This window comes from Crocodylus siamensis, chromosome 1 (genome assembly GCF_052110815.1).
Source record: "Crocodylus siamensis isolate JL-2025a chromosome 1, ASM5211081v1, whole genome shotgun sequence".
Classification (NCBI taxonomy): Eukaryota; Metazoa; Chordata; order Crocodylia; family Crocodylidae; genus Crocodylus; species Crocodylus siamensis.
In genome coordinates, this window is record NC_143395.1 from 374,139,943 (window position 1) to 375,293,375 (window position 1,153,433).

At 42.7% G+C, this 1,153,433-nt stretch overlaps 2 protein-coding genes and 2 long non-coding RNA genes across 15 annotated transcripts; 3 read left to right on the forward strand and 1 right to left on the reverse strand.

Annotated features, from left to right (window-relative positions):
- Positions 1-83,129: 83,129 nt before the first annotated feature.
- Positions 83,130-918,739, reverse strand: NBEA (neurobeachin). Of its 12 annotated transcripts, none has more exons than XM_090027509.1 (60): positions 917,942-918,739; positions 777,865-778,096; positions 769,292-769,392; positions 768,944-769,039; positions 764,803-764,924; positions 749,975-750,101; positions 728,091-728,210; positions 719,943-720,089; positions 696,564-696,761; positions 692,051-692,184; positions 676,015-676,123; positions 671,279-671,431; positions 669,264-669,432; positions 658,212-658,291; positions 657,275-657,337; positions 657,073-657,170; positions 652,033-652,125; positions 645,546-645,654; positions 633,179-633,260; positions 632,842-632,965; positions 632,254-632,446; positions 630,974-631,990; positions 625,186-625,403; positions 620,458-620,611; positions 599,422-599,445; positions 595,292-595,472; positions 590,755-590,885; positions 589,483-589,590; positions 586,920-587,088; positions 585,453-585,548; positions 560,566-561,004; positions 540,453-540,607; positions 535,761-535,887; positions 530,903-530,944; positions 526,825-526,952; positions 496,602-496,663; positions 475,942-476,006; positions 459,610-459,718; positions 452,269-452,435; positions 358,171-358,295; positions 334,042-334,185; positions 317,372-317,508; positions 244,386-244,503; positions 240,341-240,443; positions 228,843-228,958; positions 209,205-209,317; positions 193,723-193,863; positions 181,513-181,632; positions 167,965-168,117; positions 150,364-150,531; positions 119,425-119,487; positions 119,012-119,101; positions 117,344-117,521; positions 112,697-112,768; positions 109,820-109,975; positions 108,701-108,871; positions 92,439-92,540; positions 88,009-88,205; positions 87,175-87,326; positions 83,130-84,947 (listed from the first exon to the last, which is right to left on the reverse strand). In XM_090027509.1, the coding sequence occupies exons 1-60, from the start codon at positions 918,239-918,241 to the stop codon at positions 84,857-84,859; spliced, it is 8,952 nt and encodes a 2,983-aa protein (XP_089883635.1). In that variant the 5' UTR covers positions 918,242-918,739; the 3' UTR covers positions 83,130-84,856. The 12 variants fall into 12 exon arrangements, with proteins under 12 accessions (XP_089883635.1, XP_089883644.1, XP_089883626.1 ...); XM_090027518.1 differs by having other exon boundaries at positions 117,344-117,536; positions 540,471-540,607; positions 917,942-918,737; XM_090027500.1 differs by having other exon boundaries at positions 117,344-117,536; positions 917,942-918,737.
- On the forward strand, positions 313,380-315,754 carry MAB21L1 (mab-21 like 1). The gene has a single exon (XM_090027610.1). It carries the CDS (start codon positions 313,837-313,839, stop codon positions 314,914-314,916), a length of 1,080 nt encoding a protein of 359 aa, XP_089883736.1. The 5' UTR covers positions 313,380-313,836; the 3' UTR covers positions 314,917-315,754.
- Positions 319,751-328,357, forward strand: LOC149875093 (uncharacterized). The gene is made up of 3 exons (XR_016440008.1): positions 319,751-321,605; positions 322,254-322,412; positions 327,865-328,357. It is a non-coding gene; the product is annotated as an uncharacterized LOC149875093 (long non-coding RNA).
- LOC149875094 (uncharacterized) lies at positions 495,203-576,611 on the forward strand. Its single transcript, XR_016439172.1, has 3 exons — positions 495,203-495,531; positions 502,665-502,742; positions 576,432-576,611. It is a non-coding gene; the product is annotated as an uncharacterized LOC149875094 (long non-coding RNA).
- Positions 918,740-1,153,433: the final 234,694 nt, after the last annotated feature.

Here is a 1,153,433-nt window from a genome sequence, read left to right on the forward strand (position 1 = left end):
TTCTCAGCAAGCATTGCAAGAAACAAAATCCAAGATCAAATTAAATTTGAAAGAGAAGGGAGACAGCAAAGAGGAGCATAGAGTTGCAAAGCACCTGAATCCTCTGTAAAGAAGTGGGTGCTCTTTTGCTTTCTCAGTTTTTAAAATTCCAGTTTTAGGAATGGGCTGGAGGAGTAACTTCCATACAGGCCACGCACAGTTATTCAAAAACAAAAACAAAAACAGGAGAGTAATCAATCTAAGTTACATGGTTTTCTCTAAATGACCTAGTTTAGGTCTGCAGCAAAAAGTATACATGCTTTCTTGTGGAGGGGAGGAGGGTGGGGTGTGCAGGCAGCCTTCTGCACAACTCCCAGCATTCCCTGTGGTCTCCCCATGCTGCTGGAGACCGACGAGTATAGCCAAACACTGGGCCATCCCTGCTTAGCTGCCAGGGACAGGCTATCATGCCCCCAACTTACCGTGGACCATCCCCCATGCTGCACCCAGAGGCTTCCAGTACAGTCCTAGAGTGAGTGCTCTCCCTTGTTAAATGCATGTGCCTCCATGTCCCTTGTCCCACGCACTGCCAAGCTACTTTCATGGACATCATCATCCAGGTGGTGACCCACATCACATGCCAGGACATCAGCATGGAGCCACCCCTCACTCCAAAGAAGTGGGTAGCCATCACCATCATGAAGCTGGCCACCCACAGCAGTCTCCACTACATCTCTAGTTTGGTGTGGGCAAGTCCACAGCCAGAGAGTCTATCCAGGTGGTGTGTCTGGTTATTCAGCACATCTTGGCCAACTATTTCCTCTGCCTTGCCAACCCATAGGCTTCCCTGACATGAGATTCCCCTACTGCATGGGGGCCATGGATGGCACCCATATCCCCATCCTCTGCCTGTCCCATGGTGCCCAAGCAATCATCAACCACAAGGACTACTACTCTGTCATCCTGCAGGGTGTCTTCAACCACCAGGACTGTTATACCCACATCTTTGCCAGTTGGGTGGGCAATGCTTACAATGTCTGCATCTTCCACAACTCTCCCCTCCCTCAGATGACGAAGAATAGGTGCTACATTCCAAGAGCGCCCAGTTTTGTCATCAGTACCATCCTCCTTCCTCCTGTCATAATCAGTTTATCCCCCTCCCGTTTTGGCTCATGAAACCCTACCTGAGGCACCTGGACTGCCAAAAGGAACACTTCAACTACTGCCAGAGCAGGTGCCACATGACTCTGGAGTGCACTTGCAGCCACCTCAAGGTGCACTGGTGGGTCTCCACACACAACTCAAGATGGAGGAGTATAACCTGCCACACCTCATCGTGGCTGCATGCCACTCACAACATCTGCAAGACCTTGGGGAGGTCTTCCATGAAGTCTAAAAAGAAGAGGTATGGCACAGAAACCAGGCACAGCATAATGAGCATACATGGAGCAGGGAGGCTGGGGAGAGAGAGCCCCCCACTGATGTTGGGAGCCTTGCATAACAGCATGGAGTCTAGGTCTGTGAAGTCCTAGCTAACTACCTCCTGGTTCATGGGGACCAGAGCACTCCTTAGATGAGTAAAGTCAGTGGAATTCCTGCTCCAAATTCCTCTGGCTCTGTATCCCAGGAGATTCCACCCATAATCCTAGCTGCCTGGCCATGGGCACCTTCCCCACCCCCTTGAGGGGCACACACTGGGATGTAGGGGAATGAGGCATGAGGAAGAGACAGTTGCAGTTGCCAAACATTTCATGTTTTAATTAAAAAAACCTGTTGCCATTGCCCATGATCCCTCTTCCCACTGATGTGAGCCAGCAAACCTTTGGAGATAGTGGGGGTGAGGGCAAGGGCAGGTAAGATTTGTGAAAGAGGCAAAATAACCTGGGGGTGTGGATTATGTTGGGGAACAAGGAGAGGGTTGTGGTCAGAGGGAATGCCACAGGGGCAGAACTGAATACAGGAAGGAGACATGGGTAAGGGGGCTTAAGATACACAGGGGAGACAAGGGGAAGGGGGCTAAGACGTGGCACACTAATGCCTAGAATCAGGAGGGAAGATTAAAGACTTTTTTCATGTAGGAGTTGGACACAACTGTCCACCTGAGAGGGCTGCGGGGTGGAGGCAGGAGGTGGCTGTGGGACAGGAGGCAACACCACAGCAGGACCTGGGCCAGAAGAGGGGTCAAAGGAAACAGAAAATCTCCCTCTGTCGGCCCTTCACCTGGTGGGTAGATGAGCTAAGGGAGGCAGGTTCCAAAGTCAACCACTTTCCCAGCAACAGCCTGGTACAGTAGGCTGGTGGGCTGCACTTTCCAAGTTCTCCTATGCTTTGCTAGGACTGTCCTGGAACTGCTGGGGGAGAAGGGGGTGCATACATGGGGAAACTGCCAGGGCTAGTGGGTCACAGATTGGCACATTGGGAGGAGGGCGGTATCACAGATGGCCCTGGCTTCTGGCCCCAGACACCCTAGTGTCACTTCCACTCTCTATAGCTGTGAAGCCCCCGTCCTTGAGCCAGTGGTATGTCCTCTGTGCACTGTCCTCCATCTCACAGGTGGTGTTTCTGCTGTTTGACAGGGGAGACACAGAGTCTTTTTGTGAAGTTTTAACTTTTGCTGATGAAATGAAGTATAAGGGCAGGTGTTTTTAACCCTCACGACACTCACCTCAGCAATCACACAGACACAGCAAGGCAGTTACGGTAAATCTGCTGTCTTGGCCCTTCCCCCAGCACCACTGCTGCTCTTCCCCACAGGACAACAAAGACCAGAGTCCTGGCTGTACTGTGGGTGGAAAGCAGGCCCTACAGCGGTGCTGGAACAAGTTGCTGGGCATGGGAAGGGCAGGGTCCCTCACCAGGAATTGCAGTGGGCACTTGCTCCTCTCCCACAAAGGGCCCAAGGACCCTGAGTCCCACTGGGGCTTGGACCATCCATGGAATAGGTAGTGACTCCCACTCCCCTTCCCTACACATTTCCCCAAGTGCCTGGGACCCCATTACAGCCGTTGCAAATAGGGTACAGAAATACTGCCCCAGGCAGCAGGGCATCACCATTTGGTGCCAGATCTTCACTAGAACAGGGGGAAGAGCTGTGCCTGGGTGCTGTGGCAGCAGCCTCTGTGCTGGTAGTTGAGGGGCTGTGGTGAGCAATGCATATCTGGAAGGGGGAGCAGCAGGGACATGCTGGAGGGGTGGGAGCAGAACACCCATGGCAGCTGTGTCAGAAAAGGTATTTTGGGGGCTGCATGTTCAGCTGCATTTCATGGAGTCAAGGACCCAGGGCCATGCAATAGAAGGCACAACATGAGAGTCTAGGTCCTGGGTCATGACAAACTTGGAATGGCAGCTTATCCCCTGGTCCTGCACACCATGGTTCATGTGCTTGACCCTTACTAAATGGGGGGAAACTGATAACAGATAATGCTAAGACTATAGTGTTTGTATTCTTTAGATTCATAGACATTAGGGCTGGACAGGACCTCGGAAGATCATCAAGTCCAGCCCCCCCCGCCCAAAGGGCAGGAAGTCATATATGTGTTAAGCAGGAGAACAAGTTTCTCCTGTTTATTCCCCAAGCTCCTGGCATTCATGTACAGGCAGGCACCTTTGGTGGCCCTGGCTTGCCTCCAGAGCATTCCAGGGCTGGGGCAGGGGTGGGTTCCCTTAAGTGCCTTGGCCTGCTGGGTTTGCAAGAGTTGCTCAGTGGGCAGACAGTGGTGGTAGTCCCCCCATCCCCCAGGCTCAGTTTAAAGCCTGATGGAGCAGGTCAGCCTGTCTGGCTAAAAAGAGCCTTCTCCCCAGCAGAGAGAGGTGGAGGCCTTTCCTTACCAGCAGCTTGCTGCCTCTCTCACCAAAGAGCAGACTGTGGTCATGGAAGCCGAAGCCTTCCTCATGACACCAGCATCGCAATCTTTGGTTCACTACCTTGATCCTCATCTCTCTCCACAGCCTGTAGCCTGAGACTGGGAGGATCAAAGAGAACACCTCCTGCAACCCCAACCCCTTAAGCCCTGTTCCCAAATCCCTGTAGTGCTTCATCAGCCAGCTGGAATTGCTGTGAGCCATGTCATTGGTGCCCACATGGATAAGGAGTATAGGGCCGTGGTCAGTGGGCTGGAGGAGCCCAGGGATCTTCTCTGCAAAGTCTCAGACACAGGCTTCTGGGAAGCAGCAGACTTCCCGGGGTAAGGGGTTGGGGCAGAAGATTGCCCCCTCAGTCCCCCTCAGGATGGAGTCTCCCATGACAAGGACTTCGCATTTTGTCTTGGGGAGAGTGGAGGCAGTAGCTACAGTTGAGCCTGTGTTGCCTGCGTGAGCTGGCAGCTTGGCAGGCTTTTCTGGGGCTGCAAGAAGTTCACACGTGTTGCTCCAGTGGGGTGGGGACCCTGGTGCAGTGGGCCTTGGGGCCCATGGCTGGACAGAAGGGGAGGTCCCTGAGTCCTCCCTCGTCCTGGGAGGTGACCTTGGTCGACCCTCTGCCTCCAGGGGCTGAAGGGCCTGGCAGTAGGAGTCTATCTCCTGCTCACAGTCCCTGATGGCACGCAGTCTCTCAACTACATCCTGGAGCTCCTCCAGCTGGCATGCCAGAGACCCCAAAAGGGAGCAGAGCTCACAAGGGGAGGTGGCCATGCTCCTGGACCCCAAAGTCTGAAAAAGTGTCAGGCAGCCCCTGCAACCGAGAGCCAGATGGTCCATCTGTGTGGAGCCCGGAACCATGAGGTCTATCTGGGTGGAGGTCTCTGAGGCACCAGAGGGGGTGGCTGCAGGCCCCAGGGGGACCCTCAGGGTGTGACATGTGACCATCTGTGTCATGTCACTGGAGGGCTGGCTATGGCTGGGACTGGCTTCCCTAGTGGGGTTCACTGGCAGGGCCTCAGGCCCTCCTGCTCACCCTCCTACATGAACTCCTGCACTAACTCGTGCACTGGGCAGACAAGCATGCCTGTCTGAGCAGCCTGTTCACATGGCTCCAGTCATGTGGCTCCCTGCGGGGCTGGGTGAAGTAGGGGCTGAGGCAGGGTGAGACCCTCCTCAGCTCTGGCTTAGCCACCTCCCCACAGCTGAGCTGGGCTAGTCCCTCCCACCATGGGCCCCGTTTACCTCCAGCTGCTGCTGGGGGTTGTTGGGGTGCTCTGCAGCAGTTGGGGGTGTCTGGGGGGCTTTGGGGTGTGGGGGTGCAGTGGGCTTTCACCCACATGTCTTGCACCACTTCCCAAGCTTAACTGATGCCACTCCCCAAGTCTAACTTTATTTCAGTCATCATAAAAAAGTGTTGAAGCTGTGAAGGTGCAGGGAATGAGAGAGAAGCAAGATTTGTGAGATGAGGCAATGTCTTTTATCAGATCAATTTATAATTTAGGGCAAGGGTTAAGAGAGATTTTAGACAAGCTTTTCCATACAGAATGTCCCTGTGTGGTCTAAGGAAAAAGCAGATTCAGGCTAAGCTAAATACCAGCCAGACCTTGAGTCTGTTGGTGGAAGTAATCACTTAAAACTTCCTATTAACTGGAAAACAAAGACTACAGCATGGGAAAAGCAAATAGGGGCTGAATTATGTTTGTCAATACAATTCCTAGTTTTTGAGCATTTGATTTTGAAACCTCAAGAAAATTATCTTTAATATGGCTTCTATGTATGTTTTATATATATAATTCTTGTTTTTATATATATAATTCTCCTTAAAGGGTTGTAAAACTTGTATTACAATGCACAGGACATCTCTTGCTTCTGTTTCTACACCCAAGTTAAACATCAGTTCCTGTCTCTTCTGAGACTTCTATTTCATATCAAAAAAGGCATTAATGATGTAGGAAACTCAGAAAGCAGATGAAGGATCCCTTTTACCAACACACCTGGCTCTGATGGAGTCCCAGCAGGTTTATTTAAGGCTTTTTCATAGTTGCTTTCCCATCTGATATTGGATAAATTCAGGAAAAACTAGAGAGAGGATGGCTGCTTGCCATGGTTTTCAATGCAAGAATTTAGAATTTGGTTAAATCTAATAAATGCTCAGAACTATGTGGTGCTTATTTCCTGATTTCACTAAGCAATGATGTAGATGTAAAGATTTTTATCTGGGATACTGGCAACTAGACTTCAAGACACGATCACAAAATCAATCCACAAAGACTAGATTAGTTATATTCACCCCAGACATGTGTTCTACAATGTCAGACACTTAATTAATATACTCCAGGTCTCTTGTAGATTTAATCTCCTCTCTGTCTGTGTTGAGGTTGATGCTGAAGAACTATTTGACAGTGAACTTCTGTTTATAACTTTATATTCCTTTAATTTGTAAGCTTCGTTTTGCTACCTGTAGGATTTGTTCTCTTCTACAAAATCCAGGAATAATCACAATCATCAATTTGGCTTTGGAAGGGAATATGAAATATAGTTATCCTAGTGTGTGTGTGTTTTCCACTCCTTAAAGTTTGCTTTGATCATTAAAGCAATTGCCAACTTTTCCCCCATAGCAAGAGCTGTGGCCTCTTCATTAACTACTAATGTGATTTTTTTTTAATCTCCTGGATGCTGAGACTTCTTGCACATCTTTAAGTTATTCAAGATGCATAATGAAAGTAGGTAGTCAGAGTTTTTTTTATTCATTATTACAAAGTAGAGGCTTGGAGCATTTTGCTGTCTCTCTATAGAATAGTTGTGGAGGTTGCATGGTAGAAATGGCATTCAATATACATATACAGCTCTTGACTACATCTGTTTCTTAAACATATTTTAATTCCTCATAAATGTTCGTGAGTTCTAACTTAACCATTACAACTTGGGAGAACTACTTGGGTAGCATCATGGAGAACAAAATTAAGACCACCACCCAATATGCAGCAGCATATAAAAGAAGCAAGCAGTATGTTGGGAAAGGGATTAAGAATAATATTGAAAATGTTATGGCACTTAAATGATCCCAAAAGATTTTTTTATTATTATTAAGCAATGGGGGCCAGGGCAATGCTGGGACTAGGAGGACAGTACACACATCCACAAGAGGTCTCAAATGCCTCTACACAAATGCTCGTAGCATGGGAAACAAGCAGGAGGAACTCACTCTCCTGATGGCTGACACTAGCCCGGACATAGTGGGGATCACAGAAACGTGGTGGGATTCTATGCATGACTGGGCAGTGAATGTCAAGGGCTATAGGTTGTACAGGAGGGACAGGATAGGAAGGAGAGGTGGGGGAGTGGCACTCTATATCAAGGAGGAATACACACCCTCGTCAATTAGCAAGCAGTCAGAGGAGGGGCACTCTGAGGTGCTTTGGGTTAGAGTACAAGGCAGTTGAGGGGAGAGAGACTTAACGGTGGGGGTCTACTACAGACCTCCCAACCAAGGGGAAGAGCTTGACCAGGAATTCTTAGGTCATCTCACAGAGGTAGTGAAGGCTAAATATGTGGTAGTGATGGGGGACCTGAACTTCCCGGACATCTGCTGGGAAGAGCAGTCAGCCAGGTCTGAACGCTCACGTAGGTTCTTAGACAGAATGCAGGACCTCCATCTAACCCAGGAGGTGCACAGCTCCACCAGGGGGGACGCCTTGTTGGAACTAGTGCTGGCCACGGGTGATGACCTGGTGAGGGGGCTGCGGGTGCTCGACCACCTGGGTGACAGCAATCATCGCCTGCTGGAATTTACCATCCAGCACAAGGTAGCAAAGGCATGCAGTAACGCAGCAGCCCTAGACTTTAGGAGGGCAAACTTCAATGAGCTAAGAAGGGTAGTTGGGGATACACTGAGGTCCCAGAGGGGAGGGGAGTCAGATGTCCAAGGAGAGTGGTTGCTCCTTAAGGAGGCGATCCTCCAAGCCCAAAGGAAGGTAATCCCAACGAGGATCAAAGGGAGCAGGAGAGCACACAAGCCTCCGTGGCTCACCAAAAGCATCTGGGAATGTCTCCTTGCTAAAAAAGGAGGCATATACCCAATGGAAAGAAGGGGTCATCACCAGGGAGGACTATTCTGCAGTCGCTCGGGGATGTAGGGGGGCAGTTAGGAAGGCCAAGGCAGAGATGGAATTAGGACTAGCTTCTCAGATTAAGGACAATAAGAAGTCCTTTTTTAAATACATAGGGGGCAAAAAGAAGGTCCCGGGTAACATGGGACCTTTGCAGGACGCATTGGGAAATTTAGTCGTCACACCAGACGACAAAGCTAACATGTTTAACGATTTCTTTGCCTCTGTCTTCCTAAGTAGGGACCAGAACAGCCACCTCCCTGCTGGGCCCCCCTCGGGCCTCATGGGAGACACACCTGGGCCAAAGGTTAGCGAGGAACTAGTTAGGGAGCTTCTGGAGGGGCTGGACGTATTCAAGTCTGCCAGCCCGGACGATCTCCACCCTAGAGTCCTAAAGGAATTGGCTGAGGTCATTGCAGGACACCTGGCACAGCTTTATGAGCACTCGTGGTGCTCTGGTGTGGTGCCAGAGGACTGGAAGAGGGCCAACGTGGTTCCCATCTTCAAAAAGGGGAAGAAGGAGGACCCAGGAAACTATAGGCCAGTTAGTCTTACCTCGATCCTAGGCAAGCTGTTCGAGAAAATTATGCTGGCACACATCCAGGAGGGGCCAGCAGGGGACTGCATGCTTAGGGGCAACCAACACAGGTTCATCAGTGGCAGGTCCTGTCAGACCAACCTGGTGGCCTTCTACGTTCAGATTACCAGATCATTAGATGCAGGGGTAGCAGTGGATATAGTCTTCCTGGACTTCCGGAAGGCTGTTGACACCGTCTCTCACCCCGTTCTCATTAAGAAACTGGGGGGCTGTGGTGTCAATGCCCACGCAGTCAATTGGGTCACCAACTGGCTGGAGGGCAGCACCCAGAGGGTGGTAGTGGATGGGTCCTTCTCAACCTGGAAGGACGTGGGCACTGGGGTTCCGCAGGGCTCGGTCCTCGGGCCCGCACTGTTCAACATCTTCATCAGGATTTGGATGAGGGGGTAAAAAGCACCCTGTTCAAGTTTGCTGATGACACTAAGATGTGGGGGGATGTGGGCACACTAGAAGGAAGCATCAGGCTACAATCAGACCTAGACAGGCTACAAGGGTGGGCGGATGTGAATAGGATGGGATTCAACACAGACAAGTACAAGGTGATGCACCTGGGGAGAAACAACCGGCACCATACCTACAGGTTGGGGAACTCCCCTCTTGTCAGCACGGAGGCGGAAAAGGATCTTGGAGTCATCATTGACTCCAAGATGAACGTGGGCCAGCAGTGTGGGAAGACAGTCAGGAAGGCCAACCGTACCTTGTCATGCATCCACAGATGCATCTCGAGCAAGTCCAAAGAGGTGATCCTCCCCCTCTATGTGGCACTGGTCAGGCCGCAGCTGGAGTACTGTGTCCAGTTCTGGGCGCCGCAGTTCAAGAGGGATGTCAACAGCACCGAGAGGGTCCAGAGGAGGGCCACTCGCATGATCAGGGGACAGCAGGGCAGGCCCTATGAGGAGAAGCTACAGGACCTGAACCTGTTCAGCCTCCAAAAGAGAAGGCTGAGCAGGGATGTAGTGGCCTGTTATAAACTAGTCGGGGGGATCAGCACGCATTGGGGGAGTCACTATTCCCCTGCCAGGAGTGACCAGGAATAACGGTCACAAGCTGGCAGAGGGCAGGTTTAGGCTGGATATCAGGAAGCGCTACTTCACAGTCAGGGCGGCTAGGATCTGGAACCAGCTTCCAAGAGAAGTGGTGCTGGCTCCTACCCTGGGGGTTTTTAAGAGGAGGTTGGATGAACATCTTGCTGGGATCAGGGGGTCGAACTAGATGATCTACTCAGGTCCCTTCCGACCCTAGGAACTATGAAACTATTTCTCCCATAGAAATATGGGATGTTCAATTCAGGTCATCTTATCTTTAAAGGGTATAACAGAAGTAAGACTGGGGTTACAGATTGTCAATAAAACGTGGTTAGAGGCTTCCTTGTAAAGGGAGATTGTTATGATCAGGACTTTTTCTTTAGAGGGGAAATGAAGGAGGAGAGACATTGTGAATACAAGACAGTGAATGGTACAGACAAAATAGATCAGGTGTTTTTACTATGCTTTCCAATAGTCCAAGAATGAAAGTATTTTTGGTGGGTTTGAAAGGCTTTTCAGTGTTTTAGTTTGAAAGTTGCTGCATTTCCTTTTATTACATAATTAATTGGCAGATTAATTGCCACAAGATATTACTAAGGCTAAGAACCTGGCAAGATCCAAAAAAGTCTCAGACAACTATATAAACATGGGAACTTCTAAGGTTCCAACAGAAACAAACAGACTTAATAATGTAGTGAACATCTTTAAAAAATGAGTTACAGAAGAAAAATGACCCTTTCCATTTTAGAGTATAAGGCAGCCTATCAGCTGAGTCAGCCTTAAGGAAAATGGCACCCTGGTCAAATTTGCATTTTGGTGACCCCCATCCCCCAGCACCTCCCCCCAACACCCCCCAGAGCCCCTCAAGTCACTGATGCAGTGTGTTTGGGGCAAGGCGTGGGGATATACATGGGGGTGGGGTATTCGGGAGGGTGTGCAGGGCAGTGTTCCTTCTAAGCTGCTTGTTGTGTGCACCCACATGGCCGCACACACCATGCTGCTTAGAGGGAACACTGGTGCAGGCTGTGTATGTGGCAGAGGTTGTAGTGGAGCACGGGGGTGGTTATGTGTGTGGGGGAGGTATGGGGTGTGTGTGTATGTGGGAGGAGGGGGCATACTCTGACCACTGCCTTGGACAGTTGCCAAAGCCACCTCCCCTAAGGCCAGCTCTGCCTATCAATGACTTGAAAAGAAGTTTAATAGATTTCATAGACATTAGGGCTGGAAGGGACTTTGTAAGATCATTGGGTCCAGCTCCCTGCCCAAAAGGCAGGAAGTCAGCTAGGGTCAAAGGATCCCAGCAAGATAGGCATCCAAATGTTTCTTGAAAGTGTCCAGAGTAGGTGCTTGCACCACCTCCGGAGGGAATCTATTCCAGGCCTTGGGCGTTCGGATAGTAAAGAAGTTTTTTCCCTAAAGTTCCTCTTAATGCAACTGCTACAGTTAGATTATCCTATAACTACCCATTGTATGGCTTCTTGTAAATTTCTTTGAACCACATAATCCTGGCCAGTGCCAAATACAGGATACTGAATAAGTATTACTGTTGTGATCTGTGGGATAATTTCCATATAAGCCTATTATCAGGTGCCTGGAATTATAGGAAAGGTATATCATTTGGTATATAAATGATTTACAATGTTTGTTTCAGAGTGTTTATTATTATGTCTTGATTGTCCTTAATACTAGTTGGTGTTTCTAAATACAACAAAAATCTGGGATTGGACTCCTTCATTCTGTTGATGATAAAGCAGTTATTTTAATGCTCCATTATCTTTTATTTTCCCTTGTTCTTCTAGGGGTGGCTGTGTGCATTTGATTCAATCCTGCTCTCAATTAGCTAAAAAAGTAGAGAACGTAAATTGATTAAACCATTTTGTATATAATAACTAGTGGGCAGGGCTGACCGCTATAGTTTAATCTCCTGTAGCTATAAAGCAGAAGTAGTTGCTATAAAACCTTAAGTGTTTTGGATTCTGGTTATCCTACAGACTGCTTTTCTCTCCTATCTGATACTGATACAGTTGTGGTCAACTGAAACATTACAATTAATTCTTCCATCTCTAACTCTTCATCTCTAATTCTTCCATCTCTAACTCTTCAGCTCAGATGAGAGATTTTGATGAGGGTGCTTTGATTTTAGAATTTTCTCATGGCCTCTTGATCTGACAAAGCGCTAATCTCTTGACAGTAAAGCTATGTTGCAAAACCTGTGTAGTATCCTATGCTTTTCTTGAATGAGTTGTGTATGGCTGACTTGTGGTACATTGGGATATTTGTTTGGGTAAGGATTCCACCCATATTTCTGTGGGTTCAAAATATTGTCAGAACTGATGCCATCTCTTTGTCAGACACCGAACATAATGCCATCTGGTAGGGTTAGTTGGTTGGTAGAAGAAATGTACTACCTCTGTGACTTGTATCACTTCATAAGACCATAATAAGAAGTGCTGAGCACGTAAAACTCATGTTGACTTGCATGTGTAAAAAAAGGTGCAAGGGTCCAAAAGGTTAGGCTCCATGTTTTTGGCAGGGATACTATAAAGAAGAGGCGCAGTGTGCTTCAGCCCCTAACTAAACATTCATTTATCCAGCTGTCAGGACTATCCTAGATGTCAGGTTACCAAAGGTTTCTCTAGAAAAACAATTGTTTCTAAATCCAGGTGTTTTAAGATGTGGTTCATTACATTTTCATCAGGGACCAAAGCCAGCAAAGGGTTGGGAAATAGCCAAAAGGTGCTTTGCTTTAACAGGGTAAGATTGCACATAATATAAAGACATGGAATAATCAAAACCAGGAACTCAGCTAAATGGGATTGCAAGTAATGATGATATTATTAAGAATAAAATGTGTTTAAGTAATGTTAGAAACTATAAACCAGGTGGGAACATTTGGCTCGGGTGGAGGAGGAGGAACAGTCAGGATTCTTATTTCTGTGGAGGACATGTTCTCCCTGTCTATACATTATACAAGGACTAGGGAGAGGAAGAGAAGGAAGTAAAGTTACACATATAAGGCATACTATCTCTTAGCCTATTTGTTTTAATCTTTTTCTCTCAATTTAAAATAAAAAATGAAACTGCAAAAATTTCTGGCACAGTTATAAAAGTAAGGGATTTTAATAAACCAATATTAACTAGCTGGAATAGAAACCCTTTACTAACATGATAACCTTATTATCAGTAACTTCTTTTAGAGGCTGTGGGAGAGAAGGAAGTATTGAGGTGTAGAGTATAGAAAGTTAGACTTGCCCTTAAATGGTACCAGTTCTTCTTAACACCAGGTGTGTCCATACATGACACTATGTAACTGTAGCTATGTGCTATGGTGACATAGCTCATCACAATGATGACATAGCATTGGCAGGCACAAACAATGATGCTAATACTATGTCGCCATAGAAATGAGCTACCTCACTATAGCACGTAACTGTGGCAATGTAGCTGCTAAATATAACCATGCACCACTGGGACAGCACAGTAACAGCTGTTACTGTGCCATCATTTAGTACTTCGTAAAGCAAGTACTAAATGATGGTACAGTAACAACTGCACCATGGGAGGCATGTGTAGACATTCCCACAGTGGTATTGAACATAAATACCTTACTCATTTTTTATCCAGTTAATCAGTAGACTGAAGGACAAAGGAGGGGGAAACAAAGATTGACAACTACACGGTTGGCTTGTATAGAGAGAGTTAGTGAACGTTGTATCAAAGGCGCAGAATGAAAGTCAAAAAGTATGAGAGGAAAAGTAAAATGGCATGGCTGAATGAAAAAAGGTTCACAAATGTAGGGGAGAAAAAAGTGATCTTAACAAGATTACTTTGCATCAGTCTTCCAACTGGCCAAGGGGGTCACCCTGTCAAACAGGACACAAAGCATCCAGGGGGAAGGAGACAGGACCACAATTGATGTAGATCAAGTGAGGGAGTACCTTGAGAGGCTCAATGTCCATAAAGTCTGCACGCCCAGACAGAACACACCCGAGAGTCCTGTAGGAGCTGGCAGACATCAAAGCATGCCCTATGGCAAAGATATGTTAGAATTCGTGGCACTTGGGAAAGGTACTGGAAGACTGGAAAAAAGCCAACATGGTCCCAATCTTTAAGAAAGAAAGGAAGGAAGATCCAGGGAATTACAGGCCAATCAATCCAACATCCATCCCTGGAAAGATCCTGGAGAAAATCATCAAAGTTTCCATCAGCACCAGGTTAACCAACTTTCTGAGTGCGAGACAATATGGCTTTGTTACTGGAAGGGCTTGCCTGACCAACCCCATCTTCTTCTATGACCAGGTGACGCATTGCCTGGACAACAGAGATGAGGTAGATGTCATGTATCTGTATTTTAAGAAAGCCTTCAAATTGGTCTCCCATGATGTTCTCATAGTTAAGCTGGGCCCCTGCATCCTCAATCATCCCATGGTTCAATGGCTGGGGAACTGGCTCTGGGGTCAGACCCAAAGAGCTTTTTACCTCTCAGCTCCATGTTCTTGGGGAACCCTGACACAGGATGCAGATTGTCTGACTCACAAAGAATCGCCCCCCCTCACCTAAACAAAAACTGATTAAGATGCAGTGAGAGACACACCTAAAACTCTCCAGATAAGGGTGACAAGAGTGAAGCAACTGCCCTAGGTCTCATTTGCATCCAGATGGAACCAGATGACCATTGATTTCCATGACAGATGGAGAACAGAAAGCCCAAAGCAGAGACTGCAGTGAATTCTGGGATCAGCGAAGCAGGGGAGCACTGCATGATGGGGAATCTGTGCTCCAAATGCTAATCAACCCACACACCCAGGTCAGCATTTATCAGACCAGTTCTAATCTGGATTTACAAAGGACTTCCCCCCCACCCACACACACACACACCCACACACACACACCTGTAAGCAAAAGTAAGTTTAATAGGCATCTCGGGCCGTACATTCCCCAGTCCCACTATGGGAGGCCTATTTAAACTTGATTGGCTAAAACTTGGTTGCCAGGTTAGGGAATGCTGAGGCAAGACACAGAGTCAGGGGGGATGGGCAACATTTGAACAATGGTAAAGGGGTCATTACAGCGTCCAGCCCATTGGAGCCCTGACCACAAGCGTTGTCATACTTTTCCTGAGACGACTGGTGAAAATCCTCTCCACAAAAGGTTATGAACACTTCAGTAATTGCCTTAAGTTTGTTAAAAGACTATAGTAAGATCTGAAAAAGTCATGCTCAGCTGAGGCTTGTTCACAACAAGTAAAAATCCAAAACTTTGATGCTGCAAGCTATCTATTGTTTCTGAAGACACCAGGAGACACCCCATCAGTATATCTGCTATCCATAGGAATTTCAACCTGGCTCCTAAGTATGTGTTTCCTGAGTATCAATCAGTTTCCTGAGATGTTCCACCCACATAACCCCTTGTCAGTAGAAAAGACAATTTGATTTACACTGTTGAGAATGCTTGAAAGAAGCTGAACTGGGGGTATAAATATCTGTAAAAGAAGCAGCAGTGTGTGTGCTGACACCACCCGCTTTCTTCTCAAGAGGCTGAATCATAGAATCATAGAAGTAGGGTTAGAAGGGACCTTATAGATCTTCAAGTCTAACCCCCTGCCAGGGCAGGAGAAAAAAAACTGGGCTCAAATGATCCCAGCTAGGTAGGCACCAAGCCTCCTCTTAAAGACCCCCAGGGTAGGAGCCAGCACCACTTCCCTTGGAAGTTGGTTCCAGATCCTAGGCCCTAACTGTGAAGTAGGCAAATCGTCTCCCTTGATCGTGCTGAGAACTTTAACCTGTCAGCTTTGCAACCCTAGTGCCTTGGACTGGTGAGAGCCCAGCTCTTTCGCTCTTCTCTTCCAAAGCATAGATTTCTGAACCTGAACTGTATTAGTTAAGCTTGAGCTAAGTTTCCCCAAATACTTAGTGAAACCAGGGTAATACTGTAACTGCTTGTGTTTGTTTTTCCTTTGCATGACTGTTACTACTAGTATCATTATATATTTCATATACTTAGCAATAAATAACTTTTTAGTCAAACTGGTGGTAACAGGGTATATTTTTCCTTCTTTACTTCTCCTTCCCCACTTGCTCTGCAGCAACACTTCTTTTACCTAAGCTAAAGATCCCTGTGTAGCCCAAGAATACTGTGGGGTCTGCTCATCAAGAGGCTAAAGATTGGGACATGCTGACTTCGAAACACATAAGGGGATCAGCTTGTACAGGCTGATTGACCCAGTTTGGCTCAGACGTGCCCTAATGAACTGAATGCTGGCCCGTGAGGGTGTCATCTGGACACCCAGCCGGATTCAGAGGTATTCTGTGTGCTTGTGTCTGACTGTAGTTATTGTTGCTCTGATGAACTGATTCTTGGCATATGAGAGTGTCAGCCTGTCCATGCTGATCAACCCGGCCAGGTCAGGCATGTCACCTTAATCTGTGTGTGTTTGTGTGTATGACTGATTTGGGGACTGGAGGAACTCAGCCCCACCGAAACTGAATCCTGCAAGATAGCTCCACTGGGGGTGAGGGCTTGCAGGGGGAGAGATACAGGTCCGTATAGAAACACAAGTAACACAAGCAGCACGTTAATAGAATTGCCAAGACCCTAGATTACCAAGATCCCAAATAAATGAGCACACCCCAAAGTAATGAGCAAATCTGGTAACAAGTATTAGTTAACAGAAGCAAATCAGCATGGCGCAAGGTGACCAGTGGTGTCCCTCAGGGCCCAGTACTCAGACCAGTACTCTTCAATATCTTCATAAATGATCAGGATTCAGGAGTCAGATGCAAACTTGTAAAGTTCACAGACAACACTAAACTATGGGGAAATGCAGTCACACTAGAGGATAGGCTGGGGATACAGGCCAACCTCGACAGGCTCGCAAGGTGGGCAGACCAAAACCTGATGGTATTCAACTCAGAGAAATGTAGGGTGCTCCACCTTCAGAGGAAAAAACAACATTATATTTACAAGCTTGATAGTACTACACTTGCTAGAACCATGACTGAAGGAGGTTTGGTAGTCCGGACTGACCACATAATGAATATTAGCCACCAATGTGAGGCCATAGCTAGCATAGCAAACCAAAGCCTGGCATGCATCGATGCACCAATGCATTTCAAACAAAAGCAGGGATGTCATCCTCTGGCTTTACTTGGCCTTAGTGAGGCCGCAGCTGGAGTACCATGTCCAGTTTTTGGCCCCCCCACTTCAGGAGGGATGTGGATAAGCTTGAGAGTTCAAAGGAGAGTGACCCATATGATCAAAGGCCAAGAGAGCAAGCCTTACGAAGAGAAGCTGAAGGACATGGGACTCTTTAGCCTGGAGAAGAGAAGGCTCAGGGGGGACATGGTGGCAGCCTATAAGTATATAAGAGGGGTGCACCAGGATATGGGAGAATCAGGGCTCCCTAAGGGAAAGCAAGGTCTAACAGTCACAAACTTCTGAAAGGTTGATTTAGACTGGACATAAGGAAAAACTTCTTTACAGTCAAGTGTCCAGGGTCTGGAACACACTCCTCACAGAGGTGGTGCAAACACCTACTCTGGACTCTTTCAAAAAGCATTTGGATGCTTATCTTGCAGGGGCCATTTGACCCCAGCAGACTTCATGCCTAAGGAGTGGGGTTTAGACTCAGTGATCTCGCGAAGTCCCTTCCAGCCCCTAATGTCTATGAATCTATAAGTGGAAATTCTAGATAGCTGCTAAAGTGGAAAAAACATGATCAAGAATAAATAGCCAACTGCTTTAAGATAAATATTTCAAAATTATTTGATTAAAAATAAGAAAACTTTCAAAATGATTGTGAGCCATCAGGCAATCAGCAACTGATTGAAAAGGGAGGTCAGATAGGAAAGAAGGCAAACAAACTTTCTGTATCCATCTTCCTTGTAGAAGGTATGAATGAGTTTCTGCTACAAAGGCATTTTCCCTGGGAAATCAGACAACAGCCTTGAGAGACTGAAGTCTCCAAGGAGGAAGTAATGAAGCAACATGAGAGAGTCAAATGTAGTAAATTACCAGGAACAGATGGTATTAATCTGAGGAGTCTGAAAGAAATAAACTGTGAAATACTGGAGATACTGATGAGGCTGTCCGCAGTACAGAAACTGTTGCTGAAGATAGGCATTGCATTACTGATTCTCAATCTTCAAAAAAGCAGGGCTGATCCCTGGATTTAGAGGCTGAGGTATCTCCTTTCAGCTTCTGGAATGGAATAGTAAGAACAAAATAGTGGTACACTTGGGTAAGCCTAACCTGATTTGGTTTAAGCTTAGAAAAGCTTCTGTAGATCAAAATCTATGACCCTTTAAACTGTGGAGAGATGAAACAAATAGGATAGGACTGATTACTAAGTTGTATCATGGAGAAAGAATTGTAGTGAATGACTATTTTAGTGTCAAAAAGTCAATTGTGAACAGGGAGTTGGACAAATCTGCTGAAGAGATATAATTTGTAAGGAATTTAAAAACTATAGAGAAATATTGAGACATTCTAAACCTACTGCAGGACTGGGAAGCAGAATGGCAGATTAAATGTAGTGTGAGTATGAGGTAACTAATATATCCAACAAAAACAAAAAATGTCTCAAATTCTCCCCACACTTTTGGATAAGAGACTTTGGGGGAGGAGGAGAAATTGTGAGTTGTTAAAAACAATAGCTGGAAAAAATGTATTCATATGTCTGTGTAAAAAGAAACACAGCCATCTCTGGTGTGGAACATAACAGCTGTGAACAGGGCACAGCAATACTATGCAGACTTTGAGTTGAAAAAGGATACCTCATCTGACTGTAACCACTGACAACAGAAAAGGGGGAAAAAACGATTACTTTGATTCTTCACATTTTTTGTACAAATCAAGCCAAAGTCAAAATTGAACCCTAGTGGATTCAATTCAGCTGTGAGCAACATGGAACACACCTATACAAGTAGCTTTGCGATATTTTTAAATGGCTGTTCCTTGTATGAGCAGTTTTTTTGCAGCAGTTCTTTTAAGTAAGCATGTATAACTGGCTCGTAAACAGAACAAAAGGGAGACTTTTCAAGAAACTGAGGTTTTGTATTCCTGAAGGCTATGTGCTAGGGAAAGAAACTGATATGACTAAAAAAGCATTACTAGAGGTTACCTCATGAGGAAAGAAGTAAAAAAGATGACTGAAAGCAGAAGCTGTTAGATATATGGATTTTGAAAAGAGGGGTGCAGATGGTGTGGTGCATCAACACATATAACACAACACATTTTTTCCAGGTGCTTAAGGCTTTGCTAGAAGCTTTACTAATATGTGACGGACTAGGACTATATTATTCAGTTTCAGAGAAGCAAAAAAAACCCATGACATTATTGGAATGTGCATTGAATTTGCTGTGCTATGCACTATGTATTAAAACCACAACAAATTGAGCAAAAAAAATCAACAGCTGTTGTGTCTTTAGTCCTGTAGTCATTAGAATAAAAAGTACATCTCTCTCAGATTGATAAAATCAAGCCTTCCTGAGTATCTTGATATCTAGTGCTTCACTGAAAGTTATTTCCACACCCAAGTTAATGTTTTTAGCTAGAGTTAAAGAGTGTTCAGGCTGTGAAGTAAGAGCTACATTACTACAAGCAGCTAACAGACAGCAGAACTGCAGAAAAATAGATTGATTAGTGGAACATTAAGACCATTAAAAAAGGAGAAAGGGTGGTTAACATCTGTGAAATGAAGGCTTTAGAAGAAATCAGGTATAACGAGCCATGAAGTCAAGTGCTGCTTGAATAGAAATGCTGTTGCCACTGCCAGGCAGTTTGTTTTAAACTTTGGGTGTACCAGGAATCAAAGCTGTGGGAGGAGAGGGTGCAACTTTACCACTGCACTCCTTCCACCCCATCTGACCCTCTATGTACAGTATCCTTAAGAAACAACCTTATGTGAGCTTTTTTGTTGCCTGATTGACCTTATGGCAGAGGTCTTAGGACTACTGACTGTCGAAAATAAGAGCTGAGTTCAAAGATCAGAAAAAATTACAGTGGAGAGATGAAAGGAAGCTGTACAGATAGCTCAAAATGGCATACATCAGCCAGAAACCCACCTGGCAGACAAGTTGAAGAGATTTGTTATGTAAGACAGAAAGAAGACCAGCAAAGTTTGCTAGAAAGACTGACACATAGCTGCTTGTGTGGGCTGCTAATGTACTGTTAAAACTAGCTAAAATTATAAGAAATGAATGTTATATATTACATTACATTATTCTGTGTTCATATTTCTGTGTATATGTTGTTCATGCCAAACATGTGGGGTAGGCACAAATGACCTAGTATAAAGTTAACTTTTGAGACCAGCTGATGTGATCATGAAATGCCTCAGGCTGGGGAACTGAGAAAACAGAATTGTGACCGGATGTGAAAGGACAACAGAAACATGGTGGAATACCATTTGTAGCCAAGTCCAGCTATTTAAGCTGGAAATAAGGATAAAGCTTTTGGGATAGCATTGTACATTAATGATGTGACAGACTGCAACAAAAAATAATAAAAAACCATTGATAAAAACTTAATCTGTTTAGGCTAAAGTCACTTTGGGGAATTGTTAGAAAAGAGGTTCTACTAGCATAGGGATAAGGGTCTACCATAAATTCTCAGGGTCAGTTTGGTTAAGGATAACTATCTCCCCTAATGTTGTTTACAGAAATAAATACAACAAGGACTTGGATCATTATAGGAAACTCTAACTTCCCAATATAAATAGGAGAACAATACTACTAATAATGATAGGGCCCAGTTATTCCTAGATGCGGCAACTAAGACTTACCCAATAAATAGTTGCTATGCCACTAAGACAGTATGCTATTTTAGACTTGTTTTTGGTAATCACTTGGTATGTCTATATGTTCATTAATACATTGTAGTTACTGTGCATTAAGTTTAGTCCTTGTATAACCAAGTACTAAATCAATTTGCAGTAGCTGGAACTACTGCATAGTAGTGCTGGCGCAGTTTTTTAATGATGTTAACTGTGCAGTAGCCTACTTCTACAGTGCAGTAGCATATAAGCATGGTTTTTCCCGGAATACTACTATGCAGTGATATTAGGCTACTGCGCAGTTAGTGTCTTGTGTAGACGCACCCACTGGGTTTGCCTACACATGCATTAGATCCAGGAGATCACGAGTAAATGGTCCCAGGAAGGGGTCCACACATACAGGGAAGCAGGAGCAGATTTGCTGGTAATGGCAGAAAACTGCTCCCACTTCCTGTAGGTCCTGAAATGGGCCCCTGCCACCACCAGGGGAAGTTCTAGGCTCCCACTGGGTGCTAACCCACTGGCTGGAAGGGAGCGCTGGACCAGGAGACAGCTGTGTCTTAGCTGGGCCTGGGACATTGCTCCCTGCTCCTCGGGGGCTACCTGCTGCTGGGGCAGGGACAATGTCCCCCTGCCCTGGTATCAGGGAGCTCCTGGTCCATCAGGACAGGGGACTTGGAAAGAGCTTCAGGGGAGGGGCAGGTCCCAATCCCCTGGCCCACCCCTGCAGCTCTTTCCAAGCCCTGTGCCTTTGTCACCCAATTGGGGCACAGGGCTGGGACTTGGTCATGACCAGGACAGTTCCTAGTTTCCACTCCATCATCATGGGGTGGGGGCTGGAGAGCCTGTTCCCTGCCCAGCTCCATGATTGCAGAGCTGGGTTGGGAATAGGCTAGGGAACTGCCTGGGCAGCTCCCTGCTGCCAGGATCCATGATCATGGAGCTGGGCAGGGAATAGGCTCCCCAGCCCTCACCATCAGGGAGATCCCAGTGCCAGCTCTGTGACTGACTGCAGGACTGGTTCTAAGAGATCCTTACCTCCCAGCCCATTCTCCATGGTCATTGGCTCTGGCTGGGAGATCAGGATCTTTCAGCATTGACCCTGTGGTTATGGAACTTGTGTTAGGAGACAAGGATTTCCCAGCCCCCGACTTCCCAATTGTGATGGCAAAGTCAGGGCTGGGAGATAAGGAACTCCTAGTCCCCACACCCTGATCACAATTTCGGAGTGGGGGGCTTGGAGCTCCCTTCTGCCAGGGCAGGGGAAATAGTCTGGTAGTGGAACCTGCCCTGGCAGCAGGCAGCTCCTAGGGGCAAGGAGCAATCTCCCACCCCCTGTAGATTTGCTCCCAGTTAGGCATCTACATGAGCACTACTGATCAGTAACTAATCACAACTACATTTGCTACTTGCATTTGCAGGTAGCAGATTTTCTCATGATTAGCAAAGTTTACTGTGTAGTAACTGTGTGCACATGTAGACGTGCATGCTTACTGTGCAGTAAACTATGTAACTGTGCAGTAAAGTGTCTTGTGTAGACACACCCTGTGAAGAGCTGATTACGGAAAATAAGGTTGTATCATATGAGTTTACCTTAACTGAAAAGCTAAGCAAAAATGGGTGAATAAGCAAGAATTTTGATCTAAAAAATTAATACATTGAATAATTAATGGAACTAGTTAGTAATGACAATTAGACTGGACAGCTTAGAGATCTCAATAGCTGTGGTACCTTCTGACTGAAAGAAACTGTCATCCCAAGAGGGAGGTGAATTAATTGTAAAGCAGAACTCCAAACCTTAGTGGGGGGGGGGGTTCAAAAAGGATACCATTTTCAAACAGAGAACCTGAAAGAAATGCAAATAAAAGGATTCAATAGCAAAGAAAGTCTCTTCTTGAATATCAGAAAATCCAGGAGCAAAGTGAGATAACAAAGACTAATCAGAATTAGCCTCTGGAAGGCAAGTTGAAACATAGTAAAAGGGTATTTACCTATATAAATGAGAAGGGTATCAAGGATTCAAATTAAAGATATCAGTATGTTGCCCAAGAAATAAATTACTTTTCCTCAGTTTCCGTTAATAATAATGATATCAAGCAGGTGGCCCTCAAATCAGTGTCATCCAACTCATGGGGACCCCGAAGGATCCAGAAATTTGGTTGGGGGGGTGTTAGTGTTAACTGCTGCTCTCCTCTTGTCAAATTTCGAGACCCCTGGGAGCCCCAGAGGCTGTATATGCTGACCTTGTGCACCAGATTGCATCAGTGAGCAGCTGGATCTCAGTGTGTAGGATGTTGGTTGGCACACAGCCAGATCTGGGTGTATGGCATTGGGCCAGCATACTGGATTACTCCCATGGACTCACCCCATTCATCAGTGTTGCATGAAACACAACCTATGGACTGACCCCACTATACTCATTCAGCTTGCATGGCCAAAAGATTGGGTACCACTAATGTAGACTAGTGGCCAGCAACCTTTTCAAGTTGTGGGCTGATACATCCTGGCTCCAGTTCAACATGGGCTGGATAGCTACTGTGGCGCATTAGTAGTGGGGAGGTTCTGTCTGCATTTATGCTGAAGACAGGCAGCTGGGAGCTGCACCCTTTCTACCACCATTTCTCCCAGTCCCCAACTCCCCAGGTAGGGCTTGAGCATCCTCACCACTGCCAATTCTACACCAGAGCTGAGAGGCAGAGTGGGGGAAGATGGACAAGGAGAAGTGGCAGAAATGTGAACTCAGCTTTGAGCCACTTGACTCTAGTGCAGCTTCTCGCCAATGGGAAGCTGCTTCCACATCACAGCTGAAGGGAGGTTAGCTAAGGATGCAGGGAGGAGGCAAGAACAATGGTGGCAAGGGCACAGCTGGAAGTTATCTGGCCCCAGTGAAACTCCTTTCCGCTTAGCCCCAACATGGGTGCAAGTTTTGGGCACAGCCAAACCTTGGGGCTCCATGAGCCAGATCAACCTGTGAACCGTATATTGCCAACCTCTGCTGCAGGATGTGGGTGTGAAGTAGGATGGCCAATTGAAGCATTCAGAGAAATGGAAACTATCACAGTTGAAGTGGAAGCAAATCTCAGAAAGGTCAATATGCTGAGGGTAGAAGAGACTTCTTCATCTCAGAATAAACATCTTGCTACCAGACCATTTCTCTTTACAAGCCTGTCAAATCAGGGATTCTGCTATATGATTGGAGAGCTAAAGTGATCTGAGAAACTAGACAGGAGTTAGTTAATACCAAGGGAATGTATGCCAGATTCTGATGGAAAAATAAAGATGTGGAGTAAAGGGAGAAATAGGCAGAATGATTGATCTTACCAAAGGAAGACTTGTAAGACTGCCTAACTAGTGGGATATCTATCATTCATAAATGAGGTGCAGTGTGGGGCTATTATTAGAAAAGGGAGATCCTTTTATTGTATTAGGATATGGAAGATCCACTACATACAGGCTTCAACAAAGAATTTGGCATGTTGCCATGTCACTTTTATTTCCCCATCTCAAAGGAGAACTGAACTAAGTTGTGCTGAAAGGAGAACTTCAGTAGTGAAGAAAGATTCACAGTAGTTTCCCAAGTTATTTTGTCCCCTGGGATTGATATGAACAGTAATTTACTGGTTTTGTGAAGCAGGGAGGCATTGCTTTTTCTATTATAGCAGTCCCTGAGATCATCCAGTTCTTCCTCTGTCACATTCTGCTCCTCCTCTGTATCATCAATGAAATTTAGTAATTCAAAGTGCCAGGTAGGGGACGTAGGAGCTAGGAAGAGTTTTGTCTATAAACAGTGGACTTATTTAGAGAAGACACACATGGTTATATTAGTTACACAGAGCCATTTTCTGCTGTGTGGTGGCCTTGATCTTGGGAGCATGCTCAGAAAATGCCTATTGGATAAGTTGCTACAGGCAAAATAAGCAGGGAAACACATAGACCAGATTCTATTCCATTTATTGAGTATGAAAGAGAACTTAGTACCTGAGTGCAATTCTGTTTCATCCTATTTAAGTCCCTGAAAATCCATTAAAGCATCTACTTTTGTAACACTCCATCATCTTATCCATAAGATCGAGGCCCCAAAAAAGCAGTGAGGAGGAGGAGTCACTGACTTTTTTCATTAACTCTTTTTCCAGTAGGCGAAAACTGACTTGCACGTATGTCCCTAAGGTCACTTATACACTCTATATGTGGTCACTAATTCATAGTGTTGTGGAAGAGAAAGATATTGGTCCATTAGCTGATTACAGGATGAGTATGAAAAAGACACTACAAAAGAAAACTGTAATCCTAGGATGTATCAAGCTATCATTTCCAAAAGAAAAGTGGGGAAGTAGTGATAACATGTACAAGACTCTGATAAGACCTCATGCAGTATACTGCACCTGATTGTAGTTACTCATGTTCAAGAACAATTAATTCAAACTGTATCTGGTGCAGAAAAGGGCTACTAGCATGACTGGGGCAATAAAGAGGGGTATTATGAGAAGAGTTTGGTTTGTTTGGCTTTGCATAATGAAGGGTGAGAAGGGAAGGGAACATGGTTGTTTGTTTTGAAGTTAAGTACTGAGAAAAGGAGGGGGAGAGAGGAAAACAAGAATTAATTTAATGGTAGAAATTAGATCTTTTGTGTTAGGGTAATCATATCCTGGAATAGACTTGTATTGGAGGCAGCTGGTTTTAATATGTAGCTGCCACTTCTCTTGGCTGGTGCTGACCCAGCCAGGCTCCTCCCATCCCCAGTAGCACGTGGGAAGCCAGCTTCAGCTGCATGCTGCTCCGGATGGGACAGACCTGCCCAGCAGAGGTGGCGGTGGAGCCATGTACCGCTCAGGACTGATCAGTGCAGGTAAGGGGAAAGTGCAGCTGAGCCCCTGCTGCTCCAGCTGGGCTCATCCTGAGGTTCATCTCATGTTTGTAAAATGCTTGGAGAGCCCCACATAGATGCACTGCACAGAAATGCAAAATAGATTTTGACTTATTTGGTTGGCACCTTGGGCTGAGATTTTCAAGCTGAGTCGAAAGGCCAACTTCCATTAAAATGAATGGGATTTGGAGGGCTCCAAATCTTTTATGACAACTTTGTAATGTGCCTATCTACCCCTTTTTGCAAATCTCAGCCATAGTTTGGAAGCTCAGCCAAAGAACATAAGAGCTTCTGAACGTAAGAGCATAGAAAGTGCAATGCTTGGTCAGCCCCATGGTCCATCTAGCTCAGTATCCTGTCCCGAACAGTGGCACAGGTGAATGCTATAGAGGGAGAGTTTTGAACTGGTTAGACCCATTTCATTGTCACTTCCTGCAACTTCATTGGTGTCAAAGGTCACGTGACATCACTTCCTGATGTGATACCACTTCCTGTGAGGTCTTTGAATATGGCTCACTGGCCCACTGGGTGATGAAAAGTTTGTGATCCGGCCCCACACTCAAAAAGGTTGGACACCCCTGCTCTAGGAGGTCTTTTCAGACCCGTGTAACTTCTTTTTTTGAAGGGACTGCCTTTTTGTTTGTGTCTGCACAGTGAGGTTCTGGACCAGGACTAGAATTACTGCAGTAACACAAATATCACCATATTTACTAGCAGATCCCATGCATCCTCCCCTAAATCAGCCATCCAAAATTGGGTTGCATGTCTTAAGTAAGGAAACTGATTTCCATGCCAGAAGGTACTCATGGGGATGCTGGGATAGTGGCAGAGGGCTGTGCTTGGCTCAGCCAAGGCTGAAGCCTCCAGGCAAATGGAGCAGAAGGCAGAGCCCCATCGTCAGTCACTCCCAATCCCCTTGCTATATGGCCAACAGAGCTACAGGTTTAACCTTCTCACAGCTGTTGCCAGATCAGCAATAGCTGTTGACTGAATAGCACAGGGGGACAGGGGGAGCAGTGATGCTGATGATGAGACTCTGCCCTTGAAGGATTCAGTCCTGGCTCAGCCAGTGCTGTGTCAGGGAAGACTCTGGAAAACACTTTTTTCTTCATTCTGCCCGGACAAAACATGATGGTTTTTTTGTGGGAGTGCTGGTATGCAAATAAATGTGGTAATATATATTCATGACTCATGTGTGCAAACTTTTAATGTGCAGCTACAGACTGTACACTCCTGCTGAAATGTGGGCCTTGCTGACTCCTCTGTGGTTGCATAGCAAACCAGTGACAAAGCTGGGTTTTAAACGTGGGAGTTTGCATCTCATCACATTCAATCCAATAGCAAACCATGGAGTTGGGAGAGAAAGTCAAAATACAAAAATGTTCCACTGATGACAGATACGTCCTTATGGCTTCCAAACTGCCCTTTAGCCAGTGGTATTAATATTTCTCTTTTGTGAATTCCAGAACCATAAATGGTGAAACATTTGAAAGGTTGTTTCCTGGTCTTTTCTAATAAGGCTTTCCAAAGCTTTCTGAGTTATATTTACACTGTGAGCAAACTGCCTTGTCAAGATCATTGATACTGTTCAAGTGCTTTTTAATGACTATTTGCTAAACAACAAGTTGCTTTCCCCAAAAGAAAATGTGTCATTCTCCAGTGAAGCAATGTGACCACACTTTCTACTAAAATAATCTGATAGAGTTTTTAGGTGAGGCTTGTAGGAAACGGGTCTGCAAAGATTCAAATCCTTGACTATGGCTGAGACCTGGGGAACACAAAGGATCCCTTTTAGGATTCTGAGTTACTCTCATGATTTTTCTGGTTCCCAAGCTGATCTGCTTTACAATGTAGAGACACATTGGCCACTCGGGCTTACTGTAGCCATGCTCTATCCGTCGGATGGGGTGGCATCGTAGCTGCTATGACAGCTCTGTGAAACCAGAGTATTCCCCTGTGCCAACCACAGCTGCTCTTATATTCTGTGCTAGCACTATATTTTTGATGTAACTTTCACAGTAGAATGTCAACTTCCTTAGGGCATGGATCATTTCTTTTCTTCTGGTATAGTGCCCTGCATTCTGATGGTGCTCAGTAAACAATAAGCTATCTTCAGGGTGTGTAAGTCAATATTTTAAGAGTAGTTTTTTTGCAAAAAAAACCGTGGATCTCTCCAAGATGAGAAGTCTTGAACCCACTCTCTTTTATCTGGACTTTGCAGAGTGTGGAATAGTCTGTGCATGCATGCTATCTTGCCCAGAAACTTCTGATACACATCTTAAACATATGTTAGTGTGCATTGGCCTCTTCTGCAATTAGCCTGGATTTCAAGAAGTTAATTGAAAAAATGAGGTTCTGTTAGTGAGGGAAATATATATATGTCTGCACTCCAATAGTGATGTTTTTAGAAGGAACATTTTTATGTAGTTCAAGTGCCTGGTCTACACCCAGCTCAGACAGAAATAATCAGTTTAATGTGAGTATATACCGTCATGTAGTCAAGCTTTAGGTGAGAGCAGATTTATACAGAGAAATCAAAAGGAAATGGCAAACACCGTCTCATTGCTGGGTTTTGTGACAATGAATGGTCACACAGTGGAGAGCTGCCAACTCTAATCTCTAGCCTTTCTGGCTCTTCAAAAACCTTTTTTTATTTTAAAGAAAATCAGCGTCTAGTGTGCCCTTCTGCATCTGCTAAATATTGATTTTTAACAGGGGACACATGTAAACAAAGAACACACACTCAGGGGAGCTTGAAAACTCTAGGAGAATTTAGCATTAAGAGATTAAGAGCCTAATATATATAGTTTGGCTAAAATGTGACTAAGGTGACGGGAGGGAGCGTATGTGTATGGAAAGGCATTCTATTGTACAGTTTGTTAAAAAGTGTGTTAAATAATTCCTCTCTGTGTTTTTGTAGGTGTCTGCATGTAACTAGTAGTAGCCTATTTTTCTGTCCTATTTTATCAGGAAAAATACCAGGCCATGGAATGGTCTCTCAAGGGAAGGGAGCATAAGGCCTTAAAATGAGGCTGGGCAAAGCAGCAGGAAAAAAAGCAGTCAGGAACTCCAACACTGCAGCTGTGTCAGTGATTGATGTCCATATTTTTGAGAAGGTTCTTCCAGGAGGTATAAGACAGCGCAGTGTGTGGTTCGGGTGAATGAGACACTGAATGCTGGGGCTTCCCCTTTCTGCCTCTGTGATACTGGTGAAGGAGTTTAGCAGGTGAAGATGTCAGATAAAATGAGAAAAAGGGAGTTATGGGGCTGCCAACCTCGGCTCCATGAAGGGTTCCCAGTCAGGGACCTTTTAAGCTGCTTAGCTGGCACTTCTTCGTGTTTCATCAAATACAGAACACTCACCATTCTGCTTTGATAGCAATGGGGGAGGGTCCCTAGACATCCATGGGTTCTTCTGGTAAGTGGCTGGAGAAGAGATATCCCATCATTTCTGACAATAGTCCTGGCTTGGTTGAGACAGAGCTGGGTTTTGAAACTTATCCCAGGGAACTGCTCTCCAGCCAGCATCCCTGAACAGCATGGCTAGCATCTGCTTAGCAGCAAACTCCTAATTCACTGCCAGCTGTTTTTCTCAGATTCAGGCAGCTGGCTTTTAGCTCCAGCCTGCCCCACCCCTTCCAGAGCCAGATGCATGCAAAGAGGGTAGGTAGCCAGCAAGACAAGGGGTCACACAGCAGAAAAGAGGAGGCTTCACCCTTTGTGCAGAAAGGGGTCTATAGCTAAGGACAGGTGGAAGAAGCAATGAGAGTGAGGAAATCCACATTTTGAAAAGAAAAAAACAATGAGGAGGAGACTGATACAGTAAGGAAGCCATTTAACTTTTAATTTCTGGGCTTTTTCAAATAGGTTTGATGGTTAGGTAGAATCAAGTGAAGAGCTATCATAAATACATTTTTTGTGGCTGCGTGTTTGTAAAATAGCTAATAATAATATGCTGGGCAGTGTCTGGTGATCACATTGGAAAAGGCAATAAATTAGCTCTTATGAGAATAACTATAGAGAACCCAATCTCTTGGTTCTCAGACTCTTAGAGAACTCAAACTCTTGGTTGTCATATTGCACTCTTTGCCACAGTGTTTGAGTGTCATTCAAAGACATATAGACTCTATATCAGTGATCCCCAAATAGTGTGCCACAGCATGAGTGGACCGCAAGAGTGATGGAAGTGTATGAGAATCCCTGTGTGAGGAGGTAAATGCTTTTCTCCACTATCTGGCACCCTGGGCCCAACCCAGCTATTCCAGCGGTGCCTGCAGATGCTTCTCTGGGGACTGCTGCCACTGGTCTCGCCCTTCTTGTTCCCATGCAGCACCTATGACGGCTTTTCCCACCCTCCCAGCAGTGTTCTCTGCTGCAAAAGGGCTGGTGGATGCAGACAGAATTGCTCTTTGCAGCCCAGCTTGTCCTGTCCACTCCTCCCACAACCACCAGGCCAGCAGGAGGAGCTGTGGGGGTGGATGCTGGCATGTGAGACTCTGTAAGAACAGGGTTAGCAGTAGGGGAACCCTTTGCCCCCTGAAATACAAACCAAGGGCAGTGGAAATAGGAGGGCACAGACAGTGGACATAGGAGGTCACAGGTCTCTTGCTTTGGTGTCATTTTTTTAACTGTACATTGCAACACTGGTATGATTTCCTCCAGCAATGGAATGAAATATGTTATATGTTTTGAAAGATACGCACACACGTGCACGCACACACCTTTTTGAGTGTAAGAGTGATCAGTGCTGCCGATTTTAATCCAGAAAACAGTGTGCATCAGGAATCCAAAGTTTGGGAAACACTGCTCTAGATCAATAGTTCTCAACCCTTTGCTAATGATTACAGTTACCCAGGAGAGCTCCTGACATTCCTGCCAGCTTTAGAAGACTAAAAATTTTAAAAGGAGATTGAATGGAGCAAAACATGATGTGACCTGAAGCATATTATATCCTCAACAATGTTTTCCCCTGGGCTAGTGCCAGTTTTGGCCACTCTTTTAGAATTCAGAAACCTATAAACAAGGTGGAACAAGTGGAATTTGACATTTTTTGTAAGAAAAAAACAATTATTGTGCTTCTTACTTTCACCCTCTGGTGAGTTTTTGCAGGTTTTCACTCTGAATCCAAACATGCATCACAGAATAGGAGGAATGAGATCTCAGGGTCAAAGGGTGAACTCTGCTTGTTGCAACATCTGTTCTTGCTTACAGAAGGAAGTTACATGGGTGTAAGGAGGAGAAATCAAAAGAAGCACTTAAAAAAATGATGAAACATAGGAAAATATAGTTCCTTTTGTCTATCAACTCCCCTAGCCTCCCCCAACCTTTTTTTTTTTTAATCCTTAGTTTTGTTTTAGACTAAGAAGGAATAAGGAATAGATTCAGAGACTGAGCAAATGGCAACTGGCAAAAGAAGAAATGACAATGTTAGAAGACAAGTTTCCATCTCAGCAATAAAGCTTCCCCCCTGCAGAAGTTTTCCTAAGACAAAGCCATAAGCTACATATAGATGTTCAAAAAGCCCAAGGCAGAATCGCTCTAAGTGATGCAGTACTCTGTAAGCGGCCTAGGTTAGATCGGTAGCCAACAGAACACACGTTTGTCCTTTGGTGGGTGAGGGGGCACACAGGCTGCCAGCATTGGCTCAGGTCAGCAGGTTGGAGGCACTCCAACATACCTCCCAGCAGGCTCTGCGGGTTCCCAGGGCTGCTGGAGCCGGCTGAGCATAGCTGAGTGCCCAGGCCAGCATTGATTGGCTGCTTGCCCTGGCTTGGATGCTCAGTGCTCCCCTCCCCCCCACCATATACACAGTTCTCCCTGGAACCCTGTAGCTGTGAGCCAAAAAAGCCTTGCAGCATCCCAGGTGCCCATGGCTTAGGTACCTGCCAGCAGTCACTGAGCTGCAGAGGTCAGTTGCCTCCATGAAGGCCCAGTCCCAACGTTCTGCCCTCTGCCATGCCAACCTGCTTAGACATCAGCCACCTGCAGTGGCTCCTGCTTGGTAAAGAGGGACCATGCTGGAGTCTAGGTGACAGAGTACCTGTCTCTGGATTCTGAGATGTGTTGTGCAGCAGCCAAAGATGGGTCCATAGGACTGTATCTGAACATGGGGACATGGGAGTCCCTAGCTGGGTATGTGGCAGCCAGGGCCAGGGCCAGGGTCCTTGGGGTTGTGCCCAAGCATGGGGATTCTCCGGGGGTCCTAGGAGGAGTTTCATAGTTTCATAGTTGGTAGGGTCGGGAGGGACCTGAGCAGATTTCATAGATTTCATGGATTTCATAGACATTTGGGCTGGAAGGGACCCTGGGGGGATCATTGAGTCCAGCCCCCTACCCCAGGGAAAGGAAATCAGCAGGGATCATAAGATCCCAGCAAGATAAGCATCCAAATGTGTCTCAAAGGTGTTCAAATTGGGTGCTTGAACCACCTCCGGTGGCAGTCTATTCCAAAACTTGGGGGCTCAGACAGTGAAGAAGTTCTTTCTTATGTCCAGCCTGAATCGGTTGCGGTGGAGTTTGTGACCATTCAATTTGTCATCCCTTAGGGCACTCTGGTGAACAGACATTCCCCCAGATCCTAATGAGCATCCCTGATAAATTTATAGGTGGCCATCAGATCATCCGAGCCTATGCTTTTCCAGGCTGAAAAGCCCCATGGCTCTCAGCCTTTCATCATAAGGTCTGTTTTCATGACCTCTGATTGTGCGCGTGGCTCGTCTCTGCACTCTCTCAAGCTTCTCCACATCCTTTTTGAATTGTGGAGCCCAAAACTGAATGCAGTACTCGAGCTGTGGCCTCACCAAGGCCAAGTACAAGGGGAGAATGACGTCCCGGGATTTGCTTGAGAAGCATCTATGGATGCAAGCCAGCATTTTGGTTGCTTTACTAGCCGCAGCATCGCATTGAAGGCTCATGTTCATCTTGTGGTCAGTCATGACCCCCAAGTCCCTTTCATCTGTAGTGCTAACCAGCGTAGCACTGCTGAGCCTATAAGCATGCTGCAGGTTTTTCCTCCCAAGGTGGAGAACCTTGCATTTTTCAGTGTTAAACACCATCAGGTTCTCGTCCGCCCATTTCGTAAGCCTGTCAAGATCTGCCTGGATCACATTCCTGTCCTCAGGTGTGGATGCTTTACCCCAGAGTTTGGTGTCGTCGGCAAACTTGGCCAGTCCACTTCAGACACCAATGTCCACATAATTGATGAAGATGTTAAATAGTACAGGCCCTAGGACAGAGCCTTGAGGGACCCCACTGGTCACAGCACACCAAGATGATTGGCTCCCATCAACCACCATCCTCTGTGTCCTACTGCAGAGCCAATTCTCCAGCCAGCAGATCATGGTGAGGTCAACACCACAGTTAGCCAGTTTAGCCAAGAGGTGATCGTGGGATGCCAGATCGAAGGCTTTTTTAAAGTCAAGATATACAATGTCGATCTCTTCCCCCTTGTCCAGGTGATAAGTCACCTCGCCATAAAAGGAAATGAGATTGGTCAGGCAAGACCTACCCGCAACAAACCTATGCTGGGTATCCCTCAGGATATTGCCTTTAGCTAGTCTGTTAAGGATGGCCTCTTTGATAATTTTTTCCGAGACCTTCCCCAGGATAGAGGTCAGGCTGACGGGCCTGTAGCTTGCTGGATCTACTTTCTTCCCTTTCTTGAAGATAGGCATGACATTGGCCCTCTTCCAATCATTGGGCACTTCACCAGAGCATCAAGAGCTCTCAAAGATCCATGCCAGGGGCTGAGCTATGATGCTTGCCAGCTCCCTGAGTACCCTTGGGTTTAACCCATCAGGGCCAGCTGACATGAAAGTATCCAGCCTGTCAAGGTATTCCTTCACGAGGTCAGCTTCGATGGAGGACAAGGAATCTCCCTCACCTGGGCCTCCCTGACCAGATCATCAAGTCCGACCCCCTGCCATGGCAGGAAAGAGTACTGGGGTCAAACGACCCCAGCAAGGTGTTCATCTAGCCTCCTCTTAAAGACCCCCAGGGTAGGAGCCAGCACCACTTCTCTTGGAAGTGTCAGATCTGTGTGTATATTGTGGGGTGCTTCATGGCAGGGTGCTGTGGCAAGGCCTGGGGACTCAGGTGCCCAGGTCCAGAGGCTCATGCAGGAGACACATATGCCTCTCTTCTGCCCCACCCCACTGCCTGCCTGTGGCTGACAGATTGCAGGAGGCAGCAGTTGGGGTTGGGGCTGGAAAAAAGAGTTCTGAATGCTTGGATCTGGGAGATCTTGGGGATGGGGGGGGTCCACTGAGTGCTCATGTGGAGCAGCTGAGCATAGGCCAAGTGCTAATGGACCTTCCTGTGAGGGGGTGGCAGGGGAGTTGCAAAGGAAGCTGGGATACTGGAGGACAGTGACCTAACTTGAATTGATAAGGTATAGAAGTTCAAATTACTAGTATAACCCAAATTGATTAGATTTGAATGCACATTGATCCAAGTCCATCTTATTGAGTTCTGCCGTTTTTAGACCAGTCTACGTGCACTGAACTTCTGTACGGTTAGAGGTTTAGATCAATTTCTGATCACTTAGACCAGTATAAGTGCAATGTTTGTACCTGGCCATAGTGAAAACAGCACATGGGTTTCATGAGGACTCACTTTATTGAAGATAGTGTGTTCTTCTTCCTTAACATTCTCCTTCTGCTTTACCTTTTCAGTTCTGAATGGAAATAGACCTCTAAGTCCATCCTTGGATCTGCTTGACCAGCTGATGCTAACTATCTATACCCTGTGCTGAGTAATTGGATCATCCTGGCAATAAAGACCCAATATTACCAGATAGTTGAGTTTTATCCATTGTTCACTGGAGAAAGGGGGAATCTTTACCTGCCTAGTATTAGAAGTTGAGTGTCTATGAGCCATCCTCTGTCTCCCTAAATGGTCCATCAACAAAACTCTATTGTAAAGCATGTGTTTAAGAAACTATACTAATAACCTGTGATTTTGTTTTGAAGGAATGGAAGGGTTAGCACATGGAAAAAGGTTGGCATGGTGAGCAGTGCAGAAGCTGAATCAAATATCACACTTCAAATCTGTGTGGTGGTCTGAGTATCAGCTGCCAAGACTAAAACCAGCACTAGCCATATATCTGTCAGGCAGTGCTGCAGTCACAGTTGGGGGATTTGGTTTAGAGAAGCAGTCAGGGAATCAGCAGACAGCTCAAGTGTTAGATATTCCCAGGCTGGATCCCAGAAGAGGTTCACTCAGGTCTAGTTCAGAAGTTCATTTAATCCAAGTGAGCACTAATATTTTTTTTTCTATATCTAGGGCCAGGATAAACTTTTAAAGGATGCTGCTATGGCTGTGCCTCAGTTGGGACCAGAAAAGCCAAGGCTTGCAAAGCTGTTTTGAAAGTAAATGACCACATCATTTTTTTTTTGATGACACACAAAATGGGGAACCGGCTGCTTATGGTTGTTAGAGAAAAAACAGGAGTGTAGCAGCATTAAAAATGGACCCACCTGAAGGAATAGGAAGGGCTGCTCTGCACCGCTACCAGAAATGATACCCCCAGAGCCAGCCCCTATTCGCCCATGTTTGGATGGGAACCTTCACTACTGATAGACCTCTGCTTTGGGGTTGCTAAAGACCAGGATGAGTTCTGGCAGTGTATCATATGGGCAGTATGCCCAAAAGCTGAGAGAGAGACTGCGGTGGGCATACCAGCTGGCAATGGAAGCCTCCCATCAAAACTCAAAAGCCCAGCACAAGCAGAGGTATGACCTTTGCGTGTATCTGCAAGGTCTACAAGTCAGAGATAGAGTGCTACTCAGGAGCCTTGGTTGATAGGAAAATACAAAATTGCCGATAGGTGGTGACCCATTCCTTATGTTATTGAAAGACAACTTGGGGACCTAGTAGTCTATAAAATACATCCTGAAAGTAGAAGTGGCCCAGAAAAGACCACTGTAACTTGCTTCTTCTGGTAGGGGAGTTGGTGGGATCTCCGTTGACAAGAGAAGGGGTTCACGAGTCTCCATGGAGAAGTACCACATGGCAGTAGATCCATTGTGAAAAGCAGGTCCATGAGATTGCTGGACACTGGCACAAGCCCAATAGTGAGTCTGAGGAGGACTATTTCAAAGGGCTAGACCTAGGTACTGGGGTTGTTTGGAGTCAGTTGGAGCCCGAGGACCCCCTGGATCCCAGTGTGGGGGAATTAATTCATGTTACAACTTGACTGTGGCCTCTAACTGGAGTCCCAACCATGCTTATAAACCTGCAATTGAAGAGTGACAGAGCTTTTTAACGCCAGCTTGTTGGCCCATCGGGGGCTGCCTGTGATAGCCTGAGTTAGCACAACTTGTCAGCTGCAAATGCAATTGCTTTGTGCAGTAATCCAGTATTTCCTGGCAGTTCAAATGATGGCAGACACACTGTGAAATACTATGTGAGCTTAACTAATTTGAAAGGGACTAACTGTACAGTGAAGATATTACCTCAGGGTAAGGAACTTCTACTAAGGTCTGCCTCGTTTTACCATTTGAAAGAATTCCTTTCTTTGAGCCATTTCCTTGTTTGGTTAGTAATTTTATGGCCTGTCTAGAGTGTCTCATTCCGTGTCAATGAATTAAGTTGTGCTGTAGCATGGTAGCATCCTGACTTTATCACATGCCTTTTCTTCTCTCCATGTAGTAAACCTGACATCTTACATGACACTCAAATATCTGCCAGTACTGTCATGTGTGCCAGTGTAAGAATCTTCTTGCCATTCCCAGGAAGAAGAAAAATAAAATATCTTAAAGGAAGTTGCATTAGACTGGGATCCAAGAGTTTATGAAATGATGCCATCTTCTCCACTGACTGGTATCAATATTTCCATGCTGTTCTTGACTCCTATTACTGAATAGAATAAAGTCTCCTTTCCCCTACCTTGGAATGCTGAGTACCTTACTATTTTACAAATCAGATAGCTGACTGTGCCTCTGGATGTGCCAAGAGGCTACTCTGACATGTTGTGATTACAGCATGTTGAAGCAGACTCGATTAATCGAGTCAGCTGGAGCATGCTAATTAGTGCACTCCAGCCAGCCTCCACTTCTTGTGTTTCAGAATCCCTGTACTTCAAAAACTGCAGCAAGGGCACTCAACTAAAGCTTATCAAACAAGCTTTAGTTACAGTACCCCCACTGCCATTTTGAAGCCCGGGGACGCTGATACATGATACTCTGCAGGCGCTTTAATTACAGCGGCTTCAAAAGCCTTTAATTAAAGCACCTCTCACACACCCCTAGAGCACATGCAAAAACTCCCTGATAGGTTATGCAATGTTTTCAGGTCTGTAACATGTGATGCCCAGTTTTCTTTAGCCATCCTGTATTGTTCTTCTGAAAACATGTTAAACCTGAGTGCTTGGCTTTGTGGTCTGAAAGCATTACTCTGACCCTGATGCCATTGCCAGAAATAGCAATACGATGATTCCTTAGGTGTGTGACACATAGCTCTGAAGCCCACTAACAAAGTGTGCAGTGTATCTTGCCTTTGTTGACAGGTAGCCTATTTCAAATACCAGAGGTTATTTTAGCTCACATGGAAAGATAAAAATGTAGATCTAGTAAGGATGGGTTCCAATCCTACCAGTAATCCATGTGGAGGCATTTGAGGGAAAAGGTTCTAGTACATTACTATATAAATAACTTATGCTTATACAAATACCTACTTTTACATTTTTGTTCATTTGTACTTCTCAAAGATCTATACATCTCATGATGTACATTTACAAGGAAGAAGAATTTGGGTTACATGTATACCCTGTAAAAAAAAGTGTGCCATCCATAAAAACACAAAGCAAAAACACTTCTACAAAATCAGCTCTGTAACATCACAGAGCTGATTGAAACTCCGTGGCCAGAAAAGAAGCTGAAAGTACCGTTGATGTACAGTCAGAGCACAGCAGCACCACCAGCTGTCTGAGCAGGAGCCAGCACCCCGAAGGGAATGCTTCTTGGTGGCTTCTTCTGCAGCCCCCAGCCACTTGCTGCTGGTGGTGCTTATGCTGGTGCTGCTCTTGTTACTGTCTCCCACTTGCCTGTAACATTGCTTGGTGGCAGGTAGGCAGACAGTAAACCTTCTTTGGGGATTTGTGCTGAGACAGGGGAAGTGGGACTGACAGGGGTAAGGCTAAAGAGCGGACTGGGATGACAGCATGGTCCAGTTGGGAGTTTCGGGCTGTGGGGACCCATGGTTTGGGGACAACTTGGTGCAAAACAATTATTTCAGCTAAGTAGGTTTGCCAACTAGGACAAGGGTTGTTTTTTTTTAATGACAATCTATAAACTTTTTACTGACCACCAATCTTTTTACATGGTTTGAACCTAGTCTTTGTCCAGGGTCTGGCAGAAAGGTTACATTTACATTACATAAAGCAAAAATATGTCAGTAAAAATACATGATCTATAGGGACTAAAAGTAGCTCCTTTCTAATAGATGCTTGCTGTATGGAATGAGGTAAATGTGGGAGAGTCTACATCCATGGTTCTATATAAAATATATTATCTTCTGTGTCTGCCAGACTCTGCAACTGTTTTCAAGGATGGGTGTAAGTCGTGTTGTTGAGGTTTTTTAACATCATATCCTTTTTATTGCCAGCTTGTTCTTCATGCATTAAAGAGAGAGTTACGTGTGCATGGTGTTATGGTGTTTTCATTTTTTAAACATCCAGGAGTGGCTTCCTCTCTGGACTGATACTCTTGGCAATACATTGGTCCAGAGAGGCAGCCACTCTTCCTCCTAGATGTTTAAAAGAAGAAAATAGCACAATACCATGCACATACAAACTCCCTTCAATGCATGAAGAACAAACTGGGAATAAGAAGGATATGATGTGACAAAAAATTAATTACTATCTAAAAAAATTAATTACTGTATAATTCATGAGTACATGTGAATGCAGTGAAGTGCAGCCTGTGGAGCACATGCTTGTTTGCTGACTCCTTGGTGAGACATGTACAAGGGACCTCAGGAGGCCATCTAGTCCAACCCCCTGCTCAAAGCAGAACCATTCCCAGCTAGATCATCTCAGCCAAAGCTTTGTCTACCTGGGTCTTAAAAACCTCCAAGGATAGAAATTCCACAACCTCTCAGGGTAACCTGTTTCAGTGCTTTACTACCCTCCTCATGAGAGAGTTTTTCCTAATATCTATCCTTTAAAGAGGTTACTTTCCTCTTTGCTGCTGTGTGCCTCAACTTCTGTTGCTTTTATTTCAGACAAACCAAGGATCAGAAAGATGGTCAGGGATTACCTGGTTCCCTTTGTGACTCTTTAAAATTGTTTATGTGCCTTACATAGAAAATGCTGCTGTCCTCTTCCCTGCACCACTGCTTAGGTAAACATGAATGCAGGCCCTTTGGTGCATGTTGTCATCCACAAATCTGCATAGGGATTGAAATTCCAACACCTTCAATGCAAACTGTTTCAGCAAAGAGCAAACTAATGCAGTTTTGGATAGAGAAAGGGGTTTCACATTTGAAACTTGTCTCAGTTAATGCATTGCTTTAATGTAAGACAGAATCAGACCATTTTAATTTTATTGCAATGTCTTGACTAGTCTGTCTTGGTCCATAAAACAGATTTACTAGCTAAGTAAATGTCAGCTCTGATGAGACTAAGTGGTGCCAGTTCCAGTGTTTGCTTTCTTGGAGCTGCACAGTAGGGAACTTCCAAGGGCCCCCAACAGGTTTTCTCTCTATTATTCATTCTAAATTGAATAATAATTCCTCTCTTTGCTTTTTCAGTAACTTCAGGGTTTCTTCTTTTTTATTTTTGCAATTAGGAAAAGTAGTCTGAGGCCCATGTCTTTGAATAAGCTCTGATCAGTACTCAAAAATGTTCATAAGCAGAGAGGACATTTTACTTACGCACTCTCCATACAACTGAACATACCAATAGCTGGGAAATTAAGTATCCTTATATGCATCTGTTTATCCAGTGTGAGTGTTCAGTCACAGATTGTATGTACTAATTTAAACACAAAGATGCATATATTTTGCATATCAGCCTCCTATTCTTTATTTAGCCAAACAAGCCCAGTGTATCATTGAAGAGATGCCAACCTGACTCAGCTGAGCAACATTTTGTCCTATGAATTCATATGACATTTTCTTGTGCTGAAGCAAAGGTTTAGTAAGGCCAGAATTGAAAACTTTTTCTAGCTAAAGTAAAGGTCTGCAGTATTTTCCAATCATTTTTTTTAAATCATTGTGTCCGCTGCCATATAAACTTATAGGGCATTTTCACATATGCTCCAGGGGTGGGGAAGCAGTGCTTTAATCAGAGCGACTTCAAGAGCTGTGCTAATTAAACTCCCACCACGTATCATGTATCAACATTCTCACACTAAAAATGGGAGCAGGGGTGCTTGAATTAAAGCTCATTCAACAAGCTTTAGCTCAAGCACCCCTGCCACCATTTTTAAGTGTGGGGATGCTGATACACAAGATGCAGGAGGCTGCTGGAGCGCAGTAATTGCCACGCTGCAGCAAACTCGATGACTTGAGTATGTTCCAACATGCTGTAATTACAGCATGTCAGAGTAGCCTCTGCATTTGTGTACAGACACCCACAGAAACTACCATCACTTTATAAAACATTAATATAAAATTAAAATACCAAAAAGGTACCTGATAGGCATTGGACTGATCAAGAACAAGATAAGATGGTTAGTTGATGTCTTTGCACAAAAATGAGTCTCAAACCCTAGGTCATAGACAGCAGAGGAAATGCAGACAAGTAAAATTATACCATGAACTCTAAATGGTTGTCATCTAAACTTTCAGAGTCAGAGCGAACCGGAGGCTGAATACTGTCATTGCTTCAGCACTGGTTGAATAAGCTCCCATCTGACCCTCGAGTGACAATTCCACAGGGAAGAACACTGAGAAATGCATGAAGACAACCATTTTAATATACTCCTCTTGGACACAGACAGACCTAATGCATGGGTGTCAAAAGAAATAAAAGCTGGATGCATTTTCTTAAAAGCCTGTTTTCTCTAGACAAAAGTCAAGGACCAGCTTAGAGATAGTTTGAGAATAAAAGACCATGAGGACTGCACATAAATTGCTGTGAGAAAATTTGTTGACTAAATTTGCATGGCACTTTCATCTCTATTGCAGTGTCACTATTCATATAAGCACATGCACAGATTTCAGATGCAGTGTCCCTTAAAGCTGTAATTATGCTATTGGTTCTCTCTCCTCTTTCCCACAACTTGAGACACTGAAATGTCACCAGTCATTCTGCTGGACACAAGTTTAGCTGCACTGCATTTACCTCACTTCCCTAGAGCTGCTGCTGCAAATACTACTGCCCTTATAGGAATCTCCCTCTGTTTGGGAAAGTGGAATTCTCTAAAGATAACTCTGTTGTTTTATTTTCATGCCTCATCATCATCTTAGGCCTTGGGGAGTACATGTCCTGAGGTTGCTACCAAACTTTGCTCTCCAACCCTGTTAACGCAGCATGCTAAAACTGCATCATAGAGAGTTCTGCACTGAAACTGATAATCCTGCAGGTGAGTAGACTGATCTAATAGGGATGGTTGATTTATTTGAGCAAAGCCTACTGCCATTAGAAACACATCTATTTTTGTAATTGGGGAGAAAGGGGTTCTGGATGGGTCCCTGCTCATGTCACCAAAACTACTTTAGTAAGGTATTACTCAAGCTAATGAGCAAGGCCAGTAGAATCTCTCCTTTTTAATGTACTATTTTTTTGAGAATTTAATAAGTGTGAACTGCAAGGCTTTGTTCTGGAGGTATTCTCTCCTCCCTGCACATCAGACAGTCTGATAAACAGCATCACAGTCACCTCCTGTTGTAGTGTTGGGGATGTAGTGCGTTATGACCCATAGAACCATAGGAAAGTAAGGCTTGAAGGGACTTCACATAGTCATCTAATACAGGCCCCTGTTCAAATCAAGATCATCTTTGACTAAACCAAGTGTCTGTCCAGCCTAGTCATGAAAATTTCCAGGGATGGAGATTCTACAACTTCTCTGGGTAGCCTGTTCCAGTGCTTGACCACTTATATAGTCAGAACCCTGCACCTACCCTGTCTCTAGCCAATTAGGACTCTTGTGGGAAGAGCTCCATATAACTTGTGACTTAGGGAAAAGGGGGGCGTTCTGGTTCAGCTTCATGACCTACTGATCCCAGGCTGTTTCAGGGCCTCTGCATGAGCCTCTGACATAAGCATCTATGGGAATCTGTCCAAATAATGGCAGTTCCCCAAGCAATCTCATTAGCTGTAGAGCTGCTCAGGAATTTTGCAATATTCTCTGCTGCTGCTCTGCCCTATAATACACCCATCTACCTTCCACCCCATGCAGAACATGACTTCTACACCACTTCTTGTAAGTGAGTTTTTGAAAGAGTAACCTGCATTTCTTTTATACTGTGCCCGTGCTGGGGAATTTTCTCTTGGAGGGATAAATGTTTTTGTAGTGTCCAGTCACCTTACACAATGTATATTGCTAATGTTCATAGATTTCATAGACATAAAGGCTGGAAGGGATCTTGCAAGATCATCAGGTCCAACCCCCTGCCCAAGGGGCAGGAAGTCAGCTATGGCCAAAGGATCCCACCAAGATAAGGCATCCACATGTTTCTTGAAAGTGTCCAGAGTAGGTGCTTGCACCACCTCTGCAGGGAGTCTATTCCGGGCCCTGAGGACTTGGACAATAAAGAAGTTTTTCCTAAAATGGTCTTCCAGGAGTTTGTGACCATTGGACCTGGTCTTTCCTTGGGCTGCCGTGGCAAACAGACATTCTCCCAGTTCCTGATGCACACCCCTTATGTATTTATAGGCTGCCACCAAGTCACCCCTGAGCCTATGCTTCTCCAGACTGAAGAGTCCCATGACTCTCAGCCTCTCTTCATAAGGTCTGCTCTCTTGCCCTCTGATCATGAGCATGACTCTCCTCTGGACTATTTCAAGCTTCTCCACATCCTTTCTGAATTGCGGGGCCCAGAATTGGATGCAGTACTCTAGCTGCAGCCTCATCAAGGCTGGGTACAGTGGGAGGATGACTTCCTGGGTCTTGCTTGAGATACACCAGTAGTTGCAAGCCAGAGTTTTGCTTGTTTTGCTGGCTGTGATATCATATTAGTGGCTTATGTTCACCTTGTGGTCAATCATGACCCCCAAGTCTCTTTCAGTCGTGGTGCTGGCAAGGGTAGGACTGCCAAGCCTATAACTGAGATACAGGTTTTTTTCTCTCAAGGTGGAGCACCTTGCATTTCTTTGTATTTAATGCCATCAGGTTTTTCATCCACCCACCTTGCGAGCCTGTCAAGGTGGTCCTGGATCACCAGCCTATCCTGAAGTCTGACTACACTTCCCCATAGTTTGGTGTCATTAGCAAACTAAGCCAGTCTGCTTCTGACACCAGAGTCCAGAGCATTTATAAATACATTAAAGAGTAAGGGTCTAAGAACGGAGCCCTTGGGGGACACCACTGGTCACTATGTGCCACGTTGATTCAGTTCCATCAAATACCGCTCTCTGGGTCTGACCTTAGAACCAGTTCCCCAGATATTGGACCATAAGGTTGTCGAGGCTGCAGTTCCCCAGTTTTGTCATGAGGGCATCATGGGACACCAGGTCAAAAGGTTTTTTGAAGTCCAAATATATGATATCAACCTCTTCTCCTTTGTCCAGGTGAGGTGTCACCTCCTCATAGAAGGTAATGGGATTGGTCAGGCAGGAGCTACCCACAACAAAGCCATGTTGGCTATCCCTCAGAACGGTGCCTTCCATTTGCCTGTCGCTAATGGTTTCTTTGATGATTTTTTCCAAGATCTTTCCAGGGATTGAAGTTAAACTGATCGGGCTGTAGTTTCCTGGATCTTCCTTCCTCCCTTTCTTGAAGATAGGCACAACATTGACCCTCTTCCAATCTTCAGGTAACTCACCTGAGCACCCCAAGTTCTTGAATATCCTCGCCAGTGGCCACACTATCATGTCAGCCAGTTCCTTTAGCATTCTTGGGTGCAATCTATCTGGGCCAGCTGATTTGTGGATGTCCAGCCTCTCAAGGTGTTCCCTCATGACATCTATGTCAATGATGGGTATATACTCACCCTTACCCTGGTGACCCTGCATCTTGTCAGGCAGGGTGGTGGTCTCTTTAGGCTGGTGAAAGGCCAATGCAAAGTAATCATTAAGGGGTTTGTTTTTTTCCTGGGTGTCAGTTATCAGCTGCCCCATTTGGTTTAGCAGGGGTCCAATGTTGCCCTTGTTTTTTTTTCTGATTTTCCACATATCTGAAGAAGGACTTTTTATTGTCCTTGATTTGTATAGCCAGTTGGAGCTCGGTTACAGCCTTGGCAATCCTAGTTCACTCCCTACAGGTGTGGACCAGTGCTGAATACTGTTTCTTAGTGATATTTCCTGTCTTCCTTCCTTTATAAGCTTCTCTTTATAAAAGTCACAGGAGGTCCCTGAGTTCCCTATTGAGCCAAGGGTTCCCAAGTCTTTTTACTACTTTTCCTATGGGCTGGAATGCACTTCTCTTGTGCTTCAAAGATCACTTCCTTAAGGAGCGACCACTCATTGTGGACTCCCCTCCTTGTCAGATCATGGCCTGTCAGGGCCTTAACAACTAGCCTCCTGAGCTTATGAAAGTTGGCTTTCCTAAAGTCAAGGACTTCTGCATTGCTGGCTGACTTGCCAGCTTTGCAATGGATAGTGAAAATGATCAGCTCATGGTCACTGTCTCCCTTAGACTTTAAGAGGGCCAACTTCAATGAGCTGAGGTGATTAGTGAGGGAGGCACTAGGGTCCTGGAGAGTAGGGGAACTGGGTGCCCAAGAGGAGTGGTCGTTCCTTAAGGAGATGATACTAAGAGTCCAAGGGGTGACAATCCCAACAAGAAGCAAAGAGGGCAAGAGTCCCTAAAAGCCCCCCTGGTTCACCAAGGGCATTCGTGAATGCCTGATTGCCAAAAAGGAGGTGTACACCCAGTGGAAGGGAGGGGCTATCACCACAGAAGAGTATACCTCCACCGCTCAGGTATGTAGAGGGGCTGTTAGGAAAGCTAAGGCACATACAAAACTTGGGCTAGCATCAAGGATCAAGGATAAAAAAAGTCCTTTTTTTAAATACATAGGGAGAATGAAGAAGGCCCTGGGTAACATGGGGCCCCTGCAGGATATGCTTGGCAATCTGGTGGTTGCACCAGAGAAGAAAGCAGACCTCTTTAACAATTTATTCACCTCCATTTTCTTGTGCAGGAACTGGGACTCCCCTACCAACATTCAGGATGGACTTGGGAGAAACTCCACCAAGCCTAGGGTCAGGGAGGACCGGGTTAGAGAGCTTCCGGAGGGGCTGGACATGTTCAAATCAGCAGGTCCAGATGCTCTCCACCCCAGGGTGTTGAGGGAATTGGCAGGGGTTATTGTGGGGCCCTAGGCATGGTTTTACGAGCACTTGTGGTGCTCTGGCCCAGGTGCCGGATGACTGGAAGAGGGCCAATGTGGTCTCCATCTTTAAAAAAGGGAAGAGGGAGGACCCGGGCAACTATAGGCCCATTAGTCTTACCTTCAATCCTGGGGAAGCTCTTTGAGAAGATTATCAAGGAGCACATCTGTGATGGGCCAGCAGCAGGGATGATGCTCAAAGGCAACCAGCATGGGTTCATTAGGGGCAGGTCCTGTAAGACCAACCTGACTGCCTTCTATGATCAGGTCACAAAATTATTGGATGCAGGTGTCATGGTGGATGTAATCTTTCTGGACTTCAGGAAGGACTTTGACACTGTCTCCCACCCCATTCTCATTAAAAAGCTAGGACTGTGGCATTGATGCCTACACAGTCAGATGGATTGCAAATTGGCTGAGGGGTCATACTCAGAGAGTAGTGGTGGTCGAGTCATTTTCAACCTGGAAGTGGGCCATGGAGTCCCCCAGGGCTCAGTCCTTGGGCCCGCACTGTTCAATTCTTCATTAGCGATTTGGACAACAGGGTAAAGAGCAGCCTGTTTAAATTCGCAGACGACACCAATATTTGGGGTGAGGTGGGCAAGCTAGAAGGGAAGGACAGATTACAGCAGGACCTGGATAGGTTACAGGGGTGGGCAAATGAAAATAGGATGGGGTTCAATACTGACAAGTGCAGGGTGCTGCACTTGGGAAGTAGGAACCAACAGCATACCTATAGGCTGGGGAACTCCCTTCTCAAAAGCATGGTGGCAGAAAGAGATCTTGGAGTCATTACTGACTCCAAGATGAACATGGGCTGACAATGCAAGAACATGGTCAGTAGGGCTAACTGTACCTTGTCCTGCATCCACAGATGCATCACAAGCAGGGCCAAGGAGATCCTCCCACTCTATGCAACACTGGTCAGGCCACAACTGGAATACTGCGTCCAGTTCTGGGTGCCATCCTACAGGAGGGATGTGGACAACATTGAGAGGGCCCAAAGGAGGGCCACTCGCATGATCCGGGGACAGCAGGGAAGACCCTATGAGAAGAGGCTATGGGACCTTAACCTGTTCAGCCTTCGCAAGAGAAGGCTGAGGGGGGACCTGGTGGCCATCTATAAACTTACTAGGGGGGACCAGTGGGGTTTGGGAGAGACTTTGTTTAGCCGAGCGCCTCCCGGAGTAACAAGGAATAATGGCCATAAGTTGCTAGACAGTAGGTTTAAACTAGACATTAGAAGGCACTACTTCACAGTCAGGGCAGCTAGGATCTGGAACCAACTTCCAAGGGAAGTGGTGATGGCTCCTACCCTGGGGATCTTTAAGAGGAGGCTTGACGTTTACCTGGCTGGGGTGATTTGAGCCCAGTTTTCTCTACTGCTGAGGGCAGGGGGCTGGACTAAAAGATCTACAAGGTCCCTTCTGACCCTACATCTATGAATCTATCACACACACAGCGTCACCCACCCATGTCATGAGTTTTGCATGTCAGCAGCCAGAGGTGCAGGCCCCAGAACCCAGAAGCCCCGGCACCTATCTCCTTGACAGCTGGCAGGCTTCATGGCCTCAGCAGGGGCTAGCATGCCTGCAGTTTTCACTTTGCTGCACCTTAACACACACAGTGTTACCCATGTCATGACTTTTGCTTGTCTGCAGCTTGAGGTGTAGTTTCTCCAAACCTCTGCGCCTATCTCCTTGAAACTTGGCAGGCTTTGTGGCCTCAGCAGAGGCTAGCATGCCTGCAGTGTTGATCCTTAACACTTACACATGGCATGAGTTTTTTGCTTTCAAGACTTTGAGGTGCAGTGTCCCAGAAACCCCTGCATCTATCTCCTTAAAACTTGGCAGACTTCATGCCCTCAGAAGGGACTACCATTCCTGCAAGTTTCATCCAAATAAGGCCAGAAATGACAAAGTCAAGGGCTGTTTTGAGCTTCCCCATTATAGCGTATGGGCCAAACATCGAAATAGAGTCGAAACAGCGAAACTGTTTCGACGAAACAAAACAGAGCAGATGTTTCAAATTGAAATGAAATTCAAAATGAAATGCTGCTCTGTTGAAATGTTGAAACACAAGTTGAAATGGAACGGTGCCATTTTGCACAGCCCTATCGGCCACCCTTATAGTCAGAAAGCTCCTCCTAATCTGCAATCTTAATGTCCTCTGCTGCAGTGATTATACTCCAGCTGGGGTGGCAGAAAGAGAGAGGGAGTAGGGAGAAGTAGTGGCAACATGGATGTAGTTTGCAAATACCTGGTCCTGGTTCAGCTCCCCACCAACCCAAAGTTGCACCCATGCCTCAGCCCGGGAGCAGAGGGCTGAAGGATGTGGTTGTAGTGTAGGCGCAGCTCCTAGATGCTTCGCTCTCAGTGAGAGCACAGCTCCCAGATGCCTGGCCCTGGCAGAGGTATAGGGAAAGCTCTGTGCCACTGATGCACCACCAAAACCACTCAGTGTGTGTTGCACCAAAGATGGTAGGTGGGAAGAAGGGGCAGTAGCCCCAGGATAGCTACTTGCTACCTGGCCTCAGCATGGGCACTGGCACAGGCACAGCAGGCCAGATCCAGTGACTCCATAGGCCAAATGCTGTCAATCTTTTGTCTACTATACCCCCAGGTGCTTCTCATCAGTACTATAGCCTATCAAGTATATACCAAGACATTTGTGGAAGCTGGTTTGTTTTCCAAGATGTGCAGTTCTCTGAAAGAGCTTCTACTTGTTTGTTCCTTGCCCCTTACTAAAGGACATTTAATTCCCACAATGGAGCTGAAGAAAATTGAAAATTGGATATCCAGTATCAAAAAGTACATTTCCCCAATGAAAAAGAATATGGGACCTCGGAGGCCATTCACTCAGATCCATAACCCCTTCTTGGGAATAATCATGTTTCTAAAATCAGTGAAGAAGGAAGTAATGCCTGAGATTTGGTAGAGGTCATAGAGTTGGAGAACTCTAATTGATCATGTCTGCTATTTTCCACTGTCCTCACAGGTCACTAGTCTCAAATACTAATGGAAAATAGCTAAATCAAACTAAAACAACCAAAACAAAACAAACTAGGGGAACCAGGATTTCTTTAAAGACTAAGAAACAGCTTTGCTGTAACAAGCTCCATTGCTCCATGATATGCTTGAATGTTTGATATCTTATATGGACAGTGAAGAAAAATGATGGTGATGACAGCAACTCATTTTTTGATGAAATCAAGAAAATGCCTTAGGCTGAAACTTAGCATGTGAAAGCAGCCCTACTATGTCCTGATAGGCAGTGCATGGAGAATCAATTAACAGTGCTTGTAACTCACTAATTCAACTGATCTAAAAGAGAGCTTTCAGAAAAGCAGGCTAACTTGAAAGACAACCAATTGAGGACAGTCATGCAAAGCTAAAGAAAGTGCACGTTTTATGATGGAAACCTAGTTTCCTTGCTTGAAGTTGAACGTCAAAGTTGGAGACTTCCCTGGGTAAGAGAACCCTATGGAAAAATAGCATTCAAAGGGCAGTCCAGATCACCATGCATATGCGGTGTGCAGTGCTGCAGACCCATCTGCAGTGCCACACATCACACATGCTGCACATGCAGGTATTCACCGTGCTAATTTGTAGCACAGAGGAGTTTTTTTGACACTTTGAGATCCTAGTGTCAAAAAACCCTCACCTGAAAAAAGCAGGGTGGCACACATGGTGGCAGCATATGCCACTCGAAACTGGAGCCTAGATGGCCAGAATCACATTCAAGCTGCCAGCAGGCTCCACATGGTGGATCACCATCCCTGGAGCCCCAGGAAGCCCCCAGAACCCCAGATGAGGCTGCTAGGGCCTGCCCAGGTGCTGGCCCCAGGCCCCCCTACCCCACCTGGTCCACTTGCCATGTGCCAGAGCACACATGCATGAGCATTTCTCAGGGACAAGTAGTAGCAGTACAACTATGTGCCACTGTTCTTTCTCCCCAGGGAAACGCATGTGCACTCATCTGGATGTGCCCAAAATAGTGCATTAATCCATTCTCTCATGAATGCCCATATTCATAATTGAATGTCAGCATCTATATATAAATAAGTAACTTGCCATTCATTTTCTTAATTTAAACATAAGAATTCCTATACTGGATCAGACCAAAGGTCCATCTAGCCTAGTAAACTGTCCCCAACAATGGCAAATACTAGATGCTTTAGAGCAATGGTTCCCAAACTCTGGCCCACAAGCCCCTTTATGAGGCCCACAACCGAGGACTGCCCCCTTGATATAGCCCTCCAGGGGCAAAACTTGGAGAACCCCTGCTTTAGAGAAACAATGTAAGAAATAGGGCATGCGTAAAGTCATCCATCCATCATCATGATCTCCTTGTCCCTAGTAGCCATACATTTAGGGATGTTATGACAGATTACATCCTTAACTGATGTGTCTAATAGTTCCTGATGGATGTCTAATGTTCAGTATTTCTTTGTTTTTAAGACTTTTTAATCATTCGTTTGGGCAACAGAAGTAATACCCTGCAACTCTGGTGGCCAATTTCATACCAAGAGAACTCAAATAGCAAGTGGAACTGTCAAAAGTGAACAATTTACAAATACCTCCTGAGCTAAAATTTTATGTAAATGATTCAACGAATAATTACAAGTAATGGATACATTCACAAAAGTCAGGAGTGGTTCACAAATGACATGTGAATTGAAGAAAAATCTTTACATTTACCTGAAAACATTTTCACCATAAATAATTCATGCACTTCCCACGTAAACCTTATCCTAATGAATTTTCTTCAACACCTTAAATATCTAGAGTAACAGCAAAAATAATATTGACAGGACAATTCTCCAGGGTAGAGCTGTAGTCCTTCACAAAAGACAAAGTATTCCCCTCTGTTTTCATCTGAGACAGAAACTTCACTTGTAAAGCAGTGCCAAGATACTGTGAACCTGTTTGCTTTGGCAACTGTACTGTTGAACAACTATATGGGTATAAAAGGAGACTCCCTGAGCAACCAGGGAGCAAGCAAACAGGAGCAGCAAACAGGGCAGTTTGCAAGCAGTTCATTTGGACAAGAGGAAGAAGGGGAAGAGGAAGAGAAGCCAGGCACCAGATCCTGCTCGAGGAAGGTAACTGAGCCAGGGCTGCCTGTGTTTGTTTGGTGGGCTGTGCTTTTGGGTATGTGCTCTGAGCAGTTGGGAGTGCGTCTAGCTGGGTGATTGCTAGGTGACTACTGTCTTACAAAAGCCCTAACAAGGGGTTGGAGCCAGTCTAGGCCCATCAGGGTATAAAAGGAGACTTTCCTGAGTGACTAGAGGCAGCAAGAAGGACAGTTTGCAAACAGTTCACAAGTCAGAGAAACTGGCATCCCTGAATGCTCCTGAACATTGACTACAAACTAATGGCCAAACTCTATTTTAGGTGGCAGTGATCCACAGGGACCAGGCGTGAATGGTGCCAGTGCAACCGACCCACAAAGCCCTGATGTAGCTGCAAGATAAGCTACAATACCAATGGGAGAGGGGCAAGAACACCACTGCTGAATCTCTACTTGGAGAAGGTGCATGACTGAGCATGCCATCACTTCCTACTGGAGATGCTGGAAAAGATGGGAGTCCCTGCAACCTTTGTTGCCTGGATAAAGGCACTGTACATGAATGTGAGCAACAGGGTACTGGTGAACAGGTCCCTGACAGCTCCAGTTGTGGTGCAGTTGAGCATCAGGCAGGGCTGCCCACTCTCCCCAATCCTATTTATCTGTGCAATGGAACCACTAGCACAGTGGCTCAAGCAAGGCCCCAGCATCAGTGGCATGAAGATCCCCAGGAGCAACAAAAGTTCTTGCTTACATGGATGACCTAAGCATCATATGCAGGGATAAGGTTTCAGTAGGAAGAGCACCCAGGTACATGAGCAGCAGCAGTGGCCAAGCTCAACATGAGCAAAAGCACCTGCCTACTCCTGGAGGAACTCAAGGGCCTGTGGGCCCTGGGGGTCTCTGTCCCTCATGAGTGGGTAAAAATCCTTGGGTGGAGTTTGACCCAGAGCTGACAGGACAGACAGTATGGGAAAAGATGGAGGCCAAGACCAAACAGAGACTGGGAGTATGGCAATTGCGCTGCCTGTCAATGTGGGGGTGGGGAGGGAGGGAGGGAGGGAGGGAGGAGGATTCATGGCATTGATGAGGATGGTGCTACTGCCAATGCTTCTATATATCACACTAGTCTTCCCTCCCTTGGAGCAAGTAATCCAGAGAGCCATGTGTGTTTTCTTTTGGAAGTCCACATCGAAGAAAGTGACAAGGAGCAAACTGTACAAAGCACAATGGTCCAGAGGCAGAGGAATGCCAGACGCCCTACTGTTCTTCTGGGCCAGTTACATGAGCCAGTTTTGCAAACTGGCAATGGGGGCAGAATCTAAAACAGCTCACTTGATAAAATATTTTGCAGAGCAGCTGCTGTGACAGTGGCACATATACATGATGACCAACGGGAGCCCCTGGGCCATGATGTCCCCATGGTTCTACAAGGTCCTGAAACACTTCTGGGACAAATATAAACTGCATCATGTGGCCTTTGCAACCCTGATGAACCACCGCAAAATATAGGAGATGGTAAGAGCAAGAGACATCATTTCTCCCATGGACTTACTACCTCATAACAGCTGCCAGGCTAAGTGGGAAAAAATCTTTCACAAGAACCTGCAGGAGCACAGAGACTTGACGTGGCAGGCAGCCCACCAGGCACTCCCTGTGCAGACATGGTGAAACAACACAAGGCACAGAGGTCCAGCCAACTGCCTGAGGGAAGCCTGCTGCTGGCAGGCGGAAACAATTGATCTCCTCTTCTGGGACTGCCTCTACACAGAAAGAAAGTACATCCATTCCTCCTGGTGGTGACAGGTTTCCGAACCTTGACCAAAGAGGCAGTCCTCTACAGGCACTTGACCAAACAGCGAAGGGCTCCAACAGCCTGCTTCAGCCAATTCATCTCCTGCTTCAGGTATGCCCTGTGGAAGGCCTGGAAGCTGCTCATAAATAGGCACTCAGACTCCACAGTCGCGGACCGTATTACAATAGGGCTGAGTGAAATGTACTGGTACTACAGGAAGACAGAAGAAGGCAATGGGAAAGAAAAGGTAGGCTTCACCTGGAAGATAGGCAACTGGCATAGACTTTTCAGAGGCGAGCCCTCCAAAGAGAACAACGAGGAGAACAATGATAAGGACAGTGATGACTATGATGACACATACAGCAAAGAGTGAAAGTACTAGATAAACATGAGGATGATTAAGGAAGGCATGGGGGGAGGGAACTGAGGGAATCTTTATGAAACTGTGACGTTTTCAAGGGAATGGTGATGGGTGCACAGGTATGAGGGTGCACAGTGCAAACTTTGTAACAGGATTAAAATAGTTGAACTGTTAAAGTGTGTCTTTTGTCTGTCAAGTGAACCACAGTGGTCACATGACAAGTTGTTAGCGGTACAGTTATATATATATATAGTTGTTTGTATATGTAACCCGAGTGGTGGCCCAATAGTTGCCACCCCTGCCCAATATCAAGGATGGTGTAGTGAGAGTGGGGCAGGACTTCCGGCCAGCACCAATTTACTTTCCAGCTGGCCCCTGCTCCCCACAGAGCGGCCTGTGGTCCCAAGAAGATCTAACACTTAACCGATTTAACTATTTACACTTTATTTACAAAACAAGAATAATAGGAAAGGTTATTTACAAGTGAACTTAAACGGCAAAACAAACCAGAGTGCATTAGTCAACCCTTGACTCAAGAACCAGAGGTAGGGTAACTGGCAGCTTTCAGCCACTGCTGAGATGCTACCACAAAGAAGCAAGGTGGTCACCCCCAGCAGCTCCCACAGGCTTCCCAATAAACGACAGACTGCAACAGTGTGAGCTCTTCTGGTCTGCAGCAATCAAATTGTATCAAACCCCAACCCCCCAAAGAGGCTGAAGGGTGACCCTCGGTGGCAACCAAAAAGGCAAGCGACAAGCAACAGAGTAGGCTCCTGCGGCAATTGGCATGACCCAAACACAAAGCTCAGGGACTCCATCCAATGACAATCAGCTGCAGAATAAGGGACAGGACTGAGTTCCCCCTGGGGCAGTCAGTGGCACAGGGTCAGCAGCACAGGCAGCTCCCAGGGGTCACTGCTCTAAACCCCTGCTCCAGATGACTGGGCAGGCACCCCACACACGGCTCACCAATCCCACTCTGAGCACTGGCCTGAACCCCAAGCTCCCACAGACCCTTGCCCTGGTGCTCTGCTGCTCCTCAGGATCCCAGTGCCTTGCCTGCTGCTGTCCCACTTCCCCAGGAAAGGTAAGGGGTATCCTCAACTCACCAGCCCAGCTCCCTGCCCCAGATAAGGATGCCGCCTGTGCTCCTGGCTGCTGCCTCTTCTCGGCAGTGGAGCAGGGGGCCGACTCCCACCCCTAGCCTCTGGGACGCCCGGCACATCCAGCACACTGCGATGGGACCTTGGGGCACCATCTCTGTCCCAAACCCTGGCCATGGCTCCATTTCTGCTGCAGGGCTGGAGGCACAGCCGACTGCTGCTGCCTTCTTCTCCCAGGGCCTTCGAGGCTCTTCAGAGGGGTCTCTCTGCTCCCTCAGGTGGGTCAGCTCTCCCAGCTCTTCTTGGGCCTCCTGCGTCATTCCCCAGAGTCACTGCCAGCAGCCCCCACACACCAGTTCAGCTGCCACTTTTATCTCCTCCGGCAGTCCCTCCCTGGCTTGCAAACCGGCCAACCAGGGCTCAGGGTGGCTGGCCTCCAGCTCCAGCCATCCCTCTTCCATGGGAATGAGGGGATTGAAAACCCCTTCTTTAGGTTGGCTTCTCCTTTTCCACTGGGCAGGGCTCCCCTGCTCCACCCTTGGGGTCGCTCAGCGTTCACCAGCATTGTTTTTAGCCCAGGGTAAGTATCTCAAGCCAATCTGGTGAGCCCACATTGGCAGTCTGTTGATTAACTAGAGTCCTGAGCAAGGGGAGAGTTCACTAGGGACTGTGCTTGGAAACTCTCTCTCTCACCTTCCTTCACTGTAAGTCTGGTGAAAGGAAGCTGGTTAGCAGGGAAAAGGGAACTTTTGGGGACCAAGAAGCAATGATCAGGCCAGTTTTCTAGGGAAGGTCTGCTTGGAGAGGGGAACTGGATTAAGAGACCAAGAGAAATGGCTGGAGGACATCACAATGTCAGACCCATGCCACTGCCTGCTCTTCCTCTGTTTGCACTTGTCCAGGCAGGACCACTCATCGGTGAGGCTTCCATCCAGGTCCTGGTTTGGCTCTGTTGAGACTCCAGCTTGCAGGTTCCTTTCAGTGACAGCCAGATGGGGGAATGCCTGTGATATGAACAGTGCCTCTGGCAGTGTCCCTCAGGGAGCAGGCAAAAGAGGTACAGGAAGCAAGAGGCTCTGAAGCATCTTCCACCATGAGGACTTCATCAATTCAGTGCTGGAGGAGATCTCTCGGACTGTGGAGGAAGGCCTGTCAGAGGCAGTGCTAGAGAAGGAAGAGGACATGGATTCCCAGGAAGCTGGAAACTTATGATCTCTGGTAGCAAGCAGAAGTCTTTATCTCAACCTGTAGAAGTTTGCCTGGAGAACAGATACGGAGCCTTACCAAGAGAGAAGGAGAAGCACATTCCATTGGTGGAGGAAGCCATTCCGGGCATCCCCGAAGTTGGTTGGATCAAGGCCACTGCCACCAAGAGGAAGTGATGGGTGGTGATGGTTGGAGACTCTCTTCAGCAGGGGATGGAAGCATCCATCTGCCTGCCAGTCTTGGGATGTCTGCTGCTTACCCAGTGTCCAGATCTGAGATGTCACAGAAAGCTTACCAAGACTCATACAGCCCTCTGCTTCTCATTCATTTGGGTATCACTGATACTGCCAGGGGAGACCCTGAGCAGATCAAAAGTGACTACAGGGCTCTGGGTGCAAGAGGAGACAGAGAATCAGGTGGTATTCTCCTCGATCCTTGCAGTTAAAGGAAAGGGCCTGAGCAGGAGCGGATGCATCATGAAGATCAATGCATGGCTGCATAGATCATGCCACCAGCAGGGCTTTGGCTTCTTCAACCATAGGATATTATTCCAAGAAGAAGGATTGCTAGGAAGAGACAGGATCTACCTGACAAAGAAAGGAAAGAGCATCTTCACAGACATGCTTGCAAACCTAGTAAGGAGGGCTTTAAATTATGTTCACTGGGAGATGTAGACCAAAGCCCTGAAATGAGTGTAGAAATGGGTGACCTGGACAAAGCACAAACAGGAGGGGGCAACAGTGGAGGCTTTCTCATTCTTCCTGAGAAAGTAGGGCAATCGATTGGTTACTTCAGGTGTCTATACATGAATGCATGGAGCCTGGAAAACAAGCAGAAAGAACTGAAAATACTTGTACAGTTACAGAACTGTGACATGATTGGAATAACACAGCCTTGGTGGGATAGCTCTCATGACTGGAGTATTGTTGTGGACAGGTGTAAACTGTTCAGGAAGGAGAGGAAGAGGAGTTGTGCTTTATGTAAACAGGCTGTATGATTGCTCAGAGTTCCAGTATGAAACTGGAGATAGGGCTGTTGAAAGTCTCCATGTTAGGTTCAGGGGGGAGAGCAATGAGGGTTGGGAGAGCAATATAGCACTACACAGGCAATCCAGGAAGTTTTTGCAGAGTGCTGGGGACAACTTCCTGGTGCAAATGCTGGTGTGGCCAACTAGGACCAGTGGTCTTCTTGACCTGTTGCTCACAAACAGGGAAGTATTGGTAGGGAATGTAGTAGTGGATGGCAACCTAGACAGCAGTGACCACACAATGGTAGTTGTGGAATTGTTTTCTGTTCCTTTGTTCATTCATGTCTCTGGGCAGAGTTCCACTGGGCAGCATCCACAGGTCCTTGATTTTGTCTAAGGGCATTGGATGCTAACCACTGTTCTCCACTCATGAAATTATATATATATATATATAATTATAATTCTTCCTATAGTCCTTTTCATTCCTTTCACTTTTAACAAAAAATATATAAAGACCATTTTGATTACACACTAAATCTGCCTTAATTCTCATTTTTGTGGAAGTAATTTAGCTTGCTGCAGTACCTTAATTACTTCATGTACACAAAGGAATTGGCTTGCAGTCTAATATGTGCTCTTGATAGGGGAACGACAGAATTAGACAGCAGTACTGGATTCCATATTTGAAGACTTACAGATGCTGTATACAACATGGAGCTAGAAAAAAAGAACTGAATACTTCAGAGGAATCCTTCATTAGGAAAATACAGTAGATACACTGAACTGGTGGTTTTGATGCATCATTCCCGGTTATGGCCATCATGCTATGAAAATCTTTCCCTATTTGATGGAGGCAATAGCATGGTATACAGAACACTATACCCCTGGGGGTATAGAAATGCAGCTGAGCTGGATGCACGGTCTACATCCTCAAGCACTAATAGGACTATCTAAACCAGCAGCAGCTGACTTTTGCATTTGTCATGTGAAAACAATGTGCAATGGACATTATCATTTCTTTGCATTATGATAGTTGTATCTATCCTTGCATTCTTCTCTTTTGGTCTTATTTTTGCTTTCTTATCCTGTGTTCCTCTTCATGTAATTTTAAAGTGAAAACACATGACTATAGCCCAGCCCCTGTCCATTTATTCAGCTGCACCTACTTATTCAATTTAAATTGGAAGGAGAGTTTACCAACTTTTGAAAATAAATCCTGGACCATTGCAGAGTATTGTATAAACAAAGGTCTAATTTCATTTCTATCTGGTTTTTAAAGTTGTTGGGTTTTTTTTTGGTGTGGGGGAGAAATTTACAAATGACCTTTCTGCTAGGAAAAAAAACAGAGCAGAACAAAATTAACAGGGCCCACAACAAAATCGAGAGCTTAAATTAATGGCTTCTGGCAAACTGTCAGCTAATATTAACTCTATCATTCAACGCAATGTCAGTTTGAAGCGCTTCAGGATAGGGCATTTGAATGTTAGAATCCTGATTAACACTTAACATGGAATTCATTTAATCTTTCAGTTCACTTTTGTAACCCGGGACACTTGACTAGTCCTCCTTAACATTTTGGTGACTCTCCCTGGCTTTATCTTGGATGGAGAGTACCATAACAAAGACTGTACAACAGATTGCTACTAGAAAACAGGATCTTGTCTTACCTTGTATTCTGTTAGTAGAGAGCGTATTGGTGCTGAGATTGGAGAAGGCTCAAATTGAAGAGTCATGGTCTGACTGCCTTACAGCCTAGAGGTGTCCATATGATGTTGGTGTATAAAGCTAAGCAAAATCAGAGCCGCCTTATTTTGGTAGGTTCTGTACACACCCTGTACACATAGCTCAGGCTGTTCTGACCCTGAAAAGTTTTACAGTCTAAACTGATCAAACAAAGGAAGCAGATGCAGGAAGGTGAATATCAGTTATTGGAATAGCCAAAAGGATGGTCCTATAATGTATGTACTGGAGCTCACTGACTTTCACTACTGCCTCTGCAAATCTTAACTCCTGAAAATTGCACTACCTTTTTGTGCCCAGTATTCTTCCGTAGCTCAGGTTGTGTTGAGGGTTGCAGTCCTACTGGGGATTACTTTTATTAATTAATATTGATCACTTGGAAATTTCAAATCTTGACTTGGATTTTGAGCACACCTAAAGTTTAGTGTGTGATTAGGTCAGGGTTTTAGTTCAGGTCTATGTCTAATTCTTTGTGAAATGTTTTTTTTACGTGAGGATTATATATATATATACACACATACATACATTCATACATATATATATATATATTGCCTGTGTGTGTTGACTGGGAAATTCTCAAAAAAACTGTTTTGGTGTGAAGCAATTATGTTTGGGGGAAGGCGCCACATAGTAGAAGGATAACTACAGATCTTCCTCTGCCTGGGAAACAGATACTTGCTGTCTGATTACATTTATTCCCAAATGTACTACAACCAACCTACTTCTTCCCTTCATCCCCTCTTGCTAGCTTGATCAATTGCATGAGCCCACAGACATATGCTTACAATTTTTTTTTAAATAATGTTTTCATCTCTTCAGATTGCCTCATAGCTGGTGAGTAGGTTTCCATCAGGCACAGTAACAAAAAATGTGCCTTGTCGTGTTGGCTTTAGTTTCTACCAAGTTTCAATACCCCATTTCTGAAATGTCATTTCTTTCATATCCCCCCGCCATTCCCCGACACGCACACACCTAAATTGAACACAGTAAAGGATCCAGTAGAGCAACTTACCAAAGGTGTCACGGTAACTCTGTGATACGATACAGCATTTAATCTGATATTAGTATTCTGTCATCTACTGTTGCCTTTTTAACTGCGGAGCCACATACAGGGACATTCCTCTGTACTTGCCATAATTGGGTTGATCCCAGAAAGGTGGATTGTTTATTTAACTTCATGCTGTAAATCCTCCTGCCCTGATGGCTACTGGATGTCTGGCATTACAGTGAATTCTTGATCACTTAACTTTGTGGAAAACTTATACACTGTTACCGTGAGAATACGCCTCCTCAGAAGTCTCTCTCTTGACATAAAAATGTAATGCCATTGTGCTAGGATTCACTCACTAATCTGTGCTGAAGAATGGTTTCACAGCCCTTTGGATCTTTTGGCTTAATTATTATTGAATTTCAGCTTCTATATGAAAGTGTCAATGCTTTCTCACTTAAAAAACGCTGGGTAACCAAGAGATATCTATAAATTTGTTTTAGCAAACACCACATGGCCAACTCACAGTAGCATGCTACTAAGGCAGAAGATACATGCTTTCAAAGCAGAAAGAACTATGCTTGTATTACGCTGCCTTCATGAATCTACAGTGGTTGCACCTAAGGAGGAAAGCTCTGTTTCTCTTAGGGTGAAGTTACACATTACACTTGGACCATAATAAGGGAACTTAAAAATGCACCTGAACGTCAATACATGCAACTTCACCTTTAGATGTCTATCGTAGATACTGCATATACCAAAGAATATTATCCCATAGGTACTCCGTATACTGTTGAGCTGCCCAGTAACTAGGGCTTAAGCTATGTGCAACTTAGTATTTTAGTGCTGTCAGATGTTTAGACTAAAAGCACAACTGGAATGCAAAGTGTCCACAGTATAGAAAATGCCACAAAAACACTATAAATATTAAGGTCATATTTAATTATGTATTGAAAGCAATTAGGAAACTAAAAGCCACTGGCTCAGTGAAGGGTAGTCCATGACTATGTTTCCATTCTATGACTCTTGTAGGGCCCCTAGCTCTTCACAGGTTATCTTAGGTACAGTATGTCTCTACAGCAGTCAAAGGTGTGACTGCAATTCATGAGCTATGCTTTATCTAGTTTTAAACTAAGTATCTTGGGTATTGATTGCATTGTAACAGAAATAGTACACAGCTCAATGTGGGCTGTAAATTGTGCCTGGGACACAAGGTGAATGACTGGATAACTCGTCTGGGCTGAACTCAGTAGTGCCACAGGTATGCTGTACCTCAGCTAGCTAGTTTAAAGCCACCTTGGACACGACAACCTGAGTTTCAATTAGAAACCTGAAGTGGAGTCTGTGGAATCTGAGCTCTGAATAATAAACCCCACTGCCCAGGATGGCTAGGTGGATGGATATATCCTTATTTTTCCTCAGAGCAATGGCACTGTCCCATAGTACTGTGCCAACAGTACTGAGAAGCATTTGGGTGGCAAAATGGGTTGTTGTGCAAGGTCATTTCTTTCTATCTAAGACCTGGGGTATTTGGGTCTTACTCTGAAACTGTTCCATTTGCTGTCATCCTAACAGGGTGGTGAGTATATCCTTTTTTTCCATTTATCATTCTTGGCAGGGTCTATCTATAGGTTCAGTCTCCCTCAACCTCATGGCATATTATGTAGCTGTTGCAGCAGTTATGGAGACAACCAGCACCTCCTCACCTTTACATCAAATGCAAGGGGGACTGTTTCCAGTTTGCTTCATTCTTAGCTGAAATAAGTATGTGCATGGAAATCAGCTGGATAAAAAACAGAACCCCTGCAAAACTGAGGTGGTGGTTGGCATAATGAGGAAAGACAGCTCTCTTTAGTACTTCACCTATCAAGGGCATCTGCTGTAAAAGTGAAAGTAAATTTCTTATGGATGCTCAAAGACTCATGGTCTTAATCTCCCTGTCCTTTGCTGGTCAGAATGTATGCCTGGTCTTATCAAATGCAGATGTAACCATAGTGATTTACAGCACCCCAACCTGATCACTGCAATTTACATGTGCACAGTTCAGATGTCAACACATTTGCTTCAGTGGCCACATGTCATATCCCAGGTCAGACTTCTTTTGGCTGGCGATGTTTACTGGGCAGCTGTATGTGGACCAATACACTGGGGCTTGTGTGCCTTCGGGTTCCACTTGATTGCAAAGTTGTTTACAGACATCATTTCTGTCTCTGGGCTCCTACTTTCTAACTGGTGTCTTCTGGAAGTGGTACCTGGCAGTCCATGAGATTCATACCACTCTTAAACTCTTTTCCAAGTTCCACCTTTGCAGACACTCTGGCCTGTAGTTTACCTTTTCAGAGACAAATACAAACTGGAGAGAAGGATATTTAAAACAATTTGTGTTGTTGAAATTAAATACATATATGCCTTTCTACCTTTATCCTCTTTCCTTCTCTTCTGAGTTTGGGTCCCTAGTCTCCTCTCTGGTACCCCATTTTTCTATGTAAGGATTCCCTTCAAAATTATAGGGTCTTCTTTCAAACCCAGATTCCTTTTAGTTTTTGCTGGTCCCTCCAATCATCAGGTCCTCTTTTGCTCAAAAAACTTGTTGTTTCAAGTTTCTCTACAAGTCCCTCTTCAGTTTCTTGGCTTTTTTGAAGGACTATACCAGCATCCACCACTTTGTTCCTTCTGTGTTATTTTTCTTAGTACTAGAAAAGCCCTCTTGGATCAACCAAGTTATACAACCCCTTTCACCAACAGATCAAGCTGCTTCTTAAATCTAACTAGGCTTTTCTTCTCCTATTTGGAAGGCTGCTCCAGAACCTCATTCCTCTAACTGTTAGCAACCCTCCTTCATGAGAAATGTATACACAGTTGTTCTTTAGCTTCAATAGTTCTGTTCCCTCCATGGTGCATTTACGCAGAACAGCAATATACCCTTTCAACCTTCGCTTTGTTAGACTAAAGAAGCTATGCATGCCTAACACATTGCCTGCCCCATCCCCACCCCTCAAAATGGAAAACAATGTTAGTTCCAATCCCCGCTCCAGTGAATACTTAGTGGAACTCAGTTCTTCCTCACTTGAAAGTGAATGGCCTGATCCCTAAAGACTGCAAGTGTCTTGCTCCCTCTGGCTCAGTGAATATTTTTGCTCTCTTATATAGAATGTAATCACTTCAACAGGAAGAGGAGAAAGTGAGTCCGACCTGGCTGTGCACCCTCCTAGAGCATGAGTGGTGAATATTCAAATCCTCTTAGGGGCAGGAGGGATCTGATCCTGGGTTTCTCATGTTCTGAATTTTTTTCTAGTGATTGATAAATTGGGTAAAAGGTAGTTCCTCTTCAGGCCCTGCTTTGCACGAGGTCAGGCATGGTTTGAGCATGACTGCCAGGTTGGGTCCCATTCTGCCACCTCATTTGTGATTTCTGACAGGGTTTAAGTGTAACATACAGAGTTGCTTGGCTCCTACTATCAGGGCTTTGCTGGCTGTGTATATGTGCAGCAGAACAACTAGGGCACCTACAGTAGGGAGGCTCAACCCTTAGCCTGCAGGTCACATCTGGCCCATAGTTCTGTGTGATCCAGCCTGCAGGGTTCCCTAAGAGTCCAGAAATTTGGCAGTGTGGGGTAACAATTACCACTGCTACTCTTCCCCCACTGCCAAATTTCCATGGACTGGATGATGTGGGGGGGATCTAGCTGGCATACGAAGACAGGGCTGGGGCAGTGGGCTTGATTGGTCGTGTGCTGGGCCTGGGTTGGGGTGATAGGCCTAGTTTAGTGTGTGAGGTGCTGAGGGTGGGGCAGCAAGCAGGGTCAGAGCAGGGGAAGGGGCTTGAATCAGCATGTGCAGAACTGGGGGCTGGGGTGGTGGGTCCATTCTGGCATGCTCAGGGCCAAGGCTAGGGCAGCAGGCCCAAACTGGCATACATGGGGTCAGAGCTGGGGCCAGGATGGTGGGCATGATATGGCATATGGAACCATATTGGGCCCATGGACTGGATCTGGCTCACAGATCGACCTCATACCATTCATCTGGCCTAAGGGTCCAAGAGGTTGGGCCCCACTGATCTACAGTGTTTTTATCAGTGTAAAGTTTGGCACTGAGGCTAGGGACAGACATTACACATAAACTGGTTTAAGTGATCAGAAACTGGTTTAAACCTGTAACAGACCAGAAGCTCAGTGCACATAAACCAGTTTCAAAATGTCTGAAACTGGTTTAAGATAAACCTGGTTGAAAGTAGCATCAGACTTAACTGATTTGGGTCAAACTAGTTTATGCGATGCCTGTCCCAGACCCCTTCCTGGTTTAAGTTAACCAAAATCCCCCAGCATCCCAGATGCTTTGCAGCCCTGGGCTGTGCTGTGCCACCTGCCCCCCATCCCCCTTGCTGCTCGCTGCTCAAGCAGGGATCCCTCCCTCCCTCTCTCCCTTCCTCCCTCCCACAACATTGACCCCCAGCCCCACAGACCCTAGGCATGTGTTATGCTAGCTAATACTGAGAGGTGTCTGTGTGTGTGTCTCTCTAATATCACTGTGACAGGCAGACAGAACAGTGTCTGCTTAGGGCTATATGGAGCTAATCAGCAGGTCAGCTGGTAATGTCACTCCATTGCTTCCTTGGAAAAAGCTGTTTAAGAAGAGCTTGACTAATGAGTGAGGCTTTTGTTTTCTTGATGGGCTTATAAACACTGAAGAAGCAGGGAGAGGGAGATTAAAAAGCTCAGTATCATCAACATATGCACGCACTGCACACAACCCCTTTGCCTCAGGGTGCTAGCCAGGGCCTGGAGGCTGACAACACTCCTGCCTCTTGAGCAGCAAGTGGGGAAAAGCCTGGGATGGTGCAGGCAGGGTGAGGGTTTACACCCCGCCCTAATCAGAGCATCCTGCTGGGGCCTGGCCACACCCACCTCAGCTCAGCAGTATGGAAGGGAAGGGAAGGCTGCTTTAGTGCCTCTCAGCTTCTAGCCTGAGCTACCGTAGGCATGTGCTAACATTTCTTCAGTCCAGAGGGAATGTCTGTGCAGTTGCAAACTGGTTCAACCTAGCCAGGTTAGACTAACCTGCCAAGATTGCATCAGTTCAGGCTAAGGCTTTTTGAATGTCTGTCCCTAGCTCTGCAGTTTGCGGTGAAGGGAGGGAGTTATGAATGTCTGTGGTGCCCAAGGTATGGATATGCAAACTAGTTGCTATAATCACACTCTTTAAACAGTTTTTATCCTGCTAGAGCTGGTAGATAACCACCTTCTTCAGCACCAGTTCAAAGCAGGGGACAGAGCCTGCTGCTAACAGCTGTTCCTAAAAATATGTCTGCTTCGTTATTTCCAGAGCCTGTATGGGTTATGGGTAAAGTGAAGAGGATAGGGATCCAACTGTATTAATAGAGAATAGGGTTATCCTTTCCTTTTTAGCCTCATGCATGAGGAAGAATGCCATCTCTGCCTCTCCCCAAACTACTAACAGGAAGATGACCAATCTAACAATTTGGTTCAGGTAAACCTGAGTTGTAACCTGAGCTAGATACTTTCCTAAGGAAATGGGGAAACCTGCTCATTCTGCCTATGTGACTGGCCTCACACACCTGGGTGGGGGTTTAAACTCCCTATTGTTCTAAGCAATGTCATCATGACTGAGAGGGGACTAGAGATCCTGCCATTCTACCCAGCAACCAGTGATGCATGTCAAATTGGTTGGCTGGCAGCCAACAGCTGCTGACCTTCATTGGATCAGGTGAATGAGGTCATAAGGTCTATATAAGTTAAGGACTGCCCAGGAGGTGGGGCAGCAGCCATGATGAGAACTCTCAGAGAAGCTGGACCATTTGAAACTCACTCTCTCTCTTAAAACCCATGTTCAGTAAACTGCTTGCCTCCAGAGGGTATCTCCACCTGCCTCTGGATGATACATGTGAGTAAGCTACTTGAAATCTAATTAGATATATAGCTTGCAGTAACTCAGATGCATGATAAAAGGCTACCATGCCACTGCTTGCTCTGGGGTAGTTCTCTGATATTGCTCTACCCTGTACCCTATTCCAAACCTAGTCCTTGTAACCAATAAAGTTCTCCTCTGTACCTAGCATAGGAGACTTATTGGGACAGGGTCTACATTATACCTTGGGGTCCCTTTGGCTTGACTTACTAAGGGAGACCACTATTTGTGCTTCAAACTGAGGGAAGCACCCCAAGTTCTTGCAGTGGGTTGAGTACCCCTCAAAGACTACTAGTTCTGTATTTCTCAGGGGGCACAGGGCCAAGATCAGTGCAGACCATGGGTGGTGGTGGTATTACCCCCAGGCTTGCAGGTGAGCTCCAGGAAGGGAGTTGGCCAGACGTGAGGCACCCCTAGGGAGGCACTCAGAGCCTGGAAGGTAGTCAGGAGAAGTGAGGTGGGTGGCTCAATGCAGGAGCACCCCCTACTGGTCCACATCTAATATACCTAGGAAGTATTTTACCCTGTAGCTTTGGGAATTCTTAACTCCTGGGAATTTGAAAATAGTTGGAGAGGATGTTATATGTGTGTGTAAATGTCTGGTTATTAATCCTGATTTAGATGCTTTCAATATATGCAGTTTGACTAGACAGAGAAGTTCTGTTTGTGGGTATATCTGAAGAACTTCAATCCACCTGTAGCTGAAGCCTATCTTCAAGCATGACAATGCTCCCCCATAACTTGGAGTCATCCATGAACTTGACCAGTGAGCTCTTCACCTCCTCCATCCAAATTGTTAATAAAGATGTTGAAAAGTACTGGATGGAGCATTGACCCCATGGGACACCACTGCCCACTTCTTGCCAGGATGAGACAGATCCATCCACTACGACTCTCTGGGTTCTATCCTACAGCCAGTTTCTCACCCACCTGACTGTCTTGGAGTTAAGCCCACAATCTTCCCATTTTCTCATGAGGATATTGTGGGATACTACATCAAAGACCTTTTGGAAGCCAAGGTATACAATGTCAACCTGCTGTCTCGTGTCCAAGTGGCGAGTTACCTGGGCATAGGAGGACATGAGGTTGTTAAGTCAAGACCTGCCTGTGATGAAGCCATGCTGGCTGTCATTCATAATCTTACCGGGCTGTCATTCAGAATATTGTCAAAATGTTTTGGACAGTTATATCAGGCAACCTTTTGTCACAAGGTAAAACTTGCATTCAGAGTATTACTACTGTCTCTGATAAGGTTTCATATAAATACTTAGGAATATCACCAGAAATATTTTGGGTGCCACAGTCCTACAGACCTAAAGGGGAGGAATTTCAAATTTGGCTCCTAGTTAGACAATTGCTTTGTAAGTCCTGATACCACTCCATCCAAACATGAGTGTGGTTTTTGTTTTTTAGCCATATTTCCTCCTTAGTCAGACTCCTGCTAGAGAAATTTTATTATGCTGTATATCAAGAGGGTAAAACTTCTGAGGCAATCTGTCAGAACTCAATAACTATTGCTGCTCTTTTCTCATCCAGATCCTCTGTGGCCATCAACAGAATTCTGAAGCCAGAGGGAAATAAAGAGCCATTGCTTTCAGTGTACGCTCATGATTGGGGATATATTGATAGTTTGTTGTGCTAGGAAGGAGAGTTTATGAATGCCTCTGGCAACTAGTGGTGTAACCTGGGAACCTATAAATTCAAAGTTGGCATTATTGAACAAATAATTTTCTTTAGTTAGGTCCTGAGGTACAAGTAGGAAAAGCCACACTGCACTACTAATGTATAGTCACAAAAAATGACCTCCATTTCCCAAAGCAAGTAAAAACATTCAAAAGCTCACCAGCCCAATGTATTTAATACATTCTAGGAATAGAATTAGAAGTTATACTGATATTAAAAATTATAATGTGCTATTCTTTGTCAATGTATATACAATGTGCCAGCATCCATTGAAAACATTTGGTCTCCTGGCATTTCAATAAAAGTCAATTCTCTTATTTTGATAATACCTAATTATAGGCTAGCAGTTGCCACAGTAACACAAATAAATTAATTTTACAGGAATTGGATGTCATTTAAAAATAACAAAGAAATGTTGCAGAAATATTAGTGGATTTCAGTGGAGTTACTGTGGATTAACAATAGTATCTACAAGAGCTGAATCTGACATTAGCGATTCAGCAGCAGTCTTAACTGAAGAAATGATAAATCCCTCCAGAGACTTAGCACCTATCTGTTGGCAAAATATTGTACAACACAACTCAACATTTAGTATGTTTTTCTGGTTCTCCCTTCCCTCTTCTCCTAAATGGTAAGCTAGAATTGCTATAACAGGTAATATTAAATACACAGAGGTTTGTATAAAACAGATTTTTTCAGTTGCATGAAAACTTTTGAAACTTACGAGGTTTCTCCAGCTCGGTGGACCCCAGTCATTTTTAGGTTTGAGGCACCACACAATAAGCTTGAGGCACCCCTCGGAAAATGTCAGCTCTCAGTTTTCACTCAGTTTTCTGATGAGAGAAAAACAATAGGGCAAGTCATCTGTTGCAAAGAACGCAGAAAGACTACAACAGGTTAGAATGGTTTTAACCTTATGGAATCCTATTTGAAAACTCTGGTTTTATCTTGTGAATCCTGTTGCACCTTGTGAATCCTGTGATAACTTTCTGTGGCACCTTGGGGCATTCTTGAAAGGCTCTCAAAGCACCCCAGGGTGCCACAGCCCCCTGGTTGAGTATCATTGCTCCAGATACTTAGCCACACTTATCCTCTGATAAGTGTGAACTAGCTTACCCCACTTTCATTGTGGTGTAAGTTACCTGAGAAGTGAGGGGTAGTGGGGAGGAGGGGGGAGGGAAGACCATGGGCAGTTCCAGCAGAGTAGGCATCATACTGTGAATTCACATCCCCACCTCACCCAGCATATTTATTTCTTCACATGTCCAGACTCTTAGCTAAGTGTTTACAATGTCAAAAATTGAGCTCTGTGGGATGTTACCATTTTCAAGACATAATAGATAAGGCATTTTAATTCAGTATCGCATTATGTTTCTGTTAAAGGTTAAAATAAACTTTCATCTATGGTCTACTAGTCCACACAGGTGATTTTCATATCAGTATGGGATTTTTGGATCCTTTTTTCCTCCCCAGATAAATGTATTTATAACATGGGATAGCGAGACTATTCAAGACAGTTCAAACAAACAATTCTGTAGTAGCTTTTAGCCCTTTAGCCAGGCTACTTAATTATCCAAGAATGTCAATTCAGTTCAGAATTACCTTACATAGGTGATAGTCGTAGCTGAGCATTGCCACTCATACATACAACCATTACACATTAAACCCAGCACATAACATGCAGATGATTATTTTAAATCCATGGTTTTTCCTCTGGAATTTAACTAGAAGCTGTTATGCCACTTCAACCAGGGTTCAAATTATAATAAAATCTTTAGCTTATAGGTCAGTTCAGAGCTCCTTGCTTTTTTACTTAAGAAGCTATCACTTCTTGTGACCACCATTTTATTATACTTATTATTTTACAGCTGAATTCTTTGAAATCCAAATAACTTTTGATATACAAGTAGTTGTTCTGTTACAAGTAGTGTTAGGCTTATTTTGTATAATGAGTTTCTCCAGTTAGTGTCCTCATTTGACAAAAATAAAGTAAACCTCAGATACATAAAATAAACCTCAGGCAGTCTAATCATTTGCAGTGTTTTAACTCTGGTATGTATTTTCTGAGAAGCATTTAGCTTAACATAACCAAGTCATCACTTGCTGCTTATCAGTTTCAGCTGGCATGAAGTTGGGCTCCCCAGCTCAGCTTCACAGTTACAGTGACTGGTTTTCTGAGATAGAGAGTTCATTCAGGTGATCCACTCAGGCTGTTATGACAGCTGTATTCCTATTTTCTTTCCAGATTTCACAGCAGTCTCCCTAGATAAGACTTTGAAAGACAGAGCTAATAGGTGCTCGCTAGCAACAAGGCTTTATTCGATACCAGGCAGGGGGCACTCTCATCTGGCCAGGCAATGATGGGTCTGTCCAGAGTCTCTATTATCCAGATGTTTATACCTCAGGGACCGACGTGTGGAACAACAGCATTTTACGCATTTGCTGCTGGGCACTTTGGCCTGGTTCTGCCTGCTTACAAAGGTGATGCTTAGATGTGAAATGTTTTATCATGCTGAGTTGTCCCTTTTCGTTATCCATTGAGAAAAGCAGGAGTAACATTTACTGCAACTTTGTCTTGAAAATTCCAGTATCTTCCTGTACCACATCTAGGGCATTAAATAGTGTAAATTATGTAAGTCGTCGTCTGAGAACTTGCTAACAGAGAGTACAAACAGATGTAACATTTAAATCGTTTCCAAGTGTGACAGGTTTGGAAATGTTAAAAATGCACTGTTCCAGACAAGCCGACAGGCTCCTGTCACGCCCCTTGCTGAAGCACTCCAAAATCACAGTGGCTGACTGCAGCAGCGTGCTCTCCAACCAAGGTCTGCAACAGGGAAAAGGAGCTCTGCTCCCTGGTCCCCAGGGGACATAGGAAGTGGAGCGGACTGTGAGTGCAGCACTGCAGTCTCTGCCTCCCTGGGGCTGTAGTTTCACTCCCCACTGATGGCAGGGGGAGGAAGCAGGGACAATATTATGAGTGCTCTCCCACCACTCTGCCTCTGCTCTTCTGGAGCACTCCCCCCACCAGAGACCTTTCACTCCCCCTCCAAAACTGAGAGATTACTCCCATGGAGGTTTTCAGGAGTCTCCTGGCTTCAGAGAAAGTTGCGGGTGTTCAGGATCTCTTGGCTCTCACAGAGTCCTGGGATCTCCAGTCTCCCACCTCTGGTGGGATAGGAGGGAGCAGGGAGAGGGAGAAAGCCACCCTGAGAAAGCAGAAGCAGAATGGGAAAACATTGTTCATTGGCAGAAGGCTCCCTCTTGCCCCTGCCCGTCACCCCACAGAGCAGTGTGTAGGATACTGGACAGCGATGGGTCCCCTGTCATGCTCTGTAGACTGTGCACATTAAAAGAAGTGAAGCCCCGCCATTGCAACAACTACTTGTTTTAGAGCGTGTCTCTATGGCTCACCCTTTGAAGCACTTCAAAGGTGTTTGAAAAGCTTCAAATCTGACATCTGTCTGCAGCCTGAGCTCCAATCTGCAACATACGTCCACAAATCCCCTTCCTTGGGCCTCCCTGTGGTGAGGCATTTTGAATCCTCTGTGTTTTGCCCATGCTCACTTTCAGCCAGTGAAAGAAAAGTCTCTTTTGAACTTAGAATGGGATTTTGTATAAAGTCTTTACTTGCTTCTCCATGGTTGGGGGCCTGCTCAGTGCAATAATATGGAGTCATTTGATTCATTTGCTTAGTCATCACCAATAGGAGATAACATGTCTCACTGTCACCCAAAATTTCCATGTACACCTGTATGAGTGTTTGATTATTCCACATGCTTCAGTAATTAGCATGGATCCTGGTTGTCTCTGATTTTAAAAAATCCCCAATTTTCGGATTTAAAAAGTAACCCCAAATCCACATTATTCTATGATTAAAATCCACTATATATCTATATCTAGATATAGATAGATAGATAGATACATCTATGTGTGTGTGTGTATTGTGGTGTTTCACTTTAATCTAATATATAGCTATATATTATATCTCTATATTAGTGTGTTTCCTTTTAATCATAAAAAATATGGATTTTGTGTTACTATTCTAAATCTGAAAATTGGGGATTTTTTTTATCAGAAAAAGCCAAGATACCTGGTAATAAGGTTAGTAGGATCGGTTTCTATGCAAGTTGCATAACTGCCAGTCTAGAAGATAATTAGGCCTTGTGATCTTATAAGATTAAGTTCATCTCTTCCTAAAGATCCTACACTTCATTGAATGATAAGGTTGGGAGGGACTTATGGGGTCATCTAACCCAGCCCTCTTTACTAATACAGGGTCCTAAAGCAACCCATACAAGTGATTATAATGCCTCTTCTTGAATAATCTCACTGAAGGAGATTCTTCAACTTCCCTGGGCAGCTTGGTCCATTGTCCTACTGTTCTTACAGCTAGGAAGTTGTTTTCTGAAATGCAATTTAAGTCTGCCTTGCTGCAGTTTAAACCCAGTGCTTCATATCTTGGCTCTATGACAAGGGAGAGCACTTGTTCTTCATTTTCTTTATGGCAGGTTTCATAGTAAGAATATTAGAGAGGAAGGCTTTTCAGGCTGAAAACAGCACCAGCGTAAGATTGAATGGCAATGGAAATTAAATTGAAAATTAGACAATTTCTAGCTACTGGAGGAGTTAGACTTTTGTTTGCCTTCCTCTGAACCTTTTGGGTGCTGGGCAGAGTTAAGGGGCGGGGGGCGGGGGCTGACTGGAGTATGCTGCTTTCATCCAACAACAAATACTTATATATTTGATCACAATCCCATTCAAAATAGCTTGATCTGAACTGTTTGCAATCCCTTGTGGTCAGATTGCTTAGGCAACAAAGATTCCTTGAATTGAAGAGGCTCTTCATGGAATTTTTTAAAATGACTTTAATTTTCTGATATGGGTTCTTAAATTATGATTGACAGCAGTGAGGTTTATCTAGTGTGGTATAATACCATATATACTTTATCCAATATATATCGTTCATCTACTTTGTCTCTATTAGAAATTTTTATATGTAAAGCAAATAAATAGAAGAAAAAAAGTAAGATAATTATATTACATTTTAGAAAACATTTGATGTCTAGTCAGTTATGTGTTGAATTTACTTAACACATATCCTCTCTGACTGTTTGACGTGTTTTAAGGTCCTAGGTCTAAATTATACCAAGGATTCTGGCCTTCTTGCAAAGGGATGTAAGAACAGGCGACCAGAAGGGATCGGCTGGGGCACTGAGCCCAGTCTCCTGCAGTTGCCTGCAAGTGTGCCTCTAGTTTGATAACAAGTGTTTGAATTTTGTAGTACTCGCCGTTGGGTTTGTGGTCCTTGTTTTACAAATAAGCAATTGTTGTTTCAGAAGAAAAGCCACATTATCCTACCTTCTGACAATGACATCTGTTTGTTTTTTTTAACACTTTTTATAACTAGTTCTTATCCCTCACTTCTCCTGAGTGGATCTCAAAGCACTTTTCAAAGGAGTTGGAGATCATTCTCCTTTTGACAGATAAGAAAATTGAAATGTGAAGAAGGACAATGACTCTCTAGAGCTCTGCTAGGATGGCAGTGTCAGGGTTGAAAGGAAGACCGTTTCCTGAGTTCCAGTAGAGTGCTTTCTCCAAGAGGCATCACTGCCTCTCTATTTTATACATTTTATGCATACATACATTTGATTCATGCCCTGATCTCTAATGTCAATACCATGTTCAGTTTGGACACTTTCAGGGCATACTTGAAACCTCTCCACACCATATACATCATCTCTGGCACACAGAAGGCTCATTAGGCTACAAAATAGCTATTCTTTTTGGTATAATGTTTATTCTGTTCAAAATATTGCAGTATATTTATTTGCTTGACATTTATAAGATTGCTTTTTTATATCTTCATTGTTTTCTCTGTTATATTTTCAATCAACCTCAACGTATGTTTTCTATACTTCCTTTATTTTTGTTATATGGCTTAGCTAACAGCCTATAAATTCATGAAAGATGCTTTTTTATTATTTACAGCCAGAGGTTATTGAAAGGCCAGGGTTTTTCTTTTTTCATTGGCTGATCTCCTCCCCGCAACAAAAAAACCTCCTTGTAAAAAAGCATTTGTGTTCATTTACACAGATAAGGCTTATATTTTATGACTGAAGCTTACTTTTATCTTTGTTCAAAGACTTTACATTTATTTTCAATTAAACTGCTGAATAATAAAGGATTAGCATTTTTTTCTTTCTCTCTTGTGTTTTGAATACTATAGATTGAGGATCTAGGGCTATTTCTAGACTTAATGAAATTATTAACATCCTGATTAATACATCCTGAGAGGTTCAATAATATTTGACTTAGCTCAAGTGTTTGGGTCTATATGCCTATTTTTCAAGTACAGTAAACATATAATATCATTTAGAATCAAACACCTTTCTCATCTCTCCTATTTAAACATATTTGCATCAAGGCCAGTAAGAATCATAGAATATTAAATATTATTTTAATATTATTGGTGATGGATCTGACTGTAACTATTTCTTGCTTGGTCATGATAAGGTGTATTATCTGGATATTATTCGATCAATAATTGAAACAACAGTTTGAAGAGTCCTGTTTGAGCCTGATGGCATAATACGGCCCTTTTAAGCTTTTGCTCTTTTTCCTCATTCTGCAACTAAAAATGAAACAGCTGTTCCTTCTAGTCTTTCTTGTGCGCTATTAACATAATTGTTTATTAAGTTCAGTCAGGAACATCTGTACTACTTTCACAGCAAATACATTACACAGGTATTACTGAAGCATAAAGTGAAGACTGTGGGGTAACAGTGGTGGTATCTAAGCACCTAACTCAACCTGCAAAATTTGTATTACTGCTCGTGTGCAAGATAGCAAGAACCAAGAACCCCCAAAATACTGCAACTTAACTTGTAAATGAGCACAGTTTGGGACACAAGTATGGGCTGAGACAGTGGGGCCTGCCTTTTTGGTAAGTCTGCCAGAAATCAGCCCCATAGCTTGCATCACGTGCCCTGATCTCCCTCCCCTGCCTGAAAGGTTGCTGTGTTTTCTGTTTCCTGCCTGATCTGTTGTTTGTCTTTCTGCTTCCTGTCCTGCTCTCCCTGTCTAATCTGCTGCTGTTTTCTGCTCCCTGGGTGCATCTACTTGTGCAATTAAGTCAAAGCAATAAACTCTGTCACTTAGCGCACTGGAGTTTACTGTTCCTGGGCACACTGTTTGTATGTGCACCTGGGACTGTAGCACATTGAGCTGGGTCAGAGCAGAACTAGCTGGCAGGAACCCCAGGGGTAAGTTTGTGCCCCCAGCTCAACATGCTGCAGAGGGGCTCTCTGGGGCATGAGGGTGCTACAGTGCAGGGATAGCTGCTAGGCAGCTGCTTGTGCCCTAGCCAGCCATGTCAGCATCTACAAGTGCGGTACTATCGGGTAAAAAAATCCAGAGCAGGGTAGTACTTGTATTTGCAAGTACTACCCTGCTATGGAGTTTATTAGCTTACTCCAGCCTAATAGCCCTGCACATGTAGTTGCGAGACATTTACTGTGAAGCAAATTAGTCTATTCTGTAGTAAATATCTTGTGTAGATTTCATAGATTTCATAGACATCAGGGCTGGAAGGGACCTCGGGAGATCATCGAGTCCAGCCCCCGGCCCAAAGGGCAGGAAGTCAGCTGGGGTCATAGGATCCCAGAAAGATAAGCATCCAATTTACTCTTGAAGGTGTTCAATGTAGGTGCTTGAACCACCTCCGCTGGCAGACTGTCCCAGACCTTGGGGGCTCAGACAGTAAAGAAATTCTTCCTTATGTCCAGCCTGAAACGGTCTTGCAGGAGTTTCTGACCGTTCGACCTCGTCATCCCTTGGGGCGTTCTGGTGAACAAACGTTCCCCCAGATCCTGGTGGTCACCCCTGATAAATTTATAGGTGGCCATCAGATCACCCCTGAGCCTACGCTTTTCCAGGCTAAAGAGTCCCATGGCTCTCAGCCTGTCATCATAAGATCTGTTTTCCTGACCTCTGATCATGCGCATGGCTCTTCTCTGGACTCTCTCAAGCTTCTCCACATCCTTTTTGAATTGTGGGGCCCAAAACTGGACGCAGTACTCCAGCTGCGGCCTCACTAAGGCCGAGTACAAGGGGAGAATGACGTCCCGGGATTTGCTCGAGAAGCATCTATGGATGCAAGCCAGCGTTTTGGTTGCTTTATTAGCCGCAGCATCGCATTGCAGGCTCATGTTCATCTTGTGGTCAATGATGACCCCCAAGTCTCTTTCTTCTGTAGTGCTATCCAACGTAGCACTGCCGAGCCTATAAGGATGCTGCAGGTTTTTCCTCCCAAGGTGGAGAACCTTGCATTTTTCGGTGTTAAGCACCATCAGATTCTCGTCTGGCCATTTGCTGAGCTTGTCCAGGTCAGCCTGGATCACCCGCCTATCTTCTGGCGTGGATGCTTTGCCCCAAAGTTTGGTGTCATCGGCAAACTTGGCCAGTCCACTCCTGACTCCAATGTCCACATCATTAATGAAGATGTTGAACAGTATGGGACAGAGCCTTGAGGGACCCCACTGGTCACAGGGCACCGCGATGAGTGATTGCTGTCAATTACAACCCTCTGGGTCCGACCACGGAGCCAATTTCCCAGCCAGCGGAACGTGGGCTAGCCAAGGCCACAACTGGCCAGTTTGGCCAAAAGGTGATCATGGGATACCAGATCAAAGGCTTTTTTGAAGTCAAGATATATGACATCAATCTCTTCTCCCTCATCCGGGTGATAGGTCACCTGGTCGTAGAAGGAAATGAGATTGGTCAAACAAGACCTGCCCCCTATCTGCTACTGTGCTATCTACCCCTTCCTTGGTTTCTTGCATACCATACACAGAGGCTGCTCATGCCATTGTTGCTGAAGGTTAGCCAACCCTGGGCTAGGTAGTGGATTTTTTTTGTTTGTGGCCAAAACTGTGCCTCTAAGCTATTCTTTAACTTTCAGATCACTCCCACCAAGTGTGGCCATAAACATGTCTTATCTAAAATTTCAATTTTCTTCTCTTAATTTCAGGGGCTATAGTGTATACTTTGTCCTAAAAGTACTAAAACATGTACTGAAAACCATTTATCACACTGCCACAATCAGCATGTGTCCACACAGCATGGAATTACTTAGCTTCACTATAAAGGCTGAATGATGTGAGCACCTCTTAATTTGGAATCAATGCCTTTCAGCATTGTAAACATTCTCTGAGCATCAGACAGTTGATTCAGTTTGATGTTATTGGCGTGACAAGCACTGCAAGAGTGACCAGAGGTAGATAGAAAAAGAAGATCCGTAAGCATGTCAAAAGTAAGAGCCTTCCAGGATAGGTCTACAGAGTTTGGGCTGTAATTCCTTTGTGTCCCTTCATCAGTTTTATCTGCTCTAGATGCAGTGGCTGGTTGCTATGCAGTGTGATGCCATTGTTCCCATTCACCTGAGGGTCAGGTATGGTTTTTCTTTTGCATTGATTTTTTGGGATGCAGCAGAAGTGACAATTTTCACCTGATCTGGCCACAGCAGTCTATTGCTGTGACTAAACACAAGTGCATGGCTGTAAACAGCTTCAAAAATGGCCAATCCAGTGAAAATCTGACCCCTCATTGCATGAAGTATCAGATAAAGATGTTTCATAATGTAGAACTTCTGTAACTTGTATCAGCAGAGCTCCCAGCCTGTTGCTGTTTTCAGACTGGGAGGGAGGAAAGGGAGTGGAGGGAGTTCAGTCTGGGGGGTTTTCAGTCCCCCCTATAGGGTGGGGGACTCTAATTCACCCATCCCACCCTTCAGCACCAACTTGGGAGACCCAAGAACAAGCTCCCTCGGCTGCTTTCCCCCCTCCCATTCTGAAAACAGGGAGCACTAACAGAGAGTCCTGGCCATTGCTATGAAACCTGGCTGCAAGCTCCCAGCCCACAACTAGATTCCCCTCCCACCTGGAAGCACCAGTGAACATCTGTTTGGTCAGGGGCAACACTGTAACTCTGAATGCTTCGCAGAAAATGTTATGAGTTACAGCTGGGACCTGCACTTCTGTTTGCACCCTTAGTGCAGGAACTGTACACAGTGCTGAGTGAGACTTTTTTTCCTTGTAGAAAATGTTTTGCCCTAAGGTCTGAATAAGCCTATCTAGGTATCAGCTTCGTTTTTGTTTTCTTCTACACTTCTCTGCATTAATCGGGCAATGCAAATACCAATCACATACAGATAACCTAGACAGAGAGGGGGAAGCAGTCAGCCATTGCTCTGTAATGATCCTTTCACTCCCTTGACTTAAGAGTGGTAGGACAAGGAAGCAGTAGTGTGCCATGCTCTCCCCATGCAAACCCACATCTAACTGGTGTTTGTAGAGAAGAGGAAAGCACTGGTTGTGATATACCTTGACTTTAGCAAGACCTTTGACACTGCTTCCCATGACAGTCTCATAAATAGGCTAGGGAAATGCTGTCTACTACTGTAAGACAAGTGCTTAAGCCAGTTGCAGGTGACAGAGTTAGGTGAGGGAGCAAATGCTGTGGGGGATAAGACTAGGATTCAGAATGAATTTGTGAAACTGGAACAATGGTTTGACATGATCTGAATGAAATCCACTGAGGACAAGTTCAAAATCTCACACTGAGGATGAAACAATTAAATGCAAATCGGGGGTGATTGGCTAGGCTGCAAAAAGGACCTGGGAGTTTGAGTGGACTGCAAGTTGAACAGTTCAACAGCTTGCCAATGTTGAATAGCTGAACACTTGAAATGTTAAATAGTTCAACAGCTTGCCAATTTTGCAGAAGAAACCAACAACTTACTGGGTTTTATTAACAGGAGTGTCTGTGTGTCTTCTACTCTGTTCAACACTGGTGAAAATGCTCTTGAAGTATTTTGTACAGTTTGGGGCATCACACTTCAAGAAAGACAAAAACAAATTGGAAGAAGACCAGCGAAGAGCACCAAAAATTATTAGAGATCTAGAAGACATAACATTCAAGAAATATTGGAAGAACTGAGACATAATCTGAAGATAAGAAGAATCGTCAAGCAGATATGTTAATAGTGAGGTCCTGCAGGGACCAGCTCTTTATCCTTTTTTTTGAATCAATGACCTGGAAGCAACTTATCACTGATGCAGGTTTCAGATAAAACAAAGGCCATAGGAGAGGTAAAGGAGGACAGGTCATCGATGAAGAGTGATCTGGATTACTTGGTCAGGTGAGACGAAGTCACCAACAATGTATAGTCAAATGCAATGTTGTACATCCAGAACCGTAGGCTGTACTTTCAAGATGGGAGACTTCAACATGGGGAAACAATGACTCTGAAAAGGAACTCTGAGTCCTGGTGTGTGATCAGTTGACCATAAGCTTTCAGTGTGGTGATCAGCAGGACTGACGTGATCCTTGGATGTGTTAACATGGAACTCTAGCAGTAGTGAGGGTCATATGACCTCTTTATTTGTCACTGGTATGACTGCTACTGAAATACTGTCATTTTTGGTATCCACAGTTTGGGAAGGATGTTGATAATATTTAGGAAGGTCAAAGAGCTACATAATGATTTGGAAAATATGCCTTCTGGAGCAGGAAAGCCTTGAGTAGCTGAATCACCTGAGCCTTCTTATCAAACAGCAGGTTTAGGAGTGGCTCGATCATAGTCTAGCAGCGTGTACATGGAGAAGATGACCTGAATAATGGGCTCTTTAGTCTTTATCAGTCAAAGGCCCAATGGTTGGAAGCTGGAGCCAGAAAAGCTCAGACTAGAAGACACAAATTGTTAACAAAGAAGGTAATGAACTCTTGAAACAACTTTAAATCATTTATGATGGACTCACACTTTATTACTGTCCACCTTTAAATTAAAATGAAATGTCTTTCTAAAACAGTGAGGTTTTGGGGTAAAGAACTGTTAGTTTGGAAAACTTGCCTACATGATAGATGAGACTTGATCCACTCTATGGTTCCTTTCAGGCTTCATAAACTATGAATCCCCACTGAGCTACTTAAAGGAACTAGCAGCAGTGTCTCCTCCTCTGTCTTTTGTGTGGAATTAGACTTCATCTGAGTCTGCCTACCAGATTAGCCCCGGAAAGTGAGACAGTGTAGAGAGCAGCTATTTGTGAACTCCAATGGTGGTTAGGCTTGAAAGATGCAAAAAGCACCCCGGTGCTGGTGTGACTCGGGTGGCTGTGCATGTGAACAGAATGGAAATCGGATTTTGATGGAATTCAGGTGCTGAGAGATGTTTTGCAATTTGCCATTGCACTTGCATGTTCAGGTGTTTATATTCTTCTTCTGAATCTACATCTAAATTAGTTAAGTCTTGTTATGGATCTGGGTACAAGTGGCTTCTTGCTCAAGATTGCACTGGAAGTCTGTGGTGGAACAGGGAACTGAAACCAGGTTTCCCAAGTCCCTCACAAGTAAACCAGTTCATTTTCCAGTTTTTCTCTGCTCTCTGACCCTGAAAAATCCAATACAAATTTTTGCCCTGAAGCTGCTCTAGAACTGGAGAGATGCAGGGCATTATTCTAATATTTTCCCTGCCTCATATGGATGACTTAAAATTCATTGCAAGACTTGAACTTCATATATATTTATAAAGTTATATATTCATTTGAATTGTATGTAATTACTGGTTTTTGTGCACTTGAAAAGCTTGAAATCCCAAATCATTTACAACATGTCAATAGTAAAAAAAAAATCTCCATTATAAAAAATAGCAGAAAATAGTTTTGTCTTTATCTATCTTCCACAACTGATGTACTCATGGTTCTTAGTTTTCCCTGAAAGAATTTATGGTGTTATACAGAAAAAAAGAAGTGGGGAAGTATTATTAATTTTTATAGAACATACATAAACCTGTGAACCTGGAACACTTTCAATTCTAGTCAAAGTTTAGCGAGACATGGTTTTAAAATGCTTATTGTTATAAGTAAAGTACCTTAGAGTAATATAATGAAGTACAGAAAATACATATTCACTTGATTTCCTTTGTGAATTTGATTAGTATGTATATCGTTAAGTAACTGGTTGACTGATGGTGCACAGACATTTTCCCACTCTTGCAGGAGGTAGTTTACTTGGCAAAACTGAAAATGATCAATGAAGACTGGTTAGAGGGAAACAGTGTCCAGTGTGGCTCAAAGGACTGAGCAAGAACCTGAGTGCATTCGACCTTCTACATACAAAAAGAATCATACAAACTTCATCATCAAAGAGAATTAGACCATGCTACTTAGAAGCAGTTCTATTATGGCAAAGAGAAATGAGCAAATGAACAAATATTGGTGACCACATCCTTTTAAAAGCATTTGTTTTTGAGCCCATGCACTTGCTAATGATGAGATTGCAAATTAATTCTTTTGAATAAGTATGTTGATAAATTTCATGAACATCTGCCATTAGGCTCCTCTATGGCAAAGATTGTGCAAAGTGCCTTACTGTGTATTTGCCTGACATCTTAGGTTTTTACCTTTCTGAAACATGCCTGGTATTTATATCTGACGACCAGGGATCCGAGTTGTAGATTCCCTGAGACAAAAAGGTGGATTTTCTCCTTTAATGGAGAAACCCGCAGATTTTCTCTTTTAAAGGAGAAAATCATGGATTTTTTTCCCCTTAAGAGGAGAAAAAATGTGAGAAACCATTGGTTCTCTTTGCAGGCTGGCAGGGTTCCAGCCTGCAAGGGGTTGCTTAGGGCTGCAGGAATGGGATGCAGGGGGTCCAACATACATGTATGCATGAACATGCATGTGGCAGCCAGGCCGGTTGGTGGAGAGCAGCTCCCTCCAGGTAAGACTAACAGGGCAGGGAGAAAGAAGCACAGGTCACACATTGGGCATGGGGCGGGAACGGGCACAGGTGACAGGGGCTGGTGGGGCACAGACCACACATTGGGAGTATGGGGTTGACACAAGCCAGCCAAGATTTCCGTGCCCACAGTGGGGCATGAGGCTGCAGTGGTGCCAGACCAGGTCTGGAAGAGCTGCCTTCATGGCTCGGTGATGGGACCCATTGCAGGAGGGGGACACAACTCCATGCTGCTGCTGCTGCTGTTGCTGCTGCCAAGCCCCATCACGGCAGCGTGGAGTTCCCTCCAGATCCAGGTTCTGCCCGTGGGGCTGAGGACATGGCTCTTGCCCAGAGCTGGTCCAGGCCAGCTGCAGACCCACACTCCAAGCATATGTGCCTCCCCCCACAACTTTCCCCACACACCCACTCCCTGCCTCACACACTAGGGGGTGGAGGCAGAGGGCAGTGGGTCAGGAGTAAGGGGCACTGGCACGGTTGTGGGGGGCTGTGGGTTGGCAGTGAGGGGCACCAGCAAGGCCTGGGGGGCTGTGGCTTGGGAGTGAGGGGCAATGGCATGAGCAGGGTCAGGACACCAGCATATTAGGGCTGCTCGGCTCCACAAAGCTGCAATGGGGACAGCTGCAGCTGGACCTGCATGCTGGTGAGTGAAGGGAGCAGTGGGAGTGCTTATTTTCCATTATAAAAAAACCCAGTATCAAACACCAACATTTATAAGTATTTAGAATTTATTTTATTATAGTGATTGAGGCACTGGTAGGCTTCCAACTTGCTTTAAAATTGTAAATATATCAATAAAGCTTTGTATTCAACTGATACTTATATATATTTAGTGGCGTTTCATTTTAATCATGGAAAAATGCAGATTTTGGGTTTTTTATCAGACAATTTGCAATTTTTAAACAGCGACAACCAGGATCCCTGCTGATGACTAGTTTGAAGAGAATTGTGAGATGTTCTGTCGGCGAGATGGATGTGCATCCAAAAGCACCAGCCAGTACACTTGAGGGCTCTTGGTTCGTCAGCGAACAGAAAGTACAGGGAGAGAGTATGTGTAGCAGGAAATGGAGCATTCCCTTTCAGTTTTGCCCCATGCAGGCAAATAATAAGTGTTGCTGGGAACAGTTACTTGTATTGGAGACTGATGGTGATAAAGGCAGTGGAAATGTCTAGCTTGTGGAAACTTCCCTGGGCCTCTTTTTTGCTCTGGAAAGACAGAGTTGCTGTTCAGCATGGCTAGAAGGAGCCCTTCAGGACTGTGGGAACTACATTGCTGAAAACTGAGGCCTGTCAGTGTTTTAAGGCACCTAGAAGGTTAAGGCAGCAGTTAAGCTGGGGTACTGAGGTTTGACAGGTGCCCGAGCTGGATATCTAGGTGTGACTTGGTTATCTGGGTCCTGCTATGGAACTAATCCTTAACTTCTACAGTTTTAGGTGGCTACAGGATTAGGCAGCATCTGAGTAGCAAATTTAGATGATCAGCTCAGTGTTGCCTCGGACTTAAATGCCTAAAATGGCAGGTGGGTATCTGAACTTACTGTAGTCTGAGGGCTATAGGTAGTGCATTTTCAAAGATGTCCTCTAGAGTTCTTTCATTCTCAAACCTTGGGAAGTCATTGTAAATGTGGCAAAATTGGGCATACAAGCTTGACTTTGTATTGATGATCTCTCCATGACACATATCTAATATTTACTATGCCTTTTTCTTTTCCTGTGTGTAACCTTTAGTTTTACCTAGCAGGTTTTTTCAGTCTGTGTTAACAACAGAATACTATTCACCTGTTGTAAGCACTGGCAGCTGGATCCACATTGAATGTACTGGAGACTGTGCCTGTTAGCTGGATATTTGGGTCCACAAATGAAACTCATGTGCATTAATCTCCTTTACATTATTTATATCTACTAGTTCTCTTGTAACAGTAGGTGGCTCGCTTGATGTTATCAAAAGTCAGCCCTTATCTCCATGTGTCTGTTCCAGATGCTATTTCCCTGGCAGTATGAGGGCTTGCTTCAAACATCCTGCTTTCTTGTCAGCAGGGCTGATGCAGTATATTATAACAAGCATTCTCCATAACAACTGTTCACAGGCAGTGTTTTTAGCTTTACAAGCACAGCCTGAGAGATTCCCTGTCAACATAATCATTATTCATCCAAGGCTCTTCCAATAAATTGAGTCTAACTAGTCTTTCCTAAAGGTTAAAATGAAGTGGGCTGGAGTTTTTTCTTCCTTCACTGTCACAGGGGAAGTAGCATGCCCTCCTTATTACCAAGAATCCTAGGATTTAGATAAAGGGTCTAATCCCACTAGCTGTTGCCCATTATTTAGCTAAAGTTTTTTTTTTTCCAATGCAATTCTCAGTGTAGTGTCAGTAATGTCAGTAATGACCGATTAGCTACAATCAGTTTTTTCCCTCCTGGTTAGGATCCTGACTGTGTTAGTATATGCAACATCCCCTCAGGTGGGAGACTGCTCAGCCCAATCACACGGGCTCCCGACTCCCAGGAGTAGCTTTAGTTGGCATGCTGCATGAACTTGGAGCCTCGGTGGTGTCAAGAACTTTCCTTGTATATTGAAAGAAAAGTAAGACTTGCTCAACTGTGTGGAAGAGTTGGTGATGCCTGATCCCGTACAGACAGAGTTGCCATTGACTATTAAGTGGATGCGTTAAGGAACACTGTATACGCTACAAAATACAAAGGTTTATTTTAAAAATTGCAAAATATTCTGTTGGGTAGAAGGAAAAGCACCATGGCTAGAATAAGTTGTTTTAAAAAATGGAAATAAATGAGATATAGCTATTAAGAAAGAAAACAGCAATGTTTGCTGTTGAGTTAGCCTAGGGACTCTCTCTTTTTAAAAAAAATTACACTTCTTCCCTTGTCCCCCTGTTTGTGACACTCAACCTGTCTATCCTGGAATTTGAAATGCAAAACTTTTGGGATAGGTACCCTCTTTCATTTGCTGTTTTCACAGTGCTTGCTCCGTTTGGGATTTTTGTTCACTCTATGAAACAGAGTGAATATGCTGGATCTGAAAAATGTTTTATTATTATATGAACTAAAACTCACCTCATGTAATGCTGAGTCTACACATGGCAATATTCACCAAAACAGAATTTAATTGCAATGCTTCAGCGTTTAAAGTTTCAGCTCAGTAAACAAAACACAAATTTGCAGTTGTTTATTTACATGATGGCATCCTGAAGCTATGATTTCTGGACACTGTTTTATGGTTGTATAGCCAGAATATTACAACAAATTAAAAACATTTTTCCAGGCTTAGAAAGGTTTGAAGGTAGGTTTGAAACTTTCTGAAGGTAGTGGGAGACAACTGCTTCTACTAAATACATATTATATTTAAATAAGGTTTTGAAATGACCCTCTTCAGTTTACATAGATAATTGCTTGACAAATTATGCCACTACAGAGGGAGATATTCTGAATATGGATTACTAACTTAATATATAATATTATCCATCCTAGTAAAAAATGTGGACAATTTAAGTGTGAGGTACTATGAAAGAGAGATAAGGGTTCTAGCAGACCTTTTTACCTCTGAAGGACAGGATTCTTTATGGGATTCTGTAAGGACACAGGTCACAAAAAATGCAAGATTATTTTCAAAATCTGTTCTGATCAACAAAAGGGGAAAAAAACTACACTGTGTTCTCGTCATGCATTGGTAATCAGAAGAACTGCAAACCAAACTGTACTTAGCACAAGACCATGCGCTCCAAAACAGTCATACTTTTGTGATTAATGCAGATTTTTTGAAACTATTGTTTATTCATAGTGACAATGTAGATGGTTTTATGAAAAGTTCAATGAAATGAAAAACAATCACTGAATTCTTTGCATATTTTATTTTTCTTTTTTGATTTCCAACTCACACACATCTGGCATATTTTACATCTTTGCAATAAAACATGGTTACAATAGCTTGAGGAATTTATATATCCAAAATATTTCACCATGATCTCAAGATGAAATGAACTTGTCTTCCAGATGTTCAATATTCTCCCAATTCTAAGCTACAAACTCAAGATATTGCTTACAGACTGGTGATGAATAACTTAATCATTACGTTGATTCCCCATGATTTCAGAATCTTATAAATACAAACAACAATGAAGAAGGAATTCAGTGCTAAAACTTACTAATACAAGGTGAATAACAAATAAGTAATCACATCAATAAATAATGATATGTTTCTGGTGCAAAGTGCCAATACAAAGAATCCATTATCTTTTTAAATAAATGACTGCAAGTGAGTGTAAATTCTGAGAAAATTACATTCCTGTTACATGCCTCATAGCCCTACCGACACAATATGTACATCTATGACAATACAGTCACCAAATATACAAAGAAGAAACATGAAGTAAAGTGTATATACCCCTGGGTGTGTAATTTGATCAGTACAATGTGCGGAAAATTATTCTGATAGTCGTTATTACAGTATTGTAAAACATGAAGTGCCTTAGGCTGAGAATGTGGCTTCAGGTGAGATATTCATAAGAACCTAAAAGAATAACCTCAGTTACCTTTGCAATGAAGCTAAGGTGGTTAAACAAATCAAGCGATGGAGGGGAAAAATAAGAGAGAAATTTAATTGCAATGCTCTTCCCCCAGTGGGCTCTACGCCAAATGTCATGAATCCAGAAGTACGGTATTCATGGTGTGCTGGGAGTCATTAAGCACTATAGAGCATCACAAGACTCTTGAGAATATAATAAAAATCAGAACCTCTCCTCCCTGCTCCCTTTCTGACTTGGATTTAAATTTAAAAGGGAAGAATTTAATAATTTCATTGTACAAAGTAGAAGAATGGTGAAGGATGGCTTCTTATCCAAATGCTTCATGAGCAAAACTCCACTTAAATCGGGGTGAGTTTAGATTTAAAAAGTGAAAACCATGTTTCTGTGAGAATGTCAGAATTACTGACTGCACCCAAATTCAACCCTTTAATACAAGCTGTGCCCTTAGACAGATCTCCAGTTTAATTTGTGTGAATGCACCTGTTCCATCAAGACATCAGGTTTAAAGTACATGCAAGTTGTAACTCCACAATAAAATTAAGAAACAGTTTTGTTCTTTTTACAAGGTTTTACTTTTACAAAAGTATCCCTTTAAAGTTAAGATGTGCATCTGATGTACAAAGTATCAAACGTATTTTTTTTCTCAGCTTGAAAAGAGGCTGGAAATGGGATGCATGTTAGGTTCATAGCCTAAACATCGGAACAACTGCACACAGGGTTCCTCGGAATTTTCAAAAGTCTCTTATGGCGCATCCTACTACCTTTTTCTCAATAAACAAAGATATATGAAATAATTACCAAAACAGCTCCTAATTCATATCATTTACATGGTACAAGCTTGCTTTTCAGCAGCTGGTGTTCAGTTGTGAAAAAACACACAAAGTAAAATGGTTGCTGACTACAATGTACAGCTATTGCTGGGTGTAATGGAATGTACAACGGAGGTCAATGCAGACGTGTTTTTCCACCAGAGATTACAGCTTTCATTGTAGCACTTGTGCTCTCAGCTTTACCTTGGCTTTCTGTTCTTCAGTCACCTTCAGTATCTGTTCTGATGCTCATAATGCCACCGATTAAAATCTATATTAAAAGCTACAATGCTACCAGAAGCCATGCCAGTAATCAGAGTTCTGAAAAAGGAACAAAGATAGATTTTGGATACTTGCTACATTTTTTGACAATGTTAGACATCTTTACATTTAAACCCCCCCCCGAACAATATGCTAAACATTAAAAGTAGGTAAAAAGTAAAGCCTGGAGCATGTCTTGAAATAAATAAATATTGCATTATCTAAATACATGTTCATAAACAGATTTAAACTGAAATAGATCACTAATGTTTTTCTTGATAAGAAAAAAAAGTTGAATTTGCCCCTTCAGTTCTGGCATCTGAATTCCATTTAAACATCCTGCAACTGAACTTGCATCAGTAGTAGGCCGAAAGTTCATTCTTTGTCCTTACTTAAATAAGAATAGCCAGGTGCTTAAACTTAAGCACATACTGAAGTCCTGCTGAATTTGGGCCTGAAATCTCACTATTAGAAGACAGAGAAATTATTTTCCTATTTTTTTATTGTAAATGAGAATCCTCAGCACACTGCATAGCATTGTGTGTCCATAATGGCAGCATTCCAAGGGGAAATAATCCTCTTCCAGAAAGCTAGTTTTGATTTGGCAGAAATCTGCTTTCTAGTCATGAACTTGTGTATGACCATAGTGGGTGGGTTCTGACTTATGAGTACTTTTGCTGCTTTATCAAACACTAGCTGTGCAGAGATGCTTATTTCTACCAGAAGAAAATTCTTCTGGTAGAAAAATAGTTTGGGATATGTTTCTCCTGCCCTGGAAAGCTACACAAGTAAGCTCTTTAGCCCAGGGGCACTCGAGGGTACTCCCTGGATCACCCATGTCACTAGGCAATCACCTGGACAAGGGAGAAGAGATTGATGTCATATATCTTGACTTCAAAAAAGCTTTTGATCTGGTATCCCATGATCACCTCTTGGCCAAACTGCCCAGTTGTGGCCTTGGCTCCACCACGATCCGCTAGCTGGGAAATTGGCTTCGTGGTCAGACCCAGAGGGTTGTGATTGATGGCAGTCACTCATCGTGGTGCCCTGTAACCAGTGGGGTCCCTCAAGGCTCTGTCCTGGGACCCATCCTGTTCAACATCTTCATTAATGATGTGGACATTGGAGTCAGGAGTGGACTGGCCAAGTTCGCCGATGACACCAAATTTTGGGGCAAAGCATCCACGCCAGAAGATAGGCGCGTGATCCAGGCTGACCTGGACAAGCTCAGCAAATGGGCAGATGAGAACCTCATGGTGTTTAACACCGAAAAATACAAGGTTCTCCACCTTGGGAGGAAAAACCTGCAGCACCCTTATAGGCTCGGCAGTGCTACGTTGGTTAGCACTACAGAAGAAAGAGACTTGGGGGTCATCATTGACCACAAGATGAACATGAGCCTGCAATGCGATGCTGCGGCTAGTAAAGCGACCAAAATGCTGGTGTGCATCCATAGATGCTTCTCGAGCAAATCCCGGGACGTCGTTCTCCCCTCGTACTCGGCCTTGGTGAGGCCGCAGCTGGAGTACTGCGTCCAGTTTTGGGCTCCACAATTCAAAAAGGATGTGGAGAAGCTTGAGAGAGTCCAGAGGAGAGCCACGCGCATGATCAGAGGTCAGGAAAACAGATCTTACGATGACAGGCTGAGAGCCATGGGACTCTTTAGCCTGGAAAAGCGCAGGCTCAGGGGTGATCTGATGGCCACCTATAAGTTTATCAGGGTGACCACCAGGATCTGGGGGAACGTTTGTTCACCAGAGCGCCCCAAGGGATGATGAGGTCGAACGGTCACAAACTCCTGCAAGACCATTTCAGGCCGGACATAAGGAAGAATTTCTTTACTGTCCGAGCCCCCAAGGTCTGGAACAGTCTGCCAGCGGAGGTGGTTCAAGCACCTACATTGAACACCTTCAAGTAAATTGGATGCTTATCTTGCTGGGATCCTATGACCCCTTTGGGCAGGCGGCTGGACTCGATGATCTCCCGAGGTCCCTTCCAGCCCTAATGTCTATGAAATCTATGAAATTAATTGACAACCTCTTTCTTATGTAGGAAGAGGGGCAGGTTGTCAAGTAGCATTTGGCACTCGCTGAAAAGCAGCAGTTGCCACATGATCAGGCACAAAATGATCCAAGATAGATAAATCTACAAGAAAATAACAGAGTTTTCTATCATGGGCTTCAAATTAACTACAACAGGGGACTGCCACATTAATACTGCAGGAATATATTCAATATATTTGATTTAACATTTACAAGGTAATTTTAATTCCAATACTGCCACTCACCTCTGATCATGAGACAGGTCCATAGCTCTAATGCCAGCATCACAGCCAGGGTAAATATAGAGCTGCTTAAAGTCACAAGCCTGCCATACTTCCACCACTCCATTATCTCCTCCTGTCACCAGGTTCTGCCCATCACTGCTCAAGAGGATAGCCTGCAGGGGAGACAACCAGATCGTTTGATTCCTATTTGAGAAAACTGACAAATACCACTACAAGTCATTTAAGCAAAAAATGATTTTCATGTGCTTCTGCACATCTCGGAGGTGAAAAAAACTGCTCTTAATGTAGGAACCCCAGATCTTCAATAAAATATCTGTGTGGCTTTAAAAATGCAAAAATTCATTTTGCATGGGAGCTGAAAAATGGTGTAAGTATGCTTTCCAAGACTGGAGCTCAGCATATGAGATTTCTGTGCTTGTCCTGTAATATTTGATACCATCACTAACAGGTAAAGCTGAAGAAGGATCTGCATTCCTAATGCTGCTTCAGGTACTAGTGATGGAGCAGAACCCCGAAGCATAAATTTGTAACTGGGGAAGTAAATAAACATTACAAAAATTTTGTTTTAAAGACAAGTTTTTTCCCACTGAATTTTAAATCTAAACATAAATTCCAGGAATCATCTGGGTTCACAAACATTTTTTTTTTTTTACTTTTTTCTATAAAAAGTCAAAGTCTACTTCTGACTCGAGATGCACACAAGAGGATCTGTTTTTGGATGGGATTTTTCCAGGTGACAACAATTTTACAAGTGTAATTTCCTTTGAGCAACACTCCATTCAAGTAGGGGAAAAAGCAGTTCCATGTCAAAGGGTTGTTTACATTTAGATTTACCCTGGTTGAGTCGTTGATCTCCATCTGAGCTAAGAGTTTGCCATTAATGCTGAAATTGCTGAACCGTCCTCGTTCATAGTAGATGATGCAGTGACCTTCACTAGATACTGAAATTAAGCGAGGGTACAAGCAGTTTTCAGTTCCTTCCAAGGCTCTCAGCAAATCTCCAGTAATTGTGTGTACCAGACAAGGCCCTTCTGTGTATTAGAAAATGATAAAAGGTGTTATACAGAAACTCATATCATAAACTATATGCAGTTTGCATGCATCTACTGTATAATACATATGAGTGCTGTATAGACAGGAAGATGCAGTCCCCTGCCTAAAGAGTTGACAGTGTACACCAAGAAATGAAAGAAACAACATATAGGAGGCTAAAGCAAAAGGATACAATATACCAGTGAAGTGGTACTTTTTATTTACTTCAACTCTTACATAGTTTCAGTTGTTAGGATTTTTGATCCTTTTCTACTAATTGACTTTTGTGTATGTGAAATCATTCTTCTTCTCTTCCCAACCATTCAGGAACCCCTAACTGCCCCCCACCCCTACCCTAATCATGTGAACTCATTCTATCCTACCCATTCACATCAAACAGGCAAACAGATGGGGCCCTATCAGTGAAAAGTAGGAGAGGCTCCCCAGGGGCAGGTAATCACATCACCACATGTTTCTCCTGCAGTCAGTAGCAGTTACTCTAGGTCTTCCCCCTCTCCACCATGAATATATAGGCAGACTTTAATACTGAATCATTTCAGCAAGGGATATCACCAAGTCAGCATTTGTGATTTCCTAGTGACCCTGCTACTATCTGTGTGCTCTTCCAGGTATATTTTGTGTATTTTTTTGCCATTTTTATTGCTTTTGGTAAAATAAAAACTAGGACTGACATATTATTTAAAAAATTAATCACAATTAATTGCAAGATTTAAAAAAATAGTCATAATTAATCACAATTTTAAGTGCATAGTTAAACAACGGTCAGCACCTCCCCACCCAACAGCCTGGGCCTGTGTGCCCTGTGGCTCCTCCCCACCACCACCAAGAACACATAGCCCCAGCACTGACCCCAGCCCATCCTGCACTCACTCCTGCCTTGCCGTGGCTGGAGTGGACTAGCCAGATCCCATGCAAACAGCCCCAGACCTGGTCCACCCTGACCCTGCTCCAGATTCACCTGCTAACACTGGCATCAGCAGTGGGCAGGCAGAAGGTTCTGCTCAGCATAGAGGGAAAGCAGCCCCTCTCTCGCACTGCTGCTCGGCCCTTCTTGCTACAGTCACCCAAAGCCCATGCCCAAGATGCCCTGTGACGACTCTGCCACCACTATCCAGCTGAATGGCCCAGAGGCAGCGGTAAGAGCAGTGGAGAGGAGCTGCAGGGCAGCCCAGATGTGGGCTCTTGGCAGCTGCAGCATGAAGGTCCCAGCAGCAGCAAGGGGGAGGTGCTGTTTTTTCCCAGTGCCGAGTTGCAGCTTCTGCCTGGCTGCTGCCACTGCTGTCGCTGCTCAGCGTGAGCAGGTGAGTCAGGACCAGGTGCGGGGTGGACCAGGGTCAGGGCTGTGCATACAGGTTCTGGCTGGCCCAGAGCTGGTCCGCTACACTGGTAAAAATGATGTGCACGATTAATGCAATTTAAGAAATGAACTCATTAATTTGTTTTTGCATTAATTGCATAAATTAACTGAGATTAAGTGAAAGGCCTAATAAAACACAATAAAACCAACACTGTATTTTTGAAATGCTGGGCCAATAAATTTCTATTCAAGCATTTCTGTCAAGTGGTATAATGACAATCTCTTTGAGAATCAAGGCAAAGCTTCCACACTAAGAAAAATGGTTTCTTCTTCTCTGACAAATGTAATGAGTCCCACCAAATATTACATGTTTGATTTACATGAATGCAGTATGTTCTTCAGCAGCACAAGAATCTTTTGCTTACACATTGCAGGCCATGATCCTGCAACTAGTTCCATATGGGAAACACATGTACCTCCTCAAACCCCACTAACTCCACTGATATTCAAATGACATTAGGGTCTGCCTATCTGGAACTGGGATATCAGGGCATTTGACTATGATGTCTTTGGAACATGGACCATGTTTACATGGAAATAATGAAGGAAATGTAAGAAAGTGGTGTGAAGATGTTGCCAATTTCAAAATAATTAAAACACTACATTGTTCAAAAGAAAAGTGCAATATTGTAACATTTAAGCAGACTAACGTTCTGGGCATGATTATGGCATGAAAGAAAGATAAGAAAGAATCTGATTTGTAGTGGCATCCTAAAGAAATGCAGAATGTCCACTTGAATAAGAATGTAAAAGCATTGATCTTACTTGAAGCAGTGGATTTTGCTTACAGGACTCATATGAAATGCCTTCCACACTAGCCATGCCCTAATACAGTATTTTCTACAGCTGTGCATGTGTTATCACAGTGAAACAGAGTGCTACAGGTACCTATGAGGTGTAAAGGAAAATCAGGAAGAGTGCAAGTTGGGTTGCATGAGGTCTTGTAGAGAGGTGAGCCCCTGCTGGGTTGAAATGAAAAGAAAGCATAGAAACTGGGGGGAAACTGGCAAGGAGGGAAATGGAAGAGGCTGATTGGGAATGGGTATCTGGGAAGAAAAAAGAAGGTACAGCTTGAGTGTGGGCACAGTAAAATTAATGGCGTAAATAAGGGGAGAACAGGAGGGGATAGGTCGAGAACCAAGAATGGAATGGTATATGTGCACAACAAACAGCATAGTTCCTTAGTCAACTAGAAGTATATTCTGCATTCACCATGGAGGTCTTTAGTTGACCAGCAACAATTACTCCTGAGAAGAGGTGAATTATTAAAGCTATGCATATCTGATGAAGCAGGAGTTGGCATAACGCAAATCCTAGCTATTCTCATAGAATATAGTCTAAGATAATACAGTTGAATGAGTAGCAACATTATAGTATAATATGAAGTAATAGGAAGCTATGGTCTGTGAATTAATACCACTGCAACACACAACTTCAGCTTACATTCACAGTAACTATATGTTTCCTCACAAATTTATTGACTCGGCTTATTCTTCTACAGTACCTCATTACTACAGTTAATGATCCATTAGCACTTCCTGCTACAAACGCCTGTATTCTGAATACAGTGAAAATACAGTGCACATCCTACTGAATAGTGGGCTATGAAAATAAATGTCGAACTCAAAGCTGGTATAAAAGGGATCAAGCCAAAAAACTTCAATGTGATTAGCAGGGGGCAGAGCAATGAACCTATGTTCACCCTATATGAAGCAGAAACCCTTTTCATGAAGCAAGGGAAGGATAAATTCATATGCAGGGAGAAGAAACAGGATTTGATTGTATGGGGGAGGGATATACGATCTCCAGGGAGGAAATGGGGGAGAGAATGGGGCAGAGGGGCTAAAAAAAGCAAAGGATAATGTGGAGAAAAAGAAGTAGGGAAAAAGGAGGCAAGAACAAAAAGAGAATGTAACACAGGAGAGAGTAAGAGTTGTACAGCAAAGGAGGAAATAGAAAAGAGTGAGAGAAGAATGGCTGCTACTTTTCAAAGAAAAATGGAGATAATGAGAAGAATGGTAGGAAAAAAGAGTCAATGAAAGTGGGGAAAAAGGAGAAAACTGGAGTGAATGATAAAGAAAGGTCCAGAAAATATGCTTAAATAATTTAACCTCTAAATTATCATGCTTTATGTAATTTACTGTTATAATTCTTTGGCCAGCATTCCTGGATGGAAAGGATGGGGTCACTATTTTGAACACTTACAGGAGTGATTGTTGGGTCCTCTGGATTCTAAAGATAAATGACTGGAGAAATGGGCAAACAGATGGTTCAAAACTTTCTGGCAGAAGAGGGTGTATATCAAACCCACAGGCTTCTACTTATTTGGAGAACTGCCCATTGGAAAAAAAAATGTACACATTGGCATCTATGCCTGGACCTTGGAACAATCAAATAGGCTTTGCTTCTCTTGCCAAGGAGACTGGGACCAATCCAAAAATGTCTCATTTATATTTAAAACATGTCAGTTGAGTCAGATGGTAGGGCATCCCTCCTCTCAGTTCCAGGTTTCAGTCAGCAGATTTCTTTCAGGAACACCACTGTGCACAGTTACAAGTTACTACATGAACTTCTACCCACTAGTATGCAGAATCTGTGCACTGAAACAGAATTATGGGCTGATGGCTGGAGAGTAATGTTTTGTGATCTACTTAATTTGTGTCTAAGCCTCATATGTACAGATAGTATTCATGTTCACAGTAACCAGCTGTGGAGACCACTAGAATTAAATCATGACTTGGTAGAGGAAACTGAGGATAATTAATTTTAACCATGGCTTGAGGCAATGGTGAAAAATGCTTATTGAAGAAGAATTATAAATTTTTAAGATTCAAACTGTAAGATGACTTCTGACCTTTAGCACCACTGATAACAAGTCCCAGCTCTGCACAGACCGATACACAGACTACTTCATGGTCGTGACCAGTTAGAACAGCTCTAGGAGCAGGATAATCACCTGGAAAAGACCAACAATAGTGAGGATTTCAAAACAAAACATGCTTAGTAACAAAATAGGAGCTTTGCTGAAATTTGTTTAAAATCATTAAGCATCAAAAAAAAAAATCTGCTTAAATGTATCATTCCTGGGTTTCTGTACAAAACTATATTCAGTTTAAAAAAGCTATCATAAAGAACATTTTCAGGGATGACTTGTTCTCATAAATATACTTTTATTATGCAATGATAGGGGAAAATGGGTTGCACCTGATAATAGTCAGATATTTGGAATCTGCTGCGTTCCAGAACACATGTATTATGGCACTATTAGAAGGGACGGTAACACACTGTTACACAGCATAACAAGTTTTAATTGTCTGTATACTGATGTGAGTTGTCCAAGTTGGAGATTCTCAAGTATGAGAAGATATATGAAAAGGTTCATGCTACTGACACTTACGAGGATGAATCATATGACTACAAAGTCAAAATCAATGGCTGCAATTTTCTCTATAAGGATGGGACAGGAAAAAAGGTGGCGACTTTACATGAAACGCTCTATTATATAAGTACCAATGATTCAGAATTACAGGATCTTGAATGCCTACGGATTAAATTTCTAAGTTGTTAAATTTAAGATAGGATACTAATGGATATCCATTATGTCCACCTAAGCTCATTAGAGAACAACAAAAACTGCTCCTTAAATATCTGCCTGTAATTTGCAGGAGGAAAAACTGTTTCATTAAGAAGGAGATGTGACTTCATAACTTACTGGACATATAAATATAAAGTAAGAAGTGTTCATGAAAACTATTTATCCTTCAAGGTCAACCCGATGGATGCTCAAAAAGATTTCATGGACCTGAATCAAGGTACAGGATCATTGAAATAGATCATAGGAAAGTGGGTCTAGAAGGGACAAGGTCATCTAGTGCAGCCTCCTGCTCAAGAAAGAATCTTCTCTGACTAAACCATCCCAGCTAAAAAACACATTCGGTAAAAGATCTGAAAAATGTTAATAAAACATAAAGAATAGGAAAAGGGATAGTTTTGCAATACTTTTTGAAGTTTATTAGTTGCTGTCAACAAAAATCAGAAGCTAAAATATAATTAATGCCAGTCAGCATTATCTGAAAGGAAGGAAGTCTTGTCAAACAAACCTGTTATCTTTTTTGACAGGATTAGAGGCATGGTAGATAAAGGGAGTTGTGCTCATATAGAATACTTGTTTTTCTTTAAAGCATTTAATGTTAAGATATTTTGATTAAAAACATTCATTATATGGAATCAAATATGCACACATTAAATGGGTTAAGCACTGTCTGAAGGACAACTCTCACTATGTAAGTGGGGAGACATCCAGGAGTGGTGCTGTTTCTTGTGGTGTCCCCCAGGGATCCGTTCTGGGCCGAATGCTACTCAAAGTTTGTATTAACCATCTAGATGAGATTATAAAATGTTTGCTAGTAAAATTTCTAGATACAAAGATTGATAGGGTAGTAAATAATAAGCAGCATAATGGTACCACTATACAGTTATCTGAATTGATTGATTAAATCATTATAAGCCAACAAGCTGTATTTTAATATAGCTGAACACAAGAAAAGAAATAACTCTGAGAACATGAATTCAGGGTATATGGGGGGACTACTGCCACTGCTGGCCCAATGAGCTACCCTTGCAAAGCCAGCAGACCAAGGCACTTAAGGGAACCCACCCCTGCACCAGCCCTGGTGCAATCTGTGGGCAAGGCAAGAGCCCCCAAGGGCACACTTGCCTGCCTGTGCACTAATGCCAGGAGCCTGGGCAACAAGCAGGACGAGCTCGTCCTCCTGCTTAGTGCAAAGAATTATGACGTCACTGGGATAACGGAGACCTGGTGGGACTCCACCCATGACTGGACCACGGGTATAGAGGGCTATACCCTGTCCAGGAGGGATCGTGTTGACAAAAGGGGTGGGGGTGTAGCTCTCTATGTGAAGGAAAGCTACATGTCCCTGCAAGCTGATGTTGGCGACCGGCATGGACAGCTAGAGACCCTCTGGGTAAAAATTCGTGGGGAATTCGGCACAGGGGACACAACGGTGGGAGTCTACTACAGACCTCCCACTCAAAGTCCTGAGCTTGACCAGTTCACCTGGGAACTGACTGACTCCAGGACCTTGGTTGTCATGGGTGACTTCAACTACCTGGACATCTCGTAGGAAGATCACTCAGCAAAATCCAAGCGGTCGCAAAGCTTTCTCTCATGCGTGGATGACCTCTACCTGACCCAAGAAGTCTATGGGCCAATGAGAGGCAAAGCGCTGCTCGACCTGGTACTGGCTACGGGGGACGACCTAATCGGCGACCTAGTGATCGATGGGAAGGTGGGTGACAGCGACCACGAGCTGATCACCTTCACCATCCACCGTAAAGCTGGCAAGTCAGTCAGCAACACAGAAGTCCTTGACTTCAGAAAAGCTGACTTTGACAAGCTCAAGAGGCTTGTCGGTCAGGCCCTCAGGGACCATGACCCCAGGGAGAGGGGAGTTCAAGAAGAGTGGTTGCTTCTCAAGGAAGCGATCCTCAATGCACAAGCGAAATCTATTCCAACACGGAGGAAAGGCAGCAAGAAGGCACAGCAGCTCCCCTGGCTCTCCAGAGACCTAGCGGACCTCCTGCAGCTAAAAAGGAAAGCCTACAAAGGATGGAGGATGGGATTCACCTCCAAGGAGGATTATTCTGCGCTGGTCTGGTCCTGCAGGGAGCAAACCAGGAAAGCCAAGGCTGCAACTGAACTCCAACTAGCTTCAAGCATCAAGGACAACAAAAAGTTCTTTTTCAGATATGTGGGGAGCCGGAGGAAAAGCAAGGGCAACGTTGGACCCCTGCTAAACCAGATGGGGCAACTGGCAACTGACGCCCAGGAAAAAGCCAACCTATTAAATAGGTACTTTGCATCAGTCTTTCATCAGTCCCATGGGATGCCCATGCCGGCTGTGGGACAGGGAGATCCGGGTGATGGGGATCCCCTACCCTCCATCAATGCTGACCTCGTGAAGGAACATCTTGAGAAGCTGGATACCTTCAAGTCAGCCGGCCCTGACAATCTGCACCTCAGGGTACTCAAGGAGCTGGCGAGTGTCATAGCCCAGCCCCTGGCAGGGATCGTTGAAAACTCCTGCCACTCTGGTGTAGTGCCCGAAGACTGGAAGAAGGCCAATGTGGTGCCGATCTTCAAGAAAGGGAGGAGAGTGGATCCGGCTAACTACAGGCCCATTAGCCTGACTTCTATCCTGGGGAAGATCTTAGAAAAGTTTATTAAGGAGGCCATCCTTGAGGGACTGGCCCAGGCTAACATCCTAAGGGATAGCCAGCATGGGTTTGTTGCGGGTAGGTCTTGTTTGACCAATCTCATTTCCTTCTATGACCAGGTGACCTATCACCTGGACGAGGGAGAAGAGATTGATGTCATAGATATTGACTTCAAAAAAGCTTTTGATCTGGTATCCCACGATCACCTCTTGGCCAAACTGGCCAGTTGTGGCCTTGGCTCCACCACGATCCACTGGCTGGGAAACTGGCTCCGTGGTTGGACCCAGAGGGTTGTAATTGATGGCAGTCACTCATAGTGGTGCCCTGTGACCAGTGGGGTCCCTCAAGGCTCTGTCCTGGGACCCATCCTGTTCAACATCTTCATTAATGATGTGGACATTGGAGTGGACTGGCCAAGTTCGCCGATGACACCAAACTTTGGGGCAAAGCATCCACGCCAGAAGACAGGCGGGTGATCCAGGCTGACCTGGACAAGCTCAGCAAATGCGCAGACAAGAACCTCATGGTGTTTAACACCGAAAAATGCAAGGTTTTCCACCTTGGGAGGAAAAACCTGCAGCATCCTTATAGGCTCGGCAGTGCTACGCTGGCTAGCACTACAGAAGAAAGAGACTTGGGGGTCATCATTGACCACAAGATGAACATGAGCCTGCAATGCAATGCTGTGGCTAGTAAAGTGACCAAAACGAGCCCCCAAGATCTGGAACAGTCTGCCAGTGGAGGTGGTTCAAGCACCTACACTGAACACCTTCACAGACCTTGGGGGCTCAGACAGTAAAGAAATTCTTCCTTATGTCCAGCCTGAAGGATGCGGTCTTGCAGGAGTTTGTGACCGTTCGACCTCGTCATCCCTTGGGGCGCTCTGGTGAACAGATGTTCCCCCAGATCCTGGTGGTCACCCCGATAAACTTATAGGTGGCCATCAGATCACCCTTGAGCCTGCGCTTTTCCAGGCTAAAGAGTCCCATGGCTCTCAGCCTGTCATCATAAGATATGTTTTCCTGACCTCTGATCATGCGCGTGGCTCTCCTCTGGACTCTCTCAAGCTTCTCCACATCCTTTTTGAATTGTGGAGCCCAAAACTGGACGCAGTACTCCAGCTGCAGCCGCACCAAGGCCGAATACAAGGGGAGAATGACGTCCTGGGATTTGCTCGAGAAGCATCTATGGATGCACGCCAGCATTTTGTTCGCTTTACTAGCCGCAGCATCGCATTGCAGGCTCATGTTCATTTTGTGGTCAATGATGACCCCCAAGTCTCTTTCTTCTGTAGTGCTATCCAACGTAGCACTGCCGAGCCTATAAGGATGCTGCAGGTTTTTCCTCCCAAGGTGGAGAACCTTGCATTTTTCGGTGTTAAACACCATGAGGTTCTTGTCTGCCCATTTGCTGAGCCTGTCCAGGTCAGCCTGGATCACCCGCCTATCTTCTGGCATGGATGCTTTGCCCCAAAGTTTGGTGTCATCGGCGAACTTGGCCAGTCCACTCCTGACTCCAATGTCCACATCGTTAATGAAGATGTTGAACAGTATGGGTCCCAGGACAGAGCCTTGAGGGACCCCACTGGTCACAGGGCACCATGATGAGTGACTGCCATCAATCACAACCCTCTGGGTCCGACCACGAAGCCAATTTCCCAGCCAGTGGATCGTGGTGGAGCCAAAGCCACAATTGGGCAGTTTGACCAAGAGGTGATCATGGGATACCAGATCAAAAGCTTTTTTGAAGTCAAGATATATGACATCAATCTCTTCTCCCTTGTCCAGGTGATAGGTCACCTGGTCATAGAAGGAAATGAGATTGGTCAAACAAGACCTACCCGCAACAAACCCGTGCTGGCTATCCCTTAGAATGTTAGCCTGGGCCAGTCCCTCAAGGATGGCCTCCTTAATAAACTTTTCTAAGATCTTCCCCAGGATAGAAGTCAGGCTAATGGGCCTGTAGTTAGCCGGATCCACTCTCCTCCCTTTCTTGAAGATCGGCACCACATTGGCCTTCTTCCAGTCTTCAGGCACTACACCAGAGCGCCAGGAGTTTTCAAAGATACGTGCCAGGGGCTGAGCTATGACGCTCGCCAGCTCCTTGAGTACCCTGGGGGATTGTCAGGGCCGGCTGACTTGAAGGTATCCAGCTTCTCAAGGTGTTCCTTCATGAGGTCAGCATTGGTGGAGGGTAAGGGATCCCCCTCACCCAGATTTCCCTGTCCCATAGCAGGCATGGGCATCCCGTGTGACTGATGAAAGACTGACGCAAAGTACCTAATAGGTTGGCTTTTTCCTGGGCATCAGTTGTCAGTTGCCCCATTTGGTTTAGCAGGGGTCCAACATTGCCCTTGCTTTTCCTCCGGCTCCCCACATATCTGAAAAAGGACTTTTTGTTGTCCTTGATGCCTGAAGCTAGTTGGAGTTCAGATGCAGCCTTGGCTTTCCTGGTTTGCTCCCTGCAGGACCGGACCAGTGTGGAGTAATCCTCCTTGGAGGTGAATCCCGTCATCCATCCTTTGTAGGCTTTCCTTTTTAGCTGCAGGAGGTCCGCTAGGTCCCTGGAGAGCCAGGAGGGCTGCTGTGCCTTCTTGCTGCCTTTCCTCCATGTTGGAATAGATTTAGCTTGTGCACTGAGGATCGCTTCCTTGAGAAGCAACCACTCTTCTTGAACTCCCAACTCCCTGGGGTCATGGTCCCTGAGGGCCTGACTGACTAGCCTCTTGAGCTTGTCAAAGTCAGCTTTTCTGAAGTCAAGGACTTCTGTGTTGCTGACTGACTTGCCAGCTTTACGGCGGATGGTGAAGGTGATCAGCTCGTGGTCGCTGTCACCCAACTTCCCATCAATCACTAGGTCGCCGATTAGGTCGTCCCCCATAGCCAGTACCAGGACAAGCAGTGCTTTGCCTCTCGTTGGCCCATAGACTTCTTGAGTCAGATAGAGGTCATCCACGCACGAGAGAAAGCTTTGCACCCGCTCAGATTTAGCTGAGTGATCTTCCCACGAGATGTCCGGGTAATTGAAGTCACCCATGACAACCAAGGTCCTGGAGCAAGCGGCCTCAGTCAGTTCCCGGGCGAACTCCCCGTCAAGCTCGGGACTTTGAATGGGAGGTCTGTAGTAGATTCCCACTGTTGTGTCCCCTGTGCCATATTCCCCACGAATTTTTACCCAGAGGGTCTCTAGCTGTCCATGCTGGTCGCCAACATTGGCTTGCAGGGACGTGTAGCTTTCCTTCACATAGAGAGCTACACCCCCGCCCCTTTTGCCAACACGATCCCTCCTGTATAGGGTATAGCCCTCTATACCCGTGGTCCAGTCATGGGTGGAGTCCCAATGACATCATATTTCTTTGCACTGAGCAGGAGGACGAGCTCATCCTGCTTGTTGCCCAGGCTCCTGGCATTAGTGTACAGGTAGGCAAGTGTTGCCCTTGGGGGGTCTTGCCTTGCCCACAGATTGTGCCAGGGCTGGGGCAGGGGTGGGCTCCCTTAAGTGCCCCTTTAAGTGACTTGGTCCACTGGCTTTGCAAGGGCCATTCAGCGGGCCAGCAGTGGCAGTAGTCCCCCCATCCCCCAGCGGGCTTAGTTTAAAGCCCGGTGGAGCAGGTCAGCCAGCCTGGCTGAGAAGAGCCTGCTCCCCAGGGGAGAGAGGTGGAGGCCATCTCTTCCCAGCAGCTCGCTGCCTCTCTCTCCAAAGAGCGGGCTGTGGTCATGGAAGCCAAAGCCTTCCCAATAACACCAGCGCTGCAGTCTTTGGTTCACCGTGTGGATCCTCCTCTCCCTCCTCAGCCCATAGCCCGAGACTGGGAGGATCGACGAAAACACCACCTGAGCTCCCAGACCCCTAAGCCCCACTCCCAACTCCATGTAGCACCTCATGACCTGGCTAGGGGTGCTCCGAGCCGTGTCATTGGGTGCCCACATGAATAAGGAGCATGGGATAGTGGTCTGTGGGCCGGAGGAGCTGCGGGATCCTCTCCGCAATGTCTCGGATGCAGGCCCCCGGGAAGCAGCAGACTTCCCGGGCTAAGGGGTCGGGGCGGCAGATTGCCCCCTCAGTGCCCCGCAGGATGGAGTCTCCCACAACAAACACCTTACGCTTTGTCTTGGGGAGAGCGGGGCCAGTAGCTGCGGTCGAGCCTGGGTTGCCTGCGGGAGCTGGCAACTGCGTGGGCTCTGCTGGGGCTGCAAGAGGTGCGAACCTGTTGCTAAGCTCCAGCGGGGCAGGGGTCTTGGTGCGGCGGGCCTTGGGGCCCTTGACCACCTTGGTCCATGCCCCTGACTGGGCAGAGCGGAAGGTCCCAGAGTCCTCCTTAGTCGCGGAGGGAGACGGAGCTCTCCCCTGCGGCTCCCGGGGGAGAAGGGCCTGGCAGTAGGAGTCTATCTCCTGCTTACAGTCCCTGATGGCACGCAGTCTCTGGACTGTGGCATGGAGCTCCTCCAGCTGGCGCGCCAGAGACCCCAGTAGGGAGCAGACCCCGCAAGGGGAGGTGGCCATGCTCCCGGGCCCCAGAGCCTGAAAAAGGGACAGGCAGCCCCCGCAGCCAAGAGCCAGGGGCTCCGTCTGCGTGGAGCCCGGAACCATGGGCTCCGTCTGGGTGGCCGTCTCTGAGGTGTCCAGTGGAGGGGCCGTAGAGCCCAAGGGGACCTCGGGGTGCCTGGCATGCCTCTGGTAGGCTGGCTACGGCTGGGGCTGACTACTCTGAGGGGGTCACAGACAGGGTCCCGTGCCCTCCCACACCCTCTCCCGTGCAAACTCCGCACTAACTCAAGCGCCTGTTTACGCAGCCTGTTCGTGCGGCTCTGGTCGCGGGGCTCCCTGGCGGGGGCTGGGCCAAGTAGGGACCTGGGCAGGGGCTTGACCCGGCCCGGCACCAGGCAGCGGCCTCCTCCCAGCAAGCGAGGAGTTAACCTCTTCCCACCACAAGCCGGCTTACCTCTGGCTGTGCTGGGGGTCGGCAGGGGGCTCGGCGGCTGCTGAGGGGGTGTCTGGGGGGCTTCGGGGGACTGGGGGCGCAGCGGGCTTCACCCGCACGTCTCTAACCGCTCCAGAGCCTACCCTTATTTCCAGCTTAATTTTTTTCATGGCCAGTTTAGATCCATTTATTTTTGATCCAATAGCTCTTCCTCTCTAGTGCATACTCCTTTCCCCAATATATTTTTTACAGACAAATCATATCACCCTCAGCCTGTGTTTTGGTAGATTAAATGAACAAAGCTCCTTTAGCTTCCTTTCATATGATAAACTTTCCATAGATGAAGGCACGGTAAAGAGAACCTGACGCTGTATTTCATTGCAAAAGAAAGAAGTCATGAACCCCAGCATTTGTTCAAAAGCTAGCAAAATATTCTGTCACTGTCACATCAGCACTGATAGATGCAGCCAGAGGTCAAAGGCTATGGTACTGAGGGAGCTGCAGGTGAAACTACCCCACTATGAATTGAAACACCATCACTATATGCTCAAAGTAATTTTCCCAATGCGGCACCTCTGAACTGAATCATTATAGGAAAAAAAAGGTAATGCATATGTCTGAGGTCTTTCTCCAGCAACTCAGTTCTTTAGCCAAGTTTAAAATAAAAGATTTTTGGTGCTCTGTCATAAAAATACAATGCATAATGCATCTGTAAAGCTCTTCTTGGGGAGATGTTCTGTTTTTAAAGCTAAAAAGAAATATGAACAATGTAATGATTACTTTTAAAGTCCTGGGGTTCCTCCCCACCCCATCAATAACATGCCACTTGCAGGAATTAATTGTGTACATTTTGGAAAAGCCATATTTAGAAAGATGGTCAAATCCTATAGTTTCATTTGATCATTAACTTTGATCAAAGCAAGCACTGGCCTACAACTGACCTGTAGGTGGTAAACAATAAACATGTCTATGATATAGCAGCTTCTTATTGCTGGTGCCTTAAGAGCTAATCCACATAAACTAAAAGCTTTGAAGGTGCTGTGCTTTTTCTGCTGGTGAAATAAAATAATAATCTTAACCCTTCACAATCCTATAAAATATGCATGCATTCTAATGAAATTATCAGGCTAAAATGTTGCAGATCTCTACTTAGGGAAATTTGCTGGTCATAATGTTCATCTCATAATGGGTGGATGTTTTAAGAAGAAAGGCTTTTTATAACATTAAGTTCAAGACAAATATCACAGTATCTTGTCTCTGGCAAACTGGTCTGTTAGCAAAAGCTGTTGTTGCATACCCTTCACTGAAGATTTTGAAGAACATTTGTTGGGGAAGTCTAGGTATACCTGAGGCTACATTGGTGCAATCCAAAATAAAACAACAAACAATGAATTTTGCCTCAGTGAATCCAAAATAGAAAGCACAGGCAAAATATTGCAGGAGCTGGATAGCTGGAAGAAATCTAAGAGTAAAAATACCATGTGCTCCAGTACTAAGAACATGGGACACCTGGCTTTTTATCTTGGTTTCCCACTAAGTTACCTGGAGAAATTGAGAGAGTCATTTGACTTCTTTGTGATTTATTGATCCCATCTGTAAAAGTGTAGTGGTGCTTTGCTTTGAGATGTGTTGATGAAATTCTAAATGTCACTGCTACCTTACTTCAATGCACCTTTTCACACCTCTGAAATATCTCCACAGGAGAGATCCAAAAAAGTTCATTTACTATTGTGTATAGCACAAAAAAAATAATGGGTAGAGATAACACCAAATGCTTCATGTGAGCTTCCACTGGGTTGTTGCAGTGGGACTGTAAAGGGAGGGGCTTATTTACAATGAAGCTCTGCCACTCAGTATCTGCTATAGACATATTTTGGATGACTAGAAGCAAGAGGTCAAAATACAAAATTTGGGGTGTCAAGTACACAAGTGTGTAACTGCTCATACAAAACAGACATTTACACATGCAAAGCTGATACTACAGTGCAAACATAACTGTACAGACATTTGTCCATTTGCATCCCGAGAAAGAACCCACACCACACTTAAAGGTTTGGCAGTGCTACGCTAGCTAGCACCATGTCTGAAAGAGACCTAGGGGATCATGACTGACCACAAGATGAACATGAGCCACCAGTGCAACATTACAGCTGGTAAAGCAAACAAAACTCTGGCCAGCATCTTCCCACACATCTCAAACAAGACCCAGGAAGTCATCCTCCCACTTTACTCAGCCTTGGTGAGACCACAGCTGGAATACTGTGTCCAGTTCTGGGCTTTGCAATTCAGAAAGGACATGCAGAAGCTTGAGAAAGTCCATAGGAGAGCCATATGAATGATTACAGGACAAGAGAGTAGGCCTTATGAGGAGAGGCTGAGAGTCTTGGGACTCTTCAGCCTAGAAAAGCATAGGCTCAGGGTAGGCTTGGTGGCAGCCTATAAGTATATAAAGGGTGTGCACCAGGAACTGGGAGAACATCTGTTCAACAGGGCACCCCATGGGAAGACAAGGTCTAATGGTCACAAACTCTTGGAAGACCATTTTAGGCTGGACATAAAGAAAAACTTCTTTACTGTCCAAGTCCCCAGGGCCTGTAACAGACTCTCCCCAGAGGTGATGCAGGCACCTATGCTGGATTCCTTTAAAAAACACTTAGATGTCTATCTTGCTGGGATCATTTGACCCCTCCAGTCTGCCTGCCCATCAGGCCTTTGCCCGATGATCTTGTGAGGTCCCTTCCAGCCCTAATGTCTATGAAATCTATACAGTGCAAGACATTTTAGGGCTATATTTAAAAATGTTTTCCTCTTAACGTTTAAAGAAATCAAACTGTAAAGATACAGTGGGCATTCTGAGGCACAAAAAACTCCCCCTTAAAGTATATATTTACAGAATCTTTTAAATCTGGGATGTGCACCTAGAGTAATAGTTCCAGAAATAATAATTCTAAAGTAAAAATGGTACTTTGAAGAATTTTCTATAGCCCTAAATAAAAGAGTAGGATATGTTGCTAGGCTCCTTTACAGAAGTACCCAGCCTACCTTTCAAGTATATGTATACTATGTATATACTCACTGAGATACAATACGTAGCAGCTTTAAGGAGTATACAGCATAATGGTATCTAAAATTGAGCTCTGGGTGATAGGCACAGTATATTTATAATGGTCAATGGAACCACAGTTAGAAAAAGCAGGGTTAAATCACACCTCTTGCGACTATTCTGTTAGAAGCTACAGTATGTAATGAGAAATGTCAAGTCCCAAGATCAATGAAATTTCAGGCTCTGGGGACAAAACAGGAATAGCATTGATCCTTTTAAAGAACACCAGTCAGAGGCTGAATGTAATATATTGCACAGAGAGGCTCAAGAGGATAAGCGGCCAAGTCCAACATACCTACCTGACAAAAAATTCAATCAGCTTTTAGCACAAGCTGCCGACTCTGTTCTCCTTCCTTTCATGCAAGAGGCTGGTTCCAATTAAAGTGTGCAAATTAATTTTTATCACTTCCAAATTAGTTTCTGAATTTGTGTCTGTTTCAGATGAAAGCATCTGTCCCTCACATTTCTGCAATTCTATCATCTCTTTAGGTATCTGTTCAAAGACTCTGAGATACTTCTCTATTATCAAAGTCACTTGGTTGAAAGAGACATTCAAGAAAACAATCATAAAATATGCAAATAAAACAACTATAAAAATATGGATTGAACTATAGTGCATCTCACAGTTTTTGGTGCTCCTTTTATGAGGCCTAATACAGTTACTATGTGAAAAGAAATCTGTATACAAATTAGTACTAACCTAAAGCAAATTCCTGAAAATCATAAAATAAAAAACCTGAATTGGTAATAGAATTTAATGGTTTCCTACAATAACTTTTTTTATTTAATCTCTCAAATGCAGGAGTTCACATTGCCCAGCCATTTCTTTAAAAATGAAAATCTCTGCTGCTCCCCTTGAATCCACTGTCCCTTCACAAATTAAAACATATTTTTACAATGTTTTTCTTCCAAAAAAGATTCCTCAAACATAATATTAAACACTAAAGGGAAAGATTTACATAGTTAATTACTTTGGAGTGATGACATAACTCCTATCTGTACTTTGAAAATCTTCCCCTAAAATATCTGACATAGGGGGAATGCTTTTGCAAACACTTAGAATCAGAACCTATGGCACTTAAGTGTGCTCTTATTCCACTCTGCTTAAGTCCCTGAAAAAATGTTAACATTTCAGTTTTGTAAATCCCCACCAACTTAAACTTAAAACTAAGGAAACAAACTGGAGAAGGACAGGTTTTTCTTTCATTACTGTTTTACAGGGTTTTGGACTGTTACGGAACATGTGTTAAGTGATAAATTTAGTAAAACTCCACATGGCCCTCCTCAAATGAGCATATTTTTTAACTATGGAACTGGAGCAGCTTTTTGCCAGACTCATATCTAAACCATAATTATTTCTCATCCATCCTATTAAAACCAGAGTGGATACAATAGTTTCCACACAGGCAGTCATAAACTAAGGTCATCCACTGAGGACAATGTCTACATCGGTTCTTTAGTAGGGAGTTCCGCGTGAGTTTGACAGATTAGATTACTGACACGTGGTGTTTAGCAAGGACCCCAGCTAATTTCTAGATTCTCAAGAACTGTAACAAAGATGGTAAGGACCTCATTTGACAATCTTTTATTACAATGCATTCTGAGATAATCTATCCATTGTAATCACGATGTTTGGTTTTTTTTAATTAGAACAAGCTATATGTTTTTAACTAAATATATACAATGTTTAAAACTATGAAGTATTTTAGGAAAGATGTTTTTTATTTAACAGTTTTCTGAAACAACTAAAGTTCCTTTTGGTAATTGGATGCATTGAAGCTGAAATTGATAATTAACTGTCTTTCAGCTTAAAAGATCATTATAAAGTCAAGCACCTAACCTAGATAATTACTATAGCCTGACATTTTTCTTTGAATTCTTCACCTCCTCACAGTCTGCAATATAAAATACCTTATCTAAGTCTCCAGATGACAGTTTTTAAGCAACTAATCCTTTTCTGAAAATACCATCTACATCTTTCTAGAGATCCATTCTTAAGATGTTAACTAATTGGATTTAACCTACAGTGAACATCTCACTTTCATTTTTCCTACAAGATAAACCTTAATCTGGTAGCAGTAAAGCTAGAAGACCAGTAGATGCTACAAAGAAATATTTTTTACAAAACCACTGACTTAACAATATCAATGTAGTATAAAAGCCACAAAAAAATCTTTGTAAAGCGTGTAAGATACATATACAATGACATTTCATCCTTGTGAAGATTATTATAGTGCAAATCAGCCACTCATCCAACAACCTGAAAACATGGCCATGGGAGGGTAAACTCTTTCAGGCTAGGGATGCAAATTTAAGTTATCTTGATAATCTAAAAGAAAGATTTACAAACTATATAAAGAATTCTAAATGGCTGGGTGGGCATGCTTCTTGATGTGTTTTTGAAAAGTTAAAGTACAGTTTTATCAAGAAGAGTTTTAAGTAGGTCTACACAGCAAATAAAGGTGTAAATGTAGTAGTACTAGCAGGCACACACCTCCAATAGTTTTAATTTAGCTAGCCTGGGTAAAATTGTATAAAAGATACGGCAGCAGAGACTTCAGTATAGGCTAGCAACCTGCGCTTATACCCCAGAAGGCTCATACAGCCTAAGATGAAGTCTGTGAGGTTGTGGGTTCATGCCTATTGTTCCCTGTGTTTGCTAGATTAAAAACAGCCTGAGGACTGCCTGCCTGAATTACCAGCTCACATTCATTTGTCTCTGCAGATGCCTCTATAGAAAGCATTAGATTAATTTTTCAAACTGGGATTTCCAATAGCTGAATAATACCATATTTTAGACCTCATATACTTAAAATTATATACCTTTCAAGCAATTATGAGTTGACATTTGTAATCATAGACCCCAAACAGCAATGCTGAACTCTCTTAGGCAGAGGCAGAAAACCTTTTCTGGCTACAGATTGGAATGACCCATCCTAGGTCAGAAGTGAATGGGTAGCTGGGTTCTTGAACCCTGGTACTAACACTTTGTGCCTCTGTGGTGGCATGAGAAGAGTGCCCACAACCAAAGTCCTCCATCATCAAATGCTGCTGAAGCTCCACATCTGTGGCAATGGATCCAGAGGTTCCATGGGCTGGATTCAGCCTGTGGGCTGTAACTTGCTAATCCCTTCTCTTAGGAACTATCACATCCAGATACAAGGTTGTAGAAAAGTACAGCTGAAAGGGACCTCACAAGGTTATCTAATCCAGCCCCTGAAAAAACTGAATGTCTGAATGCTGAGATGCCAGAGGACTGTGTTGCAGCTTCTCTCAGAAGATATGTGTATAGAAGTTCATTTTCCCAAGATAAACTCTCCAAGAAGATATATTACACTGTTTTTCCTGGGGTTATTTTTCTCCTGGAGTAGCCATTTGTGCACTTGTGGTTCATACAAGCACCAATTCTCCCAGGAAAAACTGAATGTCTCTATATAGCTATGATAAAGTTCTTCAGGTCCCATGCTGTTACATGAAGATAAATGGAAAACAGAATCTTGCTTTTTCCTCTCAATGAACAGAGTTAGTTTTTCCTTCTTCTTGTTGTTTGCACAGAAGTTTTAGTATGGATTACCTATAAAACTCAAGCACTGGCTATAGAGAAAAATCCCGAAGTGAAATTTCTCTTTAGATCGATTCTCCTTCTGGGGACGTTGTTCAACCAGATATGTATCTATACATAGTTGTTGGAAGTCACTGGAACTTAACAATTGCCAATTTGGTCTTTTCCTCTAGTCTTTGGCATTCATCAGATAAAAAAAAGTCTTAATTCTATGATAAGAACACAAGGTGCATTTTCTTTCTGTCTCCAATTTGCTCCCATTGATAAAAGATAAGCAACAAAAAAAAGATAAGTATAATACACAAAACAAACTGCTGTTATTAAATCAAATGAATAAATATTTCTTCTTTTCTTGAGAGAAAGCACTTTTTCATGAGATATTCAGGTGTTGACTCCTTTTCACTCAGATGCATGTTGTTGACAGCTCTACAACTGCCTCCAGTCAGTACTCTGCACTGAAGGACCAAAATTGAGAGTGATGGATTTTCAGACATTTATTCAAGGCAATAATATTTGGTTGAAAATAATCCTGGTATGCAGGTTGGAAGCAATACTTGAAACAAAAATTTGCATTGAATTAGATATAAATCTGCTGTGATGCACTGTTTATTTTCTCCCCTTTACAAATGGTGGTATTCCATTTGCAGTTGAAGGGATCCCTATAATTTATGAGCCTGTAGAGCACTTCAGGTATTCTCCAATTCAAATGTAAGCTACTGCTATTATATGTCCATCATTTACAAAGTACTATTGCTAGCTCACTACTCACTCAAAAAAATTAAGGGATATCTATAACAACAAATCTAGCTTTCCTCTACTAATGCCACAGGAATTCTTCCTGATCTTTTATCTTCCTCTATTTTTATTCAATCGCATCAGCTGGAATATCAGGTTAGAATTAAACAAGAGGACATCCCCTGACACAATAGCAAAAGCTAATGAACTCAAATGAAATGAAAATACCTATGCAGAAGGAAAAATGCACAATATATATAGACATTTCCCATCACTTAAAGTCTTAATGTCATCTTTCTGTGTTATTTTGAAGTTAAGTTTTGGCCTTGAAATTATTTAGAAAAAAATGTTATTTTTATACCAACCATTTAAATATTTATAGTTGCTTAGTTCTGAACTAATAGCCTATGACAACAGATTCAATATTATATAATATCTGCAGTTTACCAGCATAATATATACATTTTATGTTTTTTTAAGTTAATGGAAAGAATTTTAAAAATCAGCATGCAAAATATAGCCCCCCTCTGGAAGCTGTTTCTCACAATATATACTTACTGCTATTTGGATTGTCACCTATAATATGGTGTCTGCCACTCCAGTACCACAGAAGCAGTGTAGCATCACGAGACCCAGAGACAATGTAACAATCACCACCAATATAGGACTCTGATCTGGCTAGGCAAGTGACTACGTCCCAATGGCCAAATACAATCTGAGTTAATTTTCCTGGAGGGGGAGGGGAAAAAAAAGATGAGTTCTGTTTCTGGGACTATTTGTAAACTTCTAAGTATATTCACATTTTAACAAGATAAAATTAAGGATATATAATTCAGCAATAATTTGGCCCTAGCAACCCTAATTAGAGTAACCTACAGGTGATAGTAGGCTCAGGGAATTACAAAGGTGAGATCTAAATTACTCCCCTTTGTGATCCTTGTACCAGGGTTCTGTGGAGAGCAGCCACACACCAAGCCTTGGTCATGAATATTAAAACAGTCACTCCTCCATCATTACTGAATTCATGGTTTTTTAAAAATGAATTCATAGTTTTACAAATGACAGTCATTATAGAAATAAAATGAACCATTCCATAATGATGTTACATTATTATACTGGAAGAGTCTGTATTTGTCCCACACTAATGTCAACTGCAGGTTTACAATGATCATCATGTCTTTCTAATGCTTCAGTCATTTTTGGAGTAACACACGCCTTGAATGTTTTGTAAGGGAAACTAGATTACGGCATAAAACAAAAGCAAATAAATAAATATTTTTTTTCACTGGCTACTCACAGTGTATCATTTTCCCTTCGATTGAGCAAATAATAACCATTTAGTATTACGTAAATTGAACAACTGGATACTTAGTCCATGTAAAACAAATTAATCAACACAATTAAAACATCTTGAAATAAATAGCTTGAGTTCACTTTTTAACATAAGTGATTGATTAACTGATGTCACCATAATCTGAAGAGTTTTCATTAGCAAAGTCTAAAGATTTTTGGTTATCTGTTACGTCTTTCATTTTCAGAATAGCATCCTACAGCTATCACAAGCAGATATTTTTAAAGGAAGAATTTTATAAACTGCCATTAGATATGATACTGTGATGAAAAGGCACTTGGAGACATAAAAGCACATAGGACATATGTTGTTGTGTTTAGGGTCACCTGTTTCTGTAGAATAAACCCGAAAGCTCTTGTCCCAGAAGCCACAGATAAGAATGTAGCGATTATCTGCTGTGACCACAAAACAATGTGCATTGATCTGAATACTCTGATCCACAAGGTCTGTGATCTGCCGTTTGTTCACACCAGAGTTATTGGCTGTAAAGAAATGCAAAACACATTTACAAGCAAGCCATTCCAACACCTTCCTGTCATGCACTTACAGGAGAAAATGAATACATTTAACTTTCAATGAACTGTGAATTTGTTGTTGAGTAAGCACTTTGAATATAAACATTTAGAGCTATCTATACTGGATGTCAGAAATATGAAATTATTGTGAGTTTTCAGGTTTCCCTTTGAATAAGACAATAGATTTTACAGGATGCGACAATTCCTTCTTTACTGCCTAACACATTGTATAATATGTGCTAATATTTTAAGTATCCTGCTGGAGTATTCTCCAATACAACTGCAGCAAAACATAGCAAGGGAAATGGAGGAGGTCCATTTATAATACCAAGGCAAAGAAAAATATACTGTATGAGGTAAATTTTCTGAATTGTATCCTCAATGGCGACGAATTCAGGTTTTGTTATGTGATCTGGATCTTAGGAAAGGCAGTCTCACTCAAATTAAACTATTTACACCCTGTGGGATCTCTCAGCACCCTACCTGTGCATGGAATTGGGGCACCGAAGATAATTTTAAGAAGAGTAATGTCACCTGAAAATCCTCTAGTTAGAGGAAAGTTTACTGAGTAATGAAATTTGGCTACAACCCTTCTAGCTGCCAACTCTAAAATGAAGCTTTGAGTCAATGAGGATTGGGAATAAGGATGAGATTACATGTTACAATCAGTTCTTGTTAAGGGCACTTAAAATTGAATGATCACATATTCAGGCTCATTAACAAGTGCTAAGTGCCTTCTAGGTGTCTTAAAGTTATGCCACTTGAGGCAAAGATTATCTTTGAGCTGTGCTGGCTAGCTTGATTTATCTTAATTTCTAAATGTTCCATGGAGTTATGACCAATGTCCTTCAGCATCCCAGGAAGGCACTACTCCTAGATGGCTTAGCTGTCCTCCTGGACTCCGATGCCCCTGCTATGACAGGCTGCACAGCAGAGCAATAGCTGGTGAGTGATGAAAGTGGGGAAGCAGCAGAGGGAGACAGGGAGCTGCCAGGATACAGGGGAGGCCACTGGGACAGACGGACAGACAGACAAACACACACACACACACACACACATACACAGCCCCAGCACATGTGCACATACATCCCTTATCCCCAGAGTTCCCTTTGGCTCCCAAGCAGAACAGTCAGCACATGGGGACAGCTGCAGCAGCAGGGGGTTCCACTTCTGACTGTGTTGGGCTGCAACATAGCCTGGGAAAATGCAGGGAGCACCCTCCATCACCAAATGACTGGTGGTGAAGGGATGTGTACACACCTCTGGCTGTTGCCACCAGCAGCAGTGACGGCAGGTTCCCTGCATGCTTCTGGGCTATGTGCAGCCCCGCACAGTCAGGGATAGCACCCCTGCTGCCCCATGCATTCTAGCTGTGCAGGTCAGTGGCAACTGCAGCCAAAAGCAAGTCTGAAGCTAGGAGTGGTTGTGTGTGTGTACACATACATGCACTGGGGCTGGGGGGGTACTGGGACTCTGTGTGTGTGTGTATTCACATGCATGCACTGGGGCTGGGACTGTGTGAGAGTGCTTGTGTTGGGGCTGGGCTGTGTGCATGCTGGGGCTGGTGTGTGTGTATGTGCTGGGGGGGGTGTATGTACTAGGGCTGGAGGTGTCTGGGTATATGTTGGTGCTATAGAGCTGGGCAAGCAGGACAGTCAGGGAGTAAACTTTAATTATGACCTAGCATTTTTTGAAGCTAGCATGTGCTGCATGTAGTGTGTAAGCACACCCCAAGAGACTAACGTGTTCCTTACTTCCGTGTAGCCAGAATTTGTCTAATTTCTCCAATCATTAGGAACAGAAACTGGTAATATTAAAATTCTTTTATCTTACTTTGGGTCATTGTGTTGAAATCCTTCACAGACCACTAAGAAAGCAATCTTTTTTCAACATGTTTATAAAAACAAATACACAAAATAAAAAGACAGCACCTTATTGTCAAGAACTTCAACCATGAATATTAGTAGGAAAGAAACTGAGCTACTCATCTCAAGCTATTTATTCTTCAAACAGGCCTCTTGATGTTTCCAAAAACTGCTGTAAGAAATCCTCCCTACAAGTTCTATCTAAAAATTCTGATTAAGAAAGCCAAACCAAGGGTTTACCAACAAACCAAAACAAAAATAAGCTCCGATAACCCATTCTTACATGTTTACAACATTAAGAGAAGAAACATATTCCAATTCATTTACAATGGTGTTAATTTAATTTTAATTAAATTAAAAATCCATATTCCACTAATTTAATTACACATAATTATCTAGAATAATCTGCAAATTTAGACTGTGATTCAAACAGCGCAGCTGACAAAACTACTGTAGCCATTCTCCACAAGACCAGTCTTACAAATGAAAATATTAACAACATGCAACCTCAAGCACAGCCCCAGATTTTACTGCATTACATGATTCTGGTAAAAGAACAGAATTATAGCCATAGGCTGTTAGTGTAACTAACTTAAATATTTGCTTTCTTAAATACCAATTGTTTGGAACCTTAATAACAAACAGCACATGTAACTGTTTATTTGACATAAAAATGTATTGCCTTTAATTCTCTGATATTGACAAGAATTAATATTTGCCTATTTTCTGTGTTAAATGAACCATGATATACAAATATAGCTTAATCAATAATTGTGGAAAAGAGTGTTTTCAAATATACAGCTACATTTTCATCCTGACATACCAATCAATGGATCCATTTCAATAGGAAGGTGATGGGCTTGATCCAAAGAATATCCTGGGGCTCCCCTGAGGCCTGGACATGAGAGGAGGAATAAAACACATATGAACCTTGCTAGCTGAAATGCCTGCACTGCTTTTCAGGGCTATAAAGCAGGAGTATTGTACTGTAGGAGTATTATACCTATAAAATACCTAATTTCTTTCTATTTCATTTTATATATTTTGAGTCCTTTTTCTATGCAACCAAAATATATATTAATTTTTCAATTAAATAAAATTAGTTATAAATGTATATACATGAAAACTTCATGCCAATTTCTACTGTTGCCATCTTCAATAAAACAACTCCTGATTTATAATCATGTAATAAAACATTATGTTATATACAAATACCAGGAGGGAAGTTCAGATTCATTATAGCTTGAACAGCCAGCCAGGGGTTCCTTTTGTGTAGGGGAATTCACAAGACATGCAAAATTAGCACAGTTTGCTCTACACTAACTGCTGCTGGCTCCCCTTTCCTTCTGCTTTAGCGGGTATTTCAAGGACCTAGTCAGAAAGTGCTGCAACTGATATTGCCCCCCACAGAAAGGCTACTGTTCATATGTGCTCTATGGCACTAGGGGATACCTATGCCCTGCATCATCTCCTCAAGTTCAATGAGTACTGCTGCAGCCTTTCTGAGAACTGTACAGTGTCCATTAAGAAGTCAGCATTTGCCAGGACTTCATATGCAAGATATTGCATCAAACAGGTCTGATGTTCCTACTGGGAGAATTGCTACTGTACTGGTAGAAACTAGGAGTATACAAGTATACAGTCAATTTCTCCCAGGGGAAACATCCCCGCTCTGGAGGATCTCTGTGAGAGAAGCTCTCTTGTGAGAAAGAACACTTGTAATCTTGTTAGAGAGATACTAGTCTGCTCCAGGAGGGAAGTGGAGCAGTGGGGCAAAGCACCCTGCCCATTCCCCAGACCAGGGATTCCTCCTTGGGGGTACAGGCATGATGCTTCAGGGAGAGGGGCATGGGAGGGCACTGGAGCAGCTGCTCCTTGCCTGGTCCCTGGTCTGGGGTGTGGCAAGGTAGTGCCTGCTTCTACATTCCCCTGTTCCTGTTGCCGGTACCGGAGAAGAGGAGCAACTACTTCTTGACTCCTGCCTGCTCACAAGATCAGGGACCTGGTCTGGGGAGTGGGCGGGGGGGGGGGGGCGTTGCCCACTGCTCCATCTGCTCTGCTCCCAGAGACCAGGAACAGAGCAGAGGGGGATGCTTCCCACCCATTCCTCAGACTTGGGTGATTTCCCTTCCCCAGCCCAGGAAAAAATGGTGGCTTCAGGCTGACACCTGTACTGCTCCCTCTCCCACAAAGAAAATTCAACTAATAGAAATGAGTCCCTATTCATAGCCAAGGTTAACTGTTATGCTTAGAAATGTAAACCTGAAATATCCCTATGTTGCTAAGTGTTGGCTTTTACTGTTGATGACCTCAGTGTATCTGGAAAACAATATTTACATAATTAAATAGTACATTTATTGGAACTGTTCAGTAGTAAATAAGGGAGCAAGTAAGAGATCCCATATCTAATCCTTGCATGAGAAGATGAAACAAATAAATTGCAGATTTTTTCAATCGCAGTACAAAATTTTCATTAGAGTAAAAATGCATAAACTGCACCAGTTAGAGAGAACTGCTGTAGGCATGCTTTGGGTGGATATATTCTGTACAACCACTTCATTTTTTTTCTATTTATTTAAAAGGAAAACTATAATTGAAAAGAAATGATTATCCAACTTGCTTCTGTGTTGCAATCTTAATTTCTGGGAGGGAAGAAGCACTCCTCATCATCAATAATCTGTGGCATTTTATTCAGAATTGACATTTTAGAATGTTCTGCTGTTTGCAGGCAACTTGCTAAAAAGGCATGCAAATCCTCTAACAAGCACATTGGGGTCATTTAAAAAAAGTTTCAGAGCACTAGTTTTGTTGCAGTCTCAAGCCCGGTATTCATGACTGAGGACTGAAAGTTTTAAATGGAGCATAGGACACAAGGAGAAGATCTTCTCCAAGCTGGACAACTAATTTTTTTCCCTGAGTGCAACCATAATTTAGCTCAGAACTAATTTGCCTTTCATTTCCTCATCATTCCTCATTATACTCAAACCTACATGCGCGCGCGCATACACCCCCCCCCCCCCCCCCCTTCTTTCCAGGTCCTCATCAGAGATGAAGATTACTGAACAATAAGAAGAATGCACACACTTTATTCCAGCCGTTATGTCCCCAGCTGCTCTGTTCTTGCGGAGATCAGTTGCTTTGGTAGACCCAAGCTGATGACAGGTTTAGAGATTATGTACTAGTAACAAAGTAGTGTGAGTTTTTTGAGGTTTTTTTGGGTGAAACATAGATATCACTTAGAAAGGGGATCAGTCTCTGGGCTTGATAAGGATATTGGAAAACAATCTTTGGTGCTTCTTTGATTTGTTTGTCTAGGACCAAGGTAAATTGGTGCCAAAAAAATCCTTCTTCCTTCTGATCAGGAACCTCTATTCCATATTGTAAATGTTCAATAGTTTCATAGATGTTAGGGTTGGAAGGGACTTATTAGATCATTGAGTTTGACCCCCTGCCCTGGGCAGGAATGAGTGCTGGGGTCAGATGATTTTAATGTTAATGATTTTTTCTCACCTTTATTAATGAGTCATAACTTTAGGCTCTATTTAGGACTGCAAATAATCCTCAAGAAGAGACCGGGCAGACCTCTGACCTCAAAATCAGCAGGCAGTTGTGAGCGAGCTAGTACATTTTGGGCACAGGTGTAGGTGATGAGAGGGAAAGCAAATGAGCCTGTAGAGTCATCATTCTAAATTTAGAAATGTTCATCTCCACCCTTATATTCAACAGTAATAGTCTCAATTTGTGGTAATGACATAAATGACTAGAAGGGCATGTGATAACAGAAAACAGGGCCCTCATTTAATTTGGATGACTTCTGAAAAATCAATCAGTAATTTAAGCACCCTGGGTAAGTCTACACATGACGCTACATCGTAGTGTCAGAAGGCAAAAAGGTGATGCCACAGCTGTCACCATAGCAACACGCTCCCCTGGTATAGCGCATCACTATGGCAACATAAGGCTAATAATAACTGTGTGCTACACGGACGGTACAGTGCAAGCTGTTACTGTGCCGTCATTTAGTACTCCCTTTTGGAAGTACCTTTTGGAGGTACTAAATGATGGCGCAGTAACAGCCTGTACTGCACTGTCCGTGCGGCACGTGGTTATTTTTGGAAGTAATAAATGATGATGCAGTAAAACGGCACTGCAGGGGCACATGTAGACATGCCCCCTGTCCTCGAAAACAAACTAACTGGATCCAGATCCTCAAAGATATTTATCTACCACTGAAAACAGAGGGAGTTACATGCCCAAATACCTTTTAGGACATGGGTCTTAGTTTTCTCAGTCTTATGTACAAAATAAAGCTGTGCATACACAGTATCATGCTAAGAGTGTCAACAGCTTTATTCTGACCTATACTAAATGTTGGATTTGTGGTCTATAAAATTACTGTTGTAACAATTAGGTAAAGAATCACTAAGAATAAAGAACAACTGTTTTATGCTAGACTATAAAACTTGAAAAGGTACTTAACATATTTAATATAAGTTGACAAAGAAGAGTCCCTTTGAAGCTGTAATTTAAAGCCGCCAGAATTAGAAAATTCAGCATTAAGTCTGCTACTTGGTCCTAACTTAGGCTGCTGGGAAGTGACAAAAAATGGCAAACATGGTGTAAAAGCTAACTGTCAAAATTAATTTTGAATTTCCTGATCTTTTTGTGTTTCCTCCACCCTAATTATGTATCCAGGAAGTATTCTGTTCTTTTAGCTCAGTACAAACAGTGCAAAGATTGTGAACAAATCCTTGCAGATTAGCAAGTCTATTTATATTTTACACAAATATAAAAAATAAAATGTTTTCACAAATGTTGAGGAAGAATCAAGGCCTATACAGCTATTCTTCCCTAAAGCTTGTTTCCTTTGGAACATTTGAAGCTTTCCAACCTATTGCATTAGCTATTACAGGGTGTATTTGCCTAATCTCAGTAAGAGCTGGCATCTCTGGTGGGAGAGGACACATTTCATTGCTTCAACTCTGGGGTACTAAACTCATCTGTCTTGTGGGCTGGATGAGGGGCACAGGCCCGGTCTGCAGGTCCACTGACTAGCCCTATGTGCCAGATCAAATGCTATTACATCTCATGACAAACACCTGAACAGTGAACACTTCCCCAGATAACACATAGTGATAATACACATACACGTTAGCTAGTACAACACTATGGGCCCCTGTAAACTGGGGCATGTTATATATGCAACGTCAAGAAAAGTCCTGTAAAATATTATATCAAAACCCAACACAGTGACATTCTGCCTTTAAGGAGGGTGCTTCTAGAAATGACACCATGGAAAATAGGAATCTTGAGTACACAACAGATACAGGGGCATAGTATAATTTTTCTGTGTATTTGTATCTCAGTAGATAAGTGGGATTAATCTATATTCAGGTAATCTCTGCTTGAAAGTAAAAGGATGAACTGCTAAGAGAATGCTTAAATCAGAGGTTTTTCTGTGAGCACATACCTACTGTGTTGTGCCATCTATTCACTGCAAAAAGTCTGCTGCAAGTCACAGTTACCACTGCAGGAATGGTAAGGTGGGGAAGTGTGTTGGCTGCCACATGTGTGACAGGAGAATTTGATGGAAATTTCAGCACCATTATGACATCCTGCTGCATCTGATCTTTAAACATGAGTGGACTCTGTGGAAGGAAACACTGTTGAGTAGAAAGGAGAAGAGAAAAGAAGAAAACAGAAGGGATAACACAATTAGTGAAGAGGCCTGAGGGAAAAACAAGGTTAAAAAAAGAGTAGGCAAGCAGATGCACATACAGGGAAAACAATGATACCTGCACATCTACACTAGCAATATAGGAGAGCACAATTAGAAGAAGCTATTATTGGATCATTACATGAGGACAGATAGAGAAAAGGTATGGTTAGGGTCCAGTAGGTTATCATTACAGGGTGCAAAATGGTAAGTCAGCAGTCATTCAGATACACTTATAATAAAACTTGATTAAAATAGTTAGCATTCATAATAAGGAGACATAAATCATATAGAAGAATCCATTAATTCATTATAAATGTAAAGTCTATGAAGTACAATGGTTAAAATGAGAATTTTGAAGAGGAAAAACTCAAAAATCCCACAGATGTTTAGTTATTCTTTGCAATGATTAATTATAATCCTTTCAAGAATATAGCATGAACCAATTATTATTCTTTGCAAATAATATACTTATTGCTTATAAACAAGGCTAATGATTTCACATATTTTTGTGCAAGAATAGCAGCATATTATTATTATGAATGAGATTACATTAAAGCTTATTCTCACGTTAGGTGTCTTTGTTAATTACTTATAAATTAGTCTGCATGATTTCTAGGTGTTTCTACAAATCCTATCACTTTTAATCTATCAGCTGCTATCTAAAATGTTCTTATATAATTTGAGCAAATACTCTCCACTTAATAAAGAGCAACAGTCACACTTCAACAGCAATAGCCATTTTGCACAATGTGATTTTTCTTATGGGCAATGAAAACCATTAAAAGTACTGAAAATATTGTTGTTTTTGTGCTTGAACTTCAAAGGAAATTTGGAGCCCTCATATTCTTAAAAGTAAAGACACCATTATGGACAGAAATCAGTATTTTTCAGTACAGCTGAATAAAATAATTCTTATTAATGAGCAAGCAAAAGAATGTGTTTGGAAATGAATTCTGAAGTTCGAATTGAAATTAGAAGTATGCATTGTGTTGTCCCAGGGGAATGGGCGGGAGGATTCTAGCACGATTTGAACTACAATTCTTCATTCCTGACAAGTCGCCAGTGTTCATAAATCACTTCCAAACATTTTCTCCTTTTCTTGAAACAAAATATTCAGTATAAGAAAAAGCCTGCAGTCAATCTTATTTCCTTCAGTTATTCTCAATAAATACGTATTTTATAAAGATAGCACTTTTCAAATACAATATGGGGCAAGAAATGTGACTGTAGGAAGTTACAGCAATGTCAACTCTGACCTTGCTTTGCAACAGCCAGCATGGGATTTCTGCATGGAGTAAAGTATATGGCATCATAAGCCACTGAGGGCATTTAAAGTGTTACTTAAATAGGTATTTCATGACCTATAAAGAATCCTCAGGTTCAAAGGAAATAAATTCCTAACCAGCAGTTATGTCTCACCAGGTGCATGGCAGAGCTCCGAGGAGGATGTGGCTCAATAAGCAACTGAGATGGCGTCTGTCCAAAGTTCTGTATCTGTGCCTCCATGGCCTGCAGGGAAAGGAGAGTGATTGTCATAATCAATATGCATCAAACAGATAGGTCAACACACTATTTGACAATGCAAGCATATCCCAAGTCAGCCATGAAAAAAGTCCAGAAAATTCACCGGGTGCTCTTCTCCCAGGCTGCAGACTCATCCAAGTGTTAGTATTTTGTAGACAAGCTTTGCTTCTCTTTTCAAGCATGCTTCAGTTAACCAGCTAACCCATTCTTATTTCCAGTAGCTGGGGTTACATGTGAAAATGTTAACCTGTGAGGACATGCAGTTAAGGTCTTGAAAGATGTCTTTGCACTAAACACAACACATATACCTTAATAAAGTCCTTTGTGAGAAGGAAAGTATGAGGATCTCTAATAAAATAAGCTTCTGGGATCTTAAACGAGGGGAAAAACAAAATGAGTAAAAATGTCATGGATAATATAAAACAAAAACAAAAGAAGTCACACTTTCACTGGTAACATTACGCTAAACATTCATACTGAATTTATATTCTGTTAAGGCACACTGGCTATGTTAAGAAATTTTAGATATTAACTTTGATAGCATCTCTTTTTAACAAGGTAAGGCAAAGTTAATTTTTGTGTTTATTTTTTAAAAGTTTTTCCCTTGACCTACTGACTGTTCTAAACCCAATAAAACAATTTAAACCATTTAAAATCCAATTCTGCTTTCCGAATAAATCCAGAGTACAGCAGCAGAATATGTACCATAAACTGAACGGTTTCAGCTACCTATATGACCCACTCCAACATAACTACATATAAACTACATTTGAATACAAGTGCTGGCGATGTTCCTGGTGTTGACTCCAACAGTAATATATTTAAGAACTCTGCTTGCCTTTCAACTATACAGGCAGCATTTCAGCGCACCTTAGAAAATTCAGAATTAAGCTTTGTGTAGAAGCTAAGGAGCTAAGTTTCAAAACCACTATTACAGCATCATATGTTTGAAACTACTATACCATAAAAACAACCCCCTAATAATTTCCTTTTTTTGCTTCAGTGAAATTCTCACACCTTACAAGGCAAGCAAAATGCTCCTTGAAATATTAACACCACCAATAAATTATGTTATTTTTTCCAGACATTAAACTGACAGGGGAAAAATAAATATTTTAAGAGTTAGAAAACCCCCTTCAATCTTTTCTCTGTTAAAATGTGCATTTTATAATCCACATAAAATGATTGGTGACCTCCTCCCTCTTCTCAGAAAAGATGCTTTAATAGATGCCATGGTAACACCTCCTAAAATGTCATTATTTTTTACAAAATATACTGCAATATATTTGCTAGTATATAATGGAATATCATAAACAATTGATGAAATAAGAGCCTAAAATAAATTCCACTGTAATCATGGAAGGAGTTTTCCCTGACTTTCATGGGTTTTCAATCAGGCCACAAGTAAATAAAGCACATTTTAGATGCATCATTCTTTTTACTAATTCACAATGACTCTCCCATGGCTTCATTTCACAAGATGCACTGCATTACCTAGGATTTGGTGTGCACATTCAGTTCCTATTAATTTCACCTCCCAGGAGACACTACATTTTGCAGGTCAGACATTGCTGTGTATTGCAAGTTTTTACTGTAGCTGTATTTTAAACATTATATTAAAAAGTCAGGAAATTGATTCAAGACAATATCATGCCTAATACTAACTAGTATTTTCTGTTCTTAAATTTTTGGGAAATGTGGTGTGCATGGAAATGAACAAAGAATAATACTAACAGTTAATGCCAGACAGTGTGATAGTCAGGTTTCAATGCAGCTCTGTCAGTAGCCAGTTAAGACAAATAACTCATATTTCCATTTGTAGTTCAAATAATTACCAAAGTTATTTCAATGGTTTTTAAGAATCACATAATGCAATAAAAATGTGAGTTAAGTTTCCAGTAATATTAAACACAAGACACAGAGTCATCTATTGCCATCTATTTTAGTTGTATACATGATTAGTGGAATTATTACATTTTGTATGTAAGTGCTGCCCACTTTTTATTTATACGTTTGCTTTTGTGTAGTCCAGTCTTGGGCAAAATCTGATTGTTTAACTATAAATTCTGCTTACATAAACTTTATTGACTTCAATTCAAGTGGACTTATGATATCAAAAAGAGATAGAGAAAAAAGAGTATCATAATAAACCAGGGTGACTTTTTAGTTGATAAAAAGAGACTTAAAAAGTACATGCTGAAATTAATCATTATTTTACAATTATAGATGTCCAAGGAAATGCTTACTTTATGAGTCTGATATTAAACCCATTCAAGTTGATGGCAATATTTCCATTGACATGTATGAGTGCAGGATTAAGACCTTCACTGATAACTAATCAATGCTTGATATAATTTTCCCTTGCATTTAACAAGGGTATTAAGTACAAAAGCCCAAAGCAATCCAAAATATCCCTGACAAGAGTTATCTTTTTCTTATAAAACTGTCATTTAAAAATGATCCTGTTTGGACGGTTTTTTCCACCGCATCCGGATGAGCACGGGCATGCGGTATGTGGTGCCACAGACCTGTCTGCAGCACCACACACTGCAAATGCAGGTGTGCCACATGCTGCTACTGTACAGCATGGAGGGGGGAGGGCTGACTCCAGAATATCCTGGAATCAAAAAAACCCCAAGCCAAAAATATGTGTAGTGATGCACATGGCAGCTGTGCACACCACCCAAAACTGGGCCTGGCTGGCTAGAGCCATACTCTGGCTGCTAGCCAGGCTCCCAGCTGCAGGAATGCCACAGCTGTAGGTCTCCGAGTCCCTTAGGACCCCAGATAAGGCTGCTGAGGCCAGCACAGTTGCTGGCCCCAGCCCTCCCTATCCCACCAAGGGTAACCTGCCGTGCACCAGAGCACGTATGGTATGGGCATTCCCCAGGGACAAGTAACAGCAGCGCAAGGTGCCACTACTACTTGTCCCCAGGGAAACAAATGGTCATGCTTGTCTGGATGTGGCCTTTAGGTTCCTTCCAGCCTTACGATCTATTGGGAATTAATTTCTTTAAGGAAACTGAACTATATAAAACCTCCATTGTCCCATGTTGTACACAAGGGAAAATTGAAGCTAAGTGACTCATCTGAGGGTGCACAGCAAGCCTCCAGCACATTTGGAAATGACCATAGTTTTGATCTACTAGCCCACAGGACAAACAAATCAAAAACAGATTCCTTAGAACTTCTCTAGTAACTGATGCAAGAGTCAAGCATAGGAAACAAAACAAATAGATAAAATATATTAAACTATTTTACAGTATAACAAATTAATTGCAGGAGCTATAAATGCATACTGTGGTGAGATTATTTAAAAGAAAAAGGAATCACACCCCAATCTGTTTAATGGTCCTGAAAATTCCATTCCAATTCATCATTTCCCTTTCTCCCATCCATCAAGTTCTCAGTACCAGTGTGTAAAGCACTACGTCACTCCTTGAAACATACAATCACTCTAGATAATTTAATTTTTTGTATAAAATTAAATTTGCTTTTATTCCACCTTCTAATGTCCTCTGTGTAGAAAGAGCATAAGCTTTGAAAGAACTAGCTTAGCAAATGCAATGTCTTTGAAACAGCAAAATGGTAATTATATTAGTGTTAGCCTTCTTAGTAAGGCCTTGCAAGAAAACTATTTGGTGAGCAAATTGAGGCTCCCTGATGCTTTATCACACATAAAACAAAATTTGCATTCTAAAAACTTCAAGGAGCATTTGGTAGTATATGATCATGGTTTTACACTGCAGAAAGATAAAACACGATATTAACTTGCTACTTATAAAACAAAGAGCAGAGTAAGAATACAAAATTTACCTGTGAAAATGTTGGCAATTCACAAGTTTAAAATAGCATCTGTCTCAAGCCTCTTCACTAAGTGACTATCAGGGATTCTGTTTTTTTCTGATAAAAAAAGCCCCAAACCTAATTTTTGAATTAAAAAAAAGTAACCCAAAATCTACATTTTTCCATGATTAAAATGAAACGCCACTAATACATACATACATGCACATACTTACATACATATATGTATATAAGTGGTGTTTCATTTTGATCATGGAAAAATGTGGATTTGAGGTTACTTTTTTAAATCTGAAAATTAGGGGGGAGGGGTTTAATCAGAAAAAATAGGATCTCTCGTGATCGTATCTTATTGTTTGGATTATAAATTTACCCTGCAACTAAGTCATCCCCACAATTTTAGAATTAATTTTTAGGAAAAATAACTTTTTCCTCTGCATGTAAATTGATAACTAGATAATGACCTTGAACTCCTTCTGCCCTTACAAAATTCCACAAGAGAATCCAATAATCTAGGAAACGACGCAAAGAGCTAAATGTACCAAAAATAAAATAAAAGCTGCACAGAAAATATCTGACTTGATATTTTGATTGCATGCAAAAAAAAAGCAGGGAGGAGGGAAAGAAAGAAAATACTACAAGTACAAAAGTCAGGATTGTAGGTCCCTAATTACGGGTCAAACCTGCACCAAAGTTGACCGCAATTTTTATGGTTCCTTTGAAGAAAAATAGTAAATGTATAATCAGAATAACACACTATAATGTTATAATGTTCAACATACAGATTTCACTCATTATAAAGTAGACAAGATAAACACAACATGCAAAGCTAAAGATATACATAATTATTTTAATTAGAATATACAGTCTTCTAAAATACCGATTTTTTTCACAAACAGTATAAGTCTGCATTCAGATTTTCAGTTGTAAAGACAGACTGAAAGAACAGAAGTATACTGAGAATTTGCAGGTGCTATACAAAATATAGGATCAATCCTTTGTATAAACTTTCTGAAGGATGGATATACAAATCTATTTCTCTCACTCTTGGGTGATCAGTGGCCTTATCAGTCTGGTTGACTATTTTGCCTAATGATTTTTATTATAGAATAAAAGAAGCAGAAATCAATTCTGCCATTAAATGAGTTAGAGAATCTTTAGATGTACAAAAGAAAAAGGAAACATTTATTAGATGTCAAAATTCTGAAACCTAAATTTGTCTTTGTCATTATTTTATTACAGAATTAAGGTGTAAACCAAATACATTACTCTTTCACTAGTTATTTTCCTCCTGTATATTTTCAAGATTGCTACATCAGGAACACAGAGGCTATAGCAGATGAAGAAGCCAGTAGTCCATCTAGTCTGGTATCTTGTTTTTAATAACAGAGACAAATGTTGAATACATAACACTTGAAGCAAAATACATTTGCATGCATCTCTATATCCTGGATGGAAAAAGGAAATTTCTTAAGGTTCTTTTATTGGCTGTAAGCAAAAATATAAACAATGATTATGGAGTACCTTAAATCTATTCTCCTTTGTTTCTTATGCTACTGTATGAAAAGGCTACTGTCATGTCCAAGTTAAGCTTTCTGAAGTATGTTGGTTTACAAAGGCTTCTTCTAATTTTTCTGCATTCCCATTTCTTTCACCATGAATTCCCATGGTAGTGCATAAACAGCAATTTTGCCCTTTATGAAGCACCTGCTCCTGTAGCATCATACATTCAGTTTTCCCAAAATCCAGAGACCCCTTTGCATGTCTGGAGAGTCCCAATCTGGCATGCTTAAGAGATATTCCCATCAACAACATCCTTACCACCATCTATTGGATTGAGGAGGGGAAGCAATTAGAAGACACCTGTCCCAAAGGCTTTTCTTGATACACTATTTGTTAGTTATATATATTCTAAAAGTTCTGTCCAATTGAAGGATCAGACCCTAAGTTAATGCACTTAAGTGAAATACTGATACTGCAGTGAAATTAATTTATATTGTTTTCATGCGAGTTTTATTTTTGTGTTCAGTGAATAGTGGCACAGTAATTCCTCATGTGTTCTCTCTCAGAGAGCCAGCATGATTAACAGCCCCCAAGCACTCTGTTCTTCAGGACAAACATGATTGACAGCGCTTTGGTGGGTAGCATACGCAGCTTGAAAATGTTATTGTTTTGTACTAATGGTGTGAGATATTGCTTTTTTATTTGCGTCTACAGCTGTTAAATGGCATCAATATCTTCAGGACTTTTGATAGGTTAGGTTAAGAATATTGATTTCCATTTCATTATTGCATGTTTGGAGGGAAGGAAGGGTTGCAGTTTACAGACAAGCAGTGACTCAACTAGTCTGGTGTCTTTGATACAGTTGGTTATTTCATCAGGATGTGAGCATGAAATGCATGCAGGGATGGATTTGCATTGAAGCTACATATTACAACTCTATTACTACAACAGGGGAAAGAACATTTTCTCTATTTCCCTTCCCCCACACAAGGCAACTAACTGGGTCCAGGGAGAGGTTAAGTACCTTTATACCAGAAAGTTGGTAGTTCAGACCTGACCCTCTTTAGCCTATTTCCTAGAACATAGCCCACCTCTAAATTCCTTTAAGAAGGGAAATAAGGGTAAAAAGACTGACCTCAGTCTGTGAAAACTTAGGTCTCCCATTCTCTTTATGGGCCAAAGGCCCCACTGTTCACATCTTTTATCTAATTTGCCTTTGGTACACTTTTAGCCTTTACCATCACTGGATGTTGGCTATTAGCTACGATGAACTAAATATCCTTATATCCTTTCCATTCTAGCTCCTTTTAACCTAGAGTGTGCCTCCAAACACCCTGCCAATTTGGTCCAATGTGAAATAGTCCTTCCTGATCTCCAACACAAGTGATTAGTACGACTGCAGTATCCTGGAAACAAGGCTCGGCACAGCACACAGGGAGAAAGAGGTCAGGCCAGCACTAGCAATAAGATCGCTCCTGACAGCCAGCCCCACCCTCTGACAACCACTCAGCTCCCAATCTCTACTCCATGGAGGCACAGCACAGTTTGCGCTTTGAGGTACTAGGAGGGGCTCGGCTCTAGGAAATCTAAGCAAAAATACTGTTTCCCCCCCTCTGTCCTCAGCCACCCCTCTGCTGAATCAACTAAACTTCCTTCCCAGTGAGATGTGGAGGGGCAATGCCAAAAACTGTAAATATGTGAATGAGGAAAAAAAATGAAGAAAATATTTGTGCTTAATAACACTTGCCTGAAAGTACCAAGAGAATGGAATTCTTTTTTCATTTTCCTCCATTTCCTAATTTAGAAGCTACCCTAAATTTCAGGACTTAAAATTATTTAAGTTGGGAATTATTTAGGAGCTACCGTATGATTTTAACTTAAAAATATGTAAATTAATTATTGAAGTTAGGCAAGTCTCTCTTTTAACATACACCATTTTATACTCATCCACTGATAATTAAAATAAAATTAAAATACAATATTTTTATTTTATATAAAAAATAATAATATATTTATCACATATAAAATAAAAATAAAATATTTTTATTTTAACTATCAGTGGATGAGTATAAAATGGTGTATATTAAAAGAAAGACTTGCCTAACTTCACGTGTTAAAAAAAGAGTTTATTCTCCAGTTTTGGAAATGTTTGCCTTCTTCCCTGGGCCCCCAACAAATCACAACCCCTAATTCTGAGTCCAGCTGTCAACACTCACTGGAATAAGGGGAATTACTATACATCTAGAATAAGGCCCTATCTTTAAAGTAAATAAATAACATCAGTATCAAACCAAAACTACACAGCATACCTTAGGAGAGGAAGGGCATCAAATGCACTTGGTTAGTGAAAGGGGAAACAATGACTCCCAGCTGGTGATGGAGGCTTCTCATCTTACATTGGCAAATCAGGCAGGGAGCAAAGGGGAGGAAGCAGAAAGCAAAGCAGCAGAGCAGACAGAAGGAGCTAACCTTTTTGGTAGGCATGCCACAAATCAACCCCAGGCCTTCCCTGAGTGCCACTCTAATCCCCATCCTCTGCCCAATATGCTGTTCTGCTTTCTGCTCCCTGTCCTGTATTCTATTCCCTGCCCAATCTGCTGCTCTTTCTTCTTCCTCACCTTTGCTCCCTGCCTGATCTGCTGCTTCTCAGTCTGCTTCCTGACCTGTCCACCACTGTGTAGCCTATACCTTCTCTAACCTGTGATGTGCCACACAAAGGGCTGCCTATGTCACTTATGCCATATGACATGGGTTGGTCACCCCTGGTTTAGTTAATGTGGAAGTTTTCTCCTCCTTTATCAATTGGGGATGGAAACCTTCAAACCGATGGTTTTTGAGCCTCTTTCTCCTAACTAAAACAGCTTTGTTACTCTGTGGACTCTTCACATTTTCTTCTCTGGCTGGTTGACTGCACAAAGGATGGGAGCAAAGGGACCAAATGCCAAACAGAGCGGTCATCCCACACTCCACCTGTGTAAAGGGGGCAGAGTTGGCTGGAATTGTTATTTTAAAATAAATATTATGTGTTTACTTCTGAGGGACCGATGTTTCTGAAAGTACAGTGCAGTCTAATCAGACAAATAACTGTGTAGACTAAACCAGTAAGCCATCTCAGAGATTTGTCAAATCTCTGCTGCTCAGTCACTGATGGAGGCAAACTTGAACTGGTGAAGTCACTCAGGTTTTCTTTTCTTTTAACAATTCAACTCAAAATTGTTTTATATTTTCCTCCCCCAAAATGGATTTCCTTATAACTTCAATTTTATATGCTATGATATTCGTCTGCAGAGCTGGCCAGCAGCTCTGCAGAAAAGGATCTGGGGTTTACAGTGGACAATAAGCTGAATATGAGCTAGCAGTGTGCCCTCATTGCCAAGAAGGCTAATGGCATACTGAGCTGGATTTGTAGGTTGCCATTAGGTCCAGGAAAGTGATTATTTCACACTATTCAGTACCAATGAAGCCACATCTGGAGTACTGTATTCAGTTTTGGGCCCCAACTACAGAGAGGATGTGGACAAATTGGTGAGAGTCCAGTGAAGAGCAACAAAAATGGTTCAGGGGCTTGGGGACATGACCTATGAGGAGAGACTGAGGGAACTGGACTTATTTAATCTACAGAAGAGAAGACTAAGGCCGTGTGTAGATAAAATGAGGGGCTTGTGTGCACAACACTTTAAAGAAGGCTAAGTGCTTTTGTACTGCTTTAATGGTGTTGGTGTTTGCATGCCTCAGCTGCATATTATGCATTAATTCCAGTCACTGTAGGAAATTTGGCTGCGTAATGAGCCTTAAATGACTTGGGGCACAGTTTACTGCCCCTACAACCGTGGAGCGAAGCACCAGGCTCTGTGCAGCTCAGGGGTTCTGCAGGAAGCTCTGCAGCCAGCCTGGCAGCAGCCTGGGAAGGCAGTCCCCACCCAAGAAAAGCAATGAGCCTGATTTCCTCCCCCACCTCCTTCCAGAGCCTGCCTGAGCTGTGCAGGGACCCGGTGCCTCCCTCCGTGGCTGCAGTGCCCCCCAGAACCTCCTGAGCGGGGTGTCTCTGGGTGGGTGCCACCTGGGGGGGGGGGCGCTACTGCCACAGAGAGAAGCAAACCCCCTCCTGCTCCCACAGCCCAGGGACCCCTCTACCGGCCGGCAGCTTGCCCTCCCCTCCCCATTGTCACTTCAATTTAGGGCCCCCATTTCATCTACACATGCACTGAGAGGTGACTTAATAGCAGCCACCTGAAAGGGGGTTCAAAAGAGGATGGAGATAGACTGTTCTCAGTGGTAGCGGATGACAGAACAAGAAGCAACGATCTCAAGTTGCAGTGAGGGAAGTTTACGTTAGATATTAGGAAGAATATTCTCACTAGGTGGGTAGTTAATACTGGAACTAGTTACCTAGTGAGGCTATGGAATATCCATCCTTGGAGGTTTTTAACACCCAGCTAGACAAAACTTTGGCTAGGATAATCTAGTTAGGGATAGATCCTGCTTTGAGCAGGCAGCTGGACTAGATGACCTTCTGAGGTCCCTTCCAACACTAATTTTCTATGATTTTATGAATTATATAAATATTCTACCATCAGTGGAGGCTATAAAAAAAAATCTTGTTACATAGTTCTGCTGGCAACATTTCCCGTCCTATCCGTATTGATAATGTTTGCTGAAGCGTAGGTATGTTCCCTGCTAGTGTGTCAAGGGAAATCACTGCTTTCTCAGCAACCTCCCAAAGAGGTGTGAAGTTTATAAAAGAAAATGCTACTTTCTTTGTTCATTCAGTTGCTGAGTGCAGTAACTATAGAACAATTTTACTCCTCAGTTAGTAGCAAGGTACAATAATTCATTAATTATGCACCCTACTGTCAAGAACAGGTAAGAGTGTGAAATAAATTATTTTCAGTCAATTAATAATTTTACTCTGATATCAACTTATTCTTATTACATGATATCCACCCTCCTTAGAAAGCAAAGATTACTCTTGAATTTCACGAACACTGGTCTGACTTTTTATTGTGTTTCAAGAGAATCCATTTAATTTTCTTTAAAACAAATGTGTAATTATTTTCATTTCCTGGGTGTTAATGCTTTTAGGTTACTGTGGGCACACCTAAATGAGACACTAAAAGCACAGTAGACTAACTCTACTGCGCATTAGTGCATCACAGTGAAAGCTGTGCTAATGCGCTAATGTGCAGTAGAATTAGTCTACTGTGCATTAGTGTCATGTGAAAGACGTCCACTGGCGCTGCTGAGCAGTAGTGGCAATTACAGAGCATTTAGCACCTGTTATTACAGGTAGTAAACTTAATGCACCATAATGCACATGGAGACATGACCTATGAGTCACAGCTTCTCAATACTTGAAGTGCAGTCTTCTCATGAGACTCACTTCAGTGTCCTCTCACCACTCAAACTTCCAAACTTCTATTCAATAGACTTAATCCAGGAAATACTAGGTAAACAGCTTTGTTTTGTGTTATGCAGGAGACCAGACAAGATGATCTTTCATTTCTGTGGTTCAGAACTATAAATTAACTTCCTCTTTAACATCTTGACCCTGTAACGCAAATCAACTAGCACAGATACCTATGCCATAGAATTCACTTGATGTGGTTTGGAACTGGGGTTTTAATACTTCATGTGACTGTAATGTATAGCTAGAACTATAAGTGAGCACAGTTTAGGTTTTTCAAAGGAAAATAAATGAAGCGAAAACATATTCTTTGAATGTGCTCCATGACACTGTACAATTCCTACAAGTTATTATCTAACTCCCTAATGTATTAAAAGACACTACTTTGAACAGCAACTTTGGCTGTACTCTGATAATGTCTTGCTTCCTAGATTTTGTAATTTCACAGCAAATTCAAGCTCCAGATCTTTCCCTTGAGAGGTGTCCATGATCCTAAAACACCTAGATATCATTCTTTCATTTGTCCTACGCTCCCTAGAGGTTTTAGTTTGTCACCTCTCACTCCTAGCTTCATCCTTTTTAACCTGTTCCTACTTCCTGACCTATTGCTTTCACATATTAGTTCCCCTCTGCTAGAAGCAGTTTCCATTTCATTTGTGTCAAATATACTCCCTGTTCCCCTCAAGCTGTCCTTTAAAATCTATTTCTTTCATGAATTCCTCTAATGCTGATCCCCATGAAGATGGCATCTTGTGTGTGATAGCATCTTGTATCACAATCTTCATTTGGGTTTTAAAATCTTTAGGGAAGGAAACCATTGGATTGTGTAAATGTAAATGTTTTTTGTAAATGTATATTGTTATGATATTTAAAAACCCTGTGAATAATAGTAACCAAGGGTCCTGGGAATATGAGTTCAATTTTCTGCAGCAAAGAAAGAATATTTCTATGGCTCTTCTGCAGCAAAAGGAAAATCTATCTACTTACTTGCTCATGAATAATTCGATGGATGAAAGGAAGAAAAGATATTTTCCCTTATTACATAAATGTAAAACTTAGTTTCTTTTCTGAACTGAACCATGAGAGACTTCCAGAGTCTACAAGGGAGCAAAGGAGAGGAAAATATTTGAAAACTGTCAGCTGCATCTCTCAGCTGGCACTGAAATTCACAAGAGCTCTAACAACTCTGCTGCTGGCTGTGATGCTAGAGCCATTTCCAGGGCAATGCGAGTAGCAGCCAGGAAGCCTGACATTTCAGTGGTAGTGGATGAGAGCTGCAAGTAGTATTTTTCAAAACAGAATTTATAGAACTGCGAACTAACAAGCTTAGGTCGGTGAGGTTTAAGTGGGTCAAAGAGTACTTAAAATAAAGCACTACCTTTCTTTAAATGGAGATTGTTTTAAGTGTAATAGAATTACATTGTTTGAAGTTTAATAGAATTATATTATTTAACGTCTACACAGTTCAAGAATTAAAAAAACCACTATTTTGAGATGCCTCTTGAAAAGGGCTGTCTCTGCTGAAGGAAAACAGCTCGGCAAGCTTGCTAACTCAGTAGGTACACACACACTTCGTTGCTGCTGTAGGTTGCCCCCACTACATACACCAGAGTCTCCTGCATTCCTGTGTGCCACCCTCCCATCTCTTCATTTTCAAGGACTCTCTGCAACCCATCATTCACACACTTAATGCCAGGATTCTGTGTGCTCCCACATTCTTTCTTCCATAAGCCAGGGGCTTTGTGTGTTCTCAGTTTACACTCAATGTTCTCAATGTATTCTCCAGCAACCAGCTCTGTGTGTTGCTCTTTCCACTCTGTAACTGCAGTTTTACTATTTCCCACCCTCCTCTCATACCAGAGAACCATTTACCCTTAAACCATAGGATTTAGGTGCTCCCTCATTTTCTTATAACCTACAACCTATCAAATTCACAATTTTGCAAATTTTGTGAAATCTGGCATTGCCGGTGAAATCCAGGCGAAGACCACAGAATCTGCAAAATCTGCAGAAAAAAAACTTATGGAAAAGGAAATGCTGGCTCCTCAGAGGGAGCCAGCAGTCCTCAGCACACAGTGGTGGCCTGGTAGGGCAGAGAAGTGGGGGGTACCCCCCTCAAAGGGCTGCAGGCTAGATGGCTGCCATTCCCTTTCTCTCACCACGGATTGCCTGCGAAGGCTGCCTGTCATGTGGCCCCATCCTTCTCCACCAATCAGCAGTGAGGGGTGGGACAGTATGACAGCCCTTGCAACCAATTAGCAGGGAGGAGCATGGCCACTAGGGCCCCTCAGCTAGAGGCACAGGGAACCTACCATGCTTCACCCATGAAATGGCTGCCTGAGCCTTCATTCTGCCCATGAAATTGGGGGGGGGGAGAGGGGGCCGCCCCTGTGAATTAGGTAGGTCCCAGCCATTCCCTGCTTCCACCAGTCCTTATTTTCTTTTTTGCCTGTGTATGTTTAGTACAAGACCTTTCATTGCTGGGCCAGTCAGATGCTAGAGTATGTCTAGAACATGGTTTTTAAAAAGAATCAAGATATTCCTGGTTTTATTTCCACCTTTCTTTACAAACAGACACATCTCACTAGTCAACATTCATAGTAGATGCACATTTGACAAAACACAAGAAAATGAAAAGCTGCTTATTCTGCACCAGTGAGGACAATGAGAACATGCTCCTTGTTGACACACAGGGAAGCAGCAGCATAACTTGCACACTTTGCCTGCTGTTACAACAGTTCAGGCCAAGACAGGGCAAGGAGGGAGCGACGCTAACTTCTCAAGGTGCTCATGGCCCTTCAAGAGCAGGAGAATTGAAGAGATGCATGGCCTTCAGTCAGGAATGGGGCAGACAGGTTTTTAAATTGTCAGCTGCTACATTTCCCTCAAAGCCACCTCTCTCTCCATGATTTCCCAGAAGTGGCCTTTTACATCTGTTTAGAGAAAAAAGGAAGCCACCTGTCTCAGCTAAAGCTGCTTCCAGTTTACCTACTCTCACTCATCTGCAAAGGGGAAAGAGGAAAACCAGGTTTTACTCTCACCCCACCCCGGCCATTCGATAAAGCAGAAACAGCTGCCTACTTACACTCGCTGCTTCCAAATGTTTCAGGAAGTAGAAACAAGAAGGGTGGCATCTCTGAAGGGAATGGGAGAGTTCAAGTCTTCCTATTACTCTGCAAGGTCTGGGAGGCTAAATGGCTTTTGACTCATTTTAGGCATGTGGAAAGCCACAGGGTCAATGCCTCAAAAACAAGGGTAAGGACTAAGCAAGATGAGAACCAAGTACCCATACCTTGTTTCAGAGCCCTTTTTTTTTGGAGCACAGCAGTGGTACTACCACCAGTGGTTTGCAAGGAATATGATGCCCTCAGTAAAGGAACTTTCTCCAATGCAGCTTAAGGCACTGTTACATCTTACACTCGGGGTGGGCAATTATTTGGACTGGAGGGCCACTTAAGGAGTTTTCATGAGCTGTTGTGGGAGGGGTGGTGCTGACCCAGCCTGGTGCAGCAGTGGTGGGGAGAGGAATTGATCCTATCTGGCCCAGGGGCGAGGGCCAGCCAAGGGGAGTGGAAGAGGTGCATAGTCCCAGGCCCATCTGCCCCAGACCCACTGCCAGGGGCACCAGACAGAGTGGGTGGGTGAGGTCTCAACAGAGACTTGCCAGGCATTCCTACAGACAGAGAGTGCTTGGCTGGGTGGTTGGGATGGGGCTACAGGTGGGTGGGGAGCAGCGTCTGGGAGTAAGATGGGCGGGTGGGGCCAGGATTGCGGGGTGGTGACAGCACAGGGTCAAGTTCCAGGGCAGGGCTCCCCACATGGCCCCATGCTGTCATGTTGATCCTGGCCCTGGCCCCGACCCCGGCTTGCCCATCTTGCTACTGGACACTGCTTTCTGCCCACCCACAACTCCATCTCATCCACCCCAATGAGCACTGCCTGCAGGGGTCCCAGGCAGTCTCCAGGGAGACTCCGCCCAGCACCCTTGGAGGTAGGTGCATGACAGGTGGACTGGGGTGCCTGAGCAGTGAGGTTAGGTCTGGCAGTGATGGTAACACTGGCAGCGGCAGCCAAAAGAGCTGCTGCCATTGCCAGTGCCGACAGGAAGCTGAGTCCAGCAGCTGCATCACCCCAGCCCTGCTCTGTTCCTAGGGGCAGTGGGATAGGTGAAGGGACTTGCTGTACACTGAATACAATCTCTTTACAGGATGGATCTGGCCCATGGGCCACATTTTGTCCACCCCTGCCTTATGCTGTGAGCTGTATAAATGTTGATCAGTGTTAGTATTAGTCTGAGCTTGGAGCAGTTGCATGTTCAAGCCAACAGGGGCCTGGAGCACTGAATGGTAAGAATGCTACCCTTTCCCATTCCAGCCCCTGGGGCTCCTTCAGTTCCCCCCAACCCCTCATGATTCCTCCCTGTCTCCTGCCTCCCCCTGCCCCTGGGACATTACTTACTTGTGGCTGACTGCATTGTCTGTCCCAGAGGAGCAAGCAGGGAAGGGTTAACCTGCCTGTCTGGCTGCCAATCTGCCCATCTAGGCCAGAAGGGTGTGGGTAGGTGGGGTGTTCACACTAAGGTATAGCTGAGAGTAGCTACATTTTAGTGTAACAGGAGCTGGGGAACATGGGTCAGAGATAATCCTGCCCTGGAGTGGTGTAGCTTTGAGCTGCATAAGAGTGCTTAAAAACAGTTTCAGGTGTTAATGTAAAGACAATCCAGGAGTTAAAAGCTCCATGAGCTGCCCAAAATTACCATATAACAAGGGCCCCAGTGAGGTAGTACTGTGTTATGCAAGAGTAGAGAGCTTTGTTTTTGTTCACTTCATCAGTTTTAATACCATTTATTAATCTATTGCCTATGGTTTTAAGATACCGTATATATGTTTAATTGTATTTTAGAAGCCCAGAAGCCACAGAGAATGTGCATCCTATCCATAAAAATGCAATAACAAAACCAGCAGGAGGCTTCAACGAGATTTTTAAATTTCATCCACTCTTTTCTAATTTAATTTATTTTTCGTGGCTAAGATTTAATAGTGATCATTTCCATCTGTCTTTAACTACGTTTTTGCTAATGTTGCAGCTTAACTGTGAGCTTAAAAAATTTGACTTAACCTTTTTTAAAACAGCAATAAAATATGAAGATTCTGCATAAAAAGTTTATTTGGGAAATCTGACTTCTTTTTAAATAAAAAATAAAAATTGTTTCTATGACTTTATAAATATCCTTTATTCTTCTCTTCATCAACTGTCATCTTCTTTCTCCCTTTTTTCATTCTCTGTCTCCAGTTCACTTTCCTCTACCTCATTTTAATCATTTTTTCTTGCAATCTTTTTTTCCACACTTCCATTTCTCTTAGTTGAAAACAGTCAAATGTTTGAGCTAAGACACACTGACTTGTATTTGCATAAAGAATAAAAGAAAGGCTAGGTACTGATGATGTCAGAAGAAGAAAGCAAGCAGCTGAATATTACTGCCAGTATCTGTTTATTCTCTATGGTGGGCTATAAATTCCATGCAACTTGCTGTGATAAAGAAACTACAATAAGCAAAGGCCCTAGACAATATATAAATAATGGCTGCTGAGTAGACATATTAACAAGATTTTCATCACATTTTTATAGAGTTTAGTCCATTCAAGTCAGAAGAGGAGTGTAAATATACGAGATTTTCTAGGCAAACTTCAATGCTAAAGAATCTATCTGATCACCAGGGATCCTAGTTTTCTCTGGTAAAAAAATCCCGAATTTTCAAATTAAAAAAATCCCCAATTTTCAGATTTAAAAAAACCTGATATTCACTTTTTTCTGTGATTAAAATAAAATGCCACTAACATATGTAGTGGTGCTTCATTTTAATCACAGAAAAATGTGTATTTTGGGTTACTTTTTTTAACCCAAAAATTGGATTTTTTTTTAATCAGAGAAAACCAGGATCCCCGCTGATCACTTTCATCAGATTTTAAATACAGTCCTATGTAAATCACTAGTTTAAGTTTGTATGCAAAGACCATGGAACTAGGGACAAAGTATAAAAAGCAAAAATTCTAAATCCAGACTGGAGTATGATGGAGGCTGATCTAATATCATGGTAAACATGCTACAAAGGTTGATAATGGGACTCAGTTACTGCCAATCCACTGGGAGTCACATTATAGCTGTGATAGTCTTAGAAATAAAACTCAGCAGAATAGACATTTTCAAAACAAAAGTCTTAAATCTAGACTAACTTTCTGGCAATGCAACACCATTAATTTTCTAGCATTTGTCCATTATAGTTTTAAAAGTCACAAACAATGGGATTGCCAAATTTCCTTCACAAGACTTTTATACATTAATTACATCTTTTGAAGTTTTTCTAGATGTACAGTCTAAGTTTTCCTTTTTTTGGAATTTGTTCCTTCAACTCCTAGTTATACTCTTCTGGCTTCATAGTAGGTAATTTATCTGTCTTATTTGGCATGAGCAAACCTTAGTATTTCTACTTTATGATTCCCCTTCCATTCAGTTATCACCTATCAAACTCTTTAAATTCTGCTCATAAATCAATCTTTTGTGTCCCCTCATCATTTTGATGCTCTTTCCTGAATTTCTTTTAGTCCTCTTAGTAATAGTAGACAACGGTCAAACCTTCTGGATCATGGTATATGCATGAGAGGCTACCAGGACCTTTGATGCATATGCCTAGGCAGAAGTATATAGGAGCGGAGGCTGCCCAGACCTTCCATCCCCACTTCAGACTGCTGAAACAGTATCCAAAGGACAGATTGAGACTGGACGTTTGGTGCCTTGATGGCTGTAGTTTTATTCACCTCTGGGAATCAAAAAGAACATAATCTTCCAGATGTAGTTGCATAACAGTAAGAGGGAGCTAGAAAGAGAGATTTAATTAATTGAGACCATTGTCCCTATTGTCTAGACAAACCAAAAATATTCTCTTCAGAATTACCTGTTGCCAGGGGTGACTGGTGCCTCCTGAGTCTGGGGGGGGCAAATTTGTGGGCGGGTCCAGGGGCGGGCCAAAGGCCTCATATCCACTCCTATACTTCTGTGTCATGGCTTAGTGTCCCCTTGCCCCCAACATGCTGCCAGCCCACATGACAATAAAACTGCCCCATCCAGAGCAGTGCAAAGTTGAGGGCCAATCTCAGGGGGGACACATGCCTCCCCTGTGCCCCTCCTACCAGTTGCCTGTGCCTGTTGCTGCAAAAAGGAAACTATAATGCCTTAATAATGAGTAAGCTGTGGGGGACTGATATTTCATGCTGAAGTCTTTAAGGTTACTTCTGCAGTGGATGAAATAATTTGCTCAAATATGATCATTAAGGAAATGTGATAAACTCTGGCTCAATTTGCACCGGAGTCAGCTGTTCCCAGGCACAGCATCTGCATGTGCATCTGGTACTGAAGCAGTCTGAGCCAGGGTGAAACAGCCCTGGGCTAGCAGGAGGCCCAGGGAGTCAGCCCTGGGGCCCAGGTGACAGTGTCAGGTGGTGGAGGGGCTGGCAGACACATGAGGGTGCTGAAGTGCAGGTCTAGGCAGCAAGCAGCCCACACACTTTAGCACCCTTGTGTCCCAGCCAGCCCATTACCATCTATATGTACATTTCAGCACACATAATTACTGTGCTGTAGGATAATACTGTCTCCAACAGTGAAGTAACTATGCACCGTCTCCAACAGTACTATCCTACAGCAGAATTAATTAATTTACTGCCCCCTAATATGGTGTATGTGTAGACAGCACGTGCACCCCTTGAGATTGGCTGTTCACCCCCTGGAAATGCCAGCCACAAAACCAGAAGTACCACCAGCAGTGAAGTTCTGGTTTTGCTGCTGGTGATTTCAGGCTCAGCGATTGGCTGCTGGGGACCTCCCCCAGTCAGTAATCTTCTGGTGCCCCTCCAGACTTGGGACGCACCAGTCACCCATGACACTGACACTTTACTGCAGAGCTAATTAGTCAACTCCACAGTAGATATACTCTAGAAGTAGTATTTTTTTATGTAAGAGCTTAATTCATATAAGCCAAGCCAAATATTTATTTGGATTTTAAATATAGCTATAAATAAATTAAGATATAATATCTTGTTAAGAAAATGCTGCTTATTGGATAAGAGATTTTAAGAGATAAATCTAATGTCTAACATAATCTCCTCTCATATTCTACTTTTACAATTATGAATATACTCTGTGGAAAAAGACAAGAGAAGCAAATAACAGAACAGGCCTTTTGAGAGCCTGCAGTAATAAAAAGGAATGGCTACTTAATCATAAAGGAATGTATTTTAACTGTGATTTTTTTTTTGCCTCCAGTTTATTATTGAAATAAAACTTGATCACTGAAGGCATTATTTTTTAATGCCTGGAATACAGAAACACACACAGTTAGTAAATCAAAGTACATAATATCTATATTTTATTATTTCCTGGGTTTATGGTCATAAAACTATATAAAAAATTAAAATGTGATTTCATGTTCAGCTTCTCTTTGCTTGTTGAAAAATATTAGTAAAATTCATGAGTAAAAACTTTCTCTTGCTAATGAAATCCAGTATATCAAGATGAAAAAATATGGCTTGCCCACCAATTGTTCTTTTCTGTTTTGATGACAGCAAACTATAATGAAGATAATCTAGAGCTACTTTTAGAGTATCCCTATTAGAGGTATTTTTTGTTTCCCAAATGGGAAGAAAATATTAGGTAATATTAGGTAATGATACTAGTGACCAACTTTTCTGTTTTGCCTTTCCTCCACAAGTCCATCACTGTCTGATACTTCAACACACGAAGAATACAAATCCTGTGAACAAAAACTGTTTCTTCATTTTCATATGACTTTGTTCATTGCATATTGTCACAGGGTACTAATTATTGATTTCTGAAATTAGCAACAAGCATTTTAATATACATTTGAAGTCAGATATTACTCAAGGGAGGAGGAGTGACAATTACTGCTGCATTTTGTAGCAGAAATAGCTGGAAGGGATTTCTTTTTTCTCTATTAGCACAGATTTCAGTTATAATAATACCCAGTCATTGCTTCAGCATAAATTAACTATTATTCAAAGCATTTTGCCTACATCAATTTGCTGGAGTAGCTATTACTCAATCTAAGGATCTAGCTATTTCAGTTGATAATATGCTTCTCTAGTGCTGTTTTGAAGCCTGAGTAGAGTACATCTACATTATTGTTTTCAGTTTACGTCAAAAACAAAGAGGAGAGTTTTGAAGAATATTTTGCTGGAAATAATCCAAACAATTATTTCTTTAAAATCAAAATTTCCTGAAGATAAGTATATATGTGTTTATTTTAACAATAATAGTGTAACCTGCTTTCATAAATGAAACTCTAATAAACTCTAAATTAACATAGCGTAGCCCAGGACTGAGCACAGCATAGCATAATAGAATTTCAATTCTGGTGTCAGAGGTACTTTACTGAAGACTGATCTTCCAGGATTTACACCTTTAAGTACTTCCCAATCACTCACTTTAGAAACCAGATTTCTAGCTGGCACTTGAGGCCTGTAACACATAAGTTGAAGGTTGGGACCGGATTAATTCATTAACTAATTTTACAAAATTCTTGGTGTTCCTGCCACTGCAACTTGAAACAACAGGCTTAAACACCGTCTGAGGCCTTTAGTGATGGAGGAAAAAGCAAGCAGAGTTTAGGGGACTAGTAGGACTTATGAAGACAGATTGAAAGACAATTTTCATGACTGCTCACAAATACTAAGGCCCCTGACAGTTGTTCATGTTAAGGTGTGATGGGACCTAATCTGTGATCCCCAAAAATACACTTCCTGCCATGCCACACATTCATGGATGCATGATTTTGGGATCAAGGATTAGATACCACTTATGCCTTACCTTCAAATGTAGAGGTAGCCTGGGATCATAATCCTGAGCTTCCCCAACACTAGGAAGATGAAACCTGAGTGCCCCAAATCAGCTGATTGTCAATGTGGGCCAGGGACCGAACTGGCTGTAGTGCAGGTCCCCAACTCCAGCTGACAATCAGCTGATTGTCAAACCTCAGCTGGGGAGCAAACATGATTTTACAGGTCCTGGTATATGGGGATTCTGGTAATGGATTCTGTGGCAGCCCAATCCTGTAGGTCCTGTGTCCTGGGATCTGCCATGTGCTGCCCAGCTTGGCTGCAAACAGGTTTTCACTTATCCCTGGTGCATGAGGATCCTGGGGCTGGGCTGCTGCAGCCTGCCAGAATCAGCAAGGCAGCACACAAGGGTTTTGTTTTGTTTTTTTACAGGAAATGGAGTTCAGGGACTGGTTCTTTCTCCAGCCTAACTGGGTGGGAGAAAGCTTTGTTCCAGACCCTGGACCTGCAACATGCTGGACCCTGACACTCAGATGAGTGTTGGGATCTGTCATGGACAAGCCCCAAATGGCCACGTGTTCAAAATTCTTCCACATATAGTGAAATACTATATGTGGAATAACTTTGTGGCCCATTTACTGCATTATCGTGCCTTAAACTGACTTTTAACATATGGCTAGGTTACTATTTATGGCATCATTAACTTGTTAATTGCATCTTAAATGTAATGTGTCAGAGACCTAAGCAACAACTAGTATGACCCAGGAGTTATAGGACACTGAACCAAAAAATTTTATTTATGAAAATATGCACAAATGAGTATTTTTTCACAAATATGATTGTTGCAGAGCACTGAAGTGCCCTGCTCTCGAGAAAAGTTACAGGTGCTGGTTGCCAGGGCAACCGCAGTTCAGTCAGCTGACGAGAAGGGGGCAGAGCCTGACCTATATAAACAGCCTAGGCTGAGGCCAAGCAGGCAGTTCCTCACTAACATCCAAGGGAGAAGGAGCTCTGCTAGAATAGGCAGCCTAGAGAAGCTTGATGGCCTGAACAGCTTTGGTTCAAGGATACTGGGAGGAGAAAGCCCTGGTAGGGATTTGATTGATGATTAGCCAGGTGGCTTAGAGGGTTTTGTTTGTTGTTATATCAGAGGACCAGGTGAGGCTAATAGGGGTTGGAGAAGGCCTCATAGGAGCTCCCCAGTAGCATGGGGGTTCCTGGCGCCGGAGAGGGTGACGTGTTTTGGGGTGTACTGACCCTGGCCCCAGTGGGGCAGTGTCGCGAGGGAAAAGCCCCAGTGTGGGCGCAGGCGAGAAGCCCCAGTGCGGCATAAGACCTGAGAAGGTGGGTCTGGGGGCCAGGCATGGCTACGGCCACCTGAGCCTTGGGGGGGTGGGTTGTAGACTCAAGGAGGGGGTGCACTGACCCCAGCCCTAAGAAGGGTCACAGTGCATTGGGGGCCAGGCATGGCTATGGCCACCTGAGCCCCAGGGAGGGCGCACAGGAATAGGAACCCCAGGGAGGGCACACAGGAATCGGAGCCCCAGGGAGGGGATTTGGGGGCCAGGCACAGCTACGGCCACCTAAGCCCTGTTCATGAGGCAGGGCCCCAGTGCGGGCGGGATCGTGAGAGGTGCCCCAGTGGGGCATGGCTGCAAGAGGCCAGAAAGCGTCCACGGGGAATGCGGGCATCGGTGAGAGGAGAGAGAGCAGGGAGCACTTGTGAGAGAGCACAGGCCAAACGTGCCAGGCCAGAGAGGCCAGGGGACCTGTGCTGGCAACTAAGATGAGCCCAGAGGATGTCCATGAGGATGTGGGCTATAGCGAGGCAAGCAAGGGGCCACCGTGAGGGCGCAGCAAGGGATTTGCCTAGACAACGGCTGGTACATCTGAGAGGCTTGAGGCGTGGTATCAGGGGTGGTAGGAGCCATGTGTAGCCCTTGAGACTTTAATTCACGGGGTCCGCTAAGATGGGACACAAACTGGGATACATCAGGGGTACCGTGTCCAAGGGGGCAAAAGGGAGCCTCCCTTAATACTTTTGTCATCAAAGACATGGCGGGTGAGAATGAGGGTGCACGGACACCCATTTGGCACGGTAGGGGGCGCTAGGAGAGATCACGGCCGCTTCTGGGTCTCCGCCCCGTGACAATGATCAACTCTAATGAGCCTAATAAAGGAAACATGAAGAATCACTAATTTAAGTAGAATTAACTACATTTAATATTTGATTTTAAGCATAGTCAATGTTCTGAAATTTTTGAACCAGATTCTGATCTCTGCTATGTCAAAGTAAATGGCTTGTGTATTATTTCCAAAACTCCACACCAAATCCTCTCTGATTTGAAGCATCTGTCTTCATAAATCTTAACAAGATTGTCCCTACTTCCCTGAGTAAATGCCTTCTACTAAGACCATGATTCTCTTAACCAAAGTTTCACCAGAACAAAGTAACTTTAGCAGAATGTGGCAAGGTTCACAAATGCAATATGGCAAATCTTTCCCAGAATATGTCCTTAAACTCTTGAACTTACTCCCCAAAGAGAAAGAAATTATTATAGACATAACCACTTTCAGAAGTAAATGCATAACTCATTTTTCTACTTGGTTATCCCAAACATACTCAGAAGGCAAGCAAAACCCCTATCAAACTATTCCTCCTACAATCTGGATTGTACATAAATTCTGTACTGACAGAAAAAAAGAAAGATTTCTATTTTGAATGTCTGGAAAACACAAAAATGTAACCATGAAGGAGATGCAGAGCTCCTGATATAGTCAATAGGATCCATGTATACATTCCCTAAAGCAGATCTGGGCCCCTTGCATATAACAAAATTATTAATATTTTCATCATGGCTTTTGCTTGCACAAAGGACTTTGCTGAAAAGATTTCTTAGTTAACTTGGGAAAAAAGTGGATATTGATCCTACTGACAGTCTCTCAATTATGTTACAGCTATCTATAATTGTTTCATACAGAGACTACTCCCAGAGAAGCAGCCAGGAGCATCCCTTGTATGGAGGTACACAGGCACCGCTGAACATGTAAGTGGCCAGTACTGAGGGTAATATTCAATCAAGTGGATTCAGAGGGGTGGTTTTGATATTCTTGTCAGATCAAAGAAAGACAACACAGAAGAAAAAGATCTAACTGGTTAAAAAGAAATAAAAATAAATAAGCCCATGAATGCAAAGGCTAGCTCTGTGTGTCGCTATGAAAGTCTTTTATTCCTGTATTAGAACAGTAAGCATGTTAATTTTGTCCTCATATATTTTCTATGTTCAGCCACAAGGGAAGGCTAGCATTCCAACCCCTTTTGTTAAAGATATATCTATCTTGTTGATTCTTGACAACCCTATCATGTCAGCCCTCTGTAGTAGCAAAAAGTGTTTCAGCAAGAAAAAAAAGTGAAAGCTGATGTGATCTACTCTTCTTCCTGTGGGCATATTTCACTATAGCAGATCCAGAGGGATGCTTTGTTATTCCTGTCAGATCAAAGAAAGAGATAAGAGAAGAAAATATAATCTAAAAAAGTAAAAACCTAGAAATGAAGACAACTGAGAAGCAATGCAAGATCCTTATAACATCATGACTCTTTAAATGATTTAAATATGCTAAATATCAAGTCCTCCATAAAGATATAAATATTGCATAGGCCATATGTTCTGCTAGCTGCCAGCAAAACCATCCTACAAGAATTAGTTTATGGGTATGGCAACTGACTGTCAAACACTAGTCATTTTAATCATTTTTCAATTTGGCTGCGTGGGCTGTAGGTGTTTTGACAGGTGGTGGCTGCTAAGAACAAATATCTGAACCCAGTAGCTTCTTCATATTTGTTTCTTTTCTTTTTTTTTTTTTCTGACTAAACACTCATGTTGGGATTGTGGGGATGCCATATTCTGCTGAATGTGAGGTGCACTCAAAAGACAGCAGTTGTACTGTACAGCCTAGCTACATTTGCAATGGAGTATGAAAACAAGGAAAAAACAAGACAGCCTAGAATGTAAAACAAACTAACAATTGTTCTATATAATTAGGGTAACCATAAGGAAATCCCGGACAACTGAGACATCTGGGACACAGCTCCTCTCCCCTCACCCCCATTCAGCAGCACTGTTGCAGGCAGTGACAGAGGCCAGCAGGCAGGAGCACATGTACAGTCTGGTAGGGAGGTGAAGTTGCCTAGTACACCATGCCACTCCACCTCCGCACCAGACTGCACCCCTCGCCCGGGACTGGCCTTCGAGATCCAGAATTGCCACAGCCAAACCAGGTCATATGGTCACCCTGAGTATAATGCTCCACTTGCTTTTTTTAAACATTACTAATTATGAACAAATTGCATTCAATAAAAATACATGGAAATCTGGCAATAATTTTACATCAAGAAATAAATAGAAGACCTGAAATATTAATTCTCTGTGAATCTATAAAAAATATGTGCTTTCAATGTTACATGTGACTAGTTCAGTTACATTTTTGTCAAACTGAGTCCCCCTGCTGAATCATTTTCAGTTTTCCAGACACTACAAAAAAACAGTTAACATAATCATATGAATAATTTAGACTTAAAAATATCAAATATGTGAGCATGCTGTTTATTCTGCAAGGATATAACAATTTATATTGTGCACACATAAGGTCCTAACATCTAAAAATGAGTAAGTAGTGTTTTACCTTCTGAGTACTTGGCACTTTTGAAATATCCAGTCATTTTAGAGTGTTCTAGACTGGGTACCCAGAATTTCAGAAAATGCAGATACCAAAAATGTTTAGTCACTTTTGAAGATTTACACAATGCAAAATAATAATTTACAAGAAAAATGAGCAAAAACATATAGGGGCAATTGAATATGGTAGGCTTTAGATAGCTTTCTCTAACGCATTAGCATTCTTAACATCAGTCCTCATGAAGTCAGCTAGACCTGTCCAGAAGAAATGGTTTGGATTATGATGTAAACTAACAGTAAAGACAATTTCAAATAGCATCTAATGTCCAATATAACTACTGTTTACATATTAAAAAGAGATACAGGCTTTGTACTAGGGACGTTCTGTCATGTTTCTCCACAGGAGAAGGCTGTCATGGTAAAGTTCATTATCAATTACTGCTTTACAAGTACAAAATGAGTTAAGCTGTCATAATTTTCTCAGCCAGAGATCTTGTGCTGTCAAAGAATATCAATTTTTAATCTGACAAAAGGAAGAAAATTATCTGTTATTCTGACCTCTAATTTCTTGACATTTTAATGCCATAATTGCTGTAGTTAGTGATTTCACCTGTCAAGCAAGAATGAATCAATATCCTTACGCTGTTCTTCAAGTTTTAGCGTTTGCTTTACTACTTATTTTATTTAAACATATAGGCCCACTTGTAAATGCCAAATACTAAAATTACAATACTGGAAAAATTACTTAATTTTGGATCCCTGTTAATTTTTACTATATGTTTTCCCTTCTCCATTTATTATAACATAAAAACAATATAGCAATGCACAGACTAAAATAAAAATAGCTCGAGTTGACAAAGAGTCTCTTCATTCAATTTTACATTTTAAAACTGGAAAATGTCACAATGTCCAGCCAGAGAGAGCTGAGCCAAGATTTACATTTGGATTTACCGTGGGGCACTCAGACTGAGAATTCAGATTTGGTCTCATCACTATATGAATTCTGGTAGGTTGATTTCAATATTTATATGCATTTATTTATTTTTTGATATATCATGAAATATTTTCAAAAGATAAAGTAGTAGTAAATATAACATGCTTATTATTTAATGGTATTTTTCTAATTCAAGAATATATTTAACCATAAGTTACAGGAGGTTCTCTTGCACTAAGTGGTGGCTAAGGTAAGGGGAAGGTATAGAGATATTGACTTTCTCCCAATGCAACATGAAGCACAGGTGCTAGACATTTCCCTTTGGAGCCAAGTATGTGTGTGTGGGTGAGTCTGTGTAGACATGTGTGCACATACAGAAAAGGAGACTGAAGGCAGAATTGAGCCAGTCTCCCAGGCTAGGGACAGACATTATGCATAAACCGGTTTAAGTGATCAGAAACTGGTTTAAACCTGTAACAGAACAGATGTTTAGTGCACTTAACCCAGTATGAAAATGGCTGAAACTGGTTTGAGATAAACCTCGTTGAATGTAGTATCAGACTTAACTGATTTGACTCAAACCAGTTTATGTAATGTCTGTCCCAAACCCCTTCCTGGTTTAAGTTAAATCAGAATCCCCAAGCATCCCAGCATGCTCTCTGGGCCGGGCAGGACTGGTCCCTCCCCTTCCCTTCCCTTCCCTCCCCTCCCCTCTGCTTGGCATAGACTTGCAGGCACAGCAGGGACTTCTGGCTTCCCAATGCTCCCCACTACCCCCCCCCACTCACTGATTAAGCAGAGATCCCTTCCGCCTCTCTGCCACAGCAGAGACTATAGCCACCATGTGGTATGCTAGCTAATGCTGAGACGTTTCTGTGTGTGTTTCTTTCTCCAGTTTCAATGGGATAGGCAGACAGAACAGTGACCACTTAGGGCTTTTGGAGCTAATCAACAGGTCAGCAGGTAAGCTGCTTCAGAAGTTTGAAGTAATGTTGAGGGTATTGTTTTGCTAACCAGGTAATAAAGACTGTTATCAGCCCCCCAGTTGGCTTGCTCACCCATCAGTTTGCTGCAGACAGTATGACGAAGCAGTGAGGGAGACTGAAAAGCTCTGTATCATCAACAGATGCATGCACTGCACATGCCTCCCTTGCTTCAGAGTGCTAGCCTGGGGCTAGGGGCTGACAACACTCCTGCCCCTTGAGCAGCCAGCAGTGAAAAGCCTGGGACCCTGCAGGCATAAATCCCTAATGAGAGAGTCCTGCTGGGGCCTGGCCACACCCCGCATCAGCTCAGCTCCCTGCAGAAGGGAAGGAAGGGCTGCTCTAGCACCCCCTGACTTCTAGCTTAAGCCACTGCAGGCATGTGTCTGAATTTCCTCAGTCCAGAGAGCACATCTGTCCTGAATTAGTTCAGGCTCAGGCTTTTTGAATGTCCATCCCTAGCCCTAATAATGAATGGATCCTCCCTTCTTCCCCTCAAGTCAGGGGAGCTAAAGATATGACTCAAATACAGTTTCTGTGAAATGCCCCCAGTGTTTAAATAAACTGCTCAGGCTGGGTGCTAAATACAGGGCTTCTGCAAAATAGCTAAAATTTCAAAAAGTATGCTTAGATTTGAACAGAAAATGGCAACTGTATGCATAGCCGGGATGCCAATGTACTGTCATAAACAGATGACAAGCATGCAAATTGTATTGCTTTTGTAAGTGGCAAACAAGGGTATGGGCTTGAATCTAGATATTGAATCTACCTTTATAATTTATAGGACTTTAAATGTAATGTATTGCAAAGACAAGGTTCTTTGGGTAGATGTGATATATTATATTAGACCAATTAGATAGTTGGAAAAATTGTTCTTTACAAGCTTTCAGGCACAAACAGCTGGTGAAAATGAACACAAAGTGTGTGTCCAGATGAGTGCAGTCATGTGGTAGGTGGCACTACAAACACGTTTGTTGCTCCATGTACCACACAGTCTGGAGTTTTTCAAGCTGCTAGGGCATGCTGCCTGAGGTAAGAGTGTGCGCTACTTTATTTTTTCCAGGGCTAGAACAACCCCACAGGAAATAAAAAAGATGGAGCAGCGCACACTTGGGTAGCATGTGCTGCTGAAAAGTGGAGCTGGGCTGCCCAGAGTCATGCTGTGGCTCTCAGCCACGTTCTGCCCAGTAAGATCACCATGGCTTCAGCCATGGGAGGTCCCCAGGAGAGGCTGCTGGGGCCAGCACAGTGCTGGCCCCAGCCTCCCCTACTGCCCCTGCGGTAACTTGCCACATGCCAAAGTACACGTGGCATGGGTGTTCCCCAGGGACAAGCAGATGCAGTGCAAGGTGCACCACAGGTACTTGTCCCTGGGCAACCAAATGTCCACATATGTCTGAATGCATCCCTAAGCAACAAGTACATGCATCTAACAGGTTGACAAGATGGGTTATGGTTTGTGCTTCTACATGGGTTTTGTAAAGATTCTAGATAGTTTCTTTTTTTTTCCTGATTCCTGTTCTTGGTGGTGCATTTTGGAGCTATCATTCATTCCAAAGTGCAATATGGAGTCAAAATATAACTGGAACATGGGATACAGAACCTGGTCTGATGGAGACCTTCCTTTTATGATCTACACCCAATTTTTTGCATCATTTGGGCCCTGGTTAATGTGTTTTTATTTAGAGACTCATTCTTTAGTAGGGTTCCTTTTCTACTAAGACCTTGGACCTTGTTCTTGGAAGAGGTGGCCACAGTCATCTAGTTTAATTATCTGCTAATGGCTGGTGGGATTTCCAGCTAAAAGTTATTTGCTTAAACTATAACCTATGAATGGATAGTATTCATCAACTCTCTGTTTCAGAAGAAAAATCCAGTATTTCCTTCTATTAGAAAATAAACAACACTTATCTCAGATTGTGATATGGGAACTGATGGTAAATCTTGGTGTACATCTTTTAAATCCCAAAGCTACTAAGTTCAAATATCTAACACTATAATTTGCTTGATAAAATACATAGGGGAAAATAAAGTTTTCTAATCTTCTGTATTTGTACTGACTTTTTGGGTCTTTTAGGATTTTTTAAATGACTTTCTTAGTTTGGGGAGTTGAAATATCTATGAAGTTCAGTTGTAAAAGGAAGGAAAATATCATAAAATTACAAAATAATATAAATAGCCAAAATATGTAGTTGCAACAGAAATGTATCAGTCACAATTCATTCACAAGTAAATATGTATCCATAAAGGAAGGGCCTTATTATTAGGCAGAGAATCCCCAAGTCATTTATAACTATATTTATTCCCATAGACATGTATGTATACATGAAATATGTAAGCATAATTTACATTCCATTATTATATATAACAGAATACTTCCTAAACTAATTCATATTTAATTATTTTTAGCTGTATGTATATTTCTATATAAAAGACATATCTAAACCAAACAGAGGAAGATTTAGAATCTTTTACTTTAAACCGAACATTATACTCTCAAGGTCGCTAACAATAAACTTTCATTTGTGCATTTCCTTCTTTGCTTGTGGCAATGAAATGCAAACGACACTGTTAGAAGTTGTTTATGTAGTGCAAATGAAAGCACAAGAAGAGTCACCTATGTTAATGACTACAGGGTATGGATTATACATGCAAGTGAAAAAACAAAATCATCTCCCTGATTTTTTTGAAATCCTTGCTGACAAGCTGTGCATATCAGTAAGGCTAGGAGAAAGCTGAAGATGCTCATCATGTCACAAGTTATTAAGTAAGGTGCTTAGACAGGCCTCGATCCTACAAGCTGCCTTGTGGAGGCAGACCCTTGAAGTCAAGATGCAGGAGCCTGCTCATGCAAATCAGGATGGTAAGCAGTGCAAATCCACTGTTTTCATTGCACTGGGCTCCTCAATTATACTTTAAAAAATATATTGCTCCTTTGTGCATGGGGTTATGCAACTTACTGCCTCTAATTGTACTCTAAATCTCCTGATCCTCAAACCATTATACAGGTGCTTAAATTTAAGCATTTTAGTAGTCCCACTGGAATCAATGAGGATTGTCACGTGTAATATTAAAGCATGTATATAAATGTTTGCAAGATCTGTGCACTACCTGAAAAATAGTCCTAAGAATCTGTCTGAAATGTTTAGTTTGTCTGTTATTTCAGTGAGAAAGCCAAACTATAAAAAAACACAATAATGTTTCATTCCAAAAAAATTACCTAGCTGATTACCACTGTTTCTTGTGGACCCAGAAACACCCTCTAAAATCTACAGGTTTTCTGTCTCTAAGCTAAAACACACACACACACACACACACACACTTCTACAGTCTGGCAGTATATAAATGATTACTGTTTTGCATACAGCAGATGGTAGATATCTGGGGGAATGGACTCATCTAGCAGCTGTTGCATCTTCACACTTTTCACCTAATTTTTAATCATTTTACCCAATACATGAAGGATATGAATAGTAATAATTTTTCAGATTAATGTTTTTTTCTAAAAACAAGTACAACAATTGGAAACAAAACACACACAAGGATAGCAACATGATTCCACAAAGACAACTAGTGGAAAGATATTTGACATTTAAAAACCCAACACATATGCAAAGAACAAAACACATACAGAAAATCTCCTTCTTTGGTAACATTTGACTGTATGTTACAGAAAGCAAAATCAAAGTAATCTAAACCAATTATTTTTATACACCCATAATTCTATTTGATATGTACAATTCCTATTGCATTATCTGATTGATAATATTGGACCTTTTCCTTTCATGCATGACCACAATGTCAAGGAATTTATTATTTAAACCTTCCAACTTTAGTAAGTGAATCTGTCAGAGACTAATCATGAAAGGCAATACATTATGAAGTATAATACATATAATATACCATAACTGACCATGTTGAATCTCAGTGACTCCTGGTAAAGAAAGCGTTGTTTTTTATGCTTAAGTATATTTGACTGTTTATCTTGGATTCCAAGGTTTGAATTGTGTCAACCAAAAAAAGATTTTTTTAACCTGGAAAAAAATAATTCCTGAGAGATTACAGTAGTTTTTAGGATGAATGGTAACAAGTACTTACCTCCCTGAGGACAGGGTCAGTGATACTGTCCAGATTCACAGATCCTTCATATGTTAGATAATGGAAAACATTGAGTGCACGCACTGCTTCTGGTCCTCTTTGCTTGTAGCCAAATATAAGGTCAATCCACTGATGAAGCTGACATGATACAAACTCACTTTCCAGGGCCTAGAGATGAAATTCAGAGTCAGATAAAAAATGTTTCATACAATTTCATTCTTAAAGTCTCTCCTATCTTTCCTTACTATCTGAAGAGGTTGTAATGGACAACATTCCATTTCTTGTTCAGGATAATACAATATATTTAGAGTCCTACAAACAAACATACAGGTACTCCTCACTTAATGTCATCCCAGTTAATGTTGTTTCCTTATTACTTCACTGATCTATTAGAGAACATACTTGTTTAAAGTTGTGCTATGGTCATTTAGCACAATGTTTGGCTGCTGTATGCTAGTAGGTAACTACTGTGATGAAATTGGATTCACTTAACATCGTTTCACTTTAAGTGGTATTTTTCAACTATGAAGTTAAGCAAGGAGTAGCTGTATGTTAACAAAGCCACAACTAATTGTACTGTGAAAAATAGTGAGACATGAGTCTTGTTTTATTCAGTCTTATAAGAAATTAATTTTTTAGCTATAGAATTTCTTCTAATGATTATTTAAATGATTAATTTTACACCTATCAGATAACTTTGCCAGATTTTTTTTAAGAATTATGAAAATGGAAAAAAGCTGCAAAAATATCCAATCCCTCACTCACTTTCCCACCAGCTCTAATAATTCTTAGACCTAAAACAAAAGGCAGGAATACAGTATTAGTTGTAATTATTTCTACAGGGAAAAATTTTTAACTCTGACTGGCAGCTGTGGCTGACTGTGCAAGGTGCTCTTTTCCTAAGTAGTCTCTCAAAACAGAGGAAAACTTCCCACTCTCCAACAGAAGAAAGAAGAGCTGTGACTGCCTAGTTTAAGAAGGGTTCAGAGTTCATTATCATTTTTCCAGTAGAGAAGGTCAAGCAAAGCTATAGGGCTTATTATAGGTCAAATCACAGCCATAGGGCTTATTATTATGATTGAGTTTAGACTCCCTGCTCAGTAGCATAACCTTTATTAGAACTGTCTGCACTGAAAGACTCAAATCTCAGATCAGATACAGGCATCCCTTCACCTCCTTTTACTAGCTGACCATGTCTCGTGCTTGCTCATGAGCTTGGAGTTGGAAAAGTACATTGCTCCCTTCTGCAGCTTTTCAGCATGCATGTAATAAATACGGTTACATTAATGGATGTCCTGTACTTGATGCTGTACCAACTACTAGGACGAGTCAAAACCAGAAGAATAGTAGAGCAGCTCCATAACTAGGGCAGCTGCATGGTACCCATGATGGCACTGGCTCTTGCTGTGCCAACTGCAATAGCATGTTCATCTGCTGCTTCAGCAACAACTGCTTTTGTGCCCCCCCCACTAAAGTAACCCTCTCAGTTATGATACTGATTTAGACAGAAAATTCTGAGTTTGAACTTTTTTTTTAATAAATTTTTTTTTATTAGGTCAGACTTACAGAACATATACCAAGAAACTATTGTTTAAGCAGTGAAACAGCAATGTACGGATGTGCTTGGGACAAAGTGAAAGTGGTGACTTCTGACTGCTACTGTGATCATAAATGTGAATGTACGGTGGCCAGCAACAGCCATATTCTCACACCCCCACAAATCAGTGCCTGGGGCAGTGCCCCTATCACCCCTTCCCCACAATTACATCCTTGAAGTGAATTATTTCAATTTGCATGTCCCACCATTGTGTCTCATAGAAGTTATAGTACAATTTGCTCAGGTTCCTATTGCTTTCTAAGGATCACCCCTTACAAACTGGACTACCTCCCCCATGACACATGCTAGCTGAAGAGTTCCATGATACAACCTCAGCTTAAGGGAAGAAAACTGTGGTACATCATGGGAGATGTCATCCAGGCAAGACTGACAATGAGAGAATGAGGCACCTGAATTAGAATTTCTCTTAGGCATCACAACACCATTTCTGAATGGAAATACTTCTGTTTGTATTTTGTATTGTGACAAAGGCACCTTCCAGGCCTGATACTATTATTATGGCCCTGCCCTTGTTTCTGGGCAAACTGCCCACCTTGCTCACCTGCCATGCCTTGTTGATAATTGGTTATGATGTAAAACAGGTGAAAGGCTGCCCTTCATGTGCCCAAATGACTGTGGGCAATACATACACGCTCCTACCAACCCTACACGTCCCATGCCTCACTGATGTCTCACTGTGTGATGATACTCTGGCTCAAGGCCAGGCCAAACTGGGCACACAGCTTTATCTTTAGCACACACTGCCCACTTTGGGGCCACACACACACTACACCCCTGTCATCAGGGTCTCTTGCATACTGCCTATCCAGGCCATACTCATTCCACCCTACTCTGTAGAAATCTTCAGGCTTTTTTCTTCACCCCTCACTCAGCTCTAGAGCGGTCTTTTGGGCCTCTCCTGTGACCTTCACCCAGATGGGACTGAGTGATTATGCACTATGGGCCTACTTCGCTCCTGGCCTCTCACCGGACTACTAAGCCCCCCTCTTGGGCCACAACTCTGCCCTTTCCACTAGGGCCTGGGGTCTTCCATCCCTTAGGGCTCAGTTGCTACTCCCTGAGCTTACCTGATGCCACAACACCCTGCAACTCTCAGGACCTGGGGTCTTACACCCCCTTGGGCTCAGGTTCTGCTCACTCAGACAGCCTGACCCCCACTCCAGGGTTCAACACCCCATAGGTCTCAGGTGCTTCTCAATAAGCTTACCTGATGGGGGCAGGGGTTTAGGTGCCTTGACCCACCTTACACTGAGTGGGCTCTTGGTCCTGGTATTTGAGTGCCAGCAGGGTGCAATTTGTGGTCATGACCAGGACCAATGAGGCCTCCTCCTTCCCCTCACCCTTACCTCCTAGATATTCCTGGAGTGGTGATCTCAAAAATGCTCCGCTTTTAAACAAAGCTTTCCCAAAATGGCTGCTCTCAGTAGCTACCTGGCAGCTCCTGGCTCCAACCCTTAAAGTGACAGACAACCTAAAAGATGTTCTGTCACATATACCAAAAAAAATATCTGACCAGTTCCCGCAGTTATCCATGTTACTACGTGATATCTACACCTTGCCAGCATACGACTTCATCAGAAATGATATGGATCCAAATTTGTATAAAATTCAAGAGAATTGAGAAAGTCTTCTGTTTCAGGCCCACCACATAAGGAGGTGGTGGTGTTCATAATGTTCATAGCTTAAAAGAATTGTTATTCATTACTAAAAGTGTCAAAACAGGCCATCTATAAACTGGCCAAGGGAGACAAGCAGGCAATGGGAGAGTCCCTGTTCCCCCTGAGCACTACTGGGAGTAACAAGGAATAACAGCCATAAATTGACAGAGGGTAGATTCCGGCTAGATATCAGGAGGCACTACTTCACTGTCAGGGTGGCTAGGATCTGGAACCAACTTCCAAGGGAAGTGGTGCTCACTCCTATCCTGGGGGTCTTTAAAAGGAGGCTAGACACCTTGCTGGGGTTGTTGACCCCAGCACTCTTTCCTGCCCATAGAAGGGGGTCGAACTTGATGATCTGCTCAGGTCCCTTCTGACCCTACCTACTATGAAACTTTGAAAACAAATTAAAAAGTCACAGGAAAGTGAAAGCAATCCTAAAAAATTCAAGTCTGTACCTAACATAGAATCATAGAATTCATAGTAATAGAGTTGGAAGGATCGTAGGCCATCATCTAGTCAGACCCCCTGTACAAAGCAGGACCATCTCAAACTATATTATCCCAGTCAAGGCGTTGTCTACCTAGGTCTTAAAAACTTATAGGGGTGGAGATTCTGCAACCTCTTTGGGTAGCCTGTTTCAGTGCTTTACTACCTACCTCATAAGAAAGTTTTTTCCTAAGATCTAACCTAAACTTCCCTTGCTGCAACTTGAGACAATTACTCATTGTTCGGTCATCTACCACCACTGAGAACAGTGTAGCTCCAGCCACTTTGGAACCACCCTTTAGGTAGCTGAAGGCTGCTATTAAATCCTGCTCTCACACTTCTCATTTCCAAACTAAATAAGCCCAGTCCCCGCAACCTCTCCTCAGGAGTCCTGTTCCCTAGCCCTCTAACCACTATTGTTGGTCTCTTCTGTACTTCCTTCAATTTGTCCACATCCTTTCTGTACTGGGGGGTCCAAAACTGGAGACAGTACTCCAGATGTAGCTGCACCAGTGCCACATAGAGGGGAAGAATCACTTCTTTCTATCTGCTGGCAACACTCCGAATAATACAGCCAAGTATGCTGTTAGCCTTCTTCACAACAAGGGCATACTATTGGCTCATATTCAGCTTCTTGTCCACTGTAAACCCCAAGTCCTTTTTTGCAGAGCTGCTGCTTAGCCAGTCAGACCTAGCTTGTACTGGTGTATGGGATTATTCCATCCTAAGTGCAGGATTTGTCACTTGTCCTTATTGAACTTCAGAAGATTTATTTTGGTCCAATCCTCCAATTTGTTTAGAACACCCTGAATTCTGGCCCTACACTCCAGTATATCTACTACTCCCCTCCTCCTGCCCTGCCCCTGCCCTGTGTAGTATCATCTGCAAACTTGCTGAGAATGTACTCCATGCCATCTTCCAGGTTGTTGATGAAGATACTGAACAAAACAGGATGGCAGATGATAAGAATAGGCCCTAGTTTGAACAAATATAGCTGTTAAATGATCATGTAGTCCTTGTGCAATGTCATAACCCAGGTCCAGGTCAAGCATTCCCAAGATTCCATGCTGGGTGATGGAAACTCACTCAAAATGAAGCAATCTCTATTTACGCCTTTAGTTCTGCAGGACATGGGGAATAAAACAATTAGTGTTTTGTCAAATATTGTAGGTCTCTTATTCATGCAAAAAAGTCCACTTTTTCATTACTATCTGTGCTATATGTTGGCAGTACATTATGTCTCTTTGTGCCAAACCTAAAAACAGAGCATTAGAACAGTTAAAATACAAACTATTGTGGTAAGACTGTTGCCTACATTAAAATGTTGCACTGATATATGCTGATTTAGTCTTTAAACTTTTATACAGAATTTGAAATAGCACTGATATTATCCAGTTATGAACATCAAAGGACAAAGATTTAGGTGGCTTGGGGATGGAGTGCCTTGCACTCTATGTATTATTATTCCTGCCTCAGCCTTTTTGTTGAATATTTTGAATACTTTATTAATTATTCCATACATAGAATATGAATCTGAAGAAAATAATTTAGAGAGCAGCAACACAATATTTTTAGGTCCAGTTTCTCAAATGGCAACATTTTAGTATTAAAATAATGCTCTAAATATACCCACAATTCAAATAAATGTGTCATTATCTGGCTGAATGGGTCTGGATAGCCTTAAAACTGATTATATTTACTGAGACAGAGTTTAGTAAAGGAATCAGGCTCCTAAATTAACACTTTTAAAACCTATAATCATCTTTAATTTCTCCCAAATAAAACCAGCATCACCATGATTTGTTATATAAACACATATAGTAGGTTTTCAGTTAATCACTAATTATAAGGGAAGCTGGTGACAAATTCCTATGTTTTAGATTACTTAACACTTTCTCTTAGCCAAGATTCTTGCCACTTTTTCTTGGGAGCTAACTACTCCCAGCATTTCCAAAAGATTGTTAATACTCAGCAGAGGGAGTGCTCTCCAGTAGCAAAGAGAATTATGTTTGTCCCACAGGTTTGGGATGAGAAAAACTTACAAAAATGGTCTTTTACCCTTTCTTGCTTGCATTCCTCAGGGTTAAGGACACACATTCAAAAAGCTGGAGACTGAATTGATTCAAACTTGAGGCTAGGGGCAGACGTTACACATTAACTGGTTTAAGTGATCAGAAACTGGTTTAAACCTGTAACAGAACAGATGTTCAGTGCCTATAAACCAGTTTGAAAATGGCCGAAACTGGTCTGAGAGAAACCTGGTTGAATCAGACTTAACTGATTTGGGTCAAACTGGTTTATGCAATGTTTGTTCCACGCCCCTTGTTGGTTTAAGTTAAATTAAAGTCCCCCAACATCCTGGCATGCCCTCTGGGCTGGATGGAGCTCTCTGCTCCACAGCAGAGCTGCTCCCTCCCCTCTGCTCCCTGGCCAGAGCTCTGGCAGAGACTCGGAGCCCCTCTCTCCCCACCCCCTCACCACTTGCAGGTTAAGCAGGGATCCCTTCCTTCTCTCTGCCACAGCCAGCATACGTTATGCTAGGAAATTCTATGCAAGGCTCTGGCAGAGACTGCAGACACAGCAGGGTCTGCCAGCTTCCCCCTGCCCTCCCCTGCCCTCCCCACCCCTATCCTTGCTGCTCAGGCAGGAAATCCCTCCTTTCCCTCCCTCCCTCCCATTTTCCACAGCATGGACACCAGCCCCATGGACCCTAAGTGTGTGGTATGCTAGCTAATGCTGAGACATATCTGTGTGTGTCTCCAATTTCACTGAGGCAGGCAGACAGAACAATGACTGCTTAGGGCTGTTTGGAGCTAATCAACGGGTCAGCTGGTAAGCTATTTAAGAAATCTGAAGTAATGAAGAGAGGCCATTGTTTTTCTAATTGGGTGATAAAGACTGCTATCAGCCCCCTCAGCTGGCTTGCTCACCTGTCAGTTTGCTGCAGACAGTATGACAAAGCAGGGAGGGAGATTGAAAAGCTCTGCATCATCAACAGATGCATGCATTGCACATACCCCCTTGCCTCAGAGTGCTAGCCCAGGGCTGAGGGCCAGCAACACTCCTGCCCCTTGACCAGCCAGTGGGGAAAAGCCTGGGACCCGCCCTGCAGCACCCTTGCCAAGAAGGGGCTCCTGCTCTGTGACATTATGACAGGGATTGTTGCCCCCAAAAGAGCCCTGCCCCCTCCCACTGCAGTGTCAGGGCAGGGACACAGCCAGGCAGGGATCCTTGCTGGTCCAGGGACAGGGTTATTCCTTCTCCGTCCCATGGAGTTGACAGCAGGGGCCTATTCCCCTGCAGGGAGTGAGCGCAGCGTTGATGGCAGGCAGACCCTGCTGCCAGTGGGAGTAGCGGGGAGACTAACTGTCCTCCCTGCCCCACTCTGCCTCAGGGGCCATGGTGCTCCGCTGCTGCAGCACCAAGGTGGGGAGTGCCTGGCAGACCCAGCTCAGGTCCCTGCTGGTGGGAAAGAGAGGGGGAATTGTTCATGCAAAAATAATTATTCATGACCTCACTGGCCAGGACCCCACCCCTGCTGTCCCTGCTCCGGCTGCAGAGCAGAAGGGCAGGGCCAGCCTGGCTGGGTGGGAGCAGAGAGCATGCTGGGATACTGGTGAAGTCTGGTTTAACTTAAACCAGGAAGGGGTCTGGGACAGACATTGCATAAACCAGTTTGATCCAAATCAGTTAAACCTGATACTACATTCAACCAGGTTTATCTCAAATAGGTTTCAACCATTTTCAAACTGGTCTATGTGCATGGAATATCTGTTCTGTTACAGATTTAAACCAGTTTCTGATCACTTAAACTGGTTTATGTGTAATGTTTCTCCCTAGCCCGGGACACTGTTGGCAGCCTAAAGGAAAAATAATTGAACACAAGCTTTCTGAAGAGCTGCAGCCATTCCACTGTCAAAACAGGAGGACAAGCCATATCATAATTGCTACACACTATACTAACAAAGTCTTGGAGCTGCCAGGGCAGTTTCGGCAGACAGGAGAGGATGCTACCTGGGGTCAAGCTCTCCTCAACCACCCCGCTGAAACAGCACGTGGCCTTGGAGGCACTATTTCCTTTGTTCTAACTATGAAGCAAGAATTCCCCTGCTTTCCAGGAAAGAAGAAAAAAAGAATTGGAACCCTTTCCTACCAATCCAGCACTTAGTCCTAAACCCTTCCCACAAAAGGAATTGTCATCTACTGGTACCTAATGTTAATTCCATATTTTAAGGTTCAGGCATCTGTGCTACAATGTTCTAAGTTCAAAACACGTTAATAATACAAGGTGGGGATGATGTTGCAGTTACACATAAGAATTTGCTTTTATCTTTCTTTTTCTCTTTAAAAAAACAGGAAATTGCATGAAAAATACATTAAAACAGTGCTATTTAGTCTGCAATGCCCAAAACACCCAAATCAGGAAATACCGGATCTTTCTTTGCTTGTGCAACCTTTACTCTTAAATGCATGCAGTATCATATAGGCTGTAGCTACATGACCACAATCAATTTTTCCCACAGGACATATGCATAGTTCAGTGCATGGGATGGAGGCAGAAAAAGACTAAATGAAGCTTGCATAGGTAATCATAAATCCGGCATCACCTAACTTGTGAGTGTTTTACTTTGCAACATTTACATTCTGCTGTATATGACTATACTTAAATTACATATTTCCTTCAATACAACTGTTTTCTTCCCTCTTTGCTAGTTCTACTTATTTTTATTTATTATTTTTAAAATCTATTGTGTCCAGAACTGTACCTTCCTTACTTATTGATAAAGTGATTTGCACAATAAAGTGATACTAGGAGTGAATTTAGTTCAAAGTAAGAAAGAGTTTTCTTATATTATGACTATAATGAACAATGAATGGGAACCCAGGCAGATCTGACACAGTGGCAGTGGTGTATAGTGTGTTCCAGGTAATAACTAGGACAAATAATCACATTTTACAAATTTTCTTCTTTACCATACCCCACCCCAATGCTATAAAAGTTGGATGTATACATTAAAGCTGCCTTGAGGCAGTTCTAACTTGCGTGACCAGCACTTACACAGTAGCTCATCATTTTAGTGAATGTTTTACAGGCTGTGGCAGTTTTGCAGAGGTCATATTTTGACATGGATACATTTTTCTTTAATAACTTTTTTCCTGCATTTAGTAGAAATAAGCTTCTTTTCAACAGCAGACCTTTTGTCTTCTGCTTCCACTTTTTAAAACAAATTCAACAATCATATTTATTGTACCAACTAGGTGTGTCTAGACGTGCATTTACATCAGCTTAAATTTACTTCACAGCAATTTACTGTGCAGTAAGCAGGAATAGGCCAGTGTCTACATGTGCAAGTGATCTGGGACTAAATTTGGAGCAGCCTGCCATGTGCCCCTGTGGCCACTGGGGGAAGTTCCAGCCTCTGGTGACATGGCTGTCAGCCCTTGGGACTAACTTTGTGGAATAACTTTAGTCATAAATTGAAGCCAGGAGAGATGGCCAGCCACAAGCCCTGGGGCTGGGCTTAGGCTGGCTCCCCAGTGGCTAGGTGGACCCCCTGGGTTACTGTGTAATAATGCATCTACATGTGTCTTACTGCACAGTAATTAATTGAGTGTAAATTTGATACCTGCATCATGCAGGTATCATATTTATGCTCAAGTCAACATAAGTCGCCATATTTACTATGCAGTACAAACAGTTTTGGTTACTGCACAGTAAATGCATGCGTGTACACATGCCCAGTGTGTGGAAAATCCCATTTTCCATTACTGTTTTTTATTCTCCCTTATAGTGATGTATGCTGAAATGTAATAAGAATTTATGGAAGATTTGTAAGAACTTGAGTTTTTCATTATTTTGAATTTAGGAACTTTAGAAACCTCAAAAAACTGTAAGCTTCAAATCCTCAGGCTCTTCTCTTTGGATACCATTGTGCTCTTTCAGAACTTTATATGTATCTATTATAGAATAATAAAATACTTCTGCTAATAACTAAGGTAAAAATATAAGAAAAATTGCTAGTTAAACACATAAGGCACTTGAAATTTCTAGTGCCTCAAGGCAATAGCTAATGTTCTTTTCCTTCAATTACTTTGTATTTTAAAAGATTGATTACTATTATCTTATTATGAAAAGATTGCATGTTTGTAGTTGTTTCAGATCTTAAGAAAAGCACAATGGTTCAGCAACATCATACTTTAAATAGGAGGTAGTGGTGGTAGTGTCTGAAGTGACAGCACTTGCATACATAAATTGCTCAGGTATTGTGATGGCAGATTAATAATATGTGGATTGGAAAATGGAAGAATTCTTCACAGTTTTCCTAAGTTAGATTTTAGAGAAGCTGTGGGAACTTCCACTCACATCCTGGATCTCTGTCTAATATAATCACATTAGGTGGTATTGGGTCCCTTGGTGATTTGCATCGAGTAATGTCAGCCTATAGGAGGACATGATCTCTCAACTTCCCTAAATGATGAACAAGTGTTAGAACCTTGGTCAGGGAAGACTATCAGTCCAGTTGCCTTCACCAATTTTTTCTGTGCCACATATTTCCTGTTTGTAAAAGTTTGTGACAAGAGAGCTGAGTTACCATTTGAAAACGTCAGTTTCCCTTTGTTACTTCACAGATAGATCTGGCCTAGGCACAATATACTTTCTCCCACCAATGTCAATTTTGATGCCATGTTTGTCTATATCTCTCAAAACTTCAGTCATGCTATTCACTGCCTGTGAAATTCTCTCCCTAATTCAGTCTACCAAACCCTCTAGTAAGGCTTATAAAGATATTCAGTTTCTCCTAGGAAAGTTGCTGTTGATGTTCAGGCTTTTTCTTCCAGAGGAAAAATGACAGCTCCAGAAGAAAAATAACCTGAGAAAAAACAGGGTTAAATCACTCCCAGGAGAGTTTCTTCTGGGAAAGTGAATGTCTGTCCATGCTGTGGCTTCTCTCAGGAGAGAATACAGTCCTCCAGTGCTTCCCCTTTACCCCTGCCCTCCACCTGGGAGACAGCATGGCTATGGCTGAACTCTGCTGCTTTAGCAGGGACCAGAACATGCCCCTTTCACAATCTCCACATTTGTGCTGCAGGGAAACACAGGCTAACCATGGGCAGTCTGAATCAGCCAATCAGAGTTGCCCTGTACACTTCTGCCATCTCTTGCCAGGCAGACTAAGGGAACCTAAAGAGAACATTGCTATGACTGGCATGCCTAAAGAGCACACTTACTGCCACTGCACTCTCGCTGCTGCTGCCACGCTCCTGCCACCACCATGCCCCTCCAGCTGCCAGGGGCATGTGTAATTCATGGGGGTCACAATAGAGACTGGGATGGCTGGTGAAGTGGCAGTGAGTGGGCCACTAGACAAGCAATTCTACCAGCACTAGGTTTGAGAGTGCGTGTTGGAATGCTATACCTTGTGCTAAACTAAACGCTGTCAATGTCAATCAAACAGTAGGTAGGCTGCACAAATGACTAACAGTTCAGAGACTTAGGAGTATGTTAAGCTCCACTCAGTATTGGTGTAGTTTGCAACAGTGTTTAGGTGAGAGTTAGGTACATAAGTGTTTTATCTGGATTACATATAGGCATTTACACAAACCTAAGCCAAAATGCATAGAGATCTATTGAGGACAAAATGGAAATGCTTAAGTATTCTAATTTTATAGCTACTGAACTGAGGTCAGATTAGATATTTTGTGGTGAATTAGACACCTAAATTCTGTTTATGAGAACCATCTGGATCTGCTAAGTGACTGCATTGTCTATGAAGTTCCTTTTTTAATACATGTTAGGCATGTCTACATGTGAATTGATGCCCTTTTACTAATTCACATTAAACTGAGTACCTCCAATATGAGGTACTAAATAAATGCACGTTAGGTTGTACCAATGTGCAGCAGCACAAGTGCACTCTTTTTAGGTGATACTTAGAAGTGACCTATTCTACTGCACATTAGCGTATTAGCATGGTTTTTGATGCACTCCTCTTATGTGCAGTAGAATAGGCTACTGCACATTAAAACACATGTGTAGACATGCCCAATATTTCATAAAATTCATATATGTCCCCTTCTCTTCACTCTCTACTTTTCCTTGGTTCACCTTATCTGCTTACATTGCCTTCAGTGATATTTCTGTTCTGAAGTCTCACTACATTACCTTGACAGTATGGTATTGTTTCCATCCTTCCATACCCATATCCCAGCCCACACTATCAACAAGCCCTCCTGGAATATCTTGTTGTTAACTTCAACTCAAATCTGTCTTCTGATGCACCCTGAGATTATTCCCTTTTGGAATTCTGCTGGATATATAGCTTCCTTATCAATCAAGTCCACTGTCTGTGTTGTCTTCAAATCCTTTTTTTCAACCCACGTATACACAAGGTATACAGATTGTGTTGATTCTTCCTAAGTAAAATTGTAAGATCCAACTCAACTCTACTTGCCCTCACTATCTCTTGTATTGAATACTATAGTAACTATCCCATGCAAGTAAATCATGAAATGCTGAAATTTAATGAAAATTTGTTGTCTAAAGACGATGACCATCTAATTAAGGTGAAGTATAATTATACTTAATACATTTGGGACATTTTGTTAGAGTCTCTTTATACTGTGTCCCTTTAACACATCTCTCTATATATTTAGCATAAAGATGTCTGTAACTATATTTCTTTTGCTATGTTACTGGTGTTCTGTCAGTTGTCCATTACCTAGTGCAATCTTATATTCACTTTATGCCACTTTTAGTTAGATGTGTTTATTTTGTGATAAGAATGAACCCTTGCAATAAAAAAAATAAAAATTTCACCAACTAAACAATAAAATCTTTTCAAGTTTTACTTGCTTGATTCGAAATTATTAGTCAATATTATCTATAGATCAAAACTTCATGTTGAATCACTCCTGTTTTCTAAAAACAAGATTTTAAATTGTTTATTTAATGACTGTTTAAGAAACTTTTTACCTATGAAACAGTACAGATTGTTCTGAATAGCCATGGAATTGTGGGAAACTATAACTATTAGCCAGTAATCCGTATATAAATCATTCCATAGAAAGGAAAACAATTTATACCAAGTAGCAAAATATGAATTACAGAAACAGTAAAAATAGTAAATGCATTTTACTCAGCACCCTAATCTATAATATTATATGTGCATGTTCAGTAATTTAAATAGCATTATAGCTAATTTTGGATTGAAGCAGATCTCATCTTTTGTTTTTAAATTACTGTGCTTATTTAAAAAAAAGATCTCCTTCAATGTTTCACAGTAAAATTCCTTGCCTCAATTTAACATGCATGACTTACTGCCTGTATATGTTTTGTTTCTGGCTCTCAGGACTACCATAAGTCTGCTGGGACTGAGAGGCTGAGTAAGACTACAGATGTACATCTGTGGAAGGATTTAGAGTGTGTGCACACATGCTTTCCCCCTCCTGCTCTCCCCCTCTCTTTTTTTTTTGTAAACTGGTAGATTATGATTGATGAACCCAGCATTAGGGTAATGTTATCAGGGACACTTACTGCTTCTGTCCTCTGTGACATCACTGAGGTCATACCATAATCATGTTAGCATCGAACACAATGCTTTATTAATGTTTCATGAGTAAGTCAGTAGTAATCAGTCTAGCTTTGTATGGATAAATTAAACTGGTACTACAATCTCTGATGTATAAATTGAATGCTTTCAAAATCTATTGAAATAGCTCTTAAAAGTAACCAGACTTAATAACTTGATAACAATTTTCACAAGTTTCAGTTTCGTTCAATAGAAAGTCATTTCTAACAAGTTATTTTTTTTATAAAGCTTAATGCAAGCAAACAAACAAAAAAGCCAAAAAAATACTCCAGTCATTTAGCAGGCAGAATGAAAAAAGGTCTGCTAACTAATGAATTACTTGTGAGTCATCTCTCTCTGTAAAATTCTGTGTGAAATGCTGAAACATTTGATTTTTTTTTTAAAATAACATCTATGAATGCATAAGCAGGTTTATACATAAAGGTTTCTGTGTTCACACATTTAATTTGTGTGTGGCTTTAGTGAGCAAAATGTACATGAATAGCCACAATGTTGTCAACTAAAAAATACCAGATACTACATTTTGTGGTATTACCTATGGCCCAATCTAATTCAATGGAAAGACTCCCTTTGATTTCAGGGGACATTAGAGCAGAATCATGGTTCTTTAAAATACTCTCTGATTTCCTGTGGCTTCCCTGTAAATATGTACTGAATCCACTTTGCTAAGCCTGTTGTAGAAATTCCAGCTCTTGGCACAAATGCATTGCATTTTATAGACATCAGCACCACACCCCTGCTTATATTTTTCTTGAAATAGATTTTTGTACAACAAGCCAAACTGGGGATAAGTAAACTGAATATATCTGCTGAACAGTACAAAACTGTACTTAGACTTTAAAGGTGGGTAAGATTTTTTAGGCCATATTGTCCCACTTCTCTTATAGTTCAGAATTGCTCCCTACCATATATTTTTCATACTTTATCCAGTTTGGTTTTAAAAAACCCAAATAATAGTCAGTGGAAATCTATTTCACTATCTACCATAGACATCTATGCTAGAAAGTTTTTTGGATAAATCTATCTACATTTTCCCCTTTTAAAATGTAATCCTGTTACTCTAAGTTTCTTGCTATTTTTATAAATGGTTTTCTCTATCTTACCTTTTAGCTAGCCAGATATATACAGGTATGTCAACCTTTTTTAAACATAGGTTTTCATAGATCATTCTCTTTGAACAGCCCACCCTCATTCATTTTGTTTCTCTCTGAATTCCATCTAATTTGTCCTTTTGTCATTTAGGTGCCCAAAAATGAAAGCAATATTCCAGGTGCAGTCTCACCAGTGTCATAACATCTACATGCTCTGTGATGCAATGATTTTACATACACTGTTCAACACTGCACTTGTCTTTTCTGATGTCATATAGAATTGCAAGCTTGTATCTAATTTGCTATTCATTATTGTCCCCAGACACCCTTTTTGCATTACATTTCCTCCCATTTCAATATATGTTCTATCCATAATTCAAATCTCTTTATGGTCCTTTCTATTGTTTTCTTACATTTTCCAACTTAGTACAATGTGTAAATTTCATTAACCCGATGGCCTGCTACCTCTGGCTGATTGAAGCTCATATCTTTATTTGAGATGGCCCATGCTGCACGAGTATAATTTTTCCATGAATACTGACTACCCCTATCCATTACGCTGGCTATTTTGAGTCCCGCTATTATCAAAAAGGGAGGAAGAAGGGAAAGTGACCTGTTTTGTCGAAGATTATATAGATCTGTTGAGGACTGGACTTTACCTTTAGCAATGACTTAGGTCCTCACTGGGGAGTAGATGTTAAAATGGAAAAAAATTCCAGAAAACCAGCAAGAGATGGATAAAAATTGCAGGTTTCTCAGGCTATAGTTTGGGGAAGGGAAGCATGATATGTAAATTAGATTATACTTAGATGTATGTGTGAGACAAGTATTTTTGTAAGTTGAAGCATTTCAATATTACCCTAATCATAAAAATTCCTCTTCTGTTCTTTGGAAAGATGAGCATACTTATGGATGTACAGACTTAGGTATTTGTACTGTGCAACCCTAACATTTGGAAAGTGTTTGCAACTTTTAGTTCCAATCCTTTATTGAATGTATAATGCTGTAAATGATATATATGCAGTACTTTAAATTCAAGCAAACAGCTGTTTTCTCTAACAATCATAAATAACCCTGCAGAAAACCTTTACAGAGAACCCCTTCAGGTATTTTTCCAAAAGCAGAAACAAAATGGCAGCAATCACAGATTTGCATATATTCAAATTATCACTTATTGTCTTTCTTCCTTCCCATAAAATTTTACACCTTTAAAAATACAAAAGAAAAAGAGGAGAGTTTAGTACAGAAGAACGAAACTATTTATAAAATTTCATGGAGAGCTTGAATAAGAAGTCTGTCTAAATATTCTTCTCCATGTCTTTGCTCCCCATGACTGGCTGCACTGGGTTTAAGACTGGGACCTTTACGTTACTATTAACTGTGGTGATCATCGATTCTTATAAAGAATGTTATAATATGTAAACGTCTATCAAAATCCACTGAGCCAGACATTTAAGAAGGAATATATTACCCTGAAGTGAAGTAATGTATTTCTAGTGTTTTGTTTGTTTATTTATTAACAAAGTACTTCAGGAAATGATGTCCACGTAGGACAACTCTATATATGTTCATGGGCACAGCTGATAGGTACTGACAGATAATGTGTTTTTTGATTTCAGGAATACAGCTAGAAATAACCCTGGAGATTTAAAAATATGTCTTACTACTGATGTTATCATAATAAACAAAAAATATAGACAGCTCAGAAATATTCTTATTTAACACAGCATTGTATTTTTGGAGAGATTTTTGTGATGTTGTCATAATGTATCTTTGTCTGCTATATTTACTGCAAACAACCTTGCAAAATGAACAAAGTATTAATCACTCATGCATATGAAAAACCAAATCTGAGTCTCATAATATGGTATTGAATAAACACCTCCAAACAGTCATATTAGATTGGAATGGCATAAATCAGTGGTACTCAACACTTCCATCTTGTGAACTGGAGCTTGTCTATCTGCAGGCTGGATCTGGTAGTTCTGAGGCAGGTGTGATGGTCCACATCTGGCCACAAGAAGAGGAGTGAGGGATAGCTCGGCTGGGAGGGGAAGGGGGCCTGACTCACCTCAACCCAACCCTGGTTGGGGAAAGGTGGCATGGGGGAAGAAGGAAAGGTAGAGAGGGTGTAGCTTAGCCCTGCAGTGGAAGGGGATGGACAACCACAACCTGGTGTTGGTTGTGGGGGAGGGGGAGGGAGGGGGGGTTGGGCTGCATGGGTCTTTGGGTTTGGGAATCTGACAGGGGGGTCGTCTTAATAATGGCCACTGCCGCCCCACTGCCAAATTTCCTGACCTATGGGGAGATCGGGGGACCAGATGTGATGGCTCCGCAGGCCACAATTGGCCCGTGGGTTGGAGGTTGAGCACCCCCGGCACATATTACTACTTCAGAAAAAATGGCTAAATACAGAGATCAAAACTATAAATCAAGCCATTTTGTCATGACATACCACTGCTGCAAACAGGGAAGAATAAATAGTCTCCTCTTAAATTCTCTTCAGTTGATATTTTCCATTGCAAGTTTGTTAACTTATTGAAAATTACTTTCTTAAAGCAAAATATACACGACAGATTAAAGTGTTTGCACAAAATGGAATTGAACTACATGATGCTGGAAGTCCCTTTCAACTCTTTGAATACCAAGTTCTGCAAACTTTGTGATGACTGGTCAGAAAAAAAGCCCATTCAGAGACTACAGTTGGTGACATACTAGTCCAATACTCCAGCACAAACACTTCCTTTTGAATGTTCAAGGAGGAAGGATCAAATCATGCAAGGAATATTTTTTGCAAGATCTCTGTCCTTTGGACCTTAAATTTTCTTTGTGCTCACTTGCAGGGCATGCTCTGTCTTTTACAGGATTGGGCTCTTAATTTTTCAGGATATTTTGCATAGTCCAAATGATGCTTGTCAGACTGCCTTCTCCCAAGGGAGCAAATAAGTGAATTTACAATTCCATTATTGGTCCTCATTAAAGGAAAATCCATTGTACAATAAAGAGTTCTGTCAAATAAGAGCTGAATGGAAACCCTCCCCCACTCTTTCTTCATACAGTTTTAAACCTAGCTCTGCAGAGGTGAAAAGCGAGCTGTATATAAGCCTGTTAAAATACTGGATTTGTTACTAACGCTTAACAAAAATCTCTCTTACCATCCTGTTGATACGGACAAAGTCTTCAGGCTTCTTTGCCCAAGGGGGAAGCTCAACATCATTCACAACAACTTCATCTTCTCTGACTCCTAGATTATATCCATTACTGTTGACAAACATCTCTGGTAGATAGTAAAACTCTGGAATTAATTCCTAGTAGGGAAAAGCACAGCAGGTTACACTGCATAAGTAACAAGGCAGCTGAATGATACATTCTGTTTTCAGCATTTCTCTTTCTGTCACAATAACTTTATAAGATAACTGTTCCCATTTGAGCAAAATAATTTCTGCATTATTTATAATTTTGTGGACAAGAATAGTTTTGTAATCCTTTTCTTGTATTTAATTTTGAAAAGACATTGCATAATAATATATTGAACAGATCTTGATTTAAATATCAATCCATTTCCATAAATTATGAGTTATAAGAGCACCGCAAGTTAGTAAACTAGGAAATTATACCAGGATTGCACACAGAAGAAATTTTCTCTGATCATTCTTAACATATTATGCTATACCTTTTACCGCTATTTAACAAAACATTTCAAAGGATGAACCTGTCAAGCTTTTACGGAAAGGAATGTTGGTAATGTAAGTTTAATCTTAATATTACTTTACCAATATACTATTAATATTATCTACTGTATTAATAAATATATCACTTAATTTTATGGGCAAAGAGGTGGTGGTTTGATTACATGAAGCAGAAAAAACAAATTAAACTTAGCAGACTTTTCTGCAGTCAGAGCAATAAAAAGATGTAAACAGAAAGCTGCCAGCACATCAAAATTCCTTTAAAATTGAAATATGTGCAACTTGAATTGAGAATTCCTGTAAAGGGGAAACAAAGCATATCTGTGCCTGTATTAATATTTAGTTAGTGCCTAGTGTGAAGTTTATAACACTTTGAAGAAGTTGAAGTAGAAATACTATGATTTTTAGACCATAAATTTCTGCATTCATAGAAGTCTGTTATTTAAGCGGCTTGTACTGAATTACTATAATAGAAAAAAGCTGTAGATTTAAAGCCCCCCATCTTTTCCTCTAATATCTAGATAGGGATTAAGTTCACCAAATGACATTGTTAAAAGCATTAGGGCATTCAGTTGTGTAACGTGATCAAAACTGATGACACAGCACCTGAAACCTGAATCTCTTTGTGGTCCGTTCAAAGACTGCAGATACACAGAGCATAAAAAATCACCACAGACACTAAAGTATCTAATTAAATCTGATCTGCAACTCTATAGAGAATAGAGCAGTTAAAGCAGATGAGGTCTTTTCAAGTTTTACCATTAAAAAAATACATGAATGTTACAGTTTTTAGTATTTTACTAGTGCAACTTATCTTGTTTTTTATACCATTTGTACTGTATTACAAAATACATAAATTCAGTTAGACTAACATATACCACTAATTAATATCTAGCCAATGTAAAACAGTAATCAAATGAGACATGTCTGATTTTGCATTAACAGGTTTTTACATAATTTATTAGCTACATAAATCTATACATTTAAAAAATATTTCACACAGTAAAAGGTAAAACAGTGCTGTATCCAAAAACATGAGTATCTTTTTGAGAGTAAAATAAAGTTGACTACTGACTGGCAAGCCTAACTTGGCTATATTATTACCTCTAATTAGTTTACCTCTAAAGAATCCTAAAAAAGGGTTTTTCATTCTGATATGGTTGAAAGCATATTCTTTCCTCTCCCCGTGACCCTCCATCCATGCCTTCTAAGACTGTTGAGGGACTCTATGGCCACATCCAGACCAGCACGGATGTTTGGTTCCCTAGGGACAAGTAGCAGTGGCACACCTTGTGCTGCAGCTACTTGTCCCCAGGGAACACCCATGCTATATGCATTTTGGCACACAGTAAGTTACCCCAAGGGCGGTAGGGGAGGCTGAGGGGCCAGCACTATGCAGTCCTGCAGATCTCCCAGGGCTGAAGCAGTGGTGATTCTGCTGTGTGGAGCCTGGCTGGCAGCCACAGCGTGGCTCTGGGTGGCACTGGCTCCACTTTTCAGCAGCGCATGTTGCCCGTGTGTGCACTGCTCCAGGTTTTTTTTCCGCAGGCTTTTTTGACCCCTGGATATCTGGAGCAGCATGTGCATGGGCAGTACATCCTTGCAGCATGGAGAACACCCAACTTTGTGGTATGTAGCAAGGAAGATGTGTGCCCTGTGAACTCCCAGCCCAGTGCCTTCCTCCTACCACTGCCAAGGTCTCCAGGCTCTCCCTTCCTATTCTGGCCACCTCATTCTGTTGTATTGCTGTTTTCTATATATGTATTAAATATCAGTCCTGGCACTGAATCTTGTGGCATCCCACTGAAAACTGGTCACTTTGAAAACTGGTCATTGTTTCCTGCTCTATTTTCTGCCTCTTATTGGGCATGTCTACACATGCATTAATGTGCCATAATGTGCCTGTAATAACAGGTACTAAATGTAATACACCATAATTGGTGCTACTGCACAGTAGCACCAGCACATATTCTTTATGTGACCCTAATGCACAGTTGACTAATTCTACTGAGCATTAGCACAGCTTTTGCCATGATGCGCTAATGTACAGCAGAATTAGTCAACTGAGCTTCTAATGTCTTGTGTAGATGTGCCCACTGAGTCTCTAATGTATAATAACGTTTAACTTCTTACTTCAGAATATCTAGTTTTTCTTACTCCCCCTCTACACATGCAGGTAAATGTGTTGTGGGATCTAATGCGTGTTTCACACAATTGTGCATTAGTTTCCATCATGCCTTATTGCCACTACAGGGGGAGCCTGACCCCAGACTCCCCCTGCACCAGCAGTAAACAAGCTCCTGCAGCTAGAAGCCTCCCTCACTTGAGGGGCTCCCAGGTGTAGGGGTGCCCAGTGTACCCCTGGGACTGGAGAATCACTGCAGGGGTGATCCCACCACTCTGAGGGTGCAGGGAAACCCCCAGGGCCCAAGGATTGCTGCAGGGGCAATCCTCCTACCACGGAGGTATGGAAAAACACCCAGGGCTGGATAATCACCACAGGGTGATTCCACTGGAACTTCAGAGACTGGGGAAACCCATGGGGGCATAGGATCACCACAGGGTGATTCCCCTACTCTGGGGGTGCATGAAAACCCTGGACCTGGGAATCACAGCTATTGCAAAGCCTAGGGCTTGGGGTATATGAAACCCTTGGACCTTGGGGATCCCACCTGCCACAATCTCTAGGGGCCAGGTGTTTTTCACTGGGCATCGTGCACCCTGATACATGTAGAAATTAAAGCTCACTAGCACTCAGCTATAAAGTTAGTACACATTTTTAAGGTATAATTTTATAGCTGGTTAGAGTTTTTTATTGTGTAATAGATACTTTGCACATGTAGTTGGTCTCCCAGGCTAGGGACAGACATTCAAAAAGCCTGAGTCTGAATTGATTCAGTCTTTGCAGGTTAGTCTAAGCTGGCTAGGTTAAATCAATTTTGTAACTGGACAGACATCCCAGAAATGCAGACACATGTCTGAAGTGGCTCAGGCTAGAAGCCAGGGGATGCTAGAGCAGCCCTCCCTTCCTTCCACAGCATGGAGCTGAGAGTGGCCAGGCTCCAGCAGGATGCTGTGATTAGCCCAGCAGGGAATTGATAACAGTGTTTATCAGCCAGTTAAGAAAACAATAAAGGGACATTACCAGCTACTTGTTGATTCTGCTTATTGATTCTACCTGTTGATTCAGCATGGAAAGTAGACAGCATGTGGTCTGCTAGCTAATACACAGATACCTCATCAGCAAGGCAGAGGGGAAGTGGGAATTCCTGCTTAGCAAGGAGTGGTGGTGGTATGGGGAGAAGCAGCCCACAGTCTCTGGAGCTCCAGCCAGGAAGCAGAGGAGAGGGACCAGCCCTGCTGTGGAGCAGAAAGCCCTGCTGTGGAACAGAAAGCCATGCCCAGCCCAGAGAGTATGCCAGGATGCTGGGGGAGTCTGGTTTATCTTAAACCAGCAAAGGGTCTGGGACAGACATTGCATTAACCGGTTTGAGCCAAATCAGTTAAGCCCGATACTACATTCAACCAGGTTTATCTCAAACCAGTTTCAGTCATTCTTAAACTGGTTTATGTGCACTGAACGTCTGTTCTGTTACAGGTTTAAACCAGTTTCTGATCACTTAAACCAGTTTGTGTGTAATGTCCATCCCTAGTCCAAGTATTTATGCAATTAACCAGTTCATTGCACAATACCTGTAATGTATAGGGGGGCCCTAAAAGCTGTTCTGAAGAATTTTATCAAAGGTTTCTTAAAAGTCCAAATGAACATCTGTTGGTTTTCCTTAACCCACAGATTTGTGAACATGGCTAAGGTATTAAAGTAGATTGGACAATTATGATTTTCCTTCACAAATGTTATGACGGTTTGTTTTATCACGTTTATCTAGATGTTCTAGAATTGTTTTCAAATGGTGCTTCAATGTACTGTTCTGACATAGATGTCTGGTCCTTAGTTCCCAGTGACACCCCTAACATCTTTTTAAATATATATGTACCATATATTAATTTCCAGTCCTTTGTTATTTGGTCACTAGGCATATACTAAAGCTTCCTAGGGACAGATTCTGTTCTAAATGGATTTAAGAGCCTAATTGTGATTCTATTCCACATGCTTGAATCCATGAAAAACAGCTAATGGAAAAGGAGTGTTACTCCTCCTTGGTGCTTTTTTGTGACTCAGACTTAAGTGCAAGATGTTACAAAAGTTCATGACTAAAGAATTTTCGGGACCTGAACAGGGTGGGACAGAATTACATTGTGGTGCCTAAATCTACTTAGACATCTAATAGATGGAATGGAATTTGGCCCCTAGTCTAACAAGCTAAATTTATGCTTAAATCTAACCTTTTAAATACTTCATATTCATAAATAATGCTAAATTCATTAGAAGTGAGGATAATTTGGAACCCAGAGAAGTTCAGTCCTACTGATATATTTAGTTTAAGCCAAAGTTTGTCCATGTTTGACTATATCCCTTCAACTTCAGCTTTTAATTAACACATGTTAAGAAAAGCTTTAACAGCCACTCCACTGCCTGATAGGGACTAGACAAAACTCTCATTTAAATTTGTCAAAATTAAATGTCATCACAGCCAGAAAGCAATAGGAAGTTAATCTTTAAGGTGAACACAACCCCAAACCACCTCCAAAATTTGCTAGCTTGGAGATCAGCAGGGTATATGAATGCAAGTCTAGCATGAAGTAGTGTAAAACTATCTGTCTGAACTGTGCAATGACTCCCTGTAGAATATACCATTTTGGCTTATTATCCATAAATATTGGAAGCCATGGTAGATTACTTCCAAGCTGTGCATACCAAATATTATAGTTACAAAATCTGAATGCAGTGAACTCTGTTTCATTTAATTAAATATTTGCAACCTAGGCTAAAGTACAGACAGTGAAAAAGCCCAAAGCTTTTTGAATTGATTCAATCTTCACAGGTTAATCTAAACTGTGTAAATTGAACTGATTAGCAAGTGAACAGACAGTCACTTTTGATTCCAGAAATGCAGCCACATGCCTGCAGTGGCTCAGACCAGAAGCAGGGGGAACTAAAGCATACCTCCCTGTTCAGCTGGAGTAGATAGTTTGGGCCAAGCCTAACCTGCCCACCCTGTAATAGGGGAGGTTTGTGGGGGAGGTGCAAAGCGTCTGGGAGTAAGTGTGAGTCAGCTTGAATCTGGTGGGGATCAGGGACAGAAGTTCAATAAAGGGACTTAACCTAAAGCAGTTAAGTGTGATACTATATCCATCCAGGTTTATCTTAAACCAGTTTCAGCCATTTTGAAAGTAGATTATATACCACATGGCCCGGATGGATGAAAATCACCTACCAAAGACAATGCTGTAGGGGGAACTAATAATGGGGAAACGTGACGGGGGCCCCACACAAGCGCTTCCAAGACACTCTGAAGATGTCCTTTTCTGCCTATGGTATTGACCACAAATTGCAGGAAACACAGGTTGCAGACTGGGGTACTTGGCAGCTCCAAATCAAAAAGGCAACAGCCTTCTTTGAATGTCAATGCAGAGCCTTCACTGAGGAGAAGAGGAGTAGGAGGAAAGATACACCCTCATTTAGTGATCAGCCATACATGTGTAACCACTACAGCAGGATTTGCCTCTCTGCAATTGGACTGATTAGTCACCAGCAGGCCTGCCCACCAATGTGGGCAGTTATCTTTCTAACATTTTCATCTGCATGAACCGCCAAGAAGATGTGCACTGAACTTTTGTTGTATTACAGATCTGAATTGGTTTCTGATCACCAGGGATCCAGGTTCTCTGCTTAAAACCCCACATTTTCTGATCAAACAACACAAAATCCACATTTGTCTGTGATTAAAATTAAATGCTACCTGTACTGGGTCCTGCCCACCGGGCTGCAGAGGCTCCAGGGGAAGAGCAGCAGGACAGGGAACACTGAGCCTGCAGTGCGCAGCACATATCTGTCCCCACCCCATGCACAGATCTAGGAGGGCATTTGCCTCTCCCCCATTTCCTCCCCCCAGAAGTGCGCACAGTGGTAGGGAGCTAGCCTCCTCACCATCTCCTGGATGAGCTCCCCGTGGTTCTTTCCTACACCCTGGCTAGGCCCTAGGGTTGCACATTCCCTTCCTAGCCCCAGGCCCCCACACAATGCCCTGCCCTATTCCTTCCCTACCTTACTGTGGGGGCCTCAATCCAGCACACATGTATGTGGTGCCCCCTGTAGGCTGGAACTCTATCTACCTGCAAAGGGAAAGCTGCCATTTTCCACATTTTTTCTCCTTTAAAGGAGAAAAGCCAACAACTAGGACCCACTTTTCTGCCTAGGTCTGCCCTCTTGCAGCAGGTCCTGCCTGCTGGGCTGTGGAGGCCCCAAGGAGAAGGCAGCAGGGCGGGAAGCCCTGAGCCCACAGGCAGGCTGTGTGTGGGGAGTGAGGGGCACTGGTAGGGCCCAGGAAGCTGTGGGTTGGGAATGACAGGCACCAGCAGAGCTGTGGGTCAGAAGTGAGGGGCACCAGGCACAAGGGCACTGTGATTTTCTCTTTTAAAGGAAAAAAAATCTGGGCTTTTCTCCTTAAAAGGGGAAAATCCATGTTTTTCTCTTTAAATGGAAAACATCCACATTTTCCTGTGGCAAACAGAAAATGCAGATCCTCACTGATCACTTGTACCAGTTTATGTGTAATTCCCTAGCCCTGCAGAAATACTAAAATGACCATCTTCCACTGACTTCATAGGTTGTATTACAGAAACTAATACCTTAGCTATTCCAGCCAGTGTCTCTAATTTCTTGTTCATGTATATGTGTTCTACAACTCGCCACAAAACATGGACTACCACAAATTCCAGTTTCTGCACATTGGAAGAGAACCGCTGCTGAAAAAGCTCATCATTAACATAGTAACAGCAAGAAAATCTCAGAATACCAGTAACAGGATCTGAAGTATCAGTATAGTATGCATACCAGAAGCTGGGACCTACTAGTCTAGTTACCCCAGGAACTTGTGTCTGTCAATACTTTCTCTAAGCAAGCTGCTTGTTCAAGCTATGAAGTATTTAACTGTTTAAAACAGATGTGGTTGAGAAACTGTTTTCAGAAAAAACATCATTTTCAGCATGAAAAAAATTAGAGAAAGCCAAATCTCAAAGAATTATCTGATTAAGTTCCAGCCACTTTGAACAGCACAAGAGTCTACACATCTCAACAGAAAATGGGATACCTTCTATATTGTAACACAAAAAGCATCCTTAAAACCTGTGCCAGCCTGTAGGTATAAAATGGGCAAATGCAGAGAAAAGTGACATAAATAATAAATATTAAACAAAAAAGGCAGCTATTAAAGGTTTTTTTACTTTAAATATATGTTATTGTATTGTGTTCAACCTAAGTATAATTTTGTATAGTGATATTTACTGGCTTCTTTGCTATTGCCAAAATGTATCAAAGAGTCCAAATAAGTCTTTCAGACTGTATAACATGTCATGTGTAATTTCATACAACAATAAAGTTCAAAGAGTTAATAAAACTGGGGATTCTAGTGATCTAAATCCATTTGCAGTAATTTCTGTCTAGTTCTCCTTGACATTTCACAAGCTGGTAACCTCCTCTGCTCCCCTTTCAGTCACACTTCTAATAAGACAGGTTAGCTTTCTATCATTTAATAGTCAGCTACCTTTCAAGCAGCCCTTGCAGCTTGGCTCATCTCAAATGAAGAATGATTCAGTAAAACTACCAAGGGGTGTAAAAAAATGGTTAAATGAATATTATAATAGACATTTCATGTCTGTAAATGTGATCTCTAGTTTATTTTAATAGCTATTCTAAAACCCCAAGGTATAGTTAATAGTATTATATGTATGGTGTCTCTGTATGAGGAAACATCCCAAAACACATTTTCTAATTTATAAGCTTGTGACAAATCCAAGCTGCTGAGAAATTAAACTTTAAAAATATGTCTTGGGGTGATAGAAGACCACTATTAACACTATCATAATTGTATACCACTTGCATCAAATCTGACATTTCAGTTTAATATGTTTTCCTAAGAATATACCATTTTATGGTCTCCCAGTGAAATCAAATCCAACACAGACGTTTTCACTTTTCTAATATAATTCACTGCAAGGTTTTAAAGCTGCCATTTCTTGTTTTTTCTTTCTTTCTTTTTTCCCCCAAAAGGTTGATCCCCTGGTATCCATTAATTCCATAAAAGCCTCATATTGGACCATTGAGTCAGTCATGAGTACCTCCATTAACTATATTAATTTACACTATGTCACCTTAATGACACTATGTCATAGCTACCTTTTCTGACATCTACATGCTTTATTCAAAAAGTAACATAACAAGTTTGAGAGGCATTAGGAAAGATTAGTGCCTGAACAGCAGATTCTTTAGATGTCAATGTTACCAAAAACTGGAGGGGGGAGTGGAAGGAGGGGGGAAAAAAAGATGTGAAAGCTGACTGGCCAAGTTATGGTCATTTCCGGGTGACTTGTTTCCTGAAAGGTCACCCTACTAACAGTCATTCTTCTTCCAGCTTGTACTGATTACCACAGGAGAAGGTCGACATTAATAAAGGGAGACACAATAAAATAAACTATTTTATCTAGGTTCTCCCTTGTGTGCTACCATGCTAATATAGCCATACTGTATTAATTCTGTTCTATTCAATACAGGTGAATGAGTCTTTTTGAAAATGAACCCAAACAGCATAAAAATACTGAACAAAAACATGTAAGTAAAACTTTAATCATCTATTGCACATAATTCTCTGATTATGTTTTTCAAAGGTGTTGTACTCTATGCCATGCTCTGTGAGGTAGCATTAAATGGAAATTACTGCATGCTTTTCTGGATGGCTCAGATTACCACAACCTTATTTTCATTATCTAAATGTGAAAAAATTAAGCTTGTGAAGACACTGAATGCACATGTATGCGCATACACACAGATGGAAAGAGGGGAGGGTGGGCAGAGATTGAGAAGGAGAGGAAGACAACTGCAGTTTTTCAAAATAATACATGCAAATGCCAGCTGCCTGTTTATCATTATTTTAACAGTGTACTAAAAAAACTGGGTTTTTTTAGAAGACACATATTAAGGTTGGAGGTGAAACGATTGAGCAGAGTAATGCTGTGGAGTTTGTTTCTGCTGCTTAGGAATTTAATATTACAAACCAAAATTCACAAATAAAAAGATTAGCTCATTCATTTTCTCTCTCCAAATAAACCTCAAAATACTATCAAAACAGTTTTAATTCAAAGTTTGCTTTTCTATCATAACTTATTTCAAGATCCAGGTCTTTCATTAGACCAACAAAAAAACTTAAGAACATTCAGGTATTTTACTGACTATATGTACAATGTATACCGCACATAATTCTATTCAATTTTAAGGATGTTACACTTTATTTTTAAGGACTCTGTGATCTTTACCATTGTAATTATTCATTAGGTAGTCTCTCTCATATCCATAAGGTAACCGCTCTATATCTAGTCGCTCTCACTTTCGTTTCAATTACTTTCAGATTTATCATATATGGATTAGAATTTATCAGGTAGCTAAAAATGGATCTCCAATTTGTATTCAATTTAGTTTTCTTTCAAAATAGGCTCTTCAACTGTAACCCTATCCAATGTTTAAAGACTAAAATCAGCATTGTCAGAATGTTACAACAGCGCTAACAATCTATATTAGAGATTAAGAATCTTGCAAGAGTATGTGATTCAAATGGGCAAAAATATATTAAGTATTCTAAGCAGCAGCACATTAGATCTCAAGAAATGGGACAGTTCTAGCATTAAGAATAGTTTCTTTTCCTTTCATCTTGTAGAATGAACTTTAAGGCCTCAGGGAGAAGTTGGCCCTGAGTCATGGCACTGAGAAATGTAGTTCATTAGTATCTTAAGCTACAAACAACAGCAACAATTAGCTGCTATACCCATTCTTGATTTATTACTAAGAAACACAAGACTTTAGCGATGAAAAGGGCCTAGAGGGTCAACTAGTTCATCCTCTTGCCAATTCATGATTGTCTCTACTATATACTTTCTAGTTCTTTGCAGTCTAACTATAAGAATCCTAAGTAAGAAGTTTTTCTGCTTTCCTTGAGAAACTGATCTACAACCAAACAAATGTCCCTGCTCAGTAAGTTTTCATTTTACATTGTCTAAATTATCCTTTTAAAAATTTCATCTGATTATTCTTAGCTGTATCTCTTTGTTCTGTGATAAACAATTCCTCCCTCTCTAAGAGTGTTGGTATACCATATCACATCCTCCTTTTGGATAGCACTTAGCCAGAGCATGCACATTTATTTTTATCTTCTCCTGTAATCAACCTATCCAGCTCCTTTTTTTTGCTGTTCTTCCTAGAACGCCCTCATTTGTGTACATATTTCTAGTAATGAATACCCCAGCAATGTAAACACTGAAGAATTATATTAACCAGTATGTATATAAAATATAAAAACACCTCTTCTTTATCAACATGAGGTATATGTCACAGAACTGGAAGAAAAACAGAGAACATCAGATGGAACTCTGATACTCTGATATGTTGGCCTATTATACTGCTAGGCTTGTAACCACCCTGTTGATCTGGACAGTCTTCAGGCTTCCTCCTCCAGAAGTGAATGTTGAACATTATTTAACAAGGAATGAGATAGATAGATAGATATATATAAAATTTAATAATACATAAATATGTTTTCCAAAATGTAGCAAAAGTACACAAGAACTATTTGGCATAAGCATTAATACTGCTTTTTCATAAAGCTGGTATAATAACTGGCTTAATTGTAAAAGTTACTGGAAACAAAATAAAGAATTAATAGTAGGATGAAAATGGAATGCAAAACATTATATTTTCAAAACATTAATGAGGTTTTATTCATATAATTTCCATTTGTCTTTCATTTGAAAATTGCACAGATACATTTCTGTGTGAATCCATGACATTTTAGGTGGTAAACAAACAAACAAACACTCTTTTGCAGCTGCATTATGTTTTCTATATGTTAGAAAATTAGAATTCTTGCTATTCATGTAAAAACTGTTAGGGCTTCACATGCCAGATGTAATGTACAACTGCAGAAATGTATTTTGGAGCAGTCAGGCAACTCTTGCCACATGCCAAAGTCCTAGACATAGCCTCATGTGCATTACGTGCAATGCAAACCCATTATATGGTGCTGACATTATGGAAATCATTTGTTCTATGATAGTCTGATGGAAGGATATCTTCCATAGCTGGGTGATAGCCAGACTGGAAAAGACTGAATAACTTGAGTGGCTCTCCACCACAGTAGTCTCTGAAACACTGTGAAGTAATCTTCACCTCAAAGCAGAACAAAGGTTTTGCTTGAACTTTGTGAACAGATAACTAAATGGAAAGTGGGTAGGTGAGGTATCAAATTAAATTACATACACTGCTCCTGCTGTCAACAGGATACCAACATCTATTTAATTATGGTAGTCATCAAATTAATAGGCAGGTACTAATGAATATTTCAGAACACCACTTTTTTCTGTATTTCTAACTCCAACATGTTTCAGGTCTCCAAGTCATTGTAGGTACCACAATCACTGGAAGGGAAACTGAAGCAAAGAAACTAAATCACTTGCCCAAGATTATTGACAGAAGATAAGGAATGTGACTGCAAAGTGACATATTTAAAGACTCAGTAAAAGTAGACTAGGATTAGGTAAAAAGTAAAAATCAAAACTTGTAGACATTTCAGATGTGTAGAAAACCTATATTACATACATCAGAAGCTGATGTGTGTACCTCCCCCTATCCAATCAGCACTTCACTCCATTCTTTGTCACTATAAGTGTAACTGGGAGAAGATGTACAATTTCACTGAGTTCCAATGGAACCCACATAATTACAGTGTAGTAGAAGGAACTAATTAGTTTAGTATTTCTTCCTTTAAAAAAAGTATTTCCTGCCACAGGTTAGGGTGGAAATCCAGTCCATAAAGAATGCTGTTTTATCAAGATGCTACAGAACAAAGAGCAGGTAGAGACTGTACAAACTCCTCTAACATTAAGGCAGAAAGAGAGTCCTGACTAAAAACAGAAGAGCAACTTTATTGGTTCTTTTTTTGGTCAGATTAAATCAGATGCTTACGGTAAGGTTCCCTTCCTTCTGACATTTAATAATATGTGTGACAGGAATTAAACAATATACACTTATTTTAAAACTATCTTTTTAAACAAGAGAAGAATGCACAGTTCTTATTGGACACTCCAGACTTTGAAGGCAACCTTATTACTACAGAAATGAGAATCAGGAAAAAATCATATTGTTCAAAATATGACAAGATATTGTTTTATTTTTCATAACATCCCATGTATATGTACAATAACCCTTTGTATTTAACAATAGGTAAGTAATAACAACAGCAAAATTACTCTGCTCTCCGGCTGTTTCTGTATATTGTGTAGATGTTGGCTTAATCTAATGTGTATTGTTGCATAATATCCTGAGGCACAGTCAAGTAAAAGCTAAAGCTCTACAGAAAAGCCTACATTTTAAATGGGTCTTGTCATTAATGCTTTATTAATTGCCCCAGGCAATGCAAACCCAGAGCTAGGCAAGCTATAACAATATGACACTTTAAGGTCAAATCCAATTCCTGCTGTGTTTTATGGAATGGGCCAAATATTGAGTTAACAGCAGGAAAGAACAATTTATTGGGCTTTTCTCCATCTCCTGATTATCTGAACTAAATTAGATTAGATTTTTTTTGGTAGAAAGAAAACACCTTTTAACTATTCAACTTCAAAGAATCTTTTATTGTTTTCTATGATGGCAATGATGGTTGCTAACAACCACTTTCTGCCTAATGTATTATATATACTACTTTTAAATGTAATAGTACTAAACACAAAAACTTTTTGTGCTCCTAAACAACAAAGCACACCAGAAATGAACATCCCTGAACAACATTTCTATGTTATATAAGCATAAGACATCCACTTACTGTTATTTAATGTACATAGTAGTAAACCTACCTTCACATCTGAAGTGTCTCTTTGGCTATTTCTCCAAGATCTTGCTACTGAAGAAAATGTTCGATCTGGATGGTCAAATTTTCCATCATTTGCATTAAGAAAAAATGTGGTGAAAGGCTCCTATGGTCAAAAAAACAAGTCCAGATTAAGAACACACCACAACAGATCACACAGCATTTTTCTGAATAGACTTTAAGTTTACATTTTAAACTTACTATTTAAGAGTGGAATGAAAAAAGACTCATATTGACATATCATATTAACATATATTTTTATGCTTAATATCTTACTTTTGATGTTTATTTATTGTTGATAATGAATTTTGCACAATATAAACCTGAATCCTTGTAGGGAAGTATATTATATTGCATGCTCACCCTGCTATAAGACTGCTGTAACCATGATAATTGGCTGGCAGGTGTACTCTGGTTCCAGTTCTGTTGAAATCACCATAGACACTCCCTTTGTTATATATATTACTATGCTTGGACTAGTCTGCACAAGACTGTGCATGTGAATTAGATCATATTAAACCACCTACAAAGTTTCAGGTTTTTTCTTTTTTTTAATTTAACGTGCTAGTCCACTCCAGTTTTCTTCTCAGCTGGTGGGATTAAATGGGGAATATCATATTTCTTTTGATAGGCTATTATGCGATAGGATAAAGCTTTATTATTTTTTGGAGAGGAAATTCACTGTATTACAGATTTTATTTTTTTTTCTATGAAATGCTGATTATTTGTTTGGATACCATGGTGAGGTGCTAGGTGAAAAGATAGATCATGAAGAGCCAAAGATACAAACTAATAATCCAAATAAATAAATAAAAGTCATCATTTTATTTATGAATTACAAACAGGTATTAGATACTCTTTAACAAACCAAGGTTCTTATTTTCCAAAAAAACCCCCCAAAACTAAAAAAACCAAACAATTACTGACGATTTAGCTCTACTATCTATGCTGTCTACATTGTACATTTATCAAACTAAAAATTGCATTTAACTACTAAATAACTTGCATAAATATATACCAGGATAAGACTTGTGTAGAACTAAATAATCAGAGAATATTTTGTTTATAACCTTCATACACATTCTTCTAATTCCTCACTTATTCTTTTATTTAAATAGCAATCACCATTAGGTTAAATGTTAAAATGTTTAATTAGAGTTAAATGCTATAGAAAGTTATTAAAATTAAACGTTTTAAAAACTGGAGGACTAGATACTGTGTGCCCAAGAGTATTCGAAAATAGACAAGGAATTCTCAGGGCCATTAATGTTCACTTTTAACTAATCTTGGCACCTTTGGGAACTTTTGAAGGACTGAAAAGGCCAATGTTGTGCAATTATTAAAAAGAACAAATGGAATAAATGATCTTCCATGCAAAATATTAGTGGATTAGGTATCAGTCCTGTGCAAAATTATGGATTGGCTGATTTAAGACATAATCAATGATAATTTAAAAGGTGAGTATAATTAATGACAATTTAACAGGATTTTATAAGAATTTAGGTTTGTCATCCAAATTCATTACTGTTTTTTGAAGATATAAGATTTCATGAAAAAAGACATAATATAGTTAGCTTTCTGATAGGTAATTTGACACTCCTGTACAACTTTCTGATAAAAAACACCATTATGCAAAAATTATTTAGTTCATTTAAATAGATTTTTAAAATGGTAACTGATAAGATAGCAGAAAGTTACTGTAAACAGGGAAGTTTTGGTGGGGAAGGAGGAGTAGAATTATACTGGGATCTATTTGCAGCAAAATGTTATTCAATAGTTTATGAATGACGTGGAAAAAAATATAAAATAATTGCTGATAAAATTTGCAGATGACAAAAAGGGGAAGACAAATTAATTCTAGAGACTGGCCTAGATAAGGTGAACAATATATATTTTAACACAGGGTAATGAAAGGAATATAGATTTATACTTGTATATCTAGGAATAAAGAAATACAAAAGACTAATAAGGCTGTCCCTGTCTATGAAAAGAGGTCACACAGACAACTGTTAAAAACCACAGTAAATAACCAATTTTACATGCGCTCCAAATATGATCCTGTGGATAAAAGAGAGAAAGCGGACCTTAGACATATAAGCAGAGGAATATTAAGTAAGAGTAAAGAGGGCATATTACCTCTGTACAGTGAAACCATTACCAGACTACTCTCTGTTACAAGTAACAGAAGGCAGGGCATGGTAGCACATTAGTGTATGTGTAGTTGTTACATTTAGATTGACCTAACTATGGTCAAGTCAATCTGTACAGATATTCAGAGGACAGGGGGGCAGGTGTAAATCAGGCCAAAAATGGTGGGCTTAATCTAAAAGTTAGTTCATCTACTGTGTACTTAGATTGGGAATAGATCAACTTGACCCAGAAAATGTCTGCGCACATCAGGAGTGCAGCTGTGGGGCTGGGAAATCCCAGCTGCTCATTCTAGCCCCAAGGCTGCACTTTTCCTACCATTCTGACCCTGACTGGGCTATTTTTAGCCACCTGAGTCCCCCCTTGCCCATCTGGACAACCCCCTGCCTCCTCCCTGGCCCCCCCAGACCCACCATCTCTCCCCTGCAGACCTGCCACATGCCCCTAGACCTGCCATTCCTCTCCCCGGTCCTGTCCTCCAGTCCAAGTTACTTACTTCCCTGTCTGGCTCCTGGCACTGGCAAACACCTGTCCATGATGCTCCTGGGCTACAATCACACAGCTAAAACTAAGCTGCATGATCGTAGACCAGATATGGAGAAGACTTATACTCATGCTTAAAGAGTAACTGGGTCATAGAGAAATAAGTTTTCATAGGCAACAACCTACTTCATCGGGTGCTTTAAGCTTCTACCCTGACTTACCTTCTACCTGGCTTCAAACTAACATGGCTAACTTCCTCTCTTATAGCAAGGTATCTAAAAGGAGCTACAAATATAATTCAAAGTGTGGAAATAATGTATTATAGTGAGTGAATAAAACAATTCATATCTATTTAGCTTATCCAAAAATAAAAGAGCTGATTTAATTGCAGTCTACAATGTCTACCTGAAGAGGTCACTTCTGAAACCAAATTGGTTTTCACTCTAGAGGAAGTAATGAGTAGAGATCCTGGTTTTCTCTAATTTAAAAAAAAATCCCCAATTTTTGGATTAAAAAATTATCCCCAAATCCACATTTTCCCATGATTAAAATGAAATACCACTATATATATATATACGCACACATATAGTGGTGTTTCATGTGGAATCTGAAGTACGGATAAATGTGGTTTTGGGGTTACAATTTTAATCCATAAATTGAGGATTTTTTAAAAATCAGATAAAACCAGGATCTCTGGTCATGAGATCCAATATGGGGAAGCTAATAGTTGGACAAATTTATATAATAATAAGATACGTTTTTTTAACAGTGAGAGTAATTAACAATCAGAATCAAGACCTTTCTGAACCAGTTAGTCTCTAATGTGCACCATGTTCTGCCTTTTTTCTGTGAATGTTTAAGTTAATAAAGTTACAGCCTGAGCCTTTAAATCCATTCCCATTTTCACTGGTTCATTCTCTTGCATGTCCTGATCTTTCTGTTGTTGTTGTTTCAATTTGCACACAGCTCCAGCTCAATCAGTTCATAATGAATTTTACCAGGGTCAGATCCTGCCCCTTTAACTGGTTCATGCATACATGCATGCTAGTTAGTGCAGGCTCTTACTGGAGCCACTGCTTCCACACAGCTCTAGAGCCCAGGGCATGAGTACAACAACTGTTCACTCCCTACTTTTCTGCTGCCTCCAAATTTGACATGGGGAAGAGGGTGCCAAATATGGAGGCAGCAGAAAAGTGGAGTGAACAGCAGCAGTACTAGCCCCCTGGACTCTGTAGCAGTGGCTACCGCAAAAGCCTGAGACAACCAGCTGCAAGTTCAAAGAGCTCAATACACTTGCATGGAACACTCCTCTCTCAGATCCGCCCATGAACATCACCTAAATAGTAGTTTGACTTTTGTTCCTTTTTTCCTTCTCCATTGCTTCCTGAGATGTGCTTCAACAACGTATGGAATTGCATATCCTGTTAAGACACTACAAAAATTTTCAAAGAGAGATGCCAATCTTAACACTGATTCTGTAGGACTGAACAGGAAAAGTCACTGCAGGATATTTCAATTTGGGAAGTATTTGGTGGCTTTTAGAAATAATTAAAATTATATAGAAAAACATACGTGGAGCTAAGAAGGGAAAAAGAAGAAAAGGATGAAAGTGGAGAATACTCCCTTTTCTCCCCTATTCCCTCATCCCATTGTTCCCCTAATATCTTTGCAATTTTTCCTTTTTATTAGATGCAATAGACAACTTCAGTCACTCTTTGTAAAACAAAAGGAAACTTCTAGAGCTCTCTATTTTTCCCCATACCAAGCAAATAAAGAAGAATCAAGATGACACCCCCATTACTTTCATAATATGCTAGCAATCTTAAAATGGTTTGGAGTTAAGAGATAAAATCCCTAGATCATAAGACAAATTCTGCAATCACATAAAAGTTGGAAGTCCTGTTTATTCTTATAAAAGGATAATTTTTCAGTTACACTTCTAGCCTGAAAATTTCCCACATCTGCCTCACTTCAGGATATTCTGCTGTTGTCCAGCAACTACTTCTAAATAACGGATTTTTGTTTATCCTTTTCACATTTAAAAAGTCAGGAAATTGTTCACAAAAATAGAAAAAACAGAGACTGAAAAGGAGCAGCGCTTACATTTTAACAATAGCAATCATCTTCACCCACACAATTGTAAAGCACCCAAAAAGTGTGAATTAAAATGCTAACTCAGTGTTTGTTGATGTTATAGTTATGAGGTTAGGGTGAATACATGTTGCAGAATAATTCTTCCCATTCTGCCAAATGTGGGATGTAGTGGGCAGTGAACAACGCAGAGAAACAGATACTGAAGTGAAAGATATAAAATATTCAACAATGGCATGTTTGCTGAGCACTGTCCAAAGAATGGGATGTATCATAATGCAGAAAGAAGCAGAGTAAGTTTGACAAGACCAGATTTGCTTCACTTGGTGACCTTCACATATGAAATATGCATACAATGTTTACAAAACATGTTTTAATTATGGAAAACTTTAAAATTCAGGGTTTTTTAATGAAAAAGATATTCTCTATATGCTTACAAGGGCAATATTTATGAACTAGGCCACTTTCCTTCTTACTGATAAAGAAAAAACTTAAATCTTATTAACCTGACTGAAGAAAAGTTGGCTTTCTAAAAGCCCTTGCCTATCATAACTTTTCCAAAGTATTTAAAGGTGGAGTGATGCTTCAATTTCACAATCATTGTATAACAGTTTATGGGTCATTTTGCTGAGATTCTGAAACTGGAGGCAGTTGGTGGATTAAGAAAAAAAAAGCCAGAAAAATGATGTAATTACAGTAAATTATGTAAAAACATTAATCCAAAATTCCATGACAACATTATTTTAAGCGTCTGAGACAAATATACAAAAGCAAGAAAATTCATAATGAAGGATTAAACCTTTAATAGTTGAGCACTACAGGGTGCCCCATTATGTTATCCTACTAGGACCTGTTGTGTCTATCTTTTAGATTTTTAATCCTTAACAGAAATTCAGAGCTTTTACTAGGTTTATCTCAGACCCCTCACATCATTTCACAATAATTTTAAATATTACAATATATGTAGTAACTACAGTGATCTGTATTTATGCATATACAATGCATTTATTTTAATACTGTTACTCTATACTGCACATTACTGTCACTTCACTTAAAAATGTTGTTACTGTGAACGCTATAAAGCTGCACCATTGGTTTTATAACTCATTTCATTGTTCCCCAATATAAGGAATAAAATTCATACTTCATTCACTGCCGGTGATAAAAATGACTTGGGGGCCACTTGTCTTCCACCAGTGTGGATTAGAGCTGTGGTAATACTGGTAATTAAATTTTCAATTAGGCAGATGGACTGAACAACAACAACAACAATTGGATTGGGCTGAGTCATTTAAAATTGTTCATTTTTTCTTACTGAACTAGAAAGCATTTTTTCTATGTCAAATGAAACATTTTGTTTCAATTTTTTAAATGAATGGTTGGTGAAGTGGGGGAAAGCAGCTTACAATTCTCACTCTTCATCCGGAAGATCAGTGCTTAGAGTGCCCAGGTTCAGTTCCCTTCTCTGCCTGAGTGGAATTGAACCACTTTACCAATCTCCACAAGGCTGTCCAATCCACCAGCCTAATATTCCAGGACAAAATTAACTGAAAGGTGTTTTTTTTAGCTCCATCAGTTGGAATAATTCTTTATCCCTGCCCTTTCTTGTTCAACACTGTAAATTTACACTATAAGTTTAACTTTTAACCCAAACACCAATAAAAATGAATTATTATAAAACAGAAACTTGGTTTTAAAAATTTTACTTATGATCATATGATATGCAGGGTGTATAATTTTTGGGTACTCCTTTTCCACAAGAGGAATCATAGGCAGAGCAGCTAAAGCCAACTTTCCACCATTACAGCCACAGAATTAGGGGAGTATTGTGGTCCGAACGTATACTTACAATGTCTTTTTGTACTATGGAGTAACAGTTTTGAATGTGACAAGAAATGGCACAGGTTGAAGGTGATTACTAATGTACTACAGATCGACCTGGCTGTTTCTTCTCTGACTAATATATTTAAAGAGATTTTTAAAATTCCTATTCAACAGAAAATAGCTATAACATGCTTGTATTTTAATGAAAATAAGAACAAACAAAAAGCATCTTGAGACCTCAGAAAAATGGTTGAAGGACCAGACAGGAAGATTTAGCATCTTGGAATGGAAGGCTGAAAACAAGTCCTGCAGTTCCTTTGCTTTGATAGTACTACATCTTACCAGAACAGATACCTGTTACGGAAAAACCCCTAAGCAAGTAATGGATCACAGTCTAAGGAAAACAGAGTTAGGCTCTAAGGGCATCTACATACCTGCTCCAGGGCTGTGGGGGCTGGGGGGCACTTTAACTGGAGTGGCTCTAATTAAAGCACACACAGCATCACATGTATTCAACATCCCATGCTTCAAAATGCTGGTGGGGGTGCTTTAACTAAAGTTCATTCAACGAGTTTTAGTTAAGGCACCCCCACCACCATTTTGAGATGCAGGGATGCTGAATACACGTCACGTGGAGGCTGCTGGAGCACGCTAATTAGCACGCTCCAGCAGACTCTCAGCAGACTCAATTTATCATGCTAATTAGCACATGTCAGAGCAGAGGTCCAACACATGTTTAGGTGTCCTAAGAGAATCTTCCTTCACATACAGCATTGAAAACCATCAGGTCCAACATGAAGTGGTACTGAGTATACCCTAAGTATCATAGCTTCTGTGATGGATTTGTGGTAGCAGGCTTAGGAAAAACAGTTAATGCTAAATTGTCTACCTAAGACCATAAGTTAGACAGTTATTTCACTATTTTCAAATGATGGCTAGAAAAGCTTTCATAAAGCCAAAGCTATTTCTTTCTAATGATCATGTGGCATAGCCTACTGTTTGTGCATTTACCACAAATGTTTATGTATATACCAACTGTCTGTGGATATGGATGGTATGAATAAGTGCACCGATAAATACATATTTTATTATATGTGTACTTTGCTGAAGTTTCACATTAAGATTTATACTTTAGCTTATAAATACTCTTTCTACTTAAATCAACAAACTATGGGGTATTTTATTTGTATTTCTTTAAAATACATAGTTCTATATAGTATTAATTCAACCCATTAGTCACACCTCTGGGTAAAGTCACATAAAAATCAATGAAGTGTGAGAATGGTTTCCTTTTGCATATTTGCACAGTGAAGATTCTCTGACTAATAATGAATTTACTATCACTTCCTTCACTTCACTTTTCCTTGCTCCCTTATATTCAAAATTATACTTTTTTGACATGATCCCAGAGCAGAGCCCAGGATTTCGCTGCTACCAAGGCAGGGAGATATTGTCCATGCCCAGGTTCCAGTGGCAGAGCCCGCCCCAACAGCAAGCAGCTGCCGGAGGCAAGGAGTAATTTCCCTTTCCCCTGCTGCCCGGCTGTCTATATGCATCTTACTGCTCTGCAATCGTGACAGGTTTGAGTGGCAATAAATCATGATAGGTTCAGAACGGGACAGTCTCAAGCCAATGCCAGGCTACTTGTGCAGACTTCCCTGTGTAACCTGGAGCTAGTTGTTATATTCCACTTTATCTATAACAATTACTCAAATATAAGAGGACCTCTCCCAATAACTAAATTCTGTATGTGGAAAATTTATAATCCTTGTATACAAATGTAAGACGAGGCACTTTTACCCCATGATGATTAAGGAAAAAAACCCTCATCTTATATTCAAATAAATATGGCATATCTTCCCCCAAACTTCCATCAAATCTTACTGTTTCCAAGTCTAGGGGCAGAAATGACACCAAAACCAGTATAAGTGATCGGAAACCAGTTCAGATCTGTAACGCAACAGAAGCTCGCTGGACATAAACTGCTTTGAAAATGTCCAATACTGGTTTAAAGTACATCTGGACAGATGTGGTATCAGATTTAACTGATGTAAGTTAAACTGGTATACTGAAATATCCCAGATCCCCTCTAGATTCAAGTTAACTCGCAGTCCCCCAGCATCCTAGGATGCTTTGCACCTCCTCTGCAAACCCCCCCCCGCCCTTGCAGAGTAGGTGGGCTAGCCTTGGCCCAAGCTCTCTGCTTCAGCCAAGCCAGGAGGTGTGGTTTAGCACCCCCCCTGCTTCTGGCCTGCGCCACTGCATGCATGTGGCTGCATTTCCAGAATCAAAAGTTCTGTTCACTTGCTTATCAGTTCAAGCTACGCAGTTTAGACTAACTTGCCCAAAAGTACAATGCTATGAGCTTGTCCTAATTTTCTGAAGCCTGGTTTATAGCTTATTAACTTCTTCACTATAACTGCTTTCTTGGCTTGACTTTTTTTTTTTTAGCTTTCCATTTTACATGAAATTATCTTCAAGTACCATCCTACCTGTTAACCCCAAGAGCCCCAGGATTTTTCCTGAATCTTTGCATATCTATTCTGTTCTTATCCTTGCTTTCAGTATTGTACAAAGCTCTTCTCAATCATCTTGTGTTTCTTCCTTCTCCTCTCCTGCTACTGAACATTTAACTTTGTGCACTCCTCCCTCCCTTTCATGATTTCTTCTCATTGCAATACTAGCCTCGTGATGACACTATAAACATTTACTTACATGCTCTTTTTCCCCTCAATGCTCCCTCAAATCTTACCAACTTTGCCAACATATCATTAATCTCTTCTCTGTAATTATTTGTCTCCTCTGTAACATGTAAATACATTTGAAAAATTAAATTAATAAAAATCATGAAACAATAAAATGCAGAATCCTTGAAAACAGTATTCTTTATAAGCAAGCTTTCCTTTCCCTTTGTTTTCTGCTTGCTTTCTCTTTGATCTGTTGCCATTTTTCACTATGCTGTTTGTCAGATTTATACTGTAAGACAGTCAAGGCAGGGACCTTATATTTTTACTGTCAGTAGACTGTAAGAACATATAGTGTTAAATAAACAAACAACAACATGGAAGCGTAAGTCTAATATCAGAATGAATAGTACCTTATCAATACCCTATTTTACATTCAGACAATGAGCAGACTCATCAGACTACAAGCTTTCAAACAAAATAGTTCTTTTCTTGAATATGGGCCCAAATTAACAAACATTTAATTAAAATCACTGTTTATTAAACACAAAAATGGAACAATTCAAGAACAACATGTTATAATTTAGAAATAGCTAAGAAGAATATAATGAACACTTAGTATACTAATTTAATAATCAACATTTTCTTTTCTTTGGGTTAGGAAGAACTATACATGGTTTTTAGACCTAGGGATCTCCTTAATATGTCAGAACTTCAACATTTATAAAATATTTTAAAGGTATTTAAAATATTTAAATATTTAGTAATATAACACTAAAGGGTTATTAGTAATATAACACTAAAGACAATTTTCTGCCATAAAATTTCATCTTATACATGGGAAAAATGTCTTCCTTATTAATTCCTCCTCTCCCATGTTGTCTTACCAGTTGCCTGGTAAGTCTCTTATCAGAAGCTTCTCTGTCATTTCCTTCTCAGAATGTGTCAGCTTCTTCTCAGCCACATATAACAGGTACTGTTAAAGTTACTAAATTCACAATGCTATGCAGTGGGTATCACAGCACTACAAAAGATTCTTGAGTATATGATACCCAAAGACATACCATTGCTCATGACTGAGAGAAGACAGAGAAAATATTCATTTAGTTGGCAGCCAGTGGAGCAGAATCTCTAAAGTAGCTTGGGGCTGGCTAATTTGCAAATGGTCAAGGTGGCCCTATTCTGCTCATTCTTGCATAGATGTGTTTGCTTAAACAGATGATTATTTAGCCTTTGCCTAGGGCTACTCCAGATGATGACAGTAATAGAAGTATGAAAAATCTTCTGGGAGCCCTCTTCTAAAAAGTAAGTGAAGAAAATATAAAACTAAAATATTATTCTTTCCTGATCATCACATTTAATGACAACTTTCTCTCCCCTTTTAACTCCATCCTGCAGAATACTGACAATATTTAGAAAAAGAGAAATTAAAAGATTTTTTTCTCAATTACTGTATGATCTGCAAATAACAATAGACAAAATCTTGAAAAAGCTTAGATTTTAGGGTTATTTTAACTGAGATACTGTGACAATATCATGTATGACAGTACAAATTCTAAAATGAATTAATAATTTTTTGGTACAAAGGCAATTTTTAAATAAAGCTGTGAGTGAACTATGTGCAAATGACTGAATGTGGCTAATAAAATGGTTTAAAACAAAACAAAGAGAAAGAAAAACCACCAGCCCATTGCAAGTTTTCCACATAATTCTAAATATGGACCTCACCCTCATCATACATCAATCCTACTATCACTGGAAGACCTGTATCCTGAGGGGCAAATGTTTCAACCCAAAGTTTCAAAGGAAGTTTTAACCTTCCCAAATTGCATCAAGTCATTTGTTCTGTACTCCACACAGGAAGAGTTTTAGGCAGGGAAAATATTTTCTGATCCTTTCAAGAAATCATATCATGTTATGAGATTCTCTAACCAAGTCTTTAATTGACACTACACCCAAAGTTCATTTGACAAAGCCTGAGCTGTTCGCCCCTCCCACCTTCACACTTCTCTTCCACTTGATGGGAGATAAAAGGACATGGGGGGTACAGTAGGCCATAAGCTGAATATGGCCAACAGTGTGTTCTTGCTGCAAAAAAACCCCAACATCACAGTGGGTTCTTTCTACATGAGAGTCAATTGCAAATCAAGGGAAGTGATTCTTCCATTCTATTTGACACTTGTGAGGCCTCACCTGGAGTACTGTGTCCAGTTTTGGGCCCCACACTATAAGCAAGATGTGGATAGTTAATGATTAGGGGCCTGGGAGGCATGACTTACTAGGAAAGCCTGAGAAAACTAGAATTATTTAGTCTTGAGAAGAGAAGACTGATGGGGGATTCAATAACAATCTTCACATACCCGAAGAGCAATTACAGAAAGGATGAAGATGGGCTTTCCTCTGTGGCTGTAGGGGACAGGACTAGGAGAAAAGGCCTCAAGCTGCAGCAGCGGAAATTTAGGTTGGCAATTAGGAGGATCTTTCTGACTATGAGAGTGGTGAAGAACTGGAAGAGGCTACTTGGAGAAATTATGGAAACTCCATTATCGGATGCTTTCAAGAGAATTAGACAGCCACTTGCTTAGGATGGCTTAGTCAAGGATGTCCCTGCCTTGGGCAGGGGGCTGGATTAGATGACCTTGTGAAGTCTCTTCCAGCCTGACTTTCCTATTATCTTATGGCATAATGCAAGGCCCATCAGTATCTCAGTTTTTAGAGATGCTCCATCTTTTCCAATAAAGGTTGGACAATTAGTGATTGTTTTTAGTTACTGCATGCAAACTGACAGAATTTTGGATAGAAGTGTATTTTTTTCTAAATTTAAATATATATTAATATTAGAGCAAACATTAGAAGTAAATATACTAAATGAAAGTCAGGATCCCTCCCCCTCCAACCCCACTCCCGTGTGTGTGTGTGTGTGTGTGTGTGTGTGTGTGTGTGTGTGTGTGTACAAATATACTTACAATACGAACAAGCCAGGACAACGTAGAAGTAGATGTTGAATAGTGGGTGTTGTAATGATAAGGTGGAGTCTGCTCATCTTCCCATGTTTCATAACGCTCTGCATAGAAAACTGCTCTCTTTGGGTTCAAAGCACCAATGGGCTGTAAAAAGATTGAAAGATGCATATTTATAAAGCAGCTGAGGGGTAGTATGCTTTGGATCTGTGTGCCACAATTTCATTCTGCATACATTTGTTAAGATTCCCTATATATGAAATGCAGCAGTCAAGTACAGATAACTCATTCCACATTGTGCTAATCCATTTAGATTGCTGAGATGGATTTGGAATTTTATTTCAAAGCCTGGTATACTAAAAAGCTCATGATTTTTTTTTAAAATTGACAAATATATATGATTCACATCTGCAAAGTTTCAAGGCCTTCTTGAAGAAAGAGTAGTTCCCCAATTAATTCAGTAATATTGTTTGGGAACAAACTTCTAAAACTGCATTTAAAATGCATTAAGGGCAAACTAATATTTCTGTTGTTGTCATTCACCATAATCACACAGCTAATGAAAAGTGACTTTTGCTCACACAGGATACTTTGTAATGCGCGTTTCATGATGAAAAGATTTCACATGGAACTGCTGGCGGTGTTTGGTGATCTTAAGCAGAAATATTTGAAAACCATTCCTGGTCCTGCAAGACAGCATCTACCCTCTGACTGAACAAAACCAGGTTTCACAGAAACAAACAATCTTCTTTCTTAAAGAAAAACAAAACCAAAACCCCCCAAAACAACAGGAATGGAAATTACAACAATGCAAAACCCATCCAGGGCTCCCCAACACACACAGCTATACAACACAGATAAAAACCTCTGATGTTATATATCATATGATTAGTTCTTGAATTTTAATGTTACGCCTAATCCTTTGTAAAATGTTCTTACTATGGCTGCCTATTGACATTATGTGGATATTGTTGGAACACAGTCCCTGGAATTAAGAAAACACAACAGGAGGGAATGTAAATTAAACTATTAGATAATACATGTAAAGTGATCTTAAATATGTATTTTTCATATAAGATGTGACTGCATTATTTAGTAGTCTAATAATAATAAGTATAACAAGAATGACAGTAATAATTTGCCAAAAAAACCCTTCAAGGATTAATTTTTAACATTATACTTAGTAAAAGGTAGCATTACCAGACCCAAATATGAATAGTTCAGAAATGTATTGACTTTTTCTCAGAATACCTAAATTGTTTGATTTGTAATAGGAGGGTACAAATAGTTGAAAGTGTTAGTATTTCTAAAATATATTTTTACAAGGGAATTTATAACTTCAATATAATTTTTAAGTTTATTTATTAGCTCTAAATCCCACCCTATCTAAAAGGCTCAGAGAAGCTATAAGGTATTTTTTTACTATAATAACACAAGCTATTCAGCATTTGTATAAACCACTGTATTTGAATATCCAATATTTGATAACAAAACTACAAACTCAAGCATCATCATAACTGCAAATACATACTTCAAATTTCATTTTGGAAGGCATTTTTCATGCTGAGTCTATACTTATTTTAAGTTTGTATTGGATATACTAGAATAATATCCAACCAGTAAGTATGCTTTCATGTATATAATTAAAAGATGTATCTAGCGATGTTTTAATTATTTCTTGTTTCAGCATTTTTATGCTTTGTTTTTGGGGTTATAAACAAGTGACTGTTTTACATGGTTCTACATTATGAACAATTAAAGCTTAAAACAATGCATTTTGTTTCCCTAGATATTTTGGATGCCTAATACTTTGCTGTGTCATGGGTATGTTAATAGCTTTCTCTTATGTATAAAATGCCTACGTAATCTCAAAGGATCACTTTTATCTGATGCAGATTGCCCTGCAAGACCTCAACAAAACATTCTTGAAAAAGAAGCATAACCCGTTCCCTTAATTTTTTCCAGGCAACATTCCAACTACTGGAAAAAGAATAAAATAAATATTTCCTTCTTTATTTTACTCAGGTTTCATCACGTATGCAGCTTAGTTTTTTTTTACAGTTTAGACTGTGCATCTCCAGGACAGGCTTAGACACTGTTACATTCTGCAATTCACAAAAAATGTTTGCACAAACAGTTAATTTCTAGAAAGAGTCATTTGTTGAATGACAGTTTTCCTTTCCTATTGATTTGACAAGCCATGCAAATACAAACACCACAGTACTTTACTAATTTGCCCTAATGTTTGGTGTCACTTTGCAGATAACTGAATAGCGCAAAAAAGGTAAATTCAATAAAAAGGTGCTGGCTTGGGGCTATCATGCAGTCTTAGTGATGCTAGTTTGAATTGATGAATAAGACCCAATGACCATCTGAAAATTTTCAAAGTCTACAAAATAATAACTAATAATACACATTATCAGGCTTCTTAACAGGCAATTTTTATTCCTTCTGGGTGCATCTATAAGAGATGCTGACTACACAGTAGCCAAAAAATATTGTGCAGTAGCGAATCACAGCACGGATACTACTAATACGCTACTGCACGGTATTGTTAAGCTACTGCACAATACTGTCACCTAAAAGATGTTCACTGGTGCTACTGTGCAGTAACTCCATTTACTGCACATTCACTTAGTGCTTGCTAATACAAGTACTAATAAATGTGCAGTAATAACTGCTCAGTTGCATCTCATGTCGACACGCCCTCTATAAAGCAAATACAAAATGAAAGACATGGGTTTGTGTGACACCATTTGCAGCTGCCAGTGAGAGGTGTTAGTCTATGAAAATATATGCATCTAATACCATAGTACTTTTTACAGCTGCAAGTGATAAGGATGTGACTTAACATTTCATTAAATGTGTGTATGATGCTATAATAGTGAAGGAGTATGGTCACTCTCAGATCAAGTCTATAAATGCCCATTGTGCTTCAGCGATCTCTAAGGCCAAAGAAGTGTTATTTCAGAATATCAATCTTGTGTTAGTTATAGTATGTTTTGTTTAATTAAATATTTTGCAGATTCCTCTAAAAATATTTAATCTCTTTGTAAAAATCAAAAGAGTTTTTTTCCAACATATCTATAATCATTTAAGTAAATACATAAAATGGCAGATTTCAAGCAAATGCTGAAGTTTTTCTAAAAATCTTCTGTTTGGCAGAGTGTGGAAAGACCATCTAGGACAGTTAGTGATACTCAGCAGTTTGCTTCTACACTTGTTCACACACTTAGCATGCACAAGCACTGTATAAGTGTATGGCAACTTCCCCAAGACAGCAGTAATGGGAAAACAAAGAGCAGAAGTAAGGACTTTGTTCTTCACCATTGGTTAGCAAAGATAGTTCTGTAAGTGGGAAGCTTATTTATAAGACTCTTTAAAACATATATTACTGGCTGGTCACAATTCTCAGAGCTCTGGAGCAGAGTCAACCCACAAAATCAGCTATTAAAGTTTTAACATAGCTCCATCATTGCAAGATTGTAACATCTTCCAAGTATATCTGGATTTATCCTCATGCAGCCATGTCAGATACGGATACAAACTGTATCTCCAGCCACTTACACACAGGCGGGAGGACTTGACTAATCAAGACTGCTGGAGCACAGAAATTGACCCACTGTGGCATCCTTCCATGACATGCATATCAGTGGTGCAGAGAAAATGGCGGTGGTGCACTTCGAAATAAAATACTTTCAATGTGCTTTAATTCAAAGTGCTCTGCTTCCATTTTCTCAGCACCACTGACACACATGTTATGCGGGTGCATTTAATTAGCATGGCTTGCTAATTAAAGTGCTCAGTTCTGTGTCCTGCAGCACATGTAAAAATGCCCTCCATTTCATTCACAAGCCCGAGGCACAAAGAGGTTACATGACTAGCACAAAGTTACATGGGCAACACATTATTTCCTGTAATGTTTTTCCTTTAAAAGTTACAAGTATAAAAGTTACAAAGTAACTGTTTATTTTGATTTAATATAAAACATGCTGTTATTTAATGAATGACATTTTTTCTGGCTAATCTCCTTAGGCCTTGGGCTTTTGATAAATCTAGTGTTTATATCCACTGGGCATGTTTTGTAAGTCATGTACCATTTACCACTTTGCTGGCAATACTCAGGAAGTACCTTCCTCACAGTAGTAACAATAAATGTTGCCTTCTATTTGCCAAGGAACTAAAATAATGTATTTTGTAAGGTACTAGCCCATATTGTATCTATCCTGTGTACTTATCTACATTCCAATTGCAACAAACAATATGGAATCTGGGAGTACATGTTTTATTTAAAAAACAACTCTTTAAACCAATACTAGAGTTAGAAGGCTTTGAAACAATAGAAGTTTTCCGAGGTTAAATATATATATTTAAATATATTCAAATTTTAACTATTTTATGACCAGTATATTCATCTGTCCATTTCTTCATAACATAAGCATCTCAAAGATTCTGGAGTACTGAAGTGTTGTTCATGCTATTAACTTTTCATTTACGCAAACAAAATGTTTAATGTTGTGGCTGGCACCAGACTGAAATCTAATTCAGTTTTATCTTGGTGGAAGATTTTCATGTGGTAAAGGGAAAATTTTAAAATAAACTGTAGAAACTTGGTCTGGTTAGAGAAGATTCTGCCAACCACAAACTCCATTACACAGTATAGAGACATTTGGAAGTATTAAGAGTGGTTTGCTTTGAAATATTCACATTACGGTACGTTCATTTGCATTATTACATTTAGAAGCCCTGAGGCATTATCACTTCCTTTTCTTAAAATGGCACAGTAATTTGGGAAAGTGGTTATGCTTATCATCATCTATCAGTCAAACACCTTCCATATTAACAAAATAAATGTTTTTCCATTCAATGAATGGGCATGTATGATGTCTCATACACACGTCAATGTTAGTAAGATTTTGCTTTGTGAAGAAATCATGTTATTTAACAGGATGCATAGCTGGCAGTAAATGAGGAAAATTCCCATTTACACTTTAATGAGCAGGGACAATGCAGCATGTCAAACTCATGCACTCACTGTAATTTAGGAATAAAAGTCATACAATTTTACACAAACAAACCATATTACATTTTAAGTGCTACCCTTAAAGAAATTCAATGTGCAATATGACTTGCGCACATACTTCTTATGTGAACACCCACTACCACTTGTATTTCAGTACAGGAAATCCCAAGAAAGGAGAAAATAAGCAGATCACCTGATGGTTTGGTAGTGAAAAGATAATCTATGTATCTATGACAGCCTCTTTCATTAGCTTTTCATCCTGTCAAACAATAAATATAACCTTTAACCTTGTATGTGTAATGAATAAAACTTGAGCCCACACTGTCTAATCAAATGAGTGGTCCAATATATCTTACTGCTGCAGCACCCTGATTGCTCCATGTGCATTTTTTAAATCTCCAATTAAGCACAAAAATGGAAAAAACCTCAGGAGGAAATCTGACAAAATACTCCAGAGAAAGAGAATATGCCTATTTTAAAGCCAATACCTAATTTTTATCTTATTTGAACAGGCAGTTCTTTAAATGTATGAATAAACCATAATGATAAATGCACTATATGAACATGAATAAAATGGAATGGAAACAAAGTCACATATGCTGTATGGAACTGTAAATATTTAACTATGGTACTAAAGAAATTTTAAAGGAATATAACTTACTATAATGCTCTTCATGTTCTTTTACTTACATGGTAAGGAAATTGCTCACAACTAAACATGATTTTCCACAAAATATTAAGAACACTAATATTATATGACACTACAGTACTTACAGTATATCAACATGTATATATAATATTTTATAGTATCGGTCTCCCATGAGCTTGGTGGCGGACACAGAAGTGGACCAGAAATACTTCTAGTCCACTTCCAGTCTGCTGCTGAGTGCGGGGGGGAGGGGGGCTGCACTCTTGTGAGAGGCTCCATCCACCCCACCATCTCAGTGTTCATGAGCCATGCCTGGTACCTCAAGATATGTAGAAAAAACATTTAAAGCTATGTCTATGGCTGAATTGCTGATTGTCTGAATCAGCATCGAATCTTCAGATTTGGATTCAGCTGAATCGAATTGGAACAGTGATCTGAATCAATTAATTGAATCACTGTTCCCTGCTTTGGCCCGAACCTGAATTGAATACACCCCTACTGCTCATGTGTCACTTCCCTATCAATCTGACCTGTGTGCAAAGTGCCTTTATAGCAAGACAAATAATGACTAATAATTACTTATTCCAATTTTTAAAATACAATCAGTTGCTTAAGAGCTACTCAGAATCCTTCTCTCTTTTTCAGAGAGCATTTTAAAAGATATTGGTAACAAAGACAATAGGCTTGCCAAGAAAACACTTAATTCAAAATCCATTTATAAAATTTCCTATTGGAGATGCAAGAGGAGAAATCTGACAAAACTATATGTAATATGCACAGGGCACAAAAAATAACCATATATGAAATCTCATACTGACTACCAACTTTCAGAGAAAAATAGAAATCTGTGCTTCATTTTAAGCTCATTTGAAAATTCAGCCTCTAGAGATGCTACCTGTGCCATTATAACATGTTAGTGGATATTTTCACTTGCATTCTTTCTATCCAGAAGAATCATAAAATGATCTGTAGATTATATATAAAGATTCACCACTGAAATATAGCTCACATCTTAGCTGCAACACAGCAGAATATAAGGCAGGCAGTAGTGCTGAACTTCCTGAACTTCTCCATTTGGAACAACTAGACAACTTTAGACTTACAGGATGTAATTACCAAAATTGGACAGGAAAGGAAACTATTATTGTGAACAGTAACAATGACTCTTTAATGAACACAAACAATCAGGGATTTAATTTTGCATTTCCTTTAAAAGAATAGTACTACCAGTAGCTCAGTGTTTCTTAACACCATGCCTAAACCTTAATTCATTAGTGAGTCACTACTGACTCAGAAGGAAAAATTAACCTACTAAACCAGCAAGCTGCTTCCTGTAGTATGTCCCCTGATGAGCTCCCATTCAAATACGGGACCTAATTAGATTATGAAATCTCATGAGAGCATACTCTGAGTAATCTTAGTGTGAACTATGCTATACAAACTGCTGGACGCCTATTGCAAACATAATAAAAGAAAATCTAAGAATTTTTAAAGAGAAAAAGGAACATATTGTTATGTTCTATGATTATCATAGTCAATGGTGAAGAGTGAATAATTATTTTTACTTGCTTAAGAATAACCTGTTGCACTAACTATTCCTATCAATTTAGGTGTATCCTTATTTTTGTGTATGCTTATGTCACTTACAGTACAAATTCCAGGATCAATATAAACTTAAAGAAATCCTTTGGAAAATTTTAGATATTATTTTGACGGGCAGGGGGGAGCTCCCACAAACTTAGCCAAGAATTCATTCAGTTTGTTTTTAGGGTACATCCTTACTTTAATTTTGTTTTTATGTTTCTTAAGAAGTGGGGTGAAAATGAATTAGTTCCATGGATATATTATCCATCCATGCAGAATGCAAAATTAGCTTAAAGTCCTATGAGATCAAAATACCCAATGAAGTAATAATGCTTATAATTTCTACTGCAAGGAATTCAAAAGGAACTGGATTCATTGGAGAATGCGGCTACAGATAAAAAACATATAGAAAGAAAGAAAAAAGAAATTCAACGAAGGCAAGTGTAAGGTGCTACATTACAGGGAAGAAATGCAAATGCACATGCCATAAGCTGCAGTAAGTTATAGTGTGGGGAAATGTGGCTATGCTGGTGGGATTCAACCTGTTTTGGAATGTGTACCACAAAATAAGTCCCATGCCCTCTCTAATTGCCACTCCAATCCTGTTTCCTTGCTCTGCTGCTTTGTGCTCCCTGCCCTATTCTGTTTGCTTTCTGCTCCCTGACCTATCTATTGTTGTGCTGTCTGCCCCCTCTACCATGTGCCACATGCCTTGCACACAGGCTACAGGTTGGCCAACACTATTCATTCAGTAGTGGTGCTAAGAAGGATCTGGTGGATCTGGATCATAAACTTAGCGTATGGCAGGAACATGACGCTGTGGCAAAAAAAGCAAATGAATTTTGGGCTCTGTGACTTGGGAGTAGGGAAAGGGGAAGAATGAGAACTGTGGCAGTGATCCAGAAGGCTCTTGTCCCTTTGAGAAGATGCAGCAGGCTTAGCAGGGATACAGCTGCAGGAGGGCAGGCTGGTCCTTGATTGACAGGGGAAACCCTGGGCAGGGCTGGGAAAGAGGGTGACCAAAAAGAGTGCATGGCTTCCAGAAATATAAACCCATGGCCCAAGCCAGAGCAGGTAGTCTGGCCTTGCATGCTGAAGGGTGAGAAGCTCTTGAGGGAAATGTCCACACCAGATTGACTAGCAAGCACCTGAGTTGCCTGGAACTACCCAGGGGGAACTAAGGCAGATGATGGCCTGAATGACGCAATAATCCAGCACTGGTTAGGCTTTTAGTTGGGAACAGTGTCTTGTATTTATGTTGTAATTTAAGCCTTATACCAGAGGACTAGCTGTGGCTATGGAGGAGGCAACATAGGGGTGCCTGGTAGGGCACTTGGCATTAGGCAGTCTAGCTGGTGTCAAGGACCAGAGGGATAAGCGTTGGAGAGGCAAGCAGCCTGCCTCAGGGTCAAGAACTAGAGGCCTGAGGACTGGAGAAGCAAGTAGCTTAGCTCAGTGTAAGGGACCAGAGGACTGAGGGAAGAGACAATGAGGGTAGCTCAACCAGGGTCAGACACCTTGAGGACTAAGAGCTGGCCCACAGTGAGGGACATGGGGACCAGTCATCACACAGGGGCAAGGGATCCAGAGGCCCAAAGAAAAAGAGAGCCAACAGGGCTAAGACTGAGAGAGCTAGGCTCGAATCAGCGGGCCAGGGCTGAAGGCCTGGAGCCAAAGGAAACAGACACTCAGCCTAGAGATGGAAGGCAGCCATGAATTTAGCCCTTAAGGTGAGTAAGACATAAACAGGTATGGAGACAGAAAGATATAGCACCTTATGCTTACCAGCCTCTCAAGACAGCCTCCCCTCATCAAGTGTTACAGCAAAATGTGGCAGGTAAGGAACCAGTGTGTTACCTTGGGAGGTGAGGGCAAGAGCCAGGCACGGTGAAGGTGACCATTAGGGGACATTACAGCAACCCCAGGTGCCTCACCTGTTACAGGCTCTCTTAATAAAAGTATTGGCTCAACATGGAACTCATGGACTTCCTACGTCAAAAAAGAGAGGCTTATAAAGGATGGAAGACAGGACACACCACTAAGGAAGAGTGTTCTGCACTGGTCCGCACCTGCAGGGTGTGAACTAGGAAAGCCAAAGCTGCAACTCAACTCCAGCTGGCTACGTGAATCAAGGACAGTAAAGAGTTCTTCTTCAGATATGTGCAGAGTCAAATGAAAAACAAGGGCAACATTGGACCCCTGCTAAACCTGCTGTGGCAGCTGTCTACTAAAACCCAGGAAAAAAGTCAATGTATTTAATGATTACTTTGCACCAGTTTTTCACCAGCCCAAAGGACCACCTGGCCTAACCTGATGCAGGATGACCAGGGGAGGGTGCATATATGCTCACCATTGGCGTGGATCTTGTGAGGGAGTATCCTGAGAGGCTGAAACCCCACAAATCAGCTGGTCTGGATAGATTGCACCCAAGAGTGCTAAAGGAACTGGCAGACATCATAGCGTAGCCACTCGCAAAGATATTTGAGAACTCATGGCACTTGGGCAAAGTACCAGAAGATTGGAAGAGGGCCAATGTGGTGACCATTTTCAAGAAAGGGAGGAAAGAAGACCAGGGAAACTACAAGCCAATCAGTTTGACCTCAATCCCTGGGAAGATTTTGGAAAAAATTATCAAAGAAAACATTCTTGACAGACTAACAGAAGGTAATATCCTGAGGGATAACCAGCATGGCTTTGTTGCGGGTATGTCTTGCCTCGTCAACCTCATTTATTTCCAGGGCCAGGTGACATAGTCCAATTTATTTGGACTTCAAAAAAGCCTTTGACCTGGTGTCCCATGATGTCCTCATGGGAAAATTGGAGAACTGCGGCCTCAACACCCTTACGGTCCGATGGCTGGGGAACTGGCTCTGAGGTGGTAGTTGATGGAACTGAATCAACATGGCACTCAGTAACTAGTGATGTCCCCCAAGGCTCCATTCTCAGACATATACTCTTTAATGTCTTCATAAACGATTTGGACAATGGTGTCAGAAGCAGACTGGCTAAATTCATTGATGACACCAAACTTTGGGGAATAGTGTCCACACTTGAGGATAGGCTGGGGATCCAGGCTGACCTTGATAGGCTTTCAAGGTGAGTGGATGAAAATCTGATGGCATTCAATACAGAGAAATGCAAGGTGCTCCACCTCGGGAAAAGAAACCCGCATTACACTTACAGGCTCAGCAGTGCTACATTTGCTAGCACTGTGGCCAAAAGAGACTTGGCGTCACAACTGACCACAACATGATCATAAGCCACCAACGCGATACCACAGCTGGGAGGTGAACAAAATTCTGGCTTGCATCTACCTATGCACCTCGAGCAAGACCCAGGATGTCTTCCTCCCACTGTACTTGGCATTGGTGAGGCTGCAGCTGGAGTACTGAATCCAATTCTGGGCTCCACAATTTAAGAAGGACATGGAGAAGCTTGAAAGAGTCTAAAGGAGAGCCATGCGCATGATTAGAGGGCAAGAGAACAGGCCTTATGAAGAAAGGCTGTGAGCTATGGGACTCTTCGGCCTGGAGAAGCTCAGGCTAAGGGGTGACTTGGTGGCAGCCTGTAAGTACATAAGGGGTGTGCATCAGGATCTGGGAGAACACCTGTATACCAGAGCACCCCAAGGGATGACAAGGTCCAATGGTCACAAACTCCTGCAATACCGTTTTAAGCTGGACATAAGGAAAAACTTATTTACTGTCTGAGCCCTCAACGCTTGGAACAGACTCCTCACCTACTCTGAACACTTTTGAAAAGCATTTGGATGCTTATCTTGGTGGGATCCTTTGACCCTAGCTGACTTCCTGCCCCTTGGACAGGGGGTTGCACTCGATGATCTTATGAGGTCTCTTCTAACCTTAATGTCTATGAAATCTATGAAACAAATAGAGATTGACAGAAGCACAGCAAAACTTTAAGGCTGCATGAAATAGTGTTAAAGGTGGAGTCGTTTTGCTACATTTGTATCATTCTCACACCTAAAAAATAGAATGTAAGAGCTGCTGCCCTTTGGAACCCTTTGCCTTTTGAAACAGCTCCAAATATATGTGTTTGATACTTGTACCTGTTGCTATCCTACAACAAACTGTTCTATTTTAGGTTTTACTCTGTCTGTAATGTTAATGTCTATGCTGTTAAACTTGGTATGGCTTTAGATTATGTGCTATGTGTTTGCATGTATAATTTCTGATAAGATACTACAGTTCTACTACTCTGAATAGCTTTTTAGTGGGTGCTTTCCAAAGGGGCTCAGATAACCAAAAATATGTTGTAGGAAGGATTTTTAACAAATTTACTAGTTGGAGGTTCTACTGTATGCCTGGAGAATAGTAAATTTAGTGCCTGTATTTAAGAAAAGAAAAAGATTATTTAAGCAATTATAGGAACAGTACCTTAGAACAAATTCAGAAGGAAATAAATAATTAAAGATACAGAGGTACATGAAAACCAGGATAATCTGCAACATGGGTTTACCACAGTAAATTAATCCTGGAGTTATTTGCTGGCTTTTTTTGTCTTTTGATAATATAACAGAAATTTCTACACAAAACATTATACGGCAGTGGTTATTTATCTAAATTTCAGTAAAGCATCTGCTATGGTGCCTCTTGGATAAAATGGGATAAGCAGAAGTATCACAACTTGGAAGCAGAAGTAGAAGAACTGAATATAGTGAGACACAAATGGATTGTGCTGAAAAAGGAAGTATCAGGCTGGACAGAGGTTACTAGCTGAGTTCCTGATGGATAAGTCTTGGTACTAACCTTGTTTATATTATCATTAATGTCTTTGGAAGAAAAAGTGCAAAGGTGATCACTGATAATGAAAGAACTGTAGGAAGCATCATAACTAAGGAGGAGGATTGGGGTATCACATACAGGGGAAAAGAAGATGACCTTCAAGACTGCAGTAAAATAAGTCAAATTAAATAGTACAAAGTAGAATGTTATGTACTTAGGTAATCATAACTAGAACTGCTTTTAAAACCCAGGAGCTCATCAGTTGGAAGAAGGAAATGAATGAGAAGAAGAATCTGTTACAGAATGACCCTGAACCACCAGTGTGATTAAGCTATGGAAAAGTAAAATACTATCCTAGGATGTATAAAGGGAGACACTTCCAGAAAACATGGGAGAATTAATGCAGTTGTACACTGGCACTGTAGAAACTCATTGGGAAAACAGTATATAGTTCTAGTTTCCCACATTCAAGAAAGATTCACTCAAACTGGAACAGGTGCTCAGAAAGGTTACTAGGATAATCTAGGGAATATCATGAAAGGAGCTTGATTGTTTACAGCATGGGTTGTCAATCGGGGGTACTTGGAAAGGCCCTAGGTGGTACACACAGGTAGGTGGGGATGGAGCGCTGCCACCCACCACCTGTGATGCCACCTCCCAGAAGCAGAGCCAGAGGGGGGTGAAGGCAGCAGTGCCTGTCTGTGGGCCACACAGGCACCACCCAGCCAGGCAGCCGTGGGGGGTGCTCACACCACCCCATGCTGCCACCACTCCATATCTGGCCATGCACCACCCCCTCCCTACCCCGCCGGCATCTGAAAGCCCCTGGTTTATAGTAAAATGAAGGCTAACGGGATATGACTGGCTGTCTATACATAAAGCAGGGGTCTAAAATATTGGAAGGGAGAAACCTTATTTAAACTATGAAATAGTAATGGCATATGAACAAATAGGAAGAGACTAGTAAATGGTCAGCTCAGTCCTGCTGGCTGGATGAGTGACATGGGGCTGATCTGTGATCCAGATGCAGCATGCAGTGCCACATTAAGAGGTCCAGGGGGATCCATATGGATCTGGAAATTTGGCTTGTCCTGTTGACAAATTTCTGGGGCTATGGCGAGCCTTGAGGGCTGAATGACACACCTGCAGGCCATGTCTTGGTTGCTCCTACGTATATATTGTCAGTCAGTCTATACAGGGTAGAAATTAGATGTTTTCTAACCATCAGTGCAGCAAGCTTCTATAAAAGCCCCACTGTAGGAGCAGCAGAATCAAAAACCTAATGACCTACACAATGGAGTCGCATTAGTTCATTAAAGGGATTATATGATGCACTTTTCTGTGACTGCAAGAAATGAGGTTCAGTAACTCAGGTGGGCCCTTTCAGTCTTATATGAAACAGAGCTTAGTGTCCATCAATATACAGAATCATGGGCAGACCTAGGATTTTGAAAAGGGCAGCTGCAGATGGTTTGGTGCATCATCAGCAGGGATCCTGGTTTTCTCTGTTTAAAAATCACAAATTATCTGAGAAAAACAGCAAATTCTTTAATGATAAACCCCCATAACTGCATTTTTTCCATTATTAAAATGAAACACCAATATAGGTGTGAGTTGATATATATGTTACTGATATATTTACAATTTTAAAGCAATTGGGAAGTTTACCAGTGCCTCAATCACCATAATAAAATAAACTCTAAATACCTATGAATTTTTGCATTTGACTTTGGGCTTCCAATCAAAATCAGAAAATCAGAGCTCTCCTGCCCACTTTGCTTACCAGGACACAGGTCCAGCTACGATGGTCCTCCACCACAGCTTTGTAGTGCTGAGCAGCTCTGATATGCAAATGCCCTGCCCATGCCATTGCCCCTCACTCCCAAGCCACAGCCTCCAAGCCCTGCTGGTGCCTCTCACTCCCCAACCACAGCCCCCTGGCACAGCCTCTGCCCCTCACTCCCTACCCACAGGCCCCCACATCCTTGCCTAAGAGGGCCCCCAGGTGCCAGGGATATGGGGCCAGGGACCTGGGTCTGCAGCCCCCTGCAGCAGCACCCAATCCCTGGCTACCACTTGAGGGAGGCAACAGCTGCTGTGGGGAAGCAGAGCATGGAGCTTGCCCCACCATGGGTGGCACAGCAAGAATGGAGCCCGTCTGGGTGGGGTGTATGCGGGCTGCCTGCTGTGGGCTCAAGTGCTCCCTTCCCTGCCTCCAGGGCCTCCATGGCCCAGTGGGAGGTACCCAGTGGAGCAGGGCAAAGCTGGGCCAGGTGAGTAAGCTAGGTGCCACTGCTGGGAGCTCCATGCTGGCATGGCAAGGCACCCCCTGCCTGCCTGACAGCAGCGATACCACCCCTGCTGCTGTTAGTCAGGCAGGGGGCACCTCAACATGGCGGCATGAAGCTCTCAGCAGTGACATCAAGCATCCCCACACTGCCAACCAGGCCATGGAGGCCCCAGAGGGAGGGGGGCAGGGCAGGGAGCCCTAAGCCTGCAGCGGGCAGCCCGCACCTGCCCCCACCATGCATACAAATCTGGGTATAGAGCAGTGGAGAGCCTCCCCTCCCCACCCCCCGGCAAACAGCCCGCAGCCACATACCGCTTCCCATCACAAGCAGATCCGGGGAGGAGATCCTTCCCCTGTATGTGGCACTGGTCAGGCCACAGTTGGAGTACTGCGTCCAGTTCTGGGCGCTGCACTTCAAGAGGGATGTGGCTAACTTTGAGAGGGTTCAGAGGAGGACCACTTTCATGATTAGGGGGCAGCAGGCCAGGCCCTACAAAGATAGACTAAATGGCCTGAATCTATTGAGCCTCTGCAAGAGAAGGCTGAGAGGAGATCTCGTGGCTGTGTACAAACTCGCTGTGTGTGTGTGTGTGGTGGGGGGGAGAACAGCAGAAAATAGGTGAGGCTCTGTTCCCCCAGGCACCACCTGGGATAACAAGGAATAATGGCCACAAATTGAGAGCAGGTTCAGGCTCGATATCAGAAGGCATTACTTTATGGTTAGGGCTGCCAGGCTCTGGAATGGGCTCCCAAGAGAGGTGGTCCTCTCCCCTACCTTAGGGTTTTCAAGAGGAGGTTGGACAGATATCTGGCTGGGATATTATGATCCCAGGACTTGTTCCTGCCCAGGGTAAGGGGTCAGACTTGATGACCTGTTCAGGTCCCTTCCAACCCTAGAAACTATGAAACTATATTTTGGCAACCCTCACTGTAAATAATTTTTGTTAAGAGCATTAATTCTAGCTTTCTTAATCTCCATGCATATTTTTACTCAATTCCAGCCAACGCTTCTGTTTATATCAACAGACAACATATCCCATTTTTACAATAACATTTTTAATTATATCACAATTTTATAAAATTATATTATTTTCCTGAAAATCTTAATTTAATTTAATCTTTTCAGTACTGATAAAAGTAATATACTGTCTAATTAAGAAAACTGACTAAATTTCTTAAACATAATGGTTGATATACCTTTGAAAGATCCCTGAAGTTGCCTGGAAGGGTCAGGTCCAACTCCTCTGATTCATAGTTTGTTAACACCCACGGGAATACAGGGTACTGATTTAGATCATTGTATGTTCGTCCTAATGTAGAGAAAAAAATGTAAAAGTTAAACCATGTAGTGTATACAGGAAAGGAAAAATAATCTAGTATTAAATTATCTTTACATTTTCCTAATCCTAGCCACTGTGTTAAAACAGTTACTACCTGTAAACTAAAGCATGCTTTTGATTTCATGCATCTGACTTTGTTGGTCCAATGAAATATAGCATCAAAACCATTGTTTCTGAATTACAAGTCAGAAGTCTGCATTCACAGACAGTATGTGGAATATGAAGGGGACAACAAAGTTCAGAAAAAATTTTGGTTAAAAGCAAATCCTAATGCAAAACTCTCCATTTATGACACTGCAATTTTCAAAACATTTGGTGTACTTTAAAGCTGGAAGAATATTTTTGCTTCCATGTAAAGGATAACTTTCACCTTTCCATTTCTCTCCTTCACTGAATATTTATCAGTTGTAACCAGCATATTATGGCTGTATCAGTTGTAGCCAACATATTACGGCTGGTACAGTAATGAAGTCAAATAGCAAACTTTAGGAATCTATATCTGAATTTTTGGAATTTGGGCCTATCTCTAAGAATAATATTTTTTACATTATCTGCTGAAAGATACAGAGCAACAGAAGTATAACATATAGCATTGGCAATATAGAACCCTGCTCTGCACAAGTTGCTTACATAAAAGCACAATGTAGTAAGGCAGGGGTAGGCAAAATGCAGCCTGTGGGCCAGATGTGGCCCACCAGGCCATTCTATCTGGCCTGCGGGGCCCGTAGAAAATTTAGAAAATTAATATTTATCTGCCCCTGGCTGCCTGTCCTGCAGCCATTGATGGCCTGCCAAAACTCAGTAAGTAGCCCTCTGCCCAAAATAATTGCTCACCCCTGGAGTAAGTGGAAGGAAGAGAAGGGGAGAACTTTAAAGAGCCTGGAGGATCTATTATCACACAGATCCTCCCATCTCCTGAATCATTACGTATGCAACTATGGCTACATGGAAGCTCCTCCAGCATTAGTTAGCAGTAGCATCTACTAGGCAGCCCTGCAATTGCTTCAGAAACTGAGGTTAAATATGTTCCACTACTAGCTCCTTACACACATCTACTAGCTCCTTACACACATATCCAGCATCCAGGTAATCTACTGAGGATGGACACTGGGCTCGTGTAAATATATTTACATGTCAAAAAAAGTATATTTTAGTATAGTTCCAATGGACTTATAAATTAAAAGACATTAATAGAAAACTATCTGTACTGTGTATATACAAGTGATTATCAATACCGTAAGTTATGACTCTTTCTAAAGGTTTGTGTATAAATGTGCAAGTTTGAGTGGATCCAGATACATCATCACATATGAAACAACACATATTTTTCTCCAGTTAAAAATAAACCAGAAGTTTTACTAATATGCTAGGGGCCTAGCACTGTATTATTCAGTTTAAGATTAAAGTAAAAACTAATAACTTCATTGGAATGAATTTAAAACAATCTGCAGGGCTCTGAAATAGGAGCTTTATTACCAGGAGTCATTAAGCCAGCAGAATGACAGAACAAAGGATAGTTTGCTTGGTGGGACATCAAGATGATTAAGAGAGGGTTGTTAACACTTGTGGAATGAAGACTTTAGAAGAAATCAGGTAGATTACAATGAAGTCAATTGACTCTCTCGCTAGAAATGATGACTATAAAATGCTGCTGCCACTGTCAGGCAGTTGGTTTTAAACTTTGGGTAAAGTAGGAATCAAAGTCAGTTACAAATGCAGCAGTGCACCCATCCTGGATCTGCCTCATGTTCAAATTCAGGTATGTAGGCACAACTGGTTCAAATTGTCTCTTGACCTGAAAGAGTAATTGGGGCATCAGAAGAAGAAAACAGAAATCATGATGGCTGCTGATTTTCATGTTTTTGGACAACTGCTATCACAGGGGCCAGGGACAGAAGTTGCACAAAAACTGGTTTGAGTCATCACAAACTGGTTTAAACCTGTAACAGAACAGAAGTTCAGTGCACATAAACCAGTTTCAAAATGGCTGAAAAGATTTTAAGATAAACCTCATTGAATGTATCAGGCCCAATTGACTTGCTTCAAATTGGTTTATGAAACTTCTGTCTGAGACCTCTTCCTGGTTTAAGTTAAATCAGAGTCCTTCAGTATCCCAGCATGCTTTCCAGCCCTGGGCTGGGCTGTGCTGCCTGCTCCACCACTGAGAACAGTCTAGCTCCATCCTTTTTTGAACCCCACTTCAGGTAGTTGAAGGCTGCTATTAAGTCCCCTCTCAGTCCCCTCTTCTCTAGACTAAATAAGCCCAGTTCCCTTCACCCTTTCCTCATAAGTCATGTTCCCCAGCCCCCTCATCATTTTTGTCACCCTCCTGCTGGATTCTCTCCAATTTGTTCACATCCTTTCTGTAGTGGGGGGCCCAAAACTGAACACAGTACTCCAGATGTGGCCTCACCAGTGCTGAATAGAGGGGAATAATCACTCCCTTGACCAATTGGCAACACAGCTACCAATGCAGCCAGTATGCTGTTAACCTTCTTGGCAACAAGGGCACACTGCTGGCTCATATTCAGCTTATTGCCCACTGTAACCCCACAGTCCTTTTCTGAGAGCTGCTGCCCAGCCAGTCAGCCCCCAGCCTGTACTGGTGCATGGGATTGTTCCATCCTAAGTGCAGGACTTTGCACTTGTCCTTGTTGATCCTCATGAGATTCCTTTTGGCCCAATCCTCCAATTTGTCTAGGTCACTCTGAATCCTAGCCCTACCCTCCAGCATATCTACTACTCCCCCAGCTTGGTGTCATCTGCAAACTTGATGGATTAGGGGGCACTCTATGCCATCTTCCAGGTTGTTGATGAAGACATTGAACAAAACCAGCCCCAGGACCAACCCCTGGGGCACTCCACTTGATACTGGCTGCCAACTAGACACCATGCCATTGATTAATACTCTCTGAGCCTAATGTTCCACCCAGTTTTCTATCCACCTTACAGTCCATTCATCCAGCCTGTACTTCCTTAGCTTGCCTGAGAGAATGTTGTGGGAGACTCGTATCAAAAGCCTTGCTAAAATCAAGGTACACCACATCTACCACTGGTCTCCCCACATCCACAGAGCCAGTCATCGTATCATAGAAGACAATCAGGTTCCCACAGTCAAGCATGACTTGCCCCTGGTGAATCCATGCTGACTGTTCCTAATCACTTTTTCTCCTCCAAGTGCTTAGAAATGGATTTTTTGAGGATCTGCTCCATGATTTTTTCCAGGGACTGAGGTAAGGCTGACTGGTCTGTAGTTCCCTGGATCCTCCTTTTTCCCTTTCTTAAATATGGGCACTATGTTTGCCCTTTTCCAATCATCTGGAACCTTCTCCTGATCACCATGAGTTTTCAAAGATGATGGCCAATGGCTCTGCAATCACATCAGCCAACTCCCTCAGCACCTTCGGGTGCATCCCATCCAGCCCCATGGACTTGTACATGTCTAGCTTTTCTAAATAGTCCTAACCTGTTCTTTCACCACTGAGGGCTGCTCACTCCTTCCCAAACTGTGCTGCCCAGTGCAGTAGTCTGGGAGCTGACCTTGCCTGTGAAGACTGAGGCAAAAAAGGCATTGAGTACTTCAGCCTTTTCTGCATCCTCTGTCACAAGGTTGCCTCCCCCATTCAGTAAGGGACCCACACTTTCCCATGATCCTCCTCTTGCTACCTGACATACTTGTAGAAACCCTTCTTGTTACCTTTCACATCCCTTGCTAGCTGCAACTCCAATTGTGCTTTGGCCTTCCTGACTTCATCCCTGCATGCCCAAGCAACGTTCTTATATTCTTCCTAGTTATTTGTCCAAGTTTCTACTTCTTATAAGCTTCCTTTTTGTGATTTAGTTTACTGAAGAGTTCCCTGCTAAGCCAAGCTGGTCTTCTGCCATACTTGCTAGTCTTCCTGTACATTGGGATGGTTTGTTCCTGCACTCTCAGTAAGGCTTCTTTAAAGTACAGCCAGCTGTCCTGGACTCCTCTCCCCCTCAGACTGGCTTCCCAGGGGATCTTGCCCTGAGTTCCCTGAGCCAAAGTCTGCTTTTCTGAAGTCCAGGGCCCTTACTCTGCTGCTCTCCTTCCTTCCTTTCCTCAGGATCCTGAACTCCATCATCTTGTGGTCACTGCTGCCCAAGTTGCCATACTACTACATTCCTCACCAATTCTTCCCTGTTTGTGAGCAGTAAGGTCAAGAAGAGCATGGTCCCTAGTAGTCCAACATACTTGCACCAGGAAGTTGTCCTCAACATTCTCCAAAAACTTCCTGTATTGCCTGTGCACTGCTGTATTGCCCTCCCAGCAGATGTCAGGGTGACTGAAGTCCCCTGTGAACCAGGGCCTGTGATCATGAAACTTCTGCTAGCTGACTGAAGAAAGCCTCATCCACCACTTCCTCCTGGTCTGGTGGTCTATGGCAGATCCCCACAACATCACCTTTGTGACTCTCCCCTCTGACCCTAACCCAGAGACTCTCAACAGGCCTATCTCCAGCTTCATACTGGAGCTCTGAGCAATCATATAGCTCTTTTACATAAAGTGCAACTCCTCCTCCTCTTCTCCCCTGCCTGTCCTTCCTAAACAGTTTGTACCCATCCATGACAGTGCTCCAGTCATGCGAGCTATCCCACCAAGTCTCTGTTATTCCAATCATGTCATAGTTCTGTGACTGTGCAAGGACTTCCAATTCTTCCTGCTTGTTTCCCAGGCTCCATGCATTTGTGTACAGGCACCTAAGGTAACTAGTGATTGCCCTGATTTCTCAGGAAGTATGAGAGCACCTCCCCTGCTGCCCCCTCCTGCTTGCTCTTCCTCCAGGTCTTCCACTTCCCCACTTACCTGTAGGGCTTTGGTCTCCATCCCCAGGCAAACCTAGTTTAAAGCCCTCCTCACTAGGTTAGTGAACCAGTCTGCAGAAGATGCTCTTCCCTCTCTTGGTCAGGTGATCCCATCTCTTCCCAGCAATCCTTCTTCTTGGAAGAACATCCCATGGTTAAAGAAGCCAAAGCCCTGCTGGACACCACCTGCACAGCCAGATGTTGAATCTACAGGATGCACCTGCTCCTGCCCAGGCCCTTTCCCTTGACTGGAAGGATTGATGAGAACACAATCTGAGCCCCAGACCCCTCACCCTTGCATCCAGAGCCCTGTAGTCACTTTTGATATGCTCAGGGTCTCCTCTGGCAGTATCATTGGTGCCCACATGGATGAGCAGCATGGGGTAGTAGTCAAAGGGCTGGATGAGCCTCAGTAGTCCCTCCATGACATCTTGGATCTGGGCTCCAGGCAAGCAGCAGACCTCCTGAGACAACAGGTCAGGTCAGCAGATGGCTCCCTCTGTCCCCTGCAGAAGGGAGTCTCCAACCACCACCACCTATCACTTCTTCTTGGTGGCAGTCATCTTGATCCTTCCCACCTTGGTGAGGCCTGGCCTGTGTTCCTCCACCAATGGAACATGCTCTTCCCTCTCTGCTGCTAGGCTGCATATCTGTTCTCCAGACAAACCACTGCAGGTGGAGGTGAAGATCTCTGCTTGCTGCCAGAAGTCACAAGCCTCCAGCTTCCACCCTCTTGGGTGTCCATGTCCTCTCTCTTTCTCTAGCACTGCCTCTGGCATTTCTTCCTCCACAGTCCTGGAGGTCTCCTCCAGCATCAAATCAAACTCCTCATGGCAGAGGATGCTTGGAGCCTCACCACTCCTCCTGTAGTTCTCTTGCCTGTTCCCTGAGAGACACCACCAGGGAGGCCCCACTCAGACTGCAGGCACTCCCTGACCTGGCCATCACTGGAAGGAACCTGCAAGCCACAGTCCCCACAGTGCCAAACCTAGACCTGGGTGAAAGCCTAGATAGTGAGCAGTGGGTGCCTGGACAGAAACCTCACAGGTGCAAGCAAAGGCAGTGGCAGTGGCTCTGGCATTCGATGCCCTCCAGCCATTTCCCTGGGTCTCTTAATCTGCCTTCTCTCTCTTACTGCTCTTCTTCCAAGCTAGACCTTCCCAGCAAAGCTGCCTGGATGCTGGCCTGTTTATTGCTCATTGGCCCCAAAGGGTTCCTTTTTTTACCTGTTTCCTCACACCAAGCTGAAAGGCAAATGGGGGGGGGGGGCTAAGAGTCACAAACTGGCTGAATACAGAGCTGCCCTGCCTTGCTGAACTTACTGAAAGTTGCTACTGGCTATGACTGTGGCCCCTCAAATTTGCTTTAATGTTCCTTCCTAAATAATTTTAAGATTAAAACCTTCCCAAACAGCAAAGCTAAATTCTAGCTCCAAAGCCTGTCCCCTCAAATCTAAGGGAAAAAATCCCATTACTACATGCCAGCAATTGAAATGAGTGGAACTAATGTGTAGATACAATTTATAAAGAATAATTTGCATCTAAAATGAATAACTAAAATAAAAAATTCATGGCCAACCATGAGAAGGAAAATATAAGGAAGAAATCTTCTACTGTTATCAATTTGTATACAGCAGTAGTTAAAAAAAAATCAAAGATGTGAAATGTTGAAAAAAATGAGTCAATACCGAATCCACCAACATATTGACTGAGAATCATAATATGCAACAAGATTCTTGGAAAACAAAATCAAGTAATAAATATGCTTGCGTGTGTGTGTTTAATATATATAATTAACGTACTGAAATAACCTGGATTAACAATTCCCAGTCGTGCTACAGATTTACAGCCCTGTCTCACTAACTGCTTCCTTTTAGATTCCAGATAGATTCCTGGGGTACACAACCTGGCCCAAGAAAACATAGCCTTCCTTGTTCTGGGATTTATTTGAGTTCTACACAAAAATCATGCCTGCTTTAGTGAAATAAGACTTTCATTGCTCTGCAAACATGCTATTTTTTTCAACTAATGTTGACAAACAACAAGCATTTCTCTATTTTTACACGCAGTCTCACTGATACCAGTAAAAGTAGGCATTAATAACAGTTATTGTGTTCTTAATTTGGTACTTTTAGTAAATGTATATAATTAATTTAGCTGCAAAAAGAACTTGGTAAAATGAATCTAGAACCAATTGTTTGTTTTTAATATATAACTAATGAAATGCAGATGAATGATGCTATAATTTTATATAACTTCCACAATTACTAAAATCCTTGATTATGTGTTATATGATTCTTGTTTATTAAATCTATGATTCAAGCAGAAGACCAGAGTTTGTCAATGTAAAAGGGGGAGGAGAAAGGTGATCTGAAAGCTAATAGTTTTAGGGTTTTTTCCCCTTGACTCTGCCAAAGTCTTGAAACAACAAATGGGAACAGAAACCTAAGTTTTCTGTGCCTCATTTTCCCTATTTGTAAAATGGGGTTATTACTTCCCCAAAAGGTTTCAATTAATTGACATATGTAAAGTTGCTAGAGATTCTAAAATGAAAGATGATATTATAATATTAAGAAATTTCTTATTATAAAATAAACATTCTTATGTGTGTTTTCCCAAATGATAATCTTCACTGAAGCCAATGCGACTACTTGCATAAAAAAGCAGTTTCTAAGCCTGATCTTGGGGTCTCAAATCAATTTACCTTGTTTTTTTTTTAACTCTCTATGTACCAGTAGAACTGTATGCTGTTCTTTCAAAAACAAAGTAAAGTAAATCAATGCCATAAAGTAATTCAAAGCAAAAATATGAAATAATCAAATACAATAAGTTTATACTACTAAATACATATTTATATAATACATTTTTAATGACCAAATATATTTTTAACTATTCTAATTTACTCTAACACTTACTTAGGTTGAAAGGTAGCAGGACATAGCACATTAAACAAACACGTTTGAGTCAGGAGTAGAACTACAGAGATTTTGACAAAATATTTTTCAGTGAAAAAAATACTGATTCTTCAAAGTCAGAACAGCTAACAATAAAGGGTGAACCTCAACATATCTCTTGGTTTGAGAAGTCTTAAAATCTTAAAATTATCAAACCTTCTCATTTGAACATTTTGAAAACAGTAACATCACTTTTAGGCTTGCAATGACTTTATATTTAGAAATCCTAGTTAATTAACTGTAGACAGGAGAGAAAAGGTTGCAATCAAAATAAATGTTTCAAGTGACCTGATTTTTTTTGCATATTGTTATTAGCTCAAAGAAAACTTATTGAGACTTCGACTTTTTGTCCCTCTTTCAGAGAGATTTTTTTTTAAATTTCAAAAATTGTCATGGGGTGGAAAACCACTAACTACCCAGCTCTAACTAGCCTCCAGTCAAGGTTCTGATTTGTTGTTTAGTTTTGGACACACAGTTTAATTTCTTTTTAGGTTTTCCATTTCTCTCCTTCACTAAATTTTTTTTAAAACCAAGTATAGTAATTATACTATTTATTTTTCAAAAAAAGGTCTTGCTGCCGCTTCTTAATTCAAATATTTACATTATGACATCAATAAATAAAAACAAACTGTATCAAATCTTAGTTTAAATTGGAAATGTAGAGAAACTATGAGTTAGATGTTATAGGGATTCTACATTTATGGATATCTGGATGCACAGAAGTGACTCAAGTATTATGGCATTATAAACCCATAATTCTAAAGATGCATAAAAATAACTGTTTTAATTTTACAAGAGGCATTCTTTTGATCAGTTTTAATATTACTGTGATCTTTTACAGACTATAAAGCAAGCAGAGAAATGAATTTTACCACAATGCCACTTGTTAGGTGATTGCACAGAAGAATTGTCACTGTTTTGTCTCTTGTTGAATAATTATAAAGCATAAACCTGTACTGCTACTGGGAGACATCGTACCTTTCTAGAGGCTGCAGATTTTTCACCAACTAGGCTTATAGAGATTAATGTTAAAAGTTGAATATTAAATATTACAAGCCTATGACACTAATCTACTTGAACAATAAAAACTCAGGCACAGTAAATGAGATCTCAGAAATACCGGATATGTTTCTTCATTAAAAGAAACTTTTTAATTAAACCATCCAATTTAATGTTTTTATATGGCACTTTAGTTTTGAAGGTAAAGTGATCTAGAGACAGCTGACAAAGAAATTATAACTGCAATTCCTTGGTGAAAATGTTAATGACAGCAAAATATTGTTTAATTAGATGATTGCAGCATCTGGATTAACACTCTTTAAGAGCGATGTTCCTGTGCTTGTCTGCTTCTTCACACTTTACAGACATTTTGTCATCTCTAGGTCATTAGGAAAGAATTTTTAATGATTTTTCTAGAAGCAAGCAGTTCGAGTTACATCTAATTAGATGACAATAATAAGCCCAACACATGCAGTAGCTAAATATATACATAATTAACCAGTGAGCGCTTGTACATCACAGGGTAAAAAAGTGGAAAATGCTAAACAGGAGAAAAAAGAGGGAGGAGGAAGAAGTCGGTCTGAATTCATTACCTGAATGTGTCATTTTTTTCCCCACAAACCTTTAAAAAAATAATCCTTTCCCCTTTACAAGAAATCATTTACAAGTAATTATTCCCCACTTCTGTTAAAAGCCAAGGCATTTGGGATTTTTAATTTTTTATATTTAAATATACATATAAATGTAAATGTACATTTACTCTGCCAGCAAAATGCTGGGAATCAAATTTCAAAACTAGATTCTAAGTAAAAACCTGGAAGCCACACAGATTCCTGAACACAGGCTTATGTTTATTATAACCCTTCACCCTCTTTATTCTTGCATCTTGTTGATTTGAAGTAATTTTCAACTAATTTTTTTCATTATATTTCCTGAATAACACTAGTAAAGATGACTTCTTCCTTTTTTTTTTCTATTGCTCAAAGTGTTCAGCTGCTATATATTCTGTTCATATGCCATAAGGCCTTTTTCTATGAGGCTGGAGAAAGGGCAATTAGTATAGTCACAGTTCCTTCCAGTTCTTCAAAGGTAAGGAATCCCTGAAAAGGGAGTGGGGGGAAGGGGGCAGGAAGGCTTATGTCTACAAAATCAGGACAAAAGCCAGGGGCACAAAAAGTATAAAATTGAGACTGATTGATAAGTAGCAGAGTTCAGTGTTTACCTTTGGGAAAAAAATCCAGAGCTGTAAACACGATGAAATATGCTTGAGTCAGAAAAGAGGGCAGGGAAGAGGTGAAGACCTTAGAAACAGAATAAGGAGGCGAGAAAATTGTTGACTCTAAGGCCAAAAAGACAGGTTGAAACAAGACTTTAGAGAGTCTGGGGGGGAAAAAAGGGTAATTTTGAAAAGAAAATAACAGCAGAATAGGAAGCCAGCAAGAGTTATGGAAATCATATGTTCTTGCATTAGAGTGTTCTGGATCACTTATGGTTAAAGAAGAGAGATTTAGGAATAAGGAACTGCATTTGTTGAAATGGGCAGTGGTCAAAGTATGAGTGAAAAGTGAGCAGCCACATGTTTATAACATTTGGTGTGCTATAACAATGGCAGATCGGCCCCAGAAATGGCAAATCCATGACAAAGAAGTTGCTGTTTGAAGCAACTTCTTTGTCTTGCCTGGGCAAATTTTATATGTGGCTAGGTCTTAAACCACCCACTATCACACACTGCTCTGCTCTCTTCCCCACCCTCCAAAGGGGAGAGAAGAAGGGAGAGGAGCTGGCTCCCAGTGGGAAGTTGTCAGGGAGGCTTGCAGGCTGCCCAATCTCCATTGCCATATGACAGCTATGGGAACACAGGGCTGCAATGGCAACAGCAGTCTACCAGGTGGAAAACTGCCTAGTCAGCCCCTGATGTCCAGGGTAGCATGCAGCAGGGAAAAAACCCAGTCAGCCCTCACTGACTCAGGGCAACCCCAGCAGTCCTGTCCCCAGCACTCCTGGGCTTGTAGGCAGCAGCACCAGCAGCTTTAAAGGGCTCCTGGTGCTCAAACACCACAAGCCCTTAAAGTTCCAAGATGGTAGGCAGCCTCAGACTGGAGACCAGTGGATTTATCTGGGGAAATTGGTGAAGCTAAGGAGTAACCCCCCTCACTAGAGAACAGGCCTTTGTGTCAACTTTGTCACACTCCAGCCAGGAGGCTGTGCCTGCCCACAGCATTAGTATAGTTGGCAGCCCTACAAACTTTGTAGCTAGGGACAAAAGTTACACATAAACTAGTTTAAGTGATAAGAAACTGATTTAAACCTGTAACCAGTTTCAAAATGGCTGAAACTAGTTTAAGATAAACTTGGTCGAATGTAGTATCAGACTTAACTGATTTGGGTCAAACCGGTTTCTGAAACTTCTGTCCCACACCCCTTCCTGATTCAAGTGAAATCACAGTTGCCCAGCATGCTTTCCAGCCCTGGGCTGGGCTGGGCTGTAATGAGCAACCGGGCCGAGTCCTGCTGCTGCAATTCTGGACTGCAAATCCTAGAGACTTCAGGAACAGTAAGGAGAGGAAGTGAACACACAACCAGAGAACCAAGCTCTAGTGCCCCCTGGCCTCTGGCCTGATCCATTGCAGGCATGTGGCTGCATTTCCTGAATAAAAGGTAAATGTCTGTTTACTTTTGTTTCAATTTAATCTGTGCAGTTTAGACTAACCTGCAAAGACTGAATCAATTCAGCCTCAGGTTTTTTGACGTCTGTACCTAGCTTGTAGCACTACAAAAAAACCCATGTCTGCCAGGCTCCACAGAGAAGTCATACAGAGTCAGATTTTATGCCAGTACTTCACTTCACTGTTTCAAGGTCTGATTTGGAAGTTATGGAGAATTCCAAAATAGGTGTCTAGATCAAAAAAGTAGATTTATGTTTGAGTCAGTGATTCTGTTGCAGAGAGTGCAACCAGCTATCCAGAGATCTTGCAGAAAGGACAGTCACATCAGTCACAAGGAAAGGAAATGGGCTGGTTTCAGAAGTTGCTTTGGTGAAAATGTCTAGTAATTTCCAAGGCTATCTATGATTGAGTGAGTATAACAATGGATGATTTCTCAGTGTTTAATAAAGGGCTATACACCAAAATCATCAGAATGGCACAGAGGAGTTACAGAAGAAAAGGCAATAGAAATAACAAAAATATCTGCCAGGTGAAATCTACTTTTTACAAAAGGGAGGATGACAATCAAGAGAGCTATGCGCTAAATAATCCAGCATGCTACTCAAGTGCCGAACATGTGACTCAGATGTGCTAAACAAATCAGCAAATGCCTGGTGATAGTGATAAGGAATTAACAGGGTATATATCTCTCAATGCTTAAAAATGAGGAAGTTAAACAGGATGGGGCCATCTAAACGAACAGCTAATGGTCTACACCAGACCATCACTATCTGCAGGAACATTTTTGGTTAAGAGGTTTATACCTTAAAAATACATATTACGTATTAGATTCCACTGTGAAGTAGTATAAATATAAAAGTGATGAAAATTGGTTTTCCACAATGGGTTCAAATAAAAATATAGTAAGTCTGTATGTAGCATTATTTTATAAATATATTATATGCTTCAAAAATGCACATGAAATCAAACATTTTAAGTTTATTGATTCTCACAGAGGATCTTTTGATGATCTTGTCCTGCTAATGGCAGATATAGATGGCTCCTTTCTATTTGATACTGGTACATTTGAACGGTTATTAGCTTTAATGCTTTCAGTACAAGCAACATATTTTGTAGGCAAGCATTTTCATCAGTAGAAAGGGTCAGGAATTATTCTTTTTTAAGAAAACAAATTTTTGTTACTGAAACTGAAATATGTTGCAGACACATAAGGTTTCATAGACATTAGGGCCGGAAGGGATGTCAGAAGATCACTGAGTCCAGCCCACTGCCCAAAGGGCAGGAAGTCAGCTGGGGTCAAAGGATCCCAGCAAGATAAGCATCCAATTTGCTCTTGAAGGTGTTCAATGTAGGTGCTTGAACCACCTCCGCTGGCAGACTGTTCCAGACCTTGGGGGCTCGGACAGTAAAGAAATTCTTCCTTATGTCCAGCCTGAAACGGTCTTGCAGGAGTTTATAACCATTCGATCTCATCATCTCTTGGGTCGCTCTGGTGAACAAACGTTCCCCCAGATACTGGTGGTCACCCCGATAAACTTATAGGTGGCCATCAGATCACCCCTGAGCCTGAGCTTTTCCAGGCTAAGGAGATCAGATACATCTTTGTTTTAATTAATATTTGCAAGCCTGAAAGTTGAGGTTGTGCAGGACAGAGTCTGGGAAGACCTAAAAATCTGGCCATAAACTGCAGCTTTCAGAGCTTGCCACAAAGCTAGAGCTAGCGCTCACAGGACTCCTAGGTTTCCCATTCCATAAGGAGAGACTCCGGAGCCTACCACTTACTCCATACTTTCCAGATGGGCCACAATTCCCTGCAAGCAACCTGGGAAGCCTTCTCATTACTGGAGTCAGCTGGCTCACCTTTGGAATTTTGTAGAAAAGTCTGATTTTTCAAAAAGATTTATTTTTTAAATTTTCCACAGAAAATTTAGAGAATAACAACAAACCCTTTTTTGAAATGTTCAGGCAAAGTTATTTGGGTAGATGTGATATGTTTTACTAGACCAAATGAGTAGTTAGAAAGAAGTTCTTTGCAAGCTTTTGGGTTGGAATTTCCCAAGGAGGTTCAAACAACTCCACTTTTCATGCGCTTTAAACTGTTTAGTTTCTTTTTGTATTTGGCAGTTAGGCTGTCTAGGATAAATTGTATTTGCTCTTTTAAAACAAGAATTTGTGAACATTTTGAGAGACAGCAGAAGAGAAGGCAGGGAGTATAGCATCATTAGGGACTGAAAGGGATTCTTTATGTCAACAGGCTTGCCTATTGCTAAAGAAAGCACAAAGATCAAGAAGCAGAGTTAACTATGATTTCACAGTACAGTACATGCATTTTTGTTTCTTATTAGCAGTTTGCATGGAAAGCTATTTCTATTTCAGAATAATTTGGGACCATCTGGCAGCAGCTATAGTAGAAGTTAATAGATCTATTATGTCACTAGAATTACAGAACTTTCAGAAGAGGAGATAGGGCTGCAGTGAATGAGGTCAGGATAACAGACTTTTTAACAAGAAAGCATTAGTATTTGCTTTCAGTCCTGTGTAGGGATCTGGCCATTTCTCAGGTATCTTTGCAAGGGTTTTTTAAAGATATATTTTCAGATCATGAAGGCTAACATTATCCAGCTTGGGAAAAAGAAAAGGGATTAGGGAACGTACAGATCTTTCATGAAAGGTGATTCTGACAGTGGTTCCAAGCCATGGAGACAGGTTTCAAACAAGCAACAGCATTAATGGATATTCTGCATAAGGGAAGCCTCTTCAAACAGTAGTTGCTTAACACCCTGTTCACATCCTATTTTGGGAGGTGTGTCTACAACCTAATGAAGGGATCTCGTTCTACATAATATGCATTATGGGCTTCTTTGAAGCCTTTACAAATCAGCATGTTCGTTTCCCTCCCCGAAAACACAATTATGTTAGTACATGTGGCTTCAAGTCATCATCACAAGGAGTATTGACATTAAAAAACATATTAACCAATCTAAGATTTAAATTAGGAGAAGGAAATATGTCTTTTCTTCTGAATACCAAAATCTGTACCTAATATGACAATATTACCTACAGATAAAATATCTGCTATCTGAATTTTATTTTAAATGTATTTCAGAAAGTTTTGGTAAAGGTTGGAGATTAACCAGCAAAATATGGGACACATTTGTTTAGACAGGGAGCAATTAGTGTGCTGCACAATGAGATTTACCAGTGTTAGATTAAGGGAAGCAAAACCCGCAACATCTCAGAAATGAACTGAGGTCTGAGTTGGATCATATAGGTATGCCAAGTCACAAAAAGATGCGACCAAACTACTGTCCAATTCTCTGTGTGTTTCTCAAAAAAAATGAAAATGGAAACATACAGACAAGCAACGATTTATAGCCTTCTCACACATTACAGAAAAGAAAAACAAACGAGTAATTCTTCAAACCTTTCATCCAGCAGCTGTGTATCTGGAGTGTAGATGTAAAGCCATGCTGTTGTAAGGGAAGTGAATGATGTGGGACCAATTACAGAGAAACCTGCCTTAAGTGCCCACCCAAATGGCTAGCAAAAAGCTGTCTAATAGGAATAGTCTCTAACTAGAGGTCAAAAGAATATTTTAGTTAAAACTTTGAGATATTTTAATGTAGTCCCTTGAGACTGGAGCTTGCTCACTGACGGATATTTTAGTGCAAGTACTGCTGTAATTCGGAACAGCACTCATAATAATGTCTCCCAAGCCTGGATGCCCTGGTGATACTCCAAGAAATAAATTACTCTGAGCTTCAAAAGTGATTAATAATATATAGGGGTGCACCGACAGAGATTTTTGGGGCCGATACCGATAGCTGATTTTAAGGAAGCATATTGGCCGATACCTATCTGATTTCTGATACTAGACTGGTGTGCAGCCGGTAAGTCTAGTCTAGTAAGTCTGGTGGAAGGTAAGGGGGAAAAGAAGGGGCGTGGGAGGTGATCAAGGCCCCGACAGTGAGGGAGGAGTGGAGCTAAGGCTGGGGCAGGGGCAAGGGCAAGCGCTGCCCAGCTGGGGCACAGCAGATGCAGGAGGGAGCTGCTGCTCATCTGGGGGGTGCAGGGATGAGGGGGCGGCTTCCACCACTGCACACCACTTGTCCAGGAGCTGCGGGTCCACTTGCCCAGTGGTTCCCACATCTGCTCATCTGCTCCTGCTGCTTGTCTGGGAGGGCAAGGTGGGGACGGGGGTTGTGTGCCCCCAGATCTGTGTGGGGTGAAACTATATATAAGACTGAAACTATGAGGGAAAAATGGTTTTGTGGGCAATCCACTGGATGAAACTAAGATACCTGTGTTAAATTTCCAAGTCTAGAAAACACTTGTGGAAATTTAGACACATCACAAATTCTGTGTCTGAGTTGGCCAAATATACACTAACAACAGCACTTGCATAACTCACACAAATGATTTCATATTTTCATAGTTAGTAGGGTCGGAAGGGACCGAGCAGATCATCAAGTCCAACCCCCTGCCATGGCAGGAAAGAGTACTGGGGTCAAATGACCCCAGCAAGGTGATTGTCTAGCCTTGTCTTAAAGACCCCCAGGGTAGGAGCCAGTACCACTTTGCTTGGAAGTTGGTTCCAGATCCTAGCCACCCTGACAGTGAAGTAGCGCCTCCTGATGTCTAATCTGAATTTACCCTCTGCCAGCTTGTGACCGTTATTCCTAGTCACTCCTGGTAGTGCTCGGGGGAACACGGACTTCCCCAGTGCCTGCTGGTCCCCTCTGACTAGTTTGTAACAGGCCACTTGATCCCCCCTCAACCTTCTCTTATGGAGGATGAACAGGTTCAGGTCCCATAGACTGTCTTCATAGGGCCTACCCTGCTGCCCCCTGATCATGTGAGTGGCCCTCCTCTGGACCCTCTCCATGTTGTCCACATCCCTCTTGAAGTGCGGCACCCAGAACTGGACCCAGTACTCCAGCTGCAGCCTGACCAGTGCTGCATAGAGGAGGAGTATCACCACCCTGGACCTGCTTGAGATGCATCTGTGGATGCATGACAAGGTACGGTTAGCCTTCCTGACCGTATCCCCACACTGCTGGCCCATGTTCATTTTGGCACCAATGATGACTCCAAAATCCTTTTCTGCCTCTGCACTGACGAGAAGGGAGTTCCCCAGCCTGTAGGTATGCTGCTGGTTCTTCCTCCCCAGGCGCATCACCTTGCACTTGTCCGTGTTGAATCCCATCCTATTCTCATCCGCCCACCCCTGTAACCTGTCTAGGTCTGATTGTAGCCTATTCCTTCCTTCTAATGTGCCCACATCCCCCCACATCTTAGTGTCATCAGCAAATTTGAACAGGGTGCTTTTTACCCTCTCGTCCAAGTCACTGATGAAGATGTTGAACAGTGCAGGCCCGAGGACCAAGCCCTGTGGAACCCCACTGCCCACATCCCTCCAGGTTGAAAACGACCCATCCACCACCACTCTCTGGGTGCAGCCCTCCAGCCAGTTGGCGACCCATTTGACTGTGTGGGTGTCGACACCACAGTCCCCCAGTTTCTTAATGAGAACGGGGTGAGAGAGACTGTCGAAGGCCTTCCGAAAGTCCAGAAAGACTATGTCCACCGCTATCCCTGCATCTAAGGATTTGGTGACCTGGTCGTAGAAAGCCACCAGGTTGGTCTGACAGGACCTGCCTCTAATGAACCTGTGTTGGTTGTCCCTAAGCATTATCTCCCCTGCTGGCCCTTCGTGGACATGTGCCAGAATAATTATTTCAAAAAGCTTATCCAGGATTGAGGTAAGGCTAACTGGCCTACAGTTCCCTGGGTCATCCTTCCTCCCTTTTTTGAAGACGGGAACCACGTTGTCCCTCTTCCAGTCCTCTGGCACCACACCAGAGCACCATGAGTGCTCATACAGCCGTGCCAGGGGTCCTGCAATGACCTTAGCTAATTCCCTCAGCACTCTGGGGTGTAGATCATCCAGACCAGCTGATTTAAATACATCCAGTCCCTCCAGAAGTTCCCTGACTAGATCCTCCCTGGCCCATGGCCTAGGTGTGCCTCCCCTGGGATTTGATGATAAATTAATTAAGGTTTATGAGTTCAGGTACTATTATGATAGGGCACCTAGAGTAAATGATACGGAATTCAAGGGACAAAGGATTTTAAATGATTAAGAATGATAATTTTGTTATAACTTATTTTGGGCCTACATTAATCAAATACCACATTATATAACTATCACTGAAACAGCAATGCTCATTTTGGAGCTGTAATTTGTCACTGAATTTTTTATCTGGTTTGTAGGGAAGAGAGACGTTCCCCAATTCAGTGGAGATAATGTGTTGGGACAAACATTCAAAACGCCTGAGCCAGAATTGATTTGATCTTTGCAGGTTAGTCTAAGCTGGCTAGGCTAAACCAGTTTGTAACCATACAGATATCCCCTCCAGACTGAAAAAGTGCAGTCACATGCCTGTACTGGCTCAGGCTACAAGCCAGGAGGCACTAGAGCAGCCCTCCCATCCCTTCCATGGTGCTCAGTTGAGGGGAGGCATGGCCAGGACCCAGCAGGATGCTCTGATTAGGGAGGGGTTCCCCACCTCCTGGCCAGCCCAGCACAGAATTGATAACACAGTGTATATCACCCCTAACTCAGTGTTTATCACCCCATTAAGAAAACAACAGAGGGACATTACCAGCTACCTGTTGATTCTGCCTTTGTCTCATCTACCACAGCACGGACCATAGCCAGCATGTGGTCTGCTAGCTAATGCTGTGTGTCTGTGTAAGGCAGAGGGGAAAGGGGAAGCAGAAGCCAGACAGACACCTGCAGTCTCTACTGAGCTGCAGCCAGGGAGCAGAGGGGAGGGACCAGCTCTGCTGTGGAGCAGTGAACCCCACCCAGCCCAGAGAGCATGCTGCAATGCTGGAGGAGTCTGATTTAGCTTAAACCAGCAAGGGGTCTGGGACAGAAATTGCCAGTTTGAGCCAAATCAGTTAAGTCTGATACTATGTTCAACAATGTTTATCTCAAACTGGTTTCAGACATTTTCAGATTGGTTTATGTGCACTGAACTTGTGTTCTGTTACAGGTTTAAACCAGTTTCTGATTACTTAAACTGGTTTATGTGTAATGTCTGTCCCTAGCCAGAGAAATTCTCAGAGGGAACTGTGAGGAACGACTAACAGCTCAAGGCTGTAATTGTCAGGATAACGAACAGTGGGTTTTAGATATCCATATGTCTGGCTTGAAGACCACTTCAAGCAGGAAAATCAGTACCAAATGCAGCTATGTGTTAATTGTTACACTTGAGTGATGTTAATACACCTGGTAGAACTGAATTCACCCAATTTAAAGCTCACTGGGGTGGGAGGCATGAGAAAGTTCATATGTTACAGTGAAGGGGTAGAAGAGTAGGCAGTTTTCAGTAAATTTTTATTTGTTATGTATAAAATTTTATTCTTTCCTATTTCAAATAACCTGAGTTACTAAAATACAGAAAACAGAATGGAAAATGTCACTATTATTGTTTAATTAGTAACAATTGTCAGAATAACTTTTATTTTGCTTATAAAGAATAGATGTCTGTGGCAGTTATTTCATATTTTAAATACCTAATCTGATATTATATTTCAGTTCAAAGAACTAACTGAGAAAAGATGCTGTAATCTAATCATACCACAATCCAGGTGACATCTGTACTAGGCAGAATACTGTTGTTATTCTGCTGTCTAGTTGCTGTTGCTGAGAATGATGAAGTAGCGAAATTACATTTTCCCATTATTATTTCCAGACACTCTCTGGCAATGGTTTGTTGACTCTAATAAAGCTTCAGACAAAGCTGTCAGCAGAGGAAATGGCAGAAGGAGAGCAAAGAACAACTTCCACAACAATACATGAATCTAAAGTCTCAGTGATAGGTTGTGCATTTCCTGATCAAATTTAATGTGAGTGTTTCAGAATCTATCATAAAGCTGCAGCTGAATTCCAGAGGGATAAATGTATTCTATCAAGTCATGGCACTCAAGATTCTGACAAACATAAACACATTATGAGGGATTAAAGAGTTAGAAGCCTTACCTGCTATAGTATTGAGGAACATCAGGTATTCAAAGTTAGAAATCTCCCTTCGCTGCCAGCGCTGAGTCATGTTGGAGGATTTATAAAGCTGTCGGGGAGTGGCCAGAGATATTCTCCTAGGAATTAAATTTAAAGACTGATTATTTTAAGAGCTTCATTAAATTTTAAGATGCACAGCAAACTTATTAGTGTGATTAATTTCTCAGTCTCCCACAGACTATTTTATTTTATGTAATTAAGTCAACAAAACACTACCACTCTTATTTGAGTAACGACTATCTCACACACACTCGCACGCATGCACACACATGCACACACAGAATCTGTATTTTATTTTAGTAGTGTAGTGTGGTGCTACAAAATCGTTATAATTCAGAGCAATATTTTTCAGGTTTGACTGTGCATTTTGTGCATGGGGGTGAAGTGTAGTATATTACGTTCTGTATCACGACTGTAAGATTGTTTGAAACAATGGAGGGGAAAAATGCAGAACTCTTGGTAAATTGGTTTTAAAGATATAAAACAGGGATAGTATTCCTTTTTGTATGCCACAGGGGTGTTTTAAGACAAATTCATTAAGGTAAATGAATTCTGGTTTAAGGTCAAGCCAGTAGCCTTTTTGGCAGACATGCCACAAATTAGATTTGTACCCTTTCTGAGTGCCAAAGATCCCCTACCTGCTCTGCCACTCTGCTTTCTGCTCCCTGTCTGTCCCCTGACTGAGCTGCTGCTTTGCTTTCTGCTTCCTGCCTTATGGTGGAAGCATCTGATCCTCTGCTTTCTGTTTCCTGTCCTATTTGCCACTATTCTGCCTATCCTCCCCACTGCCCTCCCAATCTACCATGTGCTACACATAGAGGCTGTCCATGCCACTTCTGATACCTGTACCACAGGTTAGCCATCACTGCTCCAAGCAAATGGATGGCCACCACTGCTCCAAGCTTTACTCTGCACAGGAGTTTGTGAAGCCCCTTCTTGTGGCAACCCCTGCCTCCCTCTCTGTTCCCAAGAAGCTGCATGATTTTTTGTCATATGATCATATATTTTTCTTAAGGATTTGTTGAGGGGAAGATGGGAGTGCTATAGAAGGAGGCAAACATTATTCTTGGATTTTGGAGTCTCTTACAATCAAACTGAAAGGGCTTGTTTGTTTGCAGGATCTGCAAGTGTAACTGCAATTAGAGTATTATTATGGTTATTTAATCCTTTATGTTATGTTGTCATCCCCAGTCCAGTCAGGATCAGGGCTCTATTATAGAGTCTGTCAGTGTCATAAATATGGTACCAAAGGGCACAATTTGCATTCAGTAGACCACTACAGTTTATGAATTCCAGATTTTATTTCTGAAAGTGCTATTTAGCAAAGAAACTACATCTGAGAAAGATCTAAGTGGTATAAAACTTAGCAGTCTATGTGCTTAGCAACACAGATTACTTCTCTTCACAATCTTGTTTGAAGCATTTATCCATCCATAGGAAAAATGTAGGGCTGTGCAAAGCTTCGGGTACTGATTCAATTTGGAGGAGATTTGGCCCAATTCAGTGGCTGAATCTCCAAATCCAAACTGAATCAGGAAACCAATAAAAAGGTCCAAATCAATTCAAAGCTCTGTGAATTGATTTGGAAAAGATTTGGAGAGCTTTGGAGATTCAGGCAGTCCCCACTTGCTACAGCACGGAGCTGGACCCAGACTCCACGCCGGTAAGTAGGGGATGGGGTTGGAGGAGTGGGAAGTGGATCATGGGGGGCACCCCTACCCAGCCCCATCCTCTGCCTACTCTCCCAGCCCCTCTGAGCACCCCTGACCTCCACCTGAACTCCCAGCCACATGAATACCTGTCCCACCTGGCCCCAGCGTCCTGAGGTTTCAAAAAAAAAAAAAAAAAAAAAAAGATCTGCACTCACTGGCTGCTGCCAGGCAGGGAAGGGAGGGGTGATCCTCACTGCCCCCAATGCCCTTCACTGTATGAGGGGCTCTGCCATGAGCCGCCATCCCCTGTCCAGTCTCCCAGCCCCCCGTTGATTGCTGCCCCACCACGCTCCAGCTCCCGGTTCTTTAAAAAGAAAAATGAAAATGCTCCACACTCACTGGCTGCTGCAGCAGCTATTAGGGCTTCTGGGGGCTCGTGGCAGAGCCCCCCATGCAGTATGGGGCAGTGGGGTGCAGCAGGGATTGCCTCCCCACCTGGCAGCAGCCAGTGAGTGTGGGGCTTTTCGTTTTTTGGGTTTTTTTTAAAGACCCAGGATGCTAGAGCCAGGCAGGGCAGCCACTGACAGGGCTAGGAGAGTGGGCAGCGGATGGGGCCTGACTGATTTGGAAATTTGGCTGAGTCAGTGGTGGCCAAATCTCTGAATCAGATTTGGCTGAATCAATTCGGGACAGTGATTTGAATCACCGAATCAAATCACTGTCCCCGAAACTGGCCGAATCGGAAGCAAATATTAGCCACTTTGCACCAGCCTAGAAAAATGTTAGCTATCTTGGGGATTTTGTGATCTCCCACAATCCCCTTCCAAAGGCAAAACCAAACTCTTGACTAATAAAGGGAGGTTTGCAAGTCCTGGAAGGAGAATTTTTGTACAAATCTGACCTAGACTGTGGAACTCACACAGCAAAAGGTAAAGAATGCTGTGTACCCTGCCACTTGCAGAACTAATTAAATGCTTGCCTAAATTTTTTTTTTTACATAGAATACAGATAAAATCTTCTCCTCCTCAAACAAACATAAATACATAAGCTAATTAAAGTATGTCTCCTACACGAGAGAGAGAGAGAGAGAGAGAGAGAGAGAGAGAGAGACTGTTATTCCTTTTCTAAATTAGAAACATAGAAAAGAAGGGCTGAAAGGGGCCTCTGGATGTCATTTAGTCCACCCCCAATCAAGGCAGGATTATTCTCATCCAAACCATCACACACAAGTCTGCGTTAACTTATTCCTAAAACCACACAATCAACTGTCATGCAAGGCATACAACCCTGTTACTACAAGGCATGTTGCCTAAGACACAAAAAGAATCCTAAATTTGCCATCAGTAAAGCAAGGGGGTGATGTTGTCAGTGTCCTTCTACTACAAGGGTTGTTAAAATACACCTGAGAACTAAGGAAGAGGGCCATGCCCCTCACTACAGAGGAAGGCAACCCCTCCCCCACAACGGTTCAATCTGACCAGGGGGTAAAATTCCTTCCTCACCCCAACTGTAGTAATTGGTCTGATCATAACCTAGGAGAAAGACCCTTTAACTGAGAACCTCTGGGCTTGAGTCCCAGCAGGAGCACTGGCAGATCCCAATCAAAATCCTCACTTAAGAAGTAGTCATATAAAATAGTTCCAGGGGCCAAATTAATACTTAGATAGAAGGAAACGTGCAAATAATATTTAACAGTGTCACATAAAAAGTGGGTGAAATGCTCATGCACACAAACACATATTTAGATACCTATGCATTAGGGATATAAATACCATTTAAAAAATCCATTTAACCTGTTGAATTGGTATGGCTACCCCCAGCCTGGCCCACTTGCGGCTGCCCACCTGGCACCAATAGGATGCTGCCAACCCCCTGAGATGCAGTGGGGACTCATCGGCTCCCCAGGGCTGTGTCTCATGATGAGTTAGGTGGGTGGGTGGGTTCTCTTCAGACCTGGGTGCACTTGGGGAGCGCTGTGGAGATGAGCTGAATGCCTGGGGGGAGCCACCCTGTACCCCCGTACCTCCATCTTGCCTCTGCCAGGCCCTGAAGCCACCAAAAGTGCCCAGAGAGCTGAGCTGCTTTCCTTGTGGATGGCAGAGTAGAGGGGAGGGTGGATTCGTGGATCCTGGTGCCTGCCATGAGAAGCCTGGGCTCTGTGGTAGGCAGCAGAGGCCAGACTGCTCATGGCTGGTGGTGGGGAGACTGCAAGCAGCTGCACCGGGGCTGCAGAGCCTAGTTATATATACTAGTCCCACCTGCCCCGCCCCCACTTCATTCCCCTCTCCATCTGCTGCTCCTGTCTCCCAGGAGGGGGAGGGTGTAGCTGGGAGTGGGGTGCAGTGCTAGTCATTACACCTGTATCCCCCCTTAATAAAATACTGGATTCATCCAGGCATACACACAGAGGATACAAGAATGCATATATGCATAAAAGAAGTATATGTATAAGGCCCCTGGCAGCCATTTGAAAAAACAGCCACTGGAATCTGAGGAATTTTATTCCCCACCTCAAACATTGCATATCCTGCTATGCCACTATGGAGTTGTTCATCAAGACTGGTCACAAACAACCCTGGGTCTTGGGACTCAGAGCTGCTCCCAAACCAATCTCATATACTGGGCTGTGGGTAGCCTTGGGACCTGAGATTGTCTGGGGCCAGTGCTGACAAGCAGTTGATTGTTGGCATCAACCGCAGAGTGCCCCAGGCCTGGTTCGAGACATGAAGCTGTCCAGGGCCAAATGGAAATCCAGGACTGTCCAGGACCGGGGCTGACAATCAGATGATTGTCAGCACTGGCCTCAAAGGGCCAGTTGTAGACCTGGGGGTATCTCTACCTGATACTGACAATCAACTCAAGGCCCTGATCTGGAACACAACATGTTATATAGTCGATTTAAGACACCAAACGAACCAGCCACAGAGATGTCCATTATTTATGGAATGTTATTATGGCTGCTTTGCCATTTTATGGTGTTATAAATTGGCTGATTAACACATTAATCATGGGATAAATGTAATGTCTGCCAGGGGCTTACGTTGCCAATCTGTGAATAACTAGGGAACTCCTGTATCTAAAATTAGTAAACAAATTCTTACACAATTGCATGGATATCTTTTTTAATCTTGGTTTGTCCTTGAATAACAGTATATAAATTCATATCAGTTCATATATTCTTATTTCTCTGCAAAATGTAGGTAGCCCAATGCTGTAAAACAACTGACACATATATAGCATACGCTACTCAAAATTTTACAAGTAATTTCCATTCCATTGGCCTTGAATAAATAATGTAAAATTATTTTAACATACATGTTAATTGAATTAAAACAATGTAGGTTAATTATTGGTGTTTTTTGTAATTGTGCAACACTAACTAAGCTGTGGTTTCAGCGAAGTGGCAATAAGGGTTACTACTATAATAAAGATAACTAAAATTAAAAAGTATTTATATTAGAGATTTCTTAATTCCCCAATGCCAAAAACAACTCATATGCACCAGCACACACTACTGACTGGTTTTAGACCTGATCCTCAAGGATATCTTACAAATGTGCAATTTGTCCCCGAATGCTGGATTTTGTATTTGAATTCCTAATTTGACTGAAATGTGTTGGAAAGCAAATATACCCAGAAAACTGCCTTTTGTATATATATCTAAGGAGCTGTAAAGACTGTAAGTTATTTCAGCAGAGACTGAAATAAATTATGCACAATAAATTGGTTCCATACCTGTTCCATTTCAGATAGCTCAGGAAGAACCTACTGCTATGTGTTTTGCTAAATCTGCCCATCTTTGATCAAACTGTGCCTCTTTTTGGATATGGCAACACAAATATGGAGATGTACATATGGCTGCGTTATCTTTGTTATGGAGGATAGCAAAATCCCAGCAGATCAAGAGCTAACCATAGAGACTACATAAAGACCTCCTGATGTATAGTAAGACTACCTAACTTTTCAAGTGCTATGGTGCCTTAAATATGCTTACTAAACATTTACGTAACCTTTTATGGGGGAAGAAGTTACTATAGATGTGGGGTAGAACCTTTTGTTTCTTACTCTAGTTATTTGCTACTTAGTGGATGTATCTACATGTGCAAATGCTCCAAGGTGGGTTTACTCGAGAGTAATTTACTCTAGAGTAAACCTACCCCAGGCAAGCATCAACACATGCAGAGAAGCAGGAACAGATTTGTTGCTCATGGAAGTAGTTGGCCGTTGGCCCAGCGCTGGCCCCCTGCAGCAGCCATGGGGAAATCTAGGTTCCCCTTGGTGCTGGCCCAGGGGCTGGCAGGGAGCACAGGGCTAGGAGACAACCATTTCCTGGCAAGGGATAGGACACTGCTGCCTACCTGCTGCCAGGGTGGGTTCTGCCACTGGAGCCCAGGGCAGGACAATGTACCCCTGTCCCACCAGCAGGGATTATAGTTCTGGAAATGGGAGAATCTTAACTCCCAGACTGAGCTCCACAGTAACAATAAGAATCTCCCAGCCCAGGATCCGTGACTGCGGGACCAGGACTGAGAGATAAGAATCTCCCAGCCCTCACTACCCGATCATGATAATGAAGCAAGGGCTGCAAGCTCCCTGCTGCCAGGGCAGGGGCACACTATTCCTGCCCAGGCTCCGGTGGTGGACCCCACACTGGCAGCAAGCAGCTCCCAGAGGCAGGGAGCAATCTCTTGCCTCCTGCTGCCCAGCTGCCCAGGAGCACATTTGCTGCCAGTCAGCCATCTATGCGTGGCATACTGTGCAGTAAGTAATCAGGAGTAAATTTGTTGCTTGTATTTACAGGTAGTAAATTCACTCACGATTAGAGCATATTACTGTCCAGTAAGTGCCTGCATGTGTAGACAGTGTTGCTTAATGGGCAGTAATTAACTCTAATCTTGACTAAAGCATCTTGCATAGACAATCTCAGTTATCTCAGTCCAGTCTGCATAAGTACTTCACCAAAAAGTTCCTACCTCCAGGGAAGAAAAGGTTTGGAAATGTCACAGATTTCTTCTAAAAGGACACTAATCCAATAATCATTCTTAATCAAAGCTTTAAAAAAGACTTTATGCTAGGCTGACATCAAATCTGATTTTTTTCCACCTCTCTCTTCACCAAAAGCAAGCTCTACAACCAGCCAGAATGAAATCTGGAAATCCATCACCAAGTCATTGATGCAGAACAAGTGGCAGCACTGAGCTGACAGTGAATTGAGTCACAATACCAGCTGAAAGAGACATTTCCTTTCATTGAGTAACTTCATCATTTGTATCTCTTCTTCTTAATAACTGGAGGCATTATTTCATATTAATGACTAATGACTCGTACAATTTCTGCTTGAGGTACAAGAATATCTTTAAGTGAAGCACACAAAAAATCTTTTACCTAATACCTTTCATTTTGCATGTTCACAACTTAAAAAATATTTCAAATAAAGTATTTAACCTTTTATATTAAAACAAACTTTCCTGGCTGTTACTACCTTATAAATTTGAATGGAGAGTAAGTTAAGGTCAAGCTGATAAAGCCCTGAATTGGCCTTTGAATTGTGGAATGAAATGTGGCCATTACCATAACTAAACAAGACCTATGTGAGACTCTAGAGACAGCTTGAAATAAAAAGTGCAGTTTCATTTTTCCAGTAGTATCAGACATGCAGAAATTATAACCCTGGTAACATGTTTGAGAGCACAAAGAAACTGATGGTATCAAAAATGAAACCAGAGGAAATGTATTTACTACAGCACCCAGACATTGCATCTAATGACCAGTCCTCATAAAATTTAAGCTATAAAAATGTTATTCACAGGTTTATGGAAAACTATGAAAAACATGATAAGAACACACACATGCATGTGCTATCATCATTAATACTATTATTTGGATTAGAGTTGCATAAAATAGCCCAGCCCTGGCCCATGCTGGGGTGGTCCCCATAGCATGTGGTGCAGCCTGGGGCATGTGGCCCCTGGCCACTAAGAAGTTGGACAGATTTGTAGTAAGACATAGGATCTATGCTAAAGAGCCCACAGGATAATTCAAAATCCAGGAAAGCACTTATTAATCTGTTTAATGTTAAACGCACAAACTGAAGAGCTTGCTGGATCAAAATTTAGTCAAATGGTTGGAATGGCAACAATGAAACAAAAACGTAAGGGAGATTTGTTCGAACAGTTGATCAAGGAGCAGATTGAGAGGGAAATGCTATTCTCATAGCTTAGTTTATAGTTCCCCACCTTGAGTCACCTAAATTGGGTATGACTTTTGGAGGTGAAAACTGGGTCACTTAACAGTATCTAAATCTTGACATTTGAGAATTTGTCATCAAAAGTAACTAGTCCCCTTAGAAAGTCCTGGTAGGAATGTCTGAGGAAGGAATATGCAGAAACTAAGCTCGGAGACAGGTCAGTATGTCAGAGAGTAGGATGGGGGCAGAGTATCCTGTCTTGAGAAAAAGGAAATTCACTCACTTTACCTTCTGCTTCAGAAAGAACCAAGCCAAGATCTCTGTTCTGAACAGGCATACATTGGACCATGGTTTCTTTAAGCAAGTTCATATATCTGAAGAGTTCCCACCCTATCTGAACTATCTCATCAGTTTTTGAACTTGAAAGGTCCATCAGTCTCATTTTTTACTTTTGTAAAAAGTGAGACTTTGTTTTATCAGAAAGGGGGTTTTTTTTAGAGTTGGCAAGCCAGTCAATTGACTGGTCCAATAATGTCAATTGACCAGTCAGCTGACTACATATTTTCTGACCAAAGATTATAGCAATTTTACAAAAAAACCCAACCTACATTTTTTGCAGTTTTCAACAGAAATATGATTTTTTAAAATTGTTTTTGATACAATTCTTAATAGAAACTTTGTGCTTTTTGTGTGTATTATTTGGATCCACAGGCAATTTTTTTACAATTTTTGACTAATATTTGACTGGTAAAATATCCAACCATAATTTTTATTTTTATATGTATATGTCTATGTCTATATCTCATCAGAAACAAAAGTTAGAGCCTTGGATGACAGTGCTCTTGAGCTAATGAGTAGGGATCTCTGGAATTTAGGCTGGAAGTGCATGCAGCACAGCAGCTTCTTTAATTTTGGAGCTTCCCCTACGTGTCCTCCCTCTGCTAATCAGTGGTGGGGCACCATTGTTTGATTCTTGCCACTCATGCTCACCACCTGTGCATGAAACTGCAGCTCTTGTTTTCACCATCCAGCCATCAGGTGCAGGTGGTTAGCCACAAGTGATGGGGGCCCTCAACTAATCAGCGGCAAGGAGTGCACAGAAGAAACTCCAAGAATAAAGCCATCACTGGGCCACACACTTCTGGCCTGAATTCTGGAGATCCATACTAATGAGCTTACTGGAACATTCAGGATAAAGTTCAGAGCATCAGAAAGACTACTTTCCAAGGATGGCTTCATGGAGTGATCCAGCATAAACATCTGTAAATTAAGTTCCATGGATTTCAAAGTTCTTTTTCTGAAGGATTTACAAATTGAACATGAGAGTTACACAAGTTTCCTGGGAAAAACAGTGTCTGACATGTCTTTATTTACATGCGTTTTCCTATCATAGGAGAGACGAGGATATTTAATCTCCAAACACTTGGGATTAGACATCAGAAGGCTAGCTACCAAGAAAATAAAACCTCCAGTGAAGGGAGAAATGAAATATAACCCAAACACATGTCAAAAGGCAACCAATGCTAATAAACTAAGCTTAAGTTAACACTAATATTTGCATATGCTACAGAAAACCAGTTAAGTGTGTCAAAAAATGAATATTAGGTTCCTTCCCGCACATTGGGAGAAGAAACTGATGGGCAGATGAGCTATTCTGCCCTTTCTGGTCTCAGTGTTGAGCACTAGACATTAAGGATGCATGCAGAATCCCAAAGACACCTCCTGGCCAAAAGACTTCAGGCCTAAGTACAACAGGTAGTACATGCACAAGAAATAAGACAATATGGACAGGCACTTAAAGAAGAAGGTGTGATTTCCACTGACAATGGATTTAAGGTTGCTCAGCAAAACCAGGCCACTTGTACTTGCATTTACATATGGTTCTTGGCACCTAACTTTAGATACCTAACAATAAAACTGTAAGTCTATAACAAGGGCAGGCAATTATTTTGGGTGGAGAGCCACTTAATGCGTTTTGGTGAGTTGTCAAGGGCCACATGGGTAGCCCTGCACCTTGACAGTTGCCCCACCCCCTGGTTGCCATCTTGAGATCAGAAGCCCCATCCTGAGTCCTTTGTCACCAGAAGTCCCTCCTCTTGTCCCCCAGAAATACTACTTTTGGGAGGAGGGGTTGCCATCTTATAATCAAAAAGAAAACAAATCATATACTAGAAGTCAAACACCTACTATAGCATATTTTAATTTTATTTAAAAAAATATTTTGTCATGATTTGTGTTTGTGTAGTTTATATAGAGGTCATTGCATAATAAATAAATAAATTCTTAGCCTTGTATATTGGGGGATGGTATGTATGGTGGTGTGTGTGCATGTATATGATGCTGTGTGGGGTGTGTGCATGGATGGGGTTTGTGAAGGGGTATGGCTGTTTGGGGGAGCATGGGGTATGTTGGCGGGGTTGTGTATATGTGAGAAGTTGTAGGGGCAGGGTGTGGGTGCATGACATTTGTGCGGTGTGAGGGAGGGTGGGGAGTGTAGAGACCCCCCCCTTACTCCCCCTATGGTGCAGCAGCAGCAGGCAGGGATGCTTAGGGTGCTCCGCCTGGTGCAGGTGCCTGGTGGGGTACAGCTCTGGCCAGCGCTGCACGTCGCAGTGAGGGGCGCAGCCTCTGCTGGGCACTGTCTATTGCTGTCACACCACACTATGCACACACAGCCCCCTCACTCACACAACAAGGAAGGCAAGCCCCAGGTGCTGGAGCCAGCTGCAGAGTCTTTCACTCTGGTATACTCCTGCAACTGGGAATACCAATCAAGTGGTTGGGAGTGAATGGCTCCAATGTGCTCCCACAGATAGGTGTACTGCTCAGCTTACCAGCATTCCCAGCCATGGGAGCACACTGGAGTCTTGAAGGTTCTGGTGTGCACCCAAGGTGGGGAGTGCCAGTCAGTGCTGGCCGTGTGTTCAATTTAAGGCATGATGGGAACCAGCCATAAAATTATTTTACATTATTTTGTGTAATAACTTTGTGGCTTATCCCCTGTTTTATCATATCATTAGTTGCATGAAAGTGTGGCTTGGTTACTACTTACAATTAACTGGTTAATCACATCTTAAGTGTAATGTCTGCCAGAGACCTTGGAAAGTACAAAACACTAATGGGCTGTGGAATCAAAACCAAAGTCCCATGTTTTTTTGCCGTTTAGAAAAGCAACTCTCCCACCCCCAACTTAAAGCAATATTAAAACACGGCAATTCAGTTCATGACCTTATGTTTTAATATCCACAATAGCACATCAGTCTTTGCTAACACAGAGTCATGTAAACAAACAAACACGAATCCTGTTCTTTCTAGAGTTAAACAAACAAATACATTCACTTGTCTTATTTCTTATTGCTCAAAGAAGTGTACTCATTTGCTGGACAGGTAAAAGGTAAATTTAAATAATGTTTACATAATGCTCATATTCTATAACATGTCACATAATTATAAGGAATATTGCTGCTCAAGACACACTGAAGTGATGGGAATTCCAGAACCCTAGACATTAATAATGTTTAAATATTTGCAACCGAATAAAATATTCTCAAATATCAGCCATTGTTGTTTATTCCTATAAAAATATGAACAGAGAACAATAAATATTTTAAGGAAATTACCTGGCTTGTGGCAAACCATAGCTGGTCCCAACTCCAACACGAGGCAAGCTGTACACAACTTTTTTTACTGTGGCTTGGTCAGGAAAATTAAACATAACGGAGGCTGTGCCAAAAGGAGACAACATAACTTAGAAAAACACAGGAGCACAAAATCATGTTTATCTACAAAATACTTCAGAATATATTTTTCAAAAGACTTAGTACTTATTTGCAAAGCTAATATAGCTCCATGTCCGTCCTCTTGTGAATCAGGGCTCTTGAAATGTTTCACTAATTTCAAGGGTAAAGAATAGGTGCTCCTGAAATGTTCTGTGCTTTGAAGCTATCAGTTTAACTAACTGCCTTCTTTAGCACTAAATCTAAAAACATGTATCCCAGGCTTGTCTAAGATATACATAGGCTTGACAGGATATGATTTTTTACCAATAAACATTGATTTCACTTGTCACTCATAAACTGAGGGAAAGATCTTTCCATTGATACTCTTCAAAATTTATTGAATGGAGATGTAAAAAAAAATCTGGTATGGGGGTAAGGAAATCCAAGGCAGTGGGCAGTGTGCACTCCTCTGACAGCACTTGGATGGCCACTGCAGGTGCTGGGGACTGTGCTGGTAGGGCTGTGCTCAGAGTGGAGGTTGGAAGGTCACAGCTATTGACAGCCAGAAGCCCAGGGCTGTCAATATGGGGAGCTGCTTCCTACACCTGAGTTGGGTTGCCAATGCTTCTCCCCATGTTCACAGAACTCCAGAGCCAAGCTGCATTCCTTTTCTGGTCCCTGCCTGCCCTTTTTGATGAATGAACAGAATGGTTTAAAGCAGGTATGCTTTATTGATTTATGGATATTTACTTTAATATATTTTAACATGTGATTTTATAAAGCTTTTAACAGTATACTGCAATTACTAGAGATACACTGATACATTGGTCCAATATCAGATCGGCACCAATTTAAAGAAAATTGACTGTATCAGAAATCAGCCTGATGCGGCCAATAATTTGGCCAATAAATGCTCTTGCATGCATGAAGCTGCAGCGCAGCACATAGGCAGCGAGGAGCACAGCCTAGCAGCTTAGAGAGCTGCAAGCAGCTGGTAAGTCTGGTGTGGTGGAAGGGGAGGAGGGAGGAAAGGAGCATGGGGGGCAGGTCAAGGCCCCCACAGTGAGAGAGGAGAGGGGCTGAGGCAGGGGCAAGCACTGCCCAGCTGGGATGGTGCAGGCATGGGATGGAGCCACAGCTTGTCTGAGGGGCAGTGGGGTGGGGGGGAGCCTTCCACTGTGCACTGCTCATCCAGGAGTTGCTGGTCTGGGGCTCACCCGCTTGTCCGGCAGCTCCCACTGTTGCTCCTACCATTCATCCGGGGGGCATAGGGGAAGCCCCCAGATCTGTGTAGGGATGGGGCAGGCAGGGAAGAGCCCTGTGCAGCCCCGGCCTGTGCCCATCCCACCCTGCACAGATCCAGGGGCACCCCCCTGCCCCACGCCTGCCTGGATGAGCGGCGGGAGAAGCAGCGAGAATTGCCGGAGCAGCAGGTGAGTGCCGGACTAGCGGCTCCTAGTTTAGCAGTATGTGGAGGCAGGAGCCACCCCCCACCCCCACGCTTGCCCCAGCCCTATTACTCCCTCACCTTGGGGGCCTTGATCTGCCCCCCGACACACACCTTCCCTCCCCACTCCCCTTCCACCACACCAGACTTACTAGCTGCACGGAGCTCTCCAAGCTGCCAGGCTGGTATCAGAAATTGGATTGATATGGGCCAATACGCCTCCTTAAAAATCAGATCTCAGTATCGGCCCCAGAAATCTCTATCATGCACCCCTAGTAATTAGCACCCCTAGTAATTACTAAATTGTCTGTTCCCACCCCTCTAATTTCATGCAAACATGAAAATTTAAATTGAAAAAAATTGAAAGAAATGCTTAAAAACAAACATTGATTTTAGCTGTCCGAATTATTTTTTTTTTTATATATATATATATATATATATATATATATATATATATATAAAATTAAATATTACATCATTTTTATTGGTTGTGAATTATTTAGGGACAAAACTGCAAAATTCTTTTATAGTGTAAGTTCTCTCAAAAAAAGAAGTTCTAAGACTGAATTATTTGTTCAAAATTATTTTATACCTAGCAACACCATATTAAAATTATCTAAAAAAATAAAAAATAAACATTGAATTCTGCCAAGCCTAGATATAAATGTTTCCCTAAAAGGAAGATGGTGCATCACATGCTGAACTCTCTGATTAAGCTGTTAAATTCCGCAATCAGTTTTAAGATATTAATATCTGATGACTGATATATTTAAAAGTCAGTAGACCAGAGACTGGCTATACTTCTTCCTTCTTGAGTTGTAGGTCACTACTTACTTTACTGATCTCACATGGTGACTAGATTGTTGACACGTTTTATCAGCTATTTGCTTCTGTGGAGAAGACTGGTAGGCAACAGTGTTTTGACACCCACCTCTACAGAATGTCCAGGTGGTTATATTGTATTTTTGTGGTAAGACCACTGGATTTATGAATATTTTGGTGAACATGCTCTAAAGAGCCAGCTGGTGGGAAAATGATTTCTGATTTGCAACAATGTCAGGTATTGTTAAATAAAACACCATTTTGAAGGTATTTTATCCTAAAGATGAGCACAGCTAGGAACACAATGGGCACAGTATGCAATAAGTGTTAATGTACATTTGGGTTTTACAGCTATACGTGGTTTAAGGCAATCCTTAACCTGGGTTCAGTTTTCCAAAAGACAATAGAACTGGTTTCGTGACTTTGGTCTTTTCCTATGTGACTGGACACAATGTTCTTGTCAGTTTGGGACTAGGAAAATCAATATATGCCACGTCACAGGAGGGAGGGACTTGGTGGCAGAGTGGTTAAAGACATCTAATTATCGCTCCACAGTCGTGAGCCTGAGCCCCTTTGTGGACTTGTGCTAAAGACTTCCTCCCATTTGATATGGCTCTAAATGAGTGCCTGATCATTTGGGCTGGGGAACCAAAGGCAGTCCAGTATGATACCAGCTCCCTTACATGCTCGTTCTGTGAAATGAAAAGCATGCTCTAACTGCACTGGTCCTATGGATGTTTAAATGTTACAGGGGTGGTATGAGAAAGGATTTACTTCCAGACACGTTCTGAAATATTAGTGTGGACTAATTAACCAACTAAAATGGATTAAACAAACCGGGCCCAATAATTTAAGAATTCAAAAACAATTATTTAATACTATTAAATAAATATCATTATACTGGTTATGATTTATTTAGGGACAAAACTGCAAAATTCTTTAATAGTGCAAGTTCTCTCAAACAAATTGTAAGACTGAAGTCTTTGTTCAAAATTATACAAGGCTTTTTCAGTAAATAAATTCTATCTCAGAGGAGCTTTTGCTAACAGTTCACTGAAAAAAAAATCAATTTGTAGTGTTTTTCATTAGTTAAGTTACATTATGTATCATGTGCTCTGACCATGTATCTTATATATGAAGTTTCTGACGGTATTGCTTGGTATAAAGAGCACAAAATGACAAATAACTTACAAAATTAATTAACAGCAAAATTTTCAAGACTTATTTTAGAATTACAATTTTTTAAGGTTTCCTTTTAGTTAATTTAAGCAACTGCATATTCACCATATATCCAGCCATTCAGTCTTACAATTCACATTTGAGGGAGCTTGACACTTCACTCAAATATTTACAGAACATGAAAGCAAAAGGGACAAAAGCAAAACAAAAGGAAATTTGCTTAGTATTCTGAACAAACATTCCTGAAAAGTGGTTCCTGCATTTATCAATTTGATTGTTCATCAGCGTTCATCATAATCACAGTGACAAAGTAAAGTCCAATTTACTGGCCTCAACAATTTCTATTTTAGATATAATGAATAAAGAAAAAATGAGAAGAAAAGGAAAAGCTGCAGCACTTTTCAAAATGAAGTATAGCGTTTTAGTTTGAGGATGAATGGATACCATCAATAAAACTGACCAGAAACTAGCTTACACAGAACAACCAAAAATACATACTTCTGTTTGCCATAAACACTTCCAAAGCAGTGTTCTGAAGAAGGTAACGTCTTGAAAAAACAGCTCGAATTTCACTGAACATCCATTTTCCATGAAGACCTTCGGTGTAGGCAAGAACCTAAAATGAAAAAAGGAAGCAGACATTTATTAGATGTTTGCTTTGACACTACTGCATAAGAACACAGCAAGTGTTATGTATCAAATAAGAGAGGGTAAGATTATCCTGCTGAACTTGATGACATGCAAAAACACAAAGTTAGCAGTTGAACAGAAAAGCTAGTTAAAAAATAAAATAAAATGTGATTACAGTTCAAGAAGTGTTTGCAAATATGGCAACATGACATTGGATAAATCTGCTTCTGTTGTGTCATATCACATTATTTTATGTAGACCAAAAAAAATTCCAGTCAAGCAATGCAGACTGAATGGACTGCAGATAAGTAAGCACTACCAAATGTACAAAACAGAGTTGCAAGTTAAGATGGGTATCCTGAGTTTAAATTTTGCGACTGAGTTGTATAAAGGTAAAGAATAACATAAATGGATACTGAAATCTCTAAGTCAGCTTCCTAGGCTGCAAGTTAGAAATACTCTGTTCTTCATCTACCAACACAAGGAAATAAAATATCATTGTTGCATTCATTTTTCTAAGTTTTCTAAGGTTAACTGTATTTTAATATTTCAAAGCATTAGTGTTATGGTGACTTTCTATTTCTGTGTAATTTAACCAAAATACAAAAATATTTTAAAGTAAAATTAGTTGAAAAAATAGCACTGAGTTTATAAATAGTTATGATCTGAGCTTAAGGTCTGACTTACTGTTACAAGACCTAATGCAGTCACTAATTCCTAACTTGCCTATTTCATATTTGACTCATTGTCATACACACAGAAGAAGACAGACAAGATGCAAAGGATGTGGTTTAATTAGGCTTCAGTTTTATTAACTAAACTCATCTGGGAAATATCTGGCAATATTTTGTATAGTGAGGGCCATCATTTCTTCCTTAATCATTTTCACCTGTTATAAGATAGCTGTCATCTCCTAACACTAAGATGTTAGTGATGACACTAAGATGTGGGGGGACGTGGGAACATTGGAAGGATGCAACAGACTACAATCTGACCTAGACAAGTTACAAGGGTGGGCAGACGAGAATAGGATGGGTTTCAACACAGACAAGTGCAAGGTGCAAGGTGATGCACCTTGGGAGGAACAACTGGCACCATACCTACAGGTTAGGGAACTCCCCTCTTGTCAGCACGGAGGCGGGAAGGGATCTGAGGGTCATCATTGACTTCAAGATGAACATGGGCCAGCAGTGTGGAGAGGCAGTTAGGAAGGCCAACTGTACCTTGTCATGCATCCACAGATGCATCTCAAGCAGGTCCAAAGAGGTGATCCTCCCCCTCTATGCGGCATTGGTCAGGCCGCAGCTGGAGTACTGCATCCAGTTCTGGGCGCCGCACTTCAAGAGGGATGTCGACGGCATTGAGAGGGTCCAGAGGAGGGCCACTCGTATGATCAGGGGACAACAGGGCAGGCCCTATGAGGACAGGCTGAGGGGGGATCTTGTGGCCTGTTATAAACTAGTCAGGGGGGACCAGCAGGCACTGGGGAAGTCCCTGTTCCCCCGAGCACCGCCAGGAGTGACCAGGAATGACGGTCACAAGCTGGCAGAGGGCAGGTTTAGGTTAGATATCAGGAGGCGCTACTTCACGGTCAGGGCGGCTAGGGTCTGGAACCAGCTTCCAAGAGAAGTGGTGCTGGCTCCTACCCTGGGGGTGTTTAAGAGGAGGTTAGATGAACATCTAGCTGGGGTCATTTGACCCCAGTACTCTTTCCTGCCATGGCAGGGGGTTGGACTAGATGATCTGCTCAGGTCCCTTCCGACCCTACAAACTATGAAACTATGAAACCCTTCCACAGCTGGTCTCTAGTCTATTGCTTGGACTCTGCCATCTTTGCCTCATACAAAGGTGAGGGGACTAGGGAAAGGGAATTTGCCCCTCACTGGGTGTATCTACATGTGCAATTAATGTGATGCAATGAACTCTGGAGCCATTTGAGCCAGAGGAAACTGCTCCCAGGCAGAGCATCTACAAGTGCAGCCAGGACAGCAACAGTTTGAGCTGGGGTGGAGCAGGTCCAGGACTGGCTGGGCTGACAGGGTGCAATTAATGCCTACAAATAGCATCCACACGTGCGTTTCAGCACAGTAAATTACTCTGCCATAATACCAGTGCATGTGTAGACCGTGATGCTATATTGTGGAGCTAATTAGTCTGTTCCGCAGTTAAGCCCGCATGTAGATGCACCCACTGTATCAGGCATTAGGAGCTTCAACCATGTTTTCCAACCTCTTTAGAAGATACCTTCCCCTAAACATCCATTTCCAGTTCCAGTTTATAAAGAAACCTGCCCGACTTGCCCCCCTTGGAATTTCCCTGACCATTTTTATTTGTCAGTCCAGATATCCAGCTCTCTGCTTTAAGCTGGTGGCAGGGGAAGGGTACTTTCCCTAAAATGTTTAGTAATATATCTTATGTTAGCACTCATAGAATCATAGAAAATTAGGGTAGGAAAGAACCTCAGGAGGTCATCTAATCCAACCCCCACTTAAAGCTCACCCATCCCCAACTAGATCATCCCAGCCAAGACTTTGTGTAGCTCAGTCTTAAAAACTTCCAAAGATGGAGATTCCACAACTTCTCTGGGACACCTTGTTCCAATGTTTTACTACCCTCTTCGTTAAAAAAGTTTTTCTCTACATCTAACTTAAACTTCCCTTACTGCAATTTGAGACCACTGCTCCTTGTTTTGTCATCTGCCATCATTAAGAACAGTCTAGCTCCATCCTCTTTGGAACTACAGGTAGTTGAAAGCTACTATTAAATCCCCTCTCAGTCTTCTCTTCTCCAGACTAAATAAGTCCAGTTCCTTCAGCCTGTCCTCAGAAGTTATGTGCTCCAGCCACCTAACTATTTTTGTTCCCCTCTGGTAGACTCTCTCCAATTTTACATCCTTTCTGTAGTGGGGGCCGAAAACTGGACACAGTACTCCAGATGTGGCCTCTCCTGTACTTGAACAGAGGGGAAGAATCACTTCTGTTGATCTGTTGGCAATACTCCTAATAACACAGCCCAGTATGCCATTAGCCTTCTGGGCAACAAAGACACACTGTTGGCTCATATTCAGTTTATTGTCCCAGGTCTTTTCCTGCAGAGCTGCTGCTGAGCCAGTTAGTCCCCAGCTTGTACCAGTACTGGGACTGTTCCACCCTAAGTATAGGACTTAAACTTGCTCTTATTGAACTTCATGAGCTTTCTTTTGGTCCAATCCTCTGATTTATCAAGGTCTCTCTGAATCCTAGCCCTACCCTCCAGTGTATCTACTACTCCCCCAGCATGGTGTCATCTGCAAACTGGCTGAGGGTGCACTCCATCCCATCTTCCAGATTGCTGATAGAGATGTTGAACGAAACTGGCCTCAGGACCAACCCCTGGGGCAGTCCACTTGATATTGGCTGCCAACTAGACTTTGAGTTACTGATTACTACACTTTGATCCTGACAATCCTGCCAGTTTTCTATCCACCTTATAGTTCATTCATCCGAACCCATACTTCCTTGCTTGCAAGAATGTTGTGGGAGACCATATCGAAAGTCTTGCTAAAGTCTCAGGTGCTAGTGATGGGTTATCATATGTCAAAAGTTTCTTAGTTCAATTTTATAATATACTGTACTTGTTATGGATTCTATTAGCAATAAAAACAAACCCACAAATATTTTGTAAAGCATCTTATCTTCCCTACACCAGAAATGGTAACCAGGGGGTGGAGCAGAGGCTTTAGTGGTATTCATCAACAGGAGGCTTCAGTAGCTGGGTGCTTTGCACTTGCCGTATTGTGGGAGGGTGGCGGTACCAGCAGCTGACCCCTGCTCTGCACCAAAAATATGACATTGTATTTCAGAAAGAATAAAAATCAAAATATAAATTAGCTTCTGAAAGACTCAGATATTCACTGTATCTTAGAAGAAAGCTGGAAAGAAAGAAATGATGAATCACAATAATCTTCAAGATCTGCATAGAGTGATTTGGAGATAAGAACAAGTGCTAATACTGGAGTCATTGTGGCCATTAAGGATATAATTGCATTTCATTTTTGCTATCCTGACTGATCTCAACAGAGACTGCCTGAAAGGTAGAACAGTGACCTGGTTTTCCCTGGATGTATGCCAGAGTTTCTTCCTCCTTCCCTTCAATCACAGTCCAGCGTGGTTTTGGACTGTTTATGCATCACATCCCATAGTAAGCACTTTCAACTGTGAATTACCATACATGTTCAAAATCTGCATTTTATTTCCACTTTGAACTTTGCTGACTTTACCTTTTAATTATAGAATCCTGTAGCACCTTTGTCTGATAGATTAAAGAGCCCTCTGGTATCAGATATCTTCTCCTGGTGTAGGTAATTATAGACCATGATCAAGTTGCCTCATAACGTTTTCTTTGATAAGCTAAATAGTTCGAGCTTTCCTTTAGTCTCTCATTGAGATCAGATGGTACGGTATGCTTGACATTATGTATGTGGAAGCTGAGATTGCCAAGAATAATAAACTTGGGAGATTCCAGTACCACACGGTTGAATATGCTGTACCACCACATAATACACATTTTTTTCTGTATAGCACTCAAATCTGACTATATAATACTCAAAAACTCAAGGAAGAGATAAGAAATCATACTCAATGGGTTTAAAAAGCTAAAGGGTGAACTCAGTCCCCTGGAAAATAGCTGATATAACTGGAACATGCTTTTATAGATACAATTACAAACAGAACTTATTATGCCACAACTAGCAGATTTGCTGAACTCAACCCTTGACACAAAATTGTGCCCCAGAAATTCAGCTTTTGTTTAAAAATATTTTAGTTGTTTTTTCCCCCTCTTAATTAGTGAAAAGATTTTGCGTATTGATATTTCACACGATAACAATAAAATGTGTCTATTACCAGCATTCAACAGCATAGTGTATATTGATAGTATATGAGTATAAGACTCTCCCTTTTTTGTTTTTCTAATTAAGCACATCTAGACCTTGATATGTGTATTGTCAACCACTTATACTGACTTTTTAAAAACTTTTATCGAGTTGTTAGATGTTTTCTGGACAAGGAAAAGAAGCTAGAAAGTATGGGAAATCAGAGGAAAGGAAGAAATTAAATGTCCTTCCTGTAAGTACTAGATTATTGTCTGTATCTCAAAATATCCCAATTATTTTAGTATTTCCATTGTATTGTCTTCCTGAGCAAGATATACTGTTAATTTTACCATTTTCTGTGAATGTCTGGGACTCTTCATCCACTATAAGAAAGTTTATTAATATTTTCCTGTGACATCTATGTCGTTCACTGAGTACACCGATTTTTAACTATGAAGTTCCAGGAAAAAAGTTATTCCCTTATTCCTGGTTTGAATTTAAGTTTTTGTCTTTCACCTTATCATTAGCACTTCATTAAATTCCTTTCAGATTCTATCTTTTAGATTTTGAAAATATTTTTAACATTCTTTATTTATATATCATATGTATGAAACAGTGCCTGGCGTTTTTGCATTTCAGAGAGACACTGGAGGCAATATTATGCATATCATTACATGAAGGTGGAGAAATACATATTCTGTGAACCAGATTATAGATTTATATCATCTGGTTAGTGTTGGAACAGATAACTGTCATGTACATTATCTTATTCTATCCACTCTTTTGCTTTTATATTTATAGTTTGCACTCCATAGCTTAACATCATTATGTAGTTTGTCTTCTAAAAAGGCCAAGTAGTTACACTTTCCCAATATAATCTTAATTGCCAAAAATTCAAGCCCTTGTTTGAAATTCTCCAATAAAGATAGCTTGGTTGCTTAGAAGCGCGCGCGCGCACACACACACACACACACACACACACATACACTTGCAGTTACATGTAGGTATGGTACAACCTATGGCAGGTTAGGATGTTAGGTCTATGTTGTGTCAGGGCTGGGGTAGTCTTGTGTAGAATTGAGATTATAGTCATATGGTTTGGATAAGGATGTTCCTGCCTCTGGCAGAGTGCTGGACTAGATGACCTCTGGAGGGAGGTCTCTTCCAGCCCAACTGTTCTATGGGTATGTCTACATGAGATGCTTTACTGGGCCTTAGCCTAATTTACTGCACAGTATTGGTGCGCATCTACATGTGCATACCCATATGGCCCAGTAAAAATGACTAATCATGAATAAATTTGCAGGTATCAAATTTGGATGTGATTAGTTAAAGTGCAGTAACACATGTGTAGATGCGACCTGGCACTGACTTTAGTGCTAGGTCTGTCTAGCCACTACGAAGCTGCCCTGAGCCCAGTTCCAGGGCTCCTGGCTGGTCCCCTTTCCAGGGCTGGGCTGCTCTGTGGCAGCCCCTAGCTGCAAGCTATAAAAGCCTACGGCCATTTTGTGCCCTGGGGCACACACACAAGTACCTTGAAGCACTGCAGGCCCTGGGTGCCCACCTGGACAGGACCCTGGCTGCCTCTGCCAGTCCTGTCCCCTAGGATCAGGGCATAGTGGCTTGGACACACCTCAGCCTGCATAAACAGCTCATCATGCACCACCTGAGGCACACGCAGCAGGGACACACTAGATGCACAGCAGTGATGTGGGGAGGGACTGGCTCAGGACACCTTACTGGAGAGGCCCCCAGTGGGGAAGGTGGGGGTGTGGCCAGCCCCTCACCCCAGTTGTCTGGGAGCCTCATATGCCCCGAGCCCAGTTACCATGACTGGCTGGCAGTGCAGCAAAGTCGCTGGCCTGCACGGAGTCAGGGAAGCAGGGTCTGGAGCTGTGGCATCAGGTACTCCCAGCAGCCTGGCCTGTTCTGCCCACAGAAGCAGGAAGGGGTTGGCAAGCTGCCTGTGGCCAGCACCCAAAGGGCAGCCGGTCCCAGGAAAGCAACCAGGAATTGGGCTTATCTGGCTGCTGCCTCTGCCCAGGCCTGCCTGGCCAATTTACCATGGTCCCTGGCACCCTTGCACAGCTGACCCCCGATCTGAGGCTGGGCAGTGCATAGCCCCTGGTGCAGAACATTTTATTTCTGAAATGTTGCGAACTCTCACAAAAGGCTTCTGTCTCTTGCCTCTGTAGGGCCAACATCTGGACACAGAGGAAAGCCTACCAGCTTCAGTGCGGATGCAGGCTCTGGATAACTGCCACCCCATGCTGGAGCTATATGTATGCACTGGCTGTGCCAGTGGCACACACTGGATAGAACCATCCTGCTCCAATGCCTGGTGGCAGTGGCAGAGGAGCAAAAGGTGCAGGAGGAGGACTGGCAGGTGAAAGACATTGCTGGGGAGATTGCCTGGGAGGAGGCATAGGACCAGGCACAGTGGGGGCACTGGTCATGGATGGAGGCCCTGGAGTGAGCGCACATTGAGCTACTCTGGCAGCAGGTGGTCATCCAGCCCCAGATAGTGGAGGGCCCCTGCCACCTGCCCAGCCCCAGCCCCGCCCCTCGCCCCAAACCCATGCACCCAAGGACCCAGAAGTGCCAGACACAGCACCACAAGGGGACACTGGCCCTGAACTTGGGCAGGCAGAGGGGAGCCAACCACCATTAAGGAGGGCTGTCTGGTGTCCCCCACAGATAAGCCTGCCACCTGCTGTGGTCACTGCGGCCCCTGACCTCCCAGGGGAACTGGAAGAGACTGGGGTGCTGGGCTCCTGTCTCCAGGCTCTGACCTTTAGGTCCCCCCCCAACCCGATAGCCCCCCACTCTGGGACTCAGACTGAGACTGTTGTAAATATTTTTCACTTTGGGAAGTGGATAGTTATTGTTGGTGGGTGGGGAAGGTGGTGGAGGGGCTCTGTGTGTTGGGGTGGGATGTGGGATGGGGGATGGAGCGTTGTGTATTGAGGGAAGAGGAATGGGGGTGGGTGTTGTGAGGGAATTTGTTTGGGTTGTTTTGAACATGTGCCTGCCCTGAGAGTGGTGCTGGGGGTGGGTAGGAGGTAGGGGGGGTGTTGGCAGTAGAGCACATGGACTGATGTGGAGAATGCAGGAGGAGGGCGTTGGCCAGGGCCTCCTGAACCTGGTGCCCTGGCCCCACTGGCAGGTGTGCAGCTGTCCTGGGGCCTGGGGGGGAGGGGCTTCTGGGACCAGCAGGGCCAGCACCATGGCCATCAGGAGTGGGGCAGGGGCAGGGGCTGAAGCAGCCATGGCACAGGGAGGCAGGGTGGGTGAGGAGGGAGCTATTATGTGCTGCCCCTACACTGGGCACATGGTACCTGGGCAGGGAAGGGATTGGCCAGGGATCGGGGGGGAGGCTGTGTTTCCAAGATGAGTACCAAGTGCTGGCAGCAGGTTTTGACTTATAAAGATGGCTGCCAAGTGCTGGCAGCTGGGTCCAGAGGCTGGAGCTCCCCTCAGTGGCCACAGGGGCACAAGGCAGGGCTGGAGGAACTTGGCAAAAGATTTAGTGCCAAATTCCTTCAGTAAATTTAGTCACAACTAATTGCACATGCCCCATGACTAATCTTTCAGGTCTGTCACGCAGGAAAAATATCTACCTATGGAGCATAATTAAATTAGTAAAACGCTTTAAGATCTTCAGATGGAAAGTGCTATAGGAGTAAAAAAGTATTATTATTAACACTACTAACATTACTATATGTCCTTATATACCCCAAGAATGGAAGTGTGATTTTCTGTTTTTAATATTTCAGAGGGTTATTCTGTGTGTTTGGTCAAATGTCTCACGTATAGCTAGTTGCTAAAAAGACTTTTAAGCAACAAGTGATCTTTCACTGTGCCAGAATTTTGCATTTATGTGTCTATCACATAATTCTATAAGAATAGAAAATACCAAACCTAAGAATACCAATATTTTACCAATATACCAAAATACCAAAATACCAAACCTAAAAATACCAATAATGAAAATACCAATCTACCTATCTTTGTGAGGTATTCTCTCTATTAAAGATTCGCTATCTCATCTCATATAATTTCAATACAGATCTAATTTATGCTGCTCTGGGCAGCCCTTAAAATCTGGCACAGCTGGGTCTCCCATTTCAATTGGAAGTTCTGGCCATGTCATTTTGATTCTTCATTCCTAGTTTGACCACAGGAATTTTTGAAGAACTCTTTTATTTTTTTTTTTAAATAAACTAGTTAGAGGTTTAATTGTAATGAAAAAAAATGACATGGGACCACAGGTATAACAGGGCAACTTCATGCCCTGGGTGGGGCAATGGCCTGGGACATGGCCAGAGGCCAGCTGTGGTGGCAGCTATTTTTGGTCCCCCTACACTTTCTCCCAGAATATGGCACCCAGGGCTGCTACATTGGTCACCCCCTTTGCCCCCCACCTCAATTGCAAAGGACTTTGCACAGAACCTTGGCCACGCTTTTCATTGTAAGCACTTGAATTCTACCAATAATAATGTCTAGGGGTCATGACTCCTAACTACATTTTTAATTAGCCGTACACAAAAAGCACGAGATTGTCAGCAGGTATTGACAGTTTGCTTTACATTCCCTGTACATTTATTCCCAGAATTTCTACCATATCCTTGATAAAGGATATTTATTACAATAAAGTCAAACAACATAGGAGATAAAGAAGTAGAACACAGTTGTCCCTTTACGTCAGGGTGACTAACTCATGGTATGTGTGCAACAAGTGGTATGAACGGTCTTTTTGAGGACTCGGCAGAGGAAGGGGATCAGACCGGCATTTGGGAGGTGTGGGACTTAAATTGTGGCACATATGCCAAAAAAGTTAGCTCTACTGCTCTAGGTAATGGTATTGGTTCACCTTTTTGCACTGGCATTCTGTCAAGTTAAAAGTATTTTATACCTCCATAGTTAAAATGTATGCACACTGGGAATGCTATTGCACATGTAGAAGTTTTCTCATACAATTTAAGGGGCTTCTTCCTTTTCTAAATTGGTTCGGTACACCAATTTAGAGACTGTTGCTCTTAATCTGGATGTAAGTATTCTAGTCAGGATCTCACTACTTCTGTTAAAGGGGCAGGTCTAGAAGCCCCTGGACCCAGTAAGCCCTTATTAGATGCAGTATCAAAACTACAACCACCTGACAGAATGTGCTCAGTAAATACTTTATTGCCTAAAATGACTGGAGTGGTCTCACTGACAAGGGAGTCGCCATGTTTTAAATATTTTATGTAATTTAGAGATGTCCATGACTCCCTGATTTTAATAATAAACACTCATTTCTATTTCTGTGTTTTGGGACTATCTAACGTATATCTTTCAGTATGTGTTGAGTCTGGACTCTTCAAAAACTTGTTCTGGCCTATTCTCATGGAACTGTGATGATCTAGGCCAGAGGCAGGCAATTATTTTGGGAAAAGAGCTGCTTACCCAGTTGAGGGCCACTGTCGAGGGCCGCATGGGTAGCCCCACCCCTTGACAGGTGCCCCGCCCCCTAGTCACTATCTTGGGACCAATGTCCCAATGTCTTGGGACCAATGTCTCAGGGCCAGCACCGGTGGAACCAGGCTCGGCTGCACCAGCAGGGAGAGGGGAGAGCTGGCCTGGCTCCATAGAATCCCTGTTGGGTGGGACCCTGTACTCCTGCTGCCTTGCTCTGGGCCCTGCCAGTGCTGGCCCTGGGATACTAGTGTGGTCCCTGTACATCTGCTCACTCACAGTGCCCCCAGCCCTGCGGTACAGGCAAGGGGCAGCATGCAGCCCCAATCCCCTGCTCCCTGGCAGGGAACCAGCTGGTGCTGAGTGCAGGGAAAAGCAACCCCTCCCCCACCCCATGGCCAGCACTCCTTGCTGCAGCCACTTGCAGCCCATGCAGACTGTCCTGAGCAGGTACAGGCAGCCCCATGCAGGGTGCAAACAGCTGCAGCATGGGGCAGTAGTGGGACCGCTTTTTCCCATGCTCAGCACCAGCTTGCAACCCTCCCCCACTGCCAGCCTGGGCTCTGCACTGGCTTTGGGCTTGCCCATTGGGGCTGTGCACAGTGGCAGCAGCTGCAGCCCCCCCACTTGCCGTGCTGGGCAGTGTTTGCCAGAGCCGCCTCTGGGCTGCCCAGCATGTGAGCTCCAGGCTGGCAGCAGCAGAAAACACTGCTCGGCATGGCAAGCAGGGGGAAGGGGGGCACAGCTGCTGTCGCTGTGCGCAGCCCCAACAGGCAAGCCTGGAGCTGGCATGGAGCCCAGGCTGGAAGCGGGGGCAGGTTACAAGCTGGTGCTGAGCATGGGAAAAGTGGTCGCTTGCCCACCCCGTGGCCAGTGCCCCATGCTGCAGCTGCTCGCAAGCCTTGTGGGGCTGCCTGTGCCTGCTCAGGACAGCCCTGTGTGGGCTGCGAACAGCTGCAGCAGGGAGTGCTGGCCATGGGGTGGGTGAGGGGCCAATTTTCCCTGGGTTCCTTACCTGCCCAGTGTCCTCCCCTGCCCTTCTCCCCTGCCACCCTTCCCTGAGTTTCCAGCACCAGTACAGCCACGTGATCCCGGGCCAGAAGCCCCTGCTGGGGCTCCCAGCTGGGGGGGGCAGGAGTAGGGGGGCTCTGCTGTTGTGGGAACTCTCCGGGCTTCCCCTGGCTCCATAGGTTGAGTGACCAGGGAACTTTACAAATTTCTAAGCTAGCATGGAATTTACCATTTTTGTGGTTGGACTTGTTATTTTGCTATAGCCCAGTGGCTATTGTTTTGCTTTTTGACTGTCTTAGAGGAAACCACCTCTTTCTTCATAAAGACATGTTAATTGGATTACAGTGCATGAAGTAAAAGCTGAAATCCAAATTCAAACCATCTAACCTCTTATATATATATACAATCAGAAGAAGAAGAGACCAGAACAGAAAACCACACACAATTACCCATCTGCCTGAACTGGCTGCTATATTAAGGGTGTAGCTGGAAGTCACAGACAACACTGCTTTCTAGGCTTCTGGCAGAAGTTACACTTAAGACATGATTAACCTGTTAATTGCAACATAAATAGTAACCCAGCCACATATTCAGGCAATCATTGACTCCATAAAATGCAAAAACAGCCACAAAATTATTCCACAAAATATGTATAATAATTTTGGGGCTGCTCTCTATCACACCTTAAATTGAACATGTGGCAGTGTCTCCCACCATAAAGCCTGATGTTGGCTGCATGGCAGGACTTGGCTGGCAGCTCCCCCTGTGTGTTGCCAGAGTTGCCAGATGGCTCCAATGTTGTCCTGGGGCTGGGACCCACAAGCTGATGTCAGTCCCAGCCCACCTGATCTGGTTCAAGACTTCCAGCTATGGAACCATACTGTTTTTTTGAGCAACTGGCTTTCAACTTGCTGGTGCAGGAGGAGCCTGGGATCATGATCCTGTCAAATATTGGTGGCATGACTGGGATATGATCCCTAATCCCAAAATCATGTGTCTTAGCATGCATGTGTGTCATGGTAGGAGGCACAATTGTTGGGACTGGGGAGCAGATCCCATCATGCCACTAAATGAATATGTGCCAGAGGCCTTAGAGAAGAAACACACAAATACTGGAAAGTCCAGAAAGACTAAAATGGCCAGCTGACCCATAAATAAAACCCAGTGATAATTCATAACCCTGTCAAAAACAGCTTAATCCAAAAACAGATCGTAACTCAGACTGGAACCTATTGCCTGATGACAAAATACACCTCAAATTGAACACCTACCATGTTCTTTATCTCCTGCCTTAGAAAGGACCTTGTGTCCTAGTGATGACAGACATACATTCAAGAAACAAGAGTTTTTCTTGAAAAGAAAGGATCTTCTTACAAGCTGCCCTGACTAAAGAGCATTAATAATGTTTATCAGTTATGGCATCACATTCACGCTAAACATTCTGTGTTTACCTTTCAAAATTAGAAACAAATGCAAACAAGATGGCTAAAAATGATTCTCTGCTTTACCTACCAAGACCCAAGGGTTTTGGTTTTGTCTTTGTCAAATGTTAATTGTGTCATTAAGTGCTTTAAGGTAAATATGAAATTCTGAATTTAAGCTTTGACAGGTAAAAATATTTAGTAGTTCATATTTAAAAAAGTGGCAGCAATGCACATGCAATAAACTTCCTCATGAAACTTCTTGATATGGAGCATAGTAAATACACATGGCAGTTTGTACGACTATCTACTATATTCTAAGAAGACTGAAATGTCAGACACTAATGGCACCAAACCAGACTATTAGAATTTATGAAATATTGTATTGAGAATACACAATTTCAGAATCTGTAATAAAATAAGTATTGAACAGACTTCAATTTAACAGGTAAAAATAAGACACACTTTAAAAAAATAAAAATCAATAGGGGAATAGGTGTACCCATACAGGAAAACAAATAAGTATTTATATATTCCAAAGATAAAAAATAGGGACCTACCTAATTCATGGGGGCTGCCCCACTACTATGCGGGCAGAACATGAGCCCAGACAGCCTTTTTATAGGTGAAGTGCAGTGGGTTCCCCATGCCTATGATTGGCTGAGGGGTCCCAGTGGCCCTGCCCCTCACTACTGATGGCTGTGGGGACTACCTGTCATGTGGCCCCACCCCTTGGCACTGATTGGCTGCAAGGGCTGTCTGCCATGCAGTCTCACCTCTCACTGGCAATTGGAGGGAAGGGGCAGGGCCACATGAGAGGCAGCCCTTGCAGCCAATCAGTGGCAAGGGGTGGGAGCAGCAGCCATCTTGCCACAGCCCTTCAAGCAGGCAGCCACTCCCCTATTTACCTGCCCTGTTGGTCTACTGCGGCAGGCTGAAGACTGCTGGCTTTCTCTGAGAAGCCAGTATTTTCTATTCCATAAGTCTTTTTTTCCATGGATTTTGCTGGCATTGCCTGGATTTCATGGAATTGCAAATTTGGTAGGTCCCTAAAAATAGCTATTATCTCAAAAGATGAAAACATCATATGGATGCATTTCATATGTATCCGTATGATGTATACATTTTGCATTTTTCATAAACAAAAAACAATGTTTAAATAAAATAAGTAAAATTCTTATCCAAATGCTTTTATGGCCATTGTTGAATTGTCCAGTTTTTAAAAATACATTGGGGTATTTGGGGATCATCTTTTCTCTTTTGCTTAAATTCCCATAGTCACATTAAGAGTAAATACTCTTAATAACATCTTGCACGCCGTATTGTTTTATTGTTTGGCTTATCTATACAATTATTTGAATCCAGCAACTATTCACATTCTGAAACAATTTTGTTATATCTACATATATTGGTTTCATTTCCTTTTCATGTGATTCTTTTTAGGCTCTTTCCCCTTTACAAAGAGTGTGCATTTAAAGTTTTGCTTTATCTGAAAACCTTATTAGGCTCACTAGCTCTTAGGGGATCTGCAGGACAAACATGGAATTCTGTGTGCCACTGCAATTTCCCTGTGAACATCACTTTTTAAAAATCAAACCCCACCCCCACAAAACCCCCAAACCCAAAACAAAACAGCCTCTAGCACCATTGCTTCATTTTTCTCCTACTCTTCGGGGATCTCAAAGATGCAGATATTATTTTTGTGGTTTTGAGTTCTACTACTCTGCCAAATTTTCTCAGCTTATGCTTCTTCTTCCAATTTTAACTAAAAAATAAAATCTATCAAGAGGGGCCTTTCCAATACTGAAACAGGAGGCTCTGCTCACCCCACTCCTTTATTTCTTTGGTTTTTGGTTAAGAGTCTTCATATAATATGCTACAGCTATGTACATTTAGCCCATAAGTTCAATAACGATGACTGTCTTTTTCTAATTCCCACATTCATTTTTCAGTGACTCTGGTCCATTTTCTTCTCTGGATTTTGCGGGTAGGGTGTTTTGTTACACTTTGGGTACATCTACATATGCCATTAGGGCAATGTGATAAACTCTAGCACAGTTCACACCAGCGAAAACTGCTCCCAGGTGCAGTGTTTACACGTGTGCCCAGGACTGTAGCAGTTTGAGCCAGGGCAGAACACCCTCAGGCTGGCAGGAGGCCTGGGGGGTCAGGGCTGGGCTCTGGGTAGCAGTGTCAGACAGCAGAGGGGCTGTCTGGGGCACAAAGGTGCTAAAATTCAGGGTTAGGCAGCAGGCAGCCCCTACACGTTAGTACCCTCGTGCCCCAGCCAGCCCCTATTGCCATCTACACATGCATTTCAGTGGAGTAAATTACTCTGCTGTAGAATAGTACTGTTATGGACAGTACTATCCTATGCCAGAGTTAATTAATTTACTACACCCTAATACCAGTGCATGTGTAGACAGTGACATTTTACTGTGGAACTAATCAGTCAGCTCCAGTAAAGCACACATGTAGATGTACCCTTTATGATTTTATGTTCTGTAAAAGTGTTGTATAAGATATGTTGAGAAGTAACAGTAGTGGCAGCTAACTAGATTGCCACCACATAAATTATTAGAATAAAAACCTGGTTAATATAAGATGAGGTATTAGAATAAAACAGCTACTAGGCCTGGAAGCAGTATTGTGGAACAATAAATCCTGGTCTAAGTAACCAACTTTTATACAACTAAAGCAAACCTCATAATTGTTCTAAATTCATTATTTCTAACTGAGCTATCATGGCAAATCACTGGACATATGGTACAAAATGACCAGATAATTATTACTGACCTTGGGTATTATTGCCCTTTCAAACATTGTGAATTCCATATAAATGATTTTAACTGCTGTGATTTCTAAGCACTGCACACCTGTGTGCATTTGGATGTTTTCCTGTCCATACAATTCACACACACATCATCAATGTAATGTTGGTTATGGTTTGACATTTTTGAAAAGTTTTAATACCATTAAGGAAAGATGGAACAGAATGGGATACTACCACATCAAAGAGAACGACGGGTCACTTTGTCATCTTTTCCAAATCTAATTGCAACAGTGACTTTTTTTTTGTTTTTTTTTTTGTTTTTAGATATTCAGCAGGATGTTCAAACAGATCCTTAAGAATTCTGGAGAAAGCAAGAAAGACTTAATGCTGACCATAGTAGAAACAGCAGTAGAAGAGCTCTGGACAACCGAACCTTGCAGATATCATAAAAGGCCACCTGAGGCGGCCAAACATGAAAGCGTGCAGTCAACAGAAAAGATTTATAGGCTGCCTATATATGTGCTAGGGGGTGACATGGAAGGGGGTTTAATTAGAGAGATTCACGGACAGCCTCTCTAATTAAAATGGCTCACTGTCACATGCATTAAGCTCCCAAATTAAGCCCAAAAGTTGTTTCAAAATGGCTGCTAGGATGCTTTATCTAAAGCTCATTTGACAAGGTTTAGATAAATCACTCCCATGGCCATTTTGAAATGTGCAGGGGTTTAATACATGTGACGATGAGGTGATGCTAAAGTGCTCTAGTAAAAATGTGAATGAGCACTGTGGCAGAAAGCCACCTTGGTTTCTCCCCAAAATCTCTGCCCTGTAACTATGTGATTAGATGGGCCAGCAGAGGATTCACACCTCAGCCTGTCTCTTTAGGTAACCTGAGCTGGCTGCATTCCTGAGGGAGGGGGGAAACCTGCTCCCTCTGCCTACGTGACTGGCATCTGTTACCTGGGTAAGGGGCTTCTACCTGGGCAGCTGGAATCTGCCCGGTAACAGGTGATGTATTACAAATTGGTTGGCTGACAGCCAACTGGGGCTGACTTCCACTGGACCAGGTGAATGAAGTCACAGGGGCTATATAGGTTGTGGGGGGGGAAGGAGGCGCTCTCTCTTCAGCCATGAGGTGAAGCAGCAGCAAAGCAGGGGAGACAGAGAACCCTTACCATCTGGACCTAGCTTTCTCTCTTACCCCAAGACTCCAGAGGGGAAACTGGAGAACTCTGGAAGATGCTTGTGAGTAAGCTACTCAATCGGATTAGATATTTAGCTGGCAGTAACACAGATGCGTAATCAAAAGGCTACCTCAGCCACACTGTTTGCTCTTTAGGATTTCTAAGATATTGCTCAACCCTGTACCCTAGTTTACCCTACCCCTTGTAATCAATAAAGTTCTCCTTTTTGACTGGTGTGGGAGACTTATTGAGGGGTGGGTCTAAATTATGCCTAAGAGACCCCTTAGTCTGCGGACTAAGAGAGACTTTACTTTTTTGCCCCCTTGACTTGGGGAAGTGCCCAAGTGCCTGTACTGGGTCAAGTACCCGTCGGACTATTAGGCCTGTGTTTCCCCGAGGACACAGGGCCGAGACAGTCCCTTCTCGGGGTGGTGGCGGTGATGTTACCCCCAGACTAGCGAGTGTGCTCCGGGAGAGGGGTCGGCCACGCATAAGGCGCCCCTAGGGAGGCATTTGGAGCTTGGAAGGTGGTCGGGCGCAGGGAGGTGGGCGGCTCAACGCAGGAGCTCCCCCTACTGGCCTGCCACAAGCACATCTATAAGCACCTACAGTGGTAAAGAGCAAAGTGGAGATGCTAAAAGAGCATTAGCTCAAATCAGAATTGAAGCATGTTGTATGCATACCCCAAAAGGCTATGAAGTTCTTGCACTGGTGCCAAGGAACCACTTTAAATTGGATTCAGGATATAGACAGAGAAAAGTTATACTGAATTAAAGCTGGGGGGGGAGGCAAGGGGGATGCAGCAGAAGGGAACTTACCCAAAACTGATTCATTTTAACTATTCTGCCTATGTGTTAATTAAGCCCCAGCTTCACCTACTGTAGGATGGAGTTTTAGCTAAAACAGTTACTACAAATCAACTGTTGTATGTTCAGAAGCAACAAGATCACCCCTCCTTGTTTGATTTAGGATACCTGTTTTGCCTGTCTATACACTCATTCTAAGGGAAACTGTAAAATAAATGTGAGTTCCAACTAAACTTTCAGTGCTGAGCAGACAAGGTTCTTTGGCTAAATCTGATATCTTTTATTAGACCAACTCAAATAGTTGGAAAAATTCTTTTTAGCATGCTTTTAGGTATAAACACCCTTTGTCAGGCTGACAAAATGTCTGCAGATGGTCTGTGTTCTTTCTGGATAGAGTGGTAAAGCAGCCAGAGGCTGAGTAGCTAATCTGAACAAGCTACAGAGGTGGTTAACCTTGCTAGTTTTAAGCAGACAGGAGGTAGGGCAAGTTATACTACAGATACTAACTGGTTCAAAGAGCATGAGCTTTCATAGGCAATAATGTACTCTTTCACATGCCCTACCCTATCTGTTGCTTGAACAAGCTAGTGATCGATGACACAGGCAGAATCAGTGCTCATCCAGAAACCCAGTAACCACAACTACTCTATATACTTCTGCTTCAGTGTTGCATTGAAGATATTTTAAGCATGGATGTTGAAATAATTACCCTCCTGAACAATCTTTGATACCTACACTGTCAGATGGATTGCAGATTGGCTGAAGGGTCGCACTCGGAGGGTGGTGGTGGACGGGTCATATTTGACCTGGGGAGAAGTGGGCAGCAGAATCCTCCAGGGCTCGGTCCTTGGGCCCGCGCTGTTCAATCTCTTTATCAGCAATTTGGACAACGGGGTGAAAATAACCTGTTTAAATTTGCCGATGATACCAAAATTTGGAGTGAGGTGAGCACGCTAGTAGGGAGGGAAAGACTGCAGCAAGACCTAGATAGGTTGCAGGGGTGGGCTAACAAAAACAGGATGTGTTTCAATACTAACAAGTGCAGGGTGCTGCTCTTGGGCAGCAGTAACCAGCAGCACACTTATAAGGTGGGAAACTCCCTTCTTGAGAGCACGGAGGCAGAAAGGGATCTTGGAGTCATTATTGACTCCAAAATGAACATGGGCTGACAATGTGAGGTCACGGTTGGCAGGGGTAACCGCACCTTGTCGTGCATCCACAGGTGCATCTCAAGTAGGGCCAAGGAGGTGATCCCCGCCCCCCCGCGTGACACTGGTCAGGCCACAGCTGGAGTACTGTGTCCAGTTCTGTGCGCCCCACTCCAGGAGGGATGTGGACAACATTGAGAGGATCCAGAGGAGGGCCATTCACATGATCCGGAGACTACAGGGCAGACCCTACAATGAGAGACTGCGGGATCTGAACCTGTTCAGCCTTCACAAGAGAAGGCTGAGGGGGGACCTGGTGACCATCTATAAACTCACTAGGGGGGACCAGAAGGGTTTGGGAGAGAACTTGTTTCCCCTAGCGCCCCCTGGCATAACAAGGAATAACGGCCACAAGTTGTTGGAGAGTAGGTTTAGATTAGACATCCGTAAGAACTACTTCACAGTCAGGGCGGCTAGGATCTGGAACCAACTCCCAAGGGAAGTGGTGCTGGCTCCTATCTTGGGGGTCTTTAAGAAGAGGCTTGATGCCTACCTGGCTGTAGTCATTTGAGCCCAGTTTTTCTCCTGTCCACGCAGGGGGTCGGACTTGAAGAACTACAAGGTCCCTTACGACCCTACTTCTATGATTCTATGCATCTTGCTCTTCCTTTATCAGGTTTTTACTGCATCTCCCCAGTCTGGTGGCTACCTGATAATTTTACTTACAATTTGTTTTTGTTTACATACAAAGTTTTATACAAGATTTTATTCCATCTGCTGCTTACCTCTGCAGTGTCTGTTTCTCCCTCAGAAGCCTGAGGAAGGGATCTCTGGTACCCAAACACTTGCCTATGTCTATCCCAAACATGCAGTTAGTCTAATAAAAGATATCAACCACAAGAATTATTGTGTAGATAGCTACAATTCTGTATGATCTAAATGAAAAGGAATATGTTCCAATTTTATTGCTGAAATGTAAAACAAAGAAAAATGTTTTACACAAATGAAATATTTCAGTTACATTTTGAGCTTCTTTAACAAAGGCAAAGTTGTAGCAAAGGAATAAACCTAGGCATCCATTCGTAAATACAGTGAGAAAAATGTGGTGAAGTTTTTGCTAATAGCTGGAAATTAAAGCTGGAGAGTTTATTTGCTGAAGATGAATTTTGATTCAACGGTGTTGTTGAATTCAGATTCTGTTTGCAAAATAGTTTTAGCTGAAAAATAATGTGAAGTTGAGAAGGTGGCGGCTTCCCCTTTTCCCTAACAATCTATGGTTAGGACAGTCATTCAGATTCAATTCTCTTCTATTCAAAGGGATTTCAACCTACATCATTCACCTCCAGGAAGAGTGTGCTAGTAACTATACTACAGTATTCTTAGTTGGGTTGTTCTTAATAGGAACACAAAACTAGAAGAGGACTCCTGGACTTTCAAGTCCTGTAGTCTTGCATTTGCAGGCAATCATTAGCAACACTAATGACCTGTCATTTCCTATTGACACTTTTCCATTTTTTAATAAATTATTTAAAGAGTTGCTGAAGAAGGAACTGGAATGCAGATGTCCAACCAGCCAGCAGAGTTCTCTAACCAACAGGCTGAAAGAATCACACTCATTCTCTCTCCCTGGCTCAATGAATATGCAATGGGCTTGCCAGCAGGGGCTTGCTGGGGGCAGCTTGGCCTATGCGTTTTGAAAAATTCAAAATAGATTGGTGGGGGATATAGGCAATGCATAGTGCGGCACTGGGGGGGGCATGTGCCCCCTGAAAAACTGTCCCTCACTGGCTGGGAAGTGGGGAGAGCCAGCTGGTACCCCCCCCGAAAAATGCCAATGGCACTTCTGGTTTGCTGCCGGTGCTTCCAGGGTTAGCAATCAACCACTGGGGGATCGCCCCCAGTTGGCAATTGGCCATGGGGAGACCCCTTGCCAGTCAGTGATTGGCTACTGGGGGACCCCCCCAATCAGCTGCTGACCCCCTATCAGCCATCAGCAGCTAGTGCTCCCCCAGAGCCAGGAGGCACCAGTTGTCTATGGTGGGGGAATTTCTCCTTCCCTACCAACCAAGTGATGGCAGGGTACCACCCGTACCCAGAGGTGAGGTGAAGAATCAGACCTGGGTGAGAACCTAGCTCTCTCACTGTCCCGTTGGTCACTTTTCTCCCCAGAAGAGAATAAAAGGGCAGCGCACCCAGCTCTGAGGGGGCTGCTGCACTGAGGGACAAAGAGGTTAAAGAAGAGTTCGCAGAGCTGTCCAGCAGAGGCAGAGCTGTTGCAGGCGGGAGCTCAGGTTTCCAATCCCAGGCATGAGAATGAGCAGCTTGGCATGCAGGTAGCATGCATAGCAACATGGAGGGACTAAAGTCCTGGAGCTGCAAGCAGCAACCCAAGCACTGATGGCTCAGTGGTACAGTTTTGCCTACCATGTGGGCTCTGTTCCTAACCAAGGCCCCAGAGGGGTAAGTGGCTGGGAAGAGGGAATCCCCATTAGGGAGCAGAGTTCCCCTTCCCCCCTCTGGGGTGCCTGTATCTCATATTTTGGGAAATCATGCCTCATGCTTTGTCACTTGACATCGTTTATAGAGTATAAGTATGCGTAACTGTTGTTTCTGCTCCCCTGATCCCCCCTTGGTATCTGGAAGGCTTTCACCCTGTTGTACCTATATTACCTATAGCCCCTATATCTCTCATGTATGAGCACATCTGTGAGGGACCAGCAAAGAAGGTTCTGCTTAGGGGCAACCAACACAGGTTCATTAGAGGCAGGTCCTGTCAAACCAACCTGGTGGCCTTCTACGACCAGGTCACAAAATCCTTTGATGCAGATATCACGGTGGACATAGTCTTTCTGGACTTTAGGAAGGCCTTTGACACTGTCTCTCACCCCATTCTCATCTCGATGCCTACACAGTCAGATAGGTTGCAAATTGGCTGGAGGGCCGTACCCAGAGAGTGGTGGTGGATGGGTCATTTTTGACCTGGAGGGATGTGGGCAGTGGGGTCCCCCAGGGCTTGGTCCTCGGGCCTGTACTGTTCAACATCTTCATCAGTGACTTGGACGAGAGGGTGAAAAGCACCTTGTTCAAATTCGCGGATGACACTAAGATGTGGGGAGAAGTGGGCATGCTGGAGGAGAGGGACAGGCTGCAATTAGATTTGGACAGGTTACAGGGGTGGGTGGATGAGAACAGGATGGGTTTAAATAGTGACAAGTGCAAGGTATTGCACCTGGGGAGGAAGAACCAGCAGGATACCTACAGGCTGGGGAACTCCCTTCTCACCAGCACAGAGGCAGAAAAGGATCTTGGGGTCATTATTGATTCCAAGATGAACATGGGCCACCAATATAGTCAGGAAGGCTAACTGCACCTTGTCATGCATCCACAGATGCATCATGAGCAGGTCCAAGGAGGTGATCCTCCCCCCCTATACAACACTGGTCAGGCCACAGTTGGAGTGCTGCATCCAGATCTGGGCGTCACACCTCAGCATCGAGAGGGTCCAGAGGAGGGCATGATCAGGGGGCAGCAAGGCAAGCCTACGAGGGCAAGCTACAGGACCTGAACCTGTTCAGCCTCCTCAAAAGAAGGCTGAGAGGGGATCTGGTGGCCATCTATAAACTGGCCAAGGGGGAACAGCATGCAATGGGAGAGTCTCTGTTCTCCCAAGCACTACCAGGAGTAACAAGGAATAAGGGCCATAAGTTGACTAAGAGAATATTCAGGTTAGATATCAGGAGGCGCTACTTCACAGTCAGGACAGATAGGATCTGGAACCAACTTCCAAGGGAAGTGATGTTCGCTCCTACCCTGGGGATCTTCAGAATAAGGCTACATAATCACCTAGCCGAGGTTGTCTGACCCCAGCATTCTTTCCTGCCCATGGCAGGGGGTTGGGCATGATGATCTGCTCAGGTCCCTTCCGATCCTATCAGCTACAGTCAGCTGGGTCACCAACTGGCTGGAGGGCCGCACCCAGAGGGTGGTAGAGGATGGTTCCTTCTCAACCTGGAAGGACGTGGGCAGTGGGGTTCCACAGGGCTCGGTCCTTGGGCCCGCACTGTTCAACATGTTTATCAGTGATTTGGATGAGGGGGTAAAAAGCACCCTATTCAAATTTGCTGATGACACTAAGATATGGGGGGATGTGGGCATACTAGAAGGTAGCATCAGGCTTCAATCAGACCTAGACAGGCTACAAGGATGGGTGGATGTGAATAGGATGGGATTCAGCACAGACGAGTGCAAGGTGATGCACCTGGGGAGGAACAACTGGCACCATACCTACAGGTTGGGGAACTCCCCTCTTGTCAGCACGGAGGCGGAAAAGGATCTTGGAGTCATCACTGACTCCAAGATGAACATGGGCCGGCAGTGTGGGGAGGCAGTCAGGAAGGCGAACCGTACCTTGTCATGCATCCACAGATGCATCTCGAGCAGGTCCAAAGAGGTGATCCTCCCCCTCTATGCGGCACTGGTCAGGCCGCAACTGGAGTACTGCGTCCAGTTCTGGGGGCCGCACTTTAAGAGGGATGTGGACAGCATCGAGAGGGTCCAGAGGAGGGCCACTCACATGATCAGGGGGCAGCAAGGCAAACCTACGAGGGCCACTCGCATGATCAGGGGACAGCAGGGCAGGCCCTATGAGGAGAGGCTACAGGACCTGAACCTGTTCAGCCTCCAAGAGAGAAGGCTATGGGGGGATCTAGTGGCCTGTTATAAACTAGTCAGGGGGGATCATCGGGCATTGGGGGAGTCACTGTTGCCCCGTGCACTGCCAGGAGTGACCAGGAATAACGGTCACAAGCTGGCAGAGGGTAGATTTAGGCTAGATATCAGGAAGCACTACTTCACAGTCAGGGCCGCTAGGATCTGGAACCAGCTTCCAAGAGAGGTGGTCCTGGCTCCTACCCTGGGGGTTTTTAAGAGGAGGTTGGATGAACATCTTGCTGGGGTTGTTTGACCCCAGTATTGTTTCCTGCCAACAGGGGGTTGGACTAGATGATCTACGCAGGTCCCTTCCGACCCTAGAAACTATGTTATATCTTGACCCTTTCCTACTTATTAAATATATGCATAATTAAGTCTCAATGGGTCTGAAGGGAAGCTGCGCACTTCAGGTAGCTATGCCTCCCACAGTGCTTCTACACCTGGTCTGATTCCTGCAATTGGAGATATTTGTCACCTGGGTTACAAATATTTAGAAATATCATGCAAAGTGAAACAGTTCCAATATGAGAAACCAATGGCAAGCCACTTGAGTACAGCTATGCTCAGGTGGCTAGTACACTGCTCTAGGAGATAAGAAATATAAGTTGAAAACCTCTTCAGACAGGAGAAGCATCGGGGACGTGTAGGGGGTGCAGGTGGGTGCACGTGCACCCCCTGAGATTGGCGGTGCACCCCCTGTGAAAAGTGCTGCAAGTGGCACCTGTAGGCCATTGCCGCTCACAATCCCTGCCACCGACACCACTGCGGCTGCCTGCAGGAGCTCCCTGCTCACCCCCGCCATGCTCCAACTGCCAATACTGCTGCCGCTGCCTGTGGGAGCTCGCCATGCCACCCCAGCCTCTGGGGGCATGCCTCATTCATAAGAAAGAATTGAATTGTGTCTCCCAAGCCTTGGGTAAGGGCTCGAAACAGAGTCATGGGGCTACTGGATGAAAGGAAGGAACCATGATTTTCCTTTCCTCCTCCTCTGTTTTGTAAACTTAGCATTTTTCAGCTAAGGTAATGTAAGGGTTTTTGTAAACCCTTACATTTTTCAGCTGACATTACTTCGTGAATTTACTCTGAATTAATCAATAATTTCAGGTCAACTGAAACTGCATTTTGCAGCAAATAAATTATTCACAAAAAATTAATATTTAGCAGCTTTAATTTCAAGGTGTTCCTAAAATATCAAGGATTTATTTTTCCTTTTTTCCTTAGTGCTAAAAATGCCAGAGGAGCAGATACAGATATACTAGTACAAAGGTGCCAAGACAGTTATAATATTTGGCATAAACAATTCCTAACAAGCAGAAGTAGGTTCAAGGGAAATGGTACCTCTAATCCTCTATTTTGTGACAAATGTTCCTGTCCCAAACACAGCAGGCATAATGATTTTTGTGACTAATTTTTTTGTAGAACCTGAACACTGATTTATTTCCTGTGCAATCCACTATAATAAAGCAATTTCTAGACCTAGAGATATACCCTGACATACATTTTGAAAATTATTATAAGTGAAGACAATTTTATCTACATAGTTTCTTTAGCTAGGCTAAAGAAACATAAGGGAAAAATGTGCAAAACTGAGCCCTGCAAAACATTATCGGTTTCCAATCTAATGGTAGCAAAATAGGAAGTGAAGGGTTAGGGTCTGTTACTCCTCATTTTAGAGATGTGATTGAAGTTACAAATAAGATGCAGAGAGACAGAGAGCTTGAACAAGATTTATTGGCTTTTAACAATTCCACATTTGATTTACTGATTGTAGATCCCCTGAAAACTGGGATCTATCATTATTTCTGCAGCCAAGACTAACTTCCTCAAAATTATATTGACAATGGCCCTTCCTATATAATGTTGAAAACATAAATCACATCACATCACTAATTTCTGGTTGTGCCATATAATTTTCTATAAGAAAGTAAACTACACCTGCTTCACTACTACTACTGCTTCTTAACATTGGCACCAACTGGTCAATGTGTGTCTTTACATTTCAGCTGTTGCAATTAAAATTACTGTCTTTGTTGTATACAAAGAAATAACCAGTATATAGACTTGCAAAATGACAAATATCATGCATCTACAAAGCAACTTCCTATTTACATATACAAATATCTAAATGGGAAAAAAGTTAATTTAAATTCTAACTTGTAACTGGTGTGTACATAAAACGGAGGAAATTAAAGTTCTATGGCTAGATGCTCAACTCTGAGATCTGGCAAAGATCACAACCCATGCATCTTTCTGATCCATTGAGCTGTTTGAGGCTTGTTTGTCACCTAGCATGATTCTGAGCAGATTTAGGGCTTCTCAAATTATATCAGCTTGTGAGAGACACCAAGAAACTACTATCTTCCTGTGAACTGCTGTAGCGTGTGCATTCTATTTGTGGTCCCCCCTCTTTACATGCCCCCATGCCAAAAGAATACTTTATCTGACTATATAAAGTAATTTTATAGCCCCTTTAGCATTGCTGAAAGAGCACAAAGGAGTAATAGCCTGGCTCCATGGTCATGCTATAAACAGGACTGAAATATCAACCAAAATTCTATGGTGTTTTTATTAGTTATATGCTAACTACTTTCACAGCTTATTAAATACGTGCAAGATGACAAAGTGGTGATTATTCTGAGCATTCCAACTTTGAATAACCTGACATTTTTCTTGTTTCCAGCCGTAACTAATTTCTAATCAACTCTTAATTATATTTTGTATTTCATTTTCCTTGTTTTGCTTAAAAAAGGAAAGAGAGAACATGTATACACTCACCACTTTTTTAAAACACATTTTCTCCATAAGGTATCCATGCTACTGTAAGTAAGCACTTAAAAATGAACCAACAGAAAGCATTAAAACACTAAGAAGAAGAAATCAATATGTAATGGTTCTACATGGTAAAAACACTGCATGATTTTATTTCAATAAATAACGATACATTTGTGTGTTTGTAAAATGTCAGTGATATTTGCACGTATAGATAAATTATTTGTATATTCAGATATTAGTAATCAGCTTTGCTTAATTTAAAGCAATTTAAGGCCAGAATATCCAAATCTGTACAACATCAAAGGTCCAATCCCAGACAAGGCTTTGCTTGCAAACTAGAGGGAGCTTTGGAAGGTGGGCAGCAAGGCTAGCAAGAATCCTTCCCCTTAAGCTAGAGAAAAATGCCGGAACTCATAAAGGCTGACTTTGTTCTGCTGTGTCTAGGGACAGAAGGGATATAGCAAACATTACACACTGCTCCCTCCTCTGTGGATTTGTAGCCATGTGGAACTGTACTATGTGCAAACCCACAGGCCTTAACCTTTGGCATGCTTCTGACCTTCCCTGTGGTGAACTGTGGTAAACTATGGAGACCCAATACTGAGATTACTGTAGCACCTGACAGGATTCAAAGACACTTCGCATGAATTTTGTGTTTTGCCCATTCTCAGCTACTTCAGCACAGCAGACATTCAGTTTATTAGTGTCTTCTGGCTCCTATATGCTTGTAAGGAAGTGGACTGTTTCCAACCCGTTATCAAATATAGTCCCCACAAACAGCAGAGCCTAAATTCACTCTTTCCTAATATTTGATTTTACTAGCAAATATATTAATAATGATGACAACAACAATAATGAGCAGCTCAGGTCTTCCGGGCTTAGGTACTTCTAAGGCTCTACCCCAGTAAAGGTAAAATTAAAACTCACAGTTGATTTTAGCCGCAAAATCTACAGCCTAGGTTCCCTTTCACTAGCCTAGATTCCTATCTTCTTTATATCCATGGGGGATAACAAGCTACCTCCTTCAGCCAGTCAACAAAACCTGTTCAATTGTATAGGAAAAACATACTGTCTGCAGTATGACTGGTTATTGCTATTGCTATTAAGTCCTTGACTTTGATGAGCATCACACTCACTCTAAAGAATAAAAATGTACTCTTCAATAATCTACCTTATATAGAACCAGTTACACAAGGGGATTCTCTTGTGTGCTGCTGTGCACATAAATCTCACCGACTTCAGTGGAAGCTGAGGTTACTCAGCATCTCAGCAGAAAAGCTCAGCATCTTGCAGGATCTGGTTCCCTGTTACTGAAAGATAAAAAAAAGCCTGAACGCATAACTCTCTAAAAAAAATCATATTTTGGTTCTAACAGAATTTAAAGGCAGAAATATTAATTTGTGATATCATAAATCTTATTCCTGCCAATGTATAAGGGTGTACTCTTCTAAATAATCTGTACTGAGGTATTCAAGACATTATGGCACTTAGATTCTGTATTTATCTCTCCTTTTTATTATTGTACTGTTCTATTCTAGGCTATTGTGAATGCCATAAAATACTACTACACACTAATATAGATCAATAAATAAAGAACATTTATTATAACCAAAGAGCTCTGTATTCAATTAACTGAATGTTTACAGTCTATTAAAATATGTATATTCCTTCTGCCCTTCTCTCTTAAATACAGAAGTCTGACTGCTACTTACCATTTTCATGTGTATATTCCTGACCACCCAACCCATTTATACACAATGTTACTTAGCATGAGTCTCCAGGAGAAATATGGTTTTGTTCGTAAAAAAGTTTATCTTTCCATTCTTACACAAAAAAATCATGGTAAGTCTAAGCTAAAAATAATTACTACTTCTCCCTCAACTTTTTAGCACCAAGACAGGTTAGTTTTCCAGCAGTCTTAAAGAGAAAATCTAAAACATGCCAGCTGACAATTACAAACTAATCCCTACCCTGCTTTTTATTTCTTTTTATGAACTGCAAAGCAAGGTCCAAGAGACAGCCCCAGATGCATCTTGGGTCCAGTACATGCTTTTCAAACCTAATCAAGAGGGTGTAAAAATGTATATAAAAAGATGAAAGTGCTTTTGCCTTTATACATATGGCAAAAAAGAAGGGAAAGGCTCAAAAAGAAGTGAGATGTTTCATAGGGGAAGGTTAAGTCTGATGCTAATGCTTATTTAAAATGGTGACAGTCTGGAGTAGCGAAGCCTTGCTGGGCTGCTTTAATTTCTCCCTGGAATAGCTCTCTCCCAACCTTCTGCAGCACATCAAAGTCTCTGGAGCTCAATTAAAATTGGATTATATTGAAATGCTCTATCTATGGGACTGTGTGCTCACTAACACTTTTCTCTCAGTAATACTCCAGATGACAGTTGCCCATCCCAATTTAAACAGTTGTCATAGAGACCATGAACTAAAGCAGCAGTAACTAACAATACAAAGGAAAGGTAAGTGGTAGGATTTCTGTGAATGAAGGGCTTGGTTTTCAGAAGCATTGCTTACACCACAAGCAGCTAAATACAGCAAACATAAAAGGCTGTAATGCTCTACACCGTTCTAAGGAAAGAGGCAAAGTAAATGAAATAGTAAAGGTTGTCTTTCTTTTTTTACTCAATAACTGGATAAAATTCTTTCATATGACAGGTTTTAACTACTTAAAATATACAGAATTAAGCAACTCTCCCTAAGAAAACTAGAAATCAGCAGGTAAGATTATAGACAGACTACAGACAACAGCCTGTAAATTACAGATGTCAACAGCTACTTTCTAATTACAAGCTTAACATAATAGGAATAATTACAAGTCAAGTATTTAGATTATTCAGTCTTTGATGAAGTACCTTTTCTTCAATAAAAAGGTATAACATTGGTAATTTTTTATACAGGCATATAAAAAATGATAAATACAGAATCTCTTCCTATTTAGATAGCTATGTTAGCAACACATTTAGCTACATACAATTTAATAAGCTATCGATACAGTCTAATGTTTTCAAATTGCTGTTCTAACTGGTTTTAATTGTTCTGCAATCTATAATCTTGTTGTTGCATCAAGCCTGTCAACACCACCACCAAACTCTAGTGGCTTCCAAAAAGCAAAATAATGCAAGCAGTTTAAATTTCTGGCAGCACCAGAGAGCAATGTATTTAACAGAGTAGATTGCTAGTAATGATACTATTTTCTCATGTAGATGGCATGTTCCTGGCACACTAAAACTTTTAACCTTTCTTGTAATTGGCTTATTGAGAGTCCCAAGGTTGTTTTCTTTCTGCCATTGTGCTGATCACCATGGAAATGAACAATTATTGCTATTTTACTGTATTGCTTTATTTTTCTTTCATGCTCTCAGTAAGCATGCTCTCTGCTCTCATGGGAAGATAGTGTTAGGATTTTGAAGCAGCAACAAGGCAGAGTGCAAAAAGTGCAGGCCAAAGGGGAAGAAAACAAAAATGTGTCAGAAAATCTAAAAACTGCACAGATCAAAATTTGTCAAAACAAGGCCTTGGTTTAAACCAACAAGAAGGGCCCCTACAGCTTGGGCCTTGACAACGCGTGGCCTTTTTTATTTTATTTTATTATTTTTTTTTATTTTTAGCCCAGCTGTAGAAAACACCATCTAATGAACCTGTCTGGGGCTGCTGTCCCCATCCTGTCAGGCATGTCAGGAAATGACAAGCACTGGGGACAGGCCGCCGCCAGTCACAGACAGGCCTGCCAGCTGGAGAGTTCAGCCCCGATCTAATCACACCACCAGAAAATAACTTTCACGCTTTCAGCCTGACAGGATGGGCTCAAGAAAAAAATTAGGATGGAAACAATGCTTTTTGTTTCAATTACATACCTTCTCCACAAAGAAATTAAAAAGAAGATACTAGCACCAGCATTTCATGGTACTTAATCATAATAATCACAAAGGAAATCAAAATGAGACAGTATCTAATTTACCTATACACCCTTCAACTCCATATATACATTTTTACTCTTTTACTCTCTCTGGAAAAGGTAAATTCAGGAACTTAGGAAAATGGAAAACTGTGGACATTTGTGTCACTTCAGTTGTTATAGATAGTTTTTCTCCAAAACAAAGGCTCCTTCCAAGGAAAGATAACTCTCTCAGTATAATGCCCCTGCAAAATATCTTGTCCCTAAAACCTAGTCTCTGGGATATGATTGGCTATGGTGCCACTTGCTCAAAACTTTCTGAAAAATAATGATGGTGGGGCTGTTTCAGTTCTCCAAGTGGACACAAGTATTTAAACCTTAGACAAGAAAAAAGAAAAATCTCAAACCAAAATATATGTGGTTCTTCCTCATTCATGCAAAATGTATAAAGAAGATAGGAATGAAGTAGGGAACACTCCAAGGTGAAATACTGAAAGAACTACTGGTAATGGTAATAAACTTTTTTTCTGATTTGAAAATTGCCTATTTTGACCTCTCTTCTGGGAAACAAACAAGAAGTAAACCTACAGGAAAGAGGACTGAAGCAAGTGGAAGAAATGTATGGGCAAAATACCAAACAAAGAGTGCTGTTTGAACACTGTGACGTGCTAGCTTGTACTCAAGACATTATATAGACATACCACAGAAGCCTGTCTTGGGCCTGATGAAGTGAACCTTCAGTCCTTCAAAGAAAGAAACTAGCTAAGAAAGTTGCAGGTCTGAATATAAAGTTAATCTATTTAGGCAGAGAGATACTTTCTAGTAGTTATTAAGCTCAAGGAAAAGAAAACAAGGAATTTTAGTTCCCCCTATCTAAACAATATTGCAAATTCCTTTAACATGCAGTCAATATATTTCAGCATCTTCAAGTCTGCAGAGTGGGAATAGCTATCTCCCACATAAAATCTGAAGTGCTCTCTGTAAGCAGCCTGTATATAAATATACAAGCCTTAGGGAAAAGCCCCAAACTACTCATGAGAATCTAGAGAAGGGACAGCAGGGGTGAACACCATTGTAAATATTTTAATAAATGATCAATTCTTGAAAATCCAAAATGAGAAATAAAGTTTCCTTTTGGAGATTAGGCACCAAAGGAAGCAGAATTCTTAATATTTTAGAGGAGTTAATTTACACTGACCACAACTTAAGAAAAGCTAGAAGAATAGGTTTGCCTAACACTCATGGGAGATAAAAAGACAGGATGAGAGCTAGCAATGACTAGCAGACTTCAAACACGCTATGCACCTGGATTTTCTCCAGTAACTAGCTGTAAAAAATATCCATACTTTGCCATAGTATTTTCCCTCATACCCAATAAATGTAATACAGCCAGCTTTCAGTTGAAACTTAGCAACTACTGAACAGTATTGCCATTACTACACAAAATTCAAATCAAGAAGCAATAAGGAATATTATGTGTATTTCAAAGAAGAGGAACTTTAGCAGAATGTAGCAATTAAAATTGGAATTCGGTTAGAGTATCTTAATGCCTCAGTTGTCATTAAAGGAATCATAGGAATTCTAATGTCTGCAAGTAGTTGTAATATCCATTTTATGTCCTATCTGAAAGGTACAAGGAGACAAAAAAGGCACTGATTTGAAATCACATTTAGATATACATTACAATTTTCCAGCATCTTGGTCCAAAACCTCTACATATTGTTTTGTCATTAGCTTACGCACTGCTGCTTTATGGTGGTATTATTTAATTCATTTCATTCATCTAGAAGCAGAGAGAGCTCTGGCCTTCTGACCCCAATTTTCACTTAAAGAAACAAATTTCTTTTTTGCAAACTAACTCAATTTTTCTCCTGTCAACCTTTAGCCTCGCTTTAAAATATTAACCTTTTTTCATCACGGTAAGCATTCAAGTTTTTTTTTTTCTATCCAAATTTAATGTTAATCACTAGTTATTATCTTTTGATAATGTTATTTTCATTTTAGCTACCTTTCTCAAGCATATTGAGGTCATTTAAAACCAAATGTCCCTGTGGAATTTAGTAATATTTCATTTTTTTGTAGATACTAAAAATATGTAAATCTCATTTAAAGAACATTATTTCTTCTGAGTTTTATTGCCTTTTCATATTTTGTACTTCAAAAAGTCAACCAGAGGATATACCCCTACTAGGAAGAAGGAAAACAGGCAAATGGAGTCAAGGTCTGAGGATATGTTTCCAAAACAGATGGTCCTGCAGTGAAAAATAACTCAATAGGATGCAAAAACAACATCCTTACTTGCCTGTCCTTCTGTCTGGAATCATCATCCAAAATGAAGATACAGAAGATTTTAGAAGTGTTAGTTTAACTGGAAAAGGTTGTACAAGGAAAGGAACAATGAGATAAAGGAGCCTAATTTTCCTTCAACTTGTGCACTCATGCTGCCCCTTGGAATTCATGTGTTGCATCAGTATAACAGGAGAATAAAGTATTAAATCTGTGATTATTTAACTTCAAGAAAACACATACAAGAATAGCTGTCTCCAAGACCCTCATGGATGCACACCTATTAACTACTACAGATGATTTAAGGAAAGCAGAGGACTGTGGGATGAGTGTACTTCACACCTGAAAAAAGTGTAGCTGTTCAAGTTAGATCTTTTTTGTATGTATCTAACTTCTTGTGGCAGAGCCAGTTCTCTTCCACAAACAAAACCTCTTGAAAGGCTGAACACTTTTCTTTCTGTGTCATCTTTTCTCCTGGAACAAATGTACTCCTATTCAGTCAGAAAAAAACAATCTAGCAGCTAGTTACGTATTCAGGTGAACACAAATTCCTTCCTCACTGCTACAAGTGACCAGTGGAAATCATGAAACATGGTATTGATCCACTAGTTAAATGTGATATAAATATGATGCAACAAGTGTTGTGAGCATACTGAAAATTTAAGGAAGAAAAGACGGAGGGGAAGGAACCTGAACAAAGCATCCTCACTACTACCTGACCTGCTCTTCATTACTTACACCTATATAAGCTATAGAATTTCCTGTTGGTCCAGATTCTACTTAGACTCTAAGACATCTAAGTCCATGATCCTATCCCACTTGCTTGAATTCCCACTTGGAGAACCATCAATTTGTCTACTTTTGTAAAATTTGTCTACTTTTGCTCCTCCCCTTAGCCATAAGTGCTTTAGTCACAAAAAGCATCAAGGAGGAAGAGACAGAGGGATAATTCACTTTTTGTCCAATGGCCTACTGATTAGAACGCTTGCCCAAGAAGTGGTAATTTAAAATACATGAATTTTAATTTTTTTACCAAAAGTGTTACATTTAATTAATTTGTATTTTTAATAATCTGACAATGTTTAATGAATTATATTCCAAATAATATGCAGGGAATTATCCTATCAAAAACTAAATTTTTGAGGAAAAAAATAAAGGAAGACTTATATTTGGGAAATTTAGACAGTTCCAGTTTCCATCTTTATTTGTGGTCTTCATTAACATATTCACTAAACAAATTCTAGACTTGTAAAAGCTTCTAGATGGTAATCTGTTTTCTTGTAGCAACAGAGGCAGCTGGATAGACCTATTTGAACATAAATTATGCTCAATTCATACTGGACACGTCTACATGACATGCTGACTATACAGTAGTTGAATAATACTGCGCGCTAGTGCATCCCAGCACTAACAGTGCTAATACGCTACTGCACAGAATTATTAGGCTACTCCAAAGTAGCATCACTTAAAAGATGTTTGTCAGTGCTACTGTGCAGTAACTGTGGTTACTGTGCATTTATTTAGTACTTGCTAATACAATGCACCCATTGTCCTATATTTTGACAAAAAGCTTCAATAATTTTTTGTCCAGTAAGAGGCACAGAGGTGCTTTTCTCATGGAAAAAATATGCTGAATATAATCATAAGCAAAACACACAAATATAATTTAAAATTCTGCCATTATAAAACTTAAGACAGCAGGTAAGGACTGACTTAAGGCGAAGAGGAAACTGGTGAGACAAACTAAAAAACGTCTTGCATAGCTTTTTGGTGTCTAGTTCAATGGAAGGAAAGGGAACTCTGATACTGTGACAGTTGGTTAGCCCTTTGTATACAGCAGTGGCACCCAATCTTCTGACCCTGTGGGCTGCATGTGTGGTGTGGTGTCAGTCTTCTGGTTTGTGGGCCTGAGCTGGCATGTGGAACTGGTGCCTGAAATAGCTGCTGTGTAGGGCTGCCCCAACTGAGGCCTGATCCAGCTGCCATGAGGGGTCAGACAGGCATTTTTTAATTGTGCAAGCTTTTTACATGTCCAAGCGCCCAGCGCTGCAATGCATGCAGTTGTATAAGCGGCAAAATGTGCATCGGTGCAAAGAAAATGGTGGTGGTGCACATTTGAACTAAAACACCTCAGAGGTGCTTTAGTTCAAAAGCCCACTGCCAACATTCTCTGTGCACTGATGAGCATTTCGCCACTTATACAACTGCATGTGGTGCACCGCAGTGTGCGTCAGCTTGTGTGCGGAGCAGACTCTATTAATCAAGCCTGCTCCAAAGCAGCAGATCTCCAGCACATCACGGGACAAAATGGTATGTGTATAAAAGCCCATTGTGTCCAAGCTCTGGCTGAGTGCTGGATCAGGCCCTATATAAGATTACAACTGCAGTCCTGTGCATAGGACCATGCCATCTGGCCTGCAGAGTTTGGAAATTTGATGGCAGGGGAGCAGTAGCAGAGTGAATTGCCACCCCACTGCCAAGTTTGAGGACCTGTTGCAAGCCCTGTTGGCCAGATGGCAGGCCAGATCTGGCCCATGGGCCAGAGATGGAACAACCCTGGTATAGAGTAAGGTTTCTGAAATGATGGAAATATTTTCTATGATGAGCAACATCTGCGTGGATTAGAACAGTAATACTCACATTTTGGTTTTCAAACTCCTAACATTGGGCCATGATACAGCTCTGTTCAAGATCAAAAGTTACTTTACTTGACTACTGTCATAAAGGACTTGATCTAAAGTCCACAGAAGTCTATCCAAATCTTTCCATGAACTTCAGTAAACTTTGATTAGACACAATGGATTAATCATTAGAGGAATGCTGATTCTAGAGACATTCCCATGCTATCCAACACAAGTAAGGCATGTGTGGGTGTGAGTGGGGAAAGGGTTAAGATTCTTTTCTGCCTCTCAAAGTAGGGAGAAGAAGAAACATAGGAAGAAAGCAATGTTCAATCACAGAGGATAAAAGAAAGGATAAAACATATGGACAATTCTGAATGGACACAAAGTAATCTTAATGCAGTTTCCTGACCTTACTTTGTATCACAGCATTTCATGCATATATGATGAAATAAAGCTGTCACACAGCACAGGGATGCCTGTAGGATGGCTATGCAATGTCAGGACATCATACGTATTATTTTATGGTAAGTAAATTGCTCCCTAAGTATGACTACCTTTCCCCTGGTTTGGATAGTCTTACTTAAAGTACAGTTCTACTTGGAAAAATGACTACAAAAATAGTACTGTAGGTTTGATCATTTTCCATCTCATTTCTTTTATATCAGGTGCACTCAGTTTACAAGACTTGTAAGACTTTCATTTTTAACTATGAGGCCTTCAAGCTCAACCTAGAATTTGAAGGTCAGGCTACAAACTTTCCTGATGGCACAATATCTCTAGCAACAGTGGTACAACTGAGGTTGTGACATTCATATCTGTGGTACAACTGAAGGGGTTGACAGATGTGCAGGCTCCCACTCTAACTCATGGTACTTTACATAAAGTGCCATGAGTTACAGCACCCCCTCCCTTCTCCCCCACCCAACAGACATTCACCTGTTGGGTGGAGGGGAGGAAGAAAATCAAGCTCCACTTTGGAGCCAGTCAAGCCCAAGGAGCCTGCCTGCAGCCTCTCTCCCCTAGCCTGGCCCCCAATCCCAAGCTCTGTGTCTATCTGCAAGAAAGAGCGGGAGTGGGGGAGGGGGAGTGAGCTGCTGACTGCGATTTGCCTGGCCTGAGCTGGAGGGAAGGGGGCTGGGTGGGGGCTATGGCTCCAAGCTGCTCCTCCCCACCCCCCAGCTCAGGCTGGACAAGCTTTACCTGTGGCTCGCTCTCCCTCTCTCATCCCACCTCCCTTCCTGCAGGCAGCCCTGGGAGGGATGTGGGGGGGGTGGGTCTGGGTTGCATCAGCCCAGCCCTGATTTTGCACAGCAGATTAAGCCTAGGAAACACAAGTTCCCTAAGGTGATCCAAAGTGGAGTGCCTTCATCTGACCTCTCATTTGATGAGGGTTAATTTGTCACACAATCAGCCAGTTTCAGAGTGCTCTGCAGCTATGTACATGTGTCAGGGGATGACTGTAGAGTGCCTTCATGGGGCCAGTCGCATGACAAACATAACTTTTGTCCGTACCTAGAGGTGTACAGAACATATGGTAGATTTTATGGTACAGGTTAGAAAAAATACAAAACTATTTTAGGCTGTTGCTTTTATTTTACTTTTTGACTATCAAAATTTTGGTAATTTTCTGCATGGGTTCAGGTTTGGGTAGAAGAGACATACATGGAAAACAATATGATACTATTTTCAGTATAATTTTTTTTGCAGCAGATGTGACCTTGGGCCAATCCTTTCCTCCACACAAACTCAGAGAATGCAGGATACTCCTTGAAGGCAAACACATATGGCTCTGGAGGGAACAGTGAGTCAGAAGCAAGTCATGTCTCTTGCATTCTCCAGAGTCAGCTCTGCAGGGGCTTCTTGCAAAGAACGAGGGGTGCCAGTGAGAGTAGGATGGCTCCAATGGCCCTTCTCTTTCCTATATAGAGAAAGGGTCTGGATTTATTACAAGGAAGAACTCCTTCCCATCCAGTCCTAGGGAAAGCAGTAGCATGTGTGATGGGGAGATAGTGTGGTGATTTAAGAATCTAACTTTCCTAGTTAGACTAACTGAGTTTGTTAGGATTATAAAATGTACAAGAGATAGTTTCATAGTTTCTAGAGTCAGAAGGGACCTGAGTAGATCATCTAGTCCGACCCCCTGCCATGGCAGGAAAGAGTTGTCTTAAAGATCTGGCAGATATCTCCATTTTTACTTTGTTTTTGTTTTTAGCTTCAAAGCAAAAACAGTGTTTGCTAGGCTGAGAAAGGCTGTTTGATCATTCACTCTTCATGGCAGTGGTTTTAGGCCTTTAAAATGCAGGAATCAAATTACTAATGATGAGGAAGTGACATCCATAGAAGAGAACATAATTTTATCCATCCAGCACAGAAAAGCTAAAAGAACCGTTCTCCTCAGTGTGTTGTGACTGATATCTGAGAATTGTGACCTTGTGGGACTGCATAGGAAAAGAGTCTGCTGACTGAATCTGAGCCTTGTGGCCTTATGTGATGCTTTCTGTAACCCCCTTTGGTCCCTAAACTGGAGAGAATCTAGTCTGCTAGGACTACTTGCTCATATCCTTGTAATCATATTGAATTATAATACCAAATAAAATTGCTGTCTATTCTTATTCCATTGTGACACCTCTCCTCATGCAAACACATTAACTTCAACAAAAAGCTAACAATTTATTAATTAAATTTGATTTTATGTATTTATTTGGGGTTTGCCTTGCCAATATGGAAACTAGAAAAGCCTCACTCTTCAGTTTCTTCTTTTCTCATTTAGTGAATGATCCTGTCCTGTTGACTTCCACGCTAGGGTGGATGCTGAACGCCAGGTATTCCCTCTACTACACGAGTAGAGTTCAATATTAAAAAAGCACACCATTAAATCCCTTCTTCCCTCTGACCAAAAACAGTCCCCCCACAAGAAAAATAAACAAAACTGCTTTCCCCATCAAGGAAAGCAGTTTGATGAGGAACTGCTATTTCCTTATCAACTTTCAGCTGTCTACCTGCAGTGCTCTACCTGACTGAAAAATGGTTTGTTTGTTTTTTTAAATGGTTGACAAATGCATTCTCCTCACTGTCCATATGCTCCAAAATAGTTGAATAATTTTTATCAAACTTTCTCAACAAATGAAATAAGCAAGTGAGCCACTTAATCAAATACACCCTTAGGCAAAGATCAATCTGAAAAAAAGTTCAGCTGGAAAAATGGAAGTTTCAGAAAGTTTTGAGTATTTACAAAGGGCATCCATTCTTAAGATAAAAAGTCATACTGAAATAGAAGAATTAATGCCCTCCCACTAAAATGTATATATAATTTGCTACTTTAAAGAATATAAAGATTTAATAATTCATACAAACATTACAAAAAGTTGCCCAAATACTCCTTCCATTCCATTATAAAAACAGCTTCTATTTTGAGGGCTGCATTCACAGAAATATATGACTATATAGAATACAAACTTAATGCTGCAACTCCTATTAAACACAGCTTTCAAAGACTTCTGTGAGAATTTTACCTGAATTACGACTGCAGGACTGGTCTCCATAGTTGCAAAACCACTTCCTGTCTGATAATATGCTACATTTAAAGAATAGCAAACTCTTAATAATTTGAAACAATTTTGCCTTTCATTACACTGCCATCACAAACACTACAGTGAATGCCAAACTATGTTTGTATTTGGAAGAAGCTCTTCCACAGACATCTACTATGTAACATGGGATTACATTTAAAAGGGTGCAAATGCAAACATCATGTACAGGGCAACCAATGCATTTCCATAAGCACCAGACAGAGGTGCCTAGTTTGAAAGCATGATAAAAACAGCAACTGTGACAAAGAAAAAACCAACCACTGGTTTAATGTTATGGTCACTGGAACACTCAAGGAATAATAGCCATTGTGTGTTTATGGAAACTGGGAGGTGACTAAAAAGTGCCCTGTCAGTTTTCTGCTCCTTCTTGCCAGCTGCATTAAAATGCAGCCCTGAGCAATTTTTTTTGTCTGGAATTTCAGGAGCAGAGAGTACAAAAGAGCTGATGAGCAATGAATGCTTCACCCTTCCTCAATTAATCTTGTCTCTCTACCTTTGCTTTTGCTTTCCCTCTACATGAAGGTAATAATGACACCCTCATCCATTATCCTTTTATCCCTGTTATTCTCGTGAAATTGCTTAATAATATGTTACAGATTCGTCTTCACTCACATAATTCTTCCTGTCATTTGCAGTATATCATCCTGCAAACATACAGCCCACTTTCACTGGCCGTTCTTTGAAGATTATTGTCAGTGACATCTTCAGGATACGTTTGGAATCTGGAGCATCATTTCCGTTGCGATGGGGAATTACACTGACTTATCTGTCATTGCCAAAAGCACAACAAGCAATTCAGTGTTAATGCAAAGGTAACACAGGTTTTTATCATGCCGCCAGAACAAGAGCTCTTGTAAATTTATGCTAATATGGCCCTTTTATAGTTTAATAACCTCCTCCCCCACCGGAAAAAGGCACACTTGCACACACCCCCGCATACACACACACACGCGCTGGTAGTTTAATAATCTGTGTCACAGTGTGGTAGGTAATTTGTAGCTGATCCTCTTGTAATTATTTATTTTAAATCTTTCCATGAATGCTAATCTTATATAGTACAGCAGATCCCTAGGTTTTTTTTAGATATAAAGAACTAGTATGAACCAATAGAACAGCCTCTGTTCCTAGTGGCAGAAAGTAACTGTAAATTGTTCCTAGAGCATGAATTCTTTATCTCTCAGCAAAATAACGACAGATGAGCTTTTTTTTTTAAGAGAGTCTATGGCTGCTGATTTAGTTTACTTTCCTCATCAAGAGATCAGCAGTGCTACAAACGAGCAGTTTTCCCTGATCCAGGGTGGCATTCCAGAGGGACCCAGGCTATCCTGCAAGCATGCCAAATCTGACAACACATGACAAGCCGGTCGGCGTGCAGTAATTTGACTAATTATACCGGATTAGAGCATATTAATGCAAGCTGTTTTCTCCAGAGTTAATGACCTGCTGACTGGGTTCTGTAAGGCCCCACTAGGTCTACAGACAGCTAAAAAACAAAACCCTGCTTTCTAAGCCCTCGTCATTTCACATCAGCAAATGAGTATATCAAACTACTGAGCAGCAAAATTCAAGCGACATTTTGTCTGCTACAGACCCATGCAGCCTTCCCTAACTTTCCACCTCAAGGGTTTCTTTGATATAAAATTAAAATCCACTTTTTTTTTTATTGTAGTCTGAAAAGCAGAGTCCAGAAACTGAGGAAGAGATTCCTTTCTAGATTTTCTTTCCCAGTTAAAGGAAGAGTATAAAGGGAGAAAAATAACAACCAGCATTATACTGAGATGTGCTTTCACTACGATATTAATTGTAGATGTTAGTTTTGCTCACAATAACTCTGTGCCTCATTAAAAAAAATGAAGTATGAAGTATGTATTATAGTTTTGTTACCACAACAACTTAATGATGGTTCTGGAAGTCTAAAGCCTTCTTTTCAGTTGCTTATACTTTTAGAACATATTTTTGTGATTTTTTTTTCCTTGGCAAAATACTTGGCCATTTTTAAATGAATCTGATGCAAATAAAAGCCATTTTTGCACTTGCATTGAATCATTTTAAACATTTCATTTTAAAACTTCAAACTTACTTTAAAAATTGCTTTAGTTATCAATGGAAACAAGCACTTTTTACATACCTGGAACAATTTAAAATAATGTTTTCCCAAAAACTTCATCCTATGCATGCATACTAAGGTACTTTTCAATACATATTTAAAAACACAATTAAGTTTTAAGCCACAATTATATCTGTCCAACATGGAACACCACCTAATAAACTACAAAAATATGTTTTTATTTTAATGATTAGACTAAAATAAATATTTTACAGAAAATATTACTACTCAGACATTTTAATCCTATATAAAGCAAACTGAAATAAATGCATACATATAGCTCTATGTGTAGGTAGGTAATTCTCTTTTTATTTAGTTTAAAGTATTTCAATGTTATTTTGAATATTTTAATGCATAATGTTTATATTTAAGATAAATATTAATATCTGTAGTGCACGTACAGTACACATATATTAGTTTTACTTTTTTCTTCTAATTATCACAATAACCATATGTATAATTACATGCTGTTTCACTGTTTTTTATGTTTAAAAAAGCTGATATATATAAGTCTATGTATATTAGTTATTAATGCAACATTGTCTGAGATTTTATATGCATAGGTCCTGGGATTCTGAATCACAACTCAGACATGGTGAATTTACATTTTACAAAACGTGGCATAAACATGAGTACTGAGGGAAAGTTGTAGTTTATATTATAACTATATCGATGAAATTTCTATTTATGCTTTAAATTTCCATGTCTCATATTGCATTAATGAATAAATACTTTAATAATAACCTACTGGATGCTTAAAGATATAATGTGTACAGTATATCATACAGTATTCTATTCCATAGGTGTAAAACAAGAATAATTCCATTGGAATCAATTAAATTACTCCAGATTTATACTGGTATAATTGAGATGAGAAATTATGCAATGATTTTATCTAGCCATTGAAAGCCTTTAAGGCTAATTCTCCCCTGATTTAAACCTTGTTCAACCCAACATGATACACAAATTTACATTGTGAAATCCAAGGGCCTTGTATTTATTACTTGTATTTGGAAAGGGCAGTGAGATGTTATTTGCTCCTGGTGTGTGACAGAAGAGGATTCAGGGAACATTATATTATGGAAATGTCCTAAGAAATCTTGATGGTAACGCATTAGCAAAATCTACGTCCAACTATATAGATCATACAGCATCAGTGAGTGAAATATTAGGCTTGTCACTGATTACAGTAAAACCTATATATGCGTTTGGTCTGTAGTGCCTGAAAATTATCATTACTAGATTGCTGTTCAATAATCTGTGTGAACTAAGATGATGATTGCACTTCACAGTGGACAAGTGTCTACCATAAACAGCACACCACCACATATGGCAAACTTGTCACTCTTACCTCCGAGCCCAAAGATTGAATGGCTATGAAGACTACTAAGCTTTCACCCCTAGAGGGGGTTCCTTTAGGTCAAGGGTGAAGCATATTGGCAGGGCAGTGTGGGAAAGCTTGCACTGTTGCTGCTCATGCATAAATAAAGGACTTTGGTCTTCAGTGCTGTCAATCCAGCACCTTTCAAGAGAACTAAATTCGTTACACACAAAAAGTGTAGATAACCTTTCTAAAAGTAATAAAAAAAACAACTCATCCAAAGCAGGCACTTAATCCTTCTGTATATAATTAGATAATCAAGTTTGTACTGGAGATACAACTACATAAACACTGTAACTATCTTTTTAACATATGATTCAATATGTATAGATTAAGAAAATAAACTGCAAAGGGAGAGGGATGCACAAGACGACTAAAAATGAAAACAATAATCAAATTATTTTTATATGGAAATACACATAGATAGAAGAATAACAATTATAAACTGTATAGGAAACTATCAGTGTAGTTTATTATTAAATATTGACAAAATTCACCCTCTACAAGACAGGTAAGATCCTGTAGGTAAGAAGCTTATTTATTGTTTTTGACTTTATAGACTGTACAGACCTGTAAATGATAGAAAAGAATTAATTTCTGACATCTATAAGAGTTCTGATGCAAAAGCTCTACTTCCATATTATCTCACATAAACAAACACCTCCTCCCCCTCAATCAGCCCCCAAAATTAAGATGCAAGTATTGGGGAGGGAAGCTGATCTTTTTGCCTAGAACGGGAGCACCATGTTTTAATTTCTGTTCTGCAGTGCAGCAGCTGTTGCATTCCTATTCAGGCAGCTATGGGAGTCAATTGACTCAAATGGCTCACTGTTCTTTGCTTTACAGGTGTTAACAAGCATCTTTCTTTTTTAATGATTTTGATGTTCCACTAATCAAGTTAACCTTTCATCAGGAAATTTTTGCTGTCTGCTATGTGCTCCTGGTCTCTCACCTCTTATTTCATAACCTTGGAGACTCTTTACTCCTTTCTAGATCTTTTCTAAATCACAGATCCACCCATGGAGACCAATTTTCAGTAGCAGCTAGAGTTCAGTTAAACAAGAAAGGGAAAGTGAACCAGCAAAGATTAGGTTCTGTCCCTGCTCTTTGCAGCCATAACTCTGAAAAGAAAAAAAATGTCTTCCTTCTGCCTTTCAGAAATGATGTGTGTTATACTTTTGCATGCAAGAAAATATGGTGTTTAAAATTTTAAGCTGGTAATTGACCTCTGGACTAGGGACAGATAATACACATAATTAGTAAGTATGTGGACCAGATGTTACACATAACAAGTGATCAGAAACTGGTTTAAACCTGTAACAGAGCATAAGTTCATAGCACAGAAACCAGTTAACTGATCTGGGTAAAACTGATCTCTGGGAGAACTTCTGTCCCAGACCCCTTCCTGGTTTAAGTTAAATCAGTGTCTCCCAGCATGCTTTTCAGCCCTGGACTGAGTTGTACTCTCTGCTCCAGGGAGAAGGGCTGGTTCCACACCCCTCTGCTCTCTAGCCAGGGCATGGCCAGATGCTGGCTCAGATTGTCCCCCTGAGGCTTAGTGGGCAGGGAGGGGATTTATTCCCCACTCCCTCCCCTCTTCCCCTGGGACTCCAGCTGGGGTCTGCCTGGCCGGGGCACAGCAGTCCCTGTCAGGGCCCACCCCCACCACCCCTTGCTGCTCCAGCAACAGGGGCTAGGGCATGGCCAGATACTGGCTGACATAGCAAAGGGGGCAAGGAGGGAGATTATTTCCCTCCTGCCAGCCCCTGCCAGTTCCTTAACAACTGCATCTCAAACCACTGTCTGCACAGCAAAGGTAACTAACACCTTGTTAAAATGTTAATCCAAGAGCCATCAAGACTGCATTATGGGGTTTACAGCTTTTATTGTTTCCCAATTACTTACCTTCCTACCTATCAGAATGTGTTTTCCTATTCAGAGACTTATTGGAGGAAGGGTCAAGATAGGACCATTTTTAAGGAGAAGATTCCATCCCTTCCCACCTCTGGCAGAGACTAAAGTAAGCAGTTGATAAGGGGAGGGGAGGAGGCGGCGGGATTCATCTTGGCTCCCCCAGGACATAGAGGAGAGGGAAGAGGCTGGGGAACTGGGGCTGGAGGGACTGGTCCCTTGCCACCTGTGAGCACAGAGCCAAGCCCTTCAGGACCAGATTGAGAGGTGGGGGGTGTTGGGAAAGACCTGGCACAATCATTGCATGTATGTGCTGGAGACACAGCTAAGGAAACAGGAGAGGGTCACAGACAGCTTGAGCTAGTGTGACAAAAGAATGCAATGAACTACATTTACATTATAAAGCAGAAGCTGTAAAAGGTGAGGAACTGGAATACCTCTGGAATACCTATGCAAGGACTTGTCTTTTTGGTTTACCTTCTAATTAAGTTAGACTACATTGTGTGTGCTCTCACTGGGTGTTTTTACTGGGCTGTATCTTAGCTTAGGCAATGGTTTTTCATTGCTCTGTAATGTGCTTGAGGTTGCAAAGTGTTGTGTTTAATACATGCTTCCTTCAGAGAAAGAACTATTTTTGTTCAAGCTTTTATGAATTCAGTGGCACTATCTCTCCCCCTCCACCCCCACCCCCCTAGTCTGGCAGTGGCTACCCCTGCTCCCTTGAGTGGGGAGGGGTGGGGGGCAGTGGGCACAGAAGCCTGGCAGGCACTGCCCTCCCCCCCACCTCAGACCTGGGCTGGAGTTCTGTGTGGGTTAGGCAGGGGATTTAAACCCACAACCCAGCATGCTAATCTCCAGGCTGGTGCATGGCCATGCCCCCTCCACTCTGGCAGGGAAGGGGGAAAAGTCTCTCTTCCCTCTCCTTTGCCAGTGGCTGGCAGGCATGCACTAGCACCCACCCTGGCTTCTGGCTTGAGCCACTGCAGGGATGTGGCTGCATTTCCTGCATCAAAAATTAATGTCCATTTGCTAATTGGTTTAAGCTCCGCAGCTTAGACTAACCTGCAAAGAATGAACCGATTCAGTCTCCGGCTTTTTCACTGTACCTAGCCCTGAGGGCTACTCTCACATAGGCTGATTACCATTCAGACCTTCAGATCTCTGTGCCATTGACCCCAAATTGTGATCACCTGGATGAAGTACAGACAACCAAAAAGCCGGAAACTGAATTAATTCAGCCTTCACAGATTAGTCTAAATTGCATAGATTGAACCAATAAGCAAGTGAACAGACATTCGCTTTTGATTCCGGAAATGCAGCCACATGCCTGCAGTGGCTCAGGCCAGAAGCTGAGGGGTGCTAAAGCACAGCCAGTAGGGACTGTGTGTTTGCTTCCTCTTCCTGCTCCCGAGGTCTCTGGGATCTGCAGTCCACAATCATAGCAACAGAACTCTGCAGAGTTGGTCATCACTTTCTCTTCCTGCTTCCTGGTGCCTCTGGGATTTGTAGCCTACAGATACAGCTAGCACTAAGTAAGTGGGTAGGGCAGCTCTGTACTCAGTTTAACCCCAGACCCCAGCTGGGGTTTGCCTGGGTGCAGGAGTGGGGGCAGTGAGGCCAGTGAGCCAGCCTTCACTGATCCAGTTAGAGAGGAGAGGGGGTAGGGCTAGTCCCGCTCTCTGGAGCAGACAGCAGAGCCCAGCGCAGGGCTGCAAAGCATGCTAGGATGTTGAGGGATTCTGATTTAACTTGAACCAGGGACAGAAGTTTCATTAACCGGTTCAACCTCAATCAGTTAAGTCTGATACTGCATTTAACCAAGTTTATCTTAAACCAGGTTCAGACATTTTGAAACTGGTTTATGTGCACTGAACCTCAGTTCTGTTTCAGGTTTAAACCAGTTTCTGACCACTTAAACCAGTTTATATGTAACTTCTGTCACTAGTCTTGTGTTACAGTTCTGAACCAGTTTGCAACCACTTATATCAGTTTATGTATAATTTCTGTCCCTAACCCAGAGGCATAAATCAAAGTGCTTTCTCTCCCCCTAGATGCTATATAAGTTCTGCAAGGGATAATATTTGTGGCAATAAGGGCAGTTCTGACAAAATATCAAGGGCCCAAAGGCTGTCTCTACCATACATATAAATTACCACACATTTTACTCAAATATATCCTTAATATTTTCTGGTAGTTTATCTTCCCTGATAGAAAAAAGGAACTAATTGTTGAATTCACAAGTAAAAAGAAAAAGCCTTGTACCTGTAGACAATAAGTATGGATGTGAAACCCATTCTTTTTTTTTTCCTCTGCGAACTCAGTGTTTTCTGGAGGACACATACTGAACATGCTTAAAAAATAAGTCTCTTGTAGAAAGCCAGGGACTTTCACTAAATATGTCCAGGACATCCATTAGTTTCTTAATGAGGTAAGTTAAGCACCCTGATATTTTGAAGTTAATTAACTTTAAAAAGCCTACACACACAAAGAGAGAGAGAGAGATATCTATATTTTTATCTATACGGAGAGACAAATTTTTGTGGCAGATATCTTTTATTGGACAAACTGCATGTTTGGAACAGACTTTGATAAGCTTTTGAATGCAATACCTTCTTCAGGTATCAGGAAAAAGCTAATAAAAGATATCCACAAAAAGATATCCACAAATATTTCATGGACCATCTTGGCTAGAACATGATTCCAACACCATATATAGATTGTATATATTCCTGATAAGAAGGCTACTGTATAACAGGAATATGTTTGTCTTTCAGTTGATTTATATTTTGCCAGCTTCATGCTCAGCTCACAAACTGCAGGGCGCTGAAATGTTATGCTGGATTTTTGTTCTAAATTAAAAAGAATAATCTATAACTGTAAAATTAAATTCCACCTTTTGGGCCATCATGAACATCATATGTGCCAGTCAAGGAATCATAGGTGCATCTAACAGACAAATGTCTGTCGCCTGCTTGTTTTGCTTTGATATGCCCCAAAGCAATAAAACCAATAGTAAAAACAAAAACTTCTATAGTGAAAAGTTGGATAAGTTTAAAATGATTTCACAACGGTTCATATTAGTTCATAGTACATTAATGCTTCACAGGAAATTGAGTATTTAAAAAGTGTGGCTTGAGGGTGTTCATTGCCAGAGAGCTAGCTATTCCTGTCAAAATATAAACAAAGATTTGATTGACTATGAACACAGACAACAGTAAGCTCAATCACCATTTTTATGGAGAATTTACAAGTAGAGTTAATTTCTCATTAAATTAGTCTTATAAGATAGGTCAGAGGCTTAAAAATGTGTTCTAAATTGCATTTTCTAAAACTTGAGTTCAATTCACTCTAATAGCTGTAGATTTTTTTATTTGGCTTACCTAATGATAGTAAAAATAAATAAAAAACACTACAAAGTTATAGCATCTGCAAGACAACAAAAAAGGCTAACAGCAGAAACTCCATTAAACATTTAGCTTGTATTTTCCACACACTGATCCAGTGAAAAAGGGTAAGCTGTAAAAATGTGCTTCTGAGAGTTTCAAACCATATTGTACAGAAGTCACATCAAATTAATACTGAGGACCATTTAGAGCTTTTATTCTGAAAAGCTTTTGAAAAGGGATTAAACTATGAAAACTCGCATGATACTAAAGTACCTATTAACGGGTTTAGTGGGGGGAGGAACAATGAAAGTGTTATTTTTAGCTAAATCGTTACTTTGTACGTAGCAGCACAAAGCATTTGCCAAAGAGACACTGCAACAGTTCTTCAGTAATATCCCACACATCTAAATACTGATTAGAAAAAGATTTTTTTTGTGATTATGAACAATCTTATCTGGAAAATAGTCTTAATCTCTTTTTCCCCAATGATCATATCAAATACTGACAGTTCAATATAACTTTCACCTCTAGGTCTAAACATGAATGTGCAGAAACAGTGGGACTTTTTACGATTGTATACATATATGCAGAAAATACTCTTGGATATGTTTGTAGTCTTGAGTACATATATCTGATATTCCCACAACCTAACAAAGTAATCTTATTTAAAAAGTTCACACACTGTATGATACATTTAACATGCAGAAATATTATGTTTTCAAAAAATAACAGGAAACAGCATGAGCAGTGAGAACAAGGAGCTGGGTAGTTGTCATCTCATCAAAAATAATGAATGCTCAAGAGGTTTCTAACTTCATGTCTTCCTAGTCATTTGTCCAATAACAATAGGCTACCAGGAAAGAAAAGAGTAGGCGTATAACACACTCTACTTCATCAGCTCTAGCTAGCACCTGTAACCTCCAAACAACTATGTACCAGCTGAAATCTACATGACGACAGCCCCAAAAGACAACTGGAAATGTTGTTCCTAGCCTGCTGTGCCTCCATTCAGTTAAGGGATGCACCACATGGTAGATGACAGCTTTGTGTCTGCCCCATCTTACAGCTCCCCTCCTCTCTCGACACACAGTCATGCACATACAAAACAGTCTTATGGCTAATGATGCAAACATGAAGTGTAAAGTCTCCTTAATTTGACCCTTGTTAAACTCCTAATTGGATTGAGGCAGGCTCAGAGTGGAAAGCAACCCTGGATTATTCAAGAACGCTTTTACAAAATGAAGACCAAATTACAAAAGGCTTCCACTCTGGCTGCAGGACACCACAAAGAATAGGCAATGAATTGCAGCTGTCACTTAAGTTAAAAATCTAATCAATTGCCTTTTTTAAACAGGTAACTTTTTGAACAGTTTCGTCATTGTGATACTCTTCAGAGTACGCTTGACCCAAATTTAATAAGCTGCTATTAAAGCAGAAGAGCAGCTGTAGAGCAAACACTGTAGAATGATACTGTGCATTCAGAGTCTTAATGATTTTAAAATGACTACAACCACTGCTTCATTCAAGAGGAACAAAGCTCAGGGCTCTTTGCTCAACAATGTCTTAACACAAACTGTCTGAACAGACAGCGTTCATTTGTCCTTCATGAACCCAAAAGGTCAGCTGCATTGCTGAGAACATCTCAACAGTTTAATTGTGTTTCTCCTGCAGGAAGAATGAGAGTAGAAACTCAGGGATTCCTTGGATATGAAAACTAGCCTTTTTTTTCCAAGAAAATATACAGCTTAAGTACAGAGACAAGGGGAGCATGATATGCAGACAGGTGTAAAACATGAAGTAATTATAGAAGCTCAAATTAGTTCCTAGGCCTGAGGCAAAAAAGAGAACAGTGCCTTGACAAAAGGGAATAGCAAATAAGGATAGCAAACAAAAAATGGCTTGAATGTGTAAATTAGCAAGAAAAATGAGACAGAAAAGCAGCTTTACTCTACTATTATTCACCACATGAGAACAGAGCAGCTGAACATGATCAAGAGGGCTTTGGAGGAGAGAGGCAGGCATCAACACCGAAATGAAGCCAAAGAGTGGCAGCTCCGCACTTTCTAGTCAGTCACTCATTATGTGGTGAAGTGCTCTTGAGAAGTGCCTCTTATACTTGACCTATCATATTACTTCTTCTGTAAACACATAATCCCTGCTTGTTAGGTGGTGTCAACACTAGCATTCATTCACTGTGGTAGTCCTTTTGTGTATAGACACTTTAGAAGTGCTGCCAAAACCAAAGAATTGACACCATAATAAAACAATTTGAATTTCAACCAGGTAAACAGATCCTATTGCTTTTCTGTAAAAAAAAAACAGTGTGGAGAGCATTACATTCATTTTCCCTTATTTGAGACAAAGCTGCTTTCTCATTGCAAGACTGTTTTCTCGGAATGTCTTTTAGAGGTGATAACGATTACATCTAAGTAATTAATAGGATTGAATGAATAGATCTAAGGAGAGAAATCATAGTCATTGCAACTTATTTGCACTGCGTATGTAAATAAGAGTATTTAAATACTTTCAGTGGATGAAAAAGTGGAACACTTCAGCCAAAACAAATTCAATGAGTGTCTGCAGCACTGATCTACATGATGTCTGTGGCTGGCAGGAACATTATGAGAGAGAGAGAGAAAAGTGATTGAGGTTTTATCATATTATAATTTCATCACATCCCTTACCATGGGCTTAAACTCTCCTTTAATCAATAGATGATCATAAATCAGTGATTAGGCCTTTAACACTGCACAATTACGATTCCCCCCCCCGTTAAACACACAAATTCAGATTTAAGAATCAGTTTAATTTCTTCTTTCTTAAAACAATTTACAATGAAAACAATTCTATAAACACGCAGAGATCCTTTAAGGCAAAATACTGTCTTTTGACGTGCCTGAAATGTTCAGTGCAAGGTTAGGTGCCATATGATTAATAACATCATATTTAGAAATTAATGTATTTGCTCATTTAACATATTATAAACATATTAGTAAAACCTTTGCTTTATGACAGAAAATCAATAAAAATATCACAATGGTAGCTTTTAGCTAAAAGGGTGTATTTTGTAAAATATGCAAAAAGATTTACAAAAGGATGACTTGGATTAGTGGTATTCTGCCTTTTGGTGATTGAGAGCCAGCTCACCATTAAATGCATCTACAAATAGTAACAAAATAATTAACATGATGCCCCCAGTATTGTATCAGTCTGGTAGGATGCACTATTCTAACCCATCACTATGCAGTAACATAAACTGAAGTTTCTTCATCCTCTCTCCCACCCCTCCTTTGAGGGGGAATTATTGGCCCTACATTCCTATCTGCAGGTGCATTACAAGTATGTTTCTTTATATGTATGCACTTCAGAGTGTATTTGTGAATAATTTCAACAACTTCAATACTATCAACTTGTTTGGTAGTATATTTATCAGACCACATAAGAAGCTTTCCTGTGTTTGGCCTTCAGCTCAACCTGCCTGAAAACCAGAAAGTGAACAGCCTCTCAGTAAGATGTGCATGCCCTACAGAAGCCTCTGCATTTTTTTAAACATCTTTGACCAAGTTCTCTGCAGGCATGACTCCACTGACTGAAAAAAAATCATTCCAGCTGAAAAAAGAGATCCTGATCTTCCTTTCCAAGGCACTACAGAATCTTTATTTTTACTTACATCTGTCATTATTACACTTCATGTCCCATTTTTCACACTTTTTCATTTTGCAACTGTAACTTCTTCCAAGTTCTACCTATTTTCCTGCTGTCCTTAATGCCCTTCCTTCTTCATATCCACCAAGCATCCTCATCCTATCTCACAGAAATCTTCTTCAAGGCTGGTTTTCCTACTTCAGCATTTCATTTTTTTCAAAAAGATTATACAAGCATAATTTACTATAAGACTTGTCCATTTTCTACTACTCCTTCAGTTAGCTATTGTCAATAGTTCTTGCATTTGCTTATAGGTGACTGTAATCCGGGGCTGGGATCATGTAATGTTTACTCCTGTGAAGCAACGTGGAAATGTATGTCACATTAACCAAGAGCAGTTTCAATTAATGCAGAATTTTGAGTGGGTGGCTTACAAACAGTATGTTTATAATCATTAACATAAAAATACAGCATTGTGTAATACAGCGAATATAGCATATCGAGTTCTCAAAAATATTTCCCTTGGTCTTGAACACAGTACCCAATTTAGTGAGGTGGGAAACTTTGGCTAAGATGTTGTATTATCTTCCACCTTTTTACGGTGACATGTAATCTTTTTTACTATTCATTACACTTGCCCCTTCCCAGCTCTTCAGCTCTCCTCCATCCTTGTCCACTTTCAAATATTTCCTAGTTCCTCAATTTTATTAAACGTTTCTCTTACTTCAAAATTTTTATAAACTTCTACAGGTTAACCCTGGGGTTTTTGAGGTTGTCAGCGAGGCTACATTTCAGTGTCTGGGGCATGTGGGACAACTCTTGGAGAACTAATTGCCTTATTTGTTTTCACCAGACAATTACCTCTGTCCACAAAGGCAGTAACATTACTGAAGCCAGTACAGTTCAGGGTCAGTCAAGGTTAACCCTGGGAAAAAAAAAATCCTATGCTACGAAGCATGACACGTGTCATAGCCATTACTAAGTGATGACTGTGTCTAGAGATGTTGGGCATTTCATTGCTCTGCTGGGGGGGAAATCATTGTTGTGTCATTTATCTCCCTAGTGTAAGGAGTCCTTTTCATTTTCCCCTCTACCTAAAACCTCATCATATAATGTACTCCTTTCTCCTTTTCTTTTTTTCCTTTCCCACTTTGATCCTTTGCATTCTGGTTTTCATTCCCCCTTCACTCTACTAAAACAATTTTCACCAGGAGTTATCAATTAATTCTTCCTGGCAAAATCTTCTTCAATCTCTTCCTCTTTGATCTTTCCGCTGTCTTCAAAATATTCCACCACTTCCTCTGTTCCTTTTTCTCTCCTCCCAGCCTTCTTGTTGTGTGTTTTCCTGCTTTCCTTTTACATTAAAAATTTATTTCTCCTCCTCAAAAAGTTTTACCAGTTTAATCACATTAAAATCACATTTTCAAATAAACTTCTGTACCTCCGAGTACCGAACAGGCCCTAGCGTTATATTGCAGGGATAATCTTAAATAGCAGTTCAAATTGAAGTGTGCATTTTGTATGCATACTGCAATTTGAACTTACTGTATACTGTGAAGAGATGAGTGAGCTACTCATTGAGCTTCGAATATCACTGGAATTTGGTTCCAGGCTCTGTTTAGTCAAAGTAGGGGAATGACCACTGAATTATTTGATATTTAGCTACTGGTACATAGAAACTATTTTTCATAACAGTAAGTGATAGAAAGTTAAACACACTGACTCAAATGCAGCATGCCATACATGGAAGTGCATCACCCAGGAAGACTCAGAGTTAAATTCATTTACTCAGTGACGTAAATGGTATTTCATGTTGTATATTGGGTATACACTGGTCATTACATAGAAAAAAGGTACAAAATGAATGTAATGCAAAGAGGAAAGGTATGGAATGAAAAAACCTACTTACAGGTAGGTAAAGGATAAATTACTATACTCAACATTGAAAAGAATCCAATTCAGCTTTGATGTAAACAGGGACAATTTCCATTGTTTCTAACTGAACTGACTTAAATGAGAACTAAATTCAAGTGACTAAAATTTGGTCCACACCCTATACTAAATTAGTATTGACAAAAATTATACCTGTCTTAAATTAGTACCACCACAGCCACCAAATGTGTTCCATTACCCTTTAAAAAATGAAGTATCTGTAATTATAGAAACATCTGACAACTGTTTTAACCTGTGACATATTTATCATCTGAAATTCAACAAAACATAAGTAGATTAGTGAGCACTCAAAATTACAGCTGCCAATTACAGTGCTTTCATACAAAGGTGGTGAATATTTAGTTATAATTACTTTTAAATATTGAGAACTGACTTCTCTTAGGCATGTCTCATGCAGCATCCACTGTTCTAACTTTACACAGCATGTTCACTTAACACAGGACACCCAAAAATGTTAAAGTTCTCCTTCAGAGAACCTTATGAAATATGCAAAATATTGCTTCTGCATATGAAATTTAGTTCTTCTAAGGAATTCAATAACAAGAATGTATTGCCAATTTACTGAACTTCTTGTAATAGAACTTACTTTTCCTTTTAAATAGTATCCTGGTAATATGATTGGCTTTACCTTTTTGGGATAAGACTCATATTACCTTCTTACTATATTACCAATGAAACTAAAACCTGGTCAGATTTTATAATTATCACAGCACTACTGCTCATGAATGCAAAACATACCATTTTATAAACAGATGAAAATCAGAAAAAAGACCAAGAAATGCTTCCTGCTGCCAGAGCTGAAAAATAAAATATACTTATTTTAAAATAATTTTAACAGTTGAGAGCTAGTCAACAGTCATTCAGCTTTAAATCATGTTTTATATAAAGACTAAATGGATTTACTTTATTTTATTGCATATATTATTTTCTATATATAATTTTTTGTTTAAAGCTGACCAACTTGTTTTTGTTTGTGTATATGTGTGCACATGTGCATATGCACACACACATACGGGTGTAACTAGAGCAGAGCACCAGCCCTGGGTGGCAACTGTTAGGGGGTGCCACCAGAACTGTTCCTCCAGGAGTCTTTGCCAGAGCACAGGCAGCCCTGAGCAGTCTCTGCCCAGAGATAGGACCAGCGGGGCAGCGCTGCAGCAAGCAGTGTATCTGGGGAGCAGAGGATGAGTAGCATGAGTGGAATGATGTTCCCCCTGCTGTCGGGAGCCTTTACCAGGGCAGGTGCAGCCCTGCACCCAGAATGTGTGTGTCAGGGGTGAAGTGGGGAGAAGAAGAACTGAACAAGGCACCAGGGTTGACTCTCAAAAACCCTGTGCCACAGAGATGCTGTTGCCAGAGCAGAGCTGGTGCTATTACAGCAACAACAGCTGTAAGCCTTTCCTTCCCACACCCTCCGATTTACAGTGGCTGGCATATGTCCATGCATCCCTGCTTCCCCCCTGGTGCTCAGCGAGCTTGCCTCTGCTCACTGCATCACATATTTACATGTTTGATTCTGTGTGTGTGTGTACGTGTACTGGGTTTTATTGCTAATACTGGTTTATTTCCCAGTAATGGCTATCTATCTTAGGGTTTTATTTTGCTACTCCATACACTTAGGATCTAAGCCCCTGACCTCTATACTGGGAAAGATAATGCAGGTCCTCAAGGAATCCATTGTGAAGCACCAAGATGACGAGGAACAGTCAGCATAGATTCACCAATAGATTCACCAAGGTCAAGCCATGCCTGACCAAACTGATTTCCTCCTATGATAAAGTGACAGGTTCTGTGGATGAAAGGAGAGCAGTGGACACTGTCTCCCATGACAACATCATTAACAAGCTAAGGAAATACTGACTGGATGCAAGTACTGTAAGGTGGACACGTAACTGGTTGGATCATTTTACTCGGCAAGCAGCCCCCCAATAGGTCAATGTCTACTTGGAGAGAAAGTATTAAGTGGGGTTCCCTAGAGGCCTGTCCTGGGTCTGGTATTAACATTTTCCTTAGTGATTTGGATGATGGGATTGAGTAAATTTGAGGATGACACCAAGCTGGATGGAACTGTGGCTACTCTGGAGGGCAGGGCTAGGATCCATCTTCCACACAAAATCAGTAGCAATAATGAAAACCCTAGCAGACTTTATGGAGTCTTTACAATGTCTTTCTTTTTGAGGTCAGAAAAGGGTAGCAAATTTGTTTGGCTGGTTGGTTGTTATTTTGGTATTTTTGGTAGGAGGTCAGGGTGACTGGGAACAGAGGAGGTGCTCAAACTCTGAATGCCATTTACGGTGGAGAGGTAAGGCCACAAGCTGGGCAGAAAGACTGGACTGCTCCTTGAAGTGGTAGGTTAGAAAACTGTTCTCTACGAGGCACTTGTAAACTAAAAAATTTTTCTCACCCAGCATGAGAGAGCATGCGTTTGTGGTTATACCAGTAATAAGAAGTGTGAGATATTTTTCTTTAACAGCTGTTCTCAAGTCCTGTCTTGAACAACAGTTCATAAAATGCATAGTGAAGTAATTTTTTTATTTACATTTCCCATCTACCTCTCTTCTTTATACAGAATTACAGCTTTTCAACTTTCATGCTCTGTGTCAAGTAAGTCTTGTTTAATTTTTCATGGGGGAAGATTTCATAGCCTTACAAGGCTTGATACAGAGGTAGAAGGAGAAGGCAAACATTTAAGTCAATCATTGAATGCCTCTGGTGTTGTACCTAAGGAGGGAGTTGCCAATTTGTACAATAACTGGTGCTTCTTGTAGATTAGCATGCATCTACCCTGTTACCCTGCTGAGCCCAGGCATGCCACCAAGATGCATATCCTGACCTCTCAATCCCATTCTGTGCTCAATATATCACAGAAATGTGGCAATGTAACAGGTTTGGAGCACCTCCGAGTATACAACAGAAAACCCACTTCAGACCAGTAGTGTAACAAAGCAGGTGGGATGACCAGGGTATTAACACTATGTGCGCGCACGCACGTGCACACACACACGCCCCGCCACCCCCCCAGCAGCAGGTGCGATTCCAGCATTGCTCCCACCAACACCAGCAGCACTTCCACGGGCACTGATCTGTACATAGCTGCTGCCTGACAGAAAGAGTAAGAGCTAGAGGAAGGAATGCTCCACAGCCATACTCTCAAGATCGGCAGAAAATGGGGCATATTGGCTGATTACAGATGTTAAAAAAAAAAAACAGCCTCCAAACCCCCAGTGATTTACTTTAAACTCAGCCAAACGCAGGGCATGCCCAGAAGCAGCAAGGGGTCGTCCAACATCTGTAAAGATCAGGTACTTTAGTGGGGCTTTTTTGGCACTTTTATGTAATAGCTGATTAAATCAGCTATTAGATAAAAGCACCAAAAAGCCCTGCTGAAGCACCTGATCTATAGAGACACTGAAGAGCTGGGTTGAACTAACACGCTGCTTCTTTTGGTAAAGCACAATTTTGGGGGCTCTTTTAACATCTGTAAGCAGCCATAAGCCTTAAGTGACAGGCTTCACAGATGCTGCATATTGTATAAAGCCTTGTGATTGCAGCGGTATCTTGGGGTCTCTAATGGGTTTTAAAAAATTATTCCTAAAAACCAATGTGTGAGTACTTCTCGCTTGGAGGATATGTTAATGGAACTACTTGCATACGTTAGGGACCTACTGCATTCGTGATTTTTGTGGATACCATGAAATCCAGGCTATGCCTGCAAAATCTGCAAGCAAGGGTAGAATTCATGGAAGATAAAACCTGGCTCTCCAGAGGGAGCCACCATTCTTCAGGCTGCTGCAGTAGGGGATGGGGGAGCTGCCTGCTCAAAGGCTTGCCAGCAAGATGGCTGCCACCCTAACCCTTACTGCTAATTTTCTGTGAGGGCTGTCTGTCATGTGGCCTTACCCCTCTCCACCAATAGGTGACAGTGGGCGGGGCTGCTTGACAGACAGCCCTTGGAGCCAATCAGTGGTGGTGGTGGTGGGGGTGTCTCTGTCAATCAGAAGTGTGGGGTAGCACCATCACACTCCTATGAAATGAGTGCCAGGCCCTCCATTTTGCCCATGAAAGCAGTGGGCAGCTGCTGCAAATTAGGTAGTTTACTATGCACAAGATACTAAAAGTCAGGCCTTAATTAGGATGGGTGTGGTATCTGATTAATCAGATTTAGGCTGGCAGTCAAGCTTCACGGAATAGCTGCTTAATTTTTTTTATGGCGTTTATTCCAACACTTGGGCCTAATTTCATGGAACCTACAGTCACCTCTCAGGACTTAACTGGATTAATGAAAGTTGTACTTGCTAAATGAGAAAAAAACAAAACAGAACCAAACAGATCAAGTCCCAAGCAATTTTGGGCAACTGAATAATATTGCCTAATGGATACTCACTGCAAATCTTATGACAATACACAGGAGACATTAAGGAAACCAAAGCACCATTACATATTTTATCTGCAGTTGTAGTTTCTGTTTAGTTTATTTTAAACATTCAAAGCATAAAGACATTTTGGAAATTTCTTCCTTTCCTATACTATATGCTTTACATATAAAATCATTTATGCAAGCATTTGAACGTAGAATGATACCTACCTACGACTGTACTTTGTGTGTGTGTGTGAGACTGTTTTCACTCACATTTCTTGTATATGCAGCTTGCACGAACTCCTCAACGTTTTATCTCACCACTTGAGAGAATCAACACTATAAAGTGACATTCCACACTGTCTTGAGAAGGGCAACACATGTTACTTCTCTCTATTTTGTTTAAACAGACAAACATACACTGTATGTTCATAAATCATTTATGGCACACTGAAAGTCAAGTTGACTCAATATAAGAAGACTGAAATAATATCAGGTGCACCATCACATGTCCAAAATGGTATACCTCATATAAATGTTTTACAGAACTCTCAAGAATCAGACAGGAGCAGAATAAATCACTTTGTGAACAAGCTGTGTTCCAGGCTTCATTAGTTATAATTACCCCCAAAATATGCTCAGCAGAATGCACACGTGTCATCTGGGAGTGACACACAATAGATCGGGCAACTTATAAACTCCTCCAAGCACAGAAAGAGTCCATAAAACAACTGGCTTGTGCATTTGGATTCATGTGATAACACCACCTATTGCATAAACCACCAGATGACACAGATGGGGCAAATCCAAACATGAAAACGTTTCTTTTGTATAGGCACTGGACTTAATTTGATACCCATTCAAGCAACAAACTGTGGAAAGCTGAGTATGAAACACTAAATCTTTGTCCTTTTTATTCCCCAGATTGTGTCACAGTTGAATAAAATAATGAAACACGTATGGTTTGTAACAACTTTTAGCATAATAATGACTTAAAAAGAAAAAATAAGAACTGTTAACTACTATAAATGTACATGGCAACAAAGAAAATCCTGAAAAAAGAAACCAGTTTAATCTTGATTCAGCAACACACAAATGCCAAACAAAAACATTACCAAAACAGCTAAGTACTAACTGAGGGAATTCATGAGCATATATTATAAAAGCTAATATTCCTTCCTCTTCAAGAAAGGAAAGGAAGCAAAGGAATGTAGTACTACTATATGAACTTACTAAAATACATTTCTTTTATATGACCATTTCAGGGACAAACCTGTTAAACTAAATGTAAGGCTGATTTCATCTTCAATTCATAATATACTCTATTCCACATTTTTCTTGCTTATTCATACATGTATCCACTATTCTGTGTTCCAGCTTACTTCAGAAGCATCCCCAATCCTCCTCCTCATCTGACACTTGCCTCCTTTCTGTCCCTACCTATAATCTTGGCACTATCTGTGTGAAAAGCCTTCTCCATCCTTTCTACCATTTACAGAAATTTTTCTCAGCTTCATCTCATTAATTCTCCGGCTCTATTCCAACCTCTGACAGGATAAACATTTTTTCTCTCTCATATGTGTTTCAGTTACTCTTTTCTTTCCTTTTTCTATTAATAGTCTTACAAAGCAGTTTAACACAACTGCTTTCTCTAATTTCTGTACATAGTTATTAAAATTATACAACAGTAAATATTTTGGATACAGTTTGTAAAAATACTAACATCATTTTATTACACTAGATTAAAACATATTTGGAGAATTCACGACTAGTCAAAAGGAAGTTAATAATCTTATAAAAATACACTTCACAATACAGACAGACTTTATTGCAAATGAAATGTACATATTAAAAAGTATTCAAATATATATTCCAATTCCTTTTAAGAGAAAACAAATTTGGGAAATCAGTATGTGCATGTGTACACACTCAACTTCGAGTATATCTGTATCTATGAATGCATATATATGTTTGTACATGAATAGATGTGTGTCTATATACCTATGATACACAACATTACATACATTATATATACATTCATAAAAAGTGTGTGTTTGTATACAAGCACACACACTGTAATTTTTCAGTAGAGATGCATAGGCTTATTTTATTATTTCTGGCCTATGGTATGTTATTCATTCACTCACCAACATTGTGAACCCCTCTAACAACATTCTAAGACAACAGCAAATGATATTTGATACCAATTCTTTAATCTCTTACATTTTTTAAGAAGCTTTAGATTTCAGATGGAAAATTAAACTCTGATTCAGTAATGTATTTAAATGTATCCTTAACTTCAGGCTTACCAGTGGTCCCTCATGCCCCTAAAATGTAACACACATCTGACCACTTTGAAAAACTGAGTCCTAAATCAGGTTCACACATTTAGAAATGATTACATGAAATACAGATTAGAGAATGGAGTGCTATTACTGTAGTGCTATTAAAGTTTATTTAAAATCTTTGGTTAAATTCTTCAGTCTGCTACATCTGCGTATCAGTGGGCACATACGGATATAACTAAGGGCAAAATTTGGTCCTCTATGTCCATTCCAGAGTAGCACAACTGAGAGGCCAGTATAAGAACACATGTAGTCAATGCTGCCAAACTGCATATAATGCTCACAGGCACAATGGTGTTGACTTCCTATTTTTAAAGCACCAGAGAAGCATTAACAATGCGAATATGAGCTTTTCTGGTATTATTTGAAGTTTCAGCTTACATTTTTTTTAAAAAGAAACAGATATTGAAACTATCCTGGCTAATAATTTCATTCTGACACTTGAGTTTAAAAGGTTAAGTTACTATCTGAAGAAAGGTAATCTGGCTGCCTTTCATTGCAGCCTGCAAGCTCTGCAATCTGCATAGAGAGGGGCATTTGTCATCATTAGCTGAGCAGTGACAGCTGGCACCCAGGGTGTCCCAGATTCAAGAAGTGGCAAAGGCACTCTCTTAGTTTAAGTTGCCATTAAGTGTAGCATGCTTCATAAGAAGCAAGATTTTCTTTTTGTAATACAGCATGAAGTAACAGCAGTGAATACATCTGCATTTTCTTCTGCACAGGGAACACACTAGTATGGTACAATTAGCAATTGACTTTGAATAACAAGACACATGGTTTAAAACATAAACAAACATCTGATCCATTCAGTCCAAGGGCTAAATCTTCTTTCAAAATTAGGACACCGTGTTTTTCTTCAAAGACACTTGAGACTGATTGGTTCACAAATGTTATCCATAGGAATGACAAATTTTACACAAAATCTAGTTTTTAGGGAGTTGTACATAAACATGGCTGGAAACCAGCAACGGTCAGTCACTTAAAACAGGTTATTAGCTAGGGAAAAAATAATCAGTGTCACACTTGAAATACAAGTTAATAGAATAATTGAAAGGTTTTAAAGAATACTTGATTAAAACGCCATTAAAAAAACAGTACTGGAAACTGTCTTAGTGTTTACTTTACAACTGGTAACAAGATTTTATCTGAACAGTGCATTAGATTTTGAATAAATAATAACGTTTAAGAAATGTTTCTAATAAAAGGACAGATGTAAGTGTCCAAAAGAGAGGTCCAATTCTTATCAGCATCAATTATTAAAACTGTGAAAGCCTAGAGAAATGGTATATAAACATTAAGTGCCCCTGAATTTATGATTTTTTCAGTAACAATATATAAAGTAAAAGTGCTAATGTGCTTTAGCCTTAAAATAATCTTAGCAAGGAAAAAAAATCACATTTCTCTACAGTCTTCTAGATTTGGAAACATAATCCATAATGCTAGATTCTGCATTATTATGTAAACTAGTTTTTCACAAATAAAACTAATTTTTGTGTTAATGTAAAATCTATGCAAATACATGCAGTCATTTATCAGGAAAGCTGACAAGCATTCCATATTGGAGAGGGAAAATGAAACTGCCTCAAGAATAGAGGCAATTAATTATTTCTGTATTTTCTCTTCCTCTGTCTTGAGGCACAAAAGTTATCCATCCAGTTAAAACAGCAAATGAAATAAAGAGATTTTTTTTTTATTTAAACACATATGGCTCTTGCCTGCAATGCTGATCACCACAAGGTCTACAGATGCCCGTGGCTAAATCGTACACTGGCAGATGCACACAGGGGAACACTGTGCTAATGCAGCGTGGTGAGCAAAACAAATGAAGAACTGCATTTTCTGGAAAAAAGTCTTTTTTTTCCCTCCATTGAGATACGCAGTTTGCCTACCAAGTGCAGATTAAGTTAGCAATAAATTTAACCTGAAAAATATTTCCCTGTCTACAGCACCAAACAGCTAAACAAAACCTAGCAAAAAAGGGTCTGTGTATAAGAAAGCTACACACACATACTATTTGTAAGGTACAGTTTCTAAGTAACGGGTTTCCTCAGACAAAAGGTTACGTTACAAATACGTTTTTAGTCTCACAATTAAAGACTAAATTACATATAATGAACACACTCGGTGAATACAGAGAGACAAGTATTGTCCAACATATTTGCTGTTATTTTTACCTATTTAAAGAAGCAATTTCTTAAGGTGCAGCTGAAAATTGCAAGCATTAAGGCACAATCTAGCAGCTGTGATACTACTTACGTATACTTCCTAGTGCCAATAAGAAATCCATATTTACAAGCTGTTTCCTTTAACAAGGTTGTTTTTAAAAAGTGTAAGGACCTGGGTAAGGCTTTCTATACCTAAAAAATTACTTGCAGACAAGAACAAGAGAGAGGAGGTGATAAAACACTGGAAACTAGAAATGACTCAGAATCATTTAGACTGCTATAACTTTTCTCCTAATAGGCCTGCAAGCATGCATAACATTAACATTGCTGTTGTAATTACCAAGCAAAAACTATAGTAAAGAATGTATTTACATTTTATTTTAGCTTAATGGGAAAAAATATTTATGAATGCCCATGCCATATAATATTACAGAAATAAATTCACTCCTATAAAATCAGCGTTAGGAAATGAGACCCATATTTGAATTTTTTAAAAATTTTATATATAAAAAATAAGATTGGCTGAAAATATAATCATGTTTGTATAGAATACAGAAAAAGGATTAAACTTAACACCAACAAAATTGAAACAAATTATTCATCACAATATGCCAGTATGAACAATGAAGAAAACTGAAAAATTATAAACTGTAGTTTCATTGTGCTATTGAAACCTTGGGAATTTTTTTTAAACAGAACTATGCCAATACTTTCATATCCATTATGCCTTTGTGATAAATGTAGAAGTGTATTATCATCCATGTTCCATTGAAAATGTGATTGTATTCAAAATATTCATATTACTAATACACATTCATACTAACTTTTTTTTCATTTCAAACCTGAAAATATGGAAATGTCTGTAACCAGGAACTAGTTCACACTTGAAAAACTGTATTTTTTTTATTTCTGAATTATCAGCATACACTTTATGCTGAATTAGCACCTCTACATTAATTCTTGTTTTTAGTAATACCTTTAGTGAATCCTAAAGATACTGAGTGTGATGAAATATCATGGACAGCAGTTCTCCAGAAAGGTACCACCCTCTGGAGTTCCTACCTCTATGCTCTCATGAACAGAGTTTGTGGGGATTTCTGGTGCTCTAGTTAAAATTCTATATCCAAAATCAAAGGACAGTTGAATAGGCAAGAAGCTCTGCTGCGTCTGCTTTTCTCCCAGAGGATACTCTGATACCTTTTAGCTTACCTGTATCTATCCCAACCATGCAGCTGGTCCAATAAAAGATACCACCCATAAAAATTCTTGTCCCTCACATATTTTCTGGACTATCACAACATCACTTCAATACTACCCGAACAGTTGAAGAGAGTTTAGTATCCCTGTCTGGAAACAGGGAAGAAATGGTAGAGGGTGTTATAATTTCTGAAGGCAAAAACAAACAAACAAACAAAAACCCCAAGTGTCAGGTATTTTCTGAAACGATCTTTATCCTTACTTTTAATTGGGTGCTGCACTCTACTGCCTATGTACTCAGTATATTTTTTAGAAACAAAGTACAATGGTGTAGTATACTTGCTGGAAGCATTTCTATTTGTTGAGGCACTTTTTGAATTACCTTATATAATTTACAACGACACAATCCCTTTCTCCTTTCTGTGAGTGCATATGTGCTTCTAGCACACAGATTTTGACAGATTTTGTTGGAGCATTCTGTTAAAATATGTATAACATTTTGCTGCTCCTCTCAGGAAAAATGCCTTGATGACATCATTAGGCATGATGACATGAGTAGGGCTGTTGCTTCAGAAAGGAATGGAGGATTGGTCAAATATCTTTTCTTTACAACAAAGTTCACATTTGCAAACTTTTCAAAACAAATTTCAAGACTTGGGTTTTTTTTTAAAGTATACTGTGTTTTATGGTTGCTTGCAAAGCTAATTTTCAGAGGTTCCTTCGCTTTGGCCTTGATCCTACAAACGATTACTTATGTGTTTAACTGTAAAACTAAAAAGGCCCATTGACTTTAGTGGGACTAACTACCTGCTTAAACATGTCTATATTTTCAGGATCTGGACCTTCAGAAGGTTCAGGAAATATAAGAAGCATTCATGGCCAATTCATTCAACTCACTCCCCTTCCATTATTTTGAGGGGGGAAAAAAACCTGAAAGCTGTACAATAAATACAAAATTGGGTTTCCAATTTCTCAAGGCTACACTGAAATATTTAAGGCATCTATCAGTATACCTAAATCTACAGAAAGCGAGTTGTCCAAATAATTTTCCATCCTTGACCTGTGCTACTACAAAGTGAGAGACAATAGTTCGATTTCCAAGCTAGAGTGACTTAGCACGCCTGTATTATTGGCAGTGTGACAATTAACAACAAACCCATCATATGACAAAACATGTGAAAAGACAATGCATTAACAGCTTTATAGCTGACTTGCCAGAGGTGTTCCGCACCTGCGCTTTCCATTGACTTTACAAGGAGTTGTAAGTGCTTGGCATCTATGAAAAACACGCCATTTAATCTCGAAGGCAATGTGAAATAGATTTTTTTTAAAATGTGACAAAGGCTTGTAACATGGCTTTCTTCATGTAACATGGTTGTCTTTTTGGGTAGGGCTAATAGATGTTGTGCAAGTCAGAAAATAGGATAAACATAAGCAGAGTAATGTCATAATTTACATAATTACACACTTTTAAATGTTACTGCACTTTGGTTTTAACTTGCATAAGTTCTCTACTATTTTGGTCCTTCCATCAAACAATGAATTTCAGAAATATAAGTATCAAATGGAAAGGTTATTTTAGACATGCAGTCTTTGGAAGCTGCTCATCCAACACCTACAGCTTTATTCTCAAGGTCAGTGTTGAATATTTTCAGTCTCTTAATCATATACAGCATGAAACAGTAATGAGAGTTCTGCAGTGTTGGATGACCCACTACAGATGTAGTAGATTAAAAGGCACTAATCCCCACTGATTCCATACCCCTTCCTGAGTTCAGCAAAAAAGAGCATTCTTGAAGTAGGAAACCTTTAAAAAAAATCAGTGTTGGATTGCTTAAATACAGTCCCATGTGCTGAGGAATTTTTGAAGTAGTTGATACGGAAATAAACCAAATGGATACTGTCATGTGTTTTTCCCGTCTATACGATTCTGCTTTTCTAGCTAAAAAATGCAATTCGTACTTGTACAAAATGTATGTTTAATTTTGAAACATAAATTGGTAGGAAAAGAGTTAATCACGATTATTATATAAGAACATTATAGAATGGGGAAATTTAAAGTTATCCTCTTTCCTATAATGCCCACAATGACAAAGTCCAATCAACCCGAGTTACTTTATTTTATGAATTGTTTCATTTTTTGTGATATAAGACAATGCTATTAATATTTTAATGGCCATAACTGAACTTAAGAATTTTTATTGTAATGACTGTGATCTAATATTTTTCATCTCAAAGAGAATTATTATGGATCTTTGCACAAAGCTACAGATAATTCAGTATAAGAGAAAATATCTGTATAAACTGTAAGAAATTACATGCATATTATCAGAAAATTACTATAATAAAATGTCACTACAATTAGAGGATTGTGGAGAAACTTTTGGAGAAACTACAGGAACTTTTCACATTTTAAACTATTTTGTTTGAAGATTGTTTATTTCCTTCCCCTGCTTGAAAATGAAATCATAATAGTTAAAAAAGGAAAAAAAAGAACTACAGATACCATCAGCTTATATTACCAAAAGAGCTTCTCCTGTTCTATATAATGTGACATTTAAAGCAAACCCTCTACAAATATGTCTTTAATTTCTCTCGTGTAAAAAAAAAATTGCAGCTGACAGGATGATACAGATGATATAGGCAGGATGCATTAAAAAAATAATTAAGAGACAAGAAATCAGATATATTCAATGAGCTTTCAAACCCACTCCAGCAGTAGGGTTAAATAATTTAATAAAGACAAATTCATATTCTTTTTAGCTCCCTAGTGCAATAGGCGGATATTAAAAAAATAAAACTTTAAATTCATGAATAGCTATGTATGAAAGCTCAACCGATAGCAAATAAGTACCTCATGTGTGTGCACACATACTAACCAACCAATACTTTTTCACACAAAAGGACAACATTACTACAAATTATAATCTGGCAACTCGATCTTTTTTCAAATTATGTTCACCAAAAACGCAATGCACTATATATTCATTTTTTCAAAACAATTGCGTTTTGGGGCTAACGAGGGAGACTATTTATGCACTGTATTTGGAAATGTTTGAAACACGAAGTGCAGTTCCAGAAGATGCTGTAATAGTGGATATAGGGTAGGGGGTAATTAGGGAAAAAGTACTAATTTGGGAAAGCTCACTTCTCTATTTTATTTGTCCTCAACTCCTATCATCCTAAATGATTAATCATTATTGTAATGAGTGGATTTTAATTTTCTAGAACACATCATTGTCTCAAAAAGTGAAATAGAATAGCAGACGGGAATTTCATTGTTTTAGATTTTACTAAAAACACAGCACTTTACAGGACTGTACTTCTACTAGTCCGTGTAACAGCTTGCGAATAGTAAAAAAATGAGCGTAATTTTACCATCCTACAAGCCCAACACACCCTGTGACTTTAAACATTTAGAACCAATCATTAAATTACTGAATTCTTGTCATTTTGAACCATGGGGTCAGTGTTACATAATGATCATTGCAGTGACTGGATGCCGTGCAGTACATGCACATCCACCTGTGTTAAAACAAGGGAAAGGTTTACTGAAACTTTAAAAGCTCTGCTTTGAAATGAACGGCAGCCTTTCGTGCTCAATGCAACCAGAGTGGCATGAAAGCTGAAGGGGTTTGCATCACATCTAGAATAATCTCCATAAGGGAGGCAACTGGGAGTTACCTGCGTTGCTTGTTTGCTTGTAGCTAAAATCTTCAACTGATGTTTTCAAAAGCTTTGGTTCAGGAAAGAGTGTGATTTGTCTACTGGGCTGAATGGTACTAAGTTAGCAGTGTGGTAGCTGACTGGCTCAGACTTGAGGCACTCGTAGCCTCGTTATTGTTTTGAACAAATAGGGATCCAGGTGCTAAACTTCAGGATGGGTGGCGGGGAAGAAAGAAAGAAAGGAACCCTGCAAGGTCTCTCTTCCCCTGTGAAATGGAGCCTTGGCTTCAGTGAATGATTGGACTGGCTTGCATTTAGCAGGCACACTGAGAATGCTGCAGTGCCTGTGACTGGAAAGGGGAGCAGACATGCCTCAGCCTGGCAAGCTCAGACCAGGGCAGCGCCCGGCCATCCGGCTTCACACTAAGGGTGTGGGGCCCCTGCCACCGGGTCCACGACCGTGTCCTGCCAGCCTGCTTCAGTGCCAGGGCCAGGCCACCCGCCTGCTGCTGCTGCAGCGCCGGGGGGAGCGGGCCGGACACGCAGGAAGGCCCCAGCCAGTCCCCTCCTCGCCGAGGCACCGCCCGGGGCCGCCCGCGCCTGCTACCTCCCCCCGCCTAAAGGCCGGGGCGAGGCAGCGCCTCGGGGAGGGGGCGCGGCAGGAGCAGCCCGGCTGCAGCCTTCGCCCCGCGGCCCCGGGTGCACCTGCGGGGCGAGGGCCGGGCCCGCCGGGGCTGAGCAGAGGCGGCATCCCCGGAGCGAGGCCAGGGAAGGCCTGGGCAGCGGCGGGGGAGGAGGAGGAGGAGGAGACCCGGGCCGGCGGGCCTGGGCAGCGCCGGAGGAGGAGGAGACCCTGCGGCTGGGCAGCGCGCAAGTGGCCGGCCCGGCCCCCGCGGCTTCCCCCGCAGAGGCCGCCCGGGCCCGTGTCCCGGCGGCGCCTTCCCCCTGAAGGACGGGGAAATGGGAGCGGGCTGCGCTCGGGCCGGCAGGAAAGCCCCCTGGAGAGACAGGCTCAGAGAGCAGCGGGGCTGGCTCCAGCTGCGCGAGTTCCTCCTCCCAACCTGGCCGCAATGAGAGCCCGATTCCGGGCGCTTCGGGAGGGATGTGCGCGCGCGACCCCGACGTGGCGGATGAGCGGCCTCCCGGCGCCGCCCCGCTCCCCACGGAGAGCCGGGACACGCCGGGCCCGGGGGAGGCACCGCCATGGGCTCTGCGCCCGCGTCCAGGAAAGCATCCGAACAGACAGCATCCATCCATCCACCCATCTACCGATACACATGGATATACACGTGTGTGTGTACACACACACACACACACATATATGTATACACCCACATATACACTCATATATGTGATAGATATCTGTATATAGCTATCTCTATACACACACCTGTATGTATGTATGCATGTATGTAAAGAAATAGCTATATAAATGTATCTGAGTACACATAACTATATCTAGGAGTCTCTCTCTCTCGACACCTCTCTACAGCTCCGAGTGCTCGAGTCCCTGCGGCTAGGGGTGAGGTCCTCGAGCCGCGCAGCGCCTGGGGCCGGGGCGTGCGGGCTGCGCGCGGCAGTCGCCGCTCCCTTCCCGAGCTCCACGTCTGAAGAGCGGAGCCGGCAACATCCGCAAAACCTTAGGATCGCTGATCTCCCGTCCGAGCATCCTCAGAAACCCTTTACGTGGTGGCATATTTTATTCCGCAGAACACCGCATTGCCGTGAGCTGCTGCCTAACGCCCCGGCCGGTGCAGGCGAAGGAAAACTTGTCCCTTGCAGTTACGGCCAAGCCCAGGGAGAAGCCCTGCCCCGGCGCCGAGGGCGAGTGAATGAGCCGACGTCTCCTGTCCTTGGAGGAGGCCAAGCCCGGCTCTCGTGCACCTGCGGGGCGCCCGGCCGGGCTCGGGGCAGAGCCGCACAGTGTTGCCAAGTCCTTTCACCCCGCCAGTGCACTTGGGTGACACCGCCAGGCACGAGCCTCCTCCGGACTCCCTGCCGCCCAGGTGGCCTGGGTGGGGTCTGCCGGCAGCCTCCTACCTTTAGCTCGTGTATATAAATACATATGTACACACAGAGCTATCTCCAAGAGGGGGGTTAATTAGCCGGGTTGGAACCGAAAGAGGCTGCAGTGACGAGCCCAGTGGCGATTGGCCGCCCGCCTGCCTGGCCCTGCCTTTATAATTTCCACACGAGTGCATCTGGGCTCTTATACAAACCAACAGCCAGCTCCTCCTGACACACGCACGCACACACACACGCACGTACAGACACCCAGCACTTTTTCCACCACCTCATTCCCGCCCTGCACACCCGCGCGCGCGCGCACACACACACACACACACACACACACACACACACAAGCGCGCGTGCACGGGGACTGCGAGGGGAGCCGTGAATCACCAGGAAGCGGGTTTCGTGTCTGACTACTGGCAGCCGCGCTGTCTGCGCCCAACTTCAGCCTCCCGCGCCGCTCCCCATGCCGCGCGCTCCCTCCCGGGTGCACTAAGGCGCGGGGCCCCGCGCTCGCAGGCGGCGGCGGCGGCGCTCGCTCCCTTCCAGCGCGGCGCTGCCCGGTTCTCCCCTGAAGTTGGCTCCAGCCCTAGCAGCCGCATTGGATCCCACAGCGTACTGCGAGACTCCGGTGTACAACCCGGATCTCTGCCCCAACATGATCGCGGCCCAGGCCAAGCTGGTGTACCACCTCAACAAATACTACAACGAGAAATGCCAAGCCAGGAAAGCTGCCATCGCCAAGACGATCCGCGAAGTCTGCAAAGTGGTGTCGGACGTGCTGAAGGAGGTGGAGGTGCAGGAGCCGCGCTTCATCAGCTCCTTGAACGAGATGGACAATCGCTACGAGGGCTTGGAGGTCATCTCCCCCACGGAGTTCGAGGTCGTGCTCTACCTCAACCAGATGGGGGTTTTCAACTTCGTGGACGACGGGTCGCTGCCGGGCTGCGCCGTGCTGAAGCTGAGCGACGGGCGCAAGAGGAGCATGTCTCTCTGGGTGGAGTTCATCACGGCGTCCGGCTACCTCTCGGCCCGCAAGATCCGCTCCCGCTTCCAGACGCTGGTGGCCCAAGCCGTGGATAAGTGCAGCTACAGGGACGTGGTAAAGATGGTGGCGGACACCAGCGAAGTGAAACTGCGGATCCGAGACAGATACGTGGTGCAGATCACGCCGGCTTTTAAATGCACGGGGATCTGGCCGCGCAGTGCTGCCCACTGGCCGCTTCCCCACATCCCCTGGCCGGGACCCAACCGGGTAGCGGAGGTCAAGGCTGAAGGGTTCAACCTCTTATCCAAGGAGTGCCACTCGCTGGCCGGCAAGCAGAGCTCCGCCGAGAGCGACGCCTGGGTGCTGCAGTTCGCGGAAGCGGAGAACAGACTGCAGATGGGCGGCTGCAGAAAGAAATGCCTCTCTATCCTCAAAACCTTACGGGACCGTCATCTGGAGCTGCCGGGCCAGCCCCTGAATAATTATCACATGAAGACTCTGGTTTCATACGAGTGTGAAAAGCATCCCCGGGAATCGGACTGGGACGAGTCGTGCCTGGGGGATCGGCTCAACGGGATTTTACTGCAACTCATCTCCTGCCTCCAGTGCAGGAGATGCCCGCACTACTTCTTGCCCAATTTAGACCTGTTTCAGGGCAAACCTCATTCCGCCCTGGAAAACGCAGCCAAACAGACGTGGCGACTGGCTAGGGAAATACTCACCAACCCGAAAAGTTTGGAAAAACTTTAGAGGGGAATTAAAATATGGGCCTAGCCAACTCCGTCTCCTCCTTTCCTGATGAAATTGAAGCTTCCTGTTCGAAAAGGCAAATACTTCCACTCGGCAATGCAAGTACGATTCTTTTGCAAAGGAATATAGATCGCTCCGGCTCTCCGCCAAAAGCAAACACAGATCAGCGAGTGTTAGGACTCTCGTCTTCATCACCGTTTTGCAGCCCCCTTCCCCTTGAAAGCAAATGTCTGGTAACACCTGGGAAACGGATCGGCCAGCTGAACACGATCGTGACCACTCTGCCCAGAAACGGCACCCGTGGATTATAACAAACCCGGGCTTTTTTATGTCATCCCTCTGTGAGTAAACGCTATTCGGATCTGCCACCTGAACAAACTCTAATGTACCTTTTAATTTGTATCAGATATTGTGATCTCACATTGTCTTTGAAATTGTGGATGTTGGTGTTTTGTGATTTGGTGAACAGAAGTTAAATTGCCATTTTGGATACTTCAGGACATTTTCTGCTAAAGAAGATACCATTTAAAAAGGTAGATTTTATCACGGTACTTTTGTTAATTGTCTTTTGAAGTGTCTGAACTTAAAAGTTTACATTTTTCGTTTCATATATATTGCTTGTTCTATTTCTAACATTCCATAAATATACTTGAAATGTTATTTAAATATATTCAAAAGAAATTTGGATTCTGCTTATATAATAACGCTTGAATATTGGAATTATATATTTGAAAAAAATGCACTTGAAATACACTGGATAATTACTTTTTGTGATTTAGATTTTAATTTCTGTTGCCGATTTTATTTAATTACAAGCTAATAAATGAAGTCAAATAAATATGGGTAAGCGTTTCAGTCCTGGATCAAGTTTTCCACTTAAAAATCAGGTCGCTGTTAAATTTTGCAAATCACACCCCTCTGCTAGACCTTACTCGTATCCAGAAATGTAAAACCTAAGGAGAGCCCGCACATTTCTCTTTTGAATAATTGGAGAGAGAGAGAGAAAAATGGTGTTACATACACACCCCAATTTAACTCCCGAAGACCATCAGCAACTGTCAGACCTGATGTGGTAATTAACAGAGTAACACTCTTTACAGCCGTCAGAAAATAAATCTACTTTTGAAAGATTTACTGTGCTGGGTTAATTTTTCTGCACGGTTTTGAACAATACGGAGGGGACACAACATCACTAAAGCAAAGGCTGCTGAGTCCGATTCTTGACAAAAATCAGCATTGTGGCTCAACTAATAATAAAAAAAGAAAGTAAACTGTTTAGGGGGAAGGGTTAAACCAGCACTAGTAAAGGAGACTATTACTTCTGACCTCCAAGTTGGCTATGGATGTGGCAAGGCAGCCGGGCTGCATTCAGACATCAGCCCGTGTTCAGAGCAGGGGGAATAAACATCTGCAGCACTAACAACAGTTGCCAGTGGTACAAATGCCTGCTCTTGCTCCAACACACAACTATTCACAGCCTGCGCGTTTTTAAAGTACTCTGCAGATTAACAGTGCAAAATGCTAGAGACCAAGAACAATCCCCCACGCACTCTGTTTAGTCTCTTAATAGTCAACAAGTGCTGCGAGGGGAGATCCGATCTGCCTCCATAAGGTCCACTTGTAAGAACACCCAACGGGTGAATTTTTGTGAAACCATTAGAAAGACAACGAGGTTTTCAGTCCAGCGAACCAACTGACCGATGTCAGTAGAAATCCCCCTTCAGCGGAAGCACCACCGCTTGCAAAGGCTTTACCTGGTTTGGTACAACTTAGGCATCATTTGCAGGGAAGGTTTTTGTAACCAAAATGACTTGAACTGTTTTTTCAATAAAAGGTCTCCTACGTTTCCCCTCTCCTTTCCTTGAGGAAACATTTAGAAGCTTGTCTCGAAAAAAATAAGGGAGAAGAAAGCAGCAGCATCCACAAGCCCCCAGCAGATGCAAACCAGATAGCACAGGGAGGATGCCCAAGGTGTGCCCGAGTTGAGGAAAAACAGATCCCAGTGCTTTATACTTAAAAGCAGCACGCCTCCCATGCATCTAAACCTCCTCTTCTCCACTAACTTTGCGCGGCTCCCTGAGCATGTCAAGGTGGTTTCGTAATATTAAAAGAGACACAAGCATCTGAGGTCGCACACGACGCGGCACGGAGGCCGCAGGGACAGACATTTCCTGGTGCAGGAAGTGCCCGGGAACAGGGACACAGGAGCCACGCGGGCACCAACCGGCCGGCGGGGAAAGGCAGGGTTTCCAGGAGCCCCGCTGCCAGGGGAAACCCTGCAGCCGGGGAGCGCTGCTACCTCCGGGGATTTCAGAGCAATTGGCTTAACAGCTAAATCTGGCCGCGCTCGCACAAAGGCATTCAGGGAACATTGTTCAAAAGGCGCGCGCCGCTACAGTAGGGGATTTAGCGGCCCCGCACCGCCCCGCCCGGCTCGGCCTCCGCCGCGGCTCACCTTGGGGTCGATCTTCTTGAAGGCGGGCTCCTCCTCGTCCACCTCGAAGTAGATCTCGGTGGTGGTGATGGACAGCGTGCCTTTGGCCACGACCACGGGCGCGATGAGCTGGGCCGGCGTGCTGAGCACCACGGGGCCTGCAAGACAAGGGCAGGGCGTCAGGCTGGGCCCCGCGGCGGCTCCCTCGGCCCCCCGCCCTGCCCGGCCCGGGACAGCCGCGAGCGCCCCCGCACGGGGCCGCGTGCCATGCGATGCCCTGCGCCGGGCTCGCCGTCGCGTGGGCCCGAGGCCTCCTCCGGCTTCTTTGATTTGCTTTTGTTTTACTTGTAACGACCGCGCTGCTGTGCCCGGGACTCGCGGTTCACGGCCGCACCGCGGCTTGTTTCCTTCCTGCCCACCTCCACTCCCCCCGTTCCCGCCAGTTGCTGCCGGCTACGGCCCCGGGAGGCGCCGGCCCAGCTGCAGGTCCCTTCCCCGGCACAGGAGCGCTCGGGGGCGGCGCGGGCACCTGATCGCGAGCCGCGACGCCGCCTCCCCGGCCCGGCCCGGCCGCAGCAGTTGGGGCTAGGGCTGCGACCCTGCGGAGAGGGAGGGAGGAGCGCGGGCTGCCCCGGCCCGCAGCCTCGGGCCCTGCCCTTCCCGCGGCCGGCACCGCCGCACCTCGCGGCCAGCGCGGGCGGGACGGGGCGGGCGACCTGGCAGGCCCGACGGGCTCGCTACAAACTCTATTTCCCTCTGTGTTATTGTTTTACAGCTCCTAATAAACCCGCGCGGCCTCTTGACCCCGGTCAGCTGATCCCCATCACATGCCCAGTGTCTGCTTTCTTGCTCCGCTCCCCGCTTCAGCCTCCATCTTCGCCCCGCTCCCGCTCCCGCTCCCGGGCCGCGAGCCTGGCCTCGGCCCCTCGCCGCCCCCCTCCCCGCACAGGGCCGGGGGATCGATCCGAAACGCCGCTTTAAAGGCTCATCAATCTTCATCTGGGTTGCTCAAGTAATTACGCCCGATTCTCTTGTACGATTACAAGTGGATTTGGGTTTCTATTCCCCAGGCCCCTCTCCTTTGTGTTTACAGAAGGCGGCCGGCTCACACAGCGGCTCCTGGCCCGCGCAGCCACTTGCCCTCTTCACCAGACCGTCCCCACCTCGCCCTTCACCCTTCCCGCAGCGCGGGGCCGCCCGGCCCTTTGTGCCGGCTGCCGCCGGGGCCCGCCCGCTACTCCGTCGTTTGTGGGCCACGCCGCGTCCCCAAAGGAAGATCATCAATTTAATCCAATTATCCCGCTGCTCTGCGGATCAAGCAATAATTAACAAAAAAATAAAGCGCCGAGTTGCGGGCGCTTCCCGGTCAAGAGGCCAAAGCCCATAACAAGAAATCTGCTGCGAGGAAAGGGGCTGATCGCACCCAGCACGTCGCTGGCTGGGTGCAGGCTGCATGCACACCGCGGGGCTCAAACAGGGAGAAGCGGCGGCACGCGCGGCCGCTCTCCGACCGCCACGGCGGGAGCCCCCAGGGAAGACCCCAAACCCCGGCGGGTCCGAGTGACCCGCCCGCCTGGAGGGGCTGGAAGGCGCCGGGAGCCCCGGGCCTGCAGAGCGGGCTCGGCCTTGCTCCTGCCTTCAAAGGAGGGCAAGAGCGGGCTGTGGGACTAGCTTAGTTCCTCGGGGGGGGGGGGGTGTTCTCAGGCTTTCTGCACGTGTGTGCGCGTCCGTGTGTAGGTGTGTCGGGAAGGGGGAGACTTCAGGCTTTCTGCAGGTGTGTGTATATGTGTGTTTCCGTGTGTGTGTCGGAGGACATCTCGGACTTTCTGCAGGGTGTGTGTGTGTGTCAGAGGGACATCAGGCTTTCTGCAGGGTGTGTGTGTGTGTGACCTCAGGCTTTCTGCGGGTGTGCGCGCGCGTGTGTATATGTATTTGTGACCCCGGGCCTTCTGCGCGGGGGGGGGAGGGGACATGGGGGTGTGAGCCCTAGGGCTTTCTGCAAGCATCTCCCGGGCTTAACCGCGTGTCATTTTTACACTTGTCCGCTGGAAATCTCCAATTACAACCTCCAATTCCACAGCACGTTTAAGGAGCGCGGAGTCTCTTTCTGTCGGAGCCTTCGGGGAGCGAACCCGCCGCTGAGAGAATACGAAATTAATCCACTCCGGCTATAGAGCGAGAGGATTATGTTTTAATCCCCTCTGGGACAGGCTCGGGGCTTTAAGGAGCCGATATTCAAATGTTTACACAAGGCGGAATCAAAACGCTGCACATTTTCCATATGGCCCCGCGGGGAGGGGGGGGGGGCGCCGGGGGCTGTTCCCGCAGCCCCGGCCAGGCCGGGAGCCGCGCACCTGCCGCCCGCAGCCCCGGGCAGGGAGCAGCCTGGCTCCGCCCGCTCGGAGGTGCGTGTCCCGCGGCCCGGGGGCGCGGCGGGCAGGAGGCAGCTGCCCTGCCGGCACGGTGCGGGGGCTGGGCGGGCTGCCAGTGCCCGTGCGGGACTCCGGAGCCGAGCGCCGAGGGGCGGAAATGCCACGGACAGACACAAAGCAGCGCGGGCTTCCCAGTCGCTGCAGAGCCACAGGTTTCCCGCTAGCTGCAGAGCTCTGCCTCGCTGCGATGCCCGGGCTGGGAGACAACAGGGACAGCGACCGTGCAGCATTAACCAACCCGAGGGAAAGCGGGTGCCGGTGGGGCGGAGGACGCCGCGGGAACAGGCAGCACTTGGAGGGGGGGGAGGTCTATGCAGTCCTGTTCCCGTCCTGGGGCCCCGAGACTGGGGCTCACAGTCCGTTAGTAAAGAAAGTCAGTGCAGTGCAAAGGGAAAAGTCTGCCGAGCTGCGATCCTCCCACAGCAGCACCCATGCCCGCACCCCCAGCAGCTCCTGCTGAACTCCCCCGCCAGCACCGCCCTGAGCGGTCAGCCGCACCCGCCAAAGTCTCCCGCCTGCTCGGAGGTGGGTCCTGTGCTTGTCACCGCGACTCAGGAGTCGTGCCTGGGGCGGGAGCGGACCCTGCAGGGACAGTTACAGAGGACACGGGGATCCCTCGACAGACGTGTATTTGTAGGGTACCTCTGGATTGTGGAAATCTACATTTTTACAGACTGGCTGTGTTGACCTGAATAAGAATCTTTTGGGAAATTAAAGCAGCGGCTAAGAGAAACGCTATGCGGGCAGATTATGCAAAACTAAATTTTCAACAACAAAATTGAGTTCACGAGTAGAAGGGGTGCCAAGGCTGTTTGATGACCTGACATGCTACAGAGACAGTAAATAAGATAAACCAATTTGATACCATAACGGAGAAGCGTTTTATAAGCTTGAAGTCGATTGTGCTATTTTACAATAAAAATCGATGTTGGGACTAAAAAGTTGCGTTCAGCTGAAACATAGCAACTGAGAGGGCATGGATTTTAGCTGAAGCTGTAACAGTCTCATCTACAGGCTCATCATTTAAATAGGTCCTATAAGCCTAAATCTGATACACGCCCCTCAGGCAATGAACTGAAATGTCCAGCGTACTATTACTAATTAATAATAATCCTAATAATTTATAGCACAGCTGGAATGGACTTGAAAGCCAACTGAAATTAATACCACAACTTAAAATAGTTTAATGACTCTAAAACCAAGTGCATCTGAAACGGGTTTACACTTTGAAAGGACTGTTTTAAAACGTGCATGGAAACATTTTAAACATAAAAAGTAACACGAAACCCAACTATTAATCACGTAATGAAGAAACAAGCAGAAGCAGCTTGTAGGCAAGACTAGGAAAAAGAAAATAAAAACGGGCAAAATGATTCGGACTAAAGAGAACTACAGAACAGTACATATTTTTTAAAAAGCGTAACGGACGTATTGCTGCGGAAGAAAAAAAAAAGGACGTTTCTAATATGCAGAATTTAGGAAATGTGGCCATCATGACTCCTATCACCATTATACATCTGACCAAAAGAAGCAGTCTGCGAAAAAAATCTCCAGTTAAAAAAACCCGTGAAATATCTTCACACCAGTGTAATGACACCTTTTGTATTCTCACCTCTAGTGGAAATGGACATGAGCTCCTACTCAGTGAAAATCCTAAAAAAGAACTAAAGGCATTTCTAGGCAAAGATGCATTCAACACCCATCACACATCGTTACTGCCAGGTTTCACTATGTGCAGCAATTCGGACCAACTTGTTGATAGCAAAAAACCTCAGCTGCTCTACTGGACAGCCATGCTTTCCTCTCCCACCACTCCTTCACTGGTAAGATGCTAAGCAAACCTCCAACCCATCACTTGTACAAAGGTCTATCCCAAGACTTTTGGGGTTGCTTGTTCAAATCATGTTTTCTAGCGAGTGTGAGGGAAGTGCGATGTTCTCTTCCCTCCTCCCCATATTTTCCAATGTGAATGGGCTCTTCCAAAGTGGGCAGGCCAAAATCCTAACATTCAATCCACGCGGGGGGGGGGGGGAAGGTTGTGTGTGTTTTGCAAAATTCGTGCCCTAAAAACAATAAAGAACTGCTTTAAATCTTTTCCCAAACGTGACAACTAACCATTTCCAGCAGCTCCGTTCTCATGAGCAGTGCCATAACAACAAACAAATGTGCTTGCATTAAAAAAAACATAAATGTAAAAAAGAAACGGTTTAAATACTGTTGTGGTTAATGAAGTAAAAAGTAAATACTCCCCCCCCCCCCTAAAATTATGAAAAATACGTTTATAGTGTCGCTTTAAAACACCCCTGGGACAAAATCTACCATTCACTCGTGCAAATGGCTTGCATTTCAATGAGATCCACACATGCACATCCGAGGTCAGATTTTTGCCTGAGTTATGTATCTGCTGTGCGATGCTTAAAGAGACATTTATAGGATTGGCAGTCTTATTCTAAAACAGTTGTGTTTTACAGTATTCAAAGGGAGAATGCTCCTGTCTGCCGTGTTCAGAATAGGGTGGAAAAAATTCCATGCTACAGACCTTCATCCTACTCCCACCCAAGTCAATAGAAAAAAACTCCCGTGTTTCGAGGTTGCAGGATGAAGCTCCTCTTGTGCTACCCACACTTCAGGTAGGTACTTTCCTCTCGCCTGCCCCAGTGAAACATCTCCTGGTCTATCTACAGAACAATTTGTACCGTTTCAATAGCTGCAGTTGCAGAAGGGTTTGTCCCTCGGGGCCGTTAAAGCGCGGCTCCATTTTGCAGCCTGCAAGAAGAGCTGAACTGTGTCCTCGCATTGTGCTAACGCCTTGAACCGATCACATGAGCTTATCCTGGCTCGGGGACATAGTTAAGATCCTGTCTCAACTGCTGCCAGATGAGCAGGTATCAGCATGACCATGACTGTCCTTAATCATTTACATCTGGCCAAGAGCTTGCAACTGTTTAAGATCTGGACTTCACTACCTCGATGTACGCATTTGTCACCTCGAAATTAGATTAATACAGTGTGCTCCGCATGAGGCTATACCTTAAAACTATTGAGTAGCTAAGGCTGGTTAAGAACAGGGCAACTTGCTTGTTAAGTGGCCGTCCTGCTGTGAATGTATTAGACCAATACTTGTGATCTACACTGGCTGCTTACTGGCTTCCAGGTGGAGTTTACAGGTTCGCTTTTGACCTGTGAAACCTCAAATGATCTGGAACATGCCTATTTCAAAGCCACAGTGCATCTCTGGTATGACTACAGCCCTCAGTGCAGAACAATAAGGCATCTCATAAGAAAAAGGAAAAGCACAGCTAGCAGGGGGCTACCTAGCAACCTGCCGACTGGATCTGTCAGTGACAGAAACAACGGAGTGAGACAAGGGACCAACCCCAAATACAGTCTGAGCTCTCTCTTTTGCTGCTGTACCTGCTTCTGATTGATAGAGCAGCTTCAGAGAGGTCTCTTTCGCTTTAGTCGTTGGCAACATTTGTATCCCTTGTCATGTCAATGCAGCCTCACTGATTTGAAATAAGTGGAAGTGAGAAAACCCTCGATTTAGGAATTCATTCCTGGGATGTATTTGGTAGCCGTGTTTATCTGAGACAAAAAGAAATGCAACACTCTAGAACTAACTCTTGGTTCTGAGATTGTACCTTTTATTAGCCCAACTAAGAAATCGGGTGTGATCCTGAAAGCTTGCAGAAAAATATTTTTTTTTGTTGTGATTTCTTAGTTGGGCTAAAAGGGATCATCTCTGAACCAAGAGTTGTAGAGTTTTGGAATTCATTCCTTACTCCCCCCTCCCCCCCCTTTGGAAAAGCCAGACAGACCTTCTGGACATGCTACAAGGCTCTTATTTCTTTAGGTTCTGGGGAAAGGAAATGACAGTGGAAACATGCTCAGAGAGGGCGGGCGGTTTTTCAATTATTTCATTATTTCAAACCAGTTTTAAATTGAATTTCCCCTTCTTGACTGCCAATGAGAAAGTCTCAGTAAAGCTGCTGAAACTTTACTGACCGCAACTGTTTTTGAGTATAGCTGCCACTTTAAGAATTTCTTGGACTGGTGGGAACTGAGACCAATGGTAGTCAAACTATGCTACTGACACTTCTGATTATTTTTTTACATTACAGCATTGAGGGGAAAAATACCCAAACCAAACCAAACCAAACCAAACCATCCACAGTGACCAGAGAAACTGAACAGATTTCACTTTTGTTTTTATAGTTGATGCTAACAGAATTTCAGTTTTAAATCTCAGTCCTGCAAACTATTCAGTGGAAGCAGATTTGTAGGCCTGCACAAACTCCCAGGTAAAACACTTGATTTCCACAGAAAAACAGGGATCTACCTGCATGGATCAGATTGCATGGTACAAGCTAAACACATGTGAACAGGGTCTAAATAATGCACGGACATGATAAGCCTTAAGAGACCTGTTAGGTCCATGCTTACTTGCTCATTGCAAAGGCGATATTAAACGGCAATGCACACAATCCACAGAGGCAAGAGTAGTGTTCCCTAGTAAACTGAATAGGCTGTTCATCCTTTGCAAGCAAAGATGACTGCATCCAGCGGTGGGAGGGGGAGGAAGAAGAAAGGAAGGGGGGGAAGGGAAGAAGAAAAGAGAAAGGGAGAAAGGGGAAAAAGGAGAAACAAGGGGGGAATTGAGGCTAGGTCACATGGGTATGCAGGTGATTTATAAGCCCAATCTTTGCCCTGAACAATCTGCTGCAGCAGGGGCAGGAGAGGAACAAGGACTGGACATGAGAGGTCCTCTTTTCCTGGCCATGCGCTTCCTCACTGCCTCCGTGAGCTGCTGTTCGAAGGCCAGTGCTCTGCTCTGGACCAATGACCTCCAGGAAGGATGGTCATGAGTGATTTGCTCCCATGACTCTGACATGGGAGTTTGAGCAATAAGGACATAGAAAAGACTGTCAGCACCCAATAAAAATTCTGGAGCAACAAATCTGCCATTGGGAAAGGAAAGACGACTAAGAAATCCAACTACTAAGTCATGAAAAACAACTACTTTGCCCCTTGGCAACAGGGACTTCACTAGCCAAAACTCATGGATAGAAATACACAATTTTAGGAGTGGAATGAAAGAGAAGAATGACATGGTAAGATGGGGGAGGAACTCTTTAAATTTTTTCTTGGGAACTCATTCATATAAGAAAGCTATCCTATAAATACTGAATTTTGGATATCAATATGAAACCAAATTGATTACACTACATGATATCTAAAAATAGGATGCTGCTGAAATTGTTCCTTTACATTTTCCATGATGGAAACAAATATATCACAGAAGTACAGAGGAAGAGACAAGAGAATACAGTGGAGTTCTTTCAATAGTGGAAGCTTTCAAAAGGGCAACAGATATTTTGATCTAATTGTTCTGTGTGAAGGAGCTGAGAAAGATTCAAATGTAGCAATATCACTCCAACATTAACACTGTTTCATTAGGGTTAAGTCGGAAGGGTTTTGCTACATTTGAATCTTTTTGCCCTTCAAAAGTTGTTGCCCTTTTAAACCCTCCCCCCTCTGAAAGGCCCCAAATGTAGGTGTGTCCACAACCAAAATAATTCCCCCCCCAGGGTATGCCTGAATTTATGTTTTAAACTAAACTCATACAAACATTTTCTTCTTAATACAATAACTTAATGATATAACTCTGAATATATAATAATTACATACTGGAAATCTGATTCAGTAAACTATCCTTATTTGGAAGCATAAGACTAGTGTGGCTATGTTCCTCTATAATAAAGAGAGGGACAAGAAAAACTGGAATACTGATTTGTAAGGAATAGAGTTGGCCATTTTCTCCTCCAACGAACAGTACATTCATGGATAGATTGGATTTTGGAGGACTACTGAATAGTACATCTGAAAAAATGCAGGAAAACATTTCAACATTTAAAAAAATGAAATTTTTTAAATTCTTATTTCCAAACATGTTTAAAAATTGACTGGTATTGAAAAAAAAGGTTGTTTTGTTTAAAAAGAAGGATATATAACTCCCAAACAAAATAAAGCACTGTATTTCAAGTCAATCCAAATATTTCAGATAACCCCTTAATACATTTCTGGGTTTCAAATAAACACCTGGAAAATTTCTGTCTCAGTTTGACTAGGACCAAATTCATTTTTCTTGTTTGGCTACAGAATGAAAAAATCCATTAACTGCCCAACTTCAAAGGAATGCATGAAGAGATGTAATATATATGGTCAGGGTGAGCTGGTAATGAAATAGGAAAACAATTAAAATAAAACGGTGTCCTACCACTCTTAATAATTTTTTTAAAAAAGGACAACTGTATATACAATGTATCAGGTAATCTATTTAATTCAATCTTACTAAAAACGAAAAAAGTTCAGTTATGTATTGTGACCATAGGAGATACTACTATAATGGAGTACGTTTAAACAGGCATTTTCTCCCCAAAACATATTTCATATCTATTTAAGAGACAGATTCAGTATTATCCTGTCTAAATTTTTTTACCCCCAAAATATTGATATCACAAGGGTTTTGTGATTTTTTTGGATTACTTCCATAAGGCGGTACCTATATATCATAGAATCATAGAAGTAGGGTCAGAAGGGATCTTATAGATCTTTAAGTCCAACCCCTCAACTGGGCAGGAGAAAAACTGGGCTCAAATGACTACAGCCAGGTAGGCATCAAGCCTCTTCTTAAAGACCCCCAGGGTAGGAGCCAGCACCACTTCCCTTGGGAGTTGGTTCCAGATCCTAGCCGCCCTGACTGTGAAGTAGTTCTTACGGATGTCTAATCTAAACCTACTCTCCAATAACTTATGGCCGTTATTCCTTGTTATGCCAGGGGGCGCTAGGAGAAACAAGGTTTTTCCCAAACCCTTCTGGTCCCCCCTAGTGAGTTTATAGACTGTCACCAGGTCCCCCCTCAGCCTTCTCTTGCGAAGGCTGAACAGGTTTAGGTCCCACAGTCTCTCATTGTAGGGTCTGCCCTGTAGACCCTGGATCATGTGAATGGCTCTCCTCTGGACCCTCTCAATGTTGTCCACATCCCTCCTGAAGTGGGGCACACAGAACTGGACACAGTACTCCAGCTGTGGCCTGACCAGTGTCACGCCGGGGGGGGGGGGATCACCTCCTTGGCCCTACTTGAGATGCACCTGTGGATGCACGACAAGGTGTGGTTAGCCTTGCCAACTGCGACCTTGCATTGTCGGCCCATGTTCATCTTGGAGTCAATAATGACTCCAATATCCCTTTCTGCCTCCATGCTTTCAAGAAAGGAGTTTTCCATCTTGTAAGTGTGCTGCTGGTTACTACTGCCCAAGAGCAGTACCCTGCTCTTGTCAGTACTGAAGTGCATCCTGTTTTTGTTAGCCCACCCCTGCAACGTATCCAGGTCTTGCTGCAGTCTTTCCCTCCCTACTAGCATGCTCACCTCACCCCAAATTTTGGTATCATCAAAGAATTTAGACAGGTTGTTTTTCACCCTGTTGTCCAAATCGCTGATAAAGAGATTGAACAGCATGGGCCCAAGGACCAAGCCCTGGGGGACTCCACCGCCCACTTCTCCCCAGGTTGAGTGTGACCTGTCCACCACCACCCTCTGAGTACGACCCTTCAGCCAATCTGCAATCCATCTGACTATGTAGAATATGAATCTAATTACTTTACTGAGCTCTACACCAGTCTTCAAACTCATATCAGGAATTTAAATGAAATGTTTGTTAGGATTTGTAACTGAAAATATCCCTTAAGGGCTAAATTGTTTACATTTTTATTTTGAAGAATGTTTCATAGTTTTAACTTATTAGAACTTTTGAAACTATTCTAATTTACTCTAAATATAAATATTAAAAATATTTTTCCACTAAAAATTTCTCAGTATTATTATGATAGTTGTGAATGTGAAAGAACTGAAAAAAAGCTTATTTTGCAAAAGCTACCAAACAGATGCTGGTAACTTTTTGTTTCTACCAATCTTGTCTTAATTTGAACAGATGACCTGGAAATGAAAGGTCTTGTATCTCATTAATACTACTACAAGCTGTCAAATTCCCAAGACCCAACTTTTTTTTTTCTTCTTCTTAGCACGGGGCAGGAAGTCAATGCATTCAGTACACCACCATGATGTCTGGATAGAGGGCTGCATTGCTTCCTTTCCTGATGCTGGCTGGGATCAAAGATCGGTTGCTTCTGCAGCAGGTAGCAGTATTGTTTATTAGTAACATTTTGACAGTGAAGTTCAGAGCACTGATTCTTGCTTTATACTAATGATGGACTCCTCCCTCCAACCCAAGCCTTACTGGCAGGGAGGAAAGATGGTCTTGCAGATAAAGTATTGCATTAGGATTAAAATGTTCTGCACTTAATTAGTAGCTTTTTTCCATGAACAACTCAACTACTTTGTGCTCAGTTCTCTATCTTAAAAAATGAGAAGAATAACCCATTGTATCTTCAAGGAGTGTTTGTGAGAATTCATAAAAACTTGTGAAGCACTCTTTCTATTGTCTAGGGCCATATAAGTACCTAGACAGATTCCCCTAACTCCCATGCAAGGATGATCTTTCTCTGCACCTCTTCATTTCCTTCCTTTCTGCCATATCCATAAATTACAATAAACTATTTACTGGACTAGTGTGTGTCTATATATTCTTTCTCTATGTCTTTACAGAGAGAGAGAGAGAGAGAGAGAGAGAGAGAGAGAGAGAGAGAGAGAGAGAATATATATATATTGCCTGATACACTTTGCCTGCCTGGTCCTAATAGCAAGCACTCAAAGACAGTACCTCCAACTACATAATTATGCCGATGACAAGTACAGCTATTTGTGGAATAAAGAATCTTCCAAAAGGTTCAGAAATTCCACTGTTCAACACATGCACACAACTTTCATTGAAACCAATGGGAACTACTGGCAGGCAGTAGCAGGCATAATTTACTCCTAAAAATCCTGAATTCACAACATTTAATTTGCTGAAAATTTAATAATTCTCCAGTTTCTTATTTAGCTTTATACTTTGTTTGTTAAAAGGTTGTAAAGACAACTCTAACTATCAGTTAATATGTTCTCCATATTGGAAGTACAAGTTTATCATGAAACACATCAATATATTTTTCATTATGAAGAAATCATCTGCTCAAGAGGAAAATAAAGTGTTAGTAAATTTGGATTTTCAGGCTCCTAAAGGAAACTGTAAGTGCAGAGGGCCCTACTGGAGCATCAGAAAAATAAGGTAAAATACTGGAGAGGATAAAGAAGAATTAGGGATTATAAAATTCACTACAATTGGTTTGATTGTGCTACCACTGATTTACAACTTCATATTAGAAATTTGCTATACTAGACTGGACTACCTTAATCATTAGTTCTCACAAACATATGACTTGCCTCTTGAAGTGAACAGCTTGGGAAGGAAAGGAGCTAAAATCAAAACAGAAAAATGTTACATTTCAATATGTAAATACTAGGGCAAGTATAAATTTTAAAACAATACAATAATTGACCATACCATGTAAGTCATTTAAGATAGTACTGCAAATAAAATCCTGAAACTATTATGGAAATTAAGAAAAGATGGGCCTGACTGAACTAGAGCTCCACATCATCACTAGAATTAATTAAAAATGCAAAAAGTAAAGAAGTTGCAAGTTGAGAAATCCTTGTTGCAATTCATGTAATAGTTGGATTATTTGATGACAAAACAATCCAGTATACATTCACCTAAAAAACAAATCCCTCATGCCACGTGTAATATATCAAACTACAGTTTACACTGATTTGTCCCTAGGGCTGATAAAAAATATCTGCAAGAGGGTCACTGAAAAGAAAGGTTCTTACAGAGAGGTCACATGTATGTTTGGGAGATCAGCCTTTTGTTTGTTTCCAGTTTTATTAGTGGTTTTCATTTTTAACTTTACAAAGCAACATTTATATTTTCTGAGTTAATATTTTTTTAATAACTAAGGTCTTGTTTATTTGAAAACTGCACCAGTTTAAGTAGAGACATGATTTTAAATAGATTTAGTTAAATGGGTGCAAAATCCTACATAGACAATCTTAATTCAATTTTAACCTTGTTTATACTGATTTAGTTTAACTTGATTCTTTTTGAGGCAATTTGAATCAGTATAAACTAGATTTCAATTGATTTAAGAGAGTCCACACAATCTCACACCCATTTAAGTAACTGAGTTTTCAAGAAGTTCAATTGGTATAGAAAGACCAAAGTGTGGTTCTATTCTGAAGAGTAAACATTTTCAGAATTGTAGCATTCTGTACCTCATACATTTCCAGTTCAAATGTACTCTGTTAAAATTATTACACTGTAATTTATCATGGTAAACCCTTCAAACTTAACCTGAGATCTGAAAGTCAAGCTGGGTTTTATCTACCTTGCTCTACCATCAGTAATTATAATTATACTTTCCAGTTTCCTGTCCTTGGGAACACTGCTTTTAATGTTAATTGTACACAGTTAAATTAAACTGTTAGTATTTATACAGTTTCAAGTACAACTTGGTCCTCATTAGGGTCTCCTGTGCATTATCATAATACAAATAATAAGCATTTTTTCCTGTGCTTGGAACAACTCTCTTCATAATTACACTTAAACAAAGTTCAAAATCTCGCTCCTGTGAAAAATTCCAACATACGAATGTTTGCTTTTGTCCTAAAGCAAAAACAAAAGTTGAAATTAAAGTTGTGGAATGGAAATTCTGAAAAAAAAAATTATAAATTTGGATTTTTTGAAACATTTCATTTGACATTTTTCACCTTGGATTGCTTCAATATTAAACTATGTTTTTTAAACCGAATTTTTGCCTCATAGTAGATGATCCAGAGTCCAATGCCCCCTATTTCATATCTCCATGGACTGTCTCTACTATAATACAAGTAGAGTCTTACGATACACCGTATTGTCCAGTCAGAGGCAAACTGACATTTCACTCCTGGAGATTCAGCCCTCCAGGGAGTCATGCCAATAGGAGAGAATGAAGGCACAAACAACTCCTCCTGTAAGGAAATGCACTTATAGGGGAACTTAGTTTAGTTATTTGTTGAGTTGATATTAAGTTGAACATTTAAAGTGAGTTTAAAAAAATGAAATATCTTAATTCAGGTGAAATCAGAAAGTTTATATTTTGTGGAAACTAAATTTCATTTGGAAAATTATTCTGATGGATTACTCCTTGTCTAACCCTATTCATAATAATGAGGAAAAAATAACTAATTTCACTCCTCAACTTTGTTTGTTCTACAAACATGAGTAAAAAACGTAAAATAACTATAAACCAACCCCCCACCCAAACAAACAAACAAACAAGAAAAAGCCTAATCACAAAGCCAAGTAGATCTGGCAGTTGGCATATGGAGGTGACAGGTTGTAGAAAAGGTGACATTTTTACATATTTACTCTTCAGAAGACAACCACATTCTGTTTTTTCCAGTAACATAAGGAGTTTGCTGCTGTGTGGCTTGACTTTAACAGGAAAACAGCTATCAGTTGTTTTTTTTTATTTTAGTTGCCAATTTTTTTAAATTTCAGTTGAAATCACATAGCTGTGATATTGTAAAAGCTATTGGTATCTGGTGCAAAGACATGCAACAAACCAGTTGCAGGGTTTGCAGAGATTTGTGGAGCTGGCACGAGCCCAAGAGTGATGCTATAGGATCATTAACTACTATATTTGTTTTCTCAGCTGTTGCCACCCTACAGTTAGGCAAGACAGGCTTAGTTTCAAAGATCTGGGATAGCAAGAAGGTAAAAGTAAAACACTAGGAGGGTCTTTTTGTTGGTAAGTAACGCTTAATGCATGCATGTTATTACTACAGTGTCATCTCCCCATTATTTAATCCTGTTGGAGAACCCTGCCCACATGTAGTAGCATATATCATGCTAAGTTTTAGAGTTCCAGAAAGGAGAATAACCAGGAAATAGTGACACTTTTGATAGCCATTAGCAGTGTAACTGAGGCACTGCCTGATGTTACACAAAAGAACCAAACTCCATGGGGATAATGAGATCCATTTATCAGGAGATGGTACTGCCCTGCATTTGTAACATTCAAAATTTCACTGTGGACTTATCTTGCTTGCCCAGCTACTTGTGATGGGGAACATACGGCTAATTAGTGACATTCCTATGGCAAATAACCCTGCCCATGTGTGAGAAGTTAATTTGTTCTAATGTGTATAGTTGAGTCTCAGAAAGTAATGGTGAAATGCAAAATCTGTAGTGGTATGAGTCTTGGGATAAAAATAATATGGTGATTGTTGATCAGATGTACTCTGTGTATACATATAGGATTTTACAATGGACATGTCACTTTCTTATAGAGCAAAAGAACTAAAGGGCATGTTTTGATTGCCATGATGTAGTATATACAAGAACTTAAATTTACAATAGACTGTAAAGGCTTCTAGGCTGGGTGACATTTTCCCCCCAGATCACTATACAGCTTTAATCAATGTTTCAAAAACTTCCTTTTAAACCATAGAAACTATATAACTATAACTATATATATTTATATTTATTTATGGTATATGTCCAGGATAATGAGTTGGAACTTGACAGTGCTGCCACTGACGTTTCATTGCTATAAAATCCTAGAAAGGGGAGCTAGTTTAAATTAGCACAGTAATTGTCTAGACCAGTGGTCTCCAAAGTGGGGTGTGCGCGCCCCAGGGGGTGCGCAAGACGATCCATTGGGGTGCAGGAAGAAAATATTACAACTTCTATTTATGCGCTAGTGCCCTCACTCGGTCCATATGTCAGACAGTCACGTGTCACATACGGTATGCGAGGTATCCTGAGGAAAGAGTGGGAGTTCCACAACGTTGAGGGGTTGACAGTGGTGCCCTCACTCATATATTGGGGGTACATGCTCAAAATTTTTTACTGATAGGGGTACACGATCAAAAAAGTTTGGAGACCACTGGTCTAGACTATGTTATCCATGTAAGGCAGGAAAACACCCAGCAATGGTCACAAATATAAATTTTTAAATAAATCAAATAAATAGGAGTGTTGAAGATTAAAATGTTTAAGGCTGAGTCCCAACATCAGAGTTAGGCTTTTTCTTACTTTAATTTCAAACCACTAGACCAGTGTTTCTCAAACTAGGATACACATATCTCCAAAATGTAGGCAAGGGGAAGAAATGGGCAAGAAGAAGATGCAAAAGGCAAAATATATTTGAAAAAAAGGAAGGAACAGAAAAGCAAGTCTGAAATATACCTTAGGTCATTGGAGAGGTTACAGTGTAATTGTTGTGAGAAAGCATTTTTTTTTCTGTCGATCACAGGGGATTATAGGGGTATATCATAGTAAAACAATAACAAAATGGGTAGCCAACTCAAAAGTGTTTGAGAATCACAGCTCTAGGCTAATTTTTCTTTTAGTGTTTTTGTTATTCATATATCATCTACATTTTTACTTTAAATTTCCCCTGCATGTGACATCACAAGAACATATAGGAGTAAGAAGAACTTAGGTAGAAACTCAGTGATGTCTCAAAAGTTCTTCAGTATGTCAACAAGTGCCAGTCTTTTAGTTTTTTTTCATAATATGACAGGGTTCTTCACTGCCCAACAAATACTGGAACACAATTCCCTGAATAAATCAGAGATCTGATCTCAGTTGACTTTGACAGTCCCATTCCCAAAATTAGTAATGTTCAGTTATTCTTATGCTTGCATCTGCAGCCAGATGCAATCCCTTTTCCCATCCTCTCACCATGGAATACAGAGTAAGCAGTTTTATACCCCCAGCTCCAATGAGAAAAGAAACAACAGGTGAATCTGCAGGAAGTGAGAGCTTAAAGTTTTTCAACAGCCTCCTTCATTCGTCAGAGAGAAGAGGTTGTGAAGAACGGAAGTGTTGCTCCACACTACAACATCCTGACTCTCAAAAGACTGAATTCTGGGAATAGTCACTGTGTCCATTTCCACTGCTGTAGTCCTCCATGTACATCACCTAGCAGTTCTGTAAGGAGCAGTGCAATGTCCTAGGCTTTGCTAAACCTCCATGAACAAACTCAAGAGCATTCTACAAGGAGATACTGCTTAATCAATTTTGCTAGGTCACAGTATAGGGCATCCTATTGAACCCAGTAGGTAAGTAATCTGTTCTCAGAGCAATAGTAAACACCACCAGCAGCCCATTAAATAACCAGGAACCTAGGAGATTAGTTGCAAAGGTTAATATTAAGATTTTTACAAAATTTGGTTGTTAACACTTTAATAGGAAATATGTAATTAATTACCTGCAAGGTTGTCAATTTCCTTCTCTTGGAGCAGACTGACAGCATCATCATCCCCTTCCAGCATAAGCTCAGTTTCTGCATTTTGATTCACTACAGCTTGACTTCGGAAGGTTTTCTTTGACTTTACTACATCTTCTTCAGTGCCTAAATAAAAAGCAAAAATATGAATTTGAGCATCTACTTTTTTGTATAAAGCATTCATAGTCAATGATTCAGCAATCCTAAGGTCTTTAAAATGTATGTGTGTAGTTTTGTAAACAGATTTTATTTTGAAAAAGTAGAACACTCCAAACAGAGATAACATTTTATAAGAAATTTAGCAGTCAATACAGAATGTGCATTATCTTTTTCAGCCTTTTGGAAAGAACTTTAAAAATTACCTCTGGGCGATTAAAAATATAACTAACATGTAAATATTAAATTTATAAAACGAGTCAGTAAAATCTTGATATCAACAAGACCTGTAACAATTATTTTATCAAGAACTCTGCTCACATCCATTTTTGTCTACCTTGATAGGCAGCTCTTCAGAAGAGGAACATATCAGCTTAAGAAAGGTACCTTCTGGCACACTTTTGAAAACCATAACATTTAATCTGTACTGTTAAATGATGGAATTATAAAAAGTGATTCACTTCTCAAAAAAAGTTTTGAGATATTGAAAAAAAACTATCTGAGAGAATGGTGCATGGTAACTATAAACAGTATCACGGTGTGGTACCCTTCAAATAACATTTTAGCGTCAACACGATGATTCTTTCACAATCGGAGACAGACAAGTCTTTTTTTTCCCTACCACTAACATATGCCAGTACTGGTACTATCTCCCACTTTTTCAAAGAAAATAATATAAGAGGTTATGTAGAATGTATGGCACTTATTTAGCCTCATTTATTTTTATACACCTTCAACTTTAATTCAGGACACACAGTACATTAACATTGATGTAACAGACTTAAGTGGGACTTAAGTGAGGAACTTAATTGCCATGTTGGGTCAGATCACAGGTATATCCCTGTATCACCTACTAAGGGGAAAATTGTTTATGCAGGGTTTATATATGACTGGTACTTTTCCCTTCTTTTCTTACAACTTACAGCAGTTAGAGAGGTTTGAACTTGGAAGTTATAATTTTAAGTATAATGTTAAATATCCACAGATGGACCCATTCTACATTAATCAGTCCAATCCTCTTTTGAACCTGGTTAAGTTATCAGCCTCCACAAAAAAGTGTGGAGATGAGTTCCACAAAATAATCACATGCTGCTGTGTGGAAACCCCCCCGCCTTCATATCGCTCAGTTTAGCCTTACTACCAAATAACTTCATTATATATCCCCTAGTTTTAGTGTTGTGAGAGACAGCACATAGTAAATCCTGATGTATTTTCTCCACACCATTCATGATTTCATAGACTTTTATTATATTTGACACCTTGGCTGTTTTTCCTCCAAGCTGATAGGTCATAGCCTATTTAGTCTTCCCTGGTACAGAAGCCTCTCCATACCCCTCATCATCCCTGTAGCACTTCTCTGTATTGTTTCTCCTTCTATTCTATGTTTCTGGAGGTGGGGGAGCAGAACTGAATACAGTATTCAAGGTTTGGTTGTACCATGGATTTATACGTTGGCATAATCATAAAATCATAGAGAATTAGGGTTAGAAGGGACCTTGGAAGATCATTTAATCCAATCCCCTGCTCAAAGCCAGACCGTCCCCAACCAGATCATCCCAGCCAAGGCTTTGTCTAGCCTGGTCTTAAAACCTCTAAGGCTGGAGATTGCACAACTTCTCTGAATAACCTGTTCCAGTGCTTCACTACCCTCCCCATGAGAAAGTTTTTCCTAAAATCTAAACTAAATTTCCTTTGCTGCAACTTGACAGTATTGCTCCTTGTTCTGTCACCTGCCACCACTGACAGCAGTCGAGCTCCATCCGCTTTGGACCTACTCTTTTGGTAACTGAAGGCTGCTATTAAATCCTCTGTTAGTCTTCTCTTCTCCACACTAAATAAGCCCAGTTTCCTCAGCTTTTCCTTAGAAGTAATGTGCTGCAACACCCCTACTATTTTTGTTGCCCTCCTTTGGACCCTCTCCAATTTGTCCACATCCTTTCCGTAGCGGTAGGCACAAACTGGACACAGTACTCCACGTGGCCTCGTCAGTGCCAAACAGAGGGGAAGAATCATTGATCTGCTGGCAGTGCTCCTGCAAATGCAGCCCAGTATGCCCTTAGCCTTCTTTGGAACAAGGGGACATTGTTGGCTCATATCCAGCTTATTGTCCACTGTAACCCCCAGCTCCTTTTCTGCAAAGCTGCTGCTCAGCCACTCAGTCTCCAGCCTGCACTTGTGCATGGGATTGTTCTGTCCTAAGTGCAGGACTTGGCACTTGTCTTTATTGAACCTCATGAGATATCTTTTGGTCCAATCTTCCATTTTATATATGTCTCTCTAAATCCTAGTCCTATTCCAGAGTGATCTACTACTCCTCTTAGCATCATGTGATCTGCAACCTTGCTGAGGTTGCACTCCATCCCAATTCCAGGTTGTAGATGAAGATATTGAACAAAACCAGTCCCAGGACTGACCCCTGGGGCACTCCACTTGATACTGTATGCCAACTAGACATCAAACCACTACCTTTTAACTTGGATGATCTAGCCAGTTTTCTATCAACCTTGAAGTCACTTCATCCAGCCCAGACTTCTTTAGCTTGCTTGCAAGAAAGTTGTGAAACACCTCATGAAAAGCCTTGCTAAAATCAAGATGTATTACATCCACTACTCCTCCTGCATCCACAGAGTCAGTCACCTCATCATAGAAGGCAATTAGGTTGGTCAAGCAAGACTTTCACTTGGTGAATCCATGCTGGCTGTTCTTAGTCTCTTTCTTCTCCTCCAAGTGCTTAGAAATGGATTTCTTGAGGACCTGCTCCATATTACCAAGGACTGAAGTGAGGCTGTAATTCTTTGGATCCTTCTTCTTCCCTTTCTTAAAGACGGGTACTATATTTGCCCTTTTCCAATCGTTCAGGACCTCTCCTGACCACCACAATTTTTCAAAGATAATGACCAGTGGCTCTGCAATCACATTGACCAACTCCCTCAGCATCCTCAGGTACACCATGTCTGACCCCATGGACTTGTACAATGCCAGCTTTTCAAAATAATCCCTAACCTGTTCCTTCACCATTGCTGGCTGCTCACTTCCTCCCCAAACTGTGCTGCCAGGTGCAGTAGTCTGGGAACTGACCTTGCCTGTGAAGACTGAGGTAAAAAAGTAATTGATCATTTCAGCCTTTTCTCCATCATCTGTCACTAGGTTGCCTCTCCCATTCAATAAGGGACCGACACTTTCCCTCATCTTCCTTTTGTTGCTGACATAATTATAGAAACCTTTCTTGTTATCTTTCATATCCCTTGCTAGCTGCAACTCCAATTACACTTTGTCCTTCCTGATTTCATCCCTGCATGCCCTAACAATACCGTTATAGTCCTCTCTAGCCATTTGTCCAAATTTTGACTTCTTTTAAGCTTCCTTTTTATATTTTAGCTTACTCAAGAGTTCCCTGCTAAGCCAAGCTGGTGTTCTGTCATACTTGCTTGCCTTCCTGTGCATCAGGATGGTTTCTTTCTGTGCCCGCAGTAAAGTTTCTTTAAAGTACAATCAGCTTTCCTGGATTCCTTTCCCTCTCAGACTGGCATCCCAGGGGATCCTGCCCATCAGTTCCCTGAGTGAGTTGAAGTTTGCTTTTCTGAAGTCCAGGGTCAATGACCATTTCCTGTTTTGTTTTCACATCTTTTTTAGCAATTCCTAACCTTTTATTTGTCTTTTTTACTTATGTTCAACAGAGAGTTGATATTTCCAGAGAACTATCCATAAGAATTTGACGAACTCTTTTTTTTTTTGAGTAGTGACAGTTAATGTAGAGTCCATCATTATATATGTGCACCTCAGGTTTTTCTTTCCCATGTGCATCATTTCACACTTATCAACACTGAACTTATTCAGTGCCTAGTCTCTCAGTTTTGCTACATCTCTTTGCATATCTTCACAGTTAGTTTTGTTTTTTGCCACCCTGGAGAATTTGGTGCTGTCTGCAAAAGCAGTCACCTCACCATTAACTCCTTTCCATTTCCAATAATTTACAAATGCATTAAACAGCACAGATACCAGCACAAAACACTGACAGACTCCACTGTTTATCCCCCTCTTTTTTGAGAGCTGAACATTTATACCTACTCTGTTTTCTGCCCATTAGTCAGTTACTAATCTACAAATGGACCATGCCTATTACACCACCACAACCTAATTTCATTAAATACTTTGTTGCAGGACTTTGTCAAATGCTTTTTGAAAGTCCAGGTACACTCTGTCAACCCGATCCCTCTGATCCCCATTGCTTGTTGATGCCCTCAAAGAGCTCAAGTAGATTAGTGAGGTATGAACTCCCTTTACAGAAGCCATGCTCACTCTTCCTCAGTAAATCCTGTTCAGATTTACTGAGGAGAAATGTGACAGACAATTATAATTTTGACCTAGTTTGCCAGGAAGAGAAATTAGGTTCACTGTTCTGTACTTCCTTGGTTCCCCCCTGGAATCATTTTTGAAGAGTGGTTTTATTTTGTCTACCCTCTTGTCCTCCATTGTAGAGGCTGATTTCAGTGATGGGTTACATCAGCAGATCCACAATTTCAAGTTTAAGCTCCTTCAGGACTCCTGAATAAATACTGGTGATATGCCACCATGCATCAGCTGCTTCTATGTCCTCCTCTTCTGACCCCTCAATTGGAGTCAGTTCTCTTGATCTGTACACCAATGTAACTTACATTTGTGTCTGGAACCAACAAGCCAGATCTCCTTGAAGGGACACTGCAGTCTGTGCTATTACAATACTTCAAATACTGGTTTGCTGGAGAATTTGGAATAGCTTGTTAGGACTAAGCAAATGACTACCAGAGAAGAGAAGCAGACATATGGTATGTCTTCTGGTGTAGTTTTGCCCCTGATTTTCTCTGGGGTAAGTGATCAGCTACACACCAGATCTGAGTAAGTTATACAAATGCATGACTATATACCATATATCTTCAGGTGTAAATCTATTGCGTGTGTGTTCAAGTGTGTGGATATTATTAAACTTAATAATGCCACAGTTATTGGAAGGAACACGACTAGCCTTATTAGTGAGTGCCCAATCATGTTAATAAAAAATGAGACGTCTTCTTTTAGATAACTTATCCTTTCACCAGCACCAACCACTAGCCACAAATGGAGGCAAACCGACAGTGTAGCTTTGTAAACTTAGCCTTTGATATCCTATTACAATTAACCCAATTGTGAACCCCCAAAGCTGTGAGGAACACAAAAACAACACCTGTCTCAATCTGAAACAATGGGAAAAAATCAGGTATTCAGACCTGCAGCATCAAAAAAGATTTGCTACAATAAAGGGTAGACAGGGTACAGGGTAGGAAGTGTTCAAAAATCCTAGGTGAGCTTAAGTATGCAGGGGATGATGGATGCCAGATCCTATCAGCTGGTCCAATCTCCCTTGCCATTGGAAAGGCAGAAGATTCTGATAAGGGAATATGGAAACATCTTACTATAAACATTGGCATGGTTTAAATTTGAACTAATGACCAAGAGATTGAAGACTTGAAATATACAGTCCAAGTATGATACATTTTAAAATAAAAGTCTACAAAAATAAAGACACAGGGATTTGGAAAAATGGAACATAGGAATTTAGTTTAATTTAGATCACAAGTGATCTTATTTATTTAGTAAATTGGAATTCTGTATCCATTTGTTATTAGCACCACAGTAACATTATTTGACTAAAAAAGTAGTTTCTCCTTTGAAATACTTTGGTACTGGCAAGATGAAATGGCATAATTGCAGGAGAAAGCTTGCACAGATCATTTTCACACTTTTCCTGGTTCTAGTGAACACTCTAAAAACTTCTCCTTTTCAGAAGAACTGAATTTCTCCAAATGAACCAGTCCAAAACACTAGCTAAGAATAACTGCAGTGTAAATAATTTCTATGATAACCAATAAGACTAATTCCAGTTCTCTGGAATTATTATTTATATGTGCAATTATCTTCTCACAATCAGAAAAAAGTACAGCTGGCACTATGAAAACTTGAGGGCAAGCATCAGAAATGGAGGCTGAAATTTAGTTTGTTTTACTTAGCTTGTGAGACTACTAGTAGTTACTTGATTACAAAAATACTACAACATATTAACATAAGAAACGTGGTGTACTAGAAAGTACTAAGTTAGTTTGGCAACTCTGGAACTCAACAATTCATATCAATCTTTCTAAAATATATATTTTTATAATATTATATATGCATTTATCTAAAAGAAATATAGCAAGTTGTGCTGCTTTGGAAACTGTTTTTGTTTGGCTGTTCTTATAAATTTATCACTTTGCTGAGTACACCTCAGTTTTTCTGTACTGTACCAAACATTTATCTAAATGAAAGTGTATGAGACCCAAAGTTGCCCTTCAATCACTATATCCTTTATGAATTAGAGTTCCATTTATCAAAATTACAGCAAGAAGAGGTAAGGTCTCAGAGGGCTGTCTCATTACAAGGCTTGTAAACACTGTCCTTACGAAGAAATGGTTTAACACCTAACAAATCAAAAACTGGTTGGGAATAGAATTTATTTGAGATCATCTATCTTCAGAAGACGTGCCATACTGAGTGCACTTCTTGGCCTTTCTACCCATTCATCAAGAAATTAACAAGCCAATACCACAGACCGCCAGATCTCGTTGGATCCTAAAACATGAAATATGTTTAAAACAGATCTGTCACAGATGTTCTATTTTTATATTCCAGAATGACTTCAAAAGGCTTTAAAATAAGATAATCTTTTAAAACAGCAGTAAGGAGGAAAATAGCTCGTCTCTTTAAATCAAACAACAAACTGAATAAAAAATTATATAGCATGAAATGATGTTTGGTGTTGTTAACAATGATATAAAGAGAGTGAGGAATAAATTAATACCTTATATCTCAGGGTGTTTATACAAATTCTAAATACCTTTATCATAATTCTTTTCAGGCCACAACAAAATTATTATAGAGACACTAATTATGGGATGCCTTCATTATACAACTGTTCTCCAGGGACAATGAGTTTGTATTCTAGAGGCAGATGTTTAATGACTAGGTATCTAGAATGGAAGGGCTTTATATTAATGTTAATTGTAATGAGGTTCTCTACTGCAAACTAGAAAATGAAAAACATTAATAAAATATACAATGCTTTGAAGTATGGCTATTTGCTATAAGTTGAATGTTCAGAACTGAAGTCAACAGAAGCTACAGGTGCTCAAAACCATAGACAGGCTGCTTATTTAGTGGTTAAATACCATGTAATTGCATGGATAGACACAAAGGCCCCCTCTATGTGTGCAGGTAAAGTCGCAGTTGGATCTAATGCACAATCTACACAATTGAGCCTCCTGCCATGCTGCACGTGCATGGCAGGAGGCATGACTGAGGGATCTCACTTTAGATCCAATCATGCCTGATTGCCAGTGCTGAGGGAGCCCGATCTTGGGCTTCCCTTGCACTGGCAAGGAGCAGGTACCCACAGCTGGGAGTCCCTTTTGCTAAATGGGCTCCAAGTCACAGAGGCCATGTACAGCTGGGGCCGAGAGACCTTGCAATTGATGGGACTCAGCCCTGGTTTCACTGCATGCCCAGCTGGAACTAAGAGCCCCACAACTCATGGGGCAGAGCCGGGACTGGGAGCTCTGTCAGTTGCAGGTTCTCTTGGTCCTGGCTGCTCAAGAGGCACAACCAGGATTGGGAGCCCCATAGCTTACGGTCTGTCAGTCCCAGCTGTGATGAGGCACAGCCAGGCCGAAAAGCCCTGCCAGTTGCTGGACTCTTGGTACCAGCAATGGGTGAGATGCAGCTGGGACCAAGCGCTGTGTGGGCTGGGAGTTTCATGCACCCCAAGCCTTAGGGATCATGGTAGCCTCAATCCCCAGGGCTTAGAGGATTCAGGCTGAGTAAGGCGCAGGCCTGTGGCTGGGAGCCCAGTCAGCTGACATGGCTCCTAGCCACAGGGGAGATCCTGCTACATATGCAAATTAAAGCTTGATAGCAACCAGCTATAAAGTTAGTACATATTTTTGCGGTCTAAGTCTATAGCTGGTTGAATCTTTTTATGGTGTTATAGCTACTTTGCATGTGTACTTGGTCTTAGGGTAACTTAACTTAAGCAGTTAATTACTTAATAGCAATTTAAAGCAGGGGAGCACCTTACTACTTGGGAGCATGTCAGGTGATCCCTAATTGTTTCATATGTTTGCTCCTAACCCAGGGAAAGTAAAGCTAAATTGCAGTGATTTAACCCCAAATGAAGCAGGGGTAAATTACTGAGGTTTTGTTTCAGTTACTGAATGTTAGAGGAAGACAAACACAACAATTATACTGGATTTAGCTTTGCCACAGTAAACCTCTGTTCCCTTTTAAAGCAGCATTGTTTTATTTGTCCACAACTCAAATATGGATTTGCAAAGAACCCAAAGAATATTTGAGTAATTCTATACATATTCAGCAAAATACTCAGGTACAGTCTTTAAATCAATCACGTCTACATGTTTTATTGAAGAGGGATGGGATTACTCAAGTGCTTGAAGTTAAGCATACATTTAAATACTTTGTTCAACTGAAGCCCCTGTATTTAACTCAAAGCACACTTTTTAAAGTGTTGTTCTATATCATTATATTTAAATCCTCTCTTAATGAGATATCTTTAGAATAACACCACCCAAGCAAAGCCAGTTTTCTTAGAGAACAGCTATTTAAAGAAAATCCATCTTTTATCACCCTACTTACCAGCTTGAATTTGTTTATAGTAGTATGAAATTTCTTTTGTTATAATACAACCTGCCTTCCTGTGGTAGCTGCACCATATATGGAACCAAAAAACATGTTTTTTTTTAAAGTTTAAATAAATGCAATCACCTCCACCTTCTAGAAAAATGTACATACTTTATATTTCTAAAAAGCTATAAAACTATAGACTGTGCCTGTGTAATATCATCAAGAATTTACTAGCCTCTGTTTTAATATATTTTTTAAAAGACATAAGGAAAAACAAACAGTTAAGTATTTCTAGTGAATGGGAAGTCCAGAAGGCTATACAGCAGATATCACCTCTTTGAATATATCATATAAACAGTGAAGTAAAAAAAAAATCATGTTTTTGCTTTCTTGGTAAATCATTTATTTTGTTTAGAGGTAAAGACTGTTGTTGTAACATCTGTATGTTGCCTTTCAATTTTCAATTAAACTAGTAAGATCCTGGCTGGATTGTGCAGGTCACAGCAGGTACTAGGTATGCAAACTAAGCATCAAAGGAAACCTGCTGTGTCCAAACCTACAAAAACCTGTCCTTCCTGAACGAAATGTAAAAATGTACAGTGTATGTACATTTGGTTCATTCCTGTACTGTAATATTCAGAGTATATGTAAAACAAAACCATTCTGAACATAGAAACTAGGTTTTAAAAATATATGTATTACCTGTCCTCACCTATTTTAAATGTATCCAAACAACATGGTATTTTTAGACATAATTCACTGTATTTTAAATATAAAAGAGAAAAAAATGGGAAATTTTAAGAGAAGTTTGCTTGATAACACCAGCAAAAGGAGACTACTGCTTTTTACACAGTTGATTCCATAGCTTATTTCAATGAAATATAGATAAGGCAATTTATGCAGAGAGATCTCTTTCATCTTTGAAGAAGGTTGGCAGACTGCAAAGTTAACCTCATTTTAATTTTACCTAAATAGACTGACAGGAAATTCTAATGTTTCTAAACATCTGGAAATCAGCTTCACAGGATGGTGGCTCTTCTTTTCTTTAAGAATGCTTTTACATATATTGTCTTCTAGAGTTTTATACGGCTTCTAAGGAGCATTTTGACATAAGTAATGCCTGTTCACTTTACAGTGAAGTGCTGCATTTAATTAAAAATGCTTTTATAGAATGTAAAGAAAAGTTTTTGTAAAGTTCAACTCCCTTAGGAAACTTCTAAAATAAGGTTGTTTTTCCTCCTTCAAAATATAACAATAAGCACTGCTTTGTAAAATACTGCTGTTTCTTGTTGCCTTTTAACACTCTAAGTTGGCTTTTAATTTCCAGTGAAACTAGGGGACTACGGAATTAGCTCTTCTCAAGAGATATGCATCATATGTGGCAACAAAGCATAAGCAACAAATCTGATATGTGTTAAAGAGGTATGTTTTCTGTAGGAAGGATTCTTCACTTGATAGTGTGAACTCACTTTTACCTTTAGGGTAAGTAAAATGTAAGATTACTTCAAGTATATTTAGAACTGAAATAACATATTATTATCTACTGGTTTCATGTTAAGCCATGAACTGCATGATAACTGAATATGTGATAGAAAATGCTTCATGAGTAAATCTTTTCCCTGCTTTACACTTTCAGTAGTTTAAAATTCTGCTCTCTCTGCCCATTTTCAGTATCATGAAGTCCATCCTGCAGAGCACAGCTGCTTCTGTGCTCTGTTCTGTCAAAACTAGGAAGTGTAGAGAATCCACATGGTAACCAATCCCCTTGGTTCACTAAATCCTGTTCTGCACTGATGTGGAGGGACTGGCCACTGAGTAAAGGGTGCACTATAAGCCCCTATATGTGTTCAAGAACCTAGTTATTTGGTTTTTGCATAGCAGAACATCATTTGTGCTACAATAGGGCTCCCTACACCTGTGGAAGAGGACTGGATTTGCCCACTAGAGTTTCTATATAATCACAACATGTTTTTTGAAACTTGGCAGCACTGACTTCTATAGAATTTGTTTCCCTAGAAGAGCCATAATGGTGACTATTCTCGAGGGAAGGCTGTTACTTATTAGGCTGAGATTAAATAGTGCCAGAGAAACTTAAAATATATTACATTTTAATGATTAAAAGTCTCTGAAGGAATGAGGGAGAAAAACAATGAAAATTATTTATAGATAAAAAATTGTTATGTTTATACCAGATATTGCATTCTCTTAAAACAAACAATATACTTTAAAACAAATTATGCTGTTAAAAAACTACAGACACAGGAAGGTTTCACCAATGAGCTCCAGACATTTGACTTCACTTTTGTAGTTAAAAGCTGAGGTTTTGTTTTAGCCCTCTAATGGGAACATACCATAGTATTTATTTCTGTGTATTTTGTGAATTAATCCTTTACTTGAATGCACTGCTTTCTTATCAGTAAATCTCAGAACCCTCACACAACATGGTATATCCTTATTGTAGTATTTACACTTGGGAAAGTGTGAAACAGTGGTTAAATGACTTGCTGGTCAAAATTAAAAAAAAAAATGACAAAGACAGGGAAGATTTTTACAGATGGGGAAACTGAGGCACGGAAGATAAAGATCTGACTTTCCTGAATAATCATGTCTACCATTATCTTCCACTGAGTTTGTGGGTGTTCAGCACCTCTGCAACTGAAACCCTCACCAAACTGGTAATAATCATGTATTTGGTAAATGGTGTAGGTCGGCATCCAACAAATGCTTTAATGCATTTTCAGCTACCCAAGGACAGATTCTTAGTCTACCTAATGGATTTTCTCTCAAGATCATCTAACATCTGCATTTGGTTTAGAATGTACGCTGTCACTGGAACTTCCACACATGGCTCATATCACACGAAGCCCATCTCCTTTACAAATTAATATCATGGCTTAAAATTCAGCCACTCAATTTATACTGTAGTCTGATACATTGCAGAAAGGATTAAATTCTTTCAATATATTAAAGATCACTTATATTATTAAAGACTATACTTGAGAAAAATAATTTCAAGGTGGTACAAATTTTCATAATTATATTTCCAAACATTTTACGTAAAAATACAGTAATAACTGAGAGGAAAATAACTACATAACACCAACAGTTATTGCTCAGCGGAAAGGGCATCAAGGACACTTGCAAGTAAGAGAATTGGATCAATATTAACGCGATTTTCATTTCATGCTTCCTCAACTCCAGTAAGCTGACAATATACTCTGATTATGTGAACTGCCTGTGAGTAACATAGAAAAGGTTATTAGAGCAAGAGGTGGAAATGGAATGCACTTTTTATATTGACAGGCCTGCTAATAGAGTGTACTGATTTTCAAAGCCATGCAGTGCATTTTCACAATTTGGTTTTGACAGCAGAAAAGGCATTTCATTTATTTCTAATTCAAAATATTCATATGTAAGCAAAGATTTCTTAAGACAGACCACCCAAATGAGTATTCATAAACAGCAAACTATTTCAATAGAAAAATAAAATTAGTAAGTTTAAATATAATTAAATTTAAGCATAGTGCAACATACATATGACATGTTAATAAAATTATTCCCTTAATAAAGTTAATATGAAAATGCATCACAGACTTTTGAAACAGAATTTGATAAAACATGTTTTTGAGATTACATGCCAATGGTAAATGTGGAATCTTTTTCCATTTAGACCTGGATCTTGTCAGGGTAAGATTTTGGAATAAAGTAAGGACACATCCTAAAGAAAAGGAATCAGTACAGTGGGGCCCAGCTATGCTGGCCATTAATTGTGGCTTTCTTCCAAAAAGGAGAAAAATAAATACCCTAAAGTAACCTTGAAACCCTGTAGATAAGAAGACCAAGTTGCTAAGTCAGGAGAAAGAAAATGAACAAAAATCATTCCAGAAGCCTCCCTGGAAATGCTAAATCTTGGTATAGAACTGAGTGCTGCAGTTGAAAAGATATGGTCTCAGTTCCAGTCCTGGAATATCTCGCTTTCCTAGCATGGCCAACTGTAAAGGTTTGAGAAGCACAGGTCAGAACATCAAATATCATGAGACTATAGTCCACAGATCATGATTTGGTCCTCCTTGTTTAAATAAAAGGCTCAAGCGCGGATTTTTCAGCTGTTGTCTTGGAACCTTAGCATAACATTTGGGTTCACCTCTAAATACAATGTTTCACAGTAAAAAGTCTTTCCAAAACACGCAAACTTGCTACATTTACTTGAATATAAGACCAGGTTTTTTCCCTCCAATCAACAGGGGGTGAAAAGCCCCTCTTCTTACATTTGCATATCAGAAAACTTCATTGAATATATTGTCTATCATTAAATTGCTGCCAAAAGCAACATGTGCTCAGTAATGGAAAACAACTGTAAAGTTGATTAAATGCAGTCACAACTGGGCATGACTATAAAACACATGACTCTTACAGGGCAAACAACATACTGATGGGAAACTGTGTTTTAGTCTTTTTTAAAAAAAGGGCAGGTGTTCCCTTCATAGGGAGCTGGCACCGGGCTTAGAGGTACTGCAATACTTGGGCCTGTACCAGGAAGGCCAGAGCCAGCCCTGACACACTCCCCTTGGTACCAGAGATTTTTTTTTTTTAAAGGAAAATTTTGTATCCCAGGTCAAATTAGCCAGATCAGGTCCAAATCCGTTTGAATCTTCCAAGAACCATATGTGGCCCTGCTACTGGCAAGTATCCTCCACCCCACCCTGGGTCTTCAGATGCTTCCAAATCCTTTGGGAGGCATCCTACATTCAGGCCCAAGCCCGGAGACTTGGGGTTTGGATGCTTCTGAGTTTTGCTTCTCCTCAGCTGCATGGCCACAAGAGCAAGCTAGGAAGGAGTCTCCCATTTCCATAAAGTCGTCATGTAGCCGAGATCCTTCCACTAGAAGCTGGCTAGTTGGAAGCTAATTATGAGGCTCTCATAGGGAGCCCTGTCCACAAGCAGACAAGGCTGCAACACTCAACTACACAGTGCCATTTTAACTGCATTGCCTCGGTCAAGGTGAAGGTATTTTCCCTGCCACCATCGTGGTCACAGCATTTCCCCTGCCAGGTAATACAAGTATAAGTGGGCATAATTGATATGAATAAGATATGTAATAGTGCCCATTGTGCTCAGTCCTCAGCACTCTTTTTAAGGTCATGGTGAACCACTACATTGAATACATTTTGACTTCCTCAACTCCCACAGCTGAGCTGTGCCTTTCTTTCCCCTTTCCAATGATACGGGGGATTGCAGAGAGCAGGTCATGGCTCTGCCCCATGCCCGGCCCCATGCTATCACAACCTCAAGATCCCAACCCCAGCCCTGGATGCAGCTCCCCACCAAGCACAAGCCCTGCTCACATGGCTCCCAGCCAATCTCCATAGAGACCTCGGGAACTTGGGGCAGTGACAGCATGGGGCTGGAGCAGAGTTGTGATGTATTTGCCCACACTGCCTTGCCTGCAGAGCACAGCTCTGCCCCAGGCCTGGCCCCACTCTGTCATGTCCCCATGATCCCGGGGTCTCCATGGAGACCAGCCAGAAGCCATGCGGGGAGCTGTGTCCACTAGGAACAGTGGGATCTTGGGGTGGTGATAGCACAGGGCTGGGGCCAGGGCAGAGCAGTGATCCGCATGCCCCTGCCCATGGAATCTGCACTTGTTGTAGGGGTGTGTGGGCAGCAGATCACAGCTCTGCCTTGGTCCCGTGCTGTCACTGCCCCAAGATCTTGTGGTTTCCCTGGCCCCCTCTCCCCCCATCTTGCTTCTGGCTGTGGCCCCATCCGAGCCACCTGGCTACGTACCCTGTTCACATGGGTCCCGCCTTGGTGGTGGGTGCAGGGCAGATGGGCTGGGGTGCTGCTAGGAAATGGAGTCCTGCCGCAGGCTGTATCCACCATTTTGCCCACCTCTGGTTTAGGGGTACTTGCGGTAATTTCCCTGAGCTAACTGCTCCCCAGCCAGCCACAGAGCAGCTAGTTGGGGTGCAGTGTGCCTTGAGGTGGGAAAGCAGCCAGCCCAGGGCTGCCTGCTATCCCATCTTGAGGCACGCTGCTCTCCAGCCAGGTGGGGAGCTGCTGGCTGGGGTGCAGGGTACCTCAGAGCAGGGGCTTGCAGCACATGGAGACAGGGGGGCCAGCCTGCCTGCTCCCCACTTGGCTGGGGCACAGGGTGCGTCAGCAGGGGGGCTGCCTGTTGGCTAGCCCTGCATGGAGGCACCCTGTGCCCCAGCCAGCCCCCACTACAGCACAAGGAGCAGCAGGACAATGTGCTCCCCTACATAGCTCACAGGCAGGGGTGTGCACTGTGGCACAAAGTAGTGGCACAAAGCTCTGCCACTAGTATTTATGCTGCTGCAAATGCATGCTCCTCCTCGTGCGTACGTGGCCTCAAATGCAGTGTCTCATAGCATCTGATTAAACGAGCTCAGGCTCACAAAAGCTTAAGGATTTCTGATTTAGTTAGTTTATAAGGTGCATCTCTACCCTACTGTCTGCTTAGCTTCTAAAATCCATAGTAGGTTAGTGTAAAATCAGAGAAGCACCTCATCTGACATTTGCAACCATGTGGAAAGTGTATAGGATTTGGCTAAATTCTATTAGAGCCTTAGGTTTCTATTCCTAGTCCTACAAGCTCTCAGTTAGTTTAGATTTGGATACTGGTGAATGACAGTTACTTCCAAAGGTAAGAAGCCTTGGCTTCAAACCATGGCTGGAAACTACAGAAGACTTACCACCAGGTTGTGGTTGAATTTATCTTTCCCTATGCTACAAGGCACTGCTTGTGAGACAGTATCTCGGCGTTCCTTCCTAAAACCACAAAAGCAAAACAAAACTGAAACTGTTCATATTATTGAGAGATTATCTGAAAGAACTGCAGTATGCGTTAAATTAATAAGAGTTGGCAATACAGATTTGCAGGGTGGCTGGAACTGAGATGCTGTTTAGACAGCATGCTCAGCTGTTGGGGAAAGAGGGATTGAGTGACTTGTGCCCTCTTGAATGGCAAAAGAAAAAAACATGGAAAAACTCTTCAAGCATTGAGCACAATCCTTTCCAGCTGGAAAAGAATGACTCTTATACATGAAATCCAGGGTTCTGTATAAATAAGCGAGAAAAGAGCATCCCCCCCACCAGGTATGTAATAAAGATGAAGAAGAATTGCCAGTAGAAAAAGTCAAATTTTAATAACATTTGCATCATATAAAAACCATAAGTAAATATTACATTTTGAAATAATATTGATCACAGGGACCTCAGGAAGATCATCATCACCTAGTCCAACCCCTTGCTCAAAGCAGGACCATCCCCAACTATATCATCCCAGCCAAGGATTTGTCTACCTGGGCCTTAAAAACCTTTGAAGATGGAGATTCCACAACCTCTTTCTGTTCTAGTGCTTTACTACCCTTCTAGGGAGAAAGTTTTTTCCTAGGTTAGATATTAGGAAAAACATTCTTACTAGGAGGATAGTAAAGCACTAGAATAAGTCACACAGGCTTGAGTGGCATGGGTGCAAAGATAGATGGCTGAAAGGCTACAGGGTAACAAGTTTAAAGCCATAGCAGATGCACTCATGGAACGGTCTGGTCAGATTCAAATGAAATCTATGGATTCTGCTAAATACCTTGCCACAGGAACATAAAAAAGGAAAGAAACAGGCTACCAAGGGAGGTTGTAGAATCTCCATACATAGAGGTTAAGGCCTAGGTAGAAGAAGCCTTAGCTGGGATGATATAGTTGGGGGTGGTCCTGCTTTGAGCAGGGGGTTGTACTTTAAAATACACTGAAAACTGACATGGGGGCTCTTATCCCCCACTTAACTATTTTGAAGCAGAAAACGTGAGAAGGACATACCTTAAGTATTTTCTGAAGTATTACTAAGAGCCAGTTGCAAGAGTGATCTGCTGGAGGTTCAACTCCCATGTGCCCTCCTGCAGCATCTTTTCAGGTGCTGTTTTGTATACCAAGCCTCCTCCCCATGCTCATGATTTTTGCCTTTATGAGCTAGCAATGCAGATGAACTCAGAGAACAAAGAGGGCTCCTGATACAGTTTTACAAACATTGTTTTCTTGACAAAGATGATTTCCTCATCTATGCAAAAAGGCAGGAATTAAGTAGATGCTTTTGTGTACCTAGTTTATGGAGATCCCTTTACATATAGTTGATCCCCTTATACAGTTTTTAAACTATTTTTGTTTGCTCGTTGGTTATTTTTCTGGTTTTTTGCATATTGTGCCTTCACTTAGAGGAAATCAGAAGCAAATGTACCCATATTAGGTGTTGGCAAAGAGGCTGAAAATTCTACAGTGGAGTCTATCAGACTAGAGGGGTTATACCAGCCAAAGTATAGACTGTGAAACATTTTCAGAAGATGTCAGAGGAGAGGCTCTTGAAACGTAACATTTAGATTCTGACAAGACTGATTTTTAATTTGACCTGCACTTTAGAGACATAGAGATACATCTAAATCTACATCTACATCAATATACAAAGATATGTAACCAGCCTTGTATTCTAAATATTCAAGTGATTCTGATATTCCAGGTTTGGAAAAATCTTTAAAGGTATTTGCAAATTTTATGTACAGTTACTGCAAACTAGTCCTAAATTGACTATGGCTAATAACTTTTAAACCAATCACAGCTTTCAGATTGGTATATTTTATGGTATTGTAAAGTACCTTTACATTGTTCCTGAAACTTGGATCCCCCTTAGCTAGTAAGAGTACAGGGATTTCCAGTCTGAGAAAGAAATGAATAACATCCAACTCTTGCTGAGAAAATTCCATTACAGTATAATTTTTAATATTTTCTTTTATTACATTAGAGTACAGAATAATTCCAAAAGGAATGATCATCATGGCAGAGCCATTTAATGAGAATATATTCATGAGTTTTTTGGGAGTAAGAAATTACTATAAAGAGCTTTGGCTAAATCTGAAATGTGGCAATAGCCTGTTTATTTTATATTTAACTATTATTACAAGTAAGATTTTGCTTTGTTAATTTGCTTAGTAATGCCTCATGAACACCTTTAGATGGTGAGTGGGCCAAAGCGTTTTTTTTAAGTAGATATTTATATATATATCACACGTGCAATATAATTTTAATAGGGCTTAATTATAATGTTACATCTAGCTTATTGGAAATAAATGTTTTGGAAGATTATTTGGAGCAGCAGTGGATGGCACTGTTGGACTGTAATCATAAGGCTGCTGATGTAAGTCTTAAATTGCAGTGTTTCTTAATATATAATTTATCTGGCACTTCAAGATACAGAGTTCAAGCTTATTCACATATATTTTGAGAGTCCACAATCAGAAGGGGACCTTTAGGTTCAGCAGATGTTGAATAACAAGGAGTTTATAAGTGAAGGGCTAAAGAAGCAATGATATTTTCTATTCCACTATTTTGGCCACTCTGCTTTTACTTGTACTACATGGCATTTCTGACAGTGGGCACCTTACTACAAAGAGAACTGTCTACTTGGATGATAATTGGACTAATGGCAGCAAAGAGCATCAGACTGAGGCAGTGGAAAGACAATATTGCTCCAATGGAAGTGGAATGGTTTACATGCCTGTCTCACATGGCTTCCTCTGAGACAGTCATATTTAGACTGAAAAACAGAGGGGACTTATTTGGTGACATCTGGAAGCCTTTTATGGATTACTACTATCACCGCACACAATTTTAAAGTACTCTTCACTCCAATATCTAAACTAGCATCAATGTAATATCCGTCCATACAGCAGATGCTGTTCCTTAAAAATATTTGTAATTCACATATTTCACAATTCTTTGCCTCTTCTTTAGAGGTTAAACTTTAGTATGCATTGAGCTAGGGATTTTCGCTTCAGTTATGAGCTTATGTTTCCTCTCCACTCCCTAGTATATAAATGCATGTAAGGTTTCTCAAATGAACATAAATTGGGAACTGAAAGGTAAGTCACCAAGAGTCTTGGTTTATTATTTCTGGTGGCAAACTTTTTTATTTATTTACATATGTTTTTGTATTAATCATTTTGAAGATAAAACACTATTTTTTAAGAACAGTGACCACACAGAACTAGAGGGAAAACAAGAATAAATAAAAAATATCTTAATATCCATTAATAATTTGACATTATGGACATTTTAAGAATATCTCAATTATGTAAAAATCCTGCTAAGGATTTAAATGCTGTCCATTGAAATATATTTCTATTGAAGATAATGTTCCTAACCTCAGTCAAAGGCTTTGTTCCATTGTGAGGCCATGAAAAATATCAGTATGAACAGAAAAACCTTGAACACCGAAATGTAAACTAGCTAATTTAGTTTTCATACCTAGGCCACATCAGCCTCAAACCTTCTACCTCTGACTCCATGATAAACCTCAACAAGGGATCTGACAAGCTAGGTTGCCACATGCAGGCCAACTTTATCTTCAGATAAGATTACTCTTAAAATTAGATTACTTTTATTTAGATCCTTACTATAGAACAAAATGCCTAACTAAGCATGCAATCCTGAAAGCTGTCACTATTTTACTCAGGTTAAATACTACCATAACTGCACAAAGGGTAGACAATTGTATAATAAAGCACAGATTTTTCATTTTTGGGAATCAGGGCCCGCTGTTGTAACAATGCTAATTAACTTAACTGGTGGATTATTCCTAAATTCAGATAATGAAAGTGGGTCAACATATTGTTTACCTGTTTTCTGAGAGCAAAGCACTAACTTAGTCATGTTCACCTCAAGCACAAACTGCAAATGTGAGCCTTTGACGGACCCAGTCATTTAATGCTAGAATGCATGTCACAATAAGTGTTTGTGGAAGATAGTCTTTTGGGACTGCAGCCCCAAACCTTGAATAAATTCCCTGTTTTGCCCTTGAAATGCCCTTTGGGGCATTGCTTCTTCAGAGTCCTGGCTGGGTACTATGCTGGGTGGTCAACATTAAGCCTACAGTATTTGTAAACTGCTTAAGGCTAGGTACAGACATTCAAAATGCCCGAGGTAGAATCAATCTAAGTTATGCAGTTTTCCGTAAGAGGCATAGTTTATATTGGTGGCAAACAGAATGCACATTCACCCTTTGGTGAAGGGAGCAAATCTTAGACTGGGTTCCACCATTTTAAAGCCAACCTGTGCGCACCAAATTTCTGTTCTGTTACGGGTATACACTAGTTTCCAAACACTAATACCACTAAAACTGTAATGTCTGTACCTGGCCTAAGTGATTTCTTATGAATGTTTCTTATGCATGTACATACCCAGCAAGCATTCAACCATATCTGCATATTTAGAGTCAGATCTTATGTTTTACTTGTACAGAAAGCTAACACAGCTAAGGGGAACCAAGCTGGTTTCTATCATCTCTTCTGCATTGGATTTTTCCCATTTCTCTCTTTCAGCTATGATTCAATACCTTCAAACTTGCTTAGCGCTTTAAACACAACAAAAACACCACATACCACAGGAGTGTAAAACTAAACCTCTGCTCCATGTTTCCAGCTATTTTAAATATCAAGCATGTACCACTATGTAGTTTTTTCTTGCATACCGGAGAACCACCATATAACAGCAGTCCCCTAGGACTCCATAAAAATGAGATCTGAATCTGTATTTTCCATGGCTATTTTAGTGAAAAAAAGAACAAGAGCAAGATTTCCTAATGACAGAAAACTGCTATATTTACCAAGACACTTCTGAAAAATCTTACACTTACATTTTACATTCACATGTGGACCATATGTTAATAGATCATAAACATTATAGGATTAGTGTAGAGTATCAAAGAATTTAGAAATGAAAAAAAAATTCAATTAATCTGCTACAAATGCAGATACGACTATGAATCTGGCTGCCATACCAAAAGCTAGTTAGCGTGTAGCAAATACTGAAACCTGAATATATACAAGCTAGTCAAAAAAATGCCTTTAGTTAAATAGTGGCTGTCCTGATTGTGCCTGTAAGTGACTATTTACAAGGCAATTGTACTACATCTAGAAAGATAGGTAAACACTTAAAGAAATCATAACTCATAAGGAGTCACTGCTTTGACCAAAAAAATCCTTTTAGCTTCTGGGATGGAATCTAACATTTTGATATTGTTTCTTTTAAATGGATGTACAGACCCATTCCCCAAACTTTTCTATTCCTTGATGACTGCAAGCATTGTATTATTACAGTATCCATGTATCTGCCGTCAACACTGATTTAATTCTAGATTAGTTGTGGAGCTGTCTTTTATTTATCAAGGTCATATCTTGATGGCTGCACAAGCTTAGATAAATCAGGTGTTAAGTAGGCACATCTCTAAGGAACCTAGAAATTCTCTCATCTGCAGTCCTCAGCATATCTTATTATTTATTGCCAAAGAAATGACTGATTAATTTTGTCATCTTTGTTCTGTGTTTTTTGCTCGGCTGAAGCTGCCTGCCCTCTTCTGCAATGCCTGATCAGACCTATTTAAGTTGATGCCTTTGATCGTAGACACTGAGGAGCTTGCTGATTTAGGCTTTGACTAAACATTCCTCCATTGCAATATTTATGTGCAAAATCTTAAATGATAACAGGCAGTCAATGTAGATAACAAAAACTTGTGTTTTCCACTATTACACTGATACCCAAAATAGCATCTCTTGTACTAGAATCTCAGGTCTACATTTAATGTAAGGAAAAATACAAACTATTTTTGCAATTTTTATTTTGATCAACAGTTCATTTTCCACAAATAAATACCTCCGGTCAAGAAACAATAGCTTATTTGGAAAATCTACCTTATGATCTATAAAAGATGCTATCAATTTTGTGTGCACTACAACATCATTTTTAGGAAATTGACATAATTTTAGTATTAAACTATTCCAACACAAAATGATCAAAATAAAACAAACAAATAAAAAGAAAATAATGAAGTTAAGCACTGGGGAAAAAAAAATCTGCCTCCAGCTCTTATTAATCACATTCCAACACCAGAGGCTGAAAGTACATCAAACTGCACCAAATCCTTTTCACATGACAACCTCATAAATTATTCAACTCATTAGTATCACCAAGAGGCATAAAAATAACATCAGTGTTAAGGATGTTTTCTCACAGAGAAAGGTCAACTAAAAGTTTCAATATTAAAATCCATAAGCACAAGCCACTGATAAGTAAGCATAACAAGGTAAAATATTATTCCTCCAGAATGCTGTATCTTACTCTTAGCTTATTTATGGGAGAGCTGTACATCAGATACATTTAATTTAATGCTGCCAACAAGATAACTTTCATCTATTGCAGTCTGACACCCAACGCCTGAGTCAAGCTTGCATCGCCTCAGCAATACTTTACCTTTATTTCACCTTTTTGTTAAATGCAACAACAGGTGAACAGTTACTCTTGTATGTTGAAATATTATATACCAGAAGTGGCACCACCTTAAGTTCTCTGTTTCTTTCAATTTTGGCCCTCGTTTGCAGTCTCCTTCCACTACAGGACAGCTAGCCTATCACTGTACGAATACGCTAAACTGAACAACAGCAACTACAAGAAATGAAAACAGCAACCACTTTATTGCAGCATGGGGAAATTTCATGTGATGAGGAACTTTTCAATGTTAGCTGTAACTTGTATTTAAAAGTAAAATTTTCATTTAATATCCAAAATCACTATTATTTTGTGGTAAAAGAAGAGAAAAACTATGTATTTGTATGATAAAGGAATGCAACTAAGTTTGCTGAGATGCAAGGCAAAATTCCCATTCATTTAAAAAATGGTGCCGTATTAGGCACTAAAAAACGGTGGGAGGAATTATAAATCAGCTTTCCTCCAGCTTTCAAGTTGGTTTAAGATCAGCACTTTTACATAGTAACAGGCTCCTCAAAAATTACAAAGCCTGTGCAGAATAAAACAGAATCTAGGGGTACAACTCACATTTGTCCCTGAAAAAGACAACAGTGATAGTTATGCTCAAATCAGTAGCTTAGTATCTGCCACTGTATTCAGTGAGTCTATACTGAATGCTTCACAAGAAGTTGAGGGGAAAAAACCTACATCATTTTGTCAAATCTGCAATACTACATAGCCCTGGGAAAAATTGTTCTTAATCCCTGCTGCTGATCAGACTATGCCCGGAAGTATTACAACTGAGTACCTTTATATTTTAATAAATATTAAATTACACTTGCTAGTGTAATTGCACAAGTAGATATATACTTACATGTCACACCTATTTTCAAACTTACCACAAGACATTTGATTCAGTAATGACATGAGTTGGTGAACTGCAGAAATTAATTATAGCTAATTACATCCAAATGTAAACAAAACTTTTAGTGACTTTATTAGGAGCTTTGGCTCCATATGGATGTAAAATTTAGTTAATCTTTGTGTAAAGTAATTTTCCTTTCACCAATTTTTGCCATACATCTCTTTAAGTTTATCTGAGAATAATTCAAAGTCAAAGTTACATTTATTGCTAAATATTAGCGAAGGTGAATACTGAGATGTCTTTATGTTCAATTGCAAATACAAAACAAATATAAATTCATAGGGATTGAAGACCTCTTTCCATCCTCAAAAACTTCCTCCAGGGAGGTCTGGAAAATGACACAAGGTCTAGGCCCGGACAATATATCTCCTCTGAGACGAGACCAAGTGTCCAGAGGTCATCCAGTTTCCTGCAGGTCTGGTGACGCAGAGTCACAAGAAACAGGCTGTCCACAAAGGCCTACCAGACCTTCAGAGGTTTAGAAAGTAGATAAAGTTAATTTGCAGTCAATACAATATTTGGCTCATGAGCACAATTCCTAGGCAGCCTTAAAACAAGCAGCATTATTTACATGTTTATATAATCCACAATTTGTAGAAGAACATTACTCCTACTTGAAATGATGCCCAGTTTATGCCCTTGCTATTATTTTTTACAGCCAGGTCCTCACTGAGGAGAGGTCTTAAATGGAAGTTCTATGCTGAAATATCTTTCTGTCTATTGTCATTTGACCATGCAGGAAAGTCAGGTTTTACTACTTATCCCAATGTTTCAAAACCCAGTGGTCAACCTGGGTTGGGCAGGTGTGAAATGTCTGTTGCTAAGGCTCTGGAGGACATTTCACAACTTTCAAGAGCAATTTCTTTGGCCCATTAAGGAACGGGCTGAAAGAACTCCTGTTCCAGTTTCCTACAACATTCACCTCAAGAAAAAAATGGCACTATTCTTAGGACTCCAGTATGAACACGGAAGACCCATTATAAACCTTTTATTTAAATAAAACAAGAAAAAAAGAGAGAGGCTAAATTAGTACTGACCATATTCCACAGCAGCTTTGAGGAGGGCATCACAATGAGTCGATCCAAAGGCATTGCGAACAAATCGCCGCCGCCGCCGCAGATCGTCTTCCCAATAATCTAAGCGCCAGAAGTCATGCAGTTGGCTACAAAAATAGAAAATGCACACACATCAGTACTCATCACAGCTTCAACTGCAGTTCTGCATGTTACACGGTCATTTCGAAGCTACTTCTCTATTTCAGGAAAGCGTTCCTGAAAATATATATATATATATAAAAATAACTAAACTGCAATGGTCTAACGTTTCTTTACTTGTATTTAGCCATTAAAGAGCTTGGCCCTGCCTGTCTCAAAATGTTCTGCCTGCTGCTAAAAAACATTAATCACACTGAGCCCATTAACAAATGCAGCATCAAATTACAAGTATTAATGGCACAGCTTGCTTTCTTTTACAGTGTTTTTAACAAGGCTTGTAAATCATAGAATGGACCTCAGTGCAAATAGTTTGCAATTTAATGACTATGGTCCCTTAGCAGACTGAACTTAGATGTATAAAATATTGCCCACTTGAATTTTGTGGAACTATGATTAAACTAATGTGCTGAAATATTCATTGAAATAATTCCCCACTGCCCCCAGCAACCTGAGAAAATTGCAATTTTATTCATTATTAATAACACTGAATTAGAGCTGCAAAAAAATTCCACCATGTGGTAATTGTCTTGGTAAATTATTATTCCAACACTAACAGAGTACTTGGATGATTTTATAGCTTCCAGCTAATACAAGCCATTAACAACCATGGCCATCTTCATGTTACACTGGCTTTTTGCATTCAGAACCAATATTAAAGTTCCACAAAATGACACAGAAACTACTGCTAATCTACATTGACTGGGAAATGCAATTCACATTGCTGTTTGGTATTCAATTTATCTTCATTACTAAAAATGGCATTTGCTAGCTCCTTAGTAAACATCCAAATAATATCAAGAACAACATTCCAGTGGAATATTTCATTCACCGGTCCCAGATTATGAGTACATTCTGAGCGTGCACTGTAAACCACTGTCTGCATTATGAGCACCAGCAATCATTTCCAGAGGCAGTATGACAGTGTACAGTATTAGAACAGACCAAACAGAACCTATCTGCAGCATTTTTCACAGGTCCATTATATGCTCAGCCATGGTCCAACTGTATTGTGTTCCCATTGATGGATCAGCAGTGGGAATGCATTGTTGCCTATAGTCAATGCCAGACTCGCTTGGCTTTGCATGCCAAGAGTGCAAGGATTAGACTTATACCCAACTGTTGTACAGGAGTTCAGAAGAAAGCGCTCAATGGCTCCTGGCGCAGAAACAAGGAGCTAGGTACAATCCAGCCCTCTATTTTGCAGCTTTCAAAGGAACTTCAGGTTTAATATTACCAAAATAGCACAAATCCTAATAACATATTTTATGTCTTTGTTAATTATCAAAATATTTTTGACTGTGTGAACAGAAGAAAGAAAATGTATTTTTTAAGAGTAACTATTGAAAGGTTAGCAATATCCCCTTTCTAGGTCCTGTTTAGAATTGTAAACTATCACGGAACAGAAGTAACAAAAACACACCGTGCGAGTTGGGGGGAACACGTTTATTTTAAGCACTTGGGATTTTGTGGCTCTGCTAAAGTGTCCATGCTGCCATCTATGAAAAGTCTATTAGGCTGCGCAGAATGACATAATATTACAAAGATAAAAATGTTATACTAAAATAGCATTTTCATACACTGTGGAGTTTAAATATACTATTTTAAACATGCCCCATAATTAGTAGGGCTGTGTGAAGCTTTGGTAGCTGATTCGATTCAGAGAGGATTTGGCCTGATTTGGAGGCTGAATCTCTGGATCTGAATCAAATCAGAAGATTCATTAAGAGGTCTGAATCGAAGCAGAAGCCTCTGAATCAATTTGTAGAGATTTAGGGTTGATTTGGAGATTTGGCCATAGCCTATACAAGTTTCCCTCACATAAAGCAAACCCATTTTATAATGTGACAGTGTACCAATGTAATAATGTAATGTAATAATATAACAACTCACCCTAGCCCCCACTGCAGCAACCTCAGGAGTAACCAGCACCAGCTGCAACAAGAACTGTCAGTGGGGGCGGAGGGTGCCTCTTGCTGTTCCACGCCCCCCACGAGGGCTGTGGGGATGTCAGACTCTTCCTGGGGGTGCATGCTCCCGCATCTGCGCGCAGGATGACAGCAGGTTGCTGCTGCAGGCTGGGGCTGGCAGTGGGACCAGGTAGATTCTTCCTGGCACTCAGGGCAGGCGTGCCACATTCTGGAAACAGCCCAGCGCCACCACTGGCCTCAGCCTGCAGCAGCAGCCGGCTATCATCCTGCATGCAGATCCGGGGATGAGACCAACACATCCATCGGGGAGAGCCCAACACATCTCCCTAGCCCACAGCCCTCCCGGGGGGGGAGGGCATGGAGCAGCAAGAGGCGTGCCCTACACCCACTGACAGTTCTCATTGCAGCTGGTGCCAGATGCTCCTGGGGTTACTGCAGTGGGTGGGGGCTAGGGTGAGCGCAGACAAGCTGCGCTACGTCCTGTGCCACCCAGGGCTCCACTTGCTGCCACTCCCCCCAACCTCTGCTGCAGCAGCTCCAGCAGTTGACACCAGCTGCTTGCACTACAGCATGGCACAGCCCAGGAGCTGAGGTGAGGGGGGACAGCTTTTGGAATGACACTCTTCATGCCATCCCTTCCTTAGTCCCAGCCTCCCCCCCTCACTGCCTGGGAACATATCCCTATCTTTTAGGGCTGTACAAAGCTTTGGTAGGTGACTGAGCAGCTGAATTCCCAAATCTGAATTGGAGGAATCGAATCAGGACAGTGATTTGAATCACCAAATCAAATCACTGTCCCTCGAATCAGTCAAATCTGAATCCAAATGGAATACTTCCTGCTTTGTACAGGCCTAAAAATTAGCCCATTAATTTTGTTTTCAAGAAGAAAAACCCCTCTATAATCAGGGGTCAGCAATCTACAGCTCCAGGTCTGGATCCAGGCTGCAAAGAGATTGGATTTAGCCTGTGAGGTAATGGAGGGCTCATAAGGGTCCCATCCCAGCAGCCTTGGTCCCCTCATTCACCTCATACCCTGTCCCCTCCTCTGAAATACTCTGCCGCTGTGAGGGGAGATGTCCACAGTCACTAGCCAGGGGTTAAGGAAGTCCCCCTACTACAGCCACTGTCTTATTGCTGCTGCATTTCTCTTTATATTGAAATCAGCAATCTGCAATTGGTACCAGAGAGGGCGTACATCTGGTGGCTGCTGTGTTAACACCGGGCTTCTGCCTGTACCAACACTTCTCCCATGGTCTCTCGTGAGACACAAGGCAGATAAGAGGACTGGAGTTATTGGTATAACCCATGCTGCCTCCACCAGTGGTGAACTAGATGGAGATCAGGGGTGGGATTGGTACAGTGGTGTAATTAGGATGGGGTAACAGAAGCAACCACCCCAGGTGCTCACAGGGGTGGGGGGTAAAAAATACCCAACCAACACCTTTTGCCACTGCTGTGTGTTTTGCAGTTGCAGTGGTGCTGTTGGATTGTTAGCTGCATCACAAGAAGCAGCCCACCATTGTTTAAGGTTGCCGACTCCTGCTTTACATTATCAACCAAGACAAGAGATAAATACTTTCCAAAGCAAGCATTTTAATGAAAGAATTAGGAACAAATAAGATGGTTATAGTATGAGGTCTACTTTAAAGACTTCATAATAATACAAAATAAAAAGACTTAAATCCCAAAATATAAAATACAGGCCCAAAATCAAAGTTTTGCAACACAAACAAACCAACCCCCCAATCTTAGTTTTTCCATTGGCCTCAATCACAAAAATAAGCAGTTTTTCACAATGTAGCTTTTGCTTCTCCTTATATTTTTCTCTTTCCTGAAAATTTCCTACAGTATCACTAAGTTAGAGCTAAACTCTGGTGCCTCACATTCCCTGCTAGTCCAGAATAATATCATTCCTGCAAGGTGCTCATCATCAGACCCATATTAGTTAACATTAGAGTACTGCAATAAAAGGTAAGCTGGGATTTTTGGTATTCCTTAATACACAACGTAATTCCTATCTTATGATTTCAAACACTTATTTAATTAAATAAACACAGAAGTAGAAAGCTCTTCACTGGAGATGGCAACATTGTCCTGGACATATGGGAAAATAGATAAATGTGGCTTAATTAGGCTGCAACTTTATTAACTCATCTAGGAACTATCCACATAGAGGGAGATTTATCATGGGGTAAGACTATTACCCCATGATAACTGGGCCACAGCCAAATTCTGAGATCCTGGTACCCTTCTTTTCTTGTGAAGGTGAAAAAGTTATGAAGGTTAGTAGGCTGATGAAATGGGGAAGTATGGTTTTTGCTGTAGGGGACATCAGGAATCTAAATCCCATTGTCCATCTTCTCCCTATTTCCAACCCCTTTGTAAAATGAATATTCTGCACTGACCACATGCTACTTGATAGCCTCTGTAACATGCACCTAGCTGCAAGGTCCTTGAGCTGCTGTGGGGAAGGGGAGGCAAAGCAAAAAAAACCCCAACCCTCCCCCGCTCACAACTAAAACAATGGCAACTAAAACAAGCCTCCTGAAAGGCCACTAGAAGCTCCCAAAAAGACCACAAGCCCAGAGAACTAAAAATATCCTGCTAGTCATACACTACATGTGTCCAAATTTGGGGAGCTGCTAATCCAGGTACAAGGGTAATTCAGGTTGAAGGGCTTTCCCCAGTTATTCAAGTACTAATGCCTCACCTGAGCCTAGCCAGCTCATCAACCTTCTTGGGTGATGCAGGTCTCTCTCTTCTGGTCTGCTATGGGCCAAAGACTCTCATGGAAACCCAATTTTTTTTCCCTGACAGTTCAGACAAAGCCTCAGAGATATTGGGTTTTGTCACTATAATGTGGTTCCCAGCCCACTGCCAATCCTGAGAGAGACACTCAAAGCTTAGCTATTTGGCATCACTTAGGAAAGTTAAAGTGTATCAACTAATGGTACAGAGTCAGTGAACATAAATTAAAATATGTTAAACCCTGATGTGGATGCTGTCATTCAGGAATACAATGACCTTGATAGGCTTAGAAAGTGGGTGGATAAAAACCTGATGACATTCAACATGCAAGGTACTCCACCTCAGGGAAAAAAACAAACACATCACACTTATCAGCTCAGCACTGCTACACTTTCTAGCATCACAGCCAAGAGGGACTTGGGAGTCATGATTGACCACAAGATGAACATGAGCCACCAATGTGATGTTGCAGCTGGTAAAGCAAACCAAACTCTGGCTTGCATCCATAGATGCTTTTCAAGCAAATCTCAGGATGTCATCCTCCCCCTGTACTCGGCCTTGGTGAGGCTGCAGCTGGAGTACTGCATCCAATTCTGGGCTTCACAGTTCAAGAAGGATGTGGAGAAGCTTGACAGAGTCCAGAGGAGAGTCACGCACGTGATCAGAGGGCAAGAGAATAGGCCTTATGAAGAGAGGCTGAGAGCCATGGGGCTCTTCGGCCTGGAAAAGCGCAGGCTCAGGGGTGACCTGGTGGCTGCCTCTAAGTATAAAAGGGGTGTACATCTGGATCTGGGGGAATGCCTGTTCACCAGAGTGCCCCAAGTGATCAGAAGGTCCAACAGTCACAAACTCCTCCAAGACTGTTTTAGGCTGGACATAAGGAAAAACTTCTTTACTGTCCAAGCCCCCAAGGCCTGGAGTAGACTCCCTCCAGAGGTGGTGCAAGCACCTACTCTGGACTCTTTTAAGAAATGTTTGGATGCTTATCTTGCTAGGATCCTTTGACCCTAGCTGACTTCCTGCCCCTGGGGCAGGGGGCTGGACTCGGTGATCTTCCAAGGTCCCTTCCAGCCCTAATGTCTATGAATTCTATGAAACCTTAGATAGCTGTAATTTGCTCTATGGAATCATCTCTCCTGAGCATTTGCATGGGGCCTTACCACTAATTTACAAGCTTGTATATACTACAGAAGATAGAAAATCAGAATCATATATAGAATAATCTACCTGTACAGCTATGTCAGCATACTGCCATAGTAGGTATGCCAGCTAAAGGGCTTTTCTTCTGCCAGCATGCCTGTATCAGCCCTGTGAAAGGCATGATAAAAGCATGTTTTCTCTCAGAAGAATGACTTCTACTTTGGAATTTTGCTGGTTTGCAAAACTGTTGTATAGCTCAAACACAAGTGGATCAACTTCACATCTTTGGTCAAGTCCTCTTTTCCCTAGTGTTCCTTGTGAGAGATTATAGCTTTATTGTAATATTTCTGTTTTAGCTGTGTTTGTGTTATAATAATACTGTATGCTTCAGTTTCCCCAACTACCTTTTACATGGGGAAAGAAGGGTTAATGGAGTCTCTTCTAGGTTCCAGAGCTGTCTATGTGCAGATAGGATGAGATGGATCTCAAGCAACAAGGCATGTTAATGCTTCAGGTGGGATTGGTATTCATCCTTTGGAGGAGATACCCAAGAGGCACCAGGGAGAACATCTCAGTGGATAGAGCAGCCATAAGAAATGGACAGTATTGGTTGTGAGTGGGAAGAATCTGTAAAGACTGCACAGCCAATCAACTGTGGGGCTCTGGTCTATGCTGACTGAAAACTTGAAAGCTGTGTAACTTTGGATTGCTCAGGGCTGTGTAGACTGGACTGTGGACAGAGGGACTTCTTAACCCTAGGCACATCTATACACAATGTCTATGGAGGAGTTGACTAATTAGCTCTGCGGTAAACATCTCGCGTCTACATGTGCAGTGGTATTAGGCAGGAGTAAACTAATTTACTCTGCAGCAGCGAATGTGTAGATGTTGGATGGGCTGGCTGGGGCATAAGGGTACTTCAGTGTGGGGGCTGTCTGATGGCTAGCCCCACACTGGAGCACCCCTGTGCCCCAGCCAGTCCTTCCACAGCACACTGAGCCAGGTCAGACCAGCCCTGGGCTGGCAAACTGACCCTCCCCCCACAATCCACCTGCCAGCTAGGGCTGTTCTGACCCAGCTCAATGAGGTACACTCCCAGGCACACATGTAAACATAGCACCCAGGAAGCAATAAACTCCAGTGCAAAATGTGCCAGAGTTTATAACTTTTTTACTTAACTGAATGTGTGGACACAGCCCCTGTGGAGGAGGCAGAAAACCTCTGGCTGTAAATGGCTTTATTATAGAAGAGCTGTTTTCTTGCTTATTTGGGGTGTATTTCTCCCATCAAGAGATAAAAGCCCTCCCTCAGGAGCTGAACTAGTAGATAGCTCTCTGAAGTAGGGCCACGGATAACTAAGCTGTTAAGTATGACTATCCAATACAAGACCGGCACGGGCATAAAAGAATGGTCAGAACATAAAACCAAATTACAGCTGCTTGTGTGGTAGGATACTGACACCTGAGCAAAAGTTTTTTGGATCTTAACCTACTACACTCTATATCTTACTGTTTTCTCTTTAAGCATCATAGTAGACCATGCTAATGAATGGTGGTAAACACACCCATCTTGTCTTATTGAGGAGGGTACCAAAGTAGAAAAATAAGAAACTCAAAATCATAGTGATTTTTGAATTGTTGATTTTCATCATAACTTCTATTTTACGCTGTGGGGGGGGGGGCGGGGAGGATCGCCTTCCTCCAATGCTCTGTTATACTACTTCTTTCCTGGAATCAGGGTAAACTTGCTAGGAAGGAAACATACTACAAATGCTAGCCCTAGCCTAAAGCTCAGAAACCTATCTGGCTGGAAATCCAGAGACAAGGAATACAATTCCTTATATTGTTACCATATTATGACACTTGGATTTCAAAGTGATAAGCATCCTAGTGACAAGCACCTTAGACATACTTATGGTCTATAATAATAACCTATGAAGAATTTCTCAGGAATGCACAATTTCTTAGGACTCTGTGTAGCTAATACTTCAGGTTAACATCTCACCCAAAAGATGGCAGCTCCTCAAGCAGAACTGTGCTTCCTAACCCTATGCTAGGCACTGGTTTAAAGATGACAGAGAGAAGAGTGTAAGTGCACTGTGAATATCTTCTTGCTGCCTCACTTGCTTTTTTTCCCTTGAGCTTAAGCATTCACTTGGCTTTGTTTTTATAATGTATTAAGACATCACAGCTTGTCTGCCAGCCAGTGTGCATCTACCTTGTGTTGTAAACCAATGTCCAAAAACCCTGAATCGCATCTCATAGACAGATCCAATATTTTCTGTTATATAAGGTCTCAAAACATATATACATTTAGGATTTATTTAAGCATATCTTGATCTGTCCAGAGGTATGCACAGTGATTTGCAGCTACTTCCTTCCTTTTCATACCTGAAAGATTTTTCTTATCTATCATTATTTATCTTTTGTCGATTCCTAACAATACTATTTTTATTTCCTAATCTATACTAAACTGCAAAACAAAAAAATAATAAAGAAGATTTTCCTTTTTTCAAAGTCTTAAAAGGCAGCATACTTCTTGATGTAATTAAATGTGGAATGAATGGCTATGCCTATTCTACAGCTGGGATATAAAAGAATCATCAACAGTAGAAATAACTACCATGTGTATGTATGTATGTATATGCACACATGCCTTCTGAAATTAATTTAAGTTATATATGAATTGGACTAAAGGCAGGAATAATTTCATGCCTATTAAAATGTGTGCATTAGGTTTGGACCACCTTTACTACATGACTGAAAAGGAGAAGGCATAAATTGTAACATTTTAATTTATGAGTGCAGTAGAACAGTATTGCCTAATGTCATTTTTTACCAACTGGAAACTCCTAACTCTGAGCCCTGTCAAGGGGATGACATTTAGTTTAGAAAAAGGAAGAATGAAAAAAAAATGTATATGTGAATCAAAACTATTTGACTTGCATGAAATACAAGAAAGTCTGAATCAAGCCACTTGAGTAATTTATTCTTGTGACAAGCACAATATTTCAAAATGGCTTGCATTTTTAATAATGTATATTTAATTATTAAGAATCTTTATTTCCATGGCTAACTTGCTTATATGTAATTTCTCACTTCATCTTATCTTATATCACTTAAGTGACATTCTGTGTCAGGCCTGTGCTAATGAAAAACTGCATGGCCATCTATCTGTAATGGAAAAATGCACCACTGTGTCAAAAATATATAACTGCCATTTAAATTTTTGAAGAACCAAAAGTTATAGTCTCCATTAACAACCAATTTCTGTTAGTCTGGTACATTAAAGCAAAGGGCAAATTTTACATAGTGCAGAAAGGTATACATTTTTCATCCCTTTAATTAAACAAACAGTATTCCATAAGTTCACTTTAGAATAGATGACCTGAAGAAATCTTGATAGATTAAACTTAAAAAAAAATTTTTAAATCTTTTCTATACTTTTTTTTTTCATCATTTGAGAGTAAATAAAAGTCATCCATGAGATGGTGACAACAGCTGTATACACACATTCAAACAAACTGGGAGAATTCTCCCCCGTTTCTTCCTAGAGCTGCGTGTACAGACATTTGAATGCTGAGCCCCTGAAGAGCCAAGAGCTTGCAGTGCTGACACTGTGCAGTAGGGGTGGGGGGTGAGGGAGCATCTCAGCCTGCTTTGCAGGCTTCCTTAGTCTGTCTGGTAACAGCTCTGATTGGCTGCCCCAGACTGCCCCCATGGTCAGCCTGTTTTCCTGCAGCACAATGTGGGGATTGTGAAGGAGGCAAGTCCTGCTCTCTGCTGGAACAGCAGGGTCCAGCAAGGGACACATGCTCTTCCTGGAGAAAGGGGGAATGCTGCAGGACTATGTTCTCTTTTGAGACAAGCCACTGCATGTACAGACATTTGGCCTCCTATCCTGGGAATGATTTAATCCTGGTTGTTCCCAGGTTATTTTTCTCCTGGAGTAACTATTTTTACTTTTGGAGAAAAAGCCTGAACATCTGTACATTTGTGGTTTCTTCTGGGAAAGCAGTGACCTTCCCAGGAGAGACTGAATGTTTGTACTTTTACTTATGACTGTAGGGCACTTGTTAAAAATTAATTTGCAGTGGTTTGGTATCTAATTAAAAGAAGGAAAACTTTTAGTTTCATTGCTCTGATAATACATTTTGGAACAATGGGAAATTTTAGTAAGATTCCTCTTGTTGGAAGTACATTGCCTTTGTTAAGCATCATCCCTTGGTATACAAGACATTTAGAGACAAAGAGCAATATTCAGAAGCGATATGCCACAATGTGCTGTGCAAGGAATACCATATAGATCTGCTATTGCACATCAATCTTCATCTAAATTGGATATTGGGTGTCTCTTAATTAATGACTGCTAAACCCTTCACATTGAATTGCACAGGTGTGATACATGAAGATACAAATAGCTAGGTCCAAGAAAGGTCTTAGGTTCCTAATCTGTAACTACATGTTCAGTAAAAACACTTAAATGTTTAAAGCTCAGCTGCTATGCATACCCAAAACTTCCACCACTTTGGCTGAGACAAGCATTTATGCTCCTATCCTTTGCACTAGAGCTGTTTAGGATAGACAAATTTAGCATGTCAGTCTCCACTGGACATACTCAGAGCACATCCACATCAACTAACACCAATGAGGTGAGCACCCATACATGTTGGGGGACAGGAGGCAGTAGTGGGGAAGGTGACCACCCTTTATATAATAGCCCGAAACACCCTGCTCTGCTCCAGGGACTGCTCACGCATTTTTTCATAAAAGTGATTGTATAAATGAAGAAGGGGTTAGAACAAAGGGGTTTTTTCCCCTGCTATCCCCAATCAGGGAAGTGTTCTCATTACTGAGTTACAGACAGATAACCTTTTGCTTCATGAATCTTGTATTCCTTTTGCATAAAGGTCTTCCTTCAACAGAAAGAGTAAAAAGCACCAATAAGCTCTAGGCTCTAGACTGGTGGTTTGACTATTCCCTTCTGAGGTGAAAGATGTGGTTCAAAACAGTACCTATGAGTGGGCAAGTGGGATGCAAACTCCAGGTGCTGCCTCTTGTGTGTTTGAATGGATCTAAAGGGATGCCTCACTCCCTCATTATCTTCCTTATACTTGTACCTTCCCTGCATCGGGTCCAGAAGCTGGGAGGCCAGAATAGCAGCAATGGTGCATGGTGTAGGAACAGCAATCAGAGCTTTGCTGCTGGGTGGCGAGGAGATATGTTGCCTTTTTGCTGCTCAGAATTGGTGTTTAAATGGCTGCTCAACACACCACGATAAAAAGGGAGGTGAAAACTCTCCCCCTGAAAAAGCAAACCTCTGGCCACTACTCCTGCACTATGAATTGCACCAGCCAGGGTATAGTATAAGTCAGTTAAACCATGGGTTTGAAGCTCCTCAGCCTAAGGTGGGCCCATAACTTAAGTGTCCCAATACTTACATAAGTGCTCTAACCAAGAAACTGTTATCCAAAAGATGGGCACCTCCTTCACTACAGTGAACCTATCATTTGTACACAAAGGCTATCTCCTTAAGCATCCCTAAACAGAGGTTTCATGCTATGAATCTTAGTACCACCTGCAGTCTGGAATTACATGCCTATATTTGTGCAAGAGGTGGAATTTCAGAAACAAACCCCATTCTGTGTCTCCTGTCAACTGGTTTAGACATCATCCACTCAGCGTAGGTAAAATCCTAAACATCTAATTCTCCCGTTTTAAGCTAAATGGTATTGTGCTCTTAATTTGGGCTGCTACTTAATTTGTGGATTCTACTAAGACCTGGGCACATAAACATTAGGAATGGGAACACTTGGCATCATCACATTTAAATTATATTTTGGATCTGACCCTAACATACTGTTGTTATGGGCAACATGTAGAAATGTGGATATGTGAAATAGATATTGTGGATGTCCATTTCTGAGGTGACTGAAAATATAGTTTAGTTATTTGTCACTGGAGTTTTTTGAGATGGCTTCTGTATGGTGCACCCAGGGGAATGTGTCCAGGGTACACCCTGGACTGACCTGAAGGCTGCAACATTAGTACATCCCAAGAATTTGGAGAATAAGAAGGTGGAAGCCACTTGAATACCAGTAAGCTCATTTTGCTTGGGATGAAGCCAGTAATAAATTAATGTATGCTGGTGATTGCTTTACTTTTTTATTCCACACTTTAAAAATATAGTATCTTGTATCAGGTATATATTTTGAAAAAAAAATGCATATTCAGTTGCAAAGTTCAGACTCATGGCATTCAACTCAACAAAAACACAGAGAATGTATCAGCTAAAGTGGAAAATGTCTTGCTTTAGTTAGTAAAGGAAAAACATCTATGGTTTACTTCTACTGCTGTTATTTATTCTAACTTCATTCCTTGCTAAATATTTTTTTCTTTTGAACAGCTTTCCATGGCCTTTTTTACCCCTGTGAAATTTTGGGCTACTCTGAAGAACCAGAATGATCCTTGATGTGAACTGGAAGGAAGAGCTGCTTAGGGGCTTACTCCTAAGTCAAGAGCAGCCTGGGATCCCCTGGAATGCTCTTTAATACAGCTCCACCCATTCCTATAATGTCATTGGGAAGGTGCGTATGAGACATGAAGCCAAATATCATGCCTTTACTGCAGAAGCTCTCCTTTGGCCCTTCCTAAGGTATTCCACTAAACATTATATAGAAGCCAAATAGGAAGCAAAATCCCTCCCAGCTTGTTCAGGTCACATATGCATACAGAATTTGTTGGAAAAAGAGTTGTGTAAGCACATTCTCTTGTTAAATCATTGGTGCATGATGTAGTTTAGAAGAACAGTTACTTTCTTATTATTACTAACAAGAGCAACAACATTTAATTCTAAATGTCATGTGTAAGAGCAGGGATAGCAAGTCTTTTGTCCATCCTTAAGCCAATCACCATGGCAGTGCACACAACAGTAGCTCCAGTTCTGTGTATTACATCCCCACTAACACTGTTGGCAAACCTTTCCTTTCCATATGAAATTATATAATTATACAATTTGCAGTTTGCTACATGTCACCTTTAGCTGGAAAACAGGATGCAAATGAAAATGGAGGAAAGCTGTAGTGCATATGTCCATTAGAGATCCCTAGGCAGGGGATCGGCTGCCAGATGGAGGAGATTAAGTTTGGATATGTTAATGAAGAACAAGTTGGTAAGCATGGGGATCGGAAGAAGGGAAGATGTTTGTGAAAGAGGATAGGTCACTGAATTGAAAGGATGTCACAAAACCTCTAGTCTTCACAATGTTTGTAACTATACAAAAAAGCCTGGGATTTGCAGAGCTACAAGAATTAAAAAACCCCAAAAAACAGAAACAAAAAAAAAGCAATTACTTTTTTCTAGGCTATATTAAAGAATTTTGCTTTATCTCATCTTTAAGAATTCTGACTGGGTTTATATCTTAACAGGTTTTGAGAGATGAAGGAAAATCATCTACTTTTATAAAACATACAATGAAACGTTTTCAAAATTAGAATGACGAAAAAATGCTTTAATGTGTGAAAACATCTGTTGATTGCCGGGAGCTCAACTTTTCCACTTCGTACAAAAAACCCCCACCTTTTCTTTTAAAGGCTATCAGAAGGCACTAACATCTAAATAGAGAAGTGTATGCTAAGATTTACTTTAATTTGTCAGAATTTCTAACCAGAAAAATAATTACATAAGAATGAAACAGGAGGCAATCACAATTGATACCTCTGTAAATAATGATATTGTGTTAGAAAAAGTTTCTGTTTGCTGGTTAATGCAGGAACAATTACTACTAGTTATACCAGGTGGGTTTGACGTGCTATTCAAAATCACACGCCATGTTGCAATGAGCAGAGAGATAGGTTATGTTATAGAAAGATTGTACATGGACCAGACTAATATCTTAAATATACATCAACACACCTACACTAGTCATTTTTACAGGGAATATGATTTAGTCTTAAAAATCACAATAGCTGCATTTTGATTTTCTAAGTAAGATGTTGAAAAATGTCAGAGAGATGTACTCGGAGACTAGAAACATCAATACAGAGAATGAAGACATCTGTGAATCTGACATGATTCCCCTTTCAATGCAAGTTTGAAAAGAATGGCATTGAAAATAAAACCAAAATGGATTAAAATGGCCTTAGGTGATTTTGCAACAGCAACACATAGTGTTATCAATTAAATGCGTACAAGAGGTGATCTTAATTATTGGTTATACACAAAGAGTATGCTTGGCATAGCACAAGACTAAAAGACAGCCCAGACCTAGACAACACAACTTCATAGTTCAGATGAGCACTAAATACACTGGGAAAACAACCTAGAGGAGGATTAAGTCTTTAGAAATTATTTTGAACATACTGGGCAAGTGACAGAATTTTTAGTGAAGCATATTAAGAGATTATGGATTTGGTGGAGGAGTGCGAGAGGAAAAATGATATAGGAGTTGCAAAGGGAAGGTGTGTAGGAGGGACTTGCTCAGAAGCACTTGCAGTATCTGTATGGCAGCTAGACAGGTGGATGAGGCACTGGGTAAGTAAGGATGAATCAGCACATGGGAAAAGCTGAGTGGCAGAGAGTGCTGGGAAATGCCTGATGATGGCTATTGGGGAAGTTAGGTGGATGTGAAAGATGAAGTATGAAAGCAGGTGAGTTGGAGATGTCTGAAATTGGTAGCGTACACAGGTGGGTGTGAACCACCAGAGGCTGTTTACAACAGGGATGGTAGTTGATGGTACTGGTGAGTTATATACCTTCACCCCAGCTTATCTTGCTCCTAGTGCCACCACTGTTAAAAATTAATCACTGAAGCAGAAAGAGCAGCTTTCAGCTAAAAAACAGTTCCACTGTGGCTTTTTATGGCAAGAAGTATGAGGGAGAAAATGCTTGCAACCCCGCTATGCAGTTACACCTCAACAGAAAATGAAAAGCTATTTTTGCTGAAAGATGTAAAGACTTGCTGCCAAATACAGGAATGCCACGAAAGAGAAGTGACCCTTTGTGTAGGGCAGCCAAAATAAGAGAAAAGGAGGTGAGGGATCCATTGAGAAAATAGGAACAAAAATGTATACAGAGGCAGAGAGTGTATTAAAGTTGAGATCGAGAAGCTTAAACTTATACAAAAGATGGGCAAAACAGGAGAAGGGATATTGCCTGACTGGAAGAGAAGATATTTATAAAAGGATTCTCCAAAGAGAAGGAAGAAGGAAATGGGAATAAAAAGAAAATCGTTGTAGTCAAGAGGCAGAAAACTTGGGCACTGAGAAGCCGGACAAAGATTTTACTCGCAGGAACAGAAACGTTAGGGATATGAAGACAGAACTGGTAAAACTTGGTTACTCCTTAGATGATATGGGTAGGATCAGCACCAGTGGGTCAGCTCGGGAACTGAGACAAAGATGCCACAAAGATAATAGGTTGGAGAATAGAGGGGCATAAAGAAGAGATTTGTCAAATAAGAACTAAGTGACCTGTAGAAAATGACAACAGATTAGGAAACCATGAGGAAGAAGTTTATGAGACAGAAGGGTAGGAAAGAAGCAAATAGGGAAGTAGGTAGGGAAAAGATGAACCAACAAACGTGGTAAAATAAACACTGCTTGTTGGGGCCAAAACTGCTTTGGAGACCTAACATTTAATGATCAGAAACACAGAAAACCTGCTATTTATAAAAAATAATATGGACTGCAGGGATCAAAACCTTAGATTTCTGACCCATTTCTACCTGTTTTCTTTCCAATCCTTTCAGACCCCCACTGTCATTGTCCTCCCTCACACCTTTATCTGCTTCTAATTCCTTTGACTTCTGAGCTGGTAGGGTCACGAGTGGTCTAGTTTGTTATAGAGAACTCCTGTACCAGGTCAGAAGATCTGAATTTAGTTCTTGCTTTGGCAACAGACAGTCTCCTAGGTTTGCTTCATATTCAACATAAACATTTTTAGAAAGCAGCAACATCTAAGCTGTTCAAATTAATGATCAAACATACATTACATTTTTACTCAAATCCAAGACAACCCTGAATTTAAGACACGCCCCCCCCAATAATTAGATTCTAACTGGAAAATGTATAGATTTGTTATAATTTTCAATGTATAGAATCCAATTATTGGAAGATCATCTTCAATCCTTTGCTTCTCGAGCAAATCCCGGGACGTCATTCTCCCCTTGTACTCGGCCTTGGTGAGGCCGCAGCTGGAGTACTGTGTCCAGTTTTGGGCTCCACAATTCAAGAAGGATGTGGAGAAGCTTGAGAGAGTCCAGAGGAGAGCCACGCGCATGATCAGAGGTCAGGAAAACAGATCTTATGATGACAGGCTGAGAGCCACGGGACTCTTTAGCCTGGAAAAGCGCAGGCTCAGGGGTGATCTGATGGCCACCTATGTTTATCAGGGGTGACCACCAGTATCTGGGGGAACGTTTGTTCACCAGAGCGCCCCAAGGGATGACGAGGTCGAACGGTCACAAACTCCTGCAAGACCGTTTCAGGCTGGACATAAGGAAGAATTTCTTTACTGTCCGAGCCCCCAAGGTCTGGAACAGTCTGCCAGCAGAGGTGGTTCAAGCACCTACATTGAACACCTTCAAGAGTAAATTGGATGCTTATCTTGCTGGGATCCTATGACCCCAGCTGACTTCCTGCCCTTTGGGCAGGGGGCTGGACTCGATGATCTCCCGAGGTCCCTTCCAGCCCTAATGTCTATGAAATCTATGAAATCTATGAAATGAAATCCTTCCCCACCACTGCAATGGAGAAAGCAGTGGCATTAAATCAGGGCAAAGGTAGCCAGGTGGTAGGGGAGCTTGTAAGGGGGAAGGCAGTGGAAGCACAGTAAGAGAGAAAGTGGTAGGGGGGAGGAGTGGTGGAGAGGTAGTAGGGGGCAGGTTGTTTGGTGGTCATAGGGAGGCAGGTGGGGCAGGTGGTAGAGGGGGATGTAGTAGAGGGGCAAGCAGCTTGCCCTTTAACCCATCAGCACTTACCTCCCTTGTGTCTGTCTCTCCCCCACCCCACAGTTTCAGACCCATGCCACCCTTCCCTGTCTCCTGTCTACACTGCTTCTGCCCCTCCCCACCAGCCTTGAGCCCCCTGCAACCCCTTCTCTCCCCTCCCCCCCTCCTGGCAGCCTCTGTTCCCTGCTGCCCCCCCACCATTTACCCTCGCTGCAGGGCTGGCAGGTTTCATCCCATTCCAGCCTGGAGCGCAGAACATAGCTCTAGCCCAGCCCTGTAGCTGAGGTGAGGAGCCAGGGTCAGGGTCCAAACTGCAGCAGCTGCCTGCCCAAGTCCTATTACAAATATACGGGGCAATTGAAAACTGATCATTTTTGCCTTTTAATATACAAACAACAACAGATGCTACAGTCAGTGACAAAACTTCCTGACTTCATTGAGTATATGATTTTGCTCTTTCCTGTGTTTCAGTTACATATACCACAGTATACCACCTTGGCTAGGAACATACTTTACACGTAAATTGGTTTAAGTGATCAAAAACAGGTTTAAACCTGTAACAGAACACAGGTTCAGTGCATATAAACCAATTTGAAAATGGCTGAAACCAGTTTGAGATAAACCTGGTTGAATGTAGTATCAGACTTAATTGATTTAGGTCAAACTGGTTTATGCAATGTCTGTCTCAGACCCCTTGCTGGTGTAAGACAAACCAGGCTCCCCAGCATCCCGGCATGCTCTCGGGGCTGGGCGGGGCTCTCTGCTCCACAGCAGAGCTGGCCCCTCCCCTCTGCTCCCTGGCTGGAGCTACAGCAGAGACTGCAGGCACAGCAGGGTCTGCCTGGCTTCCCCCTGCCCAACCCCCACCTCACTGCTCAAGCAGGAATCCCACCTCGGTCCCTCCCATGTACCATAGCACAAACCCCAGACCCACAGACCCTAGGCATGCGGTATGCTAACTAATGCTGGGAGGTGTCTGTGTGTGCCTCCAATTTTATTGGGACAGACAGACAGAACAGTGACTGCTTAGGGCTTTTTGGAGCTAATCAAAAGGTCAGCTGGTAAGCTGTTTAAGAAGAGTTTGAACTCCATTAGGAGAGAGGCTGTTGTTTTGCTGATAGAGTGATAAACACTGTTATAAACCTCGCCTCCGCTGGCTTGCTTGCCTGTCAGTTTGCTGCACACAGTATAAAGAAACAGGGAGGAAGAGTGAGAAGCTCTGTATCATCAACAAATTTATGCACTACAACTCCCCCATCCCCACCGCCTCAGAGTGCTAACAGGAGGCTGGGGTCTGGCAATACTCTCACCCCTTGAGTAGCCAGACCTCCCTAATCAGGCATCCCGCTGAGGCCTGGATACAACACCCCTCAGCTCAATGCTACTGAAAGGAAGGGAGAGCTGCTCTAGCGCCCCCCCAGCTGCTAACCTGTGACACTGCAGGCATGTGCCTGAAATTCCTCAGACCAGAGAGAATATTTGCCCAGTTACAAACCGGTTCATATTTAGCCAGGTTAGACTAACCTTCAAAAACTGAATCAGTTCAGGCTCAGGCTTTTTGAATGTCTGTCCCTAGCCTTTGGAAACAGGAAAGTAGCAGTGAAAGTGGACTCTTTCTACATCCGTAGGAAGATAGCACACCTAGATATGCAAGGCCCAGCCTGTGTGGCTATTTTCACAACAACAGGAATTTTGTGTAAAGCCCAGCAGACCTAAGCATTCCATCTGCACCCTCACTGTCATAGCTTTTCTCCCCAGGGTGTCCTTGACCTACTTCAAATCTTTTCCTTCCAAGTTACTTCAAAGCTTCCTCTTTTCTGATGTTAAAAATAGAAACAGAGATCATCAAAAATCTGTGGGCTACCTCTCATGCATATATGTTGTCAGTTGTGCTGAAACACACTACTTTTTTTTTAGTAAATTACTGACATCCTGAATTTCATATTCAGGTATAACACATGACAGTCCAGTTTTATGCACGACTGGCCTAAAAATCATGAGACTCAAAACAGTGATGAACATTTGAAGGCCCATTTTTAACTTATTAGAACTCAAATTACTTAAGCTGTTTACTTGAAAATCTAAACTTTATTCAGATTATGCACTGTTCCTTTGTGGGAGATAGTTTGTATTTTTTGCATAAAATAAGTGCAAGAATAGCCCAACTATTAGGATTGTATTGCTACTGCTTCCTCAGTTTTTTTCTGTTTTAACCAAATTCAGATCCACAACAATACTTTATATCTTGTATCACAATTACTTAGCTTCCTAAATCTCTCCGGTGAGGGACTTCTGTCAAAGGTCTTTCCAAAGTCCTAATAAACTACAACCATCAGTAAGTTCTCCTTTTATATACTATTTTCTTGACATGTTCAGCAAATTCCAATAAATTAGAAGGCATATTATTTATTCACAGAAACTGTTTCTTTTGTCCTATTATACTGTAATGATTTTGGTATTTTATAAGTATGTTTTTCAACACTGTTTAACCTTACCAGTCTAAAATTTCATTTCTTGAACCATTTAAAAAGAGATACAGAAATTGTTACAATCTAACTCTTTGGTACAGTAGGTGATTGTAGTGAGACTGCAAATCTGTTAATCAGGACTCCTGGATATATTCCATCTGGTCTTAAAGATTTATGGCTTTTAGACTTATCAGTTTACAAGACATTATCTTTAACACCTCCAACGCTGACAGTACCTCGTCTTTATTACCAGAAAAATGTAGATCCTGTGCAGGCATTCTCCAACGTTCTCTATGATATACTGTTTCAAAGAAATTATGCTGCTTCTCTGTAACGTCTATATCCTTCTTACTGCTCCTTTTATTCCCTGCTAGTTCAACACAGTCAACAACTCTTTTGCAGGCTTCCTGCTTCTGATTATTTACACCATTTCTTGCATATTTGGATGCTCTTGCTTCAAATTTCTTGTGTCTCTAATGGGTGTCTTATACTGTGACAGTTCATTTTCTGGAATTTATCTGATCTGTTTAAATCTCCATTCTAACATTATCCAGGTGTATGTGTAGAATCTCCTGAGACAGTGTAACACTGACCACTTATATCACAGTACTGATGTACTCATATACAACCCCCAAAGATATTTTGACTGCTTTTGCTCAGGGCTGCTTTCACATCCCTTCATGTATGTACATCAGGACTTTCACTGTGATGTTCATGTAAATCTCAGAGGCCTGAATGAAAACTAACCACAATGAGCTGTAGAACAGGCCAATAATTACATAATTCTGTTTCAACTTGTTTCAGTAATTTCCTATCTTCTCCCACGAGCAATTTCTAACTATTCTGACCCCACTGCTAATACCATAGTGCATCAATGAAAACACACTAAGGCTAGGGACAGACATTACACATAAACAGGTAACAGTGATCAGAAACTGGTTTAAACTTGTAACAGAATAGATGTCCAGTGCACATAAACCAGTTTCAGAATGGCTGAAACTGATTTGAGATAAACCTGGTTGAACGTAGTATTAGACTTACCTGATTTGGGTCAAACTGGTTTATGCAATGTCTGTCCCAGACCCCTTGCTGGTTTAAGATAAACCAGACTCCCCCAGCATCCCAGCATGCTCTCTGGAATAGGCAGGGCTTTCTGCTCCACAGCAGGGCTAGCTCCTCCCTTCTGCTTCCTGGCTGGAGCTCCAGCAGAGACTGCCGACATACAGGGTCTGCCTGGCCTTCCCCAACCCCACTACCCCCTCGCTGCTCAAGGAGGAATCCCCCATTCCCTCCCTTTCATCTCCCATAACACAGACCCGCAGCCCCACAGACCCTAGGTATGTGGTATGCTAGTTAATACCGGGGGATGTCTGTGTGTCTCCAATTTCACTGGGATAGGCAGACAGAACAGTGACCACTTAGGGCTTTTTGGAGCTAACTGAAAGGTCAGCTGTTTAAGAAGAGTTTGAACTCCGTTAGGAAAGGCTATTGTTTTGCTGTTGGAAATGATAAACACTGTTATAACCCCCCTGCTGGCTTGCTTGCCTGTCAGTTTGCTGCAGACAGTATGATGAAGCAGGGAGGGAGACTGAAAGCTCTGTATCGTCAACAGGTGCACGCACTGAACTCTTACCCCAGAGTGCGATCAGTGGCCTGGGGTCTGGTAACACTCTTGCCCCTGAGCAGCCAGGGGGAAAAAGCCTAGGATGGTGCAGGCAGGCCTCCCTAAATCAGAGCATCTTGCCAGGGCCTGGCCATGCCCCACCTCAGCTCAGTACTGTTGAAGGGAAGGGAGGAATGCTTTAATGTCCCCTGGCTTCTGGCCTGGGGCACTCCAGGTATGTGCCTGAATTTCCTCAGTCCAGAGAGAATATCTGTATGGTTACAAACTAGTTCAGCTTAGCCAGGTTAGACTAACCTGCAAAGATTGAATCATTTCAGGCTCAGGTTTTTTGAATGTGTGTCCCTAGCCTAAAGTACATGTTACTGCAATGCACCTCTAGGTGAAATGACATGGTTTGCACCTGGAGAGAATGAAACACAGATGACAGACAGAGTGGATAAACCAAAGCCAGATAACGGGAAACAACTGCCACTGATCATTTGAACAGGAGAGGAGGTACTTTTGGAGACCAAGGAGTAAATTGTTATTCCCCTGCTTCCTGTTAACATTGTTTCATAATTTTCATGCTTTTAAGAACAATGAGGGAAGAAGTTAATGTTTACAGAGAAGAGACTGCTGTAACAATAAGTGAAAAAGGAGGAAAGAACAAAGAGTAAAAATTCTAGGAGGCTAAGAAACATATTTTTGAAGTCTAGTACATTTTCAGAATAGTTGGGTACTAGTGAAAAATGGCATGTAGGATAAGCAGTCTTTTTCTGCTTTTCTGGAAGAGAAAGAGATGCATTTATCATATTTACTCAACATGGGGTAAAAAAACCCTGGTCTTGGGTTGCGTACAATCCAGGACAGACAGCTGCTGTGGCTCTGGCTCTGACCTGGGGGAAGCCATGCAGTGTAGGGTGTGGGGTGGAGTATGGGGGAGAACACACAGTGTGCATGTGTTTGGGTGGAGGAAACACAGGGGAGATCACAACAATGTAGGGGCAGAGCATGGGGAAGATCATATAGTGTGGGCGTGAGGGAAACATGGGGGAGATTATGTGGTATTCATAGATTTCATAGACATTAGGGCTGGAAGGGACCTCAGGAGATCATCGAGTCCAGCCCCCTGCCCAAAGGGCAGGAAGTCAGCTGGGGTCATAGGATCCCAGAAAGATAAGCCTCCAATTTACTCTTGAAGGTGTTCAATGTAGGTGCTTGAACCACCTCTACTGGCAGACTGTTCCAGACCTTGGGGGCTCGGACAGTAAAGAAATTCTTCCTTATGTCCAGCCTGAAATGGTCTTGCAGGAGTTTGTGACTGTTCGACCTCGTCATCCCTTGGGGCGTTCTGGTGAACAAATGTTCCCCCAGATACTGGTGGTCACCCCTGATAAACTTATAGGTGGCCATCAGATCACCCCTGAGCCTGCGCTTTTCTAGGCTAAAGAGTCCCATGGCTCTCAGCCTGTCATCATAAGATCTGTTTTCCTGACCTCTGATCATGCGTGTGGCTCTCCTCTGGACTCTCTCAAGCTTCTCCACATCCTTTTTGAATTGTGGAGCCCAAAACTGGATGCAGTACTCCAGCTGCGGCCTCACCAAGGCCGAGTACAAGGGGAGAATGACGTCCCGGGATTTGCTCGACAAGCATCTATGGATGCAAGCCAGCATTTTGGTCACTTTACTAGCTGCAGTATCGCGTTGGAGGCTCATGTTCATCTTGTGGTCAGTGATGACCCCCAAGTCTCTTTCTTCTGTAGTGCTATCCAACGTAGCACTGCCGAGCCTATAAAGATGCTGCAGGTTTTTCCTCCCAAGGTGGAGAACCTTGCATTTTTCGGTGTTAAACACCATCAGGTTCTCGTCCCCCCATTTGCTGAGCTTGTCCAGGTCAGCCTGGATCACCCGCCTACCTTCTGGCGTGGATACTTTGGTCCATTCATATAACCACTGTTCAAAACATGAAAACTAAATGTTGCCACTAGAAAGGAAGCTTGAGCATAGAAATCTCTCTAGACAGATAAATCTCTAGCTACACAGTAGATGAGAAACATCAGAAGGACAAATATTGCCAACAGATGTAAAGGGAAGTGCTGGTGTTAAAGATCAGGTCACTGGTTCAGGATAACGCTCAATGAAACTGGGTGTTTGAGAGATTTTCTCCCTCACTTTTTCTTTCTTTTTTTTCTTTTCTTTTTTTATTTTTAATGACCAGCACCTAAATAAAAACCCTGGGAACATTATAATCATTTTCTTTAGAGACTTGTAACTTTACTTGAAAGGCAGTCTTTACTATGACAATTGCCCAGCTTGTGTTAGATTAAAAAGCATACCAGATACAGCCCGATTGCTTCCATTCTTGTCAACTTGCTATTTGTACAGGACTGTAACCATTATCCCATCTCTTATGACAGAGACAGAAATCCCCACTTCTGCTTGAGCCACTTTATAAAGGGGTTAATGCCATGTAAAGAGGCCCTAAAAAGACTTAGATTCCTGTGGGGCAAGGAATCTCCCAATGCAGACACCAAGCAGCACAGCCTTTGTACGATGCTCATACAAGCCCTGGTGAGTGGGGTAGAAATTACTATTGGTAATTTCTGTAGAAATTCCCAGTAGCATCCTGGCCTTTCAGGCAGCTATAAAAAACCTGCCATAAATGTGAGATGTCTTTAGGTTAAGTTGTTTTGGTGCTTACAGAACAACCCAAGATGTGTAGATGTAAGCCATCTCAGCCTCTAGGCTTTGGTCACTGTATTGTATCTCTAAAGAAAGAACAGCACAAAAATGAATTATATCTGTTTAGGGAATATTTTTTTAAAAATCATTTCATAGCTAGCCTTTCTGGGTCTTTTTCTTAAAGTAATGTATTTCAGTGGTACCTAATGTGCTTTGTGCTCTCTCCTCATATAAGGTATGGTTTACATCCAGCCTGGATCAACATTGTGACAAAAAAAATCACAACTCAGAAAAGCCCCTATCTAAAACAAAGTCAACACATTACAGAATGGGATTTGTAGGCCTGAAAAATCACTAGGGTAGGGATAAGGCAACATTTTTGGCTGAAGTGCTGAAAAAAATGCAATGTCTACCTTTTAAAGTTCCGGAGAGCCGGCATGCCAGAAAAACCGGGGCAGGGGATACATGGCAGGATGCACTGCATGTTAATATAGTTAATAATGATAATTGTTGCTTTTTTAACAGTAAATACCAGGTGTTTTAAAAATTCTAAACCTGGTGACAATAAATAACACTTTATATACTGCCTTTGTTATTGTGCATTCTTTTTTGTTAAGCATGTTTGATGAGACAGAGAAAAAAAGAGAGAGAAAGAAGATAAAAAAAGGAAAAGGAAAAGAAGAAAGAAAAAGAGAAGAGAAGAGAAAGAAAAAAGAGAAAAAGGAAAGGAGAAAAGAAAGAAAGAAAAAAAGAAGAGAGAGAAAAAAGAAAAAATGAGAAGAGGAAAAAGGAGAGGCAGAAAAAGAGGAAAGAAAAAGGGGAGAAGAGAAAAAAAGAAAAAGAAATAAAAAAGAAAAAAGAGAAGAGACAAAAGGAAAAGAAAAAGAGGAGACAAAAAGGGGAGAGGAAAAAGAGACAACAGAAAAGAGAAAAGCAACAGAAAAAAGGAAAAAAAGAAAAAGAGGAAAGAAGAGCAGAAAAAGAAGAAAATAAAAAAGAGAAAAAGAGGAGAGAGAGAAAGAAAAAGGAGAGAGAAAAAAGGAAAAGGAGAATGGGCGTATCCCTTACTGCCAACACCTCCCACTGCTACTGGCTGTGGCTCAGGCCCACTGGTCCAGGGCAGTGTCTGGTGGAGGGAGGCACTGACACCTCAGCAGTAGCCACCAGGGCCAGGACACTGATGGTGAGGCCTCCCTGATGGTCCCAGAGCTGGGAGGGAGGGCTGGGCTGGGGCGTGGGCAGACAGAACCACATTGCACCTGGGCAGGGGCAACACTGGGGCACCAAGTATTGAGGCCAGGCGCTCAGAGCAGGGTCCAGGCAGTGCAGGGAGAAGCAGGTGCGGGGGGGGGAGGCAGAGCAGGCAGGACGGCCTGGCTGGCTCCTTGGGAAGGCAGGGGCTGGGTGGGATTGGGGCTGTGGGCTCGGACCATGACGGGCAGGCAGGGGTGTGCAGCAGCACCTGATGTGGGGCTCAGCCTGGCTCGCACAGCTCTGCAGGGATGGGCTGCAGCCACCCTGCCCATGAGGTGATGCTGCCTGGCTGGGGCAGGACACTGGACTTGGGGGGCTCCTGGCTCTGGGTTCAGTTTCTCTGCACACTAGTAATAGCACGAGAGGGATGGAACCGCCCCCTGGGACCTGGAAACAGCCACCAGAGGTGGCACTCAGGGCCAAGCTGTCTAGGAGACTGCAGCACAGCAGCCCTGTGCAGCACCTGTCTAAATTGTGTAGATTGAACTGATAAGCAAGTGAACAAATATTCACGTTTGATTCCAGAAATGCAGCCACAAGCCTGTAGTGCCCCAAGCTAAAAGCCAGAGAAGCGCTAGAGCAAGACTCCTGGCCTGTGAAGGGGAGCTGCGGGTGGGCAAAGTCGGGGCCCACGCAGGCCAGGGCAGCCACAGTGGCTGTTCCTGGGACCCAGAGGGCTCCTGCAGCTGGGCCATGCACCAAGGGCAGGTCCATCCTGCTTGTGCTGTGCCCGGCACACAGGGAGGCCAAGCCCAGAGCCAGGAGGCCTCCAAACCCAGTGTCCTAGGCCCTAGCCAGGTGTCATCCCGTTATATAGCCTTTTTAATTTTCTTCTTTTTGTTCTCTTCACTCTCCTCTTTTTCTTTTTTCTCTCCTTTTTTCATGCCTATAGAGCTGTACAGGCTGGGCCAGGCCCCACCTCAGGTGCTGCTGGCAACCTCACTTGCCGGCTGCAGCCTGAACCCGCAGAGCTCTGGGGCAGCCCCACTTCCTGCCCAACCCCTGCCTTCCCAAGCAGGTGGCCAGGTTGGTCTGCCCACAGTGCCTCCCCCTACACCTGTTTCCTCCCACACCATCTGGCCCAGGAACTCAGCACCCAAGTGCTGTCCCCACCCGGTTGGGATGGGGTATTCATCTGCCCAAGGCCTGCACACCTACTGGGAGCCTTCAGTGCAGTGGCCCTCCACAGCACCTGCCCAGGCCCCGGCCCCACCCACACGCAGCTTCCTTCCAGGGGTCAGGCTGGCCTGGAGGGTGCAGCCCGGGGACAGAGGGCTGGGTCAGCAGAAGATGGGCATCATTCCACTTGTGTTCTCCTGACTCTGGCCCTGGTGCTTGCCAGAGCGCTGGGACCTGTGGCTGCTCCAAAGAGCCTGGAGCAGCAAGTTAAAACATATTTTTAAAAAATAATTTCCTCCCACGCCTTCTGGTGTGCTGGGGAAAATGTCTCTGTGTGCCACTAATTGGCATGCATGCCAAGGGTTGCCTATCCCTGCACTAGGGGATATGTGCTATATACGGTTGGTTCTATTCTTTAGTTATTCATGTATTTATTTTTAATATAACTAAGTTAAACCATTTTGCTTTTATTCATGTGCTAAAATCCAAATCACAAACTTAGGAATGAACATTGGTAAGTCTTCCCATACTGGATGCTATAATCAGAATTTGATCACTGGCCAACACTGGAAATATAAAATTTGAACGATTTTCAAAATATCAAGAATTTGGAGCATCTTGCATCAATTCCTAAGTATACAAAGATTTTTTTTTTAATTGCTCATTAGTATACATAAGAAAATAAAGAAGTAGAATCATAATCCTTCTTGAATATTTTTATAAGGAAATATATCTCAAGACAGAGAACATTTGGAATATATGCCCTAGTATCAGATAGTAAATATATAAAAGGAAGAGTACTTATTGTAAGTGGTTCACTTAGACAAAGAAATGGGCCTCCAGAGGGAGAAAATTAACCATTCAAAATAAATACAGAAAAAATAATACAACATGATAATAAATCACATTTCTTTTGAAAAGTAGAAATAAAATAACACTTTTAAGATCTTATATTGTACAACTACAGTTAGGTGTAACCATTATAATAATAATAAACATAAACTCCAAGGGAATTTGAGATATACTGATGCCTTTGGTATAGTGAGTCAACTGGACAGCATAAGGAATTTTACAGTCTTGTATTTAAAGCCTTATAGATTTATATTCCATTCATGTTTAATAATCATCTGAATAATAAATATGACAATAAAACAAAATGAATTGTCAGAATTTGTCTCGCTGAAATTCTAACATTTTGGCTAAATACAGACAGCCAAAAAGGAAGTCTGAATTGATTCAGTCTTTGCAGGTTAGTCTAATCTGCACAGACTGAACTGATTTGCAAGTAAATAGACATTCACTTTTTATTCCAGAAATGCAGCTACATGCCTTCAGTGGCTCAGGCTAGAAGTCAGGAGGTGCTAGAGCAAGCACTCCCTTCTCTTCAGGTGGGAGGAAAGCTGAACTGAGGGGGTGCATGACCATGCTGAGTATGACTATGGAGGGGTTTAAACCCTGACCCTGGCTTGCAGGGACCCCAGCCAGGGTGTGCCTGGAGGGGGCAGCCCTTGCCAGGTTTGTCCTCAAGAGGAGAGGAATGGCAAAACTCTGACCAGGGCAGTATCTCCGGTGAAGTGGGGGGCAGAGAGGGGAATTAAACTCCCATGTCTTGCCTTTTGGGCATGGGCACAGGGACCCCAGCTGGGCTGCCTCTGGCCATGCTCCCCACCATGAGACGGGCCAACAGGGCAGAAAGCCAGGCAGACCCCAGCCAGGATCGTTGTGCCCATACCTGAGGGGAGACAGGGTATTTTAATCCCCAACCCTGGCACCCCTTTGTCTGAGGCTGCTGCTTAGCCTGGTTCTGACCATACCCCATCCCCTCCCCCTGCCGCACAAGTGGCCAAAGGGGCAGAAAGCTGGACAGACCCTGGCTGGGTCTCCTATGTCCATGCCCAAGAGGGGAGACAAGGAATTTTAATCTCCCTCCCCCTAAGCCTGCTGGCCCATGCCCCCACTCCCTCTACTTCAGCAGGGAAACATCTGGCAGGAGCTGCATCTGCCAGATTTTCAACACCCACCCCCGTATCTGCCAGCCTTAACTGCTCCAGCTAGGGAGCACGGGGGTGGGGCCAACTCTGTTCTCTGGAGCAGACAGCCCAGGCCAGGGCTGCAAAGCATGCTGGGATGCTGGAGGTCTGTGATTTAACTTGAACCAGGAAGAGGTCTGGGACAGAAGTTCCATAAATTGGTTTGACCTAAATCAGTTAAATCTGATACTAGGTTTAACCAGGTTTATTTTAAACCAGTTTTGGCCATTTTGAAACTGGTTTACGTCCACTGCACTTCTGTTCTGTTACAGGTTTAAACGAGTTTCTGATCACTTAAACTGATTTATGTGTAACTTCGGTCCCTAGCCATTCTATCCAGCACACGGGGCCCCTAAAAAATTAGAAAATTAATATTTATCTGTTTTTGGTTCCTGTAAAAAATTACAGGAATCAAGGGCAGTAGGACCCAGGAGAAGCCCGGCAGGCTCCCACAACAGCAAGGTCCACCCGACCCTGGCCCCGCCCCCACAAGTGGGGCTGCCTGTGCCTGCTCTGGATAGCTCTGCGTGGGCTGCGAGCGGCTGCAGCACGGAGCATCGGCCACAGGGTGGGCAAGGGGCCGCTTTTGCTCCCCTGCACTCAGCTTTTCCCTGCGCTCCTTCCCTGCATGGAGGAAAGTGGCCCCATGGCCAGTGCTCACTGCTGCAGCCACTCGCAGCCCACGTGGGGCTGTCTGGAGCAAGCACAAGCAGCCGCAGGCAGGCTGTGAGTGGCTGCAGCATGGGGCATGGGGCGGGGGAGGCTCCTTCTCCCCCCCTGCACTCAGCACCACCTTGTAACCCGGCCCCATGCTGGCTGTGGGCTCGCCTGTCAGGGCTGCGCGTGGTGACAGCAGCTCCGCCCCCCCCGCTTGTTGCACCAGGCAGTGTTTGCCATTGCTGCCTCTGGGCTTCCAGCGCATGAGCTCCGGGCAGGCAGCAGCAGCCAACACTGCCTGGCATGGCAAGCAGGGGGGCTGCAGCTACTGCCGCTGACAGGCGAGCCTGGAGCCAGCACGGGGCCCAGGCTGGCAGTAGGGAGTGTTACAAGCTAGTGCTGAGTACAGGGAAAAGCAGTCCCTTGCTTCTCCCACATCTGGTGCCCTGCACTGTAGCTGTTTGTAGCCCACATGGGTCTGCCTGTGCCTGCTCCAGACAGCCCCGTGTGGGCTGCAAGTCCCTGCAGCAGGAAACACCGGCTATGGGGAGGGCGAGGGGCCACTTTTCCCTGTGCTCAGTGGGGAGCAGAGGATCAGGGTTGTGCACTGCCCCCCACCTGTACTTCAAGGCTGGGCGGCACTGGGAGTCAGTGGGCAGGGAGCCAGCAGGAGCATGGGGCCCACACTGGTGTCCTGGAGCCAGTGCCAGTGGGGCCTAGAGCAGGGTGGCAGGATGAGTGTGGCAGCCTAGCCGGCAGGGGCTCTATGCAGCTGGGCCAGCTCTCCCCTCTCCCTGCTGATGCAGCCCAGCCTGGCTTCACAGACCCCTGCCAGCCTGTGCCCTGCTTTGGGCCCCATTGGTGCTGGCCCTGGGACATTGGTCCCAAAACATTGGGACATTGGTCCCAAGATGGTGATCGGGGGCAGGGCACCTGTCAAGAGGCAACACTACTAATGCAGCCCTCGACAGCCTGCCAAAACTGGGTAAGCATCCCTTCACTCAAAATAATTGCCCGCCCCTGCCCTAGCCAAAATCGATTCAATCTGCACAGGTTGGTCTATACTACCTAGATTGAACTGATAAGCAAGTGAACAAACATTCACTTTTGATTCCAGAAATGCAGCAACAAGCCTGTGGTGTCCCAAATCAAAAGCCAGAGAGGCACTAGAGCATGCCTCCCTGCTCAACTGGAGCAGCCAGCTTGAGCTAAGGTTAGCCTGCCCACCTTGCGAGGGGACGCTTCTGTGGGAGTCGCATCTTGGGAAATTGGGGGACTGTTGGTTTGACAAAAATTACACAAGGTCTCATTGACAGCAAATTAAAAGTTTTCTGTGCCTGGCAGAATGACATCAACTCTGCCATCAAGAAAAATGCACACCAACAAGCAAAATCAGAGAAGACAAGAACTGAAGCATGAGTGGCAGATTCAGAAATCAAAAGAAATCCAACATTTTGCTGACATCTGAGAGACTTATGGATTATTCAGTGCTACCAGAAGTTGTCTATTAGGGATGTGAAAAATTTTGGGAGCCATTTCATTCTGGAGGTGTTTCAGGCCATTTTGGCACCTGAAACACTGAATTTGAATTCAAATGGAAGGCTCTGAAACATCTCCAAAACAAAACGAGGCATCTGAAACATTTCAGAAATGTTTGGGAAAATTTCAGAGTTTCAGAGCCAGGCTTGCAGGGAAACAGCTGTATGCTGCTCAGCTCTGCAGGGAGCAGAGATCTGCACCGGGGGTCTTCTCACTGCTGCTGCCCACCACGCAGAGATCTCTGTTCGCTGTGATGCCGAGTCATGTGGCAGAAAACAGCAGGCTTGCTTGCCACTCTGCCCCACAACCCAGCGTGACAGGGATCAGAGATCCACGCATGGGTCTCTTTGCCTGCATGGAGGGCAGTGGCTCTCTCCCTTCCCCTTGTCCAGGTGATCTGCCGATAGCCCTGTCCTGCTCCCACTGGGGCCCTACAGCCCCGGCCCCAAGCCTCACCCAGCTGGGCAGTAGGGCTGTGTAAAGCTTGCAGCCCATTCAAAATGGATTCGGAGGAGATTCAGCAGAGCCAAATCTCTGAAACAGATTTGTCTGAAACAAAACAGGAGAACAACTTATGTGTCAGCTTCATGTCTTCATCCTTAAAATCTGGAATAAGGCAGAAATCCCAGCCGACCTAAAGGCTGCCTTGACTGTTACTATCTTCAAGAAGGGGGACAGAGCTGATTGTGGAAACAGCTGAGGCATCTTATTGTTGGTCACTCCTCGGAAAGTTGTTACCCGTATCCTTGCTAACCACCTTCTTCCACTTGCAGAAGAGATTCTTCAAGAGTCTCAAAGTGGCTTCAGACCATCTTGAGGAACTATGGACATGATCTTTACAGCACGTCAAATACAGGAGAAGTGTTGTGAGCAAAATCACCCTCTCCATTTGGCCTTCATCGACCTCTCTAAAGCCTTCAATTCTGTAAACAATGAAGCCTTATGGAAAAATCTCGTCTAAAACTGGCTGCCCAAACAAGTTTATCTGTGTTCTGAGACTTCCCCATGACAACATGTCAGCAAGGGTTCTCAGTAACGGGAGTCAAACGGAGCTATTTGAGGTGAAAACTGGAGTGAAGCAAGGTTGCATCATTGCTTCAACTTTGTTTTTCATCTTTGTCTCCACCATAATGCACCTTGTTGACAGGAAGCTCCCACCTGGAATTGAAATTGTGTATAGGATGGACGGAAGACTCTTCAACCTCAACACACTTAAATCCAAAACAAAGACCACGACAACATCCATAATGGAGATCCAACATGCAGGTGACAATGCTGTTATTGCTCAATCTGAATCAGACCTCCAAACCATTTTTAATGTATTCTCGGAAGTCTACAAGAGTATTGGCCTAACTCTAAACATCAGGAAAATGAAAGTCCTTTACCAACCTGCTCCAAATGGAGAAACAACCTACTGCCCATTCAAATCAACAGAGAACTGCTGAAGAACATGGAATGTTTTGCCTATCTTGGAAGCCATATTTCATCAAAGGCAGACACTGACGCAGAAATACAACACCACTGAAATGTGCAAGTGCAGCCTTTGGATGTCTGAGTAAGAGAGTCTTCTTAAATCATGACAACCTTGCTGAAACGAAGCTTTTGTCATTCCAACTCTTCTGTATGGCTTGGAAACTTGGACCATATACAGAGCTTGGAAAAGTACTACCAACAGTGCCTTCACAAGATCCTTTGAATTAACTAGGAGGGTAGATGCACAAACATCAGCAACTTGGCTAAAGCAAATTCCAACATCATCATCCAAAACCAGCTTAGCTGGATAGGTCATGTTGGTCACATGACTGACTCCCACCTTCCAAAGAGAACCTTTTCCTCACAGCTGAAAAGGTCAGCAAAGTAGCAGAGGGCAAAAGAAGTGCTTCAAAGACATCCTGAAGGCAAACATGAAGAGGTGTAACATCGACATCAACACTTGGGAGATCCTTGCTCAGGACTGACCAAAATGAAGGAAGACTCTTTGGAAGGGACCTCAGCACTTTGAAACAGCTTGTCAACAGGCAGAAGGGGAAAAGAGGAACAGGTGAAAAGAACACCAGAACATCCAACACAGCAGCAACACAGTGCCCATGCCTCATGGAAACATGTCCTTACTGCGACAAGACATGTGGATCTAGAATTGGGCTATGGAGCCACTTGTGAACTCACTATTAAGATCCTTGGAAGACTATCTTACTTGTTGGCAAGTGATCGCCCATCACCATCAAAACTAATAGTTGTTTAATATAAAATAATAAGTTATTTTGGCTATGTTGTATCATAATAATATAATATTACATATGTCATGTACTATCGCACAATATCATAACAGTAGTCCATGAACATTTCATATTATTCAAAACTTCTGATATATTGTGAAATAATATAATTTAAAAATTCTTAAAATTAAATTTAATTTGAAAATGAAAATTTTATTTTGAAATGGTATTATCCCAAATCAAAGTTTTTCAATATATGTTTTTTTCTGCATTCAGTTTCCCTCATGGGAAAAATTAATGTTGAAAAAAGTTTCAGAGAAATTTTAGTTTAAATGAAATAATATTTTCTGATGTTTTCGATGAAAATTTGCTGACCAGTTCTACTGTTTGTAAAAGCCTGCCACCTGCTGGTGACAATATAGTTTTACTTTTTATGTAGCTCATACACCACAATAAAGCAATAGCTGCCTCCTGGTTACAATATGTAGTAGTCCTCAGCACAGTAGTGACATTTGTGGCATGCCAGGGTCTTGGCAGCATATTGGCATTTTATAGATCATCTCTAAGATATTTGTTGAAGAGTACAGGGGAAAAAAGATCTTATAGTGTTTTAAAAATAGAAAGCTGGTGATGACAAAAATAAATTAAGTTTTTTTAAAGACATTTTATGATTCCTTGACGTAGGGTACCCCTTTTCAGAAGTTACACAGCCACATTAAATGTTTAACATAACTAAAGAACGAAAAGTGAAAAATCTATGAATATTTTTCATTCTAACTCACTTGTAGCTCCACACATTAAATACTCCTTCAGCAAGAAGTTTTATGTACATCATCTCCCCTATAATTTAAATTACAATTTTGTATTTTTCCATTCAAGAACAAAAAGTGCTTTATAGGCATTAAGGTAGACATACTCAAATTGGTAGAAACAATTCTTAGGTCAGTAACAAGACAGTGGCAGCTGGATACAATAAATCTAGCTAACTGGGAGACATACTAGGATCCATAGGCAAGAAAGCAAAAGGACAAAGAACTCTGCTTCAACCTCTTGTGCTGTAATTGTGATCTGTACCCACTGCAGCATCTCACTCCTGAGATTCTAACTAGCTTCTCTGCCTATAATACTTACTGCCCCAGAAAAGCCACCTCCTTACCATTTCTAACTGGCATTTGCGTGGAGCACAATACAGTATTGGGAGGGGGGGAGGAGGAGAAAACATCTATTAAGCATATAGGAGCACCCTTACTTCTCCTACTAGTACACTCCATGCAACTTCCCCAATCTATTTGCATGGGCTATAGAAAAACTTTCTCTGGAGAGATTTCCTTTCACTAGGCCTGAGATTTTTTTGACCAAAAATAAAACAAAAAACCCACCCTCAATTTTTCCTATCTATAATTTCAGAAAGTAAATATAAATATACGATCAGGTAACTTGCCACCTGGATAAGGGAGATGAGGTTGCTGTCATACCTGGATTTCAAAAAGGTCTTTGACTTAGTCTCCCATGATTTCCTCATGGTAAAATTGGGGAATTGTGGCCTTGACAACTTTACAGTCTAGTGGCTAGAAAACTGGCTCTGAGGTAGGACCCAGAGAGTATTAATAGGTGGAACTGAGTCGACATGGTATAAGGTGACCAGTAGCGGCCCTCCAGGTTCAGTACTCAGACCAGAGCTTTTCAACATATTGATCAATGATTAGGATTTGGGTGTTAAAAGCATATTGGCAAAGTTTGCAGACAACACCAAATTATGGGGGGAGTGTGGTCATGCTGGAGTACAGCCTGGTGATACACATTGACCTGCACAGGCTTGCAAGGTGGGCAGATCAAGACCTGATGACATTTAACACGGAGAAATGTAAAGTGCTCCATCTGGGGAGAAATATTCCACAATAGGCTTACAGTCTTAACTGTACTACACTTCCTAGCACCACAACTGAAAGACACCTGGGGATCGTGATAGACCACAGAATGAACATGAGCCACCAATGTGATACCGTAAGATGGCAAAGTGAATAAAACACTGGCATGCATCTACTGATGCATCTCAACCAAGACTAGGGATGTCATCCTCCCGCTCTACTTGGCTTTGTTGAGTCCACGGCAGGAGTCCTGTGTCTAGTTATGGGCACTGCACTTCAAGAAGGATATGGAGAAGCTTGAGAGACTCCAAAGGAAGATCGTGCATATGATTAGAGATCTTGAAAGCAGGACATATGAGGAGAGGCAGGGCTAAAAGACATGGGACAGTTCAGCCTGGAGAAGAGAAGACTTAGAGGGGACTTGGTGACAGCCCAAAGTATATAACGGGCATACATCAGGGCCTGGGGGAGCATCTATTCACCAAGGTGCCCCAGGGGAAGACAAGGAACAATGGACACAAACTGCTAGAAGTCTACTTCAGATTGGACATAAGGAAAAAATTCTTTACAATTTGAGTGCCCAGGGTCTGGAACAGACTCCCCATTCTCCCCACAAAAAAGGTGGTACAATCAACTACCCTGCAGATCTTCCAAAAACAACGGGATGCGCATCCCTAACCTAGTTAATATTTCTCTCACGGCATATCTAGACAAGTATTTCTATATTTCTTCTTTTGCTACAGTCAATGTTATTTTTACCGCAATAACATCTGCAGGCCCCAAAAGTACTCAAGAATGGGTATGTCTACATGAGATGTTTACCGCAGTGTTGATTAATTAGCTCTGCAGTAAACATCTCACATCTAAACGTGCAGAGCTGTTTAACAAATTAACTCTGCAACAGGATATTACTTGTAAATAGTACTTGTTTTTTGCTGCGCAGCACTGCACATGTAGACACTTGTGCTTGGACACAAGGCTTGGACACAAGGCTACTGCAGTGCAGGGGCTGCCTGCCAGCTAGCCCCACACTGGAGCACCCTCATGCCCCCCCCAGCCCCTCCACAGCACAGTGAGCCAGGCAGGAGCAGCCCCAGCCTGGCAGGCTGACCCTTTGACCCCGTCATTTGGGGCTGCTCCAACCCATCTCAATGTACTGTGGTCCTGGACACATGTTCAAACAGGGCGCCTGGGAGCGATAAACTCTGGTGTGATAAGCACCAGAGTTTACTGTTTAGTATTAATAGCATGTGCAGATACACCAAGTAAGAAATATATTTTCTAGAAGGGTACAATTTTGGCGACCTACCTGGATTCCTTGAGCCTGATTTTTTGAGGAATCGAGCACTAACAATTCTAAATGATACACAGGAACCTGATATTAGTTTATAGCAAGGGTAGGTCATTATTTGTGCTGGAGGGCCACTTAAGAAGTTTTGGTGAGCTGCTGAAGGCTGGCGGGGGGCGGGTGGAGTTGTGAGCACCACTGCTCAGGCTATCTCCCACCCCTGGCCTAGGTAGGGCCAAGGGACCTGCTGCAAGATGGATAGAATCCCTCAGGCCATATTTTGCCCATCTCTGATTTACTGGCATTTCATACTCCAGGCACTCCAGAAGAGATACCATTAGTACATACTTAAAGTAAAAAAAATAAGTCTATGGCATTCAAGAAGAGAACCCAGAATTATACGTCCCAATCTTGCACTTTGATCATGAAAAACAAAGGAAATGCTTTACCTGCTTATATATTTAAAGTGCTATTCTAAAACTAAATCATATAATTTATCTCCATTTTCATTTTCATTTCTGTTTGTCACAATTTCTGAAAATACATAAAGAATTACTCTTTCACATCTCTATAAATTATTCAGGTTGCAACTGTTTAATGACAGCTAATTTAGAAACCGAGAAATATGGAGAAATAATTAGCCTCTTTGATGTCTACCAACCTACACCAACAATACACAAAAGCTAGTAAATAAGTAATAATGTTTTACCTAAGAACTTATTTTAATTTCCAACACACACAAGGTTTTTTTAATTTCAAAGCCTAGTATAACTCTATTTTAACAATGATTCATTGTTTTTTATAAAGCACTTCCATAAGTTTGGTAACTATAAGTTGTAGAACAAAAAAATTAACTTCCAGAAATCTAAAGGATAGAACTTATGACTGTAACAAGGGGCTGGTCCCACGGGTGACTACGATGCCACCTTATGGTCGCTCTTCCCTTTCTCTACCCTCAGGCTTGCTCCCCTTCACCATTTCTGCCACGCCTTGTTGTTATTAGCTCCTTGGAAAGGGACACTGCCCCAGGGATCCCCGATTCCATCTGCCATTCAGATGTCAATATTTGGTTCCTTAAGGGCTTATTACATGGCTCTAACTATCCTTTATACTACACCCATGCCTCACAGATGTCATCAATTAGCACCACTCTTAGAGCTTTACCGGGACCCAGTCTCCACTATTGCTGGGGCTTGCAGTCCCTGTACCATCAGCTTTCCTGGCCCCATCCTTGGCTCAGGCCACCATCTCTGTCTGCCTACACTAGGGCACTCTTCCTATTCTGGCTACACCTGGGTACCTACTCCCTCCTGGACACTGGACCCTTCAGGACCCTTCTCTGATCTTGTCTTCACTCTACTCCCGAACTGTGGCCCCTGCTCCCAGGCCTCTTGAAACCACCACTACCCCTTGTCTCAAGTACTGGACCCAACCTCATTTCTAAGGCTGCCTTCTCTTAACCCCTCCGAGTACAGAGTCTCCCTATCTCCTACTTGCTCAAGAGCTCCTTCCATGTCAGCAGCCAGGCTGAGACTGCCTGCCATCTCTTTGGCACTGGGCTGACCTCTCAGTTAAGCCCCACCCTTTTCTGGTCAGGTGCTTCCCTGCCTGCTGACTCAGCTCTTTCCAGAGCCTTCTCCCTTCTTAAAGAAACAGGCACACCCAGTGCCTGTTACAAAGACCATTTCCTTGTAGATTTTCTTCTCTGCTAAAATCTCAGATGCAGGCATGGAATGTTAAAACAGTGTTGAAGCTAAGGTAAATATTCAAAAACAAAGAATGCTAGTTCTATATTAAACTTAATATTGTTGTATAGTTGGCCCACTCATTAAATGGTTCTTTACTGGTATGAAAGCAGTTAGTGCTACCTACAAATGTAACACATGTAAACTATACTGAAGAAATAAATATTTCCCCAGTAGCATATCAGTCAGAACTCTTTCATCAACCACATTTACTGTGATAAAGTAATTTTATCTTTTTAACTTAGAATATTATTGTTCCTGCAAATTTTTGTGGGAGCTAAGAAAGTAATTTAGTGAGCAAAGCAAAACTGTTCTATTTATACTTTACTATTCCTGACAGTCATGAGATTCTTTAGAAGTATAGAAACAGTCTCCCATACAATATCCCAAAATATATCAGCATGACCTAATGGATTTATTTTTGTTTCTGAAAAATGTATGGGGAAAGCACCAGATACAAAATATTGAAAAAAATATTAAACATAAGAAAAATACTACTTTCTTAATTTCCTGTCTTGTAATCTCATTGAATGAGATTTACTTATTTATTTTGAAAAATAAAACACCAAAATACTCTGAAAAGTTTGTCTACCCTGTACAATACGTCATATCATATCATGCCAGCTGTATTATTCCTTTTAGCCATTTACGCTAACCATCAGATAATCCTGTGTGACAATCATTAGACATAATTGATTTTTCCCTTCTGACTGTTGTATAAAACAGTGACATATGACCATCTGTACTCTCTTACAATTTCCATGTACTTTCAGAGCACAGAATTCCTTTATATCTGATAGCATATAGTATGACTTTTTGTTGGGGTATGTTTTTACAAATATAATACATAGTGCACATGCGTGCATGTATGAGCATGTGTGTGTGAGTGTGCATAAGTGTACAGATTTGTTTGTGTTTCAGCTTCTTGGATCCTCTGCTCCATTTAGGTGCAGCATAGGAATTTCATATTTAGGATGGTATCAATCTAGCTATCATCTGTTCAGGAAGGACTTTTTCCTGTTGGGACCAACTGCCAGATATCCAGGTTTTTGTTGCCTTACCTTGTACCTCTGAGAGAAGAGAAGACCTAAAGTCTTCATTAATAGAGGCTTTCCTCTTGGCACTTGCCCCCCTCTCCTCCCCTCCATTGGTTGAGAAGGGACTCATGAAGAAGAACAAGCTGAATTATTTTAGTAATAGCTAAGGAGAATCTGCATAAATTATGGGTTTATGGTGGGAGTTGCACTGGCTCTAATTAAATGAGAGGATGTTAACTTAAATGTATCCCTGTGTCCATCTTCATTCACCTGTGTGCCTGAATTAAGGAAGATTAATGGGCTATTTAGTACACAGACACCCAATGATTTCATCCTATATGAATGTCATGATTTCCTCTTATAACAAAGAAGCTCTTTGTGTTTACTGAAACGACACAGAAACATGGGTAGAAAATCACAGGGCCAGAGTTCAAAATTCCCTGATCCAGATTCCAACTGCTTGACCCTCAAGAGAACCTGCATTCAATCTAATAAAGATAAGTATGGACATTATTACATACATTTGGTAGCTTACCTTAGCTGCTTTTAAACATTTTTAGAAGAAAACACACACACACAACCCTCCAAAATATCCTATCCCTTAAAAGCTCTATTGAACAGAGAGACCTGAAACTAGCATAAGCAACTTGCAAACCAACTGACAAACAAAAAAGGAAGAAAACAAAAGGTGTTCAGATACGAGGGCAATGGGCAGCTATACCAAACCTTTAGACAGCACAAGTAGATATTTTATCACCCACTGATTCTAGTCTCATGCCTAGACATGACATGTTTCTATGACTGTTCCTTCATTAACATTAGTGCCAAATTCAACTTCTAGAATAGCTTTAAAATAGCTACAATAGATTTCTTTCAAACAGCCAATCATCTGTGTTAAGCCAGGTTATGAGATTTTTGTACCTGGGTGAGGTTCCCAATGGGTGATCCCTTGCAGTCTGCTTCTCATTCTCTCACAAGGTGCACTGTTGCACAAGGCACCACTCTACTTAGCAGGGTTACCAACTATGCATACATTTATGGACATATATGCAAAAATATATGCTTGTCCATAAACTCCTTAAATAATGGAGCCATCTGTAAAAAACTAAGAAACAGTGAGCTTGATGGACAGATAGGACAGGACAGTGACACATGATGTTGGAGTGGAAATGCAGCACCCTGCAGGAAGCTCTTGTCAAGGCTTTTTGGCTCACCCATATTCAGCTCTGCCAACCCATTTTTTTTTTAATGACAATCTGCAACATTTTACTGACAGCCAAACTTTTTTTTTTACTGACACGTTTTTAACTGATGTAACTCTTCTGCCAGTTAGAAGGGCTAGATTCAAATTCGGGGGTTTAACACTGACCATAGTAAAAAATAAAAGTTTAGTAAAAAGTTTGTAGTAAAAAATATTTTCTTTGCTTGGCAACCCTGTTTGATCACAGTGATAGTTTTACATTGTGTTTCTCTCCCCCTCCCAAACAGGGGCCCCCTACTAACCCGCACACCCTGATGCCCTTAACTGCACCCTGCCTGATGCTTTCACCCAGAAGCTCACCCCCAGCCTTACCCCTGCTTGCCCTGCTGCCTGCACTGTCCTAGCATGGACCCCCAAATAAGCCTACCCATGACTCAGTAGTATTACAGGCAGCAACACATGGCTCAGGGAACACACCTGACTGGGTGCTTTTCTCCCACTTGGACAACAGATGGCAGTGTTGCACTCTGTTTTGTCCAAGTTTCAGCCAAGCTGTGGCTGATTAGTGTTTTTACTGACAGCTAAAAATTTTTTTATGAACTTTACTGACAGACATTTTTAGTTTGATTTTTTTACTGACAGTTGGTAATCCTGCTCATGCTCCTGCCCCAGTGATTTGCTGCCACTGTGTCTCTTTGGCCATCCCTTGCCTCTAACATCTGCTCACCTTGAAGGTACAGGGAGTAGCGTGTTGTGGCCAGGATAGAGCTGTAGGGCCAGGATGGATGGTGGGTGAGGGCCCATGCTGGGACGGGAGTGGGGCTGGTGGGGGTGAGACTGCAATGTTGACAGGGTAGGGGGGCAGCATGAAGTGTAATGTAGTTAGGGGGTATCAGGGTGTGAGGGTGCATAGGGGACCCCTGTGGTGGGGGCAGCACAGTGTAAAACCACTGCTGCAGTTAAGTAAGGTTGCCAGCCCCAACATTTTTTAAGTAATAATCTGCAAACTTTTTACTACCTACCATATTTTTTCACCATAGCACACCAACTTATTTAACCCCTAAATTTGAGCTCAACCCTTGTTCCATCCAGGATCTTACAGAAAGGTTACATTAACATTATGTAAAACATGTCAGTAAAAGAATCTAGTTGTCAGTAGACAGTATGCAGATTGTTTTGTTAAAACAAAATATTGGGCTGGCAACCCTGGTGCTTAGGCATACTGCATTCCCTACCTCCTAGACCAGAAGCACTGCAGCCTGCTCAGTACAGAACTACAGGTGGGCTAATTAGCTCTACTGAAAAGCAGAGTTAATTGCCTTGTGGGCATGTAGATACATGACTTCTAGTTTGGAGTTCTCACACTTGTGCCCAAAGTGTTTTCCATGGAATAGCTCTGTCTTTGTGACCAGTCACAAATCAATGGGTATAATCCTGTGAGTAATGGTTGCATGCCAAGTGTATACTCTACTCCATTGCCCAATTGTTAATTTTTCCTAACGTCTATCTAACTAAAACTAGCTCCAGGCTATGGCTCTTTGAACTATTAGCAGCAGACTAAATAATTTAGTTCCTGCATTTATACTGTTGCTCTGAAGATATTTATAGATGATGTTCATGACCCTGAGTCTTCCTTTCTCTAGAATATCTAAATTTAGCCTATTTAGTTACACACATACTTCATCCTCCACTTCATGCATCAATTTTGTTGCCATATTTGTCTTTTCTGTAGATCTTCTATAATGTTCCCATCCAGTATGACTCAAAATAGCATACAAGATTCCACATACAACCTACAATGCATGTATTACAGGTTTTTATATGCTACCCTCCCCCAACCAATACAGCAATAAAATTGAATGTTAGCACTAGAAGTCAGCTGCTTCTGTCCTAATACAGGCCTACTGCAGGCTTCCTATATGGGTCTGGAAGTGGAAGGAAACACAAACCATCCCTTGCTTTAATTTCTCTCATCTGTAAAAAAGATGCAATGCTTTCATTATCTTGCTCACAAGAAAGTTAGTAGCATAAGTATTCATAAAGTGTGTAGTCAGACAGGAAATAATGTTGTTCTTCCTACGACTGCACTCCTAGTGTTGTATTATGAACTAATTACTGAGATCACCCAAACTGCCTTAAAGAATCAGCAACTTAACAGGGGCCCTAAGTAATTCAAAACTAAAAGATTCTGAAAAGACACACATTTATCAGTGACCTGTCCCATTATAATATCATCTCCAACTTCCTCTTCTTGCCAGTCAACTTGCAGCACTGCAGTTCAGAGAAACCCCTATAATACTTATTCCTTGTCCATATTTGGAGACATCATACTCAGGTTTCAAGACCAGGATGTGACACAGAAAAGGTCTCATCTTGTGGGTGCTAACTCAAGACCTCCTGCACTTCTGCAGCAACAACTTTTTCTTGGTATTAGGCTAGGGACAGACATTCAAAAAGCCTGAGTCTGAATTGATTCAATCTTTGTAGGTCAGTCTAACCTGCCTTGACTGAACTGGTTTATAACGGCACAGACATCCCCTCTGGACTCAAAAACACAGGCACATGCCATGAGTAGCTCAGGCTAGAAGCTGAGGGGTGCTAGAGCAGCCCTTCCTCCCCTTCCATAGTGCTAAGCTGAGGGGGGTATGGCCAAGCCCTGGCAGGACACTCTGATTAGGGAGGGGTTTTAACCCCCACCCTGGCTTGCAGTCCCAGGCTGTTCCCTGCTAGCTGCTCAATGGGCAGGACCATTGCCAGACCCTGTATCTGTTGACACTGAGCTTTTTCAATCTCCATCTCCCTGCTTCTTTGAACTGTCTGCAAACCAGATGATTTCTAACACCTTTCACTGTCCCTTCTTGAAGACTGACAGATTGCAGCCAGTCTATCATCTCATCAAATCCTCTTTAGTTTCAAGCTCTTCTTACCTGCATTTGAATGTGCAAGCCACTAGCTATTTGCCTTTAATCCAGTGAAACTGGAGACCCACATAAACACGTCTCAGCATTAGCTAGCATGGGGAGTGGGGGGCATGGCCAGATGCTCAGTCCCTGCATAGAAGAGGGGTGGGATGGAGAACCCCTGTTTGAGCAGCAGGTGGAAAGAGGGTGGGGGAAACCTGGCAGCTGCTGAAGTCTCTCAGCTAGCTAGAGCAGTGACAGTGCTGTGGCTAGGAATGAGAGGTGTGGGGGCAACCCTGCCCTGCTCAAGCAGACAGCCACACCCAGACCACAGAGTATGTTAGGATGCTGGGGGAGTCTGGTTTAACTTAAATCAGCAAGGGGTCTGGGACAGACATTGCATAAACTGGTTTGACCCAAATCATTTAAGTCTGATACTACAGTCAACCAGTTTTACCTCAAACCAGTTTCAGCCATTTTCAAACTGGCTTATGTTCACTGAATCTCTGTTCTGTTACGTTTAAACCAGTTTCTGATCACTTAAATTGGTTTGTTTAATGTCTGTCCCTAGCCCTAGATCTGTCATAGCTTTCAGCACTGTCACTAAGACTGCATGAACAAAAAGCACACTGAAATCTTTACAAAATCTTCAGACATTGGATAAATTCATAGGGTGACTTAGTACAGATTTTAGACAGAAGCCCATAAAGCTGTCTTGGCTTCCTTCTCTTCATTGTCCAGGCCTTTATCATGCAAGGAACTGTAAAACTTAGTACTGTCTCCTGTCTACAACACCAGTGAAAAAAACTAATGTCTTGTGTCACAAATATGCTGACTCGGCTGTGTTTCCCTTTCTCTAGTCTAGCTTCTGCTTGTACCAAAATGTCCCAATTACCAGATTCATATAGCCAAGGTCAAAGTAAATCCAGGAAAGGCAAGTAGTAAGAAGTAGGAAACACTAAGGATATTACAGACTGACCTGGCACTGACCTCTACATGTGAATAATGCCTAAATATTGTTCACTATAAAGGAGTTTTGTAAACTTCTTGGCTAGGGACAGACAGTACAGATAAACTGGTTTAAGTGATCAGAAAGTGATTGAAATGAGTAATAGAATAGATATTCAGCATATATAAAAAATGCCTGAAACCAGTTTGAGATAAACCTGGTTGAATATAGTACCAGACTTAACTGATTTGGGTCAAACTGGTTTATGCAATGTCTGTTCTAGACCCTTTGCTGCTTTAAGTTAAACCAGACTCTGCCAGCATCCCAGCATGTTCCCTGCGCTGGATGGGGCTCTCTGTTTCACAGCAGAGCTGGCCTCTCCCCTCTGTTCCTTGGCTGGAGCTTGGGAGAGACTGCAAGCATCTGCCTGGCTTCCCCCTGCTCTCTTCCTCCTCTCCCCACTCCCTGCTAGGGTCCCCTCTGCCTTACACAGACACTTCTCAGCATTAGCTAGCAGACCACATACTGGCTATAGTCTGTGCTGTGGCAGACAGGACAAAGGCAGAATCAGCAGGTAGGTGGTAATGTCCCTCTGTTGTTTTCTTAATGGGATGATAAACACTGAGTTATCAATTCCTTGCTGGGCTGGTCAGAAGATGGGGGGGAACCTAATCAGAGCATTCTGCCAGGGCCTGGCCATGCCCCCCTCAGCTCAGCAGTATGGAAGAGGAGGGCTGCTGTAGCACCCCCCAGCTTCTAGCCTGAGCCACTGAAGGCATGTGCATGTCTCTGATGTCTGTGCAGTTACAAACTGGTTTAACCTAGCTAGGTTAGACTAACCTGCAAAGATTGAAACAATTTAGGTTCAGGCTTTTTGAATGTCTGTTCCTAGCCCTTGTGAGTAGCATTAGTACTTTGATTGTTTTTGTCAGATGCTTGAAATTCAGAGAGGAAGCACTTACGCTAAAGAAATTTATTTTCTTTGCCAAAAATAATGCTGTTCTGGGTTTGGTGAGATAAAAACTGTTGACAAATCAGCATTCCCCTTCTCTTGCTTATGATCTTTGCAAAAACAAAAGGCAACAGGCCAAACATTAATATTGCAGAACTGAGCCCACAATGACACCACAGTAATAGTAGAAACTACACTGGGAATGGAAGCTGCTGGAACATCTGTGGAGGAAAGTGAGTGTGGGAGAACCCATTATAATATATATTTTTAATTACTTGAACACATACAATTTTTGCCACAGTGACCAGGGCATATTGCCCAAAAAGCTGAATAAAGATTGTGCATACTAATTTTAAGTGCTTGATTTTATCATTAATACATTTTAAATATATGTATTAAATGTACAACAATTATATTTCAACATATATGAATATAAACTTATTTAAAACAGAGATTAGCATATATAGATGATAAAATCTAATCTTTAAAATATAAATCTATATTTATTAGCTGGTACATCATTTTATATATTGAGAGAGATATCTATATCTGGTATGTTAGCATTTTTATACCTCCCCTATATATATATATATACATATATATATATATACACACACATATATGGTAAACATAAAATGTGACATTCCAGCTAATAAATATATTCTTAAATTAAGTATTTAAAGGAACCAAGTGCATATCTCAAAGGTGGCATTTAGATGCTGTTGGATTCCTTGTTACACCTAGAAATGCAGGTTGTTGCAGTAACAAGGAATTAAGTTCTTAGACATTTGCCTGGAAAGGAAGTCATGCCCTTTTTCTTCAGACATGGACTTCAGCAGTAATTTTTTCTTTTATGAACTGTAAGTTAGATTGCTACAGTTCACCATCCAGAGATGATCGCAACCACTCTAGAATGGCTGAAGCTGGCACAATATGTAATTACCTCACTCATAAGTAAGAATAAAAATCAATAAATAAATAATCAATCCCAAAGAAATCCCCTGCCCAAATGCTAATATACCTCTAGAATTCTTTAAGAAGTAAATTTAAAGTCCTTGCTATAATCCACAGAACTCAAAATAGATGGGAGGCTGGCTACCTCCCAACACCTGTTTTACACACTCAAAACAGCTACACCTGGGAAGGTTTCAGCAGGAACCAACGAGGTGTAGATCCCTGAACACTATTTTATTTTGTTGTTTGATTAAAAAAAAATATAACTGTAGTTCCCCATCCAGTGCTCTAGAAACCTAAAACTAGTTCTGCAAAAGTATTTAGACTCCTAAATCTTACTGAGTTCAATGGTAGTTGGGTGCCTAAATACTTTTGAGGATCTACACTTTATTCCACAAAAAATCACAACACAAATCTACTACCCCTTAAATATATTCACCTACAATGCTCCTCTCCTCAACAGATCTAACAACTGGGAGCAAAGAAGATTTTGTAACTTGCCCCCCAGGTTGGCAAATCAGGACTTTGACAGACAAAGAGGGAGAAGTGAATTCCATAATGGGGGACTGTTTATAGAGAATGTCTGGCCCAACAGCTTCCTCCTGATCCACCTCAAGATCAGCAGTGACATATAACTGAGGCAGTACATCAGGGGGAGAGTGGCAATCAAGCCTCCAGATATGTAGGGCTTTACAGCAGTAGTTCTCAACCCTGTTCATACCAGGACCCATTAGTAAACATTGATGGTCAGTCCCAACCCAGTGCCCATCTCTCCTGACCCGCTGCTCCCCACCCTAGGCCCCCAGTGTGTTGTGGGGCATGGGTTGGGTGTGTGGGGCATAGAGGACCCCAAGCAGCCCCCTGGAGGCTGGAACTGTGCCAGCCTGCAAGGGAAAAGCCACTGTTTCCCATGTGTTTTTTCCTTTAAAGGAGAATCCATTTTTAAAGTTTGTTCTCAACCCTTTCATATATTCTTGCAATCCACTTTTGGGACACGACTCAGATTGAGAATTGCTGCTTTACAGATTCTCTTGGCAAAACCAAGTTCCTCCAGTACAGTGTGGTGACTGAAACTCTTAATTTTGCCAGCCGGGTAATATCTGCTCTGTGAGCAAAAGAAGGCTTCTGCCCCCATGCAGAAGTCATTATGAAGCCTGTGTCCACGGGGGCAGCTGTGACTTCTTTAAAAACTGAGGGCTCCCAAGCTACACTGTGGCTAGGGACAGACATTCAAAAAGCCTCAGTCTGAATTGATTCATTCTTTGTAGGTTAGTCTAAGCTGCACAGCGTAAACTGATTAATAACTGAGTATTATGTCCAGTTTTGGGCTCCACAATTCAAAAGGATGTGGAGAAGCTTGAGAGAGGCCAGAGAAGAGCCACACACATGATCAGAGGTCAGGAAAGCAGACCTTACAATGACAGGCTGAGAGCCATGGGACTCTTTAGCCTGGAAAAGCGCAGGCTCAGGGGTGATCTGGTGGCCACCTATAAGTTTATCGGGGTGACCGCCAGTATCTGGGGGGACGCTTGTTCACCAGAGCGCTCCAATGGATGACGAGATCAAACGATCATAAACTACTACAAGACTGTTTCAGGCTGGACATAAGGAAGAAATTCTTTACTGTCCGAGCCCCCATGGTCTGGAACAGTCTGCCATCGGAGGTAGTTCATGCACCTACATTTAACACCTTCAAAAGCAAATTGGATGCTTATCTTGCTGGGATCCTATGACCCCAGCTGACTTCCTGCCCTTTGGGCGGGGGGCTGGACTCAATCTTCCAAGGTCCCTTCCAGCCCTAATGTCTATGAAATCTATGAAATAACTGTACAGACATTCTCTGTTAAATCAGGAAATGCAGACATGAGCCTGCAGTGGCTCAAGCCAGGTGCCAGGGGGTGCTAGAGCCTGGCAGCCTGTGCCTGGCAGCCTCTGCCTAAGGGAAGGGAAGAGAGATGCTCTCCAAGGCCTTCACCCCTCCCTGCTGGAGTGGAAGGGATGTGGCCAGGCACCAGCCAGGGCTAGCAGAACACATGGGACGGGAAGGTTAGAGACAAAAAGCCCTTTAGGACTTGGAGCGAGGGGGTAGCAAAAGCACCAGTCACAGGGCTCAAGTGCCTATATACTAATGCTAGGAGCATGGGGAACAAGCAGGATGAACTAGCGCTCCTGGTTGCACTAAACGACTACGACTTAGTGGGGCTGACGGAAACCTGGTGGGATCCATCCCACGACTGGGCGGTACATATTGAGGGCTATAGATTGTACAGAAAGGACAGAGTGGGGAAAAGGGGGGGAGGGGTTGCGCTCTATGTTAAGGAGCAATATACATCAACCCTCATCAAGACAGAATCAAAGGATGAGGAAGTAGAAGGACTGTGGGTTAGGCTACATGGGGGGCAAGGAGAAAAGGATTTGGTGGTAGGGGTCTGCTACAGACCCCCACATCAAGGGGAAGAAATAGATTTGGGGCTCCTGAGGCAACTCTCAGAGACCATAAAAGCTAAAGAGGCGGTGGTCATGGGGGACCTAAACTACCCGGACATCTGCTGGGAGACACAGACAGCAAAGTCCCACCGCTCACGCAGGTTTCTAACCTGTGTACAGGACCTCCACCTGACGCAGGAGGTACATGGTCCCACTAGGGGGAATGCCTTACTGGATCTGGTATTGGCAACGGGGGATGACATAGTAGGGGACCTACAGATCGGTAGCCATCTGGGGGACAGTGATCACCTAAAAGTACAATTCAACATAAGGCGTCGAGTGGGTAAGGTAACCAGTAGGGTGAACGTGCTGGACTTTAGGAAAGCTGATTTCAGCAAACTCAGGTGATTAGTGAAGGATGCACTGCAGAGTAGTAGTTTTGAAACGATGGGAGCCCAAGAAGGGTGGCTGTGCCTTAAGGAAGCTATCCTTCTCGCACAAAGCGAGACGATCCCCGTGCGAGGTAAAAGAGGGAAAGGGGCCAGGAGGCTTCCCTGGCTGACCAGAGAAATCCTGGGCAGACTAAGGGCCAAAAGGGGAGCACATAAAAAGTGGAAACAGGGAGAGATCACCAAAGAGGAATATACCTCTTCTGCTCGTGCTTGTAGGGAGGCAGTTAGACAGGCCAAAGCTACCATGGAGCTGAGCATGGCAACCCAAGTAAAAGACAATAAGAAATTGTTTTTTAGATATATAGGGAGTAAAAAGAAGGCCCAGGGAGGAATAGGACCCCTGCTAAATGGGCAGAAACAATTGGTGACGGACAGAGGGGACAAGGCTGAACTCCTCAACGAGTTCTTCGCCTCAGTGTTCCTAAGCGAGAGGCATGAGAAGTCTCTCACTGGGAGTGTAGGGAGGCAGCAGCAAGGCACCAGACTTCCATGCGTGGACCCTGAGGTGGTGCAGGGTCACTTGGAGGAACTGGATGCCTTTAAGTCGGCAGGCCCGGATGAGCTCCATCCGAGGGTACTGAAGGCACTGGCCGACATCATTGCAGAGCCACTGGCAGGAATATTTGAACGCTCGTGGCGCACGGGTCAAGTCCCGGAGGACTGGAAAAGGGCCAATGTGGTTCCCATTTTCAAGAAGGGGAGGAAGGAGGACCCGGGTAACTATAGGCCAGTCAGTCTCACCTCCATCCTTGGCAAAATCTTTGAGAAAATTATCAAGGCTCACATTTGTGAGAGCCCGGCAGGACAAATTATGCTGAGGGGAAACCAGCACGGGTTCGTGGCAGGTAGATCGTGCCTGACCAATCTAGTCTCTTTTTATGACCAGGTCACAAAACGCCTCGACGCAGGAGGAGGGGTGGATGTCGTATACTTGGACTTCAGGAAGGCCTTTGACACGGTATCCCACCCCATACTGGTGAACAAGTTAAGGGGCTGTGACTTGGATGACTGCACAGTCCGGTGGGTGGAGAATTGGCTGGAGGGTCGCACCCAGAGAGTTGTGGTGGATGGGTCGGTTTCGACCTGGAAGGGTGTGGGCAGTGGGGTACCGCAGGGCTTGGTCCTTGGACCAATACTCTTTAATGTCTTCATCAGCGACTTGGACGAGGGGGTGAAATGTACTCTGTCCAAGTTTGCAGATGACACTAAGCTATGGGGCGAAGTGGACACGCCGGAGGGCAGGGAACAGCTGCAAGCAGACCTGGACAGGTTAGACAAGTGGGCAGAAAACAACAGAATGCAGTTCAACAAGGAGAAATGCAAAGTGCTGCATCTAGGGAGGAAAAATGTCCAGCACACCTACAGCCTAGGAAATGACCTGCTGGGTGGCACGGAAGTGGAAAGGGATCTTGGAGTCCTAGTAGACTCCAAGATGAACATGAGTCGGCAGTGTGACGAAACCATCAGAAAAGCCAATGGCACTTTATTGTGCATCAGCAGATGCATGACAAATAGGTCCAAGGAGGTGATGCTTCCCCTCTATCGGGCGCTGGTCAGACCGCAGCTGGAGTACTGCGTGCAGTTCTGGGCGCCGCACTTCAAGAAAGATGCGGATAACCTGGAGAGGGTCCAGAGAAGGGCCACTCGTATGGTTAAGGGCCTGCAGGCCAAGCCCTATGAGGAGAGATTAGAGGAACTGGACCTTTTCAGCCTCCGCAAGAGAAGGTTGAGAGGCGACCTGGTGGCTGCCTATAAGTTCGTCAGGGGGGCACAGAAGGGAATTGGTGAGTATTTATTCACCAAGGCGCCCCTGGGGGTTACAAGAAATAATGGCCACAAGCTGGAGGAGAGCAGATTTAGATTAGATATTAGGAGGAACTTCTTCACAGTTCGAGTGGCCAAGGTCTGGAACGGGCTCCCAAGGGAGGTGGTGCTCTCCCCTACCCTGGGGGTATTCAAGAGAAGGCTGGATGTGTATCTAGCTGGGGTAATGTAGGCCCGGCACTCTTTCCTGCTTATGCAGGGGGTCGGACTCGATGATCTATTGAGGTCCCTTCCGACCCTAGCATCTATGAATCTATGAATCTATGGGTTGCCAGCCACCGGCCTCGGGGGGGGAGGGGGGGCAGGACATGTTGCCAGAGTGAGGTGTGGGGATGGGGAAAAAAGTCCTCTCTCTGAAGCAAGCATGTATTGAACACAGCAATTTGCAAAGCATACAACAGGGAACTACCAAAAATCTTCGCCCAGAAACAGCCCAGTAAAACACAGTGCACACAACTTAGTCTAACTTAAAACATAAACCATGAAGACAAGAGAAAGCCTTGCATAAATCTTGCTAATCCTGAGAGCAGAGTGTCTCTTTACAGCCAGGCATTCAGAAAGGCTTTGTTTAGGTTTTACAGGTTCTGCTTTATAATGTAAACGCAGCTCTCTGAATTCTTTGGTCTGCAACTAGCAGCCAGAAGCTGTCTGCAACTTCTCTTAACTCCATCTCCATCACATATGTATGATGATTGTCAAGTCTTTGCCAACACTTCCCATCTCTCAGTCTGGTCCTGCAGGTCTTAGCTCTGGGCTCACAGATGCAGGTCTTGGATCTATACACAGGGCACAAGCTCTGCTCTGCTCTGGGACCGCTGTGGAATTAAACCCTGCTCTGGCTGCAGGAAAGCTGGACAGAGGGAAGAATTAACTCTATCTCTGCCTGGCTGCAGGAAAGCCGAGGAGGTGTGGCAGGAACTGGAAAACCTCAGCTGTGGTCTGCAGGGTTTGCCAGTGGTGGGGGGGAGAGGGGACAGAGGGAGGAATTTACCTCAGGGGCCATGGTAGGCCAGCATCTGGCCACAGCCCACCTCTGCACCAGGCAGAGCCCAGCCCAGAGAGCATTGAATAAACTGGTTTGAGCCAAATCATTTAAGTCTGATACTACATTCAACCAGGTTTATCTCAAACCAGTTTCAGCCATTTTCAAACTGGTTTATGTTCACTGAATCTCTGTTCTGTTACAGGTTTAAACCAGTTTCTGATCACTTAAATCAATTTATGTATAACGTCTACCCCTAGCGTGTATGCCCATGTCAACAGAGCTGAACCATGCAGAGCTACCAGAGCCCGACAGGTGAAGTTGTACTTTCCTGTGGCAGCAGTTGTCTGCTGTCTGAAGTTTTCTCAGTGGAAAGTTCCTAATATAGACAAGCACTCAGTCAGCAGGCTGTAGCTCTCTACAATAGTTTCAGTTTCTGAATGGTATTACATCACAGCCCTACATGGTTTGTGTTGTAGCTATCTAACCCTGCAGTGACAGGGGGCTTGGTAAAAGTATGCATTGAAGAAAAAGGTTGCACTTGTCTTGCCAAGCAAAAATGAAAAAAGTATTTTTGACTAGGGCCATGTGAATAGTTGAGTTTTCAGATCAAAAGCCAAAACAGAAAAAAAAAAAATCAGGAAAAAAAAATTCATGCCAGATGTCATGGAAATCATTTTTAAAGGTTTTTTCATTGAACCAGAAAACACAAAAAAATTGTTTCATGTTGAATGAATTGTTCCAGGCATTTGTGAGAAAAATGAAAGGAAATGAAAGTTGAGATTCACAGGATTGCTGAAGGAAGTGGCGTGCCCCTCGTATTTAACATCCCCATACTTATGACACTCCAGGAATGGAGACCTAGGTTTAATTCCCCTGTCTCCTTGAAGCCATTTGAAGTTGTGCCTCCCCTTCCCTGAAAAGTGCCCTAATCCCCAGGCTACAGAACATTCTGGAATAGGCACTCGAAGTACTTTGTACTGATGGTCTTCCAGTATGCACCAAACAAAAATAACAAAACAAAACAATATTCCCCTCTGCTCTGAAAACACATACCACACATTCCTTGCAAAGGGGACTGCAATCCAAGTGACTCCCCCAGAGATGATGTCTGAAATCTCCACAATTAGAGAAGGGGAATGAACCTGGCTCTCCCATAATCTGCGTGAGTGATTTAGTTATTGGGCTATTAGACAAATGCCCATCTTCTTTGCCTCCACCAAGTATTCTGCACAGAAAGAGAGAAAAAAAATATGCCCAGCCCTGTGGCTAACTAGGTACCCAGGAATAACTCAGGTTCTACCACCACCACCACCAAATTATGCTCCAAATTTTACAAATGTCAGTAGCACTCCTCTGTGTGTGGTGTAGCTCAGAAGCCTACTTAGCCCATTTTTCACTGACTTGCCCTAGTGTTGTCTGATTGAGCTATGGCTGGCTAGCTTTCAGCCAAACCCCAAGCTTGTTTAGGCACTGGGTAATTTGTTCTATTGCTTTGGCTGGGTCAGACAGGGCAGAGTATTCTCAGCAGGGTGACAAACTCTTTCTTAGACCAAATTCAGGCTGAGAAACTCCTTCTTTGACCAAATTATATTAAACCCAATCCTGATTGCACTCAGATAAAGGGTAAGAAGCAGTTCTACAGTAAAGGAACGGCACTGATCTTCAAATATCATCATAATTAACTTTATTGTGGCTAACCCCTTATGGGTTTTTCTTTAGCATTTATTTTCTTTAAAAACATTTATTTCACAAGTTCAGTGCTCATGCTGTATGGAGTAATTACTTGACAGTCTTACCTGTAACCATTTAAACTGCTGGTATACAGCCAATACAGCTATAAGCTGGCAAATATGGGATGTTAATATCACCAAAAAGTAAGATAGCAAGCTTTATCTGTCAGGACTCTATCTTAACTTATGAAGATAAAAAGAACTTACTTCCTGCAGAGTACTATTTCTGATCAGCAATATGTTGATTGCAAACAGATTTTTTTCTGCAATGGAAACATTATAAGCCAAGGTCTATGAATCCATACACTTTTAATAATGTATATATTTTAGTGCAGGATTTATTAAAGGAACGATCTAGAGGCTATACTTATAGCCTATTTGACATTGTCTCCAAATTGCACAGTAGGTATATAGCTTATAATCAAACAGCCTTCAATTTTAAATAGTAAGATAAATGTGAACACCCCTTTTCTGTATAGCTGAACGCTATGGAACAGACAGAAATAGGAGGTGAAACAAAAGGAAAAATAGTATATATAGGCAGCAGTAAAAAACACCACTTTATCTGTTCTTTTTTCCTTTACACAATCCAATAAACTGCCTTTTAAATGGTTCCATTACAAAGATTCTATAACAACTGACTAATCTCTTGATAATTATAATAAATGCCTGTAATCAAAGCAGGAACCATTTAAAATAGGAAGAAAGGCTGTTTTCCATCAAACTCATTGTAGTTCTGTGACCTTTGCTGCATTAAGCTACATCACACACCACCACCTATAACTGCAATGTAGCCTTGCAACCAATCTTGCTCAAATAAAAATAAAAGAGATGAGAGATCAATGGAAATGTGGATCGACATATGTTAAGAGTTTTTTACTCCCCAACTCTAAACCTTATAGAACATTGTAAAAATAAATTAATAAGATTCCAGCAGGCTCCAAAACTGAAGAATTGAGATAGCGGCTCTTTGGTTTGATTTAGAATTTAATGTTTCTTTTGAAAAAACAGGGGATGATATTTTAAAAAGCCATTCTATATCCATATGTGCTGTGTGTCCCTACTAAAGCTTATGAAAGTGTTATTTTTCTAAAAGGCAACACATCTTAACACAAAATTTGGTATTGTAGTCACATGAACCAACAATGATTTCCAGAGATCATTTAAGAAACTGAAGGCTGATAAAATTACGGGAAATGACTATATATGATCAGAATGGCTTTCATCTGCATTTTGTTAGACCAAGCATTGATTTCACTTTTCAGCTGTGAACAGCAAGAGGCCAGCTGTGGCCAAGGAAGGGAGTAAGCAATGAACTAGGGTCACAATAGAGGCTGAGTTGTCAGAAAATTTAACACTTTTAATGATTAAATCTCAGCAAAAATCTTCAAGTTACAACCATTTGAAAATTATATCCAGTGGGTCCCACAAACTGTCACAGAATAGTGGATTTAATTTATGACAAACTGAAACCTTTGAACTCTAGTTATGTGAATAAACAGAATTATAAGGAGAAAACAAACAAAGCAAGGAAAATATGAAATATACTGCCTTCAAGGCAGAAACAACTACATTTTACTTGGTATTCCCAGATGTGTTAAGAGGAAATTTATGACAGCATACTGAAAAGCAAGATTCCCATTGTGAAACCTTTCACATTTATTTAGCTAAGCACAATCATTGAAAATGACCTTTATCCAAACCCTTCACAGATGTCTTAAAATGATCTAAAACTATTGCCAGATATTCTTTAAATAACATTACTTAACAAAAAGTCATTACCCCAGGGCCATATTACACTACTGGCAAGTAAACACGAATCCATTTTCAACAACATGCTACAAAGTTTTAATGAAATATTGATAACACATTGAACACCCCCTATTAAAGAGGAGCCAAACAATACAAATCACCCTAGATTGTGGTTCTGGTAATAAACATCATTTTCCTGTTTCTGGCACCCTGTTTGCCACTTACTACAAAACAATGAAAAAAACCCACTCTTTTTTACTTTTGCATGCAAAATTCTGTATTAAATGAGATGTCACAATTATTACAAATGAATCTGCTCTAGCAACATAATTTGAAAAGGCATCCCTTGTGCTTCATTTCACAAAGAAACCTGGGGTGTTTCTCTGAAAAGGCAACTCACTCATGAATTGCATAACTTTTCATGTAATTAAAAGTAGGCTGAAAGGAAAAAATTGTACTACAGTTTTCATTTCACTATTTTTTAGTTACTTAACTGAAGTAAAGATGCATTATTTGATACCTAGGCTTAAAAATAATGTTGAAATGCTGAATATCTGACTCTCTTCTTTCTACTTAAATGCTAAGCATAAAGGTTAAAACATTGCCTTAAGGGGATGGCCTCTTGCAGGTCAAGATCAATTGACAGGAGCTCGGGAAAGAATTATACTTGTGGATTCAGAACAGAACAACAGTTCACTTAAAAAAATAATAATATTGTGCTGCAGTTAAACTGGCACACACTGAAAAGAAGACTCTGCTCTATTAGGAGGATGATTAGTTCAGTAAATCATGGCTTTCAGATAAAGATGATTATGGTAGCCCCTTGATGTGTGAGGGTACAGGAGGTTCATTTCACCACAAAGTAATTATGCTGACCTAGAATTTAACCATTTATCATGGCTGAAAGATGACACTCACTGTTAGCCAAGGGAAACTGCTACTCAAATGCTTCCATCTAGATCAATACACACCACATTTTTCTCCAGCAAAAAGTAATTATACAACAGAAAACTTCACAATCAATACTCACTCAGGCTAACTTACAGTCTGCAGTACAGACATGAAGGTTTGGCACTGTCAACTGTCATTGAGGACTGCAGCATTACATCCAGATTAAGGTTGTTTTCTCTCTCTCATATCCTCTTTCATAATCAAAGACTTCAAACTCTATTTTCAACTATGCTGCGCTGTCCTTCTGTCTTCCTGGGCACAACATTTTCCTACTTGATTCATTATAAAATAACTTACTGACCAATCAAATAATGTGTACAGGCCACAATTACAAATCAGTAGCTAAAACTGATTCATTTGCTAGTATTTTTAAAGCCTAACAACACAAAGTAAAAGGGAAACCGATCCATTAGGCAAAAATCAATCCTCCTACTCACTGAAAGCTAAAATACTTCCTGGAGCATTAGTTTCTAAAAGCTGCAGTTGAAAATCTGACCCTTCTGAACTCCACAGATCAGAAAATGAAGACTCATGCACACCTGGAATATCAGACTGATTCTCTCCAGCATTAAACCTTTGTTTGTGTTTGTTTACACACAGGCACATGCATGTCAGTATTAACATGCCAGACAGTAGATAAAATTAGGTTTTAAGACTTTAGGAATTGTTTGAAAATACATCTAAATGTCAGTTTTGACAACTGCTTTCAAGAAGGTAGAGCTTAGCCTTATAAACCAATCTAATACATCAGGAAAGGTTAAAGGGCAAGAAAAAATCACTACTTCAGTGAAAAAAAATTTGACATCCAATTTTCAAGCTGATTTATCAGTGGAAAGCTAAAATTGATAGTTTGCCATTACTGGGTAGCAGGCTGTCTAAGAAAGCTGTTACAAAGCCTTTCGTTTTGATTTAGCCACATGGATCAATACAAACCTATACTGTTTCAATTTTACAAATATTGATTTTCTGATATAACTTCAGTAAGAGGACATTTATCATCAGCCATACTGAAATTATTGAAATTTATTTCATAAAGGTTATATTCTCAACAAAATATATAGTGTTGTTGTGAAATTCAGTTTTAATTCACATATCTGGCTAATCACTGTTAAAATGATACTCTCAATAAAAGTACTGTTTTTTCACTTCACAGTTTTAGTTATCCTGTAAACATGTTAACTGAATCCATAGATATAAGGGTAACAAAACGTTCACTGTTTAGACAATTTCATTTTCTGATCATTTTTTGTGTGCTGAACTTAAACAAAAAATTACATAAGGACAGCAACATCTACAAATTTTCAAAACAGAACCTTTAGGTATCATTTTATTTTATACGTATGCTCTAAAAAGTCCAGTAACAACTTGGAATTGCATACTGGCAATTTTTCAAACATCAGAAGATTAGGGGAAAATAAAGGTAAGAACTGATAGATATATTACTAAAAATATAAACTCACTATCTCTATATTTACATAGACAATGTTCTACTACAATAAAATATTAATTTTCCCAGGCTTTTCTAACACACCATTCACACTGGTATGGAAGAGCTGTTTTAGTTCTCAGTATGCTAGGTATCCTATTTTAAGTTTTTTTGTATTATATTTTGTTGCATAAAATCCATCAGTTTGCTAAATATTTTGATCTGCAGGGAGGTCATGTGATCTCTTGGAAGAAGATACTAAATCTGCACTGTTGCAGTTCATATCTTGTTTTGTTCCAAACCTTCTGAAAGTGGTAATGTTTGATCCAAGGCTAGATGCAATTACCTCCTGAACCCTCTTATGGTGAAAAAAAGGCATCAATGAACTTGTATATCACACTAAATCAACATTTTTTCTGCCCCAAATAATTAACTGATACATGCTCCTAAAGCAGCGCATAAGCTTGTTGAGGCAGTGTAGTAGCATAGATACCCTATTCATATATCAAATAATAGAGAGGGTAGCAGCAAGGCAAATGGGAAACTAGGCAGCAAGAGAAAATAAGTGAGAGGTAAGGATTTTTGTGTATCTTTTATTGGATGAACTACATGTTTGTGATAGACTACAGAGTTCATCTAATAAATGATGCTACCCACAAAAATCCTTGCCATTCACATATTTCCTGAATCATAATGGGTACAGCAACACTCTTAATATTCACAAAAGAAAACGTTCTCTAGGTATAAAAAAAACAAGAGAACTATTTCCAATGATCATAAGCAAAACTGATGCTAAAAATCACACTTATATTCACTGTTGTGAGAACACAATCTGATTATCAGATGCGAGGAATAACAAGGAATGTTTTTGTTGAACCAGTAAGGAATTTCAGAGTCAGAACACCTGCCAGTGATGCCAAATTACTCAGATTAGTAATTACTAAAGAGGACTCTGAGAAACTCCTAATTAATCAAGTTGAAGAGAAGACAAATACAAAATCAAACAAACACAATATAACCATGATGTCATCTGGCCAAGATTCCCATGGGTCCGAAAATGTGGAGGTGGAGGAATGGTGATACCATTCCCCTGTTGCCACATTTCTCCTCCTTTGGGGAGACCTGCAGATAGCATGGCCCAACCTTGCATGTGGTGCCCAAACCTGACAAGCAGCCCCAGGATCTGATCCTTGCAAACAGGACCAGGTGGGGTGACAATGGGGATCCAGGGCTTGATCTTAGCACGTAGGGTCAGGCAGAGGCAGCATGGACTCAATCCATGGCCAAAAGATTGAGCACTACTGAAATAGAAGACTGAAAAGATGAAACTATTTAACTTAAAAAGAAGAGGAGGAAGATCATGCTCAGGGCAACCAACATGGGTTCATTAGAGGCTGGTCCTGTCAGACCAATGTGGTGGCCTTCTACAACCAGGTCACAAAATCCTTGGACGCAGGTGTTGCAGTGGATGTAGCCTTTCTGGACTTTAGGAAGGCCTTCGACACCGTCTCTCACCCCACTCTCATTAAGAAATTAGGTGGCTGTGGTGTCAAAGCCTACATAGTCAGATGGGTCGCAAACTGGCTGGAGGGCCACACCCAGAGAGTGGTGGTGATGGGTGGGTCATTTTCAACCTGGAGAGTTGTGGGCAGTGGGGTTCTGCAGGGCTCAGTCCTCAGGCCTGCACTGTTCAACATCTTCATCACTGACTTGGACGAGGGGGTGAAATTCGTGGATGACACTAAATTGTGGGAAGAAGTGGGCACACTGGAGGAGAGGGACAGGCTGCAACTAGATCTAGACAGGTTACAGGGTTGGGCGGATGAGAACAGGATGGGTTTCAGTACTGACAAGTGCAAGGTACTGCACCTAGGAAGGAAGAACCAGCACCATACCTACAGGTTGGGGAACTCCCTTCTAGTCAGCACAGAGGCAGAAAAGGATCTTGGTGTCGTTATTGATTCCAAAGTGAACGTGGGCCGTCAATGTGGGGACGCGGTCAGGAAGGCTGACTGCACCTTGCACAGATGCATCTCAAGCATGTCCAAGGAGGTGATCCTCCCCCTCTATATGACAGGCCGCAGCTGGAGTACTGCATCCAGTTCTGGGCACCACACTTCAGGAAGGACATGGCCAGTATTGTATTGAGAGGGTCCAGAGGAGGGACACTCACATGATCAGGGAGCAGCAAGGCAGGCCCTATAAGCGGAGGCTACAGGACCTGAACCTGTTCAGCCTCCACAAGAGAAGGCTTAGAGGGGATCTGGTGGCTGTCTACAAACTGGCCACAGGGGATCAGAAGGCTATGGGAGCGTCCCTGTTTCCCTGAGCACTACTGGGAGTAACGAGGAATAACGGCCATAAGTTGACTGAAAGTAGATTCAGGCTAGATATCAGGAGGCACAGTCAGGGCGGCTAGGACCTGGAACCAACTTCCAAGGGAAGTGGTGTTCGCTTCTACCCTGGGGGTCTTCAAATGAAGGCTAGATAATCACCTAGCCGGAGTCGTCTGACCCCAGCATTCTTTCCTGATGATGGCGGGGGTTGGACTTGATGATCTGCTCAGGTCTCTTCCAACCCTAACAACTATGAAACTACTAAGAAAGAAATGTGGAAGGAAGAAAGGCTTAAACAGGTAGATTGAAGAGTAAATGTTTTTGCTCGATCTGAGCCTTCAAGAGGCCGAGAAGCAATTACTACATGAATAAGAAATCACAAAATTAATCCGATTTCCTTCCCACCTTGTCTCATAAGAACTAACACGTATTTGAAATCAAACAATAGACCAATTAAAGCAAAATCAGAACTCTTTTTATAACAACGTAATAAATAAATACATATGCACCTCAAAGCCCTTTACAAGTATGTGTCAATACCCCTATTTTATAGATGGGGAAAATGTGGCACAGATCAGGGTAAAGAGATTTGCTCATTGTCAACTGAAGGGGGACTTATACAGCCAAGTATAAAAACCCATTCTATAGGGGATAAAATTTTCACTTGTTGTACTCAATATTAAGCTTTCAAGTGGACTGCAGAATTAGATTTTTCAGGGAAGGGAAGCCCCCACTCCCAGCACTGATGCAGGCAAAGCAGCGCTGGGAGTGGGGGTTATGCCTTGCTGCCTCCTGGAGTGAGCTGTGCCTGCATTGTGCCCCTCCTCCACATGCTAGCTGGGCAAGTGGCAGCAGGGCAGAGTCCACGTGGCTCCCTCCACCAAGGAAGAGGCAGGCACAGCTGGAGGAGGCACAGGAAAAGTATGGCTGCCCTGCCCAGCCCAAATATCATTATCCACGAAAATCCTTGCCTCGCACATATTTCCTGGACCATGACAGCTGCAACATCACTAATTATGTAAAGAAACTACTGTACAATATAGGCCTAAGTAGTTTTTAAAGCACTATGACATTAATTTCTACAAAATTATTTTCCTCAGATCAGGTTATTCATAATCTACTTTTTGGGAAAACAGTTCACATTTTCCCAAAATCTATTTTTGGTTGATTTTCTTGTAGAAATATAGAGAGCCTTTATGACAAGCTGGGCATAAATACTGACCAGGATGCAATCAACAACTGCAAACAACCAGGCAAGCAGGGCTCATAATGAAAATTAACAGATTCCCTGCCCTCTCCTTTCTTTTGAGACTCTCTTAAATCTACCTACTTTCAAAATACAGAGGAAACAACCTTCTAAAAGTAATGATGGTGATTATTTCATGTAATGGTTGAAACATGCAAATACAGCAACCGCATCAAGGAACAAAAATCAGACAGCAACTTCATAATGCTTAAGGGCTTCATATTTTACAACGCCAGCATTAATGGAAAAGTTAATGTTGCATTGAATAACAGTGAACTGCTCAGCTGCTGCTACTGCAGAGCAGTTAGATCATAGAAATAATGCATCATTTTTCTTCCTCTATTGCTTTCTTAATCCACACACACACTTTTCTTCTTAGCTCAATCTCTCAAATAATATCTATCCAGATATGTGTTATTTTGCAGTGCCTCTCAAGGTGGAAAAAGTATAAAGTAAAAAATTCAAATAAATTTAATGTAAAAAATTTAAGTTAAAATACAGTGTAAAACAAAATCTGGAAAACAGCACTTTAACTTAACTCATGCTTTTGTAAAAGTGTACACACACAATAACTGAACGGAGTCTTGAAATGACATTCAACATTTGAAGCCTAATTTATCTCCAAATTTCTCACTCCTGTAAATTGAATTTAGAACCTGAACATTACTTAAATGATAGTGATGCAGATATATTTAGCTTTAAAAACAAATTTACAATATGCATTTTAAAACAATCCTAGGTGGGTAACCTAGGAACTTTTGAAAATGTGCAATAACCATCATGCAACATAAATATATTCACAGAATTGTTGAAAAAGCAAGACTGATCTCACACTAGTTGCATGTAAACCTATGCTCTGTGTACAATACATTTGCTTACCTTGTGAAATTTATCAGAACATTTTATTGGACAGTCACTGATTTCAGTCATTTTTCATTAGAATGCAATAGTTTACAAGAAAAAATAAATTTAATAAAATGAATAATTTCTATGAAAATTGATAAGATCTAATTTTGAACTCTTCCATTAGTCCCAGGCAGACAGTATCTTTGGGTAAATGTGGTATCTTTATTAGACCAACTAAATAGTTGTAAAAATGTCCCAGGATATTCATGAATTGCTGAAAATACATATACTAGTTGTGCTGTTCGCTAACAGGTGGGGTGGGGGGATGGATTGCAATTATCTAATTAAAGGTAAAGTTAACACTGTATGAAGGGAGCTAGTAAAAGTTTTTCTGCACTGTTTAAATTCTGCTATGAGGATGAGAGAGAGTGCCTCTGCATCTCCTATGTACATTGAAAGGAAGAACCAGGGGCAGATCCATGGGAGGTACAGATCCACTCCCCCTTGGTTCTGGTCCACCCAAACTTTAAAGCCAACTGTTTGGCGGCAGCAGTAGCACGTCTATTCAGGCAGCAGTGAGTGAGTCATTTGACTTCATGGCTCATTATAATTTACTTAATTCCCGTTAATTTTTCTTCACTTCACAGGTGTTAATGCCCTTCTTCTTTTTAATGGTCTTGGTGTTCCACTATCAAACTGTCCTTTCTTACTCAAATTTCTGTTTGCTAGCCATTCCTGATAAAGTTTCACTTCTATTTCACAGCCCCACAGACTCTTTTTAGCCTTTGTTAAAAATGTTAACTCAGGTGTAGTAATTTAACTCAGGTGTAAAAATGGCTGACAGTGCAATATTACAGCCACTATCAAGACATAAAAGAAAGCTAGATTGTGTTTTACAGTTTTGAGTAAGAGAGGTACCTTTAACTATAATGATTACAGAACTCACGAAACAGTATCTTTTGACTATTTTTGCTTAGTTTGTTGAGTTTTTTAAACTTTATATATAAAATCTAGAAAATTAGTGTACATTTTGATAAATTAGTTTTATTCTTCTTTGAACTTAAACCGAACAATATAGCGCTAGACCCTGAGCATATCAGTATAACTTTTAGTTTTTGTTAATGTTTTTCTAGAGAAATAATATGTATTATATGTGATGATGTGCTACACTATCTGTAACAGAATTTGTAATTCCTGCAAAGCCAATAGTTATACATCAATACAGAAAGAACTTCCAAGCATATTATTTTTGCATTGAAATCATATTGCTATGATTTTTCTCTCAGGGAGCAGCAGATTCATCATGCTGGGTTCTGCTGTTTGGGTTCTGGGTTCTTCTTTTACATTAACTGAAGAAGAGCAGCTACTACAGAGGTTCCCATCCTTGAAGTTGTGACCCCATTTGGGGTCACAATGATAAAAAATGGGATCACAAAGACGTTCAACAGCATTGACCAATTATGATGAAAACCACAGAAAGAAGTGGGGAACAGTGGGTCCCCCTTGCAGGCTGGCAGAGTTCCAGCCTGCAAGGGGCTGCTTCGGGGAACAGGAGGAGGGCAATCAGGCATGGGGCACTGCATGGGAACTGGACACTGTGGAAAACAGCTCCCTCCAGATAACTCTGTGTTGGAAGGGAGTGCAGATTGAGGCCCCCACAGTGAAGGAGGGAGGAACAGAGCTAGGGCAGAGCTGGGGGCACTGCCTAGCTGGGTCAGTGCATGGGGCCTGGGTCCAGGGCAGGAATGCAGTGCCTGGCTGGGGGAGCAGGACAGAGCCATGGGTGGCTTGTCCAGGGGAGTGGGGACTGACTCTTTGCCACTGTATGCCCTCCCAGGGAGGGAGGGATGGGGAGGGGGCATATGCCCCCCAGACTTGTAAATGGGGCAGAGAAAGATGCAGGCTGCTTGCTGTGGGCTCAGGACTCCCTGCCCTGCTGCCCTCCTCTCAGGGCCTCCATGGCCCAGTGGGTGAGTCCTGGCATGGGAGGGCAGAGTGGGGCAGGGAGGCTTGGTGCTGCCACCACCACTGCTGCTGGATCAGCAGGGGGCACCTTGTCATGGCATTGTGTCTTCCCATGCCTCCCTCCAAGGGACTGCACACATTAGTGAGGAGCCAGCCCCTCCACCCATTGGATGAGCCACCTGTGGCTGCAACCTGCTCCCCCAAGCTGGGCCCTGCATTCCCACCCCAGTCCTGGGACCCATGCACCATAAATTGTCACAACAAATTTGCTATGTTTAAATGGGCTCATGCTGAGGAAAAGGCTGAGAAACACTCAGTTACTCTCAAAAGGATGGAAAAAAAAGCACGACCAACTTGACTTCAATGAATAACAAATGTCTTCTTAATGTGGGTTGTTTTAAAATCATGCTGGCATCTTATACTTTCAAAGCTGATAGCAGACTTGATTACAAAAGCTAGAGCAGACTGACCACTTCTTTAAAAACCTTGAAAATTCTGAAGGGCATAGTTCAAGAACCTTACAAACTCTATGGCAATACCTAGCAGAGAATATAACTTTTGTTAACTGGAAGGCATTTTCAGCATTTCTCAAATACTATTCATAGACATCTCTGGTTTTCTGTTTAAATCCCCTTACTATCCTTTCAAAACTTTCCCACAACATTAATGCAGAACTTTATCCCCTTTACTTCCATGCCTTCACTCACCTATTCTCAGATAAACAATAGATTATGTAAAAAAGTTACTGTTACTGAAGATAGGTTTCCTGGGAGGGAAAGAAGTTTAACAAGTACAAAAAAGAAACAACAATGCTGAGAAAGCTGAGATAGACTAAGGATCAGATCTGGTGGTGGATATGCAAGTGGAGTATATATGGAAGATAACTTTGAGAGAGGTCAGTCAGAACACAGGAATATGCAACTTCTAAGCCAGGAGTAACACTGAGGACAACAGGACAACAAAGTTCACTTTCATGAACATTATATTTCTCTTTGTTATCATACTTCACTTCCCATCTCCTATCAGTCTTCAAATTTAGCCAGAGTTCTGAACACCAAAAGGGATTAATAATATTTAGTAGGCCTGTGTGAAGCAGCTAGTATTCGCTTTGGATTCAGATTCGGCTGATTTGGGGGACAGTGGTTTGATTCAGTGATTCGAATCACTGTCCTGAATTGATTTGGCCAAATCTGATTCGGAGATTCAGCCACCGCCAAATCAACTGAATCAGCCCCAACAATGGCTGCCCCACTGGCCCTAGCCCTCAGCTCTAAAAAAAGCCCCAAACTCACCAGTTGTTGCCAGGCAGGGGGCGATCCCCACTGCATCCTGCTGCATGGGGGGGCTCTGCCATGAGCCTCGATCCCCGCCCACCATGGGGGGCTGGGAGAGTGGGCAGGGGTCAGGGGGCATTCAGGGGGGCCTGGAGAAGCAGGCAGTGGAGTCTAGTGGGGTCTCATGCTCCCCTCCCACCTCCTCCAACCCCCCTGCCCCCCCTCCGCCTGGGTCCAGCTCCCTGTGGGAGTGAGCAGAGACTGCCCAAATCTCCAAAGCTCTCTGAATCTTTTCTGAATTGATTCAGAGAGCTTCGAATTGATTCAGACCTTTTTACTGGTCTCCTGATTTGATTCGGATTTGGAGATTCAGTCACTGAATTGGGCTGAATCTTCCCTGAATCGAATTAGCACCTGAAACTTCTCATAGTCCTAATATTAAGCTCATCATCAACTCTTACAGGCCCGCTAGGCTAAATTGTGTAATTCACTGGCAGATTTACAAGCCCATAGTCTCTGGTAACATTTGACCAAAACCACTGATTACTATTAGGGTTGAAAAGGCATTATGAAATTTATATTCTACTTGCCATCTCTCTCACTGGTCGTGTTGACTGCTTGGCTGTTGGAACCCAAGGTGAATTGAAAGAGATGGCAGTTAGGAAAGTAATCCACCACTAAAAATGACCCTAGTGACTTCCAGTACTTAAAAATAGAAAAAATCCCTCTTTCTTCTACAGGCTGGGAAAGCAGAGAAGTCCACTGATTAGCTTATGACCCCTGGTGAGGGGTCTGCAGGTGCTCAACCACCTGGGTGACATCGCCTGTTGGAATTCACCATCCAGTGCAAGGTGGCAAAGGCCTGCAGCAAGCCAGGAGCACTGGATTTCAGGAGGGTGGATTTCAATGAGATACGGAGAATAGTCGGGGAGGCACTGAGGTCCCGGAGGGGAGAGGAGTTGGGTGTCCAGGAAGAGAGGTCATTCCTTAAGGAGATGATCCCCCAAGCCCAAAGGGAGGTAATCCCAATGCGGATCAAAGGGGACAAGAGGGCACAAAAGCCCCCATGGCTCACCAAAAGCATACAGGAATGTCTCCTAGCTAAAAAGGAGGCTACACTCAATGGAAGGGAGGGACCATCACCAAGGAGAACTGTATCTCAGTTGCTTGGGGCTGTAGGGGGGTGGTCAAGAAGGTAAAGGCAGAGATGGAACTGGGACTAGCTACCCAGATCAAAGACAAGACATCCTTTTTTAAATATGGAGGGGGTAAAAAGAAGGTACCGGGTAACGTGGAGCCTCTGCAGGACACACTAGGAAATCAAGCTGTTGCACCAGACAGCAAAGATAACCTATTTAACAATTTCTTTGCCTCCATTTTTCTAAGCAGGGACCAGGTAACTCCCCCCCCCCCACTGGGACCCCCATAGGTCCCAGGGGAGGCTCACCCAGACCAAGGGTCAGTGAGGACATAGTAAGGGAATTTATGATGGGTCTAGACAAGTTAAAATCAGCAGGTCCTGACAATCTCCACCCCAGAGCGCTGAGAGAATTAGCAGAGGTCATTGTGGGACCCCTGGCATGGCTTTAGGAGCACTCACAGTGCTCTGGCAAGGTGCCGGAGGACTGGAAAAGGGCCAGTGTGGTTACCATTTTCAAAAAAGGGAGGGAGAAGGACCCAGGAAACTATAGGCCAGTTAGTCTTACTTCGGTCCTAGGTAAGCTTGTTGAGAGAGTTATCCTGGCACATGTCCACAAGGGGCCAGCAACGGAGATTATGCTTAGGAGCAACACACAGGTTTATTAGAGGCAGGTCCTGTCAGACCAACCTGGTGGCCTTCTATGACCAGGTCACAAAATCCTTAGATGCAGGTGTAGCAGTGGACATAGTCTTTCTGGATTTTAGGAAGGCCCTCTCTCACCCCATTCTCATTAAAAAACTAGGGGATTGTGGCATCGACAGCTACACAGTCAAATGGATCATTAGTTGGCTGGAGGGCCGCATCCAGGTTGTGGACAGGTGGACAGGGCAGTGGATAGGGCAGTGGGGTTCTGCAGGGCTCAGTCCTCAGGCCCTCACTGTTCAACATCTTCATCAGCAACTTGGATGAGGGCGTAAAAAGCACCCTGTTCAAATTCACAGATGACACTAAGATGTGAGGAGAAGCGGGCATGCTAGAAGGGAGGAATAGGCTGCAATTGGACCTAGACAGGTTACAGGGGTGGGCAGATGAGAACAGGATGGGTTGCAACAGACAAGTGCAAGGTGTTGCACCTGGGGAGGAAGAACCAGCAGCATACCTACAGGCTGGGGAACTCCCTTCTCGTCACTGCAGAGGCAGAAAAGGATCTCGGAGTCATCATTGATGCCAAAATGAACATGGGTTGACAGTGTAGGGAAGTGGTCAGGAAGGCCAACCGCACCTTGTTATGCATCCACAGATGCATCTCCAGCAGGTCCAAGGAGGTGATCCTCCCCCTCTATGCGACACTGGTCAGGCCGCAGTTGGGAGCACTGAGTCCAGTTCTGGGCACCGCACTTCAGGAGGGATGTGGACAACATGGAGAGGATCCAGAGGAGGGCCACTCGCATAATCAGGGGTCAGCAGGGCAGGCCCTATGAGGAGAGGCTAAAGGACTGAATCTGTTCAGCCTCCATAAGAGAAGGCTGAGGGGAGATCTAGTGGCTGTTTACAAACTGGTCAGGGGGGACCAGCAGGCACTGGGGGAGTCCCTGTTCCCCGAGCACTACCAGGAGTGACAAGAAATAATGGTTGCAAGCTGGCAGAGGGTAGGATTTAGGCTAGACATCAGGAGGTGCTACTTCACAGTCAGGGCGGCTAGGATCTGGAACCCACTTCCAAGACAAGTGGTGCTTGCTCCTACCCTGGGGGTCTTTAAGAGGAGGCTGGATGAATACCTCGCCAGGTTTGTTTGACCCCGGTACTCTTTCCTGGCATGGCAGGGGGTCGGACTTGCTGATCTGCTCAGGTCACTTCCGACCCTACCACCTCTGAAAGTATTTTAAATTGAATTTAACTTGTGTGTATGCACACATGGAGTATTGGAACATGGGAACCTTCAGATCTCCTTACTGGGAAACATTCCTATTTAAATCTATGTAAGTCCATCAGCCTATTTTTTTCAGCTGTAACTGAGGAAAGCACATATGATACAGAATCAGTGAAAGATGGAGTGATGCAACTCAATATTTTTTTTTAAGTATCCCTTAGTCATACTCCTGTGCTGACTACTTAGCAATAGAGTCACTTGTTCTAGTTATAGCCTTGTACAAACATTAAGTTTCTCCTGGGAGAGTCACTGCCTTCCCAAGAGAAACAATAAGTGTACTTATGGTTAGGACAAACAAACTGCCTGTCAAGAATGATGGGGGTGGGTGGAGATGTAACTCTACCCCCCATCCACTGCTGCTCTGAGTCTGGCCCTGCTCCACCCTCTGCACCGCTGCTCCACATCTGCCTGGCCCAAGTCCACCTCCCTCCCTGCCCACCACCTCCCCCTCCCTGCCAGCTGTTCTGGGGTGTGTGGGGCAAGGCAGCTGGGGTGGGGGCACCACCACTGTGATCTCCTCCCTCTGTCCTCAGGCAGGGAGGTGTGGGGAAGCCCCAGTGCTCTGGGGGCCAGAGCATGTTTGCTGCCACCACAAATTTCCCTAGCAGTGGCTCAAACTTGGGGCTGCACAGCCAAATGCTGCTCACCCTCTCAGTGGTGCATGTGCAGTTGTCTAAAAGTGTTACACACAGACAGACATGCAGACAGACTAAACCTTTTGTTATATTAGAATTTTTCTTCCAAAGGAAAAAAGGCTGCTCCAGGAGAAAATAACCTTGGAACACCCAGAGTTAACTTATTCCCTGGAGAGTTTCTGCTAAGAGAGTGAATATTTGAATATGTTCTCTTCTCAGAGAAGCTATAGCATAGTCCTCCAGCATCCCTGAGTGCTTTGCTTCTGCTCCCCCCCGCCAAGGAAGACTGTGTCACTTGTTGGATTCTGCTGTTCCAGTGGGGAGCAGAACATGTTCTTTTACAATCCTCACATTGTGGGAAATGCAGGCTGACCATAGGCAGACTGGGTCAATCAATCAAGATGGTCCTGTGAACTGGTGCCATTTGTTGCCAGGCAGACCAAGTTAACCTGTAGAACATGCTGAGATGTGTATACAGGGGTTCCTCCTGGCTACACTATGTCAGCATAGCAAGCTCTCTATTCTTCAGGGCCTTAGCACTCAAAAATCTGTATCTGTGGCTCTGGGTAAGTTTTTCTACCAGGAGAACAAGCTTGGGAGAATTCTCACATTTGAATGTGTGTACACAGAGCCTACTTCTTTGGGTTTTTAGAGAGAAAATGTATGTATTAAGGATCCTTGATCAGTATACTATACGCAAGGTGACCATATGTTTTGGTTTGCCTAGGACAGTCCCAGATTCTGTAGGTTGGTCCTGGCTGGTTGGACAAAAATCCTGGCCAGAGCCCAGCAGGGAGGTGGAACATCCTGGTGTGCCAGGCAGGCAGGTGGGCAGGCACCACTGCTGCTGTGTGGGAGCAAGGAATGGAGGGACCTCAGATATGGCAGCAATGCCTTCCCACCCACCTGATACACTGTAGCAGGTTTGGGGTTAATTATCTCCTCACAAAGTCTCCCAGAAAAAAGGCAGTCCAGGTAGGGTGCTCAGGCACTACCGTGCTGACCTGACAGTTTTCTCCCTCTTGGCTCTTGGTTTCTCAGGCTCTCAGTATCTCAGCTCCCAGCTCTTGCCTGTCAAGTCACTTAGCTAGCTGCCTGTCTTGGCTCTCAGGCACTCAGCCTTCCACTCTCAGCTGTCTACCTGTCCCAGCTCTCCGGGTCTCAGCTCTTGACTGTGTGCCTATCGCAACTCTCAGACCCATCTAGTTCCTTCCCCTTCTGGGAAATTTCTTTCCCTTACTCTTTGGCTCCTTTCACCAGGAGCCCTTTTAACTTCCTGTGAGCTAGCTCATTATCTGGATCAGCTGTCCAAGTCCTAGGTAGCCTGTAATCAGATTTACTGCCTGCAACTAGGCGGTAGCCCTTACCAGCCTGCAGACTGTTCCCAGGCCCCTTGAGCAGGCAGACTGCCCTCAGCCTCCTTGAGCTGGCATTCTGTTGAACTGTGATACGTACCATGCCATAATGAAATATACCATCCCTGCCAGACTAGCCTGGGACTTTTGACTAACTGGCCAGGACCAGCCTACAGAATCTGGTACCATCCCAGGTAAACCAGGATATTTGGCCATCCTAACTATGGGTAATACTTGGCAAATTATCTACTGACATTTTAATTACTTTAGTTGTGCCTAGTATAATCTAACAGCCTTTCAATATTAGTGTCGTTAATTTCTTCATTCAGGAGTTAGTAATACTCACTTATAACCTGTGATTAAATAGTTTGTAAATGTTCCTGGGAAGCAGAAGTTTCAGAATTATTACAGATATTATGTAGAAATGTACTGAGCATTGTGGCCCTTTTCATTTAAGCATAAAAGTTGTCTCTAGAAATTGGTGCTTGTTTTAATTCCTAGAAAATAATTAAGGGCTACAAATTAACTTTACGTGTTGTGGGGGCTTGAAGACAAAACTACAACACTGTTAGGATGCAAGAATTTTATCCAGATCCAAAGGAAGCTAAAAAGTAATGGGGTAAATGATTAGTCAAAGGAAGATAAATCTTAAATATAAATTTAATCTTGCACTACACATACAGACATTATTTTACAATGACTTAATACTGGTCTCTATTTAGATATATATTTTCTAAGATTAATACAGAAAAACCTTAAATCCCTCTTAGAAAACTGGAATTCTCTAAATATAAGCACTATTGATGAAGTATGGACTGTTTTGAAAAGGAGACTCAAAATAATTTCAGTTAGCTTAAGATCTAGTTTAGTGATGGTCAACATTACTGATACAACATATAAAAAGCAAACATACAGGCATACTGGTTTTTTTCAGTGTTTATTTTCTTACATGGAAAACTGCAGAAGAGAACACATATATTTATTTGGCAAATAGTCTATGTCCAGATATTCCAGCTGACAGTGATTAATATTTTTTTCTTTATTAAATTGTCTCCACTGATGTACAGTTTTGGAGACTAGTAAGCATTAAACTCTCCCTATGAGGATCGAGGAGAACCAAATAAAAATAACAAAACTATTTTGTCAAAACATAAGTATGACATAACTTGCATCTCTAGACCACACAGGCACTTTTATACATGCTCCAGAGGTGGGGGGGGGGGGACTCCAAGAGCCATTCTAATTAAAGCTCTGCCGCATCTCCTGTATTATCGTTCCCACACTTAAAAATGGTGGTGGAGTCATTTGAACTGAAGCTTATTTTCTATTGGAGAATTCATTATGTTCAATTGCCATGATTAATTGAGTCTGCTATGATGTGCTGGAATTCCAGCATGTTGGAGCAGCCTCTGTTCCCAGTGTTCTGGCTGAGCACTGCATTTTGGATACAGGAACTTTTAAGTGCACTCTTTTGTCTCTCTGTTTAGACCAAATCCTGAGCTTTTTTCTGTTTTCCCTTTTAGATTGGCTCTCACTTTACCCTGTCCTCCTCTTCCCTCAGACAAAATATAGACAATAGAGTATGCTAACTATACAGTTAGAACATCATGAATTCTCCAACGGAAACATAAGTGGGGGGGGAAGCAAATGCACAAACACTATGGGCAATAAGTTATCTCTCAAAAGAGCTTTTTTAAATTAAATAGATGAATGGAGCATATTAATTTCCCTGGGTAAGACAATAACCTCAAGAAATACAATTTGAGTAAAACCAAAGAGTGAGCAAAATTCATTAATTAATGGCTTGAACAACACTGTGGATAAATGCTGGTTTCACTGGAGTAAAGGGCAAGGTGCCTGTATAATTCAGTGGCACCTGACCTTAGTAGGCCTTAGTACTTCAGGCCTTATGATTCATGCTGGATAGTTAAATGGAACCTGCATATAAAAGCAGCTGTTTAGAGGTAAGCCAAGGATGCTCTTAATACCTCTTCTGAAAAAGAGCAATGATTATCAAACATATCTTCAAGAAAGCCAGTCACAGTGTATCTTCAGAAACAAAAAGGAACTATTTCAATGCTTCTAGACCATGAGGTCATTCTGGGACCCCTGGCACAGCTTTACGAGCACTCATAGTGCTCTGGTGTGGTGCCAGAGGACTGGAAGAGGGCCAATGTGGTTCTCATCTTCAAAAAGGGGAGGAAGGAGGACCCAAGAAACTATATGCCAGTTAGTCTTACCTCGATCCTGGGTAAGCTTTTTGAGAGAATTATTCTAGCGCATGTCCACGAGGGGCCAGCAGGAGAGATTATGCTTAGGGGCAACCAACAGGGTCATTAGAGGCAGGTCCTGTCAGACCAACCTGATGGCCTCCTACAAACAGATCACCAAATCCTTAGATGCAGGGGTAGCAGCAGACATAGTCTTCCTGGACTTTCAGAAGGCCTTCGACACTGTCTCTCACCCCGTTCTCATTAAAAAACTCGGGGACTGTGGTGTCGACACCCACGCAGACAATTGGGTTGCCAACTGGCTGAAGGGCTGCACCCAGAGAGTGGTGGTGGATGGGTCGTTTTTGACCTGCAGGGATGTGGGCAGTGGGGTTCTGCAGGGCTCAGTCCTTGGGCCCGCACTGTTCAACATCTTCATCAGTGACTTGGATGAGGGGGTAAAAAGCACCTTGTACAAATTTGCTGATAACACTAAACTGTGGGGGGATGAGGGCACACTAGAAGGAAGGAATAGGGTACAATAGGACCTAGACAGCTTACAGGGGTGGGCAGATGAGAACAGGATGGGTTGCAACAGACAAGTGCAAGGTGTTGCACCTGGGGAGGAAAGCGGCACCATACAGGCTGGGGAACTCCCTTCTCATCACTGCAGAGGCAGAAAAGGATCTCAGAGTCATCATTGGTGCCAAAATGAACATGGGTCGACAGTGTAGGGAAGTGGTCAGGAAGGCCAACTGCACTTTGTTATGCATCCACAGATGCATCTCCAGCAGGCCCAAAGAGGTGATCCTCCCCCTCTATGCGACACTGGTCAGGCCGCAGTTGGGAGCACTGAGTCCAGTTCTGGGCACCGCACTTCAGGAGGGATGTGAACAACATGGAGAGGGTCCAGAGGAGGGCTACTTGCATGATCGGGGGCAGCAGGGCAGGCCCTATGAGGAGAGGCTGCAGGACTAGAACCTATTCAGCCTCCATAAGAGAAGGCTGAGGAGGGAACTAGTGGCCTGTTACAAACTAGTCAGAGGGGACCGAGCATTACCGGGAGTGACTAGAAATAACGGTCACAAGCTGGCAGAGGGTAAATTCAGATTAGACATCAGGAGGCGCTACTTCATTATCAGGGCAGTAGGATCTGGAATCAACTTCCAAGAGAAGTGGTGCTGGCTCCTACCCTGGGGTTCTTTAAGACAAGGCTAGACAATCACCTTGCTGGGGTTGTTTGACCCGAGTACTCTTTCCTGCCATGGCAGGGGGTTGGACTTGATGATCTGCTCAGGTCTCTTCTGACCCTACTAACTATGAAACTATGCCAGTTATGAGGAAGAAATCATTTATTATTTATTAGAAAAGAAATTTAAGAGAGTCCAGCCTAATCTTCTTCATCTCCTAAGCCTACTTGTTGGCTCACCAACAGTAAGACCTTAAGTGGTTCAGGTATAAAATACCACAAGGCTGGCAAAATCATACCTGCAAGCCACAACTGTCTTTCAAGAAGCTTAAATGTAGCTCCTGAAGAAAGTCATATATCAGCAAATTATTCCTTAAGCTGAAGTGCTGCGTGCAGATCATTTGATTCTGATTTGAACAAGGTGCTTTTTACCCCCTCATTTATGCGCATCTCAAAAGGTTTGTGATCTTGGTTCTCAATTGGTTTTTGGCTAGAAAAGTCACAAGCTTGCCTACCTCCTGGAATACTGTATTGAAGACATCTGTAAGATTCTATACCACTGGACTGCCACAGTGGGAATACTGAAGCCACGACCAAAAATGTGACCTACATCTCTATTTAGCTAAACTGGAAAACAGGGGAAAAATGCCGTCACTAGCCCTAGAGTTGTGGAAGAAAATAATCCATGACATACATCTGATAAAGCTAGAAACCATTTAATTTATTACAAAATAAAACTGAAAATATAATTAATTTCTATACAAAAATGATTTTAAGTTCATAATAGCCTTGTGTTTTCACTGAGGTACATATAAAGTTACATTTTCTCTTGTTCAAAGTAATCATCTACCCCTTGACCTAATTTAGACTTTTCTTCATTTTGTCTTATTAATTGCTCTTTCTATACCTCCTATATTAAGTAGATACTTTGTACTACAGGTTCTCATTGAGGCCACAGCCCGCCCCCCCAATTTTTTTTTTTTAAATCGATGACCATGCTTGTAGCATCATCCAACTTACAACTTTCCTGCCTTTTTTTATTCCTAGAATATTCAACTCTATCTCTTCAATGCACTGAATACTGACACTAAGGAGAGACTTTTAAAGATGAAAAGCAATGGATACCTTGAAAAAAAAACAGTGTATGTTTTTTCACCCGAACCCAAACAGAAACAACATAATTTGTAGCTTTCTGATTAATAAAATAAGCCAACTTTTTATGATCCATTTCAACTGGATAGGCTATTATTGGAAGAAATTATTTTTTTCTCAGGACACAGTCTTCCACAGCACCGTGTAGTACCACTGAACAGGTACTGCTTCATGAAAGGTTCCTTCTCCCCACAATGGTAGTTACTGTGGTTAAGTCAGTAAAGGTAGCCATTTCAATTTTGTTTTTGATGGACACACATCACCACACTGCTGTCTACTTTTTCTCTCTGATAGGTTTCAGTCAATTTATTTTCTGAGATTTCTGGCGCAATAGTTCAGCAAGAAATGGTACCACTGAAGGTGCTGTTAAAGTTCTCAAAATAAATTCCCTTCATTACTACTAAGCAGTCCTCAACTTTGAAAAGACTTTTTCTTTATACAAAAACTATAACATGCAGATGCTTTTGATGTTTATTTTTTTCTGTTAAATATATCATCACAAATGATATAGATATACTAGGGTCCATCTATACATGCAGGTAAAGATGCAGTGGGATCTAATGTGTGATCCACAAAATTGCACTGCTGCTATGCCATATGTGCCATTGAGTTTTACTGCCAGTGCAGGAGGAGCCCTATCCTGCACCAGCAGGAAGCTCCCCCTGCATTGGCAAGAAGCAAATTCCCATGGCTGGGAGCTCCCTCAGCTAAGGGGCTTCCAGATGCAGGGGCACCCCACAAAACCACATGACTAGGGACTCTGAATCCCAGCAGTTGTGGGGTGCTGCCGGGACCCAGAGTCAGTAGCTGCTGGGGCTAAGAGTCCATCCATTCTGGGACTCCCAGCCCCAGCTAGGCATGGTACATCGCTGCAGCTGGGAACCCTATTAGCTGATAGGGCTCCCAGCTGCAAGGGAGACCCTACTACACATGTAAATTAAAGCTCAGTAGCAGCCAGCTTTAGTACACATTTTTTAGGTCTAACTTTGCAGCTGGTTGGAGGTTTTTAAGGTGTTATAGGTACTCTGCATATATAACTGGTCTCAAGGTAATTTGTAGAGGAGGTCCTCATTTCAACAAAATAATATACTACTCTATGCAAGATAAAGTCAAGTGTATGTCAAAGTAACATACTCATATGGAATGAAATTTATAAACCTAACTAGAACCACATTAATGTATTATCTATTCATGTCCATAATCACGCTTCCAATTATCATAGGACAGATCTATCATGATTTGTTTTAATTATTTATAGGGCATATGAAAGACTATATGGTACAAATTAAGAGCCTAATACAGGAAAGGGATTCACCAGCATCAAAAGCTTCAAAATATTCGTTGTAGGTTGGGCCTAAAAGAAGTGTCCTTTTTTAGTTTCTGCATTTTCTCCTTGTGTGTGTGTGTGTACCCCCAGGTGCACACACACTTTTACTGTTCTTATTTTTGAAAACGTTTGACGTCTAGAAAACCATGAAAGTGCAGTCTGCTCATGAGAAATATTTTTCAAAAGTATTAAGCATATGGGTTTATTAAAGAAAAAACTAATAATCCTTCTGCCCTAAACAAAATTGCTGGAACCCAAGAAAAGTAAATTCCCAATAGAATAAATAAATGTGCGTGGGATACATAATGAAATAAGCATATGTATAATCTGTAGAGAGTAATTTAAAGTATAAATAATTTAATTTTCTTTAGTATTTTTACACCAGTCAATTAGGTAGATCATACACAAAATAGCTTTTTAAATCAGTAAATATTCTCAAATTCACCAATGATGGCATGCTGCTCACACCTTTCTTTTTTCTGGTTCTTCAAATATTCTAACCAATTGGATAGTTTGCAATATAATGGTGGTTTTAAAATACTCCGGCAATATTGAACGTGCAAGTCATATTTATGGCACACGGCAGTTTATTCCTGAAGCTGAAACAATCATTAGATTCTGATGTTCATCTATTTTATTGAACTACCCGCAGGGAGCTTTATGGGCATACTATCATGTCAAGGTCACAGGATTAAGTGAGCAGTGATGACAGTAAACAAGCCTTTTCTGTATATTCTAAAGGGTTTTACTGAGTTACTTAAAATGCCATAAACATAAATAGTCTTCTATCGCTACAATGTATCTGTGACAGATGACTTCAAAATACAGCACTCTTGGGCAATGGCACTTTACAACCTAACCAAGAGCTTTTATTATTGACAAAAGATATCAATATACCAGAGATCACAAAAAACAACAGAAGCTTGCAGTCTAAGTCAGCCTCAGACACTGTGTGTGTAGGGAGGGAGGGCGGGGGGGGGAAGGGGGACGGGACATATGTAGATGTGTAGGGAAATTAACAATGCTTATTATTTTATAAGCTACTTAGAGAACAGATAATATTCGTGGCAGAACAAAGCTTGCAGAAATTGCATTAAATTAACATAGAATAATTTACTCAAATCTGCCACTGAACACAATCTTATACATATTAGTACAAATACAAAAATATAATACATTTGTACAAAAATCTGTAATTATATTACAGACTTCCATGATTTATTACTGTACTTCTCAGAAGTGGGCAATACTTCTTAGATAATAGGTATCTATTTTATCAATAAGGAAATTGTTACAAATAAGCTAAATGGCCTGCTCAAGCTCATATATGGAAATCTCTGACAGGGGTAAGAAACTTCTTAATCTGAGCCATGTTTTTACTTACATGAAAAATGATCGAAATAAGCCCAAAAAAATTTACCTCTTCACTCCTTTATCACTTTTATAAATGAAAAAAATAAATTGCAATCACAAAGAGAAATTTTGAAGAGTGATTGGAAAGATTTAAGATGACAGGGAGACAAAGGAGGTTAAGCATCTGGAATTTCAGAAGGAAGAACCTGTGATGGGGTGGAAAGTAGAGTGTGATCAACACTGCTACTAACTATTCTGTTGTCTGCATTTGAAGGAACCTTGATTAAACAGGGTTCCCAAACCTGTATATTTCAACCCAGGTCTCATCTTTGCTTACTGGGAATGCCATCTGTGTTCTCCTGGTGAAGAAAGCAAGGCAATGTGAATCATCCTTTGTGAGAAATGGCTTCTGCTGAAATTTATCAGGTAGAAGGTAAATGAGCGGCAGGAGGAAATGCATAACTACTAAGCATCTAGAAACATAAAGAGCAAGTTGACAGGATGCATCTGAGCTGTCAGGGGCTGAGGAAGCTAGCTGGGTAGAGAGGACTGCAGTGGCACCAGCTTAGAAAGGAAGGCTTTAAACTAAGCTTAGTGTGGGGCAGAGGAGGAAATAAATCAATACACTGACATGGTCAAAGGCCTGAAATATGCAGACACTGGCAGAAAATGAGAAAATGCAATAGCGTGACAGGAGAGATGACGGTGAATACCTCTTAGATGTCTATTCAGCAAAGCTGAAGGATGGGAACACACAGAGATCAAGAACAAACAAAACTATGATTTCAACTGCATTACAGAAATGGGATAAAACACAGGACTGCATACCCTTGCTATGGAAGGCTATAGCTTGTTCAGGAAGCCTAGGCAGAAGAAAAAGAGAGAAGGTATGTGTTGTACTTCATAATCAAGAATATATACACTTACTGGAAAGTCTCGAAAGACATGATGCAGATGTATTGACTGTATTTTACTGAACTCTGACTAGAAGGGAGGAACTTGATCTTTTGAAGGTGGAAAGTAACATAAGAGAAAGTGATAACAAAACAACAAAGTTAATGATTGCACAGAAGGAATCAATTAAAGCAGCAAAACACAAGAAGTAAAGCAAGCTTTAAAAAATTGAGAAAATCGGAAGATTCCTTGTTTAGAAATTCTAAGGAAAGGAATTCAGGAAAGCTATTTATTATTCAAGGGAGAGAATATGAAATGCCCAATGGCAAACCATCCTGATGCAGGGGAACATAAGGTACAAGAAGAAACCAATATGGCTGTGCCAGGGGCTCTAATGACCAGAAAATCAAAAAGGAATGGTTCAAAAATCAGTAGCAAGAACAAATTGCTAAAGATTAGTATAAACGACTAAGATAAATGTGTGTAGATTAAACCAAATGTATTAGGGCACAAAACATGTTACAACTAGCAAAATATATAAAGAAATAATAAGAATAGGTCCTAATTCTTTAAATATATTAAATATAAAAGAAAGCATGGTTCTTACATAAATCAAAGAGAAAGCTAGAGATGATGCAGAGAAGGCTGAAGTATTCAATTTTTATTTGCTTCCATCTTCACAAAAAAAGTTAAATATGACCAGATACTTAAATAATTTTAAATGACTGGGTAGCAACACAGTCCAGCATACAGAGAGAAGAAGTTAAAGAGTATTTAGATAATATTTAACTTGGCAAAGCTTAGTTAAACACAACTTATGGCACTTGAGGACACAGCTGAAGCAATTTCTGAACTCTCTATGGACCACCAATTTCTGAATCACTATCTTTTGAGAATTCATGTAGGATTAGGGAAGGCTTGAGAAGGGCAACTCTAGAATCTAATAATAAAAAGAAACATTGGCAACTAGTGGGGGGGGCACAGGAGGGGAGCACATTCCCCCCCCCCCCGAGATTGGCCCCCGATTCAGTACCACTCAGAATGGGGCTTTTTTTTTTTTTGTTGCTATGCAGACCGGCAGAGTGCATGTGTGGTGGGGAGGGGGGGGCACTAAGCTGTGGCACATAAGTATAGGAGCGGATATGGGGCTTTTGGCCTGCCCCCAGGACCGCCCACAAATTGTGCCCCCCGCCAGACTCAGGAGGCACCAGTCACCCCGGAAAGAGAAAGGAAGATTTGAGTAATTATAGACCAGTCAGCCTAATTTTCATACTGAGAGGGATACTAGAATAAATTAGTAAACAATCAGTTTGTAAGTAAGTAGAAGATAAAGAGGTGAGAAGAAACAACCAACATAAAGCTGTCAAGAACATATCATGTCAAATCAACCTAATTTCATACTTTGACAGGGAAAGTATAAGTGAGGTTTTTAACACGGTATTGTCACAGGATAAAGGAGGTGTCCTGTGACTAATATAGGGTTAAGGAGCTGCCAAGCACCAGGGGCAACTCAGGTGCCGGTTGCTGGGGCAACCAGGCAGGTCATGTGGCCGGAAGTGGGCAGGGCTGGGCCCTTATAAATGGCCCAGGCTGGAGCCAGAGTAGCAGTTCCCCTCTGGCAGCCGCAGGTCTGTGGGAGAGCTGAGCAGCAGAGTCAATGGTGGCGGTTTTGACTGGCTACCATGATGCGAGGGAAGAGAGAGAGCCCAGATAGATGTACGGGTGAGAGTCCAGCATCCAGTGGAGTGGGCAATATCAACTTGGGCGCTTATGTTATGTTGTAGCCGGCTGGCTGACTCTTTGGTTTACTTATGGTTACACCGGAGGACCAGGTGAGGCTGTAGGGGTGCGAGGAGGCCTCACGGGGGCTCCCCGGTAGCTTGGGGGTTCCCGGTGCCCAGTGGGACACAGACAGTGGTGCCAGTGGGGCACAGCGGTTTGCGCCGGAGAGGCACGGCATAGGCCCCAGAGGGGGCAACGGGTGCGAGGGGCGTGGCATAGGCCCCAGAGGGGGCAACGGGTGCGAGGGGCGCGGCATAGGCCCTAGAAGGGGGCGAGAGGCTCCAGAGAGGGTGGGGTGCGGGGAAAACCGCAAGACAGGCCCAGTGGGGCGAGGGCTGGGCACGGCAAGCCCAGAGGCACTGGTAGCGGGGTGCAGGTTGCAGCAGCAACCCAGAGGCGCTGGTAACAGGGTGCAGGTTGTTCAATTAGCCCAGAGGTAAAGGGGCGACAGGGGCATGACCAACTCAGGGGAGCTGGTAAAGGGGTGCCAGTGGCGCAATAGGCCCAGGCGGTTCGGAGACGGGTGCCAGGGTGTGACAAGCCCCAGGGGCGCCAGGTGAGGGACAGCCCCAGGGGTGCCAGAGAGGGGCACCAGGGCAGGACGAGCCCAAGGGGCGCCGGAGGGTAAGGGCAGAACAACGTCCAGGAACAGCTGCGAGGCTTGGGGTGTCTAAAGGGGAGGTAGGAGGCACACACTGCCTATAAGGCTGGGGTGAGACCACCCATTTTGGAACAGAGGTAATACCAGTGCGGTGTCATAGGTGCAAGTAGGCGGCCTCCCATACCGAGCCTAAGATGGCGGGCGAGTCGAAGGGGCTGGATTGCCTAATTGACATGGCAGGGGGAGCTAGCGGGCTCACAGCCGCTCGCAGGCCCCACTTCGTGACAGGTATCACAGAATATTCTCATAAAGAACCTGGGGAAATATGGCACAGATGAATACTATAAGGTCAGTACATAACTGGTTGAAAAAACATACTTAAAAGAGTAGTTATCAGTGACTTACTGTCAAACTAGGAGAATGTATTAAGGTGTGTACGCTGGGGGTTGCCTTGACTTCTGTTCTATTCAATAGTTAGATTAATGATTTAAATGATGAGAGTACACATAATATTTGAATATAGCACAGAGCTGATAGAAGTTAAACAACCACAGGATCTTGAAAAAATGATAGAAATGGTCTGAAACAGAAAATGAGAAACAACTAAAAAGCACTAAATTTGGGAAAGAAATATACAACTACAAATGGAGAATGACTTGCAAGGCAACAGAACTTCAAAAAAGAATTGGAATCTGAATGAGTATGAGTTTACAACCTGATGCTACTGCAATACAATAAAATGTCACCCTGCACTATATGAACAAGAATGTTAACATGGGAAGCAATTATTCTATTCTCTTGGCACTGGTAAAGTAAGGCTGGAGTATTGTGTCTGGTTTTCTTAATGATGCTTTAAGAAAATTATAGACAAGAGGTAAGGGGGGGAAAAAAAAGAGATTTAGAAAACATTTTCTATGGGGAAAGATAAAAAGTCATCAGGATCTGGGGGAAAGCCTGTTTACCAGAGTGCCTCAAGGGCTAACAAGGTCCAATGGTCACAAACTCCTCCTAGACCATTTTAGGCTGGACATAAGGAAAAACTTCTTTACTGTCCAAGCCCCTAACCCCTGGAATAGGCTCCCTCTAGAGGTGGTGCAAGCACTTACTCTGGACTCCTTTAAAAAGTGTTTGGACACTTACTTTGCTGGGATTCTCTGACCCTAGCTGACTTCCTGTCTTTGGGGCAGGGGACTGGAGTTGATGATCTCCCAAGGTCCCTTCCAGCCCTGATGTCTATGAAAACTATTAAATGGTTTTGTTTATCCTAGAAACAACTGAAAGTGGGAATCACAATACTCAAAAATGTATTGTAAAAGATTGTTTGTATGTGCTAGGTCTACTTGATCCTGCCCATAAGTGCAACACTGCAGGGGGTAGACTGAATGATCTGATCACATCTTTTCCTACCCCTTTATTTGTATGACTCCATGATAAAACAAATTACTTTTCATTATTGCCCACTGTTGATAGAACAACTAGTACTTAGCATAATTTGCAGTAAGGTATGTTAGAAATCAAAACTTTTTTTTTTTTTTTTTTTACTAGAGGTCCATTCTACTTAAAGATGCAATACATCCCTTTACTAGAGATTTTTAATGTTTTCAAAAACCTTTGTCACAGATGGTCTAGGATGGATGATCTTACCTCCAAGCTGGAAGGTGGACTAAATGAGCTCCTCATTGCCACCTGTATATTTCTAATTCAATTAACTGGGATTCAGGATTGTATAATTAGCATCCAAAGTAAAAAAAAATATAAAATTTCAGTAATTTCCCATTTGTAACAGTTATCTAGGGTAGAAACCTGTATCATTTTCTAGCACCACCTCTTTAATGTGCCAATAAGAATGAGGATAAAGCAGGTTTCAGAGAAATGCATATGAAATAAGATAACAAATAAAAATTACTTGCATTTCTAAAAAAGGTTGCCTACCTGGAATTAAGACACACCTTTTTTCATTTCCCCATCTTATCTTTTTTGTTGTTGTTGTTCTTTGCTTCCCAACCTGATCTACTAAGCAGTATATGGATAAACTGAGAGCTGTAATTGTATATTGTAGAGTTTACAATGTCAGCTGCTGAGAAGCAAAAGAAGAAAAAGTGCAAGTCTTAGGAAGTAACAAGAGAAATCCCCTCTTTCCCAGGTCTCCAGAGTTTTCTCTCTCTGATTGAACCATAGGAAATGGAGAAGTAAAAGGCAACCGTCAGAAAAAAACATTAGGAAACTCAATCCCTGTTGCAGGTACCACACATTTAGAACAAGTTCTGGAATGGAAGAGGAACTAGGGGGAAACAATGAAAATTGGCAATTGAAGTCCTAGTGACTCAGGGACACTTTAAACAATTAAGCTGGGAGAAGGAAACTGGGCTGCTGCATATGCTTTTCCCCATTACTGGACGTAAGAAGCAGAGGTCCTACTCACTAGGGCTGAACGAAATTTCGCTGGCTGTTTTGTTTCAACATTGTTTTGACTCATTTTAAGCTCAAAACAGTGAAATCAAAAGAAAACAGAGAGCTTCGAAACAGCCTTGAAATCAAATGAGGCAAGTTGAAACATTTTGAAATTTTTGAAATGTTTTGAGTTTTGAAGATCAAGCTGGGCTTGCCTGCAGGGAAACAGGAACGAAAGTAAGGAGAAAGGTGGGGGGGTGGGGGAAGAGGGGAGAAGGAGAAGGGTTGGGAGGAGTGCTCTCATTATTGACTGTGTATCTGACCAGTGACTATGATCCTTCCCTGAGGTCTCTTCCAATCCCAGTGCTCTGGGGGAGGGATGGAAAAACTGCATAAAAGGCAGAATTGTTTGAACAGCCCTGCTTTCTGCCTTGGTGTCAGTTACTGAGCTGTGTCCTGGGCCCCAGAACCCAGACACTCCCTGCAGCTATCTCCTTGACAGCTGGCAGGTTTCATGGCCTCAGGAGGACCTAAGAGGCCTGCAGTTTTCACCTCCCTATGCCCTATGACAGACATAGTCAGTTGAACAAGCACCCATGCCACAAATTTTGCCTGTCAGCAGCCAGAGATGCAGGGCCCCAGAACCCAGAAGCCCCTGCACCTATCTCCTTGACCTTCGTGCCCTCAGCAGGGGCTAGCAGGCCTGAAGTTTTAACTCTGCTGTGCCTTAACACACAGTGTCACCCATGTCATAAGTTTTGCTTGTCCACAGCTTGAGGTGCAGTTTCCCCCAAACCCATGCACCTATCTCCTTGAAACTTGTCAGGCTTTGTGGCCTCACCAGGGGCTACCAACCCTGCCATTTTGACCCTGCTGTGGCTTAACATACATGTGACATGAGTTTTTCTTTCAAGTCTTTGAGGTGCAGTTTCCCTGAAACCCCTGCACCTATCTCCTTCAAACTTGGCAGGCTTCATGCCTCATAAGGGGCTACCATTCCTGCAAGATTCATCCAAATCAGGCCAGAAATGACAAAGTTGTAGGCTGTTTTGAGCTTCCCCATTATACCCTATGGGCAAAATGTCGAAACAGTGAAACTTTTTCAACAAATGAAACAGAACAGTGGTTTTGAATTGAAACAAAATTCAAAATGAAACTCTGTTCTGTTGAAACGGAGGTCGAAATGGAATGGTGCTGTTTCACACAGCCCTACTGCTTACTATAAACCCTGGTCTGTTTCTTGGCCTTTATTACTCTCTGAAAACACTTCATGAGAATTTAGTTTTTCCTTACGTTTGAGGCTTTTCCTGAGTCTTTGAGCTGCCTAGGGTTATTGTTTCTTCCCTTTATCTGATTCTTTCCAAATATTTAAATGAGAGGAAGAAAAACCTATAGCTGGTCTCTTAACATAGATCAGATCTTAAGATTCCCAAATTACTGGTACAATGAATAAAAAGACAACATTGACCATACAGAACAGGTTTTTGTTTTTTGTTGCTATGCTTGGCTATAGACTTTGCACCATTTACCTGGTCAGCTGTTAAGAAGTAGAAGAAGGAAAAGTAAGAGAGTGGAGAAAATTTTGGTGCCCAAAGCTTCTCTCCTTGGCTAGGGACAAACATTATACATAAACTGGTTTAAGTGACCAGAAACTGGTTTAAACCTGTAACAGAACAGATGTTCAGTGCATATAAACCAATTTATGATAAACTGTTCCAGACCCCCTGCTGGTTTATGATAAAGCAGCATCCTGGCATCCTCAGCATCCTGGCATGCTCTCTGGGCTGGGCAGGACTCTCTGCTCCACAGCAAGGCTGGCCCCTCCCCTCTGCTCCATGGCCAGAGCTCCGGCAGAGACTTGCAGCCTGGGTCCCCACTTTCCACCCCACCATCTCCTGCTAAGCAGGAATTCCCCCCTCCCCTCTGCCTTTCTGAGAGGTATCTGTGTATTAGCTAGCAGACCACATGCTGGTTACAGTCTGTGCTGTGACAAATGCAGAATCAACCAGTAGCTGGTAATGTCCCTCTGTTGTTTTCTAAATGGGGTGATAAACAGTGAGTTAGGGATGATAAACACTGCTATTAATTCCCCGCTGGGCTAATCAGAGCATCCTTCCGGGTCCTGGCCAAGCCCCCCCGTCATCTCAGTGCTACGGAAGGGAGGGCTGTTCTAGCGCCCCCCCACCAGCTTCTACCCTGAGCCACTGCAGGCATGTGCCTGCATTTCTGGAATGAAAAATAAATGTCTATTCACCTCCAAATCAGTTCAAGCTTTGGAGGTTAGATTAACCTGCAAAGATTGAATCAATTTAGGCTCAGGCTTTTTGAATGTCTGTCCCTAGCCCTTGAGCTTGCCTTAGAATAACGGCTGGCCTGCTCTTCAAACACAAGGCAAGAAGAGAAAACACTTTCAAGACTCTGGGGATGAAGGACACAGTGAAGGAGAATAATTCACTCCCCACAGTGGAAGGAAGTATGTAACAGAAAAGATTTCTTCCTTCTCTGGTGAAAAACAAAACATGTTTGTTACTCTAGAGATAAACAAGTCTCTCTAATATGTAAGTTTATTTCTTAACATTCACTCTATCTTCTGTTGCAAGGAACATAGTGAAGGTCCCATCAATGATAGAAGAAACTACCTATTATTCTCCCTTACTTCCAGTAAAAGAGTTGCAGAAGACAATTCAGTGTTCAACAGTATAATCCTAAAGCTGAATATTCTTCAGGAAAATATGGCAATGCATAATTGGCCACTTCTTTTGTTAGCAAAATTAAAATGTACTGAATTATACCAGCTGTTCCTTACCTCTCTGTAAACGGAAGCCAGTAACAGCATGATGGCCAATACAATTAGTTCATCAACATGGGGATTAACAGCTTGAGCAGTCTGATAAAGTGTCTTAGATAAGTTTCTCAAAACTTTGGCCTGATCCATCTATATTCAGCACCAAGGAGAAGTGCAGGTCAAACTAAGACTACACCTTAATAAACAGAAATGACAGGCACTAAAGCAGGATGCTCATTAACTGTCTATTGAGGTTCTTTTTATTGAAAAGAATTTATAGGGAAGAAAACACCAATGTTTTAACCAGTGTTGCTTGTCCAAATTCCCCAGTGTAACATACACTTGAAAACAGACATGGAAGAGTAAGTTAGGGAAACCGAATATCTTAAAGCAATTTCTTGCAGGTATTGAAGTGTTTGTCTGAAATATGAAGATGCATTACATAATATCCTTGCAACTAGGGTAAGAAAACAGTAAGGCTAGAGACAAAAGTTACATACAAACTGGTTTAAGTGAACAGAAACCAGTTTAAACCTGTAACAGAATAGAAGTTCAGTGCACATAGACCAGTTTGAAAATGGCTGAAGCTGGATTAAAGATAAACCTGGCTGAATGCAATATCAGACTTAATTGATTAGGGTCAAACCGTTTTATGAAACTTCTGTCCCAGACCCTTTGCTGGTTCAAGTTAAATCAGAGTCCCCCAGCATCTCAGCACTTTGCAGCCCTGGGCTGGGTGGTACTGTCTGCTCCAGAGAGCTGGGCTGGCCCTGCCCCTCTGCTCCCTAGCTGGAGCAGTGAGGGCTGGCTCACTGGCCTCAGTGCCCCCTCCCCTACCTAGGGTGTCCATTCGTCCCATTTTATAGAGGACAGTCTGGTTTTCTGCTACTCTTCTGTCTGTCCTTTATTGATATGAAACCAGATACCTTTATGTCCTCTATTTTTCTCTTGAGACACTCAACTTTTCAACCAAAAATTGAACTTTAGATTGTTTGTCTTCATTGGTTAATATATTTGTCATTTAATTAATCCCATGTTTGTACTGGTCCTGTGAATGTCAACAAAAATCCTATTTGTCATGCTTCCTAATGATGTCCTTACATTAAGGCTGCTGGATTGCCACTGTTAAATGTTTGTCTTCAAAATCAGTTTGACATCACCCTTAATTCAAAATGCCCAAGTGAAAGACATCCTTCAGCTCAGAATGGTTGAAAGAACATGATTTCATAGCAAAAATGAGAAAGGGGGAAAAAATCACTATGCACTAAGTGCAACTGTCCTCTATTGTTGAGGTACCTTGATCGCCACCCTACCCCGACCCCAGGCAAAGCCTGACTGGGGCCTGAGGCCAGGGAGGGGTGTTAAACTTCCCTTTCCCTGAGTACAGATATGCCCTGCTAATCTTATTGCTGGCTGCAACTGTGGACTATAAATCCCAGAGACACCTAGAAGCAGGAAGAGGAAGTGATGAGGCATCCTGAAGAGTCCTCCTGCTATGACTGTGGACTGCAAATTCTAGAGCAAATCCCTTGTAGGCAGCAGGAAGAGGAGCTGAACACACAGCCTATGCTGGCTATGTGCCAGAGAGCCATGCTTTAGTGTCCCCTGGAGCCTGGCTTGAGCCACTGCAGGCATGTGTCTCCATTTCCTAAAACAAGAATGAATGTCTGTTCATTTGCTTATTGGTTCAATCTTTGCAGCTTAGACTAACTAGAAAAGACTGAATCAATTCAGCCTCAGGCTTCTTGGCTGTCTGTATTTAACCTAAAGGATTTAGAGATTCTCCCAAAGATATCAAAGATCAAGGAGTACAAAATATCTGGAGAATGAAAAAGCTAACAATGCTAAAGAAGGATGACAGATTTAAATTAAGAAATATTGTACCTTCAGTCACCAATACCAACAAGGTATTTATTGAGCTTATGGCATTTTTATTACGGAAATGGTATACACAGTAATTGTGCTAAAAGCTTAAAATAACTAGTTTGCTTCTTCACATTTTAAAATGGTAGAATCTGTCTCAGAAATAAAGATATTTAAAAGGTCTTTTAAAACAGTCTCAAACTCTTGCTATCAAACTCTGTGGGTACCCACAAAAGTCAAAATACGTTTCTGTCATTGAAGTCACCATTGAATTACCTGCAAAATCTGCAGCATTATTTATTCCACCAGAGTCAACCTGAACACATCTATTCTACACGAGGTAGGTATAATCTATCTAGCCAAATGGCAAAGTCCTCATAGAAAATGTAATAAAAAAGCCTTGCATCAGATATATTAAGCATAAAATTGCCTGTAGGCTGGATTTGACCTGAAAATCCTTTCCTCTGGTCCAGAACTCCCTCTATAATTTACATTTGCTAACCTGCTGCAGCTAAAAGAGTCCATGAAGGAGTCAGAGGTCAAGTGGATGAAGCTGTGGAAGAAAATTCCATATGGATGATGACAACCTGAGCATCCTTGGCAGAAGTATTCTACACAGAAGCTATATAGGTGGGGGCAGGACTAGCATACCCTAGCACCTATGCATAAGGGAAGCTCCTTCCTAACTGAGTCCCTGTCCTCTCCTGGTCCCACATGTTGCAAGCTGGTAGCAGCTGGCTCTCAGATAGCTTCTCAAGTCCACCAGTTCAGAGAAGGAGAGCTTCCTACCTTCAGCCACCCACCTTCCAGAGAGCAAGCAATATCTATGAAAGCATTTCTCAAACTTTCAATACCTGTGGAATACTTTTTTTCTGGATTAAAATTGGCAGCACACTTCATGCTAAATTAAGAAATGGTATGGAAGGGGCCTTGATGCTGAAAAAGTTGAGAATCATTGATCTAGCTGGTGCCACTTAACAGCAGTAGGGGCAAGAACTCACTCTGCTGTGCCCTGTTCTTTCTATTGTCTGCCCTCTCCTGACCTCTGGTCTGTACCTCATAGAGCAAGGGGACCGCCCACTGCTGAGGCTATTCTTCCACTGTCTAACTTGCCAGCAACCACCTCTGAGCCCCCGATGGCCTTGGGAGAATGGTAGAAGTGGAGACGATGAGCTGGGTTGCAAAACATGACTAGATCTGTGCATCTGTCCATCTGCCTACTCACAGTAGAGACTGTTGCTGGAAGCATGGGGGGGGGCAGTGCAGAGGGCTGGAAGATAAAGGAGTTGTTTGGGTGTGGGGAAAGATGGGGGAAATTAGTGACAGACCCCAGCAGAGCAACCAAGGCGAGTGCAGGTGCAAGATGGGGGAGGAAAGCATTTATCTCTTCATACAGCGGCATCCTGTGGTACACTTCTGTCACTTGCGGCATACTAGTATGCTGCAACACATGCTTTGGGAATCATTGATCCAAGAGGTAGCCAACAAACAAGTAAAAGAAGAATTCATAGAAAGCTCAGAAAGCATTTAATATGCAACTGGACATGGAGATGGGCAGCCTTGATACTGCATTTAGGGGCAGAAGGAAGACAGCTCACAACTAAGCTAATTCTTTCAAAATGTCATCCTTTTTGCATTATTTAGTTGGTCTCTAGAGACGCATATTATACAGGCAACAGATAGTAAATGCCTGTTGCAAAGGACATTCTTTATTCCTAGGTCAGGGCCCCACCAAAAAGGTAGTTTGGTCCTCACTCAGAGTTTGACACCCCTGCCTTCCAGCATTTATAACTGATATACTATACATCTCCACGTTTAACACAGGTGTGTGCAAATCCAGAAAGCTCCAAACTAGAGTCCTGCTTCAAAAAATATTTTAAGAGAATAAATCAAACTGAACCTTATTTTTTTAAAAGACTATGTTCACAGCACTGAACATTCTTCCATTGTATATTAACTATACAATTGTATAAATATACAATTCTTCCATGTAAATTACAAACAACTAAAAATACCTGTGACGAATTACATTTTAGAATATAATGTAAACCCAGATACTTTTATATTGTTATTGCTTGGTTTAAACTTTGTTGAAACATGTAGGGTTAAACTTCACTTAAGATAGTTCTAAGAAGCAGTGTTGCTTCTTTATTTAAATCAGGAAGAGAAAACAGTACTGGCCTCCTGGCAAAACACAGGGACATATCACTATCCAAGACAAAGACAAATATAAAATCTTTTGGAATTTGAATTGAGTAGACAGAAGGACTATGGTTGGTACTATTCTTAAAGACAGATAGAAAGAGAAAAAGAAACCTGAGAAGCAGACAAAAAAATGCAGCTTGGAAGGACAGAAAAAAGGGCACTGGTAGCAAAACTCCACAAAAAAGTTGAGAGCACTTTTGAGTTAAGTGCTGGCTGAAGTAAGCTTTCTTTGCTTGAGCAAAGAAGCTATCTCCTGTCAAAGAAATCTGACTGTGTACATACTTTGAGAATATACAATCTATATGAAAGATGTAACTGACAATAGTTTCTAGGGACAAATCTATAATTTTAAAAAGGGGGTTACACATGGTGAGGTACATCATCACATATGACACAACACATGTTTTTCTCCAGGCAAAAGTACACTAGAATCTTTACTAATATGCTAGGGGCCTAGTGCAGTACTATTCAGCTTAAGATCAAAGCAAAAAAAGTAAAAAACTTTATTGGAGTGGGTTATTTGCAGGGCTGTGAAATAGGAGCTTCATTACTAGGAGCAGCTAACAGACAGCATCATTGCAGAATAAAGGACAGCTTGATTGGTGGAACATCAAGACCATTAAAAAGAAGAGGGAGTTGTTAAAAGCTGTGAAATAACCAGTTTAGAAGGGATCAGGTAGATTATAATGAGCCATGAAGTCAATTGACTGCCTCAGAACTGCCAGAGAGTTGGTTTTAAACTTTGGGTGGACCAGAAATCAAAGGCAGGTGTAAGTGCATCAGTCCACTCCCCTTCCCTCCCCCTCGATCCATCCCGGTCAGCTTTTCCTCCTACTTGAAACAACCTGCAAGATCCTGAATTTTTGCTAAACACCCAGGTAAAAAATAAATGGATTACATAGATTTCATAAACATTAGGGCTTGGAAGATGATCGAGTTTAGCCCCCTGCCCCAGGGGCAGGAAGTCAACTGAGATCACAGGATCTCAGCAAGATAAACATCCAACTGACTCTTAAAGGAATCCAGAGTAGGTGCTTGCACCACCTCTGGCGGCAGTCTGTTCTAGGCCGTGGGGGCTCAGACTGTAAAGAAGTTCCTTCTTATCTCCAGCCTGAAACGGTCTTGGAGAAGAGTTTCCGACCATTTGACCTTGTCATCCCATGGGGCGCTCTGGTGAATAGGCATTCCCCCAAATCCTGATGTACACCCCTTATATACTTATAGGCAGCCACCAGGTCCCCCCTGAGTCTGCACTTTTCCAAGCTGAAGAGTCCCATAGTGCTCAGCCTCTCATCATAAGGCCTGTTTTCCTGCCTTCTGATCATGCACATGGCTCTCCTTTGGACTCTCTCAAGCTTCTCCACATCCTTTTTGAATTGTGGAGCCCAGAACTGGATACAGTACTCCAGCTGCAGCCTCACCAAGCCTGAGTACAGTGGGAGGATGACATCTTGGGATCTGCTTGAGAAGCATCTATGGATGCAATCCAGAGTTTTGCTCACTTTGCCGGCTGCAACATCACATTGGTGGCTTATATTCATCTTGTGGTCAATAATGTTAAAGGGACCCCCAAATCCCTTTCGGCCATGGTGCTAGCAAGTATAGCACTGCTGAGCCTATAAGTGTGCTTTTTCTTCCCAAGGTGGAGTACCTTGCATTTTTTGGAGTTGAAGACCATCAGGTTTTCATCCGCCCATTTTCCGAGCCTGTCAAGGTTGGCCTGGATCACTATCCTGTCCTTGGGCATGGATGCTTTCCCCCTAAGTTTGGGGTCATCAGTGAACTTGGCCAGTCCACTTCTGACACCAATGTCCACATCATTAATGAAGATGTTGACAAGGATAGGCCCAAAAATGGAGCCTTGGGGGACTGCACTGGTCACGGCGCACCACAACAATTGACTTCCGTTAAATACCACTCTCTGGGTCCCACCTCAAAGCCAATTCCCCAGCCAGTGGACTGTGATGTAGCTAAGGCTGCAATTGGCCAGTTTTTCAATATTCTCAGGGTCATCCTGAAACACCTGAAAGGTATAGCCATTACCCCCCTCCCACTCCTCAAACAATGGAATACACTTTTGGCAAACCAAAAAATAGCAGCCACAACAAAACAACAAGGATTTTCCCCCTTCCCTGCAAGTTTAGGAGGTTATAATCAATACAGTGCACATTTTTAAAACAATATTATTCACCACAGAAAAGTAAAGGCAAAAAGATACAGAGAATAAATTAGTTCTCAGACAAGTTCAGAGGTTACGAATGGGTTGGTAAACAGTAAGGGCTGGACTGCATTACGGTTATTGATGGTTATGGACACTTAAATTCACTCAAGATATGGAGCACTCACAAATCTAAGTCCCCCAGCACAAAAAACATTCAAACGGTAATCTAAATTAGAAGTCATATCTGATTGTGTGCCTGCTTTTAAGTCAACTCTCTTCAATGCTATTCATAGTCTACTCCTTGTAGAGTTCAATTAGCCCAATTGAAATACGGCAGTGGTATTTTATTAAAAGTGTGTGTTATATGCAAGAAAATACGGCAGTGAGTTGCAACTACTGTAAAAGTTTATGCAATTTTGAAGTATGAAATCTTAAAAAGCAATTCTTCTAGCCTTTTCTTGCCCTACTCTTAAAATCTCATCTGCCCTTTCACATTTGGTTTTTTTTAGTGGTAATAGCATTCAATTTTATTCCTTGTTCAATTATCGAAGACCAGACAGCTAGCATTGTGACATCTAGTGAACATTTTTTGTTTTTTTCCTCCAAAAGTAGCATATAAAGAGAGAGGAAACCTAGAACTAAGATAAGCAGAATTTATTGTACAAGCCTCCATATGCAACAAAAACTTGTGGCTAAACCTGTGAGGAAACCAAACCTGACTTATTTTACCAGTTGGCTACTTTCTTATTTTAGAGTTTTAAAGGGGTTCTCTTAATCCCAAAAGATAAACAGGATATCAAGTATTTTGTATACAATAGGAATTAAAAAAACAAAACAAAAAAGGCTTTGCAAAGAAAAATTGGGAAAAATGTTGCCTTGATTGTAAGATGTAGACATTCCATAAACTTCAGTATAATGACTAGAAACTCCAGAATATCTCTTAGTCAAATGCATTTAGAATTACCTGACTTGCTAAAAAGCCAGCAGTTGCTTGGACTCATATTTGTGGAGTCTCCAGCTACCATGTAGATACTTATGTATACACTTGCAGTTTTTACTGGATTGAGGGAATTAATGCTATTGATGAAGGAGGCAGCCACATACCATCCTTGAAAATTCAGGGGAGTAGTGATTGTTTCCCAGGAAGTAATGGTAGAAGATAACTCTCCCATTACATTGTGGGGCAGGAGGGGTGGTAATCTAAAGCTGTGCAAAACATAATTGTTCAGGCCTGTAAAATCCATAAACTTTAACATTCAAAGAACATAACAGAATTGGAATTCCATCCTAATTCAGGATAGGTTCAAGATCCTATATAAGTACTTTGCATAAATAGGCTCAGATACTGATAATACAGTTATTCATTCTGGAACAGGACTGTTTTTTCATCAGTCCCATCACCATGTTTTAAGTGTTATTTTGTAGTTCTACCAGCACATATCTGATGTTAAAATGCACAATTTCTGTGAAGAATTATGTTAAAATTCGACTACCCTATAAGGTAAATATATTTTAATGTTCATTTGGAAAACATAATTTTGAAGAAAAAGCTAAGCCATATACCTCTAAAATTACATCCACTATCACTTATCTATATATAAATGCAAAGACTATGCACATAAACATGTATCCCAGAATGTACAGTTCACTGTAAACTTTTCAATGGAAAACCTGAATTTGTCAAAGAAATCTCCTGGGGGAAAATAAATCATTTTCAATTAAACCTGCATTAGAAAGGGTCCTCATGAACAGGACACAATTTTTAGTCTGCCTGATCCAGAGCAGAGACCTAAAACTGAGTTTCCAGACTGCAGTGCTTTGACCTATGAACTATTAGTTATTTTGGGGTCAATCTTTCTTAATCTCTCCTGTTGGAGCTGTTTTTCAGTAAATTAATAATTAAGTATTCACAGGCCAATGTGAAAGAGACTGACAGAGAAAAATGGCATGGGTACTTATGCAGAAAATACTGTCAGGCAGAGAAGGGTTTGACCCCAAATTTCCTAGATTGCACGGAAGGGCCTTAGCCTCTTAGAGATGAGGTATGGATGGGGTAGGGCGGGGCACTTTTTGTGCATAATAATTAACAAGGTCTCAGTTCCATCCCAGTAAGAAAATGGGGAAGTTTTTGAAACTTTGAAAACTTTCATAGTTTCATAGTTTCTAGGGTCGGAAGGGACCTGAGCAGATCATCAAGTCCGACCCCCTGCCATGGCAGGAAAGAGTACTAGGGTCAATCAACCCCAGCAAAGTGGTCATCTAGCCTCCTCTTAAAGACCCCAGGGTAGGCGCCAGCACCACTTCTCTTGGAAGTTGGTTCCAGATCTTTAACTTTTATAGGATGGAAAAATAATTTTGGACCCAGCTCTAATTACAATCTCATTTACCATACAATTAAGCAAAGGCTGTTTTGCAGGGTATATTTAAATATTAGTTATGGAACACACCCAATTTATTTTAAACTTTGAAAATAACATTTAGAATAATGAATGTATGACTACAGCTTACCTATGAGAGACAGCTCCCCAAGCACCATGCTTATTTGTTAGTATGTTGAGTATCTTTTGTTTCAGCTGGTTGGCTGTTACATGATCTCGATGCTTAGCAGCACTGATAAGATGGTCACACATCTTTTCCTCTTCTCTTCTGTCAGCAGCATATTGGGCACACTGTGACTAAAAATAAAAAGTACATATTGTATATAATAGAATCATTTAGAAACTGTCCTATCTTGTTTAGAAATAATTTTCATAATCTAAAAATGTCCTCTCTACCTGCAACTCAGGTAGAGAGCTCTTTGAAGTGCTCATTAAAATTAGTATTTCTCTGTAAGCAAGAAGCAGTTTCCCATTCAGACAAAGGTCTAAAACAGAAATGCAACATTTAGTTTTACAGTCTTTAATTGAATTAGCTGTATTAAACACTTCATGACACAAGAGCAAAGTTAAAGTTTAAAATTAAGTAATTTAAAGCCAAGAAATGCAGAATGATGATGAAAATGCATTGAATTCTACATCTCTTTGGTTAGGCCTTAAAATTGGCCAGTTTTTTTATTTTAAAAAAGTAACCCAAAATCTGCATTTTTCCATGATCAAAATGAATCACCACTACACACACACACACACACACACACACACACATTACTGGTGTTTCATTTTAATCACAGAAAAATGTGGATTTTTGATTACTTTTTTAAATCTGAAAATTGGGGCTCTTTTTTTAATCTGAGAAAACCAGGATCCCTGTCCATGACACAATACAATACAGGCTGGAAATTTTTAACAATGTAAGAAGTGCCATACTGGGTCAGACCAAAACTCCATCTTGCCTAGTATTCTGTGGCAGGAATGGATGTTTTGGGCTAGGTCAGAGCCTCCCAAATTCTGACAGATTGTACACCACCAATTTAAAATGATACAACCTTAAGTACCACCAGCAAATATTTGTCATATAAAATAATTATAATAAATCTGTTAACATGTACCACTGACAGGTTGTCTGCATACTATTAGTGGTCACAGATTGGGAACTGCTGGGCTAGGGATAGAAGTTACACATAAACTGGTTTAAATGATCAGAAACTGGTTTACACATGTAACACAACATAAGTTCAGTGCACATAAACCAGTTTCAAAATGGCTGAAGCTGGTTTAAGATAAACCGGGTTGAACGCAGTATCAGACTTAACTGATTTGAGTCAAACTGGTTTATGCAATTTCTGTCCCAGACCCCTTCCTGGTTTAAGTTAAACCAGAGTCCTCCAAGCATCCCAGCATGCTCTGCAGCCCTGGACTGCAGCAGGGCTGGCCCTGACCCTCTGCTTTCTAGCCTAAGCGGGGGGTGGGGGGGCGGGATGTGGCCAGATGTGTCCCAGCATGGCCACATTAAGGCAAAGTGTGCAGGGAGGGGGTTAGTTCTTCCCTCCCCCCACTGCAACTTGGGTCTGCCTGTCTGTGGGCAAGCAGCAGAGGTGGAATCTGGGACTGGCAGACCCCAGCTGTGGTCCCTGTGGTCAGAAGGGAGAGAGGGAGGGATTAACACCCTCCCTCCCTGCCTGCCTCCTTTCCCTTAATGGGGCCGTGCTGGGACGGTGTCTAGCCACACCCCCATCCCTACCATTGAAACAGTGAGGGGGGGCAGCAGCCTCTGTCAAGGTACCCCAGGGAGCGTAAGCACGGAGGGGGTTTATTCCCCACTTCCTTCTCTGTTCCACTGGTAGTGACCACAGCCATCCCAGTATGGCTCAGTTAAGGCTAAGGAGGGGTTAATTCCCACTGCCCTCCCACCAGGGGACTGCATCCAGGGTGGGGCAGCCCCCTTCTTCCCCCCTTGCCACCGTGGGGCAGGGAGGGGGGCTCTGTGTGGAGCTGCCCAGCTCCACAGGGAGACTATTCCCCTTCCTCCTCCTCCCCCTACCCCACTGCCATGGGGTAGGGCAGGGGCCTTTGTGTGGTGCTTGACGGGGATTTTTCCCCTTTGTCCTTCTCCTTCTCCCAGCTACTACGGGGTGGGGAACAGGGCTCTGTGTGCTGCTGCCTGACCCGGCCTAGCCTAAGTGTGGGGAGCATCTGTCACTGAGGTGCAGCCTCTGAAAGGGTCCTGCTTCCACAGCCCGGGCCAGCCCTGCTTAGCTCTCACCAAAATAGCTGCATGGTGGGGCCGGCCTGGGCCCCTGCATCAATAGCTCAGTGACAGAGAAGCTGAACCCTGTTAATGATAGCAGCCTGGCCTGGCAAGCACAGGTGGTGGCTGGCCAAGCAGCAGGCTATCCAGACTGCCTCAGAGGCACCACAGGGGCTCATGTGTCCACACTGAGCCCCCACGCTGGGCGGCTGCCGGGCTCCAGGCCTGCCAGGCTCTAGGCCTGAGCTGGCCTGGGTAGCCCACAGCCTGGTCAGCCACTGCCCACACACATTGGGCCAGGCTGCTCTCACTGACAGGGCTTAGCTTCCCTGTCACAGCCACAGCTGCTGGGGCCTGGGCTGGCCCTGCCATGTGGCTGCCTCGGCTGAGGCTGAGCAGGGCCAACCTAGCCTGTGGGTACAGGGCCCTTTCCAGTAGCTGCAGCTCAGTGACAAACACTCCCTATGCCCAGGCTTGGCTGGGCTGGGCAGCTCAACAACAGAGCCCTCCTCCCCACCCCATGGTAGCAGGGGGTGGGGGGAAGGAGGAAGAAGAGTCCCCCTCTGGGACTGGGCAGCGCTGCACAGAATTCCCCTTCCTGCCCCGTGGCAGTGGGGGAGAGGGAGGAGGGGGAAGAGTCCCCCTCTGGGGCCAGGCAGTGGGGCTGCATGCCTGGATTGCTCCTGGCTGTCAGGAAGCTGCTGCAGTGAGCAGGGCTTTTCCTCTGCTCCTCCTCCCCCACCACAGGGGTCTGGACATGCTTCCTCTTCCCTCACACTCTGAACCTTGCACACCAAGACCACCAGGTCCACCCCCCTTAGAGGAAGGCTGTCCAACTGGTAACCCATGAGAAATTAATTTGAGTCCCCTAAGCTCTCATTTGGCTACCACTCCACCACTGCTCTAGCTACAATAGCAGCCAGAGTCTCCAGGCTCTTCCCTCCCTCCTCCAGCTGCCACTTCCTGCCTTTACATGAGGGGGTGAGGCCAAGGCTGCACTGTGGGGGGAAGAATGCAGCCAGAAGTGGGGCAAGGGGGTGTCCAATGGCATTCAGTGCAGCACTGGAGACGGCGGGGGAATGACTGTGTAGCATGCTTAATGTGGTCCATACCATGTGCAGTTCCTGGGGGCTTAGAAGTTGAACAGCCCTACTATAGAGGAAGAGCATTGAATCACATATATCAAGAGTGATCTATCCTCACCCTAGCATCCATAATTATTGATAGAGGAATGACAAAAGATACATCTCTGGCTATCATATTTAAAAGTAAACAGCCTGAGAACCTAACCCACAACCTTCACGTTATCAGCAATATACAAAGTTACTGAATCTTACATATGGAAATACAGTCTTTTAAAGTCTCCATGAGATCTACAAATCCAATAAACTATAACTTGAAAAAAATACTCGGAACAGTTTTATCATTATGAATGTTAACAGCTGAATCCCATCAAGCTTGAAATGTTATGTATATTTTCTAATCTCCATGTATTACAATACAGATGTAATTTACAAAGTTTTTCCAAGTAAAGCACAGTTATAGCAAGAAATTTATTATAAATATTTGTAACTCAAAAAGAACCTAGAATGAATAATTTGATCCATTTTTTTCAAGATCCAGTTCTCAACTAAATGCTATTGAAATTGCTCTTCCATTAGATTGCTTCTAAAAAGACTTCACTGTCAAAACACTTTGTTGACTTTAGTTACTTTTCCTAATCCTTTTGTCCTTCTTGTGTTTCTCAGATATATTTTTCATTTTCATAACAAATACAATTCAAATTCAGTTTCTTTTCTTAATACTCTTCCTAGCAGAGATCTGTTAGCAAAGCCTCAACAGGGCAAAAGGATCCTTTGCAATTAAAATAAAACCCTCAATAGCACAGTGTTCTTACAGAGACATATCAGAAAAGCATCAGTACATTCAAATTATTTTGAATAAATTACATTATCTAATGAGTCTCTGCAATTACAATTTCCCAATAAAATCCTTCCTTTTAAAACTAAATGTTCTTCAATTTATGTGTTGTACAATAATTCATTGTGGCTCATTTTAGAACACATTCAACCAAGATTTAATGCCAGCTAAACAGTGTAGTATATAATATTTATCATAACAGCATTACAATTAAGCTAACCTTATATTGGAGACAGTTTATGGCATTTCATGCATTCAGGTGGTTGAACTTCTATACACCAGCATTTTTATTACATTTCATGCCTGCATTTAGTAAGATTTTAACTAAATCTTCTATATTTAAACTAATATTGAAAATCATTTGCTTCAAAAAGGAATGACCATTACATTACTTCATAAAGGGTTAATTCATTTTTCAATTTATCTTCTTGTACAGGGAAGCACCAATTAGTACAATGATCTGCCTCAGTAATGAGGTTAATATTTCATCAGCTCATTGGACAGTAAAATTAAATTTTCATTTTTCTTCCTGAACAATTACAGAGGCTAACAAAATGAAAGTTAACTGTGAAGTAACCACTCTAGGACATCCTCCCCCTCAAAAAACACCCCCAAAATGGGAAAAAAACAAACAAATCAGACTTTCTCTGATAACAGTCAGAACCACAGGACAGAATTCACCAATTTTAATTTGACATGCCATTATACCCCTCCCACCCCCAAGTACACCCACAAAACCAAGATATCAGGAGGTAAGTGACTGCATTGGTAATAATATCATACTTTTTAGAAATAAAAGGAAAACACCCATTCACTTTTACCTGCTGTGACCAAAGATTAGCACACACACAAAAAAGCAGAATATCAACAGCAACAACAAAGTTTAACAGATTGAAACTTATTCAGAATTTAAAATACAATGGACATTTCAAAAATGTTTTGCAGTCACTATTTAAGTGGGATGCATGATAATATATTATAATGCATATAGAACGTTATTGCACTACAGGATGTAAGACAGTTTCCAGCATGTGAGTACAATTTAATTTTGTATATATCAGATTCATATCTAATACTTTATTTATATTTCCTAATTTTCTTTTACTTGAATTGCTTACAGATTTTATTTTTCCCTGTAAAACAGAGAATTTCACAGAGTTTCTTTTCTTGTGACAAATAAAGAGAATGAAAATTTTCATATATGAGAAATGTCTTGGTTTCTTTACTGGAAAATAAGATTGACTTAAGGCTGTTCCTTTAGGGAATTTAGTTAATATTCTAAATCTTATTTGCTAACAGAAGCTGGAAGCTAATTGAATATTCTCATTTTGTCTAGAGTTCTGACAGATCTTATACTTCAACATATTCTTCAAAGAGCAGATAACTCAATCTTCTATTGTCATCTTAGGTTACCGCAAGATGCCCTGATAAATATCAAATGTTATTTATTGTTGAGGCAATATGAAATTTCACTCTGACATACACTTAATTGTAAATGTGATTTTATCTAAGTTTAAAATATCTAGTATATGCCTGGTAATAAAGTTGTTGCAATCCCATATGACAAGTGTCTGCTGTCTGGCCTGACAAAATGAAGTAAAGGTTATGTGTATTCAAAATGACAACAGATATCTCTGTGTCTCATACTTTTCAGCTAGGTCAAGGAGCACAAGAACTAGTACATCAAAGTGTAGGTTTAAGAGAGCTGCTTCAATGAGATAAAAACCTCATCAAAACTGAGATTACTGGATTCTATTTCTAGCCACAAGGTGCTTGTTGGCATTCTCTGACAGATGAATAAGTTATTTATTATCTTGTATGCTACTGAGTAAATCTATCCTAATTCTACTGCCAAGCCACCCAACATTAAAATATATATGTGCATGAATGTGTGTGTGCATATGCATAAATACATACACAAGAAAAAATTAAGAAGGATAAGAACTACTGGTGTTAAAATATTAAATATATACAATAAAACACAACAAAACATACTGGGCACAGCTACACATGCATATTAATGTGCGTCAATAAACTTCAGAGTTTATTGTGCCAGAGTTTACTGCTCTTGGGTGCATGCCTTCATGTATACCTAGAACCACAGCTGCTGAGCCAGGTTGGAGCTGCCCCAGCTGGTAGGAGGACTGGGGGGGCAGCCTGGTGCTGCTCCCTGGCTCAATGTGCTGCAGGGGTAGGTAGTCACTACACTGAAGGACCCCCATGCCCCAGCCAGCCCAGCAGCATCTACACATGAGCTGCTGTGGAGGTTTTTACTCTGCAGCAGGATAGTACTTGTAAATACATGGATTTACAAGTACTATCCTGCTGTGCAGTAAATTTATTTACTGTAGCCTGAGGTGGACATGTAGACATGAGACATTTACTTCACTTTTAATTAATTTACTGCGCAATGAATGTCTCATATAGACTGTCTGATAAAAAGTAAATCAAACAATTTAATTTTAGCATTGTATCAAAACATTTTTAATAGGAACATGATTAATCCCACAATTACAACAAGTAACCAAAATAAACATATATGTTTAAAATACCTTATTTGCATTTTACTGTACATCGCCTTTAATACCATAACTTGAGTTGGATTTCAACCACTCTGGATAAAGTAATTCATTGCACATTCCTTTTGTAAGGCAGAGCTGATTACATTAGTAAATGTTATAGAACCCACCTACTGCTTTTATTCTTCCAAAATAAAATGGAATAAAGCATTTTAATCATTATCTTATCTTCAGCAGTTAATGACTTACTTGTTTAGGGAAAATGCTTATTATCATTATGTTTCAATTTATGAGTTATGCACAAATAAATAAAATTAAAAAGCACTAATAGTAAATATTTTAGTAAATTGTGAATTACTATTATATCAGAAATATTTGTTTTTCTAGATTTACTTCAGGCATACTAACTTTTTTTTTTTTTTTTACTGACCTTATATTCTGTTTAAAGAAACAGATAAAGTAGTTGCACTACTAATGTTCTTTGCATCACTAGTTGCAATAAATCAGGAAAGGTCTCCATGAACCTTAAGAATCTGCCATATCAAGTAAGTAGGCAACCTGAGTAAGGGGTTTCTTCAAGCTGTAAATGTTTCCATGGATTTCAGGGAGGGAATGAAAAAATAAACTAGTTCTTTGTGTTTTACATTTACCAAAGCTTTTAAAAGCTGGTTTTGAAATGCCTTCCATGTAAATTTGTCTCCTCTGAAAAAAGTTGTTATTGTATGAGGTTACAGTCTAGGTGATAGCTGAGTAAAAACAGAAAACAGGAATTCAGCCACAGGCTTACCTCAAACTCTGCATGTTTGTGTACGTCTTCAGCTCTTTGTCGGTTCAAAATAAATTCTGCCTCGTTTGCTACTCGTACTATGTGGTCTTTCATTGCATGGCACAGTAATCTAAAAGCAAAACAAACCTTGAAATTAATCTTTGTATTTGGCTTTCTGCAAAATAATAATAATAATAATAATTCTATATAAAATGGAAGACGTTTAATAGTCACTAATTTAATATAACCTGCATATTAATTTACATTTGTAATAAATGTTTTCAGAAGATGCTAGTGTTTGTAAAATTTCAGACAAAATTCATTATGATAAAAAGGTTTATGTAATTTACTATAAGGCCAGAGAGTTTACTATGATAGCTAAAGAGAAAGTTATTTATAGAAGAGCTGTCTTATGGACCACCTCATATGGATGTATCAGCAACAAACATAGTCTAAATACAAGAAATATTTTCACTGGGACAGTTGCTTACACAGTACAGGTATCTTCTCTAGTTAATGAAATCTTAAAAAAAATGGAATTAATTTATTTTTCATTTTTATTTATACCAGCATCAGAAAATGAGTACATGGAATATTTAGAATTGGAAAAACTTTTAAGTGCTACCATTATCAAAAATCCCACTATTGCCAATCACAAACATCCTTAAATCATGTGGCACATCTTCAAAACCATACTATTAAAAAAACAGTAAAATTATAAAAAATATCCTTACATAGTTCTTACTGAATCCTTAGGACATGTCCCCATAAGCAGGAACCTGCATTTCCCTGGGGACAAGTAACAGTGGCACTCGTTGTGCCACTGCTACTTGTCCCCAAGGAATGCCCATGCCGTGCACACTCTGGCGTGTGGCAAGTTGCCCCAGGTGGGATACAGGGAGGCAGCCCCAGCAGCCTTACCAAGGGTCCTGGAAGCCTTTGAGAGCTGCAGCCATGGTGCTCCTACAGCAGAGAGCCTAGGCAGCAACTGGAGCTTGGCTCCAGCTGTCCAGGCTACATTTATGGAGATACCACTGTATGAGCTACCCTGGTTTTTGTAGGCATGGATTTTTTTTTACCCCAGGATCTCCTAGGTTGAATCCCACCCCCTGGAAAGTAGCAGCGTGGGAAATGCCTGCATAGGTAGCATGTGGTGCTGCATACAACACATCCACACTCATCTGGACATGCACTTAGGGTGAAACCAATTCATATTTTCAAGGTTTTCCTCTGTGCCCATGAGGGATGGAAACTTTCTTTAAAAATGAAAATAAAAATTAAATTATAACGTATTTTTACTTAACAATATGATTCAGTGAACTTGGAATTCAACAAAAACACCAAATAGTGAAGTACTTGTAATGAAATTTCAGGAATTGATATATTTGAATAGAGCGATTCTACTCGGCATTCATGAGGCCTCATTTGGACTACTGGATCCAGTTTTTCATAGATTGTATGGCCAGAAGGGATCTTGGAAGATCATTGGGTCCAGCCCCCTGCACCAAGCAGGAAAGATATCTGGTGACCCAGCAAGGTGACTGTCTGGTCTCTTGAAGATTTCCAAGGGTAGGTGATTGCACCACCTCTGGAGGGAGCTTATTCCACAGTCTGGACACCCTGACTGTGAAGATTTTTCCTAATGTTGAGCCTGAATCGATCTTCCAGGAGTTTGTGGCCATTACTCCTGGTTTTCCACTTGGGTGCTCCAGTGAACAGTTGCTCACCAAGCCCTTAATGTATTCCCGTAGCGTAGTGGTAAGCTGCTACCAGGTCCCCTCTCAGCCTTCTTTTCCTCAGGCCAAAGAGCCCCAGATCCCTTAGCCTTTCCTCATATGGCTTGCCTTTTAAAACTCAGATCATACGGGTGGCTCTTCTTTAGACTCTCTCAAGTTTGTCCACGTCCTTGTTGACGTGCAGTGCTCAGAACTGGTCGCAGTACTCCAGCTGGAGTCCCACCAGTGCTGAGTAGAGTGGAAGAATCACCTCCTTGGTCTTGCTGGAGATGCATTGATTGAAGCATGCCAGAGTATTATTTGCCCTACTGGCTACAACATCGCGCTGCCAGCTCACATTCGTACTGTGGTCTATTATTACCCCCAGGTTCCTTTCATTTGTGGTGCTAGTCAGTTTGGTGCTGCCAAGCCTGTAGGGGTGTTGGGGGTTGCTTGTCCCAAGGTGGAGCACTTTACATTTCTCAACATTGAACTTCATCAGGTTCCAATTTACCCAACTTGCTAGCCTATGTCAACCTGTAGCTGTAGCCTATCTTCAAGCATGACCGTGCTTCCCCACAACTTGGTACTGTCCGCAAACTTGGCCAGTGAGCTCTTCACCCCCATGTACAAATTGTTACTAAAGATGTTGAAAAGTATTGGATTGAGCACTGACCCCTGTGGGACACCACTGTCCACTTCTTGCCAGGATGACATGGATCTGTTAGCTATAACTCTCTGGGTCCTATCCTGCAGCCAGTCTCTTACCCACCTGACTGTCTTGGAGTTTAACCCACAATCCTCCACTTTTGTTGTGAGGACATTGTGCCATACTAGATCAAAGGCCTTTTGGAAGTCAAGGTATACAATGTCAACCTGCTCTCTCATGTCCAGATGGCAAGTTACCTAGTTGTAGAAGGAGATGAGGTTGGTAAGGCAAGACCTGCCCGCTACGAAGCCAAGCTGGCCGTCTTTCAGAATCATACCTTCTTCAAGCTTATTGCAGACAGACTCCTTGATGTACTTTTCTAGGATTTTCCCTAGGATAGAAGTTAGGCTGATTGGCCTATAGTCACCTCCCTCCTGCCCTTCTTGTGGCTGGCAACAGTGGTCCTCTTCCAGTCCTCAGGGACTTCTCCAGAGCACGAGTTCTGGAAGACGTCTGTGAGGGGTTCTGGAATGACTTCGGTCAACTACTTCAGCACTCTCAGATGAAGATCCTCCAGTCCTACTGATCTGAATATGTCTAACTGTATTAACTGGTCATACACCAATTCTACGGCAATAGTAGGAAGGTGATTATTCCTACCGTGCTCATCCTCTACTCTACCTGGCATGGGTTTCCCTTTGGTTTGGTGAAATATCAAGGCAAAATAGTCATTCAGGAGTTCAGCTTTCTCCTGGGTGCCAGTAACCAGCTCTCCTGAGTTGCTGAGCAATGGCCCCACACTCCCATTTGTTTTCCCTCTGTTCCCTATGTACCTAAAGAAGGACTTCTTGTTGTCCTTGATTCCCATTGCTAATCTAAGTTTGGTCACCACTTTAGCCTTTCTAATCTGTGCCCTGAAAATGCGGGCTGTCACAGAATAGTTCTCATTGGGGCCCGCCTTGAGCTTCCATTGTTTATAGGCCTCTTTCTTCTTTCTTGAGAGAATCATTATTTCCCTGTTTAGCCAAGAGGGATTCCCAGCCCTTCTGTTACCTTTTCTCTGCATGGGAATGGACTTCCTTTGTGCTTCAAGGATTGTGTCCTTAAAAAACAACTGCTCTTCATGCACACCTTTTGCCTTCGGTCCCTGGTCCTGTAGCCTTTGCCTCGCCAGTGACCTAAGCTTGTTGAAATTTGCATTTTTGAAGTTCAAAACTTCAATCCTGCTATCTGATTTGTCTGCCTTATGTTGGACAGTGAACATGATGGTGTCATGGTTGCTGTCACTCAGACTTCCCTCTATATTTAAGTTTGTCAACAGGTTGTCTCCTTTGGTCAGGACCAAGTCTAGCAGAACATCACCTCTGGTTGGCCCATGCACCTCCTGAGTCAGGAAGAGCTCCTTGACACAGGTCAGGAAGGATTGCAACTGTTTTAACTTGGTTAAGTGTTCCTCCCAGGAGATGTCTGGAAAATTAAAATTGCCCATGACAACCATGTCACGCGCACGTACAGCCTCAGTCAATTTTTGGGTGAAGTCTAGATCAAGTTCTTTCCCCTGGTTTGGTGGTCTGTACTATACACCTGCAGTCAGGTCTCTCTTGCCATGCCCCTCCCTCGCCCCTGCAACTTGACCCAGAGGGTTTCAAGCTGTCCATTTTTGGAGCCGATTTTGGCTTCCAAGGAGGTGTACTGCTCTTTCACAGAGAGCAACGCCTTTACCTTTCTTCCTCACCCAATTCCTTCTATTCAGGGTGTAGTCCTCTATAACTACACTCCAGTCATGTGAGGAGTCCCACCAGGACTCCGTAATCCCTACTAGATCACACTGGAGAGTAGGAGGGTTAGCTCCTCCTGCTTGTTCCCATGCTCTTGGCATTAGTATGTAGGCACCTGAGTCCTCCTACTGAGGCCCTCGTATTCCCATTCTGCTGATGGAGAACTATTCCCTCAGCTCTCCCAGTGATACAAGTCTTCAAATACCACAAAGATGATTATGAAGAGGATGGAGATGGTCTTTAATCTGGGTCTGTAGAAACAGGACAAGGTGCAACAGACTTGACATGGAGCAGGGGAAATTTAGGCTAGAGATTAGGAAAACAATCCTGACTATAAGCCTGGCAAGTCATTGGAACAGGCTACCTAGAGAAGTCATGGAATCTCCATCTTCAGAAACTTTGAAAAGCATGTTAGACAGATACTTGGCTGGGATAGTTTAGTTGCGGATGATCCTGCCTTGAACAGGGGGCTGGACTACATGACCTTTCTGTGGTCCCTTCAAGAACCACTTTCCTATGATCCTATATCAGGATTACATAATAATCAAACCAGCCATACTGGAAGCACACTTAACAAATTATAGCGATCCCCCTATTCTGATGATAGGGCATTTGGATAAGATTTTTGAACTATCCAAAAACCCTGCATAACAGTGGCGTAATTCTTCTTTCATTGAAGTCAATGAGAGTTTACTACTGGTGGTTCAGGAAAACGCTCCACTTTATTATATCCATAACGTTGGATTTTGAGTGGATGACAGAGAAGGCAACAGATTGGTTTGCGTGGTGGGAGAGGCAAAATTGAGACGGTGATTACTTCCTATCCCTTTCTGCAAGCACCCAGACTTTGTGTTGGCTGCAGGAGGGAGAATGGGACAACTTAATTGGCTTTTGCATGCCTCTACTATACATTAGGCTTTTCCAAAACTTCTTGTTCTCTCTTACCTGTCCCATTCCCTCCCTCCCCTTATTTGGGTCCTGGGATCTTTAGAAGGTAGCAAGTCTAATAGATTTGGCTTCTGACTGATATTCAGTTTAAGGCACAATAGAATCTAAGTTGCAATCCCAACAATTGCACCTTTTGCACATGCATGGCAGGATGCATGATTTCCAGATCTGAGATCCCTATTGTGCCCTACTTGCCAGTGCAAGGGGGGCCTGATCCCTGGATTCCTCCAGCAGCCACAAGTTGAAATCCAGGTGCTGGCAATTGGTAGACTGGCAGCTGGGGTGGGAACTGAACCAGGATCTGAAACCAGCCCTGGTCAGGTGTCCAGCCCCAGCTGACAATCAGCTGTCAAAAGTTTTTACAGGTCTCAGCTCAGAGGACTTCAGGACTGGGCTGCTGCAGCCTGATCCCAGAGTCTCCATGTGCCAGGACCTTTAAAATGCTGTGTGTTATCCAGCTCAGTGGTAGATGTGGTTTGAAAGGCCCCAGTGCACAGGGACCCCATGATCAGGCTGCTGGAACAGCTGTGTCCTAGACCCTGGAGTTGACTCATGTTGGATCCTGACACTCAGTTGAGTATTAGGTTCTACGGGCCAGACCCAACCAGTCACACATTTAAATTAAGACATGGTACAACTCAGTTGCAAAGTTGTTATATGTTACATGTGTAATAACATTGTGGCTTGTTTGCTGTATGGCTGGGTTATTACTTAAGAAACGATTAAACTGTTAATAATGTTTTAAATGTAACATACCTCAGGGGCCTTTGGAAGGAAGGAATTTATTTATTTTTTTTTGGGAGGGTGGGGGTCGGGACTGGATAGAATGGCCTGGTGGGCCGCATCCAGCCTGCGGGTTAGATTTTGCCCACTGATACCATAGACAGTGCCTGTCTTCAGGCTTAAATTAATGAAGTGGCTTATATCTATTCCCTATGCCTGTCATTCTTATGTCTGAGTGTTCATTGCAATTCCATCCTTTGGTATTTGCTCTTGGAAAGAGTTTGGGCAAAATTCCTAATCTGAAAGACAACTGAAAGACTGATGCTTTCTTCATTTTATTCTTGGAGAAAAATCCTTCTATTTCCTAAGCCATTCTTCACTGAAAGAATAATGATAGACTACTACAGCACAGGTGCCTTGAATCTACATTGTTTACAGATGTGACTGGACTGTAGACAATATAGTAAAACACCAGCTTGTTCGACAGTCTTTAGTTAAAGTGCACCCACCACCATTTTAAAGCATGGGGATACTGAATACACAAGATACGAAGGCTAGCAGAGCATGCTAATTAGCACTCTCTAGTAGACTCAATTAAGTGTACTACGACATGCTGTAATTACAGCATGTCAGAGCAGGTGCCCCACATGTCTACAGGCACCCTAGTTGTCTGCATGTTGGTTAAAGTGCATAGAATCCTTTTTCTGCAGCGGAGTGACTATCTGTATTCAGTATAAAACTGAACTGCCTATGTAGTTTGCCCTTGTCAGTGATGGGCAGCCAGCCAAAATCTATGTTATAAAATGTAATGGTGTCTAGCATCTGACCTTGGTTCAGAGATATTCTATTTAGACTTGCTCAAAGATGCATAGAAGGCTCCACAGATATCTGGGACAAGTATGACATTATTTGAAAAAATGTCCTGGCCAGCATGAGTACGTCCACACATGCAAGCACATACACTCACAGCGGTTCAAATAGAAGCAGCACAAATTTGTGCTGAAGATTTTTGCCTCAGCACATGTGCCTGGACATGCACTCTGGTGTGGGGCAAGTTGTGTCACTTGGGGCGAAATGACCCTGCCTGGCTCCTCCCAGATAGTCAGGGGGAGCTAGAGCCTGAGGAGCAGCAGTAGCCACTGGGTACTTAGGGTCCGCTGTGGCCAGAGTCCTCCATGGCACCTCAGACCGAACACCACCTGTGCCACTTATCACGGGTCCGGCCCGGCTCACCATGGGGCCGTGGGTCTTCAGGTAGTCCTGGACTGCTCAGGCTGTCACCTGGGGCCCATCCCTGCTCACAGGGACTGCACATGGCAATGGGCCAGGTCTTGCCTCCAAAGGCCCTGTGTGCCATCAGGCCCAGAGCACCCGATGACCACTGCTGCTGTGTGCGGGGGGCTGTGGCCCCTGTGGAGGGGAGATGTTGGCCCTGCAGGGGACCTATGCCCCCTGACCAAGCCCTCCACCCCTACAACCACAGTCCCCCCCCACACATCCACAGACCCCCCGCTCCCAGTCCCTACTTAGCAGGGACAGCACGTGAGTCAAGCCACCTTACACTGATCCTTCTTGCCTCCCCCCACATCTCTAGAGGTCTGAGCTCTGGCTTGCCTCAGGGCATGGTGGGGAACTGTGCCTTGCACTGCTTTTCTCCAGAGTGTTTTTATTTGATACCTGGAAATCCAGATATCATATTTTGAGCCCAAACTGCAAATATGCAGTGCAGGGAACATTTTTTCATTCTCAGTGTGCCTCTTGAAACATGTCAAACTGGTTTGAGATGTCACAAGAGGCATGTGCATGCTTATCTGGACACACCCCTATGAGGCTATCCCAATGACCAATGCTTCATTCCCTGCAATATACAGGGGATTAGAGGAACTGGATGGAAAACTTGTATGACTCCTTGAGATCACTCAAGGAGAAAAATGTCTAGCAGAGAGCCCAGAATCTGGCTTCCTCTGGAACTGAAAATGCAGACACTACAGGAAATACATCTATAATAGGGTGTCATTCTAACGGATTCTAAGATTGACTTCCATAGTGACCTTTCAAAAATGACAATATATGTTTGCTCAACAAATCTGTTTGGTCATTGCTAACCCCTGGAAGGTGTAAAGCTTTTGAAGATACCCCCTATTAGAGGTACAGTAACATCTGTTATCTGACATCTCCAAGGTAAGGGGTTTGCCAGTTATGTAAAAATTCTGGTTATCTGAAATAACCCAGCAAGGGCTTTCAGATAACGTGAAGTGGGGGGAGAAGGGAATGTGGGGGCCTCACATGGAGCAGGGGGCATGGCAGCGGCCACCACACTTGAAGCAGCAACAGTGCAGGATACACTGGTGCAGTGCAGGGTGGTGGCGGTGGCTGCTGTGTGCAAGCTTTTGCCCCTCCTCCTCTCATCCAGCTGGCCATCCAGAAATTCCAGTTAGTAAAGTGTACTGGTTAATAAAATCCAGGAAAACAGGGATTTTACTGTACTAACTACAACTTGATGGTTCCCTGGCAAAGAAGAGATGATCAGATGTCTACTTGCTTGCTTATACAGTGCAAGACAGATATTTTGTCTGCCAGGATATGCACTGTGGAGCTTCACAGAATGGGTAGAAATATTATGCAGGCCAGTCTCAAAGCTCTCCAGCTCCAGTACCTTCATGTGTAAATTCATGATGTCTTAATACTAAGTGAGTTTCAAGTGGGCTTCCTAGACTGTCCCTGTTGTGTCTCAAATTAGGGTTACAGTTGAGTAGGGGATAAAGAATAGCACCATTTCCTTATGTTTGCAGGATCTACTCATCAATCAAACTCTTGTGGGATTCATGGGATTGCAATCCTTCTACTCATGTGGTATTTAGAAGTGGAGCGTATGATTCTCAGTCACAACTGCAAGGGCTGCAAGTGAAAGCAAGTGTGCAAGGCATATGCAAACTGACTTCTATACCACAAACAAAGCTGTGTACTTAAAAAGCATTGCTTAGACTGAGCTCAGATAAATTAATCCCAGAAAAGGGCTTGCTTTTTTTTCCAGTCTTGAGGCTATTTACTCACATAGAGTGCATGACTCAGATGCCTAAAGATGGAGACAGCTGCCTAGTGGGATTTCCAAAAGAAGCTACCTGCCTGATTCCAATAGGCACCAAAAAGCACTTAATAATCTGGCCGCAAGTAAACAGAAAGCAGTGAGATTACTAGTATTCGTTGTTGTTGCTACTAGCTTTCTGTAATTTTTGTAAAGTCAAAGGGGCCAATCATATTCTCCGGGTGCCTATGCTATAAATGAAAACAATACAAAGCATCACTAAATGATTGCTCATGAATTCCAGTCCCACGGGCCACAAGTCTATTTTTAACTTGTGAAATGACAGATAAAAAATAACTAAAGGAGACTAAGAGAGAATGAGATCCAAATTCAAAGACTCCACTAGATATCAGTTCTTTCTGTCTTTCTGGTTAATGTCAAAGGGGCTCAATCATCCCTACTGATCTCATCTATAGTCTACCTTCACATGTTTTTCTTATGCCTGTTCACTTGTCTCATCTGAAAGATATTTCCTTTTTTAGACTGCAAGTTTTCTGAGACAAGGGCAGCCATTTGTTTTTACTGTGTCTAACACAATGAAGGTATTACCACTATGTGTGCTACTGTCAAGGGGTCCAACTGTTGGCTGCGTAATTACTTTTTGACTGAAGAGATCAAAACCTGTCCTCCTGCCAGTCTGGAGCTGATAATAATGCTTAGGAACTTCATTATACTGATGGTTAGAGACACAATATTTGTATTTCAGGCATCAAAGTTGATGCAGCAGCAAACTAATTCAATTTGAGACTATCTTAAGATACGGACAAAGTATAGGCAGTTAAAAGGGGGCAGAGACTTACTGCCCACTAGTACATTTCCATCTGCTTGCTTTTGACTTTGAGTAAGTGAAACCTGAACAACTAACTCTCATTTAATTCAGGGCACAGGTAATGAGCTTTACCAAACATGCCATGCCTGTTGGAGTGAGGAGGCTTCTGAAAATCATGCTCTCTTGACCGGGTCTGATGTAGTTCTTGACTATATGACCGACTCTGTTAATGTGAAACAGAAGTGATGTTCACTGCCAAGGAGGAGTAGGGTACGCCATGCCCTGCTGTACCTTGGACACTTCTTAGCATTATTTTTCTTTTGGGATGGAATGGAAGGATGGTATGCACTGTCTTCGCTGAGAAATTAAGACAGTACAGCTCATGATACAGATCACTTTTGTAAATCCTTTAAGAGTGCAGTGCAGCTTTAGTCCTCCAGGGAGTGCAGAACATTACCTGTCTGGTTACTGAACAGCCCTGAGCCTTCAAAGGCCAAGTCATAATGTATATCTTACTTGGAAAATATTATGACTTGTGGTACAGAGCACATGCGTGGTCACTTACCACAGACCTAGCCATTGTGATAGAGGTATTCACTGATGTTATCTGAAAAGCTGCCTTGGCTACCAGTTGGACTTCCTGAATTATGTCCTTAAGCTGCTCTCTGTTGTCATAAAAGAGCTTCACCTTGTTTTACATAATGTCATGTGTACCCAACAAGGCCTAGCAGCTACCCACATACTGTTGCAATGAAATTAAAACATACAGTTTGCTGCCAGTGGGGTCTATGTGCTTTTGATTGATTTTGACTTCTATGCAGCCAACACAACCAAAGAAAACAGGCCGGGGTAAGTGCCGAGGTGCTCAAAACACTGTAGGGATTAGCTGGTGCCTCTTTTTGTCTCATTTTGCTGTTGATTCTATCATGGGTTCTTGACAGACCTTGGGCCAGAGCTTGGGACAGACTGAGGAGTTGCATGTTAATAAGTGATTGTGGCTGGACAAGAAGGTAACAGCATGCTCAACAGCTAGCTAGTGAGATGTCTCCATAATAACTAACTTCTTGATCTCTAGAATGCTGGAAGTTCTCCCAGGGAGCTCCTGGAATTCTTTAAATTCTCTTAGAACACAGCTTCTAAAGATACAGTTTGATCCAACAGCTAAGAAATAAGGAACCTCTTGTGGTGAGACTCAGTGGTGAAGCCTGACTTCTGGAGACTTACAACGGAGCGACAAAGAGGGTAAAGTTAATACAATATGCAACAGGATGTCCTGGTCCACTAGTGGGTAAAGCTAGGGACTGGGGATTTCAGGGCTAGAGGTCAGAAGACATGTGTCAGGAACCAAATACCAAACCAGGATCACGATCTGGGAATCAAAAGCCTAGTTATCAAATCTGAGGGACAGAACATGCTGCAAGGTCCAGGAACAGAGCCAAATTAGGATGAGGAGCCAAGAAACAGATCCACAGGGAAATCCAAAGCGAAAATTCAGCAACAAGCCAAAGGCAGGGTCAGGAACCAGGAAAGTTAGATATGTTACCAAGAAAATTGCTGCTCAGGCACTGGAAACTGTTTTTGCAGCAAGGCTCAGGTGCTAGAATAGTTCTTTAAAAGCAGCCCCAGAACCAATCAAATGAAAGAGCTGGGGGTCCTCTGCGCTTGATTAGCTTAAGTGTGGCTGACTCGGTTACAAGGGCTGCAGGGCAGGAGCCTGACTGAGCCTTACACAGTTGATCTGGTTACTTGGGCTGCAGACAGGAATCTTATGCAGTGGTGGCCAACCTGTGGCAAGGGCAACCTCCGTGTAGGCTCAAAGCAGACTAGGAAAGGGGTAGAAAGCAGACTGGACAGCAAGCACAGGACAGGAAACAGAAGAGAGCAGCAGAAGGCAAATCAGGCAGAGGGAAGGAATCAGAGTGGTACTTGTCAGGGAGGAGGGAGGACACTGCTGCCACTAATATAAATTAGTCCAGTGCCAGGCTTGATGGGCCAGTCATGGCTCAGACTTGTTAGAGAAGCCCATATACCTTCTAGCAGCACTAATCATAAACCTCAGGGGAGGCATGTGTACTCAGTGATGGGTATAAGATACTGGTCACAATGAAGGGGAAGAAATCACCCTAAGATACCAGCAACATGCAAGGGGCTTTTAGCACTAGCATTTGTATTAGGTACAAGTCAATATCCTGGCACCAACAGTCAACCTGATTCTAACCTCTTCTGAGGCCAGGACTGATGGCAAATGTTTTCAGTGAAGCTGGAACTGGTGATAGAGGAATCTGGTGCTAGAAGAATCTTGCCTGCCTGTGTCGTTAGACCAACACCGCTACAACCAAAAACAGAGGAATCTGTTAAATTTCAGACTCCTTCTTCTCCTCATCCTTAATGTACAGGACTTGATGGACTTCCCTTCCAAGGTATAGCAGCATATAACCTTGTGATGGGACATGGATCTCTCTAGAGTTCCTCCTTCACACTAAAAGGAACCCTGTCTTGGTGGCTGCCTGGCTTCAGCATTGGATGTGTTGGTGCTGGCATCAACACTGATACTGAGATTGGCTTCAGTGTTGGGGACATAGAAGTTGGATCCTTCCTCTTCCTGTGCTCATCCTACTCATTACCTATTTGCTTGACAGGTGTAAATGATACTGACTTGTCCACTATCAGGACTCTGGAGTTTATTTCCTCATTTCTTTTATTGATTGTTCCAGAAAATGAAGTGTAGACTCATCTCTCAAGATGAACATGTTCTAACACAGAGAGAAAACAAAATATCAACTTGAAATATGCCATAGCCCTAGAGAGGAAATATCTGGTACTCATCCTTTGGGTAGGGAGGAGTGAGGGAATAAGTTCACTGCATGATAAGGCTTAATGTCCACAGATTTCAATTATGTTATAATAAGGAATCCTAAGGAGTGGCGTGTGTACAATTCAGTCCAGATGGGTCAGATCAGCTCAGGGCAGGCAAATGTAGGAGATCAGAAGCAATTCTGGAGATTCTGAAAAGTATTAGGGAAGTTCAAACTGAGCAAAGAACCAGTGGGCCAGATGCTTATTAGATTCTACCTTGCTGACAAGCATAGCAAGATGAACTGACGGCAGATACTGCCATCCTTTTCTTGATGCCCTCATATGGAAACACAAAAAGACACAGGGTACATGCATGGCCCCAATGGACACTACAAAAAAAAAATACTCTGGTGTTATAGGCATGTGACTTAAGTGCACCTAGTGTGGGGCACACACTGGCACATACTTGAAGACGAGTAACAGATATAATTGCTTTAGTTTGAAAGGTCATTTTCGTAATATCCTGACAGATTATTTACAAAACTTTCTGTGCCAAAGAATTTTCACAGGTATGCATTGTATATCCTTATTCAGTAATTTCACTACTTTCACTTTTAGGTATTCATAGGTTGGCTCAAAGCCAATGACTTTCCATGTAGTTTAACATGTATATTTTGACAAATGAATGCAAATCTGAAATTCTAACTTTTAGGGAGCATCTTAATAGCTATGGATGGGACTCACATGAGGCTTATACCATCAATACCATACATTCCCTAGGGGAGACTGATTTAAAGAGGCAGAAAGCCAATGTTCAGAGGTACAAGAACTAGAATATACTTAAATAATTTGCAGAGACAATATTATTTTACAACTTGATATTTAATTTTATTTTTCCCTGCAGAATTTTTTTTGCACATAGAAAATTTAAAGTTGTAGCTGGAAGCAACTATACTGAAAAATGTTACACAATGCCTATGGACAATACTTGGCAATCATAAAACATTTTTTTCTTCTTCAAACATTAACTCAAATTCATAGGAACCTTTTGAGATACAACTAACATAGAGGTAATATAATTTGTCAAAGCTCAAAGGGAATAAGCAAAAGAATCAGGATTAAATTTAGGGGTTCTTGGGCCCTTATCGCATACTCCTAAACTAGGAAGGCACTTGCCAGATTATCATGTAAGTCGTGACACCATAAATTAAAGTGGTCTCTATAGCCTCTGTAGTATAATGCTACCATTATTAAATAAAAACATACCAAAATGTAATAAAACAGAATATTTAAGAGCAAGTTATTGTTCATCAAGTGACAGGAAGCTGTGTATTAAAGCTTCAAATCATAAAGTAAAAACAATTAGCATAATTAAATGTTTTGTTTCATTATATTTCTAGTGAATACACACACACACACACACACACCAGTGATGCAATCCAAAATCATAACCACGTTCAAATGTTTTAATTCAGATAAAACAAGAGTCAGACACTCGGGTAGGAGGTTTTTAAATATCAACATTTTGAACATACAAAGGTGTAAAACTTAGATAAAAATTGTAACTCTGTTCCCTTGAATTTTTAAAGGGAATTTTGAATTTTCAAGTAGGGTTTACTTGAGTGAAGCTATTGATTTATTAACTGAATCACTGAAAATCTAATCCACAAAGTCTTGAAAACTATCCTTAACCTTCTATTTTGTACTTTAATAATTTAAAATCCAATCATTATTGCATAGTGATTATATGCAATTTTACATCCCATTAACCCTGCTTTGTTTTAATTATAAAGATCCTTTGTTAGATTCCTTTAAATGATCCAGTTTATAATTTCAGGCTGTCCTAGGGAGCACTTTAATTCAGCTGCACATTCATCAACTGTTTATGTCTTGTTAATTGTTGACAACTGCACAATTGCATTCTCTAGCTATGATTGATGAATTGCATTCACAAGTTTAGCTATTAAGTTGAATAAATATTTATAACAATTTCCACTTAAAGGATTGTTATTTTTATCCCCATAAGGATAAATTAAAAACTGATGTACTAACAGTGGAAGAGAGCAAGTGTTTTAGTAATGCATGCACACACATCCCTTTCACAAAAAAATATGTCAAGCAATATGTACCTACAGATAGTCTGATTTGGTCATCACTTCATTAGACCTAAGCAGAAAGTTATTGAATACTATATCATTTCCTTTTTGTTTTTGGAATTTGACTTCTGTTTGGGAATATACAGCTTCCTGATGTCTCACAGTAATTAATTATGATTTTTTTTAAAGCAGACTTGAGATATGTTCACCACTGTTACTTTATCAGCAACAAGTGTGCAATAATCAGATCTATTTCTACAAGAGATTACTGGAGTAAACAAAAATAATGAAACCAGTTCTTCAGCTAAAAGGGTAAGTTTTAAAAGCCACGAGAAAAAAGGCAAGATACTTGGACAGTACTTTTGAGCCCAGATTGATTATTAATTCAGGGGCAAGCTTCATCATCATTATATTTATAGTGTGGTATTATACGATAGATGACCCCATCAGGATTAACATTAATTTTGGTAGGTGCCGTACAAACAAATAGTCCCAGATCAAAAGAAATATCATTTGAATGGCCTAAGTGTCTCAAGTGGTAGATGTTATTATAAACTCTACTGCTTTGAAATAACTAAGCCAATCTATATCAACTGAAGATCTGGCCCCAGAGGCATACACTTATTTTCCAGACAGTCACAAAATCATAGGAAGTTAGGGTTAGAAGGGACCTCAGGAGGCCGTCTAGTCCAACCCTCTGCTCAAGGGAGGACCATCCCCACCTGTTTCATCCCATCCAAAGCTCTGCCTGGCTGGGTCTTAAAAACCTCCAAGGATGGAGATTCCATAACTTCCCAGTCCTATTTCCTATTCCTAGAATAAGAATTCTTATTCTTAGAATAATAAACAGCCCTGTTTCCTATTCTCTTTTCTTATTTCATGGTTGTTCCCTAGTCATTTGTTGAAAATGATGCAGGGATGAACTAGTGAAATTAAAATTGGACAAAAATCTCCTCCTTCAATAAAAAGGTCATTTGAATACACGTGGGATGTCTCAGTGTGTTAACAGATACATAAAATGAAATACAAAATGAGAGTATAAAATAAACTGGCCAAAACACTTCAACAGGGATCTTATTATGAAGATTTGCATTCAGCACCACATCTCATATCACACAAGATGTCTAGATTTAAAATGATTCTACTTCCTGGCCAGGAGAAGCCACATGTCAGAGCTGATGCTTACATCTGCTTTATGAGAATCCACTATCAGTTAGCCCAATGATATAGAATACTGAAAAACTATGGTGTAGTCTAAAAGATAAAAACAGACACCAACATAAACAATACTAAAATTGTTCTAGTGTTAATAAAATGGTAACAACTGCTTGCAAAACTAGGTAGCTCAAATAAATGTGATGTTCCATGTATTTTACCTTAACATCAAGTACCCTAGATAAATATCTCGTGAACTAAGAGTATAAAGTGCATCTGTACAACAAATACAGTGCTCTTAAGACAGATGGAGTGGCAGATGGGTTTACAGATTTGGCTTTCTAGATCCTCTGTATAAAACAGCCTTGCTACTCAGTACGATGGTGGGGTTCAAATCTCAAATAAAACCTTAAATCCACACACAGAGCTCAAGGTTTCTTTAGTCAATAAATACAAATGTAATATGTTATATATCACCACATTAAATATTCTTTATGTAGAGTACATACTCAGTAAATCTCTTTTAATTAAAAAGGCCTTTTTTTCAAATCTTTCTGGAGCAGATGGTGAGAAAGTATTATCACCCAGTGGAATAAAATGCAAAATGACTACTTGTCCAAAAGCTGTAAAATTAATTACCTTCCTTCATTGATGAGCTCAATAAATGCAAGTCCTGCATTCTTCTGAATAGAATTTTGCCATTCCTAAAGGGATAAAATGTAACATGGTTAAAAAACAGAAAGAGATTTCAGAAGCATGCCTGAATTTGACCTTGATGAGTGTTCAAGGGTTATCTGAAAATGTTGTATTAATTTGTCTGTCCACCACATACTTTTCCTTTTAACATATAACTTTCTACTTCTGACAGATAATAGGAACAACTGGTCAGTGGTAAAGGAGCAGCCAATGCAATAATTAATTTAAAAATATAGCTCATTTAAAAATATGCAAATATCTAATCTCAGTCATAAAAAGAGATCAAGAAAACACCACAAAACCAGATTAAAAACACAAATAAAATCAATGATAGATTAAGAGAGCCTGAGAAAAAAGCATTCCCAAATGACTAAACTAGACCCAGGCTACAGTCAAAACTGCTCTGGGATTAGAACTTAAATTCAGACAATGTTTTTCTCCCAATTCCATTTTTCTGAGGGGTGGGGGGATGTGAGAGACTGACCTATAATTTTAAAACTGTTATAATTGTGTGATATCAAAATATATAACTCAAAATTAACATTAACAGTACAAGAAAGCTTCTGACAGATTATTTTTCTGTGTCGCAGAACAACCCTCTTTTTTTCTTTGTCCTGCTGTCACAATAACTAATTATTTTTTCCTGAACTTTTAAGCCTCCCAAAAGTTGCTAAATGTACATATTAGGTACAACATACAAGCAACAGCATTGTAAGCTGGCTCATTCCATTTCAGTGCCACTGTCTCTTTAACTCACCCGCTCAAGAGGCAAGAAAGCAATTTTTTTAATTCAGTCCTCTCTGCTAAGAACCACGACAATGACAGCTAATAACTAAAATTAAGGCTGGAGGTGGGGGGAGGAGGTGATTGTGATAAGGATCTATAAAATATAAAATAGAAATGAAGACCACTAGAAGGCAAGGTAGATGTGCACCTTTACAGACTAACCAAATAAGATATATAGAGAGGGAACACAAGATTTCATGAACCCAAGTTCATTTAATCAGATGCTGTGAAAGGAGATGCAGAAGGTACAGTATAAGAAGGACAGAGAAATTAGAATACAACATCCAAGGGAAGGGAAAGAGAGAGGGGACAGGAGGGCAGTGCTAGGGGAGAAAGGCAAACAAGTAGTAAACCAATGGGAACAAAGACAGTCACAAAAACTAATCCAGGTAATGAGATAACAATCCACTGTCCCTTTTAAAGCCATGCTTGACACAGTCCAGTCTGTGGAGGTGATTTCTCATTCCACAGTTTCCTGTTCACTGTTTTTTAAATCTTTCTGCCTGACAGCAGCCAGCCTCAGGTCAGGTTGAAGCATTCTGCCATAGGTTTTTGTGTCTTTTTGCTGCTGATGTCAGATTCATTCTTATATGTAGAGATAATCATGTCTGTCTAATGAAGACAGCAGAAGGACACTGGATGACCTGCATGACATTGGTACAGTTACAGGTGAATGAACCTTGGATGTTGTACTCTGTTATTAGGTCCAGTGACAATGTGGTATGTACTGATGTAGGGACATGGCAGGCATTTGGGTAAACTGCAAGGCCTAGTGCCTTGGTGAGGACGGGAGTCCGTTAGTCTGTTGACTGAGAGACCCTGTTTGAGGTTGGCGCTGTCTGTAAGCCAGGACAGGTTCCTTTGAGAAAGTCATCCTTTTCCAGAAAGGGTTGGAGGTCATTAATGATGCGTTTTAGTGTTCAATGTGGGGGCTGTATGTGACAACCAGAAGGATCCTGCTGTCTTTGTCTTGGGTTTAGTATTGCAGCAGGCTGGAGCAAGGTTCAAGTCTAGCTTTGTTGATCTGAGTGTTTACAGTTTGGGGATTGTTTTGTAACAGTAAGAATCCCTGATCTAAATTCTTAAGGTGCTCGTCCTGGGTGGTGGGGTCAGAGCAGATCCAGGTATAATGCAGAGCTTGGCTGTAGACAATTGTGGCAGCTGGTAGGTTTCTGATACAATGTGCTGGCAATGTGGCCACTGCAAACCTTCACTGTAGTGTCTAGGAAATCACTCTACTGTGTGGAATATTCCAGTGTTAGCTTGATGGAGATGTGGAAGTTGTTAAAATCCTAGTGAAATTTCTCTAGAGATTTCTTCCCATGAGTCCATATTATGAAGATGTTATTGATGTACCTGAGGTGTATCAGAGGGATGAGAAGGCAGCTACAGAGGAGATAAATTTTACGCTCTGTCATAAATTGTTGGCAATCTGAGGGGGGAAGGGGGATATATGTGTGCGCATGGCAGTATTGTGCTCTCCATATATCTTATTTAGTTAGTCTATAAAGATGCATACGTACTCTGCCTTCTGACTGACTTCAGACTAACACAGTGAACGACCCCTGTTCATGGATGACTACTGAATAGCAATTCACAGGTAACACACCTTGCCCTCTGTCCATCATGGGCTCAAAGGTAAAAGACCCAATGTTTCATTAGGTTACCAAAGCCCACCATATCCCTAGTAAAGTTTCAAGGCTTTATATAACAAATTTAAAACAGCTTTCTAGAAAATTACTACAGTTACAAATAACGTTTGTGGAGAATTTCATACATGCCAGATCCAATCAGTTGTCGGACTGGATCCAGACCACGGGCCAAATTTTGCCCATCCCTGGTCTATGCCCTATCAAAGGATATCAGTACAAGCTGCTATGATGTGAGTGTTACATCTGTTTAATTCTTTAGCAATACAAACATAGCTAAGCCACTCCAACTTTAACTCTGCTTTCAGTTTCGGTCAAAGTTTGAGTGACTGAACTACTGTGTCTCATTTGAATCACTATGGAATCATGCAGATACAGTTAGATTGTAACACTTCTAGTGCACTCCTGACCAGCAGTTCCCCCCTCCCTTCTTAGAGTGGCTAAAATATATAACTCATAACTTTATATTTGAAACTGTCCAATAGTTCTCCTCCACCCCTCACCATTTTAAATTCCTATTTTAAACCCCAAATTTTAAAAATCTGCCTAACTATTCAGGCAGAATTTCTACACACTTGACTTGTGCTGAACATATTTGTGTAAATGATGCAGGCATATTCAAGAACAATGTTAAAAAAACCCTGTTCTTCTACTAATCTTAAAAATGTCTTTAGCTTTTTGAGGAAGGATATTAGCATACCAATGCTTTTGACAGGATCTTGACATCTACCTGGAGGACAGCAGTTGTGTCAGTGAAGTGCCTTTTGCTTACCCCATGGAAGTACACCAAGAATTATCTGTGCTCCTTCTAATAATCCATGTTACTGAGCAAAGCTTAGGCCATGTACAGGCATAATATTTCTACCAAGACAATTGCTGCTTTCTCAGTAGAAACTAGGAGCATCCAAGTAGCCATTTGATTTCTCCCAGGAGAAATGTGCCTCTCTTGGAAGATCTCCCTTGCAGGAGAAACCCCCTTTCCCCTTGTCTGATCCAAGAAGTAAGTGAATTCAGCAATGAGTTCCCATACTTTCCCAGGCCACAGCATGCCTGGGCAGGGGAATGGGTGGCTCACTGCTCCAGACCCCTCCTGGACCAATTTCTCAGATGTTTCTGCTGCCAGAAACAAATGCCTTTTCAAGATCTTACCGTCTCACCTTTACCAACCTTACAAATAAGATAACAGTGCATAAAGTCACCCCTTACATAACTGGAACAGAACACAGGTCTCTTACTATGGCAACACTTATCAATTTAGTCAAATTATTTCAGAAAGTTTGGGCAAATGCTGTATGCCTCTGTCTGTAACTACTACAGTACGGCATATAGAATATGTTTCCAGTAGGGCTGTGAGAAATTTCACCAGGTGTTTTGTTTCAGAGCTGTTTTGATATGTTTCAAGCTCAAAACAGCAAAATCAAAATGAAACAAATGCCTTCGAAAGAGCTGTGAAATGAAACAAGGGCACTCAAAACATTTCAAAAGTTTCGAAACATTTCAAGTTTCGAAGCCAGGCTTGGCTTTAGTGCCAGACCCAGCTGGTGGCAGCAGTCTCCTGTCATCCGGCACACATCCAGGGGCTGTGCCCCTGGGGAGGATTCTGGCACAGCCCTGAGCCCTCCCGGGGGGTGCAGGTCCCCAGATCTGCATGCCAGATGACAGTATGTACTTGCTGCTGGCTGGGGCCAGCGATTATAACAATCTTCCCGGTGCTGGGTGCAGCCTCCTGTAATCCGGCAGGCAGATTAGAGCCGCCCCACACCCCCGGGAGGAGTCCGGCAGAGCCCCACAGCCCTCCTGGTGGTGCAGGCCCCCAATCTGCCTGCTGGATCATAGGAAGCTGCTGGCGCTGGCTGGGACTGGTGCTGGGCACAGCGCACACCCAGCACCGGAAAGATTGGTGCTGCTGCTGGCCTGCCTGCACCCCCAGGAGGGCTGCAGGGGCTGTGCTGGACTCCTCCTGGGAGTGCGGGCCCCTGATCTGCCTGCCAGATCACAGGAGGCTGCTTCTGCTGCATGGGAGTGGTGGCAGCACCAATCTTCCCAGTGCTGAGTGCAGGCTGCGCCCAGAGCCGGTCCCAGGCAGCAGCAGCAACCTCCTGTCATCAGGCAGGCAGATCGGGGGTCACACCCCTGGGAGGAGTCCAGCACAGCCCTCTGCCTGCCGGATGACAGGATGCTGCTGCTGCCAGCAAATGACAGTTTTGCGTGTCGGCACCTTGAGGTGCAGTTTCCCATAAACCTCTGTACCTATCTCCTTGAAACCTGGCACGTTTTGCACCCACAGAAGGAGCTACCTTCCTTGTAAGTTTCAGCCAAATCAGGCTACAAATGACAAAGTTATAGGCAGTTTCATGCTTCCCCATTATAGCCTATGAATGAAACATCAAAACACCATTGAAACAGCGAACGTTTCAATGAAATGAAATGAAACAGTTCTTTCAAAATGAAACAAAACTTGAAATGAAACACTGTTCCATTGAAATGTCAAAACAGAAGTTGAAGAATGGTGCTGTTTTCCATAGCCCTAGTTTCCAGTCCCTATGAAGGACACAGGGCATACACTGCACCCACAAAATTTTGGTTGCTGCTTTCAGTAGTGCAGGATTTCCTTGTCCTACACTGCTGGGGTAGATGCTCAATTGGGAAGAGCACCCCTTAGCCCTGTATTGGGTCAGCATTAACTCAAAGGTGAGAGGACCCTAAACTAAGTCAATCACACTGCTTTTTAAATAACAAAATCCCAGCACTGCACAAAAGCATTACTGTCATCAGTGACTAAATGAAAAATGAAGCATTTCCAGTGGGTCACCCATACCACTTCAATATTAGAGCTGTACAGGTACCTGTTTTCTAGCCTATTTATTGATTTTTAAAAGCCCAAAGAAGGTGCTTGCCAAAACGCCTATTACTCAAATGCAATTTCTTACAGCAGGAAGATACATATTTTCAGCAAGCCATGGTTTCATAGTTTCATAGTAGCTAGAGTCGGAAGGGACCTAGGTAGATCATCTAGTCCGACCCCCTGCCTTGGCAGGAAAGAGCACCGGGGTCAGATGACCCCGGCAAGGTGCTCATCTAACTTCCTTTTAAAAATCCCCAGGCTAGGAGCCTGCACCACTTCCCCTGGAAGCGGTTCCAGGCCCTAGCCGCCCTGACTGTGAAGTAGCGCCTCCTAATATCTAATCTAAACTTACCCTCTGCCAGCTTGTGACCGTTATTCCTGGTCACTCCTGGCAGCGCACGGGGGAACAGGGACTCCCCCAATACCCGCTGATCCCCCCTGACCAGTTTGTAGCAGGCCACAAGGTCCCCCCTTAACCTTCTCTTGTGGAGGCTAAACAGGTTCAGGTCCCGTAGCCTCTCCTCATAAGGCCTGCCCTGCTGACCCTTAATCATACGAGTGGCCCTCCTCTGAACTCTTTCCATATCGTCCACGTCCCTCTTGAAGTGTGGCGCCCAGAACTGGACGCAGTACTCCAGCTGCGGCCTGACCAGTGCCGCATAGAGGGGGAGGATCACCTCCCTGGACCTGCTCGAGATGCCTCTGTGGATGCATGACAGGGTACGGTTGGCCTTCTTGACTGCCTCCCCACACTGCCGGCCCATGTTCATCGTGGAGTCAATGACGACTCCAAGATCCTTTTCCGTCTCCGTGCTGGCAAGAGGGGAGTTCCCCAACCTGTAAGTGTGGTGCCGGTTCTTCCTCCCCATGTGCAACACCTTGCACTTATCAGTGTTAAACCCCATCCTATTCTCATCCGCCCACCGTTGCAACCTGTCAAGGTCAGCTTGTAGCCTATTGCACCCTTCTAGTGCACCCACATCCCCCCACATCTTAGTGTCATCAGCAAACTTGAACAGGGTGCTTTCTACCCCCTCATCCAAGTCACTGATGAAGATGTTGAACAGTGCGGGCCCGAGGACCGAGCCCTGCGGAACCCCACTGCCCACGTCCTTCCAGGTCAAGAAGAACCCATCCACTACCACCCTCTGGGTGCGGCCCTCCAACCAGTTGGCGACCCATTTGACCATGTGGGCATTGACACCACAGTCTCCCAGCTTTTTGATGAGGACAGGGTGAGAGACAGTGTCGAAAGCCTTCCGGAAGTCCAGAAAGACTACATCCACAGCAACCCCTGCGTCTAATGATTTGGTGACGTGATCGTAAAAGGCCACCAGGTTGGTCTGACAAGACCTGCCACTGATGAACCCATGTTGGTTGCCCCTGAGCATGCATTCCCCTGCAAGGCCCTCCTGGATGTGTGCCAGGATAATTTTTTCAAAGAGCTTACCCGGGATTGAGGTAAGACTAACTGGCCTGTAATTTCCCGGGTCCTCTTTTTTTCCCTTTTTGAAGATAGGGACCACATTGGCCCTCTTCCAGTCCTCCGGCACCTCGCCAGAGCACCACGAGTGCTCATAGAGCCGCGCCAGGGGTCCCGCAATGACCTCGGCCAGTTCCTGTAGAACCCTAGGGTGAAGATCATCCGGACCAGCGGACTTGAACACGTCCAGCCTCTCCAGAAGTACCCTAACTAACTCCTCGCTAACCCCTGGCCCAGGCGTGTCTCTCCCAGGGCCCGAGGGGGGCCCAGCAGGGAGGTGGCTGAACTGGTCCCTACTTAGGAAGACAGAGGCAAAGAAATCGTTAAATATGTTAGCTTTATCATCTGGCGTGATGACTAAGTTGCCCATCGTGTCCTGCAGGGGCCCCACGTTACCCGGGACCCTCTTTTTACCCCCTATGTATTTGAAGAAGGACTTCTTATTGTCCTTAATCCGGGAAGCTAGTCCTATCTCCATCTCTGCCTTGGCCCTCCTGACTGCCCCCCTACATCCTTGGGCGACTGTAACATAGTCCTTCTTGGTGATGACCCCATCTCTCCATTGGGTATATGCCTCCCTTTTAGTAAGGAGACATTCCCGGATGCTCTTAGTGAGCCATGGGGGTTTATGTGCCCTCCTGCTCCCTTTGACCCTTGTTGGGATTACCTCCCTTTGGGCATGGAGGATCGTCTCCTTAAGGAGCAACCACTCCCCTTCGACATCTGATTCCCTTCCCCTCTGGGTCCTCAGCGCTTCCCCAACGATCCTCCTTAGCTTGTTGAAGTCAGCCCTCCTAAAGTCTAGGGCTGTTGCCTTGCTGCAGCCCTTTGCCACCTTACGCTGGATGGTGAATTCCAGCAAGCGATGATCACTGTCTCCCAGGTGGCCCATCACCCGCAGCCCCCTCACCAGGTCATCACCCGTGGCCAGCACCAGGTCCAACAAGGCATCTCCCCTGGTGGGACTGTGCACCTCCTGGGTTAGATGGAGGTCCTGCACTCTGGCTAAGAACCGACGTGAGCGATCAGACTTGGCTGACTGCTCCTCCCAGCAGATGTCTGGGAAGTTCAGGTCCCCCATGATGACCACATCCTTAGCCCTCACTGCCTCTGTGAGCTGACCTAAGAATTCCTGGTCGAGCTCTTCTCCCTGGTTGGGAGGTCTATAGTAGACTCCCACCGTTAAGTCTCTCTCCCCTGGACTGCCTTTTACTCTAACCCAGAGCACCTCAGAGTGCCCCCCCTCTACCCCCTTGCTAATTAACGAGGAAGTATATTCCTCCTTGATGTAGAGTGCTACTCCTCCACCTTTCCTTCCTATCCTGTCCCTCCTGTATAGCCTATAGCCCTTGACACTCACCGCCCAGTCATGCGATGAGTCCCACCACGTTTCTGTGATCCCTACTATGTCAGGGCTGGTGACAGCTAGGAGGAGGGCGAGTTCCTCCTGCTTCTTCCCCATACTTCATGGTGATTATGAGATGTATTTTGTGGGCACACCATATCTGCTCCTTTATTTGGGGCATCACTAACAGGTCCAGAGAGGTCTTGCTCCCCCTCTATGAGGTGCTGGTCAGGCTGCAGCTGGAGTACCTTGTCCAGTTCTGGGCGCTGCACTTCAAGAAGGACATGGAGAACCTGGAGAGGGTCCAGAGGAGGTCCACTCATATGGTTGAGGGCCTCCATGGCCAGCCCTATGAGGAGAGGCTAAGGCACCTGAATCTGTTCAGTCTCTGCAAGAGGAGACTGAGGGGGGATCTTGTGGCTGCCTACAACGTTATCAGGGGCCACCAGCAGGGACTCGGGGAAAGTCTGTTCACCAGGGCCCCCCTTGGAGTCACCAGGAACAATGGTCACAAGCTGAGGGAGGATAGGTTTAGGTTAGATATGAGGAAGAACTACTTCACAGTAAGGGTGGCCAGAGCCTGGAATAGGCTTCCCAGAGAGGTGGTGCTCTCACCTTCCCTAGAAATCTTCAAGAGGAGACTGGATAGGCACTTGGCTCCTTCCTGCCCATGGCAGGGGGTCGGACTAGATGATCTGTCTAGGTCACTTCTGACTCACTGATTCTATGATTCTAGAATAAGTACACCCAGAATGTGCCCCAGGAGATAGCCATGCCCACACACTGGCTTGGAGACAGCCCTCTGTATAGTTGAACCACTAAACAACAGACTCGGGAGAACTGTTCCAGGGATGAAGACTAATCACTTTGTACTCCCATCCCTAGGGCTTGTCATGCATCTTGCCTTGTCATGTATCCTAGCTGTTCCCCACTGTTTTCTTGAAATCTGTGCAGAAGTGTTGGACAAAATGACCCTTCAGGGCCTTTCCAAATCCATGATTTTAAGATTCTATAAATACTGTAAAGAAAACAGCCTTACTTAAAAAGCCAGAATTTGTGTACGAACTCTAAATTCCACCTTCTGTGTATATGCATTACGATACCATATTTACATTACACAATCACATTTTATTTATTGTATCATTCAGCACATGGAAAGAACAATGAATAGGGCAGAAGTTTCATTAAGAGAAAAAGGTATTTTCAGATAGGTAATACATGGGCTGGGACTGACAATTGACTTTTCTCTCATCTCTTGTATATACTTTTTGTAATCTTAATGTTCTTCTAATGCACTTCCTTGTATATAATTATTAGCATACTTTAGAATATGTCAAGAAGGAAGAATATGCCTAGGGCCTGCAGCTCCTGAAGAAATACAACTACATCAGAATCTGTCTTAATTTAAGAAAATGGTTCTAGTCCTTGGGGTTACAGAAATTTTAAAAGCCCAAGCCAGTCCATGCCAATACTGTAGTGCACACATACTTGCATTAGTTTTATGTTAGCTAGCTCAAGTAAGGTAGAACTTGGGTACTTCACAGGGCTGGGTTTCTTACTCCACAAGTGAAGATGATAGTTTGTAAAATAAATAAAGGCACACAGATTTGCAGCAAATAGCTGGGCAGGGGCTCTAGTTAGGTGCAGCTTTTATTTCATAGGACCTTGCTTTTCCAAGCAGCTGTGCAGGACCACTGTTGAGATACAGATAAGGGGGGAAGAAGTGCACTTAGAAGTAAAACTGCAGGAAACAGCTTCATGACTTGTCCTAAATTTTGGAACTTGCTATAAATTAAATGGGTTGAAAACCACCTGGATATAACTGATCCAGGTTCTATTGTCCAGTCTACATATGGTAGCACAGAGCTCAATGTGGACTAACCAGACAAATATTTATCTTAGTGCTTAAATGGTTCTGCAGGCCTACATTTCCTGAGCCTGCAAACAAAAATTCAGAGACATGAATAACCCTCCTTCAATCTGAGATAGTAACTGTGTGTAGTCATGGTAGATGTCAATGGGATCCTAACAAGAGTTATCTTTATGTAATATGAGATAAACACAGGCAGTGGGCCACCCTTCTCCCTTTGCTTGATGAGTTAAGTACAAAGGGGTCCCACTTCTCCTGCACATGCAATGGAAAGCAATGTGGTTCTCTAGGAAAAGGGATCTTCCCTGTGAATCCCAAGGAACAAGACATACTCTCTGGTTGCATCTCTTGCTTGATGACAGATGATGGGTATGACACTCAGGGAGGGGGGCAGTGAGGTGCCAGATTACCTAAAGGTGTAATATTAAAGAACTACAAAGCTTTAGATCCTTTTGCTAGGAAAATATTATCAAGAGGAGCCTAATTACCTTCATGGGTCACATATTATAAACAATAAAAAAAATATCAAATACAAAAAATATTTTCCTAAATATCCATAGTTTTTTCTGTAAAAACCCAAAGAGGCCACTGTCCAGTCCTGATATAATCTAAGTATTTAGGACTACCCACTTCCAGTCCCTTGGAGAAGGGATATGAAACCTTTTCCAGCTGTGGCCAGTTCAAAGGGTGAGCAGGTACTAGAACTCCACTGCTACTGCCACTTTTTCCAAAATGACGTAGGGAGAGGACCCACAGCTGCTGCTTGTGTCACCTCCGGGGTGGGAGTTTCTTAAGTCTGCTGCTGCTTTACCTGGTCTCTGAGAGAGCCCACTGAAACTGGCCCAGGTGCAGGTTGTACAGCATGAGGGAGCCCAGGTTTCTTCCTACTCAGAGCCCAGCCTTTCAATCTCTCACTTTCTCTAGAACCCGGTGGCCCTGACTCAAGGAGCAAGCAACCAGTTCTGCTCCTAAGAGAAGGGCTTCATCTTCTGTTGGGGGGGCAGGGAGGACTGATCACAATCCAGAGTTCCAAGCAGCACAGCAGACAGTCTTGTTTCTTTGTCTGTTCCTTATACTTTTTGCTATGATCTTTGGAATACTATGGAAAAATGCATATTAAAAATCTTGTAAATAGTAAAAAGTAAATACTAGTGTTCAATACTAAGATTCAACATAGGAAGTATTCTGACAAATTAATTTAGAGACCCTTAAAGGTCTCAGAAGTTTATATTATGAAGCATGTTCTTGTTCATTCTCCAGGACTAAAACGGCTTTGTATCTTGAGTTCTAGCAATTGCTCACTCAATTCTCATTCTGCTGAGAGCTGAAATCTCAACTGATTTTAGCTTTACTGTAGTTCTTTTTTGCTGTCCTAACTTCATCAGTCTGCATATTTTATTTCTTTCTTCATTCTTTTGCCACTGATTCTTTCATTCTGAGATTTTAATAACCCAGTTAAGTTCTTCAATTACTTCATTACTGTATTTTAAGAATAACTTATTGGCATAGATACAATTTAACTATGCAAGTTATTTTGTTTATGTTTCTGAATATGATTGAAAATGAAGTCTGTAAGATCATCATCACCTTTTCTGGGAGCACAGTTTATCTAATTTCATACAACTCTCTTTCTAATCCTCATGAATTCTGTGTGGTTTGCCCTTGGTTTCAATTTCATACTGCAAAGTTGCTTGTTAAATGACTGATTACATCATATCTTCAAAATCATGCTCTGAACCACTCCAGTGGAAATTTCAAAGCAAAACTCAGAGGAAATGTCATTAAGGAAAGTGTTACAAAGCTTTCCATCCATGGGGTAAGAAGGGGGAATGAAAAAATGGTTTTAAGACAGAGCTTGATAAATATATTAATTGGATTATATGACACAGTTGCTTTCAATAGCAAGGGACTGGATTGGACCTGAAGGTTCCTTTCAGCCTTATGTTTCTAGTGAATGGTGCTAGAAAAGGAATAAAATCTAAGCAAACCTCCCACTATTAATCTGAATAAAGACAGGAATCAAAAGATTCCAGCTCTTTCACCATTACTTTTAACGTCCTCCCCATACACACTCATTTCCTATGGCTAGCAGAAGTAAGAGAAAAATATATCCCTCAACCATGTTTTTCCAGGTTCTGCAGCTAGCTATTGATGAGTGACAGAATTGAAAGAGAAACTGAGTTGCTACTGGTTAGTTCTTTTGTTATATTTTGGGCTACTTTCTATTAAATGGTCCTCACTTTGTACATGCTTAGTCACATAGTAAGGGAGCTGCAAAATGACTGGCAACATCCTCCTGGAAAACAATGTACAAGTACTGGGGATTGCTTGGATCATGGGATAAAATCATACAAAGCATAGGCGACTGGTAGAGGGTGCACAGGGGTACGCATGCCCCCTCGACAGCGCCTGTGCCCCCCCAACGGCCAACACCGATGCTGTCGGTAGGGCTAGTGCCCCCCAACAGGGCCAGCACCATTGGCAGCTTCTGCGGGTGCCCTCCCGCTGATTCAGGAGGCACCAGTCACTCGTGATACTAAGGAAAGAGATTCAGGAACTTTTGAAGCAGCAAAGTTGTGAATCTTATTTGCTATATAAGATTCACTATAGTACAAAAACCTTGTAGTGAAGGCGGCCATTCAGTCTCATTAATTAAAGACTATGGAGACTAGCCTTCTGCTGTGCCACTGATTTGTGGAAGCTCACGTTCACATTTTTCTTTCACTCACTCTTCCTTTTGGAACCACACAGAACCATTTCCTTTCAGTTCCAGACAGTGACCCTCCCTCCCCTCCCCTAGATCTCACCAAAACAAATAATCTAATATTACTAGAAGCACCTATTGGTAATTTACAGAAAGGAGTGAAATGCAAAATAGTCAAATATTTAAATATTTTAAAAAGTCGGCAAGCTCTGAAGAGACTGACAGATCTAAACTGAGATTATAATATTAATTTTAATTGTCTTTATGGAATTCTAGTGCATCTATAATTTCTAGACTGTGCTTGATCTACTTCACAAGAAAAAAATACTCTCAATTTCAAAGCTGCAAGTTGTTTTTTATTATTTGTGGTATTTGCTTCCATATGTGTGTAATCAGTCTAAAAGCCAGCCCCATTATAATTCAACTAAACTTTGATGTTAAGGGTAGGTAGTTGATTAGAGGTATTCCAAAATACACATACTTTTTTGGAAAGGTGGCAGACTATTCCTTACATTGTGTTACTCGGTGAGGTGGATAATGAGAACTAATAACCTCCTCTCCATTAAACCTGTGCTCTTGGAACTGGATGGCTTCCTCCCACCCTCTCTCCCAGATCTTGAAAGCAGGGGTGTCAAGCCCACTCTGCAACTGATCCAAACTGCAGGACTCCTAGCAGACTAGCTCCATCCCAGAGGAAGGGGAAAGGATCTAGCAGCAGGACAGGAGGTGCTGGTGATTATGGCAGCAGGAAGGCTAGAGGTGATGGCAGCTGGACTATCAGTGGGACAGGAGGCGCCAGTGGTGGCAGGAGCCATGGTGGTGGTGGGGGGGCAGTTGCAGTAAGACAAGTAACTGCAGGGTGAGTGGGGCAATATCAGCACAGTCCCTGCTTGCCCTCCTGATGCTGAGGGCTGTGGATTCTGCAGCAGGCCCTGGTGCCAAGGGCCATGCACCCAACTTCCAGAAAACCACTGGTACCACAGCAGTCTGGATGGAGCAGCTCTGCAGGCTGGATCCAGCCCATTGGCTGTATGTCTGACACCCTTGCCGTAAAGAAATACTCCCTACTCACAAGGCCTACATGTTTGGCTCTTTGCTAAGAATTTTTTTTAAGTGCAAAGGGCCTAACAGGGCAGTCAATGAGATGCACCTTGATCGATTAAGAAGCTGGAATATGGCAGGTACTACAATTATCTGTTCAGGACTATTCCAGAAGGGGCTAGAGTTTGCACCTAACATGTTCCTACTGGGACACAGATATATATCCTCTTCTGATATATCCTGAAGGCCCCAGGATCTTCATGAAAACCCAGGAATGAACAGAAGAGCAAAGGATACTTGCTAATCATGGAGGGCAAAACAGAGAAATAGAGAGTGCCCAAGTAAATAGGCGTCTTAAGACCTGTACCCCACAGTATAAGAAAGCAAAGGTACCAAACAGAAAAGAATAAATATGGAACTAAGATTAAAAGAAGTAGAGGGTCAGGAGATGGACACGAAGGATGGGTCAGCATATATGAAAAATTATCCAGAGTAATTCTGATAAGCATGAGGAATTAACCAGAGTAATCCCTGACATATCTGATGTCATGTTCTCTTTCCAGAACAGCCTAAATTTTAAAGCACAAGATACTGAGATCAGGAGAAAACATTTGTTTAAGGCAGAGAGGTAGAAGTCTTGTGTGAAAATAAGCTCTCTGTTTCTTGTTTAGGAGAGAAAGTTAATTTACATATTATAATTCAATCCCATTATACTTCTCATTTTATATTTTATTGCTTGGTGTTTGTGCTTTGGTTTTGGAAAGGATAGTAAACCGTATATGTACATGCATTTAAGTACAGGAGAAAAACTGTCAAAGTTATAGGGCTGACCAATATAGATGCTAGATACTTGAAACAAGACTCTTTTGGATATCTCACCTAAATATTCTAGACTGTGTGGAATATATGTGATTTTCCTGTAATACATGCCAACCTAACTGTATTGTGCAACACTATAGCAGGCCCTGGTGCCAAGGGTCATGCCCCAACTTCCAGAAAACCACTGGTAGCACATGGGGTCCATGGGATGGTTTGGGAGGCTCTCTACCCCTGGGACAAAGGGCCTTCAATACTCCCTATTAATAGAAGAACCACCCTCCTACCTTGGCAACATAACCCCCCAACCCATGTGCCCCTTCCACTATCCAAACTTATTTCTTCAGCTCCTGGCACTGGCAAATGCCAGTAAAACCAGTACTGGGCACAGCTTGCAGGATGAGGGAAGGTTGATTTGGTGGGCGTGGGAGAGGTGGTTGTCTATCTGGGGGGTGAGGGGAGGGGCTGGGGGACTAATAATAGCCCAGGGCCGGGGGTGGGAGTGGGCAGTAGCTGGGCTTTCCTGGCTTCAGGGCTGTGCTGGGAACTCTACAGAAGTTCATTTACATTACTCTTACTGGACCTGATCTAAGTTAGACTATCTCAGAGATATAGTCAACTTAGATCAGGTCAAACACTTTTAGACCAATCTAAACTGTCCTGAACTTCTGTATGGTTCATACTTAGATCAACCCAACTAAATGTAAGGTCTGCACCTGGGTGAACTAAGTTAGAATAGATAGCCATTTTTAATGTAACCTAACTTCCCCCTAACCTCCCTGAATGTCTGTATGTACCCCAAGCATGTTGCCACAACAGCCCTACACAGAAGGACTATTACCTCTGCAAACATTGCAAAATACAATTCTAATTTTTTTCCTCCTATTGAACTACAAGCTCATATCTACTTTTCCATATGCTCACTCAGGTTGCCTTTGGCACGATCTTGTCCATGTTTGTTTTCTAATTACTCATGTTTTTAGATACTATTTCTCAAAATATGGCACATTTTTTTTGTTTTCCCATATAAAGATGCAAGACAATCTAAATAGATATAATCTCATGTGAAAAGTTAGCATTATTAACGAAAGTTTTCACTGTGTTCAGGAAAATCCAGATGCAAGTTCCAATGTACTTAATTTGTTTACTAATTTTATAATTTCCTGTATAAATAGGGTGACCATACATCCTGGTTTGGTTGGGACAGTCCCAGATTTTGTAGGCTTGTCCCAGCCAAACCATGAAAATTAAAACAGAAGTCCTGGAATTGCAGGGGCATTGGGCACAATCCAGTGGGAAGGCAGAACAACATGGTGCACTGTGCTGCTCCACCTTCCTGCTAGACTGTGCCCCATGCCTCTTCCCACCTGCCTCTGTCTCCAGCAGTGCCATTGACTTGGATGGAAGGAGGGTGTTCCAGATGTCCTGGATTTTCTTATAGCCACCCTAACTATAAAGATGTCCATGTGATCTGGCAATATTTGTTCTCTATAAACTATTTTTGTTGTACAGTTTCTCACAAAAACTATTTCAAACTCTATTTACAGCTTAATTACAAGATGGCTGTTTTGGAAAGTTCTCATCTCTATGAAGATCTCCTAAAAACGTCTTGGTTAATTAATCAAGCAATTTTTACTTTTTATAGGTGAATTCCCCTTCACCAATCATTGCTCCAAATAGCATCCCTAGGGAGCACATATATATATATATATATATATATATATGGGGAATCAAGACTAAGCTACGCTCTCCCCCTTTTAAAATGTTTCCTTTCTAGACCCTTGGGTTATTTCGATCAAACTTAGAGCACAAAAAGTCCCTTTTATTTAATCAAGAGAATAAATTCTTCAAAACTGCCAAATACTGAAGTTTGTCAGCTATTTTTTCTATGTGCATTAGAGTTTCAATGCAATATGTTGATTTATTACATAAAGCTAATATTTGGTGATTACATGATTTACTTTTAAACAGGTGAACTAGTAATGTATCTTAAATACTAAAACAGTATTTTCTATTAAACAAAATAAACCCCTCATGTTGACAGATGAGGTACAGAAAAAACCGTAAGTGATATCTGATAAGGATTTATTATAAAAACTTGAAAAATCCTTTGGGATAATATCACTCAGTTTCTGCATAAGCTTCACCTCTGAAGAGGGGAGACTTGCAAAAAATCTGGAAGTAATTATAAATTAATGTACTATTTTAAAAAAAATTGGAAAAATACTGAAATCTAAATCTGCTATATATCAAAGGAGGAACTATACTGTAAAAATTAATGTGGAGCACTTTCTTTTTAAAAAATTGTATGATTTATTTTAAAAAGCTGCCACTCAAAACAGTATCACAGCTGTGAAATGCACAACAAGACTATGGGGAACAAAGACTAGCTAATCAAGGACAGATCTTGTCAAAAGAACACATCTTCATCCTTTTTATGGGAAAATATACTGCATCCAAAATAAAAGTGCGGTTTCGTGCAAGTCACTGCATATTTACCATGAATTTCCCAGAAATATATTTTATATGTAGAATATATAGAACATTCATTTTATTCTGCATATAGGAAATCAGAAGATGTAAACACATCCAAAATTAAGCTACTTTTTGGTCTAATGAAATGAGAGGTATGACACCACTAATTTTGTAAGAGAAAAGCTACAGCAGACAAAGATGTACTGAAAATACACACAAGAAAAATAATTTTTGAAACCCAGATAATGCATCATTCCTACAGGAGTTCCTTTAAAGCTTAAAATGTATTTTTCACAGAAACTCTAAATTCCTTGGGGAAAAAGACTTGATTGCATACTCTTTAGAGGCTAAAAGGCTGCCCATATGAACTGAATTATCCATGACATGTACCTTCAGACATTTGTAATATGATATTTCATGTAAATTTAGACCATACCTTGGACTTGGGCCGCTGGCAATGTTAAGTTTATTCAGGAGCTCAGATAAGAAAAAAAAATTCTGACATCCTTGCTAATCTGTAGTCGTTAACATGGAATTTCCAACATAAAGAGCATAAAAGCATCTAATTTGCTGTAGCAAATGAAAGGAAAACAAACTGTGCATTTCCCTTTCCTTTTTCTGTGTCTAAAGTTACTGAGTTCTATGCAAACAAAATCTTACTTTTCAAAGGTTTCTAGATCATCATCTATCCTTTGAAAGACATGCACTTCAAACTTCCACAAGTAAACTGGAGAATGTAATTCACTTTGAACATCCATTTTAACTATATGGATTTACTCATGTTATCAAAGCAGCCTTAGTTATGTCCTATACTATAAAATGCTGAACATTTATATAGGATTTCCAAGCTGTATTTCTCAAAAAAGCTTTCAGAGAAGGATGGGTATCACCATCATCTTGTGGCTAGTTCTGTAGCAGCGCTGATAAAACAACAACCCATAACTCCTAACTCCCAGTTCTCTTGCTTATCAGTGATTACATTACCACCCTATATCCACATTTCTTCTTCTTCTATACAATATTTTCCACTATTTTTTTCACATAAAAATTCTTTCAGACCTACTTAGTGTACCTTTTTGACAACTGGCTTTAAAAGTAAACAGAAAAGTCAATACATCTGTATTACAGAAAAATACTGAGATTGCAAACCTGATGGTTTTGTGGCATTATTTGAGGTAAATACAACTCCTAGGCTGATTTGATTCATTGCAAAAGGGGAGAAATATTTGAGCTGGACCCATACCCAAGAGCTCCCTGGGCTAGGTACAGGCATCCTGAAGGCCCAACATGTAATCCATGTAATTTACACAGTTTTCTGTAAGTAGCATAGTTTCGATCGGTTTTGAACAGAACACACATTCGCCCTTTAGGTGGGGAGGGGCAATCTGAGACTGGGTTCCGCCAGCCTCAAACCAGGCTGCGTGTGCGAAACTTCTGTCCTGTTCTGTATATAGACCAGTCTGTGATCATTAATAGTGTAATGTCTGTACCTGGCCTTGAGCAATTCATACAAAACACCTCAAGACCTTTGGCCCAAAATAACAACATAAGGTTAGAATGATAATTTAAAAAGTGCTGGGTAAAAGTGGAAAACAGGGCACAGTTGTCCTTAATTTGCAGGCCAAGAAGACAACCCTAAAACTCTCAGAAATACCAGCTGTGGGACACAGTAAGAAATCCTTTTTATGTGGGAGACTGGATGAAGGGAGGAGAGCTCACTGGTAGAAAAACATTAACATTTGGCAGTATAGTAGAAACTGAATTACTATTCTGAAATGTAAGAGAAATGGAGGGAGCATTTTTAATTGTTTAATCAGTGTGTATGCTTTTTTAAGGAAGTAAGCTATGAGTATTATCTTTTAAAAATGGATGGTTGCACGTTTGAAACATTAACTTTAAAACAATTCACAAAGACATATCAAATTGATTTAGCTATATTTGTTACAGAGCTTCTGAGATGTCTAAAGGAAAAGCACTGCAGAAAGAGCTTGAATTTCTCACTCTTCCTTTCAATCAATATTTGAGGCAAAGTTTCATCTCTAGGGCCCTTAATGGCAGGAATTCCTGGAGCCAGCAAATGAGTAATGTTAAACCTATGATTAGATGATGAGGCCATCAAAGACACTAGACCCTAATGCTACATTCCATTTTATTCCTGTGAATTGCAGTAAAAGCAAAGGCTAAGAAGAAAGCATTCTAAGTTATTCCTTTCTACAAGTAAAGGCTTCAAAAGCTGTTAAAAAAAAAAGTACCATGACATGAAACTCAAAGGCCTTAATGGATTTTTTGGAATTTCCCTTGAACCCAGGATTTAACCATTAGGTAACAAATTTTTCAAGTGCCCTGCAGGAGAAGGTTTGAAGTTCAAACCCCACTGAGGATTCCTGCCAGTGATGTATTTTTCTTTAACTTCTCCCAAACCAATATCCATCTTGGGTAAAAGAAAAAAAACAGGATCTAATGATTTCCTTATGGGCACAAGCTTGAAGAAATGCAACCTATGGACTGGCAAACAGCAGGTAAGTTAGAAAAAAAACTGTGTTCAGTTGTAAATGTTACTAATTTTCAGCAAGCTGTACTTTTGAAACAGGTTTCATTTAAGCTGCCGGTAGAAACTCGTTTTTATTACAAGTTGTAAAACATATTTCCAATATGCAGTAGATTATACAGTGGAAACTAAGTGCAAGCACTTTCTTAGTATTAATAGTATGTTTAAACAGACACGTTATTTTTATACACTAACCCTGTATGAGTTTAATTTCTATTAGCTTTTGTGTGGCTTTTAATTATATGAAATAATTATTTCTGGAGACAACTTCAAACCTGTAGGAGAGTTGGGTTTTGTTAGGTCATATGCATTTACTGTAGATAACTAATGAAATCACAGAATGTTTGTTGATTGTTACTAATTTTAAAAACAATTTTATGTATGAAACTTATCCAGTAGCCTTTTTTGAGAAATATAATTAAAATTCAGAGTTATGTCATCAAACAGAAATTATTTGTTTCAATATATTTGTAAAATGATGCTGTCAGTTTTATTTCCATCTTTCCAGATTTCTCACCCCCAAATTCTAATGCTATATTGAATAATTTGAATTTCCCCCAGCTTTTTAAATACTAGAAGCTTACATTAAATGTGCAATAATTTATGACAAGCAACATTAAAAGGTGAAAGTCAGTGTGTCCACTGTCTAAGTCTTGCAAGTTACTAATTCAATAAGATCAAAGATCAAAATAAAATTATGAAAAATAGATTCTGAATTCTCCTTTTTGAACCTATGCTAACATAGGAGAAAGTACATAGGCATGTATACAACAGTAAAAAAAGTACTGTGTATAGACATCTCTCTCTTACATGTAGTATATAAAAATTACTCTATTCCAAAATTGTGTAAGAACTGTACACTCATATACAGTAAGAAACCATATTCAGATGGAACAATGACATTTATAGTTTCATCATATTTACATAGAAACACTAGAAAAAATGAAAAGAATAAACAAACAAACAAGAATACTAAACTCTGAAACTTACAGTAATATGTCATTGTGCGAAGAAACTGATTAAAGCCAAGAAATGCCTTACCTGTGAACAAAGCAGCATAACAAGTTCAACCACCGAAGTACTTGATTTCATGCAAACCAGGCCTGCAACAAAATCAAAAATGAATTTAAAAAGGCTGCTTATATTAAGCTGTCAAAACTTGGTAGTTTAAAAATACTATATGATTGAATTAATTTCCCCCAAAGCTATTTACTAGGCATTTTTAATCATTCAAATTTACTGAAACAAGTTTCAAGTGCAAACTGCTTAAGACCTTTTGAATCAGATATGTAGATCATACACCTGTATATATAATATACAGAAAGCAAGGAAAAAATCTGTGTGAACTGACCTCATCATGTTTATACACAGGGGTTTTTTTAATTTAATTATAGGTTGTAATTTTAAATAAGTCTTGCAGGGTGAGTACAACTCTCTGACTAGTTGAAAGCAATCTTACCCATGGCTCATTCACCTGGAAATGCATTGTCAATACACAAGAACAATCACTGGGGTCTTAAACCTGCAAGGTTTTATGCACACAAGTAACTTATGTCACAGGACTAAAGTCCTTAAAAAAATCAGACCTTTTCCAGTAACTATTCACATTTCCCCTTTACACATGGAAAAAGTCAAAAGTTCAAGTAATAAGAATTATCATCATTGTAATAGCTACTAAATCTATTTCTGAAATAATACATATGATGCATACATGTAATTAAATGTCTTAGTACAAATAAACAGGGGTTTTTTCAAGCTATAGGTTAAAATGAAAAAGGAAAATATATTTTTATTTATACAATGAGGTATAAGAAAGAAAATGATTTTTAAACAACATATATTTTTGTCTACATACACATGCAACTTAGCTTTGAATAGCTACAATATGGCATGTTATTATTTATTTGCAGTTTTAGAATTTTAGACTTAATTTTGGAGAGCGCCAGTGCCACATCTTTGAAAATAAAAGATGCATTGGAAACAACAGATTGGTTCATTCAGACTATGGTAGAGGCATGCATATTTTGGTGTGAACTCTAAATATGGCAAATATCAAATTTTAATACATCCATCATGATGGGTTGGGATTTGAATGCATCCTCTGTAGGGTATTAATTTTTTTTAAATATATATATAAAAACATGACTCATACTGCTAGATGGTAAAAGGAAAGTTGAAAAGGAAATTGATTTAAGTAGGTTTCAACAAAGAGCCATTAGAGACAAAAGCACTCCTACACAATCGCATGTATATTTATTACAGGTAGTGGATAAATACCCTTTTGTGCCCACTTTGCTAACAACCCCATTCTTATTGTACAGTAAGACAGAACAAGCTGTAAGGAGGCACTACAATTCCATTCTATCAGATCTATGAGCAGACAGTTAACTAATGAAATAAGAGGCAGATGTGAAAAGCTCATTTAGGGAGACAATTGCTGTAATTGATCAGTTATACTCATGCTCAAGTGCTGCTAGAGAATCAAAAAGATTAATGGGACACTTATCACCTGCAGGCTACTTCAACTACTTGAAACCTGACAAAGAAGAACTACACAGCTAACTCCACATAGTTTGCGTGCATGAACAGCCTAAAAAAATGATAGATAGTACTGTTTGAAGCCATGAAAAACCACCTTTGGTTCAGCGGAATTAAAAAATCTGTTTATTAAGCATATATGTTTTCTTTCATATTAAACTGTTAGCGTGCATGATTTTAAAATGAAATAAACTCTAGTAGAATATCTCCTCACAAAACAATGTTCTAAATTACTTAAATAATTTAAAGGTATTTTTAAAAAGAGAAAAAAGTGTTTCCTTACTGAGCTTCCTGTATCATTAAAGCACAGTAAAGGCAAGATAGCTGAATCAGATAACAAGCAATTATCTTTTCAGCAGCAACTTTTGGGTACATTTTTATGCAATAAATATACTTAGCTAGCAGAAAAAATACATTCTTTCCACATTAAAGAAGCACAGTTAACAAACTTTTTTTCTGTATTTTTCATTACATTAAAACATTTAAATGTCTGCAGGCACTTATAGTAGTCAAGCAATGTGCTGTGCTTTTTTTGTGTGGCAAAAAAAGAAAAAGGTGCGTCTTAAGTGACATAAAGACAAATCACAATTGTCATGGTCACCAGGAAAGGACCCTGATTTCCCAGAGAAAATCAGGGTCCTTTTCTGGTGGGCAATGTAGGTAAAACAGAATCCTTGTTTGAAGGAAATCATAGACACCCTGTGTTAATGCAAGCGTGGGTATTTCTAATAAAGTTTATCATACTATATCAGACTTCTGGAAATCCTGATTAGATTACTACAGACTGACTGAAATGAAGCCTTGCATTCTACTTGGCAACATTTCTCTGTCTGGATTAAATGTAACAATTTCTGAACACTGCATTCAATCCCTTCCAAAATTCCAGGGACTGTTCTAAGCATTGATACACAGAACCATGATTTTGGAGCAAATCAAGGGGGGAAAATGGAGATGCACAGAGCCCCTGACATCTGGCTAGCACACCCATCAGCTGTAACCAGGTCTGTAATCATCTAGAGATCAAAGAACCAGCTGATGGGAACCATTAACACCTTCCAAAATAACGTCACCCCCAATAGAGTTTAAAATTTTGACACCCACAATAATGCAACTCCCAGACAGAAGAGAGAGAGATACTTTTACAAATTACAGATTCCACTAGCTTAACTATTTACACATGAGAATAGAAATAAAGGGGGAGGGGAGAGCTGGCATGCAGGGATATTGTGGGGGAAGGGTGCATTAATCCACTGGAGTGTATAGTACACTCAGTGTACAGCAGAAATGAAGCCGGCAGACCTCTAGATATGGGCAAGAGAAGAAAGGAGCGATCACAAATGGACTGGGAGTTACACAGACCCAACCTCTGAGTGGACAGAGATTGTAGAGCCCCCAGCAACATGCTGCACAATCCCTAGGTCACCTGCCACCTCCATGCTGTGCCACATGGGTCCCTCCCACCCCATCACATGGCAGGCTTTCCCCTGCTGTACAACACTGTGTGCAGGCCCAAGGTCTCCCCAAATCCTCCAGCCATGGGTTCTTTTGGCCCTGTATGTCATTCTGCCCTACCTGGTCAGGGCAGAAAACAGAAGCTGGAGAAGAGACGGGGAGCCTGGAGACTCCAGCAGCAGCAGGAGAATGAGAAGAGCAGTACCTGAGAGCTACATGTCATCTGCCGGGCACCAACTAGACAGCCCTGTTTTAGATAATGGCTTACTGGTTACACCAATTGACCAGCAGGTGGGGAAACTGGGTTCATCCTGAAGTGTTTGCAATCTGCTGCTCCCAACTTCCAGGAGGGTGCCCCAACCACCAAACTATATAGACTGGGGTAGGCAAGGTTCTTTGGATAGATGTGATATCTTTTATTAAACCAACTAAATGGTCTAAAATTGCTCCAAAATGTTAATGCTAGATTGTGGGATTGTAGGAATGCAAGATTCATGGGGCCAGAAACAGACAGCCCAGAAGCGCCCCAAGGGATGACGAGGTCGAACGGTCACAAACTCCTGCAAGACCGTTTCAGGCTGGACATAAGGAAGAATTTCTTTACTGTCCGAGCCCCCAAGGTCTGGAACAGTCTGCCAGCGGAGGTGGTTCAAGCACCTACATTGAACACCTTCAAGAGTAAATTGGATGCTTATCTTGCTGGGATCCTATGACCCCAGCTGACTTCCTGCCCTTTGGGCAGGGGGCTGGACTCGATGATCTCCCGAGGTCCCTTCCAGCCCTAATGTCTATGAAATAAGAAGACGGACTTAATCTGACCTAGTTAGGGCATTCTCCTGGGAGGTGAAGAGTCCTAGGACTTCTAGTCCATGATCCAGCATTAACATTTTTCTATCAAATGACTGTTTAATGTAGACAACAGGGACTAGAAGTCAGTATTCCCCTTTTCCAGCTCGAGTGCCCTACCAAGCTAGGTTCATGTTCCTATTTGTCCTAGCTCCTGGGCCCAACAAATCTTGCAATCTTTGCCAGAAGTGGCACAATTTCAGATGGAGGAGTGGAGAATACTCCCATTCAGTATAAGCTTTAGCTTAGTGGTTAGGACATTATCTTGGGAGATGGGAGATCTGAGTTTGAACCCTACAGAGGAAGACCTAAAAACAGATGTCTCACTTTGTGGGCGAATAGTTTAATCATAAGGTTACTGTATAAGAGTGCTCTCTCCTCAAGAAGCTTCCTTTTAAAAGAAAACAAAAAGCCTGCTCCATTCTTTCAAAAAACAGTTGTGCACACCTATCCCCAGAAGAGGTCCCCTGGACTCTGGATCCCAAGTGGATGGAAGTGTTTGCCTGAACTTCCAAGTCAAGTACATAAGCTCCAGCAAAAAGGACTTCAGACACACCCTTGTACGCAGCATTTCCAATTAGTTAGATAATTTCCTAGTCACTTTGTGGGCTGTTATATTTTTCTGAGGTGTCTAACTCTCCCCTGCACTGAATAAAGAATGGAAGTCAAACTCATGTTTTGGATTCTACTGCAGGGGCCAAGCATCTAACTTATTAGGCACTTAAGTCTCTAACTCTAGTCCTAAATCTCTGATTAAATATCTTCTTTTTTTTTTTAAAGAACACTGGAAGTTATAATACTGTTTGCTATGCTAAAGAATGAAGGGAGATACAAGCTTTGAGAAATGGTGACTTTTGTGTTTATGGAAATATACAAATCTATTGCGTTTTCCCTTTCCACTGAATATTTCTAGAGATAAGACTAGTTATAATTAAAAAACAAAACAAAACCTCCTTACTTGAGTTCATCAGTTTTAGGTGCCTTAACCCTGTAGAATTTGTATTGAATGCTATTAAAGAAGCTAACATAATTACTAAAATACAAATAGGTATTTCCTGCATACATCCAGGTTAAAAAGGTCACTGTTTAACTGAACAGAATACATGCTGTCTATATTTGCCCTTCTTTGTACTTTCCTTCATGGTCTATTCTCAGTTCATTAAATATAACCATCAAAATTCAGCCATCTGATGGTAACAATGACCACATATATGGATGCAGAAACTGAGGGCACCAAGTGCATGACCTTAACTAATCTGTAATAAATGATGTATGGCTGTTAATTAGTTTGAAATGCTCTGGTTTACGTGGCTTCTTTTCCAGTTGCCTATTAGGACATACTAATTGTTTCTTTTCCTTCACTCTGACTTGCATAAAAAAGATTAATTCCACTTTTCTGTTTTAGTTATGCCTGTGGCATTAATACAATCAAGGATTCAAAAGCATAAAGCCATCAAACTGAACCAGTCAATCTGTATGAATTTCTATTTTTGAATAAATACAAAGGAGTTTGATAAAATCTTTTTTCCCCAAAAAAACCCTGAAATAAGATCATGGTTTTGAACTTCTTTTTATTATTATTAATACAATGTGTGCAGGAGTCTAACTGAATACTGTCACAATTTCATCTGGTCTTTATCAAGGGTTGCCTGCATTTTCTTTCAGTGATTTTATTTTGTATTAACTTAAAACTTTATTGGAACTGGAATCAATTTTAATACTTTCATGAATATGTTAAAATGCTTTGAGTTTAGAAAAAAGCCTTAATTATCCAGATATTAGATGCCGCAAATATCTTTAACTCCATTATAGTTTCCAATTAATTGAAAATCTCAGGTATGTCTACAGACCTGCTTATTAATTTTAATTTGGTTCATGAAGAAAACCTGGCATTCACCATTCCCCTTCAGCATGAATTAAATCTCCAAGAGGTTCTGTTAAGAATACAAGCACTTCTGAAGTAACAGAGAAATGCTATTATGTGTATTATTTTATATAAATGTAGAAAATACACTAAACTATAAGTATATTTTAGAAAGAATAATATTGCTGTATAACTGAACTCTGAGAAAGAACTGGAATGACTGAAGCATTTTTTCTTCCATCCCTATCTTACCTGGCTATTTTTTGTTTCTTTCCCATTTATATATGGCTTTCATGTCCTCATAATAAATATTAAGTCCCCTAATTTATCCAAAAGGGGATTGCTGCTGATTATTACCAGACCCTCCTATCTTGAAGTTGCTGAATAATCTGTTTCTACCATAGGTCCCATCACCTTCCTGACTATGTGGCAAGAGATGAAATAGAGTGATATAAGCACAGACAACAACCACTAACCAACAGGTTTGCAAGCTTTGCTATTAAGTTTATTACAGATATATTAAAGTAGTGGTATTATCCTGATTAAGTTGACAGATCATGTTGGTGACAGAAATGGTTGATTTTTGGTTCAGCAGCAATAAGACTTGATAAGAAACTGTGGTTTAAAATGGAAAAAAAAAAACTCTGCAAAAGTAGCTCTTCTTGCAGTATTTCTTCTTCCTGGGACAAAATCTCACAGAAATCATTTTCTTAAAAGATTTTGGCCACATTCAAACTGGAATTTTGGAAAAGAACTTTCTAGCTTTTCTAGCTTTTGAACTCAACAAAAATCAAAATGATGTGGATGGATGCCTTTCAATTGGCATCCTTCCTTTCCTTATCCTGATATTCAGATAGATATGAATTCAAAGCTCTGTTTTTTGCTCAACTGTATTGCTATATACACAGAGAGCAATTAAGTTACAAAAGAAATTGGGGAAGAAAGCCAGATTAAGGGTGTCAGAACAGAGGGTAAGTTGGAAATACAGCTATAAAACATAAATTGAACACAGAATTATCATAGTTGTTTGGATAAGAAAAGAAGTGTAAGTGGCTGTTGGTAGACTACTAAGGTGACAAACATGTAGCAGAATTTAGCTACAGTACTACAGAACTGTAAGAGATGCTAGCTTACAACCAGCTGCAGGAATGTAGTGGATTTTAGGGCTAGGGACAGACATTACACATAAACTGATTTAAGTGATCAGAAACCAGTTTAAACCTGTAACAGAACATAAACCAGTTTAAAAATGGCTGAAACTGGTTTGAGATAAACTGGTTGAATGTAGCATCAGACTTAACTGATTTGGGTCAAACTGGTTTGTGCAATGTCTGTCCCAGACACTTTGCTAGTATAAGCTAAAACAGACACCACCAGCTTCCCAGCATGCTCTCTGGGCTGGGCGGAGCATTCTGCCAGAGCTCCAGTAGAGACTCACAGGTATAGCAGGGTCTGCTGGCTTCCCCATGCCCCCCCTCTGCCCTCACCTCCTCCACTTAAGCAGAGATCATTTCCTCTCTCTCCCACAGCACAAACTGTAGCCAACATGTGGTCTGCTGGCTAATAGGACTGTGCAAAATGGCCGTTTCATTTCAGTTTTGGACTTGGCTGAAACGAATTACTGTCCTCAGAAACGGTGTTTCAAATCACTGTTCTGTTTCCATTTGGCCGAATCTGTTTCAGTTTCAACTCTGCTTCAGAGATTCAGATTGGCCGGGAAGAGGTAGGCACAGCTGGGCACCTGCAGGTTCACCTTTGAGTCCTCTGGCTGTGCCTGCCTCTGCCCTGGTAGGGGCAGCCGTGGGAGAGGACCCCATGGCTGCCTTGCATGGCTGCATCCCCCACCTGGCCCCAGTCTCCCAGCAACTTAAAAAAAAAAATTCCCCATGCTCACAGGCTGCAGCAGCAGTGATTGGGGCCTCTGAGGGCTTGTGGCAGAGCCCTCCCACACAGTATGGGGCAGAGGGCGGTAGCAGAAATCATCCCCCACACTTGGCACCCACGCAGCAGTTGTCACATTGCATGGGTGCAGCACAGCTTGGTAGGGCGCCACGCATTCTCTGGGAGTTGGGGTGGCTCCAGCAGCCAGCCAGAGACCAGCACCACTCAACCCCAGCTCCCAGACAGCACACAGTGCCTGGCCGACCCATGCTGCACCCAATGTGGGGGGGGGAGGAGATCCCCGTTGTCCCCCGCTGTTCTGTGCTGCACGGGGTTTCATGAGCCCTCAGAGGACCTGATCATCGCTGTAGCAGCAGGTGAATGCAGGGGGTTTTTTTTGCTTTTTTTAAATACTGGGAGGCTGGGGCTGGGCAGGGCAGCCATGGAGGCTTCTCTCAAGTCTCCTCCAGCTGTGCCTGCCTCTTGCTGGGCGGGGGGAGCTGCAGGAGAAGCCGCCATGGCTGCCCTGCCCAGCCCCATCCCTCACCGAGCCCCAGCCTCCCTGTACTTTAAAAGGAGGACTGTAGGGCTGTGCCAGACTATTCTGTGGGGGTGCTTCCAAAACATCTGAAACATTTCTGAAACATTTCATATGCTTTTGTTTTGTTTTGGACATGTTTTGTAGCCTTCCGTTTCATTTTGGATTTGGTGTTTTGGGTGCCAAAACAGGCCGAAACACCCACAAAATGAAATGGCTGCTGAAACAGCTGCACAGCCCTACTGGTTAATGCTGTGTAAGGCAGATAGGACAATGTCCATTTAGGGCTTTCTGGAGGTAATCAACAGCTCAGATGATAATGTTCCTGAATTCCTTCCTTTGGAAAAAACTTTTTAAGAAGAGCTTGTAAGGAAGAAGGCTTTGTTTTCTGATGGGGTGTTAAATGCTGATAACAGAGCTGAAAAATGCTCTGTTATCAAGTTGGGGGGACACTTCCCTCATCATAGCGTACTGCTGGGCCAGGCCACACCCCCCTCAGCTCAGCTCTGGGGAAGGGAAGGCTGCTCTAGTGCCCCTCAGCTTGAGCCACTGAGGGCATGTGGGTGCATTTCTGGGATATCCATCTGGCTTACAAAGTGATTCAGCCTAACCAGGTTAGACTAACCTGCAAAGATTGAATCGATTTAGGGTCAGGCTTTTTGAATGTCTGTCCCTAGCTTAGTAGGCAACAACAGACAACAGTTACCATTTTTGCCTTTTCAAAAGGTCTGCGCCATGTTTGATACAGCAATATTTCAAACTGGTGCCAACTGATTAAAAGTGACTGTTAAAATCTGGTACAGACAATTTCCTGATTTAGTAGACCACATCTTTCTCAAGGGAAAAAAGAAATGAGGAAGTTGAGGACTATTTTCACTAAAACAAGAGGAACAGGGAGCAGAATATAAACTTTGTCAGGTTTGTATTGAAAGCTAGACATCAGAACTGAGTATGTAACACTGTTGAAATTAAATTGTTAGTAGACTAGATTTGGTAATAGACGAAAGTCTGCAAAATACCCAATAATGATAAAAAAAAAATTACTAGGGGAAATGGGAAGAGGGAGGCATGGCAGCCTAAGAAGTGTGCACTGAACAAAAATATGGACCTGCCAGAAGAATCAAGGGTCACTGATTCACATCTTCTAAGTAGCTCAGTAAAGTAGAGTGCCTATGGATAGCCCCTAGCATACTTTAAAGCTGTCTATGAAAGACATTTGGAAAAAAAGGCTCTTAGTACCATTATCTGTGCCTCTCCCCTCACCCCCGGCTCAGGTAATTCCTTTCTTGGAGGCAAGGGAATGACAGAAATTGTCAGAAATGACAGTTTAATTCAGATAAATATGAACTTGATCCACTGTTTTCATAGCTAATAAAAAATGTCATGCTTGTATTAGTTAGGTCCAATCGAAATACCATGAGCTATACAACATATGTAATATATTCTCTAAAGCTGGCATTGTATACCTAGAGAAATCATCACCTTGGTTCTCAGACATCAACTCCTTAGGAAGTATCTTTGAAAGATTTTGAAATTTCTGGAATTTATATGCTAAAAGTACTATTGTGAGTATTGATAGGTCACATAAATAATACATAGTGCGTCAGATTGGAAGTACATTTTGGTTTAAACTGTAAGAAAGAGATCCTAATTTGAGGTTTATATAAGAAGCATGTGGGGAATAGCACTCTTTCTAAAAGAAAAAACCTGAAACTGCATAGATTTTAGCTTTTATGGAAATGTAAAGTGGAAACACAAATGTAGAGTTGTAAGAGGATACCCCAAAACACTAAGGGGAAATTTGATATAATGTATACATAATTAATTCCCCAACTACAGGTTTTCATACGGTTATCCAATGATCTATAATGATGCAGCTATTACAAAAATTGGTGCCATACTACTCTTAGAAGTCTAGTCTCCTGCTGATCAACTAGAATTTTAGTTAAGTTCCATTACTGCTAATAGTATTCATAAATATAACTTTAATACATCAAATGAAGGAAACAAAATCTATTTTTTTAAACTACCATATTTTAATTTACTATACAGAAAAAAGATGTTTTCAATCATTCATTTTGCTGTTTCTCACATATGGTAGTTCTTCACTAAGACAGCATTCTCCACTGATTTTCCAAACGTGTTTGTATCCATGTTTCTGTTTTTCCAGTAAAAACAGTAAGTCTTACTATTTATATTTTTTGCAACATTATAATGTATTAATTTGTTTAATCCAATTGACATTTAAGGGAAAGATCTTCAGCTGGAGTTTGTTGTCAGAGCTCAATTTAAAATTTAAGAATGTGACTTTCATTAACACTAATGGTATATATATGCCTGTTTTTTTATCGGTTACTAGAACTTGAAACATTAATTATAGGGCACCACACCAAATTCAGAATCATTTTAAGTGAATGGGAGGTGCATTTGCATTGAGGTGGTACTCAACAACAATAAGAGTATTGGAACCTAAACTAAATTATTAGCAGAGGAATAAATAACCTGACACGTTTCAAACTATTCTAAAGCTGAGTACAGACATTACACAAGTCTAAGGCTGAATCAATTCAATCTTCACAGGTTAGTCTTAACTGCATACACCGAACGGATAAGAAACCAATCAAACATTTACTTTTGATTTTGGATGCAGCCACATGCCTGCAGTAGCCCAGGCCAGTAGCCGGGAGGGCGGGGGGAGAGGGGGGCACCAGAGCATGCCTCCCTATTCAGCTAGAGCAGACCAAGCCTTCCCACCCTGAGGTGGAAGGGTTGTAGGGAAGGTGCAAAGTATCCTGGGATACTAGCAGACTGTGAGCTAACTTGAATCTGGAGGGGATCTGGGACATAAATTCAATAAACTGATTTAATCTAAATCAGTTGTCTGATACTACATCCATCCAAGTTGATCTTAAAGTGGTTTCAGCCATTTTGAAAGTGGTTCATGTGCACTAAACTTCTGTTGCATTACACATTTGAACCAGTACCCAATCACTTATATTGTTTTATGTGTAATTTCTGTCCATAGCATAAAAGTCTTTTTCTGAAACGTATATCAGTAATGCAGAGTAATCAGACCTCATGGTAGAGGTGATCAAATGAAAATAAATTCTGATATCTTAAAATTTGCTACAAAATAGAATTATTGTCCTCTGGCCTGCTCTATTTCTGTCACATATGCTCAGCTTGCCTACAAACATCCTTTTCATGGTGGTAACAGAATATGCTGTACAAGTCTCTTCATTTCAGACATATTTGCTAAGAAATGCAAGGAACTTACTACACCAAACCTCTTCCTGACCCAATCTAGGTTTGAGCACCTGCAATTTTAGATTTAAAAATCTCTGCTCACCAGAGAAAAGATCCCTAAAGTTCATTATAGGCACTTTTACATGTGCTCCAACACATTCCGATTAGAATGTGCCAGAGCAGACTCGATAAATTGAGTCTCCTGGAGCACTCCTATCAGAATGCTCCAGCATCTTATGCATTCAGCATCAAATGAACTTTAGTTAAAGTGCCCCACTGCTATTTTGAAATGCGGGACACTGAATACATGAGATGCTGCAGGCATTTTAATTAGAGTAACTCCTGAGAGTCACTCTAATTAAAATAACCCCCCTCCTTCCCCCACCTATTATTATACATGGTATTAACTGGATGTCATTATGATGGCACTAAATGTTTTCCAGCATGTGGCTGAAGTTCCAGCACAACTAATACACTGTATAATGAACAGTCAGATGAAGAGAGAACTGAAATCAAAATGGGGATGGCCTTCAAAATAAGAAAGGTCACATTATAGTCTCTCTCACTTCTCTTTGTCATGCAACCCCTATTTATTCCCCCCATCAAATATTGTGATTATATATGAACAAAAATTGCTAATAATGAACTAGGAACATATGTACAGTAACCATCAACTGAGTCAGAAAATTGCCTGAGAGAATAAAAGTATCAGTTGCTTAAATAATGAGAAACAAGCCTCTAAGCTAGCAGCTCCCAAACTGTGGGCTGCAATCCCAAATCGGGTTGCAATATCAGCAGATGGGGTCAAGATAAATGTGCCCCCCTGAGATTTCCGAGGCCACAGAGAGATGCGGGGCTGCAGGTGGGCCGGACCAGCTATGGACAGGAGTTCTGTGGCCCAGTGGGTGGGACTCATTGTGGGAGGGAGTGCCACGCCACCATCACCACCAAGGTGAGGCACAGCGGTGGCAGCAGCACAGAGTTGTGTTGACACTGCTAGCGCATGAACAGGGTGCACCTCAGCTCGGCAGCACAGTGCAGCGCTCCCTCCCTCCCATGCCAGGTTCTGCCCACTGGGCCACGGAGCCCCTGGGGTGAGGGAAGCAGGACGGAGAGTCCCAAGCCTGCAGCAGGCAACCTGCATCTTCTTCCCCACCCCCCTAGCCACGGGCTTCACTCTGGCAGTGCTGCCCACAGGGGAAGGGGTGGAGGGAAGCTGGGCTCTGCATCCCACTCTGGCTGCAGCAGCTGCTGCCTCCTTCCTGTTGCCAGCCAGGGTTTGGGTGCTGCTGGAGGGGGGCAGGACAGGCTCTGGGGCACATGGGGGGGGTTGGGGGCTGTGGTTACGGAGTGAGGGGTACCAGCAGGGCCAGGGGGCTATGGGTGGGGAGTGAGGGGCCATGCTGAGGAAATGGGGTAAAAAATGGCGTCACGCTGAGGAAAAGTTTGGGAAGCACTGCTCTAAACCTACTTTACTATCCAATGAAAACAACTCAAACCAAAGTAGTTTTATCTATCCTCTAATCAATGCACCTTAGAAAAAGGCAGCTGCACAGGAAAATTTACTGCCTTCCACTCTTACTAATTTATCATAGTTTACTGGTGTAATTGTAGGAGGAAAAAACCTACCTAAAATAATTTCTACAGGAAATATAAGACATAGAAGTTACCATAAAATATTTCGTAAAGAGAAATAGATAAGCAGAAGCCAGGACACTAATTCCAACCATCAACAACAAAAAGTACACTTTCTGCTGGGGCTATGACTGCACCTTCTCTACATCTTGGTGTCCTTGTCTAATTCTTTTCTCTAGCTGTCAAAGAAAGCTGGCCTCTGTCAAAGACAGTAGAGTGGACTAGATGGATCATTGGTCTGATCTGATGTGACAGTTACTAGTTTCCAGTGTCTTATGTAGAAACATAAGATCATCATTCAAATCTTTTATCTAAAAATGATCTAAAAAGTGTTTTTTCTTCTGACATTTATCAACTTTTTGTTACCTTACCCATAATTTTTTTTCCCATATTTTCTCACTTTTTCTTTTCTCACCCCTCTAAAAATTAGCACCACCATATTTTTAATTTATTTTTCATCTATATTCACAGCTATTCTCTGTTGTAAACTCCTCTTGCTGCTTTCCATGGTATGCTGCTTTTATTCTGTTTCCTCCTCTAGAGAGTTTTATTTGGCTATCCTGGCCCCAACCCTAAACAAGTTTTATTTGGTATCCCTTCATGGTTACCATTCAAATTGACAGATCAGTGGTAAAACTAGCTCAGTTGCAAGCAGGTAACCAGAAGAGCCCTAAGAAATACCCAGTTTCATTGAATTATACATTTTAAGGCCAGAAGGACCATTATGACAACTAAGCTGATCTCCTGAATTACAAACCATAGAATTCTATCCAGTACTTTGATATAAAGCCCCCAAACTTGTGAATGAACTAAGATGTTTGAACTTTATTTAAAGATTCAGAAATGGAGATTCTACCTCACTCATTAATAGTTTAGTCCAGTTAACCACTCCCACTGTTAAAAAATCGAGTCTGAGTTCCAGTTTGGACTTTCCTGATTCCAACTTTCAATCACTGGATCTTGTTCCCTCCATTGATATCTTGCTGAAAAGGGCCATATCTTAGAAGAGGGCCTTTTAAGTTACATACAGAGAGTCAAAAATCCCAAGGTATAGATTGAACAGATAAACAAGTGAACAAACATTCATTTTTGATTCCAGAAATGCAGCCACATGTCTGCAGTGGCCCAAGCCAGAAGCCAGGGGGTGCTAGAGCACGCCTCCCTGGTCAGATGGAACAGACAGCTTGGGCCAAGACTAGCTGGCCCACCAAAACATCCTGGGATGCTGGGGGGGTTAACCTGAATTTGGAGAGGATTTGGTATAGACGTTGAATAAACTAATTGAACCAAAACAGTTAAGTATGATATTACATTCCTCCAGGTTTATTTCAAATCAGTTTTGGTCATTTTGAAAGCAGTTCACATGCACTCAACTTCTGTTGTGTTACAGATTTGAACCAGTTTCTGACCACTTATAATGGTTTATGTGTAATTTCTATCCTTAGCCTTAAAATGCAAGTCACATTTACAATTGTTATGAAATAATACTACATAGTGTTTCAGTTTTTTATTTCAATGACAACTTCATTCCCAAAGACACTGTTATAAACTCTCTGAAATGACATCACTTTCCCGTCTCCAAAATGACATTCCAGATGATGACATAATTCTCTCCATACTTCCCTTTTTTTTTTTTTTTTTTTTACTATATTCTTTGCTATATTATTTCTTGCCTTTTCATGAAAGTTGCCAAGATAACTGGCACAATTAGTATAAAACAATCCGGATGAAAAGTCATGTTTTGATGAATGTAAAATAAGTCAACACACTAAAGTACTGAGCACGCCTACCAGTTATTTTTTAAAATTAAATTTTAATACCATCTACAATGTTGGGCAGAACACAGGAAAAGAGATCTTTTTATATTCGTTTAACCTATTTCTATTAACACAAAAATGTACTCAAATATGTTACTTTTTACTTTCTTAACTTTAAATAAAACATGCCGAAAAACTTATAAACAGTTACATTAAAATAAAGCCTTGGCATATGATTCAAAACCTTATTTACTAACCTTAAAACTGATGAGTGACTAATCTTCCAGTCACCAAACTGTGGTTTCAAATTGAGAAATATCAGTTTTCTAATATATGTATAGGGAATCATAGAATCATAGAATTAATGAGTCGGAAGGGACCTAGAAAGATCATCTAGTCTGACCCCCTGCCATGGGCAGGAAGGAGCACTGGGGGTGGCAGGGGTCATAAGACCACAGCCAGGTGCCTATCCAGTCTCCTCTTGAAGATCTCCAGGGAAGGTGAGAGCACCACCTCTCTGGGAAGCCTATTCCAGGCTCTGGCCACCCTTACCGTGAAATAGTTCATAGTTCTTCCTAATATCTAACCTAAACCTATCCTCCCTCAGCTTGTGGCCATTGTTCCTGGTGACTCCAAGGGGGGCCCTGGTGAACAGACTTTCCCTGAGTTCCTGCTGGTGGCCCCTGATAAAGTTGTAGGCAGCCACAAGATCCCCCCTCAGTCTCCTCTTGCAGAGACTGAACAGATTCAGGTCCCTTAGCCTCTCCTCATAGGGCTGGCCACAGAGGCCCTCAACCATATGAGTGGCCCTCCTCTGGACCCTCTCCAAGTTCTCCACATCCCTCTTGAAGTGCGGCGCCCAGAACTGGACACAGTACTCCAGCTGCGACCTGACCAGTGCCGCGTAGAGGGGGAGCAAGACCTCTCTGGACCTATTAGTGATGCCCCTGTTGATGTATGACAGAGTGCGGTTGGCTCTACCTATTGCTTCGTCGCATTGGCGACTCGTATTCATCCTGGAGTCAATCCTGACTCCAAGATTCCTCTCTGCCTGTGTGCTGCTGAGAGGGTCAGCCCCTAACCTATACCCATAACGCTGGTTCCCTCTCCCCAGGTGTAGCACCCTGCACTTGTCCTTGTTGAACCACATCCTGTTCAGATCCACCCATTTCTCTAACCTATCCAGGTCTGCCTGGATGCGGTCCCTGCCTGCTGGTGTATTCACTTTACCCTACAGCTGGTGTCATCAGCGAACTTGAACAGGGTGCTCTCCACACCCTCGTCCAGGTTGCTAATGAAGATGTTGAACAGCACCGGCCCAAGGACTGAGCCCTGGGGGACTCTGCTGCCAACCCCCTCCCAGATCGACATCGACCAGTCCACCACCACCCTCTCAGTTTGCCCCTGGAGCCAGTTTGCCATCCATGTGACCATGCATTTGTCACTGCTGCAGTCCCTCAGCTTGCCCACCAGAATTGGGTGGGACACTGTATCGAAGGCCTTCTGGAAGTCCAAGAAGATGACATCAACTTCCTCCTTCCCATCTAAACTCTTTGTTATCTGGTCATACAAAGAGACCAGGTTAGTCAGGCAGGATTGGCCTTGCACGAACCCACGCTGGTTACCCCTCAAAATCACTTCCCCTGCAGGGCTCTCACAAATGTGGCCCTTGATAATTTTTTCAAAGACCTTCCCCAGGATAGAAGTGAGGCTGACTGGCCTGTAGTTGCCAGGCTCTTCCTTCCCTTCCTGAAAATAGGGACCACACTGGCCCTTTTCCAGTCCTCAGGGACTTGGCCCAAACACCAGGAGTCCTTGAACAGCCGTGCCAATGGCTCCTCAATGACACCAGCCAATTCCTTCAGCACCTGCAGATGAAGGTCATCCAGGCCCGCCAACTTGGACACATCTAAGCCCTCCAAGTAATCCTTAACTAGGTCTGAACTAAAAGCTGGGGGACTTGCATCCTTCCTGGGCCTCTCTACGCTGTCACCCGAGAGCACCCCATTGTCAGCAGACAGGAACACGGAGGCAAAGAACTTGTTGAAGAGTTCTGCCTTCTCTCGTGCGTCCATCACCAACTGCCCTGCCCTGCCCTGTAGGGGTCCAATGTTACCCCAAGACTTCTTCTTGCTACCTATATACTTGAAGGAGTTTTTGTTATCCTTAATCCCAGAAGCTAATCTAAACTCCAGTGCTGCTTTCACCTTACTCACCAAATCCCTACAAGCTTAGGTCAGGGAGGTATACTCCTCCCTTTGTCCCTGCCCCCTGCTTCCACCGCCAGTACACTTTTTTCTTTGCCCTCAGGCCAGCCTGGATATCCACATTCAGCCATGAAGGTTTCTTGGACCATTTTCCCGCCTTCCTGAGCAGAAGAATTGCATCCTGCTACACCCCAAGGATAGCCTCCTTGAGGAAGGACCACCTTTCCTGGACCCCCATACTAGCTACCCCCGAACTGCTTATAGTTATTTGCAGTTTAGTAATGTATGCTAGGCTAAATAGAAATCATTTTCAAAAGATCATAAAATGATGGATCTATTCCAGCTTCATTTTTTAAATGCTTTATCTAAACTTGAAGGTTAAAAAACTGTTTAAAGTTAACATTTGGGATTTAGCCATATCTTCCTTCATCAGTTATCTCAGAATGGGGCTATATGCAACCACGATGTAGCCAAACCCCATGACTTCTTCTCTGTACCTTTTATAATATCTCTATGCCAAGATAGCAAACCCCTCATCACTAATCTTTATTATTCAAGCTTCCTCCTCTCTGGTCTTTTCAGTACCTACTTTTCACTCCACCTCCTGGTAAATACAGTTGTTGATATTTACCTCACACCCTTGTCCAACCAGGACATTGATTCCTTCCTCTCACTTTGCCCTCTCCTACTACATTAAGTTAAAGCTCCCTCATCCCACAGCCCTTATTTACCCATCCTTGTTTCTGGCTGCATTTTAGTTTAGGCTGCCTGTTTGCATATATAAGCCACTCTGATGACTCTTACATGTTTTTCTTCCTGCACAGAGAATACTCAAGTTTCTTGGTGATGCCAGGTTTTCCTCCATTAATTTCAACATAAATTGGCGAATGGGATACACTCAGAGAGTGGTGGTAGACGGGTCAGTCTCGACATGGAAAGATGTGGGCAGTGGTGTCCCCCAAGGCTCAGTTCTCGGGCCGGGCTGTTCAATATCTTCATCAGTGATTGAACAAGGATGTGGTGAGCACGCTGTCCAAATTCTCAGATGACACCAAATTATGGGGCAAAGTAGACATACTGGAGGGCAGGGAATGTATTTAGGCAGATTTGGACAGGCTGGAAAAGTGGGTAGGACAAAATAGGATGTAGTTTGACAATGGTAAGTGCAAAGTACTGCACCTAGGGAGAAGGAAACACCAACATACATACAGATTGGGAAATAAGCACAGCAGCAGAAACGGATCTTGCAGTTATAATTGACTCAAAGATGAATATGAGTCAACTCTATTGTATATTAACAGGTGCATCATGAAAAGGTCTAAAGAGGTGATACTTCCTCTCTATGTGGCACTGGTAAGGCCGCAGCTGGAGTAGTGTGTCCAGTTTTGGGCATCGCACTTCAAGAGGGATGTAGATAACATTGCCCCGCAGGACACGCTAGGAAATTTGGTCATTACACCAGATGACAAAGCTAACATAATTAACAATTTCTTTGCCTCCATTTTCCTGAGCAGGGACTGGAAAAGTCAACCCTCCTCTGGGTCCCCCTTAGACCCCAGGGGAGGCGCACCTAGGCCAAGGGTTAGTGAGGAACTAGTTAGGGAACTTCTGGAGGGACTGGATGTATTCAAATCAGTTGGTCCGGATGATCTCCACCCTAGAGTACTGAGGGAATTGGCTGAGGTCATTGCGGGACCCCGGCACGGCTTTACAAGCACTCGAGGTGCTCTGGTGTGGAGCCAGAAGACTGGAAGAGGGCCAGTGTGGTTCCCATCTGCAAAAAGAGGAGGAAGCAGGACCCAGGAAACTATAGGCCACTTAGTCTTACCTGAATCCTGGGCAAGCTTTTTGAGAAAATTATTCTGGTACATATCCATGAGGGGCCAACAGGGAGATTATGCTTTGGGGCAATCAACACAGGTTCATTCGAGGCAGGTCCTGTCAGACCAGCCTGGTGGCCTTCTACGACCAGATAACCAAATCCTTAGATGCAGGTGTAGCAGTGGACATAGTCTTTCTGGACTTTTGGAAGACCTTCGACACACTCTCTCACCCCGTTCTCATTAAGAAACTGGGGGACTGTGGTGTCAACACCCACACAGTCAAATGGGTTGCCAACTGGCTGGAGGGCCGCACCCAGAGAGTGGTGGTGGATGGGTCATTTTCGACTTGGAGGGATGTGGGCAGTGCGGTTCTGCAGGACTCAGTCCTCGGGCCCGCACCATTCAACATCTTCACCAGTGACTTGGACAAGGGGGTAAATAGCACCCTGTTCAAATTTGAAGATGACACTAAGATGTGGAGGGATGTGGGCACGCTAGAAGGGAGGAATAGGCTGAAATCAGACCTAGACAGGTTACAGGGGTGGGCGGAAGAGAATAGGATGGGATTCAACACCGAAAACTGCAAGGTGATGCACCTGGGGAAGAAGAATTGGCACCATACCTACAGGCTGGGGAACTCCCTTGTCAGTACAGAGGCAGAAAAGGATCTTGGGGTCATCACTGATGCTAAGATGAACATAGGTCAGCAGTGCGAGGATGCAGTCAGGAAGGCCAACCTCACCTTGTCATGCATCCACAGATGCATCTCAAGCAGGTCCAAGGAGGTGATCCTCCCCCTCTATACGGCACTAGTCAGGCCGCAGCTGGAGTACTGCGTCCAGTTCTGGGCACCGCACTTCAGGAGGGATGTGGACAACATGGAGAGGGTCCAGAGGAGGGCCACTCGCATGATCAGGGGGCAGCAAGGCAGGCCCTATGAGGAGAGGCTATGGGACCTGAACCTGTTCAGCCTCTACAAGAGAAGGCTGAGGGGAGATCTAGTGGCTTGTTACAAACTAGTCAGAGTTGACGAGCAGGCACTGGGAAAGTCCCTGGTCACCCGTGCACTACCAGGAGTGACCAGGAATAACGGTCACAAGCTGGCAGAGGGTAAATTTAGGCTAGATATCAGGAGGCACTACTTCACTGTCAGGGCAGCTAGGATCTGGAACCAATTTCCAAGAGAAGTGGTGCTGGCTCCTACCCTGGGGTCTTTAAAAGGAGGCTAGATGTACACCTAGTACACCCCAGTACTCTTTCCTGCCATGGCAGGGGTTCAGACTTGATGATTTGCTCAGGTCCCTTCTGACCCTAGAAACTATGAAACTATCTTTAACCTTGAGAGGCTCCAAAGGAAGGCCACTCATATGGGCGTGCAGGAAAGGTCCTATGAGGAGAGATTGAGGAACCTGGATCTCTTCAGCCTCTGTAGCAGAAGGCTAAGAGGGAGATCTGGTGGCCATCTAAGCATTTGTCAGGGAGGGGGAAGCATGGTATAGGAGATACTCTGTTTACCAAGGCACCCTTTGGACTAACTAGAAACAATGGCCACAAACTGTCAGAGAGCAGATTTAGACAAAACATTAGGAAGAGCTTCTTTACAGTAAGGGTTACCAGAGTCTGGAATGGGCTTCCAAGGGAGGTGGTGCTCTTCCCTATGTTGGAGGTCTTTAAGAGGAGACTTGACAGACACCTGGTTGGGGGTCATCTGACCCCAGCACTCTTTCCTGCCTAGGGCAGAGGGTCAGACTCAATGATCTACTGAGGTCCCTTCCGACCCTAAAAATCTACGAAATCTATGAATGCCGCCCAAAATTGAGTTATCTAATCAGATCACCACCTTTTGTTCACTGGCTATGTTCCTCTGTGGCTGATGCACTCATTCCATGTATAGTTTTTCAGTAAAAGCAAATAGATACTTATGTGCACTTTTAACTCCATCAGAGACAACTGTGCTTATGTCATCTGGCACTGAGCCTTCTACTTCAAATTTCCGTTACCCTGAGGAAGAGTGGAAATGAGTTATTTTGTACGGGGTGGACTTCTTATCAGATGGGCATTACCTTGACAAGAAAAACCTAGGATAATTGTGCTCAGGCTGATGGGACTGTAAATAGCAAGCTTTTGTGGATGCTTGAGACTAGATTCCATGCAGAATATAAAAATGAAGAAATCCTTTTGGGTGAAGCTGAGTGATAGCAATTCACAAATAGCTTTCAATTTCATTTCAAATAGCTAAGGGAAACAGGTTTCTTATCATTGTTTTGGAAGTATTCTTAGGGTTGGACAAGCCTGAGTTTTAAGGGACCTCATGAAACAGGGCAGGAAAGTCCTGTTCTTTCTAGACTTCACCAGAAATGACTGAGCTACGAGAAAATCTCTGAGATAAATATTTAACTCTCAGCAGGAGTAGCAAAGTCTCTAACTCAAACAGGACCTCTTTGGTAGGTCTACACTTTATGCTGAATAACACTAGAAAAACATCAAAAGAAAAAGTTCTCGTCCATTCACACTCACTCTGCAGATACCCAGGCTCACAAAGCACCAATGCAAATGACTTGTCACAGTCCCTGAGGACAAGTCCCAGGACTGTCTGTTTCTTCTGCTCTTGAGACCATACCCCGCTGTTTAAACTACAAATTTATGAGCTCAGACTCCTAAAGAGTGGTTAGAGCTGGGCTGGGCTTATTTCTTCAGCAGCATGTCTAGAATACAGTATACCCTTTCATATACACTTTTATCAAGGGGTAAGTTCTAGGAATCTCCCAACTGGAGAAACCTGACAAAAACATGCTTGTCTATAATGGATTGATAATGGCATGAACTGAAGCATGAATTTAAACAAATATAATTAAGCTGGTATAACCCCATTCTGATTTTTTTAGTTTAGCTGATGCTGTTCTGAAAGGGGTTTAAGCTAAATAAAAAGGCTTGTTTCAGAATACATGAGGTAATATTAGTATCAATATATTAATTTAACTAACATCATATCATTTTGCAGTGTAACTATTAAAGCTCTCTCAAACAGGCAAATCTAAATGTACCAGCTTAAAAGGTATAAGTTATTCAACCATATTTCTCTCTTCAAATGTGCTAGGTCCTGAAGTCATCTCTTGATATTTCTGTGTTCATTATCAAAACATTTGAGTTAGTTTTCCTATTTTTTCTATTGTGCTTTGATCTTGTAAGGAAGATCAAATACATTTTAGATCTACAAAACCTTCTGATTACACTGTTTTTCAAGGTAGCATGAACTTGGCCAAGAGTTTTTGATTTTCATTCCTAGTGTGTGTCTTGAAGGCATGTAACTAAAGCATATCTATGTTCAACAGGGTGTGTTGTAGGAGCATGTTTAAATCATAAAGACAAGCAAGAGAGTTTTGTAAAGCTGGTCAGCTATTAATGGTTTCAACCTGGATCATAAGGGCAAATGCTAAAAGAGACACAGAGTTAAAGCATATGGAAGGGGGAAATGTGACAAGCAGCCTCTACCAACAATAATTTTGTAAAGACCCTAGATATCAATATCAGGTTTCAGAGGGAAAGACAATTTTACTGTACAGTAGGAGAAAGCAATGTCCAAGGGCAAAACCTGGAAGAAGGATGTTATTTGCACCCTACATCTGGTTCTCTGGAAAACTTGCTAGACTTGCAGTGTAGATTGATTCCATTACCTCCTGGGGGGTAAAGGGTGGGGCAAATACCAGTCTAACTGTTTCAAGTCCAAACTCAGGCAGAGTCCCTGTTGGGTTCTGAATGATGAATTAAGTGGAATAAGAACCGGAGAACCTCTGCCTGCGGGGAACAGCAATCACAGCATGAACATCCTGTAGATGCTGAACACTTTTCTGGCATACTGCCTTGTTTTTCTTTGGAAATGGATGGAGGAAGAATAAAATAAGGAATAAGATGGTTGTTTTCAAAAATTCTACATCATGATCCTGAGTTACCATGCAGCAGCCCCATTTGTCTGGTGTAATGAGTCCACCTGCAGGTTATGATACAGCAGTGCTTATAAATGGAAAGGGGCTTACTTGGAAAGCCTCTTTTAAATTCTTTTCAGGGAGCAGTACCAAGTAGTCTCTTGTTAAACTTTCCCCAAGATTGGCATAATAGCAGAAACAGTAGCAATTGGAAGAATACAGAAAGCTGTAAGAGAAAGGATATATATGAGGAAGATACCAAAGCCAGGGGAAAATGAGCATGAGGTCATTGGAAGGTATTCTACTAGAGGTGGGACAAAGAGTCTCATATTATCCAACATTTCACCAATGGCTTGAGAGCGGGAAGTGGGCCTTCAAGCTTAAAAAATAAACCTTGGAAGATATACCCAAGACTGCAAGTGGCAAGCAATGCCTGATATATCAATAAATATCAGCTTGTCCCAATCTGTTTCAATCATCTCAATACTTCCTTACCAACATTTTATAAATTGTAATTGTATGACATCTTCCTTATTGCCTAATCCCATAAAGTTTAAAAACTAGCATTAATTAAAACCCAGCAAATTTCAGCATTTTAGGTATTTTTAAATTCAACACTTTCATCAAAAACTGATTTGAATAGTTCTTCCAGAAATTCTTACTCAGTTAATTTCTTTCCTGAAAAAAACAAAAAACAAAAAAAGCTTTTCCTGGTATGGTCTATAAATCAATTTCTTATTATAGTGAATGTAGGCAGGTGGTTCCCAGTTTTTACTTATTCTTCTCATATTTTCAATCAGTTTTTCCTCTGTCGGTAAGAAACAGATCAAGGACAGCTATTGTTCTACAGGGACATTTTGTATTTTGGATTATGTTATCTTCTGTTAACTGGTATAAAGAGATGGGATAAAGAGTCAAAGTACTAACCAACAATGCAAAACAAAGTTAAACTGGGACCACCCAGGCCTAAGACAAAGGAGAGGGCACAAGCAGTTAACCTATGTTACACAGTGTAATGCATCTTAGTAAGTGTCCAATTCATTAGACAGCAAGAGAGTGTCTCCAGCAGAAGTACACTTACATGTAATTAATTATTGGCAGTTCACTTTCTTGAAAGTGCCAGATGCTATGCATTTTCTAGTAGCTTTCTGGAACGCTGATCTGCAATATTTCCTCCCATGTTAGACATCTGTTCAGAGGATGCATATGGGGGTAAAAAACCCTGCCATTCAAGAATTAAATCTGGATGATCAGGCCAGCATATCCCTTTTCCACTTCACAATCAATACACATGTGACAGGCCTTAAATGTGGTGGGCACAATATACTTGGATTCTGATGTAGCTTTATATGCCATTCTCATAAGTAGTAAGTACAGAATTATCACATTTGGGGACTGTACAGAATTATCACATTTGGTTAATATGTAATAGGTTGAATAACTATAAGCAAAGTGTTGTTATTAAAAGTCTGATGTCAGACTGACAGGTTGGGGGGGAAGTAGCACTGATGAGAAGGATCTGGGAGTTGAATGAATCAGCATGAACCAGCAATTCCATTCCACTGCAAACCAAAAAAGAAAAAAAGGGAGGCATAGGTGATTGGTAGGGAGTGCATGGGGATGCCCATGCCCCCCGATGGCCGACAGAAATACTGTTGGTATGGCTGGTGCCCACCCTGACAGGACCACTGCCATTGGCGGCTTCTGTGGGTGTCCCCCCCCAGATTCAGGAGGCACCGGTCACTCCTGGGGGGGGGGGTGCTACCTTAACACAAGCACTGCGTGAAAACGTGGGAGGGAACTATAACCACTGTGCTCTATTTCATCAAATAGTACCTTCTGCCAATTGGTAGGGCTGTGAACCCTGGATTTGTTGGAGCGTAGCTCATATGTAAGCATAAATCAGCATCTTTATGCCCCATCATGCTCAGATCTATGTGACTGGTACATTTGTTCTACATATATACTCATGTATATGTGACTCATCAAGCTTGATATATAATGTTGTAAGAAACATTTCACATTCAAGAAACTTTTAATAACTGTGACCATACTCAAAAAGGTTGCTTCAGCAGACATTTTGTATAGTAGTCTCAAACAGGGAAAGCATTCTGTACCAACTGACTTCCGGTCCATATCTTGGTTATCTGAACAGCAGCATTTTATTTGTTACTACTTTGTAATTGTTGTTGTTATATAACAAATCGTTCTCTTTTAAACTTAATTCAATACTATATCTCTAAAGTTTGATGTAGTAACTTGCAACTATTTCACTTATCCAAAGAAACTCAGCTATAAAATTGTTTCAACAGATGCTGTCCAAAGCTGGATGGTTAATTCAGAATCCAGGGAATTAATGTTGCTTACCTCCTGCCAAATTCAGGGTTTTCAGTCACTCCTGGTAACAAAGATTGATAACATAGGTAAAGAGCAGGGGGAGCAGCAGCTACATTAACTCTCTGGGTTACAGAGAGCAACTCTGGCAGATGTGGGGATTACCGTCATCATTGGCACTGCCATTGGGTTGTCTGATTCCAGATGCAGTTTGTAGGGTTTGAGACCACTGATGTAGGCTAAAGCACATAAGACCTTTAGAGACTAAACTATTTTGTGCCACAGGTAGAGAATGGACGAGAATGAAGTGTCACCCTCATTTAATACCCAAGAGCTGGATTATCTAATCTCATTTCAAACTAGGGACAGACATTCAAAAAGCCTGAGTCTGAAATGATTCTGTCTTTGCAGGTTAGTCTAACCTGGCTAGGCTGACCCAGTTTGTAACTGTACAGACATTCCAGACATGCAGGAACATGGCTGAAGTGGCTCAGCTTCGAAGCCAGGGGGAGGCAGGGGTGGTGCTAAAGCAGCCCTCCCATCCCTTGCACAGCACTGAGCTAAGGGGGCCGTGGCCAGATCCCGGCAGGATGCTCTGATTAGCCCAGCAATGAATTAATAACAGTGTTTATCACCCCCTAACTCAGTGTTTATCACTCCATTAAGAAAACAGAGGGACATTACCAGCTACCTGTTGATGCTACCTGTTGATTCAGTGTAAACTGTAGCCAGCATGTGGTCTCCTAGCTAATACATAGACACATCTCTACAAGGCAGAGGGGAGGGGGGAATTCCTGCTTAGCAGGAAATGGTTAGGGGGAGAGGGGGAGCAGCCTGCAGTCCCTGCTGGAGCTACTGACAAGGAGCAGAGGGGCGGGGCCAGCCCTGCTATGGAACAGAGAGCCCTGCCCATCCCAGGGAGCATGCTGGGATGCTGGGGGTGTCTGGTTTATCTTAAGCTAGCAAGGGGTCTGGGACAGACATTGCATGAACTGGTTTGAGCCAAATCAGTTAAGTCTGATAAAAATCAGTTAAGTCTACTATATTCAACCATGTTTATCTCAAACTGGTTTCAGCCATTTTCAAATCAGTTTATGTGGACTGAACATATGTTCTGTTACAGGTTTAACTAGTTTCTGATCACTTAAACCAGTTTGTGTGTAATCTCTGTCCATAGCCTTAAAGACTCTAAAGGGACGGTGAGTCTGTTGCTTTTCCTCATAAACATTTCCAATGTGTAATTGCTCTTGCTGCTAAGTAACTGCGACTTATTTCAAGCCTGCATTAATATAACTTTAACTTCTAGCCATTCAATCTCATTACATTTTGGTCAGGAAGGTTAAAAAGAGCCTCACTATCTGTTCTCTATTTCCATACACAGTGATCTAATCTACCTTCGCTTCAATAAAACAAATGGATAGAGCTGTCTAAATTCCGTTGAATATGCTTGCTTTCCAGCCCCTTTGTCCTTTTTTGTGGCCTTCCTTTAAACTCTCTCTAGAATATCCTTATCCCTCTTCAAGTACTAACATGAGAACTTAGGAAGAGTACTTGCTAAAGTACAGAAAGAATCGTTGCTTTATTTTTATTGTCTTTTTTTAAAATCAATGTAAAGATCATATGAAAGTAAGGTTGGAAGACACCCCCCAACATCATCCTGTCTAAACCCCTGCTCGAGAAAGGATCATTCCTGACTAAAAACTATTCCAGCCAAGTGTCTGTCTAATCTGTTCTTGAGCATTCTATGAGAGATTCTATGCCTTCTCTGGGTAGCCTTTTCAATGCTGGACCATCCTCAAAATCAGAAAGTTTTTCCTAATCTCCAACCTACATTTCTTCTGCTGTAGCTTGAAGCCCCTGCTCCTAGGCCTGTCCTCTTCAGCCACAGAGCAAAGCCCACCTTCATCCTCTGTGTAATCACCCATCAGGTATCTGAGCATGGTTGTTATCAAATTCCTCCTCAGTCTTCTCTTCTACAAACTAAACAGACCTAGACCTTTTAGCCTTTGTTCATAAATCTTGTCTTCCAGACCCCTAATTATTTTTGCTGCTCTGCACTGAACTCTCCCCAGTTTATCCATAGCATTCTTGAAGTATGGAGCCCAAAACTGGATATAGTGCTACAGAGTGGAAAAAACACTTTCCATGATTTATAAGTGACACTGAAACCTGTTAATACAACCCAGCATGCTGTTGGCTTTTTCCTGCAACAATAGCACACTGTTGGCTCATATTCAGTTTATGGATTACTGTAAAGTTTACAGTCTGTAGTGCTGTACCCTAGCCCGTCATTCCCCTGTCTGTATTTATGCAAGTTATGATTCCATTCCAGGTGCAGGATTTTGTATTTGTCCTTGTTGAACTTCACCTGTTTGAGGCAAACCATTTTTTCAATACTTCCAGGTCATCCAGGATCCTAACCTCCAGGATGGCAGTTTGCCTTCTTGCTACAGCACTGCACAGAGAGCTCATGATCTCTTGACCTATTGCTTGCCAAGACTGTCTCTTGCTAGAAACAACCTGATGAATTATGATGCATTGGGTTGAACTGAAACACATTTTATTGGGTTGTACTCATTTAACTAGGTGATTCATGTAACTAAATCTTACCAATCTCAGTGTTATGTGAAAGCTTTGCAGTAATGATTTTAGAGCATTATTTGGATTATTAATAAAAGTATTTAATAGTGGTGAACCACAAATTGATCGTTAGGGTCCTTTCATGAGAAAAAAAGCCCTACTTGCTGTTTATTCCTCATTAAAAATTATATTTTTGGATCAGATAGTGAGCCAGTTTTTAATTAATCTAGTGAGTGTCCTGAAAAGCCGTATAAAGCAAGTTTGAAATTAACATTTAAACATATTTCCTCTCACACATTAAAGTTAATTTTTAAAATACTTTTTTAGACTGTTGATTACGTGCTTTGCTGGAGAGTGCTAATCAATTAGCAAAGTACACTTATTAGCTGAAAGAAAAAGTTTCTGGCCATGTGAAAGAAATAAGAAATCTGGATATGGAAGATTTAAGGAAAAAGAGAGTGTGAAAGAAAACACAAAGTCTGCAGCACAGGGAGGCTGGGTGCCAGCAAGCAGTCGATTTATAGCATCTGTACTCCAGACCACAGAAACAACCAAAAAAACTTTTAAAAGCTTCTGGGAAAAAGGCAGAGTCTAAAGTACTCCAAATTTTTAAAACTGTTTTTCAGAAAAGTAGACCAAAGAATTCCCAGACCGCTATAATCTTCAAGACAAATGATTAACTACACACTTTTAACAGTAAAAATGACATGTTATTCAAGGTTTTAGACCTCAATGACAGCTGAGCTGAGTAGTATTGGAGGATTTTTTTCCCTAGTGATAGAGAAGAATAAAGTGTTTATGCTGATTCTTATAAATTCATTGTAAGTTTGATCACAAAGTGTCAGTACCTCTATAATGCCTCAATTACTTTGATTCCTGAAGGAATGTTTTGGAAAATTTCTCCATAGCTTCAAGAACTCTCCCAACGTTAGGTACTAGGGTGTGCGAAGCGGGCTGTATTCGATTGGGATTCAGCCCAATTCAGGGGAAAGTGATTCAATTTGCTGATTTGAATCACTGTCCTGATTCAATTTGGCCAAATCTGAATCTGAAGATTCTGTTCTGAACTGGAGAATCACCAATTTAGCTATAAACACAGCTTTATATGTTTTTTCAACATACCTCAAAGTACCAGGAGCAGCTTCTGAACTCTGAGATAGTGGGGCAGATGGAGCATCTCACCAGAGCATGGGGGAAGGGACGGGTCCCCAGCGTGCTTGGCAGCGGACCCAGGAGTGGACCAGAAGTACTTCTGGCCCACCTCCAGGTCCACCGCTGAGCGAGCAGGGGGCTTCCCCCACACCCCCCGAGTTCAGCGATCAATAAGAATCCTGGTTTTCTGTTTCTCATGGAAAAACAGAGAAAACCATGGATTTCACATTTTTATCAGAGAAAACACAGATTAGAAAAGGGGCGGGGAAACCCTCAACCCTGCCAGGAGGAGAAGAGAAGGGGCCAACTGTAAACCTCCCTCCCAGCCAGGGTGCCTGGCCAGGGAGTGCCCAAGCTGGCTGGGAGCTGAGGGAGCAGGGAGGTTTACAGCTGGCCAGGAGCAGTGGGGGTTTCCAGCCAGCCAAGCGCTCAGGAGGATTTTGGAGGTCCCATTAGTGCTTTAGAGGCATGTAATAGCCTTGAGTCCTGCCAAGGGCAGGCTCAAGGCCCAAGCTGTTACAAGCCGAGAGTGGACAGAGAGAGTGTTATACGATAGCTGCAGAAGGGTTTGGAGCCTGGCAAACAGGGGTCAGGGGCCCAGTACAGATGTTAGTTAGAGCCTTATAGCCAGGCCCGATGCAGTGGGTCTAGGCTAGATGGTCTAGCTAAAGTAAAGGACTCGAGGCTGGGGAGGGGAGGCTGAAACCCCAACAGTGAGACTAGTAACATCTGTGAGGCATGGGGCATTGTGGAGGGATGGTATGAAGCTGTGCAATTAGTTCTTAAGGCAGGAGCTCTGCACTGCAGGGTGTTCTTTGGAGCAAAGACCAGATTGGGGAAGCCCTGGGGACAGCCTTCCCTTTGAGAACCAAAAGAAACATCAAGACATGGCAGGTGAGTGAAGGGGAGACTGTTCGCAGAAGTGGATTGAAATAAAGGGGACTCTAGGGTGCCTCCAGGGCTTCTTGACCACCCTGGGGATGGTGCCCTTTTACAGGCACAAAATCAATTACCTATCATGAAATCTTCCATTTCTATTCTCATATGTTATCTTTCTTAGCACTACCCCCTTCTCAAGGTAAATTCTTTCTATAATGTTACTTTTTGTCCAGCCTTGAAAGTAGGCTAAAAGACTTACAGTACCCTTAACATTTTAAATAAATTTAATCATACAGTATTTTGTTTGTCCGGGCCCAAGATAAAAGGCTTTTACATTTACCAAGGATCCCACTTACAAAACAAATTAAGAAACCAGGCACAGAAACAGTCCATTTTCAAGATCCCACAGACTACTTAAATCTACTTAGGAAGTAAACAACAGGAAATAAAATATTTTCTTCCTAATTTTTAATGCATCAATTATTAACCAAAAATACTTACATAAATTCCTCTAAGAGACACGCATTAATTCACAGTTCGTAGTTGTATATAATTTTGTGACTATAAAGCAACAGCTAAGTATTAGGAACATAATAATGGGAACAGTACCTTCAATCAACAGCTCTTGTCCATGACTGCCCAAAAGAGTACGGGACAGGAAAGGGGCGAAATCTACAAAAATTTCACGCAGGAGGGGTGCCACCTTTTCTAGAGCTCTCTCAAGCTTTGCAGTGATGCTGTTGAAAACAAAGTATCCAAGTTGAAGGCATATAAACACTACAGGTTAAACAATGTCAAATCATGCCCATTTCCTAACAAATACTCAAATAATCAGTGTTTCTCCCAATAACAGAATTACCACAATTATGATTAACAATACAGTGTTTAAAAACCATAATCTCATGTTAAGCTCAGAAATATGGCAGTCTCACTAGCTAAGCAGAATTTACACGTGAATACAAAATATTTATTCTAATTTTTAAGGATGATGAGAGATCCCCAGGTATCCAAACACTTCAACAACTTAGGATGTAAGTTTGAACATAAAAAAAGAAGAAAAAAGACTGCTCCTTTGCTGCAACATATGGCAACAAGGTATAAACCTCAAAAAGTTTAAGTACAGAAAATTCTATAATAGAATGAAAATAGTGTTCTGTGTAAAATATCCAACTTCTAAATCTCCTCAATTTAAGTCATATTTTCTCTGACATCCATGAGACAAAGACTCATTATTAGTCTAACAGGATGTGCCAGATACCCCCAGCCTTATCTTCCTCTTCAATAAGGAAGAAACTAATCTTATACTGCCAGTATCAATATTATACAAGTGAATACAGCAAATAAGCTTATTTTAAATATAAAAAATAGCATAAATGTGTAATACCAATTGCCCTGTAGCAGCAATTTTGCACTGTCCTGGGAGATTATACCATTCTTTTACACACATGGTTGAAGCAGAATATAGGAGTTTTTACTGGTTTAAGATCATATCATAAAATTACTCTTTCCTGTTTAGACTTTCAAGTAACAAAATCTAGCTCTCAGTGGACAGGCTACTGGATGTGAATTAATAAACTTGCATTCTCTTCCTCAAGCTTTGTGTTTAACCAGTAATTTTATCTTGAGTAGAATCAAATCACCTCTTCTTGCTTCTGTCTCCTCCCCTTGTCTATTTTGTCTATTTAGACTCTTTGAACTCTTTGAAGTTATTCTTAATGTGTGTTTGTTGTGTGCAGCACAGTTGGGGCATCCATCTAAATCATACATCAATATAAAAAAATCATCCTTTATCTAGAGGTCCAAGTGCAATATGGAAAAGGACAGTCTTTAGACATAAACTGGTTTAAGCGATCAGAAACTGGTTCAAACCTGTAACAGTACAGAAGTTCAGTACACATAAACCAGTCTGAAAATGGCTGAAACCAGTTTGAGATGTTACATTCAACCAGGTTTATTAAACTTAACTGATTTGGGTCAAACCAATTTCTGCAATGCCTGTCCCAGACCCCTTCCTGACTTAAGTTAAACCAGAGTCTGCCAGTGTCCTGGCATGGTCTCTAAGATTGGGTGGGGCTCTGCTCCAGAGAGCTGGGCTTGCCCTTCCCCTCTGCTCCCTGACTGCCACTCCAGCAGAGACTGCAGGTACATTGGGGTTTGCTTGGCTTCCTCCTGCTTCCCTACTCCCTGCTTAAGCAGGAATTCCCCCTCCCCTCTGCCTAACACAGGCACCTCTCAGCATTAGCTAGCATACCACATGATAGCTATGGTCCATGCTGTGGAAGACAAGATAAAGGCAAACAGGACTATGGTGGCTTAGGGCTTTCTGGAGCTAATCAACAAGTAGCTGGTAATGTAGCTTCATTCTTTCCTTGGAAAAGCCATTTCAGAAGAGCTTGAACTAATGAGGAGAGGCTGATAAACAGTGAGTTAGGGGTGATAAACACTATATTATCAACTCCCTATTGGGCTGAGTGGACAGGGCTTCCTAACCAGAGCATCCTGCCATGGCCATGCTTCACCCCCCCAGCTCAGAACTATGGAAGGGAAGGCTGCTCTAGCACCCCCCAGCTTGTAGCTTGAGCCACTGCAGGCATGTGCCAACATTTCTTCAGTCCAGAGCGGGGCTAGGGACAGACATTCAAAAAGCTTGAGCCTGAACTGATTCAAGCTTTGCAAGTTAGTCTAACTGGCTAGGCTAAACCACTTTAACTGCACAGACATCCCCTCTGGACTGAAAAAAGTGCCGGCACATGCCTGCAGTGGCTCAGGCTAGAAGCTGGGGGGGAGAGGTGTGGCATTAGAGTAGCCCTCCCTTCCCTTCCACAAGGCTAAGCTGAGGGGGGCATGGCCAGGCCCCAGCAGGATACCGTGATTAGGGACACCCCCTCACACACTTTAACAGAGCATTTATCAGGCCTGTCATCAGCATTTAGCACCCCTTCAGAAAACAAAAGCCTTGCTTATTAGTTCAAGCTCTTCTTAAAAATCTTTTTCCAAAGGAAGGAATGCAGGGAGATTACCAGCTGAGCTGTTGATTAGCTCCAAAAGTCTGTAAGCGGACACTACCCTATCTGCATTACACAGCATTAGCTATCATACTACATGCTGGCTACAGCCAGTGCTGTGGGAAAGAGGAGGAAGGGATCTCTGCTTAAGCTGTGAGTGGTGAGAGGAGGGGAGAAGGGCACAGGGAAGCCAGCAGATCCTGCTGTGCCTGCAAGTCTCTGCTGGAGCTCCAACCAGGGAGCAGAGGGGAGGGCCCAGATCTGCCGTGGAGCAGAGAGCCTCGCCCAGCTCAGAGAGCAAGCCAGGATGCTGGGAGAATCTGATTTCACTTAAACCAGCAAAGGGTCTGGGACAGACATTGCATAAGCTGGTTTGACCCAAATCAGTTAAGCCTGATACTACATTCAAGCAGGTTTATCTGAAACTGGTTTCAGCCATTTTCAAACTGGTTTATGTGCACTGAATGTCTGTTCTGTTACAGGTTTAAGCCAGTTTCTGATCACTTAAACTGGTTTATGTGTAATGTCTGTCCCTACCCGGGATTTCAGTGTGGTTACAAACCAGTTTACCCTAGCCTTGTTAGACTAACCTGCGAAGATTGAATCAGTTCAGGCTCAGGCTTTTTGAATGTCTGTCCCTAGCCTATTCGTCCTTGTTCTCCCCATATATGTCTTGGAAAACGACTTTTTCTCTTCTTTCAAATTTGTCATAAAGATTCAAAGTCTCTTGCTTAGCACACAAGAACAAATCTTTCATTTTAAAAACCTACATGAAACTAGATTATTTTTCTATTAGGCTCTTTAGTTTTTTTTCAGGCCTCTTTGCAGTTTAACTTCAACCCATTTATGGTAGAAGTTATTTTATTTTTATTTTTTTAACAGCACTGGGAACACTGCTAACAACTAAGAATATAACCATAGGAAGCTACTGCAATAACTGGCAATATTTGGGCCGTATCAGACTCTTCAAATTTAACTTCTCTTAGCCTTAACCCTCACACAGATGCAAAATATATTTTCAAAGGAGCAAGTGGTGCAATTGCTAACTCTCCTATCCAAATACACAAACAAAGCAGTACAGTAGGAAACAGGCCACTTTAGGAAGCCTTTAAAGTTTCAACCATAATAATTAATTATTTTTCGGACTGATAGCAATAATAAAAAACTACAGAGGATAAAAAGTGAAGAAATATCTGGAAAAATGGCTGGGACGTGATATCTTAGTACTGTTCATTAGGAGTGTTGTACACTGACACAAAAATGATTTGTAAAATTCCAGGATGTGGGGCAAGAAGTATTTGACCCTCAAGGTACAGATGATTATAAAGGAAGAATGTAATATATTTGCCTCTACAGTTAACAATCAAATGCAATTATCCATTCATAAACAGCTACCAGTAAAGTGTTATTTAAATTATGTAGAAGATTATATAACACAAAGACAAATCTCCAAATGACTAAGTGGAGAATGCCAGTTAAACACATGTGACCCTCTCAAAGGTTTTTCTAGATATAGAAGTAAGCAGGGAAAAAATATGTACAAAACTGTTTATTTCAATCTCTAAAACTACAAGGCTTAGATAGATTTTATCAAATCTGACAGGCAATCTATCAAGAATGGTGGGAGCAGCTTTTATTAAATATATTTTTACACACAGTTTTATGTCTCAAGGGAAGCTAACCATTTCTGTCTTGGAGCCTCTTTTTTTCTGGTATTCTTTGAGCTACATAAAAAAAGAAAACAGATTCTAAAAGATCAATGTCTTTATTAACAATGATAACAACAACTCTAAAAGTCTACCTAAAGTCTTGATTTCCCTTTTGTGAAGATTTATTGCAAGACAGATCTACTACTTCATGTTTGGAGAAGGAAATAGTATCATAGTAGTTTAAAGAATCCAAAACTTTTGCAGTCTAAAACCATGGTTCTAAACCTTTTTGGACTCAAGGCACCCCTCTTTACTTCTGTGAATCTGACTGGTAGCCAATATCAAAAACTAATTTATAGATTACAGCTATTACCTCCTTGCAGAGGGGCCTGGCAGTGGGAATGGGGGATTATCCAGGCAGGGAAAAGTCTGAGCCAGTGCTTATGTGCTTTAGTTTAGCTGCTTATCTCCTAACACCTCGCTTATCTACTCACACCTTGCTGCAACTTTAAACAAGATCTGGTAACACCCTGGTTGAGAATCACTGGTGTAAAAGCATTCACTCCACTAAAATACAAGATTGTTTTCAATGCTCAATTAAATACTCAGTTAAATCTGCTAATTCATATCCTCTGTAGGACTTTAAACTAGAAGGAGATAAAGTTGCATGTTGGTATATATTCTATATGTCATGCTCTATCTTTACAAGAGGAACTTGCTCATGAATGTAAAATTTCCACTGGCCATCTGTGAATATAATCAATAATTTTATCACCTGACAATTCAGAGACACTGCTTAGAGAATTGACACTAATTTCTGTGACATGACTTAAATGTCTGATGTAGCAGTTCTCCATCTTTTTAGACTCAAAGAATACCTCAGAAAATACCTCTTAAGTTTTCACTCTTTTTTTTCTACTACAGAAAAATAACAGAGCAATTCTGATGCAAAGAAGTCAGAAAGACCACAACAGGTCAGAAATGTATTTAACACTATGGATTCCTATTTGAAATCTCAGGGTTTATCTTGTGAATCATGTCTGCACACACAACAATGCTAACATTGTATGGCACCACAGCATACTTGAAAGGATCCCTGGCACCCTGGATGAGAATCAATGGTCTCAGGAATATACACTTTAACCAAAGACTTAAAATAATCTCCTCTATGCACATCCTAAAATATACACAGTGAGAAAGAAATATGCAAAACTTTACTCCAGTGGCATTTAGGCAAAAACATCTTCTGGAAGGCCAGAGGTTTGGATTTTATTTCCTCCTCTACCACTAACCTGCAGTATGATCTCAGTTAAATCACTTCATCTCTTATAGCCTGTTTCCCATACCTCCTATACTCTAATTTACCTACTTAGACTTCAAACAATTTGGAACAAAATTTGTTCAGCACCTACTACAACTGAAGCTTGAAGTTGTTTTGCCGTATATATAATAGATTAGTTTAGAAAGGAAGAATGATCTGAAATTACAATAAAATTCTATTAAAACTGTATTGTTTTTGTTTTCAATTCAAGGAAGGCCTTGCATTCAAGGTTTTACTATGGCTATATACAAGGAGTCTGCAACATTTCCCAGCAGACTCAGCTTGGGTCCGAGATGGGAAAACACTAGTATCTGCTCACTTGCCCTGGAGCCCATACCATGATGCAGTACAGGGAGACCCCTCCCCCCCCACGCTGAAGCCCAGGGTGCAGCACAGAGTAGGCAGAGCTCCCTTTCTGCCAAAGCCTGAAGCAACAGGGTTCTGTTCAGTCTAGTGTAGAAACAGCCCCCAAGCACCAAATGCTATCAAAGCCATCACTCCAAATCGGACCCACAGGCCACAAGTTATCAATCCCTGCTATATATACTATTTCCTGCATGGTTACCTCTGCTTTTTATGGCTAGGGACAGACATTACACATAAACTGGTTTAAGTGATCAGAAACCAGCTTAAACCTGTAACAGAACAGATGTTCAGTGCACATAAACCAGTTTGAAAATGGCTGAAACCAGTTTGAGATAAACCTGGTCGAATGTAAAATCAGACTTAACTGATGTGGTTCAAACTGGTTTACGTAATGTCTATCCCAGACCCCTTGCTGGTTTAAAATAAATCAGACACCCCCAACATCCAGGCATGCTCTTGGGCTGGGCGAGTCTCTCCGCTCTAGCCCAGCCAGGCTAGTCTCTCCCCTCTGCTCTCTAGCTGAAGCAGGAGTAGAGTGTGGCCAGATGCCGGCCTGCCATGGCCCCTGAGGCAAATTTCTCCCTCCGTCCCTTCTCCTTTCCCCTCCCCCCGGCAAACCCTGGGGACTGCAACTGCTGTTTGCTAGCCCCAGCATCTCCCTGGCTTGTCTGTAAACAGGCAGGGGTGGAGTTAATTGCTCACTGTGTCCCCTCTCTCCCCTGGAACTGCTAGGGCTTTGGCTGGAGTGGGGCAGAGAGGCAAGCTAGTGTGAGCCCAGAGCTAAGAAGCATGTGTGATAATCTTCACATATGCTTATTAAGAGTTAGGAGAAGTTGCAAACAGCTTCACCAAAAAATGTGGAGAGCTATATTTAAATTATAAAGCCTTTCTGAATGCCTGGCTGTAAGGAGACACTGGCCTCAGTATTAGTAAAACTAATTCTCGTCTTCCTGGTTTACATTTTAAGTTAGGCTCATTTGTGTATGCTGTGTTTTACTGGACTGTACCTTAGCTTAGGTGAAGATTTTTGGTAGTTCCCTGTTGTATGCTTTGCAAATTGCTGTGTTCAATACATGCTTGCTTCAGAGAAAGGACTTTTTCCCCATCCCCCCATCTCAAGGCTGGTGTCTAGCTATGCCCCCTCCACGCCACTAGGGAGGGGTGAGCGCCTTGGAGGGTGTCTCTCATCCGCCTTTTTGGCAATGGCTAGCAGGCACGCGCTAGCATCCATAGCTTCCAGCTTGACCCACTGCAGGCATGTGCCTGCATTTCCTGGTTTAACAGAGTATGTCTGTCCAGTTATTAATTAGTTCACGCTGTGCAGCTTAGACTAACCTGCAAAGACTGAATCAATTCAGGCTTGGGCTTTTTGAATGTCTGTCCCTAATTTATTAGGTAACAAAGATACACCTATTGCTAATTAGCAGTTATCTTACAGCTTGTTAGTAGTCTTTTCTGTTGCACCCAATGTGTTTCACACACTGCTTTGCAAAGTGATTTTATTACAGCAGACATCAAAAGAAAAGAAAAGAAAAGGGAAGTTGCAGAGGAATGAATCCCTAAATAGAAGGAAAATAGTGCAAGCACTCAGAACTATCCTTCAGAATGGGTAGTTACATGTTATTTCCTGTACTTTTTAAATTATGCCGACTGAGTTTGTAGCTGCAGCATCAGATATACACTTAGCAAAAAAACCAAATGTCAATACTTAGGAAATTCCAACATTACTTTAATCCCTCCCACACCCAAATTCAAGATTCCTTGTAAAATGATTCATCTGAAACAAGCTCCCAGAAATATTTTTGCAGGATAGGCCAGACTTTCCTTTATCATTCATACTACTAGGGAGGACTGGGGCTCCATTTCCCTCCCCTTGACTGAGGTTTAAGAGAAAAATAAATGGGGTTGTCTCTCTACTATCTCAAAGCAGGATGTTTAAAACTTTCTTCTAGGAGTCTTTCTTATATTCATGTTCCAACTTTGGTTTATTAGAGAACTGGACATCCTCATGCAATGAGTAACTGTATTAGGTCTCTGCTACAGGGTCCCAGCAATTAGGCTGACTGGTTCCCCAACCCTGGACCAGTTCCTAAATAGATAATAATTTTCTCCCTAATTTCACTTTTAGAAAAAGCCTAGACAAGTAATTCTCCACCAGAGTGCCACAGCACCCTAGGGTGCCTTGAGATCCTTTTAAGGGTGCCACGGTTGCCACATAATATTAACATTGTTAGGTATGTGAATATGATTCACAAGATAAACACACAAATTTCAAACAGAAATCAATAGCTGTGGTATGAGTTCTTTGCAACAGAAAAACTGCTCCATTTTTCTTTAGGCATAAAGCAGGGACAACTAAGCTGACATTTTCCGATGGACGCCTCAAAACTATCCAGGGGTGCCTTACATCTAAAAAGGTTTAGAATCATTGGCCCAAATGTACCTCAATCTTTCCATGCCCTGATCCTTAAATCACTTGCTCACAACATTCCAGGCATGCAGGAATTAGTAGGAAGTAGGATCGTAGTCATGATGGCTCAGGAAATGTACAAAAAGGGGCAAGAGGGTATTTTATTATATTTTTCTATTGGAGCAACTGTACAGTTGGGAGAGATGGGCAAGCATTTGGACATTAAGTGCCCTTTAAAAGGTTCTTGAAAAAAGGCATTTTATGTCTGAAAGCTGGCCTGTCATCTCTCCAAGCCACACAGTTGCTTCACACACATCACAAGTAAAACATATCACAAGTCTTGACCCTCTACACCAGTTACTATCTACCTCACAACCAACACCCAGCCATCTAAATACCTGAACGGATGATTTCATCCCTTGTATTGTACAAGTCATTTGCTTGTTCTGCAAAATTTATCCGCTTCCAATTATCAGGTCCCAAGAGTGGGCTTTTTTTTAAGCAGTTCCGTTTTTTGCTATGTGGAAGGGTCTTGCTGACAGACTATAAAACTTTTCCAATTACAGAATACTTCACTGACATTTCAAGAGACTGGAATTATTTTAATTTTTTTTTAGTTAAGCACTACTTAAATACTATACAAATTAGCAGTCTAGAATATTAGTTTAGTAACAACACAGCATCCTCCCAGAAAGCTTTATGTATTATTTATACATTTTTTTTTGTCAATGGCTGGATGTGACTTTTTTTTTTTTTTTGGTCAGAAAGGGTAAATAATATCAAAATATGTGCACCTCATGTTTTCAGCTGAATCCTCTGGCATTGGAGCAACAGTTTGCACTGCTGGAAGGTTCTTACTAGTAGCACCATTCACAAAGCTGGAGGACGAAGAGGAAGAGGAAGATCCTGAATCCACTGCACCTATCCCCAAACAATAAATATAGATTATAATTTGGTCTGAAAAACAAGGGTTTTTAAGATTTTTTTAATGTAATAATTATTCTTGTATGTCAATCTGTTTAATATATATATAATCTTATCCATGCTCTACTAATTACAAGGATTTTAACATCTAAACAACAAAATTGCTTACTTTGCTAATATAGCAACTCTCATTGATAACCTATATTATTTGCCATTGCTCCATATTTACAGTTATATCTACTGCTAGATGAGGATAGCTATACATTTAAAAAATATATATTTTAATACAAAAGTAAAAAGAAATAATGTATCAAAGAACAGATCTTAAAATGAAATTTTCTGAAAACAGATTATCACTGAAACTTAATAAAAAGAACAGAATAAATATTCAGACAAACATGTTTCTTCTACTTCTATTACTATTTAAATGTTTTTAAAGATTATTTTCTTTACAAAACTACCTCCTACTGTTTATACTCAGCACTTGTATAGTATTTATAGTTTTTAAGCCCTCTCAGACATTAACCTGCAGTTGAAAAAAAGAAAGCAAAATAAGTCTTACCTCATATTTTCATGACCCTAAAAATAAATTCCAATGGCTAAAACATTCTTGCATCATCATGATAATACAGTCATTGTTATTATGAACTTGTGTAAAGAATGAGAGAATTGTGTATTTGGTTTTCCCTTAGTATTACGTGCACCTCAGTTTACCAGTTTACTGTTATCTTGCCTGAATGCAAGGAGTTAAAAGAATCTGTTGAAGGGAGGGAGGTTGAAAATAAATAGGAAATAAAACAATGGCAAATTAAGTTACAGCCTAAAAAAATACCCACAGTAAGGAAACACAGAAATAGCAAAGCAGATGTCACTCCCAACCCAAACAGAAGTCTAGGTAGATTTGTTACTTATAGACTAACTAAATCAGAGATCCATAAGGTTTTGTAAGCAGTGGCTTGCCTGTCAGATCCTAACCCAACTCAGAATGGTGGTAACTGAGTTTAGGGGGAACTAAACAAAAGCTTGCCAGAAAAGATTTAGGTTAATGTATGGTAAAAACAGGTGTATAGACCATTACTGTCTTATTTTGCATGAGATGTTCTTCTGGATGAATAAATAACTGTTTTGAGCCATATTAATCAGCCTCTGTCACAGGCTTCAGGAAGAAAAAAAAGAAAGAGTTTGACTATGCCAGTACTGTTGTGTTGGAGCTGGTAATAGGAATCTCGCAGTCTAGACATGTAGTCTAAGAACTGTAGGACCATGAAGCTTCATGCAGAATGCAGCGAAGGGGGAGGGCCTGATTCCACCAGGGGGAACTCCAGAGAGACTAAGGGTCTAAAGAGCATTGTATGACACTGACAGTAGGGCAGCTGTGGTATGTTGACTGTGATGGGAATCTATAATGAGAGAGAACTTGATTTTTTTTTTTGTAATAATTATCCTAAAAACTCAACCAGAATCTATAAAAGTATATTTATTATATCATATAAAAGCTGGAAATAGAAGATTTGGGGGGCATCTAGTCTCTCCAAATGACCGTATAACATTTTTTTCCACAACAGTAAGCTATCATTTAGTGAAATTCAATGCTGTCTTGAAAAATTAACCATCTTTTTATCAAGGACTTTTTAAGCACAACAGCTAGCATATAAACTGAATGACACCTGATAACTTTAAACACATGCTCTTCAAGATCAGACACATATCATTTAAAATTAATTATTGCAGGTATAATATGACTGAAGTAGCTGAAGCTGTAAATTCAATACTTTAGTTAATTGGGTGAAATGGAAGAAAAAAAAGAGAACACGACGACAAGTTTCAACACGGACAAACACATACATCCAACATGCCTTCAACATAACAAATACATTAATCAATTTTTGATTTGCATTTTTTCATACTTGACATGTACAACTTTAAGGACACAGGAATTATGTTCTAACTTTTAGAAATGAGGACAATGCAACTTTTAAACTGTACAGTGTCTTCATAAAGTCCTTGTGCACTTTAATAACTTAGGTTGTAGGTATGATAGAAACAATCTGTGAACAGCATTTAAAAGCAAATTTATTAAAGTTTTAGGACAACTAGAGTACACAATGCTAGACTTCATAAGTAATAAGAAATTTATTGTTAAATAAGATGGAGCTCTGTGCCACTATGCTCTGAATGTACGACAGTTCCTGAATAATGTTTTCCCAGAGAAGTAGATAGGCAGAGGTGGACCACTTGCTTGGCCACCTCATTTACCTGATCTGTCACCGTTGGACTTCTTTTTATGGGGACATGTTAGAAGTGTAGTTTGCTTGTCAAAACCATGTTCTTTGGTGGAACTTAGGGCTAGGATCACCAATGCAATTAGTGTAGTAACTCAACAGCAACTGGGAAATGTTTTCAAGGAGTTGGAAGATGGGATTGAGTACTGTATCATGATGGATGGTGGTTATGTTGAAGTCTAGCATTGTGTACTCTAGGTGTCCTAAAACTTTAATAAATTTGCTTTTAAATGCCATTTACAGATTGTTCCTATCATACCTACAACCTAAGTTATTAAACTTTAAAAGTGCACAAGGACTTTATGAAGACCCTATATTTCTTGAGAACAGAATGTTCCTATAAAAATGTATCCAGGTGAATTTAGGCACAAAAAGCTTCATAAAATGAAAGTAGCCCAAACAAGCAATCAACTCCCTTTTTCTAGGGCCGGTAAAAAAGCTTAGTACATTTGTAGTTCTGCATAATTACAGCTAGTAAAACTTGCTGAAATACTGAGTATGGACAAATATACACTTTAGTAGCTTCTCAGCTGCTCTTTGGTAGTGTCCACTACCACTAGCTGTTCTATTGTAACTCCTACATCTGCATGATGTAAGCAAGCTAAACTGCCCTATCTCTAATTCTGATTGAAGCAAGGTAAAGTTGGAGTAGCTTTGTGCATTTGTATCCCCCTACATTATCACACAAACCTAAAACCCAGGAGTTGCATTATAAGAGTGCCCTTTAGTATCAAAACATCTGTCTAATACCCACCTTCTAGTCAGTATTTTCCAGTAAACCTGTTGGGCACAGTCTGCCAAACAAAAATGGTTCCAATAAAAAAAAATGGGCAGCTATCACTATGAAAAGGCAACATTTTCCCACAAAAAACACACTGTGGAATCTGATGTGTAGACTTTTCCTGTACTATATAGTGAGAAGAGTTTGTGAGTAATGATTACTCTCTAATAGCAACCATTGGCCAAAAAATAGCTAATTTCTTAAAGTTATATAGTATTTTTGATATGTTGAAAACACTGAAAAGCCCAGTGCTATATAGCACTATGTGGAAAAAAGAAAGACTTCCAGTATGGGGCTGTCTTGTGAAACATGGGTACAAAAAAAGGGGATCCATGTCAAGCAAGCAGAAGCAGATGCAAATGGAACAAATGTATTTAGTTCAATAGAGCAGTGTTATTCTGAAAATGATAAACATTTGAATTTCCCATGCCTAGAAGTATTGACAAAGACAGTAGCTGAGGGTGTTCTACAAAGGGAGACAATAAGTGTTTATCCTGCTACTTTGTGAAATACAAAGTGGCTGGAAATTTTCTCCCTCTCTATTCTCCAAAACATCCAGGGAGATTTAAGTGTTTTCAATCACTAACTGAAGTTCCTAAGCCTTACACAGGGTTTTTCTTCTCTCCAGTAATTTAGGTATAAAGTTGAGAGGCAAAACAGACTAAAACCAGAGATTTATAAATCTTACCCAATTTCCTATCATCCATAGATTCCAATGAGGTAGAGAAACCCTAAGTTATTACTATTAAAGTTGAAACGAAAATAGCATTCCCCAAAAGACCATATTTATGTAATCGTAACGGAGGGGAAAAAAAATCACAACCTTTTGCACTTCTTATTTACATGATAGAAAATTAGGGTTGGAAAGGATCTCAGGGGGTCATCTAATCCAACCCCCTGCTCGAAGCAGGACAAGCTCCCAACTCTATCATTTTTATAGGTCATCTTTAAGGAGAAATTAAACTCCTCCTTGGACAATAGTTAATATTAAAATGAGTTTAAATGCATTTTTTTGTTAAATACATTTAAAAGACTCATAACATGCTATGCTGACTTTTTATTTTTTTAACTTTTTTTTTTTGACAGATTAATCACCAGCTTCAGTGTCAGCAAGGAATTCCCTCCTCAAATCTAGGGTATATTTATGGGCACACAGGAGGTTTTGTTGTTGTTGTTGTTGTTTTTGTTTTTTACCTTTTCTCCTTTTACTGCAGAGAGGAAGCATTGAGAGAATTACCTCATTTTCATGCAACATTCAATATTTCTAAGACACCACTCTAGGATTATATATATGCATTTATATAGGGTTGTATAATTCACATAGGCATTACAGATGTAATGCATGTATAACAAAAGGAGACTGTGTTCCTCAAGGTACAAGGTATATACTTGAGCCTTCAATTTTTTTGTTTTTAAGAGTCCATTAAAAACAGAAAAGAGACAGTAGGACAAAAACACAAAGAAAAAATGAGGGTCACAAAAATATTTAAGGACAATACCTGTTGTATTAATCATACTTTTTGGTGTTGCTCCTGTAGCAGCAAATATATTAGGTGTTGTACCCGGTGGCAATCCACCTCCAGCAGTAGCAGCTCCAACTGTAGTGACAGCAAGACTACCTGGAGGGGGTTTCTTTACTGGAACAACAACGCTCCTGCAGAGGAAGATATGACAGGTTTGTAAAACATCACAAAGGAGTAACTTTTGGGCTTGTTTTTTTTTTTTTTAATCATAGTGATAAGGAAAACATCACACAACAATATTTTCTTTACTTCTTACAGCAGTCATTGAGGTCTAATAGACCTGAGGCTGAAAATTAAGAACTCTTGGGTTTTACTTTATATTGTGTCATCACCTATGTGATCACGCAAAACTTAGCTAACTTCTGCTTCCACTTCAACACCTGTAAATTGGAAATGCCACCTCTTTCACAAAGGTGTTGTTTGTAAGGACTAATACTTGTCAGTTACACTAAAGTGATTTGTGAGTGTAAAGTGCTAAATATGGGAATTATTATGGCAAAGCAGTATATATACCAGTGCTATCAGAGGGTCTTACCACAGCATCTAAGATGACAAAGATCATAGGTAACACATAAACATAGCACCTGATTCTCTACTGCCCTAAATATTACATAGTGAATTATAACTGACTGTAAAATCTATTACATGTATTTTGTCAACAGTTTAGAGATGGAGCCCAGGGCAGAGGGCAGTGGTCTTGACTGTGATCATGCAGCTACCAGCAGCAACCATTTTTTTTTCTTGCACTTGGGGCGGTTGCCCTTTGCACCCCATTTTAGTTGTATGCCACTGTATTTTGTTTTCCCTGCTGGACAGACAAACAGGGCATACAAGGTGTAATACAGCAGAATCTCACAGGTACAGCTTAAAATATGCTAGTTTTAATTCCCAAAAAGAAAAAAACAAACAAACACTGCATTTGCAAGTGTCTGTAGCCTTTAAGATAAAAGAATAGGGACTATATAGAAATATGTATTTATTCATAGTTACATTTTCATCCCCCCTGAAGATACAGTATTTGTCTTTACATTTGAAAACTGAGACCAACTGTATACACTAACAGATGAAAAGAAGGGAAATACCAAGTGGATCTTTAAGTAATAATTTTTTAACCAGGGTGCCTGTCATCATATAGGTAGCATTCTACCCACTCTAAATGGTGCTCCTTTACATTACATACAAAGCCAACATTGCTATAGTTCCTGCTTCATCCAAAGACTGAAAAAAAAATCTGAAGCAGAAAAGGTTTTTAAATGCAAGAAGGGGGGAAATAGTCTTATTTTCATTACATACACACATGCTTTTCATCCGAACACATGCACTTAGTTTTTCAACTAAAACTCCTGTTAGGAATATTATAGCACTGAAATAAAAGAACAAAAGAATATAGCTTTTTAGGGTAATATGTCCAATCCTTGGCCATATTACCCACTTCAGAACATGCTTCTAAAAAGGATTTCTCAGTATATTTCTTAGTAAACCTGATGGTAGTTTTTCAGAACAGAATACAATCATTTTTATATTTAAAGTGTTGCTAGATCCTTGTACCTTGTTTACAAAACAAATGAGGTTCAGGATAAATTTATTGACCAAATGGTACATCCCCTCTCCTGAAATAGTTTTAAATATTTCACCTTAGTTTTTGTTTCATCTAATTCACCGCAGCTTCTGGCTGGGAAGCATACTTTTCCTGTGTGCTGACAAAAGGTAGTTAGAAATTTTAAATAGATCAGAACAGATGTGTAAAGGGCTCATTAAAACAGAACATTTAAAAGTAGATCTGTTTTTACTGGTTTGGCTAGAAATTGAATATGATATAGGAAAGAACAGATCCTTGCATAGAGCCCTGGGAGCTAAAATTTGGGGGCAAACAATTCAATTAAAAAAAAGGATGTTTGTTCATTTTCTATGCATAAGAAATGCTCAAACAAGGAGTTTTGCCTTTGCTGGGTTTATGCCATATTCCAATTTAAAACTCAAATCAGGAATGATGAAAAGTTTTTTGCAGTCATCAGGTGCTCACAGAAGTGCTATCTGCTAACTCCTCACTTGACTCTATTAGAAACAAATGAGATACTGAGTTATAGCTAAAAACTTGGTTAACAAGCACCAAGCTTAAAATATCAGTGGGCACGTCTACACATGCACTTTACTGTGGAACTAATTAGCTCTGCAGTAAAGCATCTACATGTGTGATGCTATTAGGGTGCTTGTACATGCGATGCCATTACCATGTACATGTGACAAAAATGTCACTGTGTGTGGTTTAATGGTACATGTGCAGGAGGTTGGAGTGTTTTAAATGAGTTTGCATCACTGCAAACTAAACTACGTCTTGATGTGCTGCATTGCCAGCTCACCCCCTGGCTGTAGGAGAGGCAGGCAAGCTCTGCCAAACAAAAAAAGATCAGACCCCTCACTGCTTCTGCTTTCAGCAGACTCCTGCTAAAGGCAGAAGCTGTGAGGAGCCCAATCCTTTGGGTTTTTTTCAGTGAAGCCTGCCTACCTCTCCCACAGCCAGGGGATGAGCTGCTGGCAGGCGGAGCAACCCCTGAGCTGCAGGGGGCCCCAGTCCTTCCCTCCATGGTTGCGGCACTTCTTGGGCCCACCTGGGTGGGCTGCTAGTGTGCTGAGAGCTGCCTCAGCTCAGGATCTGGAAAGTGTTGGATCAAGCCAGGTGCTGCCTCCGAGCTGGGGCAGCACCCAGCCTGCTAGAAGCCTGCCTGGGCAGCCCTGGGAGGATGCTGCTGCTTTGGATGGAAGGGCTGGGACCCCCTGTAGCTCAAGGGCCACTCAGCCTGCTGACAGCTCATTCTCTGGCTGCAAATAGGCTCTGCTGGGGAAAAAAAGAAAAGAAAAGAAAAAAAAAGGATCAGGCCCCTTGACGTAACAGTGATGGAAACCCCAAAATTGAAACAGTGAATTTCAATTAAAAACCCACCTTTTCAATTTAGCAGGTATAGGATGCAACTCTAAGGAATAAACCTCCATTACATCTACAAGCACCTTTAGGCCGCAATAAGCTAATTAACTCTGCTGTAGCATAGTACTGCCCGATACAAGTACTATCCTATAGCAGAGTAGTTACATGTAGCCAAACGCATGTGTAGATGGTAACAGGACTATCTGGGACATGACAGTACTACAGTGCAGGGGCTGCCTGCCAGCTAGCTCCACATTGTAGCACCCTTGTGCCCCAGCCAGCCCCTGTGCAGCAGATTAAGCTAAAAAAAGAGCAACCCTGGACTAGCAGGCTGACCCCTGGGGTCCCATGCCAGTCAGGGCTGCTCTGCCTTGGCTCACTGTGCTAGAGTCCCAGGAGAACATGTAAACACAATATGCAGGAGCAATTAAGTCTAGAGCAAACTTTATCAGAGTTTACTGTTATGTGGTAATTGCACATGTAGCTGCACCCAGTGAGATTCAGGCCATTCTCTTTAAAGGACACTGACAGCAGTTGCAACTTATTAGCGGGACTTATTAAAGGACTTTCTGCTATTCTTAGAGTTGCCAGCAGTGAGCCAGTTTTCTTGATTTGCTTTTAGGAACCCCTTCATTATGCTGTCGTACAGTATTTAAGAACATATGCGATACCAGTTCTGCACATATTTGCTGGAGTCCATAATGTCTAACTCTAATATAGGACAAAACTAGCCCATAATCATAGAATCTGAAGAAGTGGGTTGTTACATAGAATCATAGAATCATAGAAGTAGGGTCGGAAGGGACCTTGTAGATCTTCAAGTCCAACCCTCCGCCTGGGCGGGAGAAAAACTGGACTCAAATGAGTCCAGCCAGGTAGGCATTAAGCCTCTTCTTAAAGACCCCAGGGTAGGAGATAGCATCACTTCCCTTGGAAGTTGGTTCCAGATCCTAGCCGCCCTAACTGTGAAGTAGTTCTTGTGGATGTCTAATCTAAACCTACTCTCCAATAATTTGTATTCCTTGTTATGCCAGGGGGTGCTAGGGGAAACAGTGTCTCCCCCAAACCCTTCTGGTCCCCCCAGTGAGTTTATAGACAGTCACCAGGTCCCCCCTCAGCCTTCTCTTGTGAAGGCTGAACAGGTTTAGGTCCCGCAGTCTCTCATTGTAGGGTCTGCCCTGTAGTCCCCGGATCATGCAAGTGGCCTTTCTCTGGACCCTTTCAATGTTGTCCACATCCCTCCTGAAGTGGGGCGCACAGAACTGGACGCAGTACTCCAGCTGTGGCCTGACCAGCACCACATAGAGGGGGAGGATCACCTCCTTGGCTCTACTTGAGATGCACCTGTGGATGCACGACAAGGTCCGGTTAGCCCTGCCAACTGTGACCTCGCATTGTCGGCCCATGTTCATCTTGGAGTCAATAATGACTCCAAGATCCCTTTCTGCCTCCGTGCTCTCAAGAAAGGAGTTACCTATGAAAGCTTATGCTTCCCTGAATCAGTAATCCTCTAATGTGCTACCCTGCTCCGCCTTCAGCCAAAGCAGAGGATTATAAACAACTGCCTCTGCTTTTTCTTCTACAATTAAAAGTATCTTCTACTATTGGACATTTCCAACCTATATTTTTCTTCCTTGGGAATTCACCCTCGATCCTTCAAAATCTGTGGGACAACATGCTCCATTCTGTTCTTGCTTCTATGACAATTTGTTGGGTTGGTGGCATTTTCCACAAGAAATTTTAGAAAGATAGCGGGGTGCATGTATCTTTTATGGTCGATAATAAGAATAGGCCTATTTGCTGGTCAAGTATCAGCAAAGAGCTCAGATGCCAGCTATAAGGAAATGATCATGATTTGATTGGAAACAATCCTGTATATTTTTGTTTCTCAGGTTGCTTTCTCTAAGATGACAGTGAAGGAAAAATTAGCCAGGTGCCCTAACTTCCACCCAGAACTATGTTTTTTAGAACAGGTCCCTGGGCCATTCAATTTCTCTTTACTGTAAAAGTGTTAAGGAATTTTTACCATCACTATATAACATCCAGTGTAGAAACAGGGCAAAAGCCATTAGTGTGGGTGCCCTTCTCTTTTCCTCAGTGACACAGGAACAAGTTTGCAGTCACAATACAATCTCCTTTCAATTTAGTTTTACTCAGAGATGATCCTAAATTTCTTGCTGATAGTAAGCTTCTACATGGCAGCATTAATGATAATACAGTTTATCATCACTGGTGAGCTAGGGAACAGTTTCTCTCATTCTGGCAGATTATGTCCTTGCTTATACATGTATGTCATTTTCTTGAAATACAGCAATACAATATACACAGGCATTAAGCTCTCAGACTTTTGGAAGTCTAATACTGAGGTGAAATGTTGCCATGTTCTGTAACACCAGAAATATATTGTTCACCATTCTCAAACAGAGTCTTATAGCATTTTCACTGCCAGCAGTCCCTCAGTACAAGGAGGACAGTTTTCCAATAAATAGGAGGATCATTGGTGAGTCCAGATATAAATGAGAAGGGCAATCTGAGATCTGCATGTTTCACTGCAGACATGGCAAACAATTCCAGGAGGAAGCATTTCGGCATGGTAATCTTGGGTCATGGATCTTTTCCTTTGTTTCTTTTGTCTATCTGCCTCCATAATGAGTTGAGTTTGCTTCAAGTGATTGATACCCTGGTGCTACCAGAGGCAATTCAGTGCTCAAGTCTCCCAAGTATTGATGTTAATATCACATCTCTTCTTTAAGGTGTCCTTGAATCTCTTTTTGCCCACTTCTGGAGTGGAAGCCATCAGTGAGTTGGGAATATAGGACCTGTTTTAGGAGCAGGTTGCCATGCATCCTTCTGATGTGTCCAGTCCAACTGAACTGGTGCCATACAAACATGGCTTCAATTCTTGTACAGTTTGCTTGAGCTAGAATACTGGCATTCATTTTTCTGTTCTTCCAATTGTCTTTTCTGTTCTTTACAAGGACATCATGGATGGTAATGTTCTGAACTTCAGCCTAGTAAACAAGAAATTTGGTTTGGCTCCTGATGTCACGATCATCAAAAATATGATTTCAGAAATGTCCAGGGCAGCAGTGGCAGATTTTATACACTAGTGAATACTGTGCATCACCTATATTTACTTTTTGGGAAAGGTGGCCACCCAGGTAGGGGAAACACTCAAGATTTTTCAAAGGATGTCCACTAATCGTAATATATGGAAGAGCAGCGGGTTGGCTTGTGCTGGATCAGTAAAGTATCTTGGTTTTTGTGAACTTGGCAGTGAGTCCACCCATTTCATACACTTCATAGAAGCAATACAGTGTGGCCTGGAACTTGTCAACTGAGTGGTAACACACAACACAGATATCACTGTACTGAGGTTTAGTAAATAGAGGTGTTGGTTATCTTGGACTTGGAATGTAACCAATTGATGTTAAAGAGACTCCCATCCATGAGATACTGGATGCTGACTCCAGATGGAGGTTGGTCAGCAATGAGAAGTGGAATAGCTGAGATACAGATGGAAAATAATGTTTCTGGAATCACACATCCTTGCTTGATTCTAGTTTTAATAATGAAGGAGGCCATTTCTGAGCTGTTGCTTAGGATGGTTGCTCTCATGTTGTTATGAAACAATCTGATAATGGGAACAAATTCTGGCAGGCATCCAAATATCATTAGGGTCTTCCATAGGGATTCTCTGTTGATTGAGCCAAAGACCTTAGTCAAGTCAATGAATGCCATGTAAAGATCTTGGTGTTGCTTGCAGCACTTCTCCTGCAGTTGTCTAGCAACAAGAATCATATCTTGGATGAGCTCCATCCAAGGGTACTGAAGGCATGGGTCGATACCACTGCACAGTCACTGGCAAGAATATTTGAGCACTCGTGGTGCATGGGACAGGTCCCGGAGGACTGGAAAAGGGCCAATGTGGTCCCTATTTTCAAGAAGGGGAGGAAGGAGGATCCAGACAACTATAGGCCAGCCAGTCTCACCTCCATCCTTGGCAAAGTCTTTGAAAAGTTTATTAAGGCTCATATATGTGAGGGCCCAGGAGGAAAAATTATGCTGAGGGGAAATCAGCACGGTTCATAGCGGGTAGATCATGCCTGACTAATCTAGTCTCTTTTTATGACCAGGTTACAAAACACCTCGACACAGGAGTAGGGATTGATATCGTTTACTTAGACATCAGGAAGGCCTTCGATATGGTATCCCAGCCCATACTGGTGAACAAGTTAAGAGGCTGTGACTTGGATGATTACACAGTCTGGTGGGTGGAAAACTGGCTAGAGGGTCATACCCAGAGAGTGGTAGTGGATGGGTTGGTATCGACCTGGAAGAGAGTAGGCAGTGGGGTCCCACAAGGCTCGGTCCTTGGACTGATACTCTTCAATGTCTTCATCAGTGACTTGGACGAGGGAGTGAAGTATACTCTGTCCAAATTTTCGGGTGATACAAAACTGTGGGGAGAAGTGGACACACCGGAGGGCAGGGAACAACTACAGGCAGACCTGGACAGGTTGGACAAATGGGCAGAAAACAATAGAATGCAATTTAACAAGGAGAAATGCAAAGTGCTGCACCTAGGAAGGAAAAATGTCCAGCATACCTACTGCTTAGGAAATAACCTGCTTGGTAGCACGGAAGCAGAAAGGGATCTTGGAGTCCTTGTGGACTCCAAGATGAACATGAGTCATTAGTGTGATGAAGTCATCAGAAAAGCTAACTGCACTTTATCGTGCATCAGCAGATGCATGACAAACAGAACCAAGGAGGTGATATTTTCCCTCGATCGGACACTGGTCAGACCACAGTTGGAATACTGCGTGCAGTTTTGGGTGCCACACTTCAAGAGGGATGTGGATAACCTGGAGAGGGTATAGAGAAGGGCCACTTGTATGGTTAAGGGCTTGCAAGCAAAGCCCTATGAGGAGAGACTAAGACACCTGGACCTCTTCAGCCTCCACAAGAGAAGGTTGAGAGGTGACCTTGTGGCTGCCTATAAATTCATCATGGGTGTGCAGACAGGAAGTGGTGAGGCTCTATTCACCGAGGCACCCCCGGGGGTCACAAGAAATAATGGCCATAAGCTAGCAAAGAGCAGTTTTAGACTGGACAATAGGAGGAACTTCTTCACAGTTAGAGTGGCCAAGGTCTGGAATGGTCTCCCAAGGTGCTTTCCCCTACCCTGGGAGTCTTCAAGAGGAGGCTGGATGGGCATCTGGCTGGGGTCATCTGAACCCAGCACTCTTTCCTGTCTATGCAGGGGGTCGGACTCGATGATCTATTGAGGTCCTTTCCAACCCTAACATCTATGAATCTATGGTACCTCTGGGTGGTCTGAAATCACATTGGTACTCATGTAGAATCTACTTAGCAAGGAAGGCGAGTAGATTTCCAGCTATGAACAATGGTGTTATGCCACAATAATTGCTGCAATTCAATCCATCTCCTTTCTTGAATATGGTAATGATTTTGGCATGTTTCAGGTCAGTGGAAATCTATTTGTGTTTCCAGACTTTCAGAATAACAATGTGTAGCTGATGAGAGAAATTCTTTCCGCCTTGCTTATAAATTTCAACTGGTATTCCATTAGAACCACATGCTTTTTCATTTACTTAATGGCTTTCAAGGCCTTCAATGGCAAGGTAATACTTAACAAGGTGTTGTGGACTGTTTTTAAAGTTAGAAACTCAGTCCAAGAGCTCTTGAAAGTCTCCTTTCACCATGTGTTGATGGTGGATCCGTCTTGAAAGAGCGTTGTTCCATCCTGGGGCCTCAGAGGGACAGCTCTTTGTGCATTTGGCTCTCGTCAAGCCAGACTGGTTTGATGAGAATGATAACTAAATTCAAGCTCTTACTGACAGGAAAAACAAGAGTCTTCAAAGCTTGGCAAAATGACATTAACAACAAACAGAAAACAGACAAGGAAGAAACTATGCATGGCGTGGCTGCTGGTTGAAAGGAAGAAACTATGCATGGCATGGTTGTTGGCAAACTTCTCAATCTCTTTTGCTTTGTCCTTTCACCACTTGTTCCTTCAATCTTGAATCTTCCTGTAGGTCTCAGCATTAATGTGGTGATAGCAGTCTGTTTTCTATTTGTTGTTGATGTCATTTCGCCAAGCTTTGAAGGCTCTCTTTTTTTCCATCAGTGAGAGCTTAAATTTAGTTATAATTCTCATCAAACCAGTCTGGATGCTTCTTTATGGAGAAGCATAGTGATCCTTTGCATGCCCTGTGGATACTTCTTTATAGTCTTACAGAATATAACATTAAGTTCAAACTCCTGATCCTTACCCTCAAAAGCCCTAGAATCAAGAAACCTAAAGATTATTTAAAGCTCATGGAGAAAAATCATGTTGGACAACTTTAATTCTCTGGTATAGTGGACTTTTCTACCATAATGGGTGCAACTCATCTGTAGAGGAGATAGAGCTTTCTTTGATTTTAATTTGAGAGTGTGACTCACGCTCCTTAAGGAGGAATACCTAACTCACCACTGTCTATTCAAACTACAAGATGCATTACTGAACTTTGACTTCTATAGCAAATATGAAGCAATGGGTATGGATAAAACACTCAGTCCCTGGTATAGACTTCTCTTTGGGTTATTATGATCCATATAACAAGCTGTGTTAATTAGGAAATACAGTGGCAGGACCAAAACTGACCTAATTGTGGTGTCTCTTGGAGCCTTGGAAATGAAGACTGTTGCTGCTTGACACACCACCAAATTCATATCTATGGGGAGTCCCCTGGGCCAGATGATGCAGTTCCACAAGCCCTAAGCCACTCATCTGGTCCATGGGCAGACATCAAGCACTGGATCCATTCCACAGATTGGCCTCATGCCACATATCCAGCCTATGAATTAACCAGGTCATTTATCCACCCGTCTTAATTAAAACTAGGGCCTGTCAACTCAAATTGTTGACATCTCAAATGTTAGCAAGAACAGAATGAAACAGGTGGCACCCAAGGGAGCTAATTCAACCACATCATAAATCATAAGCCAAAAATACCACTGAATGGCACTTGAAAACAAAAGGGAGGTGTGCGTAGAGCATCTGTGTGTTACAGTTCATGCAGAAGGTGCTTCTACACTTTTTTGTGTTCTGGACTAGCTGAAGTCCTGGATGGGTATCAAATGAAACAAACAAGTGGCATGCTCTTCAGTAACCAAATCTTGAGATGATAAAGGCATAGACTTATTTATAGTGACATCCTAAACCTTAGGATATGTAGATACTACCCTCTGCCTCTATAACAAAACAGTAACAATGCTAAAGAATGGTCTAAGGTGACTATTCATCAAATACATTGCATTTTTATTGTTTGATAAAGGCAAAGTATGTGTAAACTTAGGCCCACCTTAGTGACCTCACAATACACTCTAATGCAAATGATCTAGATGCAATTAGCAAGATTTTTGAGATTAGGTAATACCTTTTATTAAGTGAATATTATAGTTGGGATAGCTGGGAGAGATGTGGGATTGCTTTTGAGCACAAAAGGCCCTTCTTGGCAGATCTGAGAAAGAATGTGAAGTCTGTCACATTGCAGTGTGTAGTTGCAGGAAACTACATGTTCTAGAATGGCTATTAACATCCTTGACTTTCATGAGGTCACAAGAGGACCAAAAGAGGTGGAAATTGTTTTTTGAGTAGTGGTGCCCAACCTTTTGGCCCCATGAGCTAGGTGAATGGTACAGGGCAGTCCACATGGTTAATTGGGCCCTATGCACCAGGATGAAGCCCCACACTGCTGCCACCTGACTCTGCATGCCTAGATTGGGCCCCAGATGCTGGGATCAGGCCTAAAGAACCCTGCATGCTTGACCTACTGTCATGCTACCTGGACCCCAGAGGTCCAGAAATTTAGCAGCAGGGAAGCAGCAAATAACACTGCCACTGATCCTCTCCCCTGCTGCCAAATGTTCAGACCCATGTGGAGCCCTGCACGCTGGGTGAAACTGCTCCCAGAGCCAGATCTAGTCAGTGGGCTGGGAGTTGTACACCTGTAGTCTTGAGGAAGACAGGCTCTGGCTGATGTAGTCTTAGTGATAAGTGGTTCTCATTACTATAGTCTCTGAGCTGAAACCAAGAGGTACAGGGGGCAGCTTTAGGCATTATCTGCAACCTACTGAGCAGGGAAGCCACCATTAGCCAGTCAGCTAATTATGGGCAAATTGTGATGTTGCTCTATCTAAGGTGGGATGCCACTATTGCAAGGACATTAGTGAAAAATCTATGAGTTACTTGGAGTCCAAACAGAAGTACCTTGTATTGGTCCTGGCCAACAATTGACAGTCTTTTTGTGTGAAGGCATGAAAATATACATCCTAAAAATCCACATATGTGAACTAATCCCTAATTCCAGGGCAGGAATTAGGATAGCTAACAAATCTATCTTGATCTCGAGTTTGAGGTTGAGAACCACTTCAATAATATAATTCCGGACAGTGGGAAGTAGCATGCATCCTTTAATTGTCTCAAAGCTTTTGCCTGTTGCCTGGAGAAAATGAGTTGAGGGAATGAAGAGAAAGAAAGGCTGCTTCCCCTTGTGGAAGTACTAGTGTTTCTTCAGAGCTCTGGAGAGCAGCATATGCAGAATGGAACAGAAGCCTGTACTGAATCTGGGAGGATATTTATGCTTCCTCTTTGGGAAAGCTGTAGAAACTTCAAAAGAGTACAAGATAGCCCGGTGTCCCTGGTCTCAGGATAGCCTGGTCTCATCCAGATGAGTGTAGATATTTGGTTCCCCAGGGACAAGAAGCAGCAGCACAGCCTGTCAAAAAAATACCCCATGTGCTGCAAGGTAGCAGTGTGGCAAATGCCTGAATGTGCAGTGTGAGGCATTGTAGACTCATCCGCGGTGCCATAAACCACACAGCTGCTCTTGTCTGGACATGGCCCCTGAGGGTGTGAAAATCTTCATTTCTTTTAGAGCTGAAAAGTTCTGCCCCTTCAAAGGCTACTGTATTTTGCCCATTCCTCGGAGAAACACTAGCTACTCGCTGATGAAAAAGGCACCTTTGCTAAGCATGAATTGTTGCAAAATATCCACAAGACTACAGGAGAGCCCGCTGGAACATAAAAAGCCTGAGCCAGATACTTTGTGAGGTTATGTAAACTCCTAAGCCATTATTAGCAGAGAAGAGCAGATTAGGTCAGGATGGCCCAAAGTATAAATAAGGAAGGTCTGTGATGCTCAGATAGCTGGCCATAATCCCAGGTGGGAGGATCTGTCTCTAGAATTGTCCTTTGTATGTGGAGCTCACAATCAAAAAAATTATAGAAAAGATAGTGCTTATATCCACAGGATCAGAAACCAAGAGGAATGAAACAGTGATCCAGACGGCTAATATTTCTCTCCAGAAGTTCTGTGGCCACAATAGGGTGCAAAGGTGCAAGTATATCTATAACTACAGTTATCCTCTGATTAGGTGCATTCCTACCAACTCTCTCAGCACACACAAGCACCCTGTAATTATATATCTGTTTGGAAGGATATCTTGTGCTCACAAATTGTGTTGTCATGACATCTGCTTTGAATTTTGAGAGATGGGGAGCTCACCAAAACCATTTTTTTTTTTTTGCTTTAGGATTTTCAATTAAAACCTGAAGGATTTGAATAAAATCGTTTTTTTCATTAAAATTTGGTAAGTTTGTATAACCTTTTTCCCATCAAAAACATTGCAATGGAAAAAAATGATTGAAACTGAAACAAGGTTTTAAAATTGAAATGCTATTTTAATACTGACTATCACTTTGTTATGGCATCACTGTAACACATCACATACCCATATCTAAAATGTTGCAGCTGAGGTACTAGTGAAATTGGTAACAAACGTCTCCCTTTTGATAGCTAATACATCTTCTTTTCCATACCTGCATACTTAGAGAAGACGTACTACACAATCATCAATACTTTCATCCAAAAATTTATGGTGGAGTTTTCCGAAGTGCTTAGTTTTGGTTTAATTGCTCCCTTTTTAAACAACAGAAAAATGCCCAGGGTTCACTCAACACCAAGTATTTTGAAAAATCTTACCTTTAGTGTTACTCTTTCAAGTCGTTGCTAAGTAGAGGGGGACATTTTGAAAATTAGACAGTGTACAAGAACATTCATTCTAATGTATATGATTGCATTTATGATGCTTTCTCACCCATTCAAGATGCAGTAGAAAACTGTATTTTCTACTCCCATTCAAACAAATGAAGAGTGCTCAAATTAGTACCTGGATAAGAACTCTGGGTCAGACTTTTTAAGGTATCTAGATACCTTTAAAATATAGCCTGGCAGCTAGTGGTATTTTCAAAAGTGCCTTTCTGGTTTCAATGGAAAATAGGTTCCCCTAAGCATTTTTGAAAAAACCAACTAGGTGCCTATCTCCACTTTTAGTAACTAAATACTTCTAAAATCAGCCCTATTAGACCATACAGAACTGGAAAAAAACCCAAAATACCTTTAAAACATGAGCCACAGCACTTAAAAATGGACCTGTAATGTATAAAGATTTGCAGTGTGCATGTGCCCATGCTACACAAAGAGAAAGACTTGGCATTAAAGCCAATTCAGGGATACCTAACAGCATAAATTCAGATTTTCTTCTCATTACCAGGATTTCATGGTACAATAAAAATTTCTGCATAATACCAATGCAAAGGTTATTCTTACTGAAATAACACTCCAAAGAATAGAATATTTGTAAGACTCACTGTATAATTTTAAGAGAAATTCATAAAGCATAAAAGCAAAATGACTCCGATTATTAACTTCAATCTAGAAACTTTCTAGCAAAAAGACTTGTAATAGACCAACCATACATTGTAGAATGAGTACCATGTAGAATCAGTGAAACAGTTTCACAACTCCTATTAATATTGATTGTTTCTAGAGGGACAAACCACATAAAAAATCTGATGGTAGGAATAATAGAAATTGATTTTTAATAACAGATACATGTTAAAAAAAAAAAAGAAAAAAGGAAGGAATTATTGGCAGGCTGTGCTCAATTACAGTTACAAATCTAGGACAGATAACCCAGACATCTTCCAAAGATGTCACCCTGGATGGTATTTGTAAGGAATTCAGCCTGATGTTAAAAGACGTGTCATAACTTTGGGTGTCCAGGCTCTGGTGTCCCAGAAATCTGTTTATATAGCTTATAATGTAATTACCACTACCTTAAGACAGATGAGGCAGAAGGCAGCAATATATTGAAAACTAATTGAAAAATGCAGTTGTCCAGAAGCACTTGTGGGGAAGAGGTCTCTGAAAAGCTGCTCAAAGCTTCAGAGTTTGAAGTGAAATTTTTGATGTTGTCACTCTCAATCTATTGAATAGCTGACAGACAATCAAACCCGTCTGGCTGGCTGGCAGCTCATTTTGCTGGCAGGTGGCAAACAATTAGACACACCAATTTGTGCCTCCTGATGACATTAAAGCATGAAACTAAGTTGTATGCAGGGCCTAGTGATTTGTGTGAAAGCATTTCAAAAATAATACTCTTTGCCGTGGCAACTCATTTCAGACTGCCACCTCCCATTATGGCTTTGAGCAGTGAAGACGACAGACTTGAGTTACGTGCGGTGCAAGGCCGCTTCTGTTCAATCCGTCATCAGCGCCCCCCGAGACCTCAATCCCCTCCTTTCATCAATATCACCTCATCATTTACATTCGATAGTACTTGAACTGCTGCATACATTAACTACACAGAAGTCCCATTTGATAAAATGTGTTGGCACACATTTTGTGCTTTTACATTTCATTTATATAGGTACACAAATTCTAAGAAAGAATTCGCTGCCAGACACACATTGTACATACATTGCTCAGAGGACACAGACAAACATTAAAAAAAAGAAATGTTCTATATAGATCCTATTAAATAATAATAAAGGTGGAATAGCTAGTTTAATCTGTATTTAGAGGAGTTCAGGGACATTTTCATGCTTAAGCCAACTTAAAATAAGAGACTCCATTAAAAAAAAATTAGTATTATGAAACATTATAGTTCTATGAAAAATATTAGGTTACCTATTTTATTATCCCTAGGTTTCTTTACTAAAAACCACCATAACCCCTACTGTAAAGAGCAAAACAACACGCCAAAACAATTCCTATTCCAAATAGAAACAAAAAAAAAATGAGAAAGTCCATTACACTTGCTTTCCCTGCTGCCAGAGAGAGGAGGTGTGCTAATGTTTATGTACTAAGAACAATGCTGTATTGGAAGACACTTCAATATTATAAGCACCATTTCAGAAGCTAGAGAAAATATAATCCCATAATGGTAACGTACCAAATCAACTCTCAGATGGAATAACAGGTAGGATACCAGTTAACTTCATTCACTTGAATTAACAGCTCACTAAACAAAAGTGTACCTACAAATTTACAACAGGAGTTTTGAATACAAATAATCATCTTTATAGTTTTGTTTTGCACAAGACATGGGTATAGGCATTGCCCATACCATAGGGTAGAGAACACTAGACTGCAACTTGCTTCAACCATTCAAACAAAACCTGAAACTTATTTTAGTCTTTCAGATAACTGTGGCAACAGGAAAGAAAATGTTCACATTATAACCTAAAATGAATGGGTTGTTTCTGAGTAAATCTTTCTATGTCAGGGGTAGGCAACCTTTCCTGGCTGGAATGATGGGAAGGCAGACAGTAGGACTCAGCCACAACTGGCATTTGTCCCTGTGGCAGCATGGGGGGAACTCCTGCAGCTAAAGCCCCCTGCCACTAAATGTTGCTGAAGCTGGATCTACAGAGTCCTGTACTCTTTCACAAAAACAGGCAGAAGCATGGTTATGGTCATCTTTCCTGATTTCCTCTCATCTGAATTTTCTGCTTACATACTTACAAAATCTCATGTTTCATTATTGGCAATAAATATAATTATTAAAGTCCTTTGATCATCACACTTATTTGTTACCTCTATAGCCACAGTTGCAAAGGCTCATACAACTGGGAGAACACAGATTTATTCATATATTTGATTTTTATGCCACCCTCCCACAAAGACTCAAGACAGTTTACTATAAAAACAATTATATCAAAAACATATATATTAACATTAATCAGTAAAAGATATGATAAATCCCAAAACAATATCCAAATTTTAATCCCACCTGCTAAAATCTTACCCAAATAAGGTCTTACAACACTTCTGAAAGATGTGGAGGCTTGGATTTTGGTAGGCCTCCAGTGGGAGGGAGCTCCAAAGCTGAGGAGTGACTAGCAAGAGCAACCACTTATGCTTTTTTGCCAGACAAACTTGATGCACCAATGAAACTTGCAGTGGGTTGTTCTCGAATGATCTTAAATATCATAACTGGATGTAAAGGAGGAGGTGGGGTCCCTTAAATATTGTGCCCTATGTCTCAGATACAGGGATCTACTGCTGCCGTTAATGGCAAAGCTCTTCCCTTCTTGCAATGATTAATTCATAACATAGCTGCAGGTGTTCATGATCAGCTGTTTAGAAGAGTTTAAGGAGAGACACAACTGAACTCCACAGAGCTGAATGCAAAAACAAATGCCTTCTTTTGCTCAGCATTTAGCAACTGTTAGATATGAATGAGAAGGATCCACATACTAGGACTTCCTGTTCTTCTGTTCCTTAGCAGGTTATATTAAAATGAGAATAATGTCTTTTAAGCATTTCTAACAATCAGTTTTTGCAACTGCATCAGATTGGCATTGCAACATTGCCATTGTAATGATGCTTGAATATTGACAAGAACACAGAGGCTTTGTAAGTAGGATTTCACAGATTGTAAGGCTAGAAGGGACCTTGGAAGATCATTGAGTTCAGCCCCCTGCACCAAACAGGAAAGATAAAGGGGTCAGGGGCCCCCAGCAAGGTGACTGCCTATTCTCTTCTTGAAGATTTCCAGGGTAGGTGATTGTACCACCTCTGGAGGGAATTTATTCCACAGTCTGGACACCCTGACTGAGAAGATGTTTTTCCTGATGTTGAGCCTGAATCGATCTTCCAGGAGTTTGCGGCCATTACTCCTGTTTTCCCCTCGGGTGCCCTGGTGAACAGTTGCTCACCAAGCCCTTGATGTACTCCCCTAGTGTAGCGGTAAGCTGCTACCAGGTCCCCTCAGCGTTCTTTTCTTCAGGCTGAAGAGTCCCAGGTCCCTCAGCCTTGCCTCTTACAGCTTGTCATGCAAGACTCTGATCATACAGGTGGCTATTTTTTGGACTCTCTCAAGTTTTGGACCATCTTCAGTCCAAACCCCTTTTTCTTCCCAAATGACTTGGATACACTTTGCTAGTGTATCCAATTTGGATTCAATTTGCTAGGAACCAATGCAGGGAAGGAAAATGATAGCAGAATTGAAAAAAAAATATTTAATGAAGCTTTAAAATTGGTGGATTTGACTGAAAGTCTCTCTTGCCACTGTTCTATGTGAACAAATGGCCACAGCAGCAGCAGCTGCATTTCCTTGCTTGTATTTGTTGGTTTCCACATGACTGCTTTGAATCTGTTGATGGGAATACATAGAAATGCATGGCTTTTGTTTGCTAAATGTGGCTCTGCCATTGCTGAATATTCCCCTGATCAGCACAAACTCTTTCATTTTGCTTTTCTGGAAGAGGGGTAGAGGTTCTCAATCTTGAATCTGTCAACAAGTGTTAGGGGAGGGAGATGTTTGCAATTAACCTGTCTTTTCTCTATTAGTAAGTGAATGCAAGGCTTCAGCTAAAGGTGCAAGGGGTTTCATGACAGTCATGATGAGGGAAAGAAGTTTTTGGAATGAAAGAAGTTGACAGCCACTAATCTGCGTGGTGAGCTGAATCACAAAGTAACAATCTGCTTTGAGTAAGGAGGAATGGCATTAAGGGATTGTGCCTTCTCCAGTCACTGCACCACCTCAGCTCCCGTCACTCAGGGGAAGGAGTCAACCATGCTGTGCACAGACTTTGTGCAGTACATGCTGCTAATACACTGGTATGATTATGTATTCCCGCACAATAAGGCTGAGTCACAATTTGGCACAGTGGTTATAAGAAAATAAACAATTATTTAATCTCACTATAGACTTCATAGTGATTAAAAATGGCAAATGTACAATGAAAAATGTATTTTAAGACATGTAACTGAATCTTTACATCGTGGCCTCTCAGTCCATGCTGGAAACCATTAATTCAGACATCCAGGAATGTGGAATCCCACTAATAACAAGTGCACTTTATGTGGGATGCAGGGGTCCACGTTAACAGATTATATTGCTGGGTTAGAGCCAACATGCTACAGCCTTAATTAAGTATTTACTATTTCTTATGTAATAGTAATTTTTAAGCACAGTGCAGATTCTGTACTGCTGAATATAAAGGAATACAACTTTCTATAGGTTTGGGAATACAACTGTTTCTCAAATAAAAGAGATACAATACCCCTGACTTCAAATAATACAAGATTCTTCATGTTACTATTTCCTGTCCTTAAACCTGCCCAAATTACAATATGTAGGGTGGTAAATGAAAAAGAAACTCTTTCTACTAAATTAAACAATAAATGGGCTGTCTCTTTCAAATGATCACAAGAACTAAAATACTGTAGGGAAAAAGATAAAAGCAATTCAGCACATCAATGCCATATTCCCTTTTAAACATTCCAGTCATTGTCCATTCTCCAGCTCTCTATTGCAATAGATACCACTCCATCTATTGAATTTTCCTCATGTAACAACCTTAACTTTTTTTTATATATATAAAATCAGTTTTACTAGACAATGTGGAATGAAGAAATGCTTCCTAGCACCATACAGGCATACCTCATTTTATTGCGCTTCGCTTTATTGCGCTTCGCAGATATTGGGTTTTTTACAAATTGAAAGTTTGTGGCAACCCTGCATCGAGCGAGTCTATCGGCGCCATTTTTCCAACAGCATTTGCTCACTTCGCATTTTTTAGCAATGAAGTATTTTTTAATTAAGGTATGTACATTGTTTTTTTAGACATAATGCTATTGCACACTTAACAGACTACAGTACAGTGTAAACATAACTTTTATATGCACTGGGAAACCAAAAAATTCGTGTGACTCGCTTTATTGTGATATTCGCTTTATTGCGGTGGTCTGGAACCACACCCGCAATATCTCTGAGGTATGCCTGTATTTTAAATTTTTTATTCTGTACTTTTTATTCATTCACCTGTACCTTTCTATTCTTATTAATCTGAAAATATGGACATTGTTCACCTGGACTATTATCTGGACAATTATTTATCCCACTTAAGATATATTTATTTTGTGTGCATGCAGAAAGTTTTTTTTTTCATTTTTTAAAGTTTTGCCATAAAATATAACACAACTGCTGAATTGCTTAATTGATTTTTTATGGTGTTTAAATCTTTTCTCTAAAGGCCACAACACACAGGGCATACTTGGAAATTCAATCAAGCCCATGGTTAAGAAATAGTCTGTAAAGTCAAAAAACAGATAACTTGCCTTGTTTTGACAGCATATTGTCCTTTGCATCTCTAAACAATTCCTATATTCAAATTCATGTTTTTGGACTAGATATTTCAAATAAATCTACTTTAATAAGAACCATTATTTGAGCAACTAGTCTACCCTGAGAGATAAGGTATTTTAGGCACACAATGTCTCACTTTCAAATATTAAAAATACTGAACTTAAAACTTTAAAAAAATGAAACAAGGGAGTCAGTCTCAATCTTTATCTTGTGGCAATGTGTGTACAGTCTGTCATAGCTGAAATGTTTCAGTAATGGAAGAGTAGTGGTATGACAGATCGAATAAGATTTAAATATTTGGAAGAATTTTGTTGGATTTCACACAGCTACTCTGTTCTAGATTAACAGATATTTCACTCTCCCCCCATTCAAAATATTGTTTCAAAGGAGAAAAGGTTTATTGCAGCAATAGTTCTTTAAAGTATACTTCCTTTTCAAGTACTGATTAAAGTTTTACTTGCTGCTTAGAAAAAGAGAGAGGAAAAGTCCTTGTATATAACTCTACAGTCTGATTTTAATAATGCAGCAATGAAGAGGTAGACCAGCATATTAATAACATCTAATATGATTTGAGATTGGACTATCAGCATATTAAAATAAATCCTTCAAACCTCAGCATTAAAACAATATGAAATAATTAGCTCAGCTGTATACCTGTCAAAGGAGTGGAACTGCATAGGAAGAATAGCCTGAGCTTCCCTCTTCAAGGCAGGATCAGGGTAAGGGATAGGATCAGGACCACATTCTGCAATTTCAACAGGAGCTGCCACAAGACTTTTAAGTATTTCCTTGACATTGATGCCTTTGCTTTGGCTGATACTGGATATTGACGACGCAGGCTTCAGGATTTCACTGGGACTTTCTGTTAAACTTTCTTGGGATTTCTTTACCTCAGAAGACAAAGTTGACAACAGTTCACTCATAGCATCAGGGCCTGTGCTAGTCTCTAAGTCTGTCCCATTAAAAATGCTGGGCATCTGCTCCTCTCCAATTCCAGAATCTGTATGAGGAATGGAGCTTTCCAGCTGAATATCTTCAACTGGTGTTGGTGTTTCTTTTTCTTTTATATTCTCTGGAAATACAGCAGGAGTCTCTGTAAAATAATTTAAAATAAATAAAAGGAATTATGAACAATATTTAAAATTTAGTTTGAAATTGTCAACAGTTATCTTACTGTAGTTTTGTTAAAACTAAAAGCACTGCATCTTAGAAAGCATAGAAATCTTAGCATATTAACAGCTGTACAAAGCCACTGTGCACACAAGATTTCCTTTCATTTCTATATATGTTTTGTGCACAACAAAACCTATAATCATGCCACAAAATTTAAATCTAAACCACAGTTCAGATACAAATCAGCTGTCAGGCAATGATATATGCATATATCTTTACTCAGGCTACTGGAGATACAATCTCAAAAAACTCAAAAGAAACATTTTAGGATCTCTTCAAACTGTTCATATTTCTACTGCATTCAACAGACATTAAGCTTTAGTATCTAGTAACAAGGAAGGCTTCTTTTTCGTTAAAAAGAAAAAACAAGATGGATAATAGCCCCAAAATACTGGATTTTGTTTCTTTGATTGGTTGGCTTTTATGGTAAGTTAGAAGAGAATGATTGCAACCTGACCTGCAGTCCCCAGGTTCATTCAGATTGCAAATATCAGTCAGATCAAAGGGAATAGAGTAAGTCAGACCAGTGGCATTTGACAATATTTCCAAATTAGCAGGGGCTCACATTAAAAAATTGCTTCTGTTAACCCTCTACAGTGAAGTATAAGAACAGAATTTTTATCATAAAAAGTGCAGCAACTTGATGCTTTCTTGGAAATCTGGCCAGAGCTGTGAAAACCCATTCATTCCACATACATAGTCAACATTTTAGTTTCAATCTTCACAGAGATTTTATGGCTATTTTTCCAGGACCAAAAGCCCACACTTAGATGGAATATTTGTTTTATTTAGCATATTAAGTCATTCATTTTGATTAAATATTCCTTGTAACAAGACTATAAAATCTGAGTGGCTTGTATCATAAATTCATGTGTGTTTTTTTGTTGTTTTATTGGTGGTTCTGAGAAAATAGTAAATCTGGGTAATTTACTGCAGAATAAGCAGATTAAATTCTGCTCTTTTAAGAGCTCTAAATTAAATATTGTTTAACTATATAACTGTAGTAAATTCTATAGAAACATTTTTGTGACTTGGATTGTACTAATCAAGTGAATTGTCAAATGCCTTCAATTTATAACAAACAAACAAACATTTATTCTTGATATATATGTACATTTATATATGAATTGTATATTCATTCTGTGCCCACCTCTGAACAAATGTTGATTTAGAGTAATTCACATACAATTGTATATCAACAGCATTATAGAACATATATCGGTAAAACTGCCGACCCTGGTGAGAGCCCAAGGGAAATGATCTGTCATTAGGAACACTGTTTTCTTCTTCTAATAGCCATAAAACGTTGCCAGCACTTTCCTTCTTTTTTCCCAACCTGCCATCTCAAATAGAATGACATGTTTTTTCCATAGTGGATACCCCATTTTGTGAATCAGGAAGCATAAACTCGATTTATGAACTGCATGCTTGATAACCACTTGAAAATATATAGTCCTATTACACACTCATTGTCTACTGGTCCATGAAGTAAGAAATCCATATCTATTTAACACAAGAGAAATACAGCATAGGAGAGTATTGCAGCTATAATCAGATCTGTAACACATTTAATGCATTTTTGTGACTGAAATTTCAAGAAATAAGAAAAATAATTCTGGGAGGCTAGGAGTGTTGCTCTGTTTAAACTACAACTTCTCTGGCTACTTTTGGACTACGAGGAATACCCTCCAGTTTGAGAAAGAGACTGGTTCATATTAACACAGGGCAGACATCTAGAGTAACTAAATTCAAGTGCAGTTAGAGTAGCCATAAGATAGTAGAGGAGGTAGTGACAGATCATATCTATTCGGATATAGATGAAATACTAAACACTGGCCAATTGTTTGAATTTTCATTGGGTAACAAAAAAACCCTAGTGTCTATATACAAATGAAAGGAATTTAGTATTATGGTTCTTTGCTTTCTGCACACTTTGCAATTTCAGACAAATTCCTAAATTTCCTATAAATACTTAATTTTTCAGCATCCACATTCTAAACACAGTAAAACAGAAATACCTATTTTGTTTTCCACGTAAAAATATAAATCAAATCTCTGAGGTGACAGCCAACAAGGAATGCATCGATCAGCATGGTGGGCACTAAACACCATGGAACCACACACAGAAAATGGCTTCCTGCTTATTTATACTCTGTGTCTCTTCTAACCTCCCTGCAGTCCACAGGTAATAACAATCCTTTCCCCTTCTGAACAATGTTATTCTTTTTCATCAGGGCTGTCCAACTAACAGCCTGAAGGCCATGCACGCCCCCTGTCCAAGGAGTTAACCTGCAGCTCCCAGGGTCCTGGTCCAGCCATTACTCCTCCCCATCACTCTCCTGTTCCTGCAGCTGGAGTCTTCAGACTCTCCCCCTCCTCCAGCTCCTGCTTCCTGCTCCTGGCCGTGGGGGCAGGGCAGAGGAAGGTGGGGGCAGCGAGGCCCACAGAGCTGAAGGAGCCTCCAGGAGGGAGGCTTGGGAGTACTTGCAGCAGGAGTCATCACACATATTGATGTACAGCCCAGGTGGCATGGGGGGAATGTAGCCTCCAGCCCCTCAGAAGTTGGACATCCCTCTTTTACATAATCACATTATCTGTATAACTGCATTTCTTCTGTTTTGAAACTACTTCTGGTAACTTCTCTTTGATCCTTATTTACAGCCCTCCTCAGCTCCTTTAAGTGCCTGTTTTCTTTTACATATAATATCAAACACAAACCGCTGTTCTATCTGGTATTTAACCTAAACCAGCAGTCAGCAATGCAGTGGAGCTGCAGGCTGAAACAACCCAGCTTGGGTCTCTGGTGGACTGCTGTTCTGACCTGCCCCTGCCTCTGCTGCCATTTCTTCCCACCCCACTGGCTGTGATGTGGGCACAGCTCATTGCCACCTGGACTTATCACCCAGAACACCGCCTGTGCTCCGCTGCTCCATGGGCCTGATCCAGTGGCTCTGTCAGCTAAATCTGGCCTGCTGGGGATATGTTACTGACCCTTTACTCAGAATATGATTACTGTCTATAAGTATATCAGAGAGAATAAACACCATTCAGGGGAAAGATTATATAAGCTTGACACTGTTGTCACAAACAAATGGCTAAACCTGACCATGAATAAAATTTTGGCTGAAAATTAGAAGACGACTTTTAACCATCAAAACAGTGAGCTTCTGAAACAACCGTTCAATAGGACTAATGGGGGTAAACTCCCCCCCTTGTACCTGGTTCCTTCCTAGAACTGAGGGAGGGCACCTTGTGCCTGAAAGCTTGTATTGGCTCAACTGCAGAGTCAACATACAAGATCTCCCCCAAAAGCCTTTGCTTTTCATAAATCTATATACCATACAACTGGAGAAGAGCTATAGTACTTATCCATAAAAAAGAGAGCAAAAAGTGATCCAGGCACCCACAGATTTGTTAGTCTGGCTTCAAGAATATGCAAAGCTTTCGAACAAATTTTGAAGGAAAGAAAAATTAAGGACATCAAGATGAATAGGAAATCAGATAAAATGCAACATAAATTCACAAAGTATACATCACTCCAGCCTAGTTTTTCTTTAGGATGACAACTGACCATCCAGACAAAGGAAAGGTAGTCATCTATTTTTACTTCAACAAAGTATTTGATACATTGCCATATGGAAAACGATAATTAATCTGGAGAAGATGGAGATTAATACAAGAACTGAGAAACTGTTTAAAACTGAGATAGCAACAGCTGGAGTTCAAGGGAAAGTACTAGAGTAAAGAGAGGTTATCAGCAGAGGTCCTCAAAGATTAGTCTCAAAACTAATCTTGATTAAAATTTTCATTAATGACCTTAGCACAAAATATAGGAATATGCTAAGGAAATATTCTGGTGACACAAGTTAAGATGCCTCATCTATGCACAGGAAAATCAGGATATCATATAGGAGAATATGGAATAATGAAAATGGAATGATTTTCAATAGTATATAGTACAGGTTGTGGGATCAGAGACTAACAACAAGAATTTTGCTAAAATTGGGAGCTCATCAGCTGGAAATGAAGAGAAAAAGAACCTGGGTATGTTAGTTGATCACAGACAAAACAGCAGCCATGAAAATGGGAAACCTGATCCTAGAACATATCTGGTAAGATACAGTATTGCCAGTAAAGGCAGGGAAATAATAATGTCACTGTAAATTGACTATTTGGAATACTTCATACAATTCTGATCATCCAGGTTTCAGAAAATTAATCAAACTGGAACAGGTACAGAGAAGAACTACTGGGATGAGAAGGGGAATACAGAGCTTTAGGGCATATCTTGTCCACACAAAGTAATGCCACCCGGAGACTTGCTCTGCTTGCTCCACACTTCCTAGCTCCCAAACTGGAAGTAGTATAGTTACCCTTACTTCTGGTATGGGAGCCAATTGGTGTAAAATGTCTCTAAATGGGAATGACATATATCAGCATAGTGCTACCTGGCTCAAGACAGGCATACCATAAAGAAAACTTAGCTATAGTTGAGCCCAGGAGAATGAAAGCTAAGAGGAAATATGATTACCTTCTATAAATATGAGAGAGAATGAACACCATGCAGGGGAAAAAACTGTTTAAGCTTGACAATGTTGTCAAAAACAAATGAGTATAAACTAACCACGAATAAAATCTTGACTGAAAATTTTAAGTTTTCTAGCTATCCAAGCATTGAGGTTCTAGAACACCATTTCAAAAGGTGTAATGAGGGCAAAAAGAGGCCTTCTTGTTTTTTAAAAAAAGTTTGATCAGTTTCTGAATGTGTATGTTGTTGTTGTTTGTGACAGCAAGTGACTATACTCAATTACCCCAAAAGTACTTTTCAGTTCTACATTCCTAAATGATTTACAAGCTCCTGTGCCAATGCGCCGTGGGAATTTCAAAATAAAGAGCAAGTTCAATCTGGTATTGCAACAGCAAACAGTGTCTAGTAAAAAGCATAGCACTGGTGCTATTAAAACATTTAAAAAGTCACGAACCTTGGAAATAAGAATCTAACCAAAAACTACTAAACATATACCATATTGCCTACAATACAAGCACAAGAAATGAACATTAAGAAACTCACATTTCCACCACTTCTAAGAGGTTATGTAGCACAGATTCTGAGCTTTAATGTTGTCTATTACTTACAAGAATATAAAAAATAAAAAAAATGTATATTGTACATATCATTAAAGGTAGTATATTTCCAGGGAAATCAGATTTCAACAGTCATTCTTTTAATTGAACTTACAGTATCTATTTGCAGCAGAAGCCTTTTTCACTAAATCAAATTATCAGAATCTTTAAGAGCATTACTTTCTACATAATACCTACAATTGTAAATATTTCTCATTGGATGTATTAAAACAATTTTTCAAAATATCAAACAGCCTCAATCAAAAATACATCAACTCTCTGATTTACCAAAGGAAACACATACTTGAAATAAACATGACTATATGTTTTGCCCTTCTCAAATAAAAAAAAATCTGATACAAATATGTATTTGTGAAAATTTTGGGGAAACACTGAGAAATAGAACACATATTTTTTAGTATAGATTTTTTTCTAGAATCCAAATGATAAATTCTTGGATTGAGACCAAACAAACTATAGCTATAACACAGTAGGCTAAACTTTTATAATATTCTCATTGGTTTTATATCATAATACTATTATTGCCTTCTATGGGCTTTAGGATTTGAAAATAAACAGTATATTTTCTACAGTCTTCAGTCATAAAATTATATTTAGCTATTCTAAATATTTAGCAATTCTAAAAGTGGATGCTTTAGAATAGAAAAGTCTTGACTATTCAAAACAACTTAGCTAAATGAGAAGTTAAACATGAACAGCAGCAAAAATATAACTGATTACATCTGTCTATGTTATAACACTCTGACAGTAGGCTTGTAAATTTTCAACAACCCTCCTCAGTTTTCTGTAGAACTAGGCTGTGTCAGTAGACAAAGCAGAAACATTACTAGACCTAGTGATCTTAACCCTGTCAGAAGTAAGCAGTTGGATGCCAGATGCCTCCTTCTTACTGTTTTTCATTGTAACTAATGAGTTCATCTACTACATTATGGAAAAAATATGGGCTTATGTTAAGTAAATGACATGTTGTCTACGTGGTGACCTCATCTGTCACATTCCTTCCCTAAAATATCTTGTTTTACTGTGATTTATGAAGTGCATGGCAATACTTCTTACCTATTAAGTTACCTAAGTAGCTCTTACAGCATTTGTAGTGTTTAAACAAATAGCAAGAAACAAACGTACAGGCTTCCTGTTACCTAAATGAATATACTTCTCATAAAAAGTAATGATGTAAAATCTTGCTATTCTAAAAAAAATTGATATTGAAAGATGGTATGATTTTGACCTTACCCCCAAACTTTCTCAATTTAATTTTTTAACCTTTTATGGATATTTTAGAAATTCATTTTTAATTTCTCTACTTCCCACTTATATTGGATCTTTAAGGGCACTTGTACACGTGATGAAAACTGGCCATTTTTGCGGTTTAACTGCATCATGCTGAACACATGCAGTGGCTTTTTACAATTTAAATGAGTTTGCTGCATTGCAAACTAAACCACATCCGCATGTAATTTAGTTTGCAATGTAGCTTTTGTAATGTTGCAGCCTTTGACATTTTGCCCCCCTGCTGCGGGAAAGGCAGGCTGAAGGCAGAAGGGGTGAGGGGCCAATCCTCCCCCCCCACACGGAGCCTGCCCACGTCTCCTACGAACGTCCGGGCTGGGGGGCGAGCTGCCAGTGGGCTGAGTGGCCCCTCAGCTGTGGAGGGCCCTGGTCCTTCCTTCCACAGCAGCAGTGCCCCTTAGGGGCTGCCCGGGTGGGCTGGTAGTGGGCAGATACTGCCCCAGCTCCAGCTCAGAGAACAGTTGGATTGGGTTGGGTGCTGCCTGCGAGCTGTGGCAGCACCCACCTGCTAGACACTCACCCAGGTGGCCCTGGGGTGGTGCCGTGACTGTGGAGGGAAGGTCTGGGGCCCCCCACAGATCAGGGCCTACCAGCAGCTAGACCCCTGGCCATGGGAGAGGTGGGCACGCTCTGCAGGGAAAAAAAGGAATAGGCCCCTTGCCATTTTTCTTTTTTTTCCCCAGTAGGGCCTGCCTGTGCAAGCTGCCACCAGGGCTGTGCAGCCCCTGACCTACAGGGAGGCCGGGTCCTTCCCTTTGTGTTAGTGGCACCCCGCTCCGGGGCTGCCAGGGCAGGGTGCTAACTGCACAGGTGCCGCCCCAGCTGACAGGCAGCACCTGCAGGATTCAACTCTTCCCCAAGCCTGTGTGCTAGAAGCCTGCTGGGCACTGCACACTGCGCAGGCTTGGAGAAAGGTTGCATCCAGCACGTGCTGCCTTTGAGTTGAGGCAGCACTTTCAGAACTAGCACACCAGCCAGGCAGCCCCGGGAGGTGCTGCCACTGTGGAGAGACAGATCAGGACCCTCTGCAGCTCAGGGCCTGCATGGCCCAGCGGCAGCTCACACAGGTAGGCTCTGCTGAGGAAAAAGAAAGAAAAGTGGCAAGGGGCCTGATCCTCCCCCCTGTGGAGACTGCCTACTTCTCCCATGGCTGAGAGGGGAACTGCTGGCAGGCCCTGAGCTGCGGAGCTTTTCTTCATGGCGGCGGTGCTTCATAGATGGCACCTGCCTACTAGCAGCCCACCCTGGTAGCCCCGAGGGTACTGCCACCATGGAGGGAAGGACCAGGTCCCCCCACACCTCAGGGGCTGCTTGGCTTGCCAAAGCATGTGCCCCACAGCTGAGGGAGAGGTGGGCAGGCTCCACAGGGACGGAAGGAAAAAAAGGATCGGGCCCTTCACCAAAACAGTAATAGAAGCCCTTAAATTGAAACAGTGGGTTTTTAATCATTGCAATTAAAACCCACCATTTCAGTCTAGGGGGCTAAACCCCTGTCATGTGTACAAGATGCCTAACTGCATAACTAAAAATTTCCATAAAAATGGAACAAAAGAAGAGCTGCTAAAAATCTGAAAAAGCCAGCTCCTTAAAAATGGTATTTTACAACTGTGTAGAACATGACCAAATCTAAGTGGGTTATCTTTTAGCCTGGAAACCTCTGTGACCAATGAACTGTCCCTACTGGCAATCCAAGATCTGTTGCAAACCATGACAAGTTACAACAATACATAAAGTTGCAAAAGAAATGCACATAATGACTGAACATAACAAAAAGAAGAGAACAACAGGAAACGAAATGATAAACCTGGAGTTTCCATCTAACATGACAATGTCTTCCGAGTGTTCTCCTATTCATTTCCCAGTTTCTGCCACTAAAAACTCTATTTTTGTGTCACAAGTTGAAGTTGTAGTAGAAATGTAAAGAAAATCCCTTGTCTGGATCTGTGCAGTGGGGTAATTTAGAACGAGTGCTCACATATCAGGCAGCATTTACCATGGAACTACTGGCAGTTAGGCTTCTTATCCTAGCCAGTATTACTGTATGCATATGAACTATTATTTCAACTAGGCATGTCTCTAAGATGCACAGCTTAGGTAGTACTCTTTCTCTGTCCATTTCAGTTTGGCTTTTTGGGTACTGCTGCCTAGCTAATTCTGGTTTTTGCTCTAGTTAGACAGGAGGGAAAGAGAAAGGAAGAACCTAATTGATTTATCTGGCTTCCTCTACCTTCCCAATGGACTTGATCATGTAGATTGTTCCCAGGCATCATCATACTCAGGCTGAACAGAAATCCCTTTTATCCTAGAGTAAGAACACTGTTTACTGAGCCATTTCTGGGTAACACAGGTCCCAAACCAGTTTGGATGGGAGCTACCTTACTCTGTTACTGTAATTAAAACAAAAAAAATGTGAGCAATAATTACACAGAATCAATGGAGCAGAGGGACCTGGAAGATCATCAAGTCCAGTCCCCTGCCATAGGCAGGAGGTTAATGAGCTCAAACTCGCTCAATGAGGTACTTATCCAGCCTCCTCTTGAACACCTCCAAGGATGGCAACTGTACCGCCTCTGCCACCTGTGTTCCAGGTTTTAGATACCCTTATGGAGAACAGTTCTTCCTTCTGTCCAGTCTAAATTGTCCTTCTGTTAGTTTGTGTCCATCAGTCCTCACCCTCCCAAGGGGTGCCTTCCTGGAGAGTCACTCCCCCAGATCTTGGTGCTACCCACAACATACTTGTAGGTGTCTATCAAGTCACCTCTCAGCCTCCTCTTACTCAGACTGAACAAGCCTAGTTATCAGAGTCTCTCCTCATATGGCTTATCCTCCAGGCCCCTGATCATGCAGGTGGCTTGTCTCTGCACCCTCTAGAGCTTATCTGTATCATTCCTGAAGTGCAGTGCCCAAACTGGGCACAGTTCTCCTGCTGCAGCCTCACTAATGCTGAGTAGAGATGAAGAAGCACCTGTCTGGATCTGTTAGCAATACATTGGCTGATGCACACCAGAGTTCTATTTGCCCTGCTGGCAACTTCATCACACTGTTGGCTCATATTAATCTTCTGGTAGATTGCGACCCCTAGGTCCCATTCAGATGCTGTGCCAGGCAGTGGGCTGCCACCTATCCTACAGTTATGATGAAGGTCCTTCCTACCTAGATGAAAGACCCGGCATTTTTTCCTGTTGAACCTCATCTGATTCTGATCAGCCCATAGAACTAGTGAGTCTAGGTTGCGATCCTTACCCTATCCTCTGGTGTGTCCGCATTTCCCCACAGCTTGGTATTGTTGGCAAACTTAATCATAGAGCATTCCACCCCTTCCATCCAAGTCATTAAAAAATATGTTAAAAAGCACAGGTCCAAGCACCAATCCCTGTGAGACACTACTAGAGACAGCCCTCCATGACAAAGACATCCCACTGACTACAATTCTCTGGGACTGGCCTCTAAGCCAGTAATCCACCCACCTCTCCGCAGGTCCAGGTCAGTACCCTTCAGTTTAATTGAGAGAATATTTAATTCAAGCATATACAAATTGCAACTAATTGCAAAGAAATTAGGCTTGTTTACAAGGAAGTCTCCCTATCTCTATCACATACTTACTAAACTTTTGAATGTGTCCACTATCATGGGACTTGGAATGCTACATAATGACTTCATAAAAAGACATAAAATGTAAGACAAATTATATAAAAGCCAGCTTGGACATTATAGCACAGATAGTGAGGTATTTCCTGGTTGTTTTTGTTTTTCTTCTTTAAAGGTACTTGAAAAAAACTTACTATCTAACTTCTTTCCTCTATGTGCTCATTTGATGCCAGCATCTGGGGAGATGTCTCTATATACCAAAGACCAGTCCCTGCAAAGCTGGTACCAAACTGAACACTAGGGGAATTTATACACATGCTTCAGGAGTCAGAAGCATGCTTTAATCAGAGTGGCTCTAAAAGCCACCCTAATTAAAGCACCCAGAGCATCACATGTATCAGCATCCCTGTGCTGCAAAATGGTGGTGGGGTGCTTTAACTAAAACTCATCAAATGATACACCTGAGTCTGCTGAAGTGTGGTAATTGCAGAACCTCGAAGCAGCCTCCCTGCATATGTATAGGTGCAGTAAAATGTCTTAAAATTCTTCAAGGCTTACAAGTCAATGAAGAAATAATGAAAAGGCTCAGTAAAAATGTATAACAAGGGGAAAGAAACTAGGAGTTAAAATAATCAGCTACTGATGAGAAAAATAACATTCAAATGTTTTTGATTGTGTTAAGAAACTACATGAATATAAAAGGACAAAATGGCAATGCACATTTAGGTTCATCTCTGCATTTCCTTTGCTTTTGTAAGTTTTATAGCAGTCCCCAAATGCAAATATGTCTACATGGTAATTAGGAAATACATTTTATTTTGGGGGTGGTGAGAGACGAGTTGGGAAAGGAAATAAAAAATAAGGGATAATTCTCATTTGCTGGACTGCACAGGTTTCTGCCCACTGTCATTTATATTTGTTTAGTTTTTAATGATGAAGTGTTACACATAAACAACTTGATACAAACAGTGAGGAAGAGAGGAAAAGGTTGCTTACTAAGGAGTACCCCCAAATGTACTTCCTCCCCAGGGGCCTGGTATACGTGTTATGCACTTTACCAAGTAGCACTCTGGAAGGGAATTACAGTCCTTACCCACTACAACTTCTGGTGTAGGTGTTCGTCACCAGTTTAACATTCTACTCAGTTTCTAAAAATCAAATAATCAGCTGGGCACTGACATGGAATGGAGGAGAATAAGAATGACTTCTAGTCAGCACCCCTTTTTTCCCCACAGAATTTCATTAAAGGCCAGCTATGGCAATGACTTCTGTGAAAAGGCGGGCTGAAGAACCATATTGTTACACAAGGACTGAAACAGCTTTTGGATAATGCTGAAAGGACCTCATAGGCAGACCAATTCCCTGTGAGAACTAAAATCTTTGTATGGCCAGCTTAGAAAGTTAACATAAGAGCATTCTGGGGATCTACCGGTGAGGGTGTCATATTTAGGGATCCTGGTTTTCACTAATCAAACAAACCCCCAGTTTTCGGTTTAAAAGGAGTAACCCAAAATCCACATTTTTCTGTGATTAAAATGAAACACTACTCTGTGTGCGTGTGTGTGTGTGCGCGCGCTCGCACACGTGCATCTATATCTATAGATATATATAAAGTGAATTTTGGGTTACTATAGTGGTGTTTCATTTTACTCACGGAAAAATGTGGATTTTGGGTTACTTGTTTGGGGGATTTTTTTAATGAGAGAAAACCAGGATCCGTGCTTATCACCACAAGACCTGCCTTTGAACCCCTTAAACACAAAAAGAAGAGATCTGTTCTTCAACTATGAAAAACGATGAAATGAGACTTCTGTATCTGAGATCATAATAAAGTGAAACCCAGATTCTTTGCTTTGTTATATTCCTAATCTCCCTGTGAAGATGAGGGCTTGCAAACTAGCTGGGGGTAGTACATACAGCTGCAGTAAACAGGTGCATGGGGCCGTAGAGTCATGTCATCTGCCTGTAGCAACTCTTATTTCAAAGAGCACTGCTTCTCCAGTCATTTGAGTGGGATCGCTGGTATACTCCAGCGGATCAGATAAGAAGCCTCCTTTGAAATACTATTTGAAATACAAACTGCAGTAAGCAGATGAGTGAGTCATTCTTAATTCAGCAACCTGCTGTAAACTAAGCAGGTTGTGAACCATCCTTATGTTAAAAATGCTCAATAACAGAATCATATTGGGTCTACTTGATTAGCTGGTTATCAAGTATGATCTCCATGTTTGCGCTATTCCTTTGCCACATATTGTGGGAACTACAGCATAGTATATTAGAACTACAGCCTAGATTTCTCAATTCATCAACGAACTTGCATTTAGCAGTATTTAATATATATATATTTAATATATATATTTTTATACATACATACATACATATACATATATATATATATATATATAAAATCAAGTGACTCCCACTTGCATTGTGATCCACGTCACTGTAGACATAACATGCCCTTACCATTATTTACAACCTCAACTCAGTTTGCCATCTGTAGACTGCCAACCATAATTTATGTTTTCTTACAGATCACTGATAAAAATATTGAACAACACTAGTGGTGTTCCCTTCAGGATAATGATTCCCCTCTCTAGTTACTGTATTTACCTTGCATATCACACATACCTTTTCCTCAAAAATTAGCTTCCAAAGACTGTGTGCGTGTCTTCAGCAGGGGAAACTAATTTTTTTGCCAGAACAGAAGTACCCCACTTCGATATTTGCTCTACCCAGGTCTTAAAACCAACTGCCCAGGCAATATATGACCTGCAGGTTGGATCTGACCCACCAAGGGATTCTGTCCAGCCCATGGTGGGTCCCTCAGCCCTGCTCAAGCCCAGGCATGTGGGGCAGCCCGGGCCACAGTGTGTGTGGTTGTTCCTGCTGTCCCTGGGTGTGTGGCAGGGCAGAAGTGGTATGGTGGCTGGACTCACCTCCAGCAGCCCTGCTGGCAGCAGCTCTTTCCAGCTGCAGAAACTGCGAGACCTGGCCTGTTGGGGGTGGGACCAGCATGGCCAGGGCATGTGGCTGGGCAGGTGAAATGGGGCCAGAAGCAGGATGGACAGGCAGGGGCAGGATTGGACAGTGGTGACAGCGTGGGGAAGGGACCCAGGGCAGAGTTTTTATCTGCTCCCCACAAGTACCTGTGACAGGTACCAGTTCTGTGGGCACGGGGGTGCAGGGAGTGGATTATGGTTCTTCCCCAGGCCCTACACTACCATGGTCCTGCAAACCCAGCCCCGGCTCCATCTACCCATCCCACTCCCAGATACTGCTCCCCGCCCACCTGTGGCTGCATCCCATCTGCACTACCTGCATGGGGCCAGTCACCAAGAAGACCCCCTGTCACCAGGCAGTGACAGCATGGGACCAGGACCTGGGGCTGAGCCGCAATCTGCCGTGGAACTGGCACCCCTCACAGTGATGTGCAGGGAGCTGATTGTGGCTTGGCCCTGGGCCCTGGCCCTACATTGTCACAGCCCCATGATCCCAGCCCCAGTCCCACCTGCTACAAACCCAGATGCCACTACCTGCCTGCCTGTGGCCCCAACCCATCCACCCATCCAGATGTGGGTCAGAGCCACTTAGGGAGTTTTGATAAGTTGTTGCGGGGGGAAGGGGGGCCTGGAGGGGTGCTGATGTGGTGGGAGAAGGTCAGAAGGTGCTGATCTGACCTGCAACAGCTCATCAAAACTTTCTAAGTGGCCCTCTGGCTCAAATAATTGCTCACCCCTCCTTTAACCTATTAAATATATGCTGGATTGATGCTGTATAATGCAAACCAATGTCAGATTGATGCAAAAATGTTTTTCCAAATGGAGATACTTGAAACAGAAGCTCTAGAATGTGCATGTGAACTCACTTCAACAGGTTAACTCTAGATGCTAAAAAATGTTTAGCTTCACTGGTCATGAGTTTAACAAAAAACATGGAGGCATTCTTATTTTTTTTCCTAAGTGCCTCCGGCATTTGCTTAAGTAGAGAACATAAGGTCAAAATAAACAATGAGGGCTACCTGTACTGATTATATTTTTATGCACTAGATTTATACATGGTCCTTCTCAGCAAAGGCTTAAGGCAGCTTATAGTAAGAGAACAAATAACATATGAAGTAGGAAAATGAACAACAGAACAAAGTGAGGGAACAAAACAACTTATAAAAACAAACCTGCCCAGGGAACACCAGAAAGACAACAGATTACATGTAATCAATCCTGAACAGGTGAGGCATCTCCTACAAAACTTGAGCATTTCAAAGCTGCTGGGTCAGACAACCTGCACCTGAAAGTCCTGAAGGAACTGGCTAAGGTCACAGCAGCACCACTAGCCAAGTTGTTTGAAAAGTTGTGGAACTCGGGAGGGAGTGGTCCTGGAGAACTGGAAGAGGGCCAATGTTGTGCCCATCTTTAAGAAAGGGAAGAAGGATGACCCTGCACACTACAAACCAGCCAACCTGACTTTGGTCCTGGGTAAAATCTTAGAAAAATTTATAAAGAAGACCATCAATTACAAGCTGGTAACTGACAGCATGTTAAGAAGCAGCCAGCATGGCTTTGTGGAGGGTAATCATGCCTGACAAGGCTAGTGCCCTTCTATAACCAGGTAACTAGCCATCTGGATGAGGGGCACGAGGTTCACATAATTTACGTGGTTGTAAAGTAACAAAAATGAAACAGAAACCCCTAATACGCCAGACTTGCCTTTCCTGCTTATTTTTTTTCCCCTTTCATTTCCCTCTCCCACTCAACTAAAAATGTAGCTGCAGAATTCCCTGGCTGCACTACTGTGCTTTGGCCCATCCATGGACTTTGATACATAACACAAAGCCAGCTGGGCACCTGGTGCATGAGTTGTCAGCCATAAACAGTTTATCAAATTGGTAATTTTAGAGATACATATCTCTTAAAGAATTTACAAATTTCCCTTTAAATATTTCTTCCCCCTGATAAAAACTGCCCAGAAGAAAGTTCATGTACTAACATTATGCTATCATGGATTTCTGTTCCGCACATGCAGCTTCTGTCATTAATATGATCTCCTGGTGTCTTGAAGTAGTAAAATAAATGAACATGGAACAGCTGGCTTAATATTACACTAGGGAAGACAGAACTTATAATGATGTTAGGAAAAGGGAAATATTTTGAGAAATCTACCAGAACACAGAACTCACACATGACTGATAGTTTCCAGACACCAAATATAAGGGTAGTACAGGGAGCTTTAAGGTCATGCCACAGTACTCCTAAACAGAGAGAGATGGTAAAAATGGTAAAGAGTGCTTTCCATCATTAGTAACTCCTCCTCTTGTCACTTTACAGTCTCCAGATTCGAGTTGTGCTGCAGAACATTGCCTACAGTCTCTTCTACAGTTACTCTTCTGCCTATGAAATTAAACTCTGCGTCAGTCTGAAAGCTGTTCCTTCTAGAACAAGGGAATATTTTTTGAGATCCTATTGAAATGCAATACCTTGATTTTTTACTTGATTATAAAAAGTAAGCATTTAAAGTGTTCTAACTAGACTCTTGGTCTTTTATTGAATTTCATTTATTGATATATCATATTTTCCCCCCAATCAACATGGGGAGGGTGGGGTGGCAGCCTCATCTTAGATTCATGTACTAGCCTAGGATAGGGGGCAGCTCAGCTTCACCCTGGTCCCAGGGCCAAAGCTGGAACTGAGATGCTGTTTTCCCTGGGCCAGGGTGCCTTGTGTGGCAAAGGCTGGGGGCACGCCACAAAGGCTGTTCAGGAGAGAATGCACGGTGAAGGTGGGGGCCCCTGGGGGAGACTCACAGTGTGTACTTTGGGGGGTAGGGGGGAGTGCAGGGGACACTTTGCAGGCTTCCCCCTTGCTGAAAACCTCCCCCCAGCTACAGTTCCAGCTCTGGCCTTGGAGCTACTGCTGCTGCTTCTGACTAGCTGAGCTGGGCTGGGCTGGGACCAGGGTATGGGGGTGGATCCAGAGCTCCCCAAAAGTATGTGGTGGGGGATGTAGGTTGGGGACAACCAGGCAGCAGGCATCAGGAGGACTGGAAGGAGGGAGTAAGGCACAGATATGGGGAGACAGGCACGGTGGCGAGCAAGGATTGGGGAAGTAGGGGGAAAGGGAGGGCATGGCCTCTTATCCCCTACCACTGCTTGCCCCACTACAGCAGTGAAGAGGATGAATTTAAGACCCCAATAATTAGATTCTGTACATGGAAAGTTATAACAAATTTATGCTTTTCCATTTATAGAGTATAATTACTGGTGGTTATCTTAAATTCAAAGTAATCTTGGATTCAGATAAACATGGCATCAGGAACTAAACATCAGTATCAGAGTTCAGATCACCTATGGAATTCCAGTTTCCTTGCTATAGGTTTGTCATATAACAAAGCCAACATCAATACTGAACAAAGAGAAGACAGCACACTTGTCTAATTCTAGTGGTAACATCAAACCCATCTGTTAGTTCCTGGCTGCAGATCAGAGCACATCTGGCAGTCTCCTAAAGACTCTTGAAAATCTGAACAATTTTACAAGGTAATCCATAGGGTTCCAAAATCTGTCACAGGGACCCCTAGTTACACTATCAAAGACTTTCTAAAAATCAGTGAAGTTTAAAATGAATTGTAGCTGCTACTTAATGACACTGTGTTATAAGAAGATATGTTTAAAACAAGAACGTATGAGGCAAAAAAAGCTTATTTTTCTTGAAATATGATTGGTGGTACTGCAGGCTTTTTTTCAGAATAATTGTACCAAAAAGTTTCCCTGGGATTGACATTAGCATGAGTGAACAACAGCTACATTTAAATCCCCTCTCAGGAAATTTTATGATTTTTCCCCCTTTCTTCTGGATGGATTGTATCCTCCCACTCTTGGCTGAAGAATCACATGGCAGGATTTGCAAGCTCTCTATATTATTTGCTTTGGGCAGGTATTCTGGGTATGGACAGGCATTATATTTCCAGCAGAAGAAATTCTGCTCTCCTCCTAGAAACTGGGAGAGTATAGACAATTGTGCAGTTTCTCCTGCAAGAATCATACCAAATTTGGATATCAAAGTTGCTTGTCTTTTTGCAGCTTGATACAAAGTTCTCATAACCCTTTCTAAGCTCTATTAAGATATACTCAGTTATCTCTTCTTGCGGAACGTTCCCTTTTCATTTGCTAGTTTCCTCTTGCCCATTAAAAATTAAGAGGTTCATTTTTGTTTCCACCTAGCAATACCGGCGTTTAGTAATCTACTCTTCTTTTTTATACATGTCCTGTGGTTTTCCAAGCTGTTTATCCAAAAATGGATTTCAAATTTGGCAAGATGAAAAACTTGTCTGAAAGCTTTAGGGTTGTTGGTTGCCTGAAAGCTGAAGTTTAAACTCCATTCTTGTTTACGGATCTGTGGGTGCATCTACACACGAAATTAATATGATGCAACTCTGAAGCAGTTCGAGCCGCAGTTAACTGCTTCTGGTTGCAGCTTCTACATGTGGACCCAGGACAACAGCACTTTGAGCCAGGGCAGAGCAGACCCAGGCTGGCAGCAGGCTTGGTGGGGTCAGCTCCGGGGTCCAAGTGGCAGCATTAGGTGGTGGAGGGGCTGGCTGGGGCATGAGAATGCTGAATGATCGAAGCTGTGTTGCTGGGCAGCAGGCAGGACTCTAGCCCCCTGCTGCCTGGGCTAACATTTACAATTTACACCCAGGTCAGCGTTCGCACGTGGTTCATTGCAGTTAGTAACTCTGCTGTAAGACGGTACTGTCAGGAACAGTACTATCTTATGGCAGAGTTAATTTATTGCACCCCGATACCAGAGCACATGTAGACAGTGACACTTTACTGTGGAGCTAATTAGTCAACCCCTCAGTACAGCGCACATGTAGATGTACTACTGAATGTTACAAGGAACCCAAGAAGAGACCCAGACAATGGAAATTACATTTTTATTCTCACTGCTGAGATCTGGAAAGAAGAATGGAAAACAAAAGAGGGGAGAACATCAGGGATGCCCAGGTAAAGTAGTAGAAATGGCAAACAGAGCAGGTAAGGGCTCATTTTATAATAAAACTGGAGTAGGCAAGGAAGGGAGAACACATTTTGTTTCTTATGGGGATAGACTATGAATCTGAAGAAGGCCAGGGAGAAGCTCTGATTAGTAACAAGAACAAATAAGGACTCAGCCTTGTTTCAATATAGAAATCCCAAAATGGAAAAGCAGTGTCTCCATGCTCTGGCCAAGGGTTATCTCAAATGAATTAAAGCTGATAAGATCCCCATTCCTTATAAGTTGAACACATTAAACACACAGGGTTTTAATTCCATTTTATGTACTTGTAGCATAGAATTAAACTAGGGCAATTTGTGAATATGTGATAGATAGGTCCATAGAGAGAATCAGACCAAGCTCCAAAGGCTAGCAGTTAATTTAAAAACAAAAGTTTCACAACCCATATGACTATGAACGTAATCTTAAAATTGTGAATGAATATTAAACAAATTAGGTTGGGCCAGAAGGCATACATGATCTATGTTACCTGTAAACTATCTAATTTTTGCTAAAATTTAACCATCGATTTTGTTAATTATTTCACTGGTCAAAGCATTATGCAAAAAAAAAAAAAAAGACGACAAACAATAAGGCCATGAAGCTGAGCTACAGGAGAGTCCTGTTTAAGCATTTTACTTGGTGCAGAATTTGACAAAGTGTTAATATTTTCCATCTCCCAATTTTATTTGATGCGTGTTCTCTTAATTATCATTACAATATAAATGTTCAAGGATATTTACATTGCCTAAGTGGTAATAGGTTCTCACATTTTGAAAGTCAAAGAGAATATAGTACTCTACGCCCTTTAAAATACTATGTACTTGACTACAATGAAATACCATTGCAGCTTAGGCATATTGCTCATTTCTAAATTATCCTATCTGATATATACTGGTTAAGAGCTATCCTGCCCACTCAGTGCCCATCCTATACATGACCCATTCACTATCTCCATGTCAAGATCATCATTTTTTTCTTTAAAAAATATTATTTTAAAATTTGGAAGGTCAGAAAGAGTATAAAAAGTTAAATGACGTGTTAATCTTCCAGAGTTGTATTCTAATATTTGTCCTGTGCAACTGATGTTATATATGAATTTCCAAACAGTTACCATGAGACATATTTTAAAAACAAAGAAAATGTAGCCATTGCAAAGATAATTCTGTGACGTACCGATCAGTATAAAGACAGTACAATCTTAAACTTTTACCACAATCCTCATAACCATATGAGGAACTTGGTTTTATCTTTTTTTCTTTAGTTCTTATATTTGTACTTACACAATGCATTAAACAGCAACAAAAACCAAAACCGTGTGTGTGTGTGTGTGTGTTTAATTCAAACAACTGATAGAGCATAAGCACTAAAAATGTAAATTCCCCCATAAACTATACCACAGTATGTTTCTTAGTGGTAAACCACATCTACACTATTGTCTTCAATCTGGATTAAGAACAGTTTCATATGCTAAACACTTCAAAGTAAAGCTTAATGCTAAATGCAATGACAATGAAAATCCTCAGAGCTTATATTTGATACTGGCTGTAGTTGTCCATTAGATACATTTTCCAACTGCATATGGAAAAATATTTGAAGCTACTACAGCCTTGTGACTACCCAAAAATAACCAACAGAACACACACATTATCAAAAAACAATTTCAGAAAAATTCACATTATATTCATTTTAAATACATATTTAAATAACCAGCAATTTCCCTATATATTGTCTAATTAAATGCAAGTCTGAGTGATTGGATTCTAGGTACCTACATTTTTACTGTAGTTTTAACTGAATAGTTTTATTAAGCAAGCATAAACTGAATATAGAGAAGGCAGAAGAGCAAAGCTAGGACCAATATAAAAATGAACTACCATCCAATTTTCAATTACATTCTTGCTGGTGCATGGATGCAAGTTTAAGGGTTACAACTGTGCTAAAGATGGATGCTTTTAAGCATCCAACATCCCTCCCCAATTACCAAGGTCTAGTCTCAAAGGGCTTTAAGTAGAGTTCCGCCAACAATTATATAAGTTTTGTTAAATGTATCATTGTGGTGCACAGATTCAACAAAATGATCACTAGACAATGAAAAAGAAGGAACTCCTACAATAAAACCAAAGTGGATAAAATTCAGAAAATAAAAACTGCATTTATATTCTTTTTTAGAATGTATTTCAGAAAATTAAGCTTATTTAAAATGAAAAAACTATGACAACCAATATTAGGATCTAAACTTACTATTATGTATGCATATGGAGCCAGAATTATTGTAAAAGATAAACAAACAATTAACAGCTGCATCTGAAGGTGCAGTTAATATTGTACTATAAATCTAAAAAACAGATTAGGAGTTGAAAAAGGAAGAAAGAAAGCTTAGTTTCCTCTTTCAATCTTTGAATCAAAGCTAGATGTGAAAAGCTGAGATCTATAGGCTTTTTATACATGTGCTCTGAGAGTGGCGGTAGTGCACGTGTAGGCACCATATAAGTTCAAAAATTCTGAAGGGCACAATGACCAGAAACAATCAGCTTAAGACACTGACAAATAATGCTTTGTTAAAAAGCTAGTTTTAAATGCAAAGTATTTTAATGCTCTCCCTTCAGTTTTCTAAGCTTGCTTAAGGTAGTTTGCAGAGGCATAGCAGGCAGTTTTGTTACACAAGGCAGTGTCAGCTCCTGCAGTGCTGATAGCTCTGGTGTAAGCCACAGCAGCTATTTTTAGTGGCCCCTAACAAAAGTAGCACCCAGAACTGCTGCCCTGGTTGCCCCTTCTACACTCCCCCCCCAAATTATACTACCGGTGGTTTTATGTAAATAACAAAAACTTTCAAATGTTTTTGCCCCCCACCATTGAGCTTCCACTGAAAAATAGCTCAGTACAAATTACAAGTAAACAGTTCACCATCTAGTAAGAATCACCATTCACCATTTTCTAGCATAACAGAACAGAAATAAAAATTCCAAATATATGTATGTTAAGCTATATACTGAATTTTTTCCTGTACAACGTGCCCCAAAATATAGTATACATCTTGTTTTGGGAAGGCAGAACAAAGGGAAAAAAGATTTTGCCAGAGTTATGGCTGCACAGATCAGGGACAGAACCCTAATTTTCAGCTCACTCACCATCCCTTTCCTGCTGAACTGAAGCTAAAACCCTAGATGATGTTGAAGTCTGGTCTCCATGGGTGGATCTATGCTTTCAAAAAGAATTAAAGAGCCTCCAGGCTAGGAACAGACATTACACATAATCTGGCTTAAGTGATCAGAAACTGGTTTAAACCTGCAACAAAACAGATGCTCAATGCACATAAACCAGTTTGAAAATGGCTGAAACCAGTTTGAGATAAACCTGGTTGAATCTATTAACTGACTTAACTGATTTGGGTCAAACCAGTTTATGCAATATCTGTCCCAGACCCCTTCCTCGTTTAAGTTAAACCAGACTTCCACAGCATCCCAGCATGCTCTCTGGGTGGGGCTCTCTGCTCCACAGCAGAGCTGGCCCCTCTCCTCTGCTCCGTGGCTGGAGCTCCAGCAGAGACTGCAGGCATCTAACTGCCTTTCCCCATGTCCCCCAACTCCCCCTCCCCACTCCCTGCTAAGCAGGGATTCCCCCTTCCCCTCTGCCTTACACAGACATCTCTCAGCATCAGCTAGCATACCACTGTTTGTGCTGAAGGGAGACAGGAAAAAGGCAGACAGGACTGTGTCCTTTTTGGAGCTATTAACAGGTAGCTGGTAATGTCCCTCCTTGGAATGTTCCCTTGCTTGTTTAAGAACAGCTTGAACTAATGAAAGGGACTTTGTTTTCTGATGGGGTGTTAAATGCTGATAACAAAGATGATAAATGCTCTGTTATCAAGGGGGGTAGGGGGGCCTCCCTAATCAGAGCATCCTGCCAGGGCCTGGCCATGCCCCTCCCTTAGCTCAGCACAATGGAAGGGAACGGAGGGCTGCTCTAGTGCTCCCCGGCTTCTAGCCTGAGCCACTGCAGGCATGTGCCTGCATTTCTGGGATGTCTGTGCTGTTACAAACCAATTTGGCTTAGCCAGATTAGACCAACCTGCTAAGACTGAATCAATACAGGCTCAGGCTTTTTGAATGTCTTTTCCTAGCTACAAAGGCCATGAAATATGAGGAAGGAGACTAGGAGCAGCTAGCAGACAGCGAAACTACCCTAAGAAAAGTTAGCTTGATTAGTGGGACATAGACATCAAGACGATGAAGGGGAGACACTTGTTAACACTTCTGGTATGAAGAACAATGCACCTTTAAGTCAAATGGCTCCTTCCATTGCCTGAATACTAATACAACAGCTGTTGCACTACAGAGCAGGAATCAAAGCAGGATGCTTCTATCCAGGGCAGAAAAATGAACTTCCCTGCACCATGATTTTAAAGGAAAAAGTGTGTTGTGTGCAACAAAAGATGGTATCTGCTTACATGCAACTTCCTAGTTTATAAAATATTATATCAAATTTAGGGTAAAACTGAAACTTAGGAGCAAATCAACATGTTAAAATAACAAAAATAGCTTAAAATTACAATTTCAAGGATTAAAAATCACTCTGATTTAAATCAATGCTGGTGAAAGGTAATGTTATATTAGTGAATATATATATGATTACTAGGTATATGGTTTAATAAATAAGACAAATAAGTATCTGTTAATAATACCAAAAATATTGTTGAAAGCCGCCATAGAGAAGACAAGCCTGTTAGAGAAAAAGGTTTGCTTTGCTTTGGTGCCTTGGTACACATTGACTCTATCTTTTTAAGAGTTTATGTTTTTCTACTCTTGCTACTTGTATTTTATCTCTAAGTTCCAGAATGCATTATTAGCAAAAATCTTTTTTCCCTACTACTATGACTTATCTCTTGTCCCGTTCATATCCTTTGTATATCTCTGTTTAAATGCCTAAAATTAAATTAAAATTTGTTCTGTATAATTTAAAGTATGGTAATCAAGCTGATTTACAAGATGATATGGCTAAAAATGAAACATCCTAATGCACACTACATAAAAAGGCACTACACATGCAGAAAAAAGAAAACAAGATTAAATTAAATCTGAAGGTTTCTTCTGCAGCACTTTTGAATTAACAGCATGTTTTTCCTTTTATCAAGGGTGGATTAAGTATATCAGTTATGTCATAACTAAGAATATTAAATTAACAACTTGAGATAAAAATAAGCTCATCAGATGTAGAAGAACATTTCTGGTAGTAGAGTGGAAATAACAAGAAATGTAATATCAAGAGAAACTATACTCAAGGTTAATATTTATTAGAATCTGAAATTGATACAGTCAGTAGAAAGGTTTGGAATGATAAATCCAGCATACTAAACTTTTATCTTATTGAGGGGTTTGGCACTCTGAACACCAATACTTTATATATACACAAAGAATTATGAGTAAATGGCAGTTCAGCCTATTGTACTAAAAAAAAAAAATTAACTGCTCAATTTTAGGGTTTTTTTAGCATGCCCTGTATCCTTTGAGATCGTATCAGAATTATGTGCGTTTCCTGAGATAAACCATGATAAGCTTTGTGGTACTCGTTTATTCTCCCATAGTAAGTACACAAAAGTCGGAATATGTATGTGGAAGCCTGACTAAAAATGCATCTCTCAGTTCATGCAGATACAATTTCCTGGCATCTAAAATCATGCTTATGTTTATTTTCCATCTGAAAACTCAGGCCTAAAATATACATTATTTGCTGTGAATACATTTCTCCCTCTCTAAACCAGCACAGGATCCAACCTATGTAAAACAAGAGTACAGTTCATAACATATGAATGTTAACATGCCATCAGAGTGAAAAAAAGGAGGAAAAGTAAGGGAAAAGAAAAGGAGAAAATACAGAAAAAGGGAACATTAAAAAGCACTAAGTATTTCATTTATTGCAGTTAATCAATACTTTAACATTTTGCTTAATTTCTAACATAAGTAAAGGATGCACTGTTGTAGCCACCAGAATAAGCCAAACCAAAAAAAATTAATAATTCCTTCTTATATTCTTTTCCTTAACACTATACTTGTGTTTTTCTAGTATACTGCCTACTGGATGTTGCTGAAATGAACAAATGGGAAAAAGTCAGAAATATACTTCCTAAAGTAAATGTAGCCAGGAAAAGTAAAGTATTGTCTTAAAGGTATCATCATCATCAGGTGACAGGCTGATCTCCATGTAACCTGCGGCGTATACTTATTTAGCAGCAATTACATCACGGTTAGTTCTTGAATTACATTACATTAAATAAGAACACCCAAACAGGTTAGGAGATGATGTTAATATTACCTTTGTAAAATGAGTGGGCAAAGCTCTGCTCAGGAATTAACTTGGCAAGGAATCCATGGCTCAAACTTGGGTGAGGGATAGATGGTATGACCACAACTGTGGAGAAAATCATGGAATCAAATGTGAGCCAGCTAATAATTGCGTGTAGCCTGGTCCACTGTGGATCCATGACAGAAGTCCTATCTCATTGAAACATGCAAGTATGGCACTATCAACAAAAATGCATCTCTGAAGGAAGGAAACCAGTTATGTATCAAGAGATAGGAAACAGCATACCAATTAGTAGGGTACTTTAAAGAACAACATTTATAGGGAAAAGAAGAAAAAAGACAGACACAAGACAATCACAGCTGAAACAGTTAATTGAAACTAGCAGTTTCCTACTTCAGCATCACAATATGACCAGGAAGAACACATTAAATATAACATAAAATTATGATTTTCCATAACTAATAATTTACTATATCTATATTTAAAAATAATAATCAGCAAGGTCATTTTTAGCAGAATACAAAGCAAGCTACGTTATAATAATGAATCATATGATAATGAAGAAAGTAAATATGACACATTTAAAATTATATTCCAGGTGACATTAAAACTTGCAGCTCTAAAAACTAAAACAAAAAAAAATCATATTCAGTACAAGAAGCAATATATACATGAAGAACAATGTGCAGAGATTTGGCCACCAACCCCTAATGACTTCTCTCTAATTTTTATGGCTGTTCTTAGGTAGCAAACAGCACAGTCATAAACCAATCCAGAGGAACCTGAAAAAGCCACTGGATTGGCAGACCAGTATTACAGACAATGGTGGGATGTACTTGATCCCTAATTCCTGACATTTTCTTCAGCTGATAGACAGCACCCTAGGAGGCTGGAACATTAGTTGCCAGTGAAAAATAAGAATTCACAAACTCAACAGGCAAAAAAGTCAATAAAGGCAACAATTCTATTATATTAGACTTCCATCGGCCTTTCAGTGTAGACACAAGCTAGAAAAACAGCAGGACCCAAGAGAATTAATAGTCCTTGCAATATTAGCCTTTCACAAGCCTTCTAGTTCAAACGGTGTTGACTACAAACTTCAGACAGCATACTGAATCACAGTAACAAATAGCAGTTCTTAGCTTTGTGCTGATAGTCAGGTTAATATCTAGTACTTTCACACTTTTACTCCAGAGTGGCCTCTCCCTTCTTCAAAATTTTATATAAATTAAAATAATGAATGTATAAAAATATAATAAGCAAATAAAAGTAAGTTAAACCTTACAAACAGATGTAGAGAGAGTAATTTAAATCTCATTAATAAGTCATAAATACCAAAGCAGTAGCAAATACCTTCTCATTTGTCTTAAAATCTGTATCAATGTAAAACTTATTTTGTAGTCAGATATTTAGACTTCAAGAAAAGTCAACAAAATCAAGTGAAAAAAGAACAGTTGGAAAAAAAACTAGACATACCTGTACTTGTTGGTGAATTTATTTCTTGTCTGATATTTCTACCTGCCTGGGTCCCAGATCTTGCTGTCTCTCGCTGAGGTTCTAGTATGTCCCGGTATTTGGAGACCATCAGCACAGAAATAAAGTAAACTACTGCCAAAGCTAAAAATTGAGCCTGTTTGCTATCATCCTGTGTTAGAGAAAAAGGAACATACCTATAATACTTAACAGTTGCACAGAATGTTTAATTTATGATCATAAAAATACTTTACAGACTTATTCTTATATAGTGCTGTATCTGCTCGCATGTGGGTAATTAAACACAGAGAAAGAATAAACATAATTCCACCAGTATAATCTGCACATAGCAGGCACTGTATTTGCAGATTTGGAGCCATACATTCTGATTCAAAGAACTAAACAGGGAAGACAATTGTGTAGATAAACTGGCTACCACATGTTCCTCTGTGGCTATGGGGTCAACTGATCAACGACTCTGGGACAATTATGCTTAAATATGTGCAATACAGAGCAGTTAAATTGAAGTTCATAGAATTACTCCAGTGCAAAACCAAGCTGTGATGATACACTTGGGCATTCTACGTATCACCCACCTACACTGGAGTTTCCTTCTACTTCCCAGCCCTCCCAAAATCATACATTTTTTTCAAACATGAAAACAAGGTGAGTTTTCCCTGTTCTGGGCACTATTTTATTTTGTTGTATTTTAATTAATTTGTTCATTTATAGTAACTGGCAACCCCTGCAATGCCATTAAGAAATTGTGTGAGAACAAGAAAGAGTCATGCAAGGAAGGAGAGGGGAAAGAGCAGCCCCTGGGAGCCTACTATCCAAATCCAATCATGACCCTTTAGGTTAAAGGATTACCAACCTGTGGAACCACATGCCATACACATGCGCACAGACAGGAATGCAGCCTGGCAGCTTGAAGAGCAGTGTCCTGCCAGTAAATCTATGCAGGGGGAAGGGGCATGGGGGAGGGAAGGGGTATAAGTGTGCGCAGATAAAGGTCTGTTCCATAATGAGGGCTGGAGTGGGGCAGGGACATGTGCTGACCAACCAGGGCAGTGAACAGGAACCCAGAAGCAGAAGTGGGATGAAGCTGTGGGTGGTTCATCCAGGGGGAGCAGGAAGGGTGGGGGCAGCTCCCCACCACTGCACACACCCTCAAGAGAGGTATGGAAGGCACGTGCCCCCCCAAATTCGTGTGCAGTGTGAGGGTGGACTGCCTGATGTGGGCACAGGGAGAGGTTGCACTCAAAATGGGTGGGGGTGGGACCTTGTCCCCACCTGCTCCAAGCACAGCCCTAGCCCAACCCCCACCACTGGGAAGAGGTTGGCACAGGCCCTGGCCCTGAGCATGCAGCGGGTAGCCCGCCCTCACCCCATGCACAAATCCAGGGGGCCACATGCCCCCCATGACTCCCATGGGCATGCACTCAGTGGCACGGAGCTACCCCCCTCCCCATCCCTGCCGTGCCCCTTAGATGAGTCACCAGCAGCTCCATCACACTTCTGGCTCAGGGTCCTAATCACCACCCTAGCTGGGCAGCACCTGCCCCTGTCCCTGCTCCACTCCCTCCCTCACTGTGGGGGCTGTGATTTCCCCACCATGCCCTTTCCCCGCCACAGACTTACCAGCAGGACACTGCTGTCTAAGCTGCCAGGCTGCATTCCTGTAAATTACATATTGGATCGGTATTGGCTGATATGGCTAGTTAATAATCGGCTATTAGAAGCTCTATTATTTTCTACCCAAGAAAATCTATGAGTAGGAAATAAGTTAATTTGATGTTGGCCCTGACCCATCCAAGCTCCCTGTACAGCTGCTCCTTGCAGATGGAGTAGCAGTGCAGTCTGATACTTGATTCTAAGACAAGGTTTTGTATTTCCAGTGATAAATAGTGGAAAGTCTTGTCTTGAAATTGAGTAAGTATGATAGTTTAGCTTATAAAGTGTATTTGAAATGCATATGGCATCTTCTTTGCTGAATAAAATTACTATAATGAAAACTGCATTCCATTTTCTAAGAAAGAGGATACGTCACCCCTATAAGTTTATCGGGGGTGACCACCAGTATCTGGAGGAACGTTTGTTCACCAGAGTGCCCCATGGGATGACAAGGTTGAATGCTTATAAACTCCTGCAAGACCGTTTCAGGCTGGACATAAGGAAGAATTTCTTTACTGTCCGAGCCCCCAAGGTCTGGAACAGCCTGCCTTCGGAGGTGGTTCAAGCACCTACATTGAACACCTTCAAGAGCAAATTGGATGCTTATCTTGCTGGGACCCTATGACCCCAGCTGAATTCCTGCCCTTCGGGCAGGGGGCTGGACTCGATGATCTTCCGAGGTCCCTTCCAGCCCTAATGTCTATGAAGTCTACAGTATTTAGGGACCACTACACCTGAAAATTGTTATCCTTTTCTTTAACTATAAATGTTAAGTCTCCCCTGACCTATTGCACTGCAAATTTAAAACAAAAGTGTTTGGCAATGTTAGGCTTCCTTTCTAAATATTAGTGACTACCTTCCCAAAAGAAAAAACACATTACAAGTTACTCACCACATCACGAAAAACAACTGCTCGCAAACGGTTGATATCAACATCCTGAAGAAGTCGATCGGGATCTTTTATGGGGGAAAGATTACCAGGAACATTTTCTAATGGTGCCTAAAAATGTAGTAGATGGCAAAAAATAAAAATAAAAATTTCAGAAAGATCTAAATTCAAAGAATTTGAGACACTTAATAAACTGCATTTTTGTTCAAAATATTTCTAATGTAGTATTCAGCCACTGGACACAACAACAGATACACACACACGTGTGCACAAGTATTTCTCTAATAAACTGGTACTAAAATTGTTTAGGTTCTTCATTAGCTTGTTTTAGTTCTGCTGGACAAATTCTCCTATTTCAATACATTAAACTGCGCTGATGGTATTATTTCATATGATACAAGCTTTACAGTACTGTAATGGACAGTGTAAGCAAAATGTAATGCACTATAATGTAGATGTGCTATAGCAGGGGGAGCAGCTCTGCTAACTGAATGTGAACTGCCAAACTATGCTAACTGCCTTCAAATAGTTAACTCTGTAGCCCAAATTATAATTAATATATGAAAGCACTTCTTTTTTACTTTACAGGATTTGCCTTATTTTACATTTTGAGGAAATAAAATATATTGCAGAGACATTTCGGAGCAATAAAATCTATTGCAGAGACAACAATGTGAATACAGTGGTGAAAAAATGAATTCCAAAGCATCATATCTCAGACCTGGAAGGTTCTAGTTTCTCTAAATTTAGTTTTATGGCACTTCAGCCTTCAGAAGTTGTGAACAAACTGACAAATTCAGAAACAATCAATAAAATGACAACACAAGTGATCTTAAGCTGTAACTGAAGATTAAGCAAATGTACATCCTAGTCCTTGAGTCAAAACTGCAGAGAGAACCCTACTGAAGTTAACAGAGCTCAATATTTCACCCATAATGATCTGATTGCAAGATATCATCATGCATTGCAGAGGCATTAGAGATAAAAAAGAAAGTATAGACTAATCAACTATCAACAAGATGGAGGTTGGGAGATGCATCTAATCTTTGAAACAGTACAAATATTAAAAAGAAAGCTCTGCAAATAGTATCCAATCATACTGTTCACTATTTTCTCTTTTTAGCTTCTCTTATTTGAAATAAGAACAACAACATTTTCTTTTTAAGCCTGTACATGGCTGACAATTCAGTGTCTGCTTAAACTCTAAAGAAATAATTCCTCCTCCTTTTAAGCTATACTACAATTTACATAGTAAAACAAGAAACATTAGATTACCTTGGTTGTTGCAGTTGCCGTCACACCCTGAAGAGTTTCCTGAGTTTTACTACTCATAAGTGAAGACTTGTTCACTCTCTCCCTCTGTCTTTGTCGGCACTCTAAGCAATTTCTCACAGCAACACAACAAACTAAAAAAAATAAACAAATATGAGTGTTTTGCCATAATGATGATCAAGAATATTACATTGCTAAGGGATGTATAGCTATAATTGAATGAAAAAATCTCTCTTCTAATGATGACTGATAAAACAACAATGTCACATCCCACATTCTAGTCTGGGAACTGCAGTCTAAGGAAATATTATGATGACTCTTCCAGTCTCACAAAATTTTCAGTTGAGCAGATTCTTACATTATATACCTGGCCTCATAAAAATATACCAAAATCTAAAGAGAAGGGCTGTTCCTCTGAACTGGAATTCTCAGATCTCTATTGCTCTACCTTTTGGGAGCACATTCCTTATGGCTGTGGGAATAGAAAACAAAGGGTAGGTACAAATAGCCACTTTTCATCATCTTGGAAATCAGCAGAGGAATAATTATCAAGGATCTGTCAAAAGTTATTGATAACAAAAGTTATTCAAGGCCCAAGAAGACTCTGAAAAATTGCAGAGGGATGTAACCAAAATAGATGAATGAGCAACATGATGGCAGATAACATTCACAGCTTACAAACATAGAGAGATGCACATCAGGCAAAACAGGCTGAAATAATTTTGCTGTTTTGCAGATCCTAAGCTAACTACTATCTTAGGAAAATGTCAGCTCAATAAATTTCTGCTCAGTGCACAACAGCAGACAAAAAAGTGAACACAGTAGTACAATATTTAAGGAATGGAATGGAAAATATTACAGAAAAATATTTTATGCCATTTATATAAATCACTGATACACCTCATGAGTCCCCATCTCAAAAAGTATATAGCAGAAATAAAGGGCTTCAGGAACAGGTGATAAAACTAATCAGGGTAACAGGAAAATGTTTACATGGAAGAAAGACTGAAAAGTTTAGGATTTTTACTATCTACTTTTAACTATGGTTTTCTTTTCTGGGGAAAGAGGAATGAGGGCATGCTGCTTTTTTCTTCACTTTTTAATCAGTTTTCTTTATTACACACCAGAACACCTAGTCACAATATGCCCAAAGAGAGTTCCTATGGAATTTCCTTCCATGTTGGAAGTATGATCCAACCGCAGGACATTAAGGAGGATTAAAATGGGAAACAGACTGCTACCTGCAACTCTATTATCTAATTAGCTACCTGCAGCTGCTATTGTGCCTATCTTTTTGTAGATCTTAGTCTTTAGTATTAAGGTTGGTAACAGATATAGCTATCTATTCTCAGTATCATCCAATTCAGAACACAGTCTAATAAACAGAATTAAAATAAAGGTGTACAAGTTTGACTCTGCAGAGGAAGGAATTGAGGACTTTATGAATGGAATATCCCTTGGCAAGAATGCCCTTTGGAAACCCCTACATTTGAGAAAAAATATTACAAATTATAAAAACAGAGTAGAAGATTGTAGAGAGTTAATTAAAGATGGTGGAACTGAAATGAACAGACTTAACTCCTACAGGCTAGGGACAGAAGTTACACAAACTGGTTTAAGTGATCAGAAACTGGTTTAAATATGTAATAGAACAGAAGTTCAGTGCACATAAACCACTTTAAAAATGACCAAAACTGGTTTAAGATAAATCTGAATGTAGTATCTTAACTGACTTAAGTCAAACCAGTTTAAGAAACTTCTGTCCCAGACCCCTTCCTGGTTTAAGTAAACTCACAGTCCCCCAGCAGCCCTTGCCTGGGCTGTGCTGTCCGCTCCAGCAGAGCAGGATTGGAGCAGCTCCTCCACTGCCCAGCCAGAGCACTATCACTGTTCCGCTGGCTGAGAAGGCGGGTGGGGTTAGTGGGGAGGGGTTACCCTGCTTGAGACTGCAGCTTCTGCCAGGCTTCCCCTGCCTCCTCGGGTGCAGGGGCACATGGCCAGACCCCAGGCTGGCCCCCTGAGGTGAAGTGGGGAGGAAGAGGGAATTAATCCTCCCTCCCTCCCCTCTCCCACCAGCACAGGACCCTAGCTGGGGTCTGCCTGTCAGAGGCACAGCAACCCTGCCAGGATTTTCCCTCCACCTCCTGGCTTGAGTGGTAGGGGAGAGGGTGTGGCCATATGCTGAACCTAGACCAGCTCCCAAGGTGAAGTGTGGGGAGGGAGGGTGGGACTTAACCGCCCTCCCTACCCTCTCCCACTGGCACAGGACCCCAGCCTGGGTATGCCTGGCAGGGGAACAGGAGGCCCTGCCAGGCTTTCCCCCACACCACTTGAGCACGGAGTGGGATAAAGCCTAGCAGGGCTGCTACATCCCTGCCAGGCAGACCCCCACTGAAGCCCATGCCAGTGGAAAAGGGAAGGGTGGGGGATTTAAAATCTCCTCCCTCCCTCCTTCAGGATGCCAGGCCACAGCCTGCATCTGACCATGCCCCCCACTGCTCACTGGGTGTGGGAAAGAACCTGGCAGGGGCTTTTTCTTCCCCCTCCAGGCACATCCTGGCTGGGGACCATGCAGGCCAGGGGTACTCAGTGGCCTGCTGGGGTCTAGCCATGACCCTGCCCCCCCCCCCCAGTTCAAGTAGCGGGGGGGAATCTGGAGTCCTTCTCTCTCAGCATCCCTCCAGCCTTCCTGCCACTGCCAAAGGGAAAGGAGGGCTTGCTCTAGTGCCTTCCAGCTTCTAGCCTGAGCCACTGCAAGCAGGTGGCTGCATTTCCAGAGTCAAAAGTAAAAGCCTATTCACTTGCTTCTTGGTTCAATGTAAGCAGTTTAGAATAACCTGCAAAGATTGAACCGATTCAGGCTTGGGCTTTTTGATTCTCTGTACTTAGCCACAGAGAGGGAATATGACTGAGTGAAGCTGAATGGAACTCTTTGTAGTGGCTGTATATATTTCAGACCTGAAAATACCAATTCAGCTTGCTATGGATTTGTGACCAATGTCGGAATTAAGCACCCCAACAAATAAGCACTGTGGGCATGTGTAGATGAAACAGAGGCCCTAAATTGAAGCAGTGGGTTTTAAAAAACACTGCTTCAATTTAGGCCTGATTAAACCTACATATCGTGCACACACCTTGCTGACTTACCTGTCTCTCCAGAGGGGAAGGGAGGGCGAGTTGCCAGTGGGCAGAGCCGATCCTGAGACATGGGGAGGGGGGGCTGGTGCTTCCCTCCGCAGCAGCGGCGGCCCCCCCCCCCAGGTGGCACCCGCCTGCAGGCACCTGTCTCGGGCAGTCCCAGGGGGCACTGTAGCCCCGGAGGGAAGCACGAGGCCCCCATGCAGCTCAGGCAGGCAGGCTCTGGGGGAGGAGGCGGGGGAGAGATCAGGCTTGCTGCTTTTCTTGTGCGGAGCTGCTTTTCCAGGCTGCTGTCAAACTGCTTGCAGGGCTTCCTGCAGAGCCATGGAGCTGCACAGAGCCCGGTGCTTCGCTCCACAACTGTAGGGGCAGCAAACTAAAACTTCTCCTAAAACTAGTACATCAACTCCTTTGCGTTTTAGTTTGCTGCACCCCAAGTCATTTAAGGTGCATTATGCCACCAAATGTCCTACAGCGCCTAGAATGAATGTGCTGCTGAGACATGCAAATATCAACACCATTTGGCTTGCTTTAAAGTGTCGTGCACACACGCCTTTCATTTTGTCTGCACACAGCCTGTGATAAGGCTTTATTGAATCCACATTGGTTTTAAAGTAAAATCAAAGGACATTAATGCACCAGAACACTGTCTTCAAGGCATAGCTTTATGTTTTATTGAGGTTCTGCAGCTGCCAAATGAACTGCAGAAACTGCTCCATGCCACTGAATCTGGGTCTCTCACGTGGATTTCATTAGAAAAGTTATTTTAACAATCCTAATATCTAAAATCATCTGAATATAAACAGTACTATATCAGTTTACAAACAGCATGAAAGTAACAGAAAAGGTAGAATAAAAGTGATGCTGCAGTGAAGCTAACAGACAATATTTGCAAGATCTACAGCCAACAGCAGCAGGAATAATAATAAGGCACTATTCTTGACAGCCTTGCAATGGAACTGCAAGTGTGTACGGATACGTTAAATTATCACACTTTTCTAGATGATTTTTAAACTCATGGAATCAAGATCCAAAGAGAGGAGATTTACAGAGACAGTTCTTAAAGAACCAAAGGCATTGATGAAAATGTTTAACAACAGAAGTGCACTAAAATCAGTGTTTGAGGAAGGGAAACAATAATACTCTTCCTCTCACTAATTTCTTTTAGATTACAATATGATTTACAATTTGCAGTTTGTAAGTATCTAACAACAACTTTAAGCTTGGATGTATAATACAGCTCTTTCTGTGTCCCAAAACATTTTGGAGTACTGTAATCGATCATATCAGAGTCAAAACTAGACCAATTTCTACTTGCATTACCATTCACTGTAGCTCTAGTTCACTGATCTGTAAGTAATTATTTAATGCACACTGTCTGTGTTGTGCTGGAGAGACTTACCAAGCCTTAGGCACTGCCGCATTAAGCCTCCAGATGACATATTTTTTTCAGCTTCAATCTCACTAAAATTTAGGGAACTGGCAAATACTAGTACATCAACCATAGCCATCAGTCGGCTGAGGAAAGTTACTGCCGTCTCTGCTGACATTCCTTGCGTCACTTCAATATTTTCTAATTCAGTCTTTAAGAGAAAACAATTGTGTTAAATTTAGCAGAATAAAACTTACATATGCATGTAACCTATACGTCTTCCTTTCTACAATTAATTATAAATGCATAAATGAAAAAAAATTACAAAAGTTACTTTGTGTGATTTTCATCAATGTAAATGACCTGAGTGTCACTTAATGTAAATTAAAACAACAGATAGTACAAAAATGGAGAGTAAAAAAGATGAATTCAGGCTTGCATGCTATGTTAGATATTATAAGATCTAATATCATTGAAAAAAGTACTAGTATTTACATAGGACTGAATTCTGGCCCAGCTACTGCTGCATTGCAAGACATTAGGGGATCCATACTTCTTTATGTTTCTGAACAGGGTATATGTATCCCTAGGTAGCACAGGAAGGTCATATACTCTGCAGAGTTGGTACACATCCCCTTCCCCTTCCCCTTCCCCCCAAACAGGTAAGTAGGAGGAGTGGAACAGAGTGGAAAGTGAATAGGGCCTTGGCCCTACATACATTGACTGGTCTACTAGAAAAATATATTTTGGGCATAAAGCTGGCACGGGTCAAGACAGAATGCAGTTTACTTTCTCCTTCCTGCTCTAGTGAGGGAATAAACTGTGCCAAATCCATACCTGATGCCACATATATGCAATATGGGGTAATGGTTTTCCTTTACTCTGGGGCAATGTTGCATTGCCACAAACTGAGCTCACAGCAAAACTAAGAATAAGCCTATCATTATTTCTGAAATGTAAAAGAGGATTATGATTTAGGGTAGCATTTTCAGAAATAGTGGCATCCACATTAGGTGCCATTTTGGAATTCAAATGCCATAGAAAAGGCATCTACTTAAGCCAGGGCACCTAAATCACATTGGAAGCAGTGCTGATTTCAACACAAAATTCGGAGTACCCCAGCACTGCACAGTCAATCCCTCAAAGTGATGCCCACCTGTTGTGCAACAGCCCAACAGCAACCACCGCCACTTAGGAACACCTGTTCTAGGCTCGCCATAACCTGAGGGGACTAAATCTCACACTCTCAACTTCCCAGCAGCGTCTCACCCTTCCAATAAAGGCAGGAAGCTAAAAGAGCTAAGAATTTTTGGACAAGAGAGAGATCAAGCAAGATGGAACACAAATTTATTAACCATTGGTAAGGGCATTCTCAGGAAGGGAAAGCAGCAACCCAAATACTGAGTCCTCCTACAAGGCCTATTTATGCCTTTTACATTAGACAGCCATTGCTTAAAATACAGAAATAACCCTGGCAGCATGTATTGCATATTAGTTGTTCAATCTGAAATGATTCTAAACACGTGCACCAGCAGAAGGCAAGATGCCAAGGCAAATTTACAGGACAAGAAGGAGACACTTAGGGTTTGTACAGGGTTTCAGGCAGGTTAGAACAAGTTAAAAATGAACACCAGATCTAAGGTAAGTCGGGAAAGGGGAGCTAGCAGTGGAGCTTGGTATCACCAGGGGAACTAGCAGAGTCGATGAGGTCCAGGAGGATTGGGAGGATCAGGAGAGAGAAGTGGGTCTGTGGCAGTGGTTGCTGGGGTGTGGAATGGTTTGGCAGGATTTGCGGGGCTGAGCTGAATCAGGGTGCTATCAGGAATGTAGGGGACTTGGCGAGCTAGCAGGGTCCATAAAGGGCTTGGCGGGTTTGGGTGGGGCTAGCAGGATTGATAGGGGGGATTGAGGAGGATCAGGAGGGCTAATGGGGTCTGAAGGGGGGAGCTCCTGGGGTCTGGGGTGGTTTGACAGGAGCAGGGGGGAAGTGAGGTCTGCTGGAGGGGGGAGGAGGATTGGTGGGATTGGAGAGGTTCTCCAACCCGCCAAGCACCCTTCTACACACCCCAACCAAACTGTCCCTGTTCCCTCAAACTGCTCCCAGGACCAGTTTTACTGGTTTTCACTGGTCCCAGGAGCCTGACCGAAGTAAGTCAGGGGAGGGGGAGGGGCAGGTGGACTGGGGGGAGCTAGTGGCTCCATGGTGAATGGGGTTGGTGGGACATGTGGGCTCTTTCTCACCAAGACCAGAGGCTATTTTTAGCCACCAATCCTTCCTGCCAACAAACACCCCTGCATCCAGCCCACCCCTCTCCCCACCCTGACTTACTTCCTCATGTCCTGGCACCAGTGAATGCTAGTAAAACTGGCATTGAGAGCAGCTTGCAGGATGGCAGTTTAGTAGGCACTTGGGCAAGGGGTTTGTGTCCATCTGGGGGTGGGGCAAAGGGTCAGGAGTAAAAATAGCATAATGCTGGGGTGAGTAGGAAAAGTGCAGCCCCAGGGCTGGGACCAGCGGCTGGGCTTTCCCAGCCCTGGGGCTGCACTGGGAAATGTACAGAAGTTCAGTTAGATGATTCTTGCTGGACCTGATCTAAATTAGACTACCTCCAAGGTAGGATTAAATTAAACAGGGTCAGCCATTTTTAAACCAATCTAACCTTTCTGAACTTCTGTACAGTTCACACTTAGATTGACCTAAGGGATCTAAGTGTAAGGTTCACACCTGGATGAACGAATTTAGATCAGGTAGCCATTTTTAATACAATTCAGCTTTCCCGTGTATCTGTACCTAGCCTTAATGAATTAAGATCTAAGGTGGTTTTGCACTTGTTGAGGTAGGGGTATTTTGTAAGTTTGACACCTATAAGAACAATTTGGATTTTGTCTTTAGGCATTAAAGATCATAATTTTAAAACTCATTTAGGTGCATAAAGGTGCAGATAGGCCCAGAGTGATATTTACAAAAGCAAGGCATTCAGGTATCTACACCTTCCTGATATCAATCACAGGAGACAGTCAGCTAGGTGCTTTCACAAATCCCACCAGGTACTTATTTGCATCCTCAGGAACCAAAATACTTTTACAAAATGCGCCTATAAGGGCTTGAGTCTCACTTATTGCCATCAAGAATTAAGTTCCTAAGTCCCTTTTGAAAATGAGTCAGATGGTTTTGAAATTTTTACCATTTTGCTAAAGTGTGAAGGAACCTAAGATAGTAAGTGGCTCTAGGCATGACAGTTTTTTCTAATAGATAATAAAAAGAGCAGAGAAGAAATTTAAATAATCTGCTGAGAATTCAATGTCTTCAGTCAGTAACAACTTGTTGAAATAATGGCTGAAGTTTAAAACAGTGCAAATCATGCGAAACAATCTTAAGACAGTAACTGCTCTGACACATAAAAGATATAAGGTGAATCTATGATCAAACTGGTAGATAACACTGCATTTTGTTTCTCTCAAGAGCAAAGTATATCAGTAATTCTATGGAGGTTGTCACCTTTTAGAATCTGTGCAGTAAGAAAAAGCAAATGGTATTATGAACATTAACCCTCTGAAGGACTGTCACTAGCACTGCATTCCTCTAGAAGGTTCTCGCTGACATTCTGACATTTTTCTGTTACGACTCTCTTGTCACACTAGAACACTACTTGCATCTTTTCATAAAGGTCTGATAAATTGTTTATAAAATCACTTAGACATTTAAATTAAAGAAGCCACATCAGGGTGCGGCTCAGCAGGCTGCTAACATAAGTTTCAAGTAGCTTATAGGAACTTGTTTTGGGATTCTTGCTTGAAAATACAGTTGAGATGTGCTCTAGTATTTCACTAGTATACTTATTATGAATTTTCTTTAAGAAGAACAAAATTCCCAGACATGTTCAAAGTTTGAACTAAGTTCGAGTTTTACTACTGAATAACATGTCTGCCCTTTAAACTGGATCATGGACTTGACAAACTAAGATTGGTACTTTAGAATAAGCAATATAATATCTGTCAATGTATTAGTTGATGATAAAAAAGGCTTAGGAAAAATCATAAATTCACCTGAAATGCATCTTAGTACATCCTGGTGAATATTATGAAAAGAAAGTTTAAAGGGCAAAAAGCTAAATTATCAAAATAAGAAACTTTTGAAAATGAAAAAAACTGAAACTTACAGCATTAATACTAACCTTAGAACCCTGGACATGCAACAGACAAAACAGACAACAGATCACAACAATAAAAGAAAAAGAAAATTATTAAAGTCAACAGAAAATACAATGTAAAATTGAAACAAAGTAATTTGCTGCAATCATATATTCACTTGATCTATAAATACAATAAAATAAGCATTTCCGCTTAAGTCAACACTTGAAAACAAAAATATCCTTAAAAAAAACTAAAGCTCAGTAAACCCTGTACATCACATAATTATGCAATTCATATAAAATGTTGATCCATCCAAACCCAAAATACATATTTTATGTAATATATGGACAAAATGAAAAATATAGTACTAATTTTTATATATATAAGGTAGTATTTTACTGATTATATGAACTGTACGAGTAAAAAAAAGATAATTGTATAACTGAAATGGAACAAGCTAAGTTTTAAATTATGAATGTGGAGACTATATTTAAAGCCAAACATGTTCAACATTATTTAATAAATAAACTATTGAAATTAGTTAATAAAATATAATTATCAATAAAAAAAAGCCTTGATTCTTTACGTGTAAAGCTTATTGTATTGAAAAAGATGTGTTGTGCTGTTACTTGCATGAGAACTGTTTATATTTTTCAAACCAAATTCCAAGCCAGGATAAAAACTTGAATGTTTTTGAACCACTAGGGAAACTTGAAGGTTTTCAAAACTCAGGTAAACCCGAAGGCAGGGGCAGGCAATTATTTTGGGCAGAGGGTCGTGTACTGAGTTTTGGCAAGCCACCGAGGCACCCAGGGGCAGATAAATACTAATTTTCTAAATTGTTTAGGGGCCACGTGGGCCAGACAAAACGGTCTGGTAGGCTGCATTTTCCCCACCCCTGCTAAGGAGTCTGAGGTTACTCAGAAACTCCAATTTTAGCCATTCCACCAGGCTTCATACTTTAAGACAGCATCACTTTTTCTCTGCAAGAACTTTCATACCCCAGAACTACTCTAAGCTATATTCTTTTTGCTGTCAGGAGCTATGTTTTCAAAATATACTAGTGACTTCTGGGTCAATCTATAGTTCGGGTGGCCAAAACATCATATCTGAATGAAGGCTGATTGCTAAAGGTGAGTGCTCAGCAAGTTGGTTGACACAAAATCAACTTGTGATTTTTATGAAGTTAGCTCTTTATTCTCTTGGAAAGCAAAAAACAAAATACAGATTAGGCGAACTGTTGTCTGGGATGATTCAGGGAGGGAGGATCCTTGCTTGTGCAGGACACTGGATGAGATGACCTCCTAAAGTCACCTACAGTTCTATTTTTCTATGATTCTATGACCACTGAACCTCAAACACTGAAAATAACTGAAGGTACAGATGAAAATGAAATCTCCAATTAACCATTTTTACAAAGGGATAACTGGTTTACTAGTGGCAGTGGCTAAGCAGTTAAATTGTCTCAGTACAGCTCTGTAGTGACTATCCAAGCCTTGCTCCACGCTCATGTCAAAGGCAAACTCCATCCAAAACAGACACCTGGTCATTCAAGCTGGGGAATGAAAGGCAGCTAAGTGCTATGCTTTCTCCATCATTCCCTTATGCGTCACCGTTACAAAACCTGCTGTGCCTTAATCACACTATTGAGGCAAGCTGCATAAGGACAGACCTTTGACAGCACCGTCTCAGATTCCATGGTACTGTATGCAATAAATTTGCAAAACACAATTTATCTCCAGGAATGAAAGTAGAAATCTAAATGTTAATTGACCAATTTTAATGACTACATCAAGACAGCCTAATCTGAACAAAAGCTCCACTTCCCACACCCCAGGCAGGCACTTGGTCTCCAAGGCTAGTGACAGACATTCAAAAAGCCAGGTGAGTCTAACCTGCCTAGATTGAACCAATCTGCAAGTGAATACATTCATGAAATGCAGGCACATACATGGAGTAGCTCAGGCCAGGAGTCAGGGGGAGCTAGAGCAGCCCTCGGCTGCAGGGAAGCTGTGCTGTGGGGGAGTGTGGCCAGCTCCAGCACTAGCCTGGAGTGAACTGGCCAAGTAGGTGGTTTAATTCCCTCCCCCCCTGCCCCATTAGCATGGACCCAAGCTGGGGTCCACCCAGCACTCCCCCCATACTGCTGCAGTGGCAGGCTGTGGCCAAACACGAGGCAGCATGGTTCGTGAGGCAGAGGAGGCAGAGATGGGATTTATTCTCCTCTCTACCCCCACTGCTCCCAAGGGACCACAGTGCGTGTCTGCCTGCCCCGAACCCTGCCACTGTTCATTCCCTGGACAGAGGAAGCAGTGGAATAAGCCCCATTCTGCCTCCTCATCTAAGGGGCCCCGCAAGCCAGTCTCTGGCTGGGCCCCTGCTCCTGCTGCTGGAGCAGCGAGGGGGCAGGGCCCTGACAGGGCAGCAACCCCTGTGCTGGTGTCTGGGGAGCATGAACCTCTTCCCAATACGGAGGCCGCAACTAGGCTCAGAGCTGCTGCAGGCTACATGGGGTGGGCAGTGGCACCAGGGCTCAGGGGGGACCATACCCCTCCAAGCCCTCCCCAGCAGTACCGCTGCTCACCTGCGCAGTCTGCAGCAGCTTTTCCCACCCTACTCTTGCCCCCAGCACGCGCCCCCCCCCCCCCCACCGGGAAGAGGCTTGCACTGTAAGACAGGGGCTTCAGTCTCCATTGGGGTTGCTTTCCCCAAGCCACTCTAGGGGCAGGGGGGGAGCCAGAGGCTGGCCAGCAGGGCCCCTTAGGCAAGGGAGCAGGAGTGGGGTTATTCCCTGCTATGCCTCTGGGGGACTGCAGCGGGGTCTGCTAACCCTGACTGCTGCTGTCACTTGCTCCAGGGAGCGAGTGATAGGATAAGCCCCCTCCGGCCCCCTCAGCCAGAGCTGGAGGAATAAAGCCCCCTTCCTGCTCCCTCACCTGAGGGGCCCTGCTGGTTGGCCTCTGGCCATGCCCCCAACCCTGGAGCAGCAAGGGGGGAGAGACCCTGATGGGGGCTACAGCCCCTGTCAAGGTGTCTTTGAGTGTGAGACTCTTCCTGGTAGGGGGGCACGCTGCAGGGGGGAGTGGGGACAAGTTGGGAAAAGCTGCTGCAGACTGTGGCAGGCAGGTGGCAGTGGCACGGGGGGCTCAGGGGCCCACGCCTGCCTCCAACTCACAGTGCTGTTGCCCGCCTGATGCAGTCTGTGGAGAGCTCTGACCCCTACTCACAGCCCCCCACACCGGGAACACGCTCACACTCCCCAGACACCAGCACAGGGGCAGTTGCCCCATCAGTGCCCTGCCCCCTCACTGCTCCAGTGGCAGGGGTGTGGGCCCATCCAGAGGCCAGCCTGCAGAGCCCCTTAGGTGAGGGGGCAGAGAGAGGAGTGAGTCCCCCCTCCCTCCAGTGTCTAGCGGAGGGGGCAGGAGGGGACTTATTCCGCTGCTTGCTCCATGTAGGGAGCAAGCAGGGGCAGAGGCTGGGGCAGGCAGACTCCCATTATGGTGCCCTGGGGACAGTGGGGATAGAGGGGGGAATAAAACCCCTCCCTGTCTCCTGTGCCTCAGGAGCCATGCCACCTGGCATTTGGCCATGCCCTGCTGCTGCATCAGCAAAAGGGAAGTGCTAGGTGGATCCCAGCTCAGGTCCGTGCTGGAGGGACAGGGAGGGGGAAATTAAAAACCTGGCCAGTTCACTCTGAGCTACCACTGAGACTGGGCACGTCCCCACAGCTGGAACAGCCAACAGAGAAGTGCAGGTGTACTTCAGTGGGACAGGAGAGGGAGAGAGGGGAATAAACCCCTTCCCTGCTCCCTTCTGGGGCCAGTGGACCAGGCCCCTAGGGAGCAGAGGGGCGAGGCCAGCCCTGCTCTGCTGGAGCAGGCAGCACAACCCAGAGAGCATGCCGGGATACTGGGGGATTCAAATTTAACTTAAACCAGGAAAGGGGCTGGGACACAAGTTGCATAAACCAGTTTGAGCTCAATCAGTTAAGTCTGATGCTACATTCAAACAGGTTTATCTCAAACTGGTTTTGGCCATTTTGAAACTGGTTTGTAGGTACTTAACTTATGCTTTCATAGTTGGAAGGGACCTGAGCAGATCATCAACCTGTTTTGTTACAGGTTTAACTCAGTTTCTGATCACTTAAACCAGTTTGTATGTCTGTCCCTAGCCCAAATCATATCTAATATCTCTTTCAACAATTTACTTGTTCCAATGTAAGATATTTTGATGCTAACATCTTTGAGATGACAACTGTGTTTGTAATACCAAATGTATTTCTGATATTTTATGCACTAGAGATGCCACCAAAGTATCTACTCCAGCAAAAGATGAAGGAAGTCTGAAATCAACAGGTTTTTCCCCCCCCTTTAAAGTAGAAAACATAGTTTAGCCATCCTTTCACTCAGGCTAGCCATCAGGAATGGGCTTGATCTTAGAACCAGTCTTGGGACCCACTCATGTTTCAATCTTTTTAGATTTTGCATGCAAGAGGTGAATGAAATTATTGATCCAAAACAGTAAATGGCATTAAACTCCTTCTGATTTCAATAGGAACAGAGTTTCTCCTAGGTTCAATAAAGCCATATCAGATTTTCGAAGCTAAATATTTTTTACCCTTACTCCACAACCCTAAGTCTTCATTCATGACTGCCTTTCTTATGGTAATAAATGATTGGTTTGGACTGCTGGTCTATCCCAATGATTCTCCTTTTAAGGGTGGTCTGCAGTATTAGCACCGTAAGCTGTTCAAACTCCTGCACAGGATTTACATGATAAACACATTTTATTTCATTCAGGTATAGTGTCGAAAACATTCTTATCTGTTGTAATCTGAGTTCTCTGTAATAGAAGTATGGCTATTATTTTTCTGTAATTAAAAAATGAATGAAAGTTAAGAGATGGTATTTTCTAAGCGGTATCTTGAGTCTATCTAGCCAAACAGCTCTTTCCATGGAAACAAAATTCTTTTTTTTAATTAGTAAAAGGCATTTTTTTTTTTACACTCCTTTTCCATTTCCAGCATGGTCCTTTTTTTGTTTTGCATTTGTATACCTTCTCTTTTAATTGTAAAATTTGGGGGATATTAAGGGAATCTCATTTGTGTTAATAAAAAAACCCCATATACTTACAGCACAAAGTTTAAGCATTCAACATATTAATATCTTTCTTCCAGGGGATGTGATCTTTGCAGAATTACTTATAAGCAAGACACCAGAACTGGCACTGGAATTCTTTGGCACGTCAGCGTAAAGACACATTTCCAGGCCAGCTCATCTGTTTGCTATTACATCTTTAAATATTCTCTTCTTTTATTTAACTGTCTTCCAATATGTACTTAAAGGCACTTATCCTTAGCGCCGCATACTATTTATATTACAATACATATGCAAAAATGGAGTTAAAAGACTATTCAAGTTCTGAAAAGGTCCAGTGTTGAGTTCTCAGAAGTTAGAAAATAACAAGATTAAAGTTATCTAGCAATCTTAATTCAAATGCGTCTATGCAGTTTTATAGTCTAAATATATGATAACTCGGCCCTGCTGGATTCATGGCAGAAGTGGGCCCTAGTTATTAAACAATGGTGCCACGTTTAAAACCATGGTTTTTGCTTCCCTGCTGATGAGGAGCAAGCCGGAGTGTACAGGGGAACCTGCAAGACTAAAGGAGCCACAGTGCAGCCCACTTCCACCTTGAATCCACTAGAGCTCTAATAATAGTATTTTTCCACAGAAACACTGCTTCATTCAGTACATGGAATAAATGGTGTACACTTAGGCTAACTACACATGTTCAAAAAGAGCATAATGAAAGAATTCTATCAAGTTTTAGTAACTGCTAAAAGTTAGAGTGCTTTCAAACTGAACAGATGTTTGTCATTCGGGGTGGGGCTTGAAGCCTGCTCATTGCCTGAGGCCAGCCAGTAGGGGGAGCTCTCACATGCCTCACAGAATGTCCTACAGGGTCCCTAGGCTGCTGAAGACTCCTGATCAGAGCCAAACATGCAAGCCACCCCTGGTTGGCTGCTAGGCATGGGCCACAACACCCCTAGTCCCCTTCTACATCATTGCTGACCCTTTCCCATGCCCAGCCCTGGCCTGGGAAAGCCGCAGGATGAGCCTTGAGCACATGATGAGTGCTTAGCCTGCCTGCACCCCACCATGGTATCCCGCTGCCCACGCCCAAGCAAGCTCAGACAAGCTTGACAAGATGTCTGTCCAGTTTCATCTTGAACACCTCCTAGGAGGGTGACTGCGCCACCACTGCTGGGAGTGCGTTCCAAATTCTGGTGACCTTTACAAATAATTTTTTTCTTATGTCTGGCCTGAATTTACTCTCTATTAACTTATGCCCACTGATCCTCGTCCTCCCTTGAGGTGCCTTCCTGAAGAGTTGCTTCCCCTAGATCTTGATGCTCACCCCTGACATACTTGTCAGTGACTATCAAGTCATCTCTCAGCCTTCTCTTATTCAGACTGAACAGGCCCAGTTCCTGGAATCTCTCCTCATAAGACCTATCCTCCATGCCCTTAACCAAACTGGTGGCTCTTCTTTGTACCCACTCAAGCTTATCCATGTCCTTCCTGAAGTGCAGTGCACAGAACTGGACATAGTAATCCAGATGAGGCCTCACCAATGCCAGGGAGCACCTCCCTGGATCTACTGGCCACACATTGGCTGATACATGCCAGAGTTCTATTTGCCTAACTGGCAACCTCATTGCTCTGTTGGCTCATGTTCATCTTCTGATCAATCAAAGCCTCCACGTCTCATTCAGATGCTGTGCCCAGCCAGTGGACCCATCATGTAGTTATGATGAGGATTCTTCTTCCCCAGATGAAGGACCTTGTACTTCTCTCTGTTAAACCTCATCTGATCCTCTTCTGCCTATGAATCCAGTCTGTCAAGGTCATCCTGGATCTTTACTCTATTCTCTGATGTGCCTGTGTTTCCCCACAGCTTGTTATCATCCATGAACTTGATCATCGAGCTTTCCGCCACCTCATCCAAGTCATCAATATATACATTAAAGAACATGGGTCCAAGCACCAATCCCTTCGGGACACCACTGGAGATGACCTTCCAGGATGAGGCCTTCCCATCTATTACCATTCTCTGGGAGTGGCTTCTAAGCTAACTGTCCACCCACCTCACTGTGGACTGGTCCAGCCCAGTACCCTCCAGTTTGCTTGAGAGAATCTCACGGGAGATGGAATTAAAAGCTTTGCTGAAGTCAAAGTAAATTATGTCAACCTCATGCCCCTCATCCAGACAGCTAGTTACCTGGTCGTCAAAGGATACTAGGTTTATAGGGAAAGACCTACCCTCAACAGACCTGTGCTGGTTGCTTCTTAACATCTCATTGGTTACCAGCTTGTAATTGATGGTTTCCTTAACAAATTTTTCTAAGATTTTACCCAGGACCAAAGTCAGGCTGACCAGTTTGTAGTTTCCAGGGTCATCCCTTTTCTCATTCTTTAAGATAGGCACTACATTGGCCCTCTTCCAGTTTTCCAGGACCACTCCCTCCTGAGTTCCACGACTCTTCAAACAACTTGGCCAGTGATGCTGCTATAGGCTCAGCCAGTTCCTTCAGGACTCTCAGGCGCAGGTCATCTCGCCCAGCAGATTTGAAAATGCCCAAATTTTGTAGCAGGTCCCCCAGCTGTTCAGGGCTGATTACATGTAATCTGTTGTCTTCCCGATTTTCCCTGGACCGCCAGTCAGGTGAATGACCCACGCTTGATTTTAGGAATACTGACGTGAAATAGCTATTTAAGAGTTCTGCCTTTTCGCAGACATCAACTTTGGACTGCCCGAGTATTCAGTAGGGGTCCAACAGTGGATCCTGATTTTTTCTTGCCCCCTATGCATCTGTAGAAGGACTTTTTGTTGTCTTTTACGCCAGTTGCCAGATTGATTTCCATGCCTGGCTTAGCTTTCCGTGTTTCATATGTGCAGGCCCTGACGATACAGGTTGCTCTGGTTGCTGAGCCATTCCTCCATTGCTTATATGCTTCCTCTTTCTTTTGCAATAGCTCCCTAATATCTCTGTTGAGCCAGAGGGTCTCTTGGCTCTTTTCCCACTTATTGTCTGCGTGGAGATGGCCGGTTTTTGAACCTTGAGAATTGCCTCATCAAGGAAGCACCATTACTGGACTCCCAAATTGTTCAGTTTCTCATTGCAGGGGGCCTCACCAACTACCTCTTGAGTTTGCCAAAATCTGCCTTCCTGAAGTCTAGGACTTCTGTTCTGCTGGCTGGTTTCCCATTCTGCCCTGGATGGTGAACCTTATCAGGTTGTGATCGCTGTCGCCCAGAGTACCACCAATCCTCAGGTTGCCTATGATGTCCTCCTCCTTGGTCACCATTAAATCCACAGTGGTCTTACCCCAGTAGGCCCCTCCACAACCTGTGTCAGAAACGAATCATCTACTGTTTCCAAGAAGTTGGCTGACCTGCTGGAGATGGTCGAGTGGTCCTCCCATCACGTCAGGGTAGTTGCAGTCACCCATGACAATCATGTCTCTAGTGCAGCTGCCTCAATCAGCTCTCCAAAGAATGCCTGATTGCCCTCCTTGTCTTGGGAGGGGCGCCTGTAGCAGACTCCCACCATCAGGTCTTCCTCTCCTGATCCCCCTTGTATCCTGACCCAGAACATCTCAAGATACCCATCCCTGCTGTGACCTGCAGGGAGGGGTACTACTCTTTCAAAGAGAGGGCCACACATCCTCCCCTCTTCCCAATTCAATCTTTCCTATAAAGCCTATAGCCCTCAATATTCACTGCCCAATCACGTGTCATCCCACCAGGTCTCTGTCAACCCAATCAGATCGAATTTGTCATCCACTACAAGGAGTGCCAGTCCCTCCTGTTTATTTCCCATACTTCTAACATTCCCACAAAGATACCTGAGCTCTCCCCTAACTGCCTCAACTTTTCTGCCATGCTGCCTGTGCCTTGAGTTGTCAGTACTTATCTGGATTGCCTGAAGGTCCCAGAAGGTTTACTTCAACTACTGCCTGAGCGGGTACTGCATGATGGTGGAGTGCATCTTTGGCCACCTATAGGTGTGCTGGTGGGCTCTCAGCATGTAGCTTGAGGTGAACAAGGAGTTTCATAGTAGGGAGGGACCTGAACAGATCATCTAGCCTGACCCCCTCCCACCGGCAGCAATGAATGCTGGGTTCAAAAGACCCCAAACAGGTGATCAGCTAACCTCTTTTTGAATTTACCCAAGATAGGGGTGAGGACCACTTCCCTAGGAAGTTGGTTCCAGATTCTGGCCATGTTAACTGTAAAATATTGCCTCCTAATCTCTAACCTAAACCTATTCTCCATCAGCTTATTACCATTGTTCCTCGTCACCCCAGGTGGTGCTGGGGAGAATAGGGCTCTTCCTATTGGCTGACGATCTCCCCTGACAAGTTTGTAGGCAGCTACCAGGTCCCCCCTCAGCCTCCTCTTGACAAGGATGAACAGGTTCAGGTCCCTCAGTCTCTCTTCATAGGGCCCGGCCTGCTGCCCTCTCACCAAATGGGTGGCCCTCCTCTGAACTCTCTCCAGGCTGGCCACATCCTTTTTAAAGTGCGGCGCCCAGTACTGGACACAGCACTCCAACTGCATGCTGACCAATGCCGCATAAAGGGGGAGTATCATCTCTCTGTACTGGCTTGATATGCATCTTTGGATGCCTGAAGGAGAACGTGACAACTCACTGTTGCTGTGTGCATCCTCCACAATACTTGCAAGACTGGGGGGGAGGTCTTCTATGAAACCTGGGCCAAGAAGGCACAGCACATGGCAGCACAAGCATATTGCACAAGCAGCAAGCCTGGCAGCGCAAGAATGTTGCACAGGGAAGGGGGGAGAGGGTGAACCCCTCACTGATTTTGGGGCTCCAGCCTGCAAAGCACCAGGCTTTTTGGATTTGCAAAGCCCTGGCCAACTACATCCTCACCCACAGGAACCAGGAGCCTTCCCTGAATGGGTAGGACTAGAGGGATTCGGGTGCCCATTCCCTGGCACCAGACGATAGGCCTCCCACCCTGGGCTCCTCTGGCCCTGCATTCTAAGCAGTGCTGCCCACAACCCAGGCTGCTTGAGCACTGGCTTCCTTCCCCTATCCCTCTCCAACCTCCTCACCCCCACCCCCCACAACCCCAGCACAGGGGAATATGGTGCAAGGAAGAGATGCGCCTCGGTTTATTAAACTGTTGCAACTGCCAAACTTTTTGTGTGATTATTAAAGAAAACTTTTTGAATATTGTCTGTGGTAAAACTTGGTCCCTTTTCCCAGTTAAGGCAAACCAAAAAACTTTTGGAGAGGATGGGAGACGATTGAGAAAGGGGCAGTGGTGTACTGATGGGGTGGGGGGGCCGGAGGGGGCTATGGCCCCTGGGCATGGGCCATGCACTTCAGATCTGGGCGGAGAGGCTGCAGCACCTCCCGCGTTTGGTGTGCAGTTTGCCCACTCCCCCTCCCTGCCTAGTGGGTTGTAAATTTCTTCAGCTGTTCCAGCTGGAAATTCCAGCTGCTGCCCCTCCTACCATGTCTGGTGTGCTGCGGTGTTAATTTCCTCATGGAAGTGCCTTGGGATGGGAGAGAAGGCCCACACCCTGCTCAGATCACCCTGGGGGGGGGGCCACAAATGCAAACATTGGCCCCTAGATGCCAGAGACCCACGGTATGCCCCTAGGAAGGGGCAAAAGAACCTCAAAGGGGAGTGGGAAACAGAGCTGGATAAGAGGGAATGCTGCAGGTCCTGAACTCAACAAACAGAGAGGGGATGCACACAGTTTGGGGCTTTTGACCAGGCACCCTACTTTTAAGGTAGGTAGCGAAGAGGAGGGATTTCTTTGCATAGGAGCTGGAGAGGTGTGAGATCCTGACCCCACAATCTGAGAGAGCTGCGGCGCAGAGGCAGCTGCTTGGCTAGGAAGCTATGGTTTGGGAGACATCACCATGGCAGGCACCGTGGTATCCTGGCTCTCCCTCATGGCCCTTGCCCTGGGACCCAGTCTCACCCTTCGAGGACCCCAGATGCACAGCCCTCACCCACACCTATGGTCCATATCATGCAGCTGGCCTGAGTGCAAGGGCTGGCTATTCCTGTCAAGGCTGTTCCCTGTGAGGGAAGGAGTGGGGCTGCAGGGACCTGAAGAACTCTCCCCCAAGTCCCAGGGCTGGTGGTTGGACAGGTCACGGCAGATGACTCTGGTGCCAGACCCTGTCCTAGCAACAGCCTGGCCCAGCATGCTGGTGGGCTATGCTCCCCCCCATTTCTGAGTGCTCCCAGGGCTGGCAGGTGGACAAGCCATGGCAGGTGGATTCTGGTACCAGATGCTGTCCTAGTGACACCCTGGCCCAGCAAGCTGGTGGGGTATGCTCTCCCCCAACTTCTGAGTGCTCCCGTGCCTCTTGGGGATGGCCCAGAACCACATGGGGGGCTTGTGCATACAGGGCAACTGTCAGTGGTCAGTGGGTAATGAGTTAGCCCTGGACCAGGGGCAGTGTCTCTGATGGTCCTGCCTTTGGGTCTTGGGCAGCCCAGTCCTGCTCCCCTTGCCCACTGCTGCTCTCTGAAGCAGGGCCTGCTGGATGCCTTCCCGCCTCCTTGTATCATGGGTCAACAGCTCCCATGTGACATCTCCTGCCCTGGCACCCCCTCGCCCCCCCCCCCAGCATCTCCTAGTATGGAGCGTTTCCCTTCAACTGCCATCCAGGAATCCCCCTCCATGAGGTCTGTATTCCCGTCACCCCAGGGAAGAGTCCATGGACCAAGGCTCACCATGCCACAGGCAGGTGTGAGACAACCTCTCCCAGGAGTTCTGCCTGAGAGAGCTGGGCTCTCCATGGGAGGTAGTACTGGCACCAGTCAGGGGTATCGTATGTGGACCCCATGCAGTCCAAGACCCTGTGCATAGAATAACAGAATAACAGAAAATTAGGGTTAGAGGGAACCTAATGAGGTCATCTCAAAGCAGGACCATCTCCAACTAGATCATCCCAGCCAAGGCTTTGTCTACCTGGATCTTAAAAACCTCCAAGGATTGAGAGTCTACAACCTCTCTGAGTAATCTGCTCCAGTGTTTTACTACCCTCCTAGTGAGAAAGTTCTTCCTAATGTCTAACCTAACCTTCCTTTGCTACAACTTGAGACCATTGCTCCTTGTTCTATTATCTGTCACCACTGAGAACAGTCTAACTCCATCTTCTTTCAGACCCCACTTCAAGTAGTTGAAGGCTGTTATTGAATCCTCTCTCAGTCTTCTCTAGACTGAATAAGACCAGTTTTCTCAGTCTTTCCTTGTAAGCCACATGCCCTAGGACCCTCACCATTTTTGTTGCCCTCTGCTGGACTATCTCCAATTTGTCCAGATTCTTTCTGTAGTAGGGGGGACAAACCTGAATACAGTACTCCACAGGTGGCCTCACCAGTGCTGAACAGAGGGGATAATCACTTCCCTTGCCCTAATGGCAACATTCCTACCAATGCAGCTCAGTATGCTGTTAGCCTTCTTGGCAACAAGGGCACACTGCTGGCTCATATTCAGCTTATTGTCCACTGTAAACCCTACGTCCTTTTCTGCCGAGCTGCTGCCCAGCCAGTCAGCCCCAGCCTGTACCAGTGAATGAGATTGTTCTGTTCTAAGTGCAGTACTTTGCACTTGTCCTTTTTTAACCTTACAAGATTTCTTTTGTCCCAATCCTCCAATTTGTCTATAGCATGTCCATGATGCTGGACTTGTTCCCCTGGGAGCATCTTGACAGTTGGAGAGAGGCCTTCTGCTTTGATGATACACTAGGGAACCCCAGGTTGCCATTCAACATAAAAATCCACTTTGAGTTATACGTGTACCTCTGCTATGATGCGCTGAAACCCCAGGAAAAGTTCACGATCCACAGCTACTGATGCCCTCCTCAGTCTATGACCTAACCCAGACCAAATTTTATTGGACCCAGGGTGCCTAAAAAGAGTTCTGCTGCTTTCCTGCACTGTTCTTCTAGGTGGAATACTGCAGGAGATGGTGAGAGCAGGAGCTGCTTTGCTTTCAGGGCTTGAGGTTGAGGGGTGTGGTGGTCTGGGGCTAGAATGGTGCCATGATTGCAGGAGGGAGAGTTTATGATTGTCCTAGGCTGTCAGTACTGTGCTCACCTGCACTATGAGACTGGAACCCATTAGTTTACCCATTGCTTGGATCAGAGGGTGAAAAGTGCCCTTGTGATACCTGCCAGACTCTCCAGGTGCACAACCTGGGAGTCATCCTGGCAGCAAGAGCGGAGCTACTATGACAACAGCTCCCACATGGGAGTACTGCTATCACATCTGTCTGAGTCTTGGACTGACAGTTGTAACTGCTTTTTATAGTTCGTCTGGAGAACTTAATAAATGCTTTAAGTGCCTTTCTGTGCCTGCCTGGGGAAAGGAGGCAGGAGGTTCTGCGTGACTGCTCAGGACAGCTACGGTAAAGCTGGCTGCTCCCACCTTCTCAGTATGGTCCTGACAGATAGGGCAGGGAAGTGTCAATTAAGTAGATTATGTTCCCATTGAATGGGACATGGGCAGCTAAATGCTTGAGAGCAAGGTAGGGAAGAGATCTGGTGCCCTGGCTGCTCTTGGGGATGGGAGGGAGGGGAGAAGTTTGGAGGAGAAAGAGAAGGGATGAAGTCATGGCTCTGCTCTATGCTGAAAAACAGAAACCTTTGCAACATGCAGCAGCCTGGAGTAGCATGCTGTGAGCAGGCAGGGTGGATGGAATCACCCTTCCTCCATGCCCCACTATTCCCACAACAGTCCCCATTCCCCCCACCCCAACCCTTCTGGGCTTCTTGGCCACAATGCCCTTAGAGATGACTGAGACTATAGGAGTGGTCTGTAGGGCCTGTGGTTCCCCTGCTCCTCTGTCTTTTCCCCTCCTGCCCTACCCCAAGGGGCTCCCCACTTCTCTCAGGCCTGGGTCCCCGTCTTGGTAGCATGGAGCAGGGGTGAACTGTACCCTCCCATGCTGCATGATGTCCTTGCTCAGGGCCTGAGTCTTCAGGAGAAGTGGGGGGGAAGGGCTGGCCATGGGTTCTACGGGTTGTGTTTCTACAGTGCCACTGTGCTGGTAGTGGGGGGCCAAGTATACTCTCTGTATCTCTACGAGGAGGGCAGTGAGGTGTCAGAAGAGTGGGTCCAAAACAGCTGAAGCCCCTGCATAGGCAATGGGGTCCTGTGGCCTGCAAACTCAGGTGTTGTCTGTAGGCTGAAGTCCAGCATCAGGGGAACTCCTGTGAAGTTAAGGGCACATGCTCAGACTGGATCCCAACGTCAGTGGCATTAGAGCTCTCCCCTTCCTCCTGTGTGCTGTAACCCATATTGTTTGCCACAGCCAAGAAGATGTCTGAGGAGCACACTTCCAGGTGCAAGTGCATCTTGGCTCCCATATCCTGAGATGATGTAGGGACCACCAATAACATGCCAGAGCTCTGCAGCTGTGCTCTTGCCCTGTGGCTCCTGCTCCTGGGCACTCTGTTGTCCTGCTGTCTCATGGTCTTTCTGCACCTCACTCTCCACCAGAGGGGTGCTTGCCAGCAACTCTTCCTGCTGCCCAGCAGTGCCATAGGTGTACTGGATGTTGAGGCACTTCATCCTTGGCTAGGAAGTGGGACAGCTCCTCATAAAAGGACCCGATCTCCCTCCGGCCCTCAAACCTGTTGTTGGTGTCAAGCACACAGTGATACTCACTCCTCATCACCTTGGTTTTGGTGTGGCACTGTACTCAGTCTATGTTTTGGCCCTGTACCTGCATCTTCTGGGCAATGCACTTGAAGGCATTCCTGTTGCAATGTTTTTTCTGGAGCTGGTACTGGATCTCTTCTTTACCCCACATGACAATGAGATCCATCATCTCCCCATGCTCTCCAGTGTGTACCCAGGTTTGGCTGGTGGAAGAGGACCAGGAAAGGTTACCCACGGTCTGTGGCAGTGCCTGTGGGGTTTCAGTGTCCATGGGTGGTTGAGGCTCTGGCTCCAAGGGGTTTCATGGAAAGCTGAAAGGGTGGCAGGAAGGCAGGGAGGGTGGGTGAATGGCTGGAAACATAGTACATGTGAAGGTAAGGACCCTGGCATGTGCCTCTCCATTACTTAGGCGAAGCGTGGCCCCTGCTCCAAAGTTACCGGGGCTCTGCTGGTCAGGCTGCACCCACCACCTCAGACTCATTTGGCGATGTCTATTTCTAGCCCCAGTTCCCTCAGTCTGCTTCCTCAATCATTCAATCCCTCCCCACTTTTGCAATCAAAAACAGTTAGCTTCCTTTTATCCTGAAAAAACAAGAATCCTGAGGGGAAAAATTGTATTCAATCATGTAACTAAAGTTTGTATCACAATGCATAAGTGTGTGTGGGGGGTATGGTTAAAAGCAATGTGACTACCTTATTTTGAATGTTTTACTTCAACAATCACTTAATATAGGAAACTGTGCAGAAGAAAAAAAAGTAAACATCTCAAAAAAATCAGAAACATCAAACTGACACTAGCCTGAGCAGAGATGGAACTTTTAGATCCATTATACAGACCTCTTCCATACAAACAATAAGCATTTGTCACATGAGCTAATAGATTAATTAAGTTGGCATCCTTTATGTGGACAAGCTCTAAACAGCCACACGTTTTTCCTACCTATTTATTTAAAACTTGGCTCCCTCCCTATACCCTCCAATCTCAGTTTTGTCTCTTCCCCCACTTTGGTTCTTTGCCACAGTCCCAATTTCCATTTATATGACTTCTCACCTCAGGCTTCTTGCTTAGCTAGTCCTGCTTTCCCATCTTAATTCCTCATTCTGCCTCTCTCTTTCTTCTACTCTGGCCTCCAGTAACACTGTTGAATCATACTTTGATCCCTGGCTTTAATTTTGCCAAGGTCTCATCTCACTCCCTAGATCCTGACCCAATCTCAGTGTTTCACCATCCCAGCCTCTCAGCCCAAGCAGTCACATCCCCCTACCTCCTGTACCTTGTTAGCTCTGTCTCCTTTCCCCCTCACCTTTTTCTTTCTCATCACTAGCCCTCAGTATCCTCCCTTTGACTCATCCACTCTCAGCCCTTTCCTTCAACCCCCCTAGAAGTTTCACTCAATGTCTGCTTGAACATAATTAGTTTGAGGCAGATACCCAACAAAATTCGTCAAAATTAAAAGCAACTGAAATCATGGCCTTATAACGAAGGGTCACAATCTTAACAATAGGTGCTGTTGCCAGCCCTGCCTATAATTATTTTTAAAAGTATTCAAACTACATGTAAGAAAGCTATTCTAAAACAAATATTTCAAAGCACTGATAACAACAGTCTGCTTTCATGAATGAAAAATGACCCCTAATAATTTAATTAAATTATTAGTAGCAAATGAAGGCAGGGAATAGGATTTATTTTAAATAAAACAACCCAATTTAGGATTTTACGTGTGGGGAAAACAATTTCTTTTCTTAAATTTTTCCTCTCATCATGGATGCATTCATTTTAGACCATGAACCTGCTTTCCTGAATTGGCCTTATGCCCAATACATTTGTTTATACATGTTAAAAGAGGCAACAAAAATCCCATGCAATATTTTCAGTATTATGCACATTCCATTTACACATATATTTGTTCTTTTCAGATGAGAATTTTTTCTTCCGTTAACTGACAGGATAGGAAGGTCCCCAGGGTTTTGTATTTAGCACAGGAGAGCCTCAACCTCAGTACAATTTCCAACTTTGAAAGAATCTCTCTGAGCCCCATATTCCCCAGAAAATATTTTAAACACTCATTTCCCTTAAAAAACTTTAAAGTGCTGTGTTTTTTTGTAGAAGGGCAGAAAAACAGAGCATTGTATTTAGTGCATGAAAGCAAAACAAGAAAGAAAATGTTTTCCAATATTTTGAAAAAAATTTAGTTCCAGGGTGTCATAAAGCTGGTCCATGGGCTGGATCTGGCCTTTGGAGCCATATGATTTGGCCTATCAGTCTCAGATTAATCCCATGCACTGCACACCGTGTACAGAGTTGGTCTGGCGTGCAGGCTGGACCCAGCATCACAAGCACTGCATGGGGCACAGGGAGCTGGTACAGCTGTTGAACTGGCCTTGTGCACTGGCTATGGGGCTGATCTGGATTGGGTCAGTCTAGCACAGCATGGTATGCAGCATACCGCATACCATCCCCCTATGCTGCATATGCATAAGATACATGACTGGTCCAGCCTGTGCACCACAGGCTGACCTTGCTCCAGGGTTTGTACCACAGACAATGCACAAGCTGGACCCTAAGCCATGGACACTGCAGGCAGAGATGGCATGGGGAGCACCCCAACCTATTGCTGGTTTTGGCACACATGGATGGCCTAGCACCCAATCCCAAACAGACCCTGGAACCACTGTGCAGCAGGGCTGGTCCAGAAGGGTGTCGCATATAGCATGTATCCCTTGTCAGCCCCCTGGGCCATGTGCATTGCCCGCAGCACTGGTTCCAACTTAAGCGGCTGATGCCCTGCATGCAGTTCACTGGGCCAGCACACTGGGCATTGGTGAGCCTGCTGGACTGGCCCTGAGCCCTGGCTCTGACACAGCCTGATCTGTCCTGCAGACCAGGCCAGCAACTCTCATCCAGCCTGTGGAACTGAATGAGTCTGATATCCCTGATATAGTTAAAAGCTTTATTAACTGTTCTATTAGCTTTTCTCTGCTCAGAGCTTAAAAATTAATTTCAAGCTTTTAGTGCTCAGCCGCTGCTCTGCTAATGGGAAGTAGCTGAGTGAAAAAGTGCTTCCTCTCCTTTTCATAAATGGAAGTTTGAAACAAGGGGAAAATAATTTTCAAAACAGGACTCATAACAACAAATATCAGTACAAGATCAGGTTCTTAAGGGAAAAAAATTGTAACTGATTTTATGAGGGAACTAAGAAGTCCATAGCACAATCTGATGGCATAGGCCACAGTCAGTGACATTTCACTAACCGCAGGCCAAACTAACATAGCTCTTGGCCCAGAAAAGCTGGTCTGAGCCCCACCCCTCACCTCGATAGAAGATGGAGCCTTGGAGGTGCCCAGGGCTGGAAGCCGGTGTACAACAAAGAAGGAACCCCCTGTGGCATGCCAGAGCAGCAACCGAGTCCACACGGGGGGAAAACAAGCCTACCGCATCCCCACTCAGGACAAGCATGAGTTCAGGGAATAGGGGCTTCGCAGGGGAGGGGTCGAAGAAAAGGGAGTCCTCACCCCCCTCCTTTTAGAGAACTGGGTGAGTGTGTATCCTACAACAATGGGGAGCTGCACCCAATACTTTGTAAACTGGTTGTACTGTGTGAGTTGTGTTATATTTTAGCTAGTAACTAATTTTAAGGTTGTTATTTTTTATTGGAGTCTTTTTTTCTTGTTGTTTAATTTGTTGAGTATTTTACTGGGAATCTGGTACTTACTTGCTGGAGGCCCACACAGGATCACCCTGTGGTCCTAGTGGCTTACCTAGGACCCCAAGATCCTTAAGGTAAGAGGGCCACTCTCAAAGCATACCTCATGCAACCCCATTCCTGAATATAGTTATAAGTATGTGTATGTATAAGAATGTATAGTGGTTAATTTTCTCTAATATTATCTTTGCTTTGGGATGTATGTATATAGTTGTATATAATTCTTTATATGTTAAATAAATTCTGTATATAATTAAGAACACTTTGTGTGGTATGGCTCTATAGAGAATAGAGGGATCTGCACCTGAGTTACAGCATCCCTCTCAGCACTGTTGCCTGCCCACCTATCCCATCAAATTAAGGACGGGGCACACCCTTTGGTATACCCAAGTTACATAATGATCAGGTAGCATGACAGCCCTGTTAATTATTTATAAAGTTAATAATTAACTGTACCTTCTGTTTCAATATGGAACAGTAAAGTATATGATGAATTATGGACCAGATACAATGGCACAGTTTCATGGGAGTGGAAATTAAAGCTATTATGCCATGTGAAAGTGAACTGAATTATGTGAAAGAAGACAGGTGGTGATACTTTTGTAAAACTGCAAAATGGCCCATGGATAGTCTTTAATTAGGAATAAAACACATGCTTTCATAAAAATTTACTGGAAAGTTGAGAAATAAACTTAAGAAGAAATGAAATAACAATACACATAAGTGAATTAACTGCATTACTACTATGATGTGTAGACATTTAATGTGACCTACAAATTGTGGATGTGCTAACACATGGAAGCAAGCCTCAGATCCACCTCCATACAGATTCCCTTACCTATATGCCTACTTCTTTTTAAAGTCTTTATTATGACTACTTTTTAAACCTCCCTTGTCTCCATGGTTGCCTTTCTCTATTACTCAGAACAACTGCTGCCCTCCCACTTTTTATTCAATGCTACTTGATTTAGCTTCCAGCTATGTCATCTATGATAGCATCAGTACCAACTGACTGCACAACTATATCAAGGTAGTCGAAGTGCTAATTTTCCCCCACCAAAAAGCCCCACTTTTATATTGCAGTCCATGTACACAAAACTTTCTTCAAAGCTGCAAGATGTTTTAGTTTTGATTAACAAGAAAACCCTTTTCCCCAGCCCTCAGAAGAAGATGGTGTGGTGCAGCAGCAGGCTGGAAACCAGCTGTTGAGGAAGGGTACTGTTGATATACCAGGTGGAAACAATTAAATAAAGAATCATGATCTACACCATACAAGTTATTACTGGATAGTTCCTGACAAGTTAAATTAATAAAGTTGTGGCCTAATGAAACCACATTCCTTTCATCTTATCTTTCTTCCTACATGCTTGGAAAATGGTACATGTAGTAATCTATTTTTTTCTTCCATAAAATATAATCATTTTACAATTTGACATCAGTTACCAACTTTTTAAATCAATTAGTACAAATTCTTTTTCCTTTTATTCTAAAAGGATAAGCTTAAATACTTAAATACTGCTTAATATGGTCCGAGAACAAAATTGCCTTTAATTTTTGTAAGCCCAATTACTACCATTTAAAAATGTAATACTGTACAAAATATATAGGTACTTTATAGGACTATAACAGATGCACATGTATTATCCAGAATAAATAAAAGGGCAACTGTGAATTACAGGGTTATTATACTACAAAACAGTTCTCTACTTTCATAAATCAGGATAAAAAAGAGAAGCCAAGACCATCCTAATTCCACATAAGGAACTAATTCAAACCATGACTGTTTTATATATTTTATAAAACAAAATTCTACACAAAGCAACTTTATTTTCAAACAATACCTGATGAACTGGTTTTGAAAAAAGTGTCTTTGTGGCCTTTCATTTTAAGAAGTGTTGATGGGGTTTTCCTTGCGTGTCATGAACGCTCTGTAAGCTTGCTTTGCATATAATACTCTAGAAAATCTTGGTAGGGGGTTGTTGTTGGTTTGGGGTTTTTTGTTTTGTTTTGTTTTTTTTACACATCTGATGCCACTCGTGCGATTAAGAAGAGCATCTTTGAATGATATTTGTTTTTGATCACTTCAAATAAAACACATCTACCTGGCATTTTAGATGGTACAAATAATATGGGTACAGTATATACCCATCAATTGTTTGAACCAGGGTCATGAGATCTTATGTTTGCATGCTAAGTACTATGTATTGTAATAGTAATATCTTCATTTGACAAAACCTATGGATTTCCAAGAATCTCAGTAGCTGGACAATCCCATAAACAAAATAAAACAAAAATATACTGATGTGGGCAAGGAGAATGCCTTCCACAAAGTTTTAACAGAGTACCCTATTTGTAAGATCCTTGTCTTTCTAACTACTTATTCACCATATAACATTTAAAACACTACTGTTATTTCTAACTAGTGCTATCCAGTAAAAGATAACATTTCAAATACAAATTATTTATAAGCATTCCATGTGTTGACCCTTAAGAGTTTTTGTTCATATAGTTAAAGTTTCTGGAAGAAATTAATTGTATTTTAAGCTACTACAAAGAAATTGGATACAAAGACTTCTTATTCTTTAAAGCAATTTCTAACATGACCACTAGATGGAAATATTGTACTTACAGTTGGAGATGTGGCTGCAGACAACAGTGGTAAAATTCCTCCACAAGCTATGATAATATTGTCTACCATCTGGGAAATGAGGTGGATCGTGTTGTGTACAAAAATAATATTTTCATTGCTATTGACAAAGTCCATTACAGACTTTGTAGAGTGACTGCAAAAACAGAAATACATATAAATATTAAAACAACCTTTGTTTTAAAAGTCAGATACCTAGTCTTTGAAGCCACAATTTTAATTTTTATTAGTTGCATCCGATTGTCTTTGCAAAAGCTCAAGTGTAATAGATATTAAAAAATCAAGGGAAGCTGGCCTAAAATACCAACTTAATGGTTTTAATTTCATATCCAGATTAGTATATGTTTAAAGAGCCCAAGACTGGACAATCCTTATCCACACAGCTGTGTTGAAACCAGTGAGACTATTAATGACATAATGTATTATTCAAAATGAATAAGGGTAACAGAACTTTTACTGTTATTTAACTACACTTTATTTTAAAGAAGCTTTTTTTCTTTTCTTTTTTTAAAGTACACATATAAGAAAGTCATATTTTTAGAACTATGTTAGCCAATTGGTGATTTACAAAGTTTTTGCTGGTGATCAGTAGAGAATTGATCAGTGAATTAGTCATGGCTTTTCCTCATTTCCACCTGCTAGATCCCATTAAAAGACAGATAAGTGCACATAAATATCTTCCTAATGTTAAAGTTACTCACTTGCAATAGATATAAATGCCACCGTAAATACTGATTATGATTACAAATAAGTAGAAAGATTTCTATGGAACAGTCATACAATCAAAATGCACTATGAAAAAGTTTAGGAAACCATGACCTACTAATCACATATGCATGTCCTTCCTTTCACTATACAACATGTTAATTAAGCAAATGGAATACTGGGACACTAGAAGGGAGTCATGAAATAACCCCAAACAGTACTTATGATGAAGTGAGTTGGGACTCTCAAAAGCTTACACACCTATGATTAATTTGCTCTCTAAGGTGCACCTCTACCTTGCCTTCCAAAAAAGTAAACTTAAACTACCACATTTACCAAAATCCAGGATGACCTCAAATTTAAGACCCCCCCCCTTAGTTTTTTTGTGGGGGGAATTATAAATGTATTATCATTTTCCATATACAGAATCTAATTAGTGGAAGGTCATCTAAATTTATCTTCCCCACTGCTTTGGTGAGAGGCCAGACCCTCATCCATCCCTTGTCTTTCTTGCATGCTCTCCCTGTCCCTTACTACTCCCCCTCTGCCTGTACCAGTCCTGGGCCTGTCCTCTACCATGCAACCCCTGCCACACGTCTGTCCCTGCCCCCCAAACTCCCTACTTCCCCAACACCCTGCTCCCTCCTGCAGCCTGCCCCTTCACCCTTTGTCCCCTGACCCTGTGCCTGACCTTGACCCCTGTGTCTCCCCCCTCCCCCCCACATATGCTTGTCTCTTCACCCCCTACTTTCCTCCCTATACTTGTGTCTACCTCCCACTCCCTGATCACCCACCCCCTACCTCCCCTTACCTTCTGCTGCATCTCTACTCATCCAAGACAGTCAGCAGCAGCACTAGCCCAGTTGGGTCAGGGGAAAGTGACAGCAGCTCCAGCCCTGGCCAGGCCAGGACTGCAGGGATTGGAGCCAGAGCAGAAGATAAGGGGGGAGGGGGCAAGCTACACAGGGAACAGGGGTGGGAGGGTCATGCACAGGCACAGGGGCAAGGGAGATGGGGGGCAAGTTGTCAGTTCCCCCACCACCCTTCAATCCTTCCAAGTGCAAGCCCCCTACTCCTGCCAAATGAGCCATTCCAGCCTGGGGCAGGCGGCAGATTAGCTCTAGCTTTGACGCCAAGATGCTGTCTGCCCTGGGCTGGTATTCAAATCCAAGACAGCTTTTTTTTCCTCTGTGTTGTTTGGGGAAAAAATTCTTGTCTTCAGATTTGAGTGAATATGGTATATTTATCTGCCCTGGGTAAAGTATGTAAAAAGAGAAAGCACAAGACTACTGGCAAAATAAAGAATTAATAATGCCACTTCAGCTCAAGCTCGTAAGAGACACAGCAATCCACTTAAATGCAAGCTGAGATTCTGATAGAGTTCTCATGTATTACACTAGTGGCAGGGCAAGCTTTTTGGAATGAGTGCCACAAATTAGCCTGACAAGGCTCACGCCCATGTCAGGTTCCACTCTGATCCCTAGCCCCTAGCCCTGAAGGATCTGCTACTCTGCTTTCTGCTCCCAGCCCTGTGCTCCCTGCCTCATCTGCTGCTCTTTCTGCTTTCTCTCCCGTGCTCCCTGCCTGATTTGCTACTTTGCTTCCTGTTTCCTGCCCTATCTGCTGCTGTGCTGCCTAGGCAACTCTCGGAGTTGCCACATGCCACACACAGAAGTTACCTATGCCACTGGTTGACCCCACCCCCATATTATACTAGCAGCACAGCATTCAAATCTTTGAAAATGAATGGTGTAATTTGAGGGAAAATAGTGCCTAGTATATGTGTGGACTTTTATTAGATGCAGAAAAAGGCTGTTTTTCCCCCTTAACTCTGAAGAGCCAAAAACCGTTGTATTAAAATAATGCCTCCGTTATTAAATGTAAACTAATGTATTTAAAAATGTAGCTAAGATTGCTTCTATTTTAATGTAAAAGAAAACATTAAGTACATTAACAAAATCAAATGCAACAGTCAATAGTTACTATCTCCAGTAGCAATGTTGCTGTCAAGGCTTACAATAAATAAATAATGGATTTACTGGTTTAAAAATCAGAAATCTTTGCCAAGATCTAAACTTGTTTATTTGGCTAGAAAAAAGCAATTGCCTAGTAAATTGTCCTAGAAGACAAAGTCATAATGTATATAAATCGTTTAGAGTCATACTCCTTAGGATTAAGGGTTTTACACAGAGAAAATATATCCAAATTTTAGTTGCCACTTCCTACATTAAAGTTGTAGTTGCCACTAAAAATGAACAAGGTAAAAAGAAAGCTTCAGATATATGTCAGATACTCCAACATACTGAATTTACTTCACTACAAGACAAGGTTTTTCAAAACCAAAAATCAGCAGGAGGAGAAAAAACACCCTTGTCTTACATTCATATATAAGGAAGCCTCATTAAATACATTGTCTATCATTATTGAGCGCATGATCTTCTGGCAGCAGTTTGGCCCATTTTGGGCTAACATACTTTTTTTTTTTTATTATATTTCATGATCCACATCAAATTAGCTAAATCAGTTCCAAATCATGTCAGTTGAGCAAAACTCAATCATTCCAAAAACCACACTGATTGAGCAGGCAGAACTTAATCATTCTAAACATCGCATATGGTGCTGCAACAGGTGAGTATTCTCCATCCCAGACCTATCACCATGGGACTTCAGATACTCCCAAATCCATTGGCAGGCATCCTACATGCAGGCCCAAGCCTGGAGGTCCTGAGGTTCAAATACCCCCCAGATGCTACAGGCAAGCCTTCTCCATCCCAGACTCTTTAGTCTAGGACTTCAGACACTCCCTAGACTTGGCCACAAGGACAGGTTAGTGCAGTCTATTTAAATAAGACATGAGCTAGTGCCCACTGACTGCAGGCTCCCTCACTCAGCACTGACAATATTTAAAGTCAAGGTGACCCACTACATTGTATACATTTCAAGTTCCTCTTCACTCTCACATCTAAGCTGCATCTTTCTTTCCCATTCCTGTTTTTTCGTCAACCTTAAATTTCTGGCAAACATCACCAAATAGAGCCCCAAACAGTTTGCCCAGAATCCCTCTGTTGCTCCCTCTCTGAGGCTGTTGCATATGATTATTGTGGGCCCACCCTCCATGAGGCTGCCCTATGCCTCATCTGCATATACACTTTGGATGATCCTAGAACGCATGACAAGAACACCCACTTATAGTCATGAGTGTGTGGGGTGGGATGGAGGGGTAATTAGCACACAAAGTCTATGTGGGGGCGGTATTTGGAGTACCCACACATACCAAGCAGGGCTGAGCTGTGTGGTCACTATGGCTTGAAATGTTATTGACTCTGCTGGGGCCCAGCCCAATTGACTATATAGTAAATCATGAGTTTTTTGGCTTTAAACTAATATCATGCATAGTTTATACTATCTATAAGTAGGTACAAAAGTGCTTCTCAGAAATGTGTTTAAGGAGTATCTGTGCTAAGACTTGCAGCAATTTCAAAAAATGCATTGAAATGCATCAATTCTGGATGAATTAAGTCTATGGGTACTATATGCAAGCTATTAACAGTAGGTAAATGTCAAGGTCAGTGTTTTCAGATTTGTTCCTCACTTCCTTGTGGTTAGGGAGAGCAGGGTCTGACAGTAAGGAGGGTGGAAAAGCTAAGGGGAGGAAGAGGGCAAGGGGATTACCTGATCACCCAGATTTATTTTATTTGCTGTAGCAGTAGGAGGGAGACAAATAGAAGGAAAACCTCCAATAATTTGATTCTATACCTGGAATATTATAACAAACTTATACGTTTTCCATATATAACATCTATTTACTGGACAGTCATGTTCAGGGTAGACTTATATTTGAGTAAATATAGTAGTATATCTGAGTATTGTTATCTTTACAATAGAAATCACTGTTTATCTTTAAGATTATTACTCTTCAGTAAATGGTTTGTACTTAATTGTCTCTCTGCTTGCTGACAAACATATATATATAATAAAGTTGAACAGGAAACATCACTTTTTTACCTTCTCCAAACATGTACATCTGTTTCTAGTGCAAACAGCAGATCTGTCAGGAGCCTCTGGTGCATTGGAGACCATTTAAACTCTGGAATACGAAACATAGTTGTGCGCGGACCTGGACTAAACTGACGTCGCTGTTCCTCTGTCATTGGCATTCCTCGGAATCCCAAATCGACTCGCAAATCTCTGTCTTGTTGGGTGATGGACCGACCCTGCACAGCCTAAACCAGAAACAAATTCAAAGTTTACATTACTATTCTGCAGTGAATTTGAATATACCACATGGGTTATAAGACTTGGGAAAGTATAGCCTGACTTTTGAGCTAAGAAAAAATCCAAAATAGAATGGCAGTGCCACCCAAATTCAGCTAGTGTTATGTCCTGTAGCTCCAAAGGAGCTACTCCATTTTTATAGACTGTTAAACATATTTTTTAGAAACTACTGCTACAGCCAATTCCCCAGCTACCTTCAACTTTACCAGGAAGAGCAGCATGTCTGTTGCCCAAATTGACACTTCACAGAGAAGCACCAAAAGGGAAAACAAAAGAGCATGGACAGGAGTTGTTTCGAAGGTCCTCATAAATGGCAAGGCAGATAGTATCTGAGAAAATAAGAGAAAAAGTTACAACTATACAGGTGTTCAATTTATCAAAGCTTGGAAATGGAACAGAGAACACACTTATATGAGAGAATTAATTCAAGAACTTCAAAAGTAAATCTTCCCTCTTTTCACACGTGAAAAGAAGGAGTTTGGTCCTACTCTAATCTTTCTTTTCAGGTATTTGCTGACTTTTCTGTTTTGTTTCAAAATTTGTCATTTCAAGATTGCCTCCTCCCACGCACAGTTGTCTTTTTTCTTGTCAAATTTTGAGAAGTCTTTCTTTTATAGATTTTTTAAAATCACCTATTTTAGAAGATATACTATCGATTTCTTTTCAGATGTACAAATCTAGCCTCATAGGTCTTCCCTTGCTGACTGTGTTCTATTTTCTTAATTAGGTAAGGTTTTGTGTGCTGTTGGACATTCTTCCGTATCTTTCAGCAAGTAGTTTATTTAAGGTATTATTTTAATACCTATGTGGTCATGAATGCTGGCTTCCACTTTCTGAGCAAACAAACAGAAGAAAGAAGATTTATTTAATGGGATAAAAAAATGGATAAAACAGTATTGGTAAGAAAAAAATACAAAAAGAAAACTAAACTGAATGTTGGGCAAATCTTCATGACAATTACATGACTTAGATTGTGGAATACTACTGTTGGGAAACTATAATACCCATGGCTTGAGATCATTTTAAAATTAGAGTAGATAAAGGAAAAGTAAGAAATAATCTTGTGTTATCTGGAAATGGACTGATTGACTGAATGCTTTAAACTAGAATTTCAACTGCCTAAAATCTTTTTACCTCTTCAGTCTATTTTCTGCCTATTGATTGAAAGCCAGACAATTGTTGGCAAAAGGTAGCTATACATCTCTATATAGCTATATCTACATATAAAGTATTTTTACTTGTGATATAAAAAAGAGAATGGTACAGGAACCTAGCTGGAAAGTTGACGTGGTATTTAGCATGATTTTTTTAACATCCCTTTGGAGAGCAATAGGGGTTCCCATTATTAAGTCAATCATCAATTTGACTTAAGTTCCAAATTTTTACTGGTAGTATTATATGTCTTTTGAGAATTATTTTCTCATATTTAAATCCCTTCTTAACACACGGATAGATAAAAATTAACTTTTAAGTTCTGGAATTAATTCTCTCAAATTAGCATGCTCTCTGTTCCATTCCCAAGCTTTGATAAATTGGACACCTGTATGGCTGCAACTTTTTCTCTTATTTTCCTAGATCTTATCCGCCTTGACATTCATGAGGACATGTAACTCTTCCCCTCTGGAATCTGTGAAACAACTCCTATCCATGCTCTCTTTTGTTTTCTTTTTTGGTGCTTCTCCATGGAGTATCAACTTGGGCAACAGACATGCTGCTCTTCCTGGTAAAGTGAAGGAACCTGGGGATTTGAATATAAAACTAGTTTCTAAAAAGCATGTTTAGCAGCCAGTAAATTAGCAGCTAGCCTCACCTATGACTTACTCTTTGAGACTATATCTGTGTTGTAATCTGAGGTAGGATGACAGCATATGTAAGCAAGCTTTAATTACAAGAGCAGTGCAGATATAGGAATAAAAGCTTTAATGTGAGGTGTATGAGCCTGTCTGCAACCTCCACTGCCCTGATGTCCATGCCACTGCATCGCAGCTACTACTACTTACAAGAGCTAACTTGGTTAAAGCTAGCATAAGAAAGTCAATACATGCTTCAGTTCATCTCCAACTGCAGTGATGCTGTAGCTCGTGTTTCACTACCTCATTTTTCAAGCATTTAACAAGATTTCAATTTTAGTGTTGCCTAGGAAAATGAAAATGCTCAATTATTTTTTTTTACTTAATACATGCCTTTACCTAAACATTTCACTGATAGCCTTGATTTTGTGTTCAGAATTCACTTAGCAGATAAGTAACATATTTTAAACTAATCCTAAATCAAGCAAGTGGATAAAATAAACAGTTATATTTTAGTAACTTCTCAACTAGACTTTAGGCACCATTATGCTGGCACTTAAAGGAAAGGATTAACAAGGTGGCTCCTGACTTGAAGAACTTATAACTTGGACATAAGAAAAAATATGCAAAAAGTGATTTTATGAAAGGAAGGGGAGAAAAGACAGGAGCCATATTACAAATAACCATGACAAAATAACATATGGAAGTTAGCACATAGTGAGATAACTTTTGATTTCATTATAGATTTATTTTCCTGAAAGCATGCATGCATGTATACATGTGTATGCAGGCTGTTCACATATGTGTGTTCAAGTAGCAAGGGAAAAGGAACATATCACTCTTACTATTTTGACAGAAAAAAAATGACACTCCACAAGAGAAACAAATCTGTTCCTTAGTGTCGTCTCCCCCCCAGTTTCTCTTCCCATTTAATAATCTTCTTGGTATCAGCAGTTTTTGTTTGATTGTCAGGACTAAGAATAAAAACCATCTGGCAACTGATAATTTCATTTTGATCTTCTTCAATACCTTTTCCTTCTGCTGGTTTTGGAGGCTTGTTCTCTATTATACAAGATGCCTTGAAGTGTGGGGGGTACTACATTATGCCTCAAATTCAGTAACAAAATTTGAGAGCTCACATACAAAAGAACCCAAAGCTTCACTCCCATCAGAACACAGGTCAAAATTCATTCATGCCAAGTGAAGGAGGAGACTAAATTTCTCTGAACTGTGCCTCTTGGTTGAATAGCATTTTGTATCCTTTCATAAAGGGACTACAAAAAGAAAGGGTAGGTTCAGGGAAGCCAGAGCCTGGTACAGTTAACAAGAACAAAAGTTACTGTGGGGAAGTCAGGTGCATGGACTTAGTGCACATCAGCTATCCAAGTGCATGCAGCACTGAAATACCTCAGACTTAATAAGGGGTCAGTTAAGCAAAGAGACAGACACTTCAGAGCAGCTAATGCCATTTAAGTGCCCATCTAACTAATTCAAGGTAACTTGTTTATGTGCTCAGACCCTTGAACTGAAAGGCAGAGTCTATTTTTTGTTGGGGAGGGGACACCTTTTTGGAAGCTCTTTCTTTCCCATACCTGTTAAAGATACACATTTGCTGGAGTTCTTCAGCAGTGTCCTCCCTCCAAGACCAGGTATTTATGTTAGCCACAGGTGTCTGATCAGAAGACAACCACTCCACTGGTGTGAGTATCAGTATTCCTCTGGAGGTGATGTCAATGTGCTAACCAGTGTTCTGTTACAAGCTTTTCTACACAACTTTGACAAGGTAGCATCTACATAAGCTCTACATTCGTTCCTAGTTTCACAGGGGGATCTGGTGTACTTTATGGTCCATCAAACATCTTTCTCAGAGGATTAACCAGTGTGCATGGCTGCTCACAGAAAGTTGTCAGAGTCTCTTTTGTGGTGGTTTGAGCGGGTGTTGTACTCTATAAAGTAGACAGGGGATGCAATATAGTTTGTGTTCTCAGTGTCCTTCCTAATACAGAATGAAAGACTCCTCGTTGGGCAAACTTCTCATTGAGGCATTCCCATTCTCACACCACCATGGCTTTTCTCATGGAAGTGAACAGATAGCGTTTTCAGAGCCCTATACAAGCTATTGTTTTCTTCTTGCATCCAAGAGAAGCAGGAAATTCCTAGTTCTGTTTATCAACATTCCTGAAAAGGGGAGAGAAGTGGTTTGCTCTGAGGCAGCCTCATAGAGTAGAAGGGAAGCAGTGGTAAAGGACAGAGTTGAAGCCTGTGCAAGAGCAAAACAATCCCAGCTGGGAATACATACTTATGTTATTCCATTCTCCATATATCTGTGCACTAATGGTCCTAGATGGTGACACTTGTTATAGCCCTAAGGTGGCACAGGAATTTGCCCCAATACTCAGATCATGAAGGCAGAATGATAGGAGAAGTGGTGAGAAAGACAGAAAGGGACAGCAGACTGATAAAAGACATTCAGCACTGACTTCAAAGGTCTTTAGAGCTCCTCATAGGGGGAGCCTAGAACACTGGGAGGGAGGAGGCTCCTTATGCCTGATGGATTCCCTTGGGCAAGATCCCAAGAAGAGATGAAAGACTGGTTCCAAACGTTGAGGGACTAATGGCCCAAAATCAGCAGAGCACCACTTGTGGAACTTCACGGATAGATTAACATACTTTCTGCCTGGATTCCAGGGCCGCTAATAGGTCTTGGAACAAACACGTCTTGCTCATTAACTTGCTTCTTTTTTCCTGTGCATAATCATCTAGATTTCTTGAAGGAGGAGGATTTTCAATGGCTACAACTAATGCCCACGTACAACCTTCCCAATACAGGCTTTGGGATGGCAGGGATGGGACACAGTGCGAATCAGACGAACTAAATTTGTAATCAGAGGGCCCGACAACAAGAAAAAGAAACACAATGAGAGTGTTCTCAGGCATGTTTCTCTTGTTTTTCGGTATTTCTCTGTATAAACTAATAACAGTTCTCACAATGGCAACAACAATAGCACTAATGAGCTAATAAACTCACATGCACATGAACAAAACAAAACACTGAAGAAGTTTTGTGTATTGCCTCTAATGCTAGCACAGAAAAGCTGTACCCAAATATCTAGACCAATTAAGAGAATACCCCATGAAACCATGAAGAAATACTGACAGGTATATTTTAGTACAGGTTTTCTGATAAAGTAGAATACATAAAATAAATATTACTATCAATAATACTATTGTATTACTATAATATTACTATCTTTTAAAACAGAAGAGCAAATTTAGTATCATTAATTATACTGGACACAAGACAAATCATGTAAATACAATACATATCTCCCTAGTAAAGCTTTTAAAATTAAGTGTCCATAAGAGGAGTAAATTAATGTCTTATTCTAACTCTCAAACTAACTTACAGCTATCATGCATGCTGCTGGGCTAGCCATTTTACAAATAAAAAGGGTTTGCAAGACAGATTTGTCTGGTATAATGCAAGCAAAAATGCGTTTAAAGATTTGTCATAGCCCTGATTAAATGATCCAGTACTCAGTAATGGACCGGACCTGAGGCACATGGTTGACAGCCCAGAGGTTACAAGTTTGAAGCCACAGCAGAAACGCTCACAGCACAGTGGTCAGATTCCAACAAATCTGCAAATTTTGCTAAATACCTTGTTACAAGGATACAAAAAAGTTAAAGCGTTATCTATTGATATAAATATAGCACTTGTAACTTACTTGAGTTGTAGTGGTGGTCTGTATTTTCCTTATCTCCTTTCCTGCTTCTTTACCATCATCAGATCTTTCTGTGTCTGATATTATACTTCCTGCATCAACATTAGGTACACTTTTACTACCAGAGGACTCTGTCTCCAGGGTGGTAGCAGTCATTTCAGCATATTCTAATCCTTTGCATGAAGTCAATTCCCTCTCTGAAATGCTGCTCATTCCATCTGAAGTTGTATGAATCTTGAACTCCTTCTCCTCTATTATACTTGAAGTACATGTTATATCTACACTACCGGTCATATGAGCAAGCAATCCCAGATCATCACTTACACCAATATGCAATTGAGTGTCTTGCACATTTGGAATAGAAATGTGATTACTGGAAAGATCAGGCAGAAGTTTCTCCTCTTGGCTGGGAATTTTATCAAAAAGAAATGAGGTATTGTTAGTGGAAGGTTCATCTTTCTCATCAGCCAGTGTTATCAATGGCCCATTATCTTTTTCCTCATTTTTCTTAATGATACCAACACTTCCATGAACATTGTTTTGGAGTTTCTCAACAGCAGCACTATATACATTATCTAAAAGGGATTCAACTTCAACAAGGGCCCCATTTTCTCCAGTTACCAGTGTCTCTGGTGATAAATCCATATCATCAAGCTTTACTTCCGTGGCTTCTACCTTTTCAGCTTTTATATCAACTAAAAGGTCATGAACCTCTACATGTACACCCCCTCCTGGTCTATCAGAATTTCCAAGGACATCATCTGACACCTTTGTAGCCATGAGCAAGTCTCTGGTATCTGTGCTGACAGGGTAGTCTGTTTCACTTTCCGGGCTTTGGCTTTGTGAAAGGTCTTCTATCTCTCGAATTTCCATTCCACCTTTTGCTCCTGTTGTCTGAGATGAAAGGCCTGAGATAGTGCTCACATTCCCCTTTTTCCCCTTTTTTATGTTTTCTTCCTCTTGCCTCTGATATTCTTCATACATTTTTGCAAGATACTCCTTGTGAGCTTCATAGGTGACCTTAAACAGAAGAGGACAGATTATAAATTTCAGATGAAAATCTACAATTTCAACTAAGAAAAATAAAATCAGTATCATTCATGTTTAATTCACAAAACATTTCACAGAATAAAACTTGCACTGATAAGCAAAAAATGGTAACCTGAAATATCCTACAGTATCCACCAGATGGCACTAAATCACTTTATATTGTATCTACTGTATTGCTAGCCCTTTAACTTGAGATATTTGAACCAACAGAAAATTCAGAAACTAATTCTTACCTTGGAATGGGCTATCGAAAGGGTATCAACCCATACCCTCCAGCCTCCCCACTCATATTTTATTGCATGATATAAGAGAATACGGAAAATGTTGTACACCATCTCTGTGATCTTCTGTTCTTCTGAGTTCTTAGGGTTAATATATCCCAGAGAAAACATCCAGTCCTGCCACACCGAACACTGAAGTAAACATCTAAAGTGAAATAATTAGGTCAAAATATATCCAAATAAAATTCAATCCCTTAGGATTTTTCAAATTAAGATGAGTAAAACAGAATGAAAAATCTTAAAATAGACTGTCTTCCTATAAAGGTCAAAGTAATGCTAATAAGATAACTTTGTCTTTAAATCTAGGATCTTAAAAGATTTAGTAAAATGTGCTCAAAATAAAACAAAACTGTTAACTGCTCACCTAAAATTAACTATTCTTTGCCCAAACCATGTTTTATAACTTTAAAATATTTTTACTGCAGCTTATATAAAACTGTATAATATAAAGACAATTAACATCCCAAATTACAGTATTTAATGTAGTGACGGGAAACCTATTTGTGTTAGAGTACAAAAAAAAATACTTAATTTACATACCTTCTGTTTTCACGGCTATTACTGAAAAGTTTTATCATATCAGATAAAAACAAACGTCGGACTTCCATCAGCTCTGCACTTGGTGTGGAGTTTTTTAACAATGTTGCCACCACCTTAAGAATCACTTTAAAAGAGCAAATATATGTCACAAAACTTATTTTAAATCCCATGTAAAAACAGCTGTTGAAGCCATAACGAAAGCCTTATACAAAAGCAAATTTCTTTGATGTTCCCAAAGCAATGAACTTTTGCAGAAATAATAAATAGCATTTTGTTTAAAAAAAAAAAAAAATCTAGTCACCAGTGATGCAATACAAACATAGTATAGTGTCCTTACTTGGATTCTGAATTTTCACTGTAGAATCTGGCTCTGGATGTGGTTTGTGAACAACCTGTGTGCATACTTGCTCTGTCAAAATCTAAAACAGAAAACAATTAAGTTAGTTTTACCATATTATATTAATTTAATAGCATATACTAAATTTTTATTTAAACTAATCATGCTGTGGTTCATAATGAAAAATGGAGCGATGTGTATGTTAGCTCTTCATTAAAAAAAATCTTTAGTAATGCAATTTTATTAGTACAAGGATGCAAAGTAGGAAAGGGTTTTTTAAAATAATAACAATAGTAACAACAATAATAATAACTATCATTATTATTATCATTATTATTATTATTAGCCAAATTTGTATGCAAGAAATCAAGCGGTTTCCTCTTATACATTAACAAACTTTTTTTTTCTGGGCAAACCAAATATTTAAAATTTTTAAATATTTCTACTTCCAACTTAATTTTGGGATAACTTTTATATGCTGACTTTTGAGTGCTAATGCTGTTTTTGTATAGAAGGTCAGCATAAGCTGCATAATACAAAATACGATAAAGCAAGAGCAATAATATGGTTTCAGTTTCTAAGTCAAACATATATTCAGGTTAAGGCTGGTCCAGACCCAAGGAGGTGAGTGCTTAAGGCATTCCCTTACTTCTCATATTCATCATACCTCCAAAATTTCTGGCAGTTCCCACTAAAATAATCATCTTTTTCATCATCTATGAGAGGCTGAAGGCACCAACTTCACTGATAACTCTTGAGTTCTCAGCACTCTTGAAAGTCAAGCCAACAAATGATGCATCTAGCTAAGGGTTCATTAGCTTGATTTGCAAAATATACCATATTTATTTGCATACCAGATGCACCTTTCCCTTTAAAATTTTCCTTTGTAAATTGGGATGCATTTCTTGTGCAAGGAAATTGAGTTCTATACTGGAAAGAATACAGGGGGCTGCTAGAATTGTGGCAGGGTGATATGCTCAGCATCAGCTAACCCAAGACTGAACCTTCCAGCCACCTGAAGCAAGGGTGGAGTTGTCATCAGCATTATGTCCCCCACTCCTTGCTGCAGGGCTAACCAGCTACAGGTTTAACCTTCTAACAGCTGCTACTAAATTGACAATCCATGTTGGCCAAGCAGCTGGGGGAAGGGAGTGAAGGTGACAACAGGACTCTTTGTTCTGCCTCACTAGAAAAAGGTGCATAAGTTATTCGAGGGTATGTGGTATGCAGATAAATATGCAATAGAATATTTTTATACCTGAAGCTTGGATGACAAGATGGTAAAAATATGTATTCCCAATCTATCCTATGCTTTCGGTAGCTTGAGTGCAACTACTAAAAGATGGACAAGAAGTTTAGTAATTGAGATAAGGCTGAGGAGGAGATAGAGTAGCAGATCATAGCTATTGCCGCCAGTCTCTCCTCATAAAAAGCCTTTCTTACCTAGCCTGTTGGAGAGAAGCATATATATGTTTGTGGAGTGAGTCTTTCACTTATGAAAACTTGCTATTTCTTAATGCAACAATCATATTTCACTAAGGTTTGATCACAATTGTTTGGACTTCTTGGATTTATATAAAATCCAAACCTTGAAACAAAGAAAACCAGTAAACAAATACTAGTACACAGAAGTAATGAGGTTTTGTTTCCAGTTAAATTGTACATGCACTATTCAACACCTTAGTTCTAACAACACAGGCCAACATACAAAAGCTGAAACAATGTACCAACTAACTTAAAGAAATCCACAATTGATACAGCTTTCTATTAAATTGCACAGTGTATCCTGGAGAGAATCTAAAAAACATTTCCAGCCATGTTGAAGTAACATTGCTTGGTGAAATTGTGTAATGGATTTCAAATGGCTACCCAGGAAATATCACGTTGAAAAAAAAATGAGCTGATGCTACTTAATCACAATCCTGGCTAAATAAACTAATTTTATAAAAGATAAAAAGGTACTGGATGTGTTGTGAAAAAGGGCTGATGTTATTAAACATCTACCTTTGGTATATTACTCACATAACAGAAGGTTTCCCTGGTACTATGTAGAAGGCAGGGGAAATTTTCTCTACTATATCAATATTGATGATATGATAAGTGAATTCAAGAAGTGTATGGTTAACTTCCTGGTCTCTTAGTTTTTAGGGATATGTATGTAGTTGAAAACGTGTCATCCTACTTTATAAATGCATCAAGTAATTTCAAAATTTGCATACTGTAAAACACTTTGCGATGCTTCAGAAATGTAAAACTGCACCTTTGTCAAGTGAAAAGCTATACATATAAGAGCTGTATGGAATGTGTTCCAAAAACTTGTTATGAAAGTTGTTCTAAAGCATTTGGAGATCTATTTCAGGCATGTCTTTAAAAACTATCTAAAGCTGGCAGTCTTAAAAAATGAGATTTTCATTGTAAAGAAGTGTGCATAACTAAATATAAAGCTAATTGTAACGGTATACATGTACAAATGAAAGATGAGGTATGTAGTTGACCATTTGTATGCACTGACCTTGAACAACACATATTAGAAGCACATTCTGATTATTGAAAATGGCAATAATGAGTCTTCCTGCAATCAGTTCATATGTTAGTACAACTGAAATTGATCAAATCTGAAGCTTGTGTGCACAGATTTATAGGAATCAAAATGCCTTGCAGCTATTCATAATGACAGTAAAACGGTACTTCGATTAACTACTATATACAGTAAAAACACAGTAGAATTAGTTTTCTAAAGTGCAAAGCATCCCAAAATTAAAGCCTAATTAAATATTACTGGGTTGGATACATTAACTAAAATGTCAATTAAAACTTCTCTGAAAACTAGAATAATGACAATCACAGTGTGTGCTTGTTGAATAGCAACACAGAGGTTCTCATGACTCTATCAATTACCAGGTCCTAAAACAATCACTGCTAGAATCTAGATGCGCCCCGGTAAGATATCTATGCAGCCAATTTCTGCTGGAGACACCCTTCCAGTCTTGTCAGACTTCAAAATCTATTCCCATCTAATATATAATTTCTTCCAAACGTGGCTGTTTATGGAAGAGATACTGATCGCCTTCTTATTTCATCAACTGTTCCATCAATATAACACAAACTCAGTTTAGTGCTGTGTCACAGAATCATAGAGAAGTAGGGCTGGAAGGGACCTCCAGAGATCATCTAGTCCAGAGTTTCTCAACCCATGGATCATGACCCAGAAGTGGGTTGCAAGAATATTTCAAAGGGTCATGAGCAAGTGCCAGAAAAATGTGCAAAAATTTGGGTTTTCCTTTGGAGGCTAACAGCATTCTAGCCTGCAAGGGGCTGCTTGGGGCATGGTCAGCACACAGCCAGGCAGGGGCATGGGAGCAGCCCCAGCAGCAGGATGAAGGTAAGTATATAGGGTGCAGGGGTTGAAGGGCCAGCGTTTGGCAACTGCCATTGGGAAGTAGGGGGGGCAGTGTGTGCATGTGTGGGTGGAGGGGATGTGTGTGTGGAGGAGGACAGGTGCCTGCTGGCACTGAGAATAGGTGGTCGGGTGGCCAGGTATTGAGGCTGTAGCAGGGCAGGGGGTCAGGGCACTGTGGGTCAGGCACTGGCAGGGCGAGGGGTGTGTGGGATGGGACAAGCCATCAATCTTTGCAAATGGGTCCCAGTATGAATAAGGTTTAGAACCACCAACCTCCTGCCTAAGGCAGGATCATACCTATCCAAACCATCCCATAGCAATCATAAACTGAACTCTACATAAAACTACCATCAACCCTAAAACAACAAACCTTCCACAGGTAAACCAGGGGAAATATGGCAACCAGTGCCCTGCTTTTATGAAATGTTGTCAAGATAGGTGCAAGAGATCCTGGGTAGAGAGCCATACCCTACACTACAAAGAAAGGCAAATTCCCCCACAGTCCATATCAATCTGACCATAGGGAGAATTATGGTGACTATACATCCCAGTGTAACAGAGAAACCTTTTCCTGTTACAGAAAAGTGGAACGATCCCTTTAAGGGAAGGATTTTTGTGAATCACAAAGGCAGCCAGCCAGGCCAGGATTGCTGGCCTTGCCAACAGGTTAGCTGATAAGGCACTTGACCAGAAGGGGGCAGGGTCTCTGCATATAAAGCCCTGATCAGAGCCAGAACCAAAGTCTGCCTCTGGAAATGGAAGGGAAAGGAGCCTTGAAGGGAGTTTGCCAGCTGAAGATAGCCTGAGAGCATGCTATATCTGGACATGGTATAGAAGCCTGGGTTTGAGCTAAGCCGGGAAGTCTAGCCCTGCAGGCCTCAGGATGAAGAGCTCCCAGCCAGGAGGGCTACAGGGGGATGCTGGGCTGCCCCAAGAGCCACTCTCAGGAGTGCCAGCATGATACTGGTCCTGCAATACCTAGAGAAAGGAAACTACTGCTACAAAGAAGCAGGATGTAACTTAGGGTGTTTATACATATACTCCAGGGTCCAAGGTGGGTGGTTTAGTTAGAATGGCTCCCAGGCAGCTGCTCTAATTAAAACACCATCATCATGTGTATTCAGTGACCCACATTTCAAAATGGCCACAGCAGTGCTTCAAATAAAACTCATCAAACAAGCTTTAGTGAAAGTGCTGCGTCATCATTTTGAAACACGGGACATTGAATACATGTAATGGTGAGGCATGCTGGAGCATTCTAATTAGCAGACTCAATTAATTAAGAATGCGTTGGAGTACACGTATGGGCACCATTACCATTTAGATCAGTGGTTTGGGTGGGACTATGAGAAGTGCTTTCTCGAGAATTAATACCCTGGGGGCACATGATCACCTTGAGTCCTGCTGAGAGCAGGGTGAAGGCACAGTCAGGTGCCTGAGGTGGCAGTGAACCCAAAGAGGGGCAGTCTGGGCCAGAGGGCTCAGTGCTCAAGAAGGGCAGAGACAGTGGCCAAGGGCCCAATGGTAGAGTAGGGCAGAGATAGGCCCAGGGCCCAAAGCCCAAATGGGGCTAAGCCAGAGCCTGATATGGCATGGCTAAGACAGAAGCCCAAAAGCCGGGTCCAACCCAGTGAATCCTGAGCTAAGTGGCGCAGCAACAGAAGAGGGGTGGAGACCGAGTGGGCTGAGAGACCTACAAGGGATTAATTGGACAAAATACCTGAGAGGCATTGGCATGGTATAAGGGGCAGCGTGGAGCCATGTAATAAACCCCTAAGGCAACAGGTGCCTCAAGGCACATATGGGCCAGGAAGGCCCAACTATGGACAGACCTGGTTCAGGCTAGTGGTTGCTGAGAGTGGATCCACTGGCAAATGAAGTATGAGGACCAGCTCTAGGACTAAAAGGCAGCTTTCATTTCACAATTTAACAATTACTTCAAGACATGATGGGTGGAGGGGAGGGTACCTAGAATCAGGTTGAGGCAATGGCTATTTAGCCACCAGAGGGCACCATGGTCACCCCTAGGTCCTGGTTCTGCTATAGCTGGTTTCACCAGGATGCTCTGGGATTCTGTAGCCCGGCCCCAGCCAGTTGGTCAAAAGTCCCAAGACTGAGTCTGGTGGGAAGATGCAGAAACATGGTATGCCACGCAGCAGGCTGAGTAGGCACTGCTGCTCCTGTGCAGGCACAAGGACATGCCACATGCAAGCGCAGTGGCACCTGCTCCATTCTGCACATCTTGGTCCTTTATGGCATGCATGCCTGACCACTTGCCTAGCCCATCATGCTCCTTCGCCTCTTCGCCTACTCCAGCCCAGATTACAGAATCCTGGAGAAACTGGGATGCATGGTCACCCTAGATAAAATTCCTTCTTGACCCCAAATATAGTGATCAGTCTGGCCCTGAGTGGGGGGGACAAGATCCTTAAGACAGGAACCTCCATGCTTAAATCCCAGCAGGAGCATTAGGTACACCCCAGTCAAAGTCCCCAACCGTAGCTGTAGCTAACACACATGCCTCTGAGGAAGGCTTAAAAATACCCTGACACATGTAGCAATATGGCGGTAGGAGCAGCCAGAAGCCTGGGAAATACCCATAGTAGAACATAGGTTTATCTACACCTAGATTATCCCCAACCAGTGGCTGTTAAACCTCTTCTTGAACACCTCCAGTGATATAGAGTCCACAGCTTCCCTATGCAGTCTATACCACTGCCTCACAATTCTCAGAGTGAAGTTTTTCTGGATATCCAATCTATATTTACTTTGCTGAAACTTCAAGTCATCCAAGCCACCTTTTTGCTGCAGCAGGACAGAAAAGGTGCTTTCCCTCTTCTTTATGGCAGGCCTTCAAGTACTTGAAGGCTGCTAACATGTCCCCTCCAACACCTTTTCTGCAAGCTGAACAGGCCTCCCTCCTTCAGCTTCTCCTTGTATGACTTGCGTTCCAAGACTTTTATCATTTTTGTTACCTGTCTACGGACCCTAATTTCCCCACATTCTTTTTAAAATGTGGAGCCCAGAACTGCACACAGTACTCCAGATGAGGCCCAACCAGTGCCAAGTAGAGAGGCACTTATCACCTCTCGTGTCTTCCACCTAATGCTTCTGATGCATCCCAAAGCCGCATTCGCCTTGTGTGTGGCTGTATCACACAGTAGACTCATATTGAGTCTGTGATCTACCAAGACTTCTAGTCCTTTTCCATAGTGCTGCCATCCAGCCAGGTATCACTCATTTTATACAAGTATTTGATTATTTCTCCCAAGGTGTAGCACTTCGCATTTGTCTGTGTTGAACTTCATCTGGTTAGCTCTAGCCCAACCTTCCAATTTGTTAAGATCCTTCTGAACTGCAACTGTATTCTCCAACATGTTCACAATCCTTCCCAGTTCTGTGTCATCTTCATACTTGCTCAAGAAGCTTTCTATTCATAGATTGTTGGGAGCTGGAAGGGACTTCACAGATCACTGGGTCCACCTCCCCCCGCTCTAGCCCAGTCTCCTCTTGAAACCTCCAGGGTAGGTGACTGCACCACCTCTGGGGGGAGTTTATTCCACACTCTGGACACCCTGACTGTAAAGGAGTCTTTCCTGGTATTAAACCTGAAGTGGCCTTCCAGGAGTTTATATCCACTGATCCTGGCCTTCCCCAGGGGTGCCCTAGTCAACAGTTGACGCACTCCTCTGATATAGCAGTAAGCTGCTATCAAGTCCTCTCTCAACCTTCTCTTCTTTAGGTTCTCATCTTTAGGTTAAAGATGCCCAGGTCCCTCAGCCTTTCCTCGTATGGCCTGGCTTGCAAGTCCCTGATCATATGCATGGCTGTTCTCTGGACCCTCTCAAATTTTTCCACATCCTTTTTGAAGTTAAGTGCCCAGAACTGGGCACAGTACTCCAACTGTGGTCTCACCAGTGCTGAGTACAGTGGGAGTCTCACTTCCTTAGTTTTACACAAGATACATCAGTTGATGCATGCCAGCATGTTATTGGCCCTGCTGGCCACGGCATTGCACTGATGGCTCATGTTCATGCAATGGTCAATCATTACCCCTAGGTCCCTTTCAGCCATGGTACACGCCAGGCTGTCACCTCCAAGCCTGTATGTATGTTGAGGGTTATTTGTCCCCAGATGGAGCACCTTACACTTGGAAGTGTTAAACTTCATCTGGTTCTGGTCTGCCCAACTCCCTAGCCTGTCCAGGTCCACCTGTATCAGCAACCTATCTTCTGGTGTGGCTACACTTCCCCAGAACTTGGTGTCATCCATGAACGTGGCCAGCGAGCTTTTCACTTCCCCATCCAAACCACTGATAAAGATGTTGAAAAGCACCAGTCCAAGCATGGGCCCCTGAAGGACACCACTGGCCACTTCACACCACGACAAGACGGATCACTTCCTGTAGCCAGTTTCCCACCTACTGAAATGTCAAGCAGCTGAGCCCACAATCTTCCAGTTTTCCCACAAGGATATCGTAGGATAGTAGATCAAAAGCCTTTTGGAAGTCTAGGTATATAACATCTACCTTGTCTCTCATGTCCAGGTGGCAAGAGACCTAGTCAGAGAAGGAAATGAGATTGGTAAAACAAGACCTACCCAGAACAAGGCCATTCTGACTGTCATTCAGAATCTTACCTTCCGCAAGTGTATCGCACATAGATTCTTTAATGAGCTTTTCCAGGATTTTCCCTGGGATAGAGATTAGGCTGACTGGCCTATAGTTGCCTGGGTCCTCCCTCTTCCCCTTCTTAAAGATGGGCACAATATTGGCCCTCTTCCAATTCTCAGGGATATCCTCTGTGGGCCATGAATTCTGAAAGAGCTTTGCCAGGGTTCTGCAATGACGTCAGCCAGCTTCTTCAGTACTGTCAGATGGAGTCCATTGGGTCCCACTGACTTATAAATGTCTAGCTTTTCTATGTCAGTATCCAAATTGTTAACAAACACGTTGAACAGCACCGGGCCCAGAACAGACCTCTGTGGGAGTCCACTTGAAACCTCCTACCATTCTGACATGGACCCATTAATAATTACCCTGTGCTTGTGGCTATTGAGACAGTTACCTATTCATCTTGTAGCAGTTATGCCTAGCCTACATTTATCCAATTTGTTTATGAGAAGGTTGTGTAGGACCTTTTCAGAAGCTCTACTGAAGTCAAGATACTCTATATCCACGGAATTCCCTTCACCCACCCAAATAGTTACTTTGTCAAAGAAGATCAAGTGTATTTGACTTTATTTGTTTTTCATGAATCCATGGCTGGCTGTAAACAACTTTGGCCAAATATAAAAAGACATGCATCAGTGGTCTTAATGGATTTTACTCAAAATGCAGTTATTACTTACTTTAATGCAAGATTCCTTATAAATTCAGAGGTCTAGGGGTTAAATTTTGGATGTTAATGCCACCAGAGAAGCCTGAAACACCACAGCATCTCAAACATGATGTACTCAGAGTCAACCGATATGCACAAGGCTTCTAATAAAATATTAACCTGTCTTGTTCAAAATCACAGCCACTGGGCCCAGGATATTCTTGGGAGTGAAGCTGCAGAACCTTCTTATAAGTCAGGAGTCATAGGCCAAACACAGAGGCATAATGAGAAGGCAGTTAATGCATGTCACCTTTGAATGCCCCACACAGTGTTTAAATGTACAGTACTTCATCAAGGCTTGCACAGTCCTAAACCTGTCCTGCTCCTTCGACTACATAACTTCTTGACTTAGCCACTTAAAGAAAAATAATTGCCAAGACACAATCAATATATTTCTACTTGGTTAAGCCTCTAAAACAAGAGATTTAAGATCTGCCTCCTGTTCACACAAGGCTGAATTAATAAAAATATGGCTTAAATAGCAGTATTTACATAATCTCTTTCTGTGCTTTGAAAACTCAAAACATATTTGAACAGATGTCACTCTTAATACAGTCAGGTGACTAATGATCCATATTTATTTCAGAATGTGATTTGTTAATCACTAACCAAGCTTACTCCAGTTGTAAACATTTAACATCTGTGAATGTATGTTGATACAGAATCCTTTTACCATTATTAGTCATTTAAAATATGCCACAATTGCCATGTGGAAGGGCAAATTCAGTATCTAAAAGAGTTTATAATATAATCATTTATGGCTAATCTTTTGTACCCACTTCTGTAGCTTTCTAAATCGGTTCTGATTATGTGCAGTTATGGGTATCTGAAAATATTTTAAATAAAATCCTTCAAGATCATTCCATTAGTAAATTACACTTTTTCCTAGAAATGTATGTGCTGACACATGATCAACAAGAGTTTTCAGTTTATCATCTCGGACCACTTACATAAGGCACTTTTATTTGTGACAAACTTTTGGCATTTAGGACCACAAAGTGCAAATAGTACAAGATCGCATTTACATAAAATGATAAAAATAATACCATATTTTAAAAATTGAGTTCATCTGGAGACACTACTTCAATGGTCTCTCAGTTTTTGATGCCTACTTGTAACTCAGAACATAAAGTTACTAGTGTTCAGTGTCTGGCTGTACATCTAATTGACCAACTCACATATATGTGTTGATTTAATCCAATATAACAACCACAACAAACTAATCAAATTCATTTGTGGAACATGTCTAGAATCCTGTGCGATTTCTTTTAACCATCTCAACTGGAAATGCTAATGTGTTAGTAATTTATTTTAAGAATCCTAGAATGTGTTTAGTCATCTGTGGAAGTCAATGATTCTGTCATTAACACCTCATACAGTGCAACACAGTAACTCAAGGCCAATGTGGGATCCTGCTTGCAATTTTTCATCTGAGGGACAGTCAGTAAATGATGTTGTTTGTCAGTGAGGAAGACCTTCATCACTTTTCCCTGTGAGCTTGCAGTGCACTCTCTCTTGTCATTCATCCAATGTTTTATAAGAAACTTCAGTCCCATTGAAGCACTATGACATGAGCTATCAAAACTTTATACCCTTGAGGTACACAGATTAGACATCTCTCCAAAATACATTTTCAACAGATTCCTGAGCACTGTGCGTTCTCCTAAAACACTATTTACAAATGGTCTCTCTCTTCATAGCATGCCCAATTATCAGACAAAACTAGCCTTTGGTATACCCATCATTAAAAACAGAAAATAGACCTGTATAAAGAGCAGTTTTTGAAGCCTTTGGACTTAGTCATAGTAACTGAAAACAGTACCAACAGCACCTCACCACAAAAAAATCAACTACTTTATTGCCAAAAGTGAGAAAAGAATTTATCAAAATTTCACTGCAAATCCAACCACTGTCAACTAAATATTTAAGTATTTACCTCGGAAAGAAAAAAGCCACACAATGCACTACAAGGCTTAGAGATTTAAAGTTTCAACTCTTAGCCACAAGGGGAAGATGCTGAAGACCCTGCATAGGCTCCTTCTATCTTCAGAGGCATGAAGATACATTGCTGACCAAAATAATCTGAACATAAATGCAATGGACACATGCATAACAATATGTTCCTTTCTATGTAATGACTGTGCGTGCTTTTTTATACATTCACACATACATGCATGCACACACACACACGGTCAAAGAAAGATATTTTCTCATTTTAAAGATGGAAAAACAGAGACAAAATTCCTAGAGGTCACACAGGGTGTAGCTAGACCTTTTTCGTATGAGCCAACCTTAAGGCCTCTACAAAGCTATACTTGCAGACCACTGACATTTAAATCCTTCAGTTTTGGTCCTTAGCTATAATCTAGTCTATCCCCAAAAGTTCTGCCAAACTTAAGGGTCTAAGGTCAAGCCTGTCTTATTCTGCTCTTCCCTGTAAATCCATCTGGAACTCACCCATGTACTTCAGGCTGGAAGTCCAGGAAGGTCAACCAGCAGCATTCCCAGAACTTCCTGCTCCTGGCTTCCACCTCACATCTATTTGTTTTGCCCACTGATTATGGCAAAGCATAGGAAGACATGTGATTTGGAGACTGATTCCAGGAAAGTGTCTCCTCAAGGAATAGGAAGCATCATATGGAGGCTTGTGCTGCAGGCCTCAAAGTATATAAACAGAAACAGGGGCTTGTGTGCATCTAGTTGAGGACAGGTAACCCTCAAGATGCATCCTAAATATTAGTCAAGATATTTGGCAGAATTAAAACGAAACACTTTCTTGACTCCTAGCCATTTGCTCATGCCTCCAGAACACTACCTGACTGCCTGCAGTGCTAAATATCTATTGCTCTGACTCGGTTCAGTAGCAATAACAGGTGCAGCTGTAAAATCTGCTCCAGGTGAGTCAAGCTGGGCATTTCCAAAACAAGGCACACAGAACTGTTAAACTAGAACTTCAGCTTAAGTGAATTGCTCATCAACAAAAAAGAAGAATGTGCTAAAGGCAACGATATACTGAATCCTCCAGAGATGCATTCACTTGCCTTAGTAGTGACACTAATTTGCTAGCAACAAGGTCTCAACCTTAAAGGAGAGTGTGTTCATTTATTATTTTGGCAAACTGGCAGTGTTGCCAACTAAAGAAGGGAAATAGCCATTTCAATAGTTTATAAACATACTAATCTCATAGTAATTCCATTTCACATTTAAAAAAAGAAAAGGAACAAGTAAAAATGCTCTGGCTCCAGCATTTTCCCCATACTTAATTTTAAGTTTAACGTCACAAGCTCCAATAATCTTTTGTTGTTGAAGGTATAAAAACTTAAATAGAGGGGCTTTTTCTAGCACCTTCTCTAGTGTTATTAGGATTTTGCAACTTTTTAATAAAACTTTGCATACAGTGTTAACAGTGGTAAAGAAAAATCTAAAAAAACCTGGACAATACTTGGTTCAGAAGAATTTTAGCATTTCAGTTTCTAATGTAATCACAGTGACCAGAAAGCTAGGATTTTTTAAATATAGAATCATATTTCTAACCACTCATATTTTTGTATAAGAGGATATCATTTGCATAGATGTTACAAGTTTGTACCTCATAAAGCGTGTTATATGTTGTAACGGTCACCGTATTTGTATGCAGCATCAACCTCTCTCCAAGAAGTGTGAAAAGACTGTGGGTATGCATGATTTCAACCTTTCGTCTGGAGGAGAGAACAAAAAATACAGGCCTTAAAACATGTTAAAGATTTAAGTAGATGCAGACCAATTATTCTATTAAAAACATTTTAAGCCAAACAAACGTCTATAATACTAGGACTTTCATTTGTTGTTATATATTATTGAAATTTTTTTAATTCATTTCTGACAATTTATGGAAGTTCTGACAATACAGAATGGCTGTCAGAATACAGTTTTGTATTTTGCATAGGCTCCTACACGTAAAAACTGGCAGACCTTCTGGCCCTCAAAGCTGTTCATTACAGAAGAAATACAAACACAGCTAACCCTATACTCCACTGGCTCTCAACCTTTTTAGGCTCATAGCACCCTTCCATAAATTTTCTGAATTGGCAACATACCATTTCAAAAACAAATTTTATTCATTTTTTCACTACAGAAAAATAATGGAGCAAGTCTTCTATTGCAAAGAACTCACAAAGACCACAACAGGACAGGATGTTTTAGACATTATGAGCCCCTCTATACTTGCAGATAAAGGCGCAAAGGGATCAAATGCACAGTCCACAGAATCACACCTCTCCTGCCATGCCTGAACCATCCAGAAGCAAGATCCTTTGCCTGGGAGCCCTCTCAGCCAACAAGGCTCCCAGGCGTGGGGCACCCCATACACCCTCACAGCTGAGAGACCACAGTTGCTGCAATATCCCAGCCATAGGGCACCGCACACATCCCCAGTGCTGGGAGATTGCAGCAGTGCACCAGGGGACCTGGCATCCACAGCTATGGGACCCAGAGTCCCCATCTGCTCCACACTGCCAGCGCTATGAGTCCCCTCAGCTGCAGGACTCCTGGACCCTGGCTGTGCATGGAGCACCCACTGGGGCTGGGAGCCTGGTCAGCTGAAAGGGGTCCCAGTCACAGGGACAGACCCTTATAAACTACACTAACAAACTAAAGCTAGATAGCACCCAGCTATTACATATTGTCCAACAATAACTTTACAGCCGGTTGGATCTTTTATGGTACAATAGTTAATGTGCACATGTAGTCAGTCTAAATCAATTGCACAATTAACCCAGTAATTGTGTGATATATGTAATGTACAGAAGGGGCCTATAAGTTATTATTTAAAATCTTTAGATATATCCTGCGAATCATGTAGGTATCTGCCGACCTAATAATGTTAATATTGTGTAGCACTGTGAAACACCCTTAAAAGGACTTCACATCACCCTGGTTGAGAATCACTCTCTATAACCTTTCCCAATCTGTTAATGTCATCCTTATACTGGGCAGATGGGTGACCAGTAAGAAATAAGAAATTCTATCTTCCCTTAACTGGGCTTAGTATTATGCTCTCCAAAATCTCCCATGAAACTTACTTTTACATTTATGGTGTTTATTACCATCAGTATATACCCTTAGCATTCTTTAATATGGATAAAAAATAGTGATATTGTTTGAAGGAAGAACAACTGGCATGGGCAATCACACAGGTTCACACAGGTAAAATTCCAGCTGAATCGTATGCTATCTTAATATATTAGCAATAACAGCTAGAACAAAGTAGAACATTAAAAATGGAGAGAAGAAAGCAGCTTCGGTTCCCGAATAACTTATTACAGAGAATAAGCCCAGAATGTGCAGTGCAGAGCAGTGGTGGAGACAAGTGGTGCAGTCCACAGCATGTAGCCCAGGAATCCTATGGCTCACCCCGATGCAGCCCACAGCTATGCAGCCCTCTGCCCCTTAGAAGCTGGACAGCCCTGTTTATATTGTTGAAAATGTTCAAAGTACAATAAGAAAAAAAAGCAGAAAATGAAGTATAAAATTCCCTATTCAGAAGCATTAACAATTTATATAGAGAACAAGTACAACATGAATCAACATGGTATGTAATAGATGCAGAATGATTATCACATCTGAAGTTCTTACCAGAAGAGAGAGGTTTTGTGAGTCTCTCATGAAACTCCAGACAGGTAGAACAAGATATTCTCATGACATCTTTGCAACCAGTTCCAGATTGTGAAATGCACAAAGGCTTGCCATTTTTTGTAAGAGAATTTTAAAACCAAGAGATATGTTTCTATGTTACTACTTTCTCCAGATGATTTGTAAAAATCTAAATGTCCTTATGAATAGTAAAGATGTGGGGTAAGCTTTCAAGGGAGTCAAAAATACAATCTTAGCTCTGTCCTCTTGTATGTACTGTTTACAGTATAGGTTTTAGTCAGATAATTACAGCCTAAGACTCATTTATATGAGAAATACACAGAAAAATACAATGTACTACAGGTTAAAAATAAATTAGAGTACCAATAAAACTTGCTAGAAATATATAGGCTATATGGCTAAGTAAAGACAGTAGAAATGCCTGAATTGATTCAATCTTCACAGGTTAGTCTTAAGCTGTTTATATTGAACAGATAAGCAAGTGAACAAATATTCACTTTTGATTCAGAAAATGCAACCACATGCCTGCAATGACCCAGGCCAGAATCTGGAGGGTCCTAGAACAGCCCTCCTTGCTCAGCCAGAGCGGACAGTTTGGGCCAAGGCTAGCATGCCCAGCCTGTGAACAAGATGAGGATGTTTGTGGGGGGAGGTGCAAACCATCCTGGGATGCTGGGGCACTGTGAGTTAACTTGAATCAGAAGGGGATCTGGGACACAAGTTCAATAAAGCCATTTAACCTAAATCAGTTATGTCTGGTACTATATCCATCCAGATTTATATTAAACTGGTCTTAGCCATTTTGAAAGCAGTTTATGTGCACTGAACTGTTGCGTTACAGATATGAACTAGTTTCTGATCATTTCTATTGGTTTATGTGTAATATCTGTCCCTAGCCTATGTGTTTAAAGCTAACTTTTATTGGTTCATTCCCTGTACTACTTCCAAAGAAGGTTGTGATGCTTCTCAAAGATAAGGCACAGCACATGGTTATTTACAAAAACTGCTAATATACCTAAACCCCTTTAGAGAGAGGAAGTCTAACTGAAATGTAATAAAAGCACATTAAACCACTGTGACAGGAAAATTACCATAATGAAGAAAAAAAAAGAGAGAGATCACTACAATCATGAATTAAAATGTCTTACAGGAATATTTTTATGCAGTTTGGCTATTGTGATATGTACATACTAAGTGGAAAATTTATGGCTGTAAACTCAACATCTAACTCAAAATCTAAGGTCAGTGTAAGCCATCTAAGGCATCCCCACATTATGTGAGAAGACATTAAAATCATGCCAATGGCACTTACCATTTACCAAATCTCATTGATCTCAAAATTAGACACTGCTTTAGTTGCTTTAAGGGTGACTTACTTTGTAGGGGAAGAGTCCACTCTTAACTTTCCCTACATAATTAATATTTGTTATATTGTTACTGAAAGATTGTGCTCAGCTGTTCACCCTTAATGAAGGCTCCTTATGCTTTTATTTAGAGCTCCTTGCTTCTAATAGCAGCCTTGACACTAGTTAGTTTGCACAGTGGCTAACAACACAGTACTGACAAAGCAAAGTTAGGATTAACAGCCCAGGCTGCATGTCAAGTAATTTGCTGACTGCCTAATAAGCATACTATATGCTGCTTAGAATGGAAAAAGCAAAAGGAGGACAAGGAAGAAAACAACTTTATTGTCCATAAGGAAGTTAGAGTAAACATCAGTGTCTTACACACCACATGTCCCCAGTTGAAACACTCCGAATAAAACAAACAAGGTACCTGGTTTTGGGAAAGCAGCATGAAGAAAGATTTTTTCAGATTCATGGACGAATTTTGACTGCAGGGGAGGGAACCCAACTGCAGGGCTGAATCCTGATGGATGCCCCTCAGGTAAAGGCTTACATTTTAACCCTCTCACAGTCACTGGTGAATTGGCAACAGTTGTTGGTTGCTTAGCCACCAACTACTGCCAATTCTGCAGTAGCTGTGAAAGGGTTAACACTGTAGCTCTGATGCTAAAGAGTGAACTTCTCCTCCCTCTTTCCCTCACAAAGGCTGACAGGGGGAGAATCAAGACAGCCATTTTACAGTGGCTCCATGCTTCCATTCCAGCATAGAGAATCAGCTTCCCCATTTAAAACATACACTCCAATTTTGCATGGCTAAATTTGGGGGGGAAAGTGAGTGTTGTATGAAGTAAATATAGTAGCTCACCAACGCGAGCTCAATGTTGCAACTACATTCCACTCGTCCTTAGCTTTCCTTCTCAGAATTAATTACCTCAACCTACTCTTTAATAGCCATCAGGCACTTTTGAACTTTGGCAATATTAAATGTGTTTTAGTTATGCGTTATGATTATTAATGTGTGGTTGGTGCAGCTGTTGTAAATTACTTCGACTGTAGCTTTCCCTGAGATTGCGTGCTGGTGTGTAAAGCAGAATTGCAAATAATCTCTCTGAAGTGTATGGTGTCATGTTTGGGGGAAAATGTGTGAATGATTGATTTATACTGGTGGAGATTATTCTAAATATACTTTTACATAAAATTAGAGAACCAAAACCCTATTTGGGTATACATTTGCATATATTATGGTGACAACTGAGGAGGAAGCTGTTTATTTATTATCGGCCTTTTTTCCTACTCCAAACTACTTCATTTCCATGATCCCTACTGCATTTTACAATATGGGTTAACCTTACATAGTTTCACTCACTTGTCCCATGTTTTCTTTGACCATGGTGCTACTTCTTGGTGGACTATGTAAGCAGAATGCACAGGGGTTTGTGATTGTTGTACGGGCAGAGAGAAGATTTAAGGTAAAAGGTTATGGGTGAAACCAAGGATCATCATGGGCTAAGACAAGAAATATTTGTCTTAGCCCATGGTAGCACTATGGCCTTGGAGGCCCAGAGAACTGAATCTCAGAAAAGTAAGCCTGGAAGGGACTTCAGGAGGTCCACCTAGTCCAAGCCCTGCTCCAGGAGTGTGTCCATCGCCATCTGGAAGCTAGCCACCCACAACTGTCTTCAGTACACTTCACACTGGACAAATTCATAGCAAGTTCACCCATCATTTCTGTAGCACTCTCTTCTGCAGCCCTCACTGCAGAGCAGCAGGGTATCTGTAGTTAAGGTAAGCACAGACAGCTGGATCTCTCTGGGGGCCAGGTCATGGACTCTGGCTTGCAGCAACAAAAGGTTGCCAGCTCCTGTCATTAGTATGGCTGTGACTATTTGAATGAAAGGGAAGGCAGGTTAATCTAGTTAACTAAGCAAGGGGCATGGTGCAAGACATTTGAGATTTGATACTAGCTAACTTTTTCAATAATGCATCTGTGAGACTCCATGTAAGTTATTTAACCTCTGTCTCAATTCCATAATTTGTAAAACAAGGCTAATAACTTATCCAGTCTCATAGAAGGACTGAGGATTAATCTATCACTATTTGGACAGCATTTTGAAAATGTAAGGCAACATAAAATAGCATAATAAAAATAAGTAACTTTGAAAAATGAGACAATACTGTGTCAAACAAGGTACTGAATCATTCTGAATTTCATTGATGCATATATTTTCATATTTTACATGTCAGTTTCAGGTTTAATGTTTATAATCATTTATATAATTCTTGTGGAGTTCCTTCTACATGTTTTTCAGTAGCTATAACTAGCTTCCATGGGGAAACATTGTATTATTCCTCTGCTGCATGTGTTCCCATCTTCATTTGCAAAGATCTTGTATGACAGAAGGCCTTCATATTTTCTTGTCATGATACTTAATTTACAAATGACTGGCATTATGACAAATGACACAATCTGACATTGTTTCATATATAAGCATTTTCAGAGTTTTATAGCACGATATAGACAATTTAAAAACGTTTTTAGATCATTTTAAATACTATTTTCACTAAATACATCTATCTGGGGGGATCAGCAGGCGCTGAGGGAATCACTATTCCCCCGTGCACTGCCAGGAGTGACCGGGAATAACGGTCACAAGCTGGCAGAGGGCACGTTTAGGCTAGATATCAGGAAGCGCTACTTCACGGTCAGGGCGGCTAGGATCTGGAACCAACTTCCAAGAGAAGTGGTGCTGGCTCCTACCCTGGGGGTCTTTAAGAGGAGGTTAGACGAACATCTTGCTAGGGTCGTTTGACCCCAGTATTATTTCCTGCCATGGTGGGGGCGTCGGACTAGATGATCTACTCAGGTCCCTTCCGACCCTAGAAACTATGAAAACTATGAAACTATCTAACAGTTAACAGTATTTTCCCAATATGCACAGAAGAATAACAAAACTGTAAACTACTCTTCAAAAACTATCTGGATACAGCATTCCAAATACATTCTAGACAATATGTCTTGTAGTTTTAAGTGAATATGACAAAAGAAAAAAAATCATCACCACACCATGCCACTAGAAACACTTCAGAGAAAATACTTACTTGTGACCCAGGTGTTTGAGGAAATATCCCAATACCTTCAGAGCTTGTACCCAGATACTTTCACTTTTGGAAGCCAATAATTTATAAATTACTCTAAAAAGAAAGACAAATTTAGCATGTTCCATCAGCTTACTACCACATATCATGCATTTCCATATGATCATCTACACTACTGTGAAATTATACAAAAAAGCAAGTAAACAAAGTTAAAACAGTAAAATTTAAAACATAGGTTTAAGGGAATGAACTGGAATCACCAGGCACTGCTGAGGATTAGGCCAGAAACCCTTTCAAGGCACATCTGAAACAGACAAGAAATTTTCAGTTTCAGCCACAATAAAGAATCAAAAGTGGCCTGTCTTCCCTTGATTATTGGTCCAAACAAACACACAAGGTCACCTTCAGTTTTATCTTGGATTCCATTAACACAAAGCTGTTTTCTTCTCCCAACACTCCAGTCAGAGCATGCAACCAAAATGACAACTCTTATACTCTTTGTATAGTGTTAGTTCAAGAAAACTTGTTCATATAGCAAATTCAGCCATTCATTTAACCAGGGCCAAATTCAGGAGAATTTCCCCTTCTTGATCCTAAGGACAACAAAGAGGACAGCCTTGGTTGTAAACCAGGACTAGAGCTGCCCAATGCTGAATCCTGAAACTCAGCAGAGTGTTGGGGCCCAGTACAAGGCAGCCCAGGGGTCTGGGACAGGGCTACCCTGCCCAATTGATGGGATCAGGCTGGGGGGCAGCTCCCTGCTCTATCCCCACAGGAGGTTGAGTCCATAACTTGAGACCAGGAGTTTCTCCCATCCCTTGCTGCTCATGCCAATTTAAAGAGGGACTTGATGTGCAGTGGGGAATAAGGAAAAGTGCCCATACACAGCTGTACTTGCCCATTTACAGAGCTGTCCAGTGCTAGCAGCTGGAGGTGAGGGAGATTTCCCACTAGCAGCAGGAGTTGGGGGGATGTTGTGTTTACAGTGCCCAGGAAACTTGAAAAAGTAGATAAGCATTCAGCTGGGGCTCCCAAATTTATGCCTGCTTTTTAAAAGTTCTGCAGCACTGCAGGTCTGATGTCAGGGAAAGGTTTCCTGATGCTGGGCTTATGGCACCCCAGACCTTTAAAAAGTGGATGTGCAGCTGAAAGCCCTAGCTGCACATCATCTTTTCTATGTTCCTGTGGAAGGAGTGCTTGGGGAGGGGGAAGGGGAGTAGTGGGAAGCTCCTGGCTCCCTAGCTGCCACTTCCACATTCAGAAGATGGATACAGCTGAGGAACTGGGAGCTTCCCTCTCCTCAGCTATGGGTGCTCCCCCTGCCTCTTCCTCTTCCAACACACTGGGAGTTGGCAGTCGCACAATATGGGGACTTGCTTGCCTCATTCCTAGAATTGCATGACCTGCCAAGCATGTGTTCCACGATAGCCTTAACACTTGCCAAAAACCCAAGACTTTATGTGAAGACATCAAAACATGGAACCATCTACCACTTTCCTTCATGGTTTCTTGCCCATACCTGAAAATGTCTACTTTGTTTCTAATTTAAAAATTTTGCACCTTCAGCATCCAATCATTTGTTCTTGTTATGCACATGTTTTATATTAACCTCATTAAAGTACTTGTACTATAATCAAGTCATCTCTGAAGCTTCCTTTTGACAAGCTGAATAGACTGAACACTGTCTCCCGCTGTAAAGAACGGGTTGTCAACCGGGAGTACGCGTACCCCCAGGGGTACTTGGGAAGGCCCTAGGGGGTGAGCATGGGTGGGGATGGAGTGCCTTCACCCACCACCCCACACCACCACCTCCCAGAAGCAGAGTGGGGGTGGGAAGCTCAAGGGCAATGGCACCCCTCTACAGGCCACACAGGTGCTGTCTGGCCAGCCAGGCATGGGGGTAGGGGGGAGAAGCTCGCATGTGGCGGTCACTGCCGCCACCCACCACCCTGTGCTGCTACCATTCTGCATCTGGATGTGTGCCACCTCTGTCCCCTCTGCCCCCAGCTCCATGTCCAGCCACCAGGGGTACACTTATTATTAAAAAAAAGGTTAAAAACCCCTGCTCTAAAGCATTTTATTCAAGTCTTGCACTATGCATGTCTCTTTGGCACCCTCTTAAATTTTTCAACATCTCTGAACATGAGAACTGGACAGGGTGTTCTCAAATTTGTACAACCTTTGTTGTATATGGAGGTAAAAAACACTACTCTATGTCAACTCATTACCTCCCTGTTTTTTACTTCCAAGGACTGCAGTAGTTTTTTGGCAAAACACTGAATTAAGAGTTCATGTTCAGTTGCCTGCTTAATATGATCCTTCTCAGTGACCACTTTTCACAACACATCTCCCCATTCCACAGACATTGCCTTGTTTTTAGATGTATAACTTTGGATTTGACTGTATTAAAATGAAAAGTTTCAAAGAGCACATCTTACCAAGTGATCTGAATTGCTGTGTATAACTGTCTTGTTATCATCAGTAATGACAAATCTATTGATTTTCACATTATCCACTTTTGATTATATAATAACTTTTCCATGTTTTACTTCCAGATCACTGATGAAGATCATGTTGTTAGACCAAGAACTGACCGGTGAAATCCTTCCACTAAAAATAATCTTATTTGGTAATTCCTCAGTTGACAACTATTATGTGAAAACTGTCATTTATTTAGTTCTTAACACCTTTAAGAACTTAAGTGCTTTACTAGCACTGTAAAGTGTTATTTTTCTAGAAAAAAAGAATGTTGAGGCATACCAAGTCAAACATAATATGAAAAGGACTAGATGTATTACATCTATAGTTGCCATTATCAACCAAATTTGTAATCTGACTAGAAATTAGATTAGATTAGATTAGATTACTTGTTTTCCATAAAACCATGGTAACTGAAATACGCTTATAATCCCATTATAATCTTTATAAACCTTTATTAATTATATTCTATATCAGCTTTAATATTATTTTTCTCAGGATTTCTGCCTGCACAGTCCCAGGTTTTTCCCCACTGGCTGCTCAAGGGATGGGAGTGTTGCCTCCAGCCCTGGGCTAGCACTCTGAGGCAAGGGCGTGTGTGCAGTGCATGCCTCTGTTGATGATATGGAACTTTTCAATCTCCCTTCCTGCTTCCTCATATTGTCTGCAGCAAACTGACAGACCAGCAAGCCAGCTGGGGGGGGGGTGCGGTTAATAACAGTCTTTATCACCTGATTAGCAAAACAGTAGTCTCTCCACATTATTTCAGACTTCTTAAACAGCTTACCAGCTGACCTGTTGGTTAGCTCCCAGAGCCCTAAGCAGTCTGGTTCTGTCTGCCTGCCCCAGTGAAATTTGAGAGAGATGTACACACAGATACCGCTCAGCATTAGCTAGCATACCACATGCTGGCTATGAGCCCTGCTGCAGCAGAGAGGAGGAAGGGAATTCTGTTTAAGCAGCCAGTGGTGAGAGGGGTGGAAGAGGGGGGCACAGGGAAGCCAACAGACTCTGCTGTGCCTGCAAGTCTGTGCCGAGCTCCAACCACAGAGCATAGGGGAGGGGCTAGCCCTGCTGTGGAGCAGAGAGCCCCGCCAAGCCTAGAGTGTATGCCAGGATGCTGGGGGACTCTGATTAACTTAAACGTGTAAGGGGACTGGGACAGACGTTGCATAAACTGACTTGAGCCAAATCAGTTAGGTCTGATACTACATTCACCTAGGTTTATCTCAAACCAGTTTCACCCATTTTCAAACTGGTTTATGTGCACTGAACATCTGTTCTATTACAAGCTTAACCCAGTTTCAGATCACTTAAACCTGTTTATGTGTAATGTCTGTCCCTAGACTTGGGGAATAAACATGCAATTTCAGGGTGACAAGGCAAGTCACCTAAAATGTAATTTTAATTTCTTTCTTTTCTGATTAGTTTTCAAATGTATATTCAGTTTCAATAATATAATGTATTGGGATTAAAAGTATAGAAGTTTCAAGTCAAATTCATACCAGACTCACTAACCCCCCATTCTCCAGGACAAATGAAAACACAACTCAAGAACTACATTTGCAGGTCACCTAAATCATGGTCTATTAATTGGCTGTTCCATTATTTTCTTTTATTCTCTGTCTTCCCCACAATCAACATTTCTCTGGCCATTTAAATGGCTCTTAAATACAACAGATTAGCTGCTGGCCCTTTCCCATACAGCTGTATAGACAATTTTTCTTGGCAACTAGCTGCAACTGAGCCAAAAAAGGACTACTAATAGTGAATGAACAGCAAGACAGAAAGCAAAATGCTTTGTTTCAAACAGTCATTGTTAATTAGCTTGATATATAAAGATTACAATGTGAATATTTTATTGAAGCCACTGTTTGAATTGCCCAGGTAACCATTTTCAAAAAGATTATACAGTATCTCAATCATATTGAAAATATTTTTCAGAATATCACAAAAAAGTAACCTGTATTAACTAATAAATGGACACAGTATATCTCGCTTCAAAAGCATCAAACATTTTGTTATTTTATTAGATAAAAAAATAGTAAAGTAGCAGACTTTCTCCTACTGTCTTTAGTTATAAATTACTGTAACATATATAATGTTTGGACATGTGTCTTAAATTTCCACAGAAAATTTCAGTGGCTTTAGTTTATAAAAATGCTTCTGTCAATTTACAAAAATATCTAAAAATAACCTTTAGGAATCAGAAAAGAGAACCACAATTCACATAATCCAGTTTTTGCAATGCATCTTGTAAACAGTGTATCATATTTGAATCTCAATTAGAATTTTTTAAAAATATTTACTTATTCCTAAACAAATCTGGCTTCATAAACAAAAACCCACAGGAAAAGTTTTCATTTAAAACACACTCATGAAATGTGATAAAAACTTGCATCTTCTGGCAAGAATAAAATGCCAGAATTAGGTCTTTCCAGAAAAATGTTTGTATTCCTAGAGAAAAGTAACTTTACATGCTATGTTAGAGGAAATTAAACAGTTTGAAGGGAGGTAACACTAGGGAGATTTGTTTCAAATCATATTCTCACTTCTCCATCTTACCGTATCCCATTTCTTTGATCAAAGGCTGGTATCATAGATGCTGGATGTTCTGACATTAGAGCTACTAGCAGTTGAAGAACATCATGAATATTTTCATCCTGTGTGACAAGCATCAAAATCATTTTACAAACTAATCTTAATTGCCTGCTTTCCATAAAGTTGGTACAAATTACAGTAAAGACAAGTAATTAGAGAAATGTACCTCGTGCATTGTTAATAAGTAATTTAATATACTCTGCAGTTCATCCTCTTTGACTCCTCGATCCTAAAAAAGAATGGATATTTCTTCAGAGATCTTAAATTCCTTATACTCTGCTCAGTAAAACTATTAATTATACTTTCAAATTATACTGTAAAACTAGAAATATCTTGAATAATCTCTTCAAAAAAGTACCCACTGAAGTGAAGGGATTTGTATCCTTAACTATCATTTTGGCCCTGAGAAAATCCCTCTCTCCAAAACACAGTATCCCACTAGTGTGGGAGAAGTCATTAGTGTGGGAGCAAAGTTAACACTGTAGACTCCCAGGGATTCTGATGCAAGGGCTGATGAAAAATGCAAAAAAAATGAGAGATGATCCCTCAGATCAGCATCAGATGATACAGATAACAGCAGACTAACCCATGGAAGGCCAAATTTTTTGGTGCCCTTGCCACAAATTAGCTCCACACCCTCCCTGAAACGCACTCCAACTCCACTTCACCTATCCCATCTGCCACTCTGCTCTCTACTCCCTAACTGATTTGCTGCTCTGCTTCCTGCCTATCTCCATTGTGCTGCCTGCCCCATCCTCAATTAGCTGTCTGCCATACCCAGAGGCTGCTAGTGCCATTTGTACACAGCTGCCAAGGCTTGGCCACCTTCAGGCCAAGAGTTAGGCCCAGGTAAAAATTAAGACTTTCGGTGCCCTCTCTTACTTACTGGGCCACACACAGCACAAAATCTATATATGAATACACTAAGCTTAGACTGTTCCTACCCACCTTGACATAAATAGGCTAAAATTAACATTAATCAAGTTTGGGTAAAATTGTCCAAGGAGTTACATATCTAGTACTGTCATATAAACTCTTAACTTAGGCCTTCAAGTTTGTTGTATTTATCTAATTATTAGCATTCTAAAATTCATTATTTTTACCTTCAATATAAGTTGTTTCAAAAACAGAAGCATAAACGCCCGTAGCGATATGATTTCTTTCTGTGATGGCCGAGGACCATCTGAAAAAACAAAACCCATTTCCTTTTAAATGTAGTATATACAACTGCTCATAATGACTGCAATAACTTTGAGGAATTACATTTTCTACAATAGATTTAGTCCTGTACTCACTACATAAAAACTCATATTTTCACATGGTGACAACCTTTTCAGAACTAAATTATGCAATAACAATATTTTTTAGGTGGTTTATTTTTCATAGAAAACCTGACCATAATTTTTAAATGGCTACAAGAACATAACATTTCAGGAAATATGGAGTAATTAAGCCACTAAGGTGCGGTGCTCTGGTGTGGTGAGAGAGGACTGGAAGAGGGCCAATGTGGTTCCCATTTTCAAAAAAGGGAGGATGGAGGACCCAGGAAACTATAGGATAGGATTCAGTTAGTCTTACCTTGGTCCTGGATAAGCTTTTTGAGACAATTATCTTGGCACAGGTCCACGAGGGGCCAGCAGGGGAGGTTATGCTTAGGGGCAACCAACACGAGTTCATTAGAGGCAGGTCCTGTCAGACCAACCTGGTGGCCTTCTATGACCAGGTCCCCAAATCCTTAGATGCAGGGGTAGCAGTGAACATAGTCTTTCTGGACTTTTGGAAGGCCTTCGACACTCTCTCTTACCCCGTTCTCATTAAAAAACTGGAGGACTGTGGTGCCAACACCTACACAGTCAAATGGTTCGCCAACTGGCTGGAAGGCCGCACCCGAAGTGTGGTGGTGGATGGGTCATTTTCGACCTGGAGGGATGTGGGCAGTGGGGTTCCGCAGGGCTTGGTCCTCAGGCCAGCACTGTATAACATCTTCATCAGAGACTTGGACAAGGGGGTAAAAAGCACCCTGTTCAAATTTGCAGATGACACTAAGATGTGAGGGGATGTGGGCACACTAGAAGGGAGGAATAGGCTTCAATCAGACCTAGACAGGTTACAGGGGTAGGCAGATGAGAATAGGATGAGATTCAACACCGGCAAGTGCAAGGTGATGCACCTGGGGAGGAAGAACCAGCAGCATACCTACAGGCTGGGGAACTCCCTTCTCGTCAGTGCAGAGGCAGAAAGGGATCATGGAGTCATCAGTGATGCCAAGATGAACATGGGACAGCAGTGTGGGGATGCAGGAAGGCCAACCACAACTTGTCATGCATCCACAGATGCATGTCAAGCAGGTCCAAGGAGGTGATACTCCCCATCTATACGACACTGGTCAAGCCACAGCTGGAGTACTGCATCCAGTTCTCGGCACCGCACTTCAAGGGGGATGTGGACAACATGGAGAAGGTCCAGAGGAGGGCCACCCACATGATCAGGGGGCAGCAGGGCAGGCCCTATGAGTAAAGGCTATGGGACCTGAACCTGTTCAGCCTCCGTATGAGAAGGAGGAGGGGGGATCTAGTGGCCTGTTACAAACTAGTCAGAAGGGACCAGCAGGCACTGGGGGAGTCCCTGTTCCCCTGAGCACTACCAGGAGCGACTAGAAATAATGGTCACAGGCTGGCAGACGGTTAATTCAGATTAGACATCAGGAAGCACTACTTCACTGTCAGGGCGGCTAGGATCTGGAACCAACTTCCAAGTGAAGTGGTACTGGCTCGTACCTTGGGGGTCTTTAAGAGAAGGCTAGACGAACACCTTGCTGGGGTCGTTTGACCCCAGTACTCTTTCCTGCCATGGCAGGGGGTTGGACTTGATGATCTGTTCAATGATTCCGACCCTACAAACTATGATACTATAAGTTTGGATGAGACCCAATAAAGACAGAATTTTTAGAAATGTTAACTTGATAATAACCATTACTCTCATTAAAGACTGCAACTGCATGATCAAATAGAAATTGCCATCTGCACAGGATATCAGATCTATACCAGTTGTAAGAGATTTTAATCCATAGATCTCCATTCATGAAATTTTTTTTTAATAGCAAGCAGTATTAAAAAACAAAAACAGAAAAAAAAGGAGGAAAAGGATGGTGGTCTTTTATTTTTTCCATGATTTCTTTGGGCTTGAAGAGTGGGCATCATTAGAAGTGAAAGCTATTTGGGAAAAAAGTCAGGCAGATTTGCAGACCCTTGCCATCCAGTGGAAGAAAGACATCATGCATTCCATGTTAACTTGGATACTGCTGTTAGAATACAGTCTCTAAAACATACAGTCTCTTAGAGGGAAACATTTTGCAGTATGTTAACGTTTTTAGGTCACCCTGCAACTGACCAACTCTCAACAGGATATGTAGACATGATGTTGGATTTCAAGGTGTTAGGTTGAAATTACAACAAATGATGCTTGCATTTTTAGAGCAGTATTATGCTTCCAATGAAGAGGTGGTATTTTGCTATATTCAATTTGTTAATGTAATTCTGGTCAAAATATATCTTTAACTGCCTCAGATATGTGGGTCCTCAAGTCCCATATTGTCACCCCTTTAAGCTTCAGCAGCAGTAAATGTTAGTCAGCTTTTCCTTAGTTCCTCCAACACTGGATAATCAATTCCCAATTTGCTGACAAAAAATCCCTTATTTTATTACTATTAATTTTTTGCATCATGGTTCTGCCTTGAGGCTAATGCCACATTATACTAGGCCTCATACAAACTTGGTCCCAGCTAAGGACCTGCCATTGAATGAAGAAAAATCAAGGTCCTGCTGTGCTAGAACAACACATCACAACATCACTCCCTGCCATGATGAATGACTGCAAATCCTGGTGATGATTTTGTCTTGTGAGAGGTAAAACTAAGAGCACCCAACTCATCATACCTATAGGCCACCAAACATCCAGTAGAAATTTTAATCTCTGGTAATCAGGGCAGATTTCAAAGCAATCATCTTCACAAGAAAGGCACTGTGGATCATGGGCAATGTCCTGATACATCCAATCTCCAAAAAGTGCTAATGTTACACTAGGGAGAATGAAGCTTGCTTCCTGGAAAGATAAGCTCTATGAATTATGCTGTGATCTTTCTGGAAATCACTCAGGCAGACCTTCCCACTCTCTGGACACAGAAAGGATAACCTACAAATTATTCGCTGTCTCATACACCGTCTGTAATTAAGTACCACATCCTGACCACAGGGCTAGGAACAAAAATTACACATAAACAGGTATAAGTGACTGGAAACTGGTTCAGTTCTATAACAAAACAAAAGTTCAGTGCACATAAACTGCTTTCAAAATGGCTGAAACCAGTTTAAAATAAACCTGGAGGGATGTAGTGTCAGACTTAACTGATTTAGGTTAAATCAGTTTATTGAACTTCTGTCCCAGATCCCCTCCAGACTCAAGTTAACTCACAGTGCCCCAGCATCCCAGGAAGCTTTGCACCTCCCCACAAACCCCTCCTTGCAAAGTGGTCAGGTTAGCCTTGGCCCAAGCTGTCTGCTCCAGCCAAGCAGGGAGGTGAGCTCTAGTGCACCGCAGCTTCTGGCCTGGGCTACTGCAGGCATGTGGCTGTTTTTCTGGAATCAAAAGTGAATGTCTGTTCACTTGCTTATAACACTCTCACCCCTTGAGCAGCAAGCAGCCCAAGATGGTGCAGGCAAGGGTGGGTGTTTACACTCTTCCCTAATGAGAGCATCCTGCTGGGGCCTGGCCATGCCCCACCTCAGCTCAGCACTGCAGAAAGGAAGGGAAGTTGCTCTAGCATCCCCAGCTTCTATCCTCAGCCACCGCAGGCATGTGCCTGTATTTTTTCAGTACAGAGGAAATGTCTGTATGGTTGCAAACTGGTTCAACCTAGGCAGGTTAGACTAACCTACAAAGACTGAACCAATTCAGGCTTAGTCTTTTTGAATGTCCATCCCTAGCCTAAGGGAGACTGAGACAGGAGAATAAAAACAGCACTAAGTTTTTTTCTACACATTTTGACATTTGGAATTCAAGTATCATTTAACCTGTTTTTTCTGTAGAGCACTTGGGACAAATGAAGAGGTAGTAAATTATGCCATCACAACCTAGGTCATGGGTTTAAGATTCTTCATTTAAGCTATCAAGGATTCAGTGTCAGTAAGTGCTTAACTTGAGTTTTCTTCAAATGTCAATGTATAATATATTTTGAAATGTTGCAAAGAAAAGTGTAGAGAAAAAAACATAACAGAAGGTTTCTTAGGCAATCAAGAGATTTCCTTCTTGCATTTTTATCACACAATTTAATGCAACAGAGTATTACCAAAAAGTGCTTACTTCACTTAAGAATATAGTTTCATTGGCCTGCATGGGACCAATCACAAGACTACTGCAAGCAGGATTTAAGATTGAACATTTATTTTAAATCCATATGTTATTTTTAGGAACATGTTTAAGAATATCAAAATAGAAAAAAAAATCTTAGAAAATAGAAAAATTAATTTTCTCATATCTCTTTCCATTAACCTAATTACAGGAAAGGCACCACAAGAGGTACATACAATGGAACAAGAAGAAAGCAAGTAACTATAGTTCAAATTTAAGATGGAAATAGTATTTACAAACTACTTTCTATAAAAATGTGTGTAACTTCCAATGTTCTACTTTACAGAAGAACTTCTAGAAACTTCCTCAGAGTGGACCTTATACTACCTAGGAAGAAATCCATTTACTATAACTAGTTGATGGATCATTTCTTAAGTTCAAAACATTTCTTTAAATGATAAAATTCACAATTCAGAGTATAAAACTAGATTTCTTCCTATGCTTTATTACAAGGAGTTAGTAAAAATTACTTTATGGATCTACAGCTTAAATATACTATCCACTGACCATAAGTGTTCCAAAGTGCTAAATTTCCAAAGCACTAAAGCCTTTTTTGTTAATGTTTCTATCTCTTGAGAAAGGAAATCATTAATACATATTGCTTCTGCACAACAACTGAGAAGAAACTATAGTATAAAACTACAAAATAGAATGGGAATAAAAGATGCAAAAGTCTTTACAAAAGCCAGGCCAACTAGTCAAATTTTAAAGTATTTCAATGTACTCGCTGTTTTCATTTCAAGAAAAGTAAGTCAAACAAACAAAATTAGTTCAACACAAAAAGCTTAATAACTTAAGTTGCAAAAACTCATCAATACAGATTCACTGACTCTAGACAGCATTTATATAACTAATTTCTTTCATTTCCAGAAAACAGTACTTTGGATTTATCAGTGTTGATTGCCAAACTATTTAAGACACAATCTGCTGAAAAGCATCTAGTAACCTTTGAAGACTTGTCTAGGATTGTGACATTATTAATGGATCATCTGCTTAAAGCAAAACAGGGATAAAGTCATCCAACAGCACAGGTGCATAGAACTGATTCACTATTAGCATGTTTTAAGTCATTCAGAAATAAGTGTACAAAAAATCACCTACACTTTGTTTCATTATGGCATGACAAAGGAATAAAGCCTTGAACAGGATAACTGTATTGCAGATAACATCAAGCTACTATACTAAAATTAAAGAAAATGTATTTCAGTATCTCTGGGCATGTCTACACATGTCGTTATAGTGATTTTTTTACTGCGCCATAATGTAGCACTTCCTTTTTGAAGTACTGAATCACAGCACAGTAACAGCCCATACTGCACTGTATGTGCGCACAGTTATTTTTAGCAACTACTATCCAATAGCAGCACTATATACCAGGGCAGCATATCACTATGGTGAGGTAGCTGCAGGTCACGTGTAGGTGCCCGCGGATGCTACTTTGCCTAGTGCGTTTTTATGGCAATGTATCATCACGTGCAGACACAACCTCCAAGTCAAGTAATAAAAAAACAAAAATGATATGCCTATAAGACAAGCAAACATCAATCTATTTGAATGCCTGCATGAAGGAGCTTGCATTCATATGTGTGACTTTACGCTTCCGACTGTAAATTATTTGAAAGGATTATAATATCTAGAATTCATTTCTGAAATTGGCCAGATTTCCATTAAACTTCCCTGCAAATCTAAAAAGCCTCATACCAAATTAGCTCATAGCTTCAGTTATTTCTGACAGTTATTTCTGCCTTCTGATATTTTTTATACTTTGACATTTTTCAATATCTAACAGTAAAATTATCAGTCACAGACAGCAGGCCTCATTCTTTTATCCTGAAATATTAGATGCCACTTCAAACATGGTGATGGTAACATTCTGAAGTTCTTATGATAAGTGGTTTAATTTCTGCTGCTTATATATGGTTTTGAATTTTTAAAAAGGAAAATCTGTAGTGTGCATTTTGCAGAAATGTGTGTGTACATACATACAAACATATATATTAGATTTTAATATATGTGTGAGTGTGTGTGTGTATATATGATAGATAGATAGGGATATGGATGCGTGTGTACAGCAATGCTGTACTTGCAAATGCTTTCCTGACACGAAAGTGGTTTTCTGAGGCCATGGTATTGGTAGGCATGTCTACACAAGACATTTACTGCAGAGCTGTCCAGCGTCTATACATGCAGGCCTATTAAGCCACAGGAAACTAATAAACTCTGTAGCTGGGTAGCACTTTTACATAGAAATACTACCCTGCTGCAGAACTTTTATGTGTATAGCAATGCATATATAGATACTGACCTGGCTAGCTGGGGCACAAGGGTTCTTCAGTGTGGGGGCTGCCTGCTGGCTAGCCCAACACTGAAGCACACTCATGCCCCAGCCAGCCCCTCTGTAGCATGTTGAGCCAGGTCGGACCAGCCCCATGCTGTGCCCCCTGCCAGGAAGGGCTGCTCCGACTCAGCTCAATGTGCTGTGGTTCCAGGTGCATTTGTAAATGTGGTGCCCAGGAGCAATAAACTCTGGCATGATATGTGCTGGAGTTTATTGCTGCACATTAATATGCATGTGTAGATGTGCCCAGTGACACCTAAAGTGGCTATGCTATTCAAGTCATACAATATTCTTGAATAATTAAAATGGAGGGGATTTTGTTTGTTTTTCAAATTCAGATTTTTTTTTTTTTTGGTGCTCATGCAAAATGGTAGGCACCTCCCAAAAATTTAGCATGGTATTTATAAACCTTCATTACAAAATCTCATCATTCTGTAATTATTCATTTCTAATAAACATATTTATTAGTAATTAATACATTTCAGGAAAAAAAAAATCACACTCAACCCAGCCATTCTAAATCTCTCTTTCAATTCTCCTAGATGCTTATAAGTAAAGTGCACTTTACAAGAGGACCAGAGCAGCCAAGATTCTGCTTCTGTAAAAGGTTGTTAATATACGTTCAAGAGATCCCAGGTATAGAACCATGTCCCCTGCTACAGACAGAAGCAAAACTCCCCACTATCCAAACCAATCTCACCATGGGATAAAATTCCTTCCAGACCCCAGATACAGTGATTGGTCTGGCCCAGAGTGGAAAGGCAAGACCGTCTCGGCAGGCTGTTCGACGTTTAAGTCCCATCAGGGAAAATCCTCAACCTTAGCTACATCCAAAACCCAATGCTTTGGAGGAAGGCTTTTAAAAAACAAAAACAAAAATACTCTGACACATAGCAGAAAGTTGGGTTGAATGGGGATACGAATTCCCTCCCTCCCAACCCAATGCAACAACCAGTAAAGCCCAGAAGCATGGGATATACCCATAGTAGAACATAGGCATAACTATCATCAACCCCAACCAGTGGCTGTCCAAGGGACCCACAGCCTAGATAGAAAAACAAAGTGGATCTACAAAAACCTTGGGGTTTTAAAGTGATTTGCCAACAGAGACTATTCAAATGTTGTCAATCTAACTGAAAGGAGAAGAGTGTCTGAGGTACTGAATCAGACTTTTTCAAAATATAAATCTCCATACAGGTCATAAGATGTATTCCCAAAAGTTCAAGAGGCCTTAATAATTGAGAGTCCTGCTATTGGAGTGTTATAACCAAACACTCCTTAAAACAGGTTCAAGAAAATTACGTGTCAAAAATAAGATGTCATATCAGGATGAGGTGGAATTTCTGAAGTTTCAGACTTAGGCCCCTGGCAGATGTGTAATTAAAGGTGCAATGGGATCTGATGTATGATTCCCATAATCCTGCTTCCTACTATGCCACACGTGCATGACAGGAGGCCTGACTGTGGCAACCGAGTATCAGGTTTCATCACACTATACTGCCAGTGCAGGGGGGAACCTGGGATCCTGATCCTGGACTCCCCCTGCACCAGAAATTAGTAAGCTCCAGGGGCTGGAAGCCCTGTTAGCTAATTTGGACTCCCAGCTGTGAGGACATACCATGCACTCTGACAGCTGATCCAAACTCCCGGCCGCAGGAGTACATGGTATGCCTCTACAGTTGGGAGCTTGGATCAGCTAACAGGAATCCCAACCACAGGAATTCAAGGTGCATCCCCATGACTGGGAACCTGGGTCAGCTGACAGGGCTCCCAGCCATGAGGATTCCCAGCCACAAGAATGCATGTTGTGCCCCTATGGCTGGGAGCTTGTATCAACTGACAGCGCTCCCAGCAATGGGAACACATGGTGAGTCCCCAAGGCTAGGAGCCTGGATCAGCTGACAGGGCTCTCAGGCATGGGGGCACAGTGGAGCTCTTGACTCCAGATGTACCCCGAAGTCAGGGAGCCCACATCTGCTGCTGCCCCTAGCCAAGAGGGTGTATCTGAATCAGAGGCTCCAATATGCCCCTCTGGCTGAAAGCAGCAGCTGATCGTGGCTCCCAGCCTTGAAGGCACATAAGACCCCTTAAGTGTATGGGTCCCTGAGGCTGGGAACAGCAATTAGCTGTGGCTTATTCCTGGTTTTACTACTCCGTTAATTGCATTAACATGTGACTGAGTAACTACTTAAGATATTATTAACTGGGTAATTGTGGTCTTAAGTGTAATGTGTGCCAAGGACCTTAAGGTCTGAACTAATATGAACATTTTCTAGAGTAAAGTTAAATCCTTATATATCTATACACACTGGATGGAAGGCGTAGTATAAACTGAGATAAAGTTTTATGTGGGCTTGTTGCTCCATTCAGACTCACAGCAGGGTATTATGACAGATGGTAAATTGTCTGAGTTAATTCTGTGCCGCATGCTTGCAGCTCCACACTCGCAGTGGGGAAGCCCCACGCCAGACTCCACGCAGAGGCAGGGGGTGGGGCACCCTCTACTCCCAGTGGAGTGTGAGGCCCCGCACAGCAGGGAGCAGGGGAGGCAGCAGGCTCCAGTGTGGGGCTTCCCCTACCGTGAGAGCTGGAGCTGCAAGTGCAGGCAGAAGAGCCCTGGTGATGGAGCAGACTCCACTTCCTCCCCCCCTGCAGTGCTGGCTGGAGCCATACCTGCTCTGGGCACAAGCACCCAGACCTCCCTGCCTGCTGCTGCTGCCATGGGGGGAGTATGCAGGGGTCCCTACACCCCCCACGCTCACACCCACACACTGCCCAGCTGAAATCTGCACTCCCACTGCCCCTTCTGGGAGGAAGGAGGAGGAGAGGGAAGAGTTCCCCTCAGCATGGAACAGAGCCTTCCACTGCCCCCACCCCTGCTCTGGGGCCGGGCAGCATCGCATGGAGCTCCCCCTTCCCAGCCTTGCAGCAGTGGGGAGGAAGGGGAGGAGGAGGAGGAAGAGTCCCCATCCAGCACCTTACAGAGTACCCCACCCACACTGGAAGGTGGAGGAGGGGGACAGTCCCCCCCAGCACGGGACAAAGCCCCCCCCCCCCGACACCCTGTGGGACAACCAACACAGCATAGCCCTGGTTAACGTGAAGGGGCAGGGAGAAGGGTCAATTCTTCTCTCTGCCCCTTCCCTGCAGCTGGGGTCTGCCAGCTCCAGGGGCCACCACTGCAGGCCCCTCTGCTCTGCTCCCTAGCAGACAGGCTGACCCTGGCTATAGTGGGAAAATAGGGCAAGGAGGAAGGAATTAACCTCCTCCCTGCCCACTTAACGAGACCATGCTGGCCAGTGTCTCTACTCGGGCCAGTCCCTGCTTGGGCTACAGAGCAGAGGGGTGGGGTCAGCCCTGCTGTGGAGCAAAGAGCCCCGCCCAGCCCAGAGAGCATGCTGGGATGCTGAGGGACTCAGCAAGGGGTCTGTGGCAGACATTGCATAAAACAGTTTGAGACAAATCAGTTAAGTCTGATACTACATTCAAACAGGTTTATCTCAAACCGGTTTCAGCCCTTTTGAAACTGGTTTATGTGCACTGAATGTCTGTTCTGTTACACGTTTAAACCAATTTCTGATCACTTAAACTGGTTTATGTGTAATGTCTGTCCCTAGCCTGTGCGTTTAACTACTCCTGACCAAAGTTAAGTATGGAACTTTAAGCACTGTTAAATCAATCTCTTTGGTTAAGAGAAGCGAAAAAGTATTACTGAGTTCAAAATGTTTTGGAGATTTCAGTAACAAGTACCAGAACTTTTCATGTGTTTTTTTAGAGACAGAGAAGCTAATCACTATATAATTTTGTGAAGCTTGTTTGCTTGTCAGACTTACACAATGTAAAACAAGTACATACTGAAGAAATATACAGCTACAAAATCAGAGCCATAGCTGAGCAGTTGTGGTCCTTGGCAGCAACAGTGGCCAGGTAACTGCCAACTGCAAAAGCGCCAAGCTAGTAACGGCAGCAACTGCTGCTATTTTGCACTACTTGTCTAAGTCATTGCCTATGACTGGTGCCATGCTCACCCTCTCCCCTCTTAATTACATTACTGTGTACTGTGGAATATAATATTTGAGGGAGGACAAGTTAGTCAAAATCTAATTTTTTTCTGAAGGTTTGAAGCACTACAGTAGATGTGATAGAAGAATAGGAATCTATAAATGACACCTAAAAATACGGGTTATTTTCAAAAGCATTTCAAAAGTCCTGTGTGAAGTACAATAAATGCTGTTTAAAATTTTATTTAAGTACTTATGCAATTATTTAAGATGTCAGCCACTAACTGGTACCTGTTATCAACCTCTACCTAACTCTTTGTCTATTGGTCCTCCCAGCTCTCACACATTACCAAGGCTGTTACTGTTGTGAAAAAGTTGTACAGTTTGTTATAAATTTATATTGTACTTACCTAGTCCTTTAGGAGTAATGCCACTGCTATCAGCAGGATTAACCACCCAGTAGTAGTATTTCAGTGTGTGCATTAGCTGTAATACTGTTCCTACTCTGCGTATTGTATTGTAGATAGTGGCAGTGCCAATAAATTCAGCAGACAGGTAGGTGTACAATGAAAGCTGTACCTAAAATGAAATTAGAACCTATATAAATATTAGTTAAATACAAGTAAAATTGCATTTGGCTTTGACATTAAATAAGTCAGCAAACAAATGGGTTAAAAGTAATTTTGTGCACGAATATTTCCCTTGGTTCATATTTTAGCTATACGATACAGAGCATAACTCTTTAGATTTTTTAGTCAGACTGCATTTCAGTTGAATGAAATCCTAATTCTCAAGAGAAACTGCAGTTTGGTTATTCCTGGAAGCGAATTTCTTAAAACAGAAGAACAAAAAAATTGATGGATTTGGAAGTATATATTTTTGTTTTTTTAACAATTATCCTAGATTTATGTAATCTTATAATTTATGACTATTTCACTTTTGGATTACTTTTACAAATATTCATTGCTAGATTAAAATTGTGACAATACTGTGATGCAACTATGAAAAAAGGCAACAGGATCCTAAAATACATGAAGCAAACTATTTCCAGGAGATGGCAATTGTATTGTGCAAAGGGAATGGACAGACCTTCTTTGCAATACTGTGCATAATTCTTAGCACCAAGAAAGGTTAAATTTAAACAGCACTGTTACAGAAAGGGACTTCTTGGATGATCAGAGAAATGGAAAGCTTCTTTTACAGGAAAATAGTAAAGGAGTCTGGGTTGTTTTGCCTAGCAAAATGAAGGTTTGAAGCAAATATGATGATTCTTTACAGCTAGGGACAGAAATTATACACAAACCAGTATAAGTGATCAGAAACCAATTTAAATCTGTAACACAACAGAAGTTCAGTGCATATAAACCTCTTTTAAGGTGACCAAAACTGTTTTAAAATAAACCTGGAGGGATGTAGTGTCAGACTTAATTGATTTAGGTTAAATCAGTTTATTGAACTTCTGTCCCAGATCCCCTCCAGATTCAAGTTAACTCACATTTCCCTAGCATCCCAGGATGCTCTGGACCTTCCCTGCAAGGATGGGTGTGTTAGCCTTGGCCCAACCTGTCTGCTCTAGCTGAGTAGGGAGACATGCTCTAGCACCTCCAGCCCTGGCTTCTGGCCTGGGCTGCTGTAGGCATGGGGTCACATTTCTGGAATCAAAAGTGAATGTCTATTCTTTTGTTTTTGGTTCAATCTATGAAGCTTAGATTGACCTGCAAAGATTGAATCAATTCAGCCTCAGGCTTTTTGACTGTTTGTACTTAGCATAAAAGTACATCAAGGAGACATGCATGGTTTGGGGGGTGGAGAGGAAGGAGGAAAAAAGGAAGTTTAAATTAAAAATGTTGGCACAAAAACAAATAGATAAAAACTGACCATGAATAATTTTAAGCTACAAATTAAAAGAATCTTTCCAATCATCAACTGATTGATTTTTAGATGAAGACTGAAAAGTTTATGAAAGGGATTATATACCACATGATTGCCTGCTTCAGAAGGGGGACTGTGTCCAATCAGTCAAGAAAACTATTTCACTTCTGTCTTCTTTTAAAAAAAAACTGTGAAGCTCTCATTTCCATTGTACAAAGTGATTCTCAGCCTGGAAATCACAGCACCCTAGGGTGACTTGAGATTCTTTCAAGGGTGCCGTGGGGCATCACATAACGTTAGGACTGCAAACATGATTCATAAGATAAAGCCAATGACTTACTACAATAGAAATTCAAAGTGTTAAACATTTTCTGACCTCCTGTGGTTCTGAGTTCTTTACAACAAAACTTCTATTATTTTTAGTGAAAACTAAGAGCTGGAATTTTCCAAGAGGTGCCTCCAGTCTAATAAGTTGAGAACCACTGGTCTAAAGCAAGGCATGTATGGTGCTTTACAAGACAAGGAGTAAATACCTACAATATTGTATACATACCTTTGCAGGAGTATGTATCCAGATAGCAGGATTGAAAAGAATGTGGTCACACAATTGCTTCAATAAAGGTGCTCCATGTGACAAACCATCCAAATATTTTGCAAAAGATAAAAATTGCTCCAAAACTGCCCTGGTTATGTGAATTCTAGAGGACTGAGAATAAATCAAATGTTAAAACTCTTAGTATACTCGCTTCCTTTAGTGCAAGATTAAAACATCAAATTAGATGTTCACTGCATTAATATTTACTTACATATTATTATTTTTTTAAAACCAGAATAAAAACAGACAAATCCATATGCATATCTCATAGCTAATCATAATGGCCTTCTTTATAGAGGAAAGTGCTATACTTTCTCAGGTCAAAACATTAATATTTTGTTGATAATTTATGTACGTAATGATTAATTAAATGTGCCATTTTGCTTATTGAGCAGACACCTGAATCTTATCAAATGTTTCCTTTGAAAGATTTCCTGCTAAAAGATTTTATTTTTCTGTTTTTTCCTCTTTTCTCATCAATATCAGTCAGTCTTCCAGCCTTTGCAGCATAATGCCTTGCCTTTTTTTTCATGTCTCCAGCTTTTCTTCTATATCATGAACCACTTACATATTCCATAGGAGAACACAGTTCATTACAGTCAATGTGTTTCTCAAAACATAAAAACACAACTAAATACATAACAGAGTAAACAGGATGATAAGCAGCAGTGACAAAGGTACCTCACCATGATTAATGACACACGATTTTGAAGCTCACTCTAGACTCATAGCTGGACTGGCTGAGAACTCTAATATTATAAACACCTAAGTCTGTCTGTCAATCCGTAACACTTTATTTGCACTCTGATTGGCTGATGGAAACAGCCAATCAGAATGCTCCAAGCATGGGGGAGCACCGCCATGATTCTGAAGCTGAGCCAAGGACTGGACATGGGGGCTCAGGCTCCCCCAGCCTGCTCCCTGAAAGAGGCAGAACAGTGGCAGCATGGGGCATTGGGTGGCAGCACTCCATCCCAGCCCCCTGCCCCCATCAGTCTTGGCAGGCAATTGGCTACCTGGTCATCCAGAGGTGACCTTGGTATACCTGGTCATCCAGAGGTGATCAGCTTTTAGAACTGGCCAAACTGCTTCAGTATGGTATCACTAGCTATGAAAGCTGGGAGGCCTTAACTAAGTTAGCCAAAAGAACGTTTGAGATGTGCAGCTATTAGGCACCCATATGCCAGACATGCTGGTTAAATGGAATTGAAACTCTAAAATTTAATTTTGTGCAATTAAATCTTAAAAAGTAACATTAAGGCAATTGTTCTAAAATGTCCCAATGCCAAAAAAGCCAAAAAGCTTTAAAAAACCCACAAAAGAATTAAAAAATATAACTAGTTCTCCAAACCTCTCTCCAGTGACAGTATAGGACAGAAAAACAGAAAAAAGATAAAAATGACAACCCTAAAAGATGGATACTGAGTTATTCACAGCAGTATTTACAAATTGACAAATTACTAAAATAAATAAAATAAATGGTAGTTCAGACTTTCATACTGATACATACTCATTGCTTTTAATAATAAAGCTTTAAAATTGTGCTAAAATGCATCATTATTAGAACTTATGCTAAATTAGACAAGAAAATACAAAATAACTAATACACAATATGTAATGAAAATTACTGTGAAAGCAGACTTTTTAGATCATATAAAATCTATTTTTAAACCCGATTTCTCTAAAATACTATCTAATTTAAATTCTACACTATTAAGATTATAGCAGAGAAACTGAAGTAATAGCTGGCATTTTCATTTGAAATCTGTGGCCTAATGTTAGTAGTTATTCTTATCAAGAATCTAAGACTGTCCTTACATATCATTAACCAATAAAAAAATTTAAAAGGCTTGATGGTGCATCAAACTGTGTTGGAAAAGAAAAAAAAAATCTACCTGGGCATGATCAAAACTCTTCTTCCCATGTCTTATACCTTGTGGTTGAACTACCCTCTAAATTCCTTAGAAGCCTAAAGCTCATTTATACAGGTCCAATTTGCCATAATTAAAACAACAAAGGTAGTCTCTCTAGAGTCTACCCAAATCATGAGTGCATATGTTCATGAAGCAGGAGGGTTTGTCTTTGTTCTTCTTAAAATTATATATATTTAATTTATCATATATATATCTACATATATATAAATATAGATATATATATCTATATTCTTAAATATATATTTAATATTTTTATATATATAAATAAAAAAGTTCCATGTGTAGCAATGACAACCTGGCAATGACAAGACTACCACAGATGGTTGTCAGCTTAATTCTTACCACTGCTCAGACTTTATCTGGCACTCAGAATAAGAGAAAAACAGAAAGATTGACGTCAAACTGATTTCATTGTTTTTTCTTGCCTCCTTTGAATATCAGGTCATGGGCTCCCTTCTCCTGTTGTAGTAAACAATTTCCTATTGCTCACCTCTCAGTAACTAATGGAAATGCATTTCCAGAATGTCATTATTCTAGAAATCCAACATTATTCGCAAAACATTATTACATTGACAGACCCAGGCTTATGATTTCATGACATTTTATAACCAGGTTTGTCTCTAGCCATCAATAAAGTGGCCCCTATACTTCCGTCTTTTTATTCATTGTCAAAGGTCACCATAGTTCATAGTAATGATAATAAGTGAGAGGGTCACTTGAGTGCTGGTGGGACTAAAGCTAAGACCAGTCAAACATTTTTTTTAAATTGTGCCTTAATACACAGGAGGGCCAGTTATAGTCAGCATTTCTGAAGTGGTAAACAACACCATAACTCTGTGCACCCTTCACGTGGCTGCAGATACAGATGCCTTCTGTGGCAAGGAAAATAATTTTGTGGACAAAAATGTAAGGATCTTGCCTGAACTTTCTGTAGCCATGGGACAAACCAGAGTTCTTCAAGGGACAAATGCCACATTTTCTTACAGAGGTGTTGAAAGATCTTATATTCTTACTAAATGGCAATGATTTCTAAAAAGAGTCCAGTCCCTTACTAGTAGAAACTGTTGATTCCTGCCAGAGAGAAAGCAGAAGACCAGCCTCTCAAAAGGAAGCTGTTTGCTCAACCACACATCACTTACCATTGCCAATATGACCAGTGACAATATCTTACCTGTCTTTTTTAATTAATGCTATGGCAAGGTAGCTAAATATCTAGAATGAAGAGATTTCCAAGTATTTGTCAATCTGATCGTAATTCTGAGCATGACATAGCAGTTGCTTTGGTTATACTGGTTGATTTCTTCTTGCAAATGAATTAAGACAGTGTGTCCAATGTTATTAGGTCTGTCAGCTGCCTTTGATGCAACAGAATGAGAGGTAAGGATTTTTGGGGTGGGGGGAGGTGCATATCTTTTATTGAACTAACTATATAGTTGAGACAAAGTTGGGTATATAACTATATAGTTGGGACCATGATGGCTTAAAACACCAGTCTAGCACTTTGATATAATAAGAGTATGTGTGTGTGTGTGTGTGTGCGCGTGTGCGTGTTGGGGAGGGGGAGGTTGTAGACACACTTGTGAATTATCGATTGATTAGACTGACTACAGTTGAGCATTGTGAGAAAGTGTGTTGGATAGTTTCAAATTTCTGGGAGAAGACTGTCATGTGCACATTTACAGGTGCATCTTATCACACTATACCCGTTCAATATTACAGGAGGGCGTTGGGAATATTACTAAAGATCTAGGTGCTGTGCTGCCTTCATTGCTGACAGCATCAAGATACCATTTGATCCATCCTCAAGATCTGATTACCTTACCCAATATCTCCAAGAAAATGCACCATGAATGAAAGCTAGCAGCCATATTTAATCTAATGTAAAGATCACTGGTGATTTGGGGGGGGGCGGAAACTAGAAGATATTTGCAGATACTATTTTCCACTTCATCAAGAAGTGAGACACTCTTTCAATTATAAACAACTAAGACAATTTGCTGCTTGTTTTCTGAATACAGACCAAGCAATATTTCATCTACATCTTTGTCACGCCCAGTTCCTTCTTCTGAAATGTGCTGTACACAAAGCTTGATCTTAAATTTTTCTAGAAATCAATATTGGTAACTAGTTTGTTATCTACAACTACCATATTTTTCTGCAATGTATACTGGCTTTCCATTTCCATGGAATGAGTCTTAATTTGAGGGGAATTGACTGAAATTTGAGGATTCATAAAAATGAACATTAGCAATATAACAGGAGCATATGGGCAAAGAAAGAAATCAAGCACCCTGTAAAAAGCATAATAAATATTCACATGGCAATATTTCCGAGATATTTACTAAGGCAATCAATCCCCTGGGCTGGCCCCAGCAGCCTTACTTGAGGTCCTAGAGCCTCCTGCAGCTCTAGCAGCAGTGACCTGGCCTTACAGGGCCTGGCCAGCAGCTGGAATACAGGTCTGGCCAGCCAGGCTCCAGTTTCAGGAGGCACATGCAGTTGTCACATGTGCCACCCTGCTTTTTTCTGGGATTTCCTGGTATCTAAATTTATTGCCATACTGCAAATATGCAGCATGGAAAACCAAATCACATGTGCAGGGTGCATTTTGCAGCCCTTCAAAAGCCTTTGAGGGGCCACAAAATGCATGTGCATGCTTGTATGGATGCAGCCTAGCAGTGCAAACAGATGACTGAAAATATTCATCGATATTTTTAAAATGTCAGTATTAATAATAAATATAAAACATTAAAGATGTACCTTTTCAAGGAGGTAGCCAATGACTAAAAAGCCTTTTCCACCAAGCATTTGCTCTTGCATGGCTACTGAACTCTTCAGAAGTTCAACCAGGAAAGCCAGTAGGGTAGCACTGCATGTAAAGTACAAATATTTATCAGTTTTCACAACTTCTAAATTAGTCTTTATTGTCACATTTTCACTATCAGCAGCTATAACGTGAACAGAAACAAGCTTAAAGTGAACATTCTTTAAAACAGAACAGAAGTTGCACATTTTATAATGACTAATTTCCCATCAATCATTCACACAATACAAAACTTGAAGAGGAAGATAGTATTCAAAATAGAAGCAAAAGATTGTCTGTGCCATCTCCACTGGTTTGACCAGGACTGTGCCATGTTTTAAACACCCATTCCTAGAACTTGCAGTCCTAGTCAAAGTCTTGTGCAGCTGAAGGGGACAGGAACTGATGAGTGAGATCCAGCTAACAGTACTAGATTGGTGCAGGTATGGGCTGTGTTGGCAATCTTTTAAATATTACTGTTAAATAATTTCAGAGCAAAATCTGTGGCCATTTCTGCACCACCATTCAGTACTTTCAGACTCTATAGTCACTAACAGGACAGGGACAAAGCCTAAAGCTGCTACACATGCACATTGGCCATGCTGCCCAGGCTGAGCACAATATTGGTATTGAGGGTTCTCTTTATTATTTCCTCCAAAGTAGCCATGAGGACAAAGTCCAAGCATCAAGGCCTGGCCAAACAATAAGGTTCATGTGCATCCTGGCATAGGCTGAGAAGCAGTGTCATGTATTTGGGAAAATGTTAAGAGGATACAAGTCCAGGACCAGCAAGAAAACCACTCAGCAGCCCAACAGTGTTCAACACTTCTCAGAGTGATGTGCTTAAACAACATAGCAAGACAAAAAAAGTCACAAAAAGTTACAGTTTGCAGGCAGACAAGAAGATAGGGGACAATTCAGAGGACAGACTTGCCATTCAAGTGAAGAGAATGAGAACCAGGAGAGGCAGAGAGAGAACCATGTGACAGAATAAGAGAAGAAGAAATCATTTTAATAGAGCTGGTCAGAGGCGATATAGAATGGAAAAGAAATGCACTGATGATGCTGAGAGAGAGAGAAAGGGAAAGATGTGTTGTCACTAGTTGTTGTGAAGTACACAGGAAGGGAAAAACAAATTCATAGGAGGGAGAAAAAGAGAAAAAATATTTTAAGAACTGATTTTTTTCAAATAACACATTAGAATTGAGGGCTACATGTAATGCAATGAATTAAAAACAGAGAAAGGAGCTAAAAACAATTATCAATTTTCTAGAAAGAAACTCATTTAAAATTCCCTGAATATGCAGATACATGTTTATCTTTCCATGTATATTTGGCTTTATTATAAAGATTCTCACTGGAAAAAGAAAAGTATGCACTGGTAACTATGGAAGAAATATAGAAAACATCCAACCTGCCCTTTGTAAGTTTGAATTTTATTAAAAGTATCCACCCAGCTCAAAGTTCTATTGCTCCTCAAACACAACTTCTTAATTTTTTCAAAACATCTTTTGAGACCACTTAATCCATGCCAGCACCAAAACATTTTCAGTGTGCTGAGGGAAACGGGACAGATTATTCTTGGTGAGTAGTGTTGGCATGTGAAAGTACATGCTGTGACCACGAAAAAGCATTTTTTTTGCTTCATTATTGTAAGGTCATAATAATCAGTCTCAAACCGCCTACAGTATTCTTTACAAATTGTCAGCAGGGAAAGAATATAGACACCATCCAGTTACTGTACTCCAAACCTTTTCATAAAATCAGCTTGTCAAACTGTCATACCAATTTCAGAACAGGTTATATTCACCAACTTTATCTTTTTCTACCTTAATAGAAGCTTCTACAATTTTATTTAGCACCTAAAACAATCTTTTAACCATTTACTTTAAGTAACAAATCTGAAGATGCTTCTCATATCTAACATGAACAATTTTACTCGGTGGCAGTTTGTGAGAGGCATTTAAGTGTTTCTATATAAATGATAGATACGAAACATTAGATTGGTCTATATTTAGAAATAACTAAACCATGCAGAAGCTAAGGCAACAATCCTGCATAGATTTTACATCTTTACTTAGTATTACTTACTGCAAGTAGTTCCAGTAACTTCAAAAGAACTACTTGCCATATGCTAAAAACGAAAGCATAAATCTTTAGGAGTTTAAGGTCCAGAACTATAAACATGATAGGACTGATATCATAATCAGAAATTATAATAGCCGATGAGTTTAACAAAGGGTGAAAATAAAGCTGTCTCATGGACAGGATCCTGATGTGAGACTTCATACTTGGCTTCTGTTTCCAAATTCTATCAGTGCCCTAGTGTGTGACCCCTTGCAAGTATTTTGTTTCTATCCATTTATCCATTACATCCACTTGGATTGTAAAACTCACAAGTCATGGGCGTAACCTTATTACTTCCTCATACAAACACACACAATGAGTCACAACCTTATTTGAGGTCTATGAAAAACACAATATATATGATCTACCACAAAAGCTTTCCTTTTATGAGAAAAAAACTATAGCAGTATATATGTATTAAAATCTTTGAGGCAGAACATATTAATGGACTGTTGCAACCTCAAATAATGAAAATTCTAAGTACTAGAGAAATTAGAGGTTAAACTGAACCATCTCACATTCTCCTACAAATTTAAAGCAATTTAGGACATTACTGAATAAGGATACAACAGCACTGATGAACAGTAGCACCCAACAACTGGTGAAACTGGTGAAAAAATAGTTGATTTATAATAGGTTTGTTTGACTATACAGATCTATTCTTCTGTGCAGTAATAGTCTCTCTAAATGTCAACTGGTATAAGTAAGAAATACAGGGCTAGTTCACAAATGTTTTTTTTAAATTGCCACTGAACATACTAAATGAAGGAAATGATCAAAAGAAAGGGAAAAAAAAACCCCAACAGATTATATACTAGAATTTGTTCCAAAAGCCTTGCTTAAACTTGCTCCTGTCATGTCTTGGGAAAGGAAAAGACTATACTAAAAAGAAAACAGTGGCCAAAGAAAATCTTAATTAAAATAAAAAGTAAAGAGAAGAACCCACGTTTGTACTTGTAATACGTAACATATATGCTCTGTACTACAGAAAGTTCAGTCTGCTTCCCTGGAAGGATCTAACAGTTGTACAAATCTCAAGATACGCTATTGCCCTTTTAATATCTGTAAAGACTGACTTTTCAACAGAGCACATAAATAAGACTAAAATAAATAATTGCTCACTCTAACACCATATTCTGATCCTAGAAGATACTGATCAGTTCATTTACAAGACTGAATCCATAGTTTTTAATGTATTTCTGGGGACATCTAACAAAATCATTTAATCATATTATATTGGCCATTCAAAATGTTAGTAAATGTGTTATACCTGAAATATTGAAGTTTATAATCAAATTTTTCAGCAGAACCATACAGCCAAAAAGATCCTTTAACAGTGGTTACTGTTGCCATAGGGGAAATAATATTTATTAGAAGGCCACCTTCCAAGATGAACATTTTCAAACAGAATTTAACAAACTTACCAGAAACTAAAATGCATCGGATTGCTGCAGGGCTCACATTAAACTTGCAAAATTCTGTGCATTGCCATACAAAATTTCTCTCCATTCTTGCCTATTTCCAACTCCCCTAGATACAAAGGCAAATATAAAGGATACTTCAGCCCATTCCTACATCTCCTCTATACCATGTCCTGTCTAGGACACATCAGTTTGTCTGCACAGCAACTAAATTATAGGAAACACACAATGGCAAGTATACGTCAACCAATATTGAATCAAACATATACTATGGGGTTGTGGGGTTTTTTGCCAAACAGAGGAGAATCTTAGGTCAAAAAAAAGTTTCTAGTAGTACTTTTTCATAAACAAAACTAGAAATAAACTTTTCAACTCATAGTATGAAACTCCTATACATTTCAGTGGATGATACTATACTTCTTATTCTACAATTTAACATTTAATAGAGGCAACAAAAGTCTCTGAAAGACTATGCATCTTATCATGGTTAACACCTGAAACTATGATAATCTACGACAAACATCTCTTCCAGATGTGCCAGTGTATTCTTGGAAGGTTGGTAAAACATTTAGCAAGGGAAGTGAGTATGTTTATTATAAGTTGTGCATTACTTACAACGTGTGAGGTCACCATCCAAATATGGTCAAGGATGTCATTCATACTTGTATTTGTTCATTATTTTCCTGGAGTCCTTTGCCTATGTAACTCAGTCACAATCAACTATTTTATGGCAAAGGCATTATGAAACCAAGGATATTTATTAGTTAGCTCTTCTTGTAAATTGTTTCCCTCTTCTAGACCATAGTTTAGTACCTAGTACATTTTAATCTTCTGATCCTGCAATCATTTTTCAACACTGCATTCAATAATGCCATTCCTTAAATTAAAATCTGACAAGACAGCTTACAACCCCCAACTACAGACTGTAGATATATGACTCACTGTTTTTTCTCACATACCACACTCCTCCCCTTCTCCCCCTCCCCCCGAAACAAAACACATACTTTAGAAGATAGAATAAAGAAAAAAAGCTAAATGCTGTCTGCAGGGGATCCTGACTACAGTGGCTGTACTGGTGACAAAGTTAACACCGTAGCTCTAACCCTGAAGGTTGAACTCTATCCTCTTCCTCCCTGAGGCTGGCAGAGGCAAAAGCATGGCAGCCTGCTTGCATCAGTGTCACGCTGCTTCTACTCCAATTTTCAATTGACTTTTTGGGGAAGGATGTGTGGTATGCAAGTAAATCATCATTCATCCAGAATGTGATGGGTTAGGGTTAGGGTTGTGAAAAGTCACGATCTTCATCAATACCTCTACTTTTTCCTCTTTCCAGCAGTATTTCTTCCATAGGTTTTATCTTGTTAGCTAACTTTATCTTGGACTATAAATTGGGTGGCCATTGGATGTCTAAGTTGGATGAAAACACAAGCAACTGTAACTGTCAAGGTTTCTCATCTGCACAAACAGCGTGACAAACAAGTCAACGAAGATATTTTAAAGAATGAAAATCTTTAGCTCTCTGGATTCACTTGTTTTTTGAAAAACATCTTTATAAACAGATTTCATCCACGTTTGTTACTATAATGATACCTGAAATCTCAACCTATTGCTAATAGTGAAAATGAATATATGCATAAAATTGTATAGTCCTATATAAAAAAAATGGTTAGTTTTGACACAGGAATATAATACACTGTGTGGCAATTATTTTCAATTCACTAGAAAATGCAATATAGAATAAAGTCTTTTATTTGAAGACAGTTACAAAGAAGAATGGAATACACAATAGGAGCCTGCAACATCTCATGTTATCAACAGGTGGCAAAGCTGTTCAGAAAGAGTAATAGGAGTCTCTTGATTCACTGGTAGGTGACCTATCACTTCAGCTTAATGTAAGGGGAAAAAAGTAGTCCCTTAATATGTGCTGAATAGTGTTGAAGGAAGAACCTACATAATAATCATCTTAAGGGGTAAGGTTTGATCTTGGTTACTTTACTGTCTTTTCATTAACAGAAGGCATAAAAGGAGCTCACACCAAGACTTTACTTTGTTGATTGTGCTTATAGTGCAGGTTGGGAAAGGGTACCTAAATCAAGGAAACCCATCCTGCTGGGTTTTGAAACAGCAGTTTGTAGAGCAATAAGCTTGGCCTGTTATAGATTTAAAGGGCCATTACCATGTCACAAAACAAGAAGGGCTTTCTTTTACTACCAAATTGTTCAAACACTCAGGCTATTAGCCATGGGACAGGACCGCTCTGATGGGGTCAGGAGTAGGTGAGACTCTCTAGGGACTGGAGATGATGTGAATGAGATCTCACCTCAGAGCAACTAGGTCACTGTTCCAGGAACTCCATCTGGTTCTTTGTCCCCAGACTATTATAAGGTGTGCCATCCCTAACCTGCCTTCTGTCTGACTTCAGGCTAATATGCTAAATACCTCTCTCCACTTACTCTCTGGGAGTGTGCATAGGAGGGGTTCTGCCTCTTTGGTTTTCCCTTTTTCTCCCACAGAGTATCAGACATCAGATTTAGGCCCCAGAGTTTTTCATTCAACACCATTTGCAGTGGTACTGGGGTAGTAATGACATTAGATGAAGACTGCTGACTGCAGGAGGTAGAGGGGGATGAAGGTTTCAACATGCCACTGTCCATGTTATAGTGCTTGTTTCAGCACTACTTCAATCCCCACCCTTAAACTACCTCACTGAATACTGTATCATCTGAGGAGCTAGGAAATTCTGAAATCTGGAAAGGATTCCTCCCCACTCTGGCACACCTGACAGACAGTGCACATTTCAACCTTAAATCTGGTATCCAGGAGGACTCATTATGGGGAATTAAAATTTAACTGTAAAGTCTAGAAAATTTTAATGCAGTTAATGCATTAAAAAAGCCTTGGGTTTGAGGCCCCTTTATCTTAAAGGGCTGCACATTGGATTGAAGTAAGTCAGTGCCATGGTGAGATAACTTGCTGCCATAGTCTGTCCTACATGAGGTCTCATCCATCTCTGCTAGCTCTAACATCACCTACCAGAGTCATTTGCCCCAGCATTCTTTCTTGCCCAGGGCAGGGGGTCGGACTTGATGATCTGCTCGGGTCCCTTCCAACCCTATCTGCTGTGAAACGTGGAGAGGAGAGTGGTTGGATAATGGTTTCCCATAAGGGCTCCTGGTAGGAGCTGATAGTATAAAGGAAGAAACAGCTTTTATATCAGACCTAATGTCAGTAATGCCTAAGGCCACAGCTGCCAGTGGGGAGCTGGACTGAAACAGTCTTGCTAGTTAACTGAAGGTAGTTTATCTCAGTGTAGTAACAGATTCAAATACATTTTTGGGTTCCATATTTCAATCATACCAAAGTGTATGGTCTCTAGGGCTATTTTTAGAAAATGCTTTACCTGAATAAGCTGCGCATTACTTCGACCCGGTTCTGCAGTGTCTGTATAGATTGGGCGCCTCAATGAGCTATAGATGGAAATGCCAGAAAAGCCCCACTAAGGTATCTGATCTATACAGACATTGGGTGAGCCAGGTCTAACAATGGACTGCCTCTTCTGGGAATGCACTGGGCTCAGGGCAGGAACGTACTGAGTTTAAAGTAAAGCACTGTTTTGTTTTATTTTTTTAACGTCTGCAAGCAGCCTATATGTAAAACAATGAGGAGAGAGATTAGTGATAGGAAAAAAATATATACAAGACCAGATCAGAGTAGAAGTGATAAGAACAGCACTGCTATGGACTAGCAAATTAATTGAAAGAGATATAGAGACAAAGATTCAAATAATTAACTTATCCCACTACGTTTCTCTTTTGCATTCTGTTTTGCTTAACTCAGTCATCCAAAAGCAGATGTGGGATAACTGCAAACTGAAGGCAGGAACAAGACAAAGGCAACACTTATACACAAAAAAGCTGGATAGATCACTGATCCTGAAAGGTAATTGATACACCAAGGCAGAAAAGGAACTAGCAAGTATTCAGAGTAAAAGATGAAAAGCAGACTAGGAATGCTAGGATGACATTTTACCCACTGGTGCCCTCCATAGTTTGTCTCAAGAGGCAACAGATATATTTAGCTAAAGATGTAGAAGAATGCCATAACTAAAGCAACTTAGATAACTGAATGAATTTTAATTATTTTAACAAACTAATCTGAGTGTTGAGACAAAAAGTCAATATCTGAACATGTTAACCAGCTCCAATCATTGCATTTCCTTTCTTAAATATGTGATAATGTATATATTATTCTTTGATTCCAGTCTATTGTACGCAATCCAAGACTATAAGATAAGAATATAGGAAGTACCATACTGGATCAGACCAATGGCCATTCCAGCCCAGTATCCTGTCACCAACAGTGACAGAAATGGATATTACACAGGGAGAGCACTGAACTGGATATCTTTAGAGTGATCAATACCCTTCCTGGCATCTGCCATTTACTGATTTAGAGTACAAAAGGAAACATCACCAACGATTCTGTTCAATGGCCCTTTTTGTACCTGGCTAGGCTGTCTCCCTCCAAGACCTCCTGTCACAATGAATTCCATAAGTTAACTGTGTGTTGTGTGTAAAAAAAACAAACCAAAAAACCCCCAACCTCCCGCCTCCCTCCATCTCTATTAGCTTTAATCCTGTTGGGTGCATCTACACGGTACCATATGGCGATGTTGCTATGGTGTTGTGCTTTAGTAATTCCTCAGTAATTCCTTCTGGAAGTACTAAAACATCGTGCAATACAGGCAGTTACTGCAGCATACACATGACACATGGTTAGATTTCACCACTATGTCACTGCAGCAGCGTGCTATACCTGGGAAGCATGCCACTATGGCAACATAGCTGGCAATCATGTGTAGACATATGTGATCACTACAACACTGTAGCATGCCATACGGCAACGTAGCATGTTGCTACATGACCGTGGGGCAACATGTAGACACGCCCGTCACCTACTAATTTCAGCATGTACTTCCTAGTTCTAGTATTCTGGGATTTGATGAACAACAGTTCCCTGTTCACTTTGTCCACACCCTTCATGATTTTACAGACCTCCATCTTCCCCCCTCCCCACCCCATCTTCTGCTTCCTCCCAAACTGAAGAATCCTAGCCATTTTACTGCCTCCTGGTATGGCAACTGCTCCAAGCCCCTGATCATTTTGGTTATCCTTCTCTGTACCTTTTCAAATTCTACTGCATCCCTTTTGAGATGAGACCTGCACACAATATTCAAGATGTGGGTGCACCATGGATTTGTATAATAGCACGATGATGTTCTCCATTTTGTTCTCAAGTCCCTTCTTAATGATAACCAACCTTTTCTTGGCTTTTTTGGTCACTGCTGCATGTTAAGATGACATTTTTAGAAAACTATCTGCAATGAAACCAAGCTCTATTTCCTGAGCTGTAACAGCTAGTTCAGAGTCCAACGCGTATGTTGCAGGGTAAGAGTTTGTAGGATTCCAGTTTAAGAATTAGTAGGATATGAATACTAAACATAAGCTCCATGTCTTACTTTATCTCTGAAATGCTTTAAACAATAAAAATCTTCTTGCTTCTCTTCTGATTTTTCTCCAAATGTACTGAATCTTTGCTTTTTGGTAACACTGTCATATGACTAATTCTTCCATATTATAATCCCAATGCACATTTATCAAAAGAATTTAGCTGCATCACAGCAACTAAAGACACGCTACTTCTCTTGGTAGAAATTATTGAAGAAACAAAGAGGAAAAGTAAAAAGTATTAAGATCCAAGTTGTGTGATTTCCCTTTTGAACAAGACACTGTAAGGTCATGTACAGACCAAGAGAAACCATGAGTGTACAGCTGTTCAGGACTTTTTTCCTCAGAGAAAAAACAGTTGATCCAGGAGAAAAATAACCATACACCAACCAGAGTTAAATCATTCTCAAGACAGTTTTTTCCCTAGGAGAGCAAATATCTGTATACATTCTCTTCTGAGAGAAGCAAGAACATACTCCTCCAGCAACGCAGGGTCCTTTGCTTTCTCCCCTCATCTCCTCCCAGGGACAGTGTTTCTGGCTGGGCTCTGCTGCTTTAGACAAGTAACATACATGACCCCTTCAAAATCTCCACATTGTGTTGCAGGGAGACACAAGCAGCCAATTGCCTGACTGGATCAGCCAACTAAGGATGCCCTGTGCACAGCTTCTATCTGTCACCATCCAGACTTAAGGGGCATTTTTACACATGCATGTACCGTATGCTTTGAAAAGCATCCTGCTCTGGGATGCATGTGGTTGTATAAGCGGCAAAATGCATGTCAGCATGCAGAAAATGGTGGTCGTCCATTTTTTTTTTAACTAAAACACTGTGGTGTATTAGTCCAAAAGCACACCACCGCCATTTTCTCCGTGCTGATGTGCATTTCACCACTTTTCCAATTAAATGATGCAGCATGGTACGTGTCAGCTTGTGTGCAGAGCAGACTCAATTAATCAAGTCTGCTCCAAGAAACTGGATCTCCAGCATGCCTCAGCATGAAAAAGTATGGTATAAATGCCCAAGGAGACTGCAGAGCACAGTGAGATATGTGCAGAGGGCCCCCCTGGCAGTATGGCATCAGCACTGCAAGATAGCTGCTATTCAAGGGCTGAACATTTGAATATCTGTTCAGGCATCTCCAGATTAATTTTCTACCAGGCAAACAAACCTGGGAGAATTCTCCCAAATTATTTGAACATGTGTACACAGCTTAATTGATGTACCATATAAATCAACGAATCTCGACCAGGGTGTCATAGCACCTTAGAGTACTGTGAGATCCTTTTAACAGTACCACAGGATGCTGCTGAATATTGTACTGTTAGATATGTGAACACCTACACATGATTCACAAGTTAAACCTGGAGATTGCAAATAGGAATCTGTAATGTCAAAACATTCTAGAACTTGTTGTGGTCTTTCTGAGTTTACTGCAACACAAGAATTGCTCTACTGTTTTTCTGTAGGAAATAAGTGTGAAAACTAAAAGCTATTATTTTCTGAGGGGTGCCTTGAGTCAAACCAGTGGTGCTTTGACTCTAAAAGGTTAAGAACCATTGATCTAAAACAAGAAAAAAACCCTATTTTTAGGGTAAAAATGTATATTATATTGTTCTGTTTTGTTTGGAGTAGGTAAATATAAGAACCTCTGAAGTGTTGACAGCAAAGCTTTTGGATATTTTATTATTTCACTGCTCAAAAGTAGAGAAGAGATAAGACAAAGATATAGATAGTAGAAGTAACAATATCATTCCCCAAAAAATTAACAGTATATTGGGTGTATTAACAGGAGTATCATATGTTATAACAGGAAGTTATTTTTCCAGTCTATTCAATACTGGCTTCCCTGGAGTATTGGGCACCATTCTTGGGCACTGCAGAGTACAGAAGAGATAAAAAATTACTAAATGTTTTGAAAATGCAATGTATGAGGAAAGGTATGAAGAAATGAGCTGATTTAGGTCATGTACAGACGTTCAGTTTCTACTGAAAGAATCACTGGTCTCCCAGGAGTAACCACAAGTACAGGCAGTCCTCAGACTTGCAACACAATTGGTTCCTGAAAACTGAGTCTTAAGTCAGTCCAATTTTTCCACAGGACCAATGTTATAAATGGGGGATTGGTTCCTTTGACAGTCGACACAGCTGTCTCCAGCTGGTAAGTCTGTTGTGGTGGGTGGAGAGAAGAGGTTCGGGGAGGCAGCAAGGAAGGTATTGGGGCTTGGACCCAGGCTGGGGCAAGCACTGTCCAGGGTGGGGGTGGGGTGGCTCATGCCGCTGTGCGCTGCCAATCCAGGAGCTGCTCGTGTGACAGCTTGTCCGGCAGCCTTGCTGCTGCTCCTGCTGGCGGTCTGGGAGGGCATGAGGTGGAGGCGTGTGCCCCAGGACCTGCACTGGGCAGGTGGGGCCAGGACTGCACTGGACTGCGCACTGGGTGGAAGGCGCTGGGAGCAGGGGCTATGTTCCCCTTGCTGCTCGCCCAGGCAGCATGAGACTGAGTTGCTGCACTGCCTCTGGACAAGTGATAAGCAGTGGCAGGAGCCAGTCTGTCCTCCTCTCACCACCCAGATGAGCAGTGGCTTTGTCCTGGCTGGGCAAGCGGTGGCAGGGCATGGGGAGTGCGTGCCTCTGGATCAGGGCAGGGAAGGCAGCAGAGCGGGGGCTATAAGAGGGCTGCAGCGAGTTTTCAGGTGGCACGCACCACTTGCCCAGCCAGGGCAAAGCCTCTGCTTGTCTGGGAGGTAAAGGGAGACTGAGTTGGTTCCTGTTGCTGTGCACCACTTGTCCAGAGGCAGCGCAGTGGCTCAGGCTTGCGCTGGCCCCACTCAGACTGGGCAAGCAGCTGGGGGGCATAGGCCCCGGTCTCAGCACCTTCCATCTTCCACCTGGAGTGCAGCCCAGTGCAGTCCTGGCCCCGCCCACCCTGCACAGATCCTGGGGCACATGCCCTCACCCCATGCCCTCCTAGACCAGCAACGGGAGCAGCAGCGAGAGCCACTGGACAAGCCACCACACAAGCAGCTCCTGGACCCACAGCATGCAGTGGCACGAGTCACCCCACCACCTCCCAGGGCAGTGCTTGCCCCAGCCCAGGTCTCAGCCCCAATCTCTCCCTCACTGCAGGGGCATTGATCTGCCCCCCCAATACCTCTTTCCCTCCCCACTACCACAACATACTTAACTAGCTGGACACAGCTGTGTCAACCACTGTAAAAGTGAAACCGGCGTGGGAACCTCGAAATAGGGTGGCAATTTAAAATTTTGTAAATGCTGTTTGTTGTGACTCAAAAAGTCGTAAGTCGAGGACTGCCTGTATACAGATGTTCAGGATTTTACTCCCAGAGCAAAAATGGCTGCTCCAGAAGAATAATGAACTAGGAAGAAACAGGGTTAAATTGCTCCTGGGAGAGCAAGAGTCTGTGCATGTGTTCCCTTCTGATTGAAGCCTCAGCACAATTCTCCAACAGAGCAAGGAGCAGAACATGTTCTCACAGTCTCCACATTAAACTGCAGCAATCCACAGGCCGAGTAGTGCTATCCTATGCACTACTGCCACATGCCTCAAAGCAGACTAAGAGAGCCAGCAGAGTCCACAGAGGTGCATGCACAGGGCGCCTACTGGCTGACCAGCTGCTGTGCAAGCTCTCTGCTCTTTAGGGTCTCAACATTGAAATGCCTGTTTAGGGTTCTTTGGGTAAGTTCTTCTACCTACCAGGAAAATAAACTCAGATCAGCTGATTGTGCGTATGCAGCCTTAGTCCGGAGAAGAGAAAACTGGGGTGCTATTTAATAATAGTATTCAAATACAAAAAAGTGATTGTATAAAGAAGACTACTATATGGAAACTTCTTATATCTATAAAGAGATAATTTTATACATTTATAGATTAACACATTTAAAAATTGTTTAAAATGCATTTAAAAACAAAAAGTGACAAAGGATATGAAAAGGGAATGTTGGGAAGTGCAATTATAACATTTTGAAAAATGAAAGGGGTTGAACAGACATGTTTCAACTAATAAAATATATAAAATAAGAAAAGTCTAAAATAGCTGATTAGATAAAGGCACCTCTCATCTCCATCCCTGTTCTCCCACAGCAAACCATGGTCTACATAACCTCAGTGTTTCTGCATCTTTCCCTTCTTTGCTCCTTTCCTTTCTGCCTTTCTTTCTATGCCAGTCAATGTCCTTTCTCCCCTACTTTTTATTCTCCTGCTTCCTTGTTTATTTTAACTCCCTTTTCTGACAAAAGTCTGAAGTCTCATTCTATCTCTGCACTATCAAAAATAAAAGATAAGTGCTTAATATATAGTATATGCCAGCTTCCACCTTAATCATTTGTTTTTATGTTACATCTCTTCCCCCAATTCATCAGTCTAGTCTTTTAGAATATATGTTCTTCAGAGCAAGGTTTTTTCTCTTGATATAGTAAACATTTGTACAATGCTAAATATGATGAATCCCAGATCCTGTTTAGAAATTTAAAAAATAACAATCTGATTACATAAGAGCTTCAGTCTGTGAAGGAAATGCAGCACTTGACTGAAGCAGAGAAAACTTCAATGTTGATGAGTTTAGCTAACTCCATAGATTGGTTTCTGTATTCTAAAGTTATTTTTGTGGATGTTTTCACAGGAAAGGCCACAGAGTAAAAAAGAATTAGAGAGATTATTAGTCTTTCTAAAATTTATATTTAAATCTCACTGTATTCCTTAAAATAAAATAATTCATTCTTTCACTCTTTACAAACTCATTTGTTTAATGGGTGGACCATTAAGTCAGCACAAAGAGACACAGAGAGAGGGATACCTCATACATGCTCTTCCCTAACTGCAGCAATTAATTTTGTCTGCTTCTATGCCCCTGAAGTCACAGATATATGCATATTTAAGAAATACTGTGATAAATGTATCTATAGTAAAGGATATTGATATAAACTATTACAATGCAACTGTTAATGTTTGCATGATTCCGCACTAATAAAAATGGAGCAACTTCAAGTTTATCCTTCTTCATTCAGAGTCAGAGTGATTAGCTAACAGGTTACAGTTTAGGATCATACAGACATGAGTTAGATGAAAACAGCAGATGAACTCTCCTGAGCGATAGTTTTACTAAAATGTAAGTTTCTCCCTTAGAGCAGCTAAAATGTAAGTTTCTTCAGATCATGCACAGATCATACTGAAACTGTCAGCATCAAAAAAGTATCTTTCAAACAAAGACACGCTCTCTGTCGGTGTATAACTCCAGTGGAAAAAAAAAGAGATCAATATGCAGGCAACAAATAATTATAGTTATTTTTTGAGAACTGTAGGCATTAATTATAACATTTCATTTGAAAATACACACAGAACAAGTGAGTTTTTTATGCAGTTTTTAGGATGTTTATGTCACTCTAAGGGGAACACACAATTTGCGACAATATCATGAGACTAGGTTTACTAGTAATATTAAAATGAAAAAAGCAATTTCATTTCACAGGCTCTCTGCCTGTGTATATCTGGGTGGGGAGAGAGGGGGGGAAAGAGAAATCAATATGTAAACTGAAATGAATGCAAAATGTTTTTTCTTTCTCTTTTCTCAAAAGTTTTAGTAACTTCAATAATGACACCTCTTCCATTTACCACTCTTTCAAAAATATCAATGAATTTGTAAGCAACTAAAAATCACATTTCCCATACATTCTTGTTAAAAAAGTTACTGCATCTAAGGATCAAAAAATCACAATAGTACAAAAAGCTAAACAGTTAATGCACTTCCTAAAAACTACCCCAAATTACTGAAAAATATAAGCCAAAATACAAATACTCATTCTAAGTAGAAGAATCACCCCTCCCCCTTATGCCTGGCATATAACGAGCCCTGAAAATGCAAATAAACTGGTTTGCATTGCGCAGCTCTTTTAAAAATAGATTTCAAAGCAATGAGGGAGATATTAAACTGCCACAATAAAGCACTGCTTTCTAGAAGGTCCTTTGGGATCAGTTGCCCTTTTCTCTATAATTTATGCATGGACAAATACAAAGAAAAATCTCAAAGAATATGTTTCAGTTTTACCACACCCTGCTTCTGTTACCCTCCTCATTTGAACCACCACTGGGTCACATCCCTCACTCTCAATAACCCATAGCTCCTCCTGCAGCACTAGATAAACACTCCATCCTGCTGGAGCATGTTGCAGCCTTCAACAGACTGATTTCTTAACTGCAGTTACTGCGGATAAACAGAAGTTAACTTTAAATTTCAGCTTGGGAATTGACAGCTTGGGAAGTTTAGCAGTTCTAAGCTGACTAATTATACAAGCCTATATCCAGCTTCTACAATTTACAACCTATACTAAATTCTATGTAACCACAGCCATAGTACTCTCACAACCTGAATTAGTTTAAATCTTTAAACCATTTTGCTTTAAAGCATCTTGGGTATGTCAAAAAATAATTGAAATCACAGCAATGACTACAATGTAGACATACCCTAACTCGGTGCAACCCTGCAACTTCTTACGTAGCAGTGTTACTACAGAAACAAGTGTCCTTTATAAATTTGGAGTTGAACTGGAATAAAAAGTGAACTAAAGAGAACCTTGATTAAGCAAAATCTACAGCATTATAAAATATTTACACATCTGGTCAAAATTTAAAAATTTTCCACAACTGAGATTGCATATTCTGAGTCCCTCTAAACTCAGTACTTAAGGTACTAAATTATTTTAATTTTTCTACTTAATTCCCTATGGCTTAAAAAAAAACTTCTTAAGGAGGTCATGTCTTACAGGTCAATGATAAGCACCTTTAAAGTTGTATTTATTTTAGTCCAACAACAGTATACAAACAGCACAAGTTACAGCATCTAGTTTAACAACTTACCACAAGAAAAACTAAAATGTTGCTAGCTTATTTTACTGATAAAAGAACTTGATGAAACAAAGCTTACCAGACAGTTGTTTCTACTTGACTGTCATGTAGCTGTCGATTGTCTAATTGAGCAAACAGAGGAAAAAGAACCTGAATCCCTCCAATCGAATGAATTGCACTGTGAATTGAGTGGGTTACTATAGCTTTCACATCCTATGTTAAAAAAAAGACAAAAAAGTTTCTCAAACATTTCTATCAGTACACGACATATAAGCCTGTGAGATAAGAAACTAGTTACCTTTTGAGCTTTAAACTCTACAAATACAGTGACTTCCTATATGCTATAATCACTTTTATAATCTTCAAGACAGATGAATTGTAGACAAGAACAGCTTAAACAAAATAATACTTTACACAAGACCTTTATAGGGAGGGACCTATCGAATTTATGACGGAAGTGGGGTATGCTATGGCTTCTTTGATCTTGCAAGTTCTCCCGCACGCCCCTGCAATTGGTAGAGGAGCCTTGCTTGTGGCTCGCTCCTGATCAGCGGGGAGGCAAAAACTGCAGTTTTAAATATGGCACCATTTTTGCCTCTCACCACTGATTGGCTGAGGTGCCCCAAATGGCCCTGATGTTTGCTCCTGATGGTCGGGGAGGCAAAAATGATTCCAGTTTAAAACCACAGTTTTAGTTTCCCTGTTGATCAGGAGAGAGTGGCGGGGTCCTCTGCTAATCAGCAGCAGGGAACAGAAGCGGGGGGGAGCAAGGGGTCAGGTGCACATAGAGAACATTCAAGATTAAAGGTTTGGCCACACACTCTACTTCCACCATGAATTCAGTAGGTCTGTTATTATAGGTAACATCCTCTATTGTCCTTTATTTAACATCCTTTATTGCACTTTGGCACACGAGGAGTAAATAGTTAAAATTGAGAATTCTTTAGAGGATTCAATTTGAACATTAAACTGAACATTTTTAAACTTACTGATTTCATTATCTGTTTCACTCAAAATAACTGGGCTGGGAAATAACGCTGAAAGCTCTCAATATATCACAAGCTATAGTTGGTGGTGTAAAATATGCATTGCAATCCATTATTTTTGGCTTCAGACCAAGCAAAAGAAAGACCTAGGTGAGAATGATTGTTTTAGCTGAAAATTAACACACTACCAGCTCAGGCATATACACATCCAAAGCAGCCTAGGCACATGCATACCTACCACCAGTTCAAGCACATACACACATACTACATACTAAAAATCAGACACAAATCAATTGTCAACACCCGCACACTCAGTACACATACACAGATCATTCATTCGTCTATCATGCACAATATATATACACACATACACACTCACCAGTTCACACATACAACCCACCTACACATAGGTAAGTTCCTAACTTGGATGCTCAGGGTTTCTGGGATACTTGGGGGAAGGTTAAGGTGAGAGAGAGAGAAAGTTAAAGTGTAGGGAGTGAAAGTTGCCAGAACCAGGATTAGAACTGGTGGACTAGAGAGAAGCTAGAGAGAAGCTGACTGAGGAACTGAGGCCTGGGTTTATTTAAGATCAAGTGGCCCCAGGGTTACTCAAGGTCACTGGTGCATGGGAGGGAAAAAAAAAAAAAGAAGCCTGGTGGCAAGGAAGAGACAGAAACCTGGGAGCTTGGGGCTGGAAACTGAGACAGACAGCTGAGATATTGGGGGGGGGGGGGGGGAGCAGATAAGTGGTGGCAAGGAGGAAACAGCCAGGAAAGAAACTGAAGCAGAAACCTGGTTGCTCAGGGGAAAAGGCAGTGGGGATAAGACAGTGGCAAAGAAACAGGGGGTTTGCCTGCTTGTCAGGCAGAGAGGAGCTCAGAAATGGTGTTAGAGGTGGCAGAGAGCCAGAAGCAGGAGAGGGAGAAATGAGACAGAAGTTAGAGGGGCAAAGAACAGAGATTGGAGCAGGGCCAAATCACAGTAAAGCAAAACCTAACTCAGGGGTCCAAATAACAGGCTTATTAAACAGACAACATACTACACAGACCCATGAAGTTATTGGTTCACACGCATACACACACACACCCACAATGGCAGCAGAAGAAAGAGACTCAGTGGAACGGCTGGAGTCCAGGTAGGGAAGAGAAACAGAGTCCAAGTCCTTGGTTGAAGAGAGGGTGGGGGGTGATAGCTACCTATCCAGGCTGGAAAGGGGTCTATGTCCAGCAGGTGTTGTCCAGAGGGGGCAGTCACCAGTAGGGCCTCTGGGTGGATAGGTGATGTGGCACGGTGCTGGTCCAGATGGAGAAAGCGTCCCAAAGAGTCAATACCCCTTTTTATGAGGCAGACTACCTCTGATCTCCTATGGGGAGGGCCTGTCTAAACAATGTCAGTCATGTCCCAGAGGGCTCCAAGTGTTCTTACTGAGCATGTGCAGCCTTGGCACAATGGTGTGTTGCCTCATCTTTTGTTTCTTGAATGCTGAGGCTGGTTCCAAGGGCTGGGTCATTGGTCCAGGTATTGGTGTGGATGGTTCGGTCCTTAAGAGAGAGCTGTTTTTAGACTTACTGCCACTGTCTCTCAAGCACCCTCATTCATCCCCATTCATTCAGGAACCAAGTTACATAGGAAGAGTAGCTGTGAGTCGTGGGTTACACAACTGGGCCTGGGGACAGGATGGAGACTTGACAAACAAAATGGAAATTTGACGTGACTTATGCTAACTTACATATGTAGGCCTAAATCATATAGTACCAGTAAAACAGTAATACAGAATAGTAAAAATCAATATAAACATAATAATTATACAATATAAAGAAGGAGAAAAAACAAAACAAATACAGCTGCTACCAAAATAAAATGCTGAAGCTTATCCTATGTCTTAGCTCACTTATACTTATCTATAGGGAATAGAGAGGGAGAGACAAAGTCAGAAATGGTTGGGAAAGGGGAGGGAATGCATTTAAAAAAAAAGAAAAGAAAAAGAAAAACTGGGAATTTTGCTACAGGAGAATAGTGTATTATCATCAGAGATCCTGGTTTTCTTTGATAAAGAAATCCTCAATTTTCAGTTTTAAAAAATGTAACCCGAAATTCACCTTCTTCCATGATTAAAATGAACCACCACTAGTATATATATATGGTGTTTCATTTTTATCCCGGAAACACGTGGCTTTGGGGTTACTTTTTTTAAAGCAAAAAATTGGGGATTTATTTTTAATCAGAGAAAACCAGGATCCCTGATTATCATAAATAATATAGATTTAGTAGATTTCTGGTTTGGTAAAATTGGCATAAAAACATACAAGACTTCTGGAGACAAAAAATGCTATGTGTATTTTTCCAAGCAGTACATCTCATCAGAAATGAAATGACTGTATCAGAAGTGTCAAGATCCAGATTGTGTTCATCATTTATTTAACCTCCATGGTTTCTTGCAGACTGAATGAAACCTTTTTGTATCTTGCCCATGGTACTTACGGGCCAGTGCCCAGGGGTTAAACACTGCCATTCACTCTCACCCTTACCACCAAATTTCTGGATTCTGATCACCACTGGCAACTATAATTAGCAGCAGTCAGCTTGGAAAAAGGTGGGTAGGGATGGGTAGCAGTGATGTTAACTCTCTGAGTGCTGGCTGTGCCAACACAGTGGCTCTGGCAGCCGTATCTGGATCCAGAGGTGGCTGGCCCAGCCCAGTGACAGGCCCATGGCAAGAATGCCCCACCCCTTGCTGCTGGCAGGGAATAAGGCCCAAAAGCTTATTTGAGTTTGACAACCCTAAATTTTATAACCAAAGATAGACAACACAAATGCAAATACTTGTCCTCTATGATGAAGCAAATACATAAAACACACAGACAATACAAGATTCCCTGGGTTAAAGGAAGAAAAGGACAGCCTCAACAAGAACAGGAATAAAGAGTTAGTGGACCCTTACTGGAGTCTATACATACCAACAGTTAAAAATACTACCATATTTTCTCAGATACAGCACACACATACACATCCCTCTCCTAAAATCAGCCCCTCAAATTGGGTTGCGTGTATTAAGTGGGGAAGGTCTGCCCAGGTTAGAAGCACCCTGTTTTGATTCCTGCTCCACAGTACGGCAGCTAAAGACATCAACTGGATTAATGGTTCACTGTTCTTCATTCCACAGGTGTCAACAATTGTCTCTCCTTTTTAATGGTATTGATGTTCTAGCAAGTGTAATTTTGCTGTCTGCTAGCTGCTCCTGGTCTCTCACCTTATATTTTACAGCATCAGAGACTCTTTACCTCATCTCAAAATCAAAGATCCACCCCATGGAGACTACACTTTAGCAGCAGCTAGGGTTTCAGCATTAGTTAAGCAGGAAACGGAGGTAAATGACTTGAAGATTAGGCTCTGTCCCTGCTTTATGAAGATATCACTCTGGAAAATTCATTTTTTCCTTCATTCTGCCTTTTAGTAACAAGGCATTATATTTCAGGCATGTTCTATGCAAGAAAATATGATAATCAGAAACAGACCTTCAATTAACTTCTGATAGTCCACCCTGTTGCAAGCTCCATTAACAAATAAATACATGACAAAAAAGGAGAAAAACAAATATACACAAACCTGAAGCATAAGAGCATGTGGGGAATGTACAAAAATTGAAGGGTTTTCCTTTGGCGAGGATTCAAGGCATAGTTGAGCATCAGTAGCCTTAGCATTGTACGTAAAGGCAATACTACTTGCAAGTTTCCCATCATAAAGAACCTGTTTGTGGTGTTCAGCCAGGTGAATGTCACTCTCAGATTTAAATTTGAATGTACTCTGGGGGAAAAAAAGGAAGGTGACAATTATATATTTTAAACAAAGAAGAATCACAACACATTTGACATAATACATGGCAAGTAGTACAGAATTACATCTTCCCAAATGTTTCAGTACCTTTAAAGCTAGAGGTTAAGTATTTTCAGTTGTCTAATATCACACCAGTTCCTTTTTCAACTAGCCAAGTTTATTCTTTATTATGTCTTAAATATTTACCAGCTCACAAAATTATCTTCTGCTACAGAAATGGATCACAATTAACAATAATTCAAGATATACAACTTCCCTAACATGGGGCATTTAAATTATTCTACATTTTCAGTTAGGGTAATATAAGTTGAATTACCCAAACATAAATTACATCACTTGACCTAATCATATATGAAGTCTTTTTTATTTAAAAACACTAACAATGGGAAATAACCAGGCAACATTAAACAAAGAATATTTGTGTTCAGTGACACTTTTTGGAATTGCCAAAAATCAGAAGCAATCTTACTTATTTACATCTTGCAAATGAGTGTTCAAACATTTTAATACATTCTCACATTTTTATTCTTGCTTCTTTGACTTTTTACCTATACCCTACTGTCTATTAAGACCAAAGAGAACATTTTAATGGGATACATTATGCATTCATATTTCCTGATGCTTTTGCCGAAACCATTTTGATTTAGTGGGTTTTTCTCTAAAAGAGCATGTACCCCATGATTTATTAGCTGACAGCCAGTTAACATATTCCAAAAAACTACTGATGTGAAAAAAATATTTACAACAATCAAAAATAGAATCAAATCGCAAATGCCATATTTCAAAGTAATGATTTCCAAACGTTAGACAGAAAATTACTAATCAAATCTATTGTGATTCATATTTGATCCAAAACTGCATTTTCTGGCAACACTGCCAAGTTGACCAAGCATGAAGATATACATTTATTACTTTTTGCAACAAGCTGTCAGCTTTACTTGGCTTACTGGTTTAGCATGTTACAATTATTTGACAGCTCCGAGAGGACAACCAGTGGAAAAACACAGTATTCATAAAAAGTAATGCAAAGTTGTTAGAAATTATTACTATTAAAATATAGTTTTGATTTCAAAGTTAAAATTTCTCTCGTAAAAAAAAAAATCACTCATTTTATATAATACATTTCCAAGGATAATTACAATTCACATTGCTCAAGTCTTCTGTGCAACTGATTTTAAAACATGAAACTTCTCCATTGCTTTTTGCTCTGTTCAATTTCCACCATCCCCCACCCAGTTATTATCATCCCCCACTCAATCCTGTATGTAATTACATCAGTAAATTCTAGTGGGTTGTCCAGACTGAATATAGAAACACTACTGTATATCACACACAATATTATTTCCCACCAATTTACAGTTATTTTCCATACAGTGTAGTTAGCTTCTACAGCAGACTGCTAACTGGGACCAACTTATAAAGATACATGATTTGTGTTACAAAAGAAGTCTGAAAAAATATGTATTATATTAAAAATGGGACAATTTCTTTAAAAGTACAAATAAATCAGTCTTGCGTTTACCCATTCCAGAGTTAAAAGCATTATATTACACACAGTGTCAAACCCTTCTTTGCTATTTTTGACAATTTTACAGCACGAGAAAAACTAGACTACAAGCATTTAATGATTTTACCACATAAATTTTTTTCCTACTTAGCAAATAATTCTATAATTCAGAACTTTAAAAATATTGCTTGCAGAGAAAAAGCTCATATGATTTTATTTTGCACACTGCCAGTTTGGGGACTGTTAGCTTAAGCATGACAGAATTTCAAGGCAAAAGTCTATGATACTTTGTCACTGTAAAAATTGGATGATTGGTTAGATGTTTGTAACATAACTCAAAAAGTTAATTTTATTAGCTTCTTATTGCTGTAAAGACTGAAAGAAGAGGTAAATAACAAAATTTACCCGGGTCCTTCAGATATAGAATCAGAGAAAATTAGGATTGAAAGAGACCTCAGGAAGTCATCTAGTCCAACCCCTGCTCAAAGCAGGACCACCCCAACTAGATCATTCCAGCCAAGGCTTTGTCTAGCCGGCTCTTAAAAACCTCCAAAGATGGAGCTTCCACCACCTCTCTAGGTAACCTGTTCCAGTGTTAATTACTCTCCTAGTGAGAAAATTCTTCCTAACATCTAACCTAAACTTCCCTTGCTGCAACTTGAGACCATTGCTCCTTGTTTTGTCATCTGTACCACTGAGAACAGTCCAGCTGCATCCTCTTTGGAACCCCCTTCAGGTAGTAGAGGCTGCTATTAAACCTCCTCTCAGTCTCCTCTTCTCCACACTAAATAAGGCCAATTCCCTCAGCCTCTCTTTGAAACTTGTGTCCCAGCTCCCTCATAATATTTGTTGCCCTCCACTGGACTCTCTCCAATTTGTCCACATTCTTTCTATAGTGGGGCCCAAAACGGAACACAGTACTCCAGATGTGGCCTTACCAGTGCTAAATGAAAGGAAATAACCACTTCCTTTGGCCTGCTGGCAAAATTCCTACCAATGCAGCCCAGTATGCTGTTAGCCTTCTTGGCAACAAGGGCACACAGCTGGCTCACATTCAGCTTATTGTCCATTGTAAACCCAAAGTCCTTTCCTGCAGAGCTGCTGCCCAGCTAGTCAGCCCACAGCCTGTACTGGTCCATGGGATTTTTCCATTCTAAGTGCACAAGATCTTGTTGAACTTCATGAGAGGTTTTGGGCTCTCCAAAAACTTCCTGGATTGCCCTCCCAGCAGATGTCAGGGTGATTGAAATCCCCCATGAGAACCAAAGGGTATATAAAAGTAGGAATATAAAAAGCATATCCTGCTCAAGTAGATGATAAATTAATTTTATCATAACGTTTGAATGTTTGAAAGAGGCATCTAAAAATCAAATCATGTTGAACTTATAAAACAAACACTTTGACCTATTACTTTAAGAGAAATCAAGGCTCAAAGATATCAAAAAAAGTGGAAAAGATACATATGTGAGAGCTTTCAAATGAATAAGGATGTGCTGCATTCACAGGTCATATTTTTAAATACACTTTCTCATTTCTTTTCAATTTTTGGTATTTTAATAGGGCTTTCACCTCTCCCCTGCCTCGCCATGAAACAAGAGTTACCTACTGAGGAAAAATGAGACTAAAGAAATTAGTTAGGATGCATAAGTGGGGGAGAGGACCACATTTTAACTCAGTTGCATAAATACTTGTTTGGAGTTTAATATATGTTTAGAGCAAAAATGAATACCGTAAATTTCAGAAATTTTTAGTTTGAAACAAATTCATTTTATACACAGATTTCAGATCTATACCACTTGTTGGTTCTGTAAGTTTACCCTGAGTTCAATAAAGAACAACAGGCAACATCCTGTGTATCAGCATCCCCGTGCTGAAAAATGGCGGCAGGGGAAAGGGGGGCAGGTGGTGCTTTAACTAAAGCTCATTCAATAACTGGAGAAAAGCAGATATTTGATGAGCTTTAGTTAAAGTACCTCCACTGCCATTTTTCAGTACAGGGATGCTGATACATGAGTCACTCCCAGCACTTTAATAAGAGCAGCTCTTAAAGTCACACTAATTAAAGCACCCCCTGCCCCACTCCTGGAGCATGTGTGCATTCCCTAATATTCCAGATCATTGCCTGAAATCCAAACAAACACAGCTTCAGGTTTCCTCTTGCTTGTGTCAAGACTTCAGCAAACAAACAGGAAAAAAAAAGAAACTTTTACTTTCAAAACCTAAAGGGAATGATTATAATCTGGAACTCCCCTGAGATTCACACTCAGGATCATCAAGGGAAGGGAAAAGACTGAATAAATGCATGCACACAGTGATCCTTTGTTACCTACCTGATTGGTATCATAACAGAAGAGATTCACTATATGCACACATAGAAATACCCTAATGACTAGTCTTGTAGTAGCACAAGTGGCATAGATTCGTGAGACAGCTAATGCAGATATTGAACAAATTCACACAGTATGACGTTTTCTTTATGATACTTATACCAGGAAATGCTATCTGATTTATCCCTCCAAGTTAGATAAGTCAACTTTAAAAAGATCATGAAAAATTATTTTAATAGTGAGACACTTTCAGAACCAAGAAGACTGACCTCCTTTAAGTACATCCCTCCTCCCTCAGCTCCCCTCAATTAATTACATTTATGGACACATACTTTTTAAAAGAGAAAATTGAATAGAATAGGATGACTGAAATATCTACCTTCTAGCAGCTGTTTATCTTATTGGGAAAAGATTAAAAATGGGACCTAGTCGACTCATTCAGACAGACAAGCCACTACCCCTCTTTGGCACATCAGGGCTAGGGACAGAAGTTACATAGAAACCAGTATATCTTCTCAGAAACCAGTTCAAATTTGTAACACAACAGAAATTCAGAGTCCATAAACTGCTTTCAAAATGGCCAAAACCAGTTTAAGATAAACTGGGATGGATGTAGTATCAGACTTAACTGAACGATGTTAAATCAGTTTTTTGAACTTCTGTCCCAGACCCCTCCAGAATCAAGTTAAGTCACAGTCCCCCGGCCTTCCCAGGATGCTTTGCACCTCTCTCGCAATCCCTCCACTTCATAGGGTGGTCAGGTTAGCCTTGGCTCAAACGATCTACTCCAGCCGAGCAGGGAGGCATACTCTAGCACCCTTTGACCTCTGGCTTAGGCCACTTCAGGCATGTGGCTCCATTTCCAAAATCAAAAATGAATGTCCATTCACTTGCTTATTAATTTAATCTACACAACTTAGACCAACCTGAGAAGATTGAATCTATTCAGCCTCAGGCTTTTTGAGGCTGTACTTAGCCTAGGTGGTAGTAGCTCCATGAGAAAAAGAGGATATAGGATACCAGATGAGCACTTCCAAGGGAAGGTATCTAATTTAAGGCCTCCCCTTCAGTCTTGGTTATTCTTAATATTTATTTTTTTTTTTTTTGGGGGGGGGGTTAAATTAATGAATCCAAACAACCAAAAAGCAGTTAATTTAGGAAGCAAACAATACGTGTAGGCTGTATTTGTATGGACCTTAGGAAAAGCACTCACAATGAACTGTCAAGAATGAAAATCTATTGTGCTACGTGCACTGAACAGCATAGAAGTTTGAGGCGATATGGTTTTTTTTTTCTTTATCTTTTTTGCCTCTGGTCAAAATTGCAGTCTCTTATATATTCTTCTCCTTTTAGGTGGAAAACTAGACATATTGAAATAACAGCTCTCGGCTCTCAATTGAAAAAAACAAGGGTTTTTTTTAATCTCTCACTTCCCCCCCAACAAGAATTCATAATAATTTTCTTAAAACAGAAAACAAAACTATTTTAAACACTTTGCCGAAAACTGCCTCTGTTCTCAAGCATTTGTAATTGTCACCTGATTATCTCACTAATTTTCCAATCTTCTAGCACAAAGGGAAAAGTTCAGACCTGGATATTTTGAGCGGAGATAAAACATAGGGAATATTTTTTCAGGTCTTCTTTGTAAAACTAGAGCAGCAAACAGGGCACATTTTTATTTCCTTTGCAAGTAACATTTAAGGGATTATTAACATTTTGCTGAAAAACATAAATGGATTCAGAGAACTGATATATACCACATATATAACAGCCATACTAAAAAAACACAGAAACTTTGATTTTATATTCTTTGAAGTTAGGATGTGGCAGAATTAAAGCTATTAAATTCGGCCCGCTTGCATGCATGCTGTTTGATACTGGTATAATCACCTCAATAGTTACAATTCCCTCCATTTTTATATAATATGGATGTTACTCACTAAACCAATTAGGACTGGTTTTATCTTTTGAGTGATTATCTTCACAATGCACACAGCTTAATTCCCTATTTAGATTCAATTTCCTAGGATTTGTTAAGGAAGAAAATTGAAATAAAACTGAGATGCCATCACATGAACCACGTTGGAGTCCATATAGTTTATCAGCATCATTAGAACCAGAACACAGACCTCTACCACCTGAGCAAACAATGTAATAATGGCAGTAACAGACTGCCATCCACTATATTAAGGGTGGGCAAAAGGGCAGATCTGGCCAGTGGCGAAACTCCATATCCCAGCAGGCCGTGCCCATGTTGCTGTAGCTATTTCCCACAGAGACCCCAACAGCAGTGGGGCTATAACAGCACAGGGCCAGAGTTTCCATGGAGACCGGCACCAGCAGCATTGGCAGGTTGCACAGCTGGGCAGGGAGCTGCTCCAGGCTGGGATCTTGCAATTGTGACAGTATGGTCCAGAGCTGGGTCATGCAGGAAATAGACTGCAGTCACTAGTGCAAGATCCTGGCCCTGGAGCAGCTCTCTACCTAGACTTTGCCTGCCCCTACTCTATATAGACCAGCTAACAAGAGGGAGATGAGACAAACATTTACTGGGTGTGACAGTTGTTTACTGACAACAGGTGAAAGCCCTGCTCAGCTGCTACAGACCTAGAATAGAATACATTCACTGCAATTGTATTCTTTTGAAAATGTAGTTGTCAGAATAATAATAAGTATTTGTTGGGTATGTGACATGTCCTACACCAAACAGTGCCATCTCGTGCAGTCCCCCACACCATGGGCTTCCCTGGCAGAGGCAAAGCCAGACAGCTGTACAACCCCTGACAGCCCCAGCTGACAATCACTGTGGCACAACCAGCTACTGCTGCTGCTGTTGCAGCTATTTTTTGCTCCCCAACAAAAGTGGTGCCTGGGGCTGCTGACCTGGCTCCCCCCTTCCTCTTAGTTACGTTACTGTTCCCCAGCTCTGCCGGCTGTGCCATACTGGTTCACCTGACTACCCTGAAGTAGGGCAGAAAGCTAAAGCCTATTGCTGGAGCAATGCGACAAGCAGCAGCAGCGTGGAAGCCCAGCAGCCTCAAACTAACCCTGCATGTGGCCCATGAACCACCAGTTGGACAGGCCTGACTTGGGGTTGAAACTCCTAATGCCCAGTATGGTGAAGAAACAGTCCTTTTCCACAGACCTTTAAGCCTCATACAAAGGTAGAGCAGTAAAATCCCAGCAATGCGCTGGAACCCACTTCGAGGAAGTAATGGACTGATGGTGGCCTTCCTCAGATAGGTGAAAACAAGCAAAGAAGAAATAATGACCCCACATTACATGAGGTGTTGTTTGCTTAAGTTCATAAAGTCTCAGTGTTACTAACGTAAAACCCTCACATCTCGTTTTTCATCAGATATACTCAGGGCAATTATGTTTCTATTACATTTATATCATTCTTGGCGCAGTCAGAAAAAATTAACATATTGGCTAATTAAACAACCTCCTTACATTACTTTCAGTTCTTCACACATACAAGGACCAATGTTATGTCAACATATGTGCAGACTCGTATCAAAAGTGCATGACAAAACTAATAAGGGATGTTAATGAAACAAATACCACACCTTGCCCCAGGTAGAGCATCCATTCTAACTATGAAGAAAAAGCAAGAGAAGAACAGCATATTTCTGTAAATACATTACACTCAAAGAATCCATGTTATGAGAATGCAGTCTTTATTTATCATGGACTGCCTTTGCAAATCCCCTCTATAAAAAAACTATTCAACAATAATCCAGTATTAGGAAAAGACCAGCAAGATCAAGCATCAGATTCTCATCAGAATGTTCATCTCTCAAGAGCACAGCTGCATTAAGTTTAACTCCTTTTGCTTCTCCATATAAGGAAGGGTTCAGTATCAAGGACTCACCGTGACAGCCAAACACACCAACCTTCAGATCCAAACCAATAAAATGTCAGGGTCTTCAATATTACCATTTCTCCCTTGTCAATCAGAACTCAGAGCCACAAACCTCTCAGTATCAAACTCTTTTCCCTGTCCTGTGCAATCCAAAGCTACTAATACAAAACCAAGTTGTTCTTCCTTTAACAGATACCAAAATAAGCAGTCAGTTCTTAACACTGTTGACCTTCACTGGTGGCAGTGACCACGAGCTGATCACCTTCACCATCCGCCGTAAAGCTGGCAAGTCAGTCAGCAACACAGAAGTCCCTGACTTCAGAAAAGCCGACTCTGACAAGCTCAAGAGCCTTGTCGGTCAGGCCCTTAGGGACCATGACCCCAGGGAGAGGGGAGTTCAAGAAGAGTGGTTGCTTCTCAAGGAAGCGATCCTCAGTGCACAAGCTAAATCTATTCCAACACGGAGGAAAGGCAGCAAGAAGGCACAGCAGCCCTCCTGGCTCTCCAGGGACCTAGCGGACCTCCTGCGGCTAATAAAGAAAGCCTACAAAGGATGGAAGACGGGATTCACCTCCAAGGAGGATTACGCCGCGCTGGTCCGGTCCTGCAGGGAGCAAACCAGGAAAGCCAAGGCTGCAACTGAACTCCAACTAGCTTCAAGCATCAAGGACAACAAAAAGTCCTTTTTCAGGTATGTGGGGAGCCGGGGGAAAAGCAAGGGCAAGGTTGGACCCTTGCTGAACCAGATGGGGCAACTGACAACTGACGCCCAGGAAAAAGCCAACCTATTAAATAGGTACTTTGCGTCAGTCTTCCATCAGTCACATGGGATTCCCATGCCTGCTATGGGACAGTGAGATCCGGGTGATGGGGATCCCCTACCCTCCATAAATGCTGACCTCGTGAAGGAACACCTTGAGAAGCTGGATACCTTCAAGTCAGCCGGCCCTGACAATCTGCACCCCAGGGGACTCAAGGAGCTGGTAAGCGTCAAACTCCTGGTGCTCTGGTGTAGTGCCCGAAGACTGGAAGAAGGCCAATGTGGTGCCGATCTTCAAGAAAGGGAGGAGAGTGGATCCGGCTAACTACAGGCCCATTAGCCTGACTTCTATCCTGGGGAAGATCTTAGAAAAGTTTATTAAGGAGGCCATCCTTGAGGGACTGGCCCAGGCTAACATCCTAAGGGATAGCCAACACGGGTTTGTTGCGGGTAGGTCTTGTTTGACCAATCTCATTTCCTTCTATGACCAGGTGACCTATCACCTGGACAAGGGAGAAGAGATTGATGTCATATATCTTGACTTCAGAAAAGCTTCTGATCTGGTATCCCATGATCACCTCTTGGCCAAACTGCCCAGTTGTGGCCTTGGCTCCACCACGATCCGCTGGTGGGAAATTGGCTCCGTGGTCAGACCCAGAGGGTTGTAACTGATGGCAGTCACTCATCGTGGTGCCCTGTGACCAGTGGGGTCCCTCAAGGCTCTGTCCTTGGACCCATACTGTTCAACATTTTCATTAATGATGTGGACATTCAAGTCAGGAATGGACTGGCCAAGTTCGCCGATGACACCAAACTTTGGGGCACAGCATCCACACCAGAAGACAGGCGGGTGATCCAGGTTGACCTGGACAGGCTCAGCAAATGGGCAGATGAGAAACTGATGGTGTTTAACACCAAAAAATGCAAGGTTCTCCACCTTGGGGAAAAAAACCCCGCAGCATCCTTATAGGCTCGGCAGTGCTACACTGGCTAGCACTAGAAAGAAAGAGACTTGGGGGTTATCATTGACCACAAGTTGAACATAAGCCTGCAATGTGATGCTGCGGCTTGTAAAGCGACCAAAATGCTGGCTTGCATCCATAGATGCTTCTCAAGCAAATCCCAGGATGTCCTTCTCCCCTTGTTCTCGACCTTGGTGAGGCCGCAGCTGGAGTACTGCGTCCAGTTTTGGGCTCCACAATTCAAAAAGGATGTGGAGAAGCTTGAGAGAGTCCAGAGAAGAGCCACGCGCACGATCAGAGGTCAGGAAAACAGATCTTACGATGATAGGCTGAGAGACATGGGACTCTTTAGCCTGGAAAAGCGTAGGCTCAGGGGTGATCTGATGGCCACCTATAAGTTTATCAGGGTGACCACCAGGATTTGGGGGAACGTTTGTTCACCAGAGCGTCCCAAGGGATGATGAGGTCGAACGGTCACAAACTCCTGCAAGACCATTTCAGGCTGGACATAAGGAAGAATTTCTTTACTGTCCGAGCCCCCAAGGTCTGGAACAGTCTGCCAGCGGAGGTGGTTCAAGCACCTACATTGAACACCTTCAAGAGCAAGTTGGATGCTTATCTTGCTGGGATCCTATGACCCCAGCTGACTTCCTGCCCTTTGGGCGGGGGGGCTGGACTCGATGATCTCCCGAGGTCCCTTCCAGCCCTGATGTCTATGAAATCTATGGAAGCTATGAAATCGATGTGTCAGACATCCTGATCAGTGGGGGTGGTGATCCACAAGAGTTCAGCAGAGTCCCCATTGGTTATGATAATGCCCAGATGTAGTAAGCTATCAGTCTGGGATGGTGTGGTTTATGGCCACTGCCCCAATTGACTTTTAGATGGCCATAATCTTGGTCCTGCATGGCACTGTCGCAGAGTTGCCATGCTATTACATGGGGTTTACAGCAACATAGGACATGAGGCAAGGTCTCATTCTCATAACCACATCTCCGGCATCTTCCGTCTTGGTGGCCATGGTAGATGGCACCACTTAGTGGGAGGCAATTGACAGAGACCCAGTAAACAAAGTGCCAGTCTGCAAACTTGGTGAAGTTACCTCAAGGCAGGAAGTAGTTACTGGTGTCCCCCTTTGAGGTGACATTCAAGACTGTGCCCTGGTTGGGTTTCCCCTAAGGTCACTGATGTATTTTGCCTACATTGCCTCCTCCACAAACCTCTCCAGGCAGGTCCACAACTGGGTGAGAGTATAATCTAGCTGGTTGATGGGGTCACATTAAGATTCCCAGCTCCCATCACTACAGAAGAGTACTGCTCGCTCTACATCTTTTCATCCTTCAGGTATTTAAAGACTATCAAATCCCCCCTTCAATCTTCTCTCCTCCAGACTAAATAATCCTAATTCTTTCAGCCTTTCTTCATAAGTCATGCTGCTCAGACCCCTATTTATTTTTGTTGTTCTCTGCTGGCCTCCTCCCAAACTGTCAACATCCTTTTTGAAGTGTGGGACCCAAAACTGGACACAGTACTTCAAGTAGAGACTCACCACTCCTGCTATAGAACTGAAGAATTACTTCCCTTGATTTGCAAATGACACTCCTGTTAATATAACCTAGCATGCTTTTGGTGTTTTTTGGTCAATCAGAGCACACTGGTAGGTCATATACAGCTTATGGTCCACTGTAATCTCCAGGTTCTCCTCTGCAGTACTGCAGCCTAGCCAGTTAGTTTCCAGTCTGTATGTGCACACACAATTACTATGCACTTGTCCTTGTTGAATCTTACCTCACTGACTGTGGACCATTTTTCCAGTCTCTTCAGGTCACCCTGGATCTTAGCCCTGACCTCCAGCGTGTCTGCAACTCCACCCAACTTGGTGTCATTCACTCACTCAAAATTAACAATCCACCTATCCAGGCAGGCAAGGAAGGAGGAACCTACAGGGTGCTGAGCTTTTAGTGCATGTTACTATATCACACACTGAATCATAAGCACTGCTGAATATCTGACCATGTTTTCTAGCCTGCTATAGCAATAACCTTGACTTGCTTTCTTAATACACATCCCATGAGGAACACTAGCTTGCCTCATTAGAAATGTGTGTTTTTGGCTGGAGAACTTGATATGCTTTCTCACTTACAAAACAGCTTACGTCAAGTGACCAAAAATATCACACTTCCTTGTATCATTTTTGGGAACAGGTGAGAATTTGAGTCTTTTCATGCCATTATTATATATGGCTGCACCTGAAAAAGACCTAGAGAATTTGCAGCAAAGTGTTGTAAAACCTATGTTAAGAGAAGTAGCAGACTGCCACTTCTGGGAGCAGCTAGGATCTATGAAGAATTCACTGAAAATTTACTGATCACCATAAACAGCAACAAATAATAATTTATTGTATTTATCCTATTCCAAGATGAAGATCCACGCCCCCCACCACACACACACTGTGAGGAAAACAAAGCCTCATCTTAAAACAGAGTATCAGACTGCTCTAGCTGGGAGGAGCAGCTGTGAAGGCAGTGGTCTTCAGTTCCCTGCACAGCAGCTCCTCACAGCAAACACAGGGAATCTCTAGAGTTGCCTCTGCCCCATGCTGCAGGGACCAGCTGTGGCACCACGTGGATTCCTCCTTCCAGGTCTGTTCCCAACCAGCAGAGAAGAGGGACCTGGAGAAGGGAGGCAGACAAGGAAGGAGGAACCTGCAGGGTGCTGAACAAGACTCTCTGCACAACAGCTCCCTGTAATGCAGGGTAGGAGCAACTCTGGGGCTCCCCCTGCACCTGGATCACTGGGGAAAGCAGAACAAGGGAGTGGGAGAAGGTGGGCAGGCAAGTGAGTGAAGACAACAAGGGTGCAAGGGGTAGAGATCAGACTGTCTGTTTCCCACCCCACCTGCCCCTTGCTACTGACTTCCTGCTGCACTAGCAGGGATGGCGGGGGGAGAGGGAAAGTACAAATTTTAAATGACCCACCGGTAATTGGATTATAGATATGGAAAATTATAAATCTGTTATAATTTTCCATGTCTAAAATCTAATTAGTGGGGGTGTCCAAAATTCAAAGTCGTCTTGGATTTGGATAAGTAAGGTAATATCAAATGGTATGAGTAAAATTTGTGCATGGCAACTTTCAGGTAATTAAATCTGGTAACACAGGGCATGAATTATGAGGAAGGAAACTTAACCTTAACCTTTTTCATTTTGAAAATGGAAAAAAAAAGACAGAGAAAGGACATTTACATTAAGCAACGAGTAGTAGGAGTTCAAGGCTGACAGGCTGTGCTTCACTGACAACATAATGGAAAGCGCAGGATTTATCAGGAGTAGTAATTCTAAGATATAATTAAGGATGAAATTTGGAAGAGAGTTCAGTTTGAAAAAAGACATTCACCCAACTGGCAGGACAAACTACGTTTACCTTTTGAAAAAACAGTTACCAAGAACAGGGGTTTTCAACCTTTTTGGATCAATGTATCCCCAGCAGCCAAACACGGAGCAGGAAGACAGAGGCCAGACGTGGGAGGGGTGTGCAGCCAGATGCGGAGTGGCAGCAGCCACCGCATGCGAGCTTCCCCCACCTGCCCCCACGTCCAGCCAGGCGGGTGGCGCCTAAACGGCACCACGGGCTGGTGTGTGGTGGCGCTCCATCCCCACCCACCCAGACATACCCCCTAGGGCCTTCTTGAGGCCTGATCTAGAAGAAACAGTAACCTACAATTTGGTACTTGATATGAATCAAGAGAAAAAGATTAGTATAATGCCCACTGAAAACATCATCTTCAGCAGTTAATGCTAATATAGTATTCTGTGGATACCAAAAAGGTGCTGTCCCCAGTTTTCAAGAAACAGATCTAGAATAAATAGGAATTTAGGTCAATGTTCAAAAGCAGGTACCTAAAAATAGCATCCAAACACTAGCCTGATTTTCAGAAGTGATGAACAAAACCAGCTCTGAGTCATTAGGACCTACAGGTACTTAGTACCTTTGAGTATTAGTCCATTTTTATTTCAGTACTTAAATGAGGAGCAAGGAGCAATTTTAGGAAATCAGGTGTGAAAATGTTGACCGAACCAGCTGAAAAGGTTTCAGTAAGGCTTTAGATTTTCGTTTGTATGTCAGTTTTGTTTCTAGGCTGACTGAACAATTATGGGCAGGGTCAGTTTATGCCCTGTGCACCGTAATGGCCTAGCTGGAACTGTTGTCACTACAAAGAAGAGAAGAGTCCTACCCAACTTTCACTACATTTTTTGACAGGCGGTGGGGATAAACCTCTTGTTGCCATGTATGATGAAATATGGAACATCCTATAATTGCTTCCAGGGGACAGGGCAAGAAGTCTTCCAACTGCCAGCTTTCTTCCTTTGAGAAGGAGAACAAAGTCACCTTTCACCAGCCTAACAAATCTCGTATCAGGTGCCTGACATGCCCACTTTATTTAGAGAACAGCACTACTGTACAATACAGCTGTGCAAAACTGCACTGTTTCATTTCAACTTCTGTTTTGCCATTTCAGAGAGAGAGTGTTTCATTTCGAAGCAGTATTCCGTTTCATTTCGTCAAAACTGTTTCATCGTTTCAAAGTGTTTTGATGTTTCGCCCATAGGTTATAATGTGGAATAATGAAAATGCCTATAATGCTGGAATTTCTTGCCAGATTCAGATGAAAATTCCAGGGATGGTAACCCCTTCAAAGGGCACAAAACCTGCCAAATTTCAAGGAGATAGGTTCGGGGGGGGTTGTGAAACAGCACCTCAATCAGTTCAAAGGAAAACGCATATCACTTGCTGGCAGCAAAGCTTGCTGTCATCCCATGAGTAGATCTCAGGGCCTGCACCCCCAGAAGGGCTGTAGAGCTGTGCCAGACTCCCCCTAGGGGTGTGGGCCCCTGGATCTGCACGTGGGATGACAGGAGGCTGCCGCTGCTGGGGGCTTGGGGCACAATGCAGCCCAGTGGCTTCAGGCAGGCAGTGTCCGCCGCTCCTGGGTCTCCAACAGGGGCAGCACCAGGCTCTTCCTGGCACTCAGTAGCTGTGCCGGGAGTCAGGTTGATCTCTGTGGGGCTGGCGGAGCCACTCAGAACTCAGCCCTGACTCTCCCTGCCTCCCATTGCCAGACTGCACTCTGAGTGGCTCCCACAGCGCTGATTCTGGCGGCAGGAGGTGGGGGAGAGCCACTGGCCAGGGCTGCACTCGGAACCAGGGCTACACTCTGAGTGGCCCTGCCACTGGCTCTCCACTGCCTCCTGCCACCGGCTCTCCACTGCCTCCTGCCACCAGGCTTATCTCCATGGGGGGGCTCCAAGGCCTCCAGCCACCTGGCTGTGTTTGCCAGGGCTGCGCTCCAAGCAGCTGCGTCAGCCCTATGGAGCTCAGCCCAGCAGCAGAAGGCAGTGGGAGAGCCAGTGGTGGAGCTACTGCATAGCCCTGGCAAGACACAGCCCGGTGGGAGGAGGCTCTGCAGCCCCATGGAGCTGAGCCTGGCAGCAGGAAGCAGTGGAGAACCATTGGCCAGGGCTGCATTCAGAGCAGCTCTACCACTGGCTCTCCTGCCACCTCCTGCTACCGGACTGAGATCCGTGGAGCTGAAAGAGCCAGGCTGAGTGCAGCCTTGACTCTCCCCCACTTCCAGTTACATATGTCAATACCAGAGCAGTCCTTCCCCCCTCTTTCTCCTCCCTCTCCTTAGTTTCTGTTTTAGCTGCAGCAAGCCTGTCTTCAAAACTCAAACTCTTTTGAAACTTTTGAAATGTTTCAAGTGCCCTTTGTTTTGTTTTGAAGGTGTTTCGAAGCCTTTTGTTTCCTTTTGATTTTGCTGTTTCAAGCTCAAAACGTGCTGAAATAGCTTTGAAACGAAACACCCATCAAAATTTTGCACAGCCCTACTGTACAGTCACTGAACTAGAAGTGTTTTGTTGTGATGGCAAACCTAGGATCCAGAGTGGCTTAGTTTAGTTCTCGTTTTTTATTTTTGTTTTTTTTTAATATGTAGAGTAAATTTTTCATACTAGCATAACTGAACATTTATCATTTCAGGAAAGAAGCATTTTTAGCATTTTAGAGGATGTAGTTTTTCAACCTGTCTGTAAATTTGTGGAAATCGAGTCTTCTCCAGTCTCACATATTGAACTATTTGTCACGAAATAAAAAGTAGCTGCAGTCTAAAACTGAGTCACTGATAATTTACATTAAAATATGTGTGTACATTGACATTTGCATAAACAACTTAAACAAATACTTTACAGAGTTGTTAAAGCATTCTCGTCCCTAAATGACTAAATACAACAAAATGTCAGAAGCAGAATGTGATATGATATAGGAAGAAAGTAAAGGGAAAGACTATTCAGGTTTACCAGTGATGTTCAAAAGGAGTGTTCTTGCTGCCCGAACTGTATTTTTATCCAGTTAATAAAACTATAAGATTGAGAGATGCCAGAATTATTAATACACAGATACTGAACTGCTCAGAAGAGCTATCCAGCACATCCTTTTCAACTAAAGTTAAATATATATGACATTTGCCAAAAATAATATAGAAATAAAATGTCATCAAAAGTTAAAACACCATAAAACTGTACGCATAATTTTATTTTCTGCCTTTGTTTCTTAATCCCTTTTCTCTCTTCCACCTCAGACTCATTCAGCTCCACACTCTTTGTCCTATTATGGTCCTCTTTTTCCTGTCATTTTTTGTGTTTTTCTTCCCCCTTTTCTTTTGGGGTAAAAAAAATCTCTACTTCATAGTAATTGCAATTGGTCAATTTTCCTTCTCTGTATTTTCCTATGCTGTCTCTTCCTCCTTACCTCTCTCTGTATCACATAGTTTCTCTGTAGAACCTCTTTCCAGTACTTCGTACTACATTTACTATTCCCGCAATACATTATCTATCTATCTATATATATGGAGCGATGCCATGATGGTGTGGGCAGAGGGGACAAAGCACGGGGTTGGGGTGAGCCCCCCCCACACCACACACACACTCCCTGGAGGAGGCGGCACCATGGAATGCTGGCTATGGGGACGGAGGAGATGGCAGGGCAAGGTTCACCCCTGCCCCCCTGCTCCTTGTGGCAGTAGCACAAGGGAGGGGGCAGGGGCAGGCCTGTCACACAAGTAGGGGAAACAGGGTTGGGCCTGCTGCACTGGGGGGGAATGGGGTTGGGCCTGCCACACCTGGGGGGGCAGGGACAGGGTCACGCCCACTGCGCTGGGATTGGGCCATGGTGGTGGGGAGGGGAATGGGGTCGGGCCTACCCAGCTGAGCTCCATCCCTGCCAGGCCCGTCATTCTTGACAGGCAATTTGCTAGTATTCATTATACTCCTCTATTAGCCTGGATGTTACCTTGAAAAATGACAAGCTCAACCCCACTGTAACAGGGAATCAGTCAGGAGCCGTGTTACTGAGACAAGGTCAGATCAGACTGACCCGATGATGAACCCCTGCCAGGTGGAGGAGATTACACACCTGGGAGGAGACTGGGTGATTAGGCCACCAAAACCAGGCATAAAGCCAACACACTGTTTGCCTTTGGGCACCAGGAAACAAATGAGGAGTGGCAGAGGTCCCTAACGGGACAGAAGAAGTCCCACCTGTGAACTGAAAGACATTGGGGGAGCTCCAGACTCATGGCAGATCAGCCGGGAAGAGGTTTTGCCTCATCGAAAACCAGCTGCGCTGGTGAATGCAGGGAGATACAGTGGTGCCAGGATGCAGATTCACTGGCAACTTAGAGGGAGGAATTCTGCTCCCAGGTAAAAGAGAGAGGATCAGAATCATCCCCAAGCCTGGATCCCATCAGGACTGCAGAATTTATCAAGAGCCAGGCAGGCTGAGAGAGAGAAAGAATGGGGACTGCTCTCAGCATCACGCACCCATGGAGAATGAGAGCCAAGAAGAGCATACGCCGCCAATGAAGTGATTAGCGGCAAAGACTCTTTACAAAGTATATACAAAAGTATCAAGCCTGGGGATTCCTCAACTGTAACTCAGACTATCCTTGTCAATGAAGTAATTGACAAGAGTCAAAAAAATCTAACATTGTGATTAACTAACATCAGGGTGGCATTTATCTACCTCGGAACAACAAAGGACACTGATCTCAAATATTCCAAAAAATCCTGGTTCAGGACCATTAAATATTTTTGTTTTTCTAATGCTGAAACATTATAACCTAGAATAATGCTTTAAAATTACTAAATCTACATGAACTGAAATATTTATAAGGATGAAATCAGGAAGGCCAAAATGAAATGAGACTTGCACTTAGCAAGGTATATGAAGGGCAACAAGAAGGGTTTAAACAAGCATGTCAGCAACTAGAGGAAAATCAGGGAAATTGTGGGATCCTTACTGAACAGGGGAGGCAACCAAGTGACAGATAATGTGGAAAATGCTGTAGTCAATGCCTTTTTTGCCTCAGTCTTCACAGGCAAAGTCAGCTCCCAGACTACTGCACATGGCAGCACAGTTTGGGAAGGCAGTAAGCAGCTGACAGTGGCAAAAAAAACAGGTTAGGGACTCTTAAGAAAAGTTGTACATGGGGCCAGATGCAATGTACCCAAAGGTGCTGAGGAGTTTGCTAGTATGATTAGGGAGCTGCTGGCCATTATCTTGGAAAATTCATGGCAAATCAAGAGAGGTCCCAGACAATGGGGAAAGGGCAAATGTAGTGCCCATCTTTAAGAAAGGGAAGGAGGATCAAGAGAACTACACACTAGTCAGCCTCACCTTAGTCCCTGGAAAAATCATGGAGGTCCTCAAGGAATCAATTTCTAAACACTTGGAGAAGAAGGTTATTAGGAACAGTCAGTATGGATTCACCAAGGGCAAGTCATGCCTTACCAACTTCATTGCCTTTTATGATGAGATGTTTGGCTCTGTAGCTACAGAGAGACCAGTGGATGTTATCTACCTTGATTTTAGCAAGGCTTTTGACACAGTCTCCAACAGCATTCTCACCAGCACTCTAAGGAATTATCAGCTGGATGGATGGACTATAAGGTGGATAGAAAACTGGCTGGATCATCAGGCTCAAAAGGTAGTAATCAATGGCTCAATATGTAGTAAGCAGCCAGTATCAAGTGGAGTATTCCAGGGGTTGGTCCTGGGGCTGGTTTTGTTCAATATCTTCATTGACTATCTGGAAATAGGGATAGAGTGCACCCTTAGCAAGTTTGCTATTGACACCAAGCTGGGGGTGTCAATAGCAAACTGGAGAATAGGGCTAGGATTCAGAGAGACCTTGACAAACTGGAGGATTGGACCAAAGAAATCTCATGAAGTTTAGCAAGGACAAGTGCAAAGTCCTGCACTTATGATGGAACAATCCCATGCACTACTACAGGCTAAGCAACAGCTCTGCATAAGACGACTTAGGGGTTACATGGGACAATAAGCTGAATATGAGTCAACAGTGTTCCCTTGTTGTCAAGAAGGTAAACTGCATCCTGGACTACATTAGTAGGAGCGTTGCCAGCAGATTGAGGGAAGTGATTATCTCCCTCTATGGCTAGGGACAGACATTCAAAAAGCCTGAGCCTGACTTGATTCAACTTTTGCAGCTTAGTTTAACCTGCCTAAGCTGAACCAGTTTCCAACCATACAAACAATCCCTCTGCAGTGGCTCAGGCTAGAAGCCGGGGGGGGCGGGGGGAATGGGGCTAGAACAGCCCTCCCTTCCCTTGCACAGAGTTCAGCTAACGGGGGCGTGGCCAGGCCCTGGCACGACTTTCTCATTAGGGAGGCCTGCCTGCATCATCCCAGGCTTTTCCCTGCTGGCTGCGCAAGGAGTGGGAGAGTTGTCAGCCCCCAGTCCCTTGCTAGCACTCTGAGGCAAGGGGGGTGTGCACTGCATTTATCTGTTCATGACACAGAGCTTTTCAATCTCCCTCCAGACTTGTCAGACTCTCTCCACTAAACTGACGGGTGATGAAGGTAGCCTGGAGCTGATATGAGTATTTATCACCCAATAAGCAAAAGAATAGCCTCTCTCCCATTACTTCAAACTCTTCTTAAACAGCTTAGCAGGATGATCTGTTGATTTGCTCCAAAAGCCCTGTCCTGTTTGCTTGCCTGTCCCAATTAAATTGGTGAGACACACACACAGACCCCTCTCAGCATTAGCTAGCACACCATGTGCCTACAGTATCTGGGGCTCAGGTCCATGCTGTGGGAGATGGGAAGGAGGGATTTCCTGTTCAAGCAGCAAAGGGGGTAGCGCAGGGGGAAGCCAGCAGACCCTGTTGCGTCTGCGGTCTCTGCCAGTGCCTTAGACAGCACTAGCTAGCCTACCACATGCTGACTATGGTCCATGCTGTGGGAGAGGGGAGGAAGGGATCCCTGCTTGAGCAGCAAGTGCTAAGAGGGGAGGGGAGGGGAGGGGAGTGTGGGGCATGAGGAAGCCAGCAGACCCTGCTGTATCTGCAAGTCTGTGCCGGAGGAGCTCTGCCCAGGGAGCAAAGGGGAGGGGCCAGCTCTGCTGTGGAGCAGAGAGCCCCACCCAGCCCAGAAAGCATGCTGGGATGCTGGGGGTGTCTGGTTGAACTTAAACCAGCAAGGGATCTGGGACAGACATTGCATAAACTGGTTTGAGCCAAATCAATTAAGTCTGATACTACATTTAACCAGCTTCATCTCAAATCAGTTTCGGCCATTTTCAAACTGGCTTATGGGCGCTGAACATCTGTTCTGTTGCAGGTTTAAACCAGTCTCTGAACACTTAAACCGGTTTATGTGTAATGTCTGTCTCTAGCCTATTAGGCACTGGTGAAGCCACATTTGAAGTACTGTGCCCAGTTTTGGGCCCCCCACTACAGAAAGGATGAAGAGAAATTGGACAGAGTCCAGCAGAGGGCAACAAAAGAAGATGGAGCAAGACCAGTGGTTTTCAACTTTTGTTCCACAGATCCCTAGGGGTCTGCACACCATGTCTAAGTGGTCTACAGAAGAAGACTATGATCAATCAAAAGTATTGAAGACTATGATCAATCGAATGCTGACAATCAAAGGGTTCTGCACCTCCGTGCAAAATTTTTTAGGGGTCTGCAAATGAAAAAATTTTAAAAACCACTAAACTGTACTGTTCTTAGTGGTGGCAGATAACAGAACAAGGAGCAATGGTCTCAGGTTGCAGCAAGGGAAATTAAGTTAGATATTAAGAAAAGCTTTCTTACTAGGAGGGTAATAAAGCACTGGAGCAGGCTATCCAAAGAGGTTGTGGAATATCCATCCTTGAAGGTTTTTAAGACCTTAGTAGACAAAGCCTTTGCTAGGAAAATATAGTTGGGAACTGTCCTGCTTTGAGCAAGGGGTTGGACTACATGACCTTCTGAAATGACTTCCAACCCTAATTTGCTATGATTCTATCATTTTAGTACTGAAATAGTATGAAAAGTCAAATCTTCTGATTTTCAGGCAGGAAATTTCATCAAGACCAAAACATTTCCACAAAATGTTCTGAACCTTCATTTTTAAACATAAAACTGTGCTAAGTTTTTAGTTTTCCTGGAAAATAGATGGATCTGGAAAAAAATGTGATCTCCAGCCCCTACATCTACTGCCTGGTTTTTGGACCACATGCTAGCTGCTAATTTATCTCAAGAAATCCATGATGGTGAAAACTATTCAGAGAACACTAAATACCACCCCAACTTGTGTTCCAAATGTATAACATTTGGAGGATTTCTTTTTTTTTCTTTTATTGCATCTTTACATTTCATTCCATCCCAGGATATATGTGTATATGTTGAAACGCCATATTTTCAACCCAGGCTTCACAGCTTTCAGAGTGGAATAAATATTTCAAGTTTTGGATGCCCACCTGAACTGAATCTACAAATGTTTGAGATTCCTCCATCAGGCTTAACAATGGTTCAACCTATGTTGTGGCAAGCAGGACTGACTTTCCACGTTGCAAGGTTCCTGAATTTTGGTGTACCCTGATATGCCCTTCTAATTTTAAAGGAGTTTAATTCAAAATTTTGAAGTGGATTTTTCAAACTAATTAAATATTAGAACTGATTAGTTCTATCATCTATGATGATACTATATTACATGCATTTTCTGTTTTTTTATTCTTCATATAGATCTACAATATATAATAGAAGTTTTCAAGCAGGAAACTGGAGATTTGAGCAGATAGGAAGTAAAATAATTGGGGCTTTTAGAATGTGAGTATGTGTAGGATGCCTTATGCAAGAGGCATAAAATTTATGTTTCTGCTAAAATTATCAGTGGTGAAAGAGTTAGTAGTATTGACATTTAAAATGAAGCTTTTGTTTTTAAAACCACTGAGATGAATGGAACAGTTCACACATGTCAAAATAAGTATTTCTGACTCAATTTACAGACAATCTGGCATTAATTTATTTACATTCAATTGCAAGATTATATTTATGACCACGGGAAAAAGATATACATATACTTTGAGAAATGTAAGTTCTGACTTCAATGCATAATTTCACTGAATGCACTGACCACTGGATTTGAGGTTCAAGTCACACTACTACATACTGTGGTATGAGAAGATTTGCTAAGCTTGAAAATACACACTGCCAAAGGTAGTACATTTCCCTTTGTTACTATCTGGCGTTTCTAGTGTAAAAAAAATCTAGACCTGTCAACAGTATGCAATATTTCTTTCAGTCCATGTAAACTTCACATATAGCCACTTAGCCATATAACACAACACAGCATATAAAACATTTTAAAACTATTTCTGTATATCATGACAACATTGCCTTTATGATAATCATTTTCCAAATGACAAATTAAAAGTTAATGGAATTTAAATGCATCAGTCTCTTCTTAGCTGTTTATCTAATAACATTTTATATCTTGCACTTATGTTGTATCTGCCTTACAGAACACAAAGTACATTAAAAATTATGCTGCAACCTTTATCATTTTACAAATGAGAGAAACGAGGCATAAAGATTGCCATCAGGTACTCAAACAGTCTGGAACAGAAGCTGAATCTCCTGCCCATTTTCAAATGCTTTAGCTTCTAGACAAACCAGGTTTCTCAGCTTCAGCAAAATGTGTCTTGTTCACTTTAAAAAAAATACTCTTTATGGTTTTTGCAGAGAATAACCAATATTGCTTTATCAGAGATCAAGGTAATAAAAACATTATATGTTTGTCAAAAAAGTTCACTCAGAGGCATTTGAGCTGCTCCTGATCAGAACTAAGCAGGCTACTATGCCTAACTGCCGAGCTGTGGGGATGCCCAAACAGGAGTGGGAAGGACTTACGTCAGCAGCAGCCCCACAACTGGGAAGGAGGACAAGTAATCATAGCCTGAATGCCAAAAGCAAAAGCATGTATACAAAGGACAACTGATACCGCAAAAACAAAGCATTAAAATCTCTGTTTTGCATTTTATAAGAACAGGTTACAATTTATCACTCAATTTTTCTCTCTGACTGAGTCTGGGGTACAAAATATAGGGTAGAAAATAACATGATTCTGGCACAAATGCAAAATTACTCCTTGTTATGCTTCAGATGATAAATTTCAGTGAACGTTTCAAAAAGCAAGTTGAATTTTGGTTGTTAATGACACTTGAAACCAGATGTGGTTTATGTTTTGCTGAGAACATTTCATGCAGCTCTACTTAGCAATCCAAAAACAAGAATTTGCATTCAAACAAGCTGTCTACAAAAATAAAAATACTGCCTTGGTGTTACTAATTGTACGGAAACTTATTTTTCTTCAAAATCAATTACCTTATATCCAGGTCCTAACTGATGGATTGCAAAGATCTGTGCGGGGTTGAGTGCTTCAGTGAATACATATACTGCTCCAAGTTGACCACAAAACACTCTATTTGCATCAGCTGTCTCTGAAGATCCAAGAAAACATTTATCATAGCTCTGTATTAAAGAAAAAAATAATTAATTTAAACTATATATGTATATATATTTGCACACAAACAAAAAGAACAAATGCTTATATATAACTGTTATTGCGAAAAAGAGAGGTTTTGAAGAAAAAACAATTATTTAAATTATAACTGCAAAAGCTATTATTTTTTCAAATAAAACATCAGTTTATCATTGAATAAAGTAACATATACATCTTTCATTTATTATTACAAGTTTATTTTCATTGTCACTGATTGTTATGATTCATTTTTAGTCATATGTCATACCTTAATGAACACTAAAACAAAATTACCAAGTTACAAAGTTACCAAATTACCTAAAAAGGCTCAACTCTTCAGCTTAGAAAGAAGAAGGCGGGGGGAAGGGAGGGAATATGACAGAGGTCTATAAAGTAATGAAGGGTTTGGACCAAGTGGACAGGAAACAGTTGCACACCAGCTTGCAGGACACTAGCACTGGGGGGCACCTGCTGAAATTAGTAGGTGACAGGTTTAAAACAAATGAGAATGTAGTTTTTTTATACAACACGTAGTTAGCTTGTGGAATTCACTGCCACAGGAGGTGGTGGAGGCAGACAGCACATCCAGGTTCAAAAATGGACTGGATAAGTACATGGAAAATAGATCTACTAATGGCTATTCAACAGAATGGTTGAAGACGTTTCCCCTGGCACCTCTAAACCAATAATGATGGATGCCAGAGAGGATACTCAGTAGGGGATGTACATCACTCTAGAGATATCCAGTTCAGTGCTCTCCCTGTATAGTATCCACTTCTGCCACTGTTGGTGACAGGATACTGGGTTGGATGATCCACTGGTCTGACCCAGTATGGCACTTCTTATGTTCAAGTATCAGAATTCCAGCTTTTGCACCTAGAATATATGAAAGACCACAAAAGTTGCTTTCTCTAGGTCCATAATTGCAGCCATGTATTGAGATATAACTACAAACTGACATTCAGCTCCTTCTTCCTTACATATTTTCATTTCTGCATTAACAGTGAGGTCTTACCATGTTGAAATGTTCTCTCAGTCTTGTGCTGTTTGGACATTCTAAATCTTTGCAATCAATGACTGCCACCTTCAGAAATCTCTACCATAAGCTCTCAAAAACTGTGGCAAACATCTTCCAGCCATTAGCCCCACATACAACCATAAAATCACTCTCTTAGTTAAAGACTAAGGGACATCACCCTGACAGAAATATGCCCTCGCTGAGGCATCAGGCATTCAGCAGCAGCTCTAATCTGTTGCTCTCTGGCAGAAGCTGCAATAATTGAGGCACAAAGCATCTGGACTCGGCCTGCCTTTGAATTCTTTCTCAATGGTCTAAAGGGGGCTAATAGATCTAGGGCAGCCTCCATACTCTTGCCTAAATATACACATTGAAGTTCTTGGTGTGATGGTCACATAGATCTCTTGTGCATAAAGACCAAGATCCAGGGGACCAATGGTTGCCACGAAATAAAGCTGAATAGACTCAACTAACCAGATGAAGCTGCTGACTTCCATTTACATAACTCCCACATTCTGAGGGAAAGTGCTAATACAATATCTGTCTATATTCCCTCAAAACTCCCCAACTATGTGGCCAAAATGGCTGCCACAACTTCTGAAACCCCATTTCAACTCCTGTGTGTGTGCGTGTGTATGTAGAAACACATACATGCACACACACGTATACTGTAGTATGAATTTTTGTATATTAGCTATTATACTTAAATGGCAATAGGCTTGAATTGATCAACCTCTATGATAGTATGAACAACTAAAACTCCATTTTGTGCTTGTTCCCTCCTTGACATGAGTGGATGAACTTCGTATGCCCTGCGTACATGAGTGTCTGTGAGAGGGTAAAAGGTGAAAAAATGGTAACTATTTGCATGAAAACAGAAGATTTAATTGATTGTGTAAGCAACAAGGTGCCAATGTATAAGTTACCAGACAGTAAACTAATTAATGGATGGCTGAAGAACTTGTTTGTGATCAGGTGCAAAGAAGAAGGAATTTTGCATATCTTGCCATTTGAACTACACAATGCTTCAAGACCAACTATACAATGTTTCAAGGCAAAGATCAAGATACCAATGGAGATACCAGCTTTACTGGAATGACCTCAAGTTGAAATAACCAGAAGAAACAATCTCTAATTAAAGACTGAGCATGGAAAAACCCCAATGCTGAACAAAGATTTGAAATCCCTATAAAAGTGAGACTCAGACATGCCAAGATGGGGCCTCACCCTCCTGCAGTGGCTCCTCAGTCCCCATTGTCATGGCTGTCATCCCTGCCATCCCCCTCTGCCTCCAAGAAGCCAGTACTGCTGGCCTTACCCTTCCCCCCTGCTCCAGCCCTGCTGGGGGATGGCTGAGACGGCGCCTCTGTCTTTGCAGAGCACTCTGATTGGTTGTTTCAGTAAGAATAGTGATCGGCTGCCGAGACAATGAATCAGAGCAAGAATGAAGTGTCACAGACAGACAGACTAAGGCTTTTATAATATTAGAATTTATAAGTTGTCCACGTATAGACTCCAATCCATCTTAATTCAAGGTCATCTTTGGATTCAGGTAAATATGGTATATGACCCTTTTTCCTCCCTTCTGGTCACCTGATGAGGCCTTCTGGTAACAGGGACCAGGTACAGTAGTGGCCTTAGGGGAGGGCAAACTCCTCAGGAAGCCATACATGAAAAATCTTCCTTAAAAAAACAAACAAAAAACAAAAACAAAAAAACCTAAGTTCTCTATAAGATACAGGCAGTCCTCGACTTACAATGTTTCGAGTTACAACATTTTGCACTTACGTTTATAAACTGGCACCCTGTTTCAACTTTCTGACATCAGTTTTAACTTTACAACACTTGATCTGATGCCACATCACTAGCGAACAAGTTCACTTCATCGTCCATCTCCCTGGAGAACATCTGTCCAAACTTCCTTAGATACTTTCTTTAAGAAAGCAGACAAGACTCCAGAAAAACCTGCAGCCAAGACTCCTGAGAAGACTCCAGCCAAGAACCCTTCAAAAAGTCCAGCAAAGTCACCTCAAAGAAGTCCTTCCAAATCAATATGATGGTATATACAATATAAATACATTAATGTAGCCGTATTACTCATCTATAATTGATTCAGTACAAAATTCTGGGTTATTTTTGGTGAAAATAGGGTATTGGGCCTTGGTTCAGGAACCAGTCCCACACTTATAACATTTTTTCCTATGGGAAAATCAGTTCTGAGTTACAAAGTTTCAATTAAGATGTGGTTTTCAGGAACCAATTGTGTCGTGAGACCGAGGACTGCCTGTATACGCAGACTGCTGCAATTCAACATCCAGTGGTCCATGCTGGTGTTGCAGAGTACTATAAGCAAGAGACTACTGAGGATTTTTGCTAAGGAGCCAGAAGGAAGTCTTGGCTCTTTAGCTCAGCTTCTTGAAACAGATGGTCTAAGAAAACGCATGTAATCTTGGCTGGTTATTTCTACCCTAAATATCAATATGCAATCCAAAGTAAGATAAAATGGTGTAAATGGGTCATATTTACCCATCTGTTTACGACTAAAAGTTTATAAAGCACTTACAAAATTGAGGTTCATCCTCTTTATTGAAACAATTCATACTTGATAATGATATAGATGTGAATGTTTCAATTGAAGGGCGTTTGTGTCCAAAAGCTTGCAATTAAAGACTTTTTTTGCAAAAATCTAGTTGGTCTAATAAAAAATATTACCTCTACTATGAATCCTGATTGCTTTTTCCTTTAGACCAATATGGCTACAACCTGGACCCATGGAAATTAGCCAATTTTTTAAATGAAAACTTCATCATTTTACAAGGAGGAAGCAACTTTGACAACCTGAAACCTGAGATACTGTTCCTGCCTTTGTTCAAGGTAATTTGTATCATCACAGAACCTCACAACAGAGTCCAGAGTCACCTTACCAGATAAGAAATGCCTGCCCAGAAGAGTATTCCATGTATTGACTCCTCTGTTAATGCCTATGAAATTCATTTCTACCCAGGAGAACTTTTACCATATTTTCTCTGATGCCTGATGAAGGACATTTGTGCCCAAAAGCTTGCAATCTACCTGGAAGAACTCTTCACAAGATCATCAAAACTAAACTGTATTGTAGACTGCACTTCAAACCTAACCCTCACTTTGCACTTAAGGATGCAACTGAACATCCTAATATTAATATCTTATCATCATTTATTATAAGAAGGCAGGGTAGAGTTGCACTTCATACACTAATTCAGGGTTGTCCAACTGGAAGCCCATGTGTAAAGGGTTAGTCTGCAGGCCACAGGGCTCCCACCTAAGCCACTTTCTCCCCTGATTGTTCCAGTTGCAGCCACAGCCAGAACCTCCAGGCTCCCCCTCCTTCCTCTGCATTTCAGTTCCTGCACCCACCCGAGGACGAACAGACTAAACTAAAGCAACTCTGCCACGCCTTCTGCTTGACTTCAGACTAACGCTGCTAACTATCTCTCTTTATTCCCTTTATTTAGAACATATTCTCTAAACACCCCAATACATGATCATAACCCTTTGTATTAGGCAGCTTTAATTTAGTACTATTGGATTGAATACTAATACTTTTGAATGGATGTCTCTTCCAGAGATTCAGTTTCAGAACAACACATGACAAAAAAACAAAACAAAACTATTTTCATTGTTAAACTAATTAATTTCCTTCAAGATAATGTCCTTAAAAATAACTTAGTTTCCCCCTTCTCTTCATTCTCAAAATGGTTTCTTGAACATTTATTTCCAAAATTTGCCTTGATTAAAAAAAAACTATGCCAAATTTCTAGGACTTAACTAGCTAACAAAACGAGGGAGGCTAATTGATTTTAACTATATGAAACTATTAAAGTATAAAATATCTCTAAGTGCAGTTAAAATCCATAGTTCTATCTATTAAACTCTTATTCTATTTTCTTAAAGCTTCAATTATTGATTGGCCTTTTGATATGTTTACTCTCTTTTAAATATAAGAAGCATAAAAGAGCAGAGTTTCTTCTGTATATTACATTTCAAATTATGGCTGAGAAAAATTAATGATGTAATGTCTCATTTCACAAGTGTCGAGTATATGGGAGCATGAAGACCTCAGCCCTGCTCAGAAAGAAGGTAGGTTGCCCACCCATTACTAATTGGGTGGGACAGTTCCAAAATGGGAACATCAAGTCCCAGTCCCAGGCTGCATCATTCTGGGACACCATTTGTCCTACATTTCCAGTATTGTGCAGGGATCTGGGTTTTCCGTTCACCATGGGAAAAAACATGGGAATAGTGGGCAGAGTTCCAGCCTGCAAGGGGCTGCAGGGAGCAGGACACAGGGGGTGCCACAAGCATTCAAGTGCACATGCATATGCATTTGGCCAGAATACAGCCCCAGCTAGTGGTGGAGAGAGGCTCCCTCAGCTACCTGTAGGTAGGTCTATGAGGGCTGGGGCATATTAAGGCCCCACAGTGAAAGAGGGAATGGGGCAGGGGCTGGGCCTGGAGGCACTGCCCAGCTAGGGCGGTGCATGGGATTTGGAGCCAGGAGTGGTACAGAACCACAGGCGGTTTGTCCAAGGGACTGGGAGAGAAGGGGCTCCCTGCTGCTGCATGCACTCCTGCCTGCTGTGGCCTTGGGGCTCCCCACCCTGTTCATCTCCCACCCAGACACCCCACATTGGCCATGCCACCTTGGCAAGGCACTCCCTGCCCTCCAAGCAGGGATGGTGGCACAGAGTTGCTCCCTCTGCTAAAACTGAATCCTGCTACGAAAAATATTCTAAAAATAATGTATTTTCTCATCTATAGCTATTATTTAGTGTATCTACTGAAATCTAAGATGCCCCAAATAATTAGATTCTGTACATGGAAAATCTGTAATTTTGTTATAATTTTCATGTATAGAATCTAATTACTGTAGGGTCATCTTTTAATCAAGCCTCCCACCACTACAGGGGGAGGGACAGGCAGTAGGGGACAGGCAGTGTGGGAAAGTCAAGCAGCTTGTGCCTGCCCCTCACTACCTCTGCCCCTATCTGTCAACCTGGAGTCTCCCCTTCCCACAGCCTCTGCTCCACCCCTCTCTTCAGCCTCTGCTCCCCACTTCCCCCCTAGCTTCTAATCTTCCCTCCCCACAGTTTCTGCTCCATGCTGGCAAGCTCCATCCCTGTTCTAGCCTGGGGCACTGAGCACAGCACCAGCCCAGCCCCTGCCACAGCTGTGTAGACTGCCTACTGCTGCTATGGAGCTGGGCTGGAGGCAGGTTCAGTGCCCCAAGATGCACTGTCCACAGAGGTTGTTGGTGTGGAGCAAGGGTAAGAGGGGGATGAAGAGGAGCAGGCAGGGGTAGCAGTGTGAGGGGGTAGAGGAGAGATGGGGAGAGGAGGCTGGAGGAGGGACATGGTGGTGCAGACGTGGTAGGGGCTGGGGGACAGGCAGCAGCTGCAGCTATGGCTATGACCACAGATAGGGGCTTGAAGCCTGAGCCACAAGAGTCACCTTTCCCTCCACCCCCTCAACTGTCCTCCTACCTGACTGTAAGACAAGGGGCTTTCCCTGCTCCATACAACACCTGAGAAACAGCTCCTGTATTACAACTAAGAGGAGGAAATATGTGGCAGCTGAAGAGCAAATAGGTCTTTGAAAATGCCAGGAGGAGGTTAATTAGATAAAAAGAAAGAACGGAAGCACAAGAGCTAATCATCCTGTCCACTTCACCAGGAAGACCAATATGAGAAGGAGAACTAAAGGACAAGAAGCTAAGTTTCTGCATCACTAGCCAGACACGCTATACTCTCTCCTTCCTTCTACATGGAATGTTTCATTGCTGCTAGTCTAGCCAACCACCCAGCCCCTGAGATGAGGAAGATGCATGTCAGCATTTTAAATGCGTTGGTTGTTACTCTACTAAAAAATCATTTATAAAAAAAATATGAAACTGGGTCCAATATATCTTAAAAGAGTACATCTTCTAAACTGAATTATAACACAATCCAATTAAGAGACTTGCTTAAAATTCTCAGAAAATTCATTCAGCACCCAAATGAATTATAAAGGTATTGACTGATTCAAATTTAAAAAAAATAAAAAAAATCAACATGCTGAACTTCAGCCACAAGTTGCCCTTCATTAATAATATGAAAACTAATACTAGCAATGTAAATCAGTTTTGTTATTAAGAATGGTAACCAGTTCCAGAGATCTGAATTCACTTCTTGCACCTAGAAGAAACTTTAGGGAAGGGGTGCAAAACTAATCTGGCCCAATGGTATCAGAATGGTCCATAGGCCACAAGAACAGCGTGGGGCTTCCACAAACTCTCCCACCCCTGTATGATGGATCCAGTGCCCACAGTGCTCACTCCAGATAGTTCAGGATTATGCTGGATCCAGCATGCATGAGGTCCATGGATCCTCTCCTTAATGTCAGGCTTTTGGTGCCCAGGAACATGAAAAAGCAGGCAGGGGTTCAGTCATTGCTCCCAGCTGCCCACCTACCTTTAAAAGGTCTGAGGAATGCGATCCTAACTTGAAAAAAGACTCCTTTCAACATGGATCTTTAAAAAGTGGGCACATAGTTGGAGCCCCAGCTGCATGCCCAGCTTTTACATTCCCAGGCATGGAAATGGGGAGCTCCCACTACCACGTGCATGGAGGTACAGCTGGAAACCAGGGAACTTCCCACTCTCCAGTGCAGATGCCCTCCCTTTTTGTTCCCTCCCCCCTGCTGCAAGCTGACAGTTACATGATAGGCATTTGAAGAATGTTATGCCCCATTCCCCAAACTGCATAATCCAGACATAGTTGTGCAGTGTGGGGAACAGGGTACAACTTTCCTCAAGCCCCAACTGCACAACTGTTAAAATCTGCCAGCAGCCTTATTTTTCATACTCTTCTATTTTTTTTTTGCACCAATATGATGATTATACATTTTCAAATAATAGCAAACTATCACTAAAAAGGAAAAAGGGGAAGAAACTTACATCATTTGTGTTAACGTGCCAAGCCATATCACCATAGGATACCAGCTGACCATTAACGTAACACCGAATTTCACTGTTCCTCCAGCGATTGTAGATGTGCACAATGCTGATCATATACCACTAAAAAGAATTAGGAAATAAATGAATTATTATTTAAAGCAAAACATCAATACATCACTTATTACTTCAAATCCTGGAAAGAGGTATAAAGTGAAGGAATCTTTGAAGCCTCCAAAACATATTAAAACTGTAAGGCTCCCCATGGGCTTAAGCATCTGCCTATCAATATCCCTTTGCAGAACTGGAGAAAAGTACAAAAGACAAAACATGGAGGTAGTTCAGAACCAATGCTAAAATTCAGGTTTAATTTTAGCTGTCATTGCAATTTATTATTTCAAAGACCAGTAAGTTGGAAGACCATTTAATAAAAAAGCACAGTACAATTAAATGCATTTGGTATGCCAATTTACAAGGAAGTCCAGACTGCTCTGTTCAAGTATCCTGCCATCACTGTTTATCAGACATCCCACCGAAAGTCCTGAGCTTGACCAGGAGTTTGCCTGGGAACTGTCTGAGGCCACATGCTCCAGGACCATGGTGGCTATGGGTGACTTCAATTACCCAGACATCTCGTGGGAGGATCACTCAGCAAAATCCGAGTAGTCACAAAGCTTCCTCTCGTGCGTGGATGACCTCTACCTGACCTTAAGAAGTCTATGGGCCAACGAGAGGCAAAGAGCTGCTCGACCTGGTACTGGCTACTGCGGATGACCTAATCAGTGACCTACTGATTGCTGGGAAGCTGGGTGACAGCGACCATGAGCTGATCACCTTCACAATCCGCCGTAAAGCTGGCAAGTCAGTCAGCAACACAGAAGTCCTTGACTTCAGGAAGGCCAACTTTGACAAGCTCAGAAGGCTTGTCAGTCAGGCCCTAAGGGACCATGACCCCAGGCAGAGGGGAGTTCAAGAAGAGTGCTTGCTCCTCAAGGGAGCGATCCTCAATGCACAAGCTGAGTCTATTCCATCTCGGAGGAAAGGCAGCAAGAGGGCACAGCAGTCCCCCTGGCTCTCCAGGGACATAACAGACTTCCTGAGGTGAAAAAGAAAGGCCTACAAAGGATGGAGGACGGGATTCACCCCCAAGTAGGATTATTCTGCACTGGTCCGGTCCTGCAGGGAGCAAACCAGGAAAGCCAAGGCTGCAACTGAACTCCAACTAGCTTCGAGCATCAAGGACAATAAAAAGTCCTATTTCAGAATATGTGGGGAGCCGGAGGAAAAGCAAGGGCAACATTGGACCCCTGCTGAACCAGATGGGGCAACTGACAACCGACACCCAGGAGAAAGCCAAACTATTAAATGGGTACTTTGCGTCGGTCTTTCATCAGTCCCATGGGACGCCCATGCCCGCTACGGGACAGGGAGGTCCGGGTGAGGGAGATCCCCTGCCCTCCATTAGGAACATCTTGAGAAGCTGGATACCTTCAAGTCAGCCCCCCCTGACAATCTATACCCCAGGGTACTCAAGGAGCTGGCGAGCATCATAGCCCAGCCTCTGGCACAGATCTTTGAAAACTCCTGGTGCTCTGGTGTGGTGCCGGATGACTGGAAGAAGGCCAATGTGGTGCCTATCTTCAAGAAGGAGAGGAAAGTGGATCTGGCTAACTACAGGCCCATCAGCCTGACTTCTATCCCATGGAAGATCTTAGAAAAGTTTATTAAGGAGGCCATCCTTGAGGGACTGGCCGAGGCCAACATCCTAAGGGATAGCCAGCACAGGTTTGTTGCGGGTAGGTCTTGTTTGACCAATCTCATTTCCTCTATGACCAGGTGACCTATCACCTGGACAAGGGAGAAGAGATTGACGTCATATATCTTGACTTCAAAAAAGCCTTCGATCTGGTATCACCGCTTGGCAAAACTAGCCAACTGTGGCCTTGGGTCCACCATGATCCGCTGGCTGGAAATTGGCTCCGTGGTTGGACCCAGAGGGTAGTAATTAATGGAAGTCACTCATCATGGTGTCATGTGACCAGTGGGGTCCCCCAAGCCTTTGTCCTTAGACCCATGTTGTTCAACATCTTCATTAATGATGTGGACATTGGAGTCAGGAGTGGACTGGCCAAGTTCGCCGATGACACCAAACTTTGGGGCACAGCATCCACACCAGAAGACAGGCGGGTGATCCAGGTTGACCTGGACAGGATCAGCAAATGGGCAGATGAGAAACTGATGGTGTTTAACACCAAAAAATGCAAGGTTCTCCACCTTGGGGGAAAAAACCCCGCAGCATCCTTATAGGCTCGGCAGCACTACACTGGCTAGTACTAGAAAGAAAGAGACTTGGGGGTTATCACTGACCACAAGTTGAACATAAGCCTGCAATGTGATGCTGCAGCTAGTAAAGCAACCAAAATGCTGGCTTGCATCCATAGATGCTTCTCAAGCAAATCCCAGGATGTCCTTCTCCTCTTGTTCTCGACCTTGGTGAGGCCGCAGCTGGAGTACTGCATCCAGTTTTGGGTTCCACAATTCAAAAAGGATGTGGAGAAGCTTGAGAGAGTCCAGAGAAGAGCCACGCGCACGATCAGAGGTCAGGAAAGCAGACCTTACGATTATAGGCTGAGAGACATGGGACTCTTTAGCCTGGAAAAGCGTAGGCTTAGGGGTGATCTGATGCCACCTATAAGTTTATCAGGGTGACCACCAGGATTTGGGGGAACGTTTGTTCACCAGAGCGCCCCAAGGGATGACGAAGTCGAACGGTCACAAACTCCTGCAAGACCATTTCAGGCTGGACATAAGGAAGAATTTCCAAGGTCTGGAACAGCCTGCCAGCGGAGGTGGTTCAAGCACCTATATTGAACTCCTTCAAGAGCAAATTGGATGCTTATCTTGCTGGGATCCTATGACCCTAGCTGACTTCCTGCCCTTTGGGTGGGGGGCTGGACTCAATGATCTTCCAAGGTCCCTTCCGGCCCTAATGTCTATGAAATCTATGAAATCACTCCATAAATCTTTCTCTCTCCCACAAAATTTATTAACAGTGATTTTATGTTTATTTTCAAGATCATTGATTAAAAATATTAATATACTTAAGCCTGAAACTGATCCTTGTGTAAATTCACTAGAAATACCTCCACCTTTGGATAGTGTTTCCTTATTGGCAACCATTTATGTTGCCTCTCAGTTAGCCCAAAAAAGTGTAATTGTGAAAATCTGAAGTGGGTTACACAGCAACTAAAACAAGCAAGCCAAAGATAAACAAGCTACAGGAGGCAAAGGTTTAAATATCTTACCTTCAAAAAAAATGAAAAACCACACATCCAAAACAGAATTTAAAACTTCATATTTTAGAACTCATCTTTTATTCAGCTATGCTTTTTTTTTGGTGGGGTTAGATTTCCTTTTGGGGGAGGGGGAAGGGAAGTCACCTTTAAGTAATAAGCCTTTTAATCTAGATAAAAACGTTCTGAAGTTAATTGGCAAGCATTCATTAGAAGTAAGACTATACAGTTCTGTGACAGCCTCAAAGATCAACCCATAATACCAAAGGTATTTGTAAAATTAATGGTATTTTAAATGTTAGCTTTACTTTTCCTTTCTCTGGGATGACTGCAATTGGCACAAACCTTACTGTGAAGGGAGTGGTCTCCTATTTTTCAGCATTTAGTTTCAGGAACAAATCTTTCATTGGTGTATTAAGTGCTCCATCCTATCATTTAGAATCATGTGCTATGCACCTACCAAGTACACTGACAGAGCTTTCCGATCTCAGCTACCAAGATTTTTTATCTTCCCTCTGGTAATACTCTTTCAGAGATTGTCACTGGATGGTTACACCTAGTGTGGCTTTAGAAGAATTTTTTGCACCCCCTTCGAGCATCTTCTTCATTATTTTATGTGAATAATACTCAGATACGCTAGAGGAATAGTTAGAACTGTATTCCTGAGATCCTTTTGAAAATAGGTTGTGTGTTCCACGATGCTTAGCTTAATTTACAAAGGCTTCAAAATCAATAAAAATTTGTCAAGGCCAAAATAATTTGATCTAATTTGATAGTGAAGATAATCTGAGTTATCAGCAAGAACTCAAGCTACAGAGTGTGATTCAATTAACAGCACAGAGTAACTGGGTCTAAACTGAACTAGGATGAATTGCGGAACTTGAGCTTCAACCCATACCTTCTGAAAAGACAGGCAGCTCAAGTTTAAAATACCACCCAAATCAAGCTACTGAGGTGTGTACTCAAGACAGGGTGTTGGACAAGGCAACCGGCAATCAGGGAGGTCAGCAATGATCTTGGCTAGAGGCAATGTATGACAAACACCAATATACTATCAAGACCAAAATGGTATGATTTCTTAAAATGTTCCACTTTGTTCCTCTTCTTAATTATATGCCCACCAAAGGATCACTCTTCTGAAGATGCCCATTTTTTTTTCACTTCTGGCCAGCTGAAAGCCCATTGCCTTTCCAGAGTGAAAGATTTCCATTCTTGAACAACTATTTTATACTACTAGCCCTATTATGAAGAAACATGTTCTGATTTTTATTCAGATCTAGCTTTAAAGGGCCTCCCAGAATTAATAAAGTTGAAATAAAACATTAATATAAAACCAGTAAATTCTATTATTGAGCTTATTTAATATCTAATGTTACACATACAATATGGATGGTTTCAGTTAACCTAATTCACAGTTAATTAACAGTTAACATCTTTACATTACATGCCAACTTTTGATTCACATAGATGTGCACTGAATGATTTTCTTCTAGATGAGTCAATATCCCGACTCTGAAGATAACCTCTTTATATCATATTAAGCAATTCTGATGTCTCTGTCTAATAGCATTTTGAAGCCTCTGCTCCGTATTTAACCTAAGAAGCCTCTGCTCCATATTTAACCTAAGAACATCTAAATTAGGTTGTTTTTCTTTAGATGTAAACAAGACAATAACAGAAGCAGTACTATTTATTTCATCCATTTATAGGACGTTTATGAAGTTTCCAAGTTCCATAAAGCTAAGATAAAACAGAAATCAACTCACACTTTATGTGGTAAATTGTGTATATTATTTTTTGCATATACCACAAGTTAATTTAAAAATAACATAGATTAAAGGGAAAAAAAAGCCAAACCAGGGGAGGGGGACCAAACTTATTCTGTTGGTGGGCTTATCTTCTCCATCTCTAACCAACCTCAGTAGGTGCTCTTATTAATCCTCTCAGTGTCAAAGACAACACAGAAAATAAGAAACTTCACTGTTTTTTAAAGCATAACATTTCCTCTCATCTTTAGCTCTATTATTCCAGTTAAAATTCCTTCCAATTTAAGAGTGATACTGTAGTTAGGATGCTCCAAGAAATATAAGAGGGGAAAGGATTTTTGTGGGTAATATCTTACAACTGCATAGTTTAGAGAGATTTAGACAAGCTCTTGTGCAAAAGAAAGGTCTGGGAAAGAAGTAAACACAGGCTGAGGTAAGTAACAGATAAGTTAATGGCTTACGTAAAATTCCATATGTAAATAAATAAAAATAAATTTAAAATCCTCTACTTTGAGGAATGGAGCAGGGCTGTAAAACAAGAGAAAAGAGACATTATCAGAATACTTCTACAACCACAACAGAACCTCCTCTGACCACATTCACACCCCAACAGATAAGATAAACAACAAAGTAACATCTAACTGGGCACATCCCAGTAGACAGAACCACACACTGTACTTCTACATTGACTGCTTTAGGAAGAAAGCTAACAGTGAAAATCTTACCAAAAGCCAGGACAACCACAACATCTCTGTTTCAGAGACAAAACCGTCTAAGGCCCAGCAATGAAAAGTAATCAAACCAGCAGACAAAGGAAGGGCTATAGTCATCCTCAACTATCAAGACTACATTAATGAAGACTAAGAGACTACTCTTTGACACCAACTACTATAAAGAACTTGGGGTGGACCTCACACCAGCCATACCAGCTTCCATACAAGTTTCAGGAAAAAACTTCTCACACTTAATGCCCTACTCCTCCACTACAGGAACGTATGAAAGATTCACAAGCAAGGCAACCCTGACAGATCCATAATATCCAACTGTGGTATCCTCCTGCAGATCTATCAGGATTCATAGAAAACATCCTAAAATCACATGTCACTCCAAAAACAAGTTTTCTACAAGGCAGAACACACTTCAGAAATCTGGAAAAATCAAGGCCCCTGCCCTTCCTCCCTTCATGCCCCTGAAGGCTATGCTTGCAACCATGAATGTCTCCAGTCTTTATGCTAATATCCCATACATACTATGATGGCAAAGCAGCCTACATGAAATGGATACAAGAAAATGGACTACACTCAATTTGCAGCCACAATATATTGCACAAATCATCCATTTCATACTCATTCATAACAGATTCATTTTCAACCACAAACAATTCTGCAAACCCTGGGCACAGCTATGGGCAAAAGATACCAACTTTCAAACCCTGAACGGAACCTGCATGATAGCTGCGTTAGATAATATTTTCATCATCTAATCTAAACTTCTACTCAGTTACTGACCTCCAGTACAGGTTTAAGGTTTAACATCCCAAACACATCAAAAAAGTTGTAAGCTACAATCAAGCTCTTCAGGTACCACCACATCTGCTCTGAGAACTTCACATTACCTTCCACATCAACCTAAAAACTTCATTTACTCAACTTAAACACTCTGGACCCCTCCCCCCACCACACACACACTCCTGGCTTTCCAACAGCCCTGGAACCTCACCCAATGAATCATATGAAATAAATTCACTGCTGATCCACAGGTACCAAATGGGATGCAAACCTACCTTAAACAATAAATTCAAAATCTGTCAACTCATCTTTACTGCCTTCACAATGGACCCTAGACATGCCTATCCCAGAATATCCAGTGCATCAAAGCTCTCAGGAAAATTATGTTAGTGAAACCGACAAAAACCAAGCTCCAGGATGTACAAACACAAGAAAAGTATAAAAAACAGAGAGACACAAACATAGAGGAGTACCACTCCCTTTCTGACCTCACAATCCTTGTGCTCAAGGGTAACCTACAGAGCACCTTCAGAAGATAGGCCTAGGAACTAAAAAATATCATTTTACTGGATACTAATTATAATCAGTCTGCAATCCTGCTAATCTCTCTGCAATTTGACAGGAGATAATGGCCCTCTTCCCTCTTGAATAGTCTTAGTCTTCCACCAATCACTTTAACCTTTCTACTGCTTTTCTCTTATCTATTACGTACTCTAAATAATGTCTCCTCTTTTATTTTACAGCCCTGCTCCACTCTAAGCCAGGGACCAGAAACCTTTTTCAGCACACCTCCGCTTTGGGGGAGTGAGGAGAGAGCTGGGGGCACAGGGGAGCAGGACAGTCACATGGAAACAGTTTCCACCTCCCCTGTGCACTGCTGCTGCTTCTCCAAAGCTAAGTATAGACAATCAATAAGCCTGAGCCAACTGATTGATTCAATCTTTGCAGGTTAGTCCAACCTGTGTAGACTGAAGTTATTTGCAAGTAAATAGACATTCACTTTTGATTCTGGAAATGCAGGCACATGCCTACAGTGGCTCAGGCTAGAAGCCATGGGGTGCTAGCATGAGCCTTCCCTTCCCTTCTGCAGTGGCTAGAAGGCTGGAGGGAAGCTGATGGGGGGACATGCATAACCAGATCCTGGCAAGCCACTGAGTATAACTGGGGTGGGGTTTAAACCCCCACCCTGGCCTACAGGGACCCTAGCCATGGTGTGCCTGGAGGGGTAGGGGGAAGCAGCTGGGAGAGAGGGGAAACAGGGGAATTTAATCCCCCTCCATCCCCACCTTTGCCTGAGGCTGCTGCCGGGTCAGGCTCTGGCCATGCCCATCATAGCTACAACAGCAAGCAGAGGAGAAAGCCAGGCAGACCTAGGCTGGGGTCCCATGAGGGTGGGAAAGGGAAGGCAGGTAGGTTTAATCCCCTTCCCTCCTCCCCCCACTCTAGTGGGCAAAAAGTCTGGCTGCTCCACCTCCACCAGGCAGACCAGGCTGTGCCAGCTGGGTTTCCCACCCTTACCCCCTTGTCAGCCAGCTCTCATTGCTCTGACTAGGGAGCAGAGGGGTATGGCCAACCCTTTTCTGCTCAAGCAGACAGCACAGTCCAGGACTGGAAAGCATGGGATGCTAGGGGACTGTGATTTAACCAGAACTTCTCTCTTGGACAGAAGTTCCATAAACTGGTTTGACCTAAATCAGTTAAATCTGATACTACATTCAACCAGGTTTATCTTAAACCAGTTTCAGCCATTTTGAAACTGGTTTACATGCACTGAACTTCCGTTCTGTTACAGGTTTAAACCAGTTTCTGATCACTTAAACCTGTTTATGTGTAACTTGTGTCCCTAGCCCTAGACTCCCCACATGCCTGCTGCAGTGTGAGCACAGCTTGCACAGAAAATAAAGCTTTGCCAGTGCCAGGGAGCTAGAAATTACTTCCACAATGCTACTGCTTCTCCTCACCCCTGCCCTGGCACAGCTCTCCATCAGTCAGAAACTGTGCACAGCCTTGACGGGGGAGACAGCTGGAGGCAGGGAAAAGTGGCAGTTACAACTTCTAACTCCCCAACCCAGGTGCGACTCCCTTCTGGCTAAAAATTGCATTCATACCACATGCTTGGGGGAAGCAGGGGAGAAGCACAGAGAAAAGTGGTATCAGCATAGGTACAGCTTCCAGCTCCCGGTGTGGCTCCTCACCACCCAGCTCCAGTGTGGGGGCTGGATTCTGCCTGCCAATTGTATGTAGCCAACCCCTGCTCCAAGCCAACTGTTTTTGTTTATGTATGAAGTATTACATACACCACTGTGCTACCTATTACTTAACTCACACCAAGTCTGCTTCTTTCTCAAAACTCAGGACGGCCACCATATTTGCTTAAAGTTTTTAATTTTTTTTAAATATGAAAAAAAAAAAAATCAGTCCTACACTTCTCATGCTCTGCTGGTTAACACTTAAATATAGTCCAAAATGTTTTAGGCAGCTGTTTCCACATTTGTCGTCATTTAACTTGTCTTCTACTGATTAAAAAAAAAAGAACAAGAAATATGAAAAATGTACCATTTAGGCTATGTAGATAAATTTCGATTATTTATTATTTATCCTAATGAGTTAAATGTAGGCCTGATCAATTGTGTCCATTAAAGACCCAAAGGCACAGTATGTAAGACTAACTGTAGTTAAGGCTAGTAAGCTAGCCAAATTTCAGCTTGGATAATTACTTTGTATATAGCTAATTTCCTCCCTACAGTTTCAACTAGAAGGTTTTCTTCTTTTTAATAACAGAATCATTATACTTTATGTTCTAAACTCTAATCTTGCTGAGCACCATTAAATTCTCACTCAGAGATGGCTGCATTTCAGTAGTAGGTGTGGTGATTTTTGAATACATAGTTTGTAAGTCATAATGGAATCATTTTGAATGAAAGAATTTATTATACTTTTTGGAGAAGAAAAAGAAATGTTAAGTTGAAAATCAATTACTTGCTGAATGCCCTGCTTATCCTTGTCATTGGAAGCATAATCCTAAAACTGATGGAATTTGAGTAATCCTATTTAGAGGTCACCTTTATTCATCTTTCATTTATTTGAAATAGCAAATGTAGAAATACTATAAATTAAATTACCAAATGCTACAGAGTAGCCATTGAATATTCTAAAGTGGACAGTGATCATTCCTGCCTAGAATGAAATAAAAAAACAAAAAACCTGTATTGTTAAATATTGATAACTCATTTTAGTGTTATTTTCTCAAACAAGTTTTCTGTGACTACCTTCTCTGTCAAAAAGTTATTTTTTCACGTTTAAACAAAATGTTATCACTAAAAAAGATTTAATCCCTCCTTCCCCCCCCAAACTCAGTCTAAGTACATGCTGAGTTTTATGGTTTTTGCTCCTAAAATGCACCGCAAAAATAAGTCCTTATTAGGTACATGCATTTGCTTGGTTAAAGGAATAAAATTTAAAGAAATGTTTATCAAGAGTCTTGCCAGAAGTCAGTAACTGGCAAACAAGCCACCAAAAAAGAAAGTTTGACTGGGAGTCCTACTTGGGAGAGGGGCAGGGTTGCCTGAGGGGAGGTGCTGGTGAGTAGGAAGGCCTGCTTGGTTTGGGTTTGGTGGCATACCTTTGGTGGGAGCCATTTTGCAGGCTTGTTTGAAGGAGTGAGCTGATTGCGCCTGATGGTAGGTGATTAAGGCTGCCTGCAGTGTAAGCAAGGAGGTAGGGTTTGTCAACAACAGGGCTTGTCTTTCCGGAAGTCAGCAACACAAAAGCAAAATGGCACAGGGGATTTTGACTGGGGAGTTATCCTGGACACTTTCTCTCTCACCCTTCTGGGTGCATCTACACAAGATGCTTTCTTGTACAGCTGACTAATGTGCTGGGCAGTAAAGCAACACATGTGCATGGGAATTAGGGCACAGTAGACTACTTTACTGTGCTACTGAACAGTCCCATCAAATACAAGTGGCATCCGGTAGCTCAGTAAATCATTGTGCTTAAATGCACATGTACACAGTGACATTGGAATTAGTTTATTTTGGCTCAAAATGAACCAGAGTACATTTAGTCGCATGATTTGCACATGTAGATGTGCCTTCCTTCACTGTAAACTTGCCAAGTGGAGCAGATGAAGAAGGAAGAGGGATTTTTTTTCCCAGGATGTACCACAGGGGTGGGTAAATACAGCCTACAGGCTGGGCCCTTAAAAAATTTAGAAAATTAATATTTATATGCTCCTGGCTACCTGTCAGAGATGACAGGAGCCAGGAGCAGTAGGACCCCAGCGGAAGCCAGCAGCATGACCCTGCAGTCCAACAGCAAGGCCAGCTTGGCCTGGCACTATCCCCAGCCCTTCCCACCCCAAATGGAAAGTTCTGCCTAGCAAAGCTTCTGGCTGGGGATCCTGGGGCTATTCCTGCCTCCCTCTGCTGGAGAAGGAAACTCAGATAAGAATGCAGGGGGGAGAGGCAGGGGAGGACCACGGGTGATCGCCCCAGTCCTCAGGGCTGGGCCAGGCCAGTTCCTCTCGAGTCCTGTGGTTGTGGCCATGCAGTAGGGAGCCACATGGTGCCAAAGCGCTGTGGCACATGGGAAAGCAGGGAAAATGGTGGCAGGCAGGTGGGAGTGACAGTGAGTGGGTGCATGGATGGGAGCACAGGGCCCACATGCTGCCCAGTGACAGAGCTAGGGCCAATAGGGCCCCAAGTGGGGCTGCACGAGTGCAGGGCTGTGCCAGCAGGGACTCTATAGATCTGGGCTGGGCTGGGCTGTGCCAGTAGGGATAGGTAAGAGCCAGCCCAGTTCCAGAGCCCCTGTTAGCCCAGCCCCATGCTCCTGCTGCCCCAGTGCTGGAATATTGGCATGGGCCCCAGGCTCTCACCCAGCTGTCGCTGTATTCCTGTTCACCTGCTTGCTGCCACTCCCCTTACCTGTAGCTGCCATTTGCCTGCTTTCCTACCCGCCTGCTAGCCGCTCCGGCACCACATAGCTCCCAGCTGCATCGCCAAACTGCGAGAGACAGAGGCCCATGCCGGTACCCCGGGGCCAGGAGTAGGAGAGTGTGTGTGTGTGTGTGCGTGTGTGTGCGCGCATGCGTGCACGCGTGTGCACGGGGCTGTGCAATGGAGGAGGGGGAGAGAGAGACAGAGAGAGCAATGAAGGAGGGACAGAGTGTGTATGTCTGTGTTTGTAGGGCAAGTCCCACACACATGCCCCACCATACATATGCACCCACACACCTATTTGCCGCGCCATACATGCAGACCCCCACACCCCCTCACACACTCCAGCCACACTCTCCCCCCCCCATGGTCTCCCACAAACTCCATACCCACCCACGCCCCACATGCTCCCTCATCCCACACCCAGACCCCCACACTTACCCACCCCAACACATACCTCACAGACCTCCACACCCTCCTTCACACACCCACAAACCGACACCACCCCACAAACCTATACCCACATCTGATACCTCCCCCTACAATATACAAGAGTAAGACTTCATTTTAAGCTATTATGCAATCACCTCTATGTACACTACAGAAACGCACATAAATCAGAACAAAACTGTTGCAATCAAATTAATGAATGTTGTAGGTATTCAATTTTTAGAATATAATTTTGTATTTTTCTGGTTCCAAAATGGCAAAACCCCTTGTTCAAAGAAGAACTACTGGGGTAATGGGAGAAACTTCTAGTAGCAAAGGTCAGGGGTTGGGGGCGGGACTTCCAGTCACAAGATGGTGACCAGGGGGCACAGCACCTGCCAAGGGCAGGGCTAGCCATGTAACCCTCAGCAGCTTGCCAAAACTCGGTAAGCAGCCCCCCAGCCAAAATAATTGACCACCACTGGTGTAGCAGCAGAAGAGGAAGAAGGCTTTAGCAGGAAAATCAATAGGATAGCTGGAAAATATTCCAGTGCCAAAGCCTTGCCACTGCCATCTCTTCCTCAGCCCAGATCTGTGCAGGCTTTGTCAAGACACAGCCACTGACAAGCAAGCTATTCACATAGGTTCCCGTCTGACTTTGCAAGGACTGGTGCCTGCATATCCCCACCAAGGACAGCTAGGTCAGGGAATGCTTTTGGTATGAAGGGTACTTCCTGGTGGATTCTCTCAGTAATCAGGTAAGGAAGCTATTGGAGGAGGTGGATAGGCTTAGAAGCATCCAGGAACATGCAGCCATCATCTCACTGCACAGTCCTCCAGCATCATGAAAGAGGGATGGCCAGAGAAGGCATTGGAAGACACAGAATACACAGATACTCTGAAAGGTGGAAGCTAGCAGCTTGTTGCCTCTGGCAACAGAAAACACCCCTCCTGCTAACGTGTGACTGCTCAGCTGAAGAACAGGTTTGAAGTCCTGCCATCAGAGAAGCCCACTCCAGCAGAAGGGGAGGCCAAGCCATGCACCCCTAGGGGAGGGAAGATCAAGACCATTGCTACCAAGAGGAAGCAACAGGGGATGGTGGTTGGCAACTTCCTCCTGCAAGGCATAGAGGCATCCATCTGCTAGCATGACCTGTTGGCTTGGGAGGTCTTCTGTCTGCCAGTAACTCCCATCCAAGAAATCACAAAGAAACTGCCCAGACTCATCCAGCCCTCTATTTACCCCATACTGCTCAGCGATGTAGGTAATGATACTGCCAGGGGTGATCCTGAAAAGATCAACAGTAACTACATGGTTCTGGGTGCAAAGGTGACAAGGGGCCCAAGTGGTGTTCTCATTCATTGTTCTAGTCAAAGGTAAAGACCCAGCTAGGAACAGACACATGACTGACCTACAAATAAACACATAGCTGTAGAGATGGGGTCATCAGCAGGACACTGACTTCTTTAAATACTCCAGGAAGAGTGCCTTCATGTACACATTTGCCAACCTAGTGAGGATTGTTTTAAACTAGGTTCCAAGGGGGATAGAGACAAATACCCAGATGTAAGTAAAGAGCCTGAGGACCTGGATAAAAACTTAGTAAGGTAAAGCAATAATGGAACTCTTAGCAATGTTCTTAGGGAAACAATAGGACAGTCAGTCCAATATCTAAAACATTTATACACTAATGTGAGAAGTATGGGGAACAAACAGGAAGAATCCAAGGTTTCACTACAAGCACAGAATTATGATATAATTGGGATTATGGAAAGGTGGTGGGATAGTTCACGTGACTGGAGTGCAGTCATAGATGGGTAAAACTTGTTTAGGAAGGATAAGCAGAGGGAAAAAGGAGGAGGTGTATATATAAAGATAACATATATGTGTTCAGAGGTGCAGTATGAAGTGAAGGTAGGACTGTTGAAACCCATGGGTAAAGGTCAGATGGAAAAGCAGCAGGGGGGTTGGTGTCTGCTTTCCAGGTGGTGGCTGTCTGCTAGAGGCCTCCAAATCAGGAGAAGGTGGATGAAGCCTTCCTTAAACATCTGATAGAAATATGGGGAAAAAATTAGGAAAGCCAAGGCTCAATTTGAAATGCAGCTAGGAAATAACATAGAAAGCAATAAAAAGGGATTCTACAAGCATCTGTGGAAGACCTCAGACACCACAGGTCCCTTATGGAATGTGGAATATAGTTACAGATGGTGCATAGTAGGATCAAGTATCAGTCCTTACAAATAGGGTCTCCTATGATAGGATGAGGGCAGTTGGCAGGAAAGATATAGGGACAGACAGAAACTCCTAGAGTAGAAGAAGAAAAGTTTAGGGATTACTTATTGAAGGTCTTTGATTTCAAGTCTTCTGAGCCAGATGGGATGCACCTTAAAAGACTGAAGGAATTGGCCAAAGTATTTTCACATCCATTAGCTTAAAAACTCATTGAAGTTGAATGCGGACCAACAGTGTACTCTTATTGCAATAAAAAAAGGCAACAGCACACTGGGTTATATTAACAGAAGTGTCTCTTGCAAATCAAGGTAAGTGTTCATGCAGTAAGTTGTGCTGACACTTAGTATTAAGTGTAGGAAACTAATCTTGATGTCTTGTGTGGCAGGCCAGTAGGGGGCGCTCCTGCGTTGAGCCGCCCACCTCCCTGCGCCCGACCACCTTCCAGGCTCCAAATGCCTCCCTAGGGGCGCCTTATGCTCGGCCGACCCCTCTCCCGGAGCACAATCGCTAGTCTGGGGGTAACGTTGCCGCCGCCACCACCCCGAGAAGGGACTGTCTCAGCCCTGTGTCCTCGGGGAAACACAGGCCTAATAGTCCGACGGGTACTCGACCCGGTACAGGCACTTGGGGCACTTCCCCAAGTCAGGGGGCAAAAAGTAAAGTCTCCCTTAGTCCGCAGACCTAAGGGGTCTCTTAGGCATAATTTAGACCACCCCTCAATAAGTCTCCTACACCAGTCAAAAAGGAGAACTTTATTGATTACAAGGCGTAGGGTAAACTAGGGTACAGGATTGAGCAATATCTTAGGAATCCTAAAGAGCAAACCGTGTGGCTGAGGTAGCCTTTTGATCACGCATCTGTGTTACTGCCTGCTAAATATCTAAACAGATTGAGTAGCTTACTCAGAAGCATCTTCCAGAGGCTGGTTGAGTTTCCCCTCTGGAGTCTTGGGGTGAGAGAGAGAGCTAGGTTCAGATGGTAAGGCTTCTCTGTCTCCCCTGCTTTGCTGTTGCTTCACCTCATGGCCAAAGACAGAGCACCTCCTTCCCCTCCCCCCCAACCTATATAGCCCCTGTGACCTCATTCACCTGGTCCAGTGGAAGTCAGCCCCAGTTGGCTGTCAGCCAACCAATTTGAAATACATCACCTGTTACCAGGCAGATTCCAGCTCCCCAGGTAGATGCCCCTCACCCAGGTGGCTGATGCCAGTCACGTAGGCAGAGGGAGCAGGTTTCCCCCCTCCCTCAGGAATGCAGCCAGCTCAGGTTACCTAAAGAGACAGGCTGAGGTGTGAATCCTCTGCTGGCCTATCTAACCACATAGTCACAGGGCAGAGATTTTGGGGAGAAACCAAGGTGGCTTTCTGCCACATCTTGTGGTATCCAATATGCTCACAGATTAACAGGGCTTCATGCAGGAAAAGGGCTAGAACCTATCTTAACTACATCAAGGGAAACAGTTATGAGAGTCTAGGCAGAAATTATTCATCCTTGCAACACTGCAATATTCTGAAGAGCCTGGGCCAGAGGGCATCAATGTAGATAAGTAATATATCAAGGTATTAACCTCATAATTCATCTGACTCAGTTCAGGTACTTTGAGTCAGGACAGCCACAGAATGCCTGACCAAAAAATCAGATTGTGACACAAATGGTTTGGATGGTGCATTGAAACAAGCATTCAGCAGCTAATCAAGAGTGCTAATGCCCTGATAATGTTTCTCCCTCACTGATTAGATAGTAAGTATAGAAAGGAGAACTCAGAAGAGAGATCTGGTCATAGAAAGAGTTGAGCCAGGCTTAAGACCTAGCTTGAAATGCTTCAATGCAGAAAGACAGCAGCAAAGCTCTCAGCCATAGGCGATGTATAGGAGAGGGGTGGGGCATGTGCCCCTCCTGAAATTGGCCCTCGACAGCCAGGGAGCGGGGAGCACTAGCTGGTGCTCCTCCTGAGAAGTGACAGCGGTACTTCTGGGGCCAGTGATTGGCCACTGGGGGACTTCCCACCTCATCAGTGATTGGCTGCTGGTGCCCCCCAAGAGCCATAAGGTAACAGTCACCCATGCCCTCAGCACATTTCTAGAAGCTTCTCTTGAATACTGGTAACAGAAGGTTATGTGAAGAGCTATGGGAACAGAGACTTCCCAGCTCAAAGGGTCTGACCATCAGACCCTTTGGCTAAGCACAGAGAGTCAAAAAGCCTGTGGCTGAATTGATTCACTCTTCGCAGGTTAATCTAAGCTGCATAGAGTGAACTGATAAGCAAGTGAACAGACATTCACTTTTGATTCTAGAAATGCAGACATCTGCCTACTATAGCACAGGCCAGAAACTGGGGAGTGCTAGAGCATGCCCTCCCTGCGAGGGGAGGCTTGCACAAGGAGGTGGGGGGGGAGAAAGGTGAAGTGAATGTAAAACATTCCTGGGATGCTGGGGAATTGTGTGTTAACTTGAATCTGGAGGGGATCTGCCCCAGGTCCCCAGTCAGCAGTTTAATAAACCAATTGAACCTAAATCAGTTAAGCCTAATACTGCATCCATCCAGGTTTATCTTAAACTGGTTTCGGCCATTTTTAAAGCCTCTCACCCCATTCTCGTTAAAAAATTAGGAGATTGTGGTGTCAATGCCTACAGTCAAATGGGTCACCAATTGGCTTGAGGGCCACACCCAGAGAGTGGTGGTGGACGGGTCATTTTCAACCTGGAGGGGTGTGGACCTTGGGATCCCCCAGGGCTCAGTCCTCGGGCCCGCACTGTTCAACATCTTCATCAGCAACTTGGATAAGGGGGTGAAAAGCACCTTGTTCAAATTCGCAGATGACACTAAGATGTGGGGAGAAGTGGGCATGCTAGAAGGGAGGGACAGGCTGGAATTGGATCTGGGCAGGTCACAGGGGTGGGGAGATATGAATAAGATGAGATTCAATACTGACAAGTGCAGGATACTGCACCTAAGAAGAAAGAACCAGCAGCATATCTACAGGCCTCTAATCAGCACAGAGGCAGAAAACGATCTTGGAGTTATTACAGACTCCAAGCTGAACATGGGCTGCCAATATGGGGACACAGTCAGGAAGGCTAATCGCACCTTGTCATGCATCCACAAATGGATCATAAGCAGGTCCAAGGAGATGATCCTCCCCCTCTGTGCGACGCTGGTCAGACCGCAGGTGGAGTACTGCATCCAGTTCCGGGCACCGCACTTCAGGAGGGATGTGGACAACTTCGAGAGTCCAGAGGAGGGCCACTCGCATGATCAGGGGTCATCAGGGCAAGCCTTATAAGGAGAGCCTGCAAGACCTGAACCTGTTCAGCCTCCACAAGAGAAGGCTGAGAGGGGATCTGGTGGCCGTCTATAAACTGGCCAAGGGAGACCAGCAGGCAATGGGAGAGTCCCTGTTCCCCCAAGCACTACTAGGAGTAACAAGGAATAACGGCCATAAGTTGACTGAGAGTCGATTTAGGCTAGATATCAGGAGGCACTACTTCACAGTCAGGGTGGCTAGGATCTGGAACCAACTTCCAAGGGAAGTGGTACTCACTCCTAACCTGGGGGTCTTCAAAAGGAGGCTAGATAGACACCTTGCCGGGGTCATTTGACCCCAGCATTCTTTCCTGACCACAGCAGGGGGTCGGACTTGATAATCTGCTCAGGTCCCTTCCAACCCTACCAACTATGAAACTATGAAAGTGGATTATGTGACTAAACTTCTGTTGTGTTAAAGACTTAAATCAGTTTCCAATCACTTGTTCCAATTTATGTGTAATTTCTGTCCTGGGCCTTTGTGTCACCCAAAATACCAGTTATGTTCAGTGGTGAGGAGAAGTCAGATTTCCTAAACAAGAACAAAAGAAAGCAACTAGAGAACCATTAAAGCAAACTCTACAGCATAAGCAAACAGCAGTAACACAAATACAGGGAAGATATACACCAGCTGCTGCTTTATCACTCCATTTTTAAAGAGGTTGCTTTCAATGTTTGCAACATAGAGAAACACTGCTCAAAAAAGTGATGCAAGACTCTAAACAGCAAGCAATAATAATTTTTAAAGGAATAAATAATAGGGTAGACCAAAGGAAAACATAACTTACCATCAAAATTAGAATTAAAGAATCTCTGACCCCCTCCTACACATGCACATAAAGGCATGATTTGATCTAATCTGTGATCCACATAATTGCACTTCTTGTCAAGCCACATGTAACATGGCAGGAAGCGCAACTGTGGGATCATGCATTAAATTCCACCGCACCTTATTGCCAGTGTAGGGTGAGCCCAATCCTGGGATCTTCCTGCATTGGCGAGAAGCAGACTCCCATGACTGGGGTGGCTCTCAGTCGTCGGGACCACATGTGGGCAAGAACAAGAGTCCTGCACCTTCCCATCAGGCAGCCATGACTAAGAGCTCATCAGCTGCAGAACTCTCAGCCCCCGATTCCTGTGATCTTCCAGCTGCAAGGGCACATGGAGCACCCCACAGCTGAGAGATCACAACAGCTGCAATAACTCAGCTGCTGCCCGGATCACCCCTGCACCCCTGCAGCTAGGAAACTGCATTGGCTATAATCTTCCAGCGTGTTGTGCTCCCCAGCACCTGGCAGACGGCAGTAGTTGTGGTCTCCCAGCCACAGACTGCATACATATGTAAATTAAAGGTGAATAGAAACCAGCTATAAAGTTATTATGCATTTTTAAGCAATAACTTTATAGCTGGTTGGACCCATTTAAGACATGATATTTAATTTGCACATGTAGCCAGTCTAAATTTATTGCACAATTCACAAGATAATTGCACAAAACATTTAACTTGTGGAGGGGGCCTCAAACCAGTGCTGGGGTTACAGCAGATAATCCATGCAGAAGAGCTCTTATATGCTAGGGAAGAGCTGACTGACAAATGTCTAAAAAGATCCTGAGGAAGTGCCAGATGGAAGAGAACATGGCAGGGCATTCGTGCCCCTGCCAATTTCTCAAAACCTTAAAAATTAAAAAATAATGGAGCATCTACCTTGTTTTATACTAGAAAGCTGAGTCACAAGAGTAAAAAGCCTATGCACCTGGTATCTTTAATTAATCATATTTGAAACTAAGTATTTATTAAAAAGGTAAAAAACAGCAAAAAAAATCTTACAAATCAGCCAAGGGAAAAATGGCTTACTTACTGACCAACCATCCTGTCATTCATTCATTCATGAATTGCCACACCATGATGGATGACAACAGAAGTTGGCTTTTCAGGCTTTCAAAAATAATTCCATAACACTGTAAATGTCAGACTAATGACTCATGCAGCATCTACATATCACATGTGCTAAGCACAACAGGATATATTGAATGTCTCCTTCTATAATACAGTAATTGAGTACTAAATGAAAAGGTTGGTTCTATTACTAAATAAGAAAAAATTCACTAAAACAAAATATGAGCTTAGTATCTTAATTCATATTGCATTTCAGTTGTTTAGACAACAGCTTGTAAACTTGTTCAAACTTCCTAAATACAAATATAAAATTTCATCATGAACTCAGAGTGTTCTGGTATTTTCATTTTTGTCTTATAAAGATTTGGGAACATGAATGCATGTATGTTCAATAAAAACATGAAATTAGTGCCTGTAATATTTAAGACATCTAGTCACAATAAATATTCCTTTAAAAAAATACATGTTTTCTAAAATTCTTCATATCATATTTATTTAATGTTTCTATAGTATACCACAGCAGTAGTACAGAACATTAGTGTTTGACACACCCTAACAAGTAACCTAAAAATATCACCTCAAACTCAAGCACTTTTTAAAACATAATTTATATCACTGTTCAAAAAACAAGAAAAATTATATTTGATTCTTGTTTTCAACAGTTACATATTTTAAAAAGAGCAATTTTGAAGGTTAATAGCCACCTATAATTCTCAACACAAACCAAGTCTTTTAAAAACATTTCTAAGGTCCTTGTATGTCTTCTATTTCAGTTGAATTTCCCTTTTTATAGATGATTGGTTTGTTCTATGTTGTATTTTTCAATTTACTGCATTTCCTGCACACCATATTGCTTCCCCCCACACAATGAGTCTCACACCTTGTTTTAAGAAAGGCAGGAGAGAGAAACATTTTTCCAGATTTATGGCCACAAAACCTAATCATCAGCTCTCTCATGCTCCCTTTTACGCTCAGACAAAAAATAGAGTTTTAATCCTTTCACAGCTGAACTGTTAGCACCTCTTGGGTGGTCAGCCAGAAGCTGGAACTGTAGCTCTGACTGAAGACTGGACACTATGATCTAGAATTCTGAAGAGCTCAAAAATGATGAAATAGAAGAGAAGACAAGTAGCTAACAGATTGCAAAATTGTCAAAGAAATTATAGCTTGATTAGCAGAATATGAAGACCATTAAAAAGAAAAGAGAGCTGTTAACACCTTTGGAGTGAAGAGTAATTAGCGGGAATCAGGAAAGTTATAATGAACCACAAAAATCAATTGACTCCCTTAGAGCTGCCTGAATAGACATGCTATTGATGCTACTGGGCACTTCATTTGAAACTTTTGGTGGAGCAATCACAGCACTGCACTTCCCCTGGATCTGCCCCTTCTGGATTCCACCCTCCATATAGCTGCTGAAGGGGAGAAAAGAAAAAAACCCATCCATTTTACAGCATCACCATGCTTCTAATACGCGCAAAAAAAAAAAAATCAAGGTCTCTATTTAAGACATGAACTCCAATTTTGGAAAGGTAATTTTTGGGAAGAAGGTACATTTGGCATTGGAGTAAATATATAGCTATCAAAGATGCATTAATAAAATTCAAATGAAGACTTAATATTTATAAGTTGGCTTCTGAATGTTTAATTGTAATGTTTACTTTTCAAACCAATGTCATACTATCATTTTGTCAATCAGACAATAGTTCTAGTCAGACTAGAAAATACCTAGAGCAGGGCTGTCCACATTTAGCACATTTGGGAGCTGCACATTGTGTAGGGAAAGATCTCCCAGGATACCCCGCACTGCATGGGCTGCACTGGCAGCAAATAGCCCCCTGTTACCCTCTGCTGACAGCATGCAGCCTGGCCCCCTTGCTACATGGGTGATGGTGGAAGCACACAGATCACCCCTTCTGACCATATGGGCTCATGGGCTGCATGCAGACCCCTGAGTGCTCCCCCCACTGTATGGCAACAGGAGAAGCAGCTGGAAGGTCCCCATGAGACTCATGTCAATCACATACGGCCCACGGGCTGCCAGTTGTACAGTGCTGACCTAGAGAAATTTCAAAAGAAATTAACTTTTCTCTAACTCATCCTCTAGAAAACTGGCTTAAAAAGTTACTTTGCACATCTCTGAAACATAGATAAACTGTGATTCAGTAAAAATAAAAGCACTACTTCTGCAGATGAACGAAGATGATAATATTTTTTGGCAAAAGATACTGTAAATATATTTACTTCCACTAAATACTTAATAGGCATGCTGGAAAGTGAAATCGCATGGCACTAGGAATTCAAAAAGGTATTTGAGTAGTTAACAACTATAATAACCAAAATACCAGTTTTAAAATAACATATAATTCTTTTGTCAGAGCTTCACAGAAACTAGCCATAAATAGTATATTAGAAATTGTTATTTACATTGTGACAATGAGAGTCTTACTCCTCTTTTCTAGAAGTAGTCGAACAAACTTCCAATATTATTTTCAGTTTTAATCACTATTTTGCTTACCTTACGTGGCTGAAAATCGTATTTCACACAGTGCTGGAAACCTTTGCCTTTTGACTTCAAGGATGTAACTATTAAGCAGTTGCCAACAAAATGAGCAGAGTACCCAACACCTTTGCTAGTGCGGAAACTGCAGGGAGGAAAAACTTGTATTAGTGACAATAATATTTTCAAAACCTCTGGTAAAAAGGAACCTTGAGCACAACCTCAAGTATTTACAAGCAGAACAAGAACTAAACCTTTGAAGCAAGAAAAAACATTTTTTTCTCTTTGTAGATAGTTATTAGCAGACGTGATTAGCAAAAATAGTTCAACTACATCTACACGTATTAACACAGATTAGCAGCCAGCAATCTTTAACAAGCTACAGGCCGGAACAAACCAGCTCTGGTTTCATGCAGGCAGGGTGGCTTCACTGGCATGTCAGGAGTGGGGGTTTTGCTTGTGCCTGCACCTGCACCAAGGTTGGATAACTGGGAATTGCATCCACACTGCTACCACTTCTCCCAGGTCCCCCAGTTACAGCACAGGCATAACTTCTAGCCAGTGGAGAAGCAAGTCTTCACTGCTGCCACTTCTTTCACTGTCCCCCAACTCCCACCTGTGACACAACCCCCTACCAGCTAGAAACTGTGCCTGCACTGCAGCCAAGGAGCAGGGTTCCAGGGAAGGTGATGCAGGTTCGGCTTCCAGCTGCCCGGCCTTAGCATGGGTGTGGGCATAAGGAAAGCATTTTGTTTCCACAGGCAAGAACCTACTGGATCCCTAATTCTTGCTGATTTCCAAAGAAGTCAGGCACAAAAGCATTTCTGAATATTCTGCCTTTCCACATCTTTGGTAACTTAATACCTTTAAAATTCTGAGTTTAAATGACCTTCCCAGTCTTACAGATAAATAATAAGTCTACACTGAAGTCTCCAAATCCCTGTTCAATGGCATAACCATTATTACACAATATCACACGTCTAGGTAAAAAAAAAGGTCTTCTTAAATATGGACTAGGAACCTTATTTAACATAAACAAAAGTGACCCGACAAACTGTGCTTTGTAGTTTAGCTTGTATCTACACATCCCTTAACTGCCTATTCTGACTCCATATACTTTATTTGCTGCCTCGTTCTTGAATATTGTCATCCTTATGAATTTACATACACAGAAAACTAATAACTCTGACTTTTCTTTTCACTATAGGTGACAGGGTGAACAAGCAGAACCTAAATTTTTCCTTTCTTCCTACTCCAGCTATATCTTCCAGTCTTTATCTCCATATAAATTCTGATTTCTCTCACCCCCTACATCATTCCAGACCCTCTACATCTCTTCTATTCCCTTCCCTCCCCCTCTGCTTTCAGGCATACACTGAATACCAGTCCTAAAAAGCCTTCTCTAACCTTTGTATGCTATTATATCTATCAGCCCTTTATATTTCATTCTTTCAGATGCAGGTTACTGTACAATGCTTCATGTCCTGAATCTTAAAATTAATAACACAAAAATGACAGTGTTTTTTAATCACTACATTCTCATTTTTCTCTCCACTGTTAAAAGTCAGGAGTTCTTCCTCTTCCTCTTTGTCCAGTATTTATCAGTGTCCCAATGTATTTTGTCCTTGGTCCTCCGCTCCCTCTACTGGCTATTAATAGAGGAACAATAAATAGGTGCCAAGGCTCACACATGCAACTGTGATAACCACGAACCATAGACTGATCTCAGTGAAAAACTCTCCCCCTCTCATTCAGATTCTTTTCTGCCTCTCTTCTTGACCGGTGGCTCCACTAATTCTCCCATACATCCTTGATAACAAATAATTTCCCTCATAACTTCTTATAAAGTTAAGGTTGTTTAGTCACCTTTACTGTGCACAGTTAAATGGGCCTAGGCTGACTCACACGACTAATAAAATCACTGCATTCAAGCAAACTGTAGGAGAAATGTGACTGATGAAGCATACATCTAATGTTAAAATAGCTTCCGTTAACAGTTAGTGCAGCTGACTCAGTTATTTGCAATATGAACCAAACTTCTTGACAAATTATAATCTAATTTTCTCATAAACAACCTAAGCACCAAATTAAAAATAACTTTAAGTGGAAGATTCGGATGTAAATCTGCTAGAATATAGAAACACAAATAACTTACTTTGGGCCTAAAGGCAGTGAGGTCTTATCCTACATTAACCCACAATGAAAAAGTAAACCATCATGAGCTACCATCTACATATAATGGGGTAAAAGTGTGCATAGAGCAATGAACATATGCATCCTTATCTCATGACTAGTTGCCCATGTCAACACCTTTAGTCTGTTGCAAAGAAAAAATGTTCCCCACGCCGCAAACTTGCAGTGCAGGGAGAAAATTAGACTCAGGGGTCTAAAAAACCGCTCCACCCAAGAGCCAGCCCAGAGTCAGTTCTTCAAAAGAGATACTCTCATTTCGGCCAGATCATCTCTTTGGTGCTCCTGCTGCCCCCAGCGCTGTCCAAGGTAAGTGGGGGGGGAGGGGGGTTCATGGGTGTGGGTGAGTGAGGGGTGACAGGCAGATGTAGCGGGGGTTGGGGAGTGGCAGGGGGATGTCCCTGGGGCTGTGGGGGGGAGGGGGGGGGAGGATCCAGCTCAGATCAGTGCGGCTTGCTAATCCGGCTTTGCACTAGAGCAAGTTGCACGGCTCCGGGAGGCGTGAACAGAAGCCTCACCTCCCAGAGCTGTATGACCCACTCCAGTGCGACGCCGGACTAGAGAGCCACATGGGGCTCAGCCAGGTCCCAGCCCCACATGCACAGCGGGGCAGAGGCAGGACACGGTACATAGCCAGCCCTGGGTCCTGTCTGCCATCCAGCCAGGCCAGGCCCATAGTGACAGAACCCAGTATGGCACATGGGGACTGCATGCCCCTGGGTCCTGGGGCCCCTGGCCGGGCTGGGCCCATGGCAGCAAGACCCAGCAAGGCATGTGGGGCCCAGCCAGGTCTTGCTGCCCTTGGGGCTGCTCTGCCATTCAGCCAGGCCATTCCTATAGTGGCACGACCTGGCACGGGGACCGCGCAGACCCCAGCTGGGTCCTGCCGGCCCTGGGGCTGCTTGTGCCGCCCGGCTGGGCCAGGCGTGCAAACAGTCCAGGGCCAGCAGGACCCAGCTAGACTCCATGCAGTCTCCACGCACTGCGCCACACCACACTGGGCCAGGCAGCACAAGCACCCCAGGGTCGGCAGGACCAGGCTGGGCTTTGTGCAGTCCCCGCACGCTGCACCAGGTCCTGCCACTATAGGAATCGCCCGGCCAGGCAGCAGTACCCAGCTGGGCCCGGCACACAGTTCCCACATGCTGCACTGAGTCCTGTCACCATGGGCCCAGCCCGGCCAGGCAGCAGAGCAGCCCCAAGGGTGGCAGGACCTAGCTGGGCCCGGCACAAGGTCCCTACGTGCCACACTGGGTCCTGCCAACACGAGACCAGTCCAGTTGGGCAACAGGAACAGCCCCAGGGCTGGCAGGACCTGGCTGGACTCAGCACATGGTCCCCCTACTGCTGCTGTGAAAGGTCAATTACGGGCCCTGGGTGAGGGTGGATGGGCCCTCCATGGTGCTTGGGACCCTGGGCAGGGGGGGCTGGGGTCGCTGAGGCCCTGTGGGGGATAGGGACTGTGGCCCTCCAGGGGGGAGCTGGGACCCTGGGCAGGGAGGCTGGGGCCTTCCAGGGTACCTGGGACCCTGGGGGGGGCCTCCAGGGAGGAGCTGGGGCCCTGTGCAGAAGGGCATTTCATGTGCTGTATGGGGGGCTGCACCCTGTGGGGGCCAGGGGACCCACCCCTCCTGAGCAGCTCCCCCACAAGGTCCTCCACACCCACAGTCCCGCCAGCAATTGCCCCACACCTACCCACAGATCAACCCACATCCCTCCACACACACCCACCCACCTTCTCCAACACCCTTTCCCACCAACACCACATGCCCCCATCACACACCGATCATGTGTGAAGAAAATCAAAAGCACACATCAACACAGATGGGTATTTAGAATTTATTTGTTCATGAAAATAGAGACGTTGGTAGGATTCCAAATTACTTTAACATTGTAAATATACCAATAAAGCATTAACCAACTGATCGCACGTGTGAGTGTGTGTGTGCGTGTGTGTGCTAGAGTGGTTTTTTGTTTTAATTGTGGAAAAACATGGATTTGGGGGTATTTTTAAAAATGGATTTAGGATGGTGCTGCAGCAGTCCAGCTGGTACAAGGGGTAGTGTCCCCAGGTACCAACTGGGTGAGCCCCAGAAGCTCCTGAGAGTGAGTAGCCCTGAGCTGCTTGCCAGAGCAGCTTTTTGTATGGATGGGGCTGGGACAGGGCAGCTTTTTATACTGCTGGGGACAGCACAGGTGCTGGCCTCAGGCTCTAGCTCCCCTGGCTGCAGATGGGAGGAGCCAGGCAGGGTTATTTTGCCCCAAGTGGCATAATTTGCTCCACAACAAAGTGCATGTCTGAGCACGTCCACTGAGGCAAAAAGCCCCGGCGCATATTTGCACCATTTCTATTTGAGCTGCTGCAAGTGCACATGCTTGCAAGTGTGGACATGCCTGTTGAGGACAGGAAGCAGAGGCGCTCTTGCACGCCTCCCAGTGTGGCCTCTGTCTCCAGCCCCCCTTCCCCACCAGTAGCAGCTGTCAGCAGCAGCGGGAGGGGGGGTGCCCCCCACAAGCTGTGATTGGGTCTGGGAGGACCAGGGCTAGGTGGTGAGGCTGTCAGCGATCTCAACTGATGGGCCTGAGCAGTTGTCAGCCCTGACTCCTGGCTGCCTGTGTCATAGAATGATAGAAGTAGGGTTGGAAGGGACCTTGTAGATCTTCAAGTCCAACCCCCTGCCTGGGCAGGAGAAAAACTGGGCTCAAATGACTCCAGCCAGGTAGGAATCAAGCCTCTTCTTAAAGACACCCAGAGTAGGAGCCAGCACCAGTTCCCTTGGAAGTTGGTTCCAGATCCTAGCCGTCCTAACTGTGAAGTAGTTCTTATGGATGTCTAATCTAAACCTACTCCAACAACTTGTGGCCGTTATTCCTTGTTATGTGCTAGGGGAAACAAGGTCTCTCCCAAACCCTTCTGGTCCCCCTAGTGAGTTTATAGACGGTTCCACAGTCTCTCATTGTAGGGTCTGCCCTGTTGTCCCTGAATCATGTGGGTGGCCCTCCTCTGGACCCTCTCAATGTTGTCCACATCCCTCCTGAAGTGGGGCACACAGAACTGGACACAGTACTCCAGCTGTGGCCTGACCAGCATCACGTAGAGGGGGAGGATCACCTCCTTGGCCCTACTTGAGATGCACCTGTGCATGCACGACAAGGTCCGGTTAGTCCTGCCAAACGTGACCTCGCATTGTTGGCTCATGTTCATCTTGGATTCCTTTTTGCCTCCGTGCTCTCGAGAAGGAAGTTTCCCATCTTATAAGTGTGCTGCTCGTTACTACTGGCCAAGTGCAGCACCCTGCACTTGTCAGTATTGAAACGCATCCTGTTTTTGTTAGCCCACTCCTGCAACCTATCCAGGTCTTGCTGCAGTCTTTCCCTCCCTACTAGCATGTTCACCTCACCCCAAATTTTGGTATCATCAGTGATTTTAAACAGGTTGCTTTTCACCCCATCGTCCCCATTTTCAAAAAAAGGAGGAAGGAGGACCCAGGAAACTACAGGCCCGTTAGTCTTACTTTGGTCCTGAGGAAGCTCTTTGAAAAAATTATCCAGGAACACATCTGCGTGGGACCAGCAGGGGAGATCATGCTTAGGGGCAACCAGCATGGGTTCATTCGAGACAGGTCGTGTCAAACCAAACTGGTGGCCTTCTATGACCAGGTCACAAAATCCTTGGACACAGGTGTTGCAGTGGACGCGGTCTTTCTGAACTTTAGGAAGGCCTTCGACACCATCTCTCGCCCCATTCTCATCAAAAAATTAGTCAACTATGGCATCAATGTCTACATAGTTGGATGGGTCGCAAATTGGCTGGAGGGCTACACCCAGAGAGTCTTTCAACCTGGAGAGTTGTGGGCAGTGGGGTCGCCCAGAGCTCGGTTCTCGGGCCCACACTGTTCAACATCTTCATCAGCAACTTGGATAAGGGGGTGAAAAGCACCTTGTTCAAATTCGTGGATGACACTAAGATGTGGGGAGAAGTGGGCATGCTGGAGGAGAGGGACAAGCTGCAACTAGATCTAGACATGTTACAGGGGTGGGCAGATGAAAACAGGAAGGTGTTCAATACTGACAAGTGCAAGGTACTACACCTAGGGAGGAAGAACCAGCAGCATACAGGCTACGGAACTCCCTTCTAGTCAGCACAGAGGCAGAAATGGATTTTGGTGTCATTACTGATTCCAAAATGAACAAAGGCTGCCAATGTGGGGATGCAGTCAGGAAAGCTAATCGCACCTTGTCATGCATCCACAGATGCATCACCAACAAGTCCACGGAGGTGATCCTCCCCCTCTATGCAACACTGGTCAGGCCGCAGTTGGAGTACCGTGTCTAGTTCTGGGCACTACACTTCAGAAAGGATGTGGACAGCATCGAGAGGCTCCAAAGGAGGGCCACTCACATGATCAGGGAGCAGCAAGGCCCTACAAGTGGAGGTTATGGGACCTGAACCTGTTCAGCCTCCACAAAAGAAGGCTGAGAGGGGATCTGGTGGCCATCTGTAAACTGACCAAGAGGGACCAGTAGGCAATGGGAGAGTCCCTGTTCCCCCAAGCACTACCAGGAGTAATGTGGAATAACGACCATAAGTTGATGAAGAGTAGATTCAGGCTAAATATCAGAAGGCACTACCTCATAGTCAGGGCGGCTATGATCTGGAACCAACTTCCAAAGGAAGTGGTGCTCACTCCTACCCTGAGGGTCTTCAAAAGGAGGCTTGATAATCACCTAGCCAGGTCATTTTACCCAAGCATCCTTTCCTGCCCATGGCAGGTGATCGGACTTGATAATCTGCTCAGGTCCCTTCCGACCCTACCAACTATGAACCAACCCCCTTCTCAAGGCAGCATCATCCCTGACTAAACATTCCAGGCAACTGTCTGTCCAACATGCTCTTGAAAAGTTCCAAAGATAGAAATTCTACAATTTTTCTAGATACCCTACTCAAATGCTTGATCACCCTTGTAGTTAGAAAGTTCCTCTTTATCTCCAATCTAAATTATCTCTGCTGAGTCCATTGCTCCTAGTCCTGTCCCCTCAGCCATGGAAAGTAGCCAAACTCCATCCTGGGGGTATTACTAGTTTCCAGGGTACAGACGGGTGTAAGTAAGTTGCAGAAACTTTCTTTGAGTACCCCTTTTGTGAAGTTACTAAGTTCTCTTTTTCCCAAAGAGCACATGTACAATTTTTTTCTATGAAGCAGTACTATTAAATTAAAAGTCTCATGCTTTAATTAAAATACAGAGACAAAATGGGGCTTTACAAGAAACTGTATAATATATCTAACATTTACCTTTAAATCTAATAAAACATTCTTCTCCGTTCCTTTATTTCAAGCACAGGATGTGGGGTGGGGGTGGGAAGGAAGAGCAAGCAATTTCTAAATGTGGAATCAGAAAATTTTTATATAAAGAGATACTGTTACACCGTGGAATTTAGTGATCATATTAACTAAATGACTTCAAAGCAAGAAAAATTCCTGTTTGAAGCTACAATTAAGAAACATTTCAATACTAGTTGAAACAAACAAACAAAAAAATATTACTTAGGGCAGTGGTCTCCAACATTTGCTGGCTCAGGGCAACAATACTTAGCAAGTAACATGCAGTAAACAATACTGTATTTTACTCTCTCCCACAACTTCCGTTTTAACCTTTTACTTTCCTAAGGCAACGAGCAACGCTGAAGGACCTTACCAGCAATTTCTTGCCCACAAGTCCCAAATTGAAGATCACTGCCTTGCTGTGTCATTTTAAACAGAAATCTGGAATTCTTACTATCTTCTGAAGAAGAAATGCAGATATGTTTTTATAGCTGTGTTGGAGACCCTGGGGGAAACGCCTAGGTAGAAGGAAGGAAGGACTTATCTACAGGCATATTTGAAATTAGCCCTAAAGCAAAGGAAAGAGAGGGAAAATCCACATGGGACATTTCATAGATTTCATAGACAATAGGGCTGGAAGGGACCTCGGGAGATCATCAAGTCCAGCCCCCTGCCCAAAGGGCAGGAAGTCAGCTGGGGTCATAGGATCCCAGAAAGATAAGCATCCAATTTACTCTTGAAGGTGTTCAATGTAGATGCTTGAACCACCTCCGCTGGCAGACTGTTCCAGACCTTGGCGGCTCAGACAGTAAAGAAATTCTTCCTTATGTCCAGCCTGAAACGGTCTTGCAGGAGTTTGTGACCGTTCGACCTCGTCATCCCTTGGGGCGCTCTGGTGAACAAACGTTCCCCCAGATCCTGGTGGTCACCCCTGATAAACTTATAGGTGGCCATCAGATCACCCCTGAGCCTACGCTTTTCCAGGCTAAAGAGTCCCATGGCTCTCAGCCTGTCATTGTAAGGTCTGTTTTCCTGACCTCTGATCATGCGCGTGGCTCTCCACTGCACTCTCTCAAGCTTCTCCACATCCTTTTTGAATTGTGGAGCCCAAAACTGAACGCAGTACTCCAGCTGCAGCCTCACCAAGGCTGAGTACAAGGGAAGAATGACGGCCCGGGATTTCCTCAAGAAGCATCTGTGGATGCAAGACAGCGTTTTGGTCGATTTATTAGCCACAGAATCGCATTGCAGGCTCATGTTCATCTTGTGGTCAATGATGACCCCCAAGTCTCTTTCTTCTGTAGTGCTATCCAACGTAGCGCTGCCGAGCCTATAAGGAAGCTGCAGGTTTTTCCTCCCAAGGTGGAGAACCTTGCATTTTTCGGTGTTAAACATCCTCAGGTTCTCGTCCGCCCATTTGCTGAGCTTGTCCAGGTCAGCCTGGATCACCCGCCTATCTTCTGGCGTGGATGCTTTGCCCCAAAGTTTGGTGTCATCGGCGAACTTGGCCAGTCCACTCCTGCCTCCAATGTCCACATCATTAATGAAGATGTTGGACAGGATGGGTCCAAGGACAGAGCCTTGAGGGACCCCACTGGTCACAGGGCACCACGAATGAGTGACTGCCATCAATTACAACCCTCTGGGTCTGACCACGAAGCCAATTTCCCACCAGCAGATCGTGGTGGAGCCAAGGCCACAACTGGGCAGTTTGGCCAAGAGGTGATCATGGGATACCAGATCAAAAGCTTTTTTGAAGTCAAGATATATGACATCAATCTCTTCTCCCTTGTCCAGGTGATAGGTCACCCGGTCATAGAAGGAAATGAGATTGGTCAAACAAGACCTACCCGCAACAAACCCATGCTGGCTATCCCTTAGGATGTTAGCCTGGGCCAGTCCCTCAAGGATGGCCTCCTTAATAAACTTTTCTAAGATCTTCCCCAGGATAGAAGTCAGGCTAATGGGCCTGTAGTTAGCCGGATCCACTCTCCTCCCTTTCTTGAAGATCGGCACCACATTGGCCTTCTTCCAGTCTTCGGGCACTACACCAGAGCACCAGGAGTTTTCAAAGATCCGTGCCAGGGGCTGCGCTATAACGATTGCCAGCTCCTTGAGTACCCTGGGGTGCAGATTGTCAGGGCCAGCTGACTTGAAGGTATCCAGCTTCTCAAGCTGTTCCTTCACGAGGTCAGCATTTATGGAGGGTAGGGGATCCACATCACCCGGATCTCCCTGTCCCATAGCCGGCATGGGCGTCCCATGGGACTGATGAAAGACTGATACAAAGTACCTATTTAATAGGTTGGCTTTTTCCTGGGCGTCAGTTGTCAGTTGCCCCATCTGGTTCAGCAAGGGTCCAACCTTGCCCTTGCTTTTCCCCCGGCTCCCCACATACCTGAAAAAGGACTTTTTGTTGTCCTTGATGCTTGAAGCTAGTTGGAGTTCAGTTGCAGCCTTGGCTTTCCTGGTTTGCTCCCTGCAGGACCAGACCAGTGCAGAAGAATCCTCCTTGGAGGTGAATCCCATCCTCCATCCTTTGTAGGCTTTCTTTTTTAGCCGCAGGAGGTCCGCTAGGTCCCTGGAGAGCCAGGAGGGCTGCTGTGCCTTCTTGCTGCCTTTCCTCCGTGTTGGAATAGATTTAGCTTGTGCATTGAGAATCGCTTCCTTGAGAAGCAACCACTCTTCTTGAACTCCCAACTCCCTGGGGTCACGGTCCCTGAGGGCCTGACCGACAAGCCTCTTGAGCTAGTCAGAGTCGGCTTTTCTGAAGTCAAGGACTTCTGTGTTGCTGACTGACTTGCCAGCTTTACGGCAGATGGTGAAGGTGATCAGCTCGTGGTCGCTGTCACCCAGCTTCCCATCGATCACTAGGTCACCGATTAGGTCGTCCCCCGTAGCCAGTACCAGGTCGAGCAGCGCTTTGCCTCTCGTTGGCCCATAGACTTCTTGAGTCAGGTAGAGGTCATCCACACATGAGAGAAAGCTTTGCGACCGCTTGGATTTTGCTGAGTGATCTTCCCACGAGATGTCCGGGTAATTGAAGTCACCCATGACAACCAAGGTCCTGGAGCAAGCGGCCTCAGCCAGTTCCCGGGCGAACTCCTGGTCAAGCTCGGGACTTTGAGTGGGAGGTCTGTAGTAGACTCCCACCGTTGTGTCCCCTGTGCCGTTTTTCCCACGAATTTTTACCCAGAGGGTCTCTAGCTGTCCATGCCGGTCGCCAACATCAGCTTGCAGGGACATGTAGCTTTCCTTCACATAGAGAGCTACACCCCCACCCCTTTTGTCAACATGATCCCTCCTGGACAGGGTATAGCCCTCTATACCCGTGGTGCAGTCATGGGTGGAGTCCCACCAGGTCTCCGTTATACCAATGATGTCATAATTCTTTGCACCGAGCAGGAGGACGAGCTCGTCCTGCTTCTTGCCCAGGCTCCTGGCATTAGTGTACAGGCAGGCAAGTGTCCCCCTTGGGGGCTCTTGCCTTGCCCACAGATTGTGCCAGGGCTGGGGTAGGGGTGGGCTCCCTTAAGTGCCTTGGTCTGCTGGCTTTGCAAGGGTCGCTCAGCAGGCCAGCAGTGGCAGTAGTCCCCCCATCTCCCCAGCGGGCTTAGTTTAAAGCCTGGTGGAGCAGGTCAGCCAGCCTGGCTGAGAAGAGCCTCCTCCCCAGGGGAGAGAGGTGGAGGCCATGTTTTCCCAGCAGCTCGCTGCCTCTCTCGCCAAAGAGCGGGCCGTGGTCATGGAAGCCAAAGCCTTCCCGATAACACCAGCGCCGCAGTCTTTGGTTTACTGCGTGGATCCTCCTCTCCCTCCTCAGCCCATAGCCCGAGACTGGGAGGATCGACGAAAACACCACCTGAGCTCCCAGACACCTAAGCCCCGCTCCCAACTCCCTGTAGCGCCTCATGACCTGGCTGGGGGTGCTCCGAGCCGTATCATTGGTGCCCACATGAATAAGGAGCATGGGGTAGTGGTCTGTGGGCTGGAGGAGCTGTGGGATCCTCTCTGCAATGTCTCGGATGCGGGCCCCTGGGAAGCAGCAGACTTCCCGGGCTAAGGGGTCGGGGCGGCAGATTGCCCCCTCAGTGCCCCACAGGATGGAGTCTCCCACAACAAACACCTTTTGCTTTGACTTGGGGAGAGCAGGGGCAGTAGCTGTGGTTGAGCCTGGGTTGCCTGCGGGAGCTGGCAACTTGCAGCCCCAGCAGAGCCTGCTCAGAGGTGCGAACCTGTTGCTAAGCTCCGGCGAGGCCTTAGGGCCCTTGACCACCTTGGTCCATGCCCCTGACTGGGCAGAGCGGGAGGTCCCAGAGTCCTCCTCAGTCCTGGAGGGAGACGGTGCTCTACCCTGCGGCTCCCGGGAGAGAAGGGCCTGGCAGTAGGAGTCTATCTCCTGCTCGCAGTCCCTGATGGCACGCAGTCTCTGAACTGTGCCCTGGAGCTCCTCCAGCTGGCGCACCAGAGACCCCAATAGGGAGCAGACCCCGCAAGGAGAGGTGGCCATGCTCCCGGGCCCCAGAGCCTGAAAAAGGGACAGGCAGCCCCCGCAGCCAAGAGCCAGAGGCTCTGTCTCCATGGAGCCCGGAACCATGGGCTCCATCTGGGTGGCCATCTCTGAGGTGCCCAATGGGGGGGGGGCCGCAGAGCCCGAGGGTACCCTTGAGGTGCAGCACGTGCCCATCCGTGTCATGCCTCTGGTAGGCTGGCTACGGCTGGGGCTCACTACTCTGGGGGGTCGCAGGCAGGGTCTCGTGCCCTCCCACGCCCTCTGCGCTAACTCAAGCGCCTGTTTACGCAGCCTCTTCGCCCGGCTCCGGTCAAGTGGCTCCCTGGGGGGCTGGGCCAAGTAGGGTCCTGGGCGGGGGCTTGACCTGCCCGGCTCCAGGCTGCAGCCTCCTCCCAGGGAGCGAGGAGTTAACCCCTTCCCACAACGAGCCCGCTTACCTCCGGCTGTGCTGGGGGGTCAGCAGGGGGCTCTGCGGCTGCTGAGGGGGTGTTTGGGGGGCTCTGGGGGAGCGGGGGCGCAGCGGGCTTCACCCGTGCGTCTCTCACTGCTCCGGAGGCTAACTGAGCTTTTTTTTTTTTTTCCCCCCCTGTTTGGCGGGCCCTTTTAAACTGCGCGCATGTGCAGTGGGCCTGCCGTGGGGGAACGCTGGGTTCTCAGGCCAGGGGGGCCCTGCCCGGGATTTGGGGCATAAATATACTTGAAATGTACATAAATGTACTTGAAAATTATCAAATCATACCACTTCATTAGCAAAACCATTACAGGCTATATTTTTTTTTGGAGATGAGATCTACATCAGTATGTATTAAAAACAGAAATAAAACTATGCTTATTAGAATAGACAAAATAATGAATATCAGAAGATATTAAAAAATAAATAGCATGAGAAAATTTTCAACTTTTCCCTTTTAAAACTATTTGGATCTCATATTTGAGATTTTAAGATGTAAAGGCATTACAACTGAAAACATTCTTAAGAATAACAGCAGGCTTAGCGTAGAATACAGAGAAATTGTATACTTAATTTTATAAATAATTTAAATCCATAAACAGCAACCATATTCACCATTCAGCCCAAAAATATTTCTATACTCATAGTCTACAGTAGCAGAATGTTCTCTACCACAGACTATGTATTTTTAGGTCTGTTCTTCCCATTTTCAGGTGCTCACAAAAGACAGATTAATTATGCCATCTAAAACCTGTCCCACTGCCAAAGCTGGAATCTGATATGGAAACAGAAGTAAACACATGAAATATATCTACTTTTCCATTATAGCTGTATTAAGCCCTGGCAGACAGAAGAAAATAATGATCAAAATGAGAAGCCCTTTCTATGAAGCTTCAAAACAAAGGCATTATACTACACATAATTAAAGAGAAAAAGGGAAAGGAAATTTCTCAGAGTGCTTGGGTGAAAAAGCCCCATCAACTACCCCTCAAAATCAAGTTATTCCATGTTGTTCCTACTCTGAACCTCAAAAGAAAAGGACTAGATTTGAACTGTTCATTAGGGCTGGTCAGGAAATCTAACACCTTTTCTTACCATAGAACAATTTTTTTCCCTCAAAATGTTGAAAAGGTTCAAAAGGTAAAACATTTAGTTTAAACTATTTTCAGATTCAAAATGATTTATGAAAATACAAAATACTGGTAAACACAGTTGAAATTATTCCAGAATGGGAAGAATTTTACAGGATGGAAAAAATATTTTCTGCCCAGATCATTTTATCACTCCTGCAAGTTTCTGCATGCTAAACAACTACACATTAGTTATTGTACATAAAAATCTACATTAATGCTAATATATCATGTTTCTGTAGTGTGTCTTCCTCCATGCCTGATTTATTGAATGCTATTACAATTTTGCTTCTGTTTCATGAAACTACGGGAATTCATGACAGATAGCAACAGATTTCAAAACTCACCATTTTTACATAATCATCTGCTTAAAGTCTAAATGAAGTAGAATTGTATAAATAACCTGTAAGCAAAATTACCAAAACACCATAGTTGTCTTTCTGAAGTATGAATAACCAGATCAGTGGTTCTCAACCTTCTTAAATTCAGAGCACCCCTCTTCACCTTCACTGAATTTGGCATCACCATGGTTGAGAACCACCGTTGTGCTGCCTCGCCAGTGGTTCTCAACTGGGGCACTTCCGCTGCCACAGCCGCAGGCAGGTGGAACTGCACAGCCTCATGCAGTTGGACTGGAAAGGGCTGTGACAAGAACATGTGCTCCTCCCTTGCCTTAGGGTTCTCTGATAAGCCTAAAGGAGGCAGGAGAGCCCACTTGTGCCATAGGGCTTCCCCATCCAATCCCAGATAGCATCTCTCAGAAACAGAGTCTGATGGGACATGTGGAACTGTCCTACATGCCTCTGTTTCCAGGAAAAGCATGGAGGACTAAACCAGGAAGGACTGCAGCATGAATAGGCTTTCCTTCCCACACAGCAGCAAATCCTCTTAAGATCACAGAAGCAAGATCACCAACGGCCTCTTAAATATCATTAAGAAGAATATATTAAAATACAAAAAGATATCTTCAAACAGTAGCTTCATAAAAGCATTGCTCAGAAAAGTTCAAATAATGTTTACTTTGTTTTATAGCTCAAACGAAAGGCACATTTTGTGCTGTTACATTTACGATCTTGTTAAGAACTAAACACTACACACAATCGTCGGAGTTTATAACATAGTAAACTGACTTTCAAATCTGCAAAGGTTAGCAAAAAGGAGCAGCTTTAACAAAAAAAGTTTTTAAAATACACATTTGTGTAGGTCAAAATGAAAAATTTTATATAGCTTTGAATTACTTACCAGTAGAGATAGGGTTTATCTTTATCTACATTTATATTGTTTAATGGATCCATACGAAACCAGGTGTTAAGAGTAAACCCATTTTGGTAAGGCCACTTAGCAATGGGAGGCAATGCAATTGCCTAAAATAAAGAAAAGAAAATTAATATTAATGCTGTTATTCTCTGTTAAAAAAAAGACTGCTATCTAAAGTAAAATTTCTTAGCTATCTAATTGTAAATGTGTGGATTTGCTGTGTCTGGCGCAAACACTGTAAAAAGGTGCAAGAAAAATTCTACAATTGTAATATAAGTGCATGAATTATTACTTTGTTATATTTTCTTGTTTTCAATTCTCTATGCACATAAATCCATGGAAAATGTGAGGAGTCAGATGAAGTCAGATATTGAATACATTTGCCAAGAAGTAATATTCAGAAAAAAATAGTAAAAATAAATTATTCCTGTAGATGTTAAAATTTCAATTCAGCTTTTGAAGTATGAAAGCCATTTCCCTTAATTATGCAGGTCTCTGAAGTAGTTTGCTGTGTGTAGGAGACCTTCTTAATTATTTTTCTATTTTTTGAGGAGGGGAGAAAGAAATTGTATTAGGAACAACAACAAAAAAAAACAAGAATCCTCTTAAAATTAGATGTAGTATGATTTGATAAAGCATCACGAATTCTGTGGGGTAGAGGGATTTTTTTCCTTATTGGGAAGGCATTACTACAAATACAAAAGAATATCATAGAATCATAGAAGTAGGGTCGGAAGGAATCTTGTAGATCTTTGAGTCCAAACCCCTGCCTGGGCAGGAGAAAAATTGGGCTCAAATGACTCCAGCCAGGTAGGCATCAAGCCTCTTCTTAAAGACCCCCAGGGTAGGAGCCAGCACCACTTCCCTTGGGAGTTGGTTCCAGATTCTAGCCACCCTAACTGTGAAGTAGTTCTTGTGGATGTCTAATCTAAATCTACTCTCCAACAACTTGTGGCCATTATTCCTTGTTATGCCAGGGGGCGCTAGAAGAAACAAGGTCTCTCCCAAACCCTTCTGCTCCCCCCCACTGAGTTTATAGACAGTCACCAGGTCCCCCCTCAGCGTTCTCTTGCGAAGGCTGAACAGGTTCAGGTCCTGCAGTCTCTCATTGTACGGTCTGCCCTACTGTCCCCAGATCATGCGGGTGACCCTCCTCTGGACCCTCTCAATGTTGTCCACATCCCTTCTGGAGTGGGACGCACAGAACTGGACACAGTACTCCAGCCGTAGCCTAACCAGTGTCACACGGGGGGGTGGGGATCACCTCCTCGGCCCTGCTTGAGATGCACCTGTGGACGCACGACAAGGTCCAGTTAGCCCTGCCAACTATGACCTCGCATTGTCGGCCCACGTTCATCTTGAAGTCAATAATGACTGCAAGATCCCTTTCTGCCTCCGTGCTCTCAAGAAGGAAGTTTCCCATCTTATAAGTGTGCTGCTGGTTACTACTGCCCGAGTGCAGCAACCTGCACTTGTCAGTATTGAAACGCATCCTGTTTTTGTTAGCCCACCTATCCAAGTCTTGCTGCAGTCTTTCCCCCTCTACTAGCGTGCTCACCTCACCCCAAATTTTGGTATCATCAGTGAATTTAAACAGGTTGCTTTTCACCCCATCGTCCAAATCACTGATAAAGACATTGTACAGTGCAGGCCCAAGGACCGAGCCCTGGGGGACTCCGCTGCTCACTTCTCCCCAGGTTGAATATGACCTGTCCACCACCACCCTCTGAGTACGTCCCTTCAGCCACTCTGCAATCCATCTGACTGTGTAGGCATCAATGACACATTCACCTAGTTTTTTAATGAGGATGGGGTGGGAGATGGTGTCAAAGGCCTTGCTGAAGTCCAGAAAGACTACGTCCATGGCAACACCTGCACCCAAGGCTTTTGTGGCCTGATCATAAAAGGCAATCAGGTTGGTCTGACATGACCTGCCCCTAATGAAACCATGCTGGTTGCCCTTGAGCATCATCCCTGAAGCCGGCGTATCACAGATGTGCTCCTTGATGATCTTCTCAAAGTTTAGCTAGGATTGAGGTAAGACTGACAGGCCTATGGTTGCCCAGGTCCTCCCTCCTCCCTTTTTTAAAGATGGGGACCATGCTGGTTATCTTCCAATCATCTGGCACCTGGCCCGAGCACCATGAGCACTAGTAAAGCCGTGATAGCACCAAATAGCACCAAAATCATAAGTGCATTCCTCTCAAATGGCATTCATTTTTAGAGTTGTTACTAATTCCTGCAAAAATTTAGTACTGCCATTTCAATACAGTGGTATAGCAAGGGGAAAGTGCATATCAAAGATGTATCTTGCTACTGAGAAGGTTTTATCAGTTCTGGGGCAACTGATACTGATACCTCCCTATACAAGCACAGAGTAAATATGCATGAGGCAGTGGAGTATTTATCATTCACAGGTATTTCAAGTTAAGTCACGGGTTAATTTTTAGTGTTATCACAAACTAGAGCCAACAAACTTTTTATAGTACTGCATTCCATAATGCAGGCCTGTCCAACTGGTGGCCTGGGGGCTACATACAACCTACACAGGGTTAACCTGTGGGTCCCAGGCTTCCATCCAACTGCTGCTCCCCCTGCATTGGTCCGGCTGTAGAAGGAACCAAGAGCTCTGGTCGGCTCCCTCTTCCGCTTGCTTCCCCTTCCCTGCCCCAGGGACAAGGCAGTGCACTGTCATGCAGGCTGCAGTGCTGGGGAAGCTCAAGAGGGCACCTGAGAGGCACAATGCAGCAGAAGAGCCCATGATGTGCAGTGCAGGGTGGGGCTGGGCACACTGGGATGTACAGTGGAGAAATAGGAAATGTGAAGTATAGTGGGGATAGGGGCATTTGGGCATGTGGTGCAGCAGGGGGACTCATGGTGCAATGGAGAGGGATGGGGTCACACAGTACAACAGGGGCTACACCACTGGTTCCCAAACTGTGGCTTGTGACCCTGAATGGGGATGCAAAATCAGCAGTTGGGGTCGCAAGATTTCTGTACCCACAGCAGGGCAGAGGGCTGCAATGGGACTGGATCAGCTCCAGGCAGCAGCCACCTCCGCAACCCCATGCAGGACTCAGCACAGCAGGGAGTATCACACCATCATGGCCACCAAGGTGAGGTGCAGCACCAGTGGTGGCACGGAGTTGTGCCCCTACTGCTGCCAGGCGGGTAGGGGGCACCTCAGCTTGGTGGCCATGGCAGCACAGGATTTCCTTCTGTGCCAGGTCCTGTCCACTGGGACGTGGAGCCCCTAGTGGGGGACAGCAGGGCAGGGAGCCCCAAGACCACAGCAGGAGCCTGCATCCTCTCCCCACCACAGGCTCTGCTCCCACATGCTGCCCACAGGGGAGGGGAGGTGGGGAGACGGGGCAGGAGCTGGGCTCCACATTCCGCTCAGGCTGCAGCAGCTACCACCTCCCACAGGCAGCAGCCAGGGCTTCGGTGCTGCTGGGAGGGGAGGAGAGGGGGTTAGGGAGCTGTGGTCCCTGGCTCTGGGGCACCTGGGGGGACTGGGGAGCTGCAGGTTGGGAGTGAACAGCACTGGCAGGGCCAGGGGCTGTGGATCAGAAGTAAAGGGCACCTAGGGAGTAGGGGGTTGCAGGTTGGGAGCAAGGGGCCATGCTGAGGAAATGGAGTCATGCTGAGCAAAAGTTTGGGAAGCACTGGGCTACGTAATGTGCAGCCCCAGGGGTCCATGACACCCACTGGTGCACGCCCCACTAGTGTGGTCTGTGGGGCATGCAGCCCCCAAATGCTAGGAAGTTGGATAGTCCTGCCATAATGCATTCTTTTTATGTGGCAAATAAAGAGACTAGTTTACAAATGTTTTAAAAAGTTCCCATAAAAACTATTACTTGCTCTTTTAATATTTAATATTTTAATAATTTCTTATTATAGAAAGCTTTCTTTTTCATAAAAAGGGGGGACCCTAGCCATCTCTTAATATTTACCTTCCCGTCATCCCCCATCTCCAAGAATTTAATCCTGTAAGGTGAGTGGTTCCTCAGCATTACTCCAGTTTTTTCCCACCCCCATTTTACTTTTATTGAGAGTCTCCAAGTCCAACCTAAAGAAAAACATGTAATTGTTTCCAGAAAGAGAAGTATTTTGGTTAAACACTTACTGCAGCACTACAGCCTGGGAAGTTGAAAAAAGTATCAGGACCATGTCTCTGTGGCATCTGATTAAGGACTGACAACAGTTTAACTGCATGCCTTGGCTGTTAAAACAACAGAATTGAAGAAATGTCAATACAACCATTTAGTACAGACATTCTAGAGGCCACATTAGCCACTGGACTGTTTTCAAACAAAATAGTCAATTAATTCTAAAACAGTTATCAAGAAACTTTAAAAAGTCATTCAATCAACATTAAAAAAAAAAATCAACTTTATATGCCCCCAGAGGCTTTTTATGCTAACCTCAGGCACTAATGCACTGACACTTAATACTTTATCTGATCACAGCTTACCCAGATTCCATTTTCTCCTCGAAGCATGCTGAACAAAAGCTTCAACTCCTTGACAGTGATGCTGTAGCTGGCAAGAACCCCCAACATATCAACTAGAAGATCTTCAAAGGAAAATAAAGTTATTCTGAACTTTGAATTCTTTAGTTTATCAAAGCATTTTTACTACTACAAGTCTGACAGCAGCTATTCCGTTAAGTTTAAAATATTTAAACCAGATTACATTACTTTCCTTAATTAATGTATGTAACCACCAGCATGTCCAACCAACCTATTACAATGTTCTGTGTTTAAATAAAAATGGTACTACATATCTATTTTAAGAATTAATTTTCTCAGTCTTTGGAAAAAAAACAGCAGATACATGCACAAACACATATAGTATTGCAAAACACTGTAGTATGGTAGGAACTTATAGCTCATTATTTATAGTCTTTTAACTATAACCTTTAAAGGGGCTCCTTCACCAAACTTGTAGCATGTTTTTAGTTTTTTGGAGCAAAGATGCATATGCTTCAAAGTTCTTTAGGCTGGATGTACTGCATCCCTATACTTCATAATTGCGGGGGTTTTGCAATTTTGTCTCTGCTTTGCTACCCAACATTAAAACTTCAGAATTTTCCATTGCAAGCATCAAATAAAGTAATGAAAAAAGAAATAAGAGACCACCCTTCAAACTAGCAATAAAATTATGCAGTGTTCTGGAATTAATGTATGATTACTGTCCACTACAGCATCTCCAAGGTAAATTACTACAAAGGTAAATGGAAGTAAGAATTTAATTTTTTTGGAATAAGTGGTGTTCAAAATTAACAAGTTCAGATTCCAGATCTTAATTAAAACTAAAGATCTGGATAATTGGTAGGATCCTGGATTTTAGTATGCTCTCTGACTTTCTTCAAAGCCTTACACTGCTAATAGCTGGGATTACTTTTACTAGCAGGAAGAAAAGTTGCTTAACCCTTCAGAGGTGAAATACAAAAAATGATCATTCCAAGGAGCAGTTTCTGCTGGAGAAAAGGTTCAAAATGAGCCAACTAAGGCCAACTGGAACTCATACACAATACCGACTGAACATTAATGGTAAATGCCACATTGTATCTGTCTAGTTGTTATGCTCAATACTACTTAAGAGAACACTACCATTTCATTTTTTTGCTACATGGCTTAGTTATGAATTCTTTCAAGGTTCTCAGATGTGTTTATAGATGAAATACAGAGTATTTTGTATGGAAGTAAGAGAGTTCATAGATAGACTGGAGATATGGTAGTTATTACAGTAAAACCTCTTGTATTTAGTATTTAAAATATATTAAAGATGAGAAAAGGTATTTCTCTGTTCTTCTTCCTCCCCTTAATTTCAATTTTCACTTATTTACAAAACGGGATTAGACACTTTTTATAATTATATGATCTTCTCATAAAACTTAATAGCTTATGAACTGAGTAAACCTTCAGAAAAGCTAAGCAGCCATCAGTGACATGATCCTGTGGAGACGGGTTAAGTATGATGTATAAACCAGGTTTGGATTAAATGTTGCAAGCAAGATTTAAGATATGCTTCTACAAGAATTTATTAAACAAAACCCAGTCACAAAAAGTTATTTTTCATTAACGTCTCTAGAGAAAGGATGCAGCAGTACCATTAATGAAGGTAACCTAAATGTTTGCACGTTAAGAGCCACCTTCATTTGCTTATTACTCATCACCTACTGGGCATGAATTGTGAGGAGTGCTTTAGGTTATTGAATAAAACTCTTCAACTATGTTTGTGGAAGAAGGAAATAGGAAAAAATAGTAAAAGTTACTTTTTTTTAACTATTGTTGCTCATCTGCAGTCTGGACAAAAATATAAAATTTACCCAAGTGCCTCAGAGCTACAGTAACCATAGAAGGTAAACAGCAGGATGGGGAAGGAAAGTGGGGGGGTGGAGGGAGGAGGTACAGGCCACAGAAGATCAAATGTTCAGGGATTGTGGGAGCAGTGGGGGCAGGGCTTGCAGGAAGGCAAGCAGAAGCATGGAGGAGGGCAGGAAGGGAGGGGGCAAGGAGTGGGGGCCTATCTGCTTGCCCCCTGACCGCTGCTTTCCTTGCCACAGCAGTGGGGTGGAGGGGCAGGGAGGTGAAACAAATTTAAAACAACTCCCAACAGTTAGGTTCTATACATGGAAAATTACAAATTACTGAGGGGAAGGGGAAGTATCTTAAACTCAAAGTCATTTTGGATTCAAGTACATATGGAACATAAGAACTAAGAGGTTTACAGTAAGTACCAACAGCATGACTGAAATGCAAAAAAGGAAGTGAGACTCAAGGAAAAGAAACAGTAATATGTTTTTTGGCTTTATGGAATATTTTTGACTGAAGTCATATAACTGTCAGTCAGTAGACCACCTTGCCAATCCTAGAACAAGGCTGTCTAATTTATGATAGCATGGGCCTTCTCATCGGCCAGATGAACCACCTCTGGTAACAAGTGGTGACTTAGAATGGCTCCAGAACACAGAGGTTGAATGCTGCCACCACTCACTCACAATTTCCCATTTTGCCGGTTTGAGTCACCAGTGGCAAATGAAGACTGTGAATTCAGTGGCAGGCAGGTGATACAAGGGTGAACAGCAGCAGCGTTCCCCCCTGGGTTCTGGAGCTGGGTCAACACAGCAGCTCTGGTAGCCAAGTCAACAACTCCCATGGGCCACAGTTCAAGCCCACACAGGCATGTTGCCCATAGGCAGCCAGTTGCATGGTCCTGCCACAGAATATGTTGTAGCAGAGACCCTCCACCATTAGTGCTGTCCTGTAAGTTAAACTTTTTCACAGTTCTCTAAAGAAAATGCTGTATAAATGTTAAAACTATCTGACATTCACTTATGTGGGCATTTTAGTAATCTTTTGTCTACACTGTTGAATGGCTCAACATCTCTTCCATGGAATTATCATTATATACACATTATATACAGTGGTGCCCAACCTTTTTGTCCCATGGGCAGTGCCAGGTCTATTCATGAGCCAGATTCAACTGGTGGGTTTGATCTGGTATACTGGACTGGTGCAGCAGAACCCTGATTTGACCACAGCAGGGTGTGCAGCCCAAGCCTAAACTGCTCGCCCAGGAAAAAGGCAGAAAGCGGTCTGGACCTGATCCGGGTGCACAGGGAGCAGGGGGAGATAGAGCAGCCCTGATCCCGATATGTGGGGGGGGCCAGAAAGGAGCCCATTCTCAATATGGACATGTGGAGGGGGTAGAGGTAGACCAGAGCAGCCCCAATCTAGACACACAGTGGGTAGAGGAGCAAGCTTCTGGCCCTGAGCCAGATGTTCACGTGTGAGGATAAAATGGGAAGCATCCCAGCCTGATCCAGGTGTGTGAGGGATGGGCCCAACCCTGATCCTGCTGTATGGCAGGGTTGGACCTGGCTGCATAATGCCCTTGCCTACTCCTTGCCCACTGCCAAATCTTCTGGCCCATGGGCATCCCCATGGGCTGGATGCCATGGCTCTGCAACTGGATTTGGCTTGTGGGCTGAAGGTTGAACACCCTTGGTATTCACAGATGAACTGAGACAGGCAGTGCTTCTGGGACAAAGTATCACTGGCAGTCACCTAACTCTGAAGGCAATAAAAGCTTTCTTTTTTTTTCCCAGCATAGCTTCTGCACAATCTCAGAAAGTGAAGTGTTTCAAATGCTGGGTAGCTCATGACTTACTACAACCCAAAAAGAATCAACTTCCTTCTCAGTGCAAAGTGCTTTTTAGCCAGAACATATGTCAGTTCTTTTCTGATCAAAAAGTGTCTTTCTAGGTACATCTCAAAACAACTGCTGGCATGCAAGAAGGATCACTGACCTTTGCAGCGAACAACAGCCATCAGCAAAAATGGAGCCCGTCAGTGACAGGCTGTTTGAGATTTTTGGAAAAGCATGGCACCAGTTTCCTAGCACACAGCAATAATTTGCAATGAGAATCTTCACTATACCAAACTTTACACTCATCCTTTTGGAAAAGTTGATAGGAATGGCAGGGCAAAGAAGCTTTGGCAAGATCTAAAGACATCCAATCACCTTGAGGAGTAGTAAAGCTAAAGGAGGGGGAAAGGGGTACCTGGGGCAGCAGCCAGCACTACCCTGTGCATCACAGTTACCCTGCTACACCTTTGACCCTGATGTCTGTAAATCAACTTAGATTTGGAGCTGAGTAAAGCACAAACACTACATGAATTATCACTGGCAAATAATAGCTGCATGATGAAGAATAACTCCTAAATGTCCCTGCTGATACTTTCTTTTAGCTGTCAGTAGCCAATGTCTCTAATGACCATAAAGGCAACACCTGGAGAAGGTAGAAGAGGTAAAAGCACAATGGCTAAACTCTGGTATGCCCACATTCCCTTCTTTCAAAAACTTCATAAGTTCTGCCGGGCTCTTATCCATTCATTCTTCCTTAATGGTCCAATGGACTTCTGTTACTTTCAATCCTTTTTCACCATGTATGCAACCCTTTCTGAGGAAATGGGCATCTGTTCTGAGCTCCCATGTTATCAGAATTATGACAAACAACTGTATCTTTTTAAAATAGACCTGGAGGATACAGTTTCTCCCTTTTCAGTTCCATAGGGTGAAACATGAGAATACATTTATGGAAGGTTTCTCAAAAAATAAGCAAACAACCCCCCATACCCCCCCCCCAAAAAAAAAAAACCAAAACAAACCTCTCAAGTGATACAGTGAGACAGGAAAACATTTTTAGAAGAACTAATAGAATGAATTTTCTTGCCATTCATTGATGGGACATCCAGGACTTCTGCCAATATTTGCAACCTCAAAGTACTTTTTAATTCCCAGTCACTTCAATAGCCTGAATAGAACACTATCTTGAATTTTAAAATCATTAATTACACAAAAGGTTTGAGCTTTTGCCTCTAACACAGACACCACCAGAGTTATATTGAGATTGTTCTCAGAAACTACATGAAGTCCTAGGAAGTGGAAGTCTCAACTGTTTGTTTGATGGCTTTGTAGAGTTGGAATCTGTGTAACATTGGCTTCCTGGATTTCAGGGGAGAAACAAAAAGAGTAGGGTATAATTCAGTCAGAACTACGTGACCTGGAATTTGACTGCCCCTTCCGTTAGGCACCACTTCAACATTTTGAAAAGTTCTAGCAACAGAGCATGTTTGACAAAGCATCTGTAGTTGCAAAACACTGTCTTGAGTTTGTGGACCTTCACTACACAGTACAAAACACCTACTGAGCTCAAGCATTTACACGAAGAGATCAAGAGTCTGTGGTGTTCTCTTGCAGGAACAAACAGAACAATTACCGTGATTGAGCAGAGGAGGACATACCACCACTCAGATGAATCAACTGTAGCTTTTTCATCTGTCTGTCCTATTTTGCAGTAAATGGAAGCTAAACACTAATAATTTATTATTTGTTTCAGTCAGAGTTAAATCACAAAGTTTAGCTTTATTTACTAATGGGAATGAGCAAACAGGACAGCTACTGGATCAGCTGATAGACACTTATGAGGGTCCAAGTACCTATGTGCATGCAAAGTGATAATTTGTCCCTGTATCCTTAGTAATGTTAAAAGTGGATAACCAGTTCCTACTCCTTAGTAGAAATGATTTGATCTACAGTTTTGAATGATGTGAAATAAATGCTTGGACTCTGAAAAGAGTAAATAATATACTATATAAAATAATAAAAACTGTAATTATGAAGACTGCAAAATGTGGTGAATATTTCACTGATCGATCTAATTTTGCCTATATTAAATACAGCTTTTTAATATTATAGCTTCATATTCTGAAGACTACTCTCCCTGAGATGCATGTGCCTGAGTAATGACATTTTCATCTCTTTTTTATCCTAATCCTTTTCCATCTCCTCTGCTGATTAGATAATAACTCTTACCTAAATTTAAGCTCTAAATTATTTTTGGCAGAAACTACATATTGATATCCTCTCCAATGCACTTTGGAAAAATGTGGACATAAAATAATCATCTAGATAAGCTTTAAGTGTTGGAGTTCCTATTTGATAAGCAGGGATCTGGGTTTTCTGTTTCCCATGGAAAAAAAATGTGGATTTCCCCTTTTAACAGAGAAAAAAAGTGGATTTCTCATTTTAATAGAGGTATGCATGGATTTTCCACTTTTACAAAGAGCTTTCTCCAGGCTGGCAGAGTTCTAGCCTGTAGGAGCTTCTTGCAAAAAGGGCAGCAAACACTAAGCCCTGTCCCGAGAGGAAGGGAGAGGGGGAAGGAGTGAGGCCTGAGAGTCTCAGTCAACAGGGCTTGGTTCAGACTCACTTCCCCTCCTGGAGCCTTTGAGGTAAGTGGGGCATGAGGGTCAGGGATGTGGGGCACCTGCAGGGCTGGGAGGGCCCTGTGGGGTGGGTGCAAGCAACTACCAGGGCTGGGGGAGGGTTGGGAGCTGTGGAAACAGCAAGCAGGGTGGGTGAAGGGCAGGGCAGGAATACACAGGTGGGGGCTGAGGGAGCAGGGAAGTGTCCATGGAAAATCCCATACAGAGGGCAGACCTAGCGCGATGGCACATGAACCGGGAGCTGTGTGCCATCGGGCCAGGCAGGAAGCCACACATGGAGGCATGGAATCATGCACCATCAGGTCAGGTGGGCAACTGCTTGCATCCATGGGCAGCTTGGATCCCCCAGTTTTTTCCCACATGGAGGCACAAAGCCTGCCTGGCCTGATGGTGCATGGCTCCCTTCTGCAGTACCGCAATCTGCACATGCTGGCATGGTGCCAGCCCAGTCTGGTCCAAAAACATGCACCAGCAGGTTGGATTAGCTCCATGCCACCATGTGTAGGCTCTGGGACTCAGCCAGAGGCATGTGCTGCTGGGTGCTCTGCCTGCCACAGCCATGAATGCCCCGAGGGCTCACTGCCTGCTGCTGCTGGGTGACTGGCCAAACCCCACACCTGCCCACCAACTCCATACACACCTCCACACCACTTCACAAATGCTCCCACAAACCCCACACCCACCCACAAACCGCATACAGATCCCCACAACTTCACCAATCCCCTCCACACACACCGCACACACCCCAACCATACAAAGTACACGCTTATATTTCTAAAGAAGGTTCAAATAGTGTTATATTTACTTTAATTTGTAAATAAATAAATAAATAAATGTAATTCATTTTGCATGATTTTGAGTTTTCCTGAGCACAATTTTGAATTTTTCTGTGCATAATTCCCTGGGGTATGCAGAGTGGTCTCAGCAGGAGCTTTGATTTTCCATCATGAAAAACCCAAAATCAAATGCCAAAATATACTGGTATTTAGAATATATTTTATTATACCGACTGAGGTACTGGTAGGCTTCCAAACTGCTTTAAAACTGTAAATATATCAATAAAACACTGTGTTCAACTGAAACCTATATACATAGTGGACTTTCATTTTCGTCGTGGATTTGGGGTTTTAAATCAGAGAATTAGCATTTTGTTTCATCAGAGAATTTGTATTTTTTTTAAATACTAGAATTTGTAATTTTTTCATCAGAGAAAACCAGAATCCCTGTTGATAAGGCAGCTGGAATTTATGGGAAAAGAAACTCATCATGTAGTAAAAAATATTATGCAGACTTCTTCTTTAAAGGTCAAGTGTACTATATTAAACAGAAAACTAGAAAACATAGAACAGGGCTTACTAGACCATGAGCTGACAGAGATTAGATGGCTTACTGAATTCTTATTCCATTTCCTCCCAGCAACAACAAAGAATCAAAATGTAAAACTGTTTTGAAACCCCTACTAATCATGTTTTAGAAGTGGAAACAGCCCATCTTTCCAGAATACCTAAGATTATTTTCAACTAAAACTGATTAATGACTAAAGATATGAATTAAAGACATAACACAATGGTAAATTAGAAAGCTCAGCTGTGCAACATTGTCCTTAACCTCCACTAGTTGCATAAGTGTGTAAATGAGATGTTTTATATTTACTATCAGGAAAGAAATGATATTAAAAACAAATGAGAAAAAAATGATAAGGTGGTGAAACAAAAATTAAAAGCAAACTACAGAGAACACAGATGTATTTTAATAGATAGGCAGCAAAATTTAAATAGAATCAAATAAAATTGATTACATTTATCCAGAAATACAATATTCAATTCACATGAATAATTATTTCTAGTGTGCTCTCAGTTTACCACATAAAGAATGCTACAACGTGAAAGTGAGCCATAACATTGTTCTTTCTTTAATCTTTCTTATAATTGGTATCAATTATGCAGTTTCTAAATACTGTAATAATTTTTGACATACAATAATATATGTGAGAAAAGTTCTTAAATACTTTGAAAGTTGCCCTATTTTATCAAGATCCTGTTTTTCTCTTCAAAATAAATATGCAAGCTAACTAAATTAAATCAACATTTTTTTACATTCTTTGTCTCCTATACTTATCTAAACTTGGTGCCATATAGATTATTCTATACTACCTAAATAACTTATGTAAGTATAAGTAACTACTACATTATAAATATCTGATTGTTCAATAAACATTAAAGTTACATTTATCAATCAAGAAATTATACCTGCAATCATGTCATCCACCGTGCTCATCTTCAGCAGTACCTGCTCAATTAAGCCAACTTCTGTGCTGGTCTGTAAATTGCGGACACTTTTACGTAGAATGGCTGTAAACATACTCCAGATTTCTGCTTGGCACGTTACATCACAGTGTTCTAAAAGCTCTGACATACATGTAATGCTTTCTGCATCCTGGATAATAAAGTTCATCTCTAGATCAAATTCTCCACCAACCAACTAAAAACAAAAGAGAAAAAAAGAAGTGTTACAATGTAAACTATATAATTTTGTTATTGATGAATTGAGTGACAGGTACAACTCCCATGGCTTAATCTTTTCAAGTAGAACAAGCCATCTAATAATTTAGTATAGGCCGGAATGGCTTCTTCCCCAGACCTGAAAGAGGGCACTATGGGCTGAAAAGCTTGTCTAATATCCCAGCAACACAGCTGGTGTCCAATAAAAGATACCACCAAAAAAAAAACCCTTATTTCTCACATCTCTTTAGATCCTTGCTTCTATCAGTGTTAAATAGTTTCTGAGCACTGAGGAAGGCAATCATAATAAATGCACTATAAAGACACATAGCTCTGTGGCAAAAGATCTGGAAAACAACTAAAATGGAAGGCAAGGTAGATTTGCACCTTACAAATTAACTACATTAGAACTAAATTATAGCACAAGCTTTTGTGAGCCAAAACTCACAAAAGGACATATTGTGAAAGGATATGCATGGACCAGTTTATGAAATAGAGAGAGTGATTTGAATATAAGGTAGAAAGGGAGGGGAAAAGAGGCAGTGCTGGGAGAGGCAAAAAACAAAGACTACATAGGAACCAAATGGGTCACAAAAATTAATCCAGGTAAAGGGATAAGAATCCACAGTCCCCATTTAAACTGCACCTAACAATCCAGTCCATGGATGGTTTCTGGTTCCATAATTTCCTATTCAAATTTTTTTTTAAAGGTTTTCTATTTAAGAAGAGCTACACTAAGATCAGTAATGGTGGTCCAGGGACTTTAAAAGGTTCTGCCACAAGCCTCTGTGTTTTTCTGGACTTCATGTCACTCTTTCACATAGAGATTGCCCCATTAATTGAATGTAGACAGCAGAGGGGCACTGTAAGCAGGTGATGCCAGGTATATGACATTGGTAGAGGTGTAAGTAAATGGACCTTGGATGTTATAATCCAGGTTATTCAGGCCACCTATGGTGTGGTCTCTATTAGTGACAGAGCACAGCAGGCAAAAGAGTCCACTGCATGGCCTGATGCCTTGCTGAAAACTGGAGTTAAGTTGTCTGCTGCTTGAGAGTTTAAGACAGGGGACCCATCTATAAGCTAGGGCAGGTTTGCCCCGCATGGCAAACCTAAGATAGTTGCCCTTTCCCAGGAGCTGGAGGTCATTAATTATGTGTCTAAGGTGTTCAAGCTGGGGGCTGTAGGTGACAACCAGGGGGACTCTGGTTCTTGTTCCTGGGTTGGGATGGTAGCAGGTTGGTATGAGGCCTGAGTTTCAGACCTCAGTGGCAACAATTTGGAGACTGTATTGTAACTGTCGAAATTCCTGTTTCAGATCTGCAGTGAGATCAGAGCAGATACAGTTATAAAAAAGAGCTTGACTGTAGACCATTAATTTTAGGTGTACTTAGGGATGAGAGCTGATGGTGTGAAGGTAGCTGTGGTGGTCAGTTGGTTTCAAAACAATGTAGCAGCAACACAGTTTGCTGAGTATGTTTTAAACAGGACTACAGATTCTTACCCTATTAAACAGATTAGCTTTTGTGAACCCTTTATTCCTAGTGTTCTTTGCCTATTGCCTTTCCCAACATTGCCCACCTCCTCCCCCTCCTCCCTTTCTACCTTGTATTCAAATTACTCCCTCCATTTTATGCACTAGTCTGTGCATGACCGTTCACAGCATCTGATGAAGTGAGCTCCAGCTCACAAAAGCTTATGCTATATAGCTCTTATATAGTTAGTCTACATGATGCAAATCTATCCTGCCTTCTGTTTGATTCAGCTAGCTAACTGCATCTCTCAAACAACTAAAATGACAGAGCAATGTAGTCTGAAAAACCCACCCAGCAAGTCATATGGCCACTGAGAACATAAGAAATTACTTCAAATTTTGTCATAATGTTGTATAGTAAACTTTAAGATGTCAAGGATATCTTTGCAATCCTCCTTAGATGAAGTAACAGAATGAGTTGTACTGCCATTCAGAAGAATGGGTTTAGAGTAACAACACCTATCTGCACTTCTTGGAAAAGAAAAATGTTTTCCCTGAGGATCAAGACACATCTTAAAAATGAACAATTAACTGACCATAAGGTTGACTAAAATGGAAAGTCAAAGCCAGTGAGCTTTCATTCTGAATGAATACTATAGCTAATGGACATGGAGAGTAAAGGAAATAAGTAAATGAAATGGGTAATACTTTTCAGTTAGTAAATACAGCTGGAAGAAACTACATTTACACCCAACCTCCAGTAACTGTACCACTATAATTTAAGAGGCAATCATTGAGAGATCAAATCAACAGGATAAAATGTAATCTTTTCAAATATTTTTTTCCAATTTCATCTGCCATTTTTAATGACAAGAACCTTCCTTCAGTCCAGAAAGAAAAGAACATAGCCATATTGCCTAACAACCAGCAACCTTGAAGATCTCTGAAAAGAGAAATACCGACTTGCAGAAACCCCAGACAATCAGAATCACTTATTTCAAAAGTGTCTCATGGTAGCTTTTTCTGCTAATGAATGAAGGCATAACTGAAATGCCAGTGCTAAATATCTGCATAATTGATTTCTCTTATGATAGTTATATTAACTGTATTTAATCTCAAAGATTGTACGTTAAAAATAAAAGTATTCCACAATAACTTTATGACAACTTCAATTTTCATCGTCTGATCAAGAGGAGAAAGCATTTCCTATATAGACTACAGACCACAACTAATTCAGGAGGCAGATACGAAGCGTCATGCGAATCACAGGTGTCAAACATATAGTGAAGCCTTTCTATCCAGTTTGGCAGACTACCTGAAGTTGAGGGACATGGCCTACTGCAGAACACTGGGACCTTTGGCTCCACTGCCCATGGCTGTCATCAGAGCTTGACTTGCTGCCGCAGTTGCCCCTGATTCCCCCCTGCCACCAGACCCCTTGCAACCTCTGAACTTGCAGCTGCAGTTGCCACCATCATCATGGTCACAGGAACCCTCTCTGTTCCCCAAGCTGGATCTGGCCCAAGAGAAACCCCACAGTACAGATCCAGCCCGAGGCTCCAGGTGCATTTGACACCCCGATGTAAATCTTTTCATATGGGTAGGCCAGCTTGAACACAAGTATCTTTTTCTTATGGTCATGATACTGATCCTACTGATGAACTACTGATACTCAGATCTAACTACTATTGCTAAGTAGGGATCAGCTCAGGTTTCCACTCTCACTCAAAAATACATCTTACTTTACCAATAAGTTACTAATAATAACTGATCTAAAATGTTCTAATGCATAGCGCTAAATGTAATAAATACTAAATCAAATGACTACCACTTCAGTCTCTAGAGATGGTCATTTTACATGCAAATCAACCTGTTACTTTGAATACTGTTGTTTTAAATTTCAAATGCCTGATGAGTTTTAAATGTAAAAGAAAATTAATTACTTCAATTGACTCATTTATACTGCCTACTCAGGGTAATCAGAGTGTTATAGTAAAAACAGGAAAAACTTTTAAGGTGAAATTTTTAGTCATGAAATAGTCAAGACAAAAGAATAAAAGCCATATTTTGGGAAGTGAGAAATCATGATTCTATTTCAGTAGGACCAACTGCTTTTTCCAGTAGCTGTTCTAGAATTAATGAAATAATATAAAAGTTTCATTAACATTCACATTGAAGAAACAGCTTTGATACCATCTAGACTCATTCACATTTTCTCTTCAGTACAAACACTATTCAACATTCATTCCATTGCACAGTTTAGTCTTGCTAGATTCTGCTCTGGATAGAAACAAACAGTAGTTAAAGTAGATACAAATAGGAGGCAAATTTCTCACAGTAACCAACTGCAGACCCATGGGACTTGTGTTAGAGTGCTGCTTCCACAAACCAATAAAGAAAAAAGGAGTTCTTGCTTTGCTTTTAGCAGAAAGGGCAACAGTATTTCCCAAAAACCTTAAATCATAAACATGTATCTTGAAGATTTGCTAGTTATACAAACCCCGGTAGTATTAGTTCAAAATCTTTTAAACGTCAATATTTTTAAAACATACTGCGTTTAGAAATATTGACAAAGAAGATAATATAAAGTCTTCTATTGGATTATCCAGCACAAGCATTCAAGTTCAAATACTCCCTTCAGATGATATACAAATTACACCTGAAAGTAAGAATTTAAGGGTGAGATTACACACCAGAGTTATCAAGTACAAATTATAAGGGATGTTAGCCTGTGTTAAAGTTAACTAGTACAAGTGATCAGTCATGTGTTAATACTCTAATGTGTACTGCTCAGTCCTGCTGCTAGAGGCTGACAAGTAGGGATGTGGCTAGGGGATGTATGTTTGCTCCATACCTGCCATGCATGCTAGTTCTGTAGCCATAGTAGAGGCCAGGGGGGTGGTGGGTAAGGGACAGAAGATGGAAAGAGGTGGAGGGGCGCCACACCATGCTCCTTGCATCACGCCTACCACTCCCCAAATCACCTCACTGCCGCACTTCAACCCCTAGATCTCCCTTCCATCCCAGGATCAGTCCTTCCACCCCCGGAACATCCACCTACCCTTGGATCACTTCCTTGCCATGCCAATCACCCTCAGAGCAACAGTAGCAACACAGCAGTATGGGGTTGGGTCCTCCTCCCTGCCTGCTCCTGGGCTCCCTCGAGCCTGTGCTACCCCAACATACCTGGATCCAATCCCCATCAGGCATGCAGCTGCTTGGCAGCTCTTTTCCCCTCCTCTTCCCTTTTCCCCACTGCCTCCCTTCAATTTCAGGGCCTGGCATGGGCTGGACCTGGGCTCACAGGGACAGAGTGGTCTGCAGGGACCCCAAAAGCAGGTCAGAAGAGGGGAACCCTCCCAAAAACCTGTGTCACTTTCAGGCTTATTGGGGTGACAAGGCAGTGATCCAGAGGTGGAGGGGTTGATGGGAGTATAGGGGGCAACTGGGATGGCAAGAGAGCAATCTGGGAGTAGAGGAGACAGATTGGAGGTCGGGGGTGATTTGTGCAGCACAGGGGGCAGCAACCCAGCAGTTCTGCACCCACTCCCCACTTCCCTCCATTTTCTCCCCTCAAATCCTGGCACCCTCAACCTGGCTGCCATACCCCCTTCACCTCTTTTTTCTCCCTCCCCATTCACTCCATCCCACTCCTGTTGCCTGTTACCCGTTACCCAAGATGTCAGTTCAGGGCTATCAAGTCCTGGATGATACCTTGCCCACCTGGAAGCAGCACCTCCTGGCATACTGAAGAACTGCGAATTGGCAGTTTTATTTCAAGTGAACTCCCAGAAATTTACTTCACTCAGGTTAAGTGGCTCAGCTCAAAGATAATCCTGGCCTAAGTGGCATAACTTTAAAATGCCTAAAGGGCACTTACTGCTAGTTACAAAGAGTCATAATGTATGATCATTTAAGTTTTAAGTGCTCTTATCATGATCTAATTATAATATATAATCTTACCCTAAGAGGCCAAAACCTCATATGTGTATATGTGCAAAAGTTATCAGACTGGTTAACTTGCTTGCTTTTTCTCAGCATCATTACTACTACAAATATTTTTCTTTTGCCTAATAGGTAGGAACATAGTATTGTTATTATATCACAATGACCAATCGACTGTAGAGAACTGCTACAGTCTATTATACTAATCAAGTGTGTATTATTTGGCCATAAAAACATGTCTTTATATTAAACAAGTTGACATTCACTAATCTATACATTCTAGTAACAATATTATTTGTAAGAATTTATACTGAACAAAACAAAAATGTTCAGGGACTAATTCAAGCAGTAAGTATACACAAGCTACTAAGTAACAGTAACCACAACACTGCTAAATTCAGCTTCCTCAATAGAGGAAATATACTAAAACTACTAGTGGTGCACTAAAACTTTAGAAAAGGTCATTTAAATAGGAAGCCAACCAAAATAGTCAAAATAAAAATTAAAACCTTGATATCTAGCATAGATGCTAGGAGAGCAAAGAAAGAGTCTTAAGGGACAAAAAACCCTCGTGAACAGCAACAAAAAAGCCTGAAATGCTACAAATACAAGCAGAAGACCTGAACAGATAGATTCAAGGGGCAATTCTTGGCATTAGTTATACAAGACAATGTGCAAGAAGCAAATTATGGTTACATCCAAAGTTACTATATTTTGGAAATTTTGGAAAATAAAATAGCTCTATGCTGTAAGACAAAGCCAAAGACAACACACCAGGGATTAGGAAAGTAGGAAATTTCAAAGGGGCAAGTCTGGGAGCAACTTTGTCAAATGCAGTAGTTCCTGATCGTTCCACTGAATGTATCTAGTACTGACCAATTATAGATTAGATCTGTGGCAGGCAATTATTTTGGATAGAGGGCCACTTAACTAGTTTTGATAAGCTGTCAAGGGCCACATGGGTAGCCATGTTCCTTGACATTTGCCCCATCCCCCATCAATATATTGAGACCAAAAGTCCAGCCACCTAACCACTGGCCTTTGGCACCAAAAGTCCCTCCCCTTGCCTCTAGAAAATACTCCTTTTTGGACAGGGGGTTGCCACCTTGGAATCAGAAAATCATATGCTAAAAGCCAAACCGTTACTATAACATAGATTTCATAGACATTAGGGCTGGAAGGGACCTCGGGAGATCATCGAGTCCAGCCCCCTGCCCAAAGGGCAGGAAGTCAGCTGGGGTCATAGGATCCCAGAAAGATAAGCATCCAATTTACTCTTGAAGGTGTTCAATGTAGGTGCTTGAACCACCTCTGCTGGCAGACTGTTCCAGACCTTGGGGGCTCGGACAGTAAAGAAATTCTTCCTTATGTCCAGCCTGAAACGGTCTTGCAGGCGTTTGTGACCGTTCGACCTCGTCATCCCTTGGGGCGCTCTGGTGAACAAACGTTCCCCCAAATCCTGGTGGTCACCCCTGATAAACTTATAGGTGGCCATCAGATCACCCCTGAGCCTACGCTTTTCCAGGCTAAAGAGTCCCATGGCTCTCAGCCTGTCATCGTAAGATCTGTTTTCCTGACCTCTGATCATGCGCATGGCTCTCCTTTGCACTCTCTCAAGCTTCTCCACATCCTTTTTGAATTGTGGAGCCCAAAACTGGACGCAGTACTCCAGCTGCGGCCTCACCAAGGCCGAGTACAAGGGGAGAATGACGTCCCGGGATTTGCTTGAGAAGCATCTATGGATGCAAGCCAGCGTTTTGGTCGCTTTACTAGCCGCAGCATCGCATTGCAGGCTCATGTTCATCTTGTGGTCAATGATGACTCCCAAGTCTCTTTCTTCTGTAGTGCTATCCAACGTAGCACTGCCGAGCCTATAAGGAAGCTGCAGGTTTTTCCTCCCAAGGTGGAGAACCTTGCATTTTTCGGTGTTAAACACCATCAGGTTCTCGTCCGCCCATTTGCTGAGCTTGTCCAGGTCAGTTTGGATCACCCGCCTATCTTCTGGCGTGGATGCTTTGCCCCAAAGTTTGGTGTCATCGGCGAACTTGGCCAGTCCACTCCTGACTCCAGTGTCCACATCATTAATGAAGATGTTGAACAGGATGGGTCCAAGGACAGAGCCTTGAGGGACCCCACTGGTCACAGGGCACCACGATGAGTGACTGCCATCAATTACAACCCTCTGGGTCTGACCACGGAGCCAGTTTCCCAGCCAGTGGATCGTGGTGGAGGCAAGGCCACAACTGGCCAGTTTGGCCAAGAGGTGATTGTGGGATACCAGATCAAAAGCTTTTTTGAAGTCAAGATATATGACATCAATCTCTTCTCCCTGGTCCAGGTGATAGGTCACCTGGTCATAGAAGGAAATGAGATTGGTCAAACAAGACCTACCCACAACAAACCCGTGCTGGCTATCCCTTAGGATGTTAGCCTGGGCCAGTCCATCAAGGATGGCCTCCTTAATAAACTTTTCTAAGATCTTCCCCAGGATAGAAGTCAGGCTAATGGGCCTGTAGTTAGCCGGATCCACTCTCCTCCCTTTCTTGAAGTTCGGCACCACATTGGCCTTCTTCCAGTCTTCGGGCACTACACCAGAGCGCCAGGAGTTTTCAAAGATCCGTGCCAGGGGCTGGGCTATGACGCTCGCCAGCTCCTTGAGTACTGGGGTGCAGATTGTCAGGGCCAGCTGACTTGAAGGTATCCAGCTTCTCAAGCTGTTCCTTCACGAGGTCAGCATTTATGGAGGATCCCCATCACCCAGATCTCCTTGTCCCATAGCAGGCATGGGCATCTCATGGGACTGATGAAAGACTGACGCAAAGTACCTTAATAGGTTGGCTTTTTCCTGGGCGTCAGTTGTCAGTTGCCCCATTGGGTTTAGCAGGGGTCCAACATTGCCCTTGCTTTTCCCCCGGCTCCCCACATACCTGAAAAAGGACTTTTTGTTGTCCTTGATGCTTGAAGCTAGTTGGAGTTCAGTTGCAGCCTTGGCTTTCCTGGTTTGCTCCCTGCAGGACCGGACCAGTGCAGAAGAATCCTCCTTGGAGGTGAATCCCGTCCTCCATCCTATGTAGGCTTTCCTTTTTAGCTGCAGGAGGTCCGCTAGGTCCCTAGAGAGCCAGGAGGGCTGCTGTGCCTTCTTGCTGCCTTTTCTCCACGTTGGAATAGATTTAGCTTGTGCATTGAGGATCACTTCCTTGAGAAGCAACCACTCTTCTTGAACTCCCCTCTCCCTGGGGTCATGGTCCCTGAGGGCCTGACCGACAAGCCTCTTGAGCTTGTCAAAGTCGGCTTTTCTGAAGTCAAGGACTTCTGTGTTGCTGACTGACTTGCCAGCTTTACGGCAGATGGTGAAGGTGATCAGCTCGTGGTCGCTGTCACCCAGCTTCCCATCGATCACTAGGTCACCGATTAGGTCGTCCCCCGTAGCCAGTACCAGGTCGAGCAGCGCTTTGCCTCTCGTTGGCCCATAGATTTCGAGTCAGGTAGAGGTCATCCACGCATGAGAGAAAGCTTTGCAACCGCTTGGATTTTGCTGAGTGATCTTCCCAGGAGATGTCCGGGTAATCGAAGTCACCCATGACAACAAAGGTCCTGGAACAAGCGGCCTCAGTCAGTTCCTGGGCGAACTCCTGGTCAAGCTCAGGACTTTGAGTGGGAGGTCTGTAGTAGACTCCCACCGTTGTGTCCCCTGTGCCGTTTTTCCCACGAATTTTTACCCAGAGGGTCTCTAGCTGTCCATGCCGGTCGCCAACATCAGCTTGCAGGGACATGTAGCTTTCCTTCACATAGAGAGCTACACCCCCACCCCTTTTGTCAACACGATCCCTCCTGTACAGGGTATAGCTCTCTATACCCGTGGTCCAGTCATGGGTGGAGTCCCACCAGGTCTCCGTTATCCCAATGGCGTCATAATTCTTTGCACTGAGCAGGAGGACAAGCTCCTCCTGCTTGTTACCCAGGCTCCTGGCATTAGTGTACAGGCAGGCAAGTGTGCCCTTAGGGGCTCTTGCCTTGCCCACAGATTGTGCCAGGGCTGGGGTAGGGGTGGGCTCCCTTAAGTGCCTTGGTCTGCTGGCTTTGCAAGGGTCGCTCAGCAGGCCAGCAGTGGCAGTAGTCCCCCCATCCCCCAGCGGGCTTAGTTTAAAGCCTGGTGGAGCAGGTCAGCCAGCCTGGCTGAGAAGAGCCTCCTCCCCCGGGGGGAGAGGTGGAGGCCATCTCTTCCCAGCAGCTCGCTGCCTCTCTCGCCAAAGACCAGGCCGTGGTCATGGAAGCCAAAGCCTTCCCGATGACACCAGCGCCGCAGTCTTTGGTTCACTGCGTGGATCCTCCTCTCCCTCCTCAGCCCATAGCCCGAGACTGGGAGGATTGACGAAAACACCACCTGAGCTCCCAGACCCCTAAGCCCCGCTCCCAACTCCCTGTAGCGCCTCATGACCTGGCTGGGAGTGCTCCGAGCCGTGTCATTGGTGCCCACGTGAATAAGGAGCATGGGGTAGTGGTCTGTGGGCCGGAGGAGCTGTGGGATCCTCTCTGCAATGTCTCGGATGCGGGCCGCTGGGAAGCAGCAGACTTCCCGGGCTCAGGGGTCGGGGCAGCAGATTGCCCCCTCAGTGCCCCGCAGGATGGAGTCTCCCACAACAAACACCTTTCGCTTTGACTTGGGGAGAGTGGGGCCAGTAGCTATATTTTAATTATATTACAAAAAATGTCATGATTTGTGTCTGAGTAGTTTATATATAGGTGATTTCATAATAACTCAAAAATAAAGTCCTACTATTGTATATTGTGTGGGGGGTTGTGGGGTGAGGTTGGGGGTGCGTCTGCATATATGGGCGGGTGTGGTGGGGTGTGGGAGTGTATGGTGGGCAGGTTTGTTAGGGACTGTGTGTGTTTGGTAGGTGTATAGGGTATATTGGGGGTGTGTATATGTGGAGGAATGGTAGAGGCTGTGCATGAGGACGAAAACCACAGCCTGCCCAGGCTGCCTATATCGCGGAGGCTCCCCATGGTGCACATGCAGCTCTCACACATGTGCAGCACCAAGGGAAGCCCCGCACTGGAGCCAGCTACCTTCCCTGCCCCCTGCCGCACAGGTCCCAGGACTCTATCAGAAGTTTAGATGGGTGGGATGGGCTACACCTCTGTCCTAAAACCAAGTGCGTCTTCTCTTTCAGGCTGGCTGATCTCGTGCGGTGAGCTTTAAACTAGCTCTGCTGAGGGACGGGGCCGCAGGAAGACTTAAGGATACCTCCCAACCAAAACAGGTGACATACACAAGGAGTATCCAGGTATGTAACAGTGGTCCACATAATCTTGAAAATCGGGGGAGGGAGGGGGCATACACTGCAATCTAAGGCCTTAAATGCCTCTGTACAATTGCTCGTAGTATGGGGAATAAGCAGGAGGAACTCGCCCTCCAAATACCCTATTCAAACCCAGACATAATAGGGCTCACAGAAACCTGGTGGGATTCATCCCAGAACTGGGCGGTTAACATTAGGGGCTATAGGCTTTACAGGCGAGACAGAACAGGAAGGAAAGGCGGGGGTGCGGTGCTCTACGTCAAAGAGCAACACATAACCTCTACCAGCAGGATGGGGGCAGAGGAGGGGCAGGCTGAAGTGCTCGGGGTCAGGATACAGGGCGTCATAGGGAAAGGGACTTAACGGTGGGGGTCTACTACAGACCTCCCAACCAACGGGAAGAACTGGACTGTGAATTCTTCGGGTCAGCTTGCGCAGGCTCCTAAGGCAAGGGATGTAGTTGTCATTGGTGATCTAAATTACTTAGACACCTGCTGGGAGGAGCAGTCAGCTAGGTCAGACTGCTCACGGAGGTTCCTGGCTGAGATACAGGACCTCCACTTAACCCAGGAGGTACACAGCTTACCCGAGGGAACGCCCTGCTGGACCTGGTCCTAGACACAGGCAACTACCTGGTAAGAGGGCTGCAGGTCCTTGACCACCTGGGCAATAGCCATCATCACTTGCTGGAATTCACCATCCAGCGCAGGATATCAAGGGCCTGCAGCAAGGCAGTAGCCTTAGACTTTAAGAGGGCCAACTTCAATGAGTTGAGGATATTAGTGGGAGAGGCGCTGGGGACCTCGAGAGTAGGGGAACTCAGTGCCCAAGATGAGTGGATGTTCCTTAAGTAGACGATACTCAGAGCCCAAGGAGTGACAATCCCAACAAGAAGCAAGGGGGGCAAGAGTGCCCAAAAGACCCCCTGGCTCTCCAAGGGCATTCGTGAATGCCTGATTGCCAAAAAGGAGGTGTACACCAGGTGGAAGGGAGGGGCTATCACCAAAGAGGAGTATGCCACCACCACTCAGGTCTGTAGGGGGGCTGTTAGAAAAGCTAAGGCAGACACCGAGCTAGGACTAGCATCAAGGATCAAAGATAATAAAAAGTCCTTTTTTAAATATATAGGGAGAATGAAGAAGGCACCAGATAATGGGGGGCCCCTGCAGGATATGGTTAGCAATCTGGTGGTCTCACCAGAGGAGAAAGCAGACCTCTTTAACAAATTCTTTGGCTCCATTTTCTTGTGCAGGGACTCCCTGACCAAGATTCCAGATGGACTCGTGAGAAATGCTGCCAGGCCTAAGGTCAGGAGGACCAGGTTAGAGAGCTTCTGGAGGGGCTGGACATGTTCAAATCAGCAGGTCCACATGCTCTCCACCCCAGGGTGTTGAAGGAATTGGCAGGGGTCATTGCGGAGCCCCTGGCATGGCTTTATGAGCACTTGTCGTGCTCTGGCCAGGTGCCAGATAACTGGAAGAAAGCCAAAATGGTCCCCATCATTAAAAAATGGAAGGGGGAGGACCCAGGCAAATATAGGCCCATTAGTCTTACTTCAATCCTGGGGAAACTCTTTGAGAAGATTTGTGATTGGCCAGCAGCAGGGATGATGCTCAAGGGCAACCAGCACGGTTTCATTAGGGACAGGTCCTGTCGGACCAACCTTACTGCCTTCTACGACCAGGTCACAAAAGAATTGGATGCAGGTGTCGCGGTGGATGTAGTCTTCCTGGACTTCAGCAAGGCCTTTGACACCGTCTCCCACCCCATGCTCGTTAAAAGACTAGGTGACTGTGGCATTGATGCCTACACAGTCAGATGGACTGCAAATTGGCTAAAGGGTCATACTCAGAGGGTAGTGGTGGATGAGTCATCTTCGACCTGGAGGGAAGTGGGCAGTGGGGTCCCCCAGGGCTCAGTCCTTGGGCCCACATTGTTCAATTTATTAGTGACTTGGATGACAGGGTGAAAAGCAGCCTGTTTAAATTTACTGTTGATACCAAGATTTGGAGCGAGGTAGAACCAGCAGCACACTTACGGAAACTCCCTTCTCAAGTGCATGCTGGTAGAAAGAGATCTTGGAGTCATTATTGACTCCAAGATGATCATGTGCTGACAATGCCAGGTCATGGTCAGTAGGGCTAACCGTACCTTGTTGTGCATCCACAGATGCATCTCAAGCAGAGCCAAGGAGGTGATCCTCCCCCTCTATGCAACACTGGTCAGGCCGCAGCTGGAGTACTGTGTTCAGTTCTGGGTGCCACGCTTTAGGAGGGATGTGGACAGCACTGAGAGGGTCCAGAGAAGGGCCATTCGCATGATCTGGGGACAGCAGGACAGACCCTACGAAGAGAGGCTTTGGGACCTTAACCTGTTCAGCCTTCACAAAAGAAGGCTGAGGGGGGGACCTGGTGGACATCTATAAACTCACTAGGGGGAAGCAGCAGGGTTTGGGAGAGACCTTGTTCATCCTAGTGCCCCCCAGGGTAACAAGGAATAAGGGCCACAAGTTGTTAGAGAGTAGGTTTAGACTATACATCCGAAGGCACTACTTCACAGTCAAGGTGGCTAGGATTTGGAACCAACTTCCAAGGGAAGTGGTGATGACTCCTACCCTGGGGGGTCTTTAAGGGGAGACTTGACGTCTATCTGGCTGGGGTCATTTGAGCCCGGCAGGGGGTCGGACCTGATGATCTACAAGGTCCCTTCCGACCCTACCTCTATGAATCTATGGAGGGGAGCTCCGGCCCCTGCTTCCCGGAGTCCTGGGACCTGCGCTACAGGGTGTGAGGAAGGCAGCCAGCTCCAGCACGGGACTTCCTCCAGCACCGTGCGAGTGTGGGAGCTGCACATGCGCCGCATGGAGCACCCATGATACAGGCAGACTGTGCAGGCTGCGCTCCTCACCCCCACATGCAGCACTAGCCAGAGCTGTGCACTGCTAGGCACCAGCACCTGTGCGGGGCACAAGGGCCCCAAACACCTTCACCTGCTGCTGCTGCTGGCAGTGGGGGCTGCGCACCATGTGGGGGAATGTGTGGGGGTTCCCCGCACACTCCCAGCCACAATCCCTCACACCCACACACTGCCCAGCTGAGTTCTGCACTCCCACCACCCCCGTGGGCGCAGGCTCCATGCTCCTGCCAGCCCCAGCCCCACGTTCCCTGCCCCATCCACCCAACTCTAGCTCTGCCCTGGCCCTGCCTCCACCGCTTCCCTATATGCTACTTGGAATCAGCGGGATGCCAGGGAAGCCAAGTAGTTCCCCCCAGGGTGACTGCAGCAGTGGCAGCAGCCCCATCCAGAAGCTGCTGCTGGCTGGGCTGGGCCCTTCCACCTATGAGGGTGGGAGCGAGGCTCAGTAGGGTATGTTGCAGGGTACATGTATACATGGGCACCTCACTCCCACCCTCTTGGACAAAAGGGCTGGGCGGAGTACAGTTTGTTGGTGGGTACCTGCAGGTCAGATGCAGTCTACAGGCCATATTTTACCTGCCCCTGGATTAGATGAACCAACCGGGTAACAGCTTTCATTTCTCTTGAAATATGCTGTGCATATTTTTAGTTTCCAAATATTTTTAACTTTTCCTAGATCTATAACAGAAGATGCACATATCAACCACTCTCCACATCAAGAAAAACAAAACTTTTTAAAATTAATTTTCAATAAAATATTATTTTTAATGTATTAATATTTTTATTAATTGAAAAATCCACACAGAAAAATCTCTCCACTGAAGCCTATAAGGTTGCATTCATCTTCAACCTACACTACAGGATATCTTCAGCACAAGTCCAATTTCAGCTGGCTTTAAGTATATCATTAGGGTTCGTAGCAGCTTTTACAAGAGTTCAGACAGTACTACCATTGTTCTTACATATTACACACACATTCCTTGTGTCAAACTTTCCATTTTACTTTCAATTCCTGACTGAATATTCAATGCCCAGTTTAACCTAGTGCTTTGGCTGCTATTAACAAATCTCTTGAATTACTCCTTTATATTCTTATCAAGGACATGTATCAAAATTTACCAATCCCTTACCTTTTTATGCAAAATAGTAATAAAAGAAGAAGCAAACTAATTCCAAAAGAATGGCTCTGACTGAGCTAGATAGATACCTTTAAAACCACACAATTCATCCCTATTTTCTTATATGATTCACCAAATAGTTATTGCTGAAAAACTTCTCAGTGGTGAAACAAGTTTGGAGCTGGTGCCATCATGCAGGGTTTGGAGTCCTTGACCACAACCTGCACTTCCAGGATAAGGCTTTATTCAGATGAGACCGGCTACATCTCTCTCCAAGAGGTAAGACTCTGTTCTCTAACAGGTTGGCTTATTACACCGGGCTTTAAGCTGTGTTCATCGGGGGACAGGGATGTTGATGACAGGGAGAGGCCAGGAACGACAAACCCCAAGCCAGGCACTGGAACAGTCCAGGCAAGTACCAAGGGCCCCGCTACACATCAGAATGGGGAAGTAGCAAGGCCACCTATTGTGGGGCTTAGATGCCTCTATACTAATGCTAGGAGCATGGGGAACAAGCAGAAGGAACTTCCACTCCTGCTTACAAATAAAGAATTCAACCTGGTTGGGCTAACAGAAACTTGGTGCGATCCTACCCATGACTGGGCAGTGGACATTGATGGCTACAGGCTGTAGAGACAGGACAGAGTGGGGGAAAAAGGGGGCGGGGGCATTGCTCTCTTTGTTAAGGAGCAATATATATCTTCCATAGTTAATTTGGCCCAGGAAGAAGGGCAAATTAAGGTACTACAGGTCAGGTTACAGGGGGGTTGGGGTGAAAGGGACTTGGTAGGGGGATGAGTTAGGCCTAGAAGTCTCGAGACAGCTTTCAGAGGTAGCGTGCTCAAAGGACCTGGTCGTCCTGGGTGACTAACTTCCCAGACATCTGCTGGGAGAAACAGCCAGCCAGGTCTGCCCGTTCATGAAAGTTTCTAACTTCCTTACAGGACCTTCACCTATCGCAAGAGGTATGCGTTCCCACTAGGGGAAATGCCTTACTAGACTTGGTACTGGCCACAGGGGACGACTTGTTGGGGGAGCTGAAGGTGCAAGGTAACCTAGGGGATAGTGATCACCTATTGATAGCATTCATTATCTGGAGAATGGTGGGGAAGATAACTAGTAGGGAGGAAGTGCTAGACTTCAGGAAGGCGAACTTCAGCAAGTTCAAGAGATTAGTTAGAGAGGGACTGACTGGTAAAAGCCCTGGAGAGATGGGAGTCCAGGAAGGGTGGGCATTTCTCAAAGGAACTGATTCTGCAGGCATAGAAAAGGACCATCCCAGTACACATAAAAGGGGGCAAAAAAGCAAAGAAACTCTCTTGGTGGAGCAGGGAAATCCAGGAGAGCCTGGAGGGAAAAAAAAGAGACCCATAGGCTGTGGAAGCAGGGGGCTGCCACCAAGGAGGAGTATAGTTGCTTGGCTTGAGCTTGCAGGGAAACAGTGAGGAGAGCCAAAGCAGAAATGGAGCTTAGACTGGCAGCAAAAGTTAAAAATAACAAAAAGTCATTTTTTAAGTACACAGGAAGCAAAAAGAAGGTGCAGGGTAACTTAGGGCCCCTTCAGGATGAACTAGGGCAACTGATAACAGACAGGATGGCCAAAGCGGAGCTTCTAAATGTTTTCTTTGCATCCATGTTCCTGGACACGAATACAAATATGCATCCTATTGGGACCTTAGGTAAGCCCAGTATAGATACCAACCCACCAACTGTTCATGCTGCTGTAGTAAAGGGGCACCTGGAGGGGTTGAATATATTTAAGTGAACAAGTCCTGATGATCTTCATCCTAGGGTACTTAGGGAATTAGCTGGAGTCATAGTGGAACCGCTGGCACAACTGTTTGAGCACTCGTGGTGCTCAGGACAGGTCCCAGAGGATTGAAAAAGGGCCAATGTGGTCCCTATTTTCAAGAAGGGGAGGAAGGAGGAACTGGGTAACTACAGGCTGGTTAATCTCGCCTCTATCCTTAGCAAGATCTTTGAGAAAATTGTTAAGGATCACATTTGTGGGGGACTAGCAGTGCTAAGGGGCAATCAGCATGGGTTCACAGCAGGCAGATCCTACCTGACTAACCTGGTTTCATTTTACGACCGGGTCACAAAATGCTTGGATGAAGGAATAAAGGTTGATGTTATTTACTTAGATTTTAAAAAGGTCTTTGACACAGCGTCACACCCAATTCTTATAAATCAGGCTTGTCCAACATACAGTCCGTGGGCCGCCAGCCAACCTGCCATAGCATTTTCTATGGCCTGCGGTGCTGTGACGGGAAACCCCTTGTCCCTCCCCCAGCCCCTCAGCAGCTTCCTAATGGCTGCTGAAGGGTTGGGGAAGGGACAAGGTTCCTACACACACTGTGTCAGTGCAGCTTGGCTCAGCGGGGTCCCTCGCAGGGCACGGGAGGCAGCACAGGCATACGCAGCCACCAGGGCAGTGAGGTGGGCAGCGACGGAGTGGAGGGCGCCTTTCCCACACATCCCAGGGAGGCTGTAGCTGGGAGGACAAGGAGGAGCCCGAACTGGAGATCCCGCGTGTGGCAGCAGCTCTTGCTGCCCCGCTCCGTGCCCGGCTGTAGCTGCGGCTGTGCCCAGCTAAGCCGCAAGTCTCTCTCACAGCCTCTCGGATGCACTGCCCCTTGCAGCAAGGCAGTGAGCAATGGAGGCTGCAAAGTGCAATGCAGGTGTCTCCCGCCAAGACATATCCCTCCACCTTTGATTAGTTTCCACTCTGGCTGATAACTTTTCCACATTTGATCTGTCGACTTGCATTATGCTTCTTTCATTATGCGACAGTGTTTATTTTAGTCAAGTGTTTGGTATTATTTCATTGTTGCTTTTATATTGTTTTTATTTTGGATTTTAAGCCACATTTCCAGGCCCATTTCATTGTCACTTCCTGCAACTTCATTGGTGTTAAAGGTCACGTAACATAATTTCCTGTTGTGATACCACTTCCTGTGAGGTCTTTGAATATGGCTCACTGGCCCACTGGGTGATAAAAAGTTCATGATCCTGCCCCACATTCAAAAAGGTTGGACAACCCTGTTAAAAATAAACTAAACAGTTGCAATATAAATTATTACAAGGTCTGGTGGGTAGAAAATTGCCTTATGGGATACACCCAAAGAGTGGTGGTGGATGGGTCGGTTTCTACCTGGAGAAATGTAGGCAGCAGAGTCCTGGGACTGGTACTATTCAATATCCTCATTAATGATTTAGACAAGGGAGTAGAAATCACCCTGTCCGGGTTTGCTGACAACACCAAACTATGGGGGGAGGTACACAAACTAGATGGCAGGGAGCTAATACAGGCTGATTTGGACAGGCTGGAGAAATGGGCCAAACAGAATAAGATGCAGTTTAACAAGGATGTGTTGCACCTGGGAAGGAAGAATCATCAACACACCTGTAGCCTGGGAGGTACCACTCTAAGTAGCACAACTGCAGAAAGGGATCTCAGAGTCGTAGTCAACTCCAAAACAAACACGAGTCACCAGTGTGATGAGGTAGTAAGTAAAGCTAACCACATTTTTTCTTGCATAAGTAGGTGCATCACACGCAGGTCTAGGGAGGTGATACTTCCCCTCTATGCAGCATTGGTTAGGCTGCAGCTGGAGTACTGTGTCCAGTTTTGGGCACTGCACTTTGGGAGGGATGTGGATGGCCTGGAGAGGGTTCAGAGGAGGGACACTAGTCTGGTTCAGGGCCTACAGAAAAAAACCCTATGTCCACTGATTGGGAGACCTAAACTTCTTCAGCTTCCACAGGAGGAGGCTGAGAGGTGATCTCGTGGTCACCTACAAACTCACAGGGGGGTCAGCAAGACATAGGGGATACAATGTTTACCACGGCACCTGTTGGGATAACTAGAAAAAATGGCCACAAATTGGAAGAGAGAAAATTTGGATTGGACATCAGGAAAAAATTCTTTACAGTGAGGGTTGCCAAAATGTGGAATAAGCTTCCAAGGGAGGTGGTGCTATCCCTTTCAGTGGGGGTGTTTAAAAGGAGATTTGACAGACACCTGGTTGGGTTCATCTGACCCCAGCACTCATTCCTGCCTAGGGCAGGGGGTCAGACTTGATGATCTAATAGGTCCCTTCCAACCCTAACATCTATGAAACTATGAAGTCAAAGGGAGGAATTGTGCACTGCACTTCTTAGATCCGGCATACTTCTGGCACCAAAAGGAAGAAAGTCTACCTTCCCCATCTAGGGGTACTCTGAGTACTGAGAGATCCCCAGCATACCATAGTTTGCCAGACTTGACTGAAATACAACAGTCCCCTCAATGGCCAAATACAGACAGTCAAGGCAGAATCGATTCAGTCTACAACCTTCTTCTAAGCTGCATAGGTTGAACCAATAAACAACTGAACTGACATTCAGTTTTCAATTGGGAAAGACAGGACAAGTTCTGCACTAACCCAGGCCAGTAGGCAGGGGACACAACAGCACGTCTCCCAGCTTGCTGGCCACTGCCAGGCAAGCCAAGTGTCCCCAACTGTCTCCCCAGTACATGCTCCCAACCCTCTGCTTTCCCCCACAGCGGGTTAAATGAGCCCCCTGTCCAGGTGGTGGCCCACCTTGGGGAGCCTCCCTTTCAGAAGGTTTCCCCCAATCTGGGTTCCTTGGCCTAGGCAGCCCAGGGGAGCTGAGAGGAAGTCTCTCCACAGCTGCTGATTGCTTCAGCCACTGTCCCAGGAGGCAGGGAGAAGGAGTCCTCCTGGCCAAGTGCCTGCCCAAGCAGCCCAACACAGGAGCACAAGGGAGCTCCTGCCTTGGGGGCTTCCCCTCACCCCAGTCCAGGGTCCCCCAGGGAGCTGAGGGGAATTCCTCCCCTCCCAAACCCCACACTTGCCTGCCGGAGCTGTTGCAAGTCTCAGGGATAGCCTGGAGCAGCCCTCAGGGAGGGAAATTCTTCCACTCCCCTGCAAAAAGTTTTGCTTGGGCTGCTGCGAGTCTGAAGCTAAACTAGCTGCAGAGGAGCAGAAGAATTTCCCTCCACCCCCTAAGGCTGCCCTAGGCTATCCCTGAGACTCGCAACAGCTAAGGCAAGCCACCCTGAGGTTTGGAAGGGAAAGAATTCCCCTCAGCTCCTTCTCCCTCCCTCCTGTAGCAGCCGCTGACAGTCAGCGTAGACCATGGCTAAAGGGGTCCGGGGGTCTGTTCCCCTGCCTCTGCCCCCATCCCCATGGGCTGATGGACGCAGGCAGGAAACAGGCTAAGGGGCAGAGGAGCAAGGCAGTTCCTGCTCCACTGCAGCAGACAGCATAGCCCAGGGCTGCAGAGCATCCTGGGGACTGTGAGTTAACTTGAACCAACAAGGAATCTGGGACAGAAGTTCCAAAAACTGGTTTGACCTAGATCAGTTACATTTGATACTACATCCAACCAGGTTTATCTTAAACTAGTTTTGGCCATTTTGAAAATGGTTCATCTGTCCTTAACTTCTGTTCTGTTACAAGTTAAAACCAGTTTCCAATTACTTACACTGGTTTGCATGCAACTTCTGTCCCTAGCCATTATGGCTAGGTACAGACATTCAAAAAGCCTGAGGTGGAATCAATCTAAGTTATGCAGTTTTTTGTAAGCAGTGTAGTTTAGGTCAATAGTGAACAGAACACACATTCACCTTTTCATGGGGGGCAAATCTTAGACTGAGTTGTGCCATTTTTAAACCAGGGTGTGTATGCACCAAACTTCTGTTATGTTACAGGGTAAAGATTGTTTTGTGAGCTGAACTTCTGTTCTGTATGGGAATAGACCAGTTCCCAATCACTTAAACTAGTAAAAGTGTAATGTCTGTTCCTGACCTAAGATACACTGGAAACTGTAAGATACTAGAATCTTTTAAATCGCTGTATAATAACCCCTACAGTTTTACATAGTCTAACCTGCTGAGTCATTGAGGACTGGTTGTATTTATTTTGATGTAAAGAAAACATCCGGTCATGCCAGTCTTCCCCATCATCAGAGCTGTAACGTGGCACTTGATCACCCTGAGCAGCAGCTGTGAGTGGGGCAGCCTGGCCATTAGTGCAGCTGCTGCTATTTCTGCTTCCCAGTCCTTATCCCCGAGTCAGCACCAAGGGCTGGTGTCCCAGTCATCCCTCCCCTTGGTTATGCTTCTGTCCATAACTATTTCAAAATTAAAATCAAATAACTGCAACCCTGTAATTGCTACAGCTCCAGAAGCAGCCAGGCAAAATAAAATGGAGAAAAAGTCACCCTCAACTCCATCTCCAGCACCTGCTGTTACAAGTTTCCCATCCTTTCTAAAGGCAAGAATAGATACAGCACACTGCAAAGTGCAAAGTTAACTATCTCGGATTGGTATATGAAAAGGCACTTACTTCATCAATTACAAGAGCAGATGGGCCATTGTGAACATCTCATTTGACTACCTGTATAACATAGACCACAGGATCTTTGGAATTATTCTAGTCTGAAACAGACCATCTTTTTCACAAAAATTAAAATTAAAAAAAAAAAACTTGGCCAAACCTAGCTTGTTAAAGAGAGCTAAGCACCTATCTTCAGGCAGTGGAAAACACTGGCAAACAGTTTTTCATTTTATGTAGCGATGTGTGCACTTAGTGTGCATGTGATCACTGACTCTTCAAATATGTCATTATATTTGCTATCTTGACAAGAAGTCTCTAGCAGAAGTACTGGAAATCTCAAGCAGATGTTTACCATAAACAGACATGTATCTTCCATTCCCTAAATGCCACAACTAAAACATATTTATCCCCTACTAAAGGCAAATCTGCATGTTTTCAAACAGGGAAGATGCTGTTTTCTCATTTTTGTGGGCTGGAGTTTTCATAAATCAACAAGATTTGACCATATGTATAAGAGCTAGAAACAAGATGCTAGAAACATGCTACATTCTTGTTTGTTTTTAAATAAATCATTTTGCAAGTCTGAAGATCATGTCGTATGCTATGAAGCAACAAAGATTCCCTAAGCAACAAAAGATTTACTTCATACTCATCAATGACCTCCTGTTGTCATTGCTATCTGCCTCAGGACATTAGCTTCACTGGGACATAAACCATGATAGAAGATACAGTAAAAAAAATCATTACAGGAGCTGTCTGCTTTCAACTAATTCTGGAAGGAAGCAGAGTTCTAAATAAAGTTACGGACATAAGGAGTCACTTTCTCAGCACAAGTGGACTTTGCTAGCAACAGGCAAAAGAAAAAATCAAATCTGTTGCAGAAGAATAAGCAAAGGCAAGGGGTAGTGCAGTGTATGGGGGGGTGGGGATTGTTTGCTTGTTTTTAAAAACACCTAAATGGATCTGATCTGCATCATCTCACTATTGCTTTAGTTAACAGAATGGGCTAAATTCTTCTCTGACATAACTTTATTTAAGTGAATACAGTTGCACAAGGAATTAGATGGGCCCATTCTTTTTAAACCTGTAAAACAATAACTGTCAATGCTTAAATTATCAGAATTATGGAGAACAGCCGCAAATTGCACCCTTGGGAAAAGAATGTTCAACCACACAAACTTAAAACCTGCTCCATGGCAATGTGCCTTAAGTCCATTATCCTACTGGCTTCTCCCCCTGCACTAAGTGATCACAGGGAAGATCAATACATGCATTTATCTGAGAAGTGCTAGAGTTATTTTGGTAGATAGCCATTGAACCCTGCTCTATTTTGAGGCGTTTATGAAATATCATTAATGTTTTCTTGAGCTTTGTTTAACTGATATATGGCATGTATAGTCGCATTAGATATGTGGCTTTAACCTGAATTCAGGCATATCATCTTTATGTCGACATGCATTGTGGTATATGATATTAAACATATTTCTTATAGATCCAGGATTGCATAAAGAATGTCAGGTGCTACCCCCTAAATAATGAGTTTCTTTCACATTGGAGAGAGGCTCAAAGCCTGAATGACTGATGAGAAGCAATCACTGCAAATTAGCTTCAGACATGGGTGTTAAATAGCCAGGCAAGTAGACCCTTGCAGAACTGCTCTGAGTCAACCTTTCCAGACAATGCCTTCCAGACAAAAAGTAAATGAGTTTACATTTTAAAAGGGACCCATAAGAATAATTATTCAGACTATTCAGGGAGGGACATTTCTCTCAGTGGGGAAATTAAGTGAGGGACAGTATATTCTGGACATGTCCAAAAGCCTGTAAATCAGGGGTGGCCAACTGGTAGCTCCAGAGCCACATGCGACTCCTCAGAAGTTAATATATGTCTCCTTGAACCTTTGCACATGCACACGGTGACCAGCTTCCATAGCCATTACATCACGACATTACATATTACTGCGGCTATTTGGAGATTGTTAAATTCTGGCTCCTTTTAGACTCAGGTTGGCCACCCCTGCTTTAAATGTTCTCCTGGTAATAATTAAATCAGGAAAGTCTTCTGGCTTAGTAAACATATACGTCTGGGGGGCAAGAGCTTATATACATAGTAGGGGCTTCCCAAGAAACCAATGGATAATGTATGTAAATGGCTACATAAGAAATGGCATTTAAGCCTTGCCAGGAAAGCAGGTTAGTCTGAAATTTCCTAGACATAAGGGGCTCCTACACATGAGTGCAGAGGCTGCTCCAGTGTGCTGGAATTCTAGCACGTCGAGTCTGCTGGAGCACAGCAATTGCCATGTTCCAGCAATCTCCTGCATCTTGTGTATCAATGTCCCCATGCTTAAAACTGATGGTGGGGATGCTTGAACCAAAGCTTGTTCAACATGTTTTAGTTCAAGCACCCCCACCACCATTTTTAAGTGCAGGAACGCTGATAAAGGAGACGCAGCAGCACTTTAATTACAACGACTCCTACAGCTGCTTTAATTAAAATGTTGCACCCCGCAACCTTCTGAGTATATGTAAAAGTGCCCAAGGTGCTTTGGTCTCTCATTAATCAGATGAGTAGAAGCTGTATGCTTTGATTTAAGGATGCAAAGTAAAATCAGATTATTGTTCTGGTATTTACTTTTGCTTATTTATTCTTATATCTCAGCCTGCATTTCAACATATTTTTACTATTTCTTATGCTTATTCTTGTTTTTATAATAAATAATTTTCTTATCTATTATACCACACTTATTGTTAGTGATAACTGTGATTTAAAAGTATTTGACCATACAGGCGGGCCTCTTTCAAAGAAGGAGGATCTTTTCTATGCACATAACCAGACAAGAGCGTGATCCTTCTAACTAGCAAAATTCCCTTTGTTAACAGCTGGCAACACCAAGACATAAGTTAGACAGGTAAAGCTGAGGCACCATGGGTCAGGGTGATGTCTGAAGCATTTCAGTCTGCTCTCAGAGGTCAAGCAGCAGATAACAGGGAGGGGTTTGGAGCTGAAGGGTACCCCTGAAGTTGTGAGAACACCCTGGGAATGTGTCACCCAGGGTCAGGGTGTGTCACAATAACTTTCTTTTTCTTTTAAACATAGTTAGTATGGATTTCCTTCATCTTTTGGAACATAAAGAACTAATGACCCTTTAGAAGATCTGAGAATTATTATAGTTGAAAAGAACCTGTAGGACTACTCCTCTGAATTGGGCAACGGATCTAAAGGTCATAGCAAGGCAGTAATACTGTATTTAGAGCTCTCAATACCTTCACTGTTACAGATACATTTCAACATTACATCCTAGAGACTGCCTAATAAATAGATGAATGAACACTAATCACCACAGGAGAAGAAAGGAATGAACATCGGGTCACTGCAGTCAAGTATGTATGATCTGATCTATTCAGACAGAAGCCTGTTTTAGTTCCAAATGCCACAAAGTATGAGCAACTTCTAGGTTGGCTTTGTTCTGTTTTGATTTTTTAAAGGGTATTTAGTATTAATATATAAAATGTAAAGTTTGAGCTCTCTAGGATGTCACTGAAGCTTAAGGGAGAAAAGAAACAGAGGGAACCAATGGCATGAACTACCCAATAATTGAAGTTACAAAAGTATGAATAATACCTCTATACACAAAGATAGTATAGCAATTATTCTGGTAAGGCCTCAAATGAAGTTCAGCCTTTTATGAACCTCATTAGCACAAGGTGTAGATCTCATGACAAAAATGGTCACACAGCAGAATACAGAGAGCAATGTATTTAGAAATGTTTTCAAAGTTACATAAACCAAGACGAATGATGATTGCACCAGAAGGTGATGCATTCTGACAGAGCTCAAAGGACTGATATGGCTCTTTAATGTGTGATTATACAACCCGAAATGTGTGATTATATAACCCAAAATTAAGGAAAAGGTTTGCCTAATTGTAGAGTTACTATGCATCCAGGTTTTCCAAACATGTCCTCTTTTTGGGTCCTCCCATCACTGTCCAGCTGTTTTTTTAAAGCATCAAGAAATGTCCAGGATTTTGCTCTGCCTCCAATTTCCTGGCACTTCCCCGCTTCCCCATGCAAGGAGCTGCCTGGGGCTGGAGGGAGCGGGGCAAGGCAACTGGATTCAAGGGCATCACGTGCATCTGCACATGGCCCCACCAGCTGCAGGCAGGTAAGACTGTGGGGCAGTGGCTGGATGGCCAGGGCTGGGGGCATGCCTGCCTGTGCTGGGGTTGCAGCAGGGTGGGAAGGCATGGGACATGTCTGCCGCTCCAGCAGGGAAGGTTGTAGGTGGGTCTTTGGGGGTAGCAGGGCTGGGGAGGCAGGGGGCTGCAGATTGGGAGTGAGGGGCACTAGCAGGGTTAGGGGGGAGAGCTGCAGGTCTGGAGTAAGGGGCACTGGCAGGGCTGGGGTGGCCTGGGGAGTGTGGGGCACCAGGAGGGTGGGGGACTGTGGGTCAGGAGTGTGGGGCACAGGCAGGGCCAGGGGCTACAGGTCAAGAATGAATTAGCAGAGATGGGGGCTATGAGTTGGAAGTGATGGGAAGGGGGGCTGTGGATCTGGAGCAAGTAGCAATAGTAGAGCTGGGAGGGCTGTGGCTTGGGAGTGAGGGGAAGGGGCAGGACACAGGTATATCACAACCCCCACCCCACAATCATATACCTCCCCCCCTTTCCCTCCCTCCACAACAGAGGTCCTCTTTTTTAAAACTGAAAATACAGTAAGCCTACCTAACTGGTCTACCATTTCTCAGCTGATCAAGGGAGAATCTATTACTATTTTATTAAAATATTTTCCCAAATAACATTTTTGGACGTCTAGAGTAGTGGTCTCCAAAGTGGGGTGTGCAAGACGATCCATTGGGGTACACAAAGAAAATATTAGAACTTTTATTTTTATTTATTTTTTATCTAAAAAAATAAGAAGGAAATTAAGCTTTACTAATATTTAATATACAGATTGACACTGGTGCCCTCACTCAGTCCGTATGTTGGACGGTCACGTGTCACGTATGGTATGTGAAGTATCCTGAGGGAAGAAGTGTTCGTTCACTTTCAGCGTATTGCGACATATTGCAGTTTGTGTGTGCCCGGTTAAGTGGATTTACGAATTATGTTATCTAGTTTTAACTAAACTAACCCTCACAAAATGCACAATTGGCTTAAAAAGATTCCTGAAAAGAAACTGTGGATTGAAGATAATACCAATAATGCAAGTACAAGCGAGCAGGAAGAAAATGGAGGGAAGGGGTACCACAGGCCTCCTCTCCTCATGCCTCCAGCTCGCGCTAGGGCTGGACTTGCTCCTATGCCATCTGCACAAGTTGGAGCTGCCACAAATATAAATCTGGGGGTTTTTTATCAGAGAATTTGCCATTTTTAAATAGAACCAGGATTCCTGGTTATTAGCTCACTATCCTTTACAAATCATTGTAGGCCACTTTTTTTTTAATTTTTAAAAGAAGCATAAGCACTTGTTTTATTTCAAAACAGTAGTTTAAATAATACATACAACTTCTAGAAAAAATACTGAAAAGCATTTACAGTAAATGATTGCAGTTTTATCATCCTTGCCAAATACCGTTTTTCTGGTTATAAGTACTAGTGCTATTAAACACTGAGATATTTAGCACAACTATTTTGTTATGCTGTGCTAGTTGATACAATATTATATTCCATAAACATAAGCTACTTTAAAAATCTCATTTTAAAAAGGTAACAAAATATTCCTTAAGTAATATTCCAAGGTTTGTCAAATTGCACTTAAATCAGAGACAAACTGCGAATTGTCCAGAGTTTATCTTAACTGTATTTCACTGATGTTTCTATATAAAGGGTAAACATATTGTTTTTAAAAGGTATTAATTTAATTAATTAAAAAGGTATTAATTTAACAGAAATAGTAATTTAACATAAACTGTTATTGTACATATAGCAAAAATATAATATTGACAAATAATCATCTATTTTCTCTAGCAAACTAAACTACTAAACTCCAAGTAATCTCTCCTATATTAAGGGAATGTACAAATACTGTCTTTCAGCTTTCAAAGACAATTCATTCCTTTACTCATCACCAAATTAAAGCCATTCTACTATTCTTATTAATATTTAAATACAGGTATAAAACAGAAATACCTGATATTAAATATTCTGTCACCTTGAATAAATAGTAAGCAACTATTTAAGTATCCATTCTTCATCTCTCGTGCTATATATGCATTTGATATATCCATATTCCTGTAGCTTCCCACATTTTTCAGCATGTCTCCAATTATAGGCATTTATTATTCTTCTATACAGATAGCCAGCCACCTTGCTTTTTAGAGAAATGTCAGTCAAAGTGAAGCAACTGTTTGCATCTAGAAATGGGATTCCCTATTAAAAAACTGTAGGAACCCCATAATTTTTTTCACATAATAGCAGAGCAAGTCATGCCATGAAGGATACCACCATGCAAATGGGCATGAAACAAGGAAGGAAGACACTAAAAAGATGCAAAGAGAATGAGCTTGGGGCATTTATATGTACAAGAAGCAGACTCAGAGCAAAGGTAGAGAAAATAACTGTTTGGGTTTTTTTAATGTGATGTGGTAGAAAAGAAATCCTAAGATGTTTGGAGCGATGGCCTTTGTAGAATTGACTGACAGAACATAAGCAAAGCCAGAAATAAAGCAAAATGCCATCTGAATAGCATCAGTGTGCTGTATACTTCTCCAGACAGTTCATACTCCAAACCAGTGGTATGCAACCCCTGATATGGGCATTGAGCATGGCACAGAGCCATTTTGTTTGGCACACATACCTCAGGAAAGACAGTGAGGAAGGGACCAGGGCTGTGCTGCCACAACAAGGATCAGGCCCCTCAGCTCCACCACTGTCTGCCCCTGGCACGCCAACATCTCACAAGTCAAGGTTGCAGGTGTTTTTGGCACTCTGCCCAAAAACATTGGTGACCCCTGCTCCAAACCTTGCTTGCAAAGTTACTCCACTTCCATTGTGGAAGAAAATTATTTTAGTAGGTTTCTTGAGCAGTTGGAGAGGGTGGGGTAGGGGTGAACATGACTCAGAGATGAGAAGAGATAGACATGAAAGAAGTTAGTCATGAAGACTGTGACAACTTACAGTACATAATGCATGCATTTCCCCCTTGTGTTCTTAGATATGATTTGTGTACTTTGATATAAATAGATGGATGCATGGTGTAGTAAACACAAATACGCTTAACTCCCTCAAGCAATCATAATACTAAGTGAATGGATCACAAGAAGCTTTTCTTATCTTTCCCTCCCATCCCTTCTCTCAGACACAAAATAGCAGCTGCTTACAATCTAATATTGTTTATTTCATTATACTGCAGTCCAAGGACAGTAGTGCTAAAATTAAATAGAAAAACCAAGTAGCATTGCCTATTATTAAGGTTACCACACATCTCTCTCTAAGACCAAATTTTCAGCTAATTATAACTTTTCCAAATTTAAACAGTTTTGGTTAAACTCTTCTGTGCTAATGACTGCCTCATAAGGAATTGTTTTTAAGATGGCACTAAATATGCCCCAACCACATTTCACCCGAATGCTCCGAACCCAAAACTGCACCAGTGAGGCCTGCTCTACAGATCATCTCTTCAGTCTCCGCAAGAGGAGACTGAGGGGGGATCTTGTGGCTGCCTACAACCTTATCAGGGGCCACCAGCAGGGACTCGGGGAAAGTCTGTTCACCAGGGCCCCCCTTGGAGTCACCAGGAACAATGGCCACAACCTGAGGGAGGATAGATTTAGGTTAGATATTAGGAAGAACTACTTCACTGTAAGGGTGGCCAGAGCCGCGGGGGGTTTCCAGAGAGGTGGTGCTCTCACCTTCCCTGGAGATCTTCGAGACGAGACTGGATGGGCACCTGGCTGGAGTCTTGTGACCCCTGCCACCCCCAGTGCTCCTTCCTGCCCATGGCAGGGGGTTGGACTAGATGATCTGTCTAGGTCGCTTCCAACTCATTTATTCTATGATTCTATGATCCCAACTGGCTGCTCTCAAGCACACCAGAGACTGATGTCTTGAGAATGGCTGCACAGAGATACCCCAAAGCAGCCTCACTGGCAAGGTTCCCTCTAAGGTATGCGCATGCGCAGCAGCACACAACTAAAAGTGTGGGCACGCACAGCCTTTTCAAGGCCGCGCAGCAGGAGAGGACCTGAAGATCTGCTCCTAGGCGACGTGGGGAGCCTGGTGGGGGCTCCGCCAGCTTCAGGGAAGTGCTCCGCTCCCCTGCTTCAGGGCCAGGGAGCGGAGCATTTCCCTGGAGCTGGCGGAGCCCACGCCAGCCCCCAACCCCAGCCTCGCTTCACCTTGCGGAGGAGCTGCTGCCTGCCCCAGTGAGGCTCCGCCTGCTCTGGGACACTGATCCACTCCCCAGCATGGCCTCAAAAAGCGAGGAGGCACGTGGCATCAAGGCGGGGGAGCAGAGCAGTGTCCTGGAGCCAGCAGAGCCTCACTGGGGCAGGCAGCAGCTCCTCCCCAAGGTGAAGTAAGGCAGGGATTGAAGTAAGCCTGCCTCAGCACCCATCTCCAGTCCCTAGCCCCGGCTCGAGCCTCTGGCCCCAGCCCCCAGCCTCTCCACTCCAGCCTTCGGCCCCAACCCCCAACTCAATGTTCCTTAGAGGGAACATTGCTCACTGGCATACTTCTAAGTTCAGAGATAGTGAGAAAGAAAATGGCTGGACTTGTTAGTTAGCATTCCTTACCAGAACACACTTTCACCACTGTTTGGACTTACCCTGGAGTACAACGAGAAACCTAAGGTGTGGCAACTAATACCCAATAGGCAAGAAGACTGATACAAAAAACCAAGAATGGGGAAAAGGCAACTCAGACAGGGACAGATTGAATGTGACAGGGAAGCTGTCAAAGCTTAGGGTAAATAAGTAGAAGGGTCTATACCCACTAAGAACAGTGTCATCAAAGACAGGAATTAAACCCAAAATATACCATTCCTTTTGCTGGCTAATGAATAGTTCTGAGACCCAAAGACAAGGTATGTCTCAATGCCCTCTGGTCATGGTCCATACAGTCAGAATAGATTGTCCCCAAATCATCAGATACTAAGGATGCACTGATAAAGATTTCCTGAATTGATACCAATGACCAATTATTAATGAGCCATATCAGCCAACACTGATGTGATTGCCAATATGTAAGCCCAGTAGCCCAGTAGCATAGAGCATCAGCATGTGGATGGTAAGTCTGTTGGGGGGAAAGGGTGGGGGGAGGAAGGGGTGTGGCAGGGGCAGATTGAGGCCCCTTCAGTAAGGAAGGGAGTAAGACTGGGGCAGGGGCTGCCCAGGTGGGTTGGGGCAGGGGTCAGAGCCATGAGCCGATCATTTGGGGGTTACAGGGAGGAAGGGGCACTCCCAGAGCTTCACACACTTTCAGGGAAGGCATGGGGAGGGGGAGACACATGCCTCCTGGATCTGTGTGCAGGGCAAGGGCAGGCTGCTGCTGCAGTCCGAGACTAGGGGCAGTGCCGGGCTCTTCCTGGCTGGGAGGTTGGGCCAGGGCTGCACTCAGGGCAGGTAGAAACAGTGTTGGGAGGGAGGAGTTGGGGGAGTTCTGTTCTTGCTGAGTTGGCACCTGGGTCACTTATAATTACTATGCTATGGCTGCAAACTAGATGGGATGTTTCCAACACTACAGATTAACCATTGTCAACAGGGTACCATGAAAGAACTTATGAATTTTTCCAAAAACTTTTAGACCCTGGGACATTATATGGGACAGGGGTGGGGAGAACTATGTTAAAAGAACATTAAGGTTGAAAAATTAAGCCAGAGGTGCTATGGGAAAAAAATTGTGATCACATAATTCCTAACTATGGCAATATATAAAGAGACTGAATTAAGAGTAAATAGGAAATGTTAAATTTAGATATTTCTTAACTTTTGAACACTCCATTTTGCAACCTATTACTTTCATGTAAGGTTTTTGTTTAACAAATTAAAGGTAGTTCATTTTCACATATCCAGCTAGTGCAAATTTTACTGAAAGTAATTCTTTTTGAACTTAACAAAACACCTAATTTTTGCAGTTGTAGCAAACAAAAGATAGTGTCTTTGAACAAACTTTTTAAATCTCCTTAATTAAAAATTCAGATTTTCAATTAACAAATTCATTTATAAAAGTTAATAATCATTTGTCCGGTTTCTCAAAACTGTATTGAAACCTTTTTCGTTCTACATTTCCTTCAAAGGCATGCAGCTTAACATGATAGTTCATTCATTCTAATGACAAAGCAAGTCTATGTGCTACCAAATTCAATTTAATCTGATTAAGATATTAGCGACTATGTAATCCTTTCTCCTCAAGATCTTAGCAAACAAAATTATTCATCTAGTGACCTGGTTCTTTCATATTAGCTACCTACACTAGACTCTCTGACATGGTGAAAAGCTGATGGAATGGAAGCTGTAGAATTTTGAAGGGTGTGAGCATTTAAATACAAACAGAAAAGAAATTTAGCTAATACAGTTGTATTAAAGTCAAATTTCTGTAAAATAAGACAAAACGGTTATTCATCCGTCTTAATTGGTATCAGTTTCAACTATAACCAGCAAAAGAAACTATGTCTTGTTACTTGCTGATGTTTGTCTGTTACAATGTCCTCTCGCAACAGGCAACCCTTAAGAGCTGCGTTTTATGTCTGACAGAAAACATGTGCGTATAGATGGCTTCTCTATTTTTGTTAATCAATCATGCAATTATCGAAGTATTTTAGGAATCTGGGATACTTTTCCAGGAAAAAAAACAGCTGTTTAACTATTCTGTGTGTTTTTAAATCCTATACTGTTGATCCAAGAAAGTTTTTTCTTGTTTTCACTCCACACTGTAAACAGATACCTCATTTGTTTTACTTCTCATCAGTCCTGACCCAGTGCTTTTCTCCACATTTTTTCCATTATCAAAGTTATACAATTTATTCTATAAATTCATGCTTTTAGTCCTTCCCTTCCACCCCCAATATTATATACCTTCTTCATGTCAAAGTTAATATTTTAAGTCTGACATCCCACCAAATTTCAGTTCTGACCATAGATCACTTTCTGTCATTATGGTTGCTAATTTATCTAACTTACAAGCACTCTTCATACTGTATTTGGGTAGCAAAATCAATTCTATCAATATCTGTCTCACTAAAATTAAACAATATGCTAAATATTTATTACAAAATAAGCATGTATAGAATGGTATGCACCTACCTACAAACTTTAACATTTATAACTCCACCTTCCCATTTAGTTTCAAAGCCCTACAAGCCAGTTATCTCATATATCATCCATCTACTTGGGATATTAATATAAACTAAATAGATGCCTCTGGCCAAGCCAGTTATTCCCACTTTTGTAGTGAATCCTGGAAATGGAGAAACAGATATACAATTCTGTAAAAACAGTCCCAGGGTATATGTTTATATTTTATCTACTTAGAGGGTTCTATCTGATAAAAAAAGTTGCTCATTGGTCTGTCTGCATTGGTGGCAAGCCAATTACAGGCAACAATCAGTATCATGGACTACCATTTTATAACCTGATTATATTGTTTTATTTTCTTGCCTATACTATGTTTAAAATTAAGCTACCACTTTTGAGTCTGGCTACAGAAAATGCAGCATATTTGATTTTTTTAACTACGTAACTTCAGAACTACATACCTAAAGAAATCATACAGAAATAGGGCTGCAAAGGACTGCACTTCCACAGATCATCTAATCCAACCCCCTGCCTGAGGTAGTAGCATCCCTATGCAAACTATCCTTTATGTGGCATTGGTCAGGCTGCAGTTGGAGTACTGCATCAAGTTTTGGGTGCCACACTTAAAGAGGGATGTGGACAATCTCGAGAGGGTCCAGAGGAGGGCGACTTGTATGGTTTGGGGCCTGCAAGCAAAACCCTACGAGGAGAGATTGAGGGCCCTGGATCTTTTCAGCCTCTGCAAGAGAAGGCTAAGAGGACTTGTGACCACCTACAAATTCATCGGGGGGAACAGCAAGGAATAGGAGATGTTCTGTTTAGCAGGGCACCCCTTGAAGTAACTAGGAACAATGGCCACAAACTGATGGAAAGCAGATTTAGGTTAAACATCAGGAAGAGCTTTACAGTAAGGGTTGCCAAAATTTGGAATGGGCTTCCAAGGGAGGTGGTGCTCTCCCTTACCTTGGGGGTCTTCAAGAGGACGCTAGACATGCACCTGGCTGGGGTATCTGACCCCGGTGCTCTTTCCTGCCCAGGGCAGGGGGTCGGACTCGATCTGCTAAGGTCACTTCCAACTCAAACATCTATGAATCTAAGAAAATGCATTTTCTAATCTCTCAGCAAAACTATAGTCAACCCTAAAACCCTAATCTGCCACAGGTAAAGTAGCAGAACCATGATGGTCAAGGGCCTGCTGCTGTAAAGACTGTTAATATCAGATCAAGAAATCTCAGGAAGACAGTCACACCCCTCAATGCATAGAAAAATAAAAAATCCCACAGTCCACATCAATCTGATCATGAGATAAATTCTTTCCTGAGACCAAATATGGCAATTGGTACGACCCTGAGTGGAGGGGTAAGACCCTCTAGCCAAGAATCTCTGGCTTTAAGTCCCTTCCCTTTAAGTCCTTCCCAGCGTTATGCAGCAACCAGCAAAGCCCAGCAGCAACGGAAATACCCATAGCAGAACACAGGCATAGCTGTGCCTAGATTATCCCCAACCAGTGGCTGTCCAACCTCTTTTTGAACACCTTCAGTGATGGAGACTCCAGAGCTTCCCTAGGTAGTCTATCCCACTGCCTCATTGTTCTAACAGGGAAGAAGTTTTTTCCAGATAGTTAATCTAAACCTACTTTGGTGCAACTTCAAGCCATTGGTCTGTGTCCTCCTCTTCATAGGTAAAAATAAAAGGTACTTTCCCTCTTTTTTATGGCAGCCCTTCAAGTATTTGAAAACTACTGTCATGTCCCCTCTTAAGCACCTTTTTCTGCAAGCTGTATATGCCCAGCTCCTTCAGCCTTTCCTCATGACTTTTCTTCCACACCCTTGACAATCTCTGTTGCCTGCCCCTTTTAAAGTGTGGATCCCAGAACTGCACACAGTATTCCAAACAAGATCTAACCAGTGGCAAGTAGAGAGGCATTACCACCTCCTACGTTTTGCACCTGGTTCTATTGATGCATCCCAAAACTGCATTTGTTTTTTGTGAGGCTGCATCACCCTGCTAATTCAATGCAAGTCTGTGATCTACCAAGACTCCAAAGTCCTTTTCTATAGTGCTGCCATCAAGCCAGATGTCACCCATTTTATACTTGTGTTTTTGATTATTTCTCCCAAGGTGTAGCCCCTTGCAATTGCCCACATCAAACCTTATCCTGTTAGCTCCAGCCTAACTTTCCAATCTGTCAAGATTTCATAGATTTCAAAAACATTAGGGCTGGAAGGGATCTTGCAAAATCATCAGGTCCAGCCCCATGCCCAAAGGGCAGGAAGTCAGCAGGAGTCAAATGGTCCCAACAAGATAGGCATCCAAGTGGTTTTTTTGTAAAGTATCCAGAGTAGGTGCTTGCACCACCTCTGGAGGGAGTCTATGTCAGGCCCTGGGGACTCGGACAGGAAATAAGTTTTTCCTTACGTCCAGCCTAAAACTGTCTTCCGGGACTTTGTGACTGTTGATCCTTTTTTAATTGTGCTCCTGTCCTCCAACACATTCACAATTCTTACTAGTTTTGTGTCACCTCCCAACTGGCTCAAGAAGCTCTCAATTCCAGCATCCAAATCATTAATAAACATGTTGAACAACACTGGGCCTTTGTGGGAGACAACTGACCTCCTGCCATTCCTACATGGATCCCTTTATAACTGCCCATTGCTTGAAGCTACTGAGCCAGTTGTCCATCAACTGAACAGCAGTCTATCCACAAAAGTCTAGCTCACATTTCTCCAATTTGTCTACAAGAAAGTCATGTGGGACCTTGTCTAATACACTAAATATTCATTGCATTTCCTTCAGACACCCAAGCGGTTATTTTGTCAAAGGAGTTTGCTTGGCACAATTTGTTCTTAGTAAACTGATGCTGGCTGCTTGTGTTTTTCTCCAGATGCTTGCACATGGACTTCCTTAAGATATATGTCCCAGTAACTTCTCAGTTGTTGAGGTGAGGCTAAACAGTATATAAAGAGCAAAGTCAGATGAAACTATCCACGTCGCTAATCTGGATTCTGCTAAGACCACAGGATATGACTGCAATATTTTAACTATTTGGCCATAATCGTGTCACAAACCTATTAATTTATCTCCATAATCATCATTTTTATTTACAACCACATGCCAACATTAAGAGGTCTTCACTGAGCATGCTTCAGCTGTCACAACAACATTGACTGAAAAGCACTGAAAATAGACCCTAAAAACCAGCCACCCCCTCATGAAAGGTTCTGTGTGCTTCTGTCAAGGTAGGATTTTAAGTTTCTTCTAATTCTCTGCTCTTACAATATTTCCACAACTGCCCATTCATTTCTCATCTACATAGCTTCTAAAACACAAGCTGCAGTAAGAGAAATCTAGAGTTGCCAGTTGTCACTGGGTGTCATTTTTTTATTTTATATTACATACACATGATATTTTAGAATATCATGGCCCTAGTCCATAATGGTAATGCCATAAGTCTGTTCCATATTTTACTTCAGCATAACCCAGCTTTCCCAAGGGAACCCCATCCTATACTTGTGTTCTCAAAAAACATAAGTGCCAGTGAGTTCAATAGGGCTTAATCCAAATTAAGTGTGCTCTAAATGCAGTCAGTCTTAGCTTTTTTGGTAATTTGGAATCAGATCTGCATCCTGGCTGAAAAAAGTGGAAATGATTAACTGAATAACAGAGCGAAAAGAACTGAGAAGAATGACTATTCAAAAATCATTTTTGTTTCAGTATCCAATTTAAGCATAAGAGATGTCGACTGTCTATCTGCAACAACTTCAGAGTCATCTGAAGGGTGACTGGACTCAATTGGGGGCTGGATTCCATGATCTTTTGGGGTCCCTTCCAGCCTGAATGTCTATGAAATCTGCTGTTACTTTTAGCAGCAGTGTAGCAACTAAATGTATTTCAGACAGCAAAGTATCAGTAGCATGCAAAAGATTTCAATCATCCAGTAAAACCACCACCATGGATGGGTTTGAGGTAAGGACTACTATACACCACAGATGAAAAGATTGCTTGGTTCATTTATGCCACAAATTCTCCATAACCATAAACACTTCATTGGCATGTTTGAGTCCTTACGACCAAGCTACACTCCACCCAAGCAGACATTGGTGGAAGGTTGCTAGGTACAGTGTATGAGAAGGAATTTGAACAGTGTGCAAGAAATACTGAGGGGAAATTTGACAGTTTAAGCCTTGATGGGTGGAGTAATGTACACAATGATCCAGTAATATGTGCCTATGTGACAACAGAAGATGGGGTTGGGGTTGCATATCTTTCAGAAACAACAGATATATCAGGAAATGCCCTCACAGCAGAATATTTAAAAGAAGTGGCAGTGAAAGCTGTAATAAACTGTGAAAAAAATTCAACTGTCATGTGCACAGTTTTGTCACAGACAATGCTGCAAACATGGCAAAAATGAGAAGATACTTAGAAGAAGAAACAGAAGGATGCTCCTTAATAACATATGGCTGCAGTGCCCATTTAATGCATTTTTAGCCAAAGACATAAGTACTTCTCCAGGAATAAAAGAAAATGTTGAAGTCGCAAAATACTTTCGTAACAACCATTTTGCTTCAGCTTCAAAGAAGAGAGCAGGAGGATCCAAACTGATTCTCCCTCAAGATGTTTGATGGAATTCTGTGGTTAATTGTTTTGAACAATTTATTAACTAGCTTATTCTCATAACAATTTGTAAAGAAAACCGTGATAAAATAGATGAAAGTATCTCATCTAAAGTATCTAACATTGGATTAAAGAAGAATGTAGAGGATACGCTCAGTATACCAAAGCCTATATCCATAGCCTTAAACAAACTTCAGGGAGATTGTTGCTGCACTGCTGATGCTGTTGAAATTTGGAAGGCACTTCAAGAGACATTGAAGAGAGAAATACCTAACCAAAAAGTTAAACTGCAGGCAATAAAGAAGAGAATGACTGAAGCACTAACTCCATCTCATTTTCTTGAAAACATTCTCATCCCCAGATATAAAGGTAGATGCCTAACTTCTGAAGAAGATGATGCTGCCATGGCATGGGCATCCCAAAATCACACCTCAGTTATGGCAGTCATAATAACTTTCAGGGCTGAGGGGAACCATTTAAACAGTACATGTTTACTGACGATGTTTTGAACAAAGTCACTCCCCTGAATTGATGAAAAGCATTAGCCAGGCACCTTGACACAGAGTTCCTTCAGTTGCTAAACAAACTTTTCAGAGCAGTAGCTTCCTCTGCAGGCACAGAGAGAATATTTTCATCATTTGGTATAATTCACTCAAAGCCAAGAAATCGACTAAGAGTCAAAAAAGCAGGAAAACTCATATTTCTGTTTCAGTCTATGAATAAAAATGACAGTGGGAGTGGGGAAGATGAGATCTAGTTGTAGAAGTTTAAAGGAAAACATACGTTTAATGTTGTGATGACTTGCCTGTTAGAGTTAATAAAATTTGAAAATTAAAAAAAAAAGTTTGACAGATGTTGTAAAATGCTGTATCGAGTCATAAATTAACATGTTTTAGTGATCAGATTTGGGCCATTGTTTAAGAAATATGTGAAAAAGTATCAGTGGAAAACTTGGTTTAAATCAATGATTTAAATCAGGGTTTCCCTTGGTGATTTAAATCATGATTTAAATGGCTTTGATTTAAATCAATCCACCCTGCTTTCCTTTGCCAGAATGCCTAATAAAACCCTCAATACTAAAGTCACTGATATACAGAAGTGACTACCTATCATGCTGGTAAAAGCTGTCTCACTCTATTGCCCTGTACTCCGTACATCTGTGCTTATTTACTTGATGTATCCTTAGTTACTTATCCACCTTATAAACTGTTTACAATAAAAACCATCTTTTGTTCAATGATTATACATTACCTATTACAATGAAGCTCATGACTACAGTTCGTAGGAAGTGTGGTAAAAATACAAATAATAATAATAATATAAATGAAGCACTTATAAACTGAAGCCTTGTCTTCATTGAAAAAGGGTTTTTTTTCACGTTTGCTTCTATATTAGTTAAATCACGTTATGAACTTAGTGAAGACATAGTAGTTTGCGGTTGTCACAAAAGTGAGAACTCCTATCGCCTATGTGGAACCATATTTAAGTTACATTGCTAACTCAGGCAAAAACTACAAACTGCCTTGCTCTTCCTAAAATTTTACCTAGAAATAGAGTAAGTTAATATACTTAAAAAACAGTCTTCAATGACAACTCCAAATCTGCAAAAGTACACATAGAAATGCACAATGTTAAAATGAATATAAGAAAAGCTGATCTGCAAAATTAAAAAGTGTATTTTATTTTTTCAAACCTTTTATTATATTTTTCTTTACTCAGTTCTCAAGGAACAAGAATAACTAGTCAAGTGGTAGATGTCAGTAATGTCTAAATAAAATAGTTCGTTTTTAGGAGACAATTAGAAGAAAATGAGTATGCTTAACAGACAGCACGTTAGGCAGTCCTTCTGACCACTGGTATAAAAAGCTAGTTGAAATTCTTGCCTGCAGTGATTTTTAATTGTCCCACTTTCCAGATAAGAAGCTATTATACACTCTACCAGCCCGCACACAATAAGAATGTTAGTTTCTTGGTCTTTCTATCAAAACTGGATCCAGCAGGAAAGGCGATATACTTCAAGCCAGCAATACATCTGTAGTTACATACCTGTGAATATAGGTATTAACAAATTTCTTTCAATAGTCTCCCTGTGAAGAAGTACTAACAAAAAAAACAAATTGAAAAAGCAGAAAGAGAGATCAAGCCAAGAGAACAGCGGTTCAGACGCAGCACTGTGTGCTCCAGTCCAGAGCAAAGGCTGCTGCCACCATGGCAGCTTTCTCATGCCCCAGTCCAGATCCTCTATTTCCATGGAAGCTTCTTTGTGTCCTGGTCCAGATCTGGCCCAGGGCACAAGACGAGCTTGACACCCCTGCTGAAAACAAATTACGGCATTAGACACTGAGAAGGGATTTATCTGAAGGAGTAGAGTTAATACAGAGTAACACCAATAAAATGAAGCTGCACATATTATTTTTAATTCTCAGATAACTGAAGAAATTAGTTTCTCAACGTGCCCCCAGATGTGTTACTCACACAATGCATCCTGTGCTCACATTTGAAATTTTTTTTTCTTTTTTTAGAAACAGCACAAACGTGGAATGAACTATAATAACACTATTTTATGAAGAACACCACAAGCAACCTGACATGTTTATACTTTTATTCTCATGAGACATTCTAGGAGATCTGATCAGTTTCAAACCAGTTTTTATTCAAGCTGGTAGAGTATATATCCATTAAAAAAAAGTTGATATGACTTTCCTAACTAATTTTAAATAATTACAATGAAAAACAACTGCTTTGTAAAAGATAAATTATTTGTTCCGTTGGTTTCTTTAAAGGACACATGAAATATGTTTAAAAGTCTGACTAAAAGAAGATCATACATCACTGCCTCAAAAGACTCTCAAAGCACATTTCTTGCAGATGCCTTGCTACTCTTGTCTGTTCAGCATTCACCCATTTGATATAATCCAGTACTCTAAGGGATGCCGAAAGATGCACCCTAATGGTATAGTTTTCAGAGCTGGCTTGACCGACAAGTGTTTAGCCATGTTTTGGATATGACTTTCAAACACTTTCCTGTCTTCCCAGCTAATGAAATCAGACAGCTTCATCTGTACTAGACATATTCTCTTTAGGGTATCATATGTCTGGGAGACACTGAGATGATACACTTTTTAATATAATGAAAATCAATTATAGCAAAAGCATTAATAGTTACAAAGATAAATACTGTGGTAGACACAACATGAAATACATTTTTCTTCACTACATTGATATTAAGGCATCTGAAAAATGTTATACAGTCACCTATCTGTTAGCATAACCTTCCCATTTATGGCAAGGAAGAACACTTTGCATTCAAAGCTTGAATAATTTTGTCTTGGCCATCCAGTCCATCCAACAAAAAGAGAATCACCCACAAAAATCTGTGCATACAGAATGCTCTTCTGACTCAAGTCATGTTAAAAAAAATTAAGATATCGAAGGACTGAAAGAAAAGCTATTTATAAAAGTTTAAGTCCTTTCTGACTTTTTAAATCCAGCCCTGTCATTTGTTGTTCTAATGTTTTTATGCTTTGGATCTAATCAGTATAAACAAAACTATGATTGTCCTGAGATTCCTAGTGTCCCCCTTCCAAATGAGTTTTTAAAACACAACTGAAATACAATAATCCCTCATAAGCCTTGCTGGACTGTGGAAGGAAAGAACAGGAATGCAAGAAGGGGGCAAAAAAAGTATGTTTTTCTTTATTCTGCCTTACTAAATTTGATCATCATTCCATACAAAAAGTTCTGATTTAAAGGCAAAACAAAAAGTAGTAAAACTACAAATATTTACAAAGATCTATTAGGTGTAGCCCACAGCATACCAATCTTGTATCACAGTAAAATCAAGTAAAATCCATTTCAACTTTCTATTTTTCCCCTTAAATCACTAGTCAAGACCAAGCAAATAACCACATAACCACATTATTCTGAGCATTAAGCAAAACATGTTTTGGTACCTGCTATTTTCACCTTTATAGAACGTTTACTGAACAAAGTTAAAAAAAGGTTTAAAAAAGAAACTGTAGTACCAAGGCATCTTTTTATCAGACATGTCTAAGTAAAATACAGAAATATTTTCCTGGCTTTCCTATGACACATAGAATATTAGATGTTCTAATGTGAAACATCTGAAATGCTTGTAATGCAAAAAGCCACTTAAAAGCAATAAAGATACTAAGTTGGTAAAAAAAAGATATGTAAGTACTCTACGTCATATGCAAAATTGGTTTGCGTTTTAAAATACTTTAATTAATAAATAATAATTTTACTATTTTATTACAGCTTAAATGCCTAAAATATCACAAGTTTTGACAAAAAGAACTGCAGCAAAAGCTTTGTTATGCCGGTTAACTGAGAGGCCTGAACAGGCGTCTTTGCCTGTTTGGGCCACCGCTTCTCCTGCCACATCCGGGGAATTGCCAACCCTCCCACTGCATCACCCACCCTTCTGTGGGCCCTGAGAGACTGGGAGGCGGGCCCCACGCAGCCTGCTATGCCCCAGGCAGTGGGGGCTCAGCAGCACAGACTGCTTTGCCCAGGACCACAGGGGCTTGGCAAAACCAGAAGTGCCATGGTGGGCACTTCCAGTTTAACTTTTACCTTACAAGCTGGCATGCCAGTTAATAGAGCATGCCAGCTTGTAAGGTGCTGGTTAGGGCAGCTTTTACTGTATTTTGTTTTGAGGCAATTAGCACACAAAATTTTTCCTCCTCCTATTTGCTTAATGGTAGTGAGAAGGATTTTAGAAATGCTACTTCACTGGGAACTAAGTATAGTTATATTATAGTTTTATCCCACAAAAAAGTTATTTAATAAAGTAGCTTTGCAGAATCATTAACAGCCTAAGGACAAAATCTGTTCAGCTGCTCTTTCTTATTATTAACTTTAATGAAAAGCTAATATTTTACTTGCTGGTTCTAAAATGACTAAGCTTGTGTAAATGGCAAAGTCAAATTTTGCAAGAATGTAAAACGATAAAAATTACAGTATGATCTTGATTATCAGAAATTTGATTTTATACGTGGTCTCCCTTCCTCTCCATGCTCAGAGGCATTTTCTCTCCTGCTCTCCCACCACTATCCTGGCTGTGAGGGGGTAAAAGCCTGGACTCAGTCTGGGACAGCAGCTGTGGCAGGCTTCTTCCTTCTTGCCTGGTCCTTCTGGGTGTTCCTCACCAGCTTGGCAGCTGGTATGGGAAAGGAAAACCCACCCCTCACTGGGTTGGTCCCAGCCTCCACACAGCCCAGTAGCTCTGAAACTCCCCTCACCCTTGGGACAGCATCAGCATGAGGTGGGAAGGGAAGGGAAATTTCTCTAGGAGGGAGGGGAAGATTCCACCTGCTTTGGGGACTACAAGACCCTGACAACTGCTCCTATGGCTTGCTTTGCCTGCCCCAGTAGCAGGGGAAGGGGACGCTTGGAGTGGGGGGTGCAGCTACCCATGCAGCACCAGTTGCTGCTCTTACATGCCCTTTACAAAATCCTCAGTCTGCTTATGAACACCTACTTGGGATTTTATTTTTTTGTGTGGGTGAATTTCATCCCCAACACCTAGGCTTAAGAGGGAATTAGTGTACTGAAGGACTAGAAAAGCTCACGTTTGCAGGTTCTTAGTCCTCCATTAAAGTTACATACTTTAAACAATAAATTCAAATATTTTCAGGTTGGATAAAAATCAACAATTTAAAAAAAATACATTTAAAATATCTGATTTTTTTAAATCAGGTTTCATGATAATTGTAATTGTATTGGGGGGTTAAGATGCTTTTTTTGATAAAAATAAACCTATATATAGATTTAAGATATGTTATAGCTCAACAATATCATCATGGAATAGGGATGATAACTTCTAGGCATGTGAAGCATTCAATTCAGATTTGGCCAATTCGGAGGACAGTGATCCGATTCGGTGATTCGAATCACTGACCCCATTCGATTTAGTCAAATCAGAATTGGAGATTTGGCACTGATTCGGAGATTCTGATCAGCAAGGGAGAGGCAGGCACAGCTGGGTGGCTACAGGTTCTCCCACAGCTCCTCCAGCTGTGCCTGCCTCTTCCGCAGCCAGGGCAGCCAAGGAAGAAGCCCCATCCCCTACCAAGCCCAGCCTCCAGTCACTTAAAAAATCTCCGCACTCACCAGCTGCAGCAGCATGACCAGAGCCTCTGGGAGCTCATGGCAGATTCTCTCCCCCCCACACACACAGCAGGGGGCAGCAGGGATTGCCCCCTTCGCTTGGCACCCATGCAGCACCTGTCGCATCGTGCAGGTGCAGTGCGGCTTGGCAGAATGGCGTGTGCTGTCTGGGAGTTGGGGCAGCTCCAGAAGTCACCTGGAGCCCAGCACCACTCAGCCCCAGCAGCCCAGCTCCCAGACAGCGTGCAGCACCCTATCAAGCCGCACAGCACTTGTGTCACGGGGTAGCTGCTGCATGGATGCTGGGGTGGGGGGAGAGGGGGGGACTCTGCCATGAGTCCTCAGAGGCCCTGATTGTGCGGCACTTTTTTTTTTTTTTTTAAAGTGCCAAAAGGCTGGGGCCAGGTGCGGGTTGGATCTGAGCACGGCAGCCATGGGGGCTTTTCCTGTGAAGTCTGTCCAAAACTTAATTCAATGAAAATTACAGGTATTAAAAGCACTCAAAGAGTAACCCATCAATGGGAGTGAGGAGGGAACCCACACATTATTTCAATAATTTGAAGTTACAGGTTAATTCTAAGATAACTAGGTTTTGATCTACCAAATGTGCATATTGTATTACAGCTAGGACCAGTATATGCATAGTCAGATTAAGTGTTACCGGTAAATCCTATTTCAATAATACTTTTCAATATTCAGTATTTCAAGCATTACATTGTTGGTTTGATAAAGGTGCTTCATGCTGAGTGTGTGTCAGCATTTCACTAATAGTGAATAAAATTTCAAGTACTGAAAAGTTCAGCCAAAGATTCCTTCCTACTGATAAAATGGTCATAACATAAGAATGACATTTCTTTCGCTGCAAATTCTCCTAAAACATTTGACCAATAAAAAAAAAGTCCATGAGGATCATGTAGAAATTATGGTCATATTCAGTTCGTATTTTCACAACTGTCCTTCATTGATTCACAGCACTGTCTGCTCACAGGACATTTAGCTACAGTAGCCAAGCTGTACCTGAAAAACTTAAGAACATTTATTCAGTAACATCAGCAAATTCTCAGAGGCATTAATAAGTGTTTAGATGGCATGTTAATACATTCTTATTTTCTACTATCAAAACACAACTACTCATTTGTTTATACAACTACTTCATACATCATCCACTACTTCTCTAGAAAGACTTTGTTCATTGTCAACATACGCCTTTTAAAAGTTACCTGTTTAATTATCCATACTTTTTTTTTCATGGCGTTTAGTCAAACATTAAAGTGCTTGCATATTGTCAAAGGAACATGAAGAGACCCTGGATTATCATAAGAACAACCTTTTGGTTTTTATTTTGTTAAACACTAACAGTTACTCGACATAAGAGTCGTACTACCTTCATTTCAACAGCTAGTGGATTTTCACAAATACAAGCTGTGTAGCTGAATTTAAATGCAATAGTTTCATAAAAATGGTGACATGAAAAGCTTAAATTTTGGAAAATGCAGCAAAAACACATCAGAAACTTAAGAAACAGCATTTAGAAACACATCTCTAAGCTATGCATAATCATGATCAAAGTAGACATAAGCCTCATAATATACCAAGAAAAGGAATTATATAACAGAAGACATAGGTGACTAAGTTGCTCATCTATCACACTTTACAATAAATACTCTTCTTGCCAGATGGTTATACAGTTTCTGCACCAAAGAGCAACATGTAAGCATTATAGCCTAGTTCTCCTCCTAACCACTGAAGTTAAATCCCCAGAGCTGAAGATCTTGAAAGCAAATAATTTTTACGTAGAAATGATAAAAATGAAGTCACAGTTTTTATACAGCAAATAAAGCTGAAATTGATACAGTATATTTTATGGCAATGATATATGTTGCAATTTCAGTGTAAAATTAATGCTGGAATATTAGAGATCTTACTTCTGGATCTGACTGGTCATAACATTCTGTGATTATGATTTGAAAGAACATATTAAAAATGATAACTAATACTAGCAGGATAGTAGCTTGCTAGAATTAAAAAGCAAATGCACAGATTAACCACTTATGAGCAAATACTGAATGTCCTCAAATACAAACTGATTTCAGTTAACTCCACATTGACTGCTTCCAGACAAAAAAAAAATTCTATTAAACCAGAAGAAGCAATGCATTATAGGTTGCAAAGCATGGTCAAAATATAGATCAGGCACTTCAGTGGGGCTTTCTGACACTTATCTATAGCTGATTCAAACAGTTATAGATAAAGCCTCAAAAAAGCCTCACTAAAGCACCTGATCTTTATAGACATTGGGTGACCCAGCTCTAATACATGCATTGCCTCTTTTGGCCATGTGCTGGGCTCAGCGTGGGAGTGCACCAAGTTTAAAGTACCACTTTAAAGTGGGGGGTGGGGGAAGGTGGCTAACATCCGCAAGCAGCCATAACCTCTAAGATATCAGCAACTAGACAAAATATATAAGGCACATGTACTACTATGGTCTGGAACAGCAAGGGTGCCTAAGTAAGTTTGTTGCTAATATTTTTGCTTACATAGAAACTGCACTTATGGAAATATCTGGTTTTCCAAGTAAGCTAAGTGGCTCATGGCAAAGGACGTTAACTATCAGCACTACTAAATCTCCTTTGCATGCTTGTCCTACCACTATTTCATTAAACTTATACTGCACAAGAGAACTAAACTATACACAAATACACATTTAAATGGACTTTAACTGTCTGACTTTAAATGAAATATACATTTAAAATGGCTTTGTGCTTCTACCAGACAGAAGCCATATCTATAGTACAACTAAGGTCTTGTGAGCCTTTACCTTGATAGGCAGCCAGTGCCTTAATTCCTGGTTCCTATTACTGTACTAGCATAGCCAAGGCATACTGCACCCCGATTTGACCACAGACCCAAAGGAGATATTACAGGGCAGAATAAGATAATAACATTCCCTGTAAATCCATGATCCAAGGAGAGTGTAACAGGCCTATCAAATCACCAACCACAAGATGATCAATATTCCAGGACTCTAAAACTGACCAGCCCAGAGGGAGAGGAGGATGTTACAGTATGAATAGCAGTTATTTAGCCTTGATGAGTTTCATCTATATTACAGGAGAATTATTGGCAAAAAATCCTACCTTCTAGAAATCACCACTTAGTCTACAATTGTAATTTTAGTCCTTAACAACATGCAAAAGTCCAAAGATTAAGAGCTGAAAAATAACCCTTTAAGGTTTTTTCTTCTTCTTCTCTATTTAGGAGCTATTCCAACTATTTGCTGTCTTAAACAGAGGAACTGGTAGAAGTTTGTATCATTAAGAGATAAGACTACAAAAAAAGATGGGCATGAAGCTATCCCATGAAACTCCTAAGACTTCCAGAATTCTTACCTTTCATATCAGAATGAAAGCAAAATCATGATTCAGACTGTTTTTAAAAGTGTTGTGGAGTTTTCATTCTGCACTTCCCCCATCCCCAACTGAAAGACTTACTAAAGAATACCTGAAGTCCTGGTAACGAATACCTGAAGTCCAAGGGCACACTTGCCTGCCTGTACACTAATGCCAGGAGACTGGGCAACAAGCAGGATGAGTTCGTCCTCCTGCTCAGTGCAAAGAAATATGATGTCACTGGGATAACGGAGACCTGGTGGGACTCCACCCATGACTGGACCACGGGTATAGAGGGCTATACCCTATACAGGAGGGATTGTGTTAACAAAAGGGGCGGGGGTGTAGCTCTCTATGTGAAGGAAAGCTACATGTCCCTGCAAGCTGACGTTGGCAACCAGCATGGACAGCTAGAGACCCTCTGGGTAAAAATTCGTGGGGAATTCGAAACAGGGGACAAAACGGTGGGAGTCTACTACAGACCTCCCACTCAAAGTCCCGAGCTTGACCAGGAGTTCGCCCGGGAACTGACTGAGGCCGCTTGCTCCAGGACCTTGGTTGTCATGGGTGACTTCAATTACCCGGACATCTCGTGGGAAGATCACTCAGCTAAACCTGAGCGGGCGCAAAGCTTTCTCTCGTGCGTGGATGACCACTACCTTACCCAAGAAGTCTATGGGCCAACGAGAGGCAAACCGCTGCTTGACCTGGTACTGGCTACGGGGGATGACCTAATCGGTGACCTAGTGATTGATGGGAAGTTGGGTGACAGCGACCACGAGCTGATCACCTTCACCATCTGCCGTAAAGCTGGCAAGTCAGTCAGCAACACAGAAGTCCTTGACTTCAGAAAAGCCGACTTTGACAAGCTCAAGAGGCTAGTCGGTCAGGGCCTCAGGGACCATGACCCCAGGGAGATGGGAGTTCAAGAAGAGTGGTTGCTTCTCAAGGAAGCGATCCTCAGTGCACAAGCTAAATCTATTCCAACACGGAGGAAAGGCAGCAAGAAGGCACAGCAGCCCCCCTGGCTCTCCAGAGACCTAGCGGACCTACTGTGGCTAAAAAGGAAAGCCTACAAAGGATGGAAGACGGGATTCACCTCCAAGGAGGATTACTCCGCGCTGGTCTGGTCCTGCAGGGAGCAAACCAGGAAAGCCAAGGCTGCAACTGAACTCCAACTAGCTTCAGGCATCAAGGACAACAAAAAGTCCTTTTTCAGGTATGTGGGGAACCAGAGGAAAAGCAAGGGCAATGTTGGACCCCTGCTAAACCAGATGGGGCAACTGACAACTGAGACCCAGGAAAAAGCCAACCTATTAAATAGGTACTTTGCGTCAGTCTTTCATCAGTCACATGAGATGCCCATGCCTACTATGGGACAGGGAAATCTGGGTGAGGGGGATCCCCTACCCTCCATCAGTGCTGACCTCGTGAAGGAACACCTTGAGAAGCTGGATACCTTCAAGTCAGCTGGCCCTGACAACCTGCACCCCAGGGTACTCAAGGAGCTGGCAAGCGTCATACCCCAGCCCCTGGCACGGATCTTTGAAAACTCCTGGCGCTCTGGTGTAGTGCCCAAAGACTGGAAGAAGGCCAATGTGGTGCCGATCTTCAAGAAAGGGAGGAGAGTGGATTCGGCTAACTACAGGCCCATTAGCCTGACTTCTATCCTGGGGAAGATCTTAGAAAAGTTTATTAAGGAGGCCATCCTTAAGGGACTGGCCCAGGCTAACATTCTAAGGGACAGCCAGCACGGGTTTGTTGCGGGGAGGTCTTGTTTGACCAATCTCATTTCCTTCTATGACCAGGTGACCTATCACCTGGACAAGGGAGAAGAGATTGATGTCATATATCTTGACTTCAAAAAAGCTTTTGATCTGGTATCCCATGATCACCTCTTGGCCAAACTGCCCAGTTGTGGCCTTGGCTCCACCACGAACCGCTGGTGGGAAATTGGCTTCGTGGTCGGACCCAGAGGGTTGTGATTGATGGCAGTCACTCATCATGGTGCCCTGTGACCAGTGGGGTCCCTCAAGGCTCTGTCCTGGGACACATACTGTTCAACATCTTCATTAACAATGTGGACATTGGAGTCAGGAGTGGACTGGCCAAGTTCGCCGATGACACCAAACTTTGGGGCAAAGCGTCCACGCCAGAAGATAGGCGGGTGATCCAGGCTGACCTGAACAAGCTCAGCAAATGGGCAGACGAGAACCTCATGGTGTTTAACACTGAAAAATGCAAGGTTCTCCATCTTGGGAGGAAAAACCTGCAGCACCCTTATAGGCTCGGCAGTGCTACGTTGGTTAGCACTACAGAAGAAAAAGACTTGGGGGTCATCATTGACCACAAGATGAACACGAGCCTCCAATGCGATGCTGCAGCTAGTAAAGGGAACAAAATGCTGGCGTGCATCCATAGATGCTTCTCGAGGAAATCCTGGGACGTCATTCTCCCCTTGTACTCGGCCTTAGTGAGGCTGCAGCTGGAGTACTGCGTCCAGTTTTGGGCTCCACAACTCAGAAAGGATGTGGAGAAGCTTGAGAGAGTGCAGAGGAGAGCCACACGCATGATCAGAGGTCAGGAAAACAGATCTTATGATGACAGGCTGAGAGCCATGGGACTCTTTAGCCTAGAAAAGCGTAGGCTCCAGGGTGATCTGATGGCCACCTATAAGTTTATCGGGGTGACCACCAGGATCTGGGGGAACGTCTGTTCACCAGAGCGCCCCAAGGGATAACGAGGTCGAACGGTCACAAACTCCTGCAAGACCGTTTCAGGCTGGACATAAGGAAGAATTTCTTTACTGTCCGAGCCCCCAAGGTCTGGAACAGGCTGCCAGCGGAGGTGGTTCAAGCGCCTACATTGAACACCTTCAAGAGCAAATTGGATGCTTATCTTGCTGGGATCCTATGACCCCAGCTGACTTCCTGCCCTTTGGGCAGGGGGCTGGACTCAATGATCTCCTGAGGTCCCTTCCAGCCCTAATGTCTATGAAATCTATAATTACTCATACATGTGGAACATGGAAGACCCAAGTTCAAAGCTTTGCTTCAGTGGATATACAATTACTAAGCCAAGTGAAAGAGTTTCCATCCTATGTCTGAGAAAAATTTTCCCATGTCTTTCCCAAACAGACTTTTCCATCCAATTTCCCATATTAATCAAAACTGACACGTACTTTTGAAGTTTTAAACAAATTTTCATTTTCTGGTAAAATATATTAACCTCACAGGAAGGCACCAGAAAATATTCCCTAAAATAGCCCTAAACTTCTGACCTTAATATTGTTTCTGAGTCAGTTGTGTTAGCATTGTTCAGTGAAAAGGTGGTAAAAATTTCCTTTACAAAATACATTGAAAAAGTTCTGTATTTTGTGTTTATGCTGTGACATGGAGAGGAGAAAATATTATCCACTATATATTTTTTGCAAACTTCAAGGAGTAAATCAGTAATTGGCTTATGTGACTATAGTACTGAATTTGGTTGTGACATTAAACTACTCATAAAGCTGAAGATCTGTGTTACTGCCAGGAGTAAAAACTAATTGTGATTTTAGGCTAAAGAGCTGCCTACTAGAAATGCATGATTTAATTTAAGGTGGGGTTCGTCTAGGGGTGGGAAGTTAACTAGTATAATCATCAAAAAATTTTGACAAACCATCACATTAACACCAACATGGCTACTAATATAACTAATTTTATTTTTACCTTAAGATGATAAATACATCATTTAACTCTTATCAGTTTCATGAAATGTGTAGTAGTCCAGTGATAGCAATATTATTTTGTTCCTTCAATAAGTAAATCTGGAGCAAAACCATAGGTATGTTTTCAATGAATCTCTACAACCACTGTGGGTGCATGCTCCCAAAGCATGCCCCACCAACATACCTCACATGGCAAACCAAAAAATGCAGTGGTGAAGCCCTTTCTCACATTGCTTGAGACTAAGATCTGAAGAGCGGTTGCAAAGAGATACCCTCAGAGAAGTGTCACTGGCACATTTCCAGGTTTAGCACATGCAAGTGGGAATGGATAGAAGCATGTTTGGGAGCACATGCCCCTGGCTGTGGCAGAAATGAGTTATAGACATATCCATAGTGAATCATCTGGGGACCTTCCAGTTGTGTATTAAACAACATGATCAATATCTGCCCAGCTACTGTGCACATTTAGTTCAATACACTGTCCTATCGAAAGCAGTCAGTACCAGATCCTACTCATGTTCTTCTCACCATGGAAGAGCTATAATATTACTTTTGTTTCCCTTTATGTTAGTGAAAACGCTTTGTTCCTTTTTAGGCCTTGCACGCTTCAGAACTCTAAGGATATTAGCTTAAGAAAGGAGTATTTATTGTGAACAACTTTTTCTTCTGCTTTCTGCTTCCAACAATAAGCATATGAAGAAACAAAATGCCACAGCAATTATGACAAACAATTTGTCAACACAGTGTTATTTTACTAGATGAAAGAACGCCTAATCGTGTTGGTTGTAGTGCTGGTCTAAGGACATAAACAGACAAGTTTCTTAGGGTAAATCTAATATCTTTTATTACACCAACTAAAATAGTTGGAAAAAAATGCTTTGCAAGCTTTTGGGTACAAATACCCTTCTTCAAGCAGAGGGAGCGTCTGTAGTGGTTTTGTGCTCTTCCTGGAGCCTGGCCACAGTGGCTAGCCCAGCTACTGCCTCTGCCACTGCCCCTGCCCTGCCCACCAAGGGTATAGAAGCTGTTTTCTATGTCTATAACTTCACAGATGCTCAAATTAACATAGCTAAAGACTTCCACATGACAAGGTCTTTAAAAAAAGCACACTTTTTAAAGTCTGATTTACAAGTCTTATATCCTGACCAGGGTGACAAATGAGTAATCAAGCTGTGGAGTCAGATGATTCTCAATTTTAATAGGAATTCAAGTGAGTATTAGAACTGACAGAACAGATCACAGTCATTGTGGTATGCTCCTCCTTTTCTTATATTACTATGAAATATGCCATTGGACTAGGTACTATAGAGAAACCATGATGCATAGAAATGACGTGGTTAGGCTGCTGCTGACTACTGACTATCATGCTAACCAAGACTGGTCTCATCAATTCCTTATACTCCTCTATCTATACACATATTTTGTTTCTTGTCTTTAATTGTCAGGTCTCTGGAACGGAGACAATTTTGGTCTTGCATTTGCATAGTGTGTAACAAAGTGCTATCTGGAAATAACAGCAGCTCATCCTTGTAACAAAAATACAAAAAGTACAGAGAGCAAAAACAGGAAGGAAAGATGACCCATTATAAGAGTTAATGATTATAAAACACAATTTACAGGCTAGATATCAAGCTTTTTTCAAAAGGTAGATTTTAAATTCTTATGTTTCCAGTAAAAACATAAAAAGTGACATATTGGATCAAACCAATGGTCCATATAGCCCAGTATCCTGTCTCTGGCATTTGCAAGAGTTGAACCAGGTATATTTAGAGTGATCTATCCACTCTCCCTGGCATCCACCATCATTGGTTTAAACATACCAGAGGATACATCTTTGGCATTCTTACTGTGCCTGATGCTACAAGAAGGGAAGGAGAGTAGAAGCTGCAGAGGGCAAGTAGTACGTAGGGCAGGATGCTGCTGTAGGTCTGACTTTGGCCCCAACCCAGGCTTAGGGCCAGAGTCAGGGTTGCAGAAGCCACCTGCACTCCACACCCCCCTCCCCACTTTGTATGTCAATTTAAGACAAGGGGCTTCCTTTCCCCCCACTGACTGGGGGAAACCTCGGCTTAGATACAAATAAATATGGTATTTCGTTAGTGAAAGCGCAAGTCAGTTTAGAGAGAACGTAGAATCCTGGAATTTGAAGAGAACCTAGAAACCTGGCATCAAGACCAAATAAAAATAATTCTCTTTGTAAGATCCAAGAGATAAAAAAAGAAAAAAGTTTGGAGTGCTTTATTATTTTTTTTAAGGAAAGCTGACTCGGTGCAAACTAAAACATTTCTTCAAAATAGAAAAGACAGCTTGTACAAGAGTCTCACACAGTGCCATAAGGGCCAACAAACAGAAATACTTTAAAATTTGCTTAAGATTTCCCATTATAAGACTGTTTTTAGTTGTTTATAACTTTGCCAAATTGCAATTACCAGTATTTGGATTCAAAATTCCATGTCTTCAGTCTCAATATTGTGGAAAAAATTCAGACAAAAGGAAGCCAGTTCCGAGAACACAGTCTTGGAAAAAATACTGTTCTGGCCACGTAAAATATCCTGGACGCCTCTCGTTGAAAAAGATCTCATGTCTCCTGTACTTTGGAGCAGAGATTTGAAATCTGGTAATTTCTGTGCTAGGGATGTACTTTTTGCTTACCATGGACATTTGTCCACATTTAATTGCAACAGACTTAGCATTTGTCCCTAGATAAGTTGCAACTCTTTGTTGCATAACAGAAATATCCCAGGATTATAGATTTTATAGACATTAGGGCTGGAAGGGACCTCGGAATATCATCGAGCCCAGCCCCCCACCCAAAGCGCAGGAAGTCAGCTAAGGTCAGAGGATCCCAGCAAGATAAGCATCCAATTTACTCTTGATGGTGTTCAATGTAGGTGCTTGAACCACCTCCAATGGCAGACTATTCCAGACCTTGGGGGCTCAGACAGTAAAGACATTCTTCCTTATGTCCAGCCTGAAACGGTCTTGCAATAGTTTATAACGGTTCGACCTTGTCATCCCTTGGGGCGCTCTGATGAACACACATTCCCCCAGATACTGGAAGTCACCCTTGATAAATGTATAGGTGGCCATCAGATCACCCTGGAGCCTGCGCTTTTCCAGGCTAAAGAGCCTCATAGCTCTCAGCCTGTCATCGTAAGGTCTGTTTTCCTGACCTCTGATCATGCATGCGGCTCTTCTCTGGACTCTCTCAAGCTTCTCCACATCCTTTTTGAATTGTGGGGCTCAAAACTGGACACAGTACTCCACCTGTGGCCTCACCAAAGCCAAGTACAAAGGGAGAATGACGCCCCGGGATTCACCTGAGAGGCATCTATGGATGCAAGCCAGTGTTTTGGTCACTTTACCAGCCGCAGCATCACACTGAAGGCTCATTTTCATCTTGTGGTCAATGATGACCCCCAAGTCTCTTTCTCCCGTAGTGCTAGCCAGCGTAGCACTGCCAAACCTATAAGGATGCTGCAGGTTTTTCCTCCCAAGGTGGAGAACCTTGCATTTTTCAGTGTTAAACACCATGAGATTCTCATCCACCCATTTGCTGAGCCTGTCCAGGTCAGCCTGGATCGCCCTCCTGTCTTCTGGTGTGGATGCTTTGCCCCAAAGTTTGGTGTCATCGGCATACTTGGCCAGTTCACTTCTGACTCCAATGTCCACATCATTAATGAAGATGTTGAATAGTATGGGTCCAAGGACAGAGGCTTGGGGGACCCCACTGGTCACAGGGCACCATTATGATTGACTTCCAACAATTACCACCCTCTCGGTCACGCACAAGCACCACTCTTCTACTCAAGGTTTAGTGAGCAGTAGAATGCAGTGCCACTTTTCTGCCATTGATTTAATGATACAATCCCAAAAGAACTTTAAATTATGTATTTTAAAATATACTGGGATAAAGTGTATCTGGGACTCTTTCAGGATTTACCCCAGGACAACAAACATAGATGTCTATACATTTGTATTTTGTCATAGGATACAGCTGTTTATCCTGGGAAAAAATGTGATACAGGTTTCCCTTGCTTTATGCTGTACATGCATTTCTGGAAAGTGGCACATAAGTCAAATTTGCATAAAGGGAATACTCTGCATACTTTAAATGTAACAAATAGGGATATGTTCCAAGACCTCAACTGTACCGAGCCCCACACCATTTCTATCACTTTTACAAGACAATTTTGGTACTCAAACAGCAGACAGTACACACAAACACAGGGTGGCTGTGAATGTTACCATAATGGGGATGGGAACTATAGAAACATGTGTCACAAACAAAAAGCAAGGAGCACAGATCCACGCAGGAGACTATATTTTGGTGTATGTCACTCCCACATTGCACAACACAAAGCAGCTGACTGTGGGCTTCCACCACACCAATCGCATAAGAGTGAATTTACCTCGCACATAACAAATTTGTTGGTATAAAAAGGGTCGTCGCATAAAAACGAATTCTCACATACAGATCCTGCATAAAACGAGGGAAACCTGTATCTGTTTGCAGCCTAAGAAGCAAAAGTAGTTGGAGGAAAGATTACTGACACTGACAGGTAGCCACTGACACGTCATCAGAATACAGGACGTCCCCTTGGTGAAGGACAGACCACTGCCCCGCTGTCAAGCAGCAGTGAGGGGCAGGGCTGCCACCTCAGTCAATCAGCGAGGGGTGGGGCCACTACAAAAAGCTACCTCCCTGACTGGCTCCAAACCCTACTCCACCTGACTGTGTACCACCCTACCTTTAGGCATAGCCAATAAAATCATGAGGACAAATGACTGGCATGCATTTCCAGCAATTAAATGAAAAATATGACATTTTGCAGTCTGTACCACATTTAGAAATGGACAGGGGACAAAGGGTTTAAAACAGGACCAATCACCACCCTAGGAAAGGTTGATGGGATAACAGCTAAAAAAACAAAAAACAAAAACCACCCAAAGCAGGCAATATTGATTTGAAAATAAAAAGATGAAGATTCTCCATCACTTTAGCTGATAGTTTGTTCCAGCAGCTTAACTTTATTACAGTTTTAAAAAAGCATTGAGCTCTATTACTAGTCCGAAATTTAACCAAATAGCGTTTGGTTCCAGCTACTACTACTTGTTGCAGCTTTTACCACTAAATTAAATGGCCCCTTAGCAGCTCAATTTTTTTTTCCTAAAAAGGTATGTACACACTAATCAAGTCACCTCTGAATCTTCATTTATCATAAACTAAACAGATTAAGCTTTTAAATCTCTCATTGCAAGGCATTTTCTCCACGGTCTGAATCAACCATGGTCTCGTTTTTTGAATTACATTACAATTTTTTAAAACTTAATAAAGTTGACAGGATGGGAAAGGATGATTAAGGGACAAAAAAGAAAGTAAGTGGGGGGTGTCATAAACCCCACAACGGTTTGGGGGCTTATGGGCTGCCATAAACTTTTTCTTATGTTCCGTCGTACTGATGTCTGTGGTCTTGGTGGAAAGCCAATATTATGCTGTAAATGAAAGCACAAAGCTCCTGTTATTTTGAGGGAAGATTGCAATGGGCCAGGCTTGCTGTATGGGCAAGCAGTTGGGCAAAAGGCCAGCAGCTAGAAAGCAAGCAGACCAGAACTGATAGAAGCTACCACTGGGGAATGACTATCCTGGAGCTAGCTGCACTATAATAAGCAGCAAAGGGGTAGGACTTCAGTCAGCCAGGAAGTAAAGGCTGCAAGCCCCTGGGGTTGGCTACAGCAAAGAAAGGTAGGCTGATCATTAAGCAAAAGGAAAACCCCTGTGTGTGGCTGGGGAGCCACCTAACTGGAAGGGGTAGTTCTTTGGGGCCTAACATGACTGGAAGGGGCAGTTCTTTGGGGTGTATAAGCCTCAGTGCCCCAGGCAAAGCAGGCAGTCTGGTCTTGTATTCTGCAAGGAGAGGAGCTCTTGGAAAGAGAGGCTGCAGGAAACAGGCTCACAGGCCCACAAGTTAATCTACATAGCTAGAAAGACAGAGCTAAGAAAGAAGCATGACTTGCAGTAGGGCAAAGATCCAGAGCGAGTGCAAATTTCAGTTTTGAAGCACTTGCAGTTTAAGTTTAACCAGAGGACTGGACTGTGGCTACAGGGGTGATGTAGAGGCCACAGGAGCAGTGTGGAGGGAACAACATAGATCCCTGTAAGGGTCAAGGACCCAGGAAGCTATACTGGAAGGAGCCAGTGACCCAGGGAGCTGTCAGAGAGAGACACAGAAACCTTGTATAGGATTGAGACTCCATGGGCTCAGAGCAAGAACGAGACAGGGCCCAGGAGCCCCAGTGAAAGGAACTGGAGCTACATCTGCAAGGCATAGGTTTGATTATGGGGGCACCAGGAAGCCATAATTATTAAGTAGACTTGTGCTATAAGCCATGTCAGGAGGGCCATGATTTACTGCTAGAAGGGCAAAACTGGTGGCAGCCAGGCACAAGGTGAACTGAGGCTCACTCTAGGACCTTGGGATAGCCACCCATAATACTATAATATCCATCAAGGCATGGCAGTAAGAACAGAAAAAAGGAGGGTCCCTAAGGAGCTGGCAGGAGTAGTTTAGTCATCATGGGCGCAGTCCTGCTACATATACTGTAACCATGTATTTTGCTGTTACCACTGTATAGATTTTATCATACCATGTCTTTGTTTATTTACAAATTTAGATATGGTTTAGCCAAGGAACTTAGGGGTATATACAACAACTGCTACTCCCAGACATAGGCAGAAGGAGACAGGTTAGGCTCCCAAGACACTGCCTGCTTGTCTTGGGCCTAACCCGCACAGGCAGTGGAAGGCTGAGGCTAACGGGGCTCAGCATCCCCAAACATGGGGCAACAGGTAGGGCTGCAAGGCAGCCCAGCTGCAGGCTCCAGGCAGCTCCAACAGGGATGGGGAGGGGTGCACACATAGCCAGGATCACAGCCTGTCATGTGAATCACTGGCTGCCCAGCACAGCAAGCAAGCATTAATCTATTCTGTGAAGGGGAAGGACTGTGGGGGGGAGGGGCAAATTATACGTGATGAGGAGGGGGAATGGGGCTGAGTCAGGGGCTGGGGTGAATCGGGCCCCTGCCAGGCCAGGTGGTGGGACAATTGGAGCCTGGGTGGCTCATCCAGGGGCGCAGAGGGGCTCTCACCACTGCATGCACCCCAGCAGAGGCTCGGAGGGCACGTGCCTCCCTGATTGCGTTTGGGGCAGAGGTGGCTGCTGCTGTAAGTTGAGCTTTGCACCCCACACCCAGTGACCCGTGAGCAGCGCAACACCATGCGTCCTGCCACCAGGAAGGCAGGGGGCACGGTACGGCTTAGCAGCAGCAGGCACACGGTGTTGCACCATTCCCAGGGCACTGGGAGCAGGGTGCAAAGCTCAGTGCGCAGCGGCAGCTGCCTCTGCCCCACACAGATCAGGAAGGCATGTGGCCCCTGGGCCTCCACCAGGGTGCACACACTGGCAGAAGCCTCCCCCCACACACCCCTGGACAAGCTGCCCAGGCTCCAATTGTCCCGCATCTGGCCTGGACAGGGCCCCATTCACCGCAGCTGCTGCCCCTTCCTGTGTCCTGCTTCCTCCCTCACAGTGGGGGGTTTGATCTACCCCCCCCATGGCCCTTCCCCCACCCCTTCCCTCCATAAATAAGCCCATGAGCCAGAGGAATTCCACGTGCCCACGTTATTTAGGACATAATCTGTGGCATATGTTGGGTCTTTTTGATTTTTCCTGGGCTGGAAAAGAGATTAGGGCCCCATCAGTCAAGGCTAGCAAAGTCAGCAGAAAAGCTGATTTCAGGTGATACTCGCAGGTCTCTCAGGAGATCTAGGGTAAGAGACTAGTGTTGTCTTGTTTTTCTGTCTTCAAATTTATCATCATTTTGCTTATATAATGCTTTCCTCCCACAATCCATTGTTTCATCTCTTCAGTGGCTGCCTAAGAAAAGAGTGATCTCTAGGCAAATGACATTCCAGGCAAGCCCATTCTAAGGCAAGTGGGACCTAAAATTTCTTTCACAACCCAAAAGGGAGGCCACCTAGAGCTAGCAAAGATTCCTCTGCTGCAGCTGTGGGGTCCAGGCAGTAGAACTGGGGCTTGTACGGATAAGGAGTTCCCAGAGCAACCTTGGTCTGTTCCTTTGGAAAAGTAGTAGGACAGGGGGAAGCAACTCAGGGTTCTGGGGGCACCCTGCAAACGGATTTGTGACTGAAGGATTTGTAGCTGGAGGACTTTTGACAGAGGAGAAAGTCAAGGGAACTTGTCACCTTCCAGATAACTCACGATTCCATGCATTTTCCAGGAATCTAAGCAAAACTGAGTGGCACAAAAGCCCAAAAGAGGGGAAAAGAAACCTACTGCTAGAATCATTATTTTTATGGTTATAGAAAAAGTTGTTCAACAACAAATAAAAAAATGAATATGCATGAGAACATCTAGGCCCCATGAACAGCAGTCAAGTCATGCACAGCAAAAGCTAAAATATTTTAAAATCATGTTTAAATACTGATTTTAAACTGTTCTGAGTATGTTTTATGCAAAGCAGATTACATCCATCTGTACCCTATGCTTTCAAACCCACCACTTAGATTCTAAACCCACTCAAACTTTTCCTCTCATATGTCTCTTCACTCTCAATTCCTACATTTCTGTGCTCCATTATTTTTTATTCTAATTCTCTCTCATTCCCTTCTGTCCCAATTTTCTCCCTCTTTTCCTACATCTTCTTGCTTGTTTTTGGCCATGTCTTTATATCAAAGTAAAGGCTGCCATATAACAGCATATGGTTTGCATTTTTTGTCTAGCCCCTTTTATATAAATACTAAAACAGCTTGCTTTTCCGATTCCCTTCCTGTGCGCTAAGCAGAACTTTTCTGCATATAGGCAATATCCAGGTGTTTGGTCTCTGTGGTTTCAGTTATTTCAGAAACAAGCATTGTGTTGAAATATGAGAACAATTCCTTTCAATATGTTTTAATTCTGTCAGTAGTTGATTTCATTTGTCAAGGGGCTAACCAATTGCTACTTATTTATTAAGTTCCTAGAGAGGTTTTCAGGCTTCTCTAGTCTTGACAAGCCTAAGTAATTTTGATATCAACATGTTCTTCTACTTCTTAGTCTTCCAACATTTCCAGATGATTAATGAATAATAAATATTAGGTTCCAATTCACTAGTGTATTCTTCCGGTAGTCTTTTTACCCAGTATTAAAAAAAACATGATTGATTAAACTCCAAGGATCATCCTTAATGTTATCTTAGAATACTAGCACAAATGTTTGCTACCTTCCAACCATCCAGGGGTTGTAGGTTGTAAGATGGCTCGTTTTCATTAGCAGTTCAACTAATTCAATTCACTGGTGCAGAACTTGGTGGTGAATATCATGGAAACATCAGAGTTGCCATAGTGAATGAGAAGCATCAGTCCACCTTCTGAAGCACTCCATCTCTCTGATCAGCAGGAGATAATTCAGAGAAAGATATGAAAAACCATTCAACAGAGTGTCCTAGAGAAGAGTCAAGATTGGCTTAAACTCTGAAAGAAGAGGTCTTATATAGTGATGAAAAGCCATTTTTTCCATTATAGTTCTGGGTGTTTCAGATGACCTCTAACTCTTGCTTGAAACTAGTGTCACTTTTCAGCTTCAGTGTTCACTTTCTCTTATTTTGAGAGTAGGGTCCACATTCTCTGAATGTGCTGGTCCACATTCTCTATATTTTTCATTATTCTACATACCTTTACTCTCTGCTTGCACACCTTCTCCCTAATATACTGCAAGTACAAAAAAGCCAAGACAGTCAGTGACCCAATTATATGCTGACCCTATGAATAAGTCGACTGGTTGTTTTAGAGGGAGAAAAATGTAAGCTTATAATCAGAATAATATAGTAGTTAAAGCTCATCCACCCACACCCAATGTACAATTCTTTGCAATTATCAACACAGCATGGTATCTGCTATAATACACAATTAACTAAATTCTTTTCAGGACATAAGCAAAGATTGGGGTGTAATCTGCCAATTTGCTCCCTTTTTCCTTTCTCTAGATCAGTAAAATAAATACCACAGTAACAAACTTTCAGAACATGGATGCTACCACACTGAAATCTAGGGTGACTCTGAATTCAGGATGACCCCCCACACACCTTAATTAGATTCTATACATAGAAATTTTATTAGTTTGATAATTTTCCATATATAGAATCTAATTATTAGAGGGCCATCTGTAATTTATTCCTCCCCTCCCCACCACCACTGCAGGGTGGGGATGGGGAATGGAGTGGGGGAACGGGTCATATGGAGCACTGAGCACAGCCCCAGCCTAGCCCCTGTAGCAGTCCTTAAAATTGTGCTCCACTGCTACAGGGCTGAACTAGGGCTGTGCTCAGTGCCCCAGGCTGCAGCATGGAAAGAGCCCGCTGGCACAGAGGAAATGTAAGGGGGGGAAGGGCAAGGGAGAGGGGGTAAGTCAGGGAGCAGACGCTGCATAGGGTGGGGAGAAGGGAGGGAAGAGGCTGTGGAGGGGTTGGAGGAGGTAGAGTATAGAGGAAACTGGAAAGGGGGAGGGGGGGCAAGAAGCACCTATGGAGCCTGAGTGACAACAGCCTGCCCCCTCTCTCCGTCACCATCATGCTCTATTCTAAAACAAAGGGCTTACTCCCCACATTAGAATGGGGAAATAAAGCTTGTTTCAGAATTGAGTAAATATGGTAATTTTTTGCCATGATAAAATTTGACTTGACCTATGTATTCTCTTGTAGCTGGTCACATATTTTGGTTATGAACTTCCTAGTCTTCATTTATATGTATTTGTTTGATATTTTATAACTTTTACAAGTCCTGATATTTGTGATAGTTTCATCTTCATCTTTAAAAAAAAAAAGAACAAAAAACTAGGAATTTCCTCGATACCATCTGCAATGCATACTGAAATGACCCGCTATAATACTGTGATAGTATTTGCACCTGACTGAAGCCTCTCTGGCTCAGATTGTTAGCCACTATAAACACAACAAAAATGGTTCTACTCTCATATATATTTTACAAAAACTTAAAACATAGTAAAGAAAGACTGAAACACTTTCCTTTTTCATTTACTCCTTCACAATAACCCTATTTCTAAATTTTAAATCACAGTGACTTTTGGTACAATGCATCCATTCAAGCATTTGGTAACTTAATCATATTGTGTTCACTGTCTTCAAGATTTCAACCCTTTCAAACTTTCATCATTAAAAATAATAATTCATGCCAGTGAGGTCAGGGGTGACTTTAGTCAATTCAATGATACTTCTTTCTTTTTTTTTTATGAAACCTGTGGGATTTTAAAATAGGAGCGAACCATCTCAGGTATTCACAGAGATGGATATAATTTTCACACGGTGGTCCCCTGCAATTTTTCTGGAATTTAATGTTGTGTTCATTGATAATTAGTGTACGCTTCTGATCTTGAAACAAACAGCCGTATAAAACAATTCCAATATATTAAGTTTTTGCCCAGGTTGTTTTCCAACTTTAAAATTTCAGAGCCTTAACTTCTCATATAACTTACTAAAAAAGGTGAAAAAGGCTGCTATGCCTACAGTAGACAGTTTAACATTTCATATTATAGAATCTATTTAATTCTTTACAACTTGTCAACCTTTAATCATTTGTGATAAATCTTCCCATGTCAGGTACCCTCCCTTAAGTTTTAAACACAAATTGTTCTTTGGCCATTCTAAAGAAAAGGATTGTATGAACAGTGTGATGTCATGGAACTAAAGAGGTTATATAAATAATACAAGGTTCTGGAAGTGCAACTCTCAAATTTAAGAAAGGTAATAAGAAAATATTAGGTGTGAGAGCAGAGTATTTCTCAGTTGTGCAGGGCGAAAACTAATACAAAATCCTTTATTTCACTCATTTTACAGCAATACCTTAATTAACTTAGGAATCCTGGCTTTTAGGAATTCACATTAACAGCAAATATAGCATGTTTAAGAACGCAAGCACCTTCTGGACTCCTTCAAAAAACTGCTGGATTTATTTCTTGCTGGGGTCACTTGATCCCAGCTGACTTCCTGCATATGGACCCGATGATCTCATGAGGTCCCTTATGGCCCCCTAACATCTATGAAATCTTATATTTGAGCAAGTATGGTATTAGAAGGATAAAACTTTTCCAATATGTACAAAGAGAAACCCAGTTTGAGTTTGTCAAACAATGTTTTTCTATTTGTGGCATGTAGTCCTTTAACCAGTTTCCAATGTAAGATGGTAAGATATTCACCTTAAGTTAGTAAAGATACCACCTGCAAAAAAACCTGCCAACTGGTGGCTGTGCCTGTTTATATTCCACCTTACTGACCCTCCCCATTTAATGTGGCAAGTTCAGAACATACCCAGTCAACTGTGCTTGGAAACCATATTAGTCCTGCAGTTCTTAAATATGCTGAACAGCATTCTGACATACTGAGGATATCATCCGTCTCAGCCAATGATGCTTTTGACCCCATTGTCTGGATGAGTGGCATGAGGCTTATCTGAAGGCCCTGGCACCAGGAACCATGGGTGACTGGTGCTGCCTTCATCTGGGGGGGCACGTGCTCCGAGACCAGTCGGGGGGGGGTCCCCCATAGGCGATCCTGCAGTCGGGAAGGGAGGGAGGGGGCCCATAGGTGATCCCATGACAGCCAATCACTGCGCTCACTGCAGCCACTTCCAGGAGGAGCTGCGGCCATTTCTGGGTGCAAGTACCAGCTGATCGCTGCAGCCACTCCCAAAAGCAGGATTGGGTCACAGGGCTTGGCCCTGTGCCACAATCAGACATCGGATCCAACACACTGGACTCTAGCTACCCATAGGTCTAGAAATTTGGCAGCAGGAAAGCAGTACCACTGCTCTCCCCTTCCCCTGCCCAACTGTCTAGACCTATGGAGAGGCCCACAGGCCAGATGACACAGTGCTGGACACCTAATCTAGCCCATGGGCTACAAGTTGAACACCTCTGGTCTAAACAATAGCAACTTAATTTATTCCAGGAAACCTCACACAAACTGTAAATCTAGAATCTAAATTCTAGAGAAAGTGATTGCATCTATTCATTTTGCCAGAAATAGTCTAGTCTATCAGGGCATTAGGCCGAGAGAGCAAAGAGACAGTTGATGTGCTTTCAAATAAAGAGCAACCAAAACTTAACCATCCCTGCTGACTGCCTAATTAGGCCAAGACACACTACTTGCTTTCTCTTCTTTTAATCCAAAGAATCTCACTCTCTTTGTTGTAACCATTTCACAGTTTCAGGAAAAAGGGTGCTTCTATACAGGATAACCAACAGCTTGGTAATTATGCCACCTTCCTGGAAAGTGGAAGATATAGTTTTGAATCTCCTCAGGCTAACCAAAGTCTCCAATTTCCCAGCTGAGATCTCTAACTCAGCATTTTCCCAGTGTGTTGCAACACACTGATGTGCCATTAGGCACATCCAGGCATGCCATGGAATTTTGGGCTGAAGCCACGCCCACCTGCTAATGCTGTGGGCAGCTGGACAGATGGGGGGGATGGCTCTAGCCAGTGATTCAAATGCTGCACCACACATTTCCTACTGTTCACTATGCCCCTCCCCTGTCTGTGGCATTCAGCCACTCACCACCCCATCCCCACATCCCTTCCTCCCCATCTCTGTGGTGTTTGGCAGCTCGCCACCCCCCACTCCCAGTTTGTGATGTTCAGCTGCTTGCTAACCTCTGCCGCTCAGCTGGTGTGCCATGGGGTAAGGGAGGCCACGTAAGTGTGCCGCAGAGTGAAAAAGGTTGGAAAATGCTGCTCTAAGTACTAGGTTATTACCAAGGATCTGGGTCTTCCATTTGCTAGGGTGAAGTGCGGGGCAGACTGAGGAAGTGAGGCAGGGATGGCAAATAGGGCTGGGAGTGCTGCCTAGCCAAGGTGGGACCCAGTTCCAGAGTGGGAATGCATGGCCACAGGGCTGTCCAGGGAAAAGGACGGAGCCACAGGTGGCTCATCTACAGGGATGGCTCCCCAGAACTATGTGCACGCCCAGGGAAGTGGGTATAGGAGGCACATGCCCCACCACAAATTTGCATGTAGGACAGGGAAGGATGCAGGCTGCCTACTGTTGATTTGGGATGGAGGTGGGCAAGGGGCTGCAGGCCAGGAGTAAGGGGCCCCAGCAGGGTGGGTGGAGCAAGGGGTTGCTGGTTGAAAGTGAGATACACTAGCAGGGACAGGAGCAGGGCCTGCAGGTCGGAACTGAGCAGCACCTAGGAAGATAGGTGTCTGTAGGTTGGGAGTGAGGGGCACTGGCATATCAGGGCTGCTCAGCATCACAAATAAATGGAGGGGAGAGGGGGAGGGTGGCAATTTGACCTACGTCCTGGTAAGCAAAAGGGGCAGGGGAAGCTGATTTTCTATGGAAAAAAACAAAATCAAACACCAACATTTATAGGTGTTTTATTAGAATGTATTTTATTTTAAATGATTGTGGCAGTGGTAGGCTTCCAAACTGCTTTTAAACTGTAAATATATTAATAAAACATTGTGTTCAACTGACACTGATATGTACACACGCACACACACACAGTGGTGTTTCATCTTAATTGCAGTAAAACTAGGATTTGGGGGTTTTAATTAGAGAATTTGTGGGGGTGGGTTCTTTTAATCAGAGAATTTGCTATTTTAAAACAGAAAACCAGGATCCCAGGTATTACACACCAAGATGAGCATCACCACCACTTGCTCCTCTTCCTTCAGCTATATCTGCATTTCATTCCAATCAACGTGCATCGAAGAGGCTCTGAGCTTGCCTACCAGACTGAGCCACTCAGAACTCAAGCACACTTCTGTTTTGTTCACTTCTGGATTTCAGTAGGTGGGCATAAACAAAACGGTGAATGCTGTCAGCTCAAACGCGCAGGCACCTAACAAGTTCAGAGGCTTCCAGGATCAGGTGGTCACTAAACAAGGGCTTTATGGATCATAGCTTTGGAGCTGGATGGACTCTTAAGTGTCTAAGACTATACAAAGAACTTTTCTGGATCTGGCTCTTAGTTTTTAGAACAATGATGCTTACCTGTATCACAGCAAATATCTCATGCAAAGATCTTTGCTAGGAGTTAATATATTTAAATTTTCCTTCTTATGGTATGAATTCTACACAGGACTACAAAGCACAAATCAAAATCTTGTATACATCTAGTTTCTAGATCCTCGCTACTAAGTGCCTTAGATTTGAAGCAGATACAGATTTGTTGTTTTAGTGCTTCTATTTGTTATACTTTAGGGATCAAATGATATCACAGTTGTTAAGTGGTAAAACATGCTGAGGATAATCTTTATGTTCTCAGTTTAGTAGCCGTCTGATTGTGGCAGCTCTCAAATCTGTGTTCACTGCTTGTAATTACTTCCAGCGTTTCCACCTGCTTCCACTGTCAACTGCCCTCACATTACGCTTATTAAGCACTAACAAAAGGGTCTCTAGTATCCCACAAGCTTTTGTGTTTGACTGCTCAGCGACTGTTCCAAATGACCTTGCTGTAATGAATCTAGAGACATACACAATAGCGTCTTTTGCATAAGGCCAGCTGGCTTGCTTTTGACTCCATTTTGTGCATCATGCTTCTGAGAGAACTAAACAAATTTGTATTAAGAAATGTGACAGATTTTCATAGCTACTAAAGCCATTTGCATATAAACCATCATGCTTTACTAGCGTAAGACACAAAATGTTTATTTTGGCAAAAACGCTAATTTTAAAAAGGTCTGGAAAGAAACCGATGACTTGTTTAAAAGATAAGGCTAATCCTTTAATATCAAGCCATAACAAAATTAACCATTTTTTTTCCTGGAATTGTACGTTTGACTTTAAAAGAAAGCTACAGTAATAAGTGATCATATTCAATAAAATGTTTATTAATACATACACTGAAAGTTCACTTTCAAACAGTTTTAGAGCAGTGAATTTCAACCAGGATGATGCAGCCTTAAGATCCTTTCAAGGGTGCCATGGGGTACCAACACAATATTAGGACTGTTAGGAGCGCAAACACTCTTCACAAGATAAACCCAGAGATTTCAAGTAGGCATTCATAGTATTAAAAACATTCTGACCTGTTGTGGTTTGAGTTATTTGCAACAGAAGACTTGCTCTATTTTTTGTAGTAAAAAAAACAAATGAAAATTAAGAGCCGGCATTTAAAGAGGGGCGCTTTGTGTCTAACGAGGGGTGCCAGCTGGACTGCCCTTGAGTAGCAAGTTTTTATAGAAGCTTTATATGCTAAGTTATTAGCTTACTCAAGGGAGACCATGGAATAGAAAATTATGAATTGTACTGGTCAGGACTTATATTTCAAGATTTAGGTGGGAAGCTTGCACACCAAATGACTAAAAACAATTTTATCAAACTGCTGATAATTTTAAATGAATTGAAGGTGTAAATTTCATCTTTAAAGATCACATGCAAAAAGAAGGCTTAAGTAGCAAGCCTAAATATGACAATTTTAATGATGGTTAAGAGCCCCATGCATCTCTTCAAGCTGGCAGGATCACCAAGTAAAAACAGAGATACAGCAAACAGTCAAAGTATACAAAAATCTTCTATTTCATTTTAAGATTTAGAAAAAGTATAAGATGAAATCGATCTCACTTTTCTATGCACTTCTAACAGCTTTCAATAAAAATTATTCAACATAGCAAAACAAGATAAGCCTTTAGACTAGTTTTGGTGGAAAAAGATTAAGATCAGAGGAAGGAAGAAGAGAAAGCAAAACCAACTGATAAGATAAACTAATTTTCCTTATTTTTACTTCATCTACTCATGACTATAGTAGTGGGACGTAGCCAAGAGTTTAGTAGGGCAGATATTCAGCTACGTATAAAGGAACAAGCCATTACAACACTATTGCTTTAAGTCAGTTATGCTCGAAATCCCTCAACATACTGATGCAATACCCTTAAGATGTCTGAGATGAGAAGTTAAGGTACATGCAAGCACTACAACAAAAATGGGATTTTCATATATTAAATTTCAAATATCAAATGTAATTTAAATATACAAAAATCATAAAGAAAACATATTTAGTATTTCAGTTATAAAATTTGAGTTACTCGATCTGGTGATTGATAACTGTAGTCATTAAGATTTATATTATGAAACAATGGATCCTTCAATTCTTTAGTTATAATGCAAGTTAACAAATCACAGAATTTTTTAATGATACAAACAGATACATAAAGGAACATGAATCAGAACAACTAGACATTCACTAAAGGGCATACAAGAGAAATAAACCATTACATAAAACCCAGATTGTCCAACTTCTGACTGCATTTTTTTCCAGTAGATAAAATAATGAACTAGCTGTATTTACATATACCACTACTACCAGTTTTACAGTAATAAAATTCTTATGATAGGAAAGAAATTCACTTTCAATTTTCTATTTTAAGGGCCAAAAAGAAGGGGTTCCACATCAGCATTTCTGGCACCAAGGGAAGGTATTGCGGTACTTTCAGGCCTCTCCAAGTGCCAGCCTGGTATTGCGGTACTTTCAGGCCCGATGCTCATTCCCCCCTGGGGAAACAACTGCCCCCACCCCTGTTTTAAGCCCCTCCCCTCCCCTCCACACGTACAAAAAGGGGTTTTGCCTAATATGGGCCATGTGTTTATAGTCATGCTTAAGGTGGGCTGCATTTAAATTAACATCTTAGTTGGTTGCCAGTAGTGAGCACATGCTGCCTTTAGCAGCAATTTAACGATAGTCTATTTCATAAGGTCTCCTTGCATGTGAATTAAGATGAAGGACTCCCCTGCACCCTGCATTCTGACTGGGGGGAAAAACTGTATCTTATAATCAAGCAATAAAGTAATAAGAACCTATACGTGGAAGATTATAGGTTTTTCCCACTTCTCTGCACCATTGCTCTATACCCCTGGCTCATAACCCCTGGCTTAGAAAATATATGTAAGAAGCAAGGTTATTTTGGAGAGGTGATATCTTTCTCATCTTTTATTGGGCCAACTGCATGGTTGGGAGTGTGGGGTTTTTTGTTTGTTTTTTGTAGGTTTTTTTAAATGAGCTTTCAAGCACCTCATGATGATTCTTTGCCTTTTTACACCCCTGCCCCACTCCTTTAAGCCAGCAGTTCTCATCCTTTTGTGTCATGGCACCTGGGAAGGTTTCTTTGGATGAGGTGGTATCCCTTGTTGAGAACCACCATTATTCAACTTACCTCAATACGTTACCTTCTCAACTGAGTATTGCTATCTCCAGGTAAGACTGTTCCACATGCTACGCAGCCAGCCCAGGAAGGCTGACTCTCCTGCATTAGGGTTCTCTGATAACAGCACTGGCTTGAGCTGTAACCATTCCTAGTCCATTCCCCTGCTACCGCTGGAGCAGCACGTGAGTGGAACTATCCCACGTGCCTGTTTCTGGGAATAGCATTAGGGCGGTGGGGAGATGAAGGCAGACTGGGAAGAGCTACAGTCCCAGCCAGTTCTGTCTGCTTCGGGATTATCAGAAAACCCTAATGCAGCTCAAGTGTATGTGTGCTATAGCTCTGTACATGAGGCAATTTTATCTGACTGCCACACTGGCAGGAGCCTCTACATTGTGACACCCTTGAGGATATGTCCTGGTACTCTGGGGTGCTGTGGCATGAGGTGAAATTGGATTTATGAAACTAACTGGAATTATTCATTTGAGACTTTTTTGGTGAACTGTGAAACTTTTGGGGACGTGAGAGCTGATGTCTCTGTTATTTCCAGGGATCTGGGTTTTCTCTGATTAAAAAAAAAAATCCCCAAAGTTTGGTTTAAAGAAAGTAACCCCAGATCCACATTTTCCAGGATTAAAATAAAGCACCACTATATCTATATCTATACATGAAATCATGAAAAAAATGTGGATTTGGGGTTACTTTTTTTTTTTTTTTTTAACTGAAAATTGGGGGGTTTTTTAAATCAGAAAAAACCAGGACCCCCGGTTATTTCTTTCTGTAGCCCAACTTGCAGAGTATTTTTTAGCTGAATAATTTCCAGACGGTTTATATTGGTACAGAGAGAGGTAGTTAACTGTGTCAGTCTGTTAGCACTAGCTTTTGTGAACCCTAATTCACAACAATGGGCACAGCAGTCCTGGGAGCAGGGGGGGAGATACATGTACTCTTAGGAGGCCCCACATGCTTGTACACTAATGCACAAAGTATGGGGGGAAACCAGGAGGAACTTTGCCTTCTGATAGCAGGGATGAATCCAGACGTAGTGGGCTCACAGAAACCTGGTAGGATACTATGAACAACTGGGCGGTGGGCATTCAGGGATACACACTATATAGAAGGGACAGGACTGGTAGGAAAGGGGGGGGGTCGCCCTCTATGTCAAAGAGCAACTCACATAGTCAAGAATTAGCTTTGGGGCAGAGGAAGGCCAGGCAGAGGCACTGTGGGTCAAACTTCAAGGGGGCAAGGCGAAAGGGATCTTACAGTGGGTGTCTACTATAGACCACCCTGCCAAGGGGTTGAGTTGAACCAGAATTTCTCAGCACAGCTTATGGAGGCAGTTAGGTCTAGGGACATCATTGTCATGGGGGATCTAAACTACCCAGACATCTGCTGGGAAGAACAGTCAGCCAGGTCTGACCATTTACATAAGTTCCTAGCTGAAATACAGGGCCTCCACCTTATCCAGGAGGTGCACAGCCCCACTGTGGGAGATGCCTTGCTGGACCTGGTCTTGGCCACTGGGGATGACCTGGTGAGGGGACTGCAGGTCCTTGACCACCTGGGTGACAGTGATCATCACCTGCTGGAATTCGCCATCCAGCGCAGGGTGTTGAGGGCTTATACCAAGACTAAAGCCCCTGACTTCAGAAGGGCCAACTTCAACGAACTCAGGAGATTAGTGGGGGAGGCACTGAGGGTCCAAAAGGGGCAATCCTCCAGGCTCAGAGTGCGACAGTCCCCGAGAGAAAGAAGCGGGGTAAGAGTGCTCTGAAACCCCCATGGCTCAGCAAAGGCATTCGAGAATGCCTGAGGGCCAAAAGGGAGGCATACACCTGATGGAAGGGAGGGGCTATCACCACAGAGGAATACTCCTCCTTGGCCCATGAGTGTAGGAGGGCTATTAAGAAGGCCAAGGCAGGGATGGAGCTCAGGCTAGCGACCAGAATTAAGGACAACAAAAAGTCCTTTTTCAAGTACACTGGGAGCAAGAAGAGGGCACCAGGTAATGTACGACCTCTGCTATTCTCAAATAGTAAACTTGTGGCAACAAGAAAGCCAAAATTTATAACAAGTTCTTTGCCTCTGTTTTCTTGGACAGGGACCAGGACAGCTCTCCCACCACAGGTAGGGGCAATCTTGGGGATAGCACTGCCAGGCCTCAGGTCTGCACAGATGTAGTTAGAAATCTTCTGGAAGGGCTGGATGTTTTCAAATCTGCGGGCCCTGATGCCCTCCACCCATGAGTGTTGAGACAGCTGGCAGGGGTCATTGCTGTGCCCTTGGCCCGGCTGTATGAGTGATCATGGTCCACGGGCCAGGTGCCCAGAGATTGAAAACTAGCTCATGGGGTCCCCATTTATAAGAAAGGAGGACCCAGGAAACTATAGGCCCATTAGCCTCACACCAGTCTTTGGGAAAATCCTTGAAAAAATCATCAAGGATCACATCTGTGAGGGGCCAGCAGGGGAGATCATGCCTGGGGAAATCAACATGGGTTCATCAAAGGCAGGTCCTGCCAGACCAACCTGATGACCTTTTATGACCAGGTAACTAAATCCCTGGATGACAGTGTCGCTGTAGATGTAGTCTTTCTGGATTTAAGAAGGCCTTTGACACTGTCTCTCACCCCATTCTCATTAATAAATTGAGCGACTGTGGCATTGATGCCTACACAGTTGTACGGGTCAAAAATTGGCTGATGGGGCACCCCCAGAGAGTGGTGGTGGATGGGTCGTACTCGACCTGGCGGGATGTAAATAGTGGGGTCTCCCAGGGCTTGGTCCCGGGCCTACACTGTGCAACATCTTCATCAGTGACTTGGACGAGGGGGTGGAAAACATGTTGTCCAAGTTTGCCAATGAGACCAAGATGTGGGGAGAGGTAGGCACACTTAAAGAGAGAGAGAGGCTGCAATTAGATTTAGACAGACTACAGAAGTGGGAGGATGGTAACAGGATGGGATTCAACATAGACAAATGCAGGGTGCTGCACCTGGGGAGAAGGAATCCACAGCGTACATACAAGCTGGGGAGCTCCCCCCTTGTGAGCACAGAGGTGGAGATGGATCTTGGAGTCATTACTGACTCCAAGATGAACATGAGCCGCCAATGCCAGACCGCAGCCAACAAAGATGCATCTCAAGCCAGTCCAGAGAGGTGATACTTCCCTTCTACGTGACATTGGTCAGGCCACAATTGGAGTACTGCATCCAGTTCTGGGCACCACACTTTAAGAAGGATGTGGCCTGCCTTGAGTGGGTTCAGAGGAGGGCCACCCGCTTGGTTGGAGGGCAACAGGGCAGACCCTATGACGAGAGGCTGAGGGACCTGAACCTGTTCAGCCTTAGCAAGTGAAGGCTGAGGGGGGATTTGGTGGCTGCCTACCAACTCATTAAGGGAGATCAGCAGCAAATAGGAAGGGCCTTATTCCCCCCAGCAGCACCTGGGGTGACGAGGAACAATGGCAAGAAGCTGCTGGAGAATATGTGCAGATTAGAAATTAGGAGGCACTATTTCACTGTTAGGGCGGCTAGGATCTGGAACCAACTTCCTAGGGTCCCCACTCCTACCTTGGGTAAATTCAAAAAAAGGTTGGACAAACACCTGTCTGGGGTCGTGTGATCCCAGTGTGTACTCCCACCAGTGGTGGGGGGTCAGACTAGATAATCTGTTCAGGTCCCTTCTGATTCCAAACTACTATGAAACTAGAAAACTTCAGATACTGATGCAAAATTTTGATACAAAATTCTGCTAACAGACTGGAGGGACTAACATTAAGCTTCTTATCGTTTCTTAACACTAATCCTGATCTGAGAGAAGGAACAGAGCATTGTGCCAAAATTAGACCTTGAGTCTAAAGATATTACAGGGAATAGATTCTTGTGTTTTATGTCTCAAGTTTCTAGTGTAAGTTGAGAGAGTTGTGCCCCAGTTAACAAAGGTCCTTGGAACTCTACAGCACCAATATGTTCTTTCTGCGCAAATTATTGCAAATAACGCAGCACCCTCTCAGCAGATCTAATTCAGTTCTTTTCTGACCAAGCTGACAAGCAGTATCCTATTCAGAAGTATGTAAATTTGCCAGATTCTAACATTACATCATATCTGTAGATTTTAGTTTTGATCAGTTGATGTTTGTTATGTTCCTAGTAACATGCCTTATTCATGACTGGCTTAACAGTGGTGTTAAAGTTCTTGGAATAGTATTCTATTTCAGAGTTCCCTGGCTTGCAAGTACCATATTTACTCAAATCTAAGGCAAATGGGAGGGGGGGGGGAAGGAGGGGAAGAAAGCTTCATCTTAGATTCAGGTAGCTGTCCAGCTCAGTTTTAGACGTGGCCCTAGATTAGGGGTCAAAGCTGGAGCTGAGATGCTCTCGGAGACCATGATGTGCAGCCTACCACCTGCTGCTTATCTCCAGCTCTGGCTCCAACCTAGCTGCTACTTTTCCCATTTCTGATTGCGGCGCTGGCGCTTCCAGGTTTGCTGCTGGCGTTTCGCTGATTGGCCACTGGGGGACCCCCTCCTGCACTGACCAGCCGGGGGACTCCCTGCTTCTCAACCGGCTGCCAGGGGTACACCAACCAAAAAAGGTTGAAAATCTCTGTTCTAAGCCATCACTACAACATCACCCAGTGAAGCTGTAGCCCATTCAGACATTCTTCCTACCCCCTCCCAAGTGTCCCATTTATTAAAACCAAGTAGAAGTCAGTCATGCTACATTCAGTTTTCTAAAAAAGAAGTAATTTTAAGAAATGAAGAATGTCCTGATCTCATCTTCAGAGAGTGATCCTTTAAATGGGGTATTTTTTTTCCTCCTCTATAGAAACACTTCGGGCAGGAACCAATGTCCACACCACTGCGACCACTTTCCTCATCCACTAACACTGCAATTGTTATACAATACTTTTTACTACAGAAACTTGAGATTCCTGCTCCTCTTAATTCACTGTTAAATTGTTAAAGGTGACTAGAGTCTATAAATAACCAATTTCTGTTTTTCTTTTACATATCTAAATAAAATTGTAAAAGCTTATAATGAAGAAAAGTGAATCATTAAATTTTCTCTGGAGCTGCACCCTCTCCCCATCCCTCCTTATTAGGACGGCTTACACACTAATCTTAGCATTTTAACCCTCTGCTATTTTGGATATAAATTTTAAAAAGTGAACAAGTACCGATTCCCTGCATGTACAGCAAGTGACCAATTTATTACTTTACTCACATACTGCCCACCACAAATATCTACTTACAGCCTGACAAAGTCTCAAAAAACTTAATTAAAAAATAAAAATTTTAAGAAGTTATGAACAACCAAACTTGGAATTATAATTAAAGTATTTGTGCAATTTTAGCTGCAGTAGCTCCTGATATAATTCAAGTTTTGATTCTCTTGTAAAAAACAAAAACAAAAAAAATGGATTCTATGGAATTAGGGGGTCTCATGAAAGTACATAAATCTACTTCTAAAAATGGGGTCTTCAGAAAGGATCTTTAAAACTATACATTTTGCCACAATTTGTTTCATAGAATCATAGAAGTAGGGTCAGAAGGGACCTTGTAGATCTTCAAGTCCGACCCCCTGCCTGGGCAGGAGAAAAAACTAGGCTCAAATGATCCCAGCTAGGTAGGCATCAAGCCTCCTTTTAAAGACCGCCCAGGATAGGAGCCAGCACCATTTCGCTTGGAAGTTGGTTCCAGATCCTAGCTGCTCTAACTGTGAAGTAGTTCTTATGGATGTCTAATCTAAACCTACTCTCCAACAACTTGTGGCCGTTATTCCTTGTTATGCCAGGGGACGCTAGGGGAAACAAGGTCTCTCCCAAACCCTTCTGTTTGCTGCTTTTCATGGCAGAATGGCGCTCCAAAGTCTTTTCTGTCTGTTTTAATGAAAATATACTCTGAAACAAGATCAATGAGAGCTACTATACTTAGCTATTCTTATACTCAGACATGTGAAATACTGTAGAGCACACTACTTCTATCTATTGCTTGTGGATAAGGTAAACATGAAAGCTAAGTACAAGTCAGTCAAAAAGTCTGAGGCTGAATCAATTCAATCTTTGCAAGATAGTCTAAGATGCATAGATTGAACCAATAAGCAAGTGAACAGACATTTATTTTTGATTCCACAAATGCTGCCACATGCTTGTAGTAACCCAGGACAGGAGTCCGGGGGCGGGGGTTGAACAAAGGCTAATCTACCCACCCTGTGAGGCGGAAGTTTGTGGGGCAAGGTGCAAAGCATCCTGGGATGCTAGAGGACTGTGAGTTAACTTGAATCTGGAGGGGACCTGGGACAGAAGTTCAATCAAATAATTTAACTTAAAATCAGTAAAGTCTGATACTACATCCATTCAGGTTTAGCTTAAACCAGTTTGGGCCATTTTGAAAGCAGTTTGTATGTGCTGAACTTCTGTTGTGTTACAGACTTCAAACAATTTCTCATCACTTATACCAGTTTATATGTAATTTCTGTTCCTAGGTGAAAACAATAAAATAAAACTTTCCCCTAATTGTGGAGAATTGATGTCCCTCTTACTCCCACTCATACAGGCAAAGCACAAACAAACCTCTGGCAACTTACTTGTGATGGCCAGAACCAAAGGGATTAATAAACAATAAATATGTGCTTCTTGGAGGCATTTGGTATTTTGCCTAACAGGTAATATTAGCTAATATAAAGCTTGTAAGTTCATAACCCGCAAATGTAACTTGTCTGTCATAAGTTTAACCAAAATGATAAAACTGTATGTATTAATCGTGGAACTGACTGGGCCCCAAAGGCAAAGCTGTAGCTGAAGGATTAGCTGACCTAATGGTTTTTGCTCAGGGTTCAGCCTTGACAATAAAAACTGGATCCAACCACCTGGCACATCCAACACATTCCAGGAAAGCACGTCCCAAGAAAGCATATTCAGAGAAACCTAAAAGGGTTGGGCTTAGGTGAAGTAATGTCAATTTGAAACCTAAAGGTGCTGCATTGTAATTTGCTTATTGGATAAACCCAAGTCTAGGTAGTAACCTTTTATGATAATTTTTAACATCTTTCAATCCCATAGGGTAAAAGCTATAGAGCAAGATTGTGAGTAGCTCTAAAGCCAACAGAATAACATAAGAATAGGTATAAAAAGCACGTGCATCAGGTGACCAGCAGGAAGGAGGGAACAGAACGGACACCGCTGTTCCAAGCCCGGACTCCAGACTCTCTGTATGAGTGAGGATCAGATCCTGAACAAGGGACCTTCTCTGGTAATCCCTCTGACAGCATCAATCAGGGACTCCCGACTTCACTGGAATCACTTGGCATGCACCTGGCATTGAGGGACTATCAATAAGTTGCAAATCCATGTCTGTCTATCTATTGTTTTGAACAGCCCAGTGGCTGATACCCTCGCAGTGCCCAGTTGGCCTGCAACAGAATTGATCCATCTATCTGTTATTATCTGTTGTTATTACTTATTATTAGCTCTTTAATAATGCATTATCTGCTTATCGCATTTATCTTTCTATTAACTGTTGTGTGTGTAAGCTATAATAAATTTGCCATTGCTTCACTCCCAACTTTGCCTCCTCAATCCAAAACTGAACCGAACAGCCCAGTGGCTGATACACTCGCAGCACTCACTTGGTCTGCGATAGAATCGATACACTCACAGTGCCCAGCTGGTCTGTGACATTTACCATTCCAACCATTACTCACATCTTCAGAAAAAGTGTCAGGTAAAATCACTTGTGATCATTTCCAGGCCCACAGCCCATAAACAGCAGAGAAATGATTAAAATCCCTTGATATTTCTATGTGAGTGAAGCAAACCAAGAGACTGTAACAAAAGATGGCACCTGACAGCAGAACTGGACCTACAATCAAGCTTTCTTTGCAACACCTTGGGATAGTCTGCAGCACAAACAAAAGTAACTCCTTTCCCAAAATGGTACCATTTGGAAGTGAAGAAATTTGTTTTTTAATTTCATTTAATTTAATCTCATAGTTTGTAGGGTTGGAAGGGACCTGAGCAGATCAAGTCCGACCCCCTGCCATGGCAGGAAAGTACTGGGGTCAAACGACCCCAGCAAGGTGTTTGTCTAGCCTTGTCTTAAAGACCCCCAAGGGATAATATACCACTTTATTCTAGCACTTGATTTTACCTCTTCAGCTGAATCCTCAAATGCTAACAACGGGAGCATATTTTAAAAGGGAAACTTTAGCAACATATTTAAGTATCTGTTTACATTTACTATTACTGTTTATATCTTCCTGGTTTGGACAGGTACTTAAATGTAGTAAAGCATTAATTTGGTAGAATCCATGTGAATATGCCTCACTTGGCATCATGATACCATCTCTTCAAGGGCATAGAAAATGTTAGTACAATTTAATATAAGTATACCATCATTTAGAATGGGACCGTAAGCATTTCATAATATATGTTTAGAAAGACAATTTTTTACCAAATATTTAAGATTAAAATATAAATACCAGATCTCTGAAAACAGAAAGAATGATAGACCATTCAATTATGAAACATTACAATTATGAATATTTTTCTGTCCCCATCTCTGCTGGAAATGCAAGAAAAATCTCTGACAAACTCATAATTTAGTATAACCATTTAATGAAATAAGTGATAAGCCATGGAGATTTTAAATTGAAATAATTATAAGTAGGTCACTTTTCCTTGAAGGTGCATTTTGAGTCCATAAATCTGTTTTGAAACTGAATTATTTGGCATCTTAAGACAGAGCAAACAACCTCTTGGAAAGAGAAGGAATGGCAATTTACAGCAAGTTTGCTTGCCTTATGCTTCACATGGACCTCATTCTTAACAATATTGCTTCCAGCAATCCTCCAGCTAATATTCCACATGCACTACTGCTTCACATCTGCATCAAGCTGCATTTGTACCCATGTCCTTCACTTTTCCAGGATCAAGTTAACCACCCATCACTTCTTCATTTAAACCAAGGCTGTCTAACTGGCAGCCTGCAGGTCACATGCAGCCCACAAGAGGTTAACAGTGCACTCCCTCTCTCCCCACAACCACTCCAGCTGCAACACTCCAATCCCTTCCTGTCCCCACCCCAAAGAGTGAGGCAGTGCAGCAGCACAGAGACCCAAAGGTGAGGCTGCAAGGGTGTGCTGTACAGCAGCACCAAGGGTGTGCAGTCCCCATGTGCAGTGATGCTCGGGGTCAGGGTGCTCGTGGTGCAGTGAAGGGGCACCAGTCTGGGCATGTGGTGCAGTTGGCATTGTCCATGAAGCCTCTGCCTTGTGCTGGTACAGTTCCCCTAGGCTCTTAGGAGTTGAACAGTCCTGATCTAAATGCTGGCAGGCATCTAAGAGTATCCCTCGTTAATAGAAAATAGCGAGTTCATGTGTCTAAAAGATCATTCATGTCCATGCGTGGACCCTTTAGAAGCCCTTTACTCAACTGCTCTCTGAAGCCATCAATCCCAACCATTAAATGCACTCAGCTTTTTAAAAACATGAGATTTCATGGCCTAAATTAAGCTACAGACCTATTTCAAAGGACTCAGCTTTAGAGTAACTATAAGGAAATTCTGTAAGTTTGTCAGTCAATAAGTGTCAAAGAACTTAACTTAGTTTCTTACTTTAGAGCACTGTGAGGCAAAGTATCTCTCTTGGGACTACATGTAAATAATTTCCCTTTCAACCCTGCATCAGCTGGGAGACACCATGCAGGTAAATAACAGTATTTCTTCCCAATTTGTATAAAACCCTCATTCGTCTCCTGCAGACATCTTCCTATTTGAGGACTACCTACAATGATGTACACATAACTAATTTAAGGAAGGGGTCAGTAAACTATAACCAGCAGGCCAAACCCTGCCTTTGGAAGCACTGGATCCAGCCCCCAGATGTGGGGAATCAGCTACAAATACTCTCCCTGTGCAGCTACAGGGGCAAGAACAGGCTGGACACACTCCCCATACCACTCCGGCAGACCAGTACAAGGGATCTAGTGCTGCCCATCTCTGACTTGGGGTGGGTTATTCCAGCTCATAGCCATAAAAGATTTATGCTTCTCTCATAAAGCATCTGAACATCCACTCTTTGCTATAGGGTATTATTTACAAAACTGACCAACCTGATGGGAACCAAACCTCATATCGGTTTAAATTTATAACAGAACAGAAATTCAATGCACATAAACCAGTTTGAAAATGGCTGGAACCGGTTTCAGATAAACCTGGTTAAATGTAGCATCAGACTTAACTGATTTGGGTCAAACCAGTTTATGCAATGTCTGTCCCAAACCTGTTCCTGGTTTAAGTTAAACTAGACTCCCCCAGCATCCCAGCATGCTCTTTGGGCTTTTGAAAGCATTATTGCTGCAAGATAACAATGCCATTTCACAACTGAGATAAAAGAAGCATTATCACAGTTAAGAGAAAGTTGTTATAGGGGAGTTATTTGGGGGGGGGGGAAGGAAGGGGAGAGGGACCCTTACCAACCAACTCTTATCAATCTGTTCCAGAAAGGGAGGTCAACAGAAGGGGCAATGATGTCAGAATTGTGAAGAGATGACTACTCACAGAGCACTCTCAAAGCACCTGAGAATTATCAAATGATGGGGACTCTAAAGACAATGCAGAAGAAAGCAGCTGTGATGGAACAATTTTTATTTCACTGGCCAAATCTTGGAAGCCAAACATCCAAACATGTCCTGTAAAACCTAGCAACACATCATGCTCACAACACCAGTTCCATCAGCCTAAAAAAACCTTCTCACACTGTTCTCTCCTCTACCAGCAGGAGGAGAAAAACTTTATGGGTCATCACTTACAGGAGTCTGTGATCCATCCCTAGTCTGGCCTTGCTTCGATTCCATTACCTTTAAACTTTGGACCACATTCTTGCTAATTCTTCTAATTTTTTATAAGAATTTTTTTTTTTTGATATCTGAAATTCATTTTGACATAATTCTTCTTACAAAGTTTCCTGGAATGGAGCCTGAAGAGGTCTTCCAGGAGTTCATATCCATTGCTCCTGGTCTTCCCCAGTGGTGCCCTGGCAAACAGCTGTTTACCAAGTTCTTGATGTACTCCCCTGATGTAGCAGTAAGCTGCTACCAAGTCCCCTCTCATCCTTCTCTTCTGTAGGCTGAAGAGGCTTAAGTCCCTCAGCCTCACCCTCGTATGGGTGGCTCTTCTCTGCACCCTCTCAAGTTCTTCCACATCTTTGTTGAAGTGCGGTGCCCAGAACTGAACAATGTTTAACAAATAGCTTATTCCAGGGGTGGCCAACCTGCACAGCACAGGTGACAAAAGTCACATGGGCAAGCCTCTGTGGCATGTGGCAGATGAGGGAGGGGAAAGCCTGTACAGTGGTAGATTAGGTAGAAAGCAATCTTCAAATCAGGCAAGGAACACAGGAAAGGAAGCAAAAAGCAGAATGGCGGATCAAACAGAAGAGGTTTAGAGAGGTATTTGGAGAGGGAAGGGAGCTAATTTGTCATGCCTACAAAAAGGTTGGCCCCTAGTGGCTTATCATATGTAAAAAGAAAACAGTATATTCTCAATGCCTATGCAAAACTGAAATCACTTTTGCATGCAAAGTATATTTTCTTGCACTAATTCTTAACTTTGGACACGCAGCATAAAGACATATTAGATCAGTGGAGCCCAGCCTTCTGGCCTTAGCCAGTCCCTCATCTGCATACCAATCATCTGGCACTTGCAGCCACATTATCTAGCCAGCAAGGTTGCCCACCGATCCAGAAGACTGGCAGCAGGGGAGATGCAATTAATGCTGCTAACGTTCCCCACCTTCATGTTTCTGGACCCTTGGGGAACCCCACAGACCAGAAGAGACAGTTCTGTGGGAGAGATCTGGGCCACAGGCCAGCATTTGAGCACCCCTCTATTATATAAAGAAATCACTGTTAAGTGACATTTTTCAATGTGGTTTTATTCTTTTCTTGTAACTGATTACATTGAACTTTTCCTTCATTTCATTGGCAAAACACACATACTACCTATATGACCTAGTCAGCTATAAAAATTGTGTAATTACCCTTAAGAATTACTTTGCTTTTTACTCAAACCTGTACTGTTAGAAAGAGTTTACAATGTTACATCTCTCAGTATATTCAGACCCACTTTTAATTTAAACATGGCTCTATATAAGCAGAATTCCAAAGATAATTTTTCAGGTAGTATCTTCATTATTATGCATACTATGCTTTGAACTTGGCAGGGGTGGGGGGAGTGAGAACAGTACACCTCTGACTGAAAAAGATTTTATGGTAGCTTTCCTCTTCCAGAAAAACTAAACACCTTGGTCAAAATAAAGAACTGTAATTTAATAAAATACTACTGGCATAATTTACCTTTTCCTTACACAAATGATCACCTACTTGCAATTACATGTATCAGTAAAAATATTTAATTTCTTAAGCTGATTAAAAGAGCAGAAAGATATACTTTGCCCTACGGTTACAGCTTGAACTTAATTGGTTTGTTCAGGCTGCATATTAAATAGCTCTTTATAACTTTTCTTTTCACTTGAAATTTTGTTATCTTTTACTTGTGAAACTTGAGACTTCATTGAAATTCTCTGTGAAGGCAAGATATTTAGATTTCCCAGAGTGAACTCCCAATCACTAATATTGCATATATTTCCTAGATGTTCCCTCTATTTTTCCTTTTAAAGTTGTTAAATTATTTTGAAATTAAACTTCTGTAGAATGAAAATGTTATAGCAAAATTTTAAGACATTTCAACATAACTTAAGCAAAGAAATACTTAATAGAAAAGTGTAAAAGAATTTGCTATCAACCTACAGTACTAACAGCATGTCTGAAAGGCAACTTTCAAAGACACAGAAGTTTAATTTATCAGCTACAAATATCAGGAGCTATACTCTTAAAACAAAGTTCCCTACCTAGTTCACTCATTCATTGTGCATCAATAACAACAACATAATGTTCATGTTAATAGCATTTGAGGAACTGCCAATTACTAACTAGCTAGTGAAACCTGGAATATGTATGCTTCTTCCACTGGTCCTACAAAAGGAGATATATCACTGGTAGGACAGAGAACGGAACCCGAGTCTCTTACTACTAAGCTAGTGCTTTTATTACTGGGCCATCCTCCCCTCCCATGTCTAGATGGAAACAAGCAATATGTTTTGACAATACTGAAATGTAGGGTCTGTTTTCCTTGGTAAGTAATTCAACAATATAGGAGGCCCTTGGCAGCCTCTATTATCATCATCCATTCCCATCTGTTGTGTGCCTTTATCCTTCAGTCATCCACATTTAATTTCACTAGGTCTGACGCATCATAATTGTCTTCCTTGGAAGAAAAATATTTTGAAGCATCCGCAGTCATGACGCAGTGTTTTTTTGGTTGAAAGTGTGCAACCATAACTGGTCAACTTAGTCTGTAGTGCTGGAATACTCCTGGATTCCTCCCTAACAGGAAACTCTCATACAGCAGCATCCAACAACAACTCATCTTCTAGTAGCTAGGCAAAATCCTACTTCACCTATTACATACCTATATGGACTTGGCATCATGTTTAGATGCCTGATCCATCCTGTCTGACTCCTGAAAATCTACTACTGAATCTATTTCTGTAGCATACTGTCAGCCTAACCTTACAAATAAAGTCACAAAACAGAAAGGAGGATTAAGAGGATCCACCCACCTTCACATTAACAGTTTTTTTCAGGGAACTAAGAAAAGTGAAACAGGATTGTACTCGCATAACCCATAAACAGGGCAGATTCAAGCCCTGTGTCTTCCTGGGAGAACATGGGCTATTTATTAAGATCTTTGTTACCTTCTAACTAACCTAAAATCAGCTGATATACCTGGGCATGATATTTTCAGAACTCAGAAAACTCTGGATAATACAGTATTCTGTGATAGGCCTCCTCAGCAATATAGGCTACAATTGTCTCAGAGATAGTGGTATTGACTCTCACAGAACCCAGTATGATCAAAAACCTCATCATCATACACCACAAGTATAAGGTGCATCTGTTTGTCTTCTGTTACATACTGGTTTAAAAATACTAACACAACAAGACACCTCACTGCTCAGTGTCTTCCCTTTGAGAGTCGTATTGTTTAACATTCTTGTAGAAAGCACTCAGGTTTTATGGAAATGATCGGAGTACAAGAATTTGTATAGAATACACTTGAGTAGAAAAGAGTTCTATCTACCTCAAAAGTATCACTTGTGGGATCAGGTCCATGCACTAAAACTGCTTGGTTACTTGTTAGTACAGCATTTGCAATAATATGTTGGCTTATGATGAAACCTCTTTGTAGGACTTCCTACTTTATATCATAGCATAAGTCACCACTTGTGCAATTTTGGGAAATATAATTTTATGAAATTAAAATCCAAGGAGATATATTAATATGGTCACAACTGTTCCACTCTGCTCATTTTGCTAAATGCATAGAACACTATGTCCCACAAGACTGCAACCCTTTTAAACATCTCTACTCCACCCATGGAATATTAATTAACAACCATTACAAAAGCAAGTAGAAATAAAACAATGAAGATTTTTATCTGTCATCCAACTACTGTGCAAGAGGATATTAAAAGCTTTACCTGGAGTTCTTCCAATATGAGTCTGGTTATCCTACTGAACCCAACACAAACACCAGATGGAAAAATTCTTCAGTACCAAGCATTAAGGTACAGTAGTCATGGTTTTGTCAGACTCATACAGCTTTTCAGAACCTCTCTTTTTTTAACCTATTACAGTCTAAAAACCCATTGCAAACCCTCTTCTGGGCAAACACTTCTCATACTCATCTTGGTCCAGAAACAAATATTTTTAGAGCACATAAAATAAGTTCAGCTGTTCTAATCACTTTTTGAAAATAAAAAGCATTACGTGGAGCCTGACAGTCCTTGGAAATTTCAAAAGCAAATTATATGTTTTGAGTTATTTCAGCTTTTTTACACCAAAAATTCCACCAAGAAGGGAAAGAAATAACACACCACTTACAATTTTGCAATATTATTTTGGGCAGAGGGGCTCTTACTGAGTTTCAGCAAGCCAGAGGGCCGCATGACAGGCAGCCCAGGGCAGATTAATTAATTTTCTAAAATTTTTAGGGGCCCCACGGGCCAGACAGAATGGACTGGTGGGCCACATCTGGCCCCTGGGCCTCATTTTGCCCACCCCTGCACTATATATATTGTTTTGAAACACGATATAGGAGCCATGAAACTGATGACCAAACGTGCAGTTGGTTTGTTCTGACATCAGAAAATTGTAAATTACAATCACAGAATAATAGAAAATTAGGGTTGGAAGGGACCTCAGGAGGTCATCTAGTCCAACCCCCTGCTCAAAGCAGGACCATTCCCAACTTGATTATCCTAGCCAAGGCATTGTCTAGCCAGGTTTTAAAAACTTATAAGGATGGAAACTCCACAACCTTTCTGGGTAACCTGTTCTGGTGCTTTACTACCCTCCTAGAGAAAAGGGTTATCCAAATATCCTACCTGAACTTCCCTTGCTGCAACTTGAGACCATTGCTCCTTGTTCTGTCATCTGCCACCACTGAGAACAGTCTAGCTCCATCCTGCCTGGAACCACCTTCAGATAGCTGAAGGCTGCTATTAAATCTCTGCTTAGTTTTGCCTTCCCCAGAGTAAATAAGCCCAGGTCCCTCAGCCTCAACTCTTAAGCAGGGATCCTGGTTTTTTCTGTTTAAAAATGCCACATTCTCTGACAAAAATGTCAAATTCCACATTTTTCGCCACTGAAACATGTATGTATGCATATATGTATGTTTTGAACAAAATATTTTATTGATATATTTACAATATTAAAAGCAATTTGACAGCCTACCAGTGCCTCAATCAATATAATAAAATTAATTCTAATTGCCTATATATTTTGGGATTTGTTTTTTGTCAGGGAGAAATCAGAGCTCCCCTGCCCCCTTTGCTCACTAGGAAGCAGGTCCAGCTCCAGCAGTTCCCCTGCTAATTTGTAGTACTAAGCAGCCCTAATAAGCTAGTTCCCCACTCCTGCCGTTTCACCTCACTCCTGACCCACAGTCCACCATCTCTGCCACTGACCCTCATTCCCACCCCACAGCTCCCCTCCCTCCCAGCCCTGCTGGTGCCCCTCATTCTCAACTTGCAACTCTCTATCCCTGCTGGCACCTCTCACTCCCAACCTACAGGCCCCTACCCCAAGCCCTGCTGGTGACCCTCACTCCCGACCCACAGCCCTCTGTCCTCCGGACCCCCCCACCCCAGCCCTTCAAGGAGGAGACACCCAGCTGCCAGGACTATGGAATCTGGCAGCTGCATCCTGCTTCCTCCTTACTCTGTGGGTGCCACCCACAGCCAGCCAGCAGCATCCAAGCCCCAGCTGCCACACACCAAAGGCAGTGCAGAGTGAGGAGCCCATCCCTCCCCTTCTCCCACCATGGGCAGCACAGCCAGAGCAATGGGGGAGGGAGAGGATACAGGCTGCCCACTGAAGGGCTTCTTGCTGTGAGGCTCTCTGTCCTGCTGCCCTCCCCTCAGAAACCTCTGCGGCCTAGTGGGTAACCAACCCCTGGTTGCAAGAGGGTGAAGCAGGCTGGCCAGACTTGGTGCCGCTACCACCAGGCGTCCTACACCAACTGCACCACTATGGCAAGGCACCTCCTGCCCACCCGGCAGCAATGGGGGTGGCAGTGGTGCATAACTATGTCACCTCACTGCTTCAGAGCAGGCAGGAGGCACCTCACCTTGACAGTGAGGCAGGCACAGGGGTCCCAGTAGTCATGGCAGCAGCAGCACCGAGCCTCCCCGTCCCACCCTCCCACACTGGGTTCCACCCACTGGGCCACAGAGGCCTTAGAGAGACGGCACCAGGGCAGGAAGCCTTGAGCCCTGCAGTAGGCAACCCACATAATCCCCAGTCCTGCACACAAATCAAGATGCACAAATCCCACCCCTCCACCATGCTTCTCTGACATCACCTCTGGTGCCTGACCCCCCTCTGGGAATCCACGCAGCGGCAGGGAGCTGCCCTCACTGGAGGACAAGCTGCCCATGGCATGAACTCTGCCAGCCTGCAAGGGGAACCCTGTGGTTTTAAAGGAGAAAACCCACATTTTTTTGCAGCAAATGGAAAATCCAGATCCCTGCTCATAAGAAATGGTCCCCAGGTCAATAACATTTAACACCAAGAAGTAACTGCACACATGCTGATGCACATGATGCGGAAGGCTGCTGTAGCGTGTCTGTTTCCATGCTCCAGCAGATTCGATTAATCAAGTCTGCTCCAACATGCTGGATTTCCAGTGCATCGAAGCAGGCTCTGCACACATGTATAGGAGCCCATTTAAGTGTTACAGATGTGCAAGTACATCTATGAAAGAATCCAAGAAGTTTTCAGTTGAAGAAACAGGAATTAACTGTTCTAGAGCTGAAGGAGCACAGAATCAGAAAGAAAGAAAAGGCAGCTACAGGAACTTGAGAGACCAGATGCCACCTCATTATTACATAGGGTTTTGTATATCATTAGTTTTCAGACTAACGACTAACAGATTTTCTAGTAGTGTTATTCCTAAGACACCATGGTTCATGCTATAGGCAAAACTCTTTGCTTACTGGCTACAAGCACTAAGATTCTTCCTTTAGCTCATTATGTAAGTAACTACTATAAATATAGACCGAAAAGTACTTGGCCCAATTCATCACAAAAGGGTGCATGGTGTTAGCTTTCAGCTTTCTACATTTTGTACTGCCCATGCATGTTTTGTATTCTTACTAGTATACATTACAGTAACATTTTTGGAACATAAATTTATTTTTATTGCAGCTTTTGTTACTGAGCTATTAAGTAAAACATAAAATGAATAAAAGAAACAGAAGAGAATATGGGAAATTAATATAAAACTAAACTGTGGAAATGAGGCAAGCACCAAGCTCTATTAATATTTAGCCCTACTGGTCTCAGGAAATCAGTTTTGCAGTCCAGACAAACTGACTCCCCAACCTAACATTTTTTCACTGCTAGAGAAAAAAGTAAAATTATTTACCATATCACCAAAGCTCCCCAACAGCATTCATGTCTTAAGGCAATTTACCAAAATTGAGCTAAGTCTATGCAAATGCCACCACGTTCATTTTATTTATACTCCAATATCCTGTCCAAACAACTGACCCTTTCTTGGAGGGCTGTCTTCATCTGGGGGCACTGGAGGGGAAGCTTTTTATTTCCCTCCTCCATCAAGCTTCTCAGTGAATTCTACAGACTGCAGTTAGGAAACAGAGGGAAACCCTGAGATTCCAGGAAAACTGTTTTAAGACAGTTGTTGGGGCATTCTAGGTATACTGGGAGAAATAAATTAATATTCACCAGCAAAATAAATTATGATTTTTACCTAAAAAGTAGAAAAGATTGAATCTGACCCAAGTATATAGATCCTTTCAGTCTAGCCCTCTATTTGACAGTCCCCAACAGCAGATGTTTTCAAAGAAAGCAAAAAAACTTTTTCTCCATAAACAATACAACTGTGCAATAGTGATGGGGGGTGGGGAGGAGAGGGAGAACCACAATGACAAGTCTTTCTGACTCCATCTGATTATCTTTGGTGTTAAAGCAGGGGTGGGCAATTATTTGGGCCCAAGGATCACGTAGGGAGTTTTGATGAGCTGTCACAGGCCAGGTCAGCACCCCCACCCCATGCAACAACTTACCAAAACTCTCTAAGGGACTTCGGGTGGGTGGGAGTGTGAAAGGCATGATCCATTCTATGCACACCCTGCCCAGTGGGGGTCTTGGGTATATGGGGGGGGGGAAGGGAGGGGATGAGTGCATATATGTGTGGGGGGGAGGCTGTCTGGGAGCCAATCGGGAGACAGGGAGGGGAAAGCAGGGCGGTGCGTGCAGCAGAGCTCACCCAGTCAGTGGCTGTGCCCCAAAGTGGAGGAAGTCTAAGTAGACTTAGGGTACCTACAGACAATCAGGGAAGTTAGGGGAATTAAAAATGACTACCCAATCTAAAGCAAGTTGGGATGGGAGGGTAGTGGGAGGTTCTTGGGCGGGGTATTGGGAAGCAAGCAGGGTCCACAGGCAGGTTTGGGTGGATCAGGCTAACAGGGTCTGCAGGGGTATTTGAAGGCTTATCAAATATTTCCCAGTCTTCCCTTCTCCAGACTAAATATCCCTAGGTCTTTCAGCCTTCTTCATACAATGTTTTCTAGGACTCCAGTGTTTGTTGCTCTCCACTAGACTTTCCAAACTGCCCACATCCTTCTTGAAGTAAAGGGCCCAAAACTAGACATAGTACTCCAGGTGAGGCCTCACCAGTACCAAAGAGAGTGAACGCATCACTCTCCTCGATTCACAAGTGACACTCCTGTTAATACAACCCAGTATACTGGCTCCCGAGAACAGCTCTAATACAACCCCCAGAGCACATTTAAAGATGCCCTTATAGCCTTCTCTAGTACTTTGATCAAGTTTCCCCTTTTTATAGGATTCTTTTTTGAGTTGAGACTCCTGAAGAGATTACTGTCTAACCAGTAGGGAGTAGGTCAGGGAAGAAGAAACCTGCACAGTAGAGTGCTGGGCTCCTAACACAGCTTTCTGCAGCATGGAGCAAGCAGGAGACCACAGCATGAAGACTTCTCCTTCCCTGCCTGGCTACCAGCCAGAGATGGAGAAGAGGGGAGGGGAGGAGATGGGGGAGGAAATCTGGGCAGGCTAGCTTCCTGTTCCACTTTCCATTTTTCTGTTGCATGAGGGTAGTTTACTCCTGAACCAATAGAAGGGCCTCCTTAAAGTACAGCCAGCTCTTCTTGACTCATTTTCTCTTCAGACTTGTCTCTTCAAAATGAGCTTCTGCATATTCACAGTTGTGAGAAACTATCTATTACAAGCTTCCAGAGTTTACTAGAAAATGGTATCTATTAAAGTATTAGGCCTATTGCCTTCTGCTTCCTCCTTCCCTCAGGGAGAATTCCAAAAATTTGATCTCTCAATATGCTCAAAAACCTGCTTGGTTACAGTAACTGTCAAACAACCCAATTCACATGAACAAGCCGAGAGCTGTGCTAGAGTCATCTCTGGCCTTTCCTTCATATATTCCAAAAGTCTGGGGAAACTGATCCCTTACAGACACAATTAAGACCCTGTTGACATCAAATTCATGACTGGATGCAAATGGAATATATGGAAATATAAACAGTTTACTGTGTGAAAAGGGTAAAAATAATTAAATCCTCTTCAGACAGGATATTTTCTGTACCGAAGATAGGCTATGAAGACTTAATCATAGCCCTGTATCTCTCTAATTCCAGGCTGCAGCTATTCTTCTTACAAACAACTGATATGAAACAGACTAACCCGACCACGTGTCCAGAGGGCAAAGGCTTTAGGAACTGGTGGAGAAGCAAAAGTGTGTAACCTCATGACAAAGGAAATTTGTGGCGCTCAAACAAACATGCCCCATTGTGACACCTACAGCACACCCCATTAATTTCAAAGTCAACTGAATTCTCCATTACAAAACTAGCATATTAACTCAATTTTAAGACAAGGTCCCCTATCCCCTGCATTCATCAAGCAGGGAGGAGGAGGAATTCAAAGCCTCATCTTGGAATTGAGCATTACAACTGGGAACTGTGAGTAACAGCTGTGCAGGGAGCACAAGCTGGGGCACAGACAGCAACAGCAGCATGAACACTCCCTGCCCAGCCTTCCTCCCCCGTTCTCTCCTCTCCCTTGCTGGCAGAGAGCCAGGCAAGAAAGGAAAAGTCTGCATGCCATGGTCTTCACACACATACACACACACACACTGCAAACCCTACTCAGAATCTGCCTTTCCCTTGCAAAGGGAACACTTGAGTACAGATATGGCACTTAACAATAGGATTACTTGCCCCAAGCTCATGGATAAAACTCCACTCTTCTGAGGACAGATCTGAGTTTAATAAAAAGGAGAAAAATATTACAAATCAAACTAAAAATCAGCCCATTGATAAGATTTCATACTAATAGGTATATAAAAAAGCCTTATGGCAAGAAATTTTTGTCAGGTTTGAGGTATGGATGTAAACATCATTTAAAAAAAATATTTGTTCAACCTCCTCTAATTATATTAGTTAAACAGTTAACCAACAGCAGCAGCTCAGACACTGCTGCTGCTGGGAGCCACTCCCAGGGCTCTTGTGGGCAAGGGAGAGGAGGCAGTGGCAAGCCCAACCTGACAAGGCAGCCCAGGTGAAGGCCCACACTGGGATGGAGGGAAGAAGGACCTGCGAATGAGCAGCTGTTTAACTCAGGCTTGTCCAACAAACGGCCCGCCGTGCGGCCAGCCAAGCTGTTTTCTGAGGCCCGAGGTGCTGCGACAGGAAACAAAATTAAACACTGTTTACTTTCGTTCCCACCTTGTCCCTCCCCCAGCCCCTCAGCAGCTTCCTAATGGGGCCCAGGGGGTCCTCTGGCTGGCCCACTGAGTGATGAAAAGTTCATGATCCAGCCCCACATTCAGAAAGGTTGGAAATCCCTGGTTTAACTGCTGAGTCATTAGGCCACTGGTGATATTCCTCTTAGGCTATGGATACTAGTCCCCTTGCCCCTGCCCATCCCCCTCCTCCTCCTCACTCATCCATCCTGCCTGCCCGCCACCCTCTAGTTCCTGCTGGGGCACCAGCAGTTGCTGACAACAATTGGCCCCTACTCTTTTTCTTCCAAAAGTTACAAAAAATAATACTGAAGGATCAAAAAATAAATCAATATCGAAACGCATGGAATTCAAGCTCACTGCACCTCAAACAGTTAGATGCAGTTGAAAGGCGGGCAGTTGGTCCCACTCTCTCCCAGGAGATCAGTGAGGAAAGAGGCAAATGTCACAATGGACACCACTTGGATACTTTCCAGATGCTGGCAGACAGACACCTTGATCCTACAAACTGAAATGTACAGTGATAATATGAAGCAAGCAGTGGACTTGTTTTTTTCCTCAAATATGAATCTAGTCAAGTGTCCTCGAATATCTTCTTACTTTTTGGTCCAAGCTGTGTGCGCAACTAGGACACGTGAAAACAAGCTACAAAATTAATCTTGTCCTCTAAACTGCCACATCAACTGACTTACATTTTTTTAATTATTTTTCCCCATATTTATATGGAATATGCCTGCCCTAAAGAATCAGAAAACTATCACAGTATATGAAAAAGAGCAACTGGGGATGGTGGGAATTCTTTTTTTTTTTTTAAAGAAGAAACATTAAGGCAACAGACAGACAAATTCATCTGAAGAAAAAGCCACACACACAGTATTAAGAAAATTTAGAAGATATCGAATTTGTGAACGTCACAAATCAGTGTTAAACTTAAACCATAAAACCACCTGGCTAAAAATCTAATTTATAAGGTATTTTTAGTGCTTCCTATCAACAAGATGCATCTCATTTAAGTGCCCTAGCTGTGTAACAGCTGTTCCAAAATCTACCACTGTTTTATTGGATATACGGAAACCAGCTTAAATCCATTTTAAGAAATTACCATTATCTGTGGTGCTACTGCAGCAAAGCCTATTACAAGAAAATGAAAAAAAATGCAAAACCAAAACAAAGCAAAGATAAAAATAACAATATGTTACTTTAAAAAGCCGTCAACTACCAAGAGTACAAAAAAACCATTTATTTCTCTAAACTGGATGCAGTGATGGTACAGAAAAAAATAGTATGATTTTCTAGCTGGATTGAGAAATTATTGTAAGACCTAGACACTAGTACACAAAATAATCACAACGGGCATCTTTAGACGTGCTCCAGGGTGGAGTGCTTTAATTAGAGTGGTTCTCAGAGCTGCTCTAATTGAAGCGCCCGCAGCATCTCGTATATTCAGTGTCCCATACTTCAAAATGGCGGTGGGGACCCCAACTAAAATTCATTCAACAAGCACCCCTGCCTCCATTTTGAAGCACAGGGACACTAAATACAGATGACACGGAGGCTGCTGGTAATTAGCATGGGTCAGAGCAGATGTCCAGCATGTGTATAGCTGCCCAAAGCATTTGCCACTAAGAAAATAAATGAAGTCTTTCTGTTGCATTTCACAAAAGGAAGTGAAGCTAATATTTTCCTTTTCTTTTTTTACATAAAAATTTATGAGACTGCCTCAAAACTGCATGGCATATTCTTGGCGATTTCACAGTAAACACAATCGTGACAGTAACCACCTGTCTGCAGCTAGGTAACTGCACAGCTGCTGAGCAGAAACATTCCCCTGGGTATGTTTGCCTACCATGTATTCAGGAGACACTCCCTATAACAGCAACAATTACTTAGAAGAAACTTTGCACCAGGATGTTGGTGCTAACTGGCATTACCTATAATATGGTACAGTTATTCTTTTGTTTTTTGGGGAGGGGGGAGTTTGGGGGGGGGGGGAGGGAGGGAGGATAGAGGGGCAATAACAAACAATAACAAACCTTCATACAGTGGTGTTTCCTGAAGTCAATTGATTTGGTCTTGTTGAAGTCTGTCATATTGTATGTAGGATTCAAATCAATTTACTGGCCAATAAAAAAGTTTGCATCCCCTTCAGAGGATGCAAGCCTTTGTAAAAGAGTTCTTCTAGGTACACAGGAGTGAAATCCACAGATATAAATTCAACACTTCAGGTCCTCTACAGTTTAAGCAAGTAAGAGAATTGACCACCTAGGACTGGGATTGTTTCACCACTAAGAAAGCTAAGCTGAATGATGCTAAATCAAACATAAGGAAATACTGAGTAGAGAAGTTATCTAAAATCTTGCCTCTCCCCTAGGTAGGAACCTTTGTGAAACCACAGCCTGAAACCTTACCTAGACACAACTGCATCTTTTTGTGCAAATAACGGACTTATTCCTTTGTTTTATAGCCACTAGTGATACAGACTATTTAACGCAAAAAGCACAATGTTAATAGTGGGGGCTAGAACCAAGAAGGCTCTTCCTCTTGGGATTATGTCCTAATCACTGGACTACTGAGTCAGAGTCCCTCTTGTCTGGTCTTCTTTTAGTCCCCATGACTTTATTCATAGATTTCATAGACATTAGGGCTGGAAGGGACCTCGGGAGATCATCGAGTCCAGCCCCCTGCCCAAAGGGCAGGAAGTCAGCTGGGGTCATAGGATCCCAGCAAGATAAGCATCCAATTTGCTCTTGAAGGTGTTCAATGTAGGTGCTTGAACCACCTCCGCTGGCAGACTGTTCCAGACCTTGGGGGCTCGGACAGTAAAGAAATTCTTCCTTATGTCCAGCCTGAAACGGTCTTGCAGGAGTTTGTGACCGTTCGACCTCGTCATCCCTTGAGGCACTCTGGAACAGACGTTCCCCCAGATCCTGGTGATCACCCCGATAAACTTATAGATGGCCATCAGATTCCTTTTTGCGCAGTAGCTCAACTTCAAAAGGAACGCAACAAGTCATTCAAACCCAGCCCAGCTTGATGATTAGGGTACTCTCCTGAGAGATACAGGTTTGAATCCCTGAACTGAGAACCTAGAAGCTAGGTGTCCCATTTCTTGGGCAAGTGCTTTAACTACTAGGCTTCTAGCCCCAAAGTAGGCACCACTGAAAGTATCTTCTGATGGAAGTAGTTGTACGTGCTAAGCAATACTGTCAGTAGGCTAAGCACACCTACCAGATCAGATCTCTGAATGGAGCATGGAGTAGGAATACTCTTTGAAACCCTAAATGGTCAGGTCAGGTTTAGATGCATGTAGATCAGTCAAGATGGCAGTAGTCCTGAGTACATACAGTAACTGAACTTCAGGTGCCTAAGTAATATTCTTACCACAACGTTTTGGTACCTATGGACTTTTATACATCTAAATGGTAAGGTGGGATTTTTGTATATTGCTAATTTGTCCTTCAGTACTTGAACTGCATATCACTATAACTTAGCGCTTAAGTTCTTTTCTGACTATGACTCCTATCATTCCATATATGTAGCTTGCTTCTCTCTATTGATTCATGATATTTCATTTTCAGACGCATCCTATACATAAATAAGGCCCAAGAATTCCCCTGCATACTATCCTTCCAAACCATCTATTGACTCACCATTCACTTTGCACCAATCCCTCTCCCCTATTTTTACATTAGTAGTAGAAGACTAGAAGAGATGGTACTCACAGCAATATTTCTCCTTAATTCTGTCCCAGACAGGACTTTTAATTATCCAATGTCATAACAGCACATCCAGCTCAACATGACCAAATCTATGAAAAACAAAAACATTTTCCTCATTCTCTCAATGGAGTGCTTTTTATTTCTGAATGTTAATCCATCTCAAAGCTGGATTTGCCGCAGCACATTCTTTAACCATGGAAACAGCAGCTTGGGTCAGGCAGCTGTTTTGACTTTCTCAGCTGGAGATCATGCTCTTAAAATCCATACTGTGTGAGGACTTAGTTCACTGGCTGAAATGCTCATGCCCATCTGTTAAAATGACTCAAAGCCCACTTGTATATCAGTCCTACACTTGCTTAAGGTTTTAATGCCAGTAAGTGATAGAATAGTCTGTACAAGTCTAAAATCTCACTCCTAAATCAAACCTTCATGTGAGCACAGAGACATTTGTCTCATGCAACTACTAGTTATACCAACTTACATTCAAAAATAAAATCATGAAACTGCAAATATTCCAGCAGAAAGCATGGGGTTTAAGATCCCAAGATCAAGGGAAAGTAGAGCTAGAAGGATCCTTATGAGTTCATCTAGTTTAGCCTCCTGCTCACAGGAACGTCTCTGACTAAATCAGCCCAGCATCCTGTATATCTAATCTGCTCTTGAAAATTTCCAGGGATGGAGAGTCCACAACTTCTCCAGGTAGCTTGTTCCAATGCTTGACCACCCTCATAAATTTTTTCTTAATCTCCAACCTACATTTCCTTTGCTGAAGAAGAAATGTCTGTCTATTGCTCCTAGTTCTGCCCCTATAGCCATACAGATGAGCCTGATCATCAACCTCTCCAAAATCATCCTTAAGGTATTTGAAGACTGTTATGAAATCCTCCCCAAGCCTTCTTTTCCACAGACTAAACAACCTAGCCTTTCCTCATAAGTCATGTCTCCCAGACCTCTAATCATTTTTGTTGCTTTCCTCTGGACTCCTTCCAAACTGGCCACATCCTTTTCTGAAGTGTGAGATCCAAAACTACACATAGTACTCCAGGTGAAGCCTCACCAGTGCTGACCAGACTGAAAGAATTACTTTCCTTGATTTGCAAGTGACAGCCCTGTTAATACAGCACAGTAACCTTGTTGGCATTTTTGCCACAAGAGCACATTGTTGGCTCATATTTCACTTATTGTCTACCAAGACCCACACGACCTTCTCTGAAGTACTGCAGCCTAGCCACTCATCCCCCAGTCTGTATTTGTGCATATAATATTCCATTGCACGTGCAGGACTGTGCACTTGTCTTTGTTCAATTTCTTCTGATAGACCAGATAAATCAACCCCAATTGTGCATTCCCAGCACTACCATTCAGAATGTCTGTGACTCCACTCAACTTGGTGTCATCTTCAGATCTGCTAAGTGGATACTTAATCCCATCATCAAATTAATTAATGAAGATGCTGAACAGTACCGAACCCAACTATGAAACTATGAGTACACTGCAGAACCTTCCTTGCTATCTTCTCCCAGCTACACACTGATGACTACTTGCTGAGCACAATGAGCCAGCCATTTATGTATCCACCTTATGGTGTTTTAGCCTAGTCCAGGGGTGCTCACCCCTGACCGGCAGACAAAACCTGGTCCCATGTCATCCAGTCTGCTGGGCTGCTCATGGGTCTCTGTGGGCTATGGTTCTGCACACTAGATTAAGCAAGAAGGACCAGATCTCAACATGGAATGGGTCCCCATTCCTAGCACATGGGGCTAGACAGAGGTAGTGTGTGACCCCAGGGCCTGATGCTGGTGTGCAGGGCCAGATGGAGATGGTGTTGGGCCCTGGCACCAGATGAAGCCAGCACAGGGCCCTGGCACCCATTCCAATACAGGGAGGAGAAGGCCAGACTGATCCAAGTGTTATGGGAGAATGTCATAGGAGACCATGTCAAAAGCTCCACTGAAGCTAAAGTACATCACATCCACTGGTCTCTTGATTATATCAGATTATATCAGAACAAATTAATTAAAAAGGAAGTTTGTGCTGTTCTTAGATATGTACAGTAAGGAAGTATTTTCCTTAAAAGACACTGACAGTAGACACTTAAGTTGGAGGATGGAATTGGAGAACATTTTCACAAAGACTATTCCCCCCTTTCAATCTATACATAAAAACCAAATGAAAGAACCAAGTGTAGTAATTCTAAAAATTTGGGGATGAAATTTTTAGAGGTGTTTAGGTATCCAATACGATTTACAAGCAGTGCCTAAGCAGTTTCAGAACCTAATTCTTACAGATTTCAACTCTTTGAAATTAATGAGTTGGGCAACTAACCTGCTTTAGAGCCAAGTAACTCTCCTTATACTTAAAAAAAGAAAGTTTGAAAATCTGGCCTCTGGCAATTAAAAAAAATAAAGCAATTTACTATCTATAGCTACTAATGCTATAAATTAGTCTAATAAATTAGTTTTAGTTGCAAAATATTAACTTGTATGTTGAGAACAGTTAATGAATTTTTTTGTTAAACTAATCATTTTAAATACTGTTCTTTGTACAATTAATTAAATTACAATTTCTGGTCAAATACAGTTTCAGCCAAGTCACAAGTAATAATAGCAATGGAGCACATTAATCACCATTTAACAAAGAGCATTAAAGAGTAATATATCAAAACATATATCAATATCGACTAAATGGGTAGAGATACAGAGTATCCTTCATATAATCAAGAAGTAGTACAAAATTTTTTGGAAAGGCTGCATTTAACTGTGATCAAACATTCAATGTTTATCAATGAAAATGAACCCTCCCTGTAGAAACTGCAAAAGGTGCAAATGAAAAAGATTAAAATCATTTATTTGAATCACATTTACCTGACTGATTTAAAATGTAGTTAAAGTTGGTGTTTTAAATCACTTTGGTTTAATAAAGTACTCTAGGAAAGAACAGAGCAAATCACTAGTCAGTATATATGTCTACGTATAGTATAAAACAAATGTAGTTACATTTAAAGTAAAGCATGAAACAAGAATAATTTTGTTTAACTGAGGCACAGAAGAGAAATGCACATTCTCTTACACATTGTGATACTTAAGCAAATGCCCACACATAATTTGACTGTACCATAAAACATCTTTAATAAACATCATCTTGCCATCCTCTTTGTATCTTTCCCAGTGTCCTTTAGAATTCTCAGCTGCACCAAAATTAAATATCCAAATTATAAGCTAAGGATTCAATCCAAGGCAAGAAAACTACTGTACCAGTTTTATTTTTAAAACTTCACTACTGGATTGTTTTATTCTACTATTGTAACACCCTAAAACTTACTAAAATTATAAATACTTGAGAAATCATTTAGTAATTTAAGGACTTATTCTGTAGTTAGTGTACCCCATCTGCACACATTTCACAGAGCAGTATAACAGGCCCTGTATTTAAAAAATAATAATAATGGAATGATGCACTGATATTGAATTATAATTATGTTTAAAGTTACATATAATTCTATTTATTTAAACTGATGCAAATATCTATAATTGCAAGCAGTCCAGAGACAGATATTGTATGTGAAATGCATGCACATACCATACCATACCATATTTACTCAAATACAAAAAGAGATTTTTCTTCGCAACCAGCATAGGGGGAAAAAAATCCTTCATCTTATACTTGCATACCAGGTAACCTCATTACTGTCTATCATTAAACTGCTGCCAAAAGCAACATGCGCTTACTAATGGAAACTAACTACAGAATTCATTAAATGCAACCCACACTAAGCATGACTATGAAACGCATAGCCCATATTGGGCAAACATACTGATGGGAAGTATGTGCATGTATGTGCATGTTTTTGTGCATCCCTTAAAACAGGCAGTTGTACCCCCAGGAGAGAACACACCAGGCCAGCACTCAAAGGTGCCAGAGCAAGCTCCAACACCCTCCCTTGGTGCCCATCTGAATAAAATCTATGCGTATGCCAAATGAGCACAGTATCCCTCAGTGCTGACTTTTTCAATGCATTGTGAGCCACTATATTGAATATATTTTGACTTCCTCTTCACTCCCACAGTTCAGCTGCACCTTTCTTTCCCATTTCCAAAGACTGTATATGATTAGTGTGCCTTGCCTTCCATGAGGTAGAGAAGGACCAGCTTGTTTTGCACCCTATCTGCATATAACTTTTTGGAGGAACCCAGGACTTGCAACAAGAACACCTGGTTCCAGCCATGGGAGGGAAGTGGTGGTAGGCAGGAATGATTAGCACATGGATCCTTTGTTGGGTGGGAGGGAAGGTATCTGGAGTACACACACACACAGCTGAGCTGTGAGGTCACCACGGCTTGAAATGCTGTTTACTCTGCTGGGGCATAGTCCAATGAACTACACGGTAAATCACAAGCCTTTTGTCTTTAGACTAATATAATACACATTTTGTACTATATACAACGAGGTACAAAACTGCTGCTTGAATGTGTGTTTAAGGAGATACCTGTGCTATACCTTGCAGCAGTTTCTAAAAAGGTAATGCATCAATTCTGGCTGAACTATGTCTATGGTACATAATAACATGACTATATGCAAAATACTGCAGGTATGTTTATTTCAAGGTCAGTGTTTTCAAATTTGCTCCTCGCTTCCATGAGTTCAGGGAGACCAGGGTCTGACAGTAAGGAGGGAGTGAAAGAGACTGCAGTGGGAAGAAGCTGGGAGGCAAAGGCAAGGGGGCTACTTGATCCCTCAGATTTATTTTCCCTGCTTTACCAGTGGGAAAGGGAGAAATTCAAGATGAACCTCCAGTAATCACAACCTACACCTGAAAAATAACAACAAATTTATAAATATTCCATATATAGAATTTAATTATTAGGAAGTCGTCTTATATTTGAGTAAATATGGTATTTTAAATGCTCTGTAATTTACTCGGTTAAGTTGATGATGTGTCCTTTTAAATTTGTCTGAAAGAATACCACTTATTTCAATGACTGGTATTGGACTTTAGTTGTTGCAGGAGTGACTGAAGGAAAATAATAATTAACAGAAGACAAGGCTATGGTGCCTTAAATCAGGCTGGTGTTTACAGCCAAAGCTCTGACAGCCATTTTTAATAGGCACATACCACAAGCAAGTCCTTATACTTTAATTTAGAATGTGTTATTATGCTCAGAGTATTTAATTAGGAAAGTGTTCTAAAATTCAAGCAAAATATGTGCATTTGAGGTAGATTAATACACAATAGCGGAAATATTTTATTGTTCTATATTTGTATGTGATCTGAAACAACATACATTCATAACTTTTCTAGTAAAGAAACTTGTTATATTCCCTTGTTAAAAACAGCAGTATATAATTTAAAATGTAAGGCACACCAAAACCAAATCTTTATAAAACATTAGTCTGACAACGTGCAAGACTGATATCAGAAGAGCATTACATACATAAAGCACCATTTAAAATGTCCTCCTATGCTAGATAAAATTAATTTTAAACATCAGTTCTAAGATTTCAAATCTGGAGCTCCAAATTTGAATTCCAGGTATGAACATATCCATTTGATCCAAAATTAATATTTAAAGTATAAACTGAGAACTCATCACGACATCAATTAGGTCATAGCAAGAGACCAGGAGGAGTATAGCTAGGAGATCTGTTCTTTTCTTCTATGAGTAGCAAATTGCTCATCAAGAATGACTGGGGGGGAGCACCACACACACTCCGTGCTGCTGCTGCCTCCCAGGAGCTGGGGTTGAGGGGAGCTTGTCCCACCATCCCCTCCACCAGCACTCCACGCCACCTTCACCTCCAGGGACGGAGGGAACAGAGTGGGATGGCAGAGCACTGCCATGAGGGTGGAGACGGAGCGGAGAGGCAAGTCCAGCAGCACTGACCTCACCCCACCTTGCTCCATCCCCGTCATCATGGCAGTGGTACATGGAGTATTCTGTGTGGAGCACTCCGATTGGTTGTTTCCGTAAGCATTGTGATTGGCTGCTGAGACAACCAATCAGAGTGCTCCAAGAGCATTACAGACACACATACACATACATGCACACAGACAGACTAACCCCTTTATATGTACAGAATATCCATCATTCTGGCCAGTACTCAGGTCCAGGAAAACTGTTCCAGACCCATGAAGTAGCCCCTCCCTTACCATGCAGCTGATTCCTATGTCCAAAGGGATGGGAATGAGGGCTCTTCTTGACCTAACTGGGTGAACAGGGCAAAAAAGATGCTGTGCCTTCCTTACCTGTCATCTGCAACAAAACTGTGGTGCTCTTTCTTACAGAGTGGATGCCACTCAGCAAGTATCCTCTTGCTACAGACACTTAGGCCATACTCTTGTAAATACTGTCAATGTACTTGTTGACCTTTTGTGCAGGACAAGCCAAGTCTCTAACAAAAGAAAGTGCCAAATGGAGAGAACAGAATTAGAAAGCTACCGCTGAACAGGATACTACTTAGAGAAGCTGAACTGGGAAAGTTGCCATCAAGCCAAAATATTAGTATTTCCAGCTTTCAGCCATAAAAGTTTATACAGGGCACCAATATTAACTATAAAAGCCCTACATATTACCAAACCCAAGGCAATGAACTATTATCATTCAACTCTTGAGCTACAGAGAAACAGTTCATTATAAAAGCAAGATTCAGCAAACATATAGAAGGCTCAGGCATTTATGGTTTAGCAGTATTATTTGCTTTGTAAGATAGATGAGTAAATTTGGAGAGTTGCACTAATTAAATATTTGTCATTAAATGGAAGATAGTTTCCTAGACACTGTATGTATCAGTTATTCAGGTCATTTTTTTTTAAAGTATTTAAAAGAAACAGACAGGAACTAGAAACCTACATGCTTTTGAAAATCCCACTAGAGAACACTTGTACTTTAGATGTCCCTAGATACCTTTAAAAAAGGAAAGAAAGAAAAATAACAAACTAACAGGTGTCCTTTAACTCTCTGGAGAGGTTTTAATATAAATATTTTGCATATTAGTAATTTAAACACTACAAAAACCCAAACTAAAGCACAGGTAAACCTTACTACACTAACTGAGCACTATCTACTATGGCAGTACCCTAAACAAAACTAAATAAGTAAATAAATAATAAAAATATTTTAAATTATATGCAACTAGGTCACAGCAAGGGACTTGGAAGGGGTATATTTGGGAGGTCCAATAAATATTAAAAATATAATGCATCAATATAGACATTACCCTATTTTTCCACATATACAAATTCTTGAAATTATGCTACTAATGCCGACTCATGATTATTCTCTTCCCTATCAAAAGCTTTATTTTGTTTCCATTTCTTTTTTTTTCCATGCAACTGAAAAGGTTTCACTGAAATTAAGGTAGAAAATCGCATATTCATTTGGCTACAGAATCTCAGTATTCCCCATTTGGACATATGTTCTTGTGGCCTCAAGAGAGTTACAGGTAGCAACAACTATTGAGACAATGACTTGGCACCAGAACCATGCTCTGTTACTGCCATAACATCTGTTATTACACAGACTTCAAGTCTCTGTTCAATGTAATTTTTGTATGCACAAAAGCTGAATTTGAACTAAACATTCCAGGTTTATTTCTCTTAGAATGAATATCTTTTTTAATTGTCCTTAATTCTCATTATATAGAAAGAAAAATTGGCTTCACAGAAATCTAGGACTGTTATTTTAAATTAATTATCTTACATTTCTTCAACCTCATCCCAGTGATTAAAAAATTGGACTAAAAGAGAAAAAAACCCACCCAGCCTGAAAGAAAACAAAACAAACAAGGATTTCTTGCTTATACTGTTCAACATCTTCATTAATGATGTGGACATTGGAGTCAGGAGCGGACTGGCCAAGTTCACCGATGACACCAAACTTTGGGGCAAAGCATCCACACCAGAAGATAGGCGGGTGATCCAGGCTGACCTGGACAAGCTCAGCAAATGGGCAGACGAGAACCTGACGGTGTTTAACACCAAAAAATGCAAGGTTCTCCACCTTGGGAGGAAAAACCTGCAGCATCCTTATAGGCTCGGCAGTGCTACGTTGGTTAGCACTACAGAAGAAAGAGACTTGGGGGTCATCATTGACCACAAGATGAACATGAGCCTGCAATGCGACGCTGCAGCTAATAAAGCAACCAAAACGCTGGCTTGCATCCATAGATGCTTCTCGAGCAAATCCCGGGACGTCATTCTCCCCTTGTACTCGGCCTTGGGGAGGCCACAGCTGGAGTACTGCGTCCAGTTTTGGGCTCCACAATTCAAAAAGGATGTGGAGAAACTTGAGAGAGTCCAGAGGAGAGTCACGCTCATGATCAGAGGTCAGGAAAACAGACCTCACGATGACAGGTCGAAAGCCATGGGGCTCCTTAGCCTGGAGAAGCGCAGGCTCAGGGGTGATCTGGTGGCCACCTACAAGTTTACCAGGGGTGACCACCAGGATCTGGGGGAACGTTTGTTCACCAAAGCGCCCCAAGGGATGACGAGGTCAAACGGTCACAAACTCCTGCAAGACCATTTCAGGCTGGACATAAGGAAGAATTTCTTTACTGTCCGAGCCCCCAAGGTCTGGAACAGTCTGCCAGCGGAGGTGGTTCAAGCACCTACATTGAACACCTTCAAGAGTAAATTGGATGCTTATCTTGCTGGGATCCTATGACCCCAGCTGACTTCCTGCCCTTTGGGCAGGGGCCTGGACTCGATGATCTCCCGAGGTCCCTTCCAGCCCTCATGTCTATTAAATCTATTAAATAGTGGGCATATCACTATACACTTAAAAAAACTCAGGGATTAAGATAGACACATTACAACTGGAACTGTCTGCGCCAGCAACACCATATACTAGTGAAGATGGAGTAACAGGTAGCTAATGACAGGTTTGTTTCTATTTCCATGTCGTATCACCACACTAGCAGAAAAAAGAACAGTTTGCAAACCATATTTTAAAAGAGACAGTACAACCCTTCATTTGTGCAACTTTCAATGAATGAAATTAATTCTGAGAAACCAGTTTACAATTTGCTTTTCAGATTTGGCAGTGGTAAGAAACTAATCATATTTTCTCGTGTTTATGACTATTTTTTAGACATCACCTGTGGTTAGCTAACACAATCAGCAGTATTATCACAATACAACCTGAAAGACTGTGGGGGAAATTGAAAGCAATATTTAAATCTTAAATTACACTAAAAAGCAAAGAAGCCTATTAGAATGTTAGTGAGGTCTGAAAGCCTTTTTATTAGCCACCTTCATTTTGTTATGCTGATTCAACATCTTTAATCAGAAACTATTGCAATACATTTGCCAAAAGAACACCTAACCATAGCCTTCAACTACAGGAGACTCGAAATAAATCTAAATGATGAACAAGGCACATCTTCAATAAGAAACTCCACTAAGAAACTAGACTGACAGAACAAGATACTTATCTTTCAGAGCATACGCTGTGCCACTGGGGAAATTAGTCTGAGCTTGCCCCATTTTTTTCCAATGGGATAAGTTAGCATATTAATCCAAAAGAAAATTGCAGGAGTGTTACTCTAACTAGAGTAATTCAATTGTTGCTTACCAATAGGAAGAATGAATAGGAAAGAATAAACACATAGGAGTATTTATAATAAAAATCTGAAACCTCATTTTCTACTGCTTTTCCAACAGAGACTGCATTTTCTATTGCTTTTCCAATAGCAACTGTATTTGTTTGGATCTGGCAAACAAAGTGTTGCCTTCACAGGAGTTAATTCATGAGCCAGTATGAATTAACATAAAGTCTAAATCACCAAATCTCCACCCAACCAACCAAGGAGCTTAAGTACCTCTAAAATTTGCTTGTTATTTCTACATCTTGTAAAGTACAATTTCCAAACATACACTCATACTACATCATAATGGAAATTACTTCCGATAATTAGTCAGCCTTATAGTTTCATAGTAGCTAGGGTTGGGGGGACCTGAACAGATCATCGAACCTGACCCCCTGCCACAGGCAGGAATGAATACTGGGTTCACAAGACCCCAGACAGGTGACCATCCAACCTCCTCTTGAATTTGTCCATTTAAGGACCACTTCCCTGGAAAGTTGGTTCCAGATTTTGGCCACCCTAACTGTAACATACTGCCTTCTGAGCGCTAACCTAAACCCATTCTCCATCAGCTTATTACCATTGCTCCTTGTCACCCCAGGTGGTGCTGGGGAGAAAAGGGCTCTACCTATTTGCTGTTGATCTCCCCTGATGAGTTAGTAGGCAGCCACCAAGTCCCCCCTCAGCCTCCTCTAGCTGAGGCTGAACAGGTACATGTCCCTCAGTCTCTCCTCATAGGGCCCATCCTGCTGCCCTCTCACCAAGCAGGTAGCCCTCCTCTGAACCCTCTCCAGGCTGGCCACATCCCTTTTGAAGTGTGGTGCCCAGTACTGGACGCAGTACTCCAACTGCAGCCTGACCAGTGTCGCACAGAGGGTGAATATCACCTCTCTGGACCAGCTTGGGATGCACCTTTGAATGCATGGCAAGGTATGGCTGGCCTTGCTGGCTGCGGTCTGGCACTGGCGGCTCATGTTCATCTTGGAGGCAATAATGACTCCAAGATCCCTTTCGGCCTTTGTGCTATCAAGGAGGGAACTCCCCAACCTCCATGTATGCTGTGAATTCCTTCTCCCCAGGTGCAGCACCCTGCATTTGTCTACGTTGAACCCCATCCTATTCTCATCTGCCCACTTCTGTAGTCTGTCTAAACCTATTTGCAGCCTCTCTCTCCCTTCAAGTGTGTCCACCTCACCCCACATCTTAGTGTCATCAGCAAACTTGGACAGTGTGCTTTCCACCCCCTCATCCAACTTGCTGATGAAGATGTTAAACAGTGCAGGTCTGAGGACCGAGCCCTGAGGTACTCCACGGCTCACATCTCGCCAGGTTGAGTACAACCCATCCACCACTACTCTCCGGGTGCGCCCCATCAGCCAATTTTTTACCCATCCAACTGTGCAGGCATCAATGCCACAGTCTTTCAATTTATTGATGAGGATGGGGTGAGAGACAGTGTCAAAGGCTTTCTTAAAGTCTAGAAAGACTACATCCATGGTGACACTATCATCCAAGGAATTAGTTACTTGGTCATAAAAGGCGATCAGGTTGGCCAGGCAGGACCTGCCTTTGATGAACCCATGCTGATTGCTCCCAAGCATGATCTCCCTGCAAACCCCCCACACATATGCTCCTTGATGATTCTCTCCAAGATCTTCCTGAGCAGCAAGGTGAGGCTTACAGGCCTATAGTAACTAGGGTCCTTCTTCCTCCCTTTCTCGAAAATTGGGACCACAATAGCCAGTTTCCAATCCCCCAGCACCTGGCCAGATGACCACGAATGCTCATACAGCCGGGCCAAAGGCTCCACAATGACCCCTGCCAGCTCCCTCAACACTCTTGGGTGGAGGGCATCTGGACCTGCAGATTTAAAAATGTCTAGCCCTTCCAGAAGATACCTAACTACATCTGCATTGACTGAAGGCCTGACAGAGCTATCCCCAAGACTGTCCCTACCTCTGGTAGATGGGACATCCCGATCCCTGTTCAAGAAAACAGAGGCAAGAAAACTGTTAAAAATATCAGCTTTCTTGTCTTGCGTAGCCACAAGACTACCGCTTGCGTCTTGCAGAGGCCCTACATTGCCTGATGCCCTCTTCTTGCTCCCAAAGTACTTGAAAAAGGACTTTTTGTTGTCCTTAATCCTGAACGCTAGCCTGAGTTCCATCTCTACCTTGGCCATCCTAATAGCCTTCCTACACTCACGGGCCAAGGAGGAGTACTCCTCCTTGGTGATAGCTCCTCCCTTCCACTAGTTGAACTAAAAAGGTCCTGACCTTTGTCAGCTGTATGAAGCTGCCTGATATTTACAAAGCACAGGATATTCTGCAGCTTTTCTTGACTTAGGAAAACAGAGGTAATTTTGCAAAACAGACTGGATAATCATTTTCTATTTTGGTGCAGAGTGTATGCAAGAGGGGCAAGGAAAAGCTTTGATTATGAAATTTAACTGATCAGGTAATTCATATATAGCAAGCACTCTAAATTTTTAGGAAAAAAAACAACTTGAAGCATTTATCTGTATAATCATACTACTCTCATTTCAGCAAGCCAAAGTACACATCATTTGCACTCTGATTTTTAAAAATATATTCTCCCTTCATTATAAAATGTCCAAAACCAATCTTTGTTGATAATTAAAGATTCATATCACCACCACCACCACCCTACCTCTTGAAGTGATAAATGAACCAGATTTTACTAAATCCAATTGCCCTGGAAAAGCAGTGTTTGAATGGTCTGAAGGTTAAACAAGTAAAAGTAAATAACTTTACAAATTGAATAGTGGGGAGGCCCAGCTAGTCAAAATAGCAGTAGTCTGAGAACAAAAAGCTTTAACTCTTTAAAATTAGTGTGAAATGAAGAAAAGAGATTCTCTCTCTCTTTTCCACATTTCTGCTGTTAGTATAAAGCAAATTCATTTTGTAAATTGCCTCAGCTTACCAACAGATCATAGAATCAATGAGTCAGAAGGGACCTAGACAGATCTTCTAGTCTGACCCCCTGCCATGGGCAGGAAGGAGCACTGGGGGTGGCAGGGGCCATAAGACCCCAACCAGGTGCCTATCCAGTCTCCTCTTGAAGATCTCCAGGGAAGGTGAGAGCACCACCTCTCTGGGAAGCCTATTCCAGGCTCTGGCCACCCTTACAGTGAAGTAGTTTTTCCTAATATCTAACCTAAACCTATCCTCCCTCAGCTTGTGGCCATTGTTCCTGGTGACTCCAAGGGGGGCCCTGGTGAACAGACTTTCCCCGAGTCCCTGCTGGTGGCCCCTGATAAAGTTGTAGGCAGCCACAATATGCCCCCTCAGTCTCCTCTTGCGGAGATTGAAGAGATTCAGGTCCCTCAGCCTCTCCTCATAGGGCTGGCCACAGAGGCCCTCAACCATACGAGTGGCCTCCTCTGGACCCTCTCCACATCCTTCTTGAAGCATGAAAAAGGGGTAGCAGTTATGCAGGTCCAAACGAATGAAAGCTATAGGGAACAAGAGAAAATGCAAATTTCACATTCCATTACCTAAATCCAGATTTCAATTTAAATTCTTCCTCTGGCTGAAATAATCCACAAACTGCAGAATCATATAGTACTCTTATTCAGTGACCTATTCAATTAGGTCCATTAGAGCAATTGATCAGTTGGCAGTTCAAACTCTACACAGCTCTTTTAAAACTGACCTCTGAAAAATGAAAATAAATTAATCCCTTCTGAGAAACAGCGGCAAGAAAACAAGCCTTTTAGCTACTGCTCTATAAACACTGGACATTGCAAATGATAACCTCAAATTCTAAACATTTCATGAGGCTAAAAACTGAAATGGATCTTAGTCCTAATCTTAGCTTATTGTACTCTGTGGTGTTGCATAAGGCCCACCTTCATTCCGGAAGGTATATGGTAAATATTCATTAGAGTGAAGGCTGGAACCTGTATCTCCCACCATGAATACTCTTAAACACTTGGCAAAGGACTTATTAATTAGCTGCAACATCTACTGGTTTAAATCAAGTTGATTTAAATCAACAACTCAAAAGCCCAATTTAAATCATGGGCTTGCACCAACTTTCCCATTATATATTTTGTTTTATAAAGAAAAGTGTATTTTCAACAGTTGAAGTAACACTTAAAACACGCTAATTTACAGCTAAATGCAATTTATACAATAGATTAGGTGCGTATGTTTCCTAGGTATGTACACTAGATATATATGTATATTAAAAATGTGACATGTGCCTCTACAATACCATGGTTACTGTGCCGTCATTTAGTACTTCCTTTTGGAAGCACTAAATGACAGCACAGTAACAGCCCATACTGCACGATGCTGGCAAGGCATGGTTATTTTTAGCCGCTATGTCACTGTAGCAATGTGCCATACCGAGGGAGTGTGTTGCTATGACGACACAGCATCACATGTCATGCCCAGTCTGTTACAGAGTCATGAAATATGTACTTTTATTTGCTAGACAATTTTTGTTTGCTCATATTTGTAACGAGCTGTATTTAGATGGTAACTTTCATTTAATTAAAAACACATGTAACCAGCAATTCAAATTTATTAAACCAAACTTTTTTTAAGTTTCTGTATACAAAACATTAATCAAAACATGGTGGACAATTACAACTAATTTATTAAACACTAGGATTAATGTTATAGTATTAGAAGTATGAACCATAGTTAATCAATTAAGCCAATTATTTCAGGTTGCCCTGGGGAATTTTTTTTTTAAAATGCCTAAATCAAATTAATTTGATCTTAAAGTTTCTACTTGCCTACATCTCTTTAAAATGAGAGAGTCACTTTTTGTTGTTGTTTTTTTGTTTTGATTTTTTAACTAGGGTGTTTTGAAAATCTGCACTTTCTTTCAAATTTTTAGAACTCATAAATCTCATTCTCCTCCCCCTTTTTATTCATAGACTGGAAAAGAAAACAAGCTTTCCTAGTTTTTTTCAACTCCCAATCGATTTCTCAGCTTTGAATGAACCCGTCCAAACAAGGAAAATATTCTTTCTACTGAGAACCAAGGTAATAAGAGCTCTGGTACAGATAATAAAACAGGAGTTTGATACCATCTAAGTGTACTCATCAAGTAATACACATGGTCTGCTGGAGTCAGAGGCTAGGTTCCAACACCTGCAATGACTTTGCATCCAGTCGTGTGGCCTGGATGCAAAATATACAGCTGATCCAGTCTTATGGTCCCTGCTTCCCTTGTAGAGTCAAGCACCTACCACAATGTTTCTCAACCCATGGGTTGCAAGAAAATATGAAAGGGTCATAAACACATTTTCAAAATGGATTCTCCTTTAAAGGAAAAATAAAAACCATGGCAAACCACAGGTTTCCCCTTGTGGGTCAGTAGAGCTCCAACCTGCAATGGGCTGCTTGGGGGAACAAGAGAAGAGCAATCAGGTAGGGAGTGTGACGTGCATGTGTGTACACATGCATGTGGCAACCAGGCAGCATGGAGAACAGCTCCTACAGCTCCCCGCAGGTAAGTCTATGGGGCAGGGAGGAGGAATAGATGACATGTCAGGGGGCAAGGGAGGCACAGACGATAGTGAGGTACATGCCAGCTGCCAACAGTGCTGTAGGTAACAGACAGGTGGGATCTGTGCTGCCCCCACTTCTTCCTGCTGCCAACCACTTGCCCTCTACTCCACCCCTATGGCCCAGCTGTTGCCACTGCTGTTGCTCCCCTCAGGCCACAGCTCTCCCGCAAAGGCCTGAAAGCAGCAGCTGCAGTGGCAGCATGGCCACGGTGGCAGGGTACAGCCACAGCCCAGCCCAGCATGCAAGGGGCTGACTGGGGGAAGAGGCAAGGGCAGCAGAGCTCCCCCCGTCTCTCACTCCTCGCACTCTTGGCAGCGCAGCTGGTGCAGGGTCCCAGTGATGGCAGCAGCAATGAATCTTGTTGCCCTGCTTTGCCCTCTCACACTGGGTTCCACCTGCTGGGCTGTGGAGGTAGCTCCTGCCCATGCCGGTACAGCCAGACTGCAGTCCCATGCCTGTTGCTGGTGGACAAATATGGGGGGGGGGCACATGCCCCCATGCCCTACCCCCCCACTCTACACACCCACCCCGTCCCACACACTGGGAGGTAGGGGATCCTGGGGGCAAGGGGCAGTGGGCCAGGAGTGAGGGGCATCATCAGGGCCAGGAGGCTGTTTTCTACTTTAACTATTTACTGGGTCGGGACTGGCCACTGACATTTACAAATGGGTCCTGGTACAAAAAAGGTCTTTCATTAACACCACTACCACAGATTTCTTAATGTATTCCATCCATCAAAAGATTTAGAAATCTCAGATATTTCCAAAGACCAGGAAAACTCATTTCCTGCCATCTCTAGCCTTATTCTGAAAACAAGTCTAGGTCCTATGCTGATGCTCAGAAAGAAATACACTGAACTGCACTGAAGAGAAAATTAATCAGACAGGTTGGTTTTCAACCATTCAAAAACAGCAAATGGTTTATTTTCCTCTGAAACAACAATCACTGAAGCCGTTCATTAGATAAGAGACCAAGGAAACTGTTCAGTCAGTGTAGTGGGTTTGTTGCCATGTCACTCGTCACAGATTTGTGATCAAAATTCACTAAAAATGACCAGATGTTGTGGCAGGCTTCCATTCTTCTCCTAGAATAAACAGTTGTAAAACACAGGCATCTAGGCAATAACAGCTACTTCTATACCAGCGGCAGACATCTAAAAACTAAGATGGATGAACTGGAACATCTGGCTTTCTGTAAGAATACTGACATACTGAGTATCTGGAAAAAACAGAAGAAAAAAAGAAAGAAACCAAGGGGACAATGTAATTCCACGGTGAAAACTATATAGGAATAACATCAAGGTCAGTGTAGGAGTGGCACTTTAAAGACAGTATTGAATCAAATAGGGTAGAAATAGTGTAAGATAAGGCAGCATAATATCTCTACAGCTAGAGAAATTAATTGCCTATATAGGAATAATTTACTGCTGGGGTTATACTATCAACCACCTTGATTGGAATGGTGGCAGTAAGCAGAAATGCTGAAGAAGATGAGAGACTACCAAAACAGATAAACACAATTATACTAGGGGGTTTTGGTTATCCACATACAGATTGGGTGAGTCTTACTTTATGGCGGGATGCTGAAATTAAGTTTCTAGACACCATGAACGCTTACTTTTTGGAATAATTAGTCCTGGAACCCACAAGTGGTGTAGCCACTCTAAACAGGTGTCCAACACCTGATCCAAGGGGTGACTGTTACGGTCACTCTTGCAAAGCAGCTCCACAATATAATCAGGTTGGATACCCTTGTGGGGAGGGGCAGGGAACCTACCAGAGTACTATGAAAAGGCACTAAAATGTTGGGGGAAATAAAAAGACAGTAGGGAGGCTTCCAGATTAGAGTTTTTTCTTCAAATGAACAAATCAATAGAAGTGACAAATTGAGGTGTCAGTACAGGAGGATATCAAGGAAATTCATAAACAAAAAGAGCAACAAATCAACAGGATGGTATTTACCCAAGCATCCTAAAGAAGATCAAACACTCAAAATTGGAGTCATAGAGAAGTGTAGGGCTAGAAGAGATCTCCACAGGTCATGTAATTCAACCCCCACCTGAAGAAAGATCATCCCTATCTAAATCAACTCATACAATCCATAACCTCAACTCTATGCAAGACTACCTACCCTCAGCCCTGTCACAACGTAGACCTAGAACCCTAACCTTCCACAGGTGAAGCAGGAAAACCACAGCAGCCAATGATCTGCTTCTATAAAATGTCAGTATACACTGAAGAGGTCCACTACTGAGAAAGGAAAAAACCCCAACAGCCCATACCAATCTGCCCATGGGGTAAAACTCCTTCCTGATCCTAAGTATGGTAATCAATACAACCATGATCAGAGGAGCAAGAACTTCTAGCCAGGAACCTCCAGCTTGGCTCCTAGCAGAAGAATCAGCACACCACGGTTGAAATCCTTATAGCTGTATTCAACACCCAATCCTGCTGAGGAAGCTTTAAAAACACAACAAAACATAAAGAAGGAAAAAAAGGGGGGTGTGGGGAGCTACCAGAAAAGCCCACAAGCATGGGAAATACCTATGGTAGAAAATAGAGATAGCTACGCCTAGATCATCTCCGAATAGTGGCTGTCCAACCTCTTCTTGAACACCTCAAGGGAAGGAATGTCTACATCTTCCCAAAGGCAATCTATTTCACTGCCTCACTATTCTCACGGTGAAGAAGTTTTTCTGGATATCCAAACTAAATTTACGTTGCTGCAACTTCAAGCCACTGGTCTGTGTCCTCCCCTCTGAGGCAAGAAAGAAAATGTTGCTTTCCCTCTTTAGTGGACTTCAAGCATTTGAAGACTGCTGTCATGTCCTCCCTTAAGTGCCTTTTCTGCAAGCAGAGCATGCCTAGCGCCTTCAACTTCTCCTCCTGACTTGCCTTCCAAGCCCTTGATCATCTATGTTGCCCACCTCTGGATCCTAACTTCTCTATGTCCTTTTTAAAATGTGGAGCCTAGAACTGCACACACTACTCCAGATGAGGCCTAACCTATTCAAACTGAGATGTACCATCACCTCCAGTGTCTTTCACCTAATGCTTCTATTGATACAGCCCAAAACCACATTTGCCTTCTGTGCAGCTGCATCACACTGCAGACTTTTATTGAAACTTTAATCTACCAAACTTCCAAGTCCTTTTGCATAGTGCTGCCATCCAGCTAGGTGTCCCCCCACTTGTGTCTGTGTTTTTGATTATTTCTCCCAAGATGTAGCATTTGTCTGCATTGTCACCTTGCATTTGTCTGTATTGAACTTCATTCTGTTAACTCTATCCAAACTTTCCAATATGTCAAGATCCTTCAAATTTACACTTGCATCCTCCAGTGTGTTCATAATCCTTTCGAGTTTCATGTCATCCACAATTTTGCCAGCATCCAAATAGTTAACAAGCATGTTGAACAGCACCTGACCCAGGACAGATCCCTGGGAGACTCCACTTGAAACCTCCTGCCATTCTGACATGGGATGGTTAATAATACCCTTTGCTTAAGATTATTGGAGACAGTTATCTATCCAGCTTGTAGTAGTTTCATCCAGCCAACATTTCTCCAATTTTTTAAAAGAAAGTTGTATAGCACCTTGACAAAAGCCTTGCTAAAGTCCAGATATACCATATCTACAGCATTCCCTTTAGCCACTCCAGCAGTTACTTTGTCAGAGAAGATCAGATTTGTTTGACACTATTTATTTTTCATAAAACCAAGCTGGCAGCTTGTGATCAGGCTTTTTTCCTCCAGACACTTACAAATGGCCTACCTTACGATATGCTCAGTAACTTCCCAAGTATTGAGGTAAGGCTAAAGGAACTGTAGTTCCCCAGATCCTCCCTTATCTTTTGTTACAAGAGGGGCATTACATTGGCCCTTTTCCAGTACTTTGGTACCTGGCCCGCTGCCCACAACTTCATGAAGATCATTGCCAAGCACTCATGGATCTATTGACTTTACTATGTAATTTATCACTAGAATCAGCCTCAGTGATGCATGTTTGAGAGGAGGGGAAATAATCAGATAGGCACTTACACAATAATGCATAGTAACAGCCACATTAGCTGTTACTATTCAAGAAAGTAGTAATGATCTTGGCTAGTTCTGTGAAAATATCAGCCCAGTGATTAGCAGCAATCAAAAAGGCAAAACAAAGTTAGGAATTAAGAAGGGAGTTGAAAACAATAGAAGAAATTATGCCAGTATATTTGCCAAGATATGGCCGCTGTGACAGAGCATCTCTGGTTGCCTGCTACTTTAAGGGCCAGAGCAGACATCAGGGAAGCCAGCAAGTACATGCCTGGGTAATGAGGCAGTTGGTCACATGACCACAGGAAAGCCCTGGGATTGAAGGAGGGGGCTGAGCAGACTCCATTTAGATCCAGGCTCTCAGGGTTGAATCAGCAGTCTGCTGCTGGCAGCCAGAAAGATACCACCCAACTGAGCAGCTGCTCAGGAACACCTTGGAGGTAAGGGCAGGAGCTATGGGGATGGCAGAAGGTTCCTGGTCCCGAGTAAGACCTAAAACTACACCCTGCTGAGGAAAGATAGCCTGGTGGGGCTGCCTGTGGCAGGATAGCTCCCCCGAAATGCCAGGCCAGTTGCCTCCCCAGTGAAAAGTGGATAGGGGTGCCTTATAACCCTAGCCCCCACTACCCAGTGGGTCATAGAAGGCCGTGGGACCAGGCACAGCCCATGGGGGTGCAAGACCCCAAAGGTAGTGGGGCTAGGCACGCCTACTGAGAGGCACCTGATCCCAGGGGTAAGACCCCAGGGCCTAGTGAGAGGGTGGAAGACTGTTTCTAACTGGACTGTTTTAACAAAGAACAAGTTTGCATGCAGCCATACAGATCAGTGTATACCAGAATCTATTCCCACAGACTGAATTAACTTTTTAGCTAGAAACAAAGGTGAGATACTAGCAAGCTAGGACAGCAGCAAGAAACTAACACACGTGCGTACACACATATCATCCCTCTTCCCACCCACCCCCCACCCAAAATATTTAATTCACCCTCTCTTCACAAAAGGAATCTCAAAGCCTTTCATAAAAATTATGAGCAAATTCTAAAATGCCTTTACTCACGTTTTCTGTTATTTCAGCTTGTCACAAACTGCAGCTCTCTCATATTAGAACAACTTTTGATCTTTTTAGCTTTCTCAGGAAAAAAAAAAAAATCAGATGATCAGAACCATTTCTTTACTATATGTAGCTGAGGTCTCATAATGTAACCTTGAAGCCAGCAAGCATACAGGTCACCAGTAAAGCTTAACTTAAATCCAACTTAATGAATGTGTAATCAGAATTTTACTAGTACAAAAGAAAGCTTTTGTTTCTTTGGAGTTTTTTATTATTAATATTTGCAACTTTAAATGCAAACTGAAAATAAGGTACAATCATCTAAAAAGTGACAGTAATTAACCATTATAATGGCTTCATGAACTAGGCCCCTTAAAGAGTCAAAACGATGCTTTTTGGATTGAAAGTCTAAAAGATAAAGAGCATAACCTTGCACACTGAAAAGATCTTATTTTCAAAAGGGACTTGGAAGCCTGAGTCATATTGAAAAGGTAATGGGACTTAGACTTCTAAGAACTAAAATCACTTTTGGAATTGTGATTTGACAATTTTTTGTGTTAAACAGATTATACTTTATGATCAATGGTTCCTTATGACCTCTAAGATTTATAACTATACTGTTCTAGTCAATTTTAAGTAAAAGGAGTTAAACCTGACAGGGAGACTCAGGATTGTAGGTTTATCTGCATGTACTATTTTTAAATGCATCTCTTCCCCCCACCCCCCATGTGCTTGTATAGAAATATATATTAATTTAACTACTGAAATCTCTGAAAAGACTGGAAATGTGTCTTGTATACACACATACTTCCCCCTCCCCCCTTAAGCCAAAAGTAAACCAGCAATCAAGAAATTTAAACCTAGAAGTCTTTCCTTTAACTAAAGGTTTCCTGAGCAATGCTTCCAGTATGCTATTAAAAAGTCCTTGTGATATTTCTGTAATATGCCATACATGAAAATCCCGTTGCAGTAACTGGAATCTGTCATGTGTATAATCTATGAATGAAAATGGAAGTGGTATAATGCAACAGTGAAAAAGCTCAGTTTTTTATTTCTAGAAGCCTTGGGTAAAATCCCATGTTATATCATAAGCAAAAGTAACTGAGTAAGGTTGATGATGTGGAGAAATATACACGCATCAATTTATGGCAATACAAGACTGAAAATTTCTTTGATAAACTGAAAAGTTTATCTCTACATCAGATTTATCAAAAGGCTACTTGCAAATCTCACTGGTGGCAAAGGGCCAAGAGAAAACCACTTTTGGGACACCACAGGGAATATAAAAGTTCAAATGAATGCCGTTCTGCCTCCATGAGCCAGCTGCCATGTTCCAAAGATTCCTAAATCAGGTGTTGGCCCCTCACCAAGAGTACACAGCAGCATATTAATGATATCATCATCTTTTTGATAAATTGGGAAGATCATCTGTGGGAACTCCAAGCAGTTTTACAAGAGCTGAGGGATTTTGGGTTGACCAAAAGCCTGGCCAAATTCTCCCTGAGAAATGGTGAAACCCAGTATTTAGGATTCCACGTGGAGCACAGATGAGTGAAACCTTTACAAAACCTAACAAAAGCCCTAATCATGTATAAACATCCTGCAACAAAGAAACAAGTTAGGACCTTCCTCAGGTTGGCCAATTCAGAAAGTTTGTGCCCAATTTCTTGGAGACATGGCCCCACTGATGAAGCTGACAAAGGCCCAAGCCCTGCTCCCTCCCCCACGCCCCTGGAGACGTCAGGAGCTGACCACCCTTTCCAGAAAATTAGCAGCCAGGCTCTGGGCAGCTGCACCTGGAAGCACCAGCAGCGGGACAGGGAAGGGTTTTTTCCCCCAGCAATAAGCAGCCATTTTTCCCCTGCTATTGCTGCTCAGCCCAGACAGGTGAGCCTGAATCCTGTGCAGGGTGTATGGGATCAGGGACTGCACACGCTGGTCCCTGCCTGTGGATAGGGCCAACAGCAGCACCAAAGAAGCTGCTGTAGCTGGGCTGCCGAGAAAGGCAGTCACGCTGCAGAGCAGCCTCAACTCCGCTGCATGCCCAGGGAGTGGCACCTTGGCCCTGTGGGACTGGGGGACCTGCCAGGGCCAGAGAAAGCCTCTCCACAAGCCAGATCTGCCCAGCCCGCAGCGTCCAACTGCCCCCACCCGGCCACTGAAGTGGCAAGGAAGAGACAACCATGATGGAACAAGAGCCCCTTCCCAGTGGGTGGGGGGGGGCACGCTGTGGGGTAAAGCAAGCAGCCATGGTGGCAGTGCTGGGGGGGTGGGGCTTTGGCCACTTCTGGGCCCCGGTGCTGCCACACGCAGCTCGCCACAGCTCTGCCCACTCCACAGTAGGGTCCCCCACCAGGAGGGGGCTCATGCTGCTGAACATTATGAGAGGCTGCTGCCCCCACCAAGGGCCCTGCCCCCTCCCACTGCAGTGGCCCAGTGAGGGCACAGCCAGCCTACAGGGCCCCTTGGTGGGGGGGAAGCGACAGGGTTATTCCCCCTCCCTCCATCATCCGGCAGAGGGGACAGCAGGAGGCTATTCTGCCACCAGAAGCAAGAGTGGCAGCAACAGGGGGAGGGGGAAAACAGGCCCGACTGACAGTACGGGTAGAGCAGAGACTAACCCCGCTCCCTGCCCCCTCTGCCTCAGGGGCCATGGTGCCCACTGCCGCATAAGGGAGGAGCAAATGGCAGATCCAGTTTGGGTCCCTGCTGGTGGGACAGGAAAGGGGGAATTAAACCCCTTTGGCCAGTTCAGCCCAAATTGGCCATGCCCCCTCCCCACGGCTTCCCTACAGCCAAGGGCACACTAGCACCCCTGGCTCCTGGCCTGAGCAACTGAAGGCATGTGCCCGCATGTCTGTTCTGTTACAATGGATACTCTCTCTGCAACTTAAACTAACCTGCAAAGGTTGAATCAATTCAGGCTCTGGCTTTTTGAATGTCTGTCCCTAGCCCTGGTGCACATTATACTTCTGGCACAAACGACATGATGATCATGCCATAAACAGCAACCTACCACACATTCATTAAGCTTATGGAGCCACAAAATGGCAAATCAGCCACAAAGATGTGTCAAATATGTGTTAATATCTTTGTGGCTAGTTTATAATGGCAGCATAAACTGAACAGGTGCCATGTCCCATCATCTGGAACCTGGCCGGTGGGGGTGGACCTTCCTGGTCCCAACCAGGACAAGTCTTTGTCAGCCCACAAGAAGGCAGCCTTGCCAGGACCCAGAACCTTAAAAAGCCTTGCCCTATAGCGCCCAGCCTTTAAGGTGCCAGGTCCAGGCAGCTCCAGAGTCTGGCACACAGCTCTCCCCTACTGGATCCTAAAGATCCAGCAGAGGACATCTCTGAGTCCAAACTGAGACCTGAGCTACCCAGTGCTGAATCCTGACACTCAGCTAAGCATCAGGGTCCAGTGTGAGGTCTGGAACAAAGCTACCTCTGTCCAAATGGCAGGAACAGGCTGGAGGCAACTCTGGATCCTGAACCTGGCTGACCCCTGCTCTATCCCTGGAGGATGCCAGACATGTAGCTAGAGATTGGAGAGCTTCTTCTATCCCCAGATGCACATGGCAATTTAAAGAGGTACCCAAACTGAGCAGTGAGGGATGGGAAAGCTTCCTTGCCTCCAGCTACAAGTATCAGGTGGCTCTTTGAATAGGTATGTGTACCAGGAAATGAGGAAAGCTCCCCCAGCCCCACATACTCACCTGTTCAAAGAGTCACCCAAAGTTAGCAAATGGGGATGAGGGAACTTTTCCAACTGGGGATTGAAAAATTTTATGCCCCATTCCCAGAAATGCAAGACCTGCCATGCACATATGGCATAGAACGATGCACAGTTGGGGGAATGGAGCATAAAATTCCTCAGACCCCAATCATGCAACTGGTTTAACATCTTAGGTACTGGGCTAGGAAGACCACTGGGCTGACCCATTATGGCTTGTATTTTCTCCCTTACTTGAACCTTTTCTATCTGTATTCTTTAGATGTCTTTAAATGGTTTTTCCAAGAAATCCAAGAGGAGTGCAAAAGGTCCAAAAAATCCCCCTAGTAAATCCTATCATGCTCAGGCTCCTTACTCACCCAACCCATACCACAGATTTTCTTTTAAGTCATCAAAAGTTTCCTAACTTGTTTAAAGTGGCTCCATTATAAATTAACCCTTCCCATTTTTAAAGGGAGAAGTATGTTTAGATATGTTTAAATATATACATTACTCTGTTGCCTTCATTTTTCCACAGCTTGCCTACTGATCTTTAAACCTCTTCAATCACAAACAAAAATAATTAATTTACTCATGGCAAGGACAAATATTTTCTATTAAAATTTTGCAGAATCTCAACACTTGTTTAAAGGTAATCTACAAAACATGAATGGAATATAAACCAAGGAAAGCGTATAGTCCATCTCCATATTTAGATTTAAAAAAAAAAAATCATACTTCTTCTTCCCCAATTTCCCATACTACAGCTAAGGTAAAAACTAAACAGTCTCTATGGTTTTCACTACTGCCACTAAGAATCCTATAAGCAACAGAAACAGTCTTATTATCTTCATTCTGCAACTGATCTAAAAAGCAACAAACAACAGTAGAATATATTCAAGCTATTCACTGGGAAGGATAAATACAAAAAGTTCATTAGCAAAATTCAGGAAAGCCATCCTCAGCTTTTCTCAGAAGCTTGGTTGGGTTGAGGCAGAATAGGAAGAAGGAACACCAAAAAGTTCTCATTAACCCACATTAACCTCTTGTCAGAAACGTTCCCTGTTAGTTATCTTGTAGGGTTTTCAAGCTGTATGTGTAAGAAGGCAGGAGGAAGAGGTCAAGGGGAATAATTTAGAAAAAATGAGGGTAGTGGGAGAGATTTAGAAAGGAAAAGAAAGTAAGAAAAAAATTGAAAAGTAAATGTACTGAAACCACAACAGGAACAGAAAAGCCAGCAAAAGAAAACATTTTTAAACAATTAAAGAAAAAGGTAATTAGTGATGATGCAATAACCCAAGTGTTATATACTTTGCAAGGACTTTTCATTTGGGCTAGCTTACTCCTCACACTAACGAGGAATCCACAGAGTGTTCACTTCATTAGCAGAGAAAACACTAGATTTCTCACTGTTCACTTCGCATGCATTTCTTAGTGCTTCTTCAGGATTTATAACTGAAACCATCACCTGTACAATAACCAAGAAAAAGCCTCAATTCCAGTGTTATATATAGTCAAGAGGCCTGAACTTCTAAATTAAATTTGTCTATTTGAATTTGCAGCCAGGGAGGAGGAGTGTTTGACACTGCCTCTCTTTTTATGATGACTAATTTTGCTAAATCTTGGCAACTCGCGTTTAATGATTCAGAAACCTACACTTTAAATCAAAATAACTGTGCATCCATTTATATTTTTCCCCGGTGTCAAAGTGCCATACAAACGCTTACTTTTTTTAATGAAATATTGATACCTTTGCTTCTTTCCCTCCCTTTTAGCTATGGTTGAGATTTCATTGATTTCAACAAAAAAATTAAGACAGATTCCTCTACTTAGCTTTGAAACTTTCAGCTGACATGCTTATTTATGAAGTTCAGGATAATTACATAAGATTTTTCTTCTATGGGAAACAGACTATAGTTGATCCTAATAGCACTATCATCAAATGGACTAACGAAATATTTCCGGATGAACTGCTGATCAAAAACAAATCATCAAGAGAGCAAGTACTACAAATGGTAATGCTTATGGGGGAGAGGGGAAAAGGAAGGAGATAAGAAGATGAGCAAAAAATAGTTGAACTGCACAAGTCCTGATCCCCAAGTTCAAGAACCAATTATAAAGTCTACAATTTTTTTTTTAAATAAGAAAATCAATCAATCAATCAATTATGCAGATAACTGTATCTCATGTATGATTGAACACTAAACCCATCCATCCAAAGCCAATGTAACCTTAGGAAGCCTGGTTAATAAAAGTCAGTGGGCATGTCTACACAGGAAGTTGACTGTGTAGTAGCCTGATACTACCATGCAGTAGCATTGCATGGCAAACAGCATGCCGAGATGCTAATGCTACTGCACAATAATATTAGACTACTGCACGGCAGCGTCACTTAAAAGGCATTTGCCAGCACCAGGGCTGTCCTGGGGTGGAGAGGGGAGGAGCGGGGGGGAGGGAGGTGAATTGGGGCAAATGCCCCAGGCCCCATGGAGCCAGGCAGAATGGCTGCAGTGACTCTGCACTGCCACTGGTTTCATGTCAGGCCACTCAGCACTGCCCTCTCCCCCGCCCCCCCCCCCCGCCCCCCCACTGAATCGGGCATGTCCAGCCACTCAGAAACCCGCCCCCCACCAGCTTCCTCATATCTGGGAGAGGGGTCCCACACAGGCTGATTTGCCCCAGGCCCCACACCCTGTTCAGGGCATCTCTGGCCAGTGCTATTGCACAGTAACTCCAGTTGCTGCACATTTATTATTTGCTTGTACAAGTACTAAATAAATGCACAGTAACCACTGTGCAGTAGCATCTCATGTAGATGCACCCAGTGGTTCTCAACCACCATCCCATGAGATCCGTCAAAGGGTGCATCAAGATGCAAGGTGATAAGCACAGGCTCAGTCTCAACCACAGTGCTTGCCACTTGCCCATCCCTACTGCCTGGTCCCTCTGCAAAGAGGTAAGCACTATAATACATTTGTTTTTTAAATGGGATGCTACTCAATTTACAAAAGTTATGGGGTGAGGAAGTGCCTTGAGTCTAAAAAAGTGGAGAACCACTAGTTATCTTAATATCATGTCTTGGTATCTGGTACCTTATTACCATATCCTGTTATACTGCAGTGTTCTCTTATTCAGAAAGCAAAAAACAGGGAATATGTAACTATAGAACAGGTGTCATATGTTGTACAATATATGTACAACTGTACAACAAATTAGCAAAGAACATTTAGTTACTTCTAAAATGTAGGCTGCATTGTATAGTTTATCACCAAGCCAGGGCATTTACAGCCATTGCAAGGTCTGCACTAGCCTCCTGAGCAGCCAATTATAAAAGTTACTCCCTGCAATGCAAGTATATAGATCACGTTTATATTCTCCCAAGATTCCACAGCTGTAAGCCATCCACAGAGAGCAGAAGCAAGTTTTCACTTATTCAGCTACACTCTGCCCTACTGATATAACACATGCACACACTTGGTTTGTGCATGACAAAGTATATGCTTTTGGTTGTTGTGTATTTGTGTGCGCGCTTACATTTTTTAACATAGGCAAGACGGCCCCTGTTATTCTGGCCATGTACTCTGCACATGAAAAGCTGGGGCCTTGTATCTGGGCAAAATATGTAAAATCCTTGGGCCTGATTGGCCTGAGGGAGCAAAGACTTTTCAGGCAGATTGGTTAAGAGAGACTGGAGTGAGATGCTTCCTGATTAGACAAGGCCAGGGTGATGTCAAGTGGAGGGATATACAGTAAGCTAGGCCAGTTTGGGGAGGGGAGGAAGGAGAAGCTGCTAAGGCAGGGGCAGGCAATTATTTTGGTTGGAGGGCCATTTCACAAGGTTTGGTGAGCTTTTGAGGACCACGTGGGTAGCCCCACCCCTTGACAGTTGCCTTGGGATCGGAAGTCCCACCCCAACCCCTGACTTTTGCCAGTGGAAGTCCCTCCCCTTGGCCCCTGGAAATGCTCCTTTTGGGGCAGGGGGGAGGGTTGCCATCTCAGAACCAGAGAAAAACCAAATCATATACTAAAAGTCAAACACCTACTATAACATATTTTAATTTTATTACAAAAAATATTTTTGTTATGATTTGTGTTTTGTGTACTGTATATAGAAGTAATTGCATAATAACAACTCAAAAATAAAGTCTTAGTCTTGTATATTCTGGGGGGGGAGAGTGAGGCGGAGGTTTGTGGAGATGTAAGGCATGTGGGGGGGGGGGAGCAGGGTGTAGGTGTGTGGCACTTGTGGGATGTGAAGGAAGGATGTGGGAACCCCCCACAGTTCCCCCCCATGGCATGCAGACCCCGCAGGCAGCACCAGTACCAGCAGGCAGGGGTGCTTGGAGCGCTCAAGCTTGGCACAGGACCTGCCACACAGTGACATGTGGCTTGGGCTAGCGCTGCTCACGCAGGCAAGGGGCGCAGCCCAGTGGGGCCACCTCCATTGCTGGGGTTCCTGCACACAAGTGCAGCCCCCACACTTGCATGCCACTGGAAGGGGAGGAGGGTATTGGTTCCTTGGGTTGGCTGGCTAGGAATTAGGCCTGGCAGTTTTAAACAGGGCTGAAACCTGGGTGTTGCTAATCCTTCCAGCTTTGGGCCAGGGTTGAGGTTTGCAGCTTCTTGCTCCCAGTGGAGCTGCGTGACCCAAACTACCTACAGCCTAGGCCTAGACCTCAGTAGTTAGGACAGCTGTAGCCAGTAATTAACCTGGCTCTCCAAGTTCATCCTGCAGTTTTAGTTTCAGCAGACCACATAATCCAGCCCAGAAGTTTTGGGGTAGGTGCATGCTGTCTGGAGCCATAGTCGCTCTATGTCCCCCACCACACAAAACCCTCTCCATAGGAGCAAAGATTGGCACTCTACCACTTCTCCAGGAGCAATGGAGCCCCTTGCAATGCAGAAGGACCCATGCTCTCAAGCAGCTCCCTGTGGCACAGTGAACCCAAGGAGCAGCTCATAGGATTCTCTGGTGTAGGTCCCCATCTCCAGCCTATTGCTGAAGGGCAGCAAGTACAGGCTCCTGGAATAACCTGTTGGGGAGCCCCAAGTCCCAGACTGTCTCCCCCAAAAGGGGGCTACCTATAGACTTCGCTTTGTAGTTAACAACATTTTTAAATTATATTCAGTGTTTTCTTTTGGGTTTTTTTGTTTTTATTCTCTGGAATAAATTTGGGGGTTTGTATTTACACTGCTTGCAAGGAAGGGGTTTGGTCTATATGGGATGCTCCAGCAGATTTAGTCTTCCCAGATTTCTGGGTACAGGCTCAAGCCACTGGTATAATTTATGAGGTACCCCAAAACATGAACCCAGCCTTTCTTGCTGCCAACTAGTACCTGGCAGAAGGGTTACACCAACAAGTATCATTTGTGGCACGAGTTGTCCCAAATGACTTGCCACTCATGGATAATTTTAACAGAAAAACTGAGACTGCTGAAACATGAAAAGTACCACCTACCTACTGGGGACACTGAATCACAAAATAGCTCCATTTGCCTAAACCACTTCACAGGCATATTGAAAGACAAATAGCAAGAAGAACCCTTTTAAGAATCTGAGTCACAGAATCACTTGGTTAAAAGCTTCTCCTGGGCAGTCTATTCTACTGTTTCACTTAAGGAAGTTCTTTTTTTTCCTTCTGAGATCAAAACCTAATCTATTTGTAGTAATTTACAACCATTGCTTCATGTCCTGCCCTCTGAGGCAACGGGAAACCCTTGCTCTCCCTTTTCTTTATGGGAGTCTTTCAAGTGTTTGAAAACTGCAATCGTGCCCCCTTAATCTCATTTTCTCCAAGCTAAATGCATGTAATGCTCACAACCTCTCCTCATACAGCTTGCTTTCCAACCTATCATTTCTGGCACTCACCTTTATACCTTCTTCAGCTTCTCCACATGCTTCTCAAAACCTGGAGCCCAGAACTGCAATCATAGTCTAGACAAGCCTAAATAGACTAGTACTATCACTTTGCATGTCTTGCAGTTAATATTCCTATAAATTTGGTGCTAAATTATATTTGCTTTTTCTGCAACCATGTCACATTGCTGACTCATGTTGAGTCTATGATCCTCCTCTAGGGAAAACTGTTTCAAAGAGATATTCCAGCTCAAAGTTGGGGCTGTATCAATGTGGACCAAGCCAAGTTGAACCACAGGAAATAGTTTGCTTATGTACAAATAAAATTGAGACCAGAATTTGCCAGCAGCCTAAATTTCAGCAAGTGTGTCACTGAACTCAAACATCTCCTTTAAACTGAAAATCTAAATCTTACCTTTTGCAGCTTTCTGAAAAGGTAGGGTTTTTTAATCTTAGCTGCTTTCTGTTTATATGATGCAAGAATGACTTCTAGAAATTTCACTGGGAGAGCAAGGAAGTTCTCTTAGGAGCCAACATTTCAAAAAGGTGGTGTATATAAAAATGTAAAATCTGAGTCTGCAGTTTAATTGCAGTCAAGGAAAAACATCACTAGTAGAATCCTTCATCTTGCCTCTAAACAGCTGTTATAGAGTAGTTTAACCATAATATATGCTCCTTGCCCATTTAGTGAACATGGAACCGTATGCAACCATAGAAAAGCCAGCTGCAGCAGAACATGGATTATTAGTTTCCTGCTGGTTTGCAACCTGCCTAATTTACAGAAGGTTGCAGGCAGGTTGCAGAATTAAGGACAAGCCACTCAGCTCATCAGTGGTCCAGTGCAGCTGATCAGAGAAGCAAACATTGAAATAAAAGCCAATGCACACAACTGTAGTACCTCAGCTTCAGTTCTGTATACTCCATTTACTTCACAAAACCCTGAATTCACAGGGGCCTAAGGAACCTAACACTGAAAAAGTATGAGTTTTATTGTTTCAGTAGTAGAACAGGGTTGTTGATCTTCACTAAATGCACCCATACAAGGCCTATTCAGTGGACTGGCATAAGATTGCAAGTCAACATTGAAAAACATCGCACCAAGATAACATCATCAGCACAGATCCGGGTTTTCTGTTTCCCATGGAAAAATGAAGTAAAATGCAGATTCTCCCCCCACCCCCCCCAACCAGAATAAAACACAGCTTTCTCATTTTATCACAGAAACGCATGGATTCTGCAGTTTTGCAACACACCTTCAACCAGGCAGTGTATGGGACTTGGGGCCCATGGCCACAATACACAGTCGTAGGGCCCTGGCGGGAAGCAGGATGGGACCACAGGCAGCTAATCCTGAGGGGAGGGGGTGGGGCTAGCTCCCCGCTGCTGCATGCACTCTCGGGGGACAGAGGACACCTCTCCAGGGCAGTGCAGAGCTCACAGCAGCAAGCACCTTTACTGCGCAGCCCCACTATTCCCTGCAGTGCCAGGTCACACCCGCTGGGTTGCAGAGGCCCCCGGGGAGAGCAACACAGCAGAAACCCAAGATAGAAGCACACAACCAGAACCAGTCCCGCACACAGATCTGGGGAGCATGGACTCTCCCCCAGCCCCCACCCCGGAGTGTGCACAGCAGCGGGGAGCCTCCCTACCACCCCGAGGCCACAGCAGGCAGCAGGGTGGGGAAGGGCAGGAGAGTGAGGCTCTACTCCACTGTGCTGCAGCAGCCACCACCTCCTGCCAAGGGCAGGGGGCTACGGACGCAAGTCCCTGGCCCCATAGCCTTGGCAGCCCTGGGGGGTGAAGAGCACAAGTAGGGTCAGAGGGGCTGTAAAGGGCCTTTCATTTTAATCACAGATTTTGGGGTTATCAGAGAATTTGCCATTTTTTTTTATTAGAGAATTTGCCTTTTTTAAAATCAGGGAAAAACCAGAATCCCTGATCATCAGCAATTTTTGCAACACTATAAACATTTAAGTGTGCTATATTAGCCTGAGGGACAGAATTCCTGTAAGCTATATATATAGGATTCTTATAAGTATATCCACACACACACATGCACGGGGCAGAGGGAACTCGGATTTTCCATGATAAAAAAACCAAACGCCAAAATGTACAAGTGTTTAGAACTGATTTTACTGAGACACTGGTAGGCTTCCAAAACATGGTGTTCAATACACACACACCTCTCTCTATATGATATAGCAATATAGTGGTGTTAGATTTTAATCAGAGAATTTGAAATTTTTAAACAGAGAAAATCAGGATCCCTGAATACACTATCAGCCTGCTACAAAATTCCCATGGCAGGAATAGACTGCTTAGTTTTTTTGAGTTTTGCAGTGAGAGAAACAAAGGGAAGAAACAAGGAGCTGGAGATGCATTCACGTACAAATGCACCTTTCTTCTATATACTGTGAGCTGCTGAAATCTTTGCAAGAAATCCAGTTAATAAGGCATCTTTTATAGAGTGAAGGGAATTTACAATACATGCAGATCAGTACAAGAACAGATTCTGTGGGGCACAATTTTATAAAGGCATACATGATATTCATTCTTCATGTCTGCTTATTATGGGGTAACCTCAGCTGTAACATTTAGAACTTGTATACCCCAGTGCCTCTTGCCAGCTCTGGGGGAGGTATGATTGTGCCATAAGATCTGAATACACCTTATTTCCTGGCTTTTAGGGAAGTTTTAGATATAGATGCATTTGACATTCTGGGAGGATAAGCAAAGGTGGTGGTCAGCCTTAACAGTGCGTTAAAAAAGGCTTGTGGCAATGAAAATAGTTTGAACAGCAACTACATCATTTACTGGCATAATTACATTGGAAGTCAGCAACACAGCCTTCAGAGAAAGAATCGCAGGTGCTCAGCACCGCTCTGAAGGTGTGCCAGAGTTAAACCAAGAAGCATCTTCCTCTATCTGCAGAACAGAGCATAACATTATTCATTTGGTTTCCAAGTGAGCATTTTAAACACACCACAAATTTTGTATTTGCACCCTGATGCATACCTCAAGCATTTATGTTGTATACAACCACAGTATGCCTTTAACAATTAATTAGAGCCTGCAAGTCAATTAAATAGAAGTGACTAATTAAAACATTATGCAAAGAGTTCTACCAATCTCGGCTTCAGGTTCTTTCTTTGCGGATATAACATGGGTATAAGACGTCTAGTCCTCCTCCCCCACCCCACAATTTTCATGTGCTGAAGCTCAGTTTGGCTAGACTATAAGGTAAAAAATCTAATAATATGCAATGAAGGTAAAAAAAAGTAAGCAAGCTTTATTTATACACACCCAGTCAATACCTAAAAGGTTGCCTAATCTCATACATTCAAGTTTGAATACTTGTAATTAAAAATCTTGATTCCAAAAAAGATAAGTAATGGAGTGAAAATTTAAGCAGTGTTAAAAAAATTACAAGAGGTGTTAGTTTCCTCTTCGGTATTTAAAACCATGCTCTTATTTTACATATAGATAGAGGAGCACCAATTTTAGCTAACTTTACTTACCAAGAAATTGAACTTACAGCCATCAGTTTAGAGCCTCAACTCCTCAGTCACCCTGTAAAGGCTTAATTGGGCCAGGTGACAAGTCAGTTGCCTGGAACATTTATCCTGCTCTCCAGAATCTCAGCATTAAAACAGTGGCTAGTCTCCCCAGGTTTACTGGAAAAAGCCTTCAAAATATGAATACAACAGCACTATCATTTTAGTGGTGCAGCAATATCTGCCTACATTTGCAGAACCTGAAAAAGGTTAGTGGTTTGAGTTGTTCCATTGACTTTACATGAGTTATTCCTATGTCCAGTTATAAGTTAGGCATTGCTGAGAAAATCAAAATATGAAACTGTTCTGCTCTAACACTTATGCCAGGACCCAGCTCCCAAGTTCACAAACCCACCCTGGCATTGCTATAACTGTCTGCTCTTACAGCAGCAGAGGCATGATCATGTTTTACCCTTCTGTACTTTCTACTACAAGTACTATTTTCTGGCAATTTAGCAAAGCATCACTCCCTCTTCACAGCATATTAAACTCCACCCCTCTGCCAGTCACTGAATAGTACTGTAATAGAAGCATGGTAACATAGCTATACTTAGCACTCTAACTACTTAGTGGCATAAACTGTTTTGACCTTCTGAATATGCAAATAATTCAAGTTTTATATTTAACACAATACTTTGCAGAAGTTTCCATAGTGCCAAACAGGGCAGTTTTCGTGGATTATCTGCGTCACAAATTAATAGTTTTTTCTGATGGGTTTTATGGATTATCTAATTTCACTTTCAGATTACTAAATGAGCGTAAGTGACATCTGATATACAGAAATAGGAACACTGTACCTAAATTTATTCTAACATATGAGATTCACTCAAAAAAAAAATAAAATATTCAAGCAACACGTTTCCTGCCAAAATTTTAAAGAAAGCCAAGTCACTGGAGTCACTGGCTAAACACCATGAAACAAATTTTGCTAAAGTATTTACACATCTTTTGATGGCAACAGCCTCTCTCTCTACAGGTGCAGAGATTATTTTTCAATTCAGTTTATTCAGCTAGTAAATAACTAATGTATTTGAGGATGCAAAACTAATTGTAATAGAAACAGCATAAAACCTTCTTTCAATTTTCTCCTTCAAATCTATGAATAAAAAGCAAGAAGCCATAGAAAGAAATCAACTACTGCTAAAACCTTGAACCAATTGTGTCTGGCCACAAACTGCAAATAAGGCTTCTTCTTCATCTGAATCCAATCTTTTAAAGAAAAGAAGTTGTCCTAAGTAATAAACTTATTTAGCATGTAATGTATACTGAAATTCAAACCATTTAAAAAATTGAAAATTCGTAATTGAATTCTAATGTCCATCCAAATGCAAACAAATCACTAATCATCTGGGAAATAAGCATACCGTTTCTAACATGATGCAAATTTAGAAAAGTAAAAATATGGAAGAGTAATCAATTACAAGAGAAAAAAATTACAAATATAAAACAAGATTTACAGGAATTGTTTCCTTCATACTTTAAACTTTATTTTAAATATCTAGCAACTTCAGCATTTTTGGTAGTGGAAAATGTTATTTGCTTTACAGGTCAGATGTTCGATCTGGAGCCCAGAGAATTATTATATATGAGTGGATATTTTCATTCCATTTTAACTTTTTTGATCTTCTAATAGATGTGATTAGTCATGTCAGTCTGAAGTCCAGCAGAAGGTAGGGCAGAGTAGTACCTTATAAACAGCCTACTGATAGCTTCTAAGTAGGTAGTTGCCTATAAAAATTCATACCTGTTTGAACCAGATACGTTCCAAGGTGCCATCCTGCCCTAATTTCTACCTGTTTGAACAGAGGGAGTGGCTGCTACTTTGGAGGAAGAAGCATGGTATTTAATATTATTTCTTATAAGATCTTGATTAAAATAACCAATTAGTCCAACTCTCTCTATAGTTATTGCTGCTCTAGTTCCTGCATACATGGAGCCTTTTTAACTAGAGCCACAGACATAAATGGCTAGGGACAAAAGTTGTATATAAACCATTACAAGTGATTGGAAACCAGTTCAGATCTGTAACGCAACACAAGTTCAGTGTACATAAACTGCTTTCAAAATGCCACCCCCCTTCCAGTACATATAATTATTTACCATAACTATCTAGAAAGGCCAAGTACTGCATGCAGTAGGTTTCTAGAAAGTAGAAGTGGGGATTTTTCAAAGAACATTCATATACAGGCTGTGAACTTTGTTTCAAAACCCAAACTATTAACAAATCTTTACCAGAACAGACCATATGTGCACCAGACACTGAACAATTAACATTTCAATTACTGAATAATTGCATATAAAATAATCAAGACCTAAATGTTTGACTAAATTAGTAGGAGCTGAGGATAGATGAATAAAACCCACTAAAATACAGGGTCCCTGGGGGGGCCTTAAAGAAGCATTTCTGTTCAACGATGTCCAGATATCTGACAGTGGAGATCCTCCTTCTCATAATGGATCGATCGTGCATGGGACATTTAGACGCTACCAGTTAAACTACTGGTTAACTGCTCCGGGGGGGGGAAAAAAAAAAAAAAGCTTTGAACATGTATTTGCATCATTGATAAAAAGTAAATATCAGTACACAACATCGTTTTGATCATTTTAATCTTTCAGTATTCAGTTCAAACTGCATTAAAGCTACTCTACTTCAACAGGTGACAAAGTTCTTTGTATATACTTATTTTTAACGTTTTAAACCTTAATACTTAAATATACTTTAATATGATCCTGACTATGATATTCAATTGTTTATTAGGACAAGAACCATTTCAATTTTTATATAAACAAAATTATATGATCTGATTAAAAGCTGTTTAGTTAGATATACTAAACAATTATGAAATACTAACCATGTTTGCAGTTTAAAGAAATTATACCAATTTGGATATATCCACAAACTGGCTATAAGAAAATTTTCCATGAGTTTGCACATATTTCCAACTAGTTTTAATTGTTAAAAATATTTTATTTTGGACTGTATACAACTGTATGAAAAGCCCCATTTTCTGCCAACTCAGCTCTGCATGAATAAGAATAAGGAGTTTTATTCTACATACATAATTCTGTTCTTACGTTGGATCATTCGTCTCCTATAAACTGTAGTTCCCACATAAGAGACCAGGATTTTTGTGGGTGATATCTTTTACTGTATGTTTGGAACAAAGTTGTATTTACTCTGAGGGACAGAGTTAAGACTGATGGGATGCTGGTCAATTTTTTTTTCCGACTTAATTATATATTTCGGAGGTTAAAGCCGAGGTAAAATATATAGAATTAACTCACTATTTCCAGGGTATTTTATTACTCTCTTACACTGTATTGGGCAACTTTTAAGTTTTGGGGGGTTTTTTCCAATTAGATTAAGTAAAGGTTGCTTTGATAAGATGAACTTGTTTGTATTGCATTAACGTTCATTTTGTTTTAAGCATCCAGTGTATTTAAAGACAGAAAACTTGTAACTATGTATTAAAATCCATCAATTGTTACTGATGGAAGAACATGCACATTAAGTACATTTGACAGTTTAATTTAAACAAACACAGTTCTACTTTTTTCACTGTGTGCAGTTTCAGACTCATGAGTTAAATAAGCATCTACCTGGAACTTGCATTCAATCCGTTCTGAAAGAATGAAAGCAAAGCAAACTACAATTAATATATTAATGACCAGTTACTTTTGTTTTAATAACCTTGAAACACATTCCAGAGACAACTGAAATGTTCACTTTTTATATAAATATATAAAAGTTTGCATCCTGAAAAATTGTTCAAGCATGAAATCTCAGAGTTACAAATACAGATAATCCTCATTTAACATCATCCTGGTTAACATTGTGTTATACCATTACTGATCTATTAGATAACATACTTGTTTAAAGTTGCGCAATATTCAGTTATAACATATTTTGGCTGCCACCGCCTGCTCATAGGTAACTCCTGTGACGTAACTGGATTTGCTTAACATCATTTCGCTTAAAGTTGCATTTTTCAAGAATGTAACTACAATGTTAAGTGAGGAGTAGCTGTAGGACAAATTAAAAAACAGCTCCACTTTTTTTTCTTGAGGCCATCCATCAGAAATTTCAAAACAAAAAAAGGAAATAACCCAAAACTAGTGCTTGATCATCTAAACATTAACAACAGACAATTGCATAGGCTCTCATTTTTGCTTGTTTTTTCTTTCTTTTTCAATCCAGGTTAGCTTTCAATTATCCCATGACATCAATTATCTTGTAACATGAAAACTGTCTGTAGCAAGGAGGAAAGGGAAATTCATAACTAACACTGGACTATCGCTGTGATATCCCTAACATACCAAAAGCTTCAGCTATAGGGCAGGAGTTGCACATAAACCAGTTTAAGTGATCAGAAACTGGTTTAAACCTGCAAAGAAGAAAAGCTCAGTGCACATACATCACTTTTGAAATGGCTGAAACAGGTTTAACATAAACCCGGTTGAATGTAGTATCAGACTCAACTGATTTGGATCAAACTAGTTTATGAAACTTCTGTCCCAGACCCCTTCCTAGTTCAAGTTAAATCAGAGTCCCCCAGCATGTTTTGCAGCCCTGGGCTGGGCTGTCTGCTTCAGAAGAGCAGGGCTGGCCCCACCCCTCTGCTGGAACAATGAGAACTGGATGACAAAGGGGTGGGGAAGACAAGTCTGGCTAGGGATGCAGCCTAGTCTGCTGGAGGCGGGGGACTGCCTCCCCCCCCTTCCCCCCCCAGCAAACCCTGGCTGGGGGCTGTGGCTAGGGAGGGGGGCGTTAAACAACCCTTCCCCTACTCAAACTTGCTGCTGGCTGCAGCTGTAGAGTACAAATCCCAGGGGCATCTGGAAGCAGGAAAAGGAAGTGCTAAGCAACCCTGCAGAGTCCTGCTGCTGTGATTTTGGACTATAAATCTCAGAGACCTTGAGGGCAGCAGGAAGAAGTAGTGAACACACAGCCCATACTGGCTTTTGTGCCCCACAGTTTCTGGCTAGAGCCACAGCAGGCATATGGCTGCATTTCCTGAATCAAAGGTAAATGTCTGTCACTTCTGTTTTAATTTAATCTAGGCATTTTAGACTAACCTGCAAAGACTGAATCAATTCAGCCTTGGGTTTTTCAACTGTCTGTACTTAGCCAAAGAAATCTTATCCCATATTTACCAGTTACTATATCTAACCATATAGTTCTGCAGATTAAGCTTTCACTAGGAAAAAAAGGTAGCTAAATAACCTTTCTTACAGCTAAGAAAGTTTTCCAACTCTGACAAAAGAAATTAATGCCAATAAAGTGCTAAATTTCCAAACTCTGGAACAAACACCCTGAACGTAACCATTGTAACTTGCTTTAGATCCTATTTTTATTAATCTGGAGTTTTTTTGCACCAGTGCAAGCTCCCAATGTAGATAAGCAAGGGTGAACTGTACCTGCACAAAATGTAACTGAACTAAATTCTACCATAATTATATAAAATGGGTTTGCACTATTGCATTTATATTAGGGCTTTCACTAATATAAACAATGTATTCAAGTTTCCCTAATCTAGGCCAATCTAAACAGTTCTAATATACTGAAACGTCCCTTAAAAGGCTAAGGAAATAGTTTCTTCCTATAGTCCGCAGAACCCAAATCACCTTCACATCATTTACACTGAGTACAAGAGTAGGGACAGAAAAGTCAGAAGATTCACCAAACATACAGAGAGGCTGTGTCTACACGAGATGCTGACTGCACAGTTGTGACTGCACAGTCATTCAGTACTTGCACACACAAGTACTAAATGACTGCTCAGTAACTGCCATTACTGCTCAGTAGCATTCCCAAATGCCTGTTTGGTGACACTGACTGAGCAGTAGCTCGTTACTATCGCGCAGTAGCATTGCGTCACACTTTGTACCGTGCAATGCTACTGCGCAGTCAGTGTCTCGTGTAGTTGCAGTCAGAGATACCCAATTATTTTTCATATTTCAGTACCACAGAGCAGGGGTTGTCAACCAGGGGTACTTGGGATGGCCCTAGGGCAAGGGCGGGCAAAATGCGGCCTGTGGGCTGGATGCAGCCTGCCAGGCCATTCTATCTGGCCTGGGGGGCACTTAAGAAGTTAAGGAAATTAATATTTATCTGCCCCTGGATGCCTGTCATGTGGCCCTCGATGGCTTGCCAAAACTCAGTAAGCGGCCCTCCACCTGAAATAACTGCCTGCCCCGCCCTAGGGGTACATGCAGGTGGGTGGAAATGGAGCACAGCCACCCACTACCCCACACTCCTGCCTCCCAGAAGCAGGGCTGGGAACAGGGGATGGGGCCCCAAGTGCAGCAGCATCCCTCTGTAGTCCTCACAGGCACCTCCTGTCCAGCTGAACACCAGGGGCCAGAGGGTGCCATCATCCACTGCCCCACACCGCTTTCACACAGCATATCACACGTGCAGCTCCACAGGCTGCTGACAGGCAGTGCGCAACTGGCCAGGTGCAAGGCCCATCAGAACTGTATGTGGGAAAGTGGGGTATGGTGGCATGGGGCGGTGGGTGGCAGGTGCAAGATCCCCATGCCCTGCTTCATGTCCGACCACCAGAGGTACACTTCCTAAAAAAAGGTTGAAAACCCCTGCCACAGAGCAACTCTTCTGTTTCATAAAGGCCACAGAGCACTAGGGACAAGTGGGGAAAAGTAAATACTCTTGCCCTTAAGAGGATCTGCATCCCTATCACTGTCGAACACTGAGCACAAGCTGCCTAATTCTTGCAAACATCTTGTTTCCTCACAAATATATAAGTAAAGTAAGGAGGCTCCAAATGACAAAAGAAAAAAGCCTGATCAACTACATCTGCATTAAATTGAAATTTAGGTCATCTAGCTGCAATACAAAGGTATATCAGCAGCAAATACCAGTAGCAACTCTATTTTTGTCAAAGATCAACTTCAATCAAGAAATGACAAAGTAAATCAAAATTCCAGCTTCAACTGAGAGGCACAGATCTGAGGCACTAGAGGCAAAGGACATACACAGACTGGATCTGAATAAAAAGAGGGATGGCTCAGAGGCAATGCAATTCAAGATGTAGCAGTCAAAGGCTATAATCAACATAAACAGAACAAGAATTAGACAAACTAAGAGGCAGAACCTCTATCAAAGAAAGAAAAACACTGAAATAAAAACTCCTAGTGCCAAAACCAATGAGAAAGCAAAAGAGAAGTAAGAACAATGCAAGAAGCGGTAAACAAATATATTCCAGAGCTGGAACTGGAATAACCTGGTAGGAACTTCCAGGTAGGAATCCAGGAAAGCTTACTAAGTGACACCAAACCCCCGGTACATTTTTAAAAACAAGTAGGCCAAGGAAAAGGAAGATGAAAAATGCTTGCAACTGAGGTACAATGGGAAAAGATAAGCAAACCTCTTCAAGAATTTCTTAGATGACACAACCCTACCAGATTTTCATGCAGCGTGAACCAAAAATAACTTGACACTACTAACCTAACCAGTTCAAGAAGAGTCACCAGGATTACAGGCTACAATAAAAAGCTGAGGAATGAAGTAGAGGGATATTATCAAATAGTAGCAGAAGTGCTAAAAGTACTCATGCCCCCATCCTCACAGAAGTAACCGAACTGCCAAAAAAATCTGGGTAAAAGTCTTCCTGACCAGGGGGAATACAGAACCCTCGCCAAAATGCCTGAAAAGGAAGATTTTTCTGTCTAAAACTATGAAGTCATAGTACTCTGCTGTAGGGGAAAGTCTTCTGCAGAATGAAAGGAAATGGATGCACAGCTTAGAGAACAGACTGAATTCACACCCAAAGGCTCTTGTATAGATAGGGACCTACTTAATTTGCAGCCAAAGGAATTTTCGTGGCTTAGTCATGACACAAACAGCTGATTTCACAAGCATTTCCTGGTGGCTGCACCCCTCACCCCTGATTGGCAGAGAGGCCCCAGGGGGTAGGAAGGACAAGCAGGTAGCTCCTATCTTGGCTGCTGGCTGCCCTACATGCTACCCTTCCAGCCAGTGCCTTCCCTTCCTGGGTGGGCTGCAGGACAGCAAAGACCACTGGCTCCGACTAGGCAGCCTACATTTTATTTTTATTAAGGATTTTTTAAGTTGATTTCACAGACAATTGTGGCTTTCACATTTGCACAAAAATCACAAATTAAGTAGATCCCTAGGTATAGACCGCACATTATGCTAAGTGATATCATAAAAGAATGCATAGCATGGTAGATTCCCCGCATCAGTTAGATTAACTTCCAAAAAGTGTCCGATACCTGCACAGGCATATATTCATGGAACAGCCTTCCATCCTACAAGATTTTAGCTAAAAACCAAGGTCATGTGCGCCAAATGCCCTCCAATGCCAGAATGCCCAACATGCCCATCAGCATAAAACAGCATTTATTGTCTCATTACTGGTGTCTGAAACTGCCAGTGTGACTAATGAAAAAATCATAAAGACAACCCAAACAGGCATAACACAGGCAGATAGCAAATGCTAAGGAAATTTAGGCTGACACTGCACTACTGAGTGACACTCACAAAAGCCTCAGATGAGGACAGACAGCCCAAGCTAAATAGGACTCAAAATCAATTACACCAGAAAAAAAAATCCTTAAAACCCAGGTGTCAAGCAGAAATATCATGCCAGAAGGCAAGAACATGAAGGTGGGAAAGGTAACATACCTGGACAGTACAACTCTAGCTAAGGGAGGTACCAGGAAAAGTGGCACTAAGCATATAAGGCATGGCTGCTTTCTGTAATTCAATCATCAACGGAAACCAAAAAAACATTCTCACTGTTCTGGTTCGATACAACTCAAACTATTAGCTGGATATGTACCAAAATACTAAACAGGAAGCTACAGTGTTTACTTGACACTGAATAAGACCAGCCTCCAATAATTAGTTTCTATATATGGAAAATGTATACATTTGTTATAATTTTTCAGGTATAGAATCTAGTTGTTAGAGGTTCACCTTGAAATATTTTCCCTGATGTAGCAGTGGGAAGGGGACTAAATCAAGTGAAGGGATGGGTTAGGGAGCCCCCTTGCCCTCTGTCCCCACTAACTTCTTCCCCATACAGCCCCTGCTCCACCCGCTCACTGCCAGACCCTGTTCTTCCTGAGCACATGGAAGTCAGGGGCAAATTGGAAAATAATGATCCTGAAATAAATACACCTGTAGTAATTTGCATAAAAGTAAAATTACCACAGGTATCCATAGACTAAGTTCATTCAGAATTGATGCCTTTTACCTTTTTCAAAACTGCTGCAGGTTTTAGCACAAATGTGCTTTTAAACAGTCCCTTCATACCTATTTATACATAGTACAAACTATGCATGGTAGTAATCCAAAGCCAAAAGGCTCATGGATTTACCATGCAGTTCACTGGGCTGGGCTCCACCAAAGCCAACAGTGTTTCAAGCCACCAGGACTCCATAGCTCAGTACATAGTAGTACTCCAGGTACATTCCCTCTTCCCCACCCCCCAAGGATCTTTAAGCTAATTATCCTCCCAATCATGACTAGAACCAGGTGTTCTTGTCAGGATTCCTAGAAGCCAAAAATGTATATGCAGATTAAATGCAGGGCAACCTTGTTCAGCTTTACCTCATGGAGGGCGGAGCCACACAAATCATATGCAACAGGCTGAGGGGGTGGGAAAATGACAGAGGGACTCTGGGTGAACTGTTTTGGGCTCTGTTTGGTGACATTTGCCAAACATGTAAGGCTAGTGAAGAAACAGGAATCATTGGAAATGGAAAAGAAAAGCACAGCTCAGCTGTGGGCATATAGAGACTTGAAATGTATTCTAAGTAGTGGCTCACTATGTAGGTGTCAACACCGAGGAGGACTGCACACAATGGGCACTACCATATATCTTATTCAGATGCGTTGCAGTAATCTTTCCTTATGGTAGGTTCCCATCAGTATATTTGCCCAATATAGGCCACCTGGCTTTATAGTCATGGTCAGTGTTGGCTGCATTTAATCAACTTTGTTGCTGATTTCCATTAGTGACCATGTGCTGCTTTTGACAACAATTGAATGATAGACAGTGGATTTAGTGAGGTTTCCTTATATAGGAATGTAAGCTGAGGGGCTTTTCTCCCCAGTGCTGATGTGGGGCCATCTCATCTTGGATTTGAGAAAATATGGTATATGCCTTCAACACAAGTGCCTACAGAAGATTTCGGACAGCGTTGCTGGTGCTGAAGTCACCCCAATCTGAGAAATCACCGATCAGTGCACATTCTCTATTAGAACCAGAGGATAGTTTAGAGAGGGATGATCCTGTCCAGGCAAGGGCCTGGACTAGATGACCTCGAGGTCCCTTCCGGCCCTACTTCTCTGTGATTCTATGACACAGCACTAAACTGAGTATGTGTTAATATAACAGAACAGTTTATAAGGCAACACTGGATATTAAGGGCTCATTCTGGTTGGTAACATGCAGACTCACACACTAAGCCCTCAAAAGGTAACCAACTGGCATAAATAAGAGAGAAGTCCCAAGCATTTTTAAACAGGAAGCAAAGAGTGATGCATCTCAACACCAGAGTAAAGCAGTAGCAAATTTAAAAAATAAAAACAAACTGAACAGATGAATTTTTGCCCTGCATGCCAAAGGTAGCATGGAAAAAATGTAAAATGGAATTAAAAAACGTACATTTCATTTGTATACAGAGAACACTTTCAACATGCATTTCAGATACCATTTTACACAAAAAACAAACAAACAAGAAGTTAGAAGTAAGAACCACCTATTCTGGAATACTAGAAGCCCTATCTAATACAGCCTCCCATAAATAAAACAGGGCTAGATAACTCCAAAACAGTCAATACACACCGTGGGCCAGTAAAAGCAATGATCATCGTCAAACTGACACTGTAACTATATTGTCTAATTCAAGACATCACTGTGAATAGCACTTTAGGCACTGCCCATTCCTATTACCACACTTGCAACTAAAAGAAACTCATTCATAAATAGTGTAGTATGGCAACTCTGAATTCTCTCCAGCCTTAGATGTGTTATACCTCCACACAAAAAAACAAACAAACAAAAAAAACACCCCTCTAAAATACAGAAACGCTTTTCGATTCAAGTATTTATAGCTAAAATCAATAAGACAGCAGCAGGTGACCTTTGGTATTGTAAGGGAGGTACCATTGTTTGGTTTTACTTGCAAGAAAATTAAGTTTCAAATATATAAGCATAAAATTTACACTTGACATTTACTGCACCGGAAAGAGGTAGATTATATTTACAAATCAAAGAAAGAATACATTCTTTTTTCTAGTCTATTGTGTGCCTGAATCCATCTGTTAAGTAATGACTGATCCAGAATGCATCGCTACTGCAGCAGCTTCCCAACTGGTTTCACATACATGCAAGTCTCCTGACATTGAAAGCATTGTTGCCACCCTTACAGATGGACATACTTCAAAAATAGGAGCAAAAGTTTAAATAAGCAAATCATGAAAAATTCTTGCTAAACTACTTGCTTACAGGATTTGCCTACCTTTCAGATTAAAAAAAAAAAAAAAAAGAGACACGCTAATCTTTTTCCAGTTATTGATGCACAAACATCATCAGATTTAAGCCTCTTTCCTTTTAATTATCAGTTACAATAACAAACAAAATAGAGAACTGGAAAAGGATTAAATATTTTACACTTGTCATGATCTACTTCAAGCTGCCTAATGAAAGGACTCCCTGTTTTTTTCTCTGCTGCAAGTGCTACTTCTAAACGAATAGGTAATATCAAGCAAAGTTATGATGACTTCTACCACAGCAGTTTATCTGAAAGGTTACTTGTAAAATTATTCAAAATGACAAAACAGTCTGTAAAGACAACAGCTCATTATCATGGGCTATAGGATATCACAGAACTATTGGAACTTTAACTCTTGGGTATCCATAACTTAATACATATTAAAATAACCTAAGCAGACCATGTCCATGTCTCTCTGCCTGCTGCAGCTTTGCCATTCAGCCTGTGCCAGGTCAAATGCAAGTAATTGTCAAAACAAGGGGAGAATACATCCTTTTAAAATGCCAGATACAGTTGTATCTTATGTGCAAGCTTTCCTGTCTCCCCCCCCCCTTTTTTTTTTTTTTGTGGCTGTTACAAAAAGGAGGTAGGTTAAAAAATGTTAAACTGGTTGGGAACAAAGGCAGTTTAAAACAACTGCCTTTCAGCCTTAACCACGGGCTTTTCTATCCTATTTTCTAGGCAAAAAAAAAAAAAAGAGGTTGTTTCATTGACCAAACCCTCTTCAGGAGCTTTGCTGCAGCAAACCATGCATTCAGGAGCAGCACCAAATTGCCCATAATTGAAAGTGATTCATTTTTAGATCCATTTTTGGATCCTCTTGTTTGGCTTCCGTTAGCTTTCCTCAGGCTTTGGTGTAGGTAGCGCAAAAACATTAAGTCATACAGTCCTGCAGTAACTCTTTCGCACCATGAAGTGAGCGGATGACTAAGGAGCTACATTTCCCCAGCCTTTCACCACACAACGCCGCTATGCCTTTCAACGCACCGCAAAACCGGCATCGTTTCGACACCCTGATTTTTATTTTTAATTTGGGGGGGAGAATAATGAGGGCCCGAGCGGGGATTAAAAGTGCCAGAGACCCAATGGAACGGGGCGGGAAAGAAAATACAGGTTAAAACACCCCCAGTCAGCGCCTGTCACTTCACCCAGCATTGCAAGCGGCTGCGAAGCCTTTCCCGCTCAGCGGCGCGGGGCACGGCAGCGCCTCCTGCGCACGGCTCAGGCCCCCGGGGCTCCGGGCTGCGTTTTGCCCATGTGCGCAAGGGCGGCTGCAAATGCCCCCAGGCAGATGGAGTGCGGGGGCGGGGAGGGGGCGGCTGAACTTGCGGGCGGGCGGGTGAGCAGGAGGGAGGGGTGGGGGGGAGACCCGCGGGCGGGGCGGGGGCTCACCAGGTTCAGCACCGTCTCCACGATGTCGCGGTTGCTGACCTCGCCGACCTGGATGAGGCCGATGAGGACGGCGAATTTCATGCGGATATTGCGGATCGGCACCGACGGGTTAATCATCCCCGCGGGCAGCACCACGGCGCCGGAGCCCGAGGCGCGCAGCTCGCCCATCACCGCCGCTCCCACGCCGCCGGCCCCGACCGCGATGAGCCCCGCGGGCGGCGGTTGCTGCTGCTGCGGCTGCGGCGCCGGCGGCGGTTGCTGCGGCGGCTCCGGCCCCACCGCCAGCTTCTCGCTCGCCATCTAGCCCGGCCCGGGCGCGCCGCGCATCCGCCGCAGCCGCGCCCCGCCGGGGCCGCCGCGCGCGGGCACCGTCCTGGTAGCCGCTGGGAGCAGCCTTTATTCTGGGCGCCGCTGCCCCGTTAGCCGGAGCCGCCCCCCCACGCCTGTCCGCTCAGCAGCTCCACTCCACCCCGCCCCCTCGCCGCGGGGCGGCCTGGCCGAGGCGCGCCGCGCTCGCGGCAGGAGCAGCTCAGAAGGGCTCGGGCTCCCGCCGCTGCCGCTGTTGTTGTGGAGCCGAAGCCGCCGCCGCTCAAGCCGCCATGTTGCCGCCCCCTGCCTGCGGTAACCGCCGGGGCGCCTGCGCCGAGCCCGGGGGCGGGGCCGCCCCCTCCCCCCGCGGCTGGGACAGGTGAGCAGGTGCGCGGGGCGGGACCGGGCCGAGCCGAGCCGGGTCGCCCTTGTCCCTCCTTCACAGACCCGCGGGCCGCGCCCCGCCCCGCCCGCTGGCGGTGCTGTGGCTGCGAGAGGCAGCAAGGAGTGGGGGCCGTGGTCTCTCCCTCTGCTCTGGGCTGCTTGTTTGCCCCCTGCCCAGCGGGCATAGGCGACTGGTAGGGGGTGCACTTGCCCCCCCGACGGGGCCCGTTCCCCCGCCCCGACGGCCAACACTGATGCTATCGGTAGGGCTGGTGCCCCCCCGACAGGGCCGCCTGACAGATGCAGGAAACACCACACTCGTGCCAGCAGGGCACCCAAGGGCTCCGCCCGGAGAGAGGGGACCAGCTCGGGGCCCTCTTCAGGTCCCATCCCCCCATCAAAACTTGGCGTTTTCTTACTAGATGACCCGCTCCACCTTCTTCAGATAGCCTTGGCCTTAACCAAGGGGCACCCGTACCCTGAGGCAGCAGCACAGTTAGTGGCTCCCTCCCAGGACCCCTCAATTGGGTTGGGTTGGCTTCTGTTCCCTCCAGGGACCACTGGTCCAACATCTGCTGGGGTGGGGGGTGGATGAACACAATCAGCTTTGGTGTTGTGTAGAGGCAGCTCATTCATTGTGCACAGGCACTGACATCCATTTCATTGCACCCACTGAGCAGCTTGGTGCCTACTTTGCAAGATGTCTATGGCAGCGGAAGAGTGAAGGGGCAGCTGAGACAGTCCAGAAGTGATTCTTTGCAGGGATTTCTTAGAGCCATCTCTTGTATTAAACCAACTAGGGAGCGGGATGCAGTCAGACAAGCTTTCAAATGTAAGGCCTTCTTCCTCAGGTCTGTCCTAACAATGCAGTTGGCCCAATAAACAAGGTCTTCCTAAGGAATCTTTGTAATTTCTGGACCATCTTGGCTACAACATCCCTCTTCCACTGCCATGGACACCTTGCCGTAGTGTAAGAGTGATGTTGTAGTCATGACAGTCCAGAAATTACACAAGAGACAAGGATTTCTTAGGGTGAGATCTTTTATTGGAGCAGTTGTGTCATTCAGATAAAGTTAGACAAGCTTGTGAATGCAAAGCATTCATCCTCAGGTCTGCCTAAAACCAGCCAAGTAAACAGTTGTAAGAATAGGTGAGAGGAGTTGCCAGGGTAACAGAGGCAGAATTAGCAGAAAGAATTTCTCATTACTGGAGATCAAGGCCTCTAAAAAATAGAAGGGTCATTCTCATCTTTCATATTTGGAAAGAATTCAGGAGTCAGATAGATGACCATGTGCTATAAAAACAATATCATCGTCCGTGTAAATTTGACAGCATGCATGGCCCACACCCACATAGATTTAACAGCATAATTGGTTGAGAGTCAACCCACATCTATCCAGAAGGAACAGAAGTTGGGAGGAGGAACAGTTTCACTATGGGGAAAAAGGAAGCCAGAAGTTGTCTTGAAAGGGATATGCTGTTTTATAACTTGCAAGATTCATCCAGCAACCTTGTGTGGTGTGTACAAAGACTGTCCTTTGGGCCAAAAAGCTGCAAAATAATTTTAAAATCTAAGAAATTACCACAAAAGATGTAGTTTAAGAACCTATTACTTATTTTACCTCAAAACTTTGAAGATATTACTTTTCTCAAGAATGAACACAAATTTCTGCCAGTCTAGAAATACCACATTAAAGTTCCTAACAAACCAACTGAAGTACAGAAATGTTTAGTTAAGTTCTCCCAGAAATGTTATGTCTGTCTGATTTCATTACCCTGAAAAAACCCACTGAAACACTAAATGGTTTGTGTGATGGCTAAAGTTACTTTACTTTGGTGGTTCTTACCTTTGTATAAAGGGGTAAAGTTATGGTAAACTTGTTTGATTACATCAACTGTGCATTTATGTACTTCTAAAAATGTTTTTCTGGTGTGGTTATTGTTTTGTAAATTGGAACTTTGAGAACGTTGTGCTTTTTCAGAAAAAAATTACCAACATTTTCTTAAGAGTTTATTGTTAAAGGAAGGAAGGCAGAAATAGTTAATAATCTTTCAACTTCCTTTCTTCAATACCAACCTTCTTACCTATTTTAAAGACAACTATTGATGGAAAATTATAGCTTCATTTTATAATAAAAATAGCTTGGAGTTTGTTATTTTGGTAACATTCTTGTTTCAGGCTGTTCATATAAAAATCTTTAATTTTCACTTCTTCACAAATACAGTAGAGAGATATTTCTGGGTTACATACAGTATTGATATATGTAAATCACTCCATATTAAATACTATTTTCAATTTGGAATTGCAGTAAAACTGGGTTGACTTCTGTTCTCCATGCCAAAATAAACACGTTCTATATACAGGACAGAGTATAAAGAAACACTTATAAGTTTTATAGATTGATTTCTTAAACTGGAGAGCCATACGGAATAGCTGTCTTCTCTAATCAACGTTATTTGTTTTCTGATAAGCAAACTTTCATTGAGGTGAACCATTCATCAGCTCATGTGCACATTATTGTTGCACTAGATTTGGAAAGAAAAACAAATCTATAATACTAAACTCTAAACTAATCTCAGCACTGGGGTTTATAGCTTCCTTTCTCATACCTCATCATACTGAACATTTAAAAACCAGAGACGGAAGAAACCACACACAAGAAACAAAATTAGTCAGACTTTTTTTCTAAATGACATTCTCTCCTATCCTGGATGTTGACAGTAATCTGTGGACAGACCTCCCATTATGTCAATTAATTAAAATTCAATTAATAGAGCAAGAAAAGGCCTTAATCCTGCAAGGTGTTTTGCAACACTTGCACTTTCCTTTGCATGATCAGAGTCAAATGAACCAGTTCATATGCATATAAAAGTAGGTAATAGTGCCCTAGAGGAGCTGAGAAATCTAGAGTAGACTAATGTTGGAGGACACTCACCACTACATCCCTTCAAAGGGCTGCAGTACACTTTTCTGTCCTCGCCCCATTTTTGCTCTTTTCCTGGCAATGTGTTTCCTCAGTAACAAATAGACATTACACTTTGATCACTGCAAGAAATCAGAAACCAGTCTATACCCATAGCAGAACAGAAGTTTGGCGCACATAGACTGGTTTAAAAATGATGGAGCCCTGTCTAAGATTTGCTGCCTCCCTGCCCACCACCTCTAAAGGGCGAATGTGTGTTCTGTTTGCTACCGATCTAAACTACACCACTTTACAGAAAACCACGTAACTTAGATTGATTACACCTCAGGCTTTTTTGGAATATCTGTACCTAGCCCTAGAGAAAGTAATAATGTGGCAGTTACCTAGATATGCCTTTGTACAGGGTGTGGTGATCGGAATAAGCTGTTCTTCAACAGTTCTTCTCAAAAACAGACAACAGCTGGGCCACAAATAATAGAACTTCTCAAATAAATAGGATCAATTTTGAAATTAAGGGTTGAAAGATTGAGATTTGCTTTACAATTTGTAATTTAAAACCCAGCATAGCAACAATGAAATTCTGAAAAGTGGGCTATTGCACATGAGATTGAGATGCATCTGTAAGAGTAAAGGAACTTGAAAGCTATCTGCCCTGCTAGTATCCAAATATCACTTGCTTTAGTCATAGAACTTCTCCTGTTCTTTTTAATGAGAGTATTCATGTGAGGAAGGCTAATGTGATTTGCCTTTGTGCTGGGCTCAGATTGTGCTATTAACCCCTCACTTTCATTAATACTACAATTTCTCACAAACTGTAAACTTTTTTTTTTAAAGAAAAAGCCAGGAAATACATGCTTAAAGGCCATCGCACGAGCTAAACTCACCCTGCTGTATGTATGTATACCAGTAAATAGTTCTACTAACTGTTTTTAGACCTCCTCACAATGGGGTGCATTAAAGCAGAAGTAAAAGCCTGAAGTCAAAATGTCCTTGCTATTCTAACTTTAAGTTATTTCTGTTTGCTTTTTTGTATTCTCTTTTCTTTATTCCCCAAAGATAGTTTTGTAAGAGACAGAATTACTAAGTAAAAATATAATGTATTTATTTCCAATCAAACTCAGGTTTTCTTGTGCCCTGTGAAATTTCAAAGACATTATAGTATGCCTTCCAGTAAGACTGCTGATATTTCAATCACAGTGGAAGCATATGCAACTCAGTATGACTTCACTAAAATCTTTTGATTTTTATTGCAATATATTACCCACATAATTCAATAGTGATTAAAAAAAGATGCAGCTAATGTCCACATGGAATTGATACAATTCAAAATCAAAATTATCTTCTGGTTTTGATACTCTATATAATAAAAAGAAAATAGACCACATGTTTTCTTATGACTGAAAATACTACCAGTAACTGGCCATAAAATTTCAGCTTTTAAAACTAAAAATGTTTGGAAGTTGTTAATAATAAACAGAACTACCAGAATGTAAATCTTTAAACTCTGCATCAAAATAAAGATTTATTCATTTTGACAGTTTTTGTGCTATGTTGTTTTTACAGTTACACAGGTGCAATAAAAGAAGAATCCCAAAACCTAAATGTTTAAAATTCAACACAGTCTTTTTCTTGTGTGAAAATTCAAGAAGAAAAGAGAAAAATGAAGAGTGCAGTTTGGTCTGACAATATATAGGGCACATCTATACGTGCAATTAATGTGCATAAATAAACTTCAGAGCTTATTGCTCTGGAGTTTATTCATGTGCAGTACTTGCAACTGGTTGGAGCAGCCCAGGCTGGAAGGAGGCCCAGGGGGTCGGCCTGCCAGCCCAGGGCTTGCTCCAGCTGGGCTCCAGGTGCTGCAAAGCGGCTAGATGAGGGTGCTTTAGCATGGGAGCTGCTTCCTGCCTAGTCCCGCACTGAAGCACCCTGTCCCCAGCCAGCCGGAGCAGCATCTACATGTGCACTGCTGCACACAAAGAAAATTCTGCAGCAGAGTAGTAGTTGTATTTTACAAGTACTACGCTGTTGCAGGGTTTATTGGTATAGATGCCAAGACATTTACTGCATAGTTAATTAGTTAACTGTGCAGTAAACATCTTGTGTAGACACGCCCACAGTTCTTAAAATGCATCTACAAATCACACTGGCCAAACTCCCCCATCCATTACTCATATTCAGTAGTAATAATCTAGGAGTAGTCTGAATGAAATCAGTAAAATCACAACTGGAGGAAAGTGCTACTCAATATGAGAAAATATAGCAAAATTAAGTCTAAAGGGAAAAAGAAGGTCCAGTCTAAACCAGCCTTTAACTCCTTTCTGTTTTGATACTATGGAAAATTAGAATTGTTAACACATTACCCATCTTAGAAAAAATAAAGAAAAAACTATAAGACTACTAAATCAAAGAACCTGCTTGTTAGAAACAATAAAGGGAAAGAAAAAACCTCAACCACATGAATAGCCAGAAATTGAAACATTCATTCAAAGCATGCTGTTTTTGAGGCGATACTGTCCACTGAAATCAAGTATTGCTGTAATTCTAACCTTTGGAGAGTTCACAATTAACTCAGCCAAAAAAGAAATTAAGCTGAGGCTTTGCAGAGTATAGGACTAAAGCTGTTTCCTACCTTTGTTTATAAAATAAGCTGTAGAGCTGGTTCTTTGCCTTTTGCAGCATAATAAAGTTAAGGTAGAGATTTTTGTGGGTGTCTATCCCGACCATGCAGTTGGCCCAATAAAAGTTATCACCCATAAAAACTTTGCCTCTATTTTCTGAATTCTGTTGTACTCAAGTTGCACCACAGCATGGAAAGCTGCTGTTCACAATTCTTTTATGCTTGGCCTTGCATGTTTTTCTAAGTTCTTTTTTTTCCTGCTCTACAAACAGATGTTTTTTTAAAGCCACTTGACCTGTTTTGTCAGTGCATCCCCTTTCTCTTTGTCCATTTTATTTACTTCATCGCAGCACCCCGTATTGATATTAAAATGTCCACTAAGACAATTAACCTTACTGTCCCTTCATGACTGAAATTTTCTTTCATTAATTAATACCAACTTGTCAGCTTTATCTGAACTAAAACTGTTAGTTCTCATATTAAAGAAAACTAAGGAATTCTCTACACTGCCTCCATATTGAACCCAGGAATGCCACCATGAAGTATTTTTTGCCTATGCTGTCCCTGTCTTTGTATGCACAATTCTAGAAATGAGACAGTATTGTTACCCCAAACCATTCATGAACATACACTGGTAACACTGCCCAAGATAGAGAGGCTTCAGGTGGCTCTAAGAACATGTTTGGGGCTGCTCTTTGTTAAAAAATGTTCTTTTGGGGGAGCTGACACATCCAAAATCGGAACAAAAGGCCAGACTGGGTTTCCTGGCAGCACTCTTGGGTGCAGAACAGAGGCAATATAAACAAGCCCAAAAGGATGAAGCTTCACAAGGATCTTATTTTTTCTGGATGGCAGTAAAGACAGTATTTATTTTATTGCTTCTTGGTCTTGGCTAAGATGAAGTGATGACTTCATTGTATATATGCATAATACTTATATCGTGGGGTGTATATATGCATGATACTTATATCGTCAAAGTTATTATTGCTCTCTCCTGACATCCACTTTCTGTTTTTTTGTTAAGCATCGGACTTGATCATATCATTCTAGCTATTAGAGAGTCCCAACTATCAGCTTCTAAAGTTGTTTTCATCTTTATTTTTCTCTCCTAGTGTTTAAAAATAACCAAAGAAGCAGTGTTCCAATAGTATTATCCAATCTACTTGTCAGTTTGGCCACAACTTGCGCTTATAACAATTTTTAAGGAAATATTTTCAATTAATAGAATATTTTATGTAGTATTTCAGCCATGATTAGTTGTTGCTTTTTGAACCAGTACATTATACAAAAGGTAAAAAAATAAATATTTATTATGCTGTTTCACCTATTAATTAAAATCTCAAATATAATATTCTTCTATATTAAGGTGGCAAATAAATATTGCCTTAAATCCTTAGTATCTTATTCTTTATTGTCATTAGTCTTAAATTATTGTAATTTCTATATAGAGATTAAGTAGCAAAATTAGCATGCTGAAAATTAATCTACTATGAAACATTCTCTATAGCATCATCACAAGTTACTAATTACTATCATACCTATTGGCTGAGAGAGAGAAATCTGATATGAAAATATCTTTGAGTATCCTAAGATATGCAGACAATGTTTATGCTCTATTATATATAGCTGTGTGTTTTTAGTTTAGCAGTATGGTGTCACAGTGACACAGGGTCAGGCAAGGGGGAAGCCTCAGTCAGAGGCAGACCCCTGATCAAAGAAAAAGAAAAAAAAACACACCCGCTGCAGGGGCCCAGGGAAGTGAAGAGGCGTGCAGCGGAAAACCGCCCGAGCAGTTTATCAGCCGCACCCATCTCCAGCTGGGGCCAAGTGAAGCAACGAGGAGGCGTCACCTGGTGAAGATAAAAATCAGCCCGGAAAGCACAAGAAAGGGGGATGCTGAGAGCCAGAGAACTGGCGGGGAACTGCCGGACGGAGAGCGTCCCATCGCTGCAGTCAGCACTGGCTGCAGGAGCTGTGAAGGATCCCCGAGCCGGGAAAGACCAGTGGGGATTAAAGACTCCAGCAGGGAGGCTGGCAGCAGCAGTGGCAACAGGGGAGGCAACAGGAGCGGCAGAGGATCCCTGTGCCAGAAAAGACTGACGGTGATCAAAGATGCCATCAGGGAACCTGGCAGAGGAGGCAGCGGTGGCAGGAGCTGTGGGGAATCCCCGTGCCAGAGAAGCCCGGCAGGGATCAAAAGAGCCAACAGGGAGAGCTGGCATGGGAGCACTTACAAGAGGCAACGGGGGCTGCAGCCACAGGGCAGAGGCAGGTCCCAGAGGGGAAGAAAGAGACCCTGGCTGGGGTGGAGGCATGGACCCCGACCCTAAGGGTGCACTTGCTTAGGGTCGGTAGGGGACTGAGGGAGTACGGGACATTTCCCGTGATTCCCCCTTGTCTGTTTTGTCCTTCCCCATTTCATTGTTCTTGTAGTTGGGGTATCAGTTTTGTTTTTGCATCAGGGCCCAGAGATTTACATTGATGAAGGTATTTGATTGTGTGTCCCCTTTTTGGGCTGTTCTATTTTTGTTCCCTGTCTAGCATACGTTAGCGTAGCCCTCCGTCCCAGGCTGGGGTAGCAGTGACCCTGGTCAAAGGAGGGAAAGAGACCATAAGAGAGCACGAAGAGGATCAGTGGCATCTCCCGTAGATAACACTTGGGCATTGGAAGGGATATCTCCAAAAGCAGCGAGTCACCAGACCCTCTGGATCCAGTCAGAGCCCGAGGCGCCCATCGGCGAGGAAGGGTGAGGGGACCAGGAAGATATCAATAGGGAATAGCCACTAAAGATCTTGAGGCTCATCTAGAAGGCTGGCATATGGCCGGAGTGTAGGGGAGGTTGGAGCCCCGAAGACATCCGCCAGGACGCATGACCACTCTGGAGACACCCTCGAAGGGGACCCCCTTCACTGAGAGACCATCCAAAGTCATGGCAGGTGAGTTTGGGGGACACCCTGAAGGTAACTGAGGTACCCTCTGGGTTCTACATGAGGTTCCCTGGTGAACACGGTCAGCTGCTCAGGCAAAGGCGGCTCGGGAGCAAGCCTTCGAGCAGAGATGAGCACATATACATATGAATAAAATGTTTATGGACAGATGTTCTTTGCTGTCCAGTGTTCTTTGACTAGATTTCACAGCATTGTCAACAACAGAAGACACATCTAGGATGAAGTATTACAAACTATCGCATCTCATTGCAAACTTGTCCCCAACCATTTCCATTATATTACAACTATAGAAATACTATTTCAGTGATGTGCCAAGATATGGATGGAAGATTTAAAAGACTGCAAGGCTAGTTTATATCAATAGTTCCTGGATATTTTTTATTCTCATTTTACCAGGTTTGGTAGGTTGCCAGGATAGATTTCTGAATTTCATTGAAATTGTAAATATGAGCCTACAGTAGCTGAGTGGAACAATCTGGGCTGTGTACACTTTAATAAACGCATATAAATGACCTAATCCTGCATATATTAAAATCGATAGCAAAACTTTGATTTCAGTGATGCATGTTTACAGCCAAGCAGAATAATGGCATTCTTTTTCTTCCCTTTACTATAAGAAACTTCTTTAAATTACTGATTTATTTACTTGTGTCTTCGTTTGTATAAAGTTTTGGCATTCTTCCTCTTAGCATGTATTCAGTCATTGATTCAATGATTTTAAAAGCAGTGGCTGAGGTCTCCATCTAGCTTTGCATTCCTTCTGAAGAGTAAGATTATTATCAGTCTTGACATGAAACATATCCTAAAAGTAAAAGTACACTTGTATGTGCACTTAGATCCACATGATATTGGCTTCAACAAGGTTTAAAGAATGAAAATGAGTGCAGAATGTATTCAAAATGATTACTTAAAACTGGACCAAGGGAACATCTTCTCTCAGGAAAGTTCTTCTCTTACCATCCTTCCAAAAACCATTTTAAAACATTTATAGAAACAGACTGTCATATGCAAACAGTTTCCTGTCCAATATTTCTTAGAGAGCATTTCTATTTTATTTTATCATTTTTCAGGATTGACTTTCATGAAGCATTACTGATCTTAACTGGCTTTCTCACCTGGAATCATTACTTTCCTTCCTAGGAAGGGAATTACCCAAAGCAAGATGTTATTCTTAGGTGCTCTGTCACTCTGCAGAATTAGCAATCCTGAGTTAGACGCACAGGCTGCTCATACAATGTCAGGGAAGAGTTAGGCCCTTAGGTATAGGAGTCACAGAAACCAGCAAACTGAGTTAGGAGTCCAGAGAGGGACAGAGCCAAAATATACCTCTCCTGAATCCTGTCTCCACTCAGAAGAGCTATTTACTCTCTTCTAGATTTAAGTAATTATCTAAGTGAGATCAACCCTTTCTCATGGAAAATGAGGGAGACCCCCTTATGGTTAGTGCATACACTTAGGACATGTATTTTCAAATTCCTGCTGTGCCTCAGGTGAAGGAATGTCTTCAACCCAGGTCTCCCATATTCTACAAGAGGGGATGAAAAATGACCAGGTAAGGGGATTTGTGGGGAGAAGAGCCCTCAATCTATTCATAGCTGTTCCACTTGGAATAAATGTCATATTCATAAGAGCGGAGCACCATGTGAATGCCATCATCACTACGCTATTGAGTCAATTTCTCTTTCTTTCCCAATGTTTGTCATACTGCTTCTCAAAAAGGAAACTACATTATTTTCTGTAATCTGTTTACAAATATGCAGAACAATTCTATGGCTGTATATGGCGGACAGAGTCCATTAAATCCATTTCCAACTATTTGAGTTGGTCCAATAAAAGATATTGGATTTACTCAAAGAACCTTGTCTGCCAAAGTCCATTAAAGACATTCATGCCCTAAGACAGTTGCTCTCAACCTAATACAAGAGGCACCTCTTGTTAAAGTCAAGACACCCTCAGAAAATGCCAGCTCTTTGTTTTTACATATTTATTGGCAGCGGAAAAAATAGAGCAATTTTTCTACTGCAAAGAACTCAGAAAGACCATAGCAGGTGAGAATATTTTTAACATTATGTATTCCTATTTGAAATCTCCAGGTGGGATGGATAAAATCAACTACTTAACAAAAGAAATCAGATTAAAATTAAATTTGAATTTAATACAGCATAGGTTAAGATATACATAATGTAATGTATTAAAATAATTTAAAACAGGTTGAATCAATGAGCCTTTACTAAAACCTCTTAAGTTAAAGGTTGATTTTCTTCTGTATAGAATGAGGGGAGACATATCTAACGTTTGAAGTCAAACTTTAAAAATATGGCACAAAATTTCATGTATTAGTAACTTGACACTGCAAGGGATTCGGGGTCTACAGTACTGATGCAAAGGATTACCAAAGTCATCACAGGTGCTGAAACGTAATGCTGCAAATGTAGCAAAGGTGAGAAAACTGAGACGATAATGTAGAAACTTATGAAAATAATGAAACAATCCTGGAACTATAACCTATGGGTACATTTGATGCATCTTTTAGCCAAAAATTCAAGTACTCTGGGAATAAAGGAAAATGTTGTTGAAACTAAAATACTTCTATAACAACCAGTTTTCTTTAGCTTCACTGAAGAGAGCTGGGGGGCAGGGAAGAGGAGGCAGTGTTCAAACTAATTATCTCCTAAGAAGTACAATGAAGCTCAGTGGTTGACTACTTTGAGCTATTTTATTAAGAACTGGCCTGTTCTAATGACCATCTCTGATGAAAAAGCATGACAAAACGGATGGAAGTATCATAGCTAGAGTAGTCAACACTGGACTAAAGAGAAATGCAGAAGATATGCTGAATCCAATAAAACCTGTTTCGATAGCCTTGGACAAACTACAGAAGGATAGCTACTATATTGCAAATCCTGTTGAAATTTGGAAAGAACATCAAGAAATGTTAAGGCAAGAAACACCCATCAGCATGGGTGACTGGTGCCTCCTGATACTGGGGGGGCACCAGCGGCTGACTGGGGGGAGTGGGGGAGTCCCCCAGCGAAACAATTACCCCTGCCAGTGGAAATGCTGGTGGCAAACTTGGAAGTGCCACTGGTCCTTCTGTCAGCACCCCCACAATCTTGGGGGGACACCAGCTGTCACCCCCCACTCCCTAGCCAATGAAGGCTAATCTCAGGAGGGACACGTGCCCCCCCATACCCTCCTACGCATCGACTATACCCACTAGTGAAGATAAATTGCAGGCAGTAAAGAAGTGGATGGATTCAGCACTTATTTCACCTCATTTTTTGCCAATATTCTTAACACAAAGTACCAGGGTAGATGTCTAATCGCTAAAAAGGAAAAATGTTTCTATAATGGGCAGAATCTAATAATCACCCATCAATGATGCCAACCATAATCAGAATTAGAGGTGAACTATTCAAGAAGTACATGTTTGCTGAAAATGTTTTAAAGAAAGTCAAGCCACTAAACTGGTGGAAGTCTCTACCAAAGCACTTGGAAGTGCTAAACTAGCTTTTACCAGTAGTAAACTCTTCTGGATGTGCAGAAAGAATATTCTCTTTATTTGGACTGGTTCACTCAAAGCCAAGAAATCAACTCGGCGGTGAAAGTTTGTTTTTTCTTTCAGTTTATGCATAAAAAAGGTGGAGGAGGATGAGTTCTGAAAACCTGAAATAAGTGGTACTATTTTTCAAAATAGCCTAGGTAAAAAAATTACTCTTAATTTTAAAGAGAATTAAGCAAGTGGCAAATTTTTCCCCAGGGTGACCTGTAATAATTAGTTTAATTCACTAACCACAGTTTCATACTTCTAATACTATAACAAGCAATACTGGTGTTTTGTTAATACTAACATTTGAGTATAACTGCTCTAACGTATTCAGTGGACTAGGAAAGGTCTCCAGAAAGGCTGTGCCTCAATCACTGTGCACCTAACCAAATTTGCCTCATATGGCAAAAGTTATCACAAAGATAGTCAAGCATGCCCTTTGCAAGTTAATATGTGATTGAATATTAGATTATCATAATACATAGGCACAAGGGAGTGATTAAGTTGCATAGGCAAACATGACTGAATTATAGAAAGTCCACTTTCCAGTTTTTACTAGTTTTAACTCATTAATTTTCTTCTAGTTATATTTACTTTTTCCTAAATAAATGAAGGATAACGTTTAAGGTTCAGTTAGTTAATGTAGCCAGTTCTAGACCTGATAACTTTCTACTGGCTTCTGCTAGCAAGTTTATTTTCTGATATTGAAGCAGTATTGTCCTTTATCATTTTACTCTAATATGAGTATGTATTATAGCAATGTGCCATTTTTCCCAACAGATTACAGGGACATGGCAAGTAATTGAATCATGTTGTGTGCACAGTGCCAGTACTATACTTGATGTTTCAGCACTATCAATCTCACAGTTACCATTACAGTATCTCAAAGGTTTGAGTGTAAAAGTGGAAATGAAATCCTCCATCAAGATCCACAATTTTGACTCATTTTCTTGGATAATAACTGCCTTTTTATCTTCCACATAGTTCAGTTGCTTGTTTTTTTCTAATTCAAGCAGCAGGTTAGAACAACCAATGCCATCTTTAATTTCTTTACAGATGGCAGGGAGTGTGGTCAACTTTGATGTGGTAGCAAAAGAAACAAAGTAAACTTTCTTCCATCTTAAACTTAAGCACTGGACTTAAGATATGTTCCCAAAAGCTTGCCTATGTCCCTGCAAGCTATACAGTTCATTCAATGAAAGATAAAAGTAACTCCTTGCCTCTCACATTTTTCATAGACCATCGCAGCTACAAAATTACCCAAATGTTACCACATTCATCAAATAATCTCTTCTTTCAAGCAGCTCTTCTCTGTTGTTTAACAGGAGAGTTGAATAGATTTACAACATTCTTTTATTCTTTTTTTCTTCTAAAGCTTTTTTAACCTTTACGTTTTCCTATCTTTTCTCCATTCTCTTATCTTTATGACTGCTTTCTTTGCAAATAAACTTAACCTCAGGGAGCTGATGTCATCACAACTGAAGCTGTCTAAACTGTATCTTTGTATTTTCACACAGATAAGCAGAATTGCAGCTGATTTAATCTTTTAAGCTTGCCCTCCATTTCTTACATCATGTAACTTTTTTGTCTAGAGCTTTGTCATCATCAGTATTTAGGATGCGTTAGATAATCTCAGCATATTAGTTATGCACTACAGACCACTATAGATGCAACATACTTTATTTGAAGTGATTTTTGCCCTTCTGGTATTAAGTTCCAGTAAGCACAGGATGGGAATAGTTTTCACACAAATATGTGAGGCTACATTTGTGAAGGGTTTGCACCATTGATCTGGCTTTTACACTCAGTAAAATGTGAAAATGGAATTTGTACTTTCTAATCTTTTGTTCAAAAGTTTCTACAGTAGAGCCGATAAAATCCCGTGTGAGCCACTTTCTGATACTTATGCTGCCTTCAGCTCATACGTATGTGCTTTCTTGGGGATCTTTCCCTTTCAGCACCCAGTTTCCTTACTGCAAGCACAGCATAGCTGACTGCTACCTCTTTCATATCTTTCTTTTTTAAAATTTGTGCCTCATATCAAGTACATGGAACATCTTTGTTCATGGAGACTAAGAGGGAGCTGCTATTGGGACAGAATAACCAGGAGTTCCTTTTTAGTTTTCAGGCAGCTGGATAATTTCATTGACCCATAATAGGGCCCCTAATCTTCTCTTATACCATCTGCAATTGCCTGATATACTATGAAAATACTAGTGTATGCAGGAGACAGATAAACTTGCTATTGTGCTTACCTTTGATACCTGGGTCATTTTTCCAGAAACATCTCAGTACATTTTTTTAATGTTTAATGTAAAACCATTTTATACATGCCTAGTTTAGTCATTATATCTGTTGGTACCAAGCCAATAACCCGATTTAGCCAATAACCTGACTCCTGACACAGTGCCGTATTTATGCCATAAAGCACATTGACTGTGACAGCCAGTGTGATAATTCTCTCACCTCTTACTGATCAGTACAGTGAAATAGCACCTCTGAACACCCTAATTCCCCTCTGACTGTTACTTACAGTGCAAAGATATGATGTAAAGTGTATTGTTACTTACTGCCTTTTAAATATCCTGCGTTGCCACATAATAATCTTATAGTTTCTCCTAATTCTCTTAAGGCTGCTACTGCTCAGAATTGCACTCAGTTGCCTAGTCCAGAACACTGAAAAAGCAACAGCAGAATGTGAGATTTTTTGCTCTTACATTCTTAAAATTAGTTTGTTAGAACACTGAATTTGTTTATTTATAGACATTCCTATGACATATATTATCATGGTGTCTGAACTTCCCAGGGAGAATGGATTTAACCTCAACAGTCCAGCTAGGTACCATATTTAATGGTGTATAAGTTGACACAGTGTATAAGTTGATTCTACATTTTTTATCAAAGAAGTTAGATTTTTCATATATCTGGTATATAAGTCTATCTTCACTTTGATCTTCATCATGAAACAAAGGATCAAACCCTCGAATGCTAGTAGACTCTGGGGAAGTTGGATCAGGCCTCGGGCAGCCTCAGGGGATGCCGTCATTGCAGAGGGAAGGAACGGGCCACCCTACAGCTCAGGGACTGCCCAGCCCAGTGGCAGCTTGCCCTCTGGCTGTGAGGAGGAAGAGGTAGGTAGGCTCTGCTGAAAGCAGAATTGGGCCCCTTGCTGCTTGTGCCTTCAGCAGGTTTCTGTAGCCATCAGGACATCTGGCGCCACTTGGGAAGGGGCTGCCTCACCCTATGGACATCAGAGGGTGTCAGGCAGAGTGGGAAAGGCCACCATGCCCAGCACCTCTAGCCTCCCCCACCATGCTGGCAAATCCCTTCCTGGACCCTGCTGAGGGCAGAAGCAGTGAGGGGCCCAATCCTGCTTTCAGCAATAATATGCATAAGCAAAATTGAGGCACTTTAAGAAATTAATCCCAGAGTCACAGTTCAGTACCTTAAACATACTGATAGATTCCCATCTGTCAGTGTGCATGTGCCTCATGTACTCAAGATAAGATTCTTTTTTGAAAAACAGTATCTGTTGGGATTATGCCTATCCCCTGAGAACTCTTGCTGAGGACATAATGGGTAGACCACCATTAAACACCCAGAAAGCAGGTGACCTGGAGGAAGCACAAGCAGGAAGTGATAACAGGGAACACCTTCTCATTCTTCCTGAAAAAGTAAGGCCATCAGCTAGTTAATTCAGGTGTCTGTATACGAATGCACAGAGCTTGGGGAACAAGCAGGAAGGATTGGAAGTCCTTGCACAGTCACAGAACTATGACATGATTGCAAAAACAGAGACTTGGTGGGATAGCTTGCATGACTGGAGCACTATCATGGATGGGTGTAAACTGTTCAGGAAAGACAGGCAGGGGACAAGAGGAGAAGGAGTTTGCATGTTATATAAAAGAGCTGTATGATTGCTCAGAGCTCCAGTATGAAACTGGAGATAGACCTGTTGAAACTTTATGGGCTAGGTTCAGAGGGGAGAGCAACAAGGGTAATGTTGTGTTGGGGGTCTGCTATATACCACCACCAGACCAGGTGGATGACACAGGTAGCAGAGTTTCCTGATCACATGCCCTTGTTCTCATGGGGGACTTCAATCACCCTTACATCTTCTGGGAAGGCAGTACAGCAGTGCACAGACAATCCAGGAAGTTTTCAGAGAGTGTTGGGGACAACTGTTGGAGAGGCCAACTAGGGGCTGTGCTCTTCCTGACCTGCTGCTCACAAACAAGGAAGAATTGGTGGAGAATGTCAAGGTGGTTGGCAAGCTAGGAAGTAGCAATTCAGTTTAGGATCCTGAGGGAAGGAGAGTACTAAAGTAAGGACCCTGGACTTTAGAAATGCAGACTTTGACTCCCTCAGGGAACTGATGGGCAGGATCCCCTGGGAGGCCAGTCCGTGAGGGAAAGGAGTCCAGCAGAACTGGTTGTACTTTAAAGAAACCTGACTGAGGGTACAGGAGTGAACCATTCCAGTGAGTAGGAAGATTGGCAAGTATGAAAACTTGGCTCAGCAAGGAACTCTTCAGTGAGGTAAAACACAACAAGGAAGCTTACAAGGAAGCTTACAAGAAGTGGAAACTTAAATAAATGCCTAGGGAGCATAAAAGAGTATTGCCTGGGCAAGCAGGGTGAAATCAGGAAAGCAAAAGCACAAATGGAGGTGCAACTAGCAAGGGACATGAAGGGTAACAATAAAGGTTTCTACAAGTATGTCAGCAACAGGGGGAAGAGCAGGGAAAGTGTGGGTCCCTTACTGAATAGGGAAGGCAACTTAGTGACAAATGATGCAGAATAGGCTGAAATAGTGCTTTTTCTACCTCAGTCTTCACAGGCAAGGTCACCTATGAAACTACTGCACCTGGCAGCACATTTTGGGGAGGATATGAGCAGCCAACGGTGGCAAAAGAACAGGTTTGGGACTATTTAGAAAATGTGGATGTGTACAAGTCCATGGGACTGGACATGTCGCATCCAAAAGTGCTTAGGGAGTTGGTTGGTGTGATTGCAGAGCCACTGGCCATTATTTTTGAAAACTCATGGCAATTGAGAAAGGTCCTGGGTGGCTGGAAAAGGACAAATATAATGCCCATCTTTAAGATAGGGAAGAAGGAGGATCTGGGGACCTCAAGACTAGTCAGCCTCACCTCAGTCCCTGGAAAAATCATGAAGCATGTCCTCAAGACATCCATTTCTTAACACTTGGAGAAGAAGGTGATTAGGTACAATCAGAATGGATTCACCAAGCATAAGTCATTCCTGACCTCCCTGATTGCCTTCTATGTCGAGATGACTGGCTCTATGGATGCAGGGAGAACCGTGGACATGATATACCTTGACTTCATCAAGGCTTTTGATACTGTCTCCCACAATACATTTGCAAGCAAACTAAGGAAGTACAGGTTGGATGAATGGATTGTAAGGTGATAGAAAACTGGCTGACTTATCAAACTCAAAGGGGAGTGATCAATGGCTCAATGTCTAGTTGGCAGCCAGTATCAAGTGGAGTGTTTCAGGGGTCGGTCCTGGGGTCTGTTTTATTCAATATCTTCAACAACAACCTGGAAGATGGGATAGAGTGCACCCTCAGCAAGTTTGCAGATGACACTAAGCTGGTGGGAGTAGTAGATACACTGAAAGCTAGGGCTAGGATTCAGAGAGACCTTGACAAATTGGAGGACTAAACCAAAAGAAAATCTTAGAGATTCAATAAGGACAAATGCAAAGCCCTGCAGTTAGGATGGAACAATCCTAGGCACCACTACAGGTTGGGAACTTAGTGGTTAAGTAGCATTTTTGCAGAAAAGGACCTGGGGGGTAAGTGGACAATAAGCTGAATATGAGCCAACATGTTGCCAAGTAGGCTAATGGCATACTGGACTGCCTTAGTAGGAGTGTTGCCAGCAGACCAAGGGAAGTGATTATTCCCCTCTATTCAGCGCAGGTGAGGCCACATCTGGACTACTGTGTCCAGTGTCCCCCACCCCCTACCCCCACTACAGAAAGGATGCAGATAAATTGGAGAGAGTCCAGCAGAGGGCAACAAAAAATGGTGAGGGGGATGAGACACATGACTTATGAGGAGAGACTGAGAGAAGTGGGCTTATTTAGTCTGGAGATGAGAAGACTAAAGGAGGATTTAATAGCAGCTTTCAACTACCTGAAATGTGTTTCCAAAGAGGATGGAGCTAAACTGTTTTCCATGATGGCAGATGACTGAACAAGGGGCAATGGTGTCAAGTTGCAGCAGGGGAAGTTTAGGTTGGATCTTAGGAAAAATGTTCTCATGAGGAGGGTAGTAAAGCACTGGTACAGGTTACCCAGAAAGGTTGTGGAATCTCCATCTTTGAAGGTTTTTAAGACCCAGCTAGACAAAGCCTTGGCTAAGACTATCTGGTTGAGGATGGTCCTGCTTTGAGCAGGGGGTTGGATTAGATGTCCCTTCCAACCTAATTTTCTATGATTCTGTGATTCTTACTGTTTGTGGTTGTGCAACAGAACATTGTGGTGTCCCTGTCTCTACCAGAGATTACAGCTATTATTATTATAGTTGTTAATAGTTATTAGATAATCATTTATTAGTAAAATAATAATGTTTAGAGAGTACTTCCTGTGAAAACGGCATTGATATGTTTTCCACACCCTATCTCTGTATACAATGCTAGACAGTGTGACAGGCTCAGGATCACCACACTGCCAGTGGTGTGCCCTGCCTTTTTGGTTGTATTACATCAGTGTCTACTGCCCTGTCACAACTTGTTGTTGTATGGAGTTTTACCTGGAGGTGTTGTTCAGTGGTCTCCCTAGGATCCTGGGTGACTCTGTTAACACTTCTTCTGTGAGGCTCCTCCTCCTCCATACCCTACCACTTTCCACTTGGGTGGTATGGATCAGCCTTGATGGTCTCCTGACATTATGGTGGTGCTGCCTCCCCCCATGTTGAGGCCTCCCCTGCACCATGCCCTATGGCTCACAGATGGCATTCTTATAGATGTTCTACCTATTGCTGATGCAACCCCCTCACTGGGCCATCCAACCCCTCGGCCTCTCTCAGCTCCACTCTGGGCCTTCAGACCCCTCAGTCTTTCTGCATAGTGCTTTCCTGGGCTTCCAGACCCCTCTGTCTCTCTCTCAGCCAGACTCAGGTTGCCAGACCCCTCAGTCTTTCCTCCAGCCCCCCTCTGGGCCCCCAGACTCCTTGGTCCCACACAACAACTCCCTGGGCTTCTTCTGGTTTCTTGTCCTAGACCTATTAAGTTCTCCACTCTCCTGGACACTCTCCAGGCCCTCAGACCCATCTGGTTCTGCACTCTATCCCTAGGCTCTTGCTGGGCCTCACCATAAACCTCAGGCCCCCCACTGGGCCTCACTGTCCAGGTTCTCAGACCCATGTGGTCCTGCTCTACTCCCCAGCTGCTCACTGGGCCACTCGAGCCATGTGGCCCCTTGATGGGCCTCTGGACCTACGTGGTCTTCTTTGCAAAGTACTTTTCTATTGGGATGTGCTCCCCTGGCCTTCCCCTCCATGGGATAACCCACAAGGCAGTGGGAGCTGAGGATTTCTGGGAGCCCCGTCCTTGCCTGTCCCTAGAGTGGACCATACATGGCATTTCATAGAGGCTGTCCCACCACAGGCCGCCCTACCATGCTAACCAGCTCCAGTAGGGTGCGGTTTCAGGTTGTACCCAGAACCGGTCTTCAGGCCTATGTGATCTTACTCGTACCTCTCCAGGCTCCACCCTAGATGTCCTATACTACTCCTAGGCTGCTAACCAACTACCCCCCTGGCCCAGGCTCCATCTTGCAACCAAGTCTTCTATCTCTGGTCTCAGTTCACTCTCAGACACCTTCCCTTGATCCCTCCTCCTCAGATGGCCTAGCACTAGCCACCATCATCCTGGGATGAACACCGCTGGACACTTGGCTCCTCACTCAGGGCTCACCTGACCCCTCAATAGGCCCTCAGATTCTCAGCCCCCTGCCCAGGGTTCACCTGGCCTCTCCCTAGACCCCCGTACACTCAGCCTCTCTCTTTCCATGCTCATATGGCCTCTCAACAGGCCCCAAGCACTAGCCCCCTTTTCAGGGCTTTGGATACCCACACTGGGTCCCCAGGAACCTCTACTATCCCCTTAATTCCAACCCAAACATTCAGATGTTTCAGATATTATTCTCCTTGCTGGCCTTCCTGCTGGGTAATGTTCCTTCACCAGCTCCAAAGGTGTTAGAGCCAGCCCTGCTCTCAGGGTCTAGGCTTATACCTTGTCTAAACCCAGACCTCCTCCAATCAGGTGGCACCTTTGCAAAGTGTATGACTCCTTTGATCAGGCCTAGCCTTACCTGCCAGCTGACTCAGCCTCTGGGTCAGCTCACTCTGCAATTAGCCCTAACCCCCACCTGCCAGTGGCTCAGCAGGCTGCCTGACCTCTTAAAGTGGCAAGCACATCAAGTCACACAGGCCATACTTCAGAAATCTTAATGATCTCCAGCTCAACGTCATTCTCATTAACACAGCATCTGCAACATGTTTCTACATTAGTTCTAGCTCAACGATCCTTATTAGAAGAAAGGTCAGCAGATGTGATATTTTGCTTGAACACCAATACGTGTTGGCCATCTCCTCCCAGTTTCCAGATAAAATGAAGATCTTCCATCTGCAGTCTCTTCCAACAAATCTTCTCTTTTTAGCATATATTCTGGATATCTCCTTCAGAAAATCAGCAATCTACAACTTCCTCAACTGGGTGGAATGACTGCAGTGTTTGGGGATTCTGGAGCTGGTACGCTTCTCCTTCAAACTGAGAGACTTCCAAATATCCAAATAGGTGATAAAGGAATTCAAGTAATTCTCCTGGAATTTCATCATAGATTCTCAGGTTATCTAAAACCCATAGAAGAGGTCAAAACAATGGGCCAGGTCAACACTCAGGAAAAAGGTTCCAAAGGAGACAGACCTTTTCAGATGGAAAATTCTCTCCTCAGCAAACCTCCAATTTCAGGTTACTTTACCTGTTCGTCTGTAAAGAAATATCTTGTCATTTTTAACAATAAGCTCCACAGTTTATTGCTGTACTTTAATAGTACATGTAGATGTGCCCTAAGTGAGTTAAACTGGGCTGCTAATACAGAAGCTAGTAAAGGCTAGAATATAAATTTGGGCAGCAAATTTTATTTTAATTCTGTAGGGCCCCATTTATTCTTTTCTGAGATTTAAAGCTGATTTTAGAATTCAGATTGAGCAGAGATCTTGGAAACAAACAAATAAACAAAACTCCCTAAATACTTCAGAAATATATAGAAATTTTCATCACTTTTCATGTTGAGAATGCGAGAAAGATAAAGCTAATGCCTAGAACATGCACAACCTTGCATACAGGAAATACTGTATTTTTAACTGCTTTTGCTGCCTACATATTTTATTAATGTGAAATATCTGCATCTATTCTTTTGGCTTTATAGCCCTATCCTGTCTTTATACACCTTAGATTTTAATGGACTTTACATAAATGAATATCATAAATATGATGTGTCTATACATTACAGTGAAGAAGTGTTATTTTGTTTCTTGATATTTACTTTATCTGTATTTATTTTTAATAAAAGCATCATGGTGAATTACTATGTGCACAGAGCTAGTTTTTATAACATGTCTGTTGCTGTTAACCTTGTTCTCTTTTCATGCCCTCTGTTTCTTTGTTATGCCCAAATATTATTTCTCATCTTATATTAGGTTTTAATATAACACAACACAATGTCCTAACACAAACAATGTCTTTTCTTAGTGTTTATTCAGACTAAATACAATGAGCTGCTGATCCAGATTGGGGTTTTCTAGGCATTACTGCTAAGTATTTAATACTTATTTGTAAATATTTTTTCTTAGACTGCAAAAAAAAAAAAGCTGATCAGTGGGAACAATGGAACAATTAACAACATGAGGGAGAAAGATTTCTCAGCATGACTGAAATTCATTCCAGGAACACAAATCTCACTGCATTCAGAATGAAAAGAAAAGAAAAACTCACTTTTTGTCTTAGCTTTCCCACAATAAAATAAATGTTGATATATTAATTAAAACAAATTAGGAGGGGAAGAAAATTAAAATACTTCTATAATTTTGAAGACGCTTATATTTGGTGTTAATGAAAACACCAGAAAAGCTTAGGTCCAAACATGCTCTTAGATGGGGCAGTAAGGGTACCATGCATGTTGTCTCCTAAATAGTCTTATTTATGGTTATAAGTGGTGCTGTTTATGAGGCAAAATGTTAGCACAAGGAAAATTACATAGTCACTGTTCATATCTACCTAGTATCCAGCCAGAAACAGCAGACTAGCCCTTGTTGAATTTCAAAAGCAACACTCCTGTACAATACTCTTCTTTATTATAATCTTCATTACATAAAGTTCCACATATTGCAGAAAGACTCTACTGAAATCAGTGGAGCAGTATTTATTTACACTAGCTAAGAATCCAATCCAAGACTTTTCTGTAGCAAACTGATGGTAAAATTATATAGTTAAAGGGTTTAAAGAAACATCTTTAATGTAAAAAACATTAAAAATTTATGATCATGTGCATATGACTTAATCTACAATCATAAATGTAAATGTTGAATCCAATGTCCTGAACTTAACTAGAACACTAGAAAAAAGTGGAAAGAGGGCATGAAAAAGCCTTTTTTTGTGAATAATACTAGTGTGGAAATTCTATGCTCAGGTCATCAATAACATAAGGAAAATCCTATCAGAAACAGCTGCAGCACCAGCACCAGCACAGCAGTCTCCCTTCTCTCCTCACCTCCCTCTTCCACTACCAATGCATATTTCTCACTATGTGTGTTGGTGCTACTGTGATCATTTTCAGCAAAATAGAGGACACCCTGGGTTGTCAAGTGACACTGGCAGCTTTTTTTTTCTTTTGTACAATATTAAATAATTAATCATTGCATTTATTTATTGAATTTTTTAAGCTTCCTCAATATGCTATAACACAATGTGCATGTGGAAAGAGACAAAAGGGTAAGTTAAGCTTGGAGACTGAAGCAAGCATTAGTAGAAGCTCAACCAATAAATTATTTATCTTGGTCATAGGTTTATGGGTGTAAGCAGGAGTGTCTTATGCTGTCCCTTGCATCTCTCACCAAGAATAAGTATTAATTTTACCAATTATTATGACCAAAAATAATTTCAAGTATAAAATTAAGGTTCCTCAAAATAACTGTGAATTTCCTCATAATGCCAACAGTAAATGGAAGGAAACAATAAAATAAGGAAACACTTGCATCAACTAAAATATACATTTTAAAGCATCAGCCCACCATTGTTATGATACTAAACATTGTATTAAATGTACATGTAAAAACCTGCGCAGCTGTAAATCCAATTTTCCAATGTCACATTTTAAAATAATGTATCACTTCCTGTAACAAAAAATGTATAATTGTAATACCTCTATATATCATACAGCAAACAAGAAGAGAAATTGACAGAGAATGTCTGAGCCTGGTGGCTCATTGGGCTAGCATGATTAAGGCATCCCAGTTCCTGTAGCCAACAGTGCACAAGGGACCACATTCAGCAGCCTTTGACTCCCCAGCTCAAATAACCAGTCATTCACATAACAGGATGAGGAAACAGACTTCTGTGCAGTTTTGTGCAGTGCATCCCTACCTCTGGATCCATAGCAAGACACCTTAGACATTTTGCCAACATGCCCATGAAAAAGTAGGTGGGATGATCCAAATTTCTCACCTTTGGGAAAGAGAGAAATCTATTATATGACCATACGCACACAGAGAGAGACTATCATCCCCATATTTACACATTAACTGTATAAAAACTTCTTAAAATAATCCCACACATACAGTTATAAGTTCTTAAATGTAATGCGACATGTAATATGGACCACTGATTTAAAGAGCTTTGACCGTTGCCTCTAATTTTCCATCTCAATGAACTATGATTGCAAACAGCCACATGCAAATATCCCCTACAAAATAAGCCCCTGTAAAGATTTGTTTTTTTATATAATTCAGAAGATTTTTGTGCAGTAAGTTTGCCCTAGTCAATCACTTAGAAATTACTAAGAAAATTAGTTTACTAAGTGGTTTCCAAAAAGTATTTTTATTCATTCTTGGATTTGTACATTCAAAGAATAAGGAGAAAACTTAATAGAAAATTACCTCTTTTGTTTGCTAAATGGTAGATGTCTATGCTTGAAAATTTTTAAATACCTTTTAGGTAGCTATAAACAAAATTAGCTACCAAAATAACAAAAATTCTTAATAAGGAGACAAGAGTCAAGATTTTTGACATATAGAGTGCATCTACTCATGCATTTATGCCAGCTTAAATGTACTGCACAGTAAGTTACTGCTCAGGAAGCAGGAATAGGCAGATATCTACACAGGCAGGTGACCTGGGGCTAGATTTAGTCCAAGGTCAAAGCAGCCAGCCACGTGCCCCTGTGGCCACCAGGGAAGAGCTCCAGCCTCCAGTCACATGGCTGCCAGGCCTTGGCAGCCATGCTGAGGCCGAGGCCAGTGCTTGGTGGCCATCTTAAAATCACACCCCCTTTCAGCATAAGACATTCCTGCTTACACCCATAAACCTATGACCAAGATAAATAATTTATTGGTTGAGCTTCTACTAATGCTTGCTTCAGTCTCCAAGCTTAACACTACCCTTTTAAAAGCACATCCCTGCGCAGCCTCTTCCCTTCCCAGAAGCTGCATGCCCAGTTCAGGGGCAGCACATGGCAGCTACCTCCCTGCCCACCACATCTCCCCATGCCATGGCTGCTCTAGTCCCTGGCCCTGGCCTTGGCACACAGTGCCCCGCTGCTCTAGTCCAACCCCTGCCATCAATGACTAGTAGAGCTGTGCAAAACAGCACCATTTCGTTTCAACTTCCATTTCACCATTTAAAAGGGTCAGTGTTTTGTTTCTCTGTTTTGAAGCACTGTTCTGTTTCATTTCACTGAAACTGTTTCACTATTTTGATGTTGTTTTGACGTGTTTCAATGTTTTGCCTACAGGCTATAATGGGTAATCATGAAAATGCCTATACCTTTGTAATTTCTTGCCTGGTTCAGATGAAAATTTCAGGGATGGTAGCCCCTTCTGAGGGTACAAATCCTACCAAGTTTCAAGGAGATAAATGCAGGGGGGTTTGTGAAACTGCACTTCAAAGAGTTGAAAGCAAAACTCATATCACTTGCCGGTAGTGTTGTCATTCTATTGTCATTCTGCATGCAGATCTGGGAGCCTGCTCCCCCTAGGAGGAGTCTGGCATAGCCCTGCAACTCTCCCAGAGGGCACAGGTCCCTGGATCTACATGTGGGTTAACAGCAGGCTGCCGATGCTGTCTGGGGCCAGTGGCAGCACTGGGCTCTCCCGGTGCGGACTGTGCCAGGCAGACTTGGGTGCTGGTGCTGAACCCAGCCAACAGCGGCAGCCTGCTGAAACCCAGTGCACAGATCCAGGGACCTGTGCTCCCCAGAAAGAGCTGAGGAAATGATCAGAGAGCTGGGAAATTGAACTGGGAGCTAGATGTCAATATCAGAGCAGTTCTTCCCCCTCTGTCTCTTTAATTTCTGTTTAGCTGCAAACAAGCCCGGCTTCGAAACCTGAAATGTTTCAAAACTTTCAAAATGTTTTAAGTGTCCTCATTTTGTCTTGAAGCTGTTTTGAAGCCTTTCATTTCATTTCATTTCAATTTCACTGTTTCAAGCTTAAAACACATCGAAACAGCTTCGAAACAAACACCCATCAAAATTTTGCACAGCCCTAAATTGACTAATGCCCTGTGCTGCTGCTGGCCATGGTCCTGAACCTGCTGGCCCCATTGATGAACTGTTCATGCAAGCCAAACTTCAGTCTGAGCCCCCACCCCTGGCCCTGCCTTCTTAGATATATTTGTTATCCACTCACACTATTCTTTCCAACCTTCCATACCACATGGAGGAATGGTATACATGTTAACTGAATTTCCTAGTTTTCAGAGTTTACATGTGTTATATTCAGAGCCCCCTCAAATCAGATACCAAATCACACAGAGGTGCTTGGAAGTGGACTTCCCACCCTACCTCTATCCGTGATCATGGCAGATCCCTCAGAACCTGGCATCCTCAAGGAGAGAGGACAGGGAGAGGATTGCACTTCTACCCAGACAGATGGGGTCTACTTTATCCCCATGCTCACATGGGGCCAGGAAAAACACTCAGCTCTCAGATCCTTTCAGATGGGCAGGGCTACTCCACCTCACAGAAATAGGGCCTTGGTTTCCCTGATTCTATCATAAACACTGAGAGGCACTGAGAGGATCTCAAATAGCAACACACTGAATACTCATGTTGATATTTCTGTATGTAATTTGTTATCTTTTGGAAAATAGAGCCCTCTTATATTAGCTGTTCAAATTAGTGGTGCATATTTTCCAAGAGTTAAAAAAAGTATCTTTAAAAAAGAAGCTAGTAGAAATTTACCTGTAGTTTATTTTCAAATTTCTGTTAAGGGTAGAGTTTAAGCTTACAGTACATACAGTAAAGCTCAGATTCAGCTCTTAGTCTTGCTGCAAGTGTGCATTTCAGTCTTTTTGGACCATAAGCAGTCAGCACTTACCAATTTAAAGGATTAAACTCCCTTAATAACATTTTCCATGTTGGTTCCCTAAGAGGAAGTGGGTGCCCTGCATTAGCAGAGCTAAATATTGAGTATCTGAGATCAACTGAGATCAGTCTCACAATGTAGTTATGTATGCACAAAAAATATAAAATAGATAATGAAGTAAACTCTGACTTCATGAAATTTTTGACTTTATGAATTTTGAGGTGTGGGCAGTATCTCAGGAACCTTTAGTCAAATAACCCCAAATTTGGATCTGTAGCCTTACCCTGTAGCCCTAGTGAGGAATCAAGTCCCAAGATAATCTGAATAGGCAGTTGTGTTTTAGAAGTAATTCTTTAAGCAGGAAGAGGTTCTCCAGATGTAACTATAGCAGAGTTAGTGCTTTACTATAGTACAGAGGTATTCAATCCCTGGCCTGCAGGCCACATCCAGTTCCTGGTGTTGTGTCATCCAGCCTACAGGGCTCCCTATTGGTCCAACAATTTCATGGCAAAGGAGCAGTGGCAGCATAATTGTGCTGCCAAATTTTCAGACCTAAGGGCTGGATAGCATGGCCCTATGCAGGGTGGCATAGAGCCCAATCCTGGAGGGCTGGGCTGGGCAGAGGGAGCATCCTGGCACATGGGGGCTGTGCAGAGCCCCAGGTCCAATCTGGCACACAGGACCCACTTCTGCCATATGGAGTGGGTGGGGTGCTGTGGGGACCCAGAGCTCAATTACAGCATTCACAGCTAGATGGGAATGATACAGGGCCCAATTCTGCTATGTGGGGCTGGTTTGGGATTGTACAAGGCCCCATGACCCAATCCTGATACTCAGGATCTTATCCTGGCATGTGGGGCCAGGTAACAGCGGCACAGAGCCCCAGGGCCTGATCCCAGCACTCAGGGTCAGGTGGGGGCTTTGTGGGGCCTGATTCCAGTGCCTGGGGGTCAGCTGAGGTTGGGTAAGATCCAATTCATGTGTCTAGGAGGAGGCATTGCAGGGCCCAATCCTGGCCCAATTTAGCCAGTGGGCCCCGCACCACTCATGTGACCTGCAGGACAAAAAGGTTGAGCACCTCTCCTATATAGTACCCAAATTGTACTTGTTTTTCCCCCAAATATACCACATAGTAATATTGATATCTATACAAACCAAAACTTGGATCTGAATTCTACTGGAATTCTAGAAATCTGGATCTAAATCTCAGCTTTGCCGTTGTATTCACATATGATTTTCTATCCATTGTAGCCACCATAAATGATGATGAAAGTTAATAGGCAAGTGAAGAAAATAGCGGAAAGAGGGGAAATAGCCATGTAGGTTAATTTGCCCTGATCTGGCACTAAGGAGACATAATTAACACAGATTTGAGTTGGTATTTTGTGGACTTTAGAAATAGATTTTAGAAGTTGCTCAAGGTCCCTTCCCCCACCCCCATTACAGGAAAGAGCCCTGTCATGTAGGCATTGTACAGATACTACTCCCTAGGGAAAAAAAGGTTTATTGAAGTTCCTGGGCCAAATTCTAGTGTCACTTATATTTGCATGGTATTATTGATTTTGGTGAGGTTGCACAAATATAAGTAAGAGACGATTTTGATGCACTGGTAGTTCTGCCTACTCACATAGGAATGGAATTTGACTCCTAGGAGTATTGCAGGTGGTGAAATGTATATGTATGGGCCAGGGTCGAGTCTCACTTCTACTATTTTAAATCTTCTGCAGTACCACTGATGCTATAGATCAACTATTTTTCTACAGCAGGGCTGTCCAGCTGGTGGTCTGTGGGCTACATGTGACTTGCAAGGAGTTACATTGCAGCCTCTGGTCTCCCAACCAGCCGTTGCTCCCCTCATTGCTCCAGCTTCAACATCGGCTGGAATCTCTGGGCTACCCATCCCTTCTCCAGCTTCTGCTTCCTGATCCCACCCCAACAGGTGAAGGAGTATGTCAGGATATGAGAGCTATGGGTGAGTTTGGGCCCGTGCAGACACATGTTGCAGTGGTGGGGGTGAGGAGAGCACCGGCATGTGATTCAGTGGGGTGGGCATCCACATGGCTTGCAGCCCTGGGGGCCTGTGGCTTGCTTTGGTATAGCCCATGGATATGCAGCCTGGAGGACATTTGTTCCCCACCCACTTAAAAACTGGACAGCCTTGTTCTACAACATTGTGTATGATGCAAGCTGCTTAACCTTGCATCCTCCTGTGAACTGTTTTTTTGCTTCACTCATTCCTTTAGGTTTTCTTCACCCATAAGTTAATGTTGATTTTACTCATCCATAAGAATCAAATCAATACAAAATACGTATTAAGCACTTGCATTTGCTTAGGCCTGTTTCCTAAACACCTTACATCTCATTTATAAGATTATGGCACCATGATTGCTTCTACTTCTTTTTGTGTCTTTGTTGTAAGCTAGATGCTTTTCCAAAATTGTGCACAAGTAATGGTCCTTTCTGTTTTTGCAGCATGGTCCTCCTTCATACAGGTCTCACCAAGGAGTTGGCAAAGAGCAGGTGCTCCATAGTCTGCAGCTCACTGCACTTGCATATATTTGTTTCATTAATTAGAGTAGGTCTATTTGATCATGTTTGTTTTTGATCTTCCAGTTTGCGTGCACAGGTGATTCAGGCATCACCATATTGGCCAGTCTAGATCACCTCCTTTGGGAAGGTCATTCTGCGGTTCAGGTCCATTTCAAAGCACCTGATTGTGTGTTCTTTCCTTCTATAACCTCAGTTTCACCCTGTCAGCCATTGTGTCCAATGGTGTAACACTAGTCAGAAAACATTTTCACACTTAGAGCCATTTAGTTACTTCTGTGTGGCCACAGAGTGGATGCCATGTGACTATGATTGCTTATTGTAGTCCAGGAATTTCTCAGGTGCTAAATCCATATATTGTGACTTAATTTGGGCCATGCCACGCGCGTCTACATGAGATGCCTTAATGTGCAGTGGACTGTTCTACAGAGCATTAGTGCATCATGGCAAAAACTGTGCTTATATGCTAATGCTAATGTGCTAATCAGAAAAGTTTTCCTTTGCTACTGCACAATCTTTGGATTGTAGTATTTCATTTTTGGAGTTTATTTTAATTTTTCACCTCTGACAAAAATAACAAATCAAGTGCCAAAAAGCATGAATTGATGAAGGTGCAGGAGCAGATGTAGTTCTGCTAAGAACTGAATTGAGCCTATAAAACCAGTTTCACATTAATAGCATCCATGAGTTAGTTACTTTCAGTAACTATTGGTCTGTCCCTGAAGTTAAAATTACTAAACACTAATTTGTAGGGCACACATTCCTCCTTTGATAAATGCCAGAAATATATTTGCTTTTTCTTCCTTCGCAGTCTGTGAGAGGAATCATGAAAAATGTAGGTTGTTCTGTAAGGCAATTCACTTCAGACCACAGGACACACTTCAGTATAGATGCAATTCTTCTTTGTATATATCTGGAGTAAATCCAATGAAATTCGCAGTATTGCTCAAAATTTATACACGAATGAAAACATAATCTGGATCTGATAGATTTACATGGGATTTTATATCACTGAAGATGCAAGGTGGTGTGTGTGGGCCTTATACGTCCCAAGTATTTGCCTATCTTCTTTTTATCATATGCTCTATTTAAAAAAGTCATAATTATTTTCTAATTGTCCTTACCTACCTTCCTCATGTTTTCTTATTAAAGATTGAATTAAGAATGTAGTTTGGAAGCTCAGCAATTTTATCATAATTAATTTGTTCCTCCTTCATGTAGTAATGGTCCTCTTTTACTCTACTATCTTTTCCCCTCCTTTTTCTAAAAGTCATTTTTATTCCCCTTATCTATTTTGACAAATAATATTATTGTTACTAATCCTTTGTATAGCACCTACAGAATACTCAAAAGATTTTGGAGCTTGATTTTGTTTTCATGTACACAAGTAGAAATCTAACAAATTAATTAACTTCAGTCAAGTAATTTTAAAGGAAAATTTGTGGGGAGCAGGATACATGTTCCATCTTAGTCCTCTCCAGTATGAAATGTCTTCCAACAGGATTTTTTCTTATATAGTCACCTCAGTTACAAACAGCACTCTGTGGCAGTGCACCTTTGGCTGCCTGCCACTTTAAGGGATTTAACAGGCTGCAGACCAGCCTGTTTGTGGGAGGAGACCCAATCAGGCAGTCACATGGCAGCCAAAAGGCTGCCTGATTGGTGGAGGGCTGGGCAGCCTGCATATAAGACCAAGCCCTGAGAGCAAGGATGCCATTTGCAACTGGGGAGCTGAAGGATGAGCATAATTTGGCCTCAGTACTGTTGCTCCTGGAACATCTGGATGTTAATGGTAGGATCTATGGAGATGAAGGAGGTTCCTGGTCCTGCAGAAGACCTGAAACTACACCCTGCTGGGGTTGGATGGTATAGTGGTGCTTCCTGTGGTGAGGCAGTCTCCAGGAAATGTCATACTTGTTCCTCCACAGTGAAAGGCAAGAATGGAGTGTTATATAGCCTCATCCCCCAGTCAGCTGACCTGTCTACAGAGCTACCCTTTGACCCATGCTCTGCTGGCAGGCTGTGCCCTGAAGAGTTTGGTCTTAAAGGGGCTGCCCCACTTTCTAGTAAGAGGGCTTGGATTCTAACTCTAACTTTGTTAGAGTTCAAATAATGCAATGACAAGTAGGCAAAGATTGCTAAAATGTTAATGGTGGAGAACCAGGATTCAGCCAATTGTGATAGATTAAAAAAAAAAAAATTTAACTCTAGTGCCATGGCTGTGTGGGAGGCAAAGAAGTTCTCTGTCTCCATTATAGCAACCACAAAATATTGGTCAGCAGATTTGTTTTGAGCTGTACACAGCCAGATGGCAAGCTGCCCAGGGCGTCTGTATTTTTGGATTCTAAATCCAAATCAATTAAATATTATATTTTCACTGTTCAATATAAAAAAATGAATATATGTATGCATGTGCCTGTGCTTGCACATGCCTGCATATAACTGAAGATTTTATACACATACATGCTTTACACACAGAGCCACATTAATTAAGCAACAATGTTACATCACTTCCATGGAATATTATGGTAGTACATGAATTCCACCAATCAGAACTAAACCCCCTTTATTAGCAGTATTGTACAAATACAAAGGGTTATACAATTCCTACCTCAAAAAAGTCTTATACACACCAATCCCAACAGTACTATGCATTTCACATGTGTTACATAGTTAGATGCTTACCTATTTATTTCATAGATTTCATAGACATTAGGGCTGGAAGGGACCTCGGAAGATCATTGAGTCCAGCCCCCCACCTGAAGGGCAGGAAGTCAGCTGGGGTCATAGGATCCCAGCAAGATAAGCATCCAATTTGCTCTTGAAGGTGTTCAAGGTAGGTGTTTGAACCACCTCCGATGGCAGACTGTTCCAGACCTTGGGGGTTCAGACAGTAAAGAAATTCTTCCTTATGTCCAGCCTGAAATGGTCTTGTGGTAGTTTATAACCATTTGATCTCATCATCCCTTGGAATGCTCTGGTGAACAAACGTTCCCCCAGAAACTGGTGGTCACCTCGATAAACTTATAGGTGGCCATTAGGTCACCCCTGAGCCTGCACTTTTCCAGGGTAGAGCCCAATGGCTCTCAGTCATAAGGTCTGCTTTCCTGACCTCTGATCATGAGTGTGGTTCTTCTCTGGACTCTCTCAAGCTTCTCCACATCCTTTTTGAATTGTGGAGACCAAAACTGGACGCAGTAGTCCAGCTGTGGCCTCACCAAGGCTGAGTACAAGGGGCGAATGACGTCCCGGGATTTGCTTGAGAAGCATCTCTGGATGCAAGCCAGCGTTTTTGTTGCTTTACTAGCCACAGCATTGCATTGCAGGCTCATGTTCATCTTGTGGTCAATGACGACCCCCATTTACTCAATGCTTCCCTTGATTTTTCTAGTCCATTCTTTTGTTGGCACTTTTGCAGGCTTTCTGTGCCTTCCTTTCCTACTGCATGTGCTGGATTCCTGTTGCACCCTACCGTATCTCATTCTCTCATATCCCGGTACTGTTCCCTTACATATTTTCTGCCTGTATCATTGCTTCCCACAGTCCCTGCACAGCTATCTAACATTTTCCCTAGCTCCTTGCCAATCCTCACAGCCCTAACCTGTTTTTCTCATATATCACTCCATACACTGCAGCTGGCCTCTTTACATACCACCTCCCTCCTCCCTCTACCTCCCACCTCTGCAGCCTGCCACTAAGCAGGAAGGATCTCAACCACTTCTACCCACTAGAGCCTGTTACTCTCCAGAGCCCAACACTCCTATGTTCAGAATTTTCAAATTGTAAGAAAGTTGTTTTCACTTACTTTCCCCACCCCGTGAGGCACACCAAAAGACAGTATATCCATGTCTCTTCAACTTACATTTCACCAATGTTTGAGAAGAGAAAACAATGTCCTAAACTCTAAGAGCCATAATCTACCTCAACTGTTGGGCACCTGCAAGTGCTTACTTGCATAGAGCTTTCTAGGCTCAACAGCTATGTGCACTGATGCTGCCGCTGCAGCCAGAACATGTAGATTCCAAAATGCTCTAACTTTCTAGGCTGACAAATACCATGCATTTCAACTTTCTCAAGGACATTGTAGCATCTTCTTTTCAGGCATGTAGGTGGGCTTTCTGCTAACCTGCCGGTCGTACAGCAGACAATATGTGGAGGGTCCTACAACTGAGGGGAAAGCCAAAGAAATACTACCAATACCAGGTACCCTCCCTTCACCTCCAACCATTCCAATGGACTTCCATCACACAGGTGTCTCACATTGTCTACCTTAATCCCCAGTAGTTCTATGTACCTTTTCCTACCTTCTCCCAACCTCCTGCTATCTACACTAATCCTCTAGTTAGCTAACTGCTGTTGGTACCACTGACAGCCCCATGCCACCATTGAACCCAGTTAATGAGTTTTATTTCCTAGCTCTTTTATTTCTTAATTTACCTGGGTACCCCAGTACACCTTCAGCTGCATTGTCCCACACTCGCTATCAGAATGATTGAGCATATGAGGAGCCCCACTATGATCTAAGTCTGTAGTATGTGCAGAGAGGATTGAATATTAAATTCCACCCTTATCAGCTCCCACAGCTGTGGGAGGAGGGAATCGGCATCTTTCTCTCATTTAGGAAAAAACAGACATGGAGCCACACAATTTGGCAGTTATGAGCTGTCCCTTCTCTTGCTCACATTCTCTATCTGCCTAAAGTGCTGTAAATTTGGGATGGCAAAGGTATTGTTAGCCTCTTCTCATCCTGTTATTGTTCATGTCCATATGGAAGATATGTTGGTGTAAAACCAATATAAGTAAGATGGAAATTATTTTCTCTCCTTCCTATATTATCCAAGACTATACAGTGAGCATTATTTCAGTTATGTGACTGGTGCCAGAGAAAAACAGTTAGTCTACTCTTGCCATCACTCAGTGTCACAGGCTTATTACAGTGATTCTTTCTCATGATTGTCATAACTGTGACATGTTGCTTTAATAATCTTTGGAAAGGAAACACATGCAGACAACTACTATGCTGTGATTGTTTTGCAGTGCTGCACCTGCAGTTTTTTTTAAAAAAAGCAAATGTTAGGCAGTAGTGAAAAAGCAGGTCTTATTCATTGCTTACTCCAAATTCAAATGGACAACATTAAAATAAACGAACTGCCTATGTACACACATTCACACTGTTTACCAAATGAAGACCTAACTGACATTATTGTCTCATGTCAACAAAGCTAGAGAAAATAACATCAATTTGGCTGAGAACATTGATTCTTAGCAGGTTTGGTTCTCCAGAATTAGACAGAGATTGTTTGGCATAGTAAAATCGTTTTGCAACTATTAAATATTTCAATATTTTGTTCTGAGAAATAGCACATCTGAACTGGACCAATGGGGTTTTTATAATGAAATATTTTTAAACTCTTCTGTCAGTTCTTTTTGCTGTGTGCATAACATGGAAAACGTATTATATATAAACAGATGTAAGAAAAAAAGTGGAATGGCATCAACTCCTCATAAATATACAACTTTCTGAGATTCTTTCTTTCTTACACAGTAGATTACCCAAACTGTAACTTAAGCTGTAGATTTCTATTCTATGAAAAAAATATTCAAAGTACAGTAGGGACATCCCCTTAATTTCCCTATCTAGAATTCAAGATCAAAATCAGCCATTGCTTGCTTTGTTTGATAAGACACAGAGCATCCTGTTTCCACTGAAGGCATAATTTCATTGGAAGGAGAAAGCTCTTATCACACTGCAGAACTGAGCATGAAGAACCTAATCCCAAGCCCATTCAACACAGTGAGAACACTTCAGTTTATTACAATGGGTTTTAGATCAGACCTCCAGTGGATTTCACAGAGTAATAGAGTTTGAGACCCAAAGCCAATTGTATCATATAATCTTACCTTAGAAGTTCTTAATTTTCACCCATTTACTCTTGTGTTTAGTGTTTGGTAAAAGCTTATTATGCAGAAACTCATGAAGTCTTAACATGAAGGGAGGAAAAATCTGCTGCTTCCTTTGGTAGTTTCTTCTAGTGGCTAATCATCCCCATGGTTAAAAATCTATGCCTTGATTCTAAATTTAATTTGTCTCTCATAAATTCTAGCTTTTGGCTCTTGTTACCCCTTTCTCCACTAATTTAAATTAAAGAGCCCTTCATTACCTGGTACTTCTCACTTATTCACTAATCAAGTCTCTTCTCAGTCTTCCTTTTGATAAACTAAACAGATTGAGCTCATCAAGTCTGTCACTGTAAGCCATTTTCAACATCCTTTGAATAACTTTTTATGGTGCTTCTTTGCACCCTTTCCAGTTTTTTAATATCCTTTTCACAGTGTTGAGGCAAAAACTGCAGGGGACACTATTCCAGTAGCACCTCACCAGTGCCATTTATAGCAGTAAAAAAATCACCTTTCTTCAACTCGGTGGGTGCATCTACATGAGACACTTTACTGTACATTAGACTAATTTAATTTACTGTGCATTAGACTAGTTTAATGTGTTTTAACAAGTATCAGAGTCTACACATGCAAAGCAATTACTGTGCAGTAGAGTAGTTGAATGTACCATTTTGTAGTACCTATAGGTTCAGGTACTAGACATTAGACATTAGAGCATTAAATTAATGTGCCAAAGCTCATGTGCAGACACTGACTGGGAGCAAATAACTCCCAGTCTGCCTAGGCAACAGGGGGGGCCACAGAGCATGGGAAGAGCTGAATCATCTTGGCAGGTTGCTTCCTCTCAGCCATGTGGAGATTGGGATGGGTCCTAATCCCCACATGGCTCAGAGAACTGTCCCGGCTCGGCAGGACTTTGCCTCCCAGCTATATGTAGATTGGGACCCATCTTGATCTCCACGTGGCTGGGATAGCTGTCCCAGCTTGGCAGGATATTGCCTCCCAGCAACAGGAAGATCAGGATCTCCACGTGGCTGGGATATAGCATTCCACAAAGCCAGGACAGCTCCTTTCCCCTCCCCTGCAGAGATTGGGACCAGCCCCAAGAAGCCCTGCCAGCCTCGGGCTTGCACCTGAGGGAATCTGAAACTCCCACTGGCTACCACAGGGGAGCAGAAGAAGGCAGGAGTATCCCTAAACTGAACAGTTCCTGTTGGTACAAATTTGCTCCCAAGGGCCACATAGGCAGGGTCCAAGTTTAATGTGCCTATACCTTCTGTGCAGAAAATTCAGGTGAATTAATTGCATCCAGTAATCCCCTATTTATATATTCAAAGATCATATTAGCAGCTTATGGTAAGTTGTTTATCTAATATCACCTTTATATCCTGCTGTCTGGGATAGTCCCCCAGTTCGCAGGTATGGTTCTAAGATGCCAAGCTTTGCATCTGGATGTATTAAAACACATTCTGTTTGAATGGGATCAGCATACCAAGTGATCCAGATTGTACTGTATGACTGCCACTTTCCCATCAGTATTTATTAGTAATCTTCATGTCAGTTTACAGTTTTTATGTATGTGAAGGCTGTTATCTCCCTTTGGTCTTCTTTTGCCTAAACTAAACAGATCCAATTCCCCATACCTCTTCTTAGAGGTCATATTTTCTAAACCTCTGGTCATTCTTAGTGTTCTTCTTCTCTTAAAACATGACACTTGAAATTAGATAGAGTTACAGGCCTTACCAGCTCAGATGTATATGACATTCCTCTTAAAAATCTCTGAAGAAATTTGCCTTCTTTTGAAATGGTGTCATAGCGTTGATTCATCTTGTTTGTTCTCAGATTTTTTTTATTTTTTGCTATATGGCTGCTTATCCATTATTCTTCATTTTAAATGTATGCACTTGGTTTCTCTTTCCTAAGCCTTTCCTTTGCAGACATCTTTATTGAATTTCATCTCTCTAAATCTTTATTTTTATATAGGTATACATTCTCATCCTGGATTAAGGTTCTGATTCTGCTCTCATTTAAATGGTATAGAATCAGGAGTGACTCTGCTGAACTCAACTAAATTAAACCACTGTGAAAATGTTCTTACAAGAAGAAAGGTGTATTGTGCAGCTTTTCTGTTGACATAAGGGACTCTATAGGCAAAATAAAATTTACATTGAGTAGGAAAATTGGTAATAAGATAAATTTTTCTGCTAGACTACTGGTCCTGTTCCAGTCCATGTTGGTAACAAGAAAAATTATTAGTATCTAATGTTAATTGGTTATGGGAAACTAGCAGTTTTTAAATCACGTCCCAGCAGACACATGATCGCATCACACGTGCTGCAGTAACTTTTAGTAAATGGCTACCTTGCTGGTAGTTTCAGCAGAAAGGCCAAAGAATTTATTCTTCAGTGCCTAGAAGGGGTTACCCTGGACAGAATTAAGGAATATTAGCAAGCTAGTATGAGAAGGCTGACCAAACATTGGTGGGGCAGCTATGTAGATATGGAGCATATTTGTCCTCCATGCTATGAATTTAATATCTTTCTAAGTGCTAGAAACCATTTCTTTAAAATCTTCAAAAAAGGTTTTTAAGAGCTATGTAAAAAACACTCATTTTGAAGGTTTTATATACAAAAGAGAAGGCTAAATAACAAAATTATGTATTACTAGGACAGTTCACTTTCCATGTAATGTGTTAATGGTTTCCTAGTAACAAAGTTATTACTAGGTACGTAAATGGGGTAGAATTCAGCCTACTGTAATCAGCAACTATTCAGATTCTGAGAATTCAAAACTATAATACCCATTTCATTTATCTCTGTTCCTGATTACTAGAAAAACACCACAATTTGGTAGCTACTTTTATTATGTTACGTTCCTAAACATTAAATGATGTGTATTCAAATGTTTTAAACAATAAAGAGCATTACAGCTACAGCTCAATATGTTCATATGCCCCCTCATATGGAAATAGAATTTAATCTCTTATTCTCCCTTCTCCAGAAAACTGCTAAAGATTTTGGTTGGGTGTTTGTTTGGTTCACGTTGTCTCAAATGACAAGTATTATTGAAATGAATTGGACAAGGCTTTATATTAATTACACTGGGAGCTAGGATCAGCAAGAAAAAGAGCCCAATTCCAATCTTGCATGTATCCGTTTAAGACCATTGACTTTGACTATGTTACATTATATGCCAGTCAAAATTCTTCCCTCATTTGGTTCTGTAGAACCACATCCATCTTAACAGCTTTGTACCTTTTTATACCTTTTACCTTTACGAAGTTAGGGTAGGAGGAGGAAAGATTTCTAGCTGTAGACTTTTAAAATGTCTAAATTGCATGTATTGTGATTAATTGCTTATCTTAAAACCAGTCTTTAAGGGCCCCCACAGACAAGAGAGGAAACACAATAAATAAAATAGATAAAGTATTTAATAACATATATATTATTCTGAATATGTTTTTGTTACTGCAAAATATTTGAATGACTTTTCATTATTTTTTATTTCTATAACAAGTGGCATATTGTAATGATTTTACTGTAACACTTCCCCAATTTAATATAACACTCTCAATGCCTAGTCTTTGTACTCCACTTCACATTCAGATACCCATATTGTGCACACCTTTAATATCACAGTTGGATTATAGGACACTCCCAGGCTGAAAACTCACTGTATTGTTCTATACTACCCAATATTTGTGTGCTTATTTGTTCTGTTGATATTTACACAATTCTATGGACTGTTCTTTTATATTTCTCAAATATCTAAGAAAGAAATAGGTAATCTGTTATATGGAAGTAGTGTAAATTATCAAGACTGGCACTCTACCGCAGTGTAGTCATCTGGAAAAAGTAGACAATCGCAGTAGTTGATACAGACACACCAACAGATGAGGGTATCTGAGATGACAAAAGGCTTTTTCACAACAGGTTTTGCTGTCATGCTTTGTCTAGACTCAAAGTAAACAGCACAACATTAAAATTATACAGTATTTTTGTTATATCCAAGCAAGGCATGTGCAAATACTAGATGCCATATAAGGAAATACTGGAAAAGTAAATGCAAATGCTTCATATTTTGCTGTTTGAATGTGCATGAATGACACACACTATAGCATTATAATAAAATTTATGCAAATTCAGAAGAAAAGAGGAAAATGTATACTTTCTCATGCAGCAAATTTTAAGTGAACTGTAAAATTAAAATGAAAAATAATGATTTTTAGGGCAGTTCAGTTCAGAGTAGTTAATGAAACCTAAAGGTTTTGCTCTCTGCATATTTTTAAATAATATTTCTCAGATAAAAGTATTCATAACAAATTACTCTATTATACAGTTTTCTTTTGACTTAAGATGAGTTAGTACAGTACAGGATGTCGAACTGTTGTGAGTGTTTATACTCTTAAGGACTTATTTTTCTGTATAAAGTGTTCTTTATTAATTTTTCAGTAACACAACAAAGTTCTTTCCTGCTGTAATGGTCTAGTGGAGGTCTATATTAATCCATATGAGGCACAATTTATTCCTTATGGGGGCACAGGTGTACATATGTGTCTCAGAGTGCTTTAATGAGCCTGAGAAAATCACATTTATTATTTTCATGTGTAGATGCATCCATGGAACAGGAAGGTGTGGGCAGGGCTGGCCAACAATTTTTTGGAACCCCCTGCAAGGCATAGCTTTGGGGCCCCCTGATGCAAAGAAGGCATTGGTGGTGAGGGTGTGGTGGCAAGCGCAGAGGTGGATTAAGGTGTACTGGGGCCGTGGGCAAGCACAAAATTGGAGGCCCTCTCCCCCATGGGAACTGGGCTTCATCAGAGGGGAGGGGCCCTTTCCCCTCCTAGTGCTGGCACGGGAGGCTGAGTGGACCCTGCTGGACTGGGGAGCATATGCCCACCTCTGATCTGTGCTTCCTGCCCCTGTTATGGACAAATGTACACTCATGACAGACAAGTTTCTTTGGGTAAATCTGATATCTTTTTATTGACCAACTAAATAGTTGGAAACCATTTTTCTAGCAAGCTTTCGGGTTTAAAAACCCTGGGTCAGGCTGAGGAAGCATCGGCAGTTGCTGTGTGCTCTTCCTGGCACACAGTAGCAGATAGTAAAGAAGCCAGAGCCTGGTTTGCATGCAAGCCAGTCAGTGAAAATGTAAATTGAGAATCAGTGCGTGAGATTCAGTGGGTTTTGTGGGATCAATCCTTAAACAGCTTGTTACCGAAAGAGCTAGTTTTGTCCAAGACACTACAGCTCCAGCCTCCATCCCTGCCTTGCCTCACCTCAGGAAAGAGCCACTGCCTGCCCGGAGTGAGGCTCTGCCAGCTCTGGGAACTGCTCTGTGTGCTCCACTGGCTTCAGGGACGTGCTCCACTCGCCAGCCCTGATGTCATGTGCCTCCTCACTCCCTGAGGTGATGCAGGGGAGCAGAGCAGTTGCCCAGAGCTGGTGGAGCCCGCACCAGCCCCCAGGCCCTACTGCCTTCCCCGGGTGAGAAGTGAAGAGCTTACCTTCGGTAAGTGTCCCATGCCACATTGAAAGGGGGAGGCGGGACCAACATTGTGCACTCGCAGACCACTACTTCTTAGAGGGAACATTGCCCCTTGGCTGTGGGGCCCCTGGCAGCCACAGGTTTCACAGGCATGGACGGGATGGCCCTGGGTGTAAGAGGGACACTGCATCCTGGGAGGACTGTAACTTGGGTTGTTCCACTATGGGGAGTGGCTATACATTAATGGAACATGAGCTGGGTAACATGGACGAGATAGGAACCTGCCCTGGAGTGGTATAACTTTAAGCTGCCTAAAGTGTACTTAAAACTATTTTCAGGTGTCTGTGTGGACAGTTGTGGCAGTGAGATGACCCACAGGCTCCCAAAGGGGAGAGGATAGTCCCTGCAGGACCCAAACCCCACACAAAGCCCCTTCGTGGGGGAAACTTTTGCTGGCTGTTTAATCAGCTGCTTCCCGGGCAGGGAACAGGTGAGCCAATCGTGGTGGCCATTTCAGGCGCCACTGGAAGATTTAAAAGCCCCACAGGAACCCAGGAGGGGGGAGAGGCGAGAAGGGAGTGTGCTGGTGTAAATCACACCAGACATGCTGAGGCTTCTGCAAAGGAGAGGAGCAACGCAGCCAGTGCAATGCCGGCAAGCAGAATCAGGAAGGTGTTTGAGCCTCCTGTAGGAGACTGGGGGAAAGGAGGTAACTCCACACCCCTCTCCAGCCCAGGGGTCTATTTCTTTTGAAAAGAAAAAAAGAGAGAGAGAGGAGGCAGAGAGGCAAAACGCCCTACTCGGAGGCACTGAGAATAGGCGTCAGTTGATGTGGCTTGCCAGTCTCTAGAAAAGGGGGAGCCATATAAATACCAACAAAGCCCACTTGCATGTGGGGTTCTGCTCGAAGCAAGCTGTGGTTGAGCCAGTACAACTGAATTACCATCTTGCTGATGCCCACCCGGTTGGCAAGTGGACGGGGTGTAGGGGAGGCAGAGCTCTGAGGAACATCGCACCTGAACTGTGAATACTGCCATTCCCTGCTGTGGAGCCCCCCGCTCCCCCCCCCGGAAGAAGATCTCCACTGAATCCCCTCTCTTTACATAATAACATCAAGTTGTGGCAGAAGAGTTGAGGGGAGGGGTTCCACATCCAGCGGGTAGTACATCACTTAGGGAACCCCACTCAAGGCACATTTTATCACAATAATCCATGGTTTAAGAGCTCCAGGAGCCACCTAAAATTAATGTTTATCAAAGCTCTATGGTTGCATCACTTTCACAATCTAAATAGGTTTGAAGAAAAATATTCCTTTCCCCTTTAAAAGATGTAGGTATAGGGTCAGCTCACACTGAAATTTTGTCACATGAAGAGCTCTTACTCAAGGTTTGATTCTCTTAACCCCACTGACTATCAAATTCTTCATACTAAGGGGCACATCTACACGTGTACTTTAATGCACAGTAGACTACTGAACATACTTAACGTAAAAAATCCTGACATTATGTTAATGTGCAGTAATAGGCTACTGCACATTAAGAATCACTTAAAAACCATGCAAATGTGCTACTGAGCATAAGGGAAGCCTGATGTGTATTAATTTACTACCTCACATGGGAGGTACTAAATTTAATGCACATTAGAAAAGGCGCATTAATGCATGTGTAGCTGCACCCAGTGGGTGTGTCTACATGTGCATCTGATCCAGGAGAAGTTTTTCTCAAAAGTAAACTACTCATAAGTAAATGTCCCCAGGCAGGCATCTACACATGGAAGGACGTGGGAGAAGATTTCCTGCTTTTGGCAGCTGTCTGTTCCTGCCCTCACTGACCCTGCACTGCCTCCTGCAGCAGCCAGGGTGAGCAATTCTAGCCCAGGGGCTGGCAGGGAGCATGGGGCCAGGAGACAGCTCTTTCCTGACAGGGGTTGGGCCATTGCTCCCTGCCCTGGGGGGCTGCCTGCTGCCAGGGTGGGCTCTGCCACTGGATCCTGGGTGGGGACAATGTCCCCCTGCCCCAGCAGCAGGGAGCTCCTGGCCCTGGCTCCACAATAAGGGGCAAGGGACTTGGAAAGAGCTGTAGGGGAGAGGCAGGTCCCAGCCCTCTTCCACTGGTGAGGCAGCTAGCAGCAAGCTGGCACTGGGAATCCCTGTGTCCAGGCCCCATCCCTGCAGCTCTTTCTAAGCCCTGTCCCTTGATTGCCTGATCAGGATGCGGGGTTGGGACCTTTCTCTGGACAGGACAGTTCCCAGCCCCCACTCCATGATTGCAGGATGGGGCCTGGAGAACCTGTTCCCTGCTCAGCTCTGTGATCTGGAGCTGGGTGGGGAAACGGCTGGAGAGCTTGTTTTCTGCCCAGGTCTGTGCCTGTTCCCTTCCCCACCCCCCCAGATCACAGACCTGGGCAGGGAATAGGCTTCCCCACCCATTTCATAGATTTCATAGACATTAGGGCTGGAAGGGACCTCGGGAGATCATCGAGTCCAGCCCCCTGCCCAAAGGGCAGGAAGTCAGCTGGGGTCATAGGATCCCAGCAAGATAAGCATCCAATTTACTCTTGAAGGTGTTCAATGTAGGTGCTTGAACCACCTCCGCTGGCAGACTGTTCCAGACCTTGGGGGCTCGGACAGTAAAGAAATTCTTTCTTATGTCCAGCCTGAAATGGTCTTGCAGGAATTTGTGACCGTTCGACCTCGTCATCCCTTGGGGCACTCTGGTGAACAGATGTTCCCCCACATCCTGGTGTTCACCCCTGATAAACTTATAGGTGGCCATCAGATCACCCCTGAGCCTGCACTTTTCCAGGCTAAAGAGTCCCGTGGCTCTCAGCTTATCATCGTAAGATCTGTTTTCCTGACCTCTGATCATGCGCGTGGCTCTCCTCTGGACTCTCTCAAGCTTCTCCACATCCTTTTTGAATTGTGGAGCCCAAAACTGGACGTAGTACTCCAGCTGCAGCCTCACCAAGGCCGAGTACAAGGGGAGAATGACGTCCCGGGATTTGCTCGAGAAGCATCTATGGATGCAAGCCAGAGTTTTGGTCGCTTTACTAGCCGCAGCATCGCATTGGAGGCTCATGTTCATCTTGTGGTCAATGATGACCCCCAAGTCTTTCTCTTCTGTAGTGCTAACCAACGTAGCACTGCCGAGCCTGTAAGGGTGCTGCAAGTTATTCCTCCCAAGGTGGAGAACCTTGCATTTTTCAGTATTAAACACCATGAGGTTCTCGTCTGCCCATTTGCTGAGCTTGTCCAGGTCAGCTTGGATCACCCGCCTATCTTCTGGCGTGGATGCTTTGCCCCAAAGTTTGGTGTCATCGGCGAACTTGGCCAGTCCACTCCTGACTCCAATGTCCACATTGTTAATGAAGATGTTGAACAGTATGGGTCCCAGGACAGAGTCTTGAGGGACCCCACTGGTCACAGGGCACCACGATGAGTGACTGCCATCGATCACAACCCTCTGGGTCCGACCACGAAGCCAATTTCCCAGCCAGCGGATCGTGGTGGAGCCAAGGCCACAACTGGGCAGTTTGGCCAAGAGGTGATCATGGGATACCAGATCAAAAGCTTTTTTGAAGTCAAGATATATGACATCAATCTCTTCTCCCTTGTCCAGGTGATAGGTCACCTGGTCATAGAAGGAAATGAGATTGGTCAAACAAGACCTACCCACAACAAACCCGTGCTGGCTGTCCCTTAGAATGTTAGCCTGGGCCAGTCCCTCAAGGATGGCCTCCTTAATAAACTTTTCTAAGATCTTCCCCAGGATAGAAGTCAGGTTAATGGGCCTGTAGTTAGCCGGATCCACTCTCCTCCCTTTCTTGATGATCGGCACCACATTGGCCTTCTTCCAGTCATCGGGCACTACACCAGAGCACCAGGAGTTTTCAAAGATCCGTGCCAGGGGCTGGGCTATGATGCTCGCCAGCTCCTTGAGTACCCTGGGGTGCGGGTTGTCAGGGCCAGCTGACTTGAAGGTATCCAGCTTCTCAAGGTGTTCCTTCACGAGGTCAGCACTGATGGAGGGTAGGGGATCCCCCTCACCCAGATTTCCCTGTCCCATAGCAGGCATGGGCATCCCATGTGACTGATGAAAGACTGACGCAAAGTACCTGTTTAATAGGTTGGCTTTTTCCTGGGCGTCAGTTGTCAGTTGCCCCATCTGGTTTAGCAGGGGTCCAACATTGCCCTTGCTTTTCCCCCGGCTCCCCACATATCTGAAAAAGGACTTTTTGTTGTCCTTGATGCCTGAAGCTAGTTGGAGTTCAGTTGCAGCCTTGGCTTTCCTGGTTTGCTCCCTGCAGGACCGGACCAGCGCGGAGTAATCCTCCTTGGAGGTGAATCCCGTCTTCCATCCTTTGTAGGCTTTCCTTTTTAGCCATAGTAGGTCCGCTAGATCTCTGGGGAGCCAGGGGGGCTGCTGTGCCTTCTTGCTGCCTTTCCTCCATGTTGGAATAGATTTAGCTTGTGCACTGAGGATCGCTTCCTTGAAAAGCAACCACTCTTCTTGAACTCCCAACTCCCTGGGGTCATGGTCCCTGAGGGCCTGACCATCTAGCCTCTTGAGCTTGTCAAAGTCGGCTTTTCTGACGTCAAGGACTTCTGTGTTGCTGACTGACTTGCCAGCTTTACGGCGGATGGTGAAGGTGATCAGCTCGTGGTCGCTGTCACTCAACTTCCCATCAATCACTAGGTCGCCAATTAGGTCATCCCCCATAGCCAGTACCAGGTCAAGCAGCGCTTTGCCTCTCGTTGGCCCATAGACTTCTTGAGTCAGGTAGAGGTCATCCACGCACGAGAGAAAGCTTTGTGCCCACTCAGATTTAGCTGAGTGATCTTCCCACGAGATGTCCAGGTAATTGAAGTCACCCATGACAACCAAGGTCCTGGAGCAAGCGGCCTTAGTCAGTTCCTGGGCGAACTCCTGGTCAAGCTCAGGACTTTGAGTGGGAGGTCTGTAGTAGACTCCCACCGTTGTGTCCCCTGTGCCGAATTCCCCACGAATTTTTACCCAGAGGGTCTCTAGCTGTCCATGCCGGTCGCCAACATCAGCTTGCAGGGACATGTAGCTTTCCTTCACATAGAGAGCTACACCCCCGCCCCTTTTGTCAACATGATCCCTCCTGTACAGGGTATAGCCCTCTATACCCGTGGTCCAGTCATGGGTGGAGTCCCACCAGGTCTCCGTTATCCCAGTGACATCATATTTCTTTGCACTGAGCAGGAGGACGAGCTCATCCTGCTTGTTGCCCAGGCTCCTGGCATTAGTGTACAGGCAGGCAAGTGTGCCCTTGGGGGCTCTTGCCTTGCCCACAGATTGTGCCAGGGCTGGGGTAGGGGTGGGCTCCCTTAAGTGCCCCTTTAGTGCCTTGGCCCGCTGGCTTTGAAAGGGCCGTTCAGCGGGCCAGCAGGGGCAGTAGTCCCCCCATCCCCCAGCGGGCTTAGTTTAAAGCGCGATGGAGCAGGTCAGCCAGCCTGGCTGAGAAGAGCCTCCTCCCGAGGGGAGAGAGGTGGAGGCCATCTCCTCCCAGCAGCTCGCTGCCTCTCTCTCCAAAGAGCGGGCTGTGGTCATGGAAGCCAAAGCTCCTAGCCCCTGCTCTGCAATCAGAGAGTAGGGATTGGGAGATCCTTATCTCTCAGCCTGAGTTCTGCAGTAGTGGGGCAAGTGCTGGGAGATCCTTATCTCCCAGCTCCACAGTTGTGGAGCTGAAGCTGGAAAGAAGAATCTCCCAGCCTGAGCCCCACAACTGTGGACCTTGGGCTGGAAGATAAGGATCTTCCAGCGTTGGCCCTGTGACTATGGAGTTGGCACTAGGAGATAAGTATCTTCCAGCCCCTACTCCCTAATTGTGATCTCAAAGCTAGAGACTTGGAGCTCCCTACTCCCAGGGGAGGAAGATGTAGTCAGTGCCCGGTCTCCAGTGGTGGAGCCTATCCTGACAGCAGGCAGCTCCCAGGAGTAGGGAGCAATCTCCTGCTCTCTGCTGCCCCCAGCAGACCAGGTGTCTACATTAATGCTACTGTGCAGTAACTGCACATACATTTGCTACTTGCATTTCCAGGTAGCAAATTTACACACAATTAGAGCAGTTTACTCTGCAGTAAGCAATTGAACATGTAAAGGAGCACGCTTACTGCATAGTAAACTGCTCTACTGCATAGTAAAGCATCTTGTGTAGCTACACCCAGTGTCTACTTTAATTTCCTCCAATAAGGAGTCATGTTTAGAGGTTAATAACAGACTGGGCATGTCTACGCATGCATTAATGCACCTTTTCTAGCATGCATTAAATTTAATACTGCAGGGTACTGTACTCAATCAGGAAAGCTGCTCCAATGTGCTGTAATTCCAGCACATGGAAGCAGACTCAATTGCATGTGTAGACATGATTAATAAAGTCTGCTGAAGCATGTCAATTACTGTGCTCCAGCAGCCTCCTGCATCTCATGTATCAACATCCGTGCACTTTAAAATGGCAGTGGGGCCACTTTATCTAAAATTCGTCAAAGTCTCTTGGAGCCACTTTAAATAAAGCACCCCCACATTCATGGATCATGTGTATAAATGCTGTCCAATGTGATGTACTGAATGAATGTGGTGGCTGTGTTCCTACTTACCAGATGGGAGATATGGGTTCAAGTCCTAGCTGAGGTGACTTGGGGTGAGTGAGATAACAAAAAGCAAATCTTTTTTGGAAGATAGCCAACGTGTTCCACATCTTTAAAAAAGGGAGGAGGGAGGACCCGGGCAACTATAGGCCCATCAGTCTTACCCCAATCCTAGGGAAACTCTTTGAGAAGATCATCAAGGAGCACATCTGCGATGGGCCGGCTTCAGAGATGATGCTCAAGGGCAACCAGCATGGTTTCATTAGGGGCAGGTCATGTCAGACCAACCTGATTGCCTTTTATGATCAGGTCACAAAAGCATTGGATGCAGGTGTCGCCGTGGATGTAGACTTTCTGGACTTCAGCAAGGCCTTTGACACTGTCTCCCACCCCATCCTCATTAAAAAACTAGGTGACTGTGGCATTGATGCCTACACAGTCAGATGGATTGCATATTGGCTGAAAGGTCATACTCAAAGGGTGGTGGTGGACGGGTCATAGTCGGCCTGTGGAGAAGTGGGTGGCAGAGTCCCCTAGGGCTCGGTCCTTGGACCCGCGCTGTTCAATCTCTTTATCAGTGATTTGGACGACGGGGTGAAAAGCAACCTGTTTAAATTTGCTGATGATACCAACATTTGGGGTGAGGTGAGCATGCTAGTAGGGAGGGAAAGACTGCAGCAAGACCTGGATAGATTACAGGAGTGGGCTAACAAAAACAGGATGCGTTTCAATTCTGACAAGTGCAGGGTGCTGCACTCGGGCAGTAGTAACCAGCAGCACACTTATAAGATGGGAAACTCTCTTCTTGAGAGCATGGAGGCAGAAAGGGATCTTGGAGTCATTATTGACTCCAAGATGAACGTGGGCTGACAATGTGAGGTCACGGTTGGCAGAGCTAACCGCACCTTGTCGTGCATCCACAGGTGCATCTCAAGTAGGGCCAAGGAGGTGATCCCCCCCGCTGCATGACACTGGTCAGGCCACAGCTGGAGTACTGTGTCCAGTTCTGTGTGCCCCACTTCAGGAGTGATGTAGACAACATTGAGAGGGTCCAGAGGAGCGCCACCCGCATGATCTGGGGACAACAGGGCAGACCCTACAATGAGAGACTGTGGGACATAAACCTGTTCAGCCTTCACAAGAGAAGGCTGAGGGGGGACCCAGTGACCATCTATAAACTCACTAGGGGGGACCAGAAGGGTTTGGGAGAGACCTTGTTTCCCCTAGCGCCCCCTGGCATAACAAGGTCGTAAGTTTTTGGAGAGTAGGTTTAGATTAGACATCTGTAAGAACTACTTCACAGGGTGGCTAGGATTTGGAACCAACTCCCAAGGGAAGTGGTGCTGGCTCCTACCCTGGGGTGTCTTTAAGAAGAGGCTTGATGCCTACCTGGCTGGAGTCATTTAAGCCTAGTTTTTCTCCTGCCCAGGCAGGGGGTCAGACTTGAAGATCTACAAGGTCCCTTCCGACCTTACTTCTATGATTCTATGCTTCTATGACAATGCATAATAGGCTACACTAATGCACAGCAGCACATTTGCACACTTTTTTTTAGTGATGCTTAATGTACAGTAGACTATTTTAATGCATATTAGCATAATGTCACAGTTTTTACATGACAGTTTAATGTACAGTAAAATAGTCTACTGCACATTAAAGTGCACATGTAGACACACCAACTGTCTGTAATAAAAATAAGTGGCACTTGATATGTCATAACGCTTTTAGGCTACCATGTTTCCCTCTAAGCACTCACAGAGGAAAACTAGTGTATTTGAATTCTATTTGAGGAGTTTATAGAAGCATACAAGTGCTACTTCAGAGCATATTCCTTCCCTCTGACACTGTGGATCCCTTTCTGTGGAAATATTTTGGAGGTCTGTTGCCAGAACAGAGTGGTGAGGTTGAAGCTACAGGTCACTGCTGGGTTTTCTTGTTCTCTTTATGCTCATGAGAGAAAAAAGTGATCTGGCTCCTCTCTGAGGAAATGAAGTGCTAAAAAGAGAAAACAACAAACCATAGATACGGGGTGTCTTCCTGGACTGGTCTTGCTTCTTGTAGATCTAGGAGGATCAAGTTTTTTTGAGTGGGGTAATCTTGAACCCTTCCAGTTAGGCAAACTAGGCTAACTTCTTTAGATGGTCCGAGAAATTCAGATGAAGCATTTTTATCTTTGAACTTTGAAAATTTGTCAAAACTGAAATGCATTGCAGAGACCATTTGATTTAACATGGTTCTGACAGAACCCAGACAGGTTTCCTGTTATCTCACCCATCTAGCCATTGCCAGCCAGCTCCTGGCTCCCCTTCAAACCCATTGGCAGGCTGACAGGAAGCTAAAGATCTTGTGGCACTTCAATGGACAGGGATCCTAAGATTTTTGTGGTCCATGGCTTCAGTTCTGTGGGCCATGTTCTGTTGCCTCTTGTAAAAAATTCAGCAGTTTTTTTTGGTTTTTTTGGTTGTCATTCTAGATCAGACTGAAACTAGATTTCAAAATATCAACATTCTCTGTGAAGCAGAACTACCTTTTTCTACCTGACTTTTCTAACCTCTATAATAGAAGAATTGCAGGGAAACTTGAAGAGTTTCCACTTTCTTAATGAAATAAAACTTATTTCAAGCTGAAGAACCCTGAGTTTCCAAGCTGGCTAAAGAAGACATGCTGACACACTGGGCACATCTACGTGTGTGCCCTACTGTGCAGCTGTTACTGCACAGTCATTTAGTATGTACTTTAGTAAAGTATTAAATGACTGCAGTCCTGGCACCGCATGGGTCGTTTCTGATCCTACTGCACAGTAGGTAGCAGCGGTGTCACAATTCATGCCTGCAGACACTACATTGCTATAGTGATGAGCCACATTGCTAGTGCTCATCATTATGGCAATATAGTGTCTTGTGTAGCCTAGCACTAGCTGGAATTGAAAGTTGTAATCCTGGGCCCGTAGTACTCAATCCAAATTTTTGTCACTAACCTGAAGAGGGCCAGGATTTCATTCTAGAACTATAGTCCCCTTTGAAAAGAACTGAGAGACTAGTAACTGAGCTCAAGAAGGATTTCTTCCTTTTGTTTTGCTGTTTTTAATAACTGTTAAACCTATCACATCTCATCTCTATGAAGTGACAGTTTCCTCATCTGTAGAATGAGAATACTGTGTTTACTTCCTTCATAAAATGGTGTACTCTTCTCTGTACTGCTGGTTACAGGAGCATTTTGTTAGGGTAGGAGTAGGCATTGCATTTGTCCCTGGATAAGTTGTGCCAGTGTTTTGTCCCAGAACAGAAATATCCCAGGATTGGCATGTACACACACCATCCTTCTAATCATCTATTTAATGAGTAGCTAAATGCAGTGCTGCTTTTCTACCATAGATTCAACTATACAATCCCAGAATAAATGTACAGACATACTTTGCAATACCACAGCATAAGTTGTTACTACCTCTTATCCAGGAAACTAGTTTTTGGGGATTTTTTTAGGATTTATCCAGGGAAAACTGACATTGATATTTATACTTTGTGCTGGGATAAAATGGTTTCTTGTAGGATAAATATGAAGATAATTTGCTGCCTTGGGGCATGTTCCCATGATTGGGAATGTGCTTTTGTCTGGGACAAACAGGAGTGGCACATATTTGTATCACTACTATTTGTCCTTGGGCATGCCTCTGCATGCACACTCTGGTGTAAATTGCCCTGGGGTAGAGGAGGTGGAGCCTGGCCAGTAGCTGGAGCATGGCTTGGGCTGGCCAAGCTTGGGTTTTGGGCAGAGCATGCTACAGCTATGCTGTTCTGTGCTCCCCCCCCCTTTTTTTGTATGTGTTATTTTTAAATACTGGGATTTCAAGCACAGAAAATGGATTAACATGCACTGTGTGCATTGTGTGGCACCTCAGAATGCTTTTGAGGTCCTGAAAACTGCATGTTCCTGTTCATCTGGACACAGCCTTGGAGTGTTGTTAAGAGTGGTGCAGCGTATTACAGAAGCAATGTATATTTGCATGTACGAGAAATGCTGCTGCTGTTCTTTCTTGTTTTGTCTTTCATCTAAAATAAGTTATCCAGACAATGTACAGGCTTGATCTTTGTGTATAGACAACAGAAATAAATTTTGGTGCTGAAGATCAGGTGTGCAAAAACAGAGGTAAAAAAGTGAAGAAGTAGCAAAGAAAGGTCTTCAGAAGAAGTAGACAAATAAAAGAAAAGCAGAAATCATTTATAGAACTAGGGCCTGAGTCACCTTTACACACCTAAGTAGCACTTACATAGCCTCAGAACTGAAGCTTTCAGAACTTATAGAATCATAAAATCATAGAAAATGAGGGTTGGAGGAGACCTCAGGAGGTCTCTTGAAGCAGGCATATCCCCAACCAGATCATCCCAATCAAGGCTTTGTCTAGCTGGGTCTTAAAAACTTCCAGGGTTGGAGAGTCTGCAACCTTGCTGAATAACCTGTTCCATTGTTTTACTACTCTCCTAGTGAGTTTTTTTCCTAAGAACTAACCTAGGCTTCCCTTTCTGCAACTTTGCTCCTTGTTTTGTTTGAATTGTGGAGCCCAACACTGAATGCAGGAAGGTGGCAGGCTACTTCCACTGGAGCATCGAGCGGGGCAAGATGCTGTAGGACAAACAGGCAGAGCTGAACATCCCACAGCACACAATCATACAGGATGTGGAGACTCTGTAGAACTCCACATACCTGATGCTTGAGATGCTGGTGGAACAACAGAAGGCCATCCATGAATGACCTTGCTCATGGACATTGGGGTTAAAAGCTCCCTTAACAGAGATGAGTGGGATACCATCTCCTAGATCTTGGTGGTTGTCAAGACCTTCCTTAAGGCCTCCGAGACCCTCAGTGCTGGTGATGTCCTCCTTAGCCAGGTGATCCCTGTAGTGAGGGAACTTCAGAGCCAAATGGAGAACTTCCAGGGGATCAATATTCCTGGCTGGGGCAAGCCGCTGTCACTAGATGTAAATTCCCTTTGAGGATTAGGCCTGAGAGATTGGAGACAGGTGGTATTCTGTTGTTGTCTTTGATAGATTTTCAGTGTGCCGTCATTCTGGTGTGCAGTTGTTGCTTGTTGTCGCCACATAGTTTTCATCAGGGCACTTGAAAAATATGTATTGTATTGTGAAGATACCTCCATACTGGAGTTATTATTGGCAGGTTTTGCATGTCTTGTCATGGCATGGCCTGGATCCAGTCAGTGTGTTTTGGGCTGTAGGAAGTTGACTTCTGGTGAGGAGGTTAGTGAGATTCAGTGCTTTTTTGAGTTTACAAACAACTTTTCACAGACAAGCCTATGAACTATACTTGATCAACCTCCTAGGTACAGAAAGTCATGGACTCAATATAGACATTGGAATTCTGACACGCTACAACCCACCAGACATCGGACTCCCCAGGTACCCCACTTTTACCTGCTCTGCTACATCCCACTTCCCCCCTACCCCAGCCTGTCCCTCACTGGCTAACACCTCCATTTCCATTTTCACTGACTGTCCTTCTTTACTATTCCTTCCATCCAGAAACAACCCATACACCAACTGCAGGTGCTTTCTCAGCCTAATGAAGGGTTTTTAAACCCCAAACCTTGCTAAGACATATTTCTGTAACTATGCAGTTGGTCTGCTAAAAGATACCAGATTAGATTGACAAAAAGAACCTTATCTGCCAGTGCCATGTCTTTAGACCAACACCCCTAGCACCTGACCAGAAGGACACAGGGCCCTGGGCATATCTATGCCCTTGGGCTGGCAGGGAGAGTTCTCTGGAAGCTGTTGGAGAAGAAGCTCCTGCAGTAGAGGAGAGAAAGGCTCTGTGATAGTTTGGCTGCCTGAGATACTGCCGATGCTACTGTGCTGCTGCTCACTAAGTTATGATTTTACCTGTTGTCATTTAAAGTGGTGGAGCAGCCTGAGGCTGTAGGGGAGGAGGAGGCCTCATTGGGGCACACTACTGTGTCATGTAGAGGCCCCAGCACCAGTAAGGGTGCACCTTAACACACACACATAGTCATACATGTTATGAGTTTTGCTTGTCAGCAGCTTGAGGTGCAGTTTCCCAGAAAACCTGCACCTATCTCCTTGAAAATTGGCAGGCTTCATGCCTTCAGAAGGGGATACTATCCCTGCTGTTTTCATTCAAATCTGCCAAAGAATGACAAGAAAAGTTATAGGCAGTTTCGTGCTTCCTCATTATAGCCTATGGGTGAAATGATTAAATGAAACAGAACAGTAGTTTCAAAATTAAACAACACACTGTCCCATCAAAATGGTGAAACACAAGTCAAAATAAAACAGTGCTGTTTCACACAGCTCTCCTACTTATACATAAAAGGCTCATGATTTACTGTACAGTTCAATGGGCTGAGCCCCAGCATAATCAACAGTGTTTCAGTCCATGGTGATTCCACAGCTCAGCACTGTTCAGTATGTGTGTGTACTCCAGATACCTCTCAAGAAGGATGCATGTGCTAATTAGTTCTCCACTCATGACTTGAGCTGGATATTCTTGTCTTAAGTCCTGGTATCTCTAAAAATGTATATGCAGGTGAGGTGCAGGGCAACCTGATCTGGTTGTGCCTTCATGGAGGGCAGAAGCACACTAATTATATGCAATAGGCTGAAAGAGGAGGTCACATCTACATGTGCTATTAAGGGGAAGCAATAAACTCTGGTGCTTATCCAGCTGGAGTTTATTGTTCCTAGGTGCCATGTTTACATGTGTGTCTAGGAGCACAGCATGTTGAGCTTGGTAAGAGTAGCCTAACAGGAGGCCAGGGGGTCATCCTGTCAGTCCAGGCATACTACAAATGGGCTCAACATGCTGTGGAGGGAATGGCTGGGCAAGAGGGTGCTCCAGTGTGGGGCTAGCTAGCAGGCAGCCCCACACTGAAGAACCCTTGTGCTAGGGCTGTGCCAGCTGTGCCAGCATCTATGTGTGGTGCGGTGGAGTAAAAAACTTGTATTTACAAATACTACCCTGATCTGGTGTTAATTAGTTTCCTGTGGCCTAATAGAGCTGCACATGTAGACACGAGATGTTTATTGCAGAGCTAATTAGTTTATGTTGCTGTAAACATCTCAAGTAGATGCACCTGGGGCAACAGAGGGATTCTGGGTGAAATATTTCGAGCCTTATTTGGTGATGCCTACCAGACATTTAAGGTTGGTGAAGAAACGGGAATAATTAGGAACGGGAAAGAAAGGTGCAGCTAAACTGTGAGAGTGAAGAGGAAGTCAAAATGTATTCAATGTAGTAGCTCAGCATGACTTGAAAAAGCATCAGTACTTGTTGAAACTGGTTTTATGACCCAGATATCTTGTTCCGGGCAGACCCCAAACCCTCAGACTGACCATGACTTTTCCATTGAATAATAGACAAATTTTATTGATATAAAGTGATAGAAGTTAAGATTAATGTAAATAATTCTATATCTATGAGTCTTAGAGCTGTCACAGAGGGAAGGTGCCTCTGGCCAGTACGTGAGCTTCACCCTGAGGTTCTTTCTTCAATGTCAGATGTCAGCAACCTAGAAGTTGAAGGCTGAGGCCCACCCTCCCCCAGTGAGGTGAGACAGACCAGTAGGTGAGACAGACCAGTGATATGCCCTCTGTCCATAGTGGCCTCAGGTTCCCCTCTCGCGGACACTTTGCTGCTCTGAAATCCCTCCTCTTGTATTCTTTCTCTCCTCTGATGACTCTTCATCTCTGGGCATCATTGATTGGTTTCCCTGTGTTTGTCATCCTATGTTATGTCCTGTTAGGATATTCCTTTGTTTCCCACAAATCCATCAGATGCATACAACTTAATTTGGTTATTTACCAGTCCTCCTAATTTGGTCTGTTCACCAAAGCTGGAAATTCCAAGGGCCCTGCAGTTGGGCACTGTGACCTGGCATCAATGCTGCAGAGTCTCTTATCTCAGTTTGGGTACACTGTTCATGTTATACAACAGTGTGGTACATGTCTTCAGTTTTCTAGCTTTTGTGTCTGCTGGCCCCAGACACAGTGGGCCTTGAAGGAAACTTTGTCACAAACAGGCTTTTAGAAATCAGTTGATCCTTGCCATTGCTTGGACATTGTTCTAATGCATATCTACTTTACCTGCAAGCCAATTCCCAAAAATGAACTTCCAAATACCATTTGCTAGCCATTAATACTGAGGGGGAATGAGCACAGTGGGTACTACCATATATCCTATTCAGATGGATTGCACTAATGTATCCTGTAGCCTTTTGGCTAAGATAAAATGCATCAAGGGGCCAGTGTCAGGGTTGGCTCTGACCCTCCTAGTGCCAGCCTAATATTGCTGTAACTGCGGGCCTGGTGCCAGTTTCCTGCAGAGGGAACACCCACCAATATTTTAAGGGCTACACACATGTGCACACACATGAGCATATATGCATATGCGTGTGGGTACATGCATGGACACATGCATACACGTGTACACGTACACATACATACATACATACTCAAAAGGGTCTCATTACTATGTTTCTCCAATATGGCCATGTGTTTTATAAACATGCTCAGTGTTGGCTGTGTTTTAATCAACTTCATAGATTACCATTACTAAGTACATGCTGCTTTTGGTAGCAGGTTAATGATGGACAAAGTGTTTAAGGTTTCTTTGAGTGTGTCTACACATGCACAAATGCACTTTTCTTAATCAGCACTAAATTAGGATAAACAGTACTCTGGCATGCATCAACTGATGCATCTCAAGCAAAACCAAGGAAGTGATTCTTCTGCTTTACTCTGCATTGGTGAGACTGCAGCTTGAATACTGTGTCAGTTCTGTGTGCCACACTTCACCAAGGATGTGAAAAAGCTTGAGAGAGTCCAGAGAAGAGCCACCGTATGATCAGAGATTTGCAAGGCAAGCTGTATGAGGAAAGGCTGAGGGACTTGGATCTCTTCAGCCTAAAAAAAGAGAAAGCTGAGAGGGGACTTGGTAGCAGCTTACTGCTGTATCAGTTGGCAAACAACTGAGGTGAAAACCAGGAGTAATGGCCACAAGCTCCTGGAAGACTGTTTCAGGTTTAACACTAGGAAAAAACTTCTTCACAATTAGGGTGGCCAGAGTGTGGAATAAACTCCCTCCAGAGGTGATGCAATCACCTAACCTGGAAATCTTCAAGAGGAGACTGGATGGTCACCTCGCTGGAGTCACTTGATCCCAGTTATCTTCCCTGCCTAGTGCAGGGGAGCTGGACCTGATGATCTTGCAAGGTCCCTTCCAGCCCCTTACAATCTATGAATCTATGAAAATTTAGTACCACTAATGTGAGGTACTAAATAAATGCGCAGTAGGCTGCCCTAATGCTCAGTAGTGCAAGTGCACACTTTTTAGGTGGTGCCTATTTTACCTCACATTAGTGTAATAGCATAGCTTTTTATGCAATGCTTTAATGCACAGTAAAGTAGGCTACTTTACATTAAAGCACACATATAGATGCACACCTTATATGTAAATATAAGATGAGGGACTTTTTTCCCCCAGGTTCACTGAGGGAAAAAACCTTGTCTCGTATTCACTTAAATACAGTAAATGGCAAAAATTGCAGGTACACTACTATATCAGTGCCATATAAGTGCACAGAGTGAAATAGAATTTGTCCCTTGGTGTCCAACTTATTTAAACAATCCAAGATTTGGAGGCTATCATCAAAGAACTGAGCAGCACATTATGCAAATATTATTAAAGAGAGTGGCAGGAAAAGAAATCTATTTTGTTTAATGTTTGTAGGAAAAGCTGTGTTTACGAAGTTCTGTTTTGCTCAGAAACAAGCTAAGCATGAGGATAAGGAATTAATAAATGTGTAGTACACAGAAAACAAAATCATAAGTCATATTGCTATAGATGGCACACTAGAGTTTTGTGAAGATGAATTAGTATTTGTATAGCAGTTTAAAAATGGAAGGTCCCATAAACGCTAAAATCATTATTTGTAGTGTCAACTCATTTTATTGCTCAAAGTTAGTAAAGATTTGTCTTATACCAGCAGTTGACTTCATTATTTGAAATACAAATTGTAATTACAGGTCAAATTACTTTTAATTATTAAATAATTAAAGACAAGGATAGACTTAGCTATAGTTCGGTTCAGTCTCTGACTGCTTTCATCTAGATTTTAAAAATTTGTCCTCCTTTAGGAATTGTGAACACTTGAAAATAGATGTTATGAGTGGGCTAAACTGAATATCTTTCTCTGGTGTTCCTCAGTCCTCCAAAGGACTGAATAGCATCTACTAATTAAATGGTTTGGATTGATTAGTCTGTGTACCTCTGAATCATCAGCTGCTATAGCTGAATTTGATCAACTGAGATTTTTTTTAATTGTCTGTAGAGCTATATGTAGTGGCTTGCGAAGATTTCTTTTCTATTCCTGACCAAAACTTTGGAACAATCAAAGAAGAAACCACAGATAAGATCTCCATTTCAAGTTTTATTTTTAGTACAGTGCATGAAAGAGCAACAATTTTGGAAGTTTATTCACCTCTATTATACTCACACAGTGCAGACATGTCCATGAAAACTGACAGTTCTGTATAGATGCAGTATACAAAAATCTGTTTAATACATTTTCATTCTTCCAAATTCTTCAGAAGGACTGCCTTTTCTCATGTCCACTAATTTGTCCTGTTATAAAGGAATTATTAGCCAGGCAAGATAAAGTTGTAAGATCTGTATTCCAAGTAAAAAGGGGAAACGATTCAAAAGTCTCAGTTTGGCTTCAACATTATGTCCTTCAACCATCAGGTTTTTGTTAGTATGTTGAAGTTTATGCACACAGAACTTGAATCTATATGCCAAAACATTAATTTTGGATTTTAGATTTCCCAGATTAGAACATTGCAAAAATAACTAACATAAACATCGGCTTCTGTGCATCCTAAGACACATGGGAAACCATACATGCAAGGCTGTGCACACACAGCAGGTAAAACCGAGGTCCATACATGAAAATCCCAAGTATTTTTATTTGGAAGGAATACATAGTCGCTTCTCCTTCAGAAACCCCACAGACCACTCATTTGGTTGGCTAGGGTTACTAAAGAAACAAGGGTCCTTTGCTGATCCAAACCATCAGGCATTGAAACTGATGAAGAGGAAGAAGGAAAGATTATGATAACACAGAGCCTTAGGCTGCTTGTACACATGACACCATTACCATGTACACGTGATGAAAATGTCACTTTGTGTGGCTTAATGGCATCACACTATATGCATGCAAGAGTTTGCGGGTTTTTAAAATGAGTTTGCATCATTACAAACTAAGCTACATCCTGATGTAGTTTAGTTTGCAATGATGCATTGCAGCTTTAGCTCATGCTCTGGCTGTGGGAGAATTGGGCAGGTGTCTGCTGAAGGCAGAAGTAGGGTGGGGCCCGATCCTTTTTCTTTCTTTCTTTCTTGGGTGGAGAATGCCCACCTCTTCTGTGGTTGTGGCACAAGCTACTGGCAGGCCAGGAGCTGTGGGGGGTCCTGGTCCTTCCTTTCATGGTTGTGGGAACCCCCTGGAGTTGCCTAGATGGCTATAAGGGGGCTGGGTGCTGCCCCAGCTCAGGGTTGGGGAAGAGTAGATTGGGCTGGGTGCTGCCTCCAAACTGGGGCAGCACCTGACCCACAAGCAGCCCACCTAGATGGTCCTGGGGGGTGCCGCCACCATGGAGGAAAGGACCAGGGCAACTTGCAGCTCCCTTGGCTATGGACAGCCTCTGCTTAAAAAAAAAAAAGATTGGGCCCCTCACCATAATAGTGATGGAAAAGTAAAACCCCACTGTTTCAATTAAAAACCCACTGTTTCAATTTAGGGGGCACAGAATGCAACCTTAAAGACTAAACCTCAGTCACATGTAAAGCACACTTAGAGTGTGGGGAGAGCATGTAGAGGAAATTCTTGTGACACTAAGTAGAGGACCTCTCAGGAAAAATACATCACCAATCCCTATATTTCTGAAATTGGCTCCTGGGACCACTGCTAGCTGCAGTCATGAGTTATTATACCAGCAGATAGGAGAACTGGCAGTATCAATGAGTGGCTTGACATTAACAGCTCTTCTCACTGCTAGAGCAACAAATGATGATTGCTGTATATGCAGACACCACAGCAGCCAATCGAAAGCCTGCAGCATCAAGGATAGAATTCGTAAGGTTCGATTATAAATTTACAAGACTCTACCCAGTAATCTGTGGAGGAGACTCACTGTAACTGAAAAATGTGTGGTATGCTGGCAGTTCTACATCCATAATATTTTAAGGCCAAGTTGTAGTAGTAAATGTTTATAAATGTTCATATTGATATATTTCAACATATTTAAAAATCATTTATTATTTTTCATTCAAAGGTTCCCTTTAATTATATAGTAGTATGGATGTTACTAGGATATTTTAGGTCTAAGAATATCAGGTAAAATACTGCTCACAGGAGCATAGTATAACCTCCATAAATAAAAATCAGAAACTGTCTTGGAATCTTGACTAGGTATAGTGTTATCTCTGATATATATTGCTTTGTCTTCTCCCACTTTGATCTCTGTAGTATCAGAGAATCTTGATCATTTATAATTGTCCAACAAGGCTTACACAAAAATTTCCTTTTCTGTTTCCCTGCCTGAATGCAGATTGTATTCATACCTTTTTTCTTTGTATTTTTTCTTGATAATTCTTCTTCTTGCTCTTCCCTCCTCTGAGTCTAATTTCTTTACTGAAGGTGTTACTGAAGATGTGTGTGACATGAAGCCTGTCTAAAACATGTCTTGTGTTCTGACCTTAATGTGGTCAGCATTGACATCTACTTACCTGGTGGGGAATATAACACTAGTGGGCCAACTGGTGACATTTTTCTATCGCAGAAAGAATGCAAGAATTTCATTTTCTCTGGTGGATAGCCTCTTTAGCACATCCTGGTCACAGAACAGGGGCAGGGAATTATTTTGGGCGGAGGGCTGCTTACTGAGTTCTGTTGAGCCATTGAGGGCTGCATGATAGGCAGCCAGGGGCAGATAAATATTAATTTTCTAAATGTTTTAGGTGCCCCGCAGGCCAGATAGAATGGCCTGCTGGGCTGCATCTGGCCCCTAGGCTGCATTTTGCCCACCTCTGTTATAGAAGGAAAGACAGTTCTTGAGATGGGTTGTGCACACTAGTGGGCCAACTGGTGACATTTTTCTATCGCAGAAAGAATGCAAGAATTTCATTTTCTCTGGTGGATAGCCTCTTTAGCACATCCTGGTCACAGAACAGGGGCAGGGAATTATTTTGGGCGGAGGGCTGCTTACTGAGTTCTGTTGAGCCATTGAGGGCTGCATGATAGGCAGCCAGGGGCAGATAAATATTAATTTTCTAAATGTTTTAGGTGCCCCGCAGGCCAGATAGAATGGCCTGCTGGGCTGCATCTGGCCCCTAGGCTGCATTTTGCCCACCTCTGTTATAGAAGGAAAGACAGTTCTTGAGATGGGTTGTTTTCATCCCATTTAAAGTCAAGATTGGCTGTTTAAACTTGAGCTGTTAGCCTATGCAGAAATTCAAATACCTGAGTGATGTGGTCCTGTCAGCTTTTGTCAGCTTTTGTTTGTCAGCATGTAGACTACTGTACTATGCACCAGTAGATACAGCTTTTTTAGAATTGATGGATGCATTCCCCAGTACAGTGCATTACATTTACAACAGCTGAGCCTTGAGGACACAAATCTATACATTTAAGACACAATCCTATTTCATTTTATGTGCCCAAAAAGCAGTTTCCCACAGCATAACTGTTGCTTTTGGTACTTATGTAGAGTTTGTGATTGTGCTCCATGTGCTCAGTGAGGGCTCATGAGCATGCATAGTCAACTATGAGGCCCTCCTGAGTTCTAGCTCACCAGCTGAGTAGTTAAGATCCCTGATCCAGGAAACAGGAGCCCAGATTCTTGGCTCCCCTCACCTACCCTGCGTGTGTAGTAGGATCACAAAGTGCTGTTAAATGGTAATTTCATGGCTAGATGACTGCCATTTTGGCACGCAAAGAAAAATAGGATTCTGCCCCCAATGTTTCTCAGATACTTTCCACCTTGATATCTGTGCAGCCTACAAATAAGTTTAATATTCATTCCACAGAATTTTGTTTGAGATTTATTAGTCTGTTTGAGATTGTGAATCTGTAGTTTCAGGACTAGCTTCCCAAACCTCATTTCTCACTCTCTTATTTTACTCTTCCTATTTTTCCCTCTTCCACTCAGGTCCTAGCCGAGGAAAGACATCATTGCAGGAGAAGAGAAGGCTTGGGACTCAATCTAATTTCACCTCTGCAAAAGTTCCACAGCATGGATTATTCATTCAAAAAAAATATGCGCCCTCACATCTTCCAGGTGCAAGTCACTGTCCTGAGACTCTGGGGAGATCTAACATTGGTCCAGCAGCACTAGACCACAATAAGAGCCTGGTATCTAGGCTTGTGTGGACTGATGCTCCATGGAGGTTGATTATGCTTGATTGTGCTATGTTGATTGAAAATCAGTTGAAGGTTTCTCATAATGTAGGCCTTAATGGACTAGTTTGGATAATCATGGCCATATGCATTGGATGCACAGGTAAAGAGCATGGCACAAGGGTTTTCATTTGAGAATAGGCAGGTGGAGACTCTTACAGCAAAATCATATTGATTTGATAAATTCTTTGTTCAGGATCACTTGGCACAGGGCTTTTACTCTGGATTATGAAGTGTTTGTATGACATAAGAAAGTCATGTAGAAGATAGTTCAACTATGTTATCAATTGCTGCAGGAGGGTAGCTTAATAATTAAATGCTTTGGCATTGATTTGTTTAGGTTTTAGGAAGTCTAGGATGACAAAAAGAAATTTGACCTGACTAAATGGTGTGTCGAACAATTTCTTTTGAAGCTAACGTAATTTGGATTTTAAGATTACAGTAGTCCTCGTTATATCAGTCATTTATTCTAGTTCTTTTGGGGGCTGTGATAACATTATTTGTACAGTTGTTTATAAACAGCAAGTCATGGTTCAAAACATAACTTTATCACCTGCTGTCATGACATAAATGTGAGGTGAAAAGATATGAATTTGGAAACAGTCAGCTAGTGTTGAGTACTGCAGGTAAAACACCCTTGCTCTCAGAGTAATTGGCCCATTTTGCAAGTTGAGAGAATAATTCTGTAGGTTCCATGCCTTTTATAAAACGAACAAGCAAATATAGAATTAAGCATCTCACTGATACTACATGACTATAACTTTGGTAGACAAACTAAGAATGGAACAATATAATGATCAGCTTCAGGTCACAACTGAAATTGAATCAGTAAATCAATGGGTTCAAAACATAGCAGCTTGTCAAATCAAAACATGAATCTATTGCAAGAAAGAATTGTTCTTTTTTAAATTCTGCCTTGGCAGATTGGAAGAGAAGCTATTTTCCTTTGATCTAAGGCCCTATCAAGTGTTCCAGCTAGAGAGGCCCAGGACATTATTTAGGCTGGAGAGCTGGTTACCGAATTTTGGCAAGCTGTCAAGGGCCTCATGGGTAGCCCTGCCCCCTGGTTGCCATCTGGGACTGGAAATCTCACCCCTAACCTTTGCCACCAGAAGTCCCTCCCTTTGTCTCTGGAAGTACTCCTTTCAGTAAGGGGGTTTGCCATCTTGGAACCAGGAAAATACCAAATTATATTCTAAACATCAAACATCTACTACAACTTTAATTTTGATTTCAAAAAAATATTTTTGTCCTGATTTACTTGTATTTGTGTAGTGTACATATTGGTGATTCTTTAATAGCTTAAAATGAAGTCTTACTTTTGTATTTTGTGGGGAGCTGTGGGTGTGTGGGTATGTGGGGTATGGATGAGTGGGTGTGTATGGAGCTTGGGGGATTGTGGATGTGAGTATGTGGGGTATGGCTGGGCATGGGGCTTCTGGGGGGCTGTAAGTGTGTTGCAGAGGGTGGCTGGCGGGGGTTGTGGCATGTGTGGAGGGGGAGGGTGGCTGGGGTATATAAGGGAGTGTGGGGTGTTCATGAGGGGTGTAGCTGTCCACAGCCCCTGCTACCAGTGGCAGCAGCAGGCCATGAAGCCTTGGGGCATTCAGGGCCCACAGCAGATGGAGCCCCTACCAGCGCCTTTACATACTCATTAACTCATAATATATACGTCCTTGCACCATGGAAAATCATCAGGAAATAGTGATAAGCAGGGATCCTGGTTTCTCTGATTTTAAAAAAATCCCCAATTTTCAATTAACAAAAAGTAAACCCAAATCCAAATTTTCTGTGATTTAAATTAAACACTACTCTCTCTCTCTCTCTCTCTCTCCCCCCTTAACCCTAACCCTAACCCTAACTCTATATATAAATAGAGAGAGAGAGGGGAAGGAGGGGGGGAGGAAGAGGGAGAAGTATTTCATTTTAATCATGGGAAAATGTGGATTAGGGGTTCCTTTTTTTAACCAAAAAATGGGGATTTTTTTAAATCAGAGAAAACCAGGATCCCTAGTGATAAGCTCTTATCCTAGGAAAAAAGTTTATGGACCACTCCACTGACTTTTCATAAATCTATTAAGGCTCAAATCAAACACAGGCCTATATCCCTCTGTGATGGAGCAGCTTCAGTACTCCTTCACTTTAAGGGCTGGAGCAGGCAGCCGACAGGCTGATTAAGGCAGCCATTTTAGACCCCAGCTCTCAGAGCTGGCGGCAGCAGTTTGCTGCCAACCAGAAAGGGATAAACATCACCCAGTTGAGCTACTGCTCCAGGAACATGTTGGAGGTAAGGGCTGGGGCTATGGGGAAGGAGAAGACCCATGGTCCTGGGCATGACTGGAAACTGCAGCCTGCCAGGGAAGGGTGGCCTGGTGGGACTCATTGTGGAGAGGGCGTCCCCAATAAATGCCATACCAGTTACCTCCTTGGTGAAAGATGAGTAGAGGTGCCTTAACCCCAGCTCCCACCATCTGGTGGGTCATTAATGAGAGTGATGGGCCAGGCACACTATGCAAGGGTACCTGAGTTTACAGGGCTGTTAGACCCCATGCCCTAATGAAGGGCCAGAGTTGAGAGGCCCTGGGGAGAGGGTGTTGAAAAAGTGAGCCTGAGATAAGGGCGAAGGAGCCCTGTGAGGGGCTAGATGCAAAGTCGGCTCAGAGTTTGGCTAATCACCCAGCCACCGTTCAGATGAGGGTCATTGGAGAGACCCAAAAGGCTGTGCTGGGACTGACCAAGAAGTGCAGAATCAAACCTGATGGCCCTCCAGGGTTGCTCAAGGGAGCAGGGCAGGGTGAATGGGGCCCAGGACAGTCAGTGTGAAAGAGGCCTGGCGAGGGCAGGCAGAGTGAAAGAGGCCCTGGTGAGAGAGGGGTGGTGTGACTGTGGTTCAGAACAGGGTGGTATGAGAGAGGCCTAACTGTGTACTGAGTTTGGTCCAGTCTCTAGCCAGAGATTAACTAAACTAAGTGTGTTATCTATGAGGCATGGGACATGTGAAGAGAAGGTTGGAGCATGTACTTATTGCCCATGGATATCAGGGTGCTTGAAGGGCAGCCTCCTGCCTAATTAACATCTGTATTGTTTACAATAAGGCATGGCAGGAGAATGAGGTGGGTGGTTTGCCCACAGACAAAAGGAGTAGGCTGGTACTGAGACTGGACCTGAGGAGTTTTCTCCTTTTTGTCACACCCTCACAAAAACAGTGCAACTTTGTAAGCCTGCTAGGAGTATATCAGTCTTGCAATGAGTCATGCACTAGAGGATATGCCCTCTTAACTGTATAAACTCACAGCAGATGTGAAAGGACTTCTAAGAGTCCAGTGATAAAATTGTTGAAGTAGTACAGATTTTCCCAGCTACCTACAATCAGTTCAGATTTACATGGTGTGTTCACTACCTAATCACCCAGACCTTTCAGACAACACTCATTGATTTAGAAAATATTCAGGTGTGCAAGACCTGTGAGGTGGTGAAAGTACATCTTCAGAGGGCTCTGGTTCTCTTTTTTTATTGTCTGAATAACCATACACCACACTGGATAAGACAGTAGAAAATTACTGTTGTTAAAGTGTTCACCTCAAGCAGTGGAATTATCCCTATGTGGTTGTGGTGGGGGTTGGGCCAGCATGTGCAGCTGGATATAGGCAATAGATTGAAAAAGGCAGAGCAATTACTTTACTTACATTTCCAGAATCTTGTGTCCTATCTTGTATGTGTGCACTGTTTATGGCCCACTGCCCAAGTCCATTTATGCTATGTCTTAAAGTGCCTGCACTAGGGTACAAATCAATTGTCATGCTTGGCATGTGAAAACTGCAATTTTGGGCTTATTGCAAAGACAGCAGAGTGTGTGCTTACTTTTACAAAAAATATATAAAACTGGAACTGGAAATACAGACTCCATTTCCTGTGTAGGGCCAAATTTTCAAGTGCTCTGCCCAACTTGTGGGCAGATTTTCAAAAGAAAATATTGGCTCTTGTTTAGGCACATAAGGAGAGGAGGAAAGGGACCGTGCAAAGGTGTAAACATTTCCATCCATTATAAACTCAGTAATGGCAGTGTCCACAAAATCACGCAGAAATGTTCTATACAGACTACAGACAAATGATTGACTGGGTGTGTGGGGCATTTAAGATACTAACTCCTGTGCTATTCTTGTTAAATTTAAGAAATCAGCGAGGAACAAAAAATAAAGTCTGCATGGTAGGTGGATGTGATCTAGGCTTCATATCTGCTATTCACAGTGATGACTGTGTATATTGAATGTAAGACACCATTCTGATTAGATAATGGTCTGAGCTCATTTTGTACAAGTGTTAATGATTATGCAAGTGGTAAGCCAGTGAACAGTTGGGTTTAATATAAAAGAAAAGGATAATACTCAGAACTCTAGATAGTAACAGTTACATAGCTGTACCCACCGGAGGAAACACTCACCTATTTCTGTTGATATTTTTGTAGCCTTCTAGTACTTCTGATATTGCTGATGTGCAGTAGAATACCCTGCTACTGGAATAATTATATTTTTTTAGATGTTGCTAACTGAAAGTAATTCTTAACCTTTTGGATGATTAACTGTCAACTATGTTTGTTTAACCACATACATATAAATGTAGTGGCAGTGTATGATGATAAATTTAATTGGAATGATATCACTTTTTTCTGTTTTCTTTTTTTTTCACTTAGAAAGTAATGTTATCAATATTCAGTTTTAATATAATCACAGTTTATGGCCCAACTTGGAGCACATGGATGTTAAAATGTGGTACTTCCTGGGCATGTCTACACAAGATGCTACTTTGCTGTAGCGACAAGCTACAGTAATGTACCTTATTGCCACAGTGATATACCATTGGCGGGCACTAACAGTGATGCTGCCACTATGCCATGAGCTATGTCACCATAATGTGTTGCTATTGCGATGTAGGGTTGGAAACAACTCATGCAGCATTGGGTCTGCTCAGTTGTTTAGTACTTGCTTTAGACTGTGCAATACCAACTGTGCAGTCAGAGATGCCTGTCTACTTTGGATCCTCAGCCTGCTGAATCACCATTCTTACTGTAAAAGCCTCTTCTAAAAGTAACTATTTAGGTATAACATCATAAGATTTTATGTGACTTGTATTATAGTGCAAGCCAATTTGTATTTGTCCTACTTAACAATTAGCAAGGGACACAAGAAGCAGCTGAGTGAATTAAGAACTGTAAGAAAATGTTCATTCTCAAGAAAAAATACCCTGAAATATGTTCCCTTAGACTTATGGCAGATTTGAATCAAAGATGTAGGAACAACAAAGGCTTGAATATTTTACCACAAGGGAAATCATTTAAAAGCAAATTTTAATGTGATGTTTGCAAAAGAAATTTGATGGGAATTAAAAATGGAAGCAATATGATCTGTGCAATGTTTATTTTTCAGATAAAAGGTGACCCATTGCAATGAAATTACAGCATAAAAGAAATGGGTTACTTAGAAACTGTTAAAAAATAGAAATAGTCATTCTGCAAATTGAACTGAATATAGATTGTACAATATTTAGCTGCCAAATGAAGAAAAGAAAGCATGTGTGGATTTCTCTCTGTATACGAGCACAAATAAATGAATTTAAAATGTAGATGTAATTGATTATTATTTCTTTGATTTTATTGAAGCAAAATTATTTGTTTTATCACCATCTAATTCAGGGGCAGGCAATTATTTCGGGCTCAGAGCCGCTTACTGAGTTTTGGCAAGCCATCGAGGGCCATGTGACAGGCAGACAGGGGCAGATAAATATTAATTTTCTAAATTTTTTAGGGGCCGTGCAGGCCGCAAAGAATGGCCTGGAGGGGCACATCTGGCCCGTGGGTATTTTGCCCACCCCGATCTAATTCCTTGTCTTTTTGTATATTACTAAAGGAAGAAGAACTGCATATTTCAGTTTTAAAAGAGTAGCATATGAAAACAAGGATGTATATCTATGTATACTCTCTGTAACATCTGTCTTTGTCCATGTTGGTGGTGCAGTGTCTACGTGCACATGAGTATGCCTGTACACATTAGCAACCACTTTGCTTTTAAATCTGAAATCCATATTTCTGGGTCATGTAAAAATATGTGGAAAGACAAAACACAAATATGTAGCACCAGTAATAATTTTGCTTCAGGAAAACTAAACATACAAGTAGTCATTTACAAAAATATTACAAAATAGGTGGTGCCCTATCCAGTTTAGACCCAATTAGTGAAATGTATTCCATTACACAGAATTATCTCTCTTCAGGTAATTAATTTTGATGTCTTTTAAATCTGTGTGGCTGACTCATAGAAAAGAGCTATCTGAGTATTGGCAGGGAAGAACCTCAGCTAATGAATGGTTTCAGATTTTTTTTTTAATAGAAAGGCCTGAGGACAACTAAGGGTGCATAGTATGAAAAGGTCACTATGCTCATTGTGTCTTTTTATTCTCTAAGCCAAGGGTGCTCAACTTCCCTCCCCTCATCCTGTGAGTCAGATCCGACCTCTGGCACGTTTTCACCCAGTCCACGAGACTCTCCATGGATCTGTGGGGAGCCCCATAGGCTGTGGTCCTGTGTGCTGGATTGGGTGCTTCAAGGTGGTGCAGGGCCTGATTTCAGTATGAAGGAGCCAGGCAGGGCCCCGGAGTCCAATCCTGGCCAGGCAGAGGCAGTAAAGGACCCCCAAAGCCCGATCCCAGCTGGGTGGAGGTGGTGTCTAGCCCAGGAACCCAGTCTTTGACAGGCAGAAGCAGCACTGGGTCCTGTGACCTAATCCTGATGTGCAGGGGCAGTGTGGGGCCTGATCCTACCAGTGGACTAGCCCCATGCCATTCACTTGGCCTGCAGGGTTAAAACCATGAGCACTACTGCTCTATGCCAATGAAGCTTTTTTTAAGGCCTTACTTTTGACTGTATAAAAATGTACTTTACATGTTTGGTTTCTCCTGTGAGCTTTTTACTATCACATCTATGACCATGACTATGTAAAATGGTCACTATGTGCTATAGTCAAGCAGGCAAAAATATTTGAAATATTTTTTGGTGCTCTGGTGGGATAGAGATTTTGATCACACTTTAAATCTAAGATCACACCACAGCAAGTTGGAACTTGATCTTAAACCTTATTTTCTCTTTCAGTTTGGGTAGAAGACAAAAAATGTGGGTCTTACAAAAAAGGGAAAAACCTAAGTTGTATTTGGTCTAGCTGAAAGAGGGGATACCAGCACAACAGATCTGAAAACAGAGCCATAACCAACTGAAGAGGATCACTGTAATGAAACAGTAACATTTGTCTACTTCAGATACAGTTGGTTCACTGGGGATACATTTCAATTTGGTGGAAGTGATTTCTGAAGCACCTGGTCCTGCCTGTTTTGGGGCCTGTGTTCAGTCCATACCTTAAAGCCAAAGTACCACCCAAACAAAATGAAATCCTAACTATGTCCTACTCACTTGCATCCACTAACATGTTTCAAACTCAGAAATAAGCCAGTAAGAATGCTCATGGGCATCATGCTAAGGCTTTTTCAATGATGCTGGAGACCAAGATCTTCAGAGAGGACATAGATGGATGTCTCTGGGTAGCCTTGTTGATATATTTCTGGGTTTGATGCATGTCAGAGGGATGGCTAGGTCACATTCAAGAATATCCCAGCCAAAGTATGCTTCTGCCATGGTATAGACATGCCCAGAGCAAAATTGGGTATCTCTCTAAAATCAGCTCCTCGATATTAAGTGGTCCAGAAAGTCCTTGGGTTTGCAGAAGTCTATACTTATCATTTAGAAGGCTGGGGTATACCAACTGACCCTTTTTTCTGTTTTTGTTTCATTTTTGTTTCTATATGACACATCTTCCTTTAGTCTTTTTTGTAAGCTCCACACCAAATCTCAGGAATAAATGATGGGGAAAGTTTTTTTTTTCCCTTGTGGACCAAATGTCTTACTGTACTAGTTCACATTCTGCCAATCCCTGGGATTCTCTAACACTGATCCTCTTTAAGAAGCAAAGGAGTGTTGTCTAGCTGTAAAACGACCCTTTTCTTCATCAGATAAACTCAGTGAGCACAAACCCATTTTGAAAAATTGCTCTGACATAGCATAAGATGTAGTAGAGTTCAATAGACTTGCCATAACTTCACATTGCTGAGACCACTTACTAATACATGCTGAAATTTTAGCCCTTCTGCCCTGTGGGCTGGATGAGAGGTGCATGGTCAGTCCATGGGCTGGATTCCATGTGGAGTTGGTGCGTGGGGTCTGTCTGTGACCCCGAACCAGCACCAGCCTGATCTGGCCACATGCCAGCCTAATCCTGCACCAGGCTGATCTGGCCAGGTTGACCTGATCCCATATGCCTGGATCTGGCAATGTGCTGGCCTGATCGCACATACCTGGATCTAGCCATGTGCTGAGGCAATCTGGTGCACAGGGTCAAGTTATCCAGCCTGTGAGGCTTCCTACAGTTCTGGAAATTTGGCAGCAGAGGAGTAGCAATTAATACTGCCAATTCACACTGGTCTCCTGCCATCAAATTTCCAGACCCTTGGCAAACCCCACAGGCTGGATAAATCCTTTCCATGGGTCAGATCTAGCCTGTAGGCTGGGTTTGGGAACCTCTAGACTAGAATTTTAAATTCTGTGAACTATTGTGATAAAACTCACATACTATGTGGTCGGCTGTACAACATTTAAGAAATCACAGCATTAATAATTAGTAGTTTGTTCTGTATGCCCTTACACTTCCCAAGTTGTTTTTTTTACCATGTATTGTACTTGTCTACTGCCAAGAAGAAAATGATCACCACAATAAAAATCTGCAGTATAAAAACTTGGAGGAGTGACCATTATCCTGTGTACCCTTTAACGAATCCAAGGAAGTGTGTGCATACTGGAAGTGGGGAGGAGGGGGCAGAGCAGAAGGGGTTCTAGTTGCAGTGCAAGAAAAGATAGTAGCTAAAGGAAAAGTGAATGTGTCCTTCCAAGTAAAATTGCTAGCAATTATAGCTTGTAAATAGTGTGCAACTTAAAGATACGGGCATTTGCCAATTCATTTGGGAGAAAGAGGAAAACAATGAAGAAATATTCACTGGATGACTCGGACCCTGTAGTTTCCAAAATAAATGTACTCAGGAATCCCTGATTCTTTACTAAATGGAGCAATGCTAAATGAGTCAGTTAAGATTTTCCAAGGCAGCTTAAGCATTGCTGAACAATTTGTGGTAATTCAACCCTGACTGATGCGTGTTAAATCTCATCACAGAATTGATGAACTTGGCATATAAGGGGAAAAGTCCCTCTTGGCTGACACTGAAGCTGCCAACATTTTTAAAGTAAATTTTCAGCTGCTTTGATGCCTTTGATTTGTTTCCTGACTGGGTCTGTAATATCTATGGCTGATCTCTGAAAGTGTTTTCTTAACTCATTGATCTGGGTCATGTTGTACCCAGCATGGGAGGACAAGAAAGGGAAGGAAAGGAAGGAGGTACATTTCTGTAGGAACTTAGCACCAGGACTGCAACTAGTTACAACTGCCAGGGGCAACTACCTCAAAGGGAAAAATGGGCCTAACTGAAGATGAATCTGCAAAGACTCAGCACTATATTCATAAAGGATCTCTTCAGCACAACCAAAATCCTGGATTGGGGCCCAGGTATGCCAAGAACTGAGGGCCTACTTTGCAAAAATCTGAGCCATACAGGGGCAGTTGGTCCTGGTCCACACCACAGTGTGCTGCTTTTTCAGGTGTCTGAAACACATCTGGCATGAATATCCCCTGATGGAGTACACCTATGTAGGTTGTCTGGGGAGGCAAATGATTGACTCTAAAGCCAGCTCCAGTGCCCTATATAACCAAATACAAAAAAGGAAACACACTGTGTAAGACTGCCTCTACAGAGGTTTTGGGAAATCCTATTCGAATGCAGCCTGTTTTGACCAGAGCTTTAGATCTAGAATGGTCAATTCAGGTTTTGTGCATCTCTGGTGATGTTTAGAGCTGACTGCCTCTGTAATCTTAAAGATGTCAAACCAGGCAAGTTGGCTTTAGGAAGGAGTACAGGATCTTCTATGCTGGCTAATAGGGCAGGACTAGAAATATCAATTAGTAATCCTGCAAGAAGAATCTGGCACTTCAGCCCCTGCAACTCTGCCAGATGATAGTCTCAAAAGACAGGGGTTAGACCCTTCATAATTCTACCCATCCTACCTTCTTTGGCAGTTATAATAACTGGTGCCTTAGAAAAGGCACTCAAGGCTACGGGTTTATCTGGTGGATATGGGCTATGCTGTTTGTTTTCCCAAGACTATTTACTCATAAAATACTGTAGCTCCCACATATTATTTGTCCATTTTTCCCACATTAGCCTTTCTGTAGATGTCCCCTTGACCAGGCAACTTGTTTCATGTTTCAAGTGCTTACATATCTCTGAGCACTTTTGATGGTAGATTTCCAACTGCTATTCCCAAACTAATGATTTGGTAAAAAAGGTTCAACAGGAGTATATTAGATTTAACTAAAGAATACTGAGAGGTGCAGGCCACATATCATCACAATGTTCTATAGCATGCCATCCAGATGACAGGAATAATAGACTACCCTGGCCACTTTGTCAGTGGATGTGTTTACATGTGAAATTAATGCAACAAAATAAACTTTGGTGCATATTGCACTTGAGTTAATTGCTCCCACATGCCCTCAGAACTGCAGCACATTAAGGTGGGTCAGAACAGCTCCAGCTGGCAGGGGGCTGGTGGGGGTCAGCCTGCCAGCTGAAGCATTGTTTTGACTGGGATCAACATGATGAGAGAAGCTGACTGGGGCATGAAGGTGCTTCAGTGTGGGGCTGGCTAGCTGGCAGGCGGCTCCTGCACTGAAGCACTCTCATGTCCCAGCCAGCCCTGTTGGCATCTATACATGCATTGCTGTGCACTGAAGAATGCCACCATAGGATAGTTCTTGTGTTTACAAGTACTAATCTATGGCTGAGTTAATTAGATTACTGAAAAGTAACAGGACCACACTTGTAGATGCTTAGAATTTACTGTGTAGCTAATTAGGCAGGTCTGCAGTAAACATCTCATGTAGCTGCACCCAGTAGTAAATTATTCAACAATCTGGGGCACAACCCTATGACAAAGGAACAAGGAGTGGGGAATTTAGACCAGGAGATCATCTCATGAGTAAGTTCTTGGTGAAGTGGCAAGACTCCTGTAAAATGCTTTGGTGAGTAGTTTCTGTAGACTATGAAGCTTGCTACTGTAACAAATGAAGCAAAGGCAAATGCACCCTGATGGGTATAGTAGGATCTATTCATTCACTACAAGAAAGATAAAGAGGATCTGGTACCCCAGATTTTTGAGCCTTTGAGTTTTGATGGAGTCCTGCTAAGGGTGGATCTAGTGTGAACTGTCACATAAAAATGATGAGCAAGCACATAGCAAAGGCCCCCTGAAAACCTATAAAGACATATTCTCCTGGCTGCCCTTGCCAGTGACACACTACATCTATATAGCCTCAAAGGCCAAATGGATTCAGAAATCCTGTCAGGTCCTGAAGGTGGCACTAATTAAGGAGGGCAAAGACAGTGTTAGGACTGGGGTTAACTGACACATTCTGTAGCTTTTGATATAGTCCTGTATCAGAATCTGAGAGGCCATTCACTTCTGCATAGTTTTGTGACAGAAATGGCATTTCATGCTTTCTTCTGTACATGAAAGTCCAGGCAAGGGATATAAGGACAAGGGATATAAGCAGATTCCTCTCTCCTGCTTTCCTATCTTCGTAAGTTTATTCCATTTTGTCATTTGTGTTTCAAAGGTCTGCAGCCACCTTCCAAAGGTTGATGGACTAGGTATTAAATGTTGTGTTCTCACTGGACATTTATAAATGTACTCTGTGAGTGGGAGAGGGGAACTTTAATTAGAGTGGTTCTGAGAGCCGCTCAAATTAAAGTGTCCGCAGCGTCATGTGTATCAGCGTACCTGTTTGAAAAAGTGGTGGTGGAAGTGCTTTAACTAAAGCTCGGTCAATGAGCTTTAGTTAAAGCACCTGCCAACATTTTTCAATGTGGGGATGCTGATAAATGTGATGCTGTAGTCTGCTGGAGTGCAATAATTACCATGCTCCACCAGACTCGATTAATTACTTGAGTAATTACAGTATGTCGGAGCAGCCTCAATGCACATCTATAGGCTCCCACTTTGTATAGTTGCTTGTTAGACAATGTAATGATTTCTAGTCAGAAACGATTCACACAACTTTGGAATTTAGTCACAATCCTGCAGTCCCTACGTGAAGCAAAATCTCATGGCAAATCCAAGGGAATTTAAGATGGAAAAGCTGGAGACTCAGGGTATTTGTTAGGGAATGCAAAGATATAACACAGATGAGTTTGAAATAATGACCAGTGGGTCAATTCCAAGAAAAAATAAAGATGTATGGTTCTTCTTGAACTCATTACAGATGGTCTCTGACATATTTTGCCCCACTGGTAGTACTACTTGACCTTGTCAAGAAGTATAGATTATGATAAATTATAAGATTGCTTCAGTGTGACTGGGAAGGCAATTACATTATGGACTGTGAATGAGTTTTGTGTGACTTTATGTAACAGATTTTTTGACAAATCAAACCCTCATATGAAGCTATGAGCACAGAAAACCAGAGAGAGGATTTCCTGCTGTTGTTGTGAAAACCGTGTATTTTATTCATCCTAAATCCCTTTAAAAAAACCTTACTGAAGGTGCAGCAATGAACCATCCCAATGCACAGGAAAACTAGCAAGTATGGTAGAAGACCAGATTGACTTACTAGGGAAAACTTCAGTGAGCTAAAACAGAGAAAGGAAGCTTACAAGAAGTAGAAACTTGGACTAAGGGGTGCCCAGGGGCCAGTTTTGTTCAGTATCCTCATCAGCGACCTGGAAGAAGGGATGGAGTGGACCCTCATGAAGTTGGCAGATGACACCAGCCTGGGGGGAGTAGTAGATACATTGGAAGGTAGGGTTCTGTGCTCTGTCCCACCAAAGTAGATACATGAGTAGATTTATGAGTATTGCTCTGACATGCAGGGATGAAGTCAGAAATGCCGAAGTGCAATTGGAGTTGCAGCTAGCAGGGGACAAGAACAGGAAGCATTCCTACAAATGAGTCAGCAACAAAAGGAAGATCAGGGGAAGTGTGGTGAAAAAACAGGTTAGAAACTATTTAGAAAAGTTGGATGCGTACAAGTCCATGGGCTCTGATACAATGCACCCATGGGTGCTGAAGGAGTTGGCTGATGGGATTTCACAGCCACTGGCCATTATCATTGAAAACTTATGGTGACTGGGAGAGGTCCTGGATTATTGGAAAAGGGCAAATATAATGCCTATCTTTAAGAAACGGAGAGAAGGAAGATCCAGGTAACTACAGACCAGTCAGCCTCAACTCAGTCCCTGGTGCAGATCCTCAAAGAATCCATTTCTAAGCACTTGGAGAAGAGGGAGAATAGAAACAGTCAGCATGGAGTCACCAAGGGCTAGGCATGCCTGAGTAACCTGAATGCCTTCTATGATTAAATGACTGGCTCTGTTGATGTGGGGAGATCAATGGATGTGATACACCTTGTCTTCAGCAAGTTTTGGGGGTGTTGGTTAAAGCTGTTTGTCTAAGGACACAGGCAAACAAGGTTCTTTGGGTAGATGTAACCTCTTGTATTAGACCAACTAAATAGTTGGAAAAATTGTTCTTTACAAGCTTTCAAGCACAAACCTTCTATTTTATTCCATCCAAGAGACTACATAAATGCCAGCAGACTCTCCCTATGCCTGAAAAAGGGTGTTTGTGCCCAAAAGATTGTAAAGAACAATTTTTCCAACTATTTTGTTGGTTTATTAAAAGATATTACATCTACCCAAAGAACTTTGCCTTGAGTTTAGCAAGGCTTTTGATACAGTCTCCCACAGCATTCTTGCAAGCAAGCTAAGGAAGTCTGGGTTGAATGAATGGGCTGCAAGGTGGACAAACTACTGGCTGGAGCATTCAGCTCTGAGGGTCGTAGTCAATAGCTTGATGTCTAGTTGGAAGCTGGTATCAAGTGGAATGCCCCAGGAGCCACTTCTGTTCGGTATCCTCATCAGCGACCTGGAAGAAGGGATGGAGTGGACCCTCATCAGGTTGGCAGATGACACCTACCTGGGGGCAATAGTAGATATAGTGGAAGGTAAGGCTCTATGTTCTATCCCACCAAAGTAGATACATTGGAAGCTAGGATTTGGAAAGACCTTGATATATTGGAAGACTGGACCGAAAGAAATCTCATGAGGTTCAATAAGGAGTAACGCAAAGTGCTGCACTTAGGATGGAATGATCCTATGCACTGGTATAGGCTGGGAACTGACTGGCTCTGGAGACAGCTCTGGGGAAAAGGACCTGGGGGTTACAGTGGACAATAAGCTGAATATGAGTCAACAGTTTGCACTTGTTGCAAGAAAGGCTAACAGCATACTGAGCTGCATTAATAGGCACATTGCCATCAGATTGAGGAAAGTGATTCTTCCCCTCTATTCAGGACTGGGGAGGCCACATCTGGAATACAGTGTCCAATTTGGGCCCCCACTATAGAAAGGATGTAGACAAATTGGTGGGAGTCCAGCAATGGACAACAAAAATGGTTAGAGGGCTGAGGCACATGCTTTATGAGTAAAGGCTGGGGGAACTGAGCTTATTTAGTTTGGGGAAGAGAAGACAGGGAATAGCAGCCTTCAGGTACCTAAAGGGTGGTTACAAAGAAGATGGAGCTAGACTGTTCTTAGTGTGGAAGATAATAAACTAAGGAGCAATGTTGCAGGAAGGGAAGTTTAGGTTAGGTATTAAGAAAACTTTCTCAGGGAGAGGGTAGTGAATCATTGGAACAGGTTACCCGGAGAGGTTGTTCTGGAATCTTCATCCTTAGAGGTTTTTAAGATCTGGCTAGATAAAGCCTTGGCTGGGATAATCTAGTTGATGATGGTCCTTCTTCAAGCAGGTGGTTGAATTAAATGACCTCCTGATGTTCCTTCCAACTCTAATTTTCTGTGATTGTAAATGAACATTAATAAAACAAAGCATGATAGCAGAGAAAGTTTATTTTTATTACATTTTGAAATTGTAGTTTATTTTAGTAGCATAACTGGATGCTTGAATGCCTTAGGTATGCAGGCTAGTGGTGGGAGGCAATAGCCAAGCCAGATGCACAGCTCCTTCTATTTTTGAACTCCCAGCCAGGGTCTGTATGAGAGGGCTGGTGCCCCAGTTTCCTCCTCTTTATTTTGGTAGTATTACTTTGTTGAGCATGTGTCTATGATCATGTGGTCTCCTCTGTACTGTAGGAAACTTTCTTTAGTGATGCTAAGTATTATGCATGAGGGACATGAAAGGAGTCATGTTAAAAGTCTAAGAAAGTGTTATTGTTGTATTGCACTGCTTGATTTTCATGTTAGAGGCCATCTTATCCATTGTTCCAGACAAAGCATCACTAATAAAAACAAAGCAGTAATTTTCCTTATACTTCTTTGTGCTATGTGCCATATCAAAGCATAGCCATGCTTTATGAATGCTTCTGGCAGAGATCTGTGGTTAAAATCATTTAAACTATGATTCTTGTTTTAAGGGACCATGTTATCAGAAACAACAGAGTTTTCTATACACAAGATACTGAATCATTAGAATTTTCCTGTGTCCTTCATTGTCACTTGACTTCAAGAATTCGTATGTTATATGGGACAATTCAACTGCAAGCTAATTCACATATAGCTGGATAATTTTGTGGCAACAACTGGTGAAAGATACATTTGTTTCACCATTCTTTGTCACTAAGTAATGATTCCTCTAATACAGGGATGGGCAAAATACAACCCATGGAGGGGCGCTGGCCTACAGAGGGGCTTTGTCTGGCCCATGGTGGGTCCCTCAGCCTGCCTGGCCCAAGCACCACCCACCCGTGCTGTGTCCTGGAGTTCCCTGGTCACCCAGCAGGGCTGGGGCAGCTCCACAGCTGGACTACCTTCCTAGGCAGCCCAGGTGATGGTGGCTTCTTCTGGCTGTTGCTGCTGCCAGCCCCAGCCCTGCGGTACCAGTGGGGACCTTTGCTGCACAGCCCCAACCCTGCACACCCCACGCCTGCTCCAGGCTCAACAGCGGTAGTGTAGGACTGAAGCTGTTGCTCAGTGAAGGTGAAAAGTGACCCCCACCTCACTGCTGCCAGCTGTTCCTGCTGCAGCCACCTGGAGCCTGTGCTGTATTGCCCTGTGTCTACTCTGTGCTACCACTGCTGCCCCACAGGGCAGCCTGGAGGTGGAGGTGATGGCAGTGTAGATGCAGAGCAGCCCAGTGTGGGTTCCAGGTGGCTGCAGCAGGAACGGCCGGCAGTGGCAAGGGGGAGGGGCTGCTTTTCCCTTGCAGTGGTCAATGGCTTCTATCCTGCATTGCCACTGCTGAGCCTCGGTGGGTGAGTCTGGAGCAGGCATGGGGCATTTGGAGTCAGGTCTGTGCAATAGAGGTCCACGGTGGTATGGCAGGGCTGGAGCTAGCGGCAGCCAAAGCTGGAAGGAGCTGATGCAACCTGGGCTACCTAGAAAGGTAGTCCAGCTGCAGAGCCACCCCAGCCCCTCAGTGTGCCCAGGGAGTGGCAGGCCATGCCACACCATGGGTGGTTGGAGTGAAGCAGGCACAGGGAAGGCTAGATCGGGGTGTGCCCAGATTCCAGTTGATCCACTCCAGTGGAAGTGAGTTCAGAGTGAGTGCAAGGTGAGATTGGGGCTGTGTGTTGTTGGTGATGGTTGTGGGGAAGTGCTGCAGGGCATGTACGTTCTGGGCTGTTGTGGGGTGGGGGGAGGTGCTGACCAGCTCAGGGGGATGCATGTGGGGAGCTCCAATTCACACCCCACCATAACTACACCCTCCCTCATTCACAAATTACGCACTTCAAAAATACTGCATCCACCCACGTGCCCCTCCCCACATGCACCCCCCTCATACACATACTTGTGTGTCTCTGGGGGAGCCCCACTCTTTGCTATATGCACACACCCCACCACACATGTCCCCACGTTCCTCCATGCACACCTCCGCGCCCTGCCCACACACATCCCCCACAAACCCCATACCCACCCACAAATTCCACATATCCCCAGAAACACCCTCTCACAAGCCCTCCATATTCACCACTCACATCCACACACACCCCAACACTCTCCCCCACACTGCACGTACACACACATCCATGCCCCTTCATACCCCCCACAATATACTCTTGATATGTGACTAGGCTATAATGCAATCGCCTCTATATACACCACACAAATACACAGAAATTAGAATAATTTTTTTTTTTTAAATAAGATTAAAATATGTTATTTTCAATGTTTGATTTTTAGTGTATAATTTGTTTTTTTTTCCAAGATGGCAAACCCCTTCCCAAAATGAATACTTTTGGGGGCAAAGGGAGGGACTTTTGGTGGCAAAGGTCATGGGTCTGCTCTAATACTAATGTCACTTTTCATCATTGATCACAAAGGCATTCATAAAGTGGGTAAGTATTCCTATTGAGATACTCTTTTCTTAAACATTTCTCACAATTTTGAATGAATTTACATATTGGGTTCTGTATATATGAGGCTCTTTGACTATATTGTCTATACTTCTACAAAAAAGAGATTGCATCAAAACCTTTCACTGCACCCAGAACTCAATCATGAGCATAGTAATAAATAGCTATAAGCCAACAGAAGCTGGAGAGGGTAGAGTTGAAAAGAAAAACAATCACAGCACACCAGACCTATTCAAGATGCACACAAAAAAAGAAAAGAACAAGGAAGCTGGATTTGTTTTGTGAGTGTTAATAACATACCAAATATTCTTATTATTCTCAGCCATTTTATTACATTCTGGTGCCTAGGCTTTGAAAACAAAGTAATGAAGAAGCATGTATTTTCTGGATACAGTAAATAGAACCCTATGTCACTTTGCATGCCCAGTCACATATCTGCCATTTTTAGTACATATGCACATAGTTTGTTATCCTACTCCACATACAGCGTAGACATATGAGTTTCTACCTGATTACTGGCCACAATAGCCTAGGCATTCAGGCATTCATCCAGAAAGTAAGACCTTAGACACCTCTCATCCTGGAGAGATTTGAATTTATATCTCTCTGACTTAGCACTGTACGCCAGCCATCAAGCCATAGATTAGGCATTGTCTAGGGCCCACTCCAGCCCTCCTCTGGAAGTTGGGCCTGAGTAGGCAAGAAAAGAAGGTATATGGGATTAGGATGAAGGAAACAAGATAGAGGGTGTGTGGCACCTTGAGATGGATGCTGCTCTGGAAGAGAATGCACCCTGTGTTTTAGTTTGCACCCTTGCTCTCAATGGGACAGAACTTCGCTGCAATTTATCCAGTGATTATTAAATGCAAGGTGTAGTGGATCAGCAGGTAAGTGCCTTAACCACTAGGCTAATGGGGTTAAACACAGGAGGGTCCCTCCACTTCTCCCTCCATGGGTTTTTGCTTGCCTACAATGTTGGGTCTTAGACTCAAGCTGGCCAGAGCACAGCCTACTGTGTATGCTCAATAGATATGTGGACACTTGTGAGTCCACGTGATACATGGAGTAGGATTGCAAGCAGTATATAAGCACCATAAATTGCAGTCACATAGCTGAAAGTGAAATAGAATTCTTCCTACTGAGTCCTTTTCTATATCCTTTCTAAGGTAGATATTTGGAAACTTCTATTATTTTAAACTACAAGAGGTTTGTTGGCAATCTCCTATATATGGAGTGTGGTATATATATATATATAAACTACTGTGGCACAGCACCTTTGGTACCTGCCACTTTAGGAGGATTAAGCAGATGTAGTGTGGCCTAATGAAGTGGTCACATGACTGCAAGAGGGCTCCTGGATTGGAGGATAAGGCTGGGCAGCCTCAGTCTAAACCCAGCCCCTCGGAGCTGAGTTGGCAGTTGCTGCAGGGAGATGGAGGGATAACATTGCCCCTAGGAACTATGGGGATGAAGGAAGTTCACGGTCCTGGGGAATGACTTAAAACTACAACCCTGCTAGGCTTGGAAGGTGTGGTGGGCTGCCTGTAGTGGGGTGGTTCCCCAAGAAATGCCACACCAGTGCCACCCTAATGAAAGGTGAGTATGGGGTGCAGTATAGCCTTATCTCCCATGAGCTGGTGGGTTACCCAGTAGAGGGGATAGGCAAGGGCTCCTGGCATGTCATCAGAGGTCTGGAGCCCAAGGACTATAAGGCCTAGTAGCTCCTGTGAGGGGGCAGTGTACTAGCCCCGGTGAGGAAAGTGTGGTAAGTGAAAAGGCAGTGTAGACTAGGGTCCACATGAGTTGGCCTGAAGGACTGCGCATAGACTGGCCTTAGTGATCAAGTGAGCTGTGTTTGGAGGGGCCCAAGTGGAGAGTAGGCCACATGAGGAGAAGGGATACAGCTGGGGTCTGAACATCAGGTGGGCATAGAGTGAGGTCCATTGTGGGGCTGGAGCCACATAGTGATGCTATTTGCAAGGCATGGGACATGGTGTAGGGACAGTAGTGTTATGCCTTTGGCATCAGGCAGTAATTGGGCAGCCTCCCATCTATAAACAACTAATTAAGTTACAACAAAGCTGTGGCAGATGAGGCAGGTGGGCAGACTGCCCTAGGCAGGTGCGGGGGCCAATGTTGGGACCAGCTGCAAGATGGCCCCCTGTCAGAAACACACATATATATTTAAACATGTGATATATCTATCTATATCTATATCTCTCTATTTAAATCCTGACTTTCTGATGTATTTTACAACCAGTCATTTCACTAATAATATTTTCCTTCCCTTATTTTAATATCTAGGGCACATTAGATGTCTATATTTCCAATTCACACAATGCCTCATTTACTACAAAATAGTTTAATTTACAAGTTCTTTTAACTATCTAACACAACAAAGTACGATAGTAAAGCAGCTTTATGTCAACACCTTCTGCCAGCCACTGGAAAAATTATGCCAATTACATTTTACAAAAATCATGTATTATTCACACTTCCTTTTCAATTCCCCAGTACTGCTAACATAAAAACTTATCCTTTTGGAAGTGCCAAACTCTTTAATAGGTTAAAGAAATGCTTCATAACATATTTCTTGCCAGCTAATACATTTTTCAAAAATAGCAAAGTCTTTATTATTACTTGCTGGTCTGTATATTTATCACCAGGCTGCTGGTCAGTTTCAACTTCTTGGTCATCTCCATGACCACATAAGTACTACAACATCTATCAGTCCAGAGAATTAAAATCCTATTACTCTTCAGTGCTCAAAAAGAGTTAAAGAGTTCAAGACATTTTCTTTTTCCTTATATTAAACATTCCCTCTTCTCCAAAGAATGGATTTTGATAAAACCACTTTGTCTCTAGGTGGTCTCACTTCCACTAGATGCCCCCAGTAAACTTCCTCTTTGGTAAATTATATTTTTGTTTCCTTACAGCTCCTACCTGCTCCATATGGAGACCGGAGTCAGGTTCATCTAGATATGCTTGCCTCCACACCTATTTGATAAAGCAGCCTTTCTGCGGCAGTTTGAAATTGCTCCCCTTTGCTTCTAAGGTTGGTACATAAACACTGTCAGAGTTGCTTATAATTTGAAAGAAATATTCAGATTGAAAGGCATGTAATTATTTCCTAAAATTGTACAAGGGACAGCATGGAATTTATAATAATGAAAAACTTTTAAAGGCTTTTTTGGAATCATACAGTGCTTCTTCCACACTGGAATCCACAAGTAACCTGGATTTCAATCAGTACTTTATTTTGTAAAAATAAGCTAAGCATCCTTCCAAATATATTTATTGTCTGTATTTCATCAATTATCTGTAGTGCTGATTAGTAAAGATAATTTTTAGCTAATTTTACTCTTATCAAATAAATTATTTGGAAAATCTTCAAAGCACTTCAGACTTTTCAATTGACTTCATTATTTTGTACCACTGATTTCTTCTGTGTTATTTTGACAGCCTAAAATATGATAAATATCATCTGAAAAATAGCATGTACTTATGTACAATAAGGCCCCAAACTTACTTCATCAGTGTGAAGGGGCTTTAAGATAGATATAAATGTCGTTTATAACCATATGTAGGCCCCTTATATTTTAGAGTTTTGGTAAAGGGCCTTACTGTAAATATAAATCAGGCCCCAAAAGCCTTTTTTGTTGGCTTCTTAAAATCCTTGATACTGTTATTATTCCTTTCATTTTTGTTGCAGTTGTATGCTTTTGAAAGGCCTGGGGAGGAATATTTGTCTTGGTTTATCTTTTAGGTCCAGGGGTTAAACTAATTCTCTAGCAAACACACTTGAGTAACACACTCATTCAAATGTCATTGTTGGAAGTCTAGCATTCAGATTTTTATAAAGAGACAGTGATGAATATAATGGGCTTTCCTGTGGAGCCGAGGTAAAGTAGTTTTATAGATGAATGTTAAGAATAGCTTCATGAGGGCAGGATGTAACACAAGCAGCATCCTGTCCCTTGATACACCTTGTCTCTGTTTGCACGTGATCACTGGATTTTAATATGAGGAATCTGTAGTTATAAACAAGAAAATCAGCTGAAGGGGCCTAGCATCTTCCAATGTGTAATAGACATATGCATGACAGATATAGCAGAACTCTTCAGGAAATAAGAGGTCAGGTAAGTTAATTAGGCTTTTTCCTCTACCATTTAATAAGAAACAAAGTTACCATGGAGACTGACTGGGTAAGGCATTCTATTTTTGGTGCAAAACACCTACTAGAAAGAACACACTTAGCGAGGCTTTTTCAAAGGTGGTGAGATGAATGCTCAGAAAAAAAAATCTTTGCTTGTTCTCTCTCTCTTTCTTTATGTGTGTGTTCAGGACTGTGGATCTTCAAAGAAAGCTAATCTGGGCTGAGAGTGTTACCAAGCACAGATGATACAAACTACAGCAACTTCATAAGAGAAAATATGGTAGAACAGGCTACTAGCATGGAGGACAAACTCTCTTGTGAGAGGAGAAGACAGATGTGTGCAGCAAGTGCATAGGCCTAGAACCCGGTGGGATGTCCCTGTACAAGAGAGCTCTAGTTGTAGTTATAGGCTGTGTCCCATCTTCCACTCCATCTCCATGCAGAGATCCACTGACCCTCAGACTCTACCAGTAATGTATACTAGAATTACAATTGCTGGGTGTATATATATAAAAATATATACAGTTATATATTTTTATAAAGACAAAACACTATAAAACACACAATGAAGTGTGTTAGAAAGGCAGCTGGCAAGCCTTCAGGGAGGGGTGGAAGAGGGGATAGAGGGAGAAGTGTAAGTTCCCCACCCTCCACACTGAGACACAGCCTCTTTCCTACAACTTGCAGGAATGAGGCTTCCAGAAGAAGCAAAGAGAGGGTAGCAGTGCCAGTGCCACTGCCTGTGCCTGATTCTGCATCCCTTCCAAGAGCACCAGTCATAACCCGTCACCCACCACCATGACAACAAGCAAGAGCATGGCAGTCTCCTCCACCCCCATTTCACTTATACTGAGCCTTCCAGGGCCAGAGGAAGATATGGAGCTGGATCTGGATCTGAGTGCCATAGCAAGGGAAATTCTAGGGAAGGAGGGGTAGTCATCTCAGTTTGTGATCCACACCCCTCAAGTTTCCCCTAGAGCCAAATCTCCTTCTTCAGAAAGCACTTCAGAGGAGGCTGAGCTAGAGGTTGCAGAGGCAAGCAGTTCAGTTGAATCCACTCCTCCTGTTGCTGTACCTCTGTCTGCTGAGGAGGGGGAAATTGTACCTTCCACACTTGCACCTGCACCCCAGAAGTGAGCGGGTATTGTGGTCTGGGATCATTTTGAGCTGGCAGATGATCCCACATATGCTATCTGCTTGCACTGCCAAGCCAAAACCATGTGGGGCAAGGGAACAAAACACATGAGCACCATGGGGATGCTGATGCTGACCCCCTTGCCCATGGTCCTACTCAGCGTGGCACCAGTGGAAGTGTGCCCAAAGGGAAGTCCCCTTCTTGCTCCAAAGCTCCTGTACTGCCATAGCAGAGGCAGGCCACACTGGAACAGTGGGGGAAAGGTGGACAGAAAGGGGGGCATGTTGCTAGGGCAAGAGAGATCACCCAGAGCATTGGGGAGATGCTTGCTGTGGATGGCCAGCCTTTCTTCTTAGTTGAATGGCCAGGGTTCAGGTGACTCATGGTGCTCGTGGCCCCATCCTACCTAGTGCCTGCATGCACCACCTTCAGCAGGATGGTGGTGCCCTCCTTGTGTAAGAAATGCAGGGAGTACTTGAGGGAGGAGCTGTGAAAGGCAGGTCCTCAGGTGGCTTAATGCTTCACCTCAGACATCTGGAGCAGTAGGGGTGGAGATCATGCCTACTTCTCCCTCACAGGGCACTGGTGTGACCACTCAGGCCATCAATGGGCTCTCCCTCAAGCTGAGGTGATGGATGAGCCCCACACAGCTACAGAGATCATGGAGACCATGAACCGTTTGGTGCAGGGGTGGCTTGTTGGGCAGGGTAAACTCACCCGTGGGTTCATGGTCACTGACAATGGGGCCAATATGGGCAAGGTGGTCCATGATGCCAACTTTGTTGGCATCTGCTGTGTGGCACACAAGTTTCATCTCGTAGTCAGGGATGCCTTGGAGGGGGACAGGGCTGCCAGTGACATTGCCAGAACCACCAGCAAGCTCATTTCCAAATGCAGGAAGGTGGCAGGCTACTTCAAATGGAGTATCAAGATGCTGCAGGACAAGCAAGCAGAGCTGAACATCCCGCAGCAAAATCATGCAGGATGTGGAGAAGCTGTGGAACTCCACAGAAGGAGGAGCAACAGAAATCCATCCATGAGATGGCCTTGCTCAGAGACATTGGGATCAGTGGCCCCCTTAACAGAGCTAAGTTACCATCTCCCAGATCTTAGTGGCCTCAAGCCATTCCTTGAGGCCATCAAGACCCACAACACTGGTGATGCCTTGACCAGGTGACCCCTGTAGTGAGGGAACTTCAAAATCAAATGGAGAACTTCCAGGGGGTCAGTGTTCCTGGCTGGGGTAAGCCACTGTCATCAGATATGCAGGTGCTGGTGAGGCAGCTGAAGAAGGGCATCAGGAAATGGCTTGCTCCCTTGTGGTCTAGTATGGTCTATGTGCTGACTACCATGTGTGACCTCAGGGTGAAGGGCAGCATATGCAGCAGCCAAAGCCTGAATCAGTGGACAGAGGTGCTGGTGAAGAGAGTCAGGGAGGCAGAACAGTGGAGGTGGGGGAACATGGAAAAGGGGGATCCACTGTCCCCTGCTAGCATGCCATCCATCAGCCAGTTTCCTCCTTCACCACAGGCACTGCCAATGTGGGCCAAGGGCATGGCTTCTATGGTGGGGTCCAGAGGCACCAGACCACACCATCAGGCAGGTAGCTGTCAGGTCTTGGTGGCTGCCTATCCTGCTGAGGAATGTGGAACCACTGCTGTATGACCCTTTGGTTTACTGAGCATGCCGCAGCCAGATGTGGCCTGATCTGGCTACAGTTGCCTGCAGACACCTGTCCTGTCCACTGAGCAGTATTCCAAGTGAGAAGGTGTTCAGCATTGCTGGGGATGTAATGACACCCCACCACACCTGCTTGGATCCTGGTTTGGTTGAGCAGCTGGTGTTCCTCAAGGTAAATCTCCCACTGCTGGGGTTCCCCAAGTTCCGGGTGCAGATGGAGTGAATGCCACCCTCCTCACTCCATCCACACCTATTTCCTTTTTTCCTTTTTTAAAAACCATTTAATGCCCTGCTCTCAGAGCTGGAGAGGGCAACATTAGCCAGCAGGGGAAGAACATGTCCTAACCCATGAGTTTCTGTACCTAGGAGGTTGATGAACTGCAGTTCATAGGTTTATCTGTAAAAAGTGGTTTGTAAATTCCCTTTGAGGATCAGGCCTGAGAGATTGGAGACAGGTGGTGTTCTGCTGTTCTTTGATAGATTTTTGGTATGCGCTCATTCTGGTGCACAGTTGCTGTTTGGTGTCTCCACATATTTTCCATCAGGCCTCTGGCTTCTTTACTACTCCTTGCATCCAGGAACAGCCCACACACCAACTGCAGGTGCTTCCTCAGCCTGATGAAAGGTTTTTCAACTCAAAACCTTGCTAAGACATATTTCTGTAACTATTCAGTTCATCTGCTAAAAGATACCAGATTAGATTGATACAAAGAACCTTGTTTGCCAGTGCCATGTCCTTAGATCAACACCCCTAACCTGAGCAGAAGGACACAGGGCCCTGGGCACATCTATGCTCCAGGGCTGGGGCTGGCAGGGAAAGTTCTCTGGAAGCTGCTGGCGAAGAAGCTCCTGCAGCTGAGAGGAGAGAAAGGTTCTGTGATAGTTTGGCTGCCTGAGATGCTGATGATGCTACTGTGCTGCTGCTCACCAAGTTATTATTTTACCTGTTGTCATTTAAAGTGGTGGAGCAAACTTAGGCTGTAGGGGAGGAGGAGGCCTCATTGGGGCACACTACTGTGTCATGTAGAGGCCCCAGCACCATTGAGGACACACCATAACACACAAAGTCACATGTCACAAGTTTTGCTTGTCACCAGTTTGAGGTGCAGTTTCCCAGAAACCCCTGCACCTATTTTTTGAAAGCTATCAGGCTTCATGGCCTCATCAGGGGCTACCATGCCTACAGTTTTCACTTCCTGTGCCCTTCACACTTACAAATAACATGAGTTTTGCTTTCAAGACTTTGAAGTGCAGTTTCCGAGAACCCCTACACGTATCTTCTTGAAACTTGACAGGCTTCATGCCCTTAGAAAGGGATACCATCTCTGCTGTTTTCATCCAAATCTACCAAAAAATGGCAAAGTTATAGGCAGTTTTGTGCCTCCCCATTATAGCCTATGGGCAAAAGGTTGAAACAGCATCAGAACAGCAAAAAATTTTGACTAAATTAAACAGAACAGTGCTTCAAAACAAAACAAAACTTGAAATGAAACACTGTCCTATTGAAACAGTGAAGCAGAAGTCAAAACAAAATAAACAAAATAATACTGTTTCACACAGACCTACTTATTACTGCCCCAAGGGGATCAGCTAGAAGAGGAAGCTGTCCTCTGCAGTGATTTTAATATTTCAAATCTATAGCTGCAGTAGTACATTGGCCCTTCACTGCTCACTCAGGCCAAGAGTAGGCAATGTTTTTTGCTACTGCTTACCTTGACACATTTGATCAGTATAAATTCAATTGTTTGGACCCATGCGCAAAATGTGCAGACAAACAAAATGTCACTTCAAATGCTGTATGCAACATTTATGAAATGAAAGTAGCATATTATTAATTTTCTTATCTCAGTCTTATTTCTGGTACAGAACATGGGATCCCTGGAACAGCAGTAAATAGAGGAAGAAGATTTATTTTAAAAAAGTCTCTACAGGGTGTATCTACACAAGATACTTTACTGCACAGCAGAGCTAATTACTGCATAGTAAGCATCACTGTCTACATGTGCTGACCCTTACTGCACGGTAATTTCCTCTACTCAGCAGTTAATTTGCTACCTAAAAATGCAAATAGCAAATTAACTGCCAAGTAATTACCGCACAGGATGGCATGTGTAAACAGTGAACTGGGGAAATTTTGTTCCCGGACAGCAGAGGGTGGAAGATTTCTCCCTGCCTCTGGGAGCTGCCTGCTGCTGGGGTGGATTTCACAATTGGAGCCTGGTCAGGGATGATGTTCCTGCCCAGCAGCTTGTTCCCAGCCCCCACTCTGGTCACAATCATGGAGTTGGGGCTGGAAACAAGCTTCCAGCACCTGCTCTATGCTGGCAATCACAGAACAGGGGCTGGGAATAATGTCCAAGCCCCTGCTACATGATTGCAGAGATGGGGCTGGGAATAAGCTCCCAGCCAGTGCTCAATGCTGGAGATTGTGGAGTGAGGGCTGGGAGCTCCCTGCATAGGGAGAGTTCCCCACCCAGCCTGGAACTGGCTGGGTCCTGACCCTTACTTCAGCCTGGAGGTAACTGGGGACTGTTCTGTTTTGGGCAGTCTCCAGTCAGCTCTGGGCTGCATGTGCAGACTTCCCCACATAGGGCAGGAACTGTTTTGGTCGGGGCAGGTCCCAGACCCACAGATTTTTCCCAGCCCTATGCCCTGATTGGACAACTGAGGCACAGGGCTAGGAAAGAGCTGCAGGGGAAGTGCAGGTCCCAGCCCCTTACCTTGATCCATCAGTAGAGCAGTTAGTAGCAAGCCCCCAGCTTGGTGGGGTATCCCTTCCTAGTTGGGGGCTACCTGCTAGCTGCCCCACTGGTGCATTGGGCCAGGGAGCTGGGACCTGCTCTTCCCTGCAGCTCTCTCCAAGTCCCCTGCCCCTGATTGGGTAGCTGGTGCCAGGAGCTCCCTGCTGCCTTGGCAGGGAGACATTGTCGTTCTCCCCTGGGCTCCAGTGATGGAGCCTGCCCCAGCATCAGGCAGCTCCTGGGGGCAGGAAGCAATCTCCCAGTCCCACCAGGAGATAGCTGCCTTCTGTCTCCATGGTCCCTGCCAGCCCCTGTCTGAGATAATAGGCAAATTCCAATTCTACAGACTGTGTGAAAATTGTAGATATCAGTTGAACAGGCATGAGATTACTGATGCATCAATATATCATCCTGAATAACTCCTTCATCAATGAAAGAAAAGGTTTTGTTCAAGTCTGAGAAACCCACTGAATTCCATGCCACAGTGCAAATGCCTTCCCCTTATCCACTGTAATATACCATATTGCTCTTAGATAATCTAGGTTTACTTTCAATGACAATGCATAGGGGGTGCACGTGCATCCCTGAGATTGGCTGTGCACCCCCTGTAAGCGCCAGCTGCAAAACCAGAAGTGCCAGTGGAAGTGCCTGTGATTCCGTGCTCAATGATTGGCCGCTGGGGGGGACCCCCGCCTGCCCAGTCAGTGATCGGCAGTGGGGGACCACCCCATCAGTGATCTAGTGCCCCCCTAACTGGTGCTAGTCACCAGTCACCCATGTTAACTTTATAACCCTTTCAACACTAATACATTCTCTTTCTGTTCCCAACAGTGACTACAGAATATGCATTTTATAGGCAAGGCTGCAATTACAGTAAAATTACTGTATAAACTCCTAACATGTCCTCCATCCATATAAACACTGCTCATGATAACAAAATAGTGTTAAAAAACACTTAATTTTGCACTATTTCAGAGCACTACAGTTGAAGGAACACTTTAACCAAACTGTTCCAACCATGTTCTCTAATAGCATTTTACCAGTACATCTGTTTTCTTTTGGGGTTTTTTGCAAAAACCTTCATTCCATTCCATGTTTAGGAATGTAGAACTGGAAAAGACCACCAGGATCATCAAATCTAGCCCCATACTACTGTATCATATAATTTTTTTTATAACCCAAGCTTCATTTTAATGCTAGTTACATATTTTGCCTCCATTATTCCTTTTTCAAGACTGTTCTACAAGTTCAGTGCTCAGATTGTTAGAAATGTTCCTATCATTTAAAGTATTTCTGGCCAATTTATACCTGTTTGCTCTCAAACCAACATTGTTCATTGGCTAAAATAGCTCTTCTCCTTGGTGTTTTCCCCTGAGATGTATACATGAAGAACCTGAGATGTATACATAAAGAACACTCGTGTTCCCTCTTGTGACAGGAGTGCCTCTTCTGGAGTCCATCTATTGGTGACCCCACCCTCCTGTTATGGGCTAATTCCCTCCTTATCCGGTCGTCCCGGCAACCGGCACCTGGGTTCCTGCCTCTGCCCTGAGAGTAGCAGGCACCTTAGTGTCCTGCTACACACCTTCCCCCCTTAAGGCCCTCACTCACCCGTGTAGGTCCTCACATTTGCAGGTACTGCCTTGGTTCTGGGCTTCTCTTGGCCTTTCTTCGGTCACCCGGTAACTCCGGAGGCTGAGGTATTCAGGCGCCTCCTACTCACCTTTTCCCCAAGGTCGCACCATGTGGGATTTGCTGGGAGTTACCCTGACATACATAATCCCCCCCCCACATTAGACAGCCTTGGTAGGGTGCCACTTAGACCTGTCTTTTCTCTAAGCTTTTAAATGATCATGAAAATGGCCTCGGGCATGGTGTAGTCTTCTGACCAAGACGGCAGGCGCATTACCATAGTTGTTGGGAGTCCGTCTCTCTGACACCCCTCTGTCCTTCTCTGTTCATCATTTGTAAGATCTTGAACTTCCTTCTCCTGTCGCCCGACCAGCTGGTCCTGACTGGAAGGTTCCAGACTTAGAGGGGTCACCCTGCCTCTTAGTAACAGGGTTAGGGTTCCTTGTCACATACCCTCCCTCTCTTCTCTCTTGTCTGGGATCCCTTTGTTTCTCCTAGCCCCTCTTCTTCTTTGTATTGTCTTGAGAAGAAATCGGCATTTATATTCTGGTTTCTAGGGTGGTGCTTTACCTCAAAGCAATATGGTTGCAGACTAAGGGCCCATCTCATCAGTCTTGCATTGTCCGTTTTCATGCTCTGCAACCAGCATAGGGGTGCATGATTGGTAATCAGCATGAACCGCCACCCTAACAAATAATATCGGAGTGTTTCAATAGCCCACATAATCGCCAAGCACTCCTTCTGTATCGTGGTGTAACTCCATCCTGGCGGGTTTAATTTCCTACTTATGTAGGCTATAGGTTGCTCTTCTTCTCGTTCTCTCTGAACCAATACTTCTCCAGTAGCCACATCTGATGCATTGGTCTGCACCAGGAAAGGTTTATTAAAATTTGGTGTATATAGGAGTGGTTGTAAGCATAGTACATCCTTCACTGCTCAGAACGCCTTTTCTGTCTCTGGCGTCCATCTCACTTTGGTTGGAGCTCACGCTTTTATCATCTCTGTCAAAGGTACTACTAACTCTGCAAAGTGAGGTACATACCTTCTATAATAACTGGCTAGCCACAAAACAGCCCTCACTTGTTTTTTAGTATGAGGTGCTTGATATCTTTGCAGCACCTCCACCTTGCTCAACAAAGGTCTCACCTTCCTACTTCCTACTAGGAACCCCAGGTATTGTGTTTCTTTCTTTCCTATCGTACATTTCTTCAGATTTGGCTGTCAGCCCAGCCCTTCTCAAGTCTTGCATTACTGCTGTCAGTGTGGCGAGGTGTTCAGCCTAGTTCTCAGTGCATATAATATCGTCACTGTATGCCATGGTGTAACCCCCATGGGGAGCCAAAACTCTGTCTATTAACTGCTGAAATGTAGCCGCAGCTCCATGTAACCCGAATGACATGCATTGAAACTAGAAGACACCCCACAGGGTGGTGAATGCCGTCTTTTCTTGATCTTTGGGCACTGCTGGGACCTGCCAGTAACCTTTCGTCAGGCCTGAAGTGGAAATGTAGTGAGCTTGCCCAACGTTTTCTACCAGTTTGTCCACTCTTGGCATCAGGTAGGCATCAAACTTAGCTACTGCTAAGTTCACCTTCCAGAAATCGATACAGAGAACGTATTTTTCCATTGGGCTTAGGTATTGCTACGATGGGGCTCTGCCAGTCGCTGTGAGATTCATATATGATACCTTTCTCTAGTATCATTGCAATCTCTGTTTTTATCTGGCTTTGAAGTCACTGGGGAATCAGTCTCCAGTTCTCATGGATCACCTGGCCTGGAGGAGTCTTTATCGGGCGTACCACACCCCGAGCTTCCCCAGAGGTTCCCTGGAATATATCTCTATATTCCTTGACTAGCTCAGCAGCCTGTCTTCTCTGTTCTTCTGACAGTTGCGGGGCCAATTCTATGTCACCCAGTCCACTTCCCTCTGTCAACGCGGGTCCCAATTCTAATTCCTCGGGATGAGGGGTTATGTACATACATTCCTGGTCTTCCCACTTCTTCAACATATTAACATGGTATACCTGTTTCTTTTTCTGGTTATCTGTCTGATACACCTCATAGTCCATGGGCCCCACTTGGCGTGTGGCTTCATAAGGTCCCTGCCACTGAGCAAGTAACTTACTCTTACTGCCCAGCAATAGAACTAACACACGGTCCCCCATGTCAAAATTCCTTTCCCAGGTGCCTTGGTTGTAATGTCTTACTTGTTGTTGCTGGGCTTCTCTGAGACTTCCTAAAACCCCTTTCTGACCTGCTTCCAGGCATTCCCGCAGTTGAATCACATATTGGATCACATTCTGGTCTTTACTCTGCTGTTCTTCCCAACTTTCAAAGGGTGAAAACCCAGTTGAGGCCTGGGGTGCCTCTCTTACAGCAAATAAAAAAGGTCATATCATTTTATCCCAATTCTGAGGACTCTTGACCACAAACTTCTTTAGCATCTGTTTCAGTGTCCTTCTCTGTTCATCATTTGTAAGATCTTGTACTGGTTTCCAGTGCTACTTTGGGGAAGTGGCCCTATGATGTGCACCACCACCCTCTCAAAAGGAACCTCTGCCAGAGGCATCAGAATTAAAGGAGCCTTTGGGTTCACTTTTTGGCACATGGGACATGAACTGTTGCTACTTCCCGCAACAGTTCTGGCCAAAAAAATCTTGCCTGAATGCAGGCTTCAGTTTTGTTCTGGCCCAAATGTCCACCCACAGGGAGCTCATGAGACACCTTCAATAAGGCCTGTCAATATCACCAAGGTACCAACAACTGTACGACCTCCCCTCCTTCAGGCTTCCCTTGCTCATTTCGGTATAGGAGGTAATTTTTTACCTTGAACCTTGGGGTTGTCTTCATCAGCTCTGGTCTCAATACCTCGCCATTTCATTGGGCTAGGACTTCCTGCAGTGCATACTGAAAATCTGCTTCCTGACTCTGCTCCAACTGGAAATGTTCATCTTCCCACAAATGTGCGACATCCTCCCCTTGTTCAGCCTCTTCTTCAGGAAAAGGTTGTTCAGTTTCACCCGCAAATTCCTCAGTGGTCTCCTCTTGCCCCACACTAGCTATCTCTTTTAACAACTCCGGCCAGTCATAGCCCAGTACCACTGGGTAGGGTAAATGTTCCGCGACCCCAACTAGCATCTGGCGGGTCTTATTGCCTACTTGTAGGGTGACCCTCACCCTGTCGATTTCAGGGGAGTCCCCGCACCAACATCGCACGATCCATTATTTCCCTCTCTTTTGCTGGTAACATGAGCCTGAGTCCAGCATAGCCAATACCCTTTTTCCCTCCATTGTTTCTTCCACCAAAAATGTGGGTGGCCCATCTCCCACCTCAGAGTCAACTTGGGCTCCATAGCCACACACTCCTATGCGAATCATTGGTCGGGGGTGAATGCTTCTGATCACATTGGCTAACAGTGCCTGTTGTCTTGTGGCTTGATCCAGTAGGCCTTGTACTGTTTGATGTAGCTGATCCAAAAACTTGCTGCCATGACTCTGGGTCCAGGATTAGCATCTGTTCTCATTTCTCTCTCCCCATGGACCCAAAGGTTCTTTTCTTCGTACAGGCAAACCAGTGTCCTATGATGCATACTGCCGTATAAAACTTTCCCTGCCAATGCACCATTGTAACAGGAGTGCCTCTTCTGGAGTCTGTCTATAGGTGACCCCTCCCTCCTGTTATGGGCCAGCTGCCTGCATTCTCACCTGCCATGACTTGATCTTAATTAATTAATGAATGTTAATTAGTGGGAAGCTTCCCATTTATTGCCCCAGTGCCAGGGGGCACTATCTGTGGCTCTTTTTCCTCCCCTACCTTGCAGCCCAAGCCTTGCAGATGATACTGATGTGGTTTGATCTGGGCCTTGTAATTTGGCCCTCCCCTTGTCCTCCCTGGACTCTCCACAGCCTATCTCACTCTTTCTCACTCTGCTTCTTCCTGGTGCTTGGACTGTCTGTAGCCCTGTCTCGCACTCTGCCTCACTTGCTGCCCCCTCTCTCTGGGACTTCTCACCGCCCCCTCTCTCTGGGGCTGGGGTTCCCACACTGCTGTGGGTCCCCTATGAGGCCTCCTCCCCCAGATAGCCTCACCTAAACCACCAGTTAAAAACTTAACACAAAACACAAGCCCCTGGCCTATAACAAAAATCCAAGCAGCCCAGCTAAAACATCCTTCAATCACTACCAGAGAATACTCCATCCCATAATAGCATCAGGAGCTGCTCATGCAATCAGGCCTCTCCCCTTTGCTTGCTCTGGCAGAGCTCCCTTCTCTCTTGGCTGCCAGCATGGAACTGCCCTCCTGGCCTCAGGCCTGAGATTTATGTGGGAGCCAGGCCCTGCCCCTTCTGGTCAGCTGACCAGGTGCAGGTGCAGCCAATTCCCTCCTTAACTGGTTGTCCTGGCAACCGGCACCTGGGTTCCTGCCTCTGCTCTGGGAGTAGCAGGCACCTTAGTGTCCTGCTACACCTCTCAGTCTTTATTTAGCTAGCTGAACAAGCCAAGTCCTTTAGTTGCTTCTCATAAACCAGGGTTTCCATTTCCCTGATTTTCCTAATAGCTGCACCATTCCATTTTGAATTAATCTTTCTTGAATATGGGTCACACATTTTATATCCAGTGTCTCCAGTGCTTTGTACAATGATATTAATACTCCCTGTTCTGTTGGCAGCAATCCCTCACAGTTGAGAAGGATCACTCCTATGGGTAAAGTAAAGGGTTGTAGATGACTCCATTGATAGCTAAGAAGGCTAATCCTAGAGATGCAGACTCTCTGGCAGATGTCACAGGTGGTGGTTAAAGAGAGGACTGAACCATGGATTTCTCCATCTTGTTTCCTTTCTTTTCATTTCTATCTTTTTTTTCTGCCTCTAGGGTGACACAAAGTTTTTCTCAAAGTAAAATGTACTGTCTCTCATGAGGCATCCCCATTTAGCCCTGTCCCAGGCTAGTTTTTTCCAATTTGAGATGTCAATGCCATATTTAATGTTCACCTTGAGGAGTTCTTCAAGTGTTTTCTCTGTGTCCTGTGTGTCTTTTGTCCTTAGCTGAGTTGGGAATATAGCAGTTGTTTTGGTAACATCAGTCACACACAATGCCCCTGTTCACTGCAGCTGATGTTGAATAATCTTCAATGCTTCTATGCTGGTGGTGTTAGCATTAATATAGACATAATGTTTCTGTGAAGGTTTTCCACTTTATGCCAAAGATCTTACAGACGTAGCACTGGTGAAGGCATTTCAGACCTGTAGGTCACCCAAGCTTTGCAGCCATAGAGAAGAATTGGGATTACCACAGTCTTATATAATAGGTCAGGGGTTTTCAGCGTTTTTTAGTCTAAGTACCCCTGGTGGCCGGACACCGAGCAGAGAGGGGAGGGGCTGGCACATGGCTGGAAGCTGAGCGGGGAGGCGGGAACAGTGTGCAGGTTGGCATGGATAGAGTGCCACTGCCTCCCAAAAGCAGGGCTGGCTCAGGGAAGGGAAGCTTACCAGGTTGCGATGAGGCAGTGGCACCCCCTGTGGGGTGGGAAAGCTCAGTGGCCTGGTGTGTGGTGGCAGCGGCCACCATGTGTGAGCTTTCCCACCTTGCAGAGGGGCACTGTTGCCCTCACCCCACCACCCTCCTCTGTCCCTGCCCATGCATACCCCCTAGGTCCAGTCCAAGTACCCCCAGGGTTGAGAACCCCTGTAATAGGTAATTTGTTCAAGTCCTGATGTCATAATCATTGAACACATGATGATACAGTCTTCTGAAGGACAGAGCTGGCACATCAGATCCTATACTTGATCTTGTTCTTAATGCTGGCCTTCTCTGAGAGATGATTACTGAGGTATGCAAAATGTTCAACATAATCCAGCTCCTGTCCATCAAGGAGGATCTTTGCTGGGCAAATTAGTTGGCCTGGAGTAGGCTGTTGAAGTACCTTTGTTTTTCCCATGTTAAGGGTCAGTCCAGGCACTGGTATGCTTGAGAGAGAAGCAGTTTAGGGCCTTTTGTAGGTTCTCCTCAGTGGGGGCATCTACATGAGATGCTAAATGCACAGTAGACTAATTCCACTGTGTATTAGCCTGTCATAGCAAAAGCCATGCTAGTGCACTAATATGCAGTAGCATTAGTCTACTATGCATTAGTGTCACTAAAAATGTGTGTGATAGCACTACTGCGCAGAAGCACTGGTTACTGCACATTGAGTTAGTAACTGTTACTGCAGGTACTAAACTTAATACACAGTAGCAATGGCACATTAATGCACATGTAAATAAGTCTAGTATGTGCAATGACAACACAGTCACTGACATACTAGAGTCCCATAATTAAGGTCAATGTTTTTGGCATGGAAGTGGGAAAGACTGAAAAAGTTCCCATCCATCCTGTACTCTATGCAGATACCATATGGCAGATGATCATGGATGAATAGCGTGATGACCGTAAGAAAGATGGAAAACAAAACTGATGCAATTATGCAACCCTGCTTGATGCCAGTTCAAATGGCAAATGGCTCTGTAGAGGAGCCATTGCATAGGATGGAGGCAGTCATCTGGTTATGAAGGAATCTTAGGATGGTAATAAATTTCCCTGGGAAGCCAAAATTCAGTAAGATTTTCCATAGAGCCTCATGGCAAACCTTGTCAGAAGCTTTGGTTAAATCAGTAAAGACCATATACAGGTCCTGGTATTGTTCTCGGCATTTTTCCTGTATCTGCTGGACTGGAAATATCATGTCCATAGTGCCTCTCGATGGTCAAATTCTGCTGAACTCCCCTACTTATACTGGAAATGCTTCACCTGATACATTAAGACCACGCTTGAGTTTTTTTACAGCATCCTCTGATTTGTGGATCTTAATTAACCCGTGATAAACTAACATACTCAAGTCTTTCACCTCCTCTGTAGTTTCCAGTATCTCAGCTTATAGCAGAATTTTTTATTAGTACTTTCAAAGTGAATGATATTGCACATTGTATTACTGACTTTCACCCCACTTCTCTTAAGTCAGTCCTCAAAATCATGCAGTTCTTCCAGTTTGATATTCTGAACTTCATCCATATTGACAATGTCTCCCTGTTTTGTTTCACCAGAAAGTTTCATTAGCATACTTTTGATTTCTTGCCAGTATTTTTCTGCACATTATGGAAATAGTTCTGAACATTAACAAATAATTATGCAACTGTAACATGTACTTTTTATTAAGGCTTTGCAAAGGTTCTGGTGCTGATTCAATCCGGCACTTTGGCACAATTCGGCAGTTGAATCTCCGAATTGAATCAGGAGACCAATAAAGAGGTCTGAATCAATTTGAAGTTCTCTGAATCAATTTGGAAAAGATTTGGAGAGCTTCAGAGGTTTAGGCAATCCCTGCTCACTGCTGCAGGGAGCTGGACCCAGACTCCGTGCCAGTAAGTAGAGGGTGTGGGGGGCTGAAGGAGGGGGTAGGGGACCATAGGTGGGACCGCTTCCAGGCCCCATCCCCTGTGTGCTCCCTCTAGCTCCCCTGAGCACCCCTGAGTCTTCTCTCCCAGCCCCGCCTCGTGGCTACTCTGCCTGGTCCCAGCTCCTGGATCCTTGAAAAAAAAAAAAGCCCCTCACTCACCAACTGCTGCAGCAGCTGTTGGGACTTCTGGGGGCTCATGTCAGAGCTCCCCCCTGCAATGTAGGGTAGTGGGGTGCAGTGGGGCTCTCCCCCCTCACCTGGCAGCACCCGGTGAGTGGGGCCTGTGACTGCCAGGCTTTGATTAACCATTCTTGGGCTGTTTTAGCCTTACAGGTAGATATTGAACACCTGTTGGGATCTTGTCGGTGTCAGAGTTGCTCTCTTTTCTCCATGTTCCCCATCCCATTCTTGCCCGCCATGACTTGATGTTCCTCAGTGTAAGGGGTTGGTTCGCAGGACACTCTGTGGCCCAGGATCCCTCAGTGGTCACTTCATGGGGCTCCGCCACCCCTACACCCCGGCCTCATGCCACCTTCGGTGCGTCCCTCATCTGCTGGTCCTGTTCTCTAGCCATAGGGTGACACCACTTGGCCTGCCGCTAAGTGACCACAACCCTTGTTGTGGTGATCACTGGTAAGCTCGGCCACACAGCCCTCCTCGTCTGCTCCCCTCCTTTCAGGGAACGGTGAATCAAAGAAAACTTAGGCCTCACAGAGGCTCCCCTTCAGCCTCAATCTATGGGCACACTTCCCCTAGCTCTCTCCCCCCTAGCCAGGGTTAACCAAACAAAACAACCTAAAGGAATGCTATCTGATAAGCAGTTTACTCCGAGCCCTCCCCGGCTCCCTTCTGGCCTGTCCCAGCCCACTCACACCCGATGGCTGCTCCTCCTGCTCAATACCCCAGCAGCCTGGCAGCAATGCCTACCCCAACTGTACCCCCTTGGGGCTCTCCCAGGGTCTCTCATCCCTGGTGAGGGTGTCTTCGCTCCTCGTCATTCCACTACCCCACCTGTGGGGTTGCTTCACTTTCTGGTCTCCTTCCCCCCGCTTCCTCCAGGGCAGTAACTCTGCCCCAGACAACGCGGGAACTAGTCTCCAGCTAGGAGGTCTGATTCCACTTAGCCCACACCTCTGCCAGCTCTCCTGGCTCCACGTTTCTTGCCGCCACCATCCCTCTTGCTGACAGTGCCAGTTGCTGTTCCTCGCCTGGACTATCCGCTCCCTCCGCAGCTGCAGCCGCCGTTTTCATCCCTGCTGGCTGGCATCCCTCCATGACATCACCAGCTGGTTGTAACTGAATAAAAAGGCAGCTAACAAGCTGCGGGGGCTCCTCCCCCTGCCTCGTGTGCGTCTTGTCCGGAGCTGCAGGTGAGTCCTGTTTACTGTTTTGTTCCCTGGGACATAACCCCACCCCCACCAGCTGCCTTGTGGTGGTCTCATGAAGTGCTTGCTGTTGGTACCTGGGATCTGTAGCGGGGGCTTGCCATCCCGCTGATCGTCATTGAGGTCCTCCCTCTCAGTGCATCTAGACAAAAAGTCTACCGTTACATTGTCCTTCCCGGGGCGATATATAATACGAAAGTTAAAGGGCTGTAATGCCAATGCCCACCACATAATGCATGCATTGTTGGTTTTAGCCAAACTAAGCCATTTTAGAGGCGCATGGTTGGTGATGACTGTAAATTCCCTCCTGAGCAGGTAATAGCGGAAGTGCTCCACCGGCCACCAGATCGCCAGTCATTCCCGTTCGATTGTGGCATACCAGGTTTCAGCTGGTAGCAACTTCTGACTTGCATAAGCCACAGGCTGGTCTACAGCCACATCCTGCTGGGTCAGCACCACCCCGATGGTGACTTTGGAAGCATCTGTCTGTAATGTAAAAGGTTTATCAAAATTAGGGGTATGTATCAGTACGTCTTCACATAAGGCTTTCTTTAAGGCCTGGAAACTATGTAACATGGCCCTCGTCCACTTGACCCCTTCTGGTGTGAACCTTTTAGGGCTTGAGACAGAGGTGATGCTATTTCTGAAAATCTGGGAACAAATCTGCAATAGTAGTTTACCAATCCTAAAAAGGAGCGCAGTTGTTTAAGAGGTTGTTGGAACGAACGAATAGCCTGAACCTTGTCCTCCAATGGTTGGATAGTTCCCTGGCTCACAAGAAACCCTAGATATTTCATGTGTTTATGTGCATGTTACAGGGGCACTCTGGTTCCTGTGATGAGAGAACAGGGGTTGGTTGCCACGGCAACTGCAGTGGGTCAGGTGACCAGAAGGGGGCCAGGCCTGGCCTTTATAAACAGCCCAGGCTGAAGCCTGGCCGGAAGTTCTCTTCTGGCAGCCTGAGAATTTAGAGCCCTGCAGCAGAGTCGAGCAGAGCAGCCCGAGCACCTGAGTGGCTGCACCATGGTGCGGGGTGAGAGAACCCTGACTGGAAGGTTTGGCAGGAAAGCCAGGTGGGCCTAGATTGTATGTTATAGCCAGGAGACTTATTGTTGTGTTACAGCCAATTGGCTTATGGTTCTGTTTAGTTATGGTTACACCGGAGGACTGGGTGAGGCTATAAGGGGTGGTAGGAGGCTTCATAGGAGCGCCCCAATGGGGTGGGGGTTCCTGGTGCCAGTGAGGGCACGATAGTCAGGTGCCAGAGAGGGGGCCAGGTAAGGCTACGGCCGCCTGAGCCCTATTGGAAGAAGCCCGAGCAGGGTGTAAGACCCTAGATGGTGGGTCAGGGGGCCAGGTACGGCTACGGCCACCTGAGCCCCAACCGTGAGAAGTGCGGGTGATGAGACCCGAGGGTGAGTAATGGGGGGGCCAGGTAAGGCTATGGCCGCTTGAGCCCTATTGGGTGAGAGAGAAGCCCCAGAAGGGGGCGCATTCAGAGAGAAGCCCCAGGAAAGGCGAGCATATTGAGTGGGCCTAAGAGGGGCAGACATATTGAGCAGGCCCGAGAGGGCTGACAAGTAGGGTCGCCAGTTGCGTGACAAGCCTAGGGGCGCCAGTCAGGGCGCCAGTCAGGGCGCCGGTTGCGTGACAAGCCTAGGGTGCCAGTCGGGGCGCAGAAAGCAGAGGGGTGCCGGTCGCGCAACAAGCCCAGGGCGTCAGTCAGGGCGCCAGTTGCGTGACAAGCCCAGGAGCACCAGTTAGGGTGCAGGAAGGAAACTGACCAGACAACGTCCAGTACATCAGCGAGGCTTGGGGCGTGCTACAGGGGAGGTTGGAGGCACGCGTAGCCCATAAGGCTGGGGTGCACCCGTCACTCCATATAGAACAGGGGACAGGATTAACATAGCACTGTGTCCAACGGGACAAAGGGCAGCCTCCTTTATAAAATTTAGACAACATCAAAGACGTGGTGGGCGAGAAAGAGGGTGCTGAATTGCCTACTTAGCATGGTAGGGGGCGCTGGGGAGATCACAGCCGCTCCTAGGTCCCTGCACCATGACAGTGTGATGGCGTACTTGCGGGGGCTTGCAGTCAGACCCGCTCTCCGGAGTTTGGTCAATACCGCCCCAAGGGCAAGTAGGTGTTGGTCCCACGATTGAGTAAACACAACGATGTCCTACCATTTATGTATTTAAAGACAGATTCTCTATTCTTTTTATACTTACTGTGAGCGAGTGGGGTCTAGGAGCGGCCGTGAGCTTCCTAGCACCCCCTACCGTCACGTTCGGGTGGACTAGGCACCCTCAGAATCTTGCCTGCCACGACTTTGATGACAAATAAGTTGTATGGGAGGCTGCCTTTGTTCCCCTAGTCAACGGTACCGATGTTCCTGCCCCTACTCCGAAATGGGGTATCTCTATGCGCCCCGCCTTAAGGGCTATGCGTGCCTCCAACCTCCCCTTCAGCATGCCCCAAGCCTCGCAGCTGTTCTGGGGATGTTGTACGGTCCCTCACCCCTCTGGTGCCCTCTCTCTCTCTCGGGCACCCTGGGCTCCTCGCCCGCCTGGCGGCCCCTTGGGCCGGGCTCCTATCTTCCAGCCCGCTCCCTGCGCCCTGGGCCTGTCTCACCGGCGTCCGGCTATTGCTGGCGCCCCTTGGGCCTGGCTCGCTACCGCTGCCCTACTACTGGTGCCCTTGGGCCTGGCTCGCTACCGCCGCCCTACTACTGGCGTTCCTCGCTTGCTCGCCCTCTCTCTTTCTCTGCCCCGCTCTGGGGCCTTGCCCTCTCTGGGGCCGCTACCGCGCTCCGCACGCTAGGGGCACAGGCAACCGCTGCCGTGCCTGTCCCCTTGAGCCTTCTCTGGGTCCGGTTGCCCCACTGGGCAAAACACCGCCCTTATGGGCTGGGGTCTGCAACCCCGCACACCGCGCCTCCCCGGCGCAATACGGTGCCTCTCCAGCACAGACAATAGTGCCCCGCTGGCACTGTGCCCCTACTGGGCACCTGGAACCCCCAAGCTGTTGGGGAGCCCTGCTGAGGCCTCCTCACTCCCCTACAGCCTCACCCGGTCCTCCGTATTAACTGTAACATAAACTCAAGCCCGATGGCTGCAACCGAAACAATAGAGCCTCCTGCTCATAACAAACTCCAAGCCCGTCTGGGGCTTGTAACCCTACCTCACTTTAGAGTATCGTGGTTCCCCGCATCATCGCAGCCAGCCAGCCAGCACAACAAGGCAGCAACCGCTGACTCCGGCCGCTCAGCTCAGCCGCAGAGCTCTCGCTCCTGTGGCAGCCAGGGGAGAACTGCTAGTCAGGCTCCGGTCTGGGCTGTTTATAAAGGCCCGGCCCTGCCCCCTTCTGGCCACCTGACCCGCCTAGTTGCCCTGGCAACCGGCACCTGAGCTGCCCGGTTGATTGGCAGCTCAGTTCCTTTTACTTCCATGGCACAGGACACCTTGGTGCTCCTGTGACACTTACCATGAGTGAGTATAGCTTAATGTGACTCCTAGTATATGTACCGTGTAAGTCTGAGACTCAAAATGTATCGAGTTATTTGCAAGGTAGAGAAGCATCTGCAAACTGAACAATTCCTCTCTCAGGATTATCTCTTTTCCCGTGCACCATTCATTTTAAGCCACAGCTTTGACCAGAGAAAGATAATTGTCCTCTGCAAATACATGGAAAAAATAGACATGATTCTGTGCTCTATATTCTTTGTAATCTTAGGCATTACTAGAACAATGTTTGCCCACTGTAGAAAAAGGATAGAGGATTTATGATGTGTGCTACTATGTAGGAAACTGAACTGAATTAATTTAACCTAGGGCTTTAACAATAATGTAGTTGAAATCATTTTAATTACTGTCAGTCTTGTTGGAGCTGGAGTCAAATTTTTTTTTCATTAAAATTTTTGGCGTGTTAAATGGACTAATCCAGGCATTTTACAGTCAAATTACTTAGTGGTCTGCTGATGATCTTTGTGAAAAATTAATACAAACACCCATTATCAAATGCAATGAAGTCTGTATTCCCATATTTATTACACTATTTTGGAAATGTGAAGGACTGAATCCTGGCTTTTATGAGATCTGGCCAAGCTTACAAGTGGGAAGGAGACCACTGTTGTGGAAGGCTTGTATAATGCCCCTTGGGCATGGAGGAGGGTACATATAGGTGATTTAGTTTGCTGGAGCATAGTAATTACTGTGCTCCAGCAGACTGCAGGATCTTATGTATTAGTGTCCCCGCACTGAAATGTGGCAGTGGGACTCTCTAACTAAAGTTTATTCAATGAATAAACTTTTAGTGCAGGGACACTGATACACAAGATGCTTTGGGTGCTTTAATTAGAACAGCTTTTGCAGCCACTCTAATTAAAGTGCCCACCCTGAAGCACATGTATAAATGTCCAGATGGTCTGAGGCAGTGCCTAATCCAACCTAAAAAGAGAAGGAAGCCAACGCTGCTTCCTGTGTAGTCACCCCGTTTGTTTGTTGTTTGCAGACTCCATGCCATAGTTTAAACAATTAATTACTATAACTGCTGCTGTGGCTTATGCCTTTCTGCATGATATAGGAGTTTGCTAGCCTCTGTTTTCTTCCTGGTGATGGTGGCAGGGCTGGTAGAAATCAATGGTGTGGTGGTAAGATTCTGTAGTGTATATATGTCTGTGCAAGCCTCTGAGAGAAAGCAGCAAAGAAAGAACAATAAAGGAGCAAGGGTTGGGGATGAAGGGAAGGAAGACAAGACAAAGTCATAGTGAGGTAGTTAGCCATATTAGTTTGAAGTCAGGCAAAAGGCAGGGCAGAGTTGCATCTTATAGACTGATTCAGAGATGCAGAAGCTTTTCTCAGCAACATACTTTGCCAGATACTAGGCAAGGGACTGCAGGGGACAGGCATTCAGAAGTGCTGTTAGCTTATCTCAGGTTCATGATATGAGATAACTTTTTAGTAAAGTGCTGGCTGGAAACGTGATTGGAACTGGGAGAAAAGAAACTCTCTTGCTCTTTGCTTCCTGCTATGTTCAGAGAAGAAAGGACTTGCTTACCTTCTTTGTAAACAGAGTAGCATCAAAGATACCTCACACCCTTGTTTGTTTCTTGTAATAGATACAAGCCACAGGATCCTGAATGTTAGTCAACTGCTTGGGTCAAAGGGAGAAGCAGTACTTTCCCTCCTGCATCAGCTTGTGTTCATATAACTCCTCCATATGCTGGACTGGAATAAGTGAAAATATCTTTAGGCAAAGAACATTTTCCAGTTCCCAGCTATCGCTGCAACCCCTTTGTTCTTCCTTCTCTTCACTTGCTCATATGCTTACAGCTGGATTATTTTGTATGAAGAAAGTACTTCTAAAAGAGGCTTACAGTCTCTTCCTGATTCTTGACATTCTTGCTGATACAAAAAATCAGGGTATAACAGGATGGCTGAGTGAGCCTATTGTATTTCAGCACTCATGTGTACTTGCACAAATATGTGTATTCCCATAAATGAAAGTTCCTTCTCAATATTCAGGAAAACATAATATAGTTATCCAAACCTACACTCACAAAATCACAAATAAATCAACATGCAATTCAAACTGGCAGGCATGTTTCTAAATAATATCCCTATTATTAGCCCAGTAACAGTGGACTATCAGAACAAAGTACTTTACATGATACACAAGCATTACAATCCAAACATTTGTTGAAGAAGATTTGAAGAAAGTTCTAGTTAAATGGAAGAGATGAATGCCACTTAAAGTTAAAAGAAAAATAGAAAGGACTCGGCCAAGCAGGGATGAAATCAGAAAGACCAAAATGCAATTGGAGTTGCAGCTGGGAAGGGACATAAACAAGAAAAAGAAGGGTTCCTACAAGTATAGCAGCAACAAGAGGAACATCAGGGGAAGTGTGGGTCCCTTACTGAATGGGGGGGCAACCTAGTGACAGATGATGTAGAAAAGGCTGAAGTACTCACTGCCTTTTTCACCTCAGTCTTCACAGGCAAGGTCAGCTCCAAGATTACTGCACCTGGAAGCACAGTTTGGGGAGAAGAAGAACTGCCAACAGTGGTGAAAGAACAGGTGAGGGACTTTTTAGAAAAGGTAGATGTGTGCAAGTCTCTGGGGCCAGACACGATGCAGTCAAGGGTGTTAAGGGAGTTGGCTGCAGAGCTGCTGGCCATTATCTTTTAAAATCTATAGTGATAGGGGGAGGTGCCAGATTATTGCAAAAAGGCAAATAGAGTGCCTATCTTTAATAAAGGTAAGGAGGAGGATCTGGGCACCTACAGATTGGTCAGCCTTGCCTCAGTCCCTGAAAAAACCATGAAGCAGCTCCTCAAAGAATCAGTCTCTAAGTACTTGGAGAAGGTGGTGATTAGGAACAATTAGCATAGATTCACCAAGGGCAAATCATGCCTGATCAATCTAATTGTGTTCTATGATAAATTGACTGGCTCTGTGGATGCGGGTAGAGCAGTGGATGTGATGTACCTTGACTTTAGCAACACTTTTGATATGGTTTCCCACTGCATTCTTTCAATCAAGCTAAGGAAGTCTGGGTTGGATGAATGGACTGTAGGGTGGATAGAAGACTGGATGAATTGTTGGTCTTAGGGTAGTGATCCACAGCTTGATGTCTAGATGGCAGCACACTGAGTGGACTGTCCCAGGGGTTGGTCCTGGGCAAGTTTTGTTCAATGTCTTCATTAAAGATTTGGAAGAGGGAAAATGTGCATCCTCAGCAAGTTTGCAGATGACATGAAGCTGGGTGGTGTAGTAGATTCACTGGAGGCTAGGGCTAAGATTCAAAGAACTAGATAAATTGGAAGATTGAACCAAAAGAAATCTCATGAAGTTCAATAAGGATAAATACAAAGTCCTGCACTTAGGACAGAACTATCCCATGCACCAGTCCAACTGACTGGCTAAGCAGCAACTCTGCAGAAAAGGGCATGGGGGTTACAGTGGACAATAAACTGAATATGAGCCAACAGTGTGCCTTTGTTGAGAAGAAGGCTAACGGCATACTGGGCTACATTAGTAGAAGCATTGCCAGCAGATCAAAGGAAGTGATTCTTCCCCTCTATTTGGCACCGGTGAGGCCACATCTGGAGTACTGTGTCCAGTTTTGGGCCCCCCACTACAGAGAGGATGTGGACAAATTGGAGAAAGTCCAGTAAAGGGTACTGAAAATGGTTAAGGGGCTGAGGAACATGACTTATGAGGACAGGCTGAGGTACCTGGGCTTATTTGGTCTGGAGAAGAAAAGACTGAGAAGGGATTTAATAGCAGCGTTCAGCTGCCTGAAGGGCGGTTGCAGAGAAGATGGAGCTAGACTGTTTTCAGTGGTGGTAAATGACAGAATAAGAAGCAATGGTCTTAAGTTTCAGGAAAGGAAGTTTAGGTTAGACGTTAGGAAAAACCCTCATGAAGAGAAGAGTAAAGGACTGGAACAGGTTACCCAGAGAGGCTGTAGAATCTTCATCCTTGGAGTTTTTTAAGACCGGGCTAGACAAAGCTTTGGTTGGGATGATATAGTTGGGGATGGTCCTTCTTTGAGCAGGGGGTTGAACTAGATGACCTCCTGAGGTCCCTTCCAAACCTAAGTTTCTATGATTCTAGTAGCAAATTGCCCATCAAGAAAGACGGATGAATTTCAAATAACCAAAATAAACAGATTTAAGTTTTTATATTTATTAAATACATTAAATATTTATAAAAAATAAAATAGGCTGAACATTTTAAGATACCAATCCCTTTCTGCTCTTGTTCTTATCCATCAGGCTGAAGGCGGACCTACCCATGCTGCCATCCAGCTGCCGCCTGCGTGCCTTTTTGCTGGGCAAGGGCAAGGGCAGGCAAGTTCCATGCCTTGCAACAGCTGCCCATGCACTAGGGTTTTTTTTGTACCATCCCCAGGTGCCTCCTTCCCTGCTTGGAGCTCGGGATAGGGTCGACACTGCTCACCCACTACTGTGCACCTCTGCCCAGCTCCCACTTTTCCTCAGCTGACCACTCTATCTGCCTTCCCTGCCATGCCAGTCTTGGCCTAGGCACCTCCTTTGCTACTTGGGGCTCAGGACAGGACTGCCACTGCTCATTCACTGCCTTGTGCCTCTGCCTGGCTCCTGCTTCTCCTCAGCATGCCTCTCTCTCTGCCCTCCCCATCATGCTGGGCTCCTAGCACCCTCCCAGGAGGAGCTCATTAGAAACAACCCTGGCCCCTGACTTTTTCCCAATTCTGGAAGTTGGGATCATCCTGACGTGGTCACTAAACATATACTAAGGTTTAGCAGATAAATTTCTCTGAAGATGCAAATATTCTATCTCTTACAGTTTCCAACCTATTCGAATTTAAAGAGAATTATGGACAGACAGATACATAGACAGATGGACTAAGCCCTTTTATATATATATATATATATACACACACATACATATAGATGAGCGGAATTATTACTATTACAAGTATAGTAGTGGTAATATTTAGATTTATATTCTGCCCTGTCCAGACAGGCTCAGAGTAGCTTACAATAAATGGTAAATAGCCCACAGACAGGAAACAACAAGAACTCTACTTCCCTGCTTATCTCCTTCAAAATCAAATCCTCTGGCCAATCCCAACTGTGCTTCCCATTGCTCATTAACATCCAGGTATAAGAAATCTCTTCCCATTTCCCCTCTCTCCATGTCCACTCACTCTTACTCCTTTGCCCAGATCCCTTCCCCCTCCCTTCCCCCTCCTAAACCTGCACTCAGTCTTCTATAGGGGGGCATAGCTTTCCCAAAAAACACATACCTCCTTCACCTCCCCCCAAGAAACACAATGTTACATTCAAAAGAATCATAACAGGGTAGCAATAGCTCCACCCCACTCTCACCAGATGAAGAGCAATGCCAAAGGGTACTTTTGAGCATTGCTCTTTGGTGGTGGCCACCTGGGTGCTAGCTCAGGAAGGCCTGCCAACTGTAGGGCTTGCAGGCTGTCTGGGTTCTTATTTTCTCTCAGTTTGGATGGCCAAGGTTGTGTTTGGGCTGGGCTCAGTTTTCCCCCAGCTGTCTCTGTAAGACAAAGAATCATTGGGGTGGGCTCTGTTAAGTAGACTTGACTAAATGAAATGCTGTGTGTAATCTATTTGGTACTTAGAAGACATTTTAGCTAAATCCCACTACCAATTTTCCTTTCCTTGTGTCTTGACCTCTTGCCACTGTTTTGTCTCCCTATTCCTTCAGGGCAAAATGGGATGGAGCCATTCATTGCATACCTGTTAAAGCTTCTTTGATTTTTTCCAGTCAAAAAAAATGGACCAAAATTTTCAAGTCCAGTTGCCTAAAGTTAGGTTCCTAAATCCATATAAAAGTAGTTTGACTTTCAGAGGTGTATCTATGATTAGTATCTGCAGTTTGTTCTGATGTCAGCTTGCATTGATTGTAACAATTAGGTTACATTTACTTATGCACCTAAGTACAGGTTTAGCTACTTAACCCAAGAAGTCCAAGTTTTAGCCATCACCTTATTTATGTTCAGCATTTATAAGAAAAATCTAGGATGATAGGATCTTAGAAAAGTAGGGCTGGATATATGCTTGGTACCTAATTGCTTTAAGAGATGCTATCTTATTAGGTGCACTGGAATATATTTTCCTCTCCATATACATGTATTACTTCCATTGGTATTAATGTGAGTTATAAATATTAAGAGGAAAACATATCCCTAACATGCTTAGAAACTTCAATTAAGTCTCATTTAAATGTAGTCAGCCTGTTAAAACAAGGTAAAAGGAATCTCTGTTTTTGAAACATCATTATACTTTTTTAGAGTTAGAAAATGAACATAAGATGTTCTTGTCTATAACCGGACACTTTCCCTAGCATTTATTTTTCTAAGACTTTTGTTTTCCTTGACTTCTTGTTCTGTTTTTGAAAGCATACGATAATTTCACTTTGCTCTCCTATTGATAGTGTTTTCAAGTGTTGCCTTTATAAGTAGTTTACCTGCTGAGATGTTGTTTACTTATAACTGAAGTTCTGTTATGGGCTGCTACATTCACAGAGACAGTACAAACAATTACCACTGGACAAATGGATTCAGAGAAAATAAGCACAGGGCTAAATCTGAGGAACAGTGTTGTGGTAAAGGCACAGCAAGGAGTGAGCATCAGAAGTCTGTGCAGACTACATGACCAAAGACAAGACACTTTCAGAGGAATTTTCAAAAAGCTGGTTTTGAGTGAACTGCAAAGTTTTGAATGCCTAATATAGAGTGGTCATGAAACGAAGGGGAATCTGCAAGCCTATCTTAACTTTTTGTTTGCTGTGAAAACAAGCTTTTTCTGGAGGGTGCCTAACTTGTCTGAATATTCAGGCCTTGGTTGGATGCCCACCCATTCAGATGTTGACAACTTCAATGTCGAATCCACTGTAGACAGTGTTGGGATCGCTGCTTCTGAATGCCACAGCTATCCTCTGCCCTTGATGTCCCAAGATTATTGTAGACAGCAATTCTTCCTTGAGGAAGAGCCCTGTGAGTCTCTGTAATTAGCACCCAAACCTCACTAGCACCAGACTACTTAAAAAAATAAAATAAAATAAATCAAAGGGCATGTAGGAGTCCAATAGATTTTAACAGTACTCTTAAAACACCACTTTTTATTTGGCTATAAGGTTGAGAGTAGGGATGTGATACAATCTCCTGATTGCTCCAGAGGGCAGATAGTTCTTACATGTATAATTTGTCTGACTGGTCTCTTCCCATGTCATCATCTGAACTATTTAAAAGTCCTGATTCACACCTTTATAAAGACAAAGGAAGTTAGTGGTTGCCTGGCTTTACCTTTCAGAATACTTGCCTACCTTGCTACTTGGATAATGAAGAAATATATCTATGACATCTAATCAGATTGTGAAAAGATGAAAGGCAGAATTAACCAGCACTGGAAAGACTGAACAATGCCTCAATTCCTCCTCCAGTCATTAAGTGCCTTGTCCCCAGTCCATTCACTGCTACCCAGGAACTCTACAGTGCTTTACAGATGCTACTCCTTCACCCCTGCAGCAGGCACATGCACAAACAACTAGCAGCAGTATTTTTGCATGTTGACAAATTTTTCCTTCCATTGTTCATTAAGAGTAAATCAACTGAGAATGTGGCCAGGGTGACTCTGAACTGGTGGGAAATGACCTTTTTATTTGATGCTTGGCTTTTGACATGAGGAATCTTACTTAGTAATGGATAACCCTCTTCTTATAGAAGCTCAAGCAGATTAATTAATGGCTAGCTGACAGGACCCCAAAAATAGTCATTGACCAGGAATCACTAAAGGCAAGTTTTTTGGGTGGGCTCTTCAAGGACTTGGGTCTATGTGCAAAACTATTCCATATTTCCATCAATGAATAAGATGTCAATATATAAAATAACTGCTAATAAAATTTGTGGCTGACCCAAAGACTGGTGGAAGGGTAAATAGTAATCATAGGAACAGGCCTATAAAATAACAATTAAGATTGCTTGCTAAACTGATCCCATTCAGATGGGAGAAATGCAAATTTATTAGGGGTGCACCAATAGAGATTTTGGGGGCCAATACTGATAGCCGATTTTTAAGGCGGCATATCCGCCGATACTGATCTGATTTCTGATACATCTGTGTGCAGCTGGTAAGTCCACTGTGGTGGAAGGGGAGGGGGGAGGGAAGGGACATGGGGGGCAGAGTGAGGGAGGGAGTGGGGCAGGGGCAAACTGCCCGGCAGGGACGGGGCAGGGTGCAGGACGGAGCCACAGCTTGTCTAGGAGGTGTGGGGGGTGGGGGGGCAGCTCCCACTGCTGCATGCACCCTGGGAGGGCACAGGGAGTGGGGACATGTGCCCCCAGATCTGCAGGGATTCCCCACTCCCCTTTGTCTTACACAGACATCTCTCAGCATTAACTAGAATACCACATGCTGGCTATGGTGTGTGCTGTGGGAGACAGAACAAAAGTAGACAGGACAGTGTCAGCTTAGGGCTTTTTGGAGCTAATCAACAGGTAGCTGGTAATGCCCCTCTGTTCCTTCCTTGGAAAAAGTTGTTTAAGAAGAGCTTGAACTAACAAGAGAGACCTTGTTTTGTCTGATAGTCTGATAAATGCTAACAACTCCCTGTGTAACTTCCTGCTGTGTAACTAGATGCTCTGTTAACAACAGTGAGGGGGTGGGGAACTCCTCCCTAAACATAGTGTCCTGCTAGGACCTGTCCACAACCCCATCAGCTCAGTACTGAGGAAGGGAGGGCTGTGGAAGGGGGGGGCTGCTCTAGCATTCCCTGGTTTCTAGCCACTGCAGGCACATGCCTGCATTTCCTCAGTCCGGAGGGGATGTCTGTGTGGTTACAAACCAGTTCAGCTTACCCAAGTTAGACTAACCTTCAACGATTGAATCATTTGAGGCTTAGGCTTTTTGAATATCTGTCCCTAGCTCATATGTTTAACTAACACTTTCATAGGTGTATAAGTACAATTTCTGGCACCTCTGTGACTCTTAAAGTCTATTTTTACCTGTGTCAGAATAGAATTCCTCAGAAATGCATGTAAAAGAGAAGTAGCACTCTCACCTCTTGCCCCGATTGTTGAGGCACTTTTCCAAGTACAAACCCAGATTCTAGGCCGCTGTCACTGAGAGTGGCTTTGGACATGTGTTCCTGGTCTCCTAACAAAGTATTCAAACCACCAACCCATTGGGTAGGGAGCGCTCAGAACATTCTCCAGTCCTCCTCTTGAAGAAGACCTTGGTCCTGGCTCTTGCCCCTGCCATCAGTGGGGCAGAAACTATCCCACTGCTGTTTGCCCATTTTATTCAATAGATATTAAATGCAAGGTGCAAAAAATCTATTGGTGACAGGGGCCAAAATACAGTGCCTTTTACCTTCCAGAGCACTCCCTATTTTACTGACCATATTCCCTCTGACTTTTAAACCTCTTTAGGGGTCCACATACTCACTGATGCCAGGGAGCATATGACAGGGAATGAATCACTAGACATGCTCCATTCATATGGTCTCCCTCTAAAGCATCTAATACTTGCTACAGTCAGAGCCAGAGTAGATAGATCATTGGTCTGATCCCATATCATAGAATCATAGAAAATTAGGACTGGGGAGTACTGTAGGAGGTCATCTAGTCCCCTGCTCAAAGCAGGACTATCCCCAACTAGATCATCCTACCCAAGGCTTTGTCTAGCCTGGTCTTAAAAACCTCCAAGGGTGGAGATTGCACTACCTCACTGAGTAACCTGTTCCAGTGTTTTAGCGTCCTCCTAGTGAAAGAGTTTTTCCTAATATCTAACCTAAACTTCCTTTGCTACAATTTGAAACCACTGTTTCTTTTTCTGTAATATGCCACCACTGCGAACAGTCTAGCTCCATCTTCTTTGGAACCCCCCTTCAGGTAGTTGAAGGTTGCTATTAAATCTCTCCTCAGTCTTTTCTTCTCTAGACTAAATAAGCCCAGTTCCCTCACCCTTTCTTCAGCAGTCACAGCAGAACAGATGCTGCTCCAATATGCTGTAATTACAGTGCAATAGAGCAGACTTAATTAATCAAGTCTGCTGGGGTGTGGTAACTCCTGCGCTCCAGCAGCCAATCACTTCATGTGTATCAGTGTCCCCATGCTTCAAAATGGTGGCAGCAGCACTTAAACTAAAGCTCGTTGAATGAGATTTAATTCAAGCACCCTGCTGCCATTTTGAAGTGTGTGGACACTGATACAGGAGACACTGCAGTGCTCTAATTAGGGTGGCTCTGGCAGCCACTCTAATTAAAATGCTGCCCCCCTACCATCCCTGTGTAGAAGTGCCCTAAGGTCTTAATATACTTATCCAGAAAATTCTACTATGCTCCAGGACCTACCCAGTCAAAGTGGAGCCTTCTAAACAAGCTCCAATGGGGAGTGCAGAGCAGGAGCAGTTATGTGGGTGGAAACAGAATCCAAACTCTGTGCAAGTGTCAAAAGCTGCACTTACACAGCTACTGAAGTTCTATTTAGGCCTGTAGAATTGAAATAATATTGAGCTCTTGGGGGTCAGATCCAAATAATTCGTATAGCTGCATCCACTTAGACATTGTTGCACCTAAAAATTAAATACCTAACCCCAGGATGGTAATCTAAATTCAAAGGATTGGGCATTGGCTTGTTATACAGTCAGTAGCAGGCACCTCCAAATGTGCCCATTTGCTGAGTTGGAGACACCAATAGAAAATACTAGGTACAGGAACATATCTGAGTTCATAGATTCATAGATGTTAGGGTCGGAAGGGACCTCAATAGATCATTGAGTCCGACCCCCTGCATAGACAGGAAAGTGCTGGGTTCAGATGATCCCAGCCAGATGCCCATCCAACCTCCTCTTGAAGACCCCTAGGGCAGGGGAGACCACCACCTCCCTTGGGAGCCCATTCCAGACCTTGGCCACTCTAACTTTGAAGAAGTTCCTCCTAATGTCCAGTCTAAATCTGCTCTCTGCTAGCTTATGGCCATTATTTCTTGTGACCCCTCAGGGGCACCTTGGTGAGTAGAGCCTCACCAATTCCCTTCTGCGCCCCCATGATGAAATTATAGGCCGCCACAATGTCGCCTCTCAACCTTCTCTTGTGGAGGCTGAAGAGGTCCAGGTGCCTTAGTCTGTCCTCGTAGGCCTTGGCCTGCAAGCCTTTAACCATATGACTGGCCCTCCCCTGGACCCTCTCCAGGTTATCCACATCTCTCTTGAAGTGTGGTGACCAAAACTGCATGCAGTATTCCAACTGTGGTCTGACCAGTGCCCGATCGAGGGGAAGTATCACCTCCTTGGTTCTGTTTGTCATGCATCTGCTGATGCACGATAAAGTACAGTTAGCTTTTCTGATGACTTCATCACACTGACGACTCGTGTTCATCTTGGAGTCCAGTAAGACTCCAAGATCCGTTTCCGCTTCCGTGCTACCGAGCAGATAATTTCCTAAGAAGTAGGTGTGCTGAACATTTTTCCTCCCTAGGTGCAGCACTTTGCACTCCTATTTAAATTGCATTCTATTGTTTTCTGCCCATTTGTCCAACCTGTCCAGGTCTGCCTGCAGTTGTTCCCTGCCCTCTGGTGTGTCTACTTCTCCCCACAGTTTTGTATCATCCGCAGACTTGGATAGAGTACACTTCACTCCCTCAACCAAGTCACTGATGAAGACATTGAAGAGTATTGGTCCAAGGACCAAGCCCTGCGGGACCCCACTACCCACTCCCTTCCAGGTAGATACCGATCCATCCACTACCGCTCTCTGGGTACGACTCTCTAGCTAATTTGCCACCCACTGTGTAATCATCCAAGTCACAGCTTCTTAACTTGTTCACCAGTATGGGCTAGGATACGGTATCAAAGGCCTTCCTGAAGTCTAAGTAAATGATATCAACCCCTACTCCTGTGTCGAGGTGTTTTGTAACCTGGTCATAAAAGGAGACTAGATTAGTCAGGCATGATCTACCCGCTATGAACCCAGTCTGGTTTCCCCTCACGTAATGAGCCTTAATAATCTTTTCAAAGACTTTGCCAAGGATGGAGGTGAGACTGACTGGCCTATAGTTGTCTGGATCCTCCTTCATCCCCTTCTTGAAAATAGGGACAACATTGACCCTTTTCCAGTCCTCCGGGACCTGTTCCGTGCACCACGAGTGCTCAAATATTCTTGCCAGTGGTTGTGAATGATATCGGCCAGTGCCTTCAGTACCCTCAGATGGAGCTCATCCAGGCCTGTCAACTTAAACACATCCAGTCCTTCCAAGTGACTTTGCAACATCTCAGGGTCAATGCTTGGTAGTCTGGTGCCCAGCTGTTGCCTCTCTACCATGTGAGACTTGTCTTGCCCCTTGTTTAGGAAGAATGAGGCAAAGAACTCATTGAGGAGTTCAGCCTTGTCCTCCCTGTCTGTCACCAATTGCTTTTGCCCATTCAGTAGTGGTCCTATTCCACCCTGAGCCTTCCTTTTACTTCCTATATATCTGAAAAACAACTTTTTGTTATCCTTAACTTGGGATGCCATCCTCAGCTTCATGGTAGCTTTGGCCTTTCTAACTGCCTCCCTAAAACTGTGAGCTGAGGAGGCATAGTCCTCTTTAGTAATCTCTCCCTGTTTCCACTGAGTTCAGTTCAATGTAGAGCTGCTGGTGATTGTCGTGAACATCTTTTGCACAATAGCCAAGTGGTTAAACACTGTCCATTGAGTGGAAACAGGAACAAATCAAAAGGAGCCTGCGCAGAACTGAGACACAGATATGGCACTGGTCCCTTTTTGGGGATCATTTTTATTGTTTTAATAAGGGACTGCCACTGTACATAAACATTACATATAAACAGTCCTGGCAGCATAGGTGACTTGTAGGTGGGGCACAGGGGGCATGTGCCCTCCCCTGCAAGATTGGTCACTGCTGCTGCCGGCTTCTGTTGGTAGTCACTGCTCGCCACCCCCCTGGCTTCTGTGGGCGGTGGCCGATCGATGCTCGTTGCTCACACCCCCGCCACCGCAGCCGCCAGCTTCTGCAGGCTGTTGCCACTCTCGTCACCATGCTGCTGATGCTGCTACCCACAAATTGTGCTCCCACAGTTTTGGGAGGCACCAGTTTTTCATACCTAGCAGGAGGGGAGGGAACTGAGGAAGGACTCCTTTCTCCCCACTTCGCTGGGCTGCAGTCATATGCTGAATTGTTTGTTGTCTTTCTGGTAGCAGGGTAACTGATTAAAATTCTATGGCTTGTGATATTTAGGAGGTCAGATTAGATGATATAAAAATTCCTCCTAGCCTTAACCTCCATGAAGAATCTATGACCAATAGATGCAGTGTGTCCATTTCCAGACTGTGCTTTGTAGCATTATGCAAATAAGCTGTTGTGGCTTATTTATACTGCAGAGGAGTCTGAGCCATCCTTTTATCAATATCACATGCATTTAGCCATGTCCAAAGGTATTTCAACAAAATACAATGACATTCCCATTTTCATAACCTATGCAGTGCAGGCAATAAACTGTGCCAATGCAATTTCATACCAACCAACCTCCTCTGGCCCCTTAACTGGTTAGAACTACAATCATAACAAATAATGCACACATCCTGTCACTTTCTCTTTGTCACAAATGGACACAGGAAAGGACTTGGCCATAGTACTAGCTTTAAAGGAGCAACTTCAGAGCAGAAAATAACTGCACCCTAGATATTCACACTGCTGCCACCACCTAGTTCTAAATCACAAAATGCTTTACAAGGAGGCTAGTATCATTCTCCACATTTTACAGCAGGGAAACTGAGGTACAGAAAGGGAAGTGATTTTCTTAAGGAACCTGAGCAGGCTGTATTATAGTCTTATCTATACCCGACTACCCACTGCAGTAGTATGGCAGTGGGGCCTGCTGCCTGGCTGTGACCTGCTGTGCACCTGCCAGACTCGGATGGGAGGTAGTAGAGGCATCTGCCCCTCTGGGCCAGCTGCCAGTGGACTATGGTTGCAGGGCTGGCCTTTGTGTGGCACTACTGCCATTTGTGCCCCCTGCCCAGCCATCCAGGTAGCTATTACCCAGAAGATGTTCCAGGTGTGGTGGCCTGCTTTGAACTGTCAAAGCATGTCTTCCTGGCCCCATTTGGCCAGGAGGTCAGCCACAGCCAGATGGGTCCAAGGTGCCAGCACTGAGCAGGCAGGGTCCTGCCACTGGCCTCCCTAACAGGAATTCTGGTGTTCCCTACTGGAAAACTGAAAAATCCCTGATGAAAAAAATCCCCACATCACTCTCTAAAATACCCCCAAATCCATGTTCCTCCACAAGTAAAACAAAAGACCACTATAAAGAGATAGAGAGAGAGAGAGTGAGACAGAGACAGCGATCAGTTGGACAAAGTCTTACTGATATATCTACAGTGTTAAAGCAAGTCTCTCATCATAATAATAATCCCAGGCACCATCACTTTAAAAAAAAACCCAGAAAAAGAACAGAAAAAAATGGGAAAAAAAGCCTCTGCTTACCTTAGAAGCAGGTGTGGGGGGGCTCCAGGGCCTCCTGGCAGAGCTCTCCTGGACAGCACAGGGGCAGGAAGGCCCAGGCTGGGGCTGCTGGAGCTGTCACCCTACCCTGCTCTGTGCAGGCAGGGCCCCAGGCAGCCACATGGCAGCTTCACCTGAGGGTAAGTGCCGGGTTTTTGGGTTTTTTTAAGTATGGGGTGGGATGGGGGGGTTGGGGGGATGGGGCTGGACAGGGCAGGGGTCATGGGGCTCAGGGGGCTGCCGGGGGGAGAGGCCGGCCATGGCAGGGTTCGGGGGGTTTGGGGGGATTGGAAGGGGGAGGGGTCAGCTGCGGCAGAGGTTGGGGGCCTTGGGGGGGCTGGTGGAGGGAGGGGCCAACTGCAGCAGGGGTCAGGGGGCTTGGTGGGCTGGCAGGGGGAGGGCCTGGCCCCAGCAGGGGTCGGGGGCTTGGGGGCTGTCGGGGGGAGGGGCCAGTCCTGGCAGGGGTCGGGGGCCTTGGGGTGATGGCGGGGGCTGGGGAGGCTGGGGGAGTGGCAGGGCCATCGGGGTCCCCCCCACAGTCCCTTCCACCCTCCTTCAGCCCCCTACCCCTTACTCACTGGCACCGGAGTTCTGGTGCTTAAACACGCAGCATGGCCGGTCATGTGTTTCAGCACTAGAGTAAGGGGCCAACCATAGAGACGCTCTGGCACATCAATGACCAGATGATGTGTCACATCATGAAGACTGTCACATCATCCTTCCTCCTCTTGCTGGGGCCTCTCTGCCAATCAACATTTAGGGGCAGGGCCACTCAAAGGGCAACCAGCAATCATTATGGTGGCTGTCTCCTCATCTTTTTTCCCTCCCAGGGCCTCTCTACCAATCAGGGCTAAGAGGCAGGGCTGCATAAAGAGAAGCCAGCCATCGAGTTGTCAGCTACCCCCTTGTCCCTCCTCCCCACACTGGGCCCTCTCTGCCAATCATTGCCAAGGAGTGAGGCCTCTCCACCAGTCAGTGTAGAGGAGTAGGGCTGCTATGAAATGCCTGCAAGATTGGCTCTGTGCTCTGCAAGGGGACCATGATAAGCCTTTTGTCTCATTGCAATTTAGGTAGGTTGCTAAGCATAAGTGACATCTGAAAAGTTGCTACCTCACTGAGAACAAGGACCCAGGTTAGAATCAAGGGTCACTTCCCATTCAGGGAAGCAGTCACTCTACTTAGTTACATATTCTCTGGCTTGTTCTATTTATTATAGACCCACTTATATCCTCTTGACTGCAGAATCCCAAATTGCACATAAATGGAAAATGTGATGGTTTTCTTACAACTTCTGAAGTCATCCAAATAGTCAAGAATCTTAGATTTGATTTTAAAAAATGAGAACTTGTCACCCTCATAGGGCTTGTCCTGACGAGCGCAAACATGCCTCTTGTCTCACCTCAAACCCCTTTGAGGCAGGGCAACAGGAAGGATGAGGAGGCAGCCACCATACTGATTGCTGGTTGCCTTTTGTGTGGCCCTCAACATTGATTGGCAGAGAGGCCCCAGGAAGAGGAGGAAGGATGATGTGATGGCCATCATCTTATCTGCTGTCCTTTGTGCCACCCTGCCAGCCAGTGCCTTTCCCTTCTGGCAGCGAGGACTGCTGGCTCCCACTGGGGAGGCAGCATTTTATTTTTTTAATTTTTTTCTTGTTGATTTGATGGATTTCATGGACAATTCTGGATTTCATGGTTTCTGCAAAATTTGTGAAACCGCAAATTATGTAGGTCCCTACTTATGCTGAAGCATGAATGCAAAGTGCAGTGCAGCAGATTTAGGAGGGTCCTGGCTAGAGAAGGGTCTAGGCAATTTTAGAGTCTGGGTCAGAACATTTTTCTGAGAAACAGGAGATGCAGTTTCAAACTTCCACTGGGTGAGACGGTCTAGAACCTGGTCTTTTAACTCATTCGGCAAGTGTCCAAGGTACCAGGCTGTTGAGCTAAAATATGGGCACACACTCCTCCCCTTTTCTCCTCCCCCCCCCGTTTTGGGTTTTGCTTCACTCAAAATTTCAGGACTTACCTGGTTTTTACATATACCTGGTTTTACATATATACCTGAGCAGCTCTATTATGCTGTGCTGTGCTGTTGTATGCTTATTGCACATGTGTTCTCTTATGTACCTAGAGCTGAATCACAAACTGTGCATAAGTGTCCAAACCTGCATTACATAGCTGTCTATATATCATTCAGTCATGGAACTGAAGTTAGCTCTAAGAGTCCCTGTGCTTGTGGCTACTGAGGAGCCCAGTCTAGCAAATCTGACTTCATTGATTTCTGCACAAAACACAGCAACCATGGCTACTTTCAATTTTAAAAAGACATAGCGGTGTTGACATTTTTTTCACAAGAGCCCAGTGAGATGAGCACTTGCTAAGGATATGGGAGACCCAGCTTCTCTGTCATTTTCATCCTGAGATGATTCAAATCCATCTCTCCCATCCTCCAGGGTATGGTCTTAACCGTCATATGCTTTGAAGATTAGGGGAGGGGGTTGTAACTCTCTGGACCCAGTGTAGGAAGGAATACAAGTTTTATGGAGCTAGAAAGAGAGTAAGAAGAGCCAATCAGAAGGTAGATGAGAGAAAAAAAATTGTGAAGCCCAGTGATAATGGCATTCATCTTAGAGGAAGAAATACTGAGTTCATGTCCCAGACAATTGCTGAATTAAAGCACAAATCAGAAGACATCAGTCTGGACTGGAATCAGAAGTAAGACAAGGTCAGGAGCTGGTAAATGTGGAGAAAAGGAGTTAGAAGCTCTAGGCTTGCCAATCAGTGAGCACATCTACACATTCATTTAGTGCAGCTGAATAAACTGGCTCAGTTTCTGCTGGAGTTTATTGGGTCCAGGCACAGGGTTTATATGTGTACCTGGGACTTCAGCATGTTGAGCTGAGGCAGCTAGCCAGTGGGCAGCCCCTGTATTGTAGTGCCTTGGTGCCTTGATGCCCCAGCCAGCCCCGGTCAGTGTCTATGCATGCATTGTGGTGTGCTAAATAATTCTGCCATAGGATAGTACTTGTGCCAGTCAATACTATCTTATGGAGGAGTTAGTTTACTCTGGCCTAATAACACCATACATACAGACTGGGTGTGTCTACAGATGCATTTACTCCAGCCTAGATTTCCTGTGCAGTAAGCTACTGCATAGTAGGTGCATCTACATATGCTGCTATAGCACCATTGTTACTGTGTCCTAATTTGGTACTTCCTTTTGGAAGTATTGAAAGACAGTACAGTAACAGGTAGCAGTGGACATAGTCTTTCTGGACTTTCAGAAGGCCTTCGACACTGTCTCTTACCCTGTTCTCATTAAAAAACTGGGGACTGTGGTGCCGACACCTACACAGTCAAATGGGTCGCGAACTGGCTGGAGGGCTGCACCCAGAGAGTGGTGGCGGATGGGTCATTTTCGACTTGGAGTGATGTGGGCAGTGGGGTTCTGCAGGGCTTAGGCCTCAGGCCTGCACTGTTCAACATCTTCATCAGTTACTTTGGCAAGGGGGTAAAAAGCACCCTGTTCAAATTTGCTGATAACACTAAGATGTGGGGGGATGTGGGCATGCTAGAAGGAAGGAATAGGCTACAATCGGACCTAGACAGCTTACAGGGGTGGGCGGATGAGAATAGGATGGGATTCAACACCGACAAGTGCAAGGTGATGCACCTGGGGAGGAAGAACCAGCGGCATACCTACAGGCTGGGGAACTCCCTTCTTGTCAATGCAGAGGCAGAAAAGGATCTTGGAGTCATTATCGATGCCAAGATGAACATGGGCTGGCAGTGTGGGGATGCAGTCAGGAAGGCCAACTGCACCTTGTCATGAATCCACAGATGCATCTCAAGCAGGTCCAAGGAGGCGATACTCCCCCTCTATGTGGCACTGGTCAGGCCGCAGCTGGAGTACTGCATCCAGTTCTGGGCGCCGCACTTCAGGAGGGATGTGGACAACATGGAGAGGGTCCAGAGGAGGGCCACCTGCATGATCAGGGGGCAGCAGGGCAGGCCCTACGAGGAGAGGCTAAGGGACCTGAACCTGTTCAGCCTCCACAAGAGAAGGCTGAGGGGGGATCTAGTGGCCTGTTACAAACTAGTCAGAGGGGACCAGCAGGCATTGGGGAAGTCCCTGTTCCCCCGAGCACTGCCAGGAGTGACTAGAAATAACGGTCACAAGCTGGCAGAGAGTAAATTCAGATTAGACATCAGGAGGTGCTACTTCACTGTCAGGGCAGCTAGGATCTGGAACGAACTTCCAAGCAAAGTGGTCCTGGCTCCTACCCCGGGGGTCTTTAAGACGAGGCTAGACAATCACCTTGCTGGGGTCATTTGACCCCAGTACTCTTTCCTACCATGGCAGGGGGTCGGACTTGATGATCTGCTCAGGTCTCTTCCGCCCTGTCACTACTACTACTAACTAACTAGGTGCTACTGTGCTGTGTGTGCCATGCATGGTTACTTTTAGGCACTAACTGTAGTGACATGCAATAGTGGGAGAGCATGTCTCCATTGAAACATAGCTGCAGTGTCACAGGTTTTGCCTGAGGATGCTTTCTTGCTGTAGTGCATTGCTATGGTGACATAGAGTCATGTGTAGATGTGCCCAGTAAGGGTTTTTTGGTAGGGTCTACACATGCAAGGATTAGGGAGAAGATTTGCTCCCAGTTCCCGGCAGCCCTGAAATGTACCTCTGTGGCCATCTTGGGGAGCTCCAGGCTCTGACTGCAGCTGCCAGCACCCAGCAGCTATTTACAAAAGCCAGCCCCACCCTTTGCTCTCTGGCTAGCCTCTTTTTTGTTCAGAAGCAGCATGGTAGGTGCAGAGGCAGCATGCGGCAGCTTTTTCTGTAGCCACCGTGCCTCCCTGTGCTATGGCTGCCCAAGCCCCCAGCCCTGGTAGTGAAGACCAGGACTCCAGGCTCCTATTGGCCCACTGCACTGACTGTCACCTGGCCCACGGCCGTCTCACCCTGCCCAGCTCCCCCATGACCAGTGATCACCTGCTTACCCGCAATGCACTGTGCTAGGGCTGCTGCTGCCACCACACAGCTACTGCCACTAGGAACACCAATGAAGAGCCTCTGGACAGCACTGCCAGAGCCATCGTCACCCCCCTGGGCCTCCAGCTCCGCTGCCTCTGGGCCTGCTGCACAAGCCAGCACTGGTGGCTGAACCTCACCCAGCAGACCTGGGATGATGAGCAGTGGCTGGATGCATTCTGGCTGACCTGAGCCACCTTCTGGGACCTGCTCTTCTAGCTCTGGCCCCATATGGAGAAGCAGAACACTGGTGTGCATCTGGCACTCCCTGCTGACACCCTCCAGTCCATTGTGCTGATTAAGCTGGCCATGTCCACCAGCCTCTGGTATGTCGGCCATCTGTTTGGCATGGGCAAGACCACCCCAGAGGTTTGCGGGGCCTTCCAGGATGTTCTGGCAGACACCATGCTCCATGTCCATGACCCCCTGGCTGGGGTGACAGGGTTCTGTGCACTGGGATTCCCCCAGTATATCAGGGCCCTGGATGGGACGCATATCCTGGTCACCTGCCCTTTCCCTGGAGACTGCCCCTATTACAGCCACAGGGGATTAAACTCCTTGGTTCTGCAGGTTGTTGTTGACCAGTGGGGCACATTCATCTGTGTGAGCACCAGCTGGGCAGGCAGTGCGCATGATGCCTGGTGGGACTAGTGGGAGTGGACACTATGCACTGGGGGTGACAGATCTGCAGATGGGCACCACTGTTGTCCCACCCCTGCTTAACGGGGAACCTGCATACCCGTTCCTGCCCTGGCTGATGTGTCCCTACACTGGCCACCTGGAGTCCTGCCAGGCCCCATTTAACCACTGCTTCGGCCAGGCCGGCACCCTGGTGGAGTGCTCCTTTGGCTGTCTCAAGGGCTGCTGGCACTCCCTCACTGCCTGCCTCGAGGTCACTAATAACAACCTGCATAACACCTGTGAGGCCTAGGGGAGCTGTTCTGCAAGACCTGGGTGGAGGAGACATGGTAGGTGGAGGCTGCCTGGCAGCAGGAGGACCCCCTGCAGTGGAAGTGGCAGTAGCAGTAGCACTGGCAGCAGCAGCAGAAGCTCCCCGCTGCTGAGGCACCCGGAGACGTAGACACCCACCAGTGGGGGCCAGGGTACTGGGTGCAGGAAGCTGTAGTTGACCATCTCTTCCAGCTCTCCCTCTCTAGCCCACCTGCCCTACAGCTACAGACTTCCTACACCCTGCCTATCCCCAACATCATTCTCATGGCAGACATGTGTCCAAAGAAATCTTTATTGCCCTCACATCATACACCCCCATTCCTCCCCTCCCCCCTCAACACACAGAGCCCCGAGGCCAGTGCTGGCAGGGCCCAGAGCAGGGCAAAAAATGGTTTTTAACCAGTCAATTAATTACTGGCTGGTAACATTTGAGTGGAAAATAGAAAATGCATATATAAAGAGGAACAAGTGTGATCTGGGTTATCAGCTGCATTTGTCGGACCTCACTAGTTTTAGAATGTATTTTGAAAGAAAAAATAATTAAAGACATAAACGTAATGGGAAATGGAATCCTGGGTCTACCCTGTGACAGACTAACCTAATGTCTTTCTTTGATAGGACAACTGATTTCTAGATAATGGAAATACAATGAATTAATTTATCTAAATTTCAATAAAGAATTTGATATTCTCTACACAGAAAATCATTAGTACAAAAGATGGGTATTAGTACAAGAATTGTGAGGAGGGTGAGGAATTGGCTAAAGAGATGACAAAATTTTCTTTCAAAGGAGAAGTTCTGGGCTAGAAGGGAGTATTTAATGAATTTTCTCAAGTTCAATGTTGGGAATTATTTTTCTTAACATTTTCATTAATGGCTTTGACAAAAACTAGGGACATACTAATGAAACTTGCTGATGGCGTATAGCCAGGAGGCATAGTCAGTATAGAAGAAGATCTGAATATCGTAAGGGAAGGACTCGATGACCTTTAGGATTGGAATAACAGAAAATGGAAATAATGCAAAGTTCACTTATAACAAACTTTTTGCTATAATCTTCTTGCCAAGATAAATAAATACTTAAGGAACCTTCTGTTGTAGCAGACTATTTTCAGTATTCATGCTGACTTGTCTGAAGCTGGTAGGGGTAGCTCTATGATACACTGCAGTCTACCTTATGAACATACCGTTGGGGGGGATATAACTCCTGTGTATAAATACATCAGGAAGGAGCAGGAACAATGAACACATTGGTATATTGGAACACATTGGCACGTTATAGGAACACAATGGTATAAAACAACCATGAATAATATGAGCTGGGAATCAGAAAAAAGCATCTGGTGATCAGCAATGTACTGATTTTAAAATGGAACTTGATTGGTATTTGGAAAGGATAATATGATTTGATTGCTTGCGGTATCAGGTGCCCCCGGAGGTCTCATCTAGTCTTATGTTCCTAAGTTAAAAGCTAAGAAACATTACTGGCTTTAGCGGCATTCAAAGTATCTGATATGTAAGCATAAGGAATCTCTCAAAAACCAGTAGAAGTTTCAACACAGGAGACATGCTTCAAGCTCAATTGCTGCCTCACATGGAATTGTGAAACAAAAAGTCACCCACAGACTTAATTGTGTTAAGTGTGTTTTTAACAGAGACTCGGGATTCTTTCCCCATTACCTACATTAGTTTTTATTACCTTTTACCTAAATTAGTTTTTATAACACTTATGTATTATCTGCTTTGTTTAAACCTTTTTTGCTTTTCAATCCACCTAGGCCCCTCCCCCTCCCCTTTCTTCCCCCATTCCCTATCCTTTGTATTTACATTACTTTATTCTGCTTGGTACTCATGATCCCCGCAAATTCATTCATAGCAATTGAACAGAGTGGGCTGTCACCTATGAAAGCTTTTGCCTCTCTGAATGAGTTAATCTCTAAGGGGCCACCCTGTTTTGTCTTCTGTCTCTCAAAATTGTTTAAGCTATTAGAAGGAGCTCGTGTCCCTAGTGCCCAGTCTCCACTCAGAGTCTTTGCAGCCCATCAGTTCTGTATTCATGCTCTAGCATACAGGTCAGAATCTGTACCTAGACCATAATAATAAGTCACTTTAAACTGTAACCAGAGTTCACATTTTAGCAAGCACATGTGATCATGCTATTTAAGTGCATGATCCAATGCCACAGAAGTGCACTCTGAAAACCAAGCTCCCAAAATCTTCACAGGGACTCAGGCTTCATAGAGTACGAAGAGTCAAGCTTCTCACTCTGGGGCCAGCATGATATTTGAACTCTCAAGCCACATACTTCTAGCAATACTTGCACACAGGTAGCATTGATGTCCATATCTGCCAAATTTAATCACATAAATGATTTAAAGATCTGTTTTCAATAGCTTCCCAAACCTTGGATTTAAATCAAATTCATTTCACACCAAAAGGACCATTTATCTCAATAGGCTGACTGATTCGTTCTTGCATTTTCCTATGAGCTCAATTCATCTTAATATTAGTTTTTATGTGTGGGTGTAACATAATATTTTTATTGATTTTCTAGGAGGTTTGTCAATTGGATTTGCCACATATCAATGTGTGGGTGGAGTTTCAGACACACACATACCTGTGGGAAGATTTTTAACATATTAATGGTAGAGACAAATGTGATCTTGTGTTGCTTTAGTGACCTTAATCAGGCTTGCTTGACTGGCAGTGCAAAACTCTTCCCATTATGACATGAAGCAAGAGCAGCATGTGGAAGCAGGCAGTAAGGCAGCTCCTTCTTCTTAATGGTACAATGATCTTTATGTTTATCCAATAGAAATATTGGTATTTAGTTTTTGGAGGGAAATAATGCACAGCTCAGTTCCTGTGAGCTCCTGTTCCTGGTCTTACTGGTAACTGTAGCAGGGCACTAAGATGCACCTGCTCCTTAAGGCCAAAGAAGCCTGGCCAAACAGAGCTTCCAGCTTCCAGCTGTGCAGGCCAAACAGAGCTCCACAGCTGCAGGTTGCCAAGGTAACAGCCTAAGGGATTAATTGGCCACACCTGTCTACGTCACCCAACTGGCAGGAAGCAGCGTTGTGGGATATATAAGCCCAGGCTGTAGCCAGCAGACACATTCTCTCTGGCAATGGACAGGGAAGGAGCTCCTGCCTGTTGAAGCTGCTTGAGACGTGGTGCTGCCTGCCTAGGTCAGGATGAGGCTAGAAGGGGAGGTTTGGAGGTCTTGTATGTGCCCAGAGAGAGAGGGCATATGATTTGGTAGAGTCCAGTGTCTGGCACAGCAAACAGAGCCAGAGGGGCACAGCCGCAGGGGTGCAGTGAGCTCAAAGAACCAGAATGGCTCAGCAAGACCATAGAGCCAGAGGGGTACAGGTACAGCATCGTGGCTAGTCCATCATGCCAGAGGGGAGCAGCCAGGGGGGCACAGCACCCATAGCACCAGAGGGATGCAGATAAGGGGGTGCAGAACCAGGTGCCTAGGAGAGAGGCACTGAGGCAGGCATCCAAGAGAAAGGCACAGAAAGCCAGTCACTAGAGAACTCGGTGCCTGTGTGTTGTAGAGAGGCAGGAGCCAGAGGGCTCAACGCCAGGGCATATAGAGTTGATGATGGTAGTGACGCCCACGAGCCATGGGACAGGTGTAGGAATGGTTGGAGCATGTATGCACCATCTGGTATAGCTGGGCGCATGAAGGGTAGTCTCCTGTTTAATGAACAACTTAATTATTTACTAACAAGGTGTGGCAGGTGATATAGGCAGGCAGACTGCCCAAGACAGGTAGGTAGGCTGATGCAGAGATCAGCCTCAAGACAGCCCCCTGTCACAGTAACATTTTTAGGGGTTCTGGGTACCCACAAAATTCACATGAAGAAAATGGAGCTATGGTTGCTCAGCACCTCTGCACAATTGGTCTGTGTTGTAAAAGCCTAACAGCTGCATGCAGCAGCAAAAAACAATTTGGCTCAACAGCACGATAAGGAAATTTAATCAAGGGAGCTCACTTTGGCAGGTTCAAATATTGCCTTATGTTATTTTTGATGCTGCTTCAGTTACTCAGAGTGAAACTGCTGCCTCAGCACCTTACTTATCATTTGTACTGCAGTAGTGCTGAGGGACCACCAGCTCACAAGAGTTAGAAATAATTACACAGTAGTTTGATAGATGCTATTAGGGTTTTTTTTTTTTTTGTATATGTGCAGATAGGAGTCTCTTCCTGCATCTCAGGAACAGTAGATTTAAACCTTATCATATACATGGGGAATCAACATCTATAGCACCAAATACATACAGTATAGCTCAAGAAGCCCTTGGCTTATTATCTGCGCACTTTAACTATTAAGAAAATAGTGGTGCACTCATATACGCATCTTTTTTTCAGATGCACATATAGAATCTGATCTAAATCCTCTTGGCATCAATAGGAGTCTTTCAATTAATTTCAGTATGTTTTGGATCAAGTGCATTATGAGAATGTAGCATTACCATGATTACCATGCAATTTTCAAATCAAAACTAATCTTCACTTTAATACTAAAACAATTGCACCCCATGCCAGAAGACCCAATTTTTAAAGAAATCTTTCCAGAACAACCCATCCTAGCCTTTAGACAAGCATCAAACCTCACCAAATTTCATCCCCAGAAGCAAACTTTCTATGGCCCAAAATGCACCAAATGGATCCGGACCATTTTACAAGAAATGAAAAACCTGCCAACACATCTCCAGCACTCCTACAGTAACAACACCCCACAACAGAAGCATCTTACATATTCATCTCCAGAAATGTAATATATCTCATCCAGTGCACTAAATGTCCTAATGGTCATTTAGTGCACTGGATGACCTGGTGTACCAGAATGAATGCACACTGAAAATCCATCAAAATAAAAATATCCAGTTACCTGTGGGTGCAGACTTCTCACAAGACAACCGCTCTCTCTCCCATTTCTCAGTTCTAATCCTCACAGGGAATTTACAAAATACTTTTCATAGACGAACCTACTAGCGTCACTTCATAAATCTTCTGGATAGAAAAAATCAAGGTCTAAATATAGACACTGGATTTACAGTGCATTATATCCTGCATGCCATCCGATAACCCCAGATAACCATTCTATGTTTTACCAGCTACATTCTATCCCCAGGTCAACATTAGCCCTCTTCCTCTCCCACCTACCTGTCTCACACTTATTATCTCCTATGGCCTCTGATCGTCACCACCATGCATTTACATTTTCACAGACCTGCATTTTGCACATTGGCTTCTCTTCCATCCAGGAGGCCACAACACAACAGCAGACTCTCCCTATGTCTAAAGAAGGGTGTTTGTGCGCAAAAGCTTGCAAAGAACAATTTTCCCAAACATTTAGTTGGTCTAATAAAATATATTACGTTTACCAAAATAACCTTTTTTTGCTTTTATTACCAAAAGGCAGTTCTCAGCAACAGTCTATTATTTTTTTAAAACATATTTTCTTTAAAAAAGGGGAATAACTTTTTTAGAAGACACATAACTTTTCAAGTTTTATAAATCACAAAGAAGTTAAAAAAGCCACACATCCAATGTTTTCTCTTAGCAGCTCACCCTTAAAGTGATTCACTTTAGTTATCTATAGTTTACATAGAAAACAGTGCTTTTTTCTTAACCAAAAAGGATAGGGCCAAAGGATTAGCTGAAGTCTCAATGATGCCTCCCTGAAGGACTTCATTAGTAGCTGACAAAATCTCTTTATTTAACACTGGTAACCCTTGAGGGACAAGTTTAATAGGCAGACATTCTTCAGTGTCAGTTTTGTAGCTGTAAATTTTTATGATAGAAAAAGATAGGATAGCCAAGTTAGCAAAGCAATAAAGTAATAGATTTATTTGAAAAAGACATTTCCCTCCAATTATGGTACAAAGCTAGAATTTTAAAATTTGAACAGTAGTTAAAACTCACCCTCAGACTGTCCCTGAATAGTACTGTCTATTACCACATAGTACAGCATCAGAGTAAAGTTGTTAGATAAGCTGATATACACAGGTATGTTGAGTTGACTAGTGGTTTTATTTATAAATCTATGCAATTAGCAGTTTGATCAGGAAGGCCAGAAGAACAAATGCAAGCATTCTGGCTCAAGCAAACACCACCAGAATTGAAGCCATGTTTATGTGGCACCAGCTCCATTGGACAGGACATGATAGGGATGCCTGACAACTGGCTCCCAGAACAGGCCCTATACTCCCAGTTCACCAACGGTTACTGCTCTAGAGGTAGGCAAAATAAAAGTTTCAAGGACATCTTGAAGGCCAGTCTGAAGAAATGCAATATTGATATCAGTACCTGGGAGACTCAGACATGGAATCATACCCAGTGGCATTGTGACATAAAACAAGGCTTCGATCATTTTGAGCAAACCAGCCATATTATGGACGCAGATAAACTAGAGGGACAAAAGGAAAGAGCTGTGACCCAACACTGCCAGGATCTACTCATCTGTCCTGTAACTATTTGCCATATTTGCACTTGAACATATGGATCTTGGATCAGCCTCTTCCGTCATCTATGGATTCACTGATGACTTCCCATTTTATTGGAAGACTGCCATCCTTGCATTGTATCAAAGGATTGCTGCCACCACTGCCACAAGCAAAGGTTATAATTTTGGGTTAAAGATCATAATTTAAGGGTTTTAGATCATGGGGGACTGGTGCCCCCTGAGTTGGGGTGCAGGGGCACTTGCCCCACTCAGCGGACAGTCAGCGACTGGTGGGAAATCCCCCTGCAGCTGATCCCACAGGCCAGGGGAGGGTCCCCGCAGTCGATTCCACTGACCCACACTTGGCAGTGGCATGCTGCTGGCACTTCCAAGTCAGCAGGATCAGCCACTGGGGGAACTGCTTCTCCTGACACACTCCCCGACTGGCACTCTCAGAGGGGGCACCAGCACTCTTGCCTGCCGCCCCTGCCTGGGAATGCTGCTATCAGGGGGTGCACCAGCCCTCTCAGGGGGTGCACATGCACTCCCTATGCATCACCACTGTTTTAGATTGATTCTTTTTAAATGAAAATAAATGTGCTTCCATAAAACAGTCTTCCTTTTACTGTTTTACGTTTACTTTATTTTCTTAGACCACTCTTTGGACTTCCTTTTGACAACATTGAAGGATAACAACTTCTCACAGTTGTATATTAAAAACACTGAGTTAGATTTCTTTATTTGAACCCTGCATTATGTTTATAAGCGCTTGGCAGTGTTGCTGAAAAAAAGAACAAATGGCAAGGATCTGTAAGAGCAAACTGGAATGGCCAGTTTTGCCACCGAGAGAGCTTTCAGTGGTAGGCCAAGAGGAAATGCGAGGAGTATATAGAAGTCTGATGATCAAAGAGAGGCCTGAGGTCACCTAATTGTTCCTGCAGTTGCAGTCTCTCTCTCTCTCATTGTCTGTCTCCTTTTATTTGCATTTTTAAAAATCCGTTTCTGTTCTAGGATCAGTTGTTTCAATTTGTTTAACAGCAGACACTTCTATTCCCATTGATTTGTAAAGGACTCCCCATTACTAAATAGATCATCAAGGCTTTGATATCAAAATTTGCTCCATATGCTGTATTTCAAAACACATCTCCACTGTTTTACTTTACATATTCTGCTACTTTACTCTTTTACATATTCTCCTACTTTACATATTCTGCCCTCATGCTGCCCTTGTGCATATGGTGTGCACAAGGTGGGGAGACTGTGCTCACCAAAGGGAGGAATTTTATTTTTCTGGTCTAGTAAAAAAACAGTTTATAGCCATGTCCACATGAGCATGGGTGTTTGTTTCCCCAGGGACAAATAGCAGCAACACACCTTGTGCCACTGCTACTTGTCCCTGGGGAATGTCCATGCCATGTACCCTCTGGTACATGGGAGGTTGTCCTGGGTGGGGCAGGGGAAGCTGGGGCCAGAACTGGGCTGGCCCCAGCAGCCTTACCTGGGGTCCTGGAGGCCTCCTGGGGCTGCAGCAGCAGTCATCCTGTCACTTGGAGCCCGGAGGATGGCGCTGGCCACCCAGGCTTCTGTTTTGGGTGGCACGTGCTGCCCCACTGTATGCTGCACTGTTGTTTTTGATCACTGGAGATCCCAGGGTCAACCTACCCCCCGCCGTTACTTTGCATATGTTGAAGTTGTGGTATTTGGTATGCAGTGCCACATACCACATGGCTGTGCTCATCTGGACGTAGTCTATAAGTACTTTCAAGAGGCTTGATTCTCCATAATTGAAGGGCTGAGGAGCTAGCTGATCTACTTAGGATTTTTCTATCACATGAAACCTTTTTAACCTATGGATGTTATTTTCACACCCTCACACTGTGAAAACCCCTTCTTGTGGAATTCAAGAAACAACTTCAGAAGGGAAAATTTCCTGCAAGCATGAGGGAGCTTTCTTGAGCAGAACTGACTTTGGCAATGGAGAAGATGCAAGAAACCCACACAATGATCATCTTGTATTCTACTGATCTTGGAGAATTGAAGAACAATGAACTGTAAGGGAAACCAATGGCTCTTTTTCTCAGGCTTCTTCCTTTATGGAAAAGATAAGGAGAAAGTCCGTAAGTTAAGTGAGAGACTCATTTTCATGTGTATTAATTTTGCTATAGGAGAAAAAGAAGCCCCCAATGTTAATTCTGTTCTTGTTCAGGCAGCCTCTTGTTCATTCCAGTGAGAATTTGTCCGAGTAAGAACCACAAAATGTGGTCTATAGTTATTAGACATAATTAAATCCCAAATCTAATATGGGTTCATCCATTATGTTTAGTTTTCAAACCACTTGCTCAAAACATTAAAGCAATTTCCTATAGTTTTTGACTAGTGCAAGGTTCCATGTCACAGTTTCCTTTGGAGACCAATTAGTTTTGTTTTTTGATCTTAACTCTAGTCTTCAATATTTTAAGAGGAGGTCTAGCCTAAAGACTATTTCTGATTTTTTTTTTTTTTGGAACTAGTGTTTAAATGACCAGTGATTTTCATATTATATATGATCTCATATAATCTGACTACAGAATATATATCACATATACAATATTCTGTAGTGAGATGATATATAATAGCTACAATTAGAACAGATGTAAAGACAATCTAATTTACATGAAGATTGTGAAGCTACTCCAGATGAATGAAAACTTTGACTGTTCATTCCTGAGAATAGATGGGTAGTGACCACTTTATCCTCATGACCACTGCTGGGTACAGAAAAAGTATATTACTAAATAGTGTTGGAAATAAAACCCACAGATTACTTTTCTAGAATTGGCTGCCTCTTGTATGGTTTACTGTAAGTGACCCTTAAGCCAGTAAGCGAAAGCATAATGCTAGCTGTTACAAATAACTATGCCTGACAGTGTTTGAATCTGAAGTGTTCCTGCAGCTTTTGTAAAGCTTTTTTTTATTTTTCCTTACAGAAATTTCATTTAATAATGATTGTGGATAATTTTAAAACAGGAAAGGGAGTCTTTTTTTAAAAAAAAAAACTTAAGTATTTCAAGCAGGGAGCATAAATTTCCAGAGATGGCCAGTCATATGGTGAAAAAGGGTCTTGTGAGCAGCTTACAAACAACTGGCAAGGGAAAAATTGTTCTCAAAATGATTCTGGTAATTAGTAATAGTGAAAATTCATTTAAAAATCACATTCTTTTTGTGAATACATTTATTTGTCAAAAAGGACTAAATTCACTGTGTATTAATTATTGACAACCAATGAGTCAAAGTCCTGTACTTGTAATGTTCTCTTCTGATGACAGAATTTTCTTTAATAGAAGTAATCTGATTTTAAAGGGGGTTGAGCTACCACAGCTGTCTATGCTGTCAATGTCAATTGATACTGACCTGCAGTTGGACTCTCCATGCTAAATTCTCCTTCTAGTGGTAAAACCAAAGTAATTCCTGTGTTGTCTTCCAAAAAATAAAATAAATATAACCACAAAATTCATTCAAACAAGCCATCCACTCTTCCTGGCAATGGCTTCAGCGGTGTTACAATAATGTAGTTAGCAGTAGAATTGGGCCTGCAGTGTTCTAGCTCTTGTTATCCAGTCTGTTGTGTACCTTTCTTGCATTTTGTATTTTTAACAAGGAATACAAAATTCCTTCCTTGCTATAGATAGTACATTATAACGTATTAATAACTTAACATTATTTACTTTCCTTCAGAAAAATATATCTTTAAACTCAGAATCCCATCAATTTTTTTTTACCACTGTATTCCCTCTATCTGAGGAAAGCTGGCATGTTTTAAACTTAATCATCGTTGTAACAAGAAAAGAGAGATATCTGACTAGTAAAAGAAAAGGTTAAAATAATATATGCCATACACAGATAATAGAAGTGATCTGTGCTTTCTCACTGTACGAAACTTCAAGGTACATATGGGACTCAATATAGAAACATTTCAAATCCAAAAATACCAAGCTATACTACCTGGCTAGAGACTCAGGTGCTGCTTTGATGTCTAGGCCATCTTCCATGCCAACCTTTAATTTCTTTTCTGAAATGTCAGTGTCAACTTTTAATTCCTCTTGAGAAGCTTGTTGGCAAAATTTTGGTTTTGCCAGGGTGATAGCTACAGCCTCCATCTCTGTTTGAGTAGGAGTTACCACCATCACCACCTCAGAATTTCCATCCTTGACAATATTTCAGGGAAGTAAGCCAGTTGCCTTGATGCCAATTGTCCAGTGCTGAAAAGGCACCATGGGGTTGTGTCTCCTGGCTGGCAGCTATGGGAAGTACAGCTTTGATGGTTCTGCACTGGATAGTGCAATGGACCAACTATACTTAGAATGGAAAAGTCTGACTTCACCTGACTTTTCCATTCCTAAGAAGGCATATGAAGATTACAAAACCTTTTCAGGCAAGCTTATTTAGGAATAGCAAAACTCTTGCTTCAAATTGGAGCTGAGAGAGCTTGCTTAGCCTTGGAAGGCGCACTGTGTGTCATAGGAGAATGTCAAAACTCAAACTGGAATAGAAAGGATTGAGATGCCTCCTGTCTGCTATTTCTCTCACAAAACTATATGAATAGAAATAACAGCTATGGCTTAAAAAAAAAATCAAAACGTCAAAAATAAAAAGACTTTAGCTGCTTGACACCTCCAGGCTGGCTAGTAGTCCATATGCTATTAGGGCTGTGTGAAACAGCAGAGTTCCACTTCGGCATCCATTTCAAAGTTTCGATGAAACAGTGTTTTGTTTTGAGTATTGTTTCATTTCGAAAACACTGTTCCATTCCATTTCATCAAAACGGTTTCGCTGTTTCAATGTTTCTATCCAGCTGGGGAAGGGAATTCACCCCGGCTCAGTTCCCCTCACCAGTGCTGCAATAGGGCTGGGGTTCCTAATCACAGAACTGGGGAGGGGAACTGAGATGGGCTGAGTTCCCTTTCCCCTCCCCAGCCCAACTTTTGAAATGTTTTGACTGCCTCATTTCATTTAAAGCCTGTTTCGAAGTACTTCATTTCATTTTGATTTCACTGTTTCGAGCTTGAAATGAGTCAAAACAGTGTCAGAATGAAACAGATGGTGAAATTTCACACAGCCGTATATGCCATGAGGCAGGAGGCATGTCAGATTTCTAGGAAGTATTTCTATGATGTGATAGGGCAAAATGCTGTCTTGGATGGAAGTTCTGTCATGGATGTTGAATGTGAGCATTGAAATTGGCTGAATCTGAAAACATTTTAACTGAAAAAGAGTTGGAACACCTGGCTGTAGACAAAATGGGTATGGAAGAAGTGAGTTTTTTAGGCAAAGGATATTTCACGACTTCAGCAGGGCTCACATTACTTCATTTGGGCAGAAAAGTAGATCATTACTCAGAAATGGCCATTTGGTTAATGATGGAATCTGTTAGAGTACTGGTTAAGTCCCGTGAATGATAGTTGTCTGTTAGATATGTTGTGATTCCATTGAACATAGTGAAGAGCTAGGTTTATGATACACCCACAATAGCTTTAGGACAAGAAACAGAAGAATTTTCTCAACAGTTGCAGGAGTGAATTGGTATAACTTGCAAAAATCATGTCTGTATAATTTGTGGTGCCAAAGTTGGGGAGAATGATTAAATTAAAGGTCTGGGTGAGGAAGATCCCCTGCCCTCCATCAATGCTGACCTAGTGAAGGAACACCTTGAGAAGTTGGATACCTTCAAGTCAGCTGGCCCTGACAATCTACACACCAGGGTACTTAAGGAGCTGGTGAACATCATAGCCCAGCCCCTAGCACGGATCTTTGAAAACTCCTGATGCTCTGATATAGTGCCTGATGACTGGAAGAAGGCCAATGTGGTGCTTATCTTCAAGAAAGGGAGGAAAGTGGATTCAACAAACTATAGGCTCATCAGCCTGACTTCTATCCCATGGAAGATCTTAGAAAAGTTTATTAAAGAGGCCATCCTTAATGGATTGGCCGACGCCAACATCCTGATGGATAGCCAGCACAGGTTTGCTGCGGGTAGGTCTTGCTTGACCAATCTCATTTCCTTCTATGACAAGGTGACCTATCACCTGGACAAGGGAGAAGAGATTGATGTCATATATCTTGACTTCAAAAAAGCCTTCCATCTGGAATCACATGATCACCTCTTGGCAAGACTGGCCAATTATGGCTTTGGGTCCATCACAATTCGCTGGCTGGGAAATTGGCTCTGTGGTTGGACCCAGAGGGTTGTAATTGACAGAATTCGATTATCATGGTGTCCTGTGAACAGTGAGGCCCCCCCAAGGCTCTGTTCTTGGACTCATATTGTTCAATATCTTCATTAATGATGTGGACATTGGAGTCAGAAGTGGACTGGCAAAGTTCGCTGATGACATCAAACTTTGGGGTAAAGCATCCACACCTGAAGACAGGCAGGTGATCTAGGCTGACCTGGACAGGCTCAGCAAATGGGCAGATGAGAACCTGATGGTGTTTAACACCAAAAAATGCAAGGTTCTCCACCTTGGGAGGGAAATCCTGCAGCATCCTTATAGGCTCGGCAGTGCTTTGCTGCCTAGCACCATGGAAGAAAGAGACTTGGGGGTCATCATTGACCACAAGATGAACATGAGCCTGCAATGTGATGCTGCAGCTAGTAAAGTGACCAAAATGCTGGCTTGCATCCATAGATGCTTCTCAAACAACTCCCGAGATGTCATTCTCCCCTTGTACTCGGCATTGGTGAGGCCGCAGCTGGAGTACTGTGGCCAGTTTTGGGCTCCACAATTCAAAAAGGATGTGGAGAAGCTTGAGAGAGTCCAGAGGAGAGGCACGCACATGATCAGAGGTCAGGAAAACAGACCTTACGATGACAGGCTGAGAGCCACGGGGCTCTTTAGCCTGGAAAAGCATAGGCTCAGGGGTGATCTGATGGCCACCTATAGGTTTATCAGGGGTGACCACCAGGATCTGGGGGAACATTTGTTCACCAGAGCGCCCCAAGGGATGACAAGGTCGAACAGTTATAAACTCCTGCAAGACTGTTTCAGGCTGGACATAAGGAAGAATTTCTTTACTGTCTGAGCCCCCAAGGTCTGGAACAGCCTGCCATTGGAGGTGGTTCAAGCACCTACATTGAACACCATCAAGAGTAAATTGGATGCTTATCTTGCTGGGATCCTATGACCCCAGCTGACTTCCTGCCCTTTGGGCGGGGGGCTAGGCTCAATGATCTTCCGAGGTCCCTTCCAGCCTTAAAGTCTATGAAATCTATGAAGCTATGAATCTAAAGAGAACACGAGATCATTGTGAATTAGAATAGATGAATGTATTAGGTCAGTAGATGCTAAACTTTTTTTACTGAAAATAAAGGAGTCATTACTAACACATTATTTTCTCCTCTTAATGGTGGAGGATCACATGGAGACCACCGGGCAAAAAATCAGATTGACCTTATGCTAGTGTTGAATAGACTTAGGATATTGATTCTCAACTACAGAATTTATTCTTCTGCAATTTGTGATCAGTGTGCCAGCTTTTCCCCACTGTATTCGAGTTAAAACTGAAATAGTAGCAGGGACACCTCACTCTGTAGAGGTTTGCTTTGATTTACTAACATAACAGTATACTATTGATATTGATATTGATAACATTGTCAGTGTTTGTTGGAAGGGTGAGATTCTAACTTTGAATGGGATGATATTGAGACAATCTTGATTGAAACCATTGAACATATCTTACGACAGTGGTCCTCAAGAACCTGTTAGGGATGTTGCAACATTGGCTCTGGCACCACTGTGGGATGAAACTTCCCCATGCACTTTGGTTTTCTGGGGCCACATTCCCACCAAACCAGGAAGTGACTGTAGCAGAAAGGCACGCTTCTTCCTGCATTACATTATGCAGGCAGATGCATCACTTCTGCTGCAGTTGCTTCCTATTTTGGCTCCAACATGCTTCCTGAAAACTGAGGCCTGTGGGGCAGTTTCACTTCACAGTGACAGCAGCCTGGAGATAGGTGCTGCTGTTGCTAGCACTGTGCCCACCAGGTAGAACTGCCCCACATTTCTTGGTTTTCAGTAGGCATGTCAAAGATAAATTAGGAAGCAGCTGCAGTAGAAGGGCCTGCCTCATTGGGTTCATCTAATATCACTAACATCACTAATTGGATTTATCTAGTATCACAAATGCAGGCAAGAACACCTGCTCAGGCCACAATCCTTCCAAGTCCAGTCCCATACATACTTTCTGGAAACCAAGGTGTGTGAGACAGTTCCACCTGGCAGCTGTGCTGACATCAGAGGTAACTCTGTCTGGGCTGCCATGCTGCCTAAACCTCCAGGTAGAACTGCTCCATGAGCCTCGGTTTCCAGGAAGTACATGTGAGGATGGCCTGCTGCATAAGGGGGTCTGCCTGCCTGACTTAGGCTGCGTAACAGATAAAAACCTAAAGCAAGTGCAGTCTGTGTATGAGGTGCACAAGATACCTGTATGTGATTTTGGCCATGGTGGCAGTGGCAGTGCCCCAGTTGAGAAGTACGGAGGTAAGCTGAGGCATCAAAACAGTAGTTTTCAACTGAGGGGGCCACCAAAATAAAAAAAAAATTGTGGAAGCGTCCTTTGACTCTAAGAAGGTTGAAAACTACTCCATTAGGAGGAATAAGAACAGATCTCAAATTAAGTATTGAAACTGATTGAGGAAAACAGGGAGATAAGACAAGAGGATAGATCAAGGTTGAATTAATGCATTCAAAAGTGTGCCAGGAGAGATTGACAAGAAGAGATTAACAAGGTATGCAGGACTTAGACGGCAACAATAAAGGTGATTCAAGAAAGTTGTCTGAGGCACTGAGGTCACTGAATCTTCACACTGCAAACCAGTGTTATTAAACTGAAAATTGAGATCATAACTGGAAAAACAGAGATGATCACAAGATGGAAAGAATGCTGCAAAGGAACTGTAGGTGGATAAAGAACTGTTCAATTATATTGATTGGGAAGTTGAAAGAAAAACACTAGCATGAGAATCAGAAATAACATTTAAAAAGAAAGGGTCAAGCATAGAAAAGTTCCAGGTCCAGATGATGTACCAATAGAGCTTCTCAAGCTGGCTGGAGAAGCAGCAGTAGACATGATGCATTCAGTCTGTACTGTTATCCAGGAAAGTGAACAGTGGCCTGATGATTGGCCAAGATTGCTATACATTTCAATGCCAAATAAAATAGAAGGCAGGGCAGGGTTACACTTTAGAGCAGTTGTTTTCAACCATCGATGACTCAAATGTGGTTACTGAATGTGGTTACACATTTTCCTTCTTTGCTTGATTTATTGGATATAGGTCTATTATTGCTCTAAGTGTGGCTATTTAGCACAAACTCTAGGGACTTACATTGGTAACTCTGGATGTCTTGAGTTTATTTCCTGGCATCAGCCAAGATGACAACTATGACAGTAACACTGTACTTTTAGAACTCCAGTGAACACTTCTGTGTTCATATTCTCAGTCACAATTTTCTTCTGTGCCTCTCACATATCCACCTATTCCATGGAGGCCCAGAACTTAAGTTCATCCCCATCATGTGGACTTCCATTTTTAATCTGAATATAAATGTAATCTTTCATGATCTAGTTCAGGGTCATGTGATCCTCTCTCTCTTTCAGTAGCTAAAATGACAGTAGAAGACATAGTAAAAAAAATCTCCCTTAGACAATGGTAGGTGTTTGTTAGCAGCCCATCCTCTTTGCTATTATTGCTGACCATGAAGAAATAAAACAAAATCCATCACTTTACTTTAAGCTTGGTGCACTCCTGTGCCGAGGGCAACAAATGCCCAGAAGAGGCATCATGTTAGTTTGATCAGGCTTACCTAATGCCTGTATGGATCATATGCTTCAGCAGGGGGGTTTTTTGGCATGTTTTTCTGATAGCTGATTGGCATATTTAGATAAAGCTTATTCAAACAGCTCTGCTGAAGTGCCCGATCTATACAGACACTGGGGAACTGCATTGAATTAATGTGCTGCTTCTTCAGGTAAAGCACTGTTTTGGGGTGGTTTTTTTCACATCTGTCAACAGCCTCTGTGCTACCACCTCCATTAACCCAAATACTCCATATACTCGTACTATGGTAGGTAAACCTAGACTGGATTTTGACCTCCTTAATGGGTATTTCAACTTACAGTGATTTCATTTTGTACCTTAAATATCTTAATAACTTAAATCTTAATAACAATAACCATATAACCCTGGTCTGCCACGCTAGGGGTGGCCTACTGCCAATTTTGGATTCCTAGGGTGCCAATGGCCTCTTTCTCCCAGTCCATCAAAGGAATAGTATCAACTGAGCACCAGAGTACCCTGAATTCCCATCCTCCAGTGCAAGACACAAATCAAACCTATTGTGACAGGAGGCAAACTCAAGGCCAGATCACAAGTCGGCCTGCCCACCTGCCTAGGGCAGTCTGCTCTAACTCACCTGCCATAACTTGAATGTTTATATGGTTTATTAAATGGGAGGCTGCCCTTACATTATCCTGATGCCAAGGTGTGCTAGCCGTGGCTCTGAACCTCCCCTACACCATGGCCCATGCCTCACAGATGGCATTCTGATTATATTTGCTCCTCAGTCTGAGGCCTGAGCAAATTTAGTCCATTGTTGGCCTCTTGCTTGCACACTCATTCACACTACCCCACTCTCACAGGAGTGACATCCACTCTGGGCCCCCTCTCACCAGGGCCTCTTGCATACATCCTATCACTAGGCCACACTCCACTGTCCTTGCTCCACTTCAACGACCCCATTGGGCCTTTGGGCTTCACTACTCTCACTCCAACCCTGCTATGCAGCTACTTCAGTTCACTTGTGCTCCCCTACTCTACACTGTGGCATCTCATGGATGGACTGCTTTTGCCCTAGCCCCTGACTGAGCAACTGGTCACACACACACACACACTTGGAGCTGGCCTATGCACTGCCCTTCTAGCTGCCATGGCAGCCCTACTCAATATGCCCCTGGTGCAGCCCTTTAAGAAGCCCTTTGCAGCCCTACTCTGCACCACAAATCACACAGTCCTTCAGGCACTCAGCTGCACCTTACACTGTGCAGGCCCTCAGCATAACTCTGTGCCCCTTGGGGTCTCCTATCATAGTAGGCCCCTTATGGCCTCCCCATAGTTCGTATATACCCACCAGATGTTGAGGGCTGGGGCTAAGGCATCCCAACCCACCTTTCACTGGGGAGGTGATCAGTCCTGGCATTTAAGTGGGGCTTCCAAGCCACTGGCAGTGCCTCCAGGCCTCCCTACCCTGGCAGGGTGACATTTTAGGTCATGATCAGGACCAGGAGCCTCTATGACATCCCCATAGCTCCTTCCTTTACCTACAGGATGTTCCTGAGGCATAGCTCAGCCAGCTAATGTTTCTTTCTCGGATGCTGGCAGAAAACTGCTGCCTCACTCAACATAGATGGGTCTTAAAATGGCTGCCCTAATCAGCCACCTGCCAGATGTCTGCCTCCAGCCCATAAAATGGCAAGTACCCAAAGGTGCACTGCCACACCGATATACATACAGACTTTAATACAATACATATATAGACACCATAAATAAATTATATATACACACACACAGAGATAAATTATAGGCACTTGAATTTCATAGATTTCATAGACATTTGGACTGGAAGGGACCTCGGAAGATCATCGAGTCCAGCCCCCCGCCCAAAATTTATAAATGACATGAAAAGGAAAATGCATAACTAAGCCAATAATACCAGTTAACAATCAACAATAAATAACCCAACATTCACACATTCACTAATTGGACTACAATGTACTATACTTCACATTGGTAATGCAGCACATTAAATACATGGAGGACTTAATGCCATGATGCTCAGAGTGACAATAAAATGTCTTTTGCAATCTCTGCAGTGGTCAGCAGGTGCAGCACAGCTCGAGGTCTGCTAAGCTTAGCGCACATAATCTGGTCTTCAGCTGGGCTTGCAGGCAGCATCTGGTAGAGGACACCATGCTTCTGGTGCATCTGGTAGCTGAATTTGGCTTCCAATACACTCAAACAGTGCTGTCCCACCCTGGCACAAACGTTAACTCAAAGGCAAACACAAACAAAGCAACACAAAAACTACCACACTTTCCAACCCCTCTTGGTCTTTCTATAGCCCTCCACTCACCCCATCATAGGTGTTTCCTCTGTTACACAGCTTTCCTGCTTGACACTCAATATCCCCCTCCCCTCAGGCCAACTCAGCCTCTCACAGATGCCAAAGGTGACCTGAACTATCTTCCTCTCTCTCTCCACACAAGGCTCATGGGTTCCTGGTAGATGGGTCCCTGTGGGGATCAGCCTGTCATGGTCCTGAAGCCCCAGCTGGGTTCCTCAAGACTGCATGCTCATGGGTCCTCCAAAAATCCCCTCACAAGCTCTGGCTGCCCTAAGGGCTGTATGGCAGAGCACAAGTTGTTCCTGCCACTTTGAGAGGTTTAAGTAGGCTGTTGAGCAGCCAGCAGGTGCAGTCAGGCCCAATGAGGCAGTCACATGTCTGCAAGGGGGGCACCTGATTGGATGAGGGCTGGGCACCCAGGGTATAAGCCCAGACCCTAGGAGCAGAGCCAGCAGTTACATCTAGGAAGCCAATGGAGCAATATTGTGCAGCCTAAGGCAAGCAGCTCCTGGAATACTTGGAGGTTAGGGTAGGAACTATGGGGATGAAGGAGGTTCCTGTGGTCCTGGGTAAGACCTGAAACTGTACCCTGCTGGGGAGGATGGTGTGGTGGGGCTGCCTGTGGTGGGGAAGCCTCCAGGAAATGCCATACCTGTGCCTCCCCAATGAAAGGTGAGGATGGGGCACTAGAAAGCCTCAGCCCCTGCTGTCTTGTGGCTACCCTGTAGATGGGAAAGTTTAGGGGAGCACACCCCAACAGAGAAGCACAGGGTTCAGACCCATAGAGTGGGGCCTGAGACAGGAGCCAAGGCCCGCTGAGTGGGGTCTGAGGCCCAAGGGTCATAAGACCCAAGAGCTCAGTGAGGGGTGGAGTAGTGGCCCACTAAGGGGGAGAGAGTGGCCTTGGTCAGAGTTATGGGTTATTTGGATGCTATCTGTGAGGCATGGGACACAGTATTAGGGGATGTTCAGAGCCATGTATTTGGCTCAGTACACTAGGGTCACAATTAGGGTAGCCTCCCATATTTAACAGCAATGGTAACATTAAAGATATGGCAGGTGAGTCAGGGCGGACTGTCCTAGGCAGGGTGTGGGCCAATGATGCGTGCAGCCTGAGGACAGAGCTTGTAGCTGCCCCCCCCCCCATCCCCAATCAGAGGGTGGATCCACCTCTGCAGGACTCCCTCTGCCCTCTGGCCCCATGTGTGCACCTTCTCTCTTAAAGAATCCCTCCCAGCCAATCAGGAGGCTGGGATTTCTTGCAGGCTTCCTGAGGGATCACTTGTTTTCCAGCCTTTTACTGGGACTTCTCTCTTCTAAAATGTCTCTGCTGGGTAGGTTTTCATTTGCCCTTAATCTGGCATCCTTAAAGAGACAAACTTCACTGCTCCCTATGGTGCCCAGCAAGGGACAAACCTCCACTGTTGCAAGCCACTGTGTGTCTTGTGTGGAGTGCTCTGCTTCAGCAAACAGAATTTCTGTATGTCTCAGAGCAAAAAATGACCTTTTCTTGTTCCATGAATGGAAGCTTTGTTTAAGCTGGCAGCTGCACTTCTGAGCCATTAAACAAACACCCTCATAGATTTAATCTGTATGTTCATTCAATGAGAACAATGGCAGGTATCATAAATCAGTTTATTAAAACATGTTAGTTGTATGAAACTAAGGCTGCTTTCTTATATGGTAAAGTAAGATAATTTACAATAGGTCTAAAGCTTTACTCTTGAAACTTCTAATTAAAACATAAGTGCAAATGACAAGGGGACCTTCACATTTTTAGGATCGAGCTCTATTAAACTTTGGCAAGCTGTGATAGGCTGTTGGATTTATTATTTTATTTTGTTACTTTTACTTAGTTGGAACCACTGGACACATTGTTTAGGAGTGAGGTCACTGGATGATATTCTATTCGCTTTTGCCACTAACTCAATTTTAATTTGTACTTCTTTCAATAAGCAAATATTGGGTCTGATCCAACTCTCACTGAGACCAGTAGGAATCCTTTCACTGACTTTTACTGAATTAAATCAGTCCAGTAATGATGATCATTCTTGAAATCAAACTGGTTATGCGTATTAGAATAAGAATTTATCTTGTTTTTCTGCATCTAGCTTTCTTCTATTACAATATCTGGACTCATAGGTTGTGTCCAGATGAGTGCAGCCATATAGTATGTGGCACTGTAGCCCCATCTGTGGTGACACACACTGCACATTCTGACATTCCTCATGCTGCTACCTTGCAGCCGGGGGGGGGGTGTATGTTGTGATACATAATATTTTGATGATAGAGATGTCATCATGATGGAATTAGCACATAGGTAAAGAAAATGTAAAGGCTTTCAGTTGCATCTTTCAGCATCCAATGTGATCCTGCAGCTGGGAGCCTGGCCTGGGGTCAAAAAAGCCCACATGGAAAAAAAGTGGGGCAACACATATTGTGGCAGCACTCACTGCTTAAAACTGGAGCCTGGCTTACTGGGCTGCTGGCCAGACTGCTGGCCAGTCTCCCAGCTGCAGGAGTGCCATGGCTGCAGCTTTCCTGGCCCTCAGGAACCCAGGTAAGCCTGCTGGAGCCAGCACTGTTGCTAGCCCCAGCCTTTCCTACCCTACCTGGGGTAATTTGCCATGTGCCAGAGTGTGCGTGGCACAGGCATTCCCTAGGGACTAGTAGCATCAGCACAAAGTGTGTTGCTGCTACTTAATCCCAGGGAACCAAATGTCTGCCCTTGTCTGGATGCAGACACAGATGTACTTTGAGTTCTTTGTCATATAAACTCTCCTGAGGTCACTTGAAAATGTTTTATATGAAACCTTATGATAGATGTAACTGAAAGCCTATTCATTTTCTTTACCTATGTGCTTATTTCATCATGACAACTCTATCATCAAAACATTATGTATAACAAGACAAATATCCCCCAAATTACAATTCTGCTAAATACTATTCTGATCAAATTACTGCCAGATTTACTGATAGAAAATTAATGTATAACTGAACTGCTTTCTTATTCTGGTAATTTAGCTATACTATTTCTTTAAAATAGTTATTACTGCATAACATTAATTTGCATCATGTACATAAGAAATTTTGGTGACGTTTTAAAATAATGGCCCAACGCTATGAGCAGAAATGAATAAATAACTGAAGTGCTATTACCAAATACTACAGGTTCATAATGATGAATATGTTTTCAATAAATAACTAATTGATAGGTTATTATTTTAAAGGGTTAACTTTTTGGTGTTGTGAATTAACATTTTCTAATCTTGGTTCTAAAATACAGCGTTCAAAAATAGATTTCTGTCATACCTCCTGGGTAATTAATCATGTACAGAATGTTTCCCTTAAAGGAAAAAATATAATCCTTTTACGTTCAATGGAAAATACATTCTTGGGGCCAGATCCTGGAGTCCAGCCAAGCCGCAACAGGTAAAATTGTTTGTTATGGCATAAAGCTGTTTTAGAGTTTCTTCAGACATTGTTTGGGGGTTGAGTTTGGGGGATGAGGATGGCTGAACTTCTTAAGTACAAATTTCTGAAGATTTTTTTTTCCAATTTTTTCTTTTAATTCAACCTTAACTGTGAATTTCTTGAGTTTCTAATCTTTTAAATTGTTTTAATAATAACTATAAATATCACGGAAGCTTTAAAATCATTGGTACCTACTTTCAACCTTAACACTAGTTTAACAGAATTTAAATTTTCTGAGAGTCAAAATGTTTCTAAAAATGTCCATAGGGTAATATACAGTGGTTGAAAAGCACTAATTTCACAGTTAGATGATCATGATATTGCAAGGTTCATTGAACAACCTCACAACAAGAGAGCAGTGTAGCACTGGGGAAGAAGAGGCAGCCAGCCAGAGACCCTGGGGCTGAGCTCAGGCTGGCCCCCTAGAGGCTGGGTTGACCCAACACTTAAGTTAGTGCCAGGTCACATCTACATGTACATTAATGCACTTTCACCAATCACACCTAAATTTGATATCTGCATTTGCAGGTATCATAATTAGGCATGATTAGCCTAATTTTGCAATTTTTAATGTGCATTAAGGGAGCACATGTAGACGTGTGCCCATTATGCGCATTAAATTAGGCTAATGCATATTAACGCAGCTCATGTAGACATGCCCTTGGTAAGAGAGCCCTACTCTGCAAGGAAGTAAGGACTGGGTTCTAGTCAAGGCTCCTCCTTCTAATGCAGTGAAAACTTCCATGCTGCAAAGCTCTCTATCCATTTTTTCTAGCAATTATTAAATGCAACAAAAAACAGCTACATTTTAAAAGGGGCAACAGAGAAGGGCCTCAGCAATGCTTAATCTGTATCTGGTGGTTTGAGAACTATGCTTAACAAGTCAGAGAGACACAAATTCAACCTTCCTCGGGCCAGGGTTTGGCCTAAAACCCAGAGCATCCTACTTCCTGGATGAATCCCCTAATCTTTTGGAGATTAGGGCTAAAACATGGAAGGACTCCTTCTCTCACACACTTTCTTAATGGTGATATTCAATACAGCTACATTTTTGTGACTTACCCACACTTACGCATCTACTTTGGATGCATATAAGCAGCCATGTACAAGTGCACTGTACATACTAAGTCTATAAATGCAAAGTTATGTGTTCACAATGCAGTGGTAATGGGATTGAGATCTGTGGGCACTTGTACATGTGTGGTGAGGCTGTTCTGATGTGTTGCAATTACAGAGCATTGGAGCAGACTCAACTGATCAAGTCTACTGGAACATGGTAACTACCCTGCTCCAGCAGACTCCAGCATCATGTGTCCTCACACTGAAAAGTGGCAGCAGGGTCGCTTTAACTAAAGCTCATGTATATAAACACATGTATAAATACCCTATATGTACGTGCCAAAAATACCACTTCCATAGCTGGAAAGCTCCCTTTTAGATGTTCAAAGGATAAAAGAATTCTGTTCTGAATCTCCAAAATTTTACCTTTAGCTATGTTCTGTAAAAGAAAAACAATCACTTTCCATATTTTTCTTTTTTGTGTATGTAGTCACTTCCACTTTCTTATTGGTCTCAGATATATTTGCACAGAATCCCTCAGTAAGTTTGCATCCTTTGCCATATTGAACCTCAGCATAGAGGACATTGCCTTTACATTTGAGGACAAATTAGATTTTGGGGAGTTGTTTTTTGTTTTGCCTTTTTTTTAAAGGATTTGCAAGTCTTGAAAGAGCCAACTTTTGAAAATATGGTCTGATTTTGGGTATTTCTGTTTGGGAAATGATAAGAAAAAATATGGCCAAATGAAACTCTTCCAACTGAAATCATAACCTAACTAGATAAAATTGTGATATATTATGTGAACTATGTGCATGGAAGGAAAATATTGACAAATCAACCACCAAAAAACTATAGAGTAAACTAAACGTTTCTATCTTCCTCCATGGTGAATGCAAATGTTTCATATTCTCCACACATTTATGGACTTAATTATTAACATTGTACAATCATTGATATAGTACTGCTCCAGTTCAACATATGGTATGTTTAAAGAAGATAAATGAGTCCTAGTTTCAAGACTGCATTATACAATTTTCCTTGTTAACAAGATAGAAGATACTGTTGATTTTTTTTTGGAACCATTTTTTCTTTTTCACTTTCCAAAAATGATCATCTCAACATCAGCATCATCTTTTTATAAAGATATAATTCCACTGTGATAACTGTTTTGCCTTTTGCACCTGACTGATCCAATCTCAACCCCATACCCATTCATAATTTCCTTGAACTAATAATTTGAATAAAACAGAACCAGTTGATTACAGTAATGCTGAATGGGGTTTAAAACTCTAGAGCAGATGGTTCAGAACCCCCCCCCCCGATCAGCACTACTTTCTTCTATTCTATTGATTCATTATAAACATGACATAAAGCTATGAAAAATATAGACATTTGAAGTATGCAGTCCAAGATCCCTAACAACAGTTGAGCCACTTGAGTTAAAGAATATTTATTCGCTATCAATAAAATTGAATGAATAATTCACATCAATCCATGTAGTGGATTAAATTAGTCCCTTTTTCTGCTCCGGAAATATTGGGAAGTTGATTATAATTTCTTCAAAATGACTCCTTAAGAGATGTAGGGAGAATATTATTATGAGAGCTGATTAGAATATTCTGGGGAAACAGTCCCATCAAAGCTGACCTGTTTTGTGGAAATATGCTGATTTTAATAAGAACTCTTTCAAAAAGTAAGATTCTTCTTCTTCTCTTGGGATGGGAGAGACACTGGTTCAGTCCCTGGGCTTTCTAGCTCACACTAAAATTGCATGAAAAACTCTGCTGTGAATCAGCTAGAGGAGGGACTTGAACCTGGGTTTTTCACATATTAGACATTGCCTTTAACTACCAGGCTGTATACAGAGTCCCTAACGAAAGATGTCAGGTTCAATTTAAAACCAGACACTTGTGATATAACATTTTTTTTGCAAAAACATTCTAAAGTTTTGGTTTGGTTACTATGCAGAAAAAACCCAAATTCTGAAACATAAGAATTGCTAGGAAATGGAACTGTCATTGTCCAGTCAAGTTTAGCTGTTGTCATACACGTTATATTATTTATTATGAACAGTTTTCTGCAAATATTCCTGATTCATCTCTTTCTTATACAGATTTTAAACCTATTGTATTTTTAAAAATATAATACTTTCTCCCTGCCAAACAAAACATACACCTTGTTTCTGGAAGGCAGTATGGCAGAGCACCTTTGGTGCCTGGGTAAGGACAAGAGCAGAGCAACCAGCAGGTGTGGCCCACCCCTGGTGTGGCAGTCACATGGCTGCTAGATGGACCATACTGGGAGGAGAAGACAGAGCGGTCTCCATTTTAGCTCAAGCATCAGGCCTGAGCCAGTCTGTTGTTAGCAACTGGAGCAACACCTGGCTTGGTGGTAAGGGAGGAACTATGGGGATGGTGGGAGGTTCCTGGGGGCTCAGTGGGGTACCAAGCCCCAGGAAGAAGACTTGGGCCTAGAGAGAGCAAGGCCTAGCCTAGAACAGGGGCTTACAGCTTACAGGCCTACACAGGGGCTAGGCAGGGCCTGCTTAGATCAGGCAGGGGTTAAGCCAGGTGAGCTCAGTGGAAATAGACCTCATGCAACTTTGCTGGGGCACTAGGTCAGCCCAGCCTGGGGTGATGGCTCCATGGCAGGGACTAGCGGGGGACCCCTCTGGCATATGGAGGGCAGCAGCTGCCCCACTAAAATGGAGACTGCTTAGTCCTCTCCTCCAATCACATGGCCTATCCAGCAGCCATGTGACTGCCACATCAGGGCTGGCCCACACCTACCAGTTGCGCTGCTGCCTGCTCTCACCCTTAAAGTTGCAGGCACCAAAGATGCTCTACCACATACCTTCCCCCTTAAAATGACCTCCTGGGGGGGTCTCTCTGCTGCACACCATGTGCTCCTCCATAGCCTGCAGCTGCTCACTAAGTGGTGAGCACCCTGATGGTGCTTTGCCACAGGCAGACTGTAGAAAAAAGATTTTTCCAGAGTTATGGATAACATGACAGAGGAAGGCCTCCTGGAAAAACTGAGTGTCTAGGAAGTGTGGCAACCCAGGAGACAGTCTGGGTGAGGCAGCTGGCATCAGGATCTTCCTGGTGTACCATACAAGGTTAGGCCCCAGATCCTTGCAAGGACAGTAGCAAGACTGCTAGTTCTTTCCTATAAGTAGTTGTTTATGTAAATGAAGTGTTGTTTCCACATCACAATGTATCAAGATGCTACCAACAGCTCTCTTGTTGCTTCAGGCACAAGCTATAGTGCTCAGCCAAAAGCTACAGTTTTAAGAGGCTTAACTCCATCCCATCATCTTGCTGAGTCAGACACAAACAGCAGCCATCCTGGCAGCTGCATGGCATGCACAGTGTCTCTAGGTGTGCTGCTTTTCCAATGCACATCCCAATTTTGCAGGCTGGCGGCTGATTTTGATGGGGAAAGGGGTGTGTGTGTATTCAAGAAAATATGGTAATTTATACCAAGGTACATAAGACTAGAATCTGGTCTATTATTTGCCACTTAAGATGTTTTTGTTACCTATGACTGGTCAAATAAGTCATGTGATATTGTTTAATAAAGTGTGTGATAACTTTGTGGCTGGTTTCTATTGTGCCTTAAACTGAGCGTATCAGCCAATCATCCACATGAACAGGACCTCACTAGGCAGCTTCTGTGTGATTCTGATCAGGTGATAATCAGGTGATTGGGAGTGCTTTGGGGCTCAAACCTTGGAGTGTTCCCGATCTGTGGATCATCAGCTAGTAATTGAGCCCCAGGGCTGGCAGGGCTGATTGTTGGCAGGATCAGGAGCACTCCCAAATCTGCTGATCACCAGCTGATTGTTGGCCAGCTTCAGGGACTGGTGGGTGCTCAACCAGCAGATTCTTGGAGCCAGCCAACAATCATATGATTGTTGGGCACCTTGCTTGGACTCCCTCTGTACTGGTATATCGTATGATTGGGATCTGATTCCTAATCTGATTCCTGTCATGTGTGGCATGGCAGAAGACATGATTGTTAGGTTATGGATTAAATCCCACCATGCCTTCAAATAAATGTTGGTTATTGGTCTCATACTAGTAAAACTGTATCAATTAATTATTTTCAAACACTGAGCCCTTTCCAGCTGAAAAGGAATAAATGCTTCTGTCAGTAACTGAAGGAAACACTCTAAATGCATGTCACCAGTCTGAAAATTCCTGGGAAAGAAATTTAAAAAATCTTTGAAACTCAGAAATATTTGTTGTTATGTAGTTATTCATGCTATATATCATCACACAGATGTTTGCATATGTAAATATATGAGCAATGGAAAATCAAAATTAACTTTGGATTGCCCAATTTATAATTTGTTCACAGCGCATAACAGATCTGCAGTAAAAATGTCAGTTTAAAATATTCTGAACTCAAAGATCTGTGATCTGTCATCTGCTCTATCTATGTAATAAGGTTGTTAACCAGGGCAGAATTTTGTCTATGCATTCTATTTTTCTCTGCTGATTTAAAAAAAAAAAACCCTGTTTTTTTCCATATATATTTATTGTTGAATAAGAATAATCCATTCACTTACTGCACCAGATTAGGGACTTTTAACTACACAGCAACTCTCCCTGCAAATACCATGTTTTCTTGATTCTGATGTTTTGTGAAGAAAGTATAATGTTTTCCTCATTCTCCTAAGTTCTATTTCTCCCTGATGGCTCATCTAAAATTAGGCATGTTGAAACATGCAGTATCATTTCCATACTAGTCTCTCAAAACAACTAAAAAATGGGGAAAAAAGACACTGTTTCTACCACTATGCTGAAATTCTAATCTTAAACCCATTCCCTCATAAAGGTAGACAGTCCTGTTGGAAGTCAACTTGATTACATATTAAGAATTTTGTTTGAAATGAAGGTCTGCAGTCATTTCGCATTTGCTTATTATGACAGGGGGAAGTCTCAAGGCTAGTCACCACATCAGCCTGCCCACATTCTTCTGCCCCCCCCCATGATAAGTATCACATTTTATGCTGCAATGCTAAGAGCATTATACATAGCTCTGACCTTCCCTATATCATGTCCCATGCCTCGCAGATGGCATCCAAAGTAAAAACTCTGCCTCAGACATGCTCATACATGCCTGGGTTTCCTGCCCTCCTACTAGGGCCTCCAATCTTGCCCTTTCACTAGGGCCTCCATCACTGAACTGTTGGGCCCTGCCTCTGCACAGTCCTTCAGGTCACACGGGCCCTACTCTGTGCCCTCATGCACAGCCCTTCAGGCCACCCCTGGGTACCCTACTCTGTGCGGCCTGTTACCCACTCTACACCCCCTCACTGGCGCTAACGTTCCACCCCCTCACCGGGGCCACTACTGACTATTCCATACCCTCACTGGGGCAATAGGGCTTTATGCCCCATGGGACTCAGGTGTCCATAAACATGCCTGGACCTTTAACCTGTTTCTGCTATGGAGTTACCCACCAGGTTGTGGGGCCTGAGGCTATATGGCACCCCATACTCACCTTTCACTAGAGAGGCGTCTGGTGTGTCATTTCCTGGGGATCACCCTGCCACAGGCAGCCCCACAAGACCATTGTACCATAGCAGGGTGTAGTTTTACATCATTCCACAGGACCAGGAACCTCTTCCATCCCCATAGTTCCTGTCATTTTCCTCCAGGTGTTCTGAGAGCAGCAGCTCCAGCAGGGTGATGTTCTCCCTCCAGCTGCTTGCAGCAACTCCTGGCTCCACTGCTCAGGGCCTATTCTTATCACTAGCAGTTGTGCCCTCTTCCCAATCAGGTGGCCTCCTTCTGGCTATTTGGCTTCTTGATTGGGAGTGCGGCTACCTGCTGGCTGCTCTGAGGCTTGTTCTCACCCTTAAAGTGGCAGGCACCCAAGGTGCCCTGCCACACTTATGAAATGCAAATCTTTTAAAGACCAAGGTGGTGCTAACAATTGCATCATGCAGTCACTGAGAAAGACATGTTTGAAGTTTTATGGCTGGGATTAAATATCTTCTATTTTATTAACATTTTAAATTGATTTTTAAGAAAACAATTTTGTTTCCCAACTTACTGGTAAGAAAGCACAAATGATTTCTGAAGAGGGACTTTTTAATATAGTATATATCCTGGACTAGACGAGACCTCACAAGGTCATCTAGGCCAACCCCCTGCTCAAGGTAGGATCATCCCTAATTAAATTATCTCAAAATGTCTATTCAACCTGCTCTTGAAAATTTCCAAGGATGAAGGTTCCACAATTTCTCTAGATAGCCTATTCCAATGCTTGGCCATTCTTATGGTCCGAATGTTCTTCCTAACCTTCAACCTAAATTCTTCTGATGAAGCTTGAGTCCATTGCTCCAGTCCTGTCCTCTACAGCCACAGATAATAGCTTAATCTTCATCTACTCTGTAGTCATCCTTCAGGTATTTGAAGACATTATCAAATCTTCCTCCAGTCTTCTTTTCTCCCGACTAAATAACTCTGGTACTTTCAGGCTTTTCTCACAAGTCTTACCACCCAGCCCCCTAACTATTTTTATTGCTCTGTGCTGAGATATTTTCAATCTATCCACAAGCTTCTTGAAGTGTGAGGCCCAAACCCTGGACACTGTACAGCAGTGCAGCCTTACTTGGGCAAAATCCACAGCACAGCCTGAATAGAGTGGAAGAATCATTTCCCTTGATTTTTCAAATGAAACTCTTGTGAATATAATCCAGTGTGCTGTTGGATTTTTCTGCAACAAGAGCACACTGTTGACTCATATTCAGTTTATAGTCTGTGTAACAGGGAACCTCCAACCCTGTAACTAGAAGAAGGAAATAAAGCTGGAGCAGGTTGCAGAGAACCTGAGGGCAAAGCGGCAGAATGTGTGAGCTACCTGTCTGAACTGTGCCAGGGGCTGCAAAATACTGGGTTGCTGACCACTCTCTGCAGAGACCAGAGAACTGGGTCACATGACAGGAGGGAGCTGGACTTGGGGTATATAAGCCCAGCCTCTGGTCATGGAAAGGGCAGTCTGACCCCAGTTGCTGCAGGGCAAGGAACTCCCAGTGGAACTGACTTCAGCTTGGAGTCAGGCCAGCCCAGGTGAGGTACCTGCTGGGCTGGAGGGATGGAAACAAGTCTGCTTAAGCAGAAGGACTCAAGGACCGGAGACCCAGAGGGGTCTGTATTTGGAGTTAAGACCAGTTGAACATCATTAGAAAAATTGTCACTTGCATCATGCTCCCTAGGATGCAAACTCTAGCTGAAATAATTTATTCTAAAAGTCAATATGGATTTTGCCCAGGGATGCTCCACCATTGATATATTTTTGGTGAAGCAACTGCAAGAGAAACGGAGAAAAAAATGAATACCACTGAACATAGCCTTCATTGATCTGACAAAGTCCTTTGATAAAGTCAAACAAGGTCTTTTTACTGTTCAGAAGAAACTGGGCTCTCTCCTCAAACTGTTGAACATAATTTACTCATTACATCAAAGTATGAAGGTAACTGTACTGTATGAAAAAACAGAAAGAATCAAAACATCTCTGATAGCAACAATGGGGTGAAACATAGGTGTGTCTTAGCCCCCATGCTTTTTAACATCTACTTTTTATTCCTGCTTCTTCATGTATTCAAAGACAGCAGTGATAACATTTATCTTTGAACCAGACTAGATGGAGGCTTGTTCAACATCACAAGGTTTAAAGCAAGAAAATAAAGGTGAAATAACTAGTATTGAGAGATTTCCTGTTTGTGTGTGATGCAGCCTTGGTTGCCTACAGTGAATCTTCCCACAGTGAGACTACAAAGTTTCTTGGGCAGATTTTCTGAATTATGCAAGAGATTCAGTATACTGTGAAGAGTCTTCCTGTGCCTCTTCAGAGACGGAAAGAGAATCAGGGGAAATCTTACCGTCAGATGTGGAAGTGACTCTGATGTGAGGAACGCTGATGCAGCTGGAACCATAGTTTTCTACCCATGTTCTTCACATTGGTGCCCCATGCTGCTCCTTCCCTATTTCTGGGAAGGAATCCACCCCAGCAGGAGGCTTGTCAGAGAAAAGAGAGCAGTGGTATGTGGGAGCTTCTCTCTAGGACCTCACCAACTTCAACCCCAGGAACAGGGCGAAGACCAGATACTGGTCCTAGAGCTCAGAGGAGCTCCAATGCTGCGGAAGCATTCTGCAGACCATGGCACCTTGAAAGCCCAAGAGCCAAAAGCAAGGAAGCATCAGCTGAAGGACGCTGGACATACAGGCAATTTTTTTTAATGTCTTTTCTCCCTTTTTAGATTTATTTAGTTGGGAACAGAAAAGATTAAGGATAGTGGGCAAAAGCTGGTCTGCACCTTTTAAAGAGAGCAGACCTTGAGTAAATAACTGACTAAAAGTAACAACATAGACTGTGCTGATTGACTCAAAGTTTTTTTTTTGTTGTTTGATTGGAATCCCACAGACTGTGGTGGGTAAATCAGGAGTCTCGAGCAAAAGGCTGGGGAAATAAGGAAATAGACAAAGAAGTAAACTGCTGGGAAGCAGATAAGACTGTAAATCCTTGAATGATAAATACTTACCTGATGCTAGTCACTCGAGGTGCCTCTCCTTCTTATCTTCAGTGGGGCAGATGGCATCCTTATAAAAGTAGTGATAGGCCTGGTGGGCTGGAGAAAACTTGTGGAAAACCCAGGCACAGAAGCTGATCTTGAGGAAGGAGAAATAAATTTGACAGAAATGTTAGACAACTATCGATTGTGTGGTAACAACTGGTTGGTGTTTGTCTGGGGTGTAAGGGGAGGTTCAAGCCCCAGCAGGAGTAAGCCAGATGCTCTAGTAATTAATATTCAGCAGAACAACACCTTCTGAGTTATACATTACATCAAGATGTGGCAGGTGAGAACTAGGGTGTGATCACTGGTTAATTATTCAGGGCAGAGAGGCTTTGATTCATGACACACGCCTACAAGACTCCGGTATGTCAAGGACTGCATCTATACATCATGCCCCTCTGACAGATGGCAATTAGTTTAAAGAAGACTGTGATTATGTACAAAGGTGTGAAAGAACCTATATCCAACATCACTCTGGAGGATAAATCTCTTGTTGTCATTGACAGTTTTTGCTACTTGGGTTCTATGATTAGCAGGAATCTTGACCTTCAGACTGAACTAACAAAATCAGAAAAGCAGCTAAGAATTTTGAGTTATCATAGAAACGTACATGGAATAACATCAAACTATCAGCCAAGGCGAAGATATGAATCTGCAAGACTTGTGTGCTGTCATCCCTGCCTTATGGTTCAGAGACATGGACTACGTATGCTAGGCATATCAAGAGACTGAACAGCTTCCACATGAAATGTCTTCATGAGACCCTAAAAATAAAGTGGGAAAACAGAATACCAAACATCGAGGTACTGCAGCAGACAGGATTCACAGACTTAGAAACCACTATGAAGCAAAGGTTGCAATGGACTGCAATGTGAGGAGAATGGGAAAAGACTGAATCCCTAAAAATATTTTGTTAGAGAGATTCAAGACTGCTGTAGAAAGTGGGGTCGTTCTCTTATGTGGTACTATCCTGTGTGCAAAATGATATGAAATCATTCAATATCAATGTAGAAAACTGGGAAGAGCATGCAGAATACAGTCCAGTCTGGAGGAACATCTGGCACTGGGTGCAGCTCAACATGTAGTGGCTTTGATCCAGAGGATGGAATCAAAGCGAGAAAGGAGAAAACAGCATGCTGTAAATTTGGATTCCAATGTAAACAACATATGGATCTACGAAACTTGCATTAGCAATGCGCTGGGGATGTATGCGGGTGCACACGCACCCTCGGGCATGGCAGTGCACCCCCCCCTACAAAAAGGCACTGCTGACACCACTGGTTGCACCTGCGGGTGGTCAGCGATGCTGCTGGCATTGTCTGTGAGGGGTCACCAACCCCTGGTTGGTGCTCACCATCCACACCCCCCACACCACTGACAGTACTAGTGGTGTCTGTGGGAGCTCCCTGCTTACTGCCGCCATGCTCCCACTGCCGCCACTAGCACTGCCATGCCCCCCCAGCTGCTGGGGGCATGCGTCATTCATGTTAACTTATAACTTATCCCCTATTTGCTATGTCACTTTTGAATTGGGCTTGCAAGTCACAAAGGGATTCATCAGGCATCTGACTAGACCTCTTACATGTACTTCATAATCCAGAGGATTGACAGTTGCCTAGTAATGAGAACGTTATTGGAGACAGTGTCAAACAACTTGATAAAATCAAGGAATATCACATTTACTTCTCTCCCCTCATCCACAGAGCCTGTCGCCTTATCATAGAAGGAAATCAGGTTCGTCAGGCATAACTTGCTCTTGTTGAATCCATGCTAGATATTTCTGATTGCCGTATTCTCTAGGTGCTTCACAGTGGATTCCTTGAGGACTTGCTCTATGATCTGACCAAGCATAGAGGTCAGGCTGACTGGTCTGTAATTTCCTAAATCCTACTTCTTCCCTTTCTTAAAGATGTGTATTTATATTTGCGCTTTACCAGTTATCTGGGACCTCATCTAACTTCCATGACTTTTCAAGGAGCATAGTCAATGGCTCTAGAAATACCTCAGTCAATTCCTTCAGTAGCCTAGCATGCATCCCATCTAGCTCTGCAACTTGAAAGCATCTAGTGTCTTTAAGTAATCCCTAACCTGTTCCGCTATTACTTTAGCTATTTGTCTCCTTCCCTATCTTTGCTGCTAACTGCTTCCCCTATTTGCAAAGTCTGAAGTAAAAAAGACATTAAATACTTCAGACTTCTCTGCATCATCTGAACTAGATTGCCTTCTGCATTCCATAGGGAACTTATGGTTTCTCTGGTCTTTTACTTTTAACGTACTTGTTGAATCCCTTTTTATTGCATTTTATGTCTCCTTCCAGATGCATCTCGAATTGTATCTTGGCTTTCCTAGTTTTCTCCCTGTATGCCCGTGCAATACTCTTATACACTTCGGTAGTACTGTGACCAAGTTTCCCGTCTTCATAGGATTCCTTTTTGAGTTTCAAGTCCTTGAAGACATCATTGTCTAGGCAGGCTGGTGTCCAGTTGCACTTTCCATTCTTCTGTCACATTGGGATAGCTTGGTCCTGTGCTCTTTAAAGCACAGCCAGCTGTCCTGGACTTTCCCTCAGACTTTCCACCCTGCCCACCAGTTTCATGAGTTTGTTAAATCTGGTTTCAGAAGGATAGTGGAGCATGTCCAAAGATATATAAGCTTACCTTGGCCCTTTGACTGTATTCCTAAAAAGGGGAATAGGAGCCTTGGGTTGTTCACTAATCTGACTCTCAAAGTCATTCCTTGCTCTACTTCTGGAACGATACGGCTATGTGCTTATCATTTTTCAGGACAGATTGTGAAGTGCTAATCCAGCCCATAGATCTCTGGAAAAGCAGGAGATAAAAGATCAGTCCTTGTTCCCAGGACAGTTTATGCATTTTATGTTAGAGGTTCATTGACTTAAAAAAAACCAGAAGGCAGGAACTAAAAGGCCAGGCCACCACACTTTTCCCTGCCAAGTTGTGTCCTCATCAGTAGGTTACAAAATCAGGCTCTCTTACTTACTCTCCTTTTCTCATGGCGCCTTCTTTCCTGATGAAAAGTCTGTTTCCAATGAGCCAGCTCCAAGGGAAGGGATAGAGGGAACCTTCACGTGGACTGTTCTGGACAATGGTTAGGACACCCTGCTGAGAAGCGAGAGATGTTTGAATCTTCTAAACTGAAGGAGCCCTTGAACCCAAGTCTTCTACTTCCTGGGGCAAGTGCTTTAACCCTAGGTAATTGTGCAGAAGATGAATTGTGCACTACTACCACTAGCTGTGTCTAGGGTTGAAAGATGCTGTGGGTACAGCACTTTTCAGAGCCCTAATATGACAGAGGTGCCAATTATGCAATCCTGAGTTGGGAATCTGAACTGTGAGGAGGAGTAGAGATTTAACACACCCTTGTGCTTATCACTTACTGCCTTGCAGTAGGCCCCCTCTCTCCTTAGTTCCTTCATGCTCTAGGTTGTTCTTTGGAGATAATTACCTGTTTCTGTTGGCTGCCTAGGAAATGTAAATGCCTAAACCTCTGGATTTGGATTGTGTCTCTGGAGCAAGGGATCTATTATTTAAGAGTGACAACAGCTGTGTGGAACAATTTGGATCTAGCCACAGAAGATTAGCATTGTTGGGCATGCCCAGAAGCAGAACTGCAGGCACTTAGTGTTGACTCTAGACTTAATTAGGACTAATTAAGCACCCATTCAGCAGCTGTTAGTGAGTCCAGGTCAACGAGGGGTGGCTTTTGACCCTGGGTTGGTTAACAGTTTAATCAAGGCATGTCTAGTCACTGCCTAGTTAACCTGGAAATTGTTGCGCTGTAATTAAGTAGCACACTCACACAGGTTATAAACCAGTATGAATCAATGGTTTATTATAGAAGTCAGACAAAAAACAGGCACCACAGGTAAGTATAACAGTTCAAACATCACTACTATAGGGACTAATACTAACTACAACTAAATCCTATCCTTATCTCATTAATTAATGACTACGATCTAATCTAACAATTCTTATCACTGCAGTATAATTCAGACACAGGCCAAGGGAGTGGGCAAGGACATTTTATTAAATGCAGAGGAAAAGTTTATTATACTCCGGCTGCTGGTCACCAACTTGGGTCTGAGCTGCTGCAGCTAGTGGCTTACCTCCACTCCTTTAAGGAAAGGGGTGCCACACCACCAGAACCAACAAAAGATAGAAAAATGGAGAAGGTGGGATGGGGTAATACTACAAAGAGGCAGGGGGCTGCTATTTTATGTGCAAATCCCACCCAGTAAGGAAAGAAGGCCAGGGAGCCAACCCTTTCTAGCTCTGTGAGGATCATAATGGAGGAAGAAATCAAGGACTGGAGCCCTACAGAACACCAGAGTCCAGAGCGAGATGCCTCCACGGCACACGGACAACTCTGCTTCATCTCCTCCCTCACTAACCCTCACACTCTCTGAATCACCTTTGGTCACACTTTGAAACACCTGTCCACCATTCCCCAAATGCATCATAAGCACCTCCAACCACTCCTTACTCTCCTCTGACAGTCTAGTCACCTCAGACCTCTCAGCCACACCTGACACTTCTCTCTCTTTCTCTCCTCAGACCATCCCAGTCACACCCAGCCATACACCGAGCTGTCAATCTCGAGAGCTTCTATAGGTGCTCTGCACCCTATAGGCTACTCCACTGTGCACGGCTCTCTGACGTACATGCAACACTTTACCTCTATGCTTTCACAGGTGGCTTGCATCACTCAGTACTGGGGGGTGGGGAGGCAGGTAAAGTTCACGGCTTGGCCTATGTAATATAGAACTGCATGGCTCCAGGCCTGCCTTTCTTCCTCAACACTAGAGAGTAGGCACCTCTAGGGCTAGAAGACCACTGTGAAAGGTAATTTTAAATCTCAGTTTTGGAGTTAGGCACCTGAAATTTCCTCCCTCCTGTTTAAAGGGGCCAGGTCTCTTTTTGGATCTGGCCTGAGTTTGGAAGTGACTGACATTATGAGACATCCCTATTGCAGGATAAGTAGCAATAATGAATATGCTTGTAGTTATATGCAAGGTGCACTTAACATATAACAGCTAATTAATTTGCCTGTACATGAATAATCAGGTACTTTAAAAGACTTTGGTTCATTTGATTAAAAATGAGCGGAGCTAGAAACAGAAGCTATTAGTGCTTCAGGATAAAAAGATCCTTTCAGACCTTCTACATGTAAACCACCTGGCAGTAATCAGTTTATTCTGATATTGCATGTGGTAATTTGTTTAGGTTTAGAAAAGCATTTTGCTCTTCCTGACTAACTTTTTCCCTTCAGCCGGTTTTTCCTTGCATTTCACTTAGTAAGTAAAGGCCAGATCCAGATCCAGATTGAAGTCTCCTTCACTCTCCACTTAGGCATTGCAACACCTAGGAAATATAAGCCTTATCTGAAGATGACATTCTAAAAAAATAGGATTAAGCCATCAAGCTCCCAGTAGGGTAAAAGGAGAGAGTTAGACAACTTAGAAGGATAATACAGAGCAGTTGGCACTGAGCAGTGAGATGAGCAGGTACGGGGTTCCAGGAACTTCCCTCCCCTTTCTATAGGCTAGGCACCTGACTCAGCATTTCCATTGGCTCGGGATCCAAGGCAGCTTTAGAATAGGAACCTAATAGACTGGGGGGGGGGGTGCTCATCTTTTGCATAATAGCCTGTTGATTAGAGCATTTGCTCAAGAAATGGAGAGCCCTAGGTTTCAGACTCTTCAGCCTGAAGGATTTCAAAGCAGCATCTCGTATATAACCAGAGTGCCCTAATTTCTGGGCCAGGGCACTTCCCTCTTGAATCTGGACCACTGGACTTATAAGGAAAGCGAGCCTTTTAGGTGCATAAAGATCTTTTGTACCTGCTGGAACTGGATTAATTTGGATCACTTCTTGTGATTTAGAACTACGTTGGATCTACACATGTAGTTACCCCCTATACTTTGTTTTCTTTCCTCCTCTTTTTAATTCTTCCCCTTTCCTTTCAACTCGTCTCTCTTCCCCAGTGTCCTTACCAATATCCTATTTTTCTTATATCTCATTAGTTTCTCTCTGCCTCTTATGCTTCAAAGTCAGTGGGAACTGTCCTATGGAAGGCCATTCAGCACTTTGTAGGATCAGCTTGAAATCAATGGAAAAAGCTCGTAAGTGAATTTAGGAATAAACTATGTTTGCAGGAATGGGCCCTTCACACTGCAATTATGGATACTCATTTAACACAAACAAATGACTCATTTAAAAAGCTGTCCCCATTCCATATTTAAACTCTAACTTTAGAATACAGAGGAGATGGCAATATCCACCACTGTGCTCCAGTCATATACAGAAATCTTGACTTACAAATCAGTCACCAGGGATCTCCCATGCTGTTCCCTGACTACTGGAGAACAACACTAACATTAAAATGAAAAAAAAGATTATATATAAAGCTGCAGAGTTAGGCTGAGGCATATCATCTCATTCAAACCTGCATTTATTTTTATGGAAATCACATTTTCCCTGCTTCTTCAACAAATACTGAAGGGAAGGAACAGATACAGAGTAATACATTTTCTATATTTTAGTTTTATTTGTATCTCTAAGTAAAGCACTTGATGCCATGAATTTTGTTTAGTATGTGATGTTAGAACAATTAGCTTTGTGTACTAGCCAAGAGCAGATTCACTGATGGCTGTTGTTGGCATAATCTATAGATTTGCCATAACAATCTCTCCCATATAGATGGTAATCAGCATGCTCTTCATTTAGGTTGCATTAACAGGATTTGCTATATCTATCAATTGACATAAGAATATTTCCCTTTTAATTTTATAAACCACTATGTAATTGTTGTTTTGCTGTCTTAAATCAGGGGTGGGCAATTATTTTGGGTGGAGGGCCACTTACTCAGTTTTGGCAGGCTGTCAAGGGCCGCATGGGTAGCCCTGCCCCTTGACAGGTGCCCCGCCCCCTGACAGGTGCCCTGTCCCCTGGTCACCATCTTGAAACCAATATCCCAAGGACTTGGGACCAATGTCCCAGGGCCAGCACTAGTGGGGCCAAGAGAAGGGCATAGGCTGGCAGGGGTCTGTGGAGCCGGGTTGGGCTGCACCAGCAGGGAGAGGGGGGAGCTGGCCCAGCTCCATAGAGCCCCTGCCAACTGGGACCCCGTGCTCTTGCCACCCTGCTCTGGGCCCCACCAGCACGGGCCCCGGGACACCGGTGTGGGCCCCGTGCTCCCACTGGCTCCTGCACCTGCTCACCCCCAGTCTGCCCCAGCCCCATGGTGCAGGCGGGGGGCAGCGCACAGCCCCAACCCCCTGCTCGCTGGCAGGGAAGAAGCTGGTGCGGAGCGTGGGGAAAAGCGGCCCCTCTCCCACCCCATGGCTGGTGCTTCCTGCTGCAGCCTCTTGCAGGCTACACGGGGCTGTCCAGAGCAGGCACAGGCAGCCCCGTGTGGGCTGTGAGCAGCTGCAGTGTGGGGTGCTGGCCATGGGGCAGGTGAGGGGCCACTTTTCCCCCCCGCGCTCAGCACCAGCTTGTAACCTGCCTTGCTGCCAGCCTGGGCCCCACATTGGCCCTGGGCTTGCCCATTGGGGCTGCATGTGGCGGCAGCAGCTGCAGCCCCCCCTCTTTCCGCTCTGGGCAGTGTTCGCTGCTGCTGCCCACCTGGAGCTCGAGCGCTGGGCAGCACAGAGGCAATGGTAGCAAACACTGCCTGGCATGGCAAGCAGGATATCCAGGGGTCAAAAAAACCCATGTTAAAAAAATAAAGTGGAGTGGCGCACGAGGGGGCAGCGCATGCCACTCAAAACCAGATGGCTGCCAGCCAGGCTCTGAATGGTAGGATCACCATTGCTGCAGCCCCAGGAGTCCCCCAGGACCCTAGGTAAGGCTCTGGGGTAACTTGCTGCACACCAGAGGGCGTGTAGCACAGGTGTTCCCTGAGGACAACTAGTGGTGACGTAATGTGTGCTGCTGCTTCTTGTTCCTAGGGAACCAAATGTCTACACTCGTGTGGATGCAGCCACCATGTCATTTAAAGTGCTCTAACTTTCCTGCTACTACCCATAGATCAACAGGAGCTCCAGGAACAACAGGAGATCAACATCAAGCTCCCTGGCTGCCATTAAACCCTGGATCAAGTTCAAAGTTTCCTTCTTGATATTCAAGACTCTCAGTTGGCAAAGGCCAAATTTACTGAAAGATTGCCTTTCCTTCTATGACCATTGCCAGGAGCATAAAACAACAAGACTAGAAACAAATTAAGAAATACATGCTAAAGCTGCCCACATACTCTAGAAAAGGCCAGGGTAGAAGAAAATGAGACCTTTGACACCTAAGTTCTACACTGACAGGCCCAATATTATTAATATCAGATAGTGTCAATAAGAATGCTATATTTGCAACATGTCTTTCTATTTGGAAGAGTTTTATCATAAGGGAAAAAAAAGACTCCCTTTTTCATTCATATCACAGTCTGTAGGTCACTGCAGAGTTTGGCCTTAGTGGTATAAAAAATCTACAGAGATAGTGAAAAGCTTAATCCAAAATGAGGAAAATTACAAATGTGCTAACACAGTCATAGGGAAACAGTGACAGAAGCACTTTGCTATGACAGCTTCTCTGGGGAAGTAGTGATTGATGTTTTGTGTAATCGAACACAAATCTCATACTAAGTAATAAGTACTCAGTCACCAGCCTACTAATTACTCAAACTTCATTATAAAGAACACTGGGGCCATAATTAAATATTGCATATTTACCCCTCATCCTAATTGCATAGTCTTTTAGCCTGTACTAAAAAGGCAATGAATTATTTCATTATTTTCATTTCAAATTATTTTAAAACCATTCCCTATCCTCAGCACTCAGCATTTTAACAAGTTGTTCAAACTGCAGTTCACATGTTTGATGACCATAATGTAACACTGGCACCCAGTTCTGCCTTCCTTACAGGAATGGAACTTGGCGCTCCATGGGTTTCAACTGTCCTGCACTTAGCTGCTAGAGAACTGATGGTGAGGGTTTACTGATGTAAGTGAGGGCTTGATTTGGATCTGGGAATTTAAAACTACACCAGTCTACCTTCTTCTCTTAAGAACGTTCAAGAAAAGCAAACTTCCTAGGAAGGCTCCCCAGGGACACCTTGACAGATATTCTTCTGGCATCTGTCTTAGACTTCCGCTAAGAAAGGCAAAAGACAGTCCTTAAAGGCCTCCTTTCTCCTGTAGTTACAGGCCCAAGAATGTTTTTGTTCTCTTCCAAATGCCAGGGATAATAGTGACAAAGACAAGTGTGAGGGAAATGCACTTGAGAAGATTGCAATTTCATTCTTACTCATCCCACTCACTGTTCAGAACCTATCAGTGTGTTTGGTGCTGGGAAACACACCATGGGAATTCACACTCTATTCAACACTTCTTATTCTTAAATGAAAAAAAATCATAATGACTCCTTAGAATCAGAGAGATGTTCAGTGTCTTATTCATAAAGGGGTCCAAACAGAAGAGGGGGGAAAAAGCAAGTAAGCTGAGCAGTGGGAAATTCTGTGTTTATGAGCACTATGTATTTGGATTTTCAGGCTAGTGCCCTGAATGCTCCACTTCTGAGTGAAAAGGATCTAGGAGGATTTAAAACTGGAAGGTATTTTTTTAAAATAGTCTGAGTTGAAATTTGGCAGCCAAAATGTTTCCAGCAATAACATAGCTCAGGGCTGTCAGCTATTACGAGGCAGCCTATCTTGACATGTACTGACAAGGAGGATGGTCTATGAGAAGTAGTCTGTGTGTTCAATGAAACTAAGGTTATTTAGTGGTGTCACCTTTTTAGACTACTTCTTGGTTTCATTAACTGTGACCATATGGAGCTCACAGATGGCAAATAAAACAGTGACGTCCTGTTTAAATAAGAAGAAGGGGGCAAGAACAGTAAATAAATTGCTGGCAAAATCAAAATCAGTGATGCATGTGGTACATGTCAGTAGGGACTCAAAATGTCAAATAGACTGATCATGGCAGTCTTGCGCCTTAGGTAGTTTTCAGTCTGAAATGATGAAGAATTGGGAATAGACCTGACACTAGTGTTCTGTACTACTGGGGAAAGAGCAAACATGAGGAAGAAGCCTAGTCTCCCCTTCTGTCTACCCAACATCTCCTCATTTCTCTTCCCGTCTTCTTCCTTCCCTGAGAACAATAACCAGTATTACTGGTCTTATCACCACTACATCTTTCCCACCACCAAAGGAAATGTTTGCTTGGTGTTCCCTGTTTTGGACAAGGGATGTTCGTAAGGTAAGTATGCTTTGTTGTCTCTGCTGTATCTCAGGGGAAAACTGAAGCACCAGCGCTATATGAATTTACACAACCACAGAGTAGGAGATGATGATTCTAAAGTCAAAATGGCATTCCTGCTAATTAAAATGTGGGTAGATGGATAGCTTTTTCATTGAATATGAAGTTAGTGGCTGAATCATTATGATTAGAAACATAGAAAATTAGGGTTGTATGGGACCTCAGGAGGACGTCTAGTCCAACCCCTTGCTCAAAGCAGGACCATCCCCAACCAGATCATCCCAACCAAGGCTTTGTCTAGCTGGGTGTTAAACATTTCCAAGGATAGGGATTCCACAACTTCTATAGGTAACCTGCACCTTGTATCCTCCTCATGAGAAAGTTTTTCCTAAGATCTAACCTAAACTTCCATTACTGCAACTTGCGACCATTGCTCCTTGTTCTTCTATCAACTGCCACTGAGAACAGCCTAGCTCCAACCTCTTTGGAAGGACCTCCATCCCCTCCAACCTAGCTCCATCCCCTTCAGGTAGTTAAGCGCTGCTATTATATCCCTGCTCTGTCTTCTCTTCTTCAGACTAAATGAGCTTAGTTCCCTTAGCCTCTTCTCCTAAATCATATTCCAAAGCCCCCTAATCATTTCTGCTGCCCTCTGCTGGACTCTTCTCCAATTTGTCCAAGTCCTTTCTGTAGTGAAGGGCCCAAAACTGGATACAGTACTCCAAATATGGCTTCACCAGTGTTGCACAGAGGGGAAAAATCACATCCCTTGATCTGCTGGCAACACTTCTGCTAATGCAGCCCAGTATGCTGTTAGCATTCTTTGCAACAAGGGCACACTCTTGGTTCATATTCAGTTATTGACCACTGTAACCCCCCAGGTCCTTTTCTGTAGAGCTGCTGCTTATCAAGTTAGTCCTCTGTCTGTACTTGTACATGGGATTCTTCCATCCTAAGTGTACACATTTGTAAGTGTGTATGCAATTATCTGCCACAACCAGAGAAGAAAGCTCGGAGATAGTTCTGACAGACTGAGAGAAAGGCAAAAGGAAGTCTTTGAATGTAGACCCCATATGGATAGGGTGACCATCCGCCCTGGATTTCTTAGGACCGCCCTGGCCATGCTGCTCTGCCTCTGCCAATAGTAGTACTGTGGACTTGGAGGGTGGGGAAGAGACAGTGTCCCAGATTTTCCATGGTCCCATGTTGTTAAACTACATAAGGAAAGCCATTGAAATATCTGGGTGCTAAGAGCTTTTGTGCTTGCTAAAAGGAGGGCAATGTGTTTATTTTCTTCCTGTAATTCAAGTTAGCCTGTAGTGAAAAGTAAAAGAGATGAGTTTAGGTATGAATATGGATTACTTTAAAATATTTTCTCTAATGCTTGGTTCCATTTACTAAATAAACAAACTTAGTTTAAGAGTGCTGCTCATTACCCTATAAAATTGGTATTAAGTTCCCAAAAGGTACTCAGTGTGCTGTCAGACCTGCACACTTATAAATAGTTGGCACATCGCAATTGTAAAGGGAGGACTGCCGAATTCAACCTTAGGCAGGCAAGAGGTTCAGGATTAACATCTGAGGGGGTACAGATAATGGGCCAAGAAGCAAGCCTGAGCCAGAAAAAATAGAAATTACAACAAGGAAAGGATTGCAGCTATTCACTACGACCAATATTATCTCATTGTGTCCTTGTGCTACCATTTCTATCTGTTTCCAAGTGTTGTCTCTTTTCTTGTGCTTAAAAGGTAAGCCATCTTGGGCAGAGGTTGCATTTTTGTGTCCTAGTTCATGACTAGTGATCAGATTTAGTATGGCAATATGTAATAATACTAACAATAATTAAGACTGAAAGTTTTTAAAAAATCAAACAACAGGAAAGATTAAATATGGAAGACTGAATGAGTGCAGATGTAAATAAACAGATTTAATTTAACGAATGGATTGTGACCAAATTACACCACATTTTTCAGATGAACATATTTAAGTGGTCCAAATAAAGGTTAGATAGGTAAAATTGTTAAAAGGACTTAGCCTTGAGAAGCAATACCCTAAGATATGAAGAATGTTTCTCTTCAACACAGCTCACTAATTTTCTTGAAGTTGGCATTATGCTCAGCGTTCTTGGCAGTTTTTACTATATTCAGTGTTCAAATTAGTTCTTCGTTCAACAGCATGAACATGCACAATAATGGGATACATTAACTTGATGCCATTTGATTTTCACTCAAAAACTGGATTGGGTTAAAATTAAACCAGACCAGCTGGAGAAAGGATATGTACAAAGAGATGTGGCATTTGGAATTATGGTTAGAAAAAGACACAGGCAGTGTCTGGGTATGCATCCTGGAATGACCTCCCCATTAATTGGTAGAATTGTATTTACACCTGTGTCTTTGTACAGTATTTTGCATAATGGGCTCAACTTCTGCAAGAAAAAAATTCTGTAAGCAATGTAACTGTTATCTGAAATAAAAGGGAAAGGAAGACTGTTGTCTCTTAAAAATAGAGACTGTATTCTAAACCAGACACAGATAGAAAGATGCAGGTTTGCACCTAGGGCTTTTTTTTAAAGTACTCGGGTGCTTGGCTCCTCTAGTGCTTTTGAAAAGTTTGCTAGGTGCCTCTCTGAATACTTTTTAAAAATTGGCCCCAAGTACCTGAAGAGCCTAAATCCTGTTTTAAAAAATTATTTCAAACCCTAAGTCTCATTGAAAGCCAACACAACTTAGGCTCCTACGGCTCAGATTTTTGGTCTCAGCCATGGGAGTTAAGCAGCAAAACCAATGGTAGTTAAGTTCCTAGGCTCCTGAATGAGAAGCAGTGTTGACTACATTTTTGTGACACTGAAGGCAAACTAACTAGATTGCAAGAATGTTACTAATTTGCACTACTGCTTAGCAGTGCTAACTAGTATGCCAGTTGCACCAGGAGCTATACTTCTGTCAGTTAAGTGGTAGCACAGGCAGAGCTGTGTGACATGTTTTGAGACACTACTTCCTAGCAAGATAAATTTGCAGTGTACATACACCCTAAGCCACTTTTGAAAATGGAACTTAGACCGCTATTCTAAGTCACTTGGTCCAGGTACAGGTGTGTTTTTGTCTCTAGATAAGTTGTTTCTCTGTTTATCCTGGGACAAGAATACCCTGGGACTGGAGTTTACATACATTGCCTTTCTAATCAGGCATTTAGTGAGTGGCTGAATGTAGTTTGCTGTTCTGCCACTGATTTAGTGATGCAACCCTGAGATAATTCCACAGATGCACTTCACAATATCTCAGGATAAATGATTACTACCTCTTAGCTGGAAAACTTGGAACATAAGAACTGCCATTTACTGGTTTAGACCATAGGTCCATCTTGCTTGATATTCTGTCACACAGTGGCAGAGTAGATGGTGAAAGGGAAACTGAACAGGCTACATCCAGGGTTTTTCCCCTGTTCCTCTCCCACTTGCTGCCTCCAGCATTTAAGAAGCTGTACTCCTAACTCTCAGGTTCAATAGCTACTGTTGCACCTTTCCTCCAAGAATTTGTACAATCCCCTTTTTTAAATCTTGTTAACCTGTCAGCTTCTGCAACATCCTGTAGCAAAGTGTTCCACACGTTAATTCCACACTGTGTGAAGAAAAAAAACAAAAACAAAAAATGTGAGTTCGTTAAACTTACTACTTACTAATTCAGGTGTGGGCAAAATGATGGATCCAGCCAGTGACTGGACTCTATTCCCAGCAATCCCTGCCCACATCGCTGGAGCTGGTTTCAACTGAGACTCCAGGAGCGGTGGGCTGCATGGATGGCTGGTGCCACCTTAGTCAGGAGGAGCATGTGCCCCGCCAGAGACCAGTCAGCAACCGGGGTTGGGGGGTCCCCCACGGCCAATCCCACTGACCCAGGGAGGGTGGGGTTTCCCAGTGGCCGATCACAGGACAGCCAATTGCTGCAGCCACTTCCGGGAGTGCAACAGAACTTCCCCGGCCAGCGCTTGCCAGTAGGGAGGGGGCACCGGCGCTCCCTCCTGGCCCCCCTGCCCATCGCCTAAGTGGTGAGTGTGGCCAGTCAGGGGGTGCCCCAGTGCTCTCAGGGGGTCCATGTGCAGCCCCGTGCATCCCCTATGCATTGCCACTGGTGGGCTGTGACAGTGCGGAGCCAGGATTTTCATGAAGACCAGCCCAAGCAGGACTGGCAGAGCAGGAAGCTGGGCAGGGAGATGCTCTGGGACTGGGGCCTGGATCTTGTGGCAGTGACAGCATGGTCTGGAGTGAGGTGGAGCCACAATTCACTGTCTGCACTCCCTTGCCTGCCCTGCCCAGGTCAGCCTCAACCCTGTATGTCTTGCCATGCCAGGCTCACCACCCTCTCTGTGGCCCCCCTCATTCCCAAGCTGTTGCCTATTAAGCTGCTAGACCACCACCCAGACCCCACCAGGGACACCACCACAAGTGCCATTCATGAGCTCATAGGCCTACAGCCATGCTGCCTGTGGGCCCATCCAGTCAGCCAGAACTGGGTCTCCATGTCATCCAGTGCACCTGGGATGATGAGCAGTGGGTAGACTACTTCTGGATGACCTGGACCACATTTCAGAACCTACTTTACCAGCTCTGCCCAGACCTAGAGTGGCAGCCCACCACCATGTGGCTGTCCCTTCCTCCCAGAGATGCAGCTGGGCTTCACCATCCTGAAGCTTGTTATGCCCACTAGCAAGGTGACCTCCAGGGAGGCTGTCCTGGAGGTCTATGGTGCTCTCCAAGAAGTACTGGGCCACACCATGCTCTGGGGCAATTACCCCCTGCAGGTGCTGATGGGATTCCACATCCTGGGCTTCCTGAAGTGCATCAGGGCCCTGTATGGGAAGCACATCCCCACCACCCACTTTCCCATCACCTGCCTGCCCTGGGGTAATGCCCATACTGGAGCTGGCAGGCCTTCCATTTGGTCATGCTTCAGGCTATGGTGGACTACTAGGGTGCCTTCACTAACATCAGTGCTGGCTGGGCTGGCAGCACCCATGATGCCCGCATCTTCTAGAACTCCTCCCTCACAGCCCTGCTGGAGAGTGGGTGCTTTGTGACAGGTGTGCCAGACCTCCAGCTGAGTGACATGACTGTCCCACCCCTCCTCACTGGCTCACGGGGACACTCCTGCCCTGGCTCATGTAGCCCTATACTGGCCAGCTCGACCTCTGCCAGGCATATGTCAACAGGTGCTTGGGCCAGAGCTACACACTGGTGGAAACCACCTTTGGCTGTCTAATGGGACATTGGTGCACTCTCAGAGCCCACCTTGTGGTTACAGAGGCTAACAGCCCCCAGGTCATCATCACAGTCTGTATGCTGCGTAACATCTGCAATGCCTGGTGGCAGCTGTTCCATGAGACATGGGCAGAGGAAGCACAGCGGGTGGAGGATACCTGGCAGTGGATGCCTGGCAGCACAAGTGCCAGCTACAGCAACAGCAATAGTGATGTCCCCTCCTCCCCCTCCAAGGCCCCAGAAAAGTCACACACTTGGCAGCAGGGGCCAGGCCACCACATGTGAAAGGCACTGGTGGACCACCTCTTCCTGCACCCCACAAAGTAGGGCACCTGGCTGGCCAGCCATAGACCCCAGGCTCCATAGACAACATGCACGGGGAACACAATGGGGGGGGGCACATGTTTCCCCTGAGAGCACTGATTCCACCCCCAACAGTGAGTGTTCTGGCTGGCAGGACACACAGAGTGCTAGTGCACCCCCTAAAACTGGCTCTGCCAGCACAGGGTAACCCCATTCCCATAGCCCCGGTCACCGGCTGGATTCTGGAATGCCCTGTGCCCTGCCGGTGCCCCCCCAGACTTGAGGTGTGCCAGTCACCAATGCCAGGCCTACTGTGCACCCTAACACTTTTCAGTCAATGTCTTTATTACCTGACAGACCCTCTCCCACCTTCCCTCACCAACAGCAGACCCCCTCCCACCATTCTTCTCCACCAAACAGATCCCATCCCACCCTCCCTCCTCAACCAACAGACCACAGTACCAACTACACCACTCGCCCCATGTAAACTACATACACTGTGCTCTGTGTGGCCTCCCAGGGTGGGGGACAGTGGGACAGAAACACTATAAGATGGATCCCAGAGACAGGCTCCCACCATCCCAGCCTCTGGTTGTACCACTGTGTGTGTAGTTGCTTCAGTGAGGCATGTGAGGGGCTCACCCAGGGCTGAGAACAGTTACTGCTCTGCCTGTGCAACTGTCTCCTCCTCCTCCAGCATGGGGCCAGGGCCACCCACATACAATGCTGGCTCCACTATGGAAAGCTCCTGCGTAGGGGCCACATGGAGCCTTGATAAGTGGTGAGTGGACCCCAGGTGGAGGGCCGGCTGCCATGGGACCTAGCACAGCTACAGGGGCAAGGGGACCTGGCCACTAGAGGTGCCACTGCACCTCAGCCCATACCCAAGGGGAACTTGTTGCTGGGTGTTGCTGGATGGCTGCCAAGGAGCAGGGCTGCAGACAGGACACAGGAGACCACTGGGGCCAGGATGGTATCCAGTGCCTGGCAGTCTTTCATGGCTTCCACTACCCTGGCCAGCCTGCCCTGGCCTCCAACATCCCCTTGAGTATGCCTCTCCTTGAGGGTGAAGTGCCTCTCCCAGAATACCCAGTCTGCCTTGTCCCTGTCCCGCTTGTGTGCAGCCCTCTCCTGCTTGTGTGCAGCATCCTCATCATGCCAGGCCCATGAGTTGGCCAGCCACTCCTCTGTCATGGTGACCAGTTGGTCCAGCAGCAGGATCTAATCTTGTGTCTGCTGCTGTTGGAGGTCCATAACTGACGATAGCAGCAATCCTGACGGTGTATCCCCAGTGGTAGCTGGTGCCTCTCCCCCATATGCAGCTGTTGCACCTGCAGAGCCAGGAGAAAGAGGCTGTTTGTGAGAGTTTGCAACATTTCTGAGATAACATGCACTATACCAGGGGACTGCGCTGCCCAGCCTCAGATCAAGGGTGTACATGTAGAGGTGCCTAGGAGCCATGGTAACTCAGCTAGGCAGTCCTTGCCACCAATTACTGCTGGCTGTGTCCTCCATCTCTGCTACCTTCACAAGGGCAGGCAGCCTGCTTGGTGCTTGCTGCAGGCAGCTTGCCTTCCCTGTCCCCTCCCCAGGCTGGACTAGGGCCGACTCCTGACAGCAACTGCCAAGGCTGTTCCAGACCAATTTCCCCCCCCCCCCTTCTTCTGCAGATCAGGTAGTCTGCTCCTATGGCACCAGCCTTGCACCAGCCAGAGTCAGGGAGCAAGGGGCTCCTGCCCCACTCAGACACGGAGCTGGTGATGCCCTGCCCACCCCCATTGAACCTCTCTGAAGAGGCAGCCCAGGCCAGGGCTCCCTGCCACATGTGGTCTACATCCAAGAGTGCCTCTGCTGAGACTTCCCCAGGCATGCCACAACAAGATCTTTAAGTGCCCTGAGGAGTGCCCAACCCACTAGCCCCTGCCACTGCTGATTGCCAAAGTGTCCTAGGCACACCTGAGAATCTGGCATGGGATCCTGAGCTTCAATGGTGCCCCTAGCATGTCATGCCTCCTGAAGGGGCATTGAAGCCTACACTATGAGGCCCTGACCCCCCATGGCTGAGGCAGAGATTGCCTCCATCATTGATGAGTTTCTCTGCATGTGCAGACCCCTGGCTGCCTAATTGGAAGGGCACTGGATGCTTGAAGTTCTGTACTGCCTCCCACTTCCCTGCGTGCAATGGTGGGGAGCTCTGGGGGTGGGGCAGGGGAGAGTTCAGTTAGGCAGGGTAGGGAGGGGGAGCAGGGGCAGGGAGGACCCTTCCCTCATGCGGAGCACCTAGCTCCTGGTGTGCAGCCTGGGGGCAGGAGAGCTGGCACAGGCCCAGGTGGTCATGTCACCACCTTTAACCCCCTTGGCCCTCCTCCCTATGCAGGGCTTACTAGATGGGTGTTGCAGGTGTCCCCAGTGGTCTGAGGCTGTCACTGCAGGCAGTGACAATGTGTAGCTCCCACTAGGGCTGCAGGGTATAGGGGCACTTTGCATGGCTGCCTGGGCAGTGGCCCCTACAGGGAGGAGATAGAGTGTATCCCAGTGGCTGGTGCCATCCCTAGGCTGTCCTCCTAGGTAGGGCTGTGCACCCAGAGCTGTCACAGCAGCCACTGGCCTGGGTTCTTGGAACTGCTGGATGAGATCAGGTAAGCCTGCACCTGGTGCTTTAACGGGCCTCTCCTGCAGAAGACTCATGACTAACAGGCCACATTGGAGGCTCCAGCAGGCTGCTCATGATGGAAAACATGATGCAGTTGAGGCCAGGGTCCCAGTGAGCAAGGATGCATTCCAGCTGCTACATAAATGAGATGGCCCTGCAGGAGTCCCTAACTGGTACTTGTGGTTGGTGACACTGACTCACTGTGCCTGCAGGGCCTTGACATTTATGTGGTACTGCCATGCTGACCACTTGGGCCTGTGCTCCCACGTGCAGCCCACCAAGGCCTCAGATATGGGTATTGGAGCACCTGCCCTGGGCAGACTGGCTCTGGCTGAGTCCGAGTACTACTGGGCCTGGGCACATGCCTGCAGTATAGGGGCACAGTATGTGGGAGGCAGCCAGGTGATGGTGCTGACCCTGGGGACTCCACTGGGGTCTGTGAGGCTGCTGCTGCTGGCATAGGGCTACTGCTTGGGACCTGATGGCCAAAGTCAGGCATCATGTGGCACAGGCCCCAGGGGCACAACAGGAGTTTAAAGGCAAGGCTGGGGCAGGCAAAGAGCTGTCCCGGCCACAGGCCTGGAGAAACACCAAGTCCCATGCCTCTGGGACAAGCTTGAGGGTGGCCCCCTGCTGGTGGGGCTGACCAGGAGCTCCTGGTTGTCATCTACACCTCTGCATAGTAACTACTCTGTAGTTAATTTGCTACCTTCATTTGCAGACTAGACTAATTGACTGTGCAGTAAACATCTGCACATGTAGACAGTGATGCTTTACTGTGCAGTCAATTAATCTACTGGGTAGTTGTGATGGCCAGAACCAGAAAAGTTAAATGGGCAGCTTTAACTGGAAAAATTTTGCTTTCTGAGATATCTGCAAAGTGGCTGATAAAGCAGTTCCCTGTCTGTCTGAAAATATATATATATAGCTTTTTGTATTAATCTCCAGACAGCATGAACTCTAAAAAGCAGAACTAAAAATTACAATCACAAACATAGCTGATTTATAAAATTTTGCTTAGAAACAGTAAAAAACTAATGAATGTAATCACAAGATATAATTAACATAGTGGGTTGAACTTATTAACATGTTAATCTCAGACCTCAAAGTGATGTGGCATAATTCGCTTATTGGGTAAACCCAAGCTTGAGCAGTGACTTATTGTAATGATTTCTAACACCTTTTAACCCCATAAGATAACAGTTATAAGGTAACACTATGAATGGCTATATAACTAAAAAAATTAGCATATATAGAATATAAAAGAACATGCATGTCAAAATAACCCTCAGGAAGGACGGACCAGAAGGGTCATTGCTGTCCCATACCCTCATGAATCTCTCTTACTACCTTTGAGAGCAAAAACCAGATGCTGACTGAGGTACCTTCCCCCATTTTCCTTCCAACTGCCTAGTTCAGAAACGTCTAACTTTGCTAAATCAGCTTGACGTGCATCTTTTAACTGAAAAACTATCAATAAGTTACTAACCAAGTGAAAACTTTTGGTTAATTTCTTTATCTGTTTTATTATCACTGTCAATTTTAATCTGTATTGTTATGTTGTCTATTTATTAGCTTAACCTTTTTATCAACTGTCATACGTGAAAATTATATCTTTTGTTATCATAAGTAAAATTATTCTTTTTATAAGTAAAATTTGTCATTACCTTCACTCCCTAAATCCTCTTCTCGATTCTGAACCAAAATAGCCCAGTGGCTAGTAAAGTTGCAGTGCTCAGTCAGTCTGCAACTAAATTGATATACTCACAGTGCCCAGCTGGCCTGTGACAGTAGTAAAACGTCTCATGTCGACATGCTTTCTGGCCTAGGGAAAGAGCCATCTGAGTGCTTTGAAGGGGCTTGTTTCTCTATAATTGAAAGGCTGGGGAGCTAGCTGATCTGCTCAGGATTTTTCTCTCACATCAAACCTTCATAATGTATGGCTGTTGTTTTCACATCCTCCAAGAGCTGCTCTAATTAAAGCATCCTCAGAGTCTTGTGCATCAGCATCCCCGCACTTTGAAATGGCGGTAGGGGCGCTTTAACTGAAGCTTGTCAAGTGAACTTGAGGCTTCTGGAGGTACACTGATTAATCAAGTCTGCAGTGGAAGCAGTCTCCCTGCACATCTACAGGCACCCAAGAATTCTCAGAAACTGCATGCTGTTTCAATTCTGTAGTTGAATTTCTTTTCAGCACAATATTGTGGGGGGGGAGGCAGGGGGAAGGGAAAGTCACTGAGCCTTTCTTCAGTGGCAGACATCTTTGTCTTTGTTATTTAAAACTACCATCATACAAAAATAAAAGTACAACTCTAGAGTATTCTGGGGGGGGGTTTAGGATAGTTGTAATTTATGATTTCATAGATCTCAATGAAAATACATGGCTCCAGTGTGAAAGCCCCTATCCCAAAGCCTCTTAATCCTTAATGCCTCCCTATAAAACATTCAACCTCCATCCTCACATCTTCAGCCTTCTCCCTTCTTCTCTGCTTCACTCTTCAGTAACCCCTGAACTAGTAAGTTTCCTATGAGAAAAATATAGCAATCTGGGAACTGTTGTGCATAAAGGGCATCATCTCTGTAGGCCTAATCCAGCTACCATTGAAGTTGAAGGCAAGGCTCTCATTGACTTCAGTGGGAGTTTGCTTGAGTCCTTTAATTGCCTATATATCTTAATCAGAACAAAAAGCCATCCTGTGGGGCCTCTTGTTGAGCAGATATTATTGTACTTAAATTATTTTAGTTTACTTTGAAATTGCTTCTCTTTTCTTAGTTAAGCAGAACACAATGAAACAGAAATCAATCCTGATCAAGGGAGCTCACCACAGTCTGAGTTTTAATGAGAATTTTTGCATCAAAGTCTGTAGCATCTCGGCTAACAGAACAGAGCAAAAGTTCTGAACAGTCTTTAGGAAAAAAGCCTTGTTATTAACTACAATCTCATAGGAATAAAGGAGACCTGATGGGACTCCACCTAAGACTGGGCCACAGGTATAGACAGCTATACCTTGTACAGGAGAGATCGTGTAGATAAAGTGGGGGAGGTGTAGCTCTCCATGTCAAAGAAACCTACATATCCCTGCAAGCTGACATTGGCACCCAGGGTGGATGACTGGAGACTCTCTGGACTAAAATCCATGTTGAACACGGCACTGGGGACACAATGGTTGGAGTCTACTATAGACCTCCTAGCCAGGATCAAGAGCTTGGCCAGGAATTCGTCAAGGAACTGGCTGAAGCTATAAGTTCCCAGTGCATGGTTGTCATGGGAGACTTCAACTACCCAGACATCTCATGGGAAGAGCACGAGATGGTCGCAAAGCTTCCTCATGTGTGTGGATGAGTTCTATCTGACTCAACAAGTCTATGGACTGATGAGAGGCAAAGCGCTGTTTGACCTGGTACTGGCAACAGGGGATGACCTAATGATCGAAGGGAAGATGGGAGACAGTGACCATGAGCTGATCACCTTCACCATCCACCATAAGGCTGGCAAGTCAGTCAGCAATGCAGAAGTCCTCGATTTCAGGAAATGCAGCAGCCTCACAGACCCAGGCAGTAGCCCCCAAGGTCATCCCCACCACCTGGTTGCTTCCCACATGCCATGCAGGACTTTGACAACCTCAGGAGGCTTGTTGGCGAGCCCCTAAGGGACCACAGTCTGAAGGGAAGGGGAGTTCAGGATGAGTGGTTGCTCCTCGAGGGAACAATCCTGGAAGCACAAGCAATGTCTATCTCGGAGGAAAGGCAGCAAAAGGACACAGCAGCCCCCTTGGCTCTGCAGGGGACTGGTGGACCTCCTGGGTATGAAAAGAAAGACTTATAAAGGATGGAAGACTGGATCCACCTCAAAGGACGAGTATTCTGCACTGGTCCGGACTTGTAGGGAGCAAACCAGGAAATCCAAGGCTGTGACTGAACTCCAACTGGCTACACGTATCAAAGACAATAAAAAATCCTTTTTTAGATATGTGGGGAGCCAGAGGAAAAGCAAGGGTAACATTGAACCCCTGCTTATGGGACAACTGACAACCGATGCCCAGGAAAAAGCCAACCTGCTTAATGGGTATTTTATGTTGTTTTTTCATCAGCCGCAGGGGACAGCCCTGCTCAATATGGTATGGGACAGCCAGGGTGAGGGAGAATTGTTATCCTTCATCAAAATAGACCAAGTGAAGGAACACTTTGAGAGGTCGGACACCTTCAAGTCAGCTGGCCCAGATTGTTTACACCCCTGGGTACTTAAGGAGCTGGCAAGCATCATAGCTCAGCCACTGGCATGGATCTTCAAGAACTTGTGGTGCTCAGGCGAAATGCCTGAAGATTGGAAGAAGGCCAATGTGGTGCTTATCTTCAACAAAAGGAGGAAAGTAGATCCGGGGAACTACAGGCCCATCAGCCTGACCTCTATCCTGGGGAAGATCTTGGAAAAATTATCAAAGAGACCATTCTTGACAAACTGGCTGATGGCAACATCCTGAGGGATAGCCAGCACGGGTTTGTTGCGGATAGGTCTTGCCAAACCAATCTCAACTCCTTCTATGACCAGGTGACAAATCACCTGGACAAGGGAGAAGAGATTGACATCATATATCTTGATTTTAAAAAAGCCTTCAATTTGGTATCCCATGATCATCTCACAGAAAATCTGGCCAACTGTGGCGTCGGCTACATCACAGTCTTATAACTGGGGAACTGGCTCCAAATTCAAACTCAGAGAGTGATAGTTGACAGAAGTATATCATCATGGTGTGCTGTGACCAGTGGGGTCCCCCTAGGTTCTGTCCTTGGACCTATATTATTCAACATCTTTATTAATGATGTGGACACTGGTATCAGAAGCAGACTGGCCAACTTCGCCGATGACACCAAACTTTTGGGTAAAGCGTCCACACTCAAGGACAAGATGGTGATCCAGGTCAACCTTGATAGGCTCAGAAAATGGGATGATGAAAACCTGATGGTGTTCAACACCAAAAAATGCAAGGTACTCCACTTTGGGAAGAAAAACCTGCAGCATGCTTATAGGCTCAACAGTACTACACTTGCTAGCACCACGGCTGAAAAGGACTTGGGGTCATGATTGACCACAAGATGAATATGAGCTCCCAATGTAATGTTGCAGCTGGTAAAGTGAGCAAAACTCTGGGTTGCATCCATAGATGCTTCTTAAGTAAATCTCAGGATGTCATCCTCCCGCTGTACTCGGCCTTGGTGAGCCCGCAGCTGGAGTACTGCATCTAATTCTGGGCTTCACAATTTTAAAAGGATGTGGAGAAGGTTGAGAGAGTCCAGAGGGGAGCCATGCACATGATCAGAGAGCAGGAGAACAGGCCTTATGACGAGAGGCTGAGAGCTATGGGATTCTTCAGCCTGGAAAAGCGCAGGCTCACGGTGGACCTGGTGGCTGCCTATAAGTATATAAGGGGTGTGCTTCAGGATCTGGGGGAACGCCTGTTCACCAGAGCACCCCAAGGGATGACAAGGTCAAATGGTCACAAACTCCTCAAAGACCATTTCAGGCTGGACATAAGGAAATACTTGTTTACTGTCCGAGCACCCAAGACCTGGAACACACTGCCATGAAAGGTGGTGCAAGCACCTACTCTGGACTCCTTTAAGAGACATTTGGATGTTTATCTTGGTGAGATCCTTTGACCCCAGCTGACTTCCTACCCATGGGGCAGGAGGTCGGACTCGATCTCAATCTCCCGAGGTCCCTTCCAGAACTAATGTCTATGAAATCTATGAAAGGAGTACCTAGTGGCATGAAGGTTTAAGACAGAATTCTCAGCATAACTAATACTGCTGATACGTACAAGCCAAGGCCTCAAAATACTCCTCTGAAATTCAGGGGTGTCCCAGCTGCCTGCAGTAGGTTGGTTCGGGATTGAAAGAGTGGTCACGGTAAAAAGGTAAAAAGGTTTATTGATCTAACAAACACGTAATTACGCAAAGCTTAACAACACAACAAAGACAGACGGTAAATCTCTGAGTTGGCAACTTATCGGCAGTCCCCTTTTATGCCTGGTATGTGACAAGCTCTCAAAATCCAGAAAAGTCAGGCATCCCCAATCTATGCTGTCCAAAGGGGTAGCTGGAAGGACCCTGTTAATCAGTCTTCGGGCTTCTCAGGACCCACCACCCCGCCAATCCCAGGTCTGTGGCTTCTTTTCACAATGATAGCTTCCTTTACCATGCTGCGCCTTCCTTCAGCTGATTTCTGGATGTGTCAGCAAATTTTTAGATTTTTGAGCTAGCTTGCAGCCTATATGCTTGCAGCCAATTATAGTTCTATACTACCAACTTTCCTTATGTGACTAACCAATAGCAGTACAAGCCTTTGCATTTTCCTTATATGATTAATTTTAGCTGCACTATCACTAATGAAGCTGGCTTTAAGCTATGGCAAAATGCATTAACAAAATACAGGCAATGCTTAAGCACAAGAACTTCCTTTTACACTCTTTCTTCTAGCTATAAGCATTTTGCAATACATAGATAAGCAGCAGAAAACCAGGTTTAACCCTCTGAACGCCAGTATAGCTGTCTCAGGACGCTTCAAGCAAGCATGCTTTCAAGCAGACACAATTTGTTGTCAAGAGACATGACCAAGTCACTGCCACACAGGGGTACTCCAGAAACTAGTGAGATGAGACGAGACAAAGGCTGCAGTATCCTGTGCTCATCAGAAGCATTTGAGGTCCACAGCCTGGGGTCAGTTCTCCGAGTAATGGCATGTGCTGGGTTTTGAATAAACTGCATTCACTCACTTATACGCAGATATTCCATGAATTCTGAAACACTTCTACTATCTAGTTCTCTAGCTAACTTTCCTTAATTGTAGCAACATGCCTGCCTGTCATTCTGGCTGATTTATGTATGTAGCCAGTTTGGGGCGCACCCCACTTCTCTCAATCTTTAAACTATACAGTCTCTATCTCCTAGGTCCACCAACCCCTCTAGAGTCCTCTTAAACACCAAGTAGTCCTTAACAATAGGGTTGTCTTTAACAATAGGCCTGGAGAGAGCCTTGATTGGTGCTGCTACCTTCACCCTCCCCCCACCCCCTCCCCCAGGTATTCCTGCTCACTTTTAATGTCCTTTGGCTAGCCAATTATTCTAATAAAATGGTCCAGTCCTCCTTAGGTAGGCCTGTAATCATCCTCCACTGCCTGCAGCTGTGCTGCAGTCCCCCCGGTATACAGCCTCTTAGAATGGGATTTTAAGACTGACATGTTTTTAGCACCAAGTATTCAACATTTCTAGGTAAGTGTACTGGGAGTTGCATTTATTATAAAGAGTGGATGCATTTTTTATTATTAACCTATTTATAACAGTGATACTTATTGAGCCTTTTTTGGTATTTTTATATTATTTATAGTTTGTATTAGTTTACATAAGGCTATTCAGGGTGGGGTGGGCTTTCCTATCTTTTCACACTCATTTTGTGCATGTTTCCTTGACTTGGATTGCTCCTCTGCATGCCAGTTAGGGTAAACACCTTTTCAAAATGGAAAAGTGTGACACATAACTGCCTCTCCTTTTCCCCCCTCTCTCCTCCACTGATGGCTTGGCCAGAAAGGAACAGGAGCTCAGAGCTCTCCACCCTGCTGCCTTTCCCTTGGGAGCCTCGCATCAGCCACACACCCCCTGCCCACCCAGCAGTAGCGGGAGGCATGACTCTGCACTGCTCCCACTGCCACTGCCCCTGCTGGGTGGGCAGGTGGTGCATCACCATGGCAGTGTGCCCAGCACAGGGGTCCTGGGGTGAGGGCATCAGGGCAGGGAGCTCCAAGGCCACAGTAGGCATCCTGCATCCACCTCCAACCCACACACAAATCTGGGGGGTATACACCCACCGTGGCTCACTGGGGGTACATGCAGGGGCAGTGAACTCCCCCCCCCCGGATGAGCCACACCCCCAGACAAGCTATCTGTGGCTCCATTCCACTCCATACCCTGACCCCATGCAACACCCTGGCTGGGCTGCATCCCCAGTCCCTGCCCCACTCCCTCCCTCACTGTGGGGACCTCAATCTGCCCCCCACCACTCCCCCTATACTCCTCATAGACTTACCTGCAGAGCTGCTGTCCATGCTGCCTGGATGTCTTGCTAGCCATGTGCATGTGTACAGGTTCACACATGCATGTGGCACCCTCTGCGTCCTGCTCCCAGCAGCTCCTTGTAGGCTGGGATACTGCCAGACTGCAATGAGAAATGTACTGTGCCCCGCAGTTTTCCATGATGAACAGAAAAACCCAGATCCCTGCAGGATGCTGAGAATTCAGGACAAACGCTGTCCCAGATTCATGCAGCCTGGGACCAGGACTTAAGGTTCCCATTCCGGGTTGGTCCTGCCAATTTATGGAAAGATAGTCCCCCTAATGACAGTGGGTTACTCTGCATTTCCCTCTAAAGTCTGTTTGAGGAGCAGGGGCACAGGTGTGAAGATAATTCAAGCAGGCGGTTTCTTCAGGTGTAGACTCTGCATGTTCTTCAGAATGGTGCCAGACTTACCTTAGTGGAAAGCCCACACAAGAGAGTTGGATGCCTCTTGTTTGAAATCTGAAGATTATTGCCCTTTGCTCAGAGGCAGGTGGGTAGAGTCCCCTTGAAGAAAGTGTTATAGTATAGGTGTTAAAAGAGTGTGGGAAAGGTAAATGAATAATGAAGCAGGATAAATTTTAACAACAGTCCTAGTCTCTGTTTCTCTCAGAGGGCCTTGTTACATAGTAATTTTGAAGCTTCTGGAGCTTTTAATCCCTAGATCATCCACACATTAAAACCTGAAAATGGGGTCAAGCGCTCGTTATGCAACTTAAAGTTATGCCACTCCAGGGCAGGATTATCTCTGATACATGCTACCCAGCTTTGTTACACGAAGGTGCAGCCACTCTAGGATATCTCTTAATGTAAACACCCCACTTCCCTGCTGGCCCAGATCATGCCCACTGCCCTCCCCCTGTCTTCCCCAGATTCTCCAGGTGTCCCCTGCTCCCACCCCTGCTTACTTGTGGCTGCCTGCACTGTCTGTCCCGTGGAAGCAACCAAGGAAGAGTTAACCTGGTGCTATTCTCTGTGCCAGAAAAGCTCCAGCCCAGGGGCAGTGGCAGAGCAAGGAGGTTAACCCTTCGTGCCTGCTCCCCTGGAACAGACAGCCACAAGTCAATAATGCCCTGGAGGTGGGGGTGGGGGGAGGACCAGGGAAGCCCTAGAAATCAGGGGGAAGCCTGAAAGGCGGGTGGCGGTGGGGGTGGACTCTTAGCTTTCAGTCCTCCAGGTTCCTGCTGGCCTGAACATGTGACTTCTCTAAACTTGCATTAGTACTAACACTCATCAATACTTGTATGGCTCACAGTGTAAGGTGTAACACAGCCCTCTGTGAAGTATAAAAAAGTGGTGCTGAGACAGCTTGTTAAACAAAACTGTTTAGCTTCTGACCTTCACTGTTGAATCATTTTCTCCTAGCATAACCATTACTCATTTGCTGAGAAATGAATAATAGAAAAAAGTGTGTCTAGTAAGTTATAAGAGAGTGCACTGTTTGAAGGGAGACGTGTACTTTTTGACACTCTCTGCTGACCCTGAAGTGTATGATACAGGACAACAGTAGCTGCAGGGAACCCCCTAGCCAGTCCAGTCTTAGTCACTGTCAGCAAGTGTCATGTTATAATGTCTTCCAAGGCACTCAGCCTTAAAATAGATTCACATTTTAGGTTTACTTTGATTTTTCTCTTTTTATATTTTAGATTTTGTTAAATGATTTTTTCCAAAGTGCAGCAGTTGAGTAAAAACACTTTCTGCCTTCCTTCTCTCCCACCCCACAGCTTACCTCTCCTTCCTCTGGCTTGTTGTAGTACGAGCATACCCATTTTAGAAAAGCTAGTGTTTCATTCAGCCATGCCCTGCTCTTTTCCATTAATAGAATGTTTAAAGTCACTATCAGCCATGACAGAATGGTAGGAGAGGAGGTTATCTTTATAGTCCTTTTGCGCTGCTTGACATAATAAATTCAAAACCTGTAGATAGGAGCTCCCATATGGGATTACACAAATAATAAAAAGACTAGGGAACTCTAAATGAATGATCAAACAGGTCAAAAATGTGGGATGTGAAGGAAAATATCTGATCAAACTCCAGCCTGCCACATTTCTTTTTTCAAGAAATAACAAGTTTGCCTGATTTAACTTTAAAGCTGTTTATTACAAAAGCAACGTGGCACAATGAACAGCCTTCCATCTAGCTTTGCTTTAACTCAAACATATTTTTAATATAAAAACCTTTGCAGTAACTTTTAAATCACAATAACCTCCTCCTTTTGCAACAAATGTATGTACATCTGTCTGCACATCATAACATATATGAATATTTACAAATTTTGAAACCATCTACAAGTGTGCTTGGTTATATGCACAAAATTACATATCTGTAATCCATATCCTTCCTGATGTTTTGCTTTCCTACAGTGAGAATTTGATTGAATTATTGATTGATCAACAATTCAGCTAAAGTTCTGAAGGCAAAAAACAAGTATTCAGTTACTTTAAGCAAATGTTCAAAATACTGTAGCAAAAAGCAACTACACATTAGATGGCAATAATGGGGCATTTATTAATGAACATAATTACACTGCAGTTACAGTTACCAGAATTTGATTAGAATATTTACAGTTGAACTAGTGAAGGAGACTCTAGTTGCCTCATGGTAGCTGACTCCAGTTGATCCAGCTCACACTGACAAAGAACCCATCTGTCTTGCTTTTTTATCCTCCCCAGCTTGCTCATTACATCATCTTATCAGATGTAGCCTAAAACCTGCATACATCTCTATTTTCTTATTTCAGAAACTTTCCCTGTTTACCCTTAGTCAAGTCTTTTTTGTGCTTTCCTAGACACACTGAATGAAGGTAAATCGTTATTCTTTTATATTAATCTATCTAAAATAATCCAGTTCCTTTGAGGCTTACTATCTTCCTCTCTGACAACAAGAGCATTTTTACTCTCGTTCCCTCTCTGCTTCTGCTTAAACCATGGTTCCCTGGAAATGTGATCAACACTTGTATATAAAAATACAGTTAAACATACCATCACTGTGTAGTGGGTTCTCACTCAACTTTTATTGTACCGGGGGAGCCTTGACCCACAGAACATAGCTTCAATAATGAATAAACAAGCATACAGTCAACAAAAGGTTAACTCACAGCCACAGCCCTTTCTCAGACTCAGAGATAGGACCCCTGTGGCTTGATGCTGCCTTCTTTGTACTGTCTTCCCCCTCCCCCAGTTCTACTTCCAGGAAGCTTTTAACTTCCTCCTGCCAGATGCTCATTGCTGGCCTCAGGGGTGGGCAGGGATTCTCAAGTGTCCCTTTTAAATTGCACAGCCCAGTTTGAGGATAATATGGTGTTGAATTTATGTAGTCCAGTCCAGACTCCCTGTAGACATCTTTTTAAATTCCTAAAGGAGGCTCTTTATTTCCAAGCAATGGGTCAGGGTTAATGTCTCCTCTAGCTTGAAGCCTGCTATTGGATCTGGGAGGGGACACAGAATCCCTAGGCCAGGCTCCAGTAGACACTCAGAGACCAGGCAGATCTCTTGAGCCTTCCAGGGTTTTAGCACGTTAACATGATATAGGGTTACCATATTTGCAGGTCCAAAAAAAGAGGACAACTGTCACAGGAAGCGGGGGTGGGGAGAGGGGAGAATATGATGGTGGAGGTGGGGGCAGTGATATGCCAGTCCCTGCCCATTCAGTTGTCCCTCATTGACAAGCCACACACCCCCAGCCCTGCTGCTGCCCCTCACACTGGACCCACTGACCCCAGCACTACCAGTGCCCCTCGCTCACAAACAGCAGTACCCTGCCCCCAACCCCTTGCTGTTGCCCCTCACTCCCAACCCACAGCCCCATCGCTGCCAGTGCCCTGCACACCCAACCCCTAGTCACCCATCCCATCCCGCGTGCCCCTCACTCCTGATCCGCAGCCCCTGGCGCCCACACAGCCCTGGTGGTACCCCTCACTCCCTACCCACAGCCCCTACCCCCTGCCAGTGCCTCTCACTATGGAACCTCAGCCCCCTGCACCCCTCCCAGCCCTCTCGGTGCCCCTCACTCCCAACCTGCAGCCCCCCCAGCAGGTCAGGCAGTGCCTCTCACTTCCAATCTGTGGCCCCATCCCCCTCAAACCATGCTGGTGCCCCTCATTCCCCACCCATGGCCCCCCTACCCAGTGCTGCCCCTCACACCTGACCACAGCCCACTGCCCGCCAGCCCTGCTGGTGGCCCTCACTCCCAACCCACAGCCCCCTGCCCCCAGTCCTGCTGCCCAAGCAGTTTCAGCGTTGCTCTCTCACGCTCCATCCCTCCCTCCACTTGGCTGTTTTTTGCTGTTCCTATGCGCTACCGCAAGGTGACTGTCTGTTGGGGGGGGTCATGTGACACCTGACAACCAATTACCATACCTGATGCTCTCAGCTGTGAGCTACCAGCCTGGGAAGGTGGAGGAACAGCAAACCCCCCCCCCCCCCCCCAAAAATGGGCATTTTGCTCTTACTTTAAAAACCTGCTCGGATGCAGCACAGGGGGCCAAAAAAGAGGACATGTCTGGGAAAACCTGGACATATGGTAACCCTAAATCATGAAATATCTGTGAACCTTGCCATTTCCCCACGAAGTGAACTTTATAATTTACCTGCTTTATCCTCTGCAGGACCTCAAAAGGTCCTTGCCAATTCAACTTACTCTCAGAGGAGGGGCTTAATAGTAGGACTCTATCCCCTGACTGGTCTACACAGAGCCAAACTTTTCTATTCTATTGCTGTTCCTGTTCCTATTGCTTTGAGATTTTTCTTTGCAAGGGCCCCTAACCTCTTCTGCAGCTTCAAAACATACCAAACGTTTGTGTCATGGTCCCTTGGGACCTTGCAGGAGGTCCAGGATGCCCCAGAGCTGCCTCCCATATTTTAACTCAAAGGGCAAAAAGCCCATGGGAACCTCTTGTATGGTGAACAACAGGTAGGGCAGCTCCTGATCCCAATTTCCCAGCTCCTCTTGTACAAATTTCCTAAACATCCCCTTGAGTGTTCAGTTAAATCTCTTGGCTAGGCCATCCATTTGGGAATGGTACACTGAAGTTCTTCTCAAATAGACCTACAATAAGTCCCAGACCTCCTGTAGTAAATGGGATGTGAAGGCTGTACCCTAGTCCATTAAAATCTCTTTAGGAATGCTCAGCCAAGAGAAAATCCGTAGTAGCTCCATTTGAACTGATGCCATGCAGAGAACCATTGCTTCAGGGTAGCAGATGACCAAAATGAACCTGGATCCCCTTGATTTGGGCTCCAGTGGTCCCACCAAGTCCACCTCAACCCACTCAAATGATATTTTGACCTGTGTGATGGCCACCAATGGAGCATTAGAAGTGAGCTGGGGGGAAACAAGCTGGCATTCAGGGAATAATTCACAATAGTCTTTAATTTCCTGGTACATTTCAGGGCAAAAAAGCCTCACCAGTACTCTCTATCCTAAGTCTTTTCTACCCACGAATGGCCCCTCCTGGGTATAGGACTACCAGACCCTGGTGACCTTGTCTTTGGTCATCCTGATCCGGAGATCCCACTTCAGCTAAAAATGGGGGTTCTGGGCTGCCAAGCTTATCTGTACTATGGCCCCACTGGTTTTAAGACCTAGGTAGATCTTGGCATGACCTGGGTTGCAATCTGAAAAGTTGTGTGTCCAGAACAGGAAATATTTCTCCTAGTTCTGGTTCTGTGAGATTGGGGCCCTCCTGGGCCTTATCCATTCTCCGAGCCAACTGGATCAGCTTGGTCATTGAGCCACTTTCTCACCCCATCACCATAGGGTAGGCTAGATGGCAGGCCACTGCCACTCTTATGTGCCTCTCTTGTTCCCCAATGGTCAGGCTCAGATGGGCTATGAGATATGGTTGGGTATTCCCATGGATGCAAGTAATGTAGGCATATTTGCCTACTGCAACATCTGCCAGGCTTGCAAACTGCTCATGTACAAATATTTGCCCAGAGTCTGAATCTATGAGTCCTACTACGTGGATATCCTCAGTCTTTATGGAGACAACATATCTCCTCATATCTGGGTTCTCCTGTCTTGCCTCTGAGTTCAAGGCAAGGGAATATCCACAGTCCATCTTCATGTAGTCCCAATACCTGTGGCATTTGTCCCTGCATTGGAAGCATGCCATCTCCCCCTTCCTTCCTCCATTTGGGCTGTGGGGATGCCCCAGGTGTCTTTCTTCTCTGTGCAGCCCACTCAAAGTATTTCCTCCTGTCTGGAGCCTCAGGGAAATTGGAGGTAGTACCCCTTCAAGAGGCCATTGTTGACCCCCAGCTGGTTTGCTGTGGACCCCTGGCTCCCTTGGTCCCATAGAATGCCAGCTTCCCTGAGGTTCCCAGTAGTCTAACTCTGTCTCCATGAAGGCCTCTACCTTCCACATAGCTTCTTCCAGGTTAGCCACCTGGTGGTGATATGCCTACTTTCAGGCTTTTACTGGGAGGATGGTATGAAATTGTTCTGGTGCCACTAGTTCTAATACCTTTGCAGTTGACAGGGAGTCTGGGTTTAGCCACTGGCCATATAAGTCTTTTAGTTTCTGGGCCACAGCCTGGGGCTGCATATTTGGGTCCCAAGCCTACAACCAGAACAGGCAGCAATAGGCCTCCTCTGTGTGGATAACTTTTATGTGTAAGTTGTTACATTTGCCTGGGGATTGCAGGAGGAAACAAAAGAACTGCAGGTAGGGTACTACTCTCTGAATAAACAAGCTTTAAGCTTATAGAACAATAACTCCTTAAACTTTTGAGACATACACATGGTACCAGGAGTGGGGTGTGAAGAAAGAAAAAAAAAATGGAGCATGTCAGAATTCTAGAGGAGTTAAAACTGTCCAGCAATGCAGCAGAAAGCTGAAAGAAATTTAAGCAGGGCTTCATATATATGCAGCCAGTGGAGCTACAAAGAAGGAAGATTTACTCAAGGTAGCTATTTTTTTAAAAAAAATATAGCAGGCTCAGAAGCTCTCTCATATTATAATAGCCTACAACTATCAGAAGCAGAACAGAAAAGCTATAGCACAGTAATAAAATGTTTGAGGAATATTGTCTACCCAAACAAAATGAAACCTTTTAGTGGTATAATTTCCACATGAGACAGCAGAAAGAAAGTGAGACAATAGAGGAGTTTGTCAAATATCTTAGAATGCTGAGCCAGACATGCAACTTTGGAGACCTAAAAGAGTTTGAGCAGAGACCAAATAGTATTGGGTATAAGGGATACAAGCCTCGGGAAAAGACTGCTAGGGATCCTGAGCTGGGGAAATGATCAGAGAGCTGGGGAATCCACCCAGGAGCTCTGGCTGACAGGTGGAGCCACCGCAGCTCCCAGACAGTGCACAGCATTCTGCCAAGGTGCACTGTACCCATGTCATTGGGCAGAGGCTCATGATTTGTTGTTCCAGCAGCACTAAAGAAAGACATGTTAAACAGAATACATGAGAGACATCTCAGCATTGACAAACTCAAAAGGAGAGCAGGGGTACTTTATATTGGCCCAACATAAATAATGGCATAGACGATGCTGTAAAGGCTTGTACACATGCCTAAAGTACAGATCAGCGCAAAGAAAAGAGCCTATGATGGTCATGGAGGAGCCCGTTGCTCCATAATATCAACTGGGCATTGACTTATTCATACATGCAGGAAAAAATATGCATTAGCGCTGGAATATTAGTCTGACTATCCTAAAATTGCACTGCTTGAAAGCATAACAGCAAACCATGTCATAACTCGCATCAAATTGCTTTTTGCTAAACATGGGACTCCACAAATTGTGAGAACAGACAACGGACTTCAGTTCAACTGTCTTGAGTTTAAAGATTTTGCAAAGAAATATGGATTCTGTCACCACATTTCATATCCTAAATACCCACAATCCAATGGTCTGGTGGAAAACAGAGTATAAATAGTGAAGAAATTGTTGAAAAAAGCTACAGATTAACATGCCAATATTTACCTGTCACTCTTAAATTACAGGGCAACACTCCTGAAACATACATTGTCCCCAGAAGAAATGCTATTTAACAGGAAACTCAAAACCAGGCTGCCAAATCTTGTGGATGATGCTCATCAGAATGAAAAGCAAAACATGAAAACATTAAAAAAATTCAACAAACCCAGACAAAATGGTACTATGACAGGGGTTCCAGGGAGTTACCACGACTTCACAACAAAGATATGGCACTTCTTTCAGGTGGATGGACATGGAAACAAAAAGCACTACTTTCCCACCAAGTAGCTCTCACTTCCTCTAACGCAGTCACACCAGAAGGACAGGTGTTAAGGAGGAACAGATGGCTCTTGCAGCTCGTAAAGGGGAGAAAAAAAGCAGCTTCATGAGATTTATCAAAGGAAACAGAGCTAACATTAAAGCAACAAGAAACAACAAAGGAGATTGAAAATGCCACAAAAGTAGAGGCATCTAAACAAGGAAACCAAACAAGAATTGAACCAATAAGGACTGAGAATGCAGAGAAACAGAAGATCACTTAGAGCTAAAAAGCCAGCACAAAGACTAACAGAGACCTGTTAAAATGTGCTTTAACTATGGGTTAAATGAAACTGCCAATGTTAGTATTATATTGGAATACCTTACATGTAAAGGGGGGAAAAGTGTGGATACCTTTAAGAGTGTTAAGTATAAGTTGTTACATTTGCCCTGGGAGTGTGAGAGGGAACAGCAGAACTGCAGGCCATGTACTACTCTCTGAATAAATAAGCTTTATCATTCTATAAGCTTAACTCCTTAATCTTTTGAGAGCTATCCATCCTCTGTGAGTCCCAGCTGGTCAAGTATGGCCACTTTGAGGGCTCCTATAAGCCTGGGCTGAGTCTGCTCCCATGGTCCCATAAGAAACCTGTGCCTTCCCAATTAACAGGGGAGCCATTCTCATAGCCCATATGCTCTGTGGCAACTGATATGCCTCTGCCACTCACAGGATGCAGCTGCAATATTGAACAAGTAAACATACAGTCAACACAGAAGAAAGATTAATGGCGTATTGGGCTGCATTGGTATTGGTGTTGTCAGCAGATCAAGGGAAGTGATTATTTCCCTTTATTCAGCACTGGTGAGGCCACATCCAAAGTACTGTGTTCAGTTTTGGGCCCCCCACTACAGAAGGAATGTGGAAAAATTGGGGAGAGTCGAAAGGAGAGCAACAAAATAGTGAGGGGACTGGGGCTTCTGAGGACAGGCTGGGGAAACTGGCCTTATTTAGTATGGAGAAGACAAGACTGAGAGGAGATTTAATAGCAGTTTTCAACTACCTGAAGGTCATTCCAAAGAGGATGGAGCTGGACTGTTCTCAGTGGTGTCAGATGATAGAACAAGGAGTGATGGTCTGAGGTTCCAGCTAGGGAAGTTTAGGTTAGATCTTAAGAAAGACTCTCTCACTAGGAGGGCACTGCAACAGGTTACTCAGAGAAGTTGCTGAATCTCTATTCTTAGAGGTTTTTAAGACCTGGGTAGATCAAGTGTTGGCTGGGATGATGTAGGTGGGGATGGTCCTGCTTTGAACACAGGGCTGGACTAGATGAGCTCTTGATGTTGTTTCCAACCCTAATTTTCAATGATTCTATGAAAAAATTAACTCACAACTGCAGGCCTTCTTTGGACCCCAAGAGAGGACTCCATGGCTTTGTGTTGTCTCCTTCATGTTGCCTTCATCCCTTTCTCCCCCTGCTGTGCTCCTGGGAAGCTTTTAACTTCCTTCTTCCAGACACTCATTACTGTCAGCTGCTCCCCAGCCCAACAGACAGGTTACCACTTTTAACACCCACAGCTGTTCTCCTGCTGCTAAGCCACGCACCCAGTTACACACCTATTATACAATATGTTTCTTTAACATAATACAACATGATTCCTTTATAGTCCCCAGTGTTGATCATATCCTTATTTATCTATGAGTTCATCACATAGAACTCATGCCCTGCCCTGCAAACAGGTACCCATATGCTTAACTTCATACATAGGCCTCTCACATCTCATGTAGGAGGATGTCTGGGGGCTCAGATTTGTGGTTTTCTTGAGGCATGGACCTTTATGTACCCATGTGCATTGTCTGTGGACTTTATGCAATAGTAAAAAAAGAATATAAAAACTATTATAAAAAGTCTGTATTCTTTGTGTGATGCACTATTCTTTTGTAGTGGCTAGAACCTGTTCAGCCTCCAAAAGAGAAGGCTGAGGGGGGATCTTGTGGCCTGTTATAAACTAGTCAGGGGGAATCAGCAGGCAATGGGGGAGTCCCTGTTCCCCTGAGCACCACCAAGAGTGACCAGGAATAACGGTCACAAGCTGGCAGAGGGTAGGTTTAGGTTAGCTATCAGGAGGCGCTACTTCATGGTTAGGGCGGCTAGGGTCTGGAACCAACTTCCAAGAGAAGTGGTGCAGGCTCCTACCCTGGGGGGTTTTAAGAGGAGGTTAGATGAACACTTTGCTGGGGTCGTTTGACCCCAGTATTCTTTCCTGCCATGGCAGGGGGTCGGACTAGATGATCTGCTCAGGTCCCTTCCGACCCTAGAAACTATGAAACTATTCTGTGCTTTCCACAGGTCTCTAGGAGAAATAGGATCCATCTACCGCAGCTGTCTATGGTAGTCTTGCTACTGATGCAGTCCCTTGTTGAGAATCTATATTGTATCATTCAACAACACATTCACTACACACAATTTTTTATTTTCTCACATCCAGTTGAACAAAGCAGTAATGGAATGTTATTAAAGCAAGTCCCATCCAGTTGTAGCTGAGTTTCAGCTGATCTTTTGAGAAAACGAGAGGTGGGCCTGCAGGATCACAGGTACTGAGAAACCTAATTGTACAACAGGATGTGGAGCCTGGGCAGGTGGAGGGTGACTCTATTGTTTTTGTGGGAATGGCACACCTAAAAAAGTGGGAGGTGGGAGACCTTTCTTGAGAGCAATACAACGGGACAACAGGCACGTGAATATAAACCTCTTTTTTTGATTAATAACTAGAATAAAAATAAAATGACAATGCAAAGAAAAGATTAAAATCCAGTCAAATAACTGGGGTTTCAACAGTTACATATTTTTGTCTAGACCGATAAATGCTATATTAAATAAACCTTTTCAAACTGAATATTTTTCATCATGTCAGTAGAGTACTGAAAATTGATTCTTTTGTTATGTTTCTAAGCACCTATTTACTAAGTCCTCTAAGAAAGCTCAATCAAACTGTGATCTTCTCTATTATCTAAACAAAATGGACACCTGATTGAATCCTGACATGGCAACATTTATAGCTTTTCTCCTCACTTAAAAGGATGTTAGTAAGTTGTCCTTGTTGCTGCATGTGTGAATATAGATACTGAAACAAACTTGAGTAGGAGAATTGCAAGCTAGGGATCAAGCCAGATAGTTTCCAAGGAAATCAAACCAATCAGCTTTAAATCAGATAAATTCTGATACTTGAGATGTATTTTAAACAAACAATGGGATTCATTGTGGTAATAGTGCACATTTAATTTGCTGAGTTTCAGCTTAATTTGCTGGGCAAGTAATTCCTTGTTTTTGATATGCAGTGAAGTATGAATTGGTTAACTAAAGCAAGCCATTCTAGAAAGTCCTTTTATATCATATTATTGACTGACATGCTCTCTTAGCATTTTTTTACTTGAAAAAGAATGTCTTTTGTAGTTAAATAAAAGCCTGATTTATTAAGGTTTTGCAGTGAGTTTGTGTTAGGCAATTAGTACTGTTGCTAGGCAGCGCTAATAACAGTTTTGAAGTATAATTTGCTTAAATGTATTAAAATGGTTTTGCTCTAGGCTTGGAACAGTTTGCATTACATTTTGGGAGTGTCAGGTATTGCTATTTTAATGAACTTGAACTTTGCTGACTTTTTGGATAAAGTTTAGTACAACCTTAAATGAACCCAATTCCTTTTTGCATTTAAAAATCCGTGAAACTTAACAATGAGGAAAAGTGAGGGCAATGTCTTCTCACCTCCTGTTTCCTAACCACTAACTGCAGGTATCTTCTTTGATACCTTCAAGAATGCTGACATCACTCCCTTCTTAAAATCCTCCTCCACCCCTTGTACAGACTCTCCCTCTCTCTCTCAACAACTATAGTTTCCATCTCGGTTTTCTCTTTTTTAAACAAAAAAATCTTTACAAGAAGAAAACAATTTATTCCACATAAAAAACCTCCTTCCTTCCTTTCCTTGCTTCCTTCTTATTTATTATGTAATAGATATTTGTAGCAGGACATCCTTCTCTGTTATCTAGCAAAGTCTGTTGGAATGTCAGGCATCTGACTTCTCTACTTTACCTATCCAGCCATTTCTTTTTCTTATGGCTATACACATATCTTTATATATGCCTCTGTATCTGTGTCCTATAGGAAATGGGTACAAGTTTACTACCCTTACTCAGGTGGTACAGTAATATATTCCAACAGGGATCCTATTAACTTTAGTTTTAGTTCTCACTATAAATATAGGTAGGGAATCTTGCCTTGACAGTTTTAAAAGAGTGCTCATTGCATGGCACTTGCATGAAGTATATTATATAACAGTGAAAAATTAATACATTTAAGTGGGAGAGAGAGAAGAACAAACAGTGAGCTATCCATAACTAAGAGATTAAATGACAGGAAGTACATTTTAGTAAGCTCCAGCCTGCATTACTGAAAATAGGAATGTTGGGACTAACCTTCACAGGATGATGAAGATAACAATAGCTCTCTTATCTATGTGGACTTGCATAAGCTAAGGATTTTGCCTATTGTTTTAAAAACCTCATAGAATAAAGACCTGACAGTTCTTTTAAAAGAGAAATACATTACAGCTATAGGGCCTGACCCGAAGCTTACTGAACAATGAAATATTCCCATTGACTTCAATGGGCTTTGGCTTAGGCCTTAAAGCATAGCTATTCTTACCCATCAGTCCCACTAGACATACCTGACCAAGTTTGTTTCTCCAAGCTCAGATTTGCAAGTGTCCTTTACCTCCACAGAAGAGGGCTAAATAAGGAAAACCAATATTATGAGTTAATGGGCATCTACATGTTCATTAATGTGCTAAAATCATGGACCATTACGTTTAGTACCTGTAATAACAGATACTAAACTTAATGTGCCATAATCGGTGTTACTGCACAGTAGCACCTGTGCACACCTTTTAGGTGACATTAATACACAGTAGATTAATTCTACTATGCATTAGCATGGCTTTTGACATTTCATGCTAATGTGCAGTATGTGAAGAGGCTCATTGTGCCTCTCCAAAAAAAAAAAAAGACCTACACCCAAACTTACCAATGGGTGCCATTGTGATGCTGAGGACAGGCACCCTGACGCTGCATTTACAGGAACGTCCAGTGCTCTGGATTGGCTCCCCATGGGACTCCTGTGCTATTTCCAGCTGGGAGCTGTCACTGGAGGAGAAAAACAGTGAGGAGAGGCAAAGAAGGATGGAGGCTCTCCCTAGAATCCAATCATACTGAACCCCAGGAACAGGGTTTGAGACTGCATGCTGGTCAACTGGGCTTCGGGGCGCTCTGACAGAACAGTGTTCTGTCAAACACAGCAGCATCAAGGATTAAAAACCTGAGAGCTGAGGGACTGCAAGGAGAAGACCTGAACACACAGGGAATTTTTTTTATTATTTTTCTTTTGTGGGGATACCAAGATTGTTTGACCCCTAAGAAGGTTTTTAAATCTTGCCAATTAGAGAAAAGGTCTAAGTCCCTGAACAAAACAGGGCAGACCTAGAGAAAAAAGAGGCTTAAAGGGGCCGCACCTTAGCAGCTGTCAAGATTGAGAGCTCCTGTGTTTTGTTTGTTGCTTTTTTTTGTTTGTTTTGATTCAGAGGGAATCCTTGCTGTGACTGGTCAAGTTAAGGCCTAGAGCCAAAGAAAAGAGAAAGATAAAAGTGAAGAAGGAGCAAGTATAGAGGGGCTCACCTATGCTCAAAATCCACTAAAGGGGTACAATCAATGTTACAAACTCCGATAGGAAATACTAACCTGTTTCTAGAGTCTTTGGGGTGTGCTTGTGACCACCTTCCATGGCGCAGGCAAACTAGCTCATGGAGTGGTGAGTGGTAGCATACTGATGAAATGAGCTGTTAAACAGATTGAGTGCATAAGACCTTTATAGTACATGTTAATAAGAAAGCAACTGGTTGGCATAAGGTTGGAGCCCCAATAGGAACATGCCTAATGCCTTAAAAATAAGACTCATTCCATAATACCACCTCCCAAAGAAAAAAAAAATCCATCAAGTCATAGCAGACAAAGAACTGGGCCATGGCTAGAGTCTAATCCTATAAGGCTGGGCTACACCAATTAACAACATACAAGTATAAGTCATCAGGACGTCGAGGGTCATACCACAAACTTAATCATTGCGCTCTCCACCTCATGTAAATAATTGGTAAAGACATTAAAGAGCAGGAGCCCAAGCACTGATCCCTGGGGGCGGCTGAGGCCATCCAATTGATTACAACTGTTTTGGATCGGCCTCTGAGCCAGTTGTTTACCCACCTCACTATAGACTGGTCTAGGCCAGTACCCTCCAGTTTAATTGAGAGAATCCCATGGGAAACAGAATCAAAGACTTTACTGAAGTCTAAGTAAAGGATGTTAACCTCCTGTCCCTTGTCCAGCTGGTTAATTACCTTGTCATAAAAGGACACTAGGCTTGTTAGGCATGACCCTGCCTTGACAAAGCAGTGCTGGTTGCTTCTTAATACCCCACCCATGAGCTTGTAATTGATAGCCTCCTTAACAATTTTTTCAAAAATTTTGCCCAGGACCAAAGTCAGACTGACCATTCTATAGTTTGCAGAGTCATCCCTCTTCCCTTTGTTAAAGATAGGTACCACGTTAGCTCTCTTTCAGTCGTTCAGGATCACTGCCGAGTTCCACGATTCTTCGAACAACTTCGCCAGAGGCCCTGCTGTGAGAGAAGGTACAGGCAACTCAACGAGCAGCAAATATGCTGTTGTTGCGGTTATACATAGAAGTGAGTCTATCAGGGGAAAAGTCTATTTTATCAAACTTTCATTTTTGGATAAAACCTTCAGTTGCAAAAAACCAAAACCAAAAATCTTTATAACCACATGATTTCCAAAGGTCAGGTAAAATGTTGCTGGGAATATCATAATGAACTTAAGCATCAAGCCTCGCATCTGTTAATTTATTCTGTTTCTTAGCATCTGTTCATTTATTTTGTTTCTCTGGTATAATTTCTAGACCATCATGCATACAACATCACTCTTATGCTATCACTTTATTCTAGGGAAGTCTAAGTACCTTTCCATGAGAAGTACAGAGGAGTGTATGCAATTTTATCGCAATTTTAGAAGTAATAAGTATTTTTTACTGTGAAAGACAGGAGTGTATTCTCATGCACATTTTTTTTCTTGTGGTAAAGGTTTCATGTACTGTAAGAAGACATATAGAAATCTAGGATCTAAACACTTTTTGCTTGTATGTCTCCTGAGACAGGCAAGAAAAATCAGTCCCCATTTTTCTCGTCAATTCAAGAGAGTCTGAAACCATCATAGAAGAAAAACTGCCTTTGTGGTCAAATCATATACATTTTACATTTCATCACTTTGTTTCCCACAAGGAATGTATTAAATATTTTGTTATAACCAACATAGAAAGTTGGGTTATCAACTATCTTGCTTTTAGCCTCTTCTAATCTCCAAGGAAAATATTGAACTCTGCATATTTACCTAGGGCAGCAACAGAAATTTGTAGTTGTTCTGATCTTCTATAGATTAAATCCATGCTTAGCATTATCACTTGCATTAAATCAAGCAGTACTGTTTTTCAGACTGGAAAACTTCAAATGCCTCCAGCTCAGTTTTGGCTGCAGTTCCACAGGCTTAGAAGGAAGGAAAATAAACAAACAAAACCAAAAGTAAGTTCCCTAGACTGGTTTGGAGTATTTTTCAGGTCTTTGGGAGACATCCTGACCCCTACGAAGTCAATGATAACACTTCCATTGATTACAATGGGGACAGAATGTCACCACTTGTCTCTTCACCTGTAACAAGATTCAGATCACCTAGCAAAGAAGAAAAAGAAAAGCTGAATAACAGGAGCCAAAGTTGAGCAGCCTTGAAGTATATTTCCCTTTCATTATGCACCTTAACCCTTTCTTATAATTGAACATAAGCTACAACTCCCATGTAGATTATTCACAGCATCAACTCTTTAATGACTTTCCTTTTCTGTTCAATTTATGAGCTCCTGACTGCTGTACTGTAAGTACTGTCATTATGGCATACCCAAATTAGTACCCACTGCATGGCCACAGCTAGATTCTAAGCTTGTTTGCTGTACAAAGAGGAGTCTGAAGTGTTATACCACTTATCATGCAAGGATCTTCTTGGTGCTTTTGAAGTTGGGAGGGAATCATACCTTTTCTGTGGGACCCTCTATTTATCACTGCTTGCCCCTTGGGCCAGCGGACACCCATTGTAGCCTACCATGGAAAACTTTAGTTTTAAAACTATTCATATAAAATAGTTGAAATTACTGCTACCTTTGGCCTTCATAAATTGTCTTGGGTAGGGTTCCAAACATAAGGAAAGGAGAAGTTAACTTAAATTGTATTTTTTTTCGTCTGACCATTTGAGTATGAACCCTTTTATTTTTTTTTATTTTTTTATTATTGTGCCTTTATAATCCTGACCCTTCTTCTTGCCTCCTCACTGTACCTTCCACTAGCTTCTCATCCAGATTATTTTGACCCATGTGCATCTGCAGAATAAAGTACAGTACATTTTATTCCATATAATGGGAATAATACTCCATCAAGGACTTCTCCTGTTGAAAACGTAAAACACTCATGTTTCATCAGTCATTGTGGGTGCTGACAGATGTTGGGGGAAAAAAGCGTTTTACCAGAAGCAGCAGCGCTTTAGTTGGACCCAGCTCTGCAGCATCTGTATAGATCAGGCACTGCAGTGGGGCCTTTCAATGCTTTTATCTAATAGCTGATTCAATCACAGATAGATTCAATCAGCTATTAGATAGAAGAATAAAAAAAGCCACACTAAAGTGCCCCATCTATAAAGAGATTGAGCGAGCCAGGTCCAACTAATGCAATGCCACTTCCAGGCATGCACTGCACTCACTGCAGGAGTGCACCGAGTTTAAAGTACAGCATGCACTTCACTTCACAGTAAACTAATTTGTTGCAGTGTAAAGCATCACAGTCTACATGTGCAACACTGTTAGACTACAAGTGCCATAATTAATTTTCGCCACCATAAAATAGTACTGTTGAGGATGGCACTATCTTATGGTGGAAAAAATAACTGCACCTAAACGCACGTGTAAATGCTGACCTGTAATTGCTCTCAGTCATCCCAGGCAGTGGGGGACCAGACCACTGCCTGCTGCCTAGCCAGAGCTGCATGTTGCTCTGCACTTTGGGCACTCCCTTGTGCCCCAGCCAGCCCCTCCACCACCAAACACTGCAGCTGGAAGCCTGGGGCTGATCCCCTGAGCCTGGTGCCAGCCCAGGACTGCTGTGCCTTGGTTCAAACTGCTGCAGTGCCCAGGATCTATTAACTCTAGTGAAAATTCCATTGGAGTTTATTGTGCTGCATTAATTGAACATATAGATGCACCTAGTGAAGAGTAATAAGAATGTAAATACCAGTTTTTTATATTGCATCTTTCTGATCTATTTTTTTAAATACATTTTCAGTGCTGACATAAATACTGAACAGGACCAATAATAAGAATTTGAAATTAGTTTCAGAATCTACAATGCATTATATATGAAGAATGCTTTTGCTTTCTGGGTTCAAAGTAATTTAGGCTCCAAGGCCTTTGCTATCAGGGATATATTTGTTCAGATCATTTTCTGGCCTTGAACCTCTCACACTCTATGCTCTTAAATAGCTTCTGCCTGTGTAGGAGGTTGGAAGTCCATTTTTTTGTATGTAAGCAGGACACCCGCTGTCATTGTGGTGGCATCTCTGTAGTCTGTTACAGAATGCAGGAATTGAGTGCTTTCTTTCTTTTCTGTTCTTCATTCACTGGCTAGATTTCAGCTTGTTTCCATGCTGGAAGGTGATTTATTTAGCACTCTCTGAAGCTATTTTCAATATTATTTAATGAAGTGGCTATTCAGGGAATAATAACTGTTACCGCTAGCAGCTCTGGTTGGAAGGAAAGTGCTGATTCTTGGAAGATGAAGGTGCTTGCTGATAATGGTGACTAATACCTCCTTGTGTTTTTATGCTGCTGTATTAAAAGTGGTAAAACCTCTATACAGAGCATCCTTAACACTTGCTCTTACAACTCTGTTGCTAATTGCATATAATTTCAACAAATTTTAACTTCTTGGACTAAAATTTCTTGCTCTTAGTCTCTGTCTCAGTTCTCCAAGAAGTTTAAGGAAAATTAAAAGTTCAACCATTTTAAGCAATCAAGTTGATGAATAAAAGGTAGTTTGCCAGTATAATTTCCCTTTCAAGTATCTATTGAACAATTCAATTGCTTTCATGGGGTTTTTTTTCCATATGACACAAATGGTGCACCAGCTGTGTGCACTTTGGTGTTTTTGTTGATTTGGGAGCTCTTAGGCGCCAGAGATGTTACCAGGGATCCCTACATGGATGTGGCTCTCATCAATCCCCTTCCATGGATTGAAGTGTAATGAACAATAAAATCACCTTACCTGAGAGAACAAGTTCCCAGAGTGAACTCAGCCAGGCAGCAGCATGGGGCAACATGGCTCCTTGGAGACCATATGATACAGGCCAATTAAATCCTTTTTGGAGGCAGCTATTTTGGAAAGGGGAAAATGGCTCCCCAGAGATCATGTGATAAGGGCAGATGAAGCCTGCTCTGGAGGCAACTGTCTTGGGGAGAGGGAGAGCTGTGGGAGAAGCCCAGAGGCTGAGGGAGAGTTTGGCACATATCCTGTCCTCAGAGCTGCCAGAGCCTGAGGAAAGTGGAGGCTGCACTGGGGGCTGGAGGGTTGGGAAGTTCAGCCACAGAGCCTCTCTTGCTCCTTTTCTCCTGGGAGCTCTCCCCAAGCTGCTCGGAGGAGCACCCGGCCCTTCTGGAGACCCCCAACAAGGATTATTCTTCTCCAAGCTCCTGTGTGGTGACAGGTGGGGCAGTGGGGACTGAAGTGGGGACTAGTGGGCAGTGGGGACTGAAGAGAGGTTGATCCAGCTCACTCTGAGTTCTTTGTGGCAGACGCAGAGCTAGAGGATGTTAGCCCTCCTCACATAGGGAAGGGGTGAACTTTGACTGCCTGGTAAGGGGGGGCATGCAGGTGTTGGCAGGGGAGATTGCTAGAGTTCCAGCCCAGACCCTGCTCTTGGTGTGTTAGGGGATGAGGGTCTGGGCAGGGTAAGCTATTTTACAGGAATTTCAGCAACCCCAGGGGTACACTCCATCAGACCCTTACTGCAAGGACCTGCACATGCTTCCATGGCCCCCCCATGGGAAACAGCTCAGCCTTCCTGGGCACCTGGTCCAGGCTACCCACGTACACATCATCCAAGGCTATCATCATTTACAATGTTATTGACTGAGAGTGTGAATAAGTTTCTGACAGTTTATCAGTTGTGTATTAAATAGTTTCCCTTTTCTTTAACCCTTTGTAAATGAAATGTACATAGTTGCAAGTTGTGTGGTCTCTACTCAAAGGTCCTGGGACACTAGGTGCCTTCATAGATTCATAGACTTAGGGGCTGGAAGGGAACTTGCAGATGACCAGGTCCATACCCCCTGCTCTAGGCAAGAAGACAAGGTGACCATCCAATCTCTTCCTGAAAACCTCCAGGGTAGGTGACTGCACCACCTCTGGAGAGCGTTTATTCCACAGTCTGGACACCCCAACTGTGAAGGAGTTTTGCAGGGTATTAAGTCTGAAGCGGCTTTCCAGGAGTTGGTCCAGTGGTCCTACTCTTCCCCAGGGATGCCAGGGTGAACAGTTGTTCACTAGGCTCCTGATGCACTCCTCTGATATAGTGGTAAGCCACTATCAAGTCCCCTCTTAAACTTGAGGGGAACCTCGTTCACTCCAGGAGGGTGGGTGGTTCCACACTGTGGGCACCTCCAGAGATCCGGAGTTGGATTAGGGTTTTGCAGGTAGCCTCACAACCAGGGTTATAAAAGCATAAGCTCAACATTCAGTAGGGGTTTGTCCTGGGTTCAGACTTCAATTCTTTTTGTCTCTGTGAAATTCCATTTAGATTTAGCCAAATTAAAATGTTAAGACCTCAGTATGTATATGCATAGGAGATACTGCAATAGAAGTGAAATATTATGAATTGTTTTTCATCCATAATTCTCCAAGTCCTTTGTACAAGAGATAAATGCCATTATCCCCATTTTACAAATAACACTGAGGTCATATCTTAGGAAAGATAAGCTAAATTAAAGTTTTGACATCAAAAGGTCATGACTGCACAATAAATTTATCCTACTCCAGAGTGGCTCCTCAAACACTACTCTGGGCAGGATGTTTTCTAAAGAAGCAGCAATCTAGCTTCATCAAGATGGTGTTGCTAGATGGTATTGTACTAAATATTGATAATTTGCCCACCTTAAGCACCATGGCTATGCTACTTCTGGTTTAGACAGCAAGCAACCCAGAGTTGTGCAGCACTCTTCACTGGGGTATAGTAAATTTATCATGCAAACATGGTTAAAGAGCCTAATCTCTGTGAATGCTCTCATTCAGAAATAAAATGGGTTTAATTCACTTTAGTTTAGTCATTGTCAAAAAGGATTAAGGTAAACCAAACTAACACCATTTTATTTCTTAATGAGGATATCTACAAAGGCCTCTTACTTTAATAATCATTTTTGGGTGTTAATCATTAATCATGTACTGGATATCTGACCTGACAATTATGATCATCAATGCATAGTTATGTAACCCAGGTGATGGCCCAAGAGTTGCCACCTCTGCCCAACTATGGGGGACGGTGGGGTGAGAGAGTGGGGCAGGGCTTCCAGCCAGCACTAGTTTACTTTCCAGCTGGCCCCTGCTCCCCACAGAGCAGCCTGTGGTCCCAAGAAGGTCTAACACGTAACTGATTAAACTATTTACACTTTATTTACAAAACAAAAATAATAGGAAAGGTTATTTACAAGTGAACTTAAATGGCAAAACAAACCAGAATGCATTAGTCAACCCTTGACTCAAGAACCACAGGTAGGGTAATTGGCAGCTTTCAGCCACTGTTGAGATGCTACAGCGAGGAAGCAGGGTGCTTGCTTCCAGTAGCCTTAACAGACTTCCCAATAAGCGACAGACTGCAACAGTGTAAGCTCTTCTGGTCTGCAGCAATCAAACTCCAACCCCCAAAGGAGCTGAAGGGTGACCCTCCATGGCAAACAAAAAAGACAAGCAACAAGCAACAGAGTAGGCTCCTACAACAATCAGCATAACCCAAGCACAAAGCTCAGGGACTCTATTCGATGACAATCAGCTGCAGAATAAGAGACAGGACTGAGACCCCTCTGGGGCAGTCAGTGGCAGAGGGTCAGCAGCACAGGCAGGTCCGAGGGGTCGCAGCTCTAAACCCTGCTCCAGATGACTGGGTGGACACCCCACACACCTCATGGCTCGCCAATCCTGCTCCGAGCCCCAGCCTGCACCCCAAGCTCCCACGGACCCTTGTCCTGGTGCTCTGCCACTCCTCAGGATCCCAGTGCCTTGCCTGCTGCTGTCCCACTTCCCGAGGGAAGGTAAGGGGTATCCTCAACTCACCAGCCCAGCTCCCTGCCCCAGATAAGGATGCCGCCTGCACTCCTGGCTGCTGCTTCTTCTCCACAGTGGAGCAGACAGCTGACTACCACCCCTAGCCTCCAGCACATCTGACACATCCAGCACATTACAATGGGGCCTTGGGGCCCCAGCTCTCTGCCCCAAGCCCTGGCTAATGCTCCCTCTCTCCTGCAGTGCCGGAGACATGGCCAACTGCCGCTGCCTTCTTTTCCCGGGGCCTTCGAGGCTCTTCAGAGGGGTCTCTCTGCTCCCTCAGCTGGGTCAGCTCTCCCAGCCCTTCTTGGGCCTCCTGCATCATTCCCCAGAGTCACCGTCAGCAGCCCCCACACACCAGTTTGACTGCTGCTTTTATCCCCTCCGGCAGTCCCTCCCTGGCTTCCAAACCAGCCAACCAGGGCTCAGGGTGGCTGGCCCACAATCCCGGCCATCCCCCTTCCATGCGAATGGGGGCATTGAAAACCCCTTGTTTAGGTTGGTTTCTCCTTTTCCACAGGGCAGGGCTCCCCTGCTCCACCCTTGGGGTCACTCAGAGTTCACTGGCACGGTTTCTAGCCCAGGGTAAGTATCTCAAGTCAATTGGGTGAGCTCACACTGGCAGTCTGTTACAGTTATAGGATTGGAAACTATTGGTCCAGTTTAATAATGATTTGTTAGAAACCAACCAGGAAGGCAATATAATTGGCCACAAGAGGTAGCATACCTCAAACACTCAAATCTGACCTGTCATCCAAAAAGGATGGTTTTAGGTTCCAATGCAAAGTACTTAGCTGCTTGGTCAAGATAGCAAACTTGGATATCAAAAGGAACTGAAATGGTAAAAACATCTCTTCAAGGAAAAGGAAAGGTATGGCAAATGCATTCAGGTGGCTGTCTAGAGGTGCTAATGGATCACTACTGATAAAGGGAGAGACTGCAGGTAGGGAGCCTGTCTCTCCTGTCCTGAAGTAGGATCCCTTGGCTTGTCAGTTTTGGTGAATTCCACTCCAGGAAAAGATAAGCTTTAGGTAAGATTGACTGGTTATATGCTTTGGTGGTTTTGATTCTCTTTAATGCCTGCTTTACACCTTTGGGTGAAAGTGCCCTTGTTCTGAAGCAGTTTCAATCAGCTGTGGTCACAGGCTCCTAGAGGGAAGATTTTTGGAGGTGTCAAATACAGCTGAGCCTGTTGAAATAGCCTAGTTGCAAACTGTGGCCTGTCAGCTCATGGTCCAGTCTAACAGCTAGAGAAAACTGGGGAAGCTGAGACAGATCTTGTGTGTGAGATTAGGCAGGTCAAGAGACCAGCATATTCAGTAATGGTCACTAACGTGCTTCATTTCTTGATTGCCCAGCTTGAGACACCTGAGAGAATTAGTGTATATTTGTTCCTATCTGTAAAAGGGAAGCACCATTATCTGGTATTTCACACAAAACTCCACAAAACTATGCTGGCTCTCTCCAATACCTCTCAGGGGTTCTCTCTCTCCCCTTGCATCATTGCAGCAGTCAAACTGCCAGCATAAGCACTCCCACTCCTGCAGTGGCCAGAGAGGAACTGTTTTTGGCCTCAGCCTTCCCTTCCTTATGAAGGCCAAGCCGCTCCCTGGTGGTCAGCTGATCTACTCAGCTTCACAACAGCTACCACCTGCTGCGTTACTAACTGGCAGCTAAGCCATTTCCTAACTTCAGTAGCAGGCACCCTAGTGCCCTGCTACAGGGTCTCATATTGATATTACAGACATGTTCTTTAGCATTTGTGAGAAACTGAGATGCTACAGTGAGACCAAAAACAAAAAAACAAAAAAAACCACCTCCTTTTTGTGTGCATGCCGTATGGTTTTCAGGACAAATTCTCACTTAGTTTTGTGAACTCTCAAACCTGCCACCCTGTTCATGATGATTTTGATGAGACAGTGGTACTAAGAACTGCAGGTCTGGTTCCTTTACATCCCTGTACTTTTCCCTCTAAGGAACTTCAGGATTGGCTTTGCATAAACAACCCTTGAGAAGTTAATTAGATCTACATTTACAAGAATTGAGAGTTCATGTTTTCATGACTTTTGATTTGATTGTCCTTGAATTTGGTAGAAAATTCCTGCCTGCTTCAGTGGTGCAAGACTGGGCCATCGATTTCTAACTGGTAGTTTAAGTAAGGCATTCAGGTGTTTTGCTAATAGATGTTGACAATAGATGTCAATAATAGATGAAGATACAGGACCGAATGTATGTACTTTTTTGTATAACAAAACCCCATTTAAAATGCATTTAGTGGGAATGACTGCAAGAACCTACTGTATTTAGTTAGTTTCTCTTATTCAAATTTATACTTCTTACTTTGGAGCTAAGTAGTAGTTCCTCTAAGTATCCTATTGACCCAAATCTTTAAAATGACTTTGAACTTAAAACCACTCCCCAATTATTAAATTCTATATATGGAAAAATTATAAATGTGATTAAATTTCCATGTATAGAATCTAATTACTGGAGAGTCATCTTAAATTTGTCATTTGCTCCCCCCCCCCCACCCCAGCTGCAGTGAGTCAAGCAGCAGTGTGGTGGGGAACAGGCAGGAGGGGAGCCAAGTGGTCTGACATTTGCCTCTCCTGGTGCCCCTGCTCCCCAGCTGCAGCTCCGACCCAAGCTCTGGAAGGGGCTAGGGCTTGTGTGCCCTCGCCCTTACTTCTCAACTGACTTGCCTGCCCCACCCCACCAGCATCTGCCCTCCATACCTTCCTCCCTCCCACTTGTCCCTCCTCCTGCCTCCCCCCCCTCCATCTGCATCCTCCAAGCCTGTCCATGCTCCACTGCCTCTCCTTCCTGCTTCAGCTTACCCTCTGTGGCTCTCACTGTGGCCTAGGGCATGGAGCACATGGTCACTCTGGCCCCCATCCAGCTACAGCAGGGGTCAGAGCTACAGCTACTGCCACTGGTTCTGTGTGGCCATGCGAGGGCAGGGGCAACCACATGCTCCATATCCAGGGTTGGAGCTGGAGCCAGAGCTGGAATTGTGGAGGGCAAGGGGGGTGGGGGGGGGAAGCAGACAGCATGGGGGCAGAGGGGATGGCAGGGAGGTAGGACTGATGCAGGAGCTAGCTGTGGCTCCAACTCTGACCCTGGGTCAGGGCCAGAGTCCCTGCTGTCCTTTCCCACCCCTCCCTACCCTCCCACATGTAGTCAAATCCAAGATGAGGGGCTTTTCCCCTTATGTTAGCTGGAGGGGGTGGGTCTGTGGCAGGATGGCTCCTAAGGGTGCCATGACCTCCCCTAGTGTCCTTGTCTACCGTGCCAAGTCTGGGTCTTTCACATCCTCCGTTTCACCCGCCACATCTTTGCTTTTATTTGTTCAGTGAAGGAGGCTGCCTTCCTACCCTTCTTGGCATGGGGCCAGTCTTACTGTACTGGTATTTCCCCGAGTCCCGGTGCTGGTCTTCTCCCAGGGCCAACTCAATACACGCGCCCCCCCAGGGCAGCTCTTTCTCTGATCGTACCCCTTCTCACCCAGTCCAGAACCCCAACAGGTTTACTCCCCTCTCAGGGCTTCGTGTCTCACAGGCAGCACCCCACTCGGGCCTGCCTCCCTTATATTCCACAGCCACTCGCGTCTTGACCTGCATCCCGCGCTCCCCGTCATCTGTATGCCCACACTCAGGCCTCTGGTCGCCTCCCGAGCTTGCTGCCCACCCTGAGACCCTTGCTCGCGCCTCTTGCGCTCACTGCCCCCACTCGGGCCCTTCCCAATTGGGGCTTCCAATTGGGACCTGTCCTGGTAATGCCCACGCTGGGCTGGGGTTGGGACCCCCCTGACTGCTTAGGCCCACCTTCCTGGGCTTCCACTTTTGCTAGGCTCTTCCCAAAATTGCCCCAATGGGCTGGGGTCAGGACAACCCCACACATGGCACCCTCCTTGGTGCCAGGAACTCCCCCACCTTACTGGGGAGCTCCTGCTGAGGCCTCCTCCACCCCTACAGCCTCGCCCAGTCCTCCAGTCTAATAATCACAGCTCCACAAAACTATGCTGGCTCTCTCCAATACCTCTCAGGGGTTCTCTCTCTCCCCTTGCATCATTGCAGCAGTCAAACTGCCAGCATAAGCACTCCCACTCCTGCAGTGGCCAGAGAGGAACTGTTTTTGGCCTCAGCCTTCCCTTCCTTATGAAGGCCAAGCCTCGCTCCCTGGTGGTCAGCTGATCTACTCAGCTTCACAACAGCTACCACCTGCTGCGTTACTAACTGGCAGCTAAGCCATTTCCTAACTTCAGTAGCAGGCACCCTAGTGCCCTGCTACAGGGTCTCATATTGCAATTGAATAAATACAGTAAATTTCCTGTAAATGCTAGCATATTTCTTTGGCTCCTTCTTTTGAATGGCTTTGTGTTCTGGGTCTTTCAGATGCTGACACAATTATGGGGCTCTGCACCAAGATGGGATTTTAAATTGGCTGAATCATCTTTGGCATTCCATATTATCAGCCCTTTTGTTAATCAGAACCACTTTGATGTTCCATGATGCTGGGTATGTGTCTCTGGATATCTCTTTTATGAAACTAGGACACTTGTGCAAATGCTTCTACCTTTAGGTCTTCCACCTACATAAGTCAGGAACTAGATTCTACACCCACTTAGATTGTAAACAGGGAATAATTCTACTTTAAATGGACCCAGAAACAGAACAAGAGAGAGAGTGGTTGGGCCTAGCTGAAAGAGTTATGGAGTGGCAAAATTAGATGATCTCCATTTCAGCATGGTTGGGCTCATGTTGTATGAATGTAAAAGTATTCTTTACCTGAGTGCTGAGTGCATAGAATTAGTACAGATAACATAGTCTAAAGATGTAAGGATTTGTCTTGTCACCTGCCCAAGCCTGTAATAAGAATTTTTTTTGGTATTTTTGTTTTTAAATTTCTGTGGAAATGTCATACACTTAAAATTAAGCACATGCATAAGTCAAGCAGTTTCTGGGCCTACATCTAGCCACAGGTTATATCTAAAAATATATTTTATATTTCATTCCAGGCAGAGAGATGGTTTATTCTTTTATGCACTCCATTAGCCTATCATCAAAGAGCAGATAGTTGGCAACATAGTGTCATAACTCAGTGGAGCTAATCATTTGCCCTCAAGGGTTTAAGTGGGATTTGAATAATGTCTGTGGTTAGGCCTTTGTTCTGGAGAAGTGAATTCCAACCTGACCCCAACCAGAAATCTATTTTTTTCTCTTTGGCCTTACAAGATATTGTTTTTTGTGTGTTCATTGAAATGTGGGCAAACAGTGACATGACTAATTAAAAGTACAGCCCATTTGGAGTTAGGAAGCAATGGAGGCTTGTTCCTGTTGAAACCTCACTGAAAAATAAAAACAGATCCAAGAGCAACACAAGGGATCTCTAGCCCAGGGGTAGGCAGCCCCTGGCACAGGTGCCAGAGTATGGCACTCCAAGACATTTTGCTTGGCGCATGTGCCTCTAGGTGGATGTCGGGGAAGGGCTGGGGCTACATGGCAACAATAGGATCGGGCCCCTCATGGCTTCCCTGTCATCCACCCCTGGCACATCAACATCTTACAAGTTGAAGTTGTGGGTGTTTTTGGCACTCTGCCCAAAAATGTTGCTGACCCCTGTTCCAATGAGGATAAGTTAAAGTTATAACTCTGTGCTTTCAAATCTTGCTTTTGCTAGCTTGCTAAACACTGCAGCCTGAAGGGAGAAGCAGCTTTGGCTCATCCCTCCTACACTGTGTGGGACTGTCAAATGGAAGCCTTTGAAAGTAATCATTATTATGATATGACAGGGTTTAAAACAGAAAGGAGGGTTTAATACAGAAGAGAGCCCCTTGCAGCTTAATCCCATTGGGACTTGTTCTGTGTATGTAGAATGTTTTCTTCTGCATACCAAATATAAAAATCCTCAAACAAAAGAGTATTTTAAAAGTGCAAGTTTTACACCACACACATTTTTATTGACTGAGCTCTTTCTGCAGTTGCTGTGAAACAGGAATGAGCTGGTATAAATGTCTAGGATGAAAAAGCACAGCTTGTAACTGTTCTACAATTCTGATTATCTAACACCTACATTTAATAAATATACCCCTTGTTTAAAGGCATGCTTGGTGTGGTTTTTTAGGTATGTTTTAAGTTTAGTTTGAATTCAGGCACTGATAACTGTCTCATTTTATTAGAGTAAAATTGCCTCTCTTTATTTGGCATTTCCTTATTCGGCAAACATTTTGCAGCAATCAGGGTTCGTTAAAAATAAAAGTCATTTGAATATGTTATAGAAAGCAAAGGAATAAGCAAACTGCATCTAGAAGTATATCTAAATTCACTTCTGAAATAAATTTATTACCTTTTTTTTATTAAACATGAACTTCAAAGAGAGGGAATTTTTGGTTATCCAAACTATTACAGGCCAAAACCTGCTTTTTGCTAGTTGACTTTCAGTGTATGAGTCAAACTTTGGTACCCATACTCCCCTTAAATACTTAACTGATTTTAGCAGCTAGAGCAATGTGCTATTCAGCATGAATAATGTGATAAGAAGATGCTCCTGTATGAGACATCCATGTATATCCAAAGTTGCAGTTTGCCTCTCTGTGCTGTGAACTCTAATTGAATCCTTGATTTAACCAAATTGCTCCCATTCAGCAAAACACTTCAAACACATGGTTAAAACCCACTGGTACTTAAACATGCATCTAAATACATTGCTGACTAGGACTGGAATTGTATTTTGATGCTTTGCAGAATAAAGACCTGAAAGAGTAAGCAATAGATGGAAGAAATTTTATTTTTATTTTCTCAGCATGTTCATATGATTTTGGATCTTTTAGTTTATCCTCAGTGTATACTGAGACCCAAATTTGTTCCTGGTAATTAATAAATAATTCAGAATAAAATTAGTCTGAAGGGTTATGTCAAAGTTTACCCTATACCTTCTTGCCTGTGACATAATGACGATCCCTTCTGTGAGGGCCAGGCTAGTTCAAACACCTTGGAAGTACTTGGCAAGGGCTTATTGAGTTCCATCAGAAATTCAACAATCACCATCCCTCCATCCAACTTTCTCTAGAATATTCCAGCACCAACATCTCCTTTTTAGACACGATGATCAGTATCCAGAATGATAAAATACAGACCACTTTATACAAGAAACCCACAGACCAACATACATATCAGCACAGAACCAGCAATCACCCTAACCACACCAAAAAAGCTGTGATATACAGCCAAGCCCTCAGATACCACCGAATCTGCACTGAAGAAAACACCTGGGATTGCCACCTCACCAATCTTAAAAAGGCTTTCACCAACAAGGACACTCGTCCAGAGAGAGAGATCACACGTTTGAAAGAGCCACCCGGATACCACGTGAAGAACTGCTGCAGTACAGAAGAAACCCCCCCACAAATTGCACACTGCTGGTTATGACATATCACCCCTCCCTCGAACCTGTATGGAATATTCTCAAACTATTGCAACCCATACTAGAAAGAAACCCTATTCTTAAAAAGATCTTCCCAGAGCCACCCGTCCTAGCCTTCAGACAAGCATCGAATCTCGCTAACCTTATCACCAGAAGCAAACTTCCTTAAGCCCAGAACACACCAAAAGGATCCAGACCATGCCATGACAAGAAATGCAAAACCTGCCAGCATATCTCCACCACCCCCACAATTACTACACCCCACAACAGAGCCATTAGCATTCCTGGATCTTACAGCTGCACCTCCATGGAAAATACGCAGGAGAGACCAAACAACAACTGTGCACCAGAATGAATGCACACTGGAAATCTATCAAAGACAGGAATACCCAATTACCTGTGGGGACACATTTCTCAGAAGAAAACCACTCCTCCCCCACCTCTCAGTCCTGATCCTCAAAGGAAACTTACAAAACACTTCCCAGAGACGAGCCTATGAACTCCACTTCATCAGCCTCCTGGACACTAAAAATCATGGACTAAATATAGACATCGGATTTATGACACATTATAACCTGCCTAACATCTGACTCCCCAGGTATCTCTCCACTATTAATTATTTTTCGGGGGGGGGAGGGGAGAGAGAGCTCTTCTCCCTCCCCCACCCTGCCTGTCTCTCATCCATTGACTCCTGAATCCACATTTTCACTGACTGCCTATCTTGTATGCAGCCCAGCCCAGCCTCTGGCTTCTTTACTTTTCATTCCATCCAGGAAGAGCACGCACCAACTGTTGAAACTTCCTTAGCCTGACGAAGAGTTTTTGAACCCGAAAGCTTGCTTAATAATTGTTTTCCAACTATTTAAGTTGGTCTCATAAAAGATATTAGATTCAGCCAAAGAACCTTGTCTGCATAGTGGCTATTTTCCCATTCAAGTCTCACTAGACCAAGTCTAGAACTTTTCAAATGCCTTTTCCCCATATGTAGCTATGTAAAGACACACAGTGAGACCAGGGCTTAAATCACATTTTGACTCTTGTAGGGGGGTCTGCAAAAAAAATTGGCCAGGTCAGGGCTGTGTACACGGGTCCCCACTAGTACCATAGGGCTGGGGCAGTGGTAATGGCAGTCGGAAGGACTCACTGACACCACTGCCTGGGCTGCTTAGAAAGACACTGGGTGGGCTAGGGGCTGTGTGTGGTGGGGGGAAGGAATGCCGACCAACCTGCGGGGGAGTTCTTGTCTCATACTGGGGGCTTTCATCTCTTATGGAGGTGAGGGGGCTTTCTTCTTAAAGACCTCCTCAGATTAGCATTTTATGCAGAGCAGAGTCATGTCATTGACTCAATTACTTGTCTTGGACCATTATAGACTGCCCTCAGTTAACAACTCAGCCCCAGAGACGCTGCCACTGCTTGAACAAATCTGGCAACCTGAGTGTTCCATAGAGACTTCATCAGCCTCCAAAATGTCTTTTTGCAAATATATTACATTAAGAGGTTCCCCAGGAATGGTGCCCTGTCCTGGCAGAGATTAGAAGATTTACAAATGTATCTAATCGGATCCTTAGCAAAATTAACAACACTTACTACAGCATGTTGTCCAACTTTAGAGCGACTGGGGACTAATGCTGTACCAGTTGTGAGCCTGGGGCCACACACCATGTGGGCTGTATACTGCAGGAGCCATATGTCCTATGGGCACACAGGACCCCTGCCCCATAAGCAGCATAAGCACACCACCCTGCCTCCAAACCACTTGCTGCTGTCTCTGCATGAGTGAGTCCCCACTGTGAGAGTCCCCCCTCATTGCCATTACCCTGACCATGCAAGCCCAGCTCACATCACTGCATGAGCCCCTCTGTGTTACCCTCCCCCTGCCAGCGCTGTCATTCAAGCAGCATAGCCTCTTTCTCTGCTGCACAGGCAGCGAGCTTACCAAGCCCCCTTCAGCCATGCTGCCCTGCCCCAGAGACTCCATGAGTGCAATAGGTTAGTGGTAGTGGGGCAGGAGCCTGCTAGTTGGATATTAACCCCTCATAGGCAGTATGTGACCCGTGGGCTGCCAGTTGGACAGCCCTGCATAACAGCATCATTATAGTATCAAAATATAAAACCAGCTGACATGGAAATTTTGATATGTAGTTGGGGCCAGATCCAAGACATGATTTTAGTGGCTACAACAGAACTTAGGTACCTAAAATCTGCTTTGGTCCAAAATTGCAACCCACAAAACGTTACTCAGTGGCTGCTTAGTTCTGGAGGTACTTGGAATCACTAGGCTCCTTCCTTCTGATTTGAACATTTCCCTGGCACCAATAGTTCTGCTTCTGTGCTTGCCCACACCTGCCCTGACAGGAAACTGTTGGTTTACTATGGTAGATATCCCATGTGCGCAACCTGAAGCTCCTGGTCAGATTCAGATTGCTGCAGACAAGTGGCAGCTAGAAGTAAGCTCAGCCTTAGGCCCCGAATTCCAACAGAGCTGCTGGGCTTAGGCTAGACCACTATCAAGGATCTATGTGAGGGGTTTCGTTCTAGTTCAGGTGTTGGCAACATAGAGCCTATGGGCTGCATCCCAAAGAGAAGCTCTTCCTCCTGTTTTAAATGGGTAAAACGTCCATTTGTCCATACTCAGATATTATCATTGTTGTGGAGTGGTGTCCAGATTTCTCCCCCAAATTGCCTAGTGGTTAGAGCCTTGAAGAAGTCCTTGGAGTAGGGCCTGGAAGCCAAGATTGTCTCATCCTGGGATATATCATTACTATAAAGATAGAGCGTCAGGATCCCTCTCAGTTGCTCCCAGGGTTCTCTAAGAATTTTATATTAGTCACTAGTTAATGAGCCCTGGCAGCAAGGAACAGAAGGTGAGATCCTTCCCTATTAGGCGAGTCCCTGAATCACTTGGCTACATGCCCCCTCCTGCTGCTTTTCCTTCTGACGTCATGATTTTCACAGTCTTGGCTGCTTGCCCAATTTCAACCGGAGGGAGAGAATGGAACATTACTTTACCTATTGGGTACCCAAGTGCTTAGGGCAGTTGTCTAGGCAGTTGGTTCAAATTCCCTTAATGAAGACAGCTGAGAACCCAGGTCTTCCATTGCTTGGGTGAGTAGCCTGACAACAGGCTATTGGGGAAAAAGATGGGTCCAAAAATTGACATTTTTCTTAGCTAAAGTCAATGGTTGGAGCAGGAATAACAGATCATGTTCCTCCAGGCACTTAGGCTGCTTACAGACATGAAGAAAAACAAGCAGTGCTTTACTTTAATCTTAGTGCACCCTCACACCATGCACAGCGCATACCCAGAAGAAGCATTAGTTTGACACAGCTCATCCAAAGTTTGTGTAGATTGGGCACTTTGGTGGGGCTTTTTGGCACTTTCATCTATTGGCTGATTGAATCAGTTTTAGATAAAAGCACCAAGAAGTATGGCTGTGTGAAGCTTTGGGTGGTGATTCAATTTGGAAGAGATTCAGTCTGATTTGGTGGCCGAATCTCTGAATCCAGATCAAATCGGGGACCAGTTTAAAATTGATTCAAAGCTTTCTGATTCTTCAGCAAAGATTTGGAGAGCTTTCATGATTTGGACAGTCCCTGGTGGCTGCAGCAGGGAGCTGCATCCACTCTGAGCTGGTAAGTACTAGGGGCAGGGCAGTGGGGGCTGCGGGGAGGGGACCATGGTGGGGACCCCTGCCAGCCCCCCTGACCCATGCCCATGCCCCCAGCCCCCCTATGGCTGCCCCCGCCCACCCCAGCTGAATACTTTAAAAAAAAGCCCTGGTGCTCATTGGGTGCTGCTGGGCAGGGGGCGATCCCCACTGCCCCCTACTGCCCCATGCTACATGGGGAGCTCTGCATGAGCCCCCTCTTTCCCTCCCCCCCTCCCCCGCCCCCCCCCTCCGCAGGTGCCCCACCTGCTGGGGCTCTGGCACTTTAAAAAAAAAAAATTGCTGTGGAAAGCCCTGGGACTCCCCGCTCCTGGTGCAGCCTTGAGGCTTCGGGGGGGGGGGTTCGTGCAGAGCCCCCCACGTAGCATGGGGCAGCAGAGGGCAGTGGAGCTCGCCCCCTGCTGACAGGAGCAGTGAGTCCCAGGGTTTCTTCAGGTATTTTTTTCGTAAAGGGCCAGAGCTGGCCTGGGTGGGGCACCCATGGGGGTGGCTGAGGGAGCAAGGGGGGGGTTGGGGGCTCATGCAGAGCCCCCTATGCAGCATGGGGCATTGGGAGGCAGCGCGGATCTCCTCCCACCTGGCAGCGCCTGCTGATCCGGGGCTTTTTTCCCCCCAAGTGCTGGGAGCTAGTGTGTGCAGGGCAGGCATTGCGGGGCTGGGAGAGGGGTGGGGGATGGGCCTGGCCTGGCCAATTTGGAGATTCAGAGATTTGGCTGCTGCCGAATCTCTGAATCAGATTCGGCCAAATCAAATCAGGACAGTGATTCAAATCACCAAATCAAATCACTGTCCCCTGCATTGGCCAAATCCAAATCCGAAATGAATACTAGCTGCTTTGCACAGGCCTACCAAGAAGTCCCACTGAAGTGCCCAATCTATACACATGCCGGGGAGCCGGCTCAAACTAATGTGCTTCTGCTTCCAGTGAAGTGCTGGGTTTGGGGTTTTTTCTTTCCACGTATGGCAGCAGACTTAGAGGCGTACAAGCACCAAAATTTCACAGTGGACCCAGGCGAGAGTTGGGCAACTAAGTGATCAGACTGGATAACTGTTATATGCTGGCTTTGTTTCATCTGGGCACAGAAGCTGAAGTGGAAGCTTCTAGTGAACTTTTCAGTTTGCTATGAAGTCAACAACCGAATTTAAAGTTGGAGGAACAGGGCCAGAGTGGATCATATTAGGAAGGTAGGTAGCCAAACTCCTATTTAGGCACCTCTGAGGCACCACTGAGTATGGCATTGGATGAATTTTAAAAATAAATACATCTATTTTTTTTTATTGATACTTTATAACTTGGACCAGGTTAAAAAAAAAAACAACAACTGATAATCTCTCTAGTAACCTTTCTCTGAGGCTATATGAATCACAGATGCCTCTTAAATAGAGCTGGGCAACTTTTTTTGGTGAATCATTGTTTCAAAAAAAGGCCATTTTGGAGTTCCTGAAAACATTAATTGAAATTCAGCCTGACTTACTACTGGGTGTGGCCAACATTTTAAATGTTTTACAATGAACTGTGTCAACATTTTCAAAATGGCTTGTTTGTAGGTATTTGAATTACACCTAAAGGAAAGCATTTCTTAGGGTGATATATTTTAGCAGACCAACCACAGCTATGACATCTTTCTAACTCTATCCAAAGAAAACAGCTACATTTGTTGATGTGGGATTGGGGGTGTCTTCCTTTTGCCTTATGCTAGAACTACAGTGGCAATCTCACCAAATATTGTGGTGGGAAGAGAGTCAAGTCCCTCCTCTGCCTCAGGGAACATGAGCCATCTCTTACCTCCTAGGAGAGTATTCTGGGGCAGCTTGTTCTCAAATTCTCCTTTTGACATTTTTCTTCTCTGTATGGACTGCATAAATATTACTTGAGCTGGAGAGACTGCCTAGCTTGCTGCCTGCAGTTGCCTGGGGTTGGGATGCCTGAGATTGTTACGCTTTACATGAAACACGCAACTATTCATTACAGCAAGGATCAATGTTAACAAGAGGCAAAGAAGGAAAGGCAGGTGTGAATATCCTATTGCAACAACTATTTGGTAGGATGTGGGAGACCCAGGTCCAAAACCATGCTTGATTTGAGTCAGAGCAGGGATTTGAACCAATTTCCTATGTCTTTAAGGAGTGAAGCACCAGCCTAGAGAGTCATTTAACTCTGACTCAATGACTAGTCAAATGGAAACATGAAAAGTGAAATAGGCTCACTTTAAGGAGCAGTGAGGAAACAGTATACCCTAAGGATATTGCTTAGGACAGTTGGCTTGAGATGTGAGTTCAAATATCCCTTCAGACAGAGAAGGGGATGGCACCTTGGTCTCCCACATCCTAGGTAAGTGTTCCTATCACAGAGCTATTGGGTGAAAATGTCTGGCACCTCTTCCTCTGTAGCAAAACCCCCCATTTTTCTTTTTTATTATTTTAAAATGTATTCCCTCCCTTTCCCCAACGATTTCTGACTTTTTCTCTCCCTCTCTATTCCGTATAGATAAGTATAAGTATGCTAAAATGTAGGAAAAGCTTTAACATTTTATTTTAGTCAGTAAGTTTTATGTTTCTCTCCCTTCTTTGCAAATAAGTGCCCTGCTATTTTGATAATTATTATGTTTGTATTGCTTTTTTTTTTACTGCTTTTATATTGTGTGATTACTGTTTTAGGCCTACATATGTGGGTTAGCATGTCAAGTTTCCATCTCATAATGTCAAGCCTCCATCTTGTGTCTCTTGACTTATGGCTCATACCTACCCCTCCTGTGTAACTTGGTTCCTCAATGAATGGGGATGAATGAGGGTGCTTGAGAGACAATGACACTAGGTCTAAAAATAGCTCCCTCTGAATAACCAAACTGTCAACACCTAGCCTAAATCTACCCATCAACACCTAGCCTAAATTTACCCTCTGCCAGCTTGTGACCATTATGTCTAGTCACTCCTGGTAGCAGTCGGGGGAACAAGGACTTCCCCAGTGCCTCCTGGTCATCTCTGACTAGTTTGTAAACAGCCACAAGATCTCCCTCAGCCTTCTCTTGTGGAGGTTGAACAAGTTCAGGTCCCTTAGCCTCTTCTCTTAGGGCCTGCCCTGCTGCCCCCTGATCATGCGAGTGGCCCTCCTCTGGACCCTGTCCACGTTGTCCACGTCCCTCCTGAAGTGCAGCATCCAGAACTGGACGCAGTACTCCAGCTGCAGCCTGACCAATGTTGCATAGAGAGGGAGGATCACCTCCTTGTACCTGCTTGGAATGCATCTGTGGATGCATGACAAGGTGCGGTTGGCCTTCCTGACCGTATCCCCACACTGTCGGCCTATGTTCATTTTGGCATCAATATTTCTCCCTCTCCTGCTTCTGGCTCACTGCCACCTCCAACACCTGTCCTGAGCTCCTCTCTGCCTGCAACCCCCTGCAAACCCCCTATTTCTTTGCCACTGTCTTATCCCCACTGCCTTTTCCCCTGAGCTTCCAGGTTTCTGCCTCAGTTTCTTTCCTGGCTGTCTCCTCATTGCCACCACTTATCTGCCCCCCTCCCCCTCAAATCTCAGCTGTCTGCCTCAGTTTCCAGCCCCAAGCTTCCAGGTTTATCAATCTTTTCTGGCTGTCTCCTCCTTGCCACTGGGCTTTTTCCCTTGCGCAAGTGACCTTGAGTAACCCTGGGGCCACTTGACCTTAAGTAACCCCAGATCCCTTCCAGTCTGATGGTTCTAATCCTGGCCCCACCATCTTTCATTCCTGGTGCTTTCACTGTCTCATTTTAACCCCCATCCATTTCCCTCCTTCCCCTTCTTCTGGAAATCTTTGACCCTTGATTTCCCTTCCCATAGTCACCAAGCACCCTAGGTATCCCAAGTACCCGAAGCACACACATACACCCCACACTACCCAAGTTAGGAATTCACCTGTGTGTATGTGTAGGTTGGTGGTATATGCATGAACTGGCATATATATGGCATCATGTGTGTGAACTAGTATTAACCCAAGTATTGTTGAATTGTGTGTGAGACAGTTAATTGTGTCACACCCTCCTGTCTAACAGCGCAATATTGAGATCCTGAGTTGACCTGACCTCACAGGGCAATACTTCCTCTGATAGAAGTACCCCTGTTTCCTTTGCTTTTAATATAAATGCCCAGAAATATGATGTTACATTCAACAGAAACTGATTTTTTTTTGGTTTTCCATTTCAGTGATGGGGGAAAACAACAAAAAAATGTATGTATTTGGCTCATCTGAACCTTTTTTTTTCTGGATTAGTGGCTGAATTAAAAAATGAGTTATTCATGCAGGCTTATTTTTATCATTGCTTCTGGTGTACTGGTGGGATTAAGAACTAGTACATGAGCTGTAAGACACAAATCAGAGAACTATAAAATGTCAAATATAATTTACTTGCACTGTTCTTGTAGAAGCAATACTGACCAGCGAAGTGGATGAAATTTAGCTCAATTTACTAAATGTATTTTTCTTTAGATAATGACATTTTCAGATCAATAGCAAGAAGCAAATTTCCAAAATACTGGCTTCACAATAAGATTATTTTGCTAAATCATTTTCCACAATATACATTCACAGATTACGGAAGATATCCTTGTCATCTGACCTTATGCATAACACAGTTCAGAGACAAGTTTTTCAGCAAACATCTTATCTAGATTTGAAAATTTTAAGTAATGGATAGTTCAGAACTATTTGCCTGTGGTAAATATGTTGAAATGATGGATTACTCTTAAATTGGCACCTTCTCTATCTTGTCTGAACTTCCAGCCACTGAACCTTGGTATGCCTATGTTTGCTAGCCTGAAGAGACCTGTTATATGGGTATGAAAAGGAAAAACAGCTTATTGGACTCTTTGGTGCATAGCAGGACTCTTTGGTGCATAGCAGGCTTAAACTCATACATGAGCCACGTGGGCTGTGTCCAGACGAGCGCGGCTGTGTGGTATGGAGTACCACAGATATGCGCACAGTCAGCTGTCCTCTACGTTGCATGGGAGCAGCAGGGGGGGGACAGAAGGGGTTGACACTGAGATATCTAGGGGTCAAAAAAAAACGTGCACAAAAAAAAAGTGGAGCAAGTGCACATCCGGACAAAACTGGAGCTTGTCTGGCCAGAGCCACGCTTGTTCTATTTGTATCTGCTGAAACACTGGTGGGACTGGGAGGAGGCTCTTGTCTGTCTTTGTGCTCACAAATCAGCCCAGTGAGTCCCTGGGCTGTCCTGCTTCATGGGCAGATGGGCCTCCGAACTCCTGGGAGGCTGGGCCTGGACAGTAAACCATTATTTCTTCTCCAGGACATGCATGGCTGTCTCCTGGGTCCCACTGGGCAGCTGGCTGCACTGCCATAGGCATTCAATGCCCACTGACCCTATCCAGCCCAGCTCTGACCAGAATGTGGCCAGCACAGTTTCCTGGGTGCCCAGTGTCTGTGCTGGATGCTGATAGAAGGAAGGTGAGGTCCCTGTGCAGTGTGTACCCCTGGCTCCCAAGCATAGATCTGGGCTGGAGTGAGACAGGATCCCAGTGTGGTGAGGGGGTACTCAAGCTTCTCATCTCCTAGGCCACATTTTCTCAAAGCTGGACTGTCTGGAGAGAATGGCAAAGCTGTGGGATATGTGAAACCATGATGCAGGGTTTTTTATTGCACTTTACTTATTAGTTTATATTTTATTTTATTGGTATAGTATAACAATTAATAAATATTATAAAAATACTTATAATTACTTTATTTTATTAATTTGGTATTCATGAACAAAATTCCTGTCATCTGCATTCACTGTCCTTAAAAGTGCAAAATAAAAGAGAATTAAAATATTATTATAACAGTCAGCAATAAGCCAAGGCTGAGAGCCATGGGACTCTTTAGCCTGGAAAAGTGCAGGCTCAGGGGTGATCTGATGGCCACCTATAAGTTTATCAGGGGTGACCACCAGGATCAGGGGGAACATCTGTTCACCAGAGCGCCCCAAGGGATGACGAGGTCGAACGGTCACAAACTCCTGCAAGACCGTTTCAGGCTGGACATAAGGAAGAATTTCTTTACTGTCCGAGCCCCCAAGGTCTGGAACAGTCTGCCAGCGGAGGTGGTTCAAGCACCTACATTGAACACCTTCAAGAGTAAATTGGATGCTTATCTTGCTGGGATCCTATGACCCCAGCTGACTTCCTGCCCTTTGGGCAGGGGGCTGGACTCGATGATCTCCCAAGGTCCCTTCCAGCCCTAATGTCTATGAAATCTATGAAATTATTTTCCCAGTCTTTTGTGGTGGCCCTGCCACTTGCTGCTGATTGACTAAGAAGCCCGGTGGCCCCAACCCTCACTGCTGATTTGGTTGAGAAGGTGGCAGACCACCCCTCGCCACTGACTGGCTAAGGGAGCTGGTGGTCCTGCCCCCCACCAAGAGGAAGTCCTGTATTCTGGGGATGCACCAGGGGCCATCCTACCCACACTGCATGGCTTATGTTCTGGACCGGTTGGAGTGGGTGTCATGTGCAGTGCAGTCCCAGACTGGCAGCAATGAGTTCTGTGTGCGACATGCATCCTGACCTCTGCATGTAGGACTGGGCTGGTGTGTGCTGTATGGGTCAACTATGAGACTCAGGGGCAGCACTGGGGGCTGCATAAGGGTACCCTGGGACCAGATCCAGCCCACAGGCTGTATCTTTGACACCTGTGGTCTAAATACTCAACTCAAGTAGCATTTGGTACCATGAGCCAAAGAATGCAAATAAGCAAAACAGCCAGTAAAGCACTTAAGTACAAGCTTAATGTCAGTACATGAATATTCCCATTGGTACTGGTGGGCCTACACCCATGCTGAAATGTTTTGCTGTTGCAGTATGAGAATAATCTGCATCTTCCAGGACTACAATTTACAACACTGAATGGATCTCATGGCAAGTTGCAAGCTTAACCTTGTATAGACTATCTGATTTATAGGATCATAAGAAAGTAGTGCTGGAAGGGACCTCACAAAGGGCATGTAGTCCAGCCCCCTGCCCAAGGCAGGAGCATCCCTGCTTAAACCATCCCAACCAAGTATCTGTCCAACCTGCTGCTGAAAATTTCAAGGAATGGAGATTCCACTACTTCTCTATATATCTATCCTGTTCCAATGCTTGACAGCCCTCATAGTCAGAGAATTTCCTTCTGATCACATAAATGTCCTTTGCTCCATCTTGAGGCCATTCCTTCTAGTCTTATCTACTGTGGCCACAGAGAATACTTTAATCTCCATCCTCTCTGTAATTCTCCTTCAAGTATTTGAAAGGTGCTAACAAATCTCCCCCAGTCTTTTCCTCTCTAGACTAAATATACTGAGCTTTTCAAGCCTTTCCTCATAAGTCATGCTTCCCAGGCTCCTAATCATTTTTGTTGCTCTTCATTGGACTCTCTCCAAGTTGTCCAAATCCTTCTTGAAAAATAAGACCCCAAACTGTACCCAGTAACCCTGGTGGTCAGTCATTCCTTAGTCTGTACTTGTTGATGCAAGTTATTTCATCCTGAGTGCAGGACTTCACATTTATCCTTGTTGAATTTCATCTGGCTGATTGAAGATAATTTCTCCAGTCTAACCAGGTATATCCTAGTCCTAGCCTCCAAAATGTTTGTAACTCCATCCAGTTTGCTAATTCACAAATCTGCTAATCACGCACTCAGTCCAATCATCCAAACCATTAATGAAGATATTCAACAATACTGGTTCCCAGGTGAGATACCTGTGAACATTACTTGATACTTCCTCCCAACTAAAGATTGAAACATGGATGATTACTCATTAAATATGATGACATAACCAATTAAGTACCTACCATAAAGTGTTTTCATCTAGTCTGTATTTCCTTATGTAACATCCACAAACACTTGGGTTGTGTATGATAAAGTGTGTTATTTTGGCTATTGTGGTTTTGTGTGTGTGTGTGTGTGTTTTTCTGTGCGCAAGATGGCCCCTGTTGTTTTGGCCATGTGCTTTGCACTTTGAAAGCTGGGGCTTGTACCTGGGCAAAATACCTAAAATCCTGGCCAAGGTATATAAGAAAAACTCAACTAAGGTTTTTCTTTCTTTCTCCTGGGACTGATAAGAGCTGCACAGCTGAACTGGGAGCCAGAAAAACTGCTCCCCATGGCATGGTCTCTCCCCGCTCTTTACTAGAGTGGTGAGTGAAAACCATGTGAAGTTAAACCCTCAGGTAGGGGGAGAAAAATTTGTCTCAGAGTTTGAAACCCCTATTTCCTCCTGCTTCCCCTCCCCTTTTTTTTGAGTGGCATAATACCATGGGAGTATTAATCCTTGAAACAAACTGATCAGGAATTGAGTGCTGGTAGATTTGCTGACAGTTTTGGCCACACAGGCCCTGAGTGGGATAATACCATGGGGGTTTTAATCCCTGGACCAGACTGACCAGGAGTGGGATCCTGGCAGTTACTGGCCACATGGGCCTGGCCCCGTCTGTTTTTTATCGTAGTGTCTCAGAATAGTGGTACAGCTGAGACCAGATGTCCAGGCTGCAGCCATAGATCTGGGCCTTTTTTGCTGTTTCACAGCTATTGCATTTCAGTCTAGCTGTGTGGCTGAACCCCAGCCATATTTCTGGATGGCATATTTGGGCCAGGGTGAATCCTGGCATGGTTTGAGGCAGGATGAAACCTGTCACTTCTTCGAGTTCTTTTGAAGCTTTCTACCCAGCGGAGCTGGGATTGGGACTAGGAATTTTGGGGTGTGGTATGCTGACAAAAGCCACATTTAACCCCTCAAAGCCACCATGCAAGGGTGGAGGTCAGCGCTCTACCACTTCTCCAGGAGCAACAGAACCCCTTGCAACGTAGAAGGACCCATGATCTCAAGCAGCTCCCCATGGTGCAGTGAACCCAAGCAGCAGCTCATAGGACTCTCTGGTGTGAACCCCCATCACCAGCTCATTGCTTGAAGAGCAGGTGTAGGGGTGAAGGCCGCAGAACTATCCTTTGGTGAGCCCCAAGTCCCACACTGCCTGGGTATGGGTGAAGCCTGCCCAAGAGGGTGCCACCTATAGACTTTGCTTTGTGTTTTAAAATTATATTTAGTCTTTTCTTTTTTTCTGTAATAAATTTGGGCTTTTGTGTTTACACTGCTTGCAAGAAGGGGGTTTTATTTAGATGGAATGCCCCAGCAAATTTAGTGTTCCTGGATTTCTGGGTGGGTTCTCTTCTAGGTACTTCATAATAGATTCCCTGAAGACCTTCTCCATGAATTTTCCAGGTATCAAAATCAGACTGACTGGTCTGAAAATTCCCAGATTTTCCTTCTCGTTCTTAAAAATGGGCACTATATTTGCCCTTTTTCAATCATTTAGGATCTTACCAGTCCTCCACAAGCTCTCAAAAAGGATAGCTAATAGCTTTGAAATTGCCTTAGCCAATTCTTTCAGGGTGCATTCCATGCCATACCATGACTTGAAAGCATCTAGCTTCTCTTAGTAATCCCTAACTTGTTTTGCCATTACTTTAGGCTTTTTCACTCCTTCCCTATCTTTGCTGCCAACTGTGCTTGTCATCTTGTAGCTGCCCCTGTTTGTGAATACTGAAGTAAAAAAGGTATTATTAAGTGCTTCTTCTTTCTCTGCATCATCTGTATCCTGATTGCCTTCTGCATTGTCAGGGATTTGGGGTTTCTTTGGCTGTCCTCTTACTCTTGACATACTTGTAGAAGCCCTTTTTATTGCCTATGTCCCTTGCTAGTTGCATTTCATATTGTACCTTTTCCTTCTTAATGTTCTCTTTGTACACACTTGCAATGCTTTTATATAATTCCTTCCACTTGTTATACGATCCTTTTTTGAGTTTCATCTCATTGAAGACATTGCTGTCTAGCCAGGCTGGTTGCCTGTTGTACTTCCATCCTCCCATTGCATTGGGATAGCTTGCTCCTGTGTCTTAATCAGTCTCCTTAAAGTACAGCCAGCTCTCCTGGGTACTTCCCCTCAGGCTTATCTCCCAGGGGATCCTATCCTGTTCACTGAGTTTATTAAAGTCCACTTTTCTCAATTCCAGTGTCTTTTTTTCTGCTGTTCTCCTTCCTTTTTCCCCTTAGGATCTTGAACTCTAACATATTATGGTCTCTGTCACCCAAGTTACCTTCCAGCTTCACATTCTCTCCTAGAAAGTTAGTGGTTTAATGTTTTTCACTAGCTTTTGCTACAATAATATTGACTTTCTTATCTTCCTGAATGCCAGTTGAAATAGTCCTATATTGCCAAAATTAATAGAAGCAGAAGGCAAAATATTCCTATTTTTTTAATCTTTGTCCCTTGGTATTATTGGGCAACTATACATGTGCAGAGAGATTGCTCTGATGCATTGTAATTACAATGCATCGGATCAGACTTGATTAACGGAGTCTGCTGGAGTGTGGTAATTATCGCAAGCTAGCATACTCCAGTGTCATGTGTATCAGTGTCCCTATGCTGAAAAATGGCGGTGGGGATGATGAGCTTTAGGTTAAAGCACCCCAATGCCATTTTTCCAGTTTGGGGATGCTAATATATGTGACGCTTTGGGCTGTTTAATTAGAGTGACTCTAGGCGCTGCTCTAATTTAAGTGCACACCTCCTGGAGTACGTCTATAAACACCCACCATGAGGAAAGCATATTCTATTATAAACAAATCATGGTATAGGTACTTAAATGTTTTGAATATACAGCACTTTAAAGAGCAATCATTTTTTTAATTAAAAAAATTAATGTATGCACACATGCACACACACATACATGCGCACGCACACATACACACAGAGTTATTTGTGTAAGAATGATGGTTCCACAGTAAGGCAGCAAAATGTGTACGTTTTTGTTCTCAGTAATCTCTGGCCTTTTGAGATCTCCTATACGGTAATCCCTTTCTTCCTGCATCTCATGGATTAAGTCTTCTCTTCCAGCATGATAGATTTTAAATAACCTAATGACTAGGTGCTTGCAAATTCCCTTTGCCTATATTATAAATAACAATACCTAGTCCTCAGTGAGTACTAAAAATGTAAATCAGCACTGCTCCTGCTGTTTATAATATCAGAAAAACCCACAATTGAATTATAGCCTTATGTTCAATCATGGACCATGAAATTAGTGGGTAATAGCAATGTACTGCAACTCATACCCTTTAAGAAAGGATCAAGGCTGGAAACTATTGAAAACAGGTTTTTAAAAAACTGCCCTTGGTGTTCAGTTTGGGTGATTGCTGCATCACATGAAAGAGCAAAAGGTGAGTAGTCTAATCTATATTTGACTGGCAACTGGTTATTAGCTACTGTAAGGGCTTTAGAGCTGGTCTTTAAAGAGCAAATGGCAACATAAAACCTACTGTGTAATTCTATTCTAGACTTTTTTCTTTTTCTTCATGGTGATTTTTATAACATGTTTATCTTTGCTACTGGCATGTCTTTTAAATTGTAAGCGCCTAAGGAGAGGTCTAGGACTAAAATCTGCTTTATTTTAATAGCATGTTTTAATTCCGTGTTTAAACCTATACAGTCCAGAACAGAATCTGTCCATCTTTGTCTTTGCATAGTACAAAGCACACGATTAGCACTCATAGAATAACAGATTGTTCTCCATGGAACATGTTGCTCTTGTGCATAATAGACCAAATCCTGCTTGCCTTATTCACAGAAGCACTCCCAGGTTGGATCCTGTCTCTCATGTAATTGAGAACAACAGAATTTAGACCAGGGGCAGGCAATTATTTTGGGCAGAGGGCTGCTTACTGAGTTTTGGCAAGATGTCGAGGGCTGCATGGGTAGCCCCACCCTGCGCCCTGGTCGCCATCTTGTGACTGAAAGTACCGCCCCCTAACCCCTGACCTTTGGTACCCAAAGTCCCTCCCCTTGTCCCCAGAAGTACTCCTTTCAGCAAGGGGTTTTGCCATCTTGGAACCAGAAAAATACCAAATTATATTCTAAAAAGCAAACATCTAGAGCATTCATTACTTTGATTTCAAAAAAATATTTTTTCCTGTTTTACATGTGGTTGTGTATTGTACACAAAAGTGATTGCACAATAGCTTAAAATGAAGTCTTACTCTTGTATATAGTGGGGGGGGTGCATATAGGTTTGTGGGGGGCTGTGGATGTGTGGGTATGTGGGTTGTGGGTGGGTATGGGGTTTGTGGGAGACTGTGTGGGGGGGGTGGCTGAGGTATGTGACGGGGTGTGGGGGTCTGCATGTATGGCAGTGCAAGGAGGGTGTAGGTGCACATGTATGGTGGGTTATGTGTGTGGGACTCACCTTATGAACACACACGCGCACACACACACACACACACACACACACTGCCCCTGCTTGCATGCGCATTAATCTGCACACACACACATACTTACTGGCAGGGCCCCATGCTCCCTGTCTGGCGATGCAGCCAGGAGCCACATGGTGTGGGAGCAGGGTGGGGGCTGGAAGAGAGTGAAATGGCTGGGGGTGGGGCAGAGCTGGGCTGCTCAGTTCTGTTGAGGGCTCCCCCTGGGTGCTACTGTCCCTGGCTCCTGTCAGCTTTGACAGGCAGCCAGGAGCAAATAAATATTAATTTACTAACTTTTAGGGAGAGCCTCACAGACTGGATAGAATGGCCTGGCAAGCCAGATCCAGCCCACAGGCTGTATCTTGCCCGCCCATGTTTTAGACCCATACCAAACTTCTTGTTTGGAGACACAGTATTATAATGTCAGAAACCAACAAGCTGGGTCACTGCACCTTAGTCTTTTAAACTGTTTTATTTTTCTTAACTTCATATTGGTCTAATTACAGTGCCTAGAGCCATTTTCACAATCCGTACATATCATGTGTAAGGTATAATGAGGTCTCTATGAAATCCCTTCTTCATTTTTTCTCTACAACTTCCATAAACAATTTGAAACAACTGATACTTATTCTTAAGGCCATTTTTAAATAGAGTTTAGTGTTGCTCTTTTCCTCCAGTTTCATAACTTAATATTTCTATATTTTTCCTATTAGTTTGTTCCTTTAATCCTGTGTATAATGGTGCTTTGCCTTATTCTACTAATATAAATAAATATTGCAATAGCATTATCCCTAAACATTTAGCAGCTAAAAAACTTGAACCAGGTTTTTATACTAACCCCAAAGTCTGCTTCATGACTTTTTCTAAGTCCAGTATCATCAAACAGGGCCTAGAGGTACACAGAAAATGCAAATGGAAAGGATAAGTGAAACAGGGTTACATTTAATGAAGACCATAAAATTCAGTGTACATAAATCTGAGCCAGATTCCTGATTATGGACAGAGAGGATATCATTAGAATTCAAAGGTTAATAATAATACTATGGTATTAGACACTTTTATAGTACTTTTTATCTGGCTCTGAAAGCACCTTCTGAATATTAATTAAGCCTGGTACTCTGAGGTAAGTGAATCATTTTATCCCTATGCTAAACCTGAGTAAATTGACGCAATGAGAAATAAAGTGACCTGCCAAAGTTCAAAGTTGTTGGAAAAATAGGCAGAGGAGGTTGAAAATGGAATCCAGAAATTCAAATCCATACAGATTTTTGACTGCATGCATTGTCTCAATGAAGCTCTCTAACAGCTCTGCTCTTAGCATTTGAATCCAGAGGTTCCAGAGGTTGAAGTGGGCCTCCCAGACTTTGAAAACAATACTTGTAAAGTATTTAAGATTAGGCATTAGTAAAAGATCACTAGCTTTTCTATATGGATGGTCAAACTCATTTGAAAACCTTGGTCTGAAATGAATTTATTGACATCAGCTATTTAAATGGAATAATTGAGCCATTAAATTGTAATGTGATGTAATAGACTGTCTTATACACTTCCACTGAGATCTCAATGAAAAAATTGTACCATGTAAACTGTCTCATGGATTAACAATCAGAGTATATCATAAAGAATTGATTCATGCTTGGAAGACAGACAGTTTCTCTTGACACACACACACACACACACACACACAGAGTATAGTGTATATTAAATAACAATGAAAATCTACATTTACGTGAATCCAAGATGACTTCGAATTTAAGATGACCTCCCCTCTTCACATACAGAATAAATTATACATGGAAAATTATGTGTGTTTATAATTTTCTATGTATAAAACCTAATTATTGAGGGGTCATCTTGAATTCCACCCCTCCACCCCACCCGCCAATACTGTGGCAGGAAAAGCAGCCGTGGGAGGCAAGAGGCCAGACCCTGCCTCCAGACCTGTCTACCTGCTATCCTGACCCCTTGCCCCTCTTGCCTGTGACTGCCCTCTGCCTCCCGTCCCTTGTGCCTACCCCACCAGTGCTGCTGGCCCACTATATATCTTCCTGCCATGTGTCCCTTCTGCCTGTCCCCTGAAGTGTGCTTCCTCACCCTTTGCCCCCGTGCTTCTGTGCCTTGTGCCTGCCCCCCTTATCTTCTGCTAAAGCTCTGCTCCAGCTCTGGTGTGCTCAGCAGCAGGTTTTCCCTGCACTTCCCAGCCACCTGCCCCCTCTTCTGCTAAACAAGTAGTGTTCTCAGTGGTGGCACATGACAGAACAAGGAGCAATTGTCTTAATTTCGGGCAGGGGAAGTTTAGGTTTGATGCTAGGAAGTATTTTCTTACTAAGAGGGTAGTAAAACACTGAACAGGTTAACTACAGAGGCAGTGCATCCTCGATCCTTGGAGGTTTTTAAGACCAGGCTAGACAAAGCCTTGGCTGTGATGATCTACTTGGGGATGGTCCTGCTTTGAGCAGGCGGTTCGACTAGATGACCCCTCGAGGTTCCTTCTAACCCTACTTTTCTATGCTTCTAAGCCACCCCTGCCCAGGGCAGGTGGCAGCTTAGTTTTGGCTTCAGCCCCAAGCCCAGGGCTGAAGCTGGAGCTTAGTTGCTGCTTGCCCCAGGCAGGTACTCAAATCCAAGACAAGGCTTCCCTCCCACCATGCTGACTGGGGGGGAAAAACCTGGTCTTGGATCTGAGTAAGAATGGTATTATAAAGCAATGTTGAGGGTCTTATTTTAAGCAAGACAGGAAGTAAACAAATATGAAGTAAAAAAACCTGTAATTCTCCCAGCCACAAACAGGATAAATGTACTTGGCAGTAACTACTTCCTTATGTGTTATCCCTTGGTACTGTGATATGAGAGGACATGTAAGTTTCAGGTTTAAATTAGAATTTTAAAGGACTGCTGCGGATTCTTTTCTCTGGAGTTGACAAAAAAGCTCTTCTGAGAGAGTGCTCCTTAAATTGTTATAAGAGCCAGCTAAATTTGATACCACTGAAAGGGACTCTAACATAGAATCTTTTAATTGTGTATATCTGAGAGCACTTTGTGTAGTGATTTTTCTCCTATCTGTGGCTTTCATAAATCAATATGAGAGAGAGAGAGAGATGTATATTTTTAAAAAGCTATTGTAAAGCTACCAAAAATGAGCAGGATATTTGCAAGGTATCTGCAGGATGGGGTTAGGACATAATTTTAACTGCTTTTACTACAGTTTAAACTGACACTTTGCTGTAATACCATCTGATCCTAGGTATAATTGTTTTACAGGAATAATTATTCCTGTAAAACAATGTATACAAAACATCTATTATATATAATTTAAAAATAGTATCTTATTTTAAAGAATGGCTAAGCAGTAATTATGATTTTGAAAAGGGGTAAGTGTGTGTGTTTATAATTGATGAGAACATTGCAAAATGGCCAATGTATGTTGGCCTAGAGCAAGGCTGTAGAACTGGAACTTGTACAATGCAGCCTGTAAAGGATTACTTTGCACCCCATGGGCTTCCACCTGACCAATGTTCCCCTCCTTGTTTTGGTTGCAGTAGCACCCAGGTGCTCTAGGCTCCCCTCCCTCCTCTCTTCTGCTTCTGCCCCAGCCCCAGGGGGCAGGATGGGGTTGAATGATGTGGCACAGCATGTGGCGCTGGGAGAGTGAGTGCTGCAGGCCCACTGTGCGTGCAGCATGGAAGAGAGTTCAGCTGTGGAGTTGAAGGTGGGTTCAGAACACCTGGGTATGTACATGATGGATGTAATACATACAGAGGAAGTGATTGTGCCTCTTGGGGGCCTGTGGCTTATGTTGGTGTGGTCCACCAGCACATGGCTCTCAGGGTGTGCAGCTGCTGGCCACTTAGAAGTAGGACAGCCCTAGTACAGAGAATTTATTCTCCCATCTGTTTGGGTTGGTCAAGCAGCTGCTTCCTCCTAGGATTGGCAGGCATGCCCCAGGTGCATACTCCACTATTGGAAGTCTTTCTCAGCCAGGCTTCCTAATATGCCTGCTGTCTTGTGAACCTGAAAGTACCTTCAGCAGATGTCTTTTCGTCTCTTCACTCCAGGGGAATGACATCAGTGAGGCAGAAAAACTTTTCCTACTGCTACTGGTGAAGCAGTCAGCTGGGGTCTGGGAGGTGTCCAGAACCCACTCATAACATTGGCTGCACGCTCAAATGGAAGCAAGAGTGGAAACTTTGCAGGTGCCAGTTGGAAGCCGGTATTCGCTTTAGAACAGGTGTAGAAAGTTTGAATGGTGGTACACAGTGCAAGCAGCCGTGCCATCAGGTGTCCAGTGAAACTGAAATCAGGAAGCACCTCCTGCTTCTCTTGGTCATAGGGGAGGAAAGTTTTATATCTGCAGCTCTTTAAGATGAGGACAAACATGCTTAAAGTGACTGCAGAAAGCATGACCTTGTGTAGGTATCTGACTGTATTGTTGCTTCTCAGGTACTCCCTCACAATTTAAGATCAGTCAGTACAGAAGGCTAGGCATGTGCATAGAGCTTCTGTCATTTACTATATATATGCCATATTGGCACCATTCTGCAGTGTCATAAGGTGAGAGAGGAGCTAGTCAATCATTCTCCAGTCAACTTGTTCAACAGATTGTATGGCATACAGTTGTTCAAAGAACATGTTCACACTCTGAAATCCAACCTGATACCACAAGGGTTAATCAAATTGAGACTTAGGGATAGATACACAACAGAGTTTTAGGTGCTCTGTTAGCTAGAAGTTCAATATTGAGTTAATCAGCTAGGGTTTGTATGGAATGTATGGGAAGAGGAAGATCTTGGTGCCAAGCATGGGTTGCACAGAAGCCAGCGTGGTGCAGCTAGGGTAGCCAATAGGATAGGGTGGAGGAGCTAGGCCCCTTCCTTCAAAGGCAGTTAGTGGTCTACCATCAGGAAAGTTCCTCCCTCTACTCAAGATTCACAGCTGTGAACACTTCTGTGAATTGAATGCTAAAGTCAGACATTTTTTCAACTTGTAACAAGAGAAGGGAGCTCTTTCTTTTACTAATAGCCTAGTAGCTAGAGTCCCTGTTCCCCCGTGCGCTGCCAGGAGTGACCAGGAATAACGGTCACAAGCTGGCGGAGGGTAGGTTTAGATTAGATATTAGGAGGCGCTACTTCACAGTCAGGGCGGCTAGGGCCTGGAACCGGCTTCCAGGGGAAGTGGTGCAGGCTCCTAGCCTAGGGATTTTTAAAAGGAAGTTAGATGAGCACCTTGCCGGGGTCATCTGACCCCGGTGCTCTTTCCTGCCAAGGCAGGGGGTCGGACTAGATGATCTACCTAGGTCCCTTCCGACTCTAGCTACTATGAAACTATAATTGCCCAGCAGGTGGAAGACATGGGTTCAAAGCCCTTCTTTGCCTGAAGTCAATTGACTTTGCATCTCTTCTAGAATGCCTTAAACCACAGGCTACAGGATATTAGAAGGTGAGGGTGGGGCTATCTCAGTTGAAGCTGTCTCATTTAAAAAAAACACTGAACTGTTTGCTGGAACCCGTATCTTCATTTCCCTGCCTTCTCCCAGTTGAGTGTTTCCACCAGTAAGCTGCACAATTTTATTCAGTCTTGCTTTATGGCCCAATGAATATTGAACTCTTCCATAAAAAGTAGAACAGCTTCAACAAGAGGAGTTGAGGTAATACCCTCCACCCTGGCCCCAGAATACCTTGTATCTTTTTGGTTTGGATACTCTTGCCTTTGAAGTGGGTATGGGTACAAGACCCCTCAGAAGGGATTAGAACCTGTCTCCCCTTATACTGTATGGGTTCTCTAATCAGTAGGATACTAGATGAAAATGGACCATCACCATTGTTTTGTCTAAAGCCTAATCCAGTATGGTCTGAGACCCTGCTGGCTTGGGTTTAGCAGATGCAATAGATGGAAGAACACCTAAGCTATGATTTTCAATACGTTTGGGTATGATCTAGATATCTAGAAGCACAGTATTGTCAAGACTTAGGCTCTTTGGGCATATGAAAAAGTAGACTTAAGGCAGTAGCTGAATGGAGATTTCAAGAATCTAAATTTTGGAAGTAGGCACATTAGTCCTTTTGTGGATGCAGCACTTGGTTGTTTGAACCAAGGACCATATGTTCAGAGTAGAAAATGTGTTTGGAAAAGCTACAGTAGAACTTAGTAGGAGAACTACTTGCTGTCTGTCACTGGGGAAGTGGAATGACTATCCATATACAAAAGCACCTCCTTTTCCAGGTCTTCACTCACTCTTACTTTTTGACACTGGGAAAATTCCATTAACTTCAGTGGAGGTATGCCCAATTCTCTTCTCACTCACTCCAGTGAGAACTGGATTCAAGATCCCTGCTTAGCAGATCTAACAATCCCATTTCAGTTACTTTGTGTCTGGGCAAGCTGATAGTTCAGGAGAGAAAGAAGAGGCAGTCACTCGGTTTATGCATGTGAATTTGATGGATCAGCTACAAGTCTTTTATTACAGCTATTTATGCCCATCAGAAACATAACAAGGGTGTTTGAACATAAAGTGAAAACAAATAGAAAAGAGGTTCCCTGTCATTTTGCATCAGTACTCCAGTGAACTCTCTGCTAAGATATGTAAACTGGGTCAGTGACCTCATCAATGTCATCTGCAAAAATGCCTGTGATAAATGCATTTTCTGTGTTTGCCAAACTAAAAACTGCTTGCTGATGGAGATGTAGTTGTGGACCAGCCCATTGCATAGCTTAGGTATTTTCATGCCAGCTGTCAGGGGAAAGCATTGCAAGAGGCCTGCATCGGCAGCTCTAGCCCATTGCTTACCAGCTGCTCTGACTTGCCTGTGTCAACATGGGGTGCCTTTGTGTGTATAGTGGTATTGTGCTACAGCAGGAAATGAACCTTAAAGTAGTACAGAATCATAGAAGTCGGGTCAGAAGGGACCTTATAGATCTTCAAGTCCGACCCCCTGCCAGGGCAGGAGAAAAAAAAACTGGGCTCAAATGATCCTAGCTTGGTAGGCATCAAGCCTCCTCTTAAAGACCCCGAGGGTAGGAGCCAGCACCACTTCCCTTGGAAGTTGGTTCCAGATGGTAGCTGCCCTAACTGTGGAGTAGTTCTTACGGATGTCTAATCTAAACCTACTCTCCAACAACTTGTATCTCTTTATGCACTGCCCCTAGGAAAACTTCCTTCTCTCCAGAACCCAACTGGAGCTGTAGCTCACCAGGAGTCCTGAAGCTCAACTGTGGACCCAGGCTGGGACTTCTGTTACCGCGGGCAGGCAGCAGCATCAGCAGTGGGCACAACCAGCAGGCTCTGGACCACAGTGTGGAACCTGCTGGCGGTGTCACAACTGACATTGCAGCCTGTCACAGCAGAAGCTCCTGCCAGGGTCCACAGCGGAGCTTTGGGACTCCTGCTGAACAACAGCTCCTGCTGGGTTCTGGAGAGAGAGAAAAGAGGTTTTGGGTTGGGGCTCCAGGCAGGAGCTTCCACTGCACTAGGAGGGTGGCAGCAGCAGCTGTGGACACTGCCAGCAGGTTCTGCATCGGGGCTCCTGAACCTTGCCAGCAGCATCCACAGCTGACGTCACCACCCACCCACTGCACCAGAAGCCCTGTCCAGGTCCACAGCTCATGCTGCCACATCCCAGTAGTAGTCCCACCCACCTGCCTGCTGGCCTGACAACAAGCAGCAGCCAGAGCTGCCAGCTGCTTGTGGGCTAAATTCAATAAGTTGATGGCTATCCACCAGCAGCTCGGATCAAATCTGTTGGTGGGCTAGATGCAGCCTGCAAGGCATATTTGGCTCACCCTGGTCTAGAGTGCAACTGGGAGGGCTCTGCCTGTTCGTTATATCCCTTTGCAAATTTTTTGTTTGTTTGTTTTCTATCAAACTGGAAGTCTTCTGTTTCTACAGCATTTGACAAAAGAACTCCCAGTGGTTCATAGGCTTAATGAATGTGATTGACAAATAAAGTCCCCCCTCACCTCTTCTTGCTTCAGTGCTAAGT

Bases quoted from the DNA above. Each gene is read 5' to 3' on its own strand.
- MAB21L1 (XM_090027610.1), top strand. From the start codon at position 313,837: ATGATCGCGGCCCAGGCCAAGCTGGTGTACCACCTCAACAAATACTAC.
- NBEA (XM_090027500.1), bottom strand. From the start codon at position 918,241: ATGGCGAGCGAGAAGCTGGCGGTGGGGCCGGAGCCGCCGCAGCAACCG. The intron at 657,338-658,211 runs GTAAAAATAATG...ATTCTTTTTTAG, and splicing joins TGAAACAACTTATATTGAAG to GATCGAGGAGTCAAAGAGGA. The intron at 496,664-526,824 runs GTACTGTTCCCA...ATTTTGTTGCAG, and splicing joins ACAAGAGCTGTTGATTGAAG to GCCTGGTTTGCATGAAATCA.